The 963,714-nt window shown below is 49.5% G+C and overlaps 57 protein-coding genes, 5 long non-coding RNA genes and 3 other non-coding genes across 202 annotated transcripts; 28 read left to right on the top strand and 37 right to left on the bottom strand.

Moving 5' to 3' along the window:
• Positions 1 to 2,903: 2,903 nt before the first annotated feature.
• On the bottom strand, positions 2,904 to 48,203 carry DUS2 (dihydrouridine synthase 2). 7 transcript variants are annotated; one of them, XM_069550137.1, is made up of 19 exons: positions 48,014 to 48,203; positions 46,866 to 47,443; positions 42,498 to 42,573; positions 31,880 to 31,956; positions 29,757 to 29,884; positions 24,946 to 24,991; positions 22,644 to 22,735; positions 21,337 to 21,380; positions 20,104 to 20,164; positions 16,242 to 16,289; positions 13,648 to 13,713; positions 13,387 to 13,457; positions 11,305 to 11,391; positions 9,824 to 9,992; positions 7,589 to 7,710; positions 6,270 to 6,419; positions 4,852 to 4,939; positions 3,677 to 3,750; positions 2,904 to 3,449 (listed from the first exon to the last, which is right to left on the bottom strand). In XM_069550137.1, exons 5-19 carry the CDS (start codon positions 29,880 to 29,882, stop codon positions 3,212 to 3,214), a joined length of 1,482 nt encoding a protein of 493 aa, XP_069406238.1. In that variant the 5' UTR covers positions 29,883 to 29,884; positions 31,880 to 31,956; positions 42,498 to 42,573; positions 46,866 to 47,443; positions 48,014 to 48,203; the 3' UTR covers positions 2,904 to 3,211. The 7 variants fall into 7 exon arrangements, with proteins under 7 accessions (XP_069406238.1, XP_069406241.1, XP_069406240.1 ...); XM_069550140.1 differs by having other exon boundaries at positions 46,866 to 46,908; positions 48,014 to 48,133; XM_069550139.1 differs by lacking the exon at positions 46,866 to 47,443 and having other exon boundaries at positions 48,014 to 48,177.
• On the top strand, positions 33,991 to 35,859 carry DDX28 (DEAD-box helicase 28). The gene has a single exon (XM_069550132.1). The coding sequence runs from the start codon at positions 34,035 to 34,037 to the stop codon at positions 35,670 to 35,672; it is 1,638 nt and encodes a 545-aa protein (XP_069406233.1). The 5' UTR covers positions 33,991 to 34,034; the 3' UTR covers positions 35,673 to 35,859.
• Positions 39,845 to 41,353, top strand: DPEP2NB (DPEP2 neighbor). Its single transcript, XM_069550147.1, is given in 3 exon segments — positions 39,845 to 39,911; positions 40,977 to 41,197; positions 41,199 to 41,353. Coding segments are annotated over 3 exon segments (369 nt in total). The 3' UTR covers positions 41,280 to 41,353.
• LOC138418626 (dipeptidase 2-like) lies at positions 48,189 to 55,575 on the top strand. Of its 4 annotated transcripts, none has more exons than XM_069550143.1 (12): positions 48,189 to 48,366; positions 48,528 to 48,596; positions 49,258 to 49,557; positions 49,827 to 49,953; positions 50,253 to 50,382; positions 50,470 to 50,611; positions 50,896 to 50,965; positions 51,086 to 51,262; positions 51,871 to 51,955; positions 52,606 to 52,681; positions 53,346 to 53,481; positions 53,574 to 53,936. In XM_069550143.1, the coding sequence occupies exons 3-12, from the start codon at positions 49,355 to 49,357 to the stop codon at positions 53,829 to 53,831; spliced, it is 1,404 nt and encodes a 467-aa protein (XP_069406244.1). In that variant the 5' UTR covers positions 48,189 to 48,366; positions 48,528 to 48,596; positions 49,258 to 49,354; the 3' UTR covers positions 53,832 to 53,936. The 4 variants fall into 4 exon arrangements, with proteins under 4 accessions (XP_069406244.1, XP_069406245.1, XP_069406246.1 ...); XM_069550144.1 differs by lacking the exon at positions 53,574 to 53,936 and adding an exon at positions 55,456 to 55,575 and having other exon boundaries at positions 48,253 to 48,366; XM_069550145.1 differs by lacking the exon at positions 49,258 to 49,557 and having other exon boundaries at positions 48,279 to 48,366.
• Positions 55,540 to 60,036, top strand: LOC138418625 (dipeptidase 3-like). Of its 2 annotated transcripts, XM_069550141.1 has the most exons (10): positions 55,643 to 56,185; positions 56,477 to 56,603; positions 57,090 to 57,219; positions 57,308 to 57,449; positions 57,681 to 57,747; positions 57,865 to 58,041; positions 58,313 to 58,397; positions 58,900 to 58,975; positions 59,448 to 59,583; positions 59,672 to 60,036. In XM_069550141.1, exons 1-10 carry the CDS (start codon positions 55,920 to 55,922, stop codon positions 59,912 to 59,914), a joined length of 1,449 nt encoding a protein of 482 aa, XP_069406242.1. In that variant the 5' UTR covers positions 55,643 to 55,919; the 3' UTR covers positions 59,915 to 60,036. The 2 variants fall into 2 exon arrangements, with proteins under 2 accessions (XP_069406243.1, XP_069406242.1); XM_069550142.1 differs by lacking the exon at positions 56,477 to 56,603 and having other exon boundaries at positions 55,540 to 56,185.
• Positions 60,037 to 66,486: 6,450 nt separating this feature from the next.
• On the top strand, positions 66,487 to 88,340 carry SLC12A4 (solute carrier family 12 member 4). Of its 3 annotated transcripts, XM_069550127.1 has the most exons (24): positions 66,487 to 66,682; positions 71,595 to 71,689; positions 73,047 to 73,178; positions 76,867 to 77,013; positions 77,099 to 77,153; positions 79,034 to 79,164; positions 80,390 to 80,631; positions 80,777 to 80,991; positions 81,549 to 81,713; positions 81,791 to 81,889; positions 82,175 to 82,232; positions 82,568 to 82,742; positions 83,199 to 83,317; positions 84,725 to 84,823; positions 84,982 to 85,101; positions 85,303 to 85,407; positions 85,661 to 85,829; positions 86,120 to 86,315; positions 86,422 to 86,591; positions 86,677 to 86,808; positions 86,891 to 86,998; positions 87,170 to 87,357; positions 87,473 to 87,608; positions 87,767 to 88,334. In XM_069550127.1, exons 1-24 carry the CDS (start codon positions 66,568 to 66,570, stop codon positions 87,854 to 87,856), a joined length of 3,261 nt encoding a protein of 1,086 aa, XP_069406228.1. In that variant the 5' UTR covers positions 66,487 to 66,567; the 3' UTR covers positions 87,857 to 88,334. The 3 variants fall into 3 exon arrangements, with proteins under 3 accessions (XP_069406228.1, XP_069406226.1, XP_069406227.1); XM_069550125.1 differs by having other exon boundaries at positions 87,473 to 88,340; XM_069550126.1 differs by lacking the exon at positions 87,473 to 87,608 and having other exon boundaries at positions 87,170 to 87,384; positions 87,765 to 88,340.
• On the top strand, positions 88,334 to 91,808 carry LCAT (lecithin-cholesterol acyltransferase). Its single transcript, XM_069550128.1, has 6 exons — positions 88,334 to 88,714; positions 89,429 to 89,585; positions 89,662 to 89,777; positions 89,872 to 89,967; positions 90,050 to 90,274; positions 91,212 to 91,808. The coding sequence occupies exons 1-6, from the start codon at positions 88,561 to 88,563 to the stop codon at positions 91,784 to 91,786; spliced, it is 1,323 nt and encodes a 440-aa protein (XP_069406229.1). The 5' UTR covers positions 88,334 to 88,560; the 3' UTR covers positions 91,787 to 91,808.
• A 940-nt stretch (positions 91,809 to 92,748) lies between these two features.
• On the top strand, positions 92,749 to 95,835 carry PSMB10 (proteasome 20S subunit beta 10). Its single transcript, XM_069550131.1, has 8 exons — positions 92,749 to 93,424; positions 93,661 to 93,748; positions 93,840 to 93,937; positions 94,049 to 94,189; positions 94,466 to 94,581; positions 94,692 to 94,750; positions 95,386 to 95,537; positions 95,663 to 95,835. Exons 1-8 carry the CDS (start codon positions 93,369 to 93,371, stop codon positions 95,772 to 95,774), a joined length of 822 nt encoding a protein of 273 aa, XP_069406232.1. The 5' UTR covers positions 92,749 to 93,368; the 3' UTR covers positions 95,775 to 95,835.
• Positions 95,836 to 100,309: 4,474 nt separating this feature from the next.
• PSKH1 (protein serine kinase H1) lies at positions 100,310 to 125,724 on the bottom strand. Its single transcript, XM_069550130.1, has 3 exons — positions 125,574 to 125,724; positions 114,184 to 115,210; positions 100,310 to 102,579 (listed from the first exon to the last, which is right to left on the bottom strand). Exons 2-3 carry the CDS (start codon positions 115,138 to 115,140, stop codon positions 102,262 to 102,264), a joined length of 1,275 nt encoding a protein of 424 aa, XP_069406231.1. The 5' UTR covers positions 115,141 to 115,210; positions 125,574 to 125,724; the 3' UTR covers positions 100,310 to 102,261.
• A 797-nt stretch (positions 125,725 to 126,521) lies between these two features.
• TRNAS-AGA (transfer RNA serine (anticodon AGA)) lies at positions 126,522 to 126,603 on the bottom strand. The gene has a single exon. It is a non-coding gene; the product is annotated as a tRNA-Ser (tRNA).
• Positions 126,604 to 130,227: 3,624 nt separating this feature from the next.
• NRN1L (neuritin 1 like) lies at positions 130,228 to 131,659 on the bottom strand. The gene is made up of 3 exons (XM_069550015.1): positions 131,488 to 131,659; positions 130,654 to 130,768; positions 130,228 to 130,545 (listed from the first exon to the last, which is right to left on the bottom strand). Exons 1-3 carry the CDS (start codon positions 131,582 to 131,584, stop codon positions 130,260 to 130,262), a joined length of 498 nt encoding a protein of 165 aa, XP_069406116.1. The 5' UTR covers positions 131,585 to 131,659; the 3' UTR covers positions 130,228 to 130,259.
• A 312-nt stretch (positions 131,660 to 131,971) lies between these two features.
• EDC4 (enhancer of mRNA decapping 4) lies at positions 131,972 to 143,094 on the bottom strand. 2 transcript variants are annotated; one of them, XM_070289281.1, is made up of 29 exons: positions 142,795 to 143,094; positions 140,347 to 140,503; positions 139,865 to 139,976; positions 139,464 to 139,563; positions 139,005 to 139,194; positions 138,750 to 138,897; positions 138,555 to 138,659; positions 138,112 to 138,221; positions 137,951 to 138,034; positions 137,763 to 137,858; positions 137,566 to 137,668; positions 137,273 to 137,453; positions 137,106 to 137,178; positions 136,901 to 136,992; positions 136,638 to 136,825; positions 136,451 to 136,566; positions 136,213 to 136,363; positions 135,459 to 135,892; positions 135,261 to 135,365; positions 135,025 to 135,177; positions 134,904 to 134,940; positions 134,590 to 134,767; positions 134,328 to 134,483; positions 134,109 to 134,224; positions 133,862 to 134,027; positions 133,589 to 133,775; positions 133,278 to 133,497; positions 132,743 to 132,906; positions 131,972 to 132,505 (listed from the first exon to the last, which is right to left on the bottom strand). In XM_070289281.1, exons 1-29 carry the CDS (start codon positions 142,877 to 142,879, stop codon positions 132,313 to 132,315), a joined length of 4,200 nt encoding a protein of 1,399 aa, XP_070145382.1. In that variant the 5' UTR covers positions 142,880 to 143,094; the 3' UTR covers positions 131,972 to 132,312. The 2 variants fall into 2 exon arrangements, with proteins under 2 accessions (XP_070145382.1, XP_070145381.1); XM_070289280.1 differs by having other exon boundaries at positions 136,638 to 136,837; positions 142,795 to 143,088.
• Positions 143,095 to 145,038: 1,944 nt separating this feature from the next.
• On the bottom strand, positions 145,039 to 160,178 carry NUTF2 (nuclear transport factor 2). 2 transcript variants are annotated; one of them, XM_069550014.1, is made up of 6 exons: positions 159,667 to 159,945; positions 152,411 to 152,563; positions 149,110 to 149,237; positions 147,408 to 147,479; positions 147,225 to 147,323; positions 145,039 to 145,556 (listed from the first exon to the last, which is right to left on the bottom strand). In XM_069550014.1, exons 3-6 carry the CDS (start codon positions 149,206 to 149,208, stop codon positions 145,443 to 145,445), a joined length of 384 nt encoding a protein of 127 aa, XP_069406115.1. In that variant the 5' UTR covers positions 149,209 to 149,237; positions 152,411 to 152,563; positions 159,667 to 159,945; the 3' UTR covers positions 145,039 to 145,442. The 2 variants fall into 2 exon arrangements, with proteins under 2 accessions (XP_069406115.1, XP_069406114.1); XM_069550013.1 differs by lacking the exon at positions 152,411 to 152,563 and having other exon boundaries at positions 159,667 to 160,178.
• A 1,985-nt stretch (positions 160,179 to 162,163) lies between these two features.
• On the bottom strand, positions 162,164 to 165,493 carry THAP11 (THAP domain containing 11). Its single transcript, XM_069550010.1, has one exon. It carries the CDS (start codon positions 163,767 to 163,769, stop codon positions 162,870 to 162,872), a length of 900 nt encoding a protein of 299 aa, XP_069406111.1. The 5' UTR covers positions 163,770 to 165,493; the 3' UTR covers positions 162,164 to 162,869.
• Positions 165,494 to 172,974: 7,481 nt separating this feature from the next.
• On the top strand, positions 172,975 to 178,931 carry CENPT (centromere protein T). Of its 3 annotated transcripts, XM_069550007.1 has the most exons (14): positions 173,021 to 173,187; positions 173,479 to 173,650; positions 174,271 to 174,361; positions 174,502 to 174,589; positions 174,968 to 175,064; positions 175,189 to 175,322; positions 175,420 to 175,456; positions 175,674 to 175,822; positions 176,480 to 176,680; positions 176,987 to 177,307; positions 177,570 to 177,660; positions 178,260 to 178,436; positions 178,516 to 178,620; positions 178,699 to 178,931. In XM_069550007.1, the coding sequence occupies exons 3-14, from the start codon at positions 174,329 to 174,331 to the stop codon at positions 178,820 to 178,822; spliced, it is 1,557 nt and encodes a 518-aa protein (XP_069406108.1). In that variant the 5' UTR covers positions 173,021 to 173,187; positions 173,479 to 173,650; positions 174,271 to 174,328; the 3' UTR covers positions 178,823 to 178,931. The 3 variants fall into 3 exon arrangements, with proteins under 3 accessions (XP_069406107.1, XP_069406106.1, XP_069406108.1); XM_069550006.1 differs by lacking the exon at positions 173,479 to 173,650 and having other exon boundaries at positions 172,975 to 173,187; XM_069550005.1 differs by lacking the exon at positions 173,479 to 173,650 and having other exon boundaries at positions 172,995 to 173,187; positions 174,253 to 174,361.
• Positions 178,932 to 178,933: 2 nt separating this feature from the next.
• Positions 178,934 to 190,122, bottom strand: TSNAXIP1 (translin associated factor X interacting protein 1). Of its 5 annotated transcripts, none has more exons than XM_069550001.1 (16): positions 189,813 to 190,122; positions 188,275 to 188,377; positions 184,633 to 184,745; positions 184,377 to 184,500; positions 183,178 to 183,271; positions 182,418 to 182,614; positions 181,872 to 182,007; positions 181,304 to 181,473; positions 181,073 to 181,232; positions 180,865 to 180,995; positions 180,597 to 180,722; positions 180,294 to 180,446; positions 180,083 to 180,192; positions 179,744 to 179,870; positions 179,506 to 179,651; positions 178,934 to 179,335 (listed from the first exon to the last, which is right to left on the bottom strand). In XM_069550001.1, exons 1-15 carry the CDS (start codon positions 189,857 to 189,859, stop codon positions 179,541 to 179,543), a joined length of 1,902 nt encoding a protein of 633 aa, XP_069406102.1. In that variant the 5' UTR covers positions 189,860 to 190,122; the 3' UTR covers positions 178,934 to 179,335; positions 179,506 to 179,540. The 5 variants fall into 5 exon arrangements, with proteins under 5 accessions (XP_069406102.1, XP_069406100.1, XP_069406103.1 ...); XM_069549999.1 differs by having other exon boundaries at positions 179,545 to 179,651; XM_069550002.1 differs by having other exon boundaries at positions 184,377 to 184,497.
• RANBP10 (RAN binding protein 10) lies at positions 190,033 to 245,529 on the top strand. The gene is made up of 14 exons (XM_069550004.1): positions 190,033 to 190,737; positions 191,508 to 191,619; positions 209,537 to 209,589; positions 230,704 to 230,871; positions 236,009 to 236,031; positions 237,802 to 237,986; positions 240,385 to 240,497; positions 241,951 to 242,059; positions 242,161 to 242,309; positions 242,505 to 242,709; positions 243,431 to 243,552; positions 244,041 to 244,186; positions 244,436 to 244,547; positions 244,958 to 245,529. Exons 1-14 carry the CDS (start codon positions 190,350 to 190,352, stop codon positions 245,086 to 245,088), a joined length of 2,016 nt encoding a protein of 671 aa, XP_069406105.1. The 5' UTR covers positions 190,033 to 190,349; the 3' UTR covers positions 245,089 to 245,529.
• On the bottom strand, positions 213,296 to 213,368 carry TRNAG-CCC (transfer RNA glycine (anticodon CCC)). Its single transcript has one exon. It is a non-coding gene; the product is annotated as a tRNA-Gly (tRNA).
• On the bottom strand, positions 228,286 to 228,797 carry LOC138418577 (uncharacterized). The gene is made up of 2 exons (XR_011248638.1): positions 228,752 to 228,797; positions 228,286 to 228,448 (listed from the first exon to the last, which is right to left on the bottom strand). It is a non-coding gene; the product is annotated as an uncharacterized lncRNA (long non-coding RNA).
• A 2,808-nt stretch (positions 245,530 to 248,337) lies between the features above and the next one.
• On the bottom strand, positions 248,338 to 251,653 carry LOC138418576 (uncharacterized). The gene is made up of 3 exons (XR_011248637.1): positions 251,371 to 251,653; positions 251,140 to 251,244; positions 248,338 to 251,017 (listed from the first exon to the last, which is right to left on the bottom strand). It is a non-coding gene; the product is annotated as an uncharacterized lncRNA (long non-coding RNA).
• On the top strand, positions 250,555 to 291,862 carry GFOD2 (Gfo/Idh/MocA-like oxidoreductase domain containing 2). 2 transcript variants are annotated; one of them, XM_069550008.1, is made up of 3 exons: positions 250,555 to 250,805; positions 280,417 to 280,762; positions 290,313 to 291,862. In XM_069550008.1, the coding sequence occupies exons 2-3, from the start codon at positions 280,504 to 280,506 to the stop codon at positions 291,209 to 291,211; spliced, it is 1,158 nt and encodes a 385-aa protein (XP_069406109.1). In that variant the 5' UTR covers positions 250,555 to 250,805; positions 280,417 to 280,503; the 3' UTR covers positions 291,212 to 291,862. The 2 variants fall into 2 exon arrangements, with proteins under 2 accessions (XP_069406109.1, XP_069406110.1); XM_069550009.1 differs by having other exon boundaries at positions 250,587 to 251,415.
• Positions 291,863 to 294,766: 2,904 nt separating this feature from the next.
• C14H16orf86 (chromosome 14 C16orf86 homolog) lies at positions 294,767 to 296,388 on the bottom strand. Its single transcript, XM_069549998.1, has 4 exons — positions 296,284 to 296,388; positions 295,865 to 296,091; positions 295,278 to 295,525; positions 294,767 to 295,176 (listed from the first exon to the last, which is right to left on the bottom strand). The coding sequence occupies exons 1-4, from the start codon at positions 296,386 to 296,388 to the stop codon at positions 294,767 to 294,769; spliced, it is 990 nt and encodes a 329-aa protein (XP_069406099.1).
• ENKD1 (enkurin domain containing 1) lies at positions 295,906 to 300,095 on the top strand. 5 transcript variants are annotated; one of them, XM_069549994.1, is made up of 8 exons: positions 295,906 to 296,668; positions 296,895 to 296,994; positions 297,080 to 297,280; positions 297,822 to 297,994; positions 299,017 to 299,142; positions 299,231 to 299,394; positions 299,495 to 299,631; positions 299,722 to 300,095. In XM_069549994.1, exons 2-8 carry the CDS (start codon positions 296,910 to 296,912, stop codon positions 299,880 to 299,882), a joined length of 1,047 nt encoding a protein of 348 aa, XP_069406095.1. In that variant the 5' UTR covers positions 295,906 to 296,668; positions 296,895 to 296,909; the 3' UTR covers positions 299,883 to 300,095. The 5 variants fall into 5 exon arrangements, with proteins under 5 accessions (XP_069406095.1, XP_069406098.1, XP_069406094.1 ...); XM_069549997.1 differs by having other exon boundaries at positions 299,495 to 299,635; XM_069549993.1 differs by having other exon boundaries at positions 296,594 to 296,713.
• A 186-nt stretch (positions 300,096 to 300,281) lies between these two features.
• On the bottom strand, positions 300,282 to 303,698 carry PARD6A (par-6 family cell polarity regulator alpha). 3 transcript variants are annotated; one of them, XM_069549991.1, is made up of 3 exons: positions 302,003 to 303,698; positions 301,395 to 301,617; positions 300,282 to 301,157 (listed from the first exon to the last, which is right to left on the bottom strand). In XM_069549991.1, exons 1-3 carry the CDS (start codon positions 302,063 to 302,065, stop codon positions 300,409 to 300,411), a joined length of 1,035 nt encoding a protein of 344 aa, XP_069406092.1. In that variant the 5' UTR covers positions 302,066 to 303,698; the 3' UTR covers positions 300,282 to 300,408. The 3 variants fall into 3 exon arrangements, with proteins under 3 accessions (XP_069406092.1, XP_069406093.1, XP_069406091.1); XM_069549992.1 differs by having other exon boundaries at positions 300,282 to 301,154; positions 302,003 to 303,137; XM_069549990.1 differs by having other exon boundaries at positions 300,282 to 301,617; positions 302,003 to 302,167.
• ACD (ACD shelterin complex subunit and telomerase recruitment factor) lies at positions 302,291 to 309,107 on the top strand. 4 transcript variants are annotated; one of them, XM_069549987.1, is made up of 12 exons: positions 302,291 to 303,431; positions 303,524 to 303,660; positions 303,805 to 303,898; positions 303,985 to 304,061; positions 307,300 to 307,344; positions 307,455 to 307,489; positions 307,573 to 307,724; positions 307,804 to 307,900; positions 307,980 to 308,066; positions 308,245 to 308,618; positions 308,750 to 308,841; positions 308,921 to 309,107. In XM_069549987.1, the coding sequence occupies exons 1-12, from the start codon at positions 303,333 to 303,335 to the stop codon at positions 308,997 to 308,999; spliced, it is 1,368 nt and encodes a 455-aa protein (XP_069406088.1). In that variant the 5' UTR covers positions 302,291 to 303,332; the 3' UTR covers positions 309,000 to 309,107. The 4 variants fall into 4 exon arrangements, with proteins under 4 accessions (XP_069406088.1, XP_069406087.1, XP_069406090.1 ...); XM_069549986.1 differs by having other exon boundaries at positions 302,310 to 303,431; positions 308,732 to 308,841; XM_069549989.1 differs by having other exon boundaries at positions 302,313 to 303,431; positions 307,669 to 307,724.
• Positions 309,066 to 322,457, bottom strand: CARMIL2 (capping protein regulator and myosin 1 linker 2). 11 transcript variants are annotated; one of them, XM_069549979.1, is made up of 40 exons: positions 322,013 to 322,457; positions 320,923 to 321,224; positions 320,566 to 320,660; positions 320,418 to 320,468; positions 320,110 to 320,172; positions 319,886 to 320,010; positions 319,663 to 319,754; positions 319,395 to 319,465; positions 319,204 to 319,277; positions 318,983 to 319,058; positions 318,816 to 318,904; positions 318,621 to 318,715; positions 318,454 to 318,540; positions 318,257 to 318,369; positions 318,066 to 318,143; positions 317,881 to 317,957; positions 317,689 to 317,793; positions 317,447 to 317,516; positions 317,230 to 317,311; positions 317,041 to 317,137; positions 316,902 to 316,959; positions 316,625 to 316,797; positions 316,285 to 316,447; positions 316,105 to 316,206; positions 314,840 to 314,968; positions 314,644 to 314,757; positions 314,314 to 314,474; positions 314,146 to 314,233; positions 313,760 to 313,909; positions 313,598 to 313,664; positions 312,887 to 313,122; positions 311,949 to 312,049; positions 311,505 to 311,865; positions 311,297 to 311,419; positions 310,420 to 310,456; positions 310,195 to 310,266; positions 309,871 to 310,092; positions 309,645 to 309,725; positions 309,301 to 309,378; positions 309,066 to 309,216 (listed from the first exon to the last, which is right to left on the bottom strand). In XM_069549979.1, the coding sequence occupies exons 2-40, from the start codon at positions 320,960 to 320,962 to the stop codon at positions 309,116 to 309,118; spliced, it is 4,197 nt and encodes a 1,398-aa protein (XP_069406080.1). In that variant the 5' UTR covers positions 320,963 to 321,224; positions 322,013 to 322,457; the 3' UTR covers positions 309,066 to 309,115. The 11 variants fall into 11 exon arrangements, with proteins under 11 accessions (XP_069406080.1, XP_069406082.1, XP_069406077.1 ...); XM_069549981.1 differs by lacking the exon at positions 309,645 to 309,725; XM_069549976.1 differs by having other exon boundaries at positions 316,105 to 316,447; positions 322,013 to 322,227.
• A 4,743-nt stretch (positions 322,458 to 327,200) lies between these two features.
• On the bottom strand, positions 327,201 to 369,735 carry CTCF (CCCTC-binding factor). 5 transcript variants are annotated; one of them, XM_069549959.1, is made up of 14 exons: positions 368,672 to 368,881; positions 367,101 to 367,181; positions 364,928 to 365,042; positions 363,556 to 363,668; positions 344,102 to 344,891; positions 343,592 to 343,762; positions 340,464 to 340,597; positions 338,211 to 338,331; positions 337,493 to 337,642; positions 334,381 to 334,541; positions 333,839 to 334,021; positions 333,166 to 333,301; positions 329,968 to 330,129; positions 327,201 to 328,680 (listed from the first exon to the last, which is right to left on the bottom strand). In XM_069549959.1, exons 5-14 carry the CDS (start codon positions 344,880 to 344,882, stop codon positions 328,496 to 328,498), a joined length of 2,184 nt encoding a protein of 727 aa, XP_069406060.1. In that variant the 5' UTR covers positions 344,883 to 344,891; positions 363,556 to 363,668; positions 364,928 to 365,042; positions 367,101 to 367,181; positions 368,672 to 368,881; the 3' UTR covers positions 327,201 to 328,495. The 5 variants fall into 5 exon arrangements, with proteins under 5 accessions (XP_069406060.1, XP_069406058.1, XP_069406061.1 ...); XM_069549957.1 differs by lacking the exons at positions 367,101 to 367,181; positions 368,672 to 368,881 and adding an exon at positions 369,139 to 369,693; XM_069549960.1 differs by lacking the exons at positions 367,101 to 367,181; positions 368,672 to 368,881 and adding an exon at positions 369,139 to 369,693 and having other exon boundaries at positions 327,201 to 328,674.
• An 8,689-nt stretch (positions 369,736 to 378,424) lies between these two features.
• On the bottom strand, positions 378,425 to 405,945 carry RIPOR1 (RHO family interacting cell polarization regulator 1). 9 transcript variants are annotated; one of them, XM_069549949.1, is made up of 25 exons: positions 391,825 to 391,977; positions 390,881 to 391,007; positions 390,616 to 390,768; positions 390,370 to 390,448; positions 389,614 to 389,637; positions 389,469 to 389,522; positions 389,162 to 389,314; positions 388,986 to 389,049; positions 388,862 to 388,905; positions 388,658 to 388,783; positions 388,116 to 388,264; positions 387,914 to 388,043; positions 386,060 to 387,838; positions 385,854 to 385,975; positions 384,854 to 384,986; positions 384,456 to 384,591; positions 384,172 to 384,333; positions 383,760 to 383,915; positions 383,397 to 383,593; positions 383,225 to 383,308; positions 383,027 to 383,117; positions 382,256 to 382,888; positions 381,775 to 381,810; positions 381,346 to 381,417; positions 378,425 to 380,301 (listed from the first exon to the last, which is right to left on the bottom strand). In XM_069549949.1, exons 1-22 carry the CDS (start codon positions 391,841 to 391,843, stop codon positions 382,791 to 382,793), a joined length of 4,080 nt encoding a protein of 1,359 aa, XP_069406050.1. In that variant the 5' UTR covers positions 391,844 to 391,977; the 3' UTR covers positions 378,425 to 380,301; positions 381,346 to 381,417; positions 381,775 to 381,810; positions 382,256 to 382,790. The 9 variants fall into 9 exon arrangements, with proteins under 9 accessions (XP_069406050.1, XP_069406049.1, XP_069406052.1 ...); XM_069549948.1 differs by having other exon boundaries at positions 381,775 to 382,888; XM_069549951.1 differs by lacking the exon at positions 381,346 to 381,417.
• TRNAW-CCA (transfer RNA tryptophan (anticodon CCA)) lies at positions 395,204 to 395,276 on the bottom strand. The gene has a single exon. It is a non-coding gene; the product is annotated as a tRNA-Trp (tRNA).
• Positions 405,946 to 412,695: 6,750 nt separating the features above from the next.
• On the bottom strand, positions 412,696 to 427,554 carry LOC138418566 (uncharacterized). 2 transcript variants are annotated; one of them, XR_011248628.1, is made up of 5 exons: positions 427,038 to 427,541; positions 425,285 to 425,380; positions 420,894 to 421,153; positions 420,379 to 420,562; positions 412,696 to 413,540 (listed from the first exon to the last, which is right to left on the bottom strand). It is a non-coding gene; the product is annotated as an uncharacterized lncRNA (long non-coding RNA). The 2 variants fall into 2 exon arrangements; XR_011248627.1 differs by lacking the exon at positions 425,285 to 425,380 and having other exon boundaries at positions 427,038 to 427,554.
• Positions 417,517 to 426,892, top strand: AGRP (agouti related neuropeptide). 2 transcript variants are annotated; one of them, XM_069549974.1, is made up of 4 exons: positions 417,517 to 417,600; positions 426,086 to 426,218; positions 426,376 to 426,467; positions 426,657 to 426,864. In XM_069549974.1, the coding sequence occupies exons 2-4, from the start codon at positions 426,089 to 426,091 to the stop codon at positions 426,837 to 426,839; spliced, it is 405 nt and encodes a 134-aa protein (XP_069406075.1). In that variant the 5' UTR covers positions 417,517 to 417,600; positions 426,086 to 426,088; the 3' UTR covers positions 426,840 to 426,864. The 2 variants fall into 2 exon arrangements, with proteins under 2 accessions (XP_069406075.1, XP_069406074.1); XM_069549973.1 differs by lacking the exon at positions 417,517 to 417,600 and adding an exon at positions 425,170 to 425,971 and having other exon boundaries at positions 426,657 to 426,892.
• Positions 427,491 to 465,593, top strand: ATP6V0D1 (ATPase H+ transporting V0 subunit d1). Its single transcript, XM_069549972.1, has 8 exons — positions 427,491 to 427,840; positions 451,429 to 451,600; positions 459,472 to 459,650; positions 461,042 to 461,121; positions 464,335 to 464,412; positions 464,521 to 464,697; positions 464,825 to 464,902; positions 464,999 to 465,593. The coding sequence occupies exons 1-8, from the start codon at positions 427,711 to 427,713 to the stop codon at positions 465,158 to 465,160; spliced, it is 1,056 nt and encodes a 351-aa protein (XP_069406073.1). The 5' UTR covers positions 427,491 to 427,710; the 3' UTR covers positions 465,161 to 465,593.
• Positions 465,594 to 466,070: 477 nt separating this feature from the next.
• HSD11B2 (hydroxysteroid 11-beta dehydrogenase 2) lies at positions 466,071 to 473,194 on the bottom strand. Of its 2 annotated transcripts, XM_069549971.1 has the most exons (6): positions 473,144 to 473,194; positions 471,408 to 472,143; positions 467,766 to 467,978; positions 467,464 to 467,649; positions 467,217 to 467,354; positions 466,071 to 467,013 (listed from the first exon to the last, which is right to left on the bottom strand). In XM_069549971.1, exons 2-6 carry the CDS (start codon positions 471,670 to 471,672, stop codon positions 466,601 to 466,603), a joined length of 1,215 nt encoding a protein of 404 aa, XP_069406072.1. In that variant the 5' UTR covers positions 471,673 to 472,143; positions 473,144 to 473,194; the 3' UTR covers positions 466,071 to 466,600. The 2 variants fall into 2 exon arrangements, with proteins under 2 accessions (XP_069406072.1, XP_069406071.1); XM_069549970.1 differs by lacking the exon at positions 473,144 to 473,194 and having other exon boundaries at positions 471,408 to 472,193.
• On the top strand, positions 471,947 to 506,489 carry ZDHHC1 (zinc finger DHHC-type containing 1). Of its 9 annotated transcripts, none has more exons than XM_069549965.1 (13): positions 471,993 to 472,107; positions 473,026 to 473,198; positions 493,344 to 493,389; positions 494,787 to 495,029; positions 499,421 to 499,596; positions 501,236 to 501,337; positions 501,730 to 501,854; positions 501,948 to 502,106; positions 502,379 to 502,491; positions 505,296 to 505,378; positions 505,611 to 505,704; positions 505,841 to 505,919; positions 506,031 to 506,489. In XM_069549965.1, the coding sequence occupies exons 3-13, from the start codon at positions 493,381 to 493,383 to the stop codon at positions 506,294 to 506,296; spliced, it is 1,449 nt and encodes a 482-aa protein (XP_069406066.1). In that variant the 5' UTR covers positions 471,993 to 472,107; positions 473,026 to 473,198; positions 493,344 to 493,380; the 3' UTR covers positions 506,297 to 506,489. The 9 variants fall into 9 exon arrangements, 8 of the variants coding, with proteins under 8 accessions (XP_069406065.1, XP_069406070.1, XP_069406064.1 ...); XR_011248624.1 differs by lacking the exons at positions 471,993 to 472,107; positions 473,026 to 473,198 and adding exons at positions 484,639 to 484,954; positions 503,822 to 503,928 and having other exon boundaries at positions 504,514 to 505,378; XM_069549964.1 differs by lacking the exon at positions 473,026 to 473,198 and having other exon boundaries at positions 471,947 to 472,040.
• Positions 506,490 to 506,964: 475 nt separating this feature from the next.
• On the top strand, positions 506,965 to 511,048 carry TPPP3 (tubulin polymerization promoting protein family member 3). Its single transcript, XM_069549946.1, has 4 exons — positions 506,965 to 507,522; positions 509,908 to 510,101; positions 510,214 to 510,367; positions 510,494 to 511,048. The coding sequence occupies exons 2-4, from the start codon at positions 509,914 to 509,916 to the stop codon at positions 510,680 to 510,682; spliced, it is 531 nt and encodes a 176-aa protein (XP_069406047.1). The 5' UTR covers positions 506,965 to 507,522; positions 509,908 to 509,913; the 3' UTR covers positions 510,683 to 511,048.
• A 4,019-nt stretch (positions 511,049 to 515,067) lies between these two features.
• LRRC36 (leucine rich repeat containing 36) lies at positions 515,068 to 571,507 on the bottom strand. The gene is made up of 14 exons (XM_069549947.1): positions 571,419 to 571,507; positions 561,377 to 561,504; positions 558,134 to 558,326; positions 557,262 to 557,358; positions 554,299 to 554,387; positions 538,078 to 538,205; positions 532,427 to 532,478; positions 529,134 to 529,574; positions 525,800 to 526,089; positions 522,552 to 522,717; positions 521,139 to 521,284; positions 520,234 to 520,357; positions 517,631 to 517,745; positions 515,068 to 515,407 (listed from the first exon to the last, which is right to left on the bottom strand). The coding sequence occupies exons 1-14, from the start codon at positions 571,486 to 571,488 to the stop codon at positions 515,182 to 515,184; spliced, it is 2,265 nt and encodes a 754-aa protein (XP_069406048.1). The 5' UTR covers positions 571,489 to 571,507; the 3' UTR covers positions 515,068 to 515,181.
• Positions 571,508 to 572,096: 589 nt separating this feature from the next.
• Positions 572,097 to 598,571, top strand: KCTD19 (potassium channel tetramerization domain containing 19). The gene is made up of 16 exons (XM_069552400.1): positions 572,097 to 572,101; positions 573,988 to 574,096; positions 585,432 to 585,582; positions 586,554 to 586,745; positions 587,982 to 588,113; positions 589,931 to 590,141; positions 591,294 to 591,454; positions 592,738 to 592,841; positions 593,324 to 593,466; positions 593,665 to 593,748; positions 594,008 to 594,122; positions 594,508 to 595,135; positions 596,451 to 596,642; positions 596,815 to 596,969; positions 597,311 to 597,412; positions 598,321 to 598,571. Exons 1-16 carry the CDS (start codon positions 572,097 to 572,099, stop codon positions 598,432 to 598,434), a joined length of 2,598 nt encoding a protein of 865 aa, XP_069408501.1. The 3' UTR covers positions 598,435 to 598,571.
• On the bottom strand, positions 598,524 to 607,874 carry PLEKHG4 (pleckstrin homology and RhoGEF domain containing G4). Its single transcript, XM_069549945.1, has 22 exons — positions 607,793 to 607,874; positions 606,753 to 607,489; positions 606,500 to 606,595; positions 606,297 to 606,420; positions 606,118 to 606,211; positions 605,955 to 606,029; positions 605,758 to 605,874; positions 605,490 to 605,588; positions 605,247 to 605,395; positions 604,957 to 605,095; positions 604,743 to 604,859; positions 603,038 to 603,220; positions 602,283 to 602,785; positions 601,963 to 602,209; positions 601,152 to 601,241; positions 600,847 to 601,068; positions 600,593 to 600,763; positions 600,340 to 600,517; positions 599,912 to 600,028; positions 599,532 to 599,768; positions 599,327 to 599,442; positions 598,524 to 599,155 (listed from the first exon to the last, which is right to left on the bottom strand). The coding sequence occupies exons 2-22, from the start codon at positions 607,261 to 607,263 to the stop codon at positions 599,150 to 599,152; spliced, it is 3,591 nt and encodes a 1,196-aa protein (XP_069406046.1). The 5' UTR covers positions 607,264 to 607,489; positions 607,793 to 607,874; the 3' UTR covers positions 598,524 to 599,149.
• Positions 607,875 to 612,765: 4,891 nt separating this feature from the next.
• SLC9A5 (solute carrier family 9 member A5) lies at positions 612,766 to 632,961 on the bottom strand. 3 transcript variants are annotated; one of them, XM_069550109.1, is made up of 16 exons: positions 631,397 to 632,961; positions 628,133 to 628,435; positions 626,483 to 626,646; positions 626,258 to 626,336; positions 625,791 to 625,968; positions 625,006 to 625,226; positions 624,596 to 624,798; positions 624,282 to 624,371; positions 624,114 to 624,184; positions 623,264 to 623,393; positions 622,687 to 622,775; positions 622,400 to 622,526; positions 618,326 to 618,496; positions 617,741 to 617,810; positions 616,957 to 617,091; positions 612,766 to 614,187 (listed from the first exon to the last, which is right to left on the bottom strand). In XM_069550109.1, the coding sequence occupies exons 1-16, from the start codon at positions 631,587 to 631,589 to the stop codon at positions 613,709 to 613,711; spliced, it is 2,703 nt and encodes a 900-aa protein (XP_069406210.1). In that variant the 5' UTR covers positions 631,590 to 632,961; the 3' UTR covers positions 612,766 to 613,708. The 3 variants fall into 3 exon arrangements, with proteins under 3 accessions (XP_069406210.1, XP_069406211.1, XP_069406212.1); XM_069550110.1 differs by having other exon boundaries at positions 617,741 to 617,807; XM_069550111.1 differs by lacking the exons at positions 626,483 to 626,646; positions 628,133 to 628,435; positions 631,397 to 632,961 and having other exon boundaries at positions 625,791 to 625,882; positions 626,258 to 626,308.
• Positions 632,962 to 633,185: 224 nt separating this feature from the next.
• FHOD1 (formin homology 2 domain containing 1) lies at positions 633,186 to 649,490 on the top strand. Of its 4 annotated transcripts, XM_069550108.1 has the most exons (24): positions 633,192 to 633,456; positions 641,299 to 641,405; positions 641,800 to 641,864; positions 642,124 to 642,191; positions 642,268 to 642,373; positions 642,450 to 642,544; positions 642,808 to 642,919; positions 643,006 to 643,100; positions 643,210 to 643,353; positions 643,493 to 643,626; positions 643,708 to 643,923; positions 644,044 to 644,067; positions 644,456 to 644,509; positions 645,347 to 645,462; positions 645,550 to 646,151; positions 646,463 to 646,618; positions 646,837 to 647,019; positions 647,105 to 647,224; positions 647,300 to 647,461; positions 648,122 to 648,312; positions 648,400 to 648,592; positions 648,671 to 648,833; positions 648,908 to 649,108; positions 649,181 to 649,490. In XM_069550108.1, the coding sequence occupies exons 1-24, from the start codon at positions 633,256 to 633,258 to the stop codon at positions 649,261 to 649,263; spliced, it is 3,591 nt and encodes a 1,196-aa protein (XP_069406209.1). In that variant the 5' UTR covers positions 633,192 to 633,255; the 3' UTR covers positions 649,264 to 649,490. The 4 variants fall into 4 exon arrangements, with proteins under 4 accessions (XP_069406205.1, XP_069406209.1, XP_069406208.1 ...); XM_069550104.1 differs by lacking the exons at positions 644,044 to 644,067; positions 644,456 to 644,509 and having other exon boundaries at positions 633,186 to 633,456; positions 649,181 to 649,486; XM_069550107.1 differs by lacking the exons at positions 644,044 to 644,067; positions 644,456 to 644,509 and having other exon boundaries at positions 641,271 to 641,405; positions 649,181 to 649,486.
• Positions 649,491 to 649,605: 115 nt separating this feature from the next.
• On the bottom strand, positions 649,606 to 665,392 carry TMEM208 (transmembrane protein 208). 4 transcript variants are annotated; one of them, XM_069550121.1, is made up of 8 exons: positions 665,306 to 665,392; positions 660,663 to 660,848; positions 651,742 to 651,915; positions 651,141 to 651,236; positions 650,592 to 650,651; positions 650,373 to 650,509; positions 649,988 to 650,072; positions 649,606 to 649,888 (listed from the first exon to the last, which is right to left on the bottom strand). In XM_069550121.1, the coding sequence occupies exons 2-8, from the start codon at positions 660,786 to 660,788 to the stop codon at positions 649,751 to 649,753; spliced, it is 816 nt and encodes a 271-aa protein (XP_069406222.1). In that variant the 5' UTR covers positions 660,789 to 660,848; positions 665,306 to 665,392; the 3' UTR covers positions 649,606 to 649,750. The 4 variants fall into 4 exon arrangements, with proteins under 4 accessions (XP_069406222.1, XP_069406223.1, XP_069406224.1 ...); XM_069550122.1 differs by lacking the exon at positions 665,306 to 665,392 and adding an exon at positions 661,332 to 661,625; XM_069550123.1 differs by lacking the exon at positions 665,306 to 665,392 and having other exon boundaries at positions 651,671 to 651,915; positions 660,663 to 660,764.
• LOC138418615 (F-box/LRR-repeat protein 2-like) lies at positions 651,836 to 665,984 on the top strand. Of its 2 annotated transcripts, XM_069550117.1 has the most exons (7): positions 651,836 to 651,921; positions 655,282 to 655,383; positions 662,141 to 663,133; positions 664,358 to 664,573; positions 664,702 to 664,845; positions 665,023 to 665,240; positions 665,324 to 665,984. In XM_069550117.1, the coding sequence occupies exons 1-7, from the start codon at positions 651,898 to 651,900 to the stop codon at positions 665,490 to 665,492; spliced, it is 1,866 nt and encodes a 621-aa protein (XP_069406218.1). In that variant the 5' UTR covers positions 651,836 to 651,897; the 3' UTR covers positions 665,493 to 665,984. The 2 variants fall into 2 exon arrangements, with proteins under 2 accessions (XP_069406218.1, XP_069406219.1); XM_069550118.1 differs by lacking the exon at positions 664,702 to 664,845.
• A 1,916-nt stretch (positions 665,985 to 667,900) lies between these two features.
• ELMO3 (engulfment and cell motility 3) lies at positions 667,901 to 672,517 on the bottom strand. 4 transcript variants are annotated; one of them, XM_069550113.1, is made up of 20 exons: positions 672,189 to 672,517; positions 672,003 to 672,043; positions 671,829 to 671,901; positions 671,594 to 671,644; positions 671,233 to 671,402; positions 671,048 to 671,147; positions 670,794 to 670,945; positions 670,636 to 670,714; positions 670,457 to 670,507; positions 670,249 to 670,371; positions 670,028 to 670,159; positions 669,820 to 669,921; positions 669,598 to 669,706; positions 669,353 to 669,489; positions 669,089 to 669,252; positions 668,877 to 668,989; positions 668,675 to 668,779; positions 668,491 to 668,573; positions 668,331 to 668,417; positions 667,901 to 668,253 (listed from the first exon to the last, which is right to left on the bottom strand). In XM_069550113.1, exons 1-20 carry the CDS (start codon positions 672,264 to 672,266, stop codon positions 668,098 to 668,100), a joined length of 2,106 nt encoding a protein of 701 aa, XP_069406214.1. In that variant the 5' UTR covers positions 672,267 to 672,517; the 3' UTR covers positions 667,901 to 668,097. The 4 variants fall into 4 exon arrangements, with proteins under 4 accessions (XP_069406214.1, XP_069406213.1, XP_069406215.1 ...); XM_069550112.1 differs by having other exon boundaries at positions 667,901 to 668,237; XM_069550114.1 differs by having other exon boundaries at positions 667,901 to 668,237; positions 671,993 to 672,043; positions 672,189 to 672,468.
• Positions 672,518 to 672,652: 135 nt separating this feature from the next.
• On the bottom strand, positions 672,653 to 679,334 carry E2F4 (E2F transcription factor 4). 2 transcript variants are annotated; one of them, XM_069550120.1, is made up of 10 exons: positions 679,088 to 679,334; positions 678,559 to 678,668; positions 678,256 to 678,417; positions 677,887 to 677,930; positions 677,098 to 677,159; positions 676,583 to 676,880; positions 675,899 to 676,096; positions 673,939 to 673,986; positions 673,680 to 673,724; positions 672,653 to 673,577 (listed from the first exon to the last, which is right to left on the bottom strand). In XM_069550120.1, exons 1-10 carry the CDS (start codon positions 679,220 to 679,222, stop codon positions 673,462 to 673,464), a joined length of 1,218 nt encoding a protein of 405 aa, XP_069406221.1. In that variant the 5' UTR covers positions 679,223 to 679,334; the 3' UTR covers positions 672,653 to 673,461. The 2 variants fall into 2 exon arrangements, with proteins under 2 accessions (XP_069406221.1, XP_069406220.1); XM_069550119.1 differs by having other exon boundaries at positions 675,899 to 676,117; positions 679,088 to 679,305.
• A 1,536-nt stretch (positions 679,335 to 680,870) lies between these two features.
• On the top strand, positions 680,871 to 686,523 carry EXOC3L1 (exocyst complex component 3 like 1). 18 transcript variants are annotated; one of them, XM_069550070.1, is made up of 14 exons: positions 680,871 to 681,229; positions 681,376 to 681,432; positions 681,642 to 681,802; positions 681,884 to 682,103; positions 682,974 to 683,586; positions 683,666 to 683,783; positions 683,920 to 684,045; positions 684,145 to 684,245; positions 684,440 to 684,550; positions 685,295 to 685,424; positions 685,546 to 685,668; positions 685,762 to 685,917; positions 686,009 to 686,133; positions 686,207 to 686,433. In XM_069550070.1, the coding sequence occupies exons 2-14, from the start codon at positions 681,387 to 681,389 to the stop codon at positions 686,394 to 686,396; spliced, it is 2,220 nt and encodes a 739-aa protein (XP_069406171.1). In that variant the 5' UTR covers positions 680,871 to 681,229; positions 681,376 to 681,386; the 3' UTR covers positions 686,397 to 686,433. The 18 variants fall into 18 exon arrangements, with proteins under 18 accessions (XP_069406171.1, XP_069406168.1, XP_069406162.1 ...); XM_069550067.1 differs by having other exon boundaries at positions 680,905 to 681,229; positions 681,627 to 681,802; XM_069550071.1 differs by having other exon boundaries at positions 680,942 to 681,220.
• Positions 686,524 to 686,788: 265 nt separating this feature from the next.
• On the top strand, positions 686,789 to 694,978 carry MATCAP1 (microtubule associated tyrosine carboxypeptidase 1). 3 transcript variants are annotated; one of them, XM_069550087.1, is made up of 7 exons: positions 686,789 to 686,949; positions 689,752 to 690,377; positions 690,460 to 690,603; positions 690,887 to 691,019; positions 691,895 to 692,200; positions 692,305 to 692,402; positions 693,692 to 694,978. In XM_069550087.1, exons 2-7 carry the CDS (start codon positions 689,808 to 689,810, stop codon positions 693,854 to 693,856), a joined length of 1,416 nt encoding a protein of 471 aa, XP_069406188.1. In that variant the 5' UTR covers positions 686,789 to 686,949; positions 689,752 to 689,807; the 3' UTR covers positions 693,857 to 694,978. The 3 variants fall into 3 exon arrangements, with proteins under 3 accessions (XP_069406188.1, XP_069406189.1, XP_069406190.1); XM_069550088.1 differs by lacking the exon at positions 686,789 to 686,949 and adding an exon at positions 687,885 to 688,306; XM_069550089.1 differs by lacking the exon at positions 686,789 to 686,949 and having other exon boundaries at positions 689,685 to 690,377.
• Positions 694,979 to 695,363: 385 nt separating this feature from the next.
• Positions 695,364 to 699,470, bottom strand: NOL3 (nucleolar protein 3). The gene is made up of 4 exons (XM_069550103.1): positions 698,788 to 699,470; positions 696,069 to 696,371; positions 695,607 to 695,918; positions 695,364 to 695,511 (listed from the first exon to the last, which is right to left on the bottom strand). The coding sequence occupies exons 2-4, from the start codon at positions 696,361 to 696,363 to the stop codon at positions 695,504 to 695,506; spliced, it is 615 nt and encodes a 204-aa protein (XP_069406204.1). The 5' UTR covers positions 696,364 to 696,371; positions 698,788 to 699,470; the 3' UTR covers positions 695,364 to 695,503.
• Positions 699,471 to 699,537: 67 nt separating this feature from the next.
• Positions 699,538 to 704,346, bottom strand: HSF4 (heat shock transcription factor 4). Of its 12 annotated transcripts, none has more exons than XM_069550082.1 (13): positions 704,111 to 704,346; positions 703,361 to 703,469; positions 703,144 to 703,271; positions 702,927 to 703,051; positions 702,581 to 702,656; positions 702,383 to 702,447; positions 701,785 to 701,881; positions 701,402 to 701,529; positions 701,052 to 701,279; positions 700,456 to 700,561; positions 700,292 to 700,357; positions 700,086 to 700,155; positions 699,538 to 699,852 (listed from the first exon to the last, which is right to left on the bottom strand). In XM_069550082.1, the coding sequence occupies exons 1-13, from the start codon at positions 704,231 to 704,233 to the stop codon at positions 699,701 to 699,703; spliced, it is 1,473 nt and encodes a 490-aa protein (XP_069406183.1). In that variant the 5' UTR covers positions 704,234 to 704,346; the 3' UTR covers positions 699,538 to 699,700. The 12 variants fall into 12 exon arrangements, 10 of the variants coding, with proteins under 10 accessions (XP_069406183.1, XP_069406185.1, XP_069406184.1 ...); XM_069550084.1 differs by having other exon boundaries at positions 701,052 to 701,175; positions 701,785 to 701,805; positions 704,111 to 704,337; XM_069550083.1 differs by having other exon boundaries at positions 703,361 to 703,492; positions 704,111 to 704,331.
• Positions 704,347 to 704,803: 457 nt separating this feature from the next.
• On the bottom strand, positions 704,804 to 708,509 carry FBXL8 (F-box and leucine rich repeat protein 8). The gene is made up of 3 exons (XM_069550102.1): positions 708,369 to 708,509; positions 706,711 to 706,880; positions 704,804 to 706,150 (listed from the first exon to the last, which is right to left on the bottom strand). The coding sequence occupies exons 2-3, from the start codon at positions 706,860 to 706,862 to the stop codon at positions 705,178 to 705,180; spliced, it is 1,125 nt and encodes a 374-aa protein (XP_069406203.1). The 5' UTR covers positions 706,863 to 706,880; positions 708,369 to 708,509; the 3' UTR covers positions 704,804 to 705,177.
• Positions 705,242 to 714,413, top strand: TRADD (TNFRSF1A associated via death domain). 3 transcript variants are annotated; one of them, XM_069550101.1, is made up of 6 exons: positions 705,242 to 706,025; positions 708,088 to 708,587; positions 711,901 to 712,059; positions 712,947 to 713,224; positions 713,307 to 713,505; positions 713,641 to 714,413. In XM_069550101.1, the coding sequence occupies exons 3-6, from the start codon at positions 711,909 to 711,911 to the stop codon at positions 713,949 to 713,951; spliced, it is 939 nt and encodes a 312-aa protein (XP_069406202.1). In that variant the 5' UTR covers positions 705,242 to 706,025; positions 708,088 to 708,587; positions 711,901 to 711,908; the 3' UTR covers positions 713,952 to 714,413. The 3 variants fall into 3 exon arrangements, with proteins under 3 accessions (XP_069406202.1, XP_069406201.1, XP_069406200.1); XM_069550100.1 differs by lacking the exon at positions 705,242 to 706,025 and adding an exon at positions 707,729 to 707,992; XM_069550099.1 differs by lacking the exons at positions 705,242 to 706,025; positions 708,088 to 708,587 and having other exon boundaries at positions 711,808 to 712,059.
• A 1,923-nt stretch (positions 714,414 to 716,336) lies between these two features.
• Positions 716,337 to 719,597, top strand: B3GNT9 (UDP-GlcNAc:betaGal beta-1,3-N-acetylglucosaminyltransferase 9). 3 transcript variants are annotated; one of them, XM_069550098.1, is made up of 2 exons: positions 716,337 to 716,724; positions 717,090 to 719,597. In XM_069550098.1, the coding sequence occupies exon 2, from the start codon at positions 717,116 to 717,118 to the stop codon at positions 718,319 to 718,321; it is 1,206 nt and encodes a 401-aa protein (XP_069406199.1). In that variant the 5' UTR covers positions 716,337 to 716,724; positions 717,090 to 717,115; the 3' UTR covers positions 718,322 to 719,597. The 3 variants fall into 3 exon arrangements, with proteins under 3 accessions (XP_069406199.1, XP_069406196.1, XP_069406197.1); XM_069550095.1 differs by having other exon boundaries at positions 716,349 to 716,752; XM_069550096.1 differs by having other exon boundaries at positions 716,559 to 716,756.
• PHAF1 (phagophore assembly factor 1) lies at positions 719,189 to 751,336 on the bottom strand. 4 transcript variants are annotated; one of them, XM_069550090.1, is made up of 17 exons: positions 750,601 to 751,336; positions 750,357 to 750,477; positions 742,090 to 742,172; positions 738,352 to 738,435; positions 732,704 to 732,747; positions 731,072 to 731,151; positions 730,693 to 730,787; positions 729,814 to 729,911; positions 729,610 to 729,722; positions 724,054 to 724,187; positions 723,576 to 723,659; positions 722,949 to 723,031; positions 722,531 to 722,574; positions 722,110 to 722,153; positions 721,899 to 721,957; positions 721,273 to 721,345; positions 719,189 to 720,655 (listed from the first exon to the last, which is right to left on the bottom strand). In XM_069550090.1, the coding sequence occupies exons 2-17, from the start codon at positions 750,418 to 750,420 to the stop codon at positions 720,569 to 720,571; spliced, it is 1,269 nt and encodes a 422-aa protein (XP_069406191.1). In that variant the 5' UTR covers positions 750,421 to 750,477; positions 750,601 to 751,336; the 3' UTR covers positions 719,189 to 720,568. The 4 variants fall into 4 exon arrangements, with proteins under 4 accessions (XP_069406191.1, XP_069406195.1, XP_069406194.1 ...); XM_069550094.1 differs by having other exon boundaries at positions 750,357 to 750,451; positions 750,601 to 750,710; XM_069550093.1 differs by having other exon boundaries at positions 750,596 to 750,670.
• Positions 751,337 to 757,285: 5,949 nt separating this feature from the next.
• On the bottom strand, positions 757,286 to 805,868 carry CBFB (core-binding factor subunit beta). 2 transcript variants are annotated; one of them, XM_069550057.1, is made up of 6 exons: positions 804,772 to 805,868; positions 804,457 to 804,543; positions 799,478 to 799,594; positions 780,963 to 781,079; positions 770,696 to 770,822; positions 757,286 to 759,523 (listed from the first exon to the last, which is right to left on the bottom strand). In XM_069550057.1, the coding sequence occupies exons 1-6, from the start codon at positions 804,847 to 804,849 to the stop codon at positions 759,501 to 759,503; spliced, it is 549 nt and encodes a 182-aa protein (XP_069406158.1). In that variant the 5' UTR covers positions 804,850 to 805,868; the 3' UTR covers positions 757,286 to 759,500. The 2 variants fall into 2 exon arrangements, with proteins under 2 accessions (XP_069406158.1, XP_069406157.1); XM_069550056.1 differs by having other exon boundaries at positions 770,727 to 770,822.
• On the bottom strand, positions 775,619 to 780,816 carry LOC138418599 (protein-serine O-palmitoleoyltransferase porcupine). The gene has a single exon (XM_069550055.1). The coding sequence runs from the start codon at positions 780,713 to 780,715 to the stop codon at positions 779,363 to 779,365; it is 1,353 nt and encodes a 450-aa protein (XP_069406156.1). The 5' UTR covers positions 780,716 to 780,816; the 3' UTR covers positions 775,619 to 779,362.
• A 5,085-nt stretch (positions 805,869 to 810,953) lies between the features above and the next one.
• Positions 810,954 to 815,573, bottom strand: LOC138418601 (uncharacterized). Its single transcript, XR_011248658.1, has 4 exons — positions 815,473 to 815,573; positions 815,145 to 815,280; positions 813,217 to 813,706; positions 810,954 to 812,054 (listed from the first exon to the last, which is right to left on the bottom strand). It is a non-coding gene; the product is annotated as an uncharacterized lncRNA (long non-coding RNA).
• A 3,531-nt stretch (positions 815,574 to 819,104) lies between these two features.
• On the bottom strand, positions 819,105 to 833,603 carry CES4A (carboxylesterase 4A). Its single transcript, XM_069550054.1, has 14 exons — positions 833,442 to 833,603; positions 830,063 to 830,264; positions 826,165 to 826,306; positions 825,950 to 826,083; positions 825,472 to 825,625; positions 823,914 to 824,018; positions 823,732 to 823,836; positions 823,569 to 823,607; positions 822,938 to 823,078; positions 822,359 to 822,433; positions 821,813 to 821,966; positions 821,040 to 821,168; positions 820,762 to 820,834; positions 819,105 to 819,843 (listed from the first exon to the last, which is right to left on the bottom strand). The coding sequence occupies exons 1-14, from the start codon at positions 833,497 to 833,499 to the stop codon at positions 819,702 to 819,704; spliced, it is 1,653 nt and encodes a 550-aa protein (XP_069406155.1). The 5' UTR covers positions 833,500 to 833,603; the 3' UTR covers positions 819,105 to 819,701.
• A 7,433-nt stretch (positions 833,604 to 841,036) lies between these two features.
• On the bottom strand, positions 841,037 to 853,995 carry CES3 (carboxylesterase 3). Of its 20 annotated transcripts, none has more exons than XM_069550031.1 (14): positions 853,770 to 853,995; positions 852,478 to 852,682; positions 852,235 to 852,373; positions 851,950 to 852,083; positions 851,330 to 851,483; positions 851,118 to 851,222; positions 850,138 to 850,239; positions 849,643 to 849,780; positions 844,527 to 844,607; positions 843,096 to 843,243; positions 842,057 to 842,206; positions 841,826 to 841,904; positions 841,518 to 841,714; positions 841,037 to 841,395 (listed from the first exon to the last, which is right to left on the bottom strand). In XM_069550031.1, the coding sequence occupies exons 1-13, from the start codon at positions 853,849 to 853,851 to the stop codon at positions 841,519 to 841,521; spliced, it is 1,713 nt and encodes a 570-aa protein (XP_069406132.1). In that variant the 5' UTR covers positions 853,852 to 853,995; the 3' UTR covers positions 841,037 to 841,395; position 841,518. The 20 variants fall into 20 exon arrangements, with proteins under 20 accessions (XP_069406132.1, XP_069406134.1, XP_069406141.1 ...); XM_069550033.1 differs by having other exon boundaries at positions 843,096 to 843,207; XM_069550040.1 differs by having other exon boundaries at positions 852,239 to 852,373; positions 853,770 to 853,915.
• Positions 851,801 to 853,436, top strand: LOC138418597 (uncharacterized). Its single transcript, XR_011248656.1, has 2 exons — positions 851,801 to 852,101; positions 852,361 to 853,436. It is a non-coding gene; the product is annotated as an uncharacterized lncRNA (long non-coding RNA).
• Positions 853,996 to 858,909: 4,914 nt separating the features above from the next.
• On the bottom strand, positions 858,910 to 871,399 carry CES2 (carboxylesterase 2). Of its 2 annotated transcripts, XM_069550050.1 has the most exons (13): positions 870,140 to 871,399; positions 865,074 to 865,278; positions 864,026 to 864,161; positions 863,246 to 863,379; positions 862,902 to 863,160; positions 862,352 to 862,450; positions 861,879 to 862,019; positions 861,692 to 861,772; positions 861,312 to 861,456; positions 860,753 to 860,878; positions 859,762 to 859,834; positions 859,146 to 859,348; positions 858,910 to 859,010 (listed from the first exon to the last, which is right to left on the bottom strand). In XM_069550050.1, the coding sequence occupies exons 1-12, from the start codon at positions 870,213 to 870,215 to the stop codon at positions 859,162 to 859,164; spliced, it is 1,662 nt and encodes a 553-aa protein (XP_069406151.1). In that variant the 5' UTR covers positions 870,216 to 871,399; the 3' UTR covers positions 858,910 to 859,010; positions 859,146 to 859,161. The 2 variants fall into 2 exon arrangements, with proteins under 2 accessions (XP_069406151.1, XP_069406152.1); XM_069550051.1 differs by lacking the exon at positions 865,074 to 865,278 and having other exon boundaries at positions 870,140 to 870,338.
• LOC138418497 (small ribosomal subunit protein uS14-like) lies at positions 865,838 to 866,008 on the top strand. Its single transcript, XM_069549917.1, has one exon. It carries the CDS (start codon positions 865,838 to 865,840, stop codon positions 866,006 to 866,008), a length of 171 nt encoding a protein of 56 aa, XP_069406018.1.
• CIAO2B (cytosolic iron-sulfur assembly component 2B) lies at positions 870,329 to 873,333 on the top strand. Of its 2 annotated transcripts, XM_069550053.1 has the most exons (6): positions 870,336 to 870,365; positions 870,787 to 871,624; positions 871,791 to 871,870; positions 872,122 to 872,247; positions 872,683 to 872,728; positions 873,123 to 873,333. In XM_069550053.1, the coding sequence occupies exons 2-6, from the start codon at positions 871,453 to 871,455 to the stop codon at positions 873,218 to 873,220; spliced, it is 522 nt and encodes a 173-aa protein (XP_069406154.1). In that variant the 5' UTR covers positions 870,336 to 870,365; positions 870,787 to 871,452; the 3' UTR covers positions 873,221 to 873,333. The 2 variants fall into 2 exon arrangements, with proteins under 2 accessions (XP_069406153.1, XP_069406154.1); XM_069550052.1 differs by having other exon boundaries at positions 870,329 to 871,624.
• A 5,421-nt stretch (positions 873,334 to 878,754) lies between these two features.
• Positions 878,755 to 882,324, top strand: RRAD (RRAD, Ras related glycolysis inhibitor and calcium channel regulator). The gene is made up of 5 exons (XM_069548946.1): positions 878,755 to 879,131; positions 879,349 to 879,733; positions 880,411 to 880,484; positions 880,610 to 880,814; positions 881,660 to 882,324. The coding sequence occupies exons 2-5, from the start codon at positions 879,364 to 879,366 to the stop codon at positions 881,935 to 881,937; spliced, it is 927 nt and encodes a 308-aa protein (XP_069405047.1). The 5' UTR covers positions 878,755 to 879,131; positions 879,349 to 879,363; the 3' UTR covers positions 881,938 to 882,324.
• A 2,785-nt stretch (positions 882,325 to 885,109) lies between these two features.
• CDH16 (cadherin 16) lies at positions 885,110 to 895,358 on the top strand. 2 transcript variants are annotated; one of them, XM_069548944.1, is made up of 18 exons: positions 885,110 to 885,484; positions 886,448 to 886,505; positions 886,781 to 886,864; positions 887,435 to 887,590; positions 887,660 to 887,798; positions 888,152 to 888,310; positions 889,274 to 889,470; positions 890,051 to 890,173; positions 890,341 to 890,491; positions 890,698 to 890,925; positions 891,008 to 891,084; positions 891,158 to 891,346; positions 891,453 to 891,694; positions 892,260 to 892,393; positions 893,211 to 893,453; positions 893,610 to 893,717; positions 894,041 to 894,157; positions 894,997 to 895,358. In XM_069548944.1, the coding sequence occupies exons 2-18, from the start codon at positions 886,461 to 886,463 to the stop codon at positions 895,092 to 895,094; spliced, it is 2,490 nt and encodes an 829-aa protein (XP_069405045.1). In that variant the 5' UTR covers positions 885,110 to 885,484; positions 886,448 to 886,460; the 3' UTR covers positions 895,095 to 895,358. The 2 variants fall into 2 exon arrangements, with proteins under 2 accessions (XP_069405045.1, XP_069405046.1); XM_069548945.1 differs by lacking the exon at positions 894,041 to 894,157 and having other exon boundaries at positions 885,294 to 885,484.
• A 14,430-nt stretch (positions 895,359 to 909,788) lies between these two features.
• On the bottom strand, positions 909,789 to 918,204 carry PDP2 (pyruvate dehydrogenase phosphatase catalytic subunit 2). 2 transcript variants are annotated; one of them, XM_069550028.1, is made up of 2 exons: positions 918,088 to 918,204; positions 909,789 to 914,521 (listed from the first exon to the last, which is right to left on the bottom strand). In XM_069550028.1, exon 2 carries the CDS (start codon positions 914,468 to 914,470, stop codon positions 912,875 to 912,877), a length of 1,596 nt encoding a protein of 531 aa, XP_069406129.1. In that variant the 5' UTR covers positions 914,471 to 914,521; positions 918,088 to 918,204; the 3' UTR covers positions 909,789 to 912,874. The 2 variants fall into 2 exon arrangements, with proteins under 2 accessions (XP_069406129.1, XP_069406130.1); XM_069550029.1 differs by having other exon boundaries at positions 917,986 to 918,135.
• Positions 918,205 to 945,252: 27,048 nt separating this feature from the next.
• Positions 945,253 to 954,236, bottom strand: CA7 (carbonic anhydrase 7). Its single transcript, XM_069552319.1, has 7 exons — positions 954,197 to 954,236; positions 951,443 to 951,640; positions 948,371 to 948,489; positions 947,354 to 947,449; positions 947,188 to 947,250; positions 946,533 to 946,688; positions 945,253 to 946,030 (listed from the first exon to the last, which is right to left on the bottom strand). Exons 1-7 carry the CDS (start codon positions 954,234 to 954,236, stop codon positions 945,908 to 945,910), a joined length of 795 nt encoding a protein of 264 aa, XP_069408420.1. The 3' UTR covers positions 945,253 to 945,907.
• Positions 954,237 to 963,714: the final 9,478 nt, after the last annotated feature.

The raw sequence follows: 963,714 nt of genomic DNA, 5'->3' as shown, positions 1-963,714 counted from the left end.
CTGTGAGGAATCAACACACATCCATACACAAATTCTCTCTACCCCTTTTCCTTACCCAGGGCCAGGATTCAGGTCAGCTCCCAAAGCTCTTTTAGATGGCAGGTGGCCATCTGACCCACCTCCAGCCTCCTGAGAGCCCTGTGCAAAACCAGGAGACCCAGGGACCCAGTGCAATAGACAGAACCCCAGACTGGGCCAGGCTCATGAACAGGGATGGTGTGGGTCCCTTCTCCCTCCTGTGTGTATGCCAGTCAGGGCCTGAGATGAGGGAAACCATCCCTTTTGTCAGCTGCCACATGCTTGGCCCTGAGCCCTCATCATTGAAGGCTCTCCTGTGGCATCTGAGCGATGGTACAGCTTAGCTCAGTCCAGCCCACCTTGTTCCACATTAGGGACAACAGGAGCCTTGGAGAAAAGTCAGAGTTTAGAAAAGTTCTTCCCCTCCATGGCACACATTCCCCACCCCCACCACAAGCTCTTGTTTGACTTTTCCTCTGTGCCTGCTCCCCACGCCAACACCCAGGCTGGCCAGAGGGGCACAAGGACTGCCCTTGAGCAGCTCCCAATCTGGCAGAGGGGATATGACCAGCCAACTACAATCGAGAAAAGTTAGTTGCTTAAGTCAGCACAGGGTGCTGAGAAGACAGGGTCAGCACTTTGTCCTCAAGCGCTAGGCTGTGGAGTTTGGACTTAATCCAGAGGGCAGCGGAGAGCGCTGGAGGAGTTTCTGAGCAGGAATGACACCTGGCAGGACCAAGTGTGCAGAACGGCAGGGGCAAGAGATTCCCCACCCATCACTGCATCTAGTCCAGTCTGTCATAGCCTTCATAAGACCTGCCCCCCTCTTGCTCCCGTGCTCATATTAAAACCATGTGTAGGACTTCCCTGGTGGTCCAATGGTTGAGTTTTCACCTTCCAGTGCCAGGGGTTCGAGTTAGATCCTTGATCAGGGAGCTAAGATCCCACATGCCTCACGTCAAAAAAACAGAATATATATACTAAAAAAAAAAAAAAACAGAAACAATGCTGTAACAAATTCAATAGAGACTTTTAAAATGATCCACATCAAAAAAAAATCTTTAAAAAAGCGTCCCCAAAATATGATGCGTTAAGAGTAAGTCCTCAATCAAGGTGGCTGGAATGGATCAGAGAGTGGTTTGGGTATCTAAGTAGCCTGAGTTTAAGGTGAGCATAGTGAGCACAGTGGGTGCAGCTTTCAGATCTGATTGGGCCCTCCCAGTTGGTCCCAGGTCTTACGTCTCTCTGAGACCAGGGCAGGCATCACTGAGGAGTGGTAAAGTGAGACCATTTGAGGGGCAACATATTCAACCAGAATTCTGCTGGACATCCTCAGTCAACGAACACACACTAGCCCCCATACTTGCTCCCCTGTGACTCACCCTCTCCCCGATACTTTTCCTGGCCCCTGAAAGTCCCCACACTCTAACCTCTGTCTCAGCAGCTGACCTCTACCCCTGCCTTTCCTTGCCCATAGCCCAGAAATAGACCTGACCACTCTAAAGCAGGGACCACGCCCCCTCAAGAAAACCACACTGATGGAAGAAGAGGTCTGAGGACAGAGCCCAGCCCCACCAGAGAAGTGGATCTCCGGACTTGGTACCTGGACCACCAGGGTCCTCCCACAAGCTCTGACAAGCTCAGGATGCCTGGAGGGTCAATCCACTGGGACCTGTCTGTGCTGTTCCAGTTGGGTATGAGGAAAAGCAAACGGGGCATTTTGACTGAAAATAGTTTTTTGTAGGAAAAATGAGAAATAAATTATGCTAAAGTTGGATGGCTGAGACTGAACCAAGCCTCAGTCTGTCTTCTGGGTGGGGCCCCTTCTCTGGAGGCTCTGGCCTGGGAAGTTAGGGCAGCCTCACCATAGAGTGACCCTATTAGCTGCACAGTGCCAGGTGAGACTATTTATCCTCTGGCCTCAGGCAGTAGAACAGCCGATCCCACTGGGAGAAGGGCTCCTGGGCCCAGCAAGGACTAGAAGTGACTCGCCCAAGGTCAAAGAGTGATGGGCTCCTGGAGGCCCTGGTTTCGTGGTATCCTTATCTGCAAACGGAAGAGCAAGTGTGGGTGCAGGGAGGGGCCGCTCCAGGATTGAGGCAGGGGCCTCACCCGCCCAACCCTTGACTCGGGTCCTCAGGGCCAGGAGAACAGACTGGAAATGAGAGGAACAAGGCCTTGACCCAGAGGGGAATCCCCCCTCCAAGCAGAGCTCTGAAAGGAGGAGAAGCCGCGTGTGTTTACCGCGGAGGAAGCGGGGGCGGTGCTGGGCAGAGACCTTTGGTCAGAAGGCCCCTCCCAGTTAAGTGGGGGAGGCCCCACAAGACGTGGTAGCCGTTTGTTTGCTTCTCACTGCCAGGAGGAAATTAAAGAGAATCTGCCACTTCCTTCCGACCCAATGGGATGGGATGGTGGGGGCGGAAGGCGGGGGAGCAGTGGCGTGGGCGGGCAATCACAAGGGCCCCAAATTGCTGTCATCAGCAGCCTCTGGTGTCCTCTGCCCAGAGCGGGTGCCTCATAGGTCTGAACTCCAGCTAGCTGGGGTGGGTCACACTGAGCATCCCCTACCCCGCCACTTGCCTGACCTGGTCCCTTACCAGGGTACCAGATACCCTAACAGTTCCCCTAGATTCCATATCATCTCTCATCAGGAAAGCCAACTGATGGCCAGTGCCTCAGGTTTAGCATCTGCAGAATGGGCCTCGCTCAACTTGAGTCCAGGAGTCCAGTGAGCATTAAAGGTGATATGCCATTCCCCACCTCCATCTAGGATGGGTAGGAGAAATGCTTCAGGAATCCCCAGCTCTACCCAGAGGCTGGAAGCAGACTAATGGCAAGACATCCATCCGTGCGTAAAGAGCCAGGCTGAAACAGTCAGCCAGGGGTAAGGGTGGTGGGTGTCTTTATTGCACTGTACCAATGTCAGGTTGCGGAGATGCCGCCTGAGAGCTCCTGTTTTCAAAGAAAATACTGAGGTCGCTGGGAACTTGGCTCTGCTGCTCAGACCCACTGAGGGAGATGGACACTCTGGGCACTGCTCGGCCTATGCTCCAGGCTGCTGACCCAAGCCAGAACCTCTTAATTCCTGTCCACCAGGGGCAGAAAATTGTCCAGTGGCATCTGGCTGATGCTCTGCATCCACAGCCATCCTAGGGCCAGGCCCAGGGAGGGGCTGGCCAGGGAGGGACAGTGGTCACCAGCCTTCCAGGGGGCTCTCTTGACCACCTGCCAAGGCTACGAAAGGCTTCTTGCACAGCTCCCCAGGCACGGCTGGCTCCTGAGTTGTGGGGTCCCCAGGGTCCTGGTCAAGGGCCTCCCGCTTGCGCTTGTGCAAGGAGGGGCTCTCCTCACCCAGCCGACCCTCTGGGAGGCCCTGGCTCCGCAGACAAACGATGGCTGCAGCCTGCTCCGCCAGTTTCTTGGACTTGTCCCTGGGTAGACGAGGTAAGGGACAATAAGGCAGGGAGATAGGCAGACTGGTTACAGGCTGAGAGGCTTGACTCTATACACCCTTGGCAGAAATTCTGACAAAACTGGGGAAGGGGTCATCACCCAGGGACACCACTGTCTAGGTACACCGGCCCCCCTAACCCTCCCAGGCCAATGCAAGGATCAGGCCCTGCTGCCAACCCTCATGCCCACTGATGAGAAAACTCACCACAAGGTAGACTGGTACTTTCGTTCAGCAACAGTGACAACAGAAGAGAAGAGGCGATCCAGGGGCCGCTGGACCTGGTACAGAGAGAGCAAAGGAAACAGAGACAGCTGCATGAGAGCCAGAGGGCCAAGCCCTGGAGGCCCACCTGCCAGGATCACAACAAAGGTAGAGAAAAGGAATTACTTTCACCTAGGTCACACGAAGGCTACCTCCATCACATGCTCCTCCCAGGAAGGGCCTGTATGCATCTTCCAGGGAAGAGAGGCAGATACACAGTCAACGACATCCCAGTGTGTCAGGGGTTCTGTCATGGACCTAAGCGAAAGGCCATCACAGCCCTCAACTGCGCATGACTGTGGAGCTTTCTCCCGCTGACATCTGGATAGGCCAGGTCCCCTCGGTGAGGGGGAGTTCACCAGATGGCAAAGGGGTGAGAGGGGACAAGAACAGGGGCGCAGAAAGTACACCAGGCAGAGCGACCAGGTGGAGTGGTGGGTGGGCAGCTGAGCGGGCGTGACCTGAAGTGGAAAGACACGTGGGGCGCGCGTGCTTTGTGCTGAGGTGGGAGGGCTGGATCCCAAAGGTGCTGGGGAGCTGATGAGGATGTGAGCAAGGGAGACAGAGTCAGATTTGTTTTGGAAAAGTCACTCTGGCAAATGGAGACACCAGGCCCAGAAGATACAAGCTTGGATGTCCACAGGCCAGTTTAGAAGAGACAGAGCAACCTAAACAGGCACGGCCATGGGGACCAAAGGAAGTGAAGCAAGACTATCTCAGTTTCCACTGAGGGGCCCAGATGTGGGGGGCCCAATTCTGTGCCCCATTGGCTGAGGCCTGGTCCAAAAACCCGTCAGTCTAACTTTCAGGTTGGATCATCCTTCCTAAGCCAGTCAGCCCTTTTCAGAGATGAGACCCCTGCCCAGGCAATGCCACCAGAAGGGACCAGCCTGAGCACTACTTACTTAAGTCTCTAGTTCGTTATATGAAAGTGGCCAGAACTAGACAGTAGGGCCACTGTCACCGGGAAGGAACTAGTGGCATTCAGCCCACAGAAGGCAACATCAGGCTCCAGCCAAGTGGCCTGGAGCCCAGGCAGAGCTATGGGTGGGCTGGGGGCCACAGCGGCAGCGGGAGTGCATGGGCTGGACGAGGGCAGGACACAGCCAGGAACTCACCGTTTCATATACCGGCTGTGCCAGCTTCTCCCTCCGGCACCACTCCAGCAGGCACATCTTGGGGGTGATCTGGGGTGAATATGCTCGCCTGGAGAGAGGCAGGGAAGGGGTCAGGGCCCACCGACCATCAGCACTGCATTCCTCAGCAGGGGCCTGACTCAGTGCCTGGAGGAGCTGCATGAACTGAGACCACAGACTGCTACCTCAGGACTCCTGCTCCGAGTCCCTGCATCTCCCGCTTCTGTCCCACCTGCAGCTTGGGGCCTGCGTTCTACCTGAAGGGAAGACGAGCTTCAGCTGCTTGGGGAATCACAGTGGGAAGTGTGCGCCAGCCTGGAAAACAGCTTATACAGCCAAGAAGGGAGGTACCATTTGCCTCTCAAGACAACCTCAGGAGGGAGTGGGTAGGAGTGGGGAGCAAGGTTGTCACACAATGGTCTCAGGCTCTAGCTCCACCCCGATTATGTCCCCTGAGTGTCAGTGGGCACAGTGGACTCTGGCTCCAGAGCCAAGTTGGTGACAGGGACGGAAGCACCATATTCCAACTTCCCACCAGGAGCTCTCCCGAGGTATGACTGCCCAACAGTTGAGCCCACATCCCACCTCCCAAGTCCCTGCCAGACAAGACTGACTCCTTGTCTGGGTCTGGGGACCAGAGAAAGGCTCAGATCCTAGGTCACAGAGGATAAGGGCCAGGGCCCCATTTGAAGCTGAGTCACCGGCTGAGGCAATAATTGGCCTGAGGTTACTTCTGCCTACAGACAGCACCACAGGCCTAACAAGGGGCAGTGAAGGGTGGACTGTTCAGCTAGATAAAGGCTCAGGGCCTGAGGCTCTTTTGGAGCTTCTTATGGGCAGCTAATTCCTGAGGACCAAGGTAAAAACCGGGGCTTCCCTGGTGACTCAAATGGTAAAGAATCTGCTTGCAATGCGGGAGACCTGGGTTCAATCCCTGGGTCAGGAAGATCCCCTGTAGAGGAAATGGCAACCCACTCTAGTATTCTTGTCTGGAGAATTCCATGGACAGAGGAGCTTGGTGGGCTACAGTCCATGGGGTCACAAAGAGTCAGATATTACTGAGTGACTAATACTTTCACTACTTTTTCAGGGAGAAAACACATTTTTCAGTAAAAGAAGGGGACAAGTCTCCCCAGATTGAGTTGTGGGAGGGGATGAGTCTGGAAAAAGGTATAGTTTAGTCACCCTTGGGACAGCATGCACACCCTGACAGTACTGCCTGGGCTTTCAGGGTCTGTCTTCTCCAAAGTGCCTTCTTTGGGTTGCTGAAAACTGAGAACAAGCGTCCAGAATAAAGGAGGCCTGTGGTCCCATGGCTTGGCATTAACCAGCCAGCTTGCTGGCCCAGTCAGACCTGAGGACTGGCCCTGGCCCAAGCTGAAGCCAAACTGGAGACCTACCGGTCAAACTTGATGGCCATCTTAATGATACCAGAAGTGTCTTCAGCTGGTTCCTCTGCTTCCTCTGGGCTCCTGGCCAGAAGTTTGGCCCGTCGGGCGTCCAGATCTCGTGTCGTCTCCTCATAGAAGGCACCAAGGCCAAAGGCCTCACTTTGAAGGGATAAGAAGAGTAGGGCAAGCCCCTTAGTGCAGCCAGTGCTCAGGAAACTGCTGCAGAAACCCAGGGCCTGCCACTGAGAAATGTCCCCTACACACACTGGAACACCACCAGGGTTGAGCCATTGGAAGGTGCTTCCTACACCTCCCTGTGATCAGCCTGAACTAGCAGTTGGAGAATGGAGCAGGTGCCCCCTAAGCATGAGCAGTGGAGAGCGGGCTGAGCTGGGTGGAAAAGGTTCCGAATGTCACTGAAGCCGTTTTTCCAAGGAGGAACACACAGGCAGGTGTCCCCAGCCAGCAGTGGGTAAAGGACCAAGCGCTGGGGGTATGCACAGCCTCATTCTCATGTGGGCCAGTGGGAGGAAGACACGGAGGCCTGACCACTGACTGGTTCCCCACTTCCCACCCTGACCACAGACAGTTAGGCCAAACCTAAAATGAGTTACTACCCAGAGCGACAAGGTACTGAGGTCGAGCTGGTTAAGCCACATGGGAGAGGGACAGACTGAGCACCTCAAGCCCAGGGCGAGGAGGAAGGTTCTGGCAAGGCTCTTCCCTCTGGGAGCATCTTAAGGACTGGAGGCTGCCTGAGGGCGAGCCTGATCCAGAAAGCCTTCTCTGGGGGAAGGAGGGTAAAGACTGCGAACGTGCAGGAGAGACAGCATCCAGGCAGGAGGCCCCATACAAGCACAGGAAGGACAGGCATGAGGCCAGGTTGTGATGGTCCCCAAAGTCTACCACCTGAATTGGAGCTCCAGCAGACCTAGAGAACCAAGGGGTGGCCATAGATGGGGTGAAGGTATGGGCACAGGCCGGGGGTTCCATCCTAAGACCCCAAGTCTCCTAACCATTGGATCCTGGTGGCCTGGCATGTGACAGATCTGTGACCAGGAAAGCCCCTTCCTCCCCAGGGATTCCCAAGACCAGCCCTCACCTTCCTCCATCCCACTGGTGCCCTAGTTTCCAAACTTCTGCTGCTGAGATCAGTCCAGGGATGGTAGGTTCTAAAGCTTTGCAAGTACCCCCTTCTGTAAGGCAAAGCTGTATCCTGCAGCATTCTGCAAATCCACCCCCACGGTCCCCTGGTAGTCAGTTTAGGGCTCAGGGTCAGGTCCGGGGTATGTCTGCATGGACAGATGACACCCCGTTGCCCCTCTCACCAAATTTCCTGGGAAGACTGGGCAGCATGGAGTAACCTTCCCTGGGGTGATTCCAGCTGTTCTCGCAGCATCTGGCACAAGCAGTACTTGGTGTTGGTGTAGTGGTTGTCATACTGCACAGCCTGCAAGAAGAACTGCCGTGAGCCCCCCTACTGCCCAGGCAGGTTCTGAGGCCCGTGCTGCTCTGACAGCGGGAAAAGTGGCTCCAAGGAGGCCTGAGAGGGGCCTGGAGCTGAGGCCCCCACAAAAGAGCCACCTCCACCTTGGCCATCTACTCCTCTGGTTAGTGACACAAGGCTTTAGGGTTGCAGCCAAGGCCCCCAGTCAGGAGAACACTCTACTGGACAGCCTTAGTAAGGTCCAGATGTGCAGGGAGCTGCTCCCGCATCAGCTACCACTGAGGACCTGCTGCCAAGCATCTCCCTCCCATGGTGAGGAGCGGGGAACAGCCAAGCACAGGTGTGGCAGGACAAGCCCCAGGACAGGTGTGAGATTCCTCTACTCCTTATAACCCTGGCAGGCACCTGCCACTACCACATCTTAAACACCCTGTCTACAGCTTCCCCCAACGAGGGAAAACCCAGCATCATGGACCAAGCATGTTCACATGTGTTACGAGCTCAACAAATGGGTATCACTACTCAGATGGGGAAATGCAGGCTCAAGGAGGCAAGTCGAGTGCCTGGGGATGCCCAGTGGAAGCTGGCCTGGCTGGGGAGGGCAGGAGAGCAAGGGTCGAAGGGTGCCCCAGCCCCCTAGAACCCACCCCTCCACTGCTCACCCTCTACACTCTTCTAATCCCTCCACCTAGGCTTGTGTCTTCAGGCCTTGCCTCAGTGCGTCACGACAAAGCAGAGACCCAGGGGTAAGTCCCGGCCAGCGGCAAGGCCTTGACTCAGCTTGTTTGGGACAGAGGCACCTGACTGGATCAGAAGCAGCCCTGCCTGTGCTGGAAAGCCACTCCCTTTCTCTGGCCCAACACACCCTCGTGAGGTGCTGCCAAGGGACGGGCTGGGCAGGAAGGATACCATCACCATTCAGCCAGTGAGAGAGCTTGGCTCTTTTGACTATGCCACCCCAGCCACAGGCCACCAGCCAGCCCACCTAGGCTGAGCCCAGCTCCTCACCTCTGGCTGACCTAGGCCATCGGAGAACCTGGTGGTCACTAACCTGGCCAATAGGACATCTGGGACCAAGGGGATGAAGACTGAAGCAGTGAGCAGAAGAGGCTTGAGAACAGAGGCTGCCGGCTCTGGGCACGGGCCTCAGGGCCTCCCCCACCCCCAGCTTGCTCAGCACTGAGGACACCCACATATCATGGCAGCCACAATTGTCTAGGCATGGTCATGGCCGCCTGAGAGTCTGAGAAGCTCCTGACCCCTAGGTGGGTGGCAGCTCCAGGACTGAAGAGGAGGGTGGGAGTCTGTGGACCACTCACTGTCTCTGCTGACAGTCACACACACACAGCTGGTCAGAGAGTCCCACAGGGTGCCAGGGCTGTGCCAATGAGACACAGTAGGTGACAAAAAAACTCCTTTATAGGAAATGCCCTGGCACTATCATCACCATCCTGGTGGGAAGAAAAAGCTATTCCCCAAGGAAAGGGTTAAAGTTAGGCTACTTCCTGAGTCAGAGGAAGTAGCCCAACTGGGAATTACATTTTCACTTTTTTTGCTTTCTGGGAATTACAAGAGAAGAGCTTGAGAAGTGATTATGACTGATGGCCAGGTGACACGTCTTTATGGAGAGAATCTGTCAGCAACAGCCACCATGATGTCTATTCCTGGCTGTGGCTGCTGAAGTGCCTACCCACTGGCACTGGCACTGTGCACACAGGAGGCAGAGGGGTGACAGGGACTCAGAGAAAGTTATCATGGGTTAGGGGCCCCAACAGCATCCTGGATCCAGAGGCCCATGCAATGACCCCCACACCTTGGAGGCTTTAAAAGGGGGTGATTGAAGGGCCATGACCCTCTCCCCACCAGCAGCCCACTCTTCACACTGCAGCCAGGAAAACCCACTGCCTCGCGACAAGACAAAGGAAAAGAGAGGAACCACAGGGGCTGCCGGAGGCTTGCCACTGCTACTGCTAAGTCACTTCAGTCGTGTCTGACTCTGTGCGACCCCATAGACACCAGCCCACCAGGCTCCCCCGTGAGACTCACCCAAATCACTTTCTGCAGAAAGCGGGCAGACAGAGAGAAAAGTTTGTTGTGAAAAAGTGTGTAGACGTACATATCTGATGTACTTCTGCATGACCTCTTCCAAGGGCCGTGGACCCTCCCTGAGGAAGATGGACGGGTTCCACATAGCTGCCCGGGCCACCATCACTGAAGAGGCTGCCGTGGCTCGTCGGAAGTCCTCTATATCCAAATACCCTTGGATGTGGTCGTGAGATCCTCCACTGAAAAACAACAGCCGGCGGGGATGGGGGGTTGGTGAAGGGTAGCCCCAGCCTCGTACCAGCATTGTCAGAAACAGGCAACTCCTGGATCTGCCGCTTATTAAGTATGTGGCTTTGGCCAAGCCCTTCAACTATGACAGCTTCGGAGACTGGAGAGCACAACACACACCCTGCTGTGGGGCCAGGAACAGTGAGTGAGATGATAGAGTACGGCAGCCCAAACTGTGCCTGGCACTTCACAGGTACTCAGGAAGATTACCCTCCCCAGCCCCTCATCCTCAACAGTGACTAAAGCCAGCCCATGTCTGAAGGACAGCTATCTGTACCCGGATACAGGGATGACAGGAAAAGCCCCAGGCTGGGGCCCTACCTGCCCACTAATGGCTGGATTAAACCCTAGAAAGGGAACACATCCAGTGCGGTCATGAGAGGAAGGAAGGGAGGCCTGGTGTGGTCGCAGTTTCCCTTCAGGCCATCCTATGGCCGCTTGGAAATTGCTCTTTGTTTCATTAGGAGCCAGGTGGCACCCTCAGCTCAAAGACAGCAGTGTGTGTGGGATGAGGGGTGGAGGAGCTCCCTCAGGTAGCAACAGAGTCTAGGGTCTTGAGTAGCCCCATCCTCTCTCCAAGCCACCACTAACCCACCTTGGCCTGGGCAAAGTGGGCCTGGCTGCCACCACCGCCCCCCACCCCTGCCTTAGCTTCCCACTCCCTGACTCCAGGCAGGCAGGACTTTCGTCAGGGCTTTAGAACCTCTGTTTCCAACCTGCCATTGGGCAGGAACAGGGCTGAGCTGGACTCCCAACTGGCTGACACAGGCCAGCTCCCCAGTAACACCAAGACACTGCTGTCCCACTGCTGAGCCAGCAGGCTGGTCATCAGTCCCTGACCCCTGCCAGGACCTGGGCTTTGGCCTGAGACCTGCCTCCTGCCCCTGAGCCGCGGCTCTCTGTGCTCTGGCATGGATTGCCTCCATACCCCACACACCTAGCCCTGGGTGACGCCACCTTCCCCGGGGGCCTTTCGGCAGCCTCTTTCTTGCTCTCTCCCTAAACACTTCCACCTCGACCCTTCCATCAGAATGCCCTGGGCCCCTGCCTACCACATACTTACGTCAGCCGCTCACCAGAGGCCAAGGGACATGACGGATACTTTTTAGCCTTGCTCCCAAGTTCATTTTTGCCACATTCTTGTCTTCTTTTCCCTGAGGGTCATTTTTTGATGCTATCTCATTCCATTTTCTGTTTGTCAGTTCAAGTCCCTCTGAGTAAAATGAGGCATAAAAGAACAAACAAGGAGGAAGGGAGGCTTACTTGGCTATGACGGGAATGGAGAGGGTTTCGGCGATGGCTTTGATGGCTTCGCAGCTGACAGGGTGCTGGGGCCGCTCCTCTCGCTTCCTTGGTGATAAAGAGATGGGGCTGGGGGCTGAATGCCAAAGGCTGCATCACACTGAGCCCCAGTGACATGAGCCAGACCTGACAGTCCTCCCTGCTGGCACTCAGGAAGGCTGAGTGGCCAGCAGGGACAGGGCTCCAGGCTACAGGGCATGGCTCTCCCTGACCCCAGCTGCAGGACACGGGCAGTGCAGGTACACACCGAATCCAGCCCTCAGAGGCCCGCAGGTGAGGCGTGGCTATTGGGAGCCGATGAGGGTGGTCACATGGCCACCCCCAACTTCTCCTCGCCTCTGCCGGAGATGAGGGACACTGCCGTAAGAATGCGGGACACTGCCCTAAGAATGCGGGACACTGCCCTAAGAATGAGGGACACTGCTCCTACTGTCCTGGTCTTGCCCTTCCCGGGGGACAGGGAACAGCTGCTGCCGCTCAGACGGGCCACTCCCACACAGCTGCCTGTGCTGAAGTCAAGCTGGGCGGCTGGTCCTGGGGAGAGGCAGCTGGCACGGGCAGGCCACAGACCAGGGCTGCCACCAAGGGTCACGGGGAGGCGGGGCCACAGCCCGAGGCCCCTGAATCTAAGATCAGCTGCAAGAAGTTCCTGTGTATGAGTGAGTGAGTCTTAGGGATGCTAAGGTAAACCCCAACCTGAGCTGTGCTCACGGGTGAACCAGATGGCCAACCAAACAGCCCTTGCCCAGGCCCTATTTACGGTGTCCCTCTGCTATACTCCTCACCCAAAGTGTCAGGGCCCACAGGGCCCAAGAAAGTCCCATCAATCCAATATCCACCTCCACCTTCCCACATCCCTAGCAGCCCAATTCTAACCCATCCTTAACAGCTTTGATAGCCAGAAAGTCCCTCTTTAAACTTGCCCAATTCTGTCTTTCTAGTCTTTCCAACTACTGGGAAAAAGGAATAGCTTTATTTATTCAGGGAACACTATCTGCCAGGCACTATGCCAAGACTGTATATTCACAATCTCATAAAAGCTTCGCGACAACCCTATAAAGCAGAAACTATCTTAATTTCCAAATGAGGGCTGTAGTGCTCAGAGGTTAAATAACTTGTCCAAGGACACATAGCCAACCAGCAGCAGAGCTGGGATTTGAAGCCAGGCATCTGAGCCCAGAGCCTGCTGCCTCTGGAAGGGGTGTGTATGTATAGGTGTGTGGCCTTTAACCTCCCCCTGCTGGCTTCAACACACAGCTCTGCTTTTCTCTGTTTTTATATGTTGAAGTTCTGGGTTCCCATCTCTGAAAATGCTATAATAGACACACCTGCAAGAAATGGGCTGTTCCTATAAGACCCTTGAACTCACAAGGAACATCATTCAGAAGGGAGGTCACTCCAGCCGACATTGGCCAACCTGGGATTTGGTACACAAGTACATCCTGGACACAGGGAGCAAGTTTGACTGGGAAACCAAGGATAGCCTTCAGCAACACCTCAGGTCTCAGCAGAGAACACATTCGCTACAGACCTAAGGACTGTTTAAAGCAGTCCCTGGGACAGCTGGTAGTCCAATGAGGGCAGACAAAAGAGGCGGTGCCTATGGAAGAACAGTGGTCTGCCTGGGGTCATTTGGGAGAAAAGTTAGTGCTGAATGTAGTGGAAAGAAAATGAGATTCAGAGGCAGAGTTCTAATTCCACCACTTCCTGACTGCACGACCCAGTTTTGAGCAAATCACTCGATCTCTAGCATTTGCACATCCTGAGGTAGGGGCATTTCTCCTTCCCTTTGGTGTGTCTGTATCTTTGAAGCTCAGTGCAGTCTCTACCACCCAGTAGATGCTCAATGAATAAAACAAAGAAAAATGCAACCCCAGAAAGGGTTGGACTGCCCTCCAGACTCAGGGGGTGTCAAAGAGCTAAGCAAAGAGCTAGGCTGGGTACATAGAAGAGAAGCTGGTAGGTGCCCAGGGTCTGGTGAAGAAGCATCAAAATGGCTGAGGACCTCCGTGCAAGTCGGTCACTAGCAAGGGGACAACTTACCTCCCGTGAACTGCGATGGCGGCAATGCCGGTCCTCTCTATCCGCTTCACAAGGCTTAGGGTGTCTTCCAGCTGAGGGACGGGGCCACACAGGGTGGTTACTGCAGCCACACAGGGAGCAGCTGCCAGCTCCCAAAGTGGGCTCAGATCTCCCCACTCCTCCAAATCTGACCCGTCCCCTCAAGAATCATTCACACCACCACCACCCCCGACCAACATCTGCAGGGAAAATGGACCTTCAGGTGTAACACACCATCCTTACCGATGGCAGGATGCGAATCTTGCAGGTCACAGGTCTGCGCGTCCCTTTCACAAGAGTGCTGAGGATCTATGGTAGGGGAGAACACAAGAACATCTGCCTCTTCCAGAATAATCACCACAGCTGCTTGTACTGATGAATTTCACTCCAGACCCGTGGAGCCCAGTGGCACAGACACATTTACGTCCATGTATGGGTAAATGTGAATGCATCTGTTGCACACCATCTACATGGAAGCTCAGTGAAGGAAGGAGCTCACCTTTTTTCTCCACTAGAGCCCCAGCCCCAGCAGTCCCTTACCTGGTCCATAGCAGTATACATATATTCAGTAAATGAATGAGTGAGGGAATGAATGTATGGATGGATCTACATCCATGCCTGTGCAGGACACAGTGTGATCCTTTGCTGGGACCAGGATCAGAATCAGCTGGAGAGGATCAGAATCAGCTGGAGAGCCTCAGAAATGCAGCTCCATAGATTCCACCTCTTCTTTCCTGAATGAGGCAGGGCTCAGGGGCAGGGCTTAGGAATGTATGTTTTCAAAAGACTGTGTCCAACATGTCCTCTCCTCAAAATGATTCTGAGGCCTAACACTGGTTGAGAACACATGGCTCACAGCTCCATTCCTGTCTGAAGGCATGAACCCTGAGTGCTGTGCCAGGGTCTGCCAAGTGTAGGAACAAGAGAGCTTAAACAGGTCCTGGGCCCGGTCCTCCCTTTCGGGGAGTCAGATATACAGCAGAGAAACTGGGGAAGGAAAAGACAACATTGTCATCCTACTTAAAAGGGTTTATTTTACACATTAATTGCAAAGGACTCTAAACACTGATCAAGAAAGTCACACAGGAAAGTGTCAGGGAAGTAACAACACCAGACCAAGAGTCAGAGACCAAGAGTCAGAGACCAAGAGAGGGGTAGATGACACTGCATGTCCATGACCTTACTATCTTTATCTTCTTCCCTCATCAAAAATTTGGGCCAGGAAAGCTAGAGGGAAGGTGATCCCAAGAGCCCTCTTCCAAGAAACTGGATCCCTGTCCAGCAGAGCAGAGGGGACATTGAGGCAGCCATTGCCAGTCTGTTTCTAGACAGGAGAGGGCAGCAGACAGCCAGGTTACAAGAACCAATGAAGGAGGCCTCTCTCAGGGACAGGCTAAGGCAGGGCCCTGCAGGAGACACTGGACCAAGAGGCTAGGCTGTTAGGACAGATCACAGGCAAGACAGGGCCTGCTGGCCCAGGTGCTACTTAAAAATAGTTAAGACAGAAATGAAGTGAGCTTCTGAGGTGAGCTGTGAATTCTGCTGCCTCTTGTGTGCAACGTGCCCAAAGAAGGGCAGTGGTGAAGACAGAGCTAACAGCATAGGTGGGAGAAACCAGGGGGCCAGAGGATAACAGAAATGCCTATATGTACATGTGAAGAAAACCCCCTATTGAGGCCCTTCCCCTAAGGGTGGACACGCACAACTGTCCACACACACTCCAGCCTGCAGAGAGGCATCTGAGGTCATTTTCTGTGCCTATCCATACCCAGGAAAAATGAGAAGGCCCCTAACTCACAAACATGCTGGATTTCCTAGACCCCAGAGACAGTGGGGCTGGAGGAATATACAAGGTTGAGCTGCTGACATGGCAATGGCACCTCTTATCAGTGGTGCCTTATCTCATGTTGTTAGCATGTGGGAAGCATTAGGGGGGCTCATTGGAAAAGACTCTGATGCTGGGTGGGATTGGGGGCAGGAGAAGAAGGGGACGACAGAGGATGAGATGGCTGGATGGCATCACTGACTCGATGGACGTGACTCTGAGTGAACTCCGGGAGTTGGTGATGGACAGGGAGGCCTGGCATGCTGCGATTCATGGGGTCGCAAAGTGTCGGACACAACTGAGCAACTGAACTGAACTGAAGGCCCAGAGACAGAAGTGGGGATGGAGGAGGAAAAGGAAATCAAAGTAGCTAATAGGAACAGCAAGGAGAAAGCTGGTGAACTAACAGAGAAAAGTCAAAGGTGCATGTGGTGTGACAGAAAATGTTACTCCCACATGCCTTGGCAGCTCACAACACTGGGTGGCAAACATCAGTCTGACCCTAACGCCTTGGAAACCTGGCCACCAGAATCACAGGGGAAGGGGACCAGAGGGGACTAATTCAGCTTACCTTGTATGGCCCTAGCTTGGCTTGCTCTCATACAGGTGGTGGACTCTGTCAGTGTGCAGGGGACCCACTGGGAGAGGCCAATACCCTATGCCTTGACACACGTGGCCACCGAGTATGTCCACAACCCACAGTTAGCCTGACCTGTGCTCTCATGATCTTCTCAGAAGGAAGAGAGGCATATAAGGTGGTTCTAAATGAGTCCTCAGGGCCCTTGGCTCTCGGCTGACACATCCCTAGCCCTGGGCTTTTCAGGAGCACCAAGGCTGTTGCAGGATGGCTCAGGAGTTCCTGAATCTGGCTGCATGTCAAAATCACCAGGAAGTATTTTAAAAAATTTCCAGAGTGAGTGACTCTCTCAGTCTCAGGGGAGGGGAGGGAAGGTGCTCCCAACAGCTCTAGCTCACAGGCACGCTTAAGAAACCTCTTAAGGGCAAGACTTACCTTCTCGATTTTGTCAGGATCTGACAGCAGGGCAGCTCCCATTCCTCCCTAAGGAAAAGCACATACAGGGGCTCTTACAGCTGGAGGAGGGCAGCTCCTCCCTGTGGGATGGCAACCTGGCAGCACCTCAGCACCTGCCTCCCAGAAACCAAGGTCCACTGGTGATCAGCACTTCTCCTGCGCAAGCAAGAAAGCAGCAGCATCTGCGCCCACAACACCAGGTATCAGTTTGACGAATTCTAAAAGCCGTCACTCTGATCCCCTTAGCAAGACCAGCAGGTCTACCTGGAAATGGGTTCTAAAAACATCATTTTTCAGCACTGCCCATTTCCTACCAAGGGTTTTAGTGCCTTAATAAACTAAACCCCACCAGCTGCCAAGCCTCTTTAAAAACAAAATGGATTGGTCTTCCTTTGAAAGGAGATCGAATCCACCTTCTTCCTATCCTACCATCACTTGCCACCACTGCCAGCAAAGCCACACAGAGGCACACAATCTGAAGTAATGTCCAGGCCCTGCTCCCCTGCCAGCAACAGTGGCCCCCCGGTCCTGGGCACTCAGACCATTGTCAAACTCTGACAAAATCCCCAACTAATGGAAACCAACAATCCCCAGAGCCACTTAAATCTCAACATGAATAACAGTCATCGTCTCTTGATGGTGAGATTACTGATGATTTTCCTGTTTTTGCTTCTTTTTTTTTTTTTTGTCCTTTTCTATATTATCCAAGTTCTGGACAATGGTATGAATTACTTTAATAACTGGAAGAGGGGGGAATGTTAAAAATCTGAATCCATTCAGAATGAGGTGAAGGGAAGAAAGACAAATCCAGTAAATATATGCTGTCAGTATATAAACTACAAACTAATGAATGCTCACAGAATATGCTCAGGAGGTTTTAAATTTACTTATTACAGTTTAATGTCATGTTTCAGAAATACACATTAGAACCAGAGAGAATGCTGAACTGGTACAGACTGAGTCTGCATTTCAGAGGAGAATGGGATGAGCAGGGCTTCTAGCCCTAGACTACCACAGACACAACCTTAGAGGCCTCAAGGAAGCCCTGGCCACTCACGCTGGCTCCACTGTCCCTCACCTCGCACACAATCCAGCCCTTCCTTATGGAATCGCAGAATCTAAACTCTGGTCTCTCTGCTCCGTCCCCAGCAATGGCTTTTCTAACTGGCATTTCTTTCCTTCCTCTCTCCTTCCCTCCCTTCCTTCTTCCCTTTCTATTTAACTTCTTAATTTGCCTTTTTAAATAGGCAACATATTAAAAATCTTAAAGGTTCAAAAGGATGAAGAGTAAGAACTCTCCCTGCTTAGAAGGAGAGAAAACTATTCAATTTATTTTTTTAATATGACTTCCATTTTTGCACCATGAGAAGAGAGCAGATATTCAGCTGGAAGGTACTGGGTACAGCGCACTGGGAGGTATCTGTTCTGATTGGTCAGTGCCAGTGCTGTGACCTTGTTAATTATCTGGAGTAGCACCCCTGCAAGGGAACCTTATTTCTTCTGTAAAACCAAAGAAAAACTTAGTTTCTTTCCCCAGGGGAAACAAGTGTCACCAGTTTCTTGTGTATCTTTCCAAATATATAAAAAGAAGTGTAAATATATATATTCATTCCCCACTTCCTGCACAGATATGGTGACACATCATATACAATCCTGTTCCTTGCTTTTTTCATGCCATGATGTCAGGGGGAATATTCCAACCATTTCAGCTCTGCTCCATACACAACTCAGGTGCACAAGGGAATAATTAGAAGGTAGCAAAACAGAGCCTGATGTTTTCAACTCCTTGCGTTCATGCTCAGCCATGTCCAATTCCTTGCCACCCCATGGACTGTATCGCCAGGCTCCTCTGCCCATAGGATTTCCCAGGCAAGAATACTGGAATGGGTTGCCATTTCCTACTCCAGGGGATCCTCCTGCCCCAGGGATTGAATCTGCATCTCCCGCATCTCCTGTGTTGGCAGGCAGGTTCTTTACCACTGAGCCACTTAGGAAGAGACAAGGGCAAACTTCCACAATTCCTTGAAGCAGCCACCCACAAAGGTCCTCTGGTTTTCAAGTATCCCAAGGGCCTTTCCCTCAGGCAGTCTCAGCCTCCTGGGCTAAAGCAAGGGTCCTTAGGCCAACCAACTCCAACCAACTCCTGAGAGCAGACTCTGGGCTATGGGGACAATCTGCCACATCTAGACTGCAGACTCTCGCACCCTATGATCAGGTTTCCGAGGTGACCCTGCAGGAGTTGCTCTGGTGCCTTGCACCCAGTTAGCTCCAAGCTGCCCTTTACATCCTCTCCAGGCCACCTCTTCCTCCCGCAGTCCCAGTGACCCTGAGACCAACCATCCTCTTGGCTGCCAGTCTACCCTCCCTCTGCCTCCACAACTCACCCCACCTCCCACTCCCAGTGTGATCATTTGCCAGCCAAGCACTGCCAAATTCAGCCCCAACTTGGCTTTTCTTCTCTCCATCCTTGGTTTCCCCTGTGGACTCAAGATACTCATTTCAGATATCTGTGTCCTGACGTCTAGCCTCTTTACACTTGAATCCACTAGACACATGGCTTCTAGATTAGCATTTCTATTTATAGAATATATTTGGAAAGACACACAAGGAACTAGTAATGCTGACTTCCCCTGGGGGAAGAGACGAAGTTTCTAATCACAAGCCTTCTCTGTTCCAAAACAGGTCAGAGATATCTAAAAAGTCAGAATTCAGTTAACCTGGTCTCAACCAAGATTTTCAATCACATGTTCCTCTGCTGCCTCTTCCCCTCCCAGTTCTCAACCCTCTGGTCAAATCAAGGTTCCCCGCCTCTACTTCATGTTGGCCTCCGGGTCCCAGCTTGTACCACTCTCTTGGCCTGCCAGGTCCCAAGCCTCCTCCTCAGGGACCACATTTCCCCACAAGAGCCTGTGTTTAAGGGCTGCCCTTCTGTTCCTTTCTCAGAGCTTCCACTGCAGTCCTGTCTGGTCTCTTCTGATATGACAATTTGGATACATATATTGCATCCTCTATTTTTATCATAAAAAAGACAGAGCTCTGTTCACATTTTTCTTTTAACATTTACACCATTTATTACTTGGGCACGAGTGCTCTGTGTGTGTGTGAATATTTATTTATGTATACATGTGTATGTGTATGCACATCTAAAATTTTTCCTGGACTTTCCTGGTGATCCAATGGTTAAGAATCCACCTGCCAATGCTGGGGACACCAGTTCAATTCCTAATCCAGGAAGACTGCACATGCCTCAGGGCAACTAAGGCATTTTCATCTGCTTCAAACCACCTCCAAAACCAAGACTGCACATGCCTTGTTGCTCCCCAATTGCTGAGTCAGCAGGCCCTAGAGCCTGTGCTCTGCAACAAGAGAAACCATGGCAATGAGAAACCCATGCTCCACAGCTAGAGAGTGGTCCCTACTCATCGCACTTAGAGAAAGCCAGTATGGAGCAACAAAAACCCAGCACAGACAAAAATAAGTAAATAAAATTAAATTTTTTTTTCTGAACCATTTGACGGTAATTATATATATATATATTATATATTATATATATATATCATAGCCCTTGACCCTAAATATTTCTGTGTATTTTCTAATAGAGATATTCTTACATAACCACAGAAGTTATCAACTTCATATATTTTCATTGATACAGTACTTTTTAGCTCATCTACCATCATCTATATTCCAATTTTGCCAGCTGATCTAATAACACCCTCTTGGGCTTCTTGCTCATGAGTACAGGATCTACTCCAGAGTCAGGCACTGTACTTAGTTGTCACCTCCAGTTTCCTTTAATCTGCACCCTATATTTGTGAAGAGTACAATGAAAGCAGTTTACCTTGGTGGAATACTCTTTAGGACAGCCCATGTTGACATCAATACCAGCCACATCATTTTCTCTGGAAAAACATGAAGGAGGAAAGGTAATAAATATTCAACTTGAGGGTAGGACATAAAGTCAAGGGTATGGGTCTGTGCTCCTGAAATTCTTACTGGCTCTCTGAAACACACTAACCCTCAGGAATAGGAAATGAAAAATTCTGTCTCTAAAATATGCAACCACCTCTCCTCCTGGGCAGAACTCCAGAAGAAGAATATAAGGTGCTCACACATGTAGGAAAGGCTAGTTGTAGAGGATTCTGCCAGCTTTCAGTTGTATCAGATGACTTGAATATTGAGTGATAGCCACATGGAACTCCATCCCAGAATTCCAGTCCTAACTGGGTAGTAAAAGCCATTTGCCGATGCACAAAAGTGACCCAGGCACGAGAGCCCTTTCCCAGAGTACTGGTTCTGGTGGAAGTGAGGGACTGTCTTGGTGTGCTCGGCTGCATAGTTAGCTTCCTCCAAACAGTCCTCAGATGCAGAAAGGACCCTTTCCTTATCATCTGGTACATACACAGTTACTTGTCTGTGACCAGCGGCAACTACTACCCAAGTTTCTTCTCACCTTCATTGTAATTAATAACAAGAGCTAACAACTTACCAAGCACTCACTACATGCCACATATTGCAAAGATATTTACATGCATCATCTCATGTACCCTTCCCTATAATGCCAGAGGGAGGTGGGACTATTGGTCTCATTTTATTGACGAGGAAACCTAAGTTCTCAGTGAGGTTAAGTTACGGATCTAAGGTCACACAGTCAGCAGATAGCAAAGTAAGGATTCCAGCCCAGAGATAACACAAAAGCCCATCTCCTGAACCACATTACTCTGCTGCCTTCATTAATTTAGAAAGCAGTAAGTCTTACTTACACTTCATGAGATTTAAAAGCTCAGGGTTCATAGTCATGGTAGTCTCCAGAAAGGAAGCCTCATAAATAAACACTAACAAACAGGCTTCCACCCAAAGGTTCTCTGGGGTCCAGACACAGTGGGTTCACATCATACCTGGGGCAGCCCTTATTCACCACAAATAGAGAAGGAAATATGACCCTCTTAACCTGAAAACAGAAGGTAGTGGACTAGGAAGCAGAAGGGTGGTCACCTCCAAGGTCACAGGGAACAATAAGACCTCAAGGCCCACAGGAGAGGCAAAGGCAGTCCCCCAAGAGGGAAGAACTTACACAAGCCTGGCCACAGCAAGAGCTCGCTCTGCATCTGAAGTCCCCTGGGAAAACAAGAGGCTATATCAACCAAGGCCCTGACACAGTCCATATGCACAGACAACCACACTCAGGCACACCATGCACACATAACACAGACACACAGACACACAGACACACACACACAGACACACACACACACAGAGACACACACACACACACACACAGACACACACACACAGACACATACACACACACACACACACCAGCAAGTGGAGACCAGGTGTTATTCTTAGCCCACTGGACTGGCTCACTGGACAGCTAAGAAAATGTCATCCATGGTGTCAATACTTTGAAACATACAAAAAAGTTGGAAAGATTTTAGAGTGAATGTTCATATACCCACCACTTAGATTCTACAATTAACATTCTTCTGTATCTGCTTTATCATATGGTTACTCACTGATATCAACTAAAAAAAATTGTTGTTGTTGTTGCTGTACACAGGCTTTCTCTAGTTTCAGCAAGCAGATTTCTCATTGTGGTAGCTTCTCTTATTGCAGAGCACCAGCTCTAGGGCATGCGGGCTCGCTAGTCACAGTGCATGGGCTTAGCTGCCCCACTGCATATGGAATCTTCCTGGATCAGGGATCAAACCCATGTCCCGTGCATTGGCAGGCAGATTCTTAACCACTGGGCCACCAGGAAAGTCCTGTTATCAATTTTCTTTTAACAAACCTAAATGTTATCCAGGAGGTATTTCTGAAAAAATACTGAGAAATGCCCAAAGTGAGAGAACGACAGAATCGCTATGACCCTAACACAAATCCTAACCATTCTTTTTTTTTCCCCTGGTTGTACTGCATGGCATGTGGGATCTTACTCCCTCAACCAAGGACCAAACCCATGCCCCCTGTGGTAAAAGCACAGAGTCTTAACCACTGGACTGCTAGGAAAGTCCCCAAAAACTACTCTTGAAGAAACCTAGTTTCTTTAAATGGTAAATATATATAGACTATACAAAACAAAGACCATGATCTGAACAACTGATTCTAGGGAATAAAAATATATATTAGTCATGATAAACAGATAATTCCTACAATGAAGGAAGTGAAATTTGAGACTGGAAGCATGTAATAGACCACTAATAGCTTGATTTCCATAAACCGTCTCCAAGAGTGTAATCACTCATGAGCAGAGGTCTGAAATCATTGAATGCAGGATCTTCAGGAAGACTGAAGACCACTGTATAACGGAGCCCAGACACGTAACACTCCCCCAGCCCAGGGCATGAGATGGGAAATGTGTTTGGCCCTGGGATGTCCTACCATCTGGAAGACGACCTTGCTCTGCTCCCTTTCACAGGTGCGGAAGACCACTCGGTCATCGGGAGCAACAAAGTCCACTGTGCTGAGTGCCTCTGCAAGAAAACACAAATGTCTTCGCATTAATAGTAAAGCAAGGGGCAAAACGTGTATCATTTCCCTGCTGTGGGCCTTGCCCATGGGCTGGGACAGGGAACAGGGGAGAGGCAGGGCACAGACGAGAGACCAGGGACATCGTAGGGAGGCCCTGCCGTCCCCTTTCCTGGGGGGGATGTGTGTGGTCAGGGGGCCGGTGGCAAGCCTGTTGCCGCTGTCACACGTCCATGCCCATGTCCTTCCCTCTGTCCCCAGTGACAGGGAGAGAGATGGTGGCATGTAGCCGTTCGCGGGCCCCCTGCCCTCTTTCTCCCCCCAAAATAAAAATAAAAATAAAAAACACGTATCATGATCCCAAGTGTGTGTAAAAAGTACATGTCATTTCTCTTTGTGATTATTCTTCAAGCATGAGATTATGCAGAATTTTCATTTTTTAGGATTGGGAAAGGAGTATGTCAAGGCTGTACATTGTCACCCTGCTTATTTAATTTATACGCGAGTATATTCTGCAAAATGCAGGGCTGGATGAAGTACAAGCTGGAATCAAGATTGCTGGGAGAAATATCAATAACCTCAGATATGCAGATGACACCACCTTTATGCAAAAAAGTGAAGAGGAATTAAAGAGCCTCTTGATGAAAGTGAAAGAGGAGAGTGAAAAAGCTGGCTCAAAACTCAATATTCCAAAAATGAAGATCATGGCATCCAGTCATCACCTCATGGCAAATAGATGGGGAAATAATGGAAACAGTGACAGACTTTCTTTTCTTGGGCTCCAAAATTACTGCAGATGGTGACTGCAGCAATGAAATTAAAAGACGCTCGCTCCTTTTATTTCAGGAGTAATAATTTTAAAAGCTATGACCAACCTAGACAGCATATTAAAAAGGAGAGACCTTTGCTAACAAAGATTCATCTAGTCAATGGTTTTTCCAGTAGTCATGTATGGATGAGAGGCGGACCTTAAAGAAAGCTGAGCACCGAAGAATTGATGATTTTGAACTGTGGTGTTGGAGAGTAACTTGGACTGCAAGGAGATCAACCAGCCAATCCTAAAGGAAATCAGTCCTGAATATTCATTGAAATGATTGATGCTGAACTGAAGCTCCAATACTTTGGCCACCTGATGCAAAGAACTGACTCATTGGAAAAGACTCTGATGTTGGGCAAGATTGAAGGCAGGAGAAGGGGACGATAGAAGATGAGAAGGCTGGATAGTATAACTGACTCAACAGACATAAGTTTGAGCAAGCTCTGGGAATTGGTGATGGACAGGGAAGCCTGGCATGGTGTGGTCCATGGGGTCGCAAAGAATTGGACACAACTGACTGAACTGAACTGATATCTATAACATTGAATTTTTCATAACACAAAGAAAACATATATCTAAAAGAATTAAACATGAAATTGACAAAACTTCAAGTGAAGTTATTTTAAGATGTCACAAACGTGTATACATTTCAAAAACCTCAAACAATACCCCAACTCTCATTAAAGCAGAATCAGCCTTATCAATAAAGTATAAGCAAAACCACAATTTAGCACAACTACTTCCATTTGCAAAGTACTTACATGTCCTTTATCTTATTTGATCCTCATTCCAACCCTATGATTTAAATAAAGCAAGGATTGTGATTTTCCTCTTACAGCTAAAGACACTGAGGCAGAGAGGTCATGTGACTTGCCCCAGGGTCAGAGAGCAGCAGGGTCAGGATCAGTGCTGAAGCCACCCTGACCCCAAGGGGGTCACCTGTACTACAAAACCTAGTGATTCATATTCCAGTAAGCCAGCAGGTAGAAGGTATTCACAGCCTGCTTCACAACTGGCAGTTTGTCATGGTCTCTGGAGAGCAGTGACTATTCTCAAGAGACCATGATGGTGGTGGTTTAGTCACTAAGTCATATTTGACTCTTGTGACCCCATGGACCACAGCCTGCCAAGCTCCTCTGTCCATGGGACTTCCCACTCAAGAATACTAGTGTGGGTTGCCATTTCCTTCTCCAGGGGATCTTCTTGACCAGAGATCAAACCTGGGTTTCCTGCATTGCAGGTGGTCGGGAAACCCTACTCAAGAGAGCATGGGAGCCACAAAATGACACAGCCAGGCAAGGAGCACCAGGGGACACTGACACCCAGGCAAAGGCAATGTTAGCACAGCCTGGGCATGAATGGGCACACACACAATCCTAGGACCACAGCTACACTCACCATTGACAACTCTCTTGCACTGAAGCATCTTGAGGTCGATCAGCTCCTGCAGAGGAATCAAAGGGCACATGTCAGTCCTAGACACACAGGTCCTGGGTACAGCAGGGAAGACCAGTGATCCTGGTTGCAGGGGTAGGCAAGAAGGCCAGTACATAAATGGGCAGCACTGAGTGACCTGTGCTTATGGAAAGGGCTGCAGCCAGGCTGAGCTTTGGCTGAGAATGAGTCAGGGAAAGCGAGCTGAGTGAAAGTGAGAGTGAGCTGGGGTCCCTACTGCTGGGATCCCAGCCCCAGCAGCAGTAATTTGTCCCCCTCGGAATTCCTCAAACCCTCCACCACGCCCACCTTCACAGCTGGACCACTTCTTCTCTGTATGCTAGCTACAGATGCACCCATCATTCCTTTACCATCAAATGATGAACACCCTGAGGAAGGTTCTGGATTCACACAAAGGTGGGCTTTGAGGACCTGAGAGGAGGAGCTGAGGCAAAATGGCCCTTGAAATGTCTTATTTTCTTTTCTGTGTCCCCATTATACCCAAAGAGCCTCTGGGGCTTGGACACAGCCTCGTTCATCTTTGTGTCATTAGCGCCCAGCATGTTACAAGTGCTTACTGAACATCTGGTGAAGCTGCTTCAACGCCTTACATGCAGCAGATGCTCAGCTGATTGTTAAGTGGAGAAATTAATTTCAATTGTCACCAGTAAAACCACACGTGTGCCTGCTCACCCACACGTCTTCAACACTATTGTTTATCAATTTTATTCATTTTAGTCAGTTCTTTGGTTATAGCCTAGAACCTCACAGGTTTTTCTTTTTTTTCACTGTATTTCCTTCATTGGTGAAAACATTGTTTTTCCATGTGATAGAGTTCATCTGTGCATCTTCCTACCAAACTGACTTTTATATCTATAAAAGTTGTGCAGAAAAAAACTATTCTTTCTCAAATAGGATATTATTTTTCTACTTCAATTATCACAACTATTTTTCCTATATCCCTCAATTTTTATCATATATGACATTTATTTTTATAGAAGAGACAACTCAAATTTTGCCACAAACAATGCTTTCTAGTTCCCAAATCTATCTCCATCACAGTTAAGAATATACTTTTAACTGGTTTTTATCTTCTTGGTGAAACTAATTTTGCCTTTTTAACTTACCTGATAAGTAAGGCCATGTATAAGTCAGGTATGGCCTCCTGCACTGCAAGAGGATTTTTTTTTTTTTCAGTTTATTTCTACTAGCCCATCTCCCTCCACCCTCCTTATTCATGTATGCTCAGTCATGTAACCGCATGGACTACAGCCTGCCAGGCTCCTCTGTCCATGGACTTTCCCAGGCAAGAATACTGGAGTGGGTTGCCATTTCCTTCTCCAGCAAGCAAATTATTTTATTCATATGGCTACCAAATGTTTGAACAGCATTTAATTTTCAAGTGTCTTATCATGTATGGGCTTATTGTTCCATTTTTGTCAGATATTATTTTCCTATATCTGAACTACAGCCTGCTACCTTCATCTCCTCCATTCCACCCCACCAGGCTCCTCCATTGATATAATTCTTCAAGCTATTTGCTTCTTTAAGGGATCTTTCCAACCCAGGGATCAAACCTTGTTCTCCTGCATTTCAGGCAGATTCTTTACCATCTGAACCACCAAGGAAGCCCCTTAGAGATGATACCAAAAGCACAAACAACAAAGGAAAGTATTAGATAAATTGAACTTCATTAAAATTAAAATTTTTTGTGCATCAAAGGATACTATCAATAAAGTAAATCAATTATACTTATATAAAATTTTTAAAAATTAAAATGAAGTCTTAAAAAAATAAATAAATGAAAAATAAACTGAAAAGACAATCCACAGAATGGGAGAAAATATTTGCAAATAATATATCTGTTAAAGGTCTAATATCCAGAATATATAAAGAACTCTTAAAACTCCTAGAATAAAAAAAAATACTTTTAAAATGGGCATAAGATATGAAGAGATATTTCTCCAAAAAAGATATATAGATGGAAAATAAACATAGCAAAAGATGCTCAATATCATTACTAGGAAATGCAAATCAAAACCACAATGTCCATAAAGGGGAGAATTTCCTGGCAGTCCAGAGGTTAGGACTCCGTTCTCAATGCCAAGGGCCTGGGTTCAATCCCTAGTGTGGTAAAAAAAATAATAAATAGATCCTATCTTTAAAAACAAACAAACAAAAAAAACTCACAGTGAGATAGCATTTCAGAGTGACTAGGATGGCAACAATCTCAAAGAAAAAAAGACAGAAAGAGACTTCCCTGGCAATCCAGTGGTTAAGACTTCGCCTTCCAATGAACAGAGTGTAGGTTCAATCAGGGGAATTAAGACCCCACATGCCTCAGGGCCAAAAACAAACAAACAAAAAAACATAAAAAACAGAACCAGTATTGTAACTGATTCAATAAAGACTTTAAAAATGGTCCACTCCCTCCAAAAAAAATCTTAAAAAAAGAGTGACTTTATTATTAGAAAATATCATGAAGTATTTGAGAAGTAATACATCATACTATATGAAACTTTCAAATAGTTATGGAGAAAATACATATATTAGAGAGAAGAACAAATTATAAAACAAATCAAGCAAAATGTTAACAGTAGGTCAATCTGGGTAAACGGTATATGGATGTTCTTTGTCCATTCCCTGCAATTTTTTCCATAAATAATTTCTTTGTAAGTTTAAAAAAATTACCCATTCTGGGCAGAAGATTTGAATAGAAATTTCCTCAAAGATGATATACCAATGGCCATGAAGCATACAAAAACATGCTCAATATCATTCATCATCAGAGAAATGCAAATCAAAAGCACAACACGCTATCACTTCACACCCATTAACAGGGGTAATATTAAAAAAGAAAATAATAAGTGCTAGGAAAGATTTCAGAAACTGTACACTGCTGGTGGGGGTGTGAAATAGTCCAAAAGACAGAGAAAACAGTATGGAAATGCCTCAAAAGATGAAAACACTACCACATGATCCAGCAAACCCTATTTCTGGGTATATACATCCCAAAGAACTGAAAGCAGGGTCTCGAAAAGGGATCTGCACACCTATATTCAAAGCAGCACTCTTCAAAATAGCCAAGAAATAAAAGTGACCCAAATGTCCACCGACAGATAAATGAATGGACAAGCAAAATGCAGTACATATACCATGGAATATTATTCAGCCTAAAAATGGAAGGAAAACCTGTCACATAGTACAACACGGATGAACCTTGAGGATATTATGCTAAATAAAATAAGTGAAAGTCACTCAGTCGTGTCCGATTCTTTGTGACCTCATGGACTATACAGTCCATGGAATTCTCCAGGCCAGAATACTGGAGTGGGTAGCCTTTCCCTTCTCCAGGGCATCTTCCCAACCCAGGGATTGAACCCAGGTCTCCCACATTGCAGAAAGATTCTTTACCAGCTGAGCCACAATAAGCCAGTCACAAAAAGACAACTATAGCATATTTCCACTTACATGAGGTATCTAAAGTATTCAGATTCATAGAAACAGAAAGTAGAATGGTGAAGGGGCCGTTGAGGGATGGGGGAAAGGGGAGTTGTTGTTTAATGGGTATAGAGTTTCAGTTTTGCAAGATGAAAAGGTTCTAGAGATCTGTTTCACAACTACTGAATTGTACACTTAAAAAGTTAAGATGGTAAATCTTATGTTATGCGTTTTTTACCATAAAAAAAATTTAAGTACCCATTTTGGTAATCAAGGTCTCTAAAGGCCACTGTCTTCTCCCTTCATCTTGCGTATTAAAGGGCAGGTGTCCTCTCACGTCTGGGTCACTAGAGTCCCATTTTATTTTGGTTTGTTTGTTGTTGTTTATTTTATTTCATTTTTATTGGTGTGTAGGTGATTTACAATGTTGTGTTAGTTTCAGATGTAGAGCACAGTGAATCAGTTACACATACACACATATCCACTGTTTTTTAGATTCTTTTCCCATATAGGTCACTACAGAGTATTGAGCAGAGTTTCCTATTCTATATAGTAGGTTTTTATTATATAGGTAACCTATATACATAATAGTGTGTATATTGCAACCAGGATATTGACACAGAATAGATCCATCAGCACAAGGATCCTTGTGTAGCCCTCTTATAGCCACAGTTCTCCCTCCACAGATGGCTCTTCAAGATGGAAACGTCAGAAGCACTTGGGTAATTTCTTTAACCTCTCACCCCTACTAGAGAGGCATAGCAGGATTAAGGGTTGTGGGGGAAGCTTACCTGCCTAACTAAGAACCACTGCTCACAGTCCCTATCCAATATCAGCTACTCCTTTAACTGTTTTTCCTAGAAGATGTTTTCTAAACCTGAGTCTGAAGTCCTATTAATAATATTCTTCAAAGCAGCAGGCCAGTAACTGGCCTACTAGCCATTGCTATCAGAAAATACTATGGCTTCCCAAACCAACCCCATCCAGTTTCTCTAGCCTGAATCTGGTCCTTTCCCTTCTCACTCTGAAACTGAGCTTCCTCATTCACGTAATGAATGTGTATTAACTCCTATAGGAGCCACAGCAGTGACCTGACACGATGTTCATCTATCCACCTGGCCCAGGTGTCCCACAATGCCTCCCTGCAGCCCAGGCTCCTGATCCTTGGCAGGGCTCACAAAACTCCTGTGTTTTGGTCTTCTGATGCTCTCAGTGAGCACCTGTGAAGGGAGGGCCCATTCTGCCTCCTCTAGCTTCTGAACACACCCACCCACAGGTGAGGAGGCTGCACTTGTGGAAAAGCTCTCTGTCCGGGAGGATTAGGAGCCCCTTACCTCACAGTACACAATGTCCGCTCCATAGTCCAGGGCCAGAAGCCGCATTGGGAGAGTCCCCACCCGAACCATAGGGGCTAAGATGAGTTTGTTGTGGTAGCACAGAGAGAGGTTGTTCACAATCATTCCTGAAGAAAGAAGAGTCAGAAATTCAAATGGAGAAAAATCTCTTCTGTTACCCAGAGCAGGCTTTCCTTTTCCTCCCAACATGTAGTACTTTGTTTTCCTTTTCTCTGATCATAAAAACAATGCAAGCTCGTTCACACATCCAACAAATATTTATTAAGTGTGTGGTCCGTGCCAGTCACTGTCCTAGTCTTTGTGGATACCTGAGAAGAAAACAAAGATTCCTATTCTGCTAGAGCTTTCATGCTGGTGGGGAATGAAGAGTGCACAGCAGAGGAAACAGTCAGTGCAAAGGCCCTGGGGCAGGAGCAAGTCTGATGTGTTAGACTAGTACAAAGGCTGACATAGTTGAGCACAGAAAGAAGAAGAGTAATGGACGTCAGATACAGGATGGATGTCCTAAGCAGATAGGACACAATGGTGAGATCCCAAATGGCCTTGTAGGATGCCCTATGGGCTTTATTAGCTCTTCACGATATGAGCCAGCAAGAGTTTCAAGAAGAGGAGTGGCATGACGGATCACATTTCCCCATGATCACAGTGACTGCTGCATGAAAAGCTATGGTAGACACAGGGAGACCAGTTAGACTCTTCAGTCACTGACATGATAGATGATGGTGGCTCAGGATGGGGAGAGAGTTGTGGAGGTGGTGAGAAGTGGTCATATTCTAAATAAACTTTGAAGGTAAACTCAACAGGAGTAAAACAAGCAAAAAAAAACCCGAAATCTTTAAAAAGGATAACCAATAAGCACCTACCGTCTAGCACAGGGAACTCTGCTCAATGTTATGTGGTAGCCTGGATGGGAAGGGAGTTTCGGGGAGAATGGATACATATATATATGGCTGAGTCCCTTTACTGTTCATCTGAAACTATTATAACATTGTTAAATAGCTATACCCCAATATAAAATAAACAGTTAAAAAAATACCAGTGTCCAGGCCTGCCCTCAAGTCAATTAAATCAGACTATGAAGCTCACTAGGGCAGGAATTTTGCCTGTTTTATTCACATGAAAAGTACCTGGCACATACATGGTGCTCAGAAAATATTTACTGCTTGAATAAATGAATGAATGTACCACTATCACCTGAGACTCAAGGAAAAATTCCTTTTAAAATTTAGGGAGTAACTAGGCAACATAAGTTTCCATGGCAGCTCTGAGAAAAACATTACCTAATGAGGCTACCACTCGCAGGAGCTTGCATTTTTTCCACAATAAGTAAACCTTTCTTATTTCTAGAAGACTCTTGAGAGTCCCTTGGACTGCAAGGAGATTCAACCAGTCAGTCCTAAAGGAAATCAGTCCTGAATATTCATTGGAAGGACTGATGCTGAAGCTGAAACTCCAATACTTTGGTCACCTGATGCAAAGAACTGACTCACTGGAAAAGACCCTGCCGCTAGGAAAGATTGAAGGCAGGAGGAGAAGAGGATGAGATGGTTGCATGGCATCACCGACTCAACGGACATGAGTTTGAGTAAGCTTCGGGAGTTGGTGATGGACAGGGAAGTCTGGCGTGCCACAGTCCATGGGGTCGCAAAGAGTCAGACACGACTGAGCAACTGAACTGAACTGATAAAGTGCTTTGTAAAACATCTTGTAAAATATCCGTCTCAATAACAACTAGAGGTTACTCAATGTCTGCTGTGAGCAGGAGGGAAAGAGGGGATTTACAGAATATCTAAAGAAATTATAAGAAAGGGACTTCCCCGGTGGTCCAGTGGTTAAGACTCCATTCTTCCAACTGCATGGGGCACTGGTTTGATTCCCAGTCAGGGAACTAAGACCCAGCATGCCGTGCAGGGTAGCCAAAAAAAAAGAAATCAAGAGTAAGAAACTAGGGGCTATGAGAAGAGACAGACAGGCTCAGACAGGTTCTAATCCCTATGACATTTTGAGGTAATCACATTGTAAGAGTTTGAGCATGAGAAAGCAGCCACTAACCAGTTACCCTGTCCCAAATATTTGGATGAAAGTCAAATGCAAATACATACCTATGTATTATTCTTTTCTGATAATTCTTTCAATGTATCTGTTCTGCCTCGGTGCAAAACAATTCTTTGTTTTATATCTGAAAAAAGAGTAGCACAGGTAAATGGATGAAACCTGTCAAATCGGACATCCAAGGAGCCCTTCAGCTAAGGAACAAGGAGCTCTGAGTTCTGGGCAAGAATCATAAAAGTAGTGTAGAATCACAATATCGTAGCATATTCTTTGCATCAACTCCCCTCTATCATATCACCACTCAGTGGTCATTGACCTGTACATGAAATTTTCAGTGACAGAAAATCCAGCACTCTCCAGACAGATCTGGGCATTTCTGGTTGCTACAGTAGTCTTTATGTCAAATTTGGAATCTGACTCCGTCATCAGTCCCAGTCTGCCTTCTGGAATGGTTCATCCCAAGGCACACCTCATCTCTTTTCCGTCTGACACAGTCCCCAAACACATGAGGACAATTTTATTCTTCCCAAAATTCTCTTCTCCCACACCACCCTCCTTAAATCGCCCCTTTCTGTGCTTATGGCTTTCAGGGGCCCCCCAAGGTTTCTTGATCCCAAGGGCATGACAAGAAATGACATCAATATGCCCGGTACAGATTCTGGGGAAGGGGCTGGGCCACACGAGAACCTGGCAAATGTAGCTCCCTGAAGCAAGAGTACATGCAGCAACCCCAGCCTCTCTTCAGTCCCCATCCTCTATCCAAGGTTCTCAACAGCACACTGTTGATATTTTGGGCCAGATCATTCTTTTTTGGCGGGGGCGGGGGGGCGGGTGGCTGTCCTGTGCATTGTGCCATATTTAGTAATATCCTGGTCTCTACCCACTAGAAGCCTGTAGCACATCCCCAGATGTGACAAATAAAGATGTCTCCAGCCATTGTCAAGTGTCCTCCAGGAAGGGTGGGGGCAAAAGTCACTTTCACTCAAGAGCCACCACTCCATCCAGTAACTCTGATTACCTGTCATTACTCTCTCTTCCTCTAGTTTAACAGATAACTCTCCAGAAAAGCCTATCGTGTATCAAAGCACTATTTGAAATATAATAGTATTTATCTTTATAACAGTATGTAATGAAAGTAAAACTTTTCTCCAGGGACTTCCCTGGTGGTCCAGTGGTTAAGATTCCATACTTGCACTCCAGGCAGCACCAAAGGCTGTGCAGCAGTGGCCAACAAAAAACCCCAAAACCTCTTTCTTCCAATGTTAAGGCTCTTCCAAGTAGTTAACCCATATTTACCTTATCTCCTACCCCAGGCACTAGAGATTACAGAAATGATCTGATGCCCATTTTCTATATCCGTTCAGGAAGTACCAATTGTGTAAGGTTTTTTCGCAACCTGAACTGAATTTAGGTAAAATATTCTGCCTGATCATGACTTTGTGAGACAAGTCATATACCTGTAGCAGGACCCTCCCACTACTATTCAAGTAATTTAGGCATCCAACCTGAAAGCCGGAGGAGCTAGGTGAGCTTCAGGATGAGAAGTTGGAAAGGGTGACAAGAGAAGGAAGAATGAATCTCAGCTGAAAAGCAAGCGGAAAAGGTCCGAAGAGATGAGTTCTCTTGAGTGAAGAGATGATATGCTGAAGTCCATCGGCTTGCTCTCTGGGCCCTCACCTCTCTGGGCGGTGGGGGAACGCTGAGCCTAGATCTACCCCTGGTCTCGGCCCCCAGGCCTGACCATTCACTCAGATTCTCAATAAATATTTATATTAGAAGACCTTACAAGGGGAGCACATCTGTGAAAACACCGCCGCACCCTCACAGTTTACACGGGGCGATCAGAACTGGACATGCCATTACAGGAGCTGTGAGGGCGACAAAGGAGAATTGTAGGGATCCGACATCGGATCGCCAGAAGCCCTCAGCCCTCCTGATTCCTAATGCCAGGGCCCCATCGCCGCCTGTCGCCGGACCCCGATCCTGCCTTCATCGCGCACCCTTCCCCAAGGTTAGCCGGGGCCTGGACGTCACCACCCGGTTTGGACCTACAGACCTCGCCGCTGCTGAACTCTACAGATCCTCCCTCCTTCCACCCAGTTCGCCAATTCCTCATGCCTTACTGAGCCGCGCCGGCCACCGTCCGCGAGGACTTGGCGCGCGCGTGACGTCATTGTTGTGCGCCTCTTCCGCACCAAGGGGACTATGGCTCTAGCACTGCAGCTACGGCTGTTGTCGCTCGTGCCTCGGTTGCTTCTGGCGCCTCGACGGGACCTGACAGTCCGCGGTCCCGATGAGCCCCTGCCCGTGGTGCGCATCCCGCGGGCTCTACAGAGGCGGCAGGAACAGCGGCAGAGCGGGCAGCGGAGCCCCCTGCGGCCGGTGTTGGTGCGACCTGGCCCGCTGCTGATCTCGGCCCGACGACCGGAGTTGAACCAGCCCGCACGCCAAACGCTGGGCCGTTGGCAGGCTGCGCCACTCGTTTCGCGAGGCTGGAAGCATCGGCGCGCTCGCCAGGACTATTTCTCCATTGAGCGCGCTCAGCATGAGGCCCCAGCGCTGCGGAACCTCTCGTCCAAGGGCAGCTTCGCCGATCTGGGTCTGGAGCCCCGTGTGCTGAGCGCACTCCAAGAAGCTGCTCCCGAAGTCGTTCGGCCCACAACCGTGCAGTCGAGTACCATTCCCCCATTACTTCGCGGCCGCCACATCCTCTGCGCCGCGGAAACCGGCAGTGGCAAGACTCTCGGCTACATGCTACCTCTGCTTCAACGGCTCTTGGGCCAGCCAAGCCTGGACGCCAGTCGTATCCCTGCTCCTCGAGCCCTGGTCCTTGTGCCTTCTCGAGAATTAGCTGAACAGGTGCGGGCCGTGGCCCGGCCCTTGGGCAGCTCCTTAGGCCTCCGGGTGCAGGAGTTAGGGGGAGGCCATGGCATGAGTAGGATCAGGCTGCAACTGTCCAAACATCCTCCAGCAGATGTACTGGTGGCCACTCCGGGGGCTCTGTGGAAGGCCCTGAAAGGTCAACTGATCAGCCTGGCGCGCCTCTCTTTCTTGGTGTTGGATGAGGTAGATACATTGTTGGATGAAAGTTTCCTGGAACTGGTGGATTACATATTGGAGAAGAGTCACATAGCAGAAGGCCCCGCTGACTTAAAAGACCCTTTCAATCCCAAAGCTCAGTTAGTGCTGGTGGGGGCCACATTTCCCGACGGTGTAGGCCAGCTGCTGAGTAAAGTTGCCAGCTTAGACTCTCTAACCACCATTACCAGTTCCAAGCTCCACTGCATCATGCCTCATGTCAAACAGACGTTCATGAGGCTGAAAGGAGCAGAGAAGGTGACTGAGTTGGTGCAGATCCTCAAGCAGCATGACAGAGCACATAGGACTGGCTCCACAGGAACTGTTCTCGTGTTCTGTAACAGCTCCAGCACTGTGAACTGGCTGGGATATATTCTGGATGACCACAAAATCCAACACTTAAGACTGCAGGGACAAATGCCAGCCTCCATGAGGGCAGGTATCTTCCAGTCCTTCCAGAAGGGCTCCCGAGACATACTTCTCTGCACAGACATCGCCTCTCGGGGCCTGGACAGCACCCAGGTGGAAATCGTCATCAATTATGATTTCCCTCTCACCCTGCAGGATTACATCCACAGAGCAGGGAGGGTGGGCCGTGTGGGGAGTGAGGTGCCAGGAACAGTCATCAGCTTTGTGACCCATCCCTGGGATGTGAGCCTGGTTCAGAAGATTGAGCTGGCAGCTCGCAGGAGGAGAAGCCTACCAGGTCTAGCGTCCTCCATAAGTGAGCCTTTGCACCAGGAAACCTTACTGCAGCAGGCTTAAATATGATGCCATAACAGGGGTCTTTCCCTGTGTGCTGGATGGGTGAGCACACTTGTCAGCAGGATGCTCTGGGCTGCTTAGTCACCTTCTAAAGGCCCCAGCTGCTGGTCAACACTGGAGGGTGAACTACTGAACGTGGCTCTCTGTAGTCTTTCACACGAAGAATAAAGTTGATTTTGGCTTTGTATCATGTCATGATTTCTAACAGTAAGTGATGTTTCTGTAGTTTCTACCTGGGGCACAATTCACTGGATTCTGAGAAAATTCACACTCCAAACTACTGCACCTAGGACAAAGGCTCCTTCAGTTGATGTTTTTGTTTCGACTTTATATTTCCTGCCCCAAAAACCATCCATTCCCTGGTGGTCCAGTGGTTAACAATCTGCCTCCTAATGCAGGGGATGTGGGTTTGAACCACATCCCCAGGGTTTGAACCCTGGTTGGGGAACTAAGATGCCACATGCTGTGGGACAGGGCAGCTAAATCCCAGCCTTACCCTGTGGCCACAGCTAAGACCTTACACAGGCAAATTAAAAAAAAAAAAATCCATTAAGCCCTCAGGAAAAGGAAAAGGGGATGTGACTAGCAATAGAGAAATTTTCTTTATGAACAATGGCCATGGCAAGCTTAGGCTGTCTTAGTGAAATCTCTCTGGGAAGCAGTGGCAGAAGAATAAAAGGCAGACTGACACAGAAGTATTCCTTAGTGTGCATTTCCAGCCTCTGCCTTCTTTCCCATCTCTTGGCTGCAGAGGAAGAGGAAAGGTTAAACGTTTTTATAAAACTGGCAAAATAAGCTTATAGCATCCGCTCACTATCTCCTATGTTCTATAAGCGTTATAGAACCTAGCAGCATTATATAAGCTTTGCCTAAAGTAAGGAATGGTTGAAAGAATACTTAAGAAAACAACTTAAAACTGCTCACACACTGAAAAGGATTAAGTTGGCAGAGAACAGGAATGGGCTCAGAGCAACCTTTGCCAAAAGAGAATATTGTGCTAAATGTACAGTCTTTCCCATATGAGGAAACAGTCAGAAAGATGAAAGAACTTGCTCAAAATCACACAAATAAGGACAGAATCTGGTCTGTGTCCTAAGAGTTGTGTTCTTTAACCACTAGGCTAAGTTTTCTCAAATGTGATTCACATGTAGAATAACTACATTTCTGTTTGCCTTGAATATTCCTTGTTTATATCTATGCCTGCTGCAATTTTTAATATTGCCCACTTTGACTCTCAAAAGCAAACCCAAATAGACAATAATTTAGTCAACTATCCATGGACCACTTTGGTGCAACTTGTTTAAAGTACAGATCCCTGAACCCTACTTCAGAGCTACGTAAGTTTTCTGAGAGTTGGTCCAAAAATCCACATATAAGTGTTTGTTGTTTTGTGGAATCCCCAGATGAGTTTCCCACCCTCTTAAGTTAATAAACCATGTATTCTGCCTTCCCCAGGTGCCCAGCCGAGTTATTATAAGGTATTGGTACCCCCACCGCACCAGAGTCAGACAAGTAATCTCTGAAGCCTTGGACAATCAGTGGTCTCATTCTGGCCTACTTGCCATGAAAAACCTACAGAGCATTTCGCTTCACATTTTACCTTCTAGCATTCCCAAAGGCAGTCTGCTCTAATTAGGCCTGACTTCATCTGTCCTAATGTGCACCCGCCAATTCAAGCAATTTAGGAGTAGACAGAAGGTTTTTGTGATTTGCAACCAGAGTGGCCCAACCTCTCAAATAATAGCCCAAGACGTCTCCACCTCCTGGGCACATCCCCTCTGCAACAGCCCCAGTAAACAGATGTCCCATCTTTGCTTTCTTAAGGTCAGCTACAGGGAGCCCCTGAAGAAGGTTATCTGCCGGGGTCTAGCCACAGTGGATCCAGGGAATTCGAAGGGTGGATGGAGTCGGCGAGGAAAACTTATTTATTTATTAATATAAGATTAGGTTAGGAAGAAATAGTGTAGTAAGAAAATTAAGTGGAGAGAAGAGGCTGATTAACTTGGGTTACGTGGAAAACCAATAAAGCTCCAGACAAGGAGCTTGCACCGTCTACGTTAGGCCGCCGGCACCCGTTCGAATATCGGAGAGTGCCCCACCTTGGGTGATCTCTCTTACGGATCTTAGGATCTTAGAAGCCGGGACAAGTAAGTAGACACAGTGAGCCTCCACGTTCCAAGGGATCAGCCTGAGAAGGAGAGGGAGGGAGCAAGAGAAAGAATCAACACGGGGGAGGCCAGGCTTGTGCAAAAACCCCCTCCAACTTTATTATTTAAAAGGTGTTTATATATATAACCCTAAATTTTACATAATGGAAGATACAGAGTCACGCAGGGGCAGCAGTCCTGACCCTTTCTGTATATCTTTTTTGTATACAAAAGGTCTCAGGTGATTTACATTATCTTCTGGCCAGGAGGCTTGTTAAGGCTTTTTGGCTCTCTTCCTTAATGAATGTTAATTTTGTTTCCCCTGAAATGTTTTTCTTTAATCTGCATCTCCTTAAAGCATTAAAGTTACATCTCTATAGAACAAAGGTGCAGTGGGTTATAACAAAGAAGGTACTTAACTCAAAGATCTAATGTTGCTAATACCAGGTCTACTACTTGTTTTTCTATATACCAACTATATCTAAAACTTAAGGATATGAAAATTTGGCAGCAAGTACTGGCTCAACAAATGAAACTTTTAATCAGTCCTATTCTAGTGATTTTGACTCCTCGGAAGCCCCTACATTCCTAGGATGTTTCAAGCTTCCTGTGCCTCCTGCGGTCAGGAGGCCTCAAACAATCACAGGCACAGCTGTACAAGTCCTGCAGGCAGGCTAGAAACCCATCAGAGGGGTTTTGGGATTGAAACACTCAAATGCAGAAGACTAAAGCCCTGAATTGACTTTTTCCAGAGAATGTCAGAAGAGTGGCAAAGCAGGCAGATTCTTATTTTTGGGGGGTGGATGCTCAGGAAATTCCAGGGGAAAACCTGAGGTCTGATTAGCCTTGCTATCAGAGCTCGGCCGCATGACCTTGTCACGGGTGGAATTCCTCACGCTGGCTCCCGGCAGTTATCTTACATTGCCACATTACCAAAGGCTGCCCCAAACTTTCCTTCCTGTGAACCTTATCAGGCTAAGGGCAGAGCTGTCTCTTTCCTTCTTTGAGTCGGATCAAACTGTCTTAGTAACACCTCTTCACGGTGTTAACCATGTTTTTCACCTGGGTTGCTACTTAGCCTGTTATCTCATCTTTTCATGGTGGAGAGAAGGGGGATTATAATGATTTTTGCTTTTAAGGGAGAGGGGAGTGTAATGCTTACGTTGTCATTTTGTCATGAGTTTGTTTTGAATTTCCTGTTAAAATGGGTCTATCACTCCCACTTAGTGAAGTCATCAGGGCCCTCATTTTGCACCTTTAACATCTCTTGGTGTCACTTTAAATTGGGATGAGCTTGTCCTCACATTCCTATTGGCTGTAAATCTGGACCCTGATATGAACCTACCATTGAGCAGAACCACTCCACTGCCTGTGTAGCCTTGGGTAGGCCCCTTAACCTCTTGGTCTTTTAAGTCTTGGCAGTTGTAAAAATGTGAGAGGGCTATTAATTTATATTTGGGGTAGAACAAGGTCGAGAAGAGTGTGTCTTTGCTTTTATTCTTTCAAACTGGTATGACTCCCCACTCTTCCCCATGGGTCCATATCTCACTAGGCCTTCAGGCCCACTGCCAAGCAACCTTCCCCAATTCCCCAGTCCACACAAATCTCTGTCTCTCTTTGGGTTAGTACCATACAGCCTAGTGTCTCTTAGGTCAATTTTGCCTCTCAAGCCAATCTCAGAATGTGGGTTTCTCTTGCCCACCCATGCCACCAGGGGCTGTGCCAGCCCACAGGCATACTCCCCAGAGGGTGGCTACTAGACTAGGGCACATGTGGGGAGGCCCAGGTGTGAGGGGCCAGGCAAGGTGCCTCTCTGCCTTAACTCTGCTCTCCTCCAAAAAACCCCAAGAGCCTGCAGCCTGCCCCTCAAGTCACAGGTTCCTTATATGACCTCACTGGGTAGTGATGACCTCACAGCCCTTATCACAGTTTCCATGGCAGGGTAACTGCACAAACATGCTACTCTCGGAGAAACTTCCCTACCAGTCCTCTACCAGATAGCAGTCTTTGGCTGTGTAAGAGAGAATGTCTGATCGAATCTTCTATATTCACTCTAACTTGTCCTCTGTCCCCTGGGAGGGCAACACAGCAGGTAGGCTGAGACTGGACATCTGTATAAGAGGTGTTGTGTACACACAGCCTCACCTGGCCACCACGTGTTCCTTTTGGGCTTGCCCACACACACACCTCAGCACTTTCCCAATGAGTGTCCTGGGCACCTTCAGGGACCCACAGTGCTCATTGCTGAGGATAAGCAAAAGGTCACCCCTGGGCAAGTGAGCAGGAAGGTCCTGGTCTTTAAATGTAGCCTTCCTCTTTGGGCTACAGGACGCTTCCATTCAGATCCTTTCCTGATTGGCCTCTTAGCAAGAGGCAAGTGCATTTTTGTCAGCAAATGATAAATGGAGCAGTTTGAGGAAGAGGGCTGCTCTTGAACTGCACCTTCAAGCCCAGGCACCTTCGTGCAGTTATGGGGATATCTACATGGGTCCCCTAGGACACATTCCAGACTGAGCTGCTGCATACTGGGGGAAACAGTGGTGTGGTATTGAGGGAAAGACCAGAAGAACCAGGGGAGTGATGAAATGCTAATAAGACTGAGGCTGAGGAGATGGTGTCCCAGGAGGCTGATGCGAGTCTAGACTTGGTACCCACAATCTGGTTCTGAATCTCCTGGTCACTCTGCCTCAGTATTTTCTAATCTAGATAAAAGTATCAGAGGGCTAGAGTTCAGTGTGGATGAAACAGGCAATATAAATGGGGCCCAGGAGGGGTTGCCAAGGTGGGAGGGGTTCTTACCAAATCAGACTCCTTTTCCCAAAACTTGAAATGCATTTCCATTAAAGACAGACCTTAAGGAATGTTTTCTCTGGTGTGGAAGGGAGAGAAGGAAGGGATCCTGATTGCAATTATTTTCAGGTTTTCTCTGGAAACGGCAATCAGAGTTCCTCATCGGCTGCAGTCACAGGCTCTAGGAATTGCTTTGGCAGCCAATGTTCCTTCTCTAGGGACTCATGGGGTGATGGGCAGAGGCTGTGTTTTGGATATCAAGCAGACTAAAGGGCTTCAGCCAGAAACTGGGAGAGAGGTGAGAGGGGGAAATTCTGGCAGGAGACTGTGTACAGCAGAAGCAACTGATCAACTGTTTTCTTTGCAGCAGCTCTGGCTCCCATTTTCCCTCCTACACCTGGTCACTGCCATGTTCTCTACCGAGGGCATGGAGAAACACAGGCAGGCTGGCATGGGGACACATGCCTGGTCGGTGGCTACCGGGCCTATGGGGATGCTCCTGTGGCCACCCCAGCCAAGGTGGAAGCAGAGAAGCCAGTCCTCAGCCGCACTCCCAAGAGACAGTGAGCTCTGGAGGAGTCGGATAACAGACCTCAGTTGCTCCAGCCCCAGAATTCAGCGACTGCAGCATGGTGGCAGAAGGCTGACCCCGCAGAAGCTTGCCAGCTGAGCCACACTCTGAAAAGAGAGCGATGGTTTAACTGCCTAAGGGCAGCAAATGCTGCTTCCTGCAGTGACCCCCACTGCCACAGATTAGAACCTGCACCATTCTGTCTGAGCCTTCCTTCATCAACCAGGAGCCTCCTTCCACACTAAATGGCCATAAGCAAGGAACCTCAGAAACAGGGTTGAGAGTCTGCTCTGAACATCCCAGGACTGAAGCTGGCCTGGAAGAAAACCTGATGTTCCTCTGCTCAATTCTCAGGAGCCCCTTTGTGAGCATAAGAAAGAATAATCTGCACACTGTGAGCCAAGGAGGACCCAGGAGCAGAGAGAAGTGTGGGGTAGCCTTTGCAGGGGCCCTCTCTACCACACAGGCTCCTGCCTGAGCCATTGGCCAGCTGCCACCACTACACACCAAGGGGAGCTGGGCTTTTCCAAACTGAAAGAAGCAATGTGCAACTTCCCAAAAAGCCTCCTGCCTTGGATCAGGAGGCAGGATAAAGAGACCCAGGAAGACCTGCTCCCTGGAGCAAGAGCATGATGGAGAGTCAAGTGGCAGCAACCCCTCCCCGAGGCTCACATGCTCCTTTATTCCCAGCCCTTTCTGGCCCCAACGGGATCCCTTACTGCTCAATAAAATGTTTTTCTGTAATAGTGTCTGACTTGAAATCCAAGTTATCTAAGACCAGGTCCCAAACCTCCCTGTTTCCTTTAAGTATATTCCCACAGGGGGCTCCTGGTCCTTTGAGAACTTCTACCTCTAAAAAGACCCTTGGGGGTAGTTTCTACCTATAAGGCTTCTGCAATGACACCTGTGCAAATTGGGGCAGGATGTAGGCAGGTTCTTTAAGAAATGTGGAGCCTGATGAGTGCTTCCCTGTGTGTGTGTGTGTGTGCGCACGTGCGTGTGTGTGTGTGTGTGTAAGGAGAAAAGAGGAAGGACTGGGAAGATGTCATTCCATCTGTCGATCCATTTATTCAACAAATACTTACTGAGTACCCAGGTGGTGCTAGTGGTAAAGAACCTGCCTGCCAATGCAGGAGACCTAAGAAATGCAGTTTCGACCCCTTTTTTTTTGGAAGATCCCCTGGAAGAGAGCATGGCAACCCACTTTGGTATTCCTGCCTGGAGACAGAGGAGCCTGGTGAGCTACAGTCCATTGGGCTGCAAAGAGTCGGACATGACTGAAGCAACTTAGCAAGTACACATGTACCCATTACATACGAGCCGCTGTGCTGGTTGCTTGAGATGTTTCAGTGAGTGAGATGATCGAACACCCTCTTCTCATGGCACCCACAACCTAAAAGAAGATACAAACAATAATTTCAAGTAATTATAATTGCTATACAGAAAAGTAGAACAGGATAATGGGGTAGAGTGATGAGGGGTTGCTATGTTATACTAGGTAGTAAGGGAAGGCTTCTTTGAGGAGCTGGCATTTCAGTGGAGATGCGAGTGAAAGAATCCTGTGAGGAGCTGGGAAGAGAATTTCTGAAGGAGGACATGGCAAGCACAAAGACCTTGAGGTAGGAGTGAGGCTGGCCTGTACTAGAACCGGCAAAAGGGCCAGTGTGACCAGGGAGGAAAGAGAATGAAAGATGTGGTTGGAGAAGTAGGAACAGGCCAGATCATAGTAGGCCTCATCAGCCATACTGAAGAGTGTGGCTCTTAAGTGTGATGGGAAGTTGCAGAAAGGATTTGAGCAGGGGAGTGAAGTGATCTGATGCAGGTGCTAGAAAGGCCACTCTGACTGCTGTGTGCCATGGCAGTGAGTTGCTGGATGTTACTGGTAGAACGCCTCTTTCAGCAGTTAAGGGGACAGTTGATCCTGGAGAGTTGGGGCAGGGGAATATTAGGAGAGAAGAAAGATTACAGGGTTTGGGCCTGTATATCAGGCCCATCTTCCTCATCAGCGAATCAGATGTATATACCACATCTTTTTTTTTTTAGCTACTTTTAAAATTTCTTTTAATTGGAGGCTAATTACTTTACAATATTATGGTGGTTTTTGCCATACATTCACATGAATCAGCCATGGATGTACATGTATTCCCCATCCTGAACCCCCATTCCACATCTTCTTTATCCACTCATCCATGATGGACACTTAGGTGGCTTCCATATTTGGTTATTGTAAATAATGTTGCAGTGAACATGGGGGTGCATATATCTTGAGTTAGTGTTTTTGTTACCTTTGGACAAATGCCCAGAAATGGAATTGCTAAATCATCTGATAGTCTTATTTTTAATTTTTTTGAGGAACCTTCAAAATATTTTCCATAGTGATTGCACCAATTTAATTCCCACCAACAGTGTGCAAGGGTTCCCTTCTCTTCAGGTCCTCTCCAACAATTGTTTTCTTTTTTTGATAACAGCCATCCTAACAGGTGTGAGGTGACAAGTCATTGTGGTTTTGATTTGCATTTCCCCAAAGGTTAGTGAGGCTCAGCACATTTTCATATACCTCTTGGCCATCTGTATGTCTTCTTCAGGAAAATGTCTATTTAGATCCTTTGCCAGGATCTGACTTTTAAAACGAGCCCCTCAGGAAGTTCCGCTGGAGAAGAAACTGGCAACCACTCCAGTTTTCTTGCCTGGAGAATCTCATGGACAGAAGAGCCTAGTGGGCTAGAGTCCTTGGGGTCACAAAGAGTCAGACATGACTGAGTGACTAACACACCTGTCTTTTAGCGATGCAACCTTAAATGTGGATGAAATAAATGTCTGATTTGCTTTAAAATATTCTGCAAAAGTGGATGGGTAAGGTATAAATGAAATAAGATAGGGCATTAGTTGATAACTGTGGACGCTAAGCAATGGGTACAAAGGGGTTCAATATACTCTTCTCTCTACTTTTTCATATGTTTGAACATTTTCCCTACTAGGTAAAAAGAAATAAAAACTTCTCAGATGGAGCCTATGCTCAGCCAGATTTGGAATCAGTGAGGACTCAGGTGGTCAGCTTCACAGGGTGAGCTAGTTTGGCAAGCCCTGGAAGTCAGGCAGAGGAGGGCAAGCTCCCCGTATGAAAGCAGGGAGCGGGGCGGGCGGGTCTGGGGCAGGGCGTGCTATGTGCAGCATGGTGTTGTGGAGGACAGGTCTGACAGGCCTCAGAGATGAGCAGGAAAGAGACAACAAGTCTGAACTCGAGGCTAAATGAGCAATCACGTGTGTTGTCGAGCAAACGATTGCTTGCTCGGGGCTGGCTCCCAGCACCTGGCGCCCCCATAGCCAACTCTGTGTGTTATGCCAGCACATGTGATTGATCACTGGAGACTCGTCCAGCCCTCTCACTGCACACCTCAGCAAAAGGCCAGCACCGGCAGGTAATCAGCAAAGGATATCAGGACAAAGAGATGAATGGAAAGCATTCTCCTCAAGAGAGGGAGCAGCTGGAAGTCGAGACGTCCAAAGAACTATCTGACTTGCCAGGAGGGCACTACTGTGATCATGTGCCTGCCCATCAGCTGGTCTCCCCACACCTGTCCTTCTCAGACAGGTTTAAGGCAGGTAGGTTCTACTCCAGGGCCAGTGGGCTACTCTGCCTACCACTGCTGGCTTCCCCAGGTGCCTGCCTTATGAACCATGAACTTTCCTCACTGAAGACAAGAGTCAACCCTGGTGAGCCCGGCAGCGGTGAACAGGAGGTATGCAGTCAGACATGGCAGACTTGACCAAACAGCTGCCTGTCATTCTTCAGAGCTCTGGCCTGTCAGGGCCTGGAGCACACTCAGAGGATGAGCTAAAAGAGACAAAGTCTGAGTAGGTCTGGCTTGGGGTCCCAGAGCCCAGATAACAGAAGACTAAGGATATTTCTCCTTCATAGAATCTTAATTCCATTGTCCTTACAAGCTTCCCCCAAATGGGAGGCATGGGGATAAATAAGGAGCTTGGGATTAACATATACACACTACTGTATATAAAACACAACTAACAAGGACCTACTGTATAGCACAGGGAACAATATTCAGTATTTTGTAATAAACTCTAAGTGAAAAGAGGCTTCCCTGGCGGCTCAGGAGTAAAGAACCTGCCTGCCAATGCAGGAGATGCAGGTTCCATCCCTGGGTCAGGAAGATCCCCTGGAGAAGGATATGGCAACCCACTCCAGTATTCTTCCCTGGGAAATCCCATGGACAGAGAAGCCTGGCAGGTTACAGTCCATGGGGTCACAAAAGAGTCAGACACAACTTAGTGACTAAACATCACACCAACACATAAAGGAAAAGAATCTGAAAAAGAAAAAATATATACACACACACATATCTGTGTGTGCATGTGTGGTTGAATCACCTTGCTGTAACCTGAAACGACACAACTTTGTAAATCAACCATAGTGAAAAAGTGAAAGTGTTAGTCGCTCAGTTGTGTCTGACTCTTTGCGACCCCATGGACTATAGCCGCCAGGCTCCTCTGTCCATGGAATCCTCCAGGCAAGAATACCGGAGTGGGTAGCCATTCCCTTCTCCAGGGGATCTTCCTGAGCCACGGAGATCAAACCTGGGGCTCTTGTATTGCAGGCAGATTCTTTACCATCTGAACCACCAGGGAAGCCCAAATCAACTATAATTCAATTTTAAAACAAAAAAGAAATATCAATCAGAGAAAAAACTGAGGCTGGTAAAAACCTACCTCGTGGGCCATCGTGAAGACTGAATGTACTATGGGCTACTAACCGGCAGCATAGCTCTGGGCACACAGTAACTCTGGCTCCCTGGATGTACTGCCACTGGCTGTCACATCTCCGTGTTCTGGGAAGGAAGGGAAGGCAGCAGCCTCCCATGCTCCCAGTCAACTCACTCTTCACTGGATGCTGGTCAAGTGCTTGCTGTGCTGAAGTGTGGTGCCAGGTGCCAGAATGTGGTGGTCGTGGCCCTACTGAGTTCACTTGCCAGCTCCAACAAGGGGCAACCACTTCTGACTGCTGGGGCAGGGTGGGGTGGGGAGGAAGAGGGAGAGGTCCCAGCAAAACCTGAACCTAAGCAGTCTGAGAGGTTCACTCATGCCCCTGTTTTTAGAGAGGGTAAGTTGCCAAAGAGGGTTTGGATTTAGCAGAGTTCTCCATGGTATGTTCAGCCCTTCCTGATGGCAAGATTTCCTCCCCTGGCCCTGCCTCAACAGCGCCACCATTTAGAGGCTGAGGGGCAGCATGGCTGGTGTGGCCAGAAAATAGGGGGCAGAGTGGTGGTGGTGGTGGTTTAGTCGCTAAGATATGTCCGACTCTTGGGACCCTGTGGACAGTAGCACGCCAGGCTCCTCTGTCCATGGGATTTTCCAGGCAAGAATACTGGAGTGGACTGCCATTTCCTTCTCCAGGAGACCTTAGAGGTTTGTGTTATTTGTTGAAACTGGAGAAGCAGGTGAGGGCAGACTCCCCAGGACTTGAAAGCCAAATAAAGGAATACAAGGTTTAGGAGCAACAAGAAGCCACAGAAAAACTTTGGGCAGGAGGATGGCACCAGATTTTTCAAAGAGAGACAGGGTATGCCTGCTCTGTGGGAAATGAACTGGAGATGGGGAGACCAGAAGGAGGTGAGAGATGAAAATGACCTGTACTGGGAAAGGAACGGTGGGCATGGAAAGGAGACATACCCGGAAGCTGTTTGGAGGTTGAATCAGCAGAACTTGAAGATGCCTTGAAAGAGGAGGGGTGGGCAGAGAGTAGAGGGTATCATGGATGACATTCAGGTCAGCTCTGGAGCCAGGCCCTGGGCTTCTCTGCCTCCATCCTCTTTTCACTTCCGCCCATTGTCGGCAGCACCTGGGAAACTTTTGTCACAACCTCTGCCCCCAAACTGTCCCTGTGTCCGGGGGGATCCTAGAGGACCAGACTTTGCTAGTGTGCTCGTTTCCCCCTGGTGGGGACAGGGCATGAAGATGCCTTGGGTGAGATTAAGGGAACAACACATCACCTTGTTGGCTAAAATCTGCTTGCTGCTTGGGTGTGAGTAGTCCCATGCCCCCAAGTATATAAGAATGTACATGTGTGTGTATTTCCATAATCAGCTTTATATGGTCACCTCAAGGCCATGGCCACCAGTGCCAGCCTGTTTAAGGACTGAAGCTGAACGTTACAGAAACATTGTTGCCTGGCTAATCTTCTACAATAATGGTGCCTACCTCCTCTAGGTCAAAACAGCCTGTCTAGACATCTGGTCCCCGCAGAATAGCTAAAAAAAGAAAGAAAGAAAAAAAAAGGCTAAAGTCTCTCTTTTCATTCCTCTGTCAGCAGCTGCTGTTTGTCTGCACTTCCTGGAGGTCTATCAAGAGTGGAATGAACTGTTTATCCCCCAAACTCATATTTTTTTTGGCCTGGAAACCAGCCCAAGAATTTCTCCTCCCTCTCCCCACTGTGAGAGTGACTGTGGGGCCTGCTGACCAGCAAGGGGAGGGAAAGGAGTCAGGTGTGAATTTGGATGCCCAGGGCAGGGATACACCATGCTGTACTCAGAAGCAGAGCCCTAGGGGACCCACGCTCTGCAGGCGGGCTGCCTAGAGAACCCTCCAGCTGCAGTGAGCAAGGAGCAGACTCACCTCCAACATAGCACTACCAGTGTGCCCTTCCTTCTGGCCTGTAGGCACTGGGCAATGTCAAATTCAATATACATGAGCCTTGAAATATACACAAGCAGGGACCCTTCCCCTCCCAGGTGGCCCAGGACCTTTAGTTCTGCTGGAAGAGTTTTACTCATTTCATTTTTAGAGAGATTTCTAGGGTCTCCAGCACTCAGACTCCCTACCTCTGAGCTAGTCACTCCTGCCACCCGGGAAAGGTTCCAAAGGCCGAACAGCTCCATGGGCCGCCAAGGATCAGAGCAGAAGTTTGGGCAAGGTTCCGAAAGCATCTCAGTGGCTGAGCTTCTGTAAGAAGGCACATCCCCAGTGTATAAATGTGGTGGTGGTGGGAGGGGAGCTGTTCCTAGAGGAGTCAGCTAGGGTGAGGGCCTGAAACTAGAAATGAGGAATGGGGTGGGGCCTCAGAGCAAGCACAGGAACTTAGACCTTGAGGTTTCTGGGAGAGCTAGACCCACAAGAGCCACGAGATACAGCGACTGTAGCAGCAGAGCCCAGACGCCAGGCATTCCACACTGAGGTAGGAGGGATCCTGGCCAGCAGGTCAGCCTGCAACTCTGGGAGGAAACTTCCTGGGGTGGGGAATCTCCTGCCATGGAAGTGACTTCAATTCCTTCCACTTAATAGCCTACTAACTGGGTTCTTGCTCTGTTGAGTAAAAGGGTCCTTGACTTTTCCCAGATGGTTGTTCAGTTCACATCACCAAAGTTCCTCAAGTGAGGCCCTGGAGAAGTGCAGCAACTCCTGAAGGTGCTCTTTCCAGAGGGTGACTGGGGGAAATGGGGGAGGGGTGCCCCTGACAATTCCCAGTTGCTGGCTGAAGTCCCCTGAGAATGGTCACGCACGCTGGGGAGTCAAATAGTGGGAGACAGAAGGTCGGGGGCAGAGGGGCCGTTCCTGAATCTAGAACCCACAAGGTTAACCCTTCATTTCTAAAAACTATCTCCTCCCTCACACCCACCCCTCGTGGCCCAGCACATGGAAACTGGGAGCTGAGATCAATGGAGACAGAGACACTGGCACGAGGCCCTGGGGTGGGTGGGGCAGGCTGCAGACAGATGGGGACAAGCCGTGCTCCTGGGAGGGGCTGCCTGGGGCTGAAGGCCACTCTGACAGAAGCGACCTGGCCTCTCTCTTGGACAGCAAGGTTAGAGGCAGGGGGAGAGCAATTTAGGGCGGCCCCCTCAGAATAGAGGGGTCGAGAGAGGGGCGGGGGCAGAGGGAACCCGAGATGGGAGGGGAATGGGCCCAAAGTGGAGGCCAAGTTAGCCCACAAGAGCAGCCTCTTAGCAGAGGGCAGGAGGGTAGTTCAGGCCCCCATGGCACCCGGGCTTTGCAGATTACAGCTCTCTGCACAGGGATGGCAGGGTCCTGTGACTCTGTATCCCCTCCCTCCATGCCCCTCTCCCAGAGGCCGCGTTACTGCGTGATCTGTGTCAACTGGCAGAACCCCAGCACCCCCACTGCTCTCAGACCCGCCTCTGCCCGCCTGCCCGGCCCTGTGCAGCATGCCAAGTGGGGGCCTTGAACATCCCCACATGCTCACCCAGCGGCCTCTGCTGCTCCTGCTGTGGCTGCTGTTGCAGCTGGTAACCTGCGCCCAAACAGCACCGGATGCCCCTATCGCCCTGACCAGTCTGGACACCTCCAGCACACTGAGTCTGGGGGAGCGTGCGCGGGCCCTGATGCGGGACTTCCCACTTGTGGATGGGTGCGTGGGGGATGGTGGGGGCCCAGCCCAGCCCTGGGCAGGTGAGGAAGTCCAGAGCATGCAGAGCTAGTGGGGCGGCTCCCTCACGCCACCCCTGGGTGTCCTCTCCATCATCCATGGGTGCCCTTCTCCTCTTCTGTCACTCCCTCTCTGGTGGGAACCCCCTCAGCCCAGGCCTCAGCTAGTCTCTGTGACAGTGTGAGGTGGGGGAATCCCCTGGCCGGCCCGAGCCCGAAGGAGCCCACCCATTTGCCTTGACCTCCCTCCAGCCACAACGACATGCCCCTGGTCCTGAGGCAGTTTAACCGCAAGGGCCTACAAGATGTTAATCTGCGCAATTTCAGCCACGGCCAGACCAGCTTGGACAGGCTTAAAGATGGTCTCGTGGGTGCCCAGGTACCAAGGGGACACACAAGGTGCCACCATGGCTCTGGGGGAATGTGGGGGAATTTGGGCGGGTTAGTGACATCGGAACTCAGTTACCATAGCAACCTAGAAAGTGCCATGACAAGGATGCTGGGGGCTAACAGGGGTCACAGTGAGTCAACATAATGGGCATCCAAGTGCCACAGAACAAGCCATGCATCACATGTGACACTGGGCACAGGGAGTGCTGCACCAGCTGTGGAGGCGGTGAGAAGCCCAGGAAGTTCTAAAGGAACCCCTACTCAAACCATCCCCTGGCCTTCCCTCAGTTCTGGTCAGCCTATGTCCCATGCCAGACCCAGGAACGGGATGCTGTGCGCCTCACCCTAGAGCAGATTGATCTCATCCACCGCATGTGTGCCTCCTATTCTGAGCTGGAGCTTGTGACCTCAGTTAAAGGTAGACGGATGGGCGGTGGCGGGTGTCAGGGGCTTGATTAGGTTACCCATGTCTCTGACAATGACAATCTGCCCCACCTGCCCCCAGCTCTGAATGGTACCCGGAAGTTGGCTTGCCTCATTGGTGTGGAGGGTGGCCACTCACTGGACAGCAGCCTCTCCGTCTTGCGTGCCTTCTATGTGCTGGGTGTGCGCTACCTGACACTCACGCACACCTGCAACACGCCCTGGTGAGCTTGGTGCAGATGGTATGGGCCCAGTGAGGCAGGGATCTGCCCAAGATCATGCTGGGGCCCACACCAAGCTTCACCCCTGGGACTACCTGGAGTAGGGAGGTCTACAAAGCAAGACTGGATCTCCAGAAGAGCCCTCCTACTGCCACACACAGTCCTGCTTGGGTCCCTCCTCTTGCTCCAGGGGAGTTGCAGGTGTAGAGGGCTTGATGGAACCTCTGTCTAGCTTCTTGTAGCTGAGTCATGACCACCAGTCAGACTGCCTCCTGGCCACCCTGCAGGGCAGAGAGCTCAGCTAAAGGCATCCACCCCTTCTACAGAGATGTCAGTGGGCTGACCAGCTTCGGTGAGGTGAGGACCCTGACCCCATACCCTGCCCCATGTGAATGCACAGCCCCACCTGGTCCCTCCAGCTAAACGCACCTAAGACAAATGCAGCCCTGACACCTTCTCCCCAACCCATCCCTGCAGAAGGTGGTGGCAGAAATGAACCGTCTGGGCATGATGGTGGACTTGTCCCATGTCTCAGATGCCGTGGCACGACGAGCCCTAGAAGTATCGCAGGCACCTGTGATCTTCTCCCACTCGGCTGCCCGGGCTGTGTGCAAGAGCACCCGGAATGTTCCTGATGACATCCTACAGCTTTTGGTGAGAGACTGCCCTCGCCTGCAAACCTAAAGCAAGACATTCAAACCAGGAGCCCTTGAACCTGAGCTTCTGCTCCCTCAATTTCCTCAAACCCCAGGTTAAAGATCTTCTGCCCCAAAACGCACGAACCACAGCCCCTGAACTCTTGAACTCTAGGTGGGGGTTCTAGGTGGTAAACATCCCTCGAGAACCTCCCTGGTGATCCAGTGGCTAAGACTCCGTGCTCCCAATGTAGGGGGTCCAGGTTCCATCTCTGGTCGATAGATCCCACCCACCGCAACTGATAGCTCACGTGTTGCAACTAAAGACCCTGCCTGCCACAACAGAAGATCCCGCATGTGACAAGTAAGATGGAGGATCCCACATGCCACAACTAAGACACAGTGCAGCTAAAAGAATAAATAAAAATACTCCTCCAAACCCACAAACCAAGTGCCAAGACACCACCCAGACCCAGAGCTGAGGCTCCCCCATTCACACAAATCCAGAGAGGAGACATCTCTGATCTCAAAGCCAGGACTGAACACCCTCCTCAGAGGGCTGAGAGAGTGAAGAGGCAGGTGGTTGTGCCAGGGGCCAAGTCAAATGCCCATTGTCCAACCCTGCAGAAGAACAACGGTGGCATCGTGATGGTGTCTTTGTCCGTGGGGGTGTTACAGTGCAACCCGCTAGCCAACGTGTCTACTGTGGCAGGTAAGCCTCACCCCGGGCTCTCTGAACAGTTCTGATTTGGACCCGAAGCAGGGCCCAAATTTGAGGAGGACCTCAGAAGGGCCCCAGGGGTTTGACCCACTGTTGGCAATAGACATTGCTCCCCCAAGCCCAATAATGAGCAGTACACAGTTCTTGGTGCCATGTGGAACTGGAGCCATGGAATTGAAACGGATGCTGATGGATATCCGGGAGGCAGTCAGACAAAGAGTCCATGTGCTGCCCATCTGCACCTCTGCAGGGGCTCCAGAGCACATTGCCTGTGCCTCTGGTCAAGGGACTGGGCAGCTCCATAGGTCTCTGGGGTCTCTGTCAGTTGTTTTCTTGTTCATTTCTCACCATTCATGGAGAGGCTACCTCACAGGTTCTCAAGGGAACTGAGAGGCAGAGTGAATCTTGGCCCAAATGGGTGGCTCTGAGGTCCACTCCAAATCTGAAGTCCAGTCTGGAGCCAGCCAGGATCACTTCAGACCAAACCTCAGGGCTCTCTACTTGGTGCTCTGGGTGCAGGCCATGAAGGAATTGGCCTGTCTGGCCTACAGGCTGCAAGAAGGGAAATCAATAGAGGCCAGTCCTTACCACCCGCCCCCCCAACCCTGGAAGTCCCACACTGCTGACTTTCCATCCTTCAGATCACTTTGACCACATCAGGGCCATCATTGGATCCAAGTTCATCGGGATTGGAGGAGATTATGATGGGGCTGGCCGGTGAGTGCATCCATGTGGGCTTGTCTTGGGCTGATGTGTCACGGGGGCCTTCATAGCCATGGTGCCCACCATACTATGGTCCTCATGGCCTTGACCATAGCCTCAGGTCTGCTGGCCCCACTGGTATCTCCCCTCTCCCAGGGTCTGTTTGCTGGGCTCTCTTGTCTATCTCCATCCCGTTGGCCCTACTCTAGACCATCATATTTGGCTAACCCAACCAGACAGACCTCATCTGCACAGCATCTGCACCCAGCCAGTGCCAGCAGACCCATGGCCTCTGAGCAGACTCTTAGCAGATGGTTAGGGTGGGCTAACCATCTTCTTTGCCTGCAGTTGGGTCTGTGCATGCAAGGGAGTCAACCCAGTTCTTCAAAAGCTTTTCTTCTTTTTATAAACAGAAGGAAAAGTTTGCGTTCAGTGAAAGGCATAGATCTTAATAGTTCAATTCAAAGAATTTTGATGAATATTCAAGGAGCTTTAGGGCTCTTCTTCTGAAGCATGAAGAGCAGGCTTGAATCATTTACTCTCTCCAAGTCTCCATTTCCCATATTTGACCAGGGCTGAGGTTCAGTGGACCCTGCACACACAGGACACTGGTTCTGACTCAGGACCAGGGGGCAGGTCTGAGGCCCAATAGCTGGCTAGCTGGCTGGTGGCCACGCAGGTTCCCACAGGGTCTGGAGGACGTGTCCACATACCCAGTACTCATAGAGGAGTTGCTGAGGCGAGGCTGGAGTGAGGAAGAGCTCTGGGGCGTCCTTCGCGGAAATCTGCTGCGGGTCTTCAGCCGGGTAGAGCAGGTATGCTGGGCTGGGGCAGAGGGGCTCTGAGCAGGTGTGTGTGTGTGGAGGGGTTGCTGTGGGAGCTGCTGCCCACTGACTAATGCCTCCAGGTTCGGGAGGAGAACAAGGGACAGAGTCCCTCGGAGGATGAGTTCCCAGATGAGCAGCTGGGGAGCTCCTGCCGCTCCGTGCTCTCGCATCTGCAGCAGAGAGAGAATCTGGCTCAAGACCAGAGACTAAGCAGAACTCCAAGGCATGGGAATCCTATTTTGTCAACTATGCGGTCATTCTCAAAATCTTCCCCCAACACAGCCCCAGGCCTCACAGTTATTGCTGCCTTCCTGGTCCTCATTCTTTGGCTCTGGTGATCCATTAATCCTGCCAGATGTCACTTTGGCAGATGCAGACATCCACAAAGTTTCCTTTCATGCAAGCACAAACATTTCCCAAAAATAAATGTTTCAGAAATGGAATCAGCATGAGCTGTCCTTCTCTGTAGTGGGGCCTGTGGTACAGGCCCCAACACTGCGGTTTGGTGGGGGACCCTGTAGTTTAGACAGCAGGTACTCAAGGCAGACCTGCTGGCAGTGGCCTGAGGAATCCCAGGGGGTTTGGCTCCGCACCAGGAGAAGACAGTGGGAGGCTCTGGCTGCAGGAAGGCAGACTTTACTCATTCCTTCTGAGTAGCTCACCTCAATCCTGACCCACTGTCTACCATCTGGAGATCTTTTAGGGAATTCTGGCTCAGATTCCCAAGAAGAGAACCTGCCTGGATCACAAATGATCTTTGTTCCTATTTGGACAGAGCCAGAATGTCAGGCTACTTAATAGGCCACAGACCTCTAACGGCTGGACAGCTCTAGAGGTGGGCCCAGCCCTCCCCCTGCTCCTCAGGGACTTTCTAAGACATTCAGTCTACTTAGCCACTACATCTTCCCCCAGTCCATAAATGATAATGAACTAGGGACTTCCCTGGTGGTCCAGTGGCTAAGACTCCACATTCCCAATGTGGGGGCCCGGGTTCAATCCCTGGTCAGGCAACTAGATCCCACATGCAGCAACTAAGAGTTCACATGCCTCAACTAGAAGGTCCCGCATGTGCAACTCAGACCCTGTGCGGCCAAATAAGCTAAAGAAAAAATATTAAAAAAGATGAGACATAAATTGACCAGGGAGTAGGTAACCCCTTTCCTAAAACGGTTAGGACTACCCTGTAGCTCAAACGGTAGAGAATCTGCCTTTGATGCAGGAGACCAGGGTTCAATCCCTGGGTTGGGAAGTTCCTCTGGAGAAGGAAATGCAATCCACTCCAGTATTCTTGTCTGGAGAATTCCAAGGACAGAGAAGCCTGGCAGGCTATGTTCCATGGGGTCACAAAGAGTCGGTACATGATTGAGGGACTAACACACATAATACACAGGTAACCCTCTTCCCAAGATGGCTATTATTAACTAAAGTTAAGTATGTATAGTCCTCTAGAGTCTTTTTTTGTGTATGTGTATGTCAACATAGGTACAGAAGTAAATTTGGGGGAGGATTTTTGTTTTGTTTTCTGGGCGGAGGCACACCCTACAAAATGAACCTATGCCCCCTGTATTAGGAGCACACAGTCTTAACCACTGGACCACGAAGAAGTCCCCAGAAGTAAATTTTAATACGAGATGTGGTAAAGAATCTGCCTGTCAATGCAAGAGATGCAAGAGATGTGGGTTTGATCCCTGGGGAAGATCCCCTGGAGAAGGAAATGTCAACCCACTCCAGTATTCTTGCCTGGGAAATCCCAGGCACAGAGGGGCCTGGCAGGTTACAGTCCATGGGGTGACAGAAAAGTCAGACACAACTTAGTGAATGAGCAGGCACTAAAACAAAATGGCCTCCCATAAATATTATACTTAAATTTCATTTTTGTTAAAAATATATAGGGGATCTTTTTCTTCTGCCAGTCAAAACATACAGATCTAATTCACTCTTTTAAATTTTAATTCTTCCCAGAATTTCATGGAATATTTAACCAGTTGGAGTGCAGGCATATCCCTGCAGCTAAAACCCCACAAGGGCTTGCAACCTGTCTGCCTAGAGGTGAAATTGGGAAGATTCCTGGGCCCCTCCTAGTCACCCCCTGGCCTCCTCCCCAATCAGTAGGCCCCTGGCGCTTGGGAGGAGTGGGTGCAGGTCAGGAAGCAGGGACAGAGGTAACCGGCAGTGCGCCGCCTGAGGGCGCTCGGGGCCAAGGCTGGAATGGGGCGCCACCCTAGATGTGAGGTAAGGGCCTACCGCCCCCTGGCGGCAACGCTGGGCGGCGGCATTGCGGATCCCGGAGCTAATCTGCCTCACGAAGCCGTGCCGCTGCGTCACCAGCATCGACGGTCGGGACCCCACTGTCGCCCTCTGCCCCTCACCCGCTCCTCTTAGCTCTCGAGACCCGCCTCTGCCCGGCTGCTCGGCCCTGTGCAGCAATGCTGCCCCTTGGCCTCGAGCGTCCCCACATGCTCACCCAGCGGCCTCTGCTGCGTCTGCTGCTCCTGCTCTGGCTGCTGCTGCGGCTGGTAACCAGCGCCCAGACCAGCCCGGGCGGTCCCAGGGCCCAGACCACGTGGGGAACCCCTAGCGCCCTGACCAGGCCGGCCACCTCCAGCACCTCAACTGCGCCAGGCACCCCTAGAGGCCTGAGTCTCCAGGAGCGCGCGCGGGATCTGATGCGGCACTTCCGGCTGGTGGATGGGTGCGTAGGTGGGGGTGTGCGGGCTGGTGGGCGCTGAACCCGTTCCTGGACAGGAGAGGAGGTCCAGAGCGTGAAGGGTTAGAGAGAAGGCCCCCTGACACACCCCTCTCCTCCACCACCCCCATAGGGCGCCTTCCTCCCCACTACACTGTGGCTGGTAGAAACCCCTAACTAATAGCTGCTCTTCAGGACTATCATCTGTGTGAGGTGGGGACGTGGGGTGGCACAGGGTAGGCCCATGACCTGGAGGCCATGTCCCCTACTCTTCTTACTTTGTCCTGACAACCCCAGCCACAACCACCTGCCGTTGCTCCTGAAACGGCATTTCCAGAACAAGCTACAAGGTGTGAACCTGCGCAATTTCAGACTCGGCCAGACCAACCTAGACAAGCTCAGGGATGGCTTCGTGGGTGCACAGGTACCAGAGGGACACACATAATGGCCTCTGGGGAATCTGGGGGCCACAGAAACCTTGGTAGACAGGGATCTGATGGACATAGGACATACTATGTGCCATCATGTGGCTGCTGGGGAGTGAGTATAGGGGTGTAGGAGGTCAAGACAGGCCAGCTGCATGGGTGCCCAGGTTCTGTGGAGACACAGAAAGTGATTGGAGAATCCTTGGTGAGGGTAGGGGCTCTGAAACCACAAAGGATATGTATGGTGGATTGTCCTTGGGGCATTCACATAGCCCATGGACAAACAGCAAGCAATGATGTGTCATGATTTCAACTGGGCTGCTGGCAGCAAGCTGAATAGTCATGAGGGTACCACAGGGTCATGCGGTGCTGCACTCAGGCCACTGACCCACGTGAGTACCTTGAGGGCTGAGGAGGAGTAAGTAGCAGGCCTATAGCATTGAGACCAGCCTAATCTCATTCTGGACCCCTGGGCCAACCACCAGTTCTGGTCAGCCTACGCCCCATGCCAGACTCAGGACCAGGATGCCGTGCGCCTCACGCTGGAGCAGATTGACCTCATCCGCCGCATGTGTGACTCCTACAATGAACTGGAGCTCGTGACTTCAGCCGAAGGTGGGCTGGGGGAAGGGAGGGAAGTCAGGGGCTACTCTGGTGGTTCCAGCCCTGGCCTCTGACCACTTGATCCTCTATCTTTTTCTAGGACTGAACAGCACTCAAAAGCTGGCCTGCCTTATTGGCGTGGAGGGTGGTCACTCACTTGACAGCAGCCTCTCTGTGCTGCGCAGTTTCTATCTGCTGGGAGTTCGCTACCTGACGCTCACCTTTACCTGCAACACGCCCTGGTGAGCAGAATGCCTGGCCTGGAGTAGAATGGTAGATGCTTGGTGGGGAAAGTGCCAGAGAGGTGAGGATAGAGGCTGGACTCTCAGCAGGTCCCTCACACTCCCAGAAAGCAGCTGGTCTGAATCCTCACCCTGTTCTGAGGTGGAACGCATGGACAGAGAGCCTGGATGTCCAGGCTCTGTTGGCCAACGTGTGGCCTGCTAGATTGCCCTCCTCTGGTTGTCTTTCAGGGCAGAGAGCTCCACCAAGTTTCAGCTCCTCTACACCAACATCAGTGGGTTGACAAGCTTTGGTGAGGTAAGGACTCCTTTTCAATACCCTACCTCAGCCACCCCCTACAGGTATGCACACACATGCATCCCTCCTGACAACCACCCCCCCCCCCCAAAAAAAATCCTCCACTTGTCCCTGCAGAAGGTGATAGAGGAAATGAATCGCCTGGGCATGATGGTGGACTTGTCCTATGGGTCGCATGCCCTGGCACAGCAAGCCCTGAAGGTGTCAAAGGCTCCTGTGATCTTCTCCCATTCGGCTGCCAAAGCTGTATGTGACAACATGCTTAACATTCCTGATGACATCCTGCAACTTCTGGTGAGTGGCCACCCCAGCCCTCAAACCCAGGACTTTATCCAAAGATCCTTGACTCTGAGCAAAGCTGCCAGTCCAGTCTGCTGGTTAACCCTCTCCCATCTCTGGAACTCAAGGCCAAATCAGTTCCCACCCAGGGGCCAAGAGAGGTAAAGTCTCACCCAGGCCCTCAGGTGAGGACTCCGAATTTGCCTTATCAGGGCCCCCAGGGCATAGGTGGCAGGCTGTCAGGTCAGAAGGGGCAAGCTGAGTGTTCCTTTATTTATCCATGTAGAAGAAGAATGGTGGCATTGTGATGGTGTCGCTGTCCATGGGGGTGCTGCAGTGTAACCTGTTTGCTAATGTGTCCACCGTGGCAGGTGAGCCCCACTTCAATTCTTTGTGCAGTTGTAGCTTTGCCTGTGGCTGCCTAGCACACCCTGGGCCCTGGGCAGGCCTCCCAACAGTTTAGGGGAGCAGACACAGCTCTTCACTGCCCTGAACCCAGATCTGGGGCTCCAACCAGTGCAACAGGTTTGGGGGGAGGCAACTGCCTCTGCTTCTGGGTCTCTCTTTTGCTCCCATATCTCTAGACAGGACAGGCAGAGCCCTGTGAGCAGGCTCTCAAGGAACCAGAGGCATGGTGGCTCCTAGGCAGGAAAAGGTCCTAAGGGGTTCAGGCCCTGAGGTTTACTCTGGGTCCAATGTCTAGCCTGAAGCCACTCCAGAACTCACAGCAGGCTAGGAGCTCCATGGAGTCAGCTGTCCTGTCTTGGATTGCCTTGGGCAGGGGAACTGGCCACGCTGAGCTTCCTCAGACCAGGGCTGGTCCCAGGATCTAACTCCAGCCTCATGCTACCCACCACTACCCTCATCTCCTAGATCACTTTGACCACATCAGGGCAGTCATGGGATCTGAGTTCATCGGGATTAGCGGGAGTTATGATGGGTCTGGCCGGTGAGTGTTTCCCTGGGGTTTGTCTTGGCTGGGGTACAGTGGGGAGTCCCTTAGTCTCAGTTCCCCATCCATGATCCTCCCATCCTTCATCCTCCATTACAGACTCTGGTCTTTCAGCCCACCTGGCATCTTTCCCCTCTCAGGACCTGTTTCCTGGATTCTCCTTGTCCCTCTATGGTCCAGTGGACCCATTCCCACTCCAGGGCATCACAGTTGTTAAGAACCCCACCCCCTCTCAAGACCTGTCCAGCACATACTCCACTGCTGGCCCAGCAGATGTGCTGTGGGCTGAGCATCTGCTCAGCAGCTAAGTGCTGCTGAAGCCCAGTCTTCCAGGAGCTTCCAAAGTTGCATTCAGTAGCCTGAGAAACACGGCTTTAACTTCCCACATGTGGTTGGGGCTGGTGCGACACTGGGCCCTCAGCCAGGATCGGGGCTGAGGAGCACAGTTAGCCAGCTGGTGGCCACGCAGGTTCCCCGAGGGGCTGGAGGACGTGTCCACATACCCGATACTCGTAGAGGAGTTGCTGAGGCGAGGCTGGAGGGAGGAAGAGCTTCAGGGCGTCCTTCGTGGAAACCTCCTGCGGGTCTTCAGTCAGGTGGAGCAGGTATGCTGGGCTGGCCGCAGAGGGTTCAGTGGCTTCAGCGGGTGACGGGGCACTGTGGAAGCCACTGACTGCTGACTTTCATCTTCAGGTGAGAGAGGAAAACAAAGGTCAGAGTCCTTTGGAGGATGAATTTCCAAACAGGCAGGTGGGCAGCAGGTCGTGCCATTCCCACCTCCTGACTCAGGGTCAGAGTAAGCCTCGGGCCACACACCGGGGTAGAAACAAGTGGCTAACCAACCAGGCCCTCCAGAGGACCCCAAAAGCCTCCCCACAACTCATTCTAGGCCTTGTGGCTGCTGCCACCTTCTCAGTCCTCATCCTGTGGCTCTAGTGACCTGGCTAGTCCCCCAGAGGTCACTGGGGGACGAAATAACCCAAAGTCTCATGAAGTATCCCTTCTAGTCATCCAGGCACAAACATATATATGCTGAGAATAAACATTTCAAGAACAGAGCCAGGTGTGACTGTCCTTTCTTCACAGGGAAAGGGGTTGGGTCTGATGGGCTCTTGGTTGGTGAGGGGTCTTAGGTTCTACCCCCAGCTGCCCAGTATGTTTGGTTCCCATTGGCTTCCAGCTTTGTCTCTCTCTCTGGAAAGGCAGAAGAACCTTACCTTATTCTTACGCTAAAAGCCTGAGCCCACAAAACAGCACTAAAGAATCAAGTTCAGAGTTGATCTCATCATGGAGTATAACAGAGGGTACATTCCCAATCTCTCTCTGAAAGGTTTTTTAAAAAAAAATTTTTAAAGGATACCATTTATAGAGTAAATTAATGTGTTTGGAAATATCAAGAGAGAAAGCGTGTGAAGATTTTTCAGATAAGGTACTCTGATTTTTGTTAAACTGATTTTTTTTTAATGGGCAGGGGTGGGAATCAAGTTCTTGAAAGAAAGAAAAGAAACTCTTCAGGTCTACCTCTGCTCAGCTTCCTACAGACCCTCCATCTTTTGGTCACTTTCCTCTCCCAGTCCACAGGGTGGGCCAGAGCCAGATCTAAGTTCCTTCCATGGGAACTTTAAATTAGCAGAGAGACTACAGTGCCAACTGTGTTATAAATTGTGTCCATACACTTGTGGGTCTCTCTTTGAATTCTGTTCCATTTATTAAAACACGTTGATATCTAGGAGAGTGAGTCTTCCACTTAAAGTGTATCATCTCAGGAACTTCCCTGGTGGTCCAGTGGGTAAAACTCTGGGCTCCCAGTGCAGGGAACCCGGGTTCAATCACTAGGGAACTAGGTCCCACATGCTGCAAGTAAGAGTTTGCATCCCGCAACTAAATATCCTGCCTGCTGCAATGAAGATCAAAGATCCTTTGTGCTGCAACTAAGACCTTGTGCAGCCGAATAAATAAATAAATATAAAGAAAGTGAAAAAAGCAAGTCAGAGAGTGGGGTAAGTTTTCAACATGTATACTTGACAAAAGGTATATATCCAGAGGCAGACAAGCCAGTATAAAAATGGGCAAGACATGTGCAAAGGAACTTAACAAAAGAGGATATCCAAGTGGACAATAAGAAAATGAAAAGACTGCCAACCTTACTAATCACTAGAGAAATGCAAAATAAAACTCACAGAAAAAGATAACTAAAATTCAACAGATGAACAATAGGGTGTTATTAAGGATGTGTAGCATAAGGTTTTCTCATACCCAGCTGGTGGCAGTGTAAACTGATTAAAAAAAAAACAACCTGCTTTGAAAAACTGTTCCACATTATTTACTAAAGTTAAAGACACATATCAGTTCAGTTCAGTTGCTCAGTCGTGTCTGACTCTTTGCGACCCCATGGACTGCAGCACACCAGGCTTCCCTGTCCATCACCAACTCCCGGAGCTTGCTCAAACTCATGTCCATCGAGTCAGTGATGCCATCCAAACATCTCATTCTCTGTCATCCCCTTCTCCTGCCTTCAATCTTTCCCAGCATCAGGGTCTTTTCCAATGAGTCAGCTCTTCGCATCAGGTAGCCGAAGTACTGGAGTTTCAGCTTCAGCATCAGTCCTTCTAATGAATATTCAGACACATATACCCAAGATTTAACCATTTTTCTCCCCTAAAGACTCAACAGAAAGGCCTGCACACATGTGCACAGAAAGACATGAACAAACATATTTAGAGAAGGACTATTTTTAGTAATTTCAAACTGAAAATAACCCAACAATAGAGAAACCAATGGTGTGGTATTAACTCCATGGAAGAGAACACAGCAATGAAAAAGAACCAATTACAGGGGACTTCCCAGGGAGGCCAGGTTTGATCCCTGGTCAGGAAACTGAAACCTACATGCTGCAACTAAAAGCATGCTCATGGCATTGAAGATCCCAAGTGCTGTGTCCAAGACCTGATACAGCCAAATAAATAAAAAATAAAGTTTAAAAAAATTAAAAATAAAGTGAATAATTCAGTGGCATTTAGTACATTCACAATGTCATACAACCACCACTTCTATCTAGTTCCAAAATATTTTGACCATCCTAAAAGGAAACCCTCTATCTATTAAGCAGTTGCACCTGATCCTGTCATTCCCCCAGCCACCAATCTTCTCTCTGTATCTATGTATCTCCCTGTTCTGGATATTTCTTACAAATGGAGTCATATAATACATGACCTTTGTATCTGGCTTCCTCAGTTCAGTTCAGTTCAGTTCAGTCGCTCAGTCGTGTCTGACTCTTTGCAACCCCATGAATCGCAGCACGCCAGGCCTCCCTGTCCATCACCATCTCCTAGAGTTCACTCAGACTCACGTCCATCAAGTCCGTGATGCCATCCAGCCATCTCATCCTTTGTCGTCCCCTTCTCCTCCTGCCCCCAATCCCTCCCAGCATCAGAGTCTTTTCCCATGAGTCAACTCTTCGCATGAGGTGGCCAAAGTACTGGAGCTTCAGCTTTAGCATCATTCCTTCCAAAGAAATCCCAGGGTTGATCTCCCTCAGAATGGACTGGTTGGATCTCCTTGCAGTCCAAAGGAATCTCAAGAGTCTTCTCCAACACCACAGTTCAAATGCATCAATTCTTCGGCGCTCAGCCTTCTTCACAGTTCAACTCTCACATCCATACATGACCACAGGAAAAACCATAGGCTTGACTAGACGGACCTTAGTAGGCAAAGTAATGTCTCTGCTTTTGAATATACTATCTGGCTTCCTACAGTTAACATAATGTCAAGGTTCATGTTGCACTTTTTCTCCATTTTTGTTTTACTCTTTTTCTGGAACTCCTATTGTGCAGATAGTAGAACTTCTTTTTCTATCTCATATCTTTCTTGTTTTCTTTTTCTTCTTTTGGGAGAATTCCTTAACTTGGTCTTTCTAATTTATGGATTCATTCTCAATGAAAACTTTCTGCTATTAGATCATCTATTGTGTTGTCTGACATACTATTGTGGTAATTTTTATACATGGTCCTGTATTTCTTTGATACTTCTCCCATCCAAAGATGGATTCTATGTCTGCCCACCCCTTGAATCTGGGCTTTGTACCTGCTTGACCAGTAAAATATGGCAGAAGTGATGTTGTGCCCATCCAGGCCTGGGCCCAGGGAACTGTCCTGCTTCTTAGGATGCTTACTCACTCATGGACTGTAGCCACTGTACTATGAGGAAGCCAAGCTGCCCAGGGAGAGGTTCACATGAGAAGGACCCAGTGTCCCTGGTCCACAGTCCCCCTGAGCTCTTAGCCTACAGCCAATAACAATCTAGTGGTCATGTGAATCATCCTTTTTTTGCTCATGCTCCTCGGCTTGTGGGATCTCAGTTTCCTGACCGGGGCCCCTGGCAGTGGAAGCACGGAGTCCTAACCACTGGACCCATGGGGAATTACCATGAATCATTTTCAAAATGAATCCTCCAGCCCCAAGTGATGCCATGTGGAGTAGAGACAAGCTTACTCAGTTTACAGATTTGTGAGCAAATAAATATTTTTGTTGATTATCACTGTAAGCCACTATCTTTGGGGGTAATTTGTTATGAAGCCATATTTCTTTACCTTATATTTCTGCTTGTTCTTTTAAAAGATATTTATTTATTATTTGGTTGCCACTCTCAGGGGCTTTTCTCTTGTTGCCATGCAGTGGCTTCTCTTGTTGCAAAGCATGGTCTGTAGAGTGCACAGGCTTCAGTAGTTGTGGCATGCAGGCTCAGTTGCCCTGCAGCATGTGAGATCTTAGTTCCCTGACCAGGGGTCAAACCCACTTTACCTGCATTGCAAGGCAGATTTTAACCATTGGACCACCAGGGAAGTCCCCTCTGCTTGTTCTTTTTTATACTTTCTTGTTTCATTTGGCTAATATTCTACCTTATCTTTTGTAATATGTTTATTAGGCTAGTTTTGAATTTTTGATCCATGTATTCTGATCCTTTCCCCAATAGATGTTTCCTTTTTCTTTTTTTAAAATTTATTTATTTTAATTGGAGGCTAATTACTTTACAATATTGTAGTGGTTTTTGCCATACATTGACATGAATCAGCCACGGGTGTACATGTGTCCCCCATCCTGAACTCCCCTCCCACCTCCCTCCCCATCCCATCCCTCTGGGTCATCCCTGTGCACCAGCCCTGAGCACCCTGTCTCATGCATTGAAGCTGGACTGGCAATCTGTTTCACATATGATAATATACATGTTTCAATGCCATTCTCTCAAATCATCCCACCCTCGCCTTCTCCCACAGAGTACAAAAGACTGTTCTTTAAGATGTTTTCTTTTGAAATGTCTGTGCTTGTCAAGTCTGTTTCTTTTGTCTATTATTTTTGCCTATGAGTACCCTAATGGTGCAGGCTACTTGACCAGTCAATTGTACGAGGGAAATTGTATCCTAGCTACAGAGTCTTGCAGAGTCTAAGGTTTCAGTTCGACTATAGTAGCCTATCTTCCCCACATAGCACCTGACCCTACCCCTGAGGAGAGAGGTCAGGTGTGGGGGCCAGGTAAGAACTATGCGGAGCCTTTGTGGAGCATCAGGAAAGACCGAGGAGGAGGCACCTATTCGTTCTTTAGTCAAAAGAAGTGTTGCGGCCAAGACTGAAAATACCAAGGTGAGGAGACTGAAACGGTCCTGCCAGTGTGAAATCCACACACAAGAAACATTAAAGATCTCCACCAACACACTTCTCCCTGCAGTGAGTCCTATGAAAGGAAAGTGCCTCACAGGAGGATGAAGTGGGGTGGTGGGAAGGTGAGGTGTGCTTCAGAGATGTTTTCTGGAGAAGAAGTAGTATTCCAAGCTGAGACCCCCTCCATACAAAGGAGTTTGGTAAATGGCTGGGGTGGGGGCGGGTACAAAGGCATCCTGTCAGGCACAGGTGCTGCACAGAAACCCCTTGAGTTTGGGGAAGTGGAAGAAGCCAGAAAGGTTGAGGCTGGGGCAGAGGATGAGGAGAGAGACAGCTGAAGAGACTGGAGGGGCCGGATGGAGCAGAGGTTTGTGGACCAAGAGAAGAGTTCGGGCTTTCTTTTCAAAAGAAGTGGCTCTTAGGACTTCCCTGGTGGTCTAGTAGCTAAGACTCCATACTCCCAATGCAGGGGGTCCAAGTTCGATCCCTGATCAAGGAACTAGATCACATATGCCCTAACTAAGAGTTTGCATGCCTGCAACTAAAGTTCTGGCCTGCCTCAATGAAGACCTGGTGCAATCAAATAAATAAGTAAATTTTTTTTTTTTTTTAAAAAGAAGAGATGGCTCTACCATGAGCAGGGAGTTCATTGGAAGGCTGCTACTGTGAGCAATTGAATGTGGCATGAAAGGCCAAAGCAACAGGCCTTGGCTGGGATGAGAGTAGGGTAGGGATCAGAATAGAGGTCAGCTCCCAGGTCCTCCTGCAGGGCCCAGAGACTGATTCCTGATTCCATCCCAGAGACAAAGGTCAGAGAATGCAGTCTGTAGTAGGTTGGAAAGATACCACTAATTCTGATATTCTAAAACCCTCTGAGTCATAAAAGGGAGAAAAAAATGGAGGTGGGCACTGGGGTTTTCTGATAGAGAAATAGCTGAAAGAATGGTCTAGAAAGATAAAGATGTTAAAGTAAAGCCACTTGAATAAACTTATCTGAAGCAATGGTGTAGAAAGTGAAAGAAAATTAAGAGTAAAGAAATAAATGGCTTGGGTAGATAGCATCACCAACTCAATGGACATGAATTTGAGCAAAGGGAGACAGTGGAGGATAGAGCAGCCTGCTTCAGTCCAAAGGGTCGCGAAGAGTCGGACATGACTTATCGACTGCACAATAACAAAAAGGAATCCCCAGGAGGTGAGACAGAAAAAGATAAAATTGAGGTGAAAGAACTTGGCTAAAGAATCCAATGCAGCGTCTGAAGAGGCCCGTGGGGCTGGACGAGGGGGAATGGGTGTCCTTACTTCCAAGAAGGAAGCAGCCTCTAGTGAAAGGGCACGGATCCCCCAAGCAGCCTCTAACAGAGACACACTGGAGGGTGGGCGAAGGGATAGGATCTTCCTGGGGTTCCCTTGGTTTCCAGGGATGCGGAGGAGAGGTGGAAGAGATGATGAAAATGGGGATAGGGTGCCGAGGAGGCCCCTGGGCGGTTCTTGAATGAGCTCTGAGCTCCTGCCTACTCTCCCGGGCCCTGCATCACAGAAATGTCACTGAGCGCTCACTAGGCACAAAGCTCACCTTGCGCCCCACCTCAGGAGCCCTCATCAGCCCCAAGTGCATGTCCTCATTTTACTAGCACTGCATCTGAAGCTCAGAGAGGCCGGCTCACCACCCGAGGTCACACAGGAATCGGGCCTCCCCAGGGCGTGGAATAGCACTCCCGCCCCGGGGGTTTCACTCCTCCGGGGCCCCCCTCAGGGAGGAGCCGGCCTCGAGCCCCTCCTGCTCCCCGCCCCCGAGGGGCGGCCCGGGGGGCGGGCGGAGGAAGTGAGCGCAGCGGGGAGGAATGTGAGCGGGCGGGGCGCGGCGGCCCGGAGCGGCGGGGACAGCCGGGCAGGCGGCCGGGGCGGCGGGCGCGGCGGGGCCGAGCGCGCGGGATGCCTCACTTCACCGTGGTGCCGGTAGACGGGCCGCGGCGCGGCGATTATGACAACCTCGAGGGTCTGAGTTGGGTGGACTACGGGGAGCGCGCCGATCGGGACGACTCGGACGGTGAGGGGCCGCCCGGCGGGGTCCCGGGCCGGGGCGGGGAGCGGGCCATGCGGAGCCGGCTGGCGCACAGACGCCGGGCCGTGCGCGCACACGTCGATGAGGGCCCAACTTTTCTTAGACTCCTTCGCCGCTAAACAGTCCCCAACTCCTCGCGCGCAGACACAATTTTCCTGGGCCCCGGGCGCCTGCTGTCGCGGTCGGGCCTCCCTCCTCACCCCAGCTCCTCCCTTGAGGGCCGCGGGCGGGGGCTGCAGACGTGGCCAGGCCAGCGGGGCCGCCTCGGGCGCGAAGAGCGTTGAATCTCCATCTGTGGCTCTTCCCGCCTGGGAGCGACAGCCCCAGGCGGGACCCCAGCCCTCTCACCTCCTGCCAACCGCCCCTAACCTCTTCTCGTCTCGCCTACACTTTTGTGCTTCAGCATCTCTTTCCCTAAAATCACACTCTCTCCTCCGCTCCCCTCCCCTTCTCCTTCCTTCTGTGTGCCGCCCAGCTCTCCAGTCCCCTCGGAGGGAAGCCTGAAGGGGTCTGTGGGCCACTGCCTGAGTGCTACATGGATCCCAGCTTACATCCGTAGGTACAGTGGACACTCCACCCTTGTGGAGCACTCACACGGGACCAGGCTTGTCTAGGCACTTTACCTGAATTAACTCGTTTAATCCTAATTTCCCACCCTGGGATAGGTAGTGTTACTGTTAGGAATGAGTGAAATGAGGCATGGAGTAGTTATGTAACTCGCTCTAGGGGATTCAGATTGAGGGTGGGAGACTCCAGAGCCCTAACTCTTAACCTAGCTGTTAAACTGGGCCTGAAACCCGGCTTCCCCCTCCTAGCTGCCTGCCCTTGACTTTCACCATCTCTTTCCCCAGGAGGCCCCCAGAGCCCTGTCCTTGCAGGGCTCACTCTTGTGTGAATACTCCAAGAACCTGTGTCTGGGTGTGCAGCAGCACATGCATGCGTAGTTGTGCTTGTGCAAATGTACAGCTGTGGGGTACCGCAGAGCCAGCCTGGGGTCACGATAGCACATTCTTGTGGCCTACGGTGATGAGGATGGTGATGTGACTGATGACAAATGCTTGGTCTGTTACTGACCGTGATGGAGATCTGCAGGGGACATGCATGTTGGTGGCATGTGTCAGGTGATGTTATCTTGATCTGACTTGGATTTGTCTCTGATGGGGACCTGACTGAGGTGATCCATGCTTCATGTGGGTGATGGCTATATGTGTGTCACTTGACTGCTGTGTGTGGAGATGGCACAGCGCAGTGGCATGGGCTGCTGGACATTATGGAAATTTAACAGGCTTGACAGCTTGTGAGAGTGTACACACCTCAACCCCTGCCGGCACCTGCCCCAGCCTGGGACCAGTGGACAGAGCAGGAGCCAGCAGCCACCCCTGCTCCTCTGCTAGCCCTTGGAGGCTCTCTCTCCCCAGAGGCTGGGTTGGGCTGCATCCCTAAGATCAGCCTGGACCAGCAGGTAGGCAGAGCGAAGCCCAGCCTCAGGCTCCGCCTTGGCCTCTCACAGAGGACTAGAGGGAACTGGCTGCCTCACATTGGCTGGGTCCTGCCAGGTCCCTCCAGGCTGGGCCAGCTCCTCCCACTATCCCCCCCACCTCCTCTTCCTCCCTTTCAGCCAGATCGTGACTGTGTCTGCAGTATGGGGGACATTCTGCACCCTGGTGAGTGGTTATGATCCTTCTAGTTGAGGGCTGCAAAGGGTCAGGGGTACAAAAATAGTGACCCTGAGGGCATCTCATGGGACCCCCCCCCCTCCCCTCCATCAGCCTGGTATCTGAATCTCTCAAGGCCCATACCTCTGCTCCAAGGGCATAGATGGACTTGTACATCCAGCCCACCGTGGGCAGAGGGTGAAGAGGTTCTAGATGAGTACCCCTGGCAGATACCTGTACAGGGATACCAGGAGTGTCACCTGGATCCCTGTTTGCAGCTGGCGCATTCACAGCTGCTGGCCAGAACACACATATCAGAGGCAGCCCCCAGGCCCAGCCTTCATGCTGTGGTTCACCAGGGGTCTCAGGTGGCGTCTGAGTAGCTTTGGCCTGGCAGGCATGCCCAGACCTGCCCTGGGATTTTTGGAATAGCTGAGGGCAGTACAGATACCCAGGCACTGCTTAGACCCCACCTCCCCCCAATTCCCACAATCCCATGGGAGCTGTCCTTAACTGAGGTGGTTTTGGGGAACTCCATGGAATCCCTGCTGGGTGTCTGGCACCAGGCTGTCCCTTTTCTGAGGCATTTGGAAGAGTGGATGTTATTAGCTCTACTTCATAGGAAAAGAAACCAAGGCAGCACAGAGAGGGTAAGCAGGTTGCCCTAGGTCACACAGAGGGAGGCACAGGAATCCAAGCTTGGCTTCTGGCCACTGAGCACCAGGAGCCTTGGATAAAACTGCAACCCCCAGACACTCTTTAGCTGTGGCCTGTACATGCCTCCTGGGATGGAAGGGGGTCCTAAGTAGGAGTAGGGAACCCACAGCTCAGCTTTCACCTGGATCTAGGGGACCCTGGGACCCAAGTTTGGCCCTTTCACTGAGTCACCTTGCCTCTGAATCTGAGCTTTACATTCCTTGTTACTAAAAGAGAGTAAATGATACCTACTAGAGTATTGCTATGAGAACTAAAGGTAACCTTTGGAAGGGCTCTGAGCTGCCCTGGCATCATGGCTGAAAGGACAAGGGATCAACTGGGTCTTGCAGACCATCCACAGGCATTTTGAGGGTACTGCTATGTGCTCAGCTCTGTGTTTTCTAGATGCTAATACAATCCTTAGAGAGGTGAGGTTAGGGTTAGACAATGGCGGTGGTGGTGGATGGAAGGCTGCAGTGCAGGAGTTTAGAATGATTTATCCTTTATACTTCTACAGAAGGGTCAGAAGAGATAGACAACAAAAATTCCTCCCCAAAGGACTCTTACTGTAAGAAAGATCAAAACCATGCAGAGGAAAGGGGCAAGGACTCTGAGGCAGATGATGACTGGATCTAAGAAATAAATTTAGCTTAGAGATTCCTGGCAGCCATGGCAGAAAGGGAAACAAGATGAGCTCTTATAGTTGCCTTTTTTGGACAGAATAAAGCCTCTGACTTATTCAGGGAAGATATTTTTGTCACAAAAATCTAAGAGTAGTTTTCAGGGACTTCTCACTGAAGGACCATCCATGTACTGGGTTTTCAGGTTTTTCTTGACTCCTTATCCTCATCCTGAACAAGCATCAAGGGCACAGCAAATGTCTTAGGGTGTCTGAGTAGCTACGTGACCACCCACCTCCCCGACCCCGAGGCTTTAAAGTGATTCTGTAGGCTGGCCTCACCTCTCACTATCTCTGTCCACTTTGCCCTTAGCACTGACCTACACACAGACATGTAGCTTCTGGTACTGAGCTGCTTCACTTACTTAGCTAGTCCAGGTTCCTAGAGAAGGTGATGTACTTTTTTTACATCCTGTGGGAAGGAACAGCTGATTTTGCCCCAGAAATTGTCATCAACATGCTTTACCTGTCAGTCTCTTGGGGCAGTAAAGAATCCACAGCAGAGCACCTGCTGAGTGATTGTTTGCTCAGAGAAGTTAAGTTTCATATTTATGGCAAGAGGATCTATGAAATGGAGGTGGCGTCATTCAGTATTTTTCGCTGCAAACAAGAGAAATGGATTGGGGACTATTTAACAAGAAAAGGTTGCCAGGTAGCTCTCACAAAACCAGGCATGGCCAGAATACCCCACCAGTCTGGATCAGTGAAGACACTTCTGTTGGCCACCTCCACCACAGGACACCAGGCCAACACTGCTGCCGTAGTCATTGCCATCCAACACCAACGTGGCTTCTTTGAACCAAGATGTCAGCTGTGAGGCCTTCAGTCACTGCCACCACAGTTTCCAAACTGAAGGGTTTTTTTCTCCCTTAGCAACTAGAAAAGGACTCTTGGTGTCTTCTGCCTGCTTCATGGAAAGCTGGGAATGTCACCCACTGAGACTCACAATGAACACAGTTTGGAAAAGGAAAGAGCGAACGCTGGGTGGCCAGAAAAAGCAGCCCAGTTTTGAGTGTTGAGGCAGCCGTATTGAAAGAAGGTGCATCTGGCTTCTTTCTGTGAGGTTTCCTTGGTGCTGAGGCCCTACCTCACCGGCCTGGGGGGTAGGTGGACGTGGGGACTGGCCACGTGCCTAGTTTCGGGCAAGCGGCTGGTATCTGGGGACAGGGAGATAAACAAGCGAGTTGTGCCTACAGTCTTTGCCCAGCCCCACACCCACCTGGTCAGGCTTTCGTAGGGCTTTCCCTGACGACCCTAGACAGCTCTGGGCGCTCACTTCCATACACTGGACAGTCTCCTGCTTGCCGCTCCTCCCGGCATGCCTCAGCCGGCCCTCAATAATGCCGTCCCCGCGCGGTGCATGATGGGGTGGCTAGGAGGTGGCTGGCTGATCATGGCGGCAGAAGGCGCCACGTGTGGCTTTCTCTATGTGGAGGGTAGCTCTTGGGGGAGCCCTGAGGACACTGAGCCCTTGGCACCTGGCACACTGGGTATTCCAGAAGGGCTGGGAAAAACGGGAGTGTGTGTCTCAGGGGTGGTCTGAAGGCGGGCCTTGACTGAGCCACGCCCTTCTGCAGCAGATTCCGCCCCTTGGTGTTAACAGTGCTGAGCTAGTGTGTCTGGGCACTTCGCTCCTGTGCCCCCTGCTAGATGAGTGTTCGTGCTGGGTTTTGATCATTGGCCAGTCTGCCAATTCTGGCTCTTTCAAGGAGGCTGACAGGGTATGTTGGGGAAACTGAGGCCCAGTATTGTTACACTGGTCCCTAAAGTGCTCCACAGAGATGACAGCAGGCCTGCTGGGGAGAAGTGCATGCTGGGGGCTCAGTAGGCAGCCCCTGACTAGGATTCTGTTTCTCTCTCTCTACAGGACATGGCAACCATAAAGAGAGCAGCCCTTTCCTTTGCCCCATGGAGGCTTCCAGAGGAAATGACTACCATGACAGGAACCTGGCACTGTTTGAGGTAGCTGAGGAGCCATTTTGGGCCATGGGTGTGGGCACGCAGGGACCTGTCAGGACCTAAGCCTTAGCTAAGCAAGCTGGCTGGATGTTGTGCCTCTTTATGTCTGCGCTCCTCCTCCAGTCTCTGCTTGTCTGTCTCACTCCCTTGGCAGCCAAGCTGCAGTTCTCTTGGCCCTTTTAACTGAAACTGCTTTCCCAGAGGCCTCTACCCCATTACTACCTCCAAGAGTGTTTACCTTTGACTTCCATGCAGCCCCTCAGCAAGGTCACCACCTCTCAGGATTTCTAACCTCAGTATTTCCTTTCTTTCTTTCACATCTGGGACTTCTCACAGTCCACAATTCTTCCCTCTCCTGTGAACTCTTCCTTGTCCTTCCTGATTGACTCCTCCAACTCTAGCCCCATCAAGTTCACCAAGACCTGGTCCTTCTCACTGAATCTGCCCCCTCTCTCCATATCTATAACCTCAGTGGATCTCTCTTTGGAAACATTCCCAGTTTTGTGACTTTGGCCTTGAATTTTATCATTTTCAGACTCAAATCAGAAGTTGGCTCTGAATTGAAGTCATGGTTTAGGCCCCTAAGTTCTGACCCACACCTACCCACATTCTGTGGAAGTCTCGTAGGCTCTTCAGTCTCCAGAGACTTTCAAAGACTTGCATCTTCACTTCTTACTCCAAGCCAGTTTCTCCTTGTGTGTAGGATCAGAAGGGAGCTGATTGATAGGGAAAAACTAAATGTGGGCAACTGGCAGGTAGAGACACAGCGCTCAGGAAGCTGTGCTAGCTACCGTGCCATATCTTGAGCCCTGGGAGGCCTCTTGACTTGACCCCTCCCAAAGATGGGCTAGGGGGCTAGGATCCCACCTTGGGGGTTGAGGTGGGTTATTCACAGGGCGTGGGGAAGACCATCCAGGAGGATCAGGGTTTGGGCAGATAAGAGAGACTTCATTTGTCCCAGACATCTCTCTTTTGACTCCTCTTTTAATTTCTTTGTTTCCCTGGGATTACTAGGGTGGCTATTGAGCACAGATGTGTGTTCCAGAGGCCTGCTCATAGCAGGGAGGTGGCCAGCTAGAACAGGCAGGATGAAGTGTGCCTGTCTGTCCTACCCTTTCCCCTGAGGCAGGTAGTTTTGCAAATGGGCTGGTAGTGATTGAGCCAAGGTGGGGCAGAGAGAAGTGAGTGCTGGGGTGGGGCACCCACACCTGCCTAGTTGGCTGGCTTGGGCTTCCCCAGGCAGGAGCCCAAGCCTGCCTCAGGGCTTGGCAAGGGACCAGAGGCCAGGCTGCTGGCTACACACAGGTAGCCTGGTGCCAGTTGGGCCAGTTGCCAGAATGCCCTGTGGCTCTGTTTACAGGAAGAGCTGGACATCCGCCCAAAGGTGTCATCTCTTCTGGGCAAGCTCGTCAGCTACACCAACCTCACACAGGGGGCCAAGGAGCATGAGGAGGCTGAGAGTGGAGAGGGTGCCCGTCGGAGAGCAGCCAAGGTGAGCTGGTCAAAAAGGCTGCTCCTAGGAGGACAGTCAACACCATGGAGTTGGCAGTTTCCCCACGTAGCTGTTAGCATCCTGGGGAAGTAGGTGCCAGGTGTGGTGAGCATGGAGGATGGGCACTGAGTACTTTGGGTTTAAGGAGGCAAGGACTGGGCTGAGGAGGAGCCCCTCAGGGCAGAGGACCAGGGAGACCCTCAGAAACAATGGTGGGAGCGACCACTGCCTTTACTTAGGCGTGTGTGTGTGTGTGTGTGTGTGTGTGTGTGTGTGTGAGGCATCATACTAAGCAGTGGGCCAGGGTTCTTGCATGTTATCTTCACAAAAAATCTATGAGGCAGTTTCTGTTATCATCCCCGCTTTACAGGTGAGGAAGCTTGAGTGTCAAAGATGTTACGTAATTTGCCTAAGGTGACTGAGCTAGACAAGGTCAACACATAACACTGGGAGACTTGTGGGTTTCTTGTGAGGTATGTGACTGTGTAGAATGCCAGATCACTGGCATCCCATCAGGATGGGTAAGGGTGTTACCTTTGGAACTAGGAGCCTTGGGGCTGTGTGACCTAGAGCAGATGACTAAACCCTTCTGCCCCTTTCTTTGTTGGCTCCATTGGCAGACCTCTCCAGTAGCCCCTTGGAGTGCTGAGACTGGGAGTGACAGGAGTAAAACACTGCCTCCTAGGGCTTCCCGATCTCTCTCCTGGTCTTACCCCTGTTCACTCTGCAGGCCTCTGGCCCTCCAGTCGTCCTCTCTTTGGGATGACTTTGTTGTTGTTCAGTCACTTGGTCATACCCACCTCTTTTGCGACCCCATTGTAGCCTGACAGGCTTCTCTATCCATGGATTTCCCAGGCACGAATACTGGAGTGAGTTGCCATTTCCTCCTCCAGAGGATCTTCCCAACCCAGGGATCAAACCCACATCTCCTCCATTGGCAGGTGGGTTCTTTACCACTGGAGCCACCAGGGATGACTTTACCTTATCCCTAACCTGTGTGTTGGGGCTCAGTTTAACCAAAGGCTGGGTTGTTTTTTTCTCCTACATATTCAGTTTAGAGGCAAAGCAGCTTCCCTCCATGTCTCCTGACTCCCTGAGGTTTGGAAAGCAGCTGTGACCCAAAAGGAGCTTGGGTCTGGCACTAGCTGACCTCTTACTGGAGGTCAGCACAGGCAGGAGGAGCCCTTGGCTGGAATAAACCACATCCCCCAGTCTCAGACCTGCCCTTGACATTTGGGCAGGTATTTGAGATTGCTCTTGAGATTGCCTTTGCCCTTGAGATTACTGAGGTGGGTGAGGAGAGAGCATCGACCAGGCGGCTGTGCATCCCTCATGCAACTCTTCTCGGAGGCAACCCAGCCCACACTTGAGAGAGGACAGCTGATATCTTGGGGTCACACAGACCTGACCCTCACCCTATCCTGTTGGTTGTGATTTTGATGATATTTTCTGAACTGCAGATAGCAGAGAACTCTGTTTATCTCTGGCTATCCCTGTTTAGCCCTGCGGTGAGGGGTGAGATCCTTGGGTAAGAGTCTCCTCTCTGTCCTTTCAGGCCAAGTCCAGGAAGCCACTGGCTGGGAGTAAAAAGGTCCCTAAGAAAGGCTAGAGTACATCTCAACAAGGTGTTCTGGGTTGGTGAAGGGCTGTGGTCCTTGGCCTTATGAAGAGCCCATGAGGATGCTGGGTTCCAGCCTCAGCTTACCTGCCACCTCCCCTGGCCCTGGATTTAAAGAGGCAGAGGATGACTGAGTGTCCCAGCACTAGTTGCTGTTTCATGGAGAAAGGAGGAGCCTGGTCAAGTCCACAGCAAATCAGCAGAAAGCTAGGGAGCTAGGGCCACTGAGCTGTGGTCCTCACCCAGGCGGGTGTGAGCAGGGGCCTCAGAAAAGAAAAGCTTAAAGCCGGAAAGGTGGGCCTTCAGCCAGACCACACCAAGACCCAAGGCAGCCTCTCCATGGCAGCCACTCTAGCTGAGGCCTGGTGACCTTCTGAGGCTGCCAGAGGTTATTTAGAGATGCAGAAAGCATTTCCGGCCCTGCCCTTTCCCATACTGCCCTTTTCCCAGAGTGACTCAGCCTTGAATGGGGAGGCTGGGAGCTGCCACTATCCAGTGGGTGGTCCAGGGCCTCTGAGAAGGGCTCAGTCAGAAGCCACATGAGGTGTATCCATCACCTGCTCTGTACAGGACAGCTTGAGAGACCATTTGTTTTTACTCAGGGCCCTCCCAGGCCCTTCTGGGGTCCTTTAGCCTGTGCACGGATCCTGCACCCGGCCTGGGCCCTGGAGAAGAGTTCCTGTGGCCACAGAGTTCTTTCTCCCACCTTGGCTCTAGAGCAGCAGGCTTTGCTGGGGGCTCTGGCAGAAACTCTTAGGACCCCACAACTCTGTGGTATTCTCATGTGGGGCTCAGTTCTTCACGAAGGTACCAGCCCTAACTCTGTGCTTCAGCGTTTGCGCTGGCCTCCTGTTTAGCCCCTCCTCTCCTCTTAGGTAGTTGAGACATCCTGCCTAGATGTGCCCATTAAGACAGACTTTCCTTACCTGCCCTCCAGCCTGAGTCTCCACTCTGTACGCAGGTCTTTCCCAACAGGTTATCCCAGAGGCCTTCTAAGGCATCACTCACTGGGCTTAGGAGCACCTTTTGAGTACCTGCAGGGCCTGCTGATGATAGAACAGTGAACAAGCCAAGTTTACCCCACTACGGTCATTCAAGTGAACAATTACCGTGACCCGTTGTGACTACTATGATAGAAGAGTATATCAGATACTGAGGGAATGCAAGAGGAAGTACCAACTCTGCCTAAGGCAACCTGGGGTAACTTCTTGGAAGAGGCAACAGTTAGTCTCCTGAAGGTTTAACTGAAGAGGAATTTGCCAGGCCGTAAGGCAGGGATAACCATCCCAGGCAGTGCCCAGCACACGCCCTGATTCAGAGGCTCTGAGGGTCTGATGTTGTCCGGGGCCGAGACTGACAGAGGTGATGGGGCATGCCTGGTAGCCCAGGCCAAGGAGCCTGGCTGACACTGGATTACAGTATAGACAATGCAGAGGAGTTTTAGTAAGGATGATGCAACTGGTCTTGGTTTTCAGAGTCCTGCTCTGGCAGCAGAGTGAGCTGGAGCATGGAGAGGTTGACAGGCATAAGAAGGCACTATCCAGGTGGCCCAGGTGTAGCGTCCCAGCTTCAGGGGATTAAGACCAAGGCAAGGCAGACTGATCTCAGGGCACCTTGAGAGGTACACTGGGTACGACTTACTTTCCCCTGGACTGGATGGGGCGTGGGAGAGAGGGAGGGTCAGGAACAACTTTTTAGATTCTGGCCTGGGTACAATAGGGCCTGCTGGCTGAGAAAGTGGAGGTCTGATATAGACTTCACTTTCTGGAAGTGTGAAAGAAGAGAGGAAGGGAAGGTGGCAGGACCATGAAGGGGAGGTGAGGCTCAAAAGCTCACACATGGGGCTTGGAAAAGAATCAGGTTTTATACCTTCCCACTCCCCAACTGTTTCTTAATGTATGAAGGTCAGCATGGCCATCCAGTCAGCTCACCCTCTGTGTCCCCAGGTCTCCACTTGGGATGTCCTTTTCCAGCCTATTCTCTGGCTGAATACCTTGGAGGTGGGGGACTGCCAAGCAATGAGGGGCCCCTCTGATGCTCCATCTCCCTCACTCCCCTCCTGCTCCATAGGCACCCAGCATGGGCACCCTCATGGGGGTGTACCTGCCCTGCCTGCAGAACATCTTTGGGGTTATCCTCTTCCTGCGGCTGACCTGGATGGTAGGCACAGCTGGTGTGCTGCAGGCCCTCCTCATTGTGCTCATCTGCTGCTGCTGTGTGAGTATTCTGGGTGGGGCAGGGCCACGGCTGCCCCACAGAGCCCGCCCAGCTGAGCTGCTCACCTCCGTCCTCCTTCCCACAGACCTTGCTGACGGCCATTTCCATGAGCGCCATCGCCACCAATGGCGTGGTTCCAGGTGGGTGAGTGCCATTCAGGCCTGAGGTGGGGAATGGGCCCAGAATCCCCCTTGACATGCCCTGAAACACTCATTCTCTGCCCCCCAGACAGTTTTCTGGTGGGGTCTTAGTCCTTGAATCCATGAAAGTGTCACCACTTAGGAGCATCCCTGCTTGATAGAATTTGAGATCGCTGTTGTTTTATGTTTTATTTGTTTGGGGTTTGTTTTGTTTTGTTTTTTAGTATAAAAGTAATTTTTTAAAGTGGGTGCTGAGGCTGATAAAGAAGGTGATAGGGCATTGTTGGTGGCCCAAGCCAATGAGCCTGGCCCACACTGTGGATTGTAGGGTTTTCCATGATGAGACTGGACTTGGTTTTCAGAGACTCCATGTATTTATACCTTCCCTGTGGACTCCTGGATACTTATTTTATTCTTTGGTTCATAACCTTAGTATTATAATTTAATTTTTTGCTTGCACTGTTCCACTTTGGCTATTTGGCTATTTAGGTTGGTTCCTGTGTTTGAATCCTTTTTTATTTTTTTCAAATAACAGTTTTATTAGTTTTAGTATAAAATTAATAGGGAAAAACCAATATATGTTTATCAGAAGAGGGATTTAAAGTATAAAAAAAGGTAGAAAAAAATTGAAGAGTACCCATAATCCCACCATCCTGAGTTGAAAACGATTAGTTAGCCTTTTGGTCCATGGTTTTAGGGTCTTATAAAGTATTGAGATGTATTGTTTTCCCCAAACTCTGTGTGTGTGTGTATGTGTATTTCTCAAATGCTGAAAACAGTTTATTTGGTTTTTTAAAACAGATTGATATTATCTAATTTATGTGATTATTCTCCTATTCTCTACTTTTTCACTGTTGTAAACATTGTCTCGAACAGTCTTACACGCTGATCTTTGTTCATGCCCCTGGCAGTTTCCTTAGGAGAAGGTCCTCAGTTCAGTTCAGTCGCTCAGTCATGTCCGACTCTTTGCGACCCCATGGACTGTAGCACGTCAGGCCTCCCTGTCCGTTACCAACTCCCGGAGTCTACTCAAGCTCATGTCCATTGAGTTGGTGATGCCATCCAACCATCTCATCCTCTATCATCCCCTTCTCTTCCCGCCTTCAGTCTTTCCCAGAATTAGGGTCTTTTCCAATGAGTCAGCTCTTCCCATCAGGTGGCCAAAGTATTGGAGTTTCAGTTTCAACATCAGTCCTTCCAATGAATAGGAGAAGGTCCTAGAGGTGGGCTTATAGGGTGAAAAGGAGTGGCCTTTTTAAAGCTTCTTGATCCTTGTTCCCAGGTTTTTCACAGATAAGATTTATCAGGAGCAGTTTCAACCAGAAGCATGGGATGGCTCTTGTCGCCTGCACCCTCACTGGCCCTGAGGCCCAGGGTTGACTCAGTCTTGCCAGGGGTGTTAGACTGTGATGGAAGCACAGATTCAAGGCAGGAGAGTCAGCCATGGACAGTTAACCTGTGGCTGGCCCTAGGGGCAAAAAACTAGATAAGATACAGTCCCTTCCCTGGTCTGGAGGGTCAACTAACAGAGTTAGCCCTTGGGAAGGGTGCAATGTGCTGAGATAGGACACAATCAGCCAGGGGAGTCAGTGGGGACTGACCTAACTCCACTGAGGCTTTGCAGCAGACCTAGAGCTGCCCCAGCTGAGTAGTCATCTCACTCACCCATGCTGTGTGTTGGAGTCAGATGAAATCAGGTCCACCCCCAGCCTGGCCACTTATTAACCATGCTATCTTAGGCAAGGTTGTCTAAACCTTCTGCTCATTTGTAAATAAGAAAAGTGGTCCTTGTGCCCCTGGATGGTTGTGAAGCGTTGTCATGGGAGAGGCCCTTTTGAAGAAAAACCAGCCTTGACCTGTGTATGCTTTTTCTGTTGTAGCTGGGGGCTCCTATTTCATGATCTCCCGCTCCCTGGGGCCAGAATTTGGAGGTGCCGTGGGCCTGTGCTTCTACCTGGGAACAACATTTGCGGCAGCCATGTACATCCTAGGGGCCATTGAGATCCTGCTGGTAAGTCAGGCTAAGTCCTGGCCGTTTCTGTTCTTGTTGGAACAGCCCCTTTCCTATAAGCCCAGGCTCTTTATGCTCCCCTCATATCTGGTCCAGATCTAGGGCTTACAATGAGGAAGGCCTCTCTGAGGGAGAAAGATCTTTGTTCAAGCCAGTCTCCCCTTCAGCCCTTTCCCAGTTTGGATCAGGCATGGAAGGGGCCTGGCAGTTTTCACTGTGGCCCTGGATGTTTTAGCTGCCCAGGCACTATTTCAGCTGTGGTAGGTGGTCTGTGAACTACCGCCTGTAACGCTGTGACGGGCCTCGGTGGTGATGCAGAGCCTGTCTCCCGGGCTCATGTGGGCTCTGGCCAGCTCTGTCTTCAGGGTTCTGTGCCAAGGTCTCTCAGATCCATCTTATCCTCTTACTGAAATCAGGGAAGTCAGTACCCTCTCTGTGGGCCCCAAGTGTGCTCTGACTCAGCTTCCCGCCTCCCACTGGACTGCCCGGGTGGTGGGGAAAGAGTGGGAGGGGCAGTGGGGAGCACAGGTTAACCAGTGCCCGCCCCTGGGCATCCAGACAATAGATATTTAGAGGAACTGCCTGCCTACTTCCACCTCCAGATCCTCTGTCTGTAGCATGGAGCCTATTCCTGGATATTCTGGGGGCTTTATTTTTGTTTTTCTATTTCCCACATTCCTACATTTATTATCTGGATTTTTTCTATAAGGAAGTTTGTCCTTTTTCCATTTGTTTATTTATTCAATTACGTATTTATATCAGGATGGACTCCTGGATATTTATTTTTATTCTTTGGCTCATAATCCTATACTGTCATTATTTATTTTGTTGCTCCTCAAACTATTCCACTTTTGTTTAGCTATTCAGGTCAGCGCCTGTGTCTGGATCCTTTTTTTTTTCTTTTTTGTAAGTAATTGCTTTATTAAGATATATTTCAAAAAAAATATATATATATTTCACATAAAATTCACTGCTTCCCAAGTAACTAAGGGGTAAAGAATCTGCTTGCCAATGCAGGAGACGAGGGTTTGATCCCTGAGTCTGGAAGATCCCCTGGAGGACGAAATGGCAACCCACTCCAGTATTCTTGGCTGGAGAATCCCATGGACAGAGGAGCCTGGCAGGCTACAGTCCATGGGTTGCAAAGAGTTGGACACGACTGAGTGACTAAGGACATACTCCACATAGGAAAATTGAACCTCCTTTGTCTGTCTTCTTGTTTCAGACCTACATTGCCCCTCCAGCCGCCATTTTTTACCCAACAGGCACTCACGACACATCGAGTGCCACCTTGAACAATATGCGGGTATATGGGACCATTTTTCTGACCTTCATGACCCTAGTGGTGTTCGTTGGTGTCAAGTATGTGAACAAATTTGCCTCGCTCTTCCTGGCCTGTGTGATTATCTCCATCCTCTCCATCTATGCTGGAGGCATCAAGTCTATTTTTGACCCTCCTATTTTTCCGTAAGTAACCTGGGAGTACCTCCAGGCATTATACTGACATCCCCCCTACATGGATGACCTTCTTTGTGGAGGCTGCCAGATGGGAGCAAGTTGGGGTCTCGGGCTGAGCAGCTGCTGATACTTTCGCCTCCCCCACACCCCACAGAGTATGTATGCTGGGCAACAGGACACTGTCCCGGGACCAGTTTGATGTCTGCGCCAAGACGACTGTGGTGGACAACGAGACAGTGGCCACCCAGCTCTGGAGCCTCTTCTGCCACAGCCCCAACCTCACGGCTGAGTCCTGCGACCCCTACTTCCTGCTCAACAATGTGACCGAGATCCCGGGCATCCCTGGTGCAGCTGCCGGCGTACTCCAGGGTGTGTGCTCCCTTCCGCCTGCTTCCCCCACCCCGCCGGGCCCCCGCAGCGGAGCAGAAGGAAGGAACGAGCATGGAGGGACAGGGTAGCACAGAGCCGCCCTTGTGTGGCCAGCTCAGGAACGGAGGGTGGTGCTGGCTGCCTTCCCAGCCCAGCAGTGTCCTCTCAGCCCAGCTCCTGGCAGCTAAATTTCGGTTGAATGGAGCCTGTTTTGGCCAGTGTCCCAGGCCTGCGGCAGCCCCCCAGAAAATTCTGGCAGCCCCTCTCTCCCCAGCCATCAGCCCCTGACCCTGCCTGGGATAGTTCTCACAGGAGCCATAAAGGGCCTCTGTCTCAGAGGCAGGCAGTGGTGGACAATGGCAGTTCAGCTACCTTTGCCTTCCAGACTTCCAGCCAGCCAGTCCTTTCCTGTGGCCAGAGTGGCCCTGTGGCTGAAACCACAGCCATCGGGCTGAGGTCACCCCCTTGAGCCCCCAAAACCTCTTACACCTGCAGCCCCTGGCTGGGCTGCCCCAGACTTCCCTGGGGCTGCAGTGGTGATGTGGCCGCCCCCACAGAAAACCTATGGAGCGCCTACCTGGAGAAGGGTGAGGTCGTGGAGAAGCACGGGCTGCCCTCTACGGACGCCCTTGGCTTGAAGGAGAGCCTGCCCCTGTACGTGGTGGCTGACATTGCCACATCCTTCACCGTGCTGGTTGGCATTTTCTTCCCCTCAGTAACAGGTGAGCCCTCTTGCCCACCCACACTCCCTGCCCCTACTCCTAAGGGAGCCCCTGAGGGAGTCTCATTGTTTTTGGAGGTATCATGGCTGGCTCCAACCGCTCTGGGGACCTCCGAGATGCACAGAAATCCATCCCAGTGGGGACCATTCTGGCCATTGTTACCACTTCCCTTGTCTGTATCCTTTCCCAGGCCTGGCACTGTGGCAGGGGGGTGCGCGGGCAGGAGGCACTTCCTTATGTTTAAGTTACCACCTGGCATGTGCAGACACACCACACACGCATGCACATATACATCAACCCTCACACACATGCACACGTTCAAGGGGTTTGTTTGTACCCGACATGAAACCTCAGCTGCAGGTGTCCTGAGACTGGGCAAGGGGGTCCCTGGGGCCCTGTGTGGGGAGTGAGCGGGGGCAGCAGTGGCAACAGAGGTCCAGCTTTCCTTGACGCGGCTGCAGACTTCAGCAGCGTGGTTCTCTTCGGCGCTTGCATCGAGGGTGTGGTCCTCCGGGACAAGTGAGTGAGCTGGGCCCCTCCCTGTGGCTATGGGCTCAGCTTTTGCTGCCCAGACCCCAGCCCCCCTCATACTTGTGGTCCCAGACATGTCCTCAGGCTGCTGGCTGTCAGTGGTGGGTCAGTCCCACCAGGACTTTGGCTTCTAAGAGGATGGTGACATCAAATTGATTCTGGGCTGGAAGGATAGGGGCTGGTGGACTGGCCTCTGCTGAGGGCCAGAGCTCTGTCCCCCATAGCTGTCCTTCTTGACCCTTGCCAGCCCTCACACTGGGTGGCCCCGGCCAGGGTTTCAGGGGCTCCTTGTATGGAGCATGGTCTGAGCCTGGCCTTTGCAGGTATGGCGACGGTGTCAGCAGAAACCTGGTGGTGGGCACATTAGCCTGGCCTTCGCCCTGGGTCATCGTCATCGGCTCCTTTTTCTCCACCTGCGGTGCTGGCCTGCAGAGCCTCACTGGGGCACCACGCCTGTTGCAGGCCATCGCCAAGGACAACATCATCCCTTTCCTTCGGGTGAGCCTCTTGCACTCGCCCACCATTTGGGTGTTCCTAGCCCAGGGACGGGAGCTGATGGGCTGCTGTCTATGGGGTCGCACAGAGTTGGACACGACTGAAGCGACTTAGCAGCAGCAGCAGCAGCAGCAGCAGCCCCTCATGCTGGCCAGGGAGAGAAGTAGACAGTAAATCGGGTGCATGCTATCCTGCTAGGGGCCAGGGCCAGGCAGCCATCCACAGAGAGCTGCTGTTGGCAGAGCTGCCTGGGTCCAGAAGCCCCAACGCCTGTCTCCACTCACAGTGGAGAGGCCTGGGGAATTGGAGGGCAGAGTACCTGTCAGGATAGGTTTGGCTGTGACTTGAGCCCTTGAGGGACTTGGAGATGATGGAGGCCAGGCTGTGACTTGTGTGTCCTGATGTGTGGAATGGGACCAACTTCTTCGCTTCTGACCCCATTGCCCCTGGTGTGTACAGGTTTTCGGCCATGGCAAGGCGAATGGCGAACCGACGTGGGCCCTTCTCCTGACGGCGCTCATCGCCGAGCTGGGCATCCTCATAGCCTCGCTGGACATGGTGGCCCCCATTCTATCCATGTGAGCTGGGGGCCAGGGCAGGGCAAGGGCCCTGGGAAAGTCTCCTCGCACCCTCAGCCACACCCTAGCCGGGAGCTCTGCCCAGCAACTCGTCTGTGACCCTGTCTAGGGTTGAGGATGCAGCTGGCAGACGGGTTAGGCTGTTGGGGGATGTTTGCCTAGCAGAGCTCAACCTTCTGAACCTCTGCCTTCCAGTGCTTACTCAGATGTTTTAAAGAGACCAGTAGGTCCCTTGTGCCTCTATGGGAGATACCCAGAGCAGGGACGGACAAGCAGCAATCTCAGCACCCTTGATGAGCCGCCACTGTCCATACACCTGTTTTCAAGTTGCTTGCTTTTAAAGTTCTGGAGTCAGCTGGGCATTTGAACCTGCCAGTGCCCTGCAGGAGGTGGCAAACACGCAGCAGTTTCCAGGGGTCTCAGAGACAGTGTCCTCGTTCTGCTCACCTCCACCAGTGCCAGGGCCACTGTGCCCTCCTCACACGCCTTGCTCCACAGCCAGTGCCCTCTTGCTTGTTCCATTGTGTCTGAGCCACCCTTCACCACCCCACTCGGCTGGTAGGACTGACAGAGCTCCTTCCCCCTGAAGCTGCGCCTCCCAGCCACAGCCAGGCCTGCCGGAGTCAGTGCTCCCCTGTTCCCCCAACACACCTCCGCCCGGCTCCACCTACACCTGAAACTACCCTTGCCGCAGTTGTCTCAGGCGGTGGCCCCTTAACACCCATGTCAGGATGTGTCAGCCTTGATGCTGAGGCTGCTTCTCCTGTAGCCCTAACGGGACTGAGCATGCCCCTACTGTGAGAGTCCCTGCCCCTGGCCTGCCCTCTCTCGTCAGCCCTGCTGCCTCCTTGTCTGTCCTTCCTCACCCACCAGCTGAGGGTAGAAGTGGGCAGCCACTCCCCTCAGCCCTCTGCCTTTCCTGTCTTTCTTGGGGGGCTCAAGCAGTAGGCCTCTTCCATCCTGGTCTCCCACACCCACTGAAGTGTCCCTCAAGTGTCTCTAATGCAGTGACTCAAAATGGCCCTCTTTGGACGCCCTCTCCCCACACTCATGACAGCCCCTCATCCAACTGGTCCCCCAGGCCAGAGGCCTGGCTTTTGTCTAGCTGCATCCAGGCATTGAACTTCCCTTTATACCATCCTCTTCCACAGCTGTTCCCCCTGTCCGCAACCCCCTCGTGGTCTCAACATCCTCTGAGACCAGGCTCTGCAGGCACCACCACAATGTCCCATCCACATCTGGCCCGGAGCGTGGGCGAAGTGAGGCCGAGACGACCTGCCTGACTGTGCCGGGCAGGGCTGTGACAGTCTCGGCTCCTCACCTAGGCCCAGGCTGGGGAGGGTCCGGGACTTCGGGCACCTGGCTACCAAGCGGGCCGCTCAGTCCCAGCTGCTCCCTGTGCCGCAGGTTCTTCCTGATGTGCTACCTGTTTGTGAACCTGGCCTGTGCTGTGCAGACACTCCTGAGGACCCCCAACTGGCGGCCTCGGTTCAAGTACTATCACTGGTACGTGCCAGCTGGGCCCCTGAGCCAGGTTCTCTGACATGAGAGTTATGTGGGAAACCATTCTGGATGGGGTTTGAACTTTCTGGGCAACAGTTTCTATTGGTGAGAGACTGGGAGGTCCTTCCCTGACTCTGGCCCTTTTCCCATCTCTGGCCCAGGGCGCTGTCCTTCCTGGGCATGAGCCTCTGCCTGGCCTTGATGTTTGTCTCCTCCTGGTACTATGCCCTGGTTGCCATGCTCATCGCCGGCATGATCTACAAGTACATTGAGTACCAAGGGTGAGTGTGGGAGCACCCAGTTGGGTGCTCAGGGCTGCTGGGCTGGGCTGTAGTTGGGTGTGGGAAGCTGAGCCATCCTTCTTTAAGCCACCATGGCACGGGGGTTGCGGGGCTGTGACTTGGGCCTGGTCCCTTCCATCCCACATACACATGGACACAAGTCCTAGGGGTTTACCCATCAGCCTTTGGGGGCTTCTGCAGGGCTGAGAAGGAATGGGGCGATGGGATCCGAGGCCTGTCCCTGAGCGCTGCCCGCTATGCCTTGTTGCGGCTAGAGGAGGGCCCTCCTCACACCAAGAACTGGCGGTGAGTCACCCGGGCCTGGCGGGGACAGTCGAGGTTTTCAGGGGGCGACCCTGTGAGAGGGGAGAGTCACGAGGTGCTGGCTTCCCTCCCTAGTCCGTGTTCCCTGTCCTGAGCTGCCAGGGGCACCATCCTGCTTATCGGGCCCTTGGATCACTGCTACCTGAGGGGGCCTGGGAGCCAAGAGAGGAGGGAGCTGGGCTCCCTGCAGATCTCGGGCCCTGATCTCAGGCTGCCTCTCCATCCGGCCACTCAGGCCTCAGCTACTGGTGTTGCTGAAGCTAGATGAGGACCTTCATGTGAAGTACCCGCGGCTCCTCACTTTCGCCTCCCAGCTTAAAGCTGGCAAGGGCCTGACCATCGTCGGTTCTGTCATCCAGGGCAGCTTCTTGGAGAGCTACGGAGAGGCCCAGGCCGCTGAGCAGGTACTGCTGGGGCGGGAGTCAGGGGTAGGAGGACCCTAAACCAGACTGGAGATGTCTGGGCTGTAGCTGGTGCATAGGGGAGGGGACCAGTCCTGGCCAGCCAGGTGAGCTGAGAGCGGGAGCCAGGTGGGTATGAAGGTTCCATCTTGCAAGCATGGCCTCTGGGTGGGCAGCTTGCCCCCATCTTCTCCCCCACCACCAAGCAGCTCTGTACCCTGGGGCCTGGGCAGGGAACCCAGCAGAGGGGACATGGATGGCCTTGCCTTCTGACCCGGGTATGTTCCCTACAGACAATCAAGAACATGATGGAGATTGAGAAGGTGAAGGGCTTCTGCCAGGTGGTGGTGGCCAGCAAGGTGCGGGAGGGGCTGGCTCACCTCATCCAGTCTTGTGGCCTGGGTGGCATGAGGCACAACACCGTGGTGCTGGGCTGGCCCTACGGCTGGCGACAGAGCGAGGACCCACGCGCCTGGAAGACCTTTATTGGTGTGTGAGACACAGGGCCTGGGCTCCACCACATAGGGCAGGGGCCAGGGGTTAAGCGGGGGCAGAGGCCAGAGAGTCATGGGTCGATAGTGCCCCTCTTCCCTAGACACCGTGCGCTGCACCACGGCTGCCCACCTGGCCCTGCTTGTGCCCAAGAACATCGCCTTCTACCCCAGCAACCATGAGCGCTACCTGGAGGGCCACATCGACGTGTGGTGGATTGTCCACGACGGCGGCATGCTCATGCTCCTGCCCTTCCTGCTGCGCCAGCACAAGGTGGGCCAGGCGCTCAGGCCATGACGCGAGGGGCTGGGCCTATGCAGGGGGGCTGCAACTGAGCCACCACCCTCCGTGGCCGCAGGTTTGGAGGAAATGCCGGATGCGCATCTTCACGGTGGCCCAGATGGACGACAACAGCATCCAGATGAAGAAGGATCTGGCCATCTTCCTATACCACCTACGTCTAGAGGCAGAGGTGGAGGTGGTGGAGATGGTGAGGCCCCTGCCCACCGTGGCCCTGTGGATGCCCTGCCCAATCCCCGTAGCCTGGTCCTCACGGCTTACCCTCTCCCCAGCACAATAGCGACATCTCTGCGTATACCTACGAGCGCACACTGATGATGGAGCAGCGCTCCCAGATGCTGCGGCAAATGAGGCTGACCAAGACAGAGCGGGAGCGAGAGGTCAGTGACCTTTCTCAGCTCAGGGCAGGGTCTGACTTGGGGAGAGGCCATCAAGTGGGGGCATCAGAATGACTCACTGCGGCCCCCCTCATTTTCCCTGAGGCTGGGTGATCACGCTGGGCCAGCTTGGCTCCCCACGGCACTGAGGCGACCTCCTCTGGTTGTCCTCAGGCCCAGCTAGTCAAGGACCGGCACTCAGCCCTGCGGCTAGAGAGCCTGTACTCGGACGAGGAGGATGAGTCTGCAGCTGGGACTGACAAGATCCAGATGACATGGACCCGGGACAAGTACATGGCCACGGAACCCTGGGACCCCAGCCACACGCCCGACAACTTCCGGGAGCTGGTGCATATTAAGCCGTGAGTGCAGCAGAAATGGACCCAGCCGTATCCCAGCCTGGGGGTGGGATGGGGGCAGATGAGCCCAGTGGGGTGATCCAGGGTTGGGATCCACGATCAGCCACATTATCTGCAGGGACCAGTCTAATGTGCGGCGCATGCACACGGCTGTGAAGCTCAATGAAGTCATTGTCACACGCTCTCATGACGCCCGCCTGGTCCTACTGAACATGCCCGGACCGCCCAAGAACAGCGAGGGTGATGAGAACTGGATCCTTTGGTGGGGAGATGGGCAGTGTATGAGGTCAGGCTGGGAGCTCCTGTCCCTGGATGCCCTGGGCGTTTGCAGGGTACTCCAGCTCTGCTTGATGGGCCAGACTTCCCTGGGTGCTTCCCTGGGCGCTACTTCCTTGACTGATGCCCCACAGACATGGAGTTCCTGGAGGTGCTGACCGAGGGCCTCGAACGAGTGCTCTTGGTACGTGGCGGTGGCCGTGAAGTCATCACCATCTACTCCTGAGCCCAGTATAGACTTGTGGCCTAGAGTGAAGGTGTCCAGGGTAACACAAAGCCCCCCTCCAGCACCCACCTGCCAGCCCCACTTTGCCTGGCCTCACCCTGGACCCAGCTTTACTAGGTCTCCTTGGAGACTGGGCCCAGACCTGGCCATGGAGATGGATCTGAGGTCCCTCGGGACCCTGAGAGGTTCGGGGACTTGCCCGTCCAGCACGCCAGGATGCCTGTCCTGACTGGAGAAGACTGGTGGGGGCTGACATGGGGATTGAAGGCAGCTGGCCCGGGAGCGCTATTTATTGCATATTTATTGTTTGGATGTCACCATCAGAGAGGAGGGGAAGGGTGACAAGGGAGGGATCCAGCCCAGCCCGCCTGCAGGAAGATCTGACTCAGCTCCTGTGGGCGGGGACCCCCACCAAGCCAAGTTGAATGGAACCAGCCAGCTGAAGCCTGACTTTTTTCAATAAAACATTGTGTACTTCTGGGCCTCCCGCTGCCCCGGCTCTGTTTCCCCTGGCACGGGGGAAGAAGGCGGGACTGAATCCAGGCCCAGAGCCGGCTCCCTGAGGCTGTGCCCCTTTCCGGCAACCGCTGGCCAGCCCCATTGGCCAGGCTGTCCCTCCCACTGGCCCTGGGGCCCCTCCCACCCCTACTCCAGATAAGGCCAGCCCAGGACCGCTTTACCGGGCACCAGGCACTAGGGCTGGAATGGGGCTGCCCGGCTCCCCGCGGCAGTGGGTCCTGCTGCTGCTGGGGCTGCTGCTCCCCCCTGCTGCCCCCTTCTGGCTCTTCAATGTGCTGTTCCCCCCGCACACCACGCCCAAGGCCGAGCTCAGTAACCACACACGGCCCGTCATCCTCGGTAAGCCCCCGCCAGGCCCGATACACCCGGGATAGCCCTTGGGGAACCAGGGCCCCCGCCCCTGGTAGCACAGCCTGCCGATGCCCTTCTGCCCATGCGTTAGCCCCGATTTTTAACTCAATGTTTGGAGGGGCCAGAGGCTTGTCCTGAGGAGAAATCCACCCCTTCTCGCACCACACTGTTCCTGTGTCTCCAAGGTGTCTCCCCCAGGTGGGTGGAGTGGCGGGTGGGTGTGCCGGAGGGCTTGGTCAGGGCATTACAAGCTGTGGTCAGCTGTAGCTGTAGCCAGACCCTGGGTCCAGCCCCCTCCCTCCCCCCCGCCGCTCCTTCCTCAGCCCCCACCCCTGCAAGGACGAGGTGCCCAGCCCAGGAGAGCAGGAGAGGCCTGTCAAGTCCTGCCCCCGCTCCCCACACTATTTGTTCTCCTCTTGGACTTTGGCAGAGATGGAGAGTCATGCTAGCTGTTTGCTCTGTGGGGGCAGGGGTCAGTGGCCTTGGCCACTGGATCTTCCCTCTCTGGGGGAGTCTGAGCTTTGGGGAGACGGAGCAGTGGATATGAACAGAAAGGATCTTGTCCTTAGTCTCTGGGGGTTGACGGTGTGTATAGGAGAGGAAGGGGTGGGGCTAGTGACTGTGGTGTCGGGGAGGTGAGGCTAGGGCGGGGTCCACCACAGGGGAATGGGAGGGATCCACAGTGAAGGCTGGTGCCCGCAGTGCCCGGCTGCCTGGGGAATCAGCTGGAAGCCAAGCTGGATAAACCGAGTGTGGTGAACTGGATGTGCTACCGCAAGACAGAGGACTTTTTCACCATCTGGCTAGATCTCAACATGTTCCTGCCCCTTGGGGTAGACTGCTGGATCGACAACACCAGGTGGGTGCTGTCCCCTCTGGCCTAGTCCCTTGCCCTGCTCCTTGGCCGGGTCTGCTGAATGTCCCACTGCCCCCAGGGTTGTGTACAATCGCAGCTCTGGGCGGGTGTCCAATGCCCCCGGTGTACAGATCCGTGTCCCCGGCTTTGGCAAGACCTACTCTGTCGAGTACCTGGACAGCAGCAAGTTGGCAGGTGTGTGTGTGCTGAGGGAGAGGTGGGGCTCTAGGTTGTGTTGGGCTTGCAGGGGCCATGGCCACAGCCCCTGGTGCTGCCGCCTTCCCCACAGGTTATATGCACACACTGGTACAGAACCTGGTCAACAACGGGTACGTGCGGGATGAGACAGTGCGGGCCGCCCCCTACGACTGGCGGCTGGAGCCTAGTGAGTGTGTCTATGTTTAGGGGGCTTGGGGGGCAGGGCAGAGGCCCCCACCTCCAGCCATGCTGACCCATCCCCGCTGCAGGCCAGCAGGAAGAGTACTACCTGAAGCTTGCTGGGCTGGTGGAGGAGATGCATGCCACGTACGGGAAGCCGGTCTTCCTCATTGGGCACAGCCTTGGCTGCCTGCACCTGCTCTATTTCTTACTGCGCCAACCCCAGACCTGGAAGGACCGCTTCATCGACGGCTTCATCTCTCTCGGGGCTCCCTGGGGAGGCTCCATCAAGCCTATGTTAGTCTTGGCCTCAGGTGAGAGGGCCTGTGATCACTTGGGTCCCATAGGATGTGGGGGCGTGGTGGAAAGAAGCTGACTGTGGGCTAAGCCCTACTCCTGTTTTCTCACAATGCCCAGCTGGGGGGTGTTGTCTACCACTTCTGGGAAATAGCCCCTTTCATTGTCCTTGGAGAGCAGTGAGTCCAGCCTGGACTGTTAGACAAATTGCTGACAGTTTGTCTCAGCGATGATAAAGGGGAGGTAAACAAAGATGAAGTGAATCCCAGCAACCTGACTCATTGCTCAGTCTGACTGAAGTCTGTTCCTTCTGGCCTCAGGTCTACCCACTCAGCTCCCAGGAGCTGCTTTGCACGCGGATCTTCCCTAAGCCAGGCCACAGCAGATCTGCCAAAGCCAGGGCCAGACCCCAGGAGCCCCTCCTGCCCTTCCCTGAGGAGTGGCACAGATACCTCGTGTGGAGCATGTACTGTAGGCTAAACACACCTGGACATGGTCTTACCCCTAGGAGCTGAAGTGAAGGAAACACCAGACCACATCAATGGGTGTCAAACAGAGATGGGTCTCATTTCATCCTTCCCAGAACACAGCTCTGAGCCCTGTGCAGCACAGGCCACAAGGGTCAACAGACACTTGCCTGAGACAGAACTGCCAGCACTATATCCCCCCAACTCATACTCCCGTCCTCATGAAACACTGCTCCCCTACCCTCCTGTTGTAGCCCTCCAGCTCTGCCTGTCAGAGGTGCCATGGGGGCTTCTCAGTTAACAAGTACACATGAGCACTTCTTGAATGCTAGGCCGGTTCTAGTCTAGGACTTGGAGTCTGTGTTTGGATTGGGCAAGGACAAGATTGAGTGTCCAACTGGCTTGGGCTGGGGGGCAAGTTGTGGGCCTGGAGTAGCCAGGCCTGCTGGCTGGAGTAGCCCTGTCCCACCTTACTCTCTGTTCCCAGGTGACAACCAAGGCATCCCAATCATGTCCAGCATCAAGCTGAAAGAGGAGCAGCGCATGACGACAACGTCACCCTGGATGTTTCCTGCCAGGCAGACGTGGCCTGAGGACCACGTGTTCATTTCCACCCCCAGCATCAACTACACAAGCCGTGACATGCAGCGCTTCTTTACAGACCTGCACTTTGAGGAAGGCTGGTACATGTGGCTCCAGTCACGTGACCTGCTGGCAGGCCTCCCAGCACCTGGCGTGGAAGTGTACTGTCTGTATGGCATAGGCCTGCCCACTCCTAGCACCTACATCTATGACCACGGCTTCCCCTACACAGACCCTGTGGATGTGCTATATGAGGATGGTGATGACACTGTGGCCACGCGTAGCACCGAGCTCTGTGCCCGCTGGCAGGGCCGCCAGAAACAGCCCGTGCACCTGCTGCCTCTGCCAGGGACACAGCACCTCAATATGGTCTTCAGCAATCAGACACTGGAGCACATCAATGCCATCCTGCTGGGTACCTACCGAAATAGCACTGTTGTACCCCCGACTGCCAGCCCAAAGCCCATGCCCCCTGAATAAAGACTTTCCTTTGCTGTTAAAAGCCCTGACATGTGTGTTGTGGGTTGAAGGAAAGGCACTAGGGTCCTCACACCAGGATGCATTCATCTGCAGCCACAGGCCTGGAGCTTTGTGGAGGAGCTGTGCTAAAGCCTGGTACTGAACTGGGCACCTTGAGATGTATAGCTTCCCACGAGAAGGGCATGGCAACCTGCTCCAGTATTTTTGCCTGGAGAATACCAGGGGCAGAGGAGCCTGGCGGGCTACAGTCCATAGGGTCACAAAAAGACACACGACTGAAGCGATTTAGCATGCACAAACTGCTGGTTGAGCTGTTTAAGCAGCCCGCCTGTGCCTGCCTCTGCTCTGGGCACTGGGGACTGGAGGCAGCTGCACACATAGCAGTGGAATGGGCATACATGGAGCCAAGGGTACAGGATGTGGAAGATCTGAAATGTTCCTCCTAGCTCCCAAAAGGGCAGGCGAGACCCCGCCTCTGGACAGAGGCTTTTGAGTGCTAGGTGCGTGACAGAGTTTAGAATCTAGGAATGTGACAGCCATTAAATAGGTCACTTCACTAGTGAAGATTTAATTTTTAGGTAATGGAGCTACGTGATCTGAGAGAAAAGTATAGAGAGCAACAAGGTGGTGAGTCTTGTGGGTCAGGAAAGGCTTCCCAGAGGAGGTTTTGTCAATGCAGAGATCAGATGGAATGAATGAGAAGGGTGACTATAAAGACTCATTTGAGCCTAAGAGCTGTGTGCAACTGATATAGGGTTTAACCAAGGAAAGAGTGTGACCAGATTTCCAACCTAGAAAAGAGTCCCCTCTCTGTAGCATGGAGTATAGTCTGGGGTGGAGGGTGAGGGGCAGGAATTGTGGGGAAACCAGTGCTGTGCCCAGCGGGGAAAGGATGCTAGCTGAGACAAGCAGTAATCCAGAGAAAGAACTGGCTAGATAAAGGGTCCTTTGGGAGGTGAAATAAGGCTTGGCCATGGGCAGAGCCCAGCATGCCTACAGGCCACCTGAGGGACAACCATGATGCCCCTCCTGAGAGAGGAAGGATGGCATCTGAAACATGGAAGACAGATCAGCATCGCCTTGGCTGAGAGGACTGAGCCTCACTCAGTGTTTGGGTTCTGGGAAGAAGGCAGAGGCAGCAAACAAGAGGCAGGAGTTGGGAGAAGGACAAAAGGTAGCCATGACTGATGCCGTTGAAGATTGATAATAATAAGAACAGAGACTTGGTCAATGTGATAGCCTTAGGGCACTGAGACTTGAGGTTAGAGATGGGGTCAGGGTAGGCAGAGCTCGGGGCTCAGGCTGGACAATGGCTAAAGAGGAGGGATTTGTCCCTCTGTTCAGTCAGAGGACCCAGGAGCAGCTTGGAGTGCCAGGCAAGGGACATCTCCCCTCTTCCTAAGCTGCGAAAGACCAGAGCTGAAGGTGAAAGTGAAAGAGAAGATGCAGAAAGGGACCAGCATGCTCTGAGGAAAGGTGAAAGCGAAAGGGGGAAACAATAGTGCAGCCCGGCAGAGGACAAGCCTTCCGCCTTCTTTCTTGCCTGCTGATCCCACTCCTCTGACCCCCTGCCTACCTGGAGATGCAGAAGACAGTGCTAGAGCCCCAAAGCGGCTTCTCCTTCGAGAACTGTGAGAGGTGAGGGCGGGAATGGTTGGTTTCCCAGCTGCCTATGCCCTTCAGCGAGGGCTTCCGGGAGTGAGAACCCCGGGATCTTTAAAATTTCTGGGGGCGAGAGTAGGGGAGGGTACGTGTGTTGAACGACTTCGGTTCCCAAGTTTACCCCAGGAGGTGAGGGAAACCGGGACAGAGGTAGGGGATGTGATGAGGGTCCCATAAGAACTGAAACCTGGGCCTCTCCTCTCCGTTTCCAGAAACGCAGCCTTGCAACGCGCCCTACCGGGGCTCCGGGTCCCTCACGCACGCAAGACCGGGACCACCATTGCAGGCCTTGTGTTCCAAGTAAGCAGGGAGCTGGGATGGTGCGGCCTAGAGGGGCGGCGGGAAATGGGATGTGGGGACTAGGCCAACGGCTCCTCCCCCCTACCCCCAGGACGGGGTCATCTTGGGCGCGGATACGCGGGCCACTAACGATTCGGTCGTCGCGGACAAGATCTGCGAAAAGATCCACTTCATCGCCCCCAAAATCTAGTGAGCATTCCTCCGCCTAACTCTCCCCCTCCAAGAACCGCTCCCTCGTTCCCATCCCGGGTGCCAGCACGTCCTAGCAACGCCCACACGGACCCCTCCTTTCGCCCTCAGCTGCTGTGGGGCTGGAGTAGCCGCGGACGCCGAGATGACCACGCGGATGGCGGCGTCCAACATGGAGCTACACGCGCTGTCCACGGGCCGCGAGGCCCGCGTAGCCACCGTCACCCGCATGCTGCGCCAGACGCTCTTCCGGTGCTGAGGCGGGTCTAAGCTGACCCCGAGGCGGGGCAGCTGCGGGGAGGGCGGGGCTGAGAGGACGCAGGACCGGAGAAAGGACTGGGCTGCGAAGTCCGAGAGCCCGGAAGAGGCGGGCCTAAGAGCAGCTAAGCGGGCGACGGCGGGGAGCGCTGTCAGTTATGGGGAGCTAGACCGCGCGAAGGGGCGGGGTTCGGACGCAGGGGCGGTTTCGTGGAGGGGCGGGACCTGGGCTCCGGTGCTTTCCACTGACCGTACCCACTCGGCTAAAAGGTACCAGGGCTATGTGGGAGCGTCGCTGATCGTGGGCGGCGTGGACTTCACAGGACCGCAGCTCTACAGCGTGCACCCCCATGGCTCCTACAGCCGGCTGCCCTTCACGGCCCTGGGTGAGCGCTTCTGCCCGCTCCCCAAGAACCTTGCTATGCTACCTTGACCTCAACGTTTATCCCACGACTGGGCGGCCGCAGTTGATCTCAGATGGCCCTCTTGCTTGCAGGATCCGGCCAGGATGCGGCCATAGCAGTGCTAGAGGACCGGTTCCAGCCGAACATGACGGTGAGTGACAACTGCCCCCCCTACCCCCACCACATTACGCGAGCATTGATGGGAAGTGCACCCGTGAGCTGGGGAAACGCAGAGGAACCCTGGCCTAGTCGGGGAAGGCTTCTCGGAGGTGACTGAGTGGAGACTGAGGGGCCAGTGGAGTGAGGGTGAGGTGCTATTCTAACAGTGCCAAAGCTTGGACTGCCTCAGAAGTCAAAACTCAAAGTGCCATTTGAACTTGAGGAGAGAGGAACAGCAGGTGGGGTCTGGGGTCTGGATTTTGTTTGGGATGGATGGAAGCAGAAGGCATATGTATGTCACTGCTTATAAAGTGACAGCTAAGGCCCAGAAAGAAAAGGCAGTGAGGGGGGAATTGGGGGTGGGTGAACAGGCCAGTGGAAGCACAGCCACAAGTGTGACTCAGAAGCTTGTGAAGATGGGGGCAGTGGGAACATGGGGTCACTGTACAGGGGGACACTGAAACCAGGATAGAGGAGCTTGGGGTGGAGATGGGGGTGTAGGGCGAGAGAGTGGGAAGTTTGGGTGTGAGCAAATGAGGCCTGGCTTCAAGATGAATTGTCTCTAGGCTACAGCCTAAGGGTGATCTAGAAGGGTCCATCAGGCCTCACTGACACACATCATTGCAGCTGGAGGCAGCGCAGGAGCTGCTGGTGGAAGCCATCACTGCAGGGATCCTGGGTGACCTGGGCTCTGGGGGCAATGTGGATGCATGTGTGATCACCGCGGCCGGCGCCAAGATGCTGCGAGCCCTGAGCTCTCCCACAAAGCCTATAGAGAGGTAGGAGCACTGGGGGTGGAGGAATCCCAGGGGAGGATGGATTTGGTGGTAGCGGGAAGACAGGGCTATAGAGGACGGGACACTTGATGGGCCCCTTTTGAGGGGTCATCCCTGCTTCTTCCCAGGTCCAGCCAGTACCGCTTTGCCCCTGGGACCACACCTGTCCTGTCCCAGACAGTGGTGCCGCTGACCCTGGAGGTGGTGGAGGAAACTGTGCAGGCCATGGATGTGGAGTGAAGTAGGCTGAGGCTTAGAGCTTGGAACAAGGAGGAATAAACCCAGAAAACACAAACACCTACTTCGGCAGATGACTGTCTTTCTTGGGTGGAGGGGAACAAGCAGCCAGCAGGGCTCTGTGGCTAAGGTGTCCTGCAAAGGCCATTCCTTCCCATGGCTGCAGTCTGGCCTGAGGGGCACCATTTACTCACCACCTTAGTCATCTACCCCTCTAGAACCCCAGCCCTGGCAAGCCATTGCAGGCTCAAGGTGGAAAGCCCCCTCTGCATACCATGGAGGCTCCCCCTACCACTCCCATGCCCTCTGGTCCACTGGAGACCATTGTACAACCCAAAGGGCTCTATGTACTGCCCCCACGTAGAGCCTTTACTTGCCTCATCAGTGATCAAGGACAAAGCCCACAGCTCCCAGTCAGATCGCGCCCCCCACCCCCCACCCCGCATTGCCCCACTATGGCTAAAATGCCGATGGAGGAGCTGCTTCCTGATTCCAAGGGCAAGTTCTCACAAGCACACTCCTGTAACGCCTTTATCTGTGGAACCCCTCGATGACCAGGCACACCTGAGGTACTAACACGACGCTGAGCTTCTGCTTGCACTTGTTAGGCTATGACTAGGGGAACTGACTCTGTTTTCTGACTGCCAGGGATCACAGGGCTCACATGGGAAGAGATGACATGACACATTTATCCAGCAGACTTTTGCCGAGCACCCAGGTGCTAGGTGCTGGTGGGAGCATCCTGCCCTGGGAGAGAATGGCTGAATTCCCCTGGAGCTTTGAAACTGCTAGAATCTGCCCAGTCCCTGGGGAGAGCCTAATCCAGGCTGGACATCCCTAGGTCTCTGATTGTGCTTTTTCCCTCAGTGTTTTATGATGAAGGTTTTTATTTTTATAAACATAAAAACTGAAAAAATTGCACACTGGGGGCTTCCCTGGTGGCTCAGTGGTAAAGAATCTGCCTGCCAATGCGGGAGATGGGTTTGCTACCTGGTTCAGGAAGATTCCACATACTAAGGAGCATGGGCCACAACTACTGAGCCTGTGCTCGTGAGCCGGGAAAGCTCAACAATCAAGCCCATGTGCCGCTGAAGCTCACAGGAAGATCCCACATACTGAGGAGCATGGGCCACAACTACTGAGCCTGTGCTCGTGAGCCAGGAAAGCTCAACAATCAAGCCCACTGAAGTCCATGTATCCTCCAGCCTGTGCTCCACAACAAGAGGAGCCACTGCAACGAGAAGCCTGTGCATTGCAACGAAGAGTAGCCCTTGACCGCAACCAGAGAAAAGCCTGCATAGCAACGAAGCTCCGGCACAGACAAAAATAAGTAAATATATATATATTTTTAAAAAAAGCTTCTCCCTGAAATCCATCAGAGTGTTTGGGTTAAAAAAAAAAATTCCACACTGAACACCTATATACCCACCATAGGCTTTACAATTAGTATTTTGTTATATTTGCTTTATTACCTATCTATCCTTCTCTCCAGTCAACAATTAACTTTTTTTTTCCATCTTGTTGTTTTGACTGATGTGTTCTTGAATCAGCCACAGTGCTCACACTCCTAAAAGGAGGCAAACCAACTTACCCATTGCAACTCTGCACACAGGGGTGTCCTCTCTCTCTCAGTTCAGGCTTAGCTTGGAGCTCTTCAGTGAATGGGCTGTAGATACCAGGGGTTGTCCATGGGAGCCCCAAGGGCTGGACGCTGGCAGATTTGATGGCTGTCACCTGTCACCCTTCTACCCTTGACCTCCATCCAGGGTCAGTCAGTCACCAAGAGCTCATACCTTGCCCTCCTGTGCACAAGACCCTTCCTAGACATCATCATGAACAGTGTGAGCTCTGAAACCAGACAGGTGAAGCTTTGGGTCCACGCATACCATGTGGCAGGAGAGTCATCACCTCCCTGAGCAAACCATGACTTCTGTTCCAAGTTGATAAGGAATCTCTGAGATGATGTGCTAGGATTTGCCCTGTCCTGGCCACTGGCCCTGGCTCTCCACAGTAGAGCTGGTACAGGTAGATATTCCTTCTACCAGTCAGGAACACTCCTGAGTGCTAAGCAGACTTCTCTGGGTCTGACAGTCCTGACAGCTGTGGGAGACTTCCCTGATACCACCCACCAAGTGGTCGCCATTAAGGCTAAGCACAAGTCCTTAGTACCTGGTGCTCAACACTTGGGATATGAGGTGGGGACCCAATCAGAGAACAGGATTTGGGGGATGGAGGAGGTGAGAGCCTCACACCTGGGCTCTATCTGATAAGGCCTGGGTGGAGGGCTCTGACACAGAACCCTCCTGCTGACACAGCATGGGAAGGAGCTGCTTGGCTTCACTCCTGGGACTTTGGCGCAAGGACAAGGAGGCCCATAAAGCCAGGCCCAGTTCTCAGCCTCATGTCTGCTGTAGTGTTGCTGCTCAGACTGACCCTTAGCCTCGTCCTCCTTGGCTCCTCCTGCGTTGAGTGGGCCTGGCCCAGCCCTGACTGAACAGCCTTAGGGCAACACAATACCAGCCCAAGCTTCCTGCTCAGGGGCTCAGAGAAGGGGCTGGAGTGGCTAGAAGGCAAGCAGGTAGAGTGGGTAAAGGAAAAAGGATGTGGCAGGGCTGGGAGAAAGCACGAGGTGGGCAGGGGCCAGTCTCCCAAATGGGACGGGAGCTTGGGATGGGTTCAGGAGCAGGGGAGGGTTTAGGAAGCCTTGAAGCAAAAGGTGGATGTGTAGAGCCATCTGGCTGTATGTGGTGTCCAGACTGCTAAGGTCTGGAGTGAGTGGAGAGGTTAGGAAGGGGACAACATACAACTGGGTCAGGGGGAAGAATGGCCTGGGATGGGAGGTGGAGTAGAGCTGGTCTGAGTAGGATGGAGAGAGGTGGGAGAATGGACAGGATGTCGGGGCTGGTTGGATGGGGCAGCTGAGATTGTTGTAGAGGCCCAGAGGTGCTCATGAGGGAAGGAGCAGTGATAAGAGCCCTCTTGATCTGGACCCCTTTGGAGAGACAGCCTGAGGGCACCCAGGAGGAGAGGAGAAGTGGGCTGGGATGCGGGAAGCAGGTCCTTTCCAGTCCAGTGGCCAGGCTGTGGCGTTCTTGCCATTAAACCAGCGCTGCACTTCAGCCAGAGGACTGTCAATGGGAAGAAGGCAGTGCTGGGCCCCTGGCCCTGGGACGTGTCCCCGTAGGTACAGGACCCTGCGGTGGGGCAGGATGTCAGGTGTTTCATGCCTGGGTTTAGCCTGGGCCCACCCCCACTGCTAACCCCTGACCCCAGGACAGCAAAGGCTTCTGCTTCTGCGGTGGGTCTGTCACTGGCCAGTCTTGGGCAGTCACGGCTGCCCACTGCAACGTTGTGGGATTGCTTCCCCTCTCCCTGCACCACCCCTGCCCCACCTCCCCACCACCTTGCTCTGGAGGCCCCTCTCTTGTCACTCTACCCTCCCTCTGGCTGCCCAGCCCCACTCTCACTGGAGCCCTGGCTGCCACTTTGTCATCCTGGGTGAATACGACCCAGCATCTGGTGCTGAGCCTTTGCAGGTCTGTCCATCTTGTGGTGAGTGCCTGGGCTGCAGACGGGAAAGGAAGGGTGGGCAGTGTAGGTGTGTAGGCCCTAGGGGTGAGGAACTCACAGAATGCCCTGGTCTAACCCCTGGCACCCATCACCCTGGGGGCCTGTGCCCATGCCCATCCTGCACGGCCCCTTCCTGGCTTCACAGGCACCCTTCCTGGAATCCCACCACCATGAACAATGATCTCATATTACTGACACTCTCCTCCCCAGCCCAGTACACAATGTGCATCTCACCAGTTTTCCCGGCTTCCTCACATGGCTGGGTGCCTCACTGGTGTGGGTAGGAACTTGGGTCAAAGATCTGGGTGGAAGGGAAGGGTAGGGGCAAGCCATGTGGGGCATAAGCAGCCCCGCCCGGCCCACAGGCAGTGTGACTCGGGCACACCTGCGGCAGCCAGCTCTGCCCTGCTCACCGAGAGATGGTGTCAGCAGTACCAGGGCTCATGCTCACCAGCTCCACAATCTGTGCAGGGGCCTCCTTGCGCCAGGTGAGCACTGGCCCCGTCCTGTCCTCGGCACTTTCCTGTGGTACTCCCACCTGCATGCAGACTTCTCCCCTCTCCTTCCGCCAGGGTGACTCTGGAGGCCTGCTTGTCTGCCAGAAGGGGAACACACGGGTGCTCACTGATACGGTCTCCTGGGGCACCAGGGACTGCAGTGTGCTCACGCCTGCCATGTACACTCCTTCAGCAGGTTCGGTACCTGGGTCAATCAGGCCACAGCCTACAACTGAGCCCACCACAGGCTCCGCTGGGGTCTAATAAATACTCCCAGTCCTGCTGTCTATTCTGTCTTCCTGGTTCAGGAAAAAGGAGAGGCTTTTGGGGGTCCCACTCCCCAAGTGAACTCTGTCCTCTGGCCCAACACATGCTGAGGAGTCAAGAACCTGCTAGACTAGCTGCGTCTGGGCTGAGCTCCCCATCCCCACCTCCTGGGCAACCCCCTGGTCCCCAGCAAGGAGGCCGGGCTGTCAGAATGAAGCGGCAGCTTTCCCTGGGGAAGGCAGCCTGTTTATTGAGTACAGAGGATACCTTTACAGACTGAGTACACAAAATAAATAACTGCACATTCTCCGTCCACTGTCCACGGCGTCACAAAGGCCCAAGTCTCCAAACTTCCTCGGTCCTACTCTCAGGACCAGGTGCATCCTGGCCAAGGGGAAATAAATCCCCAGAGGCACCCGGGGAAGTGGGGGGAATTCTGAGGACAGGGGACTTGGGCTTGCCACTGCCTCGTGCAAGGAACACTGTAGACAGAGGAGCGGGTGTACAAGGCACAGGTGATGTGGCCCAGAGTGGTCTCTTTGGGCGTGGTTCCCACTGAAGGTGGCACATGCAAAAAGTTGAGGGCCTGGCCCAAGGGAACCCACCATAAGGAACTGAGAGCCAAACCCTCCCCGCTGGCAGGGGACCCGCAGTCCAGCTAAAGCTAAAGCTGGGCCCTGGCTCCTCCCCACCTGCAGAGAGCAGCTGTGGAGGGAGAGGGCTTGGACTCCAGCCCCCGTCTGTGGTGGAGGGGAGGCACAAGACTGACGGGGGATGGTCTTGCTCAGACCTCTGGGAAAGCAGTCATCCAATTTCACCCACCTCTCATGGGGCTCCCTCCAGACGGAGATTCAGTGGGGCCCAGAATGGAAAGGTAATGCTGTGAAAAGAAGCAGGGACAGGGTGGACCAAGCAAGGCCACCGTGAGGAGGGCAGTGCCCCCACGCATTCAGGGTTCAGAGGCAGGTCACACAGTATGGCTAAGTTCCAGGGGGGAGCTGCAACAGAAGCTCAGCAGAAAGGGAGACAGTTGAGCAGTCCCAGGACCTTCCTTCCTTCCCACTTCCTCTTAGAGGATAAAAGGAGAGCACAGTGGGCATTCCTAGGCTGTCCACACGAGTGCCCGACACTAGATGGCGCCTTTGTGCAGCTGCAAAGGAGGGAAGAGCAGCGCCTGAAGTGAGGCAACAACCGGCAGCACCAAGGTTGGAACCAGGGCTGATGCTGGAATCCGGATGGGGCTCTCCCTCAGAAGCCCCCGTCCTTTGCTTTGACCCAGGTGCCCCATCCCCCAGGTAGCAGCAGTGGGGCTCCTTTTAACCCCCCACAGTTGGGAAGGAGGCACCTGGGGAATAGAAAGAACGGGCATCCAAGGGAGAGAGTGAGGTGATAGGAGGCTCTGCAAAGAAGGCACTGAGGATGGTGGACTGGTGGCGGGAACCCTCACGGCCAGAGGCTGGAGCCTGGAGCAAGCCTGCTACCAACGCAGCCACACAGTCCAGAGGGCCAAGGGCCACTCCACGGCCTTCCCATGAGAGATCCTGGCAAGTTCTGGGGCCAGGAGGGGTCCCTGGGGACACCGGGAAGGAAGACAGATTTGGGCTGGGAGGTGGAAGACTGTTTAGACTTAGCCAGGGGCTGAAAGTCCAGCCAAGGCACAAGTTATGGGCCTACCTGGGCCTCTCACTAGAGCATAATCATGGGGGTCAGGATGCCATGAAACATGGGGGCAGGGGGTTAGGGAGGAAGGCTTGGTAGAGGAAAGGGGAGTTCCAGAAGTAACTGTCCCAAAGAGTCCTGAGACCACAGGATACCCTCTAGCTGGCAGTGCATGCCCCTTTGGTCTGGGGGAGAGCCAAGAAAGAGGTGAGACTGAAGGCCAAGTCCCGCCCTTCCCCCAATATATACCAGAGCACTTGTCCACCGAGAGGAGCATCTGTGCCAAATCAGGTTCGGGGCTCATAGGGCCCAGGACTCCCTCCGCTCTGTCGCACCAGGTTGAGGCCCAGAGTGAAGATGGGGGCGCTGCAGGCACAGAGAAGGGGCTGGGGCCATTCACCTACCCTGGACCATGCAGGTCTATCTCTAGAGAGGCCGCTGGGCCCAGCAGTGTGTGCCCCGACTGGGGCCCGCCATGTCTGCATCCTGCTGGCAGCTCAGCCGTTGTACTGCTGCTGGTAGCGCAGGTTGAGCTCCCGCAGCTCTCGCTCCCGCACTCGGCGGGACTTGTTGGAGCGTGTTGAACGGCTGGACCGCGTGGACTGGGCAGATTTAGTGCTCTGGCATCGTGAGGAGGCACGTTTGAGGAGGTTCTGGGAGATGGAGCGGTGCAGATTCTTCATAGACGAAGAGGCTGCCATGCTCACCACCCATGGATGCCTCAGGGCCTGCAGTGCAGTCATACGGGCGCCAGGGTCCACTGTCAGTAGGCGGTCAATGAAGTCCTTGGCCAGGTTGGACACACTGGGCCAGGGCTAGAGGCCAAGGACAAGCATTAGAGCGAGCACACTAATCACTGCCCTCCCCAGGACGAAGATGTCACCCACACAGCACTCAAGACCTGTCCAGCAGCCCTGCGCTTGCCCCCCAGAGAGGCAATGCCCCGCTCCTCCCATGTAGATCATTCTGAGCCTCCCCTTCCCACCCAGTGCTGAGCAGAGGCTACTCTCCAGGTGACATGGAGTGTGACAGGAGAAGGACCCACCCCTCCCCAAGGAACAAACTTCTAAGGTGCCCTGGACTCAAAGCCTAGTTCAAGGAGGTAGCCCCAGTCAAGACCACCCATCCTACCCTAGGACAGTGCAACTCAGGGGGATCTAATGAGAATGACCAAATCTTCCACCACATCTTAAGCTGCACTTAAGCTCACATCCCCAGACACCCCATTCCAGGCCACTTCCTAGTCCTTACAGAGAGGGCCTGTCCTCTCTCCAACTGAAAGAGTGGCCAAAATGAACACCGCATTCTCTGCATCAGCCTCAGCCTCTCAGCCATGGAGAGAAGAGGGAAAAATTCAAGGCAAGATTTCTTCACCTGATGGGAGGGCAGGGGGATCGCAGGAGCCCAGCAAGGACTGGGACCCTTCTCAGGGGTACTTCTCATGTCTGCATGACTTCCCTAAGTCACACAGCACTCCTGGCAGTGTCCTGTACCAGCCTCATCTTAGTGTATTCTTTCCTCAGCACAAAGCTTGCTCAGCTACATGCACCCTCATGGTGTGTGGCTGCCTCATCACAGCTACACACCAAGCAGCTGTCTGTCTCCAGGTCTCAGCCTGCACAACCCTTCACCTGGCTGAATCCCCAGTTCTCAGGTTAAAAGACATTTGCTCATACTCCCTCTTAGCCCCAAGTCTAAACAATTATTCCAACAATTTCAAGTTTACTGTGCTCATTAGACCATGCTCAGCTAGTCATCAGTGCCTATTGCTGGGTATAAAGGAGGCACTCAGCAGAGAGAGACTCAGTGAGTAAACAACCCATGCATGGCACCTGATGGGTACTCTTTCCTGCAGCTGCTTCTAGGACATGGGGCTCAGAGGCCCAGGCCCTCAAGTTACTCTGCTGAAGGAGGGTGCATGCAGCACTGCTCTGAGTCCCTGCCTCTCTTGGGAGCACTCTGGCATGGGGTCTGACACTCTCCAAAGGGTAGGTGGCTTGGACTTTTGCTGAGCCTGTTCCAGACGGCTTGGTTGGGAGGTGAGGGAGACCAACACCCTCCTTTCTGCGAGGTGAGAGGGTGGTCTGCCTGGTCTACCCAATGGTGCTCTTCACCTTAAAGAACCCCTGAACACATACACCAAGGGACTCAGGAAAGTCTGAGAGCCCACACTTGGGGTGGCTGCATGTCCACCCAGCAGAAACTCTTACACACCATCACCACCCTGCTTCTGGCTTCTCTGAGCTCCAACTCTTCCCCAAGCCCTTCCCCACTGATGCTGATGTACTGATAGGGGGCAGGGGAGCAGTGGGTGGGGAGGGGTAGGAGACAAAGAAAAGACCCATCTGGAGTCCTGAAGACAGGATGGGACAACGTGGAGTTGTTATCATTACTTGCCCTTTGGAAAGCAAATCTCAAATCAACTTCTACTGAGCCAAACTGGAAGAAAGTGACTGAAAGCCCAGGTTTCTAAACAGCTACCTACTAGGGTCCTCCTCACCAATGGGCCAGCTCCCAGTGATTCCTGGGGAGCTACTGGCCTCCAGGAGGCGGGCAGTTAGGGACCCTAAGTCCTGTGCTAAGAGCAGTGAGGGAGAGCAGGGAGCAACAGCCCGCCCACACCGGCAGCCTGGTCCAGTTTCCCTGCAGGCGGGCCTGTGTAGCTCGGGGCTCTGATACTGAGGCCGACATGCAGGGGGACTGGACTGGGCAGCTGCCACGCAGCTCCAGGCTCACAGTGCCAGAAAGCCCGGGGCGTGCTGCTGCCACCTGAACGCAAGCAACCACTGTGAGGGGCCAGCCAAACTAGACCCCAGACCATCTGCACCCGTCACTCATGTGAGAGTGAGAAAAATGAAGGCATAAAGCAGCACAGATGGACAAAGCAAACCCGGAGCTGGAATGGCTGGGTCATGGGAATACCTGGGCTTGTGCTGCCCTTTTATGGTCTCCCAGAAAAGGAAAAATCACTGGGGAGCACGCTGCCACTCAGCCTGGCCTGCTGGTGGGACAGCTCCAAGACAGGGCTGCAGCATAGGCTGGCCAAACAGGGCTGGGGCATGGACTCTGCCCCTGGCCCTTGGTCCAGTCAAGCCAGAAGAGAGGCAGCTCCTCCTCAAATGACAGAACAAACAAGTCAGGAGCCTCAACATGGACGGATGGGAGGCACCCCCACTTCAGATCCACACCCTGGCAAACCAAGGCCCCCTGCAGCTCTGGACCAGTCCAGGGCGGTCTCAGAGGCGCCTCTCCCCAGACCCGTACTGGGGGCTTAAGCATCTTCTTCTCCAAAGTGACACAGCTCACACCAGGCATCACCTCCTGCTGCTTGTTGCCGTTAGCACCCAAGTGAGCCCAATTGATCAGCCCCTCCTCCTCCCCCCAGGCGCTCGCCTCTCCAATTACTGTGTTCGGACAGCACTGTGAGGAATACCGATGAGCTCATTAGTCTGAGGGCCAGCACACCCTTGCTGGCAGTGCCCCCCGCCCCCAATCTTTGAAGAGCTGTGAGCAGCTGAGCCAGATGGGTCCCTTAAGGCAACGTGACTCGCGCTATCCCGTCCTGAGAGCCAGATTGTGCAGTGGCACCCAGCCTAACCCTCAAACAGAGGGACTTTGCAGTGGGAAGCCAAACAGGCCCAATACAGAAAGGTGGTCCCCAAGCCAGGCCCCCTGACAGCGGGGCAGGGGCTTATGCTGACCTCCAGAGAGTGACCCCTTGGAGTCCCACTGAAGCGTCCAACAGGGCTCACAAAGGAAAGGAAAGGCTTCCCACACCCACACCCGGCCACGCTTCTAGCCAAGTCAAACTCAGCACCTCCTAAGAAAGTGATCAACACCTGCAGACCAACCCACTTGCCTCCCCAACATGCTCGGGCCTCTGCAGCCACATGAGCATGTCTGGCAGCATCTGACTGACCAGCCAGGTAGCATTCTGTTCCTCACATGCAGCCAAGTGAGGATAAAGAAAAGAACAAGATGGGAATTCCTTGGCAGTCCAGCAGAAAGGGGCGCGGGTCTGATCCCTGGTCAGGGAACTAAAATCCTGTATGGCCGCATGGTGCAGTCAAAACGAGAAACAGAAAAAGGGCAACCAGTCCTGCCCTCTAGTTTCCACAGCTCTAACTGCTGGCTGTGGGTAAAGGATGGAACTCTTGCCTCAGTATACTTGGGGCCAGATCAAGGACACATACGGGCCTCAGGTGGGTGGCAGAAGGGATAGGCCAGTACCACTGGCCAGTCTCCCAGAAGCTTCCACCCATTTCTGGCCTGGCAGAGGCATGGAAGGGAACGTCAGTGTCAGCCTGCCTTGGCACCAGTCGCTCCAGGCTCCCTCTGCTGTGGGACCAGAGGACAGCTGCAGTCCTCCGGGTGACAGCCCCCATGCTTCTGTCCAGACTCTCATGAGCTGTGCAGGCGAGGGGCCTGGCCCCGAGGACGACAAGGAGAGGCTGTACGAAGAAGAGCATCACCTCTGCCCTGTTTCTGACCAGCCAGCCAGCCACCCTCCTCCTTACACTCCAACCCCCCAAGTCCCTGCAATTCCCGATACTGTAACAGCACAGAAACCAACAGGGTGGAGAGAGGACCTCACACATGAGCACCCCCTTAGCAACTTCACCCCTCTTCACGGCCCTGCTTCTGCAGAACCGCTCCCTCCTGGTGACGCTCAGCAGCAGAATCTGACTCTCCCTTTGGAAGGGGCACCAGACCAGAAAGGGCTTCCACTCCGGCTCAGAGGCTGCACTTCCTCCCGACCCAGTTTCACTTACTTGCTCCAGCTCTACCATCACAAGGGCCCGGCAAGGATGTTACCAGAACTACAACCAAGTAGCTAAGTCCAAGGGCTAAAGCATGAGAGCAAGGACGAACCAGCTCTCTTGGCTGCAGAGGGAGGAGGAAGATGCTTCCTTCTGGCAGCAGGCCCAGCTCACGGGGCTCACCCGAGATTCCCTCCGGTAAGCGGGTCTGACCACTCTCGAGCAAGGGGAGAAAGAGGTCCAGTGTCTCTTTGGGATGGCATCTGGGTGACAGACTTAAGTGATGGGCTGGAATGCCCATGACCTGCATCCTAGGTCTGCTTGTCTGCTCACCATGGAGAAATCACAGCCTCCTCACTTTTAAAATGGAGGAACTGAATGAATGCTAAGTGTTTTTGAAGCCTGGGTTCTAAGAAGATGGCTCCCCATCTTTTTTCCCATTTGGCTGCATGTGAGGAACAGAAGCAGAGCCTCTGACACTTAAGCTGTGTTGATGTTCTGACCTCCACGGGTTCTTTTCCAGCCCATGATGACTCTGGGTAAGGTTCCCTGGCAGAGGTCGAAGCCCCAGCAAACAGCTGCTGGGGGAAGAAGGGAGAAGCCTGGGCTTCGCTGCCATGACTCAATTCTTCCCTCAGCTTTGTCTCAAGACGTGTTTTCAGCTCCAGCACTGCTGGCCTCAGAGGTCCCCTTCCTGGAGTGATGCGAGCCTGAATGAGAGCAGGCAAAAGGGCACAGAGGGAATTCTGGAAAGTGGAGCTTCAGGCTTTCTCAGGAGAGTGGAACTGTTAATATGACAAGAAGAGCACACTTTGACGTGGGCCATGAGGAAAAGTCTTTTGAAAAAATCGGCAGAATTAGACACTGTGTGGCGATAGAGCCTGCACCTCCTCCTCTGAGCAAGACACTCACACCCTGGTGTCTGGACTTCCAGCTAGAGAGAACTCACCACGCTGGGGCGGGATGTGGGTAGGGGGACCTGAGCAGCAGAGAAAGATGTTGAGGGAAGGAGTCTGACAGGAGAAAAAGAAGGACGATAACAGAGTTTTTAAAAGAGGCAGAGAATCTCGAAGATAAAAATAAAATGAGAAAAGGCATGATAACTTAAAGGTTACCAAAGCTGTGTTCTAAACTTGAGATGAGTAACGACATGAAATCTGCGCCCCCACATGTCCCTGCCCAGAGTCCGCAGTGTGAGGACAGGGACAGGGGGGCGACAGGGCGCAAGTCAAGAGTGGGGAAGGGTGCTGCGTGCTGGCCTTGGAATCGAGGATGTTGACAACCTGTGTCAGTGGCCAAGTGATGTCTGCTTTTACCAGTGTCCTGGAACAGCCCCTAAAAGGTTCTGGATTTCAGAGCCAGCTGCATAATGGTCTCCTCTATCTCCACTGCTGAAGTGAAGTGATTTCCAAGGCCCCCCCTGGCATTTGTTTTTTTGTAAAACTTCCTACCATTCTAACAATTTCTGAGGGAGTTTGAATCCTGGTGGCTGTCAGCATGTCATCCGTACCATGGCCTCTGTCCCCAGAGGCCTGTGTCTCTGCAACCCTGGGTGCAAATGATTCAGCAGAGGGCAGGTACTTGGTCTGCATGTGCAGGCAGGAGTGAAGAGATGAGGTGACTCAGGGCCCCCCTGGAGCAAAGCTCAGGTCTGGGTGTCATCCTCACACTGGAAGACAGGAACCTCTGAAGAAGGAGAGCTTGGAGAGGTGCGGCCGTGTGGGGTGGTTGGATCAGGTCATCATTAACCACCTTGGTGGGGGTGGCTGGGGGATGAGTGTGGGAGGTCACAGCAGATTTAAAGAGGTCAGAATGTGGGAGCAACCGCCCCAGCAGCTCCCAGAGAAACTCAAGGGCCTAGAAACAACAGGGCCTGTGAAACAGCAGAGCTCTGCAGCAGAGACAGACAATGGGAAGAGCAGGAGAGGGAGGGGATGGATGCAGCACCAGAAGCTGCTCCAAACACAACCCACGATAAACCCCTTTGTTGAAGAGACCTTGGCAGGGGGTGGGAAACAGCAGTGATGAAAGGACCTTGGGGTAACAAGGTGCTGTAGGTGGGTAGAGTATTTCGGCTAAACTGGCTTAGTGCAACAATGTGGGGAGATGGGCATTTGCTTCTGCCAGCACAGGAGGTGAGTGTGTAACCAAGGCAACAGCAGCAGAGAAGACAGCAGGGCTCCACGGAGCCAGTGGTGGCCCAGAAGCACACATGAGCCCCTACCCACATGGACAGCGGGAACACAAGGCAATTAAAGGCATCTAGTAGAATCCAAGCACAAGCCTGGAAATCCGCCACCTGCCTCCTTGCATTCTGCTCTGCTGCCTGTAACGTCAAATCTCCAGTCCCATGGCTCCTGGCCACCCTCCCTACAGCTCCCAGGCAAGGCCCTACCCTGCTCCCCCGGCAGCTCCCTGTCGGAGTACGTGAAGCAGGCTGCACGAGCAGCCCCACAGGCTCTGGCCCTCTTCGTCTGGAGAGCACCAGAACACACCACACGCTCCACACCTCATTTTATCTTTGACATCCCAGGGGAGAATGGCACGTGTCTCAGTTACTATGAGATGCGGCGGCGAGCTGGGATGGTCTCATAAACGTCCACTCTGGCTCCAGGCACTCACCCTACTGCAGGGCTCTCAGAACCACCACAGCGTGCAACTTGCCGGCCCTGAGCAGGTGTCTCTTGGCCCAAATGGATGGATGGTCAGCCTGCAGCCCAGAGACAGCCCCCTGGAGAGCCAGCCCCTCACAAACACAATGCCCCGGGGAGTGGCAGGCGGGCTTCCTCTCCCATCGGGGTTCAGGCTCCTGCCTGGCAGCACTCACTCTCCTAAGCAAGGCTCTGGGAGGAGCTTTGCCCAAGCCCACCTGTTCCTGGTGCTGTCACCTGGGCCCGCCCACAGCTCACAGACTGCCCAAGCAGAGGAGGTTGACAATTAACAGCTGCTAAATGTGGCAGACAGCAAAGCTGCTGATGGCCTAACTCTGTCATCAGTCCCACAAGAACCTCTTCATCCATCCTGCCTCTAGGAATAGAACTCTTGACAAAAGTAATGACATTAGGCCCACAATGTTACATTTCATGTCAAGTGAATCATAGCATCTCCAAGTTGGTGGGACCACAACAGCCCTCTAGTATGGCCTACAGATGGTGATTCACCTTCTGCGTCACTCCTTTAGCAGCAGCTGCGCCAGATCTCCTGGGGCCTCCTATGAGAGGAAGCTCCTTCAAGGTGACTGTGTCTTCAACCTCAGCTTGGCCCTCTCCACTCCAGTACCTCCAGACACGGGACAAAAATTCAGATTTCTCCCCTCAAAATCACCTGCCACAGCCTTCTCTTTCCCAGAACTCTCTGTTCTCCCAAGATTCCTGCATTTGCTTCTGGGCAGGTTTGGCCAACAACCCCCTAACTGTATCTCCAAGAGGTGCCCCACTTCTTCCCGGGGTCCAGCCCCAGAAAAGAACATTCCAGGTAGCGGGTGCGACCTCGTCTGCCTGACAGTCACGTTTGGGTCCTTGCCCAGGGCATCACTGACAACCACTGGTGCTGCCCTCGAGAGAAGCTGGAGAAAGCACTGTGAACATATGGGCTGAAACACATGCTGTCCTCAGAAACCTACAGGCCTGGGAGGGAAGAGATGTCCACAGATGACGGCCTGGGAGAGGGCGGAAACGAAGACTTCAGCAACATGCTGACGCACGCGTGCTGGGGAAAGCAGACTATGGGTCTGGGAAGGCCAAGAACTCTGAAGCCAAGAGGGCCTAGATTCAAATCCCAGTCCTGCCACCCTCTGTGAGGCCCTGGACAAGCTACTTCCTCACTAGCCTCAGTTTACTAATCTGTAAAACAAGGGGATTATACCCACTGACAAGATTATTGTAGAGATTAGATGTGCTGGGTGTAGCATCCTCAGCCCTGTGCCTGGTACTCAGCAGGCTACACGATGGCAAGGGTTGGCGCTATTTTTAATGGAAGCAATCTTTGAACTGAGTAACTGAGAGCTGGTCAAACTTCTTAGGTTGACACTCGGAACAGAGGGAAAGTCCTGAGCAAAAGCCTAGTGTGAGGAGTGAAAGGAGCACATGTCTCGGACCTGGATGGAAGGGAGTATGGGACCACGGCTGGGGGCTGGAGCATCCAAAGTGTCAGCATTGTGGGGCAGATATGAAGGAGGCCCCGCTTGTGTGCCTCCTTCCACTGCTGGGCCCCAGACAGGGCTGTCAAAGCAGGGCTGGACACACTCCCCAGATAAGAAGGCAGCTGGAGGTCCCTTCTAGATATGCCTCATAAGATGATGCTCCTCCTGCAACTCTACGGGAGGGTTCTGCCCCACAACTCCTCTTCCCTAACTACGGCTCATGTGTACCATGTGGGGCCCACTCTCAGGAATCCCTGATCTGCCCCAAACATCCCCAGGACACCAGGATCCCTCATTCCAAACAGGGATTATTCCACCAGCCCCCAGTGGGTCTTCCTCTGTGAGTCTCCTGTAGCACTTCCCGATGCATTTCCCTGCTACGGAGAACCCAGATGCCACCCTCCCACCTAATGCTGGGAATCTCCGAAGAATCCCTGGCACTACAGAGCTCCCAGCAACACACACAGGCCCGGCCCAGCCTTGTCAACCTCTGCTCTATTGCTCCCAATCATCTCCTGTTTATTCTGGAGCACAGTCAGCAACATCCCTTTCCCTGAGCTTCCACCTTCTCAAAGCCCACCTGCTGAAGGATGTCCTCTATTCAGGTCCACAGAAACCACTGAGTCTGACAGAGGGCTCAGGGACAGAAAGGAGCACACCAGAGAGGGCCGGTACACATGAGAAACCACTATAAGGGGGCAGGGTGCCGCTTAGAAAGGCACCAAGTGCCACAGGACTTACTGTCAGAAGAGAGATGCACACCTCCCAGACTCGCTGGGCTCAAAGTGGGCAGGCCTTTACTTGCACAAGAAGCTAGATGGAAACCCCCCTGTAAGACTGTCTGTCTTTCTGACTCAGAAACATCTTCTTATTCAGAATGCCTTCATAAGGGTGAATGACCATCACATAGTAGAAGATACGTGGCTACTGAGGATGGAGGCAGAGCCCATTGCTAAGAAGGGGGGCCAGTTCCACCACCTGACGGGAGCCCCACGGCCCATGTTCCAGACCGCCAGGCCTGTGCTGGAACATGCCTGCCAACAAGGGTCCATTCTGTGCTCACTTCCTATTCCTTGTCCTTTCTCCCGGGCAATCTCAAGTTTCCTGGGGGTGGGGAACAGGCCTTCCTGTCTCTCTGTGTCTTCCCCAGTGCACTGATGGGTAGGCATGGACATTCTTGTCCACTGGGACAAGGACAGAAAGATGCCTGGTCTCCAGCTCAGAGCCTGATCTAACGATAAGGCCTGCTTTCCTAGCGAACATCCCGGACAAACTCCTCCCAGCCCAGAGCTCTCTGCACATGGTGGTGGAACCTGGCCCTGGGGTCAGCCAAGCTCCTGGGAACAAAGAGGGGCCACCAGGGCTGCCCAGGGATTTGCCTTTGGAACTGGGAGCTGTTTTCAGCTTCAGATGAAGAGTTAGGGGGGCCAATGACTGGGTAGTTCCTCCCTCACACTGGGAGCCCAACTCAAGCCACGTGACTGCAGTGGAGCAGAAAGCAGAGACTTGAGACCCAGACTGTGCCCACAATCCCCACCCCGTTCATTTGTCATTCTCTCATCCTCAGGTAATCAATAGCCAGTTAGCAAGACTCTGCAAGCTCCCATTAGATAAACTGCCTGATCAACAACTGCCAGAATCAGGAACTCTTGGGCAAACCTACAGACTTTTGGAAAGTCTCTCCTTGCTGGCAACTCCTGGGAAACCTCCTTCCTCCGTAGCTTTGCTACACCACATGGAGCTCCAAGGGCAAGCCAGGCAGGGTCCTGGCACAACACTGCCACTGTGAGGTAGATTCCGGGTCTTCTGATCTGTGATGAAACCTGGCCCAGAGGGTGACCAGGGCGGTGTCTGCTGTGACCACCCCATCATAGCTGGGGCTTCCCAGCCAGTGGGTGTTTGTTCTATTGAATCCATTTGCAACAAGAAAGAAAACGTGAAAAACTTTAGGGAAGAGCTAGAAAATGTCACCGTTTCTCCTTCATCTGTGGTCAGCACAGAGTTGAAGAAGACAGTTTCCCCTCCCTTCCTCACATCACCCTGAAGTATGACCTGGGGAACCCCCTCAGGGAAGGCCAGCCCCCAGGCCCACAGGAGGGAAGTCGCTGACTGACCACGACCATGGCCTGAAGCTGTCAGGGAAGATGATGGCATCGGATCTCAAGCGCTGAGGGCTCTTTGCCTTCAAGAGGCTTCAGGGAGACTCCTGTAGGAAATGCTGCTCTGGCCCAACTGGTTGAGGCTAGGGAGGCACATTCATGGGAGGAAAGCTGGGTTGCAGAAAGGGGCTAGTCCCAGAGCCCCTTCTGCTCTCTCTGGGCTGTCTGGGAGGCAAGAACAGCAGTGCAGGCCTGGGAGGAACACCGTGGGGAGCACTCTGCAGGCTCCCCCCCTGCCTTGGCAGAATCCTGTCATCAGCAAAGCTTACCTCACCTCCCACATAAAAGTCACCCCACATACTTCTCTTCATAGCCTCCCCAAGTGCACCATTCTATCCAGCTTGCCGTGCTCGACATTTCCTGGGGTGAGCCTTGTCTCCTACCCGGTCAGCACCCTGCCTGAGGACCAACTAGTTCTTACTCTTTCAGCACTCCCTTCAGCTTCCAGCAGTGCTGAAACCTAACAGATCTTGTCAGGCATTAGGATTATCAGTGGATCCAAAGACACAAGACTGAAGGCCGCCCGGCTGACTTAGGCTGGGAGGTAAGCATCTGCTGGGTTAAGCACAAGGTACTGCTTAAATTATACTTCAACATTTTAAGATCAGATTTTCTGGCTTCTCTTTTATAAACTGGACTGTCTGGGTGCATGGAGTCCTCCCTGTTCTGTGGCAAAATTGGGCTGAGATGAGAAGCAGCTGTTCCATTAGAGAAGGCACGGTCAGTGGCTCATTCGAGGCCGCTGGAACAGATGTGGGGAACGCCCTGCTCCACGGTCTCTCGGCCCACCTCTGGGCTCGCCTGCAGCAGCAGTGCTCTCAGCTGACAGCTTCCCACTGCCAGCGCCTGAACCTCTCTGCCTCCTTCGCCTGAGGATTTTCTCCACCACTAGCTGACATGCAGAACAGCCTGGAAGTGCCAGGGATTTAAAGCCTCAGCAAAGAAGTCTCAACCCACCCTCTTTCCTGCCCTTCGGTGGGACGATTCTGAGCATGTTCCACATCATTATTCGCAGGGGCCCCAGTGGAGCTGAGTTTCCTGGGTCACAGCAGCTGTCCACTCCTCCTTGTACCCATCACGGTGTTTCTCCCTTTCTGCCTCACGCTTCTTACCCTGTGCTTACTGAAATCTCATCCCAATTAAACTATCTGCTCCCAAGTCCTTGTCTCAGGGCTCACTTTTGGGGGAATCCAAACTAAGATACCCTACTAGTCTCACTTCATTATTTTTACGTCATCTGCCTGGCCCCGTGAACATGGTCCTGAGAGCAAGTCCACCCTGATCAAAGGCTGCCTGATAGGAACCCCCCCCCACCCACTCAGTGCCCTCCCCAACATCCCTGAGATGGGGAAGACTCACCTCCCCCGAATAACTGTACTTGCCCCGGAGGATCTGCCGGTACAGCCGGGTGCGGTTGTCATCCTCGAAAGGCATGGTGCCACTGAGCAGGATGTAGGCAATGACGCCCAGTGCCCACATGTCGACAGAGTTGGTGTAGGGCTTGCGGACCAAGACCTCAGGGGCAATGTACTCAGGTGTGCCACAGGTGGTCTTCATCAGGCAGTCGTCACCCTTCTTGCGGGCACTGGCCAGGCCGAAGTCGGTGATGATGATCTTGGAGTCGGTGCCAGGGTGGTAGTAGAGCAGATTCTCCGGCTTGAGGTCTCGGTGTGTGATGCCCAGCGCGTGCAGGTACCGGACGCCATCCAATACCATCTGTAGCACCCGAGTGGCGTCGCGCTCAGTGAAAGAGCCCTTGGCAATGATGCGGTCGAAGAGCTCTCCGCCAGTGGCCAGCTCCATCACCATGTACACGCGCTCCTGAGTCTCAAACACTTCCACCAGCTGGATGATGTTGGCGTGGCGCACCCGGCGCAGCACGCGCAGCTCCGACTCACACACCTCCCGCCCCTCCCGGTACTTGGTCTCGATCATCTTAATGGCGTAGGGCTGCCGGGTGGCCCGATGCTCCACTCGTACCACTCGGCTGAAGCTGCCTCGGCCGATCAGAGCTTTGATGTCGTATTTGGCCGTCACACGGGGGTCAAACTTGGCCCTGTACTTAGCTACCCTGGCCCTGCGTGGTGGTTCTGAGGGAGGCTCTGTGTGGCCGGTGGGGGGGTCACCAGGGCTGGGGTTTGTACCCTGACCGGCTGCTGGGAACCCACCTTTGAGAGGGCCAACGCTGTCCACCTCTGTGATGAAGTGCTTGTACACATCACTCTTAGTGCCACTGAAGGGCTCCACCTTCTTGACCAGATCCAGCTGGACATCCTTGGGCGGCTCGGGAAGGACCTTGCTTGTCCCACAGCCCATCACGGACACGGGGGCATCCTCTCTAGCGAGGCTGGCAGGACCTGCTCTGCAGGCAGTGCCCCGTCTACACCTACACAGATGGAAGAAAGGACAACTCAGCAGAGCAGGGACACTTTTGAAAGGACCCCAGCCATCCTCCTGACTCCCTCCCCCTCCATCTCTGGATAAACCTAGCCTGATGACATGACCCTAATATGGTTCCCTGGAAAGGAGGATGGCTTTGGCCCCTGAGTGCTCAGAGACCAGATGCCATGGAGGACCCTGATGAAAGACTGGGTGTGAGTTCCATGGTCTTGATGGACCTCTCCCTGGGTCTGGTTTTCAAGCTGCTCTTCAAATTCAAAGAGGGGCAGGAACACGCACCAGGCTCAGCTGTCTCTGCCTCCACCCTCCCTGCTACTCTCCCTGGGTCCCTTATCACAGTTGAAGTCCTGTGTTTTTTAAAGGTTAAAATCATTCCTCTTATTACTCTGACTCATCTTTTCTGAAACAAGGGTGTGGCATGTTGGAGGCCTATTCACCAACACTTATCACCCACCAGGGCGAGGAAAGCTGCTTTTCCCCAAGGCTTCCTCCCTCATGGATACTTTCCTGGCCCCCCAAGTCCTCTGTAAGGAATCATCCCCACCCCACTACAACAAACCACCACCCCCTGCCCTGGGTCTCCGCCCTACCTTCACTCTGCCCTGGATTGCGCCTACTACTTCGCTAACACACCATCTTCACCCAGGTAGTTGAACACTTTGTTCCTTGTGTGGCTAAAATGCCACACAAGTCCCAGCACTGGATAAAATCAATCCCAGTGAAACAGGGACCACAAGCCTTAGCATGCTGCCACCAGGGGGCCACCAAACTAGCCTGGGCTTCATTTAAGAAGCAGAGGAGACCTTGAGCTCAGAAAGGACACTAACAACTTCATCCAGATGAGACTGAAGCTGTGGATTGGTGCACTTTGCTTCTGTGGGAAGAGGATCCAGGAGTCTTCCCCATTTGTTTCCTAGACAAAGATGTTCCAACTATTAACACCATGTGGCTAGTGGGGCCCTGGGAGAAGCTGAAGTGCCAAAGTACCACTTTCTAGAGGGTGCTTCTATCCAAGTTTCCCTTCTCAAAGCTTACATGAGGGCCTCATGGGTGAAAGAAAAAAGCTGAGAATGTCCTGTTCATGAGGACATACAGAACTGGGGATAAAATGATCAACTCAGATCAAGCGTTTACTGAACATCTACTAGGGATACAAGAGTGAATAAGACGTCCAATGCAGGTTATATTTTAACATACCCCAAAGTAGGTTAACACTTGGGAAATACCTGGCAAAGCATGGTCAATAAACTCATAGTCTAAATGAAGAGCAAAAGATCAAAACTGGGAATTTCAACAAAACTTTGGTTGTAAGTTCTAGGCTTGAGAAACAACAGGGGACATATGTAGAATGACACTGGGGTTGGGGGAAGCTTCGTGGAGGAGTGACCCCCATGCTGGATTTGAAATGAGAATGAGTCAGGTGAGGAAAGGTGGGCGTGTTGTTTCCGGCAGAGAGAATAACACACTCAAAGACCAAAGGTCCAGAGCAGCACCCTGTGCCTGGGAAGGGACAGTGTGGCGGTGTGAAGACAGGACTGAAGACAGGACTGGGGACTGAAGTGTTAGAAGGCCAGCGGGAACTAGGTTGTGGAGAGCAGCTCAAGTCACAGTGAGGAGCCAGGACCTTCCTGGGAGGTGACAGGAAACTACAAAAGGGTTTACAAGGAGAGGTGATTCTGTGTTTCCAAAGAAATATAAAGCTGAACTGGGGGAGGGTCAAGGTAGACTGAAAGGGCCAGCAAAGAAGGTAGCAGCCCAGACCGTGGGATGGAACGGAGAGCGGTCAGCAGGAGAACCGACAGGGACTGGAGGCTGGACACAGGAGTCAAAGGGAGACAAGGACGGCACTCCAGTCTGTCGCTCAGGATCCTGGGCAGAAGGTGAGAAGTGCAGCAGGAAGGACAGGCTTGGGAAGCAGTGGGAAGGGTTCACTTCCAGATGTTTTGAAGTGAGGTGACTGGATGTAGAATCTAATGGTTGAAAAGAGCTGGTCAGGTTCAGAGACTCTGTGACTGCCCAGGGGCAACACCAAACCCCATCTGCAGACCCATTCAAAGCCCACAAAAGATCTCAGGAAAGGTGACAGAGAGAGACCCAGGGAGGCTTTGCTGGGGCACCACGAGGGCCACAGAGCACCCACACAGAGACTCTGAGGGGGATCTGAGTCCAAGATGGTGCTGACTGATCAATGCCGCCAAGTTTCCCCAAAAACAAGCTTATCTCGGAAACATACTCAAGACCTTGATTACCAATCAGCCCATCAGATACAAAGACCAAAGATTAAGTGCTCAGGTCTTAATCAGTGTGTCAATAAGACTCTCGGAATGAGACTTATTATCTTTCCTCACAGAAGAAGAAAAGAGTCCTCAACCATCACAAGGCTTTTCTCATTCCAATGCCCAGGAGATCCCATATAGGAGCTTAGGAAATCACGGTTTAAACAAAGGCATTTATAAACCAAGTTCTTTTTCAGAGGCCAAGGATTAGGACTTTGGACTTTGGGGCTTCCTTGGTGGTTCAATGATTGGGACTCTGCACTCCCACTGCAGGGGCTCGGGTTCAATCCCTGGTGGGGGAAGTTGTAAGGTGCGGCAAACACAACAAAAACTGTGGACTTTGGAATTCTGCAGACTCATCTCTTTCTTCAGAGAAAATACATGACTGAATGCAGTAAAGGGCGACAGCTCAGGAAAAAAAAACAAAACAGCTCTTGGGCCGGGATTCCTGAGGCAGAACACAGGCCCAGATCCCTAAGACCACATGCTGAGCAACACCTACCACCCTTCAGAGAGAAGAAAAACTGCACGGGTGACCCCAGCACAGCTCCTCAAGTGTCACTTCTTCCCAATGGGGAGGCAGAACCCTAGAGCCACAAAATAAATAACTGTCTCCAGATATTCCCACTGGCTCTTACGGTTTAAATGTGCATCCCTAGTCTGGTCCTGATGAGAAAAACTAAGGTTTACAAAAGAAAAGGCCTGACTTTTCACTTTAAATTAGGCTAAGCAGGGATCTCAAGTCAGCAGTAACACAGTCAAGATTATCCCTCTCTGACTTTCCTTCTCCCTTTCTGGGACGTCATTTCTCTCACATTTGTTCCAGTTGAAACGTTTCAAAGATAGGCTGATGCTGGTACTCCACCTTCCCAGCCACACACTGAGAGTGGAGGAAAGAGGGTGCCAATTCTGAGAAGGGGGACTGCTGATGATCTCCAGATCATCACAGCTGCTCCACACTTCAATCGTACCTGCTAAATTCTCTTTCCACAGTGGTTAGATGAAAAGGCAAACATAAGAGAAGAGGCTCGCAAAATTCCTGCTGCGAAGCAGGGCAGGGTTTTCCTGTCCTTAGCGCTCATGTATGTGTTCCCAGCAGAGTGACCAGGGTGGCGGTGAATGAAGAAAGTCTCAGGAAGTGACCTCCCAGTAAGGGCACACTATACCAGCTCTCACAAGTCACTATTCCATCTCAAGACACCAATGTTTGTAGAGTCGGTTTTCACACTTTCAACTCTGAAAGTGAAAAGTGAAAGTCGCTCAGCCGTGTCTGACTCTTTGTGACCCCAGAATGCTGGAGTGGGCAGACTTTCCCTTCTCCAGGGGATCTTCCCAACCTGGGGACCAAACCCAGGTAGGCATTGCAGGCAGATTCTCTACCAGCTGAGCCATAAGGGAAGCTCTGAGCTGGAGTCAAAGGACTGCTCACAGAATGTAAGTGTGAGCAGCAGGCGTGCGCACTCAGCACTACTGTCCTCACTTACAGATGCGACAGGCCAGAAAGGCAGAAATTTACCGAAGCCATGCAGAGAGTGACGGCCGACACCAAACCAAAGTCTGGTTCTCCATCCAGAGCTCCTTTTGCCAAACCATAAAGACTCCAGAAGTGCCTGGGGCCCAGCCAAGCTCCGACTCACCAAGTCAAGGCTGTGATCCCTCCTCATACCACTCAGCTCGTGAATCAAAGAACCTTTACCATGGATCTTTTCTGAGGGGCGTGTCTTCTGAAACCTCCATTCCAGGCATGACCTGGATCATGCTGCTCACTGCTATGCTCTAGAGTATGTTTAGATCTAGATGTAACAAGTCAAGATCACCAGACTTGTCAGCCTCTTGAGGGAAGAGGACACTTCTCAGATTTCTAGAACCCTCTGGCTCCCAACAAAGTGGTGAACTCAGGGCAGCCAGTGTTTGTTAACTCTGAGCAAAAGGTGGTCTGGTTCTCAGATTTCTTTTGGCTGCAGGGCAACAATTCCAGAACCTCAGAAATTTTCAAGTGGCAGGAAAAGGCCACACTGGCAGTTAGACCAGAGCCACCATTGCTGGCGTCTGTATAAATGTCCTCAACAACAGAGGAAGCTGATGCTCTTGGGTCTGTTTGGGTCTTACGGATTGTTATCTGAACTCCAAAGCAGTTTGTCCATAAGCTGCCAGACCCATCTGTGGGGAGCTCAGGGGCCTCGCAGCAGGGGACAAGGATGGATCCTGAAAGTTTTCCTGGCCACAGGAGTCTGCGGATGTCTCCCAGGCCAGTGCCCCTAGGCACCCAGCCCTCTTCAGTAACACCTTGTAAGATTGTTCTCCATGGCAAAGCTTCGCAACCTCTTGCCTGCAAAGATCGCTATATTCTGCTCTCGTGTTTTGAAAGGGTATCAAAATGAAGTAGGCAGTTATCTCTCAGGAATCCCAGAAATAAGGAACTGCTTAAAGCTCAATATTCAGAAAACTAAGGTCATGGCAGCTGGTCCCATCACTTCATGGGAAATAGATGGGAAACAGTGGAAACAGCATCAGACTTTATTTTTTGGGGTTCCAAAATCACTGCAGATGGTGATTGCAGCCATGAAATTAACAGACGCTTACTCCTTGGGAGAAAAGTTATGACCAACCTAGACAGCATATTCAAAAGCAGAGACACTACTTTGCCAACAAAGGTCCGTCTAGTCAAGGCTATGGTTTTTCCAGTGGTCATGTATGGATGTTAGAGTTGGACTGTGAAGAAAGCTGAGCGCCGAAGAATTGATGCTTTTGAAGTGTGGTGTTGAAGAAGACTCTTGAGAGTCCCTTGGACTGCAAGGAGATCCAACCAGTCCATTCTGAAGGAGATCAACCCTGGGATTTCTTTGGAAGGAATGATGCTAAAGCTGAAACTCCAGTACTTTGGCCACCTCATGTGAAGAGTTGACTCATTGGGAAAGACTCTGATGCTGGGAGGGATTGGGGGCAGGAGGAGAAGGGGACGACAGAGGATGAGATGGCTGGATGACATCACTGACTCGATGGACGCGAGTTTCAGTGAACTCCAGGAGATGGTAATGGACAGGGAGGCCTGGCGTGCTGCGATTCATGGGGTCACAAAGAGTCGGGACACGACCTAGCGACTGAACTGAACACAGCACTTACTCAACATTCAAAAAACTAAGATCATGGTATCCAGTCCCATCACTTCCTGGAAAGTAGATGGGGAAACAATGGAGACCATGACAGACTTTATTTTCTTGAGCTCTAAAATCACTGCAGATGGTGACTGCAGCCATGAAATTAAAAAACACTTGTTCCTTGGAAGAAAAGCTATGACCAACCTAGACAGCATATTAAAAAGCAGAGACATTACTTTAGAAACAAAGGTCCATCTAGTCAAAGGTATGGTTTTTCCAGTGGTCATGTATGGATGTGAGAGTTGGACTATAAAGAAAGCTGAGCGCCGAAGAATTAATGCTTCTGAACTGTGGTTTTGGAGAAGACTCTCGAGAGTCCCCTGGATTACAAGGAGATCAAACCAGTCCATTCTGAAGGAGATCAGTACTGAATATTCATTGGAATAACTGATGCTGAAGCTGAAACTCCAATACTTTGCCCCCTGATGTGAAGAACTGACTCATTAGAAAAGACCCTGATGCTGAGAAAGACTGAAGGCAGGTGGAGAAGGCGATGACAGAGGATGAGATGGTTGGATGGCATCACTGACTCACTGGACATGAGTCTGAGCAAGCTCTGAAAGTTGGTGATGGATGCGGAGGCCTGGCATGCTGCAGTCCTTGGGGTTTCAAAGAGTCGGATACGACTGAGCAACTGAACTGAACTCAACACAGCACTTCTAACCATCAGGAGGCAAGTAAGGATAGCAGGCAAGAGTCTACTACTTTAGATAAAAAACCCCTGACTCTCACATCATACACAAAAATAAACTCAGAATGGCTCAAAGACTTAAATATGAGACAAAACACCATAAAATTCCTAGAAGAGAACATAGGCAATACATTTTCTGATATAAACTGTACCAATGTTTTCTTAGATCAGTTTCCCAAGGCAACAGAAATAAAAGCAAAAATAAGCAAATTGAACCTAATCAAACTTAAAAGCTTTTGCCCAGCAAAGGAAACCATAAAGGAAATGAAAAATGAAAAGACAACATACTGTACAAATGTATAGACTGGCAATGCATGAGAAAAAAACTGGAGGAATATACACCAAATACACCACAAATTGTTTTTTAAAAATGACTAGTGTTTGCATCTAAAGACACAGTTCATTATTCACTTCCGTAATGCTTTAACTTTTAACAGTTTCATAATAAGAATAGTTATGCTTTCTTTTTGGAATACAGTTAACTCAGGACCCCATTGCTTATCAAACTTCACCTATGCACCACTGCTCTACATGGTAATAATTAGTGAGCAGAGACTTCTGCTTTAGGGCTGAGATGAAAAATTTTAAAGTTTGTCATGTCCTCATTTATCCTGACCCACAACTGCATCTGAGACATCCCACCAACTGCCCATCCCATCATCAGAAATACAGCCTCTGGCAATGTACCTGGGGGTCTCCTTCCAAAATACCAAAGTTCAACCCACAATTATTTCCTGAGCTCCTGCTCAGGGCCAGGAACTCCGCCAGACGCTGTGACGGACAAAAAGAAGGCAGTTATAACCTCTGCTCTCAAGGAGCTTACAGCACAGATGGTTCCACATCAAGAGTCCCCTGATTTACTACTCTTATGATACCCTGCTAGGCCACTTCCAGGCCAGCAAACTAGAAGGGGGCCCTTTGTGATCATTTTCCTCCAACAAATGAAAACAGCACATTTTTCTACTTTAGCATCACATGGGATGCCATGGCAACAGAGGGCTGTACCAAGAATTAGCTCAGTGATGACCAAGCCAACACAAATTGGCTTAATACTCACTGAGTAAGATTCTTGGAAGAAAAGAAAGTTCAAATAAATAAATCTCTCTCCAGCTCTCAACAAGCAGAATTGTTTCCTTTCTTTCAGCGTTGTACTTCTCAAATACTTCTCTGTGCACTTCGGGTCAATGGAGCTATTCTCAGCTGTCTAAAAGCTTAAGGGTCAATACTCAGGCACAACTACAGCCAATTTATATCACACACTTAGGAAGCACTGAAGATCAAAGCTGCCCACATAAAGTGCTCACATTTATTAAGTAAAATAAAAGCCTAAACCGAAGTCTCACTCGTTTAACTATGAACTTGTGAATGACAGGGAATCCTAGTATGTATTAATTCAAATTTCACAGACACTAGTATCTTCAGTGGAGAAGGCAATGGCACCCCACTCCAGTACTCTTGCCTGGAAAATCCCATGGACAGAGGAGCCTGGTAGGCTGCAGTCCATGGGGTCGCTACTAGTCGAACACGACTGGGCGACTTCACTTTCACTTTTCACTTTCATGCATTGGAGAAGGAAATGGCAACCCACTCCAGTGTTCTTGCCTGGAGAATCCCAGGGACGGGGGAGCCTGGTGGGCTGCCGTCTATGGGATCGCACAGAGTCGGACACGACTGAAGCGACTTAGCAGTAGCAGTAGCAGTATCTTCAGAGTATTCCATTCCAAGTGAGGCGCAGCTTCAGGTCAGTGTAAGAAGAAAACAGGTTTCCTGAAAGCTGCACTTTCTTTAGCTCATTTATATAACTTATTAGGAACTGCAATTAGACCTGGACAACGTACTGAGTTAGCAAGCCCGCCCTCCAATGAGTCAGCAGTCCAAATGTCTTCTAGGGGAACAGCCAACTGAAACTGCCCTCATTAGAGTCAGTTTTGCCAAAGCTTTCCCGGATGACTAGAAATTATCTCAAGGAAATTTATAACATAAGGTAGCTTCCTACACAATTCTCTATCTGAAGAGCAAACAGGCTTACTAAGATGAGATCCTCTTTTGATAAGGGATGAACTCTGGGAAGAATAGCCATTAGTAATGACAGTGTCTTTCATTTCCTGAGTTCCAAGTGTGCTAAGCATCTTATATAAGGGCTTCCCCGGTGGCTCAGATGGTAAAGAATATGCCTGCAGTGCAGGAGACCGGGGTTCAATCCCTGGGTTGGAAAGATCCCCTGGAGAAGGGAATGGCAAACCACTCTCCAGTATTCTTGCCTGGGAAATACTGTGGACAGAGGAATCTTGCAGGCTACAGTCCAAGGGGTCGCAAAGAGTCAGACATGACTGAGCAAGCGTCTTATATGCACTCTCACTCCTCTCTCCAACCACATAAAGTAGGTGTGATCACTCCTATGATGGGATGAGCAAACTAGGACTCAAAGAACCTCAAGATATCATCAAAGTCAAGAACTGAACCTAATTTTTTCTTACTCCAAAGCCCATACTTCTAACCACCAAATCTTCCTGCATCTCCAAGATACAATGAGACTGCAACAGTTGCGTGTGCCACAAGGCACAGCTAGCCCTTCCCACTGGACAAAGATGCAAGATCCTGGTGTGATGACAAAGATCTTCAACCAAGGAGAACAGTAAAGTCATCTAAGGAGGTTTTTGCTTTTTGAGATATTTTTCGGCTATGCCGACAGTCTTAGTTGAGGCACACAGGATCTTCAATCTTCGTTGCAGCATGCAGGATCTTTAGTTACAGAATTTGAGCTCTCAGCTGAAACATGTGAACTCTTAGTTGTGGCATGTAGGAATCTAGTTCCCTGACCAGGGATCAAACCGGGCCCCCTGTATTGTGAGCAAAGTCTTAGTTAGTTAGCCACTGGACCACCAGGGAAGTCCCACATGGAGAGTTTTTGTTTTTTTTAAAATACAGATTCCTACCAGATTCCAGATACCCTAAATAAAAATCTCAGAGAATGAACTCTTGAATTTGTATTGTGAAAAACCACCCCAGGAGACTTCAGACCAAGGCTGCCAAGGCTACACCATCTACCACATGCATAAATGTGCATGTGCAAACAGGACATACACATTTGCTGTGCTCATCACAGGTTGTGGCCCCTGATATGTGCTCAGGGGCATAGCTGAATTTGTATGCATTCTTAAATCAGCAACCTATCACAGCCAAGTTAGCTCCTATGCCAGCAGAGCCAGACACTGAGATGCAGGCGGATGACACAGTTCCCAGGCCAACCATCAGATGACACAACACAGTAAACTCCAAAAGTAGTCACATGAACTGAAGTACAGAGGAGTCAACAGTTACGTGTGAAGGGAGGTTTTTCCAAGGAAATTAAATCTAACGTGGATTTTAAGGGACAGACCTAAAATCTCCATACTGGTGGGGGGAAAGAAGAAAACTGCAAAGTGAAAAAATTGCATATCTAAGGCAAAAGTGTATTAAAACATGAAGTTAAGGGCACATTCACATACTTCCAACACCAAACTGTAAACAGGAGACAGAAGGGCCCAGGTGTTGACCTCAGGGTTATGCCTCTACCAGATTATGAAGAGACCTGAACGCCTTGCTTTAGGCTTGATCTTTATCCTGTAGGTACCAAGAAGCCAGTTTTAGGCAATGAAAGGACTTATTCAGATTTTCAAGTGGGAATTAGCACTTCACAGCTTCAAGGAGAGGGCGTGAACGTGGGGAGCAGGATTTTCCCTTATAAAAGCAGAGGGATAACTGGTTTGCAAAGCAGGCGACCCGGCTCGACTTGGGTGTGCTCTTCCCCAGCCTGAATAAGGAAGCGATCAGCTGTCCCCAAGCCCTGGCGTTCAGTCGCGAAGGAGGAGGTGTGGAGTAGGTGCCAGACACGAGAAGGCAGTGAGGACAACCAGGTTAGTTCACCCTGACCAACACCGACTGGTTGGCCAGCAGGCAGGTCAGCTGACCACGTCCACCTGGCCCTGAGACAGGCTACTCAGCAGAGCAGCATGTTCAAAGCCAGTTAAGCCGTGGACACTGGGGACCCCAAGCAGCCATAGCCTGGTCTGCTCCGCAGTCCCGTAGGCCCCGGCGCAACCTGCATGGGCCGAGGACTTCGGGCATGGGCCGAGGGCTCCGGGCTGGGCAGGGATGGGCCCAGTGCTCCAGAAAGCGACCGGAGCTGCAGCTCGTCAGCCCCTCCCGCCCATGGGGCCGTCGCCCTGAGCTGGGCCGCCTCACCTCGCGCGGGCGGCGGGCTCTTCGGCGTCTGAGCGACTGTGCTGACCCTCTCCGGGCCGCGGGTATAGCCACGGCCACCACCGCCGCCGCCATCCTCAGGCGTCAGCGTCGTGGCGTCATCATAGCGCGCGCTTGACGCCAAAACAAATCCCAGCCACCCACGGGGCGGGGCGGAGGCGGGCTCGGTAGAGCCGGCTACGCGGTTGGTTGCGCTCCAAGCCTGTCCTGCCAATCAACGTCTTAAGTACGGGGTAGTTCTCATTTCCCGGAGGGAGTGTCTCTGTATCTCCAGGTGTCTCGACCCTAGGTTTGGGCAGGCACCTTGGGTAGTATGGGGAAAGTTCCAAGATCCTGGTTGACGTGGAGGGCGCATTATAGTGCGAGGTTGGGGAGGTAGTGCATTTTAAGAGGTTTCTGGAAGTGTCTCTGGAACTTCGCAAAGGATCGGTCTAAATGTAATTAAGAAATCTATACTTTTTTAAACTGCCGCTAAAATTCAGGCACTCAGATGTGTTGAATTTGACCTCCATCACAGCGGAGTTGGAAGTAGTTAACTTGAGAATCGGTGAAATTAGTTTGGGGCCAACTACAGAGTAACAGTATTTTTGTCCGTTTTAAATGTTATTTTGACTGAATTTAAGTATTGATATATCCTGCAAAGCAAGTAGATTAAAGAAAAAAAAATGTTACCATTAACGATTCTATAGGATTAGAATTATCTACTTTACAATCAGCCCAATTGGGGGTAGAGATCAGAAAATGTTAATAGATGTCTCAATAAAGTGTTTTTTACCCCGTTTTAAAATAGTATTTTTAGCATTATTGTTGGTGTGCAATGTGGAGCTTTTCACCGAGCAACCATAAAGAGCAAGATTGGAAAAGACCAAAGCAATAGCATTCTTCTAAACTGGCTATGCCCCAACAGGAATCATCATAAGGGAAACATACCGTAGTCGGCAGGACTTGAACCTGCGCGGGGAAACCCCAATGGATTTCTAGTCCATCGCCTTAACCACTCGGCCACGACTACTTTCAAGTATTGAAGGGAATGTAATCTCCATACATCTTCCTCATTTCTGTCTGTGTATTAAAATTTTTATTTAACCCTTATTTCATACATGGAATTGTCTTTGACTGTATAAGTTAATCTTATACTTTAAACCTGAACATATATTAACACCATAAAACATCATGGTCTGTTTTATGTACTGGGCTTCATAAAAGATTAAAAAATATAACTTTTAGGGATTTCCCCTGGTGGTCCAGTGGTAAAGACTCTGTATTTTCACTGCAGGGGGCACAGGTTTGATACCTGGATGGGGAACTAAGATTCCCTGCAAGCTGCTTGGCCAAAAAAATATAAGTAAATAAACTTTAAAAATTATCTCCATATGTCTAGTGTGATGCTTCAAGGAATGAACTTAGGGGCCAAACGGAATTATATCCCAGCTCTGACACTTCCACAGTTGCATGAACTTAAGGACGATATCTTCCCCTCCCTAAGTCCCATGTTGGTTTGTTTGTTTTCCTTTTTAAAAGATTTATTTATTTAGCCTGAACTGGGGTTTTGTTGCTTGGGCTTTCTCTAGCAAATGGGGGCTATTCTTTGTTGTGGTGTACAGGCTTCTTACTGCCGTGGTTTCTCTTGTTGCAGAGCAAAGGCTCTTAGGCATGCAGGCTCAGTAGTTGTGGCCCGGTGATATGTGGGATCCTCCTGGAGCAACAATTGAACCTGTGTCCTCTGCATTGGCAGGTAGATTCCCAACCCCTGAACTACCAGGGGAAGCTCTAGCCTCATGTTTCTTATTTGTATAATGGGGATAAAAATCCTGACCCCCCCCACAGTTATTGTGAGGTTAGAAAATAATATAGAATTCCAAGGTTGATGGGGTTTAGAAATCCACACCTCTATTTTACAGAAATTCAGCAAATTAATTCAACAGATATTTATTGAGCAAGCTATGGGCAGGTGCTGGGCTCTGGTGAAGAACTCCAGAGCCCTGAGATAAAGAGGTATGTTAATGCAAGAGGGACTGGGCTCAGGATATCTAGCCCCCAGATTTTCCCCTGAACAATAGCTATTCCATGTCTGCAGAGCTGCAAATGTGAGAAGCACCATTACCATGATCCTCTGCCCTGAGCAGCTGTGTCTAGGACCCAGTCCAGTTGGCCATCAGCCCACCCTTTCCCTCTAGCTCTGGGATAAAACACACAAAGCTCTTAAGCCCCTGGCCAGAGAGCAGATTCTGTCCCCACCCCCAACCCCATGCATACACTCCAGGTCACTCAATTCCAGGGAAGAGAAGGGATTTAGGGAGCAAAAACCAGGGGAAATTAGGTCACAGCAGGAGGATGGTAATCCCCTTGATGGCTGGCTAACACTACAGAGCCCCTTCTCCTGGAAGCAGGCTGCTCCTGGCCACCCACCTCGAGTAGCTCTGGGAAGATTTTGGGGGTTTGGAGCCCCAGCACCATCCATCCCAATAGTATGCTCAGGTTAATAGCCCAAAGAAGACATACCCTCCATACTGAAGTCATTCTTAGGCCAAGCTCTTGCTGACTGTAACATTTCCTATGCAGGTTTTAGCGATTCTGTTTTTCATTCTACACACTCCCACAAGTGCATTCTTTATACCCACCCCTATGTTGGGTGCTGGAGACACAAAGAGGACCCTTGATGAATCCACGGTGGGGGATTCTGACCTAGACCCAGACAGTAACAAGCCAGTGAGCCAGTGCTATCAATACTGAGACAGAAGAAAGCCTGGAAGCTGTGTGGACCTGAAGGAGGCTTCTGATTCAGCCTGGATTCAGGGATAGGGAGGAGGGAATACTGAACAAGAAGTAGGAGTTTGCCAGGAGAAAATAAGGAAGGGTATTCTGAGCACAGAGAATACATGTATAAAGATCCAGAGGAAGAAAAGTCCGGCGTTTCCCTCCAGAAGATACTGGTGGTCAGCAGGGGTGGTTCTGGGTTTTTTTGACTTGAACTTTCTCCTTTAGGTGAGAAGATGGGTAAGATGGTTGGGAGGGCAAAGCAGGGATAAAAGTACAGGTGAAGGAAGTACAGGAGCAAAGACAGGGCAGAGTGAGTTAATTGAGGCATCTTAGCTAACTCCGGGAGATGGTGATGGACAGGGAGGGCTGGCGTGCTGCGATTCACGGGGTCGCAAAGAGTCAGACACGACTGAAAGACTGAACTAAACGGAACTGAACTAGCTAACTGGAATGACAGGGTGTTTGGGAAGCCTTGCTGAAGTAGGACTCCTCTGGATGAAGTAGAGTGGAGGTCTCTGGAGGCTCCTGTCACCCTGGAGCCTAAGCAAGGGTCCTACCAGGCCTGATTCTGTCCTAGGGCCAACAACCCCCCAGCACGCGCTTTAGTGCAAACCTGGCCTGACAAGTTCTGGACTCCCACCCGTCCTCCCCTCCCAGCTGATTCCTTGGGCCCCTCTTGTAAAGCCCTTTCCAACTCAGCCCCACTTCTCTTCCACCATTTGTCACTCTGGCATCTTTACCATCTATCACTCTCTATCATGCTCCTTCTCTGAAACCTCCCCTTACCCCAAGGACTGAGCAGGCAGACCATTCCTCTGTGCTACTATAGAGTGGGAGTTACTCAGTAGACTGAATAAACCATCCTACATAGACACACAGCTGACTTACATAGGGCCTTGCAGACAATGAAAAAGAGTTTAATATCGGAATCAGTTTTTCAGTGGAGAATAAAGTAGAGGGAGTGAGAGTGGAAGCCAGTGAGCAGGCCATGGCAGTGTTCACTCAAGTCGTGTGGGGGTGAACTTGGTGGAGGGTCCTGGCAGGGATGGTAGAGGGTCGCTCCCTCTCCGAGGCCTTCTTCTTCCCTCAGGATTCTGCTCATGCTGATTCTCACTCTTCTTCTCCACCATGAGGAACAGGGGCTCCTCACACATGGCACATTCATCTGTGCTTCTAGAAAGTCCTCTGGGATTTCTCTGACCTCATGCAGCACACCTCTTCTCAGAGAACAAGCTTGTGCAGAGCAGAGGACAGAAGGACCCTCATTGTGACCCAATTTCTGCCGCTCCCGGTCACCTCAGAGACTCCAACGTCGACTCCAACAGGGGGTTCCCCGTCTTCTGGAACAGGCTCCCCTCAGATGAACCATGACCCCAGAGAAGGAGAGGAAAGGGTACTTAATCTGAGCTGTGTCTTGAAGGCTAAGGGGGTAGTTCAGCAGGGGGAGCATGAGGTGAGATGGTCAGGAGCCTGGAAGCTGGGAGAGGGGTGGACTGGCTGGGGGTGGGGATGGGGACACTCCACCACCTCACAAGGCCCCTACAGGCCAGCACGGGAGGGCCAGGAAGGTAGGAGCGCCAGCCTGGGAGAACAGAGAGAGAGAGACATTCCCGGACAGAACTCTTAGAACCTGCTGGCAGTGGAAAGCTCTGCCCTGCCCCTGGGAAATGAGTGTTTGTGAGGAGAAAGACTGAGTCCCCTGTGGCGGCCTTCAGCTCCGCCCATGTCATCTTGGGGATCAGTTTCTGGAGGCCTCAACCCCAGCCAAGCAGGCCTCAGCAGAAAGAAAGGAAGGAACTTAGTACAAATATAAATACCTTTAATGAAAGCCAAGTGTGCTCTGAGGAGGCTGACGGCAGCCACCAGAGCAAGGCTGGAGGCGGGGGCATCACTACCCATCTGGACTGGCTAGGCCAGGGGCCCCAGGAGGCAGGCCAGCGCCAGAGCAGCTGCCAGCAGCGGGGGAGTGGGCGCCGGGGTGGGCGCTGGCGCTGTCGCCCGCAGGGTTTCCTGGTTGGTCTCTGGGCCCACCCCGCGCTCCTGAAGGCGCACAGGGGTGCCACAGAGAGTGTGCAAGTTATCTGGGTGTGGGGCCCGGCGAGCTTCTTGCAGTAGTGACTCCCACACGGCGGCTGCCTCCTCTGGGCAGCCCAATAGGACTCGCGAGGCACAGGTGTGGAAGTCATTCCAAGACCTGTTAAGGGTATGGGGTTAGGGGAATTAGGTGGGGCAGGGGGGCTTTGGGATGGAAGGGAAAAGGCTCGGATCCCAAGGGTGATGTTGCCCTCACACCCGCTCATACCTGCAGATGGTCTCCAGTTCGCCTCCGTGGCCCATGCTGTCTCCCAAGCGGACGAGACACTCAGCAAAGCCCTGGTATATGGTGTCGCAGCGGCCTGCGCCCGCTGCAGCTACTGCTGCCAGGGGAAATACAGGGACTGCGGGTGGGGGTGGAGACTAATTGATAGGATGAGGCAGTGCACCCTCAACCCCCCAACCCCCAGAGGCTTGTTTACCAGGGAGCTTTCTGGGGACGTGACTCAGCGTGAAAGGGGCACCCCAGGGAACCAAGGGGCACACCTGGGGACCACCTGCCACCACCCACTTCTAGGATGACCCAGACAGGATAGGTGGGCATGGGGGAAGAAGTCTCATCCCAGGGGTTGACTTTCTCTGAGTTCTGGGCCCCAGGTCAGGTGAGAACGGTCCAATTGAAGGAGCATGGACATGGGTAAGGGGGACAGGGCCCCTGGCAAAAGCCAGTTTCTCTGCAGCCTAGACACCTCCCTGAACACAGGTGTTTCCCAATGGGTCAGGATAGAAGGGGTTGAGATCCAGGCCCGACCCTAGGAGAGAACCTCAAGAGATCCCAGGGTTGGTCTGGGAGTCCTGCAAGAGGTCAAACCTCTGCTTATCAGACTGTGGAATTTGAGGTTCTTCCCTCTGAAAATAGGGTTCAGTTCACACCCCTCACTTTACAACCTTCAGTCACTGGATCACATTCTTCCCTCCCTGGAGCCCTTTCACCTCTCCACCCTGGCTCTCGGCACTCAGCGCAGGCTGTGCCTCCGCTACCACACAACCTACACCCAGCCTGTGGGGAGGGCGTGTGGAGGGTCTGGGTCCGGGCACTCACCGAGGGGCGACAGCAGCAGCAACAGCAACAGCCCTAGCGCACAGGGCGGTTGCTGGTGGTGATAGCAGCAGCAGCAGCAGCAGCAGCAGCGCATCATCCCCAGCTGGGAGCCTACTAACAGGGCTAGCAGCTTGGAGGGCAGCCCTTCGGCCCAGCCTCCGGGAGGAGGCACTGTGATTGGATGGGGGGCGGGGCTCAGCCACCCAGAAGCCCCACCCCAGTTCCAATAGGCAAAAGAGGAGGGAGGGACTCCATAGAGGAGAACCCAGGAGCAGAGTGGGGTGCTGAGCTGACCCGGGGCGGGGGGCCCTTGCCTCGGAGATGGAGAGATCTGGGAGAGTAGCTGGGCAGATGAGGGTGGTGTCCAGGCCCCCTGGGATGGGATGGCCTAGACAGAGCTCCGCATAGGGAGAAGAGGGGGCAGGTTAAGAGAGGGCAGTTATCAGTCTCACCAAAGACACATAAAAAGCACACACATACTCCATTTTATTCCAAAAGCATTTACTTGAATTTCTCAATGTTTTTTCAAAAACAAAAAGACCCAAATCGGAGGTAAAAAGGAACATGGAAAATTCAACTTAAGTGGTGTCATAATCTCAGGGGTTATGCTCCAGGCATGGCAGAACCCAAGAAGGCACAATACCCACCCTGGGCCCAGCCTACACCCACTGGCTACCACACCCTGCAGACCACAGCCAGTGCTATCCCCATAAAACTCTCCAAAGGTGGGAGCCTGAGCAGGTAACTGGCAGGCATGACCCCACTTTGGCCTAAGCCTGTCGGTTGGCCTTCAGTGCCACCTCACCCTGGACAAAGCAGGCTTAGCTAAGGGAGGCTGGGGGTCATAAGGCCGTGCAGCATGAGGCTGAGACGCCGGGCTGCTTTGCCAAGTGAGTTGTGTGGCTCCGCCTGCAGGAACTGGAAGAGCTTCTGGCGCACCTGAGCCATGACGGAGCCCATGTGGTCCCGAGTGATGGGGTCACTGTGGTCCAGGTGCATTACAGCCTCTTCCAGGTAGCTGGGGATGGAGGAAAAAGACTGATTACAGGTGGCCTCCAGCAGAGGAGAACGCCCCCTGGTGGCTATGAGGCCCAGAGGGGCTGCTGACAATGGAAGTCTCAAAGCCTGAGATGGGTGGGGTGGAGGGGACTGGTGGAAAACACCAGGGAGGGGAGTCAGGTAGGAGTGGGAGTCTCTGCTTTGAAGTACTCACCCACCTTCACCCCAGCTCTAGTCCCCGACTATTCCCACTCACCTGAGCTTGAGGTCAGTTCGAGTGCCAAGATCAGAGGCCAGTTGCTGGATGAGAGAAAGGAGTACAGGCTGGGAGAGGGGGCAAGGTGGCTGCCCAAAAACCTGGCCTGGGTCCACTGTTTCACACACGTATAGCACCAGGTTCAGGTCGGCAGCTGTCAGGGCCTGAGTAGAGAACAGAGTTTATAGCTGTTGTCAAGATGGATTGCCTGCTTGTCTGGCTATGTGGCCTGGGAGAGGACAACTGCCGAGTAGGGCATCCTGAGGGAGTTGCTCAGGGGCCCAGAGAGAGCACTGAAGGGCTGCTGTTACTCTAGGGGATCAGAAAAGATTTCTGAGAAGGGTAGTGACGAAGCAAGGTGGACTGAGGTAGAAATAAAGGGATCCAGGGTCCAGGCAGAGGGAAAAGCAAAGGAAATGGCCTGGAGGCAAAGAGAACCAAAAAAAGTCTGCTGCCAGACCACCCGAAGTCTGATGGGGAACGTGAGTCTTGTCAGGAGACACTGGCCTCTACCTGGGCCCAGTGCCTGGCTTACCTGCTGGAAGGCCTGATTGAGGTGGCCCTGCTGTAGCAGCTGCAGGATATGGGCTTGCTGGGCTTGGCAGTCAAGGTGGGCAGCGGGGACAGGTGTGCCGGCAGCTGAGCGCATGGCCTGCATGATGCTAGAGGTGACGGCGGCCTGCTGCTCCTTGAGAGCCACACTCACTTCGCCCTTCACGATGCGCTGTACCTGTGCTAGAATCGCCTCCTGCAGGCTGCGAGGCAAGTGAGGGAGACGAGGTCAATATGCGGTTCGGTCTGGCCCTTTCCACACCCACCACCTAGCTCCGTGCCCAGGCCACCCACCTGCCTACGGCCACGTGCAGCTGGTGCTGCACCTCAGCCCGAACGCTGCCAGACACAGTGGCCGCCATCTGCTCCGTGGCCCCCTGCAGGGTGCTGACCAGGCCCCGCAGCTGGGCCAGCACAGGCTCCCGTGCCTCCTGCTCTCGTGCCTTGCGGCTCTTCATGTGGTTCTCCAACTGCTGCAAGTCTGAAAAGTGACCAAGGGGGCCATGAGAGGAACAATGGGGAGAAGAGGATGGCCTCTCCCTCCCTGAGGCAGAAGACCCCACTCACACTCCTGTGTGCCCAGTCGGAAGCTGTCATTGATCTGCTGGAACATGGCCTGGCAGCTCTTCTCGAAGGCGGGCAGGACCACGCTCTGGAAGGCTTCCCGGTAGGCAGCCTGCATTGGCCCCTGTAATGTGTCTGCGGCTGCTCGGGCAATGGCATCTGTCAAGTTCTGGGGGTGGAGGAAAGGCTGAGTTGAAAGTCTTGAGCTCATGCCCACCACCCACTTCCCTTATCTTGGGCCCTACAGCACCTTGGACTTGAGCAGCTTAGAGATGTTCTCTTTCATGCTACTCTCCACAGCTGTGAGTTTGGTGGCCACCGAGTTGCTGAGCTGGCCAGCCACAGGCTCCAGACTCCGGGAGACACCTGGGACAGGGGAAGGAGACAGGAGCCGAGCCATGAGACGAGGTTTGACAGGGAGAGGGCCCTTCGAATCTGGCCCGCCCAGAAGTCTCCATGTGAAACTCACATGGAGGAACCGTCTTCTTGATCTCGTCTCGTATGCTGCGCTCCAGCCGCCCTGCCACCGCTGAAGACAGCGCCTGGGATAGCTGCTGCGTCAGCTGCTCCTGCAGCTGCCCACCTCGCTGCTGCCCCTCGGCCAGGGCCCGCTCCAGTCGCCGCTCTGTGCTGTCGCTAAGGAACAGACCCGGAGTAGGTCCCACATCCCGTCCTGGGCTGAGAACATGGCTGCCTCCCTGTCCCGGCTGCGCCCTTGCCCCCAAGGATACGCTCCTGCTCGTGCCTCGACTCCAGGGCTCGCTCCACGTGGCCAGTGACAGTGCTCTGCAGGCCTTCAAGCTGGGCGCACAGGCGCTGCAGCAGCTCTTCTTGGCTGTGCCGCAGCTGTGCCAGCTCTCTCTGCTGCTGCCAGATCAGTGCCGGCCAGTCCTCAGGGGTTTCTGCCACCTGCCAGTAACACCAAAAGTCACCTGATGCCTGCCCTGCTCATCCCCACATCAGACCAGGGGAAGGTCTGGGTACCTCCCCCACACCCACAGGCGGAAGTCCCAGAAGCAGAAAGGGACTCTTTCTGCTCACTCACCTGGTGCTCTGTGAGCCGGGATCCCAAGGATGAATCCCTGCCATAGGTGAGAAGCACCTCAGGCCACGTCACGCAGGCAGCCTGAAGACCACCCACTCCCTGGCCCCAGGACCCCTCCTACCCGTCATCCTTTTTGCCCTTTCTCTTGAGCTTGGGTGAGGCCCGAGGGGATCCCTTGGTCTTCCAGTCCTTGGCTGGAAGACGTGGAGTGGGCACTTTGGTGCCAAAGTTCCCTGCAGCAGAGGCGAGGCTGGCCACCTCATCATCATGGTCACTGGGAGAAGAGGAAGGAGAGAGATAGGCACTTGCCCACTGGCTGGCCCTCCCGGGAGAGGAATGGGGCAGGGTGATGCCTACCTTTGCTCGGCGCTGGCATCCTGGCTGTCGTGTTGCTGCAGCAAGTGATAAGGTGGTCGGTGGAAAGCCAGGCTCTTGTGCTTTTCCTGGAGGCCATTCCGGGGGCTGAGGAGGGCCAAGCCAAGTCAGTGGTAGATGACTCTACCTGAAGCCCCTACCACTGGGCACACTCCCCTGCCTACCCTCCAAGCTCCTCACCTCTCTGCCAGGCTGCTGCAGGTCTCGCGAGTGATGTCTGGAGCTGTAGGCCAGACCTGACTGTCAGGGGCTGTGGCCTCCTGGGTCAAGGCTGCCTCCAGGAGGGAAGGGGTACTATGCCGATCCCCATCCCCAGGGCCCCCATCCAGGCTAAGCTGGGGGCCGAGCTCGGGCCCTGGCCGGGGCCGTGGAGACAACAGGTGGAGCGCCGAGGCCGCTGAGGCCATGCTGTCTGGCTCCAGGCCCTCAGGAGCGGAGGCGCCAAAGCCACGGGACAGCGCCTCAGACGCGATCTCAGGGATGTCCTGGGACAAGGCAGTGGAGGCTGAGGAGATAACATCAGGGGAGCGGGTGCGGCTGGGGGAAGCCTGAGGCAGCCCCAGGGGTTCCACTTCTTGCAGCTCCAGGGCGAGTGCAGAGGCAGCAGTAGGCACCTGAGGGACCAAGATAAGACTTAAATGGTGGGAGGTAGGGCTAAAACAAGTATGGAGATGATGCACTGGAGTGTGCAGTGATGAGAGACGGGGCACGGGGAATGGGGACGCAAGTCATAAATGGTCACAGTCAGGAGAGGAGGGGGAAAGAGAGGCTGAGGGGCTGCTCTCCAGGGACACCGGGGGCTAAGATACCCTCAGGGGAAAGATGGGCTATCTGAGACAGAGTAGGACCAGCACATAGGAAACTGGGAGATCGCCACCAACCTCCCCACCCTCATATGCCTGCCACCCTGCACTTCACACACCCCCACACACACCTGACCAGGTCCTTTGGGAGTCAGTTTGTCGGCCGGACCTGGGAGCAGGCTGGGCAGGAGCCCACGTGGGCTTGCCTGCAGGCTGCTGCTGCTCATGGTCAGCCCGCCATCCAGCTGTAGCTTGGGGCTCAAGGTCAGCTCCTCAGGTGGCCTGGTGGCAGGAGGATGAGGTGTAAGTAGACAGAGCCTGGTGCCACCTGGCACCAGCCCCTGCTCCTCCCTCTGCCCCTCACTTCACCTGGGCAAGGCGGGGTCCATGGCCGAAGTACTGCTCATAGCAGACACGGCTGTGAGAGAGGAGCTGCTGCTGCTGCTACTGCTGCTGCTGCTGCTGCTACTGGGAGATGCAGCGATCTGGGGAAACATGGAAAATGAGGGCTGTGGCCGTGGAGGGCATCCCTGAGGCCCACTCCTCCCAAGCACACCTGCTGCAGGGAGGTGCTAGGCGTCATGAAGGCGTCAGGTGTCATCAGCTTGGGCTTGGTCTCACTGCTCAGACTGAGGAAGTCAGCCGGTGCAGGCAACTCCACGATACGTCGGAGGTCAGGCTGGGAGCCATGAGCAGCCGATCCCAGGCCCTCTGAGCCCAGCTCCGGCCGAGACTCTCCAAATGCTGTGGGGAAGGCTGCCACTTGAGTCAGATCTCACACTCTGGTCAAAACCCGCTTCCCTCTCACCCCTAACTCACCAAAGTCTTCATGGGCAGGGTGCGAGGGGAGCGGGGCCACAACGTCAGGGTTCAGCTGTGGCTGAAAGCGGATCTGGACATCCTGTAATGCCCTGCAGGATGAGCAGAGAAAATGACAGTCAGAGGGAGAAAATGACAATCAGAAGCAGCACGGTAGGAAGGGGCACTGACCTCGCACAGGCAGCCCCCCTCCCAACACACTTACTTAGTGTGCACACAAAAGAGCTTGATGAGCACACCGGCTGAAGACTCCATCGCACCTGCTCCGTGGGTCCCGTCTATAAGGACAATGTGGATGACTAAGCCCCTGACACTCTGTACCTTAGCACTCCCCTGCCTCCCAACACAGACCCCCGACCCTGAGCAGCTCACCGGCCCCGAGGCTGTCATTCTCCTCCTCGGCAGGCAGCACCTCTGTGTGCCGCAGCCGGCAGCGACTCACAACCTGGATGCCGAAACTCAGTACAGGGTGGGTGAGAAGGAACTCAGAGATTGAGCTGAAGCAGGCCCGGCCCTCCTCCTGGTTCTGCAGCAGTTCCATCACGTAGAGGACCTGCACAGGCGGCAAGGTCACAGCTGAGTTCAGGGGCTAGGAAGACCCCAGATGAGCCACACACGCCTTCATCCCCCCCAGTGCTACCCACTCTGCTCCCACTGCAGCCTACCTTCCGCTGTACATCACTGAGGATCAGGTATTCTGCTGAGAGGTCCAGGCAAACCTTGAGGCTGGGGGGCACACTCACTGGGCTGAAGATATCTGGGGAGAAGCTGGATGGGGGGATGAGGCAGGATAAATGAGACTTAGGATAGAAAGGACCCATATCACCAAGTCTGCCTCTGCCCAGCCCCACAGCCTGCTTACCGAATGGTCTGCAGGCAGGTCCAGGACACTGTGCACCACATCTTCAGCTCCCGATTCTGGTCAGCGCCAGTAATGAGGAATCTCCAGAAGGGGACCCTGCAAAGCAGCAAGGCACTGAGTGGCTGGCGGGGCCCTTTATGGTAACCCAAGATCCAGCCCACCACCCTCTGGCCTGCCCACTCACTCACTCAGGATCCTGTTTCTTGTGGTTGTCACAGAACAGGAGGCAGGAGAGGGGCCGCCCATCATGAGGCTTCCACTCATGTAAACACCTGTGGTAAATGAGGGGCCCGAGTGGGTGATCTGATCCCCTATCTAGGGGAGCCCAGCCCCTCAGGCTCTGCCTTACCGTGGCTCATCCTGTCCCTCAATGTAGATCTGCCAGAACTTGACGAAGCCATCATGACTTGCGGTAGCCAGGACAGTCCCATCAGGTGAGAGGGCCCCTTCACTCAAGCACTGAGAAGAACCCAAAAAGCCTTGCTTTGCCACCAACTAGAGGTGGGAGCAAGTCCTTCTCAGGTGAGGATGGAAGTGAGCTAGGCTGACCCACAGCGGATCTGCATGTGTGTATGAAAGACTGACTGAATGGAGCCCTGTGGAGAAGCCCAGATCCAGGGGGGTACAGCCAGGTCAGATGTGAGCACCACAGGAGACAGGTCACTCTGTGCTCAGAGGTCCCATGGGCAGAGTGCTGAAAAGCTGTCTGGGCAGCTGTGGGTCCAGGGAATAGATGAGGGACACAGTGGGGTGGGGCGAGAGGGCAGGAAAGGCAGTTGGTTGCAGGCTTACTGTGCTGTGGCCTTTTACCACGATGAAGCCCTGCTTGATCTGGCTGACATCCACGGGCCAGGTGCTGTGGTTGGTGCGGAGCATGTCCAGGTCCCACACCTCAGCCTGGCAGGTACCGGGAGGTGAGCGCTCAGCCCATGACTACCCCACTGCTACTCAGCCCCTTCCTTTCCCCCCCAGGCCCAGCCCCCTCACCCGGTCCTCATGCAACAGGGCCACCGTTGGGCTGCCCTCCTCACAGCAGTCTTCACTCTCTTCGGGGATGAAGGGGCACCAGATGATCCTCCGGAAGTGGTTCAGTGGAGTGCCCTCTGGCTGGCGGATGTGGACCAAGATCTCCTCTCTGAGCAGGGTGTTAAGGGCTAGTCGGAGGGATGATGTGGTGGGTCTGGCAGACCCAGCTCCACCCACTTTTCTCCAGTCCCCCCGTCCCACCCTGGGAAAGGATACTGAATTTTGCCATTAATCAGGGCCAAGCGCCATACAAACAGGTTGCCTGCCTCATCCAGGCAGGCCAGCTGTGGGGAATTGAGATGTGCAAAGGCCAGATCAGCCACGCTGCCTGTGAAGCCTTTGAGCAGGGTCCGCTCTGAAGTGCTGACACTGATCACTCGCACCATTGCTGAGCCGTTGTTGGCAGCTGGAATCAGGAGAGTGGTAGACCGTGAATAAACTCAGGACCAGGTGGCAACAGAGAAGCCCTGCCCTTGCCTGCCTCTCTGCCATTACCAGTCTGAGGCTCAGTTTTCTCACTGGGCTCCAGAGGGCTGGGCAGAGCTGGGGGCATCGCAGATGAGCCTGCCATCACACCTCTACAGTCTGAGGGGGCAGAGTGACCCGACAACCGCAGAGCTTTCCCTCTGGGGTGTCAAGCAGAACACCTTCCTCCTCTGTACTGCTCCTACTCACCCCGAATAGCATAGGCCAAGAAAGAGTTGGACACAGCAATCAAGTTGCCATAGTAGTATTTCTGCTCCCAGTCATACTTGGCGACAGGCTGAATTTTCACCTGAGAACCAAGAGTGAAGAAGGTCACAGAAGTCAAGGGCTGCAGCGGCTTTCCTGGAGCTGAAGTAGCCCCCAGCATGCCTGGGGACAGGAAAGGCCGTATGTGCAAGCCCAGCCACCCAGTCACAACTCTTGGGGTCTGATTCCCACAAAGACTTGGCAGCCAACACTGGCTTCCTGAGACTGGGGTACACTATCTGTCTGTTAGGATAATCCCCATAGGAACTGGCCGCATGGAATAGGGGAGGGACAGCCTAACTGTGCCCCAGCCATTATACATGCCACAACATCTTGGTGCCCACCTTGTTGCTCCCCCGTGCCTTGCTTGAGATGCTAGAGTCACTGCTGGCCACAATCTCCACCTCCTTGGCCAAAATTCCAATGCCAGTGGAACTGTCGTCTCCTAAGAGGCAGCTGGAGGGAGGGGTGCACAAGCGTAACTCTTGTTCACCAGAAGTCTCAATGGGCAAGGTTGAGGGGAGAGGATACAGCCACTCTGGTGAAAGCGTCAAGCGCCAGATGCCCTGCTCTGCCTGAGTCACTGGTCCCCAAATCCATAGCTTCTCTTGCTCACCTCCCTCCTTCCATGCTAAACCAGGAGCCCAAATTTCAGACTGAGGCTAAGCCCTTGTCCATGGCCCTCATCCAAGTGAAGCATTCTACCCCAGGCCGTCTTGCGGGGAAGCAGCAGAGACTGCCAGACCCTCTTCCCCCACCTTATGCCTTTAGTTAGCAAATACCTCAAAGACCCCATCACCACCACTACCATCTCCCAGACACTCACATGACCTGCTTTTCCTGCAGGTTAATAGGTGGCATGGCTCGGAGACCAGGCTTGTTTGTTGAAGCACTGTCACCTGAGCAGAGGGGGTCTGGGACCAGGAGCCCATTGAGATCTCCATTGTAGGCATTAGATGGTCGCTGGTTCTCTGCACTGGGGCCTAGGGGCAGAAAGGGCCACTCTGACGAGTTTGTTCCACCTGCCCACTGGCCTCTCCTTCGGCAGGGTTCCATTTAAGAATCATGAGGTGCTCTAGGAACACTCAACAAGGCACGTCAGTGGGGAGGAGGGCCCTTTGTTCAATTCATTCTATAAGCACTGATGGTGAACCCAATGTATACTAGGACCAAGGATGAGCATGAGGCTCTTCTACCTGGGGAAGGGGTGTAAGTCATCAAGAACCCTCTGTGGCCAGTTAATATTCAGGCCTGGGTCAGTAGAGAAGGACTCTGTGTACTTGAAGAAGGGCAGAAGAATAGTCAGGACCACAGTCGTAGTGTGGCTGGAACACAAACATGGGAAGGATGGAGGGAAAACAAGGCAGCAGAGGTCTCAGGAATGAGGCTGGGGTGCTTTGATTTTCCCTGTGGTAATGAGAGCCACGAAAGAGTTTTGAATGGGAAGGTAACACAATCTGCTATGGCCAGAGGACTGACTGTTCTAAAGTGACATGTAGGATAGTTGAGAATCCAGGTGAGAGATATCAGGACCTGGACCAAAGTAGTGGAGGCGCCGGGGAAGAGAGGATGGGCTCCTAAGGCATGGAAAGATATGATTAAATGTGGAAGAAAGAAAGGAAGGAGACTGCCTCACACAGACATGGGCTCAGAAGAAACCACTATGGACATGAAGGAGCTGGCCAAAGAGGAGAGAAATTAGGGGGTAGGGTGTATGAGTAGGACAGATAGCATTTCAGTTGTTTACCATCGGCTTTACCATTAGCTGTATTTCAAGCAGTCTCACGGGCTCAAACACTACTCCAAAACTCCCAGGTGGCAAGGAGACTAGGGCTTCATATTCAGGAATCTGGCAAGTTTCTAGTCACAAAACAGCCTGGGATTTCACATTGTCCTCCAGTAAGAGGAGACAAGCAAGTACTACTTGGCAAACAGAGGAATCAAGTATCAATCAAAGAGGAAAAACTACAGGCCACCTCACTTGCATCAGAGTGAGTGATGCTCAGAGGTAAGGTGACCACTCTCCCTTCCAGGGAGGCTACTATGAGGACAAACAAGCCACATGTTACCCATGCCAGGCTCCATCAAACCTTTGTGGCAGTTAAGAAGCATGAGAGGGCCACACCAAGCCCGAGAGTCACAGGAGCACACACTCCAGGCCTGGGGAAAGGGGTTTGATAGTTTCAGGTAGCAGGTGGATTTTCTCAGAGATTAGAGGTTAGCTGAACCCAGCAGTGAGGACCCCTGCCTGTGTCCAAAAGGAGCCAGTTTGGGCTTTTCAGCAGGTTTAACAGGGTCTGAGGAAACACAGTCCTCAGCTTTGGCTGCTGCACATCCACACCACCATCACCAGCCAGTCAACTTCCCACAGGTCTCTGAATCTGGCATGAAACGTTGGTACATTAACACGTGCTATTTCCTCTCTGTAGAAGGTCTTTCCTGACACCCCAGTCCCTCTCTGTATTACAAGACCTGGCCTAAATACTGCTCTTCTCTCAGCTGTTCTCAAGCATTGACCAGCCCCCTACCCCACCTACCCCATCCTCCTCATAGAACCAAAACACTTCTCTCTCTCATTGAGAAGAACATTATATTACACCTCATTAACTCTGTGGCCAAGCAGCTCATTGAGGGCAGGAGGAGCTCTGGAAGTACCACTGCAAACCCAGGTAAATCTGAAATAAATGGAAATTAACTACCGCTTGCAAATGTTTGCAGCCTGAGCCAATCAGCAGTGTGCAATCTGTGATTTGCCTTAATCCCAGAGAGCACACAGGAACTGGTTGGTCATCTTCCTCCAGAAAATCAGTCTTAAAATCTCAGGCCTAGAGTGTGCATTCCAGAAGGAAAGGCAAGTTGCTTTGCTGCTCAGCACAGCGCCTAGTTCTAGACCCAGAACTCGGTGTACAGAGCCCAGATTAGGCCTCTGAACTACGGTAAAAGGGTAGGGAACCCGGGCCAGTCCCAGGAACACTAGAGACGTTGCTGCCAGGACATCTGGTGGGCTTTGCGGATTCAGAGAAGAGCCCTCACCTTCAGCCGAGATGCTGAAGGACAGGGCAGAGCGGCACGGCTCGGGGATGGGGAAGGATCGCATCCTGGGCTCTGCGCACTTGGGTAAGCACGCCCCTCCGACCCTCCAACCCTAGTCTGCCCTCACCAGATGGAAGGATGCGGAGCTGGTCCTGAGGGACACCAGGGCCATGAAGGCAGCCAAGGCCCGCGCTGCCCTTCTGCCCGCTCACCGGGGCCCACCCCCACGGTCCCGGCTCACCTCCCGCCGGCCGGTCCAGCTTGAGGATGTCCCGCAGGTGCTGCGTGGCGTCCTCGATGTCGATGCTCGCGCAAGAGGAGGCCATGGGCCCAGTCGCCGGCGCCTGGGTCCGCGCCGCGTTCGTTTCACTGCCGCCGCGCTCCGCCCAGCCGGGCACAACCCCGCTAGGGCCAAACAGTGGGACGCCGGTCACTATACTCGATCCACCCGAGGCTCACAAACCGCCGCCCGCGCTGCGTCCCTGAGCCCCGCCAACCCCACTAACCGCCTCCACTTCCGGCCCGCCCGAGCGTCGCCTCCCGGAACCTGAGCCGGGCGAAGAAAGGTTCCGGGCTGGTGAGGAGGACGTCTCGCCCCTCCAGAAGCCGCCCCTGCGCTAGTAGGGTAGGGGGAGTTCCTTGGGGCTGAGGCAGAGCAAATGTCCACCTTCTGGACCGCTCCAAACCCTGCTTGCTTCAGAGCATCCCGCCCAGTCCATGTCCACTCCCAGAGCATGGACTCATGATGGGCCTAGACCGGGTCAACTCTGTTGCCTAAGCCAAACCCCTCACATACCCCAGAACAAGCTGAATTGGCAAGTTCAGGTTTCTACTTTGGGAAGTGGGTCAGTGTAACCCAAAGCCTGAGCAGGCGAGCGTGCTGTCGCGTCCGACTCTTTGCGACGCCATGGACTATAGCCCGCCGGGCTTCTCTGTCCATGGGATTTCCCAGGCAAGAATTCTGGAGTGGGTTGCCATTCCCTTCTCCAGGGAATCTTCTAGACCCAGGGATCAAACCTGTCTCCTGCATCTACCTGCATCGGCAGGCAGATTCTTTACCACTGAGCCACCTGGGAAGGTCTGAAGGGACCTGTTAATTCATGGACCCAGGAATTGCAAGGGCAGAAGTGATGGTCCCACCACAAACATCACCTTGTTCCCTAATGTCTCCCAGCATCCCTCTGCATGACCTTGCACCGTCAGGCAAAAAGAAAGAAACCATGGTTTACAAACACTTCTTTATTGCAGACATTTCAGGCACAGGTACATGGAAAAGCTGTATTGCAAATTTTATACAGGGTGGTTTAAGAGGCAGCAGGTTTCTACCTCTCTCCCCAACCTCTATCCCCCAAATACAAAGCAGCCAAGAAACTAGTCCCACTGAAACCTCCTGAGTATGCTGTTATTTCAAACAGCACACCATCCAGCCCAGTGCCCAGTATAGCTAGGCTACCAGTGGGGGTCTGAGGAAGTTCCTGGCTTCCATCCAGAGTGCAGGAGGGAAGGGGGCTGTGCATGTCAGGCAAAGCTCTGGTGCCCTCACCAATCCTAAAACCCCAAAAAGGGCACCAGACCAAACCCTGGGTTTGGTTCTGGTCTGTGGTTGCTAATTTGCCGTCAGTTTTACACCACCAAAGTCTTAGGGCTAAAGAGCTGGATTTGTATTGATACTAGGCAAAGTCTGTCCCCAAAACTAAGGAGGGGAAACTGCCCCAACAGCGGAGATTTCCTGGGATTTGAGGATAGTACTGTGAGGTTGTGTTTGTGGTCAGGGAGGGAACAGGAGAAGGCCTAGAGATGTCCTACAACCTGAATCCCTCAAACTCAGAATGCTCTCTTTCATAGTTTTAAATCTGTACTCTAGCCCAACCAGGCCTGGCTCTGGGCATTGGAGGCTGGCTGTTTGAGGCACTCCCATTCTGGTAGTGATATCCAAAGCAGATGGTACAGGGTAAGAGCTGCCCTCCGCTTGGCCTGGGATTTACAGGGCATGCTGGATGTGATACTGACCCTTCTGTGGCTAGAACAGGCCCTTCTCCCTCAAATGCCTGCTCATACTTGGTCCTGCTGAGCCCTCAGTCCAGAGGGCCTGAACCTAATGGGCCATTTTTGCCAAGGCTTTTCAATCTTCGGTGGGATTCTGCATTTCTCACCTGTCATTAGAGCCCTGACCCTATCCAGTGTAGAGGTCACAGGAAACGTCAGAACTGATTGCCAAGGCTTCAAGGGAATCTTCCATTCAGACCTGAGCTCTCCCTGTCTGCAGCTCACTTTTCCAAGACCAGGTGGAGGGAACACTATGCCCTACAGGACTTCTAAGAGAAGCGACTTCAGAGTGCTGCCTGAGCTCAGAGTGCTGCTTCGGTGTTTTTCCTTACAACAGGTATTGCTCAGTGGGCGTAGATGTGGGACGGTGAGACATGAGAGAGCCAATGAGGCAGGGTAGTTATGGATGCCCAGCCCACTATTCAACTAATTCAAACAATTTAAACTGTTAAGAAAATTTTCGTGGTTTTATTGTATCATGAGGCATTGAAACATCTGAACAAATCAATATCTGGGCGGTGAGGCAGCTGCTTTCTCCTTCACTTCTTTGGGTTACTAGAGCAACTTGTCAGTAGATTAAAAAAAAAAAAAAAAAGACAACCTTTTGCATTACTTAAGTCTTTCCAAGGCATGCGCTGGTACAACACAAACTTCTCCTGTCAGATGCAACTAGTCTAGCGTCCAAACATCATGCACAACACCTCGGTAGCAGCAGCGCACTGCGCCCACGCCTACCGCGGCCCTGCTCGTTTGTGAATGATATTTGGAGCATCTGGAGGAGTGTGAATAGTATCGGGAAGAGGAGGGAGGAGGAAACAGCATGAGTGCCTGGCTGGGAGGAGGTCAGCCAAAGTTGTGCAGGGCAAGCCTGAACATGTCATTGGTGCAAACCCAAGCATCGTTGATGTTCTTTAATAGGAACATCTGGTGGAACCCCATGATGGGGTCTTCATCGGCCTGTGAGGAGAGAAAAAATGGTTCAGTTAAGTTGGCCAAGGAACAGGAAGGGTGTTCAGTTGGAGGAGAATGCTGACTTGGCAATCAGGTCCTTCTATCTTGGACACAAATCCTAGGAGAGCCCGGGGTACTCGTGATTGTGAACTGACATGATGTATGTAACATTGAACTTGGCACAAAGGGGACTTGAGGTGGCAGCTCATATTGCTATGTACACTTAAACTGCAGAACAACTCAACAGTTAGCTACAGCAATACAAAAGACAACATAGCGCCTCTGAGTCCATGTTTCTGGGCAAAAGTGACCAGTCTGAAAGAGTTCTGTGGCGCTTATCATGTAACTCATGGTAGTCTAAAAACTAAACAGTCTTACTGTCTGATTATGTTAGTCCAGCCACGAGAAGATACCACTAATGACTTTGTACCTGAGAAAAGGCTCAAAACCAAGCTCACACCAATTACAACTCTACAGAGAAAAAAAAAATAATGCATCCCTATCAGGTAATCTGTTTCTTGTCATGTAGCGTATAATATTTGCAACAAAAAAAGGGTGAGAGACCTCCAGCCAAACTGCAGAACACCCCAATGAGGCCTAGTTGAGGTAGAAGCTTAACTAACCAGCTGTGTTTCTAACATCACTGTTTTTTCCAGGAATTATCATCAGCAAGGAGGTAAATCAGTCTTTTGGGGGTTGGACAGAAACACCAGAAAGAACTTAAAGCCAGGTGAAAAGAGGCACTGCTTACTGACCTCAGCCTGGGAAAGTATACCCTGAGACCCCAGAAAAGACCTCCTCACCCCCAAGGCCTATCTGGGCAGGGTATCTTGGACTGGCAGAGGAAACTGACAGGAAAAACCAGGACAGAAGGCAGGTCCATCCAGGTCCAGTGGAGAGGCCTAGAGGGTCACTCTTTCCTTCCACCCTTGTATTGGACTCAGGAAGCCCCGCCTAGCCTAGGGAGAAGGCATGTGGGTCTGATACTCTGGGGACCATAACGCCACATGCCCAGGAGGCTAGAACCTGGTTAAGGGGCAGCTCATCTGTCCTACTTTGGGAAGGAGAGGCTTTTTGGAAATCTTTAGTCTGTTAGAGTATAACAAGTAGGAGTTCCTGGAAGGGCGGTGGGGTGGACGGGCAGAGGCACCAAAGGACCATAGGAAAGCTTTGAAGGTTAACAGGTCTTGAGAAGTGGAACTAGAAATGCAAAGAGAAGCAGGAGTTCCCAGAATCTGCTTTGTTCAGCAGGTTGAAGAGCCAGCAGCCAGCTTGGGGAGTGGTAGCATGGACTCCAGTTCAGGGTCAGCTGCCTGCAGAAGGCTCCCCTACAGCTTGGGGGCAATACAAAGGCCCAGTGGCTGGGGTCACAGCCCTATCCTGTTCCTATACCTCACTGTCCCTTTTCCAAGAAGGCTTTATACCAGTGCTCTCCAATAGGACTTGCTGCAATAATAGAAATATTTTAGGTTTGTGCTATCCAATAGGCAGCCATGAATAACTCTGAGCACCTGAAATATAACTAATGCAACTGAGGAACTACATTTTAATTTTATTTCGCTTTACTTCATGCAATTTAAAAATCGCCCTGTGTGGCTGATGGCTAGAGTGCCGAGCTCGTCTGGGCGTCCCCGAGGCGCAGGACGGGGCCCTGCAAGGCAGCGGCATCATTACCTTGAGCTGGCCCACGACCATGCTGATGATGCAGCTGTCCGGTGTGGGCTGATGGTCCTGCGCCGTGATGCTGTGCTGGATCTTCTGGAATGGAAGGCTCTGCAAGGGAAAGAATAGGTGGTGGGCTGTGGCCAGCAGTGGCAGGAAGGAGCTGCCTGCAGCCCAGCCCTGGCCCTTACTTACAGACAATTTCTCCACAATGGCAGCTTTCCCCTGGAATTGCTGTCCTTCCCACGTAAGGCATGACGCATCAATCTGAAAACCAGGAAATCTGGGGTCAGAGCTTCAGAGCACAAGGAATATCGCTGAGGCCCTGAAAAGACCCCCAAGAGGGTCCTGCTTGGGGAACATGAGTCCATGTCTGTTTCCCTGTCTGTAAAGAAGGGAAATGAGGGTAACTTCCAAACTTCAGACGATTAACAACTTTAATTATACCCCAGCATCACAGAGCCCAAGCTCTGAAAGACTATGTAACAACACACAAACTTATTAATAAGTAAGCTAATCTCCCACTTTTTATCCAAAAAGTTGTATGGCCTTTGATATTGATGAGCTCCAGTCTGGCCACATGTGACCAAGACTCAGTCAAAAACCATCCTGTTGTTTGGGCAGTCAGCACCAGTCCCAGAATAATCATCAGAAATACTTGGAAGAAAAAAAAGAACGAACTGGGAAACATCTATGTTCAACACCATCTCTAGAGCCCAGAGTCAGTTCCACAGAGGCCCCTCCCGTGGGGTCAGGGAGAGGTGGAGGCTGACATAGCCTCTTCTGGGACCCTCCCAACCATCAACATGTAACCCACAGCTTCATTGCCTCCCCACCCCATCTTTCCTACTATAGCCTCCTGGGGCATAGCTCAAAAGTGTCTCTGCTACTCAGCAGCTCTGATATTAGGCAAACTAGTTTTTATCCACCCCCTGACCCCGCCCCAATCTGTTTCCTGATGTTTAAAGGGAAAACGTGCTGAGCTTTACGTAAAACAACATATAAAGTACTCCTTAAAAACGTTGCTAACTCTTCTCTGGGTCAGACCTGCTTTAATTGATTTCAAAAGCAGTAAGACAGAAGTGCCAAAGATCCCAGTCAGACCAGTTTGAGTTTTTAAAACACTCTACCTGTGATAATGACAATCAATTACCTGGGCCGGATCTGGCCTTCCACTGCTAAGATCCCTATCTTTTCTTCAAAATGTCTGAACTGTCCCTGACTTTTTGAGGGAGACAGAGGAGTCTGCCCACAGCTCATCAGGCTCCAAGGCTGTGCGTGATGACTCCTATCACTTCTATCCTGGGCAGACCTGCTAGGCATGGCTTGATCAATCACATTTCTGTTTTGGGCAGGGTCAAATCCAAGTAACTCTTGGTATATATGAACATCATTAACATAGCAGTAAAAAATGCCTACATAGAAGGGTTTCTCAAGAAACACCCACCTCCCATGAGCATTCAGGGGCTTTTAGCTCTTCAAAGGACACTGGACCTGGGGCCTCCAGGAGCGATCTGAGGTGCATTGATGATTCTTACCAGCTGCTGCCTCCAGGGGGCACCAGGAGCCCTAGCCTCTGTTGGCCGCTGCCTGGTCTGGAGCAGAGGCACTCCCAGGACCATGGAAGGGCGAGCCCAGAACATGCTGTCTATGGTACCACTCACGTAGATCCACTAGATCACCTAAGAATCTCACTCATGCAGAAGATGACAGAAAGGCCCATGTGGCCCGGGGAGCTGGGCTAGGCCTTAAGCCCCATATCCCGCGGAGAATAGCTCAGATAAAAGGGCTCAGCCAATCCAGTGAGGGGTACCAGAACTTGTGAACTGGAGGCACTGGCCCCACATCTGAATTGATCCCCTGGAATCCCGTTTTGGTGCTAGAGCAGAAGACTTACATAAATTGCGCCTAGTTGAGTTCTGTCATTATCAAATAACTGGTAGTAATGCTGAATGAAGCTGGATCCAATCTGCTCCCAAATTGGCTTGTCTCCCATTCTGGAGCGTCACCCGGCCTCGTTGAGACCTGTAAGTCCAGCAAGACAGGAAGAGAAGCGTTGGTACCTTGGTACCGTGGAAGCAGCAGGTAGCCAGTCAGTCTCTTCACTGACCCCCACCCCTCCCAAACCTCCTTGAGCAGGCAGTGCTTTGCTGAGGTCTGTGCTCCCGGAGAACACGGAGAGGACCCAGGGAACTGATAAACAATCCCTCAATACAGACAAGTGCAAGGAGCCAGAGGTGGACAACTCAGACCCTCCTGGTGTCAGAATCATGTAGAAGGATGGGTCCTGAGGGCAGAGCCTGGATGAAGGAAGGTCAGAGCAAGTACTACAGAGGATGAGCTTTTGAGGAGGAGCTAAGCACTCTGCCCATTTCTTTTCATTTAATCCTCTCAACAACCTGCACAGCCAGTTACTGCTATTCTTCCCACTTTGCAGGTCAGGAACTACCGATGTCTGAGTAAAGTGTCTTCGACTGCAGCACTCAGGCCCTGAACATTACCCCAGGGCCTTACTGGCAGGTAGAAGACCCAGTGAGAGTGGGGAGAAATGGTTCCTCAAGGTCCCACTTGCAACAAAGACAGCAAGTGATCCTCGCTCACTTTGTCTTAAGGGGGAAGTTTACTTCTTTGAGGCCACATGACATCATTTCATCACCGAGAAGGGTTACATCTACCAACTGGAGAGCTGGGACCATGAGTTCAGAGGATCTCAGATGACAACAGAAATGCTGGGAAGGCAAAGGAACGTTGGGAGGGGAAAATGAGTCATGTTTCTACACCCCATCCCAGCACTGGCTCCATCAGAAGGGCTGCCCCTCTCCGGTCTCCAAGCAAGAGGGGAGCCGCACCCCCTCCACCCCACCCTGCCACAGATATCAGGGATCCAAGGCTGCTAGATGAAAAATCCAAGCCCCAGACAAAAGAGCTTTGGTAGGCTTTGGTAGGCTCCTCCTGGGTAGAGTGGAGCACATCTCGCTGCAGGACCCACGACAGCAGACCTGTTTTCCAATATAGCTGTTTCTGACTGCACAGGACCCACCCACTCTCTACTAATAACAGGACTCTGAACCCAAGTTGTAAGGAGGGGGGTTTGACCGTGGCAGACAACCACTGGCAGTAGTGGGATCTGATGCAAGTCACTGCCATCCTGAGGGCCTCAGCCCTCTTCTCTATAAGGGGGTGGAACCCTGCTGTTGCCAGTGGGGTCTTACTAAGGGAACCCAGTAAAGCTCTTGACTCAGCTTGGTTAGTGCTGGCTTGCTCTGGTCCCTATGACCTCACCCTAAGCCAGAGGAACCAAAGGAAGGACAGTGGAAGTGGGTAGTAGCTTATGCCCAGTTCAGCCAATCTCCCAGCCTGTGACCAATGCTCCAGCCAATGAGGGGCCAGGAAGCTGAGCCAGCTTTATTTTAGGTTCCCTAGGAGGTGGTGGCACTAAAAATAGCAGCACGGTGCTGGGATGACTAAATGTCCAGGAAAGTCTAAAAGCAGCACAGGAGAAAGCTTGGGCCCAGCTGCGCCTGCTTGGGACAAGGAGTGTCCCAGCTTGCTCTCTGCCAAGAAATAGAACAAGTGGGAAAAACATAGGATACACAGCTACTCTCAGCTGCTGTCTTGGTCACATTTTCAAGGGGTCAGACTGCGACAGCACCACATGCAAACTCGGGTCACTGGAGGCATGACAGAGCCCAGCATTGCGCATCTCTGCCCCTTCTGCCGACGACTCACCCATCGCAGTCCAATCCCACCACATCACACTCCCAAGATGCCCTGCTGAGCCCCTCAAGACCTCTGGGGCAGAGGAAAGCTGGAAGAATGAACTAGGGCCATCCTGCCCTCTGCTCTCAGCAGCACTCAGAGAAGGTCTTGGAGGAGTGTGCCCATCAGGAGAAACAACATGAGCACGTGCCTGGGGACACAAGAAGAGATAAGGGCAGGAAACCGGGAAGCAGGAGATGGAGGGTGAGGGGAAATAAGACCAGAAGCTATCCAAAGAAAAGTGGCACCATGTGGTGGGACACTGAGGTGAAGGAAGTGAGGTGTTTTTTCCTTTCTCAACATTGTTCTTAATGGTGTGTAAGTTTCTAACACAAAAACGACTTGGCAGAAGCAGAGGTGGAGTAAAGAGGTTGGAGGGATAAAGGGACAGAAAAGCCCTTTGGCTGGGTAGAGGGGACAGGGCAAAGGGAGCTCTCCTGAGGGACAGGACTACTCAAAAAGGGTGGGCAGGAACCTTCAAAGCTATGTGGATTGAAGACTTTGCTTTAGAGATGTCAAGTGGTGCCCCTGAAGCCCACAGCAATCTTGTTCAAGGCTTGCTTGACCCTGCTGTGTTTACCTCTGTGTAGTAATCATGTGGTCGATTTCACTGTCAGCCCACTTTACAGGTGGAAAAACCAAGGTTCAGCCTGTGGCCCCAACTTGCCCAGTACATCAGTGCTGATCTGAGTTCTCTGGTTAAGGACACTGCTTATTTTCTGCTAATTTTGCGTCCTTGAGTTCTAAGCCACAAGACTGGCCATGTCCCTCCCCTACAAACCCCTCACCCTTGGGTTCAAAGTCAAACACCTGAAGGCCCACAGGTGGCTATCCACACCTGTCCCTAACTCCTCAGCCATTCTCTCCTGCCTCGATCCAGCACCACACCCAAACACACCGGAACTTCAGAGTTTGCTCCTGGGGTTTTTTGCACAGGTGAGTCCTCCCACTGGGATGCCCGCTCTCCCCTCATGTCACCGTTCAGATGCCTCCCATCTGGGTCTTCCTTTGCAGACCCAACTATTGACCCCCAACCCCATGTGCAAGCCTGGATCAGCACACCCAGGGCCCACTCCACTGTGGCTCTGGGCTGTGAGCATTCCCATGTGGTTCTTGCCACATCCCGTCCCACCCCCTGAATCTCCCAGCCCAGAGTCCAGCAAACTATGGGACTTCCAGTTTCTGGCTCCACATCTTCCACAAAGCTTTCACCCTGTAGTTGGGAGGTGGTTATTCTTGAGCCTAGAAAAAGCAGCAGGGTGCAGGGGCCACCTCCCATCCCTGTGGGACACAGGGGAGGGGTGGCTGGGCTGGGGGTTCCCCAGGATGGCCAGCCAGCCCCAGCCTTGCTTCTGATATATTTACTGTGGAAAGAATAGCCTGGAAAGAAACACAATGCCAAGGCTGACGGACAGCCTCACGTGAGGCTGGGGACTGACCTTCATGACAGCTTCTACAGCTCTTCCGAGAGGGCCGCTGACCACCTCCTCCTGCTTCACTCAGGCTGACTGAGGCCAGGCTCCTCGAGGAGCAGAAATGATCTCGGTGACCTCTCACCCACTGAGCATCAGCCTTCACTGACCCTTAGGTCTCTGTGGGTGCAAAGACTCTCTAAGAATGTCTCATACACTGCGGCCCATCCCCAATCAAACCACACAGAGGCAGAGATGCCCCAGTCTTGTCAATGACTTCAAGTAGTTCATAGTCCCTGAGGCTGTCATACACATCAGGTTAAAAGCTCTGGCCCAGGAGATCTCACTGGGTAACAGAAAAAAAACCCCTTCATTTTGCTCCTCAAATTCTGGGTCAGTGTTTCCAGCATTTTGAAACTTGAAACAGTAGTGTCCAGCTGATGTCTCGTTTTCACTAATGCGTATTCAGTGTAGAAATGTGCTCATGGCTTTACATGCATTTTGTTCCAACACCGTGTGAGTCAACTCCCATGTTAGAGATGAGCAAAACAAGGCCCAGCAAGGTCAGCTAAATTTGCTCAAGGTCACGAGCCTAATAAATGGTGGAACTGGATGGAACCAGGCTTAGTGGGCTCCAGGACCAAGACTTCCAGTGACAACCGGTCTGGAGATAAAAACGAATGATACATAGGGCTGAAGCCCTGGTCTCTAACCTTGGCTTTTTCTGAAAGGGGCAAGACAGGCTTGAACCAGGGCTTCCGCCTCCAAACAAAGGCACCAGGCAGACTGCCACAGTAAACAATGGACGTTTTCATGGGGGATGATCTCAGGCTTTTCCTAAACCTTCAAAGTCACAACCCCATTCCGCCATCTCAGCGAAGCAGAGATAAATGTGGGCCTAGCTGGATCTGGGGCAGGACTGGGGTCAGGAGAGTGATGAGAAAGAGGAAGAGGACATTCATTAGTAACTCCACACTTTCAAACAGAAGGATGCTCATGTTGGACGGCCTATCACTGAGGCCCACAGAGAACACCAGATGTGCGAGCTTATAGGGGGATCCTTGAACTCAGCACCAACTCAGCACTACGACCTTCACACCTACTGTCTGCTAGGCCTCAAGAGCCCTGAAGCAGAGGCTGGGAAGGACTCCGACAGGTAGAACTGACAGACAACTCTGGCTTAAACCCAGAGCAGAGGCGTGGACCAAACAGAGTGAGCGTTGTGGGCTGCAACCAGAGGGAAAGACACTGATCTGAAGAGTATTGTATATCGTATGCAGCAGCCTTCCCATTCTCCACTGACAAACTCTCAACCATTTACCCTGCCTTCAAGGCTCTGGGTGACCTGGCCTCCCAGCTATCCAACCTCATCTCCGGCCACCCACTCCTCCCCGTCCTCTGCAGCCACTCTGGGCATCTTCCTATTTCTGGAACATCTTGAGCCTGTTCTCACTGGAGGGCTCTGCAGCTGTTGATCCTTCTACTTGGATCATCCTTCCTCCTAGATGTATCCAGATCCTCCTTCATGTGTCTAGCTCCTTGTCACATGTGTGTCCACTCAAAGGTCACCTCCTCATAGACACCTTCCCTGACCATTCAGTCTAAAGTGGCCTCCTGGTTACTCATTGCATCATCCTGCTTCATCTTCTTAGCACTTGTCACTGCATGAGATTACCATGTTTACATATTTGTTAGCGGTCCCTCTCCCTGACGGGGGCACCCCTGTCTCTGTCTGCAAGGTGCCTCACCTAGGCCCTCTTCTCTGGAGAAGTGTGTTCTGGGAAAACCTTGTTCAATTTAAGTGGCCAGGTGACCCACTTCACCTCCACCCACACCTTCTGACCAATTTGTCAGGAAACAATCCTTTGCCTTCCACCCAGACATCTGTCTGAGCTGTGTGTTAGTGGTGCTTGGCCCCTCCCTCCCACCCCAATTCCCAAGGTTCTGATCACCTGAGGGACAACTGTGGCTGAAGAGGAGGCACAGGACCACGCTGTCAAAGGCCTGGCTGCTAGCCTGCTTCTCCTCTCCCTCATGGCAGGACCCTCCGACCCTGTCTTCATCAGTAATTATGAGGATGTTGGGGTAATCAAATGCAGATATAAAGCAGGACTCAGCTGGCAGGTACGAGGTGAACACTGGGTCAAGAGCTGGGAAGGAGGGTAATCTCAGCCTCCTGTGGGACACCACACTGAGGAACAGCCTTGACCCAGGACTGGCAACAGCCTCGTTCACCACTCACTTGCCTGCAGCTGGGAGAGAAAGCAGCCAAGGTCTGCTGCCCAGGACAGAACCCTTTCCCAGGGCAGACCCCTGAGGTCTAGGTGCCCCAAGCACACTAAGGGCCTTCTCCTCTTCTATTTGGAAAGGGCTCCAGAGGTGTCAGGTTGCCCTGGTTGGCCCAGAAGCGGAATCCTGAGACCTGTATTCTAGTCCCTCTGCTCTGCCCATACTCAGTTCCTGAGTAGCCCTCTTTCCGAAGTGGTTCAGGGATCTCTGGGGCCCTGTCCTAGACAGTTCCCATCCATGAACTTGCTGCTTCATGTACCATCAGTCAAACCCCTGTAAACCAAACAGTTATTACATACATGTGTTCTCTCATTCCAGCCTCTCAGCTGTTAAGCTGGCATGATTACTGCAACTTTGTAGATGAAACCAAGACTCTTGAGACGTTAAGAATTCAAGACCACACAAGGCCACTGGGGCATAGCTGGCATGAAAATGTCTACAAAATTGGCCTGGACTGGAACAGTTGAGAGCCCATGTCAAGTAGCAAGAAGCATAGATGGAAAAATGAAGAATGGAGCCCAGGCCTTTTCTTCCCCTTTGAAATTGGCAAGCTCTATGCCCATCAAAAGGGAAACCCTCTAAGTGCATGCTCGGCCTGTCAGAGCAGGTGTACAACCTACAAATGAGACCGTGCATTGACCTGGGCCTGAACCACTCTGCAAGTGAAACCAATGTCTCTATACAGATGTCCTTCCAGGGGGCTGCAGTTTCTGCCCTGAAGAGACCAGTGGCTCTGATGGACTACCTGAGGCTTTAGGAAACAAACATTCCTGAATTCCCCATTTACTGAGGCAAACTACCCTCAGTTCCCAGGTTCCTTGGACACATCCCTCTCATGAGAGGAGATTCTCCTTTGCCAGGGTAGACCGTTCCCCAGCCTGAGTGCTTAAGGAGTTGGCATATAGCAGGTACCATCAATAAATAAAAGCCCAGGGTAGTGAGAAGGATGAACCCCGGTCCTCTTGTGTCCCTCTTCCCTGGCTACCTTCCTGAGTCACAGTCAGACCTGAACAAATGATTCCTCCCAGGAAGACACATTTCAGCTGAAAGAGTGAGAATGGAGATGGTGCCACACAGACCTGGTGGCATGGGAGCTGACCAGCAGCATCGGTCACCCCTGGAGCCGCTGCAGGGATAACCCGCACGCTAGCACCTCCCTCAGGAAGAGTCTTCAGGAGCTCCTGCTATATGTGGTCAAAGCAAGAAATCACAAAATCTCAAAACTGGGGAAGGCGTTGTTGTTCAGTTGCTAACTGGTGTCTGACTCTTGGCGACCCCATGGACCGCAGGATGCCATGCTCCCCTGTCCTTCACTCTCTCCAGGAGTGTACTCAAATTCATGTCTTTGACTCTGTGATGCTGTCCAACCATCTCATCCTCTGCCGTTCCCTGCTCCTTCTGCCCTCAATCTTTCCTAGCATCAGGGTCTTTTCCAATGAGTTGGCTCTTCACATCAGGTAGCCAAAGTACTGGAGCTTCAGCTTCAGCAGCAGTCCTTCCAATGAATATTTAGGGTTGATTTCCTGTGGGACTGACGGGTTTGATCTCCTAGTAGTCCAAAGGACTCTCAAGTCTTCTCCAATACCATGCAAACCCAACCCCCCCCCCCCACACACACACACACAAACATTCTCATGGCCCATCAGGAAAAAAAATACAGACTTTAAAAACAGGCCCATCAGGAGGTTCAGCTCAAGCCATCCATAGAAATCCTGCCTAACATTCAAGGTCCACCCTGTGGAGAACTTTTTGAATCCACTCCCCAATCTCCAAAAGAACTACTACTCCCTTTCACTTCTGGGGAGGGCACCTCTGTTTCACTCTGGAAAGATGTCCTGATAGATATCATTCCAAGAGCACTGGGCACTTGAATAAGTGACCTGAAAGGGTCTCAGTCAAAGAGGTAGAAGGCACCAAGCCAGCTTCAGGCAGGGAAGGAGGTCATGGGCCACAAAATGCTGGTGAGGTTCTCAGGTACTGGGAAAACACCCAGCAGAAACCTCTGAGGGACGAGGAGCTGGTGACAGAAGATCTATCTAGACTCAACAGCAACAGCAATTTGGAGTGGTGACGGCCAAGTTGCACAAGGGATCCCAGACCTTCCTGGGCCCAGCATCCCGAGGGACACCTTGCTCCATGGTTTCTTCAGGCTCTGGAAAGGAGAGTGGGCTCACTAACAGCCTTTACTCTTTGGTGCTCTGTCACTCAGAAGCCCTCTCCCCCCACCAACCTTTTGCAAAGAGTCCCTTGTGGGTCTCTTCAACTTAGACCTCAATACTTAATAGCAACATTCTGTCTCCCTGACTACTGTGACCTCCTTTCCTCAGCACCGGGACTTGGTAGGAACTCATTATTCTACCTCCAGCTTCTGCCCAGAGCCTGACATACAGAAAAGGGCCACAAAAATGGTGGCTGAGTAAAATGTATCATTGGTGGGAGATGAGAAAAAAATAATTTCAAGCGAGATACTAACGCCTTAGTAAAGGGATTCTAGAATTTTTTGATATAAGGTGCCTTGAATCCTAAAATTTGAGCATTCTTTTACATAAATTATTCTTTCCATCCCAACCCACCAGTTGGAAAGTCAGAAGAAAGTGAAATGTGGCTCAGAGAGGTGAGTTCCACGTCACCAAGTGACACAGTTTTGAGCTGGTTGAGAACCCAGTCTCTTCACAGCCTGACCCTTTATTACGCAGCCATATCCTGAATGTCCCAGGCCAGGCCCCACCACCCAAGTCAGCCGTACAAGACTAGAGAGGGTGCATACTGATTGTAGACAATCTCGGTGTTCTCCTCTTATCTCTGAGCTCTGAGCCGCAGACAGCTTGCCAAATTCCAGAAGGGTCAAGGACTTATGGGGGTCAGGATGCGTAGCAATGGCTAGATGATTGACCCCAGACACAGAAGTTATACGGAACTTAAGGTGTGGAATGAGAGGGAGGGACCTGAATCCCTCCTCCTCCCAGGTAACTTATGAGAAAGATCAACAGCATTTTGACTTCAAAGAAAACCCTTGTGATCAAGTCACCTAGGGCTTTGGAATCTGTGAACTAATCCATAGCCATAAAGCCTAACTCACCTGACACCAGTGTCCTAGAAAGAAGCAACCCAGACAATCTCAAGAAGATCTTGAAATAACTCCTTATGGCACGGTAAAGACATCCAATCACACCGATCCTACGTGTGTCCTGTGGGTACGCCCTCCTTGTTGCCCACCTCCAAGGGCCAACCAGGCCTCTCCTGAGCCTGCTGAATGAACCTGACTAGTTCACGCTCGTAGGCTAGGACATGAACTAGGAGAAAGTGAAAGACAAGGAGAAAGCAGGCCTGGGTGAGGAGATCTAGACAGATCCTTGCCTATCCTCCTTAACCGTGGAAAATGCAACTGCAGGAAAAATTCCAAGGCTTGAGTTCAATGACCAGAAAAATACTACCTGGGGAAATAATCAAGAAAAGGAAAAAAAAAAATTCCAAGGGTGGTGCATTATAGGCTTAACTCAACTCTCCTAAGAGACCTGCCTGCTGCTGAGGCAGGTGTGCACAGACTTGGCTGCTTCTTTAGTACCTGGGAGAACTGTGGCTCATTAGCTGCAGTGGGTCAGAAAATTCAAGGCTTGACAAACTGTCTTTTCCCCATATCCCATGGTCTTCTCTAGACTCGTCCCTTAATTTATCATCACTCAGTCAGGAAGGGCCTTCCCAAAGCCAGCCTGAGGATCACTCTATGGCTAGCTACTCCCCTTCCTCTAGAACTCAATGGAGACCCGGTGCCTTCATTAAAGGCAATTTCCCAAGGCCCAACCAGCTTTCTGCCTATTCAGAGGTCGCTCTGAATGTTGGATGAGTGAGCAAGCAAGAGAGGAAGCCTGACTTTCTGCAGTCTCCAGCCCTAGTTCTGCCACCCAGGATTCAGAAGGGCCTCACAGCCCAAATGTGCCCCTCCCTCAATGTCGCTTGCAGCCCAGCCTCATTTGGCACTAGGCTCACAGACCTCAGACCTGGATTGTACCTTCCCCTCCATCAAACCCCACCTTATTGTTACCATCCTCATGGAATCATCCTCCTCTATGGAGAAGGGCAGACGACTCTAGGAGCAGCAGATGGGAGGATTAGGCTGTACTGAAGATATCTAACAATGTGTTGGAGGCTCATATATTCAGCTTCACCTCCTTGGCTTCCTCCCTTCCTCCCTCCACTAACACAGCCGGCCAACCCACCCACGGCTGAGGTCTGGTCACTGATAGAAAGAAGGGCGGGGGCTGAGCCTACGAGTCCGGAGCCGCCTCGTCTCCTCAGGCCAGATTCTCCAAGGTTGCTGGGGGTTAAGTCCCACATGGAACCCGCTCCCACGCCAGATTCCTTGACCCTGCCCTCCACGCAGAAGAACCTACGCATGAGTTCCGGAGTGGGAGATAGGTTTCGTGCACTCTCAGCCGGCAAACAAGCAAGTGAGCGCTCACCTACATCCTAGCCGAGCTGTGGTTCAGAACCGGAGGAGGGTAGGGCTGCTGCACGCGGGCGCCCTTACCCAATGCTGACTCCGGAACGGGCTGGGTGGCATCTACCCATCCCCGGATCCTTGGCGGGCTGGCGGCAGGACATGGGGATGGGGTCCGCCTGCTGGCCTGCCTGCAGTTTGCGGGACTCGGGCAGGCCTGGCTAGGCCAGACGGGGCGGGGCCCGGAGCGCCCCATCTTGGTGGTCCAGACCAGAGAAAAAGGCCTGGCCTCGGAGCGGTCCGGTGTGCCCGCCACCTGCACGGTACGCCCGAAATAGGTTCCTGGCTTCCTCTGTGTTCCCCCGGCCGCCGCCTCAGAGGACCGGCGGGAGGCGGAGCCGAGCGCGACACATGGCCCCGGCCCCGCGCGGCTTTGGGGCCGCCGGGGGGGGTAGGGGAGGGGCCGCCCGGGGACTTGCAGCAGAAGCTCCAGGCGACCCGGAGCACAGCTCCTGCGGCCCAGCCCCCGCCCCGGCGCGCTAGCCCCGACACTCACCCGAGGGGCTGGCACGATGGCGGCAGCAGCGGCGGCAACCCAGCGCGGTCTGCGACCGACTGTCCCTTCCCCCCTGCCTTCCCTTGCCACCCCGCTGCACTCTGGGAAACGCAGTCCTCCTCGTGCTCTTTTCTAGTATAGGTGCGCTAGGAAAAAACTACCATTCCCGACGTCCTATGCGCCGAGGCCCAGACACGGCCCGCAGCGCGGGAGGTGAGGCTAAGTTAGGGAGGGAGGCCGCCGGGGCGAGCCCCTGAGAATTGTGGTCTAGCGGAAGCCTCTGGAACACCCGAGCTTGGCGCCAGGCTGGGGTCAGGCCTCGGTTGTCGCCAAGTCCCAGCTGGTCCGGCCCCGCCCAGCTTTCGCGGCCTTTCGGTGTTGGCCCCGCCTCCGTGGGAGCTTGGCCTGTTCTCAAACTGGCCTAGCCTCCCCTCCCTGGGCCCCGGAGCTGTTTCCGCTCGCAAGCCCCCCTTCCCTTTGGTGCTGTGGCCGCCCCTGCGGCTCTTCCGAGTGGAGCTCCAAGGCTTCCCTGGGCGGAACCCACAGCTTCTGTTGTCCCAACATTCTTGCGCCCTGCCTGGTGCAAGTTGGACCCAAAGCAAGCGAGGCTTTCCTGGGCTGGAAACAAGATTACTCTTAAAGATTTCTGCAGTTAGGGTGTACAAAGCATTCTCACAAGTTTTTTTGTTGGTGGTGGTTTTTGCATCAGGCAGGGCAGCTAAGAATCTTGGTTTTATTAATGAAAAAAGATAAATAACTGGCGCGCCCAAACCTTCCCCGTGATTTAAGTGGTTAAGTTGTCCATCATCTCCCTCCCGCCCATTACCCTTTTCTTTCAACACCCATTTTCGTTGTCGTTTCCTGGGTAGCACAAACATTTGAAGGTGTGTTATCGGTCAGGCCTGCTGGGGAAATGCTTTGCAGCTAAGCGGGGGGACCACAGGTTAAGTTTATAGACACAAGGTTTCTCCTAGTCAGAGATTTCTCAGTACTCCTGTTCGTCCAGAAATTTTATACCTTCACAGATCCTCACCATCAGCCCCACCCCTCCACCTGGGGATGGCTGGTAAGACCAGACCAGGCTTCTGTCATTAAATCCCAGATCTGTATTATTTTGCCTGACTAGATTCTTCTCTTATTACTCAGTCAGGGAGACTGCATTGCCCTGCTTGTGGTGTATCTAGGGCCTCCCTTGCTCTGAGCTGTCTGCCTCCCTTCTAGAAGATAAAACACCCCAAAGATTGTGTGCTCGTCACATCCAGACACTAGCGAATCCTGACCAGTTTGGCTCTTCTCACTCTGTCCTGGGAGTGCTGCTGAGAGGTTCAAGAGACCCAAAGTTGAAAATCTTAAATCCCTTCAGCAAACAGGAGCTAAATGATACACTAAGGAGCATGGCTGGAGCCTGGGAAAATTCTCACTCCTAATGAAGGCGGGTGGGGACAGCTGAATGAGTGACCCAACAGCTGCCCATAAAGGGCTACAGTCCCTGCTGGCCTGGAAGGGTACTGCTGTGCTTCCACCACCTTATGACCAGCCAGAACTAACCCCAGGAAGGGACAGATACAGTCCCTTCCCTAACTAGGCACCTGCACAACCTATTTCCCACTTCTCGTCCCCAACAGACACTTGTTTCTCAAGTCAATGCCAAGGGGTCAGAAGAACAGAGAGTGGAAGGATATTTTAGAGTTATTCCAGTTTGAAACTACAGGGAAAGCCCCAGGTAAGTGGCTTTTTCCATAAGCAACAGAGAAAAGAAACATGTTTTATGGAGCCCCAAGTATCATTTGTGCCCCAATACACATGTTAAACACTGCTAGCTTTAAAGGCATTTGTTGCCAGCTTTGAGCTAAATGACTTGGAACCACAGATAAAAATGTCACCTTGTCACTACAGTCTAAATAAAGATGCTAACAGCCAAGAAAATGAGTCAAGAGATGACAAATCTCAACTCATGCTTAAATTCCTCTGAGGATCCACCTCCTTCACAATGAAAGTGCACCAAGGTCAAAGGTATCCATATTCCTTTTAAGAACCCATGGCTGGCTCCAGCTGTGGTCTTCACTGATTTAAGTAACTGCATGTCCATGTGTGCCAGACACTGTACTAGGCCTAAGGGGAGAATAGTAAGCAAAATTCAATTCCAGCTGAAAATTCTTAAGGAATTCAAAACCCCCAGAGAAGTGCCACAATTCAGCTTAGTTCTCAGTTGCTTCTTCCCCAGTTGAAAGCACACAGGGAGCTAACCCACAGGCAAACCAGGACCATTTGGTGCAATTTCCAAACTCTTCAGGATGAGTTGGAACTCTGAGAAGACCTTATGAGGGTTAGGGCCCCTTTATGGAGAAACCTGGTCACCGAAGCATCTCTACTCCCAGGGTCAGCCTGGTCCTTGAGACCAAGGCGGAGCAGGGAAAGGCCTATCAGGAAGTCCATCTCCTCATGTTTCAAGGATCCTTAGCTGAGTCGTTATAAAAATAAAATGGCGAGACCCAAATAAAAACCTTACTTTCTGTTTAATTCGTTTTGCCAAACAAACACAGTGAAAACTTTAGTCTGACTAATTGTACAGAAAATAGAATTTGTAACCAGTAGCAAACATAACAGGATAGACCTAAGTCCCTGGCAGGCTGGATTTCCATCAACAGGTCACCTAGATCCCCTTGTAGATGGCCTCCTGGGAGGGAGGTCCTAGGAAGCGGAGGCACAGATCTGCCAGTCCCCATCAGAATCACAGGCTGCACCTGGGAAGGAAAAGCACAAAAAAGTAGAACTGATGTTACTTGGATCTCTTATCACTACACACAGAAGAGTTGTCTCTGATTGCCAGCCAAACTCAAGGTGTTGTCTTCCCAAAGCCTCCAGCATCCCACCTGCATCCCTATGGGATAAATTTCAAGTTCAGTGGTTCTGAAGCTTCTGCTTAACCAGAACCTGCAATATAAACTTGGGGTTAGGGAGTGAAAGTGTGGATGGGTAGACAAAGTCATAACTGCTGGTGTCCCCAGTGCAGTCTCAGACTTCATGACGTTGCTTCAGGAGGAAATGAGAGGGTACTAGGTCACCAGCAAGAGTCCAGCTGCCCTAAGCCTCAGTACTGTCAAACAGTGCCCCAGGAGTATGAGGGAGTTCAACAACGGTGGCCTCAGGTCCCTCTAAGCTGGCAGGGATCTGGGAGTCCGAAGGGCCAAAAGGGGACTCGTTTACATTCCGTGCTTCTTGCGGATGACAGCCATGGCCAGCAGCCGATCCTTCTCGCGAAGTTCTTCGCGGAGCTTGGCCTCGGTGAGACGCAGGTGACGGATGCTGCCCTTCATCTCCTTCATCTTCACCTCCATCAGCGCCAGGATGTCCCGCTGCTCGTTCAGCTTGCGCAAGAGCTCCTCCTCCGTGGTGCCTGACGACAACGAGTACGAGTGGTCGGAGCCAGTATCAGGGAAGCCCTCTTCGCCCACCACCACCAACTGTGGGCCCATGGGGCACTCGGCGGCCTCCAGCCCTGCTGTAGCAGCCTCTAGCTCCGACGCAGCGGCGGCGGCGGCTGCGCCCTCTGCGGCCGCGAACTCCACTTGCACCGTCAGGTCGATGGGCTTAACGTCTTCTCCCGTGGGAGTGGTGGGCGCCGGCGGCACGGATCCTGGAGCCTGGCTGCTGTCTACAGCGGCCTGAAGGGTGAGGAGCACAGCCGCAGAAGCAGATACCAGGTTAGGCTGCAGCTGGGTGGTCTGGGCAGTGGAAGCAGACGGCGACGGCTGCTGCTGCTGCTGCTGCTGCTGCTGTTGCTGCTGCTGCTGCCTGCGGCGGGCGGCTGCGGCCCCCGCGGGTCTGCGTGCTACTTTGCGCTCGTTGACGCCGCGCAGTGGGAAGATGGTGGGGACCCGCACAGTGTAGGTTTTGCGGCCGCCCTGGAAGTGAACGCTGCAGAGACGGTGGCCCGTGGTGGGCTGGAAGGTGGAGAAGCACCCGCTGACGCCCGCACGGGACACATTCTTGAGCCAGAGGCGGCGCAGCTCAGCGTCCTTGGGAAACGTGTAGAAGTGCAACGCCTTGTCCCGGTGCGAGTTGTTGTAGCAGCCCGGCACGCAGCACGTAAATCCAGGCATGGCTGCGCCGCGCGGCCCGACCCGGCCCACCGGCCTCCTGCGCTTTTCGACGGTCGGGTCTGTCTGCCGCCGCCCGCCCCTCGACGGGCGGCGCCGCGCGAGGCCTTGGGCGGCCTCCCACTACTGCCGCCGGGCACGGCCGGCCTAACTCAGCGCCCCGTGCCCAGAATACGCCTCCAGCCGGCCCGCGCCGCGCCGCCGGTCCAGCTGCCCGCCTGCGCTCCGGAGTGGGCCCCGGGGACGCCGCGAAGGACCGCCTGAGGAGGAGGACTACGCCCCCCACAATGCACTGCGCCAAAAGCCGCTCACTTCCGGAGCGGGGGCGTGCTTATTCTGGCCGCTTTCCAGTGCACGGCGACGAGCCACGTAGAGAGGACTCTTACCCTACTCGGCTCACCCTGGGCGGACTAGAGAGGCGTATTCGGTTGGAGCTGTGTCGCCTGGAGAGCCCTTCGCAAGGACCTGGAATCCTGAAGGGGGTCGGGCGGCGCGCGCCTCTCCAGTGCGCATGCGCCCTGGGCATATGCCCAGCGAAACTACAAATCCCGCAATGCCTTGCGCTAAACTTGGCGGCTGCGGCCTGGAGCGCCGCCTAAGGGAAAGGTCGGGTTGCGAGCTGATCAGGATTCGGATTAGGTTGTGCTGTACGCCGGAAGCGGTCCCACAACCCTGAGCCGCTCTGTTCGCGGCATTCCTGCGGGGGAGGGGAGTCAAGGCCTTAGCGTCCCGCCGGGGCCTCAGGAGCGTCTTTGTCTGCGTTGGAGACTCCCACCGACCTTGACGCTGCTTGCGTTGACTCACTGACCGATTATCACATATAATCAATCACTGGGTGCCTACTGTGTGCGAACACAGTGCACGGAGTTGGAAATCATGTAGGAACCGAGCCGACCCGATACGACTATAGAGGGACTGAGGGTCGGACTTGGATAATAAATGTGAATGCACGCTAATGGATGTCTAATCACAGAAATTAAACACTCCAAAAAAAATGAACGAGAGGAGGATTTCGGGGGCGGAGGCCCCGGAAGAAAAAAATCCATGAGGGACTTCTCTGGTGGTCCAGTGTTTAAGACTCAGCTTCCATTGCACAGGGCACGTGTCTCATCCCCGTTCCGGGAACTACGACCCCCACCCCCAAAGTGGTGTAACGTAAGAAAAACATCCACGAAAGCTTGGGTAGCTAGGAGCAGCTGGTTCTTTCTGTGGGCGCCAGCCTGTAACGCCCTGAGGCAAGCAGGAGCTGGGCTCCGCCCTTAAAGAGACAGAATGGCAGAAGTTCCGAAAGATAACCAAACCAGGCCACCTTAAAAGGTTTGTGACTTTATTATGACAGCCACTGCGAACTCTTGGAAGGGTGTGAAACGAAAGGATGGACAGGATTTGTATTGTAACAAGTTACCTCCCAATTCCCTCGACTTCTCTGGGGAAAGTGTTCTAAAGGGTAAGAGACTGGAAAACCAAGGAAGCAGGCTCTTGTCCAGAAGAATTACCTGTAAACTAGCCCTCCTCCTTTGCTGAGTTCCCCGTTCCTCCTACTTCTTGCCCTCTTCCCCCTTTCTCCTGACTCTCCCTCATTTTGTTCTCTTCTGATTACAAACCACAGGTATTCATTAAAGCCTAGTATACATCATTTCTAATTATTTGATATAAAAAAGAAATAGATCGGGCCTTTTAAAAAGAACAATAGCGCTCCAAGTTAACTGCAGAAGAGAACAGTAGCACTACAAGTCAACTGTTGTTTTTTTTTTTTTAAGTTTGTTATTTATTGTAAAACAAACCCATACATAAAATGTTCTAGAAGCATACAGGACAGTGCGGGAGGAGGGAAGAACTATTTTTTTGGTCCCAACACCCAAACATTACCTGTTTACATTTCTGTTTACAACCAACGTGATCCTTTGTTATTTGTGTGGGTTCCACAGAACCATCCCTCCTGGCCAATGCTGTTGAGGTCCACAGCTTGAACCAATTTAGATTCAGAAATGCATTCTCTAGTATGTGCAGCTCATGCTGAAACATGTGCATTCATTTGGGTGAATCATTTATACTATTGTTAACTCGAGTGTATGTTCCTCGATTCTTTGTCTCGTCACAACAAAGATTTGGAGTGACGGACATTAAAGCCCCCTCAGTGTGTCGCAGCTCTCAGGTCTTGGATAGACCGTGTTATAGCTCTCAGGTCTCGAATGGGCCATGTTATATCTCTTAGACAAATCAGTGTTACAGCTCTATTTTATTTAGAAAATAGCAGGAAAATCCATCTTTGAGGCGTGAGGGCACGTTGATCTTTGGCTCTTCTATTTATATGTTTATCTCTTCCTGGGCCTGTCCTACGTAAATTGGGCCAGCCAGGAGTGTTGTTGGTTTTACCTGAGGTCCTTGGACCTTCTTTTGTTTCATTTTCGAAGGCTTTTCCCTTCCTTGTCTTGTAGCCACCGCCATTTTGGACTCCTTTTCCCTGTTCTACATACCTAACATTCCCCCCCCAAGAGATGGGAGGCCCAGTTATTTGGGAATAGGGGCGTCAAGGTCTTTCTGGCTACTTCCTGGTGAACTGGGGCGGCGAGGGGTACTGGGCCTCCCCCTCTTGCTAGTCTCAAGTCTCTGAGTCCTTATAGCGGTGTCCATCTAAGGGTGTGTGATATTTTCTGTGGTCGGCTGTAGTTTTATATCTTTGTTGAACTGGCACTGCATGTTGTAGCTTGTTGACCTGGGCAGAGACAAAACAGGTTAGACAATTGACAGTACATGGAATAATCATAAGCGTCATCAATATAGCATAACAAGGACTAGTAGGGGTATTAGTCAATTTTAAATTCACATCGCCAGGATGGCTCAAGTCCCTCCTTGTTCAGGGATCAGAAGATCTATCTCCTGTCTGTTTTGGAGTATAATCTTTGTCAAGCTGTGTTGGCTCTTTAGAGCTATCTTGAGAAATCTTATCCCCAGAAACTAGATTTTGGGGGTGTTCATTAGAATGGCACTCATTGGTAGTCCTGAATAGGTATCTGTGATCTCCCAGGGGCTCACAGGTGTATTGAGTGTCCTCTTCTGTTTTCTTCCACAGCTTGACTCGTGAGTAGTGAATCCAGGTGTCATGTCCTGGTACCTTGACTGCTGTGGGGGTAGAAAGTATTACAGGGTAGGGGCCCTTCCATGTGGGCTGGAGTTGAGCTTTTGGGGACCCATCTTTCCAGACTTTAATTAGGACTTGAGTCCCTGGAACATATAGTGGTGACTCCTCAGAATCTTTTGGGTCCTGGTTCATACCCCACAAGCGTATATCCTGTTGAAATTGCCCAATGGCCATGGTATAAGACTGGAGGGTCTAAACCTCTGGATCTAGGAAGAGGTCATTGACATAAACAAAAGGTCTCCCATATAGCATCTCATAAGGACTAAGACCAAGCTGTTCCTTAGGGGCAATGCGGGGGCGGAGGAGAGCTATCAGTAAAGCCTCCTTCCACCCCAGGGAGGTCTCCTGGGTTATCTTTTTTATCACTGATTTAAGGATTGGCTCTTTCTACTTTTTCCAAAGATTGAGGCCTCCAGGCACAATGGAGATAATAAGTAATGCCCAATGCTTGAGACCCTTTGGGTGACCTTAGAAGTAAATGATGTCGCATTGTCACTTTGTAATGTCCTGGGCAGACCAAATCTTGGAATGATTTCATGGAGCAGTTTTCTTACCACCTCCTCAGCCTTCTCAGTCCAGGTGGGAAAGCCTTCAATCCATCCTGTGAATGTATCTGTCATGACTAATAGGTATCTATACACTTGAGAAACTGGCATCTGGGTGAAGTCCATCTGCCAGTCCTCTCCTGGGTAGGTCCCATGTCGTTGGATGAGCTGGGCCAGCTGGGGTCTTCGAGCTCCTTGGAGGTTGTTTAATTGGCAAGTGGGACAAGAGGAGACCACTTGTCTTATAGTTGTTTGGAAGCCTGTTCCTCTGAAGGACCTTTCTAATAATCTTTGGAGGGCCTTTTCTCTTAAATGAGTAGTGGCATGTAAGGAGTTAACCAACTTCCATTGGAGGTTCCCAGACAGAAAAAGGAGTCCCTCCTTTTGGAACCACCCCATACAATCTTCTTGAAAGCCCTCGCTCTTAGCTTTAAGTCTCACCTTCAGTGTATGAAGGAGTTTCTGGCAAATTAGTCTGTGGAACTAAGGTGGCAATCCCTATTAGGTCATGGTTCTGTAATGCTGCTCTCCTAGCTGCCTGATCAGCTGCTTGATTCCCTTGTACCACTTCTGTGCTCCCTTTTTGGTGTACTTTACAGTGGGAGACTGAAACCTCAGTGGGCAGATGGACTGCCAAGAGTCGAAGAATCTGATCACCATATTTGATTGGGGACCCTCAGGTGGTCAAGCGGCCCCTTTCTTTCCTTTTTTTTTTTCCCCTTTCTTTCCAAATAGCCGCATGTGCATGTAGCACCAGAAAGGCATACTTGGAATCAGTGTAAATGGCTATTTTTCTTTTCCTTTTCCCAGCTCTAAAGCTTGCGTCAGGGCTATGAGCTCAGCTAATTGGGCTGAAGTACCTGGTGGCAGAGGCTTAGCCTCTATGGTCTCAAAATTGGAGACTACTGCATACCCGGCTCTTCTTTTTCCATCCAAGACAAAGCTGCTTCCATCAGTGTACCAGATATCCTCAGGATTGGTCAGAGGATCTTCTGACAATCCTTCTCGGGGTTTTGTCCAGTGGTCCAAGGTTTCTAGACAAGAATGAAAGGGAAGAGAGCCCTCAGGGGTAGGCAGGAGGGTGGCCGGGTTAAGAACCTCACAAGGGGATATAGTGAGGCCTAGATTTTCCATCAGCATTACTTGATATCTGAGGATTCTTTGATCAGACGTCCATAAATGGCCTCTCCCATTTAGAGGTTGTTTTACTTGGTGCCTGGTAAAAATAGTTAGTTTGCCCCCAAAGGAGAGTTTTAAAGCATCTTCTATCATGATTGCAATAGCTGCAAGATTTCGAAGGCAGTGGGGCCAGCCTTGGGTAGTTGGATCAAGCTTTTTGGATAAGTAAGCTACAGGCTGGGGCTCAGATCCCAACCTTTGAGTTAACACTCCCAAGGCTATTCCCTCTCTTTCATGGACATAAAGTTGGAATGCTTTTTATGGGTCTGACAACCTCAAAGCAGGTGCCTGAGATAAGGCTTGTTTTAGTGTAGCCTCTGCCTTCTTTTGAGGAGTTCCCCATATCAGTGGGATTGAATCATCTCGTCCCTTTAAGTTTTCACATAAGGGCTGGGCAATTAGACCATAGTTGGGTATCCAGATTTTACAATATCTAGTTAGCCCCAGGAAAGCTTGCAATTGTTCTCAAGTCGTGGGGGAGGGCAACTAGAGGATTCCTTGTACCCGATCAGAGGACAGCCTCCTGGACCAGTGTGTAATCTGAACTCCCAGGTAAGTGACCTTTGTCTTGACCATCTGTGCCTTAGCATGGGAGACCTTATATCCTCTTTCTGCCAAGAAGTTTAGAACCTGAATTGCATGTTGTTGGGCACTTTTCTCATCTGGAGAGATTAGTAGGTCATCTACGTATTGTAATATTTTCCCGTTAGGTCCCAGGACCAAATCTAGGAGATCCCGGCTAAGGGCCTGTCCAAACAGGTGGGGGCTATCTCTGAACCCCTGAGGTAATACTGTCCAAGTCATCTGTTGGTGTTTTTCTCCTGGGGCCTCCCACTCAAAGGCAAAAAGATATTGGGATTCTTTAGCCAGTGGTATGCAAAAAAATGCATCTTTGAGATCCAAGACTGTAAACCACTTGGCACTGGGTGGGATTTCATCCAAGATTACATAGGGATTGGGTACTGTGGGATGGAGGGGGACTACAGCTTCATTTATGATCCGGAGATCTTGAACCATTCTCCAGGTTCCGTCTTTTTTTTACTGAGAGGATTGGGGTGTTACATGGTGAACTGGTGGGGACCAATAGCCCACAAGCAAGGAATTTATTTATTAAAGGCTGTAGTCCCTCCCGAGCTTCTATTTTGAGAGGGTATTGTTTCCAGTTAGGAAACTGAGTGGGATCTCGGAGGACAATGATGACTGGTTCAGCCTGGTGGGCTTGTCCAGGAATCCCCTGGTCCCACACCTGGGGGTTAATTTTGTCCTCCAGTAGTTTTTGGTCCCTCTCTATTGAAGGTGTAATGGGTTCTTCAGTAGTAACCAGGAGCTGCAGGGCTCTAGGGGCTGAAAAATTTCCCATCACAAGGGTGGTCCCCAGTTTAGTGAGTATATCTCTTCCCAATAAGGGAGTAGGGCACTCAGGGACCACCAAAAACTGGTGGGAAAATATTTGTCCATCTCAGCAACAAAGAAGTGCTCGGGTGAATCTCTTAGTAGTTGCTTTTCCTGTAGCACCCGGAATGGTACAGGTTTGGGAGGAGAAGGCTCCGGAATAGGAGATCAAGACAGAGTAGGTAGCCCCTGTGTCAACCGAGAAATTCTCGGACCTACCTGCCACATCCAGTTGCACCCTTGGCTCCAGCCCCGTGATGGTTATCTGTGACAGGTGGGCTGGCTGGAGTGGGCCGCTTCAGTCCTCTTGAACCATGATGAGGGTAGGCTTGGCACTTGACCTTGAGGCTCTTGGGTCCTGAGGGCAGAGTGCCACCCAATGTCCCAGTTGATGGCATTTGTGGCAAGCTGTTTTAGGAGACTTGTCACAGTTTGGGCACTCTTTGGCCCAATGCCCCGCCTGTCTACAGATCAGACATTTGTCTCGTGCCTTGTCCTTCAAGGACTCGGGGTTTGCCATAGGGCTTCTCTGGAGGGTGGCCAGCATCTGGGCATGACTTGTCTCTTTCTTTTTCTCCTTCTCCTGGGCCTTGGCCTCCTTTTCCTATTCTTTGTTATAAAAGGTACTGATGGCTGTCTGGACCATCTCATCTAAAGAGGCAGCGGGGTTCTGCTGTTGTAGCCTTAATTCTGATATCTGATGCACATTAGGACAGGAATTTGTCCTTTAAAATCACCTGTCCCTCGTAACAGTCTAAGTCCAGAATGGTAAACTTTTGGAGTGCCTCTTTTAGCCTTTCCAGATTCATGGGGTCGCAAAGAGTCAGACATGACTGAGCGACTGAACTGAACTGAACACAGAAAGTGAAAGTGAAAGTTGCTCAGTTGTGTCCAACTCTTTGTGACCCCATGGACTATACAGTCCATGGAATTCTCCAGGCCAGAATACTGGAGTGGGTAGCCTTTCCCTTCTGCAGGGGATCTTCCCAGCCTAGGAATTGAACCCAGGTCTCCCGCATTGCAGGTGGATTTTTTACTGGCTGAGCCACAAGGGAAGCCATCATAGAGGTCAGATCTAAATGACAGGGTGTAAGGTAAGGGAGTTAGAGAAGGAGGTTCAGAAAAAAAACAAGACTGGCACTTTACAGGAACAGATCACCTTTAATGAGGCAAGAAGGGGCAGCAGTCCCATTAGTTGGCTGCTGTGCTAAATCAAGAAGAGAGTAGGTGTATATAGAAAACATATATATGTGGAGATACATCATTTTGAGGGAGGGGGTCTGTTTTTTCTTATGATTATTTTTGATTAGTTAGCTTTCAACAACTGGGGTAAGGAATTCCTGAGACTGGCTGGAGCCTGGGATCGGGTGGAAGCTGAATGTAATCAATCCTAATGCCCATTCCTTTCTTGGGGGAAAAAGTTCTTTATCTGTATAGAATGGTGGGGAGGACCTGGAGGGGAGTTTTAACTCCAGGCTCTTTTGAGCTGTGTAGCTTTCCTTCACAGGGAATATTGATATGATTTTCCTCCGCAGTTCTCTTATTTTGAGTCGCAATAATCTTTTTTTTTTTTTTTAATTCTTGAGATGCAAAAATCTTATATTTTCTTTAATCTATGTTTAAACACAAACACAAATGTGCCCATGCCTGTTTCCAGTATCTGATACTTCACCCTCAGTTTAGGATCATGAAGAAAAACTCCACAGGAAATGCATAACTCAAGTTCTACTTCAGTTCCCACTAAAACTTAAGAAAGGTCAGCAATGGGGCTATCAATTGGCGAAAATATGGTAACGGAGTCTCCAATATTAACAGAACTTTTGAGAGCCGGAATTCATCTTGAAATTGCTTGTGTTTGGAAATTTTAACATCTCTGCTGGATCACAAACAGCTCACTAGCCTCCTAGCCTGAAAACTGATTTATTGTGATAGATACAGACACATTGGTCGGCAAATGCAAATTTGACCAGATCACATATAGACTACAGTAATTTTTTTAGTGGCCCAAATGTGTCTCTCCTTATCTTCGGAGTGGGAGATGAGAATGAGAGACATTCTAACAAAAGTAGCTGCTATTTTTTTTGTGGCCTGGCTTATTATATGTCAGATCCTGAGTTAAACATTATCTCTTTGAGTCATTACACACATACACATATACCCTTATTAGGTGGGTATCACCCTCCTCTTGCTGCTGCTGCTAAGTTGCTTTAGTCGTGTCTGACTCTGTGCGACCCCATAGGATTCCTCTGTCGCACCAGGCTCCTCTGTCCCTGGGATTCTCCAGGCAAGAACACTGGAGTGGGTTGCCATTTCCTTCTCCAGTGCAGGAAAGTGAAAAGTGAAAGTGAAGTCGCTCAGTCGTGTCCGACTCTTCGCGACCCCATGGACTGCAGCCTACCAGGCTCCTCTGCCCATGGGGTTTTCTAGGCAAGAGTACCCTCCTCTTACAGGTAAGGAAACCGAGGTTTTGAATGGTTGTATATATTTGCCCAGGCTCAAGGATGGGGCTTCTTCCCCAGTGGCTTAGTGGGAAGGAATCTGCCTGCAATGCAAGAGATACAGGAGACGAAGGTTTGATCCCTGGGTTGGGAAGATCCCCTGCAGGCTACTGCTGCTGCTGCTAAGTCGCTTCAGTCGTGTCCGACTCTGTGCGACCCCATAGACGGCAGCCCACCGGGCTCCCTGGGATTCTCCAGGCAAGAACACTGGAGAAGGAAACTGCAACCCACTCCAGTATTTTTGCCAGGAAAAGTCTACGGGCAGAGGAGTCTGGCGGCCTACAGTCCACAGGGTCGCTAAGAGATGGACACGACTGAGCAATTGAACACAACACACAAGGTAAGGATGCCTGCAAAACCAGTTTGCAACCACCATTGTACACACCGAGAGAAGGCCGCTGCAGGACTAGAACTGCAATTCCCATGGGGCTGTGCGGTTGCTTTACGAGAGTTGACCTAATTCGAAGCATCGCGATAGTTGGCTTAAATGTGGCGGCGGGAAGGAGACGGCTGTGGATACCCAAGCCGTTGGGAAAGTGGGCAGCTGAGGCGATGGCCGACAACTTTAGCCCTGACAGCGAGCCTACGACACGCACACTGCTACGGCGGGTGCTGGATACAGCGGACCCGCGCACACCGCGGCGAGCTCGGAGTACTCGGTCTGGGTATGTGAGGCCGCTGCCCCAGCACAAGAGCAGCCACAGGCCCTTGGAGATGGGGTCCCGCGCTGACTCAGTTTGGAGAGGGAAACTGAGTTCCGGAGAAGAGCAGAGCCCAGGACTCAGACCAGGCTCCTTTCTCCCCGCTGGGCTCGGGTCATCTGTTTGTGCCTCGACCCCTGAGCCTCCAGGCCGCTCAGCACCTCAGAACTCAATTATGCAGGCGTCATTGGGGGGGGCCGCTTTTGGAAGCGAATGGTATTTGCCCAGAATCTGGTCTTCTGCTCTGTTCTCTAGACCAGTTTTCCAGGCATCTGCCCTGAACAGCCTCCCAGGCGGTTCGTTCCCAGCTGAAAGATCGGGAAGGAATTGGAGAGAACAGCTTGGGTAGCAGTCGGGAGGCAGGAACTGGAACCATGCTTTGCTAGGGAGCAGGGAATTTGGCCGGACGTGGTGGGAGTGTCAGTGGGTGAGGGCGGTGGTGAGCTCATGGTGCAGAAGGTGTGGAAGATGGCGTCTGCTGACATTCTGGGGCGTTCCTGTTCCTTTATAGACAATGAGAAGCCATTCACTATAGGTTTTACACCTATGAGTGACGAGGTGGGAGTTATGCCATAGGAACATTTATTTAGTTCTGGAATCTGAGAGGAGATTGGACTGGAAAAACTAGGGCTAGAGTGACCCATGTGGAGGTTGCTGTCCGACCTTGAAGAGTACTTAAAAGGTTTTAAAATTTTTTTAATATCCTTGTTTTGTTTCAATGTCTAGAACGGATACTTTTCCAGTTGTTCCACTTATCAGTGTGGAACCCCTGATTCTGCCAAAGTCACCTCTGTGAAGTCTTCCTCAGCCCTTCGCTCTGGCTGGGTCGTCATATTTCCTTTCTCTTCCCATTCTTCTCTGGCTCCCTTTGATCCACAACCCTGTTGACACAAGACTGGGAACACGGCTATGGGAGGGGCAAGTGGTTTCTAGGTCCCTGTCCCTGAGTGTAGAAGACTTCAGCCAAGATCCCAGATGAAGATATGTCTCTAATTCCTCTTGTTCCCCTTTCCTACATGATTCTCACAGTTGCTGGTCTTTACACAGTGCCCAGAGAGACCTGCTTGAAACACCTTCCACTAGGAGGCAGAGGAGTCAAACAAAGATGACTGCCAGGCGTCGATCTCATACAGCAGCGGTAAGTGCCCTACCCACTGACCACTATAGGGCTCTGGTTGCCTTCAGGGGGCCCTTGAGTTCTAGCTCTGCTCTGGAGCCCACCTGGAAGGACTCTCAAGGCAAAAGAACAGACTGATTGCTTGGTGCTTTTCCCCAAAGTCTGTTGACAGATTGGCCCGTGTTCAAGCCAGTGGACACCTGGAGGAACAGACACCCCGGACTTTGTTGAAGAACATCATACTAACTGGTGAGCAAGCACTGGCCTACAGTAAGAATCAGGCTCCAGCCCCATGATATCCCTCATTTAGGGTAGCCTGCCCTGTCAGCTTCATGCTCTCTTTGCTCTTTATTTTTGGTTGCAATGAGTCTTCACTGCTGTGTGTGGGCTTTCTCTAGTTGCAGCAAGTGCAGGCTACTCTTCATTGCAGTGTGTGGGTTTCTCATTGCAGTGGCTTCTCTTACTGCAGAGCACAGGCTTTAGGGTGCGTGGGCTTCAGTAGTTGGGCCTCTCAGGGTTAGTTGCTGCACAGCATGTGGAATCTTCCCCACCAGAGTCCCCTGCATTGGCAGGCAGATTCTTACCCACTGCACCACCTGGGAAGTCCTCTCCTTGCTATTTCTACAGCTCCCGAATCTTCCATTGTAAAGCCAGAGGCTGTCGTGAAGCTGGTGCCATCACCACAGGTGGTCCAGCCTTCCAGACGGGAAAGCAGTCAGGGCAGGTACAGTAAATTCCCCCCTTGGACTGGGCTGTTGGGGGCATTACTGGTCAGGGAGTCTCTTGGGGGGCCCCAACAGCCAGAATTGGGTGTCCTAGTCTGTCTGAGATAAGCTCCATCCTTGTAGTCTGGAGCTGCAACTTCCTGAACTTGAGCCCCCCACAACCCTGGCTCCAGGTCTGCTGGCTCCTGGCAGAAGGAAGCAGAGGCTGAGGTTGTCAGAGTTTCAGCAAGGAATGGACTGGGGGCATCTTTCCCAAGGTGAGGTCCTGGACAACACCTGTGGCCACCCTCCTCTGTCCTCTGGAGAGGCTGAGGAGGCCTGGTAACTTATGGTTTCTTTTTACATCTTCTGTAGAGCCTCGTGAGAATGCTGATGCCTCTTCCCTCACCAGGTGCTGTTGCCTATTTATTCTGGGAATTGGTGGAAGAGAGGCTTGGGAAAGGAGGTGCTGACTAGGAGGGAATCTGACCGTACTCCTCCATGCTCACAGCATGGTAGCTGTTCAAAGAGATGAGAGCACCAGGGGAGCTGGGGGAATTTCTGTGGTGGGGAAAGGGGGTTAGGCCTCAGGTACCTGACTTTCCTTTGTGCCTTATCCCTCCCATCAGCTCTCTCAACTTGACCTTTGCCGTGCCTCTCCAGCCACAGTCAGTGAAGAGGCCTGGTTTGGCTCGCAGACCTCCTACTCGCCGAGTAGTAGATGTGGGTACATTTTTGCAGGATCTGCGAAATACTTCCCTGGCTGTGGCTCCTCCAGGTAAGGTTGAGATTTTCCTCTTCTAGTCAATGGGGAAAGCTTCTACCCCATGATTGATGGGAGGTGCTGTTGAGTCTAAGGTTGCTTCTCTCTCCTTTGTGTCAGGAATGGTCAGTAGTCCTGGCCGGTAGATCTAGGAAGACTTCCTGGTTTCTTTCCACAATTTGCCTCTTATCTCGTGGGTCCAGTCTTAGTCCCTCAGTATCTTCCAGAACCCTGTATCCTTGAAGAGCTACAGGACTCAGGGTAGGAAAGGGGTGTGATATGGTGGCTGGAGCTTATTGGAAGATTGAAAAGGGCTAAGTTTCAGGATGAGCTGGTCAGCCAGAGTGGACCTGGGAGCCTGATTCTAGAAAACAAATGAAGTTCATCACGGCAAGAGAAGGGTTTCTGGCAGAGGGACCTGAGTAAGAAGTGGAGAATGGAGGCATGGGTGAGCAGTTTGAGTGGGGCAAGCTCTGGAGCCTGGGGATGCCAGGCTGAGGAGCAGGGAGGTAAGCAAGGAGAGCTGTGGAAGGGAGATTAAGCTGAGTGCTAGGTAGTCTTCTCTTTCTGAGGGCCACTTGGGTAGACTCATAGACCTACTACTTAGGCCCTGGTGACTGGGTAGCAGCAGGTGGGCAAAATTCTGAGTGCCCCCTGGCCTTTGATTTCCAGGTGAGAGCCACAGAACCCCTGTTGCTACTGTGCCAACGGACACAGTGTTGGAGGACACCCAGCCCTTCTCTCAGCCGTTGGCTGGCCATTCCCCCAGTGTACACCACTCCCTGCCTTGTCCCTCTCCCTCTGGGGCCAAAGAAGTGGAGGGGCCTGCCAGTCGCAGGACATGGAGCAGTGGGCCTGGACTTCAGAACAACCGTGAGTATGTGGGGCATGCGACCTGGAGTCAAGCCTAGCTTGAGCAAGAATTGGCATCGGTGGTTTTTCCTCCTCAGGCCCATAGGTGTGTCCTTCCCCCTCCCCCAAGTCCTTTTAGAGGGCTCTTGATCCGTTCATCCAATAGCAAAGTCAGTGTTGGGCCAGGACACTCCAAACCAGTACCCTGGTGCCGCCTCTGGCCTTCTTCCCTCCTTGATGTGCTAGGCTGGGTTTTACTACTTCATCTTTACCCTCAGAGCTACAGCCCTGGCCTACTGCTTTTCCAGTGTGTATTCTGTCCCCTAGACTCAGGTCCTGGGAAACCAGCCCAGCTTCTGGCAAGAAAGGTGGAGGAGGTTGAAGCCCTTGCTGTGGGCTTTCCAAACATCAGCAGTATCTCTGGAGAAGATGGTGTAGAGCCCCTACAGAATGGAGTAGGTGAGGAAGCAGAAGAAAGTATGGAGGAAAGCATGAGTGTGAGGGAAGTGGAGAAGGCAGCAGAAGAACAAGGATCTGCTAGGGCAGAAGAGCCTGAAGGACACACAGAGGTGGCAGAAGCAGCGGGATCCTTGGGGGCTATTGAGGCCAAGGAGCCAGAAGGATCTTCAGAGGATGAAGACCCCTCTGGTAGGTTGGGTAACGGGCCCAGTGCAGGGATCAGGGAGTGGGTGGGTAAGTGACAGCTATGTTCCTGGCCTCGGAGGAGGGACTTAACCTAGCTTGTGTTTCTGGGCGCAGGTAGTCTTGGGCCAGGGAAACTGCAAAGGGCACCTTGCTTGGCCGGAGCTAGATAAAACCATCAAAGAACAGGATAAGGGAGCTGCGGGCTGTCAGGGTTGGGTGAGATGGTCAGGCCTGAGCCTTCTATAACCCTGCGCTTCCTCTGCAGCAAGTCCAAAATTGGCCCCCAGCACTCCAGAGTTCCTTCGGACCAGGCGACTTCAGTCTCCTGAGCCAGCTCCACCACCAAGCACTGCAGTGTAAGATCCCATGACACTGTTCCACACGGGCCTCTTAGAAGGGGATAGGCACTGTCCCCTTAGAAGGAAGTTGTCATTGGGCACCATAGGGTTATTACTCTTCCTGTAGGTATGCAGATGTGACCCAGTAGAGCACCCTGAGGTGGGCTGGGCAGGGCTCACTGAGAGCACATCTGTAATCCCATGCTGCTTGCAGGGGCTTAGAAGAGCCTGACCAGGGGGAAGTACCTGGGCTAATAAGTAGTCAGAGGAGGCTTCCTGGTGAAGGATTAGCAGAATGGGACAGGCAGCAATAGCTAGGGGTGGGGCAGGGGTAGAGGAGTGTCTGTGCCAAAGCATGGGCCTGAGTAGTGGTTTGTACGATGAAGTGAGACGGGGATATTGTGTCCAGTTTGTGAAGCATCAGGGCCCCAGGGAAAGACCAGGCTTCTACATAGCCCCGTATCTCCATTGCCCCCCAGAATTGGTTGGAACTGTAGGCCCAGGCTGGCAAAGGAGCACAAGGACCCCAATCTTGGCAGGAGCCAGCAAGATTTATCTTTGATTAGGGGCCTCTTAAGGGAGCATTTAGCTTAACTCTGTTCACTTCTTGTCTCCAGGTTACCTTCAGAACTCCCAAAGCGTCTGTCGGCCAGGATTCCTCCCAGGCCCCGAATCCCTGGCTCCAGACCCCGTCAAGATCCCTACAAAGCTGGACTGAACCACTATGCAAAACTCTTTAGCTTCTATGCTAAGATGCCCATGGAGAAGAAGGCTGTGGAGATGGTGGAGAAGTGGTGAGTCCTTGGCATTTAGGTTGGGGAGAGGAGCCCCTGAGATTATGAACAGTCTGTCCTACCCCAACCTTCTTGGTAGCCTGGACAAGTACTTCCAGCATCTTTGTGACGACTTGGAGGTATTTGCTGCTCATGCTGGGCGCAAGACCGTGAGTCCAGAGGACCTGGAGCTGCTGTTGCGAAGGTAAGCGGATGGAAGCAGGGAGGTACTGGGTGTGGGAATGCTGGTGCTGATTCTCTCATTCTCTGTCCTCTGCTGCAGGCAGGGCCTGGTCACTGACCAAGTCTCCCTCCACGTGCTTGTGGAGCGGCACCTGCCCCTTGAGTACCGGCAGCTGCTCATCCCTTGTGCCTTCAGTGGCAACTCTGTCTTCCCCACCCAGTAGGGGCCAGGACTCAAGACCTGCCCTGTTCCCACCTGGGGTTGCTTGGTCCCACATACACTTGTAGGTTTCCTCCCCACCCTTCAGCATCAATAAAGTGTCACAAACAGAATATGCTGTGTTTTGATGCATTTCCTGGGACAGCCAGGCAGGGACCAAGCCCCTCCCTTTGACTCCCCAGCATAACCTAGAGAATAGCATGGGTTCAGACAAAGAATTTTATAACAACAATCAGAGGTTAGCAGCACGGGAGCACTTAGGCTGCCCCAGTGGCCTTAGCTTGCAGGTTCCTGCTCCCGAGGCCCCATACGCCTAATGTCACTCATCTGAAGCTGTTCTAGTGCAGTCTGGAGCTGTGTCACAGTGCCCTCTTCCCTTTCCTCACCCTCCTCTGGCATTTCCGTCATGGGGAGCTGGAAGGCCTGCCTCAAATAGTGGTTCAGGGTCTGCTTGTCCAGGCTGGGATCAATGTTCATCAGGGCCTCACGTACCTTGGGTAGGGTCACCTCCTCGTTGCTGTCCCAGAAAGAAAGAGAGAGACAGACCTTGACCCTCTGCTCTCTACCCAGAGCCCAAGATGCCCTCTCCCAGGCTTGAGTGGTATGTGAGGCCCAGCAGCAAGCTTGGTGCTTAGGGAGACCCAGGGGCTGGAGCTGCTACTTTGTGGCCCAGCCTGCAGGACTTGCCTATGACTGGATGAGCCTGTGGGCCCCAGGATCACTCACAGTTCCAGGCCCAGCTCCTGCTTTAACTCGTTTAAGTATTCATCCTTTTCCACCATGTACTGTTCCCACAGCTTTTGCACAAAGGGCACGCTCTGGCCCTCCTCATCCTGGGAAGGGGCCACAAGGCAGGGTGAAGATACATGGGCTAGTCTAGGCAGAGGCTAGGTCAGGGCTGGGCAAATCCTGGGCCCCGACCCACCTCCATAAACAACATGCGGTAGTTGAGCAAGTCTGCATTGCTGCTGCTGGGATGCCAGCCCCCTGCCTCCATCAACTCCTGAATTCTCTCATCCTTCTTCAAAGGGAAGGTGCTCTTGAGGACAGCACTGTAGGGAGACATGAGGGCTGACGGGCCTGGCAGAGGCCTGTTTACCCATCTTCCTGCACCCCTCTGCCAGTCCTACTAAGTGCTCAGAAGGGCAGCATGCCTTGAGGTTCTGGCCTTTTCCCACCAGGCTCCCCTTCCCCCTGCACAGCTGGGAACCAGGCCAGAGGGCATGTTGGGCTGGAATTTGGGGTGACCCACCTGGTCTCTCACCTTAACTGCTCCATGGTTAGTAGCCCCTCATTCTGGCTGTCAACGTTTGTCATCTCCTTCAGCAGCTGTGCTATGGTCTCCTTCTGCTTGATGTACACACTCTCTTTCCTCTATGGGAGGAAGCATTGACTATCTCCCTGTTTCCTAGAGGAGTAGGGACAGAGCTGGCCTATGCTGGGGACAAAGGGTAGAGAGCCAGGCCCAAGCTTACCTTTCCCATCAAGACTGCATAGAACTGGCTCATGACTTCATTGGTATGGAAGAGCTTGATATATTCAAAAATGGTGTAAGCCCAGGCCATGGCATCACCAGGCCCAAAGTGGCGCTCCAAGAAACTGAAGAAGAAATCTGGGAACTTCTCTTTCTGCAGGGTAGGGGGACGATTGCTTGGTTGGCCCTCCTCCCAGTTCCCTAGCACCTTGAGGGAACACCCCCCGCCCTTGTCCGCGTCTGCCCTCCACCACTGGAGGACTCAGGCGGCCATGCCAGGCTAAAACAGCTGGAGAGATCTGACCTGCTCCTCAGTGATACGTTCCTTCCAGGCATCCTTGAGGAGTTTTACCACTTCCTTCTTGGTTGGCTTCTTGTTCTCCACAGTGCCATCAAACCGAAGGAAAGGGGGGATGGATTCCCCATAGCCCTGAAAGGAACCATGTCAGCTCATCTCTGGGGCCAGTTGTAGCCCCACCAACAAGCAGGGCAGAGCCCCACATCATTCCCCCAGAACCTCGTTTTCTCAGCAGTGAGGCCTGGCTATTCCCCGAGCCCAGGGACTCCCCTACCAGACCGGGGAAGAAGTCTTTCTCCCGGAGCAGCCCCTCGCCAATCTCCTCCAGGAGCACGTCCACCAGCTGGTCACTGTTCTTGCCCTCGGCCAGCATGTGCCAGCGATCTCGTCCTCCAGCCACCACATCTGCAGGGGTTGGGGAGAGGGAGCTGGAGTCCAGACCACACTTGTGCAGTCTCTAGGGCCCCAAGGGCCAGCGTTACCTTCACACTTGGACCAGTCTGGCCGTGGTGTGGAGGTGCGCTGGATCTCCTGCAACTCGGAGTAGAACTGGTCCCGCTCCTTCAGTGTGCTCATGTGCAACTGCAGCAGCATCTCGTGCTCCTTGCGGACCTCTTCATAGTCGTCTCTCAGGCTCTCCAGCTGTGGGCAGGGTGATTGGTCCTTGCTACCCACCTGTGTGGCCCTGCCGTACCCTGTGTGCCCACCAGCACCTGCTCCTGCAGTTCCTTGAGGGTCTTCTCCTGCATTTCAAAGTCCCTCCTGGGCACCACATCTCCAAAGTTGGCCTTCATGGTGTTGAGTTCCATCTGTGTGCGGGTCAAGTCTTGCCGGGCCATCTTCAGAGCCACTGTTAGCTTCACGGGGTCCTCTCCCCAGACGCCTGCCGGGAGGCCCGCCAGCTCGCATCACCCTGGCTCTGGGGCCTGTAGCCCAGGACAGGGTTGAGTGTCTCTCAGGGCACGTCCCAGAACCACTAAGTCTTTCCATCATGCTACCACTGTAGGACTGAGCTTGGAGAAGCCCAGGCCGTGGAATACCAGGCCTGTGCAGCCCTTGGGGAGTCTAGGTTGTCTCAACTGCCAGCGATTGTTTTCCTACATAAACAAGAAGTCTGATTCTTAGGCCAGCTCAGAAGATCCACAGACCCTGATGGCAGTAGGAACATCTCTCACTGGGAGTGAGCATGGAACGAGCAATATCAGGAGCAATGAATACATGGGAGTGAGTGGTGAGAGTCAGGCTTCTCTCCAGCAGGGCAGAAACCCACCTCAGGCTTACCTGGGGACTGGGCTAGTGACATGTCTTCCCGCTGGTAGCGTAGCTCATTCAGGTCTGCGATGAGGATCTTCCGGGCATCTCTCTCACTGAGGTAGTGCAGATACTCCTCAGCCAGGTTCTTCCTCAGTTTGGTCACCTGTTGGGGAGATGGCTCTGTGGTCAGGGGCTGTCTCTGGACAGCTCATCACTACAGCGGATGGGTGGGTGCTGGGCGGCCCTACCAGGGCCTGGGAACAAGAGAGGGAGGAAGGGGAGGAGACTGGTTGTTCCTGTCAAAGTGCCGAAGCTTCCTTCTGTGGAGAAAGTCTGGCAGCCAAGGAGTAGGACTCTGCTGGCACTGAGGGCCACACTGAGGCAATGCCGGGCCAAGGAGGAGGGCAGCATGTGGAAGCAGGGTTTGGGAGCAGGTGGTGGCTCTGTATGTCATTCCAGGTAGAAGGGTAGAGAGAGCCAGGGGGTCACACCAGTGCCAAAGGCCTCAAGGTCATCCGTGGGGTGGGGTGGCAGGAATTCAGGGAGTTGGGCACCACGTTACTCCCTTTTCACCTCAGTCTGCAGTGAGATCTTCTCCTCATTCTTCTTGTCAATGAGTTTTAGCAAATTCATCTTCTCTTTCTTCAGCGTGGAGATTTCATCTCTCTCCTCAGCCCTCATGGCCAGAATCCTCTCATTGCAGTTCTCATTCACAGTGATCAGCTTGGCCTTCAGGGGCTCCAGAGCCCGAATTTTCTCCCTTTGGTGGGCTAAGCAGGGACAGGTAGGGGAGTCCTTTTGGGGTCATGGAAGACTAACAGCCAGCAGACACTGATCTGAGGTCGCAGTGAGCAGCTATGTCCCTTGCAAACTCAAGAAGTCTATACTCCCATTCAAAGTCTATACTCCCTGCTTAAGAACTTCCTGCACTTGCTTTTCAACCAGGGGCAGAGTCCAGGTGAGGACCGGGGTCTCACCTCTGCACCTTCCCTGCACAGTTTTTAGTTTTGCAGCTGTGCCATGCCCAGCACCTCCTGAGCCTGGGGAGGGAAGCCCCCTCACTTCCCTGAACTACACACTCCCTTCTGGGCTTCAGTCTCAATAGAAAAGATGCTCTGTTTCCTACAGATACCGCCCCACCATGCTTCCAAGAATGGGCAGTAGTCGGTTGCCCTGGGGTGCCCTATCACGGAAGAGTGTAAGCAAGAAGGCTTGGTGACCTCGAAGCCCAGTTTGTAGGTACCCCAGACCCCTGCAGAACCCAGAAGACCAAAATAGGATCTTCTGTGCCTCTTCCAGGCTCTCTTCTGTAGCAGAGAGGCTACAGTCTTACCCAGCATCACCTCATATGCATTCTTGATGGAGGACAGCAATGGCTTGTATGTTTTGAAGTCCTCTATGAAGAATTCAAAGATCTCTCTGTAAGGCTGGCAAGAAAAGGGAAACTGTCATCTCCTGGCCTATAGCTGCTACCCTCAGTGGGACCTAAGTGTTTCTTTGCTCAACTTAGAAGGGTTCTAGTATGAAGCTGCCAGTCGATTCACATTCAAATAAATGCCGCAGGCACCACTAGGGTCTCGCACAGTCCGGGAGCTGAGTCCATCCCTCTAAACTGCTCTCTGGAGACCCGGCAGGCAACCTGAGTCAGGACCTTCCCCTCTCTACCTGTGCCCCCTCTCTGGCTCTCCAGAGAGCCAGGCTCCTCCATTCGCTGTGCTTCAGCTGGCCTCTCACCAACACCCCTCCCCATGTACAGCACTTTAGGCTCTAATCTTGCATTCCAAACTCCAATGAGACATGTGCTTTCCTGTCCTACCTGGACACAGGAAGCTTTTGGAAGCAACATTGTGTACTAGAATGAGCACAGACTCCTGAACCCACCCTGAGTTTGAGTCCTAGTTCCACTGCTGTGAAGCTGGATGCCCTCTCAGCTTCTGCTTCCTTGTTGGCGAGTTTCCTTTTAGCTCATGAGGCCATATCTATGCCCCATCCAGAGCCTGCACACAGACAGTGCTCAGCAAATGCTTGTGGCAGTGACTAAGAATTGTGGGGTTTCCCATCATTTCCGTTTGAGCAGGAATTGGGTGATTACTCCCCTGATATGCATCAGAGTCTAGGTTACATCCAGATTTCTTTCTGTCTTGGCTAAGTTCCTCAAGCTTGGGGCCAGTGTGACTGGGCTGGTGGACATTTTATGACCCCTGCTTGCCCAACTGCCTGGATTCAGGCTCTATTCACTGATATCGAATGATCCAAGGTGGGTGCTGGGGATCACAGAAGGGACTGGAGACAGCATCCAGGCCACCTACTCAGGTCAAGAAGCCCAAGCCTCAGGAGAGTTTGGTTCCACCCTGGTCACTTTGCTTGCTCACTGGCTTTGTCATAGAACCTGTTTCTCTTACCAGGAATGGGGAACCCAAAAGAGCTGGGGAAGGCTGGTCTCTGCAGAAAATCTGAAGTGCCCAGTCCCGGTGAGTAAGGTTTCTTGGCAGCCCTGCCCCTGCCTCCCCGCAGGGTTTCTGTGGTTCTGACCTGCAGCCTTAGTTCCTGGGCAGAATCTGTGCTTAGGTCGAGCAGGAGGAGCTCCTTGCGCAGGTAGTTCTCAAGCTGCTCCAGGTACCTTGGCTTGGTTGTGCCCAGGGGCTGCTGCAAGCTACTGCAAGGGGTGGTGAGCTGAGATGCCATGAACACCCTGCTGGACCCTCATGCCCCACAGGTCTGTGGCAGCACACATCCCTGTACTGTTTCTGGACCCAGTCTATCCACCATCAGGCTGACCCTGGCTTACCCTGCCCGCTTCCGGTAGTCATCTGAACAGGGCTTTCGATTATGCAGAATGGTCTGGTCACTGATGTATCTGGGCCATGGGGACAGGTGGCCACCAATGGAGAATGAACCAGACTATAAGAAGGGACAGGTGGGGTTACCATGACAACATTGCTCCCCTTCCTGATGTTCTTTTTCAGGCTCCTCCTTCCACTCCTGGGTCTTTCCTCCCCGACAACACCTCTTAATATGGTTCACAGCTAAGACTGTGGTCCTTATGGGAATTCCCTGGTGGTCCAGTGCTTAGGACTCCACACTTCCACTACCTGGGTAGCACCAAAACCTCAGGGAAACAGCAACACTTTTGAAGAGCTATGAACGGGCCTATGCCCAGGGAGAGCAGGCCAGCTGAAGCTGAGGTCTGGGCTGGCCAGTGCAGAGGGCACAGAGGTGAAGTGGTAGCTCTATCATGAGGTCCTCAAAGCCTTACTTATGATTATGAAAAGAGTCAGAAAACTCCTTAAGTATCTAAAAATAGAAGACTATTGTGCAGCCATGAAATATTTACAAAGAGGCTTAACATAGGTTTTAGCAAGGGTTAAGTAAAGCCTGAAATTAGGGAATAAGCACAACCAGATAAGATGAAAAACCAGAAAAGAAGGAAGAAATAACCGAAAAGAATATCAGCAGTTATTCTGTAATGATAGGCCCATGGGTGCTTTTGTATCTATAATTGTGTATTTTTCAAAATTTTCTATAATGCATAAATTACTTTGAAATTAAAAAAAAACCAAAACATTGAATTATTGAATTCAATATTAAAGCCTGCTCTGTGGCCCTGAGCCCAGCTTCCAGGTTCTTCTGGGATGGAGGCCAGGCCTACCTCCTATGTCCCACATATCCAGGTTCTAGGAGTCCTTCCAGACTAATGGTAGCTGGCTCCTGACCCTCTTAGGGTGGTAATTGCCCCTGTCTCCTTGGGCTCTTCTTTGCATTCTTAGTTCTACCTATTTTATCTCAGCCTTGCAATTATCCATCCTTTCCCAGAATATTTTGGAAAGTACATAGTAAGTTTTGTTGTTAGGTCTCAGGGAGGACTCCAGCCTCTGGGGGTTTGGGTTGACCTATCTCTGTACTTCCAGAATTGATAGCATCACACTTCATACTCTTCATAGTCTTTTTTTTCCCTTAATTCCAGTATGGTTGATTTACAGTGTTGTGTTAACACTCTTCATAGTCTTAAGTAGCCTTTAGCAAATATTGTGGAATAAATATTTAGGGAAGCATGATTTAGTTGGATGCATGATATAATAACAGAAATGCTACTTATTGGGTGTATATATTCACACATGCTTTGCCAGGGTCAAGAATGCTCCAGGCTGGCTATTCATATTTAGGATCTCAGGTGTTCTCCCTGATACTCTTTTCAACCCCAACGCCCACGCTTTCCCATCATCGCACCCCCATCTTCTCTTAGAAACAGAGTAGATGTCTTGCTTACCACTGTATCACCAATGCCTGATACACAGTGGAAATACAAAAATATTTGTTGAATAAATAAAAACACAGCATGGGAGGGGGAAGAGATGCTGAAACAGAATTGGGAAGAGTTTAAAGCTCAAAATAAAGAAAATGTGGTACATATATATATAGTGGAATACTGCTGCTGCTGCTGCTAAATCGCTTCAGTCGTGTCTGACTCTGTGCGACCCCACAGACGGCAGCCCACCCGGCTCCGCCGTCCGTGGGACTCTCCAGGCAAGAACACTGGAGTGGGTTGCCATTTCCTTCTCCAATAGTGGAATACTACTCAGCCATAAAAAAGAATGAAATAATGCCATTTGCAGCAATGTGGATGGACCTAGAGAGTATCATATTAATGAAGCGAGTCAGAGAAAGATAAATATAATATCAGTTACATGTGGAATCTAAAATAATTATACAAGTTAACTTATTTACAAAACAAAGACTCACAGACAGAAAACAAACTTACAGTTACCAAAGGGGATAGCAGAATGGGCATGGGAGAGATAAATTAGGATTTGAGGATTAACATATATACACTACTATACATAAAATTGGTAAACAACAGGACCTACTGTATAGCACAGGGAAATATACTCAATATAACCTATAATTTAATAATTACTATATAATTGTAATAATCACCTATAATGGAAAAAAACCTGAAAAAGAATATATGTATAATGGGATCACTTTTCTGTACACTTGAAACTAACACATTGTAGAGTAACCATACTTCAACAAAAAAGAACAGAAAATATAAGAACAGTAACAAAGGGGGACCAGCCTTGAAAATTCCCTGAGAAGACAAAACCAGTTTAGTCATAGAAATAAAGCTTAATTTAGCTTATTTTGGGTAACTTAAAAAATAAAAGAGGCCAGATTTCCAGTGCTGTCTGCCGTTTCTGTCAAGAGAAGACGGGGTTACCCTATTTTGGTTTCCGGCATACGCTGCTTTTTTGGTCTGGTTATCAAACAGCTGGTGAGCGGGTGGCTGGAAGGCGGTGTTCCCGTGAGCTGTGCTCTCTGCTTCCCCCTGCGGGTGAAAATGGGAAGGGCGGCCCGGGGGTCGGAGGGACTGCAGGAGAGTGCAGCGCCCCCTGGTGGTTGAGTACGGTATCACTGTCGACGAGCAAAATAAAGGGAGTGAGAGCCTGGTCTCACTCCCACTGAGTAGGTGGCAGCTGGAGGGGCAGGGAGTCCCAAGTAATCCGGATCATGCGGTAATGTGGCTGCGCTTGGTCTCCGCTTAGAGTCCACACTACCCTTTCTCGCCCTGATATCAGGTTTTTGATGTTTGAAGTCCCCAGCCTCACAAAGGGTACCTACAGCTCACGTTCCCATCTTCTACATAAGACACACTCACCTAAGTGTGTAGTGGAAAACTACCACAGCCCACAATTATCCACGGTGAGCTGGACTTACAAGTTTGCTCAGATGTGTTTTTTTACCTGTGATTTTTGGACAATGGCTGTTTGCTGATTAAATAGTAATAACAATCTTACGATCATATCAACAAAACTCCTAAATCTTAATAACATAGCATTTTTTAAAATTTGTGGGGAGAATCAGCGATGGCACTCATTCCCCACTGCAGTGAAAGTGTAGAGTCCTAACCACTGGACTGCCAGGGAGTTCCCCAGCATTCATTTTTATACAAAAACGTCAAAGAACAGGAATGGAAGGAGAGACTGTCCTGAGACTGATAGAGTCCCTACTTCCAGTGCAGAGCCAGCAACACAGTGGATGAACATCCTTTGCTACTGCCTTCACACACCTACTCACAGCAGTTATGGCACACATTGTAGCAGCCACTCAAGTACTACATCAGGCACTAGGGCTGTAAAGACAAAAAAGATACAGTCATAGTTCTAAAAGACCCTGACAGATCTGGTGGGACCGTCCCAGCACCAAGCACAATGCCTGGCACATGGTAGGCTGGATGAAGAAATGAGGTCCACTCCAGAATGCTGTGTTGCAAGAGAAGGTTATCTGTGGGCAAGGGCTGGTCTGGGAAGGTTTTTCAGGTGAGGTGTGGCAAGTGTGCATGCTCCCACCTCAGAGGCTGGTGGGCCTGGCCTCTGACACACCCCTGACTGGGGATCAAAATTTGGAGATCCCACAGGACATTGCCACTAACCAGCAGTGTCTTCCGTTTCTGAGAAAGCTTGCGTTTCTGGGTATTCTTGGTTTCTGTGAAGAGGGAATCATCTATGGACACTCCTAAAGGCCGCAGGTGTGCTCTGCACAGAGAAGGAGAAAGAAAGGGTGGGTGACAGAGCCTTGAGTGGGGAGTGCACTTCCACCCTTCCCAGAACCACAAGACATGGGCTCCTCTCTCCTCCAAGCCAGGTTCTGGGTCTTCCCAGTGCTGCCACCAGATTCCCAAAGGTGCTGTCAACAAGCTCCCAATTCTGGGCTCAAAGTATTTTCCCACATTCCCAGAAACATTCTCCTCATCACTGGAATCTCATATATTCTGCAGTGGTATAACACCCCTTGCCAGGAACCCATAAAACCATGCAGGCCTACACTTCCTTCAGCATTCATCTGTGGCTCTAATGACCATTGTATGTACATTACCAGCACATTCTAGGGGTGTGATACCAAAGGCAGGTGCTATAGGACAAGAAGTACAGAGTCTGGAGTCAAGAGTCAGGGTGAGAGTCTTGAGCTTGTATTTACTACTTTCTACTTACTAGTTGATAGGACCCAGAGGCTGACATCTATCTTCTAACAGGAATCCTCTTGGGCATGTAATTTAACTTCACTCAGCCCAGTTTCCTTACAAGGAGATGGAGAGAATTCTTTTTTTTTTTTTTAACACATAATCCTCTGAGGAGTTCTAGTGTTTTATTTTTTAATTTTTTAAAAAATATTTATTTGGCTGTGGCTTTTCTGGCTATAGGAGCTTGTTATCATCATATTTGGAGTGTCCAGATGCTGCACCTGTGAATACAGGCAGGAGCTACCTTAAGGCTACAGGATGTTCTTGGGCTGCTTACAGATGCTTTTTTATCTTCAGCCAGTGGGTAAAGAGGCTGTTTATCCTGTGGCTAAGAGCTCAAATCTAGAGACTCCCATGGCTGAGATCAAATACCAGCTCCATGACTTATAAACATGTGTAAAACACATGATCTCTTCAGACTTCTATTTCTTTGTTTGTAAAATGGTGATATTACCACCTCATAGAGTTGCTGTGAGGGTTAAATATGGTGTATGGAGCACTTGGCACTTAATGCACGCTCACCAGGAAAAAGCTGGCTGTTACTAATGATAAAGTGCGCCTCCCCTTTTACTGGGCTTCCCCTGTGGCTCAGCTGGTAAAGAATCCGCCTGCAATGCGGGAGACCTGGGTTGGATCCCTGGGTTGGGAAGATTCCCTGGAGAAGGGAAAGGCTACCCACTCCAGTATTCTGGCCTGTATAGTCCATGGGGTAGCAAAGAGTCGGACACGACTGAGTGACTTGCACTTTCACTTTCCCCTTTTACTAGAATGTAACCACCTTCCTGGGCTGACAAATCATCTGAGATTGTTTCTGTACCACTGTTCCTGTGGGGCTGGAGGCCCAGACCAATAGAAAAAGGCAGGAGGTGCAGAGGTCTGAAGCAGGTACCCTTTCTCTTTCTGGAAGTACTCAAAGCCTCCTCTCCGGCCTCACACCGCCAAGCGCCTACCTCGACGTGGTGGGGAAGTTGAGGGTTTGCGAGTTCTGAGAGTCCATGACCCTAGGGCAGCCGGGCAGCCGGGCATTCGGGCACCCGGGCAGCCCGCACCCGCGGCCTGGGAAGCTGTGCTAGTGTACAGTCCGTCACCATGGCGACCAGATCCCAGCAGCCCATCGGCGGGGGCGGGATCAGGATTGTGTCACGCCCCCGAATCCGGCTCCCGCGCGCCGGGAGGAAAGCCAAGCAGCGAAGGTATACTCGGACGGGGAATAGGGACTGAGGGTCTCCTCAGAGTCAGTCATTACAGCGGATATGACCCTAGCGACCAGAGCTGAGGCTGGGGCATAAACAGAGGCCACGGGGGAGGGAGGTGAACTGAGAGGCCGGAGCAGCGTTGCCAGCGGGAATTGTAGTTTTCGGTATCTCAATGTCTTAGCTGAGCAGGCTTATGGCTGAGCAGGTTTGTACTACATCTCCCAGAAATCCCCACCAGCCTGAGCTGGTCCGCCCCTGGAGAACTCTGCATTATGGGAAGTGGAGTCCAAAATGTGGCGAGGCGTGGCAGGGTCCAAAGCGAGTTGCAGGACTGGGACTCGGTTTCCCTGCGGCCCTGGTTGGCTCTCTGGTCATTGGCTGAGCGGGGCGGATCTGGTCCTGCTCTTCCCCGCCCCCAGTGACACAATAGCAGCTCCCTCCAAGATGGCGGCGGCGACGGCGGACCCGGGAGCTGGGAGCCCTCAGGTTGGAGACTCCTCCGGCGGGGCCACTGGGTGCGGGCTGCCGTCCCCAGGAGAGCAGGAACTGAGCCGGCGCTTGCAGCGCCTGTATCCCGCTGTCAACCAGCACGAGACGCCGCTGCCGCGCTCCTGGAGCCCCAAGGACAAGTACAACTACATCGGCCTCTCCCAGGGCAACCTCCGCGTCCACTATAAAGGTATCGGCCTTCTGGCCGAGGGGAGGAAAAGACCCGAGTGTCTTCGGGGTAGCTGTGCTGCCCAGCCGGTGCTCCATCATGTCCCTTCCCCAGCTCGGGTGCTCCGGGTTGGGCCTTAGCTCCTGTAGGGTGTCTAGGGTGGTGGAGCTGACCAGGCCAGTGATTGACTGCCTTGTCTGCTCTGCCCTGAGACACCCGGTGTCAGGAGAACCGCAACAGGTGTTCGAACCAGTTCTGGGCTGGACCTTCTTCCCAGGGTCTTCCTGCTTGTCCTGAGGTAGCTCTAGGGACTCTAGCTGAGCCCTTTACCGCTGCTGAGTTTCAAAAGTGCCTGAAGAAAAGGGTGGTCACATCCCCTCCGTCAACCAGCTCCGTCCATGAGCTTCCTCACCTGCCAGACATCCCAGACAGGGCCTGAGGTTCTGCCCCAAATCGTAGGGGCATCTTCCAGGGCTGCCTCTCTGTCCCCTATTCTTCGGAGTGGGCTGCGTGTATCCTGAGGAAGTCTCTCATGTAGGCACCCACATTGCATGTACCCTCCTGTGGTTTCTGTGGTGGACAGAGTCCCAGGCCGGGCTGCTGTGCTTAGGAGGAGGTGAACCAAAGGTGGGAGGTTTATGTATTTGCTTAGTTGTTGTCTGATTATTTCTTGGACTGTGCAAGGGCTTCCTCTGGCCATGAAGGGGTAAAGTTGCCATGGAGCAGAGAGGAATGAGGCTTCCATTTGTATGTCCCTCTGCTGAAATTTCTTCCTTGTCCTCTTCTACTAGGTCATGGCAAAAATCACAAAGATGCGGCGTCAGTGCGTGCCACCCACCCCATACCTGCTGCCTGTGGCATTTATTACTTTGAGGTGAAGATTGTCAGCAAAGGAAGAGATGGGTAAGCCCCTCCTGACCACCTTGCCCCCAACACTGAGCTGTTCCCTGTGGTCAGAGTTTGAGGTCTCCTGGTTGACACTTGTGCCTGTATGAGCTGCTGAGCTGCAAAGGGTTGAGTAGTGGGTGCCTGTTACCCGGCTGTGGTCATGACCTGGTCTAAGCAGTAGCTTTTGATGGCAAGTAGGTACATTTTGTCAGAGAAGGCAATGGCAACCCACTCCAGTGTTCTTGCCTGGAGAATCCCAGGGACGGGATGGGCTGCCGTCTCTGGGGTCGTACAGAGTCGGACACGACTGAAGTGGCTTAGCAGCAGCAGCAGCAGCAGGTACATTTTGTAGAAGAGGGGCTTCTCTTTGGTGATGATGTAATGACTGTTTCCCTCACAAGTCAGGGAAACAAGTAACAAGTTTACATTAACAGTTCAGCGTCCGGAATGAAGTTCCTCCACTGTTATGTGGTGTTTGTTACTTCCCTCCTTTCACACTGTTCCCGTATTCAAGGTTCGTTTTTATGGCATTTAGTCATGTAGAGGCCCCTGGGGACTTCAAAGAGATAGTAGAGTCTTTGCAGCATTCATCAAAGCTGTGGCAACCACTGGCCTGTCATCTTAGGGTAAACAGCATGGACATGGTCAGAATCAGGTGACCTTGCTACTCATAAACTTGTTTTTCAGTCCAGTGACTTGAACACCAGTTGGACCAGCTTTAGGAAGGTCCTCATTAAAGTCAGCATTGGGGAGGCTCCCTAGTTTAGGGTGATCTAAGCAGATATAGGAAATCAGAGGGGAAATTTTTCATTTCTCTTCCTTTTCTTCTCCTAGTTTGCCTCTTTTTTTCTGGTGATTATCACAAAGCAGGTGTTTAAGTTATAAAATACAATGATTTTAGCTGCCTTGGAAAGATTTTCCTCATCAAACCTTAGGTCTGGTTTGGGTGGTTTGCCAGCCCCACCAGTGACCTTTGTTCCTACCCTGAATGTGTATTCTTGAGCATTCAGAGTACTTCCTTTCTGAAGGGACAGTCCCCCTTGTGGTACTTGTAAAATGCATGGCCAGGGGGCTTTGCTAGGGGCAGGACTGCCGGAATTGGAGCTGTGTCTGCTTCCTTGGTGAAGTTGTCCCTGCCTGGGATGGCTCTGTGGTTGTGGGTAGTAATGGGGCTTCCATCTGCTTGTCTGTCCTCTGGGGAGCTAGGCCAGCATCTGAGCTACCTTTAATCCCAGAATTCTGTGATTCTGAAATTCTGACCATGGCAAGCTATTACATCTTTTACTTTTATCCCCATGTAGTGAATTTACAGATAGGAAGTTTATATTATCAGAGCTCTTTATTTATTTATTTTAAAATATATTTGTTTATTTGGCTGTGCCAGGTCTTGCTTGTGGCATGTGGGACCTTAGCCCCCCAACCCGGGATCAAACGCAGGTCCACCTGCATTGGAGTGTGGAATCTTCGTCACTGGACCACCAGGGAAGTCCCTGTCGGTTCCTTTTAGAGACCTCAGTTCGATTCCTGGGTTGGGAAGGTCCACTGCAGAAAGGATAGGCTCCCCACTGCAGTATTCTTGGGCTCCCCTCATGGCTCAGCTGTTAGAGAATCTGCCTGCGATGCAGAAGACCTGGGTTCAATCCCTGGGTTGGGAAGATCCCCTGGAGAAGGGAAAGGCTACCCACTCCAGTATTCTGGCCTGGAGAATTCAGGGCAGTCCATGGGGTTGCAAAGAGTCAGACATGACTGAGCGATTTTCACTTTGAACCTTCTATTTTCCCTTTCCACCGTCTGATAAAAGCACATACATTTAATGTACTTGAACTGAATAAGAATGGACTCTTAAGATGAAACAAACACGGCAAAAATAGCTGCAGTGTAGACTGAAACATGGGTGCTTCAGTCTCATGTTGCCAAGGAAGTGGACTGGCACGTCCTAACCTTGTAGGTAGGAAGGTGGATCATTTTGGAAAACAGCTGAGCTAGTAAAAGGAGGGAATAGTTTTTCAGAAGGAGAGTGTTTAAATGCAGAGACCCGGTTTCCTTCACCTGGCTTTTAACCTTTCAGTTATAAGTGGATCTTGCTGTAAAAGACCCCGTGTCTTGTCAGATTGTCATACTGTCGGTGTTGCCTGCAAATCCGCAGAAAGTTGAACATCTTCTCCTAGCTTTCCCAGCAGTTTTACATGTGGTAAATATAGCTGTGAGGTTGACCTGGAAACCTCAGTCTTAGAAAGGTCGCGAGTCACTTATGCTTGTGGTGGCCTGCTTTAGTTGACCGCTTTCAGAGGAAGGGTGTACGAATGTCCCCTATGGCCTCTTTGTGGAATTACTGAAAGCCTTCTCATGGCTAGGATATAGCCAGATGGGCCAGGTGTGGTTTTGAAGAGGCCAGGGGCTGTTCCAGGGCAGACAATGATCAGCTTGTTTCCTGTTTGCTGTCAGTGTTGAAGGTGTGTTTCTGACCTGGGTTTGGTCCACAACCCGGATGTTAACCTGTTGTGTAGCTTTCCTGTATTATCTAGTTCCATCTTCACGCATCTCTGGAAAGTGGCTGGATCGGATGATGATGTACCTGTTTCATGGGTGAGCCCTGAGCCCCAGGGATGTTGGTGACCTACCCTGGCCACAGGGCTTAGGGCGTGCAGTGGAGCAGCCTAACTTGTCAGGTGCCTTTACCTGACCCCAGACACGTGCATCCACGCTGCTGCCACCTTTCCCTGTTGCATTCTTCCCCTGGGTGGAGAGAATGTCCAGTTGGAGTCTTAGGAGGTCCTAGTGTTCTTAGAGAGCTGAAAGGTGCTTAGTGCTGAGTGGGACCAGAGAGGTGTGGCACGCGGTGGACTGGGCTTGGGTGCCTTACCATCTGCTGGATCTGTAGACCTGTTTTTCTGTAGATTTGGGGACAGGCCTCCTTTTTAAAAGGTGTTGATGAACCCAGTCATCAGTGTCCCTGTTTTCCAGAAAGGCCTTTGCTCTGAAGATGTCTTTTGTAGAAGAATACACTAAGCGTGTCTGATTCCCTTATGGCTCAGACAGTAAAGAATCTGCTGGCAATGCAGGAGACCCAGGTTTGATCCCTGGGTCGGGATTCCAGGGGTTGGGAAGATCCCCTGGAGAAGGAAATGACAATCCACTCCAGTATTCTTGCCTAGAGAGTTCCATGGACAGAGGAACCTGGCGGGCTACAGTCCACAGGGTCACAAAGAGTCAGAGGTGACTTTCACTTTCAAGTGTGTCTAGTTAGAAAGATTTCATTTCAAGGGTTATATTGATTCGTACCTGCTGTGTGCCAAGTGCATGCTTGGTACAGGGAGAACAACAGGAAAGCCTGCACAGGCCAGCCTTGTCCTCAGAGAGCCTTTGGCCTACCTATGAAAGAATGGACTGAAGGGCTGTCTGTGTGAGGAGGCAGAGCCTGGGCATGGTTTTGAGGGATGAGTAGGAGTTTCTCAGCAGGTGAGACCTTTTGGACTTAAAATGAGCCTGGTTGGTAACTGGCTTGACATCTGGGCACTCTTCACATTATAGGGGAGGGCTGGAGAAGGAAGGGGTTATGTGTGAGCCAAGAGCTATGCTCACACTGACGGGTTTCAGCTGCATTTTGCCGAGTCACCAGAGCTGGGAACCCCATGAAAGGACACCAGAGCCCTGCCCCTGGTGCCAGGAGATAAGGGCATCTCAGTTGATTTTGTTAGGAAGCCAAGGAGGCCCTGAAACCGAGGGTCCCTGGGGAGTGACGTGCTCAGGCAGAGTTTGTGGACCTTTGGGTGTCTCCGGCTCTTAGTGATGACACATAGAGGGTGTGGCTGGCCAGGCTGACAGATGCTCCAGTGTGACCCTCAAAATAGACTGTAACATCATCCCAGCAGCAGTGGCGGCGGCCTCCTGACATGTGATGAGTGGCTCTGCCCAAGAACAGCAAGCCTGGGCTAGAGCACTGGATGGAATGGTGGGGGTGGGGGCTATCCTCTCCTCTGCAGCTGGTGCTCAGGCCCTGTGGTCCTCTGGCCACAGCCAGCCTGCCTTTCCTTGCACTGGTAGCTGACTTTCTTTGGCCAGTCAGCAGTGTGGTCATCCATTAATTCTCCACATCACAACGAAGCATGCATCGTTTTGTCCCAGTCCCGGGCCTGGCCCGCAGGAACACAGGCCTGAGGCCCATCTGGAGAGGAGGCAGATATGCCTGTGCACATGACCTCACAGCGTGGTGTAGCAAAAGCCCATCCACGATGTGTGCCATCCCCAGGGGTGGCCCAGAGGTTGGACTTTCTCCTGTACCTGAGAGTTTGGGAAAACTTGATAGAAGAGGTGATGATGCTGAATCTGGAAGGGCAGGTTGGAGTGTTCCAGGTGAACAAAGCGAGAAGCGAGGCCCTAGACAGAGGGAGCAGTGCATCAAAAGATGTGGAACACAGCGTGAGAGAGGCAGGGGCCAGGTCAGAAATACCTGGCCAGTGTGTTTTGGCTAAGGAGCTTGGGCTTATCCTGAGGACAGCAATGTATGAGGACTTTGGATCTGCCTGCACTTTTGAGCGTGGATAGGGGAGAAGAGACTCCACTGGTCTGGTTCCACCAGGCCCTGCTGGCTGAGATCCCAACCTGGTGCTAGTGACTTTAGGTCCTTGATTCCAGCCATGGCTTCCCTACAGCAGTTCTCTTTTCTCTCTCTTGGCTGGCCTGTCTCCTGTTTGGTGGGATGCAGGGGTAGGAGGTTGAAGACTGGTAGCCAGAGGGACTTCTCAGAGGCGAAAGGCCTCTCTGTGTGTGCTGGTATTCTCTGGTACTCTGATTTGTTCAGTCCCATCTGAAAGGCAACACTGTCCATAATTTTCCGTGGAGACTCAGAGATCCACTCACCCAATTAAGACCTCACCTGCCATGTTTCTGGTTTGGTGAGCCACTTGCACACAGGCCTTCCAGTGAGAGGCAGCCTGTGGCTGGCCCCTCAGCCTGGGGTTCCCCACTTCAGTCTCTGTGCTGTGTGCAGCGCAGTTGAGAAACTTGGTGCCCATCTGTGGACCTGGGGAAGGCCATGTCCTGCCGACCCTGAGAAGTTGGTGCTGTCTTTGCCCAAGGCGGCTGCTGATGGTGGTTGTTCCTTGTTTGTGCTGACTGCCCCCCAGTGCTGATGGCCTCCTGGGCAGACACTGACTGCATCTCTCCCTAGTAACGCGTGGCACTGTTTCTGGAGACCCAGCATATTGAGGCTCTGGAGCAGCTTGGAGCCTTGTATCACTGACCTGTGTTGGGTGTTAAAGCCCAGGTCTAGTTGGGTGGGTGTACTCAGGTGTGGTCTGGCCTAGAGCAAGAAGACTGGAGTCTACGTGGTGTCTACTTTTCTGGTAAGACCCACTCCTGCCCTGAGCACATCTGGGCTTCCCTGAGACCTCCCTGCCCATTGTATGTCACCACCCAAGCTCCACCGGTAAGCTGAGAGTGGGGAGTGTGGCTTCTTTCTTCAGAACTGGGGACTTCCTTGTCAAGGATCAGCCTGTAGAGAAATTTCTAAAATTCACTTCATGCCTTCCCCCACCCCCTGCACCACAGCTCCATTATTTTTTGTTCTCAGGCATGTTTGGTCTGTTCCCTGGATGGGTCACCACGCAAGGGGGATTTCCCATTAGAAGGGCAGCAGGAGCTCCTTGGAGTGGAGCAAATAGGAGGATGGGCTCAGCAGCTCTGCGTTTCAGGCACCATGTGCTATCCTATTCTGGGACCATTGAGATGGAATCAGGAGCCCCAGAGTGGGTCTCTATAGTCAGAGGTCAGTTAGAAAGAAGGTACTAACCACTAGGAGAGGGGTGGATAACGCTGCGTCTAAATGCAAGGATGTTCTTCTGCCTCCCTAGAAATTTTGTATCCATCTAGCTCCAAGATCCTTGGTGTTTTGTTGTAATTGAAATGTGAGGTTGTGACTCTATAGCTAGAAAAGAGGCAGTGGGGTGGGGGCTTGCTGCTGGAACAGGGCCCAGCCCCCTGTCAGGAAAGGGCTGGTTAAAATATGCTCTGGACTGTTTAGGGAAGCAGGGCAGGGGTAAGTCTTTGTGTTCTTCACATGCTCTCTGCTGCTCCTACCTCTTGGACCTTAGAGATGGCTTGGGATTCAGAGAAGTTCACTTTAGGTTATGGACCCCAAGTGTCAAGGCTCAAATACCTGCACTATCTGCTCAGCTTCCGTGGAAAACATTACGGACCAGTAACAGCACTCATTCTTCTCCAGACAGAGCCCCAGAAGTTTTCTTACTGCCCAGCGCACCAGGCAGCTACTGTCTTTTCATCAGAGTTTCACATGATACAGAAACCTGCTGGTCCTTGGGGCAGAGACAATTTCAGATGAGAAGAGATGGAGAGAGGAGAAAGGCAGTGTGCCTCGATGGTCCGAGGGCTCAGCTCTTGTCTTCTGGAGGACATTGCTGAGGCCAAGCTGAACCAAGAGGAAAGAAGTAGAGGTGACAGTCTGCTGAGTAGAACTGGTTATGACCCAGTTTGCAAAGCCATGTGTCTGAAATTGGCATGGGCTATTTTATACAGGGTTCTCTTTTAATATATACTGTTGTGCCAGGAGTTTATTGGTAGTTATATATGCCTTGCCTTTTTTCTTTTTTTAACCAAAGTGTATTTTTATTTTACCTATAATTTTTTTAACTATAAAAGAATACTCTTGCAACACCTAACACAGTGTACATTTTAAAAACAGCAGAGGGGACAGAAAGATGCAGGTTTAAACAAATGCAGGTTATTGCTGTTATGTATGTTGTATCATTTGGGAACAGAAAATGATTTCAGCTACTGTAAGCAGGTAGGGAGTTTATTACGTGGAATTCAATGCTTTCAAAATCGTTAGGACTTAGTTTCCAGGTAATGGCAGGCTACTTGAATAAAACCCCGTGCTGAGAATGATGAAAAGATGCTGACTTACAAACAAGCAAACTCAAGGCCAGTTTTTGGATGAACACCTCTAACTAGGGAGCTAAGGGTACTGTCTGAGTACCTAAGAGCATTTGCTGTGTCAACACTCAGCTCTGCTCCAGGTTTGACACACAGTGCCAGAGAGGTTAGCGTCTGGAGCTTATGGGTTGTGGGGGTCTGGGAAAACCCTGCTCACATTAAGGTGGGGTGCCAGTGGGCTATTATAGTGAAGGGCAGCATATTTGGTTCTGAAATATGATAAGCTCTGTAAATTCAAGGCTTGGTCCTTGAGTCTCCTAAGAGATTCTTTAAGGAAGGAGGCAGAGTCCAGGGTTATGAATAACCTGCCTAGAGCCACCCATGGGGGCTGTTCTGCCTGTTCCTGTCTCATGGGCTTTCTGGGTGCTTTGATGGTGCTGGTGGCGGTGGATGCATGAGGGTCTCTGGATGCACATTCAAAACCGCCTTCCTCCCTGCAAGCACGTCCTGTCTCATGACTCCTTTGCCTTCAGATATGGTCTTCCTTATGTTGCTGGGTTGGGTCCATTCATCTCTGTAATACCCCTCCTCTTGGGGGAGTCAGTGGACTGCACTGACCCACTGAGTTCGGCTTAGTGGGTCACTGGGTGGCTTCCTGGCAGAGGGGCAGGGTAGAGGGATGACTGCTGGAGAAGCAGCTTGTACCTGAGGTACAAGTGTCCTTATGGCTTTAAGCAGGCCCATCAGACCACAAACTAAAATCCCCAGAATCAAATATTAGCCCTCATTTCAGAACTAAGTGTCAGTTGAGGTTTTTCCTGAAATGTCTCCCATGGACCATTTTGTAACCAGGACCCCAGTTGTTGTTCAGCCACTAAGTTGTGTTTGACCCTTTGCGACTCATGGACTGCAGCACGCCAGGCTTCACTGTCCTTCACCATCTCCTGGAGTTTGCTCAGACTCATGTCCATTGAGTCAGTGATGACCCCAGAGGTCCCCTCTGATGTGGAGGCGTTGATCTCTTACCTGGGGCAGATTCTGATATGAACAAGATTGCCAGCCTTCCGATCTGTGGCTGAGGTGTTAGATGTCAGGATGAAACTGTCTGGTGAGATTCCAGCAGCACCTTGCGGGGCTGAGGCAGGGGACGGGGCAGTGGTGACAGACCCTTTGACTTGAGAGGCTCGGCGGCCAAACTACCTTCCTGCAGCCCGCAAGAGCCATCTCAGCCCTGAGGCTGAGGAGCTTGTCCCTTCTCTCCTCCTTGTCACATCCTACCAGAGCTCTGTGGGCCTGGAGACAGTTAGTTGATGGAGCTTAAATTTAAAATGTTCAGGGAATTCCCTGGTGGTCCAGGGGTTAGGACTGAGCATTTTCACTGGTTGGATCCCTGATTGGGGAACTAAGATCCCTCAAGCTGTGCAGTGTGGCTGAAAAAAAAAAAGTTCAGGTCCCATAGTCATTGGTTCGTATATCTAATGTAACATTTGTTAAAAGTGTCTCTGGGCTTGCCAGCCCATAAAATCCACCTTCCCTCAAAGGGGAAGTTGATAAAAGTAAAAAAAGAGCTAGGTCCGTATTCTTCACTCTTGTTATCTGCTGTGTGCTTATGGTGAGGGACTCCTTTCTTCTGGCCCCGACACGAAGCCTGGATACTCTGATGCTTTCCACTGAGCTCTGTGCCAAGCCCTACTTGTCTCATCCGGAAAAGCCAGATGAGGCTAATGCTGGCCTGCAGGACCATATGGGTGTTTTTGGTGACTCCCATGTGTGTGCTAAAATAAATACAACATTAAACATGCCATTTTAACCATTTTTAAATGTAAACTTCAGTGGTATTAATTGTGTTCAACTTGTACAACTATCACTACTGTTTTCCAGAACTTTTTCACCACCCCAGACAGAAACTCTGTACCCATTAAGCAATAACTCCCCATCCACCCCCCTCCCCCCGCTCCTCCCAGCCCCTGGTAACCACTAATCTCCTTTCTGTCTCTATGAATTTGCCTATTGTAGGTATTTCATATAAGTAGAATCACACGGCATTGTCCTTTTATGTCTGGTTTGTTTCATTTAGCATAATGTTTGCAAGGTTCATCTTACGTTGTGACCTGTGTCAGAATCTTACTCTCTTTTATGGCTGTTTGTCTTCACCGCATTTTCTTTATCCATTCATCTGTTGATGGACACTCAAGGTTTTTACACCTCTGACTATTGTGAATAATGGTATAATGAACATTGGCATACAAGTATCTGTTTGAGTTTGTCTTTTCAATTCTTTTGAGTGTATACTTAAGAATTGCTTGATTGAGTGTATACCTAAGAATTCCCTGGTGGCTGAGCAGTTGGGGCTTTGCACTTTGTGCAGCCAGGGGCGGAAAAAAATTTGTTTGTTCTGTTTAACTTTTTGAGGAATCACCAGATTGTTTTCCACAGTGGCTATACAGTTTTATATCTCTACCAGCAATGTGCGAAGTTTTTAATTTGTTTACTTTTTCACCAATAACTTACTTCCTTTTTCCTTTCTCCCTTCCTCTTATCCTTCTTTATTTCCTTCCCCATCCTATGTGTGAATTAGTATCTATTCTATGTGTGAATTAGTATCTCATTTTGTTTTGCAGTTCTAATGGATTAGTAATGTTGAGCATCTTTTCATGTATTTATTGGCCGCTTGTATATCTTCTTGGAAGAAATGTCTACTCAAGTCCTTTGGCTAGTTTATAATTGAGTCGTTTGTCTTTTTGTTATTGAGTTGTAGGAATTCTGTATATTTTTGAATATTAGATCCTCATAAGGCTATGATTTAGAAATAATTCTCCCATTTTCCAAGTTGTCTTATCACTTTTTGCTTTTTAACCTTCCTGCACAGCTTGTGAGATCTTAGTCCCCCAACCAGGGATCAAACCCGTGCTCCCTGCATTGGAAGTGTGAAGTCCTAAGCACTGGACCGCCAGGGAATTCTCTCTTCACTTTTTTGATAATGACCTTTGATGCATAAAAGTTTTAATTTTGATGAAGTCCAATTCATCTGTTTTTTTCTTTTGGTCCTCATACTTTTGGTGTCATATCTAAATCCATTGCCTGAACCACGGTCATGAATCTTTTCTTTTAAGTATTTTATTGTTTTAGCTCTTATATTAAGATCATTGATCTGTTTTGAGTTAATTTTCATACAAGATATAAAGTAGAGATCCAGTTGTCTCAGCACCAATTTCTGAGGAGTCTATTCTTTCCCCATTGAATGGACTTGGCGCCCTTGTTGGAAGTGATCTGGCTGTGTAAGTTTGCTTACGGACTTTGGGTTCTCTTCTACCAGCCTGTATGTCTGCCTATGCCAGCGCCACACTGTTTTGATCACTCTAGTTCTGCAGTGAATTTTAAAATCAGGAGACAAATCTTTTAAGCTTGTTCTTTCTCTAAGATATGTTTCAGCTACTTGGGGTCCCTAGCAAGTCTGTATGGATTTTGAGGGTTCTCTTTTCCACTTCTACAAAAAAGATTGTTGGAATTGTGGCAGGGATTGTGCTGAATCTGTAGACCAACTTAGAACGTATGAACAACACTTTCCATCTACAGTATAAAGCCTTCCAGTCCATGAACACAGGATGTCTTTCCATTTATTTTTGTCTTCTTTAATTTCTTTCAGCAATGTTCTATAATTTTTCGTGTACAAGCATTTTCACCTCCTTGGTTAAATTTATTCCTGAGGGTTTTGTTTGTTTGTTTGATTTTAGATGCTATTGTAAATGGAATTGTTGTCTTAATTTTCTCCATTAAGTGTTCAGTGTTAGTATATAGAAACACAGCTGCTTTTTGTGTGTTGATTTTGTATCCTGCAACTTGGGTGTTTATTAACTCTGGTAAGCTTCCTGTATATCATTTGGGATTCTCTCTATACAGGATTTTCTATAGGTAGGGTCATGTCCTCTGCAAATAGAAGTAGTTTTACTTATTCCTTTCCAATTTTTATACCTTTCATTTCTTCTCTTGTCTAATCAATCTGAATAGAACTTCCAGTACAGTGTTGAATAGCACTGGTGAAACGTCGACATCCTCATGTTGCTGCTGCTCTTAGGGTAAAAGTTTTCAGTCTTTCACCATTGGGTATGTTGGCTGTGAATTTTTCCTAAATGCCATTTATCATGTTGAAGAAGTTCCCTTTTGTTCCTAGTTTTCTGAGTGTTTTTATCATGAAAGGGTGTTGGATTTTTCAGATGCTTTTTCTGTCAATTGAGATGATCATGGGTGTTTTTTTTTTTTGCTTCGTCCTGTTAATGTGGTTTATTATATTGATGGATTTTCTTATGTTAAATTGCCTATGACTTCCTGGCATAAATCCCTTTTGGTTGTGGTATTAATCCTTTTAATGTTGTTGAATTTGTTTTGCTATAGTTTTGTTGAAATTTTGTGCATCTCCATTCAGAAGGTGTATTGATCTATAATTTCCTTTTCTTTTGATGTCTTTTCTTGATGGCTTTTGATCACAGCTCCAGAGTCTCCTCCATTTTTGGCTTGCATCTGGGTACAGCACACTTGGAACAGTACCCAAACATTATTCGGCCAAGAGCTGAAGTCTCTAGGTGAGAGTTAGGAAATCGCTTAGGAGACCGTTAGTCCAACCTGTCTTTTTCTGACAGGGAACCTGAGCTGTGGGGTGAAATCCAAGACTCATCGTCCTGAGTTAGGGTGTGCTTTGGGAGGTGCTTAGGATGCACCAGGGGCCATGTGAGCCAGAGCCCCAGCTCCTCTGCTGAGCATGGAGTTGGACCCTTTTTGGCTGTTTCTGCGGGTGTGCTCTTCGCATGCAGCTTCCGCTCTCCTGTCAAGGTTCAGGGAAGTAAGAATACCGAGAAGCTGACACGAAGGCCCAGTCTCCCATTGTGTCTCCCTGGTATTGAAATGTTGCGCTGGGACAGCCCAGGGAGAGTCTGATGGCTGAGAGCCAGCAACCTCCTCAGTGTGCAGCCATCAGCTGGCTCTTGAAAATGATTTTTTCTATGGCTCTCAAAGTAATTTATGCTAATTGTAGAAAATCTGGAAAACTAAAGAGAAAGAAGAATGCAAGCCACCTGGAGTGTGCGACTCTCCGCATGGCTGCGGTAGATCCAGTGGACTGTTGCTATTGTGGGAGAGTCAGCAGAGGGAGGGCAGCACAGGCCCCGGAGGCCACCAGTCCGTTCTCAAGGCTGGTCATCTTGCAGGGCCCCCGTTCACCTCTGCCGCCCCAGGGCGGACCTGGCGGCCTGCAAGGGCCACCGCTGCCACCGCGCCTCCTCTGTCCTGCTCTCCAGCGGACCCCCACCCAGCTTGGCCCCGGCAGGGCCGCTTGGCGCCCTCTTCTCTGGAGCCTGACAGAGAGGCAGAGTCACCCTTCAGGCTCCCATGCTTTTTGCAGGAAAGGATAGAGACTGAGGTGGCTGCCAACTGGTGGCCTCCCTACCATGGTAGCTTGTCGGTTGTCTCTCTATACTTACTGTGTCTAATATTATAGACACATGATAGTCTGTATTGCGCTGTCATATTGGAAGCAAGGAGAAAATCAGATGGGTTTAGCTTACTTTCAGTTGTTTTATGAGGTAAATAACTTTTCGTGCAAGCTCCTCAGATGTATCCTGCTGCTTGAAAAGAAAGCCCTGGTGGACATGTGAACTGTCGGGGAGCTAAGCTCTGTCTATTCTAGTCACTGACTTGGGGAGCGCGAGCCCCTCTTGCCTCCCAGGAGACCATGGCAGCCTGTGTCTGTGAGTGTTCCTGGCATTGCCTGACCTTTTTACCAAGAAGGAAGCAAATGCTCACCTCCTTTTCCCTTGGTAATTCCATGTAAAACAGGCATTCCTTTTTAGATGTCCCAAGATCCAGGCCTTTGAGGTTGGCCTGCTTTCCTTTCAGTTCAGTTCAGTTCAGTCACTCAGTCGTGTCCGACTCTTTGCGACCCCATGAATCGCCGCACGCCAGGCCTCCCTGTCCATCACCATCTCCCGGAGTTCACTCAGACTTGCGTCCATCGAGTCAGGGATACCATCCAGCCATCTCATCCTCTGTCGTCCCCTTCTGCCCCCAATCCCTCCCAGCATCAAAGTCTTTTCCAATGAGTCAACTCTTTGCATGAGGTGGCCAAAGTACTGGAGTTTCAGCTTTAGCATCATTCCTTCCAAAGAATTCCTTACCCCAGTTGTTGAAAGCTAACTAATCAAAAATAATCATAAGAAAAAACAGACCCACCCCCTCAAAATGATGTATCTCCACATATATATGTTTTCTTTATACACCTGCTCTCTTCTTGATTTAGCACAGCAGCCAACTAATGGGACTGCTGCCCCGTCTTGCCTCATTAAAGGTGATCTGTTCCTGTAAAGTGCCAGTCTTGTTTTTTTTCCTGAACCTCCTTCTCTAACTCCCTTACCTTACACCCTGTCATTTAGATCTGACCTCTATGATGGCTTCCCTTGTGGCTCAGCCAGTAAAAAATCCACCTGCAATGCGGGAGACCTGGGTTCAATTCCTAGGCTGGGAAGATCCCCTGCAGAAGGGAAGGGCTACCCACTCCAGTATTCTGGCCTGGAGAATTCCATGGACTGTATAGTCCATGGGGTCACAAAGAGTTGGACACAACTGAGCAGCTTTCACTTTCACTTTCTGTGTTCAGTTCAGTTCAGTCGCTCAGTCATGTCCGACTCTTTGCGACCCCATGAATCGCAGCATGCCAGGCCTCCCTGTCCATCACCGTCTCCTGGAGTTCACTCAGACTCATGTCCATCGAGTCCGTGATGCCATCCAGCCATCTCATCCTCTGTCGTCCCCTTGTCCTCCTGCCCCCAATCCCTCCCAGCATCAGAGTCTTTTCCAGTGAGTCAACTCTTCGCATGAGGTGGCCAAAGTACTGGAGCTTCAGGTTTAGCATCATTCCTTCCAAAGAAATCCCAGGGCTGATCTCCTTCAGGATGGACTGGTTGGATCTCCTTGCAGTCCAAGGGACTCTCAAGAGTCTTCTCCAACACCATAGTTCAAAAACATCAATTCTTCGGTGCTCAGCCTTCTTCACAGTCCAACTCTCACATCCATACATGACCACAGGAAAAACCATAGCCTTGACTAGACGGACCTTTGTTGGGAAAGTAATGTCTCTGCTTTTGAATATGCTATCTAGGTTGGTCATAACTTTTCTCCCAAGGAGTAAGCGTCGTTTAATTTCATGGCTGCAGTCACCATCTGCAGTGATTTTGGAGCCCCCCCAAAATAAAGTCTGACACTGTTTCCACTGTTTCCCCATCTATTTCCCATGAAGTGATGGGACCAGATGCCATGATCTTCGTTTTCTGAATGTTGAGCTTTAAGCCAACTTTTTTGCTCTCCTCTTTCACTTTCATCAAGAGGCTTTTTAGCTCCTCTTCACTTTCTGCCATAAGCGTGGTGTCATCTGCATATCTGAGGTTATTGATATTTCTCCCGGCAATACCAGACTGCAATACTCAAAGAGCCTCCAGTGGACAAACTGGACACTAGGGTTGTATAGTCATCCACCGTACTATTTTTATGCCGGTACCAACACTGTTTTGATTATTGTAGCTTTCTAGTAAGTTTTGAAATAAAAAAATATGATTCTAAGTTCTTTTTTTTAACACCCTCAATCTACGGTTGATTTTGTATATTGCTTTGGATAGTATTGACATCATAACAATATTGTCTTCCAATCTATGTATGGGCAGATGTTTTTCCATTTGTGTCTTTTTATGTTTATTTATTTATTTAAATTAAGAAAATGTATTTTTCGGCCATGCCATGTGCCTGTGGGATCTTAGTTCCCCAACTAGGGATTGAACCCAGCCCCCCTGCAGCAAAAGTGCTAAGTCCTGCTGGTCACTGGACTGCCAAGGAGCTCGCTATTTGTGTATTTTTAAATTTCAGCAACATTTTAGGGGTTTTAGTGTATAAGCTTTTTGCCTTCTTGGTAAAGTTAATTCCAGAGTATTTTATTCTTTTGATGCTATTATAAATGGAATTATTTTCTCTTTTCCTTTTTTGATTGTTCAGTGTTAATATGTTGAAACACAGCTGTTTTTTGTGTGTTATTTTTGTATCCTGAAACTTTGCTGAATTTGTTTGTTATAACAGTTTTTTGTGGACTCTAGAATTTTCTACGTATAGAATCATATCATCTGTGAATAGAGATAGTTTTACCCATTTCTTTCCAATTTGGATACTTTTATTTCTTTCTCTTGTCTAATTGCTTTAGCTAGAATTTCTGATATTCTGTTGAATAGAAGTGGCAAAAGCAGGCACCTTTCCTCTTCCTGTTATTAGAGGGAAAGTCTTCAGACTTTTGCCATTGAATACAATATTAGCTGTGGTTTTCTCATATAAGACCTTTTATTATGTTGAGATTGTTTCCTTTTATGCCTAGTTTGTTGAGTGTTTTTGAGAAGTAATATACCATACAGTCCACTCACTTACAGTGTACAATTCAGTGTTTTTTAGTGTCCTTATAGTTTTTTTTCCCTTCTTTGCTTATCTTAAACTGGTTGGATAACAGTTTTTAAGTGTATGAATACTTGCTAGAAAGCTGCATGTTTTTGAAATTTTAGGACATCATACATTTGGAAAGACTTAATGTCACACAGTGTTTGAAGAGTTGGGACTCATTCCCTTTGAACTCCGACTTAGCTTGACCTCATAGGAACATTTCAAGTTAGGGTCCTGTGGGGCTGCTCCCTGTATCAGTGACACTCACAGGGGCATGACATTCAAATGTGGAGACTGGTCTCTTCTGGGTGCTCTACTCTTAGCTTACCCACTCAGATTCTCAAGATGACCCTGGGGTTTGTGCAGAGGCTCCCAGACCATCCACTGGTAAACACTGCCCCAGCTGTGGGGTAGAGTCTATAGGAATGTGTTGAGGGGTAGCTGCCAAAGGTGGAAGAGGCTTCTGTTGAGAGACCTAAGCAACGTGTATTTGAGTGCATGTGCCTTAGTAGTTCCATGTTCTCTTGGGAAGTTGTGGAACCAGATCTCTGTTGCTGGTGGTCAAGCATACTTTCCCTGGATGACCCTTGACCTCCCCCATTTGTAACCCTAAGCAGTCAGGGATCACCCAGGAAGCATATGTGCTTCAAACACATAAGCCTTCATCTTAGTGTCAGGAAAGCTGAATGTGAGGGGTGGGATCGCATGTGGTGTTGGGCTCTAAAACAGGGCAGGATAAGTGGCCTGGCATCCAAGTTAGGAAAACTCCAAACTCCTGGCTCTGTTGCACTCACATATGTTGATTGATGACTGCAGGGCAGTCAGAGTCATTTGCTGTTTGGTCAGCGATGGCATAAAGGGAATGGAGACCAACTCTCGGCAGCCTCTTCCATGTAAAGTCAGGAAGCTGATTATTTGGGCTGCTGGTTTTCTGGGGAAATGTGCAGGTTCTAGCCTAATGGGAATCCTGCCAGCAGGCTTACACAGCTTCTGCTCTTGATGGTCGTCGAAGGGTCCCCTTCTGGCAAGAAGTAGCAGGCATTTTGAGAGTCTCAATCCTTTGAACCATAGAAGCCTTTCTTTGAAGTGTTGCTCCTTCCTCTTTTCTCCCTTCCCTTCCCTCTCCTTTCCCCTAACGCTTGCAGGCCATTTATTAGGGCCATGTGTTGATTGGTGTCTTTCATGGGTTCTGCCCACAAAGATGCGAAAGCTGGTTTCAGGGGAAAATGGGTAGGTTAGAGCCTTCCTTCCTGCTCCTCCGACACCCACTGTTGCAGCCAGCCAGAGAAGGGCATTCCATTTACTGCAGATGGAAGGCTCGCAGGTTCTGGAGCACCATGTGGTGGGGACTCTGGTAGTGTTAGGATACTGGTCCATATGTTTCGTGGAACATGCCAGAAGAGGAAGAGAAGAGTCCAAAATGGAGAAACGTATGTGAGGTGGTTCCTTGCACAATTACAACAGGGAGCAGTTGGAATGTAATTTCCAGCTACTTGGAAATGGTCAAAATAAGGCAACCCCATGTGATTGCTTTAAAAGGAAAACATTTTTATTGTGGTAAAATATGCATCACATAAATTTTACCATTTTAATTATTTTTAAGTGAAGAATTCAGTGACATTAAGTACACTCACATTGTTATGCAACCAAAAGTTACACCTTAGCCATCTTGGTTGGTGTTTTCACTGTTGTGATCTTCTCAGCTACATCTTGATGCTCATATGTGGTTAACAGCAGGCATCATATGTGGGTTTCTAGTATTTTACACTTAGATGGTGGTGACTTGTTTCTCTAGTTCCTAAGTTCTTGGGGAAATACCTTACCATGTCTTTGTATACTACAAATATATGGACTGAAAAAACCTGTTCATTCCCTTCTCTGACCTTCCCTCTCATGAGTGCAACTGAGATATCTTTGACAGAGTTGCCCAGCGGGTCCCATCTGGCTATGGCTGCCTTAGCTGTTTAGGTTCCTGGGTGGAAGGAGTAGAGGGTGGGTCTCTGGGGCCTCACATACTATCACCTTCAGCTTTGGTTGATTAAAGAGGCCAGTGGTGAATGTATGGGGCAAGGGTAGTTAATTTGGAGACCTCAGAGAAGAAACCCTGTGTGATGAGGGGTCTTTATGACTCTATATGGATCCAGCTGGCTATACTTTTTCCATGTCTTGGTTCTTGCTGAAGAGTGGCTTGTCCCTGTGGCTTAATCTTGCATTATTCTGCCAAACACTCTGTAGGATTGAACTACCTACTTTTAGGTACTTCTTGGGAATAGATTCCACTGCCTTAGCTGGGAGCCAGAAGCCAAAGGACGGGAAGCAGTGATTCCAGGAAACTTTCCTCTGAAACTGAAGCTAGTGATTCCTGGTTGTAGACACTACCTCCTGTTTTTCCAGCTGCTTAAGGCGTTGAGAAATTTCCAGTAGAAAATCAAAATACAAAGGTTCTCCAAGATCCACTAGTGTGTTAAAGGAGTCTCTACATTCATTGCTTTTCCTGTTTTTCTTTTACCAAGAAATATTTGAGAAGGGAGATGCATAACCATTTGTTAACCAAAATGTCTGTGTGTGTGCTTTTTCAAAGGTACATGGGAATAGGACTCTCAGCTCAAGGCGTCAACATGAACAGACTTCCTGGTGAGTCACTGGCTAAGAGAACATTTGTTCTGGTCTCTTGATCCATTCTGTGATGAGAATCATGGTGGCAGCCAGCAGGCTGGAGAGGACTTTGTTTGCTGGCTGCCTACCCGCCAAGCCAAGCCATTGGGTGGAGGATCCTAAAAGGTAGCCACTGGGCCAGGATGGCATGGGCTTCTCTTCCAAAAATGAACTGGCAAGTGGTTGTCCTTCATGGAATTTGAACTGTTTACAGTCAGAACCAAGCGACCTGAGCTTGCTCCCTGTAGGGATACGCCTCAGTAGCCCTCACTCCCATTGGCCTTTGCTTGACCAGTCTGGAACTCTGGCATTTTGGAGAGGAAGGCTGCCATCAACCTTGGTCCTGTTTTTACTTTACCATGTTAATGGCCAAAGCCTTAAGGGACCTCCCATGTGGAAGACGGTTGAGGCAGTGTCTTAATAAATAGGATGTGCGTGAGACTTAGGCTTACAGTCAGCAACCTCAGATTTATAAAGGAGCACTCTGGGCCCTGCCAGTGGGCCTCCTCAACCACCCAGGTGCCATTTCAGTTGTTTTCTGCCCAGCAGCTTATGTCCAGGCCTGGGCTAGGCACAGTTGAGAGGACAAAATCCTCTACCAGAAGCTAGTGGATTCTAGAAGATGGTCCCCAATTCATTTGTCGGCTTGAGTGGCCTAAGTGACAAGGTGCACACCACCCTGACTCTGTCAGGTAGGCAGGTAAAGTCCCTATGTTTTTGCCCAAGCCCTCTCTAGTTTTTGTGCCTCTGACACAGAGAAGGCAGGTAGCTTTTTCCAAAGAGGGAACACCACTTAAACCTTCAGGTTTTTTCCCAATCTGTGTTTAATATCACTCAGGCTTTTTTTTCTAATTGACTCCTTTCAAGCACTAGAAATCTTGACTTGCTCAGGATTGATTACAGTTGTCAGGAATCTGACTTTTAAAAAGGCTTCAATCTGAGCAAAACTGGCCTTTAGTTATTAATCAGAATGTGTGTGGCATGTTTGGCCTCTTTGTGCAGCATGCAGCTGTGATGTTTGTTATTCTAGCCTTGGCCGACTAGATGTTATCTAGAGTGGTCATAGCTTTGCCTCTTTGTGAACAGGGAGCTTAGAAAGATAATTTCTCGTCAAGGGTAAAATGATTCTTAATCTTTGTCTTGCACTAAACGTGCTCTTGAACTTTTGCATGACTTTGGTTGCAGAGAAAAGAGGCTTTTATAGGTTCATTATACAAAAAAAAACCTACTATAATCTGTTATTGAGTGGGACTTTAAGCAATTCTGAACATTGGTTAAATGAATTTTTGTTAATCTGTGTGAACAAATACTGTGCAGCCATGAAAAGAATGAGGAGCCTCTTCAGGTACTGCTTTGGAGTAATCTCTGGGATGTATTATTAAGTAAAAAATATAAGGCATAGAACAATGTATATATGTTACCAAATGTTTTTTTTAAAAAAGGAGAAAATGGACATCACTATATCTGTTTGTACATGCATAGAATATCTTTGGAAAGTTAAAGAAAAACTTAAAAATATCTGCTGTCCCTTGAATCAGGGTGACTGGGGAGAGGACTGGGAAGAAAATTTTTCCCTTTTGAAACTTTCAAATATTCTTTTTTGTGAATATGTTATCTGTTTTAAAATAAATAAAATAACGAAAAGCCCCTTCATCAAGAAGTCCTCACGCCTATCTTTTAGCTGGTCTCGGGATGCAGTCTTTTACCATGTGCAAAGCATGGTATTCTGGGTTCCACACATTCATCCTTCTTTAGTAAGAACTGTTTTCACATGGCCACTGGCTCCAGGATCCAGGGAGTGGAGCATATGAGGTTAGAAGGGGTTCAAGGGCTGCCTGAACTGACCTGAAACTCTTGAGATGGAGCCATGTGGAGCTGGCTTAGTCTCTGTCTTGTTCATAAGATGGGGCTTTTGACCCCTCTGGGCTGCTTAGAGGTCAGCTGAGGGTCACATGCTTTGACATTGTTAATGCAATGTTGTTGTGAAGTCAGACTCTGCCTGGGCACGGGAGGTGACTGTAGGGAGAAGGGGCTTGGGGACAGTGGATAAGGTGTTAGTTCCCACACTAACACAGGAGGGCTAGCGCCTTGTTTACAGCCTCACGGGTGCATCTGTCTTTTGGCAAGAGAAAGGAGCCTCGGTGTTCTGTGCATATGGCACCTGTCTTTGTTTTCACTCTGCCTGCCAGCTCCTGAGGGTTTTCCTTCCTGCCATATCTGATCATCTCCCTGATTATTCCATAAGGTGGAAACTAGGGATCAGGTTGCATCTGGGTAGGGATTCACCCTAGGAATGATGGATGCCTCTGGCTTTCCTGGATATAGGACTGGCTGAGTGGCTGGGCAGACCTAGCCCAGGACAGAGGTAGGGACAGAGGGGAGACACCCCCTCGCTTCTCAGGAATGATGGGGGCCTGCCACTGTTCACCTCAGTGCTGTGTTTGGAAGATCAGAATCCCCTTTGGTGGTTTCCATTTTCTGGGGTCACTGTGTGTGTGTGTGTGTGTGTGTGTGTGCGCATATGTTTTCCATTTTCTGGGGTCACTGTGTGTGTGTGTGTGTGTGTGTGTATGTGTGTGTGTGCATACGTTCTCCAAAACCAGAAGAATCGTTCAAAAACGGTTATACCTGAAACTACTTCCATGTATTTTGGTGGTGAAGTGAGAGATGGAGAATGATAGTAGTTAAAACCTTCCTGCCAGATTCATCTCATTTCTAAGAGGCCATTGGTTGAGATGAAGACTATTTGGACTGTTTAGATGTATGGTTGGTGGGAGGGGAGCGATGGTGGTGGCCTTAGCTGTGTCTAGAGTTTGAGACTTTGGTGTTAACTCCAGATGAGATGTTAGAGGGGTGATGTACCTCTTGATAGATTCAGGTGTACGTAGTGCAGGGTCATGGTAGGGATGGTTATGGCTCCACAGCAGGGTGATGTGCTATTTCACCCTGATATTTAGGGGCAGATAGGAGTTTGCCAGATGGTTTTGGGCAGCGATACTATGGGGCCTGTGAGTGGATCTCTTAAGTTGTCTGCTGTGATGGGATGGTTTCCTGGGAACAGTCAGGATGGCCAGCTGAGGGAAGAGTCTTGTTACTATGGCAAGGGGCCTAGACTTTTATGTAAATAAGCAGTGGGGGGCTGCAGGACTTTTTTTTTTTTTTTTAATTTTTATTGGAGTGTAGTTGATTTAGAATGGTGTGTTAGTTTCAGGTGTATAAGCACAGTGAATCAGTTGTACATACAGCCACTCTTTTTTTTTTTTTTTTTTAAGATTCTTTTCCCATATAGGCCATTACAGGGTACCGAGTAGAGTTCCCTGTGCTATACAGCAAGTTTTTTTTTAATTATTTTAATTGGAAGATAATTACTTTATAGTATTGTGATGGTTTTTGCTGTACACCAGCTTGAATCAGCTGTAAGCATACATGAGTCCCCTCCCTCCTGAACCCCCTTCCCACAGCAGGTTCTTATTATTTATCTATTATATATATAGTAGTATATATATGTTAGTCCCAGTCGCCCAGTTTATCCCTCCCCCACCTTATCACCTGCTAACCATAAGTTTGTTTTCTATCTGTGACTTTACTTCTGTTTTGTAAATGAGTTCATTTGTATCCTTTATTTTTTATTGATTTATTCCCCTGACCCCTTTTTTTGGCATCCATGTGGAATGTGGGATCTTAGTTCCCTGCTCAGGGATTGAACCTGTGCTCCCTGCATTGGGAATGCAGAGTCTTAACCACTGGACCACCAGGGAAGTCTGTACTTTTTTTTTTTTAAGATTCCATATATAAGTGGTAACATGATGTTTTATCTTTCTGTGTCTGACTTACTTCACTCAGTATGACAGTCTTTTGGTTCATCTATGTTGCTGCAAATGGCATTATTTTGTTCTTTTTTTATGGCTAAGTTGCAGGAGTGTTTTAAGCAGAGGCAAGATGCAATCAGATTTGCTAGTTCAGGAGTACCTAATTTAGAAGAGGCCTTCTAGAAGGGGTTAAGGGCAGACTAGGGATCTTGGGCAGTAGGAACTGTAAGAACTCAGGCATATCAGGGAGCTCCTGGAGGTGGTAGATTATGGTTTAATAAAAAAACTTCCTTTCCTTGTCCTAAAAGAGTGAATTGGAAACATTTAGTTAGAAGTGGACAGTTAAATATATAAATGCCTGTGAGTGTATACTGAGGTAACTCAACATATCTGGTTTATTTGAGAAGAATCCTACTAGGTCTTTGGGAGGGGTTCCTTATTTTCGTTGCTGTATATGTAGATTATTTTCTATTTGCAAGTTTAGAATAATTTATCAGTGAATCCATCAGGGCCAGTTGCTCTTTGGGGAGGACATTTTTTGTGTCCTTTTCCTCTCTTATTAGCTGGTTCAAGTAGCAGCTTGTTTCCTGTGGCATTGCTTTTAGTATATTCTGCTTTGCCCATCTGGTTCTCTTAATTTATAGGAAAATGGCTGTGATTAATATTATCAGAACCTGAAAACACCTTCGTGATTGATCTTTTAGATTAGTTGACTCCATTCTGTTAATTATTTAAAAAGAACAATTACTGTTACCAGTCTCATTTTTCTATGTAGTTTTAAACTGAGATACAATTAACATCCAATAAAATTCACTCCTCTGAAGTATACAATTCCATGGTTTTCGTATAGTTACAAAGTTGTGCTACCATCACTACTATCTAATTCCAGATTATTTTCACCATCCCAGATAAAAACTCCATACTCATTAATAGTCATTCCTGGATTTTCCCTCCTTCTGGCCTCTGGAAACCAGTGATCTACTTTCTGTCTCCATGAACTTTCCTGTTCTGGAGATTTCATACCAGTGGAATCACATAATATGTGGCCTTTTGTGACTGGCTTCTTTCAGTTAGCTTAATGTTTTTGAGGTTCATCTACACTGCAGTACATAGCAGAGCTTCATTCCTTCCTCTGGCAGAATAATACTCTGTTGTATGGACATACCACATTTTGTATCTGTTGATGGTCATTTGGGTCATTTCCATATTTTGGCTGTTATAATTGATGCTTTGATAAACATTTATATACAAGCTGTTGCACAGACATGTGTTTTTATTTCTCTTGACTATATGTAGGTGTAGAAATGCTGGGTCATATGGTAACACTGTTTAGTCATCTGAGGAACTACCAGACTGATTTGATTTCCATGGTGGCTGCCCCATTTACATTCCCACTGGCCTGTGTATAAGGGTTGATTTCTCCATATCTTTGTCAACACTTGTAATTATCTGTCTTTGATTATAGCCACCCTATTGGGTATGAGGCTTCCCAGGTGGTGCTAGTGGTAAAGAATGCCTGCCAATGCAGGAGACGCAAGAAACTTGGATTTGATCCCTGAGCCAAGAAGATCCCCTGGAGTAGGAAACAGCAACCCACTCCAGTATTCTTGCCTGGAAAATTACATGGACGGAGGAGCCTGGCGGGCTACAGTCCATGGAGTTGCAAAGAGTCAGACACGACTGAGCCACTTACAAACAGCAGCCCCAGTGGGTATGAAGTGGTATCTCATTGTGCCTTTCATTTCATTTCCCTGACTAATAATATCAGCCTCTTTTCATGTGCTTATTGAGCATTTATCTATCTTCCTTGGACAAATGTCTATTAAATATCTTTTGCTTTTTTTTTTTTTTGGCCATACCATGTGACTTGACTGTTTTTAGGTTGGGTTATTAATCTTTTTATTATTGAGTTGTAAGAGTTCTTTATATGTTCAGGATATAAGTTTCTTGTCAGTGACATAATTTGCCATTTTTTTCCCCTATTCTTTATGTTGTCTTTTTTTTTCTTTTTTCATATTCTTTCTTACTATGATTTATTATAAGATATTAAATATAAATCCTTGTGCTATACAGTAGGACCATGTTTATTTTATATGTAGTAGTTTGTATTTCCTAGTCCCAGCGTCCTAATTTATCCCTTCCCTTGTCCCTCCTTTCCCCTTTGGTAACTGAAAGTTTGTTCTTTATGTCTGTGAATTTGTTTCTGTTTTATAAATAAACTCATTTGTATCATATTTTAGATTCCACATTTAGGTCATGTCATATGATATTTGTCTTTCTGACTTCACTTAGTATGGTGATCTCTTGTTGCAGATGGCATTATTTTCTTTTTTATGGCTGAGTAGTATTCCTGTGTGTGCGTGTGTGCGTGTGTGTGTGCACGCGCGCGTGCGCGAGCACACGCACATGTGCATACACACACGCACGCTCTAGACTGTCTTTTCTTTTATTCTTTCATATTTATTTGTCTGGCTGCCCCAGGTCTTACTTGCAGCATGTGGGATCTTTAGTTGCAGCCTGTGAAGTCTTAGTTGAGGCATGTGGGATCCAGTTCCCTGACCAGGGATCGAACCCAGGCCCCCTGCATTGGGAGCGTGGAGTCTCAGCCATTAGACCACCATGGGAGTCTCTTTCATTCTTGTCTTTTGTGTGGATTGCGTGGCATGTGGGACTCTGCTCCCAGACCAGGGATCAAACCTAGGCCATTGCAGTGAAAGCACTAACCACGAGTTCTAACCACTGGATTTCCAGGGCCTTCCTATCTGGGTCTTATTCTTGATTAGAACTTTTAGTAGCTGGGTGATGTGGGTATGGAGACGGTGGAGGCAGTTTTCTCCTTCCTTGAGGGACCCAGCAGACTGTGGCCCCTGAATGGTTGCCGGTGCTTTGCCAGGTCCTGAAAGTTTAATGAAGGGGCAGCTGAAGGGCCCTCCGGGCAAGAGTGTACAGCTCACTCCTTTCTTCATTCTGAGCGGATTGCACTTCCCAAATCCTCAGCGTTTCGCTTAAGGTCTTGTAGACAGTGAACCTGCTTGCCCCAGAGTGAGGTTTATCTTCCTGCAAAACCCAGATCCTCATGTGTTCCCAGTCTCTGTTGACAGCACTGTCCACCCTGGCCCCTAAGTAGGCTCCTCCCTCCTTTTCCCTCATCCCATGGTTCTACTATTCTTAAGCATCTCTTTAATCTGGCCTTCCTCTCTATTCCTCCTCCACTGCTCCTCCAGCCTCTGTAGCTTCTCCACTGGGCTATTTTCATCGCCTCCTGATTAATCTCTCTGCCTTGGGCCTCTGTTCTCTGTTCCCCTTGTACACTCTGCCCCTTGCCTGCTTTGGACCTCTGACCCCCACCCCTTCCCATCAGACACAGGTGTTGTGGCCCTTGCTCACCTTTTTCTTCCACCTTTACCCTCCACACACACTGCACACCAGCAGGTCTGTGTGGGACCCCAAACACCCTGCACACATTTCCTTCTCTGCCTCTTGGCTGATGTCCTTGCCCTGGAGGTGTCCTCCTTGCTTGTGAGCCCTCATGCAGTCTTCCCGATCCCTTCAGCCCTAATTGCATGTCTGGTGACACTTAACCTTGCCCCACGTGATTCCTTCACATTTGCCCAGCATCCTTTCTGGATTGTGAACTCCTTGGGAGTGGGTCACATTTTTCTATAGCAGCTTTCCCAGAGTGAGACAGATGCCCTTGGGCTGTGGGAGCAGGCCATTCCTGCATCTCCCTGGGCTTTGCCTCAATGCAGTGGCTGTAGTAAGCCAAGTGTGGTTCTGGAACCACTGTTGAGTCAAGTCTCCCTGGCCTGCAGCCTGTCTTGGGCTAGAAGCCTTCATTTGGAGCTCAGCCTCCCTGCACTGCCCTGTCGTGGCACTGATTGTGCATGGGGGTTGACTGTCTACCCTTTCCTGTGTGTCGGAGCTCAGTATGGTTGAACCAGCTACTGGCTCACTTTTGCTTGTGTGAGGAAGCCAACCCTCGGGTTGTGGTTGGCTCCTGGAGCAGTGTAGCTCAGTGGCTGAGAACATGACTCTGGAGTCATGCTGTATTTGCATCCTGACAGCTGTGTTTCCTGGAGCAAGTCACCTAACTGCTCTGGGTCTCAGTTTCCTCATATGTAAATTCAATGTGATACTAGTACTTAACTCATATATGGGATGATTATGGGGATTGAGTGCTTAAAATGCTTAGAATAGTGCCTGATACAGGAAAAGGGGATTCAAGAGTGTTAGCTTATTGTTACTGATAAAGTTTTTTTTCCTGTCTGAGGAAGAAAGTACCTATATATTTAAAATTCTTTAATGGGTATTTGTGCATCAGAGTGGAGTTAGGTGTACTCTAAACGACATTTTCTCTCTAGTGCTGTGTTTTTTGTATTTAAGTAGACGTGTGTAGTGAATTAGCTGGAGTTGAATTATGAAGAATGAAGATGGATAGCAACCAAAGTCGGGATGTTGATGTCTTCAGTGTTTTCTTATAGGTTTTCCTATACACGCTCAGGGAGGACGTGTTTGCCTCTAAGGCTGTCGGGGGTAGAGGGTAGCCACCCTGGGGGTCTCATTTGGCCTTGGGAGCAGGTGGTAACAGAGAGCGCCTCTCAAATGAGGCCTTGTGTTCAGTCATTCCCCAGGAACATATGGGCATGTGGTAGCTTGTATGGTCAAAGGTTTCTGTTGGAAGATGTCGAAGTTTTGATGTTTATCTTTTATAAGGTGTTTTTGGCCTCCTTAAGTGTGAACCCAGGAACAGGTGTGGCCAAAATAAGACTGTCAGAACACTTGGCTAAATGATTTTGAAGCCAGTCAGGATGGTCTGTGGGCAGGTGAGTGTACCTGCAGCCCCACCCTTCCGTTGTTGAGCTGGCAGCAGAGCACATGGGCTGTGATCCCTGGGTTGGAGAAGCAGGAAGAAAGTCGGGCGTGGGTAGAGGGGATTTGGGCTCCTCCCAGGCTCAGGTGCTTTGAAGGGGGCGAGGCTAGGAGAAATCTTCCTTCTGTGTCTTGTACCTCAGACAGGGCTGGGGAAACTAGGCTGTGTTACTAGGCAGCCTAGCTGGACAGCAGCAGCAAGTCTGAAGCAAGCTGGACAGCTAATCATTTCCTCCTTGCCATTTCTGTGGAGGAGGCAGATGTTCTCTTGGGGTAGCATCTATTACTTTCATCATTACAACCCCTCAAAGGAGAGCCCAGGCCCATTGGGGCATCATTTCCTTGAACTGTTGGAAAAGAAGCAGCTGGAAGAACCACAGCTGGAAGTTGGGGATAAGGGCATATCTCCTGAAGCAGATGGCACCTGGAAGCCGGGACTTGGTAGGGGTGAGAGGAGGGGGCTGGTGGAGGGACTGTCTGCTCATTCCACATGATCCTCGGGTTCCAGTGAGCATCTTTTCCTCTCCCTGGAGCTGACCTTACTACGCCCATTCCTTACTCAGAGTGGGCTATCAGGAGCACACCCCTGGGAGTGTTTGCGTCCCTCCTTCTCCTGGGCGGGACACCTTCTGCACACAGCTGATATTTCATATCTGCATGTGCCACGGGAAAGCAGCAGCAGATAACAGAGATCAGGACAGACCAGTGAGGGTCCATGTCAGGCTCCTGAGGGCAGGTGCTAGGGTGCAGCAACAACTGCACCTTCCTGGACATCCTGGATGTCCAACAACTGGACATCCTTCCTCTCTGTGCTGAAGATACAGAGGAAGGTGTCTGCTCAGAGCAGGTAGCAATAGCAGGCAGCTTTGTGCAGGTGGCACGGAGGTGGGTTCCAGTAGGCTGCAAATGCTGATTGTCTGTACCCACCACATGGAGGGCTCCTTCTGTCTCCCTCCACGTGGGCTGAGATCCTTGTTCCCCACAGCTCATGAGCCCCCTTCAGATTCACCGCTGGTAACCACCTGTCTTTGGAGCATCTTTTAACCCAGGATCTGCATTGTTTCCCAGGGGTCTGCCCTGGGGCTGCTCAGTCCCTTTCGTGGGGAAGTCATACTTCTCTCCCACTGGGTGGGTTGAACCATCAGAGTGCCCCTGGGCATCTGGGATACCCCTCCTAATGCCAGCAACACCCCTGGGAACAGGCCTCAAGAACCCAGGCTTGATGGTAGATGCCATGCAAGCCTCCCCAGCGAGTATCCCTTGAGGCTGGTGAAGCGAAGAAGCTGGCAGGTGCTGGCTCTGTGTTCATGCCTCTGGGTGTCTCGAGGCAGCCTGGCCTGGGGAAGGAGGACAGGCAGGAGGGGCCCCGAAGCCACTGGAGCAGCTCCCAGGACCAGGGCTGTGGGAAGATAGGTTGGGGTTTCTGTGCTGGGTATGTCTCGTCCCCTTACTGCCTTTCTCATTCTGTTCTATCTCTGAGGTATCCTTGGGAAATGACCCCAGCGGGAGTGGAGGGAGAGAAACCTAGGGGCCTTGGAGCTCTGGCAACAGTTTCCGCTGGGCGGCCCAGGCAGAGGGTGGTCTAAACTCCAGGTGGTTCACTGGAGTTAATGATGTTGGTGCCACAGGGCCTTCCTTAGTCCCTCCTGTGGAGCTTGTTTTGTGTCAGAGCTCTCTGCTTCCCTGCAGCCCTTTGCCTGGGCAGGCAATGCCCTTGGCCCCATGGCCAGTTAAATCCGTGGTCCTTTTGCATGGGCCTTTCTTCCCTCAACTAAGGTAACAAGTAAGTTATTCCTGGGCCTGGGGATTTCTAGTCTTCAGTGTCCTGTTCTTCCAGATACTAGCTGCCACCTCTCTGTAGCACAGAAGTAAAAATTCTGGATTGAAGGCTGTGTTTTTCAGGGCAAGTTAAGTCCTTTGAGACAAAAGGTTTCATCGACAGCAGAAGAGCCAGTTCTGAAACCTGAGTTTGTCAGTCTCTGAAAACAGAGATTATCAAGTGTCGTCTGTCGTGGCCGGAGACTGGGGCCACATGAGGCAAGAGCTGAGTGGGACCGGTTACTGCTCAGCCTCTTGTTGCCTCCTTGGTGCTGAGTCGAAGGAGTCTGGATGTAGGGCTCCTGGAAATAGTACAGTGTCCCTCTGGGCCTTCTTTGGGGAAGGGTTTTACCCATGCCCACTTCTCAGGATCTGGTAGCAGGTGCAGGACGTCACAGGTGCTTACCTCACCAGGGGTCATCTGTCCAGTGACTTTGCCCAGATGTTTGGGAGGAGCTTAGTGGCAAGAAGAACAAACCAAACCCAACCCCAGAGGAGAGATACCAAGGCCAGGGAGCTGAGGTTGCACCTGAGCTTAGGGGGAGAGGGTCACCCCTTTCCTTAGCCTGATACAGCATGGATGAGAGACCTGGCTTGTCCTCTGGGAGCCTGAGGTATGGGCAGGTAGCCCTGCCAAATGTGCCCATGCCACTTGAGCCATGTCCTGGCCAGACCCACCCATCCCGGCTGTCCCTGCGCCTCTCCTGGTGATTGTGTATCTGTTTCTGAGAGTAGGTAAGACCTGTGGAAGACCCCTTCACATGCAGGTGCTGGCTGTATAGTCCCTCAGCCTGCCCAGGGCTTCAGCTGACACCTGGATATACCTCAGTGTAGGGCCTGGGTGCCCCGACGAGGACAGACTCCTAGAGTCACAGCTGTCTACAGAGGCAGCCTTTCCTCCTGCCCGCTTTGCCTTGGTCTTCGTGTTGAGCTGCCGTAAAGACAAGACCCTCCAGGACCCCTCTGGCCCCTTTAGTCTGGAGCTGTCAGAGTCATCACCTGTGGCTTGTGTTGGTCCTGTTCTTGGTGTTAAGTTTCCTAGAGTTCGGGGTAACAGTCTTGTGCGCACTGTGATGAGGCTTTGCTGATACTGCCCTCACAGAGTTTACTGGATGAGAAAATCTCTTTCGCTTTCCCATTATCCATTGTCAACCTGCTCCAGGCTGTGAGTCCCATCAGATTTTTTAAGATGTTTGAGGTTATTGGAAGAACAATTATCTGATGGATTTCCAGGGAGGGCTGACCCTGAGTGAGTGACCACGTGTGAGAAGCAGCCCTGCCAGGGGATCTCCTAAGACATCCGCGCTTCCCCCACAGCAACCCCAGGTTTCGGAAGCACCCTGGCCAAGCCAGCCCAGCGCCTTCCCTCTTTGGCAACCCCACGAGTAGCATGGCCAAGTGCTCTGAGGGCCAGGTGACCTACCCAGGAAGCCAGGGACCGGTAAGAGTGGAGCCGTCCTGGTGCTGCCCTTGGTGGGCTGTGAGTTAGGAAAGCTGGCTCCATTCCTGCTCACTCCCTCAAGGCAGGAGGAAGAGGAAGTGTGAAGTACCGGGCTTGACCAGGGAGCTGGTGGTAAAGAGAGAGGGGGCAGGGAAGCTTGCTGGGGAGTGCCCCCTGCGGGCTGATTTCCCATGCCCATTGTCAACCCTGAAAGCGTTCAGCCAAGGGAACCCAGAGGGCTAAGAAGTGACAGAATTGGGATTCAGACCCAAGGCTTCCTGATCTCAAAGTCCAGTGATGATCAGGATCTGTTTGCCGGGGAGAGAGGGCTGATGTGGTGCCCTAGGGGCCAGCGCTCAGGCTGGTTTATGAGGCCTGGGCTGGAGCCTGTGTGTTGGTCAGTTGTGGGCCAGGACTAGAGCCTGGCAGGCAGGCACAGCACCAGCCCCGCTCCCCGCTTCAGTGCTAATGTGGTGATGATGTGGAAATCTCTCCATGCAGCAGTAGGCGTCCCCTCCCTTCCTAGTTCCCCTGGGACTGAGCCCTGGACATGTCCTGGCAGATGGGAGTGGCTGGTGGAGGGGCTCTTGGAGCAGTCACGCTGGAGTCCCTGGCACCCCCTAGAGGGAGTCGCCCACCTCAAGGTCGCTCTAACCAGGGATGGCATCTGGGAGTGCCGAGATGATGAGCTTTGTCCTCAGCCACCCCCGTACCTCTGTGATTGGGAATTCCCCTCCGGTAATGATGGAGAGGGGGAGTGGGTGGTGCCAGAGCAGCAGAATGGGACGCTTGGGGCCTCCTGCCTTCTGGCCTGAATGTGGCGTGGCTTCTTGCATCACCGGCATCTGGTAGGTGTCTGACGTGGCAGGGATAGGCTTTTCTGTGTGGGCGCCAGCCTGACAACCCATCCATTCTCTGTGGGAGGGACGGAGTTGGTTCTTTTTGGAGAGGGAAGAATGGGTAGCTGGGTGGTGCTCACTGTCACAGTGCCGTCCCTATTGCGCAGCACCAGCATCCACCGTCCCCAAGCCCCTGGAGCTGTTTCCCTGAAGGGCAGCTGAGCCCCTCATTCTCTTCTGGCCCTCACAGCCTGCTATCCTCTGAGACAGCCGGCTCTGACCCTGTGACCAGGGTGATAACCCTCATTCCTGGTCTCATCACCCCAGCCTCACACCAGGCTCGTCCAGGGAGGGGTGACTGCCAGGGTCCACACTGAGAAAGTGGCTGACTTTGACTCCGGAGCAGGAATGGGAGGTGGGAGGAGGTCTGTCCCGGAGCTGAGGTTGATAGGGCTGCAGGGGAGACTCACCTAGGCAGAGGTCAGGGAAAGACCATGGTTGCTAGACCCTCCTAATGGGAAGGAGGACTAAGAACTGTGGATTCTTCCAGAGCTGGCAGGGACACTTACATCAGCTGCCTTCCATCAGAGGTGAGGAAGCTGAGACCCAGAAAAGTTATAGGACTTTCCCAGGGGATGAGCCAGGTCTGTAGCCTCTTTGGGGGGTCTGGAAGTGGCTTTACCATTAATCTATACAAATGGGGGCATGATGCAGGCAGATTGCTCTAATTACTTAGCTTTTCTTAAAAAGAAAGTCGCAATAACCAAACTCTCAGTAGAGCCCAGGATGGCCCCTGGGTGGTGTGTCAGTCAGCATGGCCTGACCTCAGGGGCTTGTGCTTCAGGTGTCCTGCCAGCCCTCAACCCACTTCCCTTTCCATTCCAACAGATATTTCTTGAGCACCTACTGTGGGCCACGTGTTAGGCAACGTAAAGATGCTTGGATGTGGCCCCTTTAGTCAGAGAACTTTGGTTGTTTCCAGGGTGAGAATCCCATCTCTCACCAGCTGAGTCAGCCAGCCCTCAAGCAGGGCAAAGAGAGGTGCAAAGTCTTGGGGACTCAAACGCCATCTGGGATTTCAGGCTCTCTCCCTGTCTTTTGTCTGCTTTCTGCTTATTAGCTTTAGTCTGTCAAACTGGCTTTCTACATGAGGTTGAAACAATGGCAGCACAGGGCTTTGAGGCCTACTCTCCTCCCAGCTCCCTTGTACAGAAATTCCAGGAAGATCTTTTACTGGTCCAGCTTGGGTCAGGGAGGAGGGTCCCTAGGATTAGCATTCCCCACTGGAGCCCTAGGGTTGGCACATGGGAGGAGCTACCTCTTGAGAAAAGGAGTGCTATCCCCCAGTGAAGGGGGCTGGCAGACATACATATCCTGGCACTCCTTATTCCCCGATCCTGCTGTTTGTTCCCACAGCCTTGGGGGCTGGGTACCAGTGGCGTGGTGCCCAGTCTGCTGGTGCCCAGTCCCTTAAAAGTTGATGGAACCCAGCCAGTCACCTACAGGGAGTAGCGCTGGTCAGGTGGCTGAGCCTAGGCTCTGGAAGCCTGGGGTTCCCTGCAGTTTGTGCTGATGGAGCCCAGTCTGGTCTTCAGAGCATCTTCCTCTTCCCTGTGATTGGATCGGGGACCACCCCAGGAAGGAGGAGGCTTCACCTTCACTCTCATGGGTACCTGCTTGGAGCCTACTTGAAAGTCCCTCAGAAAATAGGAGACCAGAGGCCTTCCCTAGCAGCTCAGTGGGTGGCTAAGACTCCATGCTTCCACTGAGGGGGCGGTGTGGGTTCCATCCCCAGTTGGGGAACTAAAGGTCCCACATACTGCATCATACAGTGCCCTGCCCCAAAAAAAAGGGAAGATAGGAGATCCAAGCCTCTGAGAGTGTAATCTACAAGACCATAGGCCTTCGTGGAGCCTCTCAGTGCCTCAGTTTCCTCAGCCTTCAGATGGGGATTACCATAATTACTGATTGGTTTGGACTCTTGGAGTGTTCTTGTAAGTAGTTTCCTAGGGCCGTTTGACAGTGATGTCTAATTGCTCCCCCTGATTTTGTAGAGAAGGGAACCAAGGTCTGAGAAGGTGAGTGTCGGCCCGGGGTCTGCCACCTGAGAAGGGACAGTGCTGTGTGAGAGAGCAGACTGCAGAGGCCCTTCAGGCCACACGAGCTACCCTGGCATCTAGGACTGCAGTGTCTCTTTCTAACAGAAGCCAGATCCCCTCTCCTTAGGACCTTAGCCTGAGACTGACAACAAAAACCAGAGTCACTGCAGAATGTGCAACAGCGTTTAGGCCTTGGCCTTACAGTTCTTCTGTCTGCCCGATACCTCAACAATGGCCTTGTAGTACCAGCTCCTGTCGTGTGTGTGTGTGTGTGTGTGTGCAGTCCAGCTTCTGTCTGCTGTGTGTGTGTGTATGTGTGTGTGTGTGTGCGCGCGCGCGTGAACCCATGTCTCTTACGTCTCCTGCGTTGGCAGGCAGGTTCTTCACCACTAGCACCTCCTGGGGAGCCCTTCTGTCTGCTGCACAACTTCTCAAGCCCTGGGGAGAAGGTTCATTGAGGGCAGGGGTGACTGAATCCATTTCGAGTGACTTTGTGCCCTTTAACATGTCCTCATCTATTTTGGGCTTCTGGTACCTTTCTCTTGTGTTTGTTCTGCCCTTTCTAGTCCTTGGCTAGCCTGAATTTTTCTCCCAAAGGAAAACAGAAAGCCATTGTGTGAGGATAGCGCATAGGAAAATCCTCCAGTGACTTCACTTTAAGTTTTCTGTCCACACCACTGTTTGTTTAGCGAGTGTTCCCCATGGCAACCTTACCACATCTGGGATGAGCCACAGTCATCTCACCTGCCCTGTGTTGCCACCCAGCTGCTTTGATGTCTAATAAGACATGTCAGATTTAACGTGTCCTGAAGATCTCTTCCTTCTGTCCATCTTTCCCATCTCTTAGTGAGTGGTACCGGCATCCACCCATTTGCCCAGGGCAGAAACCTGGGAGTCGTCTTCATTTCCCCTCATGCCGTCAGCGCCCATGTTCAGCAAACCCTGTTGACTCCACTCCCAGTCTTTCCTCAGTCTCACTCAGCTCCAGCCCTATTGGCTGCCTTTCTGTTTCTCAGACATGCTGAACTCATTCCTCTTACCTCGAAAGTTCTTTCTTCTGATACTCTGGTCAAGCTGACCTCTGCTCAGGGGTCAGTCCTCATCCCCACTCCCACTTCCAGCTCATCATCTGGCTCAGTTTTTTTTCAGAGCATATTTTTTCTGCCAGGTGTTTTCTTGTTTGCTCATTGATTTACTTAGATGTTATATCTTCTCTGCTCCTTTCACACCACCCACCACCCTCATTTGCTCCCTCCATGGAGCAGGCCTTTGGTAACAGTTGGATGATGCTTGTTCTTTTCAGAAGATGGAAAAGTAGCACAGTGGTCTTAAACCAAACTGCTGCTGCTGCAGCCACTGTTACTAAATGAGGCACATACTCACATTCTGTTTTTATCCCAAGTTAAAAACCCTTTCACATGCATTCATACACATCTTACACACACACAGACACACACATGCACGCTCTTAATGGTGTTTGGAAAAAATATTAGCTATGAAATGATAGCTTCTATTGAAGATACATTACAGCTCTGTGATCTTCTTTGAGAAGCTTTTAACCTCATAGCGCTTCGAAGAGCAGGAGACAAGTAGCTGAGGTGTTGCTTCTCTGCACTGATCATTCCAAACGCTCAGAAACTTCTTCTATAGCCGTGAGTGAGTGAGTAAAGCTGCTCAGTTGTGTCTGACTCTTCGCGACCCCATGGACTGTAGGAGCCTACCATGCTCCTCTGTCCATGGGATTTTCCAGGCAAGCCATAGCAGACTGTAGTAGTTTCCTGTTGTGGCTGTTACAGTAGTAGTGGATTGAAACAGTCCTTTTACAGTTCTAGAGGACAGAAGTCCTGAAACCCAGATGGCAGCAGGGTGGTAGTCTTTCTGGCGGCTGTTGGGGAGGATCTACTTCCTCGCCTTTTCTAGATTCTGGAGTCCACTTACACACCTTGACTGATGGCCCCCGACCTCCATCTTCAAAGCCAGAGTGTAGTGGCATCTTTTGTTCTCTCTCTGCTTCCACCATCACGTCACCTTTTCTTACTTGACAGCCCTGCCTCTCTCTTACGTGTATCCTTGAACTGCACTACTGTACTCTCCCCATCCCAGATAATCCAGGATCATCTCCCCATTTCAAGAGCCTTGACTTAATCACTTCTGCAAAATCTTTATTGCCATGCAAAGTAGCATATTTTACAGGTTCTGGACATTAGGACCTAGACATCTTTGGGAGGCCTTATTCAGTATGCTCCTGGAGAAGGGAATGGCTACCCACTCTAGTATTTTGCCTGGAGAATTCCTTGGACTGTATAGTCCATGGGGTCTCAAAGATTCGGACATGACTGAGCAACTTTCACTTCACATCCAGTATGCCACAGGAATTGTGAATTTTCTTCTTCTGGGCAAGTCTGTATAACTGATAAAAATTCATTTGGGGATTGAAGAAAAGCAAAACAGGAAAATGTATCTATTTTTCAGTCAAACTGAGATGATGGTGAATCCTGAACTGACTCTAAATAGATATTTTGGGTTTTTTATTTGAGCTCTTTAGTTTTTAAAAACTTAAAATCCATATTTATAGCTTGAGTAGCTTGAGTTAAAAATCCAAAAATTATATGGTAGGTTTGTCAAAATAGTTACATAGTTTATCTTTGAAGAAAAGTATTCAAAATACTCAAATTTTTATTTTAGGTCTTTGAAAATATAAACATCTGTTGTTTTGGCGATGGCTATTGAGCTCCCATACACTGAGACAGAAATAGCTCACAAATATCCTTGAGTCACTGACTAAGTTGGAAACGGTTCTGGTGCTGATTTCACTAGCTTCAGTAAATCCAATGGCCTCATTTGCATTTGTTTCTAAAGAGTACCTGCTGCATCAGTTGGAGAAGGCTGAAAGAAGAAACAAAGGAAAACCTTCCAGCGAGTGTCTTCTATCTTCTAGACTATAGAATCTGCACAAAAGATCTGTCACACCAGATCATCCTTGTGTGAGAAAGAAGTGGACTGGAACTAGTCACTGCACACAAATACACTTCCATATGTATGCACACACCTGTGTTTCGTCTCTCATCTCTCAGATTCCTGATGGCAAGGATTGGAGGGAGGCTTAGTAAATGGTGAGTGAGACAGGGGCAGCCCAGAAACCTTGACTGGTGATCAGAGAGGCTCAACAGGAACCAGGACTGATCAAGAATGTGGGCAGTATACTAGGGGTGGACCAAAGAATGTTGTAGAAATCTTCAGAGGGCAAGCACTGGCAAACCTTGATGCACTGGCAAAAGAGAGAACTCAGTGGGCATCAGTCAGCAACTGTGGGCATAGTTCTGAGAGGAATGATAGAAACAGCAAGCCAGCCCCTCTACAAGGATTCTTTGTGGAGAGCTAGAATGGACAGTGGTTTTGCTGGACAGTCTTCCCCCGACAGCCAGTGGCCTCAAGAGGTGGTAAGCAGTGGGCTTGGCTTTAGGGAAGGCTGTGCTGGTCAGACAGCAGTGAGAGAGCCCCACCACTGTCCCTGGCATCCCAGGCGCCTGGAGCAGAAGTTTGGGTTTCTAGTAGCTTCAGCCACTGAAGCCTGTCTTGGGAGACTCCATGCCAAGAACTCGGCCTGTGGCCTCAAGTCTGGTGCTCCTGATGCTTTCTCTGAACTACATATATGTTCTTTGTAGGTGGGAAGTGGAGTGGCTTCTTGCTTAGAACCCTTTTTCAGTGGGCACTGCATTCTTTACAAAAGCCACTAGAACTGATTGGTGAGTTTGACAAGGATGCAGGATACCAGATGAATAAATAAAAAGTCAAATACATTTGTGTGTTCAATAGCTTTATTGAGATAAAATTTGCATTCCACAAAGTCTAGTCTTTTAAAGTGGGTAGTTCAAGACTTCTCTGGCAGTCCAGTGGTTAAGACGCCACACATCGAGTGGAGGGGACATGGATTTGATCCCTGGTCACTGAAGATCCTGCATGCTGCATGGTGCAGCCAAAAAAGAAATAAAATGTACAGTTCAGTGGTTTTTTTAGCATGTTTGCACGGTTGTGCAACCAGTATCATACTCTAATTTTAGGACAAGTTTATCACTCCAGAAAGAAACCTTGACCCCATCCTTCCACCCCCAAAATCAATTATATTTTGATATAATACCAAGAAACAATTAGAAATTAAAATTTTAAAATAACATAATAACATCAAAAGTAAAGTGTTTAGTGATAAATTTGACAAAACACTGCTGAGAGAAACTAAAGAAGACCTGAATAAATGGAGAAGTATACCATGTTTGTGGATTTGAATAATCAATATTATTACACTTCCCATTCTTTCCAAGTTGATCTGTAGATTCAGTACAGTCCCAGTCAAAAATCCCAGCAGGAAATCAACTATACTCAAATTTTAAAAAATGGTTTAAAAAATCCCAACAGGCCTTGGAAAGATACTGTTAAGAAAATGAAAAAAGACAAATCACAGACTGGAAGAAAATGTTTGCAAAACACATTTTGTATCCAAAATAGATCTAGAACTCTTACAACTCAATAAGATTTTACAGACCAGTTATTTTTAAAAGATTTGTTGGAGAAGGAAATGGCAACCCACTCCATTACTCTTGCCTATAAAATCCCATGGACAGAAGAGCCTGGTAGCTTACAGTCCATGGGGTTACAAAGAGTCACGCACGACTGAGTGACTTCACATGGTTCCATATAAATTAAAAAAAAAAAGATTTGAATAGATAGTTCAATAATTTTCTAATAAACTGAATGTAAAGAAGTATATGAAAAGGTGCTTAAGGTCCTTGGACATTGGGGAAATACAAATTCAGCCACTGTGTACATATTAAAATGTCTTAAGAGAAAAAGGAGAAACAAAAAACAGCTGACAGTACCAAGTGCTGGTGAGATTGTGAAACTAATACATTGCTGGTAGGAATGCAAAACAGTATAGCCGCTTTGGATGACAGTTGGACAGTTTGTTATCAAGTAAAACATAGACTTATCTTGTGACCCAGCAGTCCCCCATCTAAGTATAAAGAGAAATGAAAGCATATGTCTGTACAAAGACCTGTATACTAATGTCTAGTGGCTTTATTCATATTAGCCAAAAATTAGAAACAACTGTATGCTCTCAACTAGTAAATGGACAAACTGTGGTATGTCCATACAATGGAGTTCTACTCAGCAATAAAAAGAGACAAAATACAGGTACGCCTAACAATGTGGATGAATTTCGAAGGCATTATGCTAAGTGAAAGAAGCTAGACACAAGAAACTCCATATTCTGTGATTCCATTTTTTTAAATTATTTTTTAAATTTTTGACTGTGCTGGGTCTTCATTGCTGTCCAGGCTTTTCTCTAGTTGTGGCAGGCAGGGGCTACTGTCTAGTTGTGGTGCACGGGCTTCTCATTTCAGTGGCTTCTCGTTGCGTAGCATGGGCTCTAGGGCTCACTGCTTCAGTAGTTGCAGCGCTCGAGCTGTGCAGTGCTGGCTCAACAGTTGTCTTGCATGTTGGGCTTAGTTGCTCCATGGCATGTGGGATCTTCCTGGACCAGGGTTTGAACCCATGTCTCCTGCGTTGGCAGGCAGATTCTTTACCACTAAGCCACCAGGGAAGCCATTTGATTCCATTTATATGACGTTCTGGTAAAGGCAAAACCACAGGAACAAATCAGATCAGTGTTGTCAAAGGTTTAGGGGTGAGTGGAATGGAATCGGCTGCAAAGAGGCATGAGGGAAAACTTTTGGGATTGATGGAAATGTTCTATATCTTGATAGTGGTGGTGGTAATAGTTGTTAAAACTTGTTGAACTGTCAGTTAAAAAGGAAGACTCTTATTACATGTAAATAATGCTTCAGTTTTAAAAAGCATTAAAAAACCCCATGATATACCTCAGAGTTCGGTTCAAGCCCCTTCTCCTTCATGAGGCTTCCCCCAGTTTCCTCCTTGTTTCATGGCCCTCTGGTAAGTCCCTTCCAGGGCACGAATGTTTTTGGCTCCTGTTAACTCCAGCTTGGGCTCTTTCTTTGGCAGGGCTGCCTCAGCCCCTCAGGGCAGTGACTTGCTGAACTCACTGCTCATTTAACACAGCCAGCCCCTGCCTGCAGCCAGCTGTGAGAGGCCAGGCGTGCTGGTGAGGTGCTGGAGGCTAGAGCTCAGCCTGAGTGGGCTTCTTTGACTCTCTTGTTCTCTCAAGTACCTCACCTCAGCTCTTGCTCTCTTTTCCTCCACAGGTTGGGATAAGCATTCCTATGGTTACCATGGTGATGATGGGCATTCCTTCTGCTCCTCGGGGACTGGCCAACCCTACGGTCCCACATTCACTACAGGAGACGTGATTGGCTGCTGTGTCAACCTCATCAACGGCACTTGCTTCTACACCAAGAATGGCCATAGCCTTGGTGGGTACATAGGGGACCTGGGAGGGTCTGCCCTGTGGAGCCACTTTGGTTGACGAGAGGTTTTGAAGCCAGAGTCGTGCCGTATATCCTCTGCTGAGCTCTGGGGAACTGCAGCCCTTTCTAAGCATTGGAGCCTTGAAAGGGGAAGGGAGTGTATAGGGGTTCTGCCTTTGCTAATCCATCCATTCAACAGCATTTATTGAGCCTGGGTCAGTGCTGAGGGAGAATAATGTCATGGTCATGCTCCTGGCCAGTGTGACACTCACTGGAGCAAGGTTTAGGGTTGATAAGAAGTTTGAGAGGCTCTAGAACATGCTGGACAGTGGAAGTGATTTGTATGCCAGTCGCCTGGGCCCAGACTCTGGCTGGCCCTTCTGTAGGGCGCTGGTTGCTAAGGAGCAACAGCGAGGGCTGCTCTAGTACACGAGGTAGACAGACAAGCTGGAGTCAGATGGGGCCAGGTCTCTTCTGGCCTTTTTGTGGTTAATAGACAGCAGCTTCGACAGAATTATGTTGGAAAGGTCCCTTTGGTTAAACTGAGAAGGACGAACTGACGGGAGTAAGGGCTGAGGAGGAGGCAGATGACCTGAGACATAGCTGTGGTGATGGGTGCAGACAGTGGAGAACAGGCCTGCAGAGGCCTTGGGGTGGTGCAGCATGGGTTAGTGACAGGTGGGGCACACTGGCGAGAAGGGAACATGAGAAAGAAGCTGGATTAGTGGTGCCATCAACCAGTCAGAAATCCAGGAGCAGCAGCAGGCAGGTGGAGGTTCCCTTGCAGAGCAGTCCTGTACACACAGATAAACTTAGGATAGAGCTTCAGAGAGAGGGGAACTCTGGCTATTCTGACACCTTGCCCTGGCAGGGGTGGGTACTGTTTGGCCCTTGAGGGAGTGGAACCCACAGCCAGAGTGGCTGTGAGGTGGTACCTAACTGCTGGGCAGGCCTGCCTGAGTTTGCAGAGGTCTCTAATCTGGCAGAACCCTACCAGCAAGGTTGACCAGAGGCTTTGCCACGAAAGGGAGTTGGGCATTTGACTTTGAACCCAACTCATAAGAGGCTCACTTCCCCTAGTTTCAGGGGCAGTCAGAAGGTGGCTGCCACTCCCCACACCCTCTCTGTGGCTTTTCCAAGCCCGGGCAAAATCAGCAGACCTGTGTGGAAATCAGGTCTACTATGGCAGGTGATCAGGAGCCAGCATTCCTCAGCAGGGCAGTCAGATGCCACGGCCCAGATTGGGCAGCCAGGAGCATAGCACAGATGCCGCAGAGCTGACCCAGCGCACGTCTGGGAAACCCTCCCCTGACCCGTGGCCACCTAGCTTCAAGTGCTGGTATCCAGCTGCAAGGACCTAGCTGCTCCAGGGCAAGGACTCATTTCCCCTCTGTTCTTGGACTCCAACCATTTCCTGCCTCTTGACTCTTCTGCTGTCAGAATCCAGGGCCTGCTGTTATGAGCTCTCAGTCCTTGCCCAAATCCTGCTTTGCTTGCCCCTCCAAGCCAGGCCCACTCCTGCCTCTCTGCTCTGAACCCCTGCCCTCCTTACCTCTCTTCAGCTTGTCCTTACTTTGCTCAGAGCATAGCACCTGCCATGGGACGCGAGATTTGGGGCATACTTGTTCTCTCTGCACCTGCACCTCCCTCCTCTGGGCCCTCAACCCTTTGTCAGTCTAGATCCCTAAAGAGCTCATGGCCAGCTCAATGTCAGCTAGAACCTCTCACTGTTTTTAAAAACTTATCTCCCTAGTACATGTTTATGTAGACCCCATGCTAGACCTTACACTTCTCATAATTAAACTTCCTTTAGGTCTATATTGTCAATTTTCTTAGTCTGTCAAGATCTGCTTTGGTCTTGCTCATCCTGTCTCCAATGTTTGGTATCCTCTTCAGCTGTTCAGTTCGGTTTAGTCACTCAGTCATGTCCAACTCTTTGCGATCCCATGAACTGCAGCACACCAGGCTTCCCTGTCCATCCCCAACTCCTGGAGCTTACTCAAACCTCATGTCCATCGAGTCAGTGATACCATCCAACCGTCTCATCCTCTGTCATCCCCTCTCCTCCCGCCTGCAATCTTTCCCAGCATCAGGGTCTTTTCCAGTGAGTCAGTTCTTTGCATCAGGTGGCCAAAGTATTGGTGTTTCAGCTTCAGCATCAGTCCTTCCAATGAATATTCAGGACTGATCTCCTTCAGAATGGACTGGTTGGATCTCCTTGCAGTCCAAGGGACTTTCAAGAGTCTTCTCCAACACCACAGCTGTATGTTAACAGCTATATGTTAACAGTCTTTAGCTGGGTGTTAACCTAAATTTGGGTAAGCATGTTTCTGTGTGTTTTCATCAAGATACTGACACAAATATTGGAAGAGGACAATGCTAGATTTGAGCCCTTCAGGCTACAGCTTGTTCAGGTAGACACCAGCCATTTAAGAAGCACTTCACTATGTTATTCTGAAGCTCACGTCTTCTGTCTTGCCCACAAGGATACTGCTGAGACCGTACTGAAAAATGAATCTGACCTATCCTCTGCATCTCCTAGACTACGAAATTGAAAGGAAGGTCAATGAACTCTGAGTGATAGCCCACTTGGTGACTCTTCTAATGACCTTGTTTCCTTCTCACAAGCCAGCGTGTCAATGTAATGTGCTTCAGAGTCTCACACAGGGTCAGTGAGGCAGTGGCTGCTCTCTCACCTCAGAACCTTTCTCCCTTTAGAGAAGCAGAGTGACAATTCTTGTCTCCAACTGGCCTGCTCCTTTTATTTGCTCCCTGGTCCTCTGTCCCATCACTTGCCCTGTGTGTCACTGGTCAGCTGTCTGTGTCATTGCTAGTTGTACACCGTCTCTCTTGCTGGAGTTGCCAGCACTTTTAGGGCCAGGCTTATAGCGGGTTTCCTAGTGCCTCACGCTCTTGCAAGGTCTCGGCAAATACTGACGGGAGGACAAATGAGTGTTCTGAGTGAATGGAGACTGATGTCTCACCCACAAGTGGTCCCTGTGCTTCCAGAGTAACTTTTTTTTTTCTGCAAACCTTGGGATTTTAGTTCTCTGATTAGGGACTCAGACCCCCTGCTGTGGAAGTATGGATTCTTAACCACCGGATCACCAGGAAAGTCCCCAGAGTAATTTTTATACAGGTTCTTCATAGCCTCAGCCTCAGTGATCGCTGAGCTTTGTGTCTTTGGCTCAGGGCACTTCTCATCAGCAGGTTTGTATGTCCTGTTTGCATCCTGGATCTTTGCCTGGACTTCTCAGATCTTGCCGTGGGCCATCTCATATCTTGCTATCACAGTGGCTTTGTGGAGACTCCCAGCGACCTGCAGGGCTGTGAGAAGCAGTGTTGCCCTTGTCCAGTGCAATAGGGGGTGGAGTAGCCTCTCTCCTCATCCTCATGGATGCCTTCCCAAGTGCCACTGTGAGAGCTAGGCGAGCTGGGTAGGCCATCCCCCGGGCAGGAGCTTGGCAGGTGCCTTGCCCTGTGGTACAAGTCCAGCCAGCTTGTACCTGGACCTCACAGTTTACGAGGCAACTTCCACAGAGAATCCGTTTCTCCTTTCTTCTTGGGGTGTTGGGTGTATCATTACCCTCTTTGGTCAGATAGGCTCAGAAAGGTTGGGTAGCTTGTCAGAGATCACACAGCAGGTAATTGATAGAGCCTGGACTCCCCCTTCTTCCAGAGTCCTGTGGGCCTCTCCACGAGCCTAGGAACATAGCAGCAGTAGCCCGGCCACACTGAGACCCATGGGGCAGCTCCCATGTCGACCTGGTGGGTGGACACTGAGGGGCTTCCAGAGTCCATCCTGCTGGTTCTGTGACTGCTGACTATGCACATGGGGCTGGAAGTGGCCACAGGCAGGCAGGTCATGGGTTTATGAACTTCCTTCACTGAGGAGCAAAATAGCCCAGTAAAGAATGTAAACATTTCTCTGCACCTTGGTTTTTTCATACGTAAACCAGTGTCAGAGACAGTATACACACCTCCAGGCCTGTTCTGATAATTAAATGCTTCCTTGTAAGAGGTGAACCAAGTGCCCAGCACAGAGGAAGTACATGGGATGCACTGGCTAGCTGTCAGGATTCTGGCCCGAGGTCTCCTGGGAGACCTGTCATCAGACCCTCCCCTGTTCTTTTGTCCTGCTGGGTTTCCATTTCTTTTCTGGGTGGAGTTGAGCGAGAAGACAAGGACCTCTAAGTAGTCAGTGGTGTGAAAATCTCTCAGGCCAGAAGCTTAGGAACTTCTAGAGGACGTAATAAGAATTTATCTTAAAAAATGGGAGGACAGTGAGTCCTTGGGAGAGTCTCCTTTGGCTTTGAGTCATTTCTCAACCTGCAGAACATGAATGCTCTGGTTTATCTACCGCGGCCCCTCTCCTGCTCGGGCCTGCTGATATGTTTTAGGTCTTGCTCCCCTCTACCCTCACTTCCTGTTCAGGACTGAGGTCCCTAGAAACACAGCCTCTTTTCTTGGCAGGAAGGCTCAGAGGGTACACAGGCCAGTGTTAACCTGGGCTTGTCAGCTCAGAATCTCTGGGGACCCTGGGCAAGTAGGGGCTGAAGATGGGCAGCTGCCACCCTCTCTGTCGCCACTTCTCTGTCAGTGTTGGCACGAAAGACTAGTTTCTGCTGGTTTTATGACTGCTGGCAAATCATTTAACTGCTGAGGCTTACTTTCCACATCTGTAAAATGGGGATAAGAAAGCCTGCTCCCTTAGTTGGTCTAAGCCCCAGATGTTAACCCCTAACTAAGCACTCCTTTAGTTAGCACCAGAGTTGGTCTAAGGATCAGATGAGGGAATGGGTGGAAAAGAGCCCGGCATACAGAGTAGGTGTCCAGAAATATGTGTTGGATCAAGAGAGTGTGATCAGGCCTGGAGAGGCCTCAGGATCTATCATTTGGGTGCTGGTTTTTCCTAGCAGATTTTCCCTGAGAGGATAGAAATGCTGTGGACAAATACCCAAATATCAGACTTCACTTCTGGCCAGGGTGTAAACCTACCAGGCCCTGGCTCGTGCTGGCCCTCCACCATAGGGAAGATGTGGTAACCAGCCCCTCTCCCAGCCATTGTGACAGGCCCTCTGGGGCCCCACAGAGGCATGGGAATCCACCACGTGGCCTGATGACTGTTCCTTTCCCTCCGCAGGTATAGCCTTCACAGACCTCCCGGTAAGTACTGCTGTGGGGTCTTCTGCTCTGGCCCCTGGGGGCTGACAGGCATAGTGCAGACACAGTGGGGTCCTGCCCTCTCCCCAACCAGCGGTATGTGCTGTGCCATCAGCTTGAAAGTATCAGTAACGGGCCCTGCCAGCCTTCTCTCTCCAGCAGCAAGGCATGGTCTTCCTCCATGACTCTTAGCAGGTGACCATGATTTGTGGCATTTCTAGAGGCAACTGGCAGGTGGGGGACGGTGTAGGCAGAGATGAGGTAGCTCCATGGCTCGGCTGGTCTGAACCAGTTCTGTGTGGCTTATACCCAGTGGACTTGTAGGCAGAGTATAGAAAATTGTTCCTGAAGTGTTAGGGAGCTGGATCTGTGTACATCCCCATCTGAGATCCCTGAGGAAAGCCAGCACCCTTGGGGACTGAGCCTGCTACCATGCAGGGTACCCCTGAGCCAGAGAAATGAGCTTTATGGGGAAAAGGGTCAGGTTTTCCTGCTGACTTAGTTCAGGGCTCATCCCACCTCCTGCACCCCAGTCCTTCTTGGTTGTGAGTCATCCCGGGCCTCGTCACATGCAGGGCCTCCACCCAGAATGGTGGGAGTCTGGCTTGGCTGTGTGCCCTGGCTGGTTCTGGAAGGAGGAAGGGTTTGCTGGCCCTGGGGGCTACTTAGGAATCCTGGGCACCCCTGTGACACTCTAGGAATAGGAAATACCCTCATGATCTGAGGGCCCTCCTCAAACTCAGACTACAGGACCTTTGTCTGTGTATCAAAATCCTTCCCTCCTGCCTGGAGTCCTCAAAGGGTGGGCTGTGATCCTAGGTGAAACGCACAGACACAGGAGGAGAATTCTGACCCTGAGTGGGGAAGAGTCTAGTGATGGAGATGTGACATGAAACACCCAGACGTGGGTGTGACGGCACTCTCTGTCAAGAGCTGGAAAGACAGCCCAGAGTGCGATAATAGCACGTGATAGGAATGATGCGGGGCCTGATGATGGAAGGTGGAAGAGAAGACTGGGAGCCTGGGGACAATGGGGAGCATGCTGGCGAGACAGCGGGCTGTAGCATGGGAGCCATAGGAGGCGTGAGGGAGTGACCTGGTAGAACCTGGCCCAGGGAAGCGGGGAGCCTGACACCCAGAGGACATGCCCTGACATCCTCTGGCCAGAAGATCCTCCTCTAAGTGAGCGTCAGACAGGAAGGGCCTTTCTTTACCCTTTTCCATTGTCAGGGGGACCAAGCCACTTAACACCCTTGGCCCTATTCTCCCCTCCCTCCCTTCCTTTCCTGTCTCCCCACATTCTTTCCTGCCCCCTCATAACCCCCTTTTTTTTTGTGGTAAAGGGATCCTTGGTCCTGATCGCTCTGAGAGGAGCCATCACCCACCCCTGCAGCAGATTTTCACAGGCACGCCTGCAGGGTGGTGGGGCCCGGCCTGCCTCTGTGGGCCCTGGCCAAGTCCCAAATGGGGGCCTTGGGCTTTGGGGATACTACAGCCTCTAATGCAGGGAAGGAGACTCTGCATTGAGCCTGGCTTTTCTTTTGCTTTCTCCCCTCTAACTCTGGGGAGCGCTTTCTCTGCTCGGGAGGTGGGCAGCACTTGGCTTAGCCCTGCCTCCCCCCAACCCCCAGCCACATTGCAGTTCTCTCAGAGCCGAAGCAGCGGCCTGCAGGAGCTAGCGCTTCCCTGCTCTGTGCAGGGGTGAGATGAGACGAGGCCCTGCTGCCCCCTCTTGCCCTCAGGGCCCGACTGACATTTCATTCTCCTCCTCAGGCCAACCTCTACCCCACCGTAGGCCTGCAGACACCTGGGGAGATTGTGGACGCCAACTTTGGGCAGCAGCCCTTCCTGTTTGACATTGAGGACTACATGCGGGAGTGGCGTGCCAAGGTCCAGGGCACTGTCCACTGCTTCCCCATCAGTGCCCGGCTTGGCGAATGGCAGGCGGTGCTGCAGAAGTGAGTCCCCCGGCCCCGCCCCCCCCCCAAGGGCCTCACTCTCCCGTAGACCCCTGAACTGCTGCAAGCTGCTCTTGTGAACGCTAGTGAGTAGTGTTCCTTCTGGAAAGCACTCCCAGGATGACTCTGCCTGCTGCTTTCCTGCCCCTTTCTTAGTTCACTTCTCCAGAGCTGCTCCTGGTTGAGCCTGTGCCCCTCCACGGGATCAGAAGGCCCTGGATATAATATCACTGCAGGGCTGTTTCCCTTCCCCAGCTCATCTTGCAGAGGATGTGCTAGGATGCCCTGTGGCCTCTTCCTCTGTGGACTTTTTTTCCAACATAGGGAGTATCTGTCATGCCATGACTCTGGCCTCAGGTCACTGCTCAGGGTCGGATCCACCTAAACCCCTTGCATCTTCAACAGTGGTGGTGGGAAGAGAGACCTCCCTAGGGCCCACCTAGCTGACTCTTGGCTGATTAATCCCCAGACTCTCCTGGGGGCCAGTCTTGCTGAGATGGCCAAGGGAGGTCAGATACAGGTCTCTCTTCCACTTGCCAGCTGCAGGCCTGAGTGGGGCAATGAGCTGTACCCACTCTGCCAGGCAGTGGGTTAGTTTGTTGTCTTGGCTCTCAAGGATGAACAGAGGAAGGCTGGTCTCCTCCTAGCCCAGGTCATTGGCCTGTAGATGCCAGGGTCCTAGAGTCCAGGGGGTGGGGGTGGGGCATACACTGGGTTCTTCGTGCAGCCTTTCCTGAGGGATGGATATTGTGCAAGGACTAAGGCGGGGGTAGGTGGCCAGAGCCTTCTCAGGAATAGCAGCACGACTCCATCTTGTCCCCAGCCCCAGAACTTAGAAGCAGCCCCTCCTTGGAGGGCCAGATGGTGCCAGTTCCCACAGTAGCTTGCTGGGACAGGCAAGGGGAGGGGTGAGCTGCCCCAGCTGTGTGGGGGAGGGGCTGATGCTCTCAGCTGACAGGGCTTGGCCTCAGCACATGGGTGTGTTTGTTTATGTGTATGTATCTGTGTGCCTGTGTGTATTCATAGGTAGTATTTGCTAAGTATTTCATATAACCCATATCCTGTGACTTCATATGACTTCACTTTAGGGGCATTGTTAATGGCTATATTATCTCACAGACACATTTTCCACAAGCCCCTTGGGTGGCTTCCCTTGGCGGTGGCTTCAGGTTATTTCCTCTCTCTCACTTGTGTAGGTCACGCTTTTATACAGTAGGAGTTTTCCATATTTAAGATTATTTTCTGGGTATCCTTTCAAGAAGTAGAATTACTGAATCAAGGGGACTATACATTTCAGTGGCCTCTGATATAAGGCCTCATCTGATATATGGCCTCATCTGAACCTTGTTTTGTCAATAATTTTTGCCCTTGTGTTTTTAATAGTATAATTATTATAATTCCTATTTGTAAGGAAATGTTATGAATACATAATTTCATAATAAGAGGTCATAGATGTTGACTTCTTGCTTTGTGCTAGGCACTCTATATGGATCGTCCCATTTACCCTTTAAAACACAAGGGAACACCCAGCTGAACTTCTGAGCCTTCCACAGGACAGCCCTACAGACGTTCGGGTTGGGCAGTTACAATAATGACATTGACATATGCACACAGCAAGGTGTTCACTTTCGTGCACATCAGACACGAGGGCTCCACGTGTGCCACTGCTTATGTGTGCCAGTTTCGGGCGGGATTAAATGATTTCTGGGCATCAGGTTTCTCAGGGCCATCTCCCAAAGACTGTGTTCATGTGGCCATGTTACTGCCTGAAACTGTGGCTTCTGGACCCTAGATTTGTGGTGTGTTGTGGAGTAACCTGGGTCATGGCTTAGCTCCTCATCACCCTCTAGAGCCAGCACTCCTGAGGGCCGGGCTCACCTGAGCTGGAATGCTTCTGCCAGGCACGTGGGGCGCCTGCACAGGAGCTCCTGTGTCTGGAGAAGGTACGCACGTGGCATGCCTCATCCCCATCTGGGCTGCTGCCAGATTGCTTGGTTGGCCGCCTTTCCAGGAAGCCCTCAGAGAGGCTCGCAGCAGCAGTCTCTGGGTTTGCCGCAGGTCACAGGAGGCGGCCGCTCCTGTGAGGAGACGGTCGCTCGTGTGAGGAGACGGTCTGCGCTTCCTTATGTACTCGTGTTACCACACTTGCCCGCTTGTGGGCAGCATAACCCAGAGCACTGCAGCCACTCCTCAAGCGGCGAGGACCACCCTGGTGACCCGCCCCTCCCCCGCCTGACTGCATGAGCCCTGGGGCAAGTTTTCATTTTGTTTCAGCCCCTTTATTCTCATTCTGTGGAGGTCTTTAAGATGTGTTTAACGGGAGATAGTCTGTCCCGCCAGGGGGTCAATGAGAAATGTAGTTCTTAAGTGTCAACCTTGAGCATTTCCTTTTTTCTAGCATGGTCTCGTCTTACCTGGTGCATCATGGGTATTGTGCCACAGCCACGGCTTTTGCCCGAATGACTGAAACCCCGATTCAGGAAGAACAAGCATCCATAAAGAACAGACAAAGTAAGATTGACTCTCCTCTGCCCCTACCTTCCCTCCCTCACCTGTCCTTGCTCTTTGGCTCGTGGCAGCCTTGGGTAACCTGTCAGGAGTCTGTTCAGCTCAGATCCTCACCAGAAGACCAGCCCACCACCCAGCCCTGGGCCCTGCTTCTGTCCCTCTTTCAAGGCAACACTGCCCCCAAGGACTGTCCCAGCATGGGGATGTCTCCGTGCAGGCATCCTAATGCACACGTTGATGGCCGGCCGCAAGCTGGGCCCTGTGAGCCTGGCTACCCCTGCCACCATGCTTGTTTCCTTCCCCTGGCATGCTGGATTCCACTTAGCCCCCCATTCATAGTCTTCTGGAAAGAGCGTGTTTGCATCTTATCAGTCCAGTGCCCTGCCTTGTCCACCATTTACTCAACCTCAGTCATTCTGCCTGCCCCTGGCCAGAGAGGGGATGAAGTTTTCAGATGGAGAAGGCTGATGCTCCATGGCCACTGTGGTAGAACTCTCTCTGCTTCCCACCTCTGCTCCTGCCCTTCGCCTTTGAAGGAGCCCAAGGAAGCTTTCCTGGTGTTCGTACTGGCCTGCCTGCTGTGTGTGGGGGGCTCTTTTGTGGAAGGAGGGTGTGGGGAAAGAGGAAACAGCCCAGAAAGGAGATGGGGCGAGGAGCAGAGAGTGAGGGAGGGTAGGTGTGTGTGGACACGTGTCTCTGTGTGCCTGCCTGGGTCTCTCTGAGCCTGTTGTCTCTGTGCGCGTGGATGCGTCTGTGTCTCCTAGAGAATCTGTGCCCAGCCTGGCAGATGGGAAGGGATCCCAGATTTGGGGTCTGTGGGTGAGAGAGGCCCAGACCCAGAAGGCCCTCCCAGCAAGACGCACCAGGCCCCAGGGCAGGAGCACGATGCCAAGGGCTTGAGAGGTGTCAATGCTGGAGCTGCCAGTGCGCGGAGGGTGGTCTCCTCTCTCAGCAGGGGCCGCTGCAGCCCCTGAACACCACTGAGCCGCGGGCCCTGGCCCAGAGACCATGAACTCCCATTGCCATCCCTATGAGGCCTGAGGAGAGGAGTCTGGCTTTAAGAGGAGCCTGTCAGGCCACAAAGCGCCCAGGCACCCACTCCCAGATTACAGTCTCATAGCCAAGACCTCTGCCCCTGCCAGGCCCCTGGCAACCTGTGCTCCATAGGAGCAGGCCTTCGAACTCGCCCTGCTGCTTTTCTGGGCTGGGGGCGCCCACTCCTCCCTTTCCCCATGATTCTCTGAGGACTCCCTGACACTCGACAGAAACCAGGATGTGTTGTGGGCTTGGTGGCCAGGTTCTTTCTTCAGTCCCTTCTGTGAGCATCTTGGGGGGCTTGCCGGCCTGAGCCTGCCTGCTGGACTGGCGGCTGGCCTGTGCCCAGGCCTGGCAGTGTGGAGACGTGGCGGGGGGGTCTGTGGCTGCTCTCTCACTGCCTCTCTCTTTCTCTCCTCAGAGATTCAGAAGCTGGTGCTGGAGGGCCGAGTTGGAGAGGCCATTGAGACCACACAGCGCTTCTACCCAGGGCTGCTGGAGCATAATCCCAACCTGCTCTTCATGCTCAAGTAAGTTTGGGGCCCTGCCAGCTCCCCCCGTCACCCTGCTGGTGGTGGGAATATGCAACCTGGACCAAGCCCAGAGCATGGCTGCTCTGCTCCTTCCACAGGTGCCGCCAGTTTGTGGAGATGGTGAACGGGACTGACAGTGAGGTCCGCAGCTTGAGCTCTCGAAGCCCCAAGTCCCAGGACAGCTACCCTGGCTCCCCCAGCCTCAGCCCCCGACACGGCCCCACTAGTTCCCACACGCACAATACAGGTCAGCCGCTCTCCGGAGGGCTCTGGGAAGAACTGGTGTGGAGAAGCAGGGCCATCCAGACACCCTTCCCCAGGATGGGCTCAGGGCTTGCTGCCAGATGTGGAGGGGATGGGAATTGGGACCATTGCAGTTACTCCCGGGCCCCCACTGGGCAGCAGGCTGGCCCTCCTCTTCTGACCGTCCCCCGGCTTTTAGGAGCAGACAGTCCCAGCTGCAGCAACGGCGTCGCCTCCACCAAGAGCAAACCGAACCACAGTAAATACCCTGCACCCAGCTCCTCCTCGTCCTCATCATCCTCATCATCCTCCTCATCTCCCTCCTCAGTGAATTACTCTGAGTCCAACTCTACAGATTCCACCAAGTCCCAGCCCCACAGCAGTACCAGTAACCAGGAGACCAGGTACCTGTTCTGCTCAGCTTCTTCTCTCACTCTGTGCCCACTACAGCCTGTCCTGTGAGCAGCCCCTGCCCTGTATCCCCAACTTCCCCACCAGCTCTGTGCCTGGAATAGTAGTTGTGGACCTGCCAGGCCAGACTTTGGCTCCAGCTTCCCATCTAGCTCGTGATTCAGCTGCTGCTTCCCTTGGCCCCATCTTTCTCCAGAGCTGCTGGCACTGAGAATGTGGTTGCCTCCAAGGATACCAGGCCTCTCAGAATGCCCCAGGGACTATACCAAAGGAGTTTTTTCTGGGCTCAGTTCTCAGCCAGACAGTTTGGGCCGGTAGAGGTTGTAGACTGCAGACTGTAGGTGGCTCTCAGCGCCCCAGCATGCTTCAAGGCTGACCCAGGTTTGGCTCCCAGACATGCCTGTCGTGACTGGTCATTGGGGGTCTAGAGGTGCATAGAAGGAGTGTGCCAACTCAGAGGAGGGCTGGGGGGGCGAGAGTCACAGAGACAGCGTCGGAACTGGAGTGGGAATGAGGTGACAAGCCTTTGGGGATGGCTGGCGTCACAGTAGGGTCCAAGTATTGGAGCCTGGGAACCTGGGAGCTATCCTTTCATGCCCTTTGGGGACCTCAGTTTATCCACAGCAGCCTGTGGCTGAAGCCTCAGTGGAGGCCCACCGAGGCTGCTCCAACCACATTCCCTTAGCCAGCTCCCATCTCCACCCTTCTCCACAGCGACAGTGAGATGGAGATGGAGGCGGAGCATTACCCCAACGGTGTGCTGGAGAGCATGTCCACACGCATCGTCAATGGTGCCTACAAGCATGAGGACCTGCAGACGGATGAGTCCAGCATGGGTAAGGCTGTGCCCTCACCTGCCCACTGTTCCGCAGATGGCCGTGCTCAGTCCCGGTGCCCTCTTCCCTCGGTGGGGGTAAGGGTGGGGCTGGGCAGGCTGATCCACTGCCTCTGTAGCCATCACAAATGGGTGTTTGCGATGGGAAGACCTTGGCCTGCTGCCCAGGCTGGGTTCCTTCATTAGTGGCTGGAGGGGGTTGGTGAGAGCAGGTACCCTTATGAACCCCTTACATCTTGCACAGGGTGGGAGAGGAAAGCTTCCAAGTCCTGCCTGACCCCTAGACCCTATGCTGGGTAGACTAAGAACAGCTCAGCTTGGTGTGGCCCCCCTGCGCCTCTTAGCCCTCGCTTGCCTCCACCAGAAGGGCACTCACTCCCATCCCCAACCTAGGTCCTTCTTGCCATGTTCTCTTCGGGGTCCCCACCCTAGTCCTCCCTTGTTTCTTTGTGCCCTCCCGATGTGCCCCCTGCTGGGCTCTGGGTGCAGATGATGGGCATCCGCGGCGGCAGCTCTGCGGGGGCAATCAGGCAGCCACGGAAAGAATTATCCTGTTCGGCCGCGAGTTGCAGGCACTGAGTGAGCAGCTGGGCCGGGAGTATGGCAAGAATTTGGCCCACACGGAGATGCTGCAGGTATGGAGCAAACCAGGCTTTTGTACAGAGTGGGCCCCTGTTTGGTAGTAGGGGCGTGTGGTGACTCTGGGAGGGCACTGGGGGCAGCAGCAGTAGGAGAGAGTGAGCTCTAGACAAGACCGTGGTGGGAAGTGGGACATCGGGGTACTTTGTGCCCTCCCTGACACCATGCAGGGCCCCGTATCCCCCTGAAGCCATGGGGCGTGTTGGTGCATACCACAGTCCTCTCAGAAGTACCCTGTTCCTTAGGATGCCTTTAGCCTGCTTGCCTACTCAGACCCCTGGAGCTGCCCAGTTGGCCAGCAGCTTGACCCCATCCAGAGGGAGCCTGTGTGTGCTGCCCTCAACAGCGCCATTTTAGGTAAGTGGCTCTAACGAAAATAAGCTGTCCCAGGAGTGCCTGGGGTGGCCCGTCACCCCTCCCTTGTTTGTCCAGATCAGGGCAGGGAAGTCTGCCTAGAGGCCCTCTGGTGGCCCGCAGGACTCTTGGGCTCCTGTGACAGAACCCTGACCTCCCTCTGCCCAACTGAGTCGGCCAGCTAGATCACAGTGGGCCCTAGACTATGACGTGGGCCCAGGCCAGCTCATTGCTCCAAAGAAAGCTAAGGTCCACAGGGCCATAGCCTGGTGGTTTGGACACACATGGAGGCATATGAACTCTCTCTTCCGAGAGATTCTGTCCACTCTCCCCAACCTTCTGCTCCCAAAGGAACTTGGATCTGGGCTCAGCCCTGATCAGGGCAGTGACCAGGTCTTGTCTTTTCTCCACAGAGTCTCAGAACCTGCCAAAACAGCCCCCGCTGATGCTCGCCCTGGGCCAGGCATCTGAATGTCTACGGCTCATGGCCCGAGCGGGCCTGGGATCTTGCTCTTTTGCCAGAGTCGACGACTACTTGCACTAGCTGACCACACTGGCTGGCCCCGCCTGGCCCTCCCTCGGCCCCAGGGCTGGAGCAGCCCTGCTCTCCATCGGCACCTGGTGCAGGGACCCAGAAGCCACGGGCAGAGCCCACTCCTCCTGCCTGGCCTCTTCTGTTCCTTTCCTCCCTTCCTTCCTTTCTTTTTCTCCCACCTTCAGTCTCTCTCTCTCTCCCTCCTTCACGTGCAGCGGCCTATGACACAGAATTGGCTGGTTACTCTTCATGTAGCGCCTTCTATTTTGAAAGAGGGGGGTTGTTTTGAGGAGAGGTTGGGGTTTTTTAATCTTTTTCTTTTTTCCTCTCCTCCTGACTGAGCCACCAGTATTTATCTCTGGAGAGTTTGTGCTGAGCTGGTTTCTGCTAATTTAGTGATGAAGCCTATCCATGTTGGTGATAGCTTATTATTTTCATAAGTAAAAAAAATGAGATTATATATATAAATATATATATTAAAAAAAGACAGTATTTATCGTAGTGTTAGTGGTCCAGCACCTCTTGGGTGAGGCTGTCCAGACACCATGTTTTTATTTGAGTACAACTCATCAAAAAAGAATCATCTCTGTCACCTCAGCCAAGGGATTTCTTTATTTCAGGCTTCCCCTTTGTTGAACCACAGGCCCAGCTGCAGCCTAGGGAGGCCCAGTAGGCTTTGGGAGCCTCATAGTGGGCAGGATAGGCTAAGCTGGTTTGCAGCATCCGAGAGATGTGGGTGCCTAGGCCTCTGAGAGTTGAACTGAGCAGAGAACTTCAGGGCCAAGGGGCCAGAGAAGAGATGACTTGGCCCAGGGCTAACAGCAAAGCAAGGGAGAGGGTCCTCGGCCAGCACGCTGTCCCCCATCCTACCCTGTCTCTCACTGCCTGCTTTGACTGACTCTCTTCCCTTTTCAACATCCCACCTTTCCTTGTTGTTAAGATGGCCAAATACTTCATTTCCTCTAAACTGATTGCCTGGGAACTACCTGCCTTCAACCTGAGAGCTACTGTGTGTCAAGCTGCGGGGAGGGAGTCTCCTACCAGGACAGAGGCCCCTGGGCACAGGGGCTACCTTCTTCCTGCCTGGGTCTTCACCGTCTCTGCACAGCTGAGATGGAATCGACACTTCTGTTGAGAAGCCAGGACCTTGTGGAGGCAGATTTATGGACTGCCAGTCGCCAGAGTGGATGGAACCTTTGACCCCCCCAGGCCAAGCCTCACTGTAGCTGTGCCAGGCAGCTCCCTGCAGTTTGGCCCCAGTCATTCTTAGGAAAGACTGTTAAGAGTATTCGCTGGCCAGAGGAAGGGACCTCATGGGCTTGACAGATGTCCCACTGTCCATGTCCGACGGATCCTCACAGCTAGTGGGTCAGAAACCGTCTTAGTACTGCCATCAGGGAATCAGGAGAGGAAGGGCTAAGATGGCGGCCAGGACTTGAGCAGGCTATCCTCCCACGGGAAGGAAAGGGAGGTGCCCTCCCAGAGGAGCAGGAGGAGGGGCCAGGATTTCCCTATTTGCTTCACAATGGGAGGGAATGTACAGACAGCCCCTGCTATGGGGCAAGTTCAAAAGTCAAACTTCCAGTCCCTGCCTGGATCTGGGCTCTCCACCAGTGTATACTGGAATGGTTGTAATGGCCTGAGGTGCCCACTGAGACTTGCTGGACCTACAGCTGGACAAGAGAAATAATTGAGTTGGACTAAGTGCTGGTGATGGGGTCAGGGCCCTTGGCCCTGTGCTCCCCCAGAAGTCTGTCCTTGGGACACAATCCTGAAGGTTGCTGCTTTTTCTTGGTCCCCACTGGGGCCCCGGCTGGCAGCCCAGAGACCACGAACCATCAGGAAGGTGGTGTCCTGTCTGTGAAGGAGATTCATCCTCTGCAAACCTGGGAATGCCCAGCTCTCAAACCAAGGGGTTGGAAAAATCAGGCTGTTAAAATGGTCGGAAGCACTCAGGACTGCAAATTACAAACCAGAGGCTTTTACAATTGGAATGAAGTTCAGAGACCATCTACTCCACCAATCCTCTCCTCTTATAGCTAAGGAAACAGGCCCAGGAGATTAAGTGACTCAATATATGCGGGCAGAACTGGGACTAAGCTTATCCCTGTGGCTTGGACACTGTTTAGGCCTAAAGCTGAATGGCAGGCGAGGGATTAGGCTGGTGAGGCCTCCAGCAATGTCTGAGCAGCTGGTACCTTCAGGGGTGTGTCAGGGGTGGGGATGGGCTTGGGTTGTGGAGCGGCTGAGAGGGCCCGGAGGGCTCAGGACAGCTGTGTGCTGCTCGGGGTTGGGTGTCCGCCTGGCTCAACGCTCAGTGCCCACGGCCACCTCCCCATTTTCTGTGCCTTATCTCACTGTTTCAGCTGAGTCCAAGTTGTTTACTCTTCCTCTCCAGAGGGGCACTGAGTCCCAGTTGGACAGATCACCTTCGGGACATTAGCCTTTGCCCCACAAGCTGTGGAGAGGACCAAAATCAAGCTGCTTGAGCCCACTGTCTTGCTGATAGTCCAGGCCTGCCTGCCAACCAGCGGAGCCCCTGCTGCACACCCAGTCCTACCGGCCTACTTCCAGGAGCTGAGAGTGGGGAAGGCACCTGGGAGGAGTCCTGGTGAAGAGGTGGACTTCAGCCAAGGAGGCGGGAGGAAGACCTGGCTCTGTTGGGTCGTTCAACCCTGGGGGAGCAGCCTTTCCCTCTTACCTTTTCCTCTTGTTCCACCAAATGGTCGCTCTCTTCCAGAGCAGAAACTGAAGGATACGCAACGATAGCCAGAACCCCTGTTCCTCACCCACCTAGGTCTGTGGCTGGACGTGGGCTGGCAGAACAGGGACATCAAGAGATGGAGAAGGGGGACTTCCCAGCCTCCCAGCATCTTCCTAGCCCATAAGCAAGCACAAAGATGAGGCAGAGATCTGTCAGAGCTGAAAGTTCCTTTGGTTGCTCACAACTCAGGTATGCACACCGTGTGGCAGCTGGACAGCAGAGCCCTACTTGACCGCAAGTCCCGTGCACCCAGACCTGTGGCCAGATCGTGCTCTGGCTGCCTCAGGCGCTGCCTCTTTGCATAGGGTTCTCCTCCATTAGAAACTACAGCCGACTCAGACGTCCTCCACATTGTGCACACTGGTTCTGCCTTTGTCCTCGCAAGTTGATACTTGGCATTAGCATGAAACTTGTGGGTGTGGGAGGGTTTAGAGAGAATTCTAACACAAAACATCCTATTAAATTGTACTTGAGAGATGAAAAAACTCCTGTTGTATTTTGACAGAATTATTTTTATTAAAATACACATCCATGAACAGTCATGAGTGTCTGGTCTCTGTTGTGAGTCTTACTGGAATTGAACCATCCCTAATGTAACACAGGTGTCCTGGAAGGCTTGGCCCCTTCCCAGTTCATCTGTTGGGAGTGTCAAGGGCCTTGGTGTCTCCTCAAGGACCCTCAAGACTTTAGCAAGACCCCAAAGAACATAGGTTTTGATTCTCTCCTGCGAAACAGCCTTCATCCAAAACAAAAAGTAGCAAATTCAAAAAGGTGGGCCATAAGACCTCCTCTCCTCAAAATAAGATATCATTTACTTATTTGGCTGTGCCAGGTCTTAGTTGCGGCACTCAAGATCTTTGCTGTGGCACACTGACTGTCTAGTTGTGGAGCACGGGCTCCAAAGCACATGGGCTTCATTGCCCCATGGCATGTGGGATCTTAGTGATTGAACCTGCGTCTGCTGCATTGCAAGGCGGATTCTTAACCATTGGACCACCAGGGAAGTCCCCAAATAAGATGTTAATACATTCCAAATATGTTCACTCCAGACACTGGACAGAAAGAACTCAGGGGTATCAAAGTTAGCTTCCTTTCAGTCCAAGGGAAAAACTCATGCTGAAAAATCACAGTTTGGGTGACCCTGTGAAATTAACCGTTCTCAGCTTCAGTTTCCCCATTAACATGGTTAATTCTGCTACCCCATAGTAATAGAGGATTATAGCATGCATAGAGCAGGGCTTGGGCAGCAAGAAAGAACATATCTTTCAGAGAAAGAACATATATGACTGCCCTGCCTCCATGAGGATGCCCCCTGGTGTGACAGTCCTGCTCCTGCCTCAAGCTGCCTGGTCTGCCCCCAAGGCACCAGGATTTTATGCAGAGGAGGGATAAAATAGATGCTTCTGTTCACCTGGAGGTAAGACTAGAAGCAAAGAAAAGGCCAAAGTGAAACACAAGAAGGCAGGTTTGAGAAATATTTAGTGGATGTTAGCACCACAGGATGAGTGACCCGATGTGAGGGAGATTAGCAAGAGAGAAGGCAGTTGGGTGCAAGATAATACAGGAAACTGGTCAGTGGTGGCTAAGTCACAGGGGTGAGGAGGTTTGCTGGAGAGCATATAAATCCGTATCTCAGAGACATGTTTCCTGGGACTGGAAAAGGATTCTGTGCCCTAGTAAACAGCAAAAACTGTCATGGATGCTCAGAGTAGACATCACCTGCTAATTAAAAGCTCTAAAAATTCTGTCTTAAGATGTGTAGCTTAATCCAGCATTTTCCAAACTTGCATTACTACAGAATGTTTCACTCAAGGCCATTTTACAGGACTCTCAGGGAAAAGCTTCTTGTTTCCCGGCCTTTTGGCTAAGATCAAGTGTAGTATGGGGGTTTCCCAGGCGGCAGAGTGGTAAAGAACCCGCCTGCTAATGCAGGGGATGCGGGAGACTGCAATTTTGATCCCCGGGTCGGGAAGATTCCCCTAGATTAGGAAATGGCAAACCGTTCCAATACTCTTGCCTGAAGAATTCCTTGGACAGAGGAGCCTGGTGGGCTAGAGTCCATGGGGTTGCAAAGAGTCAGACACCACTGAACGACTGAGCAAAGGGGAAAGGTAGTGTAGAAGGAAGAGTGGAGTATTAGATTAAGCACAAATGTCCTGGTTCCATAAGTAAAGCCGCAGTAAATTCATTTCCCTCCAGACACATTTCCAGCATAGCTTGTTTTATACTAAGGTTTATAGGTTATTTTCGCTGCTCTAGCGGACAGTCTGGTGAAACAAAGGGTAGTCTCGTTACAAAGTCGTATTTATTGGGGGAAAAACCGGTTCCAGTAAAGAGATCAAGGGGGACTGAGGCCACAGTCTTGAAAAGCACTGACATGTAAGCACAACCAAAGAACACCCAGAAGAAGAGGAGCCCAGATAGGCACGAAAAAGCGAGTCTTTAGGAGTCAGAAAGCCAGGAAGTCCGGCGAGTTCGAGAGAAATGTTCTGCAAAGATAGATTAGTCATCCAGCAGCCGACCTTCATTCATTCCGAGACAACCAAGGCCCACCACAGTACTCAGAATCTCCTTGTTTTTCCAGCCAGGCAACCGACCGGAAAAGAGCCTAGGATGGGAAACCGTCGGCTCCACCGCCGGAAACGAATGACCAGGGCTTCCAGCCAGAAGGCTTTACCTCCGCCCGGAGCCAGTGAGCATGCGTAGCTCCTGGACACGGCCCCTCCCAGCGCTGGTCCTCCCCAGTCATGGAGCATGCGCAGACTTCCCGCCGTCCCGCCCCTGGTTTTCCAGAGACCCCGGTTCCTTAGAAACCAGGCGGCGCGTTTCCCATGGCGGCGCGCTAGATTCCGGGGCCCGAGCGTCCCTGCAAGCCTCCCTCACGCAGCACCAGTGGCTGCCGAGACCCGTCCGGGCCCATGGTCTCCAGGGCGGCGCAGGGCGGGGGATGCCAGCGTGCCAGGTGAGAGGCGGCCCGCGGCGGCGGGTGAGGATGTAGAAGGGCATGGCGCGGCGGCGAGCGGGCGCTGGCCGGGCCTCCTCGGCGGCCCGGCGCCCGAGGTCGGAGGCGGGGATACGCAGCGCAGGAGCTGGAGGGGGCCGTTCTAACTGCCAGCGCGGGCTCGGAGTTCGGGAGTCGCCCCGGAGTTGGTCCTCTCACCTCAGAGATAGGACCTGCAAGTTTCGTCGTAGAATTGTAGAATTTTGGCTCCTGGAAGGACCTTGGCCATAACCCATCCCTTTACTGGACGCGAAAACCTAGGCTCCCCTGTCCATTGCCCACCAGCACCCCTTACCTGTGTGAGGACCGCCGCTTTGTGGCTAAGGATGTGAGGTGTGGGAACCTCAGACAAAGGGCCCGTATCGTAGCTGGTCCATCGTCTTTCACAGTGAGAAGGGACCTGAGGGGACATATCTTTAGGGAAAGAGAGTTCAGGTGCCAGGTGGGAGAAGGGACACTCCAGAAGGTGCGAGTGGCTCAGCCAGTCCCGGAGTGTCCGCTGGCCACATCTCTGGGCCTGGCTTACCTCTGAAGCTCAAGAAGGAAGCAGAGGAACTTGCGGAGACGGAAGGTGAGGTGAAGCATTCTCAAGGAATTATCACATGAATGGTGAGGGAGAAAGGGGGGTCCGGGAGATCAGGACTTGTGAATGGTTGTGTGAAGCGTTTACTGCAGAATCTAAAGAACCAGACAGGAATAGAAAAGTTTAAAGCTGCCTTGGAGAAACACTAAGGAAGGTTATAAATGTTATTTATCTTCAGTGTTCCCACAGTGTCATTGCTGAGGGCAGGACATGGGAGGAAGGAAGTGGTGACTTTTGAATATCCAGAGCCTGGTGGCGCAGGGCACAGAGGACCTTTTGAAGCTATGGGACACAAAGGTTGGAGATGGAAGAGCCCTGAATCTGTGACCCTTCAGTTGAAAGGAACAGCTGTTTAAATTAGCAAAGACACTTCATGTGTTATTGTGATATGGAGAAGATGAAAGTTAAAGAATCTGAATACATTCTTGATAAGGAAACTCCTTTCCTTCTGAAAAGCTACACCAGGGATCAAGAGTTTTAAGGCCATCCATTTTACAGAAAATGTGCAAAAGTTACTGCTTTTGGACTAGGGTTTTTAGCAGACAGTTCTTTTGGATGAATGGGCTTTCCTGGTGACTCAGACCTTAAAGAATCTACCTTCAGTGTGGGAGACACAACTTCAATCCCTGGGTGGTGAAGATCCCCCTGGAGAAGAGAATGCCTATCCACTTCTGTATTCTTGCCTGGAGAGCTCCATGGACAGTGGAGTCTGGTGGGCTACAGTCCATGGGGTTGCAAAGGGTCAGATACAACTGTGAAACTAACACTTTCACCTTTTTTGTGTGTGTGTGGAAGGACCCCCCCCCCCAACCCATGCACACACACACACTTTTTACAGTTTAAAGCTTCTGTTGTGAGAGACTTTCCCCATACCACCTGGTTGTTCTACTTTTCCTATAGAATGAGTACTTTGGATCTGATCTGTTATTTTTACTTGCTGGAAAAATTCAAATATGTGATTTCTATAGTAATACTGGAACCCACTAGAAGTAGAATTAGCAATCAGAATCTAAAATATGGCACAAGTGAACCTATCTGCAAAATAGAAACAGATTCTCATAAAGATCAGACTTGTGGTTGGCATGGGGGAGGAGAAAAAGGAGAGATGGACTGGGAATTTGGGGTTGGTAGAGGCAAACTATTATATTTAGAATGGATAAACTACAAGGCCCCACTGCATAAGCACAGGGAGCTATATCTAATCTCCTGGAATAAATGGAAAAGAATATTAAAGAATTTGTATATGTGTGAAACTGAGTCACTTTGCTGTACAGCAGAGACTGGCACAGCATTGTAAATCAACTGTACTTCGGTAAAAAAGAAATTTAAATTTTAAAAAGGGAAAAAAGTACTCTCCCCCAAAACATAAAGATTTGTAATATAGGGAGAAGAAATGTGTGATTTTTAAAAGGTGGTCCATGCTTCTAATCATCAAAGTCAGTTTGGCACTTGATAAAACTGATTTTCACTGTGTATTTGAAATGGCAGCAGGTTTTTTTCCCTCCTCAGAGTGATAAGAGAAGATGCATTGAAACTATGATAATGTTAATAGATCAAATTAGTTTTTTAAGAAAGCTTTGTTGTTCTCTTGTTCATAAATCAGTGCTGGCCCATAACTGTGGATATTATGGCTGTGCATTTTATTGACTTTTCTTCTATCTTTGGAAATACTTGTATAAATAACTCAAGAGAGAAGGGTTTGTGATCTGGGGGAAACATTGGCACTGTTAACCAAATCCTGTTAGAAAAGCTTTGTGAAAATCATTGTATTCTGTGTAGAAACCCTCATTACTTTAGCATTGGCCCACATAGAAGACAGACAAGTAGGCCAAAATCCAAGTAGGATGGAAGGGAGCAATTACCATCTGTAGTGCTGGAGAGGGTGTGGGAGGTGCTTTGAATGTCAGTACAAATACTTCCTTGAATGAGCATTTGGAGAAGATATGGCTTAAATGTGGTGAGTGTGCCCTATGGATGTGTGTGCATTATTTTAGCCCCTATAATCAGAAAGAGACTAATTTTCAGATAAGTAAGATGGGCATACAGACTTTCAAAGTGTTTCTTCATCACTATGGCAGTAAACCTTTGACAAATAATTACTTAACATCCATTCCATCTTCTGGGGCAGCTGAGGGCAGTTATCAAATCTGGCCTGTAATAAAGTAATCAACAGTATTTAACAGGCTAACTTACCAGATAAACTGCTAATGCTAACAGGATTTACTTTCTCTGAACTGATTCTCTGTTTATACAATAAGAGGAGAAATGAAATGGGGGCACAGTGTGATCTGATATGGGAGGTTGTAATATAAAGTTGGTGTTCACAGAACGCAAGAATCAGTGACCAGTCACTTAGATGCAGGAGAGGTGTTCTTTTGATGCCTAGTAAGTCACTTATGTGTATCTATAATAGGAGTTTCAATCTAGGATAAATCCACTATTGAAATCAGACAGTGTCTAGAAAAAAACGGGAGGTTTTGCTGTTTTTGAGAGTTCGTATACAGTATAGTAGTAGGACAGTATTTTTCTTTTTTGGGGGGAGGACCTTTCGTATTTCTCTCTTTTTAGTTAGTTAGTCTATTTTTGGTTGTGCTGGGTCCTCACGGCTGCCCATGGGCTTTCTCTAGTCGGGGTGAGCGAGGGCTGCTCCTCGTTGTGGTGCACAGGCTGCTTGTTGCTGTGGCTCCGTTGTTGCAGAGCACAGGCTCTCGCTGTGCGGGCTTCTGCAGTTTCAGCACACAGGCTTAGAAGCAGTGGAGCACAGGCCCAGGTGCCCTGAGGCATGTGGAATCCTCCTGGACCAGGGATCGAACCCATGTCCTCTGCACTGGCAGGCAGACTCCCATGCACTGTATCACCAGGGAAGTCCCAGTATGCTGTGTACAAGTCCCAGGACATACATACCAAAAAAGCAGCTTTGTATAAGTAAACTTCAAGAGAGCCTAAGAGTCCAAATTACTTGGAAATTTAGATGTCAGGTGTTTTTAAAAGTGGAGACTGAAAGATAATTCAAATAAGGTTGGGCTCGTGAAAATCAAAATGGAAAAAAGATACTGAGAAAAACATGAAAACAGTAAGACTGTCTAGCACACTAACATTCACTCATGAGTTAGCCGTCAGGTCAGGAATAGCTCCTTAATGTACCATCTCTTTAAATCCAGACAAAGGAAGTGACAAATGGAGTAAATATTTCAATTGCATGATGATGGGAATGAACACTTAGGAAGTAGGAATAAACATTATGAAGGAAGAAGTGAGTATTCCTGCATTACTTAAATACACTCAAACCCTGCCCTTAACGTGTGCTCTTTAGTTCCTGTTCCTAGAAGAGGAGCTGCGAGCAATACCTTTGTCCTAGGTACTGTTGGTTTTCAAGGTTCCCAGTGACAAAACGCCGCATCTCTTGGGATCCAGGATTGCCGTGGCGACAGCTCAGTCTCCCCACCACCTCTCAGAGCCATTCCCAGAAGCATCTGTAAGGGTTCCTGTCTGTCTTCTGCCGTGAAAGATTGGGAATGAAGGCTTGGAGGAGTGGAAACGAAGTACTGAGCACGGTCTCCCTTTCTGGCCTGGGATAACTGTGCTCCTCCCAACTGTCAACTTTCAGTTTCTCATGAGAATAGATAATTCCAAAATATAACCGGAAATACTTCCTACTTGGCTTTGAGATTTACCCTATCGCTTTACAATCTCAAAATCTTTATTATTTCTTTCAGAATTATATTTTTGCTTAGAATGCTAATGCTATAGGCAAATCATGTAATTGTTGCTTTGGTTGCTAAGTCATGCCCAACTCTCTTGCGACCCCATGGACTGTAGACCACCAGGCTCCTTAGTCCATGGGCTTTCCAAGGCAAGGATACTAGAATGGGTTGCCATTTCCCTCTCCAGGGGTCTTCCTGACCCAGGTATTGAACCTGCGTCTCCTGCATTGCAGTCGGATTCTTTACCACTGAGCCACCGGGGAAGCCCAAATCATATAATTACTGGGCCCTAGTTTCTTAATCTGTGTAATTTATAACAGAAAACAATTTTAAAATGACAGAAATGTCTAACGCTAGAGAAAGGAAGAGGTGGTTCACATAATTAGTAACCCTTAAAAACTGTGATAACGTGAAAAATGCTTATGTCAAAATAGTAAGTGAAAAAAATCAGGAACAAAGTTGTGAATATAATTTGATTACGTTAAACAGGTATAAAACTTAGCAAAAAGAGTATGAGAAGAACACATGGTAATTTTCTATAGTGAGTGAATATTAAAAAAAAAAAACCCTCCTAAAAGTTTCTTGCTTATGTAAAGAATGATACTGAACTTGTTTTCTCTCTGCAGGCCTTCAGCCTCTTCTTGCTCTCTGACTGAATTAAAAGTGGGGGGGAGGACTCCCCAGGTGGTCCAGTGGTTAGACTCTACACTCCCGATATAGGGGCCCAGGTTAAATCCCTGGTGTGGGAACTAGATCCCACTTTACCATCTGAGCCACCTGGGAAGCCCCTAGATCCCACATACCACAACTAAGAGTTTGCATGCTGCACCTAAGGCCTGGCACAGCCCAGTAAATTTTATTTTTTTTAAAGTGGAGGGAGAATGATGGCAGGGTCCAGGAAGCACTGATGTTTCCTAAGTCAGGTGTCATGAACCAAACAGCAGTGCTATTCCCTAGGATAATGAATTTGCTTGTGTGTATTTGAAAGGTGACCATAGAACTCTTAGACTGCTTTCCAAGACTGTTTCTTTGGTGCTTGTTGATGGATAGTTTTGACCCTCAGGGTCTCTTTGGGTGCTTGCTGACGGATGGTTTTGTGTTTCTGCATCCCACAGCATATTGGAGGATGTTCCACGTGGTTAATGGCTTCTGCAGCCCAGTGGTGGTTCCTTTCCTGCTAGGAAATGGTTATGTCTCAGAGGGGCCTCTCTGGGGGTGGCTCTGGAAGCGTGTGAGATATACATTTGTCATCCAGGCATCCTCTCATTGTCAGGGAGATGGGGGATGGTGGAGAGATCAGCTGTACTTCCTGTTGCTTGTCAGCCTTTTGCACTCATATTCCTGTGCCAGGGACAAAGGGGACGAAGCTTATTGTTGTTGTTTTTTGAAGCAATGGGGGCAATGGTTGAATATAGTATTTCTCATCAGATCTTATTTTCAAAATTAAATTATTGTGCTCAAATGGCTGATTTGGTTACCCCAGCCCAGGGCTTGCTCCTGGTCATGGTGGTTATTCTTTCAAAATTACTGTCTTTGTTTCTCCTTGCTTCTCTGCCTTTTTTTTTTTTTTAAAGGCTGTGCTGAGTCTTCGTTGCTGCTTGGGCTTTCTCTAGTTGTGGTGAGTGAGGGCTACTCTCGAGTTGTGGCACACGGGCTTCTCATTGCGCTGGCGTCTCCAGTTGCAGAGCACAGGCTCTGGGCACCCAGGCTTTAGTAGTTGTGGCGTGTGGTTCAGCAGTTGTGGTACCCGGGCTTAGTCGCTCCTTGCATGTAGAGTCTTCCCAGACCAGGGACGGAACCTGTGTCTCCTGCACTGGCAGGCAGATTCTTAACCACTGAGCCACCTGGGAAGCCCCTTCACTGCTTAATATCCCTAATATGCTAAGATTGTTGTGCAAAGAACATTTAAATGCCTTCAAATATTATAAGAATGTTAGCAAAATACCTTGAAGTGTTTCAGGGACCTGTGATCTCCTTAATTACACAGTCTTGGTCCTGAAAGACCTTAGAGTCTCAATAGTAAGACACTGAACATCATTTAAACAATAATCAGAAAATTATAAAATACTAAAATGAATGGCTATTTTCAGGTGGGCATATCCCAGATATATTCTGTATTTTATAACCAGCCTCCTTCATTACACATTAACCAAAAGGAAAACAGGAAAAGGGGGTTGGTGTGGCAAAGACTGTCCTGAGATTAGATTATTTTACATGTCACATTTAATAGCTAGAACATTGTTAAACTACAGCTGAGCATAATCATGGCCTAGTTGGTAAGCAGTTTTCTGCATCCAAGCAGGCGATGTTTGTGAAGGACACAGGGCATTTCCACTCACAGGAGACCTGCTTAACCTTCCTGGTGACCAGAAGCCATGTAACAGAGTTAGAGAACACCGGTCAGGGTTGTTGTGCTCTGGGGTGCCCCAAGAACACCCTATACCCGAAATCTGAAGGAAGGCAGATTAGGAAACTCTGAAGTGTCTCTTGCTGCCATAGAAATAGCCATTTTCACAGTAACAGGATACTTGTATCCAGATAGAAGGTAGAAAACAAAACTTTGGTAAGTTAGGTTTTCATGTTGAAAAATGTTTTATGAGTATAATTAAAAACTCATTGTCTTCTCAGGATTACATGTAAAATACACCTCTCTCTAGGGCCGGGTACTTGACAGGCATCGTGGCCAAGTGTACTTTACCTCAGCAAAGGCAGGGTCTTTGCCACATGCCTTTGTCATTGTGTTCCCTCTGTCAAATCACCCATTGGTGTTCAGCTGTGGGTGTAGCAAGAAATGGGAACTAAGCTCCAGGGACCTGGCCTGTCTGGATCACTGCCCTGTGCCCCACCTTATGGCACAATGCCTGACCCATCGTTGCCCTCACAGATACTGGGGAATGAATGAGGAAAGAACTCTGGTGACTGGGTATCATGCCATTAAATCGGGGTGAGGGCACACAGGAGAAGGAAAGGAAAGATAAATCTGGGTTGGAAGAAGCTGATAGGTCGGTACAGAGCCAATTGACAACGTTTGCCTGGAGGTCAGAGTGAAATTGAAGGATTAGATAACATTGCTCTGTGAGAGTAGGGATGAGGACGGAATTTTCAGGTCAGTGTCAGTCTAGAACCTGCTGGTAAAGCAGTCTCAGAAAAATAGTCATCTTGTTATTGCCAGACTTTCAGAAGCAATATTTAATATAACTGGTTGCAAAGTACTTTTTCTTACTGTAACCATCAGCTGAAACTAACTGTCAGACTAGGTCATGATCCAGATACCTCTGTGGGTGTTAGTTAAATTTACGTCTCCTTCATGACTCAATTTTAGCTGACCTTTTTGTCCACTGGGTAGTTATGCCTCATTAGACAGGCCGTTAGGCCTTTCGTTAATGTCCCTCCTAGGACACTGTGAGGGCAGTGCAGAGACTGGGAGCCGGCATCTTTGGCTGGGCCTGGGTGTGCGCTCTCGATATCCGGTGGCTGCTTAACAGTTTACCTCTACGTCGGCTTGCAGAGTCGGAGGGATAGTCTTTCTTTCTTCCTTTGTCACGTTTTTGCAGTTAGTGAGAAGGCAGCGACGTCTGTGTCACTGAGTCCGTGTAAGACACATAAATTGAAAATGAAACTTTCCCCGCAGGATCTTTGAATTTTTTGAGATCTAGGGACATTTATCATAATTCTTTTGTAAAATTCAATACCTGTTTGTTTAGTTAGACTTTTATTTTTCAGTGGAAACATAAATGTAGATAAAGACATGCTTTCTCTTTTATCTGAAAACTGCAGAAAGCATGTTACCCTTTCAGGCTGGGAGTACAGGCTGGTTCATGGGGAGCTCTAACTGTATCGCAGGTAGTCCCTCGGCTGTGAAAATGCAGCTCAGAACTCAGGCTGCAGACTCCCCCTGGCTCCTGCCTGAGCTCCAGTACTGAGGTGTGGTTGTCTTTCCTCTTCGGGTCCAGCTCTACTGACCATGCAACGACAGTCTGTCTACCAGAGTGGCTCAGTTCCAGGTGTTGGGGGGGTGGCCCAGAAGGTGGGCTCTTGGTTCTTAGTACATGGTTGATGTTGATGACCACATGAAAGGCTACTTATTTCCCCCATCAGATTCCTGGGTTTTGCAAAATGAGAATTAAACTTAACATTTACCTTTACATTTTAATTTTGTCTCCTTTTAGTGTGCTCATGAATTATGCTCTTATGTTATAAATCTAAATCTAGGTATCTTTGCAACTGGATGTTAACATCATGGCACCCCACCCCCCCACCCCCAGGGTGATGGTTATCATATCAGTTCCAGAGCATCATTCAAAGAAGCTTATATTCAGGGAATTCCCTGGCAGTCCAGTGGTTAGAACTTGTTGCTTTCACTTCCAAGGCCCAGGTTCAGTCCTTGGTTGGGGAACTCCACAAGCCCCCAGCATTGCCAAAAAAACCAAGCTTATACTCTTTAAGATTTTAAAACGTATTTTATTTAAAATAGGAAGGAAAAGAAGGACTTGAGCAGGAAAAGCTGTTGCCTTCTAGTTGGTGCAGCTGCCACACAGGCTTTGACCTGACTTCTTGATTTCTGCATTCTCACACTTACTCATTCCTCAGTCATCACTCAGCACCTACTCAGTGTCGGGTGCTGCTCTGTCCTGGTGACAGCAGTGTGTGAGACAGGCAGCCTCTTGACCGCATGACAGATCCCAGTGGAGTGTGATGGGCACTGTGAAAGACAGAGCTCAGGCACAGCTTCTCTGAAGAAGTGGTGTTAAGTAGAGACATAACAGATCTGAGAAGGAGTTATCCTGAGGAAATAAAGAAAAAGAAAAAATTATTGCAGGCAGAGCAAATAGTTTGGACCAGAACCTCAGAGCAAAACTGAAGGAGTTAGATGTGGTAGCTGCCAGCATATTGAGCTGAGCGCAGTGTAAGGGGAAGGTGGTGAGGTGGAGAGACGGGGAAAGGTCCAACCCACGCTGGGGAGAGCCCATCAGGGAATCTGGGCTTTTCCAGATTCCTAGAGAGGCTAGGGGAAGAAATGGCCGGTTCAGGAAAACCGTCTGGTTCACGGAACCAGAGCAGTGGATGGAAATCAAGGGACATTCGGATGTCCAGTTGGTGGGCCATGGGGAGAGACTGGCCATGGGGGCAGGAAAGCTTCACTGCAGCTGGAGTGATTCCTTATCAGATGGTCAGGCTGGAATCACCATCACTTGAGGCCACTGTCACTTCCTTTCCCTTCAAGATTGTCTGTTGGCATTTGACTGAACATAGCCCCTATATGCTAGGTCATTGGGATCCTGCAAAGCTTGACATACAGTATGCTTCTGTTAGGAAGCGTGACTACAAGGGGACTGAGCTAACAGATAAGCATGAGTCACATTATGTGAGGAGGTGAGGTAGCTGGAGAGACAGTTCTGGTTGAAGGCACCCTCTTGACAGGTCAAGTTGTAGCTTAAGACTGAGAGCCTCAGCTCATTTTCCTAATCCCAGTTGGCAGGCAGAGCTATACTATGATGCTTTCTTTCCTAAACCATTATACCAGATTCTGCCTCAAACTATTTAATTATCAGCATAAGTACTCTCTTTATTACATTTGTGAACATACCCCAAGATTGTACGGAATTATTTACAGTTTTGATGAGTTCAATATATATATATCTTGGTTTATTGCTTAACTATACAGGAGCAAGGTCTGGAATCTTTTCACCTTTTTCTAGCAATTATTTATTGAGCACCCACTGCATATTAGGCCTTGTTCTAGGAACTTGAGGGTACTGCTGCTGCTGCTGCTGCTGCTAAGTTGCTTCAGTTGTGTCCGACTCTGTGCGACCCCATAGACGGCAGCCCATCAGCCTCTCCCGTCCCTGGGATTCTCTAGACAGTGCACAAAACAGACAAAAAATTCCCTTTTTTCAAGGAGCATTCTAGGAGGCATGGTGGGAGGAGGCCAACAATGGGAGGATAAACCTGTTTCTAATAAGACAGCATTTGAGTAGAGACCTGAAGGAAGTGAGGGAGTATGTAGACCCAATTGATCCCGTCTGTACAGTAGAGGGAACCGCCAGCACAGAAATCCTGAAACAGAGACATGCCTGGAATGTTTGTGATACACACAGCAGTGAACCATGGTAACCGGGGTAGAGTGAGCAAGGGAAAGAGAAATAGGATGTAAAGTTAGAAAGAGGATAGGAGGCAGACAGGCCTTTTGTAGGTCAGAGGAAGAACCTTGGCTTTTATGCTAAAGTGAAAGTGAAAGTCACTCAGTCGTGTCCGACTTTGTGACCCGATGGACTATACATTCCATGGAATTCTCCAGGCCAGAATACTGGAGTGGGTAGCCTCTGCCTTCTCCAGGGGATCTTCCCAACCCAGGGATCCAACCCAGGTCTCCTGCGCTGCAGGCAGATTCTTTACCAGCAGAATCACAAGAGAAGCCCAAGAATACTGGAGTGGGTAGCCTTGTCCCTTCTCCAGCGGATCTTCCTAACCCAGGAAGAGATGCAAAGCCTGTGCAGCCTTTGGGCAGAGGAGTGGTGTGATCTGACTTAGGTTTTAATGGCGTCACCCTCAGTGCTAGATGAGAGTAGACTGGGGGTACAGTACGAGAAGGGGCAGGGTAGAATCTGGGAGGCCAGGTGGGCTCTCACAGTAGCACAGGAGAGAAGACGGTGACTGGAATCACGGTGGTGGCAACAGTAGTGCGAAGTGCTCAGATTCAGGGTGTGTTTTGAAGAGAGACAGCCACTAAGACCTGTTTTTATGGATCGGATGAGAAGTATGAGAAAAAGAAGGATCAAAGATTACTCCAAGCTTTTGATTTAAACAGCTGGAAAATTTGTGTTAGCAGTTTCTGTGGGGAAAAGTGAGTTTGGTAGGGAGAAACATCAGGAGTTTAGTTCTGGACACCAAGTCGAAATGTACATCGGATAGGTGGTTGTTTATACTAGTCTTAAGCTCAAGGAAGAGGACCTGGCTGACAGCTTTGAAAGTCATCAGAGAATAGATAGTATTTAAAGCCATGAGAGTGAATACGAATAGACTCATCAGTCTTGAGGCAAGAGCCAGGGTTACCACAGTCATCATCAGGAGAAGCAGCAGAGAAATGGCCAGAGAGGTAGGAAGAAGCACAGCCAGTGTCACAAGCTACTTCAAAATTCGATTGGGGATTTCCTTGGTGGTCCAGTGGTTAGGACTCTCTGCTTTCAGTGCTGAAGGCATGGGTTCAATCCATGGTTGGGGAAGTAAGATCCTGCGAGCTGTGTGGCCCAACAAACAAAGAAAGTTCGATTGAGGCCCCAACTCACTTAATAATTAGGGTCCAGCCTCATCACTGGCCACAGTGCTTTATTTTAGAGTATTTTATATTAAGATACAATTACTGAGGAAATTCATCCACAGAAAAGTCTAATTCCCAAACAAGCCCCTTGGTGCTGGCACCTGGGAATGTGTCTGAGAGGGCAGAGGCCCACTGCCAAGTCTGTCGAGGGTGCCCTGAGGGTGCCCCGCTGGGGAATTCCAGCCATGGGCTGGTTCTGGGGTGTGGTGGGGGTGGAAGCTGAGCTTAGGCTTCCTACCCATGTGGTGTGCCAACCTGTTGCCCAACCTGTCCAGCTGCAGCCACAACCTGTTACACATTATTTCTCACTTACATCCTTCCTTGGCTTGCCTACAGCAATACCAGAGAAGAACCCCTCTTTCAGCCTTCACTTCCTGAGTACGAGTTGTTTGTGAGTAGTGAGGACTTGCCTAGCCCCAGCAGCTCAGCAGCTTCCCTAATGTGATGTTGGCTATGGGAAAGGGCAACCTTCTGATCCTCAGCAAGTGCCCACACTCACTAGATCATTGGGCTCTGCTTGGCTTCAGCCATTGTCTTTTACAGTCCTCCCTTGGTATCTAGGGGGGTGGGGTTGGTTCCAAGACCCCTTGGGATCCCAAAATCCACAGATGCTCAGTGTTAGTCATTCAGTCGTGTCCAACTCTTTGCAACCCCATGGTCCATAGCCCAATAGGCTCTTCTGTCCATGGGATTCTCCAGACCAGAATACTGGAGGGGTTTGCCATTCTCTTTTGACCCAGGGATCAAACCCGGGTCTCCTGCATCAATGTAGGCAGATTCTTGACTTTCTGAGCCACCAGAACATAGAAAAAGTGCTCAATGGATGCTCAAGCCCCTCATAAAATGGCATATGACATACGCTTATCCTCTTGTATACTTTGTCATCTCTAAATTACTTACAATATCTAATACAATGTAAATAGTTGTAAATACAATGTAAAGCTATGTGGATAGTCACTGGTGTGCAAACAACTTCAAGTTTTGTGTTTAAAGGAAAGAGACTTAATTCACACATGTCCATTTAATTTGATTATAGATGTAAATCCACATGGTGCAAATAGGTTGTTCTATGCCCTCAGCCATAACTTATAGTGATTAAAAATTGATGTATAATTTACATACAATTAAATACACAGATCCTAAGTATTCAGCTTGATGAATTGTGGCAAATATATCCCCATGTAACCACAATGCAACACAAGATAGAGAATATTTCCATCCTCACTCCTTTCCTTGTGCCCTTTTCCAGTCAGTTCCACACCTCCTTGCCCCACCTCCCGACCCACCAACCATCCTGCTATCACTTTTGACTCCTGTTGCTAATAAGTAACTTTGCCTGTACTTCAAGTAAATGAGATCCTACAGTAAGGAATGTTTTTTTTTGGTGTGTGTGCCCAGCATCTTTCATACAAAGTAATATTTTTAAGGTTCATGCATGTGGTTGCATGCATTAGTAGCTCATTAATTTTTGCTGCTTTTTTTCTGTATTTCATTGTATGACCATCAGTTCAGTTCAGTTCAGTCGCTCAGTCATGTCCGACTCTTTGCGACCCCATGAATCGCGGCACGCCAGGCCGCCCTGTCCATCACCAACTCCCGGAGTTCACTCAGACTTGCGTCCATCGAGTCTGTGATGCCATCCAGCCATCTCATCCTCTGTCGTCCCCTTCTCCTCCTGCCCCCAATCTCTCCCAGCGTCAGAGTCTTTTCCAATGAGTCAACTCTTCGCATGAGGTGGCCAAAGTACTGGAGCTTCAGCTTTAGCATCATTCCTTCCAAAGAAATCCCAGGGCTGATCCCTTCAGAATGGACTGCATGGATCTCCTTGCAGTCCAAGGGACTTTCAAGAGTCTTCTCCAACACCACAGTTCAAAAGGATCAATTCTTCGGCGCTCAGCCTTCTTCACAGTCCAACTCTCACATCCACGTATGACCACAGGGAAAACCATAGCCTTGACTAGATGGACCTTAGTCGGCAAAGTAATGTCTCTGCTTTTGAATATACTATCTAGGTTGGTCATAACTTTTCTTCCAAGGAGTAAGCGTCTTTTAATTTCATGGCTGCAATCACCATCTGCAGTGATTTTGGAGCCCCCCCAAATAAAATCTGACACTGTTTCTACTGTTTCCCCATCTATTTGCCATGAAGTGATGGGACCGGATGCCATGATCTTCGTTTTCTGAATGTTGAGCTTTAAGCCAACTTTTTCGCTCTCCTCTTTTCACTTTCATCCAGAGGCTTTTTAGCTCCTCTTCACTTTCTGCCATAAGGGTGATGTCATCTGCATAGCTGAGGTTATTGATATTTCTCCCGGCAATCTTGATTCCAGCTTGTGTTTCTTCCAGTCCAGCGTTTCTCATGATGTACTCTGCATGTAAGTTAAATAAGCAGGGTGACAATATACAGCCTTGACGTACTCCTTTTCCTATTTGGAACCAGTCTGTTGTTCCATGTCCAGTTCTAACTGTTGCTTCCCGACCTGCATACAGATTTCTCAAGAGGCAGGTTAGGTGGTCTGGTATTCCCATCTCTTTCAGAATTTTCCACAGTTTATTTTGATCCACATAGTCAAAGGCTTTGGCATAGTCAATAAAGCAGAAGTAGATGTTTTTCTGGAACTCTCTTGCTTTTTCGATGATCCAGTGGATGTTGGCAATTTGATCTCTGGTTCCTCTGCCTTTTCTAAAACCAGCTTGAACATCTGGAAGTTCACGGTTCATGTATTGCTAAAGCCTGGCTTAGAGAATTTTGAGCATTACTTTACTAGCATGTGAGATGAGTGCAATTGTGCGGTAGTTTGAGCATTCTTTGGCATTGCCTTTCTTTGGAATTGGAATGAAAACTGACCTTTTCCAGTCCTATGGCCACTGCTGAGTTGCCCAAATTTGCTGGCATATTGAGTGCAGCACTTTAACAGCATCATCTTTCAGGATTTGAAAGAGCTCAACTGGAATTCCATCACCTCCACTAGCTTTGTTCATAGTGATGCTTTCTAAGGCCCACTTGACTTCATATTCCAAGATGTCTGGCTCTAGATTATATCATAAGTTATTTATCTAATTTCCTATTTCCTATTCCTAAGCATTGGGTTTATTTCCAATTTAGGGCTAAGATGAATAAGGTGGTGGGAATATTTTGTGCAAGTTTTTTGTGGACATATATTTTCATTTTCTTGGGTAAATATCTATGAATGGAGTTGTTGTGTCATTGAGTTGATATATCTTTATAAGAAAATGTCAATTTTCCAAAGTGACTGTGCTATTTCACACTGCCACCAGCAACGTATGAGAGTTCTGTTGCTCCATATCCTCTCCAGACTTTGGGATTGTTAGTCTCTCCCTCTCTCTTTTTTCACCTTTTCCATTCTAGCAAGGTTTGGTTTTAGTTTGCATGTCCCTGATGACTAGTGACATGGAGCACCTTTTCACATGCGTATTGGCTGTTTTTGTATCTTTGGTGTGACTCGATCTAATCTTTTGACATTTTAGAAAATCAGGTTCTTCTTTTGTGTGTGTCTGTGTGTCTTCTTCTTCTTCTTCTTTTTTTTTTTTTGTGACTGCCACAGGAATGTGGGATCTTAGTTCCCTGACCAGGGATCGAACCCATGCCCCCTGCAGTGAAACCATGGAGTCCTAACCACCTGACCACCAGGGAAGTCCCGGTGGGTCTTTTTTATCCTGGACCCAGTGTATTCTCTTTATTAATTTATGTTTTTATAATATTTTACCAAAAGATCACAACAGTAAAAATAGAGGGATAGTGAAAATTATTTAGAAGTTTTAATAAAAGTTTGAACATAGAAAGCTCAAATTTGTAGTTCCTACTTTCATGATTTTAATGTTACATTTATATGCCTAAAAAGGAAAACATATTTTACTTTATTTTTTAAGAGGGTTTATATATATATATATATACATATATGTTTTAAAATTTCTTTTTTAATTGAAGGAGAATTGCTTTACAGAATTTTGTTGTTTTCTGTCAAACCTCAATATGAATCAGCTATAGGTGTATATTTATCCCCTCCCTTTTGAACCTCCCTCTCATCTCCCTCCCCATCCCACCCCTCTAGGTTGATTCAGAGTCCCTGTTTGAGTTTCCTGAGACGTAACAGCAAATTCCCACTGGCTATTTTACATATGGTAATGTAAGTTTCCACGTTACTCTTTCCATACATCTCGCCCTCTCCTCCCCCTCCCCAAGTCCATAAGTCTGTTCTCTATGTCTTTTTCTCCATTACTGCCCTGAAAATAAATTATTCAGTGCCATTTTTCTAGATTCCATATATATGTGTTTTTGTAATGAGCAGAAATTCTTTTAACATTTTGAAATACAGTTTATCGGTGGGTTAGGGCTCTGTGTGTTCTGTCCAAGAAATCTTTTCGTATCCTATGATCTTGAAAATATTCTCTGACATGTTTTTCTAGAAGCTTTTGTGTGTGGTGGGTGCGTACTCGGTTGTGTCTGACTTTTTGCCACCCCATGAACTGTAGCCCGCCAGTCTCCTCTCTCCATGTAATTTTCCAGGCAAGAATACCGGAGTGGGTTGCCATTTCCTACTCCAGGGGCTTTTCCTGACCCAGGCATAGAACTCTCTTCTCTGGCGTCTTCTGCATTGACAGGTGGATTCTATACCACTAGCACCACCTGAGAAGCCCAGAAACACTGTGGTTCTGGCTTTTACATTGAGGTCTTTGATTCGTTTTGGATTAATTTTTGTATACACAGTGAGAAAAGAAGGGTCAAGGGTTTTTGTTTGCCATGTGCTGCGCTTAGTTGCTCAGTCATGTCCAACTCTTTGTGGCCCCATGGGCTGTAGCCTGCCAGGCTCCTCTGTCCACGGGGCTTCTCCAGGCAAGAATACTGGAGTGGGTTGCCATGCCCTCCTCCAGGGGATCTTCCCAACCCAGGGATAGAACCCCAGTCTCCTGCATTGCGGGCGGATTCCTTACCATCTGAGCCACCAGGGAAGCTCGAGAATACTGGAGTGGGTAGCCGACCCCTTCTCCAGGGGATCTTCCTGACCCAGGAATCAAACCTGAGTCTCCTGCATTGCAGGTGGATTCTTTACCAGCTGAGCTACCAGGGAAGCCCATATGGATATCCAGTTGTTACACCATTTTTTAAAAAGAGTTTTCTTTCCCCATGAATTGATAGAATACCTGGGCTGAAAATCAGTTAACTGCATTGGTGTGCCTTGCAGCGTAAGTATACTGTTGCAAGGCAGTAACTATCTAGAAGTCTCTAATGGCTCTTTTTGAAACCTGGCACGGAAAAAGAGAAAGCACAATTTGTGATTAAAAAATATGTAGTTACAGGGAAAACTATAATAGGTTTCCACATAGCTTGGATGAACTACCCAGGCTCCACCATACGTAAGCTTCTCAATGGCTTGATAATTCTAACGGCATCAGGAAGACAAAATCCCAGAACAAGTAATGACCCTTGAAAAACACCTAGTCAGTCAAAAGCATTCTTAAGGATATACTGCGAGTTGTTTCGAAATAAAGGATAACATGACAGAGAAAACATCACTACTCAGTTCTTCTGTTGTAATTCTCTCATCAAAGACCTCGCTAGAAGAGCAGGCATGGGGAAGGGAGACTGCCTCTTTCTTGGTGAGTTTTTACGTCTGGTCCATTTGAATGACGTCCCAAGGGGTGGAGAAAACTAGCAGGTAACCATTGCTGTGGCCCCATATCCTGTCAAACTTTGAGGCATTGTGGAGCAGAGAGAGATGAAAGAAGATGGATGAGGTGGTACCGTTTCTCATTTTCATGAACTTTATATCCTCATCAGTATTTGATATCAGATTTTCTGAATTTCACCCATTCCAATAGGTGTGTAGTTGTGGTAAGTTTTAATTTGCATTCCTAATTAATGCAGTTTAATAACTAATCTAATGGCTTGATATGTTGCTGCTGCTGCTAAGTTGCTTCAGTCGTGTCTGACTCTGTGCAACCCCAGAGACGGCAGCCCACCAGGCTCCCCCATCCCTGGGATTCTCCAGGCAAGAACACTGGAGTGACCAATTTCCTTCTCTAATGCATGAAAGTGAAAGTGAAAGTGAAGTAGCTCAGTCGCGTCCAACTCTTAGCGATCCCATGGACTGTAGCCTACCAGGCTCCTCTGTCCCTTCTCTAATGCATGAAAGTGAAAAGTGAAAGTGAAGTCGCTCAGTCGTGTCTGACTCTTAGCGATCCCATGGACTGTAGCCTACCAGGCTCCTCCGTCCATGGGATTTTCCAGGCAAGAGTACTGGAGTGGGGTGCCATTGTCTTCTTCCTTGATATGTTGAATTATACTAATTGATTTTAGAATATTGAACCAGTCTTACATTCTCTTGGTCACCATATATTGATGATGCTAATAGCTTATTAAGGATTTTGATCCTGTGTTCATGAGGGATGTTGGTCTATAATTGGATGCCATTTTTGGCTTTTTCCCCTCCCCTCATAACCCCAAGTCCTATTGATAGCTTTCTTCTCCATTTCATTCCCTCCATCAGACCCCCCTTATCTCTTATTTTTTATCTTAACTGGTTCTCGGTGTCTGTCTTCTGAACTCTATTCCACTTACCTCAAGTTAAAAAAAAAAATTCAATGGTTCTCATTGCTTACTGTTATTAGTTAGGGTCCAGGCAGGAAACAGCCAGCACATTCGGAGAGTTACTGACATGCCTTTAAGGGAGGGATCATTCACAGTGGTGACAGGGGTGAGGGAAAGCTGCAAGGGACAGTGGCGCACTGGGGAGGGAGGGGTACCAGAACCCAGAAAAGTCTGTGACTGTGGGAAGAGGGCTCCTCCTGAGGCATGTGACCTTGGTCAAGGATCACAGTCCCTGCCAGAGCCGCATCCTGGTAGGGAGAGAGGCAAGTACTGTAACCTTTCGGCTGTGCTCTGATCTCCTCCTGAGATTGGCTGAACCCAGATGGAAGCCAGAGGGCCTGGAGCCCACATGCTGTAGTCCCTAGAGACTGACCTTCTCATCCATGGGAGGCAGAGCAGAGCAGAGGGAGATGAGGTGGCAAAGGCAGGTCAGACCAGAAGTACCGAGCACACCCGCCTGTCACCCTCCGCACTGCTGACGAGCACTTGTGCCACCAGCTCTCGCTCCTACTCCCTTTCTGACTGGTTGCTCCTGAAATAATGAAGACTGTGTCCTTTCATCTTGTATTCATTACAGTCTTCCTGTTAGGGCCCTCAGTAAAGGTGTGATGTGTGAACAGAGCAGTATTGGTTTGAGTGATGGAGCTGAGGCAAGCAGTCGCCAAGCCAGGGAGCAGAACGAACTTTCCTGGTTCACACTTGTCGCTAAGGATGCAAGAGCTGTTCCACACACATAAGCCTCCATTTTTATGGAGGCTTAGCGAAGAGCTGACTCATTGGAAAAGACCCTGATGCTGGGAAAAATTGAGGGCTGGAGGAGAAGGGGACGACAGGATGAGAGGGGTGGATGGCATCACTGACTCAATGGGCATGAGTCTGAGTGAACTCCGGGAGCTGGTGATGAACAGGGAGGCCTGGTGTGCTGCAATTCTTTGGGTCGCAAAGAGTCGGACACGACTGAGTGACTGAACTGAACTGAGAGAAGCTCAGTAACCTGCTCCAGGTCTCACAGTGGGTTGTGGCAGGTCTGTTACACAAAGCCAGATGTGGAGCTCTGGAAAAGTTACCTTGCCTCCCCAAGATTCTGTGTTTCTCATCTGTAAGACAGGGTGCCATGGACTTGAAGGGATGATACTATATATTATACTAAACACTGTATATTTTACACTAAACACTGCCTGGCCTATTGCAGTCATTACATACTAGCTTAGAATATTATCTTCATATTCCTATATGCTTTTGAAGAGGAGATATCTAAGTCAGTCATATATAGCTTAAAAAAAAAATCCATGTAGTGACTTCCTATGTGCCAGGTCCTATTTTATTTATTTATTTTCACAAAGATGTTATTTGTTTCTTTTTAGTGGAGGATAATTGCTTTACAGTGTGTTGGTTTCTGCTGTGCAACAGCATGATTGAGCCATAGGTATACATGTGTTCCATCCCTCTGAGCATCCCTCTTACCCCCCACCCCATCTTACCCGCTGGGTTGTCACAGAGCGGCAGGTTGAGCTCCCTGTGTTACCTAGCGCCTTCCCACCAGCTGTCTGTTTTACATGGGCTGGTGTGTGTTTCGCTGCTACTATCTTGTCCCGCCCTCTTCTTCCTCCCTGCTCTGTCTACAAGTCTGCTATGTCCGTGTCTCTGTTGCTGCCCGGTGAATATGTTCATCAGTACCATTTTTCTAGATTCCATATATATGCGTTAATATACGATATTTGTCATTCTCTTTTTGACTTACTTCACTCTGTATAACAGACTCTAGGTTCATCCACATGACTAGAACTGACTCAAATTTGCACTTTTTCTGGCTTAGTAATATTCCATTGAGCTTATCCATTCACCTGTCTATTGACATTAGGTTATTTCCATGTCCTGACTGTTGTAAATAATGCTGCAATAAACATTAGGGGACATGTGTCTTTTAGAATTGTGGTTTTCCCGGGGTATATGCCTAGTAGTGGAGTTGCTAAATCATATGGTAGTTTTATTTCTAGGTTTTTTTTTTTTTTTTTTTAGAATCTCCACACTGTTCTCCATAGTGTCTCTGTCAATTTACATCTCCACCAACAGTGCAAGAGGGTTCCTTTTCTCCACATCCTCTCCAGCATTTATTGTTTGTAGGTTTTTTGATGATGGCTAAGCCCTGTTTTAAATGCTTCATGAATACTGACTTAATACAGATTTAATCCTTAAGTCCCCTGTGAGGTAGATACAGTTAACCCCCTTTTACAGAATGATTGAGAAACTCACCTGACATCACCCGGCTGGTAGGAGGTGGAGCCAGGATTTGAGCCCAGGCAAGGCTAGCCGCAGATTCACGCCCCTGACCTCTGTGCTGCCTTCCCTATAACCTGTGGCCTCATTGGAGTGTGTATGGTCAGTCCTGTCAAGGCCCTTTCCCTGCTTCGTTCCTGACCAGGCTGTGGTGACTGCAATGCCTGTGGTGAGCTCGGCAGGGCTGGGTTTATGGAGATCTTTGGAGGTACATGAAAGGTATGTACAAGGATGTTGCTGCTGCTAAGTCGCTTCAGTTGTGTCTGACTCTGTGCGACCCCATAGACGGCAGCCCACCAGGCTCCGCCGGATGTTAGGGGCAAGCAATAAGGGCATGTTATGAGTAAGAAAGGGTAATCACTGAAATAAATGTGGAAAACCAGCTCTGTCTACTGGAGCAGGAAAACACCTAGTCAAGCCTGCCTAGCTTCATGCCATCTGGCTTCCTCAGAGGCCAGCTCTTGCCCTTTTATTTATTGGTGTTGATGAAGCTGCCCTTTGAGTCAGTGTCACTAAAACAGAGGTTATTAACAATTCTTCTAATCCATTTTGTTGTTTTAAGCCACCAGTGCAAATATACGCCCAAATATAATTAGAACATGAAGAAATGAAATGTGAGACAGGAGGAAGTGTGCCCTGGGCGTGAATTTAGAAAGGACATGGACATGGTTGCTTTTGGTGGCTCTGTCTCACTCCCTGCCCCTTAGAGCTGTTGTAATGAATGACCTACAGAACTTAAGCAGAATCTTACTTATGTAGCACTACAAAGTTTACACTTTCAAGGTCCCAGAATATCCGTGACCTGTAAGTAACCGCCCCCTCCAAAACCTGTAAATACAGAAAGTGACAAAAATGGCTAAAGGGAATTGAGGACATGAAAATAATGGAAGGTAGTATGTGACTGACCTGTTTTCTAACTAGAAAGGAAGCCTGTGAGGGCAAGAGAATTATCAGCAAAGATGAAACAGAGGTGGCTGGGAGACCACGGACATAGTAGTAGAAATAGTAGAGTTCAGGGAATGAGACAAAACTCTACAGCCCAGAAAGTTAGAGACAGGAGGAGGCAGGAAGCTGACAGGGGTTTGGGGTTACAGGCAGCTCAAATCTTGCTTATTTCCGTGGTTCACAAAGGCGTAGTTGTCTTCAGGTAGGATCAAGCAGTACAGAATGCTGTACTGTGGGCTATACGGGCAAAACAAGCCCTAACAGAGATGATACTTGACACTGTCCACTTACATCTACAGTAGAAGCAAAAGAAAAGCTAGATCTGAAAATGAAATTAAAACAATTCATTTATTATAGCATCAGATAAAATAACAGAAGTAAATTTAATTAAAAAAAGTGTGTAACTTACACTGTGAAAACTATAAAATATTGCTTAAATAAATTAGACACTCCATGTTCATGAATCAGAGATCTTAAGATTGTTATGATGAAAACAGTTCCCAAATTGATCTGCAGATTCAAAGCAATCTCTTTCAAAATCGCAGATTGATATATTGGTCATAAAATTTGTAGGAATGTGCAGGGGTTCCAGAATAGCCAAAATAATATTTCAAAAGAAAAAGCGGATTCACAGTTAGTGATTTCAGAACTTACTGAAGTAATCAAGACAAGGTGCTGGAGTAAGGACAGACTACAGACCAGTGGAATAAAGTTCAGTTCAGTCACTCAGTCATGTCTGACTCTGTGACCCCATGGACTGCAGCCTGATCTTTCCTGTCCATTACCAACTCCCAGAGCTTGCTCAAACTCATGTCCATTGAGTCAGTGATGCCATCCAATCATCTCATCCTCTGTTGTCCCCTTCTCCTCCTGCCTTCAACCTTTCCCAGCATCAAAGTCTTTCCTAATGAGTCAGTTCTTCGTATCGGGGGCAAAGTATTGGAGTTTTAGCTTCAACATCAGTCCTTCCAATGAATATTCAGTACTGATTTCCTTCAGGATTGATTGATTTCATCTCCTTGCAGTCCAAGGGACTTTCAAGAGTGTTCTCCAACACCACAGTTCAAAAGCATCAATTCTTCAGCCCTCAGCTATCTTTATAGTCCAACTCTCACATCCATACATGACTATTGGAAAAACCATAGCTTTGACTAGACAGACCTTTGTTGGTAAAGTAATGTCTCTGCTTTTTAATATGCTATCTAGGTTGGTCATAGCTTTTCTTCCAAGGAGTAAACATCTTTTAATTTCATGGCTGCAGTCACCATCTGCAGTGATTTTGGAACCCCAAAAACCAAAGTCTGTCACTGTTTCCATTGTTTCTCCATCTATTTGCCATGAAGTGATAGGACTGGTTGCGTTGATCTTAGTTTTCTGAATATTGAGTTTTAAGCCAACGTTTTCACTCTCGTCTTTCACTTTCATCAAGAAGCTCTTTAGTTCTTTGCTTTCTGCCATAAGGGTGGTGACATCTGCATATCTGATATAATCTGCATATCAGAATAAAATTGAGAGTCCACAAATAAACCCATATATTTATGATCAACTTATTTTCAGTAAAGGTACCAAGGTCATTCTGGTGGAAAAAAATACTTTCTTCAACAATTGGGGCTGGAACAAGTAGATAACCACAAGTCAAAGAATAGTTAGGCCTCTGTACCTCCCGGTTCCTTCCTTCCCCTAATTTACTTTGTCTCCATGGATTTGACGATTCTGAACATTGTACATAAATGGAGTCATAGAGCATATGGTCTGGAGAATCCCAGGGACAGAGGAGCCTGTTGGGTGCCGTCTGTGGGGTCACACAGAGTTGGACACGACTGACGTGACTTAGCAGCAGCAGCAGCAGCAGCATATGGTCTTCTGTGACTAGCTGCTTTGACTCAGCATAATGTTTTCACAGGTCATCTGTGTTGTAGCTTGTATCAATACTTCATTAATTGTTGTGGCTGAATAGTACTACTTTATCAGATCAGTTGATGGACATTTGGGTTGTTTCTACTTTTTGGCTGTTATGATTAATTCTCCTATGAACATTCATGTACAAATTTACCATGTTAATAAGATCTAAAAGCAGCTCAATAAACAACTGTTCCCCACTGTTTAATTTTCCCAGAAAGAAAAATTACACTAATCATCTGTTACCCTGAAGCGATTGTTTTCATTTTGAGTAACTATCTCCACAATTTTTCCCTGGTTTATAGCTAGTAATTTCACAGATCATTCTTCCTATTAGGTTTTCTAGGTATGTGTTTTGAGACTCATCTTATTTGGAGATAACCCTTGAAAGTGACCCTACACAAAACTAGACCTGTCTTGAGATTTCTGGATCTTGCAGGGCTTTGTAAGTCATACTGAAGCATCTGGACTTCATACTGAATCCATTGGGAAGTCACTGAAGTGTTCAAACAGGAAGGGAGTGATGTGATTCCATTTGCGTTTTAGAAAAATCCCTTTGCAAAATGAGGAGTGGATGAAGGAAGGAAAGGATGGGAGCAGGAGAGGTCAAGTAGAAGGTTGTTGCATCATCCAGATGAGTGGTGCAGGGGACTAGCCTAGGGCAGTGGCGCAAGGGCTGTCGGGAGCGGGTGGGGTGGATTTAAGAGATAATGAGGGAGGATCATCAAGGCTTGATGATGAGTTACCTGTATAGGTGAGGGAATAAACAGGTTGCAGATGGGCTGAAGAACCAACCGAATTGGTAATGGTGACATGCCATGAAATAGAAAATAGAGGAAGAAAATGTTTGAGGGAAGGTTTATGATAATTATTAAATGCTGACTATACATCAGAGAGGGCAATGGCAACCCACTCCAGTACTCTTGCCTGGAAAATCCCATGGACGGGGGAGCCTGGTGGGCTGCCATCTGTGGGGTCGCACAGAGTCGGACACGACTGAAGTGACTTAGCAGTAGCAGCATACACCAGACACTTTGTTAGGCACTTTTAACCAGATCTCATTTCATCTTCAAAAGACCCCTTGAGCTAAACAGCATTAGACCTGCTTTTCCCAAGAAAAACATTTCATTCAGCTCAGAACTGGTGAGGCCAGGATTTGGACCCATAGATGCATTCACTGTGTGTTCTCACTGTCTTACTTTACTGCTTCTGTTTAGGTTTAGTCACGTGGGTTTTGTGGAGCTTAGAATACATGGGTATGTGCAGCTCTGGAGAGAAAGCTGGGGTTGTGCTTCAGGTTTAGAAGTCACTGGTATACTGATTAAAGCCTGGGACATGAGTAGTAAAAGACCATGTAGAGCAAGAAGAGAAGAGGGCGCCTCTGACAGGATCTCAAGAACCTTAGCATTGAAGGGGCAGGGGAGCCTGAAAGCTGCACCCAGAAATGACCAGGAAGGTGGGAGGGCATCATGGATGGGGAAGGAAGAGCTGTATGTATCCCTAGTGCTCACAGTTGGGGAGTGAAGTAGTTAATTACTATGGATTTACAAAAGGAATGCCGTGACTCCGATCTGTGAGGAGGAGCAAGTGAAGCAATGTTATGTAGATAAAAGGAGAACAGCATTTGGATAGTCAGCATTTGGATACAACTTTTCGAAGATTGTGATTTGCAGCATCGAAGGTCAAAAAGTAGTCAGATTTATTTTTTAAAAAAAGATATTAGGTAGACTAAAGGATTGTTAGGTATTTATAAAATTATTATTTAAAATGATACAGGACTTTGGGAGTTCCCTGGTGGTCCAGTGGTTAGGACTTTGTGCTTGCATTGCTGCAGGCCCCAGTTCAGTCCCTGGTTGAGAAACTAAGATCCTGCAAGCCACGCAACACAGCCTAAATTAATAAGCAAAATTTAAAAATAATACTAAAAAATAAATTAAATGGTGCAGGACCTGTGGGAAACAGTATGCCAGTTTCTCAGAAAATTAAAAACAGATTTACCATATGATCCAGCAGTTCCACCTCTGAGTATATACCCAAAAGAATCGGAAGCCGAGCCTGGAAGAGATACCTGCATACCCGGGTTCAGAGCAGTGTTATTCACAGTGTGCTACCCAGGTGTCCATGGACAGGTGAATAGATAAGCAAAATGTGGTATATGCATAAAATGGAGTATTTTCAACCTCAAAAAAGGAAGAAATTCTGACATAAGGTACACCATGGATGAACCTTGAGAACGTGCTAAGTGAAGTAAGCCAGTCACAGAAAGACCAATACTTTGTGATTCCACTTTATGAGGCACCTGTGCACAGCAGTCAGATTCATAGAAACATGGTGGTTGCCAGGGGCTGCAGGGAAAGGTTGAAATAAGAAGTCTGTTAACTCTCTGTTAAGACAGAGTTTCGATTTTGCAAGGTGAAAGAGTTTTGGAAGTGGGTGATGGTGATGGTTACACAGCAGTATGAAGGTACTTAATTCCACTGAACTGTACACTTAAAAATGGCTAACATAGTAAATATTATGAGTATTTTATCACAATAAAATAAGAACCAAAAGAAAAAAGAAAGTGATGTGGCATAGCCCCATCCCCACGGTCTGATTCAGTGGGTCTGGGGTTACCAGTGACCCCACACACAGCTAGAGTGGGACCACTGGTTTACCTGAGGGATTGCCTCAGAGGGAAACCTATTCCCTACTCACATCAAAATCTCACTGTAATTTCCAAGCAGACTTTAGTTCAGTCGCTCAGTTGTGTCCAGCTCTTTGTGACCCCATGGCAAGCACATCAGGCTTCCCTGTCCATCATCAACTCCCAGAGCTTGCTCAAACTGATGTCCACTGAGATGGTGATGCCATCCAACCGTCTCATCCTCTGTCGTCCCCTTCTCCTCCTGCCTTCAAAATTTTCCCAGTATCAGGGTCTTTTCCAATGAGTCAGTTCTTCGCATCAGGTGGCCAAAGTATTGGAGTTTCAGCATCAGTCCTTCCAGTGAATATTCAGGACTGATTTCCTTCGGGATTGACTGGTTTGATCTCCTTGCAGTCCAAGGAACTTTCAAGAGTCTTCTCCAACACCACAGTTCAGAAACATCAATTCTTTGATGCTCAGCTTTCTTTATAGTCCAACTTTCACACCCATACATTAATACTGGAAAAACCATAGCCTTGACTATACGGACCTTTGTTGGCAAAGCAATGTCTCTGCTTTTTAATATGCTGTCTAGGTTGGTCATAGCTTTTCTTCCATCTTTTAATTTCATGTCTGCAGTCACCATCTGCAGTGATTTTGGAGCCCCCCAAAATAAAGTCTCTCACTGTTTCCGTTGTTTCCCCATCTATTTCCCATGAAGTGATGGGACTGGATGCCATGATCTTAGTTTTTTGAATGTTTTTAAGCTAGCCTTTTCACTCTCCTCTTTCATTTTCATCAAGAGGCTCTTTAGTTCTTCTTCGCTTTCTGCCATAAGGGTGGTGTCATCTGTGTATCTGAGGTTATTGATATTTCTCCTGCAATCTTGATTCCAGCTTATGCTTCATCCACCCTGGCATTTTGCAAGATGTACTCTGAATATAGGTTAAATAAGCAAAGTGACAACATACAGCCTTGACATACTCCTTTCCCAGTCTGGAACCAGTCTGATGCCTGTTGCTTCTTGACCTGCATACAGATTTCTCAGGAGGCAGGTCAGGTGGTCTGGTATTCCCATCTCTTAAAGAATTTTCCACAGTTTGTTGTGATCCACACAGTCAAAGGCTTTGGCATAGTCAATAAAGCAGAAGTAGATGTTTTTCTGGAACTCTCTTGCTTTTTCCATGATCCAGCAGATGTTGTCAGTTTGATCTCTGGTTCCTCTGCCTTTTCTAAATCCAGCTTGAACATCTGGAAGTTCATGGTTCACGTATTGCTGAAGCCTGGCTTGGAGAATTTTGAGCATTACTTTGCTAGTGTGTGAGATGAGTGCAATTGTGCAGTAGTTTGAACATTCTTTGGCATTGCGTTTCTTTGGGATTGGAATGAAAACTGACCTTTTCCAGTCCTGTGGCCCCTGCTGAGTTGTCCAAATTTGCTGGCATATTGAGTGCAGCACTTTCACAGCATCATCTTTTAGGATTTGAAATAGCTCAACTGGAATCCCATCACCTCCACTAGCTTTGTTCGTAGTGATGCTTCCTAAGGCCCATTTGACTTTGCATTCCTGGATGTCTGGCTCTAGGTGAGTGATCACACCATCATGGTTATCTAGGTCATTAAGATCTCTTTTATATAGTTCTTCTGTGTATTCTTGCCACCTCCTCTTAATATCTTCTGCTTCTGTTAGGTCCATACCATTTCTGTCTTTTATTGTACCCATCTTTGCATGAAATGTTCCCTTGGTATATCTAATTTTCTTGAAGAGCTCTCTAGTCTTTTCCATTCTATAATTTTCCTCTATTTCTTTACATCGATCACTGAGGAAGACTTTCTTATCTCTCCTTGCTGTTTGGAACTCTGGATTCAGATGGGTATATCTTTCTGTTTCTCCTTTGCCTTTAGCTTCTCTTCTTTTCTCAGCTATTTGTAAGACCTCTTCAGACAACCATTTTGCCTTTTTGCATTTCTTTTTCTTGGGGATGATCTTGATCACTGCCTCCTGTACAGTGTCACTAACCTCTGTCCGTAGTTCTTCAGGCACTCTGTCTATCAGGTCTAATCCCTTGACTCTATTTGTCACTTCCACTGTGTAATCGTAAGGGATTTGATTTAGGTCATACACGAATGGTCTAGTGGGTTTCCCTACTTTCTTCGATTTAAGTCTGAATTTGGCAATAAGGAGTTCATGATCTGAGCCACAGTCAGCTCCCAGTCTTGTTTTTGCTGACTGTGTAGAGCTTCTCCTCTTCTGCTGCAAAGAATATAATCAGTCTGATTTCAGTGCTGACCATCTGGTAATGTCCATGGTCTTCCAGTCATGATTACTTGGATTACTGTGATATTGAATGATTTGCCTTGGAAACAAACAGATCATTCTGTCATTTTTGAGATTGCACCCAAGTACTGCATTGCGTCCACATAATGCAGTACTTCATTATTTCATTTTACAACCCTTGTGATCAGAAGGGAAAATGCTACAAAAAGTAAGACACATTCATTGTTGAAAATATGGCAAAGTTCAGAAAACAAAAATCATTCATAATTTTATCAAGTTATAATCATTATTAAATTAGGTCCTTCAGTTACATCCTCTCTGTGGAGTATGGTTGTTGATGTAGATATCCTTGTATATTCTCATACATATATAGTTTTTTGTGCTTTTTTGGGTTTGTTTTAAAGAATATTGATGTCATGCTTCACATATTGTTTTCCCCTTTTCAAGGAATACATGGTGATGTCTTTCAAGTCGTTGAGGGCCTTCTACCCATGATTTTCAGTGACTCCATAGTGTTGTTGATCTAACCCACTACTATTATTGAACATGTGTCTCATTTTCCAATTTTTCACTATCATAGTCAACATTGGCATGGACATTTTTATATAAAAATATCCTTGTAAATATCCTTGTTATCACTACTGCTACTGCCCGTTTGGTAGTTTTTTGTTGGTATTTTGGTTTCTAGTGAACATTTTCCTATGCTTGCTACCATAAACTTTTAAATCGTAACGTCTATAGTACCTGGGCTTCCTGGGTAGCTCAAATGGTAAACAGTCTGCCTGCAATGAGGGAGACCTGGGCTGGAAAGATCCCCTGGAGGAGGGCATGGCAACCCACTACAGTATTCTTGCATGGAGAATTCCACGGACAGAGGAACCTGGCAGGCTGTAGTCCATGGGGTCGCAAAGAGTCAGACATGACTGGGAGACTAACACTTCCCACTTTCATAGCACCTAGGTAGTTCTCTTTTGTCTTTTAACTGTGATATAAAACACTCTTCTTTTTCTTTCTGTAATACAGTATCAGAGAACCATGAACAGTTAAGGCCCTGAAGGTTCATGGTTTGAGCAGAGTCACACAGAAAATTAAGTATAACAGGACAGGAATTTGAACACAGCTGTACTCATATTTCATCTCTCCTCCTCCTAGTAGATAGATACTGCTAATATCCTTAGTCTCCACGGGAGAAGCTTCTGCAACGTTCCCCTCTGGAGCAGTGTGTCTTTTGTCCTGTGTGGCAGAGAACTTGTTGCTTCCAGATCAGCCTAGGAAATTGCCTCTGCTGAGCGTGCCTTCCCCTAATCGCCATCGTCCTGCTTGCTGTTCCAGGAGCCATGTGTGACCGAGACTGTGAGATAGTCGTGCTCATGCCGGAGACTCTGGTGAGGAGATGAGTTGGTGAACGGAGAAGGCGGCATGAAGATGCTTCCCGGCGTGGGTGTGTTTGGGACCGGCAGCTCCGCCCGTGTTCTGGTCCCACTGCTGCGGGCAGAGGGGTTCACGGTGCAGGCCCTGTGGGGGAAGACCGAGGAGGAGGCCAAGCAGCTCGCTGAGGAGATGAACATCGCTTTCTACACCAGCCGGACTGACGACGTCTTGCTGCATCAAGACGTGGATCTGGTGTGCATCAACATGCCCCCTCCACTCACCCGGCAGATATCTGTGAAGGCTCTAGGTACGGGCAGATGGCATCTCCCTCTCGGGAGTCCTTGAACATCCCTGCTCTCCTCTGGGCCTGGGTAGGCCCTCTTGGGCTTGGGTCTGGGACAGCTCTCGTCCCTGAAGCAGTGCTGAGGAAGGGCACTGTGGGAGGCCTTATAGCCGTGGGACGAAATGCCCCAATATCTGGGAAAGACACAGCCTTCCCCACCTCCCATGAGTAAATCCCCAAGCAAAAATTCAGCAGATGCCTTTAGAGCTGGCCTGTCACAGGGGCTAGTGATGATTACATTCAGGCATTGTAAAGTTCGCCTCTGTGAAATCGGAATCTAAAGACCTGGTCCCGGGGAAATTGGCTGTGATTGATGCGTTTGTTCTTCATTTCCGTGGCATACAGGACCACGGAGGGGAGAAGAGGGTGTGTATCAAGGCTGCCATTTCCCATATTTTGTCAGTCCTTGACTAGACTGAGCATACACCCTTCCTGTCATGCTTTGCAATTGTGTACGCCAGAGGCAGGAAGGCTGTCCAAACGCGCTCTCTCCCCAGCAGGACCCATAGGTTAGCCTGCTCACATCCCTGCTCCCTCGGGAAGCACTGGGCCTAGCCACCTCCTGCCCCAGCTTGGCATGGTTTGGTGAACTGTTCTCCTGCAGTTCCTGTTGGGCTGCTCTTTCCTGTCGACAGTAGGAAAAATTCTCCTTTGTCTTACATGAATCAGAATCTAATTTAATAGGGAAACAAACCAGTTGACATTCATCCAGCAATTCTTAAAAAAAAACAACTCCTGTGTGCTAGACACTGGCACAGTATCATTCTTGACATTCAGAACAGTGTTGAAATAGAGCTGTCTCTGCTTTCAGGTTTCACAGTATGATCAAAGAGACTGGAAGTAACAGTAACATTTACTGGCCAAGTAAATGAGAAAAGACTTAAGTAACAATTTGGGTAGCATATATAATTAATTGACAGAGTAATTGTATATACGGTGACAGGAGCCAGGTGTCCATCTCTGGCCCAGAGATCTCTGGGTCCAGGAACTGCTATGCCATGAGGCTGACCGCCACTCCTCCTGGCCACCACCATGGTGCAGAATCCAAGACTGCTTCTCTTTCCTGTAGTCTGAAGATAAGAGAGTGTCTGTCACCTCAACAGGCGTCTGTCTGGTTGTTGATTTGGGGCATATAAGTTTTGACCAAAAATTATAGATGGTTTGTCTTTTCCAGAGGGCTCTCTCTGAGGGTGTTGTGACATTGGAGCTATTCACTGGCCCTAGATTTTTAGAGCAGATCATGCTCCCAGATTGAGTTTAGAAGTAGACTTAAGTCAGCACTTAAACAGAGGACTGGTTCAAGGGAATCAAGCTACCATGGTCTCTTGACTTGTCACCGTTCCTTGTGGCATGAGTGCAGGTTGGTGAGGGTGTGTGCGGAGGCAGAGTTCTAGAGGCTCTCAGTCAGCTTCTTGAACTTTAGGGTTCCCACAGAGGCCATTTCCTAGCTATGTAAGGAGGAGGAGGAGACCCAGAGTTCTTGGGGCACAAGCTGCTGGTGTTTTCCTCATACAGGACAACACTGGACTTTGGGCCATTTACTATAAACAGGAAGGACAGCTTCTGGAGTCTTGTATACCAGCCCTCAGTGAAGTAAAGCCATCAGCCCTGTCTCCACACCTCTGCTGTCAGCAGGGAGGAGGGTGTGCATGCAGGTCCTTGGTCTGTTCTTGCAGGCGCATGATCTCAGGGCCAAGCTGGTTGGGCTGAGGGAGCCATGTCGGCCGCATGTGCCATCAGGCACTGCCCACTGAGGCCCCAAAGGAGTCACTGAGCCTATTGCAGCCATGAGGTTAACTCCCTGTGTGCTTGCTTGCTTGCTTTGTGAGAATTCTGACTTAACTTCCACTCATACGGAAGAGGCCATGAGAACTGCTCTAGTTTTCCCAAATGACTGGATATGAGTGCAGAAACGGCTGTAGGCAGAACACCAAACTGACCTTGACATCAGGCCCCGCTTCTGGTCCTGTTTCTGTCCCTGTCAACCTCTGGGGGCCCCTGTGAAATGAAGGTATCATTCAGTCTTTCCAGCTTGATATGACTGCCTCCATATACTAACCAAGAAAGATACTGGCATCGCGTTACAGGGGAAAGCCTGGCTTTCCTGTTGTCCCAAGTGGAAGGACAGATTTGTTTAAGTTAAATTCACATCAAAAATAAATAGTAGGAGTCTCCTCTGGATGTTCACTAGATAAATGTTCAGATGTTCACTGAGTCGAATGTAGCTCAGAAATGAAACTAAGCATTCTAAGTCATCTCAAACGTGAAAAACTTTTCTGTGGGTTAGGGGACTATATTTAAGTTAATTCCTCAAAAGCAGGACCTGTTCTTTCTTCCTGTAATGTAAAGCTCTGGCACTATCTGGTTCTTGTACATCGTTTAGATGAAGAATAGAATAGACACATTGATAGTTACAAAAATGCAGTGCGTTTGAAAGGGCTCAGAGTCAGCATTCCAGAACACCCCCACCACTGTTCCACCTGTGTGTTCCCGTGTATGGGTCCCGCTATGTATGCATGAAAGGATATTTTCCTGTTTTCCCCACTTACATATCTTTTTTCTTTGTTACCCTTTCTGTTACAGGTGCTATGTCTCTTATGTTTCATTAAGGATATAAGCTTTAGGGACTTTGCTGACAGTCCAGTGGTCAGGGCTCCACGCTTCTACTGCAGGGGGCATGAGTTTGGTCCCTGGTCTGGGGAACTAAGGTCCCTGCATGGCCTATTAATTAATTAATTTAAAGGAGATTAAGCTTTAGATCCTCAATCTTTTTAGAACCAGGAAAAAAAAAAAGACATGTTTACTTAACAGGATAGCTGTTGAAGTACTCTAATTTTAGATAAGCTCTTCCAGATTTTGAACCCATAAGAAGTTAAATCCTAGTTGTCTCAAGTCTATTGAGTGAAGGATCCTTCTTGCATTGCCCAGCATGGTGAAAGGTTAAGTCAGAGAGATGAGAAGCAGTTAAGTGAGGCATGCCGCACCTGTCCACATTTGTAGCTATAAAGCAAATCTGTGACTTAGACTTTTCTTCTTCTAAAACTTTTGATGCCAGTCAGAGTACCACATTTTCTTCTTTTGAAATCCATAGGCATAAAGTCAAAAATGTTGGACCTGCAGGGACAATGAAGAGAGTATCTAGTCCAGCCTTTCTCAGAGATGCTGGGCCAGCAGCAGCAGCATCACCTGGGAAATTGTTATGAATCCAAATTCTGGGCCCCTTCCCAGACCTTCTCAGCGGGTGAGGCCTACCAATTTTTGAACAAGCATTCTGGGTGATTCTGATCCACAGTAAGGATTGAGAGCCACTGATCTCATCCAACACCTTCATTTCCAGTTACAGAAACCCACGCCCAGAAACATTCAAGGTCACAGCATCTCACTTAGCCTTAGTGCTGTAGGCAAAATCACATTTTCCTCAGCTTCTTAGATCACTGTGTTCTTATGTCATTTCTGAGGCCATAAAGAGTGTTTCTTCCCTCATTCTTAATAGTTTTTTTCTAATAAGTTTTTTTCTAAAACTAATCCATGGACTTATCCTCTAGAGACGTACTTTTCACTTCACAGCTCTTTTCTATAGCCTTTTGCATGCATGCTTGCTAAGTGGCTTCAATCGTATCCAACTCTTTGCCCCCCAGTGGACAGTAGCCCACCAGGCTCCTTTGTCCGTGGGATACTCCAAGCAAGCATACTGGAGTGGGTTGCCATGCCTTCCTCCAAGAGGGCTTCTCCGACCCAGGGATCGAACCCGTGTCTCTTATGTCTCCTGCATTGGCAAGCGGGTTCTTTACCACTAGTGCCACCTGGGAATCCCCTGTGGCATCTTACTTTCCACCTTTATTTGACTTTTCACTTTCTTCCACCTTAGATTGCATCCTTATGGCTTTCCCATGAATTCCTTAGAGGAGAAGGGACTCTATATGTTTCTTTTCTCAGTTTAGAAGTGGTTCCAAACAATTTTAATGTATAAAGTGCCCTAGCATTTTTGCTACAGTTGAATGTTTTCCTAAGTCCATTGCTAGAAGGTAACTTTCTGTGCCCACTTCTTGGCACTTGTGGCTTCATTAGAAAAACACTGGGTGTGCCAGTCCTTTCCCCATGGGCTGTTGAGATAACAAAGGACCATTCCTCAAGCAGCCTGACCCAGATAATTTACTCCCAAGAACACCAGCCCCTTGGGGTACCTTCTCTGGCCCCCAGTCCAGATCATGTCCCTGCTGTGGATTCTCATGTTAACATTTATATCATCTTTACTGCCTTGATCACAAGTGCAGTTCTGCATGTATTCATGTGATAATTTGATTCACGGCACTCTCTGCCGCTAAAGTGTAGGTTGTCTGAAGGTAGCCGTCATGCCTGATGTATCCCAGAGCTTGGCACAAGGCCCAGCACAGCTGGTTGAATGATAGTGTCACAACTTCTGGCTGTACAAGCCCAGCCTGCTGGTGTGACCCAGGGAGCTGACAGGGGCCTGTAACCCAAGAGAGAATGGGCTGTGGGCAGCAGTGATTCTGTCTGGTAGCTTTCAAACTTATTTTTCTAAGTTCAGTTCAGTTCAGTAACTCAGTCGTGTCCGACTCTTTGTGACCCCATGAACTGCAGCACGCCAGGTCTCCCTGTCCATCACCCAACTCCCAGAGTCCACCCAAACTCATGTCCATTGAGTTGGTAATGCCATCCAACCATCTCATCCTCTGTTGTCCCCTTTTCCTCCTGCCCTCAACCTTTCCCAGCATCAAGGTCTTTTCCAATCAGTCGGCTCTTCACATGAGGTGGCCAAAGTATTGGAGTTTCAGCTTCAACATCAGTCCTTCCAATGAACACCCAGGACTGATCTCCTTTTAGGATGGACTGGTTGGATCTCCTTGCAGTCCAAGGGACTCTCAAGAGTCTTCTCCAACACCACAGTTCAAAAGCATCAATTCTTCTGCGCTCAGCTTTCTTTGTAGTCCAACTCTCATATATTTTTCTAAGTAGCAGAACCTTTTTTGTTTTGTTTGTTTTTAAAGGCAGAATCCATGGATTTTGTAAAGCATGAAAGTGGTGCTTTTTTGGGGGCTGCTCCTCTCCCCTGCTGTTTGAAATCACATATCTAGGCCTACACCTCTAGAGAGAGTCGCAGTGGTGTTGTCTCAGAGCTGTCATACATTACTGAGAAACAAAAAGGTGGTCTGGGACAGCTTCTCGGGGGTGCTTCACTCCTGGGTCGTCTGGGGAGTGTGAACTGGGAGAGGCTTGTTCAACCTCCAAATTTCATCTGAGCTAATTGCACTCAGCATCCATGCTTCCCCATTCCGTGGAGACAGAAAGTGACTTTCAGCTTCTCTAACCTCTTTTTTGACTTTCTAACAGGAAAGCTCAATAAACTTAAGTAAATATGTCTCTGGAGGCACCCTCAATATCTTCCTCAAGGTACACACCCTGTGGCCAGCAGGGGCCTGTTTCACTCAAGATGGCCTTTAGCCCCCACACTGATTGCGCTGCTGGGTCCCAAGTTCAGAAACTCTCCTGTCCTTCAGCCTCAGGAAGGACTCTCCTCCTTCCCTGACTGCTTGTGGCATGAAACCAGAGATGCCTTTAGATTCTGGTTTTATCACCACCAGACTCAGCAGCCATATGAGTCCTTTTCCTCCCAGCCCGCCCCCTTTCCTCCCCAGCGTCCACCCCCACCTCCGGCTGTGCACAGTCAAAGCAGGAAGCCTCTGGGTTGGCCAGAAGCAACTGAGAACTGCTCTGAGAGGCAGCTCTCACATGGGGGATCTGAGAACCTAATTTCTCATTACTTCCCTCATCAGCCGCGTGTTCAGCAGCCAAGTGACCAGGTTCTCGCCCGGCATTGTGATTCTCCTGTCCCTAATCCTAAAACCCCTCAAGTGTGGGGAGGGATCGGAGACCCTCCAGGAGCAGAAAGTGATAGCAGTTGGGGGCGACTCTCTCCGCAGGGGCCCCCCTCCAGCTCCAGACCCCAGTACAAGGGCCTGTCCCCTTGCCCAGGCCCCCTGCTCTGTGCACACGGCTCCCTGCCTTGGGCATGTGGCACTTGGCTAGCCATTCTCCTGGTGGTCCTGCCAGTACCTGTTGTAAAGCTTTTGTTATTATTTGGAGAAGAACAAGAGATTTCAAGAGCTCTGTGAAGTGAGGAGATTGAACTATGTCACAGGTGCCTGATCTGCATGCACTCCTCCTTGCCACAGCACTGAGGTTCACAGCACTGGGAGTTCACACCCGAGAATTCTGTCTGTGCAGATGGCGAAGGCCATGTGGGGTTCTCAAGGGTCAGGGTGGTGGGGAGAGTGCAGGAAGTGAGGGGAGCTTGGAAGGACTGGCCAAAGGCACGAGATTATCCACTGTGGGCTTTGTCAGGACGTGAGCTTCTGAAGGGCTGGGCTGGACTTAGCTCTCTGAGAGGCCTGATACACAGTACATTGAATAAGAAAACTTGTCTGTGTTCATGTTGATGTTTAAATACCTTTTAAAAATTAAAATTTCAAAATATTGAACATCAGTATTATTGGCCTAGAAAATGTAGCTTCTGTGTGAGTCATAAGATCTAGGTCACAGTGGGCCCTTTTTTCCTGTATTTATGACATCTGCTGAGTCTCCCATGGTGATGGTTATGAACTACCAAGGACAGAGCTGGGCTGAGTATTTACATATACCGCCTCATTTGACTTAGTCTTCTCTCCTACCCTGCATGGTAAATATGACTCTCCTACAGCGCAGTAAACCGGAACCCAGAGAGGTTTAGAAATGTCTCAGATCATGCAGCAATTAAGTGAGAGAACCAGACTTTGAACCCCAGTGTCTGGGTCCAGAGCGTGAGTTCAGCACCAGTGAATGCCCTTTCTGGGCAGTCAGCTGTCCTGGGTCCCCATTGTTTCTACTGCAAGGTGACCAGCTGAGTTCCCCTTGAGCCTGTGTGAATGGAATCCAGATCCAGCAGAAGGTACACCTTGCAGTGGGCCACCAGAAATTATCTGTGTCTCAGCCATTCCCCCTTTGAAAACACTGAGAAAACTTTCAGGGGACCAAGGGAATGACACCAGAGTTACTGGAGATACACATACCCGGAGAAAGCATAATCTTGCCCTGGCTGCCCCGAGATACAGGTGTCCAGGCTTGGAGACTGCTCTGCCAACCAGTAAGTGCCTACGCAGTGGGAGAGTGGAGCCTGGATGGCACTGGAGGGGAAGCCTGAATGTGAACATTGTTCGAGGAGAGTAAGCAGCAACAGAGATTCCAGCCCGAGACTCTGTGTCCTGAGCACAGCAGCTAGGCCTGCCCCTGCCTGTCCATCGTCTCTGTTTAGCAATCAGCACCTCTCCTCAGCCATCAAGTCTTCGTGTAAGAAGCAGCCCTCTTCTCACATTCAGTGGCTCAAGCAGAATGAACAGGAGAGGGACCACGGGAGGCAAAGGGATCAAAAAAAAACTTTAGAGGGGCGTACAAAGCATGTATGTATGACCTTGTGGATAGGCAACTGTAAGGACTCTGGCTCATTCTGAATGAGGTGAGAAGCCAGCAGAGGGTTTGATGCAGCACAGAGATATGATCTGATCCATCTTAAATTTCAACAGAGTTCCCCTGGCTTCTGTGTTAAGAAAAAACTGAGAGAAACCAATTACGTTGCCATGGCAATAATCCAGGTGGAAAAGAGTGGTGACTTGGATGAGGCAGGTGGCAGTGCTGGTAGTGAGAACTGGTGAGATCCTGGAAGTAGTTTGAAAGCCAAGCCAACAGGATTTATTGATGATTGAAAATGGGATGTGAGAGTGATTTCAGTGATTTTGGCTTAAAAAACTGAGAGAACAGTGTCGTCATTGTCTGAGATGGAGAAACTCAGGGACAGGATTCCATCCCCACTCCTACCCCTGCCCTTGTCTTTGTGAGAGATCCTACCAGCTCTCTATCCCATTTCCTCCACTGCTTATAGACCCTGTGTAACCCCTTCAGCCGGTTTCCTGGTATGCACTCAGGGCTTTAGGAATCCTGGCTCCTGGGCCTTTACTGCCTCAGTGCCTTTGCACATGCAGTTCCCTGCCTGGGTGTCCTTTCCCCCTTAGGGGAACATCTCCATGGAACATCTGCATCCTTAAGGATAACCCCTTCCCTTATCCTGCGATTTATACCAGACCCTTGAGCTTATTCCCTCAAGAAGCCCATGACTTCTTGGAGGAATTGAGGAGGAAGGGTTTGAGTCACACCCCAAGGATAGTGTCTGTGGAATGAGTAATGGAATAACTGGATGTCTTCACCCTTCCCAGCTTGCTGTACCCCAAAACCATGTGTGTGTCCCATCCATACCACTTGTTGGGCTTTTAAATATTTTCTATTGAAGATACAAGCATAAGACTTTCTTCCACTTGAACCACACCAAGTTGACAGGAATGCTCCAGGAATTGGTGTCTTGTGCCCTTATGAGCTTTTCATCTTGTCATGTGGAAGAGTGTTCATCCTTTCCGTTTCCTCGTGTGGGAGCTGCTCAAGTCCTCTTGCTCTCTCTCTTCAGGGCTTTGTCTAGCTTTGTTTTGCTGCCTGGGTGCCTTCCAGCTGCGGTGTACTCAGAACAGGCTTGAGACAGAAAGGATGTTTTCTCTCCTTTTCCCCTCTGACTATAGCCAAGCATTTTCTGGCCTCTTGGCTACACTAATATGTTGGACCAGTGTTTTTTGAGGACAGTCTCCAGGGACTCTTAGAGTCCTTTCTGCAATTACAGCTGAGAATGTCAAGCCCATCACCTAGAATATAGATTTTATTTTCTTACCCCAACCTGATGATCTAATAAATGCATGAACATAAGATAAGCATATCCACCTCTCCAGCCCACTTGTATTAGGCAGTATTTTCCAGAGAAACAGAACCAACAGGATGTATATTGAGAGAGAGGGTAGAGATTTATTTTAAAGTATTGGCTCATCTGGTTGTAGGAGCTGGTTGTTCCAAAATCCACAGAGCAAATGTGAATTCTAGCAAGAGTTGATGCTGCAGACTTGACTCCAAAGGCAATATAGAGGTAGAATTTCTTCCTCTATGGGGAACTTCAGTTGGTTTTTTTTTTCCCTCAAGGCCTTCATCTGATGAGTTGAGGCCCACCCACATTGTGGAGGGCAATCTGCTCTATTCAAGATCTACTGCTTTAAATGTTAATTAGATCTAAAGGGATCTTCTCAGCAATGTCTAGGCTAGTATTTGATGGGCACCATAACCTAACCAGGTTGACACATAATACTAACCATGGTACCACCTCTCTGTGCCTCCCGCTCCTGCTTTGCACCTTCTGCCTCTACTCCTTTCATTTCCCTTTAGGAACTTCTCTTTCTCGAACCCATAACTCTTTCTCCAGGCTCAGTCCCTGGGTACCATTTTCTTCCAGGCCAGTCACCTTCCTCTTGTCCTAGGCCACTGCTTAGCCTCAGAGCCAGCTTTCCTGAGTCATCTGCCTTCCAGAAGTGGGTTTTCTTTCCCCAGTGTGAACCCCCTGGATCTTTGAGATTTCCTGTTGTTTTCTTCTCAGGTATTGGGAAGAATGTGGTTTGTGAGAAGGCGGCAACCTCAGTGGATGCTTTCCGGATGGTGACAGCCTCACGCTACTACCCTCAGCTGATGAGCCTTGTGGGGAATGTGTTGCGCTTCCTGCCCGCCTTTGTGCGCATGAAGCAGCTGATCGCCGAGCACTACGTGGGCGCCGTGATGATTTGTGACGCCCGCGTCTACTCGGGCAGCCTGCTCAGCCCCAACTATGGCTGGATCTGTGATGAGCTCATGGGCGGCGGGGGCCTGCACACCATGGGCACCTACATTGTGGACCTGCTGACCCACCTGACCGGCCAGAGAGCCGAGAAGGTCCACGGGCTGCTCAAGACCTTTGTGAGGCAGAATGCGGCCATCCGTGGCATCCGGCACGTCACCAGCGATGACTTCTGTTTCTTCCAGATGCTCATGGGCGGGGGCGTGTGCAGCACAGTAACTCTCAACTTCAACATGCCAGGCGCCTTTGTGCACGAGGTCATGGTGGTGGGCTCTGCGGGACGCCTGGTCGCCCGGGGTGCGGACCTTTACGGGCAGAAAAACTCTTCCCCGCACGAGGAGCTGCTGCTGAGGGACTCGCTGGCCGTGGGTGCGGGGCTGCCCGAGCAGGGCGCCCAGGACGTCCCGCTGCTCTACCTGAAGGGCATGGTCTACATGGTGCAGGCCCTGCGCCAGTCCTTCCAGGGGCAGGGGGACCGCCGCACGTGGGACCACAGCCCGGTCTCCATGGCTGCCTCGTTCGAGGACGGGCTCTACATGCAGAGTGTCGTGGATGCCATCAAACGGTCGAGCCGATCCGGGGAGTGGGAGGCGGTAGAGGTGCTGGCAGAGGAGCCCGACGCCAACCAGAACCTGTGCGAGGCGCTCCAGCGAAACAACCTGTGAGCCTGCGCATGGGCTCCCTGCCGTGGGGCAGAGGACAGGGCAGGACCAGGAGCTGTGATGGGAGGGCTTCGCGGTAGCACAGACGGTATCTTTCATTTCATAGGTCCGCTTGGGCAGAGTTGAATTCCAGTGAATTCGAAGGTGGCCCCGGGGAACCCCCCACCCCAGTGCCCACTCTGAGGGCTGGTGAGGGGGTGGCATTCTCTTGCCAGGGCTGAGAGGCCAGTACACCGCGCAAGGCAGAAGTGCCCCCGGTCTGTGAGCAGGGCTGGCAGAAGCTTGACTGGGGCGCTTCGGCAGCCTGTTTGTGGTTTTAGCCGGATGAGAAAAGCACAGTAAGGAGCCAGCCTGGCCGATGCCTCAGGCCTGAGAAGTGATGCGGGGCCTTGTTGCCATGCCTTCCTGGGCTGGGGCACCTCAGGAATGGTGAGGGCGGCAGCTCATCCCTCCCGGATCCACATCCGCCCGATCAGGCCCTTCCGGCCTCCAGGCGGTACCCCTTCTGTGGCTGGGAGGGGGTTTCTTTAGCAGGTGAGCTTTCAGGGGCTGAAGTTTCCCCAGGCAGAGGGCCCCTGCTTTGGCAGAGAGGAGCCAAGGGGGAGAGCTCTGGGACATACGAGAAATGTTAATAAATCAGAAGGTCTGACACTATGGCATGCGGTTGTTGTCTGTTTGATAGGTTGGGTTTCTTTAATAATGAAAGGCTTGTTGTTGCTGTAGATGGTTTGTATTTTTCTCTTTCCTCATGGCTCCATGGCAGCTCCGACCGACTGGATCCGTCACTGTCTAGCGGGCCACCCAGGTTCCTACCACTGCCTTCCCTCCCCTCCTGGTTTATTCCCTGTGGCTGAATCCCTGCAAGAAGTCTTTCCTCAGTGCTCAAGTCTTTACACAGGACTCAAGACTGCAGAGGGCTGATCTAGCCTGATATTTAAGAGACAGTGGGAGAGTCAGGTCTCCCTGGGCTGGAGGTCAGAAGGGGTTCTGTTCTTGAAACCAAGGGGTTGTCTCCAGGGGAGCCCTGGGAGAGGAGAGGTGGGGTGGGGGCCAGGGAGTCTGGACGGCATGAACTCGGTGAAGGTGCTGCCCTGTGGCTAGGCCAGCCAGTGTCCAGCTCTGTATTTAGGATCCTGTTCTCGCCACAGGAAGAGCCTCCTCACCGTGTCAGTCAGGCTGGAAAGAATACCTCTCCTCCTTTCCTTTGCCAGGACTAAACCCGGACCAAACTGTTTCCCATTCTCTAATCTTCCCTTCTTCTGCCCTGCCCTGGACTCCTCGCCAGAAAGAGAAAGGCTCAGAGAGGATGCTCCCTCTTCCTCCTGCTCTTAGAGGAGTCACCAGGCCTGTTTTCCCATATTGTCCTGGTTTCGGACCTTGTGAGATAAAATAACAGTTACTAGTGTTGGGGTGTACTTAATGTGTGCTGGGCCCCCCGGAGAGACACTTCACATATATTATTTCATTTAATATCCAAACCAGTCAACGAGGTACTACTATTAATATTCCCATTATCCAGAGCAGAGAGGGACAGAGGTACATGAACTGGTGAGGGTCCTCTGACTACAGAGCCTGACTCTGCACTACTCCTTCTCCTGTGGCTCCTCAGACTCTAGTGCCAGGCACTGTCCCTCCCTGTGTGGGACCCATCCAGGTTACCATGTCTCTACAACAGGCATCTCAGCCTGGCCTGAACTAGGACTGTAGAGAGAACCCCACCATGCTGGGAGGAGTGAAGCAGAAGCTGCCCCCTTCCACCCAGCTCAGCTCAAGGTCATCCTTCTCTGTGTTAATAGGATGTTGCTATCCCCCTCTAAGTTTGAGAATTGACCCAAGAAAGCACATTCATCCATTGCATCTGACTGAGATGCCCTTATTAAGAAAGGGCCATGCTGTTGACCCACAGTGGCACTGAAGTTTTATAGGACTCTGCAGCGAAACCTCTTGTTTACAGTGGTGTGGTCTGAGAAGTCCCGGTGCAGACTGAACATGGGCTTAGGGCAGTCATTTTTATGAGACCCCAGGTCCTCTGTTGGTCTCCCCAGAGCCCAGGTCCATGGCCATCCTTCAGACAGCTCTACCATCATGTATCTCTTGGCTTGGTCCTGGGGAGGAGATGTACCTGGAAGTGGCCTAGACGCCTGTGGCCAAGGAAGCCAGCAGGGTTCTGGTTCCCAGAAGTGACAGGAGTCCCCAACTGGTTCCAGACTTGTCCTACAGCGCCCCCTCCTGGAGGAGACTAGCATCACCTACCAGGGTCTATTACTCAAATCTCAGAATGTTACTCAAAGTAGAGTTTTTCCGAGCCAGTGAAAATGCAGCTCATGTTTCCTCTGTTACAGCAAGCAGAAGAGAACTTCCAGAATACCTCTTGCTTGTTTTCCAACCACCAACCAAATCTAGGACTCACATTCATGCAGACAATGGCAGCAGTCTCCTCACCTCTCTATCCTTAGGCTTTCTCTTCTTTATTCTACCCTTCATGCTGCTGCCCAGGCAACCTCTCCAGAATAGCAGACCAGGATCCCTTGTTGCCTACATCCCTCCTTATCCCTCCCAGACTCACTCAGCCTGGTCTGATGGCCATGCATCTCCTTCAGCAGACCCTCCTCCAGGGGGCTGATGTCTTCCACACTAGTGAGGCTTCATCCCTGGCAAACCTTCTGCCTGGAAGGCCACGCCGCCCTCTCCTTCAGGAGTCTGGTGGAGAGCTGCCTCTTCACTCCTCCAGGCAAAGCGGCAGTCACCCCAGCACCTGTGGCCCATTCCCTGGGAGACAGGGAGCAAGGCCACGCACCCACTTCCTATGACCTGACAGCCCCTTTCCTTTCTCTTCCCCAGGCTCCTCCTTACCACCCTTCTCCATCCCAGGTGTTACCTTGTCTGACCTTCAGGTTCATCTGAGGAGACTTTAAATGCTCGGACTAGGCCCCACCCATACAGATTCTGATTCAGTTAGGTCTGGGGTGCTGTGCTGTGCTTAGTCGATCAGTCAGGTCCAACTCTTTGCAAGCCCATGGACTACAGCCTGCCAGGCTGGGGTTCTCCAGGCAAGAATACTGGAATGGGTTGCCATGCTGTCCTCCAGGGATCAAACCCAGGTCTCCTGCATTGCAGGTGGATTCTTTACCAACTGAGCCACCAGGGAAACCCAAGTATACTGGAGTGGATAGCCTATCCCTACACCAGGGGATCTTCCCAACCCAGGGATTGAACTGGGGTCTCCTGCATTGCAGGCAGATTCTTTACCAGCTGAGCCACCAGGGAAGCCTAGGTCTGAGGCAGTGCCCAGGAATCTATATTTTTGCAAATTCCCAGGCGATCCAGTGACTGCACTGGGGAATCCTTCACCCTTTTTCCCAGCTGCTCCCTCTTCAGGCATCTTATTTGGGGAATCACAGTCTGAGAAAAGGAAGAATGTTTATTTTTATCAAACGTGGGATCCCAGAGAGGGGCAGGGGCTGAGTCCCCTCCTCCACCTGAGAGCCTCAGGCCTTAGACTGCTGCTCTGGCTCAGGCTTGGGAGGGCAGGGAGTCATGGGGTGGGGGTCAGGATAATCACTTGTACTGAGGAGAGAGTGGGGGGACAAGCGGGGCATTGCAGACACTTAGCATCTTGTTGATGTCCACCTGAGTTGACTTGTCCATCTCAGCCTTGAGGCAACCGCTTACCCCCAAGCTGGGCAGACCCCCAGGCTCCTCACTGGCTTCCTCCCCCAGGGGAACCAGAGTGTGGGTCGGGGGCACAAACATACTGGGGCAGGGCAGAGTGAGGTCGGAGCCCAGCTCACCTGCCACTGGCAGCAATGCCTGCAGTTGCTCCACACCCGCCTCCTCGGGGACCACTGTCAGCTCTGACTCAGGCTCCACCTCAGCCTCAGCCTCCCTGTCCCCCTCCCCTGCCTGGTTCAGTTCAGGGTTGCAATAGTTGATGTACTGGTACAGGGGCCGCAGGCGCTGGGCCTTTCCTACAAGAACCCAGGGCAGGGCAATGACTGGAGTGCCAAGCTGGGCTGTGTTGGGTCCAGCTGGCTGGGACAAAAGGGAAGGCTCAGGAAATGCCACTCACGCTCAGGCCCCAAGGTCACTGAGGGTGCCGACACCGTGCTGGCCACCACTGGGAGCACTGGGGTTCCCAGACTCTTGCGCTTCTTGGCCTTTTTGTGCTGTTTGGCAGATGGTGAGGGCTCATTCTGATTATTCTCCGGCTCTTCCCTCTGCAGCGACAGCCCCTGTGGCAACTCACTCTCTGCCCTAGGATGGGCTTGGTGGCTCGGGCCTGTGAGGCTGGGGAACAAGGAGGCCTGAGGAGCCAGCCTGCAGCCTTGGCTCCTGTGCCCTGTCCTAGGGAACAGTCCTGCCTGCCTACCTCCCCAGGCCGTGATCCTTGTCCTTTTCCTGGTCAGTGAGGCCCTGGACTGGACAGGGACCCAGAGATCATGGGAGTTCAGTCCCCTACCAGGCCTTGAGACTTTTGCTCTGCATGTTCCCTACATCAGGGCTCTGGAGGGTCAGCAGAGGTGAGGAATGATGGTGGTGTCAGGGGATAAGGATGGACACTACTGTAAGGCCCCATTTAAGAATCCAACTGGGGTATGAGCCACCCCCACACCACCTCCCCAGTTCCCAGTCTCTTCCCTCTGAAAGCCCCCTCACTTGACCGGCTTCCTCTTCGGACCATGACTGGGCCTCACAGTGGAGGCCGTAGGCCTGGGACCTCTCTCCTCCAGGGCCTCCACCTCTGGTTTGTGCCTGTCTTCCTCCAGCTTGAGTCTCTCCTGGATCTTTGGCTCTGAGGTGGATCTTATTGGACATTTATCTTCATCCTGGGTTTGGCAGGCCTCATGGGCTGGCACCAGGCCCTGGTCTCCCATCACTGGACACTAGCGGTGACACACAGGTAACTGGTCACCATGGCCAGGTAAAGGATACAGGGACCAGCCATTAGACTCTAAATACTCTGGATGAAGGGCACCAGCCCATGCCCCTCCCAGCCTGTGGAACCTGGCCTGGCAGTTTTGGTCTATTAAAGCGCTATGACCAAGTGTTTGAAGGTTAGACAGCCCGATGGTCACCTCAGAATTCTGAGCATGGCCACCAGGCATCTCTGTAAGCTGTGACTGCCCCACGGCTGCCCCTTCTTGGGCCCCTGGCCGCTTCTCAGCCCCTGCGGAGTCCATAGCTGCGGCGGATCAGCACTTCCTCGACGGTTGCTTGAGGGGCATTGGGGATGGAGGGCGGATCCTGAGGGGCCAGACTAGTAGACCCTGAGCGGACCCGGGAGAGGACCGGATTGGGAAGGGCAACTGACAGTCGTTCTGCTCCCCCCTCAGCTGGAACTACAGGCCCCAGAAGGCTTTGCGCCAAGGCCATTGGCCCCTGACCTCACGGACGGAAACCATTGTTGCCTGGCAACAGCAAACCCGTCGGGTGGCGGCAGTGGGCGGCAAAACCGCTCTGGTGAGCCCCTTGCCCGAGTGAGAAGCCTGCCAACGGTACTGAGAGGTGGGCTGAGAGCAGAGGTGGCGAGCGCAGGCCGGGGCCGGGAGGCGGGGTGGGGGCCGGGAACGCAGGCAGGGCACGGCTGAGGTTAGGACCCGGGGCCAGGGAGGAGGCACTGGGCTGAGAAGCCGGGTTTGGCGCCAGAGACGCGTAGCCCGGCAGGCCTCAGGTGCAACGTTTGCAGGACGGCGGCGGCGGTATGTGTGAGGGTCCGTCCCGCATCTCGGGGCCCATCCCCCCAGACCCTACGCTCTGTCCGGACTACTACCGGAGGCCGTCTTCGGGTGAGTTAGGGAGTGAAAGCGGCCTGGCAAGGGTCGGGCCCAGCTCCACCACTGACTCCGCACTCTGCCCCGTCTGGCCTCTCAGCCCAAGGGCGCCTTGAGGGAAACGCGCCGAAGTTGGACCTGCTGACGACGGATACGGACCCGGACCTAGACGCCACCCCTCCCCGCGCCCCTCGCATCCGTCCGGGAGGCCTAGAAATCCTGGAGCGTGGCCGTCGCGGCGTGGGTGGTGTGCTGCTGCAGCTCGGGGGTATCTCCCTAGGCCCAGGGGCCTCTCCCAAGAGTAAGTTTTGGTCAGAACGGACAGCGAGGCGGCTCTGAAGTCAAAACAGATAAAAAGACGGCTGCTTCCCCTTCCCTGCTCTGGGCTCAGGCTTTACCTCTCAGAGTGTCTGTTTCCCCAACTGTAGAAGGAGCGGGAAATGCACGACTTCTTCGCAGGAGAGGACTAAATGAGGCATACCCCGGAAAAGCCCGTAGCTCAGCTTCATGGATTTATGCATGGTTGGTTGTTGAGTGTCTGCTGTGCTCCAGGCCCTATAGGTGCTAGGAGAACAAGGTCGAAGAAGCGCATCATTGAATCAAGGTGGGAGACAGTAAAACAAGTGAGGAGGTGAATAGGATATGCAAGGTGATTACTAGTATACTTCATAATCAAATATGTATAAAATCATCAGAAACAGAAGATAATTATGGTGTGAGGAAGAGAACAAGGTTATGTGGTGGACTTTAGAGTATGTCAGGGAGGCAGGGTGTGGGCTTGTGTGTCCACTGGGGTAAGTTGGATTGTATGGGCTGTATGTAGGGCAACATCTTTTCTCCAGGGAAGGACCCTAAAGACCATGAGAAGGAGAACATGAGGCGGATCAGGGAAATCCAGAGGCGCTTCCGTGAGCAGGAGCACAGCCAGGAGCAGGCCCAATCCAGGCCCCTGAAGGCCCTGTGGCGCTCACCCAAGTATGACAAAGTGGAGTCGCGTGTCAAGGCTCAGCTGCAGGTACCTGCCTCAGGGAGCCCCAAGTGTTGCCCGTCTTGTTGGCCAACAGGACATTATACTCTGACTTGAGTTATGAGGAGGGAGGAAACCCACAGTGGGCTGAGGTCGCAGGGGATGAAGAGCTGGTCCTGCTGCAGAGTGGGGCTGTGGCCTTTCTCTGAAGTGATGACAGCTGGGTGATTCTGAGGGGCAAGTCGGAATTAGGCAAGGGGAGAATAGAGGAGAACATTTTATAGAAATGGAACCTTGTGGTTCCAGGGTCCCTGGTCCTAACACCAGGGACTTAGGAGTGTGGGCAGTGGGGATGCTGTGTTCAGTTCACTATGAGGGAGGAAGAACATGAGGTTAGGCTAAGAAGTCAGCTGGACCCACATCATAAAGGGCCACATAAATCCATTTTTTTAAACCTTTATTTCTAAGGACAATGGGAAGGGCAGGGGTATGTATGGTGGTAAGATTCTATCTGGGGTAGCTAGTGGTGCCACTTCTCTTTCCAGGGGTCTGAGAAGGAGAAGCAGGACAGAAAAAAAGACAAGGTCATATGTGGGTGTGTTGAAGCTGAAGCTTTTGTGGGGCTTCCAGGGAGTGGGAATGTGTCCAAGAGGCAGATGGAGAATCAGGTCTGGATCTCAGAAGTGAGACCCAGGAGCTATTGAGGACGAGGCTGAGGACAGTGAAACCAGGGAAGTGACCCTGGATTTGGGGGCTTGGAGACCAGCTGTTGGTGGCCTTGGTAGGGACAGAGCCAGAAAGCTTGACTAGGAAGGAGAGAAAAAGAGAACGATGACTGAAGCCAGGACTGAGGTAGAGGGAGGGAAATATGTTTTCTGAGAGATGTGAAAAACACACAGGTTTAAATGCTGATGTGATGGAAGTACTTATTCAAGAGGAAGGAGGCCAGGTCCAGAGGACTGGTGATAGAGAAAGATCCTGAAAGACAGGAGGGACAGAGGCATGGTCTTACAGCTTGAGACCCTGACTTCAGCCTGACTGACCACCCCCCGCTCTGCCTTGGCCTCCAGGAGCCCGGCCCTGCCTCTAGAACTGAGCCAGCCCACTTTCTGCGGGCCCATTCCCGTTGCGGCCCCGGGCTCCCACCACCCCGTGTCCCCAGTCCCCAGCTAACCCTACCAGGTCCCAATGCTAAGGTGAGAGGATATGTGGGGGCTGGGAGGTGGGGCAGGGATTCCGGGGCACCACACAGTGCTGTTTCATCATGCTGGCCATGTCCCGCAGGCCCCAGGTCTGGGTGTGGACTTCATTATGCACAATGCCCGCACTGCCAAGAGGGCCCCCCGGCGGCATTCTCGCTCGCTGCAAGTCCTGGCACAGGTGCTGGAGCAGCAACGGCAAGCCCAGGAGCACTACAACGCCACGCAGAAGGGTCACGTGCCCCATTAGTAGGTCCTACCGCTCCCCCCACTCCTGGGAAGGGGCACTTATGGAGGGTGGAAGCCCACGTCTGCCTAGGGTCATCAGCCCTGGGTCTGTGCATCACAGCTTGTTGGAGCGCAGGGACCTGTGGCGGCGGGAGGCTGAGGCCCGTCAGCACAGCCAACCAGACCCGGCCATGCCCCCTGGCCACACTCGCATGCCTGAGAACCAGCGGCTGGAGACACTGAGCAGTCTGCTCCAGAGTGAGTACGTGGGCAAGGGGAGCTGGCTGGGGAACCCACCAGGTACTATGCACCCCTGCCCAGCATTTACTGTTCCTGGGGCCCCTGTAGGCCAGAGCCAGCTGCTGCGCGAGCTGGTGCTGCTGCCTGCGGGGGCGGATTCACTGAGGGCCCAGAGCCACCGTGCTGAGCTGGACCGGAAGCTGGTGCAGGTAGAGGAGGCCATCAAGATCTTTTCCCGTCCTAAAGTCTTTGTGAAGATGGATTCCTGAGCCCTTTTATGGGGACAGTGACTGGGTCTTACTGAAGGTCACAGCATGGTTGCTAAGGGCAGGATTGGGCCCCATCATAGAGTGGAGTTCGAAGACAGAAGCAGTGGAGAGGGGGCAGTGTCCCCAGAGCCCTCTTCCCAGCCACTGGTGGCTGTGGAAGGGCCATCCCAGCCTCATAACCCTTTATCAAAATTAAACCTTTTGTACACAGTGGGGTTTGTTTCCATAAGTGCTTTTCTTACCCTAGAAATGCCAAACCTGTTGTTCCTCCCGCAGTGTGACTACAGGAAGACTTCTCTGGTGCCCTTATCACACTCACTCCTGCCACATGTCCAGAGAAGAAGGCAAAATTGTTGGATCAGGGAGGAGGCTAGGGCTGGGAAACAGAATGACCATAACTGCATTTGTAGAAAACCTTTAATGTTCCCCAGACTGAGAGGGCCCATAAGCACGCTGAAACCTCCCACTGGGAAAGTCCTTGGAGTGTCCCAGAGCCTGGAGTGGCAAGGGGCTGCATCCTTCCCTGTCAGAGGCTGAAGCCACTACCATCTCCTCGAATGCTACTCCCCCAACCAGAGCTGGCCTGCTCCCGATCATCCAGGGAGGGCAGAGAGCTGCGGGCAGCAGGAAGTAGGCGGCTTGTGCGCAGGTCCCAGCATGGAGGCCCTTGAGACAGCCCATTGGAACAGGGAGGCTGGCGGTTCTCAATGATTAGATCGCTGCTGTCATCGTCGCTGTCAGGCTCAGCAGGCCCAGCAGAAGGAGGCCCTGCCAGACGCCCGGATGCCCCACGCACCACATTATTGCGCTGATTGGCTGGCTTGACAGTGACAATGAGGTTGTGGCTGTTGGCGACCATCATGTCCGTCACTTGGTCCAAGGTCTTCCCAGCTACCTCAATGCCATTGACCTCGAGGATCTCATCACTGACTGCCAGCAGCCCTGTACTCTCAGCCAGGCCCCCTCGTACCAGGCGGGAGATGAAGATGCCTGGAACCCGTTCCAGGCCCTGGGGAGCTACTCGCACACTCATGCCATCTCGGATGTAGAAACCCAGGGGGCGGTCGGAACCATGCTTATGCAGCCGCACCCGTCGGTGGGTCTCAGGCAGTAGGTCCACATCTATGACTGAAGAAACCTGGCGGAAATCTTGTGGCAGGCTGATCAGTAGCGGTGGCCGGGTGCGCAGAGGTGCCACTGGCCGAAGTAGGAGCCCTTTCTTGCGCCGTTGCAGAGAGTTGGAGCCAAAGGCCAGGCCACTGGAATCAGCTTCTGCTGCAGGAAAGGGAGGCGCTGAGATCAGAAACCCTGCTCTCCCATTTGGGCCCTTTTCCATCAGGCCCAGGCCTCCTTGAGGAGGGGGCACTGTAGCTATTTCTTGACACCTGGAGGTCAGGCCAAGGGCAGGGACCACAGAGGGTGAAGCCTGGATACCTTGGGCATAGACTAACCCTGATAGACCTGCCCTGTCACCGTACCCCACAGAGGCTGCCCATTGTACCCCATCCTCACCCCGCTTCTGCACTAGCAGGCGCAGTGGTGGGGGCCCACTGGACAGGGCCCGGTGCAGGCTATCGTCGTTGGTGAGGGGTAGTAGGTCGCCGTGAGCATCAGTATAGCCAAGCAGCACGTCCAGGCCCGGGATCTGGTGTACTGCACACAGCAACCGAGAAAACTCCTGGAAGCCACTCACTGAAGCGCGAGGCAGAGCAAAGCGTCGGAACTCAGCATCAAACTGGAGGCAGGGGGTGGGAGGAGAGGAGAGGTAAGAATGGACTCCGTGCCCTTTCTCACCATAGGTCCGAAGGTGGCAGAGGTGAGAAAGACGGGTTCACAACAGCTGTAGCCTTGCACACAGACCTCAGCTCCAGGACAAGGGACGCTGTCCAAGGTCTACTCCCCGCCCTCCATGTACCCAGGCCACAGAGGGACTCCAGAGGCCGGCAGTAGAGGAAGGAGGATGGATGGGGGAAAGTGAGAAGAAAAGCCTGAAAATGGGACGGGGAGGATGGAGAAGAGGAAAAGGTGGTGGGGACCAAGGAGCCAGGAAGGGGAGAATGAGGGAATTGGAAGCGCCTAGCTAGGGCCGAGGCCGGAGCCAGGGCTGGAGGGGCCCTTACTTTGCTCTTCACCTCGACGATGCTGTCGGGACTGCGTGCCGGAGTCCTCTGTGGCCTGGCCATGGCAGGGCCGGGCGGGACGGGAACGATGCCCCAGACGGCCCGCCGAGGCGCAGGTGCACAGCCCCTCCAGTCGCCCGCGCCGCCCCGCCCTCCTCTCCGAACCGTGACGTCAAGGGGGCAGCGACGCAGAAAGGAAAGCCGAGTCCACGTTTCCTAGGAAACGGAGATGGGGTGGAGGAGTCTTTGCTTCTTCTTACGTCATTACGCTACGGTCCGAGCGTCCCAGAGTCTAGGGGAGGGGCTTGGCCAATCCGAGGGGAGAATGAGAGAAGTGGTGATTCTCGAATACTGTGTACTTTTATTTCCAGTCCCTTGGACTGCAAGGAGATCCAACAAGTCCATTCTGAAGGAGATCAACCCTGGGATTTCTTTGGAAGGAATGATGCTAAAGCTGAAACTCCAGTACTTTGGCCACCTCATGCGAAGAGTTGACTCATTGGAAAAGACTTTGATGCTGGGAGGGATTGGGGGCAGGAGGAGAAGGGGACGACAGAGGATGAGATGGCTGGATAGCATCACTGACTCGGTGGACATGAATCTGAGTGAACTCCGGGAGTTGGTGATGGACAGGGAGGCCTGGCGTGCTGCGATTCATGGGGTCGCAAAGAGTCGGACACGACTGAGCGACTGAACTGAACGAGCCTGGTGGGCTGCAGTCCATGGGGTCGCTAAAAGTCGGACACGACTGAGCGACTTCACTTTCACTTTTCACTTTCATGCACTGGAGAAGGAAATGGCAACCCACTCCGGTGTTCTTGCCTGGAGAATCCCAGGGACGGGGGAGCCTCGTGGGCTGCTGTCTGTGGGGTCGCACAGAGTCGGACACGACTTAAGTGACTTAGCAGAAGCAGCAGCAACAAGACTGCGCATTTTGTAGATGAAGTGGAGTCACAACAAATACTTGCTGAACTCCTTGAGGTCACAGGCGTTGAAGTGACCATGCTTGACTGCAGCCTCGGGTTCCAGAGCTCTCCCTCCCCATCGGAGCCAGTTCTTGGCCCCTTCTTGCCCAGCGCCACAGGAGACTTGAAGAACACCTCGCCGCTGCTTGGAGAGATGCTCGGGTAAGCGTAAACGGGACGGAATCCAATTGAACCAAGTTCCGGACCAAGACGCCCTCGTGCGCACGCGCGGGCAAACTCCTGGGCGGGGCCTCGACCTCTGGTCCCGCCCAAACGTCCGGCGTTTCCTCTCTCGCGGCGAGGCGGGGCCGCGTCGCACGGGAAAAACGCGGGCTAGAGGCTCCCCGCGGGCCCCAGCGGCGAGAATGGCAAGTTTTGGGGGTCTGGTCCTGCGACCCTGGATCCGAGAGCTGGTCCTAGGGGCAGAGGCACTCTCAAGCCCGCGGGCGGGGCAGCTGCTCAAGGTGAGTTCCCCCCACACACACACCCTTCTCAGAGCCCAGAGACCTGGGCGGGGCCCCAAGGCGGTGGGTTTGACGCCGGTCGCCGCCCTCAGGTACTGCAGGAGGCCAAGGCCCAGAGCCCGTCCGGTGCCCCTGACCCACCCGAAGCGGAGGCCGCGCTGCTTGTATCCGACGGGACCCACAGTATCCGATGCCTAGTGACGGGGGAGGCCCTGAACGCCTCAGACTGGTGAGAGAGGCTCCGCGGAGCTTGGGAACTTTGTACTCGGGTGAGACAGCACGAGCCTTGAGCCCTGAGCCCGAGGTGGGCGGGTCCCAGGCGGGCAGGGCTGCGTTCTGGCGAACGCTGCAGTGAGGCCCGCGCTTGCCGCAGGGAGGAGAAGGAGTTCGGCTTCAGAGGGACAGAAGGCCGAATACTGCTGCTGCGGGACTGCAAGGTCCGCATCCAGGTCTCCGAGGGAGACACGGTGAGTGGTGAAGCTGGCTTGGGTGGATTACTGGGCCTGATTTCCTGAAAACTCCTGAGACCCGGTCCCTGAACTCACTCCTCCAGCCCGCGGAGTTCTTCCTCCAGGTGGACCGTTTCGCTCTGCTGCCCACAGAACAACCCCGGGAACAGGTGACAGCTTGGTAAGTGATGCCTCCACTGTTCAACTGTACTCTTCACCCAGGCCAGGCTGGCGTTGGCATAGGCCTTGTGGGTTTGAGGGCTTGGGGCTTTAGTAACATTGAGCGCTTGCTGTTTTTGTTCAGTTGCTAAGTCGTGTCTGACTCTGTGACCCCATGGACACCAGCACATCAAGCTCCTCTGTCCTCCACTATGTCTCGGAGTTTGCTCAAATTCATGTTCATTGAGTTGGTGGTGCTATTTAATCATCTCATCCTCTGCTATCCCCTTCTCCTGCCTTTAGTTTTACCCAGCATCAGGGTCTTTTCCAGTGAGTCAGTTCTTCACCTCAGGTGGCCAAAGTATTGGAGCTTCAGCTTCAGCAACAGTCCTTCCAATAGATATTTAGGGTTTATTTCCTTTAGGGTTGACTGGTTTGATCTCTTTGCATTCCAAGAGAGTCTTCTCCAGCACCACAATTCCAAAGCATCAGTTCTTCAGTACTCAGCCTTCTTTATGGTCCAGCTTTCATGTCCATACATGACTACTGGAAAAACCATAGCTTTGAATATATGGACATTTGTCAGCAAGTAATGTTTTTGCTTTTTAATGCACTGTCTACATTGATCATAGCTTTCCTTCCAAGGAACAAGTGCCTTTTAATTTCATGGCTGCAGTCACTGTCCACAGTGATTTTGGAGCTGAAGAAAATAAACACTGTCACTGCTTCCACTTTTCCCCTTCTATTTGCCAGGAAGTGATGGCACTGGATGTTAATGATCTTAGATTTTTGAATGTTGAGTTTCAAGCCAGCTTTTTCACCCTCCTTTCACCCTCATCACAAGCTCTTTAGTTCCTTTTCACTTTCTGCCATTGGAGTGGTATCTGTGTATCTGAGGTTATTGATTTTTCTCCCAACAAACTTGATTCCAGCTGTGATTCATCCAGCCTGGCATTTCACATGATGTACTCTGCATATCAGTTGTACTCTTTTCCCAATTTTAAACCAACCAGTTGTTCATGTCCAGTTCTAACTCCTGCTTCTTGACTTATATACAGATTTCTTAGGAGATAGGTAAGGTGGTCTGGTATTCCCATCTTTTTAAGATTTTCCAGTTTGTTGTGATCCACACAAATGCTTTAGCATAGTCAATGAACAGAAGTAAATGTTTTTCTGGAACTCTCCTGCTTTCTCCATAATCCAGTGTTGGCAGTTTGATATCCGGTTCCTCTGACTCTTTGAAACTCAACTTGTACATCTGGAAGTTCTTGGTTCACCTATTGCTGAAGCCTAACTTGAAGGATTTCTGAGCATTACCTTGCTAGCATGTGAAATGAGTGCAGTTGTCCAGTAATTTGAACGTTTTTGGCATTGTCCTTCTTTGGGACTGAAATGAAAACTAGCCTTTTCCACTTCTGTGGTCACTGCTGAGTTTTCCAAATTTGCTGACATATTGAATGCAGCACTTTAACAGCATCATCATTTAGGATTTTACATAGTTCAGCTAGGATTCCATCATCTCCACTAGTTTTGTTTGTAGTAATGCTTCCTAAGGCCCACTTGACTTCATACTCCAGGATGTTCACTTCTAGGTGAGTGGCCACATCACCATGGTTATTGGAGAATTACGGCCTTTCTTGTATGGTTTCTCTGTGTGTTCTTGGCCGTCCCCTCTTAATCTCTTGTTTCTGTTAGGTTCTTACTGTTCCTGTCCTTTATCCTGCCCATCCTTAGATGAAATGTTTCCTTGAAATCTTCAGTTTTCTTAAAGAGACCTCTAGTCTTTCCCATTCGGTTTTCCTTTGTTTCTTTGCATTGCTCACTTAAGAAGACTTTTGTTTTACCTCTCCTTGCTGTTCTTTGGAACTCCGCATTCATTTGGGTATATCTTTCCCTTTCTCTCTTGCCTTTTGCTTCTCTTCTTTCCTCAGCTATCTGTAAGGCCTCAGACAACCACTTTGCCTTCTTGCATTTTTTTTCTTTGGGATAGTTTTGGTCACCACTTCCTATACAGTGTTACCAACCTTTGTCCATAGTTCTTTGGGCACTCTATTAAGTCTAATCCCTTGAGCTTTTTACCTCCCCTGTATAAGCATAAGGGATATGATTTAGGTCATACCTGAATGACCTAGTGGTTTTCCTTACTTTCTTCAATTTAAGCCTGAATTTTGCAATATGGAGCTCATGATCTGAACCATAGTCAGCTCCAGGTCTTGTTCTCGCTAACTCTATGGAGCTTCTCCATCTTTGGCTGCAAAGAACACAATCTGATTTCAGTATTGACCATTTGGTGATGTCACGTGTAGAGTTGTCTCTTGGGTCGTTGGAAAAGGATGTTTGCCATGATCAGTGTGTTCTCTTGACAAAACTGTTAACCTTTGCTCTGCTTCATTTTGTACCCTAAGGCCAAACTTGCCTGTTATTCTGGTTATTTCTTGATTCCCTGCTTTTGCATTCCAATCGCCTGTGATGCAAAGGACATCTTTTTTTGGTGTTACGTCCAGAAGATCTTCATAGAACCAGTCAATTTCAGCTTCTTCGGCATCAGTGACTGTGATGTTGAATGGTTTGCCTTGGAAATGAACCAAGATCATTCTGTCATTTTTGAGATTGCTCTCAAGTACTGCATTTCAGATTCTCTTGTTGACTGTGAGGGCTACTGCATTTCTTCTAAGAGATTCTTGCCCACAGTAGTAGATATAATGGTCATCTGAATTAAGTTCGCCCATTCCCATCCATTTTAGTTCACTGATTCCTACCTAAGATTTGATGTCACTCTTGCCATCTCCTACTTGGCCACATCCAATTCACCTTGATTCATGGACATAACGTTCCAGGTTCCTGTGCAGTTTTCTTTACAGCACTGGACTTTACTTTCATCACCAGGTACAGCTGAACATCATTTCCACTTTGACCCAATCACTTTATTCTTTCTGAAGCTTTTAGTAATTGCTCTCTGGTCTTTCCCAGTAGCATACTGGACACCTTCCAACCTTGTGGGGGAAGGGGGCACTCATCTTCCAGTGTCATACCTTTTTGCCTTTTCATACTGTCCATGGGGTTCTCCAGGCAAGAATACTGGAGTGGGTTGCCATTTTCTCCTCCAGTGGACCAAGTTTTGTCAGAAGTCTTCACTGTGACCCGTCTGTCTTGGGTGGCCCTTCACAGCATGGCTCTAGCTTCACAGAGTTACGCCCCTTCACCATGACCAAGCTGTGACTCATAAAGAACAGTGACTGCCTACCACTCCTCTTTTCCAGCAACGAGGACCCAGACGTGCGGAAAAAGCTCGATGACTGCTTGGAGTGAGTGTGGGGCTGGCTCCTTGGGTCAGGTGTGGTTCAGTCAAGGGTGACAGATCTGTGCAGGTAGGCTTCAGGATTGTTCCTCAGACTTGTCCCCTCTGTTTCTCTAGGGAGCACCTTTCAGAGTCCACCTCATCCAATGCAGGTAACTGGCAACCCCACTGCTTCCTTAGTAAAGCCTCCCCTCCTCCTCTGAGCTTCAGCCCATCCTCTGGTCCCCTGCCCTAGGTCTTCCACTGTCCCAGCTTCTGAATGAGGTAGAGGTGGACCAGGAGCATCAGAAGGCGCTAGTGTGCCTGGCTGAGAGCTGTCTGATGCTGGCAGGTCCTGACACGGCAGCCCCCATCACCCCCTGGGCTGCCTCTCGCTGCAGAACCACGGTCAGTCTGGGGCTTCTCTTGGGAAATGTCAGCGTGGGAAGTTGGGCGAGGGCCCAGACTGAACATTCTCATCCCACAGGGAGAAGCTGTGTACACTGTCTCCAGCCTACGGCTGCACATCCCTGAGAATGACCAGCAAATCCTGAGCTCTCTGGGCCCAAGTCAGAGGGCACAGGGTAAGGAAGACTGGAGAGGTCAAGAGGGAGGTAAGCCTGCCCAGTGCCCCCAGTGCTGATAAGCCTCCCCCACCCCCAGGCCCTGAGCGATCCCCATCACACCTGGCTCTGCAGGACCTGTCGCTGAGTCTGATCTCCTCCTCTCCTTCCTCACCCAGTTCCTCAGGTAAGGTGATGCTTAGGCCCCATATTCTTGCTGCTGTCAATCAATTAGGTGCCTGGGCTCTGAAAGGGTACCCAGCTGGGTGGGGGTGAACACAGTCCCTGCAAGCCTCTGCTCACAGGTCCTTCAGCTGATCTGAGCTGAGGGGACTGTGCCCATAGTGAGTCCCCCTCCTCCTCAGGAACCCCTGCCTTACCCAGCCACCTGCTGTCAAAGGAGAACAGTGCCAGCGTCAGCCTTCTGCCTCCTCTGCCCTTGGCTGCTCCAGACCCAGTACAGAAGGGCAGCTCCCAGCCCCTGTCAACCATCTGCTCAGCCCATGGCTCCCTGCCCACCGTGTCCCCACACCCCAGCAGTGTATCCAATGCCCCACTCCTGAGCTGCACCCCAAGCCTGTCACGCCTTGGCCATGCCCCCAGTATACACCAGGCCCATGTAAGCAGTGCCCAGAAACCTAGCCTGGAGTTCAAAGAGCTTGGGTTACCCCCCAAGACCTGGCAGCATTCTCCAAGGACAAGAACCGCCAAGGGAGCCCTGGAGTCCAGCTGTGTCTGGGTGAGCACAGCCCCCACAGCTGGAGAGTAGAAGGGGGTGGACCTTGGGTAGAGCTGGGCTGGGGGCTGGGGCAGCCTTGGATGAGGTTAGAGGCCTTTTTGGCCCCTTTCCAGACATCATGTCCCCTTCAGGACCCCCCAGAGAGGCATCGTGATGGTTCTGCCTTCCAGTATGCGTACAAGCCACCTTGCCCCTCCCTGTGTGCCCAGGTCCAGGCTGCCAGGTGAGTGCCTGGGGCTGCCCCTGCTGTCTTAGTTGCCTGTCCCCATCCCCCTAACCTAAAACCTTGGTTCTCTTCTCAGGCTCCCTCCCCAGCTCGTGGCCTGGGCCTTGCACTTTTTGATGGAGCCACAACCGGACTCTGAACTGACCCAGATGTGAGGACTCGTGGGAGGATGTGTGCACAGGTCCAGGCCTGGGGGCGGATAAACAGAGCTCCACACTAGCTTCCTTCGAGTTTTTTAATAAAATAATCTCATGCGGCAGAAAGGAAGAGGTCAGGGGTTGGGGCCGCCGCCTCTTTGGTTTGTGGTTGGGGAGGGTGGGCTGCAGGGCTCTGTAGACTGGGTGGGTAGAGGCTCGGCTTCAAGGCCAGATCCTGCACAGAAAGAGAGGGAGAGGAAGGGTTAGGACTGAACCAAGCAGTCCTGCCTCCCTCCCAGCTGGCCCTGGCCCCCCTTACCTATGCTTGGAGATGGAGGCGCCTCAAGCTTTGGCCTGCGCTTGAGGACAGGGGAGCGCTGTAGCCGCAGGGGCCGTTCTGTGGGATACAGACAGACCTGGGGAGGGATGCTAAGGGCTGGCCGCCTGTCCTCACCACCCCCCCTCCCAACACTTACTTGCCTTTGGAGCCTCCGCCTTCCCCTCACCCTCCCATCCCTGGCAGTGGTGGCTCCTAGCCTTCTGGCTCCAATTTTTCAACCCCTCAGGACACTGGTGGCCCTTTAAGGACCAGAGCCACGAAGGGAGCCCACTCTTCCCCATCTCCTTCTGTACTCCAGCCCACAGGGAGGCGTCCCCCCTCACCAGCAGGGGCCTGGAGCTGGTCCTCATGCACAGACACTGCTCGTCGCCCTGCCAAGCGGGGCTGCGGCCTCAGCCGGCCATCTGGGGGAGGCCAGGGGGTCAGGGTGTGGGCCCGACAGCCACCCTTGTTCCAGCCCTTGCCTCCCACCTTCAGGGTCTCAGTTCCCAGAGGGGACTCCTCCAGTCCCTAGCCCAGTATCAAGTGGAAGCTGGGGTATTTGCTTACCTTCGTTCCTGGAGCCTAAGCAGGGATCCTCTGGAAGGCCCAGGCTGTCTGGGGAGGGGCTGGATCTTCGGGGGCTTGGGCTGGGACATGGGGACGGGGGACCTGGACCATCCTGTTGGCCCCAACCACGGCCCCTGAGCTCTGCATTCAACTGTTGCCCCAGTGTCTTCCAGGTGGCAGACTCAGGCCCTTGGCCCCCTGGTCCAGGTCTGCATGAAGGGTCTGTAGGGAGAGGGTGTCAGCCAAGACCTGGGTCAGGCAATGGTCCGATCCCCTGCAGCTTGTCTGTCCCACATGCTCCCCAGCACTGTGGCTGTCACTCACCAGCAGACACAGAGTGGGTGCGGGACTTGATCGAGATGGGAGGAGCCTCTGTGGAACTGTCCATAATGTCACCTGCAAAGGCAGGGTTGGGGGCTTAGGCACCAGACCTTGGTGAGGGGAAGAAAAAATGTGGCTTCTACTCCTCCTTCCCCCAGGAGAGAAAATCCCTTGTGGACTGTCTCTTCCTCTCCCAAAATGTATGCACCAGCCCAGGGTCCCACTTACCATCCGAGCCAGCCTTCTTGATTTCTCCATCTTTGCTCTGTGGGAAAGAGGGAAGTCAAGCTTAGTCCTGTCCCACCCTCACGCTAGCCTTGTTTTCTTTATTTATTATTGTTGTTGTAACTGCCACTAACAGCCACCATGGGTTGAGCAAGAACATGGCAGACCCAGTCCTGGTCTTGGAGCTCAGTCTGTGGTGGCGGACAGTTAACACATAGAAGCACATGCGGGCACAAATACACAAAGTGACCTCTCAGCTCTGTGACTCACTTTCTGTAACTCAGTGTTTCTAAATTCAAGCTGAGTCTCACTTCACGTGTGTTTTTTAAAATTTTCCTGCAAAGTTATTATAGAGATAGTCCATAGGGTGGTGATTCTTACTAGCAACTGTGATCAGAGAGTGGCATTAGCAGGGGGCATGGAAGAGTCAAGGAAGGCCCATAGGGAAACAGAGATGGAGGAAGAGGGAGGGACCTTGTGTAGCCCTTGGATGGTGGTGAGAGGCGGTGAGAGGCTGGAAGTGGGGCAGAGGAGTTCCAGACAACAGAGCCTATATGAAGGTCCTGAGATGCAACTGGGGTTGACAGCAGTGAGATGAAGGCAGTGACCAGGGCTGAGGCCCCTTTGGGCCCTGAGGCAGGATGAGGAGTCAAGTCCCCTAGAAGGTTTGCTGTTTCCCAGATTTCTGTTAGATCTGCATAGAATGGGACTGTCCCCACTGCAAGGAGATACTGATGGCCTGGTTCAGAGCGGAAACCAAGAAGGAAGAAAGGGTGAATCTGACAGACCTGTCAGGAGTCTCCTGGTCACATATATCACCCACATAAAGCCAGCCACATGCTACCCACCTCGTTCCCCACAGCACCCCTTTCCAACTCACCTGCTTCCTCTTGCCGTCGGCACTCCCGCTGCCTCTGCTCACGCCGATCCTCTGCAGCATCACTTGTACTCGCTGCTCAAAGGATGGGGCCAGCTCTGTGTCTCCCCGCTCCAGGGGCCGCCGCTGGGGACAGAGACATCGAGTGGTGAGGGAGCCCGCTGCCCCCACCGTTCCAGGGGAGCCCTCGCTCCTGGTCACCAGGCCTCACCTTGTCGGGCCTGGCTCCCACTGTCTCCTCCTCCTCAGCAGGGAGCAGTATCAGGGAGTAGGCCTTACTTTCACGGGTGTATCGAGGCCGACTCCTGCGGGTTGGGTCTGGGCTGCCGGTACCCCCCTCGGCCCCAGCAGGCTCCTCACCACGGCCAGGACGGGCCGGTGGCCGAAGCAAGTCCCCGAGTGTGGTTTTTCGAGAGCGGGGAGCTGCTCCAGGGCTGGTCTCGAGATCAGGTCGTGACCCACGTGTTGAACGAGGCTTCTTGAAGGCAAAGAGGGTGCCCAGCTTCTTGCGAAGTGTACGGGGGACAGGGGTGGTACCCCCCTCAGCTGCCGGGTCCTCCTCGGGGGCCCAGCTGTGGGAACAGCCAGCAGTGAGTGGGAAAGCCCATGGAGCAGCCCACCCTCTCCCCCACCCTTGCAACTGCCCCTTACTCACAGGCGATCCTGGTGGATCAGCCTTTTGGAGAAGAATTCCTCCACGCCCTCATCCACGCGGGCACTGAGCCCATTCCCTTCCTGCGGCAGGGCTGGGGGCACCTGAGAGACACCACAGGGTTAAAGGGCTGAGTTCAATCATGACTTCTTCCCACCTTCCTTGTCCAGCGGCAGGCTCTGGGCAACTCCAGGACCTGGGAGCTGCAGTGACCCTTTGGAGCTGCTGTTACGAGCCCCCCCCCCCCACCCGTCCAGCGGCCAGGCAGAGATGCTGGTTTCACGTACTCCCCCCCACCTGTACTTGGCCCTGGACATACACAGCTCACACCCATTCTCGTCCCACTGAGTATCCCAAACTACCTGGTCACCAGCAGACTAGAACCCAGGTGTCCCCTGGGTCGCACGTTCTCACTTGCCACCCTCTCTGCTCCAAACAGTCCCTGCAGTACCCTCCACCCCCACCCCACTCGGCCTGCTGCCGGCTCAGCGGCGCCTGCTGCTGCGTCAGACCCTCTGGGGGGCCTCAAGCGGGCTCCTCCCCACCTCCGGCCCTGTGCCCACGACCCGCGCCAGTACCCAGCCCACACATACACCCGTGCTGGACGTGCGGTAGACGCAGAACTGTCCCCACGGAAGGAGGGGGCAGCATCTTTCAGTAACCCTGGGGGAAGGAGGGTAAGACAGACAGCCCCTCTCACACATCTACCCGTGCAGCAGCCAACCCGAGGCAGAGTCCTAACCCAGGCGCTCCCCAAACGAAATCCACACACTCGTGACCCCGCATGAACGTGGCCTGAGGAAGGGGGTGGCCAGGAAGACGCCAGAACTCGGCTGCGTGACCCCACCACCCACCTCCCTGCCGGCCATCACCCGTAAGAGCGAACCGGCCGCTTGAGACCCCCAATTCCACGAGCTCTGGAGTGGGGGGAGGGCGCTCACCTGGGGGCCCCCCGGCGGCGGGCGGTGGTGGTGCTGGCGCCGCGGCCGTGGTCGGGTCCGGGTCGGATGGCGCAGGGGCTGCCCGGAGGGCGGCAGGTCCATGCGAGGCAACGGGCCGGCCGGGGGCCCTGGGGCGGCGGGGCTCGGAGAGCCACGAGCGGATGGCCCCGCCTGCGGCTCTGCATCTTCCCCCGGAGCCGCCAGCTCGGGCTCCGGCTCTAGCTCCTCAGCAGCACCTGAGCAGAGCGCACCAGAAGAGCACCGAGCGCCAAGCCCGGGGAGGTGGCGGCAGCGGCAGCAGCGGCGTTAGGGTGGCGGGGGACCCGCCCAGGGCGTGGGGAGGGGCTGGGCTACGCCGCCCGCCCCCCTGCCCGCCCCTCCCCCGCTGCCGCTGTCCGTGGTGCTGAGCGCGGCCCCGAGCGGCGCGCGGCCCCGCGACGCCGCCAGGCATGCGCATCCCGCGGGTTGGGAAGGGAGGGGGCGGTAGAGTAGGGAACAAACCGAGAGAAGACTGTGTCCCGGCCCTGGTCTCAGGTCCCACCCTGTGCTAACTGACCCCAACTTTATAGTTGCACGGAGTCTTGGCCTGGCCCACTCAACGGTCAGGGAGTTCCCAGGGCAGAGATGAATATATTGTGTCAAGGTGGCCAGGTCTATCTAATGGAACTTTAGTCCAACCTGAGTAACTCTTCCCCTGGGGCCCTGACTTACTGTGAGTGGAGGAGTCCAGGTGAAGACAGTGGAGGGATTCAACCCATTTCTGTGGAGGACTTTCATCCTGGTGAGGAGGGCACAAACTCAGCCTGGGGTCCATACCCCAGAACAAGATGGGAAGATCTAGGGTTCTAGGCCCAGAGTTCTGTGACCACCTACCTTCTGCTCCTCTTCATCCTCTTTTTCTTTCTCCTCAGGGAAGAAAAGACCTTCCAATTCCCCAGGCCCAAGGGGGCTGGACTCATCTCCGTCTAGTGTCAGTATGACAGGGGGCATTGCCTCTGTTGCCTGTTGAGCCAGACTCTCCACCTGCAATACCAGGCACCCCAAAGATGGGGAGGCAGGGCCTCAGCCATAGTTCTATCAGTGCTAAGAGAAGCCCCAAATACTGGGCTACATGACCCCAAAAGACATTACAGACCCTCTGCAAGGCAGTGGCCATGTGTGTGTGCAAGCACATAATCCCTGCTCAAGACATTACAGACCCTCTGCAAGGCAGTGACCAGGTGTGTGTGTCTGTGTGTAAGCCCCCAGTTCCTCCTCACCAGCCGATCCCGGGCTGCACTCAGACCTGCCACAGCCTGAGCCACAATGCTCTCTGCCAAGGTCCCTGTGACTGACAGGCGCATGTCCCTGATGGCAACAGAGAACAGGGGTTAGTGTGCTGTCTTTATCCAGTCTACCCTGGTCCTGCCCAGCCCAATCCAGCCTACCTGAGCCGAGTGAAGGCATCTTGCAGCAGATGCTCTGGGAGCAGCTCTGGGAGACCCCTTGAGCCCCCAAGGACCCCCTCTAGCTGCTCCCTCCACCTGGGACCCTGCAATGTCTGTGGGCAGAGACTCCTTGTTGTGTCCAGTGTGGCCTGAGTGAAGTCCTGGTCGAAGGTCAGAGTACAGTGAGCATGTGGCCCAGGCCTAGCCTCACTGGCTTGGGGCTCCAAACCCCCAAAGAACACACAGACTCGGGATACCACAGTCACACCTCTGGATGGGGGTCAAGGCTGCATATGGTGGGGGGCAGCTGGGGCCAGGGCACTATCTCACCTGAATGTCCCGGCGGCACACCTCTCCCACCTGTCCCAGCAGGCCCTCCAGCTTCTGCCGCAGCTGCCATTGGTGGCTTGGGGAACTTCCAGCCTCATAAAGAATGGGGAGAATCTGGAGGCCAAGGAAGAAAAGGAGTTGCAAGATGACCCCTAACTAAGAGGGAGGCATCCTCGTAATTGGAGGGAGTGCTCACGCTGAGAGAGAAGTTGGCATTTTGGATGGCATCCTCAGCCTGGTGCACAGCAGCTTCACCCTGGGGTCCAGCCCCACAGCCCAGCAACTCCACGTGCTCCTGCACCGACTGACACAGTTCATTCACTTCCTGGGGGGCAAGAGGACTCAACTGTAGCCTGGTCCCCTCCCTACCCCCAGATCCTGACTGCCCCCTTCCCAAGGTCTCCGCAGGGTGGGTGAGGTCCTGAAGCTGACATCATCGGGACAGTCACTTGGGAACCTTATCTGTTCAAGAAGGGAGAGCAATGTCTCCTTTGGTTCATTGCAGAGACTTTATATATACTTCCTAAACGTCCAGAATAGGAAGGAAAAGAGTGGCTAGTCATGTCAGTGAGCTCAATCTGTTCATCATCGACCTAGAGGACAGATTGAGGGATGGAGAGAAATGCGAGTGAAGAGCTGTGGAGGAGAGACAAGGGGGGAAGCAAAGGATAGTTGGGTGGGAGTAAGGAGCGGTGTTTGAGAATGGGTCAAGATGCAGAACCAAGGGGCTGCAGTGTGGCCAAGAGAGACCTGGACTGAAGCTCTGTCCACAGCACTTGGTGGGTGTGGGTGCCAGTGAGACTGGGCTCCAGGGTAGAAGAGTTTTGTGGGAAATGACGAGATCACTTGTAGAATGTGAAGCTCTGAAGTTGTCAAAATGCCTGGGCTCTGGAGCTTGGGAGCGAAGTGGGATTTAGGAACAGGTGGATGGGGAACATTTCACCAAATAGTGGAGGGAGATGAAGTCAGAAGAAGGGTCATTGGGTTGGGCCACAACAGAGAGGGAAGGCCCTGTGAATGGGAATTCACAGGTGGGGCTACTGTTGGGGATGGGGAGAACTGATTGAGGATTTAAAATACCTCCTGTCTTTAACTAGGAACCTATTTAAATGACTTAAGGGAATTTCCTGTGGTCCAATGGTTAAGACTCCATGCTTTCACTGCAGGGGCCTAGGTTCATTCCTTAGTTAGAGAAATAAGATCTCGCAAATCAGCTGTGTACAGTAGCCTCCCCACGCCGTTTTTTTAAATTGAAAAAAAAAAAAATGCTTTCAAAAGGCAGCTAGCAGCGTTATCCGGGGGAGCTATTTCAAGAGCTATCAGTTCCACTGCAGATCAAGGAGAAGGACTTGTCTGGGACAGCAGGAGTCTCTGGAGTCCTCATGGAGTCTCTCGGCAGCCACAACCCTCCCCATTCTCTACAGTCTGTTGGTGCTCAAGGCTGAGTAGGGGAACTCTGACCTGTTCGGAGGGGTCTGACCCCAGACCCAGGGGCTTCGGGCGGGTGGTGCAGTCAGCAGAGGTGTGGTCTGTGCGATTATTCCTCAGAAGACAGGCTTGGATCTGGGCACAAGAGAGGCTGAGAAGTGGCAGGGCAGGACAAGGCGCAGGGCAAGGCAGGGGAAGAGGGGGGACCCCCACCTGATGCACGGCCCGTGCTGTCAGTTCAGGACGGCTGCGCTGAGCCTGGGCCACATCGTTCAGTGGCAGAGGCATGGCCTTCAGGCTGCGGTTCTGTTCCAGGGCCTGTGCCACGTCCAGAAGGCCCAGAGCAGATGTGTGGTTTCGGTCCCAGACCACAGACCTGGGCCAGGCGGGGCTTTAGTCGGGGACGGAGCTCTGCAAGGAGCTCCCAACCCCTCTGGCCTTTCCATTAGCACCCCTGAGCTCTACCTGCTCTGCTTCATTCAGCCCTACCCCAATAAGCCCCTCCATATATGCCCTCTTCTCCTGTTGGTCCCATCCCTGTGACCCCACCCACCTGAGCCTCGTGTTAACCCGAAGCGCCTTGGCCAGCATCTTGGCACCCGTGTCCCCCATGGCGTTGCCACTAATATCCAGGGCTGTCAGGTTAGGATTGGTGCCCAGGGCCCGGAGCAGGACGCCAGCGCCCAGCTTCAACCGTGACTCAGCCACAGACAGAGACTGCAGGGGCTAGGGTTAAGAGAAAGCCATTTGCAGTTGGAGTCAGGGGCCAGCAAGGAGGACGGGTCTCAGGGTCCACTGCCTGAGGATCCCGCGTGGTCCCGTGAACTCACACAGTCGTCATCCTGCATGAGCTGAACAATCCGGTGCAGGACGTCGTCCAGGGTCTCCCTGTGGGAGGAGGCAGCAGTTGGGAAAAGACCCGGGTGGTGGGGTGCAGCCGGGAGGCCCAGGAGGCGGATGGGGGCTCACTTGCACCGGACGTTGAAGTTCCTTCCAAGCGCCACATGTCGCAGAGACCGGCTCCTCCCAATGGCCAGCACCAGAGTCACCATGTCTGAGCCAAAGCCTGGGGGAGTGGCTCGGGTCACACACAAGGCAAGGCTGCGGGGGGTGGGAATTTGGTGGGTGGTGGGAGGATGGGTTTCTGGGCGGCCTCACCATTATCTGCCAGATCCAGGGAGCTCACTGCGCCAGCATCACACACCAAGTCTTGTATCACTTGAGCACCCGCCGAGCGCAGCTGAAGGTGGGAAGTGGAGCGTGCTCAGGCCAACAGGCCACAGGTGGGGAGGATCAGGAGCCCAACGGTCCAGCGCTCCCGCTCGCAGCCCCCAGCCCCAAGGGCCAGTCCCGCGGCTCCGGACGGGCTGCTCACCTCACACGCGCTGAGGTCCAGGTGTAGGTCATTCAGGTGCGTGTTGAGCGCCAGGCCTTCCAGAAGCGCCCTGGGAGAGGGTGTCACAGGGGGTAGCGGAAGCTGGGAGAAGGGTCCTCAGAGCAGAGCGCGAACAGCAAGAACGAAGGATGCCCCGGAGGTCAAGGGTGCGATAAGAGCGGGGTGAGGTGCCGAGACGAAGCCTGCGTGTTGGCCGACAGGCGAGGGCATGGGACACTGACCTGAGTGCGTCGGGTGGCAGTTTGCAGCCCGCCAGGCCCAGGTGCCGAAGCGTCCCGGCGCGGCTGAGGAAGAGTTGCAGGGCATCGGGCGCAGCCCTGGACTTCCTGGGGTGGGGAGTGGGCGGAGTGGGCGTCCTGGCGCGGGGAGGCGGGGTCTGGCAGAGTCCCGCCCCTCCCGCCCCGCCCCCTTACGTGCGGGAGAAGACGTTCCTCGAGGCGTCTAGGTGAGCCAGGCTGGAGCAGCCGCCGCGGGACAGCGCTGCGAAGAGCTGCGAGAGGAGGGTGTGGGCTACACTGGCCGGAGGACTGAGCGCCCCGCCTCCAGTCGCCCCTTGGGATACAGGCCCGCCCAGCCCTACAGATCACCCCCTACTCACAGTGTCCAGGGCGGTGTCGGTGCCTGCGAGATTCAGGAACGTCAGAACGTTAGGACGGCTCAGAAAACTATAGAGGCCCTGGCGGGAGGATGGAGATGGGAAGGAGTCAGGGATCACTCCAGCAAGAGCTTCCCGACACCCCACTGCCTGCGGCGGCGTCCCCAATCACCTTCCTAAAGACAGCCACTCACCCCACGGTCCTCTGAAGCCCCCAGTGCCCCGGGGTTCCCGGAAAGGTCCAAGTGGGTCAGGGTAGAGTCAAAGGCTGAATTGGAAGCCAGTGCCCGGCCTAGAGCCCTCATTCCTGGTGATGGAGGAGGGGGGCTCACCATCAGGAGACCCCCACCTCCAAGCTCCACCACCCCACACCATCCTCAGGCCTGCCTACCTCGTGGCGTCAACCCAGTCTGTGCTAGGCTGAGTCTCCTCAGGGCTCCAGGATGCTTCTCTAGGTGTCTGCTAAGGGCAGCCACACCTGCGGGATGGGGGTAGTAGCTGTGTGGGTCTCACCACCTCCAGCACCAGCCCCCAGGGCTTCCCTAGGCTCAGGTGTACCTCGGTCATCCAGCAGGTTCCCAGCCAGGCTGAGCTCCCGCAGTCCCGAGCTGGTGTGTCCCGCCAATGCCTGGGCCAGTCGCCGGACAAAGTCTCTGGGGACCAGACCACACCCCAGGTGTGAAGCTTTGAGCCTGGATTCCCCGCTCTTCCCCAGGCCACTAGTCTCTCCAACCCAAGCCCTGTCCCCCCTACCCTCTCAGGCCACAGGTCTCCAGCACCAGCTCCTCCAGGTGGGATGACTGATTCATCATGTGCAGAATCTGTTCTGAGACCTCAAGGCTCTGAGAACCAGAGTGGGAGAGAGAGCTCAGCAGGCTGCCCACTGACCCACCCTCCCCATCCTCCCCTGTGCTTCTCACCAGCTTCATGTCCACGCAGGAGAGGCACCGGAACCAGAGATTGTAGGACAGGGCAGCCACACTCAAGGCCAGGTCCCTGGGCGGAAGAAGGGGCAGGAGCAGAGCTCAGGATCCCCCAGCCAGATCCTAAGTCCAGTATCCCCTCTCTCCATGGAGAAGCTAAGGCCAGGAATGTGGCTCATGCAGTCTTCCTCTCCTCACAGCCCTGGAGGGACACTCACCGACTTCCCAGATGACTGAAGTCTCCTAGGCTGAAATGGCGGCAGCCCTGACGATGGTAGATGGTGTCCACATCCTGGGTGGGAAGAAAATACCTCCAACTTGCTTGGGACCACAAGAGGTAGGGGGGACTTCTCAAAGCACCAGGGGAATTAGATGTCTCCAGAGCCCCCAGAGAGGGCCCTGCTCTCACCCACTGAATCTCCTCTCGGAAAGGGAAGCCATTGTAGTCACACAGGGCCTCGTATGTCTCCGAGAAGCCCCCTGGGTTGGCGCCAAAGGCATGATGGGGCAGGAAATGGGGCAAGAGAGAGACAAAAGGTCAGAGATGGAGAATGATCAGCCCCAGGCTAGGTAGTGGCTGAGTACCTCTGTTCAGTTTGTTGAGCCCTTCAAATCCAGGGGTCATGCAAGAGGGGGGTCAGCTGGAAGCCCTGAGTGGCCCCCACCTTGGCCCTTACCACAGGGGCTGCTGGGTGAGGTGGCTTCTGAGGAGCTGCTTTTCTCCAGTCGAGCCAGCATGGAGGGGGGTGTGGGCCTCCGGAAGAGTTTCCTGAGGAGGGGGATGAAGGAGAAGGGGGGCAAGGAAGTTCTAGGCCTGGGAGTGAGGCCCCCCACAGCGACATCCAGGGCACCCCTCGCTGGCCCCCTTCCCTGCCAGCCCTGTCAGCTGATGGGCCTCACCCAAGGGTTGAGCGAGGGAAGACCTTCCTGATGGCAGCAGCAATGTGCTGGGCCAGCTGTTCCAGAGCAGCCACACCAGTAAACTCCAGGACCAGTTCAGGCAGGGACTCCAGCTCAAAGGTGATCTGGGGGTGGGATGAGGGATGGGCTCCATGTGGGGCTGGGGGTGGGGAACAGAGGACAAGACCAGACTGCAGGCCCTGGTGGAGTACTAGGGGTCTCACCTGAGGGGGTGTCTCCTGCAGCACCATGGCCTGGACCTCCAGGTAGCTGAATGTGCAGTCCACCTATGGAGTGCCTGGGTGAGCTCGGACCAAAGCACGAGCCCCACCCTCTTGGGAGCCCAGTCCTTTGTGCAGCCTGGATCTCAGAGCCAGACCTGCCTAGACTCCAGTTCTGCCTGATGTCGGCAGCCTAGTGCTGTTGGGAGGGCAGAGTCCACAAGGACAAGATGGACAACGTTACAGATGCAGCCCTCATCAGGAAAGCTGCTGGAGGGCAGCGGGGCAGTGGCTGGGCCGTTGGGACTCACCCTCAGAGGGAGGCAGGTGTGGAGCAGGTAGGCTCTCCATCGGAGCAGTACCTGAGGGGAGAGAGTGTCTCACACCTTGGGCAGGGCAAGAGGCTCCTTCTGCTTGGGTCCCAGTGGCCCTCCCAGGCAGGCTCTGCCCCAGCCATACCAGGACATGACCTTGCTCCGCACCCTCCCGCTCTGGCAGCCAGGTTTTCAGCAGCAGTTCTGCCTCCTTGGGCCACAGGAACTTGGTGATCTCGCCTGTGGAAGGGCAGCCTGCTGGGAGACGGGTCCTGCCATGGAGGTCAATTCGTGCCCACGGTCTGTGGTCTGTATGGGGCTAGGAGGCCTGGGCTCATCTACGGGGCCAGTGAGGAAGGAGTGGAGTGGATCTGGGCCGCCAAGCCCTCCTGAGGACCAGAGGGAACCACTTGCCGGGTGCCCCCGTACTCTGGGTGGGCCATTCGTTCCGGGGCCGCACGGCTTCCTCCCAGCCAAGTAGGAGAGAAGGACCGGTGCTTACCTCGCAACTCGCAGGATATGCCGTCGGGGGTCTGGGCCATGCGGCCGGCCCGGCGGCCGGAGCTGGCCCAAGGAGCTCAGGCGAGAAACGGTAGCGGCGGCGGGCGAGCACAGGAAGCCTGGGGCCCCGGCAGCATAGCAGCCACCTGCTCCTCCTGCAGCGGAAGGTACGCACCGCTTCCTGCCCCCGGCCCGGCTCCTCCCCGCCCGGCCTCCACGGGCCAGGAGATGTCAGGCGGGTACGAAGGAGGTGGGCAGATGCCAGCTGCCCGCCTGCGCCGTCGCTACTCTGTAAGGGTAGATCTGAGGAGGGAAGGGAGAAGTGTGCCCAGGAGGGTCTCGCACGTCGCGTGCTTCTTTCGGTTCCTAGCCCCCTAACTTCCACCCTGCTACAGTCCCTTCTGAGAGCACCAGGGGGCGCTGCCCGCTCGGGGAATCTGTGGCCCACCTTGGCCAGTGCCCTCCAAAGCCCAGCGAGGGAGGTGGACTGCAGGTAGGATACACAGGGCATCTGTTCAGAACAGAGCATCGGATTCCTCCTAACCTTGAGGACCCTATTTGTTGCTCCTAACCTGGAGTCCCTCACCGCGTCGGAGAGACACAAACTGTTGAAAGGGTGGGAAAAACACCAGATGGGCCCAGATGCCCTTCTCTGCGGCAGAGGTCCTTAGCTTTCATTAGGTTCAAGCTGGGTCAGGGCCAGAAGGTGCCACTACAGGGAGGGGTGGAGTGACTCGTGAGCAAAGGCAATGGACGTAGGGGTCCTCCCATGTCTGCCTTCTCCCTGAGCTGGAGAGAGCTTGGGCAAGGGGAACCACTAGCAGAGAGGAAAGCTACTCTCTCTGCAAGACTAGGTGGCCATCAGGTCATGGGATGCATGATGCCCTATAGAAGATCAGGGACCTAGATTCTGGAGAGTTCACAGGAGGGGATTTAACCTTTTTCTTCCATTACAATCTAATTAAACTCTATGAGAAGAGAAACAACCCTCTGCCTTGCCCGTAACTCAGCCAGGCGGGGTGAAAAAACCTGAGAAGTGAGACACTGGGCAGTCCCTTGGTTTCTTCCCACCTCCTGCTACCCCTCCTCACCTTGAGGCCTGGAGACAGTGAGAGCATTTTTCAGTCATCTGACCATCAGCAGCATCTCCCCCTGCCCAAATCTCATCTCCCTTTGCTGAGGACCACCAACGACTAGGACAAAGTGGAAAGTAGAGATTGAATCGTAAAAAACTGCAGGAAGCCACCTCCCTTAAAGCAACAGGCCCAGGTGTGGCAGCCCAGGGGCCACAGGGATGGACTCAGTTGGAGAGGGAGCTAAGTTCCTGCCAATAGAGGCAAGAGGAAGTCCTGCTCTGCTGCCTCCCAATCTGAAAGGAGGGAGTTCAAGTTAAGACTCTTGGAAGACCACAGAAGCTATCAACTGCTTCTAAGGCATGAGCTCACACACAGTATGGCCAAGTGGTCAGGAATGAAAGTTCTGAAGGTACGTTGCCTGAATTCAAGTCCTGACTCTGCTTAACAGCTGTCTGACACTGAGTAAATCACCTCATCTTTCTGTTTAGGGCTTCCAGTTCCTGTTTTCTAAGCTGGAACTTTAAACTTACCTCGGAGTGTCAAGATTAAATATTTATTAAGAGAAGTGCTTACAATAGTATCTGGAACTCAGTGAACACTCACAGTTGCCAAGTCTTACTGGGACAAACTTAAGACTCCAGAACAGAAGTACAGAAAACCTCCCTCCCTGAGATTTTTCTGTTCAGAATGATTCGAATGAGAAATACAAGAGGGACTAAATGCCAAAGGCTTCAAGCTGCTCCTAGGTGGCGGGATTCTCAAGACCAACAGCCACACTGGTAGCATCAGCCCTAGTCTAGTGAGTGCTATGGGAACAAGCAGAGGGCTGTGGAGGAGGAAACCAGGACCAGCTGGAGATTAGGACAGGGGTGCTAGGCTAGCCACACATCTCCGTAACTGCTTATTGTCAGGGTGGCAGTGACAAAACAAACCTGACTGCCATCAGAGGCCTAGTGAACACATGGGACTCAGCTCCCTCAAGCGAGTGACTCAAGGAGAGAAGTCTTCAATTTGTTCAAGATCGTCTGTGTGTTCTAGACAGCATGACACCCTGTAGGCACTCAAGAAATGCTAAAAGCTCATAATGAGGAATAAGCCCCTCCTGTTCCAGCAGTACAGGATGAAAGGCCAGGATGCAGCTCCCAGAAGTGCCACAAGGTTCCTGTCAAAAGCTCTCTGGTGTGGAGCACTGGGAGGTTTTACATTTAATGGAGTCACACAGGATGTATCATGGGGATATGCCAATGGTGAGGAGGGGTAGGGAGGTAGGTAGGGAATCCCCTTCAGCCTTATCTGCATCAGAATGTCATTTTTCTTGCCCCCTCCCCAAGCAAAACCAATCTGCTTGTAAACAATTTGAACACACACAGTAATAGAAAAGCTAAGTTGAAAAAGCAGGTAAACTGCTTGCTGTTCTATTAAAAGATTTTCTATTAAAAAAATTTATTTGGGGTGGGGGGACATGCCACATGGCTTGCAATATCTTAGTATTCCAACCAGGGATCGAACTTGGGCTCCTTGTAGTGGAAACATGGAGTCCCAACTACTGGACCACCAGGGAATTCTCTATAATTAAAAAATTTTATATAAATAGCTAGCTAGTGGGAAACTACTATAAAACACAAGAAGCTCAGCTCGGTGCTCTGTGATAACCTAGATGGCTGGAATGGAGGTGAGGTGGGGGGAGGTCCCAGAGGGAGGGGATATGTATACATATAGCTGATTCACTTCACTGTACAGCAGAAACACAACACTGTAAACCAATTATTAAAAAATTTTTAAAAAGCTGCCTGCCGACTGAAACAACTCCGGCAGCAGGCACTCTGCTCCCTGGTGGCAGCAGGGGTTAGCCCATGCATGGGATAGAGACCAAATGCCCTGACAGCCTCAGGCCACTAACAGTCAATCCAAGTTGCTGACTGCCTGGTTCATAGTCCCAGATGATGCCAATTTTCCGGGGAGATCTCACTGCATGAACACTACCAACCAGCCAAAGGCTTCACACATCTAGTCTTCTGTTACTTTTCACTGAAAACCGGTTAAGTTCAAATTCTGCTTAAAACCCTCTGGACTTCCTTAGTGGTCCGGTGGCTAAGATTCCATGCTTCCAATGCAGGGGGACAACAGCTTTGATCCCTGGTCAGGGAAGTGCCTCATGCCATGAGGTGTGGCCAAAAAAAGAAAAGCACCCTATATATAATTACCTTGAGATAATAAAAGCTATTTATGACAAACCCACAGCCAATATAATACTCAATGGTGAAAAGCTAAAAGCCTTCCCATGAAAACCTGGAATAAGACAACAATGCCCACTTTCACCTCTTCTATTCAACACAGCATTGCAAGTCCCAGCCACAGTAACCAGACAAGAAAAATAAAAGGTATCCAAATTGGAAGGAAGAGGTAAAATTATCATTATATGCAGATGAAATAATACTATATATAGAAAACCTTAAAGACTCCACACAAAAGCTACTAGAACTGATAAATGAATTCAGCAAGGTAGCAGGATACAAGATAACATAGAGAAATTGGCTGTTATTTCTTTACACTAACAATGAAACATCAGAAAGGGTATGTACAAAAATCAATACCTCTTAGAATCATAACCCCAAAAAACAACACACTTATGAATAAACTTCACCAAGGAAGTGAAAGACTTAAATATGATAAGAACTATAAAACATTAATAAAGAAAACTGAAGATAATTCAAAGAAATACATATCCCCTGCTCCTGGATTGGAAAAAGTAATGGTGTCAAAATCTCCATACCACCCAAAGCAATCTACAGTTTTAATGTGATCCCTATCAAATTACTGATGACATTTTTCACAGAACTAGGACACAGAATCCTAATATTCATATGGAACCATAAAAGACCCAGAATTGCCAAAGCAGTCCTAAAGAAAAACAAAGCAGGAGGCATAACCCTCCTAGACTTCAGACAGACTATAAGCTACAATAATCAGAACTGGCACAAAAGCAGACACATGGATCAATGGAACAGAGGAGACAGCTCAGAAATAAGCCCACACCTACAGTCAATTAATCTTTGACAAAGGAGGCAAGAATATGCAATGAGAAAAAGTCTTTATAGCAAGTGGTGCTGGGGAAGTTGAACAGCTGCATGTAAATCAATGAAATTAGAACACACCCTCTCACCATATGCAAAAAAACACACAAATGACTGAAAGACTTAAACAGAACAAGACACCATATAACTCCTACAAAACATAGACAAAACATTGTCATAAATCGTACCAATGTTTTAAGTCAAGTGTCCCAAAGCAAACGAAATAGAAACAAAATTAAACAAATGGGACCTTATCAAACTTACAAGCTTTTGCATAGAAAAGAAAATCATAAAAAATCTAAGACAACATATGGAATGGAAAAAATATTTGCAAATAATGCAACTGACAAGGGCTTCATCTCCAAAATATATATAGAGTTCATACAACTCAACAATGAAAAATTAAACAATCCAACCCAAAAATGGGCAGAAGACTTAAGTCATTCCTCCAAAGCAGCACAGATGGCCAATATGCACATGATGATATTCAACATCACTATTAGAGAAATGCAAATCAAAACTACAGTGAGGTACCACTTCTTAACAGTCAGAATGGCCATCATAAAAAAACATTTGATCCAGCAATCCCACTCCTGTGCACATATCTGGGCAAAACTATAATTCAAACACATACACACACCCTATGTTCCTACCTGCACTATTTACAAAAGCCAAGACATGGAAGCCACCTAGATGCCCATCAGCAGATACAGAAGATGTGGTATGTATACACAATGGACTACTCAGCCTCGAAACAGAATGAAAAGCGCTACTGCAGCAACATGGATGCAACTAGAAATTATGTTAAATGAAGTAAATCAGAAAAAGACAAATGCCATATGCTATCACTTATATGTGGAATCTCAAATATGACACAAATGAGCTTATCTATGAATCACAGACATGGAGAACAGACTGGTGGTTGCCAAGAGGGAAGGACAGAGAGGGAGGCTGAGATCAGCAGATGTTAAGCTTTTATATACAGAATGGATTTAAAAAAAAAAGGTCCTACTGTATGGCACAGAGAACTATATTCAATAGTCTATGATAAACCAAAATGGAAAGGAGTATTTTAAAAAAAAGAATGTATATATAACTGAATCACACTGCTGGACAGCAGTAACACATTATAAATCAACTATACTTCAGTAACCAAAAAACCCTGTAATTTGTGGCCAAAGCTTTCACCTACAATGGGTCTGCCAGAGCAATCTGCTCAGAAATGGACAACAGCAAGATGGTAATTCATCAACACAGAAACTTCCTAACGCATTCCCTTCCCAGCATGCTTCCCAGGTGCTAACAGGGAGCTATGCTCTCTAGGTCTCTCCCCGCAGTCTGGTAGTGGCACATCGGTCTCCCCTTTCAAGTGAGTTTCTCTAGGGCAGACAAGAGAAGAACTTCCCCAGGGTCCAGCTTCTCTCTGTTCCCCTGCCATTTAGCAAAGCTTGATGCAATGATCCCAGTTCTCTGTGAGCCAATTTTTTAAAAAGTTATTATTAATCTGTTTACATCTGGGTTCTGCTGGGTCTCTGCTGCTGCGTGAATGCTTTCTCTAGTGGTGCTGAGCGGGGACTACTCTTCGCTGAGGTTCACCGGCTTCTCACTGCAATGGCTTCTTTGGCTGTGGAGCACAGGCTCCAGGTGCGTGGGCTTTGGTAGCTGTGGTGCCGGGCTTAGTTGCCATGCGGCATGTGGAATCTTCCTGGACCAGGGATCGAACTCATCTCCCCTGAATTGGCAAGCAGATTCTTATCCACTTTACCACCAGGGAAATCTTGAGCTGAGATCTTGAGGCCAGAGCTCCCCACTGGCCCCTTTTACTTTAAGCTCTGTGGTCCACCTGCTCTACCACAGGGAATCCACTCTTTATGTGGATCATGGGGGCTGGCAGCTGTATAGACTCACATCTCTACTCATATACTTTTGGGGCATTAAAACTTGTAGCAGGACTGATGCCCTCAATAGTCCATCACTTGCCAAGATCATCGCCCATCTGCTAGACAGAAGTGGTCATCCTGGAAGCACAGCTCACTTCTGAAAGAGGCCTGCGCTGTCTGAGATTATGCACACAGACCCCCCTGGGCCCCTGGTTAGGCAGGAATCACACAAGTGGGGGTGTTCGGAGCGCTTGTTAATCCGTTATGATTTATTAGCTGTACAGCAGTAGATCCTCCTCCCCAGCTTTCAACCCCATTACATATTTTATTACAGGTCTCATGTTGGCGTCCTAAAATAATGAAAAATATCACACAGTACAGCTAAGTACAAAATGCATCAACCTAGAGTCTGATAGCTAACTGATGGCTCTCTTAAAAGCAATACACAGAAGAAAAAAGTGTTGAAATCAGCAAGACTGAGGCTCTCTAAAAAACACATTTTAAACATGTGACAGTTCATGTGCAAGAATCACTTTGAGTTGGTTTTGCTTCACATTATTATTTTTTTGAAGATCCGAAGTTTAAATTACTGACCTAGTGAAATTTCCTGGCCCAGCTTTTAAGAGCTGCTGTGACCCACTCATAATCACCCTTCTGCTTCAACAGAGGATTTATAAAACACGAAACTCAGCTACGAACAAAGCAAAGGAAACGTAGATGGGAAATCATAACTGAAAGTTAATTGTGCAAGGTTCAAATGCTGGCTCCATGGGTTGGAGTCGTGGTGCTCCATGTGGGTGTCCGTCACTAGGGCAGCAGTCTCGGTGCCGTTCTGCGACATGATTGTGATCCAATTCCTCGTCAACGTTTACAAACTACCGTCTGTAGTAACTTAATTTGCAAGTAATTAAAATGCTGGGTTTTCTTACACTGCACTTCTTTTCAACCTCGTAATTAATGGAAAAGATTAAAATGTAAAAAAAGTTATTTACAAGCTTGACCATACCAGAAACTTTGCCAAGAAAGAGGCAAAGTCTTCAGGACAGAAACCAATCGTAGCATGCCATACTACTGGTGTGCAGCTGACTCCAAGCAAAGGGAGTCAGGGAAAAGCAAAAGCAAAAACCAGTTTAAAAGTTTAAGTCCTTCCCAAGTCTGCATTTACAATTAAAAACTCTCCTGGGAAGAAGACTGTAAGAACTCTGGGAAACCCGGTGGTGGTTTCTGGAGTGGTTTACCATTGCAAGAGAGAGGGTTCAATGTCTCTGTTTCCAGCTAAGAAAACCAGGGAGGCGTGAACACTGTCCTCAGCACTTCACAGTAAACCCTCAGGGACTCAGAACATTCCATGATTTGCTAACATCAAACAGCAAGTTCTAGTTAAATCACATTTTCTAACATCATCCTTGAAGTTTTAGTTCTCAGTATGTTTGGTAAAATGATGCTTTTCCCAAAGCCAAAAGAAGAAAGAAGGGAGAAAAATTAAGATGCAGGCCGTTTAAACACAGCCCAGAGCAGTCCTGGCAAGGAGCAAGGCCCTGCCATCACCGGTCCATCATGCTGAGGATCATCTCAGGCGTGAGGTCTCCGTTGGGGGCATCTGTGGCAGCTGGCTGGGCCTCCTCTTCCTCCCCCTCCGCAGGCTCTGCATCTGGCTCTTTTTTGACTTCAACTATAATGTTCTCAATTGCACCTGTATTCTGGTCTTCGACCTGAATGATGGCTGTTGCTGGCAAAGAAGAGCATGAAGAAAACAAATGCTCCATTAAAGCCCCCAAGAATTGCAAGGGTCTTTTCAGACTTGACACTAAATGAAAGTCAGCAACACAGGAAAGCCTCAGTTTTGATATAGAGAACATCAATAAAAAAGACTTAATAACCTATAATGTGGCCATACACAAAGCCCAAATACTCTAGATAGTACCAAAAAACAAAGTACTGACATTCCTCTTCATATGCCTCCCAAATCATGTGTTAAAAACCTTAAGCTTTCCTGTATCTCATAGATTAGGGCTTCACAACAGTCAGTGTGACACAGGCAAAACATGCAGGGCGCACGAGTCAAGGCAGGCCTCAGAGTGGAGGGCGCGGGCAGGCCTGTCTCAGAGATGCCCCACCTGCAGCGCAAGAGCCCGACACTTTTAACAAACTTATCTGCGCCAGGTCTTAGTTGCAGCACACGAGCTTAGCTGTGGCCTGCAGGATCTAGTTCCTTGATCAGGGATTGAACCTGGGGGCCCCTGCATTGGGAGTGCAGTCTTAGCCATGAACCTCCAGAGAAGTTCCAGAACCTGATATTTTTGCATCTGAAGCTGTCCAACACCGAGGGTTCTACCACCAGTTTGTTCACTCAAATCTTTGTAGGTCAAATAGTTCCCCCACCACCCCTCTGTAATAAGACATTTTGACATGGGGCTCAAGGAACATATTAAAAAAACAGATGAAACACTGCATTTGTTGAAGAAAGAAAAAGAATTGCCAGCTTTTCGGAGATTCATGAATAGAACAGACACCTGAGACTCCCTAGAGCCTGCAATTACAAGGGCCATGTCCAGTACAGGACTGCTCCCCAATGTCTTCTCATAAATCAGGAAGGCAGCAACAGAATCCATGGGTCTGGGTTTCTTAGGAGGGACACTGTCATCATGGAAATCCCTTTATTCCTCCATCCTTTAAAATTTGGCTCTTATACATTACATTCATTACCATGTCAATTTTACCAGCTAACTAAGACTCTAATTGTTTTGTAAAACCCTCTGACACTGACAATACCCATCTCATAGTAAGTACCCTTTGACTCTGGACTTTATCTTGCTGAAACTTAACAATCCTCTAGAGACTTTCTCAGATGTTCCCCAATAAAAAACTAAAAAATCGCTTCCTGAGAATTTGTTCCCAGTGTGACCTTAACTTGTTCTCATGGCTCGGTTCCCATCTATCCAGAGAACAAGGACCTGTCTGGCTTCCCCACATTAGGAGAGGACGCCAGCCTACTGAGCTGAGACAAGCAACTTACGCTGGGTCTGTTTGGGCTGGTTGGTTCTGCCAGGGGGGCGTCCTCTCCGTTTCTTGGCAGGTGGTGGGGCTGGGGTCACTGGCTGGGGCTCTGGCTCGGGTTCAATCTCCACGGCAGGCTCCTCCTCATCCTCATTGTCATCCAAGTCTGGCTCAGCATTTTCTTCTCATGAAATCAGGAAGAAGAGGTGGTGGGGCAAGGAGACGAGTGGAGGAAGGAAAAGCAACACACAAATAATCACGTATTCTGTGAAGTCTGATTAAATGTTTATTTTCATTGTTGATAGCCCATTTAAAAATTACATTTCACTGGAATTTTTGTTTTCAGCACTAAAGAAAGTAAGCTGGTATTAATACTAAATTAATAAGCAAATCAACTTGATTACCATTATTCATATTTTATGTGGACTGGATATTCTTTTGGCTTTAGATATCAGAATATTGAGTTTCAAATTCTTAAAGGCAACTCCACCTTATACCAGTTATATAAACACCCCTGCCAAGTGGTGTTTTAAGCTCAAAATGAAACAAATGTTCCCTCTACCTACTATACACGGATAAAACAGGACACTAAGCCTGAGATGGACCCCTAAAGAGTAGTGGAAGCTGTGTGTGTGTGTGTATAAAGTTCTTGAAGCACCATGAGGTCCCATTTACTAGGAAAGTGTTGAGATCAAATTTGGGGATTTAATTCCCTGCTGTCCCAAACCCAGTGGGTCCTCCTAACTCCCTGACCTTCTCCCTAAAGCAACTACCACATAAAAGGAGAGGGACTTATTGTAGAAAAGAACACTGATGAAGAGCCTGATAATTCCGTTTTGAGTCTCAGCTCTCCTAAGTGTGTGACCTGGGATGATAACCACAATGAACCTCAGTTTCCTTGTGTAATCTCTAAAGCACTCTCAAGGATCACAAAGAGCTAATGCCTGTAACTGTGCTCTGCAACTTACATTCTATCACATCATCACAGATGCTTTTTGCACTAGACATCAGAGTTTATAAAAATTCTCCATTATTCCATATAGGCTTCATTAAGTAAGAGGCATTACCCTCCTTTTATAAAAACAGAGAAACTGAAGTGATTTATAAGACACAACTAACCGCAGTTTGGGGATGTTCTGCCACCCACACCTGAGGCAACTGGAGAGCTCTTCCTACCCCTCCCCCACTGCCATGGCACAAAGACATCCTGCCTGCCTTCCTCCAAGAAGCACAGGTTACAAGCACATTCTTTTTCACTCACACCCAATGTTTAAATTTAGAAATCTGTGGGTAAACGCCTGATCGTCGGGACAAAATGCCTTGTCAAGTGACTGAAATCCTAAGTGAAAATGTGGGGAACGTACTGGTCCGTGGCAGCGTGTCAAGAACGACATGCTTCCCTGCTGAACTTATTCAAGCCCCCTACTGCCTAGGTTGGCCCAACGCCTAGAAAGCTAAACAAATTCAGTCAGAACTGAGGGGGGGCAGGGGGAGAAGCACACAAAGTCAATAGGGTCAAAAGCTTATTGGATTGGAGAGATTTTGGTTAAAAGCCTTGAAAATAGCATTAGACTCTGGGGGTCAATTTCTGTTGATGACCAACAGACAGAACTTCTGGGAGGGAACAAATATGATTCTGGCCTTCACCAGTCCAAACATCCTGGGATGAAGAGACAACAGGCCCCAAACAAAGCTATGCAACTCCTCCTCCTGTCTTCTCCAGTGCCGAAGACAAAAGAAGGAATCATAGAAACCTATTAGGAACTGTCATTAAACTGTGCAGCTGATTCTGGTAAAAGTGCAATCAGGAGAGTGGAGCTGGTCTTGCTGGGAGATGAGCCACGGAAGTGACCACAGCAGTACCATGAGAAAAAAGGAATGTCTGTGGCCGGAGAAGGCTCGGCAGCCAAGAGCTGATACAGGTGTCCTGAAGCTCAAGTTTATATGAGCAGCTCTGCTGGTTCGTGAAGCCCACTGACATTCCTTGGCACCTCCCAATAGTCTACTCAATTTCTTTACCAAACAAAGGGATTCCATAATGATTCTCAGTAGAGTGTGATGTGCTTTTATAAAAATTAAACAAAGTGAAAAAAGAAAATTAAGCAAAGTGACATTTTAAAGGAGGCATTCACTTAAAACCCAAGATTTTCCACTAAAGAAGGCAGCAAAAATTAAATTACTCTATGCTTAGATGAATATTCTCCCATAAAAAGTTCTGAATAGAAAAGTGAAGGCTTTATTAAGATAAAAAACCAAAAAGGACTTTCTTATATATTTAAATATAAAAGACCTAGTATTTTTATGAACTTTTATAATAAAACCAACAAAGTGATAGATATATTCAGTTTTCAAAAATTTCATTTCCTTTCCCACTATTTCTGACAAGCAACATAGAAGACAAACTTAGAGATCCTCAGAAATCCATCAGGCGTTATCTGTAAGCAGCTTCACCAAAACAGAACTCCTCTGCACCCTTTTCCACAAGTCTCAAACACTGAAGCCACGGATGTGCCTTCTCAACTAGGTGCCAGTAGCCCAAGCATCCACATTATAAAACCTCACACTTTGGAATGAGTTTGTATCATCAAATGTGACTCCTACATTACCAACACTCTTGTTCTCCACCCCACTTCATGAGTCTAGCACCTCAACACATATACCTTCTGCCTGGATTTCATGACTAACACCCCAAAGAACATCAGTGGTAGGAAAATAGGCAAAGTTTTAAATTATAAATGGGGAGATTAAGGTAGGAAGAGAAAGGCTGACCTTCATGGATTTGATCAACACATCTCAAGGCTAGGCTGACACAGGCAGTCAAACCAGAAGTTGGTCAGGATGCTTAAGCAACCTTCTTCATGTCCATTAGATTCACTGCTCAAATCTAGACCAGCTTCCTAAATGTAAAAGCTATGAACATAGAAAAGAAACTCTGCTGGCCTTAGAATATCACTAATCTGAGTAAACTGAGTATAAAGATATTAATTTTGCTTCAGCTTTAACTGAACATAACATTTCTTATCAAGCAATGGAACACTGTAAGAAAAAAAAATTGCTCTGGGAATAAGCTAACTGCTGTTGTAAATATATTAGAGGTTTAAAGGAAGCATGAGAGAATGGCCTATCTGTATTCCAGCACGTCCTTACGTAAATACACTGTAAACTCTGCACCAAAACCTGCCACTTTCAACTAACTCAAGAAACAAAAGTCACTTACCACTGTCAGAGGAGTCCTCCTTTTTAGAACGCATCTTTCTCTTTCTTCCACGTTTACTCTTCTTCGTTTCTCCTCCATTTTCCCCTTCTACACCATCTGGACCAGCACAATTATCCGCATGTCTTGCCATAGTATTCTAACAAAAGGAACAAAATCCTTGTTCACATTACTAAAAAAGGTAAGATTAAAATTGGAAGTTCTCTTTCAGCTTAATAAAAAAAAACAACTGGGCGGTGGTTATCCATATTAAGTCTCAATGTTCTTGTGCCTACTAAATGTGTCCTGAACATACTCTTCCCATTCAGGGAAAATGGTCTCCATCTGGAGTGGGTGGAGACAGAGAAAAGGGTGGGTGGGAGAGGAGAGCTGCTCAGAAGATGGGGATAGGTCCTCTGAGCAGGGGAGAATCAGACCAGGCTCCCTGTCCTGTGCAGACCTGACTAACATGACCCTAAGTGAAGACAGACCTGTTAAAAATACTGAGTTCCCCATCAGTGGAAAGGTTCACACATGGACAGGGGTGATGTGGTGGGGTGGAAATGACTGACCCTTTCCAAATGATAGTTCATTTCTATAATCTCAGTGGAGAAAACTGCCCTGCTTTGCAATAGAAGATCAAGAACATGGATGGTATCCAGAACTGTAAGGGAGGAAGTCAAGTTCTGACTCTTACCCGGCGTGTAAATGTTTTCCCACACTTAGAACAGACAAAGGCCGCAGGGACAAAGTTGGGGTCATGATAGCGTTTGAAGTGCATGTCGAGGAGCTGTTTCTGGCGGAAGGTCTTGTCGCAGTGGCTGCAGGCGTAAGGCTTCTCCCCAGTGTGGGTGCGCTTGTGCATGATCATGTGCCGCTCCTGAAAGAGAACGCGGTGAAGGAAGGTCTCAGACCCTGTCGTCGGGCTGCTATCCCCTACCACCTGCATGCGTAACTCTAAAGACCTTTCTCTTCCAAGGGTCCAGGCCCAGAACTGGTTATTGAGAGGATAATGTAAACCTTATTGGGGTACAAAGCTGCTTCCCCAAATCCTAGCAGATACACTCGCTTCTGCTGGGCTGCTTCTGTAGATCACTCCCAAGCATCAGGCCCCAGTACCAAATTCTTCCCTTCTCTCAAGTCCTGGACTTAATTTCATATAAGGTATATATAAAAACCCTTTGATAAAACCCAACACTGATGAGACATTAATCGTTTTCTAACTATGAAGGTTCCCACCTGTCTACAAGCGTAATCACACTGATCACACTTAAAGCGCTTCTCGTTCTTGTGTGACTTCTGGTGCTGGATGAGGGCATAGCGCTCATGAAACACAGCATCGCAGTATCGGCATTTCTTGCCCTGCTCAATGTAGGAATGCTGCTTTCGCAAGTGGACACCTGAAAGCGAAACACAAAGCCCAGTCCAACTTGCGAAAACACAAACATCTCGAACAGTTAAGAACACATTTCTTTCTGCTTCTGAATATAGTTACTCTGGCTGCTATACAGAAAATGGAAAGAAAGGAGGAAAAACAGACATGGAGAGACGAGCTGAGATGTTAAAACTGGACAGGTGACAGGAGGTGGCAGTCTGGAGATGGCAGTGGGTATGGAGGGAAAGGGGACCTGACGAGAGACCTAAGAAGCTGAATTAACAGGACTTAGTCGTGACCGACCAGAGTGAGGAAGAGAAAGGTGGGTATCAGGAATGACCTCCAGGTTTCTGGCTTGGAAAACTGAGCAGACGGTGGAGCCACTTACTGAGACAAGGAGTAAGTGGAACAGGGCTGAAGCCTGAGCTGTGTGTCTGTCTTTGGGGCAAGGACATTTAGAGTTGAGGGGAAAGATTAAGGAGAACATGAAAATGAAGGTAAAGAAGCAATACTTGATCATGTAAAGGTTTCCAGGAACACAGAAGAATGGAATCAAGGCAAAGGGACAGGCCACAGACACGAAGAGTGACACAAGGTCTCTAGAAGCCGATAGGGAAAGAGGATGAATGCAGGTAAGTTACACATCTGGAAAGAGGAAATTTGAAGTTTCAACCTGCTGCATTTTCTGTGTGTCTAAAGTAAGGAAAGACGTTACATACTGAGACAAGGAGAAAAGGGAAAGAAGGTTAGAGGTTTAAACAAAGTTAATGATTTACCCTACTGTCTTAGTACTTCCTACATAGCAGGTGCTCAAACATCTGTGGAATGAATTAATGGGACACACTCACTGAGGAGAATGGGAACACAACTGATGAGGACAAACAGCTGGAAAACTGAGGAGCCCAGCTGCGTTTAGGATCAAGAATTTATGGTGCTAACCATCTGCTCAATCAAGGTGCTATCACTTCCAACTTTTGTTGTTGTTTAGTTGCTAAACAGTGACTTTTTTCGACCCCATGGACTATAGCCACCAGGCACTTCTGTCCATGGTATTTCCCAGGCAAGAATACTGGAGTGGGTTGCCATTTCCTCCTCCAGGCATTGGCAGGTGGATTCTTTACCACTGAGCCACAAGGAAAGCCTCGTATCAAACTTAAAGAGGGCCAATTCTGGGTAATGGAAATAAGGTAAGAGAAAGGGATGGCTCACTTTTTTACTCCCTACACATGTTCACTATATGAAGACTTTTTATACATAAATATATCATTTCAAGTAATTCTTAGACTCAACTTCTGCTCCTCAGACAGAGAGACCTAACAGTTAATGTCAAAGACTTTCTTATGTTTTTATTAAATATTTACAATAATAATTCTGTAAGGTTGGAATTATCCCTATATTATCAGTTTAAAAAAAAAAAAAAACCTTATTAGAACAGTAAGTATTTGGAGGTGAATCTTGACTCTGGTAGGTCTGCCTCCAAAGCCCATGCCTTCCTGTATCCCAAGGTGATGAATCTTAATTATTGCATATTAATGTGAAATCAGACCTGCTTTAAAAGAGGGAACACAAACTTGTTTGGGAATGGTTTGGGGAGATAACTATTATTTGACAGCTCCTTAACTACCTCATAAAGAGTTCATTATGTAAGGTCTAAGAGGTTATCATGCAAGTACAAAACACTCAAGGTTTTCATTTGCATCAGGATAGTGAATAACTTAAAAAAATCAAATAATCCAAACAGTGGCCTAACAGTTCACACGGTACCATGAGATATTACTGGTTTAGGTTTTAGTTTCTATATGGTAAGAACAGTAAAACTCTTTCATTTATCTGAGAACAGTACTTCTTAAATTTTTCTGAAATCCTTTCCACACCAGAGTAGGATGAACACATGACCTGCTGGATCTTATGTGGAATCCAATGTCCTCTACTTCAAGCTCACAGTTTCATCTTAAAAATGTTTTATGTCAGTCTGCAGTTTATTCAATATAGTCATATTAATGTAAAAATGTTTTAAGATACTAGTTCAATTGTATAACTTTACTCAAAACCTTTTGAGTAAAACCAATGGTGCAGAAAGACAGGCCAGGTTTATGATATGGTTTGGTATGCTCCTGGTATGACCTGGGTACTTATACATGCCCCAGTGTGAGAAACAGCTCTAGAGGGTTCCAGGAGACTGAAGTCCAGCTTTGCCACTCATAAGCTGTGTTGTATCACTTTGGTCAAGACACCTGTTATCACCAACAAAGCTCAAATAAATACGCCTTGATGACTTCATATGGTTGCTGTGAAGATCAAATAAGTAAAAAAGTAAAATAAAAGTATAAAGACAACCTGCAAGATACAATTTATCTAAATGCATTATTATTATTATTTTGTAGGGAGCAATGTATTTTGGACAGAGAACAGACTGGGGCAGTATTTTTAACTATTTTAAGTAAGAAACACAAAGGGATAAATTCAGGTGACCTTATCTTTAAGCATATGAGTTATCCTAAAATTTCTACCACTAAACTCTGCCTTTATATTAACTGTAGCTTAATTATGTACAGAATTATAGCTATCACCAAATCAACACAACAGTCTAATTACCTAAAGTACAAATATTCTGGGGGAAAAAAAAAAACACCAAAACTGAAGTGCACTGACCTTAGTTTGAACCATACTATGTTACTTTCCTATTGGGGGACTTTTAACATTACCAGTGAAGGCTACTAATTAAAAATACACTTTCCTCTCATTATAGCTGCCATTTATTTACAGATGAGGTATAGTCAAGAAAAAATTTTGTAGTGTAGCTTCAGTAAGAGAAAGAAGAGACAGAAGAAAATAGCATAAGCAATGACGTTTATTAAACAGCAGGCCATTCACAACACACAAAACTCATGAAGTCAGAAAAGGAAGTAACCTGTGATCATTATCTTCATAGACTTGTCAAAATTTATTGAATTTGCCACTAGTTAACTGACTTACCCAGATCACTTTTCCGGGCTATGACAGTGTCACAGTGGGGACAGTGAAATTTGGCCACATTTTCTGTGTGCTTCTGTAGAATGTGCATCTTCATGGTACCACTTTGGGTAAACCGTGCATGACAAATATAACATTCATAAGGTTTTTCCCCTTCAAAGAAAAAAATACAGAATGAACAAATTAGATGAAATGACTAAGTAACTGCTATTTAACTGGAAGGATACCAGGTGGCAGATATGCCAAGCCACAGAGGACCTACAGTTCTTAACTCAGGAAGGATGAGGCTCAGGCCTATCTTGAGAGATGAATAAGAAGTCCCAAACTGTGGCTACCACCTCTGCTCTGCCCAGCTCTGCCACAGAGTCCTTCATGTTAATAAGAGTAGTTTCTACAGCAGTACTTACTTTTGGAGGAGAGCAGATGGGATGATGGCAGGAGGACCTGAAAGTTTTCCTTTTTAGAAAAAGACTGTACTTTGAAAAACTGACAGGCTGGGTTAGGTAATCTACCCAGACTTCTAACAGTAAAAAATTTCCATTCTCCAGTGTATACTCAGAGCAATGAATTCTGAAGGTATGCCAGAGAACATCTGTCAATTATATACTATTTTCATGCCTGTTTCCATTTGGGTAACTAATAAGAGTATGTGGTGGTTCACAGGGTGCCATGGGATCCACTAAAAAGTGGTTCATTAATGCAAGCAAGGGAGAAGCCCTACCTGAATGGGTTCGCATGTGCCTTTTCAGCTTGTATGTGTCCCTGCTGGCATAACTGCACAAGCTGCACTGGAAAGGACGCTCCCCAGTGTGAGAGCGAATGTGACGTTTTAATTTGCTGACCTGAAATACAAAAGCAACAAAACCTCTTAAACCTGTATTAACATAGGTTGTGACATGAACACCTTGGGTCAAGCCCCAAAGCTTTGGTTTTGGAAACTGAAGTTCGTAACAGAAAAAGTCTAAACGACAGTATTTCTTCCTCTGTAACTATTGCCTCTAATATCCCTGTCCTTTGTATGTCTGAAATTCTCCAGAATAGTTTTAAAATAATTCAAGCTTATTTATGGATCAAGTTGCTAACAAACTTGAATCCAAGTTTATAAGTGCATTTTAATTCCCTTCAGTCTCTCTTTCTTTCAACAGCACTTCCCAGACAGGCCAGGCACCAGCGCCCTCTCACCTTCCTCCCTATGGACTTATGCTTTTCATCTTCAATTGGGTATCTTTCCAACAAGAGTGACTCTAAGGAGGGTTTCAAATACTAACATTTGACCTGAAAATTTTCAAAAGTGTTCCAATTTTTACACTAAAATCCCCCAGTACTTCTTAATAAATAGTAAAAATTTCATACACTGTCTAAGGCTAAAGAATGGTTCCAACAATATTACTGAATAATTCTCTTTCTAGGACTATAGTTCAGTTCAGTTCTAGGACTTCTCACATATTAAATTCCTGTACACTACAGATCTATTCTTTTTCAGCCAACTCTTTTTTCTTGCTCCAACATCACACTGCCTTCATTTATCATATAGTTTTATGATAGCCAATAGCAAAAGCCCTTCTTTCCTTTTTCAAAAATTTTTCATATATACACTTCCAGTTGAAATTCAGAATCAACTTGAAATGTGTATTTATTAGTCTCCTTTGGAAAATTCTGAGACATTTTCTTCTTATAAGTTTTAGGTGTTTTTGCTGTTCAGTTTACCCCCAGGTCATTTTTACTGCTGTCAAATTTGAACCTGTTTTCTAGTATTGGTATTACATCAGTCACTGACTCCTGGGCATTCACCTTGGATCTGACCACTCGGCTGAACTCAGATGCTCTAGGTTTGTCAGTCAATACTCTTGGATTTTCTATGTAAGAAAATATGTCTGTAAGAAATGACAGTTTTGTCTTTCCATTTATAATTCATTACTTATTTTATGCTATTATCTAGGATTTCAAATACAATGTTGAAATTCTAACTGTGAGAATGGTCTCTTGTTCCAAAGCTACTTAGGCTGGGTTTACTATAGGCTGCCAGTAGATACTTCTCATAATAAAGACATTTTCTTCTACACTTGACTTTGCTAGAACTTTAAATAGTATCAAGTATCACATACTGTAGTTTTTCAATTACAGAAATGATCATGTGGTTTTTCTTTAATCTCTCAATGTAGTACACACCAATAATTTCTTAATGTTCAATTACTCTTACATTTTAGATACATTCTATTTAATAATCACATTTTAGTAATACTCTATTACTAAATCTGGTCTGTTAATTTATTTAAAATTTTGGCTTTTCTGTGAGAAAAAGACATAGTTTTCTTTTTAGAAGTATCCTAATCCAACCAGTCCATTTTAAAGGAGATCAGTCCTGGGTGTTCTTTGGAGGGAATGATGCTAAAGCTGTAACTCCAATACTTTGGCCACCTTATGCAAAATGTTGACTCATTGGAAAAGACTCTGATGCTGGGAGGGATTGGGGGCAGGAGGAGAAGGGGACGACAGAGGATGAGATGGCTGGATGGCATCACCAACTCAGACGTGAGTTTGAGTGAACTCCGGCAGTTGGTGATGGACAGGCAGGCCTGGCGTGCTGCAATTCATGGGGTCGCAAAGAGTCAAGACACGACTGAGCGACTGAACTGAACTGAATCCAGTTTTGGTAACAAGGTAACCTCAAATAATTATGGTGATAAAATCTTCCATTTTTAAAGTACTCTTGGTATAGTGACTTGTTTCTTTGAAGTTTGGTAGAATTTGCCTGTAACATTAATAACATGTGGATTAGTACTCTCTTTTTAATGGGTAAACCTTTCACACTCATTAGGGAATTTTTTTTTCTAGTGGTGGGGAGGAGGAGTGGTAGTAATCTAGTAAGGTATTCTGTCTTGTATTATGAGGATATAAACTATCCTCACACAGGAATCAGGATCTTCTTAAGACAAGGAACCAACAAGGAGCTGAGCTTCTACACTGAACTTACTTCTACACTGGCATAATCGCACATGGAACACTTAAATGGCTTCTCATGGGTGTGTTTGTAACGACGATGCCGCACCAATTCTCCACTAGTCACAAAGGCCATATCACAGTCTGGGCACTTGTGAGGACGAGTACCTAGACAAAGGAGGACATAACAGAAAGACAGGACATGGTTAATTACAGAGTTCAATGTGTGGCACAACTGCAGCATGAGGCTGGACCCTGGTTATCTTACCGACCATGCCTGAGAGTAGCTCCAAAAGCTATGGGTAAGCCCAGCTGACTTTATAACACCAATCTCAAAATATTAAAAACACATGCCAAACGTTCAGTTTCTCTTAATTACCATTTTGAGTCTGCTGTCTTTGAATACAAAATCTTTTTTATCCCTATTTTGTGAATATTCTGATCACTATGGATTAAAGGTTAATAGAAATACCTGTTTCAACCCATCTAAAAAAACACAGAACACATCTTTTAAACCTCAATGTCTATCAAGTAGAGATCACAGAATTAATAGTTATTTGACTCAAGATCCTTCTACATATCAAAACTTACTGTATTGAAATTATACATGCAGAACCAGTGGGCTGTCCATATTGACCAACTTTTTCTTAAAAAAAAAAAAGGAAAAGAAAAGAAATACAATAACATATTTTCTAAAAAAAAAAAAAAAAGTTTTCTATTTTAATTTGGTTTCATAAGGTATTCTAGAGATTTACCAAAGGCTTTAAAAGTAGTATTGCCTTTTATGTTATGTGATTTAAACAGACTGTTTTCAAATATCCGTATCTAATATTCTGTGATCTGAATGTTAAATCATGGAATATTTAAATATTTTCTGAACTAATACTGTATCTTCTATGGACTTCCCTGGTGGCTCAGACGGTAAAGCATCTGCCTACAATGCGGGAGACCCGGGTTTAATCCCTGGGTTGGGAAGATCTCCTGGAGAAGGAAATGGCAACCCACTCCAGTATTCTTGCCTGGAAAATCCCACAGACGGAAAAGCCTGGTAGGCTACAGTCCATGGGGTCGCAAAAAGTCAGACACGACTGAGCAAGACTTCACTTTCACTTATATCTTCTATATTTCTTGTTTTTTTTTTCTTGTTTTATTTTTCCTTTCACTGAGATAATCTTATTGTTTTTAGTATGTCTTCCCATAGTAGCCTCATAATGTAACATGACTTTAGTAGATCTTCTCTATAGCCACTTTATATTCTGAACACTGCACTGGAAATATTCTGACCAAGTAATATTCACAATAAGGAGATAAAGCTGACAGCAGAACACAGCACTCTTTTCACAGGTTATTATTATGGCCATCTGTAATCGTGGGAAGAAGTGAACAGCAAGGTCATCTCAAACACCAAAGTCAAAGGCAGGCTACCTTTGAGAATGGAATCAGGAAGACTCACAATGTTATGAATAGGACCAGCCTTCTACAGAAATGATTTTCCCAGAGATTGAGAATACTGGAGAGGGCAATGTGTTTGGATATGACAGCAATTATTAGAAAATTCCAAAGAATGTTCATTTATTCAGTTTGCTTCTTTAGTTCCACTGAGGATTAAGAATGAAGGATAGAGTTCTTATGTATGAAAAATGTACAGTCTGGAGGTACAGATAGGTAAGTAAAACAACAATTAACAAGAGAAGGAAAGCAACATCAATTTCTATTAGGACACGGTAAGCTGAAAACAAAGAATTTCCAATGTTTACCTAGCATTACTGAAGGGGGAGAAAGAGGCCTGCCTCCGATAGACCTAAGCATGGCAATTAGGAAACAAGCGGACACCGCTGTGGGACGTGAATTTTCATCAGGTTGTACCACATGACCGACTATGTCCCTCTGCTCAAGGTCCACGCTCACCAGGACACTTCAATTGCTACAGCATCTGGACATAGGCAAGGGTGCCCCCTAGGATGCAATACTATTGCATGTATAAAATAAAGGTGCATTCTTCTCCATAAACTGATGTTCTGTTATGCTCCTGACTCTTGAGGGTTTGGTTAGTATTAGTCCTGCCAAATCATTCCTAAATAGCCAAATTTCTTATTTTCAAAGCTGAGGACTTGACCATGACACAGTGCCCACGTCAAGGCACTTCCATTCTGGCAGTCCTATAATGTGTTCAGCTGCTTTTATCCAGTCTTTTCCCTAGCCTTTTCCCTAGGATTTTCAAACTACCAATTAGTTTTACCAAATAAAACATATTATCATCATCACGAGTCTGGGTAGAAACTACGGAGTTGGTGAAAAGTGACTAAGCCACATTAACAAATACACTACTGCACAGCATACTGCTTATAGGCCAATCCCTACTTGATCATGTTCATCAGACAACCAACACATCAGAGAAAACAAGAGTCGTCATATAAAATGAGGTGGAGAATCTGGATAGAAGAAAGCTATTCTGCATGAAGAATCAGGTGAGAGAAGTTTCTATTTGCCCTTGGAGCCAATTGTCAACACCATAAGTGTGTAAGAGCCCAGAAGAGACTCTCAGAAGAGCTTCAGCCCACAGTTCTCCACTTTAGTGACCCCAGAACCTGACCACGGTCTACATGAAGCTTAATACTGGAATATTAAGTATGTGTGGACCATGAATGAACAAATGTTTGAAATGCTGGAACAGTGTCTTAAATTTTTCATTCTGGGTTTATGAACTGTAGCTTATTCTTTGAGGTAAAACAACCAGAAGCCACGGATTTTACAGAGGAGGACCACATTTCTAATGTTCTTCCTCATAGTGCCTGGCAACTGCTGCCTGGGATTTTGTAAGGTTAGTTTTTGTCATTGTTGTTAAAACTTCAGCAACACAATGGTGATGTCCTCAAGAAATATTATAGATTAGAAATATTATAGGTTGGTTAACTACCACAGAAAATCTTTATCTGAATCACCATCCTTATATAATTTGGATTATTTCCCATAAATTTTCTATATATTTGCCCATAAGTCCACTTGCTTACAATAAATCAAGATTACAAAAAGGGTATCATAAGAAAGAACAAAGAAGTCTTACCACTTTTGCTCCCACTGGAATCAGCTTAGAAGATATTTAAAACTCAAGTTTAAGCCTTTGCTAAGCTGTAGTCCCCAACATGTTTATCCAGCACCTACCTGTGTGTGTATTAAGGTGATTCCTCAGAAGGGTGACTGTTCTGAATGCCCTGCCACAGAGATGGCACTTATGTGGTCTCTCATCAGTGTGACTTTTCATATGCCGATCCAAATTTGAACGCCGTGGACATGTATAACTGCAAAGCTCACACTGGAATGTCTTCTTTACACCTATATGCAAAATAAAACTTACTTGTTGCAGGGTTTCAAAATTTTTAAGATTAATCCTAAGCTTAAACTTCGACAGATGTATTCTGTTAGCTTTTTATAACTAAACCCCGTTAAGTCATATTTAGTCATAATTATCTCATGCTACCAATAGATTTCTTTCTTTTCAGGACTTAAAGTACTCAATCTGAAAACACTTCTTTTAGACTGGCTAAAAAAATTAATACCCACATCACAGTCTTTAAAAAATAAATCCATTTAATATAAAATAATCTGCATATGTACTGTTACGTGCTTTATCCCAAAATGGTTTTGAGAATATAATGGATAAACTTATTTTACCTTTCTTTTTAATTTTTGTTGGCTTTGGAGGCTTCATGTTACCAACCACTTTCTCTGCATTAACCTCTGACAGCAGACCCTCCTGCTGCTCTTCCTCAAAATCATACACAGACACATCCACATCTTTGCCCTCCTCTGTGTAACGCAGTTTGCTCTTTTTGGTTTTCTTTGTTTTTTTGGCTGGTGGCTGATAGTCTGGGTCTTTTTGCCAACTAGGATCTTCCTGAGGCGGAAGTTCCCCTTGCTCTAGGGTCTCCACCTCTCCATTGGCCCCCACTTTTACCACTTGAAACCCTTCAGGCAAAGGTAAGGTGTGACATATCACAGGTTCACTTTCTGCAAGGCCCTCTTTAGACACTTCATTCTCATAAGCCCCCTGAAGTTCTTCTACTGAAGTGGTAGCAACAGGTACAGTCACAGGAACAGGTACTTGTACAAGCTGAAGCTCTCCTATGTTGATAGGCTGTTCCTCCATATTTACAACCTGCAAGGTTATAATCTGGGTATCGTCCACGGCAGCCTCCGCTTCTGGAGCAACTGCACCCTCCATGACTTCAGTCTTCATCTGAAGAAGGGTAGGATCCAGCTGTTCCATCATCACCATCTGTACACTGCTATTGACATCCTGGACCACCTCACCACCATCAGTCTGGTTCTGGGGAAGGTGGCAAGCGTCCTCTTCCTGGCCCCCTTCCCGGCGTCTCTGGTAAGTCTTTCTCTCCTTTCCTTTAATGAAAGTTTCAGACTCTTCCACAATGGCTTCAACCGCCTCACCTTCCATTTCCCCTTCCTTTATTAAGGGAGAACACAGATTGTTATTTAAAATAAAATTTATCTAAATGAAAACATATACATTTTAAAACAAAAAAGGACCACCAATGTTTGTTAATATTACAAATAGACACAACAGATATTATGCACCTCCTGGTGGAAGAAGGGAATACTATCTATGAAGTAGTCTTTTAAGACAAAACAAAAAAATCTTAAACCAAGCCTCTAGATCCAACTACCAATTAATAGGAAATTGGTGACAGAAGATATTAATTTAAACTCCAGGAGTGAAATTCATGAAACCCAGACTAAAGGAAACTGCAGGAATAACTACTCATTGTCTTCTGTAAAGAAATCACCAGGAAGAAAAAAAAAATGTGAAGGGTACAGGGACAAACTACAGATCAGTGATTCTTATGCCAGGAGACATTTGGCAAGGCCTGGACATGTTTCTGACTATGTGGATCACAACAAACTGTGGAAAATTCTTAAAGAGATGGGAGACCAGACCACCTGACCTGCCTCCTGAAAAATCTGTATGCAGGTCGAGAAGCAGTTATAACTAGACATGGAACAACGGACTGATTCCAAATTGTGAAAGAAGTACGTCAAGGCTGCATACTGTCACCCTGCTTATTTAACTTATATGCAGAGTACATCATGTGAAATGCCAGGCTGAATGAAGCACAAGCTGGAATCAAGACTGCCGGGAGAAATATCAAATAACCTCAGATATGCAAACACCACCACCTTTACGGCAGAAAGTGAAGAGCAACTGAAGAGCCTCTTGATGAAAGTTAGAGAGGAGAGTGAAAAAGCTGGCTTAAAACTCAACATTCAAAAAATGAAGATCATGGCATCCAGTCCCATCACTTCATGGCAAATAGAAGGGAAAACTGGAAACAGTAACAGATTTTCTTATCTTGGGCTCCAAAATTACTGCAGATGGTGACTGCAGTCATGAAATTAAAAAGACACTTATTCCTTGGAAGAAAAGTTTGGCCAACCTAGACAGCATATTAAAAAGCAAAGACATTACTTTGCCAACAAAGGTCCGTCTAGTCAAGGCTATGGTTTTTCCAGTGGTCATGTATGGATGTGAGAGTTGGACTATAAAGAAACCTGAGTGCTGAAGAATTGATGCTTTTGAACTGTGGTGTTGGAAGACTCGAGAGTCCCCTGGACTGCAAGGAGATCCAACCAGTCCATCCTAAAGGAAATCAGTACTGAATATTCATTGGAAGGACTGATGCTGAAGCTCCAATACTTTGGCCACCTGATGTGAAAAACTGACTCACTGGAAAAGACCCTGATGCTGGGCAAGATTAAAGGCAGGAGAAGGGGACAAGAGAGGATGAGATGGTTGGATGGCATCACCGACTCGATGGAAATGAGTTTGAGCAAGCTCTGGGAGTTGGTGATGGACAGGGAAGCCTGGCATCCTGCAGTCCATGGGTTCGCAAAGAGTTGGACATGACTGAGCGACCCAACTTGACTTGGACATGTTTCCGGTTGTCACTACTTGTGCAGGTAAGCTACCAGTATCTAGTGCTATCTAGTGAATAGAGGCCAGAGACGTTACTAAGCATCCTGCTCTGCACAGGTGAGTCTTTCACAACAAATAATTATTGGTCCCCAAATGTCAGTAAGGGCAGAGGTTGAGAAACCCTGATACAGACAAAGGAAGCTTTTAAGAGATACAGCAACCACAATCTATGGATCTTGTTTGTGTTGATTCAAACCGACAAATGTTATTTTAAAATGCCATGAGACAATGGGATTCAACTCTGTCTGGATATTTGATATTAAAGTTATTAACAAAACTAGTTTAAATCTTACACATTTCTTACATCTGGCAGATGACTTGTTTTTAGCTAAATTCTCCCTTAGAAAACAAGTCATTGGAATGCCTTTTCACCATGCTTTTCTTTTTCTTTGAGCCAGAATCAGAACTTGAATCCAGAGTCCAATGGCCGCTACCACACACCTCCACCTCCTGACTCATACCATCATCTCATACCTGAAATTCATTCATGTATTTCTTTTCTCTATAAGGCCATAAGTTTATTGAGGACAGAGACCATGTATATAACAAGTAGTTTTTACCCTTTAGCACTGTGCCTAGGTTAGTAAGAACACAATAAATGCTAACTGAATACATAATAGAAAATAGAAAAATCAGTTTCTCTCTGATTCATAGTTTCTGGCTTATCTTGTGAGTGCTGAGAATACCTAGGGATCTAAGAGTAAAATGAGTCTGCGCAATGTCCAATTCCTATCAATAAACTGACTTAACAAAACTAATAAGTATATAAAAGGTTAATTTAAAATTAAAATTTAAAGTGTTTCGTATTCTTGCTCTCATCTCAAACACGCTTCTGCCACGTCTATCAGAGACCCATCTCTTCAATTCAGGTACCTTAACACTATCCGAATAGCAGTCAGAGAAGGCTCCTTAAGTCAGGACCACCTGCAAGGTAGTACAAAGACCAAGATTATGCAGGCCTGATCCTGCGTTTTAGGAGTTACTGTCTAACAAAACAGAGAATAGGTACAATGGCTCAAGGTAAAAGAAGGGAGGTTTGGTCAGGTGTGAGATCAAGATGGGCAGGACTTTTAAAGGCAACATGGTGCATGCATGCATACACATGCTTAAAAAGCATACAATAGAGGAAAGAATAGAAAGAGATAGGAGAAAGATGTGTTGGTTCTGGCCATAGACTGGATGGTCTTGAATGACAAAATATTAAGACTATACTCATTTGGTTGTCAATCACATATGCTTTCTAAGCACTGAAAATTGAGACTTACTTGATTCATAAAGAACAGTGCTTGATTTCTTCAACAAAGTGTATCTGTATATTTGCAAAGAGGAGAGATGTACTGACCCCAGATAATCTATTCAGAGTCATGACTGGTTGGTCTTTAAGCCATTATTTTTCTTTGAATGTATCTGCTGATAAAACCACCACACTATTATGCACTTAAACTTTTCTCAAAATAATGTTTCCTCAATGGGCTTGTTAAAACTCAGGGAAAAAGCCAGGGTTGAAGCAATCCTACGTATTTGGACCGATTCAGCAAACCTCACTATCTGCATACAACAAAACCAAGCCTAATGCAAAACCTTGTGGGTTGCTGGGTTTTCCTGATTTGTTCTGCCATTACCAACTTTCCTTAGCCCATTGTATTCAACAACCAAGAGTATACTACAATGCTCAATGCAAAGACCTCTTAGTATCTGTTCCGTTAACAGGACGATATAACAAAATGCTACCACAGAACGTGAGGGTCAAGGGCCATTTGTGAATCGCTTTATAATTTGCCTATAAATGAAAAATGTCTTAGCATCAATGTGCTAGCATTTTTATATGATTTTATTTATATTTCTGATAGTGAAAAACTCCTTTAGGCATGATCCTAGCTATATAACCACTTCTTTTATATAACCACTACTGCAGACACATCATTCTTGGGATAAGAATATTCTATACTAGAACCATCCAACAGAAACGTGAGCTACATACATATAATTCAAATTTTTCCAGTAGCCATATTTAAAAGTAAAAAAAAAAAAAGTCAATTTTAGTAATCTAACCCAAATATATCCAAAATAGTATCATTTCAAGATGAAATCAATTTAAAAAAGTTGAGATACTGTACCTTTTTTTTAATAATAAACCTTTGAAATCTGGTATAAATTTATAGTAAATCTCAATTTGAACCAGTCACATGGTAAATTCTCAACAGCCACAAGTGGGTAGGTGCTATTGAGGACCAGGAACACTGGCTTAACCTTGGAACTTCTAAAAACAGAATTTCAGGCTCTATCCTTGATTCACAGAATTACAACTTGCAATTTAACAGATCCCCGAATGGTGTCATATATTAAAGTCTGAGATGCACTACTTTATACTATTACTTTCCTTATTTTTTCCAAAAAACAAAAAACAAAAAACAAAACCTTCCCAGGCCATGATGGTCTGAAATCAATACCCCAACAGATGATGATAACTTCAATGCTGGAGTTAGGAACAGAGAAAAGAATGCCCCCCACACCGATGATAGAAACATTCTTGGAAAAGTATCAAAAAACAAAAAATTTCACACGCTGTATGTAAATGCTAATATCAGCCCAGCCACAGAATCACTACATAACCCAGGCTATTCAGATACCCTCAATAATAAAACTGGTGGAGGAAAAGCATTTAATCTCTGAGCTCGGTGAAATTTTGTGGCACACAACAATTTGAAGCACACTGAAAAATCCATCTTGTCTCTGCCATGAATTTGAGAACTTAAAATACTAGAAATAGCATGTAAATAAGCAAGTCCAACCCAAAAGAGATTGTGGAATGGTAAACCAGGCAGAAAAAGAGTTAGTGCAAAGCAATCAAACTGAAACCAATTATGCTGCCTGGGAGTTGAGCTGACAAGAGTACCCTCTCATCATGAAAAAACACATGGCATAAGGTCCATGAACATTACCACCTATTCAGGGTCTTATAGCAGTAGGTTCTATTTTTACAGAGAAAAAGCAGACACGAAGTAGCAAGCCACCAACTTCTCCCATTCACCACTTGGAAGTCTCAGGGCATGCCTTCCAGGAATGGATCCTCTACTTCCACTGGGGGTGGGGAGGTGGGGGGGAAGGGAAGAAGTCTACCAGTCAGTAACTAACCTAACAGGCCAGCCGGGGGTCTCTCTCCCCACTCCCTGGAGACTGTGCTATCCCAGCTGTTTCACCCCATTAGTGGTCTGGATCCATCCTTTCCCTCCTCCCACTGGCTCAGCTGTGCCTCTCGCTTTCCACTCAGTTTCTGTTGAGTCTGCCATATTCTTGGCCTCTCTGCTTACTTGAGTCAGATGTGCTTTCTAGGTTCTATCAAATCTTTTAGTGGACCAATGTCATTAAGAACAGGTTTACATTAACCTCTGGATGAAACTCTTTTACATTATCAAAGTATATTAGCTTATTTATAGAAGTCTGAAAAATGAAGCACAAATAGGACTTTTTAAAAATTGTTCACAATTTCTACACCTAATCACCTAGTACTTTGATGCTATTTTTTTCCCTCTCTTAGAGATGTATTTTTAAATATAGATGAGACTATATACATAAAATTTACATGTATTTGTATAATGCTTTGTGGTGTTTTAAATACCTTACTAAATAACTTATTAAAAAGGACTCCACTCCCAACTCAGCCCTCTCTCTGATTCCTCCTTCATCAGTCTCTCTTCTCTCTTGGCTCCTGCTTTCCTAGGTCTCTCCCTTGTTTCTGAGAGCTCTTCCCTCAGCCGCTCTGAGCAACATCGACTCTGTTCCTTTCTCTGTAGCCATTCAGTTCATGTTGTCTCAACCCAGAGGTCTTCTAAATCCACATGTGCAATTCCTCAGTTTCAACGCCTAAATGATCTCTCTTCTGTGGTTGTCTGGCTATCACCTTCAACTCAGTGGCACTGGATAAGGAATAAAGAAACCTGGGGAATTCCCTGGCGGTCCAGGGGTTAGGACTCAGTGCTCTCACTGCTATGGCCCAGGTTCAATCCCTGGTTGGGGAACTAAGATCCTGCAAGCTGCGTGGCGCAGCTAAAATAAAAGAAAGAAACCCAGACTCTAAACCCTCATCATCCCTAACCAACCAAATGAGCTTGGCAAAATGGGTTAGTCCTCTGGGTTGCAGTAGCATACAAAAAAATGGAACAGATCCTATACCCTCAACCATCTTACTGAAAAACTGAAGGTTGGGAGTATATTAAAAAAAAAAAAATCATTTGATCAGATCATCTTATGGGTAGAAGATGGGACATGATGGGGTTCCCTTAGACTGAGGCAGGGTGAACCTGCATATGAGGGTGAGGAACCTGCAAGAGAGGAAAACTGGTATCTGAGTACCTCTTGCTCAACACTACTCTCTCACTGTGAAAAAAAAACACACGCTGACTGGTTGAGTGGGAGGGTTCGCAGGCCCAGACTCTCCACAAAGTATCCAGAAGTCTGCCTATGCTCCTAAACCACCAACCTGACCTATATCCTAAAGGAATCTGCTGGATCAGCTCTTCCCCTCTTGCCTGTCAGTGCTGGATCAGCTCTCTATTGCTCAAATCTTTTTCTCCTAAAATTCCCCTTAACCCCACTTGGCAATTTAGCATCTGCTGTCTCTGTATTCCCCCTTGATCAACCCCACAGTAGCTGTCTCTATTCCTTTACATCTCTTCCATGCTTCAGTTCACCAGTTTGGTTTCTGTTCCCCAATACTCAATTGAACTGCTCTGAAGCCAGTAATGGCCCTTAACTGGTAAACCCAAAGGAGACTTTTCTGTCCTTATCTGACTTGACCTCTTTGTGGAATTCAGCATTCTACTCTAGGCTTTAACCCAAATTATGCCAGACCACCATAAAGCTGGGTATACTTGGGTCACTTGGTCTTATTCCTTATAGAACTGCTCTCACCAAGTTTTATTTTGACATTATGCCCTTGACTTACACTAAAGTATACATGGAAGAAATTTCGAGTTACCTGCTTGGAAAAGCTTTGTTTCAAGTAAGGAAACAAAGCTTTTTTTTTTTTCTTACATTCTGAGACCTATGTAACAGGATCATGTTACCATTATTTTAGCTGGCCACACCTTTATGAATCTTTTCCCTCTCAAACTATGTAATAACTTTTCATTCTAATTTGTATTTTCTGGGGTTTTGAATTTGTATCATTTACCATTTATATTTTCTATACATTTCTTCAACTTCTTTGTGGAACAAGATGAGCTATAAATAAACAAAATGATATATACCTATTATTTAATAAATAGGAAATTCAGAAAAACATATAGAAATACAAACTTACAACATTCTTAACACAACCTCAATTCAAAATTTGCAGACCTTTTTGAAGATCACAAAACTCTTCTAGGAGACATAAAAGACCTCACTCAATAGGCACACTGCTATCCTATATCCATTATCAGAAAGGCCAAACATCATAAAGATGTTAATTACTTCTAGTTCATATAATTTTCAAAATCTGACTGAAAAATAAACAAGATATTGAGGATAGTGACAAAATTTTTGAAAAATGAAGGCCACCCTTTATTTCCAAATATTAGCACAGTATAAAGCTACAATAAGTAATACAGTGTAGTACTGCCACTATCACAGCCAGCCAAGATAAATAGAATAGAGGATCCAGAAACAATTCATAGCATATATAAAATTGTCAGTTTAAAATTACTTGGGGAGGACTTCCCTGGTGGCCCAGGGGTTAAGAATCAGAACTCCCAAGGCAGGGGCCCAGGTTCCATCCCTGGTCAGGAAACTAGATCCCATGTGCCACACTGACAGTTTTGCCACAACAAAGATCTGAGTACCACAACTACAACCTAACAGAGCCAAATAAATATTTAAAAAATTAAATCAGGAAGGAAAGAGGATTATTTTGATAAAAGGTGCCAGAAAAACTATAAGTGAGTGAAGTACTTAAGTTACAGTAAGTTACACCTTTGATCCATCTGGAATATATTCTATTTTAAGAGATAAGGAGACATTCACAAAAACAAAAAAGAAATGGTAATTTGATGGTGGTCCAGTGGTTAGGACTCCATGCTCTCACTGCCAAGGTCTCAGGTTTGATCCCTGGCTGGGGATCTGAGATCCCACAAGCCGAATCTGAAAACCAAACTTGAAAAAGATATAGGTAAATGGCCTTCTGATCTCAGAATGAGGAAGGCTTTATGTTTAAGATTCCTAAATAACAGGAGAGCATAGAGGAAACTGTTGAAATTTTGACCACTTTGAAGCTTAAAAAACACCCCCAAAACTGTAAAAACAAAAACATGTTGAATAAAATGGCCAAAAAGAACATATCTGCAGCATATATGACAAAAGATTAATAATAATATCCTTATTATATTAGTAGTTATAAATTTTATAAGAAAAAGACAAATACCAAAAAAGAAGGCTGGGAAAAGGACACAAGTAGATCACTCAAAGAAATACAAATGGTAGATGAATAAAAAAACCCAAAGAAACAACTAAGTCTAAACATTAAGAAGAATACAAATTAAAACAATGTGACAGCACTGTCCCTCTATTAAACCTTAAGACTATTTTAAAGGATAACTCAACGCAGTGGAAACAGCAAGGTAACTCACAGACACAGCAAACAATCTCGTGGCTGCCAGAGAGGAGGCAAGCTGGGGGTGGGTGACAGCGGTGAACAAGACGAAGAGGCACAAACTACCAGTTATAAAATAAATGTTACAAAGAATAAAAAATACTAACTTTGTACGGTGTGCAATCTAAAAAAATATCAAATCACTATGTTGCACACCTGAAACTAACGTCATATTCTAAGTAAACCACCAAAAAAAAAAATCAGCAAGGTAACTAGTGATATGAGTCAAGAATTTTTAATATTCAAATTGTGATCCAATAATTTAGCTTCAGATTTTATCATCAGAAATAATCAGAGATTATAAGGACATTGTTAATCAGAGTGAATAATTATAAACAACCTAAAATTACAACCATAGGGGCAAGTTTAATTTGGTAAATGATGACACATCCATAAAACAGTTATCACATAGATATTAAAAATCATGTTTTAATATAATCCTCATATGAGGAAAATGCTTGTTCCATACAAAAAAGGGGGGGGGGCGGGGAGAAAAATAGAATGGAATAGTCATTAAGAGCTAGGCTTTCCTGCCAGAGACCTGAATCCCATTTCTAGTTCTTCCACCTACTAGGAGTGTGACCTGGAGTGAACATGCTACCCTTCCGTGCCTTATTTCCCTTCCTACAAAACAAAGAGAATAATGGTATCCACTTCACTGGCTGTTGTAAAGATTAAATAAAACAACGTGGGCAAAACCTGGCTACTGTGCTCTTCTATATCTTTACAGGTCACCCCAGAAGGCAAACAAACACATTAGCTGAATGCATGACCTTTCAGTTTCTTAGAATTCTAATCACAAACCTTAGATAAATTTTCCCCACAAAAATTACTTCTCTGATAAACTACCAATTACCTTTAGAATCAAGGTAGTTGACAGAAATCTGGTGACTGATCAAATCTAGGAATGAAAGAGAAAGAGTCAAAAGAGCAGAACAGCCTCCCAGGGTGGTCTCTTACTAGTCTGTCTAGCATATTGCTGCCAGACTAAATCTTCCTGAAAAATACACGCACAGAAACTCATGAGAACTGAGGGTTACTGAATCAACTCCAATCTCTTTGGCTTCGCTCCCAGAGCTCTGTAAGATCTGTTACCATCCTTTCAAACCATCCAACCTCACCTTTGGTGCATCTTCCACACAACTGCCTACTGTCCTCTCTCCCCCAGGTCTAGTCATCCTCTATTCAAAGATTTCTCAACCGTGACTAGTGCAGACTGACTCTAATTTATTTTGCTTTTGTTATTTTGTTTATTTATTTGAATATACTGTTCTGTGTACCTGTCTTTCCCCTAATAGATTATTAGCTTGTCAAGGGCAGGAACTACGCCTTTCACTTCTGAATACTCTACAGCAATGAACACAAAACAGTGTTAGGTAAGCAGCAGACATTCAATACTAGTGTCACTGTCATCTGAAACATGTATAAATGGCTCCTGCACACGACAAAAGCAGGAAGAGAGCATAAAAAACAAAACACTGTTTATGTGCTAAGTGGAAGCTTAACTATATGAATTTATATCCTTCATTGCTATGTTTATGTCATTTCTCAAAAAGAAAAAAGCAAGCCCTGACAACACAAGTATAGGTTTAGATTTTAAAAATACTGCCACAAAAATAAAAGCTAACGGTGAATACACTAATTTTTGAAGATGTTAAGGCTTAGTAATTTAGCACCTGATAATGTGACTTTATAGCAAATGTGTCAGGTTATTTCTCAAAGGGAAACTACCAAAATAATCTTTCATACTCACACCACTGCAAAGTCATTTGGGTAGACTGGTTATTATAACATATACATGTACTAAGAATAAGACATGTGCACTGAGAATAAGACAGTAGAGAAGGATAATTTCCAGAAGTCTACTTTACAAATAAAATTACCAAAACTTTTGTTTAATACACTATTGTTTTCCACAAGGGACAACTGACTGCTAAAAACCCCAATTTATTTCTTGGAGCAGATCAGAAGACCATCTACACTCTTGGCAGGAAACAGCAGCCCCAACTCCCCACTGAACTTCCACAAGCCACAGCAATTTTGAAACAATCTAACATGGAGGTCACCTAACAACTTGCCTTCAGAGTGCTCAAAAGAAAACATCAACATCATTAGAAGACAGAGAAGAAAAGAGACACTTTGTAGCTTTCTCTTTTCTAGATTTCTAAATCATAAGAACGTTTTCATACCAGGAGAATGAAAAACCTAGTCCAGTATCTGCACTATGGGGCATGGGTGTACCTGCTCAGTTACTCTTTGCGACCCCTTGGACTGTAGCCATTCTGACTGCAGAGGATACTAAGTGCCATTATGACAAGCGGAAAAAATGAATTACAAATAAGTAACCAGACTCTCCTGAGAGTGAAAGGAAAAGCTGACACTGGATGCATAACACTAGCCAAAAATAATTTACCCCTTTGGAACAAAAGTTAAAGTTGAAAAATTAAAACAGGAGAGTAAAATAACTATTCTACTGTTCCTAGAAATATATACATCATCATTTTGTCTGACAGCTGAAGATAAAGTGAAGTATCATGCCCATAAATACTGAGTAATACTGAGTACCGGGAAAGCTGCAGACTACAGGAAAGAATGGGAAGGAGCTAGGTGGAAAGGATGACTCAATCTGAGAAACAGAAAAATATCAGTAACCATTTATTTCAGGACGGTCAGAAGCAGCCTTTATCTGAAGTAGCACTCACCTACTCAGTCACATATATACCTTTCTCTTCCCTGTTATGTGCTGTTAACTTTAAAAAGAACAGCTGGGGCATTTAGGGGAGGAGAGAGAGGAAATTAAAAGGGAAACAAAATTGTATCTCTTAAGTAATAAAGGTTAAGAGCACCCCAGTTTTTAACAATCCTTCTTCCCATTTGTTAATATTAAAAGATATAGTCAAAACAACTATTCTAATAGCTACTCGAAAAAAAAAAAACTGAGAGCTTCAAATGTAGGAAATACATACGTAATAAAATATTTGTAATGGCAACAGCAAAACAATTATAGGAGGTGAAAGAGTTCTTTTGCTACAAAGAACAATAAGTGCTAAACCAATAATAATTGTTTTATCAAAAGGCACTGATGCTGGGTACACAGAAGTGAACTTCTCTTTTAATTACTTAAAAATAAAAAAAAAAGTCCTAAGTGCATAGCTCTTTTCTCAGAGAGCTCCTCATCTGACAGGGAGACAAAGAGAACAAATAGCTATACAGTGTGTGCTATAATAGAGGTTAACACATATTTTCCACCTCATGGCAAAAAGGATGGTTAAGCTGGTGAACGTGGGCTTTAAGGAGAAATTGCTAAAGCTAGATCTTAAAGGATGAGATGGACCTTGCCAGACAAACTATAGTAGAGAGGAACATTCTAGGAAAGGAAAATAGTACTGGAGAAAATTTAAGCCCCTCATTAAGAGTAGTCTGTCTGCTTCACTCATTGGACATTTATACGCGAAACAGAACACAAGGCTTTTCTGGCTGTCAGCATCCTGGTGCCACACGGGAGGCAGCCTCCCAGGCAGGAGCTGTCCCTCGCTGCCTTCCACAGCCTGAGTACTTTGCTGGCACACAGCAACCCAATGCCTCACTTCTCTTTGTCCTCTCATTTCTCTCCTCTCTCAAGGGTGACTATGTCAGGGGCCCCAAAGACTCTCCTTGCCCTGCTCCAGGCCCATATTCCTAAAAGCAGCTCAGAATTAAGACTGTTTACAGTGGTCCTACAGTGTTTCATCACTGAAAATATAAGAAAGGCTGGGGATGTACAGCAAGTCTATCACTTTGAACAAATAATTGTTATAAAAAGGAATAAATTATACACAGTGTAAAATATACAAAACATCTAATAAGTACACCTATGGATTTGGGGGCCGTTCTACCTGAACAGTGGTTCCCAAAAACTTGGTTGGCATTAAAATCACCTGATGAGATTTAAAATGCACAGATCCCAGAGACTTTCAGTAGGTCTCGGGAGACAGAGACCTTATTTCAAAAGGCCCCCAGGTGATTCTGACATAGCATATTTGCTTTCACTTTAAAGCGTCTGACCTACAATACAATCGCTATTTACCCTAAATGCAGGTTGACATAAATCAAAACTATTCAAATACCCATATTTTTCTACTATTAGAATTTCTGGTTCATTCTTTAGAATAACTTCGTTTGTTGCATGACTCGAGAAGAACGTTCTAAAATTTCACCTCTATCGTGGGTAGCAACAATATAAAACAATCACTCTGGGTGGTATGGAAAAACTCAACATATGACAAAAGGAAAAAAAGGGGTGGGGAAAGAGAGACATGGACATACATAGCAGAGTGAACTCATGGTTTTGTAGGGTGTCTTGGTGACCATATGGCCAATGCTCTAGGATCTCTATAACCCAAAACTCACTCATGAAGGCTGCTCAGTAGAAATTAAGACCACTTTTATCTGGTAAATGGTGTCTCCTATAAGGTCAAGATTAAATAAGAAGTCAACAGCTTAAACTCAGCAATGTCTGTACCAAAGGTATAGTAATAGTAGTATTAATAAATGGTAATATGCCATCTTTGAACAAAGATCAAGAAAGTTACACGAAAAAATAAGATATTCTTAGTGACTAAACAGTATAACACAAAATATGAATAATAAAGGGCTACTCAACAGAATAAAAGAAATCTAAAAAACAGAAAAAGGATATATACATATATACCTATAGAAACAGAGAAGTTTAAACAATAAAAGAAACAAAATACTACTTTGAACTACTGTTAGGTTATAAAAAGAAGTAATCTGCTAACTTGGTTACTCCTGAGAAATATGCAAACAGAGGAAAACAAGAAATAGGAGAAGGATCAAAGGCCTTGTCTACCAAGAAGCCAAAAAGAAAAAGAAATGTACTAAAAGATAAAATTTACTTGCAACAGAATACAAAGTCACTATTACTTTAGTTTCAAAATATACCTGTAACAAAAAAAAATTTAAACAAGTAGAAAACTGTAAGATAAAACAGAAATGCTAAAAACAATTAGTGTGTCCTCTATTACTACAGCTCTGTATCATAATCTGTGAATGTATATAGTACCTTGCATACTTTACAATATGTGACAGAGTTTTTCTTATACTAGAGTTTATCTAAAAAGCAGTGGGCTGAAATAATTCCGAACTTTCAGTGGTCCAATTGAGCTATACTAAAATAAAGATGCTGAACTTCCCTGGTGGTCCAGGGGTTGGGACTCCAAGCTCCACTATAGAAGGTACAGGTTTGATTCCTGGTCAGGGAACTAGGGCAGGGGGCTTCCCTGGTGGCTCAGATGGTAAACAATCTGCCTGCAATGTGGGAGGCCCAGGTTTGACACCTGGATGGGGATGATCCCCTAGAAAAGGACATGGCAACCCATTCCAGTATTCTTGCCTGCAGAACCCCATGGACAGAGGAGCCTGGTGGGCTATACAGTCCATGGGGTCGTGAAGAGTCGGGACACGACTGAGCCACTAACGCTTTCACTTTCAGGGAACGAGGATCCTGCATGCTGCACAGTCCAGCCAAAAAGCAAAACAGACAGACAAAAATCTGTCTCCAAGGACAGTCTGTTCTTATCACAGGGAATAAACTGAAGGATTCTGAAAAAGTCCTGGATTATAAAGAAAGAGATGAATGAGCTCAAAATACTAACACCCCTGGTATTAGATACCAAACTTTAATATTAGCAACACCAGAGCCTAGTGATACACCATGCACATTGAACAAACGTTAAGGTTCAGGGCAATATTTTTTAAAATTCTGACAAATATACACTGAAAACTTAAGGTATGCCAGTGCACAGGTGTACGACACTAGAGAGCAGTAAGGTAGTCTCTTAAAATTTATTTTTCTAGTGACATACACTGATGTGTTTCTCTTAAAAAGAGATCTAAAAAACCAAATGTACATACATCAAGTACATCAGTTAGAGAACCAAATGCAGCAGGATATTCCATGAAACCCAGAGACTATTCAGAGTCAGTCTGAAAAATAAAAAAAAGGCAGATGTACTTGTCCTACATTCATGACCTTGGGTAAATCACTTTCCCGATTAGGGTTGTTATCTGTATTATGAGCGAACTGTATGAAAGTCAAAGTCTCTCAGCGTGTCCAACTCTTTGCAACCCCATGGACTATACAGTCCATGGAATTCTCCAGGCCAGAACACCAGAGTGGGCAGCCTCTCCCTTCTCCAGGGGATCTTTCCAACCCAGGGATTGAACCCAGGTCTCCCACATTGCAGGCGGATTCTTTCCTGGCTGAGCCACAAGGGAAGCCCAAGAATACTCAAGTGGGTAGCCTATCCTTTGTCCAGCGAAATCTTCCTGACCTAGGAATGGAACCGGGGTCTCCTGTATTGCAGGAAGATTCTTTACCAACTGAGCTATAAAGAAAGCCCTGAGAACTGTATAGTGACTTAAAATCTCACCTGGCTTTAAATGCTAGACTTCTAGGTTATCAATTAGATTCATTCTTAAAGCTAAGAAGGGAACAAATATCACCATGTCTCAGCTTAAAAAAAAAAAAGTCAGAAAATTTTAACAACTACATATAGCGAAGCTGTACAACAGTCGGTTCTCTAGCTTTGCAGTCCCCTTTTCTATAACGGAGCAATCAGGCAGAAGTCTCTGAAACCTCTTTAGATGGAAATGGCTAATAATTAATAATAAACGTACACCATTCTGAGTGGCTTTTACATCTGAAGTCCAGGAAATTAAAAGAGGAATCCCTGTATCAGGCAAAAAAGTGATATACAAGATTCAGTCTACTAGACTGGCTCTTCTCTCACCTCCATTAGGGTAAAGTTTTAAACTAGAAAGGCTGCTCGAAGTCAGGGCATAATCCCCCTTCTCCCTCTCCACTGGACACAAAGCATCAAGATACCTATCTGCTCTTTTCTTCAAAGGCCCTCCCTAAACTAGGACATTTCAGGACTCTCTCCTTCTTCCCTGTTGGGGAAGCTGATATATCATTATTACTCTATCAAAGAATGAAACTAAACATTACTCGAATGATACAAAAGTGCCCCACTCCTGCCTGCACTTCTGCAACTGTTACAGCAAGGCTCTGGAGCCTACCTTTACTAGGCAAAAACTGCTTTTTATTACTTCATTATATTTGTCAGAAAGCTTCAGTACTACTTCCTATTCTTTTTTCCCTTTAAAAATTATGCAATACAGATAAAAGAAAATTCTGTTAAGAATATATAAACTTACACATTTTACATAAACATGCTGGTTTACATTCATAGTCTCCTCCCCATTTATACACATATCTACTTACATGAGATCACACTGTGCGTTGCTGTTGCACTGTACACACTATTTGATAATATGCTTTATGTAGTGTGTCTCAAATCCCTCTCCATTTCAATATATTTCTATACATAATAAAATGGTTGCATGGCATTCTATTACAGTTGTCCCTGGGTATCCACAGGGGATTGGTTCCAGCATACCACCCCCACCCCAGTCTCTGGCCAGATACCCAGGTCTGTGGATGCTCAAGTCCCTTATATAAAATGGCACTAGATAGCAGTCATGCTTTATTGCAACTAGTTGAATCTGCAGATACAGAGGAGGTGTATCATAATTTAATTAATTTCCCTATTACTGAATGTTGCTACTCCCAAACTTTGGCTAATTCTGAGGGAGGAAAAAAACCTATTTACATTATAAAATAACTATGTGATAAAACTATAGAAAACCAAACCTAACTACCCTCACACTACCAGTTTATTTTGCAGTTTGTTTTGACCAGTGTTTTGATGACTATCCATTTAGTCTTTTACCCTGGGCATTCTTTCATCCAAACAATTACTTATTGAGCTCTTGCTATGTACCAGGTTATATTTTATATATATATATATATATGTATATACAGTAATAACAGTAATATATATATGTGTGTATATATATATAATCTATATTCTACAGGTTATTACTGTCTGGGTTTTTCTTTACTTTTCCTCCATACAAAAATTTATTTTTTGTACTGTAATTTTTTTCTCCCAGTTTTATTTAGACATAATTGATATATCTGTTGTTTGTTGTTGTTTAGTTGCTAAGTCGTGTCTGACTCTTTAGCAACCCTATGGACTATAGCCCACCAGGATCCTCTGTTCATGGGGCTTCCCAGGCAAGAATACTGGAGTGAGTTGCCATTTCCTTCTTGTATAGCACTGTGTAAGTTTGAGGCATAAAGCATAAGATTTGACTTACATATAATATTTCATGATATATGGATTTCCCGTTTAGCAAACATTCATACTCAGGTTTCATATGTAACATACAGCAGTGTTAACTATATTTATCACACTGCATTACATCCCTGCCTACTCTTCCCCTCACCATGTACTACATTAAGACAAAAAAACAAAACTCAAAACACCTCAAACTTCTCGTAAGCACTTTGCTAGTTAATAATCTTTCCAATCAGCTTTTTTCAGCGGTTGTCAAACATCACTCCTAACATGGAATTTGATCGTGTTTATTTACCCATTTGTCTACTGCTCTATTTATTTTCTAATTAATTTTTTGATAAGTCCCACTTAACTGGTTTAGTTCAGTTCAGTCATTCAGTTGTGTCCGACCCTTTGCAACCCCATGAAACACAGCAGGCCAGGCCTCCATGTCCATCACCAACTACCGGAGTTTACCCAAACTCATGTCCATCGAGTCAGTGATGCCATCCAACCATCTCATCCTCTGTCGTCCCCTTCTCCTCCCAGCATCAGGGTCTTTTCAAATGAGTCAGCTCTTCGCATCAGGTGGCCAAAGTATTGGGGTTTCAGCTTCAACATCAGTCCTTCCAATGAACACCCAGGACCGATCTCCTTTAGGATGGACTGGTTGGATCTCCTTGCAGTCCAAGGGACTCAAGAGTCTTCTCTTGTCTGGTAGTCATCAGTAGTCAATTTAACGTAAAATATATACAATGACCAACTACCGCTAAAGTCTAAATATCCCTGCTTTACCTCTGTGTAGCACATTATATTACAAATATATAGCTAACTCTCAATGAATGGGGGTTTCAGCATGCTGACCCTCCACACAGTTTAAAATTCAATATAATCTATAGTTACCCCTCCATATATACCATTCCCTCATCAGTGGATTCAGCCAACTGTGGGTTGTAGTTATTTACTATGGGAAAAAAATTCACATAAGTGGACTTAGCAGTTCAAGTTCACATTGTTCAAGGGTCAACTGTATATATTTCCCCCTTCATTTAACTGTCAGAAGCCTCTAATAAAGTAGATAAGTCATTTTACAAATAGGGAAAGGAAGGGACAAAGAATTCACCCTTAATGAACTTGCCCAAGGCCATACAGCTACTAAGCTGCATGCTGGTTAAGCCTCGGTACCCTAGTAAGATTAAAATCTAATTTTATGCTTCTTTTGTATTTCCTGATACACTTAGATCAAGGTCTCTCCTGCAGAAAGCCTATCCTAACATCTTTCACTAACTTCTGTAACTGGCCATCCCTCCCTGCATGCTGAACACACTTTTATCACAGCACCAACAACACATTTATAGATCTCTTGCCCCATATTCTACTTAAGCCCCTCAAGAAAAGGATTTTTTTCTTACTCTTCTTGAAATCCCCATTACCTAATGCATGCCTGGCACAAAGTAGAAAGGTATAAGTGTTCAAAGAATGGAATAAGCACATTACAAGTGTTCAATAAATAAACACTACAGATATTTAGACACATCTAAATATCTAGGTTGATCCAATTTATATCATTGCAGAGAAAAGTCACACTTCAGTATATGTAGAACCATTAAAGTTCAAATATAAAATCTATATTCAAAGAGCAGGCATCATCAATAGAGAAAATGTAATTTTTAAGTGCCATTTACATTAAGAACAATACCAGTAACAATACTTAGAAACTGTAAAACACACAAGACAGTTAAGAATAGATGCTTTTGAATAATTAGAAGTCATAATGTCCATAGCTTAGAATTTAGCCATTTTTATTATGACTCTAAGTAACCTGAATGGAGAAGGGCCAAAAATCAGTAAAAATGACTATGTTGGAGTTAATATATTTTCAAAATTGTTTTATAAAATTTATGGTTTCAGACCTGATTTTGCTCATTGCTGCTTTTCTTTTAAATCATAATTCTTTTATCATCAGAATGGTCTTCATGACCTGGTCCAGCCATCTGGAACTGTCGACCAGTATGCACAGAATTGTTGGGCATGCTGGGCACATATAGGAATGTGCATACAAATAAACAAGCTCCATTTAATACAGTCTAACTTCTATATTCTACAGTAGATGCTACAGGGGACAAAGTAAGGAGCTGGATGGTAAAGCTGTTACATAGCTCAGAAGTACTGCTTCTCAAATGTTTTCACTACACACAGGGTTTCCCACTCCAGGCACTCATGCCCCATTTTGTTGAAGATCTATGTTATCTTAGATAGTCAGAGTTCACATTCTTCTCTTAAAATATAAATTTGTTTTAATGTAAAAGTATTTATAATTACTTACCAGTTAAATTACTTAACTCACCGCCCCCTCAGTGAGCACAACTGAAGCTCCAAGAAGATGAGTCATGTTTATCTTGTGGCTTCAAGTACCCCGGAATCATACCACTTTGTACCCTAAGGGTATTCATATCCCAGTTTGAGAACCAGGGATCTAAATAATTAAACTAGCTATAATACTTAAAAGTGATCAAAATATTCTTATAATCCCATTCCCCAAACTCTTAAGGCTAGTTTTCTCAGTAGCTCTTCAAATCAGTATTGTTTCTCATTTCAAGCATCAATGAGCATTAGTATGCACTACCTGTCAACACTAAAGAACCTGCAGGGCACAGGTTATTTCTGGAGCAACAGAACACTAGCACATAGAGCTTGTCCCTCCCATCTACAAGGTACCAAGCTGCCCATACAGAAAACAGTGATTAGAAGAATAGCTTTCACTCCTGTTTCCTTCCTCCTCTCTATCTGCTCCAGGCATAGCTTGTAAGAAAAATCTTAGTAGTCACTTAGATGATTCATTCATATAAGCTAATCTAATCTCAGCATTTGTAATTCTCACCTCTATACCCTTTTCACCATTACACAAGTGCAATTAAACTATTTTCACATTTTCTAGGGTAAGAAAGATCTTCTTCCCAGTAGCCTGAGAAGAGAGATTTTTCACACCCGGAACCCTTCTTTGTTGTTAATGAGATCCCAAGTCTAGTAGACACTGACATTTATGAGAAGCCTGTTTCAAGTATCCTGTACTGTTCATTATATTTCACAGCAGAAATTGTAAATTATAAGTGACCCTTGCAAATGTTTCCCAAAAAAATTATTTATAAGGACTGTAACACTATGATATAAACATGGGTCATTAGCTAGGTTAACTCAAATTTAGTGAGACAATTTTTACCTAGGATATCAGCTTCTCCAAGCACAGGATTCCATCTGTTCCTCACCAAAATTACAAATTGCCACAAGCCATGGACTTTTGAGATCATTTGCCAAGAGTCAAAATCTACAGTTCAAGGGTTTCTACAGAATAGCAGCCACCATAACCTGGGGTCTTCCTACGTACATGCTCAGAATGGTACTTAATGCTTTATACACATTCGCATAACTCCGATAATAACCTCATTGACTGGTGTTATTCTCACAAATAAGAACTGTAGGAGTAGAAAGGTTAAGTAATCTACCCAGTGTCAGCCAGCTAGTGTATGGCAGTGCAAAGAGAATTTCAAATGGAGTATTTCTTGAATATAAAGCTTATATGCTCTCAATTATCCACTGTCCTGTATCTCCTATACTCAAGAATGATCCAGCAAATCCTCCAACCCCAGAAAGGTTTATTACTCCTATTTGTAAGACCAAGAAGTGGAAATAGCATTTACCTCTCCGTGGCTGCAGTCAGTTTGAGCAGGGAAAATGGAACTCAGCTCTCAAGCCTCTGGTCAGCAATCTGTCTCCTACTGCATCTTGCTCTCTGGACCCAGGGCTGTAATCATTCTGAAACAGGAGCACACATCATTTTATGGACACCAAATACACACAAAGGCAGACACAGTATGAAAAGCAAGATGAAAGCAAGAGGAAGACAGATAAAATTGGGAAAAAACAGTATACTTGCTAAAATGTCACATTACTATTACTATTTAAGTAGTGGTTTTACTGATTAAGTTAGTTTAAACCTTAAGACTATATTTTTCAGTGTAATAAGATAACTATGGAGGGAGCTGTCACTGACCTTTGACAGTCCTAAAAGCACAGCAATGAAATACCTTTTCTTAGACAAATAACAAAACACTTTTTTAAATAAATGGACTGTCAAGCTTCAGGCAATGGTAGAGTCATACTTAACTCCACGGCAGGGGTGGGGATGGACATTACTCTTAAATGAAAGAGCTAAACTTAACCATTTCCAAAGAATCTGGCATATGAGGTACAATTAAGAGGAATTCATCTCATGAAACTAATATGATACTTTATCAGATGAAGCTAAAGAAAAGTCTTCACTGCTGAAAAGGCAATTTATAACAACATAAGTAAATAATTAGTGTATTTAAATCCAAGAAACTTTTATATTGGATTCATATATTGTCACTAAGGTGCCTCAAAAGGAATGAAATTTTATGCCCCTAAAAACTGGAAGGATGACTAAAAATAAGATCAACTGAGGGAAAAAAACCATTATTCTTGGGGTATATATTAGCAGTCTACATTCAATAGCCACATCTTTGCATTCAAATACTAAACACTGAGAAAATGCAAAGGTACAGCCAGGGAAGAGCTGAACACAGCAACTAGAGAAAGTTTGGGGATGTTTAAAAAAATAAGTACGGTGTGCCAAATTCACACATTTGTGAACCATGTACCTCAAAGTTATGTATTGTTATTACTATTCTTTCTAAACCTGTATGTTCTTTCTCAATGCATTAAATCATGATAAACCTTACTTGTTTGAAGGGGGACCTAATTTTTTGCAAAAGTGTTTCTAGTCATCTGAAACCAAGATCGATAAATAAGTTAGACAGATGGTCAACTAGGTATCTGGTTTTAAAAAATGACATTGAGCCTATAAAGTGTGGATTTGATGCCAGTAGCATCCCTGAAGAAGGCAATGACACCCCACTCCAGTACGCTTGCCTGGAAAATCCCATGTGTGGAGGAGCCTGGTAGGCTGCAGTCCATGGGGTCACTAAGAGTCGGATATGACTGAGCGACTTGACTTTCACTTTTCACTTTCACGCATTGGAGAAGGAAATGGCAACCCACTCCAGTGTTCTTGCCTGGAGAATCCCAGGGACAGGGGAGCCTGGTGGGCTGCAGTCTATGGGATCGCACAGAGTCGGACACGACTGAAGCGACTTAGCAGCAGCAGCATCCTTGAAGCAAAAAACCAGTCTCCAGAGATACATTCTGCCAGCAGGCACCACTCTGCAAAGCTCTGCCACCGGATTCCTCAAAACCCTAGTCAGCCACAGGTGGCTTCTGCCACTTGTAAGGAACTCCCCAAGCCATTCAGAGAAGTCCCTGGTGGGTGCCCTCATTTCTGTATGTTCTTTAAAGCAAAATCCTAAAGCTCTTAGGAGTTTAACACATATTAAGGATAACTTTTACAGCTACTCTTAAATAAGCAGTATTTTCCTATGCAGGTAAACATTCCTATTGTAATCTTTCCCATACTAGCAATATGTTTCTTTGGGTAATCTTAGGTCCTCAATTTATTCTCTCTGTAGACTTCATTTTCCAATAAAAACAAAGGAGACTTCCAGCAGTCCAGTGGTTAAGACTCCTCACTCCCATTGCAGGGGACATGGGTTAAAAGATATAACTAAGATTTTTGCATGCCTCATGGCATGGGAAAAAAAAAAAAAAGCACAAAAGCAAATAAACAACAAAGTATGAATCTTGGCATACAGGAAATCTCAAAGGATAGCAACCCTGTGGACAAGAGCTATACCTTTAGAAGAAAATAAATGATGTGTAAAACCAAGAAGCTGGTGACTCTATATAGCGCAACTGAAATCAAGAAGCAAAATATGGTCTATGGAGCACAATGCTAACCTGGGAAAACAAGCTTTCCTGCTGACTCAATCACAGACCTGCTGGATTTATCCCGTGTGGAGCTTAAGTAAAACATGCCACCTGCCATCCACAGTTTCAAAAGGAAAGCAAAACCGAAAATTACAAGAATGCCAAAAATTATACAAATGGACTAATGTATTAGGCATTTAAGTGTGGTTCTATTCTCAAGACTGACCCTCCATCAACACTACTGCATATAGTTAGTGCAATCTTATTTTGGAGAGGGAGAAGGAACATTTTATAGGGTTCGAAAAGTAATGTTGAAAAGATTCCCCTATGGAGGCAGTTGCCGCAAAATTCTACAGAGATTACACACAGTAGATCGGTCAATTTCGCTTAGCACCAGGCTGTTTTAATGTTCTTATAAATTTAACACAGCCTCCCTGCTCTCCTTTCCCACTCCCTGCCCGTCAGTTCATCAAGCCTCTCTTTCCTCTCTCCGAAGCAACTGCTGCATGATATTGTATTAAGGTACTAGCTAGCATACTGGGGGAGGGGGGAAACCTGGCAATTCAACACGAAGCTTTTTAATGATGCAAGAAGACTTAAAGACAGAGTTAATTTAACATACATGCCCTGTTTAACTTCTTTTACTGCCTAAGGGGAACCTGGAATTTTAACTTTTCTAGTTGATCTAAACTCAAAGAAAGCAGGAAGACGCTCCATATGCGAATGTTTACTTATTGCTGAACTCGGAGCTACAGGAAGTCAGCTACTAGAGTAGTTACATTAGGCGTAGATATTTATAAACCAACTGCAACTAGTGACCCAGGATTCAATTACAACACCAACCCTCATATTTCAGCATATGGGCAAATTACCAGTGGAGTCAAGAACAAATTCATTCTGCCCTACTGGCGCTTTAGATCGGGTTGCACAATCCCGCGACAGAACTGCCTTCGCCTAGCCCTGAAGCATCAGGTACTAAGTGCAGTAGTAAGTCATCGTCAGGAAGTTTCAAAGCGAGACAGAAACTCAAGAGTTGCCTCAATCAATTCAGCCAACCTATAATCCCGAATTCAGTAATTTGTCACGCCACTTGAGATCAGAATGAAATTAAGTCTTGATCCCTTTGCGGTCTCTTAGTGCATGAAGTCATGCTGCTATCAATGCAACGAGAATCCGACCCTAGCTCGAGAAAAAAACTACTTGTTGGGGAACTTGTGTCCTTTCCGCCCGCCGTGGGGGGCCGCATCGGTCGGATCACGCAAGGAGCCCGGCGCTAGTTTGGGGGCGCAGTGGGGCCCGGCGGGGGCGGCGAGCGCGCGTCCCCCCGCCCGCTCAGGCGGCGTCGAGGCGCGAGCAGCTCAGCCAGCCTTGCAGAGGGAGCTCTCGGCAGCTCTGGGGTCCCTCTACTCGCAGCCGCAGCAGCGCCGCCTGCGCCACTCGGTGGAGACGGAGACCAGCGGCGGCGACGCGCGGACTGGGAGCGACCGCGGAGCAGCCGGGCGGCGGGGGACGCTCGCCAGGCCGCCGGGTAGGTTCCGGAGACCGGGCAGGCTGGAGGATGGGCAGCCAGAGAGGCGTAGGCAAGGACCTGACACCCATACCGCACGGAGATTCGGCTGCGCGCGCGGTGGCTGTGTCTGGACCCTTGAGCGAGGGGGCCGCGGAAAACGGGGCACAGAGATCGCCTCTCGGCTGAGGCCACCCGCCGCGGGAGGGGTGGAGGGCAGAGGGCGGGCCGCGGCCGGGCCAAGAGCCGGCCTCGAGGGCAGAGACAAAGGAAGGAAAATGGAGTCGCCAGCGCGCGGGCCTCTGTAGTTGCCACCGCCGGAGGCCTAGCGCGCCGTAGGAGGGAGGCCTAGCGGGCGGGTCGGGGGGGGAGGGGGGCCCGGCCCGGCCGCGGCGGAGACGGGCAATGGCGGCGGCCGCGCCGCAGCAGGGACGGTAGAGGGAGACAAACACCCCCCGGCGGCGGCGCTGGCGCCGGGCTGCAGCCAGCGCCGACCGGAGCGGCCCCATCGTGACACCTAGAGGCGGCCCGCGAAACCTCCTCCACCCGGGGCCCCCTTACCTCCGCGCCACACCCCCCGCAGCGCTCGCTCCGCCGCCGCTCCACCGCTCCGGCCACCCGGCGTCCCCAGCCAGCTCCGCGCACCCGCACCGGCTTCCGCCGCCGCCGCTGCCGCCAAAGAAGCAGCTCCGCGCACGGTTTAATCGCTCCACAGGCTCGGACACAAAATGGCGGCGGCGCGGTGCAGTGCGCCTGCGTCGGCGCTGCCGGGGCCGCGGGTGCTGATAAGGGAAGGGACGGGTGGGGGGGCCGGCCGGGCGACGAGTGAAGGGCGGGGGAGGAAAGGTGAGGGGAGGGGTTGGCGCAGGGCAGCATGGGAGGCGGCCCCGGGCGCCAACTTTCAAAAGCGGGCGCGATGGCGTCACGGGACGCGCTGCGAGTCGCGTCACGCCGCACGCGCCCTCAACTGGTCGCGCGTGGGCTCTTAGGGAGCCCGACGTCCGGGCTCCCGCTGGGTGGGGCTTCGTGGGCGGAGGCAGTCCCTTCTGGGCGGCCCAGGATTCCGGCCCAGTTGACCTGCTCAGCTGCAGTCTCCCGCCCTGAATCCGAAAGGGCGGACGTGGGGCGGGGGGGAGGGTGTTTGGAGGAAGCGCGCGCGGGACTAGGCCGTGGGGCTGAGGCGGTTCTTGGGCGGAGCCCCGACCTAGTCTCCGCCCTAGCCGGGCCGGACCCGCCCTCCGAGCGCCGCACGGCAGCCCGCCACGGGTAAGGCCGGGCGGGTCCCCTCTCACTCCCAAGTCCTCAGAAACAATCCTTCCCCCGCGAGCCAAGACAGGCAGGGCTGTCCTGGGGATCCCTCTGCTCCTAATACTGGGTGTTAGAGAAGAAGGCTTTTTCCTGGTGTGCCCAGGCCACTTCGGCCGGGAGAGGCCAGCGGAAGGCCAGACTTAATGCTTTTACACGAACGATCGTACCGGTCTTTTGCCAAAAGGATGTTCTCTATTTGGCGCAGTGTGATTGTGTATTTCAAAATGTAAGTTTCTTGTTTTTGCCTGAGAACTGTTAAGCTCTCGTAGGCGGAATCCTTAAGCCCCTCACTGTGCGGTCGCCCCTCCCCCTCCCGAGCATGCACCTGCAGACTCTTCTACCCAACCAGCAATAAAGCTCCCTGAAGACTGGAAGATGTTCTGGTGGCTCAGGAGGAGAACCTTTGATACCTACGAGAATCTGGCTCAGGACTGTATCTTTAATTCCGTTACCTTAGATCAAGGGGGAACAAACGGACCCAGCGTCAAGGGAACAGCTGTTGCTCCGTTGAGCTGATTGTTCCATTATGAAAATGTTAGCCCAATACTGACACCTATTTTGTTTTTTTCTTTTTAAAGGAAATCTGGGTGGTTTTTTTTTTTTTAACTGTAAAATCTCCAGGTGTGGGCAACTGTATCAGATGTTTTAAAACTGCATAAGCTGATTAAGCCACACACAAGCCCTGTCAGTTTATATGACCTCTGACTTGAAGGAAAGAGTGAAGAGAAGTTCCACGGCCAAATCCTAGGCACCCCAGCATTTAAGACAGTGTAGTGGAGAAGGAGACTTGAGAGGGAACAGCCAGGAAGACAGAAGGAAATCCACTGAGTGTTAAATTTGGAATCCAAGGGCAGAGAAGGATTCAGGTAGGAGAGGAATGGTCAACTGTGTTTAGTGCTGCTGAGAGGTCATCTTGGGCCAGAAACATGGCTATATTGAATTGGCTACCTTGGAAGTCACTGGTAATTATCACTGGTGAGTTTGGCTTGATTTATGTTGCTTAATCAGATATGTGGACCTGACTAGAATGGGTTGACCTGAGAAGGAAATGGCAACGCACTCCAGTGTTCTTGCCTGGAGGATCCCATGGACAGAGGAGCATAACTGGCTACAGTCTGTAGGGGTGTAAAGAGTCCTACACAACTGAAGTGACTGACCAGGCAGCCGAATGGGTTGAAGCATGATCAGGAAAGTAAGGAAATAGAGGCAGCACACATAAGCAACATGAAATAAGTTTAGCCACAAAGGGAGCAAAGAAATTCAGGGATAAATGTGGAAGGATATGGGGTCAAGGGAGATTGACAAGATGAAAAGATTATAGCATGTTTATTTGTCATTGGGAGTGATACAGGAGAACAAAGTCTTGCTTGACATTTTTTTTTTTCTTCTTTTGGCTTGCAGAATCTTACAGGATCAAACCCAGACCCACAGGAGTGAAAGCACTGAGTCTTAACCACTGGACCGCCACGAAATTCCCTTGTTTGACTTAAATCAGGGTGAAATTCATGAAAGAATATAAGGAAACTGGGAGGTTTGACCCTGGATAGGAACAGGATGCTTCCACTGTGGAAGTTAGAGTAACGGGTGAAGATGGATGCAGATGCAGGGGAGAGGTAAAACAAGCTTGCAGTTTCCCTAGTGGGACTGCCTTGGCGGTATTGGTGCCCATTTGAAGTTTGCGGTCATGAGTTCATTGTTATTATTTTGGTCACATAGCATTCAGGATCTCAGTTCCCTAAGAGGGATCAAACCCACACCCCCTGCAGTGGGAGTGGGGACTCTTAACCACTGGACTTGCCAGGGAAGTCCTGACCATGAGTTTAAAGTTAAACCAGTTGGCCCAGTGTGTGATTTTCCTCCAGCAACATTTAACTGCTTGGGTACAGATGTGAAGAAAAGGGATAGTTAGATTTCTCAGAACCAAGACCCAAGTTTTCTGATACCTAGTCTTAGGTACTTGCCTTATGTGATTAACTATTCTAGAAATGTGTGAAATATTTGGAAAATTTACATGTGACTCCTTTTTCTAGAAACCAAATTATTCCCGTTAACCTCATGTATACTTGAGGACTCAGGCATAAAGAAAAGGCAAACTTTTTTTGAGAAAAATTATCAGACATCTCTGGCATATTTGCATTCTGTATTTTTTTCAGCCTGCCACTCCAAAAAGCTCCTGGTATACTTAGGAACTGCGTACTGGAAACAAAGCTGATTTACACTTCAATTCTTAGATTCTTTTTTTCAAGTATTTGTAATAATTTAATTCACTTTCTCTAAGACCTTGCCTCATACCATCTTATCTTTAAGCTTCAAGAATGTAATCTAAAGCTTTAGTGTAGGTAAATGTAAAGCAATATATTTAGATGACAAAAAAAACCTCAGCTGTACTTAGAATTATCTTTACAGCTGCTATGGTCTAAATCTTTGTGTCCTCTCCAAAACTCTTATGTGGAAATCCTAATATTAGATATGATGGTATTAGTAAGTGGGACCTTTGGGAGGTGCTTACGTCCCTCAGAAATGGAACTAGTGCCTTATAAAAGAAGCTTCACAGAGATCCCAGCCCCTGCCACCACGTGAGGGCACAGCCAGAAGGCACCAGCTGTGAACCAAGAAAAGGGCTTTCACCAGAATGTGACCATGTTGGTGCTTTGACCTCAGATTTTCCAGCCTCCAGAACTGTGAACAGTAGACATCTGCTGTTTATAAGCACCCAGTTGGTGGTATTTTGTTATAGCAGCCTGAACAGACTAAGACAACTACTATATTTACACTGTATCAACTATCATTACAACTATAGGACCTCTGAGGCATCAATTAGAAACCAGAATGAGGTCCAAATGGCCTTGCAGCCTGCTCTCTGAAGACAAAGATCCCATGTGCTGCTCTGACATGGCTGAGAAAATGCTGAGAATCACTAGGAAGGAACAAAAGGAAATGTTTTCTTCTTGCAGGAAATGGTGATGTGTCCTACTCTGTGCATGAAGTTGGCTCTAAAGATCAAGGGACAGAAAGCCAGTCCAAAAGGATAGTCTGTTTCAGGCCGGACAGAAACAGGCTGAAAAGAGTAATATGGTGAGAGCCTGCGGAACAGTTGGGATGATAAAAATAAGGACAAGTTTGTTGCCTGTAGTACTATCCCAGACTACGTCACCCAGAGAGAACTGTGATGATTTAAAACCGCCCAGTGATTTAAGATGGAGAAGGCAATGGCACCCCACTCCAGTACTCTTGCCTGGAAAATCCCATGGACGGAGGAGCCTGGTGGGCTACAGTCCGTGGGGTCGCTAAGAGTGGGACACAACTGAGCAACTTCACTTTCACTTTTCACTTTGATGCATTGGAGAAGGAAATGACAACCCACTCCAGTGTTCTTGCCTGGAGAATCCCAGGGACAGGGGAGCCTGGTGGGCTGCCGTCTATGGGGTCGCACGGAGTTGGACACGACTGATGCAACTTAGCAGCAGCAGCAGCAGCAGTAATTTAAGAAAGTGTTCTTCCCATGGACTGTCTCAGGTTTGTAGTCCACAGGAGTTCGAGGCATTATCAGCAGAAGGCTGTCAGCTTATCTCGTGGCAGTAGTGCAATCACCAGGTTCTAAGACCTGGCCCTCAGCCTCCAGAGTGGATTCCTTCCTTAGAGACTCATCAGGTTCACAGGAGCTTGATGCATAAGCCAAGTGACATTTTACTAACTGAGAGGTGGACTGGTGCTCACATGCCGGCAAAAGGTATGTTCTCTCCCTGTAGGAGAGCCTCCTGGGAAGCCATATTACCAGGAAGCTTTGGTAAGCAGTTAATTTATATAATGTAAATGTTTAATATGCTGGAGTCATATTGTCTGGCATTTGAATCTTGTCTTGGTTTCTTATTAGCTGTGTGATCTTGGGTGAATTAGTAACAACTCAACTGCAGGTTTCTTCTCTATAACACTTCTTCACAAAGTGGTAAGGACTGAATGAGACAATCCAAATAAAACTTTAGGCATAGTTCGAGGCACTGATAATCATACAATAAATGTAAACTATGATTTTTTTTAATTTTTATGCTTATTAACCTACCCTCACTCCCAAATCTGCCTTCTGATGGCCATGGTCTTTAATTAATTAATAGAATTAATTAATTGAATTACTTACTGTCTAGGCTTTCCTTGGCCTGGAAGCCATTCTTTCTGAGGAAAGTGTATTTGTCTATTATTCTTAGAAGAACAATTCTATTTCCAAATCTTCCTTAGCTCCCACTGTTGCCCCCAGGTAAAGCTTGTGATAATCGTGATCATGTATATGTTTTTTGGGAACTCATTAAGCAAGAGTCTCAATGAACTGTGGAGAGATGTGCTGATTTTCTGAGGAACAATGGACAAGACTTCCTGCCCACTTTGCAGGGTGAGACGTAAAGCTACACCTGAGCACTCCATTGCGCTGTGTCTACTGAGGATGTGTGTGAGGTATAATCCAGTGCAGCAAAGGTTTACAGAATACTGCTGTCTTCAGCTCCCTTTCTAGGCACTGGGGATACAAAGATGACCCAAGATGTGTTTCCCGCTCTTAAAGTTTAAAAAACAAAACCAAGACACATTAATGCATAACTGTGATAATGGGAAGAAATGGACTCATAAAGGAGCAAATCATTTCCCAGGGGTATCTCATTTCAGCTTGGTGTTAATAGGATCTGAAGGGCTTCCCCGGTGGCTCAGTGGTAAAGAATCCACCTTTCCAATGCAGGAGACGTGGGTTTGATCCCTGGGTCGGGAAGATCCCCTGGAGGAGGAAATGGTAACCTACTCCAGTATTCTTGCCTGGAGAATCCCATGGACAGAGGAGTCTGGCAGGCTACAGTCCATGGGGTCGCAGAGTCAGACGTGACTGAGCACACAGGCACACAAAAGCTCAGAAGGCATTAACAAGGCAAGGCACGTAAGGTGAAGAGCCATAATCAAAGGCATAAAAGGGTACAAGAGTGTTAGGGGGACGGTAAGTCTTCCCATTCTTTTGGATGAGGGTGTAGTGAGTGATGCTAAATCTTCTAAGATATTTGGAAAGTTTTCAATCTCGACTGCCAAGGCCAACCACTTTTTCCTAAATTTTAAAGACCTGCCCTTCTATATCATCTCCTACCCAGACCACAGGAATTTGTTTCCTTATTGATATCTGCTTTCTTCAGATCCCTATGAAAAGTCTATTTTACCTCCCAGCTCAAACTACTGCTCTCTACAGTCTAAAGGATTTTGCCTGGGCCTACATCTCACGTTTGAGCAGTAGGTTACTTTTGTTCTCTGTGCTCTTACCTGCATTTTTCAGATATGCATTGATCACCCTTAAATAATCCACCTCATCTGTTCACTTTTCATTTTAAAAAACACCTTCATGCCTGCCCTCTTAATTGATGTTCACAGTTCTTTTTGAAGAGCCAGCCACAGTTTTGTCCTTAACTCTAGAAGTGAAGTGACTTGCTCAGAGTCATCCAGTAACTTGTTGACAAAACCAGAATGAGTACTCAGATCTTCCAGCCCCACCCTCTCTCTTCCTGTTCTTTCACTGGCCACTCTGCGCTCCTCACTCTGTTAGGTAATATTTCCATTTTTATAGGGATCCTCTGTACTTGATGCTTTAGCTCAGGGACTGCTTGGGAGGGGGAAAAGGAAGGGAGGTCTATCAAGTGAGCTCTGGACCTCTCTGCTCCCTCATTTTCTCCCCTCTGAATTTTATGTGATTTGTTTAGAGGTAAAAAGGTTTCATCCCCTCCATGCAAGTCGGACAGTGCCTTAACCCAAAGGGAGGGCTTTAATGGTGGAAATTTCAGGCTCTTACTAAATAGAAGAGCTATTTGGAATCACGATTTACTAATCTGTAAGTAAACCTTGAATAGGGCTTCCCAGGTGGCTCAGGAGCCCTGTTAATTAATTAAAGACCATGGTCATCAGACTCAGGAGCCTGGCAGTCCATGGGGTCACAACGAGTCAGAAACGATGAAACAACTGAGCATGCGTGCATGCAAGTCCTGAATCAACTGCTCTATGCCCAGGTCTATGTTCAAGGTGCTACTGGAGAGAGATGATGCCCCTAGCCTTCAAAGGCCTCATGTTTTGTCTTGTATTAATCTGGAGACACTAAACCCTCATGAGTATTAGTAGGTAAAAGTCAAGGATGGAGAAGCAAGTAAAAGGAGGGTATGGGTAGCAGGTGTGGGAGGAACAGATGGGTCACCGGATATCACTGTGGTCATACAAGACTTCACAATGAAGCAAGGATGACTCTCAAACTTCTCCCTCTAGCCTACATACTTCTCTTCTTGCCCAGATCTACATGTCTAGCTTCTTTCTGGACACTTCTCCTGGATGGCTCCCAGGCTACCCTTAGGAGCCTTGCCACTCTCCTCCTCATTTGCTTCGCTAGGGCTCCCCCTTTACAGTGAAAGATACCCCCAATCCATCCACCACAGCGGCCAGAAACCTAAGCTTCATTCTTTCATCTCCCACATCCCATCAGTCTCCAAATCCCGTCCGTTCTACCTTCTGAACCTTTCACTCTAACCTCCTCTCTATCCCTACCTGGCTTAGCATCAGGCTTTTTCTGACCACAGCATCAGGCTCCTCACTGCTCCCTGCCTCCTCTCTCAACACAAAGCGACCTTTCCAAACCACAGACGGGATCACAAAATTCCCCCGCTTCAAGTCCATGCATGAGTCCCCAGTGTTCTAGGAGTAAATCCCAACTCCTCAGCCACTCCACAAGCCCGTTTCTAACTGCCCCCTCTGGATTCAATTTGCCGCCTCTACTCATCTGACCTCAGTTCTCTCTGCTCAGGCTTCCATTCCATTCCTTATTTGAGAACCCCATGGTAAAAGTGCATTCTAAGGAGCTACGTTTCATAGGGGACTCTGAGGGGTTTTTTTAATCCAGACTTTTTCTGCACTAAACGTATACTGTTCTTTCATATTCACAATGTTTTCAGATTGTGTTAAGTTTTAGAGATATGCATCAAAAGCTATTTCTTGACCACTTATTATATATTTGGCCTTAGTTGGTGGGAATGGTAAAGGCAGATGCAGCCTGCTTAAACAGAGAATTGCCTGGAGCACGTATTTAAAATAAAGATTCCTTGGTCTCTGAATTTGAATCTCGAGGGAAGTTCTCAAGTGAATCTTAGAACTGAGTAAGTTGGAAAGACCTAACCTGATTTCATTTATAAGAGATATCCAGGGACCTCCCAGTGGCTAAGATTCCCACTTCCACTGCTGGGGACGTGGGTTCAATCCCTAATTAGGGAACTAAGATCCCATATGCCAGGTGATTCAGCCAAAAAAAAAAAAATGAAGAAGAAGAAAGACCCAGAATAGGCAAATCTATAGAATCTGTGGTTTCAGTAGGTTAGTGGTTGCCTTGAGGGCTGGGGGGCAGGAAAGGGAAGGGGATGCAGAGGTCCTGGGAATGATACTTAAGGAGTGCTGAGTTTCTTTTGAGGTTGATGAAATCTCTAAAATTGATTTGGTGATGATTGTACAACCCTAAATACACTAAAAGCCACTACTGAATTGTACATTTTAAACAGATGAATTGTATGGTATGCAGACTAAATCTTAATAAAGCTGTTTAAAAACAAAACAAAAAACTTGGACCAAGCTCTACAAGGAAGGCAGCAATCGTCTTTCCTAGACTTGGTGGTTGGTATGCGTTACCTAGCTGACTAGTCAGCAAATACTTACAGATGTATATATTGGAGGTATAAACAAGTGATTGCAATGGGGTGTGGTTCCCCTAAAACTGTACTAGGGGAAACGCATGCTTCTATGATAGGAGCACTGGAGAAGGCAATGGCACCCCACTCCAGTACTCTTGCCTGGAAAATCCCATGGATGGAGGAGCCTGGTGGGCTGCCGTCCATGGGGTCGCTTAAAGTCGGGCACGACTGAAGCAACTTAGCAGCAGCAGCAGCAGCATGATAGGAGCACAGTGGAAGGGAAGCTTCCTGAGGAAATCTGTGATGTTCAGGTTGAAGCCTGTCAGGTAACCAGGCATTAGCAAGGGAAGATGAGGAGTGTACCACAGAGGCAAGCAAGGCCCAAGGATGGTTCAGTGAGGTCCCATGCAGACTGAGAAGTTAGGTGGCAGAAGTGGGGCTGGAGAGAGGAACCTACGTAAAACCCTTTGTGAGCCAGGTTGAAGGGGCTGGAATTTTCCCTAAGAGAAACAGACTGTAGTGATGGGTCTGTTTTTAGAAATCACTTTGCTATGTTGGTGTGTGTCAATCTGTAGCTGTATATAAAACGCATGTAGAGCTACAGATCCCAGTACACACACTTGTGTATATATGTACATACAAACATACTGAAGGGATTAGTACAATTTCTCCAAAGTACTGTACCTATCTTCAGCAAGAATGCAAAAGAAAGTATTTTCAGTATATATACCTGGAACAGATTTTAATAATTATCAGAGTAATGCCATTAATGGATGAATCGACTGCAATGTAATACTAGCTGGTATGTTTCATAAATGGCAAGTTGTGGACCAAGATATATATATATACATATACATATATATATATAACCTTTTATTACTTTTTTGTTCTTTTAAATCAGTCTCTTACAAATTTTAATTTTAGTCCCATAATCAACAGAATCCCACAGGAAAGTTTATTAAAAATCTTTTGGTATTCCAAGGAATCTGGGATGAAACTCTGAATGTATTTAAAATCATTTTTCTGGATTTTCGTTATCATACAGCCAAATTGGACAATATCTATCAGTAAAGAGTTACAGGCCAGTTTTTACTTGTTTGCCCCTGAGGTAAAGCTCCTTTTAAAAAAAAAAAAAAAAGAAATCACTTTGCACTTTGGAGACTGGATGGAAGAAGGGCAAGACCAGAGTCAGGGAGCCTGTGAGGGAGCAGTTTTAGTGTTTAGGAGAGAGGTCAATGTGTCTGGAAACTGAGTGGTGCCAATGGGGATGAAGAGAAACAGAACTTAGCAATATTTAGGGTATTTAATTGCAAAGATTGTGATGGTTGGGATGAGGGCATAGGGGCAAGAATCAAGGGTGAGGCCCAGTTGTGTGGCTTGAGTACCTGGCTTGAGTACCAATAAACTGGGTAGATGGTAACCCCGAGAGTCTGAGAGGAGAAGCAGGTTTTGAGATGTTTGATTTTGAGCATGCTTTTCAAAAGGTGTCCAGTCAGCAGTTGGATATGAGGGTCAGGAGATGAGGAGAGAGCCATGTGAATTACAGCCATGAGGCATACAGCCTCAGCATATAGATGGAAGCCAGAGAAATGGATAAGGTGCTTCAGGGAGTGTGTTTCAAAAGAGAGGAGCAAGGGGCCTAGAATGGAATGCTGTGGAGTGATGTTTGTAAGAGGATGCTTGAGGAGGAGGAGGAGGAGGAGGAGGAGAAAGCTGTAGAGAGATTCAGAGGAAACAGCTAGAAACGTCAGTGTTAACATGGCAATTTGGTTGCTTATTCAGCTTCTCCAAGTCAATACTATTGGCAGATCCAATATGCTCTGGGTGTCTTCAGAGAAAAATGAGACTTGACCATTGATATCAAACTCAAACAGACCATCACCCCATTGCAGCCTTCTGAAACAAGAGGCCTCTTCCTGCAGGTCAATGACAGTCTTATTTTCCAAATGATAGATGTTTTTCCGTAGCAGTTCATTTAGGTCTGGGAGTCCTTCCCAAGCTCACCCTCTGTATTACGTCGGCCCAGGAGAGCCAGGTCCAGCAGCCAGGCCAACAGCCTTCTGTCCATGGCCGAGAGATGGCCTAAATAGGGTCCTCCAGAGATGCCAGGGGTCAGGGGAACATGTCATATGTCCAGGGTTCAGCAAATTGTACCCACACACCAGGCAGAAGCACACAAGGAAGGCACCCCCACTCTGTGGGCAAGACAAAGAAGCAGTTCTCTTCCCACATGCCAACCCATCTGCCTCTTTGCCTTTACCATGTTTTTTTCTTTCTTCTTTTTTTGGTTCTCTGCAGCTCTGAATACATGAGGAAGGAGAGCAGAGACTGGAGGAAAGGTAAGGTTGGAAGAGGGCAAAAGGAAAGGAGGTGAGGTGGGGGGATCCAGTGCCCCCCTACCCAATAAACTGTATGCTGGACTACCTCAGCCTGGTCCCTTTTTTCACAGCGTGGGCTTATAAGTTTCTCCCGGGGAGAGCCCCAGCAATAGTGGCCAGGGCATGGCTGCAGCCTAGATGGACTTGATCGGTGGGGCATTTCTCAGGGTGTCACAGACCTTGGAGGCCCACTTCCTTCTGTCCCCTCAGAGAGGCTGGCACAGGCTCCACAGGACATCTGGGCACAGACTTTCCCTGCTCTGGTGCATCTGACTCCTGGTGGTGTCATCAGCCTCCCGTCACCGGAGGTAGCAGGCTCAAAACTGTCCAGAGTTGCCAGAGTGAGAGCCTCTCTGAACCTGTGTGACAGCAGGGGAGGTGTGCTGGGAGCAGCTTTGCCTTGTGCGAAGACCTATGGGAGCACCTGTGAGGGTTTGTGTGTGCTGGGGGAGGGCAGGGTGTGCAGAAGGGCAGACAAGGGCTTCCCCTGCCCACCCCCCCATTCCCTGCCACCTCATAGACGTGGGCCTGAGCATAGGAGGCCATACAGCCTAACTTTAAGTAATTGATGGAGAGGGGTTGGGTGGCTGTTCTGGGGTTGATCCACTGCTCTGAACTGGGTAGGCTCGATGGGGCAAAGGCCCGAGGCTCTTTCTGTCTCGGCCTTGACAGTGCTTCCGCTGTACCTCACAGCACCCTAATTCTAGCTCCTACTCATCCTGACCTTCCAATCCACCCTCAACCTAGAGCTGAATAGGAGGCTCAGGATTCAGGGCTCTCCTTGTAGAGGACAGAGTTAGGTACCCTATCCCTTCCCAGAGTAGGAAAGCAGAGATGTAGGGCCACTCAAATTTCCAGTGACCTGTTGACCCCTGGCAGGGGTGTTTTTCCACCCTCCATTTCTTGCCCAGGCCCTGTCCTCTCCTGTGGGTTGAGCCATGAGCTACTGCTGGTCCAGTCACCCTGCTGCACTTTCCCAGGACCTGCTAGGCCTGTGTTCACTTTCTCTTTCCCCACCACACAGGCCATGCTGTGGATGTCAGTGGACAGTCCTGTCCTCCCAGTGGGGCTCTTGTGGGGCTGCAGGCCTAAGGGACTCTAGGGGTGGTTCTGGGCCTGCAACCCTGCTTCAGGGGCCCTTACAGCAAGCCCAGGCTGTGGCCAGCTTTGGGTGCTGGCTCGGTCTCTATCAGTTGTTTGCCTTCCCCTACCACCGCGGCCGATCATCCCCCCAAAACTGAGCTGATCATCTCCCCCGTACCGCCCTTCACAGTCACAGAGGGAACACACAGCCCATGTGCTGAGGGCGGTCGGCCTGCCCCCACCCCCGCACCCGCCCCCACCGAACGGGAATGGGCTGCATGCATCCACACACAGGTGTTTCCTGTGCTCCTTCCTGTTACCGTTTTTTTCTCCTCAGCTTGGCTTCCCTGGCAGGTGGTTAAAGGCCCAGCCAAACCTCTTCATACACAGCTCTAAAACACAGGGGGGCAGAGCTCTCTGGGGATCTGGGTCACCCCTTCGGGAGGGGGGGTACTGTTGGCACCTCATTGGCTCTTCCTGAGTGCAAGCACACAGACTGTCCCCAGGGTGTCATGCTGCTGTGCTATGGGGACACCAGAGTGGGCTCAGGGACCGGGGAAGGCCCTCCCCTGCGCTGTCGCCACTGAAAGCTCTGGCAGGACGGGGAAGGTGCAAGACCTGTTTCTCCAGCCTCGAGTGTGGGCTTCCCTCCGGCCCTCCTAAGAACAGACCTGCCATCCTGCAGTCCCACCCTACCCTCAGGTCCCTCCCACTGAACTCGTTAAACTTTCTGGGGTTAATAAACTCACCTGAGCCCTCTCCCTGGAGCAGCACAAGTCTGCCAGCTGTGGCAAGGTCACAAGGTTTAGTCAGGTTTGTTATTACAGAGGGGAGGCGGCTCAGAGATAGGAGGGACTTACTGTTAAGAGAGTCATAGGGCAGCCACCCACGTCACCTGCCTCCCCAGCTCCAGCTCTCCCCTCTGCAAGAACCTCCTCTCAACCCACTCACCTCCTTGGGCACAGCCCCTTCTGTAGGAAGCTGCCTTTGCTGAAGTAAAAAAGACCCAGAAGCCTGGCATTCCCTGATGGGACTCTGCTGCCCCCTGGTGGCCAAAAGCTCCAGCCACCACCACACCTGTTCCTGCCTGCTTCCTCTTGGCCTCCCAGCCAAGCCAGCTGCTGCTAGGGAGCCATTCCCAGGACTGGCACCCTTTGGGCCTTCTCTAGGCCAGCTCCAGAGTTTAGCTCCAGACTAGTCCTATAGCTTCCAGGCCCAGGGTACACCCACCTGCAGGCCGGGCCTCCTCGGCAACACTCCACCACCCTCTTCCTCTGCCCTCTTTTCCAAGCCTATTTCCAGCCTCTGAGCTTCTTCCATCTGGATTTTCAGGGCAAAAAAGCACATGGTACTGTCACAGTTGGAGTGTGGACACACTAGTGTCAGGGCCACAGCCAGAAGATGCTGGAGCAGGAGGTTAGAAGTGCACCAGTCCAGGCTATGTAGGAAAGGCATTTCTGCTTTTTTTTTTTTTAATTTTCTGGAAAACTCTGTAAATAAAATACAAAACCAAGGGCAGGGCAGAGGCAGGACGGCCAGGCCCAGGACACCGATCTATGGCAAGTGTGCTGAGCCAAGGCTGGGAGGCACTTGACTGTGGCACTGACTCCACCAACCCCAAGGACAACAGGAGAATATATTAGATTTTCATTGATAGGGATCTGTGAGGGAAGGATGCCTGGAGCCAGCCCTCATCCTCCCTGCCAGTGCCTGGTAAGCCCTGAAGGTGCGGAGAAGGGGCACTGGGGGCCGCTGGGTGGGGAGTTTAGAATGCCGTGCTGGCCATGCTGCCGGGCCCAAAGATGCGGGGCAGGGCATCCAGTGACTCCTCCAGCCTTCGGTGGGCAGACTGTCCCTCTTCTCCTGGAATGGATAAGGATGGGGTCAGGAGTGGTCCTAGCTCCACCCTTCCCTCCCACCCCGACCCCATCTCACACCTACTCCCAGCAGCCAAATGTCCTAGAACAAAATAGAACCATGCCTCCTGATCCCCAGCCTCACCACACTGCTGCAGGCTCTGCCGAGCTGCTTCCCTAACGGCTTCTGTGTCCGTCTGGCAGAGGTACACCAAGGGCTCAATGCCTTCTGGAGCCTACCAGGGGAGAGAGCACTGAGGTGGGCCCAGGGGAGCAGGCTCAGGACCCAGGGCTCGGGGAGCTGGGAGGGGAAACAGAGGGTGGGAAGATCGGCAGGGGTCACCTTGATGCAGCCCAGAGCCAGGCAGCCGGCCACTCTGGTCTGCACATCCTCATCCTCCAGCTGGTCCAGGAAGCACAGCAGGGCCTGGGTAGGGTTGGGAGGGTAAACTCAGCCTGGGACTCAGCCTGGGACCCCAGCCTCTACCCTCCAGGGAGGCCTGCCCAACTCTCACCCTTTCCCTGAAGGCAGGCCCCAGCGAAAGGCTCCGGAGCTGAGTGCTGACAGCAGCCATGACCTTGTTGTTCCCATGGACAAGCAGAGAGCTGAGGGCCCGGAGCCCGTCCCTTTGGAGCCGCCCCTCAGGTGCCAACCTCAGGGCCTTCAGCACAATAGCCTGGTCATCCGAGTTCAGATTCCGCACCAGTAACACTGAAAGAAGGAAGTTGGGCAGTAGGGGAGGGGGTGTCAGTTGGAACAAGGTGGCAGGGCAAAGAGCCTCCGGGGGTAGGGTCTTTTGTACCCTCGTGTCCTGAATCTACACCTTCAGACCCACCCACAGGGCCGGGCCACTTTGTGACCAGGGCCACTGCCTCACCCTCCTCAGCTGTCTCGGTTACATAGGCCTCCATGGAAGAGCAGTCCAAGGCTTCGACGTAACTCCAGAACTGGAAGATGGTGAGCTGCTCTTCAGGGCCTGCCTGGCTCCGGGGCAGCTTCTGGCCCAGGGCATCCTCCAGGAACTTGACGCACACTGTGGGAGGCAGGGTTGCAGGTCTCAGGGAGTGGAGGGACCTGGGTCATTAGAGGGAAGCGTGCCCCATCCCTGGTGCACATCCAGGAAGTCCCTGTCCAATCTGGGCCCTTTTGTGCTGAGGCATGTGCCTTTACTATTTCTTCCCAGTGCTCAACTCAGCATGTCTGTGTGGGCTGACCTGGCTTTCCCTAAGGTCCCATCACTGGGGATCTGAGGAAGGAGGGTAGAAGGGGCAGACCAGCAGCCCACTCACCGGCCTCGGCTAAGCCTGTCTGGCGCAGGGAGAGACGGGCGCTGTACTGATTGCAGAAGGTGAGGAGAACCCGCTCCACAGGGCAGATGAAAGGGCTGAGTCCCTCTGTGCATTGGTCCCAGAAGGTCAGGAAGCCGGGCCGAGAGGCCGAGAACTGCACCACTGTGAGGAGATACAGGAAACTGTCAGCAACAGAGCAGGCAGGTGGTGAGACAGGTGTGCAGGTGGGGCAGGGCAAGGCAGGAGCTCCGGGACACACGCGCCAGGGCCCACACAGTCTTTACCTTCCTGGGCAGAGGTGGCAGGCATTTCCCATCGCCTGCTGAGCTCGCATACTGCTTCGAACACTCGGGCCTCCCGCAGTAGCCGCTCCAGGGCCCATGCCTCCTGGCAGCGCAGGGGCCCAAATGTGCCCAGTTTCTGGAGAACAGGGGTGGCCAAGTAGCTCAGACCTCAAGGTAGAGCTTAGAGAGGATGGAGACCGGGGACTGCAAGTCCCAGCATGCATCGGGAGAGGCTTGGGGGAGCCAGAGTGTGGGAGGTGTTCCATTCAGCAAGAGCCAGGCCCTGGGACATTGGGGAGTGGAACTCAGAGGAGGGGTGAAGGGCCAGGAATGAGGTGCAGGGCTCCCTGGGGGAAGCGGCTGCCAGGGGAGGGTAGGGAGAACACCAATAGCCTCACCAGCAGGAGGCGGCTGCAGTGATACAGGTGCTGAACCAAGGCAGCATCCAGAGCTGGACACTCTGTGCTGAGGGGTCGGGCACTGGGCGAGTCGAGGCTGTCCTCAGCCCCAGGTGCTAGGCTGTTTGGGGGCCTGAGAGAAAGATGGGGTCAACCGCCCCAGGAGCAGACATCATCATCTGGTCACCAATAAATTTTTATTAAGCTCCCCCCCCCGCCATCCCAGAACAGAACAGGTGACACACAAACAGACAATGGGCAAGTTCACCGAAGACTTCCAGAAGGAGGAAAGGGCTGGGACCAACAAGTGGTAGCAGGGGTCTGCCCAGAGCCCATCTGCCCAGGGCCACCTCCAGCTACGACCGCCAGCACCACTGGGGCCAGGACGGCCGGGAGTAGGGCTGCAGGCGGGATGGCCTACGCACAGTGGACTGCGAGAGGTTGTAGCCCAAGGGGCGCCGGGCACCGGGTTGTAACCTGGGCAGCATCAGAGAGAGGAGGGGCTGCGCAAGATCTTCAACTGCGAGTTGGCAAAGGCCACTCCGGGACAGAGAGCCAAGGGGCCCGGGTCTCTGGGCAGATCGGGATCCAGACAGAGGAGGTTGATGCTGAGGGACCCAGGATGCACAGGGAGGCCAGAAAGGACTCGTTCATAGCATGGGTTCAAGGTGAGGCCAAGGAAGAGAGGAGGAGCTGGAGACTCAGGAGCTGACAGGGACCGACGGGGGAGGCAGACACTGCAGGGATGAGGAGGAAGGTGGCCAGAAGCACTGGGGATACAGATGGGGTTGAAAACATGGGCACCAAGGACACACAAGTAGTACACGGGTGGGGTGAACATGGAGGCACCCACCAGCAACCCCGCTCCTCCCGCCCACCTCTCGTCTTGCTGCTCTCTCTACGTGGTCCACCTGGCCTCACCTCACCTGTTCCCCTTTCTCACCTCTCTCCTTCACCTGGTACTTACCTCCCCTCTTACCCCTCCCCTCACCCTTCTCACCTGTCCCCAGGACTGTCATCGTCTTCATCTTCATCCTCATTGAGGAAGCTGAAGCTCTCTAGGGCGTGCTCCACAGTGATGCTGAGACTGGAGGCCCGGCTCCGAGTCAGGCCTTGTCTCTGCTGGGGTTTTGAAGGGCGTCAGAGCTGCTGCCCCTGCCTCGCTGCCCTCCCTGTACTACTGCAGCCCAGTCCAGCCCTCCTCACCATAAGCAGACTCTCCAGCCGGGTCACCTCCTGCTCCAGACCCTGCAGCTCGGGAAACTGGCCACGACAGTCATCCAGGGCAGCCATCAGGGCCCCCAGAGCCTCTTCCAGCCTCCTGTCCCCAGCCCCTCCAGCTGCCCCTGGAACTGGGGCAGGAGCAGCCCTGGCCACTTTAGGGTCTGGATGCTGGGGCACAGGGGCTAGGGGTGAGGGAAGGAGACTTGGGCTCTGACAGATGGCTTCTGGGGGGTCTGGGGAAGGGCTTGTGAGGTGCTCCCAACTGGAACAAGCAGGACTTGGATGGGAGGTGCTGGGGGATATGGGGTCTGCCTGAGTGCAAGGAGTGGAGGCTAGGTAACTACCAGACAGGGGGTCAGTGCCTAGGTGGGGAGGGTCTGTATTTGCAGAGGGGCTGGAGAGCTTGGCAAAGTCTAGAAAAGTGGAGGGGCTTACAGTTATAAGAGTGGGGCTTGTGACAGAATGAGTGGGACTACTGGTGGTCTGGACTGGGTCCTTAGCATTGGCTGTAGTGGTGTTAGTTGACATCTTGGCTTTCGGAGTAGTGGTTGCAGTAGTGTGGGTGGGGCCTGTGGTGGTGTAGGTGGGGCTGGCAGTAGTGTGGGTGGGGCCTGTGGTGGTGTAGGTGGGGCTGGCAGTAGTGTGGGTGGGGCCTGTGGTGGTGTAGGTGGGGCTTGCAGTAGTGTGGGTAGGGCCTGTGGTGGTATAGGTGGGGCTTGCAGTAGTATGGGTGGGGCTTGTGGTGGTGTGGGTGGGGCTTGCAGTAGTATGGGTGGGGCTTGCAGCAGTGTGGGCTGGGCTTGTGGTGGTATGGGTGGGGCTTGTAGTGGTGTGGGTGGGGCTTGTGGTGGTGTGGGTGGGGCTAGTGGTAGTCTGCACTGAACCTGTGGCACTGGCTGTAGGGACTGCGGTAATGAGAGTAGAGACCATGGGCTTGTTGGTAGCGCTTGTGACAGTCTGTGTCAAGTTTGTGACAGTGTGGCTGAGGCTTGCGGTGGTCTGGACTGGGTCTGTAGTATTGGGGGTAGGAGCTGCAGGAGTCGGGGGAGAAAGCACTGGTTTGTGGGTGGGACTTGTGGTGGTCTGGACTGGCCCTGTGGTACTGGGGGTAGGACCTGTGGCAGTGAGGACAGAGACCACGGTCTTGTGGGTAGAAGCTGTGGTAGAGTGAGTGAGGCTTGGAGCACTATGGGTAGGGCTTATGGCACTAGAGGTGGAGCCTGTAGTGGTCTGGGTGGGCAGTTCAGGAGAGCTAGAATTTATGGTCTTGTTAGCCGAGCCTAGGTGAGCAGATGGGGCAGGGCCTGTTGTACTGAGAGTGGGGCTTGTGGCAGAAGAGCCAGCATCCAGGGCAGGAGGGACAGGAGCAGGGTGCTCCCCATGGGTGGGATCTGGGCACGCAGGTGGGCTAGGTCCCCGGACTAGACTTTCTAGGTCTGCAGCCTCCACTGAAGCCTCAGCCAGGGCAGCGTCCACACTGGCCTCACTGATATGGCTCAGAGTCCGGCTGTAGGGGGCATGCCCATTGGCCAGGGCTGGGGCTACAGCCCCCTCCTCATCCATGGGCCCAGAAGTGGAGGTCTCAGCCCTACGGAAGGCAACTTGGATGGGCAGAGGCTCAGGCTGCTGTACGAGGGGCCTGGGGGCTGAGGAGTGGCGGGCAGTGCCTGAGAGCTGTGGGCTGGATGAGTCATCAGAAGATTCAGATGACAGGGACCATGCTGTCCCATTCTCCAGCTCCTCCTGCCGCCTCAGCATATTCTGGGAGAGAGGAAAGGACATTTCAGGACCACCTCTTCTCGGGGAAGGTGGTGCTGAGCCTGGGATGTGACTCACATAAAAGGCCTGTTCCCGAAGCGAGGGTGTGTCTGGTGGGCTCTGGCTATAGGTGGAGAAGCGCTTGGTGACTGTAGAGGACTTGTTGACAGTAGAAGCAGCTGAGGGCTGGTCGTCCTTGTCAAAGGGACTGCAGAGAAAGAATCTGTTAGCAGACGCCACAAACCCCAGCCCTGTCTCCCAGTCCCTCACCCCTACCAACCTCCATGTCACTTCCAAGCTGAGCTTGATGGTGCCGAGGTCATTAATGTCCACTGCTACAACCTGGGGCAAGGCAGCAAACAGGTCCTTGGTCTCACAGGAGACGCTTCCTACAACCACATGGTTGGCCAGGCCCTTCAGTTCTGTCACCTGTAGCCAAGAATGCATGGTGGGGTCACAAGGGTGTAGGCATCATGAGATTGTGGGGGATCAGAGGTCTGAACCTGCACAGTCACAGGGTCATGGGGCCATGCAGGCTTGAAGCATTCTGGGAGCATGGGGATCACAGAGGTCCAAATCTGTAGTCACTATGGTCATGGAGTCACAGCCTCATGGGAGTTCAGGGGGCAAATATTCACCAGGTCAGAAGATCATGGGGAAATCACAGGGTCACGAAGGTCAAGGGGGTCACACATTCACAGGGACAAGGAACCAGGTGGGGGTCACAGGCATTAAGGGTCTCAAGGTCATGAAGGTCCAAAGGGGTTCACAGGTCAGAGTTATAGCATCTTAGTATCCTATGGTCCTGGGCAGAGACATCACCTTGATGGACAGGAATTCCGTGAGCAGAGGCAGAAAGACGGTTTCCTCGCTGTCCCACACTTGCTTTCCACTACTCTCTATGCGGCCCCGTAGTTTCCAGCGCTGACGCCCATATTTCATATAGATCTAGGGGAAGAGGAAGAATGAAGCAGACTTCCATGTTGTGACCCTGCCACCCCAGCCCCTCCCTTCCCATCCTTCTACCTCATACTGGTCACCAACACACAGCCTGGCGAAGCCGGCCAGCCCTGGGAGTGGGGGAGAAGGAGATGAGCTGGGTCTCAGGCACACACTTCCCCCCACCGGCCGACACCTCACTGCTTGGTACCTTTCATCCGGAGGTGGAACTCGCCCAGCTGTGCTTCCAGCTCGCTCTCCAGCAGACACATGCTCTGGACAGAGAGATGGGGGCAGGGGGAATAACAGGAAGAGGTCAAAAGCCAGTCCCCTCTCACTAACCCTACTGTACCCTGTGCCTCGGCCTCAGGGGCACACATCCCTCACCTCTGTGTACTCGCGATGCCCTCGAGTAGCCTCAGCCAGGCTGTCCCGGGCTTCGCGGCTCCCCGGGGAGCCAGTGCTGTAGGCACGGACCATGTTGTAGGCGCCATCCCGGAGACGCCGCTGCACGCAGTATGACTCATACAGTTCATCAATCTGGGCAGAGGAGTGGGGTGGCAGAGGGGGGCTGAGACTCACTGCTGGGGTTGCTCCCCAGGGCCTCCCCAGGGCCTACCATCACCCATTCTCCCTGTGACACCCGGCCCCCCACCCCAGGCTGCAAGCACACACAGGTATGCCGCACTAGTACCTTGCTGGCATGGAACTCCAGCCGCCGCAGGAAGCGTTCAATGGACTTGACTTGCTGGGGGAAAGGTGTGTTAGAAGCCTGAGGCCCAGGGCTCTTTACCTACCTCTGAGTCAACCTCTTCCAACACCATTCTCTATACACTCACCTTGTCCAGGTCATACAGGAAGCCCTGCAGGGAGAGGTTGGGGCGGGGGGCGCACATTAGGAGGTAGGAGAAGAACTCCAGCAGGGGCACCGGCTTGGCCAGACCATTTGGAAAGGCCAAATAGCCTTTCCCTCCCAGGCTTTCTCCTCTCACACCACAGTCTGCAGCCATTCCAGTCAAAGCAGGGACTGGCCTACCTTCTCACGTGCCTGGTCTCTGCTGGTGTCAGAGATCTGGTCTCCAGGACCACTCCAGTACTCTTCCCCCTGCCTCTTCTGTGAGCTCCCTCCCCTGGCCCATTGCCATTGCAACCATCCCCAGGACAAGAGCTCTGCGCCTCCTCATGCTTGGTTCCCCCTAACAGGGAACTCCCGTTAGACCCAGCAGAAATGGTTCTTTCTCCGCGAAGCCCTGAACTCTTCCCCGGAAAAAACCACAGCTCTCGCTGAGGACCACCAAAACCTAATCTCAACATAATCTCCTGCTGTCCGTGTCAGCGGGGTTTGACCCACCCCATTGGAAGTTCCCAGGGGGCAGGCACTGGGTCACAGGGAGAAAGTGCATGCAGCCTGGGAAGGCATTAGAGAGAAACCTCCTATCAGTTTTGCCTGATACCCCTTTTCTAGTCACACCTGGACTGAGTCACCCCAGAAAACACCCCTGATGTTAGCCAGCACTGCCCCTGCCCCGCCCCCCAACACCACAAGAGCAAAGAGCATTAATCCAGGACATACAGGATGTCAACTCTTCACTCACCAGGCGGGAATTCCTCTTGGACTCCCTTATCTGTCCTTGGAGTTTCTCCTGCTCCTGCTGGTGCACTTCCAAATAGGCCCTGGGTAAACGGTGACCACAGAGTTCTCTTACTTCTCCAGTCTCTTATCTGCCCAAGGAAGGGGCAGTGAGGAGAGGGAGTGAAGCTGGGGAAGGTTCCCATTAGCAGGAAGGGTAGAGGCCTTAGGGAGGGATCCTGGGACAAGGGGTTGGGAGGGCACTGCTTACGTCAGGCCTCGCTTGAGCGCAGTGTACACCAGGTCCAGGCGCTCAGGCTGCGGGACCTTGGGGGCAGGGTGCGCCACTGAAAACATCTTGGACACTCGGGAGAGCGCTGGGGGCTTCCGAGGGGGCCCCGGGGGACTGAAGGCCGGGAAGCTCCTGAAGAAGAGACTGCGCTCAGAAAGAGGCAAGAAGTTCTCCCCCACACCCTCACTAGCACACTCCAACCCGGTCAGCCTCTGGACCCGGTCAGCCCCACTCTACTGCGTACCTGGGCCCCCGCTCCTGGCTTCCGAGGACGCCTGCGAAGGACTGGCTCCTACTGACCCGGGCGCTGAGCAGGCGGCGCTGCGGCCGCACCGACAGGGACATCATGGAATGAGTCCGCGCGGGGCTCCCTGTGGGTGGCGAGGGCGGGTGTCCAGCGCCAGTCAGGCCCTTGAAGCCCCGTCCCTGCAGCCCAGCCTCTGTTTCTCAGTCCCTCCGGACACCACCGCTTGCCGCCGGCAGTCCAAAACGCACTGGCCGGGGCCCTAATGACAGGGCGGCCGCGGGTGACTCGGTCTCGGACTCAGCGTGGCCTCGGCTCAGCCCCCATTTCCTGCAGAGGTGCAGGCTCCGCCTGCCACGCGGGGCAGGAAGGGGGGTCGCGCTGGGACCCTCCCTGGGTTGGGAAGGGGCAGGAAAGGGGAGGGGCACGCAAAGAATGTGCGGAAGCGTCTGTTTACCCGAGCGTGGGGCGGGCTCCCCAGCCCTGCCCCAGCCCTGCCCCTGACCTCCTCCCCCAAGTGGGGCCAGGAGCTCCCACGCCCGCACCCGAGAGGCCGCGGGAGGTCACGGGGCGGGGCGGGGTGCATGCTTGGAGCCCAGCGGAGCGGTCTGGCAGGCCCAGCCTGCGCAGGATGGGATCCCCAGACCCGCCCGCCCCGCGGAAGCTGCTCCCCTCTAGCCGCCACCCGCCCCGAGACGCCCAGAGCCCGGGGATTCCCAGGGTGGGGGGCAGTGCCGAGAAGGGCCCCGCCCCCTCCTCTTCCCTGAGACTCTGACCGGGAAACTGAGTCACAAACTGCCGCCTTCGCCCGGACCTTAGAGGGAAGGGATCCTCGGCAAAGCCCCACACAGATCCGGCAAACCCCGCGCCCCGGGCGCCCAGAACTCGGCCCGCACGCCCCTGGGACAGCCCCGGAGCCTCCGCAGCCCCAGACCGGGTCCTACCTCTCTTCTTGGCGCTCATGGTAGGTCCGGGACAGTTCCCTAACCCCCGCACTGGCCCACCCCGAGTCCACGCGGGCCCAGGGCCCCTCGGTGCCAGCCCGGCTGGACTCCGTGCTCGCTCCCAGAGACTCTGGCTCCGGCTTCAGCTCCTCCCGGCGCCGCCCCCCGCCCAGTTCCTGCCGCCTGACTCAGCCCGCCGGGATGGGGCGGGACCGGTCCGATCAGGGGGGCACTGAGCCCTCGGCCCCCCTGGCCTCTGGGAGGGGTGACTGGGGGTTCCCCTCAGGCTGGGCACTGGTGGGGATCCTCTCAGCTGGGTGTGGAGCGCGGGTAAAGGGAGTCAGCGTGGCGGTGTATATGGAGGGATAAACAGAGTGAAGACAACGAGGGGTGGGGGGCTGACTGAGTGTAGTTAACACAGGGGGCTCATAGAGCGCCTGTTGGAGGGTGCTGAGAGAGGCTGAGTACAGAGGGCTGAGAGATGGGGTTCTGAGTGTGTGAGGTCTTCTGAGAGAGCAGAAGTAAGGGCTGCGGGTTCTGAGTGGAGGGAGTGTGTGGAAGGATGGCAGAGAGGCACAGAGCATGAGGTGGCCCTGAGGCTGAGAAGGGCAAACCTTAAAGTGGGCGCCAGGATCAATCCCGCATAATGTGCTGCTGCCCCCAGAAGGAAGAGAAGGAACTGGGTGCAGAGAGTCCTACAGCACCGTGCACAACCCCATCCCTCCACCCACAGAAGCGGTACTGAGTCTGGGGGACTCCCTCCACCCCAAGGCTATGGGGAGAAGATCAGGTCCCACTGCTGATCAGCGCCTTCTCTCCAGCAGAAACTGCCTCCTAGGACAGAGGCCCCATCCTCTGGCTCCCAGCTTGCATGGGCTGAATCCCCTTGGTGTTGGCCCTTTCTTGCCCCCAGTATCTCTCCATTGACTATCCCCATCCAACTCTTGCCTGGATAGAGGCCACCATGCCCAGGGTCCACTGGGCATCTCATCCCCTCAGAGGGGCTAGGTGCTCCCCCACCCCGTAAACACTCCTGCTCCCTGATGCTCCATTCAGCCGTCCTGGGCTTACTTTCTCCACAAAAGACTGAGGTGGGCCCAGGCATCTGCATTTCCAGTCAGACACCCCCACCCCCACCCCGGGAAACAGATTCAGATGCAACATGTCCTAGGAGAAGTGCTATCTCCCCCTCCCTCCTTGAAGACAGTGCTGTGACCCCCTACTCTGGCAGCTATCCATTCCTGTGGATTGCCCACCACTCTCTGCTCCCTGCAGCCACCCTCCATGGGAACACCCCAGCCTCATCACCTGGCTCTGGAATGCACCCCTTCCTAAATCAGAACCACACTGACCACAACTTTCAGGCTCTCTCCATCACCCCCACCTCACTTGCCTTCTACCTGAGACTTCCTGAAGCTCTCAGCTCATTTATTCAACTATTTACTAAGTAACAATCTTATTCTAGTCGCTGGAGAGGCAGCAGTTATTGCACAGACATCGCCCTGCACAAAGCTCACAACCTGCCTCTGCTTCCTTTCTCCCTGCCACTTCCCTCCCACAATCCCGGCACAGCCTTCTCCCCAGCCTGGATCTGCAGCCACCGCTCCAGCTTACCCGCCTGCTACCAATATCCCCGGCACTCTGGGCTACTCCCTTACCTGGCAGAAACCAATCCTGGGCAACCCAACCCCCTGCCTTCTCTGCACCTGCACACAGGCTAGCGGGAGCCACCAGAGGTCTTGACACAGCAGCTGGGCTGGAAAAGAGCAAGTCTCAACCTCAGCCAGGCTCTTGTTTCCCATGCTGGAAATGCTCATGTGTGGCCCTAGCCATCCCTCTTCCTTCCCATGGAAGATGTTTCAGTCTTTCGCCACAAACCTCAAACAAGTTCCAGTCATTCCCACATAAAAGGTGAAAACAACCCTGGAAATACCCAAATGCCCACGAGTAGATATAATAGAGTGCTATACAATGAAAAGAATGAACAATATACAACTACATGCAACAACAGGGATGAATCCTACAGACATAATGTTGAGTGAAAGAAGCAAGACCACAAGAGAGGATATACGTATGAGCTGATATGACGTTCAAGACCAGGTAACCTACGGCGGCAGAAGTCACAACAGCAGTGACTATTAATAGCAGCGACACTAGCCCTTGGGAGCAGTGACTGGAAGGGAGCCCCAGGGGGCTGACAGGGCACTGATTATGTTCTGCTTCCTAATCTGGGTTCTGTTTCCTGATCCTAGATGGGCGTTTTCCTTTGTGAAAATGTATTGTGAGCTGTCCACTTAGGGCATGTACCCTTTCTATGTGAATATTCTATTTCAATACAAAGCTAACTTTAAATAAATCAACTATAAAAAGAAATGACCCCTCTTGTGGACTCCCAGTCTCTTTTAGCTACCCCACCCCTCACCCTATTTTGCTCTTTCAGAGCCAAGTTTCTTGAAGAGGTGTGTCCACCTCCACCTCCTCTTCCCATCCACCCACTCTTCTTCCTACCCTGTCCAGTTTCTGTACCCAGCACTCCCGACTGGTCTGGATGACAAGGTTGCCAGTGACTTCCCTGTTACTGAATTGCGTGTTCAATGTTTAGTCCTTATCCTGCTTGATCTGAGCAAAGCTTTTCATTGGGCAGTTCTTTTCCTCTTCCTCAAGCCTTTCCTTTTTTGGATTTCAAGAGGCAACACGCCCCTGGCTTTCTACCTCTCCCTCTGCCTGCACGTCTCATTTTCCCACAGGGGATCTGTCTTTCTCCGCATCGCTGAATTGTCCTCATCCTACTCCCCACTCATGGACTGGGCACCTCTCCCACAGCTCAATGCTGTCTAAAGGTTCCCAGCTTCCTTCTCTCTTCCTTGCCCAAACCGTTCTTCTGAGCACCAGGCCTGTTCATCCAGCTGCCTGCCTGATGTATCCCGAAAGCTGAGTAACAAACTGGAGTGGGTTATTAGGGATGTGCTGAATTTGAAGTCCCCAAACTAAAGTCACCACTTTGCTCCTCAAACCTGACTCTCCCTTCTCTCTCCATGACAGGCCCATAGTCTATGTATCCAGTTGTTCAAGACAGAAACTAAGAATCATCCTGGATGCCTCAGTCTCTGTTACCCACCCACACATCTACTCAGTCACCCACTCCTGCCATCTCTGGCATCTGTCCCGTCACATCCACCCCCTCAGCTAGAACTCAAGTTCAAGCCATCACCGGTTCTCACCTGGAATCCTATAACAGCTTCCTAATGGATTCCCTGTCTCCATGCTAACCCACAATGATCTGTTTGGGGTGGGGTTTTTTTTTCAGTTTATTTATTTGGCTGCGCTGGGTCTTAGCTGCAGCACTCAGGATCTTTAGTTGCAACCTGTGGGATCTTAGTTCCCTGACCAGGGATCGAACCTGGGCCCCCTGCATTGGGAGCATGGCATCTTAGCCACTGGACCACCAGGGAAGTCCCATGATCTATTCTTCATTCAGTAACAGCATTACCCCTCTTGAAACTTCAGTCACCTGACAATACTAAAAACTGTCCTTTATCAAGTGCTTTCTATGCCAGACATTGTACTTAATTAATAAACATCATCTCATTTAATTCTGGCAACAACCCTATGGGGTGAGTCCTTTTAGCCCCACTTCACAGATGAGAAAACTGAGGCTAACTGGCTGTGTGACTTCAGGAAAGACATTTCCTAACCTTTCTGGGCTGCAGATATCCATCTGTTAAATGAGGATAACAGTAATAATAACAACTATCTCTCAGGGAGAGGATGAAATGAGATACTTCCTCTATTGGGAGTTTTTGGGGAAGGGAGAATTGCATATGGGGTAGGGAAGTTGGGGTGGACACAATACCTCATTGTAAGCACATAGCAAATATTAACTGCTGTTATTAACAATTATTAATCTGCCCGAGATGACCCAGCTGTTAAGTAGTACGGCCAGGACTCTATATCTTTCACATCCCTCTATTTGAACGCTTGTGAAACATCCGTGGGCATCCCCCTACCCCAAGGATAAAGTCCAGACTCTCTAACATGACCCATAAGACCTTCAGGCTCTGTTCCTACCCTCACATGCCTTCCTCCTCCCCTCACAGTCCTCTGCTCCCCCAAGGTCATTCTGTTCCAGCTACCATGAATTCTCTCCAGGCCTACAAGCAGCAGCTCTCATTGACCCTATACCCCTTTCCCACTACTCTCAGCCTGACCAGCTCCCTCTCTTTTTTCTTTTACCCTACTACCTCTTCCTTCAGGAAGCCCGCCCTCAATTGGTTCCCCCTTGTAGGCACCTCATAGCTTCCTCTCTCTGATCCCTGAGGTCACATAACTCTGTTGTCAGTTCTCCTTTAGGGTCTGTCTTCTAACCAGACTGTGAGCTCTGGGGGCTGAGGCCTGCCTGCTCTGCTCACTGCGGTGTCCTCCGTGCCCTGCACCAAAGCAGTGGAGGCGGGCAGGAGCTGAGACTGCACTGGAGGCTAATGGAACTGGGATGCTCGGAGCTGCTGCAGGGGTACATTTCCAGTCTCTGTCCCCCCAACTCTCCTACCTCATGGTCAGTTTCCTTTTCCCTTCCTTCCTTTCTGATTGTATCAGCAAGTGGAGTTCAGCACCTCCCCACCCCCCCACCCCCCATGCCTCTCCCCCCAGGACGGGGCATGGTAGGGGATCCCTGGGAGCCTGGAACTGAGTGGGTGGGCTGGACTCAAGAGGAGGCTGACCTTCCCATCAATTTTCTTTCTCTGACTGGGCTTCTGCCACAGGGACCAGATGGCCATTAGAGGATCCAAATGACCATCAGAAATTAATCTAACTGAAAATTCCAGGGGGTAACTAGGAAGGATCTCCTCTGCCAGGGGCAGGGAGAAAAGCTGAACTCCTTGAGCTAAGAGAGAGGGTCCACCTCAGCTAGAGGAGGGGCTGGCTGATAAACAGTCAGGGGACTCTCTGGACTCGCCAGCCCTTAAGTATGTTCTGGACATAGCAAAGAACCCAGGTCTCAAGGGTGTTGGGTCCTGTGGCATGGCCAGCTGGAGCAGCTAAGAAAGGAACATTGGTCATCTGCGTGGCCCCAGATCCCACAGCCTTCAATCCCCTCTTCAGGCCGAAACTGCTGCACTTATGTGGGGCAGGAGGTCTTGCCACCTGTCTGCCTAGCTCAGAGGAATGCCAGGCCAGCCACTTTCCCGGGAGTCCCCCAGCCCGCCCCACCCTAACGCAGGGCCGCCCAGGACAGAGGTAAACAGACGCTAAAAATAACCCGGGCCAGGGACGGCTACGGGGAAGAATGGGGTCCCTCCCGAGGCTGCCCTTGTCTCCATGGCAACTGCCCCAAAGCCGGCTGCTGACGTCATGCCGCAGCTGCGGGAGCAGGGAGGGAGAGGGGCCGCGGTGCGGCTTGGGACCCCCCACCCCGGAACCGGGCGGAGGCGGCCGGGTGGCCTCACTTCCTGCCGGCCCCCTCCCTGGTCAGCTGGTCACATTCCCCGGACGGCGGCGCACTGGAAGACTTGTGGCCTCCCCCGGGCTGGGCCTAGCAGAGGCGCTAGTCGGAGCTGCAGCCAGCGAGGGGCCCGCAGTGACTCAGCCACGTCCTCCTTGCCTGCTTTTCCACCCAGGGAGGACCCAGCCCGGTGCCCTGTGTGCTCCCCTCACCCCCACCCATTTCCAGGTACCCCTCTGCAACTGCTGCCCCACAGGACCCAGGACAAGGAGGGCGGGCTGAAGTGGGAAATGAGCCTCCTGTCTCCCTGGACTATTTACCTCACACCCCAGTTCTCATCTCTCCCCCAACACCATCTCTACCCTCCATGCCAGGGAAGTGGTTAGTACAGTGGCAGTACTTAAGATCTGGGTCTAATTCCCACTTCTCTGCAAACCAGCTGTGTGACCTTCAGAATATTACTTAACCTCTCTGGGCCAGTTTCTGCATCTGCTAGATTGTCTGTTAGCCGTCCTCAGAAGGCTGTGCCGACAATTGGGCAATACAGGCCCGGGGCAAGCCCCACAGATCCATCTTTATTGTTACACTAGACTGCACACAGTAGGTGCTTGGCCAGCCAACCTGGACTTGTGTTAGAAAGCTACCCAGAACTAGCTGAAATGAGTCAATCTCTTAGGCCAGACTCCAGTCTCCGGGAGAGGAGAATAGAGGGTGCTAAAGCCAGGCTTACCCAGACCCCTAGCCCTGGTGAGCAGCCCCTTCCCCAAACCGGTTCTGCAGGGTGCCCAGGCCTGGCTGCTTGCAGAGTTCCCACACCAGCCTTTCATTTACAGGTACAGGGTCTGTTCCCCCACGGAGCCAGGCGATCCTCTCCAGCCTCCGCCAGATTTGGGCGAAGAGTCCAGTCCAAGGCCAGATTGGCTACCTCGGGTCGGGCCCCAAAGCGGCTTAGTCCAGCCGGTGGGGCCAGAGAGATTAGCTCATCTAGTAGGCGGGCCTGCGCCCCTCGGGGGCCCTCTCCCCATTCCCAGCTCAGTTTCTCCCGAGGTGAGGGCAGCGGGGCTCCCGGTGAGCGTCTGTGCCAACACCCAGGCTGACGCCTAGGGCCCACCCTCAGGCCTGGCCCACCCCAGAGCCCCAGGGCACGGGCCGCCTGGGCCTGGCCGTGGGAGGGGAGGCGGCAGCGCCGGGTGCGGCAGGCCCCAAGGCGGCAGCCTTTGTGGCCGTGTTCCGCGCCCGAGGGGAGGGTAGGAACGACACCGTGGGGCCTGGGTCCCGGGGATGGGGCGACACGGGACAGGGCCGCAGCGGGGGCAGCAGATCCGGGACTCCCAAGACTGGGGGAGGCACCAGAACCGCCGCGCTCGAGCCTCGCCCGGGCCGCGGGCCCCGGAAACGGCGGGGACACTCACATGGCTGCGCTGGCTGAGAGGACCTCGCTCTCTCCGTGCACTCGTCGCTGCCGGGTCAGGTCGCGCCGCAGCTGCCGCTGTCGCCGCCGCCGGTGCCCGCCCCTCCCTCTGCTCCGCCGCCTGCCGCCGAGACGCCCCGCTCCTCCCCTGGCCGGCTGGGCCCCACCCCCTGCGCGCCGGAGGCTCTAGCACCCCTGGAGGCGCCCGCGACTCGCTCCGCCCTCTCCGCTAACCCGGCAAGGGGGTGGCCCGCGGCGTTCACCGGCTTGACCGGGCAGGGTGGAGATGAGAGGCATCCTGGAGGATACGCAGGCGGTGGGAGTTCTCAGCGCTTGGGGTCGGGATCCACGGGAATTGGGCGGCTTTCGGAGAACCATTAGCAAAGGCAGGAAGGAGACATTCCTTCCTACGCAGACCTCCAAATCTAGTGCGCCAGGGAGCCTGACTTGCCTGGTATCTTCACAGATCCCGTGGGCTCCAGGGACCTTTCAGGCCCCTGTATCTGAAACAGGTCCTGGAGCGGCCACTGCTGGGTGGGTTGGCTGGAGGAAAGGATCAGGGCCAGTTTCAGGGAGCAGAACAGGAAGGCCTGAAGCCTGCTCATCAGACACCTTCTGGGTCTGGACACTGCTCCTCAGCCCTGCCCCTCTGCCAGCCTCAGTTTCCCTGCTCTGGGGGCAGGCTGCCCTTCCTGCCACTATCTGGCTAGTAAGTCTGACCTCTTAGCTAGGCCACATGTTCACCACTCCTTGAGTACCAGCATCTGTGGAGTCTCAGGCTCACTCTGGGAGCATGGGTGAGGACCCTGGCAAGATCTGGGTACCTGCTGGCCAAGGGAGCCAGAACCCAGTCTTTTCAGTAAGGGGCTACAATGCTGGCTCTCCCCGCTGGAGTGGGCTCAGGTGGAGCTCATGGCTGACCTCACACTGAACTCAAAGGGTCAGCTCCACTCCCCCACTCTTCCCCTCAGTAAAATAACACTGGTCTTCTCCAACCCTGAAAGCTCTCCCACCTGTCAGGCTTCACTCTGTAGTCCATCATCTTTAGAGGCTGCACAGACATACCCAGAAGTGGTTTGAGGGATTTTAAAAGATTTCTAAATATCTGTCTCCCCTCCTCCTGAGGGTTGGTTTTGACTATCCAGAGGTTCGGGGTGAGGGCGGCAGGGGCCCTCAGGGGCACTGACATCCTTTCCCTCACCCTCTCTTACCAGAGACACAAGTCACCCCATTCTCCCCCCTCTCCAGCTCCTCCTCTTTGCCTTCCTTTGCAGCACCCTTTTTTTTTTCTGTATCAGTAGACCTGGGGACTGCTTCCAGAGACTGGGTTCTTCTTTCTGTTTCCCCCACCCTACAATATCATCCAGTCACAGGACTTCATCCATCCACTGCCGAACACCCAGAGCCTTCCTCTGTGTGGAGCCTTCTCTTGTTCTGAGCCCCTGGATGACCCACCAGATCTCATGACCTTCCCAGAGGGACTTTTCTTCCCTGAATCTCATTTCTGCAAAGCACCACTGTCCACCCAGGCTCCCACCTGAGTGAGGCTGGGCCTCTCTGGAGCTCTCAAAACTGGCACCAGTTTGTCCCTGCCCACGTGTAAAGTCATCGACACAGCAAGGCAAACTCTGATCACCTCTGAAAACTCTTCTTGGTCCTCTCTGTCCCCACGTCCTCTGGACTCATGCCTTTGTGTCACCACCAGGAAGCGCATGTGCTCATGTGTGCTCACTGTGAGGCTCTAAGATCTGTAGGCGATACAGCTCTCCTCATCACCAGTGTCCCTGGCTCACAAATTCAAAAATTCCCATTGTTGAATGAGAGTGAATGCATGAATAAATGCATGAACCCCTGGCGTCCCTGTCTCTCACCCCACTTCAATTCAGCCTCCTAGTCCTGTAGATCCTACCCCCTTAACATGTCTCACATTCACTCCTTCCCTGCACCCATCCTCCTGCTACCAGATATTGTTCTGTTGTTTATTAATTCACTGGACACTCACACACTGAGGACTCAGGGCTGGGTAGCATGTTGGCCCATGGGGCAGCAGTGGCATACAGTTGTCCTGGTGCCATTGTTTGGGGCTTCCCAGGTAGTGCTCAGTCAGTTCAGTTCAGTTAGGTCCAACTCTTTGTGACCCCATGGACTGCAGCAGGCCAGGCCTCCCTGTCCATCACCAACTCCTGGAGCTTGCTCAAACTCATGTTCATCGAGTCGGTGATGCCATCCAACCATCTCATCCTCTCTTGTCCCCTTCTCCTCCTGCCTTCAATCTTGCCCAGCATCAGGGTCTTTTCCAGTGAGTCAGTTCTTCACATCAGGTGACCAAAGTATGTAAGCTTCACCTTCAGCCTCTGTCCTTCCAATGAATATTCAGGACTGATTTCCTTTAGGATTAACTGGTTTGATCTCCTTGCAGTCCAAGGGACTCTCAAGAGTCTTCTCCAACCTCACAGTTCAAAAGCATCAATTCTTTGGCACTCAGCTTTCTTCATGGTCCAACTCTTACATCCATACACAACTACTGGAAAAGCCATAGCTTTGACTAGATGGACCTTTGTCAGCAAAGTAATGTTTCTGCTTTTTAATATGCTAAGTTTGTCATAGCTGTTCTTCCAAGGAGCAAGCATCTTTTAATTTCATGGCTGCAGTCACCATCTGCAGTGATTCTGGAGCCCAAAAAAATAAAGTATGTCACTGTTTCCATTGTTTCCCCATCTATTTGCCTTGAAGTAAATAGATGGGACCGGATGCCATGATCTTAGTTTTTTGAATGTTTAGTTTTAAGCCTGCCAATTCAAGAGACATAAGAGAACAGTTCGATCCCTGGGTTGAGAAGATTCACTGGAGAAGGAAATGGCAACCCACTCCAGTATCCTTGCCTGGAGAATCCCATGGACAGAGGAGCCTGGCGGGCTACCATTCATGGGGTCGCAAAGAGTCAGACATGACTGAAGTGACTTAGCACGCATGCACGCACACACTGATGAGGCAGCAGTGATTGTAGGGGCTTACCAGGGCACTGTCTGAGGAATTCTTTCTTGGTCCAGAATTCCACTTCCAGAAAATTCCCACTTTTAACAGACGATGCCCTTGCTCTTCACAGTCAGTCAGTCTCTGTCCAGTGTCTGGCCACATTTCTGCATGTGCCCTTTTCTGGCCTACCTGCCTCCTCCTTTGTACCTAACAACTCGAGTGATTTTTTTTTTTTTGGCTGTGCCGTGCTACTTATGGGATCTTAGTTCTCCAACCAGGGATCAAACCCAGGCCCCCTGAAGTGGAAGCACGGAGTCCTAACCACTGCACTGCCAAGGAATTTCCTTGAATAATCTTTTAAATCATAAGTCAGGTCACATTGGTTCCCCAATGTCCTCAGGGTAAATCCAGACTGTGGTGGAGCCTCCAAGACACAAGAGATGTGGCCTAGATGACCTCATCTCCCACCTGTCCTGCCAGCCCTTCCTGCTCTGTTTCCATCACATCAGCCTTCCTGAGGCTCCCTGGACATGCTCGCTCCTCTCTGGCCTTGGCCTCCTCTCCCAGCTTCCCTTCTCCGTGGATGGTCCTCTCCCTTATTCACTTGAAAAACAGCTCAAACATCACCTCCTCCCAGAAACCTGTGTCCTCTGGCTTCCCACTCACCCCTTCTGAGGACCCATCACCACCTATTGTCCTTGTCCGTGACGAGTCCTGGTTCCCTGCCCTTTTCCCACCAAGGCCAGGGATGGATGGGGGACCTCCAGCAGACAGGACCCCCGAGGCTTCACCTGGCCCTCTGCCACTCTGTTCAGGGGTCCTGAGGGAGGGACAGCATCTGAGAATCAGGGGGTGCTAGAGGCCTCTTCCCAGTAACCAGTGAACCAGGGGAGGAAGGCCTCAGCTGAAACCCATTTCACAGAGGCCTCTTTCTGTGGTCAGAGGAAGGGGTTGAATTTGAGCTTCAGCTCAGCTCACTGAATCCTAATCTGCTTGGCTCTGATTTGGGCTCATTCCCTGAATGATGCTCTCCTGGCGCTGGCTGGGAGCTAGGGCAGAGCCCCGAATCATCATCTTCACTCAGAGGGATGGGCTCTGCTCTGAGAAAAAAATCCCTCTAATAGATCACAGAGGGTGGTGAGAACCATAGTGAATCCCAGTTCCTCACATATGGCACAGCTAGTTCCACTTTTGAAAGTAATGCAGTTCAAGTCCCCAAACCCAGAAAAATGGAAGCTTCCCTCACCCTGCCCCACCCCCACCATGGCTGTGAGGGGACAGAATAAAAAATTTGCCCCCCAAGGTGCCTGTGGTCAGACACCTCAGTACACGTTCATTCATTCATTCACCAGATACTCACTCAGGAAGCTTTTGTGGAACCCGGTATATGCTTAGCCCCAGGGGTACCAGAAGTAAGGGGACAGAGGTCAGGCCCCCCAGTTCCTGAGCTCAGGGTCTGTCAAAGAGGACAGATCATCCCTGAGTCTCTACACCTCTTATGTCACCGATGTGCGTGATTGTGACTGTGTCTGTGTGCACATCAGTCTATGTAGGAGAATGGGCAGGTCTTCAGAGGAGTGTCTGGGGAGAGAGCACAGCAGAGTTCAAGGTGCAGTAGGGAGGAGCAGCCTCCTTTGCTGGCAGGAAGCAGAAAGTGTGGTGGGAGAATTGTGTATGTGCTGGGGGATGTGGGCACCTGGTGACGGGCTTTGGGCACTAGCTAAAGAGTATGGAGGGTGATAGATAGCCTGGGCTTTAAGTTGGGGAATTCTGTGGTCGTGCCTTTGGTGTGCTCAGGGGGGACAGGTAGAGGCAGAAAGGTGGCTGCTATCATCTCCCTGCTAAAGTCACGGTGGCCTGAGCCAGAATGGGGGCAGTAGAGATAGAGACATTTAAGAGAGGCTCAGGAGGTAGAATGGAGGGCTGGGGGCTGATGGGATGTGAGGTCTAGAGAGGCCAGCATTCTAGACCATGCCAGAGTTTTGGGTCTGGGTGATGGGTGGATGATGGTATTTTTCAATGATGTGGAGAGGTCCAGTTTTCATGCCAGCAGTGGCCATCATCTCTGGGCATAATTTCACCCGGCTTTATTTTCTTCTTTGTATTTACTTATTCAAAGAATGGTTTGCAATAAACGTGTCATCGTTTTCAAAGACGCCATGGCCGCTTAGGCCATGCATTCAGGCATTTCCAGGCCCGCCACTACACAGGTGGGGGTAAGCTTCTACCCCAGGCACATTAGGCGACTTCCCTGGGTTCTCTCTCCCAGGCGGGGCCATCTCTGCCACTGTTCCTGCTGAGCCAGCTTTGACCTCCAGGGGGACCTGTGAGCAGGGCCTTGGTTGGGTGGGGTGACTGTGTCCCTCAGGCTGGGCAAGGCGCTCTTCCTTCCTTCCTGAGACTCCCTTCTCCTAAGGGACAAGTGCGAGAGATGACCATGCCTCTCCCAGATCATGGGATGAGTTGCTCCCCTGGGACCCTTTCAGGCCAGCCCCCCTGGCAAAGGCTAAAGTGTGGGGGGCATAGTTTATTTCTGAGTTCCTACTGCTAGAACTGTTCTGACAGAGATTTGGAAGGCATCGAGGTGGGCAAGGTCCTAGCCACTGGGCATCCGGCAATACCCAAGGTAATACCCACCACACGTGGGATGACGATCTGGAGGCCAACCATCTTCATCAAACCGACCCCTGCCCTGCCCAAGCCAAGCCCAAGACATACGGTGTTGGTCTTTGGCGCCACCGTGTGGGAAGTCTCCACACTGCAGTAATAAACAGGCTTCACAAAATACCACCAAACTCCAGGGGGTGCCCACTTATCCCAAGTTACATTTTTGTGGAAAGGTGCGCGCACTGGAGTGTGCAGTGCACAAGTTCTTCAGCCCTATGCATTGGTCTTGCTCACACTCAGACCTGATTACATATCACGGTCACTGGGGAAGCCCACTACCACCATTAAACCCCCTTTCACTGCTCGAGCCTCTTTGTAGAAAGGCCTTAGTCCTCTCTGCCTTTGACTTGACCGGTGCTGAGCATGGATGGTCCACCCCCTCTTCTGAATCTTCTCTGGCTGCTGTGACTGCTTCTCTTGGGTTGCTAGCTGCCGCTCTGATGCCCCACGATGGGCTTCACAGGGGGCCGGCCCCCTCCCCTCATCCTTGATTCTTTTCCCCAGCCCGTTCTGACAATGTCCAGGCCTTTGTTTCTGTTCCACAGTGATGCCTTGAGCCTTGGCTCCCCATCTCTTGTGCTGTTTCCCCACTGAAGATGACCCTTGGGCATCCCAAACTCACTGTGTAAAGTTGACCCCATCTCTTCTCCTCAGAACTGCTCTCCCTCCCAGGTTCTCGGATTAGTCTGGGGGGGGGTGCTTTCCTCTGACACCTCTTCAGCCATTAGGTCTGCCCCATCCTCCCTGCCCCTTGGCCAAGGCACCACCTGCAGTCCTTTCCTTGGTTTCACCCAGCCTGGTCCATTCCCCACAGAGCCGCTGGATGGCTCCGGCATTATCAGACCCTGTCCCTTCTTGCTTCCCTGCTGGGCCTTACTCTCTGGCCAGTTCCTCCCCATGAGGTCCCAGCTCTAGCCAAACTGAACTTCTTTGTTCCCTGAGTACATCCTGCTTTCCTATGTCCCCGTATCCTTGCACAAGCTGTTCTAGCATCTTTTTTCTCTTTTCTTCACCTGGTGCCTCCTGTCCACCCCTCAGGTCTCAGCTCAGACACTACTTCCTCTGGATCCCAAGCCAGGTCAGCAACCTCTTCTTTGCTCTCACAATGCCCTGTGCTTCTCCCGCCACAGCCCTTGTCTGCTTCCTCTTCCCAAAGGGCCACATGCTCCTCTCCAGGGATCTGACACCAAGGCTGGTTCTAGATCAGGTCACCAGACTCTGCCCAGTTCCCCCACTCAGAGGCCCTAGATCTCCAAATTCATCAAGCTGCAGAGAGAGCAAGGCCAGCCCTGAGGCCAGTGAATCTGTGGCCAGGCTGGGATGGGAACCAAGATGCTTACCTTCTCTCCCAGGACTGCCCTGCTACTCGAGATGTCATTGTTGAATTGAGTCAGGATTCTGGAGGGCCCAGAGGACTCTGACCAGCTGAGAGTTGGCAAGTCTCTGGTCTGGGGGGAAGGCGGCCATCAGCCCAGGCTCTTTGGAAGCCCAGAGAGCTGGCAGAGGCTATCTCAGGAGGCAGACTGGTGTGAGGGGGACTCCAGGCCAGCACATCTGATAAAAGTGTCTAATAAGACATCTTTCTCCCACAGAGCTGTGCAGCGGGAGTGTGGCCTGGATGTCATACAGGGAGGGTCTGAGGGCGGTGGTGGCAGCTGTGTGGGCCCCTGGGTTAATTATTAATATCCCCAGAGTCACATGGAAGAGAATGTGCTGAGGAGGACCTCCCCCACCTGGCCTCGGCTTCTTGGGGCCAGAATCTCTCCAGGACTCATCCGGCTCCCCACCAGGCTGGAGTCTGAAGATCAGCTCAGTCTTCCCTAAGGCCTCAGCTCTCTCATCCCACTCTGGCCCCCAAGGGACTCCTGACTCTTCCCTGAGACTTTTCTCTGGGTTCCATCTCTGGGCCTTCGCTCTTGCTGTGCCCTCTGCCTGCTCCGTGCCTGGGCCCAGCTCACTTCCTCAGGGAGCTCAGTAAACACTGGCGAATTGAATCTCTCAGAAAATAAACAAAGTGTCAAATATACTGCTTGGCACTTAGGAGATGTACCTCCCTAAATTGGCTAAGCAAACAAATAATGCAAAATGAGAAAAGAGAAAGGATCCATCCAGTCTTTTCTTGTGCTTCTGTTCTCCAAACTGCTCTCCATTCATTTCTTCCAAAGAGTCCTGCTCTCTCCAATCCAGGCCTCTGCCTGAAATTTAGCCTGACCTTCAATGTGTCTGAACAATCCTATCCTAGGTGTCAAGAAGCCTTTGAGGCTCGGCACAGTGGCTCACACTTTGAATCTTCCTCCTGTCGCCTGGCACAAGTGCGATGACTTGCTCAGTGGCTGTGGGTTGTTGGATTAGGACTGGCTGCGGGGCCTTGAAACACTGGGGGATTTTCTCCCTCTCTAAAGCTGCCTGGATAATTTGCCCAGTTCCTTTCATCAGTCATTCTAAACTGCCCCAATGCACAGGCTCTCATTTGAGCCCTGTCTGGTCCCTTGCTATTTCTCTAGTCTTTCTCACTGTCTCACTGTTGTTTTTCTCCAGTTCCCACAAGAGCATAGGGACTTGACAGCTTCATACTGAAGCTGAAAACCTTCTCCAAGCCTCCTCCTTGCTTGTTTCCTGGAGTCTGTCTTCCATCTCTCTTGGCTTATAAAGCCAGTGACTCATTTACTGAGCCAGGAGTCTCCACCGGGCTTTCTTTCTTGTAGGAAATGTGAAAGGAGCAGGTGACACTGTCCTTTCTGCCCACCCTCTCTTGGCCCTGGCTTTTAAACTCTAAACCCCCAGATATGTTGTATCATGAGTGGTGGTGGAATTGCTGGTTTTCCCCTTGACATAGGCAGCCCTCCTTAAACCAGGGCCCTTGTATCCCCAGTGGCTCACCTTAAGGCGTTTTCAGAGTTTTCGGATCCCTAAACTCCACAAGGGCACAGAATCACCTCTGTTTCCTTGCTAAGCTTTCACATAATTACAACCTCTGGCTCTCCCTGGAAATCTAGAAAACTATAGAAATATATCTAGTGCCCTTTCAAGATGCCAAGCCTTCTCATCTTTCTTAGGCACTAGAAATCATACACAGGCATAATTTCTAATTTGTGATAGAAATTTTCAAATGAAAATGATAGGGTTGCTCACCAGCTGTCCCTGGCAGGAATTTTCAGACCGAACTGGCGGAATCGTACAGACATCACCCACACTCACCCATTCACTATGTGAATTCTGAGAGACTCTGTGGCAGCAGGGTGGGGGGGTGGGATGGGATTTTAGGGACTGTTGATGCAACTGTTTGGATGCGGGTTAAATGAAGAGTGTGTAAAAACCTTAGTGGGTGTTTGAAAGCCTAGGTATGCGTTTGTGTTAAGTTCCTGAGGGTCAAAGGCACCGCTTGAATAAAAAATGCTTTGCATTTTTTCACTGTTTTCATTTCAGTGAAGCAAAACAGAGGGATGGCTCATGGATAGTAAGTTAATCAGGCTTAAATGAAGTCTGAAGAACAATGCTGGAGGAGTCCAATAACTCTTACCATCTTCATCATAGTCATCATCAACAACAGAGGGTAACAACAGTCACCATTTTTGAGGACCTAACAAGTAGCATTCTGCTATGCATACACACACACACACACACACACGGGTATCATAGAACATACAGATCCAGGCAGTCATCTTCTATGGGTCCTCTGTTCTGCACTTGTCTTGGAACCTTTCACCCAGGACCTATTTTGTGGGATTCAGGGCAAAATAAAAGTGCAGAGCACATTACTCAGAACAATTATGAATTTCAAGATGGCGATAGCAGACCATTAAACAACTGTGGGACCCTTTCAAGCAGGCTGTGACAAAACAGCTCTCAGGCCCATGAAGCAGCTCTTGCTTTCACCTCTGGCTATGTGCACTGCTCAAAATTTTCTCCACCAGGGACACTTCCTCTCACAGCTGGGGGTGTAATGGAAGAGCAGTTCATTTTCAGTTTGTCTCCTTCATACCAAGATAATGTGTCCTTGAACCAAGTTTGGGGCTTCTCCCCTTCTATTAGCCATTTTCTGGATACCCCACATAATGTATGGGTGTGAGATGATGCAAGAGGCAGCAGGGCAACAGTGTTAGGCAACACTGGTGTTTGAGCCATCTGTTTATAGAGATCAGTTATACTATTTGGATCTGCCTAAGCTTGATCTGGGATATACAACATCTAAATAATGATGGACTGGATGCCTGGCCTGACCAACCTAATGATTCTGTGGGTCTGCCAGCACCCGGTTCATGACAGGCCGTTCTAGCCACATGGTCACATGACCACCCACAGTTGTGAACTCAGTCAATTCCAAGGTCAGCAATTACTCTTCTAATGCTGCTGGGGCTTGCCCAAGGCTCCCTATAGCATCTTCCTCTTCAATGGACTCTACTGGATTGTTTGACGAAGTGGCAGGACTGCTCATACTGTAGCCTTGGACCTGCTGCAGAGTTCGTTCCAGTTCTGAAAATCACTCAAAGGGACTTCCCTGGTGGACTAGTGGCTAAGACTCCGTGCTCTCAATGCACAGGACCCAGCTTCGATCCCAGGTCAGGGAACTAGATACCACATGCCACAACTAAGACCTGGCACAGTCAAATAAATAAATGTTTAAAAGTAAATAAATACATAAATTTTAAAAAATCACACAAAATTAGCACATCACCTGATAAATGATTGGAATAGAGTGCCAAAAATGGTATATTCTTCCTCCACAATCCAAACAGGAACAGAGGCATAAAAACAGAGGAAAACCAGAAAGCAAGTAGTAAAATCCTGGAACTAAGTCAACCATATCAATAATGTGTGTAATGATTAGATGTAAATGTACTAAAATACCAATTAAAGGGCAGAGCTCCTCCAGTGAACAGAAAAGACCCAACTATTAACATATGCTGTCTATAATACTCACTTTAAATATAAAGACACAAATCAGGTGAAAGTTAAGAATGGATAAAGATATGTTAAGCTGGCAATGAGCCTAGGAAAGCTGTGGTGGTGGTAATGCTATCAGACACGGTGGGCTTTAAGGGGGTAAGTGTTACCCAAGCTACACAGGGAACTCCCTATGGATACAATCATAAAAATCATACATGCATGTGTGTGTAGCAACAGAGCTTTGAAACATTCAAAGAAAAAAACTGACCAAAACAAGGAAGGACTAGGCTAAACTATAACAATCACTGAAGCTTTTTACACCCCCCGCCATCAAAGCACAGAACAGCTCTGGACTAAATAATAAGGAAACACATAGAAGAGCAGAAGAACACTGTCAACCACCCTGACTAGAAGTGACATTTACAAGCACGAAACTCAACAGCTGCAGCAGTCACTTTCTTTTCCAGCAAACGTGCTACCTTCACCATGATAGACCATATGTTCACCCACCAAACGATATTCATAAAATTCAAAGAATGTGCCAAGTATGTCCTCTGCCCACAGTGGAAGGGAATGAAAATAATGACAATGAGATACATGGAAAAATCTCAAATACTTGGAAATCATACAACACACATAAAGAATTCATAGGTCAGAGGCATATCAAGGGAAATTAGAAAATATGCTGAATGAAGCGATATAAAACCTAAACATATCAAAACTTGTGGAATATCCTGGGGCAGTGGTTAAGGGAAATCTATGGCTCAAAACACATTGTAGAAAAAAAAAATAATAAAGTGGGGAGACTCGTCTCCCAGTGCTCATGGCTTCATGGCAGCAACGCAGAGGAGGGGCTGTAGGGCAAGAGACCCCTTCTCTTGGTTTCCCGCTACAGGCTCCCACCCCTCACACAGCAGCCTGCAAGCTCACTGTGTCTCCCCTGCGCTAAACCCTCCCACCGCTCCCTGCTGCTTCAGGGCGCAACTCACAACGGACCTCAGCAGGCTGAGCTTTCGTGACTTTGCTCCTACTCACCTTTCTCTCTCATGCCTCTGGGTGCTGTTTGCCGGTGTGCTACATCCGGCTTTCGGAACTGTCCCTTGAAATCAGGAGCGTTTTTTTTCCTCCTCTCCTTTTCCCCTAGAACTACGGTTGCCAGATAAAATACAAGACTCCCAGGTAAACCTGAATTTCAAATAAATAATCAACAACTTTTCAGAATGTCCCCAATATTGCATGGGGTGCGCACACACACGTATATATACACTAAAAAATGATTCGCTGTTTACATGAAATTCAAATTTAACTGGATGTTAAATTTTTATTTATTTGCCACATCTGGCGACCTTAGCCAGAACAGGTACATGGTACTCCATCTGCCCTTTCTCTGCTTCTCTGCATGGGTGACTCCTTTTCCAGAGTCAGGTCTCAGCTTAAAAATAACATACCCGCCGCCCCCTCACCACGACAGACAGTTCTCCCTCCCCCTTTCTCAGGCTGAGGCTACAGTCATCTCATTTCTGTGCCTGAGCTGTGCCCACCAGGCAGGGTAGGTGGCCTGGTATGAGGCCCACCTCATTCACTGCTAACTCCTCACCCTCTGGTACAGTGTCCAGTACTTGGTGGCCACTCAATAGGTACTTGTTGAAGGAACAAGCACTGATCTAGGACCCAGCTGTGGGGAGAGCAAGCTGGCCCCTTCCGCCCCCTCCACCCCCAGTAGGGGATGCATCAGTTACCTATCACTGCAAACAAACCACTCCTGACATTAGTAACTTCAAAACACCGCAAGCATGTAGTTTGCTCATGAATCTACAAAATGAGCCGAACTCAGTGGGGACAGTTCATCTCTGCGTCCTGCACCCCATCCTCCCAACACACACACAGCTGGGGCAGGAGGATCCATGTCCACGAGGACTCCCTCACAGGGCCTTCATGTGCGCGCTTTATGCTGCTCCCCTCCAGGTGCCTCTCCATGGGGTGGCCTGGGCTTCCTTACAGCACGGCAGCTGGGTTCCAGCAGCAACATCTCAGAGGAGACAGGAAAGGGCAGATGCTAGTTTTCTAAGGTCTAGATCTGGAAACTAATACAGTGTCTTTTCCACCATATTCTATCGGTTAGGCAGCTGTGGAGTCCATATTCAAGGAGACGGGTCATAGACCCCCATCTCTAGATGGAACAATACTAAAGAATTTCATGACTGTGTTTTAAAGTGACCACAGGAGAGAACACTCACTACCAAGGAACTGACAGAGCCCAGCCTCAGCACCAGGCTGAGTGTGTAATGGGTCACAGGATGCTATTCCTTCCATGGGTAAGTGTGTAGCACAGACAGGTCAGTATGTTCAAGGAATCTGGGAGTGAGATAGAGCAGGAAAGATGGAGGGAGCGAGCAAGGGAGTGAGAGAGATAAGGAAAGAGTCCTCCCTCGGAGGATGAAGAACATGAAGCAGCTCACCCAATGCAGGCACTCGTAAGAACGATACCTGAAAGAAAGCTGTGCAGCTGACACCTGTCAGGGCTCCCTTGGGATGTTGTAAACAAAAAATTCCAAGTTGAATTCTTTTCTTTTCTTTTTTTTTTAAATCAGTCTATAGAAAGTTGACAGAATAGTCAAATAACAGCACATACACCTGTAACCTAGTGTTGCCAATGGTTAACATTTTACTGCACTTGCAATTTGAAAGTTAGTTACAAATAAGGTATTTCCCTACCCAGTCCTTTGGCCTGCATTCCCTCCTGCCCCACCCCCACCCCCTCCAGCAGTGTACTCTCTGCACCAGTGGTTTCAGCCAGGGGTGATTCTGTCCCCCAGGGGATAGCTGACAAAGTCAAATGGAGACCTTTTGGCTGTTGGCTGTACCAGGCAGCATGCGGGATGCGGGATCTTAGTGCCCCAACCAGGGACTGAACCTGTGCCCCCTGCACTGGGAGCATAGAGTCTTAACCACTGGACCAGAGGCATTTTTTGATTTACATTTTTTTAAACTCAGAAAAAAATTCACGTAACTTAAAATTCCCCATTTAACCATCTTAAAGTATTTTTCATGACGAGAGGCAACCTTCATTCCTGTGTGCTCAGCTGTGTCTGATCTTTGTGACCCCATGAAATGTAGGCCCGCCAGGTTCCTCTGTCCATGGAATTTCCCAGGCAAGGACACTGGAGTAGGCTGCCATTTCCTCCTCCGAAATCTTCCCGACCCAGGGATGGAACCCAAGTCTTCTGCACTGGCAGCCAGATTGTTCACCACTGCACCACCTGGGGAAATTTTATTCCTAGCTAATCCTAAAACATCTCTAACTTTTCAGCCTGTTGCACCTGAACGGGTTTGGTGCTCCTGACACCTAGTGGCCAGGGACCAGAAATGCTGCTAAACTCCCAGAAGAGAGAATTATTTGGCCCCAAAATGTTGAGGCTAAGAGAGCCCCTTTACACCATCAGAGCACCACCATTACATTCAAGGAAATCAACAGCCATTCAGTCACTGGTCTCAAGAATGTCCCTTGTAGCATTTTTATTTCCGTTCAGGAGGCAAGGTTTACATATTTGGTGGTGAAGTCTCTTTAGTCTCTTTTAATATAGAAGAGTATTCTCTGCCCTACACTTGGCCTTTTTGTCTGATTACTTTTTGTAAGAGTCGAAGCCAGCTTTAGCACTGGATATAGTATTCTGGATTTAACTGATTACTTCCTCAAGATCAGATTCGTGGTAAACCATGCTGGTAAGAATACTAGTGTGACGATTACTGCATCATATCAGGGGGCTCATAAGATGAGGTTGCTGTGCTATTTATGACACTGAAATTGGATGATGATGTAGCTCACAAGATAGAAGGTGCTGCGCTCCACACCCCACCTACCCAAGCATGGTGTCCAGGCAGCGGCGCAAGTTGGCTTAACCTTTCTGAAGAGCAGTGATGGCCTGGGGAGGCTGACTCTCACCCAATAGAGAATCCTCAGGCCCTCTTCCTGTCTCCCCTGGATAAGGGGAAGGCCCCGAGAGCCAGCAGTTCCCCTTGCTGACCCCAGGAAGCAGGCCCTAGCTGAGGTCACTGAGAGGCCTTAGTTTCCAGGAAGAAGAAAACTGAAGGGCAGGCATGAGCTGAGCCCCTCGAGGCTGGAGGCAGGAAGCTGAGGGTATGGCTCAGAGGAGGCCGGGGGTTGTGAAGCTGGAAACTCCAGGGCCCATTAGCATTCCTGTGATAAACAACTGCAAAAGCTGTACTGAGGTTACTCTTTACCTTCTTCCTTTCAGGATGCAGAGTTCACATACTGCAAATAAGATCCCACATGCTGCAATAAAGACTGAAGATTCTGCATGCCAGAACTAAGACCTAGTGAAGCCAAATAAATAAATAAAATGACCCATTAAAAAAAATAATCAAAAGGCACTGTGTCAACATTCAACTGAAACCAGCTCCATTTCTGGAGTGTTCAATTACATAAGCCAATACATTATAACTTAGGACAGTTTGAACCAAGCTTTCTGTTCATTACAACTGCTGTCATCTCATTGATATCATTTTTTCCTATACTATAAAAAAAAATCAGTGATAACTAGGAAAATACTGCTTTTCTTCACATTCGTATAGATTTTAGGAAATTATTATCTTTTCCCCAGGAGAAATAAGCTACAGACAAAACTAGAAGTAGAAACACACTGTAAAATCTGCAAATCCTACAAGTCTATAACTTGAAGATTTCCCCAGGGACAGGGAAGAAAACAAGTGTCACAAGAGATAAGACAAACACACATAAGGACAACAAGCTGGGGAAACAGTTTTCAGCACTGACCCACATACTAGGTACCCTTTTTCTCCTGGCACCCACTGCTACCACCTCCATGGGGTGATTTCTGGTCTAAGGTGTGAAGAACTTTTCAAACAACACAAGCTGCTTTGAGGAGAGGTGCAATGAGAGAGGTTCAAGTATGAGTAAGAATCATGTGAAAGTCCAAAGTGTGGGAAGAACCCACAGTGAAAAGGAAACCCATGTGACTACCACCCAGACAGAAAACATTTCCAGCACTGTGGAAGTCTTCCTAGTTTCCCTCGCTCCGTCCAAAATGCCCCAAGTTAACCACTATGGAGCTGTATCACCATTTATTATGGTTTATGGCTTTGAATGACTGTAAATAGAATCATACCATATTCACCCTTCTGTGGCTGACACCTTTCATTCAACCTTATGTATGTGAGATTCCTCTGTGTTGTGTACAGCAGTTCATTCACTTTTATTGCTGTGTAGTTTTCAGATGTATGAACAGACCATTATTTATCCATTTTCCTGTTGATGGATATTTGGATTGTTCTTTGTTTTTAATCTATTGTGAATAAAGTTGCTAAGAACACTGTATATACATATCTTCTAGTAAACATTACACTGATTTCTCTTGGGCATGTATCAAGCAGTAAACTTGCTAGGTGGAAGGTCAGCTGTAGTAAACACCACAGTTTTCTTTTTTCATGTTCTCTGCCCAGCATTGAGTGAAGATAACCTTACGGAGGTAAGGACAGAAATGGTGTGGACTAAACAGAGGCAGAATATATTAAGAAGAGGTGGCAAGAATACACAGAAGAACTATACAAAAAAGTTCTTCATGATCCAGATAACCACGATGGTGTGATCACTCACCCAGAGCCACATCCTGGAATGCGAAGTCAAGTGAGCCTTAGGAAGCATCACTACAAACAAAGCTAGTGGAGGTGATGAAATTCCAATTGAGCTATTTCAAATCCTAAAAGATATTGCTGTGAAAGTGCTGTACTCAATATGCCAGCAAATTTGGAAAATTCAGCACTGGCCACAGGACTGGAAAAGGTCAGTTTTCATTCCCATCCCAAAGAAAGGCAATGCCAAAGAATGTTCAAACTATTGCACAATTGCCCTTATCTCACATGCTGGCAAAGTAATGCTCAAAATTCTCCAAGCCAGGCTTCAACAGTACATGAACTGTGAACTTCCAGATGTTCAAGCTGGATTTAGAAAAGGCAGAGGAACCAGAGATCAAATTGCCAACGTCTGTTGGATCTTGAGAAACCAAGAGAGTTCCAGAAAAACACCTATTTCTGCTTTATTGACTAAACCAAAGCCTTTGATGGTGTGGATCACAACAAACTGGAAAATTCTTCAAGAGATGGGAATACCAGACCACCTGACCTGCCTCCTGAGAAATCTGTATGCAGGTCAAGAAGCAACCAAACATGGTTCCAGTTTGGAACTGGACATGGAACAGACTGGTTCCAAATCGGGAAACAAGTACATCAAGGCTGTATACTGTCACCCTGCTTATTTAACTTATATGCAGAGTACATCATGAGAAATGCCAGGCTGGATGAAGCATAAGCTGGAATCAATATTGCCAGGAGAAATATCAGTAACCTCAGATACACAGATGACACCACCTTTACAGCAGAAAGCAAAGAAGAACTAAAGAGCCTCTTGATGAAAGTCAAAGAAGAGAGTGAAAAAGGTGGCTTAAAACTCAACATTCAAAAAACTAAGATCATAGCATCTGGTCCCATCATTTCATGGCAAATAGATGGGGAAATAATGGAAACAGTGAGAGACTACTTTTTCGGGCTCCAAAATCACTGCAGATGGTGACTGCAGTCATGAAATTAACAGACACTTGCTCCTTGGAAGAAAAGCTATGACCAATCTAGATAGCATATTAAAAAGCAGAGATATTACTTTGCCAACAAAGGTCCATCTAGTCAAAGCTATGTTTTTTTCCAGTAGTCATGGATGGATGTGAGAGTTGTACCGTGAAGAAAGCTGAGTGCCAAAGAACTGATGCTTTTGAACTGTGGTGTTGGAGAAGACTCTTGAGAGTCCCTTGGACTGCAAGGAGATCCATCCAGTCCATTCTAAAGAAAATCAGTCCTGAATATTCATTGGAAGGACTGATGCAGAAGTTGAAGGTCCAATACTTTGGTCACCTGATATGAAGAACCGACTCCTTGGAAAAGATCCTGATACTGGGCAAGATTGAAGGCAGGAGGAGAAGGGAACAACAGAGGATGAGATGGTTGGATGGCATCACCAACTCGATGGACATGAGTTTGCGTAAACTCCAGGAGTTGGTGATGGACAAGGAAGCCTGGCTTGCTGCAGTCCATGAGGTCACAAAGAGTCGGACACGACTGAGAGACTGAACTGAACTGAAGTGAACCTTATGAAGATTACTGATATTGTGGCTTTCACAATTTTTTCTAAAGGGTGCAGGCAGAAAAGTAATTCATATGAGACCTTACAAATATTAAACCCTATTATGTCAAACAAATGCCATTAAATATGAAACAAAATATGACTCTATTTCACAATATAGCTTATGGTTAACAAATTTAATATAGAATTTTAAACTACCAATTTAGCTTAATTAAAAGGTATAATTTCATTAATCCTGATTAAATAAAAGCATGTTCAGTATCCTCTCCCTCTGAGATTTTTAAATAGAACAGTTGAGAAAGTTTGGTGTTGGGAGTTATGGTTGCCCAACAGTGATACTGGAGCTTCCCAGGTGGTTCAGTGGTAAAGAATCTGCCTGCCAATGCAGGAGACACAAGAGAGGCAGGTTTGATCCCTGGTTCGGGAAGATCCCCTGGAGGAGGGCATGGCAACCCACTCCAATATTCTTGCCTGGAAAGTTCCAAGGACAGAGCGGCCTGGTGGGATATAGTCCATGGGGTCGCAAAGAGTTAGACACCACTGAGCGCATTCACATACACAAAAAACAGTGATTATGTTGATTCCTTTTGAATTAAGTTATTAAGATCACCGCTAACCAAACTGTATTAACTGAAAGGTTGCACATACAGTGAATTCTAATGGTATCCTGTACACATATACATGTACATAGTAGTATTTAACATTGACAAGCAATACTGGCTAGGAGGATTAGTACCCATGCATGGCCTGCTAAGCCTTCCTAGTAGTTACCTGCATGATCAGAAAACTCAACTTGTAACCTGTAATAACAGATTTGTCAAGAATTCAGTACTTGTCTCAGGAAGTTTATATTCCCACAGGTAGGGAGTGGCTTATAATAGATTTTTAAAAATTAACGTATAGTTGATTTACAATGTTATATTCATTTCAGGTGTACAACATAGTGATTCAATATTTTTACATATTACACTCAATTTAAAGTTATTATAAAATATTGGCTATATTCTCTGTGCTATATGACAGTTTTCTTATTTGCCTCTTACCAGTTCTAGTTATTTCATATCCTTGCCAATGCCTGGTACTGTCAATCTTTTAAATTTTAGCCAATCTGGAAGAAGCACAAGCTGGAATCAAGATTGCCGGGAGAAACATCAATAACCTCAGGTATGCAGATGACACCACCCTTGTGGCAGAAAGTGAAGAGGAACTAAAGAATCTCTTCATGTAAGTGAAAGAGGAGAGTGAAAGGTTGGCTTAAAGCTCAACATTCAGAAAACTAAGATCATGGCATCTGGTCCCATCACTAGATGGGGAAACAGTGGAAACAGTGTCACTTTATTTTGGGGGGCTCCAAAATCACTGCAGATGGTGACTGCAGTCATGAAATTAAAAGAAGGAAACCCCTTGGAAGGAAAGTTATGACCAACCTAGATAGCATATTCAAAAGCAGAGACATTACTTTGCCAACAAAGGTCCGTCTAGTCAAGGCTATGGTTTTTCTAGTGGTCATGTATGGATGTGAGAGTTGGACTGTGAAGAAGGCTGAGTGCCAAAGAATTGATGCTTTTGAACTGTGGTGTTGGAGAAAACTCTTGAGAGTCCCTTGGACTGCAAGGAGATCCAACCAGTCCATTCTAAAGGAGATCAGCCCTTGGTGTTCAATGGAAGGACTCATGCTAAAGCTGAAACTCCAATACTTTGGCCACCTCATGCGAAAAGTTGACTCATTGGAAAAGACTCTGATGCTGGGAGGGACTAGGGACAGGAGGAGAAGGGGACAACAGAGGATGAGATGGCTGGATGGCATCACCGACTCGATGGACCTGAGTTTGAGTGAACTCCAGGAGTTGGTGATGGACAGGGAGGCCTGGTGTGCTGCATTTCATGGGGTCGCAAAGAGTCGGACATGACTGAGCGACTGAACTGAACTGAACTGAGTCAGTATATAGCAGTATCTCACTGTGGTTTTAATTCTGATTTCTCTATGAATTACATTTCTCTAGTGATGTTGAGCACCTTTCCATATGGTTGTCGGCCATTTGGAAATCCTCTATTGTGAAGGGTCTGTTCAAGTCCTTTTTCTTTAATGACTATGGAATTCTTTGAGTCATATTTTGAGTATATGCATTCATTGTAATGATCTTTTCCCAGTTTGTGGCTTATCTTTTTACTTTCTTAATTATCTTTAATTAATGACCGAAGTTCTTAGTTTTTATGAAGTCGAATTTATTAGCTTTTGATGGTTAGTACTTTGTCCTGTTTAAGAAATCTTTGCCTACTCCAAGGTTATGAAGGTATTCTATTTTTTCTAGAATCTTTATTTGTTTTCCCTCACAATTATATTGATGATCTATCTCAAATTAATTTTTGTGAAGGCAGGTAAAGGTACAGGTAAAACAGTTACTTGTTCCCACACTGTTTATTGAGAGTATCTTTCCCCCACTTGAAAAAGCTTATGTAATTAATTTTCAACCAGTCTTCTTTTCTAGTAAATCTACTTAAATATGCATTGCTTTAGATGCTTCCCATAAGTTTTTAAAGAAATTTTTAGTATTTTTTATTTGGCTGTGCCAGGTCTTAGTTGTGGCATGCAGTATCTTTGATCTTTAGTTGCGGCATGTGCGATCTAGTTCTCTGACCAGGGATCGAACCTAGGCCTCCTGCTTCGGGGGCAGCGAGTCTTAGCCCCTGGATCGCCAGGGGAGTCCATTCCCATAAGTTTTGATACGCTGTTTTTCATTATCATTCAATTTGAAACATTTCTAGTTTCTTCTGTGATTTCTCCTTTGATTCATGAGTTACTTAGAAATGTGACTGAGAGTAAAGGACACTCAGCACAGCTCTGGCAGCCAACCTAGCCCACTGCAGTGGCTGGCTTGCTTTCGTCTTTGCACTTCTGGCAGTTCGGTAGGGGAGTGAAAGTTCCCACAAGCAGATGCGTGTGGAGAGACACCTTAGGGTTGAGCCTGCCCTGGCACGAGCACACACACGGAATAACCAGGCCTCTTCTCTAGCTCTAAAACATACCCTGGGCCATGAGAGAAAGAAGGAAAGGCAGGCTAGCCCTTCTTTAGCTGAGTAATCAAAGCCAAGTCACTTAAAGCTTTCTGATCTGTAAAACTGGGATGATAATGTTTAGTTCCATGTTCTCCGTGCATGCTAAGTCGCTTCAGTTGTGTCCCATTCTTTGTGATCTCACGGACTGTAGCCCGCCAGGCTCCTCTGTCCATGGAATTCTCCAGGCAAGAATACTGGAGTGGGTTGCCATGCCCTTCTTCAGGGGATCTTCCCAGGCCAGGGATCAAAACTGTGTTTCCTCTGTCTCCTGCACTGGCAGACAGGTTCTTTACCACTAGTGCCACCTGGGAAGTTCCATGTTCCACTGAGAGTACATGGAATGGGAGTCTTGCTATGGGACATTAGATAAACCTTAGCAGTTAAACGGATGAGGCCAGGAGGAAAACTTGCCTCTATGACAGGTTCTGACACAATGTCTGCCTTTGGCCAGAGCTGGGAGGAGGATCCCTACCCAGGGCTTTGTGGAAACAGTTAATGCAGGGCCTACAGAAGCAAAATTGGGAAGTGGTGACCAGTGGGGCTGCTCGTGGGGGTCAGCCTATGAGCTCTTCCCCCCATACCAGGCAAGGGCTTGCTGCCTGGGTGAGATGTTCCCCAGGGGGTCTGGTTTCAGCTGGAAGGTTATCCTTTCCATCCAACAGCCCGATGACTGCTCCCCAACAGGACTCAATCCCCTCCCAGCTCCCATACCTATACCTCCTAGACCTTCTCTGTAGCTGGAGGCAGAGGGGATGAGGAGAGGTAATTGCAGAAAAGAGTGAGTCCACGGAACTCTGGGAGCAGCTGCAGCTCTCTCTGCTTTCTTGAGCTGATCTTGGGCTCACTTTGAACCTATCAAGCCAGGTACTGTCATGCCTCTGTGCCCACTACCCTAGGCTACATCTTTCTGCCTATGCCCAGATTTCCTGCAGCCTCTGCTCTTACCTGCATAGAACATGAGTGGCAGAGGTGAGCAGGTAGGTGGATCCCTGGGTCTTGAGCAGAAAGAGCAGTTGCTAGGTCGAGAATCATTTCCAGACAGTCCAGCGGTTCCTGTTGTGCAATCACCTTTGCTCCTAGGGCTGCAGCTAAGCCACTAAACATCCTCACAGAGTCAGGGTGCTCCATTCTATGGGGGTGAAATAGAAACAATTCAGGAGACATCCCAAGTGCCCCCTCCCTAGTCCAATAGTGCCATGCCACTGAGGAGGGTTGCTGAGGACTCAGTTTCACTCCCCAGAAACTTTGCTGTACTCAAGGGTCGTCTTATCACCTGGAACGGAACAAGCTCTCTACCATTTTGGTAGATTTCTTGGGAGTGTGGGGGCTGGTGTACTGCTTTGGACACATTGAGGGCAGGGATAATCTGAGGCAGAAGGTAGGATCCTGCAACATCTCCAGAGACTGAAGATTTCACCCAGAAAAGTAGGACCTAGCAGGGAGGAGGAGGGACTGGTTACCTCTCTGGGTGTCTGAATATTTGGATACTGGGGTTTGCAGATGTCTTCAGAAGGGGCTGAAACTGGAACTGAGAATGCCCTTTGCCACCTTGGAGGGGCCCATGCATCCAAACTGCAAGTCACATGCTGTGAGTCAGATTGGCTGGTCCTATCTGTCTTCCTTGGGCCTTTTCGGAAGTTTCATCTGAGCACTCCAGCCACAGCTCAGCTGTTCTGCGGGCCTCCAATTAAGGCCCCACCATCTGCATGGAAGGGGAGGCCTGTGTGGGGAGAGGAAGAGTGAGTTAGAGCAAGGTCTGAGGGGGAAGGAGTGTCTCTGGGCCTGAGCCCTCTTACAGTCAGGGGAAGGGGTGTTCTATCCAAAAGCTGGCAGTGCACCATGCCCTGCTCTCCCTGGCTTGACCTCAGCCTACACTCTCATGGCAATAGGAAATTCCATGAAGTTTGGTTGACCGCAGAATCAGGAGCTTCAGGTCATCACAGTGTCTGACCTAGACTTGAAGTCTAGATGCCTTGGCACAATGCTGGTCATGAAGCATGCACTCAAACAGTTCACAAATGAATGGGAGAATGGCAAGCACTGGTTTTTGTGCAACAAACACAACTCTCCCACCTAGGGGCACATGATCACAGTGGGACACCCCTCAGATGAGGGCTCAAGAGACACCAGCCTGGAATATCTACATATACGTCTCTCCAAAGACATACAGATGGCCAACACACGCATGAAAAGATGCTCAACACTGCTAATTATAAGAGAAATGCAAATCAAAATTATAGTGAGGTACCACAATAAACTGTGGAAAATTCTGAAAGAGATGGGAATACCAGACCACCTGACCTGCCTCTTGAGAAATCTGTATGCAGGTCAGGAAGCAGCAGTTAGAACTGGACATGGAACAACAGACTGGTTCCAAATATGAAACGGAGTACGTCAAGGCTGTATACTGTCACCCTGCTTATTTAACTTATATGCAGAGTACATCATGAGAAACGCTGGACTGGAAGAAACACAAGCTGGAATCAAGATTGCCGGGAGAAATATCAATAACCTCAGCTATGCAGATGACACCACCCTTATGGCAGAAAGTGAAGAGGAACTAAAAAGCCTCTTGATGAAAGTGTAAGTGGAGAGTGAAAAAGTTGGCCTAAAACTCAACATTCAGAAAACGAAGATCATGGCATCTGGTCCCATCACTTCAAGGGAAATAGATGGGGAAATAATGGAAACAGTGTCAGACTTAATTTTTGGGGGCTCCAAAATCACTGCAGATGGTGACTGCAGCCATGAAATTAAAAGACGCTTACTCCTTGGAAGAAAAGTTATGACCAACCTAGATAGCATATTCAAAAGCAGAGACATTACTTTGCCAACAAAGGTCCGTCTAGTCAAGGCTATGGTTTTTCCAGTGGTCATGTGTGGATGTGAGAGTTGGACTGTGAAGAAGGCTGAGTGCCGAAGAATTGATGCTTTTGAACTGTGGTGTTGGAGAAAACTCTTGAGAGTCCCTTGGACTGCAAGGAGATCCAACCAGTCCATTCTGAAGGAGATCAGCCGTGGGATTTCTCTGGAAGGAATGATGCTAAAGCTGAAACTCCAGTACTTTGGCCACCTCAAGCAAAGAGTCATTGGAAAAGACTCTGATGCTGGGAGGGATTGGGGGCAGGAGGAGAAGGGGACGACAGAGGATGAGGTGGCTGGATGGCATCACTGACTCGATGGACGTGAGTCTGAGTGAACTCCAGGAGTTGGTGATGGACAAGGAGGCCTGGCGTGCTGCAATTCATAGGGTCCCAAAGAGTCGGACACAACTGAGCGACTGAACTGAACTGATTCCTAATAACTAAGACATGGAAACAACCTAAACGTCCACTGAAAAATGAGATAAAGATGTAGCATACATACACAATGGAATATTACTCAGTTGTAAAAAAGAACAAAATAATGCCATTTGCAGCTACATGGATAGACCTAGAGATTATCACACTAAATGAAGAAAGTCAGAAAGAGAAAAAACAATACCATGTAAACATCACTTAAATGTGGAATCTAAAATATGACACAAATGAATGCATCTGCAGAATAGGAGCAGACTTCCAGACACAGAGAGCAGACTTGTGGTTGCTGAGTGGGGGGCAGGAGGGGTTAGACTGTGAGTCTCGGACCAGTAGATACAGACCATGATATACAGAATGGACAGACAACACGGTCCTATTGTATTGTATAGTATAGGGAATTATAGTCAATATCCTGTAATGAACCATAATGGAAAAGAATATGAAAAAGAAGATATATAGGTATAACTGATCCATTTTGCTGTACTCCAGAAACTAACACATTATGTCAAGTATACTTCAGGGGCGGGAGCGGGGGAAGTGTTCCAGTTGGGGATCTGGGGATCTGGATAAAGCTGGATTAAGAGTGCCAGTGGATGCTCTGCTGCTCCCTGCAGGATAATGCAGGAACAGCACCCCTGGGCTGAGGACTAAATTGCTGGAGGAAAAAGAGGAGGCATGCAGGGTTCAAGCATCCCTCTTTGTCCCCACATTTGATATCTGGCACAGCGCATTCACATTGTCCCCTTCCTCCTCCTTGAAGCCAGAGTCCCGATGCCTGGGGTCCGTCCCCAGCCTCACGAAGCAGGCTCTGTATCTCCCCAGGTCTCCCAAATCCTCCATCCGGGACATGTCACACATTTCTGAAAGTCCTTCTGCCAGAAAGCCTTGTCTTGGGAACATCAGGCCAATTCCAGACCTGAAAAATCACTCATGCAGTGTTGGTATTTAGCAGATGGAAAGGGCTTCCAAGGAGCCTTTGTAGACTACTAGGTGTAGGCAACTCTGTTTATCAGGAAGAAAGACAAATGTAAGGATCAACAAACACTATGAAAATAGAAAGTGATAGAAAGGCAGGAACTTAATTGTAACAAAATTTGAAAGATCAAACCAAAGAACGATTATTTTGTAAAACTTACAATAAGTAAGTTAATAAGCCAATGGAATATTAACTTTAAATACTGATGCGCAAGTCATAGATATACATAGATATAAATGGAGATATAGAGCTGTAACAAGAAACCCACAGATCATGCTTTGGGCCAATTCAGTGGTAGGAGGGTGGCTGGGTGAAACTGAGCTGAGGGCAGGAGGAGGATGGGGTGGGAAAGGGCATCAGCAAATGTTTATTATGGAAAATACGAAATATGTACAAAAGCAGCAGTATCAGGATAATTAAGCCTATGTACTCATCAGCCACCTTCAACAATTACCAACTCCACCAAAAATTTTGTTTCATCTATATCACCTCCTGCTATTCCCCCACCTCAGATTATTTTGAAGCAAACCTCATATTTCACATCATTTTATCATTAAAAACATTATTTTTCTTTAAAACAGAACAATGCTTTAAATAATGAGTACAGTACCATCATCACAAGTAAAAAAGTTAACAATTATTCTTTAATATCTTTAAATATCCAGTGTTTATATTTCTCCAGGCATTCTGTTTTTGTATTTTTTTGGTGGAGGGGAGATGCTGTGTGGTATGGCTTCCCTGGTGGCTCAGATGGTAAAGCGTCTGCCTGGAATGTGGGAGACCTGGGTTCGATCCTTGGGTTGGGAAGACCCCCTAGAGAAGGAAATGGCAACCCACTCCAGTACTCTTGCCTGGAAAATCCCCTGGACGGAGGAATCTGGTAGACTACAGCCCATTGGGAAGCAAAGAGTTGGACATGACTGAGCCACTTCCCTTTCACTTTCATGCTGTGTGGCATGTGGTATTTTAGTTCCCTGACCAGAGATCAAACCCAAGTCCCCTGCCCTGGGAGCATGGAGTCTTAACCACTGGATCACCAGGGATGTCCCTCCACTATGTTTCGATGGTTGTTTTTCTTGACTGTCTTCCCTATCGGACCTAACCTGGGACCTGGGCAGTCCCTGAGGCCAATACCCTGTGTCCACATACCCAAGTGAAGACAGCCACTGAGCTCCAGATGATAACCTATGGTTTTCAACCACTTTGTACAAGGAGTTCCTTAGGCCTCGCCCTAGTCAAAATAGCCCATGTGAACCTGGGCTGCAAGCCCCAACAGCTGCCTTAGGTCAGCTCAGGCTGTATATCAAGTCCTGGAAGCTGATTCAGCCTGCATCCCTTTCCCCAACTGGCAAGTGTGTGATAAAGTGCCCTTTGGGGAGGTGGTGGTGGGGGGAGCCTGAGGCAGGAAGTCCTGTGTGTCCCACCATCTCTATGAAAGGGCAGGCCTCACACTCGCCTCATGCTGATGCGACCAGGCATGGGCAAAAGTCTGACAACACAAGGCGGAAAGGAGCAGCCATTAGCACTAATGAAGCAGGCGGTCTGAAAGCTTTTTACTTTGAAGCTGCTCGCCCACCTGGGGAGGAACAGTCCGTTCAGTCACCTTGGTTTCCAGGAACCGCAAGCAGAAAATGGTGTGGGGGTAGGAGCAGGGGTGGGATCCTGGAGCAGCCTGGAGGAAGAAGGGGGAGCAGAGATAGATCCAGAGAGGGAGGTAGAGGGCCTGCTTTCGGCTAAGTGGTCTTTTCCCCTCCTTACTCCTCTCCAAAACCCAGGGTCTGGGTCTGCACCCCAACCCCACCCAGCTTTGGCCACTGGCCCATCACCCCCCTTTCAATGCCCTTGACCCAAGTTCCTGGAAGCAAAGGAAACACGCCATGCATAGGGTCTGAATGACCATCTCCGGGGCCACAAATTAAATTAAGCGTTCAGGGCTGCCTGCCTTGTTACTGCTAATAACTCCAGCCTACCCATCCCCCAGGTCCCTGTCCTGCAGAAATTTGGGGGCCCTGGGCACCCTATCTTGTTCCCAAATTTTGATGGGCTCCCGGAAACCTCACTCCAAATTGGAGATGGGCACCCCTCTTGTAGAGCCCTGGTTCCAGTGACAGAGGCCTAAATTGTGCCCCCACCCTCTGGGGAGGGCCCCTCATACCCTGGCTGCAGGAAGCAGTCACGTGTGGGCCCTTCATTAGATCCTGCCATATAAACAGGGGACATGGAATGGTCAGCAATTCCTGAAGCGAGGATCCAGCAAGCAGAGGTAAGTCCTCAGGTTGGGCTGAGACTCCTACTCTCTAGAGGTCTGGGATAGGGCACCTAAAGGGTGCTCCAGGGATGAAGAGGGACTAAGTGGTGGGTTTTCCCGCTGAGCCAGGCCATGCTGACTGCAGTACTGCTGAGCTGTGCCCTGCTGCTGGCAATGCCCACCATGCAGGGGGCCCAAATGGGCCCCGCTCCCCTGGAGGGCGTCGGAAGGCCTGACGAAGCCTTATTCCTAGAGCTCCAAGGTCAGTGTGGGCAGTGATGGGGCTAGGTGGGGCCTGGACACCCTCTGGTCACAAATTGTTCTGCCTTGTATTAGCCTCTTTCCCCCTCCCCAATCCCAGGCCTGGGAGGCAGTGTCTTGTGCATGGGGGGTTTCTGCCCTCACATTACCTGTCCCAGGCCTAAGCCTGCAGCCGTCGCTGAAGCGGATAACGGAGGAACAGGCCGAAGAGGCACTGCTGCAGGAGGCAGAGGCCAAAGCCTTAGCAGAGGTAACTGCTCAGGGCAAGGGTTGTGGCCACAGTCTTTAAATGGGGGGCGTCAACCTCTATCTCTACTTGACCCTCTCACCTGGGGCAACACTGCAGACCATCCCTCCCCATGCTCCACTCATCTCCTAACTTGATCAGGGCAGGTCCCTGAACCTGCCTTTGGAGGCCCATCTTCCCCAAACCCTGCAGGTGCTAGATCCGGAAGGACGCAAGCCACGCTCCCCACGTCGCTGCGTAAGGCTGCATGAATCCTGTCTGGGACACCAGGTACCCTGCTGCGACCCGTGCGCCACGTGCTATTGCCGTTTCTTCAACGCCTTCTGCTACTGCCGCAAGCTGGGTACCACCACGAACCCCTGCAGCCGCACCTAGCTGGTCGACGTCAGGGTCGGGGCTGGGGGGCACCAATAAAAGGATGGAACCAATCCCAGGGTTGTGGCGTTATTTCGAACGTGACCGCCGTCGGAGGTGGGGGAGGTCACGGCAGGGGCGAAGGTTCCTCTAAGCCACGACACCACACACACACCCCCTTACTCCAGGGCCTGCGTTATCCCATCACGAGTCACTTACATGCGAGCTCTTAGAGCGCCAGGCACCGCTGGGAGAAACAGAAGGGCCGCGCTCCTGCTCTTGAGAATCTTTGACGATAAATGCGGGAAAGGGGGGCACAGGGCGGCAGAGGGGTTGTACTTCTCAGCATGCTAACAAGTCTCCGACTCCAGGGCCTGCCTGCGGCTAACTCGACGCGTGACCCCTAGCGAAGCCTGGCCCTCACCGGACCTCAGTCCCTCTCAGAGGAATGATGGCTCAACAGTCTGGAATATTTCCAAGCAAAAGAGGGGCCGCCCACTCCCATCTTTACTTCTAGGGCGGCCACAGCACCAGGGTGTACCAGACTCAGGAAATGTAGAGCGAAGACCCAATCGAATCCCCCGCTTCACGGGCGCCACCAAGCGGCTGGCCTGGAACATTCCAAGCCTCTCCCTCCAGGGAGCAGGAGGGCCGCCCCCGCCTCCCCTCAGCGCGCAGGCGCCAGAGGGCAGGCCCCAGCCTACACCTGCGCAAGCGTTCTGCGCCGAAATCGTCTGGAAGCGGAGCCCCGCCCCGTCGTGGTCACGTGAGCCGCTTGCGCGTCACCTGACGCGCTTGACAGCCCGCTGCGGGCGCCGCGTCAGCTGATCTTAAGAGTTGTGCTGCGTGCCGGCCGGTCCCGGCCCTACGGTCCAGCCGACCCGCCGCAGCCATGTCTTTCTTCCCGGAGCTTTACTTCAACGTGGACAATGGCTATTTGGAGGGACTGGTGCGCGGCCTGAAGGCTGGGGTGCTCAGCCAGGCGGACTACCTCAACCTGGTGCAGTGCGAGACGCTCGAGGGTGAGCCGCGGGGCCGGGCTGCTGGGCCTCGAAAGGCCGGCAAGGAGATTGAACCGGGCCTGAAAGTTCTGAGGTCTGGGAGGGGAATCTGGGGGTGCTCGAAGGGCCTGAGAGGTCGGGGAGCCGGCTCTGGGCCTGAAAGGCCTGCTGGGAATCCGGGAGCTGATGGGTGCGCCGGAAGGGAATGTACCTCCAGTTGCAGCTCCGTGAAGGCCCAAACGCAAACGAAGCTTTAATTAAGAATCGCAGTGGTTCGCCTCTGCTGGGGCCACTTCTTTCCCCGTTTTGCCGGACGTGTAGTTTGGAAGAGAGGGCCTCTTGGGAGTGGTTAGTTGCTGCGAGATGTGCTCTTACAAGTCTCTACGCTGACGTAGCGAGAGAGCTGTCTCCTGGCAGCGCTTAGGGAAGCTAATCGGAAAAGTCCCCTGCTTTCCCTCCCAACACGTACACGAAGGCCTTTGGCATAATTGTGTTTTCCTGCGGAGTGAGCCTTTCGGGAGAATTGCTGGGCCAGCTTAGCTAGTTTCCTTCCGTCGCCGATCCACTGGCTGGGGATCTTGAAGGCACTTCACTCCTGAAGGCAGTATTTGGGAGAGCCCTGAAAGTCTGGAAGTTCATACACGTGTATCTGGCAATAATTCCCACCATGAGGATGCGTGTTCAGATAGGGTTGCTTAGCACAGGAGTGGTGAGAAGTGGAGTTTCCCTTCTCAGGACGCACAACTCCGAAGTGGGATTGACTCCCTGAGGCACAGTATCAGATTTACTGAGGTAGCGACTTCCCTGAGTCCAGCCTTCTCTTGTTCCTCTCCTTTCCCACCCCTGCCCCCTAGTTGGTAGTGAAGGGCACAGTGGCTGGGCTGTGAGCTCCCATCCCTGACCTCCAGGTGATATGCCTTGAACAGAGGTACTGCTAGCCTTCTGGTTGGTAGCTGGAGCGGGAAGATGGCCGGATGTTCACCTTCAGGAGAAAATTTTCTCATTATAAACTTACTGAGGTTAAAAGTGAGCCCAATTTAAAAACACACACACAAACAGTTGTTATGGACCTTGCAAACTAGGCCAGTGATGTGAAAATAAATCCTTTAAAATTTTAAAACCTACTGAAGTTCAAATACAATTGTAGGCATTATGGTTTTAACGTAAATGTGCAAAAAATGTCTTTCACCTCCCTGATGAGAGTGGTTGTGCTGGGTTGTAGGAACTTGCCAGCAGCCTCATTGTCCTCACTGTGGCAAACAGGAGAAACAGGGAGGCTGCACAGGGCAGGGCTTGGCACACAGTGGTATTTAATGGGAATTTTGTGGACTGACTGGGACTGGAGGAAGATCTTTATTGGCTTAAATCTGAATGTGGACAGCATAGATTACCAACTGGCATTTGGTAAATTTCTTTTTTAGGCTTTCCTCACTCCTGCTGCTGCCCTCCTGCCCCACCCCTGTAGAGTTTCTGGGGGCACAGAATACCCAGAAGATCTTTCATCATCCTCCATAAACACATTAGGCCATTCTTGGTACAGCGCTGCTCACACATGGTCCCCCTTGTGGATCACCATCCAGTCCTTCAGTATGACATTCAGCGATTCCCTCACTCTTTCACATATGTTCCTTTCCCTCCTGTAAGCCACTCCCAACTTTTGGTGCACATTTTGTGGTGGACTTTGGATTTTCAAATCTGACTGAATCCCAGCCCCACCAGTTACTGAATCACCTAATTTAACCAAGTTATTCAACACCTCTAGGCCTTGGATCCTTCATCTGACACATTAACAGTGCATGTCTCGCCAAATCCTTAGATAACAACAAGTTATTATGTGTAAAACACTTAGCACCAAGCACTGAGATAGATAAATATTAGCTCCTTTCAGGATTATTTGCGTACGCCACTTCCTCTGTTTCTTTCTTATCCTGATGAAGCCCAGTGATTCTTACTCTTTAAGGCCCAGACCTTGTACCATACCATCTGAGAACCCCTTTGTGGCCATGCTAGGCTAGAATTTTGGCCCCCTCCATCCAGTTGCAGCTCTTGTGTCTGTGCTGCTTTCCTAGAAATCACTTAACATAGAGTTTGAGATTCTTGGGACTCTGTTGGATATGCTCAGGAATTTCAGGGTCTGGAGATAACCAGAGGCAGAAAGAAGTGCCCAGAAACTCCTCTTGTCCCCTACAAGAAGGCCTTCTGAAGGTCACATTAGAGGCCTGGCCTCCAGCCCTTTGTTGCTGGATGCTTTTGCCTCCTTATCTCCAGGGAAAAGGGGAAGAGTAGGGAGGAAGATGGGAAGGAGAAACCAAGGAAGCCTGTGGTCCCTGGTGAGATCTGTAGGTGTATCTTGGGAAGATGAGGCTTCCAAAGAATATGTTTAGAAATGGGACAGTTTCCAGAAGGCTTGGGCATTGGGTGGTGAGTGGGTGTTTGTTCTGCAAGGTAGGGCCAGTACTTCTTGATCCTCTACACACCCTCACCCTCCTTCCTGCATTCCACTTCGTCAGAGCATCTGCTACTAGCCTCTTTTGCTAAAACTAGTCTCTAAGGACCTCTGAAGTCTATGCATCCTCCATTGTGCACCTTGCTTGTCTCTTCTCAGAGGTAGGAGAAAGTCCTACCTCTTGGTGAACCGAGGGGACAGAGCTGGGTGGTCACAAAACCTGTTTCCAGCTCTAAGTATGTCTGCATGTGCTCAATACCTCCTGGAAGCCTAGGGACTTGTGGGGAAGAAGAGGTGGGTCAAAGAGAGAGAAACCACATAGTGTTACTTTTTTCCCCCTTTTAACACAGTATTACTTTGAATGCTTTCATCCATTCCACCTATACTTAGGGAGCACCTGTTTTATGCCAGGCACCGTGGTAGGGTTTAAGATACTTTGTTGAATAATGTTCTCTGTTCCCTTAAAGTCTTGAGAGTGGAGACTATAAGGGGCCAGGAAAAGACATTAAGCAATCAGTGTAGCATAGTGGTTACAAACGTGGGCTCACTATTTCATGGCTCTGTGGCCGTGTAACTGCTCTGTCTTGAGCTTCATCATTTGCAAAAGGGTAATAATAATAAATAAAACTATATATACATATATTTACTGATGGAGCGATTGTGAAGGCTAAACAAAATAATTCTTTTAGGGACTTCTCTGGCAGCCCAGTGGTTAAGACTCTGCATTCCAATGCAGGGGTCATGGATTTGATCCCTGATGGGGAGCTAAGATCCCACATGCCTCACAGTGCGGCCAAATTAATAAAGAGAACTGTTTAGGGGAAAAAAAAAAAGACAATCACTTGGCATGAACTTGGCACATGGTAAGTACTCGGTCAATGTGTTAACTGCTATTACTGTTATGGTAAAGCAAAGGAATATTAAGGGTGATGGGTGTGAAAAGGACGGTGGAGAAGTGATAGAGAATCAGAGGTGAACTCTTTTTAAAGAGGGCTGATTAAGGCCCTGCTGAGAAAAGGATTTTCCAGCTGAAGTGTGAACCATGAGGAGCCAGCTGAGCAAGAGCTGGGGTGGGTGTGAGGTGGGGTGCGCTGGGCAGGAGCATTTCAGGCAGAGAGACCAGCATGTTGGGGAGAAATAGTTGGGCCTTCAGCGGGACCAAAAGGAGTCCTGGCTGGTGGGGTTTGGGGTATGAGAGCACAAATCTGGGAATTCAGACCCTTCATTTAAAATAATTGGGGTGAGGGACTTTCCTGGTAGTCCAGTGGTTAAGAATCTGCCTTACAGTGCAGGGGACATGGGTTCAATCCCTGATCAGGGAACTAAGATCCCACGTGCCTTGGAGCAGCTAAGCCCCCGCAACACAACTATGGAAGCCTTTATGCCGCAACTAATACCTGTTGCAGCCAATGAATAAAATTAAAAAAATTTTTTTAATTGAGGTGAGCCCAGGTGGGGAAGCCCCTGGCCCCTCAGCACTGGACATGGAGGCAGAGAGAGTGGTGGCTTGGGGCACCACCTTCTGCAGAGGCTGGCTAAATTCGAGGTGGTTGTATGTGACTAAGTGAACATATTTCCGATCGTGAGGAATATGTGTAGTACTATTTCTATGTTCAAGTCTTCATTTGTTCATTCAAAAACACACTTCCTGAAGGCTTACTCTGTGCAAGCTTCTGGGCCAAATAAAAGAGCCAAGTAGGTGTTCCAGGTAGTAACAGTTCTGAGCTTGAACCCTCAGCTTTGACCTTGGTTCAGCCTAAAAGCATTGGTATTAATTTGACTGGCTGCTGGGAATATAAGTATGAGTGAGGCTCTGGCTGTGCCCCCCAAAATCTCCCCTTTCCTTTTAAAAACTGCTTATTATTCACTTTGATTTATTATGGAAATCATTAAACATATATAAATTGGAGGGAATAGTATAATGAACCTGTGAGTAATAGACAGGTAATTACAACTTGTTCAGTTCTTGTTACCTTTATCAATCTTGTGTTGATAATAGCTGCATTTATCACCCCACTCCAATTATTTTGAAGTCAGTCCCAGACAGTGTATCATTTCAGCTGTAAATATTTTGGTGTTTCTGAAAAAAGATCATGACTTTTTTTGTTAACATAACCACAACCCTATTATTCCTCCTTTAAAAGAAACATTAATTTTGGGTGTCATCAAATATTCAGTTAGGGTTTAAATTTGTCTGATTGTCTCAAATGATTTTTTAATACAATTTGTTTCACTTGGAGTCCGGTTATGATCCATCAATCAAGCAATTGATGCTGTCACAATCTTTTAGTATATAGATTTTCTCTTTCACTTTTCCTTTTATTTGTTTAAGAAGCTGGGTCATTTAATTTGTAGATTTTCCTTTTTAAAATTAATTTAATTGGAGGCTAGTTACTTTACAATATTATAGTGGTTTTTGCCATACATTGGCATGAATCAGCCATGGGTGTACGTCTGTTCCCCATCCTGAACCCCCCTCCGACCACCCTATAGATTTTCCTTCATTTCAGTTTTGCTGGTTTTCTCTCTGCTGTATAGTTTAATGTGTCCCTTGTTAACTGGTAGTTAGATCAAGAAACTTAATTAGAATCTGGTTATTTGTTGAAAGCAATATTTAATAGGTAATGTTTGTGTTTCTGTTGAGAGTTGTTTCTGTTTAGTTGTTTCTCTTTTTATGACAAAGGAATCATTGATGTTTATTGCCTAGAACCGTGATTTCATTAGGGGTTGCAAAATGGTGATATTTTAATTTTATCTTTCCTTCTGGAATTGCTAGCAGAATTCCTTCTGAAGCTAGAAAGTTCTAGAACTTTGACCCCTCTAGTACTTTAAATCCAGTACTTGATTACCTTGACATACCATCTGTATAGGAGAGGCAAGATAAATACTTGATTCTTTCCCTTATTTACTAGCTTCCAAAATAATGAGTTGGTTTTCCAACATCTTCCAAAGATGACTAATGAGGTTTGTTTACTCTTCTTTTTGTTTGTTTAGTATCATAACACACTTAGGCTTTTAATATATTTGTTATGCTTCAATCTTTTAACTTTATCAATGCTCAAATTGTCCTTTGGCCAATGGGAGCTGATACAATATGCTGCCTATTAAAGTATAAGTTTTTTGACATAACCCTGTAATCTTCTTTACTGCTGAGATGACAGTATATTCTAATGTTATCTTGTACATTTTTTGATCCAGGCCTAGAGTCATCATTTCTCTTAGGCAATTTGGTTCTTTTTATAGGAAAAAAAGATATTTAGGGACCATAATCTGAGTCCAGGGGTTTCTCATTGTTGCTGAGTTGGTCATTATTTCCAGGATTTTGCAATGAATTAGCTCTCCTCTTACTCAGAAACTTGGAAAATACTGAAAAAGCATGTGACTTGCTGGATTATGCAGCTGTAACTCAGCTGATGGGTACCAGATGTGAGTTCCTAATTTGGAAGGGGTCTCTCCCTGACACTTGGACCATTCAGCGCATCTCCTTCTTGTTGTAAAGAAATATATTAACATTCAGGAGGAGGAGCTCTGTGATTTTCTCTGCTTCCATGTGAGCTCGGTGGTCCCAAGGATGGTTTTCCTCAGCCAGTGAATTAGATGCTCAGGGATCATGGTTGAAGAGCTCACATGCTTGATTTGCTGGTTGTCTTCCAGAGCACTTTATCCCTCTTTGTCGTGAGTCACTTGCCTTCTGTTCATTACAGCATTTTCTTCTGCATTTCAACATTATTTCACAAGAGGCAGTCTTCTATAGGAAGAGGAAAGTGAGACTCCAGGCTGGTCTTGGCCACATCAAACTGCAGATGCAAACATAGATGGTGTCTCCAGGAGTGGCACTAATGAGTTATTAGTGGCACAGTTAGGTTTCAGCACTAACTGTGATGTGGCCAGGAATGTGGCTGGAAATAGTTTATCTTTGTTGTTGCTGCTTTTTTAAAATTTTTGGCCGTACCTTGTGGCATGCAGGATCTTAGTTTCCTGACAAGGAGTTGAACCCACACCCCCGGCAGTGGAAGCATGGAGTCTTGGCTACTGGCCACCAGGGAAGTCCCAAGAGATTAACTTTGAAGAACTGCAAAAACCACAGGAAGGGCTTTGTCCTGAACGCAGGAGATGGGACGGTAAGACTACCTGCTTTGTACTCTAGAATGTACCTGCAGTCTGAAAAGTGTGTTTCCAAGGGGTTGGGGCCACACTGGAGGTGGGAAGAACAGTCTGCAGGGTCTTAGAAGTAACCTGGGGCAAAGAAGATGTCTTTAGGCATTGGCAGGGAGCATTGTGGGGGAATTTATAGGGAGAGGAATTAATAGGATATGAGGGTTGGATAAGGAGGCTGAGGAAGAATGAAGAGTCAAGACTGAGGTCTCCACCCTGGCAAGGCACCTATGTAGGTGGCCGGTGAAATGACAGAAGAATGTGGAAGGAACAGTTTGGAGAAAGAGCAAGAAGATGGGATTGAGGGATCTGTGAGCCATTTGAATGAAGAGGTGGAGGCTATTTTTGCGGCTCAGGTGTGAGCTTGGGGAATCAGGGTAGAAGTGTGGCCACTGACCTCAGGAGAGAATTGAGTCAGAAGAGTAGACACCCTAGATGGTGAGACCCTCCCTCAGGAAGAGCTTCCATTAAGCAAGAATGGGGCAAAAGATGGTCCTGCCAGAAAGGCCAAAGGCATCCCCTGAGAGGTGGGTAGGAGAGAAAGAAAGGGGTGGTGACTGACAGAGGTGTCCTGGATATTGAAATAAAGTCAGACAGCTCTCCATTTGGTTTGCTGTTCAGAGGTCGTGGTGACCTTGATGAGAACAGAGAAAAGCAGGGCTGGAAACTGATGGCCAGGCACAGAGTGGATGGACAGAGACAGTAGATGGACAGAGCGGAGCCCACAGATGAGCTCGGCTCACTGAGGACTCTCAGCTCAGCCTCTTACTGGCTTTGTGACCCTGGGCAAGTGGTTTATCCTCAGCTGCACAATGAGAGCATTAATAGAATCGCTCTGAGATGTTAACGGTGTGTAAGTACAGGGCCTGGTGCCAAGTGAGCAATCAGGGAAGCCAGCTGCTCCCACTATGATCATTCCTTCTCGTCACTCCTGGGAGGCAGGTGCCATGCTGGGCCCCGAGTGGGCAATGAAAACCTATCACACAGGCCTTGCCTGGGGGGCACGTGCACCTAATGGACAGACTGGCAGAGATCAAAACAGAATTGAGGGCTTCCCTGGTGGTCCAGTTGTTAAGACTTCACCTTCCAGTGCACGGGGTGCGGGTTTGATCCCTGGTCAGGAAGCTTAAGATCCCACATGGCTTATGGCCCAAAACAACAGAACATAAACAAAAGAAGCAATATTATAAAAAATTCAGTAGAGACTTTTAAAAAAGACAGTGCCGAATGTCCAGTAGGCATGAGGCATACCTTGGGACAGTGGGAGCATGTGAGGAGCAACAACTTACAGGGCTTCTTTTTGGGGCAATGAAAATGTTGTAAAATTAATTGTGATGGTTGTACAACTGAATATACTAAAAGCCATTGAATTGTACATTTTAAATGGGAAAATTGTATGGCATGTGAACTATATCTCAGTAAAACTGTCACACACAAAAGTAGCCAAGTCGGGGTGGTGGGAAGAAGGCGTTTGCAGTTTCAGAAACATCAAACCGCATAGAAGATCAGGAGAAATTGGGAACCAGCAAGAGAATAGAGCACGTGTCAGGGGTATGCAGGGCTGAGGGTGGATAGTTGCCTCGGGCTGGTTCATCGAAGGCCTTGGGTGCCTTGGGAAGATATGTGGCTTAGGAGGGATGAAAGTTGTAATAGAGCAAGAGGGAGATCCTTCACTTAGGTCAGGGTCAGTGTGTGGGAAGTGTCTTGCTCAAGAGTTTCTGTTTATTTTCTTGCCTGGAAACATTTTGTATGTTCCATTTTGTTTGTCAGAGGAGAATATATTGGTTTGATGAAATTGGGTGACCATGGCTTAGACAGCAAGACAAACTTAGCTCAGCCCAGAACTCCTCAGCCAGATGTGATCCAGAGGGAGAGAGGACACAGTTCTGGCAACCCGATGACCACAAGCACGAGGGAGCAGCTCTGGGAGGGGGGCCCTCTGGGGAGGGTTGTACACATGGAGAGGGTTAGCACATGGACCAAAGCCACAGCTGCATCGAGTCTCCTGAGTTGTGAGGGCTCCCCGCACGCACCTGAAGTTTTCCCCTCAGTGTCTGATGGCCTGTGTTGTCCCAGCTGCCCTGGCCAGTGGCATTGCTGTGTGAAGAGACCCCTTCCCCCCGTGCCCAGTGACTTATGAGCTGGCACGGATCCGTGGTGGCGACTAGACTGTTCCTCTCCAGCTGATTGCTGCTGCAAGAGGATGAGGCCCCAGAGCAGAGACGGAGGCCAGGGGTGGCCAGGAGGGAGGTCTTGCTGCCATGAGCCAGCTTGGACTTGATCCCTCAGTACATGGAGGAGGGAAGGACTGTGAAGGGGGTGAGGGCTGGTGGTGTGATGTGATTAGAAACAGGATACGGGGCTCTGGAGGTTTGGTTTAGGAGGAGCCAGGTTAGAGGATACGCTATTCTAGCTCTCCAGGTGAGAGAATAAGGCTGAACTGGGGCAGGAGTGGCATGTGGGCAGAAGAAGAACTGGGTCAGAGACCAGCTTAGGGCAGGAGACCGACAAGATTGGGCTAGTTCGCTTTAGGTATAGAGGTGAGAGGGGTTTGAGATCAGGATTTTGACCTCAGATGTGTGGGTGGGTGCTAGAACTGCTTCTGAGACGGGGCCAACCAGGAGAGGAGAAGGTCTGGAGCATGGACAGGTGGTGGAGGAGGTGCTCTGTCTCAGAAGCACTGTCTGTGTGTCTGAGGGAGGTGGCTGTGTGGATCTGGAGCTCCAGGGAAGCAGCACTGAAGATTCCAGTCTGGACGTCATCAGCATGTTGGCCGGTGGCAGCTCAGCCTACGCCATCTGTTGGCCTGCCACCAGGGCAAACTCCTTTAGAAGCCTTGTCCTGCCGTAAGTCCTGCCAGGAGGCTGGAGAGCAGCCTTCACAGCGGGCCAAGGGGACACAAGCTTGCCCTGAGGAGCATACCTGGCATGGAACCTAATTTGGTGAACAGAGCAGGGGTTCCCCTTCACACCCCTGCCGTGCATCCTTCCTGCATGACTGGGCAGGGTGGTTTCTTTCTTTTCTTACTTTTTTTTTTTTTAATGTAGGTGTCTTTAAAAAAAAGTTAATTAATTAATTTTGGCCTTGCTACACGACTAGTGGGGTCCTAGTTCCCTGACCAGGGATTGAACCCGTGCCTCCAACGGTGGAAGCCGAGAGTCTCAACCATTGGACTGCCACAGAAGTCCCTTCTGTTTTTCTTTTTTGATCTTCTTTTTAACTAAACATAATTTTTACTTATTTATTTTTGGCTGTGCCTCGTGGCATGTGGGATCTCAGTTTCTCCTGCCGACCAGAGATTATACCAGTAATGATCATACCAGCATGGGTTCTTAACCATTGGACTGCCGGGGAAGTCCTAAACATAATTTTTTTAAAAAATTCCAAAAGGGGAGTTGGTGGAAGGGTAACTTGATATAGATCCTTGAGGAACAAGCTTTTACTGCCTTGTTTAAATACTGCACATGCAGGTACTATGTTACCCTGCACACCCACCTACAGGGTCGCATCCCATAGGTGAGCACAGGATGGCATGCACAGAGGTATCCACACCAGCCTTGTAGGTAACTAACAGCAACCTGTCAGAACCAGAGGGATTGCTGTTGACAGGGGAATGGTTAAATAAACCATGGTCTGTGCTCACAGTGGAATACTATTCAGGTGCTCAAAAGTGTGATGTTCCATGAAGATTGATTTAGAAATATCTTGTTAAGTGAGAAGCTGCAAAGTGTTGTGTGTAACATAGTCCCATTTTAGTAGAATGCCAGGTAGTGTGCACATGAAAATGTGTTTGGAAGCGTAGACAACCAACCTGGAGTGGCAGCCTCTGCAGAGGAAGGGTTGGAGGGATTGGGAGGGGAAATACATCAGTCTTTAATTTTAAGTACTCTTGTATCATTCAGATGTGTTGTAGTGAACAAACGTTTTATCGTTTAAAATATCCACTGAAGATATCTAAAATAAGAGAAATTCGAACATATAGGTGAACAAAGAGAAGGCACTTAACCCATTAGCCATCCAAGCCGAGTCTCCTGCTGGTGACGCTAGGGCATTCTTCCAGATTTTTGTTTACGGCGTTGTAGGGCTGGTCTGACTCTTAGGGAGCCCCCATCAAGCCCCTTCCTTTCTCTTTACACAAGAAGACTCAGAGTTCAAGGGATGCATGAGGCCCAGAGCCTCATGTCACTCAGAATAGAACCTCAGAGCCCTGTCCATATTCAGCTCACCTCTCACCTGTCCATTTTTCTCTTTTCCCCTTGTCGCCTTCCCCCAATCCCCCATACACTTCTTGTTTTCTCTTCACTGATTACACCTTGCACTGGTGTATACTGTAGCTTGATTTTATCTGGGAAGCTGTTTATGGTCAGGACAGTCCACACAGGAACTGATAACCTTTGTTTCAGAAGCCCTGCCCTGGGAGTTCATGTTAGAACTTGCTCTGGTGGGTGATAACACTCTTGTCCCTCAGTTTTCTCACTGATTTCTTGGGCCTGGTTTCTGAGGTGGAGCCAGTGTCTGAACCTCAGGGCCTTTTGAAGTGACCTCAGCACAGGCAAATGTCAGCCATTCAGGACCCTTGAAGATGAGACTTCCAGGGTGACCAAGGTTTCTGGATGGCAGAGAAGGAAAGATCCAGATTTTAAACATCTTGCATAACCCCTTTCTGGAATGTATTAGTCTTGCTTTCGTAGCAGCCTACACTGAACATAGCAGAGCTTCTCTCGAATTACGGCCATTAGACATTAAATGAAATGGGACCAAGCCACAGTCTCTGAGGGCCCAGGTCTGCCTCCAGTGGCTTGCCCCTGGCCCCATGTGGTCAGCGGTGTAGACTGTAGCACACTGGACATCTTTTCCTACTTGTAGCTGTTCTTGTGCTTTGGGCTCAGCTTTCAGACACGCTCCAGCTTGTTAGGAGGGTTGACATCAAGAATGAACAGGTGTGAGCACATGATGTAATGGTCTCTCTTGTAAATCACCTGTACCTGCTCAGGGTTAGGACCCTAGGCCCTCTCTGGGTCACCAGGACCTTTCTGAAGTTGTGTGTGAGGCCAGGCAGCAGGAGACTGTGGCTCCCTTTCTGGCCAACCATGTGACCCTGTCCATTGTGATTTAATGCCTTGAAGCTGGTTTGCTCATCTGTAAAATGAAACGAATCACTTGCATGTTGTTAGTTCTCGACAGCACAGTGCCTAGCCAGCGTGAGTGCTCAGTAGGTATTTGTGTGGTTGGTTGAGAGACCACTCTTTATTGGTTTTGGCAGGGGGCTAGGATGTGAGGTATGGGGGAGGAGCGCACCATGTTGTAGATTGTTCTGCTTTTGTGTTATTAAGCACTTTTTAAAAAAGGATATATTATTAGGCATTAGATACAGGGTGCAGAGAGCTGAATTAAGGGATTTGGAGCCTTGGGAGGGTCTAGGGGAACTGGAGGACAAGCGTGTAGAGGGCTGAACATGCCCAGGCTTCCTCTGCATCCTCTTCACTCTTACCCCTCAGAAGGTCACTTATTTCACTGATGCAAGACAGACTAGTCCCTCATGATCAGATTCAGGCTCCCTTTGTCTCCATTCTGGCTTTCTTGACTTATATCCACCCCAGTCCTATTCTTGTTCCATTTGGCTCTGCAGGTGCCTGCAGCCTTTTCCCCCATTTAACCCAAGGGAAATACGTACCTGGAGTCCAAGGCTGTTACAATCCAGGGAGCCAGAGCCGAGCTCTGGATTGCTGACAGTGCCTTCCTCCCTTTGGCCACAAGGGGGTGCACCAGGACCATTCAGCTGTCTGAGGGCCAGGGAAGGGGGTGTGGCTGGACCCACTGGTGCATCTCCTCTGCTTCTCTGTGCAGCATCTGCCTTAAGCCACTGTCCCTTGGGACTCTGCCCTGGGCCCTACTTCCCTCACTCGAGTTCCCAGTCAGCCTTCCCAGGTTATACAGGGCTTGTGGCTCAGTGTCTCCTGTCTGTCCATCTCTTCCCACCCTCACCTCCCTGTACCCCTGCTTCCTGGGTAAGGAAGAGGAAGGCCAGGGAATTCTCCTGGGACGCTGTTCACCATAGTGCCCAGTGCAGACTGCTGCAGGCTTGATCTCCAAGTTGTCTTCATTTACCTCCACCTGGGTCACACTGGCAGTCCTCAGAGTTGGAGCAGCAGCTTCAGTGCAGTGTGCCAGCTATGAACCAAGGGTCTTGGGGGCACCAGGTAGGAGCTTGAGCTTGCCAGGAGTCAAGGCCATGCTCCCCAGGCTCCCAGAAGCACCATCCTTCCCTGGGTGGCCTCCACTCTGGTTCTGCTACTCTCTTCCCTCCAGGAGATGGAAAATACATCCTCAGGACAGACTCCTCTCCTCCCAGCCTTCTTCAGCACTTTGAGGGGCGGGGCATGTCGGGGTGCATGTGCTACATACAGGGACATGTGTGTCGGGTGACTCTGGGAGAGACCAAATCAGGCACCCCAGGCTCTATAGGGTATAGGTACACACAGTCAGGTTGTCAGGTAATTGACAACTTTCCACCTTGCACCCCAGTTTGGAGTAGTCTTTCCATTGGCCTCTGTGGCTTCTGCCTCAGCCAATACCCACTCCTTAGATGATTTTAAAAAAAAAATCTACTCTGCATGGGAATAATGGCCTTCCTCCTCTTTTAGAGGCAGGAAAATCAAGGCCCTGAAGGGCCACGTGGGCTGGGCCTGGCGCCTGCTCTGCCTATCTGCACCCAGCACCCTGTAGCTCACTCTGCAGCTCCAGGGCCTAGGGTGCGGCTGCCCACCCTCCCCCTACCACCATGTGAGTGGGTGGTCCTGAGGGTGGGCAGACTTAAGGCAGGTAAAGGGATGTATGGAGGAACAGCCCCCACTGAGGACCAGGCCCCACTTTCCTGGCCAACCCTGGCCTGGCCCTGGACCAGGCTTGTCCCCGCCTTTGGCCGCTCAGGCAATGGTTTTTAGGCTTTGACTTCAGCTGAGGCTTTGTGTTTGGCTGATAGATGGGGCTTTCCCCTCCAAGGAGTCGTCTGTGGTATCTTTGCTGCTTCAGCTTGGCCTCTCCTGTCTGCCGCTGCTCCACAGCCCCGGGCCTTCCCCACACCTGTTGTAAGCTCTGCAAGGGCTGTTTCAGGGGGTAGCCAGGCCACTGGGCTCACTCTGAGCTCCTGCGTGGCCCTCAGGGACTGGAGTTGGCGAGAGTCGCTGAGATCCAGGCTTGATCAGAGTAGAGTATCAGAGCTGACTGGGCCCCTGCAAGTAACCTTATCCAAGCCTCATAACTTCCCAGGGAAACTGGGTCCAGGTGAGGCTCAAGGCCTTGCTTATGGCCTCCTGACATCCATCTTGGCTCCTCCAGTCCCATCTCTCTAGATTTTTTGATAGTTTTTCACTTATTCACTGAAGGCTACCTGTACTGTGCCTCTTGGTGCCCAGCCTCCAACTTGGGAAGGGGTGGTCAGGTGAAAAAGGCCCTGATTCTGGGGTGCTTTCCATCCCCCCAGGTGTCTTACCATGTGGTATCCAGTGTGGAAATTAAGGTTTGGGAGTTGAGGAATACAGGTGAGCTATAACCTATGACACACAGGGCCCAAGGCTGCTGGTCATGGGTTGTAGCTCACTCATTTCTCCCCACCCTCAATACTTTAACCTCTAAGCCAGATGCTATGTGGCAAAGCCTAGGGAAAGTGAGGGTCCTGGAGTGTTATCCCTCAGGCCTGGCCCAGGCTCCATGCCTCCCTGTCACCCCCACTTCTCCACCAACTTCCATCATTTGAACCTAACTTCTGCTATGAGATTCCCTGAGAGGGCAATTGCCTCTCTCTCAGGGCCTGAGTACTGACAGGCTCAGTCTGGTGTCTTAATGTTTCTCCTGCGTGTGTCCTGTCAGCCCCTAGAGCAAGGTATGTGAGGAGTCCGTGGTGCAGGACAGGACCAGCGTGGATGCTACTTCCTGCCACTTTGTGCCTGGCCCAGGCCTCTTGACTCAGCTGGATGTGGGTGTGGAGTGGGTCAACTCTGCTTCTGGCCCAGGTTGCTTGGTCTTGTTTCTGTGAGCTTCAGGGAATGAGACTTCATGCTGAGAGCTGCCTGGCTCACAGCCCCAGATGAGGCCTGATCCTGTGAGCCCATCCACAGGACCTAGGTCTCAGCACCATGAGTATTTCCGTAACTTGGACTCTTAAGTACTGTGGAGCTGGCAAGATGCTCCTCCAGGATCCAGCCTGACTTGGCTTAAATTTTACTGGGAACAGCAGCCCCTGGGGGTCTTAAAACTGCTTTTCCCTAGTTGAAGTCAGCTCCAGTTTTTCTTTGGGTCCTTCTTCTAGAGGACAGTGCATGTAGAACAGAAGCCAAGCACTAAGGGCAGAGAGGATTGCTCAGGTGGTGTGGACCAGTGGACCCAGGAGCCTGTCATGGGCACAGGCCAGCTTTTGAGAAGCTCCTTGTCACAGCTGGCCTTTCCTGGGCTGCCTGGCACCTGCCCACACCGGACCTCTATCCCTCTTCTCATTCAGCACCCAGGCAGACTTACATTTTTGGGAAAGTGCAAAAAGAATCTGTTGCCAAGAAGCCCCAGGTCCACTCCATCCTGCAGGCTCTTTTCCAGGTGAGCCTGGAAAAGAAAGAGCCTGCTCAGGGTCAAAGTACAGGCAGCAGCAGAGGTGTGGCCCCTGCCTCCCAGGGTGAGGCGGGCTGGCTAATTCTCAGGGGAGGGCAACAGGGGAAGCCACTCTCCAAGCCCTGTGTCTCCTGGGACGTGCCAGTTCCAGGGAGCCCTGGATGGGGATGTCCTGGTGAGGGGCTGTCCAGGCGGATCTCCACTCAGTCAGCGAAGAGCTTCTTGGAACTTGCCCTGGGTGCAGCCGTAACCAGTTCTGCCCCTCCCTTTGGCACGTGGGACCGTCGCCCGCCTGGCACCCTCCTGACTGTCGGATGGGTTGACTTCCTCATGAGTTGTGAGTGATGCTTTCATTCTCCCAGCCGCAGGGACGAGGTGTTCCTCAGAGCATGAGGGTAATTAAATGTGCTCTGCCAGCACCTGCCACCTGTCTCGGAGCGGGGAGAAGGGTGGTGAACCCGAGTCAGACATCCTGCTGCCTCCTAGACCAGGGAGTGACACTCCTGCTTATCAGATCCCCGTATCTGATATGCGGGTGGGTGGTGTCAGCAACCCCAGAGTCAGCTGGGCCATGGCTACAGCTCAGTCCCATCCCCCCTCTGGGAATTCTGCACCTCACTGAAAGGCCTCCAAGCATGAGACAGAATGCTAGTCTAGGGACCTGGGAAGGAGGACTCACTGTCCTTTTCCTGCAGGGTCTTTGCCTCCTGCCAGCTGAAACCCAGTAACTTGCATGTGACCGTGCCAGCAGTAGTCTCCAGGTTCTTCCCAAGACTGCTGGCACGCCGGCCCAGGGGCTTCCCATGGAGCAAGAGCTGTCCTTGGCTGCACCAGCTCCTGAGGGCAGCAGGGCAGTAGCTCACCATATTGTCTAGGGTGCAGACCTGGGTCCTAGCCTCTGTCCAGGTGCCTGGGGCTGGGCTGCCCAAAGCTCCGTATGATCCTACTCATAGATGAGGTGGGACTTGGGCTTAGGGACCGGAGTCCCAGATTTTGAGCCCACTTTGTTCGTCTTTCCCCAGGAGAGAGCAGAGAGGGGCCTGTGTGCGTGCATGCCCACGTTGCCTGAGGCCCCCCGGGGAGAGGACACACCACAGCCCCCAGGAAAGGTCAGGGCCATGGGAAGGAAGGGAAGGGGTACCCTGTGCAATGCCAAAGGGGACAGCCTGAGCAATGGCCCAGAGTCAGAACACAGGCCACCTGATTGGGGCCAGGCCCGTCAGCTGGGGAGCCCTGGGTGAGAACCTCCGCCAGGAGAGAGACTGCTGTGCAGGGCTTGGTTTACTCTGGGCAACACCATTTCTGGGCCACCATTTCTGTGGCTACCCTCGGAAGCTGGCACTGCAGGACCTTTCAGCAGGTGACAGCCAGGAACCTGGGTCCAGAGATTCTACAAGCTGCTCAGGGTCAAGCTGTGGGGCAAGATTTAAACTCAGGTCACTGTGGCCTGAAAGCCTGGGGTCTCTCCCCGTCGTCCCACTGAGGCACCTAAGGAACTATGTCCTGAAACCAGTGACCTGGTGAAGTGGGGCTGTGGTTGTCTATGGACCTTTTCCTGGGCCAGCAAGAGGCCGTGGGCACCTCAGTTTGGGGTAGGAGCAATGCCAGGGCTCTGGATAGGGAATGCCAGTTGACATCTGAGGGAGGAGGGGGAAAAGGTGGCCTTTGATAGGAAGGGTTGGGATGCAGGGCTGGTCACTTTCACGGGGTTGGCAGGGAACCTGGGATGGGCCCGGGCAGAGCCTGGGCGTGAGAGAATGCTTAGTCTGCGCTGCAGGTAAACGCAGGGTTAACAGTTTGTGTGCTGTGGCTCCCACGCTGGGAGCACCAGTGAGGCACTGGGAGCACCGGTGAGGCACTCTGACCCTGCGCAGCCAGCCAGCCAGCACACGCATCTGCTTTGGAGCTGAGGCGAAGAAGAGAGGTTCCCCCCTCTCCCCCCACACCCAGAGCCTGGAGAGGAGACCCAAACACAGTCCATTTGCTCAGGGGGAGTTACAGTTCTGTTGAGCCACCAGCCTGGCCATCTGTCCACATCTGTCCTTCTGTCTGAGTTTCGCTGCTTTGAGCTCCTGGAAGTTGCAGCATTAGTGAGCTCATAGGGCCAAACGAGCACTGGAGGAAGAGCCCAGAGCCAGTTCCTTCAAAACAGCTGCTTCACCTGGGCCCAGGGAAGTGGTGGAACAGGCTCCAGGGCTCCGCCACTCTCGCAGGGAGTGGCAGGATGGGCACGTTGGGCTCTAGGGAGTGTATTTGTACATCTGGTTTCACTCAGTGGACCTCAATTCCTGAAAACCCCTGAGCTCCCCAGGAGAGCATCGTTGAGTGACCTCTGGAAAAGCAGAAGTGAAGTCTGGGAACACACTGTCCTCTCACACTCAGCCATGGCCAGCTGGCCAGCAGGGCCCCTTCATGGGCCATGAGGCCATGGGTGAGTCGAGAGTCGGGGGCTGCCCCGCCTTGCGGACTGTGCCAGGGCCGCCTCTGTGCCTGCTGGGCCCCTGGGGCAGCCTGAGACCAACCACTGGCCTGGGCCAAGACCCTCCCTTCCTGCCTCTCTGAGGCTCGTGGGGAGAAGCTGCAGAGGTTAGGGACTGGAGACACCATGTACTGCCCATGCCTGGAAGCCCTGGTGAGGCCAAAAGATGACTTTCAGGGCTGGCAGGATCTAGGAAAGATTTCAGGAAGCGGGTGGGAGGCAGGGCTGCCCAGCTGCCACCTCTCAAGGCCTGGCTGGAGCTGGCTGCCAAACCCGTGCTTGGTCCTTCAGAGAGGAGAGAGCCTTGGACAGGCTAGGGGTCCCCGTGCTCTCCTGCTAATCAGGGTGAGAGTGGTAATCAGAGGTGCTAGCTGGGGCCAGGGCTCTGCTCTGAGGGATCCTGGTCTGGCGGACCTGGGTTGGAATAGGCAGGAAGTGGAGGGACAGGTGGCGGCTGTGGGGCCTCCAGGAGTCTGGCAGGACCCTGGGAGGAACCACCACACCAGGTGGGTGTTGGGCTACAGCCCACCCGGACGCCTTCTGAGAGCTTGGCTGACCCTGCTGGAGCAAGGACGGTGGTCTTTGATACAGGCAACCTCAGGGAGAATGGGGAGCCCTGTGGAGGAGGGAGGGCAGGACTCTCAACTCAGCATGCTGGGGGTGTGCCCTCCCAGCCCAGCCTCTCCCTCTGGGCCCGAGGAAGCGGCCCTGTTTACCGCACTTCAGGGCTTCCCCCGGGTACTGTGTGCACTTCCCGGGAGCACTTCCTTGGAGCAGAGCTCACAGGCGGGTCACCCTCACTGGAGAACAGCGCTGGAGGCGGAGGCAGTGCTGGGCTGGAGCTGTGGGGCCTCAAGGGGTGGGGGAGGCGGTCAGACTCGGGGGCCACGGGGGCTGCTCGCAGAGGTGACAGCGACACGTTGGAGTGGGAAGACTGCCCTCTGGTGATGGTGTGGAGAGTGGGCTTGGGAATAGGGAGCGAAGATGTGGAACAGGAGACCAGCAAGAGAGCCCTGCAGCAGTGAGGAGGCCTCGGTGGCCCCGGGAGGCAGAGTTGGAAGAACGGTCACAGAACATTGGGACAGCAACACTGGGAAGCAGAGGAGGTCTGGGGGGTCTTGGGTGGGTTTGAGGGGTCCTGAGGAGCAAGTCCCAGACCTTCAAGGGGGACTGGAGGCACTGGGAAACCGAGCTGATCAGCCTCCTCTGAGGAGGTCTTCAAGTCAGACTTCAGAGAGAACTTCCTGACAGCAGCAGCAGCAGCATCTTCTTGGACATGAGAACTCAGCCTCTGAGGAAGTCTTTTGCTGTGAGAGATCCCAAGCTGGCCAGACATTCCTGGTTCTGGGCCATGGATGGGAGGATTTGGGGTAGACAGCTGGGCTTGTGGGTAGACCAGAGTGGTCCCCCGAGTCTGTGCTAACCAGAACACTGCTCTAGCCTCAGCCCAGGCATGTCTGGGGCTCTCAGGGCCTGTCACCGAGGCTTTCAGGCTGTGGAGCTCAGGGCGCAGAGCAGAGTTAGCCCCGGCCTTCCCAGAGCCCCTGGCGTCCTTGTCTGCCCTCGGGGGCTGGGCCAGGGCTGGGTGGCCGAGTCTCCCACGAAGCTCTCAACAAGTTCCAGGCCTCTCCTCCTGTGCTCTGATCCCACCCCCAGTCATACCTCCTCCACATCCGTCAGAGAAAGCAGGAAGCCGGAGGGCCAAGGGGGATGGTTTCTAATGGGCTTGTCTCAGCCCTGAGGACTGAGTAAAGGGCTTGGGGCTGCCAGCCACTAGGCCTGGGTGCCAGGTTTCTCCAGCAGGGTTAGAGCTGGTTCAAGAGCCCTGTGTGGTCCAAGCTGAAAGATCAGCTAGCCTGCTAGTCTCCAAGTCGCCGCCTTGGCTGGTGGGCTGTCCCCTCACCCTGGATCACAGGGCAAAGTGGGGCTTGGCCGGGGAAAGTGGTCTGGAGTGGCCCTTTGACAGCATCACTGGGGGCTTTTAAACATGAGTTTCCTGGTAAGGAAGATTCCTCAGGCCTTGGGCAGGAGTCTCAGTAGAATCTCCCGGGTTTGCTCTCATCTGACAAACGCCAGCAGAAACCACCCGGCCGTCTGCTTTCCAGCAGCCAAGTCCCTAGGTGCAGTGTCAGCAAAACGCAGCAGCCAAGGCGCAAGGATGTTTGCTTTAACGACCACGGGAAGCCCCAGGGGCGGGGGGCGTGCAGAGGAGAGCCCTGTCTTCTCTGGGAACCACCAGCACCACAGGTGATGTCAGAGGGGTTGTCCTTGAGTCATGCCAGTGCAGGGCCTTTGTCAGGTGGGCAGTGAGTGTCCAAGTGGCCTCCGAGGTTCTCCAGGGCCGTTCCCAGGCTCCTCTCACCTCTCTGTCACCTGCCAGCTCTTCTGGAACAAAAGTCTGCCTGAGTGACTGGGTCCATATCCGAAAGGCCCATCCTGGGCCACTTCCCAATGGGAAGTGAAGTTGCTCGGTCATGTGTGACTCTTCGTGATTCCATGGAGTGTATCTTATCAGGCTCCTCCGTCCATGGAATTTTCCAGGCAAGAGTACTGGAGTGGGTTGCAGAAGGGTCAAAAGTGTAAGAGTTGGGGGCTCCCAGCTCTTCTGGAACGAAGGTCTGCCTGAGCAGCTGGGTCCATATCCGAAAGGCCCATCTGGGCCAAGGGCCATGGTAGAAGGGTAAAAAATGCAAGGGTTGGGGAAGGAATGGAGACTGGAGTTAAGGGTGGAGAGAACCCAGCAGGCCTGATCCCAGTCCCCCGCCCCACTGTACTTGACTGGGATTCTGGACACCTGTCATGTTCCCTCTGATTGCCTTTTTCCGAAACAGCGAAATAAATGGGCATGGCTGGGAGATCCAGCACACAGGTCGCTGCTGGCGTGGGGCTGAGTACTCAGCAGGGCCCCATCTGTCTCCAGGTAGGGTCTTGTTTCCCACTTTGGGTTGAGGTACTGCCTCCCACCTGATCAGTGCCAGTCATTAAATGGAGTTGGTGGGGGCTGGAGAGGAAAGAGGGTGCTTGGTGGGGGAGCAGAGCAGCCCTGCGGAGTTGAGGCTGGAGCAGAGAGGTTTCAGGCTGCCAGAGAGCTTGCGCAGCTCTCATGGAGGGTCAGCGCAGCACGTGGGGAAGCCTTCCAGCAGCAGGGATCCCGGGGGCAGGGCGGATGTGGGTGGGAGGCCTAGCCCCTGGGTGCTGTGGAGGGTAGGAATCAGGAGACTGGGCTGGGTTCCAGCACCCAAACTCATTGTCCCAGAGAACAGTGGGGCCACTGGCACGAGGGGCCCTAACCCTGGTTTCTGCCCTGTGCATCTGGTCTGACTTCCAAGTCCTGGCTGGGAGGCTCACCGCCCGAGAAGGACTTTGCTGGCTGCAGTGGCTGGATGGATAAACATGGATAAATGGACAGGTTTAGCCGCCAGCTGCGGTGCCAGACCATCTGACCCAGAACACCATATGCCGGACTGGGCTTCCAGCCGCTCTCCACGCTGTGGCTTCCCCAAGTGGGGACTGGAGCACCTGCTGTGCTCGGGCCAGAAATCCCTGCCCACTAGTTTTTTCAAGTATCATAGTATTTACTGATAGATAAAAGCAGGGCGTATGGCAAATGACTTGATAAGTTAAATAGAGTTCATTTCAGTATGAAAGTAAGAGGGACCAGTTCATACTCACCATTTGTTTCACAACAACCAAAACCACTTTGCGAGTATTAACAGGCTCTTAAAACCAACCAATTTTGTGCAAGTAAACCGTGTTTCTTTAAGAAAAAAAAAGTTCTACACTTATCCAGAGCCAAACATATTGAAATCTAGCATATAAAACCTATTACTAGAGATAGAAATACAGGATTTTGCTAATACAGTGAAACCCCTCAGTTAAGAGTTTTTCTGTAACAGTCAGATGGTTAATGCTCAACAAGTTGAGTGTTACTGAGCGAAGCATCTTCTCACCTGTGCCTTTTTCAGGCATAGGTGGGCCTTGGCCAGACTAGTGAGGAGCGGGAAGAGTGGAGCCAAGGCAGATGGCCTGGGGCGAGGACGGAGGGGTGTGGGGTCCTTGGGGGCAGAGCAGAGACTGGAGGCTTCTCCCTTCCCCAACTTGTCCTCAGTTCTGTCCCCCTTTTGGGTGGCATGGGAAAAAAGTGTGAATAGTAAAGCAGTGGTAAAAGCAGCAGAGGAAGGCCCCCTGCAGGCCTCACGAGGTTAAAATTCACTCTGCGCACCCAGGAACCGCAAAGGAACACAAGTGCTGCCTGTCACCCAGGGGCCACCGAGAGACGCAGGTGTCAAGAGTCCACCCCAGTGGCGAGCACCCCTCCCTCCACACCTCCACACCTCCCTCGTAGGCATCCTTCCATCTCCTCTGATACACCTGACTCCGGGCCGGGAGCATTCTTCTCCCGATGGGGTCCCCTCAGTCCGTGGAGTGATGATGTGTCCCACTCGCTCTTCCTCGCTAAGCGTCCCAGGATAGCACGGCCCTGTAGGCCCCTAGACCCATGGCAGGGGGGCTTGTGGAAGTGTTCCCAGGTGCGGCCCTTCCTCTCATGCCTCTGGGCAGTCTCCTCAGCGGACAGAAAGCGTGCAGAAGCCCGCCTCTGCCTTCAAGCCTTAATGCACACTCCCCTGCATGTGCCCACACAGCCACTGTCCTTGGTGCTGCCGTGGCCACCGCAGTATCCTGCATTTGCGCGTTCAGGAGCAAACCCTCCTGCTGTCTTCACCACTGCTCTTCCCAGTCTTCCGTTTGTTCCACAGTAATTTACTGAACGGGAAGATGCACCAGAACAGACTGAGTTCTTGGCTCTGCGATACTGCAGTGGCCCAGAGTCCCTGCGATCGTGGTTTGTGTGCCCCGTGCCAGGTGGGATGTGATGTGTTAACAAAGAAAAGTGGCCCAAGTGAAGGAATAGAGTGGTAGGGCTGCAGGAGTGGCTTCTGGAGAGGGCCACTGGAGGAGAGCTCCTCACTTTCTAGCAGGGGGACAGGGAGAGGCCCTGAGGTTAGGGTGTGCAGATGCGATGGGAGGTTCTGCCTGGTGTTTTAAGAGCACCCTGGCTGTGGGATGGAGAAGAGACTGCAGTGTGGGAGGCATGAACAGAAGCTGGGAGACTGGCTGTTGCCGCAGTCCCCTGGGACTCACCTGTCTGCTTCCCCAGGGCCCTTCTGCCCTGTCTTCTCACCTTTGTCCCTGTTCCCTCACCTCTGTTCAGAAGAGCTCAGGAGAGCCTGTGGGCTTGGCTGCCTGCCTCCAGCTGCTTCTCGGGCACGGCCAGTCTGTCTTCCCAGCTCGCCTCCTGCTCACACCCCTCATTTGCCCTCTAGGCCGCTCCTTGCTCATGCCATCCTGCAGCTGTTACCTCTGCATTTTCCTGTCCCTGCATTTTACCTGGCCCAGCCTGGAGTGCTCCCTCATCCTCTGCCCTGCCTTGGTTCCCTCTCCACTTTACCCGTGGCATGGGGCATGTCCGTAATCTCGTATGCATCATTTCTGCCACAGGGTTTGTTGGCTTGCTTCTCTGAAGCTTTGGAGGGTAGGGCCCATGTCTCATTCTGCACTAAATTAGGCCCCCTGGAGCCCACCAGGCAGGAGAGCCTCAAAGGCTGCAGGTTGTGAATGGCACCTTGGGTTGGGGTTTCCCAGGCCTTCTTGTTTGGAGGAACAATGCTTCTACTTGTGCTTGGACTCTGGGCCCCAGTGTACTGGCTCGGGGCCCAAGGGTCTGGAGCATCTCAGAGCCTTGGCCTGACTGCCCTGGAGTAGGCTCTGAGCCAACAGGGAGGCGGAGGTGGGGATGGGAGCTCAGGGTAGCAGCAGGACACAACAGCAGGGGAGGGGCTGGGGCCCAGAGTTGGGGTGGGGACGAGGACTTGGGATCCTGGGGAGGCTCAGCACGGCCAGCTCTCACCCTCCACCCTTGGGTTTCAGACCTGAAGCTGCACCTGCAGAGCACTGACTATGGCAACTTTTTGGCCAATGAGGCTTCGCCGCTGACAGTGTCCGTCATCGATGACCGGCTCAAGGAGAAGATGGTGGTGGAGTTCCGTCACATGAGGAACCATGCATATGAGCCGCTTGCCAGCTTCCTGGACTTCATTACGTGAGCATCCTCTATAGTGCCTTTCCTTCTGCCTGCAGGGTCCTCCCAGGTTGAGTGGCCAGGCTGGTCGTTCAACAGCCCCGGGCCCAGGCCATCACCTATAAAATGGGTCACCAGCCACTTCCTGCTGTCTGGGAGTCAGGTGGCACAAGTGTCCCATGTGGTCGCACTGGGTGAAGCTGCTTTCCCTGCACCCCTGGTGTCATGGAGACAAGGGGTGACAGGAGCCTTTTCTCTCATTCACCTTGAACACTTACAGGTCCCACCTCCCACCCACCAGGATGGGATCAGGGAATGGGCAGAGCTCTGAGGAGTCAGGGTTTGAGGAGGGACCATTTAGGCCCTGTGACCCTGTCTGGGCTGTGGCTCATCTGTTGTCTCTGCCCATGGCCCTGGGTCTCAGGGAGCAGGGGGCAGGGTGAGGGGGGTGCTGAGCACATGGCCGCCTTTCTGAGCTCTGGCCCAGGCCCCTGTCCTGACATTTCTTGGCTGCCAAGATTTCCTGTGGTCTAACCCTTGGGTGCGGGCCTACATCCACGAAGCTCCTGGAGAAGCTGACAGGAAAGGACCCTGGGTCCTTCAGGCTGGGGAGGCCTTGGATGAGGCAGCTTCTGCTTGCCAGGTGCGCCTGTGGGAACAGGGAGGTAGAGAGGCCCCTCTGCCAGGACGGCCCAGGAGCCAGGGCCTGGTGGACAAAGAGATGGCCCATGCCAGGTGGTTGCCCAGCGCAGGTGGTGGACAGAGGCATGGGTGGCTGGCATCCAGAAGCGCACTCCATGTCGTCGGAGTATATGCTTGTGTTGTGGGAAGCCTTTCAGGTACTCTTCTGTGTACTGTCTGGTTAACCATTCCCTGATGGTGGTGCCCCCAGACCCATGGATCTGTACACCTGCCACACCTACATTTGCAGGAACAGGGCTGGAAGCCTGCTGCCCACCGCCAGCCAGGAGCAGCCGTTTACTCAAGATGCATTGCTCAAGTATGGGCTGTTGCCGAAAGGGCCCTGTCCTGGGGTAGGGGTCACAGCCTGGGACACCCAAGCTCAGACTCTCTCCTGGCCTCTGGCCTCCTTCCGGGGGCCCATCCTGCTGTCCTGGCTGGGTCTGTGATCACACTGCCCTTGCCTCTGTCAGTGTACAGCCAACATGGTCCTACTGGGCAGAAGGCCAGAGAAGGGGTGGATCTCGTGCTGCTGCGTTGGGGCTTATACTGCAGTGCCTATCAGTCAACCCCTAGCCTGGGCCTGTGTGGCCTTCACCCCAAGGCCAAGGCCAAAGGACATACCAGGAAGCAGTGCGTTTATTACCAGAGCCCAGCCTTCGCCTTGTTTGCACAGGGCTCCCTCAGCTTCCTGGTGAAGTTCTGGCCTTGCCAGCTAGGCCGGCCAGAGGAGGCTGACCTCCTGCCAGCAGTCGGAGGGCACATGTCATCCATCTTGCTGCCGGCTTGGCCCCCTGCCTGTGCCGCCTGGCTTGTGTTGGTGCCCTCAGAGACTTGATCTCAGCCTGCCATGCCATGAAACTGGAGACAACTCTGAGCGTGACTGAGGCCTCACAGCCGCCAGCTCTTTGCTGGAGATTGGCTGCAGGCACCAAGCTTGCTTAAAGCGGCCAAGCGCTGTCCTAGGGCAGACCGTCACTTCCCCGCCCCTTCCATTCATAGGTGATTGTGGCTCACAGCGTCCCATCCCCTCGCTCCTGCTCTCTCCTAGGAAGGACTCAGCAGCCACGTGTCAGTCCCTTTGAGCCTATGGCTGCTCGCTTCATGACCTCGTCATCTCCAGTGACCCACTCGTCTGGTCTCCATTTCAGCCACCCCCGTGATGGCTGCCCAAGACCATGTCACCACCTGGAACCGCTCCACCCCTGAAACCGCTGAGTCAGGCACCCCCTCTCTATCCACGGCCTTCAGGCCCTCCGGCCCACTCTCAGTCCCTTGAGGGACACGGGTTCCGGACTCAGCAGGGTCTGGACCTCGCTTCCTTCCCCGCCACCCCTTCTGTCTTGGTTGTCCTCGCTCCCCAGCTGAGGTTCCCTGATCCATCATTTGAGCGCTCTTCTGCCAACATCCGCAGCTCTCTTGGCCGCCCAGCTCATGGTCCCGCCCGGCTGGCAGCTTCCCAGCCCTGGAGGAAGCCCAGCAGCCTCCAGCCTGCAGGCGCCCGCCCCCACCTCCGCTGCCGGGAGCAGAGCCGGGGAAGCCAGTGTTGGTGGATTTTCCCTGCTGCCAGACAGGCACGCTCACTAGTTCAGCTGGCCTGGCCTGTCCCTGCCCAGCTGGCTGCTTGCTCTCCCCACTCAGCACCCTGCAGCTCCCCAGGCTTCCCTCAAGGTGGGGCGACCACCTCCCCATCTTAAACACCATCTATCTCCTGCCTCCAGCCTTCTCTCTGGGTAGACGGCCCACCTCTTCACTTCCAAATTCTTCCCAACAGCATCTAAAACAAGCTCAGATCTCTCACACCATTAAAAGCCCATCTCGTGTAGCCTAAATTTTTATATTCGCTCTCTGTTCTCTCACCTCCTCCATCCTGAGCCTCCAGCCTGCTTCCAGCCATCCCATCATTCCACCACAAGGCCCTGGCTAAGGTCACCACTGACCTTCATGTGGCCAAGGTCTCCAGACTTAATTAGGAGCCACATCCGCCTTACCTCCTTCCAGCAGTCTCCTTCCTCTCACGGTGTCTCTTTAACTCCTGCCTCCCTGGGCTGCTCCTCCACCTCCTCTTCTTCCTCCTTTCTACCTTCTTAACCTCCTCAACCCTGAGTCACCCCAGGAGTAAGGAGTGTTGCAGAAAGGGGTGAAGCCTTCGACAGAGAAGCCTTCCCCTGTCCAGGGGACCTTCCCCCACCCTGGGGACTCACCACTGGCTTCCCTGAGGAGATGGCTGTTTGGCTGAGGCGAAGGGCATTTGAAAGAAGAGTTGAGGGGAGGCTGAGGGAACCATACACATCCCGAGCAGCTAGAGCCTGAAGCCCCTGGCTCTGTTACCTTGTAGGAAAGGGATACCCTAGATACGTCCAGAAAAGGGAGCATCAGCTAGACACCCCATCATGGGTGTAGAGGCTTGCAGGAGCAATGCCACTGCTGTCCACAGACAAAGCTGGCCCAGCTAGGGTGGAGGTTGGGACCTGCACAGAGGTTAATCTTCACTCCAGCCTTCAGAGTCTTTTAGTTGCCTTTGGAGCTGCCCCAGGATGGTGGGCAGGCTTCTGCAGGTGAGTTCCTTGTCACTGAGGATGTGTAGGCAGAAGCTGGGCAAGGCTTCCTCTGTCCTCCCATAACCAGAGACAATATCCAGTGCTTTTGTAGACCCCAGCCAGCCTTCAGCCAGCACACATGACCAGTGTGAGCTTTGAGCCGGTGCCAGGAGGGAGGGAGATATATGGATGCAATGGGATGGGTGCCCGTGGTGGTGCAGATAGCTTGTGGGGATGCTGGTGGGCAGTTGCCACAGATGGAACCAGGGGTCACAGGAGGCTTCCTCATTGAGAAGACTCCAGGGACAGATGGGGTTCGAGAGGCCATTCAGAGAGTGAGTGGCCAGAGTGGGGGCAGCTGCCTCATGTTCAGTGGAAAGGCCCTGAGTGAGAGACATCCCACTGAAGTATGCCATCACCAGTCGTGTGGTTTTGAGATGATTCAGCTCAATTTCATGGTGAAAACATGTGATACTGCACCAACAGCTCCTTCCAGGCCCAGCCATTCACTTGCATGTCTGACATGGGACAGAGCCTCTGTTAGGGCTTCTTAGCTTTGGAGGGGACCTTAATCTGGGCCATCTGATGATGGCTTCCCAGAGGAGAGTAGGCCCCAGAAGGGGAGCTAGAAGAGGGCCTTGTGGGAGGAGTTTGGTCTCTGGGGAGTTGCAGGTGGCCTCAAAGTTCTCTGACCTTAGATAACTGAGCCTCCCTGGAGGGGGCTATCCCCAGTGGGTAGCACCTGCCTACAGCCCAGGGCATCCACTGGCAGAGCCTAGATGCGCACCATCTTGGGGAGGAGAGGTCTCATATTCTGGTGTGCCAGCGGCTTCAGTGTCACCAGCCAGGTGTGGGCAGCTGGAAAGTTTTGTCTCAGAACTGTGACCTCAGATGCCCAGTGTGCCTGTCAACACATGTGCCACTCTCCCCAGGTCACATTGCTCAAGCCTTGGGCCCTGCTGGGTCACAGCAGGCATCAGGTATCCCTAGGCTTCCCACTTCTGGCCCCCCAGCCTTCACTGTCCACAGCTACCACCTGAGTCGATGGCAGGGTCTCTGTAGGCTGGGGTGCTGGACTAGGCCTCGCTCCTGCCCTGAGCAACAGCTAGTGCTGACACTGTTCTCCTGAGCCTGATGGAGAGGGTACAAGTGTTCTGTGATGCCCAGAAGGCTCAGGTTGAGTGGAGGACCCAAGTGGACCTCGGGAGAGGGCAGGATTTTAACAAGTTGAGGGTCAGGGTCTCACCAGCTCTGCTGGGGGCTGTATTACAGTCATCCTGATTGCAGAGGGGAAACAGGCCTGACAGGTAAGGCCTGTCTTCTTTCCAAGCTTGAAGCCATAGCTTGATATCGCTTCACTTTCCACTGGGGCAGGGCTTGATAGGACCCAGATGTGATTGAGCACAAGTACGATTACTAGCAGCCTCTGTTCGGAGCTGTAGATGGGTCAACTGGCTGAGCTGGCTGGGGTGCATAGTCATCATGGCTTCCTCACCAGCATCAGACCTGGCCCTGAGGCCAAGGTGATGAGACCGTGGGAGTAAGCTATCATGCTCCAGCAGGTGGCGCCAGAGGGCACAGCAGAGGGACGGGGCTTGGCTGGGGGCTCTGAAGACTTCTTGGAGGAAGTGGCTTTCTGAACTCCATCCCAAGACTTCTGTCAGCCCAAGCTGACTGTTTGAAGGCACAGGGTGAAGGAAGGCCTCTGGGCAGAAGAATACAGACTGCCCCACTCCCACCCCAAGAGGGCCTCTTTGGCCTGGCGGGCAGATGCCTGTCCACTCCCCAGCTGTCTTTCTCTGGAGGGAGACGCTGACCAGCTGGAACCTCACTCACTCCTATTAAGGCCGAGTAAGGGGAGGGCTGGGGGAGTGACTTTCTGGGGGCAGGGACGCAGCTGCTGAAGCCAGACTATGACAAGGAGGAGGATTTCCCTGCTTGCTGAAAGCCTTCACCTTGGGGGAAGAGCGGACAGCTGGGCCAGCAGCATCTCTGCCTTGCCCTGCCTCCTTTCATCCCAGAAAAGGAGATCCTGGCTCTCATTGGGCAGGGGAGAGAAGCAGGGGCTGCTGCCATAGCAACTTTGTCATTGACCTAGGGGAGGGAGCTGCTGGGGCCCGGACCAGGGCCCGGAGCAGGGTCGTCCAAGGCTGGCCTAACCTAGATAGAAGGGGGGCTTTGGAAGGAAGTAGGGGGCTTTAGTTGGCTTAGCATTTCCCTTGGTGCCCAGCCAGGACTTCTAGCAGGAGTCTGCGGGCAGCCGGCGGTGGGATATCTCCAGCCCCCACATCTGCTGTCAGTGAATCATAACTGGCCTGTTCCACATCACTGGAGGGACAGCCGCAAAGCCAGACAGTGGAGTCTTCCCACGGGGCTCACCTCCGAGCCAGGTCAGGAGGGCCCTGATGCCAGTCCCATGCTCAACATACATGAATTCCCTGTGGTACAAGGAGTGGGGAGGTTTAGAGAAAGGAAACTGACTTGTGGAGAGTCCTCTAAGAAGACACGGTAAGATGGGGAGTGTAGAGTCAGGGCATGGGGACCTGGACATGAGAGGAGGTATGTAGACACTGGCCAAGGGACATCGTGCTCATCCGCTTCGTGGGGTGGCAGGGCCTGGGGCCTCCAGTCTCTGCACCTTACATCCTCTGACAGTGGGGCTGCTGATGCTGGTGGTGTGGGATCGGTTGGATAGTACAGCTCAAAGAGGTACAGAGTTCCCCGCCTGCCTGTCCAAAATCTGGTGAGAGCATGAAAGAGCATCGTCAGGTTTGGCATGGGGTCTTTGTGGCTCTCTTAGGGAACGTCAGTGGGGCTGGATGGGTCACAAGTGGAGTGTTGTGGGTCCTGGGGTGCATGCCATTCTGGAGGCAGCAGGGGCAGGATAGGTGTGCTGTGCAGGGTAGGGGACAATGCGGGCTAGGACTGGAGACCACAGCACAGAACCCTAGTGGGTTCTCTTCGAAGTCCCTCCATGCGGCCAGCTGGGTCAGGTCAGGGACAAAAGGCTGGCCATTTGGGCCTCGCGGCTGCGAATAGCCTCTGTCTGCCGCCCCCGGTTTGAGGAGGCAGGCCTGTCTCTTCTCAGCACACATCCTGCAGCTGACCCAGCCGGGTTGGGGTGGAGAGAGGGCAGCTGCCTGGCCCGAAGCCCAGGAGAGCAGAGGTCATAGCAGGGCGCTGGGCTGGGTGGGAGCTGGGGGAGTGTGTAGCAAGCAGGGGGGTGGGGGTCAGGTCGGGACAGGAACTGTGGTTTTCTCCTCCTGCCGCCTTCCTGGCAGGCCCTGTGGGAGCTCCCCCAGTAGCCAGCCCTGAGCTGAGGCCTAGGCCACCACCTTCCTCCTTTTCTTCCCTTGGAATTGGGGGCACTTCCTACCTTGGACAGTCTCAACACTGGGTGCTCAAGGTACTGTCACAGGACAGCTGGTGGCCCACCTGACAGCTGGGTGGGGTCTGTGCTCAGTGTTCAGGGCAGCAGCCTCTAGGCCAGCTTCCACCCTTCAGTGGGAGCCCCTCTCTGGCCTTGGAGTGGTCCCCCTCATGCCCCGAGCTCATCACTGGTGACAAGCCGTAGGAGAGTTGTGGCTCCTGCAGCCTGACTGGGGCCCTCTGTTCCTCTTCACCCCATTCCTCATGCAGGTGACTACATAGAGCTCTGGGCCATGGCCCCTTTGTGGCCTTGTCTTAATGGGCGGAGGCAGAGCCCCTTGCCAAGTCTGAAGTGGGAGGCCCCAGCTCTCCAGCCCCCTCTGCTGCCTGTGTGCTGTCCAGAGCCGGTCTTCTGGGCTGGAGGGCACTGACCTGAGTCCCAGCTCCTTCCAGGTCTCTGGGCCCCCTCCAGGCCATCTGGGTGGATGCCTCGCGCTGGCCTCAGGCCCTAAGGGAGGAAGCAGCGCCCTATTCTCCCAGTGCGGTGCACAGGACAGCTCCTGTCCGTCTCAGCCTGACCTGCGGCCTTACTCTAGAGGGAGCCTCCCACTGTCTGATTTTCCCTAGACACGCCTCTTCCTACCCAACTCCCCAACCTTCCCCTCCTCTGGCCATCTCCCCCCGCTGCCCCACCCCCATCTCCCCACAGCAGCCAGAGTGACTGTGCTGCTCTTGCTTGCATCCTGCTCATGACCCCTTACGCTCCAGATGAAGTCAGGACCCTCAGCCGGGCCGTGGGACCCGCCTCCAGGCTCCAGGCGCTGGTAGCACCGCCCTGGTTCCCCTCCCTCTGCCAGCCCTGACAGAGTTCAGTTCCTCGAATGCGTCTGCCACTCAGCAAATGCCTCCAGGTCTTTGCACACATTGTTCCCTCTTCCTAGAACATGCTTTCATCTCTCAGTTCTTTCATCCCCCAAGCTGGCCTGTGTGTCCCACCTCCGTACACCCATGCTTCCCACGTCCTGCCAAAACACTGGTTAAAACCCTGGGGGTCGTTAATGACCTGCTTCCCCGTCACTTGCTCGCTCATAAGGGCATGAAGTACCCCCGACACACATCCCTCAGGGAGGGGCCGTGTCTGTCCTGTGCTTCTGGTGCTGAAGGAGGGAGCACCCTTGGACAGGGAGAGGAGCCTGAGGCGGTGCTTGCAGTTGAGGGGTTGACGGCCTGCCCAAGTGGGGGATGGGACACGGCATTGTGTCCAGACTTCAAGGGCTCTGTGCTGTTGTGTGCCTCCCGCAGTTACAGCTACATGATCGACAACGTAATCCTGCTCATCACGGGCACGCTGCACCAGCGCTCTATCGCCGAGCTTGTGCCTAAGTGCCACCCGCTCGGCAGTTTCGAGCAGATGGAGGCCGTGAACATCGCACAGACACCTGCCGAGCTCTACAATGCTATTCTGGTGGACACGCCCCTGGGTGAGTGGCCCTGGCGGAGGAGGGAGAGGCGGGCAGTGGCATCAATGTCAGTGCCTCCGGGTGGGGTTTTTTGAACCCTGGGGGCAGCCCGGAGCCAGAAAGTGAGGCCCACCCATGGCTGCTTACCTTTTTCTTCCTGTCAGATTCGCCTCCCATTCTCTTCTCTTCGTCCTGCCTTCTGCTCCCTTCCTGCTGCTTTCACTGGGCCAGGCAGACTACCCCCAGGGCCTGACTCAGACGATCTAACTTCGTGAATCTGGCTGATATTTCAGAATGCAGAGGAAGGCAGAGCTCAGGGGGCCTGGGTCCCTCGGAGTCTTGGGAGCTCTGACAGACCGTGGCCCTAAGCTGGGCTGTAGTGACCTGCTGCCCATGAGGCAGAGGAGGGATGCAAACAGCTTCACTTGCTCCACCAAGCAGGTCCCAGGGGCCAAGTCAGGCAGTGTCCAGCAGGATGCAGAGTTCATGTCAGAAGCCAAGGAAGGAAGGGGAACCGGGAGCTTCCTACAGGACCTCGCCTAGGCAGCATTGGCCCCTGCCTGCCTTGGAGGGGGACTGGAGAAAGGCACTAAGGCTATCGCCAACTAGTGTCCTCATAGCCAGCATGCTAGTCCCCAGGACACCACCTCCAGGAAGCTGCCAGGATTGTACAACTGGGCCCAAAGCTGCACTTGGTCCTGCAGTAAGAGGCATAGGCCTTACCTGCTTGGCCTTATCTACACAATACCTTAACCTCTCATGGTAACTCTGAGCTAGTTCTAGGCTGTCGGTGGCTTCTTCAGGTTCTCCATCTCTAAAGAAGAAACAGAACCAGTGAGTCCATGAGCTCCCTGGGGATCAAAGGGCTCTCTTCTGCTTTGGCCTCTAATGCCAGCCCTAAAATGGTTCCCTGGGTCCCTGGTCCCTGCTCACCCAGCTGTCGTACTCAGGTCTTGTTCTGAGGAAAAGGAGTTTGCCACATGTGGGCCCCAGGCCCTCCTGGGAGATGCAGAGAAGTGGGCGCCAGGCCCTGAATCCACAGCTGCCCCTGGAGAAGGGAGGATGTCACAGCCTCTTATGCAAGCCTGTCTTTGGCATGATCTGAGCTTGGGTCTGCCCCAGAGGCGATTAGATCATGTTATGGCTGGCCGCCTCCTTTGTGAATCAATTTTAGTAGCAAGAAGGCAAGAGAAGCTCAGGTCAGTATACACGGCCTGGAGTATGGCTTCGGTCACTTCTAAGGCAATAGTCTAGGCCAGCTTGGTGCCCCCCCCCATCCCCCACTTCCCAGCCAGATGGGCCTTGTGGCAGGGGTCCTCTGTGCCCTGCAGGGGGAGTTGAACATCAGCAGGATTCTTGCCTAGGCTGAGAGTCCACTAACCCACCCCTCACACCATGTCTTTCCTCCCCAGCGGCGTTTTTCCAGGACTGCATCTCAGAGCAGGACCTCGATGAGATGAACATTGAGATCATCCGCAACACGCTCTACAAGGTAGCGCCCCCGCGCCCGGTGGTGGTGGTGAAGTGGGTTGGTGGGCTGGTGATTTACTGGGGTGCTGGGACAGGACGCAATTCCATGGGCTCCTTTCCCAGGGGCTTATCTGCTCACTTTCTGGCTTCCGTGACTGGCGCAAGACCGCATGGAACAGGTTTTCCATCCCTCGGGCCCAGATAAAATCAGCAGGAATGGCTAGGGTTCCTGGATTGCCACTCCCCCTGCATCCAGGAGGGTCACTGGCCACCACCCAGGCCATAACTCTCAGGCTCACCTCACCTGGACTGTTGCCAGCAAGGAGCACCTGAGCACGGTGGGAGAGGGACCCAGCCAGGTGTGGCTAGGTCCCTGTGTCCCTCTCAGTTTCCCGGGTCTAGGGCTGGTGCCACGTGCCACCATCTTCAACCCTACCCACCTTCTGCTTCCCATCAGGCTGTGCACTAGCTGATGACCCCTGAAAACAGAATGGGCTTGGGATTCCTGGGTCAGCACTGCCCCGGCTCAAAGAGGTTAGGAGCAGGCTTGGGAGCTAGGGAAGGGTGCTGGCCAGGGACCAGTGAGGACTATTTGGGGCAGACTGGGCTCTGGCCATAGTGAGGACCTCTGATGGGTCAGCAGTGGGCAGGCCCGGAAGGTAGATAACACTTGCTGACAGCCCTGCTGACCTAACCTGAGAACATCTATCTCTTAGATCTTTACAATGAGGCCCTTCTCCTTCCCTACTTGGAACTAGGTGGCCAAGACAATGGTGGCCTGAGCCCACGCCCTCCAGTCTCGCTGCAGGGGTCTGGGCCAGAGGGCAGGGCGGGTGTGCAGGTGGGTGAAGGGCCCACCTGGAGGTTGTAGTAGTGGAGGCACAGGGCCAGCACATGCAGAAGCCAGTGTGGAACACGAGCCAGGTGGCAGGCAGTTTGCTGTGGAAGTGCCGGTTCCGGCTGGACAGTGGGAGATAGACCTGGAAAGAAAGGATCAAGTCAGGCACAGGATCAGGTGCCCAGGGCCTTGAATGCCAGGCCAGAAGTTTGACTTTTACCCTGTAGGGCATGGTCAGCCAGTGAGGATTTTCAGCAGGGCAGAGTATCATCAGAGTTTGGCAGACAGACTAGAGGGGATGAGATGAGAGGCAGGAAGGCTGTTGGCTTCTGTACTCCTTGGGGCTGCTCTGGGAGCTAGGTAGGCATCAGTATGCCAGTAGTAAGAGGAGATTGAGGGCTCAGAAAAGTGGAGTGGGCTGCCTGAAGCCGCAGCCACTTGCTAGACCCTGGGCAGCACTTGCACATTGCACCTGGCTCAGCCTGCCTGCAAAGCAAGTGCTCTCCTCTGCTAATAGGGAGATGGGGAGCATGGGGCAAGGAGTGTGGTGGGGGCAGGCAGTGAGAGCTGGCTCTCATGTGTTAGTGTTCACAACCCACCCCCCCTGCAGTGCTCCTGGCTCCTTGCCGGGTTCCCTGCCCTGAGGCAGGGTGAGGGGTGGGTGAGGCTGTCCCCTCGGCCTCACCCATGCCCTCACCGGGCCTGACTGGTTCTAGCTGGAGTCACTCGCGAGAGCTGCCTGGGCACCAGCTTGTAAACACCGACCCAATGCTGTGGGCGCCATGCCAGGCCCGCCCGTCAGGTCATGTCCCAGCCCAGTAGCCACAGATGGGAGATTAGGCAGACCCCCAGTAGCGGGTGGGAACCGTAGGCAGCTGGTGCAGCAGACATGGGCTGGCAGATGCCAGGGGACAGGGTGGAGGTGGGAAGGTGACCTTGGTACTTGGGCCTTTGGGGTCTTGCCAGTTTCTTCAGCTGCTCAGCCTCCAGAAGAAAGTCTGGGGCTATTCCACCAGCCTCCACCACCCTGGGGTCAGTCTTTTCAGGGTCAGCCCAGCTTGGCAAAAGCTGGTGGCTTCCCCCACAGAGAGGAACTGCAGTCCCCTCTGGGACAGGCCTGAGATTGGACACACCCAAGTTGGCTGGCCATAGGAAAGGAGATGGCTGGGGACGGTCCCAGGGGAGACTAGTGCCACTAATCCATGGTAGGATTGGCAGCTGTTTCTGTCACCCAAGTCCTCTGCTATGCTGGGGTCCACTCTCCCTTCCAAGCTGCTTACTCCCTGACTGGTTCTAGACTTGTTTCCTGTGACTCGGTCCCTTCGGGTCTTCCCCTGAGCCCAGCTTGCCCAGCGCTGCTGGCCAGGCTTGGCCTGGGCTCGTGGACTCCTGGGTCTCATCTCACCTCCTCTCTTAGGCCAGTGGAACCCATGCCCACATCACACAGTGGGCGGAATGTTCTCTGCAGCCTGGAGGGCAGACCTCCACACAGAAAGCTTCCCTTGCCTCCTCAGCTCTCACCCCCAGCTCAGAAGCCTGTAGAGCCAGAGTCCCTGAGGCTGTGCCACCAGCTAGGACCCCGGAGGATCTGAGTAGAGGAAGCTTCCCAGAGGTCATGAGACTCTGCCCCTCCCTTGACAGGAAGAGGTTCAGGGAAGGAAGCCTGGGCCTGGCTGGTCTCAGGAGCTAGTCCTTGGAGGGACCTGAGGCCTGGGCTGACCTGGCTTCTCCTTATGCCCGGCAGATCCAATTTGCCTGGGCAGCAAGTGCTTGTTCCCGCTGGCAGCCCAAGTGTTCAGCCATCGCACTGCAGGGCTGACGTCCTCGCAGGCAATAACCATCCCTCAGCAGGAGCTAGGTTGACAATCTGGTTCCTGCTGTGTGACTGCCTAGGGGATGGGAAGAGGAGGAGGTGCTCTTTAAGGTGGGGTGCTGAGAGGGGCTGGGGCACCCAGTCCAGGCTATCTCCTTAAACTCTCAAGAGTCACCATGCTTCACTAGCCCATCAACATGTGATTTTCTGAGGCTGAGGGGAGATTTGGAGAAAAGACAGGCAGAGAAGCCGGGGCAAGACAGGGCCCCTCTCTGAGCCCGATCCTCTGTGGGATGAGGGTATGAGGGGCACCGCACCACGAGGCAGACAGTGGGTCAGAAATTGCTCTCTCGCTGCTGGGTGGGGGAGGCAGCAGGCTACTGCTGCTTGGCTGATGCACAGTGAAAATCTGTGGCTGTTTGGGGGGCTCTGACATGGGGGCTGCCCTGGCCAGTCCATGGGTATGATACTTGGATTAACCATGAAAGGAGCTGGGGAGGGAAGAAAGGAACTGTGAGGGGAAGCCTGGCAGGCCCACCTCGAGTCTCCCTGCCTAGGCTGATTGAGCCCCATGCCCTGCACAGGCCTACCTGGAATCCTTCTACAAGTTCTGCACCCTGCTGGGTGGGACCACGGCCGACGCCATGTGCCCCATCCTGGAGGTGAGTACCTGCCTCCGTCCCACCTGCTGGTGCCCTGGGCCTGGCGTGGGGAAGCCCTGGTAACTGGCTACTGCCTCCCTCCCATTCTCTCTCTCCGGCACCCCACAGTTTGAAGCAGACCGCCGCGCTTTCATCATCACCATTAACTCCTTCGGCACAGAGCTGTCCAAGGAGGACCGTGCCAAGCTCTTCCCGCACTGTGGACGGCTCTACCCAGAGGGCCTGGCCCAGCTGGCTCGAGCTGACGACTATGAGCAGGTCAAGAACGTGGCCGACTACTACCCGGTGAGTGCCCTGACTGTAGGACGGGGGGCAGGGCTGTTGGCACCCACATCCCCACCCCGCACCCAACAGCGCCCTCGTGCTCATGCTTCCCTTTCCCCCACGCCCCGCCCCCGCTCTCCTGAGTCAGGAGTACAAGCTGCTTTTCGAAGGTGCGGGCAGCAACCCTGGAGACAAAACCCTGGAGGACCGATTCTTCGAGCACGAGGTGAGTGCTGGGCCTGCTTGTCGAAGGGAGGGGTTGGTGGCCCAGGCCTGACTTCGGTCCCAGCCCCTTGCACACCACTCCTTCCTGTGTCTGCAGGTGAAACTGAACAAGTTGGCGTTTCTGAACCAGTTCCACTTTGGTGTTTTCTATGCCTTTGTGAAGCTCAAGGAGCAGGAATGTCGCAACATTGTGTGGATTGCCGAGTGCATCGCCCAACGCCATCGGGCCAAGATTGATAACTACATCCCTATCTTCTAGCACTCTGGACCAAGGCTCCCTAGTGTGTGTGTACATGTGTGTCCGTGTGCTGTGACAAAGCTCACGGCTCACCCACCTGCCCTGGGGGAGCATGCTGTCCCCGTGGCTGCCCCGCCTCCCTGACCCTCTCTGAGACCGCTCTTGGGCCTGCAGGGGGGCTGGGCACCTGCTCCCACACCAAGGATGGACCAAGCCCCCACCTCCAGAGTAAGGAGGCCCCCTCAGCCCTGTGTTTACAGCCGCTGACGTGTCTGAGAAGCATGTGGTCACTTTTGTGTCCCTCCCTAACCCAAGAACCCCTGGGGGGAGTGTGAACCTTCTCTTCCCTCAGTGGGCCCCCCCCAGAGCCATGGCCAGGATAAAGTATGTGTGTTCTTGGGAAATGGGGGAGTAGCTCTGCCCTTCCAAGATAATAAAAACTTCTCTAAGCCCAGCTGTCTTCTGTCTCCTTTGGGCCCTGGCCCCTCTCCCAGATCCCCAACTTGCCTCAGGCCTCCTGAGCCCACCCCCACCTAAGCCTTCTACCTCCCTTCCTTGGGTGGCAGCCCTTGGCTGGCCTTGTCCCTGTGCAGCCAGGCTCCTCGGGGCGGGAGGTTGGTGGCAAATGGCCCCTTTCTCTGCTGGAGGCTCCAACAGGCCCATGGAGTGGGCTTCTGGCTCTAGAGGGCCCCTAGGGCTCCCTGTTTGCTTCATTGAGCACCACAACTCCCTGGGCTGGGGTCATTACCCCCGTTTCACTCTGAGGAAACCTATGGATACGTGATCTGCCCAAGGTCACTGAAGGGGGTTGGATGTAAACCAGGTCCTGTGCCCAGGCCCCCATGCTGAGCCCTGGGGGTTGCCCAGGCAGTTTCTGGTCTGTCACACGGCCACAGCCTGTCACTAGCCAAACAGAGCATTTCCCCCATTCTAGGAGAAATAAAAATTTATCTTTATTCAAAAAGTGTCAATCAGGTGAGTATGTAGCCTCCCTGTGGCTTGAGGGGTTTGGGGTGGGTGGTCAGGGCCCTAATCCTTGAGCCAGTCAAGAAACAGGATTCACCCTTCAAATCACAGCACTGAGGCACTGGTGCCAAGAAATAATCCTGAGGGGGTCCCCAACCTACCTAATCTCGCCTTAGTTTGCAGAGGCACTGTCTGTAGGATCCTAGCTAAGGCTCTAGTTAAGCCTTGAACTAAACTTCCCATCCAGCTAGGTTCTGCAAGCTGCATGGTGGAGCCTTGTGCCCAGGAGGGTCTGTTTGGGCTCATGAAGCAGGAGAGGCCCAGAGTTCACTGGAAAGCCTTCACCTCACCAGGCCTGGCCTGTGGCATCGGCAGTGCATGGGTTGGGGTCCTTTGGGCCAGGCTCTAGGGCAGACCTTGGGGGTCAGAATACCTGGAAGAAGAGCAAGGGCACAAGGAACCTCCTCTGCTGGAGCTGCTCTACATGTGCCCTGCTCACTGGGCAGTGGGAGAGGGGTCCAGTCTGGGGCCTTGGTCCTGGGCTATGTCCCGGGCAGAGGTAAGGCCAGGCTGGCCAGCCTGTAGTGCTCTTGGCACATAGGGACTGATGAAGAAGGACTGCAGGAAACGCTGCCGCAGGCCCTCAGGCAGGTAGTAGTGGATGAAGTATATGAGCCCCAGGCCATGACCTGGGTAATAGCGGCGGCGTGGCTGGGCCGCCAGCAGCGCATCGGTGATGGCATCTACCACCGGGCTGAGGTCTGGCAGGGCCTGGCTCAGAGAGTGCAGGAACTGCCCATTCAAGTGCTCGATGTAGTCCTCACCATAGGCCTGCAGCAGCTCTTGCGGCAGGGTGGCCAGCAGCTGCTGCTTGCGCTCTTCCCACTGGTGCACGTCCTTCACTGACTCTGCGGAAGGAGTGCCAAGGCCAGAAAGGGGTCAGAGAGGGAAGCCAAACCCAGACCCAGGTCTCTAACTCACAACCTGAGACCCGCCCCCAGCCAAAGTCAGGCCCATTCCTCAGACCCAATCCCACTCCAGAGAAGACCACACCCACCCTGCCTTCCTCCTCTCCCCCGACAGGCCCCACCCCCAAATCCCTGAGCCTCACCTGTCTTGAAGCAGGCAGGCTGGATGATGCTGACCTTGACACCCCAGGGCAGAAGTTCACAGCTAAAATTGCCCATGAGCAATGCCAAGGCTGCTTTGGAGGTCCCATAGGCAGCCAAGCATGGAAACGGCATGTCTCCTGGGGATGGATTGGGAGTGGCGGATGCCTCAGCCTGGGCCGGGGACTCCAGTATCTCTCCCTGCCCAGCAGAGGCATCTTTTCTGCTCCAGTGCGGGAGGACCCTCACCTGCTGGGCTGCTTACGGTCACAATGCGACCACTCGAACGACGCAGCAGTGGCAAGAGGCCTTTGGTCATCTCTAGTGCACCAAAGAAGTTCACCTCCATGCAGGTGCGGAAAGTGGCCACCGGACACAGCTCTGCATCCGCCACGAAGATGTTCTGGCCCGCATTGTTGACCAGGCCCCACAGACCTGAGGGCATGGAGCCAGGAGGGAAGCTGCGGGTCAGTCCCACCGCACACCTCCAATCCTGGCCCCTTCACATCTGCCCAGCCATGCCCTTTCCTGGCGAAGTTGAGCTTACTGACCAGTGCTGGCGGTGTGGACCTTGGTGAACTCCAGCACACGGCTAATGTCTGCTGGCTTGGTCAGGTCCATCTGCAGCAGCTGCAGACGAGAAGAACAGCAGGCACGCAGCTCTAGGGCGCCAGGGCTATTCAGATCCAACACGGTGGCCAACACTGTGAAGCCCATGGCGTCAAGCTTCTTGGCCGTCGCGTTGCCAAAACCAGAGTCACAGCCTGGTCAGGGAAGGATGGACAGCCAGTAAATGCCACCATGGCCCAGTTCAGCCTGAGACAACCCTGGGTCACCATGGCCTGGATGAGATCCAGGCTCCTGACTCCTGACTTCACAGCATCAGCAGCCCTCCCTTCCTAGGCTCATCTCTGGGAGGCTTGGACCCTCTGGCTGAGCTCCTGAGGTCCAACTCTTTCACAGCTGTCATCTCCCTGACCCCTCATAGCAACCCTATCAAACGTGGCTTATGATCCCCACTTTAGAGATGAGGAAACTGAGATCTAGTAATGCTAAGTTGCTTCCCGCAAAGTCACTCAGCTGGCACACAGTAAGGTCAGGACCCTGTTGGTAAGTCAGCTGAGACCAGCCCCAGCCCTGATGTCCTTCTGTCTGCTTGAGATCAGGCCTCAGCTCGCATGTGCAGATATTACTCCCTAGCCTCCCTTCCTTTCTCACTGCCCTTGCCCAGCATTCTTCCTCTTACCTGGACACTGAAGCAGCCCCCTTTTTTCGTTCTGTCCCACCTTGTCTCCTTGAATCCATTCTCTGCCTAAGTAGCCCAAGGGATCCTTCCCAAAATAACAATACCCTCTGCTTCTGGAAACTTCTCCAAGGCTCCCCACAGCCCTTAGGATAAAGCCAATGTGCTCTGTCCCCATCATCTAGGCCCTGTACCACCTGAGCTCCACCTTCCTTTCCAGTTCAGCACCCTCTACTATTCCAGGCTCTAGGCAAGCTGGAGGCCCATCCCCACCTCATGCTTGACCCTTGGAATTCCAGTGAATGGCAACACTGGGACATTCTCTGAGCCTCAAATAACTTGCCCCCAGGACAGGGTCACAGTGGATGAAGACAAGAACAGATCTGCATTAGAATCCCCTCCTACATCCATCAAATGTGATCTGAGGTCAGTTACCACTCTTGGAGGCTTAATTTCCTGGTTTTGGTATGCAGAGAGATAAACCACGAGGCAGAGCCAGTGTAGGGGTCTAATAAACTCCGGCTCCTTTGATTGTTCCCATTCCAATCCAGCTCCTTGGGTGGTCAACAAGAGGGGGTGTGGAGAGGGGGGTGACCAGTGAGGAAGGAAGCTCTTTAGAGCCTGCCCCCATGGTGGTCCTGCTGATCAGAGGTTACAAAGTGGTTCTGCGCAACCAGCTCCCCCCTTCTCTCTGTTGAGGGAGAAAACAAAGCTGGGGGACTGCAAGCTGGGCTTTGTGTAGCTGGGAGCCCACTAGCCAGCCCAAGCTGAGGGGTACTTCCTGGGCAAGTCTGGCTGGAGGAGGGGAATGAGCACGTGTGTGTGTGTGTGTCTGTGTGTGTGTGTGTGTCCCCACTTGCCTAAGCTCCCTTCCAGAGCAGACAAGCCCTTCACAGGGAAACTAAGGCCTTCCAGAACCTCAGCTCTGAGGTCCCAACACAATCACCCCCACCTTTCCTTTCATACCCTCTTGCTCACCTGTACACACTCAGAAACCTACACATACCTCCAACCTACCTGCAGAGAGGCGTGAACAACAATGGCTCACTCCCATGAGACCCATACTGCCCAGCAATGCACAGATGTGCACACAAAGCACCCAGTCACTCCACCCAAACCCTGACCCCAGGGCTGAGCTTCCCAAGTAGCCTCGGCTAGGGCTTCTCAGGAGCATTCCCAGGGAGGGGTGTGTGGCAGCTCTGGCAGGCTCAAGGCACTGTGTTCCTAGCAAGTGAGGCAGGGCCTGGTCACCTACTTGTACTGCAGTCAGTAGTGAGTGAAGAAACCCCAGAGTTTAGGGGCATTGGGAAGCTTGGAGGTCAACTCTCGATGTTTAGATGGGGTGGGTTGGGCAGTCTGCTTCCCCTCCTCCATTGCGGGACTTTGCAACCAGAACTGAGGGAAGACTCAGTCTTACCTCACTCTCAAGATCAAGGGTAGGAGGTCTAACAGTAGCGGCACAAGGACCTGAGGTGAGATCCCAGGAAAGATTGCCTGGGTCACTAGTATCTGAAGATGACCTGGATCCGGAGGAGGTGGAACTCACTAATCAGAAGGCAGGAAGGGAGCTATCCGGTCCGTGGGGGCAGAAACTCTTTGCTTTTATACTAGGAGGTCTGTCATCTCTCCTTCCTCAGACCACTAAAACTGGGGACCCTTGAAACTTCTCACTCTACCCTGAACTCACATCTCTCCCACCCAACCTGAGCCATCCTCTATCTCCACCATCTTTACTGAAGCTCAAACCCTCCTGCTACCTTCACCTGAGTACATTCTGACTTCTTGCTGGGCATTCAAGGCCCCTTCCAAGGAAACAAATGCTTTCTCACCTCATCTCAGCAGCTAGACTGCTTACTGGCTGGCCCCCTCCCCCTCAGGCCATGCTCATTCCTGCTTCAAGCCTCTGTCCCACACCCTTTGTCTGATCCAAAACACCTTCCACACTCTTACCTATCTCCACTTATCTTCTGAGGCCCAGCTCAAGGATGGCCTCCTCTGGGAAGTCTTCCCAGCTTCCTCTGATCATGCAGGGCCCCCTACTGGACCGAGGTCTCTGAGAAGCCACTCACCAGTGCAAGAGAGAGAACCCTGAGCACCTGTCCAAAGCCATGGGGGTTAGGGGAGAGCCCAGGCTCCCCTTCCCCGACACTGGAGCCAGTAGTGTCCTATACAGTAGTGCCCACTTTCTCTCCCTCTCCACTCTGGGTCTCAGCTCCTCCTTCCCTCCTTCTGGTGATATATTTATTCCTTGTTCCAGACAAAGAGAGCTCAACAAGGTGGCCAGAGGCACCTGAGCCCAGCTCTCTAAGACCTCACCTCCTTCCCAGGCACAGAGGACCAGGAGGAATGGTGGTGGCATAATGAGTGCAGACTCTGGACAACTCCTTCACAGTTTGGGTCTGGGTGGTGGGATCTGAGAGGTGGCTGAATGTCCAGCTGTCCCTCATGATGACCCCAAGCTTTTCTGAACTCCAAGGAGCCCAGTCAGTTGGGAGAAGGGGGTCCCAACTCTCCACTTAAGCCTATTCCTCCTGGTCCCAGGGAAGAGACAGGACCTCCCACGTGGGGATGTTAGGCAGAGTTCAAGGGGTGAGGATTTTCTGAAGTCCCTCAGAGCAGTGTCCTCTGTCGGAAGACTGCTGTCTTGGAGAGGGACATAGCATAAACCCCAAGCTCCAGGAGGCTCCTTTAGCAGTCTCCCCTGCGCACCTGCCCACTCCCTTCCTCCTTTTCCCTTCAACACTCCCCAAAGCTGTAGGTAGTCAACCCGGACTTGGGGAGGTGCCCTGCGCTTCCTACTTGGCTAGCTCCCTGAACCCAGGGGAGAGGGGCTTCCCCACTTCTCGGCTGGGGGTCCCGCGTTGCCTTGGCATGCCCACAAGGAGCCCTCTGGGTGTCCGGTCCCGCCCTCGAACCGGGAGTCGCCGCGCTCCGCGCCCCGCGCACTCACCGGTGATGAGCACCGCGCGAGTCGCCACGGGCAGGCGCTGCGGGCGCGCCAGGCGGGACAACACGATCCAGCCGGTGGCGGCCAACACGGCAAGTGCGGCCAGCGGGGGTAGCAGGCGCTGGCACAGCCAGTCGAGCGCGGCCAGCAGTGCCAGCGCAGCCAGCAGCGGGCGGCCCAGACGCAGGTCTGCGCGCAGCAGCTGCAGCAGCGCACGGGCCGCCACGAGCAGCCAGGCGCCGCCCGACGGCCAGGGCCAGCTTTCCATGGCGGCCGGGGCGGGGCGGGGCAGGGACCGGGCTGGAGAGCAGGGACTGGGACTCGGGGCTGGGACGCGGGGTGCAGCAGGACACCAGCCAAGGGCGGGAGGGGATACTCGCTTTCTCTGTTCGCCCTCGGGCCGAGCTTTTAAAGAGCCCCGGGGGCGGGGGCGAGGGCGGAACGGAGGCGGGGAAGGGGCGGGGCTTTCCTTTACTTCTCTGCCCGCACCCCTTGCCGGGCAGGTGCCCCCACCTCCACCTCCCGCCCTCTGCCCCGCCCCCGCGGTCAGATCCGCTTTCGAAGAAGCCGGAACCAAGTGCCAAAGTTGCTGCTCAACTGCTCAACTCGCCGCTGGCCGTTCCCAGGAGAGCTGCGGTAGGTCTAGCCCTAGTGCCCCGCATGCGCTCACTCCTGCGCTGGTCCGCTGAGCCACGACTGCCAGGTGAGCACATCCACAGCTCACACTTGCTCGGGACACCTGAGGACACACGCAACCTCCATCCTCACATTGACCGCACCTCCGCGGCCAGCCGTGCCTGCCGGAACACCTCGGGGAACCAGCCCGCCCTCACCCGGCAGCCTAGGCCAACGCCGGCGTAAGCACCAAGCCTTGAGCGGCCGCAGGTGCCTAGCGCACACGCTCACACCTAAGCTGCCTGCGGCCACCGACCGATTTGGGGCTGGGGGCTAGGTGGAGCAGGGTGACAGACCAGATTCTTGGGAGTCTCTGCCCCGCAATTCCCCCCTTCCTTCCACTTTCCAGCCCTGGGTTTGCAGCAAACCCCTTCCCCACAATCTACCCCCACACACAATCCCTCCCCCCCCCCACCGCCCCCGTCCTCCTGCCACACAAGTGTATGTGTGTGGGCGCGGGTGTGTGGAGAGGAAGTTCTGAGGAAGCATCTAGGCCTCCCATTAACTCCAGCCCACTCTCCAACCCCAGGGACCCCAAGAGCCAGGCCAATGGGGACATCCGGGGAGTCAGTGAGGGCAGCCTCTAGGACAGGGTGATTTCTGCCCTGCTCCCAGGATCCCTCAGGGTATAAAGTGAGTGAGTGTGGGTGCCTTTCCTTGCCTGTGTGTATGAAGGTCTGTGTCTGTGTGTGGCCCTATGGGCCCCCACTCTGCCCACCCCCATGTCTGGCACCCCATGCTTGGCATCCATGCCAGGCTCTGCTGGCACAGGGAAGTGGTGCCAGTACCTCACTGCCAGGCCTTGTGCTGAGGTCAGTAGGTCAGCCTGTGGTACAGGGGGTCCCTACTTCTTCTGAACCCTTGCCCAGTGCCTCATCTATGCCCACACTAGGTCCTGGAGGGGTCATGGACCCCTCCCAATTATGTTGCCCATTCTCTATCTTAGATGCTCAGGTTCTGTGCCAGGGCTTCAAGGCAATGCCTCCTCGAAGCCTTCTCTGCCACCCAGGCATGGCCCCCTGGTGAGCCAGGGGCATCTCAAGGAGGAGCAGGGAGACACTCACTTAAGAGGTTCTTTCCAGAGCCACTGCTGAGCTTCTACTTCTTCCTCCTCCTACTGTAAGTACGGATGACAAGTTAGGCATGGCCCTGGGAGGCAGGGCTGGGGAGGGTATGTGTGTCTGACCCTGGGTTCGTGACCTTGTGTACCTGTGTATGCCTATATTTGTGTACACTCTGTCCATGGACTCCATAGCTTGTCCATACACAAATGACATGTCTCTTCCCATGCCATGACCCTGTATATGCATGTAAGTATATACACATGTTTTTGGTGACTCCCTTGGTCTGCATCATTCTTTGGAAACTCAGGGAAACATTCATTTTCCAAAATGTGCTGACTCCTATCATTCTGAACCTGTGGCCCAGTCTCACAGGTGGACACAGCAACCTTGACCTGGCATCTCAATATGAGCTGTAGACTCTGGGTTGTGGGACCCACACCTTCCCAGCTTTAGTCACCCTACTGAGAGTCTGAGTGTGGTTTCTGCAGCTTCAGACCATTAAGTCCCTTGGGACTGTGGAGGGAATGTAGAGGAGAGGATGAAGTTTGAGGGGGGAGTGTCTCAGGCAGCCTTCAAGGTTAAGGCCACACAGGTAGTACCAGAGCTTGCCAGAGTAGGTGTCAAAGGGCAGGGAGTTGGAGGACTTCCCTGGTGGTCCAGTGGTTGAGAATCCATCTGTCAATGTAGGGGATACAGGTTTGATCCCTGGTCTGGAAAGATTCCACATGCTACTGGGCAACAAAGCGTGTGTGCAGCAATTACTGAGCCTGTGCTCTAGAGCCTGTGCTCCACAACAAGAGAAGCCACCACAATGAGAAGCCTCCACACCACAACAAAGAGTAACCCCTGCTCGCCAGAACAGAGAAAGCCTGTGCGTAGCAACAAAGACCCAGCAAAGCCAAAATGCATAATTTTTTTTAAAAAGGGTAGGGAGGTGGAAGGTGGAAAGCATAGTGAGGACAGTCAGAAACAAGATGCTACACTTCGGGGAGGGAACCATGAAGGGCCCTGACCCACTGGGAAGCGTGGGATGGGGAGAGAGACTTGCTGGGAGGGAAATTTAGGGAATTGTCTTTGGTTGTGGAGTGTAGGATGCTAGGATGGGTGGGGCATGTTTCCAGTTCAGCTGCTGGGACCCTGCGCCACCTTAGAAGTATTTGTCTTATGTGGTTTGGGTCTCGGGGATGATCTGCCACGTTTGTATTTAACACCCCTCTCTCCCAGAAATTCATCCTACTTCCTAGGCCAGGCCTTCCTCCCAGGATCCATACTCCAGCCCACTGTGGCCACCTGAGCAGCTGACTCCTTACCTTTCATCAGGTGGAGACATTCTGGAAGTAGAAAGAAGGTGGTTTAGGCAGTCATGGCTGGGAGGGGCTGGCCCAGCCCTGTCTGAGGCTTGGTGCCAGGCTGTGCCTGCCCAAGGGCAGAGAACCAGCCTCTGCCAGAACCAGGAGTCTGGGCTGGCAGGGCCCTCCAGGGAGAAGGGGGAGCAGAGGGCAGGAGCCTCAGCGGATAAGGCAGGGTTGGCAGGGGCAGAGGAATGAAGGGCAACCAGAAGGAGTGGAGCCCCTGAGCCACCTCACCCCTAGGCCCTCAACCCACAGTCTCCCTTAGTCTCACCACCCACCCCGCTCCTTAATCAGAAACTGGGTGAGCCAAACCTTCAGCATGCCCCAGGCTCTGGAGGGCCATGAGGTGGGTTGGGGGCTGGCAGTCTGGCTCCAGCTGAGTCCAACAGCTCACTGGCACCACCTGCTGGCCATTGGGGGAGGGCACGGCTCTGAAAGGGAGAAAGTAAAGGTGACTGTTGGATGTGAGGATGGGAGGAACAGAAATCCAGGATGGGGCCTGCCAAGTGGCAGTCTCTAAGAGCTCACTTTCTGTTCTCTTACCATACTGTGTTTCTGGAGCCAAGCACTCCCTATCAACCCTTTCTTGCTCTGTGGTCAGGTTCAGAGGCAGCAGAATCCCAAGGAGGCCCTGCTCTCTGCTCACCCATGGCAGAAGGGAGCCTCTTCCTACCGATGGCCACCCCCTTGCCCAAGTTCCACACCCCATCCCTCCCCGTTCTCAAAGACAGCAAACTTGTACTGCGTTCCTACTATGTGTCAGGCTCTGTGCTGGGGACTGTGGTTATAACAACTAACCACTGGCTCCTTTCTGGTAGCATGTACCCCAGTTTGGCTCTGCCCTCTCCCCCTGGGAACTACCATAAAGAACTTCTCTCACTCAATCCTGTATCCCTTTCCCCAAGCATTGTTCTCATGCTCTCCTCCCCACAACACCCACCCTCTTTCTCAGCTGCATTTCTCTAAAACTGTCTCCAGTCACCATCTTCACGCTCCTCTCTCCCACTCTAGCTCTGAGTCAGCTCCAGCTCCTGGCCGTGCCAGAGGTCACCAGTGAATGACAAGCTAGTCCTCAAATACCAAGGACACATCTCTGCTTTCAGTTAACTCCTCTGTACCCTGGGCCCTTTCTTCCTTCGGCACCTGCAAAGCCACTGCTACTGGGTTCCCTCCTACCTGTCCGGCTCTCCTTCCCGGCCTCCTTCATAAGCTTCTCTTCCCTGTGGGTGAACCTCTGGCTTTGGAGGGCTGATGCTCGGTCCCTCCCACACCATGAGCTCATCTTCCTACTTGCATGTTGGTGACTCCCATGCTCCTTTCCAGCCAAGACTCTTAATTCCAGGCCCACATGTCCAGCTTCCCCTGGATGCCTCCCCTGGACACCCATAGGCCCCTTACACTCAGCATGTCCAAAACTGGTCTCATCATCTTCTCTAGTTCTGGCAGCCACACCCTTCCCAGCTCATCCTCAATCTTCATTCCATGCACTGGCCTCCAAACTTCTTGCTCTGTCCCAAGCCTTGGGTTGGGTGCAGAGGCCTCACAATAGCCCTTTGTAGTAGGTGTCATCATTACTATTTTGTATTCAAGGAATATAAATCAAGGAATATAAATATAAATTCAAGGAATATAAATCAAGGAATATAAAATATAACTGAGGCTTCCAGAGGCTAAGAAAATTGTTCAAGATTCAAACTCAGGTATACCAGAGCTCTAAGACTGAGAACTGTGTTAACATAGAGCGACATTTGCCATGCATTTCCCTGGTGGCTCAATGGTAAAGAATCCACCTGCCAATGCAGGAGATGCAGTGTCAATCCATGGGTCAGGAAGATCCCCTAGAGAAGGAAATGGCAACCTACTCCAGTATTCTTGCCTGAGAAATCCTGTGGACAGAGAGAGGAGCCTGGTGGGTTACAGTCTATGTGATCTCAAAAGAGTCGAACATGACTTAGCCACTAAACAACAATGTTTCACCACCTCTGACTTCATTCTGAGGGCAAAGGAGAGCTGGGAAAGGTCTTGAGCAAATAAGACCCTGTCCTGATTGGCTAGGAAATGGGTTTGGGGACAAGGCACGAGGGGAGGCTGGGCGTCCTGTTGGTGCATCCCTGTGAGGGACAGCAATCTGTTTTGGACAAACTGAGTCTGAAGTGCTTGTGGACATGTGAGGGTTGAGCCCAGAGGCAGCTGGGTGCCTGTGGTCCCCAGCACATCACTCATGTGGTACAAGAGCCTGGGAGATTGTCAACTCACCAGGCATGAATGAGTGCCCCATCCATCTCCTCTAGCTGTGCACCTGGAGGCCAGGCGCTTCGCTTACTGGGCAGAAGGAATGGGGACATGTGGGAAGCCAGAAGTATCATTTGTATTCTTCAAACTGTGTCCAGCACCCTCCCCTGGACTTCTCTGCTTCCAGGATTGAAGGCAGATATTTGGGGATTAGGGCCCTTGAGCTTGGGAAACACTAAGAGAGTTTGCTCTCAAGGGTTTTCTGGACAAGTCCCAGGGGAAAGGCAAGTCCCAGCTGAGAACACTTACTGGGCGAGCTTGGCTGACTCCAGGTGAAACTGGTCATTTTGAGTCCTGCAGTGCAGCTCTGAGTTATTCCTAATCCTCTGCCACATTTACTGTGTGCTTGCCAGTCCTTGCGTTCGACTTCCTCATACTTAATTTTCTGTACTATCCTCACATCGTCCAAATGAAGCAGGCACCACAATTCTATATATAAAAAGTTCAGTGCTTACTCAGCCGTCCAGATGCTCTGCTCCCCAGCCATCAGGCAGCACTGTCCCTTGTCAGCCAAGGAGGTTGGCATTATCCAGTGGCCGATACCCAGGCAAAAGACTATCAACCTTTTAAAACTTGCTTCTGGGAGTTCAGGGTTTTTGAGCACAAGCCACCCATTTTCCTTGCTTGGCCCTGCAATAAGCTCTTCTCTGTTCCAAAAAAATAAAAAAAAATAAAATAAAATTTGCCTCTGGATTAGAAACATTTCTCCCAATGGTAGAATTAAGGCAAGTTGTTACAAACTAATTCCAAAACTTGCTTCCTTACAGCTTCCATCACCCTGATTCAGGCCTTTTCTTGGCAGAACAACTGCAAAAGATACAAAAATTAGTTGCTGTTGGCTGTCTGGTTTAATTCATTTGCATATACATAATTCAGTCCCACCCCTCATGGCTAATACCCTACTTGGGGAGCTGTGGCTGTTTTCTGATTGCTGGTAGGAGGCCTATGTGTGTTGTTTTTTTAAATAAACTGAAACCAGATGGAGGAGAGTTTTGTTCACTGCCTTGCCTACAATTTTCTCCAGCAAATTCTTTGAAAAGCCAACCATCTATGAGTGGTGCCTATTCTCTTTGGAGGTCCCTCACCGCTGGCATGCAAATAGCAAGCAGAACTGGGATTTATAAAAGTGAAAACAAAAAGGAGAAAGAGAAGTTTCTTGGCCCAAGGGCTCTTGGGTACACAGCGGGGTCATCTCCTCGTGGAGCCCCAATTTTAGGTCTGCACTTACAGTCTGTGTCTTCCTCTCCTTCTCTCTCTCTCTTGAGTTGGGAACTGAGCTGGGGTTGAATCAGAATCACCTGGACTAACTACTTGGTGGAAATATGGATTCCAGATCCCCACCCGCTTTGCAGCACTAACTGATGGCAGGAGAGCCTGACTCTCAGGATGGGTCGATCTTTGAGTCAGTTATCCTCCGGAAGGGGTCCGAGCCACTCTTGCTTTCATCTTGGGAAGACTAGTTGCTCAAGATGGTTATAGAAATATTTTTAACCGCCAGCCAGGTCTAAGGCTTTGTAATGCCCCTTGAGCACCTTGTCAAGAGATTCCTTGTTCTGAGAAATAAGAAAGTACAACCCCTGGTCAAGGGGTTAAGATTTTTCTTTGGAATTTGAATTGAACATTGTCCTAGTGAAGTATGACCCAGTCCCTAGGCAGGGGAGAACATGTCTTTCCCAGCTCTGACCTTCATTCCTAGCTCAGATCTCTGTTCTTTTGGATTCCAAGGCTTTTTAGATAATTGTGTCAGGTTACATAAGCTTTTGAGATATGAGGGAGCACTCAAAGGAAATTCCTCTGGGAGTAGGCATGAGAGGTTCTGCCACATAATTTGTTTTAAAGTATTTGAGGAAAAATTCAGGTGCCTTAGCCTTGCACATTTTTGAAATAAAGTAAGAACAGTCAATGACTTTGTACGTATGCACCATTCCCCCATAGAAATGAGGAAACAAAAAGATACACCAAAGAGCAAGCGAAACTGTTCCCAGGGAGCACATGCAGGGCCAGCGCCAAGAGGGCAGCTTTGACTGAACTGCCATGGAAATCCTTATCAGCACAGGATACCTTTCCCCATCTGCCTTTCTGCATATTAGATAACACATGTAGTAAATACAAGCCTTCATTTTTCTAAGAAACATAAAATAAAAACTGAATTACTGCCAGAGAAGCTTTAAAATCATTAGTTCCTAGGACACTGTGGGCACATTCTCCACACACCATCATTTTCATGTCATTTGCCTCCAAGGGATAGCCCTGCATCAGCTCTGTTGCATAAGGTGCTGCTTCCAAACACCTTGTTCCTGACTGGAGACACAGAATAAGTTTTATCTAGGTCTGCAAGAGTTCTGGAGGGGTGACATCGTGTTCCAAGCTGTACCAGTTAGTGTCAACAGTAAGAAAGCTGCCAGAGTCTTCTTACCAAGGAAGCTGAGAGAATATTGTATATACCAAACAGCGCTCCTTTCTTAAAGCACAAAGTGGTCATAAAAGCTACTCAAGAAGGGAAAATTAATAGGAGGAAAATGTATTCAATGCAGTGAAGGAAAAAAAAATCTTTACAAGGGACGTGGAAATAACAAATTTACTATGATGAAGGGACGGTAGTATAGGAAAGTCCATTTTTACACCAAAAATAATTCAACAGGTATTATTTACAAAAGGCTTCACAAAAGAATTCCTGTTAAGTAACACTATCTTTTCATGTGTTTGTTCCTGCCTTCATTCATACAACAAACATCTATTGAGTGCATTTGTGTTCCAGGCTCCATGCTCAGGGAATGCCATGGTGAGCTAGATAACTATTCCCCCACTTGTGGGCTCTGCATGTGGCTGGAGGACAGTCCCTAATCAGATCAACACACAATCCAGCAGCCGCGACAGACAGGAGGAACTAGAAAGCAGAGTCTCAAGGCCTCTTCTATTCTGAGGGTTGAGAAAGCTTTCTAGGAGGAAGTGGTGTTCCAGGTAGCAAGAACATCGCATGCAAAGACCCCTAATATAAGAGGGAACCTGCTTCTTCAAGGAGAGGGGAGCCAGGAGGCTGCAGAGGTCAGAGGGAGCTAGGGAGTAAGGAAGGTCTTGGAGGCCATGGTGAATGAGGAGGTTTTTATTCTAATTTCATGGTATATGGAGATGCTGCTTCCTGTGAAGCAGGGAGAGTCACTGAGAGTGGTAGCAAGAAGTAAAATAGTCAGTTCGCCTTGTTTTTCTTCCTTCCTTTCATTTATTTTATTTTGGCTGTGCTGGGTCTTCATTGCTTCGCGTGGGCTTTCTCCAGTTGCGGCAAGCAGGGGCTACTCTAGTTGCAGTGCGTGGGTTTCTCGTTGCTGTGACTTTTCTGTTGCAGAGTATGGGCTCTAGAGCACAGGCTCAGTAGCGGTGGTACACAGGCTTTGTTGCTCCACAGCATGTGGGATCTTTCCAGACCAGGTACCGAACCTGTGTCTTCTTAGCCACTAGATCACCAGGGTAGGCCCTCTTCCCTTTTTCTTTTCTTTCTTTCTTCTTCTTCTTCTTTTTTTTTTTTTTTGACAGCCCCAAGCTATCAGGAGAATGGATTGATGGGGAGGGGAGCAGTCACGAGGTGACAGTCACGAGGCCTCTATGTTTGCCAGGGCAAGAGGTGCTTGTGGTCATGGGGACAAGCCAAGTAAACGGGCTGACTCATCCAAGGTCCATTGGAAAGGGTGCTGTGATTCAGACAAAATGGACCCAGAGAACAAGATCTATGGCTAACCACATCCCACCAGTGAATCTGATAATTAAAATTTAATTCCATTAATTAATGAAACGGAGAGCATCATTTCCTGATAGAAAGACAAGTAGGGTCTAGATTATATGTACCAGTGTCCATTACCAGTGGAACATTCTGTGTGCTTCATATGCAGGACTGCATTTTCAGGCTTCATCATGGCCCTATCCAGTAAGGAGCTGTTGTTACTGCTACTTCACATAGGAGCAAACTGGATTTAGAGAAGTTGGGGGATTTACCCAGCTGGCGACTGGCAAAGCTGGGATTGAAACAGGTAACCATTGATATGCCCTGGGACAAGAAACAAGTCCCAGGAAGCCTGGGGATACATTGACTGTAATTAAGGATGGGCTGTGGGTCTAGCCCAGGTTGGGGTGAACTGCCCCGGGGTCTCTTCTGGCAATTCTAGGAGTCAGGTAATGAGCTTGGAACCTTCTCACACACATGTGTACAAGTTCTTTAAACCACAGGTAGGTCTTTTTGTCTCTCTAGCCTGGGCTGTTCACCATGGACAGACCTGCCTTGCTAGTCAGGGACAGCCACTCTGGACAAGAACAAGTCCTGCCCTAGGGGATGACTTCTGTCCCAGAAAAATGTGTCTCATGTTTTCATAGAAACTGGCCAGAGCGGGGCAGGAGGAGCTGAGACTAACTACATTTTGAGTAAAAGCAATGCCTTGGGAAAGGGCCTGGGGGTGGGAGCTAATGCCTTGGGTTCCAGGAGATCCACTGATCAGGGGACAGGGATGAGGAGGTGGACAGGAGCTAGCTGAGCTGGGCTTTGGAAGCCAAGCTTTGGCATTTCAGTTGATCCTAAGGTCAAAGAAAGCCCTGGAGGTAACTTAAACAGAAGACTGATGAGGTGGTGTTAGCAAAGTGTGGCCTTCCTCAGTAGGTGATACCCTGGGCAGTGTCAGGTTCTGGACTGGTGACCACACCACGATGACAGAATCAGGACCATCAAACTGCGTGTGCTATTAAAACTCAGATTTGGCCAGAGGAAGTCTTTTCAGAGAGCTTGGTCTGGAATCACTCAGATACCTGGGCAGTCATTGTTGTTTCAAATGAAACAGCTTTGGGACTTCCCTGGTGGTCCAGTGGCTATGACTCCGTGCTTCCAATGCAGCGGGTATGAGTTTGATCCTTAGTCAGGGAAACCGCAACCAAGTTTGCATGCTACAACTAAAGATCTCGTGTGCCGTAATGAAGATTGAAGATCCTGCATAACACAACCAAGACCTGGTGCCACCAAATAAGTAAGTATTTTTAAAAAATGAAATAGCTTTCATTGGTTACATATACATGTACTTAATCCTATTTGAAACCCACTGTATTATTTCCTATTGCTGATACAACAAAGTGCCACTAATTCAGTGGCTTTGTTGTTGTTTAGTCGCTAAACTGTGTCTAACTCTTTGCAACCCCATGGACTGTAGCAACCAGGCTCCTCTGTCCATGGGATTTTCCAGGCAAGAATGCTGGAGTGGGTTGCCATTTCCTTCTCCAAGGGATCTTCCCAACCCAGGGATCGAACCCACATCTCCTGCATTGCAGGCAGATTGTTTACCCATGAGCCACCAGGGAAGCCAATTCAGTTTCTTAAAACAACACAGGTGTATTATCTTCTAGTTCTAGAGGTAAGAAGTTTGAAATGGGTGTCACTGGGCTAAAGGTAAGGTGTCAGCTGATTGGTTCCTCCTGGAAGTTCTATGGGAGAATGTTTCCTTGCCTTTTCTACATTCTAGAGGACACCTGCATTTATTGGCTCATGGCTTCTTTCTCTGTCTTCAAAACCAGGAGTATAGTGTTTTCAAATCTCTCTGACTTCTGCTTTCACCATCACGTCTCCTCTCACTCTGACCATCCCACGCCTCTCTCTTGTAAGGGTCCTTGTGATTACACTGAGCTCACCTGGGTAATCCAGGATACTCTCTTCCATCTCAAGACCCTTTCATATCTGCAAAGTACACTTTGCCTTGAGAGGCAGCATATGCATAGATTTCAGAAATTAGGATATGTACATCTTTGGGAGGCCATTATTCAGGCTACTACCCACTTTAACAAATGATCAGAAAAGAATGCTAAGCCTGCCAGCTAAGAGGAGAAGGGACTGGAATCAGGCAGGCTGATGTTAGGGAGACAGAAGGCTCCTGCAGAGACAGCAAAGGGGAAGCTGGTGCTGTGGGCTAGAGTGGAGTGGGAAGAATGGACACAGGACATATTTCAGGGGGAGTGAGAAGAATGGACATAGGACATATTTTGAAGGGAGGAACTGCCTGGTTGTGGGGACTGTCTGGATCAGATGGGCAAGGAGTAGGAGGAGAGTGGGTAGGCAGTGGTACCCTTTGGAGGGCCTAAAGGGAGAGGGAGGTTTGTGGCAAGGACAAAAAGGGCATATAGGGATGTGCTGCATTTACTCATGGGACAGCTAGGGGGGACGTCCCAGGTGACACTGGTGGTAAAGAACCTGCCTGCCAATGCAGGTAGACATAAGAGACCTGGGTTCGACCCCTGGGTTGGGAAGATCCCCTGGAGAAGGGCATGCAACCCACTCCAGTATTCTTGCCTGGAGAATCCCATGGACAGAGGAGCCTGGTGGGCTATGGTCCATAGGGTCACAGAGTCAGGCATGACTGAAGTGAATTAACATGCATGCATGCACAGGACATCTAGGAGCAGTGCCTGGGAGGCAGATGGACCCAGGGTTTGGTGGCTTGACTCTCCAGTCCCTGCCTTCCCCGTGGGCATATAATGGCTCTTCCTCCACCTTGATTTTTGGATCACCATCTCTCTTCAGCCCTAAATTATACAATTCCAGATTAGAGTTGAGTTGTCTTGTACTTTTGAGGCCAAAGTAGCCTTGATATTTAGTCCATATAGTTTACCAGTTCTGGAAACAAGCATTTATATGGTAGACAAATAAAGACACTTGCATAGGACCCAGAATCAGCACATGACAGAGCAGGAGTTGCTATGTTACCTTTATTGCATGCTTGTGGCTGATAATTTTAGGGATAGGGGTATTTTCTGTCCAGCCCATGTTGAGCAGGGAGCCAGCCAGCTGCTCACTTTCCTACAGCCTAGAAATATGGATAGGGCAGCTGGTGGAAGACAGAGCCTCTTCCTGTCTTTTGAGAAAGCCTGAGCTCATGAGAGGGTCCATTTTGAGTGTCCCCAAGTGGAGGGGAGAGGGCACATTCAGGGAAACCAAGTTCAGGAGGGAGGGAAGAGAGTCTGCAGCCCCTGGAATGGAGGAGGCAGGTGCCTGTCCCCCAGCAGCCCCAGGGCAGCAGGCATGATCCCATGAAGCCCAAATGTGAAAGTCCTGTGGGTTGGGGCAATGACTGTGGCCTTAGTACCAGATAGGACACATGACCAGAGAGTGCTTCTCACAGTGTTAGCTGCTGCAGGAGGTTCTGAATCCTTGGAATAAACTGGGTAAAGAGGAACCTAGTAGGGACGAAGACCAAATTTCCCTCCAGCCTGGACTATCGGAAATCCCAGTAGGATTTATGCTTGACTTAAAGGAAATAAAGAAAAAAAGAACTTATTCTTTTGGCCACATGGTGCCAAAAGTGGGACCATGAGTCGGTGGGACCTTAGTTTCCCGACCAGAGACTACACCCGACCAGGGACTGAACCCAAGCCCTCGACAATAAGCGCACAAAGTTCTAACCACTGGACCCAGGGAAGTCCCAGAAAGGAGATATTTTGAGCTCTTACACTTCACACATTATATTATGGACCACCTCCATATTTATTTGCTTTTAGATATATATTCCTCTTAGCCTGTTATCTCTCTGAAGGGCAGGGATCTCGTGGGTATTCCCTAGGGTACGTCCAGTGCCCAGCACATACTCTCATTAAAATGTGCAGGCTGGCTGAGGGTTTCCCTAAGAGTGATGGGCTCAGGGGAGAACCTGGAGCGGAACGCTTACGGGACAAGTTAGGATTTCGAGAAGACAAGCTGTGGATTGGGGGTAGAGAAAAGTATGTTTTTGAGGAAGAATGTTGAGAAGGAATGGAGAATGGGGAGCCAGGGGGTCCGGGTGAGCCCCGCCCGAGCCTGAGTGCCAGCGCGACGTGACGCAGCGCGGTTTGGCCGCTGTGGGGCGCCGTAGCCCACGCCGTTGCCAGGGGAACGGGCCGAGCGCCTGGCGAGGCCCAGCCAGCGTCTGCCTGGCCGGGTGGTACAGCCAGCCCGCTCAAGTAGGAGCCGGAGGACTTGCGGGCCTAACCTCCGCCTTGCGTCCCGGGATGGAGCTCCGATCCGGAGCGCACCGCCGCCGGGTCCCAGGGACCGTCTCTACCGCGAGAGTCTGAAGCGCGGCCGCTTTGGGGTGGGTAGACGGCCTGGCGCTGGGGCTGAGCCGCTGAGTGACCTTGGCAGGGCCGATCTGGCTCGGCCGACGACGCGCAGGTGAGGAGCCCCCTGTGCAGTTCTCACCTCGAAGCTGAGCCACGGGGGCAGAGCTGCCGCCGCCCGGCCGAGCTTTTCGCCTGGAGCCCGCTGGCGGCCTGGGCTGCAGGTCTTGGGCAGGGCGCCCGGCTTCCTTCTAGCATTCATCAGGTTCGCAGATCGGCATTGAGTGTCTGCTATGTGCCAGGCTCTTTGCCAGGCGCAGGGCCACCAAGGGCTCCAGAGAGAAGGCCGCAGTTCTCCAGAACCGGCAGTGTTAAGAAGGGGTCGGGCGGGGGTTGCGGGGAGCAGGCGCCAGATACACGACTAAAGTGATTTCAGGTCAGGTTAAATGGTCTAGTGCTGAAATGGAGGGAGGTCCGGGAGGATCCCCTCTCTCATGTGACTTTTAAGCCAAGATCTAAGGTTGAAAGTCAGCATTGTGATCAGGATAAGGGTGTTTCTGGAAGAGGCAAAAGGAAATGCAAAGATCTGGAGGCCGCAGGTACAGAGGAACAGAAAGGGTGAGGGGCACTTTGAAGGATGTGGTGGAACTTTGAACTTTATCCTACCAGGAGGAGTAAACCACTGAGGAGTATTGATGTGTTTTTAAGTTTTGAAAATCTCACCTCACTCTGGCTGCTGTGGGCAATGTGGTTGTGACAGGGCATACCAGGAAGTCAGTTGAGGGTCCTCCTAGTTCTGCCAGTGTAGCTGTGCCTCCTAGAACTTACTTAGTCTCTCTGAGCCTCAGTGTCCTCATCTGTGGAAAGGGCATATTGCTCTGCATGTTGTTTATGAGAGAGAAATTGAGGGGCTAGCCACATCTCAGACCAATGACTAGAGAGGCCTATGAGAACAGTTTGAAATGATCGGATCTACTTCAGAGAGTTGTGAGGGATAATAAGCAGATTCCATCAAAACACTTAAAGCGGTAGCACAGAATAAGTGCCTTCTAAATGGCTGCTGCTGCTGCTGCTAAGTCACTTCAGTCGTATCCGATTCTGTGTGACCCCATAGATGGCAGCTTACCAGGCTGCCCCGTCCCTGGGATTCTCCAGGCAAGAACACTGGAATGGGTTGCCATTTCCTTCTCCAATGCATGAAAGTGAAAAGTGAAAGTGAAGTTGCTCAGTCGTGTCCGACTCTTCGTGACCCCATGGACTGCAGCCTACCAGGCTCCTCTGCACATGGGATTTTCCAGGCAAGAGTACTGGAGTGGGGTGCCATTGCCTTCTCCATCTAAATGGCTAGCAATGGTTATTGTTGTTGTTGAGACACTGTAGGGGAGCAATGATTGGGGCTTGGAATAGAGTGATGGCAGCAGAAATGGTAAGAAGTAGCTTAACTTCCCTTCTTGAAGGAGAGTTGGATTTAGAGATGTGTAAGGGGTGGTCCCTGTTTTCACAAAACTGGTGATTCACAGCGGGAGACGGGTGTATAAACAGACCATCACCATGAGATTCAATAAAAGCAACATTGGTACTTAATTAGTCAGGTTTTGTTTTGTTTTTCTTACTTTGTTCTGTCACAACTTTGTTCTAAATGACTGTTTCTTGGTGGGTGTTCCTCAAGGCTTGCTTCCACAATCATAGGATTTGATTTCCTGGTTAAAACCAACAACCCTTGCCTCTGCTCATTGGCCTTATTTCAGCTCCATGTTGCTCCCTTCTTCTTGTCCTGTTTCCTTGGTTTAACTTGAAGCCCAAACAGTTTGCAGTGATTGCTTCAGGAGGAAAATGGCACAGGAAATGTTTGCAGACCACGTCAACTCAGAAATGACTAAGGTTTCAAGCTTTTCTTGCCCTAGCATCAGACTTCTGCATGTTGTTGATGTGAGGAGCCCAGCCACATCTGAGACCAATGACTGGAGAGGTCTATGAGAAAGGCCTGAAGCTCCAATTTATTTTCTGGGAGTTTCTGTGATGTGTGTCTCTTATTCACGTAAGCACTTCCCAGAATTTTAAAGCCAGAGACTTCTCTGGCACCTGTGGGGAATTCTAATAAACAAAGTACTTGCCCCTTGAAAGTTTTTTTTATAAATGACTTTTTTTTTTTTTTTTTGCTGTAGAACAGTGTGAACCATGTAGCATTTTCTTTTCAGCCCCTCCTTTTGGTGGTTAAATTGGGCATTGGTCAGATCTCAGTGAAAATGGGTTTAAAAGTAGATCCTGGGGGAAAAAAACGAAACGGAAAACTTGTTTCGAAATATCGACAGAAAAGCACACATATGCAATCATAAATCCTCTAGCAAAAGAAAAGGTTGTTGAGAGTGAAACCTTCCTGTGGTGTGCACCTTCCCTTTGGGTTCTGGAGTCACAGGAAGCTTAGCTGACCTTCAGCTGAAAACTGGAGCAAGGTCCTGCCCGGCTGCTCTTCTGTCGTGCCACCTGGTTGTCTGATTCCAGCTTGGACAAAATCCCCAACAGCTCATAGGGAGCTCTTCAGCTGAACAACTCAGAACTGCTTTTGAGAATGAGAAAGCATTGAACTACAACTGAGTGCTCTTTTGTTGCATGGTTGTTAGGCAGGATTTCCTTCTTTGTCTGGTGCGATACTATGCTCTAGATCACACGTGCACATTTGGTCTACATGGAAGCCCATTGGGGCCAGGAGGGTAAGAGATGACACCCTTCAATTATTTATTTGACTTTTTGTTTCAAAAGTAGTACACATGGTGAAAAAAGAAATCCAACAGCACCAAGGAGTACGTAGTAAAAACAGATCTCTCTCATCCCTAGCCACTAGATCTCCTTCTCGCAGGCTACCTGTGTGTTTGCTTTCTTGCATTTCTTTCCAGAGGGAATCTGCGCATATAGGAACATACATATCTATCCACCCACCTTGGCTTTCACTTACTGGTAAGCACACTCTACAACCGTCCCACATCTTGCTTTTCTACTTAGTTCAGTTCAGTCCCTCAGTTGTGACCAACTCTTTGCAACCCCATCGACCACAGCAAGCCAGGACTCCCTGTCCATCACCAGCTCCCAGAGTTTACCCAAACTCATGTCCATTGAGTCGGTGATGCTATCCAACCATCTCATCCTCTGTTGCCCCCTTCTCCTGCCTTCAATCTTTACCAGCATCAGCGTCTTTTCAAATGAGCTTTTCACATCAGGTGGCCAAAGTATTGGAGTTTCAGCTTCTACTTAACTGTGTATCAAAAGTCATTTCATCCCTCATTTTTGATGTTATGTAGCATTCCATTGTGTGGATGCACCATATATTTTTTTAATATTGATTTTTTGGGTCCTTTCTTATTACCAACATGACTGCAATGAATCTCTGTGTACTTTATAAGCATCTGTATAAGATAAATACCTAGAAATGGAAGGTCTGGGCCCAAGACTGGTATATGTGTTCTCAAGTTTGGTGCATGTGTGTGTGTGTACGTGTGTGTGCTAAGTCTCTTCAGTCATGTCCGACTCTTTGCGACCCCATGGACTGTAGCCCACCGGACTCCTCTGTCCATGGGGATTCTCCAGGCAAGAACACTGAGTGGGTTGCCATGCCCTCCTCCAGGGGATCTTCCCCACCCAGGGATCGAACTCCGGGTCTCTTATGTCTCCTACATTAGCAGGCGGGTTCTTCACCCCTAGTGACACCTGTGAAGCCCCCTCAAATTTGGTAGACATTACCAAATTGCTTTCCAGCTAACCTTTTTGAAAAATAAAGGAGTGATCTAAAGTGACGGCTTTGTGAAATTCGCCTGCCAGTTTCCTCAATCTGTGGGCATTATGTAGGGACCAGAAGCAGGCTCTGTTTCCAGCCCTAACCCATTTCCCTTGCTCCACCGTGTTTCTCCCTGTTGGTAACTCAGTTCTCAAGGTCCTCCAAGCCTCCACATTGGCCCTGTCACCTCTCTTCTGATCCCGGCACTCTACCCTTCCAGTTCTGTGGCCTCCGCCAACAAACCCTCTTTAGTAGTGAAGTAGATTCTTTCCTGAAATTCTCAGACATCTTGCAGAAATGCAGGGATGCCTACAGCCTCTCCAGGGCTAGTACTTTTCAGCTCAGTCTGGTTCTTTTGACAGCACTATTCATGAATCTCAGAACAGCATTCCTAAATATTTTTTTTTTGGTGGGAGCAGAGGTGGGCAAGAGGGAAGTGAACCTGTCAGGTAACTGTTCTCTAGTTCATAATGAGAACTTGAAATGGTAAGCTTTTCCTCACTTAAATTAGGCATATGAGTTAAAGTAGCCTAATATTATTTTGCAAATGCTATTTTAGGCTTTTAGCAAGTGAAGGTTAACATAGATTATTGTCATCCCAGCAATGGCCTTCACCTTGTTGGGACAGGGAGAGACCTGCATAGCCCTTTCAGCCTACCTCAGAAGCCTTACCTTAACACTCCATGGGGCCTCTTTGTTCTTGCCTTCTTTCTGTCTCCAACAACTTAACTCTGTGGTTTGTTCTATGGCAGCTGAAGGTACTTGAGAATCTTTTATCAAGGTAGGTCCACATACCTGCCAGCCCATCAAAGATGCAGTGGGTCATCAGGCGGGCAGTGGGAAACTTGTGGGCTTCACCCCCACCTCCCGCCCATCTCCTCCCAAAGCACTGGGCTGCTGGGCGATTGCTCTCCCTGGGCCAGTCTGCTGTGGTGTCACTTCCCCCAAGTCCATTCTCTTCTTGCTCATGCCCTCCTTTCCACTGTGAATAGAAAGCTTTCTAAAACACCCGTCACCTTTATGTCAATTCCCCTGTTTAAATTTTCTGTGACTCACCATGGCTCTTTCACTAGTACCTAAGCTTACTCACCTGGCCTCCTGTCATCACCTTCTTACAGAACTGAAGTTGGATCTGCTTTCCTAACACACAGCAAAACAAATCCGCTGACACCGGGCTGTGGTGAAGGAAAGTACAGCATTTATTGAAGGGAGTGAGAGCCAAGCGAGTGGGAGTGGGAGGGGTGGGAGATATGCCTCAGGTCCACTCCACCGTGGTCTTTGAGTTAGGGCTTTTTTTTTTTTTTTTAAGAGAAAGAACCAAGAGGCTGGGATTAATCATCATCTTGTGACATTTTTGTGACATGTCTTAATTGTAGTTTTTACAGTATTCTAGTCTCTGGTTTATGATTTTCTATCCAGGTGGTCCATGGCACAGGGATCTGTTAGTTCATCTTGCACTAGAGAGAAACCCTGTGTTGATGATGACAACCATAGTAGCCATTTTAGTACATGTTTTCAGTAATTTTAGTCATAAGACTCTGGTTGTTTAGTTTTCAGTTAGCACAAGATTGAAGTTACAGGAGACTCAAAAGGGAACAAAGTTTTAGATAGATTAATCACAATTTCAGTAAGGGAACTTGATTTTAGGGGGACTTGGTTTCAACCTAGGATCTGACCCTGCAACTTCCCAGGGCTCATCTCTGTCTCTCTCTGTGAATCTTGCTCTCTGACCCCAAACCCATCCACTCTGTGTCCTGTCATACTAGGCTGCCAAAATATCCATTCACCCACTTCCCTGATATCTGTCTGGGTCTGTCTGGGCCTGCAGAAGGCAGTCCTCTGAGGGCAGGAACCTGGTCTCATATGTGTTTATATCATTAGTGAACAAGGGGGCTGGGCCAAGACATGAGTGCACAAGCTGGCCATGTCTGGGAGCAGGATGACACATCTTTTAGTCTGATCTCCTAGGGAAGTGCCTAGAGGGGAAGGACAGCCAGAAAAGTCCCTGGGTCTGATGACAGTACTTAGTCCCTTCCATGCTTAAAGCCCTATCTCCTATTCTCTCCTACCTCAGAGCCTTTTTAATAAATTTTTTTTTTGGGGGGTCAAAATAATTTGTGGCCACCAACTCCATAAAGGAAAATGTCATCTGTTAAGAGTGGGTTGGATGGGCCAAAGAACTAAATAGACATTTCTCCAAAGAAGACATACGGATGGCTAACAAACACATGAAAAGATGCTCAACATCACTCATTATTAGAGAAATGCAAATCAAAACCACAATGAGGTACCACTTCACACCAGTCAGAATGGCTGCAATCCAAAAATCTGCAAGCAATAAATGCTGGAGAGGGTGTGGAGAAAAGGGAACCCTCCTACACTGTTGGTGGGAATGCAAACTAGTACAGCCACTATGGAGAACAGTATGGAGATTCCTTAAAAAATTGCAAATAGAACTACCTTATGACCCAGCAATCCCACTGCTGGGCATACACACCGAGGAAACCAGAATTGAAAGAGACACATGTACCCCAATGTTCATCGCAGCACTGTTTATAATAGCCAGGACATGGAAACAACCTAGATGTCCATCAGCAGATGAATGGATAAGAAAGCTGTGGTACATATACACAATGGAGTATTACTCAGCCATTAAAAAGAATTCATTTGAATCAGTTCTGATGAGATGGATGAAACTGGAGCCGATTATACAGAGTGAAGTAAGCCAGAAAGAAAAACACCAATACAGTATACTAACACATATATATGGAATTTAGGAAGATGGTAATGACGACCCTGTATGCAAGACAGGGAAAGAGACACAGATGTGTATAACGGACTTTTGGACTCAGAGGGAGAGGGAGAGGGTGGGATGATTTGGGAGAATGACATTCTAACATGTATACTATCATGTGAATTGAATCCCCAGTCTTTGTCTGACGCAGGATGCAGCATGCTTGGGGCTGGTGCATGGGGATGACCCAGAAAGATGTTATGGGGAGGGAGGTGGGAGGGGGGTTCATGTTTGGGAATTCATGTAAGAATTAAAGGTTTTAAAATTTAAAAAATAAAAAACTAAAAAAAAAAAAAAAAGAGTGGGTTGGCTCAGACTTTTAATGCAGGTGGCATGCCACCTGGGCAGCTCAGTCTACTCTAGAGTGCTACCACTTCTGCAGAGGACTTAGACCCAATAGCACCATCCCCCTATCCACGGTCTCATAAAAGTGGTACCTCTCTGAGCCAAGGGTACTGGGGTTTGGAATCAGAGCAGTCTCTAAAGCTGTTGGTGGTAGGCCCCTGGCCTCAAATGGTGACTTCTCCTGCCTCAGGCATCAGGGACACTGGGGCACTGGGGGGTGCCTGTGGCCACTGCCAGCCCACTCCAGCAGTGGGGACATGTCAGCCAGCCATGTGCCTCTGCTTCTTTCTTTCTAAACTACCTCAAGGTGTAGGGCTGTTCAGGAGTGAGGATGGCAAGGAGAAAGTCAGGATTTAGGGGCCCTACTTGATGGGTTCCCTTCAAAGAAGTTGCCCTATTGGATCACCAGAGAACCTATGTTGGAGCCACAAAGATTTGTCTTCCTGAGCAGAACTGCCCAGCTCAACTGTATTCATTGGGCTTGACCTGATGACCTTTGTTTCCAAAAATCAAGGACAAAGATTTGCTACCTCTGGGGACCTTCCAAACAAAGTGATGCCAGCTTTTTGATCACCTTTGTCATCTTTCATCAAAGCTGAGAAGTTTAGAATGACAACCCAGCTCAGCTCTTATGACAATGTGTTCCTTGGGACTACTGACTTAAGAAAGCAACTTCAACCAGCCCCATCACTTTGGGCATAAACCTCATAAAACCTCTTAGGATATCAGATATAGTAGCCTCCTCATTCTGGAGAGATGAGGATACCCTAGAGGGCTGCTGCTGCTGCTGCTAATTCACTTCAGTCATGTCCGACTCTGTGTGACCCCATAGACGGCAGCCCACCAGACTCCCCCGTCCCTGGGATTCTCCAGGCAAGAACACTGGAGTGGGCTGCCATTTCCTTTTCCAATGCATGAAAGTGAAAGTGAAGTCGCTCAGTCGTGTCTGACCCTCAGTGACCCCATGGACTGCAGCTTTCCAGGTTCCTCTGTCCATGGGATTTTCCAGGCAGGAGTACTGGAGTAGGGTGCCATTGCCTTCTCCACCCCAGAGGGCTATTTAAGGGTAATCATAATGTCTACCATTTAGGGAACATTTATGTGTCAATATGTGTTACTGATCTGTATATAGCCCTAGGTGGGCATCTCTACCCCTGTTTTCAGATGAAGAAACTCAAGCCCTTCAGCTAGTAAGCAAAGAAGCAGGAGTTGAACCTAGATCTGTTTCCTCCAAAGCTGGGGTTCTTTTCCCACCTTTCATTGGTGTTTACTGAAGACAAAGCAAATGACCAAAGGATTCCAGTTGAGTTCCTGGGAGAAAACTAGGATCACTCCATTTAGCTTTGAGATGAGGCTACTCAGAATCTCCAGGTTTGGTTTGTGGGAGGCCCTGGGCCTTGGGTGGTATGAAGGGCAGAGTGGCTGAGTATGAATGTTTGGCAGTTAGGGAAATAGCCATGGGGCTGGAGGAGCTGGGGTGGGAGTATGGGTGCCTGGTGACTATACAGATTGAAGGCAGGGCAGAACAGGGCAGGAGGCTTTGAGTGGGTCAGGATTTCACATCATTTACTGTACCCATATTTCCTTTTATTTCAGATGTTTTCAAGTCAGCAAACATTACTGAGCACCTACCATGCACAAGGTATGTTCTGCATGTTTGGGGGAAGGGATGTGGGGGAACAGAGGTGGATGAATCACAGTACCATTGCTGCCCTTAGGGGAAGCTGGCATAAGGGAGCAGACATAGAGATGGCAAAGTGTACCAAATGGCAAAGTGACTTGCCCAATAAAAACTGAGTGCAAAGACCCCCTGACTCACTTGGAGCATCAAGGAAAGCTTCCTGGATGAGGTGGTGCTCGCACTGGACTCTGAAGATCAAGTCACATTTTGTTGAGTTGAGAAGTGAGGAAGGTGTTATAGGCAGATGTGCTGGTGGGGGAGGGTCCTGCCCTCCCTTTGTCTTAGTCAGACTCCCTGGCCAAAGGCATGGGCTCCTGAAAGGAGAGTCCAGCTGCCAGGGATTTTTGATCTTCCCACCAAGAGCTCCGAGCTGGCCTGTCCACCCAAGTGGGGCACAGCCTGCCCAGGCTCTGGTTTCACCTCAGGTTCAGAAGATACTGGGGGTTGGGCTCTTTTTCCTGTAATACTAGGTCCACCTGTCTGCTCTGCACGTATCCTTTGACAACCAGGTCAGCTCTTGGGCTGAGGGATGGTGGGATGGGAGTGGAAGAGTGCTGCCATCTGGTGGTTTGCTCTGGACAATGCTTGTCTTTCCCTGAGCTCCCTCAAGTGAGTCAAAAGGCATCAGCTCACTTTTTTTGTTCTCACCGCACTAGGCCCAGGTTTACTTAGAGATACATGGTCATTTCCACTGCTGGAGAGAACCAGTGGGAATCCTCCCCTGTCTCTTGTGTGCTGTCTTCTCTTCAGCCAAGAAGCCCAGGCAGTTTATCTGAGGCACAGGGGAGATGGTTCAGGGTCCCCCAGTCCTTGAAGAGCATGTATATGTTTGCTAGGACCAGAGGCCAGATCCCTCTCCTGAGTACTTCCACTCCCTATTTCCCTTAGCAGAGCGTATGGGGGCCCTCTCTGACACTTGCATTTGGGCCTCGGGACAGAGGTGACTAATCCTAACAGAATCAGCATGTGTTCTCATCACTCTGGCTCCAGCCTGATATTGTTACCAGATGAGAACATGTCTTATTGGGCTTAATTTTGATGGCTGTGGAAACAGAGCACTTTGAGTAACAGGCAGTCACACTGTGTCCTAAATAAACCCTGGACCCTCCTACCTTGTCCTGGCTAGGGCTGGGGCCAGAGCTCGCTCTGGGGCTTTGAGGCCAGCACTCTACTGCCATCCTCCCTTCACTGTCAGGCTCCTCATGCTAGGGTCCTGGATCCCCCTGCAGAGTAACTGGGAGAGAGCTTCACATTCCAGCCTGCCCCTCCTGCTGAAACATGACTGCAGGCATGGGGCTTTGGGCTCCAGCCTGGGCCTCCTCAGGCTAATGCTGTCTCTACTCTTTCTCCCTCTGGAGATGAACATCTGCAACAAGCCCTCTAACAAGACAGCCCCTGAGAAGAATGTGTGGACCGCACCTGCACAGGCCAGCGGACCCTCCCCGGAGCTGCAGGGCCAGCGGTCCCGCCGGAATGGGTGGAGCTGGCCCCCGCACCCACTCCAGATTGTGGCCTGGCTGCTGTACCTCTTCTTTGCTGTGATTGGCTTTGGGGTCCTAGTTCCCCTCCTGCCTCACCACTGGGTGCCTGCTGGCTATGCTGTATCCTTGGGAAAGTGTGGGGCTGGTACATGGGAGAGTGCAGACAGTGGATGGAGGGACATGGGCAAGGCCTGAAGCTGGGTTCCAGAGCCTCAGACAGTGCAAATGGGCCCTATCTCTGCCTCGGAGTCCAGCTGCCTACCTGGGGCCTCCAACACCCATCTGACCCCTCTGCCTGACTGGATGAGGGGAAAGACCTAATGAACCTTGGAGCGTTGAAAGCCCCACACAGATGGGAACTTCATCAACTGAGGTACAACAAGAGCAGTTATAGATGAGAACCTTAAAGCTCTCTTTAAGCTAATTGTATCCAGAGCTCAACGAAGGATGAAAGAGATGTTCCATTTATGAAATAATTTTTCACTTTTTGGAAAGAATCATGGTAGCCTCCTTTATATATTAAGTTCCTGGTATATTTAAAATATGATTTTATTTACAGAGATGATTATGCCATACCCAGGACTGTTTGGGAGCTCATTGATTTTATAAATCAGACTCTTTTAGGGTAAGGAAGGTTGAATTGACAAGAGGAGGGATAAAGATGCCCTGGAAACTCCTGAAAACTGTGACAAACACGCACTTGCCTGAGCTTGGTGATGTGACTGTCCCTGCCCTGGCCATAACCCCCAGGAACAGAGGATTAAGGTGCAGCGGGTGGCTATGTGCCCCAGTCCAGAGGGTGCCTGTGAAAATGTGCCCTGGTGTGTATGCTTCGTGGAGACGATTCCTTGGGCCTCTGGGAGAAGGTAGCCTAGGGTGAGCTAAAGGAGTTAACAGGGATGAATTTGAAAGTCTCAGGCGTAATCAGCACCCTTCAACTCAGCCCTTGAAGGGCTACACCAGGCTGAACTGCTTCTGCCAACTGCGCATCTCAGCCTCCTCCTCTGTTTGACAGGAAGAATCCTGCCTGCTTCCCAGGCAGGGGACAGGGAGCACACCAGATGTGTGTGTGAGCTCCAGAATGTATGAGCCGTGAGTGTGAGCATGCTCTCTTGGGAAACCATAGAGCCCTTGGCTGGTAGGTGACAAGGTCAGGTGAATGGAGAAATACTCTAGAGAAGGTTGTTTGTCTCAGATGCCAGCAGTGTCACAGGGGGACTTCCTGGTTCACTGGGACCCAGGACCTAGTCCTCAACTCGGAAAACTAGACTTTCTCTGAGGTAACCCACAGGGCTTATTCAGTACTGTTAAGTAGAATGCTTCATGGGACATTCCTCCCATGACCTGGAATGGGTACACCACTCACTCAAGACTACCTGGATTTCTGCCATCAAGGTACCTGATTAATAATCACATGGTTTGGAATGAGTAGAATTAGAGCAAATAATAGTAAACATGAGTAACTAGAATTTATTGAGCACCTATATGTGCCAGGCACTGTGCCAACCCTGTACATGGATGATCTCATTCAATCCTCATAATAATCTGTAAGGAAGGTGTTCCCCTGACTTTAGTTAAAAAAAAAAAAGAAAAGAAACTGGGGCTTAGAGAGATTAAATGACTTCCTGAGGTCACATAGCTGGTATCCAGTGAGGCCAGAAGGACTGCCCAGACAGCCTGACTTGGAGGCTAGTGGGATGGTTTGAGAGTTTTGTCTTCTCCATATTTACTGCTTTTGGCAATGCTGGAGGCTCACAGAACCACCTGGTTTGGCACTCCCATTTCCTGGCCTGAATGGTTCTCTGTCCTCCCATCAAAGCTACCATCCTTCTGCAGGATCCCTTAGGGCCCCTGAAGAATGAAGTAGGGTAATTGTGCGTACCAAGCACTCACCTTGTGCCTAGAACTGGCCTGGGCCCTGGGGTTGCAAGGATGAGAACACAGGGCCCCGGTTCTCAGTGCTCAGCTTCCAACTGGAGGAAAACCTAGTAGTGTGGAGATCATCACTTGGTAAGTAAGAGGGTAGGGACTCATTCAGCAGAATGTGGGTGCAGGAGGAGGGCCATGTAGACCAACATCACCAGGGGCCCAAATGCGCTTCTATTGCTCTCAGCTCCCCGCCTTCCTTCCTCCTGCCCTCGCTCGGTATTCTTGGCTCCACCCTCTCCCTTCATCATCTATGTCCAGTCAGTCATCAGGTCCTGTTGATTTTGCCTCCCAAAAGGTATTGTATTTGCCCTCTTTTCTCTCCACTGTCAGCTGCCTCTCTTACCTAGATGATCATTTCGTCTCCAAACAGGTCTCCCTGCACATGCTCTCACTCCAGCCAGTCTGTCTCTCTCTGCAGCCAGAGTGCCCTTTCAAAATACAAAAATGATAAAGTTACTAAGACCCTGTAATGGCTTCTTCCTGCCATAAGGTTCAAGATCCTCAAGGCTCTCCACATTCTGGACTCTGCCCACTTCCCCATCATCATCTTATTTTATTTCCTCTGTTGTTCTGTTGTGACAACACTGGTCTCTGTGGAAGCCCTTAGCTCCTCTCTCCGTCCCAATACCCAGCTAAGTCAGAAGTCAAGAACTAGCAGTCCATGGGCCAGTTTGGCCTATAGATTTTTTAAAATTGAGTGATAATAACACACTAAATAGACATATCTGAAGGGCTTCTTCAGCAGGTACATTTTAAAAATTACTTATTTCTTTGTCAGCATTTTAAAATTTTAAAAATTAAAAAAATGAGATGCCTCATACATCCAGATACAAATCCAGATTTCTGGTTTAGAAAAGCCAGAATTTGGTGACATAGGCTCTCTTTCTGGCATGGCACCAACGAGTTGAGCTAGAACCACACATCAGCCACCCTGTTATTTGGGGCTCTGCTTGCTCCCGGCACCCAGCCAGGCCCCCTTTCCTCTTTATATTTCCTGCTGGTTCCTGTGCCACTCCAGGTATCAGCTGACATAATACTTCCTCAGGGAAGCTTCCCATATCCCTTTCGACTAGAGGAGGTCACCCAGTTGCAAACTCACATAGTCCCATGAACTTTATCACAATCAACCTACTCTTCGATTAACATCTGTGTTTCCTGCAAGACTGTGGGCTCCTTGGGGATAGGGACCAAGTCTGTTTGTTCCTGCCATATGCCCCAGTGGCTGATGTAGAGAAAGACCTCAGTAAATAGTTGAATGAATGAACCAGGGGGTGGGGAGTGGGAGAAGTATTGAAGCAGGCAGGAAACTAAATGTTTGCCTACATTCAGTGTGTCTGAAAAGAGGCTGGAATGGTGAGGAGTAGTGGTTGGTAATACCAAGAGGTTTGAGAGGAGCCAGAATGAAAGGGGCCATGAGCATTGAACCTGAAGAGTAAACTTTAGCTTGAGAGCCATTGAAAGCCACTGCAGGGGTTTAAGCAGTCAAGGCCTTAAGTTTAAGCTTTTCGGAGCTTACTTCAGGACCAAGTGAAGAGTACACTCAAGGGGACCCAGACAGGAGGAGCAGAGTCCAGAGACTATGGAATAGCCCAACAAGCAAGAGGTGAAGGCCTGATCCAGAGCCAGGGTTGTAGGGATAGAGAGGTTGTGGTGGGTCACAGGATTGTCTCTGTCAGCTCTGGTACAGCAAGTTAGGGTGGAGCCTGGCTCCTGCAGACGTGTAAGAAAATTTGGCTGCTGGGAGGAGGAAGAAAAAAGGAGGTTGGACAGCTGATGGATGGAGGATAAATGATGGAGAGATATCTGACTGGCTAGCAAAAGGACAGATGGATGGATGAATAACTAGATGGAGGGTGGATGGCTGACTGGGTGGAATCTATTTATAAAGTTTTACACATTCACTTTGCAGTAAGTTGTCTGCATACTTGTGCCCAGCCTTTGGTCCAGTTGCTGAGCAGATAGGTCCTGGAAGATCTGTGTTTCAGGAATTGGCCATGTGCCCACTGGCCAGCCCTTAAACATGTCAGGCCATCCCATTCAGCCCCAGGATTCCAAGTACCTGAACTCTGGACTAGGGAGGCAGTGGGTCTATGAGGCTCTGTCTGCAAGTGTTTCTCCAGCTGGCCTGGCTTCTGGGAGGGGATGTTTGCATCCTTCTCAGAAGCAAGATAAATGAGCTTAGAGTTTATATTTTGGGTCCTTCAACCTTAGAGGAGGATCTCTTTTAGTCTTATTTCACCATTCAGAATCTGAAACCAGGTCAGATTCTGAGGTAAGACCAGCCAGGGTCTGCACCACGTCTGGGGCAGTGAGGCCAGGGCCCTGTAGTTGGTCTCCTCAACAGCAGCAGTGCTGATTTGTGAGCTCCATTACCAGATAGCCCCTCTGTTCTTCCATCTAGGGCATGGGTATGCTAGAGATGTCTGACAAGGAGGCTCTTGGGGGACTGGAGATAGGAGGTAGCACAGGCAGAGTCTCTGCACTGGGGAATTGGATACAGGTAGAGAACAGTTCTTTGGCCACAGGAAGTAGGGGTGGGCTCTCAACCAGCAGTGTGGTGAGTCTTTAACCTGCTGGGCCAGTGCATGGGCGCCATCTTTGCTGGTCACCTCGTGGTGCACCTGACTGCTGTTTCCATCGATCCAGCAGATGCCAATGTGCGGGACAAGAGCTATGCAGGGCCTCTGCCCATCTTCAACCGCAGCCAACATGCACACGTCATTGAAGACCTACACTGCAACTTGTGCGACGTGGATGTGTGAGTGCATGTGGACTGGGTGTGTGTGACCGATGAGCGCGCCTGGGGAACTGCCAGCGGGAGCTCAAGGCAGACAGGGGCATGCCCAGCCTTCACGGTTGTCCCGAAGCCTCAGAACCCTCATATTTCACACAGTCAAGAATCTTGGTGGAGTGACAGAGAACTGGGTGAAGGAGAAGGTGCCTGGAAGCAGAAGATGAGGAATAGCATTTCCATCAGTTAAAGTAGGAAACATTTGGCACTGCTACAAACATTGCTAATGACTAACTCTGCCAGTAACCACCCCCTTCTCTCACTAGCATCCCCAGGTATGGGCAGGGAGGGGAACTAACAGAAGCTAACACCCAAGTATTTATCATGTGCTAAGTGCTTATGAACAACCACCCTGCAGGGTGGGTAACATCTTTCTCACTTCACAGAAGAGGAAGAATCCAGTGCTCCGAAAGGCTGAGGTTGGTCATATGGCTCTTGGGCAGCAGAGCCGGATTCACAACCCAGCCTGCCTGGAGCTGGAGACAATATACTGTTATCCTTGTTTATGCACAACTCTGAGCCCCAGAGAAGCCAAGTGACTTACTCCAGGTCGCATTGAGGAGTTAGAATGTACAGAGCCCAAACGCTGTGGCTGGTCCAGACTGCCTCCCTAGGCCCTTCCCTGGAGCATCCCAGTCTCTCAGCCTTGAGAAGGGGATCTGGGATTGGGTATGGTTCAAGGCTAGCTCCCCCCACCCCACACCAACTTTTAATATTAAGACCCAGGAATTTTGTTGAAGGAGCTCTGTCCATAGGACAGAGAAAGAGCCAGTGGTGTTAAGATGCTGAGGACTTTGGCATCAGACAATCCTTTCCTTCACTAGACGCCAGTCAGTGTTCTGTTCCTCAGTGGATACTCTGGCAGTTGTTGCCTGTTCCAGGGCTCCATTCTGTTCTGCGAAAGGGGACTGAAACTTATCTTTCCACTCTCCTTTGGGCTTTCCTGTTTCCTCCATGGGGCAGGGAGATTCACTTGCATCCCTAACTTGGCCTCCCCTCATCCCCTGTGGTGAACTGCTTGCTGCTCACCCAGATGTCTGCCTGCCCTGCTCCCTTTGGCTCCTTTGGTTTATCCCAGATAGACTGGAGTTTTCTGGAAGAATGCCAGAAAAATTCCCACAGTCTGGCAGAGAAGCAGAGACTCAAAAAAAAAAAAAATGGCGATATCAGGAAGAGCAATGCAAGCAATGGGTCCAGCAGCCTTGCTCTCTTCTGCTACCTGGCCCCATACCTGCATTGTCTCCTGACTGGAGAAAGGGGGTCCTTGCTTGGAAAGGAACCTCCATTTTCATTTCATATCACCATCACCCATATGCATAGTTCCAGAGGGGGACAGTATAGCGCTGTCTACTCCTCTCACCCCTGGGTACACCTCCCTTCCCGCCTGCGCCTCCCCACCCCTTCAGAAGCGCTGTCTCCTCTAGGTGTCCCGCCCCACCGTGCCCGTCACCAGAGGGCGCGCGCGCTCCCTGTAGATGCTCTCTGCTCTGCGCTTAGGCGCGGGTGAGTGACCCGCTCCAGGCACAGAACCGGCAACCCCCAGGCCAGGATGGTCAACAGAGGGTGGGGTACGCCCACGATCGCTCTGTGCCCCCTCCCACCGCAGGAGTGCTCGTTCCAAGCACTGCAGCGCCTGTAACAAATGCGTGTGCGGCTTTGACCACCACTGCAAGTGGCTCAACAACTGTGTGGGCGAGAGGAACTACCGGTGAGACCCAGATCCGGACCACAGGGGTACCTGGGGATGCATGTTGAAGTGTGTGAACCAGGGCCCTTGAACCTTCATATGGGGCCAGGAGAGGATGGGAGGTACTTGGGGGACCTGTGCGCTGGTCTGAGGGTGAGGCTCTCCATGGCTTCCACCTGACAGGGCTGAGGGTAGGTTTGGAATCTTTCTCCTCTTGGCCCAGGGAAAGGTGGAGAGCCTATTGGGGGTGGCTGCCTATCTTCACCTTTGCCCTAAGCCTTCGGCTTCCTGAGGAGTTAGGGCGGTGGGGTCAGAGGCCCAGCTCCCCCTCCCAACCACTGGCCCTTCTGAGCTCTGGGCCCTTGCCCAGCTGGAGCACCTGGGTGCTGACAGCTGCCCATGGCTGGGCCCAGGCTCTTTCTACACAGTGTGGCATCTGCCTTACTGGGTGTCCTGCTCCTCGTACTGGTGGCCACTTATGTCTTTGTGGAGTTCTTTGTCAACCCCATGCGGCTGCGTACCAACCGCCACTTTGAAGGTCAGTCTGGGTTCCAGGCCCACCCCCACCCCCTAGCCTGTTCTGGTCACTTGTCATAGCCCTGGCTGAGCACAGTCTGCTCGTGCCTTGCAGTCCTGAAGAATCACACAGATGTGTGGTTCGTGTTCCTGCCTGCCGCCCCTGTGGAGACGCAGGCTCCTGCCATCCTGGCTCTGGCTGCCCTACTCATCCTTCTGGGCCTGCTCTCCACAGCCCTGCTCGGCCACCTGCTCTGCTTCCACATTTATCTCAGTAAGTGCCACCCCGCCCCACATACACACCCACACCTGCCTTGCAGGGGATGGGGTCCCTAGGCTGGAGGAAGTTACCCAGTTTGGGCTGTGGAGCCCTGAAACTATGCCCCTTCCTGGTGCTGGCTCTCTAATGGTGACTCGTCTTACTCTATGGCTTAGTGTATATGGACACAATGGGTTTTAGCCTGCGTCTGGGTACCCTTCCTCACCTTCTGAACCCCAGGTTCACCTTCCTTTTCCATTACACTGAACCCTATCTTCACCCCCCAGTGTGGCACAAGCTCACCACCTACGAGTACATTGTGCAGCATCGTCCACCACAGGAGGCAAAGGGGGCCCACAGGGAGCTCGAGTCATGTCCCCCGAAGATGCGGCCCATTCAGGTATAGAAGTGTCCCAGAATGCTGAGGGAGTGGGAGAAGGGGTGTGGGAGGGGTGTTGGGCTACGCAGCAAGTAGTCAATGATAAGACAGGGCAAAGGGAAGCAGGCCTGGAATAGCAGCTGGTAGGGGGTGCTGGAGGCAGCAGGGGCGAGGGCAAGTGTGTACTAAGCATGTGCCTGCTTGTTCAAGTGTGAGCACAGCCAGAGGGAGTCCTGCATTTCCCTGACCCCAGGGGAAAGGCTCCAAGCACACGCTGGAGGGTGCAGAAAGCGGGAGCCTGGAAGTGGGCAGGGTGGGGCTGAAGGAGAAGAGAGAGGGATGGACCGAGGACTGGGTCACCGGGATGGAGCCATCAGATCTCTTCACCTGTGACCCTGAGCCTTTATACCCATTATCCCATTCAAATCTTGAAACAGCCCATGAGGCAGGTCATGCTACTATCCCCATGTTGCAGATGAACAAATTGAGGCCAAGAAAGATTTTAAAAGCTGGGTCTAGGAAGAGTTAAGGTCTCCACACTCTGAAGCAGGAATCCTCCAGCCCAGGCTCAGGGCCTGGCCAGCCCAGCTGCTAATCAGCCTATCCCCATTCCCACGCCCCTTGGCTTCCTGAGGTCAACAGCTGGGGGTGGGGTGGGCCTGTCTTTGGAGCCCCCAGGGACTGGGAAGGCAGGGGGCCCAGGCAGGCCTTGTTGGGAAGGCTGAGTTCTGGATACAAAGTCCTCATGGCAACTGGACACAAACACAGGCAAGCGGGTGGATTGAGGAAGGGTTTGGGACCCCACCTCTCCTCTTCTCATTGCCATGGGATGGGCCAGGCTGCCAGGTCTGGGAAGGCCTGGGGGAGTGATGGCTGTTAGTGGAGAAACCTCCCCCCAACCCCTGCCACACTGCTGTGTACCTGCCCTAGTGCTGGGCCCTGAACCCTTGTAAGCACAGTGGCAGCCATCCTGGGAGTGGGCATCACCCCACTTTGCAGAGGAGAGAGCTCAGAGAGGTAAGCAGGAGACTTCAAGCTTCACAACAGTGCCCATTTGGGCTGGCCTTGGGATCCCTAAACTCAAAGGCTCAGGGCCCTGGCTCTGCAGTTACTGCCTGCTTAGGCTTCGAGGCTAGATGTGCCAGCAGCCAGGGCACTTAATATCATCTGAAAATGACCTGAGGGAGACCTTCGCAGAGGGAGCAGGGTGGAGAGCTGAGGTGAAGAGGTTTCATGTATTATACCACTCAGGAATGGGCATGTTTGAAGGTCTCAGGGAGGATTGTAGGGACAGCTGTGAGGAGGGGAGTTTGAATGGGGACACCCTGGTGGCATCTTCAAACCTCCCCAGCTGGCTAGGGCCTGGCTCCTGTCTCATTGTGACTCGTCAGGCTTCTGGGATGATCCTCTACAACTGCTGCCCTCAGTCCTCCGCTTCTGGACCCCAGGAGCACCAGGGTAGGCTTTGCCTCCTCTTTCCTGGGCCCTGGAGGGTACTAAGTCCACACTGGTGCAGAGGAAATGTGTGGGGGAAGGATTACCTTGATGTCCCAGTCCTTGTGACTGGGCTTTGACCCCTTCCTCTTTCCCAAGGCTCCCCTTCTCAGGCTGGCACCCCCACAGTCCTCTCCAAAGGGCCAGCCTGAGCAGATGTTGCACACAGGGCTTGCCTGGGGCCTCCTTCTCCGCATCTGTGTAGCCAACCCGTGACTGGCTGGGCTCGTCCCGAGACCTGCTAGGGCTGTCCTGCAGGCAGCCTCCCCACCCCCACCCTGAGCAGGAATGCGGGAGGGGCCCCACTCTGGAGCCGTTGCCCCCAAACATAGGCTTGTTTTAGAGACGGCGTTGCTGTTACAGTGTCTTCTCTGCATTAGTCAGGACGCCTGGGTCTCCATGGAAACAACTGCGGAGCCAGCGACAGCTGTCCGGTGCCCTGCCCCGAGCCCGATGGGGGCGGGGCCTCGCCATCCTGGCTCCGCCCCACATCCTCCGCTAGGTTCCCATCTCTGGCCTCTTTTCTGGCTTTTGTTTCCTCACATGCAGTCCTCTCCGGCGCGGAAGAGGCGCATGCTGCGTGCCAGGGTGCAAGCCCAGGCCACTGCTGCTACCTCCGGCCTCACTTTCAGGCGTTGGGTCTGCTGCTCCAACGGTCACTGCGAGGATCAGCAACTAAACAAGACAGAGAACTCACCCATAAGCCTGGTCCCAGGTGGGACCGTGGCGCTGTTTTTTCCACCACTTATTGCCTTCCGTTTACCAACAGAAGTTGGGGAGACCACTCATCCCCCCACTTCCCTCCAGCAGCTGAGATTGTGTCTAGTACTCTGAGGACTCAGCTCTCAGGGAGCCATGGATCCCTGCATGTAGCCTTGCAGCCGCGGGTGCACATGCGAGTGTGTGAAGTGCCGGGTCTCCCAACCAGGGAAAAAAGTTGGTTTAGAGATTGAAGAGTTAGAAGGAGCCAGGAGCAAGAGGAGGCCTCTCTGAGTCCCTCTTTGCCCCACCCCCACTTGGCCAGAACAGCCCTAGACCGGGTACATTGGACCCATGAGGCTGGAGGCTTCCCGGAGGAGGTGGAATTTGACTGAAGTGAGGAAAACAATGGGGTTGGGGTAAGGTACAAACACAGGTGTTTTAAGCCTCATTCTGCATTGGGGTTTTCCCAGCATAACTGGGAAGCCTAGAGAACAGCCCTAGACCTCTTCGCCCACACTTCCCAGAGAGAACAGTAAGGGGGTGTGTCCTAGACAGAGTGGGCCTAAGGACCCAGGAGGCCCTGGACCCATACCTGGCTTCCCAGCCTCCCTCACCTCCACCTTCCCCAGGAGATGGAGCTCTACATGCGGACCTTCAGCCATGTGCGCCCAGAGCCCCCTGGCCAGGCCAGGCCTGCCGCAGTGAATGCCAAGTGAGTGCAACTTGGGCAAGTGCCACCTCACATCTCCCACTGGTGTGGCAATGAGGTGGGAGAAAGGAGTTAGGCCAAAGCCAAGGCACGGGTCTTGGTCCAGCCCAATGTGGCCTTGGACAGATCAATGCCTCCTTCCAGCCAGGAAGGGAGGCTTATTTTAGAACCTCCAACAGGGTGGTATTTGAAGGAACAACAGCATCCAGCACTTACCCTCGCACTTCCCCTTCAGTCCCTCCCGATTCCTTGCCACCCGCGGCCAAGTGGAGCCTCCACCGCCCTCCTCCTCAGAGACTCTCGCTCTGCCCCCCCGGATACCACCCCAGGTAGGCGGCACTGTGCTGGGCTCCTGCCCAGGTGGAAGGGGATGGGAAACAAGCCTCTACCCTCTCCATTCCTCCGCGTCTTTTGGCGAGGTAAGGTCTGGGGAAGGATTATTCAGGCTTCCCCCTGTCTCTGCAGAAAAAGAGGAAGCGGCGCATGTATAAGGTACCGACCTCTGGGACCTTAGACCGAGAGCCCCAGTTGCCCAGGCTGCCGGGTGAGCGTCCCTTCCTGACCGGAATCTGCTCGGGCAGCTCCAAGGGAGAGAAAGGTAGGGCCCTTAGTGACTAGCAGCTCCTAGTCTTACGTTCTCTTCCAACCCCAATAGGGCCCCGGACCCCCGGCCGCCGCTCCAGCTCATCGTCGGATTCCGCGGACGCCAGCCCTGTAGGAGCCTATCACTCGGCGTCAGCCGAGTCCTTGGACGAGATCCCAGTGGCTCAGACGCGCCTAGGCAGCGCCGCTCTGGCCGCCCCGGTGGGTAGGCTCCGAGAGCCCCGGCTGGCGCTGCAGGCGCTTGCACCCGCGGTTTTCGTGAGCCCGAGCAGCGGCGAGCCCCGCGTGCGGGGCGGCCCGGAGGCTGATCTGGCTTAGCTGGGCGGAGAAGCAGGGATGGCGGAGGAGCGGCGGACCGACTCTCTATGCAAAACCCTATCCCCGCCGCACAGAGTGCACTTTAGGGGCCCCTAAGGGCCGGCAGGATCGGCCCCACTCCCCATTCCACTACTCAGCAATACCCACCCAACCAGCTGTGATACTCCAATAAACTTTTTTATGCTTTTGCGGACTTGGTGCACACTTTCTTAATGACAGGGGTCACGGGCCCTCTTGGAGCCGCATCATTGCCTATTGGCCTAGGAGCAGAGGGTGAGATGGGTCCCCCACATTGGGTGGCCATCCAGATTGTCATATGGAGAAACTCAAGTACCAGGCTCCTGGTTGGGAAAGGCCCTAGAAGCTCCCTAGCGGAGGTTATTTTTCTTGAAGATAGGGTTTGCACTTGGAGAGAGGAGGAAAGCAGCATTTGTGTTAGGAAGGCAGCAGCGGAAGCAGAGATGCCGAGGCTGATACCCGGGTGGGGTGAGAATAAATGAGGGTGCGGACCCAGGAGGTCCAGGAGCTTTTCCCCGCCCGCAAGGCCAACGTTGGTGTAGATCCCGGAGCACTCAGGATTCGTTCACTGTCCCCTCCCGCCCCCAGTGACCCGAAGTTGTGACCTGGGATGCTACACGTTCATTGGAGAGCTGTGGTCTTGAGCCAGCTCTAGACCCCATGTCACTAAGGGAAGGGACGCCTCACTCCTCTGCACGTCTCCCCTCCCCCGCCCCCCCTCCCCCCCGCCCCGCGCCAGTCCCCCACCAAAGGCCTTTTTGGTTGCTGCTCTGGGAAGCTGGATCTCCCCTGACGCTGGGGACCAGCTTTGAACTTCGGGCGGAGGCCAGGATAGGGGTCTTCCAAGGACCGCCAGAACTACAAAGGTCTGGCTTTCCCCGCCACAGAGCTGCCCGGGGAGCAGCGCGATGAGACAGTTGCAGCAGCTCCGCCCCCAGCGGAGAGGGGAGAAGGCGGGGTCGGGTAGGTGGAGCCAGTGTGACCTTGGTCACTCTAGAGCTGGGACAGCCCCGAAGGTGGGGCTCACCGTCTCTATGGAGACCAAGAAACAAGGGATAATACAGCGGAACCGCCCCGGCTGCAGTCCCGCCCCAGAGCCGGCAGGGAGCAGAGCTGCCGAGTCGCCTAAGTCTCCTACGACCATCGGTTCATTCTTGCGTGCTGCCCATCGAACGCGCACTGTAGGAGCAACCACGAAGTAGAAAACGGTAGGAAATCCCGGCGCCAGCCATTCTAGTCAGTATCCAGCACGATAAGAAGGGGGTGGGGTGGCAGCGGCGTGGGAGCGGTCCCAACCCGGGATGGTCCTGAGCTGAGGACACCAGCTGAGCGGCCCTGCCCTGGGCCCAAGTGTTCCACCCCACCCCCAACTGCTTGCTGATTGATGACTCCAGGTGTCCCAGAGGAGCCTGCAGACCCCTGGGACTAGGGCCTGTCACTTGGTGCCACCTGATCAGCCTGCCATTACCAAGAATCCATCTTCTCACAGACAGCAGCGAGCATGGGTGCAGAGTCATGCTAACGTCCCTGGGACAAGCATCCCTTGGCACTCAAACTTCCTCAGACTAGCCTTAGTGAACAAAGTGCTGTCTCCTCCAGGTCCCTGGTGGGAGATTGCAGTGCAGGAACGGGGAAGGGGAGTGCTGTTTCAAAGGGAGCCTGGGCCTGCAGAGTCGATGCAATGTAGGAGCTGCGGGTGCTCTCAGTTCCCAAAGCCACAACTTAGGGATGGGTGTGTGTGCTGATCCGGAGAGGGTTTTCAGTGTTAAGGCCAGTGGTAGTGGAAGGGAGCTAGGCAGGCAGGGATTCAGGCTGTGGTCACTGGAGGCTCTAGTATAAAAGGGAGAGGTGGAAGATAGTTGCTGAGGACACAATTGAGGGTGTGGTCAGGAGGCTATTGTGGAGGAGATGGGAGTCTCAACACAGGGGTGTCACAGCATAGTACCTGGGAGTCTGGAAACGCAAGCCTGTGGGTGTGTGGACAAGGGGGTTATAGAGGGTGTGGTCAGGGGCTGCAGGTGTGTGGAGAAAGGGTGAGTTGTGAGGCTCTGGTTAGGGGTCTCAGTAAGGGCTGTGGGTGTGTGGACAGGAGACCTAGTTCCAGGGCTTCTGGGGGTACGGATAGAGGTGGGCTGCATTGAGGGTGTGGTCAGGGAGGCTTCTGTACCAGGCTGTGTTACATGGAGGGAGTTTCAGTGCAGAGCTGAGGGTGTGGTCCAGGAATGCAGTGGGGGCTGTGGGCAAGTGTAGGGAAGACCCTTCAGTGCATGGCTGAGGGTATTATTGCGGGGCCTTAATACAGGGCTATTAGTGTATGTGTGGGGGCTAAATGCTGATGGAGTGGTCCAGGCCCCAGTTCCTGGGCTGTGGATGTGGTCAGAGGACTGCAGTGAGGGCTGTGGGGGACTCTTCAGTGCAGGGCTGGTGTGGTTAGGGAAGTCTGAGTACCAGGTTAAGGGTGTGGTCAGTGGGAATAAGGCTGAGGGCATGGATGGCCAGGGCTGAGTGCTCTCAGCTGTGGAGTGTGGGCTAGTGTGGTGGTGCTCAGGGTGTGGCCAGGAGGCCTCCACGGAGGGCTGAAGGTGTGAAGGTATAGACATGGGGGAAGTGTGCTTAAGTGCAGAGGGTAGATGTGAAGATAACAGGGCCAGGGCTCATAACTCTGCAACCCCAACTCAGGCTAGCCCCCCACAATCTCCTGCTCCTAAACTCCACAAACTGGGAGGTTACAGCGCCAGTGGCTGGCAAGGGGCCAGGAAGCCATGGTTGTGCCCCAGGTGCTGGGAGTGCTGGTGTGCCCCACCCGTAAGCCCATTCTCCAGCCCAGCCCAGCCCAGCAGCACTGGGAGCTTCTCCCTAAGTCGCCCTGACACCATCCTGCCCTTAGCAACATTCTCCAAGCAGCACCACCCTCCCTTAGCAACTGTCTCCAGGCTTCACAAACTGTGGCCAGGCCAGCCCCAAGTTCCCCCTTCCTTCATGTTTTTGTTTAACAGCAAATAGTAACAAGGTCGCAGCTGGGCCAGCTGCTCCCCTGCCTGGGGCATGCACCCCTGCCTGTGCCCTGGCTCCTATCTCAGCCTGGGGTGAGTCCTCATGACCCTGACAGAGACACCGTCCTCACTAAATACCTGCCCAACCAGCAGCCTGGCCAGGGCCTGACCCAGTTTGGCATGAAACTCCCAAGGAGGGGGCCTGATCTGCCACCCTCACTTCCACCCAAGCAGGCCTTGTGCCAGGGCCAGACAAAGCCATAGCCCCAGCTGCTGCCCTCACAGCTTTTCTGGACAGTGCCACTCTGTTCCCAGCCTGGTGCAAGGATCATGATTTCATCTTCTGAACTCCACTCTGAGCCAAGGCTGGCATTAAGTGACAGGACCTTTCCTCTCAGTGCTCTTCCTCATGGCTCTGGGGCCCAGTCAGACACTGAATACTGGCCCCTTCCTCAGGCAGCTCCATCTCCAGCTCTGAGAGTGTGTGGCAGTGTCTGAAACTTCAGCCTTGCAGGTTTTGAGCTAGAGGCAGTGATACGCCGAGCCTTGGTGGAAGGGGGAGGAGCTTGGCTGGGAGGTGACCAAGGTGGGTCCCTACAGGGTGGCATGGCAGCGAGCACAGATGTGGCTGGCCTGGAGGAAAGCTTCCGCAAGTTTGCCATCCATGGTGACCCCAAGGCCAGTGGGCATGAGATGAATGGCAAGAACTGGGCCAAGCTGTGCAAGGACTGCAAGGTGGCTGACGGAAAGGCTGTGACAGGGACCGATGTCGACATCGTCTTCTCCAAAGTCAAGTGAGCCCCAGGCATTTCCTGCTTCTGATGTCCCCAGAAGGGGAATTGGGGGGCTGGAACCAGGGAGATTGTGGAGCAGAGGGCAAAGTCACGGTGTCCACATACCTGGCAGGGTGAAGTCTGCCCGGGTCATCAACTATGAGGAGTTCAAGAAGGCCCTAGAAGAGCTGGCACCCAAGCGATTTAAGGGGAAGAGCAAGGAGGAGGCCTTTGATGCCATCTGCCAGCTGGTGGCAGGCAAGGAACCAGCCAACATAGGCGTAACTGTAAGTGCCCTGATGGTCTTGAATGACCACTGACGGGGTGGGGCAGGGGGATTGGAATCTTGGCTGGGGTTGGAAGGGCTGGGCTCTCTAACCAGGTACCCCTGGGGGGGGTCTCTGTTCAAACAGAAAGCTAAAACAGGGGGTGCTGTCGAACGGCTGACTGACACCAGCAAGTACACGGGCTCCCACAAGGAACGCTTTGATGAGAGTGGCAAGGGCAAGGGTATTGCTGGGCGGCAGGACATCCTGGATGACAGTGGCTACGTGAGTGCCTACAAGAATGCAGGTACCTATGATGCCAAGGTGAAGAAGTGAGGCCTAGGAAGGCCCCCCTCCCCCACAGCGCGACTGCCCCTGCCAGAGGCTCAGGCCTGGCCTAAGGGGCACGTGGAGCAAGAGAGCCCGGTCCCCTCCTTGCTGGATCTGCCACCCAGCGCTTCCTGCCCAGCCCTTCAGGGCCAGCCCACCAGGCCTCTGACCCAGACTGCTCTGCGTCCCCTTCCCCATTTTCTTTCCTCCTCAGCCTCTCTGTCTGAGGAGAGTCTGTGCCTATAGCCTCACCACCCCAACCTAGCCCTGGGCATGGCTAACCCCCTGCCTGCTTGCCTCATATTTAAGCCGCTGCTCTGGCCAAGTGCCTAATTCTTTCCTGGACCTCAATAAAGACACTTTTTGTACCAATATGGACTGTTCAGGTATATGACAACAAGGGTAATGACATTCACATCCTGATGACTTCTCAGTGTCATCAACCCCCTCCATGTCACACTCTGCTGATTCTTCCACTGGCAGCCCTGCCCAAAAAAAGAGATATACCAGGCCCCTTCCATTAGCACCAAGCCAGGCTGCCTGTGGATGCTGCAGAGGGATATCAAAAGCCTTTTTACCTCAGCCCTGACCCAGAGATCTGGCAGCATGGCTCCTTTTCTGCAGTTTGGGCCTCAGTCTTGGCCTCTCTGCTTTCACAGCAGGGGGAGGGATGAGACAGCAAACTCAGCCTGGGCTAAGCGCTGCTGGGGCCCAGTGCCAGGCCTCAGCTCTAAGCTTGCTGACAGGCCTCCACTTCAGGGGGCCACCAAGGCGAGTCACTTTGGGCTGCATCTCAGAAGTTCAGAAAATGCAAGACCAGAAAGAACCTTAGACAATAGACAGTTCAACACCCAATTTTATAGTGAAGGAAACTCAGGCCCAGAGTTAAGGAGCTTCTGCAGTATAGAGGCCAGAATCACGCCTGTGTCTCCCTGGCCAGGCTCTAACCCAGCAAGCCCCAACACTGATTTCCAAAAATGACGCTGAAGGCCCAGTGATAGAACTTGGCACATAACATCAGCCTTTGACGGGCAAGCAGGGTGTCCAACAATGAATGGGCCTCTTCTTGCTGATCCCCTCCCATCTGTTTACCACCCCAGGCTGGGTGGGAAGGGGTGTCTTTCTCTGATCCTGAGTAATCCTGGGAGCTTCCAGATCAACCTTTTCTCCCTTCTACGTTCTCAATGTTTGGACAGAGTTACTCCCTAGTCTAAGGCTTTGGGGCAAACTCTTCTTCCTTCCTGCTGACAAGTGGACTGGATGGAACTTAGGGACTGTCCATTTCTAGCAATGGTGCTAGAAAAGGCTTAAAAAGCACACATTCACAAATATTTTCTTTCCTGACTCAGATAACAAAGCAAAGCAGCACAACTATTTATTTCCTCATCCCTTGAGCTGTTCTGGGATGTTTCTGCCCCAGGTGGCCCCCGAGTCCCTTGAGCCCAAAGTCACTTGGAGCAGGAGTTTAGAGGGGTAGGGAAACTTGAAACAGAGACTCTGGGGATTAAGTGAAAATTAGAGAGCAGAGACATCACCTGATCACAGCAGAGCCTTGCCTAATGGCTGACAGCTGTGGGATCTCCTGACTCAGCTGACCTTGCATTGCTTAGAGAAGAGTTTCAGAGAGCTCTACCTTTCCCACCAGCAAGTAGTAAGAGGAATGTTTCCTCCAGCCCTGGGGAATTGGTTTAAATTGCAAGTTTAAGTAAATGAGCCTAACAGGATTGAAATCCAAATCCTTCAAATTGGCCTGGTCCAGGTTATTAAGCTGCAGGTGAGATGACTGTCTAGTATGTATGGGAGCAGCATGCTGGCCCCTCCTATGATTGGCAGTGTGGCTTAGGGGAGCCCAGAAAGAGAACTGGCTGAGTTCTGAAACTCCACCTTGTAGGAGTAAAGTCCCCTCTTCTTGAAAAGTGGTTATGGCACCTGAAAGAAACCAAGGCCCACCCAGAGCCAGAAAACCTTTAGTCTAATAGAATCTGGTTTCTGGCAGCAACTGACCAATGCCACTTCAGCCCTTTGGTTATCACTGCTCCACTCCCCACAGCTCCTCATGGTGGACAGGTTTGGATACCCTTGCTAGCAAACCCAGTTGGGCAAGGAAGAAAGGTTAGTATCTGTGGGATGGAGCCGTCAGAACCCACTATGTATAGCTGGTAGGAAGTTGAAACCTGTCAAGGGGCCCTGCCTCTCCTTTTGGGCATAGAACTTCCCTGAGGACCTGTTTTCCATGTCAGCCTTGTTTCTGTCTTTCTTCCAACAGTCCCAGGTCCAGGGTGAGGAATTCTTCTCCACTTATTTTCTATTCGATACTTGCTTCAGGGGACTTCCCCTGCTTCATGTTAAGCCCACATAGCCCCACAGGGCAATAACACTTTGGCCCTTCCCTGATGCCACCAATCTACTGCTGCCCCTGGACCAAGGCCACACAGGGAAAATCAGAACCATAGTTGACTTCTGCAGGAATGACCAGCAACCCTAGAGAGGGGCCTGGCCTAGCGCAGTAATGGCCATTTTCAGTGATAATAGAAAATAGGGTGGAAGGTGACTTAGTCTTAGTCAGGCTCTGCTTCTCCTTAGAGGTACTCTGAATAGGTTCCAGGTTGGCATTATCAGATAGGAGAAGGAAGTGAGCCTGAGTTGTAGAAAGAAGCACATCATCCCTGACCCCACCTCCCCTAAACCTCATTGGCTGTCAAGTAAGTTGGCCTGTGCACTGGGTTGGGACCATGAAATAGGTCAACATAGGGCTATAAGGCTATTGACTAAGGCTACACTACCTGGGCAAGACTTAGGCTCTTTGGCAGTCTCTCAGTGGAGTCAAGACAGGACCAGCAAAGTAGGGTGGGGGGTTGTCCTTACTGACACTTCCACAGAAAACAAGCTCACTCTTAGCTCCCTCAGAGCCATGCCACACAAAGAAACATGGCTCCACTGCACATGCTCCTTTTGGAAACTTACATGAAGTTAAGAGGTCTGTAGATTTTAACCCAGAGATGTGTGATCTTAGTTATGATTTTCATGTCTCATTACAGCATAGCTCTCCTTCCTTGCACAGCACCTGGGTCAGGGGAGCAAATAAGTGTCTAATCTTTCCACCTTCCTCTCTCTCTGACATCCTGAAGATGAAGAGAAGTACAATATGATGTTAGGTTGACAGTCCTTCACCCTCTAGAGCTCTCTGGCAACATGAGCTACTTGGGCAACCTTGAAGCAGAAACGCAAGAGTCACTTTCATTATCCTTTCCCATTGATGCCTAATCAATCAGGATTAAAGAAAAGATTGATCCTCAGTCTGAAATACCAGGTATTCATGTGTAAAGTGGATGCTGAGCTCAGAGCTAACTTTCAGAGGCTGTACCTCTGGTCTGGACTGAGCCAGCCTTCTCTCTCATCTTTCTAGCTCCTCTCTGATCCAGCCCACTCCACATGGCCAGACATCAATCCACTCTTTCTACAGAAAAAGCTTCTCAAACACAAATCTACTACCCCTCTGCCTTCCCAATCTAAAATCTTTAAGGAGCCATGCAACCTAGATGGTGCGTATCTCTTCTCAGGCTTTCTGTCCCCTGATTGGACTTTCTTCCCATTCCATGGCCTTGACTTATGCTATTTCTCTCTCCAGCTCTCCCCACTGCCTCTGTCTTCAATCCTATGTTTGCCTGGTAATCTTCCATTCCACTTCTTCAGATTTTGGTTGAAAGATCGTTTCTTGAGGGGACATATTCCTGACATTATACCTCCCCCCCAAGCTAGGAAGGTCCCCTAGTTACATACTTCATGGCACCATGACCTACATTTTCCCTGCCCAGTGATCCCTGGGGGCCCAGACATTTCTACCCTGTACCCTTGGCCTAGGAGGCTCTGCACCCCGCTGTACCTGGTACCATTATACTCATTTTGCATCTTCCACTCAAACAAGTCCTCACTGACACCTTCTCCAATTCTCCAGAGTAGGAATTACCTAATCTCTTTCCAGGGTCTCTCTAGGCTTTTATTTAGGCCTGTTTGGTACCAATGGAGGCTTTCAGCTCCATCACACAACTAAACTGTTGGCTGCTCCAGGAAAGACATAAGACCTTGTCACCTTTAACTATGATGGGAGGAAACCCAAAACACATTTGATGAACTGATCAATAGAGATTCTCTGAAATTTCTTCTAACACAAAACATACCTGGCCATGGATATTCTTTTCTAACTTCCTACTACACAGTTTCAACTGACATTTGGGAAAAATATCTAGTGTTTTTTTCCTTTTTGACATTTTCAGCCAAGTGTTCCTATGTGATGTGATGCCTAGGACTAAGTGCCAACTATTTATGTGGGCAGAAGGAAAGAATGACTTGATGGGAGGAGATAAAAAGAGAAATAAAAAGAAAGACCAATACAGTGTAATTAAGATTTTTTTCTTAATCTTGTGGGAAAATACCACCATACTAGTGGTAATGACACTGAGAGCCCCCTGGGGCTGAGAGACAAGCTGCAAAGAAGGTGTACAGTGTTAGCTCCATAGACTAGGCTCTGGGACAGAGTCTGAAACAGTCTGTATTAAATACTGACCCATATCATGTGCTACTGGTGAGGAGGAAGACAGCGTGCTTTTCCCAAACGGTGATGATCTCCCCAAATGATGACTCTTCTCAGGAGGCAGGAGTGCTTTCCCAGAATAACCTTTTTGCTCTTTATTCAGCTGCTGCAGCAGATACTCATTAGTTACCACCAGGGATCTGAGACACGGGGGAAAAAGACAGTGGTGAAGTCATAAAAGCAAAGTAGATGTCATTTAGAAATGTTTGCTAAAGATAAATGTAAAATGAAGTAACACCTTTAAATAGAAAGAACTATCCAATTTATGAGTGGGTTATTTTAAAAGTGGGACAACAGTTTCTTTATTACAGTCCTGTTTGATTATGTTCCAGGTTGACTGTAGCAATAACACAATTCACATTTTACATAGTGACTGTTCTATTCTTTCCAAAGCACTTTTCATGATGAAATAAGTAGAAACACCAGGAGACTGGCCCCTGACCAGGCCTGCAATTTCTATTCCTATTCACAGATCTTAATTTCTACTTCTTCTAATCTATACTGCCTCAGCAATTAAACTAATGGTGCTAGTCATAAACGTATTCTTGGACTCTGCATTACCATGTAATGTTAGAAGCTATCAGAGACTTCCCTTCCCTGCCAAAAAAGATGTATGCACAATGCTATTCACTGCAGCACTATTTGTAATAGCAAGATACCATGAACTTAAATGTCCATCAGTAGAGGATTAATTACACACACCATGGAGTCCTATGTATGTATAAAAAGGAGTGAGAACTTACTCTAAACATCACTGTGAAATGATTTCTAAGATAAAATGTTAAAGCAACATTATGCCTCTTTTTATATAATAGAGGGAATACAAATACATACCCACGCCTGCAATGGAAGGCTAGTGGGAGGGAAGGAAAGGATAGAGGAGACAGGTAAGGAAGCTAAATTTGTTTGAATTTATCTGATTTCATAGATCTGACTTTGGGACCATGTACGTTTAACATAACCGTACTCAGGATTAAATCAAAATAATAAAAATATTCCCTATAAATCAAAACCAAAATGAAACAAATTGAACCTATATATTGAAGTGATGGTTTAACAAAACAGAGAAGAATTAATTCAAGTTATTCTAAAATACAGCCATTTGTACATCACTAAAGAGATAACCTTAATGTTCTCAAAGTGTGGTCCCCAGGCCGGAAGCAACAGTATCACCTGAAAACTTACTAGAAATGCAAATTCTCAATTCCCAGCCCAGATCTGCAGAATCAGAAACTCTGGGGGTGAGACGCAGCACTCTGTAGTTCAACAAGTTTTCAGGTGATTCTGTACACACCCAAGTATGATAAAGACGAATTTATGCTATTCACTATACTCTTGTATGGGCTACCACTATACTATACCCCTATAGTATAGGGATATGGGATGTATATCTATACCCCTATATAGTGGTCAGATGGTAAAGAATCTGCCTGCAACGTGGAAGACCCGGGTTCCATCTGTGGGTAGGTTGGGAAGATCCCCTGGAGAAGTGAATAGCTCCCCACTCCAGTATTCTTGCCTGGAGAATTCCATGGACAGAGGAGCCTGATGGGCTACAGTCCCTGAGGTTGAAACAAGTCAGACATGACCAAGCCACTAACACACACACACACACACACACACACACACACACACACACTTTTGTATATGTTTGCAATAATTAGAAAAAAAGTTTTTTAAAAAGTCAGCCAGAATGGATCTGGGTCGAATCCTCCTTATATTTAGCTATTCTAAGAAAAATTAGGAAGTGCAGTTAGGGACTGAAGGCTTGGGGAGTAGAGTTCTTCTATTTAAGCTTCACTGATGGTCCTAGCAAAGGTGTTTGGCAAATCAAACTTTCAAGGGCTTGTCTAAATATACCAATAGTCTTGAGGCCTCTTCTGATTTGTCTAGCCTGTAGCCTGGGGAAACTGTTCTTTCTTTGAAGAGTCTCATGTTACTGAACTCCTCTGAAAGGAACACATACATTGGATTCTTTCCCTATCACTCAGAGTGCTTGACCTCTCTTCTATGTTCAAGAGTAGGTAGACATTTTTTAGAAGAGCAAGATGGCTGATTTTAGGGGTATATTGTGACTGAGGAAAGCTAGCTGACCCAAACAAGGGTCCTTTTGGATCCAGTGAGAAACTACTTATCATTGAGGTGTTGTAACCCACCAGTGCCAGCAAAGATATTTAGTCCCTGGTGTGTTCTAGAAAGCAGTATTTTGACCCCTGAGCTAACTGGCTTGGATACAGGTTGTTTACATGCAGAATATAGTTAATTTGAAAAGTATATAGATATTAACTTGCCAAGTAAAACAAAGGAGATAAAGGAAAATAAATATCTGCTTCCAGAAGCCAGGTAGATGGATCCAATCCTACCTTTGACTTTCGTGGAGAAGAGTCACGGTCTCCTCTAGCTTTTTCAGCTGGGCAAGCTCCTGGTTCAGGCAAGACACCTGCATGTTCAGCTGTTGGTTTTTGCGCAGAAGATCATCTACAAAGGTTACAGTATATAGGGGTGAGAGGATTCCAAGTGGTTAGTCTTTGAGCAGAGCTTGAGTGAACAGGTGGGCACCTTGAAGAATTGGAGGCCCCACTGCACCCACCTCTGCACTACATTCACCATTCCTTCTCTTGAAAACAGCAGATATAGTGACAAGAATATACAGTCTAGCAGAAGACTATATCTGAATTAAAATTCAACCACTTGATCTTGCACATGTTCATTTTTGTGAATTTCACAACCCTGCCCCGCAGCACTGTTATGAGGAGTCAGTGAGATACCTGCACTTATAAGCATAGGCAGTCAACAAATATTAGGTCTCCCTGTATTCTGCATTTTAATTCATGAATGTATGTCCCTCACTCTGTATGGAATATGTGAAAACACCTAGAACTGTGTTGGGCACAAGATAACCGCTCAACGAGCACTTGCAGAAACTGAATTTGTGGCCAAGGCATTCATATTTAGCTTTCCAAATATGTTATCAAGGCTTGCAATAATAAGGTAATGAAAGCACAAGAACTCTGGATCTTAAGCAAGTCAGTCTTCTAGAATAGTACTTAAACTTTAATATGCTTACAAATTGCCTGGGGAATCTTATTAAAAAACAGATTCTGATTCAGTAGGTCTGCTGCTAAATCGCTTCAGTCATGTCCAACTCTGTGCAATCCCATAGACGGCAGCCCACCAGGCTCCCTCATCCCTGGGATTCTCTAGGCAAGAATACTGGAGTGGGTTGCCATTTCCTTCTCCAATGCATGAAAGTGAAAAGTCAAAGCGAAGTCGCTCAGTCGTGTCCGACTCTTAGCAACCCCATGGGCTGCAGCCTACCAGGCTCCTCCGTCCATGGGATTTTCCAGGCAAGAGTACTGGATTGGGGTGCCATTGCCTTCTCCATCAGTAGGTCTGAGGTGAGGCCAAGTATTCTATATACATAACAAATCCCCAGGTGATGCTAATGTTGCTGATCTCTGGTTCACATTTTGAGTAGCAAGATTCTGGAAGGTAGAAATCAGGGCTGCAACAGCTGTATTTATCACCAGTAATCCAAAGAGAGTACTGGGCCTCACAGCTGGTTGAAAATAAGTATCTAGTGAATAAACATCTATTTATTTTCAGTATAGGTAAGTGGAGACTGATGTCTTGATTATTCAGGCTTATAAACATTAGATAGACGAGATTCAGCTCTGGAAATTCAATGCTGATTTCCAAATCAAATTTCTCATACAAATATCCAAATACCCATAATGTTTGTTTCAGTGTGCTGAACTAGAAGTTTAAAATCAAGGGTAGACTTTTATCTACCTAAACTATACTAAGAATAAAGTAGAACAAATCACAAATTCAATAGGATATTACTTTTCACTTGTCATAATGAAGAAAAATATACAATACCAAGTGTTGGCAACGGTGAAATGAAAAGGCATTCAAACACATACTTGCTGCTGATGTGCGTATAAACTGAAACTACCTTTTTAGGAATGATTTGGTAATGTGTAACAAAAACCTCAAAAACGTCCACATCCTTGGACCCACTAATTCTACTTCAAGGAATGTCTCCTAGGAAAACTGGTCAAAAATGTACACAACGATTTATACACACAGTTATTAATAGCTGCATTATTTATCACAGCATAAATATTAGGTCTCTCAGCTCCACCAGAAGAGAAGATGATCTTAGAGAAGCGTTTTCACTCTAGGGTCTTTTCTTCTATTTCAAGTCTTTGAATGTTTGGAAATTCTTTGAATTATTTCTAATATAAATAATGACAGCTTTATTTATAATAACTAACATTAAAAACAACTATACAGAGGACTAAATAGATAAATATGGTATAGTCATGTGATATTAGAGGAAATGCCTAGGCTATTAAATTAATAACATTAGCTTGTAGAAATCAGATTGCTGAGGGTCGATGGTAGGGGAACCTAAATGCACCAGAGTTGAACTTTTTAGAGTAGGGAAGCGTTCTGTATTTTGATTGGATGGAATTAAATGAGTATACATTTTGAGAAACTCATCAAACTTAGAATGCGTGCATTTTGTTTTATGTAAATTCATTTTGAAAAATCAAAACACAAATTTCAGTTCTGACTTTAAAATATATGTATAGAGATATAGGTGAAAGAAAATACACCCAAAACACTAATGGTAGTTATTTCTGGGTAATGCGATTTTATTTTCCTTATATTTTTCAAACTTTCTGTAAGGAACATGATCTTCTGCTATAATCAGAAAAAACAACAAGTGTCATTCTCAAAAAATAATGACAATAATAACATTTGTAAATGCTTTACACTGATAAAAGAGTAAACTCTCTTACTCTGGTAACTCAAGTCACCTGCATTACAACTCTGAGGCAAAATGATTGTTTCCATTTAGGAAGCCATGTGAGCTCTGGATGATGAAGCTTATTAAATGGGTTATCTATAAACAAAATGTCTTGAGATGTACCATACATTGCTTTCCTGAACTTACCATAAGTGTGGGACGGGTGCCCACTGACAATTGAAGTGGTAGCACCTTCCTCCAAACGCTGGATTTTTTCTGACAAAATGAGGTTTTCCTCTAGCACTCTGACTAGTTTTTGCTTCAAACTTTCCTTTAGATTAGAAAACAAAATACAAACACATTAAGAATCTGAAATTCTGGGAAGTGTTTTTAGAAGATTGAAAGAATCTTTGCTCTTTTTAGTGATAAACTGAATGGAGGTCAGCCTCTTTCTTTCTCACTAGAATTTTAATTCATTGGTAAACATAGTTCAAGTGCAGCAAAGAAACTTACCACATGCATTTTTACCACATGTGAATTATCCGCTACTATTACAAAACAAGTGGTTGTTTTGACAAGTGGCCAGCATTATGAGTCACCTATTTAGCGTTTCTAGAAAATAAACTTGATGTCTGAAAATCCTCTAATGTTAAGAAAAGGTTGGGGGGGGGGTAGTCTAAGAAAATGAATCCCTTCTTTCCCTCCCAGCACTTGAAGCCTAACGCTCTAGGAGTGGCCCCTGGTTTACGGCTCTCCATCAGAATGGAGGAAAGACAGTCCCAGAGACATTTAACTTCCCTCATCTGAATCAAATCATAACCTTCAAGAACACAATCCTAAATGTTTTCACTCTAGGGCCTTTTTTTTTTCTTTTCCATTTCAAGCCTTTCCCTAGAATTTTTGGATTACGGAGTCAACCCCGAAGAACCTCCAAGCTGTCCCTGCAAGTTTTGTGTTCCTAATTTGCACAGACTGACTTTTCTATATTTCAGTTCATAAGCATCTAGGTGTTCAGGTGATGATGATCTTTATGGCACAGAGCTGTTCTAGCCTTGCTGCCTCGTCCTTTTCTAGTAAAGGAAGAGTAGGAAAAGAAGATGAGAGCAGCATACCATGTCATTAGGGACCAGCTGCCCTGTCTCCTTCAGTTCCATCTCCCTCCTGTGGAAGGCTTTTGATGTATCTTCCGGATGTGAGCGACACCACTGCTGAGAAGGAGCAGGGACTACCAAGGTCAGAAGCAGATCTCGGGCAGGACCTGCCAAAAATTCAGGTTGGGCACACGGGCCAGTCTTAAAAGCTAAAGCAGAGAATTCCTAGTCAATAACTACCAGCTCTGTTGGACAAATAGGGTAATCTAATGTCTCCTTTTTACAAGAATTTAGTAACTGTAAGAGATGTTTCATGATGGAGATAAAAAAGCTATATCCCACATCTATGGAGAAACAATAGCAGACTCTCATGAGTGCATGCTCTGTGCTATTCTCTAATCACTGATGAATGGCTCCTGGGGATAATTTCCTACAAAACAAGAGCAAAGGATCAATGTGGGAAGGAAAGTAACTGGGCTAAGACTTTTTCTTCTGTATGTCACTTTAGATATTAAAAAACAACAAAAAAGCTAAGCCTAAACAACTTTAAAGTCATATCTGACTCTTTTATGACCCCATGAAGAGCCCTCAAGGCTCTTCTGTCCATGGAATTCTCCAGGCAAGAATACTGGAGTGGGTTACCATGTCTTTCTCCAGAGGATCTTCCTGACCTAGGGATCAAACCCGGGTCTCCTGCACTGCAGGAGGATTTTTTACTTCCCGAGCCAATAGGGAAGCCCTTAAAGTTCCTAGTTTTTACTTAAACTCTTACCACTACTATTAAGCAACAAAAAGACACATAGGGACAATATTTGCAAAACTGTTTTTCCCTAAGTTCCTAAAAACAAAGTCCTGAAAAAGAGTCCAGGTCATTTAGTCCAAATCATAACATTTCCATAGGCATCACAGACCTCTGATGATCAAACTCAGTTTCTATTTATTTATTATTGGCATTTTCCCCAAGGATCATAAAATCCTTTTGTAATCATTAACATGACCATGCTTTATTTTATATATCATCACTTAAAGACTACCAAAAAAAAAAAAGTTACAGGAAAACAAGACAGCTGGTACAGGAGGGAAGAGTGCTTAAGAAAATATAGAGAATGGAATTCCCTGGCAGTAGAGCAGTTAGGATTTGGTGTTTTCACTGCCGTGGGTCCAGGTTCAATCCCTGGTCAGGGAACTAACAGCCTGCATAGAGATGGCAAGCTGCACGGTGCAACCAAAAAAGGAAAAACAGGGAAGATGATTATAAGAAAAATGCAGATTTGTCTATCATTGTGCGGCTGACAAATTTTGGTAAGTGTTCATGAGAACAATTTTCCCTGCAAGTAAAGGGGGCTGAGCGGCTTTTATCAGAATGTAGAGCAGAAACAGAGCAGAAGCAAGGCTGAGCCCCTTCTCTGGGAACTGAGAATGAATTCACTTTACCGAGAAACTTCTTGTTCAGGAGGAGGGAGCCGGAGCCATTCCAGTGCTTATCCACAAGTTCCAGGAGCTGTCTGAGGACAGTGGCCACATGAGAGGTTCTGGCAGAGACTGGGGGACTGTGGTTTCCTGGCAAACCATGCAAACTGCCCAGGTCACTAGAGAGAGGCTCAAGAAAAAAAAAAAAAAACACCCAACCATTTGTCATTCTTACACAATAAGGGAAGTAAAAACCCAGACATTTAAAGGGTTAACATTAAGCAAAAGAGAAAGTTGACTTCATCTTTCAGTTCAGATTTGAGTAGAATATTACTTATGTCTAAGACAGATACAATAATATATACAAGGATAATTTCAAAGCAAACAATATCTTCTATCATAATTTTCTATAGAGATTTTCAGAAAAGTACAAAAAATACTTTAACACCTATGTCTATGGCTTAACATATTATGTTATGAATATGGAAAGATTAAACTGTAGAACATTTTTTAAGGTATTATATTATCATAAAATAAAATGGGGAGTAATTCAATAAAAGTTATAACTCATAAGCTTATATTTAGTATATTAATATATATAAACATAACTGTCCTATAACATTTTAAGTGTTATGTTAAATGCTATTGTTGGACCCAGTACTAAAGATACTTTTTATTCAGTAAAAATCTTATGTATATAGATGCATAGGTAGAGCTCTCTCTCCAGCGAAACTTCCAATTGTTTTTAATTCATTCAGAAATGATGTATGTGTCAATATATTTAGTCATGTCTGAATGAATTAAAGAACAATTGGGGACTTCCCTGGTAGTCCAGTGGTTAAGAATCCACCTGCCAATGCAGGAGACACAGGTTCAATCACTGGTCCAGGAAGATCCCACATGCCACAGGGCAACTAAGCCCATGTACCACAACTACTGAGCCAGCGTGCCCTAGAGCCTGTGCTCTGCAACAAGAGAAGCCATTGCAATGAGAAGCCCAAACACTACAACTAGAGAAAGCTCATGAGCAGCACCAAAAACCTAGTGCAGCCAGTAAATAAAATTTTCAAAAATTAAAAAAAAATTGTGAATTTTACTGGACAGATCAATCTTTTCTGTGAGTTCTCAAGGGACTTCAAGAAAGCTGTTACATATTAAAAACAGCCAAATTATTTCTCAATCTTTGGCTCTCTTGATATTAAAAATACATAAATGATTAACTAGCTAATGCTGTCATATCTGACAACCATGAAACAGAACACCAGACAGTGATATTTATGACTTGAGTCACACATGTGGGCTATGATTAATAAGGAAAAGCATTATAAATGGGATAAACATTTATTAAACAGATCTGTGCAAAACACTGATCATGTGCATTGAGAGTTCTATATAAGGTCTGTGAACATATGAAGTAAAAGATGAAGTCCTTAAGAAATTAATCTGATTAGGAAGGAAAGTCATAGAAAGACTGGTTACACTACAAGCCACTTTAGAGGATCTTGTGAAAAATGGATATTGAAATGTTCATCTCAAAATCCAACCAAAATGTCATTGGTTTTTCATGTATTGGTAATACTGTGTGTACATCATGAAGCAACTTAGAAACACACATATGCCTTATGTATTTTCTTTCACTTTTCATAATGTGGTGAGAGTGGGGGATAATTTTTTTATGAACTTTGGAATAATTCTGTTACTTTTAATTTTCAGCAAATTATGCCTTATGATTTTTTAAATTTAATTTTTATAATTTGTGATTCTAAAGTCAGTTGGTTAAAAATAAATTTTCTCATCAAGAATTCATATTTGATTTAATTTTGTTTTTTTTTTATATGGGGTTATTTTTTAAACAACTTTTAAATGCTCTTCTGATTTATACCTTTCTAAAAACTAAACAGTGTATTTCTTTTATAGTTATATTCAAGCAGCTCTTTTATAACTTTTCATATAAAGAAATACAGTATCTAACAGGAAAAAAGAAATGGGAATTTTTAAGACAGTCCAGAAAAGTTGAGATTTTAATTACTGTTGAGATTGAGATTTTAATTACTGTTTTAACAATATAACATGAAATAGAGGTGAGAAAATTTCCTAGAACATATCTTATTAATATAGCACCCAAATATCCTAAATGTTGCTATGGCTTTACCCTAAATACATTAACACTAGTGCTCTTTTCTAGAACAATAGGCATCAGTGACTGAAGATGGAAAACAAAAAAGGACCAAAAAGTCAAAAAAGTATTACAAGACTGCCCCCTTTGGTACACAAAAATTATAACCAATTCCAAAGTTTTGAAAACTGAATAGAAAGTATTTAAAAGCTAAAAAAAGCCAACCAACCAAACAACAAAATCCCTTTATAAAGCCCATGTCGATGTGCAAAAAGATTTCCAGCAACTGAAACTAAAGTGACTAGAAATAGTTGTTTTTGACCAAATAACCTGCTTTTTCACAAGGTAGTGACTAAGACTATGGGTTCAAGGGAAGAGAATGTCCTGAGAGCTATAGTTCCTTTAACTAATGAGAAGGCTTCATGATGGAATTAAAGCCTGGAGAAAAATTAATATTCAGATAGATGAGAGGAGAGAAGATGGCATTCTCCATGGAGGGATGTATACAAAGGCAGTGACAAAACTTAGTTAGTGAGTAAGAACAACACTAACTATCGTACTACAATTTTATAAAATGAATTAAATAATATGTGTGGGAATGTTTTTTGATTTGTTTACTCCCTGAGCCAACTGTCAGCTAAAAATCCTTTGGATTTAATTCATCATCTTAATCTAATTCATTCTGGGGAAAAACTGGAATAATTTTAGTTTTTGGACAGGAAAGCAATGCTTTCAGAAGAAAGGTCCCTAGCAAGTTAGTCATTTGTAGCCAAAGCAAATGTGTAAACATGGTAAGATTATAAGCAACAATGAAACAGAGATCATTCTTCAACCAACCCTGAGCCCCTGGCAACTTGCGTATTCTTTCCTATCATAAACTCTGTCCACTTATTATCAAAGTACTTCCCCCCATGTTTATGCTCTGGAAGTAGATTAGGGACCATTCTTCCTGTGACAGAAATGCAGCAGAAGGGGACTGACTTTCCCAAAGGCAAAAGAATCACAGCCTTTGGCCTGGCAGTATTACCCACTGACCTCTGAAAATCCCTTTGAATTTCTATCACTCTTGATCGAAACTACCACCACCAAAACAGAACCCCATTCTAATCTTGGACCTGATGTGTTTTTGTACAAGCACAAACAAGCCAACACTTGCCTCACTGCCTGTAGCATCTCTGAAACCATGTTTTGTATTCAGGGTGGCAAGGATATTTTCCTTTCGTCTGAATCCTCTTCTTGATGGGCTTAATGACCTCTTGGTCAAATTCTCTCTGTTTTCTGATGTCCCAGTAGGCAATAGCAGTGTCCTCAGAGAGTCTCCCAGGATGGAGTTGTTTGGGAAAGAACCATGTGCTTGTGTTAAATCACTGAGGCTGGTGGCTAACTGTTGCTCTACATTCACCACCAGAGCAGGGTCACTGTTGAAATGGGTTGCGGCATACAGATCTGTGAAGGAAACAGGCCAGGAGATGAACCTGCTCTTCAACTCTCTCAAGTCTCCCTTCCTTCCTTAACCTGTCAGAAATCCAAGGGTCACAATGGCCTCTCCGTAGTATATACTCTCAACTGTCTGGATTCTCCCTCCCTATCCACCTGACAAAGCCCCAAATCTGGTTAAATACTCTGTGCACATAATCCAAATCTACAGAGCAGTGGGAAGTGACTAGAGAACAATATGCATCTCTTTCCATCATCTTCACTTTAAATTCATAACCATTATCTTAACTGGGCCCAGCTATTTTAATACATTACCCTAATCAATTTACTCTCCTATTCTTTGAGATCACTATTTCACATCTCTTCTCCTCAAACTTCCAACACTTTCTCCTCCCTCCTCACTCTCAGGTGCTTTATTTCTCTGAGCAAATCAGAGGCAATCAAAGAAAACATTTATGTGATCTCACCACTAAATCTACCAGTTCCACCTGTATTTGGGTCTATAAATTATCTGCCTTCCTTCTTATTGTAATAGATGAACTGTCTGTTTCAATCCAAGGCCCACTCTCCACTGGTAGACTAGATTCCATCTCCTCTAGACCACTCCGCTATTTTGTTGTTGTTTTTTGTAATTGTCCCTTTTCTCTCCTGCATCAATAATTTTACCTCTACTGGGTCATTTCCACCATGTTCTCTTTGATCCCATCCCCTCTTCCAGCTACATTTCCACATCTTTGCTCCCCTTCACTGCAAAACTCCTTGAAGGTGTTGTATATATTTGGCAATTCTATTGCTTCTCCTATGATTCTTTCTTTAATTCACCTCAACAAGGCTTTTGTTAATCACGCATCTCCTGAAGCTGCTCATTACATGGGTTCAATCCCTGGGTTAGGAAGATCCCCTGGAGAAGAAAATGACAACCTACTCCAGTATTCTTGCCTGTGAAATCCCATGAACCAAGGAATCTGGCAGGGGCCATGGGATCGCAAGAGTCTGACACGACTTGTGACCAAACCATCACCACCAATGCACTGCCAATACCATGATCATTTCTCGGTCCCAGAAATGTTAAAGGCATCTGTTAAAAACATCTGACACTGTATTTATCACTGTCTCCTTCCTGAAACACATTTTTCATGTGGCCTCCTGGTTGCCACTCCTTCTTTGGCTTTTTTCTTTTCTCTTACTTAGTGGCTGCCACTTTCTTGCTCTCCATGATGGTTTCTCTTCATCAGTGAGATTTCTAACTGTTGGAGGACTCAAGTTAGTCCTCAGATATCTTTTCTATCTATATTTACCCTCTTGGGGAGATTATATCCAGCCTGTTTTAATGTCATCCACACACTTTTAATTCCCACCTTCTTCCCTGAACTCCAGACTAATACATCTAATTATCAAATTGGCATCTCTGAGAAGTTTTAATAGGCACCTCAAACTCAACATGTCTAAGACCAATTCTTGGTATCTATCCTAAAACCTGTTCCTCCCACTCTTTTCCATCTGAGTAAATGGTAACTCCATCCTTCCATTTATTCAGACTTGAAACCTGAGAGTTACACTTGACTGCTTTCTCTCATACTTCATCCTCAACCCAGCAGCAAATCATGGAGTGTTATCTTTGGAACACATTCAAAATCTATTTCTCACCACCTATACTGCTTTCTCTCTAGTTCAAGTTACCATCATCTCTTATCCAGATTCTGATCTACTTTTAGAATTTTAGAAACTTCTATCCTTACCCCCCATTGTGTATTCTCAACTAAGTAGCAAGAGTAATTTTTAAGTTAGATGTCGCTTCTCTACTACAAACTCTCCAACAGCTCCTGATCTGACCCAGAATAAATGCCTGATTATCTGACTTTATCTATACACCTCATCTACCTCACTCTGCTGTAGCAGCCCTGTTTCCTCATTGTTCCTTGAACATGCCAAGCATGTTCCAGTTTCAGAAACTTTGCACTTACTATTTCCACTGTCTAAAATTTCTCCCCCCACAAGTTATCGACATGACTCACATGTATTTTATTTAAGTCTGTACTTTTACTTCTCATTTGAGAAGCTTTCCCTGACCATTTCATCTAAAGCTTTACCTCCTTCATATACTCTCTAAGTGCTATGTGCATGTGTGCATGCTAGGTTGCTTCAGTCTTGTCCAACTCTTTATGACCTTATGGACTATAGCCCACCAAGCTCCTTTGTCCATGGGATTCTCCAGGTAAGAATACTGGAGTGGGTTGCCATGCCCTCCTCCAGGGAATCTTCCTGACCCAGGGATCAAACCCACATCTCTTATGTCTTCTACATTGGCAGGTGGGTTCTTTACTGCTGGAGCCACCTGGGAAGCCATTCTCTAATACCCTTATGTTATTTTTCTTCACAACACTTATCATAAGCTGACTTCTATATTTATAATTTATTTATCATCTGTCTTAACTCTTTAGAATAGAATTTCCATGAAAGTAGGGACCTTTTTTATTAATGCAAAAATACACATGGAATTTCACTTTTGTTTGATATGTTATCTATAGAGCTAGAATAGCATCTGGCATATAGTAGGTATTTAATACATTTTGTTGAATTAATACATACCTAAAGAGTGGTCTCCCAACACTTACTTTCCTAAAACTAGCTTTTTCTGAAAAAGTAACTCTCAATAGAAGTGATTGAGACCAGAGGAGACTAAATGTTACTAGAAATATATCCCAGGTGCTATTTAACTGAAATAACATATAGTTATCAAATTTGCATTTATAAGAATTTTCTCTAATATATCTATCATGTTAAACTCATACCCTGTAGATTTCTTGAGGCTCTGACTACTGGTCATGATTTATTTATTTACTTTTGGCCGCATCATGCAGCTTGCAGGATATTTTAGTTCCCCCGCCAGGAACGGAGCCCACACCCTCAGCAGTGAAAGCGCAGAATCCTAACCATTGGACTGACAAGGAATTCACCAATGTAAGAAATATTTATTCCAAAAGATCCAGTTAAACCTCAATCTTCACATTTATTAAAGAAGAGAGGCCTACAAACTGATAGGAAGCTATTACCTGAACTAAGCTTCAAAAGCCTTCCGGTGCTGGAGTCAGGGTTTGACAGAGAAGTCAGTAAGTCTCCACAGGAATGGGATGTGGTGGCTTTCATGTTATTTGAAGGCTTTGTGCTATATTCTCGGTAGTTCTTGTTTCTCTGAGGCCTTTTACCAATACTTCCGTGAAGGGACAGATTTTGAGAATAATGACTATCATAATTTTCTAGACCAACATCTGAAGGTAACTGATAGGGATGAATCTGGCTAGAATCACCCACATCCAGGCGTTTACCCAATGAAGCATCATGGGTAAGCTGATAAGTATCAGGTTTTGGTATCAAGTCCTTTTCTGGAGAAGAACCTGAAGACTTGTTGTCCAAAAAAGATATTCGGTACCCTTCTTTAGCCATCTTCTCTGGGGATCGAATTGTCAACTGATGAGGTGAGTAGCGTCTGATTTCTAACCATCACCAAACGGGTGGGGGGGGGGGGAAAGACAATGAGAATTTTTAGGGTAGCCTTGTTCACTAGATAAACTCTTGTCTACAAAAAAACAAAACAAAACAAAACAGTTCTCAGGAAGAGATGGTTTATAATTTTTATAAGTGGTAGCATAATATTATGGAGGGATTTCTATATGGAAGAACAACAAAACATGCTGGACATTGTGTAAACAGTAAAGACCATAGCATTCTGAAGATAAATTTTACGTCAACCTAATTCCCTAGGAATTTCCTTCGAAAACTATAGTGTCAGAGTTTTCTGTATTTACACTTCCACTATTTTGGTGCACCCCCCACATGACAAAAGTTGTGATCTTATGTATTCAGTCTATGGACAACAATTGGTAGGTCTCTGATTTCACAGAATCCTCACAATAAAGCTAAACCCATTCCCACTCCAAATCTCCACCCAGAGGATATAGGTTCACACATTGGGAACCACTATCATAAACCAATTAAATGACAGGAGATGCAAAACCTATGAAAACCCCTAAACCAATTCCAAAACATTTCTCTCAGTCAGCTGTATCAGAATCTCTGAAAAGCCTCAGAGTGGGGCAACTAAAGCATCAGACAAAGAGAGAAGTCTCTGTGTTCTTTGGGGTTTTCAGATATTCATATGTTTGAAGGCCTTCCTGAGTTAGTCACATTAACTCAGAACAGTGGAACTTTCTATCTCTATAGAATCTTTAAGAATATCAAAGTTTTTACTAAGCGCCAGTCCATATAGTGGAAGAAATGGTAAAGAATAATATTTTTATGTAAGAAAAAGAATCTAATAACAAGTAATGAGATTAGATAATTCAGACTATCCCTCCTGTTGAAGATATCTAAAAAGTGGGATGATACATATATCCTTAAAAGCATTAAAGAGCTAACAAGTTAAAGAGAAATTTCTAGGCCAAAATCTAGAAAACAGCAAGAACTCTTATAGATGAGTCTAGCACTTAAAGTCATTTTTTCTCTAAGGAGATTTAGGATAAAAGGTATAAAATCCTAGTCCAGGAGCCATCCAAGGTAAAGAGTATGAGAAACCACCCCCTAACTACCCACCCAACATTAAGATGGGAACCTAAGCAGGAAACAATTTTCAGAATAAAGGTAAACTGGAAATAAACTAGCCCTTGTACAGTGGTAATCCAGGTTTGTATTATCTGGGTGATCCAGGGAACCTCAAGTTTTGAGCATGGATTAAGATGATCCCAGATTGATAGTCCCCTAGCCAACTGGTAAAAGCAAATGAAAGTCTGGTCTGGAAAAGATACCTTCACGTAAGACTTTAAACCATTCCTACAAATAGTTTTTAAAATACAATATCCAGCAAGTAGCCAAAGGAAACAAAAAAGGAAATAAGACAAGCGAGAATGAGTAGGAAAAAACAGACAATACAGGCACACAAAAAATGGAATAGATGCAGCCTATACAATGGCTATTTTTACTATGTTTAAAGATATAAAACATCTGGGAAATTTCTGCTTATAAAAAGTGGCCCAGCAGATTTGAAAAAGAACCAAATCAAATTTATAAAACTGAAAATAAAACTGGTGAAATTAAGAATCCAGCAAATAAGCTTAGCAGCAGATTAGACACAGCTGAAAAGAATAAATTTAAAGTATGGGTCAGAAGGAATTATCCAGAATGTAGATTTTTAAAAAAAGATGAATTACATGAAGAATAAGAGGCAAAGAGGACAATGTAAAAGTCTCTGACATATATTTACTTAATCAAGAGTTATAGAGGGACAAGAAAGAAAAAATAGGACACATTATTTTTGAAGCACTCTGCAGAAATAATGAGACAGAACGTACCAATTCAAGAGCAATAAATACCAAACAAGATAAATAAAAAGAAATTCACACATCATAGTGAAATCACAAAAACATCAAACACAATCGGAAAATCTTAAAAGCAGCCAGAAGAAAAAAAACATTATCCTTGCAGGAGTGACAAATTTCTAGCTAACTTCTCAAAAGCAACCATAAAGGACAGACTACAGTGGAATACCTTCACTATTTTGAAAGAAATAACTGCCAACATAGAAATTTATACCCACCCAAAATACCCTTTAAGAATGATAGTAAGATAGGGGCATTTTCAGACAATCAAAAACTGAAAGAATTCATTACCAGTAGACATACACTAAAGAAAATTCTAAAAGATGTACTATGAACTACAGGAAAATTATCTCAGAAGGGAAGTCTAGGATTTAAAAAAGAAGAAATAAGGAGCAAAACAAAGTAGTAAATATATGGATAAGCTTAAATAAACATTGACTTTATAAAAATAGTATCTAGTGAGTTTTTAAAAATATAATTAAAATCCATAATAACTATACATTAATCAGAAGGGATTAAAAGGAATAAAGTACTTTAAGCTTTTTGAATTTTCCAAGAGAAGTGTTAAGGTGTTGATTAACTTTGAAGTTGAACAAGTTAAGGACTCATATTATAATTTGGGGCATAATAATATCAGAAGTACATAAAGAGTGTATAACTTATAAATTAGCAGAAAGAAAAAATTGGTGATTAAAAACATAATAAATCCAAAAGAAGGCAAGAAAGGTAAAAGAAACAAGTAATAGTTAGCCAATACAAAAAGTCAAGAATAAAGGAAGTCAGACTATCCTCTCCTCAACTAGAAAAACCTCAGACGTCTCTAAGCATCCAGGGCAACCCTTTATGAAAGCAGAAAAGAATTCACTGTGTAGCGCCCCCGGACGGAGACATCTCCCTCTATCTTCTCTCAAATCCCATCATATCTAGATTTCTCTGACTAGCATGGAGAAGAATATTGTAAGCAAAATATTTACCATCTTCCTGGTTATTCTCACTTGGCATCTCCCTTCTTGCCACTTCCTGCATCTAAAAAGAAAGGTTTTTAGAAGAGCGTCAGTGGGCATTCAGACATGAGTTTAACTAGAACAGAGAGGGGGAAGGGTTCAGAATACTTCCCTGTTAGTAAGCAAGTCCATCCTTGCAAACTAGGGACCCAAATTAAAAAACTAAATAAAATTGGGGGGAAAAATTCTTTAAACTAGCCACAATGCAAAGAGTTTCTAGAGTTGTTTTGAAGCAGATAAAGAGATGCCTTGCAAAGACAAAATACTCTTTAGACAGTAAAGAACACACCAAATGGTGAGATACTCTATTTTCTCTATTTTTGATAATTCAGCATAGAATTTAGATGGTACCACCTTTCCAAATTTATTTCTGTTTAAAGAACTCACATATTTATATTACCTCTGGTAAAGCTGAGCATCAAGCACAGGCGCTTTAATAGGGGACCTTTAATAGGCTGAAAATTAATCTAAGGCATAATTAAGCAAGGATTTATACAAAGTAGAAAGCCATTCCAGTTCAGTTAGTTGCTCAGTCGTGTCCAACTCTTTGTGACCCCATGGATTGCAGCATGCCAGGCTTCCCTGTCCATCACCAACTCCCGAAGCTGACTCAAAACTCATATCCATCGAGTCAGTGATGCCATCCAACCGTCTCATCCTCTGTCGTCCCCTGTCGTCCCCTTCTCCTCCCGCCTTCAGTCTTTCCCAGCATCAGGGTCTTTTCCAATGAGTCAGTTCTTCGCATCAGGTGGCCAAAGTATTGGAGCTTCAGCTTCAGCATCACGCCTTCCAATGAATATTCATTCAGGACTGATTTCCTTTAGGACTGACTGGTTGGATCTCCTTGCAGTCCAAGAGACTCTCAAGAGTCTTCTCCAACACCACAGTTCAAAAGCATCAATTCTTTGATTGCTCACCTTTCTTTATAGTCCAACTCTCACATCCATACATGACTACTGGAAAAACCATAGCTTTGACTAGATGGACATTACTTGTTGGCAAAGTAATGTCTCTGCTTTTTAATATGCTGTCTAGGTTGGTCATAGCTTTTCTTACAAGGAATAAGTTTCTTTTAATTTCATGGCTGCAGTCACCATCTGCAGTGATTTTGGAGCCCCCCAAAATAAAGTCTGACACTGTTTCCACTGTTTCCCCATCTATTTCCCATGAAGTGATGGGACCAGATGCCATGATCTTAGTTTTCTGAATGTTGAGTTTTAAGCCAACTGTTTCACTCTCCTCTTTCAAGAGGCTCTTTAGTTCTTCTTCACTTTCTGCCATAAGGGTGGTGTCATCTGCATATTTGAGGTTATTGATATTTCTCCCAGTGATCTTGATTCCAGCTTGTGCTTCATCCATCCCAGCATTTCACATGATGTACTCTGCATATAAGTTAAATAAGCAGGGTGACAATATATAGCCTTGATGTACTCCTTTTCCTATTTGGAACCAGTCTGTTGTTCCATGTTCAGTTCTAACTGTTGCTTCTTGACCTGCATACAGATTTCTCAGAAGGCAGGTCAGGTATCTCGTATTCCCATCTCTTGAAGAATTTTCCACAGTTTGTTGTGACCCACACAGTCAAAGGCTTTGGCATAGTCAATAAAACAGAAATAGATGTTTTTCTGGAACTCTCTTGGTTTTTCGATGATCCAACAGATGTTGGCAATTTGATCTCTGGTTCCTCTGCCTTTTCTAAATCCAGTTTGAACATCTAGAAGTTCATGGTTCACGTACTGTTGAAGCCTAGCTTGGAGAATTTTGAGCATTACTTTGCTAGCATGTGAGATGAGTGCAACTGTGTGGTAGTTTGAGCATTCTTTGGCATTGCCTTTCTTTGGGATTGGAATGAAAACTGAGCTTTTCCAGTCCTGTGGCCACTGCTGAATTTTCCAAATTTGCTGGCATATTGAGTCAGCACTTTCAAAGCATCATCTTTTAGGATTTGAAATAGCTCAACTGGAATTCTGTCACCTCCACTAGCTTTGTTCATAGTGATAACTCCTAAGACCCACTTGATTTCACATTCCACGATGTCTGGCTCTTAGGTGAGTGATCACACCATTGTGGGTATCTGAGTCATGAAGATCTTTTTTGTACAGTTCTTCCGTGTATTCTTGCCAACTCTTCTTAATATTTTCTGCTTCTGTTAGGTCCATACATTCTGTCCTTTATTGTGCCCATCTTTGCATGAAATGTTCCCCTGGTAGCTCTAATTTTCTTGGAAGAGATCGCTAGTCTTTCCCATTCTGTTGTTTTCCTCTATTTGTTTGCATTGATCACTGAGGAAGGCTTTCTTATTCTCCCTGCTATTTTTTGGAACTCTGCATTCAAATGGGTATATATTTCCTTTTCTCCTTTGCCTTTAACTTCTCTTCTTTTCATAGCTATTTGTAAGGCCTCCTCAGACAAACTTTTTGCATTTCTTTATCTTGGGGATGGTCTTGATCACTGCCTCTTATACAATGTCATGAACTTCCATAGTTCTTCAGGCATTCTATCAGATCTAATCCCCTGAATCTATTTGTCACTTCCACTGTATAATTGCAAGGGATTTGACTTAGGTCATACCTGAATGGTCTGGTGGTTTTCCCTACTTTCTTCAATTTAAGTCTGAATTTGGCAGTAAGGAATTAATGATCTGAGCCACAGTTAGCTCCCGGTCTTGTTTCTGTTGACTATATAGAGCTTCTCCATCTTTGGCTGCAAAGAATATAATCAATCTGATTATGGTATTGACCATCTGTGGATGTCCATGTGTACAGTCTTCTCTTTTGTTGTTGGAAGAGGGTGTTTGTTATGACTAGTGCATTCTATTGGCAAAACTCTGTCAGCCTTTGCCCTGCTTCGTTTTGTTCTCCAAGGCCAAATTTGCCTGTTACTCCAGGTATCTCTTGACTTCCTACTTTTGCATCTAGAGTTTGCTTTTTAAAAAACCATCTTCAAGTATTCAGTATCTTTTTGGTAGTTATGCAGAGAAAGAAATCCTACTTCCTGTTTCTTAAACTAAGAGTACATAAAGCAGGCTATTTATTCAATTTCCTTTTTTCCTCTCACTTCAAGAAGTTATTTCAAAGTTTTGGGTTTTTTTAAAATATAAAAAGTGCTATTTAATGTTAACTGTAAATTAGAGTAAGGCTTTCCTAATGGCTCAGCAGTAAAGAATCTGCCTGCCAATGCAGGAGACACAGGCTTGATTCCTGGGTTGTGAAGGTCCCCTGGAGGAAGAAGTGGCAAGACAGAGGAGCTGTCAGGCTACAGTCCCTGAAGTCACAAATAGAGTATACTTTTGTCTCCATTTCTTTAAAACAATACCAAGTTTTTAAAAAAATGGTAATTGAAGTAGTTTCTAAATTAGCCAAGGAGAATCTCTAAAAACGAAGAAACCAACTAAATGCTAATCTGTCCTTTTATAAAATGAAGGCATTATAACAGTTCAACCTGAAAGGAAATCTTACTATCTTTTTCCTTGTATATAGTGTTGATTATCCAAATTGTGGATTAATCAGTCTTTCCTTCTTTTCTTTCTCCTTCTGAATATTTTCAGCAAATTTACTACTCAATAACTTATCAAAGAAAATGCAAACAAAAGAAGTTGAATATAAAGTCATTGATTCTGCTTCCTGCATCATATTCATTCATATAAATAAGTAATGGACTCCCACCAATTTTTTCTCTAAGAACTTTTAAAATTCTTCCCCCATCTTTCATGATCTCTGCCTCTTCATTGACCAAGAGACAGTGTTAGGAGAGCCATCCCTGAGATGTTAAGAGTCCAGTAATTAAAAGGCTAAGAAGTAGAAAATGTAAAGAAGCCAAGTAACAGGAAATGGAGACACTGGGAGAGAGGAGAAAACTGAAAACCAGCCCAAATCTGTAACAGTTGTATCCCTCTGAGTGCCAAAATGCCTGGCATACAATGTGTTGAAGTTATATGTACACTTGATCAGGTACTAGGCGAGAGGGAAAGGGGAGACTAAAATTAATGGAGAAGGCTCTTTGTATCCTGTCTTGTGCTTTCCTTTTCCTGTGTCTAATGTGCCTTCATCAAAAAAGTCTTAAGTCAGACAAAGGCAAATGTCATATATCATCACTTACATGTGGAATCTTAGAAAAGAAGTACAAATGAACTTATTTACAAGACAGAGTCACACTACTTAGTGTGTATATGTCAATTCCAATCTCCCAATTTATCCCTCCCCTCCTTTCCCCCTTGGTAACCCTAAAATTGTTTTTTACATCTGTGACTCTGTCTTGTAAATAAGAGGGCTTCCCTGTTAGCTCAGTTGGTAAAGAATCCACCTGTAATGCAGGAGACCCTGGTTCAATTCCTGGGTTGGGAAGATCTGCTGGAGAAGGGATAGGCTATCCACTCCAGTATTCTTGGGCTTCCCTTGTGGCTTGGCTGGTAAAGAGTCTGCCTGCAATGCAGGAGACCTGAGTTTGATCCCTGGGTTGGGAAGATCACCTGGAGAAGGGAAAGGATACCCACTCCAGTATTCTGGCCTAGAGAATTCCAAGGACTATATAGTCCATGGGGTCAAAAAGAGTAGGACATGACTGGGTGACTTTCACTTTATACCAAAGGGAACTCTATTTGACACTCTATAATGACCTATATGGGAAAAAAATCTGAAAAAGAGTAGGTATATGTATATATGTAACTGATTCACTTTGCTGTACAGCAGAAACTAACAACATTATAAATCAACTACACTCCACCTCCTACACTGCTGGTGGGAATGTAAATTGAAACAGCTGCTATAGAGAACAGTATGGAGATTCCTTAAAAAAAAAAAACAACTAGGAATAAAACTACTATATGATCCAGAAATCCTACTACTGGGCATATACCCTGAGAAAATCATAACTGAAAAAGACACATGTACCTCAATGTTTATAGCAGCACTACTTACAGTAGCTAGGACATTGGAAGCAATCTACATGTCTATCAACAGATGAAAGGATAATAAGGATAAATAAGGATAAATAAGGATAAATAAGATGTGGTACATATATACAATGGAATATTGCTCAGCCATAAAAAAGAACAAATTTGAGTCTGTTCTATGAGGTACATGAAACCAGAGCCTGTTATACAGAGTGAAGCAAGCAAAAAAACAAATATCATATATTAACACATATATATGGAATCTAGAAAAATGGTATTGATAAACCTATTTGCAGGGAAGGAACGGAGACTCAGATATAGAGAATGGACTTGTGAACACAGTGGGGAAAGGAGAGAGTGGGACGAAGTGAGAAAGTAGCATTGACATATATACACTACCATGTGTAAAATAGATAGCTGGTAAGAAGTTGCTGTGTAACACAGGGAGCCCAACCTGGCACTTTGTGATGACCTAAAGGGGTAGAGTGAGGGGAGGGGAGGGAGGCTCAAGAGGGAGGTGATATATGTATAATTATGGTTGATTTGCGTTGTTGTACAACAGAGACTAACACAACATTGTAAAGCAATTTCCCCCAAATAAAAATTTTTAAAAAGAGAGAAAAAATATTTAAAGTCCTCTTAGACCTTCATGAATAACTGAGAATCTACTGGATTATTAGCATTGATCATTAACTAGTCAATAGATCCAGCAGGAGGGTGAATACATTACCTGTGTTCCCAATAGGAAAGGGTCTAATTTCTGATCTGGTATAACACTGCCCTGGGTTGCAGAAGTACTTGTTAGGGAGTCCTTTATTTCCCGGTTAGGGAAGGGAATAAAAAGTCCTTTGTTTGAGTCTGTGTTAAAAGAAAAGGCATACAATAAAGCACTGACAGACTTTAAAGGCAACATGTCTTATGGAAAGATACTAGAAGTCATAAGATTGAGAGTACTATGTCACCACTTGGAAACAATGTGAATTTGGGCAAACTGCTACTAAACCTCTTTCAATCCCTTCACTTGTAAAACAGTGATGATAAAATCTAAATTTTCCATCTCTGAGTCAAGGTAAGGTTAAAATAAGATAATGCATATGAAAGGTTTCATAAATTATGAAATGCTAAAGAAAAATTAAAAAGTCAAATGTTTTTGCACACTTCTGAAATGAACATACAATAAACTTTGACATCAGTTCAACAATCTCCAGCTACAGGGGGAGATGGCTGGAAATAGACTCCTGAGATCAGGCATCTCCAGGGCTTTAATCAGCAGTCTGCAGTGATTCATCATTTCAAATCAGCTTCATCATTTCTTTTTTAAAATTTTGTTTGTCTATTTAAGCTGTGCTGGGTCTTCTTTGCCGTGAGGGTTTTTTTCCTCTAGTTGTGAGCAGGGGCTACTCTCTAGTTATGGTGCACAGGCTTCTTATTGCAGTGACTTCTCTTGTTGCAGAGTACTGGGGGGCAGGTAGGCTTCAGTAGTTGCAGCATGCAGGCTCAGTAGTTGCCGCTCCTGGGCTCTAGAGCACAGGCTCAGCAGTTGTGGCGTATGGACTTAGCTGCTCCATGGCATGTGGGATCTTCCCAGATTAGGAATCAAACTCAAGTCTCCTGCATTGGCAGGCGGATTCTTTACCACTGAGCCACCAGGGAAGCCCCAGCTTCATCATTTCTAATCAGCTTCTTTCCGCCTTGATTTCCTCATTTATAGAGAGAAAAAGACTAATCAAGACCTATTTCATAGAGAAGAATACCAAATCTTTAGGTCTCCTAGTTTTGTTTGTTTGTTTTTTGCCTATTATTAGAGAAACAACTTTAAAAACAGAGAGGAAAAGCAAGTAAAAACTATATCCTACTCCTGGCCACCTCAAAAGGAGCTAGTTAAGATTTCTATTAAATTGTAACACTTGTACAAAAGGTTTTGCAGATCCTTGATCAAAACATTAATTGCAGAATTCTGGGATTTGGAGTCTTCTGGGGGACTCATTAATAAAAATAAGAGATTTTTGTTTAGAGAGGCTTTTTTCTTTAGTAGGATTGTATGTAAGAATTAAGATATTAATAGTTTCAAACATTTGTGCCTTAGTCAAACAATGTGCTTTTTACCTAGTTTCCATGTGCAGGCTCTGGCAGTAGAAAGATACCATAAGGCAGGGCAACTGAGAACCCAGAATGAGAATAAAGCCAGCCTTTCTAAAATCCAGCCCCTCAGTCCATTTGCGGTTCTAAAATGCTTTTTACTTCTGAGTTGCCTTCTGGGAATGAAACGTCATGCTATTTCAGTACAAAATGTCCTTCTATCCTTGTACTTGACATAATTTTATTTCTCAAAGTGACAAGCTCTCAAAGTTTATGTTCTTTGGTTCCTTTGCAATTGCAACACAGAAAAAAAAGGGGGGGAACAAAAATTGCTGTTTTAAAATCTGATTCTTAGTGGGAAATTAGAACGGTTAGTAAGCTGTGACTTTGGGTTCAGGGCTCCTCTTACCCCTTTCCTACAGAACAACACAAACTTCCCAGGTATCCAAGACCCTGTTTCATCTTGGTTTTCCTATCTTTCTAATGCTCTTTTCTAGATTCACAGGTTTTTGTTTTGTTTTTTTAACTGAACCTACTTCTCGGTTCAAACAAATCTCCTGAGGTCCCAACTCTTTGCTGAATGCTATCATAACTTCTCTCTGGTTTTAGCTATCAATCAAATCTGGATGACCCTAAGTCTAAATCTCTTAACTCTTATCTGTCTTGTTATGTCCAGACTTAAGTTTTTTGAACTGCCCCCCAAAAGAGTGCTCTATAGACAACTGAAAAGTCAGTATTTTCTCTCTTTTTTCTTTTTGCTGTGCTGCGTGGCTTATGGGATCTTAATTCCCCAACCAGGGACTGAACCTGGGCACTGGTAGTGAAAGCGCTGAGTCCTAACCAAAGGACCACTAGGGAAATCCCAAATATTTTCTTTTTAAAAAATGTCTTTTATTGAATTTGTTACACTACTGTTTCTGTTTCGTCTTTTTGTCTGAGAGGCATGTGGGATCTTAGCTCCCCCACCAAGGATCAAACCCCAAAACCCAGCATTGGAAGGCAGTGTCTTAACCACCGGACTAACAGGGAAGTACCCTAAATATTTTCTAAATTAAACTCATAATCTTACTTCCAGGCCTATTTCTGATGATGTCCCACCTCCAACCCTAACCCTCATTTTAATACTGGCATTACTATTCACCTAATCCTTCAAGATAGAAACTTGTTCTTTGACTTTCTCTCACTTATCTCAAATGTCAATTATCAAATTCTATAGAATTACTTTTTTTGGAGGGGGAAATCTTTAATTGAGGTATATTGTACATGCCATATAAGTCATCATTTTACAGTATGCAATTCAGTGATTTTCAGTGCATTCATAAAGTTGTACAACCATCACCACCTTCTACTTTCATCACCCCAAAAGAGGCCAAATTAACTGTGACTCTTAATTCTCTCTTCTTCATCAGTCCCTAGCAAACATCAAATAGGATTTGCCTATTCTGGACATTTCATGAAAATGGAATAATACAATATTTAACCTTTTGTATCTAGTTTCTGTCAATTAGTATGATATTCTCAAGACAAACATTGTAGCATGTATCAGTACTTCAATCCTTTTTAGGCTGAAAAATATGCCTTATATGGATATGCCATTATTTTGTTTCTGCATTCATGAGTTGATAGATTTTTTGGCTATTATGAATAATGCTGCTTTCATTCCTGCACAAATCTTTGTGTGGACATATGTTTTCATGTCTCTTGGGTATATATCTAGAAGTGGAATTGGTGGGTTAAAAGGTAACTCTAACTTTTTGAGGAACTTCCAAATTGTTTTCCAAGGAAGCTATATCATTTTATTTTCCCACCAGAAATGTATGAGGGTTCCAATTTCTCCACATCGTTGTTGTTACCTGTTGTCTGTCCTTTTGATTCTAGCCATCCTAGTGGATGTGAAATGTTATCCTTGTGGTTTTTACTTTCATTTCCCTTATGGCTAGTGATATTGAACATCTTTCATGTGCTTGTCGGCTAGTTGCATATCTTCTTTGGAGAAACGTTTGTTCAATCTTTCGCCCATTTTCTAAATTGGTTGTTTGCCTTTCTGTTGTTGATTTTGTAAGAGTCTACATCAGTTCAGTTCAGTTCAGTTTAGTCGTTCAGTAGTGTCCGATTCTTTGCGACCCCATGAATCGCAGCACACCAGGCCTCCCTGTCCATCACCAATTCCCAGAGTTCACTCAAACTCACATCCATCAAGTCGGTGATGCCATCCAGCCATCTCATCCTCTGTCGTCCCCTTCTCCTCCTGACTCCAATCCCTCCCAGCATCAAAGTCTTCTCCAATGAGTCAACTCTTCACATGAGGTGGACAAAGTACTGGAGCTTCAGCTTTAGCATCAGTCCTTCCAAAGAACACCCAAGACTGATCTCCTTTAGAATGGACTGGTTGGATCTCCTTGTAGTCCAAGGGACTCTCAAGAGTCTTCTCCAACACCACAGTTCAAAAGCATCAATTCTTCGGCGCTCAGCCTTCTTCACGGTCCAACTCTCACATTCATACACGACTACTGGAGAAACCATAGCCTTGACTAGATGGACCTTAGTCGGCAAAGTAATGTCTCTGCTTTTGAATATGCTATCTAGGTTGGTCATAACTTTTCTTCCAAGGAGTAAGCGTCTTTTAATTTCATGGCTGCAGTCACCATCTGCAGTGATTTTGGAGTCCCCCAAAATAAAGTCTGACACTGTTTCCACTATTTCCCCATCTATTTCCCATGAAGTGATGGGACCAGATGCCATGATTTTCGTTTTCTGAATGTTGAGCTTTAAGCCAACTTTTTCACTCTCCACTTTCACTTTTATCAAGAGGCTTTTTAGTTCCTCTTCACTTTCTGCCATAAGGGTGGTGTCATCTGCATATCCGAGGTTATTGATATTTCTCCCGGCAATCTTGATTCCAGCCTGTGTTTCTTCCAGCCCAGTGTTTCTCATGATGTACTCTGCATATAAGTTAAATAAGCAGGGTGACAATATACAGCCTTGACATACTCCTTTCCTATTTGGAACCAGTCTGTTGTTCCATGTCCAGTTCTAACTGTTGCTTCCTGACCTGCATACAGATTTCTCAAGAGGCTGGTCAGGTGGTCTGGTATTCCCATCTCTCTCAGAATTTTCCACAGTTTATTGTGATATATATATATATATATATATATAATGGATATCAGACCCTTGTCAAACATATGATTTGTAAATATTTTCTCCTATTCTGTGGGTTGCTTTACTTTTTTAAAAAATTAATTATTATTTTGGTCATACAGTGCAGCATTTTGGATCTTAGCTCCCCCACCAGGGATTGAACCCATCCCCCAAGCAGTGAAAGCACGGAGCCCTAACCACTGGACTGCCAAGCAATTTCCTAGTTTTTTTTTACCTTCTTGATAGTGTCCTTTGAAGTACAAAGTTTTTTTAATATTTATTTTTATTTATTTGACTGTGTGGAGTCTGAGTTGCAGCACATGGGCTCTTTCAGTTCTGGCATTTGGGATCTTTTTTTTTAGGAGTAGCATGTGGGATCTAGTTCCCTGACCAGGGCCCCTGCATTGGGAGTGCTGAGTCTTAGCCACTGGACCACCAAGGAAGTCCCAGCTCTCAAGGATTTAATTAATCTGTACCTCCTCATTTGTATTCACACTATTATTGTCCTATGTCAGGACAGGTCCTTATTATCTCCCACTTGGACTGCTGTCTTTAGTTGCTGCCTATCTAACTAAATCAATCGAGTTATTGCTCTAAATTATACATTTAATCATGCTTACCACCTAAAACATCTTTGTCACCCATTTTCAAGAGAATAGAATGAAAATGTTTCATAAAGAGACCGCTTGCAACTTGGCTTTAATCAAGCACCTTAGCTCCAGTCACGTGCATGTATGCGTGCCAAGACGCTTCAGTCATGTTCAACTCTCTGCGACCCAATGGACTGTATCCTGCCAGGCTCCTTTGTCCATGGGATTTTGCAGGCAAGAATACTGGAGTGAGTTGCCATTTTCTTCTCCAGGGGATCTTCCCTATTCAGGGATCAAACTCACATCTCTTATGTTTCCTGCACTGGCAGGCAGGTTCTTTTCCATTAGCACCACCTGAGAAGCCCCCAGTCACAAGCTGAGTCACAAGCTGAGTCAATTTCCTAATCTGTCACATCTGTTTTTTCTACTTCTGTTTTCTATGCATTGAATGCCCAACTATGCCCAATGAATTTTATTTGAATGCCCAACTTAAATGTATCCTTTTGGGGAAGGCTTTACCCAGGTCAACTGGTAGTGTCTCTCCCCCACAGTTCTTTACCTCTGCCAAAGTCGAACTCATGTCTCAGCCTGACTTGTAACCTAATCAGCTAAGATAAATCTCTCTGGTGTGGGAGTAGCTGAAGCTCTGACATTGTTGTGTCATTTCCTAATATGCCTAGCCTCTAACACAGGAATTTTCCAGTAGATAGACACCTGTTTGCTGAATTGCTCTTACATGCATCGCACCAGAGAATGCCAGTTGCCCCTCACTATATCCTTTTTCATCTGTTAGAACCCCCAGTAACAGCCCTAGATTGCCAACATCCAGATTTCTATATGAGAGAGAAATGAATTTCTGTCACAAAACCTTTCCCCATTTGCTCCTAGTATACTCTGAGCCTCTACAGCATATGCCCATCTACATCAGTGTTTCTCAAACTCAACATTCTCATAAACCCTGAGACTATCAATCTAGTTTGAGAAATTTCAGTTTAAGAAACTCAGTGTGTGAAAAGATATTTTAAAAAGCAGATTACATTAGGTGACAGTTTGGCAATTTCTTACAAAACTAAAAACTTGGTATTTACCCAAAGGAGTTGAAAGTTTATGTCCATACAAACACCTGCATATAGATGTTTATAGCAACTTTTTGCATAATTGCCAAAACCTGGGAGCAATCAAGATGGTCTTCAGTAGGTGAGTGGATAAATAATCCAGATAATAATAATAGAATATTCAGTTCAGTTCAGTCACTCAGTTGTGTCTGACTCTTTGCGACCCCATGGACCACAGCACCATTAAGCCCTAAAAAGAAAGCCACAAAAAGATATGGAGGAAACCACTGCATATCACTAAGCAGACAAAGCCAATCTGAAAAGGCTACATATGGTATGACTCCAATTATATGAAATTCTGGAAAAGGCAAAACTGTGGTGACAGGTGAAAATGGCAGTGAGAAGCATCTTGCACCTGTCTCCCCCCTAGACAACAACTGCACTGGCAGAATTCTCTTGATATAACTATTTTAGAATTCTGGAGTCTACTGAAGGCTTGCAACTTCTGAGGGAAGGCATGGAAGGTAAATTAGGATTAATTTTGGTTAATTTCAGTTCTTAGCAAAGTAGCTAAGGCTTCCCTGGTAGCTCAGCTGGTAAAGAATCCACCTGCAATGCAGGAGACCCGGGTTTGATTCCTGGGTCAGGAAGATCCCCTGGAGAGGGATAGGCTACCCACTCCAGTATTCTTGGGCTTCCCTAGTGGCTCAGATTGTAAAGAATCTGTCTGCAATGTGGGAGACCTGGGTTTGATCCCTGGGTAGGGAAGATTCCCTGGAGAAGGGATAGGCTATACTTCAGTGTTTTTGCCTGAAGAATTCCATGGTGAGGAACCTGGTGGGTTACAGTCCATGGGATCACGAGTCAGACACACCTGAACGACTTTCACTTTCAGCAAAGAAGCAGCTACCAGTCCCTCACCCCTCATGCAAAAAATTTAAGCTGGACCCTTACCTAACACATACACAAAAATTAACTGGATGGATTAATGGATCAAAGACTTAAATGTAATACATTAAACTATAAAACTCAGGATTTCTCTAGTGGTCCAGTGGCTAAGACTCCACACTCTCAATGCACGGGGCTGGGGTTAGATCCCCGGTCAGGGAACTAGATCCCACATGGCCCAACTAAGACTGGGGGCATCCAAATATATGTTTAAAAATTAAATATATTTTAAAAACTATAAAACTCTTCGAAGAAAACATAGAGAAAATGCTTACTGGATTTGGCACTGTGACACCAAAGGCAAAGCAATAAAAGATAAAACAGACAAATTGAACTTAACGAAAAATTAAAAATTTTGTGCATCTAAAAACAATACACACAGAGTAGCAGCCCACAGGCAGCCCACAGAATGGGAGAAAATATTTGCAAATCATATATCTGATATAGAATTAATATTTAGAGTATATAGAGAACTCCTAATACTCAACAACAACAAAAAAGCAACTTGGTTCAAAAGTGGGCAAAGGACTTGAATAGACATTTCTCCAAACGAAGATTTACAAATGGCCAATAAGCACACACACAAAAATACTCAACATCACTGATCATCAGGGAAATACAAATTAAAAACATGAGATACCACCTCACACCCAGTAGGATGGCTACTACCAAAAAATCAGAAAGTAACAAGTGTTGGTAAGGAGGTAGGGAAATCAGAACTCTTGTGCACTGTTGGTGGGAGTGTAAAATGATACAATGGCTATAGACAACGGTATGGCAATTCCTGAAAAAAAAATTAAAAATAAAATTACTATATGATCCAATAATTTCACTTCTGGGTACATACCCCAAAGAAGTGAAAGCAGGGTCTTGAAGAGATAGTTGTATACCCCTGTTCACAGCAGCATTATTCACAAAAGCTAAAACACGGGAGCAACCCAAGTGTCCATCGACAAATGAATGGATAAACAAAATGTGCTCTATACATACAATGGAATATCATTCACCCTTAAAAAGGAAGGAAATTCTGACAAATGCTACCATGTGGATGAACTTTGAGGACATTGTTGTTGTTCAGTCACTAAGTCATGTACAACTCTTTACGACTCCATGGACTGTAGCATACCAGGCTTCCGTGTCCTTTACTAGCTCCTGGAGTTTGCTCAAACTCATGTCCATTGAGTCAGTGATTCCATCCAACCATCTCATCCTCTGTCCCCCCTTTCTCCTCCTGCTATCAATCTTTCCCAGCATCAGATCTTTACCAATGAGTTGGCTCTTCGCCTCAGGTGGCAGAAGTACTGGAGCTTCAGCTTCAGCATCAGTCCTTCCAATGAATATTCAGGGTTGATTTCCTTTAGGATTGACTGATTTGATCTCCTTGCTGTCCAAGGGACTCTCAAGAGTCTTCTCCAGCATGACAATTCAAAAGCATCAATTCTTCGGCACTCAGCATTCTTTATGGTCCAACTCTCACATCCATAGATGACTATTGGGAAAACCACAGCTTTGACTATATGGACCTTTGTCAGCAAAGTAATGTCTCTGCTTTTTACTATGCTGTCTAGGTTTGTCATAACTTTTCTTCCAAAGAGCAAGCATGTTTTAATTTCATGGCTGCAGTCACCTTCCACAGTAATTTTGGAACCCAGGAAAATAAAATCTGTCACTGTTTCTACTTTTTCCCCATCTATTTGCATAAAGGGATAGGACTGGAAGCCATGGATCTTAGTTTTCTGAATGTTGAGTTTTAAGCCATTTTTTCACTCTCCTCTTTCACCCTCATTAAGAGGCACTTTAGTTCATCTTTGCTTTCTGCTGGTATCATCTGCACATCTAAGGTTGTTGTTACTTCTGGCAATCTTGATTCCAGTCTGTGACTCATCCAGCTTGGTATTTCACATAATGTACTCTGCATATAAGTTAAATAAGCAGGGTGACAATATACAGCCTTGATGTACTCCTTTCCCAATTTGGAACCAGTCTATTTTTCCATGTCTGGTTCTAATTGCTTCTTGACCTGCATACAGGTTTCTCAGGAGGCAAGTAAGGTGGTCTGGTATCCCAACTTCCTTCAGAATTTTCCAGTTTGTTGTGATCCACATAGTCAAAGCCTTTAGTGTAATCAATGAAGCAGATTTTTTTTTTTTTGAATTCCCTAGCTTTTTCTACGATCCAACAGATGCTGGCAATTTGATCTCTGGTTCCTTTGCCTTTTCTAAATCCAGTTTGTACATCTGAAAGTTCTCGGTTCATATACTGCTGAAGCCTAGCCAGAAGGATTTTGAGCATTACCTTGCTATCACGTGAAATGAGCAAAATAGTGCAGGAGTTTGAACATTCTTTGGCATTGCCTTTCCTTGTGATTAGAATGAAAACTGACCTTTTCCAGTCCTGTGGCCATTGATGAGTTTTCTAAACTTGCTGGCATATTGAGTGCAGCACTTTAACAGAATTATCTTTTAGGATTAGCAATAGCTCAGCTGGAATTTCATCACCTCCACCAGATTTGTCCATAGTAATGCTTCCTAAGGCCCACTTGACTTCACATTCCAGGATGTCTGGCTCTAGGTGAGTGATCACACCATCATGATTATCTGGGTTATTCAGTTCAGATCAGTTCAGTCGCTCAGTCATGTCCGACTCTTTGCAACCCCATGAGTCGCAGCATGCCAGGCCTCCCTGTCCATCACCAATTCCCAGAGTTCACTCAAACTCACATCCATCAAGTCGGTGATGCCATCCAGCCATCTCATCCTCTGTCGTCCCCTTCTCCTCCTGACCTCAATCCCTCCCAGAATCAGAGTCTTTTCCAATGAGTCAACTCTTCACATGAGGTGGACAAAGTACTGGAGTTTCAGCTTCAGCATCAGTCCTTCCAAAGAACACCCAGAGCTGATCTCCTTTAGAATGGACTGGTTGGATCTCCTTGCAATCCAAGGGACTCTCAGGAGTCTTCTCCAACACCACAGTTCAAAAGCATCAATTCTTCGGCGCTCAACCTTCTTCACAGTCCAACTCTCACATTCATACATGACCACTGGAAAAAACCATAGCCTTGACTAGACAGACCTTTGTTGGCAAAGTAATGTCTCTCTTTTCAATATGCTGTCTAGCTTGGTCATAACTTTTCTTCCAAGGAGTAAGCATCTTTTAATTTTATGGCTGCAGTCACCATCTGCAGTGATTTTGGAGCCCCCAAAAATAAAGTCTGACACTGTTTCCACTGTTTCCCCATCTATTTCCCATGAAGTGATGGGACCAGATGCCATGATCTTCATTTTCTGAATGTTGAGCTTTAAGCCAACTTTTTCACTCTCCACTTTCACTTTCATCAAGAGGCTTTTTAGTTCCTCTTTACTTTCTGCCATAAGGGTGGTGTCATCTGCATATCTGAGGTTATTGATATTTCTCCCAGCAATCCTGATTCCAGCTTGTGTTTCTTCCAGTCCAGCGTTTCTCATGATGTACTCTGCATATAAGTTAAATAAGCAGGGTGACAATATACAGCCTTGATGTACTCCTTTTCCTATTTGGAACCAGTCTGTTGTTCCATGTCCAGTTCTAACCGTTGCTTCCTGACCTGCATACAGATTTCTCAAGAGGCAGGTCAGGTGGTCTGGTATTCCCATCTCTTGAAGAATTTTCCACACTTTATTGTGATCCACACAGTCAAAGGCTTTGGCATAGTCAATAAAGCAGATGTTTTTCTGGAACTCTCTTGGTTTTTCGATGATCCAGCAGATGTTGGCAATTTGATCTCTGGTTCCTCTGACTTTTCTAAATCCAGCTTGAACATCTGGAAGTTCACAGTTCACGTATTGCTGAAGCCTGGCTTAGAGAATTTTGAGCATTACTTTACTAGCATGTGAGATGAGTGCAATTGTGCAGTAGTTTGAGCATTCTTTGGCATTGCCTTTCTTTGGGATTGGAATGAAAACTGAACTTTTCCAGTCCTGTGGCCACTGCTGAGTTTTCCAAAATTGCTGGCATATTGAGTGCAGCACTTTCACAGCATCATCTTTCAGGATTTGAAACAGCTCAACTGGAATTCCATCACCTCCACTAGCTTTGTTCATAGTGATGCTTTCTAAGGCCCACTTGACTTCACATTCCAGGATGTCTGGCTCTAGGTGAGTGATTACACCATTGTGATTATCTTGGTCATGAAGATCTTTTTTGTACAGTTCTGTGTGTTCTTGCCACCTCTTCTTAATATCTTCTGCTTCTGTTAGGTCCATACCATTTCTGTGCTTTATCGAGCCCATCTTTGCATGAAATGTTCCCTTGTTATCTCTAATTTTCTTGAAGAGATCTCCAGTCTTCTCCATTCTGTTATTTCCTGAACCTGGGTCATTAAGACCTTTATTGTACAGTTCTTTTGTGTATTCTTGCTGCCTCTTCTTAATCTCTTCTGCTTCTGTTAGGTCCTTGCCGTTTACTTGAATGTGCCCATCCAGTTTTCTTGAAGAGGTCTCTAGTCTTTTCCATTCTATTGTTTTCCTCTATTTCTTTGCATTGTTCTCTTACAGCTTTCTTATCTCTTCTTGCTATTCTCTGGAACTCTGCATTCAATTTGGTATCTTTCGCTTTCTATTTTGCCTTTTGCTTCTCTTCTCAGCTATCTGTAAGGCCTCTTCAGATAACCATTTTGCCTTCTTGCATTTCTTTTTCTTTGGGATGGTTTTGGTCACTGCCTCCTGTACAATGTTACAAACCTCTGTCCATAGTTCTTCAGGCAATCTGTTTACCAGATCTAATCCCTTGAATCTACTTGTCCCCTCCACTGTATAATCATAAGGAATTTGATTTAAATCACACCTGAATGGTCTAGTGGTTTTCCCTACTTTCTTCAATCTAAGTCTAAATTTTGCCCTAAGGAGCTCATGATCTAAGCCATACTCAGCTCAAGTTCTTGTTTTTGCTGACTGTAGTATAGAGTTTCTCCATCTTTGGCTGCAAAGAATATAATTAATCTGATTTTTGTATTGACCATCTGGTGATGTCCATGTGTAGAGTCATCTCTTGTGTTGTTGGAAGAGGGCAACAACATTGAGGACATTATGCTAAGTGAAATAAACCAGTCACAAAAAGACAAATACTGTATGATTTGTCTTCTATAAGAGACTCAGAGCAATCAGTATCAGAGAGAGAGAAAATAAAATGGTGATTTCTAGGGGCTACAGGGAGGGCAAGATGGGGAGTTATCATTTAATGGGTATAGTTCAGTTTTGTGAGATGAAAAGAGTTCCAGAGGGCTGGTGGTGATGGTTGCACAATGTTATGAATGCATTTCATACCAGTGAGCTATTCACTTAAAAATGGTTAAGATGGTAAATCTTATACACATTTTACCACAGTAAAAATTTCTGAGGAAAAAAAAAAAAGTAAAGAGATGGTAAAAATATCAGTAGTTGCCAGGGTAAGAAGGGAGAAAGGGAAGACTACATGAGCAGAGTTTAGGCCAGTGAAACTATTCTGTATGATACTAAAATGGGGATACATGTCATTATATTAATACATTTGCCAAACCCATAGAATGTACACTACCAAAAAGGAACTCTAATGTAAACTAAGGACTTCAGGTGATAATAATGTGTCAATGTAGGTTCACCAGTTGTAACAAAAGCACCACTCTGATGCCTGTTGTTGGTAGTGAGAGAGGCTATATATGTGTAGAGGCAGGAGGTATATAGGAACCCTGTATTTCCTGTTCAGCTTTGCTGTGGGTCTAAAACTATTCTAAAAAACAGTCTATTTTTTCAAATAGCAGACTAATACTGCAAAGGAATATTTTTGCTCTTACATCTTTTAAATGTTTTCCATAACTGCATCAAACAAAAACATGAAATTAAAGGGCCTCACACTGTCTGTGGACCTCTGAGAGTATCCCTGCTCTAGGAGTTCATGACACTGAGTTTGAGGAATACTGATCTGTGTCATTTATTTAACGTTTTCATATGCACTGCCTGAAATTGTGTTATTTAGCTTTTTCATGTTTGTCTCATTATCTTATATTGTAAGTGATTCAGGAAATGACCAAATTTTCTATTTCCAGAGTATATGTTTCAGAAGATAATTTATGTGAGTTTACAAAAAGAAAAAAGAAAAAAAAGTTGGATGAGAATCAAAAATTTCACTAAAAAGAATGGACTTTGATTTGGGTCATGAAGAGAAGGATTTTAATGCAAGCACTGAAGGCAGAAGGGACAGCATTAGTTCAAGGGCAAAAGAGAGAAAAAGGAGAGAGTGGTCTGACTTGATTGAAGCATCGTATATTGTAGTTGAGAAACAGGAGATATAAGGTTTCAGGGTAGGCTGAAGAGATGAGCTCTAGCAGTTTTTTTTTTTTAATTAATTATTTGGCTGTGCTGTCTTAGCTGCTGCACATGGGACCTTTGATCTTCATTGTGGCACGTGGAAACTTTAGTTGCAGCAGGTGGGATCTAGCACCCTGACCAAGGATTGAACCCAGGCCCCCTGCATTAGGTGTTCAGAGTCTTAACCACCAGGGAAGTTCCACAACTACAACTTAGAGGAGCCTTGTATGGACTGAGGACTCTAACTTCAGCTATGAGTGGGAACCATGCAAGTTTTTGAGCAGGCAAATAAATAATAATTACGGTTGAGTTTTAAGAGAATTAATCTGACAGGAGAAACAAAATGAACGGAATAAAGAAGAAACTAGGAGGCAGCACAGTATAATATTTAAGAGGACTTAATGACTGACAGACTAGAGTTTGCATCACAGCTTTGCCATTTACTGTATAATTAGAGCAAATTATTTCACCTCTTTTGGGCCTGGTTTCCTCACACATGAAACAAGGATAATGATAATCACCGTCAAGGTTGTTGTGAGGATTTAATGAGATTATACACATAGCCTGGCCTAGAGTTTATAGTCAGTGAATGATAGATATTAAACATGCCTGTTAAGAGGAAAGGGAAAAGAAAGCTTGTTAATTGTGAATCATACTCTACGGTATGAACATTCAACTGGATCTGGGGGAGGGAGAGAATTATATCCCCCTCTCATTCTGAGCCTGAGTAATAGGAAAGTGATGGTAACACTAAGGAAACCCTGAGAGCTGTTTAGGGCTCGAGGAAATGGCGTTCATTTGAGTTTTTAACATGTTTAATGTGGGAGGCTGGAAAATTATTCAGTGGTGATTCCAAGTGTATGTTAATAGTTGGTCAACAGAAATGTGGAACTGATGCAGAGAAACTGTACAAGTTGTCAAAGCTAGACCAATATGTTTAAGAGTCATCAACAGGGAGGAAATAAAGCTAGCTGTGGAAACAGATGAGCTCAATAGGGCAAAGAGTAGAGAAAGAAGAGAATCTGAGGGCATATCCTAGGTATGCTTACTTTAGGGGTATGTGAAAAGAGAGAGGGAACTTTGAAACAGTCAAAGATTATGCAGTGAAGAGACCAGGATGAGGATACAAGACAGTGAAGATTCCCTACCATCCTAAATGACTGGTGGGAAAGCACTGTTTGAGCTGCTGCTGCTGCTAAGTCGCTTCAGTCGAGTCCGACTCTTCGAGACCCCATGGACTGCAGCCCACCAGGCTCCTGCATCCATGGGATTTTCCAGGCAAGAGTACTGGAGTGGGGTGCCATCGCCTTCTCCGGAACAATTGAGCTAGTGGGTAATATTTTCTAGAAAGTTTTGTCCTAGCCTGTGGCACAAACATTAACATGGTATAACCACTTTAGTCATACTGGATCACTAACAGTGCTTACAGGCAACACTCCCCAGGGATCTAGCACAAAATGTAATTTTCAGCAGAAAGCAAAGATCTTTAACGTTTCAAAGCAGCAAAATAAATCTAATATTAAAAAAAAATTCCAGCAACAGCTGGAGCTTCTGAGCACCTTTAGAAGTGGGCCCCATGTCTAGCAAAGCAGTTTGTTCTCAGTAAAGGCTATGTACTTTAAAACATTTTAATTCATAGAGTGACTGTGTGTGCTTATGACATATAATGATATAAATGACATTTAATTCAACTCATACAAAAAATGTAATCAAATTATGCTTCAGTGTATCTTTGTCATTCTGGAAATGGATACATAGATGCTTATACTTATAAAAAGATAGGAAAGCTGTATATCAAATTAACTGAAATTCTCTTTAGGGGACAGTCTTCTGAGTGATTAAAATGTTCTTCGGGCTTTTCAGTACTTTCCAAAATAATTACAATAGAATTTCATCAATTTTGAAATATAAAAAATGCTATTTAAAATGAAATAGAGCAATCTATGGTCCATGACTTACGTGTGACCTCTAAGACCTCTGAGACCTCTAAGAAAGGAAAATAAATATCATACCTCACTATGGCTTATTTTACCATGAAATACTACATGAAAATACTTTGTCAATTAGTATCTACATGGATAGATACAAAGTCAGGAAATAAAATACTGTATATTACAAATTGAAAACCCTTTGTGTCTAAACTACATCATCAATCTATTAATTATTGTTGAGACTTTAAGGATTAATTTTTAGAGTTTGTAGACCCTTCAAAAAGGGACAGATACCTCAAGCCAGAAAAAATTTTCTCAAGTGAAAGGTCATCTGATGAGTGCCAAATTAATCGATATGGGCTCACTGCATGCAAGTTCTCTACTGGAAAGCTTTCTTCTAGCATGTGGGATGACCATGAATGTAGCATAACACTTTAGTCACGTTGGATTACCAATACTGCTTACAGGCAACAACCCCCAAGAATATAGCACAAATAGATTCTGCAGCTGCAAAGTTTCAAGGTGGAGACGCCAAGAGGCTAAGGGTGTGAGCTGCACTGATGCAGATGAGTCCTGAGTCTGTGGCTAATGAATCCTGTGGGGATTGGCAATGCAATTTTCAGGATGTACTAATGATATAAAGTGATGTAAGTGAAACTGAACTGAGTACAGCTTGTACACTTTGATGGGTTCTGGCTTAGGCCTGCTTAGTAAATAGGGCTTTTCTGGCAGTAAGAGAAAGAAGGAAAAACACAAACTGGTAAATCTCGTGCTTGCTTCAAATCTATGTTATTTCTCAACTATTTTGTCTTCATCCTACTCAAGATGGGACATGAAAACAGAAACAGTTAATGTTTTAATTGTTTTGTGGTCAGAAAGGGAAAACTTACCAGGTTCAATTCTGTTATCACTATCAGTGCTGACTTTTGATGCAGTGCTCTCATTTGTTACACAGTTTTTTACTGTCTTCTCCCTAGAGCTGTCACATCAAATAATTTATTTAAAACTGAAAGAAGCTTCTGAGATCACGAGTAAAGGCTATTTAGAAAAAAAACATTTCAGGGTGATCAGATATTTTTTCCCCAAATGCTCCAGAACATATTATTTTCACGAATATTTCAGTTAAGACTATTTTTTTTTAAGTCATAGTATTTTCATTGGGAAATGAGAAAGAAAGACACTATAGTTCACTCTCGAAAGCATGAAAGCCAGAAAATTCCGAACTTAGATACTCTGTTTTCTTGACATAAACTTAAGTCTGGATGACTCAGGGAGTATTATTTATATTATAAAATAAAAATGTTTTCTTTTGAATTAAAAACTTCATAGGACACAGAAAGGATGGTTCTTCTACCAAGAATTACAGTGGATACAACTATAACCATTAGTTTGAAAAAGAAATAAGAAAGGTGAATGTTTGCACTTGATTGATGTAGTATGGTAAGACTGGTGTGTACAGATTGGGAAATACATTAAGTACAAACAGCCTAAACTATGAGCCAAGCACTTTACTCTCATCATTTTATTTAATCATAAAAGCTCTCCCATTAATCTATAATCACCATTTTATAGGTTGGGGGACTTGGGACTCAGAAAGGCTTAAAAGAACAGTCCTTCACCCAAGGTTGGAGAGCTTTTAGAGTACTAATGTTAATTCTGGACACTTGAGCAACATTTTACTTCTGTTTTTGCAATCACTATAAGGTAACTAAACAGAAATATAGCACTGATAATTGTTTGCCTCACTAGGAAGTTTATTCAGTTATACATTTACTCACCTCTGGATTTCTATAGTAAACAAGGTACTCCAATGCATTTAAAACAGGAATTAATTTACAAAGTACATATACAAATAATTTTTAAGAAATATTCTATAATTCTTTCTAGGGTGAACTTTAGTCTATGTAAATTAATCTCATTAACCTCAGGGCTTCCCAGATGGCCCAGTGGTAAAGAATCCACCTGCAAGGAAGGAGACCTGGGTTCAATCCCTGAGTCGGGAAGATTCCCTGGAGAAGGAAATGGCAACCCACCCCAGCATTCTTGCTTGGGAAATCCCATGGGGAGAGGAGCCTAGCAGACTACAGTTCATGGGGTTGCGAAAGAGTCAGATTTAGCAAATATACAACAACAAATTAAACTGGACTTTAAAATATAGGGAACTTATGGGCTTCCATGGTGGCTCAGTAGTAAAGAATCCACCTGACAATGCAGAAGCCACAGGTTTGACCCCTAATCCAGAAACATCCCACATGTCAAAGAGCAACTAAGCCCATGTACCACACCTATTGAGCCTGTGCTCTAGAGCCACAGCTACTGAATCCCTCGTGTGTGGAGTCCATGCTGTGCAACAAGAGAAGTCATCTTAACGAGAAGCCTGCACACTACAGCTATGGAGTAGCCTTTGCTTGCTGCAACTAGAGAAAGGTCTGAGCAGCAATGAAGACTGAGCATAGCCAAAAATAAACAAATATTTTTTTAAATAGGGAACTTAAAAAAATAGAGAAATAAGGCTGCTCTCTGAGGGTTACATTACAAAACATATAATGGATAAGAACAGAGACAGGCAGAGTCACCAGAAAAGAGCAGGATCCCAGGCCAACAGGCATGGACTTCACTTAATCATCATTCAGCAAACTATTTCTTTGCACCGCTCATGGGCCAGACATTGTTCTAGGCACTAGGGCTACTGCAGTAAACAAGACAAGCAAGGTCTTTGTTCTCATGGAGTTTATATTCTAGTGGAGGGGAAAGATAATAAAGAAGTAAACAAAAAACATTCTGAGGAAGAATATTTAGTGTTGCATGGACATTTTCACATCTTATCAAATTAAAAATGGTATGTATAGGAAGTAAACTGCTATAAAAGAAATATATTTAATTATTAATATATATTTATATTGACTGTATTATATATAAGGTCCAATGTTGTTATAATATATAAATATGCACAGACACAATACACACACATATATACATATACCTAAAACTAAGACGATATTTACCATAATATAATTAGTGTTTCTTTCTGGGTAGTGTGATTATAAGTGACTAACATTGTTTTTTCCTCTACTTTCCATATTCTCACAATAAAGACAATTCTATCATCAGAAAAAAAGTACTAATAATACATCTACATATGTGTATAGGTACACAGATGTCTGAAAGGATATATACCAAACATTACTAGTAGTTAACTTAGTAGCAAAATATAGGGTGATTTTTGACTTTTTCTCCTGTACTTCTGTGTTAAATTGTTTATCATAAACTTCTATTTTTCAAAAATTATAAAACAACTTTAAAAAAATCATGAATCTGGGGGTAGAAGATATGGTTCCTTATTTTGACAGAATTTTAGTAATAAAAATGGAAAAATCTACCATTTAGATTCCTTAGAGCTTAAAGGGCCATTTACTTTTGGTTTTGTACAAAAATGCTTATCATTAACAAATTTATCTCTAATGATCCTTCCCATGGTAATGTATGTAATCCTCCTAATTCAATAGGAAAAGACCATGTACTGATTTATAACTCTACCAAGAAAGGGCTGGCAAACATTTATGGGAATAACTAATCCCATAAAATCCCTATCTATAAACTCTGAACAATAACTTTAGAGAATGTACAATTATATCCAAAGAAGACACAATGGTTCAAGAAAGCAGAAATGTTCCACTGACGGCCAGATTTTCACCCCAGATAAATCTGAAAATTCTGCATAGATACTTTGATTTCTAATCTGAGGATTCTTACAATTTATAGAGATTTCTGCTGGATAATGAAGACGGTTAAGCAGGAATTCACTACTCTCTGTCCAGAACCAAACTAAAAAAATCTTTGGTAAAAATCTTACCTCTTTTCCATCTCTAAAAGAAAATTTTCACTGTTGCCCAACTGACTAAAATGCAGCTTGGCAGCTTTTCTCTCACTTTCTCGTACGGCTCGGTCATCTGGAGGCAAAAACCGTGGTCTGAGCATATTTCTTTTTTGGAGTAAACAGTAGTGGGTCAGAAAAGCATATTCACAGAGTAAAAACTAAAGATCAGTCTCATCTTTTGTTTGAGACGGGTCACAGAATAATGCTATTATGTTGTCATTGGAGTAAGTAGTAACTCAGGGAGACTACAGGGACACCATAGCAACAACTGTCACCTAAGTGTAACTATCACTACAGGAAAGTACAGTTTGGGCAGCAAACAATCCAAATGGCCTAATCTTAAAGGCTGAAAGTCACACCATTTCTAAAAGACTTTACTTAGCTTCCCTATAGCTTTCTCAGGAGCATGTAACATAGAAGTTTATATCAATGAGAATAAAATTATAAAGAAATACAGACTAATTCATTTGAAGGAATATTTATTGTTCCTTGCCAAATAAGCCTCAAAAAGTTGCTGTATTTGTTTTCTACTGCTAATGTAGTTACAAACTTGGGGCACCTGGAAAAATAAATGTCAACTTGGAAACTTTTTGTTGGGGAGGAAGTGGTGGTGAAACCATCAACTGAAGAAAACTAAAGCTGGAAGTAACTGATAAAATCATAGATTGTCATTCAATAAACAATAAAAGGACTCGTCATACATCCTGCCAACACAAAAGTTACATAAATATTGACTAATAAACAAATATATCCTGCCAGTGCACACTCTGGGCCAACATCCAAAAGGTTAGGAGGCAGCTGGTTTAAAGTAAGATTTGGGGACAAAGAACAAGGGAGGAGGGTCTCACCCAGTTTCTCCAGAGTTTGTAGCGTATAGACAGCAAAAAGCCTATAATCTGTATCTTTCCTGACAACAGGATTGAGTCTCAAATCTAGTTCTTTGAGGAAGGGTAAAGGCTGTAGGCGGGACACCTCCACTAATGAAGGAATGTTGTTATAATATAAATTCAGGTCTTGGAGTGAACATAAATACTGGATGCCCTGCAAGGAAAAGACCACATTATGAAAGTGCATGTTGGGAAGGACTAGGAATCTCACAGATAAAGGTAGAAATATAAATATTATTTTCCATCCTTAAACAGTTACCCGAGTCACCCATGACAAAGGCAGGGTTGAAATTCCCATTTAGTTGCCTGAGAATAAGAATGCTGCAGCCCATGGGCATTGGGTGTGCTATACATTAAATAATTCACTGATATCATACATTTCCGTCTTTATAAGCTCTGACATCCAAATATCTGCAGTCAGTTCTATACTTCTGTTGCCTCTCATCACATTTCCAATCTAATCCCTCCCGGTAGTAACCAACCCAAGTCACTTTTGCACTTCTCTCACCCTTGCTACAAGCACTCTCCTGACCCCAAAAGCCCTCAAGAGGGAGGGAGGCAAAAGAGAGATGGTTCTAAGGAAAGGGTATGGAAAAAAATTAAGTGTGTATGTATTTTGTTGTTCTTCTGTCACTAAGTCGTGTCCGACTCATTGTGACCCTATGGACTGCAGCACGCCAGGCTCCTCTGTGCTTCACTATCTCCCAGAGTTTGCTCAGATTCATATCCATTGAATTGGTGATGCTATCTAACCATCTCGTCCTCTGCTGCCCCCTTCTCCTTTTGCCTTCAATCCTTCCCAGCATCAGGGTCTTTTCCAATGAGTCAGCTTATCACATCAGGTGGCCAAAGTATTCCATGTATATGTTCTTATATTAATATCTCAAGACCTCACTTTTAGGATGAAAGGACTACATGGCAAAACCAAACAATGCGATCTCCAAGTTTTCCCTCCTGGACCAATCTGGAGCACCCCCTTTTCCCTTCAGAGTTACTGCCACCACACGAGCTCCCCATCTTCTAATCAGTTAATTCCTCTTGGTAGAAATGCTCTTCCTTCTTCTGTTCTCTCTCTGTGGACTTAGCAACCCCAGCCCCTCCACTTCTCTAGCAACAGTGCAATCAGAACTGGGACACTTCAGAGGAAAAGCCACAGTTTTTCTCCTTTACTAAAACCTACTATTGAAACTAATTGCTTAATTTTCATGTATTTAGCTGGTTAGGTACTTTGGCCCAACACTAAATTTCAGGACAATATTTCAAAACATGTACATATATGTATAGTCACACACTTTTAATATTAAAAATACTTACCATAAAAGGAACTCTGTCATTGAGAGTTATTTCAGAAAGGTAAAATTATTTTCCATCACCTATTTATAAAATAATGTTTATCTTCTTTTCTCATTTAAAATTAACCTTTTTTAGTTACAGGAAGTTTAGAAAACTCAAGGATATATTCAAAACATTTCTACGTTGAACCCTGCCTACAGTTCAACGCATTTCTTTCTGGCTATTTTCAGTTACACTAACTTCTACATTGTGAAAGGATCAATGGTTAGGAATATTTATCAATGCTTTTGGCGTCACTCTCAGGGTAGCATACCATTAGGGCTGTCTTTAAATGTATCTAATATCCCAGCTCAAGTAATCTTTTCATGTCTCAGTATAATAGTCAAGGAACCAATTCCAATCCTCCTCTCATGTTTCCCCATTGGCATAAATTCATGTAGTTTCAATGCTACACTAGAAATAAACACAAAACATTTCCCCCTTGAAAAAAATAAGCAAAATGATTCAGAGCTGCTAGAGATGAATACCTGCAGATAAATCACAGAAGTAAAAAAAAAAAAAATCTAGAAAACTGGCATTTACTAAGTGCTTTTTATACGCCAAACACTACCAGGAGTCTTATATATGTAATTTTTGATTAGTTGTGCTAATTGATTAATCTTCACAACAGTTTTTCAGGTAATTTGCAGAAGTAGAAAGAAAAGGAGTGCAAAAGCAAATGACAGCAATGTTCATTCAATCTTTTTAGTCTGAAAAAACAAACAGATAAAAATACATATGAGAAGAGGAGGCCTAAATAACTCTGTATTAATACTTTCTGATATAGGTGAGCCAGATACAAAGGGCTATTATAGAAGATTCTAAAGACCTGGTTTAACTTGGAATTTCTGCTTTTAGAACCCTAGCTGGAAATTTGATCTAGCTTGGATTTCTTCTTTCAGGGCCCTTAGTTTTAGATCTTGAGATTTGTGTTGTTGAACAAGTTTCCCCTAAGAAATGGAAAACTAGCAGAATAATCAGTAACCAATCTTGGACAGCATCTGTAAGTCTTGCACCTTCAGTCTTGCAAAGAAGGGCTTTATCAAGAGAGACTTGTAGCTGGGCAAAAAGGGAATAGTGGAAGAAATACTATTTGGGGGTCTACACAAAGAAAAGAAATTTTCCATTTCTGTGTGTGAGGGTGTTTATGTTTGCAGAGCTCTTGCTTTGTTTGCTAATCCTCACACTTTCTGCTTAAGCACCTACTTTCCTGAAATGTCGTCTGCTCCACCAGCTCCTGGCCTGGAAGTTTTTCTTTGTTTTCAAGACCATCATTTTCTCCCCATCCTGGAAAAAACTCACAATAGCAATCTAGGCCAGTGTTTCTCTATATATGTTCCATGCATCAACATCATCAGCATCCCTTGGGAATGTCCTGGACCCACTGCATATTAACTCAGACTCTCTCTCTCAGAATAGGGACTAAGACTCTGTATTTTTATTAATATTTTATTTATTTATTATATTTTATTGTTTATTTTGCCATGCCACACGGCTTGTGGGATCTTAGTTCCCCAACCAGGGATCAAACCTGTACCTTCAGCAGTGAAAACATGAGTCCTAATCACTAGACTGCCAGACAATCTCCAAGAATCTGTACTTTTAACAGTGTTCCTCATAATTTTTAACACACATTAAGAATCATAACTATTGCCCTAGGCAGTGACAGTTTTCTTTCAGTATAAAAGAAAATTTTTCGCACTATCTTATAATTTAAAATGTCAAACGTAAAGCAACATTGAAAGAATTTTATGGTGAATAACAAAATTTAGTTTGGAAACATTTAAAAGGATATTCCCCAAGCTGATATTCTTTTATTTTTTTCCCATCAAAAAAACAAAAAACTGTCTGGTCATAAAACACAGAACTTACCTTCAAGCTAGTGATCAAATTTCTTGATAAATCTAAGGATCGGAGACTTTTAAAATTTCTAAAGGCATCACCGATGGAATGGATTTTTCCAGCATAAGATCCCTGCAATGAAAGAGACTCCACCAGTTCTGAAAAGAGATCATCAGTAGATATATTATGATCTCTGCTTGGAAAAAGAGCAGAGTCGTTGAAAACAGGCCTTTCTTTCTCCCGTATCTCATCTGTGAAAGGTCCTACATTTAAGGCTCATAAGAAGAACAGATCTTCCTTTTAAGATTAGCAATATGCTCTAATGCAGTGACATCAAGACTTGGTTTTATAGAAACCTTGAGTTTCTTTAATTACCCTGAATGATGTAGTAAAAATCTCCCAAATTTCTCAAAACAAACAACAAATTCAGCAATCCCACTGCTAGGATTTAGCCCTATAGATAGTACAGCATTTTGCCAGGACATATGATATAGACCAGAAGGATGTCAATTTCAGGAAAGTTTCAGGATAGTGAAAGAAAGAAAGAGAGGGAAGGAGGGAGGGAAGAAGAAAGGGAGAGAAGGAGAAAGGAAAAGGAGAAAAAGAAAACTGTCAAAGGGCTCATCAGTAGAAGAGCAGAACTAGATGGACTAAGCAGCAGTGCATTGAACAATGTACTAGATCTGTGACCTTGTAAAAGTCACTTAACTTCTCTGTGCATCCATTTTCTCATGTGAAAAATGGAGATTATAGCATTACTTACCTCATAAGATTTTGTAAGGATTTAATGACTATATGTATTGTGTATTTACATATATATAGTTGTTGCTGTTGTTTGTCATGTTCAACTCTTTGCGACCCCATGGACTGTAGCGCACCAGGCTCCTCTGTCCATGGGATTTCTTAGGCAAGAATACTGGTATGGGTTGCCATTTCCTTCTCCAGGGAATCTTCCCAACCCAGGGATTGAACCCGCATCTCCTTCATTGGCAGGTGAGTTCTATACTGCTGAGCCACCAGGAAAGCCCATAAACATATACACATACATATGCGTGTGTGTGTGTGTGTGTGTGTGTGAGAGAGAGAGAGAGAGAGAGAGAGAGAGAGAGAGAATACAAAACTCAGTGTCTGACACATGGTGCTATATATATGCTAATTATTATTCTATAGTCATTTAAAAGAATGAAGTAGATTTGTTGATGTTTATATGGAAAGATCTCAAAGACACTGAGGAAAAAGTGTGACTTTGTGTCTGTATATGTATGACTGTATTTTAAAGAATATATGTGTGTGTATATATATATACATACATACATGTATGTCAAACTAGACTTCTGATAGCACTGAAAAGAGGAGAATCTCAAAAGCCAATAGGAACTCACTGGCAAGTGTGGTGGGCCAAAATGAGAACAGGAACAGAAACTGGAAGGAGGTTCTGCAGAATCCCATTTGCAGGTGACTGCCAAGGAACTGCACCAAAATAAGCTCTTAAGATACTGGAGCAGTCTAGGCCCTATAAACTATAAAAACATGAAACAAGATCCTTTTCAAGATAAGACTCATCCCTGAGAGAAATAACTGGAACAGAGTCCACATTGAATGGAATACAGACAATAGGTTCAAAAGAAGGAGAAGGTCTAGATACAAGTCCAGGAGGGAAGCAGAGACTGCAGATCTCAGGAAGCTTAAAGCCCTATTTTAAGTTCTTCGTGAACAACAGAAGAGGGAGCTCCAAACCCTGAAACTAGAAAAGTTATTCTGGCCCAGCTAGAAGTATAGAAAACTTAACGCACTTTAACAAAGAGACACAGGAAAGGTTTATAGTCAAATTGTATATGAGGTTATTAAAACAAAAAAGAACAAAAAACAGAATAGCATCGCTAAAGAATGAAAGCACTCCAAAAAGATACATCCACAAAACAAATGAAACTTTTAACTTGGTATTTCAAAACAAATTTCAAAAGCTAAAAGATGTCAAAACAGTGTAGCAGTTCTCAAAACATCGTCCCTAGACCCCTGGAGGTCCCTGAAACATTTACAGGGGTCCACAAAATCAAAACTATTAAAAAAATTATTAATATTAAAACATTAACAACTCTTTTTATTGTGCTGATAATTTGCACGTATGGTATAAAAGCAAAAACTACTGAGGCCTTAGGATGACTTGAGGCAGTGGCATCAAACTTTACTCTTAGTCATAATATTGTATTCTTCACCATTATACGCATGCAGTTATAAAAAAAGAGCCACTTTTTCTGAAGAATGCCCTTGAAAAAGCAGTAAAAATGGTTAATTTTAGCAAATCTTGACCCTTGAGTATGTCTTTCTTATATTGTGTTCCTAAACGGGAGGTATGCATGAAGTATTTCTGCTGCATACTGAAGTATGGTGGATGCTTAGCAGGAAAACACTTCTGTGGGTTTTGAGATGCCAGCTTAACTAGCCATTTTTTTGGTGGGGAGGTAACTATTGTTACTATAAAATTCTGACATACTTGAATGGCTGTGAGACATTTTCTGAAAAATAAAGAAAGTGAGACTATCACTTCAGTCAAAACAAGTAATAGTAACTGTTGTCAATTATTAACATATAAGCTTCCAAGCCAAAATCAGAATTTTGATAAACTTGTATTTGCCACCATAAACCTGACAGATTCCAAAACCTAAAGCTCTCTCTAGTGAAATTTGTGATGATATTAACAAATATGATTTCTTAATGTTATATAATGAAATTTGTCAATATTTGGAAGATCTACATAAGTCAGTGAGTTAATACCTTTCAAATGATGGATGCATGATGTTGATGTACCAATGGATTTTAATATAACAGAATACAAAAAGTTCAATGATATGGTTTTAGATTTCAGATACAACTAATCTTTAAGAAACTACCACTTGCTCAGTTTTCATGTCATAGCAAAGAAGAAAATTCACTGAAAAGGCTAAATACTTCTTCCTTCCGGGAGGGCTTCCCTGGTGGCCCAGTGGTTAAAATCCATCTTGCAATGCAGGAGACAGCAATTGGATCCCTAGTCTGAAAGATCCCACACGGCACGGGGCAACTAAAGCTGTGTACCACAACAACTAAGCCTGTGCTTTAGAGCCCACCAACCATGACTACTGAGTCTGTGCAGCAACTACTGAAGCCTGTGCACTCTAGAGCTTGTGCTCCACAAGAGAAGTCACTGCAACGAGAAACCCGCAAACTGCAACTGAAGAGCAGCCTTCATTCTCTGCAAGTAGAGAAAGCCCGTGCGCAGCAGTGAAGAGCTGACATACCCTAAATAAATATTCCCCCCTTTTCCAACTATATATCTATATAAGGCATGACTTCATATATATATATATATATTTCAATCAAACAACATATTTAACACAGAAGAAGATATGAGAATATGGATGTCTTCAATTAAGACATTAAAAAGATATTATATATGTTAACATGTAATGGGTATGTTACGGTTATCTTTTAATGAATTACAAATAAATATTTTAAAATTTTCTGTTTCAACAATAATAATCCACATTAACCAAAGCTCTTTGAATAATATTTAAGTAAGAGTGTAATGGAATCCTGATACCAAAAATTTTGAGAATTGTTAAAAAATGTAAATTAGACTGAGTGGCTTATAAACAACAAACGATTATTTCTCACAGTTCTGGAGACTGGAAGTACAAGGTCAGGGTGTTGGCATAACCAGGTTCTGGTGAAAGCCTTCTTCCAGGTTCCAGACTGCCTACTTCTCCATGTGTTCTCACATGGAAGAAGGCAAGGGAACATTCTCTTTGATCTCCATTATAAAGTCATTAATCTCTTTTATGAGGGCTTCCCTGGTGGCTCAGATGGTAAAGAATCTGCCCACAATGCGGGAGACCTGGGTTCAATTCCTGCATCAGGACAAGCCCCTGGAGAAGGGAATGGCAAACCACTCCATTATTCTTGCCTGGAAAATTCCATGGACAGAGGAGCCCGGTGGGTTACAGTCCATGGAGTTGCAAAGGGTTGGACACAACTGATCGACTAACACTTTCTTTCACTTTCAAGATCTAATCACCTCCCAGAGGCCACACCTCTTACTACCATCATATTAGGCATTAGAATTTCAATATATGAATAGTTTTGGGGGAGACACAAATATTCAGACTAGAGCATGAGGGCAATAGGAACTCTCATTCACTGCTGCTGCTGCTGCTGCTGCTGCTGCTAAGTCACTTCAGTTGTGTCTGACTCTGTGCGACCCCATAGATGGCAGCCCACCAGGCTCCCCCATCCCTGGGATTCTCTAGGCAAGAATACTGGAGTGGGTTGCCATTTCCTTCTCCAATCATTCACTGCTAGTGAAATGCAAAGGAATAGCCACTTGAAAAGATAATTTGGCAGTTTTTTACACAGGTAAAGACGGCATGCTGTAGTGCTGCAGTCCATGGTGTCACAGAAGATATGACTGAGCGACAACTGAACTGAAACACAGCTTTTACTGTAAGATCTAGCAATTATAGCTCCTTGGTATTTACTCAAGTAAGTTGAAAATTTATGTCCCCACAGAAACCTGAATGTAAATGTTTATGGCAGCTTTATTCATAATTGCCACAACTCAGAAGCAACCAAGATATTCTTCAATAAGTAAATGAATAAATAAAACTATGGTACATTCATATAGTAGAATATTACCCAGCAATAAAATCACCTATGGACCAAGCCATGGAAAGACATGGAGCACCCTTAAATACACATTACTAAATGAAAGAAGTCAGGTTGAAAACATTCTGCATAATATTCTGAAAAAGGTAACACTAAAAATATCAGTGATATACAGTATGATGACTAGTTGCTAATACTGCATTGCATATTTGAAAGTTGCTAAGAGTAGATCTTAAAAAGTTGTCATTCTAAGAAAAGAAAATTTTTGTTACTATGTAAAATGATGTTACACAGACTTATTGGTGTGATCATTTTGCAGTGTATACAAACATCAACCATTATGTTGTACACCTGAAACTAAGTTAATATTATATGTCAATTATACATCAGTGAAAAGGTTTTTTTTTTTAATTTTTAAAGAATCAGTGGTTCCCAGGGAATATATACTGTATGATTACAACTATATGACATTCTGAAAAAGGCAACAGGATAAAGGTCAGTGGTTTCCAGAGGTTCACTGGTGGGGGAGAGATGAACAGGTAGAACACTGAGGATTCTTAGGGCAGTGAAACTGTTCTGTTGATACTGTAATGGTGTACACATGACTATATATTTGTCAAAACACACGGAACTGTACAACACAAAGAGTGAATCCTAATGTAGATTATAGATCTTAGTTAATAATAATATATTATTATTGGTTCAATAACCATAACAAATGTACTGTGTGAATGCAAGATATTAATTACAGGAAAACTGGAAGGGGATATAGAGAAGGTGTGACGAAGGAAGAGTATATGGGAACTCTGTACTTTCTGCTCAATTTTTCTGTAAACCTAAAACTGCTTTAAAAATTAAAGTCTATTAATAATAAATAGTTTTTTAAAGGAATCGAGTACACTTTGTGCTAAAATATGGACGAACCTTAATAATAACATGCTCAGTGAAAGAAGCTAGACACAAAGGCCACATATTGTATGATTCCATTTATATGAAATATATAGAACAAACAAATCCATGGAGACAGAAAGCAGATTTGTGGTTGCCTGGGACACTTATTGCCAGAAGCTGGAAATAAGGACTGACTGATTAAAGAATATGAGGTTTCCTTTTAGGCTCTGGAACTAGACAGTGGTGATGGTTATACAATGCATTAAGTGATACTGAAATGCATACTTTAAATTTTACAGGATGTGAATTATATCTCAAAGAAAAAAATACCAACTTTGAGGGCACCATATTGGTAGCTCTGTAGTATGCAATGACCAGTATCCAATGACCTAATACAATGAGAATCTTGTTACCATGGGGCAAAAGCTAAGGTCAGTTATGATTTCATTCACTGCCCTGCTGCATTTCACATGCCTTTCACTGTATTTTATTTCAAAAAGCAGACATTTTAACATTTCTAAAGGGAACTAGAATTATCAATCAAGTGATAAACTGCCACTTGGATAGATGTTCTTTGATGATTCATACGAAGTACAGGTCTTGGGCTTTCCTGGTGGCTCAGATGGTAAAGAATCCACCTGCAATTCAGGAGACCTGGGTTCTAACCCTGGGTCAGGAAGATTCCCTGGAGAAGGGAATGGTTACCCACTCTAGTATTCTTGCCTGGAGAATTCCAAGGACAGAGGAGCCTGGTGGGCTACAGTCCATGGGGTCTCAAAGAGTCAAACATGACTTAGTGACTAACACACACAGGTCTTAAGAGATTATGCACTCAGTTTCAACAGTTATAGAGTGAAGACAAATAGGCTGTAGAACAAATCAAACGCACGTTATAGATCTCAAGAACAACAGAATGATCTTCCAATTTTACTCCATGGGATATAATAACTCCAATGGGCAAAAACATGTTTTATTGATGAAAACAACAAGTAATTCCTTTATAGAAAACCATTTATATAGTTCACTTACAAACTGAATTAATAATAAAGTTTATTTATAATAATGATGAAAGAGTTTCAAATAAATAAAACAAATTAAAAAGGCCTCAGGAATCTACATGAAAGATCTCCCACTACTAAATTCAGGACAAATTCAGCATCAATTATAACAACTGCAAGGGACTGGAACACATCAAAATATTTAAATTCGTAAGTTTATAATATTAAGAAAACAATGCTACAACTAGTGAAGCTCATACACCTAGAGCCCAAGCTCCACAACAAAATAAGCCACCATAATGAGAAGCCCAGGCACTGCAACTAGAGAATAGACCCTGCTCACTGCAACTAGAAAAACCCAGCGCACAGCAATGAAGATCCAGCAGAGTCAAAAATAAAAGAAATTATTTTTTAAAAGAAATTACTGTTAAATATTTTTAGGTTTTATATGTGATTTTTAAAAGAGTTTTAATCTTTTGAAGATAAATACTAAAATATTCATGGGTTAAGTCATATGACTAGGACTTGTTTCAAACTAGACAGTGCACAGAGCTTTCCTGGTGGTCTAGTGGTTGAGAATCCACCTGCCAATGCAGGGGACACGGATTCCATCCCTGGTCCTGGAAGAGTCCACATGCCTTGTGGCAACTAAACCCATGTGCCACAACTACTGAAGCCTGTGCTCCTAGAGACTATGCTCTGCAACAAGAGAAGCCACCATAATCAGGAGCCCTTGCATCACAACTAAAGAGTAACCTACACTTTCTGCAACTACAGAAAGCCCACAAGCAGCATCAAAGACTCAACACAGTCAAAAGTAAATAAATAAATAAATCTTTAAAAAATAGTTCAGGGGACTGAAGGTAGATAGATGATAGGCAGGGTATAGATGAGAGAAGATTGACCATGAACTGATGATAACTATTGATATTAGGTTGATTGCAATTCACTATTCTGTCATCTTACTCTTGGATATATTTGTGAATTGCCATAATAAAAAATTATAAAGTAAGTACAAATGCTCATATATGTAGAGAATATGTAGAGAGAGCTATCCAAAATATTAATAACAGTGATCACTGTTAGGAAGGAAAACTGGGGCAGGGCCAAGGAGGGGGGGGTTGGGGCTCAAGACTTACTTTTCATAGTACAGTTATTATAGTACCCATATAATAAGTTAATTAATGGAATTATTTTTAGGAACCAAAAAGTATATAATTGCATATTTTATCTTCCTTCCTAGTAATTATCATCAGCCTGCAAATATGCTCTAGTGTATCATGTCTTTAAAAACTTGTTCTTAATTCCCCTTCATATCCTCTAGCTAATATTCCACTTATGCATTATCCTTTATAGCCAAATTTCTTGGCAAAAGTTTTTATCTTCTCTATTTCTTTTCCTTCACATATTATACCCTTTTCATCCCAACCTGGCCTGGCTTGCTTCCTCCCTTCTCTTCCCTAGTTAGTTACCAATGAGTTCCATGTTGCCAAATCTAACAGACACTTCTCTGCATTAGGTTGCTCAGCCTGTCAATAGCATTAGACACTTCTGACCACTCCCTCCTTGATACAGTGGTTGTGGTTTAGTCACTAAGTCCTGTCCAACTGTTGTGATCCCATAGACTGCAGCCCACAGACTCCTCTGGTGGTTTAGTTGCTAAGTCTTGCAACGCCATGGACTGTAGTCTGCTAGGCTCCTCTGTCCATGGGATTTTCCAGGCAAGAATATTGGAGCAGGTTGCCATTTTCTTCTCCAGGGGATCTTCCAGACCTAGGTATCAAACCCCAGTCTCCTGTGCTGCAGGCAGTCTCCGGCACTGCAGGTGGGTCCTTTACTGACTGAGCCACCAGGGAACTACTTGATACAGTGAAAGTGAAAGTGAAGTCATTCAGTCGTGTCTGACTCTTTGGGACCCTATGGACTGTAGCCTACCAGGCTCCTCCGACCATGGATTCTCCAGGCAAGAGTACTGGAGTGGGTTGCCGTTTACCCTTTATTAAATTCCAAAACATCACTTTCCTTCTCCCCTATTTAAGCTTTAAACATTGAAATGTCCTAGGGCTGAGTCTTAAGCCTTCTATTGTCTATCTACATTATCCAGCCCCATGGCTGTAAACCCTATTTATGGGACTTCCCTGGAAGGAGGGAGAGGGAAAAATATTTTTTTACTTTAGAGACTTTTGTATTGTTTCAATGGTCAGAATGAGGAAAATTAATTTTGTTATTCACATTTAATAAAAACAAAGAAGCCCCACCCCCCCAAATCCTGCCACATATTATTCTAGCTGGATAATGGAAGGCATATGTGTCCCCCTAATCAAATAGAATAAATTTTTTAAAACAAAGGAGAGGAAGAAAGAAAGAAAGGTACACCAGTATGTCAAGCCAATGAAGCTTTTCAAATTAGGGGAGCACAAAGTGGTTTGGAAACGAAAAACCTGAAATATCTACATCAATCTATTGATATGCACACCAAACCATCATGTAGTGTTTGTTACCAGCATATACTAATTTCGATAAATTTTAAATAAATTTAAATAAAATAAAACCAAATTATTGCATATTTCCCCAATAAAAAGTACTAGAGAAAGCAAGAAAGGCAACTTTTTGTTGTGGTTAGAGGACAGGCTCTGGAATCTGGATTAATAAACCATCGCTGCATTACTTAGGGCTGTGCGACTTGGGGCATGAGTCTTAACCTAATTTTCCTCAACCGTTAAATAAAGGGGAGTGGGGACAAAATTGAATCAGGAACGCTGATAACTTTTCCAACATTTCTACTCCATAAAAACTTGGAAAAGCAAGCTGCGTGAATCAGACCCTGGGTCAAAGGTGGGGTCAGCAGTCACTCTGCCAGGTTCAGCTCTGGGACGGAGCGATCTAAACGCTTCGATCTATCAGCTACTATTCCTTTTACCTCAGGCCCCTTTCTGAGTCTCATGAGGCGACACATACAGATGGATCAAGGAAATGGCCAAGTTCTAGAGGAGAAGACTGGACGAAGAGAGGGCTGGCTCATCAAGAAACATCCTTTCCTATTTCATCCTAATCAAGCAAGTTAGGGTGGAAGTTTCCGGAACTGCCAAAATCAACCTTTCGTGTCTCCTCCAAAAGCACCCCAACTTCGAATGGCCATTCTCACAGCTCTTCCCTTCTCCCACTAGTAGCCCCTCTTGGGGCTCAGTTTCCTCCCACTTAGTCCAGTTCTCTGTTCCTGGCCTCAGAGTCAGCTAACCTCGTTTCTCCTCCTCCCTTTTAGACTCTGCTCCCCTCCCTCAATTTCTTGCCCTCTGCCCCAGACTCGCCGGTAACTGCAGTTCCTTCACGGCTACCTCAGCGTAATCCCTCCTCAGCCTCAGGGGCCGCTCCTCTAATTTAGAGGGGCCCTCTACCTCAGGGAGCGCTTCTCTACCTCAGAGACCGCTCCTCTGTCGCCGTTCCCCCATGACTACCTCAGGTTCCTCTGCCTCGCCCTCAGTTTGCTCCCCTCAGCTTCGAACCCCATGCTCCCGACCCAGACCCTCCCAGCAGAGCCCTACCGGGCTGCTCCAGGGTCAGCGCCCCCAGGCGGCGGATGCCCTCCTCGTCCAGCTCCCACTGCTCCGCCATCCCTGCTCGCCGGCCCCGCGGCGTCGCTCACCTGTCGCGGCCCGCGAGACAGCCTGTCGCGCGCCAAGCCCCGCCCAGCGCAGCGAGGCCCCGCCCCGCCCCGCGCACCGCCGCGCTCCCAAGGTCCGTTATCGTCCTGGTCACGTGCCTGTCCACCCGCTTCTGGAGCCTGGACCATGGTATGGAGCCCACCCTGGCGGGGGCGCCAAAAACACTAAAACAGGGAGTGGTTGCGTTGTGGTCGAGGATTAGGGCTGTGGGGTTAGGGACCTGACTCTGGGACACAGGGTGGATATAGCCCCAGCTTTGAAGAGTCTGGGGGCTAGTTTTGAGGAGTCAGAAGAATCTGCCTGCTTTGTCAGTTGAAGTGTTGTAACTCTGAGGATGGAGGGTGGGACTCCAGGTCTGAAAGGTGAGGCTGTGCCTCGGACGGAGTAAAGTTCTTCAATCTCAGTGCTTGGGGAATGTTGACTTTGAGGCAAAGCGGTGGCCTGGTGGGTGAACGTAATGGCGGGTGGGGGATCTGAAGGATTGGGTTGGAGGGGAGCTCTCTAAAGCATGATGGAAAGCTCCCTGGGTCTGCGAAGTTGAGGTCCTGTCTGTAGACCATGAGGTAGTTCTAGTTCTAGAAATTGATTTGGAAGCGGGATCAACTGATTGATCTTTAGGGGTGAGGAATCAGTGTGGGGAAGAGAGATACACTCTTTGGGACAGAGCAGTGATGACTAGAGGCTACCCTGTTTCCTGCAGTCAATCTGACAAGCGTTTTGTCTTTCAAGAACTACAGGCCCCTGTAGGGCCAGCTAATCACCTTTAAGGAGAATAGAAAGCAAAATCGTGTTTGCTTGCATATTCATGCTTTCTGGTCTAGGTGGAGCCCTTACTCTCAGCTTGTCGTGCGTGTTCAGCCTTAGCCATGTTAAGGGAGGCCAGGATTTAAAAGCTTAGATTAGTTTATTAGATTGGTTTTTCCACCTCTGCTTCTCAGAGTCTTGTCACCATTTTACAATTTGTAATCCTTCTCTTCATGTCCCCTTTAATTCTTCTAGCCTCAAACATGACATGTGTAATTGTTTTTCTTTATATCTGAATATTTAAATCAGGCTTCTTATGAGAGAAAAGAACCTCACTCCCTTCTTCATTGCATGCATTTATTTTCTTTACCCAGATGTCAAAATTGGAGATGGCAGGTTTTTGTTGGAGAAGTGGACTTTTCCTCCCTTGAACAACCACCTTATTTTAACAATCTCCCCCACCTCCCAGCATTCTAATGCAGATTTTGAAACATTTAGAAAGTTTGAAAGAATTTTACAGTGAAACTACATAGCCACCACCTAGACTCTACAATGAACATTTCGCTGTAGTTGTTTAATCACATATCCTCTATCCATTCCTCCATTGATTCATCTTATCTTTTGATAAATTTAAAAATAAATTAGAAATATTGGTACACTGCACCTCAGTCACTTCAATGTGCCTAAGTTTTACCTAGAATTTGTTAACCTGAAACAATTAGGTTTTGTTTTTGACTAGTAAAACAGATTTGGGAACAGTAAAGAACTGCAACTTGGGACATGCAATTATGGTGAACCACATGCAAGTCTGGTAAAGTGGAAGAGAGGAAACTTTTGTAGAAGAGAAGGGGAAGTTGGGAAGGGCTGTTATAAAAAAAAAATACAACAGGAAACTGGGAGTTTGAAGTTTAGTGACTTTTCATTGGCTGAGTTGTGTCTCATTGGTTGAGCTGTCCCAGGCAAGGAGAAAATCATTCATCCTCTGTTGGCCAATAATAGGGTAGGAATTTTAACATCAGCTTGTCAATTTTTGCAAAAGAAAAATCAGTTGGAATTTTCATAGGGATTGTGTTTCATAGGGATCAATTTGAAGAGTATTGCTACCATAACAATATTGTCTTCTGATCCACAAATATGGAAAGATTTTCCATTTATTTAGGTATTTTAAATTATCTTTCAACAATGTTTTGAGTTTTCAGAGTACAAGTATTATACTTCTTTTGTTAAATTTATTCCTACTTTGTTCATTTTGATACTATTGTGAATGGAATTGTTCTCTTAATTTCATTTTTGTATTGTTCATTGCTAGCATATAAAAATACAGTTGATTTTTTATATTGATCTATACCCTTCAATCTTCTTGAACTTATTTCTAGTAATTTCCTAGTGAATTCCTCAGGATTTTCTATTGCAAGATGACATCATCTACAAATAGAGATAATTTTACTTCTTCCTTTCCAATATTGGTGCTTTTTATTTCCTTTTATTGCATAGATCTCTTTTCATTTTCCCTTTAGGAGGAGCCTGGTACGCCTCATGAGTCAGCAGAGGATTTGTTTCATTTCAATGTTGGGGGCTGGCATTTCTCGGTTCCCAGAAGCAAACTCGCTCAGTTCCCAGACTCCCTGCTATGGAAAGAGGCTTCAGCACTGACCTCTTCAGAAAACCAGAGGTTGTTCATTGACAGAGATGGTTCCACATTCAGACATGTGCACTATTACCTCTACACCTCCAAACTCTCCTTCTCCAGCTGTGCAGAGCTGAACTTGCTCTATGAGCAAGCACTGGGTTTGCAGCTGATGCCTTTGCTGCAGGTAAGATATGCATATCTTCCAGGAGTGGTGCTCAATAATATAGGCTTTACATTGCTGAAACTTTGTGTCCTTTTATATATTGGTTGCTGAGATGATCCTCTAATGAGAAAGTGTGATGAGAGAGTTAAAATATTAAACAGTACACTGGAAATGCATGTTCTGGATAAAGGATTTCATCCTAACTCTGCCTTGTCTATACCAGCGGTCACCACAGACCCCTGGATAGACCTTTCCATCCCCTGAGAGGGTGTTCTTAACTCTTGGAAATCCTAATTTAAGCTTAGTTTTGTTGTTGAATTTTGAAAGGTGAATACACTAGAAATTATAGGATTTACTACATGCATTGTGTTTGAGATTTAAAATCTGAAAGATGTGTCAGATAACATTACTTATGTAATGTTCATTGTGCCTGTTAGGTACACAGTGTTCACTTACAGCAAAGCAAAAAGTCCTGCAAACTGCAGAATCTTTCCTTTGTCTTCACTTCTCTGTTTTCCAAGACTATTCTTTTCTTGGTATAAGAGCTTTAAATACCTTTACTTTGAAACCATCATAATATCACCAGAGAACATTACCTTCTTTCCTAATTTTTCTTCCAACTACAGAAATCATTTCTATGGTTTATCTTAAGTAGTTTATTTTTTGTTTTTAAACAATGACTTTTTTAACTTGGAAGAGCTAAATATTATAACCGGGAAGGACCGTTGGTCTTGCTCCATATTAATTTCACTGTCTGGACAAGGTGGTGTTTACTCTGTCTTCAGAAGCACTGACTCAACAAGCCACAGTGCAGCTCAGTGTGCTACCAACTATGCCTCCCCAACACCTCAAAGAGGAGAACTATGTAGTCCCTGTATATCTGGATCATATAGGATCGAGAACATTTCACAATGCATGTTGTTATGGACACTATTTACTAAATCAGTATTTAATATTTAAAAGGTATTATATATTTGGAAATCAAAATCCATATACTCCAGTGCAAATTGTTGTATATTCTTTTTATTTTTTTTTAAGTTCAGTTCAGTTCAGTCGCTCAGTCGTGTCCGACTCTTTGCGACCCCATGAATCGCAGCACGCCAGGCCTCCCTGTCTATCACCATCTCCCGGAGTTCACTCAGACTCACGTCCATCGAGTCCGTGATGCCATCCAGCCATCTCATCCTCTGTTGTCCCCTTCTCCTCCTGCCCCCAATCCCTCCCAGCATCAGTCTTTTCCAATGAGTCATCTCTTCACAGGAGGTGGCCAAAGTACTGGAGCTTCAGCTTTAGCATCATTCCTTCCAAAGAAATCCCAGGGTTGATCTCCTTCAGAATGGACTGGTTGGATCTCCTTGCAGTCCAAGGGACTCTCAAGAGTCTTCTCCAACACCACAGTTCAAAAGCATCAATTCTTCGGCACTCAGCTTTCTTCACAGTCCAACTCTCACATCCATACATGACCACAGGAAAAACCATAGCCTTGACTAGACGGACCTTTGTTGGCAAAGTAATGTCTCTGCTTTTGAATATACTATCTAGGTTGGTCATAACTTTTCTTCCAAGGAGTAAGCATCTTTTAATTTCATGGCTGCAGTCACCAAGTTACCCACCTGAAATAAAAATTTTTTCAATTATCCCAGGAACTGAACACTAGAATTGCTTATAATTGCTTCAAATTCACTTCAGGACCTGGAATGTCAAGATAGCTGCTGACTTTTTTTTGGTTCCACCGTATGACTTCTTCCCCAACCAGGGATCAAACCCAGACCCTTAGCAGTGGAAATGCAGAGTCCTTATACTGAACTGTCAGGGAATTCCCAAGCACCATTTAATGGGGGAAAGGAGTGAGTCAGTTGTTCATTGCAGAAAATCAAAGAGATCTATGCAACTTTTTGAAGAACTATTTTAAAGAGCACAAGGCTATTACACAATTTATCAAGCCCTTTAATTCCTTTGATGTCCTTATTTCCCAAATTGAGACAAAATATATTTGGGAAGCAATTTCTAAATGGGAGGTAACAACTCAGCAGCCAATGAATTGGTCCAATTCCAAAGTTGCAAGTTGTGTGAGCAGTAGCAGTATTTGAAGAATCATATGGATCTGCCTCCCAAAACAGACCATAAAACAAGTGCTTATGTTTCAGAAATGTTGCTCTCAAAGAAATAAACATTTAGGCCAACCCAGCTTAAGTGGTATTTATTCACTGAAGCAGAGTGTAAATACAGCTGGAGAAAAACACAGCAATCTCAAGCAAATCAATAGCCTCACACATTTCCATCACTTTCCTTACTGTTAAGCCCTGTCCATGTACTCAGGTTCTTGCCCAAATGTATAAACAGTTTGCTTGGAGAAAACGGAGTTTGCCAGTTCTTAGTCTAAAGACCCTCCTCAGGCAGCTGGCTTTAATGCATTTAGCCAGTATTTACTGAAAATTTTCTAGGTACCAGACATTATTCCTCTGGGTTTTAAGGAACACATAGGATGACCCAATAAAAATATAATGTTAACCACTTTTGTGAGCCATATTTTTCTAGTAGACACATAAAAAAAAGCAAGTGAAATTAACAGTATATTTTATTTAACTCAGTACTTAAGTGTTATCATTTCAATATGTAATCGATATTTTCTTTTTTATAAAGTATTTATTTTTAATTCATTTATTTTTGGCTGTTCTGTGTCTTCATTGCTGCACACAGGCTTTCTCTGGTTGCAGTGAATAGGGGCTACTCTTTATCTGTGGTGCATGGTCTCCTCATTGTGGTGCCTTCTCTTGTTGCGGAGCATGGGCTCTATGAGCACAGGCTTTAGGACACTCAGGCTTCAGTAGTTGTGGGGCATGGGCTTAGTTACCCTGCTCATGTGGAATCATCCCACACCAGAGGTCGAACCTGTATTCCCTTCACTGGCAGGCAGATTCTTTAGTCATTGGATCACCAGGGAATTCCACGTAATCAGTATTTTAAAATTAATATATTTTACATTCTTTTCATGTACCAAGTCTTCAAAATCTGATGTGTGTTTTACACTTACAGCACATCTCAGATTCAGGCTATCACATTTCAAGTAGTCAATAGCCACATATTGGACAACACTATTCTAAATTGTTCTAACCTATTAGTGCTGCTCATTGTAGAGTTCTTCAGATTTAGCCCCTAACAATAAAAATGGGACTTTGCCTCCCACTAACTAAAGTTCCCATGCTCTTAACACGTGGCATATCCTACTCAGGATTATCTATAATATAGTAAGTTTTGTTGGAAAACCATACAGGAACCAACTAGTAGAATGAGATAGCAAGCCTCTGGAGGATAGGTGGTTGAGCTCACAGTCCTACTCTGCTCTCTACCCTTCCTCATTCCCTCACATCCCTACCCTTTATCTCTCTCATTCCTCCTTGCCATCTACCTGCCCATCCTACTTCCTTCCGGCCTATAGCTTTGGCCTTCAAAGGGCACACTCAATACCTATTATTGTCTTGATTCTAAGTGTAACATTAACATGTATTGAGCACCAATCACAGGCAAGTACTGGAGACACAGAATGAACTATATAGTCATATAAGGTCAGATAGAGGTGTGTGCTATGAAGAATAGAGCAAGGTTTCCTGTGTAATAGTGAAAGAGGAAGACATTTCTGTATTCTAGAACTTCTTGGGGTTTCAGAATGTGTTTATATGATTTTCTCTTTAAAAAATTTATTTGGTTCACTTGTTTTTTGTTAATTTCTTGGCCACATTGCATGGCATGTGGGATCTTAGTTTCCCAACCAGAGATTGAACCCACGCTCCCTGTATTGAAAAGGCAGCCTTAACCCCTGGACCACCAGGGAAGTCTCTGATTTTCTTTTTTTCATGTGTAACATTTATTTATTCTATCAGTCACCACCCTTATAGTACTGGAATATGTTGAAAGAATAAAACATTTATATCTAATCTGTTTTTTAATATACAGTTGTGTAGTATGTCATAAGGAGATAGGAAGTGACTGAGGTCAGCTACTCCTTTAGAAAGAGTGGTCAGGGCTGGATTTATTGAAGGCAGTATTTGAGCAGAAGACTGAATGAAAAGGGGATAAGATATGGAGATGTCTAGGAAAAAGCTTTGAGGCATAAGAACAACAAACACAAATGCCCTGAGGTTAGAATGGCTTGGAAGAGGCAGACTCAGCGGCCATTGTCAGGTGCAGTGAGAAACAGGGAGATACCAGGACTTCCCTGGTGGTCCAGTGGTTAAGACTCCACACTTCCACTGCAGGGGACAAAGATTCAACCCCTTGTCAGGGAACAAAGATCCAACATGCCACACTGTGGTGGTGGGGAGTAGAGCGATGTCAAAAGTAGATGAGGTCAGAGGTCAGAGGATGTTACAGATCAGATCTTGCAGAGTTGTATAGGTGACTATACAGGATCTATTCTAAATGTTATAGGTAGCTTTTAGAGATGTTTAAATAAAGAAATAAAATTATCAAATTTAAAATTTTAAAAGATCATTATAGCTTGAGTTAAACAATGGTTGTACAATGTCAGAAACATGAGCAACAAAAGAATAAGATGAATTTTGAATTTCATCAAAATTCTAAAATTGTCCTTCAAAGGACACCATCGAGAAAGTGAAAAGACAACACACAGAATGGAACAAAATATTTGCAAATCACTTATCTGATAAGGGACATGTATTCAAAATACATAAAGAACTCTTACAACTAAACAACAGAAAGACAATCAAAATGAGCAAAGGGGATTACCCTGCTGGTCCAGTGAAAGTCCACTGGAGAGTTGAGAGTCCACCCTCCAATGCAGGGGACACGGATTAGATCCCTGGTCCAGGATGATCCCACATGCCACAGAGCAAGTGGGCCCATCTGCCGCAACTACTGAGCCCGAGCTCTAGAGCCCATGAACGACGACTAATGAGCCCACGTGTTGCAACTACTGAAGCCTGAGTGCCTAGAGCCTATACTCTGCCAACAAGCATAACCACCACAATGAGAAGCCCGCACATTGCAATGAAGAGTAGCCCCTGCTCACTACAACTAAAGAAAGTCTGCACTCAGCTACAAAGATCCGGTGCAGCCAAAATAAATAAATTTAAAAAGGATTTGAATAGACATTTCTCCAAAGAAGATATACAAATGGGCAATAAGCACATGAAAAGGTGCTCAATATCACTAGCCATCAAGGAAATGCAAATCAAAACCACAATTAAGTTACCACTTCATACCCACTAGGATGCTTCTCATCAAAAAGACAGCAACAGGTGTTGGCAAAGATAGGGTGAAATTAGAACCCTCATACACTGCTGATAGGAATGTAAATTTGTACAACCTCTTTGGCAAGCAGTCTGGCAGTTCCTCAAAAAGTTAAACATGGTGTTACCATATGACCCAGCAGTTCCACTCCTAGGTATATACCCAAAATAAATTAAAACCTACAGAATGTCCGCACAGACACTTCTAGACAGATGTTCATAGCAGAATTATTCATAAAAGCCAAAAAGTGAAAACAACCTGTATGTTCATCAGTTGATGAACAGAGATGAACAGACAAACAAAATGGTATATTTATACAATGAAATGTTATTTGTCAATAAAAGGAATGAAGTACTGATACCTGTAACAATGAAAATGAACTTTGAAGTGTTATGCAAAGTGAAAGAATCAGACGCAAAGGACCGTATATTGTATGATTCCATTTATATAAAATGTGCAGAATAGGCAAAGTTACAGGGACAGAAAGTAGATCAGTGGTTGCCTAAGGCCAAGGTACAGGGTGAGAAGGATATAGTGAGCAAAAATGGGCAACGGACTCTAAAATGAGCATAGGGTTTCTTTTTATTATGTTAAAATAGATTGTGATGATGGCTGCACAATTCTGTGAATATGCTAAATATTACTGAATTGTATAATTTAGGTGAGTAAATTTTTTCATTTATATATATAATATGAAATTTATTCACATTACATCTCCTGCATTGGCAGGCAGATTCTTTATGACTAACACCACCTGGGAAGCCCATATAATATGAAATTTATTCACATTAGAAATAATATGAAACATTTCAATAGAGCTATAAAAAATCATTAACTTCTGGCTTAACATTAGGAGTCAACAAACTACGTCATGAACCAAATTCAGCCCATTACCTTTTTTGTACAAGTTATGAACTAAGAATTGTTTTTATATTTTTAGACGGTTGAAATAAATCAAAAGAAATATATTTGTGACACATAAAAATTATATGAAAGTCAAATTTCAGGGTTCTGAGATGCGGGCTCAGAGGGAAAAATCAGGAGTTTGGATGTGAATGTATTAAGTTTGACAGGCAAGAAAACGGTGCTCGTTAAAAATCTGGATGATGATGGGGGCAGACAGCCAGATGTATAGATCTGGAATTCAGGGAAGTGGTCAGGTCTAGAGACATAAATTTGAAGTCCTCAAGGTTGGTATGTAAATCCTCAAGCCTGGATGGTTACGAATGTCGTATCTTGTTCACAGGGGGAGCAAAACTAGTCATTACAAGTCTGTACATTAATGCCACAGTGCTTCCTAGATTTTTCTGTGTAATTCGGGAAGTCCCCTTTGTGTAAATGTAAGCTGCTCCAAGCCTCACACATACTGTCAGCTTGGTTGGGAGCCACAGCTGCTACTGCAAAGTGCGAAATTTTTCTTCAGGATAACTCACAAGGCTTCATGGTTCATGGCAGACTTGATTCCCTTTTTCTTGCCTGCCTTAAGTCCACCAAGGACTTAGTATGTTGACAGTACATGCTAATTGTATTTCCTTTTTCATGCCTTCTAAGGACTTGTAAGTTTAGAAACTTGAATTGTTCCACCTGTGAGTGTTCTGCTACCAGCAAGCAAACCAAATAAGCCTGCAACCCTTGTGCTCAAGGGGGCCAGAGAGTTTTTATGTTGATCACACTTTTAAGGAAAAAAGACCACTGACAAGTCTCACATTTCCAGTTTCTTATGAGACAGATTTCCACTGTGATCTTGTAAAGGAAGGTTTCATAAACAGCAGATACTTACCCCAACAGTGTACCTCATCTGTAGATGTGGGTAAGTGGACAACTCAAGTATAAATGCTTCAACATGGCATCAGGGCTCCTCACAGGACAGCCCATCTGCTTGTCCTGGCTCACGTCCCAACACATAGATAAACCTACATGCATGCATAGACACACATGCATGCAGACATGTGCACACTCGCACACATACACACACGCCCACCTCTTAATGTCCAGTCATGTCACTGATCACCCTAAATGCTTCATCTCAACATTTTTTCACTTGCTGTTCCCACTTTCTAGAACATTTCCCCTTCAAGAATTAGCCGAAATGAGGCCCACAGAAAGACTAGCCTGATATTTCCGGGTAGTTTGCCTCTGCTCGGGCTTCCCTGGAGGCTCAGAGGGTAAAGCGTCTGCCTGCAACGCGGGAAACCTGGGTTCGATCCCTGGGTTGGGAAGATCCCCTGGAGAAGGAAATGGCAACCCACTCCAGTATTCTTGCCTGGAAAATCCCATGGATGGAGAAGCCTGGTGGACTATATACTCCATGGGGTAGCAAAGAGTCGGACACGACCGAGCGACTTCACTTCACTTGCCTCTGCTCTCAGATCAGTGCTAATTCTGTTGGGAGCATGTATTCAAATGTCTTCCTCCCTCACTAGCTTGTATTCTTTTCATGTTTACATTCCCAGCATCACAGTACTGGGCCCATAGAGGGGTGTAATAAATATGTGCTGACCGAACACTGAATGATGTATCCAAGATAATGAGTGATGGCTATTTCAGGGTGGGGGACTGGAGCTAGCAGTGGAGGGGCAGGTTAGAGATGCTGATAGGTGTGTCTTATTTGGCTTGTTTGGCTGATAACATCTATTCTGCGTATCCTTTTGTTCAACCGATCTTGCTCCTCTGAGCTTCCAAGTGGTGCTGGCCCTTCTTGTCTTTACAAAGCACTTGGAGATTTGCAAGCTCCCCCAGGCTCTCTTACCATCACATTCCTTCCAACAGCCCACATCAGAGCATAAGGCTTCTCTGAGCACTGCTGCTGTTTTGGAAAAGCTCAGTTAAGTCCCAGGGCTCTGCCAGTAGGACATTTGTCAGCCATCTTTTGGCAACTGTGCATACACACACTCGCCCCCATGCCATCAGTCTTGTGTTACTTCTGATTGACATGTTTTCACTATAATCTGAGCCAAAAGCAACATTAATTACCTTGTGCTAGCAGTTAGCCATTTGAATTTGGGTCTGTATTTCCCTAAAGAAATCCTCCCTCTAATTTCTAGGTCATAACATATGAAGAGTAAAAGTATTAGGAGTAGTATTCAGGCAGACAAAAGGGGAATTAAAGTCCATGGAAGACCAGCCACATTCTGGCAACTTTAGTCAGCAAAGCCAAGGGGCAGCTAAAAGCATAAGCTCTCTGAAATGCTCTTCACTCATTCATTCATTCCACCAAAATATATTGAGATCCCACAAACACTACTGTGGTTGCTGTAAATGCAGCAGAGAACAAAACAGACAGGGTCCTCATGGTCTTGAAGGTTATATATATTCGTGGAGACTGGCAGACAGTAAATAAACAAGTAGGTGTTATTGAGAATAATAAAGCAGAGTAAAGGGATTAGGGGTTCCATGGATTCTTAGAGCAGCCAAATGACTTCCCATGAGTGGAAGGCCTTATATTTCTAGAAATCAGAGGAAGGATTGTCTGAGAGAGTTTAGGAAAAAACCTAGTTGAGGCTCCTGGGTCTAATACATGCAGCATGTTCTTGACTGGCAAGAATTGCAATCCTTATAGATTTACTTGTTTGGGTTTTTTTTTCCCTGTTTTAGATTTGTCAAACACCTCTTGGAGGAAACGATACTGCTCACACTTTACATTAGTGGAAGTAGCAGGAAATGGAGACAATTTATAAAAATTTCATTTTTATAAATTAGACCATTCCTTCAACTAGCACACCTCTCAAGCTAATTGAACTCTCACTTCTGACCTGCCTCAAAGGACACACCTGGGTACCAAACAGCACCTCCAAATAGGGGATTTAGGTCCATCCTCAAACAGATTGTTCTCCTGGGTGGCATTTCGCTCCCTCAAGATGTCCCCTCCCCAGAGGTCAATTTAGAATTGTTCAAGAGTGCCACTGTTCCTTCCACTGAGACAGAATCTCAGGATTTAAATCTGCTGCTGCTGCTGCTAAGTCGCTTCAGTCGTGTCTGACTCTGTGCCACCCCAGAGACGGCAGCCCACCAGGCTCCCCTGTCCCTGGGATTCTCCAGGCAAGAACACTGGAGTGGATTGCCATTTCCTTCTCCAGTGCATGAAAGTGAAAAGTAAAAGTAAAGTCACTCAGTCGCGTCTGACTCTTAGCGACCCCATGGACTGCAGCCCACCACACTCCTCCGCCCATGGGATTTTCCAGGCAAGAGTACTGGAGTGGGTTGCCATTGCCTTCTCCTATTTAAATCTGCAGATGAACTAAATGGCCAGTTCAGGTTCTTGTGATCTGGTTAGATTAGAATAGGCTTTGAATGATAGGATGTCTCTTGCAAGCTCTCACTAGTTTCACTCCCTTTTCATACTACTTCACTCAATTTTGTTGTTGTTGTTGTGCCAGGTCTCAGCTACAGCAGGCAACCATTTCTCGAATGAATGACAGACTCTCTTCTGCTGTTTCACATATGCACTTTTCTCTTCCATTGTTCATTGCCTCCAGGAAAGCGCTCCCCATGACCCCACCATTATCCAGTCCTTCCACAAATCCACCAGCCACTCAAAGTTGGGAAGATTCCCCACTGTGGTCCCCTCCTTTTGCAGGTCTTAAGCAGTTATGGGGGTGCAGTTTATAGCCATGGCCACCAGAGGGCTCTTCTCAAAGCTCAGGATTCCTTGGGCAGCTTTTGGAGAGCACCTGTAATGTCAAGGCTGTATATTGTCACCCTGCTTATTTAACTTATATGCAGAGTACATCACGAGAAACGCTGGGCTGGAAGAAACACAAGCTGGAATCAAGATTGCCGGGAGAAATATCAGTAAACTCAGATATGCAGATGACACCACCCTTATGGCCAGAAAGTGAAGAGGAACTAAAAAGCCTCTTGATAAAAGTGAAAGTGGAGAGTGAAAAAGTTGGCTTAAAGCTCAACATTTAGAAAACAAAGATCATGGCATCTGGTCCCATCACTTCATGGCAAATAGATGGGGAAACAGTGGAAACAGTGTCAGACTTTATTTTGGGGGGCTCCAAAATCACTGCAGATGATGACTGCAGCCATGAAATTAAAAGACGCTTACTCCTTGAAAGGAAAGTTATGATCAGCTTAGATAGCATATTCAAAAGGAGAGACATTACTTTGCCGACAAAGGTCCGTCTAGTCAAGGCTATGGTTTTTCCAGTGGTCATGTATGGATGTGAAAGTTGGACTGTGAAGAAAGCTGAGCACCGAAGAATTGATGCTTTTGAACTGTGGTGTTGAAGAAGACTCTTGAGAGTCCCTTGGACTACAAGGAGACCCAACCAATCCATTCTAAAGGAGATCAGTCTTGGGTGTTCTTTGGAAGGACTGATGCTAAAGCTGAAACTCCAATACTTTGGCCACCTCATGTGAAGAGTTGACTTATTGGAAAAGAGTCTGATTCTGGGAGGGATTGGGGTCAGGAGGAGAAGGGATGACAGAGGATGAGATGGCTGGATGGCATCACAGACTTGATGGACGTGAGTTTGAGTGAACTCCAGGAGTTGGCGAGGGACAAGGAGGCCTGGTGTGCTGCAATTCATGGGGTCGCAGAGTTGGACACGACTGAGCGACTGAACTGAACTGTGTAGTAAGCATGTTCTTAAATTAGTTTCACACTGAATCTGAGGTGTTCTGTCCATTATGAGGCTCTTAGAGAATAAAACAGCCACTCCAGTGTTCTTGCCTGGAGAATCCCAGGGACAGGGGAGCCTGGTGGGCTGCCGTCTATGGAGTTGCACAGAGTTGGACATGACTGAAGCGACTTAGCAGCAGCAGCAGCAGCAGAGAATAAAACTGGTCATGTGGTGCCTTTAGAGGACTACTTTTTAATTATTAACTATAAATTACTCTTAAAGTTGTATAAGATAATATTTATCACTCAAAATTATAAAGCAGAAAAAACTGCCTCAAAATCATAAAGGAAATATTCATCAATATTTTGAATAACAGCATATCATCTTATAGACTTAAATTTTTACCTGAATTGAGTGAGGGATTCAATTTATTTCAAAACACTTTAGCAAATCCTAGTATTTTTATTTTACCCCAGGATTGGTAGATATTTACTTGGTTTAAAATTTTCAAAGCAATAACCTTCTTTATCTAACAGACTCTAGATAATCTGAAGGAAGGGAAACACCATCTACGTGTGAGGCCTGCAGACATACCTGTTGCTGAGAGAGCATCTCTGAACTACTGGCGAACATGGAAGTGTATCAGCAAACCCTCAGAATTTCCTATAAAAAGCCCAGCCTTCACAGGTATCACCACAAGCTGACCTTTTCTGAAGCCCAGATTGGCTTTCCATTTGCTTACTCTAACAGAAGTGGAGAGTGCCCTGATTTCTGAACTAGTTCTAAATGATTTCTCTACCTTTCTGGCATCTCCTTTGATTTTGTACCTGCCATGTGCCCTCTGCATGGCTGCTTACCCACTGGAACCAAGCATCCTTCTCCATGTTCATTCCTCTGCATACTGGTTTCATCTGGACAAGGCTAGGCTGCCCTCCACCCTGTCCTAGTGGTCAGGGAACTCTTACCATCACCTCTAACCACCACACAAGGAATGTCTCCAAATGATCACTGCTTGGTGGGTGTCTTGTAGTATAGACTGACCTATTTGAGACACAAGAATAGACATTCATGATTACTGATGGTTTACAGCTTTGGGGAGAGGTAAAAGGATCTATTTTATCTGTAGGTCATTTATCTGTAGTTGGTTTGACCAATTAGAAAGAAACAAATGAGTAAACCAGTATGAATTTTTCAAAATTATTTTTCTATTTTATTACTTAAAAAAACTAAACTTCTCACCATAGCCCACCCCAGGCCCTTTCTTACTATCCTAACTTCATTTTGGCCATTTCCCTCCCCCATGCCTTCCTAAGCTCTGGTCACCTTGGCTCCCTTTCATTCCATGAATCTGCAAGTAATGTCTCCCCAGCTGGAAACCAGTATGAATTTAATGACTTTAAGTATATGAGCCAAAATCTCACATGTCCCACGGCCCTTCACTGTAGAATAGATAGATTTCTCTTGCCCTGTTCCCCACCACACCCTTGCCAAACCTAGGGATACACTGAAAGGAGTGAGAAGGAGGAGGCATCTGGCAGGGGCCATCTCTGGGATGGTCTCTCCAGCTTCCTCTGGGCCTCCTGGGTCAGTGAGCACCCCACCTCTGAAAGCCCTGACCTCTGGAAGTTGGTGATGCCCTTCTGCACATTTTCCTCCAGGCCTACATGATAAGGCGCCTTTGGGACTCATGGATACACCATTGTTAGACACAGAAGAGGAAGTGCACTACTGCTTCCTGCCCCTAGACCTGGTGGCCAAGCATCCAAGCCTGGTGACTGAAGACAACCTGCTGTGGCTGGCTGAGACCATGGCCCTGATCGAGTGCGAGTGCAGCGAGTTCCGCTTCATTGGTGATTGTTTTATCATGGGGAGGGGAGGTGTGTAGGGGTGGGGTGGATAGGTGTGTAGGTGTGTAGGGTGGATAGGGCCCATCCACCCCTCCTGACCCCACACCCCTTGGAGGCCCAGCTTGGGCCTTAGGGCCTCAAGACCTTCCCCGAGCAGAGCTGGTAGAAGCATGACAGAGCCTTCCTGGAGGCAGATGGATTCCCAACCTTAGGCTGCCACTAGCCTCAGGGCTATTTTATTCCCTGTTCATTTTGGAAGGGCCTGGGTGTAAAGGGGCACTGGAAACCACCTGTAGTGTTATCAGGGGCCACAAGAGTTGATGTGAAGGGCAAGACCCTGAGCAGAACTCCAAACTACTCTTATTTCTCTGCTTTTATGTATCCATCTAGGCTGTAGACTTCAGTTTCTCTTGCTATAAAATGAGGAAATAGAGTTGTTTCAAAGGATAATCCCCCCCTGCTCTCATCTGCACTAAACTCAGGATAAAAGGGAAGAAGAGGGGATGTTGAAGGGTTCCCCCAAATCATTGCAGAATTGTCTGCTTAAGCTAGTGGCCTAAAGAGGGATAAAACTTTCAACCCTGGACAGAAGAGAGCCTCTGTTCTGCATTGCCCAGGACAGGCTCTGGTGAGGTGTGAACTGAACTGACTCTAAGATGCTGCTGCTGCCTAGACGAACAGGGAAGGAAACACCCAAATGGTACTGGGGCCCAAATGCCTTGGACCCCAGCCTTTCCTGTTCATAGTCACCTGGGAAGTTGTCTATAATATGTTTCTGAACCTCCAAGTTGATTCACACAGGACAGTAGCGCTGGCTCCATCTCTGCCTCCCACACTGCATCCAGGCAGGGGCAAACTGCACGCGCCACCTGCCAGCCCAGGCCCTTCCTCTCTAAGCGACAAGACAGCTCCCTCTTTTGGAATGACCTGCTCTTGGGTCAAGACTCAGAGGGTAAGTCTCAGGGCCAGTGTGCTCACCAGGAGAGCCTGCCTGGCTTGGGAGCCAGGCCATGGGAAGCCACACCCATGGACTCAAACACAGGAAAATAAAGTAATTTGAGATCTTTCACCTTGAAAACCACAGACTGAAAGCTAATCTAACCAGGTATGTTCAGAAATTGTTTCAGAACAAGGAGAGCCTAGGATAAGCTGCAGCATCAAAAATCTCCCAAAACCTGGACCTACAATTAGATCAGAAATAAACTCCTTAACCCATTTTGTTTCCCTTTGCTTTTCAAGTGAATTTTCTCCGCTCACAGAAGATTTTGCTACCAGATAATTTCTCCAACATAGATGTGCTTGAAGCAGAAGTGGAAATTCTGGAAATCCCTGAGCTCAGTGAAGCTGTGAGGTTGTACCGAATGAACATGGGTATGTCTCCAGGGGAAACGTGCCCTCCCCTTGACATCCTAGAGCAGTCTGGGCTTTGACCAGAAAAGCCAAAAACAAACATCTTCCCTCCCACCAACCACTTTGGTTGGTGGTGACAGAAGCAGGTGTTTTGACTGACTTAGAATCTGAGAAGAGAAATTTCAGCCTGAAACCTGGCATGCCCTCTGTCTGCTCAGTCTTCCCACTGAAATGTAGATAGCTCAGCCCAGACTGGCTGGAGAGGGAGGCTGGGCCTGAGGGCAGGTTTCCCAAGGTCAGGGGAGGTCTGCCCTCCTTTTGAACAAGTCAAACAATTGGGAACTTACAACTAACCCCCACCTGCCACTCCCGTCCTTCTTCTTCCAGGCACAGCTGGAGGGCATGGGAAATTCTTGGGCGAATTCCCCATAGTACTTCAGTTATCCCACCCACCCCCAAATTCCCTTGTCCTTCCTACTTCGAACCCCTGGCTGCTGTGCCTGTTTCTGCCTGCTCCTGCTACTTCCTGACCCTGGTCCAGTCCAGGCCTTCAGGCTCCCAGTCCAACGTCATGCTAATTTGTTCCTCACATTTTTTTATTAGCCTTTCACCATCTCATTTCGAAACCCTGCATGTCCATGGAAGCTACTGTATATACTGCAAGAGTCAACTACCTTTGCATGGCCTCAGTGCGCATTCTGAGAATGCATAGAACTCTTACACATGTGAAGTTTGGCCTGCATGTTGCCAGATATTTATTCTGTGGGAATCAGATCTTCCCTGCTTTGAGGCCCAGTTCTCCCAGATTTCTCCCCAGGCGATTGGAGTCCTATTCTATTTGGGGGTAGTAGAATCCTGCTGCAGGTCTCAGGAGCCTCTTAGGATCTTCCAATCCACTTCAGAGGGTGTGAGTTCAAACCTCTCCCCCAGGTCTTCTGTTCCTCAGAGAACAGAAGTCAGAGAGCTGAGCATAGCAGGGCCTGCTGCTCAGGAGTTATGTGAAGATAGAAGGGAGGCATGCTGCTGGACAGGCTCTGTAAGCCATCAGCAGCCCCCCAAACACAAACCCTGTTTTTTTGCCTTTCATAAAGTACCATAAGTAAGGGAAACAGCCCTGGTAGTCTTGAAAACAGAGTTACCCTCAAACCCCTGCTCTGGCCTACCTAGCTTTGCTGTTTGGGGCAAGGTACTTAGTAACTACGCTCTCAGGACATAGTTTCCTCATCTGTGATAGGAGGAGAATACCACTCCCCTGCAGGGTTGGAGACAACCCACAAAAATTACCCGGCAGCTTGCCTTTGGCCCACGGGTGCCACTGGGCCAGGCTCATATAGACTGAGCATTATGGCCACTGCAGGAGAACAGTGAGCCAGGAACACGAACACCCAACCCACAAGTAACACTAGACAGTGCGTCTCGGGAAAATTCTGCCCAGGCGTGTTAGGGACTGAGTCTGGGAAGCCTGTAATGATATCAGGTTCTCTGCTATAGTTGTCGTTCTTTACCCATGGATAATTAGAGCAGAGCTTAGAACTAAGGGAAATTCCTGCTGAGACTGGGCCCGATGGCTGTTCTGAAATTCAAGTGTTAGTGATACAGCAAATTAATCCATCTCCCACACCCACCTTACCTCCCAGTGGATAGTTTTGACCTCAAGCAGACTGAATATAAAAACTATACTGATGTTCAGCAGATTCAGATGTGGCTGTGCAAGGAAATAAGTTCCCACTAAGCCTCTTCAGTACAGATTCAAGACAACAGTTGGAAGCAAGACCCAAAGCTTCCAATACTGTTTTGACCATGAGCACCCTAGGAGTCACCCTTTCTCTCCGGCACAGGTGGCTGTTCCCGGACCTCCTGTCCTCCTCCAAGCCCTGGGAAGGGGGGCCGTTCAGCAGGCCTAGAGTCCGTGAAGCCACTGTACATGATGGCCCTGAGTCTGCTTGTCAAGTACCCAGACTCTGCACTGGGACAGCTCCGCATCGAGAGCACACTGGACGGGAGTAGACTGTACATCACCGGGAACGGGGTCCTCTTCCAGCATGTTAAGTAAGGCCCTCCTTAGAGAATGCTTGTCCCACTCAAGCTGAGCTTTACCTTTCTCTAGGCTCAGCCTGGGGCCCTGTCCATGAGTCAGAGGAAATACAGGACAAACCCATCATTTTAGCCACTCCCACCATCTGCATCAGCACCACCAAATCTGGGCCTCAGAGGAGAGGCCTGGTGCCAAGGTGTATGGTTCCTAAGGTTCAAAGGTCTCAAACTGTTTCATATTTTCATCCTCTGCAATCCATCTTGGTTCTAGCCCTGTGCTAGGTCCAAGGTGGCCAGGCCACAGCCGCAACACTCAGGGTGCTGGATATTCCCCCTGCCATATTCCCCCTCCTACATAAGTCCTCCCCAAGGACACAAAGAAAGTCCAGAACCAGGGATGAGCACCCTGCGCCCCCTTCAAGAGCAAGGCAAAATAGGCTTCTTGAAGGAAGTGATACCTGGCCTATGCCCTGGGGAATTGTTCCTACTAGTGCTGGGCACAGATTCTAATCCTGTTTTACAGAAGGGCAAACAGGTTCTGAATAGAACTCTCTTAGGCTCACAAAATACACTGGTACCAAAACTAAAGATAGAAGTGGCTTTTCCTGAGCACCTGCGGAGAGGGTCAGCCAACCTCAAACACTATCTTATCCCAAGGGTGGGGCCTTTGTGACCCACCCCCATCCATCTCTCCCAGAGATGTCCCACCCCTGAGGTCACAGGGCACAGAGGGCAAAGAAAAGTGCCTTTAGAGGCAGTGGGGTTGATATTCAGGTCCCTAGCTTCTTTCCTAGGCATACAAGGTATCAGTTATCTCCCAAACCATGACTGGCTGCCACACAGTGATTGAGATGTCTTGGGGCAGAAATAGAGTGGCTAGGCCCTGGCTGGATTCTGGAACCCAAGACAGGGCCTGGAGGCTTGCAACTAGTCTATTTAGAGGGCTTTGCTGAAACAGGTCAAGCTCAGCCCCAAAAGGATGAGTCTATGTGTCCAAATTTACCCACTATGAGACATCAACAGAAACCAGTTAAGGAAATGATGTTAGTAGCCACACGTTTGAGTCAGTGTTTAGGGCAAGACCTTCTAGATATGGAAAGTTGACAGGCTGGACTCCCTTGGGGTGCAGTGCTGGATCGCTCTGTGACAGGTCTTTCCTCTCGGCAGGAACTGGCTGGGGACTTGCCGTCTGCCCCTGACTGAGACCGTTTCTGAGGTGTACGAGCTCTGTGCCTTCCTGGACAAGAGGGACATCACCTACGAGCCAATGAAAGTGGCTCTCAAGACTCATCTGGAGCCAAGGACTTTGGCATCCATGGATGTGCTCAGTAAATAAAGAAGCTTCTCAGTTTGGATGCAGCATCAGAGGAGGGTCTAGGGGATAGGAGAGGAAAGATAAAGCTGGCCAGAGCCAGGAACTATAGATGGAACAGGAAAGGAAAGCCAGACTAACATTTGTGGGTTTTGCCTAAAAGGAAACTTTCATGTTAGGTGACCCCCTCCCCACACCAAGCCCACAAGTAGCCTCAAGTATTAAAGGCTGAGCAGTGCAGACGGGCCCAGTGGGGGCTGCATGGGTCCCCAAGGGCAGGCCTGCTCTGGCCCTGGAAGCTGACACTGTGCCCCTTGGGTCTTCACAGCCATCCAGAGAAGAATGGTCCCTGGGTTCATTTAACAGAGGACATGGAGGCTCAGGGAGGGAACCTGCTCATATTATGAGATTGTGGTCAAGCTGGGATTAAAATCTGAGTCTAAAGCCAATGTTGTTTCACCAGCTGCCTATAACTGTTTACTAACAGAAAGTTTTATATCAACTTATGCTATATTACTATCATTCAGAAACAATGTTTATTGGAGCACCTACCATAAACCAGGACATCAGATAACACTAGGAGTATAGAAGAGAGCAAAACAGACCCAGTCTCTTATTTTCACAGGGTTCACAGTCTAATGATATACCTCTTGGTTATATTGTCTGTTTATATACCCTTCATTCATGACAGTTCACTAGAAACTGATTCTCAAATACCAGAACAAAGCCTAAGTCTAGTCATCCCCAGGAAAATGGTCATGAATTCACCTTCCTGGAATAAAGCCTATTCTCAAGGCTTGGTCTCTGTAATGATTTGACGAGAGGCTGGGTGTGTGATATCTGCCAAACCATAAGCACAAACATACAGAGGGACTCCTAGCTCCAGTCTGAGTGGCCATGTGGAAAATTACACACCCAGGACACACCCAGCCAGAAACTGAAGAGCTTAGCAATGTAGGCAGAAAGGAACATTAGTCAAGCTTTCTTGGGAGAGGTGGGCTAGGGGTAGAACAGTGGTGCCCTTGGGGTTGGTGGCCCTCCACCAACTCAGAATCACCAGCTGACCCTCCAAGCTACTGTTCTAAACCCATATCACCACCCAGGAAACTCTATGGTAAGACACAGGGAAGGCCTGAGGAGCAGAGAGGGCTGGTGTTAGGGATTTCTGCTTCTCAGAGTAGGCAACAAAATATGACTGATGAAGATACTGAGTCTTAACATGTGATACCTTATTGACCAAATGCCCTACCTAATGTCCTTCTGGCCATGTGACATGTTCACTCTCATTGGTTTCCTTAGATGAGGAGTGGACGGCAGAAATCACTGTGTATTCCTCCCAACAGATTATCAAAGTTTATGTTGGAAGCCACTGGTATGCAACCACCCTGCAGACGCTGCTGAAGGTACTGCTGGCCTGAGGCTGCCCTCCTCTCCTTGCAGCTTCTGTGGCTGAGATCCTCTGGAACCTGTCACTGACTCTCACTCAGCCTCCAGCACCTGCTTAGATCAAGGATTTTTCCCCCTACTTCTAGGTCTTACTGCATGAGCAGCAGGCTGGGAAAGCCTTCAGGAGTCTGGGTAGGGAGGGGCCTGGACCAAGGCAGGATGTAGGGTGAGGTCCCCGATGCCTCAAGAGAGTGGTTGAGGAGCCAGCAATACAAGCAGAGATGACATGCTTCTCCCTGGATTCTCTGCTCCTCATGTGTCTCCTTGTGGCCAATAAGACAGGGAGATAGAAATCCCAAAGCCTCTGCTCTGGAATGGGTGGGAAAACGAAGACTGCCCTTCTCCTTAATGAGGACATAGCCCTTTAACTAACAGACTAACAGACTAACTAACTAACTAACTAACAGACTAACAGAGTCTGATGTCCAACCCTTTGCAGTATCCAGAACTGTTGTCCAACCCTCAGAGAGTGTACTGGATAACATACGGACAAACCCTGCTGATCCACGGGGATGGCCAAATGTTCCGACACATTCTCAACTTCCTGAGGCTTGGAAAACTATTTTTACCATCTGAATTTAAGTGAGTGCAGGAAGGAAATCATATGATGAAACTCCCATCCCTCTGCAAGGAGGAAATTTGAGTTTGCAGCCTTGATGGAGGAGATTATGTTATTTCCAACATGTGAACTGCTGTTCGGAGCAGCCGCTCTGGAGTCCAACAACCCCAGCCACATTCCCACTCCAGAAGCCCAGTGTGACTGCTTCTTGTCATTCACAGGGAATGGCCCCTCCTCTGCCAGGAGGTGGAGGAATACCACATCCCATCTCTCTCAGAAGCACTTGTCCAGTGTGAGGCATACAAGTAAGGAAACCACTCCCTTGATACCATGATCTAAAGTTTGAACCTTTATATGCCTCTTGGGAATCCTAAGTCCTACCTCCCAGTAGGACCTGTTCTCCTTAGGGTTAAGGGGGTGGGGCAGGCTCAGGACTGGGAAGGGACCTAAGCAAAACTCTTTAAGGCCCCTCCTCCCTGAGTGAACTCTCAGCCAAAGGGCACACCTGGTCAATGGACTAGTGGAAGCTTCTGCTCACTAACCAAACCCTCTTGGGATCTGCAGGTCATGGATCCAGGAGAAAGAATCTGAAAGTGAAGAAGCTTTTCCCATCAGAAGGCTGCACGTGGTAACAGAAGGGCCAGGGTCACTGGTGGAGTTCAGCAGAGACACCAAAGAAGTAAGTTCCAGCCTCCTCTGGTTTGGTGGTGTCCTGAAAGGGCACCAGCACAGGGCTCAGAGGGCAGATCCCACTAATGGGGAGCATGGCAAAATGAAAGAGACAGGCCTACATGGCTCTAGCACAGTGACTGGTTTCTGAACACAAGTAAGTGCTGGCCCCATGAGGCCTGGCATGCTGATATGCCCTTTTGGTGTTTGAGAGGCCCGTGGGCTGGTTACCAACCCCACTCCAACTGAGCAGATCTCAAATGTTAGACCCACGTGGGGGATGACATTGTTCTGGGTAAGCAAGTGAAGTCTTAAGAGACCCAGCTTATCAGATCTTGGGTAAGGCTTCAGTGTGGAAGTACAACATGCCCAGAGCTGCTGTGCCCTCTCCCCAGACCACAGCTTGCATACCAATGGAGTTCCAAGACTGCAATGACCGAACTCTGTGGAACAAGGCCAAGGGGACCCTGGCCAGGTCCAGCCAGATAGAGGAGGCCGAACAGTACTCCCAGACAATCCAGATGTCCTTGTGCCGAGGTGCCAAGAGGGAAGGTAATCCCAGCACATACTCACACTGTCCTGGCCTATGTGCCAACCCTAGACACTGGGGGGACCACCCTGAGAGTCCTCCCAAGAAGAAGTGTACCACTGTCAACCTCACACAGAAATCTGAAACCAAAGACCCTCCTGTCACCCCCATGCAAAAACTTATCTCCCTGGTAAGGGAGTGGGACATGGTCAACTGCAAACAGTGGGAATTCCAGCCACTGTCAGCCCCCCGGAGCAGCTCCTTGGAGGAAGCCACCCTGCAGCACTCCTCAGGAAGTGAGGCTGTTTCCCAGCCCAGCACCTCAGCTTCCCGGAAAGGCCATTCCACAGCCTCAGAGAAGGACCCAGGCCCACAGGCAGGGGCTGGAGCTGGAACCAAAGACAAGGGGCCAGAGCCAAACTTTAATCCATACTTCCCCATGAAAAGAGCTGTCACCCTGAAGGACTGGGGCAAGCAGAGGTCAAAGGAGAGAGGTGAGTCCTGTCCCATCCTTGAGCTAAGTCCCATTTACAACAGAGAAGGCAAACCTTGGCCAAGACCACAGAGTGAGTTAGTGATTAAAGGAGACTAGAACTGCATTCACTACTGCCAAGCAAAAGACCCAGAAACGACAGGCACACTGGCATGGCCTGGGGGCTTGAGAAGCCACATGAGGCATATGAAAGGAAGGACCTACAAAGCAATAGGGGCACAAAGAAGGGTTCAGGGCTGAGGAGTCAATGGAGGAAAGGAGAAATCTTGGGTGCTTGTGGAAACCTAAATCATGGGTCTAGCAGCTGGAAACCAGTCTTCATAAAGTGATGAAAGGCTGAAGACATTAGGATTCAGGACAGGTCTTGTGGGTCAAGTTCAGGACCTGGTACTTTGTTCCAGTTCTAAGTGGAGCAGCCAGCCACTGAAGCATTCTATACACGGGAGCAAGCACAATCAGGTATGCATTTAGAAAGTTTGTTCCAGGGGCAGAGGAAATGCAGTAGCAGAAGGTAAGTGTTGGAAGTGCCAAGACCATCCTAGGTGAAACAGGTTAGGCAGTTGGAGGAAATAGGAAAGGATTGGGCCAAGGAGGGGACAGGTTTCTGATTTGGGTGACTGCAAGGGGGTGGACAGTTACTGAGGTGGGAAGGAGGAGTAGGACTTGGGGAAGAGGACACAGTGTGTATCAAGTACTGATGGGCGTCCAAGGGGAGAAGTCCAGAAGACAGGAGGGTATATGGGGACCAGGCTGAACAGAGAGGAATGTGTGTGGTGGAGAAGTGAGGAGCAGCTCAGAGAAGTGGGCTGAGAACTGCTATTATGGAATGTTTCCTCTGCTCTCAAAGCCCTTCCTATAGTATTCTGTCATTTTCTCTTTCAATGGCTTGTGTCATGCTTGGAGGGGTCTTCCTGGGCCCTGCCTGTGAGCCCCTAGTTGGTTTGTCAAGCATGTTCTTCAGAGTAGACATGCATCAGCAAACCCCCCCCACCCCCCACAAAAGCTCATTTCATAATTTTACAAAGATTTCCAGTCCCCAGCTGGGTTGTGATCAGCTCTATTTACTACTAGCCTAGTTCAACAGATGATTTGGAAAGTTCCTTGGAGTTCTGAAATTGAGGATGTGGCTTGCAGTGATTCCAGGGCGATGAAGAGAGGAGAGTTAGAACATGGCCCTGCCAGCCAAGGCTCCCGCTTCTGAGAAGCTGGAGGCGAGGGCTGGTGACTGACTGCACTGGTCTGTTGCTAGAGGTCTCCTCCCTGCTTGGGCTCTGATGGAGCTTAAGGAGAGCCCTCTCCCCACTTTATTTTCACAGAAAGTCCTGCCCCTGAGCTGACCCTGCCTGAGGCCAGTGAGGGGGACAACACAGGGGTCATCCTCAAGGTGACCCACCCCCCCGTGGTGGGCAGTGATGGCTCGTGCATGTTCTTTGAGGACAGCATCATCTACACCACGCACATGGACCACCTCAGGCGCACGCCGCCCCCAGCCAGCCCCCAGCCCCGAGGTGAGGCTCTGGAGCTGGGCCTGGCCCTGCCCATGGGCAGATGCCTGAGTCCCCAGCCAGGTACTTCAGGGATAGGGTCTCCCTGGAAGCCCTGCACTTCTCCCCCTAACCAAGGCTGGCTCTGAGACCCTTGCCATGACAGATGTGGCCACACACCCCCTCTCCTCCACAGAGGTGACTTTCCTGAGTTTCTCTCTGTCCTGGGAAGAGATGTTTTACGCACAGAAATGTCACTGCTTCCTGACTGATGTCATTCTGGATTCCATCCGACAAAATGACCCCAAAGCCATCACAGCCAAGGTGGTCTCCCTGGTCAACCGGCTGTGGGTACGTGTGATTGGCCCCAGGCCCTGTTCCTTCTCCACTGTCCCCTCGCTTCCACAATAATAGTGCAAGACAAGAGGGAGCAGCCAAGACAAGGGGGAGCAGCTAGGGGGAGAGATCAGGGGCAGAAGGGTGGCAAGACGGGTAGGGACTGGGAGACAGGGCGGCAGCATCTGGGCCGAGCCATGGCCAAGAGGCAGTTTGAAGTTTCGGTACCCCTTGACCTCTGCGGCTTCTGCAGGCCCAGAGAAGCCCCTGCTCCGCATCCCGCTCTAAGGGGCTGGGAGCAAATGTGTGTCAGGCTGTGGCCTCCAGCCCTGCCTGACTGTGGGCTCTTCTGGCAGACCCTGCACATAAGCCCCAAGCAGTTTGTGGTGGATTTGCTGGCCATCACTGGATTCAAGGATGACCGGCACACCCAGGAACGCCTATACAGCTGGGTTGAGGTGAGGGCCACCTGTACCCCACGGGAAATGGCGACCCTCTGGATGCCTCGGATGGACACTGTCTTGCTGTGTGAGGGCCAAGCCAGTGCTGCCCAGAAGGCGAAGACAGGGAACTAGAACTCTAGTCACTGGTCCCAGGGAGGGAGGAACAGTGGTTGAAATTAACCTGTCCAGAGTGGGCAAAAAGCAGTGTTGGGTCACCACTTTTTGTAGTTTTCTCCAATGTTTACCAAATTAGCCTTCATCACTAACAACCCTGACCAGGGATGCACATCATTATGAGCTCGTTTTGAGGTGTTGAAATCAGAGAAACTATTGGCAGTCACATGCTTTCAGTGAGTTATAGATACCAACATCACCTACTCAGCCATGATGTCAATAGTTTTGTATTATACATTCCTTTTCTACTTAAGCTGTTATAAAGCAGTTTTTGCAAAGAAAATTCTTCAATAAGGGCAAAGGAATAACTCAGGTTTTTGTTTTTTGAGTCCTTAAAATAATTTTAGGATTCAAATTTTTATTTGAACGTTGGCGGTGAAAAAGATTTGGCTAATTTTTCATTAATCTGGTATTTCTGTAATCAAGTATATTATTATAACACCTTTCACCATAAACATAATAGTGCCAAGTCACTAGCCTCTGCCTAGTCTGTTGACTGGAAATGAAGTCAGCATCTGCGACTAGGAAGTGGAAAACCAGTGACAGGAAACATGCACTTTAGATCCTCTATTCATTTCATTCTGCGCCCTGGCAGCCACTGAGCCCCAGGTCTGTGAGATGCCTTTAGGCAGAACGGAGGTCAACAGCACCAGCTGGCCTTGCCCCCAACCCTGCCCCCACCCAGATAGCAGGACCTCACAAAGCTAGAATAGCAGCCAGCTAGGAATAAGACCAGCCTTTCCTTCCAGCTCACGTTGCCTTTCGCCAGGAAATACGGCCGCTGTGTGGACCTGCTCATCCAGAGGGGCCTGTCAAAGTCTGTCTCTTACTCTGTCCTGAGCAAGTACCTACAAGATGGCTAAGGTGCCCAGCCATGCTTGGGGAGATACGCTGCCCCCACATCCCACCCATCCCATCACCAAGATGCATTTAAACCAGGGATGTCCCCACCGAAGGGTCCATTATCAGTTTATTTTTTTAAATAAAGAATAAATCACGAGTCAAGGGTCTGGACTCCATCTCTGAGAACCAAATACCTTACAACCAGTGAAATAATCTTATACAACTCTAACTGAAAGCTATTCAAAAACCTCTGAGTCCATGTAACCAAACTGGACTGGGGAGCTAGGGCATGCAAGAGGAAGAGTCCAGCAGGGATGAGCCTGGCTTTGAGACCCAGAGTTGGGAAGCAGTGGCGAGGAACCCACCTCTGTTCCTCCTGAAGGGTGGGGCAGCTTAGTCACTACCAGAGCCACTCAACATCCCACTAGCCTACAGCATAGAAATAAACATCCACCTTCTGCTCTGGGTGGGAGAAGATGGGGACAGAAGGGGACATGGGCCAGGAACCCAAAATGAGGGTGCTTATTTAGACTCTGCTGCCAGAATCCCCTGGAGAGGTCATTGCCAATCTGTCCAATGGACACGGACATCAGAATGGGTGGTTGACAGGACTGTGCATATGGGCTGGAGGTGACCCAGGTGCTGCCCATGGCCTGGTCGTAGCAGATCTCCAGGGAAGTGATGCTCCTTGGATCTAAAGACTCCTGGATCCACTGCCCACCTTCAAGCCCAGGCTCAGACCTATGGTACAGAGCCAAGTATGAACACATATTTCCCTGGCTCAGGATCCAGGTGGGATCTCTAAGGAATGGCTCTGTCCCACCACCCTCAGTTCCACCTAAAGACAAGGGTGCCATAGGCCCAGGTAGAGCTGAGAAAGCGCTGGTAGGTACAAGGCAAAATGGCACTCACGTAGGACAAGTCCTCCAGGCCCTTGCCCAGGATCTGCCCTGACACACAGCTGCTGTCTGAGCCACTGGAGCCACTGGCTGATGGGCACTGGGAGGAAACCTCTGAGTCCTCAGGAGCTGGTAAGGGAGACCAGGTGAGCCATCAGCAGGGGAGGCCCAGATCCCAAGTCATGCCCTTCTGCCTCTGGGAAAGCCCAGAAACCTACTCAAAGATGGCTGGCTGCCCAGTTCGGCATCAGTCTCCAGTGCCACTTCCTCTGGGAAACTGGTGGAATACAGGGGCCAGCGGAAGCCCAGAAGAGCTGGGTCTCTGTGCAGATGCAGGTTGAGGGACCCCAGTACGGAGCAAGAGGCAGGATCTCCAGGAAGGGCGCCTGAGGCCCCCAGGTAGGGGCTGTCAGAGTCAAAGGGAGCCACAGCAATGGAGGCCCGAGAGCGAACTGCTGCATGAGAAAGAGAGTCCGGTTGGGTCAGGCCAGAGCTCAGCTGGGCCGAGGTCCTGAGGGGAGTGCAGGCTAGGGCTGCCAGAGGCCCACATTGCTCCCTGAGCAGCTCTCCCTACCCCACCCCGCAGCCTGTCTGCTACCTCGGCACTTCAGGATATAGTTGACGGTGCGGTCATTGATAGCTTCTTCGCTGGGGGCGATGTCCCGGAAGGCCTTGTTCCCCACACCCATAGACACCATCTCAGCCATGCGCACCTCTGGGTGGAAAATGGGTATCTGGACATCAGGCCGGCCCTTTATCACTCCTCCTCATGTAAGTCTCTCCTGGACACCCAGAGCCTGGGGACTGTCCTGTTCACCAAACACTCAGAGGTTTACATGTCCGCAGCCTGAGATGGTGACATGAGGACCGCCTGGCTTGAGTTCTTTCTCCTGTGCTGGCTGTTGCTGCTGGACCTTTTCCACCCTCCCCAGTGTTTCCAGTTCTGAGGCCCTCGCTGGGGCCCCTTTGGGACAATGTAAGCTCTCCAAGGAGGGGATCATGGGATGAAATGGGACAGACACCCACCCTTGTTGTGGATGGCCTGCCTCCAGAGCAGGCGGGAGATGTCAGCTGTCCAGGCCTGCTTGGTGGCCAAGCTGGCGGCTTGTAGCACAAAGGTGTCCCTAGCCTTGCGACGGCGAAACCAGATCTCAAAGCGCAGGTTGTTGTTCCCACAGCACTCAGTGAGGCCAAGATCTGCCATCTGTGTGACCAGGAGAGGAGCTCAGTGAGGCTGTAGGGGTGCTGGGGGTACGGGGAGGGCCCGAGTTGAGCCTACCTTGAAGGACCGCTTGTAGGTAAACATGTCGATGCCTGTGGGTCCTCGGCGAGGCTTGCTGAAGAGCAATAGCTCCTCAAAGAGGAAAATGCGACGCAGGGATTTGTGGCGCCCACAGCGGACTGTGAACTCATCCTGCCGGACCAACTGGCCCTGTTCCTTGAGGTTGACCTGCCAAGTGGGGGCCCGGTGGGTGCCTGGCCTCTTCTGCCCCCTCCCTTCACACCCACTGCCCCTGGCCTGCCAAGACTCACGTCACAGCCCTGGATGGCATCCATGGCTAGCAAGTCATTGCCGTGTCGCAGCTGGAAGTGCACGAGGCTCTGGGCAGCCCGCAGGGCACTCAGCTCCTGTGCGGGTCCCCCACAGGCCCGCGCCAGCTCCTGCAGCAGCAGCGCATACTTGCTCATGCGCTGGATAGGCTTCAGCAGGTAGGAGGCCAAGTCCAAGTGGTCCCCCAGTGCCTGCTGCTTGTCCTGCCGGATGCATCAGACACCGTCAGGGAGCTTCCCGTTGTTTGCTCCATCCCCCCTCCCGCTACAGTCTCAGGCTCACCCACCCTGAAGAAGACATGACCATAGCTGGTCATTAGGGCATCGGAGCGCGGTTTATTCTTGCTGTAGAGTGCGTACATCCCAAACTGCACCCTCTGCAAAGATACACAGCTTGACCAGGTGCCAATGGGCCAGCATCCAAGGGAGTCAAACCACTCAGCTTGGGAGGCCCAAATGGCCGACGACATGTCCCCAAGGAGGCCTCCCACCGACAGATCCTACCTGCCCTGCTTGGAGTGACGGGTGATCTGGCAGGAACAAGCGCTGTGCAGGGAGGGGCTTGCCTACAGGGCTCTGGGGAGGAAGTCCTGCACACAGCCCTGCCACTTCCACAGCCCCAAGAGCTCTGCTCTGGTCTCCTCTCACCTTGGATGACCCTTCCCCTGCTCACAACACTAAGCTACACTGACCCATCTCCTTCTCAACCACTGGGCCTCTTTCCTGCCCAGCACATTGTACTTGATCTTTCCTCTGAACGGAATGCTCTGACTACAGCCCCTCCCTCTGGCCTTAGCTCAAACATCAGCTTCTCTTAAGATGCCTCTCTAACTGTTCTCTCTAAAGGGGGTACCCCTGCCTCACTGCTAACTCACCATCACCTATCTGGATTTTTTTCCTAATCCCAAATATAATCTGGAATTACCTATTTTACACTCACATCTCCTCTGCTAAACTAAAAGTACCCTGAAGAACAGGGGCTGGTTGGTCCTGCTCATAGCTGTGCCCATCACACGACCTGACACCAAGGTCAGACCCAATAGCTCACTGTTGAGTGTGGCAGGATCAGCCAGGGGCCACGTGGCCTGTGGGGCTTACATGGCGCAGGAAGGCATAGGCCACCCGGGGCGGGTGCTGGGTGCAGGCCTCCAGCTCACGCAAGAAAAAATGGCGGTGGAAGTCCCACAGCTTCTCCAGGTTGCCAAAGAGTTGGGCACGCTGGCCACGGAGGCCCTGGGGCACATCAGGGCGATCCAGCTCAGGGAAGTAGTTCTCTATGGTGTAGTCCAGGGCACGGACATATTCCCGCTCCGTAGCCACCATCTCCGCCAGTACCAGCTGAAGTCTACCAGGGAGGTGGAGTCAGGACCCGAGACATCCACCCTGCCACTGCCCTCCCTGCCCTGCCCACTCTGTACCTGTTGGGGCTCCTGGGGTCACAGCTCCCAGGAGGAGGCACGGTGGGGCATGACTCTGACTGGGCACCACCTCCAGCCTCTCGTCTGTGGCAGGCAGGTACAATGGCCTCAGGGTGGCACTGGTGGGCAGGTTCTCTGAGACTCAATCCCAGATTCTGATCAAGGCTATAGGCCTTCCTCAGGGGAGGGACAGCAGGTACTGCTGGGACCCGGCTGACACACAGGCTAGCTGTGCTACCCGTCAGGGGTGACTTCAGAGCAGCTTCTAACTTCTGATCCAGGGCCAGCCAGGTGTCCTGGCACTGCGCCCAGGCCCAGCGGCACTCCTGGCGAATACCCTCAGATCCCAGCCCTGTGGCTAAAGCCCACATCTTTCGGAAGTGGGCAGGAGGCAAGTCCGGGTGCTTGGTCCAATGCAGCTGCAGTCGCTGCAGCACAACCCCTGGGCGCTCCTGTTCCAGCTCTGCCAACACCTGCCGCCCCTCCTCGGCCCAGGTCAAGGCCTGCAACACCAAGGCCAGATGGGCACTGAGGAAGGATCTCCCCAAGACTGCTGAGCCCTCTCCTCTACTTCCCCCCATCCCCACAGAATGTTGGCCCCAGGCTGCATCCCCAGTGGATTTGGGCATCAGACTGAAAACAGGGAGAGAAAACAGGCACGACAGCCTTCAAAGCTCAGGCTGCCGTAGCACTAAGCAGCCACCCCCTCTGACTTCACTGACCACCTGGAACCAGGGACAGGACCCCTCACGCACCTGCTTGAAGAACTGCAAGAGTCTGTCGGCATCTGCCAGTCGCTGCCGCCGCTGGGCCAAGGCCCTAGAGAAGTCGGCCAGCTGGGTTTGCAGGGTCAGAAAGCGGGCCCCAAAGGGGCCCAGTTCGGCTGCATCACAGCCAACCAGTGGCTGCAGACATTTCTCCCCTCGCCTGACCTGTTCCTGGAGACAGAGTTTGGAATCAGCAAGCCTAGGCCTAGCATTGCAGTTGCTGAGCCCAGGTCTTTTCCATGGATGTCCACATGGCATCACCAAGTCACTTCTGTGAAGACCAGACCTCCACATCTCCTCCCCCAACCCCCTCTCTCTGTGCTCCTCTCCACAGCGAAACTCCCTGGAAAAACCGTTATTTTCATCACTACTTCTTAACTATGTTGGCCTTCTGCAGCCCCACTTCACTCCCCATCCCCAGCGCCTCTCAGGCTTCCTCTGACTCTTACCATTCAGTACTACCAAACCTCTCTCCTCTAGCTCCCCTGATCTCTCCCCTCTCCCTGATTCTCCTTGGCTTTCTCTAGTGCTTCCCCTCTCCTGATCCCCCATCCATTAGCTCAGCTGTTAAACCTTGGTGTTCCTGAAGACAGCCCACTCTCTCTCAGGCAATCATGTGCAAACACACTTCAAATATCACCCATACACCTACAACCACCAGATGAGCCTCTACACTCAGTGCTCCCTCTCCTTCCTTCATGGTCATTTCCAAAGTACATCCAAGGCTGGACAGATGAACGCCCTTTCCCCCAGAAGGTCCGTCTCTCAGGGAACAGTACCTATTCACCTTTGTAAACACTTCTTTCTCTCACAGCTTCACATGTATCCACCACTGAATCCCATCAACTTCTCAAATGATATCTCCTCTGCCACCATCCTGGCCAGAGTAAGCATTATTCCCACCTGGACCACTACAAGTGCCTCCTCAATGGACTCTGATTGTCCATCCACCAAATCACTGTCTACCCAGGAACTATGGTAATATTTCTAGAATACAGATCTGATTATATGATTTTCCTGCTTAAACTGTACTCCGTTATAGGACCCAGTTCCTGGCCACTGGCCATTCTTCCAGCCTCATTTTACCTCATCTCACCCCACTCTCCCTCCTTCTTCTGCTCTGTATTTCATCCTCACTGACTTTCTGATGGTTCCTCAGGCCAGCCACGCTCCTTCCTATCACAAGATCTTTGCACATGCTTTTTGCTTCCCCAGTCTGCAACGTGTCTTATCTCTAACCCTCTTCTGCCTGGTTAACATCAACCTATCCTTCAGATCTCAGATCAAAGTCACTATCTCAAGAGAGTTTGGCCAATACCCCTCCTCGTTCAGGACTTTTATCATACACTCAGATAGAAACACCTGTATTGCTTCTCTCTAGAACTTTTGTACAGAAAGAACAAATGTGCTCAGTCGCACAGTCATGTCCGACTCTTTGCAACCTCATGGACGGTAGCTTGCCAGGCTCCCCTGTCCATGGGATTCTCCAGGCAAGAATACTGGAGTGGGTTTCCATTCCCTTCTCCAAAAAAGAACATATACATGACTTTCAATCTTTGGTTACAACTGATCTTCTCCGCTGGATTGTAATTTCCAAGAGAATAAAGACTAGATTTACTTTCACCCACTCTGCATTCCAAGTTTCTGGCAAAGTGCTCCAATACCTACACAAGGAACAAGTAACCAAACTCACCTGAGCAATCTGGTCCAGCTCCCGAAAAGGGCCTTGGGCCTGAAGCAGCATGTCCAGTGAAAGCTCCCTGGGCTCCTCAAGTGCTGGCCAGCCCACCTGCTGAAGCCATACTTCCATCTGGAGGAGTACGAACACGGAAAGGAGAGTTGTTGCTATGGGGTGGGGGTGATGCTTAAGATTAGAGGTGAGGCCCACTGGGGCGGATAGTTCCCACCTGGTGCAGCTCGCCCTCCTGGGCCTCCAGCGTCTGGACCAACTCCAGTGCTTGTATTCGGCGGTTACCCTGCAGTGTCAGTTGGTGCAGCAATCCATCCACGCGGCCATACAGCTCCTCAACCTCGTCCACCGCTGACCTGGTGCATGGTACATGTCTTAGTGCCCCTTCCAGGTGCCTAGATCCACTTGACCCTGTCCTGGGACCATAATCCTGGCTGGTCTGGGCCAGACACTGAGTCCTTGGCATGGGATATGGTGGGCTGGGGCAAGACCTGGACTTGTACCTACCTGTAGTCTGGGCTCAGGGTTACCTCTGGGACCTCTTGCTTTAGCCACGTCAGCTCCAAGGCTCCCTGGCATTGTAGCCATGCCAACCGTGGAGAGCCTAGCACATGCTCCATCAGGACCCGTGCCTGCCGCAACAGTCGACCGGCTTCCTATGATTAAGAGCAACAGGTGGTGGAGGCGTGCATGGGAGAAAGGGAAGGAAAATAGGGAGAATTTGGGGAGGTGTCAAGAGGGGACACTCACCCCAGACTCCACAGGCTGGGGCACAGCCTTCATGCTCTCAATGGCTCCCTGAAGCAGGGCACAAACTACCTGGCAGCTCTGCAGGAGGGCTTCCAGACGCTGTGAACAGAGGCAGGCATGACTAGCGCAGAGCACAGGGCTGGTCCCAAGCAGCTTGGATCCCAGGCCACGGCAGCCAGCTATGCACTGCCCAAGCCAGCCCAGGGGAGGCTCCTCTGCTGACCATATCGCCTGTCTACCCACCCAATGCCCCACCCAGTGTACTGACCATCCGGAAGTCCAGCCAAGCCTGGTGACAGTAAGGCAGGCCTCCTCCTAGTGAAGTGAGCAACTCTGAGGTGGAGATGTGGGTCAGCAGGCTTTGGTGAGAGGATAGATGCTCTAACTGCAGAAAAAGAAGGTGTAGTGGACTCGGGCCTGGTGGGGACTCACCCCATCTCCACCCTGACTAAAATGGCTCAGTACCTGTAGCCCTGCAGGCACTTCCTCCGGCAGCTTTCCCACCAGCAGCACACGGTGCACTGATCCTGGGACTGCTTCCTGCAAAGAATCTGAGCTCAGCCCTGACCCCGACCCTACACAAAAGGAATGGCTAAGGGGAAGAAGGGAGCTACAATCCTGCACTCACTTGCAGTTGGCTGAGCCCCCAGAATATGGAAGAGCTTGGGGAACAAATCCGGGCATCCACTAGCACGGTCAGTCCCAAGGTCTGTACTTTGGGCCTAAAGGAGCAGGCTTTGGTTGAGTATTTCCCCAACCCTGCCAATCTCCTGGCTCAGGTTCTGTCCCCCAACCTCCGCCCCCAACCTGGGGATGCTTTGCAAGTAGAGCAGGAGGCGGACAAGCTCATGGCTGTTGCACTTGGGGTGATTCCAGGCTGAGTTATGGGCACACAGAAGCAGCACTGCCCGGCCTTCCACATCTCGAGTCCCTGTGGGGAAAAGGCAGTGAACACCTGCTCAATCAAGCCACCCCACCTGTACCGCCTTTAGTGTCTCCCAGCTAGCTACCTGGCAGGGCAGCCATGCCACTGGCAAGTAGCTCCCAGGCAAGGTCTTGGGCCAGGAGGTAGTCAGTGGACTTCAAGAGCCTGGATCTGTGGGAGTCTTGGGGAGGAAAACCGCTTGGGTCTACACTGGGCAATCTACCCAGAGACCCCCTATTTGCATCTGGGCTTTAGTCTGAGTAGGATCAGAAGCCTCCCCACCTTCAGGTACCCTCCCTCCTTCCCTCCCAAGACCTCCCTGGCCCAGCCTTCCTTACCTGCCTCCAGTAGCTCTGATGATGTCTCAGATAAAAGACCTCCATGGTTCACAGAGTCACTGTCCAACCCTTCAGGGTCCAAGCGGACTGGCATGACCCTGCCTGAAACTGAGTCCCCTGCCAAGTCTCCTCCTTGGCTGTCATTCTCACCCTGTGCCAGACTAAGGTGGGAAGACATTGGACTTAGGAGGATCTCTACTCCAGAGGAGGCTGGTTCCTTCATGTGGACAGAAGACCCTCTTAATGTGCCCTTCTGGCCATGCCCCGACTTATCTGCAACCATCTGTCCTGTGGGTGACTGAAGTTCACCAGGCAGAGGGCTGCCCTGGAGCTCCTCCCCCTGGGCTGCCCCTGATGGTGGGCTTGGAGGATGAGGGTTCTTAGCCTGCATCTGGGGAGCAGGTTCCCCCTCATCCCAGGCATCTCTGAAACTGCACACAGCAAATCTCCAGTCGGTGGCGTGGCCGTGGGACTCTGGAGACTCATCCCCATCCTCCAGGGGCCCTTCCATCACCCCTTCCTTAAGGGTGGGCCTGCTCCAAGCAAACGGGAGAGGAGCTAAGCCCTCGGTGTGAAGTGAGACCTCAGCTCATCCAGGAAACACGTTGAAGATGGCCGGGTAGGGCTCGGCGGGTGATGTAGGCAGAAGGCACTAGGCCGTATTAGGCACCAGTCTTGGTGCTTGGCACCAGCACCGGCACCAGCACCGGGAGCACAGCGGCTGTCGCAGTTGAGGCCTGAGGAGAAGGGAGAAAGGCTGGGGTCTCTCCCTCCAGCTAGGGACCAGCGACGCCACGCTCCCGTGGGCCTTCACCCGGAAGGCCCCACGCTGGGGGCCGGCCTGCGCGGGTGCGACGCTCACGGCGAGGGCGGGGCGCGCCTCGTGCTCGCGCTCACGCCGGCCTGGCCGACACCGGCCTCGCCACGGGCTCGCGCGCCCGTTCCCTCGCCCGCCCCGCCGGCCACGCTCACAACCCCAGGACGCGCCGACGGGGAACCGCGAACCCAAGACGCCAGGAAGCCGGAGCCCTCGAACGTACCGCACCGCTGCCTCGACGGCGGCTACTGCACGCAGCCTCCAGACCGCGGGGGCGGCACGGGCGCAGCAGGAAACACGGCGGCGCCGCACCGCCCCCTGGGGGCCGGAGGACGCAGCCACCGCCCACCCCGCCGGGCCCGACGGCAGCCGCCCGAGCCCCAGCCAGCCCGAGAGCGCCGAGACCGCGGCTCTCGCAGCGCCCCCTGCCGAGCCGTCCCCACGTCCCCCGCGGGCTGGGACGACTCGGCTTCACCCCCGGGGCTTCCAGCTGACTTTGACTTGGCTTCTCAGCCCGCTGGCAGGGGTAACGACCAGCGGCCTTCCCACGGCGCCCACTCCCCCGGCCTGCTCAGCGCGCCAGAAGCGCTCCCCCGCTGGGAAGGCGGCATAGGTGCGCGGGGGTGAGTGAGCCAGGGGTCCGCCTGGGAGTGTGGGAGGGGGCTGGCGGAGCGAGGGGGGGGAGGCTTCTGCTCTTGAATGCACGCGGGATGGGGGGAGTACAGCCCCAGCCTCCCTGGGCAAAACAAGGAGCGCTTCTGTCAGCCTGGAGACCCCTAAGAGAGACTCCGGAAGCCCAAACTAGCTACTTGGTGCTGCTGGCAGCCATTAGGGGTATCTTCATGGAGGGAGGGGCCCTTCCATTGCAGCCCCTATCTTCCTTTCCAGTCCTCAGGCCCAGGCACCGAGAGACAGCTTGTATGATCCCATGATGGGTCGTGGGGGCTGCTGTCTGGGCTAGAGGGAAGGAGGGAGCTCTGTAGTGGGTGCTGACCCAGATTCGCCAGGATCCACCAGGCCCGGACTCTCCACTCCCCTGCATTCTTGGCACTTCTGTCATATACACCCTCTCCCCAGCTCCCCACCCCCTGCCACAAAATCCAGCCAAAGAGGCTGGAACTGAGGACAGGATTCTGGAAGAAGAGGGCCAGGTGTGCCCTTCCACTTACCTGCTGGGTGAGCTTCTGCAACTCAGTACCCCTTGAGCCTCATCTTACTCACCTGTAAAAGAAAGAAGGAAAGTCGCTCCTTTCTCCTGGGATTCCCCCCTGAGAACTAGGAAAGACCTGTATGTCAGAGGTCCACTTGCTGCCAGCTCTGGGGCTGTGTTGGAGCCCTGCCCTTCATTTCATGCTCTGTCAGAGCATCCTGAACTGGTGAAAGTCACTTGGACAGCTGACCTATGAGATCTTGCTCAGCTTTGAGGTGTGAAGTCCCTTTGGGGACATGTGGGTCTGGCCTGACACTCCCCCAAACTTGTGGGAAGATTATAAGAAGGTAGCCTATGTGGCCAGAAGAAGACACTGTGCCCCATAACCTTATTCAGGCCCTGGGTTCCTTGTAGAGAGAGGGCGCTGGGTACAGTGGCTTCCCTGGCTCTAGGGTAGTCACCTCCTTCAAGAAGCTGCCAGAGGAGAGAATCAGGGCATCAGAAGGAGCACCAACAATCCTCCCCTCCCCACCGTCCCAGCTGCCACATCAGCACCAAGTCCGCCTCCCAGGAGCCTCCTTCTTCAGGGGATGTGGCCGGGAGTAAGGAGGCTTGGGGTTACCCTGCTCCATCCCCAACCCCCCGCAGGCCCTCTCATCCCACCCTCCTCTAGCTTCAGTGAGCATCAGGACCAGCCTTGGCTCCCTCCCCAGCTGTGTTAGAGCCGCCCCACTGAGTCACTGCTTCCAGCTCCCTCCCTCCCCTTCTGCTGCCCAGTCTGCCCACCCCCACCCCAGCCAGGCCCCCTGTGAGCGTTGGTTAGACTTGCTGGCCAGCACATGTACCCCTCCAGAGCCAAAGACAGGAGGCCTCAAACCACAGGCCATACCTGACCCCAGCACCCCTGGGCACAGGCGGATAGATTCAGGGGCAGGGCCAGGCCTTGGTTTAGTCACTCTGCACAGAATGTGCATTGTAAGCCTCATGAAGACAGAGACCATGTATTGCCCACTTCTGTATTTCTTGTATCTAGCACAGGGCCTGGAATAAATATTGAGGGGTGCCTGAGACTGGTCACACCAGCCCTGCCCTCCTGAGGCTCTCCACTTATGAGCCAGATGTAAACCAGAGTCACAAATGGAAGCAGATTCAGAGGCTCAGTCGGAGAGGGCCACAGAAGAGGCAGAGGGTGGCAAGATGCACAGCTCCGGGATGGCAGAGAGACAGATAGAAATGGGGACAAACTGGGCCTAGTGGGGAACACTGGGGGCTCGGCCTGGAGCCAACCTGAGCCGCTGACCACAGCAGGGTCTGTGGGCTGAGCTTGCAGGACTGAGCAGTGACTCATGGGGCCCAGCTCTGTGGCTCTTCTGGCAGCAGAATGTCCTCACAGCAACCTTTTCCACTGAGATCATGAAATGGGGATGGGCCTCCCTCCCCTGCCCCTTCACCAGCCAGCTCCACATTTCTTACCAACACGAGCCACTCAAAAATGGAGCGGGAGCTCTGTGCTTCTATGGGCCTAGTGATAAGAGAACCACAGTCATTGCCCTCATTCCACCCCAAACCTTCCCCTCTTCAGTACTGCCCTAGACAGCGCGGGTGACAAATGCTCTACGCCTTCCAGACCCATCTCACCTCCAGCCTAAATGAGCTCTAACTCCTTAGTGTGGCATTCGAAGCCATCCGGAGGCATAGTCACAGCCTTCCCATCCAGCTCTTACATAGGCCTGAAAACTCACCTGATCACAAGCTTGTCGCAATATGTCTCCCTGTTTGTGGAATGCCCAGGTGGCGCAGTGGTAAAGGATCTGCCTGTCAGTGCAGGAGACACAGGAGATGTGGGTTCGATCCCTGGGTCGGGAAGATCCCCTGGAGGAGGAAATGGCAACCCACTCCAGTATTCTTGCCTGGGAAATCCTATGGACAGAGGAGCCTGGCAGGCTACAGTCCATGGGGTCGTAAAGAGTCAGACACGACTGAGTGACTGAGTATACAGACATATGCACACTTGGAATGCTCATGCTCATCCCTCCAGGTCAAAACCCTTCCTCCTTCAAGGCACTGGAGGTTGTTCCCACCATCCTGCCTGGTCAGATGGTGACTTGTTTGCTTTTCTGCATCCCAGATGCCTGCCTCCCCTGGTTTTCTTACCCTCAGTCTGCTCATTTCTGACCAACCGTTTTCTTGGAAGTCCCCCCATTTTTAGTTACCCAGCTCTAGGCCCAGGAGCCCCTCTGCACCCCTTTCGTACACCATCAGTTGTGGATTTCATTTCTGAACCTTCCTAATCTAGTGATTTTTGAAGGATGTGGTCTCTCTCTCCTTCTGGAAAGCCAGTTCAGATTACAGATTTCTGGGCTCCCGTAGACCTGCTGAGTCAGAACCTTGGGATAGGCCCAGGAATCTGTGTTTGACAAGCTCCCAGTGGTTCTGACACCAGGGTCTGAGAATAGCTGCCGGCCGTCTCCAACATAAGCACCTTCACATCCCTGGGCCTCCCAGCAGGTCTTCCATCTCTAGCCTTTCCTCCTACCGAGCCTTCCTCCACATAGGCCTTCACCCATCCTCCCCCCAGCACCAGCTACATTCATGCTCCCTACTGCACATCACTGCCCACACTCCCTAGGTCACTATTCTCCCAGGCTGCCACCTCCGAAACTCGGCAGGGTCACCCCACCCACGCCTTTGTGTCCTTGGCTGGCCTCTCCCCAGCGTGTCACTCGCTGCTCCTTGCCTCTCACTGTGTGTGCTCCAGATGCCTTTTATTCATGCTGCTCTTCCCACCTGACATGCACCGACATAGCTTCACCCATGCTGTCTGAGCCCCATCATACACACACACTCATACCCCTCTCAAAGCTACCCCCCTCCACTAGATCTCCTCGGGCCTCACAGCACTTTCTATGTTCTTGGGCTTGTAACGAAACACCAACAATGACTAACATTTATAATCCTTTACAACGGGCCAGGCTGTGTACTAGATTCTTCTCATTTCATCATCTAATCCAGACAGCAGCGGTATGAAATAAGCATCCCATTTTAGAGATGAAGACACTGGAACTCGGAGAGAGTATGTAACATACCTAAGGTAACATACCCAGCAAGGGAGGGCTGGGACCAGCTGCTCGGCCTTATTGCAGCCGACTATAAGCCGTGTGAGGGCAAAGCCTGAAAGTCACTCTTCCTTCTCTTCCCACATTCCCCAGGCATAAGTCAGAAAAAAGGCTGACTAAATGTGTAAGCTTTGCAGTGTGTTCAGGGTTTCAGATCTGTGAAGACGAACAACAGGTCAGTGATTACCTAGGGCTCAGCAGAGGGTGAGGAGTGAATGCCGACAGTACAGAGTTTCTCTGGGAGATGATGAAACTGTTCCAAACTTAGCTTGTGGGGAGGGTTGCACTACTCTGTGAATATGTTCGAAAACCACCAAGCTGTACATTTTAAATGGGTGAATTTTATGGTGTGTGTGTGTGTGTGAGGTATCGATAGAAAGGCCCAGTGGAAACTGGGTCTGCTGTCATCAGGGATTTCTATCCCTAGATGTTTCTGGACCCCACACTCTCCAATTTGTATCAGAAACACTCAGGGTAACCAGCTCCCTGGAGATTGTCCTCCCACCCGCCATGTGTGGAACACATCTGTTCATTTGTCCTACCGCCCCCTCCAGGCATTTGAGGAATGTTTATCTGGTGCCAGTGTGTGTTGGCTGCATCTTTGGGCACCTTGGCATCTGACCTCTGGGGTCTTTCTTCCTGCAAGTCATTCCCATTTTGTGGACTCCCAGTTCTGTGACCCCGTGCCCAGAGAACAATCCCCTGGACTTGCTGCAGGCTTCCTGTAAGGTGACGTAGTGGGAAAGAATGGGAGCAGAGGGAGGGCCATAGGGCCTAACAGTCTTTCCCGGGACCTCCTCCCACCGTCCACCACCCATATCAGGGAAGCCCTGGGTCACAGAGTAGAAAGTTTCCATCTCCCTCACCACATGCCCTCTTGCCCCCTTCTAACACCTCAAAACACCCAGACACATGGGCGCAGGACACACATCCATCTGAGAGATGTTTAATGTATCTTAGGTTCAAGGTACACAATTCAGGGCAGGTCACCTGCCACCCAGTCAGCCCCCTTTCCATTGTAGTCAGGCCTCTCAGCCCCAGAGCAGTGGAGCAGTGATCCTGAGATACCTAGCTCCTTTCCTGTTCAGGAGAAAACGAGACAGTGTGGGAGGCCAGAGGCCACCATCTCCCCTCCTCACAAATCTCAGACCCAAGGATCTGAAAGGTCCAAAGCCAGGTGCAGAGCAGCAGATCCCCAGAGTGATGCCAGCTAGGAAGCAGCCATGACCCGAAGCCTGGCCCAACCCTGTGGCCTCAGTCCTGGAAATGGAGTAACTATTGGCCCAGAGACTGGCAGCAAAGGGGAGAAGATAAAGCAAGGAGTGGAGACAGATTCCCACTGCCCCAAACCAACTGGCTATGGGTAGCTGAGACAACAGGGTAGCAAAGCCTGCTGCACCTCCCAGCCCAGTCCCTCTGAGGACCAGCCCCTCGTGGAGCCTCACTGCCAGGGTACTGTCCTTGAGCTGACTCTGGGGCAGGGTGGAGTGCGGGACAGCCCAGTGTCAGCTGAGGAGAGATGCCCTTGCTTGGGGGACAGGAACTGCTCCCCAGGAGGACCCGCTGGGGAAGGGGCATGAGCTCCCCTTGTCTCTGGGCCTTGCCTCTAAAATGTCTGGACTGGGTTTTGAACCAGAGTTAGGGCCTTATTGAAAGGGAAGGTGGCAGGAGTTTAGGAGCAAGGAGGGTGGTGAAAAGGGTTCCTGTGAGGACCAGCCCAGGAGACCCTTCTGACCCGCCCCAAGGGAGCCCAGCTGCTACTTCAGTCCAGGCCCCTCTAACCCCATGTCCGGTTGAGTGGGCTCCTCTGCCCATTGTGCAGGGAAGACTTCCATGGGGGCCCCGGCCCCCTGCTCCTCCCCGAGTCTCTGGGCTACAGCCGGCCGCCTTTGTTGAAGTGGATGCACCAGTGGGAGTTGGCGGGGCCGGGGCTGAGATGGGTGTGGTCCTCGTGTCCCATGAGGGGCTGCAGCTCCTGCTGCCGGGGGATGTCAGCGCTGCTCTCACTGCGAGAACGACCCGCCTTGGCCAGGCTCGGGGGGAAAGCAAAGCAAGAGCGAGGATCAGAGGAGAGGGGCAGTTTGAGAGGGGCCTGGGGCTCTTCCGGGGCCCGTGGGCGGGGAGGCAGGCGGGTCATGGTTGGGGCCTGAGTACACGGTGGGGATGCCAAGCTCTCCAGGGATGAGATGCTCTGGTTCCAGCCTGTCTGCATGTCCACGGGCACAATCTTGGTGGTTTCTGAGGACACGTAGACGGCCAGGTCCCCCTGCCCACTCTTCCAGGGCAGCTCCTTCTCCGCACAGGTTGGGGATGGGGGGATGATGCGTGGGCTGGGGCACACCTCAAGGCTCCCTGGGGACAGAGCACACACACAGTCATTGCCAATCCAGTGGACACTTTCTCAAGTATAAGCACAGAAGTTCATTCTGCAGTCGCCATGCAGCATCCATTTGTGCAGTTATTGGATGCACGCCTGGCCAAGGGGAAGCACCACAGCTGGGTTTGCTCCCCACTGTGTCCCCAGCACCTAGCACAGGACTGAGCATGTAGCAGTTGCTCAACAAATACCTATTGAACAAATGAAAACAACTAGAACAAAACAAAGCGAGAGCAAGGCAGGAAAAAACCCATCTATGATCAGCCCTCAGCCAACTTGCAGTGCCAGGCTTAAACCACATCCTGCTAGGCCCCCGGCCCAGGGTGAGGAAGATCTCGAGGCTTGGCCACTGCGCTCCTTGCCTGAGTTCCCACCGCAGCCCTTTGGTGGGACAGAGTCCAGGAGTCTGAGCTCACGAAAAATTAAAATAGGCTAAAGCTGAGCCACAAAGGGGATGCCAGAGCACAGGGGATGTGAGCCGAGAATCCCAGAAGTGCGGGCACCCATAACGGAAGGCTCAGCCACGGCATTACAGAAAGGCTGAGGCTCTGAAAGAGGAAAGCAGGGAAGGAACAGCCCTCTGGCTATCTACCACCCCTTCATCTCCAAAGTCAAGCTCAGTGCCTTGCCTATAATAGGTGCTCAGTATGTGTCTGCTCACTGATAAAGTCCTGAGCAGTCCTGTGAACCTGACTTCAAGTGCTCCATGTTATGAAATGTATTGATGCTGTGACTGAGAGTGAAACTACCTCCCTGGAATGCTGTGTTAAATTTTAATAACAAACTTCAGTGTTCACCTTTAGAGGATATCAGGTAACTATTGGTCTGAAAACTGATAAGTGAAAGGAAAAATTCAAGCATTTATCCATTCTTCCCTATATGAACTGTACCTCAGACTGACTAAGTAATTGATAAGGGAAGGCTTTTTAATACAAGAATTCCTGCTAATCAATGCAAACAAAAAATAGACATAGAATATCAGCATTGCACAACCCAGAATGAACTGTTGGATGTGGCAGTGATCACCAGTGACTGGAAGACCACCTGATGAAAAACTGACAGGGAGTTTGATAATGGGTGGCTCAGGCTAACAACAACTGAAGCCAGTAGTCAATATTAACCTACAAAAAGAGAGACAGCCAGATGGTATATGCTCCCTGGTGAGATGTAGTGGGAAGTATAACATCACCACCTATGGAGTATGCTTATCAAGTCTGATCTAGATTTAATTACTGATTTGAAGGAAATATAAAGGTCAGTGAAACAGACTTATTAAATGATGCTTAGGGGATGCAATCAGCAAAATCCAGACAAGGAAAAACTGGGGGACAAATAACCAAGTTATTTCAATAAATACAGTGCAAGGAAAGAAAGTATGGTGGGGGGACCTATAAATCAGGGTTTTTCAAACTTGACACTGTCACAGGTAGGAGCAGAGACTCTGCTGTAGGGAGCTGTCCTGTGCATTGTAGGGTGTTTAACAACATCCCTGGCCTCTACCCACACATTGTAGAGGTACCCTGCCTGCTGTGACAACGCAAGATGTCTCCAGACAGTACCCTAGGGCAGGGGTCCCCAACCTCCAAGCTGTGGACCACCACTTCCTGTCAGATCAGCAGCGGCACTAGATCAGAAACAAAGTGCACGATAAATGTAATACGCTTGAATCATCCCCACCCATCCCCAGTCCGTGGACAAAATGTCTCCCATGAAATCAGTCCCTGGTGCCAAAAAGGTTGGGGGCCGCTGCTCTAGGAGACAAAATCACTACTACCTCTTCAAGAACCAGTGTTATAGGTTAAAAGAGACTTAGCCACCAAATTTCATGTGTGGGTCTTTGTCTGGATTTTTATTTGAACAACCTACTGTAAAATGACAATCAGAGAAATTTAAACATGGACTGGATATCTGATAAAAAAGATTTTGGATATGATAATGGTATTGTGGTTATATTTTTAAGAAGGATCCTTATCTTTTAGAGATACTTGCTGAAGTATTTGGCAATAAAGTGGTATGATATTTGCAATTTGCTTCAAAAGAATCCAGTGAAGAAAGGGGCATAGTGAAGGTGTAAGTGAAATAAGATCAGTTAGGAGTAGGTAATTATTGAAGATGGGTGGTAGAGAGATGAGAGTTTATTCTACTATTCTGTCTACTGTATATTTTGAAATTTTCTGTAATGGGATGTTTTTTAAAAGACACCTGAGAATTCTTGAGCCAACTGGCAGTGGTAGCATTCTGAGTTCATTAGGTCTCCACATACGGAAGCACATATATGTTGGTTTTTATCTACAGTAATGCCATTTTGATGAATGCAGGCTCCTCTCAGGTCCAGCTGCCACCCTTACGGGGGGCTGTACGTGAGGGCTGGTGTGCTGAGCATGGGTCACAGCAGAACCTGGTGTTAGGTTTGCTTGTCACCTTGTGTTTCTCGCCAGAGTGTAAAGGGAGGCAAGTGAAATGGCTGTGAGCTTTGGAATCAAATTCTGGTTCTGCTGATTTCTAGACAAGTCCCAAGTTCCTTTGAGCTCGGTTTCGCCATCTTGATTGTTGTGAGGATTGAATCAGATCATAGATGTCAGATGTCTGACATAAAAGAAATGCTGAGTAAATGCTGGTTGATGAATGAATGAGCAGATAGGCAGAGTGACTGTCTGGAGTAAAGGCCATCAGCAAAGGGGGAGGAGGCCAACTGTGTAGCTCCAGTTTGCTCCAGAGGGAGGCAGGCAGGAGGAAGCCGTTACCTGAGACCTTGCCCTCTTGGAGGACCTCACTGGTGGCCCGAGCCACAAAGATGATCCCCTCGTCATCCTCCTTCTCTGTCTCCGAACTGTCACTGTCCTCCTCCTCTTCAGACTCCACGGTTAAGATCACGGCAGCTGGACAGGGACAAGAGCTGAGTGGGATTGGCCAGCCCAGTAGCTGCCTCTTGGTACCGCACCACCTGGAGCCCAACCCCTCGTCCGTCTAGGAAGAGCCCACAGTTGGTAGAGACACCTGCTTTGTCCTGTGGCTGTTACAGCACTGGCCTAGGGGGGTGGGGAGCTTGAGAGGAGGGGGCATGGGGCTCCAGAGCCCCAGGAGGCAACAGGAAAGACAGATCCTCAGAGGAAGCATCAGGGACTCACACTTCCTAGCACCTTCATCTTCTCTCAACCCTAGATCCCATCGTCAGCTGGAAGCATAAACATCTGGAAGGCTGGAAGGCCCATCAGTGTGCAGCCCTTCTAGGGCCCTGGTTTTACTGCAGGGACACTGGACCCCAGGGCCCACCCATCCTTCAAGGCCCAGACCAGGCTCCATTTATGACACGTTCTCCAGGTCCTCAGGGTCTGTAGCCTGGAGTTAGCTCTCAGGTGTCACAGACGTCTAGTAACTGCTGAGACCTGTCCATCTAGTTCTAAGGGGAAGAGCCCCAGCTCATGTCATTGAGTGCCATGCGGAGGAGGTCCTTCAGGCTTCCAGTCGATGGGCCCCTGCCCTTCCCTTCCCCATCCCATCCTTAACACCACCCCACTCCCTGCTTGCCTGTGTCATGGAAGCCCAGGTCTCGAGGAGGTTTCCCGTTTGTAGCCTCAGTGTTAGCCACGCCATCCTTCTAGGGACCAAAAAAAAAAAAAAAGTCCTAAGCTTCTTGCCCTGACTCCAAACCCCAATCCTGTCATCTGGTGGGGTCAACAAGAAGATAGGTCTTCCTGATGCCACACAGAAGGGAATCTGTGTCAATTATAGTGGTTCTATCATCCCTTGACCCCCCCACCCCCAGCAAGTGTTGTAGAGTCTGATGACCCCAGCAGAGATGCTCAGTACATCAGCCTGGGCTGAATAAGAAATTCATGGAGTCCCCACACCCCTTCCCCAGCAAGGAATCTGCCTGTTTCCTGCTCACTCCACCTCTGGTAGGTGGTCCTGCTGTCTTGGGCAGGTGACCACAAGAGGCTGCTCTCCCTCTAAAGGCTTCACCTTCCCCTCTGGGGCTCCAGGAAGATGCAAAAGGGAACCCAAGCTGCTGCAGCCCCCAGGTCCCCGAGGCTGGATTCCAAAACCTGTGAGCTCAAAACCGCATGCCATCAGCCTGCAGCTGCAAACAGGAGTCCTAGAGAAAGCACATGCCTTCTTGCGGCCAGCCTTGCGAGGTCGTGGCTTGCTCTTGGTGAAGCAGATGTTGTGCTTGGTGGACTTAAAGGACTCCAGCCGCCGCTTCATGTTCTGCTGGAAGACTTCCTTGTCCTGGCGCTCCTGCGCGTCCTCAGAGATGAAGTGGCGGCTGCAGCTGGCTTTGTACTGGCAATGACAGCCCCACCCTGCCATGAGGTTTGGTGTCCTGCCGCCCACGGGAACCCCACGCCACAGCCCCAGGGTCACCATAGCTCCTACCAGCCTGCTGTTTCCAGAACTAGCCATGGAGTGAAAAAAAAAAAAACAATAGAGACCCAGCCAGACTCTATATTCTCAGTTCTTTATCCCAGAACCTACCCCCTCAAATTTGGCTTTCCTTATCCCCTCGTGCCCTCTCCCAGTTTTCTCAGATGTGAAGTGACAAGACACTGGGGATCCTGTGCCCTGTCCTCAGGGCTGCCATGAAACCAATTTCCTTCTTTGCACCTCAGTTTATCTGAGCCTAGTCCACATGCCTGGCCCGTTTGCCTTCTTGTGACTACACAGGACTCTGTCCAGCTGGCTCTCCCCACTTAGCCCTTTCTGCAGCTGCCACCATGACTCCTCAGGCTTGCCACCTCGGATCCTCTCAGTCCAACCATACCTGTGCCCAGTTCAGTACCACTCCCACCATCTGCTCTTTCCAATTCTTCCTCATAAAGAGCAAGCCCACTACACCCTCACCTGACCTGTCTCCACCTCTGGCCGTGACTGCTTAGCAGCCTTTTCATTACCTCCTGGTAATTTCCCAAAGTACCACCCACGTGTTCCCAATCATTCTTGTCCTGCCGCACACCCCCAGACTGGTTTCTTTCCTTTACGCTTCATATTTTCTGCTTCCCTGAGCCGGATCTAAGAGTCCCCTTTAAGTCTCCTCCCAACTGCCCTCTTCTACACATTCATGCAGAGGTGTGCCTCTCTCCCTAGGGTGGGGGTGGGTGGGTGCAGAAGCCCAGCTCCTTCACAGGGCTCCTCACTCCTCACTCCCTGCCTCCGTCAGTTCCCTTCTCTCCATCAGTTCCTCCCTCCCAGTCCTCCACCCTCTTGCATCTTCAGTCCTTCCCTGGCCACCGCCCCCTGCCTCTGCTTTTAGACCTGTTCCTGCCCTTACCTCCTTGAAAAACGCCTTTCCATTGACACCATTGCCTTGCTTTTACTGCTAAACCTTTACACTTACATTCTGACACTTCCCCTAGTACCCATTAATTCCTTGAATGTCAGAAATAGAGCTGGGGTGGGAGCAAGGGGGGTTGCCTGACTGCAGCACCACTGTGCAGCTTTCTGCCAAGTCATCAGTACCTTGGCTTCTGGTTAGGCAACATCCATGCAAAGTCCAGCCCTCCTCTTGCCCCAGGCCTCTGAGACAGCTCTGAGGAGCATCAGCTACTGCCCCTCCAAGGGCTCCTTCTCTCACCTCCTCTGCTGGCTCCCCTTCCTTTTCTTCCATATGCATTCCCCAGCATTATCCTTGGCCCCCTCTCCCATCTCAATGCTCTCCCCAGTGAAAGTATCGACTCTCTCAGTGCCAGCCAGCACAGTGATAAATCTGTGCTTCCCAGACACCAGCCATCAGATCAGCTGCATTTCAGCCCCCTCAAGGGGCTTATTAAGAGCAGATTCCTCATCCCACTCCACTAATCAAACTCTGCAGGAGGTGAAGCCAGGAATATGTATTCTAGTAAGCTCCCCAGGAGATTCTGATATAGCCAGGCCAGGAAACCTCTGCTGTAGATTGCTTCCAAATCTTTTTATCTCCAGCCTGTCTGTCTGTCTCTTAAACTATAATCTTGTGTTTCTAACTGTATACTAGACACTTCTGTCTCTAATGATATTTCTGTGAAGAACATGAGGAATTATGGATTGCGTGCTGGCATAACTAAGTGGATTTAGAACTGGTTCAGTAACCATACCCCCAAAATTCTTGATCCAGGTCAGTCTGGAGGAAAGTCTTTAGTAGCCGACCACAGGGCTCTGTCCTCAGCTCTATCATGTTCATTTTTATGTTGATTTTGATGAATACAGAGTTAACAGGCTTTACAGAATTTTATATGATGTGAATCTGAGGAGATTTTTGGTGACCGACATGGGATCCAAACGATGGAATGATGGGCTAAATCAAATAAGATGACATTTTAACAAGGATAAGCACAATCATAATCCAGTTTTTTTTAGTCGACTACACAAGAACTGGTTGGACGAAACCCATTGACCAATCTTACGTACACACACACACACATCAACAGCCAGCCAATCATTATGTATCAATACTTCCTAATGTGATACAATAAGAAATACATAACACAGCTATTGAATGTTCCTGAATACAACCAGGCCTCTAGATTGAACTACCAAGAAATACAGGGTACCAAGGATAACATATCAGATACCATCTCTGGAATACAATCAGCAAAATCTGTAAAATGGAGAATTTTCTAAGACGATCTATCCAGTTTCTTCAGCAAATAAATAAAAAGGAGGGAAAAAAGGAAGAAGAAACTATTACAAATTAAAAAAAAAATAAAAAGACATACTAAAAATGCAAAGTGTGGACTTTATTTGGATCCTGACTTGAACAAACCAGATGGAAAAAGGTATGTATTGAACTCTGGCTGGATATTTGAGGTGAGGTGAGAAGGAATCACTGTTACTTGTATGTGGTAATGGTACTATGGCTTTTTAAAAAAAAAAAAAAGAAAGGAATTCTTGCCACCTAGAGATACATATGGAAATATTTAGAGATGATATGCTGTCTGGAGTTTGCTTTAACATAATAAAGTGTAGATAGGGTGTAAGGGGAAATTATTGGAGCTGAGTGATGGTTAAATGAGTTTCTTTATTCTCTCTAGTTTTGTGAATGACTAAAATTTTCTATAAGAAAAAGTAAACCAAACCAAAAAACAAAAGCTCCGCAGGTTGGATGAGACAGGGTTTCAAAGTCATTAACTGAGGAAGACATGAGGGGTGATTGCCTGATTGTACGAACAGTGTGAGGTCTCAGGGTGATGAGCCAGAGCTGGAGGGATCCTGGGCTGTGAGAAGAGAAAGGCAACTTCCATAACTAGAAAGGTTAAAGGTCCCCTGTGCCTGGCCCTGGCCAACCACAACTAGCATAGCGCCTTCCATCTGGGGCCTCTTTGGCCACAGCAGTGAAAGCCTGGAATCCTAACCACTAGTCCACCATAGAATTCCTAGGGCCCTCATTTCAAACTGCTGAAGAAGACACACCAGGGACAGAAGCCGCTGGCCCGAAGGCAAGAAGGCCTCTGTGTGGAAGGAAGCTGTTTTGACATCTTTGCAGGCTTTTGCTCTGCAGAGGTGCAGAGAGTCAAATCAGGCCCAGAGGGAGCAAATTAAAGGGAAAGAATTCCCGTCTCTGTAGAAACGGCCTTGACTAACTGTTAAAGCTGCCAAGAATGGTCACAGCTGGCTTCTCATTTCAGAAAGGTTCAAGGTAATGGCTTGCTGCCCCCTTGCGGGGTTGCAGCGGATTCCTGCCTGGATGGGTTGGGCCTTTCCAACCCCGAGGTTTCACAACCTGCATGGGACTCACTCATGTTACCTAAACTGGATGTCTGCCTCCCCCAGGTTAAGCTGCACCCACAGGCCTCCTTGGCACTCCTGCTTCTGTGTGTGACCCCCATCAAGCCCTCTATAACTCCTCTCCTTTTCCTGGCAGATTTTACAGTCCTTTGTGCCCTTCTTCCTTCCAGCCACCCAGCTCTAAGCTGCAGTGTTTCACTCCAGCTTCCCAACTGGCTCTCCCGGCCTCTCAACTCACCCCGTCCAATTAGATCTGCTCTCTGCTACCAAACAAGACATCCTTAAACCATCCTTGTAACAGGCCAACCTTTCTCAAAACAACAACAACAAAAAAAACTAAAGGTTATAACCAACAAGATGAAGCCCATGCTTTTCAACTGGGCATCTACAGCTCTCTACAAACTGATGCCAGTTGCCTCTTGAGCCTTGGATCACAGCCTCCCCAGACCTCACTCCCCCTCAGGACTCAGAGGCCCTGCCTGCCCTCACCCTGCGGCGCGGCTTGTAGAGGCCTCCGCAGAGCAGGTGGTGCATTGCCGTGTCCTCCCGGTCCCGGCCACTGCGCACCGTGTCAATCACCTGCAGATCCAGACACGCTCCACTGCCACTCTCCCTCCTGCGGGCGGCGGGAACATGTGTGCTGGGGAGGGGCTGGGGGGCGCGGACCAGGGAAAGGGCAGAAGCAGAGGGGCTCACAGATCTTGCCCAGAAGGGATTCAGAGAGAGGGCCCAGTAGGAAGGAGCGTGGGGAAGCGGGAGGGGGCTCCAGGACTTACAGCAGGTTGGTGACGGAGGTCTCTGCCACGGAATTGCGGCTGGGCATGGAGGGCAGAGTGAGCCCAGAGGAGGACAAGACGTGGCCTCCCTGCAGGGGCCATGTCACAGGTCAGATGGCAGTCAGATGAAGGTGGTGCAGACAGAGCGGAACAAAAGGAATAACACCAGTTAACACACTTTGCTCTCGATATTCCAGGGACTACGCTAGGTGCTTTTTTATACTGCACCTACAAAACTCTGTGACAGAGGTACTCTTACTGTCGCTTTCTTACAGTTGAGGAAACCGAAGCTCAGAGAGGATAAATGACTTACCCAAGGTCACAAGCCTGAGATGATAAGAATCTGAGCCACGTCTGCTGATGCCAGAGTCCAGCTGTCTCCCACCTTTCTGCACTGCCCACTAGACTCTAAATGTCAGCATCAGGCCGGGCTCATTCCTGTAGCTGCCACTTCACAAGTCCATGGAGTCTACTGGGAATTCCCAACTCCCTGCTCAGGGCCTGCCTGCCTGCTTGTCACCGCTTCCTGCCTTGCCCTGCTGGCCACCCGCCCATTGTCCATTGTCTGCTGGCCCACCTGATCCACAAAGCTGATGGCGTCCCGGATGTTGAGTCTGTAATACACATCCCAGATCTGGTCCCGGATGCGGTAGGCTGAGCGCCGCATCAACAGTTGACTCAGGTACTTCTTATCAAACTGCTCCCACCTACAGAGGATGCCAGGCCCCATCCTGAGTGCTGGCCCTTCCTCAGACAGGGCCGGGGCACCGCCAGTGCGGGGCCCACATCTCTTGGTGTGGGCATTGGTCAGGGAGAATCTGGAAGCTGCTCCCTGCCCTTACGGAACTGACAGCACCTGACACTGACGAAGTTATGACATGTAACTATAAAGTCACAACCATGATAGGAACTACAAGGATATTATAGAGTCTGATGGGGATTTGTCCTAGTCAGGGAAGCCTCCCTAAGGACATGATGCCTGTGGTAATATCTGAAGGATGAACAGAGGGGTTAAGGAGGCAAGATGGAGGGGAGGGAATGTTCTAGTAGAAAGAACAACATGTGCAAAGGTCCTGTTGGCCAGGGCAGGGGGAGCATGGTGGGTCCTGAGTTTCTAAAACAGGGTTCGTTTCATTGGCAGGTGGAGAGTCAAAGTCACAGTGGACCACAAGATGGCTGGAGTCTGGAGATGCCAGACCACGCAGGGCAGGGCCAGGCAGGCCTCACTGGGGAAGCTTATCTTATCCTGAGAGTACGGGGACACCAGCACTGCCTGTCCTATGGGGACCTGCGGGGGGCTTCAGGACAGGTCACCCAGCCTATGCCTGGCTGCGTCCCTTCTCAGAAGTGTGGTATGTCCCCCATGCTGCCCTGGCTGGTGGGGGAGGGGTGCTGCTGCTGAAGGAGCCTGGGTGCAGCTCCCTCACCTGTCCCTCCAGTAGTGATAGCCATGGTGCCCCACAACGTCCTCCACTGCAGCCAGAATGTGGTCAAAAGTCTAGAAGGGGGGTGGGTAGGGGGACCGGATCAGGACTCTGCTCAGAATAGGAGAAGGGAGAGAGGGACAGGTTGGGGCATGGGGTTCTGGTACCCACGTGCTCATGCAGCTCCTGGTTCAGGGTGGGTTTGTGATGCTCACTCCTCTTCACCTTCAGCCACTTGACCAGTGGCTTGATGGTCAGGCCCTATGGACAGGCAGCTGGTGAGCCCTGCCCTGGCCAGTTCTCTGCCGCCTTTCTCTCCCCACGGTTAGGCTTCAGCTTCCATATCTCCACCTAACTGCTCTCAAAGTCTGGGAAGTCAAGCCCCTGCAGCCCCCAACAGGAAAAGGAGCCCCTCTCCCATAGGCTCCAGGCCTCCCCAGGGCCTGCCAGACCCTCTCCCCATCTGGCTTCCTGGGTGCTCCCACCTGCACGATGACTGTGAAGAAGACCACCACAATCGTGGTGGCTACAAAGTAGTCCTTGGCAGGGACCTTGGTCCTGTCCAGGAGGATGACGAGAGCGAAGGCCACAGCCCCCCGCAGGCCCCCATAGGACATCACCACCTGGTCAATCTTGTCCAGAGGGACCAGCCGGAACTGATTCAGCACCCACGTCTGCAGGACTACGCCTACAGCGGGAGGGAGGCCAGTGGGAGCAGGGTGTTGGGAGTGGAAGGCACTGGCTGCAGCTGGCACCCAGTATCAGGGCTCAGGTCTGAAGGGCTGGGAGGGCTGAGCAACACAGGGAGGACAAGGATGTGGACTCAGAGGGCGAGATGAGCTGGGGTGGGGGGCAGGAGCAGGGGGGGTAGGAAAGCAGAGGGTGCCGGCTATACCGAGGGCTCGGAAGAACAGGATGAAGAAGAGGGTGCCCAGCACCAGCCCAGAGTCCCAGGCCCACTTGGAAGAGTCCACGGCCGAGATGCCGAGCAGCATGAAGATGACGGTCTCCGCGCAGCTGGCTAGAGTCTTCATGGTGTACTTGACAGCTGTGCGGGACTTATGGGAGATGTTGGCCTCCACATACTTCTTACAGCCCAGGCCACACATAGTCACCCTGGGAGAGGAATGGAGAGTCAGGATGATGAGGAGGGGCAGCAGGAAGCACAGCCTCTGGGGTCTGAGCATGCACAGGAGAGGATGCCCGTCACAGGATGTCAGACTCAGAGCCAAAGCACAGTGAGGCATGGAGCCTGTCCCAGGCTGGTAGGGGTAATCCTGGGCTAAAAGGATCGGAATCGCCAGGCTTCCTGCTCTAACCCTAACCTTTCTGGAGGGGAAGGCAGGGAAAACATGATCTGACTGGCACAGACTGCCTGAAGCGACTTTCAGAGTTCTATAGCCACCAGAGCCATGGCACCAGGCCTCAACGTCCACGTGTGGCTCAGCGCACACTCAAGAGAACACTCTGGGCAAGGGAAAATTGGGTTCTGGGGGCCCAGGACAGTTCTAGAAGCGGGTCCTGTAATGTTCCCTGAGGTTAAAAGTCTCCCCTGGGAAATTTGAAGCTCCCACTTGGGGAAACCTATGGACTCCTCAAGGTCCTTCTGTCTGTGTGAAGGGCAACCATCTCCAGTGCCCCCTCCCAGCTGCCTGCGTGCTCAGCACCCCCAGGACTCACGCAAGAATGGCAGAGAGCGAGGCCATTTCAGCGGTAAGGTAGGCTGCATAGGCGAGGAGGAAGACCAGCAGCGGCTCGATGATGCGGACCCGCTTGGTGAAGCGTGTGGTCAGGGCCAGGAGGAAGGCAAAGACTAAGCCCACGGCTGCCCCGCCCAGACTGACCACAAACAAGGAGGCTGGGGGAGGAGTGGGTTGTCAGCACGACCCCTGGCCGGGACCCCTCCCGGGCCAACAAGACTGCTGCCTGGCGGGGAGTGGAGGAGGATGCCCACCATGCTCCCCAGGGGTCAGGAGTGCAGGAAAGCCCCTCCTTCTCGGGTTCTCAGGGCCCTGTTTCTCCGTGGAGGAGGGAAGGGAGGGATGAGGCACCCCAGCAGCATCCTCTGTCCAGACGCAGTGGGGGAGGGGCTCAGCAACCCGAGGGAGGCAGCCTCCAGTGCCCGCCGAGAGGGGGGAGATACTGACCGACTCCCTTCAGGTAGTCAGTGGCCCGCACGTTGGCAGAGCCCATCTCCACAAAAGAGTTGCAGACCTTGTACAGCACCTGAGTGAGAAGTGGTGCATCAGGAGTGATGATGGGGCAAGGCGGAGACCGGATTTCTCCCCCAGGGGATCTGGAGAAGGGTGTGAGCCTGGTCAAAAGCATGGCAGCGTGGGGTCGAGCAACAGCAGCCCACTGTGCACTCTCACCACGGTGACTGCATCGTTGAGCAGGGACTCGCCAAAGACGATGATAAAGAGGGTCTCGTTGACGTGCACCTCCTCAAAGACAGCCAGCACAGCCACAGGATCCACTGCTGAGATGAGGCTCCCGAACAGCAGGAAGTCCAGCAAGCCAGCCTGCACTCTGGGGGCTTTCGAGGGACAGCAGACGGTGAGGTACTGAATTGCCTACAGCAGCCCCAGCAACAGGCTCAGACTGTTGAAACAAGGGTGCCCCGAGAGGACTTGGGACAGTGAAGAGTGCATCAGCCTGCAGGTCAGGAGACCTTAGGTCCTGAGCCTAAGGACTGTCTTTGCCACTTACCCGCTCTATGACACTGGCACTCTCACTGCCACCTGACTTCTCATAAGCCATACCTCCTCATATGCCTGCCTGACAAGACTGCTGCAGAAATCAACCAGGGAAATGGCTACAAAACTCTGTGTAACCTGGAGAGCTAAGATGGCACTGACAAGAAAAAACGTAGCAACAGCAATAATAACCACCATCAGGTGGAAATAGGCTGCTGACTGGCTTTATTAGGAGAACAAAAGAGTGCCTTCTTCCACATCATAGTTCTCAGCCTAAGGAAGGCAACATGCACAATTCTCAGTGGGAGGGGGAGGGGCTATCCATCCACGAGGGCTGAATATGGTATGACAAGCACCCACCACTGGTGGGACTCGAACATCCTATGCAATCTCTCTGAACCTCAGTTTCCACTTCTACATACTGAGAATAATAGTGTCTACCTCAGAAAGTTCCTTACTTAACCAGTGCCTAATACATAGTAAGCACTCAGTAGTTATTACCTATTACCGGGATTACTATGATTATGGTCTGATGTCCTCCCCTCCCTTCCTGCCCCCAAAGAGTTCACTGACCCCATAGGAAAACCAGGTTGGAGACCTGAGTGGAAATTGCAAACCTCCCCTTGCCCCTGGGAAGAAGTCTGAATTATCAACTTTCAGGGTTGAGTGGGTTTGGGGCCCAGAAAATGAGAAAGAAGGGAGCAGAACAGGGCCTCCTGAAGGCAAAGAGCTCAGTAAAATGACCTTCTCCTGCTAACCTTGGACCTGATATCAAATGAGTTTAAGGGCCTCTATTTCCTTGTCCATTAAATGGGATAAATGATACCCCCAGCAAGGTTGATATCAAGAGCCAGTGGGATGAGCAAAGAGAATACCTAGTGTAGTGTCTTGCATTCTGCAGACATATGATATGTATTTATTAAAATAATAAAAACAGAAAACCACCCTGATGTGACCTGGGCAGAGCCCTCAAAGGGATGTTGAGCTGTGCCTCAGGGGAGCCAGGCTGGCAAGTGGCAGTGTGGTAGCAGAGGGCAGGAGGAAGCAGGGTGGCAATGCAGGCTTCCCAGCCTTGGCAGGCCATGCACAGCTGGGAGCCAGGCCCCTACTCAGCTGTCATCTGCAGAAGCCCAGACTCATCTGGCAGGGACCTAAATGAAGGCTGCAGGCCAATCTGGAGCACTGCCCAGTTGGGAAGGACCTAAGATGGAGGTCTCAGGGTATGGCTCTCGTCAACATAGGATCTTCAGAGCTGGAGGAGAAGGGAGCTGGGCAAAGAGTCTGGCAAAGACCCCCATGGCTGGTCCACATCTTAGAGTCACTCACCCACAAGTCCAGCCTGCTGTAGGCCCCAGAGGGCAGCACCTGTTGTGAAGGCATTCCAGAGTGTGCCCACCACGGCATAGGTGAGGATGGCACCCAAATTGTCAAAGAACAGCCGGCTGGGCATGAAATAGCCTGAGTCCAGCACAATAGGAGGCAACAAGAAGAGGAAGAAGGTGCCTGGCTCCAGCTGGTACTCCGCTTTCTTGGCCACAGCCAAGACAATGCCCCCCAGTGCCAGTCCCAGCAAAATCAGCAGACAGCTCTCGGGGACCAGAGACGTCACCTTCCGAGACAAGTGAAACACTACAACACAAGAATAGGGTGGGAGGTATCATCAATTTATGAAGCACGTGCGCATGCACACACGCGCACGCATGCGCACACACACACACATGCACTGGCCTATAGCCTTCCAGTCAGATATTTATTCAAGGTCAGGACCCCCAATCCTGGAGGAAGAAGAAATTCAGGACTGCTAGAATCTCCAGCCTCCAGAGCTCCAAACTCTCCACTGCAGCCACAGTTGTCTATTTCTTAGTGCTCCTGTCATGGTAACCTAGGTCTCTGCTTGCTTTTTCCACTTCCGAAAATACCCCATCCTCTCTACTGTCATCCTCAAAGGACCTCACCTTTTTCTGCTCTCCCTTATCCATTGTCATTATTTGAACCTCAGCAAATATTAGGTACATTTTTATGCATAACATAGTTGTAAAAATCAGGGCCTGTGGAGTCAGTCTCCCTGGGTTCAAAGTCTAGCTCTTTCATTTACCAGTTCTGTGACTTTGAAGCAAATATCTTCACTTTTTTTTTAAATTGTTGGGCCGGGTGTTAGTTGCAATATGCAAAATCTCCAGTTGCAGCATGAGGGGATCTAGTTTCCTGACCATGGATGGAATCCAGGCCCCTGACACAAGGAGCTCGGAGTCTTAACACGGGACAGTCAGGGAAGTCCTAGTCCCTTTTTGACTTGCAGTTTTTTCATCAGTAAAATGAGAACAAAGACAGTACTGATCTCATAGGATTGTTGCAAGGTTTAAGTAAGACAATCTGCTCAAAAGCAGTTAGCCTAGCGCTTTGTAGTAAGTGCTCTATAAATGTTACCTTTTATTCTATTATTGTGTCCTGCCCTAGACCATAATGCATATTATACCTCCTAGGAGTACAGCAGATCTCCTAGCCCTGTGTGCTCTTTCATTATGTAGGCTCACTAAGGGCTCAGTAGTTTTAAAAGCAATACATTTAGCAGTTAGACCTCTAGTTCTTCTTGTGGCTCCATCCTATCCTAATTGTGTGATCTCAAGCAAATTATTTAAATTCCTGAACTTCAATTTCTTCTCCTGTAATATGGGGAAAAATAACTTTCACAGGGTGAGGATAAAAATGATATAGTGTGAATGTGCCTAGCAGAATGTTAGACACATAATAGGATCTCAACAAATGTTAATTCAGTATGATTCTGGGGGAAAGTAATAACATATCTGACCCTTGGAAAGAAGAGGAGGTATGGAATGATTTTCTAGCACTGTTGCCACTCCTACCTTTGCCTCATCATATACTCTTTGGGCTTTCGATTGGGCCCTAGGCCAGGTGAGCTGCTCTCCCCAGACAATCCTTGGAGTGGTGGGTAGTGAAGGACATCTTGGTGTTAAGCTGTATGAGATGCAATGCTAAGACAGTGCCCTTTGGAAGCTGTACCCAGAGAGCCTAGGACAGTGCCTGGCCTGTGGTGGGATCTACCTAAATATTTGGTAGGGAATAAAAGGGAAAAAAAAAAAATCCTAGCAATGAAGCTGGGGGAAGGTATTTCTGAACATTCTACCTATCTCTCCCCACCCCTAATCCCAAGGATTTTGTTGTTGTTGTTGATGAGAAAAAGGCTCTCTTCAACCTCTTCAACCTCCATAGGAGATGTCATCCAAGCTAGAAAAAGAACTATGATTTATGGGGGAAACTACAGCCATTGCTGCAAACCCTAAATAAGACAGGAACTCCACCTGGCAGACTTCTCAGCAGACCCAATTTTGGTTCCCAGATCTGAGGCTCCTCCCACCTTGCTCTCATTGCTGCCAGGCCCTAAGGTGAGCTCAGCTACAGCTCTTCCCACACTCAGCCCTACCTTTGGTCCCCCTTTCCTCTCCTTCAGGGACCTTATTCCATCCTTATCTCCAGAGCATGCATTAATCCCAGCACTGCAATCCAAAACCCTTCACAAAAGCCTGTTCTCTTACAGAACTAGGCTCCTTGAAGGCATTTCAAGACCCATTTTCCATTATTAATGGGCTGCCACAGCAGAGTGGAGAGCTCCTCTGTTCCTGCCCAGCCCCTACTCCCAACTGTGTCCCTGGGGGAAGAAGGGGGCAAACTCTAGACGGTGCGATTCCTATGTGAAGACTGTACTGGTGAGACTGGGAGTACAGGCTGTGCCAGCTTAGATGGGGAGTGAGTAGCAACGGCTCAGCTATAATTAGTCACCCCCACAGCGCAGTCTGCACAACAGGGAGAGGGAGGAGGGTCTCTGGTGGGAGGAGGGACCACTGGCTGCTCAAAAGTGGGGAGGAAGGGGCAGAGGCAAGGAAAAGCAGCTCTACTCACGAAAAGGAGTCTGAAGCACAGCCCTCAGTACTGTGCAGACTGAGGGAAATTGGATGTGTGAAAGCCTCTAGGGCAGGCAGCACATAGTAAGGCCCAATAAATGGAAGTTTCCCATACCCTGAGGTGGGAAGAGGTAGACTTGAATTGGAAGGGGGGAGACACAGCTGGGCACAAGAAGGGGACATCTTTAGGGGATAGAGGGGGATAGAGGAAAAGTGGCATTTTGGCCTCCCAAGAGAATGGACATTTGGAGGTGGCCTCCAGGGAAGGCTGCTTCCTCGGGACCAGGATGCTAGGGTTTGCCAGAGAATCCCCTCAATGTCCCACACGCCCAGACTGCTGACAGGGGCTGGGGATTGGTGGAGGGGAGCCCAGACCAAAGAGCTGACTGCAAGGAGAAGAGGGGAAAGAGAGGGCAAAGTAAGCTAGGGATGGGGTCGGAGAGCGCTGGGGCGGCCCTCTGAGAAGGCAAATCCTCAGGGCTCCCACGCGAGAAGGGGAGGAGGGGGATCCACAAGAGGAGGCGCAGAAACAAGGTGAGAGCCCGGATTTGCGGAATCGGAACCTAAAGTCGGGGCACTCTGCAAAAATCCGGCCCGGATCTGGGGACTAGGGGTTGGGGGCGGGTCCGCTGCCCGCCGCCCGCCCTGACGCACGCACACACGCACTCACCGATTTTAGCCAGGCTGGCCACCAGGATCCAGAGGGCTACCAAGTAGGGCGCCTCCACCTCGTGCCACTGCCAGCGGAAGAGCGCCAACCCTGGGGGAGGCTCACCCGGCGACCCTGGCTCCTGGGTGGGCTCTTCGGTTGCTCCTGCCCCCGCCAGGGGCAGCCCGAGCAGCGGCAGTGCGGCGCGCAGCATCCTGCCGCCTGCCTAGCACCCCTCCAGGCACCGCACGGCCGCCGGCCCCGTGTCGCCGCCGCCGCCGCCGCCTACCGGCCTCCCCCGCGTCACAGGCACGTGGGGTCCGCTCCCCCCAATCCCGGCTCGGATACCCCCCAACCCAGGTCCAGACTCCGAGACCCTGTCCCGGGCGTCCATAGTCCGGACGCCTGCCCCTCCGCTCTAAACCAGTATCGACTCTGGAAATCCCCCAATGCATCCCTCCCCCACAAGCTTTGCAACCTAGTCTTTCAAGCCCGTTCCCTCAAACCCTCCCCAAACCTCCCCCGATCCGTATTCAGAGCTGTGAGCGGCCACAGTCCCCAAGGGGCACCGCCGGGTCCCACCCGCCGGCGGCGACAGCCAGTCGTGGGAGTGACGAGGGTCTTCCGGGTGGCGAGATATAGGCGAGAGGAAGGCGGCCCCGCCACCGAGAGTGCGGTCGGCGACTGGCAGCCGGCCCCGGGTACAGAGGCCGCGGACCCCGGCGCTGCCCCGTGCAGACTGCAGGGGGCAGTGCGCCGTCGCCTTCAGCTCAGCCCTCGGGAGCCTGAGACCCCTGTGGGCCCCGCTCTCAGACCAGAGCTGCGCACGCGCACTAGGCCCTTTTAGAAAGCTGTGAGGGACAACTGTCCCCATCGTCCCCAGAAACCCCAAGGCCCAGATTGGGCCGAGTTCATCTCAGGCTGAGGAGGACTCTCCTCCTCTTCATTCACCAAATCGAGGGGCAACCGGCCTCCCTTTCCTCTTAACTAGTCTACCCTTCTCACCCTTTCCATGAGACAATGAAGAGAACGTATCTCTTCCCTAAACTACGAAAACCCCAACCTATCCATTCCCTTCAAACTAAAAAGAATTCACTCAACCTTTTTCCTAAACCTGAGGAGGCATTCGGCTTATCCTGCCCTAAACTGAAAAGGACCGTTTCCCCTTTTCACTGAAGTACAACCCATCCCTGTTCTTCCCCTAAATTGAGGGTAACGTGTTCTACCTCGCGGCCAAACTGAGTCTTTCTATCCTTTTCCCAGAATTAAGAGCATCCGTCCCTCTTTCTTCTCCAACTAGGGGTAAATCATCCCACCTCCTCCTTTGAATTGAGTGTAATCTATTTTCACTTCTTGATCCAAACTGAAAGGGACCCATCTCCCTGCTTCCTCCAAATGAAGGACGCCCATCCACTTCATACCTCAGCTGAAAGAAATCAGGACCTTCTGGTCCCTAAACCTAGGCGGACCTGGCGGGCCACGATTTGAAGAAACTTCCACCGCATCTTGCCCTAGCTGTCTCTCAAGAGAGCACAGCCTCACCGCCCCCAAGCCCAAAGAAAGCCTCTCGACGCTCTGCGCGTTCTCGCAGTGGGTGGGGGGACGCGCGAGCTCGGGTTTTCCCGGGACTAGCCTGTGAACTAACGGGACCACGATCACGCCCTCTGAGTGACTGGCTGCAAGCTCCACCAACCGCAGTACTGCCCCCGACCCCGCGCGTCCTGAGACTAGTGTTGGCTCCACCCCCTTCCTCGGCCCCGCCTCCGTCTGGCCCCGCCCCTCTCCCTCGGCGTCCTGCCGGCCCCGCCTAGATAGCGAACTAGTTGAGTAGAAGCGGCGGCGCGGCCCGGACCCGCCCGGAGGCAGCCAGTGGTGGAGCCATGGCGGGCGAGGAAGACCGCGGGGACGGGGAACCTGTATCACTGGTGACCGTACGGGTGCAGTACCTAGAGGACACCGACCCTTTCGCATGTGCCAACTTCCCGGAGCCGCGCCGGGCCCCCACTTGCACCCTGGACGGGGCGCTGCCCCTGGGCGCGCAGATCCCCGCCCTGCACCGCCTGCTGGGGGCGCCGCTCAAGGTGAGGGGAGCCGGAGAAAGATTGGGGGCTACTGATGGTTCAGGGTCGGCTCTATGAAAGCTTTCGGGAGCCTCTCAAGGAGAGGCTGAAGCAAGCGGGTGCGCTCCTCCGGGAAGGTTTTAGGCTGGGCACCCAAGGTACAGGTTGCCCGGCCGGTGGGAAACGCCTTTCGAGTTGAGGGAAACTGAAGAAGATGAAAGCTTGTACTCTGCGGCACCCAGGCTGCCCTTCGAAATGAGGCCCACCTGGGGAGGCGCTCAGGGTCCGCTCCCTGACCGCCTGCTCTGCATGGGGGTAGCGTGGGCGTTTGGGTGGTAGCGGTCCTAGAAGACGCAACTGAGGATGGACCAGCTTTCACCTGCTTTAGGTGAGGTGGGGGCGGGACCACAAGGAGGGGCGGGCCCGGGGCGGGCCACCAGAGGTGTCTTGACGCAGGATTGGGTCCTGCGGGATTGAGTGTGGTCCGTGCCGGGTGAGGCCCCGCTAGGGAGTGCCGGCGGAGGTGAGACCACGGGGTGAGGGGAGTTCCCTGGAAGCGGCCTGGCCCGGGACATCCTGAGCGCGGGAGGCTGCACTGGTAGAAAAGCCCTTTAAGTCACCGCCCCCACCATCTCCGCAGCAGCCGCCGGCCGGGGGCTGGAAGGGAAGTAGCGAGCCGGGCTAATTTTAAACCGTCGGCCTGCCCTAGTTTGCCTGCACCCCAGAGCCTACTCGTGCACGGTGCCGGGAGAGGCCCTTTTGCAAATGGCCCGCCCTACCTCCCCTCCTGCTCGCCGCGCTCAGCCCCCCGCAGGCAGCCCTTTCCGGCGCACTCGGTTTCCGGGCCAGGACTCTGGGAGGCACACCACCACCTCCCGGGGTGCCTCGCCAGCCAGTCGGCACCAAGTGGTGAAGCGAGATTTGGTGGAAGTGTCCTCCCTTGCTCCCAGGCTTAGCTGGGCGCCGAGTTGCGCAAACTTGCCCCCGGGCCTGGGGTCTCCCCTGGAATGTGCCCCAGGCGCCAGGCCCCCAGCCTGCATTCCTAGCTCTGCGGGTCTGCCCCGCCTCTGAGCGCGGGCGGGAGAAGCGCTGAGACTCGGCTTGGGGAGTGGCGCGTGTCTGAGCGGAGCTCAGGCTTCAAGGACAAGGATTGAAGATAGCAGCGCATTGCCCTCTCCAGACTTTTGATGTGACCCCTCCTTGTTCTGCCCTGTTCAAAGGAGCATACCGAAGTGGACCTAAAAGAGGCACCTCCAGCCAGAAGCCACCTCCCATTCAGAATGGGCGCTGGGGAGAGGGGGGTGCTGAACTGAGGCCAGGTTCCTGCCTCCAGACTCCTGGAACTCCTAGTACTGAAATAAGCCTGGAGCACGACAGGGAACATAGTATTCCTCCCACCCCCCGCCCCTGGAGGACACAGCTTAGCCCTAACACCCCTTCTCCAATCAGGGGTGAGTTTGGGAGGATCAGCATTACCCCTTACCTCTCCCTCTCATTTAGGGACCCATCACCACCACCGCCTCACCAGGTGCTCTGCCCTCTGTTTTCTGCTCCCTAGCTGAGAACTGGGATTAATATGTTGTGTGTGTGTGCTCACTTGTGTCCAGCTCTTTGCGACCTCTTGGATTGTAGCTTGCCAGGCTCCTCTGTCCATGGCATTTTCTAGGCAGGAATACTAAAACAGGTTGCCGTTTTCGTACTCTAGGGGATCTTCCTGACCCTGGGATCAAACCCTCATCTCTTGTGTATCCTGCATTGGCAGGTGGATTCTTTTACCACTGCTCCACCTGGGAAGGAAGCACCAGGATAATATGTTAAGTAACCCCCACCTCAGTCCTTTCTGATCTCCCCACTTTCATGATTTCCCACCTGGTCTACCTGAGGACTGCCATATCCCCCACAGGCAGGATAGGGGCCGGGACACTGGGTTACCACTGTGCCTGGGGCCAGGACTCCCTGGGGCTGGCATCTCTGCCAGGAATGGTCAGATGCACTGTGATGTGTATATGCCAAATATAAACTGTGACCACAGCCCCAGAATAGAAGGCCAGAGGAAGAAGGGCTGAGAATAGGGTAGGGGCAGGGACATCAGAGAGCAGGGCTCCTCCTTGTAGGAACTGTCAACAACTGGTCCCTCCGCTAGTCCTGGAAGTGCTGCCCCAGGGGCACAGACATGACTCAGGCCTGCTTCCACAGCTCTCTAGAGGGGAGAGGTGGCCCCCAAACCCAGACCTCCCCATCCCAGGCTGTAGAGCAAAAATAAGAGGCTTACTGCTTCATCCTTTGCACAGTTGTCCAGCAGAACAGTTCACAGCCAAGTGACCTCTGCCCCCATCCCCCCAACTCTGGGCACTGACCCCCTTCAACCCTGCAGACCCTGCCCAATCCCTGGGAAAGTACAGAGGCCCAACCCACTTTCTCTCTGGGGCTCCACCCCACACACCCCATTGGGCTGTGGCTAGCCTATAGAGTTCCCCAACGAGGGCTTCTTTTTTAAATGTTCAGTTTTCAGGTCTGAGAAGGCCTTGCTCATTTCCTCCCAGTCTAGGAGGAAGCTCCTGGCCACAGCCTCTGACTCATCTCCTGGCCCTTGGGAGGTGGAGGGTGGGGGTGTGTCCGGGCAGTGCCTTGGGTCATGTGTAGTGTCCCCAGGGGAACTCAGGGGATCTGTCTGGAGACAGGGGCCCCTGCCCTAAAGGAGAACCTAGCCCTCTGGTCCTGCCTCGTCTTCTTTACCCAAAGCTGCCCAGTCCCACCCTCCTTGCTACCCTTTGCCCTTCTGGGCCTGCCTCCGGAGCCCCTCCCTGATATCCCAAGGCCCTGCCACATCTGGGATGGCACAGACTTCCTTCTCCCTGGGCTCCAGGCAGAGGGACCTGGATACTGCTCTGACCCTGATGCAAAGGCCAAAGGAGCCCCCATTCCTAGCAGCAGAGATGACCCTAGAAATCTGTTCATTCCCAGCAACTTTGTTTTCCCAGCTGTGGCTAAACATTGCAGGGGAGCAGGTGTACTTGTTTCCTGACCTTGCCCCTCCCTACTCCAGCCTCAGTTTACCCCTCAGGAAGAGCTGTGGCAAAGGGGCTAAAGTGTGAACCTGACCTTCTGGGACAGGGACCATGTGGCAGGGTCCCAGAGGATTCTTAATAAGATGGGGTCCTCTGGTGATCAGCTGAGCCCTTTGGAGATCTCTTTGGGAGACTGTAGAAGATGTGATGTGAGCATGAGTCATGGTCTCCCCCAAGCTTTCCCTGGGGCCAGCATGTCCAATTTGCTGTTCATTCTGGGCTGCAGCCTGGTAAGGGACCCCATGAACTTGGTCCTGACAGAAGTTGGCTCTGTTACCCCAGCAGGTATGATGTGCGTGTGTTCATTCGTGTTCCCTTGCCGGAACTGGGAGGACCAGTTTGGGGTATTTGCACAGTTCAGAAAGCTGAGGGGCATTCTCCAGCCCTTGGCAACCCCACAGGCCCCAGCCCTCACTCCACCTCCCGCCCAGGATTCCCTGGAGCATTTCCAAAGTCCATGAACCCAAGATCAGTTCAGGGAGCCCTGGTCCCATTCCTGATTGTGCAACCTGGGGCAAATTCACAGAATTTCTGAGCCTTGGTTTCCTCACCTATAGAAGGATTATCAGGAGAATCAAGGCACCAGGCAGCCCAGTATGTGGCACAGAGAAGGCATAACAAATGCGGGCTCCCACCCTCAAGGCCCGTTCATGTCATCTCATTCAGGAAGCCAAAGTCCAATTGGAGACCCAAGATAAAAGGGAGGAAAGAGAATTACAGGTCAGTATTGCTGATGAACATAGATGCTAAAATCCTCAACAAAATGCTATCAAATAGAATCCAACAACACATTAAAGGATCATGCACCACAATCAAGTGGATTTTTCCCCAGGGATGCAAGAATTCTTCACAAATCAATCATGTGATACACCATATTAACAAATTAAAATAGAAAACGTCAGAACACAGGGTATTAGGAAAGGAGAAGAAACAGTTAAATTATTTCCTAAAACAAGAATCCTTCAGCATGTAATTCTTCATTTTTCTCCATCTTCCTTGCCCCTGGCATTCTCACCCAATTATACTGTTATGAAAAATATTGGGGAGTAGACACCATGGTCCCCTAAGCTTGCCCCTAAATATAAAACCACATGTGACAAGTTGGTTTGAGCTGCCAGAAAAGCCTGAGTCCAAGGAATGAAGAGAAAAATGGGCAAGACAGAGGTAGGAGATTAAGAGGTATAAGCTGCTATATATAAAATAAGTTACAAAGGCTTCCTCAATGGCTCAGATGGTAAAGAATCCGCCTGTAATCCAGGAGACCTGGGTTTGATCCCTGAGTCAGGAAGATCCCCTGGAGGAGGGCATGGCAACCCACTCTAGTATTTTTGCCTGGAGAATCCCATGGACTGAGGAGCTTGGCGGGCTACAGTCCATAGGGTCGCAAAGTGTCAGACATAACTGAGTGACTGAGCATGCATGCTTGCATGTGCAAGAATAGATAGTACAGCACAGGGAATATAGCTAGTATTTTAGAATAACTAAATCTTTTTTTTTTTTAATTTTGGCTGTACCACGTGGCTTATGGGATGACCAGTGGTTGAACTGGGGCCCTTGGTAGTGAAAGCTTGGAGTCCTAACCACTGGACCACCAAGGAATTCCCAAGTATAATCTTTACAAATTGTGGATTACTACGTTGTACACCTGAAACTTATACAATATTGTAAAATCAACATCTCAGTAAGAATAAGCAAATAAATAGAGAAAAATGAGCTAGAGCTGGGAGCCTCCACCCCAAGGCAAACATCAGAGAAATGAGGAAGGCAAGAGCCTGGAGGCAATCCGAGATATGGGCCTGTGCTGACCCCAAGCACTGTCAGCAGGGACCAGAGTTTGGGCTGCCTCCAGGCTGGCCCAGCCCCAGGGTGCGAGAAACAAGGCCCAGAGGGTTGGCGCTCAGAAGGGTGACCCCAGGAAGGGGCCAGGGCTGTGAGGGACAAGCAGCACCCAGCTGGCAGGAAGTCTCTGCTCTTTGCAGCTTGCCTGATCCCGCCCCCAACTCCATCTCCTCAGAACAAACAGAAGTGGAGGCGGGGGGGCAGGAATCATCCTAGAGGCTCTGGACCTCCCCCCAAGAACTGGGGCCTAGGCAGGATAAGACAGGCAAAGTGGCTGGAAGAACCATGGCTACCATCACAGAGAGAAAGGGGCTCATCTGATGAGGCTGAGGGTGCTGGAGCATTCAGTCTTCAGGACCCTGCCCCAAAGGGACGTGGGCATCCCAGGGGTTCTGAAAGGAAAGGGCCATTCTCAACTCGCAGAATTAGATCCTGGATGTGGGCCTGCAGGAGGGGAAGAGAGCGTTCTGTGGGTGTGCTCACCTGTGCACAGCCAGTAGCATGTGTATGTGTGTGTGTGTACACCCTGCCTGACCATATACTTGGCTGTGTGAGCTGCTACCAGGCATACTCTGCTCATCCCTCCAGTGTTTACCTTCACAGTCTCCTCTCAGCACCCGAGGCTGTGCTTCTGCATTTATTTGTGACCTTTTTCTGAGTCAAACCTGCCTACCTCCCAAACAGAGTTGGAAGACAGGGAAGGCAGAGGGAGTAGCTTATTTCCTGGTGTGTCCTGAGCACGTAAAACCAGCCAGGTTCATAAATATTTGAATGAATGAGCTCTTCTACATGTGTGTGATTTGAGGGATCTCTGAGCGGGGGTTGTGGCTTTGGGGTCCCAGAGTCTTCCAGTCCAAAGTGGAAGGAAATATGGCTGTGCCTGGCTGGGGGTGGAGTAGGGTGGCTGCTGAGTCACTGTGTGGGAAGAGGGATCAGGAGAAATGTGGGACTGCCCTCAGCTGAGCTGGCCCCAGACAAAGTACCTCAGCCCTGGGGCCTTGCCTCTCTATAGCAGGGCCCATTCCCAGTAGGCCCTGGAGAGGATGACTCTGCTCCCAGGGAGGGGAGAGAGGCCAGGCCCGCCCAGGGGAGGGCAGGCAGCCAAGCAGGAAGTGGGACAGAACAGGCTGGAGTGTTTGTCCTGTGTCCCATGTCCCACGCAGGAACCCAGGGAAGGGAGGTGTCACCCAAGGGCCTTACAGGCTGAACTGCCAGGAAGGAGCCGGGTCAGGCTCTCAGGCATGAGCAAGAATACTCAGCGGAGGCAGGACAGGGGCAGGAGCCGGACTCCCTTAACCCCATGGGACCGAGGGCAGCTGGAAGCCTTGGGCTGGGTCCAGAGAAGGGCAGGGCTGACAGGACAACAGGGCACATGTTGAGGTTGACTTGTCCAGTAAGATGGAGACCAGAAGACGCCCTGCCTCTCCAGAGGTGAGCTTTCCCTGGGCCTCTCAAGTCAAGAGAACTTAGCTGAGCCCTGCACACTGGCATGGTGCTGTGGAGGAGGTGACGAGAGGCACGGTGCTGCCCTCAGACTATCCAGAGTCACCTCACTAGGCTTCTCTACCAGCATTTCTCAAGGGGCCAAGCATCCTGCCTGGTAGTGGTGGTAGTAGTCGCAGTGGTAATTGTGTGGAGAGGCTCAGGTGGGTGGGAGGCATGGGCAGTGAACTCATGGATGAAGCATGTACTTTCTTGTTACACTTCAGGTTCCAGGGACCCACTACAGGCTGACTGTGAAAGTGAAAGTGTTAGTCGCTCAGTCATGTCCAAGTCTTCGCCACCCCATAGACTGTAGCCTGCCAGGCTCCTCTGTCCATGGAATTCTCCAGGCAAGAATATTGTAGTGGGTTGCTATCTCCTTCTCCAGGGAATCGTCCCAACCCAGGAATCGAACCCAGGTCTCCTGTATAGCAGATGAATTCTTTATCATCTGAGCCACCAGGGCAGCCCTCAGTAGGCTGACTGAGTTACACCCTAAAATCTGGTGCTCAGTAGGCCTCTTGGTGGCCTTTGAGGTTTAGCTAAGACCATGAGGACTGTCTGAGTCTTTGCATCAGCTGAGCAACTGAACTGAACTGTGGGGACTGTTTGGGGATAGAGCAAAGACCCTCAGGCCTGGAGGGACTGGGAGCCCTTCTTCTCACTGTCTTGACTTGGAGTGACACTCATCCCTCCCTGAGCTAGGTTTGCACCTCCCAGCATTCTTTTTTTTTTTTCTCCCAACATTCTTAACATTTTATCCTTGGACTTGAATGCTTGTGGCTGCAACTTATCACCACACAGAGCTGTGAACTTCCTTGAAGGCAGGAACTTCCTCCTATCTTGTCTCCATCCCCCTTCCTCATTCACGTGCATTAGCTCAACAACCATTTAGGGAGCATTTGCTGTGCCCCAGATGTGTGCTAGGCTCTGCAGATGTCATATGGACAAGACAGACATGGTGCCTGGACTCGAGTACTGACAGTTAGTGGGGAGGGATCCTAGTGCCTAGGATGTGCTGATGCCATGTGGAAGGCCTCAGAGGAGGGTCCACAAAAGGGCTGGAGGGATTTACATAGCAATGGCTAGAGGAGTCCAAGAAGGCTTTGCAAAAAGGCATTATCTGAGAATTCCCTGGTGGTTCAGTGGTTAGGACTCTGCGTTTTCACTGCCGAGAGTGCAAGTTCAAACTCTGATCAGGGAACTAAGATTCTGCAAGCTGCACGGGCACAGCCCCAAAAAAGCATTATCTAATCAGAAACCTAAAAAGTTGGGGTAGGTGTGAGCCACAAGAAAGCTCTTTGCATGGGTTTTGCACCTAGTAGGCCCAAGAGAACTGACTGCTCAGGGAATGCATAGCTGCAGTGCAGGCCTCTGCTAGTACCCTGGGTGGGGATATAGGAGGTCATGGGGTCTCCATGCATACCCCTGCCACCTCTTCCCCAGCCCTGACAGCTGGTCCCTTTGCCCCCAGCTCGAGGACTGTGCCCTGCAAGTGTCTCCATCTGGATATTACCTGGACCCTGAGCTGTCCCTGGAAGAGCAGCGGGAGATGTTGGAGGGCTTCTTTGAAGAGATCAGGTCAGAGCGGATGGGGTCAGGAAGGCAAGGCTGGCTCCCACCCTTGCTGCCATGCTGGAGGGGCTGGCTCAGGGGTCAGCGGCAAAGACACCTGATCTCTAGCCAGGGCTGTGGGTCACTTCCTGCTGCCCAGGGGAACCATGCCAGGGGAATCCCAAGGCCTGGCCAGTGTTACCTGCTGCCTGGGATGGGAGTGGGGGCTCACCCACATAACTGAGATGCCTGCGTTTGCACAAACCCTCCTATCTGGACAACCCCTGGGCTCGGAAAAGCAGCTGGCGAGGAAGGAGCTGGGCCAGGGTTGGCATGCGGGGAGGTCTTTGGCTGCCTTGGCATGGATGGAGGGACCTCAGGGAAAGGGCTGAGAACTGCTCACTGGGCTCCTTGATTCCAGCAAAGGGCGGAAGCCTACTCTGATCCTGCGGACCCAGCTCTCCGTGAGGGTCAATGCCATCTTAGGTGAGTGTGTGAGGATATCAGCATATCCAGCAATTATACCCCCCTCATACACCCCGCTTCCCAGTTGGCTCAGTTTCTTTCAGGCCTGTGCTGGACAGTGGACAGGACAGATGAGAGGCGGGATGTTTCCCCTCCTATTCCTGTCCTGACCCCTTCTCCCAGGGCCAGGGCAGCTGCTAGACTGTGATAGGTGCTGCCCAGAGTCGGGGAGTTGTGGTTGTGTCCCCTTGAGATTTCCATGCACACCTACCCCTTGCAGAAAAGTTGTATGGCTCCAGTGGCCCTGAGCTCCGCCGCTCCCTCTTCTCACTAAAGCAGATCTTCCAGGTGAGGCTCAGAGGTGGGCCAGGGGTGGGCATCCAGGCCCAGCCCCATCCCCCTAAACTCCCCTTGGTGCCCCCAGGAGGACAAGGACCTGGTGCCTGAATTTGTGCACTCTGAGGGGCTGAGTTGCCTGATCCGCGTGGGTGCCGCTGCTGACCACAACTACCAGAGCTACATCCTCCGAGGTTAGCCCCACCCTTCTCCTGTGATCCCTGCCATCAGTGACCCCTTCCTGACCTCTTCTTGTCCCTGTGTCCCCAGCCCTAGGCCAGCTGATGCTGTTTGTGGATGGGATGCTGGGGGTGGTGGCCCACACTGAGACCGTGCAGTGGCTGTACACGCTGTGTGCCAGCCTGGTAAGTGGCTTTCCACCCAGCCACGCACCCTTTTCCTACTGCCTCTATGGCCCTTAGTTTCCTCAGCAAAGTGGGATGGAATGGAGTGGGTCTGTGGCCCCTCTAAGCCTCAAAGGAAGTTCAACACCTGGTCCTAGAGATGGCTTTTTCTGCTTAGACTGTCCTCTCTGGGTCCAGCCCCCCGGAGCCCTTTCCCCTCCCCACCAGGAGCCAGCACAGGTCTGTTCCCAGCCCCACTCACACGTGGTGACCCCTCCCCCCAGTCCCGCTTGGTGGTGAAGACAGCCCTGAAACTGCTGCTGGTGTTCGTGGAATACTCTGAGAGCAACGCACCGCTGTTCATCCGTGCAGTCAACTCTGTGGCCAGCACCACGGGTCAGAGACTGTCCCTCCCTCCTCCAGCGCTGGGAACCCTCTCTCCTACTTGTTCCCACATGACCTCTCCCCTTTCTGGGTGGCAGGTGCTCCTCCGTGGGCCAATTTGGTGTCCATCCTGGAGGAGAAGAACGGCGCTGACCCCGAGCTGCTGGTGTACACTGTCACCCTCATCAACAAGGTGGGATGTGGGGAGCCAAGGGGGAACCCAGGGCCACCCTGGGCCGCTCAATCTCTTGTCCTCTGATCCGCATCAGCTTCAGCCTTGCCCTCCTATCCCCACCCTCCAGACTCTGGGAGCCCTCCCGGACCAGGACTCCTTCTACGACGTGACGGATGCACTGGAGCAGCAGGGCATGGAAGCACTGGTCCAGCGCCACTTGAGCAAGGCGGGCACTGACGTCGACCTGCGAGCCCAACTTGTACTCTACGAGGTGGGCTGGGCCATCAGGGCCGGAGAGAGGAGGGGAAGGAGGGGCTGAAGGGGAGGAAAGAGAGGGGGCCGCCATTATCCAGGGCCCCACTCCATCGACTTGGGCCTCAGCCACTCCCTTCTGGGCCCAACTCTGCTAGAACGCCCTGCGGTTGGAGGATGGAGACCTCGAAGAAGCCGTCACAGGTGGGCGGCGCACCACCCGCCGAAAACCTTCCTCAGAGGAGGGCAAGAGGAGCCGTCGATCTCTAGAAGTGCGCTCCCCGGAGCCTGGGTAAGAACAAGCTACCTCGGCGCCTGAGGAGGGGTGGATCAGCCAGGAGTAGCCCCGCCTCCTGACAGGCCACAACTCCAGCTCCACAGGCCCCGCCTCTCCGGTCGTCTCCACCTCCACCACCAGCCCGGTCCTGCTGACCAGCCCCACCTCCAGCCCCGTAGGCCCCGCCCCGCCTCCAAGCCCCGCCTCCAGCCCCGTGGGCCCTGCCTCTGGCCTCCATAGCACCTTGAGCCTCTTTCCGACCATCTCCGTGGCGCCCTCATCCGACAGCTCCTGTGAGAGGAGCGTCTACAAGTAAGTAGGGAGATACAGGCTGTCGCGGGAGTCTTCTTCCAACTGTCCCTCCTCTCTGCGCCCCTCCGCCTCCTCTGCCCGAACTTCTCTGCCAAACGCGTGCTTTCTCTTTCTTTCCAGACTTCACCAAACTGCTCCTGTTTGGTAAGTGACTGCCGGGAGGTGGGGTTCGGCTCTGACTGGACCTCGTCCTTCTGCGGCTTTTCTTCATCTCTTTCTGGCATTCCACCTGTATTGTCAGTGTCATCTGTCTCTCTACCCCCTTCTGTCTCAGTTTCTCTGTCACTGTCTGTGACTCTCTAATTTCGCTGTGTTTGTCTTTTACTGCACCCTGTCCTGCGTCATGTCCGTCTCTCCTCTCCATTTCCAGTTTCCCCGCATCACGCCTACCCCACTCCCTCCTATTCCCATTGTTACTGGGAAGGGACCCCTGATATCACTGCCCAGCTCTGTGTGGGTGTGAGCAGCTGGGCGCTGTGGGGTGGAGCAGGCACCACAATTACCATTTCTTCCTCTCATCCCCCCCCCCCAGGGCCCCTGAGAGCCCACCTGTCCCCCAGGTCCCTACTGGGGAGGCCAGGCTGGAGTAAGTACAGAGGCTAGCCTGCCAGGCCTGCCATGTGCTCAGGGCTTCAGCATTGCTTCCCCCAGCGGGGGTTCCATGTGCCTGATGCAGCCAGAGCTGGGGGGCTCTCTCAGACTTATGCCTCCTCAGATACCCAAGGACTAAGCACTGGAAAACAGCTCACTGGGGTCATAGAGGTCCCTGTGCTTTAACTGTGGCACCTTAACAGCTTTGACCAGTGATGAGGATGTGAATTCCCAACCTGGAGCCAATTCTGGATCCTCAGCCCAGCATTAGTGCTGGGAGGGATCGAGGGTGCTACGTTGTGCAGAGGTGGAGGAGCAACCTCTGTCTAAGGGCAGGACAGAGACTTGAGTGCCAGCAGAGGCTGGAGGGGCCAAAAGAGATGGGATCACCTTCATTATGTCAGCATAAACTGAGTGCCTGTCATTTACCAGGCCCCTTTCCTGGCATTGGTCATGGCTCTTGGAAGCTGCCAAGGGAGGGACAGCCTAGTGTGGCCACTGGGACAGCTAGCCCCTTCCCCTGCTCTAAGGGTCCTTGTCTAGAATCAGAACAGTGAGCATGAACAACAGCAAGATTACAAGTTAGATGTCATGTAGAACTTTTCCCATTTGTTGACCTAGGAGTACTGGGTTGGTAGTGACCTCCCCAAATGTGGAAGACTGAATGGGGACTGGCCGTGGGCAGGTCCTGGTCTGCTCAGCGCATGGACTGTTCCCTGTGTGTCTGTGTGTGCCTGCAAGTAGAGGCAGTGCCCAGGGACCTAGTAAGGCATGCCCACCACCCTGGGCAGGGGTATGTCAGACACCTTCACTGACAAGTTCCTCCCCCCAGAGCCCGGTTCCTGGAGAATGTAGCAGCAGCAGAAACAGAAAAGCAGGCTGCGCTGGCCCAGGGCCGGGCAGAAACATTGGCTGGAGCCATGCCCGATGATATGGATGGGCGTCCAGGTGAGTAGGTGGGTGGGCAGTATCCACCCACGTTGCCCTGTTGCTCTAGAGAAGACATGACATTGACAGCTGCTTCCCTTTGTCTAGACACCCGAGAATCAAGGCACTCTCAGGAACCCATCCCTGCACCCAGAACACCCCAGAGTGCTGCCCCCCGAATCCTGCTGCGTGCCCAGCAGAGCCTTGAGCCAGAGCCCAGGGAGCCATTGGCCCCACCAAGCCCTAAGGCTGAGCCTGTGTGGGAGCTCCCTGCCCGTGTACCCAGGCTCTGCATTGGGGACCTGGACTTCTCAGATCTGGGGGAGGATGAAGACCAGGACATGCTAAACCTGGAGCCTGTGGAGGCGGAGAAAGGGATCCCGCCCCCACCACCCCTGCTGTCTGGAAGCCTCTCACCTCCTCCGCCTCCACCTCCCCCACCCCTCAAAAGCCCCTTCCCACCAGCCCCACCCCCACCCCCTGCTGCCCCTCTTCCCCACTCAGCACCTGATGGCCCTGCCCTCCCCACCAAGAGGAAAACAGTAAAACTCTTCTGGCGGGAGCTAAAGTTGGCTGGAGTCCGTGGAGGCTCTGGCAGTCGCTTTGGGCCCAGCCCCACCCTGTGGGCCTCACTAGAGCCTGTCTCGGTGGATACAGCCCGGCTAGAACACCTGTTTGAGTCCCGAGCCAAGGACGTGTTGCCTTCCAAGGTAAGCACACCCTCATCTGCAGGGTAACCCCAGGGGAGAGGGGAGGGAGCCAGAGCTCAAAGGTCTGAACTGCGGGGGAAACTAAGGCAAAGAAAGGAGGAGGGACTTGTCTGAGGTCCTTCAATGAGGGTTTAGCCCATCCCTAACTAGCATCTAAGCCCATCCTAAGGCATTGCACATCCCACAGCCCTGGCTGTGGGGTAATTGCACCATTTGGGCTACTGAGAGTGGGGCCTTGGTGTGCCCTCTTAGGTTGTTGCCCCAGTTAGACCCTTTCCCAGTCTTATACTGCCCTTCCCCCAATGTCAAAGAAAGCTGGTGAGGGCCGCCGTACAATGACCACAGTGCTGGACCCCAAGCGCAGCAATGCCATCAACATTGGCCTAACCACACTGCCTCCTGTGCACGTGATCAAGGCCGCCCTGCTCAACTTTGATGAGTTTGCCGTAAGCAAGGATGGCATCGAGGTAGGGATACACAGTGAGGGGTGTGGGGAGCTGGGCCCTCTCCTTTGGTTGGTGGCCACTTCCTGCCCCTCCAGTGGTGGGCATGGGCTTGGCATTTCTGCAGAGCAGTCTTCAGACTCTGAGACTGCCCCAGATGACCTAGGGAGGAGTCAAGGTCAATACCCAAGGCCTCAGGCCAGCACTGAGTGGCCTCTGTGGGGCGGTGGGTGCATTCTCAGAAGCTACTGACCATGATGCCCACAGAGGAGGAGCGGCAGAAGATCGAGGAGGCCCAGCTGGCCAATCCCGACATACCCTTGGGCCCAGCCGAGAATTTCCTGATGACTCTCGCCTCCATCGGGGGCCTGGCTGCCCGCCTACAGCTCTGGGCCTTCAAACTGGATTATGACAGCATGGAGCGGGTACTTGGGTTACGGGATGGGACAGGCAGTAGGGACATGGGAGCATGGTGACTGTGTAGTCTGAGTCCCTGATCTCCCCTACCAGGAAATTGCAGAGCCACTGTTCGACCTGAAAGTGGGCATGGAACAACTGGTGCAAAATGCCACGTTCCGCTGCATCCTGGCCACCCTGCTGGCTGTGGGCAACTTTCTCAATGGCTCCCAGGTGAGTTGAGAGCCTGTGGGGGTGAGGACAGGACTCTGGAGCCGCCTGGGCCCAGGCTCAGACGGGTCGTTTCAGAGCAGCGGCTTTGAGCTGAGCTACCTGGAGAAGGTGTCGGAAGTGAAGGACACGGTGCGCCGCCAGCCCCTGCTGCACCACCTCTGCGCCCTGGTGCTGCAGGCCCGGCCCGACTCCTCTGACCTCTACTCGGAGATCCCCGCCCTGGCCCGCTGCGCCAAGGTCAGCACCTGCCCTCTGCTCAGAGATCCCTGCCCTGGCCCGCTGCACCAAGGTCAGCACCCGACAGGCCCGACTAAGGCTGGCCATGGTGAGGGGCACCGTTCCTCTCCCTCCCTCCGAGTGGGCTGCCGGGCCAGGGCTTGCTCAGGCTCTGGGCTTGCGTGTGGGCTCTGTCCTCTGCCAGAAACACTCTTCTCTTGGCCTGCCTACACCGACTCAGTTTTGGGTCTGTTTAGCTGCCACTTATCCCAAGAAGGGGCTTCCCTGGTGGCTCAGATGGTAAAGAATTTGGCCGCAATGCAGGAGACCCAGGTTCGACCCCTGGGTCAGGAAGATCCCCTGGAGGAGGGAATAGCAACCCACTCCAGTAGTCTTGCCTGGAGAATTCCATGGACAGAGGAGCCTGGTGGGCTACAGTCCACGGGTTCAAAAAGAGTTAGACATGACTGAGCAGCTAACACTTTCACTATCCCAAGAAACCTCTATTCCCTACTGTATCACACGGACTTGCTGGTCTCTTGCACGAGACTGTGAGCTTTTGGAGGGCGGGGGTTGGATCTGCTGTTTGCTCAAGGTCCAGGCTGACCATCCCAGCACAGACGAAGCCTCAGGCAGTGTCTTTCTGTAGGGGGACTGCATATTTACCCCCTGCTTTTCCAGGTGGACTTTGAGCAGCTGACTGAGAACCTGGGACAGCTGGAACGCCGGAGCCGGGCAGCTGAAGACAGCCTGCGGAGCCTGGCCAAGCATGAGCTGGCTCCAGCCCTGCGTGCCCGCCTCACCCACTTCCTGGCTCACTGTACCCGCCGTGTTGCCATGCTGAGGATTGTGCACCGCCGTGTCTGCAACAGGTGGGGGCACTGCAGAGGCGGGACTGCCACCACCATCCCTCAGACCCCAAGCAGGACTCAGCCCTCCTCCCCATTCTACCCACCTAGGTTCCACGCCTTCCTGCTGTACCTGGGGTACACGGCAGAGGCAGCCCGTGAGGTCCGCATCATGCAGTTCTGCCACACGCTGCGGGAGTTCGCACTGGAATATCGGACCTGCCGGGACCGGGTGCTGCAGCAGCAGCAGAAGCGGGCCACGTATCGTGAGCGCAACAAGACCCGGGGACGTATGATCACTGAGGTGGGTGTGCCTTCCGGTCTTGACTGCCACCGCCGTGGTTTTCTTCTACACTCCATTCACCCCCTTTCCCCTCTCTAGACAGAGAAGTTCTCGGGTGTGGCTGGGGAAACCCCCAGCAAGCCGTCTGTCCCTATGGCTGTGAGCAGTGGGCTGGGAGAAGGTGATGCTGATAGTCATGCCACCATGAAGAGTCTGCTGGCCAGCAAGCCTGAGGATGCCACACATGGCCGTCGCAGCAGAGGTAGGACCAATGGCTGCTGGGGGCAGTGGGCTTTGGGGCCATTCTGGCCTGACCTTTTTACCTGGCTCCCACAGGCATGGTCCAGAGCAGCTCCCCAGTCATGCCTACAGCAGTGGGGCCCTCCACTGTACCCCTGGAAGAACCTCCAGGCTCCAGTTTACCCAGTGACACTTCAGATGAGATCATGGACCTGCTGGTGCAGTCAGTGACCAAGAGCAGCCCCCGTGCCTTAGCTGCTAGGGAACGCAAGCGTTCCCGTGGCAACCGCAAGTCTTGTGAGTATTCCCCACATGCCCGCTGCCCACCTTAACCCCATCAAGCCCCACCAACCCTGCTCTGTCTTGCAGTGAGACGGACGCTGAAGAGCGGGCTGGGAGAGGATCTGGTACAGGCACTTGGACTGAGCAAGGGTCCTGGCCTGGAAGTGTGAAGGTGCTGCCTCCAGAACGCCTATCTGGGCCACAGCCCGAAGTGCAGGAGACTACAGTGAGGAGGCACCAAAGCAGAATTCTGGGCCTCTTCTCAACTCTAGGGCCACTCTGGGCCCGTGGCCAGTGCCGTGAGCAGTATTAGCTATGTGTGCCTGTGTGGGTGTGCGTGTGCATGTGTGAGCTCCCTGGATGCATGGAGCATAATAAAGTTTTCCTAGCCAATCAAGTCTTTTTCTTCCTTCAAGGAACCCACCACGCTGGGCCTATAGCAGAAAAGAAAATTCCAAAGAATTGGCTATTCCTGCCTTCTCTCTCTTATTATCACCCACAAAGCCATTAGCCACATTATAAGCCATTTATTCAACAATCCTATACTCTAGACTGCTTTTGGCCCCTGGACTAGGCCCTCACTGCTCCTGGCATGGGGACCACATGGCCTGATAGAGCCACCCAGGGCTCAGAAACCTGGGGCCATAATGTCAGTGGCTATAACCGCTTCATCTGCCGCCGCTCCTGTCGGCGCTGCCGTTTCTCATTGTGCTCTGGTGCTGGGGCGCCACTGTCCGCTGTGAACCAGGGGCCCAGGACATTGACCCACAGGAGGTAAAGAGCTCTGCCTGGAGCCTAGAAGAAAAAAGGTAACTTGAAGCCAGGTGCAGGAAATGAAAGAAGAGAAGGCTTAGATGCTCCAGCTCCTCCTCAGGAGCCCCGCAACCCACATACCAGGAGCCAGAAGGACCAGATGTAGAGGGAGAAGCAGCTGAGCACCTGCACAATAGCTGTCAGTAGGATCACATCTTTAAGGTGCCTGTGGAGAGAAGGGAAGCTGCAAGGGCCAAAAATAGCTGGGGAATTCCCTGGTGGTCCAGTGGTTAGGATTCCATGCTTTCACTGCTGAAGGCCTGGGTTCAGTCCCTGGTTGGGGAACTAAGATCCCACAAGCTGCGCAGCACAGCCAAAAATTTTTACATAGAAATAAGAGATGAGCCCTAGTTCAACTCCCTTCCACCCGCTTCAAGTTGCAGGCAGCTGTGGGTCTTGGGCTATCTGGGCCCCAGCACCCCAGCCCTGGCGCTGCTCACCTGGGCTGACAGCGGGGGACACTCACTCTGCCATGCCCTGTTCCATGTTGAGATCCATTCCACCATCCACCAGGGCCCCATCCTCAGAGAAGGCTGCCCTTGCCATCGAGCTCATAGAGTGGTAGCTGGCCCCGTATACTGCCAGACTAAAGACCAGGGCCATCTGTGGTACAAGAATGGGGGTGTTAAAAGGGCAGCCACTGACCCTATGGGCTTACCCACTTCCCAGGATCGGGGACACTTACCCAGGCCCAAAATGAGGCAGATGAGTAGAAGAAGACCAAGGTCACAAGACAGTAAATGGCCTGTAAGCAGACACAGGATCAGGCTACGATCAAAAGCTTACTTAACCATGGACCTTCCTTGACTCTAACTCTGGACCAGGTGATGAGACAAATTGTTTCTTACAGGGTTGGGGGAAGAGATCTGCTCCCAGAATATACAGACACCCCTGACACAGGAAAGAAGCCCCTGTGCATTTAAAATGGGAAAGGCTCAAGTCCATTTGAGACTCACACCCTCATTTTGCTTTTGTTTTTCGTTTTGACTATTCAGCACTTCCTCTGCACCAGGATTCTTTCTCATTTATTTGGCTGCACTCGGTCTTAATTTTAGCATATGGCATCTAGGGAGTCTTAGCCACTGGACCACCAGGGAAGTCCCTCTCTTATTTTTAATTGTAGTTTTCTTCTGGAGCTTTGGCTGTCACACACCCCCACCACTCTACCCCACCAAACAGAGCTGAGGACTATGGAACCTTGGGTGGGCACAAAAGCAAGGAGGGAGGCACTTACATTAGCCCCCAGTATGATTCGCAGGTAGAACTTCAGGGTCTCTTTGTTCTCCTCAAATATCTGCTTCTTCCCTCTCGTGCCCACTTTTCCTTTGGGCTGCAGAGAGATAATGAGATACTACCAAAATTCTCAGGAGTCAGGACCTTCCTTAGCCGCCCCACCATTTCGGTTAGCTGAATGTGCTTGACTGGCGTCCCTCTCCGGCCTCTGCTGGAGTAAACCAGATCTGGGCTGACGCTCTCCTGCCTCAAGCACCTCAGCTCTCTAGCTAGTCCTGATACTGTTTGATACCGACTCCCATCGCCCCTCAGGCCCCTCGATCTCTGCAGCCCTGGTACTGTCTGCTACAGACTCCCAGCCCTCTCTGGCACTAGCTCTGGTATGGTCCTGGATGGCCACTGGATGGCGCCCCCCTCCAGAGAGGGGGCCATTGGATTGACCCATTTCCCTTGAAGCCCTTCCTCTGATTTCAGTCTCCCGGCCCCAGGAGCGCTTTGCCATGAGGACCACGCCCTACTCGCCCTCCTTACCGCCATAGTGAGACGCAAATACCCAACCACGGAAAGAAAGGAGAGAGACCGAAACCGCACTCAGTAGGTACCACATCGGCAGCACAGGCACTTCCGGTGCAGATCCAATACGTCACACCTGGGACGGAAGTTGGAGGTCCACTTCCTTCCCAAGCTCCGCCTTCTAGAGTCGGTAGGACTACACTTCCCAGAAAGCCTTGCGCGGGGGCGGAGGCGGCAGGGATGCGATGGCGGAGTCGCTGCCGCTGGAGGTGAGAGGAGGCCGCCCTCAGGCCTAGCTCGGGACAGGCCCCGCCCTCGGGGTCCCAGGCTGTGGGGAGGGGCTGTCAGACAGCTCTCCCGGCCCCGCCCGTCTGGCGGAAACAACCCGGCCGGGAGATCCCTGGACCTGCACGCTATGGGTACAGGCCCCGCCTTTGGGCCACTCTGTCCCCTTACCTTGGGGGACCATCCTCTTCTTCCCCATCGGCCCCAGGAGATAGCTGCTGTCACCTCAGTGAGGACAGGGCCTCTGCCTACCCCTGACCTCTTGAGATGGCCGTCCCTCCCTCTCAGTTCTGGAAGATGTCCGCTGCATCCCATCAGCCCCGAAGGGTAACCGATCTTACCCCCATTGGTCCCTTGGAATGGTCGCTCCATTCCCTTCCCTTCGAGAGACGGCTGTCCCTTCCCATCAACTTTGGGCATGGTCTCTGAGTTCCCTCACCGAGGACAAGGCCTGCTTCCCACTTCCTCAGCCCCTAGTGATGGCCATCCCTGCCTCCTTCACCTTCATCCTTCACGGGATGTTTGCTCCCCCTACTTAAATTGGAGCAAGATCACTCTGCCGCTGTTGTCCCTAGACAGATAAGTTTTGTCCCAGTGGCCTCTTGGGTTGACTTCTCCGTCCTGTTTGCCCAGAGAGTTGGCAGCCCCCTCCCACTGCCCAAGAGAGACAGGGCACCGTTTCCGCATCGGACGTTGGAATGATGCTCCCCCCGCCCATGAGCCCCCTGCGATGGCATCCTTTCCCCCTTCTGTCCCAGAGGATATCTGTCCCATCTCCGTGGATCACAAAGGTGACCAGGCATATCTCTAGTAGCCCCTTAGGATGGAGTTCCTGGGACGGCCACTCCACTCTTAACCACTGCCTCTTCTGTTCCCTCTAGAAAGGTCTTCCCCCTTCTCAGCTCAAAGAATCATGCTGCCTCCCCTCAGTGAGGACAGGTTTGTTGCCCTCCTTTCGCTCTGTGGGTTGGCTGCTGAACCCCAGAAGACAGGATGACCACTATCTTACCTCAGCTCAGACAAGTTTTCCTGCCTCCTCTTGGGGATTGGAGCGTGGTCAGTCCCAGTCCCCATCAAAAGTTCTCTTCCCCAGGCCTAGCCTCCCTGGCCCAGAGGCTGTTCTCACCAGTCATTCTCCTCTCAGTAATGATCTGTTTTATCTTCCCCCCCTTCCTTGAGCAAACCTTTGGTGAAAAGAGAGGTAAAAGACAGTCCATCCTTATTTAATTCAATCCAGTAAGTACTGACTGAGTACCTTCTCTGTACTAGCAATCAGGGAAGGGAAGAAGAGACCAAGTGGGCTGGTGAGGGTCAAACTTAAGGGCATTCCAGGAAAAAGGTCCACATAGGCAAAAGAAAATAAGAAAATCAACATGCTGTGTTTGTAGGACACTGAGAAGACTGGCTTGTGGAAGCTCTGGGATCAGGGGTCCAGTCAGGCCTAGAGGCCTGGCAGTGCTGACCCAGGAGAAGAAATTTTGTCTTGAGGGTATTAGGGAACCCTAAAGGTTTCATCAGGAGTGTACTGAGACTGAAAGCTGTTTCTTAGGAAAATTAACCTTGTTGCAGTCTGTGGAATGATTAGCAAGGATGAACCTGGAGGCAAGGAGATCAGGTGGGAGACTGTGGAAGGAACCCTGGTCTGGGGTGATGAAGATCTGGGCTACTAAGGTGGTAAGGTTTCAAAGGTAGAATTATTAATAACAGCAATCCAGGAACCATTTATGGACCATCTACTAGGTGTGAAGCATATTATATCTATTAAATATATATATATAATTTAATCCCTGTCATAAGACTGTGAGGGCAGCTGGTAAAGAACCCTCCTGCAATGCAGGAGACCTCAATTCGATTCCTACGTTGGGAAATTCCCCTGGAGAAGGGAAAGGCTACCCACTCCAGTATTCTTGGGCTTCCCTGGTGGCTCAGACGGTAAATAATTTGCCTGCAATACGGGAGACCTGGGCTCGAATCCTGGGCTGGGAAGATGGCCTGGAGGAGGGCATGGCAGCCCACTCCAGTATTCTTGCCTGGAGAATCCCTATGGACAGAGGAGCCTAGCAGGGTACAGTCCATGGGGTTGCAGAGTCGGACATGACTGAAGGACTTAAGTACAGCACATAAGACTGATCTAGATTTTTTTAATATCCCCATTTTACAGGTGTGGGTTGAGGTTCAGAGACATCACATACCTTGCCTGAGGCCACACAGCTAGGAGCTAGTGGAGCTGGGATTTGCATGAGTCTAAGTAAAGCCTATGCTTTACACCTGTATCTGGAGCAAGGGACAGAAGAGCATGAAGAGTATAAAGTTTTATCAGGATCTTCAGACAAGGTGCTCTGTTGCCACTGAAGCTCGGGGGCTTGGAAAGTTGGGAGGAGGGACTGCTTTGGACTGAGGTGAAGGTGATGGTAAAACATTGGGATGAAGAATCCTGTGGACGGTTGGTAATACTAGACTAGCACAAGAATGATAAACAATATGGAGTACTGAATTGTTGGTTTTTCTTATAGAGGTAACTGTTAAAGCAATGCAAGTGAATCTATTATCCTAGAAAGTGAACAAATTGAAAGACTCAGGTCTGAGCCCTGGGAGCCACAGAAGAATCTAGAAACAGGGCAATTGGAATTGGAGCCCTATAAAACACAGTGTCACAGAAGTCAAGGAGGGACGATTCCAGAAGAAAAGAATAGTTAATATCAGATTATTCTTGGTCTCACAGGCAGTTCCCTTCCCCAGTCCCTAAGAAGGCCTCCACCCCCAGCCTCATAGAGCATAGATGGAGTGAGGGCCTTAGCCTGCCAGGATAGGTCTTGCTGAGAATTTTAACAGCTGGCTGAGAAGCCAAGTTGGCAGTGAAGAAGATGGAAGAGTGCAGTCCCAGTGTGACTTCCTGAAATCAGCACTTGCCTTGCTGTGTACTAGATCCTATGCAAGACACTTTACCATGATATTTAACTGTCACAGTAGCCCACTTAAATCTCACTACAACTGTCTTTTTATAGATTAGAAGAATAAGGCTCAGAGGGGTCAGCTGAGAGAATAAGGATGTAAACTAGGTTCATCTAGTCCCAGTGCCCAGGCCCTTTTTATCAAATTGAGCAGGAAGTTTTTATTTTTATCAGAACAAACCTGCATCCAGATGGTGCTCAGGAAAGGTTTGTTCCCAGTAAAGATACCTGGAGACTGGAGAGGAGAAGTGAAGACTCTCTGAAGCTTAGGATCCAAGATGAGCTAGAAGCCAGTGCTCTAGTCCCCTCTGACCTACTGTGCTACCAGAAAGAGAAGATTTCAGAGGGCCCCACCAGCACTAACAGCCCCGATGCCCTGTCTTTTTCCCTCAGATGGTCACATATATTCTGAGCTTCCTGCCTCTGTCAGATCAGAAAGAGGCCTCCCTCGTGAGCCGGGCTTGGTACTGTGCAGCCCAGATTGCCCTTCGGGAGGTAAGGTGCCTACCCTCACCTAGCCCATTCTCAGTGATCTCACTTCAGCTTGCTTGTGGCCCTGCTCATACATCATCCATCCATTCCTTCCTGCATATTTATTCATACATACTTGGCTCTGGGTCCAGTACTGGGACTCTACAGATGAACCAAACATAGTCCCCTTCCCTGAGAAACCCATAGTCCAGTGAAGGAAAAAGACAAATACGTGAGTGATCATGATGTTGTGTGCTCAGGGCATTGGCATGAAGGGGGCCATGGGAACATGAAGGACACGGAAGACTGGCAGCATCAGGGAAGGCTTCCTGAAGGAACAGGATGAGGAGCATGAAGGTTGGTCTTCAGGACTCATAACCACACAGGTGAAGGCACCAAGGTGTGACATAGTTCTGGAAATGACCACCCAGGTTCGCTATGACTGGAACTTAGGTGTGTGGGAGAGAAGTGGTGGGAGATGAGGCTAGAAAGGGGTCAGACAGCGAGACAGATGTGGCAGGTGGTATTGCTAGGGCTTTCTTCTGGTTACCATCGTGGGTAACCAGGTAACCCATGGAACTTTAGGAACGTTAAAGGAACATTAGGCAGGGGAGTGACATGCAGTGATTTATGTCTTAGACCTCCACAGGGCAGAGTAGACTGAGGGGTGAGTCATAGGGAGACAACCCACCAGGAGGTGAGTGCAGGCATTTGTGCTAGTTTGAAAGGCAATAATGAGAGCCTTTGTTTCAGTTTTGACTGAGGTTGAACAATTTTCTCATTAGTGGACCATTTATATTTCCCTCTTTTGTGTATTTCTGTTCCTTGTCTAATTATTGGGGTCTTAGCATTTTTCTTATCGATTTGTATGAACTTTTTATACATTAAAGAAGTTAATCTTTTATATACTTACTGAAATATATTCCTCATATATTTGCCTTTTTAGATTTGATTTGTAGATATGTGTTATTTATGAGATATACAGGGGTTAAATTTCTGGGTTGTTGACTCTGAACATCCTTTTCTTTCTTATTTCTGCCATTGCTTTAGCGATACTTTGCCTCTTCAGAGATCTGATAAGTATACACTCATATTTTGCTTTTTTTTTTTTTTAATTTGGATTTACTTCTTAGATCAGTTTTAGGTTCACAGCAAAATTGTTTTATGGCTTGAATTTATATATATATATATATATATATATATATTTGGTGTAATTTATTTTGACTTATGCTGTAAGGTAAGGAGCTAAACTGATTAGTTTTCAAGTAGCCCAAGTACCATTTATGTATAATGGATTGGAAGCCTCCTCTGTCACATTTTAAATGAGTGTTTAAGTAGGGTCTGTTGTTGAGTTCTCTCTCCAGTGTCATTGAGCCTAGTTTCTAAAGAAATTTGATTTGAACTTGTTGAAAATTTGAAGTATAAAATATCTAAATGGTGAGATCCAGTTGGTAGTTGGACTTCTGAGAGAGGAATTCAAGAGAAAGGTCCGGGTAATAAATATAGGTGAAGGTGTCATTTAAGAGCAGGCAGAGGTTTAAGCCTTGGGTCTCAGTCACTTTCCCTGGGGAGAACAAGAGAAGCCTGAAGAGCAGGCCACAGAGCCTGCCCAGGAAGGATACCAGTCCAGAGGCAAGCAGAGCAGGAGGGGCCTGTAGAGAGGCCTCCGTCATCTGGATGGTGATGACCTAGCACCTAGCACTATGCTAGGTCCCAGGGCTGGGGCAGACACCACACTCAAGAGTTGATAGAGACAGCACTGCACTCAAAATCTTAAGAAAGGTGCATAGATGCATAGCAAAGATGCAGAGAAGATTCACAGAAGACTTCATGGAGAAGGAGATGCTTGTGTTAAATCTTGAGAGAGGATACATATTTTTGTTAAGGCATAGGTGAGGGGCAGACTGCTCCCCAGATCCAGAAAAAAACAGCTGAACTCAGCTATGGAAGTATGAGATAGTGATCTGAAATTAGCATTCCAGAGCCAGAGTGGGGAGCAGACATGGGAAAGCTGGGGCCAAAGAAGTAGGCAGGGGGCTGACATAAAAGGGCCTGAATGCCAGCTGAGAAGCTCAGCTTCCATCCTGTGCAGTGGTGAACCATCAAAGGGCCTGAAAAGCGTGGTCAGTTGCCTTTTGTCAGGATCACTCTGTTGACAATACCAAGGGTAGACTGGAGCCAGAGAGACTGAAGGCCAGGAGGAAATAGAAGATGGGCTGGAAAGGACCTTGGGCATTGTGGATATGAGGGAGCAGTCTAGGATGATTCCCAGATTTCTGACTTAGGTGATTTGGTAGAAGGCCCTGAGAGTTTGGGAGAAGCGGGGATAAGGCAGTGAATTCAGATTTGGCCATATTGCATCCTTGTATCTGGAGAGAGGTCCATCAGGTCATGGCTCCCAGTATCTGGTGCTCAGGAAGAAGGTGTGGGAAACAAAGTAGGTGGAATGGGATGAAGTCTGCTGGGGTGCATGTGGAGGGAAACTGCACGTGTGTGTGTGGTGGAATGGAACAATTCATGGAGAACACATTGGTCCATGAGTTGGGTCTTTCTGCTCTTTGATGACCCCAAACGGGGAGCAGGCTAGAAGGTAGGAGAGACAAGAGGGCAGAGTCTCAGAACCCCCAGTAGGAGAGAACACTGGGGAGATAGGCCATCCTGAGTAGGCACCATGGCGCAGCAGAGAGGAAGGACACTTGTGGGAGGTCTGCAGAGGAGCCCCCGGGTGTTGGTGACCTTGCTGGAGAGGGGCTGTTTCTGGGAATGAAGGATTCTGTGGGGACAGTGGTGGAGAGATCAATGGGCAAAGCTATGGTCAAGAGGTGGCTGCAGTGGGTATGGGCACCCATGTGCTTCCAAGAAGCATGATGGTAAAGGGGAGGGGTGAGGGGGGTTGCAGGATCAAGGGAGGCCTTTGTTAAGACTCTGGGGTGTTAGTGGACTCTGAGGAAGGAGTGGAAAGGCAGAGATTTGGGGGTTCACAGAGGAGAGGGTGGGGACAGGCTCAGTAGGCCGGGAGAAGAGGGTCTCCTTGAACCCAAGAACAGAATAGGGAAGGAGGTTCTGATGAGTCCTGCCAAGGATGGGCTGGTGGATGTGAACAGGGCAGGAGGGCCTTCCCACCTAAGGGCTTTGGTTTCTATTTGAAACGTCTCTGAGAAGGCTGGAGTGAGGGGAGGGAGCTGCAGTATCATCAGCTTGGAAAGAAGTCTAGGGGAGTGAGAAGAGGGGGACTGTGAGAAGAGGGGCGCCAGTGCAGACAGGAAGGGAGGCTGTGGCTTTCTCGGACAGCACATACCCAGAGGTGGCCATGGTTTCATCATCCCTGGCTGGCAGAGGGCACAGAAAGCAGGGGCACCCGCATGATGGGCAGGGCTGTGGGGGCCCTGATGAGAGGCCATCAGTTAGGGAGGCTTCTTGGAGTCTAGCAAAGAAGCAGGATGCAGAAGAAGCCAAGTGGGCAGTCAGGGCCTGGGGATGAAGGTGAGATGGAACAGGAGTGAGGGGAGGAAGAGGAGGAGGAGGCTGGGGTCAGAGTTTGGGATCCAGAGTCTACCATTTTAGCACTGGAGCTTCTCCAGTGAACCCTGAGCTCCAGATAGAGCACTGACAAAGACCCGTTCAGTGACTCTGCAAAGCTCAGCCCCCTACTCCACGGCCAGGACTGGGAGCCCTGGGAAGCCAGGCCACAGATACCTGGGCATCTAGGGCCGACACCACCATGTCCCAGAGAACAATCTCTGGAGCCCTATTGGCAGGAACCATCTCCCAGGGTGCAGCGGGTTGAGGAGGTGGTGCCCCAGCTAGTAGATGCTGTGGAAGATTCTGGCTCACCAAGACCAAGCTGTAAGACTCCAGGCCAGGCTAGACTTGGTAACTTCTTAATCTCCCTCACCTGCCCCCATTTAATTCCACTTTTTCTCAAAAAAGACAGACAAAGGCAGCACGTGACATACACCTGGGCTCTGTCCATACCTGGGGTGGGGGTGCTGCCACCGGGCTGGTCACTGTGAAGATCTCAGGACGGCTCCTGCCCCCTGCTGCCTTCTCCTGCCTGAGGTGTCTATAAAAGCCTCTAGATATGAGCCCCAAAGTCTGATTCCTCTCTGGAGACCAAAGCCCCTGGGCGCCAGGACATATGCTTCCTCAAGGTCCTTCTGGAAACAGGCGTACTAACTTTGGATTCTTGTGGTGGTAGACAGGAGAGTCATGTATGTCTCAGATGGCTTTCCAAGTCTGCACACAGGCCTGCTGTCTCAGCTCAGGACTTCAGTAGTTACAAGAGTCCTGGCCTCTCACAGTCAAGGGACATGTGTTGCTTTTAGCAGGTTCAGGGCGTTTTCCAAATGAGTCCACATTTACCTTTAAGATGCCAGCATTAAGAAGGGAGGAGACCAGGGGGCTAGTGTGCTGAGGCAGCTGAAGCTGGAGCATGTACCCCTGTTGTACTCCCTTGGGGCTTTAGAAGCATCTTCCCAGGGCCTGAGGAGGGGCACTTTCCTACACTGGGGCAAAGACCAGAACCCAGAAGGCTGCCGCTCAGCCCCCACAGAGGGTAAATATCCCCAACAGACTGCTCTTGGACTTCTGTATGAGTCCCAGGTAGACCACCTGGGTGATGGCATAGAGGCTGTTTTCTCCCCACCAATAAAAACTGTGGGGAGCAGGGAGGTGGCCTCAAAACTCACCTGGCCCCATAGTTGGAATTCCTTTAGGCCAGGCCCTGCCCCTTCAGTAGGTAGCTCTTGGGTCACCTGCCAGCCCTGCACTTGGACCCTGGGCTGTTCGTTTACCTTGTGTATAAGAAAGCAATGGGAGAGGGAAGAACACTGCTGGCAGCCAAAGCTCAGGAAGCTAGGGAAAGAAGGAAGACTGAAGGCGGCTGGAGCTGGGGGCTGCGGGGTGCCATGTGACTGGTGGGGGCAGGTGCTGCCTGGCAACCAGCACTGCTCTACACTCCCCCAACCAGAGTTCATTCTGCTCATATGAGACTGGCTCATCTAGCACTGCAGGACTTTGAAATGCCTGGAGGCATGCTTTACCGTTCCTTTCTAAAACCTTTTCTCCCTGACTTTTTCCGTACCCTGCCCAACCTCACACACTGGCATCTTTGCCAGCTCTCCTTAAATCTGAGAGAGGGACCCAGGTCTCTGGCGTTCCCACTCCCCACTGTCTCCTGGTGTCCAGAGGGGGGATCTATGGGCAGAGCTCCTCTCACCGGTATTGACCATGGGGTCTGAACTGGGAACCTGGTTTGACTCCCAGGCTCCCATTAAATTGGTGGGAGCTGGTCTCCCTCTTACCACAGGCTCATTCCCGGAACAACAGCCCTCAGGGGCTGCTTCTCTCTGGGGCAGAAGCCAGGTGGGGTCTCCACACCTGGGAATGAGTTCCGCCTGTCTTCCTGGAAGAATTCTGTTGATGAGCATCTTGCAGGGAGCGCATATTACGCATCATTTTGACCTTTCTGGTTCCCTTTTGATGATTTTCTGTGGGGGACAAGGAGGGAACGTCAGCTTGTTCTTCCTGTTATTCACTGCAGAGGTTTGGGAGGGCAGCTTGCTTGTGAAAACAAGAATCTATGAGTATCACTTGGCTTCAGCCTGGGCGTTGGTGGGGGTAGAGAAGTGGGGCTAGGGTTTCAGAAGCCAAGCCCTCTTCTCCCCCCCCCACAGACCAGCTCCTGTACTTTCTGTACATTCCTGTACTTTCTGTCCTTTGGCTCCCTCTGGCACAAAATCAGGAAAGGTTCTCTGAAAACAACTCCTACTGGCAGTTCCTCACACTCCTAAACAAACCAACCTTTCGCCACAACTAGCCCTGAGCTTGCTTGCCTCCCGGTCTCACTGGACTCCAGCTCTGTGCTCCCCAAGCTCCCCGGTTCCTCTCCAGTAGGGCCAATTTCCTCCCTGCCTCTGAAATTCATTCTCTGAGCACCTGTCCACAGAAATAGTACACTTCTCCCTCCTCACCTGAAGGAATAAGGCAGACCCTCCAGAGATAAGACCAGGGATCACAAGTGCATCTTGAATCTCCGGCCTCAAGGGCCTTCACGTGTGCGTATACACACGCATCCACGCATGCGCACACCACACTCGCATGGGTAGGCACATTTTTCACTTACACACAAAAGCCAGGTTTGCAAACATTATTGTGGCCGAGACACTGAGGCTACCAGGGTACCTTGGCCTCCCTGCCTGCCCCAGATCTCTGGCATCTGGGCCACAGGGCATTGTGGTGAGCGACACCTGCCATTGCTTCTTCCTGCCTTCAGCTGTTCTGAGGGCTATTTATATGCTCTTGAGAAAGTGGGGGAGGCTGATTGCTTAGCTAACACTAAGCTGAGGCCCTGGATTTGGAGTCCGTGGGTTCCAAGGCCACCTACTGAAAGTCCCCAAAGTTGGGTCCAGAATGCTTTGTCCTCCTGCTCCCAGGGGCCTTTGCTGGCTCTCCTCCAGGATCCCCCTCCCCAGCCCTCCTGTACCCAGCATGCCAAGTCCCCACTCTGGCCCAGCCTCTCCATAGGCACTCAGCCCTGGCCATTACTAACTTTCTGTCCCCCCCTTGTAGTCCTCCCCCTTGAGCCCCAGTATGACCTGTCCCCCCTGCTCCCACGTCCCACCAGCACCCCCTCAGGCACATGGCAGCACAGGGGGTTCCTGCTGTAGAAGGGCCCTTCCCTGATCTTCCCTCAAACTCTGGCCAGTGAATTGCACCAGACTCAATGGCTGGCACACTGTGAGGCCAGAGAGCTAACCCCAGGCCCACTGCTGCCCCGTAGGCCAGCGTGCAGTACAACATCCCCGTGTCGTCTGCCTCCCTTCCGGCCATCAAGAGTCTGGGTCTCAGGGGTGTCACCTGCATCAGCCTGACCAACCTGGATGGCTCGCCGGCTTCACTCCAGGTGCTGCAGTCTGTTACCCACCACCTGGGCCCGCACCTGCAGAGCTTGTGCCTTGGTGGGGGCAGCCCCACAGAGGCCTCCTTCGTGGCCCTGATCCTGGGCTGCCCTGCCCTGCGTATCCTAGACCTCAGTGGCTGCAACAGCCTCTTCACATCAGGCATGCTGCTGGCTCAGCCCGAGACAGCGCAGCAGGTCCAGCAGGCGCTGAGCGGCCTCCGTGAGCTCAGCCTGGCTAGCCTTCGGGACCTGGCTGACCTCAGCTTCAACCGGCTCAGCAGTTGTGCCCCCCGCCTGGAGCGACTCTCGTTGGCCTATTGCCATCTCACCTTCCAGCTAGGCCCAGCCTGGGGCTCCATCGGCCCCCAGGACTCCTCCCCCTCCCAACTTTCCTTCCGCAACCTGCTGCGATTCCTGAAGGAGCGGGCCAGCAGGCTGCACGCCCTGGACCTGAGCGGCACTGGCTTGCCGCCCGAGGCCCTGCGGGCACTGGGCCAGGTGGCTGGGCTGCAGCTGCAGGAACTGAGCCTGCATAGCTGCCGGGACCTCTCCACAGAGGCCGTGGCTGCCCTTTGCCACCAGCAACCAGGCCTTACCTCCCTGGACCTCAGCGGCTGCTCAGAACTGGCTGATGGAGCAGTCCTGGCTGTGAGCCGGGGCCTGCGGCACCTGCGGCGCCTGAGCCTGAGGAAGCTGCAGCGGCTGACAGATGCGGGATGCTCAGCCCTAGGGGGCCTGCAGGAGCTGCAGAGCCTCGACATGGCCGAGTGCTGCCTGGTGAGAGGGCAGGAACTGGCCCAGTCCCTGGGCTCAGTGTGCGGAGCTCCATCCTCACTGGCCTCCCTCAGCCTGGCCTACTGCTCCTCACTCAAGGTGAGCGTTCCACCCCTTCCTTCCATCGTCACCAGGGCCAGGGACTGGGGGAACTGGGAGCCTGGCACCAGGGAGATGCCCCGTGTTTGTGTCCAAGTGAACTGGAAGAGGAAAGGTGCCTAGGCAGACGGTGCTGCTGCCCACACTGCTCCCTGCAGCCCCCGTGGTGGGTCCCTGCAGAGGGAGGTCCCAGAGACCAGAGAGGCCCACCCACGAGGTGACCCACACCTCACAAGTCCAGTGCTTGGTGATCACTGCAGTCTGGGGAGGGGACTGAGGGCGGGTGTTCTGGGGGCAGCGATGACAGAACCAAGCCCTGGGGGAAGGGGCACCGAGGTTACACAGCAGTAGTTGCTCAGGAGGGGCCCTGGGGAGGCCATGTGACAAAGGAGGAAGAGGGTCATTTCTTGGTTGATGCCGGTTCCTTCAATAGGGCTCAGCCCTGTCCCTCTGGGTGGTGTCCCTGTCTTAACAGTGTCGCCCTCTCCCTCTTTAGCAGATTTTTTCCTTCAATCTATGGCTGTGCCCAGAGCCTTTCCCACCTGAAAAGTGTCTCAACATTTTCCCCCAAGTGCCTCTCTTCTCTTGCTCTACTCCATCCTCACTGTGTCGACTGTGTGTCTCTTAGCCACTCTTTCTGGCCCATGTTCCCATGTCTGCATCTCTACAAAGCAGCTTCCTCTGTCCTGCCCTTAGTTCTCGCCCCCACCATCCTCCAACTGCTCCTGGCAGGTGGCAGCTCTGCCGTATGTCCCCCCAGTCCTAGAGGGAGCGTATCTGATGGACTGGTGCTGGGAGCACAGAGAAGGTGAACGCCTTAGAGATTTTCACCTGCATTCTTCCCACACCAGCCAGTCTAGGTATTTGTCCTTCTCCCTGGGTCCCCCTTCTCAGCCCGCCACTCCACTGTGACACGCAGCACAAGAACACTGATGCATCCTTCCGCGGGCCCTGTGCCAGTTTCCTGTTGCCTGTGGGGCTGTAACTTTGGGCAGAACCTTCCTAGGGACCCCTCCCTGCCTGAGCAGCAAAGGCTTCCTCCCACAGCCCCACCAAGAGCTGGAGCACTGGGCCTCCAGCCCCAAGGACCCCTCTTCCTGGCCACAGGGCCCCTGTGGCCCTGCCGCAGGCCCCGTGGGAGCTGGACCTCATAGCCTGCCATGCCTGGTGACACAGGCAGCGGGCACCTCCCATCACCTGCTCCCTTTTCCGCTTCCCTCCTAGGACGCCTCAGTGCTCTCCCTGATCCCAGCGCTGGGCCCACGCCTCAGGGTGCTAGACTTGTCCTCCTGTGTGGCCCTCACCAACCAGATTCTGCAGGCCATCTGCACCTACCTCACCCACCTCTCAGTCCTGCGCCTGGCCTGGTGCAAGGAGCTGGGTGACTGGGGGCTCCTGGGGCTGGAGCAGCCCATCAAGGCACCTTTGCAGGAGCCTCAGGTGCGAAACCCTCCAAGTCATGGCGGGCGGGGGGTCCCTGGGCTCAGCTGCCCTCCTTCGTCCCTCTCTGGCAACAGTTGAGGGCCAAACTCAGGAGGAACCTGAGCAGCAGAAGCTTCCTCCCACAGTCCCACGAAGAGCTGGAGTACCAGGCCTCCAGCCCCAAGGACCCCTCTCCCCAGCCACAGGGCCCCTCCCTGCTCATGCTGCAGGCCCTGCGGGAGCTGGACCTCACAGCCTGCAGCAAGCTGACTGATGCCAGTTTAACCAAGGTGTGAGTCTGGGGGCGTGGATAGGCTGAGGACCCCCGGGCTGGAGCTTTTTGCTTGGAACAAGCCCTTTTCTCGTGGGCTTCTGCTGGATGTGGCAGTTTCTCTGGCTGGGGGTGAGGGGAGCTGGAAGGGCTCCAGGGCCTCATTACCCTCCCCGTCCCTACTACATCCTCACAGGTGCTCCGCTTCCCCCAGCTGAGGCAGCTGTCACTGAGCCTGCTGCCAGCACTCACAGACAAGGCCTTGGTGGCTGTGGCCAAGGGCTGCCCCAGCCTGGAGCGCTTGGCGCTGAGTCACTGCAGCCTCCTCAGCGACCAGGGCTGGGCACAGGCAGCCGGCTCTTGGCCAAGGCTGCAGCACCTCAACCTGTCTAGCTGCAGTCAGCTCACGGAGCAGTTGAGTGTGTCGGGGGCCGCCCGCGGTGAGGGCTGGCTGGGCCTGGGCTGGGTCAGGAGCTCACCTGGCGGCTTCCCTGCAGAACTCTGGATTCCATCGGGCAGGCGTGCAGGCAGCTGCGGATGGTAGATGTGGCCATGTGTCCCGGCATCAGCATAGCCTCCGTCAGGCGTTTCCAAGCCCGACTGCCTGAGGTGATCTGCATCCAGTCCCGCTTCGTGGGAGGGGCAGACCTGACCTTAACGCTGTAAGGCCAGATCAGTGACCAATGGCTCAGCCTCTGTCACCTCCAGCATCCCCGGCCCTGGCCTTTTGACCTGGAGTTTGACTCAGCGCCTCTTGCCCCTCTCTGTTACATGCCCCAGAGGGCCTTCCCCAAGCTAGAAACCCCTCCACTGGGTCTGAGAGTGGGATGATACCAGGACAGCCCACTGGGCTTCTCGCCTGCCTGCCCCACAGCCCACGGGAAGCTTCTCCAGCTACATGGCACTGCCACAGGCCCCCGGAGATGCCAGATCCTGCTCACCTGTCCAGGCATGGGTCCAGAGGCCGGGCCATTGGGGGCTGGGTCTGGTGCTGGAAAGAGTGGACCCCGGTACCTTTTGTTCCACCCACTTCTCACACTAAGGCCTGGGCCCGGCCTTGTTCCCTGCAGCTCTCCCAGCCCCTCCACCAGCACTGAGTTTAAGCAGCTAAGCCACAGTCTTTGTTGTATACTCAAGATTAAAAATTCCAGATCTTTCTTCCTTGTCTGAAGTTCTCAGACCAAAGGGCCCCTCCCCACCTCAGTGAAATGGCCCAGGCCAGCCCAGGGACAATGTGTAGGAAATGCCAGAGGGACAGACAGCTTCTTATTCACATCTGGCCCAACAAGTGCCCCTAGCAGATCCTAGCTTCTTCCCCACATGGTGGGAGATGCCAGAGCCTTCTCCCCAGCATGAGCCCTGGCACATGTCCCACAGCAAAGCCATGTCCATGTGAAGATCCCAGGAGCATAGAGATTAAGGATGGCTGAGTCAATGGGGTTGTTTTTCAGCATACACACATAAGACACAAGAGAGAGAGCATCTCTGGGTAGGAAAGGTCATTAGAGGTCCAACCTTCTAAAACAGAGAAAGAAGATCCTGGGACTGGGAGCCCAGGGGAGCAGTGAGCTTAGCCTGGGAAGTCAAGGAAAGTGAAAGAAGTCAAGTCAGTGAAAGAAGAGGGAGGAAATGTGACAAATAGGCAGAAGGGACCGGGGAGGTGCACATGGGCAGGCCAGAGTTGGCGCTGGGTGGGGTTAGGGGGTTCCCAGCCCCCAAAGTGAGCAGGGAGGATGCCAGCTTGGACCAAGCATCAAGAGCTCTGTAAGCTACGGGCATGCTGTTGAAAGGGGTAAACCACAGCATGCCTGCATTCCAGCTCAGTTCTGTTCAGTCATGGCACTGTGACCGTTATCCATGGACAACAGGGAGACACGGGAGAATACAGGAGGGGGTGATGTGTGTGTGTAATCAGGTCAGTTTCCTGTTTGAGAAAGCAGTTGGAGTAGGTGGTATTGAGAAGGCTGGAGGGGTAAGACAGGAAGCAGGAAGTCAGGAGGTTCTTGCCAAGATGATGGTGGCCTGAACAAGGGACTGGAGACATTGAGAAAGAACTGAAGGTATCAGGAGATGTAAGTGCATCTGGGTGCTCCATTTTCACCTTGAACTCAACAGGGACTATTCTCAGTGGGTTGGGAAGTCTGAATACAGGAGTGGGCACATGGAGCCATAGATGCCCAAGTAAGAAGCATAGCTAGGGGGTGGGAAGCAAGCTCCCCCGGAACATTCTTCAAGGGAGGTGCCATGCCATCAGTTTCTAGGCAACGTGGTGATGGTTAACACTTAAAGATATTTTGAGGAGGCACTGGGAAGGAGAGGCAGTGAGAGGCATGGAGATCAGAGGGTGATAGCCCACAGCTTCCTGTCTGGGGGGCCTGGGAGTGGGTGTGCTCCTCTCTGCCTCAGAGGCTTGGGGTCCATGACCACAGCCTCTGAGCTTCGCCTCCAGCTGGCCTATCTGTGGCTCCCACCCCACCCATGCTGCTGCAGATGAGTTTTAATCAGAAACCAGGCTTCCTGCACTGAATTCCATCTTGTCGGAATCAGCCTACATCCTCGCACTGGCCTGGCGGACATCTACTGGAACCCTGAGTTTGCCCTTTGGCACGAAGCATACCCAGCTTCATGTCTCTCCCTTCAAGTCTCCTGAAAGCAGGCCTTCAGGACCCGAAGAGGAGACAGGGGAAGGGCCAGGCAGGGTGGTGAACTAAGCTCAGACTGTCCAGAGCCTTCTGGAGACATGGCTCCCAAACTAGGCCCCTGCTAAAATTGGGGAAATACTTCCCACCCTGCCATCTCTCCCTCATCTGGCTGGCTGCCCCAGACCTCTCTCAGTTGGCGCCCCCAGCCTGCAGTCCATTCTGCTCTTCAGAGGGTAGGCTGAAGACTCACTCTGGAGAAGGGTAACAGGGCCAGCCTGTCCTCACCCGCCTTCAGAACACCAGCCCCGCAACTGGAGTTGCCCAGGTTCATGGCCCCAAGCTGTGGCCCTCGCCTGACACCCCGTCTCACTTGCCAGCCAAGATGGAAGGCAGGTTTAGCCTGTGAGGTTCAGAGCTGGCTCGACACACATCTAAGAGCCAAGCAGACTTTTATTTCTGCCACAGCCTCTGCTGGTCAAGGTGCCTGTGCTTCTCCCCCTCCACCCTTTGCGGCCACCCCAGTGGCAGCAGCTGTGGCCCTTGGCCAACCTCACTGTCAAGGTTCGGCAATGCTGCAGTCATAGCAGAAGTTGAAGTTGGTGGGGGGCGGGGGCACAGGGGGTGGTTGCTCAGGGATGGGCACATTCTCCAGCTCCAGCAGCCGCAGCTTGGTCTCCATGGTTAGCAGTTGCTCCAGGTCCAGCCGTGTCTGCTCGCTGCCCATGGGATTGCCCAGGAGGGCACTCAGCCCATCTGTCCACAGGTGGAACTGGGGATGGGGCCAGCTTCATGAGGGCCTCTCCATTTCTCCCCCTGCCCGTCTGTTCCCCTGCCCATCTGCTCAGCCTGCCCAGGTACTCACCTCCCGTTTGGACGGGGCAATGAAGTTGAGGTATGCCTCCTCTTCCCCATGGTCATAGCTGACTGAGAAAGCTAACTCCCAGACATCCTGGAAAAGCAAGGGATCCAGGAGCGCTGAGCAGGGGCTGGTGGGAAGCAGCCCTGGCGCCCACTGCACTCACCTTGTTCTGCTTCCCAGAGCCTTTCTCCCGGACGTGGGGGCAGTCCTTGCCTGTCAGCAGTGCCCTGATGTCGGCCACAGGAACTGCAGGAAAAAGGCTGGGTTGACCACTGAGACCCCTGGCGGCCCCGGGGTGGGGTGGCTCGGGGAGCACAGGTATCTGCCTGCCCCCATGCCCTCCTCACGCTGCTCAGGCAGGCTCTCAGGGGTCGGCGGGCCTACTCCCTCCTCCACGTCCCCGTACTGCAGCACTTTGTGGTTGGGGGACAGGCAGCAGAACCACAACTTGTCTGTGGGTGGAAAGGGCAGGGGCGGGGGGGAGCAATGAGAGGGCCTCCCCAGCTCTGTCCAGCCTCCCTCCAGCCCCACCACCGCCCACACAGTGACCCTGGCGCCGCCGGCTGCTGATTTTGTGGAAGAGGGTCCCCTCGCAGAGGCGGAGCAGACGCTGCTGGCGGATCAGGCCCAGGAGTTCCGGCTTCAGTTTCTCCCGAAGCTCCCTGGGTGCAGGGGAGGGGGCTCACTGAGCTGGACGGCCAGGCCTGGGCAAGGCAGCAGGGCAGGTGGGCACTAGGCCTGGATCCACCCCCATGACTCACAGAATTGGAGGGGCCAGCGTGCCTTCCTGGTGTAGCCGCTCAGTCTGTCGAAGCCGCAGCACTTCCCCGTAGGTGAGTGCGTTCACCTTCGTCCGGAAGAGCTCCAGAGAGCTGGGCTTCAGGGCCAGCGTGCGGGCCAGCTGCTCCCGCACCACTTGCATGACCTGGGGCCATCCCAAGCCTAGCTCAGGGCCTGAGTTCCGGGCCCCAACCCCAGAACCACCTCTGCCCTGGCCCAGGTCTCTCCACTGCTGCCCTCCACACCTTGTCGAAGTCCTCCTGAGTGGCCCGCATCTCCTTCCAGGTCTTATTCAGCAGCTGGATGCTCACACAGAAGAGCTCATGGAAGCTCTGGTCTTGGCCAAAGAACATGGGTGAAAAGTCCTGGGCTGTTTCGGAGCCTGGAGCGGGGGGGCAGGAGGGGCTCAGGGAGATAGTGTGTGCTGCCCCTGGCCCTCTCTGCCCTTCCGTCCCCCGTTCCTGAACACGCTGTGCCCAGTGCCACTCACAGGGCTCCCCAACATGGAGCAGATCACACAGCAGCACGGTCAGCTGGATGCTGCTCCTCGCAAAGGGGCACTCGTGCTTGTCCTCACGGCTGCTGTTCTCTAACACAAACTGAGGAGGCGGGAGCACAGGATGGGCTGGGGAGTCATGACTAAGCCCTGGGAGGCCCCACTTAGGTGCCCTGTACCCCATCCATCCATACCCCACCCCACCCCACCACTGACCCGGCTGTAGGCGCTGGGTGCCTGTCTAGAGAAGTAGAGCATGTTGTCCAGGGCCAGCAGGCCAGGGGGCACGCGCTCCAAGTCCTGGGCAGGGTTGCTGTTCTGGGGGGCAGGGGAAAGGCAGCTGAGGAACGTCCCAGCCCTCTGGAGCAGTAGCAGCAGCCCTGGGTGGAGGGAGGGGGAAGGGGCCTGGGTAGGGGTCACTCACAGAGAAGCCCAGTTTGCGGAACTCGCGGGCACACAGGGAACGGCGACGGTCAGCGCTCAGCCCGGCGCCCATGGACTCCCCCTCCGGCTCAAAGGCAGCTTGGCGCAGGGCCTGCAGCTGCTCTCGCTGCTCCTGGGGTGGTTGTTGGAGCGGTGGCAAGATGGAATATTCAAAGGCAAACTCCGGCCAGCCCCAGCCTTCTGCGCGCTCAAGGCACCTACCTGACTGTAGGGGTCCAGTGGTGTCCGCATGCGTGGCTCCAGGAGCCCCAGCATCAGGGCCTGCAGTACGTACAGGTGGTGAGCCATCTCGTCGCCCAGCGGCGCTGCACTGTGGATGATGTTCTGAAGGACAGCCAGTCCACGGCTGTGAGCGTGGGCTTCCAAGGAGAGGAGTGGGGAGGGGTCTGCCAGGCCTGGTCCTTCCTACCTTATAGATGAACTGGCGAAGGTTTTTCTGCCACAGGTAGTCGAGCATGTACTGGTGGGTGGGAAGAGGGCTTGAGTGATTTAGCCCCACCATGAGCACCCATCTTTTTGGCCCACTGCTCTGAGCACAGCACCCACCAGCTCCTGCCCACCCCATCCAGTCACTGGATGGATGCCCACCTTACGTTCTGCAGGGGTGGCCCCCTGTAGCAAAGCTGTCAGCAGTGCCATGGCCTTGGTTTGCAGCTGCTGGTTCATCCTGGGTCAAAAAGAGGGCTCAGCCGGCCATCCGGGGCCCAGGCCTGCTCTCCTCCCTGATGCCCACCTCAGACACTTACACCTGTAGGTGCACCAGCAGCCTGTCTAGTGGCACCTCACTCTTGACCAGCTGGCCCAGGGTAGGGCTGCTCAAGGTCACATTCTCCAGCAAGCCCAGGGCCAAGGGCTGCACAGAGGCATCCATCAGGTTCATGTTCACGTAGCACACCACCTTTGGCAGAGCAGAGGTTGTCACCACCCCATCACCGTGGAAGGTCAGGCCCTGACACCTCTCCACCACCTCCATGCGTTTCCCTGAGAAAAGCCCACCCACCTTCCTAACAAAGGGGATGCTGAGTGTCTCCCAGGACACCACGCCGTGCTCCATAAGCTCCAAGAAGGCCCTCAGTGCGAGGGCCAGCACCTCTCCTAGGCTGGAGGGACATCGGAGGCTGAGCACAGCCAGACCAGGATCCGCGGTCCCACTGTGTCCCCTGCCCACCACAGCCCTGGGCTCACTCGTCCCCATCCTCAATGATGGTGCCCAGTCTCTGAAGCCCATCACGGCTGATGACCTCCCGGGCGAAGGTCAGGTCCGGGGCCAGCAGGAGGAGGTGCCGCAGGGCTTCCCGGCGCCCTTCACGACTTTCGCTCTGCAGCCCTCGCAACAGCCGCTCCGCCTCGCGGTCCTGGCGGGGTGGGAGCAAGGGCAGAGCACAGGTGAGGAGGTAAGGAGAGGGAACTGGGGGTGTGGGGAGGCGGGTGTCCGCTAGGTGGGGCACTTCTAGCCTGGAGCTGGGACTGGGCCCCCAGTCGCCAGGTGCAGAAAAGAGGCACAGCAGAGGGGCAGGGAAGGAGGGCGGGGTCGGAGGGGCATTACTGGGGCCGTGCTGAGGCACAGGATGCTGCCATTCTTGATCTCCATGCGGTTCTGGAAAAGATGGGAAAGAAGTCAAGAAGGGCCCTGAGGACTGGCTAGTTGGGGCTGTCAAGAAGGGAGGGGTAGGGGGTCAGTAAAAGATCAGGTTGCAGAAAGTGGGACGATGACTGCGAGTCGCAGCCAGAGTTAGAAGGGACCACAGGGTGGAATGTGGGGCAGAGGGGAGGGGACTCACGTTCTCGGTGATGTATCTCCGGTGCCCATCCGCAAACTGCAGGGCATAGCGCTCAGAGTGAGGCAAGCTCCACCTGCAGGCAGCAGAGGCTCCGTAAGGCTGGTAGGGGGCGCCCTCTCCCTCCTGCCCCGCCCCATCCCTTACTCCTTGCGCCCCGTGCGGACCCGCACTCACGCGTCGCACACCTCCTTCAGCACAGCAGCCAGGGGTTTTGCCTACAAGCGGAAGAGTCACTCACAGGATGGGAGAGGGAAGAGGTTGCGGAGGAGCCTGGGAAGGGGTGGGGTGGGCTATTTGAGGGGAAGGGGGTGACCCGGAGGTAGGTGGTGGGGTGGATGGAAGCCAGCCAGGCCTAGTGACCTGGTCCAGCTGGATGAGCTGCGGGATGGCGTCACGCATCTGGACGGCGATCTTCACCACATTCCGCGGGGGCGCCATGGTCTAGCCGTGGGGGCTCTATACTTTCCAGACGTGCCACCTCCGTTGAGAGCACACCTGGCCTGGGGCCCCTGGGAACGAAGGCGTTCCTCAGCCCGAGGCCTGGCTCCCGTGGCTCAGGCTCCCACTCGCGACAAGGTGCCGCGGCCTTCCCTAGGGAGCCGGATCCAAGGCCAGTTCCGGGTTGGAGTCCCGAGGATATGAGAGCGCCTGCCCCGCCCCGCCCCACCAAGGAGGCCCCGCCCCGCCCCAAGGTGCGGCAGGTGGGGGTGCGGAGGGCGGGCTGTCAGCACAGCCGCACCTCCTTTTCCAAGAGTTGACCCGCCCAGTTCCACCACCACCCAGCACAGTCCCAGGGAAGGGCCCTGAAAGAACCAGATCAAAGATAGCCTTAGGCACGATCTTTATTCACTTGGACACTGTACAAATATTACAATTTCCTTTTGTTGCAAAAAGTATAAAAATAATCTTTATATAGGAATCCATCCGTTACTGCAAATCTTTCTAAATCTCTGCAAATGGCTCTAAATGAGGGTAAATGAATAAACAAGAGGGGGGCTATAGGGCAGAGGGAGGCTGGGCCAATCCTTAGGGACTCAGCAGCCCAGATTCTTAGCTAGAAATCTCCATTCCTTCCTGTTAGCACCCCCATGTCAACAGGTCCTCAGGGCCAAGGGCCCAGCAGAAGAGGGGGCACAAGAGAAGTCCAGGAGGAGGTTTGTGATCGGGCATGGGGAGAAGTTAAGGAGGCCAGGGGTGGTGCTGGCATGTGCCCATCCCCACCCCAGACTTCCTCCTGGAAGGGGGAAGGCCCGGCGGCAGGTACAGGGCAATGGGAATGGACAAGTGGCCCTGTGAGGGTGATGGAGGGTCCTTGGTTCTGTGCCACTGGGTGGCAGCTGAACCTGAACTCTGGGAGGGCTCGAGGAGGATACCAGGTAGGGTAAGGCCCCCCAAAAGGAGAGGCAAACACTTTGGCTCCACGGTGGAGGGGGCTATGCCTTCCCCAGCTCTCCCAGCACAGAACAGGTGGACTTGCAGGAGCAGGACTTGGGGCCAGAACTGTGCAGTGAGGGAAGGCTGGGGAAGCCGGAAATCTGCGGCTCTCAAGCTGTGGGGGAGTGGGGAGAGGTCCCCAGGCAGCCCCCAGGTCAGACAGTCTGTGTCCCAGCCACAAAGGGCATGCTCCTGTCAGTCAGAGGTTGAGAACAGGCACATCAAAGAGGTCACAGACACCTTCACTCTCATCCAGGTTGTAGATGTAATCGTGGTCTCCAGGAGGTGGAGAAAGGCGGAGGAGGGGTGCAAACACTGCGGAGAACAATAAGCTGAGGCCCCACAGCCGAGGCCCCACCCACGGCCACCCAAACTCTGCCCACATACACTTACCCCCCACCTTGCTGGGCCACCTACCTTCTGAGGACATCAGCTCCTCCAAGAGCTCTGAGCTCATGCATTCTGGGGACAGAGAGAGAGCTCAGTTACATCCTGACTCCCCTCTCTCTACCCACCAAAGTTCATGAAGAGGACCACCAAGCCACCCACCAGGAACTCTGACCCTTTGCCCAGATAACAGGCACAACCAGAAGGTCCTCAGAAGGGCAAGAAAACAGCTCTAAGACCCAATGAGCTGTGCCCCTTACCCCAGCCCCAGGGAGGAACACAGCCCTACCTCGAGTGGGATCAAAGATTTCCGACAGCTCTTTGGGGAGCTCCAAAACTGAAAAACAAGAAAACCATGATCAAGCACAGAGGTCCTACTCTAGCCCTTGCTTCCCCAGATCCTATACCACCCACCCAGGGGGTGCCATACAGCTGAGATGTAGGCCCCACATCAGGCCAAGCTGGCACTGTCAGTAAAGATGGCGGCAGTGATCCTGAGTGTTAGGATACATGAGGCCATCCACGGGGAACATCTGGGAGAGAATTCATTTAGCTGATGTGGGGTGGGGAGCAGGAGAAGGAGGGAGCTTGAGTGACACCAGGGTGTCAGATCTGAATTCCTCTGCACCAAAGGCCCACTATTAAGTTATTGGTACAGTGCTTCCAACTCAGCAGTTCAGCAGAAGGACAACACACCCTGCTTTCATTTCTAGGTTCAGAGTGTATACCCTGTCTGATGGAGGATGCCCTGTGCGATGAAAGGATGTCCTGTCCATTCCTGCCCTAGCTAAGCACCTACTTGTGCCAGGCTGAGACCACACCCCAGGTCAGGTCACTTGGTGGAGAGGGACACACACCCTTAAGTAGGGAATAGTGCTACAGGGTGATGACGCTGCTACAAAGGTCCAACGAGGACACACGTGGGAAACAGGGAAAAAGTGTTGGAGGCTGGTCACCAGGGATTTCATTTGCCAGGTTTAGGGGCTCTGGTTTTATCCAGTATACCTTAGGGAGCTGTTAAAAGAATTTTTGTAAATAGAGAAAAGCCAGTCAGGGTGTGTTTCAGAATCAGTCAGGGTAAAGATGACAATGCTGAAGAACTTAGGACAGAGGTGGCGGCAGTGATCCTGAGTGTTAGGACACATGAGGCCATCCATGGGGGGTGTCTGGGGGAGAATTCATTTAGCTGATGTGGGATGGGGAGCAGAAGGAGAGAGCTTGAGTGACACCAGGGTGTCAGGTCTGGGTGACTAGGGCCAAAGGTCGGGTACGCACAGAGGTGGAAAAACAAGTTTCAGTTGAGGACACATAGAAATGAAGTGTCCATTGGATGTGCAGAAGGCACATGGACACAGAGGTAAGGTTCAGGCAAAAGACCTAGGAAAGACAAAGGGTGGGATTCACCTACCCAGAACTGGGGCCCTCCACAAGTGTGCCATGGGCCAGAGATCTGGGAAGCCAGATGTAAAAAAATGCCAAGGAGAGGTCAGAAGGAGAAGTTAATTAACAGAGAAGAGCCAAAAGCTGACATTATGGATGCTAAAAAGGGAAAAGAGCATCAACACAGAGAAAGAGAGGACCAGAGCAAATCACCGAGAAACCCGCTGAAGCTGGCTGGGCAGGGCTGGGTGACTGATCAAGAGCAACACTAGTATGGAATGGGGTGGAGGAGTTAGGGCTGGGGTCCTGACTGCTGCAACCTGAAGCTTGATCAGGGAACCAGGATATGGAATAAAATGGAGATGACTTTTTCAAGGAGTCTAAACACAGAGATAATAGGGAAGGCGATAGAAGGGAACACAGGGGATGAAGTGTCATTTAATGAAAGACTTAGCAGTGCTTGAGGGCCGAGAGAATGAGTCCCGGAAAAATCAAACACTCAAGTCACAGGATAACGAGGAGACACCAGCCAGATGACACTGTTTCTCCTAAGACACTCACTGCCCCACTTTGGGGCCTGAGGGCCACACCATAGCCCATTCCCTAGGAGAGCGCTCATGCCTTCAGGAGACCTGAGTCCAAGGGGTGGCAGGCAGGGCTTGAGAGAGGACCAGGAAAGCGGACAAAGGGGCACCAGCACCAAGCCAGAGGCCAGGCTCCTCGCCTTGGCTGGCAGAGCTCTAGCTGATGGCAGGGGGCCGGCCAGCTTTGACAGAGGAGATAGGAGAGTTCAGTTCCAAGCCTGATTCTATTGAATTAGGTCTTTTTGAGGCTGGGTTCTCCCTGCTCCCAAGGGTACAAGTACTCACCACCTGTGGGGTCTGCCTTGATGGGCTCAAAGGAGGTAGAAGGATTGGGTCCAGATGAACTGCTGTTGCTGCTGCTGCTGCTGCTGCTGTCCAACAGGGCAGAGGACTGCAGCGGCCGGGTGTCCAGAGCTGCCAGGCCCAGCGGGAGGGAGCTGAGCTCACCACTGTCCTTGCTCTCGGTTCCATGGCCTCCACTCACTGCAACCACATCCCCCAAACCTGGTCACTCAGGGACAGGGAGCAGGATATTGAATCTGGCTATGCTAGAATCCACAGCCAGGATGACTACAGCCCTGTCCTCGGCCCAAGGAGACTTAGGCATGCTCACCCTCCCAAAAAGTAATGTGAAAATTAGTCACTGAAGGAGATGGGGCATGAAGCCCAAAGGAAGGAGACTCACAGATATGACTGCTGCAACCACACTTCAAGAGGGGTGCCAGGGCAAGTGAGACACAGGCAGACCTGGTGGAAACTGCCACCACTAATGCCCCTTCACACAGTTACAATGTCCCTGTTAAAAGGGCTCATTGGCTGCACCAGCAAAGAGAGGCCAGTGGGGTGGGGGTGGGTGGGTATAACCCCTACAGGGTCTCATTCAACTCTCAGTATTTCATCTCGTCACACAGAAACATTGCTTTTTGGGTCCCCGAAGTCCCTCATTACCACATACCCCTTGTGTCTCACCTGTAATCTCAGCTGCTGGACCAGCCACCCCCTGGGCCTCGGTGCTGCTGGGGACAGGGTTGGGGGTGGTTGCCTGGGGACTGCTCGGGCGTGAGGCATCCTGGGGCTGGGCCAGGGCAGGCTTGGGCAGAAGCGGAGGGGTAGAGACAGCAGGCGGGTTCTGGAGCAGGTCTTCGGGTGGGGGCACAGGAACCGCCACAGGTGGTGAGCTCCATGCCTCCTTGTTCACCAGAAGCACCTCAATGGGGCCACTTACACTCTTCAGGTGAATCTGGTACTTCTTCTGCCCATTGAGGCCCTGAATGTGGGGGTGGAGGACAGGTGGAATTGGAAGCAGATTTGGCTCCTGCCTGACCCTGGGCCAGGGCCAGTATCCTCTCCCACCCTGGGCTGCCCGTTCCCCTAGATAACTTCAAACCCTAGGCCTCCCCTTACCTGCCCCACCCGGGACTTATCGGGCTCCACAGCCAGCACCCGCCCTCAATCCACCCCACCCGGCTGGGCTGAGCACCCACCTCTGGGATGGGCACCTCCAGGCTAGTGCCCGACGGGGCCCGGATGGCAAGGAGAGTGTCTCCTAGGATGACAAAGACGATGGATCAAGGCCCATGGGCTCAATTTGAACTGGGAATGGGGTGCCTATCCCTCAGAACAAGGAAGGAGGTCATAGTCCCGGAGGGGGCGGACAGTAGGCTTCACTCACTCCCTATTGAGGCTGGGGGAGAAAACTAAAGCTTTTTCTCTCCTAAGAACCCAAAGGTCAGTAACCAGAAAATCTGGGTTCAGATATGTGGAGCAAGAGATTAGTGGCCATGGGCACCTCATGCAATTGATGGGGCTGCTCCCTAGGCAAAGATGTTCTGGCCAAGGCCAACAGCTCTTCCCCAGAACCAGCCTGGGAGATGCAAGATGGACGAGGAAGAGTTCCTGTACCTACAGTGCAACTAAACTACAGTTTGGAAGTGGGTACCACTGCCCCCTGCACACAAGCATATACAAACAGGCACACACACTTTCTCCCCTCGTATGCTTCTGTCACACCTGAGAAGCCAAACCTAGGGGGCGATGCAGGTGGTGGCTGACCCAGAGACCCAGTCCAGGCTTCCTGTACCCTCTCAGCATGGTGAGCCTCCATAGGGTTCCAGAGATCCTCAAATCTAGGCCTTACCCTGTCTGGTTCTTCTTTGAGCAGGCCCCAGGAACCCTCTTAAGAGACGGAAATCTCTCAAGCACCGAGTCCACTGCTCAGGGCTGTGGCTCAGCCCAGTCCCACCCCCATTTCCCCCTACCCAGGCTCTGCTCACCAGCAAAGCATCTGCAGATATCCTCATGAGTCACGTAGGCCAAGGTGTGGGGGTTAAGGAGAATGGCTGATGCCCTGCCTATGGTGACAGATAACTGACACAGCGAAGACCCAGCTTTGCAGCAGAGGTCTGACATACACGCTCACAAAGAGAAGCCCTGAGGCCTGGGGTCTACATGGGGGAGGGATCACAGGCCAAGACTGTGGGTGGAGAGGCTCCGAGGAGGGAACCGGAGGCTGAAACCTGGCCAGGAGCTGGAGGACCATCCTCCCAAGTGGGACAGAGACTAGGGGACACAGAGCACACCCAGCTGGACTAGAGGGCCCATCGCCCACTCCCCGGGAGCCAGGACCGCCGATAAGAGGATATCAGCTGTTCTGCACGTCCTCTGTGACGTTCCGGATGCTCTGCTGCACCCACACCTTGTGCTGGTCTAGTTCTTGCTCCCGCTGCTGCAGCTCCTCGATCTCTGCCTTGAGCTCAATCAGCTTGTCCGCAATCTCCCGGGTATTGCAGCCAGGACCCACACCCCTGAATCCAGGAAGGAGAGCTAAGAGGGACTGCCTGGCACTCTGGGTCCTACAGCCCCTGTTCTCTCTGCCACCCTCCACCCCACACTCCTGACACTTCTGGGTAGGAGATACCATTGCCGACCCCGGTGCCCCCACTCACTTCCACTGGATGCTATTCTTGGATTTTTTCTCAATCAACCCGATACCTTCCAGCACGTTAGTAATGTCATATATCCGCCGCTTCTGGCGCACAGCTAGGGTGTCAGCTGCCTGGCAAGGAGAAGAGAATGGAAAATGCTCAGTCCCACTCTCACGGGGGTCTCGGTCTGGAGTAGTCTGAAAAGGGGGTGGCCTGAATTCTAGCCCTCCTCCCCAGGCACTACAGCAGCTCAGGACTGTGGGGCGGGAAGAGGCCAGACGAAGCCTGAGCTGATGTTCCGATGCTCTTTTCTCCACACCTGCTGGAAAGGGCCACGAGGACTACCACCCGCAGCCTCAAGCTTGCCACAAAGCTGACATCCGATGAACAGCCTTAGCCGAATGAATGAAACAGCTCCCGGCCTCCCGCTTGTGAGAAGCACATGTATGGCGGCCTGCTCTGAGGGCTCAGCTGGGCCGCCCCGGGGGTTCCCTCTACCGGCTCAGGCCTGGTCCACCATCCCCCTGTCGTCCCTTAGCCCGGGCCGCACCAGCTTGAGGTCAAGCACACCGTCCTTGGCTTCCTGCAGAAGCGACACGAACTTGGTAGTGAGAAGTCCCAAGCTCTTCTCGTGCCGGCTTGGGGTGCCTGGGGGCGGCGGCGCCTGTGGCCCGGCCTCCGCCATCGCGCCCGCCCGCCGCCTCCCCTCAGCCAGGCCAGGCCAGGCCGGCGCCGCCGCCACTTCCGCTTCCGTTCCTGGCTGCTCGGCCGCCGGCGCCAGCCTCGCTACTTCCGCTTCCGCTTCGTTCCCTTCCAGGGAGTCCGTCACAATTCCTCTCAGCAGACATGGCCGAAAAACTTGAGGGACCATCATCAAATGTCCAACCGCCGAAGAGGACGAAAATAACCCCAGGATCCCGGAAGACAGATGTGGTCGAGGAAGCATGTGGAGGAAGTCGTTGGGTAGCCTCAGGAGCAGTAAGGAGGAATCACTGGAACCTTCCTGGCTGGCAAACCTGACCCAACTCCACTAACTGTGCCCCAACCCTCATCTCAGGAGAGGAGACCCTGCTGCCTGATGAACCCAATGTGTTTTCCCAAACCTGCTCCTAAAAGACTGCCCCACTCTCTTGGGATCACCTACCCTCCTTATTCCTGTCCTTCAGTTCCTGCCAAACAGCAAGCACTAACTACATCTAGCTTATTCACCTGTCTGCATCCCCACTTTCTTCCCCTGATCCCAGCCTCGCCTTTCTCTTGTCTCCACACTACAGTGCTCAGAGGCCATGGGATTAAAACCACTTTTCAACCGATGCAAACATATTTACCCATGTGTAAATATATGTAAAGCCCTTAGAGCAGTTTCTGGCATGTGGAAGGATTATGTGTTTGCTAGTATCATTTTGTTATTTTTAACACTATCATTTATTATAGTTTATTTTAGGTCAAGTTCTTTGGAAAACAGTCTTTGAGAAAGAGATGTGCCAGCAGGAAGTTTACTGAGAAGCCACACTTGTAAGGAAATAAGACAGGCCAAACAGGGCAGAGAGGAGAATTAAACTGTGAGGAAGTTAAAATGGAGGGCTCTGTCCTTCTAGGAGCACTGAAACTGGGGTACCCCTTCCAAGGCCTACCTGGCCCTTATACCCTAACACTGACCAAGAGACTCAGATCTGAGACCTCATTAGCCTACATTTCGGGCAGCTAGGGGAATGAGTGTCTTTGTCCTGAAGGGTGGATTTGGGTGGTAGCCAGTGTCCACAGCATTATTACTACCTAGTAGTCAGTTCCACTGGAGGAGGGCATGGCAACTCACTCCAGTATTCTTGCCTAGAAAACCCCATGGAGAGAGGAGCCTGATGGGCTCCAGTCCATAGAGTGGCACAGAGACACGACTGAAGCAGCTAAGCAGCAGCACCAGTCCCTTTCATGGCTCCTTTTATCTCCAAGACAAACAAGCTTTCATAGCTCTTCCACCCCTCTCTGCCATCTCCCGCCACACACCCTCCTCACAATAGCCTATGGTCTCTTGCTCCTCTGCAGAGGCATACCTGCCTCTAAGGGCCTGTCAACACAGTTTTCACACTGTGATGTTGTCTGCATCCATATCAGCACACCTTCCTCTCCACCCAGGTTGGGGCCATCTAGTTCCTGTCTGTGCCCTGAGCATAAGAGGTCCTGCCTAGGCTGCTCCAGACTCATTGATCACAGGGAGGACAGCCCCACCCCTTCCCCCAAGGAAGTGGCGCCCAGCCCTCCCCACTCTGTCCCACGGTGCAGATGCTCTTTCCTGTTGGGAATAAAGTACCAGAGACTCAGCTTCCTTCCTTTCTGCATGTGGCCTTGGAGAGGGCGGGACCTGGAGGGAGGAGGGGGCTCCTGAGGAGGGAGGTGGGACAGAGGCTTCCTTGGGTTGAGGAATTCTGCTGTGGCAGGCTGAGGTGTGGGCCTGTGAGCCAGTGGAGGGAGTATCCAACTCTGCCGAGACGGCCGGGGGAGAGGGCCCTTCTCAAGGCCAAGGCTCTTTGTGGAGGAGGGAGCACTGGACGCCTGGTCAAGCCTGGCGAGCTCCATACCATAGTGTCCTCTGCAGCTCAGAGAGGAGCAGCGCCCAGCGGAGGCTCCCGTCTACCCTGCCCCACTTCCATCTGGGGGGCAAAACCGGGAAACCTCGTCGACGAGGGTATCTCAGGTGCCTCCCCACCTCTCCCACCTCCCTCATTTCCTGAGGGAGCCGGAACCTTCTCCTTCTCAGAGGGGCCTAGATGCACACAGTAGCTCAGAGGAGTGCCCACTTTGCCTGCTCTAACCTGGACCTTTGCCCTCACTCCGCTCCAGCTCCTCCAGCCATGGACTCGGCAGCCAGGGACAAAACGCAGCCCGTACTCCCCACTGGTATGAGCCCTTCTGGGTGGGCCGAGGGAGGGATGGTGGCAAGAAAGATAGGGATGGTGGGTTGGGGTCTGATTGGAGCTCTGTAGGGCGGGGAGAGGAGTGGACCACCCTGGGGGACAGGCTGAGGGGTAGGAAGGGGAGCAGATTCGGCAGCCACTTCCTGCAGGCCTAGCCCAATTGACGCAGCTGCCCAGGCTCTTCCTGCCCAGGGCCGGAGTGGCCGGAGCAGGAGAAGGCGGAGCAGCTGGCCCGGGGTGCAGCACTCAAGTGGGCCTCGGGCATCTTCTACCGGCCAGAGCAGCTGGCCAGGCTGGGCCAGTACCGGAGCCGCGAGGTGCAGCGGACCTGTTCTCTGGAAGCACGCATCAAGGTGGGCATCGGGCAGGAGGCAGGAGTGCTGGGGGCGAGCTGAAGGGCTGGCAAGGCCTCACTGCCTGCCTCCCTCCCACAGTCGGTGGTGCAGTCATACCTGGAGGGTGTGAAGACCGGGGTGTGGCAGCTGGCCCAGGCCCTCGAGGCCGTGCGGGGAGCCCATGAGGCCCTGGGCCAGGCCCATGGGCTGCTCCGGGATATGGCTGAGGCTGCGCAGACCCTAGAACCCCTGCGGGAGCAGGTTGTGCAGCACAAACAACTGCAGGCCCTGTCTCAGCTGCTGCCCCGGCTGCGAGCTGGTGAGTGTGCCTGGCCCTCGGCCTCAGCCCTCTGCCAGCCGGTTGACAAGCACCAAGGGGCTTGTCGCTGATCAAGGGACTGGGATGCCAGTGGGAAATTGCATGGAGGGACACACCGGGGCCCTTTCAGAGAGTAGTACAGGCTCCAGATGACGTATGAAGCAGGGTGCCTGTTAGCTCATTCTGGGGTTCCCAAGCATGGGAAGGCTTCCCTGGTAGCTTAGCTGGTAAAGAATCCGTTTATAATGCAGGAGTCCCTGGTTTTATTCCTGGGTCGGGAAGATCCCCTGGAAAAGGGATAGGCTACCCACGCCAGTACTCTTAAGCTTCCCAGGTGGCTCAGTAGTAAAGAATCCACCTGCAACAAGGGAGACCTGGGTTCAATCCCTGAGTTGGGAAGATCCCCTGGAGGAGGGCATGGCAACCCACTCCAGTATTCTTGCCTGGAGAATCCCACTGGACAGAGGAGCCTGGTGGGCTACAGTCCATGGGGTCGCAAAGAGTCAGACATGACTGAGCAACAAAGCACCGTACAAGCATGGAATGTCTGAGTCAGGACTGATACCTGTGGCTCTGCCCAACTTAGCTGTTATATACTGAACTATTTCCCTAACAGGGTGGTCAAATAGCCACTGGCATGACTCCCTCCGCCAAGTTTCTCTCTTCCTTCTGTTTCATCAGCTCAAGGGTTTACACCCTAACCACCATGTAGGCCCTTGCCTGGGTCTTTTCAGGCTGGCCAGTGCTCTACTGTACTGATCATTAAATCTTTTACACATCACCCCAGCCCCAGGGCATCAACATCCACTGCTGTACCCACTGCACAGGTGGAAAGGTTTAGACTCAAGGCTGTCTCTTCTCTCTGATTAGTGCCAGCTGCAGTGGCCCACACACAGACCCTGATTGATGCCCAGCGGCTCTTGGAAGCCTATGTGAGCCTTCGGGAACTGGAGCAGCTGCAAGAGGAGACGTGTGCACCTCTTGGGGGCCTGGAGTTGCCAGTCTTCGAGGGGCTGGGCCCTCTGGCTGAGGCTCTGGGCCAGGCTGTGGAGGCGGCCGCAGGGGCTGCAGGGCAGCTGGCCCGGAAGGACCCAGCCTTGCTGGTGGCTGCTGTGCGTGTGGCCGAGGTGGATGCTGGGCGCAGCACCTCCCTGGAGCAGGCTCCACGGGACTGGCGGCAGCGCTGTCTGCGTGCACTACAGCAGGGCTTGGAGCGGGTCCACTTCAGGACATCTCTGCAACCTGGGCCTGGGGCACTAGCAAAGTGGCTGGAGGCTCTGCGGGTGGCTCTGCCAGCCGAGTTGGCCATGGCTGAGGCTCTGGTAGCACCCTGCTGCCCACCACACTACAAAGTCGTCCAGTTGTGGGCCCACACCCTGCATGACGGCCTGCGGCGCTGCCTGCAGCAACTCCTGGAAGGGCCTGAGTTGGAAGAAGCCGACACCTTCACCCTGCTGCACTGGGCGCTGCATGTGTACCAGGGGTCAGTGTCTCTGGGGCAGTAGGGAATGGGGACATCAAAGGCTGGGGGCTCCGTGTAACACTGGGCAACCCATCTCCAGGCCAGAAATGATGGGGAGCCTGGAGTTGGGGCCTGAGGCTGATGTGTCTGATCTGGAGCCCCTCCTGACCCTGGAAAACATTGAGCAGTTGGAGGCAACATTTGTGGCCAAAGTCCAGGTGAGTAGTTGGAGCCCAGGTTCAGAGCAGTTCTGCTGCCACCTGTGGGCCTGTATTTGTGGAGTCATGTATCTACCCGTCTCTAGCAGTGTCAGTGCCCTGCTACATCCTGCTGCTCCTTGCCCCCCTTCCCCAGGCAAAGGTGGCCCAGTGGCTGCAGAAGGCGCTGGATGGGGAGGTAGTCGAGTGGGGCCGCGAGCAGGAACCCGACACAGACCTGTCTGGCTTCTACCACTCGCCATTGCCAGCCATCGTGCTGCAGGTGGGTGAAAAGTGGCGAGACTTGGGGGCAGCCCTCACAGGGAAAGGGAAGGAGGGCAGGACCAGGACCCCGCTAATGGCTGCCCATCCCTACCTGTAGATCCTGGAAGAGAACATTCGTGTGACCAGAATGGTCAGTGTGTCACTGCAGCAGCGGATGCATGGCATGGCACTATCAGAACTGAGCACCTTCCTGAGGAGGTCTGACCCACTCCCAACTCCTGGCCCTGCTCCTGGGCAGCCCTAAGGGGTTCTGAGTGATCAGACACACCCATGGGAAAGGACTCCTTCAAAACAGGGCCTTGGGTATCTTGGAGGTGGGGCCAGAGTACTAAGGACTAAGTACTAAGTACCAGAGTGACAACAGGTACTGGAGCCACCTCTGCTCTTTGCAGCTTCAGCAATGCTCTGATCCGATTCTCCCGAGACCATTTTGGCGGGGAAGCAGTGGTCCCTCATTACGTGCCCTACCTACTGGCCACCCTCAACCACCAGTTAGCACTCAGGTACCAGGATGTGCCCACAGAACGCCACCTCCACTAACCCCTGACTGAACATCTATTCAGTATCGATCTAGCCTACACTGGGCCTTTAGGAATTTTAGACTCACATAACCCTGGGATTCCAATCCTAGTTCTCCTAATTACTAGCTCTGTGACCTTGGGCCAATTATCTAATCTCTCTGAATTTTGCTTCTGTCGTCGATAGTATATGGGTAATAATGGACCTTCTGAGACTCACGTGAGATTATAGATATAAAGTACCTACCACAGTACCTGGCACAGAGTGTCAATTATTCATTCATTCAACAAATATTTATCAAGGCCCTATTCTGTGCCAGGTAACGTCTAGCGTTATCTCTGTGAATATAACAAAAATATTCCCTTCCTCTTGGGTCTTATGTTCTCTGGGGTGTGGGCAAGAGAGGACAAACAAGTTAATGATGATTTTGACTCCCTCCTGACTGGGATTAACTCTCTCCTCTTACCGAAACAAACTGAAAGACATAACTTGCTCAAGATCATACCGCGAATTAGAGGCAGGACCAGGTGGCATGTGTGCCTTCTAACTCGCTGAGCCCACCACTTCGGCCTCAGCTGTGTCCACACTTTCAGAAGTCCAGGGAGCTTGCCCTTCTTGTCCCCTCAGGCGACACACTTGTGCCACTAGGTGGCGCCCGAGTGGCTAGACAGCAGAGGTCCTCTCGGGCCTTGGCCTTGGTCCTGAAGCCATCCTTTTGGTCGGTCCAGCTCCTCCGTATCGGTCCTGCAGCCCGAATGGGTGGTTCCCGGAGTCTTGGCTCCGGTGGAGGCAGAGCTGGACAAGTTGCAGAAGAGGATCTGTCGCCTGGTGTTGGAGGCGCTGCTGGCGGAGCTACAGGTGAGGCTTCAGGAGGAGACGGGGTTGGGAGGAGGAGATACAGCGTATGCATGGGGGCCTCTGCCGGGGAATGCTGGGTCTGAATTGTGCCTCCAGCTACGTCTCTGAACTCCGTTCCCAGCCCCTATTCGCGGCTCTGCCCTCGCGCCGCTGGCTCTCAAGCCCAGAGCTGCTGGATGACGTGTGCGAGCGGACGGCGCGATTCTGCCAGAACTTTCGGCACGTGAGGAATCCCGCGGTCCAGGTGGATCTGCGGGGAAAGGCTGGCGGGGGGCGGGGGTTATCAAAGCGTCCATGCGAAAAACATCCTCGACCCATTTGATCGCGATCCCCACAGCTGTTGCTGGTCGAGGCGGAACGTACGGTGGTGCTGCAGTACCTAAGTGCGCTGATGCAAGGCCGCCTAGTCTGCCGCGGTGCTGACGAGAGGACCCAGGCGGCCGAGCGCCTGCAGCACGATGCGGCCCAGCTTCAGGAGCTTTTCCTCGGTTTGGTGAGAATTCGCTGGGCGAGCGGATGGGCGGGAGTCTTAGTGATTCGATAGGGATCGAGGATTGGAGAAAGACCAACCCCTGCGTGCTCAGGGCCTGGAGGAGAGCGTTCAGTGTGTGCCAGTGCTGCTTGCATTGAAGGAGCTGCTGAACCTCCGCGACCCTACGCTACTTGGCCTCGAGGTGGCAGGCTTGCGGCAACAGTTTCCCGACGTGAGGTGCGAAGACCGCCCGGGAAGGGAGGAGACCCAGGAGGGGCTGGGCGGGGCTAACACACCCGTAACTCAACAGCGAGGATCACGTCTCCGCCCTCCTGGACCTGCGCGGAGACGTGTCCCGAGAGCAGCGCCTGGCCGCACTCAGCTCTCTGCGGGCCGGCCCGCAGCCCTCGCCCCCAGCTGGTCACCGAGCACTTTTCAGCCTCGTGCCAACACCTGCACCCTCGGTGGCCTCCTGCTTCCCCTCAGGGTCCTGTGCCTGACTCCTGACTGCCAGCAGAATAAAGTCACGTCCCCGTACGCCTGAATTGTACGTGTTGGCGAAGGGTGGATGAAATAAAAGTGCCCACGAAGGGCAGGGGGTCCAAGTGCAGTGACACACCTAAGGTATCCTGGTTCCAGTTCTGATATATGGCTGCGCCCCACCTATCCCGGTACCAGACCTGTATGTGGGCTGCTTTCCCAAGTACGGGGACTTCCACAGTGTGCAGGCTACACCCTTACGTGTGCGCGCACCCGCAGAGAGCTGGCGTCTCCTACGCCAGTCAACTGAGGCAGAGGGGGCGGGTTTAAGACAACACCCCACCCAGGGGCGTGACCCGATGGCGGACACCACCCCCTGGCTCTGCCTGGCCCCACCCCAAGCCGTGTCCTCGGGCTCTTGCGGCAGCAGAGATTGACGCGAATCCGCGCTCCTTCGTCTGAGCGTGCGCGCGCCCGAGCCCCTGCGTCACCAGCGTCGGCTCCCGCGGGCTGGGCAGCCGGCGGCCTGTGTTGCGGAGCGGGAACAGCGGCGGCGAGAAGAGGATTGAACAGGTGGGGGCGCGGCACGCGGGTGTAATCCCCCCACCCCCACAAGGCCGAAAAGGCGTTCGACCGGACCCCTCCTCATCTACCTGGGAACCCCGCTCCATTGTCCACTGGCCCCGCCCTCCATTGGGCACACCCTTTGCCCCAGCCCCTGCCACTTATTGGCTGTAGGTCACGCCCCTCCTCGATTTCCTAGTACCCATTGGCTCCTCTTCAATGTTATCTTGGAGTTTCTTACTGGCTCAGACCACACCCTCTTATATATTACCAGACTCCGCCTTCAGTCTGGGCTCCTCCCACAACCATCTTTCATTCATTCTGCATCTAGTGCTGGGTACTTTGGTCATGGGGGTGAATGAGACCCGTCCCTGCCCTCAGGGAGTTCAGGGGATGATGTGGGGGGAGACGGACCTGGGCTCCAACAATAACAGCCTAGGGTGGTAAAGAAGCCGCTTGGGCACTGGGAGCCTCTAAGACGCTGGGAAGGCTTCCCAGAGGAGGTGAGGCCTAAACCCTGTCCTGAAGAATGGTTAGGAGTTTGTTACAGGGAGACATTGGGAGGGCATTCTTGGCAAAAGGACCTGAGACATGAAAAAAACAGGCATATCCTGGTAATTCCAAAGAGGTAGGTCAAATGAAAGAAGGGGAGATAAAGAGGATTGGTACAAGTAAGAGGCCTGGAGAGCAGTGAGGAATCCAGAAAAGTGTATGGTTAGTTGAGGGAAAGGAAGCCTGAGCCTGAAATCATCCAGCAGCTTGTCACTAGGCAGAATGCTGGGAGGAGGGGAGAAGGGATCAGAACTAGCTGGGGAAGCCATGTGCAGGGAGGGAATGATTCCAGTTCTGAGAAGGACAAGGGCTCTTGGTTTCATTCCTTTACTGAACAACTGTTCTGGGGACACAGCTGTGAACACTTAGAAGGAGAAAACAGACAATAGTCACATATACTGTACTTCAGATGGTGATGACTGCATTGGAGGACAATATTGTAGGGAAGGCGAGGTTCTGGTGGAGAGGGTTTAGAGGAGGTTTACTGTCTTACAGAGGGTGTGTTGGGAAGGCTTTTCTAACAAGATATTTGTACAGAAATCTGAGGAAAGTGAGAGTGACCCCTGCTGTTATATGAGGGGAAAGCGTTCCAGACAGGGACATTTTCAGTTTGAGATGCCTGTTATACATTCAAGTAAACATGTTGAATTGAGAACTGACAACATAGTTTGAGGGGCTTCCCTGTGTTTCAGATGGTAAAGAATCTGCCTGCAATGCAGGAGACCTGGGTTGGGAAAATCCCTGGTGAAGGGAATGGCAACCCACTCCGTATCCAGTATTCTTGCCTGGAGAATTCCATGGACATAGGAGCCTGGTGGGTTATAGTTCATAGGGTTGCAAAGAGTTGAATATAGCTGAGCAACTTACGCACAGAGAACACTAGTCTGAAGTTTATGAAAGAAGTTTGGGCTGACATATTTAAAACCATGAGAGTGGATGAGATCACCCAGGGAGAGAGCATAAATGGAGAAGAGAAGTTTTCAAGTTCTGGACATTAGAGTTTTTTTTTTTTTTTTCCAGGGGAGGGGCGGGTAAGGAAGGATTTATTGTAGCAAGTTAGGAGAACAGCGGGATCTTTCCCAAAGCAGTGTCTCTCCACATTATGGTGTTAAGAGGTCAGAAAGACAGGGATGAGCAGCAAGGAAGACAAGAACAAGCAGCTAGTGAGATGGGAGAACTATGTCCCAGTGTATTCAAGAACCAAGTGGAAGATGTGGCCAAGCTGGGATGAAGTCATTAACTTTGTCAAGTTCTACTGATCAACATGAAGATCATTGGTGACCTTGGTCAGGTCAGTTTGATAGAGAGCAGGGGCCAGAAGTCCCTACTTGAAGTGAAATTTAAGACAGAACAGGAAAGAAGGAACTAGATAAAGACTGAGTATAGATGACTTGGAGTGTTGTATTACCCTGAGAAGCAGCTGGAGGGAAATGCAGTGAAGCTATGGGGTCAAGTGAGGGTTTTATTTTTTAAGATGGAGAAATAACAGCATGTGTTTATACTGACGGGAAGAATCCAGCAGAATGGAAGAGACTGATGATGTAGGAGATGTAGGAAAAAGGAGAGATGCTGGAATTATGTCCCTGAGCAGACAGGAGAGTTCGGAGGATGGAGCCTTTGGTCAGTCTCTGGGGAGAGACTGGGTTAGACTGAGCCCTGGTACAGAGTTGGGGTAACCGTCCTGACACTGGCCTTGGATGACCACTAGGAAGATGGCTCTGATAGGAGACACCCAGGGATTGGCTTGGATTGGCTGAACTTTCCCTCTGCTTACAAAAAGCTGGTTCTAATTTAGATTTGAACAGATGGCCCAGAGGGAAGAGAGCATTCCAGGTGGAGGGACTAGCATAAGCATGGGGCAGGTAGGCCCAATGGGCTGGAGGAAGTGGATGGAGCTGGGTGGGAGGGGCGGAGTGAGATTGAGAAAATGCCAGAGGTAGAAGGCAGATAGAAGGTAGTGAGACCCCCTCACCTTTCATCCTGGCAGCTGAGGCTACACTGTACCAAATTCCCAGTCTGGGTGGGCTCTGAGCACAGGGATTAGAATCATGAGTGGGGGGCTTAGGCCTTACTCTCAGAAGCTCATGGGCTAAGGGGATTTGAGGAACCACCATCTACGTGGATGTATGAGACCTCCTCCTGCTTTCCCCCGGTCCAGGGAATGGACTAACTAGGGTGGAGGTGAGGGGGCACAGGGCCTGCTGGCCCTGAGGCCATACCCACTCATTGCTGGCCTCCACATCCTTCCTGTGTCTCCAGAAGTCGACGGTGTGGGGAGCTGGAGTGACCCAGCCGGATGTGCCCTCCAGGACAGAATGGTGCTGGACTCAGGTGCTCAGGTGTATGAGCAGGCACCCCCCAGCCCGCCAGCCAGCCCCTCCTCCTTGGCCCATAGGCGGGGGCCCTCAGACCGAAATGGGACAGCGCTGTTCCCCTGGCCTCAGTCCCTGGCCCTGCCCCTGGCTCTGTCCGTCCCCTCAGCCCTGCGGCCCCGGGCAGAGAGGCAGCCCTTCTCAGAGCTGCACTTGGGCCACCGTGGACACATGCGGCGCAGCGAGAGCACCTACACCGTGAACAGTACTGGCCGGCGGGGGGGCAGCACCCAGAGTCGGGCCCCGCCTGGACGGGGACGGGACCCAGGTAGGGGCACCCTGCGGCCTGCAGCCTCCCTGCCTCATATCGCTAAGGCTCGAAAGGAGGCAGGCCATGGTGCCAGCAAGAGCCCCTGCATGTTGGTGGCTCTGCGGCCAACCAATATGGACCGCGAGCGGGACAAGTTCTTCCAGTCCCATTACACCTACAACCCACAGTTTGAGTACCAGGAACCCATGCCCACGGCTGTGCTGGAGAAATACTGTGAGGCCTCTGGACAGTTCATTCATCAGGTCAGTGGCGACTGCCCGCCTCACCCCAGCCCGGACCACCTGAGCGGTCCAGCCTGACCTGCTGCTGCGGCCCTCTGTACAGGCAGTTGGCATCATCGAGGCTGTCCTGGAGAAGTTTGGGACCTATGAACACTTCGAGGCTGCAACGGGGGGCCAGCTGCTGACCAAGTGCCAGATCTGGTCCATTGTGCGCAGATACATGCAGAAGGAGGGCTGCGTCGGGGAGGTGAGCTCACGCTGTCAGTGATACCCCTTTTTCACCCGCTTCCAACCACACTGCCAGACTGCGCAGTGCCAGGCCCAGCTCTGTTCTGGTGGAGCTAGTGACCTCAGGCCAGCCCTGCTCCCGTCCCCGCCCCAGTCAGGTGGGAGCTGGCTCCAAGCAGAGGTGGGGCAGGGTGGGTATTGTGGCCAAGTGTCGGGCCTGGTTCCCCTGTGGCATCAGCAGGTCCACCTCCCCACTGGCCCCCGGGGATGGTGGCCATGACGTGCGTCTCTGCCACCCACAGGTAGTGGTGCAGCTGAGTGAGGACCTCCTGTCCCAGGCAGTGATGATGGTGGAGAACAGCCGACCAACATTGGCCATCAACCTGACTGGAGCCCGCCAGTACTGGTTGGAGGGCATGCTGCGGCACGAGATAGGTCAGGGTGTGGTAGGTGGGTGGGCTGGAATGAGAGGGGGCTGGGACATGGGGGCGGGGCAGTGAGGGGTCCCAGTAATTCCACCCCCTCTCATTTTTCCCCTTCCCTTCACCAGCAGCCACCTCCTCCCTCAGGCTCACAGAGGTACGCCAGAACATGCCAGCCCACTCTTTGGGCTCACCCTCACTTCCTGTTTCTTTTGGGTATCTTTTCCTCCCTCAGCTTCTTCTCTGATTTCCCTTGTCCGTGGGGCAAGACTGCTGAGGCCCAGACAGGCCAGAGGGAGAACTCTAAGGGCCCCACTAGTCTAGCCACAGTACAGGCCTTCCACGGTGGATTCAAGTTCAGATTCTGGGGAGGGAACTGGCTGAAGACACAGATGGACTTAGGAAGGGACTGGCCAGGCTGGAAAGGCAGGCATAGGACACGAATTACTATTCTTTCATGTCTGTCACTCCTCGTCAAAAATCGTGTTGCTCTGGGCAAAAGGGTTTTTGCTGAATATGTCAGCATGAGATGGGCATGCAAGGGTATGGGACTGGCCTCTCTAGGGGGCTGCGGGAGGTGGGGTGGGGGAGCAGTGTTAGTTTGGGAGAATTGTGTGTGTGTAGTCCTGGACGGGTGGGGGAGGATTCATGTGTGTGAACCTCTGGATCCTTGGGTGTGAGTTTACCTGAAGATGGTCTTGATGATGCCTTAGGTTGGGTGAGTATGGGTGTAGGGTGGAGAGGCTTGTGTGAGAGCCTGATTTTAGGGACATAAAGCTATGTGAGTCACCGGCTAGAGGTCCAGCCAGGCAGAGCAGGGCCCGGATAGGGCCAGGCAGGAAGACCCCCGGGATGCTCAGCCCAGCCTCTTCTTTGCCCTCCCCACAGGTACCCACTACCTTCGGGGCGTGAACAACGCACGACAGCCGTGGCACAGCGCCGAGGGCCGGCAGCAGTACGGGCTGAGGCCAGCAAACCCCACAGAGGAGGGCCTGGCCAGCCTGCACAGCGTGCTGTTCCGCAAGCAGCCCTTCCTGTGGCGCGCGGCACTGCTCTACTATACGATACATCGTGCCGCCCGCATGTCCTTTCGCCAGCTCTTCCAGGACCTGGCGCGCTACGTGCAGGATGCCGATGTGCGCTGGGAGTACTGCGTGCGTGCCAAGCGCGGCCAGACTGACACCTCGCTGCCTGGTGGGCACCAGTCCTGGGGGGTTGGCGGGGGAGTGCCTCAATCTGGGGTGGGAAGGTGAGGGTGGGGGTTTGGACCTAGGGCTCACGGCCCTCTTTGCCCACAGGCTGCTTCAGCAAGGACCAGGTATACCTGGATGGCATCCTGCGCATTCTGCGGCATCGCCAGACCATTGACTTCCCACTGCTGACCTCGCTGGGCAAGGTGAGGGGCCACAGGGCCTTCAGAGGTCCCAGCCAGCTCTCCCCTTCATTGCCGTATTCCCTGAGCCTCTGGTTGGAACTCCACTGAGGACTGGGTGCCAGGCCTCTCATGGGGGGAGCGTGGGTGGAGTGAGCACAGGCGATGAGGTGACAGTCTGGCAGCCAGTATAGGTGCTTTTTCTAGCCCACAGGTGTGTGTGTAGACACTGCTAAGGAAGTGAGCATTCCAGGCCAGGAGAGCAGTCAGGAAGGCCTGCAGAAGCAAGCTGGAGAAACAGCCAGGGATCAAGCCCTTGGCACTGGGTATTTGTGCCAAACTGAGGAAGTTGAACTTCATCCAAAGCAGTGGGGAATCCAAGGAGCTTCAAGCGAAGGGTGGCACAGATGTTGGCTTTAGAAGGCTCTGTGTGTCATATGGGAGGAGAGGCCTATGGAAGGGAGTGCAAGGGGAAGCGGAGAAGGCAATGGCAACCCAGTCCAGCACTCTTGCCTGGAAAATCCCATGGGCAGAGGAGCCTGGTAGGCTGCAGTCCATGGGGTTGCTACTAGTCGGACATGACTGAGGACTTCCCTTTCACTTTGCACTTTCATGCATTGGAGAAGGAAATGGCAACCCACTCCAGTGTTCTTGCCTGGAGAATCCCAGGGACGGAGGAGCCTGGTGGGCTGCTGTTTGTGGGGTCACACAGAGTCGGGCACGACTGAAGCGACTTAGCAGCAGCAGGAGCAGCAGCAAGGGGAAGAGGAGGCCTTTCTCGTCTCTTCTGCAGCACTGACGGTGGTCTGGCATAACCCCGCAGTGGCCATGCAGATGGAGAAGGGGCAAGCTGGAGAGATCTTCAGAGAGTGGAGTCTTTTCAACTCAGTGGCCACTCTGAGTGGGAGGGTGACATATTCTAAGTCCCCACCCTGGAATCTGACCTAGGGACTGTGAGAAGGGTCGGGCTGCATAAGCTGGCACCCAGGAAGGCTGGCTATGAGGCGTCTGAGGCGCCTGGTATCCAGGGAAAGGTGTTTGGAAGGCAGTTGGATACCCAGATTTGGAGATGAAGGGGGGAAGCTGGACTGGATACAGGAGTGGGGTTGAAGCACATAGATCTTAGAAGAAGATTTTGAGAAAAAGAGCAAACACCCAGGATGGAGCCACAGGGTACAGAACGTGGGGAATGAATCAGAAGGGGAGTGGGAGGGGTTCTGGGAGCAAAGGGCTATGGGCTATTGGAAGAGAGCTGGGACCAGCTGCCTGAAAACCAGGGGACCCTGCACTGAGGCCCAGCTTTCTCCCTGCAGGTTTCCTATGAGGATGTGGATCACCTCCGGCCCCACGGGGTGCTGGACAACACCCGGGTGCCCCACTTCATGCAGGACTTAGCACGCTACCGGCAGCAGCTGGAACACATCATGACCACCAACCGGCTGGATGAGGCAGAGCTGGGCCGCCTGCTGCCTGACTGATACTGGTTGAGGGCTCCGGATCGGCCCCCAGAACATGAAGCTGGTTGCTCTGTGCTTCCACAGCCTGGGTGTTTCTTGGGGCCTGGGGAGGGCAGAAGCATTTCAGGAGGGAGGAGCGGCAACAGCAGAGAATTTGTGCTAGCCTCCCTGGACCCCAAGGGTCAACAGCAGCATGTCAGGCAAACTAAGTCTGCCCTCCTGTCTCCAGCTGTCTGTTGAGCCAAGGAAGAGCCTGAGGGTGGGAGGGAAGCTGAGCATGGATGGGCATTGAGGGGGGGTGGGGTGGGAGTAGAAACTTGTTCTTGCATGAGATGGCTTTGGGTGTCTGCGTACTCCAGTCTTTTCGTCCCCCACCTGGCCCCTTGGTGCTCCTTCAGCTTTCACGCTGTCTACCTCTCACTGGGTCCTGGTGGGGATCTCCCTTCTCCTGGGGTGACTGCCTGAGCCTGCTGTCCGGCTTTCACACCGACTCGAGGAGCAGGGATCCTGGTAGTAGAGACCCAGCTGGGCTGGGGTGTGCTTTCCAGCATTTTGCCTCTCCCATTGTCATTGTGTGTATTCCCTATTTCTGTGCTGTGTGTCCTGGGCTTCTGAAAGTTCGATGGAGGGAACAGGGCTCCTCTGAAAGGCACTGACTGTTCCTAGCCCCACCGATACACACCCCCGCCCTCCCTCACATATACATAGGCCTGTGAGTCAAGCCGAGAGCTCCCCTGGCCTTGCCCTCAACCCCTGCACTGGCCTCTGCTGTCCCTGTCTTTGCCCACACCCTCGCAGCTGGTCTCTGGCAGAGGTTGGCATAGGTGGGAAGCATCTACAATCAAGCCTGAGGGGCAGGCCCCCAGTGGTTCCAAGTTCTGAGCCTCTCCTCAACCAGGAGAGGTGCCAAGATGATTGTTGCTTCTAGTTTCACCTCAGACTCAGCTGTGTGAGGTTGACCCAGCCCTGCTTCCACCCTTGGCCTTAGTTTTTCCACTTGAAAACTTGGAAACACAGCTGGAAAGTCCTTATTCCTTTAGTCATTGAATATGTATAGAGCGCCTTCTGTGTACCAGTTAACTGGTCAGAATCCTCACTGAGCTCCCAGTCCTGAGAGAAGCCAATTAAAACAATTATAATTAAGTGTGTCGGCTTCATCTACTCACGATCACTTCCTCTTTCTCTTAATCTCCCTTCCCAAGGCTGTGAGTCTAGCTTTCTCTAAGTGGAGATAAGTACTCCTTTCCTGGACCTTTGTGCCAGTGCTAGGGGCTTTCTTGGGTGGGGCTGGTGATGACACATGTCCCCAAATGGTTCATGAGGATAAAAGGGCCATGGAGCAGGGCCCAAGGATCTGGCCCTTGTCCCACTGGAGACCTGGGTCTGGGGTCTCCAGGGGTACAGCTTGTACTGTTGAGGACAGAAATGGGCTGAGAGCTGTGCCATGGGGACAGGGCTGCCCAAAGACTTTGGGACTTAGAGGCACACATCCACACCCTCATTCCTAGGCAGAGAGCCACAATCAGAGTCCAGGCTGACCCTCCAGAATTTATTCACTTTCAGTGGTACTGGGCCAGATGGAACCTTGGTGGCATCTGACCCCACCTTGGCGGGATCCCAGATCCCATTGCTGCTAGGACGAAGAGCGGCCTGTGGGTGCTATGGCTTTCAGGAATCTAGAAATAATAGAGGGGCGTGGTCATTCAGATAGAGCCCCGCCTCCTCTGCCTCCCAGGCCACGTCCTCCCACCAGGTTTGGGTATCCTCACACCTTCAGGCTCGTCTTCAGCCTCGAAGTCAGGCTCTGGCTCTGGCTCCGCCTCTGGCTCTGGCTCTGCCTCTGGCTCCGGTTCCGGATCCATTTGGGGGTCCAACTCCGGTTCAGCCCCTTCAGAGGTCTCGGCTTCCAGCTCTGGCTCAGCTTCCTCGGGGGTTCCGGATTGTGCTGCCTCGGAGTCCTCAGGACCCCGGGCCTCATCGGATTCTGGAGCTCTGGGCAGCCAGGGGCACGTGGTCCCTGAGTCAGCAGCCCCGGGAGTCCAGTGGCCTGGGCATGGAGGGTCATAGCTTCGTTCCCGGTAGCCTACGGCAGAGGTGGGAGTGTCTCAGGCTCAGTTTATCCTCGGTGGTTTCCTCTGCACACGTGCGAGTCTTTGGGGAAGACCACAGATCGATGCCCTCATGCCACGCCCCCTCCTCTGACCTAGGCTCCGCCTCCCCCGCGCGCTCTCACCGGTCCCCACGTGCTGCCAGTCCCAGGCGGGATCGGGCGCCCGCACAGTTCGCTGGGCGCAGCTCAGCAGCTCCTGGCAGGCAGCCTCGCCCTTGCTCTGCACCAACAGCAACAGGCGGCGCACCCTGCGTTCGGCGTCAGGCAGCGCGTCTAGAGCCTCGTACTCGGGCCCGGTGAGCACGCCCCGTGCCAGCAGCGCATCCAGCAGCAGCCCCGAGTCCGCCTGCAGCGTCTCTACCAGGCGTTTCCGCTCGCGGTCGATCGTCTCTGATGGCCTCTCCTGGGTGTTGCCCATGGTAGGGGCTGCATGGGAGGTGGGGGGCCGAGAGGTAGTGGGGGCCGGAGCTCCCCTGCTTTTGACCTCTCTCCCGGGGCCCCAGTGAACATCCGTGGCTGGGGTCTAAGTTCACCTGGATCTCTGCGGTTTGTCAGGCCCGCAGCGCAGCACCGCTCCTGCCTCCCTGACCTTTTCTGTCTTATTTCTCCCTCTGGCTTCACCTTTGGCCCCTAAATGTTAACTGTGGCACTCCTCTCCTCCCCTAGCTATCCCAGGATCCTCATCTACTCTGACTGCTCTCCCCAAGCAGGTCCTTCCTCCTGAGCCCCTGCCACCTGTAGATACCGCGAGAGATTCGGACCTAGTTTATCCAACCTAACTTCTTTCCCAACCTGCTTCCCCAACTTACAGCTGGTCCTGATAACCCACACCCAGCTTGCAATCAAGTTCCTTTCCAGTCTATCTGCCGAATACTTCTGTCAACTTCACCAGAGTCTAGTCTTTCACTTCCAGCCTAGACCCTGCAAAGCTCCATCTCTCCCCTCCCAGATCCCAAAGTGCTGAGAGTCTTCCCGCTCCTCTCACCTGCCAGAGGAAGTCCAGACACTTATCCTGACTCTGAGGTCCATCCTTCCAGGACAGGCCCCTGCCTCTGCACCCCCTCACTGATACCACCACGTGTTGGAACCCCAGTGTGGTTTCCTAGACTCTCCTGGTTCCCTAATACCTGAGTAGAGATACCTGAGTCCTCCTGAGTATTAGCTCTGACCAAGATCTTCTGACATACCTGAGACCAAACTGTCTCCCTGCTGCCCTGAGAATGATTCACAGCCATCATCTTGAAGTATCCAGGACCCAACTCATAAAAGCTACCAGCAATTGTCAAACTTTCACTGTTTTCCTCAGTGGATCCTCCCATTTTGAGAGGCTGTCACCACCCCAACAGCAGGCCTTGGGCAGAAATTAATCTGCTTTGTTCACTTATCAACAGCCAAGGACGATGGCTCATCTCCTCTTGGGTCACCTGACCCAGGCAGCAAGGTCCCTGGCATTAAGGGGCAATTAGGTCAGGCCCTGGGCCACTCCCGTTCTCAGTCCATCTCCCTTGGCTTTGGCTTTGTCCAAGGGTTTCATCCTCTCTTTGGGGTGCCTCCTTCACCTCCTTACCTGGCTCTACGTCTGGGAGAGAGGACTCAGTCTTAACCCCCATCTCTCTCACTGCCTGCTGTCATGCTATGCCTCCCTGGTCATTGCACCCCTCCTAGCCCTACTGAGGTGTCAGCCCTTCCCTCAGGCTATGAGCAGAGACCCTTCGCCCTTCCCTTTCCCTTCATGTCCCATCTGTGACAAATGCTGCTCCTCCACTGACATCTCAGTGAGAATCGGCATCTCCCTCCACCCCTCATCTCCTGTAACAGTCTCTCCCAGCACCTCTCACTCCTGTCCCATCACCCTACAGAACAGTGACTTGGACAACTCTCTAGGGTAGGATTATTGTGCCCATTTTACAGAGGAGGACACAGGCTCAGACAGACCAAGTGGCTAGCTCCAGCCTGAATTACGAGGGCTCTGGCCAAGCAGAATGCCAACCATGACTACCTGTCCCTCAACCCTTGTGGGACCACCAGAGAGAATCCAGACTATCTGTTCACTTCCCAGCCCCTAGATAGGAGGCTTTCCCCCACTTTCCTCAACCATTCAGTACCGGCACTTCCCAAACTTTGTAGACACTGTTCCCTGGGCCTGGAATCCCCTTTCTCCCTCCAAGTGGTGGACCCATCTTCAAGACTCAAATGTCCCCTCGTTTACCCCAATGCCCAAGTGTCCCAGAGGCAGATTCTTTCCTTCTCCTCTGTATCCCAGTGAACATCATACACCCTCACTAGGCTGACATCACCGGACTGTGTACCATGGATCCTCTGCCGTCTTACTTGAGGTTTCCAAAATCTGTCCCCACAGTCAAGAGTGCAGGAAGGGAGGGAAGGCAGAACCCACTGTGTACAGGTGCAGAGAGGGAGGGGACATATTAGTTCGGCCCCTCCTTTTTTCTCCCTCCTCCCCAAATTATTTTCATGTTAGCTTCCTCCTCTAGTTACCTCAAGTCCTGCCTTTTGTCCTGTCTGGACAGCAGAGACCCCAGCTAGTCTGGATCCTCTGAGATTTAATGCTCAGAATATCGAAGTTATGTCCTTCAATGGTCACAGCCCAGATTCTTCCCAGAGGACCTGGCGGCTCCAGTTAGCACGCGTGGTCGGGGGTCTCTGCCGCCCTCCCCACCTCGCTCCCTGCGCGCGTTCTTTCGCTAAGGAGCGAAGGTGGTGGGCCAGCGCGGAAGACCGCGCAACTGCGAACTCAACATCCATCCCTCCACCCAGCCCCAGAGATGAGTCCTGCGGAAGGGAGGGGAGGGGAGAGGGGAGGAGAGGGGCGGGGCTCACAGACCTTCGCGCACGGCTGCTGGTGGTGATCGGGCACGGATTTCGCCCAAACTCAGTTTCTCTTCCCTCCCCCAGCCGGAGGGGGAGGGGTTCGGTGGGGCTCCCGGTCCCTGCGCTCCTGGCGGCCCCACTCACGGGTCGAGCCTCGGCAGGGCAGGAGATGACGAGGCAGAAAGGGCCAGGCGGGGTGGGGATGGGAGCAGCAGCTGCAGCGGGGGCGGGGCGGCCAGGGCTGCCGGGAACCCGGAGGGGGTGGGGAAAGGGGGCCGTTCTTCTCGGGACGCGGGGAGGCCGACCGCAGAGGTCGAGTACCGCCTGGCCGCGTTTACGAAGTCCGCTTTCCCTCATCACCCCGGGCGCGCCGGAGGAGTCGGGGTGGGGACCGTTAAGCCCGCGGACCCAAGTACCCCAGCAATTCCCAGGAGTTTTATACCCATTCTCTTTGCCTGCACAGAGAAGGCTCAGAGAAGGAGACCAGCTTACTGAAGATCACAGAGCGGGTGCACTGCGGTGCTGGGTGTGACCCCTAAAAGCCCCCGATTCCCGGAGGTCTCAGTGGCCATGCACCATCCCTGGATTCGCACCCGGAGGATGGGGCCTAAGCAGCAGAGCTCGGCCTCGGAGGCACCTCCGCTCTTCAAGGGTTCCTCGATTAACATTAAAGCCCTGAGATTTGGACGTTTCTATGAAGGCAAAGGCACCCCCCACCTATGACTTACGTGCTCCCTGGTCGGTAGAGGAAAGAGACCAGAAACACAGGGGAAAAAATGCGGTTTTATGCAGGACTCGGGAATGGAGAGGGGCTGCCAAGTAACTGGGGCTTCACTCAGAGTCCACCAGGGGGCTCAAGGAAGCCGAGCGGGGCGTGCTACTGCCGGCCAGCCCCTCAGCAGGGCTGGCTCGGAGCGGAGGGTGTCTCAGGGGGAGGGGTTGCCTCCCGCGCCCACGTAGGAGGCCCGGCTCTCAGGACTGCTGTAAATGGGTAAAGCTCCAGGCAGGCTGAGCGCTGGGCCTCCTAAAGACGCTGGGATGTCCAGCAGGAGTGGTGCCCCGAGTGTGGAGTCCTTTCCTAGGAGAAGCGGGGCTGTACTCAGCAGGGAGAGACGGGCATCTCCTTTCTTCGGGGAAGGAGAGCTTCACTCGCCTTGCCCTCTGGTCAGTTGGGATGAAACATCCACTCTCAACCTCTCCCTCTCGCTCCGGGGATTTTCCTCCAAAACACCGACTGCCCAGCCCACCCAATCGTGATAGCTCAGGCCCCTCGGGGTCTCCCCCAGGTCCCTGAGTCACCACATATATTACCTGGGCCTGGAGAATTTAACCCCTTAACTGCCAGCTCAGTCTCACCCTTCTCTGGAACCAAGGGCTGCAACTGCAGAAGAGAACCGCAGGAAGCAGCTGGGGAAGGGAGCTGGGGCTTTGGCTGAGGGAGAACAGTGGTGGACTAAAGGGCTTGGCTGAGCAACCCTCAACACCCACCCCCACCACCCTCCCCACCCCCATCTTACCAGGGACAGCTCCATGTCTAAGTCCATCAGAGTCCATTCCCGCCCTTGGAGGCTGGGGCCCAGCACCTGGGGGGAGCTCTGGGTCAATGGTGTCCTCCCCAGGGTGCCCAAACAGCTGGAGCCCACTGAGCCCTGTGCCCCTGCCTCACTGAACGTGTACTCACATCCAGTGGCCCTGCAGGCTCCACACTTTCAGGGGGGGCCCGAAGCAGCATTGGAGGCAGCAGACTGTCTGGGCTCCGGCCTCCCTTCTCCAGGTCCAGAGGGCCCCTGTGCACAGAGAACTGCTGTTGGCCACTCCTTGCATTAGGTTTCCAAGGAACCTGGATACATCAGGATCTAAATCTGACAATATCTAGAAAGCGCTAGAAGAGGACTTCCCAACCCACACACACAGAAGGGCACAGGGAAAGCACCTTCTGCCTCCTACCTTCGGCCTGAGGTTTGGGTCGTGTGCCTGCCCCGACCCAGGCACTTATCAGTTCCAGTGGTTCTTAAACTGTCATGTACTTTACAATCGCCCCAGTGGTGGCATTTAAAATGCAGACTCCTCAGCCCTGCCACTGGGAAGTTTCCACTTTCCAGGGGCCTCTGAAGCTGGTGCTCCTTAGAGCAACTCTGCGAAATCAGGTCAGATCATGGCTGCCTCCTCAGCCACCCTGGGACAGACAAAGCTGGGAAGTTTCAGGACTAGCTAGTGCTGGTCTAGCTGCAAAAGTGGCCCATGAGGTTTATAATCACAAATGGGCTTTCTGCTCACCTGTCAGGAACCTCCCTGGGGCCTCTTGGTTCAGGCTGTTGGGCATTCCTGGGCCCCTCAGGGCTGAAGCTCCCCTTCCCCTCCAGGATGGCCTGCACCACAGCCACAGGCAGCGGTGGGGGTGCTGTCACGCAGAAGTCACACTCGTTTGGGGCCAGGGCCAGCCCGGCCTCGCCTTCCCCCCCTGGGCTGGCTGGCTCTTCTTTGAGCAGTGCCAGGCCCTTCTCCCTGCACCAGAGAAAAGCTTCAACCAGACCCTGGCGCTGACCTCTCCCCCTATCCCCACAGCCATCTGGGCTGCCAGGCCCGCCCCCCACAGCTCCCCAGAGGGCAGCCCCAGTCCCTCTTACCTCCTGCCACCACTGGAGGGGGAAAGCCTGGTTCCTTCAGGGGAAGGAGAGTCTTCCGGGAGGTCGGAGATGATGGGGCCCCTGGCCCTGTGAGGGCTGCTGAGGCCCAGCGTGGTCTCCGGGAGGGGCTGTAAGTAGAAGACGAGGTTGAGCCCTTCACCTCAAGTCATAGGGTGACTCAGAGCCCGACTGGTACCACATGGGCAAGACCTAAGGAGAAAGGCTTGAGGGGGGAGGCTTGGTCCATGCTGGGTCTGGTGGGAGGGAGGCTAGGCTCCATCTTCTCTTCTATTTCTTTTCTTTTTTTTCATCTCTTCTTTTTGGGGAATGGGGAAAGAGAACAGGCTCTCTATGGAGAGATGAGAGAAGAAACAAAAACCTACCGACTGGATAAAGTAGGGGTCCTGCAGGAGGGCACCAGGTAAGGGGCAGGCGTTGAATTTGGCTGGCGTTGGGCACCCCTCATCCAGCATCAGCGACCTGTGCAAGGTGGCCAGGAGCACAGGTAGGGGGCTGGGCAGGTTCATCTCCCAGGCCCCTCAGCCTGCATCACCGCCCTCCCACAGGCCCCAGCAGCCACGTCAGCAGAGCTGAGGCCTGTTGCCAGGGCATCAGTCACATGCTGGAGGCAGAAGGGGCTCCCCCCCACAGAGATGGAGGCCCTTTGGGGGCAGAGGGAAGGGAGGAAACCTGGTTTGGGCCCCAGAATAGTTTGTGGTGAAGGGGAAGGGGATCATGGGGTGGAAGTACAGGGTTAAGGTCCTGGAAGTGAGGGGTCTCAGAGTCAGGGTTTTGGTGGTAGAATTAGGGGTAGGGGGGAAGCCCTGGAATGGGGCTTTTGGGGAGATGGCCATGGGTGAGGAAGATGGTAGTGCAGGGGAAAGGCAGGTGAAGGGGTTTCTGAAGGAGAAGGAGTTCCGCCTGGGGCTCTGGCAGGGAGGTGCTGGAAGGGGTAGGGGTGTCTCTGGGGTTCTCACTCACAGCTTCCTCTTAGCTCCTGCGCTGCCAGACCCAGCCTGAAGTGGCCCAAAGAGGCACTGGATCAGCTGAAAAGGAAACAAAGGGTTAACTCATCTTTGGGGCCTTGCCCCTCACTCTAACAAGACACTTCCAGGGGGCTTCCAGGACTAGGCGTTGTGGGGGGGTACGTTCAGGAGTGGGGTCGGGGGAGAGGAACACCTTGCCGATGACCCGATGCTGTTGACCGTGGCTCTGCCGCAGCGTGACCACCTCCCTCCACAGGATCTCGTTCTGCCTGGGGAAAAGGCGTGGGAGGGTGCTGAGGCATCTGAGAGTTCGCTGGGTCACCACCCCCACCCCCAGAATGCAGGCCCGCGCCCATGCCCACTCGGATGGTCGTCCATCCTTAGTTAAGAGACTGCCACAGCTCGGCCCACTGGTCTTGGAGGTACAAGAGAGGTACAAGAGAGGAAGGAGCTGCCCAGAACCGTCTAGAAGCCAAGTGTCCTCGCGCCCAGAGCCCCCCTTCTCCCTCCCCATTCTCCTCCGCCCCCTCCCCCCGCACTGCCTGAGTTCCCGCAGCCGCGCCTCGGTGCTCTCCTGCACTCCCCGAAAAGCCTGCACCTCGCCCAGCAGCCGGCCCAGGTCCTCGGGGCGCCAGCGGCCGTCGTCGCCGCGCAGCGCGGGCACCTGAAGGTGGGAGGCTCTCTCAGGTAAGGGTCGCACGGAATAGGTGTCCCACTTCCACCCGGGTTCGCTGGTCACTGCTGGCCGCCCCTAACCTTGCGGCGCACGCGTTCCAGCAGTTGCTCTCGGCCGCGTACGAAGCTCGGGTGCTGGAACTCGACGTGATCCCGTTCGGGTCTCAGCAGGCCACCCTGCTCGATGCTCACCACCTTCCGAAAACCGTCTAGGGAGCGGGGCGCGGGGGCGTAAGCTGCTAAGCCCCCGCGAACCAAGTCACCCACGCTCTATTCCCACTAGGCCCTAGGGACTCACACATATTGAGTTGCCGCACGAAGCTTGCCATGTTGCTGTGCTTGAAGTATTGGGGCAGCACCTCCTTGGCGAAGCGGCTCTGGTCGCTCACGAGGAAGCTGGTGCCGCTCTGAGGAGAGCACCGCCCGCCCACTCACGGTGCGGGCGGAGACCAGACGACACAGTGAGTGGTGCCCGCCCACGGCCAAGCCAGTGGTCCGGCGCGCGCACACAAACTCGCACTCACTCTGGAGACCGAGGCTGCAATTCATGGGGACGTGGGACGAGGCCGGGCAGGAACCAGCCCTGAGGCCTGTCCCGGGGCGACCACAGTGAACCTCTATCCTAGCCCACCCAGACTCCCTACTCGGTTCTGTAGGAGGAGGTGCAGAAGCCAGACTTGGGTTCCAGACCCGGACGGCTCCCAGACCTGCGTTGTGACTCTGAGTTAGAATCAGACCTAGCCCTTCCTTTCTCCTGGTCTCTGTTTTCCCATCTGTCTGATGGGATAGGGTGGGAACTAGAAGACCTCAAAGATCCTTCGGGTGCTGGGTCTCCTTCAGAAGGCTCCTACCCTTTCCTCTGCCCGAAGGAAGTCGCCTCACCTCCATCTCCAATATCACAACCCCCGCCCAAGCCGTCGCCTACCCTAGACGGCTGAATCAAGGGACCCATAACCCCGTCCCAGGCAGGGGTTGATGAGCGTGGACGTTCACTAACGTGGAGGACTCCCGGGGACCACTGAGGAAGTCGAGGGGCCCCAGCCCTCACCGGGCTCCAGCGGATCAGGTGGTCGGTGCCCGGGTCGCCCACCAGCGCCCATAACTTGCCGAGGAAGGCAGGCACTGGGCTGGGGCCCGGCTCCGTGGGCAGCGCGGCCGGCGCTTCCTGCATGGCGCAGTCTCGGCCTCGTTAAGCGCTCGGGCCCGGCCGCCGCGGGCTTGTCAAAGCCGCGGAAAGTGCTGCGTTTGCCGCCTGCCCCGCCCTACTCCGCCTCCCGGCGCCGGGTCAGGCGGGGGCCACGTGCGAACTGGCGGGGCGGGGCTCTGGCCGCGGCCGCACCACCAGCGGACCGAAAGGGCAGTATGGGATCGGATGTGCGTGGGGGCAGGGTGCAGGAGGGAGGGAGACCTGAGTTCGAGTCGCACCCTACTCAGGCCCGCTGTTTGCTCTTGTGTTCTTTGGGAGAAATCGAGCGTACACAGCCTGATGTAGGCTGGGAAAGCAATGCAATGGGCACAGCCAAGCGGTAGAGGGGCAGATAGGAGCGGGCGAGGGTGGGGAGGAGAAGCAGACACCCTCCCGCGGAACCTGGGACGCTGTCATTCCGAAGATGCCAGGACCCCGACCCTGACCGCTGCAGCCGCACCGGTAGAAATGGACCTTGAGGTCTCAAACCCTCCCTACCCCTCTTCCAGCCTCTGTCAGTTCAGAGCAGACCCGGCCTTTCACAGGACGCAGAGATAATGCTTGATTTGTTTATTTCACACTCCGAAGGCACTAATACACACACCCCCTGAGGCACACTTGAGCCAGTGCCCTCCCTCCCCCCCACGCCGGGGCCGCCGAGCTAGCGACACTTTTGCAGAGGACTGGGATTGGAGAAGGGTGATCTGTGTACTGCAGGGACAGTGAGTGTCTGCAGATGTTGAAAGCAACGAGTGGGCTCAGGGTGCCCTGGACCGGTACCAACGCCACTCCATAGGCTCCAATCCTCGAGAAGGACAAGAGGCAAGAGTAACAGAGGAGAGGGCGAGCAGCTGGCCCGCCCCTGGGCAAACCCACGCAGCATTTCAGAGGACACACGTCCGCAGGGAGCGGAAAGAGCGTTTGTCCCATCACGCCACAAGCGTGGGCCGCCAGGGATGGGGCTCCCGCGCTAGCTTGAGCGTGTAGCTGCGCAGGCGCGGGCAGCGCGCGCGGAAGGCGTGCAGCACGGAAGGTCGCACCACGCAGAAGCAGTGCACCTCACGCAGGCCCGCGCAGCGAGCTGCCAGCTCCTCCAGTGCGGCGTCCAGCTCGGCCGAGGCAGCGGCGCGCACCTCAAGGGCGCGCAATGTTGCGGCGTAGTGGCGCGCCGCGAAGCGCACTGGGCCTACGGTGTCCCCAGAGAGGCTGAGGCGCAGCGCAGCCACCGGTACGGCCGGCTGCAGGACGCGCGTCACGCTCTCTGCAGGCAGCACCGGCTCTAGCTCCAGCTCTACCTCCAGTCCCGGATGGCGGCGGCTCAACGCGGCCCAGGCTTCATCAGGCAGGGGGGGCGCGCGTGCGTCTTCCGGACACGCGCACCGCAGGGCGAGGAGCTCGAAAGGCGCGCGCTCTGGCGCCGCCAGTGCCTCGAGCGCGGTGCGCGACAGGCTGGCCAGATGCAGGCCAAGGGCGCGCAGGCAGGGACAGGCCTCTAGTAGCTCGAGCACGGACCCCGGCCCTACGCTGCCCACCAGCGTTCTGTTATCCAGAAAAAGGCTGCGGAGCTCCGGACAACCGTGTGCCACCTGCAGCACCAGCGCGTCGTCCAGTGAGAAGGGCAGGCGCCGCAGGTCGAGGTGGCGCAGCGCACCGGCCGCCCCACAGAGGGCGTGCACCGCGTCCAGGACGTCGCGGCCGGCGTCGAAGAGCGGCTTTTCTCCGCGGCATTCCAGGCACAGGCCTCGCAGCCCGGGGGTACGGCCCGCCAGTGCAGCCAGTAAGTCTGTGGCCGCCCGGCGACTCGACTTTCTCGACGGCTCAAATTCCAGCCATAGATTCTGAACGTGGTCAAGGCAGGCGGACAGATACGGCGGCAGCATGCCTTCCAGCTCACAATCGCAACTTGGGGGTAGAGTGGTGGAGAAAAGGCATGGCCGGCCAAGTCCCTCTCTCTGGGTTCCGGTTACCATCCCCACTTACTGCCCCCTACCCACACACCTCCCTGTTCCGACCGTGCCTGGTCACTCCTAGGTATGCTAGGAGGGAACCCTATCCCTTCCTTCAGACGCATCTGCCGCCAGTTGAAACCGTGCCAGAGAGAGCCAGGATATTTTAGAAAATGGGCTTTCTCATTGGTCTTTCAGGAGGCGGGGCGGGGCCTGTGGGCAGCCGCATTCACGTTCTGCCTGTCATTTCTCAATAGAGTGAGGAAGTAGTTAAATCTCTCTGCCTCAAATTTTATCTGTGCGATGGAGATAATAATAATACCCGTACATCACATAAAGTGTTTGTGAGGATTAGAAAGATTGGTATACGTAAGGCCCTTAGAACAATGGTTGGTACACAGTAGGTGGCCAATGTTAGAAATGACGCTTTTTAATATGAGGAAGAGTCACTGCATCTCCCCAACCTCTGACTCTACCAAGACTGGGAGAAGGTGGGAGGGGGAAGAACCTGCTCACCTGATGCTCGTGTCGTGCCACACAGCGCTGCAGGTGGCAGCGGCAGCCCAAGCTCTGCAGACCCTCGCTGCAGCAGCGCGGTCAGGCAGGGGCAGGTGGCGGAAGATGAGCACCAGCACCTCCTCCGGCAGCTGTTCTCCGGGCTCGGCCATGGCCAGGTGGGGGCCCCCCTGCAGGAAGGCCACAGTATTGAGGGGAACACCTGGAGCCTATGTGTAGAAATGCTTGGGGCCCAGGATCCGCTACATAAATTTGCAGAGCCCAGTGCAAAATGAAAATGTGGGTCTCTCTGTTTAAAATATTATCGAGGATTTCAAGACCGTGACAGCAGAGATGTAACCAAGCTATTAAACCAAGCCTGGGACTGTGTACACAGATCTCAGACCCATTAAATCTGCCTGGGATGCTGAGCATTTCTGATTCTTCCTTTAAACTATGTTCTCACTTGTTGAACAAATCCACGTTTTATAATATTCTATTAGGAGGAACTCAACCACGATCCACGCACCAGGTTGATAAAACCAAATACCCGGATTTGGGACGATGCTGTCAGATCTTTCTCCTAGTAACCAGTCTTCTCTGAGGAAGTTGGAGGGCCATTGCCCAGGCCCTGACTCCAGACCACCACGTCTTCCCCAACCCCTCGTCCCAGTCTCCCTCTAAAGCACCATCACGGCGGCCAGAGAGCCCGGACTAGTCTTACAGAGATCACTGAACTGCTTGCCTCCCAACTTAGACCCTGAGTACTTAGGGAACGATGGAGCCCAAGCACCAAGGGCCATTGAAATGGCTTCTAAAAGGGCGCTGGACATTTGTTCACACTACAGATTTCATGGCCCCACCTACTAAATCAAGCTCTCCTCAAACAGTAGGGCCCAGGAATATGAATTTCAACACGTGCAGGTGTATGCCACAGGTCCCAAGTTGAGAAACCGGGTCCTAGTCCCACCCGTCACTAGAGAGTGACGGCAGGGTTAATAGGGCGGGAACATTAAGGAAAACTTTTAATTGGCAGGGTGCAGGAGCCAATCAGGAAGCAGAGGTGCGGGTGGGGCATAGCTGAATACGCAAGGAGAAGGGAGGCTCCTTCCTCCACTTCACTGGGGGAGACAACATGGGTTCTTCCAATGAGAGGCCAGCGAGGCAGAGAAAATCTTGGGGTTGTGAGGGCCTGAGGGACTCTGGATTCAAATTCCGATCCTGAACCCCGAGCAGCCCAGGCGGTTTAGGCTCCACTGGAATTCCGCAGACCCACATCAGAGCGCGGCCTTTGTTGGAGACTGTGCGTCCTTTTTGAAGTTGCCAATTTTAGTTTAAGGTGCTTAAAGGTTTTCGTACAGAACGTTTGACGCCACTGGCCAATTTTCTATTTTCTAGGCTAACTGTCCCTGCTGGAATTTGTGTCTCGAGTACCGGGAGTTTCTGATACCCTCCGCCACGCTTGAACTTAGCACCCAGTTCAGAGTGTCAGGTAGAATCAGAGGAGCTCGACCAACCCAGAAGGGGACGCCCCCTCGTTGCTCCATCCGTTACCCGCTGGAGGAAGAGGATCGGCTCTCACCCTAGGGCCCTCCGGCCTCGTAAGAACCGCGAGTCCTCGAAGTCCCTTGCCGCGGGCAGTTCTGCCTGCTGTTTGACCTCAGGCGCCAGTGTCTTACCTGCGCAGCGGATCGGGTGGGCTTTGCCCAGAGGCTGGGTACTGGCCGCAGAGGACGGTGGCGGGAAGGAACCGCGGGGAACCCGGGGGGCGGGACGCCGGGACGGACGGGGCGGCTCGGACTGGGGTGCCGCCCCTGCGCTCCGCGCACACCCGGAAGCAGCGCGAGTCCAGTGGAAGCCGGCGGGCGTGGGAATCCAGGCCGGGCCCAGGCGGCCAGGTTAGTGCAGAGGGTGGGTGGGCTTTCCGTTGCGGGCAGGAGCCGAGGCGGATCCTGGCTCAGGAGCACGGGCGCGGTGCAGTTGTCACCCGCGGCTGCTCGGGTCAGGTGGTGGTGGTGGTGGCCTATTGGGCTGTTTCCGTTGGAGGCTGGAGCGAGGGTACCGACGCTGACCCCTGCGAGTGCCTTGTCCCATAGGGGCTTTCAAGGGGCGGCAGGGCCCTGTGGGTGAGAGGACGGGGTGGTGCTGGTTCTGAACAGACATTGGAGAGAAACCCCTTGCCGGTTAGAGCCAGTAGCAAGCGCGAAACTCCAGCAGGAGGGTGGGCTAGTGGGAGGCCGGGGAGCTCCCCTCTAGAGCTCTGAGAGGCTCTGCTTGAGTAGATGCTGGGACTAGCAGCTTTTCAATCCTTGAGAGGCCACGCCTGCAGGTCGTCACCGCCTAGCCGGCCAGAAGCGGAGCTACTCAGGACTGTTACTATTCAGTCGCTAAGTCGTGTCCAACTCTTTGCGACCCCGTGGATTGTAGCACGCCAGGCTTCCCTGTCCTTCACCGTCTCTCAGAGTTTCCTCAAACTCATGTCCACTGAGTCAGTGATGCCATCCAACCATCTCATCTTCTATCAGTGTTAATGGAGCGCTGCGCCGGCTGGCTACCGATGGCAGGGGCATATTTTCCTGAGTCGGTACCCATGTGTCCCTTACGATCTCAGCCCAACTAAGGGTTCCCAGGACCCCAGCGAGCCCCGCTGGTAGAGAGGCGGACTCCAGGTGGGTGGGGCGCGGGGCTTCCCGAGGAGGGGCTTCTGTGAAGGGACACAGTTCTCAAGGGGGCTTAGCGAGCCAAGGCCCGCCTCTCACCCCGCCCCACCCCTGCCACTTCTCAACAGTTATCAGGCTGTTTGACTTCTACAGTCCTAGAGAGTATGACAGAGATTCCCCCTCCTCTTGGTTTGCAGTGTCCTGCAGGCTGGCCAGTTGGGCAGAGGACTGTCTTGTCCTGCCCTTACTTACCCACCCTATGGGGTCAGCACCCTCCAGTCAAGGGGCTAAACAGATGCGAAAGAGAAAATGTTTTGGGGCCAGGTTCCCACTTCTCCACTCTGGGCCAATACCCCAGGACTTCCCACTTGTCTCTCTACTGCTCTTGGTCCCACTTGTCATCTACCCTGTTTTTGTTTTGTTTTGCTTTTTAAGAAAAACAAATATGCCTTTTTAATACAAAAGAAATGTCTCTATTTTGCATAAAGTAGAATATTTAAATGAAAATAAAAACAACCCCAATCTCCCCCTTCCCCAAGACAAATAAACAATGCTAATTTTTTTGTTAATTTCTATTGTTTTGGATAAACACACAAGTATTAGTTAAGTTTTCTACCAAAAGATTATGGGGGGAGCTGGTCAAAAGATATGTTCCCTGTGCTCAAACTCAGGGTAGGGTTATCAGGTATCATTCTTCCTGCCAGGTCTGGGTGAAAGTGGAGGGCACCATTTCTCTTTTCCTTTATTACTATTTTTTTAAATTTGCCAGCTGTACCTCACAGCTTGAGGGATCTTAGTTCCCTGACCAGGGATTGAACCCAGGCCCTTGGCAGTGAAAGCACCGAGTCCTAACCACTCGGACCACCAGGGAATTCCCTTGAACCCATTTTTCTAGGAAGAGGGTATAATGTTGCCTCGGGTAAGGTCTGAAGGAAGAGGCAGGGCAGTTCTCCACCTGTCGCTCATAGTGCTGTAGCTGGGAGGCAACTTTCAGGCCAGTGCCATGGCTCCCTGACTGAGAGTTTTGCTCCTTGATCTAGAGCTAGGATTTTGTTGAAGATAGATTGAGGAGATGCTAATGCCAAGGGCCCTGACTGTGTTTGGACAGAGAAGGAGCCTGTATCAGAACAACTTGAATGGCATCAGACAGGAGACTAAAAGACTTGAGACTAAAAAGGAATGATTTAATTCACATAACAGAAAAGTCCAAGATGCACCTAGAGCCACGGACATGGTGTGGTTAGGGGTACACTTCTTCATCTCTTGGCTCTGTAGCTTTCTATGCCAGTTTCATTTTCAGTCAGGCTGAGAACAGCAAAGGAGACCTTCCCTTCCTTCTAGCTCAGCTTAAAGATAGGAAAGGGAAACTTGTTCCTCTTTCCTATTGGGTTAGTTGCTAAGTCGTGTGTGACAGTCCACAGACTAGCCACCAGGCTCCTTCCATGGGATTCTCCAGGCATGAATACTGGAGTGGGTTGCCATTTCCTTCTCCAGGGGATCTTCCCAACTCAGGGATTGAACCCAGGTCTCCTGCATTGAAGGCAGACACTTTACTGACTGAGCCACCAGGGAAGCCCAAATTGCAGGTTGATTCTGATAGGTCCAATAGGAATCCTATGCCCAACCCAGAACAAACCATTTCAGGAAGGTGAATGGAAGATCCAGATTGGCTAGGCTGGACGTCAGGAGCAAGGTTGGTCCTTCCAACAGGCCTGTGGATTGAGAAAAGGGTAGAGGGAAGTCCCCAGAGGTCAGTCAGGACTGTGGTAGAGAATCTAGGCAGGTGCAAACTACAGGTGTCCTTTGAAGTGAAACCAGGAGGTACAGCAGGAATGCCTGAGAAGAAACCTAAGTGGGGGGCTCTGGGATCCCTGCTGCCGCCGCTGCATCACTTGTTACATGTCCGACTCTGTGCGACCCCAGAGACGGCAGCCCACCAGGCTCCCCCGTCCCTGGGATCCTCCAGGCAAGAACGCTGGAGTGGGTTGCCATTTCCTTCTCCAATGCATGAAAATGAAAAGTGAAAGTGAAGTCACTCAGTCGTGTCAGACTCTTCGCGACCCCATGGACTGCAGCCTACCAGGCTCCTCTGTCCATGGGAGTTTCCAGGCAAGAGTACTGGAGTGGGTTGCCATTGCCTTCTCCTGCAGGGATCCTCAAATTTGAACTGAAGGCATACCAGGACATGAGTCTGCTTGTGCTGTGGGGCGTAGACACCATCCAGGAGGAGGGTGTCTCCAGTCAGCTTTGAAAAGAGAGACACCCTGCCCTGAGGAGGGGAGCAGAACTTCTTTCCTTTTACTGCAACATTGTCCCTCTCCTGTCTCACCCCTGTGACCCTGGGCTCTTTCTCAGAGAAGGCAGTGGAGGGACAGTCCTGACTACGGCTCTTAGCCGAGCTGGGACCAGAAGCAAAAGGAACTGCCTAGGGGACTATGAATTTACCTTCACAAGTGTGCCAGCTGGCTGGGGACAGCTGGGCCACGTGGGACTGGAAAGCTGTCTCCAGGGCTGGGCCGGGGGGTGATCTGAATGCCTATTCTGTCCCCAGGAGGCAAGATGGCGGCTGGGCCAAATGGGCTTGAGGAGTGGGTGGGCAGCGCATACCTGTTTGTGGAGTCCTCGCTGGACAAAGTGGTCTTGTCCGATGCCTACGCTCACCAGCAGCAGAAAGTAGGAATGTACAGGGCTCTCCGGACTGCCCTGGCAGGTGTGTGGCTGGGCAGGTACTTGGGGAAGAAACGGCGGCCTGGGGCTTTTGTGGGCGGGGCCAGGGACTGAAACGCACCCCTACCTCTTCAACTCTATGGGCTTGTGCTTAATCACTGCTTTGAGGAAAAGATTCCTTGGGGATGACAGGAGGATGCCCGGTTACGTAGTCTTCTCTGGTACGCATAAGTGCCCTTCGGCATAGACTTGTGTTCCTGTGTCTGTGTGTAGTCTACCTATGTGTGCACTAATATCCCCCTACTCCATGCACCGCCCCCCCCCCAACTCAGGCTGCTTGCTCACTGCTTTCTACTAATCTTACACACTCTCTCTCTTTTTCCTCTCTCACTGCAGCACTCCTTGCCCAGGACCCTTCCCCAGTACCTCCCTTTCCAGCCTACTTTTCCCATCTCAGGGCAGAGGCCACAGGAGGTTGGGGGATCTGGCCCCAGCCTCAGAACAGCGAGAGCCCCTCTCCTTGGGAGGGGGGAAGCAGTACTAGGAGGCGGAAGACCTGAAACCTCCCGCCCACTGCATGGCCAGCTGCCTACCCACAGGTCTTCGCTGCCCCGGGCAAACGCCCCTTTCTATACTGCAGTCTCTTCCACGACCCTTTTGCCAACCCTCATTTGAGGCTTCAGGGATGCAGCGAGAGTGGCACCCACTCCGTCTCAGGGTGATCCCTGTGATAGGTCCTGCCCTTTATTCTGGGTTGTTGCTGTTTGCCTCATCATTCTGCTTCCCAGCCGGGAGCTCTGGGGTATACCCGCGCCTGTAAGTGTCTGGGGATGGGGTAGGCGTCTCATCTCAGGCTTCATTCCTTCTCTGGCCTCATGGAGCATGGCCCCGCATGGCGACCGCATGGCGCCTGACTGGCCCCCTCCGCAGAGAGTGGCGGGAGCCCTGACGTGCTGCAGATGCTCAAGATCCACCGCAGCGACCCGCAGTTGATAGTGCAACTGCGTTTCAGCGGGCGCCTGGCGTGCAGCCGCTTCCTCCGCGCCTACCGCGAGGGGGCGCTGCGAGCCACGCTGCAAGGGTGCCTGGCTCGGGCACTGGCCCTGAACTCGGTGCCGTTGCAACTGGAGCTGCGCGCTGGCGCCGAGCAGCTGGATGCCTTGCTGACCGACGAGGAGCGCTGTTTGAACTGCATATGCGCCCAGAAGGTGCGGCCGGGCTGGGGCCAGTGTAGGGTGGGGCGGGAATTCGCTGCGGAGACCTCCACCGACGCCACACTCTCCTCTTTAGCCTGACCGGCTCCGGGATGAGGAACTCACCGAGTTGGAGGATGCGCTCAGGAATCTGAAGTGCGGCTCGGCGGCGGGCCAAGGGAGCGATGTGCAAGGCACTCCAGCCCCCTCGCAGTCTCTGGCACCTTCTCCGCCGGAGGAGAAACCGCCACCACCGCTGCCTGGCCAGACTTTTTTGTTCCAGGGTCAGCCCATAGGTGAGACTCCCGGAGAGAGGGAAAGGCAGGATCCTCAGGAGGATGAAGCTTGGGGAGGGGCGAGGTCTGGACGGGGTAGTCATGGCGGGGATGGAAGGGTATCCCGAGCTCACTCCCTCCCCACTCTCTCTGCAGTGAACCGGCCGCTGAACCTGCAGGATCAACAGAAGTTCGCCCGCTCCGTGGGCCTCAAGTGGCGCAAGGTGGGGCGCTCTCTGCAGCGCAGCTGCCGCGCGCTGCGGGACCCGGCGCTGGACTCACTGGCCTATGAATACGAGCGCGAAGGGCTGTACGAGCAGGCCTTCCAGCTGCTGCGGCGCTTTGTGCAGGCCGAGGGCCGCCGCGCCACGCTGCAGCGCCTGGTGGAGGCGCTCGAGGAGAACGAGCTCACCAGCCTGGCGGAGGACTTGCTGGGCCTGGCAAATCCTGAGGGCAGCCTGGTCTAGGCCGAGTACCAGAGAAAGGGGAGGTCGGTCAGTTGCCCAGTCAAGGTTTGGAGCACCTGGATGACAGTAGGGTGCCTTCTGCTGCTACTGCTGACCTCTTGTCCACCATGCGACTCTGGACCACACTTAGCAACCCCACTTAGCTGAGCTGCTGCGCAGAGATGATGGCGGCCCTCTCCAGGAGTCAGACAAGCACCCACCATGTCTGGGGGGTGCCACTGGGCGTTGTGTTCTAGATACTAGGATAGAGACAGAGTGAATGGGTCTCTGTCCTAGTATCTCGAACAGACGTGCTGCAAGGTCTGCTTCACCTTCTGCCACCCTAGAAGAAGGGCTTTCAGCCAGACTTTACCTCTTCATTCATTATTATTCATTAAGGACCTGCTGTATCCTAGGCATCATCCTGGGTACTGCAAATACTGTGGTGAATAAAACACACAATTCTTGTCTGTCGTCAGTTCACACTCAGTGTGCAACTCTGAATATAAAGTAATAAAATACTACCCATTTTTTGGATGTGAAAAATACAAGGCATTGTGGGAACCTGAGCAGGGGCCTAACCCAGGTTAGGGGTTAGGCTTCCTTGGGGAGAAATGAGTGTGACTATTGGTGGGGGGTGGAATGAGAGAAGGGCAGTATTCTTGACATGGCCAGCCTCAGGTGAAGTCTTGAGGAAGGTGAGAGGGAGGGAGTGTTAGAACAGAAGGTTTACAGCGGCTGGATCTAGGAGTGGGTGGATTTGCAGAGACCTATTGGAGAGTGGGGGAGGTAGAGGCATTTTACAAGAGTTTGGATTTTATCCAGAGGCAAGTGAGAGGCCTTTAAAGGGGTTTGACAGTTCAGGCTGGGAGTGAGGATTCAGAGGGAGAGAGTACAGTCCCCAGGCTGAGGCAGTTGGTAGCAGAGATGGAGGGAAAGGATGAACACTGAGAGTTGTTTAGGACAAAGGACAACAGGCCTGGTGACACTGAATGAGGAGAGCACTCCAGAGTTTCTGAGTTTCCAGTTAGATGGGAGGCGTGATCTGCTTGCTGAAATAGGGGCCCTGGGGAAGGTGAAGCGCTTGCTCTGTTTGGGACAAGCTGGGCGTAATGTTCCTGTCGAACACCAGGAGTTCAAGGATAGCTAGAGCTGTAGTTTTGAGTTCAGGAGAGGGTCAAGTGTAAGGACTGAAATGTACAGGTGGGAGTAGGTGGGACAGCCCAGGGGGAGGTCCTGAAGGACACCAACTGGAAAAAAGAGCAACCCAAAGAGGAAGGAGGAAAACCAGATTGGAAGACAGAAGAATGGCTGTACCTGCTGTGATGGAGGCTGAGAATTTGTGAAGGCTGAGGAGTGTCCACTGGAGTCAGGGAAAAGGTTACTAGGTGGAGGCTGTTTCTGGGACATAGTGGGGACAGCCTGATACCAGACCACAGGAGGGATGGGAGTGGAAGCCATAGGGAAAGCCACAGATAGGAGAGGACTCCTGAAAAGTCTGTGAGCAGGAGGGTGAGGCCCAGGATGGAGGGTTTATTTTGGAAGGGAGAACATTGGTGGAAAGAAGTCAGAAGGAGCAGTCACCACTGGGAAAGAAGATGGCGCTGGGTAGCAGTGTTGGTTCCCTAGTCTGCCCTCAGAAACTCCGGGGTGGGGTTGGGGGTGGGGGTGGGGTTGTCTACTCCAGTCCCCACTGGGTGGGGCCAGGAGGCTCTGAGTTCCAGGGAGAGAGAGGTGGCAGCATAGCTGGGCAAGGTCTGGCCTCTCAGTCTTCAACTCTGCCCGCCTGGGTTCCGATCAAACCCTTTGCACACTGACCTACTTCTGGAGTTCCCCAAGCTGAACCAATCCCTGCCAGCCTGTCTGGCCTGCAGTGGGCCCAGGCGTGATGATTTCCTCCTGCAGGAGGCTATGCTGGCCTGGGCCACTAGGGACTAGAGGACTCAGAACTGCTTCTGCAGAGACAGATTGAAGTGCTCACCTGTGAAGTTAAAGCAGACAGGGTTAGCCCCCTCTCCTGTACCCTGAGGATGGGTAGGGAGAGGGGCAAGGGAGGACAGAGGAACGAGTCCTGGATGGAATTCCAGAAGTCCTGGGCAGTGCTCTTACCTTCTGTCTGTCTGATCCTGGGTGAGTCACCTGACTCCCTGAGAAGGAGAACCCCCATCTGGGCATGACCCATGACAGCTGCTTCCAGGGCTGTGAGAACTGAGCAAGCAGTCGTCTTGGTCCTTGTGTGTGTGGTGTGTCTGCTGGTGGGCATGGCAGAACCAGGAGAAAGGAAGGTTCCATGTACCTGGGGAACCAGGGCTCCTGGTACACAGAAAAGAGGCACTTCCAAGGATGGCCTGGGAGGGGCCGGAGGATGCCAAGCCCGCCTGCGCTGGGGCTCCTGCCAGCCCAGGCCCTTCCGGCTCTGGAGAGGCAAGGGTGGGGAAACTAACCAAAAAGGCTAGCGCTTCTTCCCGTCCCCTGCAAAGGCAGAATTGGGGAGTTTAAGTCAGAAAGAAGACCAGAACTCACCTCTTTGAGCCTTCCGGAGAAAGAACTGACCGTGAGGATCCCTTTCAGAGATTAGTCTCCACTTGGAGACAGCTTTCCCGCGGCGCCAGGGCGGAGCTGAGCTCCAGATGTCCGGGCGCACACAGCTGTAGGGTCACGTGGCAGCGGCCCTGGCCCCCCTTCCTGCCAACGCTGCATTTGGCCCAGGCCCCGTCCATGGCCGCCCTTGGGACCCTGCGCTGAGCCCCGGAGGCCCCGGCATCCGGGGCCGCGCCATTCCCAAGGGCAGAAGGTGTGTCAGGATCCCAAGGACCGCCGTGGTGGGTAGGGATGGGTGGAAGGGATTCGGCCTCAGCGCGGGAAGGGGGTGGGGCCGAGGCTCCGCGACTCTCGGCCGGGCTCTGGGGCACCGTCCTGGGCCGGAGCTGAAAGAGCGGCAGACGGCTAAGAGGAAGAACCTCTTGTCCTTTCAGGGTGTCCATCCCAGTGGGGGGGAGTTAGGGTCCAGTATAGGAGGACCCGGAGGGGGGTGAACGACCAGTAGCCGGAGACCCTGGCCTGTGGCCTCCCGCGGCCTCCCTTCCGGGAGCGCGGGGCGGGAGCCCCCGCCGGCTGTTGGCTTCCACGTCGCGAGCCCCTGACTGAGTCTCTCCGCAGGGGGCGCGAGCGCCGGCCAGGCTGACATGAGGCGGAGGCTGCGCCTACGCCGAGAAGCGTTGCTCACGCTGCTCCTCGGCACCACCCTCGGCCTCCTGCTCTACGCGCAGCACGAAGGCGCGGCCCCGACGACAAGCGCGACGCGAGCACAAGGGAGGGCGGCGCCAGGGCCCACCCCCGGGCTCCGTGTATTTCAGGCCCCGGACACGGGTGCAGCCCCTCCGGCCTACGAAGGGGATACGCCGGAGCCGCCCACGCCCACGGGACCGTTTGACTTCGGCCGCTATCTGCGCGCCAAGGACCAGCGGCGCTTCCCTCTCCTCATTAATCAGCCGCACAAGTGCCAAGGAAATGGCGCGTTCCCCCGCGGACCCGACCTGCTCATCGCCGTCAAGTCGGTGGCGGCCGACTTCGAGCGGCGCCAGGCCGTGCGCCAGACGTGGGGTGCTGAGGGGCGCGTGCAGGGGGCGCTAGTGCGCCGGGTGTTCTTGTTGGGCGTACCCAGGGGCACAGGCACTGTCGGGGGTGAGGCGGAAGCGGGCACTCAAACGCACTGGAGCGCCCTGCTGCGTGCCGAGAGCCGCGCGTACGCGGACATCCTGCTCTGGGCCTTCGACGACACTTTCTTCAACCTAACGCTCAAGGAGATCCACTTTCTGGCCTGGGCCTCCGCCTACTGCCCCGACGTGCGCTTCGTGTTTAAAGGCGACGCCGACGTGTTCGTGCACGTGGGAAACCTGCTGGAGTTCCTAGCGCCAAGGGACCCGGAGCAGGACTTGCTTGCAGGTGACGTGATCGTGCAGGCGCGGCCAATCCGCGTTCGGGCCAGCAAGTACTACATCCCGGAGGCTGTGTACGGCCTGCCAGCCTACCCGGCCTACGCAGGTGGCGGCGGCTTCGTGCTCTCGGGGGCCACGCTGCGCCGCCTGGCCAGTGCCTGCGCACAGGTTGAGCTTTTCCCCATCGACGACGTCTTTCTGGGCATGTGTCTACAGCGCCTGCGCCTCACGCCTGAACCTCATCCTGCTTTCCGCACTTTTGGCATCCCTCGACCTTCAGCCGCACCGCACCTCCACACCTTCGACCCCTGCTTTTATCGCGAGCTGGTTGTAGTGCACGGGCTCTCAGCTGCTGACATCTGGCTTATGTGGCACCTGCTGCATGGGCCGAACGAGCAAGCCTGTGCGCGTCCATGGCCTGTTCCTGCTGGCCCTTTCCAGTGGGGCCCCTAGCCTCCTATCACAGCTCTAAGCCCCCCTCATTCAGACCCAGGATATAAGTGGGAGGTAGCTTGAAGGGTAGGTTTCCCAGGCGGGTTAGTGCTGTGTATGTGGTTCTTCCCCATAAAGGGGTATCCAGGTGTCTGCCTTCAGAAGGCCCAGGGAATGAAGACTGAGCTTGGCTCCTGCTGACCCTCTCTACTGGGCCGTGATCTGGAACCAATCTAATGGTGGCACTTTTGAGATAGCCAGGGCTGAGGTGGTGAAGAACCAGGCTCTTTGCCAAGCAGGTGAATATGCTTGGTCCTCCTAGCAGGGATGTGTGAGTGTATGTATGGGGGGAGGGGTGGCGGCAGAGGCTCATGAAGTCTGACCATGCTCCTTAGTTCAGAACCCCTAGAGTGATGCCAACAAATGCAGGTCTTTCTCAAAGCTGGACCCCACAGCGAGGGGTAAAGGGCCTGGCCTCAGTCCTCATGGAACCGGCAGCCATTCTGCCACAACTCAGTCTGAAAGTAGGTGTTTTGCTTCCTATCTGCCCCTCCAGTTTGCAAATTGGTCTTTGCCCTGTCTAGGTCTTTAGATCTTCTTTCCTGGGGCCAGCCCCTCCTAAGCCCTGGACTAGGTGGAACACCTGGGGTGGAGGCACACAGACGGCACACTGTCCTACCTGAAGTCTCCCCCCACCTCCAGCTACCCACTGGAGAACCTACACCCATGCAACTATGCCAGTCTCCCACTGGAGTCTGTGCTGCCCCCTTCAGAGAAGCCAAGGAACCTCTTCTAAGATGATTTCAGCTGTAAAATTCCCCATCTTCTTCAACCATCCCCTTTCTCAGAAACAAACAAACCAACAAAAAAACACCAATGCCTCCAGGCTTGTTTTAGTACAAACATCCCAGCATCAGCACATGGGTAGCTGTTGCTGAGGGCACAGGTCTTTATTGGAGGAGGGGTATGGATAGGGCATGAGGAAGATTCCCCCATTCTAGGAGGATGGGAAGAGTCCTGGCTGCCCCACAGTGGGATGTGTGGGGGTCTCTGGCCAGGCCACCATCCACACGGGAAGACACTAATCAGTCACGAAGTCATGGGAACGTCACACAAGAGCCCGGGGCTGGTCCCCCGCACATTCATTGTTAAACTATACAGAATGAGGCTGTACATGAATTAATTACAAAAGAGTCATATTTACAAAAATATGTACACACATTTGAAAAACCTCACAAAATTGTCATCTATGTATCACAAGTTGCTAGACCAAAATATTAAAAATGGGATAAAATTATACATTTCTCTTCTCAATTCTTTTCAAAAGGATTAATATTTTTAAAGCACATATGCTTCTTTCCTTAGCAAGTCCCATGAAGAGGGAGCAGCCCAGCCCTCCACGAGCCCCAGAGGCCTTGAGCCGTGTGAAAGGGCCCGGCCAGGGGACACTGCCCAGAGTCAGGGCAGGAGAGCCAAGCCCACAGTGCAGAACAGAATGCTGAAACACACAAAAAAGGAGGAAGATGTCTTTGGCTAAAACTTTGGCATTAAATAAAAGAGGCAAACAGAATGGAAACATGCAGCCCCACCAGCAACGTTGGGGCAAAGCAGGGGAACAGGTGACCTTGAAGGCTTGCTCCAAGATGGGCAGAGCCAGGCCTGGGCACAGACCTTGATGGTAGAAAGTTGTGTTTTAACCACTTAGGTGTGCCTACTGGGCCTGGCAGGGAGCGCGTGCAAGAAAGGAACAGGGAAGGGCAGGTGGGCCACCTTGGCCACAGCCAGCTCATCAAGTAACTAAAGTGGATGTAGTGCAAAAGTCGCAACCAAGTACTATGGACAGGCTACCTGCTTGCCTTAAAGGTCCTGTGGCAATGTTGGGCCAAAGGCAGGACCGTGTCCTTGTCTGGGTGCCTGTGTTCTCAGCCACAGAAAAGTCCCAAGTTTTCCCAATGGGTGTGGGACAGGGAGACAGAACCCTGTCTCCTTACATGTTAGTTGAGAGCTCCTGGCTCCAGTTATCAAGGCTCAGAGTTTGTGCTTCTCTTTGCAGTCTGTGTCCCGTGTTGGCACCAGCAGGCTGAGAACGGACTGAGGAATATCTGGGCCTCTCACCCCATGGCAGAGTGCCCAGCCCGAGCCCCACCTCAAAATACCACAACAGCCCTTCCACACTGGCAAGATGTCCAAGAAAACCCACGGGGTGGCCCACTGAACAGGATGCAATGCACAGTTCCACTGGGCAGAGGGGCAAGGGTCATGACGTTCCTAGGGGAGCTCTGTGGTTCTCAGGTGGGCACCAGGTCTGGGGGGGCCATAAAGGGTCACCGAGGCGATGTGGTTGTTCTGCATGACCTGGCATAAGAAGAAGACAGTGAGTCGAGGGGGAGGAGTTGAAGGGATGTAAGCACAGCAAAACTCCCACAAAACCCCCAGTGGGATCAGTCCTGGGCTGTGACGGAAGAGAAGGCAGTTGAGGCAGCACCTGTGTGTGCAACACACTTGCACATGGGGCTGGACTGACCCCTCAACACCCCCAGGTTCATGCTAAGGGTCACCTCTGCCCTGTGTCTACCTGTTCCTCTGGGACACATAAACTTCACCATACCTATCTGTCCAGCCCTTCTGGAACTGCTAGGGGTCTGCTAAAGGTATGACAACCAGATGGGAAAGCAAGGACAGCCCATTCTTCTCCCAGCCAGTGGAGCCTCAAGAGCCACTCGCCCCACTGCACATTCATTCATATGGCATTTAAAGAGGCCCCCGCAATGCCCCCGGACAGAGCCCCGCTTGCCCTGCAGTTCCCTTTGCTATTGTACTCATGTTTTCAAATATAAATGTGGGCTCCCCATTTCCCCTCATCTTGTTGGATGAGCCTGCCCAGCAGGGCCCTCAGGCTCTCCCCAATCTCTCTCCCCCATCACTTGCCTGTCCTTGCCATGATCACCAGCCACTCAACCCCTAGGGCTTACCTCAAAGATCATCCGCTGAAGACCAAAGCAGAATGTGGAGCCAAAAGGGTTGGTGTTGTTTGGGGACGAGGACCTGAGGCCAGGGAAGCCAGAATTAGAGGGGCAGAGACCTAGGCCAGCTGGGGCATCCAGTTCCCTCTGGGGTAGGGGCTGTTAGCCAGTGGTCCCTCAGGGCTCTGAGTGTTTCCCACACGGGCTCTTGAGGTCCGAGGCACAGTGATTGATCTCACTCAAGCACCGAATCCTATGCAGTCCAGCTGGCACAGAAGGGTATTATGCAATTGGACTGGAGTGTACAAAGTCAGGAGGGAGAAGGCACCTCAGACAGCGGGGCAACCAGGTACTGGGCTGTGAACTAAAGCAGGTAGCAGGTGTGATGGGGACAACTAGTCAAACTGCCTCCCTCTCTGAGCAACTGGAGGTAGGAAGGAGAAGGGGCAGCCCCTCTGGTTGCAAGTAAATGTGCAGAACTGTTAGCTGAGTTGTAACTCACAGGGCTAAGGCAGGAAGCGTGTGGCAACATCAGAAATTCCTGCTGGTTTTAAGCCATACCCACTGCTAGGGTTCCTGGTCCTTCTAGGCGGTGAGGAGCTGAGTGGGGCCATCAGAAAGCAACCCCTACTCACCTGTGCAGGACCACAGGCTTCTCCACAGGGTGTCCCAGGAGCTCCTGGATGTTGTCCCACTACAAGAGGGATGAGGGTGACAGGGGATTAGTAGGGACCCGACCCCACTGTGACCAATGGCTGGCCCAAAGGACACAGGCACCCGGACTGTTGGCAGGCTCATGCCCTCCTCATTTTCAGACTGTGTCAGGTGGGAAAAGTAGGTGCTCACCTTGCTGTAGGTTGTGCATGTTTCTGTCTGACCCTCTGTGTTTTCTGGAAAGAGAACACAGCATGGTTGGTAGCTGGCCTGGCCTGGACTCAGTTCCACATCTGCTCAGGCAGATGGCTCAGCCCACCTGCGATCCCAGCCCTCGCCGCACTATGCACTGGGATTGAAGTTTGGAAACCAACAATCCCACAGGCACAGGATAAGACCTTAAGGGCTTCCAGGAGACTACAGACCAAAAACCATGTGGCCCCCAGAACCAAGAACCCAACCCAGAGGAGCTGAGGCTCTGAGGAGAAGCAGGTGGGCAAACAGCCCACACATCCAACCACTGCCACCCTCTCTGCTAGGATCATCATCTCTTCGAAGCATGAGAGACTGACTCTAAAACCCTTTCCTTACCCTGAGAACACTGACTACTCACCTCTCTTTACGGTTAGGGGGATCTTGAACTCACAGCGGTGATAACTAGAGAGAGAAGGGAGACAGGTAAAGGTGGGACCCCTTGGGAGACCTGACCACCCCCACATCTCAACTCTGCATCCCAGGAAGAACAGGATCGGGCACACCTGCTCAAAGCCCTGGAGAGGCCAGATTTGGGCCTAGAGTCAAACCAGAAAGGGCATAGCTGGGGGGCTCTGAAGACCCTATCATCTCAGATAAGAGGCCAAGCTTTCTGAATCCATTTCTCTATTTGTAAAATGGGTATAAATGGAGAGATATAAGGTAATGGACACTGCACCAGGAACAGAAAACATTCACGAAATTGTTTACTTTTCATGAATTAGCAAACATCCAAGGCCCAAGCTCTTTCCTGGAGGGGCAGGTGCAGGTATACTCACATATTAAAATTATAATGTCCAGGGTAATTGGTATGTAGGACAAACTTCTTCACTTTGTGTGTATTCGCATCAAAGAGAATGTCCTGGGATAGAAAACAAGGATGCTCAAGTGGGTAAAGTTACTGAGGCGGGCAGGGGGTTTTCGAGGGCATGTCCTACTCGAAGACACCTGCTCCACAGTGGGGATGCCCTTGGGGAACAGCTCTGACCCAAAAAACAACCAAGGGGACAGCTGAGGCCTAGCACAATGGGATGACGACACACACTCAACCATCTCCAGGCGTCCTCATTCCAAGCCTTGTACCAGTAGGCCCCACAGGCAGAGGGCTACAGCTCCCACCGCTTGGGAACTCAAACATGGTCAGGGAGATCTTCCCTGACAAAAAGCACCAGATTAAAAATGTAACTGAGCACATATTTTGCCTTAAAAGCTAATGAGAAGATTCAGGGCTCCCCTGACTGTCAAGGAGCTCAGAGAACCTGGTTGTTCTGAAAGCCAGGACCTGCCAGATCCTTATGGCTTCCATGCGCCAGCACAGTTAAAGCTGCAAGTGTACACACAGGCCTGCCTAGCGCACTGCACACCCCCAGGGAAATGGAACACTTCTCTAAGGAATCACAGCTTACCACTCCAAGAGTGAAGTAGTTAAAAAAGTAGTCATTGCACTTGGATGGAACTTGCTTATGAGGAGAAGGAGAATGAATCTTCATCTGTTAGGGAAAAATAATAATGAATTAAAATCCAATCCATTAATACAGTTCTTGGATGACATGAGTCTACTAGTTGTGTTTCTTGTATGACAGTCATCTGTTGGGTAAGTAAGAGTGTGAGAGTCCCCAATGCTGGTGCTGAACAACCGAGACAGCTTTGTTGACTATAGCCTGGGCCCTGGTCTCCAAGGAAAGGCAGGACAATCTGACCAACAGGGGTCAGAAGACAGCTTTCAATTTACTTCTCCATCAGTTTTTTACTTTTTTTCCATTAGCTTTAATAGAACAGGTTCTATGGGAAAACAGCAGTCTATATTTATTCACTATTAAGTTCAAGTTGATTAAATAAAAAGAGCAAGATCACCTATTCACTTGATAAACACATTTCCTCTACCTTATCTTCTGACTTGTAGAAGACCTTGTGTGGAGAGCCAAGCATGCTAAGAACATCTTGACAGGAATCACCAAAATACACTGAGCGTTCAAATACCCGCATCTTGGCATCTGCTAGCAGGCCAGGTCCACAACCTGCAGAGAACAAGTAGAGGTGGTGAGGTTCCCAGTCAGGGCCTGGAACCCTGCAGCCCAGGGTCTGGAGCCCCAGAGAGGCCAGTGGCGGCATGCTGCATTATCAGGTTTGGCTGAGGGGCAAGACCGCATGTAAACAGAAATACCAGGTCACCAGGACTTGAGATGCTACAGGAGATCACTGTCTACTGAAAATAATGCCAGAGACTCAATCCCACAAAAGTAACATGAAGCTCTGGAAATGTCACTCACTGACTCACCAAATATCTAGTCATTGACACCCTGAGCTAGGACAGACACTCTGCTAGATGCTAAGGGAGCAACGGTGAGAAAAAGAGGTGCAGTCTCTGCCCACGTTGGAGCTCACGGTATAAAGATTCTAATCAGACCATCACACAACTGTGGTACAACAAAGAGCAGCACAGGTGCTGTGGAAATATACAAATGGGTGCCACTATCTCCTGCCACTTTCTGGTTCCCAACAAGATAGAGGATTTATGATAACAAGTACTTCTCTATGGTAACCCCCAACCTGAGACTGGACCGGAACATCACTCTATAAAAGAGCCAAGAGCTAAGCACCCATTAACTTACTCCCTAACTCTACAAACACTAACACTCAGAAAGAGACAAATCAGGAAAGTGGGTAAAAATGGAAAACCTGATTTGCCAAAGGTTTCTTCTTTGGGAACAATCTTTAAACTCTGACTTTGTCTAATACATTTAAAAAATGATTCTAGTTAAATACACACACACACACAGAAGTGGTTGTGGAATAGCAACAAACATACCAACAGTAAAATTTCCCTCATTCTGTGGATGGGAAGACGGAGTGTTTTGCCCAAAATTTTAAAAGGAAGCTAAGAATCTGAGGAGGAATAATTTCTGGTACCGTGATAATCACCACTATCACCTTACTCTGCATAGGGGCTTTACAGCTGATAAAGCTCTTTCTTGTACAATAAAAGCTGTTTCAAATCCCACTCCTCACACACAAAGCTGTGTGTAAATCAGGGGAAAAAAGCATAGCTCACATTAACCCCTGTGTATAAATCCTGCAAACAGGAGATGGCAAGAGTTAAGGTCAACATTCTAGGAATCAGTGAACTAAGATGGACTGCAATGGGTGAATTTAATTCAGATGACCATTGTATCTACTACTGTGGGCAGGAATCCCTTAGAAGAAATGGAGTAGCCATCATGGTCAACAAAAGAGTCTGAAATGCAGTACTTGGATGCAATCTCCAAAATGACAGAATCATGTCTGTTCGTTTCCAAGGCAAACCATCCAATATCACAGTAATCCAAGTCTATGTCTCCAACCAGTAATGTCGAAGAAGCTGAATAGTTCTATGAAGACCTACAAGACCCTCTAGAACTAACACCCCAAAAAGATGTCCTTTTCATTATAGGGGACTGGAATGCAAAAGTAGGAAGTCAAGAAACACCTGGAATAATAGGCAAATTTGGCCTTGGAGTACAGAATGAAGCAGGGCAAAGGCTAAGAGTTCTGCCAAGAGAATGCACTGGTCACAGCAAACACCCTCTTCCAACACCACAAGAGAAAACTCTACACATGGACATCACCAGATGGTCAACACTGAAATCAGATTGGTAATATTCTTTGCAGCCAAAGATGGAGAAGCTCTATACAGTCAGCAAAAACAAGACTAGGAGCTGACTGTGGCTCAGATCGTGAACTCCTTATTGCCAAATTCAGACTGAAATTGAAGAAAGTGGAGAAAACCACTAGACCATTCAGGTATGACCTAAATCAAATCCCTTATGATTATACAGTGGAAGTGAGAAATAGATTTAAGGGACTAGATCTGACAGACAGAGTACCTGATGAACTATGAATGGAGGTTCGTGACATTGTACAGGAGACAGGGATCAAGACCATCCCCATGGAAAAGAAATGCAAAAAAGCAAAATGGCTGTCTGAGGAGGCCTTACAAATAGCTCTGAAAAGAAGGGAAGCAAAAAGCAAAGGAGAAAAGGAAAGACAGAAGCATCTGAATGCAGAGTTCCAAAGAATAGCAAGAAGAGATAAGAAAGCCTTCCTCAGCGATCAGTGCCAAGAAATAGAGGAAAACAACAGAATGGGAAAGACTAGAGATCTCTTCAAGAAAATCAGAGATAACAAGGGAACATTTCATGCAAAGATTGGCTCGATAAAGGACAGAAATGGTATGGACCGAATAGAAGCAGAAGATATTAAGAAGAGGTGGCAAGAATACACAGAAGAACTGTACAAAAAAAAGCTTCACGACCCAGATAATCACGATGGTGTGATCACTCACCTAGAGCCAGACATCCTGGAATGTGAAATCAAGTGAGCCTTAGGAAGCATCACCACGAACAAAGCTAGTGGAGGTGATTGAATTCCAACTGAGTGAGTGAGTGAGTGAAGTCGCTCAGTCGTGTCTGACTCTTTGCGACCACATGGACTGTAGCCTACCAGGCTCCTCCGTCCATGGAATTCTCCAGGCAAGAGTACTAGAGTGGGTTGCCATTTCCTTCTCCAGGAGATCTTCCCAACCCAGGGATCGAACCCAGGTCTCCCGCATTGCGGGCAGATGCTTTACCATCTGAGCCACCAGGGAAGGGAATTCCAGTTGAGTTACTTCAAGATGATGCTGTGAAAGTGCTGCACTCAATATGCCAGCAACTTTGGAAAACTCAGCAGTGGCCACAGGACTGGAAAAGGTCAGTTTTCATTCCCATCCCAAAGAAAGGCAATGCCAAAGAATGCTCAAACGACCACACAATTGCACTCATCTCACACGTTAGCAAAGTAATGCTCAAAATTCTCCAAGCCAGGCTTTAGCAATACGTGAACCGTGAACTTCCCGATGTTCAAGCTGGTTTTAGAAAAGGCAGAGGAACCAGAGATCAAATTGCCAACATCCGCTGGATCATCAAAAAAGCAAGAGTTCCAGAAAAGCATGTTTCTGCTTTATTGACTATGCCAAAGCCTTTGACTCTGTGGATCACAATAAACTGGAAAATTCTGAAAGTGATGGGAATACCAGATAACCTGACCTGCCTTTTGAGAAACCTGTATGCAGGTAGGGAAGCAACAGTTAAAACTGGACATGGAACAACAGACTGGTTCCAAATAGGAAAAGGAGTACGTCAAGGCTGTATGCTGTCACCCTGCTTATTTAACTTATATGCAGAGTACATCATGAGAAATGCTGCAATGGAAGAAGCACAAGCTGGAATCAAGATTGCCAGGAGAAATATCAATAACCTCAGATATGCAGATGACACCACCCTTATGGCAGAAAGTGAAGAAGAACTAAAGAGCCTCTTGATGAAAGTGAAAGACAGTGAAAAAGTTGGCTTAAAGCTCAACATTCAAAAAACGAAGATCATGGTATCTGGTGCAATCACTTCATGGCAAATAGATGGGGAAACAGTGGAAGCAGTGTCAGACTTTATTTTTCTGGGATCCAAAATCACTGCAGATGGTGACTGCAGCCATGAAATTAAAAGATGCTTACTCCTTGGAAGGAAAGTTATGACCAACCTAGATAGCATATTCAAAAGCAGAGACATTACTTTGCCAACAAAGGTCCATCTAGTCAAGGCTATGGTTTTTCCAATGGTCATGAATGGATGTGAGAGCTGGACTGTGAAGAAAGCTGAGCACCGAAGAATTGATGCTTTTGAACTGTGGTGTTGGAGAAGACTCTTGAGAGTCCCTTGGACTGCAAGGAGATCCAACCAGTCCATCCTAAAGGAAATCAGTCCTGAATATTCTTTGGAAGGACAGATGCTGAAGCTGAAACTCCAATACTTTGGCCACCTGATGCGAAGAGCTGACTCATTTGAAAAGACCCTGATGCTGGGAGGGATTGGAGGCAGGAGGTGAAGGGGACAACAGAGGATGAGACGGTTGGATGGCATCACCGACTCAATGGACATGGGTTTGGGTGAACTCTGGGAGTTGGTGATAGACAGGGAGGCCTGGTGTGCTGCGGTTCATGGGGTCGCAAAGAGTCGGACACGACTCAGTGACTGAACTGAAGTAAACTGATAAATCCTGATAAGCCTGGGTGACCTATGGAAACCACTGAAAGTCCTGTCAAGCTAGACTGTGTGCCCAAAGTCTGCAAGTACCAGATCCTTGTGAATGTCCACACAGGGCTGTTTGGGAGGCACCCTTCACAGGTGAGTCTCCTCTCTTGTCTCACCCTATCTGAAGTCTCCTCAAGTAAAAGTACCCTTAGTTTCTCAAAGAGACTATTTTAGTTTCTGATTCCCTTGAGTGAGGGAATCATTACTGTGGGGATCAAGACAGTTGAATGGCATCACTGTAGTCACTCCACAGGAACTCTCAGTGAGTACTGAGTGGGATAATAACTCAGTGAGGTCTTGACTTAAGGTGTTTCCCCCACTGACCTTGTAGGCAGTGTGATGTGACTGCTGGCACTGTCCTGTCAGGGTGGTGGTCACAACTGGCTGAGACCCCCTACTCTCAACAGGCTCCTCTTGCTGTCACCTGGTGTACTTACACCACCCTTAATTACCCCACTGCTTTAAGCAGCAATCCTCCTGAGACGACCTCAATTTCTTTTTTGAAATGCCACATTGCAATTCTTTCAAAAACTACAGCACAGCACAATGCTCCTTTAAGTAACTGGGTTCTGCCATGGCTAGAAAACCACATTTTAAGAAATTTCTAACCTGGAGTCTTTGAACTGTCTAATTGTTCAGGGGAGTGAGTTTACAATTTATTTGCCAGATTCTTAGCAGTTGAGAACTGATACCGCAGAGACTGAGGGAAGACCCCAGCTTACAAACAAAGGCTGACTAGACTATGAGCTCCATGAAGGCATAGGCCCCTTCATGGAGCTCACAGTCCCCAGGTCTTCTTCACGGAGGCAAACTCCACACTGGATGATCTCTGTACCCCTAAGCATAATCCAAAGTTCGAAGGAGCTGAGACTGTCCACACAAGAAAATCACAGGATGAGGTGTGGATCCTAGAGAGACTGGCTACTGAAGGCAGCAATTCTTTTTGTTTGCAATCAGCAAAACTGAGCAGGGTATGGCTAAATCACAATTCAACAAGTCCCTCTTGACAGTCTACTCTGCGAAATGAGCAGAAAGGGTGAAAAACGAGAGAAAACGCAACACTGAGCCTGTAAGATACAGCTCTAGGACCCGGGCACCACCGCAAAACTAAGTACACAGAGGCTGATGTACATGTTAAGGGAAGCAGTTTTATTGTCATTTATAAGAGCTGCTCAAAATAAAACTATGTCTTATTCCTTCACAAACAAATGAAAACTTCCAACCATAAACGTCAGCACCATTTGTCTTCTACCAGCTATCCCTAAGGACATGGGATTTTAGACCATCTCAACAAGGCTATAATGGAGAACCCCCCACCCCAAAGCCAGGAACTGACCTGCAGCAAGGAGGCGGAGTCGTAAACCTGAGGGTCCAGTTCCATCCCGGAGAACATCCACACTCTCAGCATACACGTTGCCCAGGAAACAGCTCAGGGGCATCACGGGTGCCCTGGGGGCAGGCACAGAGTGAGCAGAGACTTTGTCCTCCCTCCCAGGGAACCCATGGCCTTAGCATGAAGCCTGTGCTCCCCTACACGTACTTGGTATCCTGTAGGCTGTTCCCACTGTAGATATACATTCGTTTCACAGTTGCTCCATGGGGTATCTGAAGAGAAGCCAGACCATGGGCAAAATTGGGCTGCAAACACAGGATAAATGTTTTACTAAAAGCACACTGCAGCCCTGGCATTTTCCCAATACTCATGGTCTTCGAGAACTGGCCAGGTCACAAAAGTAGGGAATTTAGAAGAGGAATATCTCAGTTTCAGACACTGGTACTGCCTTATTTGGTACGCATTTTCTGTATCCATTTTCTCACTGGGTATTGTTATCTGCAGTGTGGAATGGTTTCTGAGAAACTTTGAAATTTGCTCGCTTTATTTATCAAGGTATTAAAATAAAAAAAAAACAAGAACTGGCCAGGTCAAAGCACAGTCTGATCTGTGTCCAGGTCAATAAATTCACTCAACCACGCAAGTTCACCTTTAATTTTACTTAGTTTTCCTTTCCTTCATCAGGGAGAAAATGTAGAAATGCCTTCTTTAATAAAATGTAAAACTTACAAAAAACTATCAATTTCATAACACTAAGGATGCCATTGTCAAAGAATGAATTCTCTCAAATTCTAGGCCATTGAGAAAAACTGTGGTGATTTGGAGTTTTAGAGCACACGACATGGATTTCCCTCTGAAGAGCAAGCTCGACCTCACTTCAGTTGGAAGCGCCCTCCTCCTGGGAATGCCAGCCTGGGCTTTGTTCTGTCAGCTTCACCCACTGTACCCCTAAGGGGCCTCTGAAGACCTCAGAGATTAAGGAAACCAAAGGAAGGGTACCTATCCAGCCTCCTCCAATGGTACTGTCTTCTGCCCCTTGTCACCCGGGCACTGGGCAATAAATATCAGGGAAAGAAAAAGGCTAACCTCATACTTGGGAGCCTCGGTCCAGGAATCTAGCTGAAAAGAGAAAGACAATCCTCTGAAGTTGAGGTGGAAGAGCTGCTCAGCAGAGTTGTACACTGTGGGAGTGGGGAGAAGAAAATGACAAGGTTGAATGGCATCCGAAGCTGTGAACACAAACCAGCCTGACAGGCAGTAATGACTGGCAACACTTTCATTGTGTCTCATTTCTGAAACTGACTTACTAGGCTGACAACCATGGGGGAGAGCCTTCCTTCACACCCAAGTGCCGGCCCCCAAATCCAATAGGAGCTTTGAGGTTGGGGTTGGCATGGCACCACTTGCCAGATTTATTACTATTGGCTGCTACTATAACCAGAGGAATCAGATGGACTGGGCTTACCTCCAGGATGGGTTGCACCAAAAGACTGGTCAATCTGCTCAATGGTGGGAGCTATGGCTTGAGAATTGAAATGCACGCCACTGAAAAACAAAGACGCTTTTTAATACCAGGCTTGTAGGATGCACTCACAGGTCATTAGAGATGGTGGCTGGAAGAGTTACTCTTAAAATCCATGGGGGCTGAGGCTATAATTATATAAAAATAAAGGTTTAACTATAGAACTTTTAAATAAGAGACAATTAATGAGGTCAGAAATAGTCAATTCTTCTGAGGCTGATACAGAGGATTAGCCCTCTAGGACCTCCCAAGACATCTATGGTGACCAGGCCCAGTTCAGAAGGAAGTAAATCCAGCCTCAGCCCCATGGCATTTGGACTTGGATAAGGAAGAGTCATAGAAATAGACATTGTTAATGTGTTTTCTCAGAATGCCTATGAGTAGTTTGTCCTGAAAAGGAACTTTCTTAAAAAGAGGATGAACATTTTAAATGTAGGATACAGCCAAGCAAGGCAGCTTGTTTTCCTAACAAGCAGAAGAACCAGCACTCATCAACTGGGTGAATGGGTAAGTGGATGGGGAGGAATGATCCCAAGTAAAGGAAAAATACCTGGGAGGGAGTGGGCTTGGGAGCAAAGAGGAGCATGTGATTTCAGATGATGAGCACGAAGATAAGTCATTTCTAACTTTAAGGAGAATGCTTAAAGGTTAAGAATATTTTTTAAAAAATAAGTATCACTTATGGAATACCTCTGCATTTTAAAAATGTTATTAAGTATAGTTGATTTATAATATTGTGTTAATTTCTGCTATAGCAAAGTGATTCAATTTTATATATATATATTCTTTTTCACATTCTTTCTATTATGATTTATTACAGGATATTGAAAATAGGTTCCCATTATACAGTAGGACCTTGCTGTTTATCTAGTCTGTATATAACAGTTAGCATCTAGAGCACCTCTGTTTTTAACCAGGCACTGTGCTATATGCTTTATCAGCATTATTTCATGTAGTTTTCCTAACTCAGCAGCCAGATTTATGCTTTCACTTCTCTGTAGAAAAAACAAGCTCAAAGAGGTTAAGTGACTTGCCCAATTTCGCAGAGTAATAAAATGAAGAAGTCATAACTCAAACCCAGGGCAGCCTGACTCTCGACCCCTCGCTTACCCACCAGTGATTCTTAAGAAGGTAAAGAGAAGCCAGACCTTATTGGGGAAGGCCCCAATAAGACTAAGAGATAACCAGAATTTGCAGGGGTCAGTGCTATTATGCATCTGGTTTATCCACTTCTCTACAGGCAGATATTGCTTGAAACCCAGGAACTGATCCCTTTGATATCCTCAAAAGGGAAGCTTGTTAAGGAAGCTTACTGAACAGAATATTCTAGATGCCAGCACAACAGCTTACCATATGGGAGCTGAAATATGTGTGCACCATACAGGCTATTCTCATTTTCATTCTAAAAAGCAGATCCCCCCTCCAGCGCCCCCCGCCCCAACAAATAGTGGGCATTCTCTTTAGCACAGGCCTCAGAGTCAGCTATATTTGGTTGGTCCCACCTTTCGTGGTCATGAAAACATAAAATAAGCCCAGGTGTGCCAAGCCTAGGACACAAACCAGGAGAAAACTTACCAATATTTTAACTTTACTTTAGTCAAGTCATATACTTCAATCACCTAAAAACAAAAAGCAAATGTTTAAGATCTATTAGAGCTCTAAAGTTGAAAAAGGTTAATTAGAAAAGACATTTATAGAGCAGTGAGGGAAAAAAAATCACTAGCTGAAATTCTCCTGAAGCACTACACATTTTGTCTATTTTTATTTTTAAATCTGGAAGAAAAACCGACACCACACATGGCATAAACTCATCTTCCCCCTCTCTCTAGAGGATGGTTCAACAGATGTCCGTGGATACTCTGGGTCAAGTTTCTGTATCTAGTCTACAGCTGGGTCATACATAAGACTGCACATACTGTGAGACAGGACAGTGAAACCCTCCACAAAAACAAATGCAAGCAGCTTGTGAAGGTTGTAACCTGTAAGGGGAGTACTGAGCCCCTTTTCTTTCATGCTATACTTTGTTGCATTATAAAAACCCAAATCAAGTCATTTTCAAAAACAGTTTCAAAATATTGTGGTTTACCAAAAAACAGACAGAGCGGGGGTGGTCTATCTTATTAGAAAACAAGTCATTTTATTAGCCTAGGTCCAGTGTGACCATATTGTTATATCCCTAATGAAGAGCATCTGGTCTAACTTGGAGAACCTCAGGACCCTTGTGAAGTTTCTAGGGGTTCAGCTGATGAAATGCCAAGAACTCAGGGAGGAGACAAAGGAAAAGGCATTGAACATCCAGCCACTAGTGATGCCAAGTAATCCGCATCTGAAGTCTTTGATGTCCATGGCATCAAAGGCTAGACGTCTAGCCAGTAGCATAGCTGACTGAGGACAGGCGAACCATCTGCTTTCCCCAGCTGGGAGATTTGGCTCCCACTGCAGAAGCACAAGCAGAGCCGGTTCACTCTGTTTGCCCTGACAACCAGGGCTTCATTCTGGGAAGGACTGTGGGCACTGGGTGACGGGGCGCCTGGCACTGTCACAGGAACAGAGATATAACAGGCAGTTCACTTGTGGTCAGACCTGTTCCTAACTTGGAAAACTACAAGCTGGGCTCTTCTTAACTATAAGGTGCAGCTATTCCGATTCTACATGCTGCTAAGAATCACTGCCTCTGCTGGGCTGTTGGGAGCATTTCCATCTACCCTTTCCTATGCTACCAGTATATGCCATTCACTGGTTAGGCTCTTTGAGGTTTGGCTCATTAGTTTGCATAGAAGGGTACACAACACATGTCAGGGAGTCTGCCTGGGATGGAGCTAGCTAAGGGTAATATGAAGCTCAAAAACATGAAAAGAGGTGCTGAGGGAGGTCATGCAAGGGCAGAGGAACAGTTGTGATTCATGACAATATCTTCAGAAAGCTGGGGCATGGCAGTATATTATGCTAAGTGGGTATGCCATTTTACTGAGGGCAGGATCCCAGGCTGCCAGAGGCCTGGACCCTCAGCCAGAACCTCTGCTCGTGCAGCAGGAGTAGCACTCTGCCCCTCTGATTGCTACCACTATGGCTGACCAATGGTCCCCCAAGGGCTGCCCATCACTCAGCCTGTGGGCCTCCAGAATATTCTTCCTGTGACACTATGGCACTTGTGACATGAAGGACTCCAAGATGGTTAGCACTCTGGGTCCCTTGCCAGAATCAACAAGCAGATTTTCGCCCACGGATGCTTGCTGAACCACAGGGACAGATAGCTGGGGAAATCTGAGAGCCATGGTTTTCTACCTCCAGGCTGGAAATATACCTTGATTTTTCCAGAGGAGAAGTTATGGCAGCAGACAAGATAGGAAAGGAAAAGACAGGTGGCTGCACGGATTGTGACTTGTGAAACTTCATTCCACAGGGCTCTCTCACAGTCAGGGAGTGAGAGGATGAGGGAACTGCAGGGGACAGCAGTGGGGAGAGGCGACTTCTGAAGCCCTTATATGGTGGGGCAGGCAGACTGGTCAAGTCAGACTTGGTGCCCATCAACGGTACCTGAGGGATTGCTTCCTCAGATTCCATACTCTCAGGCAGGGCCCCAGCCCTCCCTTCACAGGGACTCACAGAAGGCAGAGAGATGGTTCTACCCTATCTCTTTTCCCACTCAAGGATACTTTGAATTCCTTGCATTTCTGCACAGTATGCTCACACACTTTATCCCATTTATTTCCCACATTCATCAACAGAACCTAAGCCATTTTTATTCCCAGCAGCCAGTCGCTATGCTCTGGTAATAGAGTTAAAAGCCTGGTGTCAGGTAGACTGCTTATCTTCTGTCCCTCTGTTGTCTCACTAGTAAGCCATACCACTCACAGGCTTGTTAGGATTAAACTAGGAAATGCATGGGAAGCACTCAGCCACGTGACTAACAGGTACTAAGTGCTCACTAAACATTTTCCTCACCATGCTGAAATTCTGCCATAGGCTGCCTATCTACCCTCCACTGTTGCCCATTTAGATTCAGTTCAGTTCAGTCACTCAGTCATGTCCTACTCTACGACCCCATGAATCGCAGCACGCCAGGCCTCCCTGTCCATCACCAACTCCCGGAGTTACTCAGACTCATGTCCATTGATTGGTGATGCCGTCCAGCCATCTCATCCTCTGTCATCCCCTTCTCCTCCTGCCCCCAATCCCTCCCAGCATCAGAGTCTTTTCCAATGAGTCAACTCTTCACATGAGGTGGCCAAAGTACTGGAGTTTCAGCTTTAGCATCAGTCCTTCCAATGAACACCCAGGACTGGTCTCCTTTAGAATGGACTGGTTGCATTCCAAGGGACTCTCAAGAGTCTTCTCCAATACCACAGTTCAAAAGCATCAATTCTTCGGCACTCAGCTTTCTTCACAGTCCAACTCTCACATCCATACATGACCACTGGAAAAACCATAGCCTTGACTAGATGGACCTTTGTTGGCAAAGTAATGTCTGCTTTTGAATATGCTATCTAGGTTGGTCATAACTTTCCTTTCAAGGAGTAAGCGTCTTTTAATTTCATGGCTGCAATCACCACCTACAGTGATTTTAGAGCCCCAAAATATAAAGTCTGACACTGCTTCCACTGTTTCCCCATCTACTTCTCATGAAGTGATGGGACCAGATGCCATGATCTTAGTTTTCTAAATGTTGAGCTTTAAGCCAACCATTTCACTCTCCTCTTTCACTTCCATCAAGAGGCTCTTTGGCTCCTCTTCACTTTCTGCCATAAGGGTGATGTCATCTGCATATCTGAGGTTATTGATATTTCTCCCAGCAATCTTGATTCCAGCTTGTGTTTCTTCTGTCACAGCGCTTCTCATGATGTACTCTGCATATAAGTTAAACAAGCAGGGTGACAACATACAGCCTCGACGTACTCCTTTTCCTACTTGGAACCAGTCTGTTCCATGTCCAGTTCTAACTGTTGCTTCCTGACCTGCATATAGGTTTTTCAAGAGGCAGGTCAGGTGGTCTGGTATTCTCATCGCTTTCAGAATTTTCCAGAGTTTATTGTGATCCACACAATCAAAGGCTTTGGCATAGTCAATAAAGCAGAAATAGATGTTTTTCTGGAACTCTCTTGCTTTTTCCATGATCCAGGTGATGTTGGCAATTTGATCTCTGGTTCCTCTGCCTTTTCTAAAACCAGCTTGAACATCAGGAATTTCATGGTTCATGTATTGTTGAAGCCTGGCTTGGAGAATTTTGAGCATTACTTTACTAGCGTGTGAGATGAGTGCAATTGTGCGGTCATTTGAGCATTCTTTGGCATTGCCTTTCTTTGGGATGGGAATGAAAACTGACCTTTCCTGATCCTGTGGCCACTGCTGAGTTTTCCAAAGTTGCTGGCATATTGAGTGCAGCACTTTCACAGCATCATCTTCCAGGATTCGAAATAGCTCAACTGGAATTCCATCACCTCCACTAGCTTTGTTCATAGTGATGCTTCCTAAGGCTCACTTGATTTCACATTCCAGGATGTCTGGCTCTAGGTGAGTGATCACACCATCGTGATTATCTGGGTCGTGAAGCTCTTTTTTGTACAGTTCTTCTATGTATTCTTGCCACCTCTTGATATCATCTGCTTCTGTTAGGTCCATACCATTTCTGTCCTTTATCGAGCCCATCTTTGTATGAAATGTTCCCTTGGTATCTCTAATTATCTTGAAGAGATCTCTAGTCTTTCCCATTCTGTTGTTTTCCTCTATTTCTTGGCACTGATCGCTGAGGAAGGCTTTCTTATCTCTTCTTGCTATTCTTTGGAACTCTGCATTCAGATGCTTCTGTCTTTCCTTTTCCCCTTTGCTTTTTGCTTCTCTTCTTTTCAGAGCTATTTGTAAGGCCTCCTCAGACAGCCATTTTGCTTTTTTGCATTTCTTTTCCATGGGGATGGTCTTGATCCCTGTCTCCTGTACAATGTCATGAACCTCCGTCCATAGTTCATCAGGCACTCTGTCTATCAGATCTAGTCCCTTAAATCTATTTCTCACTTCTACTGTAATAATCATAAGGGATTTGATTTAGGCCCATTTAGATTACTTCTGGCGCTTCATTACTATGAAAAGCTCTGCTATAAATACCTGGCAATATTACCCTCCCCATTAATCTTTTTGGGTTAAGTTTCCTACAGTGGATTTACCAAGTTAAAGACAAATGGTTCTTTGTAAAGGTGTTTCCAGATTAATTTCCCCTGATCTGTGATGAAGCCACATTGAAGACCAGCTTCTACCCTTTCTCAGTGTGGGGCTTCTGGTCAGTAGGCCAGGTTGACTGAGCCTATAAAGAGAGGCAAGGGTGCTGTGGGGATAAGAGTGTTCACATCAAACTCTCCTTTTTGAAAAGGCAGCATAAATGAAGAATTCTTATTCCATATACAGGTTATTTTTCCAGGTACTCTCTGAACTCAACAGCTCACTTGAGATGGGATGGTGAAAAGTAGGAAGTACCCAAGCCTTCTGGAAAGGCAGCTCCATAGGCTAACCAGGACGACAGCTCTGACATGCCACTGCCCCAAGCCACATTCAACCTTGTGACTCAGGCATGAGTCAGATGTCACATGACTAACCTATCATGTCCAGGCATTTGTAAATAGTGCATTAAAAACATCCTGGTCTGAAACAGGTGCTAGTAAACTGTACTCGAATGCCAATTAAGACATACCAGCAAATTGTTTATTTAGATTTCTTTTAAGGGATTTAAGAATCAACTCAGTGCTGGTGGTGTTAAAATCCAAGCCCTCAGTATTTTAGGAAGAATGGTTCCATTTTTCTTCTTCCAAGTCTTATTGTTTGACCCAAGAATGAAGTAAAACAATAAGATACAAAAATCTGACTAAAGTCTTTCAGTTCTATTCTGCAGTTAGGCCCCATTTTAAAGACTCAGGATAATCTATGACAAATATTTACCTCCTCTCATTTTTCTATTCAACACAGAAAAGCCTGCTCCCTACAGCATGTTCTCCATATCTTCAACACTCTTTCCCCTTCACCTCTGGAGCCCAGAACTAAAGTCCCTCCCAGTCTCTTTCCAACCATCCCAATCTACCCCCAGCTTCTCTCTTAGGAGGACAAGCACAGCTTCAGTCTCCTATATTGTGGCTGTCTCTGAACCACAAGCCTACTCCCACTCAGGAGTTTCAGAAACATTCCACAACTGCACACATTAATCACCCTGACATGAAACTTCAGTTGTCATTTATAGTTACCTTAAGTCTCTGATTGAAAGCATCAAACAGTAGTTTGATCCCGTCCTGAGTCAGGTTAAGGATGAGGTCATGGCTTAGAGGAGACTACAAAAGACAAAATAATAAATAAATAAATACACACTCTGAACAACTAAGTATACTCATCAGCACCAGCTGAATTTGAAACCTTACAACATAAATGCATTGCACAGGGAGTATCTAAGTGTAGACAGCTGACAGGTTGGTTTGTGAATTCAGTGTCCTCTATGTCCAGTCTGCAACTGTTGCTTCATAATACTGGTTGAAAACAGCCTCTTTTCCAGGCTTTGAGTTATTACCTGGGAGAAAAGTCAAACTTATGTGGGCATATAGGCCATTTTCTTTCACAGGTTCAGGGTCCATATTTGTAGCATGAGTTTATTTACTGCTGTCAAAGCTACACAGTAATTGATGAGAAATACAAGCCTTATAAAAGGCCTCACGAGGATCCAAATTCAGCAAGGAATGGTCAGTGCATGTTAGCTGAACTTATGTTCCTTCACTCCCAGGCTGTTTGTACCACTCAAAGGAAACACATTTTATTCTTTGACTCTTTTTCGACATATTCTTGGACAAAGAAGTGCCTTGTGATCTGATTATGTATGAGATGACACTCTCACTCCCCACCGCCGCCGACACACACCATCCCATGTCACATGTGCCTCTTTCTGTAAAACCCAATCTGAGATCTAAGGAGTCATTTCTATATTTGCCCCTTATGAGTCCTGGGGGGAGGGGAGCAGCAGCAGAGCAATGGACAGAGCTGGCCCTGAGACTTGGTGAGCTGGTGACCTTAAGTGTTTCTCTAAACTTCTCTGTTTTTTCATGGGAATACTGTCATCCCTACCCCTCCAGGGTTGTCATGAAGACAGACAGTAGACCAGAAAGCACCAAGCACAGCACTCAGCATATAATACTCTTTCCTGGAGTCTGTCCCACCTGCCTGCTTCTGCTGCAAAGCAATCAATTCAAAGTCTGAAGACTCTCCATTGCCCTGAACCACGCTGCCCAGCAGTAGAAGAAAAACACCACCATTCAAAACCCTTTCCTTTCTTAAAACTGGCACATAGCTGCCAAAAAGATTTAGAGAAGTTTCTCTCTTTATAGAGCTTCTTAAGGTAGGCTCAGTGATTGAAGGTGGTGCCTGTCAGAGATAGAGATATAGGCTAGAAGGCCAGGTGCCCCTGCTGGTGTGGGCCTCACTGGAAAAATTCTCTAGAAAGAGCTTTCTGAGATTAGTTCATACTGTCCACTCCCCTCCACCTCACTAATCTTCACAAGATAGTAGGCCCAGGTGGCTCCATCATGCCTGGCAAACATCAGAAGAAAGAATGTTGTAATTTTCCAGTAGGTCTGTATGAATGTTTTTCTAAAACCAACAAGACTCAAGTAAGATGATGGAATAATGAACCTCACCTTAGGTCACTTATTCTCCCTCTATTTCTGAGGGAGAATATTTCTTATCTCTCCCTCTATTTACTCCATGGAGGTAAACAGGATGAAGCAACATTTCAGAATCTTTAAAGACCTTTGCTCGGAGTATCTGAATTTCTTAACACACTTCCAAGATCTGATCGTTTTTCCCTTGGCATTTCTACAATTTAGGACATAACTAAGCAGTATTCAAAAGCAACCAAATCATCCTCACAATCAATGTTTTATTGGTACTTTATATCTCCAGAACCAAAATCACATGTGCTATGTAGTGTTTAAGGAGGTCCTTCCAGTTCAATAAAACTGTCTCTGTTACTTGTTAACATCTCTTCCCTCTCAGGTGGGATCTACTTGACATGCACATTTAATTTCAAGCTGTGATCTGCTGGAAACAAGAAATTTATGAAATGTTTAATGGGGTCAAATGATGAAGCAAAGAGACAAATGGGAAAAGAAGGGAAGGAGGGCAACAAGGAAAGGATCCACATTTAAGAAGCATCATATCAGAGCTTTGAGAGGCCATTTCCTCTTGATCCTCATAAAAAGATTATTCTGTTATAAGGAAACCATCTGGAGAACCAGACTGGTTATTAACTTGCCACAGCTGTACAACCAAGAAATGGGGAAAGCATGGATATGAACCAAGGTCTGGATTTAAAACCCTGTTGTTCCAGCTGCTTAGAAGACATTAGGGGAAATTAGCTTAATTAATGCCAGAACAACTATTTGTACCCAGACTGGAATAACAGACAAGATAGTGATATAAGAAATAAGCCTCATTTAAAAAACTGGTTAAAAAGTTTAAAGACTACTTTCAACTGTATCGAATCTTGGGTGCCTAAATCTGATTGAACTAAATGTACAGATGGCTACAAGCTTGAGCAGCAGACCCATTATCCCTGTTTTGATGGCTGCTACTTGTCATTGAGTAATTCCCTCATGGTCTAATGCTGAGAGTCAGATTAGGTTAGGTATGATCTGATTGCAAAAAAGAGGAAGAGTCACCATTCTTCATTTTTCTTCAAAGAGAAACCACTTTGGCACTGTGGCTCCACAAACCTTTGCCCACTCCCGCAAGTCCTGTGGTTGGCACAAGAATTTCCAAATACTTGCTTGGAAATTAAGCCTTCTCTGTCTCAGAAGGATCTCTCACATGGGCCTCACTAGGCTGTCAGAGGTGCACAGTGCTATAAAATGTAATAATGTCTGGGTATAGGTAACACGCTCAACTCTGACACTAAGCCAAATGTGGAAGCCACATAGAAGTCTCAGTCCCCTTCATGTCAAAAATAACCTGCCATTTGCTTTAGGATCAGAAACTAATAAAAACAAATGGAACTAAAATCATCAAATTGGTACTTGAAAGGTCTCAGAAAAGGACTGAGAATATCTTGTAGCCTGCGTAGGATCAAAACTATCCCCTGAGGTTTATGACACACAGAGCACCACAAAGGCTGCTCCATAGGGCACCACAATGCCTGTGTCCTAGAAGAACCATGGCTTCCAAAGAAGTGGTATTTTTAGAGAGTTAAGAAGAATCCTATTTCTAAAGGTCTATAAAAATGTTTCCAACTTTACTTATAAAACCCAATTTAAAAAATCCTGGTATTCAGAAAGTTCTGCACCAGAGCTAACCTAAAATAAACTCTTTCTAGAAACTGAAAAGGTCTTTGTAGGCATGTACATTATACTATAAGGGTAGTTCTTGGCACAACATTTAACAAAGATTACCACAGGTCAGACAAAAGAAATAAGAGTAAAACACATCCATTAATTTGGAACCAATGTTTTGCAATTTTCATATTATCAGATCATTCTTATTAAAAGGGTGAACTATACCTGCTTCTTTTCAAGTCTGGGATGTTCTGCTAGCTAGAAATCTGCACTGCGACAATCCTGAATGCAAACCAAAGCAATTGACAAAGCAGAAAAGACTACTTTGAACATGAAAGTGGAAGGGAAGTACCCTAGAAGACCAGACAATCCCTGAAGTGGCCTCCCACTGAAAAATCCCCCTTTTAAGGGCCTGTAGATAAGTCAAACATAATCAAAAAGCAAGTTTGGTTATTACTGCTCATCTAAACTTCTAGCAGCACTAGATGATCAAAACTATAAGTGTTTCAGAATAAAAGAAAATGTACTTGGTAAGTGACTGTTAAAGACACTCCCATTCAAACACATTGACCTAGGAATCCCTGCCAGTCAGTATCTCCCAGAGCATTAACCTCCAGAGGTGAGTCACTGATTAGGGATGCTATTTCAGTAAACAAATTAGTTACCACTCACCTGTTCACTGTAGAGAACCTGAACATTTTTTATGATGCGACAGTGCTTCTGAAGAATGGCCACCGCCTGAGCCAAAGGCATTCCTGAAATAAAACAAGGACATTTGTGTGGTTACTTGGGCTATCCACTTACTGACATCTATCAGTGTACTAGGCATTAGTCCTTGCAGTAAAGCCAAAGGTGGGAATGGGAGCCTCTAAGGTCTATGGACATACTGAGTAAATAAAAGTTTAATAAGCCCAATAAGTAGTAAGATCTAGAGAATAAAGTTAACAGCAAGCACTAAGAGAAAAACTGGACTGTATAAGGGGAAGGAGTAAATAGAAAAGACTTCCTGGAAATGGGGACTTCTATGCTGATCCCTAAGCAGGCAAAGGGGTTGGAGAAAGCCAAGTCAGTAGGAACCAAAAAAGAAAGAAATGCACTGACTACATGACTCTGGAGACCACGATTCTGATTCTCACTCTGCCATGATTAAGTATAACCTAGGCAAGTCCTTCCTCTTTTCCTTTCTGATATTTGTCTCCTCATTGAGTCAGCAGGAGCAGATGATTTGTAAGCGCTCATTTAAAAAGTGAAGAATCATATGTCTACCAGAATCAACTTATTTTACCAAGAATTTCACTGGATTCTCACTTATCAACCCACAAACATCCTCTAAATCTTAACATTTGATTTAACTTATGGCCCATTATAAACAAATGAATATATGCCTCCCTGCCCCAGTTTAAGAAATTGAAACTACAATGACATCTCTAAGATTCCAGGGACTCACATGTACTTAGTTGCTCAGTTGTGTCCACCTCTTTGTGACCCCATCGACCATAGCCCACCAGGCGTCTCTGTCCATGGGATTCTCCAGGCAAGAATACTGAAGTGGGTTGCCATGCCCTCCTCCAGGGGATCTTCCCAACCCAGGGATTGAACACAGGTCTCCCACACTACAGGTGGATTCTTTACCATCTGAGCCACCAGGGAAGCTCAGGGACTCATGGAGAACAGTAAAAGTATGTTTTCACAGAGTGCATTATGTTTCAAATAAGAAGAAACTCACAGAAACAATCCAAAAACAAAGTTTCATGAGTGCAAGGACAGTGTCTGTGTTATTCACTGTTATTCACCACTCTTTGGATCTCCAGCATTGGGGACCCACATAGTAGCTGTTGAATAAACATTTATTTAGTGAGACTGAAGGATTATGGGCTAGGTAATAAGAGAAAGGAAGAGAGACCACCACATGACCTTGGGTCAGGACAGTGGCTCACATTCAAGATCAGTTTACCTCTGATTAGAGGAGAGATGTGCAGAGAAGCTCACAGAGAAAGCAGTAGGTTAAAAAAATGTGTGGCCCATCTACATTTAAATGATAATTTGACCCTGCCTTTATTCAGTGGCCCATTCTACGGTTTGAAGAAAGTTGGAGTAACCAGACCTTAAGGTATTCCCAGCACAAGGCCTGGAACCTGGTAGAGACTTAAATGTTCATTGAGAATATGAACAAGTTGATGCATTCATTCCTCAGCGCTGGCATTCCATAAATCGAGGAGCATCTATGCTGTCTCTCCCAGGGAGAATAGTAAACATCCATGTGGGCAAGACAGATAATCTCAGGTGCTAAGAAAGAGAAGACCACATGGCACAAACCAGTTTCTTGTGGGAGAGTTCTTTCACACCTAACCACATCAAATTCCTGGCCTTGGAGTCTTGGGTCCTGAGTCATTCAGGAGTAACCCACCTGGAGGAGACAAAGAAGCCACCGATGACCGGTTGTCACACAGCTGCTAGTTGAGGAAAGCTACAAATGGCCTCCAAAAGGAACCAACTGTGTATATGGCAAAGAAATCAGAGAACTGTTCTAGCTTGAAGAGTTACCTAACCACCCAAAGGGTGTGGACTATATGGTCCATCATCTGAACTGTACAAATCCTACACCTTACTCATTATTAGCCTGCTTATAACCCTCCAATGGTTTCCCATTCAGTTCAGTTTAGTTCAGTCGCTCAGTTGTGTCCGACTCTTCGCGACCCCATGAATCGCAGCACGCCAGGCCTCCCTGTCCATCACCAACTCCCGGAGTTCACTCAGACTCACGTCCATCATGTCAGTGATGCCATCCAGCCCTCTCATCCTCTGTTGTCCCCTTCTCCTCCTGCCCCCAATCCCTCCCAGTATCAGTCTTTTCCAATTAGTCAACTCTTCTCATGAGGTGGCCAAAGTACTGGAGTTTCAGCTTCAGCATCATTCACTCCAAAGAAATCCCAGGGCTGATCTCCTTCAGAATGGACTGGTTGAATCTCTTTGCAGTCCAAGGGACTCTCAAGAGTCTTCTCCAATACCACAGTTCAAAAGCATCAATTCTTCAGCGCTCAGCTTTCTTAGTCCAACTCTCACATCCATACATGACCACAGGAAAAACCATAGCTTTGACTAGATGGACCTTTGTTGGCAAAGTAATGTCTCTGCTTTTGAATATGCTATCTAGGTTGGTCATAACTTTCCTTCCAAGGAGTAAGCGTCTTAATTTCATGGCTGCAATCACCATTTGCAGTGATTTTGGAGTCCCCCAAAATGAAGTCTGACACTGTTTCCCCGTCTACTTCCCATGAAGTGATGGGACCAGATGCCTTGATCTTAGTTTTCTGAATGTTGAGCTTTAAGCCAACTTTTTCACTCTTCTCTTTCACTTTTATCAAGAGGCTTTTTAGCTCCTCTTCACTTCCTGCCATAAGGGTAGTGTCATCTGCATATCTGAGGTTATTGATACTTCTCCCAGCAATCTTGATTCCAGCTTGTGTTTCTTCTGTCGCAGCATTTCTCATGATGTACTCTGCATATAAGTTAAATAAGCAGGGTGACAATATACAGCCTTGAAGTACTCCTTTTCCTATTTGGAACCAGTCTGTTGTTCCATGTCCAGTTCTAGCTGTTGCTTCCTGACCTGCATATAGGTCACAGTTTATTGTGATCCACACAGTCAAAGGCTTTGGCACAGTCAATAAAGCAGAAATAGTTTTTCTGGAACTCTCTTGCTTTTTCCATGATCCAGCAGATGTTAGCAATTTGATCTCTGATTCCTCTGCCTTTTCTGTGGCTCAGAGCATGAACTCCTTATTGCCAAATTCAGACTTAAATTGAAGAAAGTGGAGAAAACCACTAGACCATTCAGGTATGACCTAAATCAAATCCCTTATGATTACAGAGTGGAAGTGAGAAATAGATCTAAGGGCCTAGATCTGATAGATAGAGTGTGTGATAAACTATGGACAGAGATTCGTGACACTGTACAGGAGACAGGGATCAAGACCATCCCCATGGAAAAGAAATGCAAAAAAGCAAAATGGCTGTCTGAGGAGGCCTTACAAATAGCTGTGAAAAGAAGAGAAGCAAAAAGCAAAGGAGAAAAGGAAAGACAGAAGCATTTGAATGCAGAGTTCCAAACAATAGCAAGAAGAGATAAGAAAGCCTTCCTCAGTGATCAATGCAAAGAAATAGAGGAAAACAACAGAATGGGAAAGACTAGAGATCTCTTCAAGATAATTAGAGATACCAAGGGAACATTTCATACAAAGATGGGCTCGATAAAGGACAGAAATGGTATGGACCTAACAGAAGCAGAAGATATTAAGAAGAGGTGGCAAAAATACACAGAAGAACTGTACAAAAAAGAGCTTCACCACCCAGATAATCACGATGGTGTGATCACTCACCTAGAGCCAGACATCCTGGAATGTGAAGTCAAGTGGGGCTTAGAAAGCATCACTATGAACAAAGCTAGTGGAGGTGATGGAATTCCAGTTGAGCTATTTCAAATCCTGGAAGATGATGCTGTGAAAGTGCTGCACTTTCACAACTTTGGAAAACTCAGCAGTGGCCACAGGACTGGAAAAGGTCAGTTTTCATTCCCATCCCAAAGAAAGGCAATGCCAAAGAATGCTCAAACGACCGCACAATTGCACTCATCTCACACGCTAGTAAAGTAAATGCTCAAAATTCTCCAAGCCAGGCTTCAGCAATACGTGAACTATGAAATTCCCGATGTTCAAGCTGGTTTTAGAAAAGGCAGAGGTTTCCCATTACAGGGAGATAAAACCCAACCAATATGCCCTCAGCCAAGAGCCCTGAATACTTTGGACCTTGTCTACCCCCATCATTCCTTTCACTTCTCACCAAGCCTCCCAGCACACATTATGCTCTTTTCCACTTTAGGCTTTTGCATTAACTCTGGACTCTGCTGGAATGTTCTTCCCATAGCTAGCTCTTCTCACTCTTCAGGTCTTGGCTCACACTTCACTTCCCTGACTGCCTTATCTAATCAAATCTCCCATCCCATTTATTTATCTGTAAGTCTTGCCTTTATGTCTCCTTGCTGATGTAGAGCTGTCTGTCTTACAGCTGTATCCTTAGCACTCAATCACCGTGCTCAACACCACAGGAAGTAGTCCTATGTATCTGCTAAGCTCTGAAGGAGTGAAACAAAGCAATCAGGTACAATACCCAGATCCTCTAGCCCTTGTGATCACCCTCCTCCTCTGAGAATTTTCTTCCTGTCTCCATCAGTATCACTCTCTCCTGCTGCTCCTCCGACTTTCCCAGGTCTTGATATCGGACGATATTTCCTTCTGCTCATCCCTCGTGTACCCAACCACCTAGTTTCTGATTCACATCTTAATCTGTTTTCTGTATAAATCAAAGTCAAATAAAAAGTTGACAGATAAAAAAGCAACTTTTAAATTTTCTCTTCATTCTACCCTCTCCTCTATATTCTGGACTTCAGTATCTCTAATATCTATAGTCACTCAAGCCAGAAAACTAAATTCCTCTTCCTTACCCATCTCTTCAAATTTTCTTCCTAAACCCATGCCCACAACACACTACTAACAGACATCCTTTCCCCCACTGAACAGAGTCTCTCTGATAGTGTCCCAGGAAGGTAACTAAAAAGCAAGGAATCTGGGGAACTGATCTCCCACTAGTACATCACACTCTAGTTACAATACCAAATTGCTCACAGCTCCCACCGCCCCCCCCCCCCATCTATCTTTCCCACTTAAAAAAAGCAAAGAAACTGACTGGAAGATTTACGTCTATGGAAGTGTAGATGAGAAATCTGGCAGCAGACTTCTGACAGGGCCTTCCTGGTGCTCACTGGCTCCAGGAATAGTACCGGCTCCTGGCTCCTAGAGATTGATAAGAATCCTCCTCTGAATTCTCTGGTCAGGTCAAGTCTCTTCCATAAAATAAACTGTTTTTTAAATAATAAAATGAAATATTTCTGTAATCCTTCCCCTCCACTAGACTAAATTCTTCAGGGCATATGCCTACTTCTTCTCACTCAATTTTCAATGACTATAAGCAGAGTCCACAGAATGAGCCTTCAACAGAGTAAGCCCCTAGTCTCTCTGGAACAAGGTGATCTCAGAGAAGGCTACTGTCCACTCACTCTTTATATTTACCCAGCTTGGGGATCTTCACGATGTTAAAAAAAAAAAAATATTGGTGTATAGTTGATATAAAATGTTGTGGTTTCTGCTATACAGCAAAGTGAATCAGTTATATATCTCTCTCTATATATCTATCTATAGCCATTCTTTTAAAAATTCTTTTCTCATATAGGTCATTATAGAATATTGAGAATTTCCTCTGCTATACAGCAGGTCTTTATTAGCTATCTCTTTTTAAAGATTAATTTAAAAACAAATTTAGAGATATGTCTCCACACCAATACATTCTGTAAGTCTCATTGAAAACACTTAAGTTTGCACTGCCTTTGCTCCACCATTGGTCAAGCCAAGGTGGTACCAGCAAAAGATTCCTCTCTGCCTAGGCTTTCTTATCTCTGTGTTGTTCCCTAATCTCCTAACAGTACAAAGGTCAGGAAGGCAGCCAAAAAGCTGGATGCAGCTCCTCACTGTGATGCCAGGCAGATGAAGGCAAGAACTGGATACATCTGCATTTGCACAGATGCTAAAAAGAAACCTGGAGACTAAGCTGAGCCAATCCTCAGAAGGGCAGAGCAGTGAGAAGCAGGAAATCTCTACTAGGCTTCTTTTTATCCTTTCTACCTTTCTGAGCCTGTTCCTCACCTGGCAAATAGAGATAACCTCACAGGGTTGTGGTGACTTTAGCCTAAGAATATAATTCTAAAGCACAGATTCACTTCTTAGGCCTATCCCTACCTATTAGCCTAAATTTCAGCTTAAATGTGTTAAGGGCTGGTAAGAAGACTGAGAAAGAGGGAAAATTACTTTTTAATAAAAAGCTTAGGGAAGTTAAATGACCATCTCTCAGGCAGACATAATACAAAAATGTGGATTTTTTTGGCCATGTTGCACAGCTTGGAGCCTCTTAGGTCCCCAACCAGGGACTGAACCCCAGCCCACCGCAGTGAAAATGCCAAGTCCTAACAACTAGAAAGAAAGTGAAGTCGCTCAGTCGTGTCCGACTCTTTGCAACCCCATGGACTGTAGCCTACCAGGCTCCTCCCTCCATGGGATTCTCCAGGCAAGAGTACTGGAGTGGGTTGCCATTTCCTTCTCCAGAGGATCTTCCAGACCCAGGGATCAAATCCAGGTCTCCTGCATTCTAGGCAGATGCTTTAACCTCTGAGCCACCAGGGAAGCCCAATCACTAGATCGCCAGGGAATTTCCCCTAAGTGCAGACTTTCAAGACAGAAAAAGGAATCATCAAGGCTGATGATCATCAGGCTTATTCCCTGTATGAGCTTTCCCTCAAAGTTCAGTTCTAGGCCCAACATACAGAAATGCTCTTTTCACTACTTGTGGTTGGTATTTAGACAGCCTGAAAGAACTACCCAAATCTTTGATTCCTAGAAACTGGCAAACTTTGGAGTAGGGGTTAAAGTATCACAACAACACTTGACAGAAGCAACCTTACTCTCCCACCTCATTTTTTGCAAATCTCAAATGATACTCTCTACTTTTGACCCAGAGACTGTACTTGTAGATACACAACCTAGTCACACCATCAAGCACAGTTTGAACCTATAGTCATAGTTTTCACTCTGCCCTGTGAAGTCCTGGGATGAGAAGCTGTGTTTAGGGGAGGTTCTTTCCTAACTAGAAGCCAAACAGCATCGGCAAAACAAATGGGCCTGGAGGCAATGATATCATTAGCCTGTCAATCAGGTTCTTGGTGCTTTGCAAGAAGCTGAAGTGTTTCATCCCAGTTAAGTTATGGGAGAAGGGGGCTGCAAATTCTCAACTGGCTCCTACAACCCAGAGGCAGCTTGCTGTTCAGTTCAGAGACACGAGCACCAGTAGAATTCCATTAGCAAATGTGTTCTGCAGTTTCTCACCTACCCTATCTCCATATACAGGAGTCTTCCAGATTCAAGGATAAACTATAGCCCAATGGAGCAGCTGATTCAGTCCAGTAGCCCAAATTAGTGTGACAAAAGTTCAGGCCTGCACAAACAAACAGCACAAACACCTGCTCCCCACCCCCTTTTCCCAGTGCTGGAACATAAAAGTAAACACACTCTGGGGTTACTGAATCCAAATACTAGTACACAGAAAGGCAGCGACATTGAGGAAAAGGGGAAAACATGGGCCAAATCCCACAGAATGCCCAACCTGCATTTTTACAAACCAAATGTTACTTTACTCAAACTCTTATATCATTCAACCATTCACTCTCTCCGCTAAAGTCTGGGTTTAGGATTACACCACACATCGACATTAAAAACGAGAAGGAAGCTAGTCAGCAGTTGCTTTAAAACACAAAAACTCTCCTCAGTTCCCCTGACTAGCTCCCCAGTATGTGACGATGAGAACGGTGCCTAGGTTTCTCCTTCCGGAGAGGCTACACAAGGCCCAGAAAAGCAAAGGGAGATGAACTACCGGAGCGGTATTTAAGGATGTCAGTCACTCCTTAGCTATTTGGTTTGTAAAATGGGTACAGAAGTAACAATCTTAGCGACCCTCAGGCCTCCCCGGAGGCAGCCTGATATAATCATGCACCGGAGAACAGGGTCAGGCCATGTAAACGTTTGGGGCGTGTCAGCCATTGTTATTATTATTATTGTAGCACTGCCCCGGGAGGGGCCCCGCCGAGGCCTGATGCAAAGGCGTCAGGGCCCGGCTGAGCGACAGGCTGCCAGGTCGGGGCCGGTATCTAGTGACTGGAGTCCCAAAGAGTCAAGGAGCCGCGGGTGCAGGGGAGTAAGGGGCAGAGCCCAGAGATGGGAAGGGCAGGGAAAGAAGGAAGGATCAGCGAGAAGGGTCGTGGGGGAAGACTCCACACTCACCCAGCGCGAATTCCCATTGCTCGTTTCCCAGAGAGCGCTCGGGCACCACCTCCAGATCCAGCATTGGTTCGGCTCTCCGGGCCGGGGCGGCCTCCCTGCGGCAGCGCAGACGGGACCGGAGCTTAAGAAACAAAGCAGCAGGTGACTCACCACCCCCGCCGGCCCTCGACGGCCCGGCTCTCCACCTCTATCCTGTCGCCAGCGCTACTGGCCCCACACTACACCTCACCTGACCTCACCTCACCTCACTTCACCGGCAGCAGCCTGGGGCAGCGGCGGCAGCAGGAGCGTCTGCGGCAAAAGTGGCGTGCAAGGCCGTAAAGTGTGGCGGAGGCGGGGCGAAGGCGGGATTTCAATCGCGGGGGCGGAGCTAAGGCGGAGTCACTCCCGCGCAAACACCGGATAGGCGGTTGCGACAGTCCTGCAAAAAACACAAAGGCCTGTGAGTACCTTCCGGAAGTGCGGGTGTTGGAATGAGGAGCATCACATTCCGTGCGCCCCGACATCCGCACACCACAGTGAACACGTTTCACAAAAGGGTGCGTGACCACGCAACACATACATGTAACATGGCTATACAGAGCCTCTCTGCCGTCTACATGTACGTCCCACTCACAGTCACTGAACGCAAAAGGAGTTCCGAGAGCGCACAGTCTGAGGCCCAGCGGGGAGGGAGGATGTGGAGCCTCAAAGCTCAAGCCGCCCCAGCGCCCTACCACTCCCGGTTGGGGCCGAGACTGACGGTGGCCGCAGCTGCCTCTAGTTGTCCAGAAATGATTCCTTCTCCCTGCGGCCCCTGGGGCTTGGGTCGAGCTCAAAGCAAGCGAGGAGTGGGTTCGAGTACTTGTGTTGGGGTGGGACAGGGGTGGGGAAGTTGAGGGAGCGAACTAGGTTAGAGAGTAGCTAAATAGCCGACCTCCTTCCGCTGTGCACAGTCCCGAGGGCTGCAAGCCGAAGACTGCTGGCAGCCGCTCAGACTCTGCCCGAGCACCGGCTTTGCCGCCAGCGCTGTGTGGTTTTCATCAAACCTATGGTGCTTTTTGTGCCTGTTTCCTCATTTACAAGTCGGGAGTAGGGTGTCCTCCAGCCTGTTCAGCCTGAGCTTCTGGCCAATGCCCTGGGGCACTCTAAAACTGAAAGACAACCAGGTTTCTTCTGGAGCTGACCCTTCATGGACGGAATCTCTGGATTCTCACAACCACCCTGGGATGCAAGATTGGTCCTATCTCACTTTACAGGCGAGGGGGTAGGGGGTGGGGTTGGGGGAGAGGCCCAGAGAGGCTGAAGGCCTTTTGGTTCGAGGGGGTAGAATTCAAATTCTTTCCATTATATTGCCCCTGGAGGAAAATGTTTTTAGCAGAGAGTGACATGTTGAATTCTTAAACTGGTTTGGTAGGAGTGTAACATGGGAGATTCTACCAAAACTTGAGGTCATTTCTACTGATAATAAAATAAACATGGAGAAAGCTATCCATTTGCAACATCCTATGCCAAAAGAATAAAACTGAGTCATTAAGATGTCCAGGCTTCCCTGATAGCTCAGTTGGTAAAGAATCCACCTGCAGTGCAGGAGACCCCTGTTCAATTCCTGGGTCGGGAACACCTGCTGGAGAAAGGATAGGCTACCCACTCCAGTCCATCAGTAGAGAAGTGGCTAACTATGATATATGTGTTAACAGGACCCTCCTCCCTTTAAAAAAAAAGTTGTAGTTGCTTTACAGTGTTTAGTTACCGCTGCATATAGCAAGGTGAATTAACTATATGTTTATATATATATATATAGCCCCCTTTTTGGATTTCCTTTCCATTTGGGCCACCATAGAGTATTGAGTAGAGTTCCCTGTGCTATACAGTAGGTTTTCATCAGTTACTTATTTTATACATGCTGCTGCTGCTGCTAAGTCGCTTCAGTCGTGTCCAACTCTGTGCAACCACATAGACAGCAGCCCACCAGGCTCCCCCATCCCTGGGATTCTCCAGGCAAGAACACTGGAGTGGGTTGCCATTCCCTTCTCCAATGCATGAAAGTGAAAAGTGAAAGTGAAGTCACTGAGTCATGTTCAACTCTCAGCGACCCCATGGACTGCAGCCTACCAAGCTCCTCCGTCCATGGGATTTTCCAGGCAAGAGTACTGGAGTGGGGTGCCACTGCCTTCTCCATTTTATACATAGTAGTGTATATATGTCCATCCCAATCTCCTAATTCATTCCATCCCCGCCTTACCACTTGGTATCCATACCTTCGTTCTCTACGTCTATTTCTGCATTGCAAATAGGAGGGAAAGAGAGGAAAATTAAATATTTAAGAATTCAAAGGGTGGCCTGTAGTAGTCACAGATATTCTCTTTCCTGGGCAAAAGGTAGACTGTGGTTCTCTGTCCAGATGAAGTTGAGCATGGCCCTTGTGATTTGCTAGGTCCAGTGAAATGAAACTGAAGATGCGTGTGTTAAGTTTCAGATGACAGTTTTAAAAGTCAGTGCCCCTTTCATTACACTGTCTTCTTGGCTCTGTCACATGATGGCAATGTTCCTGTGATGGCTCTATCAGCCTAGGTCAATGGGCAGGTATTGACCTGATGGATATTTAGCAAATAATTCTTTAAGCCAATAAAATTTGAGGAGTTTTAGGCAACACAACCAGCTTGTCCAGGTAAGAAAAAATCGTCAGTTATGCCTCCTGTACTCTTTTCTCTGACTTGAAGTGTTTTCATGCTCGCTAAGCTACCCTTAATCTTCCTCTTGCATCACCGTATCAATGGGACAAACTTGCTGCTTCTAATCTTGTTCTATCAGCCAAAACGAGCTTTATCAAACACCTTTTCCCTCAAACGCCCAACCGCTCACTGGCTTCCTGTTTGACCTTGGGAATTGTCCAGGGACTTTAACATGACTGGAAGAGTCCAGCACTGCTGGTGACCCTCACCCTGGCCCCGGCTGACCCTTTCAGATTCATCTCACTGCAGCAGACCCCCCCACCCCCACCCCCTACCTCGTTCCACCAGTCACACTCAGCTGCACTTAGCTTCTCAAACTTGCCATGCTACCTATAATACTTCTGTCATGATGACAGTCGGATCTCAGTTCAGATGTCTCAAGGAAGTCTTTTTGACCACCCAGACCAAGTTAGATGTGCCCCGTAAGATCCACAACTTCCAATACAAGTTGTGTATTTTGTCTGCTTTTGGTTCACTTTTGAGTCAGATCGTAGATTCCCTGAGGACAAAGACCGTGTCTATTTGGGGGCTTCCCTGGTAGCTCAGCTGGTAAAGAATCCTCCAATGCAGGAGACCCCAGTTTGATTCCTGGGTTTGGAAGACAGGCTGGAGAAGGGATAGGCTATCCACTCCAGTATTCTTGGGCTTCCCTGGTGACTGAACTGTTAAGAATCTGCCTGCAACTCGGGAGACATGGTTTCATCCGGACATAACTGAGCGACTTTCACTTTACTGTTTTGGGCACTGGATATACAATTCTGCCCTAAATGATCCCAGGAGGTAAAATAGTCACACTTTGTTTTAAAAACACTGAGACACAATAGTTTCCTTTTTAAAAAAACATTTTTCCTTTTGGAAATAAGTATGATCTATGTCCTTTCCTAAAGAAAGGCAATGTCAAAGAATGCTCAAACTACCACACAACTGCACTCATCACACGCTAGTAAAGTAATGCTCAAAATTCTCCAAGCCAGGCTTCAGCAATACGTGAACCATGAACTTCCCGATGTTCAAGCTGGTTTTAGAAAAGGCAGAGGAACCAGAGATCAAATTGCCAACATCACCTGGATCATCAAAAAGCAAGAGTTCCAGAAAAACATGTTTCTGCTTTATTGACTATGCCAAAGCCTTTGACTCTGTGGATCACAATAAACTGGAAAATTCTGAAAGCGATGGGAATACCAGACCACCTGACCTGCCTCTTGAAAAACCTATATGCAGGTCAGGAAGCAACAGTTAGAACTGGACATGGAACAACAGACTGGTTCCAAATAGGAAAAGGAGTACGTCAAGGCTGTATGTTGTCACCCTGCTTATTTAATTTATATGTAGAGTACATCATGAGAAATGCTACAATGGAAGAAGCACAAGCTGGAATCAAGATTCCCGGGAGAAATATCAATAACTTGAGATATGCAGATGACACCACCCTTATGGCAGAAAGTGAAGAGGGGCTTAAAAGCCTCTTGATGGAAGTGAAAGAGGAGAGTGAAAAGGTTGGCTGAAAGCTCAACATTCAGAAAACTTAAGATTATGGCATCTGGTCCCATCACTTCATGGAAAGTAGATGGGGAAACAGTGGAAGCGGTATCAGACTTTATTTGGGGGGGGCTCCAAAATCACTGCAGACGGTGATTGCAGCCATGAAATTAAAAGACGCTTACTCCTTGGAAGGAAAGTTATGACCAACCTAGATAGCATATTCAAAAGCAGAGACATTACTTTGCCAACAAAGGTCCGTCTAGTCAAGGCTATGATTTTTCCAGTGGTCATGAATGGATGTGAGAGTTGGACTAAGAAAGCTGAGCGCTGAAGAATTGATGCTTTTGAACTGTGGTATTGGAGAAGACTCTTGAGAGTCCCTTGGACTGCAAGGAGATCCAACCAGTCCATTCTAAAGGACATTAGTCCTGGGTGTTCATTGGAAGGACTGATGGTTAAAGCTGAAACTCCAATACTTTGGCCACCTCATGTGAAGCGTTGACTCATTGGAAAAGACCCTGATGCTGGGAGTGGTTGGGGGCAGGAGGAGAAGGGAACAACAGAGGATGAGATGGCTGGATGGCATCACTGACTCAATGGACATGAGTTTGAGTGAACTCCAGGAGTTGGTGATGCACAGGGAGGCCTGGCGTGCTGCGATTCATGGGGTTGCAAGAATCGGACACGACTGAGCGACTGAACTGAAATGAACTGATGTCCTTTGCCTGCTGACAATGTTGATATAAGCCAATACACGCAATTTAAAATTTTATACTAACCACATTAAAAAGGAAAAAAGATACTTTTATTTAACCCAATATAACACAGTGTATATTTTAATATGTAGTCAAAATAGTAAATTAAACCTTATTTCTTTTGTATTAATTTTTGATATTTGGTATTTTAGTGTACTTCAACCTGGAAACAAGATTTTCAAAGGTAGTCCTCCCCAAAGTTATAACAGAAAAATATTTAACATCGCTTCAGTTTTTAAATTAGAAAATAAATTAAGTTTCTTGGTTTTAGTAGCCACATTTCAAAAGCTCGATAGCCACACTTGCTTAGCATCTACCGCTCACAGATGTACATTATCTTCTCTAGCCAAAAATTTATGCCTGTATCTTATCTTCTCACATTTCCCAATGTTTTAAAACCTGAGTAAGGCCAATAATGACTTTAAGTTGCTTATTCTAGCCAAAAGTTGAGGATCAACTAACACAGTAACTGGTTTTGAGTTACCTTACTTTTAAACGAACCAAACTGCCACTTTCACCTACGATTCTACTCTACAAATTTTAATTTTCTACTTGAGTATTTTTGTTATGCCATGTACATATATGTGGTGGTGATGCAGGAAAGGGAACTGATGCTATCCAGGAGAATCATGCCTTGAAATACGCCCACAAAACGACTGCAGTCTTAAACTTTTAAAGAATGTTTGCAACATCAAAACACCAATGTGGTCTTATAAATACTTACACTCATGTGGCAAAATGACTGTGGTGGTTTTAAAAACATGTTCAGACTGGGACACCCCACCCTTCACGAGATGAAGCTCAGTACTTCTCCCTTCCAGTGTGGGCCTGACCCAGTTACTTAACATATGGAGTATGGCAGCCCCAAATGAGGTTATTAAGATGTGGTTTTCACCTTAGGCATGCACACCTCCTTGATCACTTTCTGGGAAAGCCAGCTACCAAGTCATGAGCTGCCCGATAGAGACACCCATATGCCGAGGAAGGAGGTCTCCATCCCCAACACCCCATCACCGTGCACGGTCATTCATCCAATGACCACGAGTGGGCTTGGGAGGATCTTTCAGTTGTCTTACATAGCCCAGGATGACCATCTGACTTCAGGAAAGACCTTGGATCAGACCACTGGACTTAGCTGCTTCTCGATTTCTGACCCACAGGAACTGAGATGGTGTTTATTGTCAGCTGCTAAGTTTTGGGGCAATGTGTTATGCACCGATGGATAATTCACACAATGGCTTCTGATAGCTTGAAAAATCTCCCTAGTGCCAAATGAGGCATAAATCAAGTAAGGGATTTCTTTCCCAGGTAGCCCCAAACTAACATATCCAAATACCTGTTTCTAGAGGTAATTACTGAAACTGCGATGCTACGACTCAAATAATTTTTTAAATTAACTCTCACAGTATGAATCTAACTCTTTGGAATTTTGCTTCATGGTGTCAATTCAGCATTAAAGATATTTGTTATTTGCAATAAGTCTAGTGGTGAAAAATTATTTTCTTATGATCAAGCTTAAGGTATGCTTCTAAAGTAAATGGTTTAATTTTCTGGTGCAGGAAAATGCCAAGAAAAGTCCTAAGAATGTCTGATATGACACTAGCACAGTCAAACTGAATGTGTATTCCTAAAATGAATAGTTTGAAAGATGGCAGTTACTTGGATGTGTAACGTTTGGAATTCTTCCTTCCCTCCAACGTGACTACTCTATGGTCGTATCTCACAGGCTGGGTAAATCAAGGCAGACTTTTTGAAAACCATAATATACATTGGGAAGTTAGTCTTCTTTCTGTTATCTACATTAAAGGTTTTCTTTGGAATTAACAGAAATGACCACTAGATGCCGCTGTTGGTTTTTTTTTAAGGGTAAATAGCAGGATGCAAGTACAGTTCAGATACAAAATCAATTTTTGTGCCATAATGAACACTGGAACAGAAATTGCTGGATTATTGTTAATGAAGAACCAAGACCCAGAAGTTCACTACACAGAAGTTTATTGTGAAAGTAAATTAAACATACAAACACACAATATGGCTAATGGTGGCAAAAGCAATCTGGTAGCTTAAGGCAAGTTTTAATGGAGATGAATTTAGAAAAGATGATGCAATGATGTAATTTTGTTTAAATACAGATTATGGAAAAATATCAAATTGCATCAATAACTTAATAATAATAGTTTTCAAAGCCTGCACTACTGGAGAAAAAGGGCTCATGATCTTAATGCCAGCATTAAGATAGATGGAAGCAGTACAATGCTAAATGACAAGAACAATCCCGTATTTACAGAAGGATGGTAACATGAACATTTAATAGCGTTTGATCTTAGTTACTGGTGGACTGAAAAAGCCCTTAGCTAGAAGCAATAGAAAAAATGTGCCATCATCATGTTTTTTAAAAAAACAAAATTTAAGTGCAGAGTTAAAAACCAAGGATCTCTGTGATAAAGTAACCTTAAAACAGCACTAGAAGGACCATTTAAAAGGCAATTCCCTCAAGGGAAATTAGGGCACTGAGTGTGTAAACATGTGAGCTGCACAATATCAAAATCCAACCAATTCATTCATAGTACTTAGTTACACAAGATCAGCATGGTCTTTTATGATGTATATTGTTTATAATGATTAACACACTCCTTACCATGCATGACTTCAAATATATAACACATACTTTTATTCTGATACAGGATATGTTTTTGAATTATAAGACCTATATACATTGAAAGTCACACCTCCCTCATCAGTCAAGTGTATATCTGTTTTAAATGCAATGACCTTATTCAGACTTCAGTTCATTTTCTGAATTGACCATGTCAGTTTTTTCAAACTCTTTATAATAATGCCATTCTACTATGATAAAATACATTTTTGCAAAAACTCAGAAATGCAGTAACATTAAATGAACGTAACCATGAAAAATATTTGTAAGGAGGTGCCAAATAACTTACGTTTCTTTCCAGTTTGTACTAAAAAAAAAAAGCTGCAATCAATTTGACAATGAGCCTATTTAAAAAATATTCTTATACTAATTCATCTCAAAAGGTTCTATTAATAGTCCTTTTGGAAAATACCATATATATATAACCTGTGAATTTTTCCTCCAGAATAATTAATGGAAGAAAATGTACCCTCTGCATAGATGTACATTTTCTAAGACTAATCTTTCATCACTCAGCATTGTTTTTTACAAAAGCATGCATTATAAAATACAAATAAAAGCAGCTATCTTAAACATGATTTTAATATAATATTACCTTTGTAGCTGATTCATCACTGTCTCCAGTTTAATATGCTGTTACATACATGAAGAAGCTCCAGTATCCCTTTCTGATTGACTTTAAAAAAAAATCCCTGAATAAAACAGAAGCCAGCCTGTGACTTCTTTAGGCATTTCAGTAGAATATTGAGAATATCTCCATACAAACTCATGATTATAGAACAGAATCTAAAACGATCTGGGGCAGACTAGAGTTAATACCAATTAAAATTTTTTTATGTTTAAAAAGGAAAGAAAAGGAGCTGATTATCAACATTTAAAAGGATACTGCAACTTTAACAACTGTAAACTTTGTGTTAGAAGGCATGGCAGACAGCTCTATGCTACAAGGTTTTCAGCTTGTAAATAATGCAAACCATCAGCAGTTTTAAAATGCCATAAACTATAAAAACACAAAAGGAAACGGGAAACACAACAAAAAAGCCAAGAATGTTTATCTAAAATGAAGCTGAATAACCAACACATCTAAAACTGAAAAAAAAAAAAAAAACTAGAGCAACTGATTAGGGGGGAAAAACCCTCTGGTAAAAATGTTAATTTCTTGACTTTTAAAAAATGACATGAACTTTTAAATTAAAATGAAGGAAAAAAAATTTTACAAGTAGATAGTTTCAACTCACTAAAATAATGCCAACAAGGTAAGCTTGCATAGAAAAAAATTCAAATTATTACTGGCTACATGCATACTTAATTAGAAATGCAGGTATTATAGTGCAAAACCAGAGCAGTTTGTGATGTCTTGTTACTGCCTAAGGTTGAGAAATAAACCGTAGTACCTCCAGTTATCACAGTTTCTGGTCTTTTAATTAATTATTTCTGCAGACTAGAAACAATGAATATGTAAAGATGGAGTCACATCTTTTGTGCCACCAATTAGCGAAGTTTGAGATCATCACCACCACCTAAACTGGAACCAGGACTAGGGTCTTGTTGTCTTCTTGCCTGCAATGACAAAATTATAATTTAGGGTGAAAATGTGTTTTGAAAATCAAAGTGCTAATAAATATAAAATACAGTAGCACATATAAAAAAAGTTTGTAACTTTTCAGCCAGTTTGCAAATTTTCAGTTTGCAAATTTTCAGCCAGTATCTCCACATGTTAAGAGGAAAAGAACAATATAGATTATGTATGAAATATTTTGCTATAGTTTCCTTAAAAACCAAGAATAAAAATCTCATTATACGAAAAAGAGCATTGTCAAAATATGTACTGTGGGTAAAAGAGTAACAAATCCTTTATTTATAGTTTTGGGACTAAAGGGTTTAATTTGAACACACCATCCAATCGCCTTAGAAGCAAACTTTCCCATTTTCTCTTTTAATACCAGCAGACATTTTACATACTACTATATAAAATAGAGAACCAACAAGGATTGTATAGCATAGGGAACTATGTTCAATATTTTGTAATAACCTATAAGGAAAAAGAATATATACATATCTGAATCATTATGCTGTATACCTGAAACTAACACTGTAAATTAACTATTCTTCAATTAAATATACATATAAATAAATACATTTTTTAAAAAGCTGATATCCATCAAGCACTAACTATATGCTGGGCACTGTTCTAAGCAATTCACATGCATGAATTAATTTAATTAATTTAATCCCTGCCAACCACCTATAATACAGGTGCTATTGTTTATCCATTTTATGGATAAAGAAACTGAGTCATAAGAAGTATATAACAAAAATACAGTAGTGAATTTTATCTCTCACTGTATTCTATCTCTGCCATCTGGGTTTTAACCAGAAATCTCCTTACCAGGAAATAAAATTCAGAATTACTATGAATAAAGTATTGTCTCAAAAAAATATGATATGAGAGTCCTTGGTGCACTTGTTTATACCTGGATATATCTTTACAACAATACTAAACAACTAAGATGCTTGACAATTATAAACATTGAGGATTTCAAGTTTCACTTTAGAATAAAATTTCTACTTAAACTATGGGAAATAATAGAGAGCATCTAAAAATGAACATATTGTACATGACTAATGAACATATTGTACTCTGCTAATATACAGTTTTTTAAAATTTATTTTTAATTGAAGGATAATTGCTTTGCAGTATTGTTTTGGTTTCTTCCAAACATCAACATGAAATATACAGGTTTAATATAAGTGCCCCCCACTTGATCCACATATAATATCTACTTTCAGTCTCTCACAAATTCCAGTGCATCTTTCTTCCATAAGTGTTCTTTAGTTACTACAAATGTCAGTCAAGCAAAAACATCTGTTTATAGAACCTAGTTCCTTCAGCAACAGTTTTCCTGTGCTAGAGGCTACTCCATTTTACCAGTTGTTTCGGCAAAAAACCCTCAACATGTCTTTCTCTCACATCCAACAGCAAATTCTGAGAGCTCTACATTTAAATAAATCCTGAATCTGACACTTCTGACTAATTCCTATCACTCTCACCCTAGTCCAAGCCACCATCATCTTTCATTTAAATCTTGTTTTAGCCACCTTTGTTATATGCCAGCAACCAAGACTGACAGCAATTAACCTGTGCCATCTTTAGCTAAATGGAATCATGTATTATTGTCACCAACTGATTATCCACTGTCTGTCAGTTTTGGGAAACAACCAAAAGTTGAAAGTTCTGATTTCAATTATTAAGATCTGAAATAACTGTTAGGGAATGTGCATCCTTGACCTTCAGTGAAACATCTCAACAAGTCACACCTGTGCTGTAAAATCACGTTTAGTCGGAAGCTCCAGTTTCATCATCATGTCTCAAGAAGGTTATGCTGTTTAGACAGAAATGACACTGCCTTATTCACTTTCAAACAGATGAAAACCCAACACTAATTTCTATGGTCTCTCTTATAAACTGTGATGTATTCTTCTAGCAAACCTTAACTATTTTTACACGCTGACTACATCTTGGCACACTCCTTTTGATTGACTAGTCAGGTTAATGTTATGCTACATGGGTACAGACTGAAAGAGCGATAGAATGCATATGCATCAGAAAAACAAGTTATGTTCTGTACAGAGTCAATGCTAAATGTAGTGTAAGGACAGATCAATTCTGCAAAATCAGAGATGGTAATATAAGCATCTGGTTTCAGTCAATGAAGGTTAGAAAGGGGCTGAGCAATGAAGAAACACTGAGAAAAATCAATCCTAATTATATATTTATAAATCACTACTAACCTACCAGTAATACTTTGTGAAAAAGGTATTTCAGCTTTTGTCTTGGAGTAAGAGTAATTTTCGAATTATTTTAATAATGGGATGAGGTGGATGAACCTAGAACCTATTATACAGAGTGAAGTGAGTCAGAAAGAGAAAGATAAATATCGTATTCTAATGCGTATATATGGAATCTAGAAAAATGGTACCAAAGAATTTATTTACAGGAAAACAATGGAGAAAGAGACATAGAGAACAGACTTATGGACACGGGGAAAGGGGAGGAGAGGGTGAGATGAATGGAACGAGTAACATGGAAAAGTTACATTACCATATGTAAAATAGATAGCCAATGGGAATTTGCTATATGGCTCAGGAAACTCAAACAGGGGCTCTGCATCAACCTAGAGGGGTGAGGTGGGGAGGGAGATGTGAGGGAGATTAAAAAGGGAGGGGATTTATGTATATCTATGGGTGATTGATGTTGAGGTTTGACAGAAAACAGCAAAATTCTGTAAAGCAATTATCCTCCAATAAAAAATAAATATATATATTTTTAAAAATTCAGTGAAGTAAAAGAAAAAAAATATTTTAATAATGGGATGACTCCAAATGAGTGACAAAAACAGTCATCAGCAGCTAGAGTCCTCCCGAATAGTCAGGGCTGTGCAGAGGTTGCTATGGGTTTGTTTAAAATATATTTTTACTGAAAGCATGGAAAGTTATTTTGCTTTCTGTGTTTTTAATTTCTACTTACATTGTAAAGAAGGAATGAGGAAGATGTAAAAGACACTATGATGGAGAATCAAAAACTGAAAAAAATAAAAGGAAGTCTGACAGTATGAATGAGAGCAGAAGAGAGAATGAGATAGCGGGGAGACTGGGAGGAAATTTAATGCTAGAAATGAAGATGTATGTGCTGTCATATGAAGGAGACAAATACAGACACATTTATGTCCAATGAAACAGATTCCACACGACTGGAATTCAACAGCTGGATACACTGCCTTGAAAAGCAGTGCTTTAAACTGTGGCAGTTTTCTAACGAAGGCTGGATATTTCAGAAAGAATTCTATGAGTAACGAACTAGACAAGATGATGGCAAAGAAACTCTGAACCTGATTATTTTAAAAGCACAAAGCCTGTAATTTCTAGTTTCTTTCTCCCCAGTCAATCCAGATAGGCCCTTGATTCTAATTTTTTATTAACAATATTTCAGAATAGGGTTTTAATATAAAGCAGACACCCATGAGCTTGTTCAGAATACAAATCTGTTTTTAGTTTTTATAAAGAATTAATCTAGACATTTTACTATAGACCCCTCACTACCAGTTGCTCCTGTTTTCTTTCTCACCCAGAAACATGGCAAATCCAGTTTCTAGATGGCAGTCATGGGATGTGCTCAAAATGAAGAGACAAAGACATTCACCAGACACTGGAGCTTTCTCTGCTCGTCAGAGCCGTGCAAAGTAGCCAAGAGCAGGGATACCCAAGGGAAAATGAATAAAACCTGGCTGACTTCCTTTCTTTTATTATCAAGATCATCAAACTGCAGAAAACTCTTCATGAGAAAATGCCCTAATAATTAAAAATAGACCCAAACTTATTGAGTGTATACTACACCAACATAATGTGCAAATCACTTTATGTTTAACACTTGGCTAAAGGCTAGAACATAGCTTGATAGAAGTTTAGAGCAGCACTGTGCTTTGTAGAGCTCTAGTTCAACTCTTCCTTACACATGATACATCTGAGACCAAGAATGTTACATGGCTCCCCCAAGGTTTCACAGTCAGCTGGTGGCAGTGAAAACACAAATTCAGAACGCTAAAGAAAATGAACCTTTACCTTTCAATTACTATTAATGTCAGCCTCCTAAGTAACTGCTATTTCTCCTGACAGCTAAGGCAAGATGAGACACAAAGCAGAAATTTCAAGTCCTAATACAACAGAAAGAAACGCACTTTCTCCAAACTCATAAAAAAGGTAAAAACAAGGTCAGAAGACAATAATTAAGTAGACTTCAAGAGCTGGTCTACTAGGCACATTAAAAAAAATACAGTTCTTATAAAGTATACTTCAGGAAAACTTTAAAGTGGCATTTTAAAAATAAAAGAGATAGTGGAAATAACTGACATTTCCGGGCTTGGATAGGGCAGCTCTACACTTTAGTAACCTGAGCTTATATAAGCTTCTTACTCTTTTATAGCCTCAGCTCCGCAAAAGGGAGTTACATCTTCTAAGAGCAATTAAGAATCAAATGTAAAACCAATATTGCAGCATATATTGCCTGGCGCATACTAAGCACTCATGCTGTTACTATCACTACAAAGCTGCTTGTAACTTCCCAATTTATCTACATGAACTTTTCAAATCTTAAAATAAAAAAAACACTGTGTCCTGTAGATGAGTGATTTTTATGAATTAAAGTTAAAATTAAAAGAATTTTAGTAAGGTCTGCCTCTCCTATGGTATCTAGCAAACAAGGCCCTCTCCCTCTGTGTGGGAGAAGGCAGACCTGGCATTCTTGTTCTCCCTCACTAACCCGCTTCCGATGCTCACTCTAGTCTGAGTTTATATCCCTACTTCACTTACATCTACTGTCCAAAATACACCTCAGGAAGGTCCAGTATGGACAGATTTTTATGTTAATTTGTCCTTACATAAAAATAAGTGTTGATAGAGTTAAGTGATGTGAAAACTGAAGTCTGTGGGAATTTAAAATAAATAAGAGGCTGAAATTTTCTTGGGACCACACAGAATCGAAGGCTCCAAAAACATACAAAACATAAATATAAAAACCACATAGTCTTTTGCCTGTTTTTATTTCCAAATAGTTTCCACATAAAATTCCCATATGATTTGCTGAACTGTACTAAAACTGCTTATAGCAGAATAAGCAACAATGGTTTACCCATTCTCTGACATTAAAGACAATAATTTATTTGCTAAGACTTTATAACCTAAACAAATGAAGGCATTTTCTAGATAATGACAGAGAAAATCTCTTTCAGCACCCTGTCACCCTGCAGCTGAATTAAGAGCCAATAGTACTATATCACAGTTTTAGGTTAAGAGGCCAATCAAGCTGAAGGCAGTCTCTGGACACACTGAGAGTGTGTGTGAGCTGCTATAGAACAGATGACAGAGGTATTATTACAACTTATTTATGATCAAAGCACTCAGCCTCTACCTTATGAAATTATTAACTTCAATCTTCTTTCACAAAATCCCAAAGTAAGGCAGTGAAATTACAGTTACAGAGATATGTAACATAAAAGACTGCCATGCATAGCATGTCAATATTTTCAAGTCGTGGAAAGAATCTCAGGTAAGGAGGCATGGGTTACTTCTATGTGACAACAGACATCCATGGGCAGGCACTTTACGGAATAAATGTCTTTGATTACTTTTTCTGTTTTTAAGTCTACTTTTTTTTAATGTAAAAAGTATTTTTTATCTTCTGTACTGAAGAGTGTACAAACCATAAATATATGATTGATGCATTTTTCACAAAGTAAACACACCCATGTAGTCCTTAGATCAAGAAATATCACCAAATACAGGAAATTTGTACCCTCTCCTCATCACTACTCAACCCCAAGAGAAGCCAGAAAAATGCAAAATTGTTCAGTATTGTTAAAAAAACAAAGAAAGAAACAGCACAGTATACAAAATAGCTTGGCAACATATCTTTGACTTTCACAGCCTATCAAGTTAGGATATGCCTGCCTTTACTGCCACTCCAGATACACTGTGAGCTAAGATGCACAGAAAGAGGGGATGAATAAAACAATCTATGAACAATAAATGCTGGAGAGGATGTGGGGAAAAGGGACTCCTCTTGCGCTGTTGGTGGGAATGTAAATTGATATAGCCACTATGGAGAACAGTATGGAGATTTTTTTAAAAACTAGAAATAAAACTACCATATGACCCAGCAATCCCCCTACTGGGCATATACCCTGAGAAAACCACAATTCTAGAAGACACGTGTACCACAATGTTCACTGAAGCACTATTTTACACTAGCCAGGACATGGAAGCAACTTAGATGTTCATCAACAGATGAATGGATAAAGAAGCTGTGGTACATATATACAGTGGAATATTACTCAGCCATAAAAAGGAATGAACTTGAGTCAGTTCAAGTGAGGTGGATGAACCTAGAGCCTGTTACACAGACTGAAGTATGTCAGAAAAAGAAAAATGTCATATATTAATGCATAGACACGGAATCTAGAAAAGTGGTATTGATGAACCTATTTGTGTGGCAGCAAGAGATGCAGAAATAGAGAACAGATTTGTGGACACAGTGGGGGAAGGAGAGGCTGGGCCAGACTGAGAGAGCAGCACTGAAATACATTACTACATGTAAAACAGATAGCCCGTGGGAATTTGCTGCATGATGCAGGGAGCTCAATCTAGTGCTCTGTGACAACCTAGAGGGGTGGGATGGGGTGGGAGGTGGGAGGGAAGTTAAAGAGGGGAGGGGACATATGTTTATCTATGGCTGATTCATGCTGACGCATGGCAGAAACCAACGAAACATTGTAAAGCAATTACCTTCCAATTAAAAATAAATAAACAAAAATGAAAGAGAGGGGTGAAGAAACTAGCTTCCAGTGAGTTCCATTTTAAGTGTCAGATACTGAGTTAGGCAGTATCCTGGGAAATACGGTGTTAGCTCCATTTTACAGATGAGAGTCAAGAATTTAAGCAACTTTCCCAGTGTCACGTAGCAACAAGTAGTAGAGCTAGGATTCAAAACCAGGGCAGTCTATTAGAAGCCTCATCCTCATCTACTACCTGAAAGGTTCTCAAGTTACGTTCTGCCAGTTACTGGGTTCCCTGAAAACATCCCAGGGACTCCAGAGGGAGACCAGAATACTCCCTCCCCCTGCTTCAACCAGAGCAGTGCCCGCCTTTAGCTGTTTTATGCATTAAAGTCCTATGTAAAATTTCAAATGAAGATAGAAATTCACATTAAAAAGAAAAAGTTTGAGAATCTTCTGTTTTCATCATTCTGTGTTAACACAACCAACAAACATTCTCTTAACAGGTAATAGATGATACAAAATTCAAAAGGTATAAAAATGCAATCACTCCAGGAGTTTTAGAACTGATTTCAGGTTAAAAGACACTGGGGAAAACCAAAACCACTTGGAATTCTGCTTCCTTCTGTCAGTAACCTTAACCAGCTACACATACTAAATGCTCATGAGCCCCGCTGTTACAAGTTTAGCAAGCCAGGGCTAGAGGCCTCAGAGGTTATCCAAACAGGGCCAGGACATCCCCAAGCCTCCATGCTGCCAGGATCTTAAGCCTCCAAGGTCCACTTACTGGGTTACTGCCACCCACGAGTTTACCGCTGCTCCTTGGCCCTGGTCTCCAGTCAGGCGTCAGGACCACCCACTAGAATCCTTATTATTCTTTTCTTCCTCAGTTTTTTCTTTTTCAGGCAAAACGGTTTCTGACCTCTTCTGGGAGATTTTATTTTTCAACTTAATCATCTTTGTGGGTGATGTGGAAATTCATTTCCCAGTGCTAGGCTGTACTGGTGGAAAACTTCTGCTTAGGAAACTGGTTTAAGTCTTCACTCTTCCCTTCATTAACCAACTATTTGAAAGACACAAAGTCAATTTTTCTCAGAGTCTCAGTTTCTTGAAATGAAAATAACAACTTAATCCAGGTGAATGTAAAAAACCCATTTTTCATAAAATTGTTACTTTTTAAAAAACAAAATTAAAAACAAAAAGAATGTTTGATTATATTTTTTAAGATCCTCTTACAGATATCTGAATTACGGGGTGGGGACGGGGAGAACCACAGTATTTTTCTCCAGTGCTCTCCTTTCAGAAAACAGGAGGTAAACTACAAGAAATAAGCTGACATCAGGAATTTGTTACGAAATTTTTTTTTTTTAAAGGGAAGAAAAATACACATTCACAAAGTGCCAAAAGACATGCATACCCAAAACTCCCCTAAGAGACTGCCAGTGCGAACTCTGGAGTCTCCAGCCCAATTTTCTAGATGACAGTTCTCTACAAGAACTGACTTCTTAAATTATTGCCATAAGGGACTACAGGATCTTAAATCATTGATGGAAACCAAGCCATTTTCTCTACGCTTTAGGTCATAATGCAGGGAAAGTGCCCCAATACACTTTATAGAGAACGAAAAGGATGTTCTTGTTAGCCAGATAATTCAATTAACTGCAACCAGCACTGTGGTAGAGCTTTTAGTGCTAAGAAGTACTTTAGAGCTATTATGTACTGAGAGCATACATACACACCAAGTGCCTTATAAGCATTTTCCCATTTAATTCTCACAACAATTTCTCTGATAAAACAGACACGAGAGAGGTTGGCAATTGATGAACCAGGTGACTACAAAGCCCATGTGCTCAATCACTAACATAAAACTCACTGGAAACTATCTATCTGAGAAAGAAATTATTTGACATCTTTAGCAACAAAAATATCACTGTTTTTTTGTTCATATACAAACTCACACATATAAATTCTCACATCAACATGTTCTTCTTCAAGAAACATTATTTATAAGAACTATTAAACTAACATTTTAGAGAAGACAATTCTTAGCCTCAATTAATCTAAAATTTTATGTAAAGCAAATCACATACAAAAAAAATTCTAATTAACTATTCCAACAGCTGTCAAGTCGCTTTTCTTCAAATATAATGTAGCTGGGCAGCACTTTTTATAAAATGATTCTGATGTTCCTTTAAAGCTATGTTAGTTTGTTCCGGAAAGAATGACCCATTCTTTGACATGCTAAGATCTCTTAGTCCTTCACTCCTTTGCACATTGCTCCATCTGTCCAGAATGCTTTCCCCAGCTTGTCCTGCTGGCAAGTTCACATTCCTCCTTCAAAACCCTGCAAGTGAACCCCCAGGCAAAGGCAGATGTGAGCGCCCTTCCTCTGTACTGCCATGGTCAAAACATCAGGGACCCCATTTCACTGGGGATCGTACTACAATGGAGGACAGACAAGTTTTTAATTGTTCTAACATACTGTTCAATAACAACAGTAACAGAAATAAGAAGAGCTCTGGAAATTACAAAGTAGAAGGGCTAATTATGATTAAGAAGATCAGAGAAGCGACTGACAGATAACACTTGAGCTGGACCTTGAATATGCAGAAGAGTAAATTCTCAGTCAAGGAACAAACAGCATGAGCAAAAAGGTTCAGATAACAAATGCATATTACACATTGAAAACTTCTATTACAGAAACGAGTATCCTCGAAGAAAATGCCACGGAAAGTCTGATTCCAAGAATTGCAAAAGCTTCAAAGGAAAAAAATGTACTACTGCATGACATCCCTCCTGTCTTTCCCCCCCAGCTAGAAAGTATTTTTGAGGTCATCATCAGTCGCTATCAGCCAATTACATCGATTTACTCACTGACAAAAGGAAATATCAACCATTAAACGATAATTCTGTTTCATACACTAAGCACTAAGTAGACTTGGTTTTTTAATTTGTTATATATATATGGCCATGCCACATGACTTGCGAGATCTTAATTCTCCAACCAGGGATTGAACCTGGGCCCTTGGCTGTGAAAGCACGGAGTCCTAACAACTGGACCACTAGTGAATTCCCTTAGAAAATATTTTAACAAACATATATATGAAGTAATACCAATAATGTCAGCTGACACCTAGTCAGTGCCACATTCTGTAAAGGTGCTTTCACATGTATTAATATTTACTCATTTAATCTTTATGATGAACGTATGAGATAGGCACGATTACAGATGAGAAAACTCAGTTACAGAAAAGTGAAACACGTTATCAGAGGTGACAAAGCGGCAGTCAGATTCAGGGCTTGCTATCTGGCTCCAGGGTCTGGGATCTTAACCACTGTCTTTGTGTACACAAACACATACACACACTTTTATGCTAATTTAAATAGTGTACATATAATTTTGTGCATGGAAAAACAACAAATTTTCTCTATCATATAACACTGACTTAAAAAATGTTTTTAACATGGAAAAATATATGTAAAATAACATAAAAATGACACCGTAACCATCTTTAAGTAGTTTAAGTAGTTCAGTAGTATTAAGTAAGCACATTCACACTTTTGTGCAACCAGTTTTCAGAATACTTTCTAATGCCTGGAAATTATTCTATTTAGTTGATAGTCATATCAACTTTAAGTCCTGGACAAGACTAAATATGAATGTTTAGGACTGAAGCAGACATGGGTAATAAAACTGTAAAAAGACACAAGGAAGTGATTACTACAAATACTGAGGCAATGACTACTTTCGAGCAGAAAGATAAGGTCATAACTAAACACATGCATGGAGGTGGGAACACCTGGGTAAATGTCGCATTAAAAAAAAATATCTCGATGGTTGTAAGAGTGTTAGCCTTCCAATAATTAAGCTACATATTTTTTTGGTGTCAATTTGGTGTCTATTTCACTTTATCACAAAAAGATTTTAATAAAAATAGTCTAAGTTAATTCCATTCTTTGTAGTAGTTTGAAAGTATTCAATTCTCCTCTAGTAAAGAGACTATACAGAGAACTGAAAATTAAATGTTACAATATCAAGCCAAAATATTTACAGAAAAGTGGAAAATAATGTTTTCCCCAAACATTTTAATGTTCTAAAAATATATATTCTATAACATAAGATAGTTTTTACACAAAAATCTAAAAGACATTTAAGACAAAAGCAGATATTTGGATCAATGAATAGAAAATATACCTTTCAGTAAATGATTTTTAGAAAGATCAATAAATGAGGAATTCATGTACAACCTTAAAATTAAGACTAAAGTTTTTTATAGCAATTACATTTAATAAACATGGAAGTCACAGAGCATCACTTTTTAAAAATGAAAGACATTAAACTACTTAAAAACATTATGCACAAACATCACAAATAGAGCCTGAGAGTTTGGGGGAAAGTACTAACCAGTTACTGCCAGCAGCTGTGAAACTCTCACCTCCATTTCCTCCCGATGAGACCTGTCTCGGTCTTCAAATTCACGTGTCCTTCTTCGGGCCTCTTCAAAGGCCTGCTGGGCTAAGGCATCCTCCTGCTGTCATAAGAAAACATGAAATAGGTATTTTAATTTTGACTTATAATCAAAAAATTAAAATTGGGGGGGGTGATTTATTTTTTGAAAGAAAGGAACATAAGATTTCTCAAAACATCAAAGCCGTAAAAAAACATTAGAGCAACTTCTCCAAGAAAACCTCATTATTTTCATGTGCTAATATAACATCCTGGAAATCGTAGTCACATTCAATCACATTCTAACAAATGAAAATGCTCTTCCCCTTTCTGTCCTTACCTCATCCTATTCACCAAAATAAAATCCTAATCAAGTCAATATTTAAGACATGGGAGTATAAGGAAAAAGAAATTAGTAGATACTTCTACAGTGTGGGGATAAGACAGGCTGGATGCTCTAATTATAATACTGAAGCCAGAAATATAGAAGAGAGTATTAACAGAATTGATTGTACAAATGTTAGAAACTTCTAGGCAACAAAAAGAAAATTCCAAGGGATATTATCAAGGAAAATTATTTGTAACATGTAACAAATCTACCTGAATCCTTTCCCAATGGATGAATCAAGATCTGTACATGAAGGAAACCCAGATACCTCAAACTTCTTGTGTCTAAAAGGCAACCAATTTAAACTCGCCCTCTCTACTTTAGTCTGGATGGTAGCACCACTCACTCATTTCAGCTGGGAACCTGAACTGCCTTTTTGACACTTTACTCTCCTCTTATCTTTACAGATCCAATCAACCACCAAATCCTATCCATGTGACCTATTTTTTGAATCATTTTAGTCTCCTTTTCATTCCTTCAAACATTTTGCTGGTTCAGACTCCTAAGGACTCTCACTAAATTACTGCAGCTACTTACTGCTTCCATTCTGTCATCCCCCAAGCCATAATACAGCCATCAGAGCATGCCTTCTAAAGCACAACCTGACCATAATAACCCCCAATTTAAAGCTCCCTCACTGTTTGCAGCCACATACATCTCAACACTAGAACTTTCAATGCACAGTTGATGGAATTAAAATATCGAAAACACAACCAAAAAAGTCAATATTCAACTGCCTCAGCTTCACTGCAGGAACGGGCGCCCAGGTAACAATGCTCGAGCCAATGATATAGAAGTGTAAGTCACCTGATGGGGCTTCTAAGAGTCATTTAGGAGACATGTCACCTTTCCTTCTCCTTGGGAACTGATGCAATAACCAGAGATACAGCATCCATCTTGCACACATAATACTAAACCATACACATTGAGCACAGTGCAGCAGGAAAAATGAAAGGACCCACAGCCCCCAGGAATATGTGCTATACCGGGCCTGAACTGCATACCGCCGATATCTTATTCTGGATGCTAAATCCTTTATTTGGCTATGTTAGTAGGGGTGTTCAATACTTGTCATTTTCACTGACTAAACAAAACGGAAAAGTGTGAGCAAGTTTCCACTCTTATGATGCATTTACTAGCTTTGTGACCCAGGAGTATTTCATTTTCTAAGCCTCAGTAAACTCTCATGAAGAATGCACATAGCCCTAATACTTCATGAGATTAAATAACATAAAAAAAATTTAAGTGCACTACCTGACAACATTCAATAAATCCTATCCTTTTATAAGCACTTGTGGACAGACAAAATTTATACATATGACTACACATGACTATATGTACCAACTATATTCTCAGAATGTAATGTATAAGGCAGAGACACCCACAAAAGAACACTATTCCCAACTCCTCAGGGTTTTCTCTTAGTTAGGTATCAACTAGAACATGTCTGCTGATAACAGGATATCCCTTCTGTTCTGTGTATTCATTCACTTAATTTCATTTATTCCACAAATGTCCAGTGAGTCTTTATGATGCCCAAGTCACTGTGCTGCGTGCCATGTATGCAATGAGTGGGAACAATCAATGCTTTTCCACACAGTTTCTGGTCTAGTAGGGCAGGTGGACAATGAACAAATAATTACAAAAATCAATAAATAATTACCAGTTGTGACTGAATACAGTAGAGAAGACTTGAAAGATAAAATGAGAGCATATGAGATGTAATCTAACTCCCTAAGGCAGTTATTAGCCACTAATGTGTATTTTAGCAAGGATCATAGGTTTTTACCTTATTAAAATAAAAAGCAATTATTACCATTATTTGTAGTAAAAAAAGCCAAGAGAGATTTGGTAGCTCTCTACCTATAATTCCAGCTTCATCTTTTCTAGTAAGATGTGAAATGTATGCATAATGAACAGTGTCTACACTTTAATAAACGGTTAAACTGAAAGACAATCAGCGACCCATGTTATTTTGATCGTTTCCTGGTGGGAACTTAAATAACACCTCCCTTTCAAGGATAGTATAAAGAGTACTTGCTGATAAAACTGCACACTCACCCATAAAGTACGCTAAAACAGATAGGGACAACTAACACCAGCCAGACTCAGGGAGTCGTGGGAGAGGCTTTCAGCGCTCCGGTCCCCACCAGCTACCTGCTATACTAATCTGTTACTCCACAGTCTATACCACAGTCTGCACAAAGCAATCAGGTGGGGTCATCATCAAGAGTGGTTGGGTGTTTGTGAAACCCACATGGGAAAAAAGTCTAGCAGTGCTCTCACAGAGCATACAAATAAGACTATTCTTAACCATTCTTGCTATGTTGATTTTGGCTTTATTGTATAGCTAAATCTACAACTCTATTTATTTTACAGTTTGGTAATACTCACCTTTCTGTTCAATGAATTTAAAAAACAGATGTATGTATTAAATGAAAAATTAAGAATCAAATTCGTATCCAAGAAAGCTGATGATGAACGCATAATCTGTACAAAATAATGACATTTCCTATTCTCTGTGGGGACCAGGATGATTATCACTGATCACATGAAAACCAAAAGAAATAAATCTGCTGAAGAAGCATCAACATATACTTCAAAGGCGACAATTTAGCATGTGCAGCTGCAAACGGTACATTTAACACCACTCTGTAGAACATAACTTTATTTAAATCAAACGACTCTTCTAAATTTTCACTCACATTCTTGTGCACATACAAAAACCAAAGCTGTTTGCCTGTTGCCTTTGCTGAAAGAAAAATCCTGCAAAAGGCTTTAGGGTACCAGTTTTACATCAGTGTCATCAGGTACTTTAAATAGAAAAATCTATTCATCCCAATAATGGCTAAATTTTTCTATCCTTATTATAGAATCAAAATAGAACTTTTGGAAAGTCATTATATTGAAGGTGCAACATTTTTGTGACTGCTAAATTAATTTAAAAAGTACAACAACGAAGACAAAGCTGTCAGTTCTTTAACAGCTAATACAAATACAAACAGTGCAACAAACATTTAAACACTGTATAAATAATAATATTCTTGGTGAATTTTTAAAACGATGAAATAGAAACTTACTAGGAATTAGTTGTGGTACACAAGTAATTCATAATTGTTACCCAAACAATTATTTTCCAAAGTATCGAGGAATTCTACCAATCAACTGGACATCAGAGTTGCATGAATTACAAATATATCCATGTATTCACAGTTAAAGTGGCTGAACTATAAAATCTGTGACAAAGCTGATGCTGAAGACACAAAAAATTCACATGACATTACACAAGCACTTTGGATTTAAAAAATTTGAGCCTTTGAAGAACTTCTCTGATATCAACCTAGTTCCTAAAATGGCATTGTTTTTTTTGTTTGATTCCTGTGAATGAGTCCTTTTAGCTATATTTTGTTCAAAATTAGCTGGAAATCTCTGATCAAAGTACTCAATGGTGAAGTGCCAAATTTTTCAGTTTTTCCAGCTTTCAGAGAATTGCAATTATTGAAAATCAAACATAGGAAAACAACACTGAAATTTACCCCTTACACATTACAGAAAATGAAGTGAAAATACAATCAGCAAACATGATTCAATTTTGAGTTTATACAACTGTACTCAGAAATATCTTAATTGTGGGAAACTTTCAAAACACTTTATTGAAGTATATTACACACACAAAATAGTACATATCTTAGGGCTGTGTTGTTCAGTAGCACAGCCTCTAGCCATGTGAGTACTGCATACTTGAAATGTTGCTAATTTGAATAAGTGGAAAACACACTGGGTTTCAAGTACTTACTGCCAAAAAAAGGAAAAATGTCTCAATAGATGTTTATATCCACTTTATGTTCAAATGATAATATTCTGAATATACTGGGATAAATAAAATGCAAAAGTTAGTAATTAAAAAAACTTTAAAAAATATGACTTGTAGAAAAATTTAAATTACATAATGTGGCTCACATTTGAATTCTACTGGACAGCCCTGTCCTAAGAGATAGCTTGATGAATTTTCAGAAACTGAACCTGCTGTTTAACTAAAAGCCACATGAAGAAACACAACATTACCAGCATCTTGGAAGTCGTCTTCTCCTCCATTCCAGTAACTAGCCTCCTCTCCCAAGGATAAATCACTACCGTTCTTTTTAACACCATGTAATATTAGTTTTACTTATTTTTGTACTTTGATATATAAACGTATTCATATAGCATGTGGTTTTTTTAATACCCTTAATATATTTGTGAAATTCACTCTTTGGTAGGTTAGTTGTAGTTTTTCATTTTCATTGTATTTCTCTGTGTGAACATGCAATTTACCAATTTGACTGTTTAGTGGGCATTTGGGCAGTTTATATAGTTCCTGGCTATTAACCAATAATGCTGTTATAAATGTCCTAGTATGTATATCTTGATGAATATATATACACACACATACATTCATTTCTACTGCATACCAAGCCTCAGAAAAGAATTATTGGATCACACATACACACATGTGCAATTTTAGTATTTATTGCCAGTTTTCCAAATGTTTTGTCAACTTTATGTAATCAAACAACACACCAACTGTTTTTCCATATCCTTGCCAATGTTTGTCAAAGATACTATGAACAAAGGCAAAAAGACAATACCTGTGAAAATATTTCAGCGGAAATACTTACACAATTTAATTTTTTTAAATGGAGTTGTGACTATCCTCTGTTTATCTCTTAGCTTACCAGGTACCTCAGCCAACTGTTAGAGAATTTTGTTCTCACATGACAGAGAGAATAAGCAAGCTAGCTCTCTTCTGTGTTTCTTATCAGGACACTAATCCTATCATATCGGGACTCCACTCTTCGGACCTCATTTAACCTTAATCAACCCCATAAGGGGGCTTCACTGGTGGCTCAGTGGTAAAAGAATCCATCTGCCAATACACGAAATGCAGGTTTGATCCCGGGGTCAGGAAAATACCCTTGAGAAGGAAATGGCAACCCATTCTATTCTTGGCTGGAAAACCCCACAGACAGAGGAGCCTGGAGGGCTACAGTCCATGGGGCTGCAAAAGAGTCAGACACAATCTAGTGATTAAACAACAAGAGCATACTCCATAAAGGCCCTATCTCCAAACACAGTCATACTGGAAGCTGAGGCTTCAAAGTACTAACTTAGGGTTAACACAAATATGCTGTTGACAATAGCTGGTAAGTGGTGGGGCCAGGAATCACAGTTCTATGACCAAGAAGCTCCTACTCCTAACTTCTATACTATATTGCGTTTTTACTTTTTTTTATTATCTTCCAGAAGATTTGGGATGGTGAAAGCTCCAGAAGTGCTGATGGTTGGCATCCCCTGCTTTAAAATTTTTATATTATGAAAGACCTATTATTATATTAGTTTTCTATCACAGTAGATGACACTTTATAGCAATAAAACCCAATCTGTGGACCAGGGCAACAAAACCTGGGAAACTCTAAGTACGGAAAATACTGTGGGTTAAACTTAAGTTTGTACCTATCATTTTATATTTCAGTTTTAGACGTCAACTCAATTCCCCCTTGTATAAATTCAGTCTGCTGTTAATCACTTTTTGCAAAAACAGCCTTCTAAATTGCCAATTATTTACTATTTTTCTGAAAGAATTAAATATTCCTTATCACTGTGGAAATCAAAGTAGCAGAGATTCTTTCCTAAGAATTTTAACTCTGAATCTGAATTTTTTTAATAGGAAGATTTAATTTTTTTGATCTCTTAAGGAGACAATTCCTACATTTCTATATATGGACAACAACATGGAAAGAGGAGAACAGAACTAACAAAAAGAGAGCTCCTTTTTATTCATGCCATCATTTTAACTTCATTAAGTGGACTAATATTAAACAACTGAAAAATTAACACCGTCTAATAATAATATACTGACATGTTCTGGCCCCCATAATTACAGAAGTAAATCAGCTGTTAATCTTTCTGTGACTCACCTGCATGTAATCAGGCATCCCTTTTGCAGGTTTGGCTATGATGTATCTAGGTGTAGATTTCTTTCTGTTTATCCTTCTTAAAGTTCATTAAACTTCTTGGACATGGGGATGAATATTTTTAATCAAATTTAGAAAATTTCAGCTATTTCTTAAAACACATTTTCTGCTCCTTTCTTTCTCTCCTCTCCATCTGGGACTTTCATTACATGCATGCTGTTCTGTGTGCTGGCGTCTACCGTCTCTGATACTGATTGATTTTTTCTTTCTGCTTTCTGTTCTTGAGACTGGATAACCTCCATTAACCTGTGTTCAAGTTCACTAATTCTTTTGCCATCTCAAATCCTGAGTCTGTGAATTTTTCATTCAGTCATTGTACTTTTCAAATTCTAGAATTTCTATTTGATTCCTTTTAAAAATTTAGATATATTTATCCCTTAAAAAAAAACCTCTTTTGGCTGCACTGCACGGTATGTGGGATCTTAAGTTTCCCAACCAGGGATCGAACCCACACCCTCTGCATTGGCAACAGAGAGTCTTAACCACTGGACGAGGGAAGTCCCAAATCTCTTTATTAATACTCTCTTTGAAGAGTCATTGGCAAAAGGAAGAATTTTTCCTTTAGTTCTTTGAATACACTGAAAAACTGCTTCTTTTGTTACTAGGAACCATCATTTGCCACTGAGCTCCCTCCAAATTTCTATTGCTTGCCTTCCCCTGAATAACAGTCACACTTTTGTGCTTATTTTCATGTCTTATAATTTCCTGTTAAAAACTGGCTATTTCAAATGAAATACTCTAAATTAGTAGCAAATCAAAATTCTGACCCTGCTTACAGCTTCATGTTGCCTGTTTCCTGTTTGTCCACTAGTGACTTGCCTAATTTTCTGGAGTCTGTTTCCCCATCAGTGTCCAAACTCTGATGTCACTGCTTTTTTTTCCCCCTTCTTTTTAAGCCTTGCTTTCTAAGGGACTGTCCCAGGTCAGCATAACTTAGTGGTCAGCCAATGACTGGTCAGAGGTTTTGCTTCAACACCTTGAGCCAGAAGGCTTTCAAATCCTTTGCCATGGGGTCTGTGTGTGGCTTGGATGGATACTTTCAAAGTGTAGGTAGTTGATCAGCCTACCTTGCAGTCAGTCAGGGGCCAGTAGCTTTCAAGGGTCCTCTGTCCTCTCCTGAATAGGCATAGCCCTGTACATGTACACAGCCTTTTGGACCCTAAGAGCTAAGTGTGATATGAATAGTAGGGCTCACTTTAGCTATCTCTTTCCCTAGATTTCCCCAATAAATTTCTGGCCAGTCTGCCATTTCTTGTTCCCTGCAACATTCGCTTTCCCAGACTGTCTGCCACAGAGACTGCTATTGTTTTCAGTAACAGCCCTGGGAATGTGTTTTTCCAAGTGCTGCTCTAAATAAAGTCAGCTCCCTCTGACAGGACAACAGAGCTGCCAGTCCTCATGGCGTGCCCAGAGTAGAACTTGAGGAATCAGAGCTGAGGGAGGAGATAGGAGCATCTCCCAACATGCTCGACCATCATCACTGTTTATACTGAAATTCACTAGCTTTGTTCGAATAAATGCCTCTCAATATATGTCCTTTGGTTAATTTTCAGAGACCTTAAATGGGTTTTTGCTTGTTTACAATTTTGTTAAGTTTAATAATTGCTTTTTTGGAAGGAGAACTTGCCAAGCTCCTCATTCAGCTGTTTCAAAACTGCTGCTGTTACATTTTATATTAAACTGGGTTCCCTCCCCTCAAAATGTGCCAAAGATCCAGAGCAAATATTAAACAGAACCATCTATTACACTTTGAAGTGCACCACTAAGCACACAGTGGTAATCCGATGCAATTTAAAACCATTGAAGGAAAACCTTTTCCCAAACCGGGACCAAATCCTGAGTCTCAGTCTCTTCAGAATTCCTCAATATTATGAGAACATGAGATTTTCTATACTTACTCTTAAAAAAAAAAAACTTCCGAATTTACTTGATAATAACAAACTGTATATACAAAGAGACAAGGCAGGCATGAAGGCCCTGGATCTCCTGTTCTCTGCTTCCCTAGGCTCTCCCCACCTCTAGGCCCCAGCGGGGACCACTCCCTTCCCGTCCTATGGTGGAAGTGGGGATTGTTGGAAGGTATGGAGATGATGTGTGTGTGTGTGTGTGTAGGGGTATGGGGGCAGCGTGAAGAATGGAGAAGGATCAAAAATTAGAGAGAGGGCCTTCCCTCATACCCACCACTCTGAGGAGGGTTCTTGAGGGAGCTGCCTCAGATGTGTCTCAGCCTATGAGACAGTAGAAGATCCAGCATCCAAAAGTGACCCAGTGACTGGCCCAGCTGAGCTCTGACCACTTGTGGACCGTGTATGCCATGCCGTAGCCCTGCTCCTCTGTGGTGTCGTCCACATCAACATCAAACAGGGAGCCCAGGTAGGCCAGGTGGAAGATGGCCAGGGTCCCAAAGAGCAGGTTTAAGGCTCGCACCCCCAGGCCCAAACGATACTGGTGTGAACAGTCTGGTGGGCACCTTCTCGACAAGATGCAGGCACTGAGTATCCGAGCCAAGCGCTTTCGGAGGATGTGCTCCACGTAAGTGATAAACGCCAGAGACAGCAGCACCGCAGCCAGGTGGAAGCTAAAGCCATGCAGGAGGGCGCTGGCTGTATAGGTGACCAGCACAGCTGAGAAGGTCCCCAGGTGGAGAGCATTCTTGAAAACATAGTTATTTAGCCAGCAAGACATAGGCAGGTTCCAGCTTGTGACAACTTCCACCATGGACCGGGGCAGCTCCACGTTCAGTGGCTTAGAGACCGTCAGGTCCCATTCCAGGTGATCCTTCTCCTTGGTGAAGCCACTCCCTGCCAACGTGGCTGTGGCCTCGGATAGAAAGCCCACAAAATAGTTGCTGAAGCGGAAGGAGACGGCACTCTCATAGGCTCGCAGCCACTTGCGAAGGAGGGGGTCACCATCGAGGGGGATGAAGTAGGGGAAGAGATAGGGGCCCACACAGGTGGACAGCACCAGGCACAGAAGGGCCAGCAACAGGCTCTGGGCCACCTTCTGCAGCCACCGGCAGCTCAGTGGGCGGCCTTGGACGGCCTCTAAGTACCTGTGGAAGGATATCCAGGGCCCAAAGATGACAGTGCCCACAAAGCAGAGGTAGCCCATGAACTCCACGGGTGAGGGCACCATGCTCACCTCACCCCGATCCAAGTCAAAGCCCAGAGACACTGCCTTCATAGCCACGATCATCTGGGCCCCTCGCATCCTGTGCCACGCCACAGTGTCCACCATGTACGTCTCACCCATGAGCAGGTAGGCGAGGATGGTGATGGAGATGAAGACGCCTCGATGGGAGGAATGTCGGCAGAGGAACAGCACGAGGTAGCACAGAAGGCTGAGCAGCATGACCCAGACCACATGCAGCTCAAAGAAGTGGTAGAGGCTGAAGAACCCACCTGCCACGGTACTTGCGTGCTTCAGGTAGGATGGCAATCTGAGCCTCCAGAGGAGGCGGCAGGCGAGACAGACGGCAAGGAGCAGCCAGATCTGGTCAAGGCCCTGCTGGGCAGTAGGCAGGAGACAGTCCTGCAGGAGCTGCTGGAAAAACTCCTGGCGGCTGAAAGTGGCCATTGTGGACCGCCACGGATGGATGAACAGGTGACTTGGCAGTAAAGAAGCTGCAGTCCAGGGGGCCAGGGACACACCACTGCCACCACTGGGAAGCCTCCCCAACCAGCTGCAAGGCTGGGACCACTGAAGCTCCCAGGGCAGCACTGTATAGTTACTCTTAGAGACTGGGTAAAATAGATCTCCAGACAAAGGCAAGATTAGGGATAAATATAGGGACCACAGTCAGTAAAGCCTGAAGTCACCCTACCTGGGCTCGCTCCTCATCAAACTCCAGGCAGCCCATACCATCCAGTCTCTGGAGATCAATCCAGCCCTTCCAGATAACACAGACTCCATTGAGAATCATGGGAGCCTTCAAATATACCTAAGACACAGAAAAGAAGGATGAAAATCCATGATGAGCCATCAGACACATAAGAAACAAAGGATAAGCTTACTTATGAAAACTGGTTTTCTTTGCAGGGGGGGTGGGGTGGGGAGGGGGGATTAAATACAATGATAAAATTAAGAATTGCAGGAAAGTATACAAAGCACAGCCTCTGACTATGTTCTATACATTAAATTAATCTGGCTTACCAGGACTTTATTTCTAGTCACAATTTTTCTAGATTATTTTTAAAAGGAAGTTTCACAGATTTTGTAAAAACTGTTTGTAGTAAGATGATGCTTGAAGTAGACATCATTTCTCTTGCAGCTGAAGCTGGGACATTCAGGTACTTTGCCTTAATTTTTGAATCTTGATTAGAAAGACATGTAGATGTACAACAATTGGAATTCACTAGCTCCTGAAGAGAATGCACTGTTTCTATTCGGATACCTGAAGCCACCCAGGGTCAGGCTCTTCTTTCCTTTCCATCTTATGACCTACCTCACAGATTTCTGTTAAGTAACGCTGCTTCTTTTTCCTTCTTCTTCTTTTTTTTTTAAACTGAAGTTAGCCAGAGTTGATTTCTATTGCTTTTAGCCAAAGAACCTTAACTGGTACAACACTTACTTATGCATATAACACATATGTTTCAAGTAAATAACCCTTGAGCAAAAGTCACTTTAGGCATGATTTCCAAATTTAAGTCACTTTCATTTTGATCACCAAATCAATTTTCATATTGCCTGAAAATATAATTGTTCTCAAGCAATTAAGGATCCACCAACAAAGGATGGATCATCTTGATGAAAGATGGATGATGTTATTATCTTGAGGTGAGTATTTTACTGCGATACAGTAAGAAAAAATAAAAGAGGAAAAAGCTGAAAACACCTTTTTCTTTCATCAATTCAGCAGTTTCTTCAACAAAACAATCTTGAGGCACTCTTGTTTTTAGAGAGGTTTAGCAGAACTGTCAGTAACTATAAATATGCAAGAAAAATGACTACTGAAGCACCTGTAAAATAAAACCTAGAGGACTTATGCCTTCTTAGCACATATTTATGTCATTTCCCTCCACTACTAAACACAACTATTTTTCCTGTTAAGGGCTCCCATAAACCATGCTGAGTCAATTTCTACTGATATTGGAAAAAAAGTAAAAAACATTAGGTTCCATTTCTCCTCCCATGTGGACCAAGGGAAACAGTCTACAGTTATAGCTGAAACCGTTTAACCACACATTTCCTTCTGTTCTGATAAGTGCACACTGTGAATTCCCTTCCACATTGTGAATTTAAAACTCCAGTGGTGTACACCTAATTGAACAAGTGACTGTGACAACCTCATGCATAATACCTCACTAAAGCTACAATAACTCTCTGAATTGCCTATCAATATAACTTGACTTACCACATTTACTAATCAAGATTCCCACTTACTCTTTCCAGCAGAGAAGAGGGTGCTACCCAGTACGGCATTTCAACTGTCAGTCCACCTCATTATTTTAAATTCTCACACTAAACATAAAGATGATTCTCATTTAACAGGAGAGAAAGGTCAATTTTATGATCAGATTATACAGTCTTTATCAGTGACTCACATCTTTTAAATTCAAAGATTCCATAACCTAACTTATTCAAACTAACTTCCATCAAGAAATATTTTCGTTATGAAATTACCAATTTTTTTTTAAAGCTGATTTATTACTCTTTTATAAAAGTTCTCTCATGACTAAGAAAACCACTGATCTGCCTTGGAAAATTCCTAAATGAGTTCAGAAAATGGCTACAGTTCATAATCAAGGCTAATGCCTGGAATTGTAATTTAAAATAATATTTAGATGATCCTGTGATTTATTTAGATGTTCACATTTAAATACAGTTTTATGTGTAGACCTTTAAAGTAAATGTTTGGTACTTTCATACATTCATGAATAACAAACGTCGAAGTACGAAGAAAATAAAACTCAACAGTTTGGCATTTTGTAATGTAATTTAATAATGTCATTAGAACATTCAGACATTTTTTTTACTCAAAGTAATGATGGTTCACTTCAAACTGTGAAAAGAAAATGTATTAGAATATGACCTTAGGTTTAAACCACTGTCCTAGAATAATTAAATGTTTTATATAAAATGGATTCTGTAAAGCCTTTAAAATGGGTATTCAGCTAATCACACACAAAAATAACAATAGCTTGCTTATCTTTCCAAAAGTAAAATATCAGGAGGATATGCTTAAGACTTCACAGAAAGTTAAAAGTGACCGCAGCCTCACATTTTGCATTCTTTTGGAAATAAGGTAAAAGTATTACAATTATAGGAAATGGCAACCCACTCCACTATTCTTGCCTGGAAAATTCCATGGACAGAGGGTGCTTGGGGGGCTACAGTTGGTGTCACAAAGAGTCAGACACGACCCAGCATGAGCACAAAAGTATCGCACATTTTTAAAAATCAGCTCAAGTTCTAAGTACCAGTATTTGTAATGCTATTTCAATTCAAATTACACATGGTATCACTTAATTTTCACGTTCTATAGCTTTAAATTCCACATCACTGTAGCAGTAAAGCTTCAACAAAAATATGTATGAACCAACCATGGCATTATCCATTAACAGAATACCACTCAGCCATTAAAAAGGAATAAAGTAGTGATGCACACTACAACATGGATGAACCTTGAAAATAGTATGCTAAATGAAAGAAACCAGAAAAAGGCCACAAACTACAATTCCATTTCCATGAACTATCCAGAGCAGGCAAATACAGAGATAGGAAAGATCAGTGGTTTCCAGGGGATGGAGCTGGGGTGGGGGGGCGTGGGGGGCAGGGAGGGTATGGGGAACAGTGGAAATGAGGAGTGACCGTTAATAAGTACGTGATTTCTTTTTAGGGTGATGAAGATGTTTTGGAATGAGAGTGGTGATAGCTGCACAGTTCTGTGAATATGCTAAAAATTCCTGAATTTTTTTTAATTTAGTGCAGGGTGAATTGCATGCTCTATGAATTATATCTCAACCGAGTAATTATAAAACATAGTCATGGTAAGTTTTATTATCTGTCACACAGGCGACATCTGAGACATGTGAACAGTGATTTCTGGGCAGGCAGCTGCATGTGGGATTCTGGCACTCTGCGAAGAGATACCGGTTGAAGATACAGATCTGGCAGCTATCACCAAGGCTCCCCTGGTGGCTCAGATGGTAAAGAATCCACCTGCAGTGCAGGACATCCAGGTTCAACCCCTGGGTCTGGAAGATCCCCTGGAGAAGGAAGTGGCAACCCACTCCAGTATTCTTGCTTAGAGAATTCCATGGACAGAGGAGCCTGGTGGGCTATAGTTCACGGGATTGCAAAAGAGTCAGACATGACTGAGCAACTAACATACACACAGCCATCAACAACACTGTGGTGTTTGAATTCAAGGGTACGAAGAGATTACTCAAGCAACAATAAGTAGGAGAGAAGAGACCCATGAAGAACCTGAGGCAATTCAACTTTTTAGATGCTATGTAGAAGGGAAGAATCCAGCAGAGCAGGCTATGAACAAAGAGGAAAGCATGCAAAGAGCCTAGTGGCTAAAGGTTAAGTTACAGGCCTCCTTGTAAAAATTTCTCCTTTGTTGGCTACATAAAACTTCAAAGTATCATGTTACAGGATCTTATGTCACTCATAACATTTAGCAATGCTCTTATTTAAAGCAGGAATTTAGTCTGGAGTTCAGACAACCTACATGAGTTTGGGTTTATGGATAAGTTTCAAGAAGACAAGAAACATCTCAAAATTCTGTATAAAAATGTATGTTTGTGTCCATATGTATTTTTCTAAAGAAGTCTAATGCTTTCACCAAATTCTTGAAAGGATGTATAAGGGGAAAAGGATACAACTATGATAGTAAAAATGCAACTTCCCCTTCCCTCACAGACACCAATGTCTCTGCAGCTCACAGCTTACGAGATGATAAATCTCATTTCCTTTAGTAAAGGGACCAAACTACTTCAGCAGCTAAACATTAGTTACCCTGGGTTTTGAAATGCAAGAGTCTGAGTAAGGATATGAGAGAACTTGAGATACCTTTCCATTTATCAACCTGTATAAAACTGTTCTATCTGACAGTCTGGAGTCTCTTTTCTGTGGGTATCTAAATTTGGAATAAGCAGTGGCAACTTCAATTGTCCTTTCTTCTACAATACCTCCTAGGTAGTTAGAGAGGCAACAGAAACTGAGAGTACAGAGGGACAGCAGAGAGAGTTCCCTCTGTTGAGTGTTTCTAAAGAATGTTATTTCAAGATAACTAAAACAGAATAACTGTAAATTTGCAAAGATTTCCATGCACACCAGTACTGAGCTGTAACGTAACATCAATATACATGGAAATCAAGTGCCAAAGCTATTGCTAAAGCAAGAAGCAGAAACTTCACTCTCAAAAAACCCATTTCAATTGGAAAGAATATTTCACTTCCTCGCAGTAAACTGTCAGAGCTCAAACACTGGTGACTTTGGTCTATAAAATGAGATGTTAGGGAAAACAGTGGAAGAAATTGTCACGCAAGTGTCACCCAAGTATATGTTCCTCGATCCTCTGTCTCGTCACAACAAAGATTTGGAGTGACGAAATGATCACTACTCCTTAAGCCCTCAGTAAATAACTGAATGATGATTACCAGAAGGATAGAAAGATAGCTGGAATTAAGAAATGCTTTTCTTATAGCTTCCCTATAATTTCAATTTGAAAAGATTCACCTATTCAACAGATGTTTATTACCTGTCATTTTGTAAAGGGTAGTTATCATAAGGTTAGAGGGAAATACATGATGAATTTTTAAAAATTCATATCCCACCACCTTCCTGAAAAATTCCAACACCAGTTATCTTAAAGTCTGTAATAGGGAAGAGCCGCTGCTACTGCTAAGTCACTTCAGTCGTGTCCGATTCTGTGCGACCCCAGAGACGGCAGCCCACCAGGCTCTGCCATCCCTGAGATTCTCCAGGCAAGAACACTGGAGTGGGTTGCCATTTCCTTCTCCAAAGGAAGAGCTGAATATATACAAAAAGAACTGTAAAAATTAAGACTGAATTCAGCTATTACATTTAAGTGTGACTCAAATAACTCTTAAGATTAATGGAATGTTCCATTGACAGTGATAAAATTGTTAGGAGCTGGATCCAGGAGCTTTGCAATCTTCTTTTAAAGACCACAGTTCTAACAAAGTGGACTAGAAATACAACCAGGACATAATATCTGAAGATTATCTACCTGAAAAATCTATAATATTTAACAAAAAAAACAAGTGAATTAATGTGCTCAATAAAATGACTAGTTATAAAAAATATACAAAATCCAACAAGTTTCCTATGTTACAATAGTAACTATTTAGAAAATTTTAAAAGTCCTTATTTTAAAATAGCATTTAAAGTATCCACTAACAATAAATATAATAAGAAAGAGGTAGGTTCTGTAAGAAGAAAATACCTAATTTTTAAAACACAGAAAAGGACTTGAAAAACAAGATGTCATGTTCTTTAATGTAAGAGTACCAATGCCAGTTTAACCTCAAAGTAATCCTTTTTTTAACAAAATTTCAGTATAATCTCAAAATAATGTTTTCTGGAATTTGAGGGCTAAGTCTATAATGCACACAAAAGGATCAGACTATCCAAGAAAATATAAGGAAGTATATTCTGCCCTTTAGATATTTAGATATTAGATATTAAATTTCTCCTTTAGAAATTAAGGAGATTCCCTGGTGGCTCAGATGGTAAAGCCTCTGCCTGCAATGCGGGAGACCCGGGTTCAATCCCTGGGTTGGGAAGATTCCCTGGAGAAAGAAATGGCAACCCACTCCAGTACTCATGCCTGGAAAATTCCATGGATGGAGAAGCCTGGTGGGCTACAGTCCATGGGGTCGCAAAGAGTCAGACACGACTGAGCAAATTCACTTCACTTCACAGATATTAAGACATGCAACAATGCAATCAATATACATGCAGCAGTGCTGTGACAGCCAGAAACAATGGAATAAGCAAAAAAAAATTAAAAAAGTAGTTTGAAACAAATAAAATGGCTAAAAATATTAAAATAAAACAATATAACTATCTTTAAATGGAAGAAAAAAAATTTTAATAAAAATTCTAATAATGTGTATGAGGAGAGATACCAGGTTCTAATACGTTGGCAGAGGGAGTGAACTGGCTAATAATTGGGGGAAGGCATTTTTTTTTTAGCAGTAAGTGTGAATTTTCCTCTTATAAATAGGTCATGTGTTTGCAGGGACTTTATAGAAGACAACTACCATAAATTAGGAGACTAAACTCTAATTATTTTTTAAAGAAAAGGAATATTATCACTATGCTTAACTCCAAGACAGCATGGGAAGAGTAAAAATTAAATGTGCTTTAGAATCAGATAAAACCTGGATTTAAATTTTAGTTTTAACACTGTATTTGAGATAAATAATTTAAGATTATTAATAAGTCTCCCAATTTCTCACATATAAAATCAATAATCACACCTCTTTCACAGGTGACAAAAATTAAACCAATGTCTATAAGCTTATGAAACATAAAGCACCACAGAAACTTACACAAAATACTTCCACTAAAATTTTACATAGTGTTCTCTTTCCAAGGGAAAGAAACAACTTTTTTTTTTTGAGACAATGAATAGCTGACCATACCAATAGCATCAGCAGATAACCATTAATACTGGGATGGCCATGGGCACCCAGGAAAACAAGATACTTCACAAAGGAAGTGTGTATCCCTTGCTTGTTAGTTGTAATCATTTATGTAGTCTCTTTAACAGATTCCTTTAGAAGATACTTGGTTCTGACTCATCCTCCTTTAGTCACATGTTCCTCTCCATTTAGAAATGCACAGTCAGCTGCCTGCCTGCTGGATAATCATTACAGTCATTCAATCTCACTTGCCTCTGAATCATACTTGGGTTGCATGCAAGTGTTAAAAAAAAACAGATTCTTCTACAGTGATTTAATGTAATTTACCAATCTACTTCTTACAGTTCAAACAGAAAACAGTACATCTTATAGAAATCATAACACAGATTAATATAAATGTGCCTGGAACTTAAAAGATTAAGCAAGCAAACGTGTGCATGCACACACACAGGTGCACACTCAATAAATGGATATTTAACCAAACAGAAAATGGCATCCTAAAAGTCATATGGAAAATGGATAAAAACACATAAAAAGAAAGGAAAAATAAAGATACAGGGACCTGAAAAGCCAAACAATCTTGAAAGAAGGTAACTTGAGGACTCATACTTTCTGATTTCAAAACTTACTACAAAGCTTCATTAATCAAAATGGTATAGTATTGGCATAAAGACATACAGACTAATGGACTAGAGTAGAATGCCCAGAAATAAACCCTCACGTGTGGTCAAATGATTTTTGACAAGGGTGCAGAGACCATTCAATAGTGAAAGAAGAGTCCTTTTAATAAATGGTGCTAGGAAAACAGATATCCAGAAGCAAGTGAATGAAGCTGGACCCTCACCTAATATTACATACAAAAATTACTTCACAATAGACCAAAGACCTAAATATTTAGACCTAAAACTATAAAACTCTTAGAACCAAGGAAAAAAGCTTCATGACACTGGATCTAAACAATGATTTCTTGAGGATGACACCAAGGACACAGATAACAACAATAAAAGTAGATAAGCTGGACTTCATTAAAATTTTTAAAATTTGTACATCAAAAGATATTATCAATAGGGTAAAAAGGCAACACACAGAATGGGAGAAAATATTTACAAACCACATACTTATTAAGGAATTAACATCCAAATCAATATTGAGAACTTCTAAAAGACAAATACTGTATGTACAAACACTTATAAGAGCTATGTAGTAAAAATCACAGAGAAAGAAGAGCGGCTGCCAGGAACAAGGGGAAGGAGGAGTCAAGGAATAGGGAATTACTATTTAATGGGTATAGAGTTTGTTTTATAAGATGAAAAGAGTTATACGCTTGCATTAGTCGCTCAGGTGTGTCTGACTTTTTGCGACCCCATGGACTCTAACCCACCAAGCTTCTCTGTCCATGGGATTCTCCAGGGAAGAATACTGGAGTGGATTGCCGTTCCCTTGGCTCAGATGGTAAAGCGTCTGTCTACAAAGAGGGAGACCCGGGTTCAATCCCTGGGTCGGGAAGATCTCCTGGAGAAGCAAGTAGCAACCCACTCCAGTATTCTTGCCTGGAAAATCCCATGGACGTAAGAGCCTGGTAGGCTACTGTCCATGGGGTCGCAAAGAGTCGGAAACGACTGAGCCACTTCACTTTCACTTTCTCCAGAAAAGAGTTATGGAAGGATATAAAAAGGAGGCAGGTCATGGTGAGCCTAAAATCAGAGAATATAAAGAAAGCAGCCTTAAGTTAGAAAAACAATTCAAGAAAAGTTAAACGTTGAAAGGAAAAAGATGGAAGTTAAAGGTTGTCCTGAAGTCATCAAAATGAGGTCAAAAATGACCATGTTAAAATACTGACTCTAATGGGAATAACAACTTGGTGGGCTAAAATAACTTTCGAAGGTGATATGTGAAGTTTCTAGCAACTTACCTAATCATTATTAGCAGCAATGTGGTAAACTGCAAACAACACAGACTCTTGGGTAAAAGACCTGGGTCTGGATGCTGGCTCTTCCTAGGAGACAGATTACATGACTACTGAAGATTTAGTTAGCCTCTCTGGGCTCCCGTTTCCTCAGCTGTGAAATCAAGCTATCACCAGACGCGTTCCAATATCAAATAAAAGATTTCATTCACTCTAGTGCAGGATTAAGTGAATTACTGAGGATATAAATCATCTGGCACTAGTGGTGGTGATCAAGACGAAAACTAGTCTGCAGAAGATCAAAACATATTTTAAACAGTCCAGAGTTCTGAAAATGTTCTGAATTTGATAGTGGTGATGAAGGTTGCACTCTGTGTATATATTAAAAACCACCGAATTGAACAGATGTGTAAGATGGTGAATTCTATATGAATTTACTACAATTGAAAAAAAGAAAAAAGCCCAGCAGCATTGTTCTGGATAGCAAATGAAAGGCAAGTCAGGACTGAAAAGCTGGAATAAGCAATACCCTCCAAAAATTTAGAAGGGTTCTCCTGAAGACCCATTATTTAAAACAATATTCTGGAAAAAAAAAAAAAAAACAAAAACAAAAAAACAATATTCTGTAAGAGAGGCAGACATTTATTAAAAATTATCATTTAATATGGGCAGAATATTTTGTTTATTTGAAAACATCTAAATTCTAATGGAAAAGCTGAAGTCACGTTCCTAGGCTACACTTCTGTTTTAATCTGAAGATTAATCTGCCTTCATATTTAAAGTTTTAAAACACAAAAGGGCTTATGTTGACTGTATACATGGAAAAAATGTTTTCCCCCATAAAAACCACCTGCCGATCATTCCCAGACTTGGCCATTTTCTTCTTAGAACACACAGTACGGCACAGGAAAGTCATATTGAAAGTCTGAAAAGCACCGTTTCACTGGCAAAGGCACATTTTAAGCATTATTTTAAATTCTTTGTTCCTAAATATACATCAATTTGGGAAAGCCCAGCCTAAACTGGAAAGCTCAGAGTAGATAATAACTTCTAACTACTTACATTGTATACCTTCATAAAAGGTAACAATCATTAAACTCCTCACCAAATCACTGTCTCTAGCATGAGGCAGTTAGCTGGTCTGTGGCTTCTATTCTTCTGCAGAAAACTAAGTATCAAGGAAGTGATGTCAGAGAAATAAAGTCTCAGAACCTGCTCAAACTAAGTAGCATTAAGACTTACAAATGCTTTCCTACCAGTAAAAAGGAGATAATAAAAGTATCTGTCTTTGTATCAATGAAAACAGTACCTGGCACAAAGCCAGTGCTACAGAACTGTTTGCTATTACTATTCTAATTCTTAAATGAGAAAATTAGAGTACACAGTAGCAAAGGGAGTCCCATATACTCAGAGATAATTAATAAACATTTTCTGCCCCCTAAAATGCCTGTACTAGAAAGCTCAAAGTTTTCTGTAGCAGAGATTTTTTATGACTGCCATGTGTACAGTATTGACTGTCTACTGTTTCCTAGATCTGCAAAGGTTTCCTAGGTGAATGAATACTGCATGTGTGCTCACTAGATACACCCACATCCGTATTTCTTACTTTCTTATTCCAAGAATTAACACTGATAATCATTCTGTTGCTTCTCTCTTATACAAAGGTATCTATTTACTGCTGATTTTTCTATTCATAAGATCAATTATTAATAAGATGTGCCGAAAATCCAAAGATAAAAAGTTAATGCCATATCAAATAGAATAATTTTGTTTTACAATTTAAATATACACAGAAAAAATAAGAATGGCAATACAACAAAACGTTAACAACGGTTCTCTAAGAGGTAGGTTATGGATGATGATTCCACTTACATGAGGTACCTAGAGGAATTAAATTACCAAGGACAGAAAGTAGAAAGGCAACTGTCAGGCGCTGGAGACACAGGAGAAAGGAGAGTTAGTGGTTAATGGGTACAGAGTTTTAGTATAAGGAAGATGACAACAGCATGAATTTTAATATACTTAATGATACTGAACTGTATAGTTATAGATGAAATGGTAAATTTTATGTGATGTGCATTTTAAACATAATAAACAAAACAAAACAACAAGCCCAAAGAAACAAACAAACACCCAAAAGCACATCAAGGGACTTCCCTGGCGGTCCAGTGGTTAAGGCCCTGGGCTTTCAATGTAGAAGTGGTGGGTTCAATCCCTGGTAGGGGAACTAAGATCCTATATGCCACACAACCCTAGTCAAAAAATTTTTGTGTTTAAAAATTAAGAGATTTTTTAAGTTGAGAGGCATAATCGAAGGAGGCCAAAATTACTACATTAGAGGCAGTTTTGACAAAAATCTGTATTTATACTTCCTAATATAATATTTTAGGCTATCTCTACTTTAAATGTGACTCATAATAAAACTTCAATTGCAAAAATATCTGATAAAGCACATGTATTTAATATATAAAAAAGCTCCTACATCTCAATAATAATTTGATATCAAAAAATAGGCAAAGAATCTGTACAGACACCTCATCAAATGGCAAACAAGCACATAAAACATACTGAACATCATTAAGTCAACAGGGAGAGGCAAATTAAAACCAAAATGAGATACCACTACAAACTCACAAAAATGGCTAAAATAAAAAAAGACTGACAGTACCAAGTATTAGTAAAGATGTGAAGTAGCTGAAACTCTCATAGATGGCTAGCTGGAATGCAAAATTGCAAAGCCACTTTGGAGAAGTTTGGTGGCTCAGACAGTAAAGAAACAACCTGCAATGCAGGAGACCTGGGTTCAATCCCTGGGTTAGGAAGATCCCCTGGAAAAGAGAATGGCACCCCACTCCAGTATTCTTGCCTGGAGAATTCCATGGACAGAGAAGCCTGGTGGGCCACAGTTCATCGGGTTGCAAAGAGTCAGACACGACTGAGCGATTAACAATGGCACTTTCTTAAAAAGTTCATATTCATGAAATTAACTAGCCACCAATTTTAGTCCTATGTATCTATCTACTCAAGAGAAATGAGAATAAATGTCCACATAAGAGACTCGGGTATAAACATTCAAAGCAGCATAGTAGCCAAACCAAGGCGAAATAACTCAGATGGCCATCAGCTGTTAAATGGATAAACAAAATGCAGCAGATTCACACAATGGAACACTGCTCAGTAACAAGAAAAGATAAGAGAGTATGTAACAGAAAGCAGACAATGGGTGCCTGGGCTAGGGACGGGAGGACTGGCGGCAAAGCACAGGAGGGCACGTTCTGAGGTTATGGAAATAGTCTGTATCTTTATTGTGGTGGTAATCACACCACTGACTGCACACATTTGTCACTGAATTGTTTATCTTAAATAGGTGAATTCTACTGTATATAAATCATATCTCAATAATGACAACTGAGAAAAATCAATTATAATGAGAAACAGTAAAACTGAGACATAGCAGCCCTTCTCAAAAACTGATTTCTTTAGTTGATAACGTCTTTATCCTTGTAGTGTTTGAATTAATCACTCAAAAATATTGGGGTAAGAAGTAGAAACAAAAAGGGGGAAGATTAAGGATGTTTCTCTCAGACATACTATTCTGACTTTTCTAACTTGGAAAATATAACTAAGATATGGCCAAGACTACACTTCACACTAAAAGGTAAATCCAGGCAAACAATGCAATTCAAGAAAAGGGGAAAAGCTGAGGGCTGTATATTAATTCTATCTCAGTAAAACTGGAAGAAAAGAGAGAAGAGGGGAAAAAAAGAATATATTATCTTCAAATACTTCAGAGAGGCATTTATCATATATGTAAATTAATGTAACTCTAACTGGAAGGTACTATAAATTCTAATTTTTAAACATTATTATTTATTCATGAAGTCAGTCAACTCTTCCTGGATTTAAAAATTGTTGAAATAAAACTTTTCTAAAAAGCCCAGATTACTTATTTCAGCGCACTAAATCTAGCACTAAGCGCTAGAAAATATACTTAATATTTTAGTTGAACTGAAGCACTTAAAAGTCTGTATCTGACAAGCTAGTTGTAAAGTTGCCTCAGTTCCTCTTGGGGAAAACCACATTCCAAAGCGTTACCACAGATCTCTTTTATTTGGAGTGACTGGGCTGTCTAAGGAGGGAAAGAAACTTGCTTCTGAGCTTGAATAGGAATTTCTCAAAGCTAAAGAGAGTGCTCTAAACTCTGCCAAATTATGGATGGTATATAAACAGACACAATATTTATTCTGGGACAAAGATTCTGCAGGCAAATAAGCAAACCGCTCCAGAAGCAGCAGTTACAGAACTCTGAAGACATTTAAAGTTAAGAGTTTTTGTCTTCATTCGTTAAATCAAAGGCTATTAAATTGCTTTGTTATTTTATGCTGATGAAAATGAATGATAAAAAGATTTTTTAAGTATGAATGTTCAGAAAAGAAAAATAAGTAAAACATATAACTTATCAAAAAGTTTAAAAGTTAACTGCTCTAATGCCACTTTATAACTACTACCAATGTCTGCTACTGTTATCTATCAGTTAAAATTATAAGTAATAAATAGCAATGCAAAAACTATAGAAAGTTTAACCTCTTTTTCTGGGACCACATGTAGTATATCTGGATAAAATTAGATAGTGTATTCAATTTCCATAGAAAAAATAGAAAACAAACAATAGCACTATAATTTCTTCAGTTTATAAGATTTTCATACCCTCTAACTTCATGCTCACAAACTAGGATTATGCAGTAAGCATAATCATTTATTTTAAAATCTAAGGAGGCTTTAAAAAACACAAAATGCATGCAAAAACCATTAATTTGACCACTCAAGACTAATAACTTATGGTCAACCATAACCATTTGCATTTGTTTGAAATAAAAATTAATTGGAAGTAAGTTCCAAGAGGAAAGATCAAAGGAACAGGGTGTTGCTTGATCCAACAAAAATTTCACACAAGAATGATTTAAATTCTAATCTGTTGCATTCCTTGTCTTCTGACAGCTAAATTAGAAGAAAGCAGTTTAAGTTAAGGGAGAATTATGAACATTTTGGCTGTCTAGGTTTATAAAATACCAGGATGGACCACTGGGGAAAGATGTAGTCTCCCAACACTATACTGCTACCTGAAGTGAAGCTGACCTAAGGCCTCTACAGCACTGAAAATCCTTGATTATCTACGATCTCACTCTACAAACCTATCAAATAGTCTAGCTTTGGATAGGGCTTGACAATTAAGAAGGCATTTTCACATATTCTGGTATTTCATTTAATCCTCACATGAGGTTTATGAACAGGGAAGACATTCTGATTCCCATTTACAGCTAAGGAAAACAATTGTGACTGTCTTCTGACTCATATCCAGAGCTCTCTCCACTATACAGTATAATTTTAAACCTCTTCTAAGAAAGACCGTTAATAGTCAGCTTTATCTGTCAATAGCTCACTAGGTATCTGGGTGCAAAAGTTTTAAATATATTTGAAAGGCAGACTATAAAAGTGTGTGCTCTGACTTGATGGTCAGTTATCCACTAACAGACCCTTTTTATTGAAGACTCTAGGTTTGAAAATATTCCAACAAACACAAAGGCAGAAAGAATGAATAAAAAGACTGATTTTGTGAAGCCCATTTTCTTAGATCATAAAGCCATATTTCAAATCTAAGAGAATATGGAACTTCTGTTTCCTATTAGCATTCTAATTTTTTTCCTGAATTCATCAGATTTAAGTGAACACTGGAAGCCAGCCTCTAAGATGGCCCCAATGATCCCAGCCTCCTCCCATATATGTGAATAAACCACCTCCCTCCCTGCTGAGTGTGGGCTAGACATAGTGACTCGCTTCTAATGAACAAGAAGAAAAAAGTGATCAGAGAGTAAGTCATAAAAAGCAGGATGACCTCATTCTTTTTCTCTCTATGGAAAGGAATATATGACTAGGAACTGAAGCCACCAACCAAAAGTCATGTGAGTGAGTTTGCAAGGGGATCCTTTAGCTCCAATTAAGCCTTCAGAGACTGAACAGCCCCAACAGCTGGACTGCAACCTCATGGGAGACCCTGAGCCAGAACCAGCCAGCTAAGCTACTCTCAGATTCCTGTGAAAGGGCAGAAAGGGATGAAATATTATCTGGACTGTGGGTGGTGTTTACATGGATGTGCACATTTGTTAAAACTCAAATGATACACTTAAAATGAGTGCATTATTTGGTAAGTAAACTATACTTTAATAAAGCTGATTTTTTTTAAAAAAAAAAGACACTGAAATCTTGAGATAAGCAGACAAAGGGTCACTTAAGAAAAAGCTGTGCCATCATTTAAGAAGTTAAGGGTGAGTGTTGAAAACAGAAGCTGCAACAAGCTACCACCACAAACTCACATGCCCTAAACTGCTCAAAATTGCCCCACCCACAGCTTTTCTCATCTCAGATGACTGCAATCCCATACTCCCAGTTGCTCTAACCAAAAAGTTGTAGTCATTGACTCTCACACCTCACTTCCAATCTATAAGCAAATCCTGTTGGCTCTATCTCAGATATTCCTGGACTATGACTCCTCACCGTGTCCACTGCTACCACCCTGGTCTCTCACCAAGATTACTGCAATAGCCCAACAGGTCCCCCTGCTTCACTCTTGCCTGCTAAAACTGTTGTTAACCCAGCAGCTAGAGTGATCTTTTCAAAACTAAAGGCAGATCATATAATTCATCTGCTAAAAAAGCAGAAACTACGCTCCAATCCACTCAGAATAAAAGTCCATTGTTGTTCCCATGGCCTCCCACAGTCATATAAACCGGCTTCTTGCTATCTCCTTAACCTCTTCTACTACTCTCCTCTTTGGTCAGTGTACTCCAGCCACACTGGCCTACTTATTGTTTAACAAACACACTGTGCAAGCTCCCACTCCAGGGCCTATACAAGGCTATGCCCCCTGTTTGGATCACCTTTCCCTCAAATATCTGCACTGCTCACCATTCCCTATCTTCCTTTAGGTCTCTGCTCAAATATGATCTTCTTTACCCAGTCTATCCTGTTTAAAATTGCAAACATTCCTGTTCATTGATGAACCTTATTTTATTCTAATTTTCCTTTTATCCCCCCCAGAGCATTTATCACTTTGTAACATACTACGTGACTTATATACTACGCATACTGCCTGTTCTTCCATTCCTTCCACAAAACAACCTGTAGGGCAGGATCTTTGTTTTGTTTATTCATATATCAAGCGCCTAGAACAGTGCTCACTAAATTACATAATAGGTGTTAAACAAAGACCTTCTGAATGAATGAATTTTTGAATAACTCTGCCAGTTACTGAGCTAAGCACTTTATATACACTATTTTATTTAATCATTAGGGCCACCCTGGGACACATTCATTAACCTTTTATTGAGGACCATAAAGATTAAATAACTTGTCCAAAGTTACAGAATAAATGAAGTAGTATATGAAGCCAGGACTTAACCTCAATTTACATGTAACTCTAAAGGCTCAATTTCTCAAAGCTGGGTTTGAATGGGAAGAGAACTAAGCTGCTTTAGGACCTAACTAGGTTGAAAGTACGTGGAAGAAGAGACACAGATTTTGGATTTAGTATAAAGAGCAGAGGCAAATTAACATTTAGGGAAACTGCTTCAATTCGCTTTGCTTCTAATCCTATGGGGACAGAAATAAACGCTAATGGTTATCAGAAGAGAAATAAGAGCCTGAGCTCTATGGATGAGAAAACATGGGTTAGTATCTTTCCTCTAAATTCATTGCTATACTTATCCTAGTGGTAAACAGCGAAATACTAGCAGGGTTTTGTTTTTTTCCCTTTAAATGTTGTTGGGTTTTTTGTTTGTTTGTTTGTTTTTTCATTAAAATGCTTTCTTTTTCCTAGATTCTACTGGTGTAGAAAGTATTGGTAAAATTATATATGAGAAATATATCATCTATACACAAACATTTACCAATTTAAATCTGAGGGAAAGATACAGATTTCTGCCAGTATTACCATCCTTGGAACACAGCCACGTTCATTTGTTTACACATTGTCTATGGCTCCTTTCACACCATAGCAGCGAACTTGAGAAGTTGCGACAGAGATCATATGCCTGCAAAACTGAAAATATTTACTCTGGCACTTTACAGAAGAAAATCACAAAACAAATATTAATAAAATATAAGTTTCCAGATTTCTTGCATCAGTTCTATCATTTTTCTTGATATATTTGAAAACACATTCTCTAAATTCTAGAATAAGCTATCTAAGGTTTTTGTTCTTGCTGATCATATAACTAAAAACATCTCAACGGCTTAAGTCCAAGGAAAATATGGTCTTCAATCTACTAAACAGATATCATTAATTCAAGCAAACATATTCTAGTAGAATTAACACCCATTTACTAGTTATTAACTACTGGAAGATTTTAGTAACATTGAGATGTCAGTCATGAAATCCTAAAAGAGTTTAGCATAAAAGTTGAGAGAAAAAAAAAAAAAAGCTGAGAGGAAAGAAATTTTTTGATTTATGTTTTTAGTATCTGAGCTAACAAGTTAAAGTTTAAGGAAGTGTTTGGAACAAGGGAAACAACATTCACACATTCACATACCAAACAGACAAAAAAGCAATAATCGTACACTGTCATTACTTTCCAATTTCTCCTTTATATATTAATTACCAAGTAGTAAAACCTGGAACATTGGCTTTTAATCTTCCAAGCAAACAAGTCTAATACATAAAAAAGCAAACTTCAAACTTATTACGCATTTTAAAATTCTGTAATCTATTTTCCCTCTCCCCAACAAAAGATTAGTTGGTTTGTAACTCACAAAAGATCACACTTTATTTCACAAAATTAAAAAGGAAAAAAAACCACAACTCTTCATTGTATATATACAAGATATGAAAATCCTTTTTATAATACAGCCCAATACAAAAATCTTTTAAGTTCCTCAAAGGAATATTTAGATGTTCCTCATATTTCGCAAATAGTGCTAGGTTATACTATTCAGAATGACACTTAGAAAAGAATTTTAGCAAGTTAATAAAAACAAGTATAGAAACACGCCGCAAAGGAAACAGAAGACTGAGTACAAAATGAGGTAAAAAACTTTTTTTCTTTAAATATTTTATTTCAAGAAGTCAATTTCTACATTAAAAGATGAACCAATCCAAGACACTATTCATTAACATTTCATCAAAAGCACATAATTCATTTAACTTAGAATTTAATAGGGCTCTCAACTTAAACATCTCTACCTACACTTATCATATCTTTGATCTAAAACTTCCTACATAAAAATTTTAAGATATTTGTTTCCCAGAAGCTTTTCCTCAGGACAAAAAAAATTTCCATGTTAACGTTTTCATATATTCTCAAAATTAAATTTGCTACATTAAGAAGTGGAAACCTATCCATGAATCATTTCTATATACTATTAAATTTTAAGCTTAAGTCTGTTTCCATTTTTCTCTAAATTTCACTAAAAAAAAAAAGACACTATAGTCACACGTTTTAGTAAAACAAAAAATTTCTTGTCCACACTTTTGAAGGAATTAGGTTTCAAATATTACATATAAAAAAGCACACTACTCTCTTTAAGGGTGAGAACTTTCTGTGGCAAATGACATAAGCATGATATTAGCAATGAAATTATAAAAACACTCGATTTTTAAAAATTATATTGTATCTTTTTTTAATATGGAATGAAAGCAAATCTGATCACACGTCTATAATCAGACCTGTGATCTCTTTCTTAAAATATCAATCATCAGGTAATCTCTAATAGTAAAACAATCCACAGTATTTCAAATTGCAAAGAAATGTTTCCTACCTTGCCTGCTTCTCTTTCTAAGTCGACATACTCCCGGCTAGGTGTTTGTCGCTGTTCGCCCTGCCAGCTGGCCGGAAAAAACTGGAGAGACAGATTGGTTCCTGTGGCCACAAAAGCCTTTTAGAAAAATCAATACAAACAGGATCAGGAGCAGGACATTACATAAATTATGCAGGCAGTCATTTATTTTTACATCAGTTTCTGTCTTAAGCCAGGCAGCACCAAGATTACTTAAAAGTAAAAAAACATGCACTCGTCATTTTTCTTAAGTATTAAGTTACAAACATCTGATTCCATTTTGAGAACATTTGCCATTGGCTGCTTAAATATAAAATCAGACATGGAATCAATACTTTCTTTCAGGTCATTTTTTGCTGACGTTAGTACAACGCACTGCTAATGTCTAACCAGAAGCCCCCATTACTACATTTAAGAACTTATATTTTTAAGCGTAAAAATCACTGAAGAGCTGAATATTTTGAATTTTAAAGCATACCACAATTTAAAGTTGTGTAAATGAGAGAATTTAATTTTTCTTGAGTTTCCGTGCTCAAAGAAACACTATGCTTCAAAAACCACGCTAAAAATGCCCTCGGAGATGACTGGAAGTGCAAATTATCTCCCTGATATATCATATTGGGAGGATCTCATTATCATGAATAAACTAACCAAGTATCATTTTCAGTCATTTTTAATAACCAAAATTTATAAGATGAAGACAATATCCTCCATTATGGTTTTCAGTAGAACTCACTCTCAGAGACAAAAATTCCAGTTTCAGGAAAGGCTCAGCTTAAAAAACACACACTTTTTCATCCCCATAGGTGTCTATTTTATCTGGAGTTTCCCAAATTCCAATCACTTGCACACTGAATATGAATGAATGTTAATTAACTAATAGCTCACTACTGGAAAAAAATGTACTTGGGACTGTCTCTCCTCTGATAAAGTATACATTAGCATGTGATATGACAGTACTCATCTCTCTAAAACCTTGGATGAATTTTTAAAAACGTATTTTCAAAAATCTGACTTTGGGAAAACTGGATCTGACAATAACAAAAGAGTACTCATCTAATATTTATAAAAGATTTGGATGGCACAGCTCAACAGACAGAACAATCTAAAACCATTTCAATCAAGTGTCATTCTGTGTAGCCCAAGAGCAATTTAACTCTATACTTTGCCCGAGTTAAAAATGGAAGTAGCACTGTCCCTCTTTCCCAGGGAAATTCTAAAAGAAATAACAAAGAGCATTAAATTCTGCTTTTCATCATCTAAATAAATGTAAGCTCTGTTGAAATTAGAGAACTTTTTGTTTTAGATTACTAATTAAAATTCTAAAGCATGATTTGCTTCCAAGCATAGAGTCTTCATCTGAAAGCTAGGGTTCACATTCTTGGGCAATTTGTTTAAAGCATTAGCTGATTCAGCTATCCACTAGTTCCCAAAGATAGGGGCTTAGATTCTTTACAGATAAAAATTACAGCACTTCCTATTTCTATGATTCATACTAGAAGGTGCAGTGGTCAATCTAACTGCTAAATCTCTATAGATAACTTTAATGGTATTTCCCTAATCACTTGGGATACCTTTTCTTGTAGTAAATACTTGTACGAATAGAGACTGAACAAACATCGATATTACGATATTAACCTTAAGAACTTTGCCAACTATTAGCATAAGTTTAAAAAACAACCACTGAAGTGAAAAGCAGACTCTAGGAGGCAAACTGCCTAGGATGACCTGAGGCAAATCACTTCTCTCAGAACCTCAGTATCCAGTACTTGTCAAGTATTTAGAACACCACCCAGTAAATGCTACATGTATTTGCTAAATACAATGAGAAGTAATTCTTAGCTGAAGAAGACAGCCAACTCTTTCAGTCTCAGACAATGAACAGATAAGAGATCCTGTCCATGAATGAATACCCTGCCAAAATCCGGCAGCCATGTTTCTTCAGTAGTCACCTAGTAACAAACCCCTCGGTCACAGTGTATCCCAAATCAGCTCTGGGCTAAGTAAAGCCATTCTGCAACTCTTATTACCTCACCTCACCTCCCGCCTGAAGGCCAACCTCAGAAGAGATTTCCTGCTTCATCACTTCATGTCCATTATCTCATCAACATACCTCTCTGAGACCGGAGAAGTGGTAAAAACAGATACACACTCTAGAATACCAGTTCTCAAATTTATCTGACCACAGAACTTTTTTTTTTTAATGGAACATCTACAATACACAGGAGTTGGGAAATTTTTATTTGAAAACATAAAAATCTACACTGGTAAAAATGGCTGTATGGAGAATTCTCAGATGTCCCGACTATATTTTATGAGGTTTTATTAAACTGTAAAATAGCACACTTGAGCCAATCCAACATACCTTTTATTCTTCCATCTTCAAGATTACAAAGTTTTTACCCCTTTCACAGTAGTCACCATACCTCTCATAAGTATTTTTTATTAATCATTAGTGTTGAAGATATCTCTTAATACTCTTACTATAATACAAGAGCTTATATAAGGAATATATCTGATTTTACCAAATAGATTCTACCCCTCACCTATAATCATGCTTATCTCATGCTATGATATAGAGTCTTATTAAGTTTCATAGCTAAGAAGAGATGAGCATCACAGCCTTGTTTTTTTTTTACATCTAAATACAAAATAAATTCTTCATTAACCTCACTGATAAGGAGGTGTTCATAATAAAAAATAAAAGGAGAGAAGGGTTGGACATAGTTTGGAGAACTATATATTTTTATCATACATGGCTGCTATTAAAATAGAAGCAAAAAAAATGGCTTTCCCCACCTATTTTCCACCACCAAATAAGTAAAAGCCACAGCCTGTTTATAAGTCATAAGATAAATTTGGGACATTAAATGAAGTTACCTTTAAATTCAAATAATCAAGTGCTTATGATACAAAAGATACTGTGCAAAACCCATACAAAGGGGGCATATATGAAATTAATGTGGTCTCTATCCCCTAGAAGCTAAAACTCCGTTAATTTAAGTATAGCTAACATTGAATTAAAGGGAGAAAACTGGAGAGGAAAAAGTGAAATTCCTTCCAAATACAAAGTTATATTATTCAACACATTAAACTGTGCTGTCTTAATCACAATTCTTAGATGAAATTCAAACTACCTATCTTCTGTAACTTAAATACTTGTCAGAAATTAAGAATTTATTAAAATTTGTAGGATCAGATTTTTGGAAGAAGGCCTAGAATCAGAATGTCTGATTTATCCCTGAAGAGGAATTTATAACAAATACAAGCAACCTATAATACTGCCAAAACAGTAAATTCATGTTATATACTATATAGTAATTGAAATATCCTATGAATTCATATATATTCAAATACACTTCTACTTCCAATTCATAATCACATGCAGTAAAATTTGATATGACAGAAAACACCCTATTAACTATATTTCCCTAGGTTTCCCCAAAACCCTCAGCTCTAAAAAATTACAATAGCATTTTATAGCTCATCTTTTATACTTACATCAATTACTTCCAAGAAATCCATTGGTTGGGTATACCATCCACCTTTTCCAAAAGGAAATCCAGACAAAGGATGATATAATCACTGAACCAACTAAGGAAGGAAAGATTCTTCTACCACTTAGTGCCAAAACTAAAAACTATTTGTCCTATACATCTGAATCATATAATAATCACAACTACTCGAGGAAGCGGGCTAAAAGCTAGACATTTTCTTTTATAATGTGCAATAATGACCAAATATTCTAGAGTTCCTAGTAAAGTTGGCCATATCTTATTATCTGTAATACAATTTAAAAAGCCTTTGTCTTAAAATCAAAATATTTTTTAAAAATAAACTTGATTTCAGTGATGAAAAGGGAGAATTTTATGATATGCGAATTATGTCTCAATAAAAATATTCTCTCCTGTACAGGGAATGGGAGAAGCAAATGGTCCAAGATGTCTTGCTATTGTTAACCTAAATTCAAACTGCGCCTGTAGCTTCAAGTGTGTGAAGATGCACAGGCCCAAGTCATGGAGCAGATCATCAGATTCCATTATACAGTGCCTCAACTTCTTAAAAAATTAACAACCAGCCTCTACTCTTTAGTTTTTTCGGATGCACTTTTTGGCTCCATCATTCTCTCCTCATTAGCACCGCCAATAGGACAAACCAAAAGGAGAGGAACTAGGACACTTGAATTTTTTTTCAACATAACGTTTGGTGGAGATAAAGCACCAAATCTAGCATCTAAAACAGGGCCTCAGATAAGACTATGGGTTTTGCAAATCCATGCGATTCTTTAAAAACTGCAGGCCTAAGCGGGATATGTTTTTTTTAGGTTTGGAGGGAAAAAAAGATTTCTTTCCGATTCTCCTGAAGCTTAATATGCGAAAAGATGGCACGTTTTGGTGGGGCTTTTTTTCTCTCTTAGGACAACAGATAACTGGATTTACCTGGATTTACCCTCTGACTTATTCTCAGCTCTACTGAAAAAAAGATAGCTTCACACATAGATTTACGCAAAATCTAACTTAAGAACCAAACTATTGCCCAAGAAACGATTTTGAACGAAGTCCATTTCTTTTCCCCTACGGGTGTTTTCTTCCCACTAATATCCCCTACTAATATCCCGACCCTCTCTTTAATCAGGGTCACAGCCTACACAGTGACCTTTCCTGGTTTAGTTGGGCTCGGGTTTGAGATCCACTCGCGGCAAACTGTCCGCCGAGTCGTGTGTGGGAAACATAATCCACCCGCCGAAGGCCACCGGGAAGCGTCTCCCCGCGAGGACTCGGCCCGCCAGTGTCTGGTTTCGCATTTTGAATCCCGAGTAGGAAGTGAGACGGCGCCCGCTCAGTTCCGGGAGCCGCGGCGTTCGCGGCGCCGTCCGGAACCGGCCTGGGCCGCGGCGGCCCCAGTGCAACAAGTGACCCGCGCGCGCCTCACTCCCCTGCGCCCCCGTCCCGCCGACTTACGATTTCCGAGCGGCCGTCGCGGCAGGCGTTCTGGAAGCGCGCCTGGCGCTCCTCGTGGGGCCGGTCCCTGAAGCCGGTGTACTTAATCTGCAAGGCAGAGACGGCCCGAAATCAGGAGCCAAATCCGCGACGCCGTCCGCCCCGCGCCGCCCCGATAAGGGCAAGCAGAGTCAGCGGGCAGACGGCTGCCCGGGCGAGATTGCCCCTCCGCGGGCGCGCCGGCGCGGGGATCCCCGGGGCCGCACCGCCCAAACTTTTCTCCGCCCGGGCCCGCTCGGGGCGCGCCGCGGCCTCCCCGCCGCCCGCCTGCCTCACCTCACATTCGCGGCTCAGCTTCCTGAAGAACTCCTCGTTCTCGAACTTGCTTCTCTGGTCGGGCACGACGCGCGGCATCTTCCCGCCCTGAGGCCGCGCCGGCCGCCGGGCTCCAGGCTTCCGCGGGCACCCGCTGGCCGGCTCCGCGCTGACCGACTGACCGCCCACCCGCGGCGCCCTGACTCTCGCTTCCCTTTGTTTCAGGCGCCCGCCCGCGTGGGCTCCCGCGCCCGGGAGTCTAAGGTGCCGCCGCCCGCTCGAGCCCAGCCCACGCCGCCGCCGCCTAAGCCGTTGCCTACCGCCCGCGCGGATCCAACATTCGCCGCCCCCAGCCGCCGCCGCCGCCGCCGCCGCCACTTCCTCTCGCCGCCCACCTCGCTAGCCCGCCCGCCCCGCCCCGCCCCGCCCCCGTCGGCCCCACCCCTCCTCCTCGCGCGCCCGCCCGCCCCAAACTCCGGCAAACAAAACGCACCATTCACAACTCTGCGGCCCGCGCTGCGCATGCGCTGCAAGTCCGCTTGCGGGGCCGCTGGACTGCAGCGAAACCCGGCTCCTCCCGCGGCCGCGCGGCCCCTTTTCTCCTGGCCGGCCACTTCGTTGAGTGGGGGATCTGCCCTGTTCTTGGAGATAGGGAGCGGCCCACGCGAGTCTTTCCTCTACTCTGCCTGGAACTTTTGGGCTCCCCAGCAGCGCGGAGTAACCCCAAATTATCACCTGAAGGCCAGGAAACTTAAGTCCTTGGAGACTTTGAAGGAGACTCCAAAGTCTCCTTTGGAAACTTAAGTCCTTGGAGATTCCGAAAACCGACCAGGAGGGGTGCAGGCTGTGCACATCAAAGACTAACGGGGGAAAGAGATTAAAGCGATCCAACTGAATTCGCATCATGGTGGAAAGGTCTGAGTTGTTGGAATTAGAAGGGCCTCAAATGGGACCTCACTCACTCCCCTGCCTGCTGGATGGGGCCCTTAGGGCACTGGGCCACAAAGCCTCAGTTTGCTTTTTTTACAAAATGCAGGCACTCGCAAGCTCGCAATATTAGCTGGCATGAGAGCTTTTATGTAGTTTTAGCACATGATGAACACTCAATAAATTTAAGTTTACAAAGAACAAGCTGAATTAATAACCCAATACCGGTTCATATATTGACACAAATGTACAATCAAATCCTAAAAGACAAGATCCACAAATTCTAGGGAAGTCGTTTAGCTCAGGCTGGAGACAGCCTGACATGGGATTTACAGCAGAGCTTTACTCAAAGTTGGTCCTCAATAAATTCTGACCCTTAAAATCTCAGCTTGTCAAAAACTCAGTCCAAGTATGGCAAATAGGTACCAGTTTTGACAGTAGCTGGTCTTATGGCAAAGGACTGTAAGAATGCACTTAAACTTACAGGAATTAGTGCCAAGGGCAATTGGCAATGTCTGCCTGAATGCAAGATTTGGCAGACTTTCCCAGCCCTTTCTAGTCCAATCCAATCTCATTTTTACAGATACAAAACTGAGCTAGGATGATAGACTATCCTGGTTTTAGCAGTGGAAGTCCCATGTCCCAGGAAACCACTCAGTTCCTGGCAAACTGGATTGCTTTTTCACTCTAACTAAGGTCCAGTTAGTGATGGATTGCCCAAGGTCAAGGGGAGAGTTTTCAGCAAAATCAAACCTGCAGGCCAGTGGCTTTAACAAACACACACTTTCTGAGTAGCAAACATAGAATCAACTCCTTCCAAGGGCATGCTCCCTGGCCTACACCAAGCCTGTGTGAATGTATGTATGTACACAAATAGAAAGGGTATACATAGATATGGATGTCACCAACCACTTTTGTTGGGTCTCCAAGTATCTCAGAATTTTTCCCTTGGGTGCTTTTCAGTTGCAAATGACAGAAAACCAATTAAAAAAAATAAAGCTAAAATGGTGTCAGTTTTAAGTAAACAAATCACAGAGATGGACTCTTTCCTTTCTCCATTTCTTCTCACTGCTAATTCTCTCAGATTCTCATCAATGGCATTCATTTCCTGACAAAGGATGGAAACATCCACTTCTCTGTCTCCAAAATTTCCATCTCCCAGATTGGCCTAAACTGAAGGGGAAAACTTCAAAGTGCAGCACAAAGCACAGACAAAACCAGCCTTAAAGTATCTGCACTTTATGTTAAGAGGTAAGTGAGGCAACTTTACCCCAGTTAGCAAGGCAGAACCAAGCCACTCATGAGGAAGAGAAGTTTTCATCCATCTGCTGCCTCTCCCTTACATCTTCCCAGTTCAGCTAAGAAGAACTTTGGGCACCAAGACAACACAATAATTGTTTGAATAAGAGGAAGATGATGAGTTTGCTCTCAGTCAACAAGGACTGTGGTCAAGGGAGTAGAGTTTCTGCTGTTAGCTTCCATAGTAGGAAAAAAGGGTACCCCATGTGATACCATGCAATGTCGCCATATTCTGTTTGGGTAGATACTTGTGTAAAACCTTTCATTTCTGTCTCTGATAGATGATGATTCACAAGGAAGCACCCTTACTCCACAGTGGGTCCAGGTAGGGCTCACAGACCTGCAGCTGACCTTGGTGTCTGGACTCCAGCAATAATTGTTTTTTCCCTGGGAGATGTGGAATAAATAAAAGTTGAAATCTCACTAGAGTGGCCTAGATGCTCAGACCAGACATGAACTGTTTGTTGATTCTGTTCCCAAGTTTTATTGGAGGACTCATACAGAGGGGCTTTCCTGATGGTCCAATCACTAGGACTCATGCTCCCAATGCAGGGGGGTGGATTGATCCCTGGTCTGGGAACTAGATCCCACACGCCGCAACTGGTATGTGGTGAAGAAAAATTTTAAAAGTTAAAAAAATTATATAATATTATATATATATATTACATATATGTGTAAAAGAACTCATACAAAATATTCCAGACAATTGAGTTTTAACCTTCAAGTTCCTCCTCTTCTTGATCTTGGCTAATCTGGAAGTAATGCAATTCCTAACTTTCTTTGCTGTTAGCAACTACAGATAACCAATCATGTTTCTTGGCTGTTAGCAACTACAGATAACTAATCATGTAGTTGTTGTTTCGGAGAAGGCAATGACACCCCACTCCAGTACTCTTGCCTGGAAAATCCCATGGACGGAGGAGCCTGGTGGGCTGCAGTCCATAGGGTTGCTGAGTCGGACACGACTGAAACGACTTAGCACCAGCAGTTGTTGTTGTTTAGTCACAAAGTCATGTCACTTGGACTGTGGTCCACCAGGCTCCTCTATCCATGGAATTTCGTAGGTAAGAAAACCCGAGTCGGTTGCCATGCCCTCCTCCAGGAGATCTTCCTGACCCAGGGATCAAACCCAAGTCTTTTATGTATGTCTCCTGCATTGGCAGGCAGGTTCTTTACCACTAGCGCCACCTGGAAAACCCATCATGTAGATTATTCTTCTGCAAATATTTTTTGGTGAGATATTTCAAATACCTTTTGGAGAAAGGCACCTCAGACATTACAGTAATCCTGCTCTTACTTCTTTTGACTGTAACAACTCCTCCACCAAGATTCTCAGCTTTTCCATTCACTTTGATTCTCTCCTAAAGAAACTGCTCAAAATTGGCAGCATCTATGATGCTACCTTTTACAGGGTAGGTGTAGTCAAAGGTAAAACTTCAGAACCAGCTTCTTTTTTTTTTGCCCTTTGCCACAAGCTTTTTCACAGAAGCCATGGCAGCAGCTGAGGCAGAAAGCCACCATGAATTTTTTGACAAGGGTGATGGTCAAGACATATCCCTTCTAAGCTCAAGGGACCTGGACTGGAAGCAGCGGGAGTACAGAGCAGGACAGAGTACTCTAAGTGTCAGCCTCACAGAGGTGGGGAATGCCGTCTGGAGGGAAAGGGATGGGAGAGTCTGCCAGGCGGACCCAGAACAGCAGCACCACAGACAGCCTTTGGCAACTCCAGGCCACAGGGTAACCCACACTCGGCATTGTCTGGCATCCAAACAGCCAGGACAACCGGGAAACGAGCCGCAGGCCGAAGGAGGCCATCTCCTCGGCTGAACTCTGTATGCCTTTTTTTTTTTTTAAATGGTTGTTAATTTTTTTCACTTATTTTAAAAACTGGATTAAAGGAAATTAACAAAAGAAAATTTCACCCACATCACATATATTTAGGTCTGTGATTCTGTCCAATGGATATGGATTGGTTCAGGCACCACCCTGTGAAGGAGTTTGCTACCAGCCAGCTTTAGTAGGGCCCACAGATTGAAGCCTGAGGGTGACTGTTCATTGCCGAGAAACACCCTCCCAACCCCATAAACCTGGCTGAATTCTCTGAAGCCCTACTGCTTGGAGCTTTCCTTTCTTAAGGATTCAATCAGTCCAGGGCCTTCTCCCTACTTTCCTGAGTGGGCAGCTGCTTCCACTGATCTTGAAAGGGTAGTCAGTAAATGGACGATACTGCTGAGCAGGGCATTGAGGGAACCCTTAATTGTCTGGTTCAACTGTGAAGCTCTGAGCAGGGTACTTTTATACCCTTTATCTCAGTTAATTCACACAACCACCTTCTAAGACAGGCCTCCTTGTCCCTATCTGAGATAAGGAAAAGGAGACCCTGAAAAGGTAAATAGGTGGCCATAGCACCCAGACAAGACCCTGACCCGTTAGAGTTAATGAAATGGCTAAGCACTGGGGGTATATCCTTTGTCCACTCCTCATCATAACCCTGCAAGTTTGTTGTTATTGACCCTATTCTACAGATGAGGAAACTGAGGTTCAGAGGGGCTGGGGCTCTTAACCATTCCATTCCAAGGCTTTTACTGGTAAGGATGCCCAAAGTCCAGCTTGTCTCCTTCACCAAACTGTGTGCAAGCTTGTAGAGAGCTGGGATCACTCTCCTGAAACAACCTACCATGCTCCCAAAGGGGCCCCAACAGGTTGGGTGAAGGGGTCTTACTGTTGGCCTTGTGGCAGGATGTGGCTCTTGCCCTTGATGGTTGAACATTCCTGTCCCCTGAGCCCAACTGTTTGTCCCTCCTTGGCTTGGTTGGTCAGGGCCTAGATATCCTGCCTCCCAGGTCCAGCAGAAAGGATGGCTTTATCCAGATCCAGTGTCAGCAGCCACCCACATCTGTCTCTCCTCAAAGTAGGGGTGAGGTCCTCCCAGGTCCCTGAGCCTCTGTGCGCTTTTCTCTAAAGAAACAACATCCATTCAATTACTGAGGAAATAGTGTACCATCTTAAAGCTGAAACAGGATCTGGAGCCACAAATGAGCGTTGAGGAGGGTGGGAGAGAAGGGGAATTCGTGGTTGGCACAGAGCCATCAAAGCCTAGCTCTACTCAGCTTCTAGTCTTTGGATGGAGATGGGCTGAAGTCCAGGATGGGATATCATCGACCTAAATGAGGCAGGTTCCGAGCCCTAAATAATTTTCTTGAGATGTAATTTACATACCATACAATTCTCCCTTGGGCCCATAAGAATTTTCCCTCTGGGCAGTTCTCCCCCTTCTTAACTGCCCTGCCACCACCGCCCGCCTCCTACCCCTAACACCCGCATCAGTTCATCCATCCCGGAGGGAGAGGAAAGCAGAGAGGAGCAAGTTTCCCCAGAATAGCATTTCTTCAGTGTTGGGATCAATAAACCCGTTTGCTTAAAAGGAACCAGATGATTTCATCCTTGTAATTACAAGGTTGACGTTTGCAAAATCTTGCCCAGGCACCAAATGAGCCTCTTTGTCATGGGAGGTGAAGGGTTTGTCTGAGTGGCCGGAGGTGGGGCCTGAACCTGGTGTGGTGGGCAGAGGGCCAGGCTGGGGTCAGGAGGTCTGGCTGACCATGTGTGAGGGCTGCTGGATGGCTCCCCTTCCCCTCCCTTCCTCTCTGAGTTTCTGGAGGGTGATGGCAAACAGACTAGACTAGGGAACTGGAAAATGTAGAGCTCTAACCACACTGCTCTGCTGCTTGAAACCCTCCCCCAAGCCCCCGGTTTGCCTATGCCTGAAAGGCAAAGGCCCTCAGCCCAGCTTATGTGACCGCCTGACAGTCATTCCTTTCCCTCCCAATCCCATCTCCCATTGTGTCTCCCCATGGCACCCTGCCATCCGACCACACTGGCCTGCTTGTGGTTCCCACATGCCTCAGGGCCTTTGCTCTCACTGTCCCCTCTATCTAGCCTGACCTCTTCCCCTTTCTCTTATGGGAAAACTCTTATTTGTTTTCTTTCTTTTTTTAAATGTTTACTGATTTGACTGTGTCAGGTCTTGGTTGCAGCATGTGGGATCTCAGTTTTCTGACCAGGGATGGTATCCAGGCTCCCTGCGTTGGGAATACAGAGCCTTAGCCACTGGACTGCCAGAGAAGTCCCTCACTTTTTATTTAAATAATGAGTTCAGGGGCCTTTGACTGTCCTCTGCACAGTGACTGCCCTGCAGTATCACCTCATCCTATCAGTTCTGTCCATTTGATGTGCCAGGGAGATGGTCAGCAGACCTAAGACATAGCAGTACCCTGGGTTCTAGAAGGAATCAGCTCCCTACTACTTTGTGCTTATTTTACTTCTGTGCAGACACCTCATATGAGTGTCTTTTGCTCCATCCTTACATTTTGTTTTAATTATTTAAAACTTGTGCATATTGTAGAAAATTTAGGAAATATAGGGAGAAAAAGAGAGAACCTCGTCACTTGAAGACAATCATTGCTAACATTTTGGTATATTTTCTTTGACCCTTTTCTATCCACATTTCTTCACACAGTTATGACATTCTATATGTACAGGGTTTTGTGGGATTTTTTGGCCATGCTGTGCAGCTTGCAGAATCTTAGTTCTCTGATCAGGGATTGAAATAAGGCCTTTGGCAGTGAAAGCACAGAGTCCTAACCACTGGACCACCACAGAATTCCCCTATGGGTACAGTTTTGAATGCTCCATTTTGACCTAATTCTATGACATAAATATTTCCCCATGTAATCATATAAAACTCCTAATGACTTTTGGCTGATCCCCTATTGTCGGACATAACTATTTAGATTGTTTCCAGTTATTCACTGCTATAAAATAAGGCTTCTGTGAATATCGTGATGCTTGAAGGCTTTTCAAAGTTTTGGATAGTGTTTTTAGGGTCAATTCCAGAAAACAGATCCACCATGTCAAAAGATACAGGCATTTTAAGGTTCCTGATACCTGTTGTCAAATTTCTCTTTGGCCTTGCCTCTTCTCTCTTCTGGAGTCTTAAAAACCTGTTCCTTTCTTCTCTCCATTTCTCTTTCCACTGTCTCAAACACAGGAAATGCCAACCAAGAATAAACCAAGACCTGCAGATAGAGATCAATGGATCAATAAAGGAGGCTGAATAATTCAACAACCACTTTTGGCTCATTTATCGACGCCTGAGTCCAGATGCATCCTCTTTTATCTTCTCTCCTTTTGTCTCCCTGCTGATACCTTGAAACTTGGCCTTGTTCTTGGATTCTTTCCCCAATTGGCTGAGCTCTAAACCATCCTTGCAGGCAGGGTTTCCCAATTGCGCTATAACACTGTCTTAAAAATAGGCTGACAGAGTTACTAGCCCATGGCCACTTCACCAGTCTAGAAGGGATTCCCTGTGGTTCTGGGGTCTGCTACATCCATAGCTCCTTCAAAGGATTCTGCTTCAAATGATCGGGCTGGCCTGGTGGCCAGGCCAGTTCTGGGGGCTGAAGGCAGCCATGGACAGGCTAGAAGAGGAGGGGGCTATAAAGACTACCCAGTGTGGATGTTTTGGGTGGGATGGTAACCAAGAGATCCCATCAGAGGCTTCTCTGAGGCATGGGTGGTATAAGTGTGCATGTAGGTGGCAGGTCCAGAGTACAAAGGGTGTGGAGTTCAAGTTACATTTTGGGGCTCATTCACACTGTAAGCCAGGTAAATAGTGCTCCCTGGAGGGGTGTCCTGCAACAGCTCTTCTGCCTGCCATAATACCTGGCAGTGGGAGGGAGATAAGTGCCACCATAATAATGAGTTCCACATCCAGACTGTTTTCCTGCTGGATGGTCCCTCTACCAAGAATTGTTTTGATATGGTTCCATCCTCACTCTTTATGAAAAATTATTCTTTTCCCAGGTGTACTGAGTGTTATGGGCTTCCCTTGTGGCTCAGGTGGTAAAGAATCTGGCTGCAATTCAGGAAAGTGAAAGTGAAATTGTTCAGTCGTGTCCAACTCTTTGAGACCCCATGGACTGTAGCCTACCAGGCTCCTCCGTCCATGGGATTTTCCAGGCAAGAGTACTGGAGTGGGTTGACATTTAAACCTGGGTTCAATCCCCAGGTCGGGAAGATCCCCTGCAGGAGGGCATGGTAACCACTCCAGTACTCTTGCCTGGAGAATCCCATGGACAGGGGAGCCTGATGGGCTACAGTCCGTATGGTCGCAAAGAGTCGGACATGACTGAAGAGACTTAGCACACATGCACTGAATATTATAGATGTATTGGTCACCTAGAAGGTAGGCAAGGTCAGAATTCCTTCTGGCAGAGAGGATCAGAGAGGTCAACTGAGTGTCTGAGATCACACAGCAGTTCAAACTCAAGGCCGCTGTCTATCAGCAGCTTTTCCTAGCACTGTAGAATCCCATGATTCAGGAACAACAATGATGATGGTGCCCCTCTCCCCACCAGATGCTGAAAATCCAAGTAAAAGGTCCAGTGTTTTGAAGTTTTGAGTCTGGGGTCTTTGGAAGACTCTGGAAGCTACCAGTCCTGCCCTTAGCCCAGAAGAGCTATTCCTTAGGTAAGAGACATGAATCAGCAGTAGGTACTTCTGCCAGCTTTTGACGAATTTTCCTGCCACTGGGGCTAATTTCCTGAAAGGCTTTTCTTCCACCTTCAGGCTCCCCTTCCAAAGGGTCCTTGCTTCTTCACAGTAGAAGATATGTAATGATCACCCAGCAACTCCTTGGAGAGGTCACGGGTGTGCTCCTCCATAGCACCTATGGATGAATAGGAAGAGAGTAGACAGGAGTCCTGGGCCATAGCTGGAGGAGAGGGAGGCTAGAGCAGTGTCCTACCCCAGAGATTGCTCCCAGTGCACTGGAGAGCAGAAACCAGGCCCAGATAGGCAGTGGCTCGCCTGAGGACACACACACAGAGGAACAGGCCCAGACAGGAACACACAGCTCCCAAACTCTGCCTAAAAGGGACAGGTTGAGCTCTGTTCTGTGAGGCTGTCTGCTCCTCTCAGCTTCTGAGTTCTTTCAGGGCTCCAATGGGCCTTCCTCCCCTTCTGATTTGCTCCACAAAGAGGCCCAAACTCAACCCCTCATGGCCGTAGAGCTATCATTGCAACGACAGAGGGTCAGCGGCAGGAGGCTACAGCACTACCTTGACTAGCTTCTGGCAAGGGGAGTCAGAGGGGAGGAGCTCCCCCAGTAACACCTGGCCCTCTGGGCTGTGCTCCCAACCTGGGCTGGACACCCTCTTGGGCCTTTTCCTGGGCCCAGGCCCTAGGGCGGCTTCATGTGAGTTCCGGGGCTGGGTGGGAGAGCTCTGAGCCAAGGGCCCACCTGTGGATGGCAGCAGGTGGATGCTCAGAGCTGACCTCCTGTCTTGGCCCAGAGCTCCTTGGAACAACAAGACACCTAGGAGTCTCTCTCAACTGCCACCACCCCTCCCCTCCTCTGTCACCAAGTCTTGCCCATCTGCTTTATGCAGTTGTTTGCTCTGTTCTCTGAAGGACTCACTTCCAGTTCTGCACCACCCTTCCCTGGCTTCCCTAATTCTCGCTTCTCCTCCTCCAATTGCTCCTTCTGGAAGATAAGCCTAACCAGTACCTGTCCTTCCCATGGCTCTCCAGTATCTCAGGGTAGGGGCCGTGTTCCCTCCCAGGCTTACAGGCCTGGTGTTCCAGCTCTGGGCCTGGTTCCTCTTTTAATCTTCGTGTGTGGGCCACGCTGATGCACAGCTGTTGGGATGGAAGAGGCTAATTCCTGCCTCCAGGACTGGGTTCCTCCCCTTCCCTCTCCACCTCCATCCCCTCCACTCTTTCCTACCGGTCCTTTCAGGTGCTCCTCCTGGAAGCCTTCCCCAACACCCCAACCCAGTCCAAGATAGGTTCATCTCTGTGCTCCCACAGCCTTTCCAGATGACCTTTCTGTCATGCCCCGAAGGGTCTCAGTGGTCAGACAACTGGGATGAGAAACAGATCCTTTGCTCTCTGCCCCCTTCTAAGTGCCCAGGTAGTGCCCTTCTCCAGGACAGCCCCCAGCACTGCCCTGGCTCTCGGTCCATTTGCTTGTCTGGGTGCATTTGTGCCTGCTTCTGTTTCTTTTCTCCACCCTCTAAGTTTCTTGGCAGACGGTTCCACTGTCTCTGTCACCTATCTCCATACCTTCCCTCATGCTTTTTTTTTCCATTCATTTATTTACTTACTTGGCTGTGCCAGGTCTTAGTTGCAGCAGGATCTTCTGTCTCCGTTGTGGCAGGCAGGATCTTTAGTTGCAGCATGCGACCTCTTAGCTAGGGCATGTGGGATCTAGTTCCCTGACCAGGACTGAACCCAGGCATCCTGCATAGGGAGCACAGAGTTTTAGCCACTGAACCACCAGGGAAGTCCTCTCATGCTTTAATTTAATGCATTGTCACCTCATTCCACAAAGGACCCAAGGTGGTATATCTGTCATGGTCTCTCTTCCTTACTCAATCCCCACACCCAATTTCTCACAGTCTTCCACCACCCTCTCTCCATACAGCTAATCACCTTGGTACATAGAAAAGGGGAATTCTCATTCCTTTAGAAGTGATCCCTTCTCCTTCACAGGAAGCCTGGTCCAGCAGGTTCTGAGTGAGATTCTAGGGCACAAGGCAGGCTTCCAGCCCTTCCCTACTAAGACCAGACCTGAGTGGTGTGCATGCATGCGTGCTAAGTTGCTGACTCTTTGTGACCCCGTGGACTATAGTCCGCCAGGCTCCTCTGTCCATGGAATTCTCCAGGCAAGAATACTGGGGTGGGTCGCCATGCCTTCCTCCAGGGGATCTTCCCGACTCAGAGACTGAACCTGCACATCTCTTACGTCTCCTACATGGACAGGCAGACTCTTTACCACAAGCACCGCCTGGGAAATTGTGAGGGCATAGAAATAAGGCCATTCTGAACCCCAGGACACTGCCTGCAGGACTGGTCAGAGGTCCCAGCACCTCTTATCCAGCCCTGTGTGGCACAGGAAATGGGAGTCTTGTACAGCAGATCTCTGGTGAACCCCATTTGTGAGCCTTTCCACTAAACCCTTCTCTCCTGCTTCTTCTGTTCCCTAGCCTCATCCAGACTGTGTCCTGGGCATAGGCCCACCCCGCCCCCCACTTCAGGGCCCCAGTGTGTCCAGTCTGGGCTAGAAAGGAGTCGGCTGGGGAAGGGGAAGCCTTGGAGTGGCGGTGCCGCCTTTTTCCTTCACCTGAAGCCTCCCTGGACCTCAGAGTTTTCATAAGCTTGGGATCCCAGCCAAGTCCCTGGAGCTTCTGTCTAGGCAGCCTGTTGGCTCCGGGAGTACAAGACTGATCCCCCTTGGGTCTCAGAGCCTATAGGTGAGCAAGGCAGGTTGTGCAGGGCCGGGACCCAGGGGAGGAAGTCCATTAATTGGCTTATCAGTGAAAAGGGTCCTTCAGTCCTGCACTGCCCACCCACCCATCTGCCTACCTTGCTTGCAGGGGGGAGCTTTATCAAGTGCAAGCCCAGGGTTTCTCAAGCCAGGCCCTGCTAAGGCCGCCAACAGGGAACTGCTCTGGGCTTGGCCACCCTAGGAAGAAGCCTTGGAGGTCCCCAAGGCTGAGGACCATGAGGCTGTAAGAGGAGCCTCTCCTCTTACCCCCTCCCACCACTGCGCCCCTGCAGCCTGCCTGCCTGGCGTCTGAAGGCAGGCGCCAGGGGCGAGCCGTCGGGGTCGCAGGAGTCTTCACAGGGAGGGAGGCCCCATTTCGCTCTCCCCCACTACCCAGCGGCAGCAAGTTGCAGCTCCCGGCGCCCTCGCGTCCGCCTGGGCTCTGGCCCCACGCCAGGTTGCTGGATCCATCTCTGCAGTTGGCGGGAGGCCGGACGGCGCGTCCCCCGGGGCTCCCAGGCGGCTGGCGCTGTCTGCCGGGCAGGGAGGGCGGCTGCGGGCGAACGGTGGCGGCGGCGCTGCGGGGGCTGCGGTCAGCGCGGGCACAGCCGAGGGGCTGCGACTCCCGCACTAATTGGCCCTTCCCCGGCCGCCTCTGCCGGTAATTGCTGCCTCGGGGGTAGGGAGCTGGGGGTGTTGGAGGAGAGGAAGGGGCCAGCTGAACCCCGCTTGTGAGCGCCGTTCCCAGGCCAGCTTTGCAGCGGTGCGCCTTTGTGCTCACAGTGGCCTGGGCGAGCCGAGATAAAGGTGGGGAAAAGCCACAGAAGCGCCCTGGGGTCTTCCCCAAGATCTAATTAGTTCTGAGAAGGGCTCCCTGCGACAGGGGATTTAGGAAGGACTCTGTGTGGCCATCGGGGGATCCCAGCGAAGGCATGAAGACAGGATGGAGACAGGGCAGTCCGTTGCCTTCTCCATCCCCTTCATCCAGCAGTGACATCTGGGAAGAGCAGACAAGAAGGGAGGATATGAGGCAGGGACTTTGGGAGGCAGGGGCCCAGCCCACCATCCGGGTTGCCCATCAGAGTTCTTGCTGGCTTGAGATCTTAAAGAAGGTGCCAGGGTTCTCGGAATTCCTTTATGATCTTCACAGCTCCTGCAGCTGGCTGAGCCCTGGCTCTGGTTCAGCTGCTCTCCCTCTGATTCAGAAGAGAATGCCCTATGGGTGAGTAGCTGTTTCCATAAACTCCCTTCACAGACCTACATGAGAAGCCTGAGGAGGGAAGAAATGAGGGAGCCTCAGAAGCAGGCCTGGACCAGCCTGAGGTCAGGCCTCTGGATCCCAAGGACAGGATGTCCCATATAGGTATCCTCTGTGTGTGTGTGTGTGTGTGTGTGTGTGTGTGTGTGTGTGTGTGTGTGTGAAGCCCAGCTAGACCTCAGCCAGCATCTGCTGATTTCTGTTTTGGTTGCCCAGGACCGCCCTCCAGGGGGCTGAGCTCCTAGTCCTCACTCTGGCTCTCACTGAGAAATGGCTATTTAGTCACCTGTTCCCTGGTTAGAGGTAGACAGGGACTTCTGGCTGTTCCTCCCCTGAAATTGGAGCTGTCACACCTCCTCTGGGGGCCACTTTCTCTCAGGGGTTGTTCCAGGTCTGGATAGAGGTGGCAGGGTGAGTCAGACAGGCCTGGATCAAATTCCCACTCTGCCACCACTAGCTCATGACCTTGAGCAAGGACTTTTATGTCTCTTGTCTCAGTTTACTTGTCTGTAGAAATGGGATAATAAAATCTATGTGCCAGCATTGTCGTGAAGATAAATGTTTACCTGAAAGGGGCTCTTCTCCCTCCTCCAACCATCCCTTTGTGTTGGGGGCCTAGATGTGAGGGTATGGAGGATTGGGTGTCCCTCACCCCATGGGGCTTTGCAGTCTCCAGTTGTCTCAGAGACTAAGGAAACCCTCTAGGAATAAAGAATCTAATTGACATTATATTTTATGGCACAAAACCTGTGGGACACTACACTCATGTTCAGAGCATTTTTCACAACAGCCAAAAGGTGGTAACAACCCAAATGTCCATCCACAGAAAAACAGAGAAACAGAATGTGGTATGTACGTACAATGGAACATAATTCAGTCTTAAACAGGGATAAAATTCTGAAATATGCTACAACATGTGAAGACACGGGAAGTGAAAAAAGCCAGACACGAAAGGATAAATACTGTATGATTCCATTCACACAAAGCTCCTGAAATACTCAAATTCACAGGCTAGGAAGTAGAATAGTGGGTAGCAGGGTTTGGGTGCATAGAAAGCTATTGTTAAATAGATGCTGAGTTTCAGTTTGGGATGATAAAAAAATTCTGGAGATGGATGATGATGATGATAGTGTAAATGTACTTAATGTCACTGAAATTAAAATGGTTAAAATGGTAAATTGCATGTTGTATATATTTTCCAAAAATAAAAAAATCCACAAAAAATTCCCAAATAAAACAAAGTGAAGGTATGCCCAGGTTGCAAGAGAGACCAGAGAGTGAAGAGTCTGAATGCAGCACCAAGACCTCACCTAGTGGACAAGTGAGCATGGAGTGTGGATGTCCTGAGAGGTGCACTCGAGACAGTGAAAAAAACAGCCAGGTGTTCTGCAGCCCAGGAAACTTTGCAGCAGCTCTCCTTGACTGAGTGAGCAGCGCAGGCTCAGCCCAGCAGAGAGAAGCCAGTAGTGCTCCCTCCCTCCAAGGACTCAAATCAAGAAACCATCTGCTTCACCCAACTGTTTCACAGATGGACAAAAATTCAGGGCAAGTCAACGTGTCTTTATTAAGGACTGTCTCTGTGGCCAGGCTTTGAAGGGGCCCTGGGAAAAATCGGTATGGAAAGGCGAGAAGATCCCCAGCTGTCAAAGCATCACTCCTTATAACATATAACCTGCCCAAGGCCTCAGTCCAATGTGAAAAGGCATAAGGTTGAGCAGGATGAATGGCAAACTGTTTGCAATGGTGGGGCAGTGGCAATCTGAGTGGACTTCCCATAAGAAGTAGCTTGAAGCTGACCTTGATGGGTGGGAGAATTTGGAGAAGGAAGAGAAGCATTTGTTCTGAGTCTGGGTAGCTGGGCAGAATCTGGCAGAAAGGGGCTGGACTAATTCAATGGTCAGTGAGATAGCTGGACATCATGGGATGTCAGGCTGAAGAGGGTGCTTCTGGGCCCCAAACAGGCTAAGGCTCTGTCATGGAAGGAATAGGGACCCTCTGCAGGACCTGGACTGGGGAGGGCCAGATGCTTGTCCCAGATATGTCCATGGCCAGTCTTCCCAAGGCCTGCATGGTGAGACAATCCCTAAGGCGCCCTCCTGCAGAGCCGTCCTCAGAATTGCCTTGCTTTTCAGGTCCTTAATTCTGGTGCAGCTTCTTCCAAAACGCCATCTTCTCCTCCTTGAGCATCACACCCACCCTTGTGGTTAAATCCAGCTGCAGGTACTTCTCATCCTTGTTGTAGCGTGGCCAGTAGGGCAGCTTCCCACCATTGGGGTTTCTGCCAGAGAGGAAGGAGGGAGGATTATTTGAGCTCATCTTCATCTTGCCTCGTTCTGTTACTTTTCCCTCATTCACTTTCCCTTTGGGAGGTAGGGATCAAGAAGGCCTTACAGAGATGATATTTAGACAGATCTTTAAGAAAGAGGAGGAAAAGTGTGGTGGGAGGGGACTTTGAGGAAGAGGGAACTGTATGTGTAAAGGATTGGAGGTATGAAAGCCCAGGGCTTTTGGAAGAAAGCACAAGTACAGGGTTAGGTGAAAATATACAGTGTGTCAGGAGAATAGTGTGGAGAGGAGACGAAACAGGAAGGATTTTGAAGACTTTTGTTCCAAGTGAAGGGGATGAGACTTTACCTGGGAACAAAGGGAAGCCATGAAATTTTAAGTGGGTGACTTGGTCAAATGATATTTCAGAAAGCTCCCTTGAGTGTCATCAGGAGGATGGAGAGAAAGAAGACAGACGTGGAGATGGAAACTAGTTGCAAGACTAGCCAAAGCTCAGCTCAGAAGTCATCTCTGCCAGAAAGCCACCCCTGCCCACCCCAGGTCGGTCAGACACCTCCTCTATGCTCTCATAATGCCTTCTGCTCCCCCAACACAATTCTCATCATGCCAGATGGTAATTTAATATTTTTGTTAACCATTAATAGGCTGCTGGCAGTTGGGGATCATGTCTATGATACCCTTGAATTCCAGCTCCCAGTATTGAACTGGCCACAAAAAGGCGTATTGGCAGTGACTGTGGAATGCTTGAGTGAATGAAGGATGTGGTCATGGGACAAAGGTACATTCTAAGGACATTTAGGCCCGGGTGCCTTTTCTATGGAACACACAAGGACAAATATCTGAAACAGCTGACCGCTGGGTCTAGCGCTGGTAGGAAGACCACCCGCACGTGTTGGGGGATCAGACTCACCCTGAGCGAGCAAAGTTGGCCCAGTATTTCATCATCTGGAGGCTCAGTGCCTTTTCCTTGCTTGAGGAATGGCCTGGAGGCAGAATGCAAGGTGGTGTTTAGAACAGAGCATGGGGTGGGGACATCCCACCCCACTGCTTCCATGCTGGGAGGCTTTCTTTTGGGAGAGCATTCCAGATTAAGAATTTGCTAGTTAACTCCCTGTGGTCAGCCAGGGGTCAGAACACAAAGATGGAGAGATTAGACACCCAGCGGGGAGTCAGGTGGGGCTTCGGCACCTTTGGAGAAGGGACTTCCGAAGATGAAGCCGATCTCATCTCCATGGTCTGCCCCATCAGTGCGGGGTTTTACGATAGTGCCAGGAGCATAGTGCTCAAACTCGTACAGGTAGACAGGGAAGCCAGCATCTAGGAACAAAGAACCCAATGAAGGCTGCTGAAAAAGTCTCAGCCCGGGGTTCTCATCCACCCCACACATCCCACCCACTTGCATCAAGCTCCCTTGGGCTTCAGAACCCAGGGAGCAGATTTGAATCCCACCTACATTACTCATTAGCCATGTGACCTGGGGCAAGACACCCAACCTCTCAGAGCTGCAAGTCCTCATCTGCAGACTAGGGATGTGAAAACAGTTCACGGGATTGTGGTAAGCCTTCCTCTTCCTTCCACTGAACCTCTCCTCTCTCTGTTTGGCACTTAAGATTCTTCAGTGTCTACCTTCTCCAGACCCTCCTTTGACCTCTCACCCACGTGTTGTCCAAGCCTGGGTCAGCCTGGACAGGATCTCCAAGATACCCCTATAGAGGCCTGTCCTTGCAGCCAGGAGGCCTTCCCTGACCACCCTAGGCTGTTTCCTCTGGCCAAGGCCAGCCCTCCTCAGCCCTAAGGAATGGCCTCTCTCCTCTGCAGTTGACAGTATGCTGCCTCTTCTGTGGCCACTTGGAATTCTACATCAGCCCAGAGGTACAGAGAGGGTGAGTGAGTGATTGGTAAGCCCAGTGGCAAGCAGCACCAGTGGACAGGGCGTGGCCACTCTTGAGGACCCCACATACTGCGGTGGTAGCGGGCAGCCTGCAGTGTGGAGTACACAAAGGTAGCATCCCCAGCTAGGTCCATCACACGTTCCTGTAGCATCTTCCGGTCATGACCATCCACATCACTCAGGTACTCTTCCATCACCAGTGGCAACTGCTCCTTGGTGACATTCTAGGTGGGGAAGTCACACCCACCCTGAGGTGTGGGGTGCCAGCTGGGTCAGAGGTAGGCACACCAGTGACTTGGATCCAGGCTTGGCACCCCCCAGGAATTTTTGGCCTGGGAGTAGGGGGATGAGGAGCCTCCTGGGAAGGTCTCCCTGTTTAACAATTCTTACCCCAGTGTTTTAGCTGCATGAGAACTGCCTGCTGTGTCCCCGAGGAAGTCTGGAGAGCCTTGCCCAGCAGCAGCCACCTGATCCCATGCAAAACCCCAGGCCCCCCCACCCCAGGGAATACCTCTGTCCTGGCCGGGAACCCTTTGTGGAGAGCAGCTACTAGGTAAAAATAGGGAGGCTGCCGCGTCCAACCAAGCAGAGCACACGTGACAGCACGGCCCCTCACCAACAGGGTGCTGGTACTCCAGAGCAGCTTGCTGATGGTTTCTTTCCTCAGATGGCTCATCGGCAACTTCATGATCTGCTCCACAAGGCAAGGGCCCAGGCATAGGCCAGGCCCAAACATTAGGAAGGATTCCAGCTGTGCTACATCAGGCCCCAAGGCTCTTCTCAGAGCAGAAGTGCCCATGACCCTTTCCCGCACTCCTGCTCCCAACCGCTCCATCACTAGCTTGGTTTGGAGCTGCAGTGGGGGCTGGGAGGGCCCTCCTGAGCTCGGGCATCTGCCCTGATCCACCCAGGGGGCAAGGGAGGGACCCAGGATGTATAGCCGCCTAGAGGGGAACGAATGGATATGAGGACCCATTCACACTATGAGCTAAAGATTTTGGGCCCCCAAACCTCCAAGAGACTTCTCTCCCTCTCCCCATTCCTGTACAGTTCCTACTGCACAGGGACTGCAGGAGGCTCCCAAGCTCTTGGGCATCCCCAGAGAGACCTCTGGGATCTGACCTGGTACCCAGCACTGCTCAAGAGGCATCCTCTCCTAGCCCTACTGTGATGGGCATCCCTCTTCTTCACTTACAAAAGGCAAGAGCCAGTTGAACTCCAGACTGTTGACACCCAAAAGGTAAGGCACAGGTGCAACCTGCCCCTGAGTCAGGAGCACAATAGGGTTGTCTTGGAACACTACACCATCCACCACGGGGCTCATGAACCACACAATCTATAAGGCAAGGGGGTTTCTAGCCAATCCTCCCTGTTACCCTCCTAGGACCCTGTTGGTCTAAGACATCAGCTCAGCAAGTTCCAGAAATTACTCTAGCTATATACGCTTTGATTGGGAAAAAGCTGGGGCTCAGTGAACCTGGTGTGAGAGAGGACCAGGCTACTCAGACTCAGGATTCCCCCATCTCCCACCCCTCAGCTGACACCAAGAGGTATTCACATAGCGCATTCGCTCATCTCTTGAAAATCTTTGCTAAGACTTCTCTTTTCCTTCTATTTAAAATCCTACCCCTCCCAACATGCCCAACCTCCTGACTCTCCTTTTGTTTCCATTAACTTATCACCTCTTAAAGAAGTGAATAATTCATTTATTTATAGTGTTTATTGTCTGCCCCCAGTGGAACATCAGCCCTGTGAAGGAATTTTGGCCTGAGTGTCCTAAGTGTCTGGCTCACAGGAGAGGTTCAGACAGAATGGGGCCTGCTCACCTTTTGAGGGTCTTCCTGGGAGTGCAGTTTGAAGAATCTCTGTGGGAAGAGAAGAAGATGGGACTAAAGGGAATCTTCTGAGGCATGATGCCTGGAGTGGCTGGGTACCAGGTCAGAAGGATGCAGACAGCTGGGTCAGAGGCCGGAAGGAAGTTCTACGTACCATCTTCTGGGAAACACGCATCACCTCAGTCCCTGATAGTGTTCTCAGGCAGTCTACCAGAATCTTTGTGCTGTTGTGATTGCAGCCTGCCAGCTGGGCAATCTTCTGTGAAGAGAAGAGGTGCTTGAGGGTGTGCCCATCCTGCCTCCCTTGCTGAACCTTAGGAGAGAGGAGACACTCACCTTGGCCACCTTCAGTGGATCAGGAGTGATGAAGATCTGGAATACTGCAGTGCCACTCTGGGAAATGGCCCGATGGAAGAGACCCCGGGCTAGGGGTGATGTCATCTGCAGGGGGAGGGGAGTGGCAGCCATGACATGCACAAATGGGGACCACTTGGGCAGTTTGGGGTGTCTTTCTGGCCTGGCTGGGCTGCTTGAAGGGGCCCAGAAAGGGCAGAAGCAAGGAGGGAGACAGGAGTTCTGGGTTGGAGTCCTCAATCTAGAGCCTGAGCCTTCCACTCTCTGGGCATCCATGTCCTGGTCTGTGGAATGGCCACAGGGGTCCCCCAGGGCATCTGGTGTTGTTGCAGTGGTTCTGCTGGTGTAACAAACCAAAAGGGCCTCCCCTCTGCTACTGGGCTAGGGATATGGGAAGGGGACCCTATGGTTCCCATGACCCCAGTTACCTGCGCTCTTAGCTCTTCTCCTGCTACCCAGGTTGGAGAGAACAACCATATATGGGACCCCCATCCTGTCTCCTGGGCACCTCAGACTTCATGTACCCCAAACTTACTCCAGCCACTCCCCATCTGGGTGTTGTCTCTTATCCACACCATCCACCTGGGCCTTCCCTCCCTCCTCTGGTCATCTGCATGCTACAGTTGGCCCTGTCCTGACTATTTGGCCTCCTGCATCGCTCCTCTACTGTCCCTCCTTCCTGCTTCTTTTTCAGAACTAGCCCCCATTAGATATAACATCCCTTACCCCAAGCTGGACTCCAAGCCTGTTTGTGCTTCATTTTAACCCAGATCCAGCAGACAGAGCCAACTCTAAAGGTACATCTGATTGTATCACTCTCTTGCTTAAAATCTTTGCCTGCTCTCCAATGCATTTTCAATAAAGTTGCTTAACTTCTCTGGGCCTCACTTTCTTCCTCTGTAGAGTGGAGAACACTTCTCTTTTTGTAGAGTGCAGAAAGGGAATACTCCTCTTTTTGGATTGTTGAGGTAATTCAGTGAATGAATACGTGTAAGGTGCTTAGAAAATTGACTGGCACACGGAATGTGCTTAAGTGTTTGAGTGTTATTACTGTGGCCCATGAGGTCCTGTGTGATGTGGTCCCCGCTGATTGCCCAGCCACATGACCCTCACAGGGCACCTGACCTACCCTCAAACTCTAGGTCAGCAGTACCCCAGAAGTCAGGGGCAAAGCCCAGTCTCTAACCTAAGCCTGACTCCAATGCCTAATCGGTGGCCCCAACCCTGCCCAGAGGGCTCATAGTGGTCTCTGTTTGGGGCATAGACCTCTGGGGGAATGTGGAGAGGCAGGAAGTGCTGGATGATCTTTCTGGCCCACCACATTCATAGTCTTAGCATTGCCCTTTCTGGGCTGGCTTGTTTTCCTCCCTGAATGGAACAGATATCCTTGCTTGTGAGGGGTGGTACCCACGGCAGTGGTGAGGGCAGGTCTGTGGATTGGAATGTTCTTGTATATCAAATCTGCACAAGTATATGTGCAGAACCCGTAGGCCACGCGGTCCTGCGACTGTGCTTAGGTCTATCTGGGCATTGCACTCACCAATCCCGAGACGCACATGGCCCCTGATGACTGGCCGAATAAAGTCACGCAGCCTGGGTCTCCGCCGAAGGCTTCGATGTTCTTCTGCACCCAGCGCAGAGCCGCAATCTGGTCCAGCAGCGCCCAGTTCCCCCGCGCTTGGCTGTCCCCAGTGCTGAGAGCGCGGGGCTCACTATCAGGGTCAGGAGCCCCAACGCCTGGGTGCTGGGGAGCCTCGCGCCTTGCTTCGCCCTGTCCCTCAGAGACTGGGTCTAACCACCGCATCTCCTTCCTTATAATTGGGCGCCGCCCCATTGAGCGGTAGCGAGCACCTAACCAGTCTGCTCCAAGCATTAGACCTGCCACGCCCCTCATGAGGACACGCCCCCATAGACCACGCCCCCATTCTTCCACCCAATCCTCACCTCCTCCGCCCTTAGCCCAAGAGCCGAGGAGGCCCCGCCCCTCGCCCCAGGCGCAGGTTTCAGGTCCCGCTCACCTGAGGAAGCCCAAGATGCCGAGCCTGTGCTGCAGAACCACGACCACCACTTTCTCCCGGGCAGCCAATTCGGAGCCATCGTACGTGGAAGCGGAACCCACGAGGAAGGCGCCTCCTGGGAACCAGATCATCACCTGGGCGAGAAGGGTTGAGGCCTGAGCAGGACAGTGGGGTGCTTGAGTGGGATGGTGTGTGGTTGAAGGCTGAGTACTCACGGGCTGCAGAGGGTCCCCGCGCGCTCGCACTGGCGCGTGCACATTCAGGTACAGACAGTCCTCATTGAAGTGCAGCCATTTATATCGCTTGTGTGTGTTGAAATAGATGGAGGTGACCTGCCCCCAGGACTCCTGGAGGCACCTGTGGACACGATGTGAGTTGGGGTCCAGCACCGTGGTGATATTGGGGAGACTGGTTTCAACCTAGGTTCCAGTAGTGAGGGACTAGAACCCAAAGCAAAATTTAGGCAGTGTGTGTGTGTGTGTGTGTGTGTGTGTGTGTGTGTGTGTATCCTGTCCTAGCAGTCTCCGCTAACATTAGGTCCAGGGGTGAGAGGCAGGTTGGCATTCCCTGCCTTGCGCCTTGGTGTGCCTCTTCCCAAGGAAGGAAGCAGTTCCTTCCTCCTGTTGGAGACCTGTTGGTGCTGTCAAGCTAGAAACCTGGGTGCCCTGAGCACCTCCTCTCTTACATGTCCTGTCCTCCCCTCAGTCTCTATTCTGACTCCAAAACAACTTTTGAGTAGGCCCCCTCTGTTCACTTCAAGGCTGCTGCCCTGTGAAAGCCACCATCACTCTGGCCAGGACTGCCCCTGCCTCTTCACTCTCCTCCAACTCATCCTCCACTCCCTGGCCGGAAAGGTTGACAGACAACACAAATCTGACCATGTCACTCCCCTCCTTATTACCCTCCCTGGTTCCTCCTGCCCCCAGGATAAAGTCTAGGTTCACCCACACTGACCTAGGCTCTCCTTCCCATCTAGTCATCTCCTCACAGTCACTCTTTGCTCCAAATACAGATGACCTCTTGCCTCTCACCTCCAAGCCCCCATGCCTCTATTCTCTCTACCAAATGCCTTCTCCTCTGCCCAGAAAGCTCCTACTCACATTTAAGCTCCAGCTTATGTGTGTCTCTGCTGGGCACTTTCCCCTCTGGGCATCCCAAACCTCTATACACTACTAACTATAATATTGGCTTGGAGTAATTTTGATTGGTTGTTTTTGCTTCCAAAGGGTAGGGATGGAGATGTGTTCATCTGATTTCTGGCACTTGGCCCTGTGCCTATGCATTATATAGATCTGGGGCTGTCAGGCCATCTTGCCTTCCCGCCATGCTGGCCCAGCCCTGGAGATGGCTATTCTTATAACAGGTGGGGCTGGGCACATTTGACTGGATGCAGGAACCCTGTCTACCTACTCCTCTGTTCCCTTCTCTTGTTCCAGCCTGTCTTCACTGTGTGTATGTGCGTTTTTGTAGGTGTAATTCATCCCCACCTCCCTAACCCTAGATCATCACCTGTTCCTTTTCAGTCCTTCCCCACAGCGCTTCAACATACCTATCCTCTACTACCCACCTTCTCCAGCAACTAATCTATCTCTCTCTTCCCCTCAAGGCCAAACTTTTCAATAGATTTTCTTTCCCTCCACACCTACCAGCCTGTCCAAGATCACCAGTAGGCAACTTGTCTCTCTCTGTATTAATTGTCTTTGTTTGACTTCTCAGCAGCAGCTAATGTTGGTGTTAGGATCAATTCAGCTCAGTTGCTCAGTCATGTCTGACTCTGCAACCCCATGGACTGCAGCACACCAGGCCTCCCTGTCCATCACCAACTTCTGGAATTTAGTCAAACTCATGTCCATTGAGTTGGTGATGCCATCCAACCATCTCGTCCTCTGTAGTCCCCTTCTCCTCCTGCCTTCAATCTTTCCCAGCACAAGGTCTTTCCCAATGAGTCGGTTCTTCACATCAGGTGGCTAAAGTATTGGAATTTCAGCTTCAGCATCAGTCCTTCCAATGAATATTCAGGACTGATTTCCTTTAGGATGGACTGGTTGGATCTACTTACAGTCCAAGGGACTCTCAAGAGTCTTCTCCAACACCACAGTTCAAAAGCATCACTTCTTCAGCACTCAGCTTTCTTTATGCTGTCCAATAAATCACATCCAGCATCCCAGCAGGAAGGCCAGGGCTCTTAGAGCCTAGAACTGGGATTATAAGCATTTGAGGCCTCTCTCCAACCTGCCACTAAAGCCATTCCCGTCAAAATCACCAATGACTTCCATCTTGCTAAATCTCTCCCATCATCTTACTTGCCCTGGTAGCCCCTCTGTATGGTTGACCATTCTCTGCTTCTTCAAAGCTTTCCTTCTCTGTTGTTCAGTCACCAAGTCATGTCTTATTCTTTGTGACCCTGTGGACTACAGCACGCCAGGCTCTTCTGTCCTCCACTGTCTCCCGAAGTTTGTTCAGATTCATGCCCATCAAGTTGGTGATGCCATCCAACCATCTCATCCTCTGCCACCTGCCTTCCTTCTAGGCTTCTGTAACCCCACTCTCCTGGTTTTCCTGCCACCTCATGGGTGACTCCTTCTCTTCTCTCCGGCCTCAGCAGGAGAATGCCCCAGGCCTCAATCCTCATTTCTCTTTTCAGTCTGATTTTTCTTTCCTGAGCTGATGTCCTTCAGGCCTAGGGCTTCACACCACTGACATTCTGATGACTAATCTCCTTCCAGCTCCCTTTGTCCAAACCATCTATTCCACATCTCCACATGGATATTTATTAGACATGCCAAACCTAACATACCCCAAAATGAACTCTTGTTTTGCCCAAACCTGCTCTTCCCCTAGTCTTCTCCATTTAGGTAAATTGTGCCTCTATTCGCCTTGCTGCTCTGCCCCCAAACTAGTCATTATCCTTGATTATTCTTCTTTCCTTGTGACTCACATCCAATTCTTCAGAAAATCCTGTCAATTTTACCTTCAAAATAAATCTAGAGCCTGATTACTCCCACCCACCTCCACTGTAACTACCCTGGTCAAAGCCATCATCTCTGCAAGAGCTTTCTTTCTCCCTGTTCTCCCCTTAATTACCACCCCACAATCTGTTCTAAGTTATCCACAAATTCTTACACCTGACATTCTGTGTTCCAAACAGCCAGTGGCCAATATTCCCACAACTGACACCCAGATGTTTATGCACGGGATACCCCAATCTCGAAACTCTTGATCCTCAGTGTTCCAGCAACGGTTTTTCCATGTTCTGTCACCTGATCCATGGAGTTCCGAATAACACTCACACAATGTTCAGAATGTCTAGGCTTCTCTCAGTGATGGCCAGTAGTTTAACAACCAGCACCTCAGTGTTTCAGTAACAGTCAATCATGTTCTAACATCCTATTTTTTTAACAACTAGATACCCAAGTAGTTGTAGTTTTTTATATCACCTGACACCCAGGTTCTCATAGTAGACATTTTTCTAAATCCAGTATTTTATCCAACCAATGCTGAACAGTGTTAATGTTCATCACAGAATGTTCTGGACAGTGCGTTACTCAATGGTCTGAATGAACAGTAAATATACTTGTTCTTGGTAAACTGCCAAGCCCAGTGCTTCAAAGGGCAGTCATTGTCCCAACATGCTCATGTGACTCAGGCCCAGCTAGGGGTTGCATTAGGACCCTGGGACATTGAAACTGCAGCTGAGTCCAGGTTTCCCCATATTCTGCAGTTAAGGGCTGGAGGTGATGTGTGGGCTTCTTAGGTTCAAGCACCGAGGAAGAGGGGAGAGCTCAGGGTTCTCTGTGTGTGTGGGTACTGTTCCTCACACATATTCAGGGAAACTCAGCTCCCCAGCAAGTCCTGGGGGCACAGTCAGTAGGCACCTCCTCTTTGCCTGGAGCCTTCCCACAAGAGGATAAAAAACAGCCTTATCAGTGCCTTAAATACCATCTAGACCAGCTACTTCATTATATAGATTTGGAAACCGAGGCCCAGAATGGTCCCCAGGCTTGCCTGTGGCCCCACAGTGAGTTGTTCAAACCCTGGCCCAGAAGCAGGCATGGGTTCACCACCTTGCTTGGGATCTGCCCACCACCCAGCCCACAGTCCTCTGGTTCTTACACAGGGGCATAGGTGGTAGCATCTCTGATTCCTTTCCAGGGCTCTGGGGGTTCTGGGGCAGCGAATCTGCGGGCACCTACAGGAGGTCTGGAGAAGGGAACTCCTAGGAAGACATTGATGGGCGTCTTCCCCACGTGTATCTGCTTTCCTCGGAGTGTCCCATATTTGGTATCTGCTAGAGGCTCCTTGGTGTGCAAGGTACCTAGAAAGAGAAGAGAAGGGTCACCCTGGACATCAGAAACACCTTGACCCATCTGCCACAGCACCAGCTTGAAACTTTTCACAACTGTGTCATTGCCTACTTCTTTTGTGTTCCTCTTAGGAATTTTATCTAGTGTATTTGATTTAAGATATCAAAGCTATGTTTGTTTGTTTTCCCCCTTCCTGAAGCACCCCTGTCATTTCTTTCTCCTCCTCTCCCTTTATCAAAACTAAAATTTTGGGGAATTTCCTGATGGTCCAGTGCTAGAACTCTGCACTCTTACTGCCAAGGGCCCAGGCTCAATCCCTGGCTGGGGAACTAAGATCTCACAAGCCACATGGTCAAAAAACAAAACAAAAAGCTGAATTTTTCTGTGCCTTGGTTCCCTGGGGGCTCACCCTACAAAATGACAGAAAGCAAATCTAATCAAAATATTGTCAAACTGGATTGGGCATTAGAATCCTCTGGAGAAATCATCAGGAAATTCAGATTCCTAGGTCCCATTCTACTTCCTCTGAAAGAGAATCTCAGGTCGCATCAGGAAATTAGATTTTCAACCCCTTCTAGGAGATTTTGATACAACTCATTTTTCGAACAGCATTGATACAGCTGAGTGCCAAAGGATTGATGCTTTCAAGCTGTGGAGCTGGAGAAGACTCTTGAGAATCCCTTGGACTGCAAGGAGATCAAACCAGTCAATCCTAAAGGAAATCAACCCTGAATGTTCATTGGAAGGACTGATGCTGAAGATGAAGCTCCAATACTTTGGCCACCTGATGCGAAGAGCTGACTCACTGGAAAAGGCCTGATGCTGGGAAAGACTGAAGGCAATAGGAGAAGGGAGTGGCAGAGGATGAGGTGGTTAGATAGCATCACTGACTCAGTGGACTCAATGGACATGAATTTGAGCAAACTCTGGGAGACAGTGGAGGACAGAGGAGCCTGGCGTGCTGCAGTCAGGCAGCAAAGAGGGATCGAAAAGAGTTCGACATGACTGAGCAACTGAACAACAACAATTGGTGTGATAAGAACACACCCTCACACCCCAGCTGCAGGTGGCCTCTCTGCCCACGTACCCAGGTTTTACATAAGCAATATCTGGGCGCAAAGAACTGGCTGCAATAGTGACCCTTTAAACATGGAGTTATGCCAGTGGGGGGAAGGGACCATCTCAAACCTCCTCTGTGTGTGTGTGTGTGTCGTCCCTTGCAACTTATGAGGCCCTTTTACATGGTCCTCTCATGTAGGCTTCTCAATGGCTCTTGGAGGAGTGGGGTGGGGCCTTGAGGCCCAGAGATGGTTAGTGACCAGCTTGAGATCTCATAGCACAGAGCCAGGAGGTCAATATCTATCATATTACTCAGATTTGCTCTTAATTCTGGGTGCAATCATGATTGAATAGCTGATGACTATGATTGACTGATCTTTTATTATAGCTTGGCACTCTGCCAAACACTTTTATGCTATCTCACCTCATCTGCCTAAAAAAATTTATAAGGTAACTGTTTTGTAGTTTCCTACTACACAAATGTGGAAATGGAGGTTCAAAGGGGTATATAACTTGTCCAATGTGACACAGACTGTCTCACATCAGAGCTCTGCTTTAAATAATAATGTTTTACTGTCCTCACCCCAGCCTCTGGGAGCACCTAAGCATGTGACAGAGTGCTCTAAACCCCTGAATCAGAGCTGATGAGGAGTGCTCCCGGTCCTAACTCTGCTACCCCGAGGCAATACATAACCACTTACGAAAACAATATTCCATGTTTTTGGAAGTCATAAAACACTAATTAAAACCAAGAGTTACAATTTCTACCTAATAAAAACAATGGCACCTCGACTTCCCTGGCAGTTCAGTGGTTAAGACTCTGTGCTTCCAATGCAGGGGGGTGTTGTTCCATCCCTGGTCAAGGAACTAAGGTCCCGCATGCTTTGCAGTCAAAAAACCAAAAAGATAAAACAGGAGCAATATTGTAACAGATTCAGTAAACACTTGAAAAATGGTCCACATTCAAAAAAAAAGAAATCTTAAAAAAATGATAGCACCCAATTCTGGCAAAGATGCAATGAAAAGGACGCTCACATATGCTGTTGGTGGAAGATAAATTGATACACCACCTCAAAAAAATAATTTGGCAAAATGTATAAGAGCCATAAAATGTTCACATGCTTTGACTCAGTAATTCCTCTCTAGGTCCACCCTTATGAAAATAGTCAGAAATGCACTAAAATAAAGACTTTCTGAATCACAGTCATACTTGCCATAGTGAGGGCAAGAAGCATTATTTGTATCTGGGGATCAGGAAAAGTAAACGTAATTATGAACTCAAGTTATAAACTCTTTATGCATGCCCTTAAGTGAAAAAAAAAAGAATAAAATTGTTTAAGTGCTTATATCACAGCTATATACAAATATGCAATAAAAAGACTAACAGACAATGTGCCAGAATGCCAAAAGTTGTTTTAGCAAAGTTTCAAGTTAAAAAAAATTTTTAATGCGGGGACTTCCCTGGCAGTCCAGTGGTTAAGACTTTGCACTTCCACTGCAGAGGGCTCAGGTTTGATTCCTAGCTGGGGAGCTAAGTTCCTGCATGTTACCAAGAAAAAAAAATGAATGTGTTAATATGGGCAAAACTAAATTATGATAGCCATCAGAATGGTGGTGGTTACTTTGAGGATATGACTGGGAAGGTACATGTCAGATGTTGGAAATGTTCTAGATCTTTTTTTGTTTTTTTTGGCCTTGCCTCATGTTATGTGGGATCTTAGTTCCCTGACCAGGAATGGAACCCACCCCACTGCATTGTTGCACAGAGTCTTAACCACTGGACCACCAGAGAAGTCCTGAAATGTTCTAGATCTTGATCTGGTTGGCGGTTACATGATGATTTTATACACACACATACACTAATATATATATACTAATATAATAAGAATTTTAAACAGTATTAATTATATAAAGAATATAAGTATACAGTCATAAACATAAAGTTATGTAAATTATAAGATATATTTTATAAAAATATAAATATAAATGTCCATGCTCCCAGCTGCCCACCACCCCCATCCACCCGGATCTCTAAATGTCCCTACCCTGCTACCCTGAGGAGAGGTTGATTTGGGGGCCTGTCCCTATGGCCTATGTCCCTCTTGAACCAGGGAAGGGTGGGGGCTTACCCCAGGCTGTCTGCACCACCAGAAGGAGGGTGAGGCTCAAACATAGAATCCAATTCATTCTCCAGCCAGCCAGCTCCTGCCACAGTCTGGGATGATGTCCACCCCGCAGATGTCAGATGGTGGGTGAGTCTGCGGCGAGCTGGGCAGTCCGACTTTTATCTTCTTTTAATCATCATTAGAAGGTGAGAGGGTGGGAGAAATTGTAACCAGCTCTCCCATCAACCCACAGCCTTATCTCTGCCTTGGGGTGATAAGTCACTGTCAATGATCTTGGCTGTTCGAAAAACAGACCAATCCCTTTGCAGTTTGCTCATCTGTGCAATGGGCTTAAAGTTGAGGTAGTGTGAGTTAAGCACTGAGCACCAGTAGGTACTAAAGTTGGAGCAGAACACCTGAGCACTTAGTTCTTAGCCCCCAGGTTTCCTCCCTGTGGATTTAAAAGCCTTACTCCCCGCTTCCCCTCCACACATACACAGAGGCTCCCCTCTGGTTTGAGTAGTCTCTTTTACAGGCACTCCCTAACCCTTCTCACACATGCTGACTTTCTCGGCCAGGACCATGTGGGTCTGGAAGCAGTCATGATGTGGAAGTCCAGACCTGGATAATGGTGGTCAGGGACCTGGGGTAACCAAATAAATATTAAAAACAAAACAAAGCTACCCTATCCTTTGACCGAGAAATTTGGTCTGGGAGATGATCCAAAATACACAAAAAATTGTTTACAGGATGAGTGTCCTCTAGGCTTGTTGACAACAGTCTCACCCCAGTAAGACTGTAGGGGATGGGTGAAGAAGGATGTTATACCTACAGAATATAATTTATGCTACACGGTCAGTAATATCATGTTCTGTGAGACTCTAGAGTAGCCGATGATTTAGCACTGGTTATGAGGCAGGCTATTGGGCTTGAATCCCAGCATTGCCACTTTCAAGCTGTGTGACTCTTCTGGACTCCAGTTTCTCCATCTGTAAATTCTGCCTGATAATAGTACTTACCGAGTTGTAGTAAGGGTTAAATGTGTTCATGTAGGTAAAGCAATTCAAACAGGGAAAACCCATTGTCAGCTGTCATCATTAGTCCTTGGGGAAAGGCGGATGTGGTTTAATAACTTAAAAAAGGTAGAATCTGAAATTGTATGTTGAATATGACCATGGAAAGTACATACCAAAAACTCCAAAGATGTCTAAAGTAACAGGAAGGACTGATGCCAAAATGGAGTCTGTGGTTGGCTCTGAGTTGCAGAGTCATCAGTGACCTTGATTTTTTTTTTCTTTCTTTTTCTTTTAAATTTTCTGTAGTTTCTACGTTTTCTTTAGCCAACATTATGGAGAATGCACTATCATTGTGGGGTTTAGAGAGTCAGGTATAGGAGGGAACAGGAAAGGCAAGATCAGGGAAGTCTGGGTTACCAGCAGCTTCATCTGGCCTGGGCCACGTTTCTCTTTCTGGAACATATTCCCCTTATTGCTTCACACTGCAGGCTTCCCCTGTGGTCCATGTGTGGCCACATCAATAGGAGTACGGAGCCTGGTTTGAGGGAACTGACACAGCTTCTTGTTTCTGCTTCCCAGGCTCTGACAAGGTTAGTTTATCTGTTTGTACTAAGCATGTGTTACTGAAAGGAAGGGCCAAGCTGGAAGGTGGAGGGGAGTGTGAGTGTGAAGGACAAGGGAAGTGGGTGGTGGAAAAGGCAGATGAGACTGTGAGTCTACCTGCCAGGCAGGCCTGGCACATGTAGAATCCCCAGCCCAGCTGTGCAGCAACTTGGCCAGCTCTGTGTGGGCCTTAAGGACCAGTCCGGCCAACAGCTGGCTCCAATTGTGCCACCTCTCCCTGGGGAAGAAACAACCTTTCACCTGGGCCAAATGAGTGGGAGTAATGCCAGGCCAGTCTTCTGAGTGGAGCACCTAGGACTCATGTGGGTCCCATCCAATGCCCACATGGGGCGTAGGGAACATTGAGTAGGGCACTGGGTCAGTCAGGTGGCCCTGGAAAAACATCTTAGGGGTAAGAACCTGAGATTCTGACATATAATACTGTGTGGATCACAAATAAACTGTGGAAAATTCTGAAAGAGATGGGAATACCAGACCACCTGACCTGCCTCTTGAGAAACTTATATGCAGGTCAGGAAGCAACAGTTAGAAATGGACATGGAACAACTGACTGGTTCCAAATAGGAAAAGGAGTATATCGAGGCTGTATATTGTCACCCTACGTATTTAACTTCTATGCAGAGTGCATCATGAGAAATGCTGGGCTGGAAGAAGCATAAACTGGAATCAAGATTGCTGGGAGAAATATCAATAACCTCATATATGCAGATGATACCACCCTTATGGCAGAAAGTGAAGAGGAACTAAAAAGCCTCTTGATGAAAGTAAAAGTGGAGAGTGAAAAAGTTGGCTTAAAGCTCAACATTCAGAAAACGAAAGATCATGGCATCTGGTCCCATCACTTCATGGGAAATAGATGGGGAAACAGTGGAAACAGTGTTAGACTTTATTTTTGGGGGCTCCAAACTCACTGCAGATGGTGACTGCAGCCATGAAATTAAAAGACGCTTACTCCGTAGAAGGAAAGTTATGACTAACCTAGACAGCATGTTGAAAAGCAGAGACATTACTTTGCCAACAAAGGTCCGTCTAGTCAAGGCTATGGTTTTTCCAGTGGTCATGTATGGATGTGAGAGTTGGACTGTGAAGAAAGCTGAGCGCCAAAGAATTGATGCTTTTGAACTGTGGTTTTGGAGAAGACTCTTGAGAGTCCCTTGGACTGCAAGGAGATCCAACCAGTCCATCCTAAAGGAGATCAGCCCAGGGATTTCTTTGGAAGGAATGATGCTAAAGCTGAAACTCCAATACATTAGCCACCTCATGCGAAGGGTTGACTCATTGGAAAAGACTCTGATGCTGGGAGGGATTGGAGGCAGTAGAAGAAGGGGATGAGATGGCTGGATGGCATCATGGACTTGATGGACATGAGTCTGAGTGAACTCTGGGAGTTGGTGATGGACAGGGAGGCCTGGCGTGCTGCGATTCATGGGGTCACAAAGAGTCAGACATAACTGAATGACTGAACTGAACTGAACTGAACTGAACTGAATGCTAGGTGATCTTCTCCTGGGTCACCCAGCACCCTCTGTTTTTTGAGAGAAAACTGAGGCTCTATTAAGACAGGGAAGCCTGGTGTGCTGCAGTCCATGGGGTCACAAAGAGTCAGAAACGACAGAGTGAATGAACTGAACTGAACTGAAATGAGGCTCCATCTGGTCCACGACTGGGCTTCAAAGATGCATGACAAGTGGGGTGGGGTGTCCTTAGGGCCAGATCACAGGATGAAGCCAAGCTCCTGATAAGAGAAGGAGCCTGTGCCTGGAGCTCTGCAGACCCAGTCAGTGCGGTGCGGTCATCTCTCATCTCTGTACTGCCTGAACTATTGCAAAACTCCCCACTCTGGGCCTCACTTGCTGACAGTGCTGGCCATTGGAATCCCAGTTCCTCTGCCTACATCACCCCTTAGACCCTGACTCTGGCAGCTGGAAAGCTCACTCTAGGCATGAGGGCACAGTCTGGAGGAAGGCCCACAGTACTGGGAACGGGTCCTGGCTCCATCCTCACTCTCTGTGTGGCCTCAGGCAAGGTGCTTCCCCTCTCTGATCCTCAGTTTCTTCCTCTGTAAAGTGGGGATCCACTCGGGACCCCAGAGGTTGGTCCAAAGGTCCTATAAGACTACTCAGGAGCCCAGAGGATGTGAGGGAGAGAAAGGATGTGAGTGAACTTGAGCACAGAGGGAAGCTCAGCAAGGCTTCTTTGGGGGGTGAGGCCTGGCCCTCTGCCTGGTGCCCTGGGCCCTGGTCAAGACCTCCGGAGTCAGAAGAGTCAGCTCAGGGACAGTAGGGAGGGGCAAGGCCACCTCAGGAGAGGCTCCAGTGGGCAATTGCATCTCAAGACATGAGGAATCTGGGCTGATGGGAAAGGAAGCCCATGGGCTGGGGCAGAGGGAGGAGGGATGTGTGGATGCCACTATTCTCCAGTAACAGAGCTGGTGTTCCCCTACCCAGTAGCTTCCTGTTCTTGGAATGGTTTTCCCAGGGCCTGGGCAAGCTGGGCTGGGAACTGGGGTCCAGGGGGACTGGAGGGCATACATCTAAAATCCAAAAGGAGGGACTGCAGGTAAAGCTGGGGAGGGGCTTGGATGACAGCTTCCCTGAGACCCTCAGGGAAGGCCAGAGACTCATTCAGAACATCACAAAGCTCCACCTGCCACCCCTTCTAGGCAGACACAGGCCCAAGAGTTATTTCAAAGTGGAAAAACCTCATACTAACATTATGATGGCACCCCTAATGTCCCCCAGTTCTTCTATCTTTGAACTGTGATTGAGGGAGCCATATGATTTTTTCAGACAGTGCAATTGAAATCTGTGGCCACACCTACACTAGGGGGCAATTTTTGAGCACATGCTGTGTGTCAGGCACTATTCCAGGCACTTTACAGCTAATTATCATTCAGTCCTCATAGCAGATCCATGAAGGGGGAGAAACACTATCATTGCCTCCATTTTACAGACGGGAAAACTAAGGAACAAAAAAACTAAATAACTTGCTCATACATATCTAGTAAATTGTTGAGCTGTAGTGAGCTATTAGTGAGCTATTGTTGAGCTATTAGTGAGGGTATGTGTGTGTGAATGTGTGTGTGTGACTAGCGCTGGGTATGCACACACTTGCCTGCATCTACTGGGAGTGTCTACCAATCTCTTATCGGGTGGCTGGGTCCAGGTATGCACGCTTGATCCTGCAGTACCCCCTTGTGCTCACACACTCACACTGCTCACTGGGTCCTTCCCATCACCCTGCCTTGGGGAGGCTCCCTGGGTCCACCAGTCCGTGCCCTGCAGGGCCTGGTCCTTCTGAATTTGTGGGTGCCCCTGGCTTGCTCCCTTCACTCTGGGTCCTGGGGCTGGACCATCAGTGGATGGAGGATGCGCTGCCGGCAGGGGAGAGAGTTCCATGAGTAGTTGCCCAGGGAAGTGAGAGTAAAGAGGCAAGAAGACTGGAATCCCAGGAGCACCCCCTTGTCTGGCACGGCCTCCCCCTCGACCCCAAGCCACTGGGACCATGCTAAGTCATTCGTCTCCCTCCCATGGACAGAAAACCCCAGAAGTTGGGGGAAGAAGGAGAAGAAGGGAGAAAGCTGACCGGGGACATGGTCTGACGCCTCACCTGCAGGCTCCCCTACCCTCCTTGGAGCTTTCTGGCAGTGGTGACACCGAAGCTGGTATGTGTCCCCCTCACCCCGCACTTCCCCACAGCTGCCAGGTATAGTGTGCCCTCAGGCCTGGAGGAAGAGGCCTGTTTGTAACTCCAGCAGGGTCTAAACTGACCCCTTGGTTCCCAACCCAGTCATGCTCGCCCCCAGGCAACTCTCCACCCTCCAGGAGTCTCCCTTCTCTCACCTTCTTGTCCCCTCAATTACCACGTCAGCCTGTCACTTCTAAATCTAGAGCCCACTGGTGCCTTCTGTCCCCGCCGGAAGCCCACGCTGGCCCTCTTCTTGCTCTCCCTGTCCCCTCTCTCATCACCACCCCCAACCCATTCATGTCACCCCACCATGGATTAAACCTTTCCCAGGCCCTCTGTCGCCCTCCAGGCCAGGCCCCCAGTCCAGCCTGCAAGGCTGCTCCCAGTCTGGTCTTTGCTGGCCTCTCCAAACATACAGAACTGTTTTCTCAGCACATCTCAACCTCCAGGCTTTTGTTCCTGCTGTTCCATCTGCCAGGAATGCCCTCCTCCCTGCTCCCACCACTCAAGCCTACCCGCCCTGGCCTGAGCCACTTCTGCTGGTCCTTCCAGTGTCAGCCTAGATGTCCTGCCTTCCCTGTCCCCCAAGTCAGGCCGGTCTATGCCTCCCTGTTCCTACAGCCCTTTGTGTCTCCAGTAACACACTATGGAATTGGAGCCTGTTTACCTGTCAGACTCTCTTACCAGCAGCTTGTGGGGACATAGGGATGAGAACAAGAAGCCTTCAATGCTGTGTAAAGAGCTTGAACTTGCCTCAAGGGAAGCAGGGAGCTTTAGAGTAGCCGAGCAGCACGGTTTGGAACCTCTCTGGTTTATGACTCTTTTCTGCCCCAAATGGACTTCCCAAAACAGAACTTCCCAGGTGGCACAAGTGGTAAAGACTCCTCCTGCCAATGCAGGAGACACAAGAGACATGGGTTTGATCCCTGGGTCGGGAAGATCCCCTGGAGGAGGGCATGGCAACCCACTGCAATATTCTTGCCTGGAGAACCCCATGGACAAAGGAACGTGGAAAGCTACAGTCCATGGGGTTACAAAGAGTTGGACATGATTAAAACGACTTAGCATGCGTGCACAAAACAGAACTGGTCTTAACTGCAAGTAGTTTCCATTCACTCAGCAGCAGCCAGGAACTTAGTCTGACTGAGGAAGGGTGTATGTGGGACCAGAGTTGGTGGGATGAGATAGTGGGAGGAGGGGAAGTCATTGTGTTTGTATTAAAATCCAGATGTCTCAAGGGAAGGGTATATTGATCCTCAAAACCAAACAAAAGAAAGAAACGTGTGCCCCACTCAAAAACCTCCGGCTGCTTTTCGCCTGTTGTTGCCTGAGAGGGCAGACCTTGTCTTCTCTCTGTGACAGCAGCCTGACTGATGCGCTAGTCCAGACACCCACCCCCAGCCTGTTCTCCCACGTCCTGGTGGTGCTCCGAGAACTGTGCCACCCCAGAAGTCAGTCTCCCCCAGCTGGAGGGAAAGGAAAGAGCCCAGGCAGGCCATAAGCGGGCGAGGTACTAGGGCTGGGAAGCTTGCATCTCACTTCCAAGGGTCAGGGCCCTGGCCCTGCTGGACTCTGCTCTGTCTTGTGCAAGGGCCAAGACTGGGCAGCATGGACACAGGGACCTCCCCCAGCCGTAGCCAGAGGCCTCTGAGATCCGTTGTCCGCTGGATCCCCTGAGGCCTCAGGACCCACCCTCTCCAACTCCAGGTCTCTGCCACCAGAGTCCACCTACCCTTCTGATCAGAGAGGACAACATTTGTCCAGAACTAAGCAGAGCTTTGGTGCCTAAAGGGCCTGGGTTCACATGCAACAGTCCCCATCCTCATACTTTGTCAGTCTCTCACTCAGCGAGCATCATTTGACCCCAGGTCCTGCCTGATGCTAGTATGGGAGGTGCAGAGTGGGGTCAGGCTGATTTCCACTCCCAGAGAGCTTCTGGGAGGGGAAGAGGAACACTGACCCCGACAGTGCCAGCCTAGAGTGGAATACACTGTCATGGACAGAGCCCGGGCCAGGCCCAGAGAAGGCAAGGAAGACTTTCCGGAGGAGGATCCTCTGGGGAGCTTGAGGTATGAGCTGGAACTTTCCATGGAGCAAGTGGGAAGAGGGGAAAGTTTGGGCAAAATCCCCCTAGATGAGAAGCACGCAACATTTCACAGGAGTCACAGAGAGACTGATGCTCTAATGCAGCGAGCAGTGCCCGACATTTTCGGCACCAGGGACTGGTTTTGTAGAAGACAATTTTTCCATCGACTGGGGAGGAGGGAATGGTTTCAGGATGAATCAAGTGCATTACATTTATTGTGCAGTTTATTTCTATTATTATGACATCAGCCCCACCTCAGATCATCAGACACTAGCTCCTGGAGGTTGGGGACCCCTGCTTTAAGAGACATGACTGCCCGTCAGCCTGGTTTGAGTTAAAGTCTCTTAGTAGAGAGAGAGGGCTTCCTAGATGGCACTAGAGGTAAAAAAAAAAAAAACAAAAAAAAAAACAAAAAAAACCCTCCCCATGCAGGAGATGTAAGAGACCCCAGTTCGATCCTTGAGTCTGGAAGATCCCCTGGAGGAAGGCGTGACAACCCGCTCCAGTATTCTTGCCTGGAGAATCCCAGGGACAGAGGAGCCTGGCGGGCTACAGTCCATGGGGGCTGCAAAAGAGACACAACTGAAGCGATTTAGCACACAGCACAGCAGGGAGAGGAGGAGGCTGCCCGCCTGGGATGTGGCCACCCCTAGGGCTGAGTTCCAGCCCAGAAGGCTCAGGGCTTGCCTCAGAGTTCCTCCTGGACCTTCCTGCCCTTCTGCTTCTGCTGCCTCTGCCCGAACTTGGTGGGAAGTATCTCTGCCCAGAGCTGCATTCGGGCCTCCCTTGGCTTCTGGTTGACCCGAGGCATCAGGCTGATTTCCAGGTATTTCTCCTCATGGTTGAATGGTGGCCAAAGAGGCAGCCCCTTGCCATTGGGGTCCCTGAGTGGGAGGAATGAATGAATGAAGACCAAGGCCTCCTGTATTGCTGCCAGGCAGGCAGCTCTAAGTAGTCCTAGGCCCAAAGCCAGGCAGGCCTGTTTGCTTACTCACCCTGTCCAGGCAAAGTTGGTCCACTGGGCCATCATGGTGAGGCTCAGTTGCTGCTCCTCCTCCGTGGCTTCTGGAAAGGCTGTGGGAAGGACAGACTTGGATCAGGTTCAGGTGGGTCCTGAAGGAGACTCCAGGGTCCCTTATGCTGACCTGAGAACTCTGTTTCTGCAAGTCCCTCTCCTCCCCTGGGGGAGCCAGAAACCTAAGGATCACTGGTCCGTCCATCCTCACCCAACATGGAGCTCTCATCCGTGAGGAAAGGACCGCCGAACATGAAGGTCAACTCAGCCCCATGATCAGCCCGCACCCAGGCTGGCTTGATCTTCGCAAAAGAACTGGGTCGATGCTGGAACTCATAGAAGAAGAAGGAGACCCCAGAATCTGTGGAGAGAGGGCTGGATGAGAGATGGTCACCCACAGCCTGATCAAACTTATGGGTTAGATTATTATGCATTATGGTTGCCATTTTATTTCTTTAAATTTTTATTTATTTGGCTGCACCAAATCTTGTTGTGGCATGTAGGATCGTTAGTTCCCCCTGACCAGGGATTGAACCCAGGTCCCCTGCATTGGGAGCCTGGAATTTTAGCCACTGGACCATCAGGGAAGCCCCTCCTATAGCCATTTTAGAAATGAGAAAATGAGCCCAGAAGGATTATGTATCTGCCCAAGGGGTCACAAAGACAGGAACCTGGAATTGTTCTAGGACTGTGTTAGGGTTAGGCACGAGAGAGGTCCGCAGTCTCCAGGATTGAATGCCTGATGATCTGGAGGTGATATCATAATAAATAGAAATAAAGTGTATAATAAATAGAAATAAAGTGTACAATAAATGTAATGTGCTTGAGTCATCCTGAAACCATCACCCTCCCACTCCTGGTCTGTGGAAAAATTGTCTTCCATGAAAACAGTCCCTGGCGCCAAAAAGGTTGGGGACTGCTGAGCCATGAAGCTTGGAAGGAAGCAAGACTTTTCTCCCAAGAGGAAGGCTGAGAGCAGAAAAAATCACTCATGAGTCAACTGAATCCCAGAGAATTGGTGATAAGCCCTGCTGAGTGACCTCTGACAGGGCACTGCACCTCTCTGTGCTTTGGTTTTCTCCTCTACAGAGTGTCCTGCCAGAGTCACCTCTCACTGCTGTGACACTGCATCCCAGAGAGGAAGTGGTGAGTGGGGGGAGCAGTGGAGGGAGAGGCTGTGTCACCCGTGATAGCTCAGGTCCTGGGCTCAAGTGGGAAGGGTGGGACAGGTCAGACAGTGATAGGCTTACCTTGGAGGTCTCTTGCAAATTGCAACATGGGGAAGGTTATGATAATGTCACTTAGCAATTCCTGGAAGGCTTCTCGCTTGGCTTGTCCATCTGACCTGCTGCCTAGGTATTCCTGTATGATGGTGGGCATCACCTCAGTGGGCACATCCTGGGGCGAGAGATCTTGTCAGATCCCACAGCCATGGCAGACCCTTCCAAGAGGTCCTGCATCCTCCTGTCTGGTGTTTTTCATGTCCCAGGGCTTTTGTGGCAGGAGGCTATCCACCTCCCTTCCTTGGGGGTTCTAGATGATGTCTGGGTGGGAAGAGGTCAAATCTGGAGTTAAATGCTAGCTCTGCAATCACTGCTTGGCTGTGTGACCTCAGACAGGTTGCTGGACATCTCTGAAAGTCAGTTCCTCCCTGTAAGGTGGTTTGGCAGCCTATGTGAATCACAGAGTTCTAGCCTAGAGCAGGCACTCAGTTGAAGTTAACTAGGAAGTTAGTGGAAGAATGAATCATGGGACTTCCTCACAGCTCCAGAGAGCAGTGATGAGGTTGTGTGAGTGAGGAGGAATCTAGGGAGTCTCAAAGGAAGGAAATGTACATTGATTGAGCACCTCCTGGATACCAGCTCCCTGGGAGACTCTTCCAATACAGCATCCAGTATCTTTCTTAAACAGCTCACATGGATGGGAAGTAGCATCCCTATTTATGAGTGAAAAAATGGAAGGTTAACTGTGGACAAGCAGCCAGGGTCAGGATTTGACCGCAGCTCCACCAGGTTTCGGGCATCCCAGGAGGTGCTAGTGGTAAAGAACCTGCCTGCCAATTCAGGAGACTTAAGAGACACGAATTCGAACCCTGGATCAGGAAGATCCCCTGGAGGAGGGCATGGCACCCACTCCAGTATTCTTGCCTGGAGGATCCCAGGGACAGAGGAGCCTAGCGGGCTATAGTCCATAGGGTTGCAAAGAGTTGGACACGACTGAAGCGACTTAGCACGCACGCACCACCTGGTTTCAGGTCTGACAGTGCCATCTTAAGCTCTGGAATCAGATGACTGGCACAAGCTCTGCCTCTGCCCTTTACCCACCACGAAGCCTTGAGCCTCAGTTTCCTCATCTGTAACAAGGATAATGAAAGTCCCTGCTTCGCAAAGTTGTAATGAGGATTGGAGGATTTGAATGCCTGTCCTAGTGCTCAGCACAGCACAGCTCCTGGCAGAGAGTGTGTGCTCATTATGGGTAGTCTGTGATGAAAATGATGTGGTGATGATCTTCCTTTGAGAACCATGTTGTGTCATGTCCAAGGGGATTCCTAGACAGAACTAAAATCCAACAGTTGCCCCCCAGGCTTGGTGGCAGGTAGGTAGCTGGGTGTTGGAGGGTAAGGGGTAGAGACTGTGTTGGGTTCGGCCCCACTGGACTACTCTTTCCTGCCTTTTTCTCACCATATTGGTCAAGTAGGGCCTCAGGATGGCCAGCATGTCCTCCAGGCTCAGTTGATCCATCTTATCCAGGAAACCCCAGCCCTGTGGAGACACCAAGGCCCTCTCAGTGCAGCCTCATCACAGCCCATGCTCCTCACCCTCACCTTCCCAGTCAACTCCCGGCTTGGAGCAGGCCAGTGTTCACAGCCCTGTGATCATGAGCTCATTATGGAGCTGAGTGTGGCCAAACCCACTAGCCTGAAGACCTCCCTAAAAATAAAATTCTAATTTAGGAGGGAGGGAAAAACACCAAATACAACAAGCAAGTGGTTAGCAGCAGTCTCGGAATTTGTTCAATATTTTCATAGAATAACATCAAGACCCCCAGGTCCTGTAGCAGGGGTTACAAAGAAAGTTCAAATGTTGTCTTTAAAATTAAACATTGACTTTAGGAACTTCTCTGGTGGTCTGGTGACTAAGACTTTGTGTTTTCCATGCAGGGGGCCTGGGTTCGATTCCTGGTCAGGGAACCCACATGCTGCAACTAAGAGTTCGCATGGGGCAACTAAGACCTGACACAGCCAAATAAATAATAAACATAAAATAAATAAATATTTTAGAAAAATGTTGGCTTTGCATGTTACAGTTTTTAAAGCTTGGTTTCTGGTTTAAGTCCCAGCTCCGCTACTTACTAGGTGCATAACATGAACCAGTTACTTAAACTGTCTATGTCACAGTTTCTTAATCTGTAAGTGAGTAAGAGTCGCTCAGTCATGTCTGACTCTTTGCGACCCCATGAACTGCATAAGTCCATGGAATTCTCCAGGCCAGAATGCTGGACTGGGTAACCTTTCCCTTCTCTAGGGGATCTTCCCAACCCAGGGATCGAACCCAGGTCTCCCGCATTTCAGGCGAATTCTTTACCACCTGAGCCACAAGGGGAGCCCAAGAGTACTGAGCTATGAGGGAAGCCCCTCTTAATCTGTAAAAGGAGTGACAATATCTTGCCTCATGGGATTGCTATGAGGACTGGGTCAATGCATAAAGGTCTTGACAGAGTAAGCAGGATAGAAAGGTTAAAGTTATTAAAGTTATTTTCATGGCTCCCAGACTCTTGGCTAATCTTTATAGCAACGGGAACAAAAAATTCACAGGTAAACAAACACAAAAAGTGTATACCCAAGGGGAGACGTTAATCTTCACTAGGAATTATGGTACGAAAGGCCACAGAAGCTAAAGTAGCAAAACTTTTTAAACAGTTTTTCTACAAGATCAGTATACCAATTGCTCCTATACACTAGCAATGAACAATCTGAAGGTGACATGAAGAAAACAATTCCATTTACAATAGCATTGAAAAGAACAAAATACTTAGGAATAAATTTAATAAGGGAAGTACAAGACTGTACATTAAACATGAGAAGACATAACTGAGAGAAATTAAAGAAGCCTTAACTAAATGCGAAGATGTTCCATGTTCATGGATTGGAAGACTTACTATTGTTAAAATGACAGTACTTCCCAAATTGCACTAGAGATTCAGTGCGATCCAATCAGAATCTCAGTTACTTTTTTTTCTTTTCAGGAATGGACAAGCCGACCACAATTCACATGGGAATGCAAGGGACTCAGAATAGCTAAACAATTATTATGGACTGATTGTGTCTCCACATAAATATATGTGGAGTCATAATCCCCAGTACCTCAGAATGTGATCTTATGTAAAGATGAGGCCATTAGTCAAATTCAGATGATTACAGAGGTAATCATTAGGGTGGGCTGTAGTCTACTATCAGCTTCCCTGATGGCTCAGTGGGTAAAGAATCTGCCTGCAATGCAGGAGACACAAGAGTCACATGTTCAGTCCCTGAGTCAGGAAAATCCCCTGGAGAAGGAAATGGCAACCTACTCCAGTACTCTTTCCTGGGAAATCCTATGGATAGAGGAGCTGGCGGGCTACAGTCTGTGGGGTCACAAAGAGTCAGATGCGACTGAGCGCAGAGCACTGTCTAGTATGTCTGGTGTCCTTGTAAAAGGGGGATATTTAGACATAGAGGTAGATGGGTCAGAGGGAAAGCCAGAGAGAGAACGCCATCTATAAGCCAAGGGATGCACGAGGCCAGCGGGAACATTAAAAAGAGGCGTGGATTCTCTCTCACAACACTCAGAAGGAGCCAATCTTGCTAACATCTTGATTTCAGACTTGTAGCCTCTAGGACTGTGAGACACTTAATGTCTATTGTTTAAGCCACTCAGATTGTGGTTCTTTGTTATGGCAACTCTGACAAAATAATACAGCAATCTTGAAAAAGAAGAACAGAGTTGAGGAATTCACACTTCCCAATTTTAAAATTTACTATAATACTGCTGTAATCAAGATACTATGGCAGTGGCATAAGGATAAATTAATGGAGTAGAATTCAAAGTCCAGAAATAAACTCCTTCATTCATGACCAGCTGATTTTCAATAAGGGCACCAAGACAGTTTAATAAGAAAAGAACAGTTTTTTTTCAACAAATCATGAAGGGACAAGAAGATACCACATGCAAAAGAGCCCTAACTCACACCATATACAAAAATTAACTTGAAATGAATCTAGACCTAAATATAACAGCTAAAACTATAAAATTCTGAGAAGTAATCATAGAGGTAAATCTTTATGACCTTGGATTTAGCAATGATTTCTTAGGCATGACAAAAAAAAACAGGGCAAGCAACAGAAGAACAGATAAACTTCATCATTTTTTTTAATTGTGTGGCAAAGGATACTGTCAACAATGTGAAAATACAATCCACAGAATGGGAAAAATATTTGAAAATCATATATCTGATAAGGGACATCTATCTGGAATATATGAAAAATTTTACAACTCAACAATAAAAAGTCAAATAATTCAATTTAAAAATGGGCAAAACAGAAGACAGTTCTCCAAAGGAAATATTAAAATGGCTGATAAGCACATGAAAAGATGTTCACCATTTTAGTCACTAGGGAAGTGCAACTCAAAACCACAATGAGATACCACTTCACACCCACTGGGATGACTACAATCAAAACAAAAGATATTAACAAGCATTGGCAAGGATGTGGAGTAATTGAAATCCTTACACACTGGTGGTGGGAATTTAAAGTGGTGCAGCTACTTTGAAAAATAGTTCAGCAGTTCCTGAAATGATTAAGCATAGACTTACTCCAGGACCCACTGGTTCCATCCCTGAGTATATAAGCAAGACCAATTAAGGCATATGTTTGCACAAAAACTGGTACACGAACGTTCATAGTAGGGGGATCCATAAGAGCCATAAACGTGGAAACAACTGTCTATCAGCTGATGAATGGATAAACAAATGTGGTGTATCCATACACTGAACTATTCAGCCATAAAAAAGAGGGAAGTACTGATATCCACTAAAACATAGATGGCCCTTGAAAACCTTATATTAGGTGAAAGAAGTCAGACACAAAACCCCACATATTGTATGATTCTATGTCCAGAAGAGGCAAATCCATAGATTTGACAGAAAGTAGATCAGACACAGAAAGCAGATTCGTGGTTGCCAAGTGCTGGGGTGGGGACCATGGGGAGGAATGGGAAGTGACAGCTAAATGGGTATGGGCTTCTTTCTGCGTGATGGTGAAGCAAATGTTCTGGAATAAGATATGGTGATGGCTGCACAGCTTTGTGAGTATACTAAGAACCACTGAATTGTACACTTTAAAGAGGTAACTTTTATGCTATGTAAATTATATTTTTTTAAAGTTGACATTTAAAAAATTGTGCTCTGCAAATGCTGGTAAGGTTGCAAGAAAGCTTGTAGACTCCAGGGACTTTACTGGTGGTCAAGTGGTTAGGACTTTGTGCTTCCACCGCAAGGGGCCTGGGTTTGATTCCTAGTCGGGGAACTAAGATCCTGCAGGCCTCACAGCAGTAAAACAAAATGAAAAAACAAACAAACAAAAAACCTGTAGACATTGCTGGTGGCAGTTTGAATCAGTGAAGTAATTTGAGAAAGTGCGGTACCGATAGCAACATGTAAGAAGTGGAGAAGTTTCCATTAGGAATACAGATTACTTTCCATGGCTAAAGCTTTCACCGTGGATACTTAGTAAACATCTAGTTACTGAAAATGTTATGGTTGTGCTCCTATGGACAGTGGAGGGAACACCTGCACTTTGACGGGGTAAGCAGCCCTCTGAGTCACCAACTCTGAGAAATATCTTCAGCTACAAAGTCCTGGGCACAGCGTTCCACAACAGACAGGTTTGCCTGTGTTTTGGGAGCCAGCCAAGTCGGCTCTCTGTCACTGTTAACACTCACAACTCAATGTTGCAAGTGTAGGGGCAAGGCTGCCTACCAGAGTCCAGGGCACTGTTTCCCCTTAACACTCTTCTGCTATTACACACACACACACACACACACACACACACACCTGGACTGTAAGCTCCTACAAACTTCAGTGAGTATCAACATTGCTTAAGGCTTTCCTCTAACAAGCACCCAAATGTCCCCCTGGGGATTAAATCCAAGGGATTTAATCAGAGGACAAAAGCTGTGGACATGAAGACGTTCACTGCAATAACAGCTTCAGTGATTAAAGTGAGAAGCTGCTGAAGCGATGAAATGAAGGAAAATTATGAGACGACCCTTTCTTTGTGGAAGGTTTTGCAGGCATTAAATTCATTCATTGTGAAGATGGGTGGAAGAGTGAGAATGAAATATGAGAAGATGCCTAGAACGAAGGTATGATGGTGACACTCTGTATGGGGTGTTCTGTGCACCTGAAAAGGACGGGAAGGCATGTGGGCCATGATGTCTCCCAGTGACTTGACTTTGTCAGAAACCTGGGAATCTCAGGGGGTTGGTCTCTCAGGTACAGAGTCACACAAACTAGTCTCATAGAGTCCAACTTATAAACCAGACACCAAGGCAGGAATATGCCATGGATCAATACTGCCTAGAAAGTACAAAAATGTGGTCCCTAAGGAGGAAATATTTGCTTTGAGAAAATGAAACTGGGTCAGCCTCTGCTTTCTCACCTATGAGACAGAAGGGTCTGAGCTCACAGCACATGGAGATGATGTCGGGGTGGGAGAGAACCACGTGGGGCAGGGAGGACCTTGAAGGGCACACTCACCCTGGGGATGAGCCAGCCAAACTCGTGGTTGTTGACACCGAAGAGGAAGGGCACAGAGGGGAACTGCCTCTCCCTCAGGAGCTCCTCAGCGCTCTTGGGAAAGAAGGTGCCATCGATGTTGTACGAAGCTATTTTTTTCTGCAGGAGAAAACAAAGCAGAGAGCCTCCCAGTCAGGCCCTCAACAGATGGGACCCTAGAGATCCCTTGGCTGCCTGCCTGGGTGGCTGAGCCTTAAGCAGAAGAGAGGGGATGAGATCACCAAGGCGAGAAGACTGGAGGGAGTCAGGAGACCAGGCCCATGATGCTTCTAAGCCATCTTCTTTGCTAGAAGACCCTCAGGACTGGGGTGGCCCCCCTCTTCATGCCCCCAGACCCTTCACCTCCCTGGTAGCTGCCTCACCCCTCACTGCTGATTGCCCCTCTGCTCCTGCAGGCACTGGACAGAACCCCCTCTGAGTCACTGCCCACTGCCATTCCCCAAGAAGTGAGCATACCGACTTGTAGGCGAGGATCATCTCCTCGCTTGTCTTCTGCCGAAGGCACTGCACCATCTCAGCCGAGGAGTCAGAGTTGCAAGACAAGGAGTCTGCGAGGGACTGGGGACAGACAAAAGTGTCTTGATTCCCTCTCATCCATCATTGCCCTCTGCCTTCCACAGAGAGAGGACGAATTTGTAGGAGAAACGGGGCAATGATGTGAGACAGGACCTTGTCACTGGCCAGAGATCTACCACCAACTCAGATAAGCTCTACTTGCCCACCAGCTTGGGTGGTCCTCAGGCACCCCGTGTGTCCCCCATCACGTCATTACTGTCCTTATCTGTGTGTGTGTGTGTGTGTCTGGGTCCCCTCTACCCCTGTGAGAATGGTGTCATTATCTAATTAACTCTAGTCCCAGAGTCAGTCGGCTCAAAAAAGTTTGGTGGAGTAAAGGAAGGAGGTGATGCTAGTTGTAAAGAACTTGTCTGCCAGCGCAGGAGATGTGAGAGACATGGGTTTGATCCCTAAGTCTGGGAAGATCCCCTGGAGGAGGGTGCGGCAACCAACTCCAGTATTCTTGCCTGGAGACCGCCATGGACAGAGGAGCCTGGCGGGCTACCATCCACAGGGCCTCAAAGGGTTGGACACAACTGAAGTGATTTAGTATGCAGGCACGCAAGGAAAGCAGAGAGGGTTTAGGTGGGGAGGGAGTCATGTGTGCACTACTCTGGCAGGGAGGGGACCATGGTTGGTGCTGAGGCTGGAGCAGGGTCAGGTAGCCCATGAGGCTGGAGGGATGGCTTCCGGGACCATGTCACACCCTAGGATCTCTGATGGTTTTCCCTGAGTTCTCACTGGTCGTGGGCTTCCTTCAGCCTAGTGTGTCCCTCTCTGCCAGCAAGGAGCTGGCTACTGGTAACACCTCCACCCTGGGACTCCAAGAGCAAGCATAGGGCAAGGTGTACAAGGGGTGAGAGAGTGAAAGAAATGCAGACCTGAGCCAGGAGCCAGGGGTCAGGATTCAGTAACCCCGGCATGGTGATGATTCCACTCTGTGCTATAGCTCTGTGGAACAGCCCTGCAGCCAGCGGGGACAGGACCTGGGGGCAGCGTGGAGGACAGGTGGCTGTCAGAGGAGGGCAGAAGATCTGGGAAGTCTGGGACCGCAGGAGATACCATTGTTGGCTCCCTCCCTGGGGTGACTCACCAGGGCAGAGACTACAGAGGCCCCGCTGGATTCACCAAAGATGGTGACAGAGTTGAAGTCACCCCCAAAGGGGGTGATGTTTCCCTGCACCCAGCGCAGAGCAGCCACGGCGTCGAGGAAGCCCCAGTTGCCAGGAGCATGCTTGTCCCCAGTGCTGGCGATTGGGTGGGGCAGTGGTTAGGGGCGGCTGGATCCCCTGACAGATCTTCCTCAGCCTCTGAAGTTTTGCTCTGAATCAGCCCCTGGGATGCCCCACCTTCCCTTGCTCCTCAGTCGGGCCTGGCTATGAGCGATACCTGGTAGCCAGATGCCCAGTATGTGGGATGGGTGGGCCTGGCTGGGCAACCTGCCAGCTTTGGCTCTCCAGCGGCTTCTGGAATGTGTTGTTCTTTGACCCTACAGACTCTGTTGACCCACAGGCCAGGAGCCAAAGTCTTGTGCCCAAAGGCCCAAGTCCCACTGTCAAACCCTGGCTTTGGCTGAGCCCCGCCCCCAAGGGGGTGGAGCCTCAGCTGAGTCTTCTCTGCCCAGCACCCTGCGTGCCTGGGACCCGGTCTTGCTTCGAGCCGGGGACCCCCACCCTGCGCAGTCACTGCCCTCCACCAGGCCTGCTGCCTCACCTGAAAAAGCCAAGGAAGCCCAGGCGGTACTGGACTGTGACCACGACCACGTCCCCGTAGGCGGCCAGGGCAGACCCATCGTGGGCGGTGGCGGTGCCAGTCACGAGAGAGCCCCCGTGGAACCACACCATGACCTGCAGAGACAGCCGTGGGTCAGTGACCGCGGCTGCCCATTGACTGGCTCAGGGCATTCTGGGGACTCCTGGAGCGCTTTCGGAGCGGGGGTGGGGAGGGGTCAGGCCTGGCCGTGCTGGCTGGGTGGACAGGGCCCTCTAGGCAGCTCACTGGCCTTCCTGCCCCCGAGGGGGCCTCAGCCGGGCTGTATATGTTGAGGATCAGGCAGTCCTCCGAAATGGGGAAGGTCTGGTGCTTTCCGTCCAGCGTAAATCTGCTGTTGTTCATTCTCTCCAGATCCTGCAGGCACCTGTGGCGGAGGAGGAGCCCGAGGGCCAGGGGGTCAGCCCCACCAGCCCAGGTAGCTGGACCCCTGCCACCTCCCTGCCTGCCCGCCTCCGCGGGGCTACTCACATGGCGTGGGCCCTACTGGCATCTCGCACATCTTCCCAAGACTCCGCCGGGCGCGGAGCCGAGAACCGGTGGGGCCCCAGGGGCGGCTGGGCGAATGGGATGCCCAAGAAGACGTTCACAAGACGGTCTGTGCCCTTCACGCCCACCTGCCGGCCTCGCACACGGCCCAGGGGTGTGTCCACTTCAGGCTGAGTGACCCCCGGCCCTGAGGGCAGGACAGAGGGGCTGTGGGGGAGTGTGCTTGGGGTGGCAGATGGACCTGCTGGTCTGCTCTCCGAGCACCTCCTCTGCCAGGCCGGGTTCTGAGCACTCTGATGAACTGCCCCAGCCTGCCTGTGCAATGGGTCTTGTGACTACCCCCTAAATCCTCTCCCCACGTCTCCTCCAAGTTGAGTCAGTTCCCCCTAGTGAACAAGCTAAACCACCCTGAGACCCACAGACCTGCCATGTGGGCAGTGGGTAGTCGGCTTGGGCCGACTTTAGCACTTGCCCTCTCTTAACTCTCACCTGCTGAATAAGGTGTGACAACCTTATCTTTTTGTATTTTCTCTTCTGATATTTTGACATCTAGCTCGCTGGCTCTGCCCTCCCAGGGCTAGCCAGTTCTTAGAGATGGTAAACCACTCACTGAGACATGTGCCCTTCACAGTCGATCCAGAGGCCATGCCCCTGGCCACCGCCACCTCTGGGCACCCTCGTACTCCTGGCAACTAAGCACCTGTCCTAATCAATGCAAGGCCAGGTCCCAGACATCTAGGGACAGCCCCATGCCCCAGAACCTACTGAAACCATTCCAATGAGCTAACCCAGACCTACACTGCCTGTCTTACCTGTTCCTCCCACAGGAAACAACAATGAAAGCTCTCATCCACATCCCTCCCCACCCTGTTCATTTCCTCTGCCTCCTGAGGGACCCTGTTTCTAGGGAATGGCAAGTAAACTTTTTCTCATGATAATCATTTCTATGTCTGTGTCTTACTGATTAAATGAAATCCTAGGAACTCTTAAAAACATGACAAATTGCACTTAAAAATGGTCAAAATGGTAAATTTTATGTTTTTTATATTTTATCATAATAAAAAAAGAGATGGGTAGCATTACCTGGATGGTTGCCCCTGCCCAGAGAGGATGTTCAACCCTTGGCATTCTGGTGAACAACTGAACAGAACAGAGGGCTCCTTCTCTGAGCAGGCTGCCCACTTCCCTGTCCCTACCCCACTCTTGCCCCCTCCTCCAAGTCCTCCCACCAACCCAGAAGCTCCACCTCTTCAGGCCCCGTGGGTGTGTCTTACCAGTGTCTGTAGCAGAGAATGGCAGGAGCAGACAGGCTACACAGACCAGGACCCCGGACCCAGTTCTCACCACTGTGCCCATGCTTCTTACTCACACTCAACTGTGGGCAGAAGTGGTGGAAGGTGGAACAATGTCCCTGCCCTTTAGCACAGCCAATCTCTAAACCGTTGTTAGGAAAGCCTAATCAGACCGCCCCCACCTGACTGGTGGCCAGTCCAAAGACCCAGAGTCTAGCACCCAGGTTGGGGGAGGAGGGAGGTGGGGCTGGGAGAGCAGCCCTGCCAGTAGGAGCCTGGGTGATATGACAGCCTTAGGCAGGGGAAGTTCTGGGTTCAAGTTCCAGCCCTCCTGACACCAAGACTTCTAGGACACTTTGTACACTCACTGCAAGACACACATATCACCACTTGAGCGAGTAGTGGACGTGACCCTGGTGCCAGTCCTGCTCTGAGTGAGCCAGCTCACCGGGGTGGGGGCCACTGTCTGGTCCTACCTGCTGGAGGGGCACCTGAGCTCTGCAGCAGGGTAGAGGGAACTGGGGTTGATGCCCCCTTTTTTTAAAAAAAAAAGTATTTATTTATTTTTGGCTGCATCAGGTCTTTGTTGTGCAAGCAAGACCTCCCAGCTCAGGAGTTGGGGGCGCTCAGGCTAAGATCCCTGGAGGTATGTGGGATCTTAGTTCCCCCACCAGGGATTGAACCCTCATCTCCCTCATTGGAAGGCAGACTTTTAACCACTGGACCACCAGAAGTCCCTTTTTTTTTCTCTTTAAATCAAGTCTTCCCTTGTAGCTCAGTTGGTAAAGAATCTGCCTGCAAGGCAGGAGACCTGGGTTTGATTCCTGGCTTGGGAAGATACCCTGAAGAAGGTAATGGCAACCCACTCCACTATTCTTGCCTGGAGAATCCCAAGGATGGAGGAGCCTGGCAGGCTACACAGTTTATGGAGTCTCAAGAGTCGGACACGACTTAGCGACTAAACCACCACAAAATTCATATTACAATGAACCATTATAAAGTGTACAATTCAGTGGCATTTAGTATATTTGTGATTTCGTGCAGTCTCTCTAGTTACAAAATTCTTTCATTACCCCAGCAATATATCCTACCCATTAAACAGTCACTCTCCATTCCCGCCCTTACCCCCTCACCTTCCATACCAACACCCCCATCCCCTGATGAGCTGATAACCATTAATCTGCTCTCTAACTCCAGAGATTTACCTATCCTGGATGTATCACATTAAAGCAATCATATGATATGTGACATTTAGTGTCTGGCTTCTCTCCCTCAGCATGATGTTTTGGAGTTTCATCTAAGGTGTAGCACATATCAGTACTTACATTTTATGGTCAAATAATATTTCACTGTGGGTGTACCAACAGTTTTTCTATCCATTCATTCATTGAAGGGCATTTGGGTTGTTCCCTCCTTTTGACTCTTATGAATTACACTGTTGTAAACATTTGTTTATGAGTTCCTGTGTGGTCCTATGTTTTCATTTCTCTTGGCTGTAGAGCTAGGAATGGAACTGTTGGTCATATGGTAATTCTGTGTTTAATGTTTTGAAAAAAAGACAGGCTCTTTTCCATGGTGGTTGGATGATGCCTTGGGCCTGAGTAGCCCCGCCAAGGGGCCTGTGGACTGAGGATCCCCAGGGTGTATGTTGGGGATAACTCTCAGGTAGGCTGACTCTCTGGAACGGGCCTCAAGTGGCAGCGGTGGAGGCAGGGCACTACCCTCCACTGGACCTGAGACTCCTGGGTAGGGATGATGGAGGAAATGGGGCAGGAAGACTCTTTGTAACAACTCAAATCCTGTATTCCACACCCAGGGAAGACGTGACTTCAGAGCCAGACCTCCTGCACTGAAATCCTGGCTCTGCCAGGAGGCAGCTCTGTGACCTAGTACAGGTTACTTCACAGTTCCAGGCCTAGCTTTGTCATCCATTAAACAGTGATGATAAGAGGAGCCACCTCACAGGGTTAAAGTGAGGTTACAGGGCGAAAACATGAGGTACGAAACCAGAGGCAAGGGGAGCCTGTTCTGTGTCAGAACAGGATGTCTGGCTCTCTGCTGGCTTGGGAGACCCCCACCCCATGGGCCCCAGTGTCAGGAACGTGACTGGCTGGGAGTGAGAGGTGGGGGGATGGGTGGAGAGTACAATGCGCTGGCAAATATTTGCTAATGCAAACAGCTGAATGTGCTGTTAAGGGACTGGGTGAGGGTCATGCCTAGACTGGAAGCCAGATCCTCTCCTGGAGTTCCAGCTCACACCTCAATTTAGAGAGCCTGAGGATCAAATTTCTCTCCTGCCAGAAACGACCAGGGCAGCTTCCTGAATCCTCTTTGGAAATTTCCCTGGTGGGGCCATTCCCTCTCTCAGAATCCCAGGTACATACAAGGGCTCATGAGAGAGAGACTGAGAAAGAGGAAGGGGGGTGATGGAGGGAGGTAACCAGCCACAATGAGAGACCACTACACATCCATTAAATTAATCGAATGTGAAAGACTGATAAGACGAGGTGCTGGTGAGGATCTGGAGTAATTGGAACTCACATATATGGCTGATGAGTATGCAAAAATGGTATAGTCAAGTTGGAAGGCAGTTTGACATTTTCTTTCAAAGTTAAGCATACATTTTCCATATGACTCAGTGAATCCACTGTTAGCTATTTGCATGTGTGCTAAGTTGCTTCAGTAGTATCCAACTCTTTGCAATCCTATGGACCAGACTATAGCCCTCCAGGCTCCTCTTTCCATGGGATTCTCCAGGCAAGAATATGGGAGTGGGTTACCACGCTGTGCTCCAGGGACTGAAACTGTGTCTCTTGTCTCCTGCAGTGACAGGTGGGTTCTTTATCGCTCCTGCCACCTGGGAAGCCTTAGCAATTTACTATTTATGAAATGAAAGCATATGTCCAAGGACTTGTCTGAAAATGTTCATAGCAACTTTGTTGAAAATAGCCTAAAAATGCTCAGTCACTTCAGTCATGTCTGACTCTTTGGGACTCTATGGACTGTAGCCCACCAGGCTGTTCTGTTCATGGGATTCTCCAAGCAAGAATACTGGAGTGGGTTGCCATTTCCTTCTCCAGGGGATCTTCCTGACACAGGGATGGAACCCATGTCTCAGGTCTCCTGCATTGCCAGGTGGGTTCTTTACCACTAGCGCCACCTGGAAAAAAGTAGAAATCACTCAAATGTCCATCAGTGGGTGAATGGGTAAAATGTGGCATGTCATATATGGAATCCTATTCAGCAAGAAAACAGAAAAACTGCTGGTTGAATCTCAAAAGCGTTATGCTAAGAGACAGAAGCTGGTAAAAAAAAATCAATTTATATGAAGTTTCAAAAAAGGCAAACTATAGCAACAGAAAGCAAGTTAGTAGTTGTGTGGAACCAGGTTCGGGGCAGTGCAAGGGTGCACAAAGGAACTTTTCTGAGCAATGGATGCATCCTAAAACTTGATGTGATGGTGGTTGTACATCTTATACTTGTATCCAAATTTATAAAACTGTACACCCATTTCACATCTAAAATGGGTGAATTTGTATGTGAATTATTCCACAATAAAGCTGTTCAAAAATCAGTTTAACTAAAACTAGTCCGGGAGTCCACTTTTGGGAAGTATACTGTGCATAGCAGGACTGAAAAACAGAAGCATGCATGCCAACAGATGCTTTCAGGATGCTGGGGAAGCATTAGAACCAGGCAGTGTTCATGAGAATGGGCTTCCCTAGGGGCTCAGTGGTAAAGAATCTGCCTGCCAATGCAGGAGGTGTGGGTTCAATCCCTAGGTTGGGAAGATCCCCTGCAGAAGGAAATGGCAATCCACTCCAGTATTCTTGCCTGGGAAATCCCATGGACAGAGGAGCCTGGCAGGCAACAGTCCATGGGGTTGCAAAGAGTCGAACAAGACTTAGTGATTAACTAACAAGAACAACAAAACAAAGTGTTCTTTAGAAGGAAGTCTCCTTTCTCATCCAGAGTTGGTCATCTCAAGCTCAAGGGTGTACTTGTATGCCATCTGGTGTCTATAGTGGGCAATGCATGAATCTCCATCCTTCAAACCCAACTTCAGGGGGCTCTGGTTGGGCTGAATACAGTGGGTAGAAAGAAGGGGGACATTTCTCCTGGGAAACCTGGTACTCAGAGGGTCAGAGGTAGGGAGTCCTGGATCTATGAGAAGAGGGATACAACCTCTTATTGATATAAAGAAAGTGCTTTGGTGGAACAAAGAGGCAGAATAAACATAATTGATGCCTTTGCATATTGAGATGAAATATAAGATAGGGTTTTGGTGGGGGGGGGGTGGCGGGGAGAGATGGTGAAAAGGAATTAAAAGTTTGGGGAGAATGAGGTCCATAGGAAAACTAATCATGTCAATGCCCAAAGTGAGCTGGGGAATGCTCAGCAGAGGGGATGGTTGGAGGGGAGGGCGGCAGTAGCAAGAGGGATTCTAAAAACCAAAGGAGACCTCCCTGGATGAAGAGGCCATTGGGAGCCAACAGACAAGTCTCTTCTCCTAACATCCTAGATCTTCTGACCCCTCAATCCTGCTTCCAGGAAATATCCCACAGATAAACCTCTTCACGGATGTGCTGTGATCATGTAAAGTCTGGGCCCTACAATGTCTGCAGAATCACTGAAGGTAAAGACAGGCTTCAGGAGACAGTGACTGAGGAACCCACCCACTTCTCCTGGCCACTGTGCAGCTGGCCCAGGCTCCAGCAGCCCATGGACAAGCCCAATTCTGCTTCCTACAAAAAACAGGGTCAATCATCTCTGTGGGACACTAAGTGAAAGAGAAGTTTGTTTAAAGGTCACCAACAGATGGCACTTAGTCTAGGAAGACAATGGGTGGGGATAGGGACTTCAACATTCTGAGTAGTGGGTAGCCTGGGTGGAGGGCGGGGCTGAGATCCTGCGTTCCCAGGATCCTGGTGTCCAGGTTTCTGATTGGCCATTTACAGACGGAGAGCGTGGGGGCCTTGCTGAGAGCCGTATGTTCAAGGTTCCCCAAGCACCTTCCTTCAGAGGCAGAGGAGAGAGAGGCTGGGGAGGCAGTGGAAGTAAGGAAGGGAAGACGGGGCTCAGGGTCCAGTGGAGTGCTAAAGAAAGTAAACTTCCATTAGTGTTTGCTCATGAAGCTTCCTGGGAAGGTTTATTGACTGTGTCTGAGAAGAGAGGACCCATGGCAGGCTTGGGAACATCAGGCAGTTGGTTCTTCAAGGTTTGCTGGATGGATAGATGGGTAGAAGAATGAATGAATGAATGGCTGTGTGAATGAAGGAAAAAACTGAAGGCTCCCCGCTGGGCATGTGTGGGCACATCTGGCAGACCTCCACCTCCACTCAAGCCCCCAACCCCTACCCCCAGATGCAGGGAGCTATAGTTCTGTGTGCTTCTCCTTGGTCTCCATTAGCTCCTGTGTCTTCTGGGGCAGGGTCTTCGTCCAGAACTGGAGCCTGTGGGCCTTCAGGGCCCGGCCCACTGCAGGCTGCGTATTCAGCTGCATGTATTGGTCCTCCTGGTCGAACATCGGCCAGTGGGGCAGACCCTCACCATTGGGGTTCCTGTAGACATGAGGGTCACTCTGAGTCCTACCAAGCTCAGATCCAAGCACCTGACCCCTGACAGGTCAGGCAAGGCAACCAAACAGGGCTTGGGGAATGAGAGGGGAGGTTTCTAGAAGTAGGAAAGAAAGAAACCACCTCCCACTAGAGCATCAGTTCTACAGGGGGCAGGGCAGCCTTTGTTCCTTCCTGACAGAGGGAGGTTCTGTAGGTAACAGCACTGTCACCGCCCCCATCCAGGTCACCCAGAGATGGAAAGAGTGTCCAAGAGGATCTTGGAGCTGGGGAGGGGGCTATGCAATGAAGGACACATACGCTCATGAGTCACCGTAGACAGACAAGGGGAGCCCCAAATGGGTTCCAGGCCCTGTCCTCTCCACCATGGGGGTTAAAGTAGGGGTGTAACATCTTACCCATTTCGAGCAAAGTTGGCCCAGTACTTGATCATCTTCCTGCTCAGCAGCTCCTCCTCCTCCGTGAATTGGACTACAGAGCAAGAAGACAAGGGTCCAGGTCAGGGCAGTTCAGTCCGGCACGTGGGTCATTCCCCCATCTCCCCACCATCCCAGGCTCTGCCCTGTCATCCCCAGCCTTCGGCTCTGCCCGCTTCCCAGGCCCTGTCCTTGCCCAAGCCCCATATATTCTTCCCGGCCTCTGGCCGGCCCGACACTGGGTTCAACCCTGACCTAGAAGGCTCTTATTCTGACACTGGAAGAGATTTGAAAAATAAATAGGAGGGCTTCCCTGGTGGCTCAGCTGGTAAAGAATTCACCTGCAATGAGGGAGACCTGGATTCAATCCCTGCAGTTGGGAAGATCCCCTGGAGAAGGGAACAGCTATCCACTCCAGTATTCTGGCCTGGAGAATTTCATGGACTGTATAGTCCATGGGGTCACAAAGAGTTGGACATGACTGAGTGATTTAAAAAAATAAATAAATAAATAGGAAAAAGAAGGGTAGGGAGGAAGGGGGAAAAAAAAGAGAGAAAGATGCCTTTGAAAAATGTTCTCTGCACTCATGCCAGACACCGAAGATCAGGGTGAGGAGAGATGGACTGTGGGTTCTGGTCTGAAGAGCCCTGGACTCCAAGCTCAGTTTTTTTTCCCTTTCCTTTTCTTCTTCTTCTTTTTTAAAATTTTCTTTTCTCTGTTTTGTACCTGTAGCATGCGGGACCTTAATTTCCCAACCAGGGACTGAACCTGTGCCCCCAGCATCAGGAGTGTGGAGTCTTAACCACTGGATCATCAGGGAAGTCCCTGGAGCTCAGTCTTTCCAGCTGTTAGATCTTGGACACCTGATCCCATCCTCTCTTGGAGCCTCAGTTTTCTCATGATTGCCCTCACCCAGGGTCTCAGCCAGCATCCCACATCCTGGGAACAAGGAGCCCCACCCAGGATGACTCACTTTGCTCATTCCTGAAGAGGAAGCGAACCTCATCTCCGTGGTCCGCCCTCACATAGCTCGGCCTGACATCCTTGAAGAAGCTGGACTGATGTTGGAACTCGTAGAAGTAGACGGGGGCATGGGAACCTGAGGAGGTAGGGCAGATGGGCCATGACATGGTGGCCCCTCACTGGGAGCCTTCCTGCACGATCCATGGTGATGACATAGCTAGGTCCAAAGCTGGTTGGAATCTGGACAATGGGGTGAGGGAGTCCCAGGCTGGAGCAACCGCAGTGGGGAGGGCCTGGGTTCAAATCGCTGCCTTGGAAATTCCTACGGTGTGGTCTTGGGCAAGTCACTGAAGGTCACTGAACTCTTTTCCTCCTCTGTAAAATGGTATAAATGTCTGTCTCTTAGACTAGCCATGAGGATTTACCAAGATGAAGGATATCAAGTGCCTGGCACCTGGGGCCCAATAAATATATATGGGTGGGGACCTGGACACTGGTAGACCTCCCCTGACACCTGCAGCTCCAAGCTGTTCTCCTGCCAGGCTGGCCTTAGTTACAGATGTACTCACGATGAAACATTGCTACTTGGAGTGCAGGGATCACGAAAATGTAGTCCCCCATCATCTCTTGGAACTGGTTTTGGAGGGTCTGGTAGTCTTCACTGTCCTCTATGTACTCCTCCATCAACAGCTCACCAAACTCAGGAGGCATAGTCTGCCCCAGGTGGATGAGGGAGTCAGTTTAGGCAGGCTGGAAGGGGCCAGAAGGCAGCAGGGGCAGAGGTGGGAGATGGATTCTGGGTTGGGATTGGGAACTGAGGACAGGGACCAAGTTCTGGTGGGGGTGGGGGGAGGTATTGCATGGACAGGATATCTGGGTGATGGGTTCCCTGTGCCTTAGGATAGGAAAGGAACCCCTCCCCATGAGGGCAGGTCCACAAGAGCCTCACCGTCATTGCTGACAATTCCTGCAAGGCATTCCTCATGGACTCTCTGCTCATTTCCCTCCTGGTGTCAGAATTGTTTATGGTCTAGGTGGTGGGAGAGACTCAAGTTGGAAATAGGATGGGCCCAGAACTATGAAGCCCTGAGGACTTCCCATTGGAAGGCATCTGGAGGCTTGGGAGTGGGCCTCACCAAGGGGATGATCCAACCGTACTCATCGTTGTTGACACCAATGATGCTGGGGACAGGTTGAAAGTCAGCAGAGGCCAGCAGCTCCAGGGGATGCTTGGGCAGGAAGATCTCATCCACTAGGCCGGGGATGGTCTTGAAGTGCTAAGGATCCTCAAGGTCAGGTTGCAGACACTTTCTGATGCCACAGACATCATGCGCCCCTTCCTGGCTCATCCCAGGATGCTCACACCCACCCCAGAAGGTCCTGCATCTGCCTCAGCATGGCCTGGTCTCAAATCGCACCTCATCTCCTGTAAGGGAGGCTTACAGGAGGCTCCTGTAAGAGAGGCTTACAGGAGGCTCCTGTAAGACGGCTATAAGGACACCACAGTGTGGAGCTAGAAAAACTTGCCCGGGACAGTGAAGGGTACCCAGGCTTGCCTGCCGCACCCCTTATTGCCCCTCCCTCCAAAGCCACATCCATTCAGCCAAACCTTGTTGATGGCTAGAACCTCCTCTTCATTCTTGTGCCGCAGGCAGTCCACCAGGGCCTCTGAGTCAACCTGGCCACAGGCAGACAGGTTGGCCACCAACTGTGAAGAGATCAGGCAGTGGTCGGCTCATCCTTCCAGGTAGGGGAGAGAGGTATGCCCAATGCCCCAGGTGCAGGCAGGTGTACCCCCAAATCTCACAGAGTATTGTGAATGGATTTCTACAGGGTTGAAATTGTTCCAACCTCCCTGTTGCTCAGAGGACTCAGCTGGGGGTGGGAGGGCAGCGTGTCATCCCACTTTCCTAGATGGTCCTGCCTCTGATGGGGGTCCCAGGGCAGGAGTTCTGTGAGCCACGGAACACACTCAGCCTCTGAGCTGACAGACTCCTGTGAATTCTGATCCCTGAATAATCCCCAGGTAGGTGGCTATTCCCAAGGTCCTCTGATGGCAGGGGAGTCCCTGTTATCTCCACTTAACAGACAGCATAATGGGCTGAGGGCTAAGAGATGCGGGGAGCAGGTCTGGGCTTTCCATGGGTGAGGGCACTCACTTTGGAGACCTTGTCAGATGAGTTGACGGTGAAGCCAGGCAGCAGGGCCACGCCACTCTCCATGATGGCGCCATGGAAGAGTCCTTGGGACATGGGTGATATGACGTGCAAAGACACGCTTATGCCACCCGCAGACTCGCCAAAAATTGTGACACGGCCAGGGTCGCCTCCAAAGTAGGCAATATTCTGCTGGACCCAGCGCAGTGCGGCCACTTGATCCAGGTAGCCCCAGTTGCCAGTTGCGTGTTTGTCTCCAGTGCTGAGAGGTGGCAAGGATGAGGGTCATGGGACTGTCCTAGCTCCATCAGTCCACATTGCCCAGCCCAGCCCAGCCCCAGATTCACCTGAAGAAGCCCAGCAAACCCAGGCGGTACTGGATAACGACCACCACCACGTCTTCAAAGGCTGCCAGTGCAGAGCCGTCATACATGGAAGCCATGCCCAGGACAAGCGCGCCACCATGGATCCACACCATCACCTGGGGAATCCGAGGTATAGTTACCAAGTGGCTCCCACCTGGCCCTAAACCCCACCAGGGCTGCTACCTAAGCTAACCACAACTTTGACTCTGCTCACCTAACCACATGGACAGAACTCTAGCAAGACACAGTAGTGTCTTCATTACCTGGAGTGAAGGTGACCCACATTCTATCAGGAAAACCTGCCTCCCATGTGTAAGGCCTGTCCCACTTACCAGAGCCTGGCCCCATTTCCCCCAGAACCTTCTGGGGTGGAAAGAAAAGGGGTGTTTCTCTGATCACCTTACATGCATGCACATTAATTAAACGAGTACTCCATTCTCACTGGCCCAGTGGATAATCCAAGACTGGGGTCTCTGGCCACCTCAAAGTGCAGGCCTTAGGCACCTAGGTACCTGACTGGGTCCTGGGTATGAGTTGGCTGGGTGAGTCCAGGGTCCCTCCCAGGGACAGTTTCTGACCTCTGAAAGCAGCCAGGGTTCTGTGACCCTGTGCCAAAGGGTCAGCCATCCACGCTGGGTAAGAAGCACTCAGTGTCTTAACAGGGTCCATGTGCAGTGGGGCTCAAGCTGATCTTGTCCTTTTCAATTTTCTTGCAGAAGAAACATCCTCCCACCCCTCACCCAGTTATGTCCTGGCACTCACAGGCAGATTGGAGCCCTTGTGGGAATGGGCAGGTGTGTGGATGTTGAGGTACAGACAATCTTCAGACATGGAGGTAGAAGGCAGGGTCACATTCCACAGTTCCATTGTTTTCATGCCATTGGGGTCCTGCAGACACCTGGTGGCCATGGCAGGCAGTTAGTCCTGGGGCTGTGCAGTAGCTGTAATCAGATTCTGGGCCCCGATTTACTCCCAGCTGCTTGGTCCCACTTTCTCTGATGCCCCACTTACATGTGATCCCTCCCTAAAGGACCTTTGCACCAGGTTATAGTCCACAGACTCTGGGAAAGCTGGGATGGAGCCCAGTCTTCCAGGGGAGCCTCAAGTTTATGAGGGCCTTGGATACTATCCTCCTGAGGCTGAGAAATCTTGACTCTTGAGGGCCTCTATGAGAACTATTGGTTGCACGTGTTGACATTCACCACCATATCCCTGTACTCACACAGACCTGGAACAGGGGAGTAGCCCGTATACATGTGCTGCCAAAATGAATGGATTAATTTCTCAAGAGAAGAGCAGTGCAATGTCCTTTAAAAACCTCAAGTCAATCTCTCGGGAAAGCTCATCTTTCCCTCAAAGTTTCCAGCTGCAAGGACATTCACACATTCCTTGGTCAATGGCACCTGGCCCTGTTGGTTGGCACAGTGACTGTGAAGACTCAGGTCTGCCGCTCCTTGGGAATCTACAGTATGAGCTGCTAGAATCAGGAGCTCCTACAAGGGTCAAACCTCTTCCAGAGCCACTTTCTCTGGTGTCAGAGATCACTTGGTACAACTAAAACTTAGGGAGTTACATGTCTCTGCTTGTCCCTTCAGCATGTAGATCTAATCCTCTTTTGAGTGCTAAGCCCTCAGTCTGGGAAAGTTACTTTGTTCTTTTAAGCATGCTTATCGGAAAAATGCATGTGAATATCCATCAGTCTCAGAAGGAAAATTGGCTGTGGCTTAGATGAAATAACAACTGCAACCTGGCCCAGAGCTCAAGAGTACCCTCTATACCAGGGCCTAAAGTTCCCGGATCTCCTGCTTACTTGGCTGGCTGGGAAGACCCATCCTTTACACCGCTCCAAGATTCTGGGGGCTCTGGGGGTGCAAATCGCAGTGGCCCTACAGGTGGCTTGGCAAAGGGAATTCCCAAGAAGGTGTGGACCCCCACATCAGCATTCTTCACGTAGACAAGGCTCCCCTGTACCTTCCCTGTGTGTGTGGTCCGGACAGGGTGGGTAGAGTCCTGGCCTGTGGGCAAAGAGATGGACATCAGGGTTGGGTCTCCCCATTCAGCTGCCCTCCCAGACGCTTGATGTTGTTACCTCCTTCCTGTCCTCAGCTCAGCTCAAGGGACACTGATCTCCCGATACTTGCTTTACAGATTCTCTGCCTGTAATTCTGCCCTGCCCCCACTGCCTTTACTGCTCCAGCCTTTTCCATCAGGCTCAGTGTACCTCTCTGGGGCTTAGCACCATGGTTTAGCCCCAGCAGCCTCAAATAGCCATATGAGCTTGATGGAGGTGAGAGTGTCCCTTCCACTCACTGTGTGCGGGTCTAGGAGCAGCAGGAGAGCTGTAGGAATCAGACAGACAAGATTCTTGTCCTTAAGGATCTCACACTCCAGGTGGCAAGAGTGACATCAAGTATTCTCCAAATAAAGAGTGATGTTATGAGGAGAACTACAGAGGAAAGGGCAGCCGTGTCTAGAACATTAGAAAGCACAGCCCACCTGCTAAAGGGAGCTGGCAACCAGGAAGAGATTAAGAGTCACCTAACACCCTTGCCTCATTGCAGCCAAGAAAGCAACATGGGTCACCAGCAGCTCTGTTGGATCCATCAGAGAAGCTTTGGCCAGAGTTCTCGCTCTTGCTGGGTCTGCTCAAACCACCATGGTCTGATCCAAAAATACGGCCTCAAAATGTGCCGCCAGCATTTCCACCAGTATGCGAAGGACATCAGCTTCATTAAGTTGGGCTAACTGAACTTGCTTAAATGGATCGTCCAGCACATCTACCTTATGCAGAAAACAACACTAGCTCTTTGAAAATAAAAGTTTAAAAATTTAAAAAAAGAAAGAAAGTCACCTAACAGACGGGGAGCTGACATTCTTAATAGATAAAAAATTCTATAAATAAGAAAGATGACAGCAACGTACATTTGGCAAAAGAACATGAAATGGTGAAAGTGCATTTTCAGACAGAATGAGGAACACCAATAAATAGCTCTTACACAAATGAGGAGATATTTGTGTCAATCATGCTAAGAGAAACGCACACTGAAATCTGAATGTGATGTCAGCAACTTATTTTGTCACAGAAAGCAAGACAATCAGACATTGTATGTTTTCTATTGGAAGTCCATTGTACCACATATGAAGCAGTCTTGCCCCTAAACAAAACAAAGCAAAACGTAAAATCTGAATTTGATTGAGACTCTAGAATATAAATACAAATTTACAGGCACACAGGGGGCAGAGAAACAGTTAAAAGACACCATATCAGCAAAATCCAAACTCTGTTATATGTGGAATTTAAAAAATGATACAAATGAACAAAAGAAAAACAGATTCATGGACACAGAAAACAAATTTATGGTTACCAAAGGGAAAAAGGGGGGAGGGATAAATTAGGAGTTTGGGATTAACATATACACACTACTATATATAAAATAACCAACAAGGGCCTAGAGCCCTTAGATAGCACAGGGAACTCTACTCAATATCTTATAATAATCTATAAGGAAAAAGAATATGAATATGTTTATCACTGAACCACTTTACTGTACACCTGAAACTAACTTAACATTATAAATCAACTATACTTCAAGAAAACAAACAAACAGAAATAACCCAAATCCCAACTCTGGGATCCTCTCCAGAACAAACTAGTTTCTTCAACGCAACAACAAAATTACAAGGAAAACAGAAGTGAGGCAGAGAATGAATCTGAAGATTGAGCTTCATGAAATACTTCAAAAAGACAGGTAATAATAAATGTTGGAAAGGATGTGGAAAAACTGGAACCTTCGTACATTGCCAGTGGGAAGGGAAAATGATGCAAGTGCTTTGGAAAACATCCTGCAGTCCTTCAAAAAGTTAAACATAGAGTTACCAAATGACCCAGCAATTCCACTCGTAAGTATAAACTCAAGAGAACTGAAAACATGTCCACACAAAAACTTGGGTATGGATGTTCATAGCAGGATTATTTATAATAACCAAAAAGTGGAAAGAATCCAAATGTCCATCAACTGATAAATGGGTTAATAAAATGTACCATATCTACACAATAGAATATATTATTCATCAATAAAAAGAATTACCAAACATTCTATAACACGGTGCTAAGTGAAAAAAGCCAGTTCTAAAGGATCACATATTGGATGATTCAATTTATACAAAATCACAATTGGGATAGTCATAGAGACAAAATGTTGGGGAAAAGGGAAATCAATGTGGTAAACTCCATAAATATACTAAAAACCATATTAAAATATTTGTTTATTTACTTTATTTCTTTGGCTGTGCTGGGTCTTAGCTGTGGCATGTGGGATCCTTTTTAGTTATGGCGTGTGGGATTTAGTTCCCTGCGCTGTGCTGTGCTTAGTTGCTCAGTTGTGTCCAACTCTTTGCGACCCCATGGACTGTAGCCCGCCAGGTTCCTCTATCCATGGGGATTTTCCAGGCAAGAATAATGGAGTCGGTTGCCATGCTCTCCCTCAGGGGATCTTCCCAACCCAAGGATGGAATCCAGGTCTCCCGCATCACAGGCAGATTCTTTTACCATCTGAGCCACCAGGGAAGCCCAAACATACTGGATTGGGTAGCCTATCCCTGCTCCAGGGGAATTTCTTGACCCAGGAACCAAACCAGGGTCTCCTGCATTGCAGGCAGATTCTTCACCAGATGAGCTACCAGGGAAGTCCCTAGTTCCCTGACCAGGGATCAAACATGTGCCCCCTGCATTGGGATCACTGGCCACCAGGGAAGTCCCTACAAACCATATTAAATGCTATGTGAATTATATCTCAAATCTGCTATTAAAGAAAGAAGCACAACTACCAGTTCTTAAAGTATGAACCTTATATAAATCATGGTTTTAAAAAATGTCATAAATATCATGAGATAACATGAAAAAAGAATGTTCGACTAGATGTTTGATTACATTAAGAAATTATGAGAGGTATATACCTTTTCTTTTAGTAGGACATGATTTTAAAAATTTACAAGTGATATGATGTCTGGCATTTGCTTCAAATAATAGTGCAAAGGAGAGGCAATAATCCAAACAAAACTAAGTTGCCCAGGTCTTGATAACTGTTGAAGGCATACTGAGTCTGCTATATTATTCTCCCTACCTCAGATTCGGAGCCCTGCAGTGCTATGTGACCTCAGGCAGTCCTGACCCTCTCTGTGCCTCAGGGTGCAGGGAGGTATCCAATTAGGCTCCCAATTCCTCTGGTGTTATCTCCACTGGTTCCCACCTCCCTGGCGCCTTTCTTCCTGCAGGCTCAGGTTCTGTCTACAGAATTTGGCAGATCTGAGCCTGGTTTCATAATAAAAAGTGTTCTTTTTTTTTTAAAGAAAGAAAAAAAACAGCCTCACATGACTGTACTACATAGATTAACATGCTCGATGACACATAGTGTGGGTGAGGCCAGAGTCAGCAGCTATTCTCACGCTCCATAGAGGGCAATTGAGCAATGCCTTTTCAAGTCAGAAGGCCCACCATTCTCCCAAGGAATATGCTGCTCTCTAATTCCTGGTGGGATGTAATGTCTATCCATGTAATTCACTGCCTCCACCAGCCTCTAATGCTGGTTGTTCATTATAGCAAAGGACAAAACCTGCTAAAATGTTCCTGATCAGAGGCTGGTTACATTGAGGATGCTTACTTCTTGAAGAGAAGCTCTTTCATTAAACAGTATGAAGAAGTTCTACCACGATGGGGTGTGGAGGTCATTCCTGGGGTCAGGAAGTGGAAAAGCCAGGGATCAGAAAGGGAGGCAACGGGTGACCATTTGGGGGAAAACCAAGGATGCATGCACACAGCCATTCTTGGGCGAACTCCTGGGCAGTGTGTGGAAAGCCCTGGAGATCTAGATGGTCCCTGTCGAAAAGCCAGGACTTGGTAGGACAGGAGAGGGACAAAGCCATCACCTGTACTTATCAATTCTTCTGCTCTGAAAGTGGGTCCAATCCAACACAGCAACATTTTTAAAAAGAGGCCTCAGCTAAGTTTAGCAGATTGTGGTGCTGGAAGATTCCGGGGACCTCCTAGAGCCTGGTCAGCAAAGGGTAAGGGTGGAAGCCCAGTGGGGTAGGCCACGGGGGAGTCATGAGTGTGGACCCTTCCTGGGCAGATTGGATTGGGAGAGGACAAGATAGTCAAGTGTCACAGGCAGAGAACCTCTGAATTACATGATCATAGGGTTCAAGAGCAGGTACAGGAGCTGGGGCTGTGCCCGGGGAACTGTGCCCACATAGCCTAAGCTACTTATCAGTAAAAGCTACTGATAAGGGCTGGCACAAAGAGCGATTACCTTGCCCTGAAGGCCAAGGCACAACCTCACCTAGGGTGGGTGCATGGGGTGAAGAGGATGTGGCAATCTTCCCCGCTGGATGTGGCTGCTGGGGATGAGGGCCTCTGTAGCCTGAGCCGGTAACCTTGCCTACAACTCCGTGGAGAGAGGCTCAGAAGCATTCAGGACGTCCCTCTGGCCAAGGGTGCAACGCTCAGAGCCAAACGGCAGCAGGAAGGTACTATTATTGTTGATGCTAGCACCGATCAGCTCCAGCTCCACCACGAACACTTGAAGGGAAATGTTCTAAATAACTTCCCACCCCGCCCGGCTGCGTCTCACACCCTAGAGCCCGCTTGCCCCTCAGCGTAGCTAGACTTGGGGCAGGCCAGACTTTTTCTCGCCTCTGGGGACTCAGAGATGCGTGGGATCACGGTTCTGGTACTGTAGCGCTCCAGCGGCTCCCACCTCCCCGACGCCAGTACCCGCTCTATCACCCCCACCCCCACCCCCACCCCCACCGCTTCTGCAGAATTTGGCCCAGTCCTACCCCGGTCCCTATGTCGCCCTGCGCCCTATGTCGCCTCACCCTGGCCCGAGACGAGGAGAAGCAAGAACCCGAAGGCCACGGCCCTCAGAAGCAAGCGAGGCCCGTCCGGCTTCATCGTGAGCTCAGAGGTCTTTTTTGCACTACCGGCGGGCACGCGGCTTTTCAGCAAGAGGCTGCGCGGTGACCCGTCCAGCCAGGACTCGACCAGTCAGTGCCTCACCCAGGCCTGGAGTTTGGACTGGGCAGGGCAGAGGCGGGAGCAAAGGTGGGTTTGGCAGGAAGAACGGGACTAAACGAGTTAAGACCAGTGGCAAGCAGGGGCTAGCACAGCCGCTTCCCTTCTGTCTGGGTCCCCTTGGGCTTCCTTCGAAGGGGCACTGAGGCTTCTGCAGTTCCTCCGCAATACCAAGACCCCTCTCCCCAAACTTGCGTTTAGTGTCCCTACAGTCACAGGCTCGATAAGTGTGGTGCTGGGGCGGGGGCGGGGGGAGGGGTGCGAGGATCGCGGAGAGGGAGCAATAAGCTGTAATTGTGGAAACCGGGAGCGTTTCCTTAAGAGGGGCACAACCAGAATTCCCACAGACAAGAGATATCAAAACGACTTTCGTTCAGAGGGAAAGGAACCGCTAGAGTAAAGGCAGGAAACGTAACTGCCAGTCATTCCAAAAACTCCTCCTTGTTTTCAGGGATCGATTTCCTGGGTTCACCTTCATCCCCTTATTGTCTCTGGTCTGAGGGTCTCCCTGAGCCCCCCGCCCTACTCAGCAAAGGTCCCCCTTTTGAAATGCACACCTGATTGCGGCACTCATCTTAAGGACACCCTCAGCCTCATCCCGGGTCTTTCCCTGTCCCCAGCTCTTTCCAAAATCGAGGTCAGTTATTTATCCATTGGACAAACATTTAGAGAACGTCTGCTGGTCCGCGTGCTGGGGACTGGGAGAGCACTCTCGGGCCCCAGGTGAAGATGGAGCTGCAGGTACGTGTCCTGGAAGTTCCGAAACGCAGTGAGCCGTGCCGGGGCAGACAGAGGCAAGTCTAGGCAACTGCCCAGCCCAAGGTGCAGGTTTCTCGGAGGAAATGATGCCTGGCTCGATGTCATTCGGATCTGCAGTGCTCCAGCCTTATCCTGCGGTGCCGAGCACCCTCCCGGCTCGCACATGTGCTCCCTTCTCGGTGTCGTTGTTGGAGGCGCTCGGTATATTCCCGAGTCCGCGTGGAGAGCGCACAGGGGCCACCGTCCCACCCACACCCCAGGTGAAGCACGGGCTGCGCTGCGTGTCCCTCGCGTTACCCCGTCACCACGCCACGCCCCCTTCCCGTTCCCCGGAAGTGCGCCGTAGGAGAGGAAGTGCATGCCTACGGTCGCCGGCCGCGGTTCCGCGATGGTGGGCAGCGGCGGGATGGGGGGCGGTCTCCTGGAGAACGCTAACCCCCTCATCTACGAACGCTCTGGGGACCGGCCAGTGACCGCCGGCGAGGAGGACGAGCAGGTTCCAGACAGCATCGACGCGCGCGAGATCTTCGATATCCGCCGCTGCCGGGAGCGGGGGTTGGGGGCGGTTTTCGCGGGCATGGGATGCGGGGGATGAAGTGACGTTGTGTAGTCGGTGGAGCTGTGTTAGGGCCGGGCATTCCCGCGGAGGGTTCTCAGTGGGCAAAGGCACAGAGTCCTCTTTCCTTCACTTGGCACATTTGATTCGCTCCATCAATGACCCGGAGCATCCCCTGACGCTAGAAGAATTGAACGTAGTAGAGCAAGTCCGGGTTCAGGTGAGTCACTCCCAGCATCCAGGGTAGCGACTTGTTCGGGAGAGTCAGAATAGCTCAGCTGTGCACCAAGGGGCTGGTGTGCTTTCAGTCACGGACTCCTCCCTCTGTGGTTCTTTGGAACATTTGCACACCCGTTTTATGGATGAGGAAACTGAGGCCCATACTTGTTAGACTTGTTTGAAGCAACAGACTAAAAAGAGGGGCTCGGGACTGAACGGGTCATGACTCCTAACATCCCTCTCCCCAACTAGGTGAGCGACCCTGAGAGCACAGTGGCTGTGGCCTTCACACCCACCATTCCACACTGCAGTATGGCCACCCTTATTGGCCTCTCCATCAAAGTCAAGCTTCTGCGATCCCTTCCCCAGCGTTTCAAGGTGAGTTTGAACTTAGCCCTGGGAGTGGGGCAGCTGTGAGTGTTTGTCACTGAGGAGGATGGGAGCATGAGTCTGGACATCAGAGAGGTCTGGAAGGAACTTGGCTAACAGAGATGAAATTGGGAGGAGGCTTTCCAACTGGATAAGACAAGAATAAAGACCCACGCTGGAAAGTGCAGGAAAGTAGTGAGGAGTGTGGTAGTTTGGGCAGTAGGGAGCCACAGATACTCTGGAGCAGGGGTGGAGGGTGCAGACAGGTCTTTAAATCAATAGCCATTGGCCAGACATTTGGGTAGTGATGGACTGGCAGTGAGTGGATTTGGAAGGCCAGAGTCCAAAAGCATAATTAGGAAGTAGGATCAACTGGAGGGGGTGAGTGGGGAGAAGGGGGTAGACAGGTGTGTGGGTTCTCAGGCCCATCTCTCTCCCTCCCAGATGGATGTGCACATTACACCAGGGACCCATGCCTCAGAACATGCAGGTAAGTGTGGGCTGGTATTGAAGCATTAGCCCCGAGGCTTCCCCCTTGCCATGATGGTTTCTAGGGCAAGATTGGGGATGTGGCACTAGGCAGATGCTTTAGGTAGCAGCCTAAAGCAAAGTTGGCCTGACTTGAGTCTCCTGTGTTTACTGTGTTCTTTCACTCCTGCCTTCTCTCTCTTCTAAGTATATGGGACCAGGGTGTGCCAGGCTTTATAGTGTAGCAGGCAGACAAGAGTGGTCGGGTGGGAAGGGGTCACAAGAAGGTGGGGGAGGTGTGGGCTCAGATGGTGGGGGTAGCCAGATCGACTTGGAATCCTGGGAAGGTGACAGGAGGGCTTTGTTGGGAGTTGGGGGGGTTAGATATATTTAACCACTCTCTTCTTTCCACCTAGTGAACAAGCAGCTTGCAGATAAAGAGCGGGTTGCAGCCGCCCTAGAGAACACCCACCTGCTTGAAGTTGTGAACCAGTGTTTATCAGCCCGGTCTTGAGCCTGGATTTTTGCTCCCAGCCCCATGCAGGGCTCATGGCCTTGTTTTCTTGAATCGCTGACAATAAGAAACTAACATTTTGCATTTTGTAATAAACCTTTAATTTATATTCATTTCCCAGGGTGCCTGAGAGTCTTTCATCTCTGTGGGGTCACACCCAACTTGGAATGGGGGTGGTAGTGAGTGCCTAAACAGGATGAGTCGAGGAGGTTTGGTTCATTTAAAAAATTTCTCCCAATGATTTGATTGGGAAAAGTTGCAGGTATGCCAAAAAATTGAAAGAATAAGGTAGCACACAGTCTTGTACACCCACCACCTAGATTTAACAGTTCTTAACATGTTACAACACTGGCTTTATTTATATGTGTGGAGAATATAAATATACTTGACAGTAAACTGCAGACATACGACCCTTCACTTCTAAGTACTTCATCCTGTGTCTCCTAAGATTAAGTCTGTAACCTCAGTACTGTTATCTGGTCCCAAAGCAGACAATTCCTTGACACTAATATCTAATATCCAGTCATATATGAATTTCCCCACAATGTCATTCATAATTGTTTAATCAGGCTCCAGTCAAGTTCCATGTATTGCATTTGGTTGTCATCTCTTTAGCCTTGTCTAGAACTATCTCCCCACCTCCCCACCTTTTAATCTTTCTTGACACTATTTTGAAAAGCACAATGTGAGTTGTCCTGGAGAAGTCCCACAGTCTGATTTCTTCCTTTGCTGTGTTACCTATAAACTAGAAATTGGTTGAGTTCAGGTTAGAGTCTATTAATGAGAACCTTGCCCAGGAGTGTTCTATGAATCCTTAGTATTCACCAGTAGCTGTGTGATGCCAGCTTGTCCCCATCCTCGGTGATGCTCAGTCTGGTCCCCTAGTCAGGGCAGTGACAGCAGATTTCTCTGTTGAAAGCCACCTGAAGCACTGTCTCCACCAGTGTCCTCCGATTGTGTCACCCCAAGTGCTCAGGTCTGGGGCCTCTGCCTCCCCCAGCACAGTTGGTCACCAGGATAGGCTGGGGGGCTTAGACCTTGGATCAGCCAGTCAGAAGTCATAATGTGATTCCCTGCCTCCATTTCTTTGAGGAAAAATTCAGTTATTAATAAGACTTGCCAGTCCATCTGGTGGGCAGAGCCTTCTAGAGGCCTCAGCAAGGAGCCTGGGCCCTTGGCAAATCTGTTCCTGGGGGCCTTCTGACGATATTGAGCCTGTCCTGAGAGTGGGCATTGGCAGAAGCCTTGATATATAAGTACCTAGATGGCCAATTCTTGAGCCAGCCCTGTTTGGGATTCTTTCTTATCTCTATTTTGCAGGTGAGGAAAGAAGCTTCCAGAATAAGTAAGTGACTCCCAAAGACCTCCAGTTAGAGTAGAGGAACCTAAGTTCAGCAGGTACTGCTCAGCTGGCAGGGGGCGCTGTTGCCTGGCTGGAGGGGCCTATGCTGTGCTAAGCCACTTCAGTCCCGTCCCACTCTATGTGACCCCATGGACTATAGTCCACCAGGTTCCTCTGTCCATGGGATTCTCCAGGAAAGAATACTGGAGTGGGTTGCCATGCCCTCCTCCAGGGGATCTTCCCGACCCAGGGATCGAACCCTCATCTCTTAAGTCTCCTGAATAGGCACGCAGGTTCTTTACCACCAGTGTCACCTGGTTTCTAGGCAAGAGTGGCTTTGCCACCCAGTGACCAAGATCTGGCTGCTCAGAGAGGTAGAGCCATCAGTCCACGTCACCCAGTTCCTTCATGTGTGATGTGGGAAATGGTGACAACAGCTTAGGACTGCTCTGAGGGGATTGCAAGTGGATCTAGGACCATTTCAAGTGACCTTCCAGGCAGAGTACCCACCCTCCCATTTCCACAGATGAGGCAGCTCAGTGCTCCAAGAGAGGCAGGTGACCAACCACCCAGAGTCCCTCAGGCCCCAAGGAGGCTTCCCAACCACCAGTACCCAGCTGTAGATTTCACTGCTTGTGTACCTCTGCAGTGACAGCCCGGATCTGTCTAAGATCTGTGGTGTCTCTGTTCAGCTGGGGGTGGGGGGGTCACAGGGGAGACAGGTGTCACTGAGTCATTCAGCTGGCCCTCCTGGCAGCCAGGCCACAGTGGATGAGGGACACCAAGCTGCTCACATCCAGCCAGCCGGCATATCAGATATCCCCTTTTCAGTTTTGACTCATCTGGGCCTGGCCCCCAGCTGCCTGCAGTGACACCATTTGTGAATACTGGACTAGTGCCTGAGTAACTTTCTGGAATCCCAGCTGCTATCTGCGAACATGGGGATGGGGGGTGGGGTGGGGGAGGTGAGGTGGGGGAATGAAGTTTCAGGTCCCTGAAGCCCTCCGCCAGGTGTGTCTGGCTGTGCTGTTTCTGGCCTATGACTTCTCAGGCCTCGGTTACCATGTCTACAAAATGGGAACAACAAATCATAGCTAAGTGAGACCAACCCAAGGATTAGAGGACACATATGAACATGCCCAGGTCTGTCCATTTTTGCTCATCATCCTGCCCAAAGCGCAAAGGCCTGGCATACAGTTAGGTACTTAGTACAGGTCAGTGAAATGAGTGAATGAATTGGGCCTTAGAACAGAACACAGGAACTGGGGCATGAGAGCTGTGGTGTGAGGAGGGGTGGGGACACTGAAATCCAGCCAAGTTCCCTTTGCAGCATTTTGCTCTCCCAGGAAGGGGAAGGGCATAGGGTCCCACAGAGAACATGTGAGTAGTGGGGAGAGGGGAGAAGTATCTGTACCTGCTGCTGTCCTGGGCAGACCACTGTTGTGGACAGAATGGAGCAGGAGCAGGAGAGAAGCAGCAGGAGAGGGCCGACAGAGCCGCTCAGCCTGTCCTGTCCAACCAAGGGCGATAATAGAAGTGTTCATACTGAGATATCAATAATACTATATGCCAGACACATGCCAACCAGTTTACCTCTGAATTTCATGTTATTTATACCTTTTTTTTTCTTTTTTGGCTGCACCATACAGCAGGTGGGGTCTTAGTTCTCCAACCAGGGATCGAAACTGTACTCCCTGCATTGGAAGCATGGTCTTAACCACTGGACCACCAGGGAAGTCCTCAGATTATTCATATCTTATAACCACCGTCATGTAGGCATTATTCCTGTTCTACACAGGAGGGAACTGACGCTCAGCCAAACTAAATGGGCAGAGGTGGGATTTGAAGGGCAGGCTATCCTGAGGGTGTTCTTGCGTCGGTCTGTTCTTCTTAGGCAGCCAAGCTCAGCCCAGAGAACTGAGATGACGGAGAATTGGGGGTGTTTCAAGGGCATGTCCTGGTATGGTTCCTGGGGCCCCTGGCCATACTGATGCATGTTGGGGAATGCTTGGGGCCTGAGTGGCCCAGTGTGGATGCAGTTCCCTTGGCAATGAGGAAACACTGCTGAGGTCAAGAGCTTAGATTATCAGAGGGGAAACCCAGCCCTAATTCCTTACATGACCACAGCTACCCCCCCAACACCCACCCTCTGTTGGACATCCAGGGGCTCTTGTCAGCAGCAAGGTCATGTGTAAGGTGGTTAGGAGGGGCCGTGAGCAGCCCAGCTGGGACTCCTGACGGAAAGTGGTTTGCTGGCTCTTGGGACTTCTGTTGTTTGTTTGTTTTGGCTACACTGCATGGCATGGTGGGATCTTAGTTCCCTGACCAAAGATCAAACCCATGCCCCCTGCATTGGAAGTGCAGAGTCTTAACCACTGGACCACCAGGGAAGTCCCAAGACTTTTGTTCTTCGACAGGAGGCTCAACCCATGACTCCGTCTTCCCACTGGACCTGGTCCAGGAAGCTAGAGGCAACATGGGGTTGCCCAGTCCTCCAAGACCCCCCAAGCCATGTGAAGGACACAAATGGATAGACCACCCCTCAGTTCAGGCCTTGCTTGCTTTGAGGACGTCAAGAACTAGAGGGGCCTGCGTGAGCTCTCTAACACTTACCTAACCAGACCCTGCTCATTCCAAGGCCATTTCAGATGTTGCCAAGGAAACTGACGCAGCAGCCAGAGAGCCCTGACCCCGGTCTCCATGACAACCTATAGCAGCCCACTAGGATCCATCCATTCGTGATGTCACCTGAGCCCTGAATGGGTGCCCCCCCATCACACCCCTCGCAATCAAACGTCAGTCTAATAGGAGGTCCCTACCACAAAGTACCTCACAGCTTGCCTGCCCCCGGTCCTCACACACCCCAAACATGAGCAAGGCAATAATAGAGGGGCTGGGATAGAATAATAGAAGCTGGGAGAGAAGCAAAACCTAGGACCCTGGGGACAGATTTAGGACTAGAAACCAAGTCTCTCCATTACATCTCCTCCCCTCTGTGCCCCAGCATCCTCCCTGGGTCTGAGGAGGGGCTGATCTCTAGGCAGTGGTGGCACCAAATGGTGGCTATCCCATTCCCAACCGCCTGACCCCATCCATGTGTGCCTGCACACTCAGTGGCTAAGTCGTGTCCAACTCTTTGCGACCTCATGGACTATAGCCCACCAGGCTCTTCTGTCCATGAGATTTCCCAGGGAAGGATACTGGAGCAGGTTACCAGTTCCTTCTTCCCAATCCCTAGGGTTCTTCCCAACCTAGGGATTGAACCTGGTCTCCTGAATTGTAGGCGGATTCTTTATCACTGAGCCACCTGGGAAGCCCGATCCCATCCATGCTCTATAACTATGAACCTCCAGACCCCGAGTGTGCCTTGAATTATAGGCCCAGTCTGAGACTAAAGGGAAGGAAGGAGACATTGAAGACTCAGAATGACTGGAACCAGACCTGATCCGGTCTAGTCCCACCCCTATCCGCTCCTGCTGGTCTCTGACACCTGCCTGCCAGGATTTCCCTAACTTTGGGCAACCTCCAGGCCAGGAGCCCAATGAGCAGGTATTTTTAGCAGAGTTGCTGGCAGCTGCCTGGAGGGTGCTGAGGGGGAGGCGGTGCTGAGTCCATCCTTTTCCTTCTCTGGGCCCACATTCCCTCTTCAAGGTTCAAGCTTGCACCTCTACCTGCCCCACACTGCCAGAGGGCCTCGCTTCCCCACCCCTTCCCCACAGGCCTCTAAGGGTCCCCTTGGGGGCTTAGGTATCACTAACCCTCATCTCAAAGGGCAGGCTCATCAGGTAGAATCGTCAACTCCCAAGGGCAGGTTTGAGAGTGGGAAGGACCTGGGGTTGAGGTTAGAAGCTTGGATTTAGGGCCCCAAAATAAATGGGTGTCATGGGCAGTGAAGGGTGAAGTCTGTGGACCTGTAACTGGTCTGCTTGCTTGGGCAACAGGCCAGGACTGGGAGAGAGGGAAGGGAGAAATCACTTTTAAAGGGCCAGACCTAAGTCTTTCCTAGTGGGGACTTGGCCCACTGGGCTGATGGGGCTTCTTCCGGCCTTGCCCGCCCCCCAACCCGTGATGGCGCTCTCCACTCCACCTCTGTCCCCCTCCTCCTCGTACCACTCACATACGCCCTCTCCTTCTTCTTTACCTGCCCTCCACCCACCCCCAATTCTCTCTCTCTCTCTCTCTCTCTCTCTCTCTCTCTCTCTCTCTCTCTGTCACACACACACACACACACTCAGACTGGGCTTTTGTCTTCGGGGTCTGCCCCAGCCCCGCCCTAGAGAGTGAGGCGAGGGCTGGGTGGGTGTGAGGTCCTAGGAGGAGGGTGGGGGATTCCCCTCGGGGGAGGGAGACGGACACGTCAGCCCCCGCACCGCGCAGACGGGGGCGAGCGCGGGGGTGGTGGGGGGTGGGGGCGGGGGCGGGCAGAGGCTTAAATAGGCAACTCTGGCGCCTGAGCCCAGAACGGACTGAGAAGGCGGCGGCTGCGACTGGTCGAGTGTTCGCGCCTGGGTCTACGGGTGGACTGTATCCGAGCCTGGTACCTACCTAGTCCTCACCGTGTCTGAGTGGGTGAGTGTCCTGGCAGAGCGGGGTGGGGGTGGTCTCACCGTCTGAGATGGACGAGCCAGGAGAGTGGGTCACTTGTCAGGGCGCAAAGACCTTCCGCGGCAGGTCCTATACCCCGAGCACCTTTCCTGACCCGTGGTCAGGCAGGCGTGTCCCGGGTCCAGCCTCCTACTCCATGTCCAGCGCGGCTTACGCGGCTATCCGGATTCCCGTTCCCCAGACGGCGTCCGACGGGATGACTCTGAACGGCGGCGGCAGCGGAGCCAACGGGAACCGCGGCGGGGGCCGGGAACGCGATCGCCGTCGGGGCAGCACACCTTGGGGCCCCGCGCTCCCGCTGCACCGCCGGAGCATGCCGGTGGACGAGCGCGACCTGCAGGCGGCGCTGTCTCCGGGCGCTCTGACAACGGCCGAAGCCGCGACAGGGGCCCAGGGTCCGAGGCTGGACTGGCCCGAGGGCTCCTCCGACTCGCTCAGCTCGGGAGGAAGCGATTCAGACGAGAGCGTTTACAAGGTGCTGCTGCTGGGGGCGCCTGGCGTGGGCAAGAGCGCTCTGGCGCGCATCTTCGGAGGTGTAGAGGACGGGCCTGAAGCTGAAGCCGCAGGTGAGGGACTGGGAGGGACTGTTCGAGGGAGGGGCGAACACAGGATTAGGACTGGGGGCTGCAGGACTGGGGATCAGGGTTAAAAGCAGCAAATACCAACGGAATTCTGAAGGTGCTTTGAGAATCGCGTCTGCCTCCCCCTTTCACAGATGGGGAAACTAAGGGGGAAGGTAACCTAGCCTTTAGTAGGGAAAGAAGTGCTTGCAGTAGAAGACCCAGGTAATATGTTTAATTGTTCTGTAGTGTGAGGACAGGATAGCCCTCCCTACCAGGACCCGGGAGAACACAACCAGGAGAGTCTAGGAGAGGAGTCCTAGGTAACCAAGGTCCCCAGGGGCTGTCTGTTCTAACTCGGGCCACTGTGATCAAAACTACCCTGGGTCTCAGGGAACAGAAGGGCAGGGAGCCCAGGAATGGCCACCCAGGACATTGTTAGCTTGGGGAAGGGGTAGCTAGGTGGGGGCCTGGCACATCATGCCCTTCACCTGCCCCCCCCACCCCCGCATTTCTCAGCCCTGTCATTTCTGTTACTATTTAGCATCTATCGGTGGAGGAGAAGGTTGGGGGGCTTTGGGGAGGAGTTGAAGGGTGTAGCCAGAATAGGACACCTGATGCATTGAGGGGGGGGGCGGGTTGTGGCAGCCAACAACTAACCTGACTACTGGTCTCCTGCCCAGGGCACACATATGACCGCTCCATCATGGTGGACGGAGAAGAGGCGTCACTCATGGTCTATGACATTTGGGAGCAGGTAGGATGCAGGCTGAGACCCAGGGCTGGGTGAGAGGGGTGAGCTGGGGGTAGGGACCTGCTGGGAATGACAGCGTTGTAGCTGGGGCGTGAGGACGATTGGGTAAATGTGTCTGTGTCCCCTAGGATGGGGGTCGCTGGCTACCCGGACACTGCCTGGCCATGGGAGATGCATATGTCATTGTGTACTCAGTGACTGACAAGGGAAGCTTCGAGAAGGCCTCAGAGCTGCGGGTCCAGCTTCGGCGGGCGCGGCAGACCGACGACGTGCCCATCATCCTAGTGGGCAACAAGAGCGACCTGGTGCGCTCTCGCGAGGTCTCCTTGGATGGTGAGCAGGGAGCTGGGTTGGAAAGGGAGGGAGATCCTGGCTTCGCTGTGGTCCACTCAGTCTTGACTCAGCTCGAGTCACTGGGGATCATCAGTGGCTAAAAATGTCCAGGAAGAAAACTCAGAGAGATGGGAGAGCTTATGCCCTCCCACAGGTCTCCCGAGTCCTGAGTGCTGGGGAAGGGACCAGATGCACAAGAGGAGATAAAAGCTGCTAGACCATCTCAGAGCCCTCCTTTTTTGTCCTCTTTGTCCCTGGCCTGGCTGATGAGGGGTGAGGAGAGTTCAGGGACTCAGGCCAGGAGGCCAGAGCCTGGATTCCAGGCCCAGTCCAGTTTCTGCATAGTCTTGACCCTGGAAAGAACCCCTCCCCCAACATTGGGCTCAGCATCCTTTGTGACCCCCAGACCTGAACCCCACAGAAGAACCAGCAGTGACTTGATGATGTCCTCCCCCCATTCCCCGTCATTCATCATGATATAACGGCAAGCCATAAAACACCATGCTGTCCAACAAAGTTGTCATTTTTCTGCATTGACTACTACAGCACTACTGTTTAAATATCAAACTCCAAATTATTTTGATAAATGAGTCTCCTTGTGTGGGCCTCTGTGAGCTCCTTAAACATGGGCAAGCTTTACAGCTGGGTGACCCAGTGATGCCTGGGCCCCTCCATACACGAGCCGGGGTTCATTGTGTTCCTGGGGAGGATCCAGGACTCCCTTCCCCTTCCCCACGGATAGCTGCCAAGGTGTGGCCAGGGTTGGAGTGGGCTTCTCACCCACTCATCTTTTGCTTACTGATGTGTGCCTGTCCCCCACCCTCCACCCCTGCCACACATACCAGAGGGCCGGGCCTGCGCCGTTGTCTTTGACTGCAAGTTCATCGAGACGTCGGCTGCGCTGCATCACAACGTCCAGGCGCTGTTCGAGGGTGTTGTGCGTCAGATACGCCTGCGCAGGGACAGCAAAGAGGCCAATGCGCGTCGTCAAGCGGGTACCCGGCGGCGAGAGAGCCTGGGCAAGAAGGCGAAGCGCTTCCTGGGCCGCATCGTCGCTCGAAACAGCCGCAAGATGGCCATGCGTGCCAAGTCCAAGTCCTGCCATGACCTGTCTGTGCTCTAGACCCTGGGGCACTTGCTGTATTGTGCAGACAGATGGGCTGATTGGTGGGCTGGCCCAGCCAACCGCCCAAGGTGCCTCAGAGCTGGCTCAGACTCTGGGTGTCCCCCACCTCACGGTCATGGACAGACAGACAGACAGTGCTGCCCAGGGAGGCGGCTCCCAGTGGCTGTTGGGCCCATCTCTGCTGGGCCCACTGAGATGCCTGTGCTGGCCCGTGTGCATCCCAAGCAGCAGGCTGACCCCAGCCAGCCCTTGGGGACAGGCCTGTGAGTGGAGAGGACTCTGCCTTTCCCTACACCCTGGTGTGCATGCCCTGGAGGGAGGCTGTTCAGTGCAGTGGCTATTTGTTTACATGCAGATTTTTGTAATAAAGACTATTTCCCAATAGGCCAGGGCTGGTGACTCTGTGTTTCCTTTGATTCTGGGGGCTGTAGGAACAGGAAAGTTTCCTTAAGTTCAGGAAGGGGGCTCACTGCCCCACCCCAGTTTGTGGCCTTAACTATTCTAATGTTAAGAAGGGGCAGGTGTGGATTGTGGTCTGGTTGCAGGGGTAACAGGGTGGGGGGTGGGGGTCCAAGCAGCAGGAAGAGACATGAATCTCACCCAACCTATTATTTAGATTCTTCTGTACTGGGGCCTGGCATTGCCCAGCTGATCAAGGGTTCAATCACTGCAAATCCATACCAGTATCCTTGCCTGGAGAATCCCATGGACAGAGGAGCCTGGCGGGCTACAGTCCGCCAGGGGAAGGGGAGCCTTCTGGGCACAAGTGCCTGCTTGGATTTACCATCATGGTTTCAGGAGTGAGCATTCCCATTCAAAGGGTTGCAAAGATTCGGACATTACTGAGTGACTAACACATACTGTATGTAAAGGAAATTGAGGCTGCCCAAGAGACACGTTCTGTCCCCGGGTGTCATGGCCAAACAAGATTGCTGGGTCGGGTCTGGCTCCTGGGTGGTTGTCTCTGCCCTGATCCCTCCTGAGAGGCTGGAAAGCTGCTAAGGTGGTGTGACTGAGGAAGACTTCCGAGACTCCCTGGCTGGAGAAGGAGGCAGCTGGTTTGTTAAGGCTGGGGTGAGGAAGGCACAGGACCTCCCCAGTGGCTCAGTGGTAATGAATCTGCCTGCAATGCAGGAGCTACAGGAGATGCCAGTTTGATCCCTGGGTGGGGAAGATCCCCTGGAGGAGAGCATGGCAACCCACTCCAGTATTCTTGCCTGGAGAATCCCGTGAACAGAGGAGCCTGACGGGCTACAGTTTACAGGGTTACAAAGGTCGAACACGACTGAAGCGACAGCACACGTGCATGCACAAGAAAGGCATGCTCGGGGGACTTGACTCAGTGTGGCTTCCCACCTCCTGGCAGAGGCTGGGTTGCTAGGCAGGAAGTGGTGGGGGGACAGGGAGGGCCATTCTCCCCACAGAGTGGCCACACCAGAGGACTCCATGTTCGGCATTGCCTAATGTAGGAGCAGGTCCCTGGGGCCCTCCTTGCCTGGAATGAGAGGCCTTGCATTCTCGTGTAAACGTGTGCATCTTTGCTGATAGGTGGAGGTGTGTATCTCCCCACCGCCCGCACCTTGGAAGGGGAGCCTTCTGGGCACAAGTGCCTGCTTGGATTTACCATCATGGTTTCAGGAGTGAGCATTCCCATTCAACAATGGCAGATGGGGGACAAAGCACTTACCTGGGGCCCCACGGGCAGAAGTGGCTGAGTGGGGACTGGGAGCCCAGAGGCAGGCAGGGGCAAGGCTGGGGATGGTTTCTGAGAAGGTTCCAGGCCGGGATCCAGATATTTCTATATTAGTCAATTTTTTCAGGGCTCCTGGGAGCCCTCAGAACTTGGTGAGAACTCTGACTGCGGTTGTTCAATAGCAGGTGGAGGTTTGAAAGCCGTTCCTCAGGCGTGTGATCCCCGTGACTAACCCACATGCCCCCCAGGGCAGCTCAAAGCTGCAGTCCCGCTCCCAGTCTCAGCGTACTTCACCAAGGCAAAGGCGGGCATGGTTTCCTCAGAGCAGGTGAAAGTGCTGAGGCCTGAAGAAGATTCCAGACCTTCCGAGCTCTGTCACTTATTGGCTGTGTGACCCTGGGCAAGTCAGTCAACTTCTCTGTGCTCCAGTATGTGACATGGGCACGATGCCCTTTTCAGAATGGAATGGGTGGAATAATGACAGTATCTGCTTAGAGTAGTGCCAGGCACATAGCTGGAGACCCCTCTCATGTGACGTGAGACCCTTTCAACATTCCCACGCTGCACTGCTCCAGGCTGGGGTGCCCAAGTGACCTGGAGGCAGGAACTCAGCTTGTGATGGACAAAGTTGGGGTCAGCTGAGGGGTCCTGATCCAGCCTTCTAGCCTGAGAGAAATTAACCAGATATGCAATGGGAAGGACTCCAGGGAAACCACAGGAAAGATTGGAGACCAAGATCCCTGACCTTTCCCATCCTCTTCCCACCACTCCACACACTCAGGCCCTAGGAGCTTCTCCCGACTCTTCTAGGCTACACCAGTGGGGGAAGGGCCTCCCGTCAGCCCTGCAACTCCCTCAAGGTCACCTGAACTGGCTCAAACTCCTCTCTCCTCTCAAAGGCACGAGACAGTCCATTGTCCCAGCCCTGTCTGTGTCCAGGGGCTAGTGTGAGCACCTAGGGAGCCTCAGGGGTTCTCATGGGCTGCTATCCTCCTACCCCTGCCCACTGGTCACACTGGTGGGTGGTCTGGAGCTCCGAATATCTGGTTCAGGTCATGCACCACTCCCCTATCCTGCACATGGCACCTCCAGCTCCTTATCTTAGTTCCACAAGTCAGTTGGGAGCTGCCAGGGCCAGGCAAGGACCAGGTCATTAATTACTGGGTCCCTGAGTCTTGCCCCGGAGGCCCTCTGAGTCTGATGGAACAAGCTGGTGCCCTCCTCGTGTTGATAGAGATAGCGCTATCTCTATGGCATGGGGGCATGGGTAGGAATGAAGTATCACCATGGGAGAGCCCCGAACAAACCTGGGAGCCCAGGGGAGCTTTCCTGGGAGCAAGGACTATTTGAGCTGAGTGCTGAAGCCTGAGCAGGTGATCAGAAGACAGATGAAGGAGTGAGAAGGGCATTCCAGGAAAAAGGAACAGCGTGGACCAAGGTGGAGCTGCAGACACTGGTGCATAAGGGGGAGAAGTGGGAGCAAGTCTGGAGCCACTGGAAAAAGGGTCATGTCCAAATCCAGGGGGCCGAGAAGTATCCACTGAGCTGTGTAGGGGTGGGACAAGCGCCAGGTCGAAGATCTCCCCACCTTCTGGGGTTGGCGGTCATGGATGCCGAGCAGCCTCCAACTTTTCAAAGTCAATGAGTAACTTGAGGGGCTGGGCAGGGTCAGGCCTGCTGCTGTGGGCCCAGGGGTGTTTTCCACTCCTGAGCAAGCGTGGCTGGCCCGCCTACCTGCTCAAGTGTCCGCCCTGCCCTGTTCTACCCAGTTCGGCCTGGCCAGCACTCCTGTAGAAAGACTCCTCTCACCTGGCAGCTGGACCAAGGGAAGCCAGCCTCGGGCATCGGCGGGTGAGGGCCTGGGACCTGGGACCTGGGTCGGTGTCAGGGCTGAGGCGGGGGTTGGTGGCAGGGGAAGGAGAAACACGCCCTGTTGTCCAGGGAAGACTTCCCCGGGGGATTGGTGTGGCTGTCCACGCTCTGCGTGCCCAGCGCGGTGCTGAGAGCTGGAAAACACTGAGGTGAGGGCAGGGGTCCTGTCCTGTGAGGGCTCCATGTCTGCAGGATAACAGTGGGAGCTAGAACAGTCTTGGAGACCCTGAGCCCCGAGTCCTCTGTTTCAGGAAGAATTCTCCCGTGGTCAAATCCTCTGTGACCTTGGTCAGCTCTTGCCCTTCAGGCCTTGCCTACGATGTGAGGCGACCACAGGAGGTGGCCCTCAGTGTCATCAGGGTCTTTCTAGCTTCAAACTTTGGTGATTCAGGGAGACTGCTGGGAAATGAGTACTTTGGGATCCACGAGCTGGGGAGGCTATGGTGGGAAGGAGACAGAAGTCTGGAGGTGAAGCTCCCTGTGGAGATCCTTGTGGGCACAAGAACTAAGAGATGCAGTGCAGCTGGGCCTGGGGCTCTTGGTGGGCTCTTCTGGCCAAGGAGCCAGACACTGCACTGCAGGCAATGGGGAGCCACAGGCCCCTCAAAGCAGAGGAAGAGGAGGCCAGTCTGTTGTGAAGCCCGGCTATGTGTATGCAGTAGGCTCAGGCCGGGGAGGGAGGGGGTGGGAGGGGAGCGGGCAGCGTCCAAGTGGTGGGGGGCAGGGCTGCTCTGAGAACTGCTGGGGCAGCACAAGACAGGGCACAGGAGGAGGCCTGCCTGCCTGACCCCTAGTCCAGCTGAAGGAGGAGGGGCCGTTGTGCCCCGTGGGGCCTGGGGAAGCTGCGGCCTGGGACTCAGTGGGAAAAGGTGAGGAACAGTTTCTAGAGGGAGGGTTATGGGAGGGACCCTCTGCCCACCAACTGGGGCTGGATCCTTACAGGCCCATCCTGACCATGGTCGCTGCCTGGCTCTGGCTACTTTGCTTCTTGGTCCCCCAGGTGAGTCAGGCCCTCTCCTCGCCCTCAGATCCTGGCCTTGGGGATTGCACCTTCACCCCCTACTCCATCTGGACCAGTTGCACTGACTATGGATGGTAGTGTCTGGGGGATGTGGCTTTAGGCCTGTCATGGGGTTAGGAGTTCAAAGGCCAGGGGGCGGAGGGATAAAGTATGACCAGGCCCAGGGAAGGGGTAGAAATTCCCCTTCTCTGTCGGGTCGTAGCACCCATGGGAGGAAGGTACAGCTTGGTGACGTGTTGAGAATCCCTCCACAGGCTCTCCCTAGAGCCCAGCCTGCAGAGCTGTATGTCGAAGTCCCGGAAAACTATGGTGGAAATTTCCCTTTGTACTTGACGAAGGTGAGTCTGAGAGCTGACTGGGTAGGCTGCCCTCCCCAGGTCCTGCTTCCCCTACCTCCAGCCTCCCTTTCTCTTCATTGCTCTGGCTTTCTAGAGAATATATGGTATAGTGTGAATGGCTAGTAAGATCTTCATCTCAGAAGAAAGTAGAGCTTTAAATGGAAGGAGGGGAACTTCTCTGGCAGTCCAGTAGTTAGGACTCTGTGCTGTCACTGCCGAGGCCCCAGGTTCAATCCCTGATCAAGGAGCTAAAAATCCCAGAGGCTGCATGGCATGGCTCCCAAATTTTAAAACATAAAGATTAATTAGTTAATTAAAAGATGAAGTGATGGAGGAGGGGTTTCAAGTTTCAGAAAGTAAGGCAGAGAGTATAACGGAGCACCCAACACAGGGGGGAAGAGCTTTGGCTTTGAATGTCCATCCTGTTCCTTACTGGCTTTGTGACATTGGGCAAGCGCAAGCCCTCTCTGAGCCTCAGTTTCCCCATATTAAAAAACAGGGCTATTGGGTGGAAGGGGCATCCCCCAGACTCGCCCCTGGCTCCCTTCACCTCTGTTCTTCCTCCACCAGCTGCCATTGCCCCGTGAGGAGACTGAGGGCCAGGTTGTGCTGTCAGGAGATGCAGGAGTGGCAGGGGAGGGCCCCTTTGCTGTGGACCCAGAAGCTGGCTTCCTGCTGGTGACCAGGGCCCTGGACCGGGAGGAACAGGCAGAGTACCAGCTACAGGTACGGCTGGGCCGGGGGAGGGGGAAGTCTCCTGGGGAGGGTGGGGCTCTGACAACTCCTTCTTGTCAGGTCACCCTGGAGACCGAGGACAGACATGTCCTGTGGGGCCCGCAACCTGTGCGTGTGCGTGTGAAGGATGAGAATGACCAGGTGCCCCACTTCTCCCAGGCCACCTACAAAGTTCAGCTGAGCCGGGGTACTAGGCTGGGTGAGTGCCCAAAGCAGTGAGCTCACAGCAAGGTCAGGTGGGCACCGATGGGAGAACACAGGAAACAGATGGCCAGAGAGATGGCATAGGGACAGGGCAACAGGATCCAAACCGCTCCCCTCCCATTTCTGTCTCATCTGCACCCCCCACCCAACTGAGGGTCCACAGGTGAGTTCCATCTACTCTAGGCCTCAGTTTACTCATCTGTGCAGTGGGGTGAAGAGTCATGGCACACCTTCAGAGTCCTGATATGATGATGGGTATGGAAGGAAGAACCAGGGAGAGATAGGCGAAGCGTGGGAGGCTCTCCCCATGCCTTCACCCCTAATGGTAAACTCTCTCCATACTCCCAGGTGTCCCCTTCTTCTTCCTGGAGGCTTCTGATGGGGATGAGCCAGGCACAGCCAACTCGGATCTTCGGTTCCACATCCTGAACCAGGCCCCAGCCCAGCCTGCTTCAGATATGTTCCAGCTGGAACCTCGGCTGGGTGCTCTGGCTCTGAGCCCTGAGGGTGAGCCTGAGCTCAGTGTGAAAAGGGAGGAACGGGAAGAGCTGGGTTTCATCTGAGCTGTAGGATGGGTTTGCAGCTCAAGAGATAAAAGAGGAGGAAAGAGTATTGCAGCTGGGGTGGGTAGCAAGGCAAAATCATGTGTGGAGCCAGGACCATGCATGGAGAGTTCAGAAACGGTGTGCCTGGAAGCAGGTGGCTCAGTGGTAAAGAATCCACCTGCAGTGCAGGAGGACCAGGTTTGATCCCTGGGTTGGGAAGATCCCCTGGAGAAGGGAATTGCAACCCACTCCAATATTCTTGCCTGGAGAATCCCACAGACAGTGGAGTCTGGTGGGCTACAGTTCATGGGGTCACAAAGAGTTGGACACAACTGAGCAACTAAGCATGCACATGACTGGAAGTGCCTACATTTACAAACCTGGGCCTAAGAGGCAAGGGTAGGAGAGACCTGAGGGGTTGTGGCCTAGAACACTGCTGAGAGACCTTGAGTCGGATGGCAAGAGAGACTCGGACCTAGAAGTTCAGACCAAAGAAACAAATTGGGAAGAGAAAAATAAGTCAGTCATATAGCTTTCTCATTCACCCATCTACCACCCAACCACATACATAGTCCATCTACCCAGCCATCCATCCACAGGTCCAAATCCCCATCTAGCTAGCCTCCATCCATCCATCTAGTCAACTGTCCATTTATCCAACCAGTCATTCACTCATCTACATATCCACCCATGTATCCCCTCATCCTGGCCATCCACGAATCCACCTTTCATTGTGCGGACAGAGGTGCAAGTGATTCTGCAGACTGTCAAGTCCAGGCTGGGTGCTCACAGTGGTGCTACAGGTCCCTCTCATCTCTTGGCCAAGAGAGTATCCTGAACACCTGCCATGTACTTGGCTTTGTTTGGTTCCTTGCTGAGAAGGATGCCCTGGCCCCCTGACCAGCTGACTGCCTTCCCCTTCTAGGGAGCGCCAGCCTAGACAAGGCTCTGGAGGGGTACTACCAGCTGTTGGTACAGGTCAAGGACATGGGTGACCAGGCTTCGGGCCACCAGGCCACAGCCACCATAGATGTCTCTATAGTGGAGAACACCTGGGTGCCCCTAGATCCTGTCCATCTGGCAGAGAATCTCCAAGTCCCATACCCACACCACATTGCCCAGGTGAGTAAATAGCTGTTACAGCTGAAATAACTCCGTGGATGGTGCAGCTGGGCCTGAGTCTTGTGGAGATTTGGGGTTTGGATCTGGGGCCCAACTTGACCTTGACTCCTGCTCCGCCTTTAACTACGCTCCCCTCTCCTCTGTCCCCATCAGCTTCCATGATGCAATGAGTGTTTAAAGGACCAGGCCCTGAGCTCTGTGCTCTGACCTCACCCCAGGCTTCCTCACAGAACAGCTGCTACCTCCTTGCTGCCATGGGGATTGTCACCTAGGCCAGGAATGTCTCAGGCCTCCTCGAGGAATGCCCTGGGGTCAGGCTCAGTCCCAGAGGGCAGAGAATAAAACAATCTGGTCATTCAGATACTTTGGGCCGGATCCAGGCTTGAACCAGGGCAAGGCCACCACAGAGTTGCCACAACAACCGCTCTGAACAAAAGGACCCTACCTGGACTCCCGAGAGGACAGTCGCTTGCCTGGAGTCACATGGCAGTTGGGGCGCAGGCTCCCTAAACCGTGAACAGTTGGAACATAAGGGATAACATGGGCTATTCCTGCCCCTCATTCTGTGTCCCCCTCCCAGGTCCACTGGAATGTGGGGAATGTACATTATCACCTGGAGAGCCAGCCCCAGGGACCCTTTGATGTGGACACAGAGGGGAAACTCTACGTGACCCAGGAGCTGGACCGAGAAGCCCAGGCTGAGGTGAGATGAAAGGGGAGCCAGGACAGGCCGAGGGGTGTTTGGTCCCTGGTCAGGGGGCTTCTGGGGGTGTCACATCCTCCACAAGCACTGAGGCAGAAGAACTGGAGCTGTCCGCCAGAAGAGAAGACCCTGGTCTTCACCTGAAGCCCTCCCACTGCCCACTACAGTACCTGCTCCAGGTGCGGGCTCAGAACACCCACAGCGAGGACTACGCGGAACCACTGGAGCTGCAGGTGGTGGTGACGGATGAGAATGACAATGCACCCGTCTGCCCTCCACGAGGCCCCTCGGTCAGCATCCCGGAGCTCAGCCCCCCAGGTGGGCTATGGGCCCTGTTAGGGGGTTGGGTAGTGGTAAAGCCCCTGTGAACTACGCCACGTGACTCTCCTGTGCTGTGGGGCCAGCCAGCCCCAGGCCCCTATATCAACGTCCGACCCAACACACACACATACACAAAGAAGAGTAGGGGGGTAAGGCCTCCGGGCTTGGCTGTGGTCCCACCCAGGTGAGTGTCATCTTTGCAGGCACCAAGGTGGCTAAGGTTTCAGCAGAGGACGCTGATGCCCCCAGTTCCCCCAATTCCCATGTTGTGTATCAGCTACTGAGCCCTGAGCCTGAGGAGCCAGCAGAACTGAGAGCCTTCGAGCTGGACTCCTCCTCGGGGAGTGTGACCCTGGGGGCTGCCCAGCTCCAAGCTGGCCAGAACATCCTGCTTCAGGTGCTGGCCATGGACCTAGGAGGAACAGATGGTGGTAAGTGCCCCAATGGTGACAGGGGTTCCCTGACCCCTCGGCTCCTACCCTGGCCTCCCCAACATGCCCTCCTCTGTCTCAGGCCTTAGCAGCACCTGTGAAATACCAGTCACCATTACAGACATCAATGACCATGCCCCTGAGTTCACCGCTTCCCAGGTAAGCGGGCACAGGGAAGGACCCCTTCAGAAGGCAGTAATGGTGGGCTCACAGCCTCTCGCCATCTCTCCAGATTGAGCCCGTAAGTCTCCCTGAGGATGCAGAGCCTGGGACTCTGGTGACCACACTCACGGCCACTGATGCTGACCTCGAGCCTGCCTTCCGCCTCATGGACTTTGCCATCGAGGCAGGGGATGAGGAGGGGACCTTCAGCCTGGACTGGGAGCCAGACTCCGGTCATGTCCAGCTGCGACTCCTCAAAGTAAGGGGCTAGGGTTGGAGAAGGGGTGCACACATACACACATGCATTCATGCATGAGGGCGCCATGCCTTGGCCCACACAGTAACCCAGGTCCCTCTGGTTCCAGAACCTCAGCTATGAGGCAGTTCCGAGCCACAAGTTGGTGGTGGTGGTGCGGAACGTGGAAGAGCTGGTGGGGCCAGGCCCAGGCCCAGGAGCCACAGCCACTGTGACTGTGCTGGTGGAAAGGGTGGTGCCGCCTCCTCAGCTGGACCAGGAGAGCTATGAGGCCAGCGTGCCCATCAGCACCCCTGCCGGCTCCCTCCTGCTGACCGTCCAGCCCTCAGACCCCCTGAGCAGTCCCCTCAGGTAAGCCAGGAGCCCACCCCCCTACCTAGACTGGACCTCCTCTGTTCCTTGGGGATGACCCCCAGACCTCAGAGGGAACTCACATTATTTATAACCTGGAAAGTTCCTCAAATCATTGGCTAATATGCAGGTTGTGACTCTTGGGGGCACCAGGGTAGCAGGGAGAAGGGGTGCTGGGACCCCTTGAGAGCTCAGATGATGCCTCCTCATTCCATCCTGTATACCCGGCCCTCTTCCTGCCACCCACCCAGACTGCAGCACTGGGTGCTGTTCCCAGGCCTCTAGCTCCATTCTTGGCCCTTTGTGGGCTGACCTGGGAACAGTGGAATTAAGTCTAGAGCCCCACAGGCTCTAGTGTGGTCCCTCTCTCAGCCTCAGTATCAGTGGTTTAAGCCCCGCCCCATCCCAACAAGTCCCTTAAGCGGGAGACAGATCATGGATGCTGCTGCTGCCTTCAAGTCACAGAGGGAATGTGGGACTCAGGCAGGTCACATGGCCCTGGAGGTCTCTAGGCAAGACCCCATATGCGGTCACTGCCTCCCTGCCCATTTTCTTTGGACCTCAGGTTCTCCCTGGTCAATGACTCCGAGGGCTGGCTCTGCATCAAGGAGATCTCAGGGGAGGTGCACACAGCCCGGCCCCTGCAGGGCGCCCAGCCTGGGGACATGTACACAGTGCTCATAGAGGCCCAGGATGCAGGTATGGCCAGCCTATGGTAGGGACCCCTGCGAGGGTGAGAGAGCCTCAGACAGACAGATGGGCAGGACCAAGCCTCCTCCCCAGGCCCCTTGCTGGCATCCACTCTGCCCCCAGGCAGGAGGGAGGGACAAGGAGCTGGGTACAGTCCTTCTCTGAGAATGCCTGGCCTCTGCCCCGCCACCACCATCCTCGCCAGACACTTGTAATCCCCCAGCATCAGCCCTGGGGCGGTTGGGGGGGGTGCCTCTTAGGGTGTCAGCTTTAGACACAAACTGGGAGTAAAGGGTTTGGTGCGGGAGGTGAGGGAGCAGATAAGGGCCAGGGGCTCTCCGCAGGAGGTGTGCCAGGAGGTGAGCTTGGATGAGGTCAGGTGGGGAGAACTCCAAACACCATGTTGATGGGATGAAGAGCTGGCCTGGGGCGGGATGTCAGGTTTCAGCTCTGAGCTGGGCTGTCCTGTGATGCAAGACAGACCAGCAGGGGTGAGCTCATGTACAGGCAGGGCATTTCTGCATTGTTGGGCCCTGGCTCCAGGGGCCAGGGGTGGGGGTGGAGGGTGAGGCAAGCTTTCCATCCAAAAAGGCACAGAAAGGCCTGGCAGGTGTTTGCATGGTGAAGGGGTGAAGGGCATTGTGAGGAAGAGATTAGCGTGGAGATGCTGGGATGGAGAGGTGGAGGGGGAGGGGAAGGAGGGGCACAAAAGGGGCTCAGCGGGGTGAGAAGATGGACTGTGGGGAAGGGGACCAGCCCAGGGACCCTGAATTCACCCCACCGCCCCACAAGGGGCCGAGCCACCCCAGTACTGCCTCCTCTGCAGATGAACCAACGCTGAGCACCTCTGCGACCCTTGTGATCCACTTCCTGAAGGCCCTTCCTGCCCCAACCCCGACGCTGGCTCCCGTGCCCTCCCGACACCTATGCACGCCCCGCCAGGACCATGGCGTGGTTGTCAGTGGCCCCAGGGAGGACTCTGATCTGGCTGGTGGACATGGTCCCTTCAGCTTTGCGCTTGGTCCCAACCCCACGGTGCAGCGGGACTGGCGTCTCCGGGCTCTCAACGGTGCGTGCCGCGGAGAGCCGGGAGGCGGGGGCCACGGCGGGGCGGGGCCACGGCGGGGCGGGGCTTTCGGAAGCGAGACACCTCTCCCGGTGAGGGTGGGGCCGGGCCTGGGGGGAGCAGCCTGGTGACTCGGATCGCTGCTTATGGTCCCAACAGGGTCCCATGCCTACCTCACCTTGGGCCTGCATTGGGTGGAGCCTCGCGAACACGTAGTCCCCATAGCTGTCAGCCACAATAACCAGATATGGCATATCCAGGTCCGAGGTGAGGCCGGGCTGGGGTGCGGCCAAGGTCAGGGGCATGCAGTTTCTGAGGGAGCCACTGGGACCAAGGGGGAGGGACTGGGCAACGTGTCTGCAGGCTCATGTGGACCGCATATACCTGTGCGCACCTGCACATGTGTGGCTGGGCACGCGGAGCCCAGTGCATGCAGGCACATGCACAAAGGAGCTTGCATCCCACCCCCACACCCATGAACACGTACACAGGCACAGAAGCACACATACAAGCTAGCTGGGCTGGGCTAAAGGCGCTGAGAAGCTGGGAGCCCTCCCCCACTGCCCTGACCCTCCTCTGCCTGTCCTCAGTGATCGTGTGTCGTTGCAACGTGGAGGGGCAGTGCATGCGCAAGGTGGGCCGCATGAAGGGCATGCCCACGAAGCTGTCGGCGGTGGGCATTCTCGTGGGCACCCTGATAGCAATAGGTAATGGAGGCTGGGCTCCTGCGTGGGGGAGGGCAATGGTAGTCAGAGCCACAGCCTCCAGATAAACAGTGCCCCTGTTCCCATGGTGCCCCCCAGGGCTGAGAAGAAACCTCCCCAACTCTCGTAATCATTATGCTCTTGCCTCCCCATACCATGCTGCTGCTGCTGCTAAGTTGCTTCAGTCGTGTCTGACTCTGTGCACCCCATTCTCACTGATAACAGCATTTACTGTTACACTGTTACACCTTAACTGTGTATCAGCCAAGCAGAGATTTATTGAGTTGAATCCTCCCACAACCTTGTGATGCTGGCATTTCCCTGCTTTTCCAGGTGAGGTCACTGATGCTCAGAGAGGTTAAGTAACTTGGAGTTTACACAGCCAGCGTGTGGCAGAGCTCACTCTTTCCAGCCTAATTCCTTCAGTTCAAGCCTCTCTTTCCATCCCCTTTGTTTCTTTAGCGCCCTAAATATTTTTTTTTCCTGGCTGGTTTTCTTTACTGGTGCTAGGGCATTGCTACAATGTGCCTTCCTCTCAGAGGTCCATGGGGACAACTCACTGGCTCCCAAACGACCCCTTCTCTGTTCCCCAGAGAAGGGGACCTTGGAGGCTGGGGCGTTCTAGGGCAGCCTCAAGGGGATGGGTGCCTGGTGAGGGCTGGATGAGCCAGTCATGCTCCTTCAGGCACCAGGACCACAGAGTCATATCCAGTTCACCTTCAGAGATGCTATTTAAGAAACTGCTTCCTCATTAAATCAATTCCAATAGCAAGGAGTCCCCAGGGATAGACAGGTCCTACTGCCCTTTCTGAGGGGTGATCTATCCCTCTCTGGCTCCTCAGGCATCTTCCTCATCCTCATCTTTACCCACTTGACCCTGGCGAGGAAGAAGGACCTGGATCAGCCGGTAGACAATGTGCCCCTGAAGGTGGCAGTTTAAATGGTCCAGGCAGCCCCTGCTGGGAACTTGGCATCTGGCTGCATCAGAATCCACTGGGAGATGGCCCAGCACTCCAGATCCATGAGGCTGAGACAAGGCAAGAAGCCCCTTCACTTGCCTTAGGAGGGAGGAAACATCACCGGACATGTCTGTGGGGCCTGCACACTGACTCAAGTGCCCGTGGAACCACTTCAGATGGCTCATGTCTGTCCAATAATAAAGCCTCAGAGAACCGGCCTTGGGTTCTCAGGGACCATGTGTCTATGTCCAAGCGTCCATTTGCATGTGCATCATTCAAGTCCACCTGCCCCTTCATCCCTTCCCCATCTCCTGCTGCACAGAAAGGGTCTCAAGGCTTGAGGAACGAGCCTGGGGTCCCCTGTGGGGAAAGACATGAGATCTTGAGGCTGGAGACAAATGGGTCATTTCTCTGGGCATTCGGAGACCACTGGCTGCAGACTCTGGATGGGTTAACGGTCCAGGCAATGGTTGAGGAGGGTGTCCTTGAGAGTGACATGGACTCACAGGTGCTCTTGGAAGGCAACTTGTGAGTCCATGTCCTGTACACATGTATGAGGACACTCACGTCCCTATATGTGAATCACCTGCATGCAGGGGTGGGCAGAGGTCCCCAAGTTTCAGCAGGGGTCTGGGTAGGAATGGTGAGGGCCCCATGCTGCTGGAAAGGAGAGGTGAGGCTGGGGATGGGTCTCTCTGCCCTTGGCCCCAAGGCACCTTTGAGTTTTACACTCAGGCTGATGAGGAGTCTGCAAAAAATCAGAGAATTACTCAGATGGACACCACTGGGGTGAAATAGGAACCCTCGTGGCTCACCTTGTCCCTGCCCCAGGTGAGAACCCTTTCCCCTGGCCTGAGATTAAGCCACAGCCTGGTGCTAAGCCCTGACCCCATCTCCAGGCTGACCTCTCATCCCTGACCCTTTGACTGACCCCAGACACATACTGATCCCCCATGCCTTCATCCCAATGGTCTCTGGGATGGGACTTGTTGTCCCAGGCACCCTGAGCTGATGATGGTAAATCATGGGGAAAGGAGAAAAACAATCTCAGTGGGGCCCAGGCCCTATTTTTAGGAGATAATCTCCTCACTCCTGGCAGATTCTGTGGGATGGAGGCCAAGCACAGCCAAGAGATATGGGGCAGGCATCCTGGAGGGCTTGGGGAGCCTGGGAAACTCAGCCAGGATCCCCAGCCCAAGGATGGACCCTGAAGCTGATCCTAGCCACTCTGGACCCATGTCATCCCTCCCACCCTCACCTCATGGGAGGCTCTGCTGACAATACGGTCCAAGCAGAGCTTCCTGCCCATCTCCTAGGATCCTCTGCTTGACCTGCATCTACTCAGAAGCCTTCAAGGTACAAAGCTCTTCGAAAGCAGATCTCAGTGAATCTTTCCATCCATGTGAGAGGGTGGGTTTATTGGCCCTATTTTTCCAGTGAAGGAATTTGAAGGTCAGGAAAATTAAGGGCTGCAACTGGGAGTCCTAGAAGCAGGGCGGTCAAGGTTTGTGTTACCTCTCCAGCAGTGTCCACAGCCCTCAGCAGGTCTCTGCACCCACGAGATTCCCCCAGAAGGGCTTTAGGGATCAGCCAGGCCAGCAACTTCTTATCAGGTTGGAAAAGTAAATCCCAAAGGGGTGGAGAAGCCTTCCCAAGTTCATCCATTCAAGGGGACGCAGCAGCTGAGCTGGGCCCCGGGAATTAGCTGCTTTCTGGATCCTGGTTCTGGATAGGTAGATAGGTTGATAGGTGGGTGAGTGGATGAATGGATGGGTGGGTGGGAGGGTGGGCCGAAGATGAATGGGTAGACAGGCAGATAGACAGATGGGTGTGTGAATAAGTGGATGGCTATATCGGTCGGTAAGCAGGTAGGTGGAGCCCCCACAAAGGAAAGGGTGGCTGACAGGACACCAGGGCTCAAGAGGGCATCTGCCTCAATACGAGGTCTCAAGCCTCTAGACCTCAGAGCACTTTCTGACTGTGGGGCTGACAACAGGGTCCACAACCCCCAACAACACGGGCTCCATTTTCCTGAGCACCTGTAGACATAAGTCTCTCCTGCCATTCTCAGCTCCTTCTACAGAGGGAAGGGCGGGACGTGGAGGGGCGTGGCTTCCCCTGGCTCTCTGACGGAGAGAAACCGAGACTGGCGCTCTTTTGTGGGCTCAGTGGTAGGTCAGTGAGCTCACCCTGCAGGCGGGGCTTGGACCCTGCAAGGGCAAGGCTGGCGGGGGTGGGGGGTAACTGGTGGCTCAGTGTGGGCAGAAGGACACGTGATTCGTGCTCTGCCTCCTCCCTGCTGTGTGTTCCCAGGGGGGTCTCTACTTTTCCGAGCCTCAGTGTTCTTGTCGATAAAATGGGTCTCACTCAAATAGAGTTGTTGAGAGGACTACACAAGGTAATCCCTGAAGAAAAAACGTGTGTAGAACAATGGCGGGCCCATAGCAGGAGCTCTATCTACATGGTTTTCCCTGGTCTGTGGACTGTGGGTTGGGGTGGGGCCCACCTCAGACGCCTACAGTCACAGATTCTGACACCCTCCCCAGGGGCCCTGCGAGGCCCGGGCTTTTGGGAGGGAGTGTGGAGAAGGACCCCAACTCTTGCTCCCACGAGGCCCTGCTGAGTGACCCTGGGCAAGACATCCCTTCCAGCCTTGGCTCCTCGCCAGCTCCAAGGCTCTCACTGGGTGCTGCTGAGGGTTCTCACGGGGTTCGGACTGGTCTGGAGAGAGCTGTGGGGTCCACCCTGGTGGGGAGCTCATGGTCTCCCTCTCCCAGGCCCCTTCCAGAGGCACAGGGCCAGATCAAAGGGACCCAGCACTGAGCACTGGGAGGCGGGCTTGGAAAGAATGTAAACATGAGGATATTTTTAAACTTTTTCCAGACCCAGAGATTAGGGCTCTTGAAGCAAGAGACCCAGAGGTCAGTCTGGCCCTTTGCTCACAAAGAAAAAAACGATCTTGGGACCTCAGAGACAACCCCTCCTCCAAACCCACTCACACCCACCAAGACTCATCTCAAGACTAGCTTAGGCCTCAGGGCAGAAGTTCTTTCTCTGATCTCACCTCCGAACGTCCTACTGCTGTGGGATAACGTGTTCCTAATGAGAGGGTCTCAGGAATGTGTGAGGACCCAGAGGACTGAGGGGTGAGGAGGCCTACCTGAGAGCTAGTTCCAGGAGACCGAGCTTGGACACCCCATGGTGGCCCAGTCACTCCGTTAGGAGTCCGTGTGTGCCTGTGTGCACGAGTGTGTCTGTGGGTGTGTGTGTGTTAAACACTAGTCTGTGTGGTAAAAGCGTGCCAGGAACCTACCCCAGCCCTTCTCTTCTTTCCCTTCCCTAGCATCCCTGGGCCCCTCCCCCCGGGACTCCTTGGATCTATGGGGGACATGGAGTGGGGGCAGGAGGTAGGCTCGAGGGTCAAGAGAACAGGGAAGATGAGGAGAGCTAGAGGGCTGGGAGGGCTGAGAAGGCTGGGGGAGGGGCTGGGTCCAGGTTTGAGCCATGCAATGAGTCAGGCTGTGAGAGATTCAGGGGTCATGGTCCAGGGGAATGGGGGACTCAGCCTCATCTCCTTTAATTACCCCCAGGTGCCACAGTGACTCAGGACTTAGATGCAAGCCTCCCTAAATCTCCCTGCCTCAAATGTCGTGGTGACGCTCACCCTGGATTCCATGACAACAGCCTCTTCTCTCAGAATGATGCAGCCACCCTTGTGGCTGTGGAGCACACAACAGGTGTGTCACAGGCAGACTCAGAGAGGGAACTCAGCCACAGCATATGCCTTATCCCAGGGACTCCAGTACCCCCATCCATATCCCCTCTGACCAAGATGTCCAAGGGTCAGAGTTCCCAGGGGCATTCAGGAGACAGGCCCGCAGCAGATACCAGGACAATGAAGGGCCCTAGCAAGAGAAGAGGCCTTGCTGGCCATTTTCCATGCCTCAGGAGGCTGCTGGGCCACCTTACTCTGCTTATGGGCCCAGAGAAGGACAGTGTCTGGCTCCAGGTCATACCGCTTGTCAGAGGAGGGCGGGGCTCCGGCCCCAGGATCTGCGCAAGACAGTGTGCTCCCCTGCAGGTCTCCACCCCTGAGGCAGCAGGGGACGAGGACGAGGCTTGGCGCCGTATCACAAGGCGTGGCTGGATGTCAGGACAATGGGTGGGGGGTGGCGAAGCCTGATGGGGAGAGACAGCTGGAGACTTGTCCTCAACCGGAGGGCCAGAGCTGCCTGCCTGCAGCCGTTGCTGTGTTGTCCCTGTGTGCCTGCCCACTCAGCAGGGCTGTTACTATTCTTACCAACTTGCTGGTGGCAGCAGGGTCAGAGATAGTGGCTAGGTGGGAGCGAGTCATGAGCACCAGTCCCTTATCGAACACGTTCCCTGGAAACTTGGCAGGGGCTACCAGGCTCCAGGGGCCTAGGCAGGGCGGGCGACGTGGTCACAGGGATGGGCAGGGGGGTGGGCTCACTTGGATAAGGCCTTATGCCAGCTCACCTACCTCTCCTACAGGCAGGCAAGGTTCCATGAGAACCAGCCTGGGGTTTCCAGTGCAGTTTCTTCCTGTGTGGTCTTTAATACCCTCAAGTCATCCTCCTAGCCAGTCCACCCCAGAGGGCACCACCTCAGAGCTTTAAGTGCCCCAGAAGATGAGGTGTTGGTTTCCTCAGTGAGGCCATAGGCAAGGGGCCACCTCTACTGGGAGAGCACTGTACTCTGAGCCACAGGGGTCCAGGTTGACCACTGTTCTGCCCACTTCCCAGCTGTGTGACCTTGGGTAAGTCCTTTCCCTTCCTCCGAGCTGCGGTTTCCTCACCCTCTCCAGGGCTGCTGTGGGGATGATGAAGTCCAACAGTCAGGAAGGTGGGCTGAGGGCTGCAAGTATGGGTGTGTCTGTGCACATGAGCGAGTGTGCTTGGTGGGGGGAGCGGGGAGAGGGAGGCACGTGGGTTCCCCATCTTGGAGACTCCTGCCCCATGGATTTTCCGCTGGCACGTCGGCACCCTCTCCCCCAAAATAGGCCCTACGAGCCGTGTGCGACAGAGCCCAGACTGAGGGGACTTTTTTTAGCTGCCCTTTGATTGTCAGCTCTCGAGCGGCCGCTATTTTGAGCCCCAGTGCCTGAAGGAGGGCCAAGTGGGGGCTGGGGTCAGCTCAGTGGGCCTGGCTGGCTCCTGGAAGGCATCCCCAAGGGGGCCAGCCATGCCCTCTCTGGCCCAGCTCTGCTGGCAAGGAGAGCACAGCATCTCCTGTGTACTGGGCCTGAGAGCTTATTAGTTGTTCACCTCCAGGGAAGCTGTGGACCTGGCAAAAACCATCCTTGTTTATGATGCTTACCCCACAGGCCATTGGCCTTGGCCATTGAGGGAAGAGCATGTTGTGGGGATTAACTGAGATAACACAAGCAAAGCCCTTACTTGGCACAGGGACTGGCACAAAACTGGCCCTCAAAAATGGGAATAGCTACTCTTATTATTGCCATCACAGCTGTTGTCATTCTTGGCTTTGTTGTTATGGTAACATTTTTATCTAGTTTCCTTCAAGTCTTTTTTCTGTGCATTTATCTTATGTTGCCAAGTTTGGGTCATAAAACTCTTCCCTCCTCCACGCTTGGTTTCAGCAGAAAAGAGACTGTAGGTCTTCTGGGGTACCTCTCTGCATCTCTGGCCTCCACTCCCAGGGGTCACCCCTTTATACATGTCCTTTGGGGTCCATGACCTCTGAAGTTTTACTTGACCTTCCAGAGTGTCTGTGGTATACCTACAGCTTCTGTCATCTCAAATGTCATTAGCCGCTGCCCCACAGGATTCCAGGGTCCTAGAACAGGAAAGTCAAATTTAGATGCTGGGTCCTCACATAGCTCTTGCACCTGGACTCTAAGACTCTCTGGCTTGCACCTAAGGAAATGGGCTTGTTTCTACAGATTAGATGTGAGAAAGAATTTTCTGGCTGTTCAGGTACCTAAGATTAGGCAGTGGATCATGAGGACAAATGATCCATTTGTCAGCTTCCTGGTCTTTGTGTGTGTTGGATGGGGGGAGGGTGTGGGCTGTCAAGAAAGGATGAGGTAGGAAGAAGCTAGATCCTTGGTAATATTTAAGTAGGGTGAGAAAGGGAGTGTGACTGAGTCGGGCTTCCTCCTTCCCTACTGGGGTCATTTCCTAGCAGGGCAGCAAGGTCAGCTGGGATTGGGGGTCATATGTTTTCCCCTCACCCCAAGTGGTTACTACACAAGGTGAGACTTCCTTGTTACCCGAAGGACAAAAATAGATTCCAGGTGATGGCCAGCAATCTGTGCCCAGAGCCACGAGGGTTATTCTGAGAGTGGTAGGCACAGGGCCAGCCCAGCTTGGTCAAGAGAAGCTGAGCTGGAAGTGGCAGCTTCAGCCTGTCCTTTTGGGAATCCTGAATGGGATGGGGGCACTGGAGCTAAAAACAGGCCGACAACCCTCGATAAGTGGGCCTAGAATCCTGACTTGGCCATGTGATCTTGGGCAAGCCACGTGGTATCTCCCGGCATCAGCTTCCTTCTCAAATGACGGGGACCTTGATCTCTGCTTCTCAGGGTGGTTGAGAGAACCCTGTGAAGCTGACAGATGGTGCTCAATAAATGCTTGAATCTCCACTTCAGCTGTTCCAGAATCCAGAGAAGGGACTTCCCTGGCCGTCCAGTGGTTTGGACTCTGCGCTTCCATTACAGGGGACACAGATTCGATCCCCTGGTCAGGGAACTAAGATCCTGCATACTATATGGTGCAGCCAAAAAAGAAGAAGAAAAAAAATCCAGAGAAGATAAGGGCCTTACCTGCATATAGCCTCACCGCCAAAATGCCCCTTCCCTGCCAATCTGAGGGAACCGGAGTCAGGTATAAAAGCACGTATCTGCGAGGGCTTATGGGGATTTTCCAGGAAGACTCCATCCAGCTGGAGAATTCCATTCCTGGCCCTGCGACCCAGGGCTCAGGCTAAGGAGAGATGCTCTGGCTCATTCCAGTTCTGCCCAGTTCTTGCTCCTCGCCTGCCAAGCCCACATCAGGGTGTCCCACACTGTATTCTCTTGCTGTTTTCTGTGGAGTGTGAGGTGCCTGCAACTCCAAGGGGTCCCTTGAAGGCCTGACACAGAACAGTGAGGGGCCCTCTCCTGACCCCCCTCCCCATCCCTTCCTGGGCCCTCCCTTTCCTTCACCCAGCATGTTTTAGCATTTTCCCTGGAGCCAGCCCCTGCCCTCAGGGTCACCCTGGATGAACATGGACAAACCAATACAATGGACACTGATTTGGGGCACAGATGGCACCTGACCCAGCCTGGGGGTGGGTATGACAAAGGCAGCTGGAGTGGGGAAGTGGAGCCAGCTTGGGACAACTGCCTGGGCAGAAGCTCAGAGCTCTGGGATGTACTGTTATATTTCCGCGAAACTGGAGAACAGGTTTGAGGGAGTCAGATGGGCACTGAGGGCCAAATAGGAGCGGAACTGAACTCATGCATTGTATCTACTTAGCTGGAATTGGACCTCAACTCCCTTCCCACTCCAGCCTCTCCCCTCCACAGCTACCCCCAAGAAGGTTTTCCCTGGGTTTAGCCAGAAACAGGAGGAGTCTTCTCAGGGGAAGTCCTAGCTGGCAGATAGGAATCTCAAGACATAACAGTGCATTAGACCTGGGCCCCGAGGGCACCCAGCTCAGCACATCACAAGGGATATTCTACCTCTGGGATATTCCTGCACCCATGAAAAGCATTTTCTGCTCACAAAGACTCCTGGGGAGCAACACTCAGATCTGCTGGGAGCAAAGCACTTGCAGGGTCCTAGCTGGGCTCCGGGGACCCCCAGACCCATTCTGCCGTTATATTACAATTTCAGCCCAGCACCTGCGCTCTGTCCAGCTTCAGCCACCTCTCTGCTCCTCGTGAGGGGGAATGTGTTCCCCCTCCACCCATAGGCTGGCGCCAAGGTTTATGATCCGGCACAGAAGACACTGAGAGCCACACGGGTGGAAAAAGTTACCCGGTTCTAAATCAGCCAGTCTTTCGATGATCTCATCCCCTTCCCAATATAGTTGCGGTCCCCTCCCCCGCGGTGGCCCCTGGCCAATGGGGTTAGTCATGAGGGAGCTGGTGGAAGGGTGGAGGGGGTGTGTGAGGTCCAGAGGGGAACAATCTCCACTTGGGTTTTTACTGTGCATACTGTTTTGCAACCTGATTTCCCATCCCCTCATTTACAGTATTTCCATTTAGTGGTTTCCCGTCAAATAATAAAGATCTTTCATCATCACTTTAATTTTTCGCCATCACTTTAAAGTCCACCAGGATGGATGTACTAGAATCCCTTTGTCCACTATGTTGAGAAAAAACATGTCCATGGTGTCCAGTTTCTCTTTCTTGGAAACATCGGGTTATGACCATTTTTGTTCAAACCCCCTTGCACAGATGCCTAATCTTTCCTCCCTCCTTCCCTCTGTCTGTTTTTTGTTTTTTGATAAATTCTAACAGGTACTGAGGTGAGAGAGCAGGCTTTCACTGTTCATCTGATGAGTTCTGAACTCTCCTTTAAGTCAGAGGTGCCAGGCCCAGGGAGGAGATCCAAGACCTTTCCAGGGCCGCAGGTTCGGTGGAGCAGGGCAGGCTGTGGTCTGCTGGTCTCTCCTGCTGCTCAAGACCAGTCCCCACCCCCAGCTTTCACCTGCTCTTGCCTACCCAGTCCCATAGGCCAGGCTGCCTGGAGATGCAGGGAAAGGCTGTACTTAAGATCTATCTGGTATTATATCTACACAGCCCCACCCCAGGCACAAGCAAAGGGCCCCTGAGTCCATCCAATTCATGTCTAGCCATGAACTTCCCCCAGGTTCTGCTAGAATGCTTCCATGGACCAACAACTTACTCCTTCCTCCCAGGCTTTTGGGGAACAGGGCATTAAAAAAAAATCAAATGAGTAGATATTCAGCAGAATTGCATGATCTCTTAACAATTGCGCAAAATCTATGAGGACGCTTTGAAAACACCACCAGAGTTTTGAAATTCAACTCTGCATTTACGAACCTTGTGACCTTGGGGACATCATTTTACTACTCCAAGCTCAGTTTTACCATCTGTAAAATGGGTTTATAATACTTGCCTCATACAGTTATGAGATGATAAGGGATTGACTCATGTGATAGTGGAGGCTGAGAAGTCCCACCATCTGCTGTGTGCAAAGAGGCTCAGGAAAGCCAGTGGCATAGTTCCAGTCCAAACTCAAAGGTCTATGAACCACATTTGCCAAGGATGTAAGTCCTAGTCAGAGTCCAAAGGCCTGAGATGTCCAAGGGCAGAAGATCGGTGTCCCAGCTCAACAAGGAGCAACTTTCCTCTTCCTTCCACGTTTTTGTTCTAACCCAGCCCACAGTGGATTGGATGGTATCCAGGCTCTTCTTTATTCAGTCTCCTGATTCAAATGCTAATCTCTTCTGGAAATACCCTCAGGGCAGAAACAAATCAAAAATAAAATGAAAAATAACGTTTTATCAGTTATCTGGGCATCCTTTAGCCCCATCAAGTTAATACATAAAACTGTCACAGCAATCTATCAGATTCACCAATTATCAAGACTTTGCTGAACATTGACTTTGTCAGTCCTTAGTGTCTTTTTTGTTGTATTCTATTCTTTACAAGCAAGCTGCTAAGGGCGCCCAGATTCAAGAGGAGGAGAATTGGATCTTACTGCTTGATGGGAGGAGTGGAAAAGAATTTGTGGTCAACCTTAAAAGTATAGCCAGGGAACTTCCCAGGTGGTTCAGTGATTAAGTCCTGTTCCAACACAGGGGACAAAGTATTGATCCCTGGTCAGGGAACTAAGATCCCACAAGCCGTGTGCCACAACTTCAGAGCCCACGTGCTCACAACTAGGACTGGATGCAGCCATAAATAAATTAAAACAAACAAACAAACCACAGCCAGAAGCAAAAGGTGGAGGGTTCTAGGCTATATCCCAGAGGAGACCAGGGGCCATGGAAGAGTTGACTCCAGCCTTACAGGGTAAGACAAAGACCACTTTCTCTTTTCCTGCTCCTTCCTCTGTGTGTGACTGTAGTGCCCCACACCTGGGGAGGAAGATTCTGCACTTTCTCCCAAGGGTGATGGGGAGCCATGGAAGGGTTTGGAGCAGAGGAGTGAAGTGGTCAGATCTGAGTCTGACCAAGATCACTCTGACTGCTATGTGCTGGGTAGAGTTGATCAGAGAGGGCAGCCATTGTCTAGGGGTGGAGGAGGATAAAGGTGGTTTGGACCATTCTTGGAGCTGAAGGGAGTAAACCCCAGAGATGCTCTGCGTGGGGGAGGGGGGATCGGAGTAGGGGGGTTTTGCTGTGGGGACTGGCTGAAGGGAGTGGAGATGGGGGTGGGAAGGATTCAAAGGTGTGGGGCAGTCCCCAGAGAAGAACTCCCACACTGGGGGAGACCAGAAAAGGTGGCAGCCACCCTCTCACATCTCTTGGGATCCCAACAGCCCCTTCCTCAACAGGCAGGGCTGAGTGACCACAGAGAAGGGTCCTTCCGTCCTACCACCTACTCCTTCCAGCCCCAAGGACTTCCAAGGTCTGGGAAGGCTCCCTGAAGGCTCTTCTAGGCTGCAGTCGCCAGAGATGCTGCTCTGCCTGGTAGTGAGTCCCAGGGCCTCATTTCCTCTGGAACACTTTCCTCCTACTCCTGCTGCAGCTGATGCCAACATGGCCTGATGGTGACACCTAGAGGCAGCACCTGCCTCACATTGCTTGACCACAGCATCCCACAGCAAAGGCCTGTGCCTCCAAATCTCCACATGGGTGTTCCCCTCATGCCACCCTGCGATTTAGTGGCCAAGCCAACGGGCAGAGCTCTGAAGCCCAGCTCCTCCGTCCTTTTCTGATAAAGCCCAGTGCGGGCTCATCAAGGTCCCCAGAACCCCAAATCAGCCCCTGGATACCCTCCGCTGCCACAAGCCAAGGAGCACGTTGGCTTGTTGATGAAATTTCCCTGTCCCCCCTACCCACTGCTCTGATTTGTTTCAGAGGCAGGGTCATCCCGGCAGCTCAGCATTCACAGAACCAACCTCTCAGCACCTCACCATTTGGGCCCATCCTATGTCCTGAGTCCCGTGTGAGAAGATGCAATGGCCCTCAGCTTTTGTTGGAGATCTTTTTAGCTAAATGTTCACTGTCATCTATCCACACCCACAGTCTTTTTTGTGTCTGGATGCGCCTCACCCCTCTCCTCACTTCCGTGCCACTGCTCAGTTTTCCTCCTACTTCTCTGGTCTCTCTTTTTCTGGTTCCTCTCCATCTGCTCCTCCCTTAATCATCCATCTATCCACCCATCTGCCTCCATCCCTCCTTATTCATTGTACAATCAGCAGAACAGGGGGCTTACTCTGACATTACAGGGATGAGGGTAGGAAGGGAAAAAACAAGGACAGGTGCCCAACAGCACCTGGTGGTCACACTGCAGGGAAAGTGGGGGGATTGAGGTGGGACTTTCTGCGTGGCCCCCACCCCACCTCTATGCTGATGAAGAGAAAGCCATGTCCTGTCTGAGGTCACTGCATGGCCTTACCTACTTCTCCATCCCCAGAGATTACCCAAGAGGCTCCTTCTTTCTCACTCAGCCAGATTTGGCCAGCTCTCCTTCAACCTTCTCTACAGCTCTGGCCCTGCTTCTGTGATGTCCCTAGAGCGTATCCCCAGATGCTCTGGACCAGCCCCTCCAAGCTCCATTGTGCCCAGTGTCATGGGCAACCCCTGGGCAGCTCTGCCTACCTGGCCCCGGGGCCACACAAGGTATGTGCAGGTGGACTGGAGAGAGAAGCAGCTTGTGGCAGACATTACCTCCGTTCATCTGCTGTAAGGAGAATGGCGGGAAATTGCACACTGCAGATGGGACTCGAATGCAGTCTTCCAACTGAAACCACACAACTGTTTCAGGACTTAATGAAGCTTAGGTCCTTTACGTCTCAGTACGGAAGTAATTCAGTGAGAGGTAAAGTGACAGGTAATCAGTAGATTTATTAATATTTTTTGTAAAGAAGTTCCAGGAAAATGGGATGCTAGAAGGTGATCGTGTCCCAGGTCTCTGGCGAGTTCCTGGGCCTGGCTGCCAAGTGAAGGTCCTTGGCTTCTTGTGGGAAAGAATTCAAAAGCGAGAGAGCTTGAGAACCATAGTACAGGGAAAGCAGAGGTACACATTCCACAGGCAGAAGGTGAGAGGGCCCTGAAATATGGGGTGGTTAGTTTCTATGGGCAGTGTAATTTCATAGGGTAGTAAGGGGAGGGCTATTCCAATTCTTTGGGGAAAGGGACAGGGACTTCCAGGGAACTGGGCCACCGCTCCCTTTAATGCCTTTTATTGTTGTTGTTCAGTCGCTCAGTCATGTTTGACTCTTTGCAACCCCATGGACTGCAGCACGCCAGACTTCCCTGTCCATCACCCCCTCCCAGAATTTGCTCAAACTCATGTCCATTGCGGAGAAGGCAATGGCATCCCACTCCAGTACTCTTGCCTGGAAAATCCCATGGACAGAGGAGCCTGGTAGGCTGCAGTCCATGGGATTGCTAAGAGTCAGAAACGACTGAGTGACTTCACTTTCACTTTTCACTTTCATGCATTGGAAAAGGAAATGGCAACCCACTCCAGTGTTCTTGCCTGGAGAATCCCAGGGACAGGGGAGCCTGGTGAGCTGCCGTCTAAGGGGTCGCACAGAGTCGGACATGACTGAAGCGACTTAGCAGCAGCAGCATCTCCATTGAGTCGGTGATGTAGTCCAACCATCTCATCCTCTGTCATCCCCTTCTCCTCCTGCCTTCAATCTTTCCCAGCATCAGGGTCTTTTCGAATGAGTTTGCTTCATTCCCATCAAGTGGCCTAAGTATTGGAGCTTCAGCTTCAGCATTTTATGGTCTGCCTCAAACTGTCATGGTGCCATTATGTGTGTGTGTGTGTGTGTCATTTACATAGTCCTGAAGGCATCTCGTTGTGGTGGCTTCTCTTGTTTCAGAGCGTGAGCTCCAGGCACGTGGGGTTCAGTAGTTGTGGTTCCCAAGCTCTAGAGCACAGACAGGCTCAGTAGTCGTGGCACAGGGCCCAGTTGCTCTGCGGCATGTGGGATCCTCCCAGACCAGGAAACGACCCCCTGTTTCCAGCACTGGCCCGTGGATTCTTCACCACTGAGCCACCAGGGCAGCCCTAGAGGTTTTTTTAAAGGCACCATTTAGGGTGAGAGCTGCAGGATGTGTGACTTTCATCTGACTTGTCGGTGGTGAGGTAAGAGGGTAATGTTTTGGTAATCCCAATTATCAACCTTCTGGTTGCAACAGGTCTGAGGTCTACAGTGCTTGTTATCAGCACATATTTTTATTGTTTCAAAATGATGGGATATTGGAATGTATGGGTTATCTATCAGCTTCTTGTCTGAAGAACCTACTTCTTTACCCCATCCCACCCACCTGGGCCAAAACTGTGCCATGAGATTTTCCTGCATTTTCCCTTTCTGAAAGGCCAGCATTGGGACAAGTGCTTGGGGCAGTGGACTCAGTTCAAATCTGTGCCCTATTGTAGTGTCAGGAAGTTTTCAAGCCTCTGGGCCTGTTTTTATCATGTTACAAAGCAGGAAACAGCTCCATTATTTTCACCTTTCTCTCCCTCAAAGCTGCCCTTCAAGGCCCAGTTTAACCACCCTTTGTTGTTATTCAGTTGCTAAGATGTATCGACTCTTTGTGACCCCATGGGCTGCAGCACACCAGTCTCCCCTGCCCTTCACCATCTCCAGGAGTTTGCTCAAACCCATGTCCATTGAGTAGGTGATGCCGTCCAACCATCTCATCCTGTCACCCCCTTCTCCTGCCTTCAATCTTTCCCAGCATTAGGGTCTTTTCCAATTAACGACAATAGCCCACACTAAAATTACCAACCTAATAGTTGTATTTGCATTTTAAGAAGTACCCATCAGAGTGGTCTTTGTGAGTTGTATCACTCAGAGGCAATGAGATATGGCTCAGTCAGTGGAGGTGGGATCAAGTGGACACTTCAAGGAGCTGGGTAGATCTTTCCCCAAAGCTGGCTCTGAATTTAAAATTAACAAAGAAGCTGGTTTTACAAGGCCAGTTAAATAATGTGAAGCCCCAGCAAGCCTCAGCCCTGAGTGTGTGGAGACAGTCACAACAAAAGCCTCTCTTTTCCTTCTTTTCAGCTCTCCATACAAGTTAACACTAAGCAAGGACTTCCTGTGTGGCTGCTGCTGCTGCCGCTGCTGCTAAGTCGCGTCAGTCGTGTCCGACTCTGTGCAACCCCATAGACGGCAGCCCACTAGGGTTCCCCATCCCTGTGTGGCTAGCAGACACCAAAAATTGGCAGAGAAAACTTCTTTAGGGTAGCCTTTTTTTTTTTTTGATGTGGAACATTTTTAAAGTCTTTATCACATTTGTTACAGTACTGCTCGTTTCATGTTTTGGATTTTTGGCCCCAAGGCATGTGGGATCTTAGCTCCCCAGCCAAGGATCAAACCTGCACTGCCTGCACTGGGAGGCAGTCACCAGACCAGAGAAGTCCCTCGGGTGGACTCCTGAACAAACTAAAATCTTCCGTGGCTAGATACAGGTCGTGAAACAAAGGCTGGCCTAATCTAGTACCCTAAGGACCTTACAAATACAAATGTTCAAAACCGAAAGAAGCCAAATCTCATTTTGCCTCTTTTATTTACAAGTTTCACTTAAATATCTCTCATGGTGCGAAAATCAATGTCAAAAAGAACATTGGTATACAGTGTACAAATATCAGTAAATATTAAATAACATGGTTAATTTTTCCAGGTAAATGCTTGATACAAAATATTTTTCAGGAGGCTAGTTAAATGTTAGGTGCCTAAGGTGTCAGGGAAAGAGCCTCGAGCCTGCTCAGGAGATGGTCACACTGCAAGCCACCTGTGTTTTGCACTTGGTGACACATGTGGGAGCTCACAGGACAAAGCCGTGCCACCAGCCTTTATTCCTAGCCCCAAAGCCACACCAGGGCTTCCTCTGCGATGAGAGCCACGTTCAGAGGCAAATGAACCACTTACAATGAGACTAGGATAGCTCATTTCCAGAATATCCCGGTTTAACCTGGGAAATGCGGAATTCCAAAACTGTCGAATGAAAAATAGGTCACTAGGGACTGATGGATGAACAAGTCAAGCCAGACTCATTCTGAACGTTTTCTTGTCGACCTTTTAGGCCAATCATACTTCTGGGGAAAATGTTAACATACCTCAAAGTTTACACTTTCATTATAATAAATTAGCTCTAATGTTCCAAACAGCATCTCAGAAAACTGAACACATAACCTAACATACTAACTTGAACTTAGAACTTCTCTATCCATTCTGATCAATCCCCAGAAACAGCAGAACGGTATTATTTATTTAACAATATCTAAAGTATGCCAATATTACCAACATTTCTTACCTAAAATAAATATGCAGTTTAAAGGACCAATAAAGCATAGTTTATTCATAAGTGAAATCTTAAACAATCTCATTTTTTAGTTCATTTTACAAGTCTCTATATCAAAATCTTTACATAGAAGGAATGATACGTATTTCAGAAGACCTGACAAGTACCACCAACCCCCTCTCAAATTCTACTATCATCCTCAAGTGGTAGCCCATGTGCCTCAGGCCAGTGACACCAAAATTGTAATCAGGGAGTCAGACACACTGGGGTTAACCAGGAGGAGCTGCTCCTCGAAGCATTCATGGCAGAGTTCACAGTGGATAAACGGCAGGCAATAAACCAGCCTTTCTTCTCTCTCAATATGCCAATTAGAAAGCAAATCTATTAGGCTGAGAAAAAACACAGACACCCTTGAAGGAATAGGTTGGAAGTCTGTATTCTCTCAGCTGTTCCACAAGTTAATCAAGTATATTTAAGAGCCCATGCGAGGCTCCAAAACAGAATTCAGACACTGTAACCCCAGTAAATGCTCTGAGGGTGTGCCAGGGTTTAGCTGGCATAAAGAAGGATTTCAGACAAGTAGTGTTTGGCTCTAGTAATGAAACTTCATGCAAGCTAAATGATAGGGATTCAGGTTTTATTTCAGTTAAGATTTTTCAGAATAAAAGGACACAGGCTTAAGCACTCAGAAGAGAATTTCTTAGACAAAGCAATATCACTATTAACGTACAGGGAAACATCCCTAAGCTGTCTCAACACTTGAATGTCCCTTGTCCTGAATGTGAAAGTCATACCTAGCTATTTTGCTTTCTTTTCAGTGGGTGGCTCAAGGGGGTGAGATGAGGGGAACCATCAACAGGAAGATAGTACAGGAAAATAAAGTCAGTTCTGCAGGTTTATATTTGTTTCCATCTAGAGACACACTTCCTGTTTAACTACAGCAATTTCAGAACATGAAATTCATCCTCCTAAAAAAGATCCCTATGGTTTAATTTCCCAATAAACACAGACTGTGCAGCCCACAGAAGCTACTACAGGTTACACTGTTTTTTGCCCAACTCCTATACTAAATAAGGCCTAATTACCGAGGAGTAGCAGTGGCCATTTATCCCACTAGTCTATGGGCAAGTGTCCCATCTGAAAAAAAATCTCCCCACTCCCTCCTCCCCACCACCCCTGGGGATGCAGCCAGGGAGCCTTGGTTAGCAACTGTTCTCAGGTCCTTCACATTTTTACCTCTCCAGATTCAAGCTGAATCTCAAAGTCTAGAATCCACTGCATAAGCCAGTCCTGCCTAAACTGTCACGATTACCACATGCAGTCTTGAATTTCCTGCTTCCCTGCAACCATGTGAAGTGAGAGCATTCTTTCTAGACAGTACTGCACAGTCAGCGGGGTGACTGAGTTCAACATAGCAGTGGGGGAAGGAGCATTAGGAGGAATTAGAGGAATGTTTGAGAAGTATAATCAGAAAGGCTAAGTACTATGAGTAAATCTGCAGAGATTTACTGAACACTGGAGGAAATTTTATTAATGAAGGAAAAGCCAGGAGTTAAGGCTCAGACAGAAGTTACCTCCTAGCATGGCTCAAAGGTTCAAGGGGTGGGACACAGAAGAAGGGCTTGAAAGCTACACAAATTCAGCTGGTCCAGAGGCCTGGCCACCTTCACCCTCAGCCGAAAAACCAAGAAAACTCATTCCAAGCATGCTCGCTCACAGCACGCCTGTTTGGCAAGTTTGAGGACTCAATTTTAACATAAACTAAATCAGAACTAGAATGCAGCATTAATTTTCACAACTAAACACATACACAAGTTAGACTATTGCATAGAAAAGTGTCCTGTAATATGCTTTGTAAACCTAGGTCCTTAGTAACTTCAGAATAAAAAACAAAAACTTCCCTTCATAGTGTAGCAGTCCATGATTACACACAGAATTATCAAGTCTCCAGATTTTGCAGCAAGAGCGCAGAAGATCCTGGACTTCTTCATATTCTTAGAACCATAATTAAATTTACCCTTTCCAGGCTCAGGTTGACAGTTTTAACAGTGTCTTTATAAAAGGACTTGGGTTACACGAGCCCAAGAAAGTCGATCGTCTCTGTGCTCCACCCTCTCTGCGTAGAAGAGGTGACCAAAACACGCAGGCACATAAAATCACTAGATTTTGTTTTTAATCCAAGGCTGTTTTTTCCTCACATTAGTCTATAATTAAGCAAGCTGCATCGATCCACCTGCCCTTCAACCATAGGGTCTAAAGAGCCAGGTTCCGAGTAAGGGAAAATGTCTCAGAATAACACTGAAGTTAACCTTGGCAACAGGGTGGGAGACTCTTAACTCCCCTTGGAAGATGCACCAATTGAGTCTGAGTTGAAATACACCACGGTGACTGTGATGTCATCCCTGTACATCCTTGCCAAGTCCTCCGGCAAGGTCAGCATCGCCGACAGCCGCTCAGGCTCCATCTCCCCATATTCGTTGTTTCCTATGGCGTATCTGATCAGACGTGTGGCTGCGTTTTGGTCCGCTGCATGGAGCCCCTGGGCTTTCCTCTGCTGCAGCAGGCTCTGCATGAGTCCCAGGTTGGTGGGTTTCTGGGCCAGGTCTGGCTTGTGCTGACCCTCTTCAGCCAGGTGCTCCACCACCAGCCTCACCACATCCTCGTTGCCCAGCACGTCCCACAGGCCATCAGAGGCCAGCACGAGGAACTTATCCTGTGGCCTCAGCCTGTGGTAGGTGACCTCTGGCCTGGCCGTCAGGTAAGGTGGGGTGTAGTAGTGCGGGGGGGTGAACTGGTAGATGTTGAGGGCCTCGGTGTCGAAGCCCCGCTGCAGGACACCACGCTGCAGCTCTTTACTCCACTTCAGCTGGACGTCCCCAAAGGCCCTGCAGGGCATGAGGACTCCCAGCAGCCTGTTTTCCATGATGACCGTCTTGTCCTCGGACTCAGGATGCTCCCTCTTCAGCCGTGACAGCTCGGCTGGGTTCCAGGCATTGTGGTCCTGGGTGAGGGGCAGACAAGACCACATGCCGTTGTCTTCCTGGACACCAAGGATGGCCCGGCAGTCACCAGCGTTTGCCACGTGCAAGTGAACCCCATCAATGTGGGCCAGGCAAGCCGTTGCCCCTGAGAAAGCAACCTGGAGTGAAAGGTTCCTGGTCATTTCATCTTCAAGGGGAGCCTGGATCTCTAGCGAGATGTCAGAATCCAGTCTCTGGAAGGAGTACATTAATGCTTCCTCAGTGTTCAGCCCCATTTCCATCTGCAGGTTCAGCAGCTCCTGCCAGTAGACGCGGAGGTGATCAAGGTGCACCGACGTGACATCCTTGTAGATACTGTCCCCTGGGTGCTTGAGCCACTGAAGGATGGGCAGCAGGGGCTTCATGCTTTCCATGGCCTCCTCCATTTGCTCCAGAGTCTGCTGGGACATTAGTGACACAGCCACATAGTAGAAGAGCCTCTCGCTCACTGCTTGAGCACATGCGTGGCCACCATGTCCATCGAAGATGCCAAACAGCAGTCCATTGGTCTGCAGGCAGGCAGCTATACCTCCCCGGTCCTCCACTGGGGAATTGGCAGCTAGCTGGTTGCTCTCAAATCGTAACACTGAATCTGGAGCTCTGCTGACAAGGTCAAGAATCTTATGGGCCGACTCACCAGCTCTCAGCACTTCATTTACCTGCTCCGGGCTGAGCTGCAAGTGGAAGTCCTCTTCCTCCGTTGATGTGTGTCTGTAGGCTTTCTGCAGAGCAATGCCACCACATGCAGCGGCATGGTCTTTTAGGGTGGCTGGCCCCTGGGGAAAGAGTCTCCCTTTTGATTTAATCCTATTTGAGGCATACCTTGAATATAAACGTTGTCCCCCCTGTAATGTGGCAATGGTCTTCCTTGCAGAACTGAGAATCCAGTAGGACACAGTACTCGACATTCTGAAACCCTATGAGTGAATAGGTTCCTTCCGCAAAAGGGTTCTTTAAATCTGAAAATTCAAGAGGTTAAGAAATTTAATTTCTTAAAAATAATGACTTCTGCAAACACTTAATCTCAAAATATTTAAATCTCCACACATCCCATTATAATGTAAATACATTTCAGAAAATGGCTTTTTAAACACTCTGCGCTTAAAGAGTCACTGAGGGCTTCCCATAGTTGTTTCCTTCCTCCCAAATCCTTTCCCTTGCCTCAGACCAGTGCACACCTCCCATGTTCCCTCTCCCAGGCAGGCTGTGTTCCTTTAAATACATACAAGCTCTTTCTTGCTCCCCAGCCATCTTGGTAGCGGCTCTCAGTCAGAGGCCATCCAGCTCTTTAGGCAGGAAGACAGGGCAGCAAAAAAGATGGAAAAGCCGCTGGAGTCAGGTCGACTCTAGGCTCCAACTGGTTATGGTAAGTGGAAAAAGTATGGGGTGGGGTACAAGAGACTCTGAAAATGATCAGACAAGGCAAAGTGAACCTGGTCATCCTTGCCAACAGCTGCCCAGTTCCAGTTCAGTTGCTCAGTCATGTCCGAGTCTTTGCGACCCCATGAATCGCAGCATGCCAGGCCTCCCTGTCCATCACCAACTCCCAGAGTTCACTCAGACTCACGTCCATCGAGTCAGTGATGCCATCCAGCCATCTCATCCTCTGTTGTCCCCTTCTCCTCCTGCCCCTAATCCCTCCTAGCATCAGAGTTTTTTCCAATGAGTCAACTCTTCGCATGAGGTGGCCAAAGTATTAGTTTCAGCTTTAGCATCATTCCTTCCAAAGAAATCCCAGGGCTGATCTCCTTCAGAATGGACTGCTTGGATCTCCTTGTAGTCCAAGGGACTCTCGAGTCTTCTCCAATACCACAGTTCAAAAGCATCAATTCTTTGGCGCTCAGCTTTCTTCACAGTCCAACTCTCACATCCATACAGGACCACTGGAAAAACCATAGCCTTGACTAGATGGACCTTTGTTGGCAAAGTAATGTCTCTGCTTTTCAATATGCTATCTAGGTTGGTCATAACTTTCCTTCCAAGGAGTAAGCATCTTTTAATTTCATGGCTGCAGTCACCATCTGCAGTGATTTTGGAGCCAAAAAAATGCCAACTTTTTCACTCTCCTCTTTCACTTTCATCAAGAGGCTTTTTAGTTCCTCTTCACTTTTTGCCATAAGGGTGGTGTCATCTGCATATCTGAGGTTATTGATATTTCTCCCAGCAATCTTGATTTCAGTTTGTGCTTCTTCCAGCCCAGCATGTCTCATGATATACTCTGCATATAAGTTAAATAAGCAGGGTGACAATATACAGCCTTGATGGACTCCTTTTCCTATTTGGAACCAGTCTGTTCCATGTCCAGTTCTAACTGTTGCTTCCTGACCTGCATACAAATTTCTCAAGAGGCAGGTCAGGTGGTCTGGTATTCCCATCTCAGAATTTTCCACAGTTTATTGTGATCCACACAGTCAAAGGCTTTGGCATAGTCAATAAAGCGGAAATAGATGTTTTTCTGGAACTCTCTTGCTTTTTCCATGATCCAGCGGATGTTGGCAATTTGATCTCTGGTTCCTCTTTCTTTTCTAAAACCAGCTTGAACATCTGGAAGTTCATGGTTCACATATTGCTGAAGCCTGGCTTGGAGAATTTTGAGCATTACAGAAAACTAGTCAATCTAATCACACTAGGACCACAGCCTTGTCTAACTCAATTAAACAGCTGCCCAGCCTTGAGCAAATCTTGCATAGAGCACTATGCCATGTTGGGGCTTCCGTGGTGACTCAGACAGTAAAGAATCTGCCTGTAATGCAGGAGACCCGGGTTTGACCCCTGGGTGGGGAAGATCCCCTGCAGAAGGGAATGAGAACCCACCCCAGTATTCTTGCCTGAAGAATTCCATGGACAGAGGAGCCTGGTGGGTTAGAGGAGGAGTCCATAGGGTTGCAAAGAGTCAGACATGACTGAGCAACTAACACAACTTGTATGCCATGTTGGCCAAAAATGTGTCCATCACTATAGTGTAAGTAATACTACTGAATTGGACACCGCATACAGAAAATAACAGAGCATGCGCACTAGCTATCATTGATCCAGGTGATGAGCAGAAGCATGCTAGGAGAGACTGGTGAAAAGTAAACCATGCAAAAATTTTCCTCAATAAAACTGGCCAGAGCTTGTTTTACATATAAAGAACACATGCATGCATGCTCTGTAAATTCAGGAAACACGGCTGCCTTATTCACCAGTGGCTCTCCAGTGCCCAGGCCTCAAACACTGGCTAAACACAGCAATTTCAAGAGGTCCCAAAGCACACTAGCTGTCTAGCATCAGACACACAATAACTTCACTTGCCTGAGTTCCAGTTATCCATCTGTGGAATGGGAATACTAGTTTCATAGGGTTTTATGAGGATTTTAAAGAAATATAACCCTTCAGCTCCAAAAAAAGATTATTAGCAATAATCTTTTAGTGTTAGGTGTATCACTGAGGATTTAGAGGTTGGGAGGTTGTTTCCACTATCTCCCTATTTATAAAATACCAAACTGCAATGCCTAACGCATCAACATTTTCCCTACTTAAGTTTTAACCTACTTATTTCCCAAGGCTAGCATCAGTAGGTCAAAGGGTGTAGACTCATCCTGCCAAACTGATTTCCAAATGGTTCACATCTGCCTCCATAAGGCCATGAAGTAAACCCTACACCTTCAACAGCCTCTGGCGGTATTTTTCCTTAGAAAAAAAATTTTAAAGTTGCTCTATTTTACTATTTTCTCTGGACAACCGAGGTGGGGTGTGGAGCATTTTTTCACTCCACGTGTTTTCGGAATCCCGCCCACAAGTTTTTCGGTCTGAGTATGGAGAACGCCCACATCCAAGGACCGCCCAGTCTCCCCAGCCCACCCCGCCGAACTAGGGGCAGGATTGGTTGGACCCGGCGCGCAGAAGGCGCCTCCCGTGCCCCTCGCCCCACCCCTAGCCCTGCAGAGAAGCTAGGCAGCGTTACCCGACGCAAGGCTGTCTGCCGCAGACCCGACCCAAACAGTTTCGCGTATCTAAAGAAAACAGGTCCCAAAGTCAAGTCTCTGACCCACAGGCTCATAGATACGAGCGCGGCCTCCGGAATCCACCAAGCCCTATCTCCCTCAAACCATGGCGCGGCCACGTCCCTGAGTCCCAGCTTCCCAGTCTATAGATAAGGCTAATTAAGTTGAGATGCTGAGCTCCGAGGGCTAAAACAGCTACTGCGGATGTTAGGGCACGCAGCCAAAGGTCCTACGCCAGGCTGCGAGCCCACGTGGCGCGTGCGCGCGAGAAGGGTGACCGTAGCTGTGACCAAGGCTCTTCCCAGTCCGCCGCGGGCCCGCCCCCTCACCTCACTTCACCTCCGCTCTCCACCCCATCACCTGAGCCGTTGCCGTGGGCTGGAGCGGACGCGGGGAGGCTAGAAGCTTTCACCTCTCACGCTCGCCGTTTTCCCTACCTCGGAGCCACGTCCTCCTCTCACCGGCACCAAGGCCGCCGTGTCCGTCAGTCAGCTTCACGCCCGCAAGCTATACCGTGGCTACCCCTACTCGGGACTCACCTCCGGGCAGAGACCTCTCGTGCTGCTGATCCAGCTGGAGAAGGAAGCATTCTTTTGCCAGCCTTTATTGGTTCATCTGCAGAGGCGGGCCCCTGACGAACAGCGCAATTGTCCAGTGGATGAGGAGAGTGAGAGGGCGGGCTCCAGATGGGCCAAATCCGGTTCCTCCCCCTCTCCCGCCCACCCCACCCAACCTTTACCCACCCGGCCCTCCATCTCTGCGGTTAGGCTTGGCCCTAGGCTTTGAGATTAAGCCTTCTTGTGGCTGAGCTCTCCGACCACGTGACACGCTGCCCGTTCTGCACACCTCAAACAGAGCTGCTGCTGCTGTTAAGTCGCTTCAGTCGTGTCCGACTCTGTGCGACCCCATAGATGGCAGCCCACCAGGCTCCCCCGTCCCTGGGATTCTCCAGTCAAGAACACTGGAGTGGGTTGCCATTTCCTTCTCCAATGCATGAAAGTGAAAAGTGAAAGTGAAGTCGCTCAGTCGTGTCCGACTCCCAGTGGCCCTATGGACTGCAGCCTTCCAGGCTCCTCCGTCCATGGGATTTGCCAGGCAAGAGTACTGGAGTGGGTTGCCATTGCCTTCTCCAAGCAGCCTCTCCCATTTCTCACTGTTGTTGGCTTCCTCTCCATTTCTGTCCTGACCAGTTCAGACCCCTCTACCAGGCGCCACACCCTTCTATATTCTCTTAGACAATCCCCTTAGACGCCTCCCTCGGAGTCCCTATGTATATCTTAAACACAGTTTGCCCTGAACTCATTTTTTCTGCTAAACCTGCTCTTCCCCTCCTTCCCTAACCCAGTAATGGCCCCACCACGTGCTCAAAGCCCCAAGCCCCAAGCCTGGGAGTCATTTTGACTCCTCTTCCCTCACCCCCACCCCTCTTCTGTCAGTTATCTGATCCCATTCATCATCTCACCTCCTAAATATCCCTCTAATCCAAATATTTGCCTCCAGCTGCCCTACCACTCTATACAATCTTCTTATCTGGTCGCCCCACCCTGACTTCAACTTGGCCCTAGGCACTCTTCCTCTATCCCTGAAGAAGGAAATGGCAACCTTCTCCAGTATTCTTGCCTGGAAAGTCCCACGGACAGAGAAGCCTGGCGGGCTAAGTTCATGGGGTCGCAAAGAGTCAGACACAGCTGAGCAACTGAGCACACTCTTCTTCTATAGAGCAGGTAGGGTGACCCTTCTACAACTTAAATTGCTACTAAAAAGTCTTCGTTGACTCCCCACCAACCACTGGGCCTTGAACTGACAATTACATTGGCATGACAGTTATCACAATAGTTACTGGTTGGTAGATTGAGAAAAGCTGAGAACCAGGACACACGATACTCCATCCGTCCCTGTGGAATTCAGGTTATAGCCTGCTGCCTTACAAATTGCTTTAATAGAACCTATCTACTACCTATGGTGGGCTTCCCAATTTGTTGTTCAGCACATCAACTCTTTGCAGCACATCAGGCTTACCTAACCTTCACCATGTCCTAGAGTTTGCTCAAACTCATGTCCATTGAGTTGATGATGCCATCCAACTATCTCATCCTCTGTCATCCCCTTCTCCTGCCTTCAATCTTTCCTAGCATCAGGGTCTTTTCTAATGAGTTAGCTCCTTGCATCAGTTGGCCAAGGTATTAAAGCTTAAGCATCAGTCTTTCCAATTAACATTCAGGACTGATTTCCTTTAGGATTGACTGGTGTGATCTTCTTGTTATCCAAGGGACTCTCAAGAGTCTTCTCCAATACCACAGTTAGAAAGCATTAATTCCTCGGTGCTCAGCCTTCATTATGGTCCAACTCTCATATCCATACATGACTACTGGAAAAACCACAGCTTTAACTAAATGGACCTTTGTCGGCAAAGTGATGTCTCTGCATTTTAATACGCTGTCTAGGTTTGTCATAGCTTTTCTTCCAAGGACCAAGGGTCTTTTAATTTCATGGCTGTCACCACCCATAACACTATGGCTATCACCATCCACAGTGGTTTTGGAGCCCAAGAAAATAAGCGCTTCCTAGGTAGGTCAGTGGCAAAGAATCTGCCCGACAAGGCAGGAGACGCAGATTTGATCCCTGGGTGGGAAACATCCCCTGGAGAAGGAAATGGCAACCCACTCCAGTATTTTTGCCTGGGAAAACCCATAGACAGAGGAGCCTGGTGGGCTATAGTCCGTGGGGTTGCAAAAGAGCGGGACTTCACTTAGCAACTAAACAACAACTACCTATGATAAATCAAGTGCAGTCTTCTCTGGAGGCAGAGAAAACTGGGAGATGACTGGAAAAGGCCACTTAGAACCCTGAAAATGTGGCCTTCTGGGAGGAAGGCACACTGGCTTACCTGGGGAGCCTGGCCAGCCCACCTGGGTCCAAGGACATGGCTGCCATAAAACAGCTCCTGTCAGACTTGCTGGTGATATGATATTCATACTGCCACTCACCCTTGCCCTTTTTCAGAAGTTCTACCAGTAAGTCAGAATTTGCAATATCTCTCTTCCTGGATATTGAGACAGCTGTTTCCAACTTAAACTAAAAATAACTCCAAAGGATTTGAAATAAATAGGTGCAATTATTATTATTTTTAGGGGCAACACAGTTTCTGGGTGCCTACCATATGTCAGGCCCTGGGCTGGTGACTACTGGAGAAACACAGATGGCAGCCCCAGCAGCACTTTCCTGAGAAAATTACATCATTCTGCTGTCTGAAACCACTGAGTTTTTCTAAGTTACCACACATACACCACTTCCAAAGTAAAAATCCACCCTGAGGATTTTGTGTGCATTGGTACTTTTGTTTAAAGCCTATAGTGAGCTTAGTTGCCCTATATATACATGATGGCTAGCCCAAGAACCCTATTCAGTGTCCCAAGGCTTCCTTGGCACAAAGTCTTATTAGGAAAAAAAAAAAAAAAGAAAGAAAAGGACTTATCTCTGCCTTGAGAAAGGGAAAGCAGCAGCTCAGCTATCATTTTCCAAGAAAATATGTAAAAAATACTGTCTCAATCAAAACCAAGCAAATGTGAATACTGATGAGTTACTGATTTTTGTCAGTCAAACTGACAAACATTAAAGCATGATTAATACCTAATGATGAGTGAGCGTTGCCTTCTCGGCAGGTGGAGTATAAATTGAGGTTGCCCGATGGATAGTTCTTTGATCCACTAATTCTACGTCTTTTAATTTTACAGAGACAATCAAAGGCAAACACTGCAAATTTTCTACAATAAACATTACCCCCATCTTGTATAATCAGAAAAAAAGAAGAAGCAAAACTGTATTTTGCAAACAGAGGAGTGGTGAGGGTAGGGAAACAAATCTCTTAGATGATTCTGAGCAGGTCCCTTGATTCCTTAGCAATGCAGATAAGCCCACGTATGGAATGTTAGGAAAGCTAGATTTGCAGATGATCAGGAGGAATTGAGATGGTGGCAGCGGGGTTTTGTCTAACTGTCAAAACCGTATCTGGCCTGATCATCTGAGAGAGTTTAGAAAAACGTCAGATGTCTTCTTTGCCAGCACAAGCTTGCCCCTGCAGCGTTTCTGTGGCATCACTGTTGCCCATGGTGGCTTTAAGCCCAGAAAAGCCTTCTTGCTGATCTGAGCGCATCTGTGCTCTGAGACAGTTGTCCCAGAGACCAGTGCCATCCCAAATCAAGTGATTTAACTTCGCCACCTTTGAGCCAAGCAGGTGGCTTTCCCTGGCACTGTTCTCTCCCAGATTGATCACACACGCACACATGCACGCCCCACCTCTCTTCCCGTTAGAGGGAATGATTACCAATCCCTGCAGAGCAGCAAACTCAGGGACATATTTAGCCAGTCTTGAGGATGCTCATGACAAAGGCTTGGAAATTTTTGAAAAATACAAGTCCTGCTTCAACCCTCTTAAACCTGTTGTGAAGCAACAGCACTGACAACCTTGCCAGGAGTCTTCAAAAATGGTTATGTTAAGCGCCTAGCTCCTAGAGTCAAGCTAAGATTGCCCGTCAGTAGAGGAGGATGGGCAGAGCCTTTTGGGGGAAACACAACCTGTGCTTCTGTCTCTTTAAGTCTTCTTCAAACATAAGTTAATCTTTTTCAGCTGCTGCCAAGGCTGCGATGATCTAGGCCAGAGGGCACCTTCTTCTGTGACCCTAAATGAATCATTCCCCTTGCCACTGTCACCCCATACCCGTTCTCACTCAGCCCTTATTAACTGGTGAGCTCAGAATTTTCCATCACCCTGGAGTCCCAAGTCTGAGGCCCAGCTCTGACACCTACTCGCTGTGTGATCATGGGCCAGTCACTTCCTCTCTCAAAGCCTCCATAGATCTATTTGGAGAGGGCAGTTATGTGGGCCTTGGAGTTGTCATTTGTACTGTAGGTTGCCCATGACATATCCTTTCTTGAAAGTGAATTTGGAGAGGAGCAGAAGAACAGCATGGGCTTCCCAGGTGGCACTAATGGTAAAGAACCCACCTGCCAATACGGGAGATGGAAGAGATGCAGGTTCGATCCCTAGGTTGGGAAGATCCCCCTGGAGAAGGAAATGGCAACCCGCTCGAGTATTGTTGCCTGGAGAATTCCATGGACAGAGGAGCCTGGTGGACTATAGTCCATAGGATCACAAAGAGTCAGACTGAAACGACTTAGCAGCAGCAGAACAGCAATATGGGCCTAGTGTGGGGAAGACAAAGTTGGAAGACAACTCTGGAGCTCCGCAGAAGCACACTTCCTGTTCTTTCCCTTGAAGCACCATCCTGTGCTCCCCTGTGAAACAGTAGTTCTCCAGGAAAACTTCCAGTGCCTCTCCCACCACTCCCATGGAAGCCCCACCCCAAGTGCCCAGGGCGCCTCTTTCAGACACGGTTGAGTGAAGTTGCTCAGTCATGTCCGACTTTTTGTGCGACCCCATGGACTGTAGCCCACCAGGCTCCTCCATCCTTGGAATTTTCCAGGCAAGAGTACTGGAATGGTTGCCATAGACAAGGTTAGGAGTGGAATATCAGCACTTTGGCCTGAGCAGGTCCCTAACACCCAACAAGATGCCAAGAGCCAGGTTGAAAAGTCCCGAAAGGAGCTATTGTGACCAAGACAGACCTCAGATAGAAAAATCAGATTACGACAAAGAGAAGGCGTTTGATAATAACAGCAATTATCTCTGCATTTCTTCCCACCCCTCCTTTCTCTGCCTGCAAAGAAAAGTTTAGTAGGACACATGCCAGCAGTTAACAATGCTTATCTCTGAAGGAACTTTCATATTCTTTGTCCATTTATTATTTCCTTTAAAAAAAATATTTTTAACTGTCAGCCTGTCTATCCTACCTAATGACGCCTGGGAGTGGGAGGGAAGGAGAGGAAGCACAGGGTGGGTAGGGACTGTCCTGAGGCCAGGGAGGCAGCTGGGGAGAGGGCAGGGTCCTGGAGGAGACTGCTGTTCTAGATGGGGGAAGTCAGGAAGGTTCATCTGATAAGACAGGCTTTGGCCAGAGATCTGAAGGGAGTTAGGGAATGAGCCTGGCAGTATCTGGGAAATTGAGATACATTCAACAGAGAGAAAATATCAGGGACAAAGGTCCTGGCCTTGCCAGCCAAGGGAAGGGCTTAAATTTTATGGCCAGCGCTGCCTGTCTCATCTCCAGCCGGCTGAAGAGAACTTAAAGGAGCATCTCCCCCTTCTTTCCTAAAGTGTGCTCCATGGAACACGGTCTCAGAAAATGTTCTGAGAGAAAAGGACCACATCCATACCACTCTGCCCTGGCAGAGATGCATAATAAACAATGGCTTTGTTAGAATAGGAAACTGGAGTCCAAAGTGGCGGTGGCTAAAAGACAAGGAAGGGAAAAGCCCACGAAGATCAAACAGCACTCCTGGCTAAGCCCAATTTGCATAGGGCAGGCTCAGGGGGAGGAGAAAAAAACATATAAAAGGAGGAGCCAAAGCGCTTTCTCTCTCTCTTCCCCGCATGCCTCTCTCTCTCTCTTCTAAATAAAATGGAGCGGTAACACTGATTTGTCTAAGAGCTATACCACAGTTTGTCCAAGACCCTAGAGCTGTGACGCGCTGAGGGCATTAATGTTCGTCGCTCCAAATCTTTGTTGTGATGAGACAGAACCGAGGAGCATACACTCACCTGGCAGCTTAGTCAAAATTATTGGCTGAATCAAAATTATTCAGTAAAAGTAATTCATCCAACTTCATTGCATCAATGCAAAACTGTTCCCCATGAATCTCCTTTTTACCGTAAAATTCTGTCACGTCTGGTAGAACATGTGTACTTCGTGAGATGCCATATATCTGTTCTTGGAAGAGCGAAATAGAGTCGGAAGACCTGAACTGACTTCCCCAGGTTCCCCTTTAAGCTTGTGACTGAGAGGAGTCTGGGTCCTGCTCTCTGGACTCATTGGCAAGCCACATTCTTAGAAGCACCTTATGTATATTTAATAGCCTGAGGGCCCAGGTTGCTGCTGCTGCTAAGTCGCTTGTCGTGTCCAACTCTGTGCGACCCCATAGACAGCAGCCCACCAGGCTCCCCCGTCCCTGGGATTCTCCAGGCAAGAACACTGGAGTGGGTTGCCATTTCCTTCTCCAATGCATCAAAGTGAAAGTGAAGTCGCTCAGTCATGTCCGACCCTCAGCAACCCCATGGACTGCAGCCTTCCAGGCCTCTCTGTCCATGGGATTTTCCAGGCAAGAGTAATGGAGTGGGGGACCAGGTTAGACTTCTTCAAAGCCAGACAAATCCAGAGGAAGACCCACTGTACAGGGAAGCTAGTTTTCACCATGCCATATTTTTGTTTAGCCATCTTTGGGTAAAGACTGTAGCTTAAATAGGCACTTCACCTTCATGGGTGTTACCAATGTGTGTGTCTTGAGCCTGGTCCCCCAGTGGGCAGTGCAGGCTGATGCATTTCAAACACACTAATGGAAAATCAAATATACTTTAATCAGGCGATAGAGACAATCAAAACCTCTGTCTGAACACCCCACTTCTTGTAGAAGACTGGGAATCTGTGGATTGTTTTTTTTTCCCTATAGGATTTTTTGAAATCAAAGTGTAGTTTGATTGTGTTGTATGTTGTATTCACTTCTGCTGTAAAACAAAGTGATTCAGATATACATACTATACATTAAAAAAAAATAGCCTTTTCCATTATGCTTTATCATAGGATATTAAAAAAGTTCTCTGTGCTATACCGTAGGACCTTGTTGTTTATCCAATCTATATGTATAGCTTACATCTGCTAACCCCAACCTCCCACTGCACTCCTTCCCCAACTGTCTCCCCTGTGGAACCTCAAGCGTGTTCTCTATGTCTGTGTGTCCGTTTCTGTTTTATAGATAGGTTCATCTGTGGCATAGAGTCCATGTATAAGTGGTATCATATAGTACTTGTCTTTCTCTTTTCTGTCTCTCCTCACTTAGTATGATAAGCTCTAGTTGCATCCATGTTGCTGGAAATGGCATTATTTTGTCCTTTCATATGGCTAAGCAGTATTCCTTTGTATGTATGTGCCACTTCTTCACCCGTTCATCTGCTGATGGACATTTAGGTTGTTTCCACGTCTAGACTGTTGTGAATAGTGGTGCTATGAACATAAGGGTGTATGTATCTTTTTGAATTAGAGTCTTGTCTGGCTATATGTCCAGGAGTGGGATTGCTGGATCATATGGTAATTCTATTTTTATTTTTCTGAGGAACCTCAGTGGCTGCATCAACTTACATTCCCACCAGCAGTGTCATAAACTAGGTATTTTTTCTTCCCTGCTGAGGACCAGTGTGGCACTGCGGTCTTGGGCCTCATTTATGAAGTGCCACGCCCCACCTCAGTACTTTTTACACCTCTTCCAAAAGAAATGCCTAAGGATTGATGCTTTTGAACTATGGTGCTGGAGAAGACTCTTGAGAGTCTCTTGGACTGCAAGGAGGTCAAACCAGTCCATCCTAAAGGAAGTTAGTCCTAAATATTCATTGGAAAGACTGATGCTGAAGCTGAAGCTCCAATACTTTGGCCACCCGATGCAAAGAGCTGATTCATTTGAAAAGACCCTGATGCTAGGAAAGATTGAAGGCAGGAGGAAAAGGGGATGACAGAGGATGAGATGGTTGGATGGCATCACCGACTAGACGAGTTTGAACAAGCTCTGAGAGTTGGTGATTGACAGTGTTGCCTGGCGTGCTACAGTCTGTGGGGTCGCAGAGTCAGACACAACTAAGCTATTGAGCTGAACTGAACTGAACTTCCAAAAGAAACATACTTCACAGACTGTGTGCAGGCCATGGCAGGAGAGAGTGGCCTCAAAATGTGGTGTGTTAGCTTTTATGAGCTGAGTAGTTTCATAGGCTAATGAGTGGGAGGATTATTCCAACTCTTTTGGGGAAGGGGCAGGGATTTCCAGGAATTGGGCCACCACCCACTTTTTGGTCTTTGAAGGCCTTGGAACAGTCATGAAGCCTGTGGGTGTGTCATTTAGTTTGCTGATGTGTTATAATGAGCCTCCACTGAGGTTCAAGTTCTAGTGGGAGTCGTCCTGTCCACCGTCTTGGATCCGTTTGATTCTAATCAATGTTGTATCCTTGGGCTCTGTTTTTCTTTCAAAGGCTGTGCCCCTCCTCCTTCCCTTCTGTTTCAAAAGGGCACCCCGTGTAATGTGGGAGTTTCAGAAGCTGGGCCTAGGGTCAGGCAGAACATGAGAACCCCAGCCATAAGCTGGATATATGATTTGGGCCAGAGGCCTCAGCTGAATTTAGAGCCTCTGTTTCTCCATCTGCTGAATGGGGGCAGCCATTCCCATGTATGTTGTTGGGGTGAACTCCTCCCCCTAGGTGTCTTGTGCCTACAGAATGGGGGCAAGGGATAGCATATGGGGATGTTGAAGCAGAGCTGTCCTCCTTTCCCTGGCTCTGGAGATATTTCTGTCTAAAGAACTAGCGCCTGTCACTGTAATCAGGGCAACCCCATCCCCAGACTCTGCTGGAGACTGGGTCAAATTTAATTCAGCTTTTTTTCTGTGCTCACTTCAGTCCCATGTAACTACCTGCAGGCCTTTGTCCCTATTGTTCCCCTGCCTAGAACGCCCTCTCCTATCCTCCATACCTTTGGGCACAGTGGGGCCACTGTCTCAGCCCTCCATGCATGCCCTTTCCTAAGTAGCCCAGCCTCCTTTTCCTAAGTAGCCCAGCCTAGTTTTAGCAAGGTCGCTGGCACTGACCAGCTGCCTGCTCCACCCAGTGCTGGACCCCCAGGGGCAACAGAAGAAGCAAGAGCCTAGGATGTTAGTAAAGCAGGACCACAGACAACAGCAAAAATATTTAAAATATTTCAACAAGTAAAAACCTGCTGGACAGGCTTCCCAGGGGGCACAGTGGTAAAGAATCTGCCTGTCAATGCAGGAGACGCAAGAGACTCAAGTTTGATCCCTGGGTTAGGAAGATCCCCTGGAGTAGGGAATGTATTCTTGCCTGAAAAATTCCATGGATAAAAGATCCCGTAGGCTATAGTCCACGAGGTTGCAAAGAGTCAGTCATGACTGAGTGTGCACACACACACACACACACAACCTACTGTTGTTGTTCAGTCACTAAGTTGTGTCTGACTCTGCAACCCCATGAACAGCAGCACGGCAGGCTTCTCTGTCCTTCACCATCTCCAGGAATTTGCTCAAACTCATGTTCATTGAGTCAGTCCAACCATCTCATCCTCTGTCATCCCCTTTTTCTCCTGCCTTTGATCTTTCCCAGAATCAGGATCTTTTCCAATGAGTTGGCTCTTCACATCAGGTGGCTAAAGTATTGGAGCTTCAGCTTCAGCGTCAGTCCTTCCAAAGATTATTCAGGGTTGATTTCCTTTAGGATTGGCTGGTTTGATCTTGCTATCCAAGGGACTCTCAAGAGTCTTCTCCAGCACCACAGTTCTAAAGCATCAATTATTTGGCTCTCAGTATTCTTTATAGTCCACCTCTTACATCCGTACATAACTACTGGGAAAAAAAAACCACAATAGCCTTGACTCTGATAGCTTAGGGTGGATGGTGTCAGATTCATGATCTCAAAGAAGATTTAGCTTTGGGACCAGGGACCAGGCTTCATCACTCAAGAGCTTTTGAGTAGCAGAGTTTTATTGAAATACGAAAAGGCACAGAGAAAGCTTCTGACATAGACATCAGAAGGGGAATGGAGAGTGCCACCCTAGTAGTCTGAACACTCTTTGGCATTGCCCTTATTTAGGATTGGAATGAAAACTGACTTTTTCCAGTCCTGTAGCCACTGTTGAGTTTTCCAAATTTGCTGGCATATTGAGTGCAGCACTTTCATAGCATCATGAAAATTTTAGGATTTGAAATAGGATTTGGAATTCCATCACCTCCGCTAGCTTTTTTCATGTTTCCTAAGGCCCACTTGAACTTTGCACTACAGGATGTCTGGCTGTAGGTGAGTGACCACACCAAAATGGTTATCTGGGTCATTAAGACCTTTTTTGTACAGTTCTGTGTATTCTTGCCACCTCTTCTTAATATCTTCTACTTATTTTAAACCCTTGTTTCTGTCCTTTATTGTGCCCATCTTTGCATGAAATGTTCCCTTGGTATCTCTAATTTTCTTGAGGAGATCTCTAGTCTTTCCCATTCTGTTGTTTTCCTCTATTTCTTTGCATTTCTTTGCTCAGTTCAGTTCAGTCGCTCACTCATGTCTGACTTTTTGCGACCCCATGGACTGCACACGCCAGGCCTCCCTGTCCATCACCAACTCCCGGAGTTCACCCAAACCCATGTCCACTGAGTCGGTGATGCCATCCAACTGTCTCATCCTCTGTCGTCCCCTTCTCCTCCTGCCCTCAATCTTTCCCAACATCAGGGTCTTTTCCAATGAGTCAGTTCTTTGCATCAGGTGGCCAAAGTATTGGAGTTTCAGCTTCAACATCAGTCCTTCCAATGAATATTCAGGGTTGATTTCCTTTAGGATGGACTGGTTGGATCTCCTTGCAGTCTAAGGGACTCTCAAGAGTCTTCTCCAACACCACAGCTCAAAAGCATCAATTCTTTGGCGCTCAGCTTTCTTTATAGTCCAACTCTCACATCCATACATGGCTAATGGAAAGACCATAGCCTTGACTAGACGGCCTTTGTTGGCAAAGTAATGTCTCTGCTTTTTAATACGCTGCCTAGGTTGGTCATAACTTTTCTTCCAAGGAGTTAGCACCTTTTTATTTCATGGCTGCAGTCACCATCTGCAGTGATTTTGGAGCTCAGAAAAATAAAGTCTGACATTGTTTCCACTGTTTCCCCATCTATTTCCCATGAAGTGATGGGACCAGATGCCATGATCTTCGTTTTCTGAATGTTGAGCTTTAAGCCAACTTTTTCACTCTCTTCTTTCACTTTCATAAAGAGGCTCTTTAGTTCCCCGTCACTTTCTGCCATAAGGGTGATGTCATCTGCATATCTGAGGTTATTGATATTTCTCCTGGCAATCTTGATTCCACCTTGTGCTTCATCCAGCCCAGTGTTTCTCATGATGTACTCTGCATATAAGTTAAATAAGCTTATTGTTCACTTAAGAAGGCTTATTATTAAAATCTCTGCTTGTTATTCCTTGGCACTCTGCATTCAGTTGGGTATATCTTTCCGTTTCTCCTTTGCCTTTTGCTTTTCTTCTTTTCTCAGCTATTTGTAAGACCTCCTCAGACTACCATTTTGCCTTTTTGTATTTCTTTTTCTTGGGGGTGGTTTCGGTCACTGCTTCCTGTACAATGTTATGAACCTCCAAACACAGTTCTCTATCAGATCTAATCCCTTGAATCTATTAGTCACCTCCACTGTATAATCATAAGGGGTTTGATTTATGTTATACCTGAAAGGTCTAGTGGCTTTTCCTACTTTCTTCAATTTAAGCCTGAATTTTGCAATAAGGAGCTGATGATCTGAGCCACAGTCAGCTCCAGGTCTTGTTTTTGCTGACTGTATAGAGCTTCTCCATCTTCAATTGCAAAGAATAGAATCAATCTGATTTCATTATTGACCATTTGGTGATGTCCATGTGTAGAGTTGTCTCTTGGGTTGTTGGAAGAGGGTGCTTGCTTTTCCCAGTGAGTTCTCTTGGCAAAACTCTGTTAGCCTTTGCCCTGCTTCACATTATACTCCAAGGCCAAACTCGTCTGTTACTCCAGGTATTTCTTGACTTCCTAACTTTTTTTTGCATTACAATCCCCTATGATGAAAAGGACATCTTTTTTCGGTGTTAGTTTGAAAAGGTCTTGTAGATCTTAAAACCGTTCAACTTCAGCTACTTCGGCATTAGTGTTTGGGGCATAGACTTGGATTACTGTGGTACTGAGTGGTTTGCCTTGGAAATGAACTGACCAGAGATGAAGCTGCACATGGCCACCAGGGGGCGAAAACACACTGCAGGAAGCACCTGAGCCTCCCACTTTGCCTAGTTGGTGGAGAGAGAATGTGTGTGTAAATGCATGCATCTTTCCATAGTGCTTAGCACCAGGAACTGACAGTCAGTGGTAGAGAGGTTAAATGCCTTTTAAGGAATTTAGAGAGTGGTGGCTCAGGCTTAGCTCTGGATTTTGGCCAATCCCGGTCCCAGCAATTCGCTATGTGCCCCAGAGCAAGCTTCTTAATCAGTCTTATCCTCAGTATCTCATCTCCCAAATGAGAATAAGAATGGTCCCCACCTTGGACTTCCCTGGTGGTCCAGATGCTAACACTCCAATGCTCCCAATGCAGGGGACCCAGGTTCAATCCCTGGTCAAGGATCAGGTTCCTACATGCTGCAGCTAAAGATCCCCCATGCCACAATTAAGACCCAGGGCAGCCAAATAAATATAAATATTTTTTAAAAATGAAAGAATGGTGCCCATCTCAAAAGGTCTTGAGTTTAATTAAATGAGCCAGTTCATGGGCTGTGTTCACTGGTTGGTCACACCACAGGCACATGGAGCATGTTCTCAGGGGCAGCAAAGGAAGGTACTTTAAAACAACTCATTACTTAGTATTTTATTAAAATAAAAGCATAATGAGAAAAATCAAAACTTTAACTCCTTTATTTTAGTATCAATTTAGTATCATTGTTTTTATATCTAATTACACAGGTGCACATGCACTCAGTCACTCAGTCGTGTCTGACTCTTTGTGACCCGTGCACTGTAGCCTGCCAGGCTCCTCTGTCCATGGGACTCTCCAGGCAAGAATACTGGAGGGGGTTGCCATTTCCTTCTCCAGGGGATCTTCCTGACCTGGGGACCAAACCTGGGTCTTCTGCGCTGCAGACAGATTCTTTACTGTCTGAGCCACCAGGGAAGCCCCAGTTACACAGGTGAGGGTCCTGTAATCCTTTTGATGTATGGCTTATGCGGGTTTTTCAGCCCAGGAAGGTCCCCAGAGGAGCTATTGATGATGGGGCCGCCTATATCTATTAGGGGGTTTCACTTCCTGGGAGGCCCAGAGTAGTTGAGCAGACATGTACGGAGGGCTCAGGAAAGTAGGTCCTGGTAGCATCCTCTGAGGAAGAGTGGGGGTGGGTAGCAAGGTCCACATAGGTCCCCAATCCTCCATCCCCAGAGGCCAGCCTCCTAGCCCGGAGCTGGCCTTGGGGAGGCCCTGCCTTAGGGATCCCATCAGTCCTCTCATCCATACCCCCACCTCCTTCAGGTCATGCCCAACCTTCTACCCTGTGCTTCCTTGCCCCGACCCCCACCCCCACCCCATGGCTCTCTGACCCCCAGGTGACCTCCCCATTTGTCCCCTGGATTTGTGGTACCACCTCAGAAAGCATTTGGAGAATCTGGAGGTAGTTGTCAAATGGTTGAGGAGACCCTGGCTTCTGGGACAGTCAGGGTGCTAGGAGTCCTACAGGACAGCTCACACCACAGAGGATGTCTGAGTCCTGTCCCACTTTCAAACACCTCACCTGGGTATTCAGTCAAGCGAAGAAACTTTATCTACATCAAAGCCTACAACCTTGTTCCATTTTATTTGGAAGCGCAAAGTAAGGCTTGCACAGGTTTAATATGCAGCAAATTATCATACTTTAGTGTCATTTGGAATTTCACCAGGAGTTGTTCACCAAATAGGAAAATCTCCCCATGATGGCAACAATACTCAAGTTCCTCTACTTGGAGTGTGTGTGTGGCTGCCATGTTACAGGGCTTCTGAATATGGGCACAGACACATAGGAAGACTTCTTCACATCCTTGTGCCCCTGCATTTACATACTGACACACGAAAATCCCATGGATGGAGGAGCCTGGTAGGCTGCAGTCCATGGAGTCGCTACTAGTCGGACACAACTGAGCGACTTCACTTTCACTTTTCACTTTCATGCATTGGAGAAGGAAATGGCAACCCACTCCAGTGTTCTTGCCTGGAGAATCCCAGGGACGGGGGAGCCTGGTGGGCTGCTGTCTATGGGGTTGCACAGAGTCGGACACGACTGAAGCGACTTAACAGCAGCAGCAGCAGCAGCAACACATGATATTTTTATTGAAAATTACTTATTTTATATATATAAATATACCTTACTATGTATTATAAATGACTGTCCTTTATATCAGTGGTCCCTAAACCAGTGCTCCAGGCACTGGTTTTGTGGAAGACAATTTTTTCCATGGACTGGGCCAGGGGATGTTTTAAAATGATTCAAGTGAGCTTACATTTATTTCTATTAATATGACATCAGGTCCACCTCAGATCATCAGGCATTAGATCCCAGAGGGTGGGCACCCCTGATTTATTTACAACTAAAGTGTTATGCTGATTTTTTGAAATTACATGTAGATGTTACATTTTCTTCCATTTTCATTGAAGGCTCATAATGGGACATATGGCAGAAAGTAGGCTCTGAGAATCTCACAAACATGCTATGAGCAAAACATTCAGAAACCATAGATGTTTCTGAAATAAATGACTTTATTTGGCGTTCAAAACAAGACAAATGTAGTTTATGCTATTAGAAGTCAAGATGGTGGTTACTTTGGGGAGATAAGAACTTAATGAGGACTTGGGGGTTTGGAGTGCTGGAAATGTACTTTTGTTGATCTGGGTGCTGTTTGCACATGTGTGTTCAGACAGTGAGAGTTCATTGGGTGTATGTACTTTTCTGCATATACCCTGTGTGTATGTGTGTGTTTGTTAGTGGCTCAGTCCTGTCAGCTCTTTGGGACTCCATGGAATGTAGCTCGTCAGGCGCCTCTGTCCATGGAGTTCTCCAGGCAAGAATACTGGAGTGGGTTGCCATGCCCTTCTCCAAGGGATCTTCTCAACCCAGGCCTCCGAACCCGGGTCTCCTGCATTGCAGGCAGATTCTTTACTGTCTGAGCCACCAGGGAAGCCGTATATACATTATGCTGCCATGAAAAACAATAACAGAAAACAAAGTCAACATCACCACTAATGGGACAAGCTAGCAAAATCACATTAGCAAAGTGATGCTCAAAATTCTCCAAGCCAGGCTTCAACAGTACGCGAACCGTGAACTTCCAGATGTTCAAGCTGGATTTAGAAAAGGCAGAGGAACCAGAGATCAAATTGCCAACATCCACTGGATCATCGAAAAAGCAAGAGAGTTCCAGAAAAACATCTATTTCTGCTTTATTGACTACATCAAAGCCTTTGACTGTGTGGATCACAGCAAACTGTGGGAAATTCTTCAAGAGATGGGAATACCAGACCACCTAACCTGGCTCCTGAGAACTCTGTATGCAGGTCAAGAAGCAACAGTTAGAACTGGACATGGAACAACAGACTGGTTCCAAATAGGGAAAGGAATACGGTGAGGCTGTATATTGTCACCCTGCTTATTTGACTTATATATAGAGTACATCATGAGAAATGCTGGACTGCATGAAGCACAAGCCGGAATAAAGATTGCCAGGAGAAATAACAATAACCTCAGATATGCAGATGACACCACACTTATGGCAGAAAGTGAAGAACTAAAGAGCCTCTTGATGAAAGTGAAAGAGGGCAGTGAAAAAGTTGGCTTAAAGCTCAACATTCAAAACAAAAAAAAAGCTCAACATTCAGAAAACTAAGATCATGGCATCTGGTCCCATCACTTCATGGCAAATAGATGAGGAAACAGTGAAAACAGTGACAGACTTTATTTCTGGGGGCTCCAAAATCACTGCAGATGGTAACTGCAGCCATGAAATCAAAAGACTCTTGCTCCCTGAAAGAAAAGTTATGACCAACCTAGATAGCATATTCAAAAGCAGAGACATTACTTTGCCAACAAAGGTCCATCTAGTCAAAGGTATGGTTTTTCCAGTAGTCATGTATGGATGTGAGAGTTGGACTATAAAGAAAGCTGAGTACTGAATAATTGATGCTTTTCAACTGTGGTGTTGGAGAAGACACTTGAGAATCCCTTGGACTGAAAGGAGATCCAACCAGTCCATTCTGAAGGAGATCAGTCCTGAATATTCATTGGAAGGATTGATGCTGAAGCTGAAACTCCAATACTTTGGCCACCTGATGGGAAGAACTGACTCATTTGAAAAGACGCCGATGCTGGGAAAGATTAAAGGCAGGAGGAGAAGGGGATGACAGAGGATGAGATGGTTGGATGGCATCACTGACTCAATGGACTTGAGTTTGAGTGAACTCCAGGAGTTGGTGATGGACACAGAGGCCTGGTGTGCTGCGATTTGTGGGGTTGCAAAGAGGCAGACATGACTGAGTGACTGAACTGAATTGAACTGAATGAGACAAGTCAATATCATGTGCTGAAGACAATATGGGATTGATTTGTGATATTCTCATGAAAGGTACATAACCCGAGTCTCCATGAGGAAACACTTGACAAAACCAAACTGAGGGATACATCAATATCCCTAGTAGATGTATTCCTAGTATATCACTGGCCTGTGCTCTCCAACCATGGCAAGGTTGTGAAAGAAAAACACACGGGGGAACTGTCAGAGAAAAGGAGACTTAAGGGACCAGACAACTGAATACAATGCATGGTCTGGGAATTTTGGGGGTTTACAAAGACATTGTGGGGACAATGAGCAAAATCTGATTAAGGTACACTGATTAGATGATAGCAACGTATCAATGTGAATTTCCTGATTTTGATTCTTGTATTATGCATGTAAGAAAACGTCCTTTTTTTTTTAGGAAAAACCACTGCTGAAGTATTTAGGAGTGAAAGCGTATCATGACTGCAACTTATTCTCAGAGTGTTTTAAAAAAATGTGCATATGAAGAAAGAGTGGGAGAGAGCAAATGTGATAAAACTGAGTCTGAGTGGCTAGTCTATGGGTATTCATTGTATTTTTTTTCAACTTTTCCATAAATCTTGAGTTATGCTAAAGTAAAATGTTGGGGTTAAGGGGCTCCAGGTCTGATAGTAGAACCCTAAGCACTGGCTCTTCCTTTCTTTATTCCCATGACCACCTTCTCTATTTCCTTCCTTTCTCTATTCCCAGTATTCATGGGTGTCAGTGTGAAGAGAGGCAGAAAAAGAAAGAAGTAAAGCCTGGCATTTCCTGACATGGAGGCCAGGGCTGTGTGTCACAGGTGCTGAAGGCCCATCTCTAAATGTCCTAACCTACAGCAAAGCTCAGTGAAGTTGGCTGGGATTGGCAGTTCTTGCCAGCTGCCTGCCCCCTGACTTCCCTTCCTCAGCATGACCTCTGACCTCAGGGGACACTGGGATCAAGGTAGGTGCCCCATAGACTGTAGAACTGGCTGCTGTGCTCTGACCCGTGCCCCAGAGTTGCCAGAGCCACTCCTGGCTCCAGCTAGAGCAGCTAGGTTGGTGCTCAGCACTCTGGACCCAGCCCACGGTCAAAGGACACATGTAAGCAACTCTGTACCTGGCAGACCTGAGCCGCACAGGCTGAGGAGGCCCCCAGTCTCCTTTGCTGTCCCTAGAAACCGCAGGCTGAGTGTGGGGGCGAAAGGTTTTAAGGTTTAGCTGCCCCCAAATATTTTTTCAGATCACCTGCCCCTGCCTGAAATTGTACCATTAGAGCTCTGTTCTCCTAGGAGAGACCATTTCCAAACACTGACTTCTTCTAAAGTACAGACCTCGTGTTATAGGGGGTCATAGTTCATGGACTTGGGTAAACACATCGAATGCCTTTATTTTCCATAAATCAATTGAATCTACCTCTAAGCTCCCATTACATTGGGCTGGGAGGGATTTCAGTACAGGTATTCTCCTGGGTTGACGAGTGCTGATGAGAAAACTCTGGGGGTTTGGGGAGGCTCTTTTGATCCTCTCTCCCTGCAGGTTTTGACCCAGCACTACATCCGCTTTCAGGGTAGGGAGTGCCTAGGGAGACCCACATCCTGAAATCCAGAGCTGTCTGCCCCCCGCTCAGACACAGATTAACTCTCCCCCTGGGAACTCTGTTTTCCCTCTTCTCTCAAGCTCTACCTCTCTTGGGCCTCTCATTGACACATTTTACAAATGCAGAGACTGAGGCCAAGTGAAGAGATTGCAGAGCAGACGGAGAGGAGGCGGTAGTCATTCCTCCATAAGGCGTTGCTGTGTGCCCCTTCCAGGGACACTTGCCTTTCCTCAGAGGACCATTCTCAGCTGTGAGCACTGTAGCTCAAATGGCAGGATTTCAGGCTCCATGGAAGGTGTGCTTGTATGCTCAGTCAATTCAGTCATGACTGACTTTGCAACTCCATGGACTGCAGCCTGCCAGGCTCCTCTGTTCATGGGGATTCTCCAAGCAAGAATACTGAAGTGTGTTACCATGCCCTTCTCCAGGGGATCTTCTCGACCCAGGGACCGAACCCACATCTCTTATTTCTCCTGCACTGGCAGGTTAATTCTTTACCACTGCGCCACCTGGGAAGCCCCCATGACAGGCAAGCAGGAATTATTTGGTATGGGGGAGATCTTTCTGCTAGATTAGGCTCTCGTGATGGGTGAAGAGCATAGCTCTGGTAGTCATAGATCTCAGATCTCCCACCAATTCATTTGAACAGATGCTGTTCCCTCTCTGGGCCTCAGTTGTTCTACCTGTAGAGTGGGGTCAGACCAGGAATCCTCTCGACCTGGATGCTCTGAGATTCCCTGAGCAATTTATTGATCACTGCTATGGCTTCCTCTGGCCGAAAAAGGTGTTCCCCAAAAACTACTCCTGAACATTCAGGAGAAGAAGCAACCACAGCAAAAATTCACATGCTCACCCCCAGTTCCCCTGGAGGCTGGATAGCTGGAGAGACAGGGTAGTGAGCCCTCTGGGACACCCGTGCCCAGAGCAACAACAACTTGTTGCTCAGGGCAGGTGCTGAGAGGAGGAGCAGGAGAGAGAGTCCCTTTCTGAAGACCCAAGCGTTCTATGGGGGCCCAGCTGAGACCAGGGCTCCTGTGTACCCATGCCTTCCCTGCGGGGCTTTTCCCTGGAGGGCAGCTTAGTGGGAAAAAGCCATCTGCTCATCCTCACATGCCGCTAAAGACACGTATTTGGGTTGCAGCTGGAGAGATTTAGATTAGATTCAAGACTTCCAAGCCAGGGACTGCCAGGGCATGGGCATGAGTCCATTTCCAGGAGCCCAGGAGGGGCAGCAGGAGGAGCTGATGAATGGCAGCTGCCAACATTTGCACTTGAGCCTGTGTTGGAAGGTGAATTCAGGCCAAGATGCCCAGCGCTTTCTGAACCTCAGAGAGTCCTCTTCCTCCAATCTGGGAGCCCGTTAGCCCCTGCTCTAGACTTCCCAGTAGCTCCTCTTGGCCCCTGGATGTAAGGGTAGACTCCCGCCTGGCGTTTGTGCCCTCCAGAGCCTGGGGACCTCTGTGTCTGCAGCCACACATCTCCCCTGTGTTGATCCATGCTGGGCAAGAGCCAGACCTCCCTCCTCTCTGTCTTGTAGGGCTCCCTGCTGCTGAGGCTTTTTGAGCCTCCACTTGGATTCTGACAACTTTGCCTTGGCCCCCTCTTCCAGGAAGCCCTCCTGAACAAATCAAGTCTCCTCAACCAAGCCATGACCCTTCTCAGGCACTCCCTCCTCCCCCCAGTCTCTTGCCATTTGTTCCTTCTTGAGGGTCTTAAATATTTTTCCCAGTGGAACAGCAAGGGTCCTGCAGGGGATGTCCTGGGACAGGGCCAGCCAGGCCTGACTGAGGAAGGGAGTTAGGGCAGTTTCCTAGAGGAGGGACGTCCTGACAGAGAGAGCCAAGTTGGCATCAAGTGTTCTGAGACTGCCCTTGTCGAGGACAGAGGCTTGGAGCAGATCTGACTCATGCCTGCCATCGCCTTGTCTGGCTCTGGGCCTGGCCAGAGGCCTGCTTGGACACCTTGCTAGCAGATGGCCCTGTAAAGAGTGGCATCCGTTTCAGGCCTTGCTATCCAGTACGGTGGCTGCTGGCCACATGTGGTCTTGGGCACTTGAAATGTGACCAGTCTGAGCCGAGATATGTAGAAAGTGTGAAATAAACACTGATGTTCAAGAATTTAGCACCAAAAATAATGTGAACTATCTCATTAATTTCTTATATTGATTATATGTTAAAATGATAAAGTATTTTGGATATAATTGAAATATATGTTTTTTATTATTTTATATATATAATATGAAATATAGAATATATATTTTATTATAATATTAGTATAATTTATATTATATTAATATATCATATATTTCAATATATTAATATAATATATTTTTATATTAAATATAATATAATATATTTATACAATATATTATGTAATTAAGATATATTTTTATATATAATATATTTATACAATATATTATATAATTTATAATTAATATATAATTATATAATATAGTATAATTAATATTGCTATAGTAATTATACTGTATTATAATTAATAATTGTATTGTGTTAAGATAATTAATATGTAATATATGCTATATAATTAATATATGATTATATATGCTATATAATTATATAATTATATAAGCTATATAATTATATATACTATATAATTAATATAGAATTTAATATAGAATTATATAATATATAGTTATATATTATATGTAATTTTATATATAATATATAATTATATATTTTTATATATAATTAATATAATGTATATAATGTGTTTATATATAATTTAGATATTTTATATATAAGTATATTGAAATATATTATTATTATATATAATTTATATATTATATTATATATATAACTAAAATACAGTATTCAAATTACATTTTTTTCTTTTACATAAAAATTTTATTCTTAAATTTTATTAATCTTCCAGCCTTATTGAGATATAGTTGATACACAGCACTATATGAATTTAAGGGGTACAGCATAATGATTTGACTTTATACAACATGAATTGATGGTCACAATAAGTTCAGAGAACATCCATCATCTCATATAGATAAAAATGTAAAGAAATAGAAAAAATATTTTTCACTGTGACAAGGGCTCTATGGATTTACTTTCTTAACAACTTTCATATATGACCCACAGCAGTGTAATTATACTTATTGCATTGTACATTACATCCCTAACAATTATTTCTTTATAACTGGGACTTTGTGCTTTTGACTGTCTTCATCCAGTTCCCTCTAACCCCACACCCTGCCTCTGGTAATCACAAACTTGATCTCTTTTTTTGTTTGTTTGTCTGTTTGTTCTTGAAGTACAGCTGACCTACAGCACTATGTTAGCTTCTGGTACCCAAAATAGTGATTCAATATTTCTATACATTTCAAAATGATCACTGCTCTAAGTCTAGTTACAATCTGTCATCATACAAAGATATTACATAATCGTTGGCTGTTTCTCATATCGTACATCTCATACCTGTGACTTACTTATTTTGCAGCTAGAAGTTTGTACCTCTTGATCTCACTCACCGATTTCTTTCTTCCCCCATCCCCTTCCCCTCTGTCAACCATCTGTTTGTTCTCTGTATCTATAACTCTGTTTTTGTTTCTTCATGTTTGTTCACTTGCCTTGCTTTTTAGATTCTACATATATGTGAAATCATGCAGTATTTGTCTTTCTTGGACTCATTTCATTTAGAATAATATCTCTTAGCCCATATCCACATCATTGCAAATCAAGACTTCATTCTTTTTTATGGCTGAGTAATATTCAATTAAATATAAATGAAATTATTTCTTCCATATATTGGCAATTACAAATAATAACTAATGAACATAGGGGTACATAAATGTTTTCTCAGTAGTAAATTTTATTTTCTTGAGATAAATACCCAGAAGTGGTATTGCTGCATCAAATGGCAGTTCTAGTTTTGATATTTTGAAGACTCTCCATATGATTTTCTGTAGCGGCTACACCAATTGACATTTCTATCAACAGTGCAGTGAAGGTTCCCTTTTCTCCATATCCTTGCCAACACTTATTTGTTGTCTGTTTGAAATAGCCATTCCGACTAATGGGAGGTAATATCTCATTGTGGTTCTGACTGCGTCTCCCTGGTGATGAGTGATGTTGAGCATCTTTTCTGATGTCTCTTGGTCATCTGCCTGTCTTCTTTGGAAAAATGTCTGTTCAGATCCTCTGCCTATTTTTCCATTGGGTTATTTGGTTTTACTTTTTGCCTGTGCTGGGTCTTCACTGTGCATGGGCTTTCTCCAGTTGCAGTGAGTGGGGGCTCTTCTCTGGTTCTGACATGTGGGCTTCATTGCCCTATGACCTATGGAATCTTCCCAAACCAGGGATTGAACCCATGTTCCCTGCATTGACAGGTAGACTCTTAGCCCCTGGGCCATCAGGGAAGTGCTATTTGTTTTTGTTTTGTTTTTTTTTTTTTTATGTAGAGTTGTATGAGTTCTTTTTATATTTTGGATCTTAACCCCGTACTGGATATAGTGTTTGTAAATATCTTCTCCCATTCAGTAGGTGGCCTTCTCATTTTGTTGATATTTTGCTTCACTGTACAAAAGCCTTTTAGTTTGATGTAGTGCCACTTGTTCATTGTGGCTTTTGTTTCCCTTGCCTGAGGAGATATATAAAAAAAATATTACTAAGACCGGTGTTAAAGCAAGTACTGCCTCTGTTTCCTTCTAGAATTTTTATGGTTTCAGGATTTATTTTAAAGTCTTTAACCCATTTTGAATTTATTTTTGTGTATTATGTGAGGGCATCATCATCCATTTCAGTTCTTTTTCAAGTAATGGTCCAGTTTTCTTAACACTATTTATTGAAGAGACTGTCTTTTCTCCCACTGTATATTCTTGCCTCTTTTGTCATAGATTAATTGCCCATTACGTGTGGGTTCATTTCTGGGTTCTCTATTCTGTTCCATTGATGTATAATCTGTTTCTGTGCCAGTATCATACTGTTCTGTGTGGAGTATACTGTAGCTTTGTAGTATAGTTTGAAGTCAGGGAGTGTGATGCTCCTAGCTTGTTCTTCTTTCTCAAGATTGTTTTGGCTATTTGGAAGTCTTTTGTGTTACCATACAAATCTTAGAATTATTCATTCCAGTTCTGTGAAAAATGCCACTGGTATTTTGATAGGAATTGCGTTAAATCTGTAGGTTGCTTTGGGTAGTATGCTCACCTTAACAGTATAAATTCTTCCAAGCCATGAACATGGTGTATCTTTCCGTCTGTTTGTGCCATCTTCAATTTATTTCATCTGTGCCTTATAGTTGTTTGAGTACAGATCTTTTACTGCCTTAGATTTACTCCTAGGGGTTTTATTCTTTTTGATATGCTTTCTTAATTTCTTTTTCTGACAGTTCATTGTTAGTGTATAGAAATGCAACTGATTTCTGTATATTAATTTTGTATCCTGCAGCCTTACCAAATTTATTGATGAGTTCTAGTAGTTTTTTGGTGATCTCTTTAGGATTTTCTAAGTCAAGTATCATGTCATCTGCTATAGTGATAGGTTTATTTCTTCCTTTCCAGATTTGGATTCCTTTTATTTCTCTTTCTTTTCTGATCGCTGTACCTTGGACTTTTTTTACTTTTAGAAATAGAGCTACTAGAAAATTTTTACTTACATATGAAATTGACATTATATCATTTCCATTTACAGAGGCGGACACAAGCATCAGAGGGCTTGAGTGATGTGTGGTGCAAAGCCCAAGTGTGGAAGTCAGTGAATCTGCTTTAGAATTTGTGAGCAGAGAGGACTCCAAAAGGGTGCATTCCTCAGGCCCTTTGGCTGCGGGACAAATACTAGAACCCTCCATGCTCAAAGAGTCATGTTCCCCTCCTCCTTGGAATCTTAACCAACCAGCAGTATCTTCTGCCTTTGAGGGTGGGCTTGGAGTTGAAGCTGTGACCCATGGACACAGGAGGCTCCCCAAGATGGCCAGCCTGAGCAGATACCATTAACTGACCTGCCTCCCCAGTTCCAACTGCAGCGGGCCAGCCTCTGCCCTGCCCCAGGTGCCGTAGGCTTGAACCACAGTGTGGCCCCTCCCGGGTGTCACCCTGCCAGCCACTCTGTCGGGTTGTCTTGCATCCTCTGCCTCAGACCCACCTCTGTCCCCGTTCCCAAATGCCACTCAGGCCTCAGATCACTTTCCCCACAGTTAGGCATCCTGGCTAGCGGTCCTTCCTGGCCAGCCCTTAGTGGGCCCCCCTCCCTGGCCCCTGAGGCAACAGATGTAGAGAATGACTTCAGGTTTGGGAGCAAATTCTTGGCAGTCTGGGTCTTCACAGCCACCCCACCTCCTGAGATGGGGTGAGGCCAAGAGAAGGGAGATGCTCTGGAGCCCAGGAGGTGCTTCGAGGGGAAGGTTGTGCTCCCTAGCCTGGGCACAGGCTCGGCATGGTGTGGCCACTTGCCTGGGCCCTGCAGTCCAGATCTGTTAGAGGGTCACCCTGGCTACCCTGGGAAGGGGTCTCTGGGGTCTTGGGAGTAAGCAGAGCCCATCTTGTCTTGGGTACCCTAAATGTGCCTAGCAGTGCCTCCAGGAGGCAATCTCACCACGGATGAGGATTCAGGACCCAGTCCTGTGGCCCTTGAGGTCAGGTCTGCTGGAAGCATTTGGGATCCAGCTGGCGGATCCTATTTGCATGTAATAGGGTCAAAGCTTGCACTGTAATTTTAGCAGAAGGAGGCCACTTTTGGTTTTAAAATAGTTTTAAATTTAAAAAATGAATTAAGTGGAAGGATGAAAGGCGTGAGGAATCTTGGCAGCCTTGGGATAATTATTTTAAACCCAGCTCCCATTTCTCAAGTCCTCCGCAGCGCCAGGCCTGTGGTGCCGCCATCCCTGGGAGGCCGGCCAAGAGCTCTGGCAGGGCCGGTGGTATCAGGCCTATTGTACCGCCTCCAGGTGGCCACCGCTATGCTCATCCCTCCCTCCCTCGGGCCCAGCTGCTCTGGCAAATAGCAGGCGGGTTATCGGACAAATCCAGCTTCAAATTCTGCTCGACCACATGCCTATTTAACCTCCCCCAGCCTCATCTTTCTCATCTGTAACATGGGGGTAATGACAGCTCTTGGGTCATAGGGAGAGAGTCAGACACCTGCCCCAAGCCCCTTACCTGCCTTCAGAGGGCCATTACTAGCGTTACTTCCCCCAAGCTGAGCAAACGCTGTCCTCCAGACACCATCCCTTTAACCATCATCAACGTGGAGGGAGAAAATGGTCCCTAGATGAGGCCAGGAGTGCCTGCAGGAGTAAAATGGTCTGACCCTGTGCAGGAGCAGCCCTTGGCGAGAGACCTGTTCCCCTTATGCCCCGACACACTGGGGAGAGGTACGCCCCGAGCATGAGAGTGGAAAGGGGGATTGTCAACAGAGCAAACCTCTCCCTCTCCTGCCTCCCTGGGCTTGAAGCTAGAGGTCTGAGGCCCAATTCCGCCCTCTCCTCATGGGCTCAGCCAAAGCCCGGAGGTGTCCCATGACCTTGGAGTGCCCTCCTGGTGTAGTGACCATGACAAGCTATGGCCAAAGTGAGCAGACACGGATGCACCCCTGGCCCCGCCAGTACCTGCAGGTTGGCCTCCTTCCCAAGGATGTTCAGGCACATCCTGAACATGCCTCCTTCCCAGGCGTGCCCTGGTCCATCTCTCCAAAAACCTTGACCCTGCATCCCCTCAGCTCTCCCTTCACAACCTCAGGCATACATGTGCTGTCCCAGTTTCACTCCCTGCCCTACTCCCCAGTGCCCCCACTGTCCACCATCCTCCCTGCTCTGGCTCATCTGGGGTGCAGCGATAGCTGGGTTTCCAACCCTTCTGGACTTGGGCTGGGACTACGGTGAGTCCAGCAAGGCACTTCAGGTGCACGTTTAAGGAGACGTGCACTCTCAATATCATTCAGATGCAGGGTTGGGACCTGAGGGTGCGTGCCTCTTTAAATTTTGTAACCTGAGAGATCGCTTCTCTCACCCCAGCCCCACCCTGCCTCAGACTCCTCAGACCCGCCATCTGCCACCCCCCCTTACCTTTCCAAACACTCTCATTAGGTGTCTCAGACCCCACTCTGTGGCTTTCCCCCTCAGCAGCATCTCTCCAGGGTTGTGCCCTGGTTCTGGGCTGGATCTCTCACTGAGTACCCTCTCCCTCCTGCCCCTCGGCCTCACCTACCACCTTGAATGAAGATGCTCCAAATCTCCCTCCACCCTCTACCTCTCTTCTTGGCTCAGACCCCAACACCCCACTCCTTACTAGCACTCCTCTCCAGGGCCCCACAAAAGCTGTGTGTCCCTCCTGGTCTCCTCTTGCCCAGGCTTTCATGTCACCTCTCTCTACCCAGGGACATACTCTGCACTCCCCCACCCCCCTCCCTCATTGATAGCTAAATGCTATCTAAATCTCTCTCATTCAGCCCCCTGCTCCCAGGCTTCACCACCCTGTATTCTTTCTCCTGGCTGCTGGCCATCATCTCCCCCTGCTGCCACTCCTGCCTGCCCCCCAACACTCCCCAGGGATCTCCCCCTTTGCACATCTGGCCTCACCCTCCCTTTACTTCAGATCCTTCCTGACTCCACTAGCCTTGGAGAGAGTCCCAGGCTCTCCCCCAGGCCTCCAGCCCCACTGGTGCTTCTCCACTCCACAGACACCCTGGGCTCTCACCTGGGAGCTGGCACCTCTGCTCTTTCTGCTCAAACACACTGTTCTCATCTCTCTGCCTTGGAACACTGGTTGGAATTTAATCCCTTCACCAAATGAAGTTATCACAGTCTGAGCTCAGTGCCCAAGGCCCTCTCAACATCCCATGCTTGACTCATCATCATGGCCTCTCTGATGTCCAGAAGGGTACTTGATAGAACACAGGCCCTCAGTGGGTATTTGTTGCATGAATGATTGAATTTATTAATCAGTGCACGGAGGGATTGTCATGTAGGTTGCTTTGGTGGCTGGGTGGGGATGAAGGGAGATACTACATAAGCTGTAGCCAGTGCCTGCCTATGGCAGCAGGTGGCTGGAGGGAGAAGGCCACGTCACCCGCAGCAGGCTGAGTCCCGGTTTTAATGGCCTGGCAGTGAGGTGCGTGCATAGCGGAGGCCCGCAGAAGAGGTAATGCTGAGAGGGCAGCTCTGCCCACTCTTCTGATTATTGCTTGAGTCTTTCTGGGAGTGCCAGCTGCTTGCCCCAGAGAGTTTGGTCTCATCCGTCACAGTGTGAGCTCGGGGTAGGGCTGCTGCCACTGCCAGTGGGGAAGACAAGAGGAGGTTCCCAGGGGCCTTTGGGTCTTGGAGAGCAGAGGCAGCCTCAGGCTTGGACCACACTCTGCTCAGGTCCCTTCCTGTCCCCAGGGCTGCTGAAAGGTGTCCCCCGACTTGAGGGTCCCGTCAAGAAGCCTCCAGCGTGGCCAAGGAGCAAGCCAACTGAAGGAGGTTCCACAGCAACCCCAGGCAGGGAGCCTAGGATGGTTTGGTGTCTGCTGACATGGAAGCCCTTGGGAAGATGGTGCCCCGGTGACTGGCTGGGCAGGTAGACAGCTCAGGCCCGGAAGGAGGCCTTGACTACACGGCCCTTCAGTGGCTGTGGTGGCCGAAAGTTGTTCACCATGTGGATCCTCTCATCCTCCTCTGAGGTGAAAAGCAGGCTCCGGAATTTCTCCATCTTAAGGCAGAAGAGATACTCAGGGCAGAATGGGGGAGCTGTGGTCCCCTCTGACCCCAGACACATCATCTGGCATACCCTGCCCAGCCAGATCTGCCCCTCTCTCCTCCTGTCCCTAGGGCTTGTCCCTACTTCCCCCCACTCATTTCATGTTTGGGACCCCCAAGCTCAGTGACTTATTCACTAAAGAGCCTCTGAACCTGGGTCCTGTTCATGTAGCTCCAGTTCCAATCTTCGCTCTAGCTAAGAATCGTCTCCAAATGCAGCATTCAGATTCTAGCACGCTAGGGGTGGTCCCAGGATCCAGGGATCTCTCCTTCTAGCCTGTGTCCAGGTCCTAATGACTAACAACCAAGCTGACCCCCAGCCAAGAATCTGAACATTTAGTAGCAAAAAATGGGAACCTTGACGGTGGGCCCACAGGCTGTGGTCTGCTATGGTCATGCTGTCCAGGTGTGCCTGAGTGTCGCCTCCCTCCATCTGCTCCTCTGGGAGGACTCACCTGCCTCTCAGAGATACAGATGGGCTCCCGGAGCACAATCCAGGTGACGCTCTCGCTCAGCGGTGGTGTCGTCAGGGACCCGGGGTAGGTCCAGTAGTGCCGGCTGGCAGGCAGGAGGCACTTGGGGTTGAAGCAGCTGAACTGGGCCTTGGTGCCCTGGGCCAGGGTGGGGGACCCAGGAATCAGCATAGACCTCCCACCAGGATGAGAGCAGCACCCTCCCAGCCCATTTCTGTCAATAGGGTTTAGGCTTATACGGCCCAGTGATGCAAACTGTGGGCAAATGTCTGTGACCCCAGAGGCCATCACCCATCCTTTTGCATTAGAAAGCTGTGGCTCCTAAAGCTCTCAGGGCACCATGTTCTCTTCTTTGCCCTCGACAAACCTTAGTGGTGCTGCCTGTCGGAGGACCATTAATGTGATAAGCATCTTATGAATCCTATACCCAACCAGACAGCACCCTGGGCATGCAGCGGGGCCATGGACCTTGATGATGAGGAGTCAGTTGTAGTGCCCCACAGCTGTGGACCTGCCCCCTTCACCTCCGCAAGGGTCTGCTGCAGGGAGGAGTGGGAGAGCCCACTCCATGATCTAGCCTGGTCCTCCCTCCCCTCCCAGGCTGCTCTGGATCAAGGGCACCGACCCCTGGTCTCACCTTAAACCGAACCATGTAGAGCGCATCTGTCAGACGGTTCATGCTGGGGTGCTCGTCCCCCGTCTGTCAGAGAGAAGGCAGTGTGAGCCCAGAATTCACTATGTTCTGGGACTAGGGGTGGCACCAGGCCTCCTATGGCCCTCTGGGTCCCAGGTAGCCCCCTCACCTCCAGGAAGACACCAACCACAGCCAGGCCATCGGGCGCTGAGGCCGCCTCCCCAAAGGTGCTGTATTTCTTGGCGTTCCAATGAACCAGGTGCAGCTACAGGGCAACGACAGGCCAGGCCAGTGCTTAGTACCTCCCAGGTGAGAGTTCAGGGCTAAGTTTCCCTCACTCCCACAGGACTTCTGGCCCCTTGCAGGAGGGGCTCCTCTGGGAGCCGTGGGTCAAAGATAGCATTAACCCTGCTCTAGGTCTGACCCTTTCCTGAGCCCCAAGGGACCAAAGAGCTCAGCCCTGCCCTCCATGAACTGTGAAATAGATAATGACCATCTGACGTGACACCTCCCTGAGGAAGTGGATCCTGCAGCTGAGGCCAAAGAATCAGAATAGAGTACCAATGGTACTCTCGGGGCAAGGTATTGCAGACAGAACGAACAGCATAGGTAAGTGCCTCGAGGTATGAAAGAGCCAAGCTTCCCAGGTGGCTCAGTGGTAGAGAATCCACCTGCCAATGCAGGAAACACAGGAGATGTGGGTTCGATCCCTGGGTCCAGGAGATCACCTGGAGAAGGAAATGGCTACCCACTGCAGTATTCTTGCCTGGAGAATCCCATGGACAGAGGAGCCTGGCGAACTACAGTGATGGAGTTGCAAAAGAGTAGGACAAGACTTAGTGACTAAACAATAACAACAGCAACATGAAAGAGCCAGGTGTGGCCTCATCAAGGTGAGATGAGGCCAGGCAAAGCCAGGTCATGCAGGCCCTTGAATGCCAGGCTTAATCCTTGAAGGGTTGTTGCAAGGCTGTAATGGGACTGGATTTGCCCTTCAGAAAATTCCTTCTGGACACACAGATCAGCACAACAGTGGGCCAACTTCAGGTGGAAGACCCTGTGCTGAGGGTGGGTGGAGGTCCCCTAGGGGACTTCACTCCCTCCAGTGACCCACATTGGGCACCTAGCAAACCCCTGACTCCCCAGTACCCCACTCCTTCCCCCATCAGGCAGAGGAAGGTCTTACCTCGCTGGGGAATGACTTGCCATCCACCGTGTGCTCCGAGCCCACACCGTGCTTCTTGCCCCAGTGGAAATGGAACTGCTTAAGCCGGTAGGGCCCATCCAGGGGGCCCCCAGACACCACTGAGGGGAGAAGGGGGACCTGTAGCAATAGCCTTGAGAGACCCCACACTGCCTGAAGGCAGCAGTACTAGCATCAGGGCAGTGCCCAGAAGGGAGATAAACTCTTCATTTGGAACATTCTTGGGGCTAAGTGGACTTGGATCAGTCCCCACGCAGTTCCCTATGTCCCTGACTGGGCCAGGGCAGAAATCCTGGAGGCCTGTAGGTGGCAGAGGAGTCTGGTACTGACAGGGTACATCCTCCCCACTCCTGCCCACTTTCCAGGTGAAGCTGGGATGTTGCTTCTCAGATCCCCTTCGCCACTAACGGTAGACCTCCCATGCCTGCAGCCCTGACTCAGAGCCGGGTCGGAAGGATTCTCTTCTTTAGTCTTCCTGGTAACTCAGGACAGAACCTATTATTATTCCTATTGTATAAAGGAGGAACCAAGAGACAGAGAGGGCAAGGTCTTTGCCCAAGGTCACACATAGCAAGGCACTGAGCAAAGATATAAGCCCGCATCTACTTCATGTAAGTCCAGAGCCCAAGGCCCTAATCACCAGGCTGTGTTGCCTGCCCAGAACCTGGTGGCTCCCCAGGACCTGAAGTCCAGAGGCCAGCTCCTGAGGGTCCCCACTCCAAGGGTTAGGCCCCTGTCTTGACCAGAGTCCCGCCCTCATGGCCTCTTTGGCAGGGCCACTTTATGCTGGTTTTGTGACTTTCCTACTCTGATACCCAGTGAGCAGAGGCCACACACAAGGCCTCCTGGGACTGATTGAATTTCTAGCTGAAATAGATCTAGTAGTCGAGGGAGCCCCCACCAGGCCTGAATGTGAGCTCCTGGATCAGGTGACAGCCCTGGGCTCAGAGTTCCACTAGGCCCCTCCAGGATGGGTGACCAGGGCAGGGCCCTGACCCCTGTGGGCCCCTCGAGGAGGAGGATAATGGGACAGCCCAGAGGCCCTGTCTCGCTGTCCTGCCTCACCTGAGCAGCAGGTCTGTCCATGGCAATGCCGGGTGGTTAACAGCCTGAAGGAGGTGGCTCTAGGTTGAGGCCCAGTGAGGATGCCTCCATCCTGGGGAGGGCCTACAGACTGAGCTTCTGATATGGACTGTGGAGGCTCATTCTTCCGAGCATGCCCCACCTGGGACTCCATAGTGTAACCTCTTAGAGAGTGGCCTCCCTCCCTAACCCTTGAGCTTGGATTCCTCAGCCTGCTTTCTGCATCCTGACCACAGGACACACTGCCATTCATGGTGTACTTACTACGTGTTCAGGCACTCTGCAGACATCAACCCCCACAGTGGCCTAGAGGGGGACACATTGTCATCCCCCTGGCCAGATGTGGCACAGAGGCTCGAAAAGGTGGGTCTCTTGCCTAAGGTCACACAGCTGGGAAGTGGCAGAGCCCCAACTCTCTCACTCCTAAGCCTACTTTCTTTCCACTGGGACCCTAACCCCTCAGGTCTGGGCATTCTATTAAGGGAGGGAACCCCAGCCAGGCTAGAAAGTGAGCCCCTGGATCCGTAGTCCAGAGGAATGCTCCCTTGGGCCTTCCCTACCAAGAGTGGCCTTCACTGAGCTACGTATGTCTGAAACGAGCCCTCAGTGCCCTCTGAAGGTTGTTCACTTGAAAACTACTCCTTCACAAACTGTGATCTTAGGTGCTTCCCTGGTGGCTTAGTGATAAAGAATCTGTCAGTGCAGGAGATGCAGATTCGATCCCTGGGTTGGGAAGATTCCCTGGAGAAAGAAAAGGCAACCCACTCCAGTATTCTTGCCTGGGAAATCCCAAAGGACAGAGGAGCCTGGCAGGCTACATTCCACAGGGTCGCTAAGAGTTGGACATGACTTAGTGACTAAACAACAACAATGTCATCAAGAGCCCTATGTCCCTCCCCAAAGCTCTGGGTGAGAGCCTTTTACTTAGAATTCAGTACCAGGAATGCTGTGTTTCTCTTCTGAGGATCTGCTGCATTTCCTCCCTTCTGCAGCAAGAAATATAACTGATCTTCTTTCCTTTTTTCCTAGCCTACCGGAGAACTCGGGACTAAGAAAATAAGATCATTCCTATCTGGCTTTCCTCCTCTTGTCTGCCTTTTGATTCTCTATTTGAAACTTGAGTTCCCCTGAGTACTTTTATTACATGTATGGGGGGCAGGGCTCAGAGACAGAGGGGCAGAGTACCAGTCACTTCCTTATGTAAGAAACTTTAGCAGGTTCCCTCTTTGTCCCACTCGACCCCTCACAGGCCTGGTCATAAGGACAAAAATCCCTATACTAAGGAGCACTCTCAAGCCTCCTGACTAGGAATTTATCATGGAGGAACCCTCTAATCCCAGGGCAAAGAGACCCTGGAAGGAGCTGCCACAAGCTCCCCCTGGGCTCCCTTTGGTCCCAGATGGTTGGGATTTGAGGCTGCAGTTGGGCTGGAGACTTTGGAGTAGGACCAGGCAGGTTCTGGCCCTCCCCAGCTTACTAAGTTTCTGTTAGCGCATCTTAGAGGCAGGTTCTTAAGAGGAATAAACCAACTGCCTATGACCTTAACAAGGGGCCCGGCACGCAGAACATTTTAGCTCCATTCTCTTTCTGCTGGGCTTAACCAGATCACCCCCAGAGGAGGGTCTGGCCTTAGGCCACACAGCAGGTCAGTGATGGGGCAGGGAGTGGAAACAAACCCGACCTCAAGAACTAAATGAAAGAGAAGAAAGAGAATTTGTATTTCTTGTGCATCTACTACATGCCAGCACTACAGACATCACTCCAGGTTTTTCATTTTTCCTCTCTGTGACCCCAGGGAGGGAAACAGGGTCTTAGTGCCCCCTATTTTATGCATCAGGAGACTGAGGCCTCACAGCTGGTGAAAAGTGGAGCCTTCCTTTCCCAGCATGGCGTTCTGCCCTTCTTGAGCCTACCCCAATCAGGTTAGGATCCCAGGGAGAAGAGGGCCAGCAGCCAGCAGGGACCACTTACCAGTTCGGTCATCGCTGTCATTGAAGTCCACTTGGACAGAGTGGCCATTGTTGGTGATGCTGAGGGATGTGCAGGACTCATAGGAAATCTCCAGTGGCTTCAGGCTGGGCGAGTACACAGCCTGGCTAGATACGATATTGATTGGTGACTGGCGGTCTCCCTGGGCAATGGGATACAGCTTGTGCCAGTGTGAGGGGCCTGCAGATGGTGGGGAGAGGGCAAGGATTCAGGCCAGCCCGGATCTCAGGGCTGCAGATGAGGGCATCTGTGGGGGATGGTCTCCGTGCTATATCCTTTCAGAAGTCAGCCTCTGCTATGGAGTCGCATGGTCTGGAGAGTCACTCCCAGCTCTGCCACTTGCCCTCTTAGCCTCCATTTTCTTGTCTGTGAAATGGCCTCCCCAAAGCTCTCTACTCATAGCTGATAGGAGATCCAGAGAGCTAACACGTGGAAGGGAGCACACAAAAGCTACAGGCTCAGGGGCAATTTGTGGTAGCAGGTCCTCCCCAACACCCAGCATATGTTTAGAGAGGTCCCCAGGGCCTCGAGGTGCCTGACCCTACCCTACCGGGTATCTGGCCTCTTCTTGCATCTGACCAAGTTCCAGTCGGTATTCATAATAATGATAACAAAAGCTCACATCAACTTCACTTTGGTTCTATGACATGCATCTGCTTCTCATAATAGCCTTGTCAAGTAGAGCTAAGTGTGATTCCCATTTCACAGATGAGGGTACTGAGGGTCACTTGTGCACGTGTGCATGCACACTTGGGTACGGGAGTAAACACACAGTGTGTGCATGCCTTGCCCCCAGCTGCCCTCCTTGGGTATGTGCAGGTCCAAGGAGGTTTTCATGTGCGCACACATCTGTGCACAGTGGCCTGAGCTCACCGCATCCAGAGCGGGCAGGCCCAGTAACACAAGTGTGCAAGTGTGCAGCCCTTCCAAGTATCTCTGACACACACATAGGCACCCTCACACAGAGATACCCCCTGTTGCAAACCCGGGTCTGCACTAAGAGACTACAGCAAAACACATGCTCATGCACACACATGCACACCTGTGTGCACACCCACGAGCACCCACCACCTGCCTCCCAGAGACTCCATCTGCAGCCGAGAGGCTCGGCATCTCCCTGGGGAACATCCTGAGATGCGGCCTATTTTTAGAGCCACTGCCGGCTGGTGCTTCTCCCCGTTTTTGGCTTCTTAAGTTTTCCTGAGAAAACAGCAGCAGGTGCCGACAGAGCTGTGTCCCCAGTGGATGACTCAGAAGCGTGGCCCAGACCCACTGTGGGTTATTTTTGAAGTCCTGTGAGCATGCCGCATGCCAGCACCTCCATCCTCTGTCCTTCCTGCCCTCACTGTCCCTAGGCTGGGTGACCCAGGACTGGGTGAGCCACAGCAGCTGCAGGGAGGCCAGCTACGGGGCAGACCTAATGCGATACTGGACATTCAGTGCTGGTGGTCAGGACTAGCAAGAAGGCTGGAGTCAGGGGACTTTGACTCTGGGGAATGCATCCAGAAGCTGGCTGGGAGCAGGAGCTGGGCGTGGGGGGAGAGAATCTTCTAGGAGTGTCCTGTCAACCTGCCCCTTGTCTGCCTCTCTCTGCATCCCTGCGGATCTCTGTTGCCTTTTTCTGAAAATTTCTCTCTAGCTTTCACATGTCCAAACAGGGTTTTCCCCTTCAAAATATGCTCCTGTGTGCTTGGGACCTCAGAGAGGAGGCAAAGACCCCACAGCACCTCCCTAACTCTCTCTGGCCCAATTGTAACCTCCAGACACCCAGACTTGGTACCCAGGACCCTCATCCACCCCTCACAGAGTGCCTGCCTCTCTGCAGATAAGTAGGGATGGGGGTGTTCCTCCCACCAGCACTCCCCTTCTCCCCACCCCCATCTGCCTTGCCTGGGTTTCCTCTGGATTTTGGCTCCTCAGGGAAAGCTAAGAACCCTTATCCCACATCCCCACCCCAGCTTGGTAAGAAATAGCCTCAAAGGAACTGCTCTGCTGCAGACCCACACTCAAGTGGTCTGGCTCTGACCGTGTGCCTCTTCTCCCTTCCTCTGCATCTTAAGGAGGAAACTGAGGCAGGATCGAGGAGCTATTCTCCCGGTCAGACTAGGAGGCTGATGTGGGCCACCGGCTCCCTTGTCTCACGCAGGGACGTGCTCAGACACCCTGCCAGAGGCAGACACGCAGACACATCCATGCGCCCTTAGATGCTCCCTTCCTTCACATACCTGCTGACTCGAAAGCTTGGACACTTCGACGGGCAAACTCTGCCGGGGACACCGCGCCCTTGCCCACGCGGAGCCCAGCTCCCGGGAGGTCACTGCACACCAGCCGTGCGCGCTCCCCGCACATACATCGCGCAGCGCGCTGCGTTCAGCCCGCCCCCAGCTGCCCTGGGCTACCTCCACCCGCTGCGCACTCCAGCGGGGGGATGAGTGAGTGAGTGTCCGGCCCAGGTCCCAGCGAGCTGGGTCGTCAGGGGCTGCGCGGAGGAGAAGGCAGGACGCGCTTGGCCGCGGGTGGCTTGCTGGCGGCGGGGCCGGACGGAGAGCCGCGCGCACTTTGCGCCAGGTGCGGGGGAGCCAGGGCTCTGACCCGGCGGGTGGGCCGGGCTCTGGGGGGCTGGATGGGAGAAGGGTCCCCGTCTCGCCTGGAGGATAGGGGGCTTGCAGGTCCCGCTGGGTGGGAGGGTCAGGGGCGAGTCCCAGTGGATGGGGGCTGGCTGGGGTCTGTGCCTACCGTCGTTCTGGCCGTAGCCCCAGCCGTGGTGGCCGGTCATGCCGCTGCCGTCACCTGCCGGCTCGGCTCAGTTCTGCTCGCTCGGGCTGCGGCTCCGGCCCCGCTCGCTGCTGCGGAGCAGCCTCTTAAAGCGGCGGCAGGCGGGAGGAGCGGTTCCCAGGGGACCCGCCCCCCCAGCCCCCAGTAGGACGAGAGAGGCCGGCCCTGCCCCGCCCTGCCCTCTCCCACCCACCCCGCAAGCCAGTTGAACCCTAAGTTGAGATGCGGACTGTGTGGGGGGTGTCAAGGGGACCTAAACCCCACCCCCACCGTGACCCTGGCCGAGCACTGTTCCTCCTTCCCTCCAGCACGTGTACAGCCTCTGGGGGAGGAGAAGACACCATCATGAGGGCCGCCTCCGTTTCTCCACACCCCACCGACCCCCAGGCTTGTCCCTGGGCGGTAAATCCCACCACCGGAGACCTGAGTTCTGGGCCCCGAGTCCTCTTGGACTGGGACCCCTTGAAACTGCAAATTGCACTGACCATCAAGTGTCCAGGAGTGGAGTTTCCCCTGTTTCTTGAAGGATCCAGGTGCTGGGCCAAGCTTCGGATCCTTCCTGTTTCCTAACCCTCTCAGCTTTCCTACAACAATGGGTGGTATACTTCCATTAGCCTGATTGCATAAAACAGGAGACTGAGGCCCAGAGAGGTGAGGTGACTTCCTGCTGCAGATCTTCTAGCTAGAGAGTGAGGGCTTTACTCTCAATTTGTCTCACTCCTGGATTCTTGTTCTCTTTCATACCTCCCCTTGTAGGGGGCGGGGTGGGGGGGAAGAGTCCTGTGGTTGTGGGGGTCTGGGAGCGCTGGGGTAGGAGGAGGGCTTAGGCAGAACCATGGTCTCATAATGGGAGTGGGGAGTTTGGGCTTTAACCACTGGGCATTAAGGCAGACAGACCCCAGGGAACTTCCCTGGTGGTCCAGAAGCTGAGACCCTGCACTCCCAATGCAGGGGGCCAGGGTTCTATGGATCCCTGGTCAGGGAACTAGATTCCACACGCCACAACTAAGGATCCCATGTGCCGCAATGAAAACTTGGTGCAGCCAAATAAATACTTAAAAAGACAGATCGACAGAACACCAGCTGGCTCCCGCCATGGAACTAAGTATGAGGCCCTACCTCCACCCCCTGCTTCTCTTCCTTGCTTCCTCCACTGGCCAGGTCTCTTTGCCTATTTCTTTATAGCTCACTGTTTGTCCCTCCTTTCCTTGCCTTGCCATGACCTTCGGCACACCTGCTGGGAGCTCAGGCCCTCCACCCTGTACTCAATCTCAGTATCTGCCTTGGCCCAACATTTTCCCATCCACAAGCCCTGGTCCTTGCTGCGCCCTCCACCTGGGACGTCCTCTGTCTTCCACCCACTGGTTCCATCCGGCCCAATCTGATTCATCTGAGCATGTGGCCTTATGCCAAGGATAGGGCTTGTCTCTGGCTAGGCCTCAGCAGGCACTTTTGGGAAGACAAACAGATGGGTGGATGGAAGGAGAGACAAATGATCCCACCCAGGGATTTGTACCCAACCAGAGCTGAAGGACCACTTGTGAAATCTCTGCTGGTCTGACCTCTACCAGAGGGACACTATTTCAGACCCTGTTGTTGGCTGACCTTGCGAGGAAATCTGCCATCTTGTCTGCCAGGCTCCCCTATATCTGTGTGGCTGTCTTGGTTTTCCTCTCTTAGGCCCTGAACTCCTCAGGTCCCCGAGCAGAGTTGTGGAGATTAAGTGACAACTGGTTGGCTGGGCCAAGGTCAGTCAATGACCTCCCAGCACTGCCTAGACACCTCTCCTTGACCCAGGAGCTGGAAGGGGCCCTTAATAAAAATCTGACTCTAAGACAGGGGGCCGGGGATCATAATAGACATGCAGAGGGTAGCCCCCAAGACTGCCTCTGTTCATCTCCCAGAAGAGCCAGCCACCTTTCTCCTGGGGGAGCTGCAGCACTCTCAGGGCCTGGGGTTGGGCCCAAATGTGTTTACTTCATTGACCTACTTCCCCCTCACTGTGACCCAGACATTTCCATATTTATAGTACTAACAAAAAATGGAATTACTTATATGGCATTGACTCGAGCTTCATTCTCACAGTAGCCCCACTTTGTAGATGAGGATAGCAGGGCTCAGAGGAGCTGAGTTAGGGTGCACAGTGAGTGACAGAGCTAGGATAAGAACCCAGGGCTGCTGAGTCCCTCATTCAACATGTCTCAAATCACCAGGAGCGGGGAGGAAGTGGATTTGAAATTTGATTGTCATTTGTGTAGACAGGTAAGACTTCCTCTACAGTGACTGAAGAGAAGCTAGGGAGAGTGTTTGCCTCCTGGGTGGAGACTGGGAGCCTGGAAGGGTGGGAGAGGATGCAGAATGGGAATGGGAGGGACACGCTTTACTGCTCACTCCTTCAGAAAGAATTAAAATATTGCCTCTTTAACAACCAAATTAAAGTTGATCCAATTCTTCCCTTCCTACCTCCTGTCTTTAGCAGTTTTTTTCTAGGTGCTGGAGAGCTGGGAACTCAGGTAGGTGAGAGGAGCTGATGGAGTCTGCCTGTCTGAGGTGAAGCCTCAGTTGCCCCTGTAGCCCACTCAGGTCAACCTTGGAAAGACTGTGCCCCCATTCAGGCACATCCTGTCTCAATTACATGCTGTCTTTAAAATGGCACTGGGGACTTCCCTGGCAGTCTAGTGTTTAAGACTGTGCTCCCGATGCAGGGGGCATGGGTTCAATCCCTGGTCAGGGAACTAAGATCCCATATGCCATACAACTCAGCCAAAAAAAAAAAAAAAAATTAAAGAAAAAGTGGAATAAAAAAAAAAAGAATTGATTTCACTGCTCTGGAGTTTATTCTTTGGTCTCATTGGTGTCAGTGGCCTCCTGGATTTCGCTCTTTCTGGGGGAGAGGAAGTGTAGGGATGTGAGAGCTATGATGAAGGGCTGGGGGAGGATTGCACAGCCACACCTCATTCATCCTGACCTTGACCAGATCTCACTTCCCCTCTCAAAGATACAATTGTCTTTGCTCTACAGTAACGAGGTGATTAGGGCATCATCCCTGCCCTACCCAAACTCATGGGATCCCTGTGAGTTTCAGCTGAGACAGTAGTTGTCCAGTGCTGCACCAACAGGCAGAATCATGCCTGCTCTTCACTGTGTGTTGTGCCCAGGGCCAACAGGCCAGACTGGAAGCCCTGTGACCTAGAGATTCTAAGATGAAAATTATAGCTTCTTAGGTTTGTTTTTTTTTGTTTTTTTTTTTTCAAAAAATTTCCACTCCAAGTATATAGAAACAATGGAAACAGTGAGACTTTAGTTTCTTGGGCTCCAAAATCACTGTGGATGGTGACTGCAGCCATGAAATTAAAAGATGCTTACTCCTTGGAAGAAAAGCAATGACAAACTTAGCATATTAAAAGCAGAGACATTACTTTGCCTCCAAAGGTCCATATAGTCAAAGCTATGGTTTTTCCAGTAGTCATGTATAGATGTGAGAGCTGGACAAAACAAAAAGGCTGAGCCCTGAAGAACTGATGCCTCTGAACTGTGGTGCTGGAGAAGACTCTTTTTTTTTTTTTTTTTATTTTTTTATTTTTTTTTAGTTTTTTATTTTTTAAATTTTAAAATCTTTAATTCTTGCATGCATTCCCAAACATTAACCCCCCTCCCACCTCCCTCCCCATAACATCTTTCTGGGTCATCCCCATGCACCAGCCCCAAGCATGCTGCATCCTGCGTCAGACATAGACTGGCGATTCAATTCACATGATAGTATACATGTTAGAATGTCATTCTCCCAAATCATCCCACCCTCTCCCTCTCCCTCTGAGTCCAAAAGTCCGTTATACACATCTGTGTCTCTTTCCCTGTCTTGCATACAGGGTCGTCATTGCCATCTTCCTAAATTCCATATATATGTGTTAGTATACTGTATTGGTGTTTTTCTTTCTGGCTTACTTCACTCTGTATAATCGGCTCCAGTTTCATCCATCTCATCAGAACTGATTCAAATGAATTCTTTTTAACGGCTGAGTAATACTCCATTGTGTATATGTACCACAGCTTGCTTATCCATTCATCTGCTGATGGACATCTAGTGGAGAAGACTCTTGAGAGTCCCTTGGACAGCAAGGAGATCCAACCAGTTAATCCAAAAGGAAATCAACCCTAAATATTCATTGGAAGGGTTAATGCTGAAGCTGAAGCTCCAATACTTTGGCCACCTGATGCGAAGAGCTGACTCATTGGAAAAGGCCCTGATACTAGGAAAGATTGAAGGCAAGAGAAGGGGGTGACAGAGGATGAGATGGTTGGAATGGCATCACTGACTCAGAGGACATGAGTTTCAGCAAATTCCTGGAGATGGTGAAGGACAGGGAAGCCTGGTGTGCTGCAGTCCATGGGCTTGCAAAGAGTCAGACATGAAAAAAAAAAAAAAAAAGAGTCAGACATGACTGAGTGACTGAATAACAACAAGTATGTATGTGTATGCCCTCACAAGTGGAATGAACCTGGCTGAACTCAGACAGACCTGGTCCTGGCTCCCAGCATCACTAGCTGTGTGATCTGGGGCGAGCTGCTTCACCTCTCAGCCTGTTTTCTCATCTGTCAGATGGGAACAGAGAGTCAAGAGGGCTAATAGATAAGATGGTTGGGTGAGCATATCTGTGAGACTCCTAGAACAAAGTGTGTACTCCTCAGACCTCTGTTCTTTCCCCCTTTCCTTAGTTTTTTGGGGAAATTTAAAACCCCAAATATTCATTTTCCAATTACGGTAGTGGCACCTATTTATTACAGAAAATTCGGGAGAATCAGAAAAGCATAGTAAAGAAAACTCACTGGTCATATTACCACCCAAGAATCACCACTGTAAACACTGTAGTGGCCATCCTGCCAGGCTTTTTCAGTATGTATTATGCTCAGTCACTCAGTCATATCTGCCTCTTTGAGACCCTATGGACTGTAGCCCACTAGGCTCCTCTGTCCATGGGATTCTCCAGGCAAGAATACTGGCATGGGTTGCCATTTCCTCCTCCAGGGGATCTTCCTGACCCAGTGGGTTGAACCCATGTCTCCTGTGCCTCCTGCATTGGCAGGCAAGTTCTTTACCACTAGCACTACCTGGGAAGACAATATATTTTTAGTTCAGTCGCTCAGTCGTGTCCGACTCTTTGCAACCCCATGAATCGCAGCACGCCAGGCCTCCCTGTCCATCACCAACTCCTGGAGTTCACTCAGACTCACGTTCATCAAGTTGGTGATGCCATCCAGCCATCTCATCCTCTGTCGTCCCCTTCTCCTCCTGCCCCCAATCCCTCCCAGCATCAGAGTCTTTTCCAATGAGTTAACTCTTTGCATGAGGTGGCCAAAGTATTGGAGTTTCAGCTTTAGCATCATTCCTTCCAAAGAACACCCAGGACTGATCTTTAGAATGGACTGGTTGGATCTCCTTGCAGTCCAAGGGACTCTCAAGAGTCTTCTCCAACACCACAGCTCAAAAGCATCAATTCTTCGGCGCTCAGCCTTCTTCACAGTCCAACTCTCACATCCATACACGACTACTGGAAAAACCATAGCCTTGACTAGACGGACCTTTGCTGGCAAAGTAACGTCTTTGCTTTTCAACATGCTATCTAGGTTGGTCATAACTTTCCTTCTAAGGAGTAAGCGTCTTTTAATTTCATGGCTGCAGTCACCATCTGCAGTGATTTGGGAGCCCCCCAAAATAAAGTCTGACACTGTTTCCACTGTTTCCTCATCTATTTGCCATGAAGTGATGGGACCAGATGCCATGATCTTCGTTTTCTGAATGTTGAGCTTTAAGCCAACTTTTTCGCTCTCCTCTTTCACTTTCATCAAGAGGCTTTTGAGTTTCTCTTCACTTTCTGCCACAAGGGTGGTGTCATCTGCGTATCTGAGGTTATTGATATTTCTCCCGGCAATCTTGATTCCAGCTTGTGCTTCTTCCAGCCCAGCATTTCTCATGATGTACTCTGCATATAAGTTAAATAAGCAGGGTGACAATATACAGGCTTGACGTACTCTTTTTCCTATTTGGAACCAGTCTGTTGTTCCATGTCCAATTCTAACTGTTGCTTCCTGACCTGCATATATTAGTAGTACTTAAAAAACAATCAGAACCATATGTGGAGTTTTGTGACCAGGTATTTGTCACTTAATGCCCTATGGTAAGCATTTCCCTGCTTCATCAGTCTTGGAGAACTTGACACTTAATAACTGCATAATACTCTAGTATGTGGATTTTTCTATTATTCACTATTGTAAGTGTACTGCAGTGGACAGCCTTATTTATACATCTTTGTGTGCGTGGCTGACGATTTCCCTGAGTAAGTGAATTAACCAAATCAGATGATAAACACATTGCAGGTAAGACATTTTAAAATGTAGAAGGCATACTTCCCTGGTGATCCAGTGGTTAGGAATTCACCTTGCAGTGGTGGGGACATGGGTTTGATCCCTGGATGGGGAACTAAGATCCTGCAAACCATGGAGCAGCTAAGCCTGAGCACTGCAACTAGTGAGCCTGCAAGTTACAAACTAGAGATTTGGTGCACTGAAATGAAAGATCTTGAACGAGTCAACTAAGACCCAACACAGCACCGTGGGAGTGTGTCCTACATTGTGATTCATTCTTCCTGGCTGGTTTCCCACAGATTATAAGCTCTTCTAGGGCAGACCCTGATGCTGGGAAACACTGAGGGCAAGAGAAGGGGGCAGCAGAGGATGAGATGGTTGGATAGCATCACTGACTCAACAGACATGAGTTTTGAGCAAACTCAGGGAGATGGTGAAGGACAGGGAAGCCTGGTGTCTTGCAGTCCATGGGGCTACAAAGAGTTGGACACGACTGAGCAACTGAGCAACAACAAGGGCAGCTCAAGGATCCGGCCTCCTCCAGCTGAGACCAACCAGGATGGGTAACACAATAGACCTGAACTGGGGTCTGGCCAGATCTGTAGTGTGTGTGTTTCTAATCCCTGTGCCACCTTTAAATAGCTGTGAGAATTTGGCATTTTACTCACCTCTCCAAGCCTCTACTCTTTTGGGTATAAAATGGGGTGAATAGTAGTATCTATTGCATTGGGTGAATACAGTGAGCACAGAATGGTGATGTGTGTCAAGGGTCCACCTGGCTCATGAGTCACAGTAAATGGGGGTGGTGTGTGGGTTTTAGGGCTGTTCTCCCACCTGTTCAGTGGGAGATTGGCCTAGGTCGGTGGTTCTCAAACTTGAGCATGAATCAGAGTCACCAGGAGTCTTATTGAAAGTTTCCTAGGCCTCACCCCAGAGTTTCTGTTTTAACAGGTCTGGAATGGGACCTGAGAGTTTGCCTTCCTAACAAATTCCCAGGTGATGTTGATACTGCTGGTCCAGGATCACCCTTAAAAAACCAATGGTCTAAATCAATAAAGCCATGCTTTCCTGATCTGATGCCTTTGATTGCCTGTCTTCTACAAAAGGAAAAACTTGTGAGGAGCCCTGAGTTCCCAGGTGGTAGGGCTTGTATTGGGTCAACCTCCATGGCTCCAGCACAGCACATTTACACGCTGTTATGGCTTGAACTAGATCCCCTGCCGAAAGTTGTTGAAGTCCTAATGTCTAGGGCCTTTGAGTGTAATCTTATTTGGAAACATGGTTTTTGAAGACTTAATCAAGTTAAGATGAGGTCATGGGTTTCCCTGATGGCTCAGTGGTGAAGAATTTGTTTGCCAATGCATGGGACATGGGTTTGATCCCTGGCCCAGGAAAATGCCACATTCTAAGGGAAAACTAAGCCCGTGCACCTAGAGCCTGTTCTTCACAACAAGAGAAACCACTGCAATGAGAAGCTCGTGCATCTTATCTAGAGAGTAGATGCAACTAGAGAAAGCTTGCAAGCAGCAACAAAGACCCAGTGCAGCCATAAATAAATAAATCTTTCAAAAAAAGATGCAGTCTTTAGGGTGGGCCCTAATCCAATATGACTTAGAAGAGAAGAAATACAGAGACATGAGGAGAGAATACCATATGATGATACAGGTGGAGACTGAAGTGCTACATATGGCCATGAGCCAAGGATTTCTAGCCAACCACCAGAAGCTGGGAAGGCCAGGCCAGGTTCTTCCCTTTAAGTTCAGAGGGAACACACTGCACACACTTTAATTTTGAACTTCCAGCTTTCACAACTGTTAGGCAATTCTGTAGTTTGTACCAGTTTGTGGAACTTTGTTATAGCAACTCCAGGAAATCAATACACTGAAGTATCTTCTTTTACAGGTCGCCACCAACACAAACCTTTTTCAAAATCATGTGTATCTTCATAGGCAGTATGACTCCCCTCCACCAAACTTGGGGATGTTTCTATTCATGCAGTCCATGATTGCAATGAACTCTCACCTGTCATCTTTTGACCTTCCCACATTCCCTGGGTGTATTTTATTATCTGTTATATTTCACCTGTCCAATTGGAGGACATGTGACAGAAAAAGCATATGACAAGCTGGGAGAGTTTCCTGCCTCTGTTTCCCATCGATTGTGTTCCATGGTGCTATACAGGGGCCAGGGAAGTCACAAGAGGGTGTGCCCCAACCTGATTCTGGTGACAGCACCCAGGGGGAATTTTATCCATCATTGCTGCATCGTTACTGTCAAACCATGCCCCTTACTCAGTTCCCATCCCAGGGTGGGTTGGGGTGGAGATCTGTGCTCACTTTCACCTTATTTGAGGTAATCATTAACCTGAAGATGCCTGTAGTGTCTGTGAAATAGGAAGGAATCCTCATGTCCCCCTAGTCCCCTCTCTCCCCACCTTTCTCATGGAGTAGCCCCATTCCTTGGCAGCCATCCCCATAGGGATGGTTCTTTTTAGGAAGTGCAGAGCTTTAAATTCCTCCTTGATTTTATGTTCTCAGTCTTCACAACCTGGCTCCTACCACCTCTGAAACTTTCTCTGACCACTCCTTGTTGTTGCTCAGTTGCTAAGTCATGTCCAACTCTTTTGCAACTCCGTGGTCTGTAGCCCCGCCAAGCTCCTCTGTCCATGGGGTTTCCCAGGCAAGGATGCTGGAATGGGTTGCCATTTCCTTCTCCAGGGGATCTTCTTGACCCAGGGGTCGAACCTGGACCTCCTGCATTGGCTGGTGGATTCTTCACCACTGAACCACCTGGGTGACCACTCCCTACCCTTCACCTAACTCTGCTAAGTAGCTTCAGTCGTGTCCGACTCTGTGCAACCCCAGAGACGGCAGCCCACCAGGCTCCCCCGTCCCTAGGATTCTCCAGGCAAGAACACTGGAGTGGGTTGCCATTTCCTTCTCCATTTCCTTCACCTAACTCTACATCACTCCAAACTTCCTTTAGTGCCTCAGCCTGTCATGCCTTATCTGCCCCCCGGGGATGACATCTGCTGTTCTTTCTGCTTAAAACACTCTATCTTGCCCACATGGTGTGAACATTCCTGGAAGAGGGGAAGTAAGTAGAGTTCCTCTGCT

The sequence above is a fragment of the Ovis canadensis genome, chromosome 14 (assembly GCF_042477335.2).
Source record: "Ovis canadensis isolate MfBH-ARS-UI-01 breed Bighorn chromosome 14, ARS-UI_OviCan_v2, whole genome shotgun sequence".
NCBI lineage: Eukaryota > Metazoa > Chordata > Mammalia > Artiodactyla > Bovidae > Ovis > Ovis canadensis.
Note: the sequence above shows the minus strand (reverse complement) of the source record. Positions and strands in the feature narration are given on the sequence as shown.

Coding starts and splice junctions, on each gene's coding strand:
- DUS2 (XM_069550137.1), bottom strand. CDS start 29,882: ATGATTGTGAACAACCTCTCTCTGTGCTACCACAACAAACTCATCTTA. Junction 24,992..29,756: donor CGGACATTGTGTACTGTGAG/GTAAGGGGCTCC, acceptor ATTCCTCTGCAG/GAGCTGATCGACCTCAAGAT. Junction 16,290..20,103: donor CTAAAGAGTATTCCACCAAG/GTAAACTGCTTT, acceptor GCTTTTCCTTAG/GGAGGAATGGGAGCTGCCCT.
- DDX28 (XM_069550132.1), top strand. CDS start 34,035: ATGGCTCTAGCACTGCAGCTACGGCTGTTGTCGCTCGTGCCTCGGTTG.
- LOC138418626 (XM_069550143.1), top strand. CDS start 49,355: ATGCCAAGTGGGGGCCTTGAACATCCCCACATGCTCACCCAGCGGCCT. Junction 51,263..51,870: donor ATGACATCCTACAGCTTTTG/GTGAGAGACTGC, acceptor CCAACCCTGCAG/AAGAACAACGGTGGCATCGT. Junction 52,682..53,345: donor GATTATGATGGGGCTGGCCG/GTGAGTGCATCC, acceptor GTGGCCACGCAG/GTTCCCACAGGGTCTGGAGG.
- LOC138418625 (XM_069550141.1), top strand. CDS start 55,920: ATGCTGCCCCTTGGCCTCGAGCGTCCCCACATGCTCACCCAGCGGCCT. Junction 56,604..57,089: donor ATGGCTTCGTGGGTGCACAG/GTACCAGAGGGA, acceptor GCCAACCACCAG/TTCTGGTCAGCCTACGCCCC. Junction 57,748..57,864: donor GGTTGACAAGCTTTGGTGAG/GTAAGGACTCCT, acceptor TTGTCCCTGCAG/AAGGTGATAGAGGAAATGAA.
- SLC12A4 (XM_069550125.1), top strand. CDS start 66,568: ATGCCTCACTTCACCGTGGTGCCGGTAGACGGGCCGCGGCGCGGCGAT. Junction 77,154..79,033: donor CACCAATGGCGTGGTTCCAG/GTGGGTGAGTGC, acceptor TTTCTGTTGTAG/CTGGGGGCTCCTATTTCATG. Junction 80,632..80,776: donor TTTGACCCTCCTATTTTTCC/GTAAGTAACCTG, acceptor CACACCCCACAG/AGTATGTATGCTGGGCAACA.
- LCAT (XM_069550128.1), top strand. CDS start 88,561: ATGGGGCTGCCCGGCTCCCCGCGGCAGTGGGTCCTGCTGCTGCTGGGG. Junction 88,715..89,428: donor CACACGGCCCGTCATCCTCG/GTAAGCCCCCGC, acceptor TGGTGCCCGCAG/TGCCCGGCTGCCTGGGGAAT. Junction 89,586..89,661: donor TGCTGGATCGACAACACCAG/GTGGGTGCTGTC, acceptor CACTGCCCCCAG/GGTTGTGTACAATCGCAGCT.
- PSMB10 (XM_069550131.1), top strand. CDS start 93,369: ATGCAGAAGACAGTGCTAGAGCCCCAAAGCGGCTTCTCCTTCGAGAAC. Junction 93,425..93,660: donor TCCTTCGAGAACTGTGAGAG/GTGAGGGCGGGA, acceptor CTCCGTTTCCAG/AAACGCAGCCTTGCAACGCG. Junction 94,751..95,385: donor GGTTCCAGCCGAACATGACG/GTGAGTGACAAC, acceptor ACATCATTGCAG/CTGGAGGCAGCGCAGGAGCT.
- PSKH1 (XM_069550130.1), bottom strand. CDS start 115,140: ATGGGCTGTGGGACAAGCAAGGTCCTTCCCGAGCCGCCCAAGGATGTC. Junction 102,580..114,183: donor AGTACAGTTATTCGGGGGAG/GTGAGTCTTCCC, acceptor CTTGGCCTCTAG/CCCTGGCCCAGTGTGTCCAA.
- NRN1L (XM_069550015.1), bottom strand. CDS start 131,584: ATGATGCGCTGCTGCTGCTGCTGCTGCTGCTGCTATCACCACCAGCAA. Junction 130,769..131,487: donor GCTGCTGCTGTCGCCCCTCG/GTGAGTGCCCGG, acceptor TTCCCCTGGCAG/CAGTAGCTGCAGCGGGCGCA. Junction 130,546..130,653: donor GAACTGGAGACCATCTGCAG/GTATGAGCGGGT, acceptor TACCCTTAACAG/GTCTTGGAATGACTTCCACA.
- EDC4 (XM_070289280.1), bottom strand. CDS start 142,879: ATGGCCTCCTCTTGCGCGAGCATCGACATCGAGGACGCCACGCAGCAC. Junction 137,454..137,565: donor TCAGTGATGTACAGCGGAAG/GTAGGCTGCAGT, acceptor CCGCCTGTGCAG/GTCCTCTACGTGATGGAACT. Junction 134,484..134,589: donor GTCGAGGCACGAGCAGGAGC/GTATCCTTGGGG, acceptor GCGACAGCACAG/AGCGGCGACTGGAGCGGGCC.
- NUTF2 (XM_069550013.1), bottom strand. CDS start 149,208: ATGGGAGACAAGCCAATTTGGGAGCAGATTGGATCCAGCTTCATTCAG. Junction 147,480..149,109: donor CTCAACTAGGCGCAATTTAT/GTAAGTCTTCTG, acceptor CCTGGTTTTCAG/ATTGATGCGTCATGCCTTAC. Junction 145,557..147,224: donor TGGTCGTGGGCCAGCTCAAG/GTAATGATGCCG, acceptor CTCTCCTCACAG/GCCGATGAAGACCCCATCAT.
- THAP11 (XM_069550010.1), bottom strand. CDS start 163,769: ATGCCTGGATTTACGTGCTGCGTGCCGGGCTGCTACAACAACTCGCAC.
- CENPT (XM_069550005.1), top strand. CDS start 173,075: ATGGCCGACAACTTTAGCCCTGACAGCGAGCCTACGACACGCACACTG. Junction 175,323..175,419: donor CTGGGGGCATCTTTCCCAAG/GTGAGGTCCTGG, acceptor CATCTTCTGTAG/AGCCTCGTGAGAATGCTGAT. Junction 177,661..178,259: donor CCACCACCAAGCACTGCAGT/GTAAGATCCCAT, acceptor TCTTGTCTCCAG/GTTACCTTCAGAACTCCCAA.
- TSNAXIP1 (XM_069549999.1), bottom strand. CDS start 189,859: ATGGACTCTCAGAACTCGCAAACCCTCAACTTCCCCACCACGTCGAG. Junction 181,474..181,871: donor GTCACTAGCCCAGTCCCCAG/GTAAGCCTGAGG, acceptor GCCTCCCGGCAG/GCGTCTGGGGAGAGGACCCC. Junction 179,652..179,743: donor ACCGCATGTTGTTTATGGAG/GTGGGTCGGGGC, acceptor GCCCCTTCCCAG/GATGAGGAGGGCCAGAGCGT.
- RANBP10 (XM_069550004.1), top strand. CDS start 190,350: ATGTGGCGAGGCGTGGCAGGGTCCAAAGCGAGTTGCAGGACTGGGACT. Junction 230,872..236,008: donor CAAGAATGGCCATAGCCTTG/GTGGGTACATAG, acceptor TTCCCTCCGCAG/GTATAGCCTTCACAGACCTC. Junction 244,548..244,957: donor CCTCAACAGCGCCATTTTAG/GTAAGTGGCTCT, acceptor TTTTCTCCACAG/AGTCTCAGAACCTGCCAAAA.
- GFOD2 (XM_069550008.1), top strand. CDS start 280,504: ATGAAGATGCTTCCCGGCGTGGGTGTGTTTGGGACCGGCAGCTCCGCC. Junction 280,763..290,312: donor GATATCTGTGAAGGCTCTAG/GTACGGGCAGAT, acceptor TTTTCTTCTCAG/GTATTGGGAAGAATGTGGTT.
- C14H16orf86 (XM_069549998.1), bottom strand. CDS start 296,388: ATGGACTCCGCAGGGGCTGAGAAGCGGCCAGGGGCCCAAGAAGGGGCA. Junction 296,092..296,283: donor GCCATGCTCAGAATTCTGAG/GTGACCATCGGG, acceptor TGTCACCGCTAG/TGTCCAGTGATGGGAGACCA. Junction 295,526..295,864: donor CCGAAGAGGAAGCCGGTCAA/GTGAGGGGGCTT, acceptor CCAAGGCTGCAG/GCTGGCTCCTCAGGCCTCCT.
- ENKD1 (XM_069549994.1), top strand. CDS start 296,910: ATGTGTGAGGGTCCGTCCCGCATCTCGGGGCCCATCCCCCCAGACCCT. Junction 296,995..297,079: donor CTACCGGAGGCCGTCTTCGG/GTGAGTTAGGGA, acceptor CTGGCCTCTCAG/CCCAAGGGCGCCTTGAGGGA. Junction 299,395..299,494: donor AAGGGTCACGTGCCCCATTA/GTAGGTCCTACC, acceptor TGTGCATCACAG/CTTGTTGGAGCGCAGGGACC.
- PARD6A (XM_069549990.1), bottom strand. CDS start 302,065: ATGGCCAGGCCACAGAGGACTCCGGCACGCAGTCCCGACAGCATCGTC. Junction 301,618..302,002: donor TCGTCGAGGTGAAGAGCAAA/GTAAGGGCCCCT, acceptor CCCTGCCTCCAG/TTTGATGCTGAGTTCCGACG.
- ACD (XM_069549986.1), top strand. CDS start 303,333: ATGGCAAGTTTTGGGGGTCTGGTCCTGCGACCCTGGATCCGAGAGCTG. Junction 304,062..307,299: donor CGGGAACAGGTGACAGCTTG/GTAAGTGATGCC, acceptor CCTCTTTTCCAG/CAACGAGGACCCAGACGTGC. Junction 307,490..307,572: donor GTCCACCTCATCCAATGCAG/GTAACTGGCAAC, acceptor CCCCTGCCCTAG/GTCTTCCACTGTCCCAGCTT.
- CARMIL2 (XM_069549975.1), bottom strand. CDS start 320,962: ATGGCCCAGACCCCCGACGGCATATCCTGCGAGTTGCGAG. Junction 317,517..317,688: donor CTGCCACCCGACGCACTCAG/GTCAGTGTCCCA, acceptor ACCCTCTCCCAG/GGCGCTTCTGGAAGGCCTGG. Junction 310,457..311,296: donor CCGACGGCAAGAGGAAGCAG/GTGAGTTGGAAA, acceptor TCTTTCCCACAG/AGCAAAGATGGAGAAATCAA.
- CTCF (XM_069549958.1), bottom strand. CDS start 344,882: ATGGAAGGTGAGGCGGTTGAAGCCATTGTGGAAGAGTCTGAAACTTTC. Junction 334,022..334,380: donor GTGATTACGCTTGTAGACAG/GTGGGAACCTTC, acceptor GTTCTCTTTCAG/GAGCGGCACATGATCATGCA. Junction 328,681..329,967: donor CCAGCCCAAACAGACCCAGC/GTAAGTTGCTTG, acceptor CTTCTTTGCCAG/CAACAGCCATCATTCAGGTC.
- RIPOR1 (XM_069549948.1), bottom strand. Junction 388,784..388,861: donor GTGTTGGTGACCAGTATGAG/GTAGAAGGATGG, acceptor CTCTTCCCCTAG/ATCTATATGAAATATGGGCG. Junction 383,594..383,759: donor AACCGAGACAGCTGAGGAGG/GTGAGGCAGTGG, acceptor TCCTTCTTTCAG/TGTTACTGGTGCGGAATCTG.
- AGRP (XM_069549973.1), top strand. CDS start 425,927: ATGGAATGGTCAGCAATTCCTGAAGCGAGGATCCAGCAAGCAGAG. Junction 426,219..426,375: donor CTTATTCCTAGAGCTCCAAG/GTCAGTGTGGGC, acceptor TACCTGTCCCAG/GCCTAAGCCTGCAGCCGTCG. Junction 426,468..426,656: donor AGGCCAAAGCCTTAGCAGAG/GTAACTGCTCAG, acceptor CAAACCCTGCAG/GTGCTAGATCCGGAAGGACG.
- ATP6V0D1 (XM_069549972.1), top strand. CDS start 427,711: ATGTCTTTCTTCCCGGAGCTTTACTTCAACGTGGACAATGGCTATTTG. Junction 451,601..459,471: donor AGCTTCCTGGACTTCATTAC/GTGAGCATCCTC, acceptor TGCCTCCCGCAG/TTACAGCTACATGATCGACA. Junction 464,413..464,520: donor CCATGTGCCCCATCCTGGAG/GTGAGTACCTGC, acceptor GGCACCCCACAG/TTTGAAGCAGACCGCCGCGC.
- HSD11B2 (XM_069549971.1), bottom strand. CDS start 471,672: ATGGAAAGCTGGCCCTGGCCGTCGGGCGGCGCCTGGCTGCTCGTGGCG. Junction 467,979..471,407: donor TCGCGCGGTGCTCATCACCG/GTGAGTGCGCGG, acceptor TTCCCTGACCAG/GCTGTGACTCTGGTTTTGGC. Junction 467,014..467,216: donor GCCTGCCTGCTTCAAGACAG/GTGAGGCTCAGG, acceptor CTCCTTCCGCAG/AGTCAGTGAAGGACGTGCAC.
- ZDHHC1 (XM_069549964.1), top strand. Junction 501,855..501,947: donor TACCAACCGCCACTTTGAAG/GTCAGTCTGGGT, acceptor CGTGCCTTGCAG/TCCTGAAGAATCACACAGAT. Junction 505,705..505,840: donor CCCCCCGGATACCACCCCAG/GTAGGCGGCACT, acceptor CTGTCTCTGCAG/AAAAAGAGGAAGCGGCGCAT.
- TPPP3 (XM_069549946.1), top strand. CDS start 509,914: ATGGCAGCGAGCACAGATGTGGCTGGCCTGGAGGAAAGCTTCCGCAAG. Junction 510,102..510,213: donor ATCGTCTTCTCCAAAGTCAA/GTGAGCCCCAGG, acceptor CATACCTGGCAG/GGTGAAGTCTGCCCGGGTCA. Junction 510,368..510,493: donor CAGCCAACATAGGCGTAACT/GTAAGTGCCCTG, acceptor CTGTTCAAACAG/AAAGCTAAAACAGGGGGTGC.
- LRRC36 (XM_069549947.1), bottom strand. CDS start 571,488: ATGGCGGAGCAGTGGGAGCTGGACGAGGAGGGCATCCGCCGCCTGGGG. Junction 526,090..529,133: donor GCTTTTGAAGCTTAGTTCAG/GTAATAGCTTCC, acceptor TTTCCTTCACAG/ATCTGTATGCCGCAACCCAT. Junction 520,358..521,138: donor AGCTGGTCCCTAATGACATG/GTATGCTGCTCT, acceptor TCTAATCTAAAG/GAAAGTTTGAAGCAAAAACT.
- KCTD19 (XM_069552400.1), top strand. Junction 585,583..586,553: donor AAAAAGCCCAGCCTTCACAG/GTATCACCACAA, acceptor ATTTTCCTCCAG/GCCTACATGATAAGGCGCCT. Junction 594,123..594,507: donor TCAGCAGAGACACCAAAGAA/GTAAGTTCCAGC, acceptor CCCTCTCCCCAG/ACCACAGCTTGCATACCAAT.
- PLEKHG4 (XM_069549945.1), bottom strand. CDS start 607,263: ATGGAAGGGCCCCTGGAGGATGGGGATGAGTCTCCAGAGTCCCACGGC. Junction 606,421..606,499: donor TGGCATGGCTGCCCTGCCAG/GTAGCTAGCTGG, acceptor TTTTCCCCACAG/GGACTCGAGATGTGGAAGGC. Junction 605,875..605,954: donor AAGTGCCTGCAGGGCTACAG/GTACTGAGCCAT, acceptor CTTTTTCTGCAG/TTAGAGCATCTATCCTCTCA.
- SLC9A5 (XM_069550109.1), bottom strand. CDS start 631,589: ATGCTGCGCGCCGCACTGCCGCTGCTCGGGCTGCCCCTGGCGGGGGCA. Junction 626,337..626,482: donor TCAACGATGCAGTCACCGTG/GTGAGAGTGCAC, acceptor CTTCTCACTCAG/GTGCTGTACAAGGTCTGCAA. Junction 623,394..624,113: donor TATCACTACTGGAGGGACAG/GTGAGGGAGCTG, acceptor CATCCTCTGTAG/GTGGGAGCAGTTTGATAAGA.
- FHOD1 (XM_069550108.1), top strand. CDS start 633,256: ATGGCGGGCGAGGAAGACCGCGGGGACGGGGAACCTGTATCACTGGTG. Junction 642,545..642,807: donor ACACGCTGTGTGCCAGCCTG/GTAAGTGGCTTT, acceptor CCCTCCCCCCAG/TCCCGCTTGGTGGTGAAGAC. Junction 642,920..643,005: donor CTCTGTGGCCAGCACCACGG/GTCAGAGACTGT, acceptor TCTGGGTGGCAG/GTGCTCCTCCGTGGGCCAAT.
- LOC138418615 (XM_069550117.1), top strand. CDS start 651,898: ATGGCGGAGTCGCTGCCGCTGGAG. Junction 663,134..664,357: donor CCTACTGCTCCTCACTCAAG/GTGAGCGTTCCA, acceptor CTTCCCTCCTAG/GACGCCTCAGTGCTCTCCCT. Junction 664,846..665,022: donor CTGATGCCAGTTTAACCAAG/GTGTGAGTCTGG, acceptor ACATCCTCACAG/GTGCTCCGCTTCCCCCAGCT.
- TMEM208 (XM_069550121.1), bottom strand. CDS start 660,788: ATGCTCATCAACAGAATTCTTCCAGGAAGACAGGCGGAACTCATTCCC. Junction 651,237..651,741: donor GTGCCTGTGCTGCCGATGTG/GTACCTACTGAG, acceptor ATCTCTCTGCAG/CCCAAAGGAAAAGTGGGCAC. Junction 650,510..650,591: donor CTGCCTCATTTTGGGCCTGG/GTAAGTGTCCCC, acceptor CTTGTACCACAG/ATGGCCCTGGTCTTTAGTCT.
- ELMO3 (XM_069550112.1), bottom strand. CDS start 672,266: ATGGCGCCCCCGCGGAATGTGGTGAAGATCGCCGTCCAGATGCGTGAC. Junction 670,946..671,047: donor GCATCCCCTTTGTTAGGAAG/GTGGGTGGGCTT, acceptor GCTCTGCCAAAG/GTGGTGTGCTACGTGAACAT. Junction 668,238..668,330: donor TTGCCCCGTCCAAACGGGAG/GTGAGTACCTGG, acceptor CCCCATCCCCAG/TTCCACCTGTGGACAGATGG.
- E2F4 (XM_069550119.1), bottom strand. CDS start 679,222: ATGGCGGAGGCCGGGCCACAGGCGCCGCCGCCCCCAGGCACCCCAAGC. Junction 677,931..678,255: donor GAGGACGTGCAGAACAGCTG/ATATCCTCTTAT, acceptor TAACCCCCACAC/CTTGGCCTACGTGACTCATG. Junction 673,725..673,938: donor AATCTTTGATCCCACTCGAG/GTAGGGCTGTGT, acceptor CTCTGTCCCCAG/AATGCATGAGCTCAGAGCTC.
- EXOC3L1 (XM_069550058.1), top strand. CDS start 681,303: ATGCACACAGTAGCTCAGAGGAGTGCCCACTTTGCCTGCTCTAACCTG. Junction 683,784..683,919: donor CATTTGTGGCCAAAGTCCAG/GTGAGTAGTTGG, acceptor CCCCTTCCCCAG/GCAAAGGTGGCCCAGTGGCT. Junction 685,669..685,761: donor TGAGGAATCCCGCGGTCCAG/GTGGATCTGCGG, acceptor CGATCCCCACAG/CTGTTGCTGGTCGAGGCGGA.
- MATCAP1 (XM_069550087.1), top strand. CDS start 689,808: ATGGTGCTGGACTCAGGTGCTCAGGTGTATGAGCAGGCACCCCCCAGC. Junction 690,604..690,886: donor AGGAGGGCTGCGTCGGGGAG/GTGAGCTCACGC, acceptor TGCCACCCACAG/GTAGTGGTGCAGCTGAGTGA. Junction 692,201..692,304: donor GACTGACACCTCGCTGCCTG/GTGGGCACCAGT, acceptor CTTTGCCCACAG/GCTGCTTCAGCAAGGACCAG.
- NOL3 (XM_069550103.1), bottom strand. CDS start 696,363: ATGGGCAACACCCAGGAGAGGCCATCAGAGACGATCGACCGCGAGCGG. Junction 695,919..696,068: donor CTGGCAGCACGTGGGGACCG/GTGAGAGCGCGC, acceptor CCTCTGCCGTAG/GCTACCGGGAACGAAGCTAT.
- HSF4 (XM_069550076.1), bottom strand. CDS start 704,233: ATGCAGGAAGCGCCGGCCGCGCTGCCCACGGAGCCGGGCCCCAGCCCA. Junction 702,448..702,580: donor AGCATCGGGTCATCGGCAAG/GTGTTCCTCTCC, acceptor TTTCCTTTTCAG/CTGATCCAGTGCCTCTTTGG. Junction 700,562..701,051: donor CCCAGGGAGGTTCCTGACAG/GTGAGCAGAAAG, acceptor CTCTGTGCACAG/GGGCCCTCTGGACCTGGAGA.
- FBXL8 (XM_069550102.1), bottom strand. CDS start 706,862: ATGGCCGAGCCCGGAGAACAGCTGCCGGAGGAGGTGCTGGTGCTCATC. Junction 706,151..706,710: donor TGGCACGACACGAGCATCAG/GTGAGCAGGTTC, acceptor TCTACCCCCAAG/TTGCGATTGTGAGCTGGAAG.
- TRADD (XM_069550099.1), top strand. CDS start 711,882: ATGCCTATTCTGTCCCCAGGAGGCAAGATGGCGGCTGGGCCAAATGGG. Junction 712,060..712,946: donor TCTCCGGACTGCCCTGGCAG/GTGTGTGGCTGG, acceptor CCCCCTCCGCAG/AGAGTGGCGGGAGCCCTGAC. Junction 713,506..713,640: donor GTTCCAGGGTCAGCCCATAG/GTGAGACTCCCG, acceptor CTCTCTCTGCAG/TGAACCGGCCGCTGAACCTG.
- B3GNT9 (XM_069550098.1), top strand. CDS start 717,116: ATGAGGCGGAGGCTGCGCCTACGCCGAGAAGCGTTGCTCACGCTGCTC.
- PHAF1 (XM_069550090.1), bottom strand. CDS start 750,420: ATGCTGGATCTGGAGGTGGTGCCCGAGCGCTCTCTGGGAAACGAGCAA. Junction 742,173..750,356: donor GCAATGGGAATTCGCGCTGG/GTGAGTGTGGAG, acceptor GTTTTATTTCAG/GAATGCCTTTGGCTCAGGCG. Junction 721,958..722,109: donor CATGCACAACCTACAGCAAG/GTGAGCACCTAC, acceptor TCCCTCTTGTAG/TGGGACAACATCCAGGAGCT.
- LOC138418599 (XM_069550055.1), bottom strand. CDS start 780,715: ATGGCCACTTTCAGCCGCCAGGAGTTTTTCCAGCAGCTCCTGCAGGAC.
- CBFB (XM_069550056.1), bottom strand. CDS start 804,849: ATGCCGCGCGTCGTGCCCGACCAGAGAAGCAAGTTCGAGAACGAGGAG. Junction 804,544..804,771: donor AGCTGAGCCGCGAATGTGAG/GTGAGGCAGGCG, acceptor TCTGCCTTGCAG/ATTAAGTACACCGGCTTCAG. Junction 770,823..780,962: donor TTGATGAGGAGCGAGCCCAG/GTAGGGTGACTT, acceptor TTCTTATGACAG/CAGGAGGATGCCTTAGCCCA.
- CES4A (XM_069550054.1), bottom strand. CDS start 833,499: ATGAATTGGATTCTATGTTTGAGCCTCACCCTCCTTCTGGTGGTGCAG. Junction 830,265..833,441: donor GGTGGTGCAGACAGCCTGGG/GTAAGCCCCCAC, acceptor TTCTCTTTCTAG/GTACCTTGCACACCAAGGAG. Junction 819,844..820,761: donor GCCAACTTTGCTCGCTCAGG/GTGAGTCTGATC, acceptor CCTCTCTGGCAG/AAACCCCAATGGTGGGAAGC.
- CES3 (XM_069550030.1), bottom strand. CDS start 853,851: ATGGGCACAGTGGTGAGAACTGGGTCCGGGGTCCTGGTCTGTGTAGCC. Junction 852,374..852,477: donor GCCAGTAGGGCCCACGCCAT/GTGAGTAGCCCC, acceptor CCTCCGCCACAG/GTGCCTGCAGGATCTGGAGA. Junction 841,905..842,056: donor GGATGAGAGCTCCATGTTGG/GTGAGGATGGAC, acceptor TCCTTCCCACAG/CCTTTCCAGAAGCCACGGAG.
- LOC138418497 (XM_069549917.1), top strand. CDS start 865,838: ATGGGTCACCAGCAGCTCTGTTGGATCCATCAGAGAAGCTTTGGCCAG.
- CES2 (XM_069550050.1), bottom strand. CDS start 870,215: ATGAAGCCGGACGGGCCTCGCTTGCTTCTGAGGGCCGTGGCCTTCGGG. Junction 865,279..870,139: donor TCTCCTCGTCTCGGGCCAGG/GTGAGGCGACAT, acceptor CTTTGCCCACAG/GCCAGGACTCTACCCACCCT. Junction 861,457..861,691: donor AGGAATTGTCAGCAATGACG/GTGAGGCTCTTG, acceptor CACCTGGGGCAG/ACTATGCCTCCTGAGTTTGG.
- CIAO2B (XM_069550052.1), top strand. CDS start 871,453: ATGCCTACGGTCGCCGGCCGCGGTTCCGCGATGGTGGGCAGCGGCGGG. Junction 872,248..872,682: donor CCCTTCCCCAGCGTTTCAAG/GTGAGTTTGAAC, acceptor TCTCCCTCCCAG/ATGGATGTGCACATTACACC. Junction 872,729..873,122: donor CCATGCCTCAGAACATGCAG/GTAAGTGTGGGC, acceptor CTTTCCACCTAG/TGAACAAGCAGCTTGCAGAT.
- RRAD (XM_069548946.1), top strand. CDS start 879,364: ATGACTCTGAACGGCGGCGGCAGCGGAGCCAACGGGAACCGCGGCGGG. Junction 879,734..880,410: donor GCCTGAAGCTGAAGCCGCAG/GTGAGGGACTGG, acceptor TCTCCTGCCCAG/GGCACACATATGACCGCTCC. Junction 880,815..881,659: donor TCGCGAGGTCTCCTTGGATG/GTGAGCAGGGAG, acceptor CACACATACCAG/AGGGCCGGGCCTGCGCCGTT.
- CDH16 (XM_069548944.1), top strand. CDS start 886,461: ATGGTCGCTGCCTGGCTCTGGCTACTTTGCTTCTTGGTCCCCCAG. Junction 890,174..890,340: donor ACCGAGAAGCCCAGGCTGAG/GTGAGATGAAAG, acceptor TGCCCACTACAG/TACCTGCTCCAGGTGCGGGC. Junction 891,347..891,452: donor TCCAGCTGCGACTCCTCAAA/GTAAGGGGCTAG, acceptor CTCTGGTTCCAG/AACCTCAGCTATGAGGCAGT.
- PDP2 (XM_069550028.1), bottom strand. CDS start 914,470: ATGTCGAGTACTGTGTCCTACTGGATTCTCAGTTCTGCAAGGAAGACC.
- CA7 (XM_069552319.1), bottom strand. CDS start 954,236: ATGACCGGCCACCACGGCTGGGGCTACGGCCAGAACGACG. Junction 947,251..947,353: donor TGGTTGGTGTCTTCCTGGAG/GTGAGGGGGCTA, acceptor TCTCTCTGACAG/ACGGGGGACGAGCACCCCAG. Junction 946,031..946,532: donor TCTGTATCTCTGAGAGGCAG/GTGAGTCCTCCC, acceptor TTCTGCCTTAAG/ATGGAGAAATTCCGGAGCCT.